The following is a 1,001,045-nucleotide window of genomic DNA, read 5'->3' on the forward strand; positions in this document are numbered from 1 at the left end:
TGACCTGTAAAATGAATAGAACTAAGCCTAGCCCCCAGATTGTCAGAGGGCTTATTATAATGTTGTGTAATTGACTGCTTTGTAAACTATGAAGCTCTGCATGAGCTAAGATAATAGAAACTCATTCATTCATCCAAGAAATATCAGCTGAGCATCTACTGTGTGCCAGGGACATAGTAATGTGACAAAGACAAATAAGCACATGAAGCTTATATTTGAGCTTGGGCAATGAATTAATATAATAGAATGTCAAGAACTAGGAAAAAAATAGCAGGGTAAAGCAGGCTAGAGGTTGGGATGGGATGTAGTATGGTTTTAGTTGGAATAGTGACTTGTGAGGAGAGATTTTAATAAAGCGAGGGAGTGAGCCATGAAGCTATCTGGAGGAGGAGCATTTCAGGCAAAGGAAAACAACCCATGAAAAAACCATGAAGTAAGAGCCTGATTGGCACGCTGAAGAGCCAGCAAGGCGGTGGTATAGCTGGAGTTGGAGGGAACGAGAGAAAGACTTGTGGAGGGGAGCACAGAGTGGTAGTCCAGGGCTAGATTGTCTAGCACCTCATAGACCATGAAAGCACAGAGGGAAGGAAACCCATTGGAGGGTTTGGAGCAGAGGAAGGCCATGGATTCTTACTGCTCTGGAAAGAAAAATCAGCTGGCTGCTGTGCCGAGAAGAGCTTTTAGGGGAGCAAGAGAAGGAGGGAGACCACTTAGGAAGCTCTTGCAGCGGTCTAGGTGGAAGCTGGTGGTGCTTTCAGAGAGGTGACTGGTTTAGGGATTTGCTGGTACTGGGTATGAGACATGAGAAAAAGAAAGTAGGCAAGCAAATGCAAGGCTTTAGACCTGGGCAGCTTGGGGAAAGATGTTGCCAATTCCAAGATGATGAAGGCTCTGGAAAAGCAGGTTTGGGGGGCTGAGAATAGAAATTTGCATGTAGGTGTTCTCAATATGAAATGTCACAGGCGATTGGAATTCAGGCATAATGTTGGGATTAGACACATGAGCAGGGCTTCATGATTCATGAAAGGGTGAAGTCACCTAGAAATAAGCCAGGACACAGACAAGAAGAGGTCACCAGCATGAGCTCTGGGAGCTCCAAATTTCAGATGCTGAGAATAGGAGGCATTATTACAGCAATGATAATACTGAAGAAAACAATAAATGACTCTCTGAACTTGATTTGATTTAGGTGGCTGATTATTTTCATTTTGAATGGATTTTCCGTTCCAAGAGAGTTAGTCATTTATGCCCTCAAAGCACTTTTCAAATTCTGTTATTGTACCAGACATATTCATTTATGTATTTATTGTTCATCCTTGCTTCTAGATCATAAATTTTCCAGAACGGGAATTGTGTCCTATTACTGTTTATACCCTGCAAGCCCAGCACATAAGTGAGGGTAAAAAATATTAATCATTAACATTTATTCAGCTCCTTACTATGTGCCAGCACTAATCAAAAAGTTTTATATATATTCACTCCATCTTTCCTCACAACAACTCCACGAGGTAGGTACTATTATTTTCCCCATTTCACAAATGAGTGGACTGAGACACTGAGAGTCGTTTGTGCAGAGTCAGTCAGACTTTGGTGACTTTGGTGAGTGGTGAGCATTAAGGCCGGTTAGATAGTATCACCGACTCCATTGACATGAACTTGAGTAAATTCTGGAAGATAGTGAAGGATAGGGAAGCCTGGTATGCTGCAGTCTATGGGGTAACAAAAAGTCGGACATGACTTAGCAACTGAACAACAGCAGCATTAGGTTAAATAAATATTTGTTAAAACAAATGAACATTAGTTTAAGAATGAATGGATAGAAGCTTTGTAAGAGTTCCCAGAACCAAGTTCCTCTACTAAACCCCAAACTAGTCTGATTTATAAAAATATAATTTACACCAAATATTTAGATAATATGACCCTGAACAGTTCCTTGTTTTGTGATATACTGTTTTGCTACTTTTGTTTTTTCAAGGTATATTTTACAGACAGTAAAATACGTAAAATGAGGTGTACAGTTTGATGAGTTCTGACAAAATTATGCCTTTGTTACCACCACTGCTATCAAGTTATAGTTCATTCCCATCATCCCAGAGAATCCCCTCATGCTTCCTTCCAGTTAGACTAACCCTCACCCAGTAAGCAAAGAGGCAAACATGGTCCTGATTTTCATCTGGATTAGCCTTGTAGAACATAATAGAGATGAAAACATGCAGCGTATGCCCTTTAGTCTGACTTCTTTCATTTAACGTGCTATTTTGAGGTTTCTCCATGTTATTGGGTATTTTAAGTTTATTCCTTTTTATTGTTGAATACTCATCTTATTTGAAAATGACACAATTGTTTTTATCCAATCTCCTGTTTGGTTCCAGTTTGGAGCTTTTGGGAATAAAGTTACTAAGTGCATTCTTGTCTTTCAGTAGATGCATGGCTTCATTTTTCTTGCATAAATACCTAGGAATGGAATGGTTGGGTCGTGTGATAAGTGTCTGGTTAACTTTAGAAGAAATTGTTAAACTGTTTTCCAAAGTGGTTGGACCATTTTTTATTCCTACCAGCAACAAACGAGAATTTCCATTGTTCCCCATCCTGTCAGCATATGGTATGGGCAGTCTTTTAAAGGTCTCTTTGCTTTTGTACAGTTTTCCAGATAAAGCTAGACATCCTTGCTCAGTATCCCGGGTCCTTCTTAACTATGCATCCACCATTCCCTTTGAATCTCATCTTCTGACTCTCTACCTAGGGATGCTTTGAATTAGCCATGAAAACTGTTCTTTGAATTTATAGTATTTATGGCCAGTCAGCTGGGTCTTTCAACAAGCCCCTTTCTGTCCTACTTCTTCACATCTCAGCCTGTACAGCATCCACCAGTATCCCCTCCTTTATAAACCTGCAGGAGGACAGTGAGGTCCCTCCTTAATTCTTCCCCAGCTCAGTTAAAAGCCCCTGGCTTGGCATCATACAGACCAGGTTTTGCCCAGCCTTTGACTCTAACTCTAATGTGACCGAGAACAAGCCACTGACTGCCCTTCTGTGTCCTCATTTGTGACAGGCAGATAGTAAAACCTTTCAAGCCCAGTAGCTGTATAGACAAAACATACTAACATATGGATAGGGTTCATCACCATACTGACTGTACAGAAGGATCAAACAAAGGATATGTTTTCTTAAGGGGTTGCCTGTTTGGTAAAAAGAGAGAAGCATTCATCCTCACATATTTACTGAGCTTATAATAAAAATAATAGTTAATAGGTGTTGTGTGCCTGCTGTCAGGCATTGTGCTAATTGCAGGCTTTTAAAATTGGGTATGATGTCATCTCTGCTTTATCAACAAGGAAACTGAAACGTTGAGATGTGAGGCCATTTGCTCAAGGTCACATGGCTAGAAAGGGACAGAACCAAGATCTGCCCAGGTCTGTCTGACTGCAGAGCCTTCCTTCTCAAGCTCCACACCCCACTGCTTTCTAAATTCTCTGACTCAAGGCCAAGTCTCCCACTAGATGCTGGAGATGCAAAGAGGAGAAAGACACAGTCCTCTAAAGACAAATCCATGATCAGGTAATATCACCCATTACCCCAAAGGGCTTCCCTGGGGGCTCAGATGGTAAAGAATCTGCCTGCATTGGGGGAGACCCAGGTTCAGTCACTGGGTTGGAAGCATCCCCTGGAGAGAGAAATGGCTACCCACTCCAGTATTCTTGCCTGAAGGATTTCATGGACAGAGGAGCCTGGTGGGCTATAATTCATGGTGTTAAAAAGAGTTGGATACAACTGAGCGACTAATTCTTTTTTTTTTTCAGGCTAAGTGTAAAAGTTGAGTTATAAATGAAGGATTAAAGAGGTCCCAGAAAAGGGACATATGGCTGCGTGAGAGTGCTTCAGATACAATTTCTGGCAAAAGAGGAATGTTTAGTTGGTTTTAAAGGATGACCAGAAACAGATCAAGAGAAGGCCTGTGTCCCTTGGCAGAAAGGACAGCATAACAAAGCAAAACTCATGGTAGGCGTTGAAAACAGAGAAAGCTTGTGGGTAAGAAGCAGGTTCTGTACATTTGTGCAGGTTGTACAGTGTGTAAGGATACACATCTAAATGGTTGTTGCAATCATAGATGCTGCAGATTTGTATATTTTCTTTTCATCAGTTTTCTTGAAAATGACCAGAAAGCACCTTACTTTACACATATCAGAATAATATAACAATTTTCAGCTAGATAAAAGTAAAGTGCTGTAAATATGAGAAGCTTTTTAGAAAAAATATTTATTTATTTGGCTGCCCTGCGTCTTTGTTGCAGGCTGAAGGACCTTTAGTTAGGGTTGTGCAAACTCTTAGTTGTGGCATATGGGATCTAGGGATCGAACTTCAGTCTCCTGCATTGGGAGCATGGAGACTTAGCCCCAGGGCCACCAGGGAAGTCCTCTGAAGCTTTAAAAATTTGCACAGTAGTACCATTTGGGCTGGGAATGGTGGGGTCAGAATTACTTTCTGCTGCTGCTGCTACTGCTAAGTCGCTTCAGTCGTGTCCGACTCTGTGCGACCCTATGGACAGCAGCCCACCAGGCTCCTCTGTCCACGGGATTCTCTAGGCAAGAATACTGGAGTGGGTTGCCATTTCCTTCTCCGGAATTACTTTCTAGGTGGAGTCTTTGGCGACAGTGAGAGGGATAGCTTTGTAGAGGGAAAGACGGGAGCTAGAGAGAACACCCAGGAAGGACACTGTTATGGAAATCCAAGTGAGAGATAAAGTCTTCAGCCAGGGCAATGGTGGTTGGGATAGGACTCAAGAAATTCTTAGGCAGCTATTATGTTATAATGGTTACAGTGAATCAAGTCCTAACTATGCAGAAGAGGATTTATAAATACGAAGCAGTGTTTTTTTCTGTGCAAAATAGTGTGTATAATTCTGGCCACATTTCAAAATGATAAATAATAATAACAGAAAAAATGGTTTACATGATGTCTTGGTTTGGGTTCTCACAAGTATACTCTGGGATAAAGAGCTATGTGCAAACATCTCTTTGGCAGATGAGGAAACTGAGGGGAGTAGGGAAGTGAAATAGGGAGAGAAGGCAGCCAATAAATAATGCATTATCAAGCAAGTTACTACTGTAGACCGCTGGGGCTCAGTCCTGCTGGAGAGATTCTGGCAGCCAGTGCAGATGCCAGGCATGGTTATTCCACTGGGGCTGAGGGAGGGGTGGTATTTTTTGGGCTGCTCTGAGCCTGGGGCAATGTGTGCTGGCTCTTTGGCTGGTGCTGCTTGCCTCACAGGTGGCAAAGCAGGTGGGCTCCAGGGGCTAGAAAAGTCCCTCTGGCAGAGGCTGGCAGGTAGGGGAAGTTTAAGTCCCTGATTGCATTGAAGTGGCAGAAGCAGGGGGCACGGGCAGAGGACCCATAACACCTGCCACATGTGGAAATCGCTCTTGAGAGTTTTCAAAAGATTCAACTCTTTAAGTTGCTTGAACCTCCCAACAACTTTGTGAGTTAGAAAGATGTGTGGTTTCCAGCTGAGGCTGGGAGGCTCCTAGTCACAGCCAGTTCCTCCTGCCTCCATAGCTGTGATTCCAAACAAAGACGTCTCTTGTCAAGGTCTTTCCCTTTTTCCTTCCTACTGACCTGTTCAGGTATCTGTCTCCTGATGTAGACTGTGAACTGTTGAATCTAGAAATTTTGTATACCTCACCTTTGTTTTACCAGAGCCTGGTGAACAGGAGGTGCTTAGCAAATGTAACCGAGTGGCTGGATGAATGATTATAAACATAGCCTTTTTCACTTTGTTAAAATTGGATTGGCAGAGCTAAAGCAACTTAAAGTCACAAAGCTAGTGGGAAGACACAGGGCTTGAACTCAACTCCTTCACCTTCCTCTTGAGAAATCTTACTGCTGCCACACAGATCCGTGAGGGTGGGCATGGCGACTCTGTTGAGAAATCGTAAACCCCAGAGCCCTGTAGCATTTGGAGTATTAATATTGGAAGACAGGCCAACAGCTAGGAAGAGAGGCCAGGAAACTTTGGAGTGGGGGAGTTTTTCACATTAGGAATTGACTTTTGTTTTGTTGTTTATAACATCTCAAAGTAGGATGGGAAAGGACAAACAGGGGAAAACACTGTGACCCTCCATATGTAAAAAAACTTTCTCCCTCCATATGTGAAAGACAGAGGACCCTCCTTGTAGGACCCAGTGCAAAACCTGAAAGCTGAGTGAGCACGTGCTATAAAGCTCGCTGTGCTCCTCTGCCACCTGGGAAGTCAAGAGTGATGCTGCGCCTACATCCAGGAAGCCGGCCTTTTTGTTCTTTTTCTGCAACATTCAACATAAGGGGTAGCAGCTGCAAGAGGGGAAGCCAGCTAAAGAGTTTTCAGAATGAATTTAAAAGTACACTCTTGAGTGTCCTTGCAATAAATTTCTGCTAATGTAAAAAAAGCATGATTGATCTATAAGCATCTTTCTGCTTCTCTTCCCATTCTAATTTATATCATTCTTGGGTCTTCCTCCTTTTGTTAGGAAATATTGCATGTGCCATTTTAAACAGCTGATTCTATTTAAGTAGCATTGAAATATTATACTTTTTTTTTAAAAAAGTATTTATTTTTAACTGAAAGATAATTGCTTTACAATATTATGTTGGTTTCTGCCATACAGAAATGTTACACTTTTAACATGTCAACCTTTTTTTTTTTTTTTTTAAAGTCAGCTTGGACCTTGCCTTCTCATGAAAAGACCTAGATTTGTGACTTTTGAATTTCCTTTTATCTGTGAAAACTGTACTTCACTTCTGTGTTAAGGGCACAGTCTCTACTGTCAACTGCATCTATGTTGGAATTTCAGTTCTACTCTTTATAGACTGTGACCTTGAGCAAGATACCAAATCTCTCTATGCTCCAGTTGTCCCATCCATGCAAGGATGATGGTAATAATGCCCTCCTCAGTGGGGCTATTTAAAGGCTTAAAGGAGATAATGATGAGAATTTCCAATAGGTCTATAGAATTTTTTATGTATTTAATCCTCACAACAACCCTCTCAGTTAGTTACTGTCATAGTGTCCTTTTACAGATAAGGAAATCGAGGCTTAAATAGGCAAAATGTCTTGATCAAGATCATAGAGTTACTAAGTGGTAGTATCAATAAATATTTGGACCCTCACACATAATGAAGTTTATAAAAAAGCACTGTCAATTATTATTGTTGCCTAAATAAAATCTTTCCTGGAGGTTTGTTATGTGAGTTAAAATTAGAGCTTCTCCGGTAGCTCAGCTGGTAAAGAATCCACCTGCAACGTGGGAAAACTGGGTTGGGAAGATCCCCTGAAGAAGGAATGGCTACCAATTATTCTACCCAGTATTCTGGCCTGGAGAATTCCATGGACTGTATAGTCCACGGGGTCGCAAAGAGTTGGACATGACTGAGCGACTATCACTTTCACTTTGGTTGAAGTCGGAGTGAGAAGCCCAGATTTATTCCTCCTGCCCAAAGAGGCTGTAACTTGGTTGGAAACCACTGGCCATCCTATTGCTGATAGAAAAAAATAAACATGAATTAAAAACGAAAACAACTGATGGATCCTTACACATGTTCTGTTTGGAATGACTTCTGTGTCCCATTGGATACTTGAGAGGTAACTACCTATCCTATTGCTTCTCAAATAAACAGCTGCATTTCCTAAGCTGACAGACAAGGCCAGAGCCATGACAATAGGTTTTGGGGGCCTGTTTTGTGAGATCCAAATGAGGGTAGGTGAGTGGTGCAACCAGATAATTTTGCATTAAAATTTGTAGTTAACAGCTTAAATTGTTTGAAAAGTATTCATTCATTAATTCATTCAGCAAACAAAGTCATAGAGTACAAAGTATGTATCTGACACAGTTCTAGTATTTGGAGTTTGTTGGGTTCAAGATACAGAAGTAGAAACCCAACTATATACGCTTACACCTCCTCCCCCTGAGTCATGTCACTTGGCACCTACCAGCACCCCTACCTACACATTCCCCACTGGGTGTGGCCTGGATGACCACTTATTTGTTGTACCGTCTCAAACCAGACACTAATTTTTTTCCCATGTGTTCTTATATATTCTGTAATATTTCTATCATCATTTCTCATAGAGACTTGCATTGTTTTGTTTTCTATGTTCAGAAGCTTCCGTCCATGCTCTTCCAACCAAGGAAAACTTCTCATGTGAATTTATTTCCCTTTTCAAGTCAAAAGGCTGCGGTTTTCTTCAGCATGATATCTCTGAAGGGACAGGACTGCACAGCACCTAACTTGCAAGATGCTCATGAGGCTTTATCTTTGTCATATGGTAGGCCCTCAGCTACATATGGTTTCCTCTCTTCTTTAATAACATGGTAGCCTAAGTTACATACTGTGAGATCATTTACAATATATGCATTGTTATACATCAAGGACTTAAAATATGGAGGTCATTTCTTCCTTTTATAAGTTATCATCAAATAGAATTTGGACTTCCCTGTAGCTTAGCTGGTAAAGATTCTGGGTGCAATGCAGGAGACCCCAGTTCAACTCCTGGTTCAGGAAGATCCACTGGAGAAGGGATAGGCTACCCACTTCAGTATTCTTGGGCTTCCCTAGTGCCTCAGCTGGTAAAGAATCTGCATTGTTATACATGAAGGGCTTAAAATATGGAGGTCATTTCTTTCTTTTCTAAGTTATCATCAAATAGAATTTATGAACCCTCAGATTCATGGGCTTACAATGAATGTTATAAAATTGAGGCAATAAAGCTCCATTCCATACTTTGGCTCAGAACTTCTTTCACACACATTTTTGGACCTAATAATAGTATTTTGCAGTTGTAAAACTTCTTTTCAACTTGGACATTTGTATGATTGTTGGCATTGTTTCATGCTTATGTCAAGTAATCTTATGTACCAATGAGTTGAGTTTTAACTTTCCATGTATAAATTTGGTGCTTGCATTTGTATGTGTCAGAAGTGGGAAGGCTAATTGAAAAGTGATGAGATTTGAATTTAAGTGACATGACATGCAGGAGCTTCTAGGACTAATTATTAATTAATTGCTTCACCTATCTAACATTTATTGAGAACTTACATGGTGATGTGCAGCATACTAGGTGCTGTTAATATGAGGATGAAAGAGATTCTCAGGAAGCTCATAGGCAATCAGTAGAGATGGTTCTGTAAAGGCTTGCAGCATGATGTATGGAATGTGCAGGAATAGTTGTGTGGTATGGTGGTAACAAAAAAGCAAGAACAATGAATTCACCAATTTTTTCAGTATGCTACAATGAGGCCAACAGATGGTGAGATGATTTCCATTGAAAAATAGTTTATACTCTCTTATATTCAGAGATTCCAAGAGAAGGGGCATGCTGTACCACTTGAGAAAGATCCAGGGTTGGTCAGGATGTAGGGGGAGGAAGGGATGTGGACAGGAGGCTTTCCTGTGGTGAAGCAAGACAGGGTAAGCAAGTTTAGGACTGGCTTATTGAATGACTTCAGTGGACTCTGGGGCATAGAGGCTGGCCTTAGTTGCCTGGTATATGGTCCTAGGCGACTAAGTCAGGTGGATGAGGCCTGTAAAGGAGGCAGTTGAGGGTGTGGGGTCTGGATTGCTTGGTTTGTATGTGAAGGGCATTCTCCTAGGCTAGTTGTTCACTGTCTTTCTCTAGGAATTAGCTAACCCCTGAAGAAGCAGTCCCTCCAGAAACAGCAAGTCCCCAAATATCAAGGCATCAAAATATACAAAATGGAGAATATGGTTAATCCTCCCATCTGGGCCAGGGCAACCCAGGACTAAATCAAGAGCAAAAGAGCTTTCTAGGCAGAGGGTTCTGTTTATGCAAATGCCAAGGGCCCTGGAAGAATCTGTTTGTATTTTAATGTGTTTGGAGTCCAGAGTCAGGACAACATGTGAGTAGTAGGGCTGGGGATGGGAGTGTGGTGCAGTGGGCAGCAGCCAGTTCTGCCTGGTGAAGGAATTTGGACTTCATTTGAAAGGTAGTGAGGGATAACTGAAGGGTTTTACAGACGAGCATGACAGTGATTTCAGTTTCCTTCTGTTTGGTGAAAATCTATGCTGTTAAATGTGTGCTACTTAAAAATTAATGAGGTTTCACATTTCATCTTTGCAAGATAAACAACATGATATGTTTAGTACTTTGAATGGTTATGTAAAGCATATTTACTCTTTGTCTCCTACAGATTGTAAATCCTTGATGTTCTCTTTCCAGCATTCCCCAAGCAGGCAGGTAGTACAGCAAAGAGTACAGGGTGATAAGGCAGTGGTTAGAGAACCAAGCCTGGTTATTCCTTTGGTTGAGTCACCTAACTTCTCCAAGAGAGGCTCAATGGATAAGACCATTCACTGAAGCTGAAGCAGGTCAGTTGGTGTGGATCCTGTCTCTGCCATTTTTGTCTGTTTCTTCATATATAAAATGGAAATAAAAAGAACACCTATATCATGGAACTGATAAAAGGATTTGGATTTGGTCTCCCCATCCATCATGCTTCTACCAGCACCATCTCTTTGCAAACCAATGCCTTATAATGCAGAATTATGAGAGTCTATGTAACGTTGGACCAAAGAATGTACATCATGGCAGAATAAAAGGCAATGAGATGATACTTATGGAAGTCACTGGTACTATTATATTCCTCAGTCCCCAGGAGCAGCTGGTCTTCTAAAGTGTAAGAATAGAATATTGAAGACTGCTGTTCTTGGCTGAAGCCAGCATCCTGTAAAGTTAGTGTGCTATCTTATAGGTTGCTATAAATCAAGAGATCAGTGTCTGGCATGGTTCTTTTCCTCCTGTTATCTATGACCAAAATACAGACACTGGGGACCTAAAAGCTGAGTGGAGTAGAGCCTTTTGGGATTACATCTAATGTCTCCTAGCAACTTTGTGCTTCCCGTCCTTATGCCTCTGGGTTCTATTTCTACTTGGAGATACAATAGTTGTTCCTGTGAATTGGAATCTACCAGTGCTGCCTTGTCCTTTCAAATTCTTCATGTCCCTAGGATGCTGCCACAAAAGAGATCGTATTTTATCTGGGCTTGACGATTGTGAGTAGCAAAATAGTGCTGAGGCTACATGAACGGTGAGAATAGGGAGAAGTAAGGGTGGAAACAGTAAATGCTTCACGGAATTTTAATGAAAGACTGTCACAACTCCACATAGGCAGGTCCAGCAAGGACTCAGATCCCTCAAGAATGAAAGTCTGGTCAAAGAGCTGGGCAAAGAACTCCAGCAAATGAGTTGATAAAGCAGAGACACAGAATGTATTGCCTTGAGTTGTATTTCCTTCCTTGCTATTCTATAGAGGTGGTAGATAGGTGATAGGTAGATAGATGATATGTAGATACTAGGTAGCTAGATAGATAGGTAGCTAGCTAGCTAGATAAAAGTTTGGCTTGGAGGCTGGTTGGCTGGATGGGTGGATGGATGGATACATACACACATACATATATATGTGGGTGTTTCCATAGTGTAGTGGTTATCACATTTGCCTCACTCATATACATACATACATACATACATAGTAAAACCTCACTATAATATGAAAATTGGACCTCAAACTTTCAAAATTCTTGTTTTAATAAGGTTCCTGAAGAGTGGTATTTAGAGTTGATCTTTTAGTCACCTTGTAAAAGAAAAGGGAATTTTTCAATTATTTAGTTATGAAGAAGATAGATTAACTTACACACAGAATATATCCCATAAACAAAACTAAGTAAGTAAGTAAGTAAAGTTGCTCAGTTGTGTCGGACTCTTTGCGACGCCACGGACTGTAGCCTACCAGGCTCCTCTGTCCATGGGATTTTCCAGGCAAGAGTACTGGAGTGGGGTGCCATTTCCATAAACAAAACTAGGAAAGTCCCAAATGATTATAAGGCAGTCACTTTCTACTTACCCCTTCTCCTAACCCCTTTCAAGAAGATAAGAACTTAAACTCAGCTCAACTTTATTTTAAAATTAATTTATTTTAATTGGAGGATAATTGCAATATGATGGTTTTTGCCATACATTAACATGAATAGGCAGCATGAATAGGTTTAAATGTATCCCTGCCATCCCGAGCCCCCCTTCTACCCCGTCCCTCTGGATCTCAAAGCACTGGCTTTGCGTGTCCTGCCTCATGCATTGGACTTACACTGATCATCTGTTTTACATATGGTAATGCACATGTTTCAGTGCTATTTTCTCAAGTTATCCCACCCTCACCTTCTCCCACTGGGTCCAAAAGTCTGTTCTTTACATCTGTGTCTCCTTTGCTGCCATGCATGTAGGATCATCAGTACCATCTTTCTAAATTCCATATGCATGTGTTAATATACAGTATTTGTCTTTCTCTTTCTGATTTACTTCACTCTGTATAATAGACTCCAGGCCTATCCACCTCATTAGAACGGACACAAACATGTTCTTTTCTATAGCTGAGTAATATTCCATAGTTCAAGCTGGATTTAGAAAAGGCAGAGGAACCAGAGATCAAATTGCCAACATCCATTGGATCATAGAAAAAACAAGAGAATTCCAGAAAAACATCTACTTCTGCTTCATTGACTATGCTAAAGCCTTTGATTGTGTGGATCACAACAAACTGTGGAAAATTCTTAAAGGGATGGGAATACCAAACCACCTTACCTGTCTCTTGAGAAATCAGTATGCAGGTCAAGAAGCAATGGTCAGAACCGACATGGAACAGTGGACTGGTTCCAAACTGGAAAAGGAGTACATCAAGGCTGTATATTGTCACCCTGCTTATTTAACTTATATTCAGAGTACATCATGTGAAATGCCAGACTGGATGAAGCTCAAGATGGAATCAAGATTGCCGGGAGAAATATCAATAATCTCAAATATTCAGATGACACCACCCGGATGTCAGAAAGCAAAGAGGAACTAAAGAACCTTTTGATGAAAGTGAAAGAAGAGAGTGAGAAGGCTGGCTTAAAACTCAACATTCAAAAAACTAAGATCACGGCATCTGGTCCCATCACTTCATGGCAAATAGATCGGGAAATGATGGAAACAGTGACAGACTTTATTTTATTGGGTTCTAAAATCACTGCAGATGGTGACTGCAGGCGTGAAATTGAAAGATGCGTGCTCCTTGGAAGAAAAGCTATGAAAAACCTAGACAGCATATTAAAAAGCAGAGACATTACTTTACCAACAAATGTCTGTGTAGTCAAAACTATAGTTTTCCCAGTAGTCATGTAAAGTTGGACCATAAAGAAAGCTGAGTAGTGAAGTGCTTTTGAACTGTGGTGTTGGAGAGACTCTTGAGAGTCTCTTGGGCAGCAAGGAGACAAACCAGTCAATCCTAAAGGAAATCAGTCTTGAATATTCATTGGAAGGACTGATGTTGAAGTTGAAGCTCCATTACTTTGGTCACCTGTTGTGAAGAACTGACTCATTGGAAAAGACCCTGATGCTGGGAAAGATTGAAGGCAGGAGGAGAAGGGGATGCCAGAGGATGAGATGGTTGGATGGCATCACTGACTCAATGGACATGAGTTTGAGCAAGCTCCAGGAATTGGTGAAGGACAGGGAGGCCTGGCATGCTGCAGTCCATGGGATTGTAGAGTCAGATACAACTGAGTAACTGAACTGAACTAATATTCCTTTGTGTATATGTACCACAACTTCCTTATCCATTCATCTGCCCATGGACATTTAGTGTGCTTCCATGTCCTGGCCCTTGTAAATAGTCCAGCTCAACTTTGAATAAGAGCTGGGTGAAGGGCAAGAACCAGTCTAATCACACTACATTGCATTGGCATGGTCTTCCTTTTGTGGGAAAGAGTGTGGGTATGTTTTTGCTTTGGTATGGTTTCCTTCTTTTATTTGATAAATGTGTTGCTTGAATTAACTCTTAAAGATTATGGGGGTCAGTTTATTAATTTTCCTGTCTCCCAGAATCCATTCTCCCATTTTCTTTTGAGAAATCTCCTTTCCCCAATTTGTGTCATTTAGATGGAACTCTCCATAAAGGGGCCCTGCCTTTGTCTAACCAATGAGTGAGCTCATGACTCAGTACACATGTCCTTGGCTAATTGGAATTTATCTCCCAGAAGATGAGAGCTTGAGCAGAGTGACACAAAAAAGGAAATGAAATCAGGTTGAAGTGGACGAATCCCCCTGGTGGTAGCACCATGTCTGGCTCCTTCCACCAGAATCTCTGGAGCTACCTTGATTCTTGTTCCCTCTGAGCCCTTTTCTCTAATATCCTTTCCCTCTTGTGAACCATCCTACATCCATCAAACAAATTCATTTTGTCTAATATTAATTGGAGACTAGATTGGATTCCAACTTTCGATTGGAATCCAATAACCCTAACTAGGTCAGAATGGAAAGCTCTAAAGCAGGCAGAAAGGGGAAAGATAAATACTTCTGGCAAAAGGAAGTTATGAGCCAGATGATGATGGTCTTAAACAGCATGGTGAGTCTGGATAACCTCAAGTATCTCAGAAAAAAGGGTCAGTACATAATTAATCTTTAAGCATTTCTTATCCTTGCCTGGTGATTCCCAATATGTTGAGACTAAGTCTTTAAGAACTTCATCTATAAACTGAAGAAAAGTCTATGGAATTATTGTCATGTGGTATGTGGAAAATGTTTAAAACATAAGAAGCTTTACCACTGAAATGGCAGGGAACAACTGGTCTAAGTCAGCAGTGGTTCTCAGTTGTAGAGTAGTTAACACATTTTGCCTATTATGGTGCAATTTGCTACTAAAATTAGTTGAAATGGCAAGGGTTATAGGTGATTGTTTCTTTTATAAATTAGATCAGATTTAAGGCTGTTTTTTTCTGTAAATTCATCTTGTCTACTTGCATTCTGATTTGTTTTCTTGAGTGGGAGAGAACAGAGTGGAATTTTAACTGCTACTCCAAGAATTGTACACAAATCATTTTCTATTCTATCTCCATCACAGAGCACAGTGAGCCTCTGGTACTGGGCTCTGATGATTATAGAGGTAATGCATTGTCTTGGTGTTTGTGAATTGTAGCTCCATTGTTACTTTCTTTTTATATTTCACTTGACCTATGGGTACACTTATTATTTATTTAGAAAATATCCAAACTTATGCAAAAGTTAACAAAGTATTATTAAAAAATTCCTATTTTCCCTTTGCTCAGATTTCCTAATTGTCAACATATTATTGCATTTATTGTATGTCTTCTAATCTTTCACACGTATATATCAGAACAATAAGTTCAGTTCAGTTCAGTCACTCAGTCGTGTCTGACTCTTTGCAACCCCATGAATCACAGCATGCCAGGCGTCCCTGTCCATCACCAATTCCCAGAGTCCACCCAAACCCATGTCCATTGAGTCGATGATGCCATCCAACCATCTCATCCTCTGTCGTCCCCTTCTCCTCCTGCCCTCAATCTTTCCCAGAATCAGGGTCTTTTCCAGTGAGTCAGCTCTCTGCATCAGGTGGCCAAAGTATTGGAGTTTCAGCTTCAGCATAAGTCCCTCCAATGAACACCCAGGTCTGATCTCCTTTAGGATGGACTGGTTGGATCTCCTTGCAGTCCAAGGGACTCTCAAGAATCTTCTCCAACACCACAGTTCAAAAACATCAATTCTTCAGTGCTCAGCTTTCATCATAATCCAACTTTCACATCCATCCATGACTACTGGAAAAACCATAGCCTTGACTAGACAGATCTTTGTTGGCAAAGTAATGTCTCTGCTTTTTAATATGTTGTCTAGGTTGGTCATAACATTCCTTCCAAGGAGCAAGCATCTTTTAATTTCATGGCTGCAGTCACCATCTGCAGTGAGTTTGGAGCCCAGAAAAATAAAGTCAGCCACTGTTTCTACTGTTTCCCCATCTATTTGCCATGAAGTGAGGGACCAGATGCCACGATCTGAATGTTGAGCTTTAAGCCAACTTTTTCACTCTCCTCTTTCACTTTTATCAAGAGGCTCTTTAGTTCTTCACTTTCTGCCATAAGGGTGGAAAGATAAGAGTAGACTTCTTCTCTATCTATCTATCTATCTATCTATCTATCTATCTATCTGTATCAAGCAAAGACTGAATGCCTGAGTCTAGTCATGAGGAAACTGGGTGGACCCCAACTGTGCATTTAGTTGTCCTGTCTCTGTAGCCTCCTTCAGTCTGGAATCGTTCTTCAATCTTTCTGTGTTTTTACATCCGTGATAGTTTTAAACAGTGCAGGCCTTTTATGACATTGTTCGATACATGCAAGTACATATTTTAAAATTTTCTAGTGGAAAAAGGAAATGGAATTTTTTTCTAGCATTAGGAAAAGAAAGGATGAATTTGTTAATTAAGATGACCCATTAATAGGAATTAATAAGAATAATATACTTATTTTTGGAGGAGGAAATGGCCACCCACTCCAGTGTTCTTGCCCGGAGAACCCCATGGACAGTGGAGCCTGACGGACTACTGTCCATGGGGTCACAGAGAGATGGGCATGGCTTAGCGACTGAACAGCAACAACATATACTTATTTAACCCATTGTTTTCAAAATGTTATCATTTTAAAAATGTGATCAGTACAAAAATTGTCTATTTATGTTCTTTTTTCATAAAAGTTTTTGAAACCCAGTGTAAACATAGCGCATTTCAGTTAAGACTGGTCACATCCCGAGCACGTGAGAGCCACATGCAGCCATCGCCAGCTTACTGGGCAGTCCTGTCACTGTGACTCACGGTCTGGGCCCTCCTATTGCTTCCTCAAGACCAGACTCAGGCAGGCATTCTTTGCAGAAGCGAAGTTGGGCCCTTGGTGGTTTGTCGTATCAGGAGGCACAGGGTGCTGACCTGACATCACTGCCGATGTTATCCTTGGTCATGGCACATGATAGTGCTGTTCAGGTTTTTGTACTACAAAGTCACCATTTTTTTCTTTTGTAGTTGATAAATATTAATCCTATTCCTCTTCGAACCATCATCCACCAACCTTTACTTCCAAGGCAATTTCTTACTATATCAATTACCAGTATATTGATTACCAGATGGTGTTTTCTATTTCTATCATTTCTTCTGTATTTATTAGTTGGTTTCCTATTGTAAGGGACAGCTTTTTCTTCTTTCCCCTTTATTCATTCATTTTAATCTGTTACTAGCAGTATTTATTTTGAGGCTTATATTGTCTCAGATTTGACCAGTAGAAGTCTCTTCAAGCTGACTCCTCTGTCCCTTTGATTAATCTTTTATTCTTTGAGCATTCCTTCAATTATGGTCCAATAAGATATTCTAGGTTTGTCTCATATTTTTCCTGTATCACCTTTGGAATTAGTTATCTCCCCAAGGAGTCCTGTTTCCTTATAATGTAGGATAGAATTTAGAAACCAAGATTTTGCTGTGATGCACTGGGTCAGTGGACAGAGCTAAGATGCATACATATACATATATCTTTATACATATACATTAATATTTATTATATGTTTATTAAAAAACCATGAGTTCACACTGATATCTGCAATTCCAATTGAACACCTTGGAGTTCTTTTTACTCTTCCCCTTTTTCCTACTTTTAATCCTTCTTCCTATAGTGAGAAACTTGATTTCCATTATTTTGAATATATTTACTTATTTGTTCAATCCCACTGTATGTCACCAATGGCTAGAGCATCCTAGCTATCTTTTTGATCCTCAGCCTCATTGCTGTCTCCATGGACTTGTTTCTGCCTTCTTGGTCCCACAAATACCTCCTTCACACCACTGCCTCCTTGGTCCCCTGACCTTGCAGCTACATCCTTGGCCCTGCTGCCTTTCAGCCCCTCCCTTCCTTAGACCATCCATGCTGCTTCTCCAAGGGAGCGGGGAGGAAAGGGAGGGAAAGCAAGTGGACATGAAGAGGGAGTGCTTTCTTTTTAAATTAAGAAGTCAATCACAGACTTAGGCTTTTGGGAACATGGTATATTAGATATTTTGAAAAGTTCTCTCACTGACAAACACCTAAGTGATAAAGTTAAAAACAAGAGATAAGTTAAAAATAAAACAACAAATGTTTTAAGTACATTACTAAATGTGGAAAAAGTAAGACAAATTTTCAAAGGTAAGTAACCCTAAACAACACAATAAAATAAAATTTAAAATCATGATGATTCAGAGCTGAAACCAGACTGATAAGTGGATACAGGAAACTGAGCTGTCCTGAGTGGGAAAGGGGAGGGAAACATAGTTCCCAGTAAAATAGAACTTCAAGGATTGATGCCTCATCCAGGGATAAGAAATATTATGCCTGATGTCTATGCAGTGTGGGCAGCTGATAGCCCAAGCCCATAGATGTCTGGGCAGTATATGGAGCCACACCTTCACCAAAAGTTGGGCTAGACATTGACAGGGAAACTGGTGTACTTCTTTCAACAAGAAACACAAAAGTGTCTCCTGAGAATTTTTTACTGTAGACCTACTCTCGAGGGATGTCTGGAGTTTAAGTTTAGACCACCTCTGTGGCCAGGCAAACATCAAGTTGAGATTAAGTTAAATTGGTTCTGGAGTCTGGAGCCTTTGCAGATCTTCTTTTGAGAATGCCATTTTAAGCCTAAGCTACTTAAATTTCTGAAAATTAAGTTCACTCAAATATGAGCTCACGGCTAAAGAAAAAACCCCCAAACAACAGACACATGAGAAAACAAGCCACTAGGCTTAAAAAGCAGCAGAAACAACTGATCAAAGATTTGGGCTCAATAAACTTCAGGTATTTGTATTATCTGATATAGAATGTAACATACCTATGTGTGAACTAGAAATGAAATTTAAAAACCAAAAGAATGGGACGTAATCAGAATCAATCAGAAATGCTTAGGAAAAAATATATGATCATTGAAACTATGACCAACTCAAAGGCATCCAGAACTCTCACACACCACTGGTAGGAAGGTAAGTGGTACAAATACTTGGGGAAAAGGTTGTGTCTGTGAAAAGTGAACCTATAGCAAATCCTAAGACCTGGCAATCCCACTTCTTAGTACACGTCCAGCAGTAGTACATGTATACGTGCACCAGAAACGTGTCCTGGAATGTTCATAGCAGCACTATTTGTAATAACCCTTAGCTAGAAACTTTGCACATGGCCACCAATACATTGTAATGATAAATTAATATTCCTACAGTGGAAAAACTATACAGTAATGAGAGTGAATAAACTATAAAAATATTCCTGGGCATGCATCTGGAGAAAATCATAATTGAAAAAGATGCATGTTCCCTAATGTTCATAGCAGTACTATTTAGAATAGGCAAAACATGGAAGTAAGCTGAATGTCTTTAAGCAGATGAATGGATGAAGAAGATGTGGTATATATGTATATATATACATATATATATGCATACATACATATATATATGTAATATATATATACATATATATATACATACATACATATATATATATATACACATACGATGGAATATTGCACGGCCACAAAAAGAATGAAATAGTGCCATTTGCAGCAAAATGGATGGACCTAGAGTTTATCATACTAACTGTTGTAAGTCAGAGAAAGGCAAATTCATCTGGAATTGTCCACATGTGGAATCTAAAAAATGATACATATGAACCTATTTACAATCAGAAATAGACTCACAGACATAGAAACAAACTTAGTTACCAAAGGTGAAAGGGGGAGGAAGAATAAATTAGGAGTTTGGGATTAAAATATACACAGTACTATATATAAAATAGATAATCAGCAAAAATCTACTGTATAGCACAGGGATCTATACTCAATTTCTTGTGTTAACTTATAAGGGAAGAGAATCTAAAAAAGAATATACATGTATATAGATATATGAATTACTTTTCTGTACCCCGGAACTAACACAACAATATAAATCAACTATTTCAATAAAAGTCCTTTTAAAAACAGCAAAAAAACAAAACTGAAATTACATATAAAAATATGTATGAATCTCACAAGTGTCATGTATAAAAGAGATCGGACACAAAAGATAATATGCTCATTATTCCATTTCAATGAAGTCCAAAAGTAGATAAAACTAATCTATGCTGTAAAAGTCATGATAACGATTATCTATGGTGGGAGTGAATGACAGAAGGAGGATGAGGGAATTTTGGAATAGTTGGTCTTCTTATGTTTTTAGATCTGATTTTTTTTTCATTTATTTTTATTAGTTGGAGGCTAATTACTTTACAATATTGTAGTGGGTTTTATCATACATTGACATGAATCAGCCATGGATTTACATGTATTCCCCATCCCGATCCCCCCTCCCACCTCCCTCTCTACCCAGTCCCTCTGGCTCTTCCCAGTGCACCAGGCCCGAGCACTTGTCTCATGCATCCAACCTGGGCTGGTGATCTGTTTCACCCTAGATAATATACATGTTTCGATGCTGTTCTCTTGAAACATCCCACCCTCACTTCCTCCCACAGAGTCCAAGAGTCTGTTCTATACATCTGTGTCTCTTTTTCTGTTTTGCATATAGGGTTATCGTTACCATCTTTCTAAATTCCATATATATGTGTTAGTATACTGTAATGGTCTTTATCTTTCTGGCTTACTTCACTCTGTATGATGGGCTCCAGTTTGAGTACTGTTGGTGCTAGTGGTAAAGAACCCACCTGCCAAAGCAGGAGATATAAGAGACGTGCGTTTGATCCCTGTTCCAGGAAGATCCCCTGGAAGAAAAATGGCAACTCGATCCAGTATCCTTGCTTGGAAAGTGCCATAGACAGCGGAGGCTGGTGGGCTGAAGTCCATAGGGTTGCAAAGAGTTGGACATGACTGAAGCAACTTAGCATGCACTGTTTACACAAATGTGTTCCATCTATGGAACTTAATATGTTATATACTTAGGATATGTAAGTATAGTCTTTTGAATGTATATTATGCTTTAATAACAAGTTTGAATATAAAAGTAATTCTAGCTTACGAAACAATGAGCAGTGCCTCAACATTTATTCATTCATTCAACAGATATATTTATGCACTGTTCTTGTAGTTACCAGGAATATAGCAATAAGCAAGAAAGATCTTTCCCTTAGGGACCTTATAGTCTCCTAATAAAGAGGGAAAATAAATTAAGAAATGAATAAGTATGCTATAAAAATCTCAGGGAATGATAAATTTAGTGAAGAAGAGATTAAGACAATGCAATGCAGAGTGTAAAGAGATAGATAACATGGACTGGGGCCCACCGCAGAAGACCTTCCTAAGGAGGCAGCAATAGAGCAGAAGCTGAAAGGAGAGAGCAGCAGCCACATGAACAGTTGAGAGGATGCTAAGGCCTGAGGTAGGAACAACCTTAGAGTCCTGGGGGGAAAAGTTGAAATTCCTCTTACAGTAAAGATGCTATTTGGCTATTTATTTTTCTCATAAAATGAGATGCCTTGTTGGGAACATGTACATAAGGCTCCCTTGACAAATATTTGTGATAGTATCTGCTTGAGCCATTGAGAGCCAATATTCTTGGCCCTGAGAAAACCCTGAAGGAAATAAAGTCAGGGAGTGACATGGTGAGGCATGTGTTTTAGGAGGATTATTCCAGCGACGATAGAAGGATCCAGAGGAAAGAGAAAGGGAAAGAACATGTGACAGACAGAATACAGGATGAAGACCATTTTAGAACTGACTGCACAGAGTCAACAAACTAAAAGTCGTGAAAATACACTGTGAACATAGCTGATTTCGGATTCTAGTGGCACATGTGATGCCTGTGGAAGGGTTTCGTTGAGAGAGGTGTCTCCCTCAGGCTGAGTTGCCAATGAGAGACTGTGCTGATCGCACGAGGCTCCCAACTTAGTTTTCATTTAGTGGAGTGTGTTTTCACTTAACTCACATAAATACTGATGGAGGGCTTGTTGGTTTGTTGTTTTTTAAACTTATATTTGAATCACTCTTGGGACCAAACCAATTTAGCAATTCATTTCCAAATTCTTACAAATAGAGAATAAAATGCTGGTTGGCACCTTTTTAACTACATCCTCTACATCAAGCAAGAAAATACATTGCTGAATTATTTCAGATAATCCACTAAGAAGACAGATCCATCCTAACAGACATTGCATCTCTTCTTTATTCTAGAACAATCTGTGTCCAGGCAAGAAAGAGTTGCCCTCTCTTTTCTATTTTCATTGTGTCTTCCCCCAGCACACGCACACAGAGGGAAAGAGACGATTAACCCCACATCCCTATCACCTCCACCACCAGGGGCTTTTCCCCCCATTTTGTTGGCATATAGTTGATTTACAATGTTGTATTAATTTCAGGTGTACAACAAAGTGATTCAGTTATACATATACATACCTTAATTCTTTTTAGATTCTTTTCCCATATCAGTTATCAAAGAATATTGAATAGAGCTCCCTGTTCTATGCAGTATGTCCTTGTTGATTATCTTTCTTGTATATAGTAGTGTGTGTATGTTCATCCCAAGATGCTAATTTATCTCTCCCCCTCACATTTCCCCTTTGGTAATCAAAAGTTTGTTTTTAATATCTATAAGGCTGTTTCAATTTTGTAAATTAGTTTATTTGTATCATTTAAAAAATAGATTCCACATATGAGTGATATCATATGATAATTTGTCTTTCTCTGTTTGACCTACCCTCACTTAATATGATAATCTCTAGGTCCATTCGTATTACTGCAAATGGCATTATTTCATTCTTTTTTATGGCTGAGTAATATTCCATTGTATATATGTGCCACATTTTCTTTATCTATTCTTCTGTCAGTGGACATTTAGGTTGCTTCCATGTCCCGGCAATTGTAAATAATGCTGTAATGAACATTGGGGTGTATGTATCTTTTCACATTATGGTTTTCTCTAGATACATGCCCAGGAATGGGATCTCAAGGGCTTTTAATCTATAGTAGTGTGGTAACATAGACGTTTCTACTGCTCGCCGGCATAAGGGATGTTGATTTCTCTCCACTGAGTAACTGCAGTTGGTCAGGTACACAAGAGATTTTCATTTTTATGGGGGCATCAACTCTGGGCCTCACTCTGGACCTATTATAGACACTCAACAGGTGATGCTGTCGTCACTCTGCATAAATAAAGGGAAAGCACTGCTTTATCTCACCAGGTTAAATAAGAAACGTTGTTGAAGACCCACACATACACTAGTTGGACATATTAAGGAACTGACTCATCCAGATTACCTCTGATAAGTGGATTTATTGCAAGGATGCACGAAACAGTGATGATCGTATTTTCAGTCTGTGAAAAAGACAGCTGTCTTTTTTCCAGTGTTATATCTCTCCTTTCTATACTCATATAGCCGCTATGCAACCCCACCAGATTTTATCAGGGCACACCACTAGAGGCAACGCAGCCCAAGGCAACATCTCCCAGCTCCCCTTGCAGCTGAGTGTGGCCATATGAACAAGTTCTCCCAAAGGTGATGAGTAGAAGGGAAGTATGCAACTTCCATGCCATTTAGAGAAATTCGCTTAAATTCTATATGCTCACTTTCTGCTTCTCCATGGGCTGAAAATGGATCCTGTGCTACTGAGATAGCTTTGATTATATAATTAGGACCACTTACCAGGAGATGACAAAGCCCCTATGGTTCAGAAGGAAGGATTTTGACATGTGTGGTTTCACACACAGTTGATTTAGCTATGCTTCCACACTCTAGAACATGACACATTATACTCATAAATTATAAATCATTTCCAGGCTTCCAAAGAAATTTTTTTTTGCAGTGAAAAGTGAGCTTCCCAGGTGGCTCTGTAGGTAAAGAATCCACCTGTCAATGCAGGAGATACAGGAGACACAGGTTCGATCCCTGGGTTGGCAAGATCCCTTTTTGTAGAAAATGGCAACCCCCCTCCCACCCAGTATTCTTGCCTGGAAAATCCCATGGACAGAGGAGTCTGGTGGGCTATAGTTCATGAAATCACAAGAGTCAGACATGACTTAGTGAGTAAACCATCACTACTACTCCAGTATTCTTGCCTGGAAAGTGCTGTGGACAAAGGAGCCTTGGTGGGCTACAGTCCATGGGGTCCCAAAGAGTCAGACATGGCTGAGTACAGCACACACAAATGCACACTTTTCATATACATTGAAAAGCATCTCCTTTTGAAGGCTCCATTCACCTTGACTTTCCACTTCTTCATTTCAGAGGGCGAGCCAGTTCCAAACCACTCAAGGCTGTTCTAACACACAGTTGGGAATGGTGGTGACCACGGGAGAGTTCATTGCTGAAAAAATATTTCTTTATCTGTTGTTAAGTGTCTGGAAATTCTTCATTAGAAATTCATCCTCTTAGTTTAAAGAAATGTTTTCTGATCCAAAAAGAAAATATCCCTGTAATCTCAAGAACTATGAGGAGTCTGAGATTTTATTTACTCACAAGTTAACAAGCTAGCCTGCTACACTTTCACACGAGCTAGTAGGAGACAGGTGTCTTCCGTGTCAGAGACAAAGGACTCTGATACTGATGGCTTTGCAGGCTGCATGAACTTCATGCTCACATTGATTCCCCTTGCTCTCAGGTCTCACTGGGGACCTAGGTGAAGTTGTGCATCACAGTTGAGGAAATTCCTATTTTTGAAAGAGTGATTCTAGTAAACTTGATCAAACTTGGGATAATCTTTGGAAGCAGATATTACCTTCATTACCCTGGGTCACGAAGCTAAAGCACTTTCTGTTCTGGAGGGAGATATTATCTCTGTCTTCCAAGGCTGTCTGTTACACAGGCAACCTTGAAAAAACAGTGTGGAACAAAAGCTGATACAAGAAAAACAGAAACACTATAGAGAATTGTCAACCAACATATGAGAGAAAGACTATTAAGCCCCTAGCAACTTTATACACATGACCAAGTGTGTAGGGACACTCTCTAACCTGGCCATCTGAAATGGTTTCCCAATAAAAGAACGGCAAGCACAAGAGGTAACTTCCAGAGTCCCAGTAGCCATGTACTCAACAAAGAATGATAGAGCTGGATAAAATACTCAGTTGGAGATCCTGGAACAGGAATAAAGGTATTGCCTTCACATACTTGACTTGGCTCTTTCTGCCTATAATATTAATACTATTTTTTCCCTTTGCAAAGATATTTTTTCACTTTTTCCTTTAGGATTCTGATAAGGCATCTCCTTTTCTGCAAAACTTGCCTAAGTGCTTGCCTCTAGCTGAGATAGGTGTTGTGCATCTATGTCCCTATAGCACTCCATGCCTACTTTCCTTTGCAGTAGCATCCAATATACTATATTACAACTTTCTGCATATTGATAATTTCTCTTAATCAATAGGAACTTTCTTGAGGGCAAAAACTGTCTATCTCTCAGTCTCTCTGGCTGCAATAAATGTTTGAGCAACTGAACTGAATTGGGGAGAATGTCAGTACCTAGATTTGACCTTGCATCTTCACTGGTCTTTAAATTCAATGTTAAGTCTACTGTTGTTGTTCGGTTATGTCCTACTCTTTGCAATCCCATGGACTGCAGGGATCCAGGCTCCTCTGTCCTCCGCTATCTCTTGGAGTTTGCTCATATTCATGTCCATTGAGTTGATGATGCCATCCAACTATCTCATCCTCTATCACCCCCTTCTCCTGCCCCCGATCTTTCCTAGCATCAGGGTCTTTTCCAGTGAGTTGGCTCTTCACATCAAGTGGCCAAAATATTGGAATTTCAGCTTTAGCAATAGTCCTTCCAATGAACATTCAGAATTGATTTCCTTTAGGATTGACTGATTTGATCTCCTTGTAGTCCAAGAGACTCTCAAGAGTTTTCTCCAGTGTCAGATTATAATAACTAGAACAGATTATAATGGGCTTCCCTCATGGCTCAGTAGTAAAGAATCTGCCTGCAATGCAGAGGCTACTGGAGATGTGAGTTTCACCCCTGGGTTGGGAAGATCCCTTGGAGGAGAGCATGGCAACCCACTCCAGTATTCTTGCCTTGAGAATCTCATTACAGAGTTGGCTGTTGGCAAGCCACAGTCCATGGGATTGCAGAGTTGGACATGACTGAAGTGACTTAGCACTCATGTACACATGCACCAGAATATAATAGTTATACCAGGTTGTAATAATTATACCAAATTATAATTTCCTGCAGTGCTTTGAATTCTTTGATATTTCCCTAAGAGTGATACTTCATAGTAGGTGGGAAATGAATTAGATGAGATTCTTTCCTTTGGTAATTATAAAGGCTAAATGAACAGGAAGTTACTCCAGGTCATGTTAGATGTTACCAGTGCTGGATAATTGTTCTGATAGTTGAGACAGACTATACATTTGAATTTTGGAAGCAATGATAAAGAGACTTTACTGTTGTGGGTTAGGGTACAAGCTAAGCTTCTATAACAAAGATACCCCCAAAACATACTAGCTCAAACAAGATAGAAGTTTATCTTTCATGTATTAGTCCAGAATTAGATGGATAGATGGACCAGGGTAAGTTCTGTTGGAAAAATCAAATTTTATTTTTTATTTTGTCACTTAAAGTTGTTTTGACATCTCATATATCACCGTGGGGTCTGGAAGTTAGTCTTTCTGTAATACCCTACATTTCCAGATTCTCTATTTACTTTATTTTTGATCAAAATTGCCATTTGTTCCCCCATGTGGTATTATTTGTCTTGTAATATTGCCAAACACAGCCAGTAACAACATACATAAAAATACATTTCAGTTTTCCTATCTCTCCATCTAAATATGCCTGCTCAGTAGACACACAATCTGCTTTTCATGTTGTCTCAGAAGGTGGTTTTACCAAGTATGATACATGGATCTCCATCTCTAACTTCAGAAATCTCTTCTCAATATCTCACTGCTGGACCAATGCCACATATAATTCTGGGGGATTTGTTTTTGCTTTGTTATTTGGTGACAGCTCACTGCTTCTGTCCTCAATATGTGTATTAGCCAGGGTAAGGTATTATGGTAGGTTATATTAATATTATTGTTCCTAATTATTTGCTACTCCTCTCTGTGGAGGGATTATAGTTCTCTGCTCCTTTGTAGTAAGCAGGGCCATGTGACTTGGTGTGAGCAATGAAATGGAGACAGAACTATCCCATGCCACTTCTGAGCAGAAGCTTTAAAAGCTGTCTCACGGGTCCTCCCACTTTCTTGCCTCTGCTAGGAGAATAGCAGCATCCTAGCTAGGTCTGCTTCTTCACCTAAAATGCCTGAGGGAAGACACATAAAGCAGATATACAGTCAATCCACAACCACATCTAACGTGAGAGTATCCAGTAGTGTTCTAAGCTACTGATATTTTGTGGTTGTTTTCACAGCATACCTTAGTGAAAGCTAATAGTAAAGCTAGAATGTACCGCAGAAATACACTTCTGTTTCTTAGTGGCTTAACAAGAGTTTAAAGCTCTCCTTTAGGGTTGGGTGAGGGGAGCTCCATTTTCTTTAGGATACATCCTGCTATTTGGCATTACTAGGAAAATTGTCATGCACTATCATTGTTTTGAACTTATCTGACCAATGTCCCTTTGTACCATGTACAACCAAATCCACTGGGAGGAAGCCTCATGAAGGTCTGAATTTTTATTGTTATTTTCTTGTACTGCAAATCCTCTTAGTTTGTTTATATAGTTTGACTCTTGCCATTCTGAAATTTGTTTTGATCATGGAAGTACCATGTTTTTCGTCATTAAAGAAGGATTAATTTGGTTGCTCCAAAATGAATTCTATTTTCCAAATCCAATATTCTTTTGAACTTATTCCAGAAACTGTGAAGTAGTGTCAATCTCCTGATGTATTTGGGGCTCTGCAGTCTCGGTGTGGGGAGAAATTTCATGCTATGTCTTCCCCTTCCTCACTTCTCAGTCTGAAACCTCACATAGAATTTCTAAATGCGCCAAAGTGACCTGCTTATTTCTCTCTTATCTAAAGACGGTGATTAAAATTAGCTCAGTGCTGAAGCTCTCAAAGCCTTTGAACAGATTTCAGCTGCTTGGTCTATCTTTGATTAGGATATGTTCATTTAGGTGTTCCAACTCCTTTAAAAACTCTTCAGTAAATTTCCAAGCCTCTTGTCTAACACCACTGACCGATTGCCTTTCCAACTCCCAGCCCTAAAGGGCTCTAAAATCATTTCTCCGACATTCTCATCAACTAATTGGACTTTGATTGGTGTCAGCTGCTGCCAACTGTGATAAAACTGTTTTCAGTAAGCCTTGACATTCTGGAGGTGACATTAGGTCACTTTCTCATACTTATAAACAGGACAGCTTTAGAATTGAAAGGGGGAGCTGATGCCATGAATCACCTTTCATTCAACAGATCTAAATTAAGATCTGACTTTGTGGGGGGTGGTAGGGAGTTTCAGGAGGGAGGGGACATATATATATACGTATGGCTCATTCATGTTGATGTATGGCAGAAACTAACGGTGCTGTAAAGCAATTATCCAATTAAAAATAAATAAAATAAATAAATAAAAAATATCTGACTTTGTGCCAGATATTGTTGGAGTGGGGTAAGAACTTACTCCCTCCTTCAAATTCTCATTGAACATAACAAAATATTGCAATTGGAAAAGATGGTGAATTCAGACCGAGGGAAGTGCTTTCCTGCTTTGAGATTGCTGTGAGGTGAGGAAGAGGCTGGGGCAGGAGATGTGGCAGATGTGTGCATGTGTGTGTGAGGTCTCCATCCAATCCTCATATACCATCATGAGCAACTATTCAATTCTAGCAACCCCTCTTATGTGTGAGGAAACTAGTGCCCTCAGAGCGCTCACTGAGTTTATAGTTGGCTTGGATGATGAGTTAGTTAAGTTGTGTGGGCTCCCAGGGAAGGTGGTTGTATCCATTAGAGAAGGGACGCCTGGAGCCCTAGATAACATTCTGGCTGCCAAGTCACCTGTGGAAAATAGCCACTGCATAGAGATGAGGTTTCCTGAAGGGACTGACCTGGACTGCAGCTTTCTCCAAACTTTCCAGAGGGCTGTGCATGTGTGCTAAGTCACTTCACTCATGTCTGACTCCTTGTGACCCTGTGGACTTTAGCCCACAAGGCTCCTCTGTCAATGGGATTCTCCAGGCAAAAATACTGGAATGGGTTGCCATGCCCTCCTCCAGGGGATCTTCCCCAGGGTTTGAATTTGAACCTTCGTCTCCTGCACTGCTGGTGATTCCTTACTGCTGAGTCACCAGGAAGGCCCCTCCCAGAGAGCAGCCATCCTTCTAATCTCACAAAGTAAAACTGCAGTATATCCAAATATTCTTTTTTTAATATGTGTCTAATATTGTTGGAAATATTTGATCAAAGACCCACAGTCTTTGTGGCAGACTCTGCCTGAACAATGCTGGGTAAACATAGCTGTTCCTCTTCTGAGTGGGCATGTGATCTAAAACAGCAGCAGCTCCAAAGCCAGCAGGCATCCTCATGCCACAAGGCAGGTGTCACCCTGCGAGTCACAGGAAGAAGAAGGAAAACTCTCAGATAACCTCTTATTTGCATTCTCAATAAGAGTAAATTGCATTTATGATGAAAAAGCAGGCGATCTGGAAAAGGGAGGAGTCTGAAAGTTTTCATCTTTTTTTAAAACATTTTATTTTATTTTGGAGTAGAGTTGATGAACAATGTTGTGATAGGTTTAGGTGAACAGCAAAGGAACTCAGGCCTATGTGTGTGTGTGCTCAGTCGCCCAGTAGTGTCTGACTCTTTGCGACCCCATGGACTGTAGCCCGCCAGGCTCCTCTCTCCATGAAATTTTCCAGGCAAGAGTACTGGAGTAGGTTGCCATGCCCTCCTCCAGGGGATCTTCCAGACACATGGATTGAAGCTGGATCTCCAGAGTCTCCTGAATTTCAGGTAGATTCTTCACTGTTGAGCCACCAGAGAAGCCCAGTCCTACATACACATGTATCCAAACTTCTCTCCCATCCAGGCTGCCACATAGCATTGAGCAGAGTTCCCTGTGCTAGACAGTAGGACTTGGTCGGCTATCCATTTTACATCTAGCAGCGTGTACATGTACATCTGAAACTCCCTAACTATCCCTTCACCCCATCTTTTCCCCCAGCAACCATAAATTCCTTCTCTAAGTTTGTGAGTCTATTTCTGTTGAAAGTTTTCATCTTGGAGATGAAGAACATCAACTCTGAATTCATTCAGTGGAAGAAGCAGCCAGTGATTTGAACTCAGGAGAAAATGGAATTAATGCATGAAAAGTAAGGCTGATAAACTATTCCAAGACAGTAAGGGAAAGAAAGGAATGGAAACACTGAGAGCAAAGAAACATGTGACATGATCTATTAATAAGAGAGCTGATATCGCATAACTGAAATGCTTTCCAGAGAGGACATTATAGGTGCAGGAAATAGCGAAAGAAAAATATTTTTAAGTGGAGAAAAAATTTGACTCTTAGAGTTAATTAAAATGTCTAGCTATATCAGGGCACAGCTTCTTAATTCAGTGATTTTTGAGTGTTTTAAAGCATGGAGATTCAAGGGAAATATTCATTATAATGGAAAACAATCCAACCGGCATCAGAATTCTTCTTTAAAAAATAAACACTGGAAGAAAACAATGGAACACTGGCCACATAACAACAGTACAGATTTCCTTCCTTTTTCTTTTTTTGAAGCAATTTTGAGGCACAAACATTGTGTTCCCGGAGTTCTAGCCCCAGACACATTAGCCTTCACATGGGAGGATAGAAGGAAAACAATCTTCAATGTGCAAGGCTTCAAAACACATACTGTTAGTGTACCTTTCCTGAAAAATAGTATTGAATAAGTGCTCCAGTGAACCAAGAAATTAATCATAATAAAGAATTTAGAAATCAAGAGGACTTATAAAAGAAAATGTAGTGAAAGATGAAACCAGTGAAATAGCATTAAATTTAGATTATTATTGCTAATGTAGTTATGAAACTTACTGCAAATGTCAAAAATAAAGGGAAAGAGAAGATACATAATGTCAAAAAAGTATTGAAAAGATTGAAAGTCCTAGATCATTTCAACAAAAATGTCACATTTTATAGGAAGAAGTATACTGTTTCATGTTTGATGTTAATAGAAATATATGTTTTCATAAATTTTTTAAAAAGTAGCTAACTTAAAAAAATTATTTCTATTTTATTTTTTGGCTGCACTGTGTGTCATGTAGGATCTTAGTTCCCCCACCAGGGATCAAACCTGTGCTCCCCTGCATTCAAAGCATGGAGTCTTAACCCCTGGACTGCTAGGGAAGTCCCTCATATGTGCTTTTTGAGTTTCAAAGATGGACACCAAATAGTAGCTTAACACCTTTTTGCTTTTAGTAGTTGAAATCTTCCTCTTTCCCTCTACACACACCCAGGCACCTAAATATAAAAGAGGTCATAGAGATGCCTGCTCTGGTTGAGAGAGAGCAACATATTCAAAACTGTGACCCCTGGGCTTCCCTTTTATCTACCTGAGGAGCCAGAGGCCCTGGAACAAAATCTTGGAGCTCATGGAGCAAAATTTGAAAACCATTATCCTCATAGATAGAATGAATAAATCTTCCATGTCATCTTCCATGTCACAGCTTTTGCCAATGCATGTATTCCAGCTTCAGGATAATGATCTCCTCTGACTGTGGGGTGGCTGAGCAAGCCTGGGGCTGTTGGATTCCCACAGTCTTTGACCTGGAGCTACCTTGTCTAGGGCTTCCTGACGGGTGAAGTGATCTGATGGTGCCTCTCAGTCCCAGGCTGGCTATGCCTTTCTACATTTGCCCTCTGCTCTTTGGGGCTGTGCCAGAGCACAGGTGAGGAAGCACTTGGGCATCCTGGACCCCCCTTCTTTCAGCAGCCAGTGTTCCCCAGTTGTAGTTGGAGAACCACACTTAGCTCCACGTGATGCTGGTCTGGTGTAGGGGTGTCCGGGTGGGCACAGCTCCCTGTTTTCACATACATCTGGAAACATGCCCATTGGTGGCAGAATGCCTCTTTAGTGGCAACTTAGCCAGCTTCAGAATGGCTTTTCAAGAGCATGTGCTGTTTCTGAAAATTAGAGCACTGTCAGTGTAGGAGGGTTTCCTTTTCTCCACACCCTTTCCAGCATTTATTGTTTGTAAATTTTCTGATGACCATTCTGATTGGTGTGAGGTGATACCTAATTGTAATTTTGATTAGTTAGTGATGTTGAGAATCTTTTCATGTGCCTCTTGGCCATCTGTATGTCTTCTTTGGAGAATCTCCATTTAGGTCTTCTGCTCATTTTTTTTTGATTGGTTATTTTTTATATATATATATATGTATTATATATTTCATATATATAATATATATTTATATTGAACTGCGTGATCTGTTTGAATATGTTGCAGATAAACCCCTTGTTGGTTGCAAAATATTTTCTCCCATTCTGAGGGCTGTCTTCATTTTGTTTATGGTTTCCTTTGCTATGCAAGAGCTTTTAAGTTTAATTAAGCTCCATTTATTGTTGTTTTGTTTTTATTTTCATTAGGAAGTGGGTCAAAAAAGATTTTGCTGGGATTTATGTCAAAGAGTGTTCTGCCTATGTTTTCCTCTAAGAGTTTTGTAGTATCTGGTCTTACATTTAGGTCACTAATCCATTTCAGGTTTATTTTTGTGTTTGGTGTCAGAGAGTGCTCTAGTTTTATTCTTTTACATGTAGCTGTCCAGTTTTCCCAGCACCACTTATTGAAGAGACTGTCTTTTCTCTGTTGTATGTTCTTGCCCCCTTTGTCATAGATTAAGTGACCATAGGTGTGTGGGTTTGTCTCTGTGCTTTTTATCCTAAATTTTGTATTTTAAATGTTCCCCAATTTTACTTTTTATTTTTAATCATAATTTCATAATATAAAGAAAAATATTTTGTACCAAGCCTTCATATTTCTTCCAGTTTCCTGAGTGTGCAACAGAAGTATTATTTTCCATGCACGTATGTCATAATGTAAAAAAGGTTGGAAAGAACTATTTAAGGGAAACGAATATGCAGAGAAAGTCTCATCAATAACAAAAATAAAGGAAGAATAAAGGAAGCCTATTTGAACATTGGTCAACAATGTATTAAGTGAGAGGGCAAGTTATGGAACAATACATATGGTTTATTTTCACCTTTGAAAAATAACAGCTATTGCTAGTAGATTCTTCGCCTCACAGTGATGCCTCCCTTCTCGTTACTGTCCCTCAACCCAAACTTGCAGTTACAATAGAAGCAGCCACATTGTTGGGACATAAGCATGAATTGCAATGGAAGCAGCCACGTTGCTAGGACATAAGAGTGCCCCCTGGGTTGTGATGGGTTCTGTGAAGAGTCCTGATGCCCTTCCCAGTGAGCTTCGGGACTGTGACCAAGAATGCCCAGTCTCTGTCTGGCTGCTTGCTTGAATAGAGGAATTTGAAAATCACAAAATGTTAGTTTGCGTCATTTTCTGCCATAGGGCGAGAAAACAGAGTGAGGGATGTAGAGAAGAAAGTTTTCCAGTTCCCTGCCGTGTTTTAGTCTGTGTCTAAGACCTGGCTGCCTTCCTTCTTTTGAGTTCATGGAGGCATCCTACTATGCTTATTATAAATCCCCCCTTTTGCATTAATTCCTTAAATTAAGTTTCCTTAGTCCACATCCAATATACACATAATCTATATGTTAATTCACGGGAAAAGATGAAAGTTAGGGACATCTACATTAAAATATTAGCAGAGCTTAACTCTGGATGGTGGACTCTGGGTGAATTTTATGTTTTATTTTGCTTTTAGAAAAACTTAGAAGACATAAAAAAGGAGCATGCCTCACTCTTGTGATAAGAAAAATAATCAAATAATGTATCTATTTAAGGGATAAGAAGTTGGGTAATTATGTTTAAGTCTAATTTTTTATTTTTAAACTCCTAATTTTGAGCCTTATTACACATGAAATAAAACAGTGGTGGTGGTAATTTAGCCACTAAGTCTTGTCCAACTCTTGCAACCTAATGGACTGTAGCCCTCTAGACTCCTCTGTCCATGGGAAATAAAATGAAAGACTCAACAAATAATTCTGAAAAGACTGGTATTAATTATTATGACTAAAACTAAAATAAAAATTTAGCAATATGCTCTTTAAATGCTTATAAAAGTAATTTTATTTTTCATTTACTTGCTAGAAGAATTTACAAATTTTTTGTTAGTGTATAAATCATGCTCCATTTGAATAAATATTTTGTGAAGGGAACAACATTGCCCTGAATTGTTTTTTAGATTAAGGCAAAGTGAGCCATAAGAAAAGTTACAGCTTCCCAATCTTGACCCTTGGGTCAAGATATTGTGGGTCCCTGCAATATCTGTACCATCAACTAAATGAGGTTTCAAAGAAGCTTGACCTATGTTATTATCCCAGGAGGATGGGAGAACAATGAGAAAGCACATTTGATTTAGGAGCTGTCTTAATAGGAGATACATGTTTTTTAATGAAGGACAAGAGGGAAAAAGGATGAAAGTTCTCCACCCACCAACTGCTTTCAAAATGTTAGGAAAATCTGAATCGTTTGGAACCCAAGATGCCAAGAGGGCATAAGATAGAACTTCCTTCTGAACTGTCATTTTCTGAGAGAAAATAAAAATAGTCAACATGTTAATAATTTGATCAAGTTGGTCATGTGACTCTAAAAACTTAAATGTTGAAATAATTCATCCTGAGAACTGTGTGAGTTTATGCTTAGCACAGATGGGTTCACCTGTGTGAATTTCGGTTCTTGTTTAATGCCATCGTCCTTAAGATGAAAAATGGAAGGTTGACATTTGCTGATGCATTTTCTCTGGCAAGTGAACAGAAATAATAGCAGGCATGATTTGCCTGATGACATTACAATGGGGTAAAATGAATGATGTCAGCCCGTGGCACCTGCACATCGGGTTAGAAGAGGAAAGAGTTTGCCCTAGTGGAGAGAAGAAATATTTGATTGAAATGAAAAGCTGTTGGGTAAAAGAGTGTTCAAATGTGTGGCTAACTCCATTTTCCATTTCAGTGGTGAGTGTGTGTGTGTGTGTGTGCTCCGTTGTTTCTGACTGCAGCCCCATGGACTGTAGCCCATCAAGCTCCTCTGTCTTTGGTATTTCCCAGGCAAGAATACTGGAGTGGGTTGCCATTTTCTTCTCCAGGGAATCCTCCTGACCCGAGGATTGAACCCATGTCCCTGGTGTCTCCTGCCTTGCAGGTGGATTCTTTACCACTAGCATCACCTGGGAAGCCCATTTCCCACTTTTGTACCTAACCATAAAAGTTGCTTATATCTGATTCTTGAGTCCATCATAGACATTGACCAGTCTCCAGTGTAGGATCCAGTGGCTTTGAATTTTGGTGTCAGTGCTTTCTGAGCCCAATCAAACATCATTTAAAGCTGACACTGATTTTTTTCCTCAGGTTGCCTCATCAGGGTGGGTCCAGGCTTTGGATTCAGATAAGCTATTTGAATCCTGGCTCCTAGAGGTGAGACTTTGAAATGTAACTTCATCTCACTGAATACTGTTTTTCATAGAACTAATTAATAACACTCACCTCCCATACTTGTGGACAATCAACATGGTGAAAGTAACTGTCACATTCCCTAACACATACTCTTGTAGAATATACTTCATATTTTATATAGAGTCTTAATTTCAGTCCTAACCTTGTCCACCTTGAAAAATTTCCACTATACAGCCTCGTTATCTTTTATGAGAATACTTTGTTCATAACACTAGCATTCACATAATTTCAGGATCACTTAAATATTTGTCTTTTAAAGCTTTTCCAGAGCATTATTCTAGAAACTTCTCTTTTTTGTTCAAAGACTAAGATGTCATTAGTTATTAGGACCTGGGGGGCTAGCAAGTCAGTCACTTGGAAATATGATTCACCTTCTAGACTACAGAGGTGTCACGAAATAGGGATCCATTGTTCTTACCTCAGATGGTTATTGTGAGAATGAAGCAAGATAATCTATAAAACCCTTAGCATGATGGATTAAGATGGCTATATGAGTGACAATGTTGATATTGTTGAATGGTCCTGTGTGTGCCAACCAAAACAGTAAACTTATAAGGAGTAATTATGTTGCAGATTCTTTTCCAATCAAAGATTAAATTATAGCTATAAAACAGATTGCAAATAGGGACCGATTCCTCTGCCCACATGCTATCTGGAATGCTGAGTTAGGAAGGATTCTGAAGCTGCATCTTAGCTCAGTGAAAGAAAGTGTTATGACTGATTAGAAGTGTCAGATCTGAGAGCAGAGGGCAAGGATTATCCAATGACATTAATTTAGCATTGCTCTTCTAGGTCAGTTTTTCCAGGTGGTGCAGTGATAAAGAATCCACCTGCTAATGCAGGAGATGTGAGAGACCAGGGTTTGATCCCTGGGTCAGAAAGATCCCCTGGAGTGGGAAATGGCAACCCACTCCAGTATTCTTGTCTGGGAAATCTCATGGACAGAGGAGCCTGGATGGCTATAGTCCAGGGGGTTGTAGAGTCAGACACAACTGAACACACACAAACACACACACTTCTAGGTCACTTTTTTCCCTTTTGTTTTTTGACTGCCTCCTGCTTATATGGAGCAAAAGAGTCTTTGATTCATCTGTCTTACCCCTTCCCGCTTCCTAGTATTAAAAAACAACTCTATGGCAGCAAAAAATTGGAGGAAAACAAAATAATAAGCACTACACTCAAACTCTTTCATGTTAGTTTCAAAACATATATATATATATAGGCTCCTCCAAAGTCATTATCCATTTTAGAGCTATTAGCCCATAAACACTGAATTGGTAAAGACCCTGAACTCATTGGAAAAGACCCTGATGCTGGGAAAGATTGAAGGCAAGAGGAGAAGGAAAGGACAGAGGAAGAGATGGTTGGATGGCATCACCGACTTGATGGACATGAGTTTAAGCAAGCTCCGGGAGTTGGTGATGGACAGGGAGGCCTGGCATGCTGCAGTCCATGGGGTCAGAAAGAGTCGGACACAACTGAGTGACTGAACTGAACTGAACTGAAACATTGAATTAAAAATAAGGAAACTAAAGTAACAGTAATTACTAGCACCTGTTGAAAACCCTGATCGATCAAGAACACACTAATAATATTATTTTTTGAGGGATGTTCTCCAAACACTCAATTAAGGACATTTTCAAACTCACAGCAAAATTGACATAATTTCCACCACCTTGATCCTGCCACCAACATTATATTGAACTCTTCTATTTTATGGCCCTTTGATCAAATTTGATTACTAGAAATGGCATGTTTAGTTCTTCACTGAACCGCCTTTCTGAGACATGTCATGTGGATATCTCTGGCTTTTATTAAGGGTAAAACGACATGGTATCACAAAGAACACTCTCTTGCTTATTTATAAAACCACTGCTTTCAACATTGCTCCTCACATAAGGGTTAACACAATGTTAGTCCCAGGACAACTGACAAACTTTCTTTTTAGCCAATTTGTTCCCATTTATTGACAGGCCCCTATGTGCCGGCCACTGCTCTAGGTGCTAAGGACATAGCTGTGAACCAAGCAAGGGCTTTTCCTTTTCGTGGTGCTTGTATTATGTTGCAGAAGCCATGCAATAATGAAATTAACAGATGAGTATGTACTATAATAATGTCAGGAGTGGTTGGTGAGCACTGTATAATTAGTATTTTCTTTGCACTGCCTTTCAGGACACTAATAATATTCTAACAACAATCTTTCCTCCTCTAAACAGTGGGAGTTTTAACTATGTGTATTTTCATGTAGAATAAGATTTCCAGTGTTGCCAAATCTTGAAGAGTGGTCAGACTTAATAGAATTCTGATTTTGAGACTTCTGTAAATTTTGCTTACACATTTATTTTAGTTCAATGTGACAAAGATTATTAATAGCCCTCAGAATCCCTGGATGGACACCAGGAATAATAATTGTTTGTATTCATAGGGTTTGTGGAGGTAAAGTGAGATGATGAATGTAACAGCAAGGACACAGGCGGACACACAGTGAGAGCACAGAAAATATTAGTTATTATAAGTTCATGCAGTTTTAGGAATTCTAGTGAGATGCTGCTAACTCCTTAAATTCTTCTTTACTTTCTTAAGGAAGCCCCACTGCACCACTTGAGTGACTTCTGCTCACTTAAGGTTTTGATTCATGTTTTTAAAAAAAGCCTGTTGCCTTGGGGGCTTCCCAGGTGGCGCTAGTGGTACAGAACTTACTTGCCAATGCAAGAGATGTAAGAGACTCCGGTTCGATCCCTCAGTTGGGACCACCCACTCCAGTATTCTTGCCTGGAGAATCCCCATGAACAGAGCAGCCGGGCGGCCTACAGTCCATAATGAGTTGGACATGACTGAAACAACTTAGCATGCACGTTGCCTTGGAAAGACTGACACTTTATTTTCTCTATTTAGCATATTTGTAAATATCTTTAATGAGCTAGACTCCAGGCAATGTCCTGTGTGGGAGAGGAGGTCACTAACATGAGTTACTGTCCCTGACTCTAAGGAAACATCAGTCTTCCTGGGATGTGTGTGGCAGCCTGAATTAATCTTATAACTTCTATGATCTGGCCCAATATACATTTCCAAATGAATTTTCTATCACAGTGTCTTATGCTATGTCCCCATTGAACTACCATGTTTCTTAAGCAATCCTCCTTCTTTCCAAACTCTCTATCTTGCCACATTCTATTTCTTCTAACTTTGAATGATTCCCATTCTCACTTTTAGAATAGGTCAACTGTAACCTCTCCTGTGAAATTTTCCTTTATTGTCATAGTCTGCAAGTGAGATTCCTTTGTGTAACTGTAGCAGTGTGTATTTTTGGTGAATGAATCACTATGGAGATTATAAATGTTTGTATCTTACTATAGTCATGGGGCACAGGTAAAGCATGCCTTAGTCATGCTGGGTACATATGCAGAAGCTGGTTGCAAGATATTCTGAAAGCAAACATCAGAGATTTGCTCTTAATGCATACATAAAACCAGCCTTATTGAATTTTGGGTTATTCAAGGGCACCACCTCTGGCATCAAATCCCAGCTCTACCACTCCATGTTACTGCCTCAATCAAGTTACTCATATGTCACTCATTTTCTCATCTGTTAAATGGAGATAACGTTAGTACCAACATCACAGGGTCATGAAGATTAAATAAAATCTTGAGAAAGAAGAACGGAACTGGAGGAATCAACCTGCCTGACTTCAGATTATACTACAAAGCCACAGTCATCAAGACAGTATGGTACTGGAACAAAGACAGAAATATAGATCAATGGAACAGAATAGAAAGCCCAGAGATAAATCCACGAACCTATGGTCACCTTATATTCGACAAAGGAGGCAAGGATATACAATGGAAAAAAGACAACCTCTTTAACAAGTGGTGCTGGGAAAACTGGTCAACCACCTGTAAAAGAATGAAACTAGAACACTTTCTAACACCATACACAAAAATAAACTCAAAATGGATTAAAGATCTAAATGTAAGACCAGAAACTATAAAACTCCTAGAGGAGAACATAGGCAAAACACTCTCTGACATAAATCACAGTAGGATCCTCTATGACCCACATCCCAGGATATTAGGAACAGAAGCAAAAATAAACAAATGGGACCTAATGAAACTTAAAAGCTTTTGCACAACAAAGGAAACTATAAGCAAGGTGAAAAGACAGCCCTCAGATTGGGAGAAAATAATAGCAAACGAAGCAACAGACAAAGGAATAATCTCAAAAATATACAAGCAACTCCTCCAGCTCAACTCCAGAAAAATAAATGACCCAATCAAAAAATGGGCCAAAGAACTAAACAGACATTTCTCCAAAGAAGACATACAGATGGCTAACAAATACATGAAAAGATGCTCAACATCACTCATTATCAGAGAAATGCAAATCAAAACCACAATGAGGTACCATTACACGCCAGTCAGGATGGCTGCTATCCAAAAGTCTACAAGCAATAAATGCTGGAGAGGGTGTGGAGAAAAGGGAACCCTCTTACACTGTTGGTGGGAATGCAAACTAGTACAGCCGCTATGGAAAACACTTTTAAAAAGAAATCTTTTTTAAGATTTCTTAAAAAACTGGAAATAGAACTGCCATATGACCCAGCAATCCCACTTCTGGGCATACACACCGAGGAAACCAGATCTGAAAGAGACACACGCACCCCAATGTTCATCGCAGCACTGTTTATAATAGCCAGGACATGGAAGCAACCTAGATGCCCATCAGCAGACGAATGGATGAGGAAGCTGTGGTACATATACACCATGGAATATTACTCAGCCATTAAAAAGAATTCATTTGAATCAGTTCTAATGAGATGGATGAAACTGGAGCCCATTATACGGAGCGAAGTAAGCCAGAAAGATAAAGACCATTACAGTATACTAACACATATATATGGAATTTAGAAAGATGGTAACGATAACCCTATATGCAAAACAGAAAAAGAGACTCAGATGTATAGAACAGACATTTGGACTCTGTGGGAGAAGGCGAGGGTGGGATGTTTCAAGAGAATAGCATCGAAACATGTATATTATCTAGGGTAAAACAGATCACCAGCCCAGGTTGGATGCATGAGACAAGTGCTCAGGGCTGGTGCACTGGGAAGACCCAGAGGGATCGGGTGGAGAGGGAGGTGGGAGGGGGGATCGGGATGGGGAATACATGTATATCCATGGCTAATTCATGTCAATGTATGACAAAAACCACTACAATATTGTGAAGTAATTAGCCTCCAACTAATAAAAAAAAACTAAAAAAAAGAAAAGATTAGATGAGATAATAGCTATTAAGTTATTGATGTGATAAGATCCCAGCATACCATAGGAATTCAACAAATGTTAATTATTATTACCATTTGCCATCTTATGAGCTTCTTATTCTCCATGTACCCGTAAGACTTGACTCAGTGCTTATCTTGAATTCAGCTCTTTAGATCTATTTTCCTTGACAGATAAAACATTTTATTTTCTAATGCAAATATAAAATTGGGGACCGTTAGGAGACTATTTGGAGTATCAAGAAATGTGGTTTGTAGAACTTTTTATGTCTCAGATAAGCCAGTTCTTCAATTGGAGTTGTTCCTACTCTATTTTTTTCAGTTAATGTCTAACCACACTTGATGGTCATCTCCTCTGTTAGCTGGCAATAGTTGAAACCAATTAAAATGCAATTCATAAATGATAACTCTGGCATAGGATGATGTTGAATTGTGGCAGAAGCGTTCAGAAACGCAGCTGTCCAGGAGGTCTGTCAGGTTGGCAGAGTAAGCCAGAAACCCCTTTGAATATTCTTTGAAAACAGCTGAAATGCCTAACTCTGAGCATCACCAGTAAAGTACAAAAGCATCCCAAAGAGCATCTAGATTTATGCCGTTTACAGCAGATTTCCCTGGTCAAGGACAAACAGATCATTTATGTTATATTTTATGTGTATGTATCTGTGTTAAATAATGCATGCTGTCCATTGTAACAGGAAATTTGGGTAATATAATTTGGAAAGTAAAGTACAGGTGAGAAGATTAGAGCCTTATCTGCAACACTACCAAGGATGTGAAACACAGCATTTGAGGTCAATCAGAGTTTCTTTGAAATCATTTTTCATGAGGTACTTAAACTATACCTCATTTGCGGTTCACGGTTTACAAGTGGACTGTGTAGGCTGGCTGCTGGTTGGGTGAATCCCTTGCAAAATAGAGCTGAGAAACATTTGAATTAGGCATGAAACAAGACAGGAAGAAACATCACTGCGAGAGGAGCTAGAGAAAGAAAGGACACTTATAAAAGGGGCGTAGCTGAAGTGGTTAGATGCCCTGGGTTTTTCAGGAGAGTTGCAGTTTAGACCTCTGCCAAGACATCTAATTTATTTTGCACCCCTTTCCACTGTCAATGTCCCAGTTTATGCTGTAGATTAACTATCCAGCAGAGTTTAAACGGAATGCTCAATTTCACTTTCATAAACCAGAAAAGAGTAACATGGACCAAAATCTGCCACTGGCTGCTGAAAGTCCAATTTGTCTAATAGGAATTTAGAAGGAAAGGCAAGAAACTGCATGCTGAAAATCCTTAGCACATTCACTTTGTTACTTAGGTAATAAAGATGACACATCTGGGGCTGGCAAGATAATCAAGTGTATTAGTGCCTAATGCAAATTTGGTCCTCTGGAGGATTGATAATGTGTTTGCCTGGGATCTCCTACTGCTCACCTTGTGGCAGAAGTGATGCCTCACTTTTTCAAAGTAGTTGGAAACAGAAAAATGTCATGGCTTCTTATGAGATTTTATTCAAGGAGGTGGGCTAAATGGAGATGTGGTTAAAGGTATGATTCTGGTCCAAAGGCTCCAACTTGTTACCCTGGAAACAGCCTCTTACTCCTCAGAAAGCAGAGCTCACCTGTGGAGTCATCTCCTCGGGTCCTTGCATGTGTACCCAGGAGGGATTGACTGCTACCTGAGGCTACAGAGTTGAGCCGTGTCTCACTTTGGCAGTACATATACCAACCCTGGAATGAGTTCAGAAATATTAGCATGACTCCCGTGCAAGAAGTTATTGATTTATTTTCATTTTGGAAGTCATGTGTTATGACTTTTACTCAGTGTTTTATTGGAGGTTTTGGCCACTGGAGTAAGGCAAGAAAATGAAATAAAATTTGCCATGAGTGGAAAGAAATAAGCAAAACTGAGTATTCAGAGATGACATGAAAATTGTTCAAGTAGAAGACCTACTGCATTTACATGTACACACGCACACAACATATTAGGATAGTTTAGGAAGACTGCTAGATGTAAGATTTTTAAATGTCAATTGCATAGTAATACAATAGTAACCAATAGTTATAAAGTGTTAATTTGTATAAAATGTTTTAAAATAGCAACAACAATTTATACTGAGGAATAAATTTAACAAAAGATGTCTGTCTTTTATGTAGAAAGAAGACCTAAATAAATGGAGACATGACATGTTGCTAATATGATGATCAGGTCTCCCATACTCTGTTAACATAGCAATTGAGCTGTTGGTAAAACTCAGTAGATAGCATCTAAAGTGTAAAGAAAAGGGGAAAAGGCAAGCAAACAGCCAAGAACAGCTTGAAAATAAAAATGTGGGGGAATTGACCTAGAACCGTAAAGATTTATTTTAATGCTTTGTACTAGTTTGATGTGGGCTTTCCTGGTGGCTCAGCTGGTAAAGAATCTGCTTGCAATGCAGGAAACCTGGATTTGATCCCTGGTTTGGGAAGATCCCCTGGAGAAGGGAACGGCTACACACTCCAATATTCTGGCTTGGAGAATTCCATGGACTATCCATGGGGTTGCAAAGAGTTAGACACAGCTGAGCGACTTTCACTTTCACTTTCATTAGCTTGGTGGATGAATACATAAAGTGATCACTTAAACAGGAGAGTCAGAAACAGACCCACCCATACATAGAAGCCTGACTTACACAGAGCTCACAGGGCCGACAAGCAGGAAAATGGGCTGTGCTGTTGATTATGTTGGGACCACTGAATCTGTTCAAACAAGAACAATTGGGCCTAGGCCTTGTATTCTACAGAAAATCTAGTTCAGGTGACTTAAAACTTTAATAGTGAAAAGAAATCTTTAAACCTTCTGAAATAGAATATAGGATAAAACCTTTACCTCAAGTGGCGAAGAAGCATTTTTAAACAGTTCACACAAAATAGAAACCACAAAGGAAAAGGAAATGAAATTGATGACATTAGCATAAAATTTTATGTTTATCAGAAGGCAGATAAATAAAAATAAAACTCAAAAGAAAATGAGCCAAAGACATGAAAAAGTCATTTCACAGAACAAAAAACCACTGATATTAAACATATATGAAGAAAATATTAGACCTAATTAGCAACCAGAGAAATCCAAATTAAAACTACAATGAATTCATGTCTTATACCCATCAGACTAGCAAGGCTGGACAATGCTAGCTGTGATGAGAATGTGAGACACATAGACCTTGTTAGAGTATAAATCAGCACAAACACTTTGGAAAATTATTTGCCATGATTTTTTAAACTTGAAAAAAACATACCCCATTCCTTGGCAATTTCTTTTTTAGGTGTATACTGTAGAGAAATTCTTGCTCATGATGTAGTATGTAGAAATATTCATACTGAGTCCACACAAATGGTTATGCAATTGTCCATTGCCAGGAGAATGGATCAATAATTTGCATAGTATAGCAATGAAGATGATTGAATACAACTGCATGCTTCAACATGGATGAGAATCAAAGCACAATGCCAAAATAAGAAAGCAAATCACAGAAGGATACAGTGAGTTCACTTGATAAAGTTCAAATGTACAAAAATAAGTGGCATAATTTCTAGTTTATGTGCATATATAACAAAGTGTTTTAAAAAAGACATAATCCTTGGTGGGGAGGAAGGGAAATAAGAAAAGCTATTGGGAAAGGGGCTTTGCCAGAATTAGTCATTTTCTGTTTCTTAAGCTGGCTTGGGCAAATGGATGATCAGTCAAGCATTCTTTATACTTTAGCTATTACCTAGACGTAATTTTTTGAATCTATGAAATATTTCATAAAAAATAAAATTTTAAAAAGCTTCCAGCTGGCCACAGATTTTCATCAACCAAGGCAGACAGTCCAATTATTTCCTTATTTACAGCTGGATTTATACTTTTAACTTTGGCTCATCCCTGAACAAATTTACTGAACATGGTCTGGTGATCAGATTAGCGGCTCTCTATAACGTTTTAGCCAATCCCAACCTCAGCATATGCATAATACAGTTTTAATGACCCAGAACAACATATTTAGTCATCTAGTGTAGGCAGTTTCCCCATTATCAATTGCTTTGGAAATCCCCTAGTACGTAATTTCTATTAGTGACTTTATTATGAAATTCCATCGCTGCATGCTGGGGGCTGTATGAGAAATCAGATTTGATGATTCCAACAAATGTTACTTTCTCCATGAAGCCTTTCCCAATGCCTGAAGGCAGACTTTGTTGTTTCCTTCTGCTCTTCCCCATAGCATTTCTTTTTTGCAAAATGGGGAGTAGTGACTTAGATCTTATAGGTTGCCATGAGGAATAGACAAGATAATGCATTTAGAGCTGACAGTAGGCATCAGCAAATATTAGTCATTCTTTTATTTATATTTATATTCTTATTTTTGTTATTATTAATATTCCTCAGGCTTTATCAGGATAAATGGCACAGTGTAACAAACATCAGCTAATTATGTCTAGCTCTGTCTCTCTCCTTAGTTTGTAAACCTGTTGGGGGTGAAAAGTGTCTTCTCATTTCCATGTGTCCCTGGAACCTAGTATTGCTCCTGCTGTGTATTAAGCACTCAGTACCTATTTCTTGAATTTAGTTAAAATAGAATTGGTTTATGGCTTAAAATTCTTCTTCTACAACTTAAGATTTGCAGATCTAGTCCAGGTTCAAGTCCCCTGAAATCCCCTGATATTCTGGGCCTTCTGAGCCTCAGGGATGCCAGTCGTGTGGGTACTTGTCCCTTGCTGACTGTAATTCAAGGTTGGTGAGATGCTGGCAGGGCTCTCATAAACAGTTCTTGAGGAAAATGAGAAATGTTCATCCTTGGGTAGTTTGCTATTCTGGTAAAATAATTAAAAAAAATGCTATTCATTAACCACCTGGCTTGATCAGAAAATGTAGGACCCAAGAGTGGATAAAACCCTCTTTTCCTAAGTCATACTGGTTTCTTGAAAAGATTTGTTTTGGAAAGAAGACAAAGAACTCAGCATTATTGATTATAATATTATAATATTGCTTGTTCATAGGAGAATATAATTTGTTGCTGCAAATAATCCAATGGACATTTAGAGTTGAAGCCCGATTCACCTGTCTCTAGACTGGACTCTCCCATATGGATCAGTCTGAGAAATAAATGAGAGCCGATATGATGCACAGCAAGGTGAAGGCCAGAGAATTTAGACTTTTAAGATGTAAGTTAGTCCAAGTCTCCAAAGACCTTACATTCTAATATTGATCTCTGACTCATTCTAGTTGTATGCTTGGCCACTCAGTCAAGTCCGACTCTTAAGACCCCATGGACTGTAGCCCACCAGGCCCCTCTGTCCATGGGATTATCCTGGCAAGAATACTGGAGTGGGTTGCCATTTCCTTCTCCAATTCTAGTTGTATAGTCATATGATAAAGTGCTTTTACGCATTTCTATCAGAGAGTAAAATAATGTGATGTGATGTGTAATATGGATCAGTCTGGAATTTTATTGGGGATTTTGTTAGTGTAATTAATAAGCATATAAAATGTATTTTGTTAGAGGGTTTATAAAGATATAATTATGTGGTTACATATGCTTGGAAATAATTTGTGTTATATGAAGAATAGAATACACTAAATCAATGGATTGGGGGAATAGATTTTTAGATAGTGAAGTATTTGAAGGTACTATCAAGATGGAGAGGAGGCAGCTGTGAGAATGTCTGTTTTTGTGACCACGGCAATGGTGAGAGCCCAGAACAGCAATGCGAACCTTATGAAGTGGGGTTCTCTTGGCTGAGAAGGGACATTTTAAGCACTCTTGGTGGCTCAGGTAGTAGTCCCTCCTCATGAAAAGATACTAGGTTGAGCAAGACTGCATGCAAAGGAAGTAAGCAGTCATCAAGGCAAAGCAGCACATGGTCTTATAAGCTGGCTTTTGAAGTGGGAGTGGAGGTGAAGGGATGGAATCAAAGATATAGTGTGAAAGCAAATGGGGATGGGTTTTCATCATAAGTACAGTAAGTCCCATTTATACAAGTTCTGTTCTGAGACTGAGTTTTAAGTCTAATTTGTTCATAGGTCCAACAAAGTTAGCCTCGGTTCCCAACTAACACAATTGGCTATATAGCACTGTATTGTTATAGGTTTATAATACTTTTCACACAAATAATTTTTTAAAAAAAGAAAGAAAACATTTTAAATCTTACAGTACAGTACCTTGAAATGCACAGCAACGCAGCACAAGAGCTGGCACACAGGGGCTGGCATTGAGTGAACAGGCCAGAAGACCTACTGACTGAGGAATACAGAGGAGGTGGGAGATGGTAGAGCTGAAGGGTCATCAGCAATAGGAGACAGAGGGTAAGCTGCAGTTTCACTCAAGCCTGATATGGATGGAATGCATGTTTCCCATCTTTGAAAATTTGAACCTTGAATGTTCATATGTAGGGACTTATTGTTAGGAGTTGCACCACACATTCATCCTCAAGAGCCAGGATGCACTGTTCTTATTAGTAATTTTATCCCATGGTGTATCCATGGTATGGATTAATAAACCAAGGTTCATTAGTGGCACATTAGCGGTAGGTAAGGAAAGGCTAGAAGCAGCCAGTGGAAGAGCCCACATAATACAATGAGTGTGACTTTGGAGTCAGGCGGGGCTTTAGGTCCAATCTCTGCCATTCACACAGTTTGATCCCCGGGTTGGGAAGATCCCCTGCAGGAGGGAACAGCTATTCACTGCAGTATTTTGGCCTGGAGAACTCCACGGACTGAAAAGCCCATGGGGTGGCAAGGAGTCGGACATGACAGTGAACTTCATGTCACTTCACTGCCACTCACAGGACCCGAGATCTTGTGTGACTTAATATTTCTGAGCCTGTTTCCTATTTTTCATAAAATGGTTCTTAAATATACCTTTATTGGTTTTTGTTTGGTATTTTAATTAAGAACTAGAGTTCACAGCTTCCAAAAAAAGTGAAAGTGTTAGTCTCTCAGTTGTGTCTGATTCTTTGCGACCCCATGGACTGGGGCCTACCAGGCTCCTCTGTGCATGGAATTCTCCAAGCAGGAATACTGGAGTGAGTTGCCATTCCCTTTTCCAGGGGATTTCCCCAACCCAGGGATCGAACCCAGGTCTCCTGCATTGTGAGCAAATTCTTTGCCATCTGAACCACTGGGAAAGCCCCTTATATTATCAAGTGACTTCCATTGCAGGGGCTTCAAATTCTCCTTTACTAAAAAAGCATTCTCCAGTCTGCCCTTGTGCTGGAATTTGGGGAAGAAAGATGAATGAGACACTGTTTTGTTTTTTTCAAGGAATTTACCATGTCCTTAAGAGAACAGGTAAACAAATGTGGTAGCCATTTTATTTACAGCCAGGAGTGAAAGAAACTGCTAGCTGCCTTCTCGTACCCATCTGTTCTCCTTTCTTGCATATGAGAACCCCAAATTTTGTTGGGAACATTGCAGTTCAGTTACAATACTATTTTACAAACTCCATTTGACAATTAAGTAACAGCATTGCAATTAAGTAACAGCCAATGGGAGATAGGCAGGAGCTCCGTCTCCGTGTGCGCCATCTGGGATGTTCCCTGAAGGTTAAGGGACATTCCTTTACTGTCTGCTTTTCTTTTTCTGCTGCCTGGAATGTGGTAGCTAGAGTGTGAGCTACCATCTTGTACCCAAGGATAAGGTCCTGTAGGGAGGGAGTAGGGGCAATAGCTAAGCAGATTTCTTCTCCCCTCACCTCTCCCCCAACCTAGATCCTTGGTGCTCCTGAAGCCAGCTTCCAGCCTTGGGGTTCTTACTTTCAAAGTGCATGAGAGGAAAAGTAAACATATATATATTTTTAATACTTTTGAGCTTTCTGCCACTTCCAGCCTGTCTTAACTGAATTATTATTAATGTTACAGGATACAGTGAAGGGCACTAACAAGGGATGGAGGACTTTTTATGGGGGGGTCAGACAAGGCTTCTCAGAGAAGGTGATACTTAAGCAGATTGGAGAAGATGAACAGGGTGTCTGCTACCCAGTGAGGTGCCTAGACTTTAGGAGTTTGGTATTTCTAGATACTGTTGGCCTGCCTTAGGCAAACTTACTGGAAGGAGGGTTTGAGAGGCTGTTATATAAATTGATCGGCCATTTCCCAAAAAAGAGAGAGCTGGAGATTTTCATTGAGAGGCTTAAACAACTCAACAACTGGATTGGTTTTTTAAATTTACTCTGTGTGTGTGTGTGTGTGTGATGCTTTGGAAATGTTAATAACTGTTTTCTCATATTTCTTTTTATGTCTTGACCCTTATCCCACATTTTGATCAACTAAACCAGTCTATGTTCACTGGCACAGAAGAGAAAGTGGCTCCATAGGCAGAGAAAAGGAAATCTTTTCCTGGCTTTTGAGTTTCCAAAGCACAGATTCTGATGAGGTTTTCAGACTCTCCAACTAAGAATGGAAAAAAAGTAGGTCACTGGAGATAGAAGACAGTCAGACAAGAAGCATGGATGAGTCCCTAAGAAAGAAATTCTGAGTGCTCTGCTCTCTGGACCTGGCCTCTGGTCAAGGTATGTGAGGCCACTGGAAAACCCAGATTTGAAAACAGAGGGTCTCTTAGCTCTCTCCTAGGTAGAGTTCTGGGTAAGTGACAAGGCTCCAGAAAAGAAGTGATTGTGTTCTGTAAGTGGAATGGATATTAAATACTGAGAATACCCCTGAATTCCAGTAGGGCCTGGGAACTGCTTAATGATGGTCCAGAAGTGGCCAGGAGTGGCCCAGACATAGCAGAGAGACAGCAAAAGTGCCACTAAACCCAGAGAAGTGAGGGGGAGGGAGGGGGATAGCCCAGAGGTAACTACAGGGCATGGTTCTGTGGGTGTCACCATGGAAAGACGACTGAGAGGATGTGCTGCCAACTCTTCAACCCCTTAAAATTATGTAAAATTATGTAAGGTCCCCCAGATCTTAGATGTGATGGACGACCCCATCACAGAAACATGGAGCTGAATCTTACACTGCTAATCTGGTGAAGAACAGTTAAATTCAGTTATGGAAAAATAGAGAAAATAATTGTTCTTGCAGAATTGAGTATGAGAATAGAGATTAAGGTCTGTTGCATATTCACTCATTCAAAAATAATTTATTAAGTGCCTGTGAAGTGGCTAGCACAGTTTTTAGATGTTTGGGATGCTGCAGTGAACAAAATTAAAGAAATTCCTTCTCTGGTACAGTTTGAATACTAATTAGGGAGACACAATGCATAGAAAGCGCATAGATATTGTATTATCCAGTCAGGTAGTCATGAGGATCAGGTAGAGAAATAAAGCAGGGTCAGGGATAGCTCACCTATACTGGAGGGTGAATATTCGTACATTAATGATGAGGCTAAATAGAAACCCTTGCTTTTGTTGCCAGTCTTGCTGTGTATCATATTGATATTGTGTAGCTGATGACAGCACACAATTATTGATGACTCTCAATGGGGGGGGATGCCAGAAGTGATGATGAAGTAGGTAAACTATCTGTTAGTACCTTCCAAAGATCAAGGCTAATGCTATATTTTGAAGCTAAACCATATTTTGGCTAAACCATATATGGCTAATGCCATATTTTTTGGCTAAACCCCAAGGATGAAGCTGAAATTCAATGCAAGACACATGTAGAGTCTCTTTTAACCCTTTATCCACCCCAGTGGGTAAATATCTACACTCGGTTTTCTAGGGGTAACACTTGGAGAGGTTATTCAGTTGGGCTAAGATTATATCAAGATTCAGGTCCAGGACTGTGAATTCAAGGCCCTCCCTCTACACTAAATTGGGTAAAACACTACAGCAGACTCCATGGGCTCTATTTCTGGACTCTCATAGCTTTGCAGCCAATTAGGGGGAGTTTCAAACCGAAGGACAAGCCTGAGAAATCCTCTGCCATCCTAGAGGACACTGTCTTGGCCATGTCAGTCTCAGAAAATCATAGCACTCCCATTTGGGATGGAGGGTAGAGTAGGGGGCGAGGGGGAGAAATACTTTGGAATGAGACTCAGAAGCCTAGATTATTCTGCAGCAAACCACTATGGATTACATTCAGCTGAAATCAATCTGCAAACCGTAGCAGAGGCATTTGTTGTGGTCCTAAACCAGAGGATTAGAAAGTATGAAAGGATTTTGGGGATCATTCAGTCCTTGAATTTCCTCAATAGGATGTCTGACTTGGAGTCACTTCACCTTTTTCTCCCTCCCATCTCTTGTTTTATTAAAGAGAAGCTCTTACCTGACTCAGCAAAATGCCTGTGTTCAAAGAGATAATCCTGTTCTAAGGTGAGCAAAGGATGATGACAAGACCTTGTGGATGAGTAGCCTTGCAGTGTCTGAAAGGGACATCTAAGGACAAAATTCAAGTGTCTGTTCAGTTACAAAATGCCACTCTGTAATGGGAGAAGAACAAAATTGGAGCCGATTTTATCATGGTGGGGGCTTCCTCAATATAGATCTTAATAATTTGGCAAAGTTACTGGCCAATTGCCTCACAGAATAAGCCTTAATAAAAGAATTCAACCTGAACAATGTGCTGTTTTATGGCTAGCACATGTTGGCTCACCTGTATGAATTTACTGTGCTTGTTTAATATCCTCTTTAAGATGAAAAATGATGCCAGCTCAGAGTTAACAGCATCTTCTGACGCTGAGAAAGTGCTCCTGTGGATTGAATGGCAGTCGCTCCTTCCTCAGACAGAGACTGAAAACTTCATCCTGAATGTCTTGCACAGGTGACGGCGTCCTGGACAAACATCAGCGTCAGTGTGCAGGTTGATGGAACATTTCATCACCATAGGTACCCTGACTTAGCGGGCTCACTAATCAAGGGTGTCTTCTTTCAGAGAGTCTTTGTCAGCTTCCATCAAACTAGTATAAAGGAAACTGCTAACTAACTCGTCTTTCAATTTACAGGTTAGCTCTTAAGATATTCCCCATCAGATGGCATATTTCACTTTTTCTTTATTCTTTATCTTACCACCCCTTTGAGTCTTAAAATTCTCTCATAGGAAAAAAAATGACAGATTTATGAAGACACTCTACATGTGAAATTATTAAAAGTCCCCTTAGAGATACTGAAAGTGGTGGAGAAAATGTTATGGAAACACTTCAGGAAACAAGAGAAACAAGATATTTTGATTTTTTTTTTCTGGGGCTCAGATTCCCTGCCTATAGACTCAGGGAGAGGCTGAAAGTATCTTCGAGACCTAATATCTTGACAATCTGTATTTCCCCCAGCTTTTAGGAATAGAGTGTTAGAAACTTTCCTGTTCAAGTACACAACATTTTATTTCTCATTGTTTTCTCTATAATATAATGAAAGTTGGGTATGGTGTTGGGCAGAATATAACACTGAATTAGAACTCCATCAGGAGACTGATTGTAGTTTTAGCCAATGAAAACTATAGAGTGTCAGGTAAATTACTTAGCTTCTCTAAATCTGGGTTCATTCATTTATAAAATGAAAGTGCTAGATTAAACTAATTTTCTTTAGTCCTAAAATATTAGGTTTTGTACACCACTGGGATTTTGTAATATCTAATAAATTATAAAAACAAATGACGTCTTCCCTGGTGGTCTAGTGGTTAAGAATCCACCTGCCTTTGTAGGGGGCATGGGTTCAATCCCTGGCCCAGGAAGATTCCACGTGCCACAGGGCAACTAGGCTCATGAGCCACAACTACTGAGTCTGTGTCCTAGAGCCTGTGACCCACAAGCAAAGAAGCCACTGCAATGAGAAGCCCGGGCACTGGAACTAGAGTAGCCCCTGTGTGCGGCAATGAAGACCCAATGCAGCAAAAAGCAAATGATGATATATAATTGTTATTTTGACCTCTTTCCAACAAGAACAGATTCCTTTAAACAGAAAATGAGTTAACCTGTTGGGGTCTTTTACTGAGGGAGTGGGGGTCGAATGCTGAGCAAACCAGTGCTTTTCACACTCCTGTTTGTGGACTCCTGGAGTCCGTAAATGTATTTTCAGAGGTCTGCAAGTTCCTAAGTCTGAGAAACACTGGTATAGAGACATCAAACCAAGCAGTATCTAGAATTGGAAGTAGGTATGGGGTAGGTACAGGTGGGAGGGAGGTGGAGATAGGTGGGGGTATCCATCTTGTCAGCAAATAGAAGGACATTTAAACTGAGTCATTTGAGGAGAGTTTACGGGAGTATTTCCAAAGGTGCTCAGGGCCCAGGAAAGCCAGAAAGGAAGTACAGTGTCCAGATGCCATGGACACCTTAGATTAGCAAAGGTAGAGAAAGGAGTGATCGCCAGAATAGAAACAAAAATGAGGCTGTGATCTTCAGCGGGAGCACCCCGTAGGAGAAGCTGGGAAAAAGCACAGTATCACCCTCCTTCCCACATCCATTCCTCTGCATGTTCACTGAACTCCTCCAGGCAGTCCACCACGAAGCCAGACAGACCCACCTCCAGAGGGCCGAGAACATGATCCAAAGCAGAGAGATGGATCTGTGGAAGCAAAATGATGACTCCAAAGAAGATACGCAAATGGTCAATAAGCACATGAAAAAATGCTCAACATTGCTCATTATTAAAGAAATGCTAATCAAACTACAATGAGGTATCACCTCACAGCAATCAGAATGGCCATCATTCAAAAAACTACAAATAATAAATGCTAGAGAGGATATGGAGAAAAGGAAACCCTACTGCACTGTTGGTGGGAATGTAAATTGGTACAGCCGTTAAAAAGAACAATATGGAGATTCCTTAACAAATTAGAAATAAAAATACCATGTGACCCAGCAATACCACTACTGGGCATATACCTTGAGAAAACCACAATTCAAAAATACACATGCATCCCAATGTTAATTGCAGCACTATTTACAATAGCCAGGACATTGAAGCAACCTAGATGTCCACTGACAGATGTGAGAGATGAGTGGATTAAAAAGTTGTGTGTGTGTATATATATACAATGGAATATTACTCAGCCATAAGAAGAAATAAATTTGCAGTTGTAGTGAAGTAGATAAGTCTAGAGTGTATTATACAGAGGAAAGTAAGTTAGAAAGAGAAAAACAAATATTGTGTATTAATGCATGTTTATGGAATCTAGAAAAACAGTACTGGTGAACCCACTTACAGTTAAGAAATGAAGATGCAGACATAGAGAATGGTCTGGTGGACACAGCAGGGGAAGGAGAGGGTGGCACAAATTGAGAAAGTAGCATTGACATATATACACTATCAAGTAAAACAGATAACAAGTGGGAAACTGCTGTATCACACAGGGAGCCCAGCCTGGCAATCTGTGAGGATCTAGAGATGTGGGACCTTGAGCCTAGGGAGGTTCAAGAGGGAGTAGGTGTATAATTATCACTGATTCATGTTTATGTATGGCACAGACCACCACAACACTGTAAAGCAATTATCCTCCAACTAAAATAAATAAATAAATAAATAAATTTGACATGCCCACCCCCCAAAAAGAATCCAACAGATTGGGTAGAGAAAAAGAGAAGTATCAATCCTTTTAACAGGATGACTTAAGTATCTAGCATCATTTGTATTGAAGACAGGTTTTGCTTAATATGATTCTATTTCATAAAGTACCATAAATGAACATGCCTCTGTCTCCTCTGTCCTTGGAGTACCTAATGCAATGTACTGCACGCATGAGAAGCTCAACAAAGATGTGTTGATTTGATTAGGTGGTACTCATGCTGTGTGTGCTAAGTCACTTCGGTCATGTCTGAATCTCTACAATCCAATAGACCATTGTATCCCATCAGGCTCCTCTGTCTATGGGATTCTCCCGGCAAGAATACTGGAGTGGGTTGCCATTTCCTTCTCCAGGGGATCTTCCTGACCCAGGGATTGAACCTGCATGTCTTACATCTCCTACATTAACAAGAGGGTTCTTTACCACTAGTGCCGCTTGTGAAGCCCTTACTAAGGCTTTAAGTTTGGAAGTAAAATTTAAAGGAACATGATGGTTTCTTAAAACTCATACTTTCCCTTACACATTGGGAGAAAGAAGAGAAATAAAAATGTTTTAGAGTTAGGATTGGCTATGAAGAAGTGAAACAAAAAACAAAAATAAAGATGCCAGAATTTAATTTTGTCAGCCATTATTGGGAAGGTCATTTTGGTTTACAGTACCATTTCAGAGTTACTATCTTAATCAAGTCTTCAAAACAAACCTGTGAGTTGTTGCTGCTGTTGTTTTTACCCCTACTTTATAGATGAAGAGAATGAGGCCAGAGGAGGCTGAGCAATTTGCCCAAGATCAGGCTGCTAGTAAATAGTGCTGATTCCCATGCTGATTCCATCACACTGTTCATTACTTTAAAAAGATTAATACAAGATTCCCTGAGGGGGGATGTTAGACTACTAATTTATTCATCTTCTACCTTTTCTTTCTTGTAAGTGGAAAATATGACAATTTTATTTGCAACCTAATGGATCACTTTTTTTTTTGGGAGGGGGGGAGCATTGAATTTAAATGATATCATCAATCATCTAGCCAGATGATGTATGGCTTCAGGAAGCAAAATTAAAAGTGTTTAAGCAGTAAAACATATTATTTCTCTTTTTCAGTTTAAGAGAATCAGAATACAGTACATATACCAACACCTGTTTGTTATTTGCAAACGACTATATTTATCTTGTTATTTTCTTTAATTGAGCAAGATTTCATATCAGATTCAGAGTCTGCAGATGGATTGTTTGGAAATAAAATGTCAAATTTCTTGTTCACATACCTAACTTCTCTTTGACCTCAGAGAATTCCCCCAATCTAATGAAACTGCTAGGTAGAGGAATGAGGAGAATCTGGCTGCTCTCAGGCAATTTTGTTCCTCTTTATGTATTTTCATGATATCTGTTTTGCAGCTACTAAATGGTGGTCACAGGGATACCCATCTGTCATGCCTAATTAGGGACTAGAAATAGGTCTTCAGCAAATATTTCATTAAAAATGAGATTTCCAAGTAGTAGAAAGATATTACACCCAAGCTATAATGGCAAGCACCTTATAGAAATATCACAGCAAAATAAGGGAAAATGAATCATATATTATATTATCCGAATTTTAATTAGAGAATGTGAGCATGGGAAGGGAGCTCAGAGAGAAAGTGACTTGGGAGGTAGAGAGCTAAACACCCATTTAAATAAATTTGCTTCATTTAATAACCATGACATAACTAGAGAGTTGAACTAGTTATTGTCATCATATATCCAAGGAAACAGAGGCCCAGAGAGGCTTTATAATTTGCCAAATGTCACACAGCTAGAAAATGGCATAACTAGGATTCAAACCTGAGTTTATCTGCATTGATTGCTCAAACTCATACCAGTGGATCAGCTACATTAATAAGACCAGAACCTGGGTTTTCTGACTCATAGCTCAGTGCTCTTCTAACTCACTATGATGCCTCCAAGCAAGGATGAACCCAGAACCTGAGAATGAAGCCTGAGGCTTTGATTGTTCTTTTCCCCTCTTAGTAAATCTCCCACAGCTTCATAGTATCACATATATGAACATTTATTTATTATGTTTGATGTAACCGATTCAACATATATCAAGGAGGAAGAGTTAAAGAGATATTCACATCTATGCTCTCTTCTTTATTATAATCATCTTGTTTCTTATAATATATAAAGTTTATCAAGAATTGTAGTGGCATAATAGAATATATTATATAAAGCCATGCATCTGCATGGGTATCATTGAATTTGGAAGCTAAAAGATTTGCTGGGGATGATATAACATTTCCTTCTACATTATTGTATGGAAATTAAGTCCCAGAGAACTTCAGTGACTGATCCAGTCATCCATTTACCTCAAGTTCTAGAATCCAGGTTTTCTGATCTCCAGACGAGTAAGTTATTCTCTCACATACATTTGTTCTAGAAACAATAACAACAAGAAGGTATAAAAAATAAAATATCCCAAGGCATGGTATGCTGAAATAGCAAAACTCAAGAAAACTAAAAAAGATCCCTATTGTTATCTAGGTGGAAAAAGCAAAAGGCACACAGGAAGAAAAAAAATCAGACTGGCCTCAAAGTTTGGAGGTATTGGAGCAATATCTTTAGTGGTCTTAGAAGAGAGAGTAAATTAAGTCAAACTGTTCATTAATAAAGGTAGGATAAAATAGATTCTCAAACATTTGAGCTATAGATGATAAAGAAATCAAGCCAACCATGAACATCAAATGAAGAGCTTTGGCATTAGGAAACCATAGTAAGAAAGAATATATTCATAGACTATGACAATCTAGGTTGAGGACCACAATGTAAATGTTATACTTGACAAGGTGAAAGTAATAACACAACTGACAAAACCTGAGAAGTGAGATGGTGAGGGTTTGGAAAGAAGTGAGAGATGAATATGCACTACTATCTTCAACTTTTGTATTGGAGTCTCACTGATTCAGTGCAGCATTGTTAAACCAAGAAAAGGAGACATATGTACATTTTGTGTAGTTACTGAGCAATACCCAGAAGAACAAAAAGCAGAGAGGAAGTGAAAATTTGCAAGACAAAATGTACCCAAAATACAGACCATCTAGTCAAAGATTGAAAAAAGGCACAAAAATCCAGATGACTTTTATGACTCATTTATATAAAAATCAATGCATCTAAAAAGGTTTATATATCTTTTCCCACATACACTACATTACCTATTCATAAAGATGCCATATGGATTGAAATGGGGAGGGAAGGGGAGGACTATAACTTTAACATTTATTTTGCAGGACATTTATATATGTTTTATAACATGGTAAATATAATATCTTAACAATTAAACAAATAAATGAAACATGAACCAGTGATAGAGACTACCTTAAAATTTTAGCTATTTGGACCAAAAATTTTGGGATATCTATACTATGTATACTCCCTCCGGTGTACTTACAATTGACTGCTAAAATGCTGTCACCTCAATGTCCCAGATCACTGTCATACACTAGGATACCAAGTCAGGCTGCCGCTGCTGCCGCCACCACAGGCTTTGGACACACTAGCAGTTTCCGATACCCAGTCTGGGTCAACACAGTTCTATTAAACTGTGTAAGACTTTTAATATTCAATCTCTAAACTTCATATTCTTCCAGGTGTTTTGGTTCATCTACATAGGAAAGTATTTTGATAAAAATTAGAATTTGTATTATCCCACAAATGGTGCAAGCAGAACTTAACAGTTCTTTCTCTTTTCAGAAAGTAGAGTATGAGATCAAGTTAGAAAAAGAATTTAACAAAAAGTAGGTAAATTCCTCACATTTTAGAAAGGAGGCTATTATGCATGACATCTGATCTCACCAAGAGCATGCTTCAAACTCCTTTCCAATTTTCTCTTTGGAGCATGACCTTGCAACCAATACCACATGTATTTTAACAAAATTTATGTTTCTGTTTCTTTAAAATATGAAAAGATGTAGTTTTTACAGTATGGATCACATTTTCAACTTTACTTTTGAGCTGCATTTGAACATCCATGAGAATTTTAAGCAGGAATACTGAATAACAAGTGACTTATTGTGTAGGTGTGTGAAAAATTCTAATTCTCTATGAAATGCTATTTTTCTGTAAGATAATTTACTGAGAATAGAAGTTTAATAACTGCTGTGTAATAATGATTTGTGATATTATTGATGGTTTTGAAAATTACTAATATGCAATCTGGGTATCTATAATAAGGTGCAGACCAAAATGTGTGTTTTGGTGTGTCTGTTTGAGCTAAGGGATGTGTGTCTGCAGTCGTAACAACTGGGGGATGATGAAACAGCAGGAATGATCCTCTTGTTCCCATCATTTTGTGTCCTCCTCAGGCTACTCAAACCTGTGGTAAAGCCAAGAAGGCCAGAATTTATTATGCATGAGGGTTCAGACCCCAGAGTGGCTTCCATGGTGGCTGAGGGGTAAAGAATCTGCCTGCCAATGCAGGAGACACAGGTTTGATCCCTGGGTCAGGAAAATGCCATGCCGAAGGGATGAAACCCACTCCAGTATTCTTGCCTGGGAAATTCCACGGAGAGAGGAGCCTGGCAGGCTACAGTCCATGAGGCCGCAAAGAGTCGAACAGGACTTAGTGATTAAATAGCAAGAACAACACAACTCGGAGGTAGTTCTGTCGTGAACTTTGTCCGATTAGCATCCCAGGGATCTAGTCACTTATTCAACAAGTATTTATTAAGAATTGAATGTGTCAGGCAGAGCTAGCACTGGGGATAGAGCAGAAAACAGTTATGATTTCAGTGTTTTAGGTAATGTTTACAGGTGGTTTTTAACAGGGAGCAGACCCTAAACTGGAGGTTTATTAGGTTATATGCATGGGTTCAACACATGGGAAAGGGAAAGCAGGAAGAAGGATTGGACAGAGGGGACTACAAGATACACTATAATCTTAGCAAATTATAAACATTTGGGGCCCACTACCCCATCCCTCTTCTCTAGAACTCCTTGTTCCTGGGATTCCCATATTGCATCTTTCAGGGCCTGAGCTAACCAGCCAACCAAGTCAGCCCATGGCCACATCTTACCTTGGGCCACATCTCTTTGCACACAAATTGGATGACCCGGTAAACTGCCCAAAGCTCTGCCCGTGGATAGGATTTCCTCTCATTGTCCATCACCTCTGAGTGAGGTGGAGTTGCTGTGACTGTTGGTGTGTAGCTTTCATTCCTATACCAAACTAACCTCCCCATGAACCATGCTTGGGGGTTCTTTTCCATTAATGGATCATGAGGGATCTCCCAGGAGTATCATGTTGAAGTGCAGGTAAGGGAAAACTGCTGTTGCAAAACAGTGGTGGCTGACACGTGGGTCTGTCCTAATGCTTCTTGTAGCTTGTCTGTGTATTCTAGAATCGCTCATGCTCAATCCTGGCTGTGTCACTTCCAATTTAAGAGGAATTGCTGCTGGGCCATCCAATTTTATGACTTGATGGGCCTGATGAAACTCAGGTCATGGTGGACAGCTCTAGCTGTATGGCCATTTGATGTCCTATGATCTGTCTTTTCTTCAAAGCCCTGGGGCAAGACTGCAAACATACACGGCTGTTTGTTCAAGTGAGCGCAGCTATTTCTGATCCTCTTTTCTGATAGAGATGGAGAATAATTCATCTGCCAGATCAATAGCTTCATAGCATGTATCTGAGATTGTGTTAATCTGCTCTGGCATATAATACATCTAACATAGCAGCTGCAACTGGGGCTCCTACTTTTTGAGTTTTCAATAGAATAGCATTCTATCATCCTCCAGAATCCATCTGTTTCCTTATAGGGGCCAGACTTATTAATTAAATGCTGTTATGATGGGAATCATCAACCCTACATCTTTTAGGTGTAATAGTAGCACTAATTTCTGCTATTCTTTCTGAGATGTGACATTATTTTTTATCTCATCTTAGCTTGGAGTGTGGAGCAATCTCAGAGGTTTCTTCTTGGCTTCCCTCACTGTGATATCACTTGCCACACAGGCCAAACACTATCTGTCTCAGTTGTGTTGACTACTATATTTCGGGACTTGAGAAGTGAATACTGATGGGTCCATGGACTCAGCAGATCCACTGTGACCTGAACCTGGTCCAGGGCTCATTTATTTCCTAGCCTTTTTATATGCTCTTACTAATGTGGGACCATGCCACCTTTGGGTGTCAATGGCAGCTTATACTCTGTGTCCAGAAGTGCTCTCAATGAGTAAACATCTTTCTGTAATTTTTGGCTAAATAAATAAATGGCTATAGGTCTTTTGGGGAGAATCATTATTATGTATACTTGCATGGTGTCAGAAGACCCTCCTTCCTGGGGCCCACCCTCTCTATTAGTTAATGGATTCTGTCTCAAACCTGGCTCAGACCTACAAACTGGGTGAGAAATTGTGGTCTTAATTTTGGGTGACTGCCTTCTTCCTTGATTTTACTCTTTGTAAGGTATCACTTCATCTATCCCTAATATCTTTTGATTATGTATACTGACTAGTACCCTTACTGGCTTCTCATTTATTCTTCACCTCCCCATTCAGGGATGCCAAATATAGTTAACCATCTTCATAGTCCTCTGTGAACTTACCAGATGGCTCAGTGGTAAAGAATCTGCCTGCCAATACAGGAGTTGCAGGAGACACAGGTTTAATCCCTGAGTCGGGTGGAGGAAATGGCAAATGACTCCATTATTCTTGCCTGGATAATTCCATGAACAGAGAAGCCTGGTGGACTGCAGTCCATAGGGTGGCAGAGTTGGACACAACTGAGCAACTGAGCGTGCATGCACGTGTAATCCTCTGCAGGTCAGGGCCCTTGCTTGCATTTCTGACTTTGTCACTCACCATAACTGCATCCATTAGGCCTCTGGCATCTGGCCCTATGTTTCAGAGCCTTACCATCCACTTGCTATTTGTGAATCTAGTATTATAATGGAATCTCCAGATCATTCTGGCCTGTAGAAGAGAGGCACCACTGAACTTCTTAGTGATCTTGGCACCCATCTCTTTATCACTTTGGTGTTGGTGTATCATTTGGGCTCTCTGGTGGGACGTAGTCTTTTAGTTGGTTTTTCAGCCCTGCATAGAATATCCTATAGAACTATATAGTAAGGCAATGCTCAAAATTCTCCTGCCAGGCTTCAACAATACATGAATCGTGAATTTCCAGATGTTCAAGCTAGTTTTAGAAAAGGCAAAGAAACCAGAGATCAAATTGCCAACATCTGCTGGATCATCGCAAAAGCAAAAGAGTTCCAGAAAAACATCTATTTCTGCTTTATTGACTACACCAAAGTCTTTGACTGTGTGGATCACAATTAACTGTGGAAAATTCTGAAAGAGATGGGAATACCAGAATACCTGACTTGCCTCTTGACAAATCTGTATGCAGGTCAGGAAGCAACAGTTAGAACTGGACATGGAATGACAGACTGGCTCCAAATAGGAAAGGGAGTATGACAAGGCTGTATATTGTCATCCTGCTTATTTAACTTATATGCAGAGTACATCATGAGAAATGCTGGACTGGAGGAAGCACAAGCTAGAATCAAGATTGCTGGGAGAAATATAAATAACACCAGATATGCAGATGACACTAATGGCAGAAAGTGAAGAAGAACTAAAGAAGAACTAAAGAACCTCTTGATGAAAGTGAAAGAGGAGAGTGAAAAAGTTGACTTAAAGCTCAATGTTCAGAAAACTAAGATCATGGCATCTGGTCCCATCACTTCACTGCAAATAGAAGGGGAAACAGTGGGAACAGTGGCTGACTTTATTTTTCTGGGCTCCAAAATCACTGCAGATGGTGATTGCAGCCATGAAATTAAAAGATGCTTACTCCTTTGGAGGAAAGTTATGACCAACCGAGACAGCATATTAAAAAGCAGAGACATTACATTGCCAACAAAGTCAATATATACCCAGAGGGATGGGGTGGAGAGGGAGGTGGGAGGGGGGACCAGGATGGGGAATACATGTAAATCCATGGCTAATTTATTTCAATGTATGACAAAAACCACTTCAATGTTGTAAAGTAATTAGCCTCCAACTAATAAAAATAAATGGAAAAAATTAAAATAAAATAAAATCTGTTTTGTAAAAAAAAAAAAAAGAAGAAGAAGAACTATAGTCAAGGCTATAGTTTTTCCAGTAGTCATGTATGGATGTGAGAGTTGGACTATAAAGAAAGTTGATCACCGAAGAATTGATGCTGTGGTGTTGGAGAAGACTTTTTTTTTTTCCATTTATTTTTATTAGTTGGAGGCTAATTACTTTACAATATTGTCGTGGTTTTTGCCATACATTGACGTGAATCAGCCACAGACTTACATGTGTTCCCCATTCCAATCCCCCCTCCCACCTCCCTCTCCAACCCATCCCTCTGGGTCTTCCCAGTGAGAGAGACTCTTGAGAGTCCCTTGGACTGCAAGGAAATCCAACCAGTCTATCCTAAGAGAAATCAGTCCTGAGAGTTCATTGGAAGAACTGATGTTGAAGCTGAACCTCCAATACTTTGGCCACCTGATGCGAAGAGCTGACTCATTTGAAAACACCCTGATGCTGGTAAAGATTGAGGGCAGGAGGAGAAGGGGACGACAGAGGATGAGATGGTTGGATGGCATCACTGACTTGATGGACCTGAGTTTGGGTAAACTCTGGGAGTTGGTGATGGACAGGGAGGCCTGGCATGTTGCAGTCTGTGGGGTTGCAAAGAGTTGGACAGGACTGAGCGACTGAACTGAACTGATAGTATATCCACTATATTATGACTCCCTTCTCTGAGTCTTTTATTCCCCCTCCTTTTAAAAATATCTGTTGTGCATGGATCATCATTTTTACCATGCTTCTAGATATTATTCAGGTAGCATATTCACATTATCTTCCAAAGTCCTTGTCAGGTGTTAAATCTTGTATCCTTGTAGAGTGCTTCCAATTTGACAAGCTTTTCCTTATCAGATATGTTCAAGCCCCTTAATCAAGAACCATTCGAGTCCAGTCCCAAGTATATCCTCCTAGCCCCTGCGATCACATTAGTACCTCTTTTGGAAAACTCTATCTGGTTTCCTGTGCTGCTGGCAGACACAGTTGGCTCTTAAATCCCTATTTCTAGCCTGCATCAGTGCCTGAAGCCTCACATGCATCTTCAAAAACTTAAAACTGATACTTAAAGCTTCAAAACATACAAAGCAGAATTCCTCCTCTTCCTCTTCCATCCCCACAAAATTCTGTAATTTCTTCTTTATTTTCTAACTTTGTCATTGACACCACCATCTTTCAGTTGCCCAAATTAGAAAACATGAAGTCAGCTAACACTTCTTATACCCCTAGAATGTGTCTGGCCCCGTGCTGATGAAGAAGACATATAAGTTCTTTCTCCTCATTGAGTTTATGATGCAATGAGAGAGTTAGACAAAAACTAGTAAACCAATAGGTAAAATAATTTTTGCTTGAGATTGCTGTTATGAAGAACATTAGCAGAGTGATGGGACAGACAGAACCTGGGGAAGGACTTTATTTTTGTTAAGGCAGTCAGAGACTGCTTTGAAGAAATGACATTTTAACTGAGACTTGGGAAAGAGAAAAGACATAAGTGCAGATATTTCAATTTTAATGAGTCATTTGCAATGCTTCTCTCTCCTGTCTCCCATGCAAGCCAGGTCTATGGTTTTTATTTCCCAAATTGTAAGGCAGCCTGCTTCTTTCCCCTGCTTGCAGGACATTGTATTCAGGACATCATACTTTCTTGCCCCAATTACATCCTAGCCATTGCCATATCATTGTCCTGGTCTCATGCCATTCCAGTTTCTGTAAAAAGATACATGGGGGTAAGAGGATGGGAGGAATTGGGAGACTGGGATTTATAAATATACACTAGTGAGGACATATATAAAATAGATAACTAAAGAGAACTTACTATAGAGCTCCGGGAATTCTGCTTCATGCACCTTGGTCACCTGAATGGGAAGGAAATCCAAAATGGAGGGGATATATATGGATATGTATATACATATATATATATATATATGTATATATATATATGTGTGTGTGTCTGATCCACTTTGCTATACAGTAGAAACTAATACAACATTTTAAAGCAACTATACTCCAATAAAAATGAATTTTAAAAATTAACAAACCAAAAAAAAAAAGATACTAAATTTGATCTCTTCATTACCCTTAAAATCTGACCCAGGCTCCTGTTCTCCTTCAGTATAAACCTCCAATTTTCTTATGCAATACTAAATATTCCTGCCATGAATCTTGCTTCCCCCTTCCATAATTCCTTGCATACTTCCTGCCTTCCAGCTATACTGAATTGCTCATCATTCCCTTACTGTATCACAAGTTTGCCTGCATCCATTGCATGAGTGGTTGTTTTTCCTGGAACACCTCACCACCTCCCTGGGAACACAGCAGATGCTTTGAGGACTGTGACTGACTCACTTCCTCACCCTCTTTCTTTGAGAACTGTCAGTTGTATTCTCATGATGGCAACTTTTTATGTCACACTTACTGTCCTCCATAGAATGTGGCTTGGTGGTTTTGTCTCTTTTTTCTCTTGCCCACCTCTCAGTTTAAAGCACTCGGTCTGGTTACCGAATTTTCTTTCAGACATAGTCTTTCCCGAAGTTGCCTCTAACAACTAAATTCTGTTCACCTAACACCCTGTGGAATGCTATGTGGCTTGGTGTGCTCCTTTTTCTTACAGAGATAAATTTTTGTTGGGAAAAGCAATTAAAATGCAGTGTGGCACTGAGGAAACCAGAATTAAAAGAGACATATGTACCCCAATGTTCATCGCAGCACTGTTTACAATAGCCAGGACATGGAAGCAACCTAGATGCCCATCAGCAGATGAATGGATAAGAAAGCTGTGGTACATATACACAATGGACTATTACTCAGCCATTAAAAATAATGCATTTGAATCAGTTCTAATGAGGTGGATGAAACTGGTGCCTATTATACAGAGTGAAGTAAGTCAGAAAGAAAAACACCTATACAGTGTACTATGCATATACATGGAATTTAGAAAGATTGTAATGATGACCTCATATGCGAGACAGCAAAAGAGACACAGATGTAAAGAAAAACTTTTGGACTCTGGGAGAAGGCGAGGGTGCGATGATCTGAGAGAATAGCATCGAAACATGTATATTATCATATGAGAAACAGATCGCCAGTCCAGGTTCAATGCATGGGACAGGTGCTCAGGGCTGGAGCACTGGGATGACCCTGAGGGATGGGATGGGGAGGGAGGTGGGAGGGGGATTCAGGATGGGGAACACATGTACACCCATGGTTGATTCATGCCAATGTATGGCAAAAACCACTACAATAACTATAAAGCAAGTAGCCTCCAACTAAAATTAATTAATTAATTTAAAAAAATGAAGTGTGAATCCCCTAGTCTTCTTATCTCCTACCTAGAATTTAAAACCCTCCAGGAGAAAAAATCTAGGGGTTTTGATTGCATCATTGGCTTTGAGGATCTTCTCCCATTCAATGTTTATTCCTTCATTCAGATATCATGTATTGAACACCTTAGTGGTTCTGAGCATAGCTATGAAGTCAAAACATACATTGGTCCAGTCCTCTTATACCATTAACCTACTCTTGGGCAAGTTGTTTAAACTTATTGAATGTCAATGTCTTTATCTGGGAAATGGGAATAAAAAGTCTTTTTTCAGGTCACAGTGATAGTAATAAAAATGACATTATTCCATTTACTGATCTGTGTTGCTCCAAAAGGTGATGTCTTCACAGGTCCTTTTGCAACCGCAAGAGAATTTATCTCATCACTTAATACATGTACCCCTTCTTTGGTATCAGTGGGAATGCTGTTTCTAAATTTTCACTCCAGGGGCAATCTTATATACTTATTATAGCCCTAGTGGCAATATTCCCTAGTCTCACTCTTTTTGGAGAGAATGACCGTAGTTCAGTTCAGTTCAGTTCAGTCACTCTGTCTTATCCGACTCTTTGCAACCCCATGGACTGCAGCACACTAGGCCTCCCTGAGTTTAAACTCCCGGGGTTTACACAAACTCAGGGCCATCGAGTCGATGATGCCATCCAAACACCTCATCCTCTGTCATCCCCTTCTAATCCTGCCTTCACCAATCTTTCCCAGCATCAGAGTTTTTTCCAATGAGTCAGCTCTTCGCATCAGGTGGCCAAAGTATTGGAGTTTCAGCTTCAGCATCAGTCCTTTCAATGAACACCCAGGACTGACCTCCTTTAGGATGGACTGGTTGGATCTCCTTGCAGTCCAAGGGACTCTCAAGAGTCTTCTCCAACACCACAGTTGAACAGAATCAATTCTTCAGCACTCAGCTTTCTTTATAGTCCAACTCTCACATCCATACATAACCACTGGAAAAACCATAGCCTTGACTAGACAGATCTTTGTTGGCAAGGTAATGTCTCTGCTTTTTAATATGCTGTCTAGGTTGGTCATAACTTTCCTTCCAAGGAGTAAGCATCTTTTAATTTCATGCCTGCAGTCACCATCTGCATTGATTTTGAAGCTCCCAAAAATAAAGTCAGCCACTGTTTCCACTGTTTCCCCATCTATTTGCCGTGAAGTGATGGGACTGGATGCCATGATCTTAGTTTTCTGAAGGTTGAGATTTAAGTCAACTTTTTCACTCTCCTCTTTGACTTTCATCAAGAGGCTCTTTAGTTCTTCTTCACTTTCTGCCATAAGGATGGTGTCATCTGCATATCTGGCGTTATTTATATTTCTTCCATCAATCTTGATTCCAGCTTGTGATTCCTCCAGTCCAGCGTTTCTCATGATGTACTCTGCATATAAGTTAAATAAGCAGGGTGACAATATACAGCCTTGACATACTCCTTTTCCTATTTGGAACCAGTCTGTTGCTCCATGTCCAGTTCTAACTCTTGCCTCCTGACCTGCATACAGATTTGTCAAGAGGCAAGTCAGGTGTTCTGGTATTCCCATCTCTTTTAGAATTTTCCACAGTATTTATTTATCTATTTATTAATTTACTTCATTCAGGACTTCCCTGGTGGTTCATTGGTAAAGCATCTGCCTACAGTGCAGGAGACATAGGTTCGATCCCTGGGTCAGGAAGATCCCCTGGAGGAGGAAGTGGCAACCACTCCATTATTCTCACCTGGAAAATCCCACAGAGGAGTTTGGCAGGCTACAGTACACAGGGTCACAAACAGTTGAACATGACTGAGCATGTACATATACAATTTAATTCATTACTTATATAATTGGAGTAGGAATTAGCAACCCAGTCCAGTATTCTTGTTTGGAGAATCCCATATACAGAGGAGCCTGACAGGCTACACAGTCCATAGGGTTGCAAAGAGTCAGACACAACTGAAGTGACTTAGCATGCACACATGCATTTATGTAATTGAAGTGTAGTTAATTTATAACATTTCATTATTTTCAGGTGCAGCATAGTGATTCAAAATATTTACAGATTATATTCCATTTACATTTATTATAGAATATTGGATATATTCCTTGTGCTATTCAACATATCCTTGTAACTTATTTTTAATACATAATAGTTTATGCCTTTTACCCCCTACCCCTATCATGTCCTTGCTACTAAGCATGATACACTCAGGCCTATTTATGCTGTTGCAAATGGAAAAATAGCATTTTTTTTTTTTTAATGGCTGAGTAAAAAAGCCAAGCATGTGTGTGTGAGTGTGTGTGAGACATTGGCTTCATCCATTCATCTGTTGATGGATTTTCAGGTTGCTTCCGTATCTTATCTATTATAAATATTGCTATGAACATTGGGGTACAAGCATATTTTCAAATTTTCAACTTCTTTTGATATATTTCTAGAATGGATTTGCCCAATCATATGGCAGTTCTAGTTTTAGTTTTTTGAGACACCTCCATATCATTTTTTATAGTGGCTGCACCAATTTACATTCACACCAACAGTGTATGAAAGTTCCTTTTTCTCCACATCCTCAGCATTTGTTGTTTAGAGACTTTTGGATGATGGTCATTCTAAAAAGTGTGAGGTGGTATCTCAATGCTATTTTACTTTGCATTACTCTGTTGATTTGTGATGTTGAGCATCTTCTCGTGTACCTGTTGGCCATCTGTATGTTTTCTATGTAGACAATAGAAAAATGTCTATTCAGGTCTTCTGCCCATTTTTAAATAGGGCTGTCTCTTTTTTTATGTTGAGTTGGATGAGTTATTTATATATTTTGGATATTAACTGCTTACTGGTCATACTCTGTGTGTGTGTTTAGTTGCTTAAGTCATGTGTGACTCTTTCTGATTCTATGGACTATAGTCCACCAGACTCATTTCTCCAATGGATTCTCCAGGCAAGAGTTACTGGAGTGGGTTGCCATGCCCTCCCCTAGGGGATCTTCCTGACCCAGGGATTGAACACGTATCTCTTACGTCTCCTGCATTGGCAGTGGGTCCTTTATTAGTGTCATGTGGAAAGCCCTATTGGTCATACTACTTGCAAATATTTTCTCCCATTCAGTAGATTGTCTTTTCGTTTTCTCAATGATTTCCTTTGCTATGCAAAAGCTTTTATGTTTAATTAGGTCTTATTTGTTTATTTTTGCTTTCATTTCCATTATTTTCATAGACAGATCAAAAAAGTAATGCTGCAATTGATATCAAAGAATGTTCTGCTTACATTTTTCTTCTTGGAGTTTTATGGTTTCCAGTCTCACATTTAGGTCTGTAATCCATTTTGAGTTTATTTTCATATTTGATGTGGGAAAATGTTCTAATTTCATTCTTTTACATGTAGCTGTCCAGTTTTCCCAGCACTACTTATTGAAGAGATTTTTCTTTCTCCATTGTATAGTCTTGCCTCCTTTGTCATAGATTAATTGATTATAGGTACATGGGTTTATTCGTGGGCTTCTTATTCTATTTTATTGGTCCACATGTATGTTTTTGTGCCAGTACCATGTGATTTTGATTACTGTAGCTATATAATATTGTATGATGTTAGATAGTGTGATGCTTCTAGTTTTGCTCTTTTTTCTCAAGATTCCATTGGCTATTTGCAGTTTTTATGGTTTCATATAAATTTTAAGATTATTTGTTTTAATTCTGTGAAAAATGTCATGGGTATTTGGTAGGGGTTGCATTAAATCTGTACATTGCTTTCGGAACCATGAACATTTTAACAATATTATTTCTTCCAATCCATAAGCATGATATATATTTGTTATTTATTTGTATTGAATTAAATTTATTTCATCAGTGTCTTATAGTTCACAGAGTATAAATTCTTTCACCTCTTTGGTTAAGTTTATTTCTAAGTATTTCATTCTTTTTGATGCAGTTGTAAATGGAATTGTTCTCTTGAATTCTCTTTCTGATAGTTCATTATTAGTGTGTAGAAAAGTAACAGATTTCTGTATATTAATCTTGTATTTTGCAATTTTACCAAGTTTATTTATTAGTTCTAATAGTGTCTTAGTGGACACTTTAGCATTTTCTGCATATAGTATCATGTTGTCTTCAAACAGTGATAGTTTTACTTCTTCCCTTCCAATTTTGATGCCTTTTAATTCTTTATTTTACCCTTATTTTAAGTTTGTTGAACTTGCCAGTAGTCTGGGCCATTTTTTGGGATAGTTTAATCATTTCATCTGACTAGAAATAGTACATATATGTTGGAAAAATACAAAAAACCATAGGAATGGAAATAAAGGACACTTCACTTCCCATCTTCCAGGTCATTATTAATGTTTGACTTTTACTTTTTTCTCCACGTTTATAATATTTTTATTACTCAACTCCTGGATAATTTATATTATCTAGGAATCCATCATTCCAACAATATAAAGCTATATAGAAGGTGCTCTATAACTCTTATCATCTTAATTTGATTATCTGTAAATCAGTGGGTTTTAATACCTATAGTCAGTTACCACTTAGGTAAGAAGTCAAACAGTACTCTTCACTTGTAAGCAAATACTGTAATTCCCTTGAGGCTATTAGAATCTTTGAGATACATTTCTCCTCCTAAAAATGCCTGCCTTACTGGATCCCTTATCATATAAAGATCACTGATTATGCATAAAATTTCTATGCTTGCTTGTTAGTCTTCTCAATCTTTATGATTGCTTTGACCATCTTCTAAAATGTTAGTAGTAACTTATATAAAGTAGAGCCAGTTGAATTGCCAAGCTCTCTTGATTTCAGGAAAAACCTCTACTCATAGATCTTTATCTTATGAAGATATATTTATCCTCAAATAAGGGACACACATACATTTTTAAGAAAATGAGCACTGCCCAATTGAAAAATGGGTATGCAAACATATTTTATAAAAGAAGAAATATAAATAATAAGTAAAATATTCAAATTGACTAGCATTAGCAGTCAAATATGAATTAAAATAATATTATTATTCCTTACTGGATTAGTAAAGATTTTAAAAATTGTTAATACTTAAAACTGATGAAAATATGGTCAAATGAACTCATGCTGGCAGTGGAAAACAATTTGGAAATATTGTTTAAAATCTTTTTCTTCATATTTTTTAATGTAAAAACCACCACTCTAGAATCTGGTCTAAGGAAATAATTACATATACATAAAAAAATTTAGTGACACAAATATTTATTAAGGTGCCATATGATAAAAGAAGAAAGAAAATATCTTCAATTAAGCTAGGGTTAAGTATATCTTCATAATGAAATAAATATGTTGACTCTTAAAATTATGTTTTTGAAGAATTTTAATGACATGGTAAGATAATAGCATAATATCTTATAAAAAGAATATAAAATTATATATTTAGATATTAACAGCTACATGAAAATAGTCATGTAAAATACTGGAAGTAAATATGTCTGATCAAAAATTAACAGAAGTTATTTCTGGGTAACACTGTTACTGGCTAATTTTTAATTAAGTCTTTCTATTTCTTACATTAACCTTTCTTTCAAATCCTCAATAGCAAAATAATAAAGGTTATAAAGCTTATTTTTTTTAAAGCAATGTACCAGAGCATTATTCATACTATTTATCACCTCTTACAAGTTGTTTTGGTCATGTGGAATATATTGAAAAAAAACTGTCTTGATTTTGTTTCCTCCCTGTCCTCATTTGAAGTGAGGAACTGGAGTAGTTGGTCATCAATAAGCTGTGACATTTATAGTCTTCAGAGTTCCTGCTCCTCTTGCTCTTGAAATGTCCCCCCAGTCCCGGCCTGCTTTCATGATTGCCCTCAGGACTGGGGTCCCCTTGAGATTCTAAGGAACTATGCACCGTCCCTTCTGCTAAGTAGAAGGAGCAAACACGCAGGCTACCAGCTCTCAGCTACAAATCAACGCAATTGTCTGGAGTTGGTCAGAAATACAGGGAGGGCACATTCCTCAGAGATAAGAAAATGATGAGTAGGTTTCCTTTGTACTCATCTTCCTACCCCTTTGTTCTTTGCCTCTAACCTTACATCCTTGATGACTTATGGGTTTCTAAGATGGGGAGAGTTGAATAAAGTCTTAGTTTTATCTGGTTCAGATCAGAACACTATATTTATTATAGAAATATTCAAGACATTAATAATCCAGATGAATTGTGTTTTAGTGGTTGCTATCACAAGACACCTAAGCAAAATACTAAATTACTGAGACTGCCAAGCAAACCAAAATGCAAGGATGCTGACAGTGTGACTCTGTGCAAGCAGGGTGTGCTAGAGATTTCTCTTCATCATTTGGTATCTCATATTGATGGTGAACAGCAATACTGCCCTTTGTTTATTCTCTCAGCCTACATGATGATGACAAAAACACCCAGCCCTCACTAATATTTTTTGCAAAATGCTCTTACCTTCTCTCTCTTGGTTAAAAGAAGAAGTCAGAATGATGAAAGGGAAACTATTCAGGCTTTTTTGATTTAGACAGGCCTGGACTTAAGTCCTGCCTCTGCTGCTTACTGTTTGTGGAATCTGTTTTATAAATTGAGAGTCTTCTTACTTTGCAGTTATGATATAAAAATTATTAATTACATATGCAATGATCTTTTTTGTTCATTCTTTTATTCATGGTTCAAAAGGCACTGTGCTTCTGTTGGTGGGAATGTAAATTGATACTGCCACTAAGGAGAATAGTATGGAGATTCATTAACAAACTAGGACTAAAACTACTGTATGATCCAGCAATCACACCACTTGGCATATATTCTGAGAAAATCATAATTCAAAAAGATACATGTACCCCAATGTTCATTGCAGCATTATTTACAATAGCCAGGACATTAGAGCAACCTAGATGTCCACTGGCATGTGAATGGATGAAGATGTGGTACATATATATACAATGATATATTACTCAGCCTTAAAAGGAACAAATTTGAGTCAGTTGAATTGAGGTGGACACACCTAGAGCCAGTTATACAGAGTGAAGTAAATCAGAAAGAGAAAAAAGCATGTTATATATTAACGCATACATACAGAGTTTAGGAAAATGGTACTGATGAGCCTATTTGCAGGGCAGGAAGAGAGACACAGATGTAGAGAACACACTTGTGGACACAGAAGGCAAAGGAGAGGTGGGACAAACTGAGAGGGTAGCACTGAAATACGTGCAGAAAACTAAGATCATGGCATCCGGTCCCATCACTTCATGGCAAATAGATGGGGAAACAATGGAAACAGTAAGAGACTTTATTTTTGGGGGCTCCAAAATCACTGCAGATCGTGACTGCAGCCATGAAATTAAAAGACGCTTGCTCCTTGGAAGAAAAGGTATGACCAACCTAGACAGTGTATTAAAAAGCAGAGACATTGCCAACAAAGGTCCATTTAGTCAAAGCTATGATTTTTCCAGTAATCATGTATGGATGTGAGAGTTGGACTATAAAGAAAGCTGAGCGCCGAAGAATTGATGCTTTTGAACTGTGGTGCTGGAGAAGACTCTTGAGAGTCCTTGGACTATGAAGAGATCCAACCAGTTCATCCTAAAGGAAATCAGTCCTGAATATTCATTTGAAGGACTGATGCTGAAGCTGAAACTCCAATACTTTGGTCACCTGATATGAAGAAGTGACTCATTGGAAAAGACCCTGATGCTGGGAAAGATTGAAGGCAGGAGGAGAAGGGGACAACAGAGGATGAGATGGTTGGATGTCATCACCGATTCAATGGACATGAGTTTGAGCAAACTCCAGGAGTTGGTGATGGACAGGGAAGCCTGGCATGCTGCAGTCCTTGGGGTCACAAAAAGTCGGACATGACTGAACAACTGAACTGAACTGATGTACATTACCATGTGTAAAAAGATAGCTAGTGGGAAGTTGCTCTGTAATAGAGAGAGCTCAGCTCTGTGACAACCTAGAGGGGTGGGAGGGAGGCTCAAAAGGGAGAGGATATATGTATACTTATGACTACATAGTTGTTGTAAGGCAGAAACCAATGCATTGCAATGCAATTATCCTCTAATTAATAATAATGTTTTTAAAAGGGCACTGTACTTGTTCAACTTCAGCAAAGAGAAATATAAATTAAAACAATATGTAATATATATAGTATTAATAAGACATTGTTCCTTTTTACTTAGAACTGACAGTCTAGTGTGTTTAGATAAGCATTAATCACATAAAACAAATACACTGAAAATTGCCACTGTGATAAATGCTATCCATGATAACTATCTGTGATAAAAACTATAAAGTGTAGTTTCACGATCCTACTCAAGTAGAAAGTTGTGCTTAAGCCAAGATCTAAAGGATGTGTAAACTCTCCCTCTCCCAAGGGAGAGAAGGGAAAGAGGAGCATCTAGATGAGAAAGGAGCATGCGTAGCAGCTGGGAGTGTGGTCGGTGAGACAGAACAAGAGACAGGGGACAGGTGTCCCAGAAGAAGTGGGAAAGGGCCAGACTGTGCAAGGCTTTGGGATGATTTAATCAGTTTGTCTTAATCTACAATATTCCATATTGAAAACTGTGGCAAAATTGTAAAGATTGGGTTAGAGGGGAACCATAGAATATGCAACTAGATCATCTAAGAGGTTAATTTAGTAGTTGAGAAGAGAGATCGTGATAGGCTCAACTAGGATGGCGACAGTGGAAATACAGAAAAGTGGATAAAATTCAGAGACACTTAGGAGGCACAATAGAAATTGGTTATGGAATGAGTGTATGCATTGAGGGGAAAATCTAAATTTCTGAACTGCATAACCCAAAGCCATAAGACCAAGGTTGAAAGATGAATATTCAGATAAGGACATGTTGAATGTGGGGTATATTTGAGATCTCCAAAAGGAGAGTTAAGTGGGAACTTGGTATACAGTCAGGTTTTAATAAAATGGTGTGTATTATTCATCATATTATATAAATACTGTGTGTTCACAAAAGTGTAAGAAACTGTCTATACACTGTCTCATGTGTTAGTACTTGTGATACTGGTCGGTGTCCTTAGTTGTAGACAACTGAATCCACTCAAACTGCTTGTTGCAAGGGAGTATTTGTTAAAGAAAACCAGTTAACTAAAAAAATCTATTAGTTGGCCAGAGAATTAGCTTTGGATACTGCATAGCCAGGAACAACACAGCCAGGGCGACAGACTCAGACCAAATACACAACCACACCCCTGGCTGTTAGTACCTTTGACTGCACAAGCAGAACAGATATGCTTGCCAGAAAAGCTCATGCCTCTACAAGTGTTGAAGTACCACTACATATTGCTTGTATCTGCATCCCAAATTTGGGAGACTTTTTACGATGGGTGTAAGCTAGAAAATATGGAGCAGTCTAGCTGCAATGGAGCCTAGGAATCTAGTTTAGGAAAGCAAATTAAAAGAAAACTGAATGGATTTTGAGTGAGCTACCTTGCAGTACCTTCTAGGCCTCTTTTTGTGCCCTTTTATATTCAAATTGATCAAATTAATCAAACCAGTCAATCCTAAAGGAAATAATTTCTCAATATTCATTGGAAGGACTGGTGTTGAAACTGAAACTCCAATACTTTGGCCACCTGATACAAAGATTTGACTTACTGGAAAAGACCCTGATGCTGGGAAAGATTGAAGGCAGGAGGAGAAGGGGACAACAGAGGATGAGATGGTTGGATGGCATCACCGACTCAATGTACATGAGTTTGAGCAAGCTCTGGGAGTTGGTGATGGACAGGGAAGCCTGGCATGCTGCAGCCATGGGGTTGCAAAGAGTCAGGCCCAACTGAGCAACTGAACTGGATATTCAAGCACAGTTCTCATCCCATCATTAAACTTATAAACATGGCTTGACTTCTGCCTAATCTAGTATAGCCACCTCTCATACAAGTCGATCATGCTCATCCTCCCTTCAAGAGATAGAAAGGGGTGGACAGAGGCAGAGACAGTTTTTTTGCCTATCAAATGCCCATTTCTCTCTTCTCTTCTAAAGATGATTTTGTCTGGGCTGACAACAGACCCTGCTTTTTTAAAAAAAAAAAAATCAGCATTTCTCAGCTCTCTTGCCAATATATTGGCCATATGACACAGTTGTGAGAGTGAAATATGAGTAATACTATACTTTTTGGGTGGATTCTGGGAAAGTCTTTTAAAAGGGATGAGGACAGATGCTTGAGTGCCTGTACCATCTTTGCCTTAGAGCTTTTTTTTTCCCTTCCTCTCTGAAAGGTAGATGTTTGAGTGACCATCTTGTGACCATGCCATGACAGAAAAGCCCACATAATCATAGACACCTCTGTCCCAGCCCTAGTTTGCTCTCCCTTTTACAAAGAAGGAGATTCAGATCCTAGCCTATAAGCCATTGTTCTCTAGGGATTTCTATTATAAGCAACCAAATTCAAGTTTCTAACCAAAAGGTCTTTTAATTGGGCTCTCATATACCTTCTTGTCCCTTCAAATCTATTTTCTATACCAAAGACAAGGGACCTTTTAAAATGAAAATGGTTATATAATACCCTTATTCAAAACCATTCAAATGATTTCTCATTACTTGTAGAAGTAATTCTACAGTCTTTCCCATGATCTGACCTCTGCTTACTTCTCCAACCCTATCTCCAGGAACTTACAACCGCCTTTGCCAGGTTCTGAACATACCAATTTCACTGTTAAAACACATCCTCAAAGGCCTCCTCTTAGAAGGGAATGTCCACTGTCCTCACTTCCCATACACCCATTAGGTTTTGGCTTTAAATATTCCTTTTCCATGTAGATCTATTCTGATCCCATAATTCAAAGCAATCCTTTCCTTTTAGTCTACCTTGCTGCACCATGTTATTTTTCTTCCATAACTTTTACCTCAAATTGTATTTATATACAAGCTTAGTTTTTTTTTTCTTTTTTTTTTTTTTACCCTATTTACCTTATTGGATCATAAACTCCATGAAGGCAAGGCCTTTTTAACTGCATGGTTAATATTTACATTGAGAACAGATCTTTGTATGCAGTAAGTGTTTAACAAATACTGGTTGAATGTCAAATGAATTGCATAATCTATCAGACTCTGCTAATAACAGACATGTTTGAGCAATTATATTTTATGCATATTATACTCATAAACACAGAATCAAATAGAGTAACAAGATTTTATGGTGATAAAGGACCTTGGTGATCAATGGCCAAACACAAAGCTGGAAAAGTTCAGAGATATTGGAGTTTTTCAAAGGTCAGAGCACCCTCTTGCCCTAAATCTTAAAAAGTTCTAGAATTAGATAATTCACTTGTTAAGCACCTTTTATTCACTCAGTCATTTAACAAACATTCATTGAGCCTTTGCTATATGCCAGGCAATATACTAGAAGGATGCTAGACATAAAAGACATATCCTGCCTTGAAAGAGAGTACACATATTGGTAGATTGGAGACAAGTGTTTCTGCAGAAGTAAGTGCAATGTCCTCTGGAACTATAAAACCAGGGCACTTAACCCAATTGAGGAATGTAAAAGATGCATCAAGGAAAAGATGATATGTATGTGAAGTGCTGAAGATAAATAGGAATTCTGATGGAAGTGGAGATGGGTATTTCAGTTGGAAAGAACAGCATATACAAAGGCATGGACATTGAAACCAAAAGGCCAGAGCTAAGTGGAGCATTTATGAAAGGTGCAATGAGCTCTTGACATTCTCTTAGGACTCAGCTCAGTCATCACCAAGCTGGGGAACTAACTGAATCTGGTTTGCCAGGCCTCCCTATCTTACAAGGTACCATGCTATATTAGGATCACTCATTTACATGCCTGTGTCCCATACCAGACTTCTCACAAAGGTATGTAATGCATACATACTAAATGGATATTTGAATTTGGGCAGGGACCAGATCATGAAAAGCATGAGCAGGTCAGTGATGTGACATGCTGGTAGATTTTAATTTTGATAGATTACCATGGTCTTGGGAATTAGAGGGAAGACTTATTCAGAAGGGCTGGAAATGAAGGGAGGGTGAGAACTAGAAAGGTGTTGAAATAGATAAAGTATTTTGCAGATCACTTTATTTGTTGCCATTCAGTTGCTAAGTTGTGTCTGACTTTGTGATCCCATGGACTGCACCATGCCAGGCTTCCCTGCCCTTCGCTGTCTCCTGGAGTTTGCTAAAACTTATGTCCATTGAATTGATGCTGTCTAACCATCTTATCCTCTGCCTTCCACTGCTCCTCTTACCTTCAATCTTTCCCAGCATCAGGGTCTTTTCCAATGAGTCAGTTCTTCATATCAAGTGGCCAAGGTATTGGAGCTTCAGCTTCAGCATCAGTCTTTCCAGTGGATATTCAGGGTTGATTTCCTTTAGGATTGACTGGTTTGATCTGCTTGCAGTTGAAGGGATGGACTCTCAAGAGTCTTCTCCAGCACTGCAATTTGAAAGCGTCTGTTCTTCTGTGCTCAACCAGATCACTTTATACTTAAAATCTCTTCTGGCAAATACCTTAAAAATAATTATCATTTAAAAAAACTTCAAGTAGGCAAATATGATCCAGCTTTATCCCATGCATCTTTTATATTGTCAACCCCAAACCTTGTAGGTATTTCTTTAATATTATATTATAACATAACAAATAATATCACCCTCTCCTATGGTTTCTCTATGATTCCTAACCCATCTCTCCTCTTTCTCTCCTTTTCATCAGCAAGCTTCTTGAGAAAAAAGTCATCTGCTTCCTAAACTCACGCATTTCTTAAACAATGGCGAAATGTGCTTCTACCACTTTCCAAAAAATTCTCACATTTTCTGAATGGTTCATTATGTTGATAGCTCTTAGGCTTCTAAAATATGTTTTTTCTTTTCCCACCCTCAGCCTGATCCCCACTCAATAATTGATCTACTATTCTGAACTGCCTTTTAAATCTTAAAATTCCCTTCCACTTTCTTCCCAGTCTACATAGAAAGATGTCATTGTCATTCACTTCCCAAGTTTCAGGCATAACTAATGCATCTGGCTTTCAAATCTGTGTTCCCTAGCCTCCATTTCTTTCACATGAATGCATCAGAGATACCTCAAATTCAATACATCCACCTGTGAATGCATCCTTTCCCCTACCCATAAAGACTTTCCTTCTCTTGCATCCTTATCTCCGTCAGTGGAATCATCATATACTCTGTTAACCAAGGTGTAAACCACAGAGTAATTCTAAACTCCTTTTTCCTGGTCTTACACACTCTTCCAAATCAAATCAGTCACCAACTTTGATATATTCTCTCCATAAAATAACTTTTTTATTGTGTTTTATATATAATTTTATTTATTTCTTTTTCATTACTTCGAGGGCTTTTCTAGTTGCAACAAGCAGGGGTTACTCTCTAGCTGTGGTGAACGAGCTTCTCATTGCAGTGGGTTCCCTTGTTGCTGAGCATGGGCTCTCGTGTGCATGGGCGTCAGAAGTTACAGCTCTCAGGCTCTAGGGCACAGGCTCAATAGTTGTGGTGCATGGGCTTAGCTGCTCTGTGGCTTGTGGAATTTTCCTGGATCAGGGATTGAACCACTATCTTCTGCACTGGCCGGCAGATTCTTTACCACTGAGTCACCAGGGAAGCCTTATTGTGTTTTGATGAGCAGAATTGCCCATAAGTGATGCTGGAAGCTCATGCTCATTATTTGAACAGTGAACTAGCTGGAACTAAGGACTTTCTTCTCCCAGAGGGAGGAACTGCATCCAAGCTCCACTTTCCATGGGCCAAGAGGTGTGCTCATTTCAGTAGGGTCAGCCTCATCATTTCACGGGTCCAAACTTTCAGGTTTTGAAGAACCAGAACTCCTGGTCCATTCCCAGACTGCTAGCACCTCAAATTCAGATAGCCTTATACTAGGCAGCCTATGATACAAGCCTATGTGTTCCTGAAACGGTTAGGCAGATTTTTCAAGCTTGTCTTACGAAGAGACAGACCTATAGCTAATAGGGGACATCTTTCCCTTGGAACGTAGACCCAAGATGTATGTCCAGCAGGTTTAGACCCCAGCATGCCCTCTGTGAAATAATGCTAAGATCTAGAGAAACTCACCTTCTTCTGACTTCTTGATCCAGGTTGTTCAGTTCAGTTCAGTGGCTCAGTCATGTCTGACTCTTTGCGACCCCATGGACTGCAGCACGCCAGGCTTCCCTGTCCATCATTAACTCCTGGAGCTTTCTCAAACTCATGTCCATCGAGTTGGCATGCCATCCAACCATCTCATCCTATCGTCCCCTTCTCCTCCTGCCTTCAATCTTTCCCAGCATCAGGGTCTTTTCCAATGAGTCAGTTCTTTGCATCAGGTGGCCAAAGTATTGGAGTTTCCGTTTCAGCATCAGTCCTTCAAATGAATGTTCAGGACTGATTTCCTTTAGGTTGGACTGGTTTGATCTCCTTGCTATCCAAGGGACTTTCAAGAGTCTTCTCCAACATCACAGCTCAAAAGCATCTATTCCTCAGTGCTCAGCTTTCTTTATATTCCAACTCTCACATCCATACATGACTACTGGAAAAACCATAGCTTTGACTAGACAAACATTTGCCTGCAAATGTCTCTGCCTATTAATATGCTGTCTAGGTTGGCCATAGTTTTACTTCCAATTAGCAAGCGTCTTTTAATTTCATGGCTGCAGTCACCATTGGCAGTGAATTTGGAGCCCAAGAAAATAAAGTCTGTCACTGCTTCCATCGTTTCCCCATCTACTTTAAGTTATCCTTTTCCAGGATCCAGATTATAAGTTATCGTTTTCCCCCCAAAACGTATATTTTTAAGTCCTTGCCATATGACATTTTCAAATATGCCCCATACCATTGAACGTAACAGGAGATAAGCCACAAGGGACACACTTGGCATGGCACAGTTTATCTCTCTCGTAAAACAACATCTTTTGTTAACATCCTCATTATGTCTCAGGTAGACCACTGATTCCTGACTGAACTGCCTTGGGTCTTGCTCTTTCTCGTTCTAATCTTCACACATCTTCTGGGGGCAAATTCAAAATGAAAATATGATCACCTACTCACTCTTTTAAATCTTTCAGTAGCTACATAGAGCCTATAACAGTGCTTCTTTTTTTTCCTTAAAAAAATTATGTCTTTCAGATTCCTAGTGTTGACTTAAATTATTTAGTATGATATTAGCTAAATCTATGGACACATAAGACTAGATATGATAACTCCTTTTTCTCATAGATTATGTTTAAATTTAAATCCCCAAATAAATATACAATTAAACATAAACAAAACTATAAAACCAATACAATTCATACTAACAACAGTAATTAATATGAAAGATTAATAGTAAAAAGATAAAACAAAATCTTTCTCTATTTCCATGTTCTATCTTTAATCTGTTTCTGTATCTTAAAAATTCTGTGAGGGCAATATTTTTATTTAAGAATGTTGTTGATAATGGTATGAAGTAACATCACAGGTTTATTTACTACTTAAAGATATTCAGACCACCTACTTATCCTAATTCTTCCCAGATTATTCTATGGAATAATCATCAAATGCCAATTTTAATGAGCTGTCTCTTGATCCCTATGAGGCTATCTTGGTAACTTGAAGATAAGGTTGTTATTATGGCATACTTAAATTTGCATTAAAAGATTACCTAATCCAATTATTACTGGACTTGTGAATGGGAAAATAACATTTGAAGTCATTTTTTGGTTCCTATATTTTTTGAAGAAATATTCATGGCTGCAACATAGAGCTAGTGGAAAAAATGTCAGTAAATAATGGTCTGATTCATTCAGACCATTTTGAAATGATTTGACCATAAATCAAGTTTTCTATCATTGTTTCCATTTTGTCTGAAGTTTGGAAGAAAGTCTATTCACACTAAAACAAAATCTTCTTTGTATGGTGTCCCATGATATTATTGGGCCTTTATTTGGCATAAACAAAGCATTTACTTAATAAATCTGTCTCTGATCATTTGTCATAAGCCGGAAACACTTGAAGGGGCCATCATTCTACTTGCAATGCTGTTTTCACGGTCTCACATCAGAATCTCGATTTATTGTCTAACTTAACAAAAATCACATTCTAGTAAGATGTGTTTTAAAATTTCAATTGTCAATGAGAAATAAACATTTTTTTTCATAATAACTGATGAAATAATTCAACATAAATACAATGAATTCAGCACAAGACCATTGTCATTTTGCCATTAATACATGTTGATATAACCCCATGCAATCAAATACACTTACTAAGACATTAAAAGTTGAAAACTGCTACTTTAGGTCAGGTACCATGATTTGTTTGAATGCCACAGTTTTGTTTTGTTTTGTTTAACATCATATTTTAATACTTTTTAAAATAAGGCATGTAGTCTATAATATACCATGGGCCCTTCTACTCTTGATTGTTTATAGCCAGCATGATCATTTATTTGCAAAATGGAATCTATTAAGTATTCAGCTCCCACAGTGGATCTAGGTGACAGTGTAACCATGGACAACAAGCATGCTAGCAATCAAAATGATCCAGAATACATCTGTACTCATTTTAGAGCTTTTGTTTGTTTGCTTTTGTTTTGCTTAGATCCTTATCAAAATGGGGGGAAAGAAAGCTTTTGCATCTCAAGAGTGTCCACCCCAATTATCCATGTACTCCAGTTTGAGAAATACTGGCCTACAGTTCAGTTCAGTCGCTCAGTTGTGTCCGACTGTGATGTTATGGACTGCAGCACGCCAGGCTTCCCTGTCTATCACCAACTTCCACAGCTTGCCCAAACTCATGTCCATTGAGTCGGTGATGCCATCCAACCATCTCCTCCTCTGTCGTCCCCTTCTCCTCCTGCCTTCAATCTTCTCCAGCATCAGGGTCTTTTCCACTGAGTCAGTTCTTCATATCGGGGGCCAAAGTATTGGAGTTTCAGCTTCAGCATCAGTCCTTCCAATGAATATTCAGGACTTATTTCCTCTAGAATGGACTGGTTGGATCTCCTTGCAGTCTAAGGGACTCTCAAGAGTCTTTTCCAACACCACAGTTCAGAAGAATCAGTTCTTCAGCACTCAGTTTTATTTATGGTCCAAATCTCACATTCATACATGACTACTAGAAAAACCATAGATGACAGCTGGCCTATAGAATGAGACCAAATTCATTAAGTGGGTGTTCTTTCCATTTTAGTGGACTTCTCTGGTGGCTCAGTGGTAAAGAATCCACATGCCAATGCCAGAGACACAAGTTTGACCCCTGGATTGGGAAGATCCTCTGGAGAAAGGAATGGCTACCCACTCCAGTATTCTTGCTTGGGAAATCCATGGACAGAGGAGCCTGGTGGGCTGCAGTTCATGGAGTCACAAGAGTTGGACACAGCTTAGGTGCTAAACAACAAGCAAACAATTGTTCAGCAGACCTTTCCTCCTCTCCTATCATATACTGTATCTTTCAGCCACATCAATTGTTTCTCTTTTAAACTTTCCATGAATAATAATGTCTTGATGCAAGTACATATCTTCTTCCTTCTGCCTCTAGTGGCCATTCCACCTTGAAAGTGAAAGCGAAAGTCACTCAGTGGTGTCTGACTCTTTGCGACCCCATGGACTGTCCATGGAATTCTCTAGGCCAGAATACTGGAGTGGGTAACCTTCCCTTTCTCCAGCAGATGTTCCTAACCCAGGAATTGAACCGGGGTCTCCTACATTGCAGGTGGATTCTTTACCAACTGAGCTATCAGGGAAGCCCTTATTAGATGACGAACTCCCAGTCACCCCTCAAGGCTCTTTATAATCCAGCTGAAGTGTCATCTCCTTGATGAAGGCTTTTCAAACTCCCTATGACTGAGTTAGTTGTTTCTTGCGCTATGATCCCCACAGCACTGTTTAAAAATACACATTGTTCTAGCACTGATTCTTTGACATTGTGAATGAGCTCTTTTTGAGTCACTCACTCTTTTACTGCATAAGAGATGGGGGACTGTATCATCACCTCTTTTCTAAGGACCAGAGATACTACAGAAGTTTTCCAGAACAAATACAGATGATAAGAGTAAATGAAGGAAAAGGGTATATACCAAAAAATAAAGAAGGCTGGGATGAAGAGTTTCATGACTCTTCCAAACACAAAGAAAGAGCATACAATTTAAGGTTATGAGTCCCGACTTTAATTCCTCATTTTTGGAAAATTATCTGCCATTGACTTTTCAAATATTGCTCCCTTCCTACGCTCTCTCTCCTCTCTTTCCGGAAATCTGGTTTAAATATGTGTTAGACACTCTCACGGGATCTTCTATGTACTTTATTTTCTCTTTTACATTCTGTATTTTGTTTTTTAGTGTGTGCGCGCTACATTCTATATAATATCTTCTGATCTGTCTTCCAGCTCACCAGTTCTCTCTTTATCTGGATTTAATGTAATTTCAATACAACCACTCAGTTTCTAATTTGTTATTGTAATTTAAGTTTTAGAAGTTGTACTTGTTTTTTATTCAGGTCTGATATGTAACTTCTTATAGTTTCATATTACTGAAATCAAATTGATTACATTCTTTGCAGCCAAAAATGGATAAGCTCTATACAGCCAGCAAAAACAAGACCAGGAGCTGACTGTGGCTCAGATCGTGGACTCCTTATTGTAAAATCCAGACTTAAATTGAAGAAAGTAGGGAAACTCACTAGATCATTCAGGTTTGACCTAAATCAAATCCCTTATGATTATACAGTGGAAGTGACAGATAGATTCAAAGGATTAGATATGATACACAGAGTGCCTGAAAAACTATGGATGGAGGTTCATAACACTGTAAAGGAGGCCATGATCAAGATCATCTCCAAGAAAAAGAAATGCAAAAATGCAAGATGGTTGTCTAAGGAGGCCTTACAAACAGCTGAGGAAAGAAGAGAAGCAAAAGGCAAAGGAGAAAAGGAAAGATATACCCATTTGAGCACAGAGTTCCAAAGAATAGCAAGGAGAGATAAGAAAGCCTTCCTCAGTGATCAGTGCAAAGAAATAGAGGAAAACAATAGAATGGGAAAGACTAGAGATCTCTTCAAGAAAATTAGAGATACCAGGGGAACATTTCATGCAAAGTTGAGCACAATAAAAGGCAGACTGGTATGGATCCAATAGAAGCAGAAGATATTAAGAAGAGGTGACAGAATACACAGAAGAACTATACAAGAAAGATCTTCATGACCTAGGTAACCACGATGGTGTAATCTCAACTAGAGCCAGACATCCTGGAATGTGAAGTCAAATGGGCCTTAGGAAGCATCACTACGAACAAAGCTAGTGGAGGTGACGAAATTCCAGTTGAGCTATTTCAAATCCTAAAATGCTGTGAAAGTGCTGCACTCAATATGCCAGCACATTTGGAAAGCTCAGCAGTGGCCACACAACTGGAAAAGTCAGTTTTCATTCCAGTCCCAAAGAAAGGCACTGCCAAAGAATGTTCAAACTACTGCACAATTGCACTCATCTCACATGCTAGCAAAGTAATGTTCAAAATTCTCCAAGCCAGTCTTCAATAGTACATGAACCATGAACTTCCAGATGTTCAAGCTGGATTTAGAAAAGGAAGAGGAACCAGAGATCAAATTGCCAACATCCTCTGGATCATCAGAAAAGCTAGAGAATTCCAGAAAAACATCTACTTTTGCTTTATTGACTACACCAAAGTCTTTGACTGTGTGGATCACAGCAAACTATGGAAAATTCTTCAAGAGATGGGAATACCAGACTACCTGACCTGCCTCCTGAGAAATCTGTGTGCAGGTCAATAAGCAACAGTTAGAACTGGACATGGAACAACAGATGGGTTCCAAATTGGGAAAGGAGTACATCAAGGCTGTCTATTGTCATTGTGCTTATTTAACTTTTATGCAGAGTACATCATGTGAAATGCCAGGGTGGATGAAGCACACCCTGGAATCAAGATTTCCAGGAGAAATATCAATAACCTCAGATACACAGATGACATCCACCCTTATGTCAGAAAGTAAAGAACTAAAGAGCCTCTTGATGAAAGTGAAAGAGGAGAGTGAAAAAGTTGGCTTAAAATTCAACATTCAGAAAACTAAGATCATGGCATCTGGTCCCATCACTTCATGGCAAATAGATGGGGAAACAATGAAAACAGTAAGAGACTTTATTTTTGGGGGCTCCAAAATCACTGCAGATGGTGACCACAGCCATGAAGTTAAAAGACGCTTGCTCCTTGGAAGAAAAGCTATGACCAACCTAGACAGCATATTAAAAAGCAGAGACATTACTTTGCCAAAAAATGTCTTCCTAGTCAAAGCTATGGTTTTTCCAGTAGTCATGTATAGATTTGAGAGTTGGAATACAAAGAAAGCTGAGTGCTGAAGAATTGATGCTTTTGAACTGTGGTGTTGGAGAAGACTCTTGAAAGTCCCTTTGTCAGCAAGGAGATCCAACCAGTCCATCCTAGAGAAATCAGTCCTGAATATTCATTGGAAGGACTGATGCTGAAGCTGAAATTTCAACACTTTTGTCCCCTGATATGAAGAACCAACTCAGTGGAAAAGACCCTGATACTGGGAAAGATTAAAGGTGGGAGGAGAAGGGGACAACAGAAGATGAGATTGTTTGATGGCATCACTGATGCAATGGACATGAGTTTGAGTAGTCTCTGGGAGTTGGTGATGGACAGGGAAGCCTGGTGTGCTGAAGTTCCTGGGGTCGCAGAGTCAGACATGACTGAGCAACTGAACTGAACTGAACTGAGTTTATAGCATGCTTTTTATTCCTTTAAATATAGTGAATAAAATATTGCTTTATTATTTATATCTATTTCAAGCATATCAATTCTTTATGTATAGAGAAGATACTCTTGTTGACTTATGTCTCCTAGTTGTCTAATTATATTTCTGTACTTGACATTATAATTAAAAAAAATGGAGCCTAGGATAATGACACTTTTCTCCAAGAAGGATTTTTCCTGGCTTCTGCTAGGGGCTTGAGGAATACTAATCTCAGAAAATGTTAATGTAAGTTCAAGATTGTGGTTCCTTAGATCTACTAGTTGCCATATGCCTGAGATGTAAGAGTCTGTTTATTTCTGTTTTACTCTTGAGTCTGTCGCCCTTTGGGGTCCCACCTTAATGTAGGCGGATTGTCAGATTCTCCAGATGGGCAGGTCCTGGGGGTTGTTTTCCCATCTTTTTTCAAGGCCACCAGAAGTACAACATAGTTTGTCAGCTCTTCCTTCCCACTAGGAAAGTGTGCCCAGCACAAAACAACTTTGGATGCTGGACTTGCTTCTCTGGATCCTCAGCAACTCCTAGACTGTGGCCCCATTATTCTTGGGGTTTTGTTAGTTTTCATGTGTTTTTAAGAGATACTTTTTGTATTTCATCTCTCTTTTTTGTTGTGTTCAGTTTGAGGGTTAATTAAATTATCTAGTTGCCATCATTAGAAGATGGGAATGACAGCGGATGAGATGGTTGGATGGCATCACCAACTCCATGGACATGAGTTTAAGCAAACTCTGGGAGATGGTGAAGGACAGGGAAGTTTGGAGTGCTGCAGTCCATGGGGTTGCAGAGTCGGACATGACTGAATGACTGAACAACATCATTAGAAGAAATTTCTAGGCAGTGGCCTTACTATGAAAGGTCTAGGGGCCATATGTTTGATCATCTCCAGCACCTAGAACAGCACAGGGCACATAGTTTAGTGCTCAACAAGCGTTTGCTATTGAACCTGTAGAACAAGCATAGCAACATGTAACATACAAAGCTGAATTGAAGACAAACATGAGATAACATATATAAAAGCACAAATTCAAGGTGCAGCTGGGGAGGTCTAGAGAGGTTTAGTGATCTGTCTATGGTGCCAAAGCCAAGTGTGAGAAGAGGCAGAAGTGGAAACCAGAATTCCTCATTCCCACCCCAAGATTCTATGAAAAATGATGCTCTAATGAATGGCTGTCTTGTGGTTTTAGAAAAGTAAATCTTTCTGGGAGTGATGAGCTTGTTGTTAATAGCCTCCTGCCAGGACAAAACGGTTTCAGTGCAACATGAGTGCTTCCCCAGATCTCTCTGGTTGCATATAAATTGATCTTCTCAACTCACAGTCTGGTGTTACTGGATTGCATGCACAATTCAGTGAAGCAACAAACCAGATAAATGAAACATGCATAGCACTGTTACCAAAGGAGGGAAAAAAAACAAAAAACAAACAAGAACCTGGGAGAAAGGCAGTCTCTCTCTGGTCACAGGCTCTGTCTTTAAGTTGAGCCTAGATCTGTGTCGAATCTGGTTGGGATGACACTGTGGAATGTGATAACAGGTTTGTTGCTATAGGTTGAAAGTAGTTTCTTCATCTTGCACTTCACTCACTAAGCATGGCTTAGTTAAAATCCACTCAGTTCCATTTGCCTCAGAAAGTCTTTATAGGAGACATGCAATGGGTACTGTGCTAGAGGACCAAGGATTCAGAAAATAAGTAAGACAAACACAACCTTCCTTCAGAGAGACTGGAGTGGGTGTAGACAGGCATAGGACCTCAATTATTATAGTTCAAAGCATTTTGCTATTGGCATCCCTAAAAATGTACCTGTTTGGGGTCGGACTGTGTGGGCATTGCTGCAGGTGGGTTTCTCCAGCTGTTTTAGTCATAGATCTACTGAAAGTTACCACCAGAGTAAACAGTGATCTCTGTATTCAGAGTACATGGCACTCAAATGTACGTTGCTGACTGCAGACTCACTTAAGATTTCTAAGAGCATATGTGTTTCCTCCAGCTGTGTGTCTCTCAATTGTGAGTCCAGTCTTCTTCCCTGGACCTGAATTTCTTCAACTGTCAGAAGGAAAGAATGTTCTTAGGAAAATTCAGCCCTAAAGAGAAGTTGAAGGCTTTGAAAATCTTCTCAGGGATCTGTTTCTCACCAAATTATTCATTCACTTTTACACATTCAAAAGCCAATATGTTTCACAGAAAAAAAAGGAAGAAATCTGATAAGATAAGCTTCCATGCTTCCTAGCTTTTGGGCACTAGTTCACTCTGGACTGATCCAGCTTTCACCATCTCATATTTCCTCACATTTCTAAAGGGTATAAAGAGCAGACAGTTTCTTGATTTACTGGTCAGGTAATGATGGGGAACGTGTGTGTGAGAGTGTGTATGTCTGTGTTGTGAGGGTTGTGGGAAAGACAGAATAAAGCCTACCTTGAACAAAAATAATGCATATCCAAAGTGGATCTGGCATTTGACACTGAGCAGGATGAATTTTCTGCACAGTATTTGATATAAATGGGAAAAGGGAGGGAGGGGAATGGTGCTGTGTCAGCACATGGATTGCAAATGCAGTAAAAACAGTATCTGAAACGGAGAAGGGAAAATGGGAAACAGTTTAAAACACTCTGAATAGAAAAAGAGAAAGCAAGGACAGTTGTTTAAGTGGACAAAAATAACTGTGAATCAGAAAAAGAAGGAAGGAGAGGGGGATGGAAAGAAGGAGACAGAAGAGGGAGTGGGGGAGGAATTGAGAAAGCACAGAAGCTAGTTTTCAAAAGCCTTGGACCATCCCTTCAAGTGCTGTAAAAAATATGAGGATGGTGACTATTGAGGGTCCTCCCCTCTGCCTCATTAAAAGCTTTATCTTCTGTGTCCACATCCTTCATTTTCCTTGTCTCTCAATCTCTTCCAAGATATTTAGTTTTCTTATTAAGAAGGAAAGTTTTCATTTACTCCAGCTGAAGTGTAAATATGATTTTCTGTTTTACAAAGAACATGATGAAATAAATTGCTAATGGTAAAAAAGGTGGATCCCTAGTAGGGACATGTTTTGGAAAGTGTGTCTTCCTGGAAAACTTTAGACATATCTCCTAGGTAATCAGCAAGGATCTCCCCTCAAGAACAGTTCCAAAAACGACAGGAAAAACCAAGGTTTCAAAGAGCCGAAGAGAAATACTAACAGAGAAGCTATGAGAGGTATAAGTAACAGAATATTCATTCATGGAGGTATGTGTTCAGAAAGTTGAGAGAGTAATGTTCAGCTAGCATTATAATTAGCTGAACAGTCAAGAGAGGAAACTAGTACTGATTACACACTAGGGGGCGAGTGTGTTGCCATCTGTTTTTAAATGGTCTGTCTGGGTTCTAACAATAGCTGTATGAGGTACCTCCTACTACACCTATTTTACAGATGAGAAAATTAAGGCCTGGAAAAATTTAGAAAGGTGCTTAAAGTAAAACTGACAACTAATGGCTACCAAGATGAATAAAAACAGCTATCACTTATTGGGAGCTTACTGTGTGCCAGGCACTGGGCTAAACACTTCGCAAATATTAGCTATTTTAATCTTTATCATGAGGTTTTGAAACAAAAATTAATTTCCCCAATTACAGGAGAAGGAGAGAACACATACCAGTAAGTGGTGAGGATTGGCCTTAACCCAGGTCTGTCTGACTGGGAACCGTACATGTCACTTACCTGGAGGATCCCACGCTGAAGTCCTTGCTGAATGCTACCCTGGACAGGGTGCATTCCTCACGGTTGCTAATTCTCAGACCCAGCTCTGAATACTGTTCTCTGGCCTCCATTTGCTTGTTTGTTATTTATTTTATTTTTATTTGTTTGGCTGCCTCAGGACTTAATTGTGGCATGTGGGATCTTCGTGGCATCATACAGAACCTTTTATTGGGATGCACTGGCTCAGCAGTGGTGGCTCACGGGCAAGTGGGACCTTAATCCCTTGAACAGGGATCAAACTACAGTCCCCTGCATTCTTAAGCTCTGGACATCACAGAAGTCCCTCTTCTGTCATCCTTTAATTCTCTATATGATGCTTCTATACCCTGATCTTGATCCCCCTTCTCCCAGGAAAAGACTCGCTTTGCTGTAGGCACTGTTCTTTTCTTATAGAATCTTGAAACCAACTCTGCAAAGTAAATGTTATTATCTCTATTTTACAAATAAGGAAACTGAGGCTTGCATGGTTCAGCTAACTTGCCCAAGGTCAAACAAGTAGAAAGCGGTGGAGTTGGAATTCTAAATTAAATCTGGCTGACTCTGAAGTCTGTGTCCTTCTATTTCTCTGCAGGACCCTTCGAACGTGTTCTGGGGAGTAAGCCGGTGCTCACAGTGGGGCAGAGGGTTAGAATTCTGAACAAAGTGCTTTCTAATCATTTTACTGTCAGAGGGCCTCCACTTTACTTAGTAGCAAACTCCAATTTTTCTAGTGTGAAAGGAAGCCTTTGCCAAATAGAAAAAGTGCTTTCATTCCAGAGAGAACCGTAGGAATAAAAAAAAAGAAAAAAAAAAAAGGAATCGCAAAGAAAAGCAGTGGGGGACACAGCTAATACCACCATTTTCATTCTTGTAAAGGTAAAAGAGACATTCTAGAAAAGATCTATTATGTGAACTTGAAAACAAGAAGTAGGGTCCGAAGTGCCATGGTGGCAGGCCTGTGGAGGAAGTAGCCACTAGAATAATAGCCTTGATTGCGAGCCAGTGTTAATTAGGCTTCTGGGCCCTGAGGAGCAGAGAAGATTGAGCTTTCAGCATCAGTTCCCACATGAAGGTTTTGTAATATGAAAAAAATAGTTAATTTTCCTTTCACGTTGTCCTTTTGAATTCTCACATTAATAAAATTATTTTCAGTGGAAATATCAGCAGCTAGATATATAAAATACTAACAGCAAGCACTTTTAAAAAAAATGCTCACAGAAAGGAGCTGGGAAATTGACACTCGATTGCCAGCACGTTTTCAGCCTTGCTCTTTACCATGAACCGGAGATGATTTTTCTTCTGGAGAATTTACATGTTTCCATACTCATCATGCTGAAGATAGCCAGGATCCAGTGCAAGGCAAGTGGCTGCTCCGTGCTCAGTAAAGAAGACACAGAAGCACAGCAAGCGTGTTGGAGAGAGGAGGAGGAATAGAACACTCAGGGAGAGAAAATAGGAAAGGATCACTGCCCCCTGGGTTACCCTCACCAGACCCTGCATTTCCAGTTCTCAGTATTCTTTTAAGTCATTTGTTTAATGTCTGTTTCTCCTGATAATCTGAAAAGCTCCATGGGGCTTTATCAATCTCCGCGTAAGGCATAGTTCGTGTTGTTGTTTAATCTCTAAGTCATGTGACTCCATGGACTCTAACCCACCAGGCTCCTCTGCCCACGGGAATTCCCAGGCGAGAATACTGGCGTGGATTGCCATTTCCTTCTCCAGGGGATCTTCCCAACCCAGAAATCGAACCCTGTGTCTCCGGCGTTGACAAGCGAGTTCTTTACTGCTGAGCACCATGGAGTACAGATCACCAGCCCAGGTTGGGTGCATGAGACAAGTGCTCGGGCCTGGTGCACTGGGAAGACCCAGAAAGATCGGGTGGAGAGGGAGGTGGGAGGGGGGACCAGGATGGGGAATACATGTAAATCCATGGCTAATTCATTTCAATGTATGACAAAAACCACTGCAATGATGTAAAGTAATTAGCCTCCAACTAATAAAAATAAATGGAAAAAAATTAAAAAAAAAAAAAGTATTTGGCTTTGGACCTAGGGTTACTGTGTTCACATTCCAGCTTCACCAGTTAGTTTTGTAACCTTGGGAAAGTCCAGTTTTCTGAGCTATATAGCAAGGTGACAGTAATACCTACTTCACAGGGCTGTTAGAAAAACTGCATGATTTAATGATTGTTTTAATGGTGCCTGTTACCTTTATAAACTAGACAAAACTAGGCTGCTATAATTATTCCTCACAGCCGTATCCCCACTACCTAGCTAGTACAGCACTCACATAGAATACTATTATTTAGAAGAATAAATGGATAAGTACAGCATTTTTTTCTTTTTCCTTTTAGAAGGAAATGATTTTTTTTTTCCTTAAGAGAATGAGAAGTCCAGATTTGCCAAACTACATTTATTTTGTTTCAAATATTGGACTAAAGTCAAAATCAGGATAAATGCCCAAAATAGTGCACTGATATTTTTTATGTATTCTTACTCCTAAGGATTCTAATAATACACATGACTTCTGTTTCATGATTATTAACAAAGCAATCATGTCTATTAAAAAGGCAATTCACATCTACCCTTGAATATATTCTAGTTCTTAGTGATCATGTTTTAGCGTTACCTTGAAATGTAATCAACATGGACCCACTGGGAATTTTGTAGAACGAAGAGCTTTCCTGTTTAGAACTTCCTTTGAAGCTAATTTATTATTCCTATTGTGAATTTTAATGTCTTTATCCTTTTTCTCTTTCCTGCTTTCTTTAAAGTTATATTCCAAAACACCTGTTAGGAAGGATATTATCTGACCAATGAATGAATAATTCTTTTTTTTTTCCATTTATTTTTATTAGCTGGAGGCTAATTACTTTACATCATTGCAGTGGTTTTTGTCATACATTGAAATGAATTAGCCATGGATTTACATGTATTCCCCATCCCGGTCCCCCCTCCCACCTCCCTCTCCACCCGATCCCTCTGGGTCTTCCCAGTGCACCAAGTCCGAGCACTTGTCTCATGCATCCAACCTGGGCTGGTGATCTGTTTCACCCTAGACAATATACATGTTTCGATGCTATTCTCTTGAAACATCCCACCCTCGCCTCCTCCCAGAGTCCACAAGTCTGTTCTATACATCTGAGTCTCTTTTTCTGTTTTGCATATAGGGTTATCGTTACCATCTTTCTAAATTCCATATATATGTGTTAGTATACTGTAAAGGTCTTTATCTTTCTGGCTTACTTCGCTCTGTATAATGGGCTCCAGTTTCATCCATCTCATTAGAACTGATTCAAATGAATTCTTTTGAATGGCTGAGTAATATTCCATAGTGCATATGTACCACAGCTTCCTCATCCATTCATCTGCTGATGGGCATCTAGGTTGCTTCCATGTCCTGGCTATTATAAACAGTGCTGCGATGAACATTGGGGTGCACGTGTCTCTTACAGATATGGTTTCCTCAGTGTGTATGCCCAGAAGTGGGATTGCTGGGTCATATGGCAGTCCTATTTCCAGTTTTTTAAGAAATCTTAAAAAAGATTTATTTTTAAAAGTGTTTTCCATAGCGGCTGTACTAGTTTGCATTCCCACCAACAGTGTAAGAGGGTTCCCTTTTCTCCACACCCTCTCCAGCATTTATTGCTTGTAGACTTTTGGATAGCAGCCATCCTGACTGGTGTGTAATGGTACCTCATTGTGGTTTTGATTTGCATTTCTCTGATAATGAGTGATGTTGAGCATCTTTTCATGTGTTTTTGTGCCATCTGTATGTCTTCCTTGGAGAAACGTCTGTTTAGTTCTTTGGCCCATTTTTTGATTGGGTCATTTATTTTTCTGGAGTTGAGCTGGAGGAGTTGCTTGTATATTTTTGAGATTATTCCTTTGTCTGTTGCTTCGTTTGCTATTATTTTCTCCCAATCTGAGGGCTGTCCTTTCACCTTGCTTATAGTTTCCTTTGTTGTGCAAAAGCTTTTAAGTTTCATTAGGTCCCATTTGTTTATTTTTGCTTTTGTTTCTAAAATTCTGGGAGGTGGGTCATAAATCTGCTGTGATTTATGTCGGAGAGTGTTTTGCCTATTTTCTCCTCTAGGAGTTTTATAGTTTCTGGTCTTACATTTAGATCTTTAATCCATTTTGAGTTTATTTTTGTGTATGGTGTTAGAAAGTGTTCTAGTTTCATTCTTTTACAGGTGGTTGACCAGTTTTCCCAGCACCACTTGTTAAAGAGGTTGTCTTTTTTCCATTGTATATCCTTGCCTCCTTTGTCGAAGATAAGGTGACCATAGGTTCGTGGATTTATCTCTGGGCTTTCTATTCTGTTCCATTGATCTATATTTCTGTCTTTGTGCCAGTACCATACTGTCTTGATGACTGTGGCTTTGTAGTATAGTCTGAAGTCAGGCAGGTTGATTCCTCCAGTTCCATTCTTCTTTCTCAAGGTTACTTTGGCTACTCGAGGTTTTTTGTATTTCCATACAAATTGTGAAATTATTTGTTCTAGTTCTGTGAAAGATACTGTTGGTAGTTTGATAGGGATTGCATTGAATCTATAGATTGCTTTGGGTAGTATAGCCATTTTGACAATATTGTATAATTCTTCTCTAATGGTAGTTAGGACAGAAGGCTGAGTTGAGACCATCATTTAGCAATTTGTAGCATTTGAGATGAGGCTGATGAATTTGGAGCACTCTAGTATTTCTTAGTTCTTTTGGGATGGGCTCTAACAGCCTCCCATGGCCTCAATAATCTTTGCTAGGCAATTTTTTGTTCAATGGACATTATTTTAAAGATTTCTCTTCCCTTAATTGAGACATCCTGAAGAGATGAAGCAACAGCATCTAGAGGTACAACATGATGTTTGTAATCTCTCTGAGTTCTAAACAACATAAATATTTTTTAGCTACCAATGGTATCAATATCATGTCCATTGTGTGTATACTGGACCAGTGACTTCTGGTGTTTTTTGAAGAGTGGTGACCAAGAGCCTATGACAGAAAATCTTTGAAGAGCAAGGCTTGCTAAAATTAAGAAAATAATTATGAAAAGACAGGAATAGCATATTCCTGTGCTGGCTTGGGCATACCTTCATGTCACTTATGTTAGAGAATAAGGTTCATTTCAATGTTTCAATGATTATCAATTTAGTATTTGACTCCTTTATTATTCAGCTTAAATGATTGAAGTTAAACTTCAAATATCCTCTTTATTTTTTAATTTATTTTGGAAAATAATTTTTAGACTTGTTTTTGGCTGTGCTGGGTCTCTGCTGCTATGCGGGCTTTCCTGTAGTTGTGGAGAGTGGGGACTGCTCTCTAGCTGTGTTCCGTGGGCTTCTAATTGCGGTGGCCTCTCTTGTTGTGGGCTTGGGCTCTAGAGCATGTGGGTTTCAGCAGTTACCAGCAGTTGTGGCGTATGGGCTCAGTAATTGCGGCTCCTGGGCTCTAGAGCATGGGCTCAGTAGTTATGGCTCAGGGGCATGGGTGCCCCACATATGGGATCTTCCCAGATCAGAGATCAAACCTGCGTCTCTGGATTATTTTCCACTGAGCCACCAGGGAAGCTCTCTTTAGTTTTTAAATTAAACGTTTTGCTTTGAAATGATTGTAGGCTGATGTGCAGTTATAAAAGTAAAACAAAGAGACCCTGTGTAAATTTTTCCCGGTTTCCCCCAAAGAGCTCTTCTTATAACTATGGTACATCATTAGCAGACCATTGATATTGACATAGTCAAGACAGAGGTCTGACAAAAATCCCAAACTTTCTTGTCACAGCCATACCCTCTTCCTCCACTCTCCTTTCTGTAACCCCTGGCAATCACTAATCTACTCCCCATTTCTGTTCAGTTCAGTTCAGTTCAGTCACTCAGTTGTGTCCATCTCTTTGTTATCCCATGAACCGCAGCATGCCAGGCCTCCCTGTCCATCACCAACTCCTGGAGTTTACTCAAACTCATGTCCATCGAGTCGGTGATGCCATCCAGCCATCTCATCCCATCGTCCCCTTCTCCTCCTGCCCCCAATCCCTCCCAGCATCAGGGTCTTTTCCAATGAGTCAATTCTTCTCATGAGGTGGCCAAAGTACTGGAGTTTCAGCTTCAGCATCAGTCCTTCCAATGAACACCCAGGACTGAATTCCTTTAGGATGGACTGGTAGGATCTCCTTGCAGTCCAAGTGTCTCTCAAGAGTCTTCTCCAACACCACAGTTCAAAAGCATCAATTTTTCGGTGCTCAGCTTTCTTCACAGTCCAACTCTCACATCCATACATGACCACTGGAAAAACCATAGCCTTGACTAGACGGACTTTTGTTGGCAAAATAATGTCTCTGCTTTTCAATATGCTGTCTAGGTTAGCCATAACTTTCCTTTAAAGGAGTAAACGTCTTTTAATTTCATGGCTGCAATCACCATCTGCAGTGATTTTGGAGCCCGCCAGAAAAAGTCAGCCACTGCTTCCCCATCTATTTGCCATGAAGTGATGGGACCAGATGTCATGATCTTAGTTTTCTGAATGTTGAGTTTTAAGCCAAATTTTTCACTCTCCTCTTTCACTTTCATCAAGAGGCTTTTTAGTTCCTCTTCACCTTCTACATAAGGGTGGTGTCATCTGCATATCTGAGGTTATTGATATTTCTCCCAGCAATTTTGATTCCAGCTTGTGCTTCTTCCAGCCCAGTGTTTCTCATGATGTACTCTGCATATAAGTTAAACCCCCTCCCGACTTCTGCAAGTTTGTTATTTAAAAAACATCATGTAATTAGAATCATCAGCATATCCTTTGTTTTTGTATTTAGGGGAAAGAATGTTGTGGCTGAATATAGAGATACAAGTTAGAAATTAAGATCTGTGGCTGGTACTGCTACTTACTAGTGCTGTGACCTCAGGAAGTCATCTAATCTCATCTGTAAAGTGAATTGGGTCTGACGACTTCAAAGGTTGCTTCCAATTCAAAATTGTTGTAATTCCAGGGCTCCAGTGTCATCATATCAGAACTGAAACAACAGGAATGCAGAACTGGGGCTTTGGGAACAAGGAGGGTCACTGTCCAGGCTTCTCTCTGAGGATGTTTTCAGCAATATTTGCATCTTTTCTAGTAGGGGGTCACTACTGGATACTCTCCTGCTTTGTAAAAATCTCACTTCATTTGCAGTTGCAGGAAGTAGCAGAATATTCAGAGATTTTTCTTCTTGCCTTTTTATTAAGTATGGTTATAGAGGCTTCTTTGAAATGCACCTCTGTAGGAAAGTATAAAATTATTATTTGAAACTCTACCTCCTCTTATACTTCCAGAGTCCTATAGAAAGGACACTGAGGTGAGCATTATACAGAGATACCTCCTTGTAATGGAAAGTCTGCAGGCTAGGCAGACTTCAGGGCTGAAGCTTATGGGAGGGTAGGCTGTTTGACAGCTCTTGCTCCAAATGCAAGTTCTCATAGTGTCAGGGTCAGCTTCATGGCATCTGACCTGTGCAGTCACACAAGGGCCCCTGTCCACAAGGGGTGAGCCTTTTCACCTGGTACAATTCTTAAAATTCTTATCCTTTAACTTGTATTTTATAGTCCAATGGGATAATGGAGCAGATACAAGCAATGGGCTTTCTCAGTCGCTCAGTCACGTCTAACTCCCTGCGACCCCATGGACTGCACCCACCAGCTCCTCCGTCCACGGGATTTCCTATGCAAGAACACTAGAGTGGGTTGCCATTTCCTTCTCCAGCAATATGCATGCTCACTACTATTCTTTGTCACCTCATTTGCATATAGCCTTTCCAGTGCCCCAAGGGCACAGAATCTGGTGGATTCACAATGTGGGAATTCACTGACTCTCATGAAGGTAGTATCAGGTGGTACCTGTCTGACTCAGTGCTGACAGCCTCCAGGGGGCCATGCTTTCCATGCTAACCAGAACTTGCTTTGCATACAGGAAGAAGGCAGTGATTTCTAAGAAACATGAATGACCAAGGAAGATTATCAGATCCTTTCTCCCTTGTGTTGCTTCCTTGAAACATACGTTGAAAATTATTAATAAAAGGAAGGTTCCTGTAATTCTTACTCCTTTTGGTCCTTCCTCACTCATGAGTAAGTCAAAGGTGGAATGTGCATGTACCGAAAAGTGACATAAAACCAGTTGGGTTAGTTTTGTGCAGTGTTTTTATTCTCCTGGAACAACAAAACACATATGTATGAGCTACAAAATATGAACTGTGTAATTCTGGTGATTTTATCTATCAGTTAAATGCTTTGATATTTGCATTTGAAACAAACATTGCACAATGTAAATATAAACAGTAAAATTCATAATAATTTCAATTTTAATTTCTTTTTTACTTCATTTCAGTCGCTCAGTTGTGTCCGACTCTTTGCAACCCCATGGACTGACTAGATGGACCTTTGTTGGCAAAGTAATGTCTCTGCTTTTTAATATGCTGTCTAGGTTGATCGTAACTTTCCTTCCAAGGAGTAAGTGTCTTTTAATTTCATGGCTGCAATCACCATCTGCAGTGATTTTGGAGCCCAAAAACATAAAGTCTGACACTGTTTCCACTGTCTCCCCATCTATTTCCCATGAAGTGATGGGACTGGATGCCATGATCTTAGTTTTCTGAACGCTGAGCTTCAAGCCAACTTTTTCACTCTCCTCTTTGAATTTCATCAAGAAGCTCTTTAGTTCTTCTTCACTTTCTGCCACAAGGGTGGTATCATCTGCATATGTGAGGTTGTTGATATTTCTCCCGGCAATCTTGATTCCAGCTTATGTTTCATCTGGCCCAGAGTTTCTCATGATGTACTCTGCATATAAGTTAAATAAGCAGGGTGACAATATACAGCCTTAACATACTCCTGTTCCTATTTGGAACCACTCTGTTGCTCCATGTCCAGTTCTAACTGTTGCTTCCTGACCTGCATACAGGTTTCTCAAGAGGCAGGTCAGGTGGTCTGGTATTCCCATCTCTTTCAGAATTGTCCACAGTTTATTGTGATCCACACATCAAAGGCTTTGGCATAGTCAATAAAGCAGAAATAGATGTATTTCTGCAGCTCTCTTGCTTTTTCGATGATCCAGCTGATGTTAGCAATTTGGTCTCTGGTTCCTCTGCCTTTTCTAAAACCAGCTTGAACATTTGGAAGTTCACTTAGAACAACATTAAATTAAAAAAACAAACAAACTCCATGATTAGTTGATAGACCACAGAAGAAAGGAAAAGCTTATATTTAAATAACTTTAATGACACTTTTCCCTGTTTTGGATAAGGAGCCCCACAATTTCATTTTGCATGGGGCTCACAAGTGATGTAGCTAGCCCTGGCTGGTATGATGGTCATGAGATGCTAAGCAGAGGCAAATAGGGAAAAACCTTAGATGTACTGGTTGCCTACTTTGGTTTAAAGAAAGCAGAACTAACGTTGCTAACTTAATAAAAAACACTTTTGTTTTCCTTTGTTTTGTTTGGCAAGGATGCAGGATACTCACAAAACTGTAAGAATAGCTGAGAAATTATGTTCAGAACAGGAAGAAATCAGAGATTTCCAGGGATCTGGGTTCAGGAAACAAGGGACAGTCTTGAGGCTATTGCAGCTGGGGTAAATCTGTTGCAGCTGGCTGGCTGTTTCTGTGCTACTGTACTTGGATGTCTCAGTCTGGAGGGGAAGCTGGATTGGTCCACCTTGACTTGCCGCATGGCTAGAGAAGAGCAGGTCACCTTGACTGACAGTACTCCAAGACTGCACACAATAGGAAGGAGCCATTCCTCAGTTTGAAAATTGGGGTACTGTACCTCAGGATGAGAGAATTCAAGCTGAGTGCAAAACCAACAATTGCCCATTACATAGGAGAGACATTCTAAAAAGGGAGTATCTGTGCCATCAAAATATGTGAATGATTCTTTATCCTGACTTCAATGATTATGGAGCTCCCACCAGTCCACTTATCTATGTATAACAAACCTTGGAGAGATTATTTTTATTTATCTCTTCATTTTTCAGGCAAAAAATATATATTGGGATACTACTAAAATCTCTGTGTTAAATATTGGTGACACAGTCATAGGAAAGACAGACATGATCCCCTCCTCCATGGAGCCTATAACCTGAGAAGATTAGGATAACAGCTAAAGGATTATTTGAGATCATGGAATAATAATGAACATGTATTTTACACTCCACCAACATCTGCAAATATACACACAAATGATGCACAGTTAAGCTCTGATACTGATGCCCCATTTCTTCCCTCTGAGTAGCTGATGGAAAGCTATAGCCAGTGTCTGCAAAAGCACAGTCCTACTCATTTTTCAAACATTTCTTTATTAGGCTCCATCTGTCTGGAGTGAGGAACTCTTCTTTCAGGTTCTATGAAAGAAGAACCTTTTCTATATCCTACATTGTGGTTGAGAGAGTGGACTCTCTACCCATTCTCTGTCTGTATCCAAAGTTGTCTCCCTGCCTGACAGCTATGTAAGCTTGAGCACATTTTGTAATCTTCCTGTTCCTTTTGTGAAGTGAGAATAATTCCAATATCCACCTGAGTAGATACTTAATAAATGCTATTACCATGACCACCATACATTTCTGAATCCACTTTGTGATGTCACCTTTACTGGTCACACTTCCTAAACTCTAAGAACTCCAAGCCCTCCTCCTCTCTCTCCATTGTCTAGATTTACAGCTGCCTACTTCTGCAATAGTGGAAATGTTCTGTATTTGCACTGTCTAAAGAGTATCCTTTAGTTATACTAAAGTGGCTCTTGATCCTTCAAAATGTGTCTAGTGTGACTGAGAAACCGAATCTTTCATTTTATGTCATCCTAATTAGTTAAAATTTAAATATTCACCTGTGACTACCATATTGGACAGTACAAATCTTGAGAAAGGATAAATGACAATGTAGAATCTTTGAGTTACATGCAGTGGGATTTCTCTTATAGGAATGTAACTGAATTGGAGGAGAGGAGAGGAGAGGGTTAAAGAGTTGCCTTCTCCCATTTTTTTCTTGCTTCTCTTTTTCTCCTTTTCATTCTTCCTTCTATCTCATATAGCACTGACCTCAGGAGACCCCTGAGTTATGAAGTTCATCATCATGTGAAAAGTCAAAGGTGGGCCCCAAGGGGAAAGTGGGAGGGCAGTCTGTCTGTAGCCCTGATTTTAGCCCGAAAGGTTAAAGCATTCTTGCAAGTCTCACAAATGCTAGCTCAGTTCACCCGGGGAAGGCCTGAAAGAAAAGTGGAGCAAAAGCCTAGCTAGTGGCAAGTTTGCATTTCCTGGGGCCTCTACTGGGCCTCTATCTATTAGAAGCTTAGCTGGGGGTCAGAATTCAGGCACTTCAGTTCTTTGCTATAAAACTTGAGAAAGAACTATCAGCTTTTAACTTCCCTATTTAGAACCCTGCTTTTAGCTGCTGTTAGATACAATCTTTAGAAATAATATTATCAAGTTTTCTTCCTCCAAAAGACTGCAAAGTGCTGGCCAGCTGATTCTTGCTAAGATGATACATGAAAATAATGGCAAGAAATGTGCCCTTTTGTCCTCCACACTTCCTTGAAGATGATTGATGTGTTCCTTAGCCTTTTGGAGGCATCCACTCTGCCTTGAAAAGAATGAGAATTGTTGCCTCAGAAATGCAAAGAGGAAAAAGTCAAGTGGAGGCTTTCTGACTTTCATTATAGGCTATTGGAGCCCACAGTAGAAATAAGTTTTGAAAGGTGAAACTTTTAAGCTAGAAGATGTTCATTATGAAAGGAGAGCCTTTGAGAATCACAAAGGTAGCCCTCAAGCATGCAGGACCTAAAGACTGTGCCAGAATATCACACTGGAAAGGGAAACAAAAAGATTCAGATGAATTACTTCCAGGGCCTCAAAATGATGCAAATGCTAAGCTAATATATGTAAAGCTTTTAGAATTTGAGACCTGAAGGGAAGTAGGTGGTAGGATGGGGCATGCATTTGGAGAAGGAGCAGGGGTGGGGGACCGTCTAAGGGAAACACAGAGAAGGATACAAAGTCAGCAGCAGAAGGTTACTGAGCCATGGTAGGGTGCGGCTTGTGGAAGCCAGACCAAGCCCGCAGACCACCCACCAGCATGATGAGAGGCACTACCCACATCTGAGCTAAGAACCCACGTAAGTTCTTCATGGTGTCCCTGATGCCTGGTGGAGTGATTTAGTAATGGCTTCTGGCACACCTGTTAGTGAGTTGTGCCCCAGAAGTGAGGCTTTGTTTAGTTCCATCTACTGCCCAAGTGGACATTCCTCCATTTTTCAACCCCTCTGGGACACTCACGCTGTTGCTGTTTAGTTGCTTCAATTGTGTCTGTCTGGCTCTTTGCGACCCTTTGATCTATAGCCCGCCAGGCTTCTCTGTCCGTAGGATTTCCCAGGCAAGAATACTGGAGTGGGTTGCCATTTCCTTCTCCAAGGGATCTTTCTGACCTAGGGATCGAACCCGAGTCTCCTGCATTGGCAGGCAGATTTTTTACCACTGAGCCACCTGGGAAGCCTGGGGCATTCTTAAGCTCCCTTGATTAAATGATGAAAGTGTTTGATGCTGATAGAGTGTTGGCATTGGGTGAGGGAATGTGGGTGGGTTGCACTGCAGAGAAACCAGACTAGCTCAGTGAAGAGTGCTTCACTCTCTGCCTTAGCTTAGAGCCGAAACTCTGTCCTTATAGTCTGGATGCTTTAGTCCCTCTTTCTATGCTTTGTCTTCCTGATTATGCTACATTGTAGGAGATCTTGTCTTGAACTTATTTGGTAGAAAAGCACCTTTCTGATTTTCTCCCTTGGGGGCAGAATCACTGGTTATATGTGTTGGTATTAGGCCTTCTTCTGACTGCACTAACCAAGAGGATATTTCCAGCTTGATCAATCAGAACTGATACTAATAATCTTGAGCACACTCAATCCAATTGAATTAATTTCTCCAAGCCTGTTTCAAGAGCCAACTCTAAATTAGGCACCGGGCTGATTACCAGTGACACAAAGTTGAATAACACTTGGTTTCTGAGTTCTGCCTACCTCCTTAAAGGTGATGCTGTTCATCTAATATATGTCTGTTGCCCATGTGGGGCAACTGATAGACCTGGAAACATTTCAATAAATGAGTCTGAATTCTTTTCTTTTACTTTTTGGCTGCAGACTCATCTGATAGTGACTCACGTGGCCCTTAAAGAGCTTAAGGAAGATGTCTGGTGGCCCTGTCTACTCGCTCTTCTCTCCAGTTCTTGCATCAGTCACTAACTTCTCAGTCCTGGAGCCCCTTCCTACTCCCAAGCCCACCCCAGTGTCCCGCCCCTTGGAGCTGGGATAGGCTCCGCCCTGCTCCCCATGCTGAGTTCCTATTGGCTGGGCTGTTTCCATTTAGCCGTTAGAGACAGCTGCTCGAGGGTGGCTGAGTGGGTAGCTGGACGCTGGCCAGCTCCATTTGGCTTGTGATAATAATTTAGAAGGTTTTGTTTCTTTCATTTGTTTCCCATTATGGTTTCCAAAAAATGGAAATTTGTCTGCTGAGTGGGATGGAAAGGTAGCAGGTGGGCGAGGCTGGGAAAGCGGGACTGGGTGCCTCATGCCTGCCTCCTGTTAGGCTGAGAAATTTATCCCCTTCTCTTTTGCGCTTCGTCCCCGCCATCTGCCAAGCTCTGTTAGTCGGGTCTCTTTGGTTAGAAGTAGCAGGAACTAACAACCTCACTTGAATAAAATGGACGTTTATTTTAGGTCTGTATACAGGGATCTGGCACGGAAGCCAAGGACAAGTGACCTCGGGAAGGATCTGAAATAAGTCTTCTGCTGTCTTCCTTTTTTATCCCTTTCCTCTGTGTCTCAGGATTCACTGGCTTTCTCCCTCTCTCTCTCGCTGAGTCTGTCTCCCTAGCTCTGTCTTTCTCTGTAGACCCTCTTCTGATGGATTCTGGTCCATCAGATGGGATGTGGCCACCCCACAGCACCCAAATTAGCATGTTACTATTTTGTTCAGCTGCAGAGACTGACCACTGCCATCAATCCCAGTTTTATACCCCATCTAAATGGTGAACTTTGGTCCAGTGCTTACCCCTGGTCTAATAAACCATAACGAGATGGGTGGGGACATGTAATATCAACTTGATGGCAGGATGCATTTCTGCGGACCAAGAGACAATTCTCAAATGAAGGGGAAACAGTTTGGAATATGGGCAGACTTACTAGGTATTTGTATCCTCAGAGACATGCTGTGTCTTACACATTTTTCCTTCTTGATCCTTTCAGCTCATTATTTATATGCTTTTGCCATAAGGAAGAGATAATCACTGTAATTCTTCAAGGCTATCCACCTACATCCAGGCCAGACTCATATACTGGCAGGCCATGGATCTCACACGTTAACGACTTGGTCTCTAAACTCATTAAAGATGCTGAGACCTGTTAACATCTGAGTGTCTCTGCCTCATTAACTGTTGAGCATCCTAAGACAACAGTAAATGAAACTGTTGTTTGAATTTCTGGGGTGTTCAGTTCTCCTTCTACTTACCAAGAACGGGTATCCCTTTCTTTGAATTAAAGCCCTGACTTTGCTGAGCATCCACTGATACAGTTATAACCTCAGGTTCCTCCACTGCACTTCAATTTACTCATCTTCAAGTAGCATAATATATCCCTCATTAAATAATTCAGGGATTTACTGAATGCCTACTACGCACCAAGCATTGTGCTAGGCTTGTAATACAGGTGTTCTGCCCTCATAGATTTTCCAAGGTAATTTGAAGACCTACATTAAGAAGAAGAAAGGTATTTCAGTTGTCATGGTATGCATATTTTACAATTATCACAAAGTAGACATCAAAAGAATTACAAAGAATAATAGAACAGTTGTGCATTCATGGTCAATTTAAGGAATAAAATATTCCCACAGCAGTTGAATTCTCTGTTAACCCCTTCCTGAATACACATTCCCCCCTTTTCCCTGAGGTAACCACTTTTCTTTATTTAGCATTTGTCATTATCATACATTTTTTATATATTTATGTTATGGGTTAACATATGTCCTCCCACCACCAAATATGTTTAAGTCTGAATCCCCAGTTTCTTTGGATGTGCCTTTATCTGGAAGTAGGTTTTTTGTAAATTATCAAGTTAAGGAGATACATGTATACTTGTGGCTGATCCATGTTGATTTGTGGCAGAAACAAACACAATATTATAAAGCAGTTATCCTCCAATAAAAAAAATAAAATAAAAAAAGAAGAGAAGATTAGGGTGGGCCCTGATCCAATTTGATTAAGTCCTTGTTGTTATTGTTGTTTAGTTATTTAGTCACTAAGTCATGTCTGACTCTTTTGCAACCCCATGGCCTGTAGCCCATGAGGTTCCTCTGTTCATGGGATTTCCCAGGCAAGGACAATGGAGTGGGTTACCATTTCCTTCTCTGGGGGATCTTCTTGACTCAGGGAGCAAACTCACGTCTCCTGCGTTGTGGGCAGGTTCTTTACCACTGAACCACCAGGGTATCTCCTTGGGTCCTTGTAAAAAGGGAAAATTTAAACACAGAAACAAACACACATACAGCAAGAATGCCATGTGAAGATGAAGGCAGAGATGAGGGTGATTCATCTACAAGCCAAGAACACTGGCTTGGAGGAACAATTGGCCATCTGACAAATGCCAGTAAATCACCAGAAGCTGGGAGGAAAGTATAGATGGATCTTCTTTCAAAGCCCTCACAAGCAACTAGATTTTTCCCAGAGACTCAGGAAATTACAATTCAGTAGAATCCCCTATTCCACTAAATCCCACCTAGAAGCTTATATACATATAGTTTTTAAAAATTCCAGTGACATGCTGCATCCCAGATTAGGTGTGAATTAGAATTTCTGGGGAGGGAGGGTCCAGGAATTAACAGTTTTAAAAGTTTCTGAGGTCATACCAATATTCAGCCAAGATCAAGAACATTGGGTTAGAGGAAACCATTCTGAAAGGCATTGAAGGACACATCTTATATTAGTCTCAATGACAATAAAGTGCATTTGAATAGAAAGTCACCATCTCAGGGCTTCTCTATTGTTAGAATGATTTATTAGTGGAAACAACAAATGGGCATCTTTGAGGTGGGAAAGAGAGCAACACTGCTGCAAATTAAATGTTACGAGTTTTTTTCTTGGCTTGTGAAAACTGCAAAATATTACAAGCTTTGCCAAAACAGGGTTGTATTCCCACTCTGTAGCAATCTATCTCTTATACCAATTCTAATTCTAGCATCAAAATGCCCTCCCACAGCACCCTCTGGTTCAACAGATCCCAATGAGGTTGCATATTCCATCTCAGAAATTCATTCTTCCTTGAACTTATAACATATTTGCACTCTGAGGGCATTTAGAAGGAATTGCTTAGAAAAAGGCCTGCAGGGAGCCTGTTGTAATGATGCGGTTTTAAAGAACTTCCCAGACCACTTGTGGGGAATCACTAACCACCCACTGTGTTTCGTTTTCTTTCCTGATCTCAAAGCTTTCTGCAGTCCTTCCATTTGGTTTCCAAGGAAGAATTTACAATGTACTGCTGACTGAAGAACAACTGCATTTTATCCAAAAGTCTTGTTGGGTTTCCATTTCTCACTAGGAGAACCAAGTCATATTTTCCCACAGTTTTCTCCAATATGTTCACTTTTATTTTGTTCCATGTCCTCCCTTAAGATAGAATGGATGGGGTAGGCTGGTAAACATGTATGCCCTTGGCGAGCAGGTTGCAAATACAGGTCTGTTCCTAAATGGGGAAGCAGATATTCCAGCTGTTTGTGTGTGTGTGTGTGCCTGTGTGTATGTGTGTGTATCTGAATCTTTTGGGATGTGGGAATAGGGAAGACAATGGATCTTCTTCTACAGCTTCAAATAATGACCAAATAGGAGCTCAGGTTTCTCTCCCTGAACCCACTTGATTGGGTTTCATGATACTAGCATCGTGTGAATGTGTCAATCTCTGATCTTCCTTTTCAGCTAATCTTTCACCTGACAAGCAATTGTTTCATATGGATAAAGGCCCATGTTTGGGATTCAGAGGTCACAATTGAAAGTCCTGGAAGTTTGCTTTCGAAGCCACATTTTTAACCAGCGGATGCCAATTGCCTTTTTATTACCAGATCACATCGCCTTTTATGTGAATTCAGTTGAGTGGGTTTTCTTTAAAAAGTGGGCTCCATGTTCTTCCCCCATCTGTTTCCAAATGTTTTATTCAGTATTTGTTTCTCATCAAAATTCGAGTGTCACTTCCCACATGTTCACATATCAGAGGCTATTTTGCTTTCCAATGAAACGCCCCTGGTTGGCTGTCTTCCTCCTCTGTGCATTACAATTGTTCATGTCTCCCCTTTCCAAATCAGGGTGAAAAAGACACCACAGGTGTTGTCATCTTTAGCATATTTTTCTTTCAGCTCCGAATAAAGACAGTGGCTCTGCAGTGTCTGATATGAGTCTATGGGCTAAATCGATAATGAGCCTATTGAGACAAATAGGCCAGCAATTGTTCTAGCCAGGCCAAAGGAGGCAAGCAAAATGCCAATTGCAGACCCAGCGGTGAGCCAGTTGTGGACAGCAGAGGCAGTACTGGATTAATGAAATCGCAAGGGCTCAGCTTGCACCGGGAACTAAAGCGGCTTTGGGAAAGGCATATGGCAAAAATAAGCCAAAGTTAATCACAAAGTCAGGTGTCCAATAAAGCAGCATCTGCTTGAAAAGGAAGGCACATCAGTCCCTGCCTCGTGACTTTTCTCCTGCTCCTGTCTAGCAGGAGGATGCACAGGGTGGGATTAGCAGAACAACCAACCATAGCGCTGCAGCTGCCCTGCCAGGGAGGTCAGGGAGCTTGGCCCTCGTGTGCCTGGGGCCCCGGGCCCGCTGAGCACCTGCTCCAGGAAGCTGACTGTGGATCTGATTATGGCCAGAGGAGAGGGCAGTTCTGGTACTAGTCCCCACTGACTCCCTTTTCCTCCCTACTCAGAAAACAGTTGCTACCTTGCTCTCTAGTTTTTGAAAACGGCCAACATTGCTCTCTAGTTTCCTACCAGATCTTCCTGTACTGCCAATTATCAGCAATCACCTGTGCACTCAAGTGCATGGTCTCATTTACAGAATTTTGGCAGAATGTCAGCATTATGTTTTCCCCTCCACCTTTCATAGTGGCATCCCGTTTGGCCACCTGATACTGAGTCTACCATGAATGAATGAATGAATGAATGTGAAGTCACTCAGTCGTGTCCAACTCTTTGCGACCCCATGGATTGTAGCCTACCAGGCTCCTCCATCCATGGGATTTTCCAGGCAAGAGTACTGGAGTAGGTTGCCATTTCCAACTGCCACAGAAAGCTTCTAAGTCCAGGAGTTTGTGACATTCCCATGCTCCTCCCTAAGAGACAGAAAGAGGCCAGAGGGTTATTGACTGCCCAAGGCTTGCTGCCTTCCCTGGAATTTGTTTCTGTAGTTGTTATAGATGATGACGCTGGTTTTCGCCTTGGGCGGTTTTGCCTGTAATCCAATTGCATCTTCTGGGGGATATTAGTGGGACATATATGAAAGTCATTTAAGAAAATAGCTTCCCAAGTCATCTAAACTTGAGAAACACTGGGTATTACAAAGATTTCTTACAGTACAGTTCTTGTCTATTGTACAGAGACACACATATTTATTTATTTATTTTGGCTGTGCTGGGTCTTCGTTGCTGCGTGGGCTTTTCTCTGGTTGCTATGAGTGGGGTCTACTCTCTAGTTGTGGGGCTTGGGCTTCTCTTGTTGTGAAGCAGGGGCTATAACACGGGTTCAATAGTTGTGGTACATGGGCTTAGTTGCTCCATGGCATGTGGGATCTTCCAAGACCAGGGATTGAACTCGTGTCTCCTGCATTGGCCAGCAGATTCTTTATCCCTGAGCCACCAGGGAAGCCCATGGCTCAGTATTTTTAAGAGGTTGACATGCCTTGTGATTGTAAACAGTTGATAGAGTTGACAAAATTTCCCAGTTATTTTAGCCTCAGAACCCTACTTGGGGGGAATATTTAGGGGTTGAAATGTGTTTCCCTAAATTCATATACTGAGGCACTGTTTTAGTTTTGTCTGCGAGAACAGACCAAACTAACAGGACATGCCCCTTACACGTCCTGTTAACAGTTCTGAAAACCACTGGGCCTGACAGTAAACTGTGTTCATCAAACCACTTTTCGAGACGGAAAGTCAGAGCCAGTCCCCAACCCCTTTGCTCCTGAGACTGGAATCTGGCAGCATCATGATTTTGTAAGAATCATACCATAGATTTGGTGGCATAGTCAAGATTTGTGTTTCATAGTTCTGCAGTCTGGAGAGTTCAAGACCAAGGTACTGGCAGATTCCGTGTCTGGTGAGGATGAACTTCCTAGTTATAGATGGCTGTCTTCTCACTGTGCTTACATGGTGGAAGAGGCAAAGCAGATCTCTGGGGGCTCTTTTATAAGGTCACTAATACTAACCCACTTTTGAGTACTCTACCCTCATGATCTAGTCACCTCCTGAAGCCCCCACCTCCTAAGACCATCACTTTGGGGAAGAGGTTTTGACCTTTGAATTTTGGGAAGACACAAACATTCAGTCTGGAAGCCCTAATTCCCAGCACCTTGGAATGTGACCTTATTTGAAAATAGGGTCATTGAAGATGCAATTAATTTAAGATGAGGTTGTACTGGAGTAGGCTGGGCCCCTATTCCAATATGACTACAGTCATTATAAAAGGGAGCAATTTGGACATATAAACAGAGACACACACATATAGGGAGAATGCCATATGAATATTAGAGTTATACTGCTGCAAGCCAAAAAACTACCAGAAGCTAGGAGAAAGGCCTGGAAGAAATCTTCTTTGAAGCCTGAAACTACTTTTATACTTTGAGCATTTGGGGCTATCAGAGGGCAGTGTGCCCCTGAAACTAGTTTTCTTCTTCCAGGCCTGAAGAAATCCCAGCCTTCAGAGGGACTGTGGCCCGGTGACACCTCCATCTCAGATTTCTAGCCTCCAGAACTATGAGAGAATAAATATTTGTTGCTTAGACCACTCAGCTTGTGGTACTTTGTTATGGCAGCCCCAGGAAAATAATACGGTATTCAAGGGAATCCTGCTTTGAAGAACTTACCTTGAGAAATGCTGCTAAACAAGCTTAACAGAATAGCAATTATATCAGTCTAAGAGGTTGAGTGCCAAAGAATTGATACCTTCAAAGTGTGGTGCTGGAGAAGACCCTTGTCTCTTGGACTGCAAGATCAAACCAGTCAATCTCAAAGGAAATCAACCCCGAATATTCATTGGAAGGACTGATGCTGAAATTGAAACTCCAATTCTTTGGCCACCTGATGCAAAGAGCATCATTGGAAAAGACCCTGATGTTGAGAAAGACTGAAGGCAAGAGGAGGAGAGGGCAGCAGAGAATGAGATGGTTACATAGTACCACTGACTTAGTGGATATGAATTTGAGCAAACTCTGGGAGATGGTGGAGGACAGAGAAACCTGGAGTGCTGTAGTACATGGGGTGACAGAGTTAGACACGACTTCGCGACTGAACAACAGCAACAAAGAACATATTTTTGGAAGTTTAAGATTTTCAGAAGTTTAAGGCTCAACTTAAAAATTTCTGTATATTTGTGAGTAAAGTTAATTGTAGCTATATTGAAGTTATTTCACATTTAAAAGAAAAATCTTAGGTCAACCATACCAGATATTTTGTAAAGCAAATGGGCACACTGCCCTCTGATATCCCCAAATGCTCAAATTATAAAACTAGTTTCATTAACTTAAGCTGATGATAATCTTTTGCCTTGCTTCAGTAACTGCAGCAGACTTTAATTAGATGGGTTGGCAAAAGTGTCCCAAGAGTTGCGGTAGCTGTCTTTATTGTATTGCTATTTCCCACGGGCTTGAATTAAAATGGAGCATCCTACAATTTGTGGCTGCACAAGAACTGGTGATGTAGCAATTTTATTGAGGGAATTCCTGAGACTGAATAGTGATACCCAAATTTGGAGGTTTCACAGACTAGTAAATTTTTTAAAATTAAGGACTGACATAGATTTATAAATGCTTTCTTTTGTCAAATAAACATATTAAAACAGCAACAAATGACAAAATGAAAAAGAACAGTCATTGTGTGCTAGCAGCATTTAAACTTTTTATTTTTCCAAGTGAGAATATTAAAATGACAACTAATTACCAAACCAAAATACTCCAAACCAACATCTCTAACAATGGTGCACTAGTGATACTGTTTACAAAAGTATGCTTCCCAAACCAAAAAGGTAGAAAGGACAAAATATGATGATGATATTGGTGGGTTATGTGTTTTGAGTACTATGTGCCAGGCATATTCTAAATGCTTTATATATGTGCACTCAATTAATCCTCAGAAAAAAATTGTAAGGTTGAAACTACTACCTCCATTTTATAAGAAGGGAATCTGAGGAACCAGGTTTAAAAGTTGCCTAGGATCACCCTCTGGAAGGTAGTGAGGCTGGGAGTTGAATTTATAAGTCTAGCTCCAGAGTATATGATGTGATTGTGAATATGGTATGATATTGTCTCTAACAATACAGTTCTTCCTGAAAAAGAAACCCACAAATTGAGTGTGTGTGGATGTTTTTATTCTATTTCCCCCATTATCCTGCATACCTGTGATAACATTGTCACAGAACAGTCTGAACAGGCAGTTTGGAAGCCCCACGCAGTTGCATGACAGCAAGGAACCCAGAATTGAAATGCACTGTGCTGTTTACAGAGGGAATTCCTAACATAGACAGATGAAATGGCTCATTTTTCTTTAATCATGTATCTCTATTTTGTGTAGGGCTTGAGCCACCTTCAAAAAGGTGAGTACAAATCTATCATTTCAGCTGACATTTTGAAAATACTTCAGGGTGGCAGCAAGTTAACGTATCAAATATCATTAAAGGTTTAGAACAATAAACCAAGACCAATATACTTTAAGCTTAACCTCACACTCTAGGTTATGGTTCAGTGCTGAACTTGGCTGTACATGTGTATGCATGAATGTTTGTATGTGCATGTATGTGTGTGCATGCAGAATTCTATAGCCAAGGTGCATATGAAAACAAGCCACATAAGCCATTCAAATGGAACAACATCAAGTATATAGGTGGCCTTTTGTAGCCGGAAATTACCATACTGATGAAATCTTTTGTAAGTACAAACTTTCACAGCATACTGTGATTTAGTGAAAGGAGAACATGCTTTGGGAGCAGATAAACATGAGTCCAAATCCCAGATCTTTTTCTTCCTTGCTGTGTGATCTTGGAAAGTCATTTACCCTCCTAATTCTATTTCATCTGTAAAATGGGAACAATAAAACCTATCTTAAAGTCTTTAAAGGGTTGGCCTAATTCATCTCCAATGGTTAACATTATTAGTGACCCAAAGATAATTTTATTATTAAACAAATATTTATATAATGTTTATATTGCTAGACCCAATCTTAAATGATTTATAAGTATTCATAATAACCCTGTGAGGGTAGGTATTATGATTTCCATTTTATGGCTCAGACGAACGGGGCATAGTAAGGGTGAGAAACTTGCCCAAAGTCACAGAGCTGGTGTCAGAGGAGGGGTTCAAACCCAAGCAGTCTGGTGTCAGAGACAATGGTCTTGGCCAATATTATATAACATCCTGATAATTGACACTGAGATCCTTTCCATTTTAAGTATTTATCAGTCAACCATACTTGAAAGATGTGTTTTACCATAACTTTAGAAACAAAGGAAATAGTTTAACTAGCTGAAATCAAGCACTGCTAAGTGCACAGAGGTTGTACAGTGTGGATTTTTCCTTGTTAACTGCCCCTTTCTTTGCACTAGGGGTTGGCACTAGTGTATAGCCATCAGATTTCCAGATGTCTCCTAGTCCTCCTTCATCTCTTCCTTTTTACCCCCTGGGGTCCTTTCCGGCCAGACTGCCCGCCTCCAGCCCTCAAGGTTCTGCCCTGGCCCTCCTTGGCATGGGGATGCAAGGGTTGTCACATCCTCTTGTGGGCTTCCTGCCTTTGTCAGTGTCCTCAGCATGCCCAGGCACTCCCAGCACCTTCTCTGATTCCAGGCCACTCCCTTCACACGTCTCCTTGTCCCGCCCTGCCCAGGCTCCCACGTGTGCCGTTGTCTCGTGGCAGCACAGGACTCGACCTCCTCAGTCTCAGGAGAAAGAGGCCAGTGCACGCCGGCTCCCAAGCGCCCCTCGCCCCACTGTGTGTGCATAGCAGCACACGGGCAGAGGCTCTTCCTTCCTCTCCAAAGCTACCCTGCGCTTGTTCTGATCTCATCCCTTTTCTACATGGCCTTTCTTTCTTCATGATTCCCCCTCTTTCTCTCTTGCATCTTCCTTTTCGTCCAGTTTTCCCCACATAGCACTAACTCCTGTCTCAAACCTATAAAGCCATCAGGTTCCTGCCCTTTCTTCTTTGCTTCATCGACACATATCTTGAAAGAGAGCTGATACTGGCTGTCACTTCTTTCTCTTGTGCAACCGACATTTCAACTCCTGCCTCTATTTGGCTTCTTTCCACAACACTTGACTGAATTGCTCTCCCAGTGGTCATCAATGGCCTCTTAATTGTTGACTCCAATAGAATCTTCTCAGTCATCATGCTTGACCTCTCAGTGAGACTCCACACAGTCTGGCCCAAGGCCAGCTCTTTTGCCTCATTCCCACTGTGTACCCCTTACTCACCCCTCCGCAGCAATATCGGTCTACCTACTGGTCTGCAAACAAGCCAGCACTGCTGTTTCATGGCCTTTGCATGTGCCAATGCCTTTGCCTCTGGAACATGACTGTCCCAGATATTTGCATGGCTCTCCCCTTCTCTTCATTTGGATCTCTATGTAAATGTCATTTTTCAAAGACAGAGTATCATCGACATATATAGCCTACCATGTGTAAGATAGATAGCTAGTGGGAGGCTGCAGAATAGCACAAGGGCTCAGTCCAGCGCTCTGTGATGACCTAGAGGGATGGGATGGGGGCCAGGGGGTTAGGAGGGAGGTTCATGAGGGAGAGGATATATTTATACATACAGCTGATTCATGTTGATGTGTGGCAGAAGCTAACACGACACAGTAAAGCAATTACATTCCAATAAAAATTAAAATGAATAAAGAGGTCCTCCTGAACACTAGTATCTACAACAGCACCCTCTTCCCTCATCACTTCCAATTCCCTAACCTGCTTTATATTTTTTCATAGCATGTATCACTATCTACCTGTTCCTGATCTGTTTCTGAATCTGAATATAATTTTTTTGAGGGCAGGGACAATATGTTTTTTGAGGTGTATTTTTAGTACATACAGTAGTAGCTGCCACATAGTAGATGTTCTATAAATATTGGGTTAACTTAACAACATTGAATGTCCTTCATTGCTTAGCTTCTGTGATGCCAAACTCTCTGGCTTTCCTATGGCCTCCCTGACCCCACCTTCTTTCACTTGCACTTGACCTTCTTCATCCACCTTGGACGTTAGAGTTTTGTTCTTGGTCCTCTTTCTCCCCTGCTCTGTATCTTGCTTTCAGTAACCGCATCTATTTTAGTGACTTTAGCCCTCACTTACATGGTGATGACTCCTAGGTCTTTATCTCCTGGACCTTTCTACCAAGAGATGGATCCATATTTCCAACAGCCTACTATACACCTTCACCTGGAGATAACACCAATGTAGCATGTTGGGCTCATTGTCCTCCCTCAAGTTTCTCTATTTCTATCTCAACTTACGGTGCCACTATCCACTCAGTTGTCTAAGCCAAAAACTTCTTATTCCTCCCTTCCACATCAACGTTTCAGTATGTCTGTTTCAGAAGAAATCCATTTCTTCTGCCATGCTTGGGACCAGCCCCTCATCATCTCTTTCCTGACTGTAACAGTGTCCTATATGGTCTTTCTGCCTCCAAACTTTCCTACCTCCAACCCAACATAGCTACATAAACTGTTACTAGAAATCTCTTTCTAGAATGAAAACTTAATCTCTTGTTTTTCCTTCAAGAATCTCAGCAGATATCCATTGCCTTGGGATTAAAATCCTAACCCCCTGGTATGTCCCATATGATTGGTCAGTCATGTCTGACTCTTTTAAGACCCCATGGACTGTTGCCCACCAGGTTTCTCTGTCCAAGGGGTTTTCAGGCAAGTATACTGGAGTGGGTTGTCATTTCCTTCTCCAGAGGATTTTCCCAACCCAAGGATCGAACTCACATCTTCTGCATTACAGGAGGATTCTTTACCCCTGAGCCACCAGAAAAGACCATATGATTGGGCCTGGGGAAATTTTGAATCAGTTCTGAGAGAACACAGCACAATAGCCAAAGATCTGGTGTCATCCCTGCTGGACAGTAAGGAGCAGTAAATGTCTCATACCACAGCCAAACTCATGTGAGGCAGTAACAGCCAAGGGTTTCTCAGTGTAAGGTGGGGTAGTTAACCTACAGGGCTTCCCTGGTAGCTCAGCTAGTAAAGAATCTACCTGCAATGCAGGAGACCCCAGTTTGATTCCTGGGTTGGAAAGATCCAGTGGAGAAGAGATAGGCTATCCACTCCAGGGCTTCCCAGGTGGCGCTAGTGGTAAAGTACCCACCTGCTGATGCAGGAGACATCAGAGACAAGGCTATAAGCCAAGCCAACACTGTACCAACTAGCAAAATATCCTCTCCTCCAAACATATGGACTTTTTCATGAGGAGGATTAATGAATACCTCTTCAATTGTGCTTACTTCATTGGTATTAATGATAGTATTTACCACTTGCTATATACCAGCACTATTTTAATCCCAGGCTTCCCAGGCAGCTCTAATGGTAAAGAACCCACCTGCTAATGCAGGAGATGCAGACGACATGTGCTTGATCCCTGAGTTGGGAATATCCCCTGGAGGAGAGCATGGCAAACCATTCCAGTATTCTTGCCTGGAGAATCCCATGGACAGAAGAGACTGGCAGGGTACAGTCCATGGGGTCACAGAGTCAGACATGACTGAAGCGTCTTAGTACACATGCATATTCTAAATACCTCACATGTATTAATTCATTTAATCAGGAGACAGCATCAGGTAGATATTATGATTCTCACCATTTTACAGGGTGATTAAGTAAATCTTCAAAAGTCTTGCAGATGGAGTTGGAACTAGGATCCAAATTTGGGTAACATGACTTCAGCATCAGTAAGGAAGTCAGGGGAAACACAGGTCTTATTGGGAAGGAAATGAAATTGCTATTGATGAAATGATATTCCCCCTTTCTTTCTCTGGGGCCTTCAATGACTGGGCTGAAGAGAATGCCATGAGCAACTGAGGCAGGAACATGCAGAAAGAAATTTGATAGGAAGGATTTTAGTTTTCTTGAACAATACAGTTTGGGTGTTGTAACAGAGATTTGAAAGAGTGGCATGGAGAAGAAAGGACAGGCAAGAGATAGGGAGAGAGAGTGAGAGATGAGAGAGAGGGAGTATGAGAATCAGAGTCGAATGGGAGTCCTCTAGACTTCCTTCCCTGTAAAGCACTGAGTATGGAAAATCCTTGTTTGGCCAAGGACATGACTCAGGTGATTAAAATGTGGCCTCTGATTCCTCTCCTCCTGGCTTCTGTTATCTCTCCAGCAAGACTTAAGCCACTGCATCTTTCAGAGAACTTGATCAGGTGGAAGAAGACGGACAGAGTAGCCAAGAAAGGATTTCACTCCTCTGTGCCTCTTGATGGAGAAGGGGTTGAAGGAGTATTGGCCTTTGAATGAATTAAACTTGGATACAGGAGAGACCAGTGATCAAGGAGGCACCTTAAATGATCCCAGGCTTCAGAGGCAATAGTACTGAACCTACTATTGTCCCAGGTTGATGTCCCAGGACCAAGCATGAGCCTGCTACAACCAGATTCACATGTTTCCACCACATTCAAAGACCCATCACTGACTCATCCTTTGGGATCTCTCCCATGACGTGTCTGTCATTGTGCTGCTCTGGCCTTCTGTCCCCCTCTCTTGCCTCCTACCTTGTCACTCCCTTCAGTTCATCCCTCGTTTGATGGAAGTCTTAACAGGTCTCAAGGGACATGGGGTGTATTTCCATTATCATGTAAAACACATTAAGTATGTGTGTTAATCTGTGAGCTTCCTTAAGAGCACACATTGAATTCTTTCCTTGGTATTCCCACCAAGAAGTACAGGGCACATGATAGGTGCTTAATAAGTGTTTGGTGAATACATGAATGAATAAATACCTGGAAAATATTTAACGATGCTGCAGCTGTTGCTGCTGTCACTCCTCATGCATCTCAGCGGATTTCGTTTTTCTTTTTTTTTTGCGTTGGCATGCTCTTCCCACTGAGAAGTAAACAACCCTCTTTCCCCTTGGGAGATTCCAAGGGTGTCATTTATTACATGGCACTCCTAATGGCATGCAAATAATCATTTATCCATTGTTATTTCTGCTTCTTTATTTAAACAACAAGAAAAAAAATCTGATTTGTATTAAAGTCTCCTCTAATGGTGACTCTACACTGACAAGACTTTCTTTTTTAATGATTAATGAAAATTTCATCAAAAGATTTATTTTATGCTGGCTACTGGGGCAGGACACTTTCCACACATTTTCTTTTTATTAATAATCCTTAGTGTAAGGTCTTTTGAAAAAAGCATTATTTTCATTTTAAAATGAAGATATTGAGGCTTAGAGAGGTTGAGTGACTTGTCTAATCTACGTTACTAATAAGTAAAGAAGTCAGAATTCAAAAGTGTATTCATTGGAATCCAAAAATCCATGCAAGGAGGAGCCATGATGAGATCTGAGTTTCAGAAGGACTCTGACTGGTGGGTGGAGGACACGGCTCTGAGTGCGACAGGCCAAGGGTAGGAGAGCAAGCATTAGCACACAGCCATGTTCCTGTGCGAGCTGACGGGGCCTTCACCCGGGGTGATGGTGATGAGGACTGGCAGAGACAGGCAGACTGAAAGCATATTTTGGGTATAAAATTTGAGAAATATTATGATTGAATAGATATTGGAGGATAGGTTGGGGAAGATGTTTTGTGATGTTCTAGCTCCTGATTGGAGCTTCATTTAACATATAACAGCTTATATATAAGCTGTTCATATAACAGCTTCATATAACAGCTTCATTTGCTGAGTAAGAAATGAAAAACTGGTGAGATGTTAATATAATTCAGTTGTTGGTGGGGTGTTCAGGGTTATGTATTTGGGGACATTTGTATCTATGAAATTTAGAGGGAATTCCTTGAATCTTCTAAATAGTCATTTGTGCTGTGTAATCATTTGATTTGCATTTCTTTTTAGTTAGGAAAAGTTTTTCACTTAAAGGTCAGAGGAATTCAGGGAAGCATCTGTTAGTGAATTAGAGCTTGCAGGTGGTGCTAGTGGTAAAGAACCTGCCTGCCAACGCAGAAGACATAAGAGATCTGCGTTTGATCCCTGGATCAGGAAGATCCCCTGGAGGAGGGCATGACAACCCATTCCAGTAGTCTGCCTGAAGAATCCCATGGACAGAGGAGCCTGGTGGGCCACGGCCCATAGGGTCAAAAAAGTCGGACACGACTGAAGCGACTTAACATGCACACACTGGAAAATCTTTTCCATATTATCCTGTTAAATGCTTGAGTGAAATTTTACCTTTATTGTACCTGAAATCATTCTGCAAACATAAATGTGTTGTATTGAATATTGCTCATTGTTAGGAAACAAAGAACTGATGGTGTTACTTCTGCTTATACAGTCTCAAACTTTCCTTGGTTGTCAGATGAGCTATCTACTTCTATGAGTCATTTCCAACGTCTCTTTGAAAGTATGAGTTATAATAATAATATCTATTTTTCTTCCATACCATCACTTGATTTAAAATAATTATCGTATTCCCCTTTAATTAAGCATTTGGCCCTTCAGTATAACCTTGTTTATAATCCTGACTATAGATGAAAACACCACGATTGAATAAAACCTAAGAGTCCCAGCTCTGACTATTTCACCAGGGAGACTGCAAAATGCTCCAAGATAAAAGGGAAGGCAGAATGGTAGCAAGTTATAAAAAGCATTATCTCATTGTAAAAAGGAAGAAGGACATGAAAGCCAAAATGGCCTGCCTACAGATCTCCTCCCCTTAAACTGGGTGTCCAGTATAGCTTGCTTGATGTAGTGGATATTGCAGTGCACTTTCATATGTTTGTGAACCACCTCCTCCCACATCAGATTATAAAGAGCTGGATCCTACCTAAGAAGCTGAAAACATGATTGTTCTCCCAGACCTTTGAAATTACGGTGTAGACACATGACCCAGTCAGTGGCAGCAAGAGATAGGCTTGCAGCCGGAGGCGGGCAGGATGGAGAAGCCGGAACTGTGTGGACTCTGCTCTTGTGAGAGTGGCAGCAGTGTCATGCAGTTTTCCAAGAGGACAGAATGCAGCTGTGGTTCGGTGCCCAAGTCTTGGAATCTGTGCCCAGCTCTTGTGGCATAGGTGTCTTCATCAGACCTGCTTTATGATATGTGATTTTGTCATCACATATCTGCTATGTGATATGTGATATACTGCTTTTGCCAGCTAAGCCTCCATACCTGCCTCTCTTAGAGATTTTGCAAGCTACCCAATGCACTTTTATTCAATGCACTTTCTGTTCATATTAGTGGGAGTGTTGTCTGTTGGTTGCAGCTGATTGATGGCTTTGAAATTTCTAGCTCTATACTAAATTTTAAGAATTTGTAATACTCTGTCCTCCTATAGTTTCTTTCTTGGAATGCCTTTAGAATGAATTTCACTTTGCCTTGTATTATAGTAGCATGTTTTGTTTTTCAATTTATTTATTTTTGGCTACACAAACCCACATGTTGTATCTTAGTTCCCCAATCTGGGATCACATCAACATCCCCTGCTTTGGACTTTGGGGAGCCTTCACCACTGGTCCACCAGGGAAGTCCCTTGCATGATTTTTTAAAATCATGTTTTTGAGAGCAGAGACTATATCTTATTCATCTTTTTATCCTTCTGCTAATGCTGCATCCCAAATGCCTTGCACATGGTGAAGGTTATTTATAAAATTGACTTTAGAAGGTTGTAAATAGGCTGTACATTCATAGCTACAAGAAAATAACATGGGATAAGCCCACCTGTAAGAGTAGACTGGAGCCCTGAGAAACACTGGGAGGCATGAAGAGTTAAAGGATGACTTCCAGCGGTCAGGACTCAGGGAAATGCTCCCTGTGAGGCTTGGCCTGTTAACAAGTCCAGCCCACTGGTCAGTAATAGCTAGGATGATGATAGTAATTCCTCTTCTCAGTATCTCCCATCAGAGTCAATTCACTGAGCAATAATAGTCTGCATCTCACTGGGTCTTCTAGTGAGTTATGGACCTAATGCTATTCCCCCTTTTCAGCAGAGTGGAGAGAAGCTTCTTTTCCTGTTAAAGAAAGAAAAGTAGCCCCTAGAGTCAGCAGCATGTGCTCTAGATAATAGTCTTTATTTCTCAGTATCTTACATTCCTTCTGTGTGTGTGTGAAGGAAAATCATATATGAAGTTTGCATCCATTTCTTATACAAGTACAACTGTCAGCCTAATTTTATTATGCTTATCGGACTTATGTATAATATGATACCTAAGATCACATTTCACTGTTATTTGGCCCGAGTCTAGTGAGCAAATCTTAACGAAGTTGTGCCCATCAAACCTGAAATTGACCTAGTTAATCTTGGCATGAACATGAATTGAACTCCTTTCCCTTTTACCTCATATCTGTAAAGCTAATTATCAGAATTATCATGCATTTGCTTTGTGGGTTTCATTGTGGTCTTGATCCCTCCCCTACACTGTGGTCTTAAAGAGACATGTGAATTCCATGCCTATGCCTCTTCACACCTATAGGTTATTGTTTAGTCGCTAAGTTGTGTCTGATTCTTTTGAGACCCCATGGACTGTAGCCCACCAGGGTCCTCTGTTCATGGGATTTCTCAGGCAAGAATACTGGAGTAGGTTGCCATTTCCTTCCTCCAGGGGACCTTCCAGACCCAGGGATCGAACCTACATCTTCTGCATCGGCAAGCAGATTCTTTACCACTAAGTCACCAGGGGAGCCCATATGACTTGCCAAAGGGCATATTAATATACTCCCTTATACTCTAAAATGGATACCATTACTTTAAGTGGAGAGAGGTCCTTCAAAGGATTCTCAGAGTAGAGTAACTTCTAGACCACACTTTGTATTGTATTAACTTAAAGACTGTGAAAACCATTCTGATTCCCTTCCCCTACCCTCATAGCTGTATTGTTAAGTGCAAATTTGCCTTTATCTAGGGTCATCAATGCAAGGCATAAGAGTATAGTATAGTATAGTAATTATAAGTATAGCCTCTGATATATGACTGCTTGGGAGCGAATCCCAGCTTTTCCATTTAATGGTTTTGGACTATTAAAAGAGCCATACTTTGATTTCTCTTCTGTAAAGAGTATCACAACCTATATCAGTGTTGTTGAAAAGGACAAGTTAATATTTACATGTAAGACTTAAAGCAGGGTTCTTGATAAGACCTTAATAAGTATTTGCTATTATTATCCAATTTTCTTTTTATATATCTTAAAATTGCAAAGTTAAAGCCACTCCTTAGACAGTCTACTAAAATTACAAACATTGGAATTCAAAAAGAATTAAAACACTAACATTGGAGCATCTACAGGTCTTAGCATACATAATGGATTTAGAAGTTAAGCCATAAATTAATTTTTGAAACATGGTAAATCCATCAATTTTTATTAATTACCTTGTGGGCCATTAAAACATTATTTCATAGATTATTAGATTTTTGTCAGCCTAGGTACTAGGTTTTGATAGATCATAAACATATAACTCGAAATGGAATCATGGCATCTTAGACATTTTAGACTTGGAAGGAGTCTTAGATATTAGATGCTCTCATTTTCTATCTGATATGGAAGCCCCACTGCTCAAGGTCTCATAATACTCAGGGCTTTCAAGCCTAATAAGACTCATATTTTAAGCAGTAGCATGACCAACTGGAAGAGAGTTTGCACTTCCTCCAACTGTTAGATTCTTTTCATTTAAAAGGCACATACAAAAAAAAAAAAAAAAAACACACACACACACAAAAAAAAAAAGGCACATACAAGTACAAAAGTTTAGTTTACAAGAAGCAATATGTAGAAATAGACAAAGTTAGATTGTTATTCAAAGTAATTTTATAAAGTAAAATTCACATATAAGAGAATGACTAATACTTTGCCAACAAAGATCCGTCTGGTCAGGGCTATGGTTTTTCCAGTGGTCATGTATGGATGTAAGAGTTGGACTGTGAAGAAAGCTGAGTGCCGAAAAATTGATGCTTTTGAACTGTGGTGTTGGAGAAGACTCTTGAGAGTCCCTTGGACTGCAAGGAGATCCAACCAGTCCATCCTGAAGGAGATCAGTCCTGGGTGTTCATTGGAAGGACTGATGCTGAAGCTGAAATTCCAATACTTTGGCCACCTCATGCAAAGAGTTGACTCATTGGAAAAGACCCTGATGCTGGGAGGGACTGGAGGCAGGAGGAGAAGGGGATGACAGAGGATGAGATGGCTGGATGGCATCACTGACTCAATGGGCATGAGTTTGAGTAGACTCCGGGAGTTGGTGATGGACAAGGAGGCCTGGCATGCTGCGATTCATGGGGTCGCAAAGAGTCGGACATGACTGAGTGACTGAACTGAACTGAACTGAATTCTTATTACTGAATTCCATAGGCAACTAGTATTTTAATCTTGTCATTCAGGTTTCAGGTCTGTGTCAGCCCTCAGAGAGGGTTCCTAACCATCCTAGGTAAAGAGCCCTCCCTCTCTCACTTATCCTTCTTTATTTTCTTCCTAGTTTATATCAAAAATTATATTACCCATTTTTTTATTATCTCACTGTCTCACACTAGGATGTAAATTCCATGAGGGTCTATGATATCTTGTTAAATATTGTATCTATGTGTACTGGAACCATTGCCTAGCACATAGGTTAGTTAAAATCAGATTTGCTTGCTTGAATGAATAAATGAAGGCCTCGATAAGGAAGTGTGATTTTGTGTTAAGGGCACAGTAAGTGCAGTGAAAGAATTCGGTGCAGCAGGGTAAAATGACCAGTTATATGATAGTGAGACACTTCGGCAGTATTGTGCACTTACCACTAGGAACCAGGAAATTACATTTACTTTTGGACTTCAATTAAGAGTACTAGCAAGTATCATTTGCAGCAAAGGCAAGCAAATTAAAGAAATGAGAGATTATAAGAAGAAGAAGAAAAATGAAAAGGAAGAGGTGCAGGAGAAAAAAGAAAAGCAAACATAAAAAGAAAAGGTTTGTGAAAACAAATGCCTGGGGAAAATAACTGCAGACAACCAAACCTCTCAGTGAGAGGGAGAGCTTGGTGAGGTAGTGAAGTATAAACGGACAAAAGGAATCCCCTGGCAAAAGCTTTGGGTTATGAAATTTCTACTTCCAGAGATTAATTTGAGCCCTTACAATGTTATTTTCAGAACTACTCTACCATTTTTTCACCCAAAGTTTTCATGAAATTTTGTGCTGATACATGGACTCAATGATGCAGGAAGTTGCTAGTGTCTTGGGAACTCTATTTAGTCCTTGTGGGTGGTATATAAGCACCAAGCAAGCTGCTGATGGGATGGGGGTGGAGGGCTTCTGATGCTCGATGCTGTGTATTTTATTTTATTTTATTTTATTTTATGCTGTGTATTTTAATACAATAGTGGTGGATGCTAAGAGAAACAGGGCCTCTTAAAATGCTGGATTCAATTCGGAAATCTCAGCTGGTGAAAAGAAGAGGTCACGTAATTAACTGTGAGTTAATGGAAGGAGAACAGTGTCATGAATCATGCCAAACAGTAGATCATCTTAAAACTGCATATAAAACGGGGCTTTGAAATGCACTGCATGACTTCTTTGGCAGAGGATTTACATCTTATTTGCTTTGCTTAAGCTAATAGTAAAATTAGTTTGTATCCATCTGCATTGGAAAGATGTTTGGTACCAACTGAATTGGCTGGAAGGAGAGAAAGACAGGAGGAAAGGAAGTTCTTTGAGAAGAGACGTGACCTGGAAGCATGCTGGCTGGCTGGGAAGTTCAGGCTATGGTAAAAACTTGCCACATCGACCAGTCTAGTGCAAAATATTTAGGTGTACAGCAAAGAATGAACCATATAAACAGTTGATGTATTAAAAGCACAAGGCTTGATAAAATCAGCATGCAGTACATACTTGTTAAGTAAATGAAACCTTTTCTCTGATTTTGGGGTAAAGGCTCCTTACTTTGTAGGAAATCTGCAAAAGTTCTATTCAATGCTATTTAAATTTTATTAGGTCTTGAAGGTACAGAGATTCTCTTCTTTCTCATCAAATTGACCCCAGACTAGTTTTTTAAAAAGTTCCTAGGCCTTGGAGATAAAGGCGGCTGTTTCAATCAGAGTTTAATACACTAGCTTAAACTTTGGTGCCAAAGCTGTTTTTGAAAAGCAAAGTGCGATTGACTTTTAAGTATATGTTTTTAAAAGACTGGAGAATTAGTTACTTTAGACTGAAATCTTCATAACTTGAGTGGCCACTTTTGATGCCTGTCAGTGCAACATGTGTATGCCTGGTTACCACTGTCGAAACTAGGAGCCTGATGTCTGCATGCCCTGCTGCTTCCTCAGGTCAGAGCCTCTCCTACCTGGCTTAGAAGAGGTGAGTACTACAGCCAGTTCTCAGGACAGCCTGCATCAACAGGACACTTAGCCAGTCCATGCTGCTCCTCTTGTACAGTTGGGATCCACCGACTAAGAGATCCAGAGCTCAGAGGATCTGTGGCTCTCAGGAAAATGTCCACCAGCAGATTGCTCCACATCTTGCCTATAGTGCTAAGAAACTTGAAGCCTTTATCTGTCCACTGATAGGGATCCTCCTTTCTCTTTCCCACCACATCTCAACAGGACCAAGACATTGAAGTTTGCTTGATTGTTGGTGTCCAGATGGTGTGAATCTACACCTCTGAGTAAATAGATTGAGGGACTTCCCTAGTGCCTCAGCGGTAAAGAATCCCCCTGCAATGAAGGAGACTCTGGGTTCAATCTCTGGGTTGGGAATCCTCTGGAGAAGGAAACGGCAACCCATTCCAGTATTCTTGCCTGGGAAATCCCACAGACAGAGGATCCTGGCTAGCTGTAGTCCATAGGGTCGCAAAGAGTCAGACACGATTTAGTGACTAGACACATACAAATAGACCAATCTCAGAAAGAATCTGTTTTGCATCCCCATCATCAGACTATGTAGGCATCTGTTCTAAGATACTATGTCTCTACTAGCTCACGTACACCTATACTTAGGTGTGTCAGTATACAAACTCCATGCATCATGGCAGGAGAACATCATACAAACAAAGTCAAAGCACATAGGAAGCAATTCTGACCACACACCACCCAACCCCCTAGTGATGTCTATGTTATTTCTAAAGTTGTGATCTAGCAGCCCTATTGATAGACATTTTAAAGAACTCAGTTTAGAATCCTTACTTTCATAGATTATTCTCCTTCATTAATCCCAAATTGCAAATGTAGTAGAGAAAGCAAGCCGAAGTCCAGGCTGTTCTGTGATGTTTGTCAATGTCCTTTTATGGCAAGAAACAGAGTGAGGGCAGCATCATTGCAACCACTTTTGACAGATTGAGAAACTCAGGCCAGAATGACTTGTCATTGATCTAAACTCAAAAAAATTATAAGTGGTAAAACTTAGTGTTTAGGCTTAAAAAAATATGCAAGAAGTCTTGCTTGTTTATAACCTGTATTTTTTTCCAAAAAGGATTTAAGGAGATGAGGAATTTTTTTTTTTAAAAATCTGGTTACCCAGAGAAATACATTCAATAGCTTACAGATAGCTTAATAGATGAGGTATCGTTAAGTTGGAAGAAAAGATTGAAGACTTTCCTGAAGGGCTTTCAAGAATATGAGGAACCCAAGCACATATAGACAAAAGGAGCTGAAGCACAATAAAATTAGTCTGCTGCTGCTGCTGTTAAGTTGCGTCAGTCGTGTCCAACTCTGTGCGACCCCATAGACGGAAGCCCACCAGGCTCCCCCGTCCCTGGGATTCTCCAGGCAAGAACACTGGAGTGGGTTGCCATTTCCTTCTCCAAGGCATGAAAGTGAAATGTGAAAGTGAAGTCGCTCAGTCATGTCCAGGTAATGTTAAATAGCAAGAGCTTTAAAACTCTGAAATGGGTTAATAAAGTTACTTTCACTAGGATTTAAAAATAAGCTGGTGTCTCATCTGTGAGAGGTGGTTGAAGTGCAGCAAACCAAGGACAGACCATGTGGTCAACTTCCTCAAGTGTGCCTTTGAGCCTTATAATCTCTAAACACTTAGAATTCATTATCACTTCTACTTATTTACTTCAAAATAACAACTGATGCTTTGCAATTTACAAAGTGCTTTCACACATAGCCTCTCATTTAATTCTCACAACAACCTCCTACTATATTATGCATATTTTCAGGAGTAAATAACAAAACCGAAATTTAAACAAGTTCTTAATCTAAATGTGATGCTCTTTCCCAGACATCTCATCTACCTCCCACTTCCATGTTGTCAGCCGGAGAACTGATGAATTCACCATCTTCTGCTTCAAACCTGCTGCTTCTCCTCCATACCTTGGTTGATGGATTCACTTTCTACCCAGTTGCCTGAGTCAGAGATGTAGGAGTCACACTAGAGCCTTTCTTTCTCCTGCCTCTGATCAATCTCAAGTCTTGTTTATGTTTAGCTCCTAAATATATCTCAAAATATTGCCTTCTCTCCACCTCATCACTACCTTTATAGTTTTAAGTCTTCACCATCATTTACCTGAATTACAAAAATAATTTTCCACCTAGATTTTATCCTTTCAGTATTACCTCCTAAAGTCTAACCTGGGACCAGAGAGAAGAGTTTAAAAGTAGCAGCATAAAATAGGGAGATTCCCAAGGAAATGCTTGGTCTAGAACTCTTCACACTCCTTGTCGCCTACTGCAGTTTTTCCTGGCTTTCAGCATTTTGTTGCCAGAGTCCTACACCACTGAAAGTGATATTTGGTATACTGTTGAAAAGAATACATTGATACCCATGATGTTCTGTACTGGACAATCCATAAAACCAACCCATATCATGTGTTCTTTCCAACCTTCCAAAGAGCTGTGAAGGGAGTTTCAGTTATTCAAGGTCTGAAATGTTCTTGCCAGAACACCAGGCCTGGGACTTCCCTGGTGGTCCAGTAGTTAATAATCTGCCTTCCAAAGCAGGGGACTTGGGTTCAATCCCTGGTTGGGGAACTAAGATCCCACATGCCACAGGGCAAGTAGGTCTGCATGCTGCATCCTGCAATGAAGAGCCTGAGTGCCACAATGAAGACCCAGAGCAGCCAAAAAAAAAGCACTGGGACTGAAATTTATGAGCCCAGGTAGCATAAATGATCATCAGAGCAGTAACTATTTTAACCTATCCAAGGCAATAATATTCATGAAATCAGAAGTTTGATGGGCTAGTTATGCTTCTCCCCAATATACATCAAAAAACACATATAACTATTAATGATTTTCTTAATGTTTGTTTATTACCTAAAATTATCTCCATATATCAGTAATAAACCTATTACACTTTTGGAAATTTCTCAGTATGAAATAAATGACTCTCTATGCTTAGACCTCCATGTTCACTTTGTAGCTTCCTCTGTAGGGTGATTGTAGGATGGCCATATAATTTATCACACAAACCAGCATACTTTTGAGGGTAAAATAATGATCACAACTTAACTTTCTTGGAACATCGGGTATGAAACTGTACAACACAGGGGACTCTGTAATTCAACACTCTATATGGCCTATATGAGAATAAAATCTAAAGAAGAGTGGATAAATGTATTTATATACTACTTTGGTTTACACCTGAAACTAACACAACATTGTAAATCAATTATTGCCCCAATAAAAATTAAAAAGCAAACACAAACAAAACAAAAAACTTTACCATCTCAGGAAAATTTAGGCATATAGTCACCCCATTCTTCTGCTCACTCCCTAACTTCTCTTTTATGCTCTCTGATATTTTCAGGTTTTTCTATCTACTAAGTGGTTTAAACCCTCTGAATTTTTGTGAGTTCTGTCCCTTTAGCCTAGAAACCCTTTCTTCCTTTTCTTCTGATACCTAACTCAGGCATCAGCTTCTCCAGGAAGCCTTCCCAGATTTCAGACTGGACCACATGATTGTTCCTAGTATTTCTGAGAACATACCTTTATCTCATCTTCACATTAAGGCACCTCTCTAGAACAGGTGTCACATCTCACTGACTTTGATCCCTGCGGCACATACATACACCTTCAAGGCATACACAGTGACACATATATGACTCACTACTGACAACCCAGTGAAGGGGCCTCGCTGTCCTCCTGTGGGTGACCTGGTTAACCCCAGCCTGTCTGCTGATGCTGGTACTACATCAGAGTACTGCTCTGAAAATAGGTTCTTGTCTCCCCTCTCTTTTCTATGTTTACCTTTATCTTTCTTGCAGAGGCAGAATATCACAGTGCTTAGGACATCGTTTAGGGATTAGACAGAACTGGCTTAGAATTCTTGCTCTGTATTTACTAGCTTTGTGACCTTAGGCATTCAATTTTCCTAAAACTCAAGTTTTCTTGTCTGTAAATCTTGATGATAATAAAACTCACCTCATGGGAATATTACAGTGATTAAATGCTTTGGTGCATCTAAGAGGATGACATTACTTTGCCCACAAATGTCTGTCTAGTCAAGGCTATGGTTTTTCCAGTAGTCCTGTATGGATGTGAGAGTTGGACTGTAAAGAAAGCTGAACACTGAAGAATTGATGCTTTTGAACTGTGATGTTGGAAAAGACTCTTGAGAGTCCCCTGGACTGCAAGGAGATCCAACCAGTCAATCCTAAAGGAAATCAGTCCTGAATATTCATTGAAAGGATGATGCTGAAGCTGAAACTCCAGTGCTTTGGCCACTTGATGCGAAGAACTGACCCATTTGAAAAGACCCTAATGCTGGGAAAGATTGAAGGTGGGAGGAGAAGGGGACAACAGAGGATGAGACAGTTGGATGGCATCATGGAGTTGATGGGCATGAGTTTGGGTAAGTTCCAGGAGGTGGTGATGGACATGGAAGCCTGATGTGCTGCAGTCCATGGGGCCACAGAGTCAGACATGACTGAACTGAACTGAACTGCAAAGGATGACTACAATGCCTGGCATTCAGTATGTGCTCAATAAAATGTTACTAAAAAGAGCCATGGGTGGATGTGATGAGAATGTAGAGAAATTAATATCTTTCTTCTGTTGGCTCATTAAGGAACCTTGGATTTTCAAGTCCAATTGCTTGAATCAAAGTCCAGGTGCAAAGTACCATCCACAAGCTCTGAAGAAGTATAGAATGAACACAGAGAATTAAGACCTTACTTTAGGGAGCACGTGTTTCCTAACATACAAAAATGAAGAGTTTAAAAAGATTAACTTTTTCCTCTCACAGTATAGCACTGAGATCATCACTGCTTGAGGTCTATTTGCAGCTCTTGGTGCCACATCTTCTGTGTATTCAAAAGCAGATAACTAAGCCCCTAATACCTTCTCCTCCAGCCCATGGACAACCTGATTAATCAGTCAATCATGCAATAACTAATTAATTGGTTAACCAGAGATCTGTTGTTTAGTTGCTAAGTCATGTCCAACTCTTTTCAACTCTCCAGACTGCAGCCTGTCAGGTTCTTCTGTTCATGGGATTTCTTGGCAAGAATACTGGCATGGGTTGCTATTTCCTTCTCCAGGGGATCTTTCAGATCCAGGGATCAAACCTGCATCTCCTGCATTGGCAGGCCAATTCCTTACCACTGAGCCACCAGGGAAGCCCCAGCTAGAGAATTGTTTTTTTTTTTTAAGGACACTAAAAAAAATCCAACTCTCTGCGACCCCATGAACTACAGCATGCCAGGCTCCCCTGTCCTTCACTATCTCCTGGAGTTTGCTCAGATTTATGTCCATTGAGTCAGAGTTACTGCATGCCTTTTACATGACTCCTGTGAGGGTCCTATTTTGTGTTAGACATTCTAATATGTACTAGGGATAAAATGGTGATAATGTAAGTATGTGGTCTTAGGAGCTCAAGTAAGTCAGACAAAGTTTTAATTATATAAGCTCCATACATGTGGCCATCAGATTCCTGACCAAGCTGTGCCCAGGTGCTGAGGGGGTGTGGAGGAGCGGTGCCTAATCTCCACAGGAGTGGGGATGGTGTATCAATAACAGCTTCTGTTCTGTTTCAGAAAGTTTTTCTTCAGTAGGGATTACTTGCCATGGATGATTTAATCATCCAATGATGAATTGCACGGGGCAAGAACAAAGGCCTTTTTCTTTGGATCCTTTGACCTCCCCCTTGTAATGAGGCTAAGAGGGAGTTGACAATTCCTATGCCTGCCTTCAGGGATTCAGCAAGCCTCCCTGCACCCACTCCCCAGTCCTCAATGCTGGAAACCGAGAGAATTCGGTACAGCAGGCAGGGAGGTAGTTTAATGAGGCAATTTCTTCAATGCTAGATAAAAACACAGGTAGGAACCAACAGAGTGGAAGAAATCTGAGCTTAAGAGGCAACAGGAAGGAGAAATTAACAAGTTCTGATGACACCAAGGTTTCAGCCCAGGTGACCTGATGATGATGAATATTATTAGGAGTAAAGGATCATAGGATGAACAGGAGAAAGCTCTAGAGGCAGTTTTATCCTATTTTTATAGGATATGATTTTTAACAGGAACTAACCTTTCTGACTATAAGTGGCAACTGCCTTCTGTTCAGTATTATTTCATTTTCTTCAGGTTCCAAACAAAATGAAACCTGTCACATGTGTCCTGGTACTACCTGAACAAACTCAGGACAGAGTACATTTGAACAAAGAGAGACAGTGCTTCCCAGGTAATGCCAGTGGTAAAGAACCTGCATGGAGTCATAAGAGACGCAGGGCTTGATCCCTGGGTAGGGAAGATCTCTGGGAGGAGGGCATGGCAACCCACTCCCGTATTCTTGCCTGGAGAATCCCATGGACAGAGGAGCTTGGTGGGCTATCGTCCATAGGGTTGCAAAGAGTCGGACACAACTGAAGAGACTTAGCATACGCACAGAGACAGTACAATTTCAGTCTGTGTGCAGCTCTGGTCAAGCTCTGTCAACTGTTAGCTAAAGATTTCCAGTAATTAATCAGCCATTTTTTATGTCTCTATAGACATGTGTTTTTAAAAAATAACAGTGATGAAGACTGGTGGCTGCTCACAAATACTTGGCTGCCATCCTGGACCAGCTTGGTGGGATGTGCATCCTTACAATGTTCCTTTAACAATCCCGCTGCTGACTACTTAAAATCAACCTTGTCACATTGGCGTACAGTGCAAAGATCATATCTAATTAAACTGCTCTAGTTTGGCATAATTAGTAAAATGTCTGAACTGTGGGCTCTTCTAAAACAATTATGAACATCATGATGCTTGCTCTGTGTTGTGTTAGAAATTGTGCCAACCGACGTGTTGCTGGACAGCTGTCCTGCCCTAACACAGAAGTAAAAAAAAAATATTTATGGCTATTAAGTCAAAGCTGCAGCATGAGCATTTAGCTGATCACAAGGTTAGTACGAAAATGGCTGCCTCTTTAAGTGGTTAAGGGTTGTCCCTCGTGGCCCAGCAGGAAAGAATCCACCTGCCAATGCAGAATAGTTGGGTTCAATTTCTGGGTCTGGAAGATACCCTGGAGGAGGACATGGCAACCCACTCCAGGACTCAAGGAAAATCCCATGGATAGAGAAGCCTGGAGGGCCACAGTCCATTGGGTTGCAAAAGAGTCGAATCTGACTGAGCCACTAAGCAACAAAAAGTGGTTAAAGATTTTGTTCTATGATGTAGCCAAACATTCTCTTTGAAAACTCCCTTCATACATTTCATTGTTCTGAAGCACACTCCTTTCATCTCTATTAGTACAAAATTAAGTTGTAGGCCATCTCTCAATTTAATTTAGGTCTAATCTAGGTCTTGAGAGACATAACCTAAACTATATGTCCCAAGTTCCTGACCTCATACAACTTTCAGTTATTTTGGTGAATGGGTTGGTGAGATAGATTTATTCTAACAACACATGTTTATATCACAAAGTGCTATGCGTGCATGCTAAATCACTTTAGTCATGTCCAACTCTCTGTGACCCTATGGACTATAGCTCACCAGGCTCCTCTGTCCATGGGATTCTCCAGGCAAGAATACTGGAGTGGGTTGCCATGCTCTCCTCCAGGGGATCTTCCTGACCCAGGGATTGAACCTTGTCTTTTATGTCTCCTGCACTGGCAGGCAGGTTCTTTATCACTAGCGCCATCTGGGAAGCCCATCACAAAGTGCGATAAACACACTAAATAGGGAGTTAGAATAAAATATTCCTGGAGAGATGTGGGCTACTTTATAGTATTAGGGAAGCTCTTGAAGTTTACGTTACTTGGTTTAAAATTTCCATGATGAGAGAAAGACAGTCAAACTAATTTGTGGGAGGAAGAGGACAACACAGAGAGAACATGTGCAAAGACCTTGGACATGATGGAAAATGATGTGTTCAAGGAACAGAAAGAAGACTTGTGTAGCTAGAATATAGGAGAGAAGGGTGAGGAGATGAGGTCAGCAGTAGAGTAAGCCTTCCCTGATACCTTTGCCATGGAAAGACAGTGGGTGTTGTGTGCCATGGGTGTTTTGATTTAATGTAAGCCTAAGATCACACTGGCTGTAGTTCAGAGCATTGGGTTTGGGAGAAAAAAAAGGAAACAGGAAATCAAGAGCTAATGCATTAGTCTAAGCAAGAGCTAAGTGAAGCTTTAGAAGTTTGAGCTGGAGAGAAGTGATTAGGTTGGGATAAATGATGACAGACAGATCTTCCCAGGTAGAGCTAGTGGTAAAGAACCCGCTTGCCAGTGCAGAAGGTATGAGAGACAAGGGTTTGATCCCTGGGTCAGAAAGATTCCCTGGAGGAAGGCATGGCAGCCCACTCCAATATTCTTGCCTGGAGAATTCCATGGACAGAGGAGCCTGGTGGGCTACAGTCCATAGGATCTCAAAGAGTTGGACATGACTGAGATGATCTAGCAAGCAAATGTTGACAGACAGGCCTACAATATTTGCTGAAGGACTGAATGAAGGTTATATTGAAAAGAGGAAAAGCATAGATGGCAATTTTAGGGTTTTAGTTTGAACAGCTTCCTGGATGGTGTTGCCATTCACTGAAATGTGAACCACTGGGAAAAGAGCAAGTTTGAGAGACAAAATCAAGAGCTTAGTTTAAGACATTAAATTTAGAGCAGTTTTTTTTAGACATCCAAATAAATCTATCTCATAGGTAGTCATAAATCTATGTCCATTATTCATGGCAGGGTCAAGATTGGAGATGTAGACTTGGAAGTCATGAGGATAGTGAAGTGATGAGGGGTCAGTAGACTGACCACTGGATTGGGAGGACCAGAATAAGAAAGCTGGAATTGTAGAAGGAATATTCTGAGGGCAGGATGAATTGGGAGTTTGTGTGTGTTATTGGTGGGATTGGGGGCTTCCCCGGTGGTTCAAATGGTAAAGAATCTGCCTGTAATGCAGGAGACCTGGGTTCGATCCCTGGGTCAGGAAGATTCCCTGGAGAAGGGAATGGCTACCCACTCCAGCAGTCTTGCTTGGAAAATCCCATGGATAGAGGAGTCTGGCGGTCTGGTGGGATTGATGCCTAAGTTAGGATCTCAGGCAGGAGGTATGGAAGTAGAGGGTAGAGGATAATATGTCAAGGAATAATGGCTGGTCCTCACTCTGGATGGGAAGTCACTTAGAATGACTGCAAGAACAGAGGTGGAGATGAAGACAGAGGCTCAGATGCTATAGCTGCCATAATTGAGGAGAAGGGACTGTGGTGTTTGTGGATGGAAACAACCAGGAAAGAGGGCAAGAATCACATTTTGATGACTTGCAGTTTAAAGACTCTTGGAGGAAGGAGAATAATAGCTTTGGGAACAGCAAATTGGAGCATACCCTACCTTTGGGACATACCCTACTCCTATGCCTAAGATACAGGCCTAGGAGAAATGGGGGTAGGAAACCACCTTTGGGAAAGTTGCTAGGAAAGCAGCATCTTTGAGGGAAATCCTAGTTCCAAGTAGAACATCAGAATCCTCTTGGAGACTTGTTAAAACACAGGGTTCTGGTCCCATTTCCAGAGCCTCAGATTCTATAAGTCTAGTGTAGCACCTGAGAGTTTGCCTTTATATTAAGTTTGCAGACAATGCTGCTGGTTCACAGACTACACCTTGAGAACCCACTGACTTAGAGCCAGAAGGTTAGGTTCAGTTTCAGAGAAGAGACTGGGGAGATTGTCGGTGACAGACTGAACATCAGAGGGTAACCTGGAAGTTTTGGAAGAACAGACGGGGTGTGATAATAAATGAAAACCTGCAACTTGGCTATCTGCTGTGCCTGGGGAAGTCAGAGATGTGAGCTCTCCTGGGGTCAGCTCTCGTTGTCTATGGAAGGAAGATAGTCAGGGAAGGCTTTATGGTCCAGGTCACTTCTATTATTTAGAATGATGTGTGGACCTGGAGGATGGCCGGGGGCCTCCTTCAGAAGCAGCTCAACATCCATGAGTTGTTGGCAGCTCCATGAGTGTGGAGGCGGTGAAGGGGCATCTTACTAGAAATGGGAGAAAATGTGGTCTCCAGACCACTGCTCTCTCCCCTGCACAGAGGGGGTTGACTCAGCAGGAGGGCAAGGCTGGTGGAAGAGCACCAGGTGGCTGAGGTCATTGGGCTCCAGGTACTGGGTCAGTTGGAGCTAGCAGTGACTTAAAGACAAATTAGCTTAAAAGACATTGAGCACCTGTTTTGCACAGTGAACAGTGGTGGGCGCTGTTGTGGAAGGGCAAGACTTGCCCATTAGGATTTCAAAACCCTGGAGAAAGGAGAGAAACTTATCTAGGGCTCTGTCTCTTGCCAGTCCCTGGGTGTGACCCTTTCTAGGCACAGCTGGACCCAGGTGCTCAAGCCCTATCATCTCAGAATCAACCTCTCTCTCTCTCTTAAATATTTCACCCATATTGGCTTCATTTGCAGAATAGCTATCTCTTTCTGGTGGCCATCAGCAGCCCAAATTTGCACCTTCTCACCCAGAAAATGCAGTGGGGACGTCCCTGGTGGTCAAGCGGTTAAGAAACTGCCTTGCAATGAAGGTGACATGGGTTCGGTTCCTGGTTGGGGAACTAGGATCCCACATGTCCTGGAGTAACTGGACCTGTGCTCCACAACTATTATACTTCTGAGCCTGGATTCCTCATCTAGAGGCACTCCATGTGCCGCAAGGAAAGATCTGCATGAGGCAAATAAGACCCAATGCAACCAAATAAATAAAGCCATATCTTCAAATCTAGATTCTACAGCAGTGCTGTCCAGTAGGGATATAATTTTTAAAATGGTGATAATAGGGATTTCTCTGAAAACCCAGGGGTTAAGACTCTACAATTTCAATGCAGGGAGCGTGAGTTTGATCCCTGGTTGGGGAAGCAAGATCCCACATGCCATGTGGCACAGTCAAAAAAAGAGAGAGAGAGAGAGAGAAAACCCAGCAGAAAGACACCTTCTCTTCCCTAATAGTCCCTCGTAAATTGAGGTGACCTACCAATCCCTGTACTGATCACTGTGGCCAGTGAGACAGATGCTCTGATCTGACCTTATGTTATGTGCTCATGGCTGGAAAAGAAGGGGATAAATGGGCGCTCTCTGTCACCTCCACCTTAGCCACATGCATTGAAAGGGAAGAAATTGATTGCTTAAAAGAAATTAGGATATGTAAGGAAATACACTACCATATTTAAATAGATAAACAGCAAGCATTTACTGTATAGCACAGGGAACTGTGTTCAATATCTTATAATAAACAATAATGAAAATAACTTTAAAAAGCATATAGGTGTATAAATGTATGTGTGTAACTGAATCACTTGGCTGTATACCCGATATGGACACAATATTGTAAACAGACTATACTGAAATTAACAAAAAGATATGTTCATATAAACAGATAGTAACCATGTTTACTGAGTGTTTACTCTTTGTAAGATATGATGCTGAGAGGGCATCGCTTTATTTGATTTTCACACAGTCTGTTGAAACAATACTGTTATCTTCCCCACGTTACTGAAGAGCTGAGAGGTGAAGTCAGTCTATAGTCTATGGCTTGTGAGGGGTGGGGCGGAACCTGGAGTGAGGAGCAAGGACAAAGGGCAATGTGGATGTGTGTGGTGTGTGTCGGGGAGGGGCAGCTCTGATAGAGGAGCCCAGAGAGAGCCACGTGGAGGTGAATGAAGGCGTGGAGCCCACAGGTGAGGCAGGACAGTGACAGGTGGCCATGGGTTGGGGACACATCCTCAGTGAAGGGGCGGGCAGCACAAACAGTGATGTGGCCATGCCCGAAAGCAAGGCATTCCAGGATGGGAAGAGACTGTCAAAACCAAGTGCCTTGGAGCTCAGAAAACTTCAAATAAGTGACGATGGACTTAATGAGGCTTTACTGCACTAAGCTGTTGCTGTCACGATCACTTACTTCCTCTGCAAACACATTAGAGCTGAGGTGGCACAAATGTTGAAGGAGAGAGAATTGGAGTCACGCAGATTATTGGTACCTCATCGACATGTTTGTGCAAATATTCATACATTTCCCATCTGCTTTTCAATTTCACTCTGTGAATCTGGAGCATTTATTTGCAGATCCGCCCCTCTTTTCCCATAGGCAGAGTTGTGCTTAATTTTAATGAACCTGAGTAGAAAACATGTGATTATGATTCCAGCTTCAGCCATAAGAATTTTCATTTTGCTACCTCACACGAGAGTTTTAAGTAAGATTATGGGGATGAGAATTTACTAGGCATTTTCAGCAATTGTGAAGCTCACAAGACCACACACTGCTTCTTTTGCTGGTGTCCTGATGGAAAGCTCTTTGGTGAATCACCGGGATCACAGTGTGGCAGGTATGATTAGGTCGACGTGATGGATTTCTAGCTGCCCTTGAGAGACACCTCTTCCCTCTTTTGTGTAGATTTCCTTCTCTTTATTTGCCTTCAATTGATCATAACAGCTATAATAAAACCCACTTTGCCTTAATAAAAATGGATCAGAGAGGCTCATTCTATACATTCCAACCTCACTGGCCAAGTGCTGATTATTGATCTGAAAACATGTTATGCCTTAGCCTGGTAATGTTTAGCTTTATTTCCACATTCAAGTTTCAGTAACAGCCACCATTGAGGCAGTGGAACTGCCCTAGGAGAGAGATATGATAGCGGACAGGTCAGAAAATCTATCTTGGGTCGACAATTCTTCATAATGAAAATTGCAGACACCCAAGCTTGTTCACTGAGCAGTTAGCAGATAGAGCAATGCTTTCACCTCAATATATCATATGCATAGGACTTGCTGACAATCATCGATAAACTCAATTTCTTCAGAATAGCTGATAATTATGGCATTAAAAAATTGATTTTGCATAACCAATAGCTACATAACCAGACCCCATTTGGCTGTCATTGCTGCAAAAGGGAAAATGACAGTGGTTTGCCGCTGAATGCCACAGACGCCCGAAGAATTGCTCAGGAAGGTGAAACCCAAAAGCATCTAATTCTCTCCAGATGAGCCATTTTGCCAGCTCCTCCTTGTGAAGTGAGAAGTAGATTTCTTGGAAGTGACAGCAAAATGCCACCAAGGCCATGGCTACCTGTACTTTCATTTTGTGATTTTCATCCTCTTCAAATCACAAAGGATACAGGTTGATGAGGTCATTTTGCCAAGGGCAGGAACCGCAGAGCTGCTCCAAGATGGGAACATCAAGCCGTGTGTTCTGCCTCTTATTTTATTGTGAACAATAAACCCTGTAATATTCCATTCTATTCAGTAGAGGCTTATTGAGCATCCACATGTCTCAAGCTCTCTGCTAGGGGCACAGGTTCATGTGATTTGGATGCATCTTGTTTCTGTTTGTGTTTGAAAGTGCCATGGGGATGTTTCCTGGGATAGGCATTTCACTGTCAGCTAGATTTCTTGCTCCACGCCTTCGCTGTCATGGTGTGTTATTGTGTCATCTACACGCTCACCCAAAGCATACACTGAGGGGGACAACGTACCAGTTGAAATTCCAGGTTGCAGTAACCTGCAAGCTCCATGGAGTCGCTAGCTCAGACTCAGCAGAGGGCTGGAGAGACTCAGTACAAATGTTGGGAAGTAAGATATGACCTGGTAATCCTGTGCAAATGCGTAAGTGCAAACACAGAAGTTATAGACATTTTACAAAAACAGACATGAAAACTGTTCATAGTCACCTAGAAACCACCACTATTTCTAATTTTGTTACTTTTTTTTTTTTTGGCTGCACTGTGTCTTAGTTAGGGGCTTCCCTGGTGGCTCAGTGTGAAGAACCTGCCTGCTAACGCAGGAGCTACAGAAGATGCGGGTTCAATACTTGAGTTGGGAAGATTCCCCTGGAGAAGGAAATGGCAACACACACCAGTATTCTTGCCTGGGAAATTCCACTGACAGAGGAGCCTGGTGGGCTATACAGACCGTGGGTTCGCAGAGTTGGACACGACTGACGGACTGAGCACAGATGCATGGGCCTTAGATGCGGCAGGCAGGGTCTTTGTTGACTCATGCAGGATCTTTCCCTGAGGCACATGGACTCTCTAGTTATGCCTCTGGAGCTCCAGAGCTGGTAGGCTCGGAAGTTGTGGAGCATGAGCTTTGTTACTCCATGGCATGTGAAATCTTGGTTCCCTGGCCAGGAATCCCTGCATTGCAAAGTAGATTCTTTACCACTGGACCACCAGGAAGACCCTATTTTTGCTACTTTCTGTGCACACACCACAGAGGCACTTATGCACATACTCATATTTACAAAAATGCAGGTGTGCCTATTTTATAGCTTATTTTTCCCACTGAAAGCATACTGTGAATATATATTCATTTATTAAGCGTTTGTTATGTGCCAGGCTCTCTTCTGGGCATGGAGATTTGTGAAGAAAAGAGGAAATTCCAGACTTCATGGAGGACTTATTCTAGTGGAGGTATGAAGAGAAGAGAAAATAAAGACATAAGAAGATGCAATGACCACACAGCAGGCAGATGTGATAGATGGAGCTTGGGGGGTGTTTTTGTTTGGCTAGGCAGAGGGGCCCCACCTTCAGAAAATGATATTAAGCAGTGAATCAAATGACAAAAGCAACCAGGTATGAGAAGATCTGAGGAGCATAGAGAGATCAGCTAGTGCAAGGGCTGAGAGAGAGATGGAGATTGGCAAGCTATGGGAACAAAGAGATGGTCCTTGCTGCTGGTGTGGGTGAGGTAGGGAAGGTGAGTAGGAGATTGAAGTAGAGAGGGAGGCAGGGACCTGCGACTTTCTTTACAACTATTTGTCTGTGTGATCAGGCCATTGGAGGATTTTAAGCAGAAGAGTAACATGAATGGATTTGTATTAAAGTCTCACTCTCTCATGCACACACACACCCCACCCCAAACTTTCCTAGAAGCAGAGTGAGAATGGATAGCAGAGAGGAGTGATAGAGAGACTGTAACTAGGGATATCATGTAAAAGAGGTCATTAAAGTGGTTCTGCAGAATGGTGATAATGAATTGAACCAGGGAGTCCAAGCCATTATCCTACAGGAAGCTTGTTCATACCAACTAATGGTATTAAGTTATCCCAAAGGTAGGTAATGTGTGCACAGAATCCCCCAGGAGGCTCTTGGGAAGAGGGAAACACATGTGAATCTTTGGATATTTTAATCAGGAGCAAGAAAACTCTTTATCTTTGAGTGCCACCAGCAGGGTTGACATCAGAGAGAGAGAGAGAGAGATGAATAAGACAACGTGAGCAGAAAAAACAGGGAGAGAAAGAAAGGAAAGCACCAAGGGGAGAAATCAGAGAAATAGACATCAAACAGTTGTGAGTGGTGAGGCCATTAGAAATTTCTGCTCCTTGGCACCTGCGAGAAAAATCATCTACCTCCTTCAACACTGTGTCATTAGTAAAATTAGCTATTTGTTAGGAATTTGCAAAGAATGATGGAATCCAGGGGATTATTCACAGCTATAAGGGTTCTGTTGTCTGAACTGTGATGGAACCATATTAAAAGATGAAAATAAGCAGCGCAGGGTCTCAGGCAGGAGCAGACACACAGAGTAACAAGATTCATCTCAGGATCTCAAAATCATTTTCCTGATAATTATACATAAATGGCTTAATCTAGACTCTCATGCATTTATGGAGTAGGAAATGCTACCCACTTGAGTATTCTTGCCTGGAAAATACCGTGGACAGAGGAACCTGATCGGCTACAGCCCACGGGATTCCAAAGAATCAGACACGACTGAGCAATTGAGCATACATGCATGCACTCATGCACTTAAGTCCTAATTGAAGCCAATTATAAGTAGAGAGCCTCACTTTCACACTTTGTCCTACTTTGTTCACACATCCTTTCTTCTCATCAGTGCCTTTATCTCTTCTCATGTGTGGTTGGTTAGTAGGGTGGAGGCAGGAGAGGAGTGGGGAGAGAGAGAGATTTAGGATCTAAATGACTTCATCTTTACTTAAATGAACGTCTTCTAGATGGGCAGTGTGTGCGGAAGTCTTGTTTTGTCTGAACTATCTGAGCTGCAATTGGGAACATATTCACAGAATAACTGCTTAATGTGAAAAAAAAAATGACAGGAATTATAGAAAGAGCAAGCACTTGGGTGCCTGGTGATCATGCTTAAAATCCTGGGCCTGTTATCTCTTCTGCGACCTTGCCAGTTTATGAAACCTCTCTTGAGCTCTTGGTTTTGTCATCTGGAAAATGGAGATGGGATTACCTGTCTTGTAGAGCTGTTGCAAAGAATAGATATGATTATTCATATCTATTGGGTGGGTGAAAAGTGTCACCCACCCATCAAACAGTCCTTATCTCCTCTTCATTGCTTTCCACTGCCCAGGACACACCCAGTCCAAAACTCCTTCCTCTTAGTCTCTTTCTATGTGGACACATCTACACATACGAGGACAAAACCCTTCTTTGCCTCTCTCTCTGTTGCCGCCTGCCCTCTTGTCCATGAAATCCTACTGCTGTTCTTTGGCAGATGAAGCTGTGGGATTTCAAGTTGTCTGCTCATTGGACCACAGTATGGACCTGTCAGTTTGGTTATGGGCCACGTAGTATGTAAATAATGACACCTCTTAAAATATTTTTAATCCTTCATCTTGATGGATGCTTTGGAGTTTCACATTTGTCCTTTGAGTAAGAAGGAAACTAATAGTTCCTCTAGGTGACAGGATAATTACACATCAAGAGCTATGTTAGCCCCAAGACTGTGCTGAGCTGCACTGCTAAAGTACAGAATTTTTTAAAATCCCACCCCTTTTCCCAATGATGTTAAGAGAAGATAGGTACATTTTTAAAAATTTACTTTATTTTATGTTTTGGTGACACCTCGGGGCATGTGGGATCTTAGTTCCCTGACCAAGGATCGAACTCACGCCCTTCCCCACCCCCCCACTCCCTGCCACACACATTGGAAGCAAACAGTCTTAACCACTGGACTGCCAGGGAAGTTCTGGCAGTTGCACTTTTAATTGCACTTAAACACTGAATCATCAGGGAGGTGAAAAGCTGTTGATGACTGAGCCTGTTTCAAAATTGCCCAGAAGTGGAGGCCCAAGAAAATGCTTTGGCCTCAGCACAAGGCTATACAAGGCTGGTTTGATGGTGTCTAGAGATGAACACATGCCTTACGTGTCCAGAAAGTCTCACCACTAGAGGAAGAGAGCTGGTTTATAATCTTGGTTCCATTTCCTTGTTCTTAAATCAGCATTATCCGATTGTAGTGAAATGGTCCTGCGCCTCCCACATACTTACTGGGAAGTAGGATGGCTGTAAAACACCCCACAGAAAGAACCCATCCAGGTAAATCTGATGAAGCCATGTAGTGTAATAATGTGCAATAATAAAAGGTAGCCTTTCTTGAGTACTTACTACATGCCAAGCACTTTACATGCATGAATCCTCTCAACAACCTCTGTTTCCCCGTTTTACAGATGAATAAACTGATGCACCAAATAATTAAATGACTTCTTCAAAGTTATATAGGGGATGACTTGAAATTGACCCTACACAGCCTAACTCTAAATCTGTGCCAGTAGCCACAATGTTGGATTGTCTGGTATAAACCCATGTACACAGTAGAAGCCCGATGGAGTCAGGAGATCTGGGCTTAAGTGCTGCCACTTGCTTGCTGTGTGCTCACAGGCAAATCCCATGCCCTCTCTGATCTTTTGTTATAGGAATAGTAACACTGCTTTCCCAATCTCAGAGGACAAATAACTCTATGATTTATTAAGAATATACTATGTTCTCAGTATTTTATATACAGTTTAAATATTCCTTTAAAGCACATAAAAGAGAAGAACAATGATCTCCCATTTGTGGATTAAATTTTTCAGTAACATGCCCAAGATCTGCTGGATGAAAAGCTATCTGAATGCAAAGCCTACCCTCTTTCTAGGATGTGTAACTTTTAATAATTTAATTTATCTATTGTTGGCTGTGCTGGGTCTTCGTTGCAGGGAGGGCTTTTCTGTAGTTGTGGAGAGCGAGGGCTGCTCTCTAGCTGTGGTGTGCAGTCTTACTGTAGTGGTTTCTCTTGTCGCGGAGCACAGGCTCTAGGGCACACAGGCTTCAGTACTTGTGGCACATGGGCTCAGTTGTGGTTCCTGGGCCCTAGAGCTCAGCCTCAGGAGTTGTGGGGCATGGCCTTAGTTGCTCCAGCATGTGGGATACTCCTGGACCGGGGCTCGAACCCGTGTCTCCTACACTAGCAGGCAGATTCTTTACCACTGAGTCACCAGGGGAGCTCCTAGGATTTGTCTTGATTCACAAGACTCTGAAACCGAGAGGGGCGCACTAGTTTATACCCACTCAAAACAGCCCTCTTGACCAGCCCACATGCTGCTCTCTGTCCCCCGTCTCATGGCTCTGGCTCCTTCCCCTTGCCTCTTCTTCCGTATCATTTGGTGATTGCTCACTGTATGCCAAGAACTGTACAACGTGCTTTCTCTCTTTTAATATTGAAAATAATTCTATAAAGTAGGATTTCAGGGCTCTTTGTTAGGTTGTTCACTTGCAAACACACACAAGAAGAAGGGAAGGAAAAACAAGAGCAAGAAGTAACATTTTATTAAACACTTACTACCTGCCAGGCAGTGTCCTGAGAATTTTATGTAGGTACCACCATCCTTCCCTTTTTATGGATGAGATAACTGAGGTATGGGAGATTGATACCAAGCCCACGTCAGGCATTCTGGCTCCAGATGCTACAGTCTCAGCCAGGTTTTGTTCTCAAGGTGCCCCCTCAGGGTGCATAATTTAATTCTCATTTGCCGATAAGGAGACTGAAGCTTAGAGACATTGATGTGTGTCACGCATCTATGAGTCAGAACTGTGATTCAGACCAAGCTTCCTTGACTTTGAAAGACCATCATTTCTGTATCTCACCATGCTGCTTCCCTAACCTGTCCTTCCATCACCGAGGCTGCACTATTTCTAGAACTTCAGTTCAAAAGGCGTTCTGTGACACTTAAAGCCGCATTTAAATAAATCCTCTGAATGTGACCGTAAGACTTAAATGGTGTTTCTTTGTCTTTGGCACTACTGTCAGCTGGAGGCAAAGAAAGCTGTGGGATGAAACGACCCAGTGGGTAAGAGACTGAAATTGAACAGTATGACGAGGGACCCCTATACCTTCGGTACAAATGGTCCCTCCAGACCTGTGGTTATGCCTTAAATGAGGCATCATCACCAGTAGGTGTTTGAGACATACTTTCACAGAAGTTTTTTTCCTGCTGCTTAGGAAGAATGGTCTCATCCAATGACATCTCCAACAAAATACCTTTCTGGATCAGTTATCCACCCCAAAACCTAGGGGTGTAAAGCAATGGTTTATTAGCTCACAGTTCTGTTGGTAATGTGGACAGGACTCAGGACTGTGGTCTTCTGGTCTGGGTAGGGCTTGCCTATTTTCAGTTGGCCCCTTCAAATGTCTGGGGCCTCATCTGGGAGAGCTGGAACCACTGGAGTCCTCCTTCAAAACGCCTCTTATCCTCCAAGTGGCTAGCTCGGGCTTGTTTGCATGGAGACGGAAAAGGCCCTGTCCTGAGAGCAAATATGCAAGGCCAAGGCTGGACACTTGCACAGTGTCTTTTCTGATATTTTCTGCTCACGAAAACAACTTAAAAGTCAACTAATATTCATGGGATGAGGAAGTAGACTCCACATCTTCATAGGGGCTTCAAGGGCTGTATGGCCGTATTCGTAATCTATCACACTTTCCTTACTCGGTTCCTTCTGTATAGAAATTTCCCAATTCTTCTCTACTCATCAATCACCACAAATATGGTTCATTTCAGGGACTCAATCTTACTTGAAGCCTTTCCAGCTACACAGTCCATTTCTATTCCCTTCTGGCTATGGTAAATAATTTAAATCATAATTATATATTATCTTTTATAGTTCTTTATGTTGAATTATTTTGTTCGAAGTGAATATTCCTAGTTCTGCTTTGTTCTCGCTGGTGTGTGCCTGATAGAACTTTGTTCTTCTCTTTATTTTCAATGTTTCTATGTAATTTTATTTGAGGTATGTCTCTTGTAAATAGCACCTACCAGAGTTTTGTTATCCCACCTAATCTCAGGATCTTTTAATGGGGATATTTGATGCATTTGAATTCATTATAATTCTTTTTTATGTTTATCTGGATTGCTTTTCTTGGTTCTCTTTGCTTTTTTCCTCAGGAGTTTTGAAGTCATGCATCTTATCTCTTTCCTTATAGGGGTTAACTTTATATTTTCTTACATGCATTTAATCTCTATACCTCCTAAGTCTATCCAGGATATTTAGCATGCTTTACAACTCCCCTAGCTTCTCCCTTGCCTTTTGGAAAAAACTTGGGATTTAGTTCTAGAGAGCTATTTGTCCCGATTAATCTTGTATTATCTTTGGAAACCAATACTTTAAATTAATCTTAAGTTTCACTATACACTTATATGCAACATTAAGGAAAACTGACAAATGAAGAGAAAAAATTGTATGCATAGTTATACTACTCAAATTTCAAATTCCTATGTTAGGGAAATTAGCTGTTTTAATATATTTTTTCTTTCATGTTTATAATTAATTTTATCAAGGTATAGTTCACAATAAAAATCACCAATTTTGAGTACAATACATTCTTTAGAATATTGAAGTATAGTTGATTTACAACATTATATTATTTTCAGGTATACAGCATAGGGATTTAGTATTTTTTCAGGTTATATTCCATTATAAGTTATTACAAAATAATAGCTATAATTTCCTGTGCTATCCAATATATCCTTGTTGCTTATTATTTTGTATCTGTTAATTCCATACCCCTAATTTGCAATGCAGTAAGTTTTGACAAGTATAAATAGTTGTATAACCACAACCAAAATCAAGATATAGGCATATCTACCTCAGAGATATTATGGGTTGGTTCCAGACCACCACAATAAAGTGAATGTTACAATAAAGGAAATCACACAAATTTTTGGTTTCCCCACTAAAATTAAAAGTTATGTTTACACTATTGTTGTTTCTGTTTCTGTCCAACTCTTTGTGACCCCATGGACTTCAGTATGCCAGGCTCCCCTGTCCTCTACAATCTCCCAAAATTTGCTCAAATTCATGTCCATTGAGTCAGTGATGCCATCTAATCATCTTATCCTCTGCCACCCTCTTCTCCCCTTGGCTTCAATCTTTCCCAGCATCAGGGTCTTTCCCAATGAGTTGACTCTCCGTATCAGGTGGCCAAAGTATTGGAGCTTTAGCTTCAGCATCAGACTTTACAATAAATATTCAGGGTTAATTTTCTTTAGGATTGACTGGTTTTATCTCCTTGCAGTCCAAGGGACTCTCAAGAGTCTTCTTAAGCACTACAATTTGAAAACACTTATACTATAGTCTATTAAGTACATAATAGATTTATGTCTAAAAATACAATGAACAGAAAACCAAAAGGCAACAAAAACCAAAACAATAAGTATATCTTAATTTAAAGATCCTTTTTTTGCTAAAAAATGCTAACTGTTATCAGAGACTTCAGTGAAATGTAATCTTTTTGAGGGTGGAGGGTCTTCCTTCCATGCTGATGTTTGTTGACTGAACAGGATGGTGATTGCTGAAGGCTAGGTGGTGGTGGTGGCAATCTCCTAAAATAAGACAACAGTGAAGTTTGCTGCATTGATTGACAGTCCCTCTCATGAATGATATCCTTGTAGTATGAGATACTGTTTGGTAGTATTTTACCCATGGTATAACCTCTTTCAAAATTGGAGTCTAGTCTCTCAAATCCTGCTGCTGCTTTATCAACTAATTTTGTATTATTCTAAATCCTTTGTTACCATTTCAGCAATCTTAAATGTATCTTAACAGGGAGCAGATTTCATCTCAAGAAACCGCCTTTTTCTTCATCTGGAAACTCCACTTACTTTGGCCACCTGATGTGAAGAACTGACTCATTGGAAAAGTCCAATGATGCTTGATGCTGGGAAAGATTGAAGGCGGGAGGAGAAGGGGGACAACAAAGGATAAGATGGTTGGATGGCATCACCGACTCAATGGACATGAGTTTGAGTAAACTCCGGGAGTTGGTGATGGAGAGTGAGGCCTGGCGTGCTGCAGTCCATGGGGTCGCAAAGAGTTGGACACAACTGAGTGACTGAACTGAACTGAATTGAAGAAACATACCCTCATCTGTTAAGATTTTATCATGACATTGCAGAGATCCAGTTATGTCTTCAGGCTCCACTTCTAATTCCAGTTCTCTTGCTATTTCTACCTTATGTTCAATTAACTCCTCCACTTGAGTCTTGAACCCTTCAACTTCATCATGAGGGTTGGAATCAACTTCTTCCAAATCCCTGTGAATGTTGGCATTGTGATTTCTTCCCATGAATCCCAGTGTAATGATTAATTCTTTCCAGAAGATTTTCAATTTACTTTGCCTAGAGGCATCAGAGGACTCCCTGTCCATGACAGCTATAGCTTTACCAAATGCGTTTCTCAAATAGCATGACTTGAAATTAGAAATTACTCCTTGATCCAAGGGCTGTAGAATGGATGTGTTAGCAGACATGTAAGTGGCTCAGATGGTAAAGAATCTGCTTGCAATGCAGGAGACCCAGGTTCCTGGGTCAGGAAGATCCCCTGGAGAAAAGAACGGCTGGCCACTCCAGTATTTTTACCTGGACAAGAATTCCGTAGATAGAGGAGACTGGCAGGCTACAGTCCATGGGGTCACAAAGAGTCAGGCACAACTAGGTGACTAATACACACACTCAAACAACATTAATATGGTTGTACATCTCTACTGAAACTCTTGGATGCCCAGGTGCTTTGTCAATGAGCAGTATTTTGAAAGAATTCTTTTTTTCTGAGCAGTAATTTTCAGCAATGGATTTAAAATATTCAGTGAACCATGTTGTAAACTAATGTGCTATTATCCAGGCATTGTTTTTCTATTTATAGAGCACAGGCAGAGTAGAGTTAGCATGATTCTTAAGAGACCTAAAATTTGGGGAAATGGTAAATGAGTTTTGGATTTAACTTAAAGTCACCAGCTGCGTTAGCTCCTAACAAGAGAGTCACTTTGTCAAAGGCATTTGTCAAAGGCATCTGCTTTCAAAATAAGACTGTTTTGTTAAAAAACAGTTTAAAAAATTGTTGTTTAATGCAGTCAAGTTTATTAATTATTTTATCTAGATCTGGATAACTTACTTTAGCTTCTATATCAGCACTTGCTGCTTCATCTTGCACGTCTATATGACAATGATGGCTTCTTAAACTTCATGAACCAAGCTCTGCTAGCTTCAAAGCTTTCTTCTTTGGCTTCATCACCCCTCTCAGCCTTAATCGAATTGAAGAGGGTTGGGGCTATGTGCTGTACTAGGCTTTGACTTAAGAAAATTTTATGTCTGGTTTGTTCTTCATCCAGACCAATAAAACTTTCTCCATATCAGCAATAATGCTGTTCCACTTGCTTATCATTTGTTTGTTCATTGGAGAAACACTTTTAATTTCCTTCAAGAACTTTTTCTTTACATTCACATCTTAACTAGCTGTTTGGTGCAAGAGGCCTTGCTTTCAGCCTATCTCAGCTTTCAATATACCTTCCTCACTAACCTTAATCATTTACAGTTTTCGATTTAAAATAAGGGACATGTGATTATTCTTTTTACTGCAACACATTGAGGCTGTTGTAAGATTATTAACTGATCTAATTTCCATATTCTTGTGTCTCAGGGAACAGGGAGGCCCAAAGAGAGGGAGACAGATAAGGAAAGCGTCTGTCGGTGGAGCCATCAGAACACACACATGTATTGATAAAGCTCACTGTCTTATACAGGCAGGGTCCATGGAACCCCAAAACAATTAAAATAGTAACATCAATGATCACTGATCACAGATCACCATAACAAACACAGTAAAAATGAAACAGTATGAAATACTGTGAGAATTACCAAAGTGTGCTGCAGAGACACAAAGTGAGCAAATGCTATTAGGAAGATGGTACCAATAGATTTGCTTGGTACAAACAGGATTGCCACAAACCTTCACTTTTTTTTTTCTAATACATTTAATTTAATTTAATTTTTTTAATTTTTAAAATGAAGAAAATTTTTTTAAATTTTTAAAAATTTTGTTGAAATATAGTTGATTTACAATGTTGTGTTAGTTTTGAGTCAAAAACATAATATCTGCCAAGTGCCATAATGTGAAGTGCAATAAATATAGTAAGCCTGTATAGAATATTTCCATCACCCTAAAAGTTTCCTGTGGAATGCTTTGCAGTCAATTCTCTCCATTCATCCATCATCTCTCTATGATAGCTTTATCAGAAATGAAGTGACTGGGAATTCCCTTGCAGTCCAGTGGTTAGGACTCTGTTCTTCCACTACACGGGGCCCAGGTTCATTCCCCAGTTGGGGAACTAAGATCCTGCAAGCTGGGCAGCACAACCAGCCTCTTTCCCATTCAAAACAGACAAACAAACAAAGAAACCCACACAGAGACACACGCAAAGAAAACCACATATGCATGGGTCTAATTCAGGACATTCTATTCTGTTCCAATACACTACGTTGACTACTATAGCTTTATAGTAAGTCTTGCAATCAGATGATATAGATCCTCCAGCTTTGAATCTGTCTCCAGAAGTCTCTATTTCTTTAGTTTAATAGTCAACTGGTGATTGGATAGAGATTTCCTTGAACTCTTGGAACTTCACTTCTGGGCATACACACCAAGGAAACCAGATCTGAAAGAGACACGTGCACCCCAATGTTCATTGCAGCACTGTTTATAATAGCCAGGACATGGAAGCAACCCAGATGCCCATCAGCAAACAAATCGATAAGGAATCTGTGGTACATATACACCATGGAATATTACTCAGCCATTAAAAAGAATTCATTTGAATCAGTTCTAATGAGATGGATGAAACTGGAGCCCATTATACAGAGTGAAATAAGCCAGAAAGATAAAGAACATTATAGCATACTAACACATATATATGGAATTTAGAAAGATGGTAATGATAACCCTATATGCAAAACAGAAAAAGAGACACAGATGTATAGAACAGACTTTTGGACTCTGTGGGAGAAGGAGAGGGTGGGATGTTTCAAGAGAACAGCATCGAAACATGTATATTATCTATGGTGAAACAGATCACCAGCCCAGGTTGGGTACATGAGACAAGTGCCCGGGCCTGGTGCACTGGGAAGACCCAGAGGGATCGGGTGGAGAGGGAGGTGGGAGGGGGGACCGGGATGGGGAATACATGTAAATCCATGGCTAATTCATTTCAATGTATAACAAAAACTACTGTAATGATGTAAAGTAATTAGCCTCCAAGTAATAAAAAAAAAAAAAAAGACTGAAAACTGTGCTGAGGTTGTGTGCCTGTCTGGACCCTCCTTCAGTACTCAGCCAGTAGATTACAAATCTAATGCAGGCTTTATTTCTGCTCTCACAGAGCCTTAAGGTCAGAAGGAGATGAGACCCTGAGGTCCTCTGCTCTTCTGACACATAGCCTAGAGCATGCACCATGGCCTTTGAGATTCCCAGGAATGTTTCAGAGTTTTTCAAAGCCCAAACAGACATCTCATTTTCTAGGTTTTCCTTCCAAGTTTTTTGGTTAGTTTATTGTTTGTCCCAACTGTACCTTAGGCAGCAGCAACTAGAACATTAGCCTGAAAAGATTTTCAATAAATGCCTTATGAGAAGCAGCTTTAGCATTGGACCAGGTGATAAGGACAAAGCCTTTGAGCTTGCCTTCCAGGGAGCCACCAAAATCAGAGCAAATAATTGTAAGTCTCTCAAATGAGGGCCCTTTGCTCCCTCTGGTATGGGGAATAAGGGCTATTATCTTCATGGCTACTGGCTAAGCTGAGAAGCAGGGGATGGGACTAGGGTAAGCTAAAATGCCACAGAGTTCTCTGTTCCTACTGAGACTCACCTGCTTTTGTTGAGTAAGTGATATCCAGACTGTTGCAAGGCTTTTGCTAATTTTCAGAGTTCTGAAAAAGTTGATTCTGAAAGTTTTTAACAGTTTTTTCATTATCTTTATGGAAAAATGGAATTTAGATTTCCTGACTCCACCATGTTTGCTGATGTCTTTCCTCTAGTGGACTTTTTTCTTGCTGAAGAGTTGTATTTTCTTTATTATTTATATGCCTCATAATTTTTAAGTAGAGTTTAGGCACTGTGAGTTTTAGAATATTGGATGCTGGATTTCTTTAAATAATGTTAGGTTTTGTTCTGGGATGTCGTTAAATTACTTGAAATGAGTTTCACTCTTCCAAGATTTATTTTTAAGTTCTGTGAAGGTGGGTCCAGAGCAGTCTTTAATTAAGGGCTAATTAATTAATTACTAATTAACACTTTCCTCTACTCAATGCTTTACATATTTGGTTGGCCTTCTACCCTTCCTGGTTTGAACCCAGACCCTTCCCATCCCTGTGGGAGCTCCAGAGATTGTTCCATCTACAATAAGTCCCCTACATTCAAAATTTTAAGTTCTCAACTTTCAAAGATGTGAATGTACATCTGATTCCAGCAAGGAACCAGAAGCTATGCCATCAGTGTGAGGCATGAGTGAATTGCAGCTTGCCCTCCATCAGGGCCACCGTCTCCCACCCCCTCTCCCCACTCCAGTCAATAATCTTTCTTTCCTGTTCACTTGATGCCAGGGTTATGTCAGCTGTTTTATTGTACTACTGCACTTTTCCAAGGTACTGTAAAATTAAACCATTTTCTTTATTATTTGGGTTTGCTTTATGTATTATTTGTGTGAATAGTATTATAAACCTATTACAGTACAGTACTATACAGCTGATTGTGTTAGTTGGGTATCTAGGCTAACTTTGCTGTACTTAACGAACAAATTGGACTCATGAATATACTCTGGGAATGGAACTCATTCATATGCAGGTAACTTATGTATTCCCTTCCAGGGCTTCTCTAGATGTGGAGAATTTTTTCTCATGCATGTGCCAATTAAACTCAGATGTAAGGGGACCTCTCTGCAGATCTCCAGAGTTGTGTCTTCTGTGCTGCTCCTTCATCCCAGGTGTTCTGCCCTTTGACATCACTTGTCATTTGACATCTTGGTAATATGACATAGCTCAGCTCTGTAACTGCTGAGATATCTGGCTTCTCCCTCTCTGCACAGAGGCTTGGAAACATATCAAGCAGTAAATTAAGAAAGTGGCAGGACTCAACTTGTTGCCTGTTATTCAATGAATGAAAACCAAGGTGTCATCATCTCTTTTAACTGGTTTTCCAGTATTTTAAAATAAGACTTCTCATTCAGTCCCTGATGCTCTGTCATGACCAGAAAAAGAAGCAGTCGTTAACACCTAATTAACACAGGTGTAAATAGTTCTTTGTCTTATTGGTCCTTTTATCACCATTTCCCCCTTACATCCCAAGCCTTCCTCCTGCTTAGATTTTGTTTTGTGCTGCAGTAGTATATTCTGGCAGAAGGAATTATTGGGTAGTGTGCATTCTGAACCTTTGTGTGTCTAAAGCTATATTCTTTCATTTGTTGGCTTGGCGAATAAATCTATGTTCAAAATTGATATAGCTTAAAGACATTTCTCTACTATTTTCCACAATCTAGTGTTTTACATGAGGTTTCGAATACTAATTTGTTGATTGTTATTTTTTCTCTTTAGAAGCATTTCAAATTTTTTTTTTTCTTAGAATTCAGAATTGCCTGTGTTCCATGATCCCTGAGTGGAGAAGATCCCCTGGAGGAGGGCATGGCAACTCACTCCAGTATTCTTGCTTGGAGAATCCCATGGACAGAGGAACCTGGTGGGCTACAGTCCATAGGGTTGCAAAGAGTCAGACACAACTAAATTGACTTAGCACTATGAACCAAAAGGTCAATTGCTTTGATGGTAGGGGGATATAGCAGGATATTTTTAAAACTCTGGCAAATGGAGAAAACTGAATAAATGAGGCTTTCCCCTACTAGTTTTTATGAGCTCCTAGTCACCTATGCACTCTCTCTGATGCTTCAGGCCTGCCTTTTTTTCTGTCTTCCTTATTTCTTTGAACTTCCTCATCCAGCCTGCCAGTAACTCTTGCCTGCTTTTGTAGGATATTCTGGGTCCTATAAACAAGCATGTGCTTGTTTAGTTACCAGTCATCTGCTTTATCTAGAAACATAGTCTAAAAGTTTTATTCTCCATATAAAGAATAAAAGCTCAGAGAATTATCTGCTAAAACTTAGAGCTTTTTATAGTTCAGTATACAAATGTTCCGACAACTTTGCAGCTAGGTCCAAAAGAAAAATGTTTCAGGTAAAAACTCAAGTTCCAATATCAGAGCGACACATACTTGCTGGTAAATGTTATAGCCTGTGAAAATTAGTTTCAGGTTTATATGTGCACAAAAGAAAGATATTAGAGGTGATAATGTGTTAAAGGGAGCATTGCAATGCTCATTTTCATTTCATGAATTGTTATTAAATTATGTAATGTCATTAAATTGAAGCCAGCCTATGGAAGACCATGGCTGCTGATTAAAAGCAGGAGGAACAGTTTTGCTTTTGTGTGTGTGTTTTTAACCTAATGCATCTGCTTCACAGGATTGGAAAAAAAAAAAAAGGCTATTCCTTTCCTAGACATTCAGCAGAGAAGGGGAAAAAGAGATAGGATGTAATCTGGGATAGATGCTTTTGTAAGGATATGGTTTCTGATGCAAGTTTCAATATCATTGTACTATAGCATATTCTGACAGAGGTTTGATAGGCACTTGGAAGGCTAGAAGAGGTAAGTCACTTTCTCCTGGGCTTTTAACATTGTGTACAATGAAGTACCCGTTTAAATACTTTTGTCAACAACATTGGCCCATGTTTCTCTCTATGGCTACAAAACAAACTGTTTTCAGTGCCAAGTATATAACTTTATGGCTGAAATAGGTTTATGAGGGTTGTCTTTTTTTTCCCCCAGCAAGGCTTGATCGGGTCCCCTGCTGCAGCAGGGAGAAAGAGAACAAACCGCAGGTTCCCTTGCTTGCCTGCTCTGCAAGGAGGGGTGAGCTTGTACCTTATGGGGTGAGGGTAGGGGTATGTTCAAGGGTCAGGCTGGAGGTGTGGCCTGGGGGTTTTGCCCACCCCTTAGGTGGCAGTGTGTGCAGGTGGCATGTACAGTACCCTGCTTTTGCTCCTGGCATCTGTGCATTCAGCCAGTTGTTTTTAATCCCAAACTGTTTTTTTTGTGTGTGTGTTTTGTTGCTCTAGGAGAGGTGTGTCCAGATGCAAGCATCGCAGCAGAGTCCCAGATCCCAGCCTGTCTCATTTTCACCCAAGAGACACTACACCTTTATTCTTAAAGGGTAAGGGGGCGAAGGTCTCTTCTTCTGAAACTTCTTCCTGCTGAACAGGGGCCGCAGACCCTGACCTACCCTAGAGGTGTAGAAGTATCTCACTGACTGTTTCAAGGACCTGTAAAGACCTGGGCCACCCTCTACTGGAACGGGCTGAATTTCTTGAGCCATTGTGAGCTTAATTTCAAACTGTTGGAGCCTAAAAGATGCAAACTTAACCAAAAGGTTAATCAAACAAGGGCTAAAAAGGAGAACAACAATAGCCATTAAAGGGAAGGAACCAATCCCAGGGACAGGAAGATCCCCTGGAAAAGGAAATGACAACCCTCTCCAGTATGCTTGCCTGGAAAATTCAATGAACAGAGGAGCCTGGTGGGCTATAGTCCATGGGGTTGCAAAGAGTCAGACTTGACTGAGTTACTGAGCACATAAGGAAAGGAACCAGGATCGACTTTGGCCTCCTTAACTGTTGACCAGACAAGGGAGATAACATTGTCCCTGCCAAAATTATGAATGCAAACAAGAGCCAAACAATCGTCAAGAACCACATCCGTCAAGGAAACAAGAGAGGCCCCAAGTACCATAAAGGCTCCAAATAGGAGCCTGCCCACTTTATGACTTTCAGGTCAGTTCAGTTCAAGTGCTCAGTCGTATCCGACTCTTTGAGACCCCATGGATTGCAGCACGCCAGGCTTCCTTGTCCATCACCAACTCCCGGAGCCTACTCAAACTCATGTCCATCGCGTCAGTGATGCCATCCAATCATCTCATCCTCTGTTATCCCCTTCTCCTCCCACCTTCAAGACCCAGCATCAGGGTCTTTTCCAATTAGTCGGCTTTTTGCATCAGATGGTCTAAATATTGGCGCTTCAGCTTCAGCCATTAGCCCTTCCAGTGAATATTCAGGACTGATTTCCTTTAGGATTGATTGGTTTGATCTCCTTGCAGTCCAAGGGACTCTCAAGAGTCTTCTCCAGCACCACAGGTCAAAAGCATCAATTCTTCAGCACCCAGCTTTCTTTATAGTTCAACTCTCATATCCATACATGACTACTGGAAAAACCACAGCTTTGACTAGACGGAACTTTGTTGGCAAAGTGATGCCACGGCTTTTTAATATGCTGTTTAGCTTGGTCATAGCTTTTCTTCCAAGGAGCAAGCGTCCTTTAATTTCATGGCTGCTGTCACCATCTGCAGTGATTTTGGAGCCCCCTAAAATAAAGTCTCTCACTGTTTCCATTGTTTCCCCATCTATTTGCCATGAACCTTGTCTGTTAATGATTCCTGTCTTTTGAATAGATATCTCAGTTCTTCCACTGGCTCACAGATGTATTGTTTTTCTGTTGTGACCTGTGAAGTTTCTGGAGGTAAAATTTTAGTCTGGACAAATGTACCCAGCTGGATATCCATTGCCTGCTTCCCTGGTAGCTCAGATAGTAAAGAATCTACCTGCAGTGCAGGAGACTGTGATTTGATCCCTGGATTGGGAAGATCCCCTGGAGAAGGCAATGGCAACCCACTTGCCAAGAGAATTCTAAGGACAGACCATGAGGTCACAAAAAGTTGGACACGACTGCACGACTAACAGTTTCTTTCCAGATATCCATTTAAGTTTGACAGCAGTGGGGGTGGTTAAAAGTACTTTATAGGGGCCATTCCTTTTGGCAATGTTCGGTCTTTGGGAGACCTCTCTTTCCAGGTTTTAAGAAGAACTTGGTCCCCGGGATTTATTTATGAAGGAACTGCTCTTTCCTTTAGGGTCTCTGAATGAGTTACGAGTCCAGCTATATACTCTGGAAGCAGAGACTATGCAAAAAGAGCTTGGAAGAATAAAACAAGAGAATATGGGAGAATACACACTTATGAGTTAACCTTAGAGAAGAGGGTAAAATTGCCTGTGAATTTCTGGTGTCAATTTTAGTGTCTTCTGTCTATGCTCCCCTAGCAGGCATGTGGATTCACTGATGGGATGTTTTGGGTAAGCCTTGGAATGGCTTATTGAGTTCACCAGAATGACAGTAGATGGGGCTCCCACTGGAATGAAGGAGCCTAGGGCTGGGCTTACTTAATGCATCACTGTTCTAGCCTCTAATTCTTGTGTTTTGAAGTGCAGATGACAGAAAATAACAATGACAGGATTTTAATTTCAAACAGCTCCAGCCCATGTTGAAGGACTGGTAGGAAATAACTCTTTTGAAGAGAAATGCTTGATCAAAAAAAGAAAAAAATTAAACAGGACATGATAAAGGCAGCAGAGATAAGGTAAAGGTCCAAGATTTAGGGAGATAAATAAGCATGCTGGGCTTCCCTAGTGACTCAGAAGGTAATGAATCTGCTTGCAACGCAGGATACCCAGGTTCAATCCCTGGTGGGGACGATCCCCTGGTATAGGGAATAGTTACCCACTACAATGTTCTTGCCTGGAGAATTCCATGAACAGAGGAGCCTAGTGGGCTACAGTGCATGGGATCCAAAGAGACAGACGTGACTGAGCAACTACACACACACACATACACAAGCAAGCTCTCCAGTGTAATAGAAAGTTCATTTTGGAATGAAAATCTTAAAAATATCTTCAAGAAACTACTGAGATATACTTGGGTGAAGTGGGAACCTCGGGCAATACAGATTCCTTACATATTCCTTATATATTTCTGCCTGGCTTCAGCCAGTATGAGTTCCTGTTACAGAAGAAATGGCAATTGGTAGAGAGGGAAAGCCTGCATGACTATCCATTAAGTTGTGCCAAATTAAAACTTCTATGGCGATCAGTCTAGCTGGTGAAGAAACCTTGGACATGCCAGAGTTCGGAAGTTTTAATTTTTTAAAAAGAAAGAAAAGCAAAGAGTCAAACATTTCTTTCTTGGGGAAAGAATTTCTGATAGCAGCAATGATTAATCCCACAAATGGCAGCTGCTTACATTCAGATTGGCACTTTGGTACATTACCGATGACAATTGTAAACTAGTATGATTCTCTTGAAAGCAATATGGAAACACAAAGCGACAACTGTAGAAACTCATAGCCCTTAACCCAGAGTCTCACTCTGGGGAATGTGTCCTAAGGAGATAATTCCGCAGAAGCAAAACATCTACATGCAAGAAAATATTCATTGTAGCAGCTTTATAATAATAACTAAAAAAGTGTCTTCGAGAAACAGTATATGTATAAAACAGTTGTGAAATTGTTTAGTAAATTATAGAACATTAAGTCTATGGAATATTATTCAGCCATTAAAATTATAATTATGAAGACCTTGAAAAATAAGGAAAAATGTTTCCACTATGATGTTAAGAGAAAAAAGCTGAATTATAACACATGGTACATTATGATTGCATCTGTTTCAAAATATGTATGTGAGTAGAAAGAAAATGTGCACAATAGAGTTATGTTAGTTTGGTGGACTTATGGTTGATTTATTTTCTTTTTCAAAATTGGCCTTAAGAAATGATATATTTTAATGAAGTACAGTGGCAATAGACTGATAAAAATAGTAAATAATGGAGTAAACTGGCAAAGATGATATATAAGGCAATGCTGATGCTTGTGGAAATTTTGTTGCTTTAGTTCAGCAGAGGAAAATAACTGTGAGAATGTGTAATGTAATTTACCTTTCTTAATAAAAATGTTCAGGCAGATGAAGTGAGTCCAGTGGAGCTGTTCTAAGCCTTGGCATTAAGCATTTGGGTGTCTTTCCACACTCATTAGTTATAGAGACGGGGTGTAAGCAAAACCTACAAAACATTAACTTGTCAGAAACAGATTTGCTGACTCCTGATTCCCCATTCGCAGTGACGAGTGCCACTGACCACTCCCACCACAACTTACCTCCGTGTGTTTAATATATGCAAGTGAATATGTAACATGAATGTATCCCTGTGTGTGTTTGTGTGTCTGTGTGTGTGTTTGCCTTTACCTTTTAAAAATTATTGATTATTTTATACATACAGGAAAATATAAGAAATGTACAAATGCTATCTACTAAATAAGTATGAAGTGAATCCTTGTATAACCACCATCTAAATTGGAAACTAAAATATTGCCAGTACCTTGCTGCTAAGTCACTTCAGTCGTGTCCGACTCTGTGCGACCCCATCCCTGGGATTCTCCAGGAAAGAACATTGGAGAACATTCCTTCTCCAATGCATAAAAGTGAAAAGTGAAAGTGAAGTCGCTCAGTCGTGTCCGACTCTTCGCGACCCCACGGACTGCAGCCTACCAGGCTCCTCCGTCCACGGGATTTTCCAAGCAAGAGTTCTGGAGTGGTGTGCCATTGCGTTCTACGTGCCAGTACCCTAGAGGCTCCCAATCACGGCCCCTTCTCTCATGAACCATTGGTAGCGGAGGTCAGGAAATACTACCTTGATTTGCCCGCGATAACCATTCTCTGATTTTGTTGCTTCTTCTCATAGGTCCCAGGTATACAGAACTGTGTTAGTCACAATTCTTGGTTCATGGCACATTACTATGATCATTCTGTGCAGAGATGGCTATTTTTATCCCTTTTCGTAATCATATGGTAAACCATGAATTCATCACCTAATTCAACACTTACCTCCTAAGTGCTTCTCAACTATCCTGTTCCACTGCCTCTTTCCCAAAGGTACGCAGAGTTCAGGCTTGGGTGTTATTCTTTCCTTGCTCTTTTAGAAATAATGTATGTGTCTTCCTTCTCCCCTTCCTCATGATGTTTAATTATGTCTGGTTATTTACATGGATGGAGTTATACCACACATTCTTCAGGGACTTGATTCTTTCACTAAAATTATAAGAATCATCCCTGTTAATGTGCTATCTCTTGTTTGTTTGTTATCACCTCTAAGTAATATCTGATTGTATGAATAGAGCAAAATTTATTTATTCAATGTAATGGTGATAGGCGTTTGTGTTTCCAATTTTTAAATTATGAATAGAGCCGCAATAACCAATTTTGGGCACGTTTCTGGATACACACATTCAGGAGTTTCTCTAAGCTATATTCTGGAAATATACCAAATGTACATTTCACTCGGGTTTACAAATCAATATTCAACTCTCCCGGATGGCTCAGCAGGTAAAGAACCTGCCTGCAATGCAGGAGACACAGGAGACATAGGTTCGATCCCTGGGTCAGAAAGATCCCCTGGAGAAGAAAATGGCAACCTGCTCCAGTATTCCTGCCTGGACAACCCCATGGACGGAGCAGCCTGGGGAGCTACACAGGGTCACAAAGAGTCAGACCCAACTAAGCACACAGGCAGCCAAAGTTGAGGCCAAATGTTAACATCATCCTAGTAAAAGGAATTGTTTCATAAGAATAAAATGAAATTTTATGAAAATGTAATTGTTGCAATTTAAATGTTAAAAATTTTAGTAATTAAATTTTAGACATTTGAAACGACACACTATTTCTCAATGCTGTTGATTATTAGCAGTGCTGTCAGTAACTATGATCACCATACTGCACTTTTACAATAGATACTTACTTTGAATTAGAATCAGGGGAGAAACAAGGTATCATTTCACTCATTCTGTCAGGATAGGGTTCAATTTATGAGGAAGATATTGGCCTCAGTGATTATTATGCATTCCTCTCTTCCTAGTGTTAGCAGGCTAACTTCACTAAGATAACTAGGTACAAGACATAACTCCAGTTCAACTCATGAAATTGAAATTTTGGTCTATTGTGATAATGCAATTTTACTGAAGCAAACCAAAGCATTGAGTATTTCTTGGAAAGGATCATATCTATTTTCTGAAGTAGATTTAAGGCTAATATCTTCACTTTTTCTTAATTTCTAATACTTTTGCCTTTAATTTTTTTCCTCCACTGAGTCAAACTGAGAAAAAAAAGTTTTTAAATCTTGAATTTAGAAATGAGGCCATGCAACAATGTGGTTAACTTTCAAGATTTAAAAAAAAAAATGAAGATTTCCATCTACATCTCAGCTTTTGTTGCATACATAATAATTTCAGATTCTTCTTTAGAGTAGAATGATGGGAGAAACATTTTTCAGCAGGTGTCAGTTAAGAAGTACTTGCATTTCAAGGAACATGAGTGTGGCTGCTTTTCCAGCAGCTTATAGCAAATACGTTATTTCGTGTGTGCTAGCATATGCTGCTTTACTGATATTGTTCACTACAGTGCATAGTATTAATGTCTTTGTTGCTGTTTCCTTAAACAATACAGGGGGATTTTCTAGTTTTTTTTTTTTTTTTATTATGAATGGATGTTGAATTTTGTCAAATCTTTTTCCTGCATTTATTGAGATGATCATGTGGTTTTTGTTTTCCCTTTTGTTGATGTTTTTGTTGATTTATTTGTGTATATTGAACCATCCTTGTGAACTTGGGATGAATCCCATGTGGTCGTGGTGTATGAACTTTTTATGTATTGTTGGATTTAGTTTGCTAGTATTTTGTTGAGAATTTTTACGTTTACATTCATCAAAGATATTGGCCTGTAATTTTCTCTGTTTTTGGTAGTATCTTTGTCTGGTTTTCGTATCAGGATGATTGCAGCTTCATAGAATGTCTTTGGGAGTATTCTCTCCTCCTCAGTCTTTTGGAAGAATTTGAGAAGCATTGATGAAATTCCTTGGGTGTTTAGTAGAGTTCACCTGTGGAGTCATCTGGTCCTGGGTATTTGTTTGTGGGAAGTTTTATAAATTACATATTCTATTTTACTTCTAGTGACAGGTCTATTTAAACTACTTCTTCTCGCTTCAGTTTTGGTGGGCTGTACTTTTCTAGAAAGTTGTCCATTTCCTCTAGGTTGTTGAATTTGTTTGCATGCAGCTGTTCATAGAATTCTCTTATGGTTTTTTGTATTTATACACTATTGGTTGATATTTCTCCTTTTTCATTTATTATTTTGCTTATTTGCTTATTTAGGTTCTCTCTATTTTGTTCTTGGTGAACCTGACCAGAGGTTTGTCAGTTTTGTTTACCCTTTCAAATAAGCAGCTCTTGGTTTGATTGATTTTTTTCTATTTTTTAATCTCTATTTTATTTCCTCTCTGGTTGTTATTATTTCCTTCCTTCTGCTGAGTATAGGATTTGTTTGTTCTTTTTCTAGTAATTTTAGGTGGTAATTTAGGTCATTTATTTGGGATTTTTCTTGTTTTTTTGAGGAAGGCTTATAATGCTAAGAACTTTCTTATAATAACCACTTTTGTTATATCCCATAGATTTGCATGATTGTGTTTTCTTTTTCTTTTGTCTCAAGGTATATTAAAAAAATTTTAATAGAAGTATAGTTGATTTACAATGTTGTGTTTATCTCTGCTGTACAGCAAAATGACTCATACACACACACACAAATGCACATATATACATATATATATATATATTCTTTTTATATTCTTTTCCATTATGGCTTATCACAGGATATTCAGTATAGTTCCCTGTGCTATACATTAGGATCTTATCATTTATCCATTCTAAATGTAATATCTCAAGGTGTTTTTAAATTTCCTTTATAATTTCTTTGTTGACTCATTGATTTTTTAGTAGCAAGTTGTTTAGACTCCATGTAGTTGTATTTTTCTGAATTCTTTATCTGTGGTTGGTTTCTAGCTTCATGACACTGTGGGCAGAATAGATTCTTGAAATAATTTCTATATTCTTAAATTTATTTACATTTGTTTTGTACCTTAGTACATGGTCAATCCTAGAGAATGTTTCATGTGAACTTGAAAAGAATGTGTATTCTCATTTTTTTAGATGTAATGTCCTGAAAATATCCTTTAAGTCTACCTGTTCCATTCTGTCATTTAGGATCTTTGTTGCTTTATTGGTTTTCTGTTTAGAAGATCTGTCCATTAATGTAAATGGGGTATTAAAGTCTCCTACTGTTATTGTGTTGCCATTATTTTCTCCCTTTATGTCTCTTAGTATTTGTTTAGTGTATTTAGATGCTCCTATTTTAGGTGAACACACGTTGATGAGTGTAAGACCCTCTTCTTATGTTGATCCTTTTATCATTATATAGTGTCTTTCTTTATGAACTTTGTTTTAAAGTCTATTTTGTCTTATATGAGTATTACTATCCCTGCTTTCTTGTCATTTCCTTTTGCATGAAATATCTTTTTCCATCCCCTTACTTTCAATCTATGTATTAATATGTCCATTGCCTTAAAGTGGGTCTCTTGTAGACAGGATATTGTGAGCTCCTGTTTTTAATCCAGTCTGCCACTTTATGTCTTTTGATTGAAGCATTTAGTCCATTGACCTTAAGGTAATTATTGATAAATATGTTTTTATTGCCATTTAAAATTTTGTTTTCCAGTTGATTTCTCTGTTACTTCTATGTCCCTTTCTCTTTCTTTTTGTGGTTTCCATTGTGGACTTCCTTTTACTTTATGCTTGTGTTCTCCTCTTTTTGATTTTTGTGAATCTAATGTATGTTTTTGATTTGTGGTTACCCTGTTTTTCAAGTATGTTAAGCCTTTACTATATCTGTTTGCCTTCAGTTCAGTTCAGTTCAGTCACTCAGTTGTTGTCCTACTCTTTGCGACCCCATGAATTGCAATACACCAGGCCTCCCTGTCCATCATCAACTCCCAGAGTTTACTCAAACTCATGTCCATCTAGTCGGTGATGCCATCCAGCCATCTCATCCTCTGTCATCCCCTTCTCCTCCTGCCCCCAATCCCTCCCAGCACCAGGGTCTTTTCCAATGAATCAACTCTTCGCATGAGGTGGCCAAAGTATTGGAGTTTCAGTTTTAGCATCAGTCCTTCCAATGAACACCCAGGACTGATCTCCTTTAGGATGGACTGGTTGGATCTCCTTGCAGTCCAAGGGACTCTCAAGAGTCTTCTCCAACACCATAGTTCAAAAGCATCAATTTTTCGGCACTCAGCTTTCTTCACAGTCCAACTCTCACATCCATACATGACCACTGGGAAAAACCATAGCTTGGCTAGACGGACCTTTGTTTGCCTTAGACATAGTCATAGAAGTTCAAACACTTTCTAAAAAATCCCAAATCTATATTTTCTTGCTACTACCTCTATATTTTATGATTTAAATGTTCTATTTTACATCTTCATCCAGCATCATTTTTTTAACAATAATTCTGTAACATTTATGGTAAAGACTGAATACATCAGAGTGTGAACAATGTTATATGTGTATGGTTTCTAAACCACTTTTAGTCCTTGCCATATTGCTTAATTATTAAATGACAATTACATTGCACTTATGATTTGGTTTTGTGGGGAGATTAAGTAATATGATTACCAAAATTCATATAGAACATTATACTCAACAACTACATAAAATACATTTCATTCTATTCAATCACATGGAGAATTTGAACATTTTCTAGTTCACAAAACAAACCTGAACAAATCCCTAAATATTGGAATCCAATCAAAATATTGGAATCCAATCAAATATTGGAATCTAACCACAACACAATTAATTTAGGAATTAAATTTTTTAAAATTATATTTGGAATATGTATTTTTAAAGTAAACCCATGAATAAGATGGCTTGGATGGTAAAGGATCTGCCTGCAATGCAAGATACCTGGGTCAATCCCTGGGTTGGAAAGATCGCCTAGAGGAGGACATGGCAAACCATTCCAGTATTCTTGCCTGGAGGATCTCATGGGCAGAGGAGTCTTGCAGGCTACAGTCCATGGGGTCGTAAAGACTGGGACATGACTGAAGTGACTTGGTAGTAGTAGTAGCATGAATAAGAAGTCATATTGGAAATTAAAAAAAAAAACAACATTGGAACTGACAAGAATTAAAATGCCATATATAAAATATTATGGGATTCAGCAAAAACTAGAGGTAATTGTGTAGCAGGATAATGTAAAATGCTGACACTGAAAGGTAGGAAAAGTTAAAAAAAAGTTGATAAGCTAATTATCCAAACTAGACTTAGAAAATAACCATGAAATAAGCTCAAAGAACAAAAGAATTAAAAACTATAAGTAGAAATTAATTAATACAATTAAAACATAAAATATAGACAAATTTAGAGACAAACTGTGCTTTGAAAGAACAAATATAATTGACAAACTGATGAGTGAATTTGGAAAACTCAGTAGTGGCCACAGGACTGGAAAATGTCAGTTTCATTCCATTATGATTTAAATGTTCTATTTTACATCTTCATCCAGCATCATTCATAATGCCAAAGAATGTTCAAACTACTGCACAATTGCACTCATCTCACACACTAGCAAGGTATTGCTCAAAATTCACCAAGCCAGGTTTCAACAGGACGTGAACTATGAACTTGCAGATGTTCAAGCTGGATTTAGAAAAGGCAGAGGACTTCAGACTTTTAGACTCTGTGGGAGAAGGTGAGGGTGGGATGTTTAGAGACAACAGCATCAAAACACGTATATTATCTGTAGTGAAACAGATCACCAGCCCAGGTTGGATGCATGAGACAAGTGCTCGGGGCTGGTGCACTGGGAAGACCCAGAGGGATTGGGTGGAGAGGAAGGTGGGAGGGGGGATCGGGATGGGGAATACATGTAAATCCATGGCTGATTCATATCCATGTATGGCAAAAACCATTACAATATTGTAAAGTAATTAGCCCCTAACTAATAAAAATAAATGGAAAAAAAAAAAAAAAAATAAAACTACATAGAGGTATCACCTCATACCAGTCAAAAAAAAAGAAAAGGCAGAGGAACCAGAGATCAAATTGCCAACATCCATTGGATCATCAAAAAAGCAAGAGAGTTCTGGAAAAACAACTACTTTCGCTTTATTGACTACACCAAAGCCTTTGACTGTGTAATCACAACAGACTGTGGAAAGTTCTTAAGGAGATGGGAATACCAGATCACCTTACCTGCCTCCTGAGAAATCTGTATGCAGGTCAAGAAGCAACAGTTAGAACTGGACATGGAACAACAAACTGGCTCCAAATTGGGAAAGGAATATATCAAATATGTCAAGGCTATATGTCGTCACCCTGCTTATTTAACTTATATACAGAGTACATCAAAAGAAATGCCAAGCAGAATGAAGCACAAGCTGGAATCAAGATTGCCGGGAGAAGTATTAATAACCTCAGATATGGAGATGACACCACCCTTATGGCAGAAAGTAAAGAAGCACTAAAGAGCCTCTTGATTAAAGTGAAACAGGAGAGTGAAAAAGCTGGCTCAAAACTCAACTTTCAGAAAACTGAGATCATGGTGTCTGGACCCATCACTTCATGGCAAATAGATGGGGAAACAATGGAAACAGTGACAGACTTTATTTTGCGGGGGCTCCAAAATCATGCAGATGGTGTCTGCAGCCGTGAAATTAAAAGATGCTTGTTCCTTGGAAGAAAAGCTGTGACCAACCTAGACAGCATATTAAAAAGCAGAGACATTACTTTGCCAACAAAGGTCTGTCAATTCAAAGCTATGGTTTTTCCAGTAGTCATGTATGGATGTGAGAGTTGAACTCTAAAGAAAGCTGAGCACTTAAGAATTGATGCTTTTGAACTGTGGTGTTGGAGAAGACTCTTGAGAGTCCCTTAGACTGCAAGGAGATGAAACCAGTCAATCCTAAATGAAATCAGTCCTGAATACTCATTGGAAGGACTGAGGCTTAAACTCCAATACTTTGGCCACCTGATGTGAAGAACTGACTCATTGGAAAAGACCCTGATGCTGGGAAAAATTTAAGGCAGGAGGAGAAGTGGACAACAGATGATGAGATGGTTGGATGGCATCACCAACTCAATGGACATGAGTTTGAGCAAACTCTGGGAGTTGGTGATAGACAGGGAAGCCTGGCGTGCTGCAGTCCATTGGGTCTCAAAAAGTCGGACTCAACTGAACAGCTGAACTGAACTAATGAGTGAGAGTGAAAAAAAATAAAATAAAGTAACAAACTATTAAAAATGCAAAAATGTAGAAGCTTCAGACATTAGAGAAAATAAAATTTTATTAATGTATATGTAGTTTCACAGAAATAAGTTAGAAATACAGATGAGAGAGGTTATAATCTAATATAATATGAAATATGAATACAATAGTGTTCTGTAATAGGTTATATTCACCATTTTTGACTTTGTTTTTCAGTTGCTAAGCCCTGCCAACTCTTTGCAACCTCATAGACTGCAGCATGCCAAACTTCACTGTCCATCACCATTTCCCAAAGTTGCTCAAACTCTTGTCCATTGAGTCAGTGATGTCATCCAACCCTCTCATCCTCTGTTGCCACCCCCTCTCCTCGTGCCCTCAATCTTTCCCGGCATCAGTGTTTTCTCCAGTGAGTCGACTCTTCACGTTAGGTAAAGTATTGGAGCTTCAGCATTAGTCCTTCCAATAGTTATTCAAAGTTGATTTCCTTTATGATTAACTGGCTTGATCTGCTTGCTGTCCGTGGATGCTCAGGTGTCTTCTCCAGGCACCACAGTTCAATAGCATCAATTCTTCAGTGCTCAGTCTTCTTTACGGTCCAACTCTCACCTCCATATATGACTACTGGAAAAACCATAGCTTTGACAAGACAGACTTTTGTCAGCAGAGTGACATCTCTGCTTTTTAATACACTGTCTAGGTTTGTCATTGCTTTCCTTTCAAGGAGCAAGTATCTTTTAATTTCATGGCTGCAGTCACCATCCTCAGTGATTTGAGCCCGAGTAAATGAAATATTACGCTGTTTCTCCCATCTACTTATCATTAAGTGATGGGACTGGATTCCATGATCTTCATTTTTTGAATGAGTTTTAAGCCAGCTTTCTCACACTCCTCTTTCACTTTCGTCAAGAAACTGTTAGCTCCTCTTCACTTTCTGCCATTAAAGTGGTATCATCTGCATATCTGAGATTGTTGATATTTTCCTGGCAACCTTGATTCAATTGGTGCCTCATCCAGCCCAGTACTTTGCATGATATGCTGCTTCCCTATAGTTCAAACAGTAAAGAATCTGCCTGCAATGTAGGACACCTGGGTTCAATTCCTGGGTTAGGAAGCTCCCCTGGAAAGGGAATGGCAACCCACTCCAGTATTCTTGCCTGGAAAATCCCATGGACAGAGGAGTCTGGCAGGCTACAGTCCATGGGGTCACAAAGAATCTGACACGATTGATCGCCTAACACTACTACTATTCTGCATATAAGTTAAATAAGCAGGGTGGCAATATACAGCCTTGATGTATTACTTTCCCAATTTGGAACCAATCTGTTGTTTCATGTCATGTTCTAACTGTTGCTTCTTGACCTGCATACAGGTTTCTCAGGAGGCAATTAAGGTGATCTGGTATTCTCACCTCTTTAAGAATTTTCCAGTTTTTTGTGATCCACACAAAGGCTTTAGCATAGTCAATGAAGCAGATACTTTTTCCTGGAATTCCCTTGCTTTCTCTATGATCCAATGGATGTTGGAAATTTGATCTTGGTTCCTCTGACTTTTCTAAATCCAGCTTGTGCATTGGAAAGTTCTTGGTTCATGTACTGTTGAAGTCTAGCTTGAAGAATTTAAAGCATTACCTGACTAGCATGTGAAATGAAAGAAACAGGAAAACAACAGAGCCATAAATATTAAAGAAATTATATTAGCAGCCAAAATTCTTCTCATAATGCAAATTCCAGGACCAGATGGCTTCACTGGCACAATTCACTGAGCATTCAAGAAAAGGTTGTTCAGTGCGCACCTGCTAGGTCACTTCATGCTATGCTGTGCTGTGCTATCGCTTCAGTCATGTCCAACTTTTTGGATCCTGCAGACTGTTGCCCACCAGGCTTCTCTGTCCATAGGATTCTCCAGGCAGGAATGCCGGAGTGGGTTGTTGTGCCCTCCTCAGGGAATCTTACTGACCCAGAGATCAAACTTGAGTCACTTATGTCTCCTGCATTGCAAATGGATTCTTTACTGAGCCACTGAGGATGCCTGAAGCTACTTCTAACACTCAGCAAATGATTGAATAAAGAATATAAAGAAGAAGGAAAGCTCTCAAACTCACTTTTTGAGGCTAGTTTAATTTTGATACTAAGAATTGAAAAGATTATTAAAGAAAGGAAGAAAACATGTTGCTTATATATTTGGATGCAAAACCCCCAAGCAAAATGTTAAATCAAATCCAGCAAAATATGAGGGTTGATAATACATTATGGTCATTTTGTTTTTAATTGAAGAATTCAGGATAGATTTGACATTAGAAAAATTAATGAATGTAAGCTATCACATCAACAGGTGGGAAGAAAAAACTCACATAATTATCTCTATAGATTTAGAAAAATTGTTTGAAAAAAACTTAACATCTATTTATTATTGCTTGAAGAATGCCATGGACAGAGGAACATGGTGGGCTACAGTTCATGGAGTCACAGAGAGTTGGCACAACTGAGCACACACACATAACATCTATTTATGATTGAAACTCTAAGCAGACTAGGAAAGTTTCTTAAGCCATTAAAGTAATTGCAATGACTTTTTTAAAACCTCATGTTTGAAGTGAGATTTTGAAGGCTTTGTCTTTAGCATCAGTAAAAGATGAAAGGTTTCCATCTTCACTTCTTTTAGTGTTTATTGGAGATTCCAACCAGCACAACAAGACAAGAAAAAGAAATAAAAGAGTTATAAAGAAATGCAGCTGTAATTTTATATCATGATCATGAGTATTATTAGAATTCATACTATTTCACATTGAGCCTGTAATTTTTTCTCAGTTGTTAAGACTCATCATTATTTTCTACTAAGAAAGAAATAAAATATGCCAATTAAATTCTGACATTGCCTAAGCAATAGTCCTGCACACTGCATGAATTAGTCTTTATTTGTACAGAAGGATTTGTTGAACTTTTCAGTGTTTAGGGAGGTTCTACTCTCAGTTTTATTCCTTGATATATGGCAGATAATTATTTTTCACTAATTACAGTAAAACCTATCACACAACTCCATCTGCTTATTGATATTTTCCTTTATTTTCTTCTGTACAGCACTTTGTTTTGCAAGAAAATATAGTATTTTCCTCCCATTAGATATGATTATATCTCTCATAATGAATATTTACTACATTAATATCTAGTTTATGCCATATTTCTCTGTTTCTGTGCCTTTTTGTGTACTTAATAAGTTTTCTTTCAAAAACTTACTAATAGGGAGTTCCCTGGTGGTCTAGTGGTTATGATTTGACACTTTCAGTGCCGTTACCTGGTTCTTTCCTTGTCAGGATACTAAAATCCCACAAGCTACATGGCATATCTGAAAAAAAAAACCCCAACATCTTAATAATAGTGTAATAGTTTTAAAGACATTTCAGTTGACAATTACACACATAAAGTAATAACCGTATATACACAATTCAATTGAAAAGATGACAATAGCTATCACCAAGCTCACTATTCAGAAGCAATGATGACTACTATCTAGAAAATGGTAATTATAAATTTGAATATAAGATACATTTTCATGCCAGAGATGTTAGAATATGTAAAAGGATACTCTTTGCAATTACTTAAATATAAAACACTTTAGCAGGTTTGCAGGATACAAGGTCAACATACAAGGTTTCATTTCTTTACCAGTAGTAGACAAAACACCCAGTTAGTTGGGTTAAAGCGCTGAGCTTTTGCTCTGCAAAGGGCAATATGATGTCGAGCAAAATGCACTGTGAGAAAGCTTCCCCCACCTCCCCGCTCTGCTTCTCCTATAGGGGCTTTCCTGCCCCTTTCCAGCCCCAGTATACTCTGTTTCTCCAGGGGCTCCTTGCAATGCTCTTACAATGTTTTGGCACCATGAATCTTTCTATGACTGCCGGGTTGGATTAGATTTAGAGAGTGGAATCACATCTGGGTAAGTTTTCCATCTAATAGAGAGATTTCATTTACACTTTCCAAACCTCTTCAAATATCTCATATTTATGTATTTTTTTATTCTGTTAAGAAGCAGGACATGAGAGGTCTTTAAATCATTCAATGTTTCTATAAAACAGGGGGGAAATCACTGTTTGATCTCTTTCTCTGTTTCACAATTTATAATCTTCATACATATATACCTGAAAACAGTAATTTTTACCAAACCCTGCCACTTATTAGCACAGGGTTTGTTACTGGAGCAGACTCTCAAGATCTGACAAAAGCTTTTAAATATGTTATACTAGGTAGAGTGATGGATTTTGTATGTATTTTCTTTAGTTATGTCAATTCTTTGTGCATCTCAAATCTAAAGAGAATTTGAGCAGAAAACACACACTTTTTAAAAAACCACTTTATACTCAATCCTTTCAAAAAGTTTCCAGGAGTTGATCAGCCAATTTTATCTTGCACTAAATAAACTCTAATGATGGCCATTTTATGAGTGGCAAATCTTTTGTGACTTCTATTTTTTTGTAGCTGACCATTTTCTAAAGTATGGCACTGTGAAAAGATCACCTGCCTAATGAGTCTGGTAAGAAATCTGTTTTCAGACATGAGGATGCTTATCTTTTCACTCCCTCTCCAATTATTCTTGCAGCCGTTGTAGTCATTCTTCTCGGATGATGCCTTTTTCTTCATCAAGTAGTGTGTCTTTTTTTGCTAATCGCACTATATGGCTTTCTTATCGACTCCAAACTATGTGTGCTCTTTCTTTTTCCATCTTGGTCACTGTGTTGTGAATTAATGAGCAAAATAAGGTACATTTATTGTATTGCTTTGGAAGAAAGTGATTGTCCAAATAATACCATCCCACTCCATATATCTCTTCCCTAACTGTCAAAACTGACTGCTTTGTTGACAACAGCAAATGTTCTCTTTTGGGAATGTTGCAAAGCCAGTGTAGCCAGGGAAAAGAAAAAGAAGTCTTATTCAGTTTTATTCATCAGCAATAAAATTATATCTAAAGTCTTACTACAAACTTTGTATTAATGATATGTGAAAGACAGGAATGCCTAGATACTTGAATAGAGTTTTGAAGATGGATGTATCTATGCTAAAGAAGTTGTACCTACTTTTTTCTTTTTTTAGGAGCATTGGTGGGACTATAAACTATAAGCCACTCTAAGGTCAATTTTACAGTTATTTTCTTTAATCTATTTTATGAGCAGTCTTACTGTGTAGGAGAACCGAGGGCAGAAAAATTCTGTCTTGGATATCTCTTTTGCCCTGTAACTTTTAGTAAGTTCCCAAACTGTCTACCTAGGGTGGTAACAGAATTCTCAATAGTTGTTTTCCATTTGCTGCTTAATTAATACATTTAAGTTTTTTTCACTGGTATAGCAATATTCTCTTAATAATAATATTAAGTAGAAGTAAAACATGGGTGCTCTGGACTCAGTTACTGGCTATAACTTTATGCAAGTTGTTTAACCTCTCTAGACTCAATTTCCTCATGTGTAAAATGAGAACAATAAATGTATTTACCCCATAGGGATTAAATGAGAAAATATAAATAATCATATAATACAGAGACAGGATGAGAGTAAATGCTCACAAATGTAGCTATTATTTTTACTTATATTGAGGCAAATGAGTGAAGGAAGTAGATGTGTGGATAATGGTGCTTGTGGTGTGAAGGGTATAACCACATCTAATACATTGAACAATGTTATTAAAAAGGCTTGTGTTGTTTTACCAAAATCCAAAATGTACTCTAAATCATAGAAGATTCCTGAAAGAATATAGAGCTAAAATGAGTTCGACAAAATGACAATGCTAACCCACTGGCTGTAAAAATTATTTTCAACTTCTGAAGGAAATAAAAGCTAATGCAATGAATAGAAGTAAAATAAAATTACCTTGAAAAGGATGATTAACTGATGAATAGATGATTAGGAAAGTCTTTAAAAATGAAATATGACTTAGATCAAAGTTTGTGGCTAATATTTGAGTACTTAAGAAGCACAAGTTGTCTTATAAATAACTTTTAGCCTTATTCTGAAACCCCAAAGCAAATAAACAAAGCAAACAAACAAAGCCAAACAAGTCAGGAGACACTGGACTATACACAGTGATTAAGTTAAAATATCTTACCATTTCCCTATCCAGTTTTCACCAGCATAACTTCCCAAAGGAACGCAGACCATTGCATCAGATGGAATAGGTGAACCTTGACCCAAGGTTGTGGCACATCTGGAAATGTCAAGCAATAAAGGGAAGACATTTGCTTTATTACCATGAATGTTGCAGACCAGGGTTAACAATCCTATAACCTCCGACCGATGTGTCTTTCATTTGATGAAAAAGACCCACAAATTTAACATGATAAAAGATAAATCAGAGCTCTTGAGAAAAGCATTAAGTCATAAGTGTTCATTTCCTTAGTGAAATCTTTGCTTGTTCACCTTGTTATACATGAATCATGGCATTAGAGTGAAAAAATGGTGCTCACAGACATTGAGGGCTTAACTTTATGTCTCTCAGCCTAGGTCAGGTCCTTAAACTTCAAGTAAAATCTACCAATTTCTAAGAGCCTATTTAGGAGGTCTGCAAAGGCGAAAGAAGGTCACGGAGCAGGGTGAAGGGGGGATAGCTGAACAAATGGAAAATGAAGACATATTTCACAGAGATCTCATTGACTTTTAGAAATACTTTGAACAACAGCCTTGGTCACTGGGGCGCTGTAATGACATGCCCCATTATAAAATATAACACTAAGTAAATGTAGGAGTGGAAATTTAACAATTGAACACTTAATGGCTGCAATTATGGCAAAAGAATAATGAACCTATTAGATAGGAGAACTGGCAATTACTCTACAGCTTATTGGAATACAGCTGTGAAAAAGTAATACAGCAGCATACTTAAGAATGGTTATTAAAAGAGGATAATGCATTCTGTTTACACTGACAGAAGCAATTTTTCTTTTGAAATGAAATGGGGCTTTTTGGCTATCAGACATATGAACTCAGATATGATGAATCCTACTATCTTAAGGTAATGCATTTTCAAGATATGCCTCTCTAGCTGTAAATGATGCCTCCACTCAGATTGTAAGGCTGAGATTTTTTGAGTGTGTGTGGAAGAAATGGAAGAAGATGTCAAAATGGACTTATAAACACAACATACATCACCTGAAGAAAAGTGGAATAATTTTAAATGATCCAAATGGCTGTAATAAATGAAACAGCTATAAGTTCAAAAATGTGGGTTGAAAAGAGAGGGTGTTCAGAACAATTACGTGATCTATAAAATCACTTTGGTATCCAGGAATGACAGATGTGTCTCATGAAGTTTTTAAAATGTATATACTTCTAAGTACAATTTATATGGCCTTCTCCATTTTCAGATACACCCTTCCAAATGTAGTTACCAGAACCCTAGGAGTCAGCCAAAAGTTAGGCTGGCTGAAAACAATAATCTAGACAAAGGGTCAGGCACTGAAATGCAGCTAAAGTATAAGAAAAGTGTCCTACCTAAGTGCATTTGACAGAATGGAGGGAAGGCTCAGCCCTTCAAAACACAGACAACCTGCCTGGAGACAGATTTTGGATTCTTGTAACAAGGTGTCTTTTCTGGCTATTTTCAAGGTAGGTTGAAGGAATATAAAATAGAAATCTCTGCTTCACGGAATGCTGGAAATTAAGAGATCCTTGAGAGGGGTGTCCTTTGCTCTAGCCTTCTGCCTACTGGCAGGACCGTCATTAAGTCATTTAGGACAGATAGTGAACGTCTTCCATTATGTCTTTCACTGGAGAAGACTCAAAGACTTGGTGTTTATAATGAAAAAAAAAAAAAAAATGTGCACCTCCCTCTCTGTGGGGAAAGTCTGCATGAAACTCAAACTTAGATCCCTCTTCCTATTCCTGTCCTGTAGTTTTATAGAACAGAATTAAAGCATGGTAATCAGGACATGAGACTAAGCAAACTCCAGGAGACAGTGGACAGGGAAGCCTGGCATGCTGCAGCCCATGGGTTACAAAGCGTCAGACACAACTTAATGACTGAACAATAACCAGGACTTGAACTTCAACTTTCCTGGAAAACTGATGTGTACAGAAGCCCCACCCACTCCAGTCTGTGTTTTCCAACAATCTGGTCTGGTCCCAGCCTGGGGCTGCAAGCCAGCTGTGCTCATTATGCCTTATATAACAAGCTTATGTGGAAGAGACTGTTTTTAATGGTATAGTCTTTCTGATGTAGGACCATTTTGATGTCTGACACATGTAAAATGAACAAAGTAAATTATCTTTTGACCTGGAAGAAAGTTGCTTAGGGCAGGGAATGAATGTGAAGCTATAAAACAACAAAATATTTTTATACTTTTAAGGTCACAGACCTGTTTTGAGGATCTAATGGAATCTGTAGACAATCACCCCAGGAAAATGCACAGACATACTAGTTTTGGATGAAATTTCAGGGATAGAAGCCTAGTAGGCAGCTAGCAGTCCTAGACTGACACATACATAAGAAGCAGCCGTTATCAATTTGCACAACCCCTTATCCAGGTAGAGAGAAGTCGCTCAGTAGTGTCCAACTCTTTGCGACCCCATGGACTGTAGCCCACTAGGCTCCTCCGTCCATGGGATTTTCCAGGCAAGAATACTGGAGTGGGTTGCCATTTTCTTCTCCAGGGGATCTTCCTGACCCAGGGATCGAACCCTGGTCTCCCACATTGTAGGCAGACGCTTTACCGTCTGAACCACCAGGGAAGTCCTTTATCCAGGGAAAATGCATGCAATTGCCAGTTCTCAAACATTTGACTTAATGAAGCCAGTGATAATGGTGAAATGAAATCAAGGTAATTAAAAAAAAATGATTATAACTAAATGGTTTTCCTAGCCTTCTTACCAAGCCAAATTCTAACTGGTTTGGATTTTTCCCTCTCTTTCTTCCCATGTTTAAGCTGGTGGAAAAGCAATGAGAGCAAATGTCTAGTAGGTGGACACAGAGAGAATTTTCGATAATCAGCTCTTGAGTATTGAAATTAACTGTTAGTTTTGAGATAGAGAAGTGAAAGATTAGAGAATGGCTTTGTCCATATTTTTCTTCCAACTCTTGGTCTCACCAGTGAACCAAATTTCTCCACATTCTGGTTCAATATGATGGAAAGATTGTCATAATGACATTTTAAGTCTGATGCCAGTGGGGCTATAAAAATAGGCAAAGACTTCCCTGGCAGTCCAGTGGTTAAGAATCCACCTTCCAATGCAGGGGATATAGATCAATCTCAGGTTGGGGAACTGAAATCCTATATGCCGTGGAGCAACTAAGCCCGCGTGCTATGACTAGAGAAGCTGGAGTGCCGCAACTACTGAGCCGGTGGGCCCCAAGAAAGACCCAGCCCAGCCAAAACTTTAAAAAAAGAAAGAAAAGAAAATGGGCTGAAAAGACACGTCTCCCTTTGTAGAGTTTGCAGGGCAAACTCATGTCTGACGTGCCCTGCTCTAATTTCAATCACTGCCCTCCTCAGCCCACACCTTGACCTGTCATTCAAATTTCAACTTGGGGTTTGGGTCTGGGTTCAAAATAAAATCATGCTTATCCCATTTACTCTTTGACTTGATTTGCTGTTAGATTTTATTCCCTTGAAATAGTTGTTGGTGTTTCCTTGAGTAATCTTTTATTTTGGTATGCAGTCCCCACTTCCCTACTTCTGCAATCTAGAGAAAGGGCCTAAGAGTGGCCTTGACTTGTGCTTCCTGACAAGGCTCTGCCATGTGTGGGGACAGGCAACAGGAGAAAGGGAAACTGTTAAGTGATTATTAATTATACGGTGATTATTAAGACGGGAGAGGAGAGGGGGAGAGGGAGGAGGGTACTCAGTTGACATGTACACAAAAGTCTTCAAATTTAAACTTCTGGATTCTCAGATAAGACAGGTTAGAAAGAGGTTAGAAACTCAGGTTAGAAAGAGGGCAGCCTTTTAACAATTTGACGCTTGTGCATTATTTCAGATCATAGTGCACTGAAATAATTCTTGAAAAATATTATAATTACCTTATGAATAGTGCAATTATATTGCTGCATGTGTGTGAAAATTGTCAATTTTTTAAATGAAAACATTTATGTCTAGATTTGTCACTTTTTAATTTTTATGTACTTAGAGCCTCAAAAAAGAAAGACAAGAAATACCTGAAACCTGAGAAGCCCTGGAGAAAGAAAGAAGAGGGGAAGGAAGGGAAGAGGAAATTGGGAATAGAGAAAAAATAAAATAGAAATTGACTTATAGTTTAGATGCAGAAGAAACCTAGTCTACTTTTTACCTGCTGTCCTTTCCATTTTTTCTCAAAAAAATTGAAATGCTCCTCTCCCTCTCTATTGCCTAATGATGATTATATGCAAATTAAAATATGCAGAGGCCATGATGTGGCTTCAATGAAAATATCCTCAAGGATTTTATTAGATGCTAAAAGGGAAGTGCCAAAATTCCCTGTCTCTGTGACTTCACAAATTCTTCTTAAGCATTTGTTATATTGAATTCAAGTGAATAAGTTCCGAGATCAGTATTTTTTCAAGTTCCCCTGCAATGCTTGTTGCAAATCAATGAATAGTTTTGCCTACAGGTATCTCCATGAATCACTTGGCTAGTGAATGAGCCTCCATTCACTCATGACTTGTCTTGTCAACCCTCTGCATTGCATGTACAAAAGAAATGTTGGACTATTTGAAAGACCTAAATTTCTAGCTCCAGATCTGTCTTTGACTAGCTGTGTGATTTTAAGTAAATCAATTTACCTTTCTGAACTCTGCTTCCTTCTCTGAAAATAAAGGCATTGAATGATGACAGTATAAGAGATGTTTTCCAGATCTAAATGTTTGTGATTCTATGATTTTAATTATTTTTCAATATGATGCTATATGACCCACAAACTCCATCCTGTATTTTTTGCTGTCTGAGTACACTGTATCAACAGTGCTCAAGCAAACTAATATTTCTTTCCATGTGTACAATTGTGAAGCCTTTGTTTTACTGAATACATCAACAGCTTATTTTCATTCTGTGTGTCATTACAGAGGTAATAGAAACTTGGTTTGAGGGACAATTGGAGAAATAAGGCTAGTGATTATTAAGGAACTTATGCAAATTTCTTCCCAGAACCTGGTCCCTTACTAGATTGCCATGATGAGATTTTTAAGTCTGAAGCCAGCCTTAGCCTACCTCTGGAGATTATGATTACATGTTTAAACATGTCTTATCATATCACAGTGGGAGCTGGTTGAAAGCACCAAGCAACTGTGCTTTCTTGCTACGCAGAAACAGCAACAAGCTATTTTCTTCAGGAAGTGCATTTCACTGATTAGAAAATACAAAAATACAGCCAAAGTCTGGCAAACAAGGAGCTCAGAAAAGTGATTAATAAGAAAGAGGAAATTACACTGCAAGAACATATCTTTATGAATGTGTACTCCCTGTAGCTAATATCAGAAGCAAATATTTAGGATTTTGAATTGGCTCAGAAATGCAGCTATCAGCAGACTGATAGCAGCAGAATTCTTAGAGAATACATGTATTACTTAAAGAATAAACATAGTTCTTTCTTAATAAGCAGTGAAGCTTTGCTGATTATTGACAAAAGAATTGAAAAACAGTAAGGGAAAATTTTCAGAAGAAACCCTTCCAGCTTATGCCACTCTAGGTAAACTGTATTTTACAAAAAATGAGAAGCACAGAAACTTGTTTATTACTATGTAGTATCATCTTTTCAATATTTTCTTGGGCAGCATTCAATGTTCATGGTAAAGAAAGCAGTTGTTTCCATCCGGTGTACACTATTCTTGACTTCATTCTCTTTAGCAGACTTAGAGAAAGGAACATTTTTCTTTTACAAACACAATACCAAAATTCCTGCACTAGGGAATAGCTCTACCCTCTCAAATCTACAAATTGATGCAAAACCTTTATTGTTTTCTCTTATTTATTCTCCCAGTGGCATATCAGTGCATATATCACTACTGATAAATTAATAATATTTAATGATAAGTACATTAGCAACATTAATAAAGTATTTTAATTCTCTTTCCCAGTTAAATCAATTCCCTTGTGCTAGAAAGAAATCATTAGTAATTCCACATAGACTCACAAAATTTTCCAATTATGTTAACGTTGGAGTTTCAGACTTCCACTGAGATGTGGTAAATAAATAAGCCCTTTGTAACAGTTCATCTTCCATTTCAGCTTCTACATGTGGTGTTTTTTATTTTAACTAATTTATTTATTTTAATTGAGGATAATTACTTTACAATATTGTGACGGTTTTTGCCATACATCAGTGTGAATTGGCCATAGGTATACACGTGCTCCCCCATCCTGAAATCGCCCACACCTCCCTCCCCATCCTAGCCCTCCAGGCTGTCACAGAGCGCTGGCCTTGGGTACCCTGCGTCATACATCAGACTTACACTGGTTATCTCTGTTACAGGTGGTAATGTATATGTTTCAATGTTATTTTGATCAGTCATACGGAAAGGAAGAGCAAACCACTGAGGTGTTAAGAGGGGACTGGGAATCCTCACTTTTATTTGCCAATTTCAACAGAAGGCTCTTCAGGAATATACAAGTGAGATTGAGATTATACTTTTTTTTATGATTTCCTTTCTAATCCTGTAATAAATTGCCTTCACCTTTTACTGTTTTCCTTTTTCTGAATACATAGTACACAGTCTTTTTTATTTATAAGGAATCAGCTCTTTAAAAAAAGCCCTCAGTTAAGTTCAGTTCACTTAGTCGTGTCCACCTCTTTGTGACCCCATGGACTGCAGCACGCTAGGCTTCCCTGTCCATCACCAACTCCCGGAACTTATTCAGACTCGTGTCCATTGAGTCAGTGATGCCATCCAGCCATCTCATCCTCTGTCATCCCCTTCTCCCACCTTCAATCATTCCCAGCATCAGGGTCTTTCCAGTGAGTTAGTTCTTCACATCAGGTGGTCAAGGTATTGGAGTTTCAGCTTCAGCATCAGTCCTTCCAATGAATATTCAGTACTGGTTTCCTCTAGGATGGACAGGTTGGATCTCTTTGCAGTCCAAGGGACTCTCAAGAGTCTTCTCCAACACCACAGTTCAAAAGCATTCAGTACTTTGGCACTCAGCTTTCTTTATAGTCCAACTCTCACATCCATACATGACTATTGGAAAAAGTAATGTGTCTGCTTTTTAATATACTGTCTAGGTTAGTCATAACTTTTCTTCCAAGGAGCAAGAATCTTTTAATTTCATGGCTGCAGTCACCATCTGCAGTGATTTTGGAGCCCCCCAAAATAGTCTGACACTGTTTCCATTGTTTCCCCATCTATTTGCCCTGAGTGATGGGACTGGATGCCATGATCTTAGTTTTCTGAATATTGAGTTTTAAGCCAGGTTTTTCACTCTCCTCTTTCACTTTCATCAAGAGGCTCTTTAGTTCTTCTTCACTTTCTGCCATAAGGGTGGTGTCATCTGCAGATCTGAGGTTATGATATTTCTCCTGGAAATCTTGATTCCAGCCTGTGCTTCATCCAGTCCAGCATTTCACATGATGTACTCTGCATATAAGTTACATAAGGAGGTTAACAATATATAGCCTTGACATGCTCTTTTCCTGATTTGGAACCAGTTTGTTGTTGTTAAATTAATACAATCAATGTTTATTTCTTACTCATGGCACAGTTCAATGCAGGTCATGTGGCAATCCTGTGTGGCTCTCGTCTGAGCTATGACTCGGGGACCAGACTGTTTGCATCTTGCAACTGGGGAATCCCAGAATCCTTTGCTTTGGGCTTCTTTGTTGGAGAGAAAAACTATGTGGAGAGGGCACATTGGCCCTTCTCTGCCTCAGACTGGAAAGGAGGCTGACTTCTTTTCATTTTCCACTAGCAGGAACTAGTCACATGCACCCTCTGAAATACATGAGGACAGAAAACTACAGTGAAGCTCATTTTGTGAGTGAGGATATTTTTTGATAACAACACTCTCAGCCATTTAGTTAAAAAAAAATAGAATTATTTTTATTGAGAGCAGGGAAAAGGAAAGTTTAAGGTGAAGAAATTGTCCTTCCTCTCAAGAGTGTGGAGGGTTTAGGGGATTAATGAATTCTAGTGTAGTGTTTAGTCACTCAGACATGTTCAACTCTGCAACCCCATGGACTGGAGCCCTCCAGGCTCCTCTGTCCATGGGATACTCCAGGCAAGAATACTGGCATGCTTAGCCATTCCCTTCTCCAGGGGATCTTGCTGACCCAGAGATTGAACCAGGGTCTCCCACATTGCAGGCAGATTCTTTACTGTCTGAGCCTCCAGGGAAGTCTGTTATTAATTATTGAATTCTAGACATTCAATAATTCCAATGTTATAATACTGGACATTTCCACTTTGGAAAGTACTTTTACAACACTGTATCCTTAGAACTTTTACAGTTTCCAACACATAGTAATTGCTCAATAAATACTTTTGCTGAATCCATGAATTTATGTCAATTCAATTCAAACTCTTCATAAACTTGCATCTTATCCCTGGTCAGCTGTTTAGCCACTGTGACAATACAACTTTAGTAACAGACAGCTATGCCACAGTTTATAAAGATCATTGGGTAGCAAAGGATCAGAGTTGCCTCTTCCTTCATTAGACTTTTGCCCAGCCACTTGATGTACATGGAACTGCTCTAGATCTCTTCTCTAGAGAGAAGAAAAAGACCCAATTGCTGCCTTGTCCTTTGTGCTGTGCTATGTTTAGTCACTCAGTCATGTCCAACTCTTTGTGACACCATGGACTGTAGCCCACCAGGCTCCTCTGTCCAAAGGGTTCTCCAGGAAAGAACACTGGAGTGGATTGCCATGCCCTCCTCCAGGGGATCTTCCCAACCCAGGGAACAAACCCAGGTCTCCGGTATTACAGGCAGATTCTTTACTGGTTGAGCTACCAGGGAAGCCCATCCTTTTATTTTTCCCTTAAATAAATTTCCTAATATTGATTCAGTTCAGTTCAGTTCAGTTCAGTAGCTCAGTCGTGTCCGACTCTTTGTGACCCCATGAATTGCAGCACGCCAGGCCTCCCTGTCCATCACCAACTCCTGGAGTTTACTCAAACTCATATCCATTCAGTCGGTGATGCCATCCAGCCATCTCATCCTCTGTCGTCCCCTTTTCCCCCTGCCCCCAACCCCTCCCAGCATCAGGGTCTTTTCCTTTTTTTTTTTTTCATTTATTTTTATTAGTTGGAGGCTAATTACTTTACAATATTGTAGTGGTTTTTGCTATACATTGACATGAATCAGCCATGGATTTACATGTGTTCCCCATCCCGATCCCCCCTCCCACCTCCCTCCCCATCCCATCCCTCTGGGTCTTCCCAGTGAACCAGCCCTGAGCACTTGTCTCATGCATCCAACCTGGGCTGGTGATCTGTTTCACCCTTGATAGTATACTTGTTTCAATGCTGTTCTCTCTGAACATCCAACCCTCGCCTTCTCCCACAGAGTCCCAAAGTCTGTTCTGTACATCTGTGTCTCTTTTTCTGTTTTGCATATAGGGTTATAGTTACCATCTTTCTAAATTCCATATATATGTGTTAGTATACTGTATTAGTCTTTATCTTTCTGGCTTACTTCACTCTGTATAATGGGCTCCATTTTTTTTCATCCATCTTGTTAGAACTGATTCAAATGAATCCTTTTTAATGGTTGAGTAATATTCCATTGTGTATATGTACCATAGCTTCCTTATCCATTTGTCTGCTGATGGGCATCTAGGTTGCTTCCATGTTCAGGGTCTTTTCCAATGAGTCAGCTCTTCGCATGAAGTGGCCAAAGTATTGGAGTTTCAGCTTTAGCATCAGTCCTTTCAATGAACACCCAGGACTGATCTCCTTAGGATAAATTCTAACATTACAGATAAACCCCAACATCTTTGAAGTATTTTATCACTGAACTCATTCCTTACTCATGGCATCCAGTGCAGATGCTCCTGGTCAGGTAGGCTTGTTTGCAAACTATGTCACAGTGACTAAGGCTCTTTCCATCTTAAAGCCCCACTGCCTCCCACTTATGTGTCCAGGTTATACTGTGGGGTCACCTTCATTCAAGTCAGCTGTAAGGGGAGGTTCTTATAGCAATATTATACCCGGGATACCTAGGAGTATATAAGTAATATACCTGGGAGGTTCTTATAGTAAAATTTCCATAGACCTAGAAGTTGTGTACATCACTCCCACCTATATTCTACTAACCACCATTCAGTTTTACAACCATATCCAGTTTTAAGGGAGATCAGGAAATGTTTTTGAGCAATTATTTTAGAAGGAGAAAAACAGTCACTGTCTGTCTCAATAGTCAACATAGATTAAGTAGACATGGTATTTATAAATTATTAATTCCCAGAGCATGTAAGATACTTATGTTAAGAGGACTAAAATTTTTATTCACACTATACACAGATATATATGTTATCTATTAGCTATTCACTCTCTTTCCCAAGCTGCCACCCACTGGTAAAGGAAAAAGAAAAGAAACTAGGTTTTAGTTCAATTGAGTGATATAATACCACAGAAGCCTTCTTATCTGATGTTCTCATTATCCATATTTGGTTTGCTATTTGAAAAAGCTTAGCAAAGCAGGAAATCACAAAAGGAGAATCATAAATATGTTAAGGATTGCAACCTGAAACATATAAATAACTGTAGTTTTTCCTAGCTTTTAATATAAATTAAAAGACTTTCATTTGTATGTGTATTATTAATTCAAGAAAATCTTATCTTTTTTGCATAAAGTACACCTTCTGTGTTTTCGGTGTTTTTAAGTTTCGATTTTCTTAAAAAGGAGCGAATTTTCAACTCCCTTTTATAGTTGTCTCTCCCACATCTAATTTGATAGTCATTTTAAATGTCACTTATCTTTAACAAGATTTTCCAATACATTCATATTCATTTCTTTCTTGTATGGTGAAATGCATCAAAAAAAAAAAAATATTGGGTTGGCCAAAAATTTGTTCAGTTTTACCATACAATTTTACCGGAAAACCCAAATGAACTTTTTGGCCAACCCAAAATATATCTACAATTTTAAAATGCACCTACCTTTCAGCTTTGGAATATAAGATTTGTTGTATCCTAGAAGCCCTACTGATTACCATTTCCATCAGGCTACTCACTTTTCTCTTGCTTCTGAGATAAACTTTGTCTTGCACACATGCTTCGTCACTTCAGGGTCTGACTCTTTGTAACCCTGTGGACTGTAGCCCACCAGGCTCCTCTGTCCATGGGATTTCCAAGGCAAAATACTGGAGTGTGTTGCTATTTCCTTCTCCATATTGCTTGCACTTTACATATGTGTGATAATAAAGCCTATCAATGATTTACTTTTTTTCATTCAAATTGTTCTCTTAAAAACCATCCATGTTCATATGTATTTCTGCTGTTCACTCATTTTAACTACTGTATACTGTTTTCTATTTAAAACACAATTATCACAATTTATCCATTCTGCTGCTGATGGAGAGTGCATTGTTTCTAGGTTTTGCTACTATAAATATTCTTGTACCTGTCTCCTCATACGCATATACAATATTTCCTTGATTACATGTAGAAAATACTTGGTCACAGGTAATGGTCGTAGATGTTCAAATTCACAGTGTAGGGTCAAAGAGTTTTCCAAAGAGGCTGCACAAATTTATAATCCTACCCGCTATGTCTGAGAGTTCTCACTGTTGCACATTATCATCAACATTTGATATTTTCCTATTATTTACTTGGGATACTAATCCATTGTTGGATAAATGTAATAAACATCTTTTTGTCAGTCCTTGGAGTCTCATATCTCTATTCATTGTATCTTTTAGTGAATAGGCATTTAAAAATTCCATTTGATGAGTTATATTACTTTTAGTTTATAAAATGAGTTTTAAGTTTTGTTTAAGAAATCTTTATTGCCCCAAGGTCCTAGAGGAATTTTCCTATATTCTGTTTTAAAAGTTTTATAATTTTCCTTTTACATGTAGTTATTTAAATTATTTGAAGTTGATTTTTGTATCTGGAATGAAGTAAGAATCTAATTTCATGTTTTGTTCAGTGAAGAACCAATTGTTCCAGTGCCTTTTACTAAATAATCTGTCATTGTCCCCACTAATCTACAATGCCAGTTTTCTCACATATTGTGTTTCTATATTAAATGGGTTCATTTCTAGACTCTTGCTGTTCTGTTATTTATCTATCCCTAAGCCAAAACAAACCTGATAATTGTTATAGTTTTATAAAACATTTTTAAAATATATTTTAGGAATCTTGCCTTAACTTCCCTTTGTGGAAAAATAGGCAACTTTTTGATATTGAATTCTCTTATTCATAATCAAGGTAAAGTTCTCCATTTTATTTAATATTTTAATGTCTCTCAATAAAAGTTTATAATTTTATCTTTAGAAGTCTTAATTTGGTTTCTTGCTTTATTGAAATGCATCAAAGTAAATTTTTCCTGTAGTCATTGAGATGTCCATATCATTTTTTTCTGTTTGTTAATGTGGTGAATCATATTTATCAATTTTCCAGTGTTAAGTCAGTCTTGAATTTCTGAGATAAACACAACTTGGTCAATCATGTTTGGATTTGGTTGGCCAGTATATAGCACTTCTACATTTGTGCTCATAAGAAAATTGGACTGTAACTTTTCCCTCTTGTGCAATCATCCTTAAATTTTTATATCCAAGTTGTATGAATCTTAATAAATTAAAAAGAGAATATACTCTTTCTTCTCTTTGCTGGAGGTATTTTGTGTGAGATTAGAATAATAATTTGTCTCTAATATTTTACAGAAATATCAGTAAGGCCAGCAAAAAAATCTGGTCTTGTTTTACCGATGGTTATGTGACTATTCAATTTTTCTTATTTATTTGTGAGTCAATTTAGTAAGTTATAAGTGTTTAGGAATTTGCCTAAATCACCTTAGATTTCTGGGGTTTTTTTGGCATGAAGTTGATCTAAATATTTTGTTTTTATTTTCTAATCTCTCCACATGTTATTATACAACCTAATGCCTTCTTAAAGTTATTGCTATTAAGTCTTTCAGTTTATTCTTTCCATATTTTTGCCTCTTTTAAGAAACTTACCTTTCTGAAAGAACAGATATTTGGTTTGTTCCCACTGTTTAAAGTAGCCTTTTCTCTTCTCTATTTCATTGATGTCTACTCTTATCCCTATTATTTCTTTTCTTCTGATATTTTAATGTTTACCTTGGGTTCTGTTTCTAACCTAATTTATTGACTTTCAGTTGTTCTTATTTTCTAATAAGCCATTTAATGCTATAAATTCTCTAAGTATAAGCATTAGCTGCACACCATAAGTTTTGACAACTCTTGTTTCAAGAATATTTAATTATAAATATTTATTTCCACTGCAATTTTTTTACTAGGAATTCTTTTAATATTTATTTGTTTGTTTGCTTGCTTGGCTGCACTGGGCCTTAGTTGTGGCACTTGGGAATTTTAGTCATCACAGGTGAACTCTTAGTTGCAGCATGTGGAATCTTAGTTCCCTGACCAGAAATCACACCCAGGCCCCCTGCATTGGGAGCTCAAAGTCTAAACCACCAGGTAAGCCTTACTAAGAATTGTCTTGAAGTATAATTTCCAAGCATTTAGTCTTTCTTTTAATTTTTGTTTTTCTTGTTGTTAATTTCTAACTGTGTGTGTTATAACCAGGAAATGAACTATGCTTGGTACTAACTCTTCAAAATGTATTGAGACTCTCTCTATGGCCTAGCACATCACTAATTTTCATGATTATACCACGTGTACTAAAGAAAAATGTGTTCTGGAGCTGGAGGGTACAAAAACATTCAGTGTACTATTTAAATTTCATCCATGTGTGTATGCATTGTATGTATGTGTGTGTGCTTAGTCGTGTTCAACACTTTGCAACCTGTAGCCTGTCAGGCTCCTCTGTCCATGGGATTTCTCAGGCAAGAATACTGGGGAGGGTTGTCATTTCCTTCTCCAGGGGATCTTCCCAACACAGGGACCAAACTCAGGTCTCCTGCATTGCAGACAGATTCTTTACCATCTGAACCACCAGGGAAGACCACTTTACCTCCTAAATTGTCAATATCCAATTTTAACGTAATGATAGACTTTCAGATAAACTCTCGAGTAAGCAGATGCCTACACGAGCCTGGAGTTCAGAAGAGAGGTCCAGTGGGGAAATGCAAATCTCGGAATCCTTGCATATATGTGATCTTTTGGGCCAAAGAGCTGAATGAGATCACACAAAGATTGAAAACAAAAAAGATGAGTAGACTTCTGAGGATTGAATCAAGGGAAACTCTAAAGTTTATGGGATAGGGAGATGGGGAAGAACAAGAAAAATGACTGAAAAAAAGAAAGAAACTAGTGAGATAGGATATAAAATAAAAAATCACCTGCTGAAAGCTCAGTGAAAAAAGCTTTTCAAGGAGTAAGGACTAATTAACTGTGTCAAAGTTACTAAGTTAGATGAGGACTAAGAATTGAATAACAAACCCAAAGGATCTAGTGATTGTATATTTCAAATGATGGGAGCAGATGTAAATGAATGAGACCAAAACCTGCTACTGCTAGCTTCCAGTATTCAGGGCACTGGGGTCTTGTCCTGCTGTCAAGGAGCCAAGGAAAAAGGGAGTCTGATAAGAACATTCAGGCTGCCCTTTTCTGCTAACCTTTCTGCCCGTCTATGATGGGGCCATCCCCACTGTGGTTAGCACAAGCCTGTGAAGTGGCCTCCTCAACATTACTATAAAGAGAGTGGGATGGCAGTCTTTGTGTCTTCAGAGTTCTGGTCCACAATCCAAAGCCCTTCCCCTTCCTTCCGGGGTGGAGCTCACAGCACAACACTTTCACTGCCAACCCCCCTCCTTGCTCTGCTGGACTCCTGCACATCTTCCTTACCCACAGAAGAGACAAGGCTTTTTCTTTGTCTACTTGTATTCTTTTATTCCCTGTCCAGTCTCAGCGGTAAAAGACGGTATGGTTCTGTGCACTAGTGGAGAAACACAGAGTAAACTATGAGCTAAACGACTTTGGAAAGTGCTTAAAGTTTGATAATTAATAATCTATCATAATAATTTAGTTTGGCCTATGAGAAAGCTGAATCTTCCATTCTATTCTTCTTTCCCACACATACATGCACAAACTGGCTGTTAACTCTTACTTGGAGGAAGATGGTTGCAAAAATAGGCCTTTGTTGTCATTGTTGTTTAGTCGCTAATTTGTGTCAGACTCTTTTCCAAGCCCTGGACAGTAGCACTCCAGGCTCCTCTATCCGCGGGATTTCCCATGTAAGAATGCTGGAGTGGGTTGCCATTTCCTTCTCTGGGGGATCTTCCTGACTCAGGAATTGAACCCACATCTCCTGTGTCTCCTGCTTTGGCAGGTGGATTCTTTACCCCTGAGTCACCAGGGTAAAGCCTCAAAGAGACCTTTAGGGAGAGATTAAAATGTAACAGTTGAATGAAGGAGCCATCTTATTGGAAACTTTAGTAACATCAGCATAGAAAATCTTCAGTTCTCACCATCAGTGCTGTCCTTAGAAAGGTAAATGACTCAAGATAACTCAACCACTGCAAGGTGGGTTGGGGAAAATACCACCCTTAGAACTGAGAAAGAGATCTCCCTACCCTTCACCCCTGTATCTTGCACTTTAGAGAACTTAACCTTGGCCCTATGTGTCTTTACTCTTCCCTACCCTGGGAAGAAGTACCAGGGGCAAAAGAACAGGCCCACCAAGAACCGGCATATCCTCAAACATTGACTTGTAGGCTGTTTTCTGGGGACTCATCATCCAAGTCTCAAAGCCCATTACTAAGCCTTATGCAGAATTCTTCCTTGACATTATGCAGAATGTCCTCCCAAGAGTGGACCAAACCTCAGATGAAGATCCCTTTAGGCCTTGGGTGTGACCAGTGAGTGGTTGGTTTTGGTGGATGAGGGGGTGCAATGGAAGTTGGCAACGGACAGAAGTGTTCAGATATGTCTGACCATCCCGGAGCAGTGTAGGATGGAGTCAAGGATGGGAAGAGTGAGCAGTAGGCCATCGATGAGATTTTCCCAACCCCCAAATCCCAGCATGGGACTTGGAGAGTTCCAAGAACTCTTAAATTCAAAGTTGATCTTTCAGATTGTTATGAAGTTACATTTATCAAGGTAGAAAGATAAACAACTTTCATTTCACATTTTGTTACATCAATTTATGAACTATAAATATTTAAACATTCTGTATTACTTGCTCTGGGTGCTATAGATATTAGGGTTGGAGTACAAGGGTTGGAAGGATATTATTAGGGCTGGTGTATATATGAAATAATGTCACAAAACAATGCAAGAATATGTAAAATAGAAGTTATGAAAAATAAATGCTTTAGGTATCCTTTTAAATATTATTTTAAAAATTTATTCATTTACTTATTTATTTTTGGCTGTGCTGAGTCTTTGTTGCTACGTGTGGGTTTCTCCAGTTGCTGTGAGTGGGGTTGTGGTGCACAGGCATCTCACTGCGGTGGCTTCTCTTGTCACAGAGTACAGATCGAGGGCTGCAGAATCAGTAATTGTGAAGCACAGGCTTAGCTGCCCCAAATCATGTGGGATCTTCCAGGATCAGGAATGGAACCCGTGTTCCCTGCATTGGCAGCTGGATTCTTAACCCATGGACCAACAGGAAAGTCCCCACTTTGGGTCTCTTTTAGTGAGGCACAACTTCTTGCTGCAAGTTTTCCCAACACAAGGTCCTAGGAACACCATAACTGCTGAATCCCTGAGGTGGGCCTGTGAATCAGGCTGGCTTCTCACTCCTCTGCTATGCAACCCCCCTCCAAATAAAAAGCCACTTCCCTCCCCAGGTTGTGTGCCTTACCATCCTCCTGTATTTCTCTTTTCCTCCTGCTGAACTGAACTGTACCGTCTCACTGGCTCTTTCTCCTCCACGTCAAGTAAAACCCTACCCATCTTTCCAAGCTTCACAAAAAGCTTGGATTTCTGATCATGGCATGGTGATCTCTGATCATCTGTTTATGCTTCTGTCTCTCAGTAGCATTCACGCCCCTGAGGTCAGGGAGTGTATCTGAATCATATTTGTTTCTCCAGGCTTCCTCCAGAATCCTACACATGCAGGCATTCACTGGATTCATTTAGGATAAATGAATAAATTCTGTGATTCATATAGCATATGTATCTAGCATGGTGGGTTCTGTCCTGGAAGATATACTGACTATATCAGTAGGAGGGATGTTTCCTCTCTGTGTAGTCTGCTTTACCAACTGATTTAAAATTCTGAAAAGAATAGTGTGGCTATCTTTCAATGAATCTTTCAGTGTAACTTGGATAGTTGTAAGATTATAGTTGGTTTCTGATAATACCCTGTAAGGTTGATTAAAGAAGAAAAGATGTGAAAAACATGATTTGAGATGGAAATGGAGCTCAGTACTTCTTGGTAACAAATGTCTTGTGTCCATAGATATATTTTGGTAAGGGGAAACGGAGAGAAAAATTGGAGAAGATTAGAAATTATCTCAAGATCCTGCAGTGAGAATTCTATTTTTTCCCTTTTCACTGTCCTTATTTTTAGGATTGAAAGTGATCTTTGAGGTGATCTCCACTGTCACTACACCCTCCCCTCTTAGTACAGGCTGTCATACCACTTGACAGTTGCATATTTCTATCTGGTTTATACAACTTGCAAATACCTTGCTAAGCATCAGGCAGTCTTGAAAAAATAATGCTGGCAGTTTTGACTTTGTATCATCCCCTAGACCAATAACAGAGCTTTCTCACTCACATTCTACTTATTCACATTGGCCTTTGGAATAATTTTTTTGAACTTTATTAGTTTGACAGGGAATTAATTTCATTATGGCTTTGATTAAGCTTTTTTAAACCATCATCACAGATGATACAGTTGAGATGGCTAAAAAGAGTCACTATCAAGCCAAAAGCTACACTATTATTAGACAATATATCAGGGACAGCATCTTTCTTCACAATTCAAGTCAAATAAAAATGAGGAATAGGGAGTGAGGTGGCTGCTGAAACAAGGCAATCCTCTGCAGTCATGCCCCTTTCACATTAGTGTGGAGACCAGGGCTTGAGCAGGAGGCAAGTCAGAAACAAATGCAGTGAAAAGCAGATCTGGGAGCAAGAGTGAGCACCTGGATTTGCATGCATTTTTTAAATTTAGATTTTATTTTATGTTGGAGTATAGTTTATTCAGAATGTTGTGTTAGTTTCAGGTGTATAGCAAAGTGATTCAATTATGCATACACGTATATCCATACTTTTTCAGATTCTTTTCCCATTATAGCTTATTACAGAGTATTGAGTATAGTTCTCTGTGCTATACCATAGGCCCTGGTTGCTTATCCATTTTATATATAGTAATGTGTATATGTTAATCCTAAACTCCTAATTTATCCCCACTACTGCCACCTTTCTCTTTTGGTAACCATAAGATTGTTTGCTAAGTCTGTGAGTCTGTTTCTGTTTTGTAAATAAGTTAATTTACATATATATATGCATATATTTGTATATATATATTTAAGTTACAGAGAAATAAAAATGAAATGAAATGAAAGTTGCTCAGTTGAGTCCAACTGACCCCACGGACTATGGAATTCTCCAGGCCAGAATACTGGAATGGGTAGCCTTCCCCTTCTCCAGGGGATCTTCCAAACCCAGAGATTGAATCCAGGTCTCCCGCATTGCAGGCAGGTTCTTTACCAGCTGGGCCACCAGGGAAGACCAGAGAACTGGGTGCAAATTCCACTTTCTAAATCCTTGGGCATCTTAATCTCTCTAAGCTTTGATTTCTTCTTGTTTTATTATTTAATAACATGAACCCAGCAGTAGATCTCAATAGATTGTGGCAAATAGGCTCAATTTTAAAAGAAACTTAATAAGGAAATATAAAATTCTATTCCTATGATTTAAAAAAGTTATATCACCAAACACACAAATACAGTGGTAATTAAACACACACTTGGAGTGGGACCAATAGAATTCACAAACGAAAAAAAATACACCAGCTTTAACTACAAAACACAGAAAGTTAATAGAGAGCTGACTTAGAGATTAAGTCACAGAGGGGAAATTTGAATTCCCAGGAAAAGATATTTAATAACAGACAGATTAAACATTTTTATTACTCCAGAGGACTGAATGGGTAGAAATATTAGTCTTTGGAAGACAAGTCCAACCACCATAATGGACAAGAATGAAGGAGGCTGTTTCTGGGGCTAGTAAACTCCCCACTCCTGCAAGTGGTCTAGCAAAACCTGCATTGAAGGCTGGAGAGAGGAATGAGTAAAGACACCTCCTGGAGACATATCGCCCGGGTTCAAGTCCCAAACTCTGTCACTTGACAAGCTGTGCCTTTTTGTGCCTCAGTGCAAAATGGAGACAAAAGCAATGCCTGCTTCATATGGTTGTTGTGAGGATTAAATAATTAACAAATGTAAAGCACATTAGTGTGATGTAAGCTTTAGACATATTAGTCTAATATTTTAGACATAATTAGTCTATTAGTAGTAGCATTTCATGGAGAGACTGTTGTAGAAGAAACCCATGCTTTAAATGAGTTTCATTGGACAATCAATAAGGTATCTGCCTCTTCTGAGATTCCAGGATCCCGTGTTTCTATATTCCCTATCTTTAAGGGGTTAAAACTGCCTATCCGTTGAGCATAGGCTGAGACACTGTTGAAAAACAAAACAAAAACAACAACAATTCATGATTCTTTAAAACAGTTTGACCACCTTCGTTTGAATATTAATGAATAGTATGTTGGAACAATTGCTCATATTTATTTTATGACTCTCAAATAAAAAATGCTTTCCTCAAACCAGCATTTGGGCATCTAGGAGTATCAGGGGTAGAAATGGAAAGAAGAGGGAAACAGGTGTCAAAATCAAATTCATTTCAAAAGAGACCAATTTATGCAATGACTTTACAGTGTGATGGATACAAAATGAAGGATTGCCTTGGGTCATGGTGAATACATCCCTTTACTGTGAATACTGAGCTTTGTTGGGGATTAGGATGGCAGCCTTAATGGGTGTCCCTACTTTGAGATAATGCAAAAATTCCCTTTGGCATTGCAGCTTTCTCACTCTTCTCACTCTCTTTGACTACCCTGTTCCCATCCATTTGTGTATTACTGCTTGAATATTCCTTATAGAATGCCAATTCATATCTACCTAATACCTCTCACTGGCTTCCCTCACGTCTAAGGGATGACCTGTAAATTCTTTGTCTAGTGACTCACCAGCAACCCTGGTGAAGTCTCCGCATCTTAACTCCTGTTTTCCAGCTGACCCCCTGTAGTGTCTGTTAATGGTGGCTCTGTGGGCCCCACCCAGATGTACAAAACCAGAATCTCTGCAGAGGAACCCACAGGTTAAGCACCTCAAACCAATCATCCGTCCACATTTGGTCTGGCTGCCACTACAGGGGGCGTGTGTGTTGGGGGAGGGGGGTTTCTTTTCCTCGCAGTTTTAAAGGAAGGATTGTTGGCCTCAGCCCTCTTATCTACCTCTCTTATCAACAGCAGAAACAGCAAGCACTTAACAAACCTGAGATTAAGGCAAATAGCCAGACAGCTTAGCCCTTTGCTCCGGCACTGTCTTCCAGCTGCACCAGAGATATAATTCATGGCAGCAGACCTGAAACTGCAACTCTTGACAGATTAATTCCATAACAAAAATCAATCATGGCACTTGTTGCCGGCATGCATAATATCCTGAGCTTCCTGTCTAGCACCACTGAGAAGCAGGCCTCCTTGACCTTGACGACATTAAAGGAACGCACTGATACATTAATGCAATCAGCTGGTCAAGCGTGAGCTGTCATCCAGGTCTGCATAATGGTGATCAGCCTTGAGCTCTGTTTCCTATGGCGCCTCCTAAACCAACCAAATTGTCATCCTTCCTAGCAGAAAGGGTGTCTCTTCTGGCTGAAAATAGGAGTTTTAGCAACATCCTGAGAAGGTCTTATTTTTCGACTGGACACCTCAGGCAATATATGTCAGCTGATTTGCCTGCTAGCTTTTCCCTGAGCAAATATAAGCCAGCCAAGAGGAAAAAAAAACAACAACTCACACTGGAAATTCCAGTTTGACCACAGATAAAATACTCTCTTGTTCAGAAAACACCTTTGTTCCCTCCTAAAGTCAAAGAGGGCGTCCCCGTGGCTCAGCAGTGAAGAATCCGCCTGCCAATGCTGGAGACACAGCTTCAATCCCTGGATTGGGAAGATCCTCTGGAGAAGGAAATGGCAACCCACTCCAGTATTCTTGCCTGGGAAATCCCACGGACAGAGGAGCCTGGCAGGCTACAGCCCATGGAGTCTCAAAAGAGTCAGATGCGACTTGGTGACTAAACCACATGGTCAAAGAGGCTGAAGAGGAAAGGAAACGTGCAGATGGCTGGCTGAGCACATCAGTTGTGTAAGGAGGAAAATGCAGACTGGAGCAGAGGACGGGGGTGACAAGGTGGGCTGAGTGGAGGGAGAAGCAGTAAGTTCTCTTTAACGCTAGAGCAGTCAGTGGATTAAATTAGACCTGACAACGTGAACTGCGCTTGGGGGGGCAGAAGAACCCTCCAGAAAGAAAAGTTACTGACTCTCCAGCTGGATTGCTCACCATGGTGTGGTCAAGGTGGGTGGAGACTTTCACCGTAGATGTCATCTGAGAGACAGATCTAAGTAGCCGAGAATGAACTTCACTGAAAGTATTTTCCCAGAAACCAGAATGACTCCATGTGATTTGCCTCAGTTGGTCATTCACAGATAAAGTAAGTGATATTTGGGCTCCTCAGGAAGCAGAGGGGGTGTGGCCATTGTCCCCAGCAACCCATGCCTAAAGAGAAGCCGGGTCTCCCCATGTGGGACAAGGAGCAACCCTGCGTGATTATTTCAACTAGCCAAAGGTACCTAAAGGACCCACCTGAACTTTGATACCTTTGTGCCGCATAGAAATGTCTCATTTTCAAAGCTCTTAATTTACTGGTTTATAAAATGATCCTGTGGCAAAAGGAAAGAGCTAATTAAGCATTTCATTTTCTGACTGATGTAACAAAGCACATGGTGATGTTGGAAAAAAAAATTCAGCATGAGGACACATCTGTCCCACTTGAATCCTGAGAATTTCCCTGCCCAGGACAGCATCTGCAGATGGAGGTTTTTAAAAATTGGAAGAGAGGAATCTTCAAATAGCATATTATAGAAATACCTACAGGGAATAAACTCCAGGTAAAGTTTGCTCTTCAAGCCTATACATAGAATTTACTGTTTTTAGGAAGTGATAGCACACCCTCTGTGCTAAGGAAATCGTGTTTAAGTTGGCAGTGATTTAATGAATACAAGGAAATTATACTGAAATTTACAGTGTGTTGTCTCTCTCTTGCTCAAGACTTTCCAAAGTGTCTTATTAACAAGCAATTAAAATGCGAGAGACCAGGGCTGGTGGGCAATGGGAAAATGTCTGCTCTTATCCCAGGAGCTTACAGATTGCTCAGAATATCTCCTTGGTTGCAGAAGGAATGTTGATTGCTGATGTGATAGCTGTCCTTGCAGCTGTTTGAACAGGCAATGAGATCTGGGATTCTCTCTAGTTAGTGGAATTTAAGAAGAAACTCCATTTGTAGCCTTCCCATGGCTACTATAGTAAACCAGTATGCACACAGTGTGGGTACTCTGAAAATGTGCTTTCTAAAAACAGCCACTAAAGCACATCAACAAACAAAAGCCCTCAGCTTATTCTTAATATAAAATTAATAAATGGCTGGTGTAGAAATACAGAGAAGCAAAAAAAAAAGAAATAAAATCATGCATCATCTCACTCCAGGGAGAGTTAACAGGCACAATGCCTGGTGCATAGTAGGCATTTCAGAAATATTGGTTAAATAAGTATTTCCTCCCAATCTTCTCTAATGAAAACACACACATTGTTTAAATAAAAGTTAGATCGTATTGTACCTATTTTCCTGAAGCCTGACCATAAAACTTTTAGTACTAGACCATAAATAGCTTTCCAAGTCATTAAATATTCTAACAGTTTACATGATTCCTTGGTGCTACCTTTGGGAACACCTTTAGGGTAAAAATAAGTCAACATTTAGTAGCATCTTCTCTTTCTTTCACCAATTCAATAAATATTTTTTAAACACTAACTGTGTGCAAGACTCTATTCCAAACACTTTGACTTCACTAGGGAAGAGACAAAACTCTTGCCTTCAAGGAACTTACACTGTAGTTGGGGGAGACAGACCACTAAATCAAGCATAATAGCTAAATATTTGAGGATGATAAGCACTGTGGAAAAGAATAGAGCAAAATAAAGGGGACAGAGTATATCAGGGAAGCAGGGAAAGAGTATTAATTTAAAAAAATAAAGTTGAAATGAAGTCTTGAAGGAGGAGAGTGAGTTAGTCACAAAGATGTTTTAGAGAAAATGTTTCTAACAGAGGAAACGGCCAATGCGAAGGCCCTGAGGTCACAAAGTAATTGTCATGCTCAAGTCACAGCTGCCTAGGTCACAATGTAATTGTCATGTTCGAGGTCCAGCTGCCTAGCTGGACAGAAGAGAGTAGAACATGGTCTGAGAGGCAAAGAGAGAAGATCAAGAGTTTTGGCTTTTTCTCTGAGGGAAATTGGGATCTCCCAGAGTGTTTTGAGCAGAGGAGTCACAACCTGACCTCTGTTTTCACAGGGTCTGTTGAGTGTTAAATCGGAAACAGACTTGTGTTTGCCAAGGGGGAGAAGGGCCATGAGAGGGATGGAGCGGGAGTTTGGGATTAGTAAATGCAAACTATTATATTAATATATAGGATGTATAAACAATAAGATCCTATTGTATAGCATAGGGAACTATTTTCAATAGCCTGTAATAAGCCATAAAGGAAATTATATGGCAAATAATTTTTAAAAAGAGCAGAGACTGGTACTACATTGTAAATCTACTATACTTCAAAAAAACAAAATACTTTAAAAAAAAAAAAGAATGTATGGGGAAAATGTGGGAAAGGAAATGAGTTAGGAGGCTAGTGCTGTAAAGCAGCCACAGTGCTGGTAGCTCATCCAGGGTAGGATGGTGAAAGCTAAGAAAACCCATTCTAGAAGGATTTTGAAGGTGGCATCAGCAGTATGTGCTGATGGGTGAGATGGGGGTGAGATGGGTGAGAAAGAGGTATGTGAGAGTCACTCGAGGGGCTTGGGTCAGCACATGGAAGGGCAGAGCTGCCCTGTGCAAGGACAGGCAGAGTGGGGGGTGGGCAGACTTCAGGGGGCAGAGGCCAGGATCCAGGGTGGGTCCATGTTAAGTCTGAGTTGTTTATAGACATCTAAGTGGAAACTCTGAAGATGCAGTTGGATTTAAGAGCTTAAAATTCAGTGAGAGTGCACGAAATATGAGTTTGTATTAGAGTTATAATTTGGGGTATCAGGGACATAAAGATAGCATTAAAGTCAAGTGACTGGCTGAGCTCACTTCAGTGTCAGTGTGCAAAGAAAAGAGAAGAGAATCAAAATTGCTGAGAGGCATTCCCACAGTAGTACATCCACCAAGAGAAGGTGAAGAATTAGTAAAAAGAGATGGAGAAGAGCAACTGGTGAGTTGAGAGAAAAATCGAGTATGTGGGGTCCTGGAAGCCATGTGAAGAAAGTGTAAAAAGGAAGAAGGCACAATTAACTACGTCAACTACCCTTACAGGCTTACTGCTGTTAATCAAGATAGTGCCTTCTGTGAAGCTCATCCGGGGAGCCGGGCTCCTACCAACCTGCATCTAAACAGTTGCCATGTGGGTTCAATTTCACCCCTCCATCTGTTTTCCAAGCATCTGCATAGGCACCACCTGCACAACTGTACATGGCCACCCTTGCAGCTGACGGGTAAGATCAGGGCCAGAACTGAGCACTGAATGGAGCAATGTGTGCGCCATGAGCGACTTTGAGGAGGAGTTTCACAGGAGCGGTGGTCATAAAAACATGAATGTTAGGAGATTAAGAGACAGTGAGAATAGAGAACGTGAAGACAGTGCATCTTCTCTGCTTTGGAAGAGATTTGGTGCAAAGAGGAGCAGAGAACTCAGGCAATGGCTGCTGGGCCTGTGGAGGCTGAGAGGGATGGAAAGAACAGCAGTGTATTTGTAAGCTACTGGGAGCATCGTACGGCTCCATCCTCTCTTGCCTTGACCACTGCGGTGGTTTTCTTACATCTGCAGTCCTACAGTCTTTTCTCCAAATATCCCCTGAGTATGATCCTCTTATACCATAAACCAAGTAATGTCATGCTCTCTTTCCTATCACATTTAAAATAGAATCCAAAGACCCTGTCGTGACTCGTCCAATCCTGCCTGACTCACCCTTTGCCCTTTTTTCCTACTACTCATCCCTCAGATAAGCAGCTCCAGCCACGCCAGCCTCCTTGTTTTCCTTCAGAGGCACCGAGCATTCTTCCTATGCAGGGCTTTGCACTTGCTTCTCCCTTCTTGCTGGAACTCTTCCCCACACCTTTGCAGGACTTGTTTCTGCACCTCACTCAGGTCACTACCCAAAGATCTTTTCCTCAGTCCTTTTCTGACTCCCTTATGATCTCCCTGTCATTCACTGCTTTTTTACTATGCTTTTTTTTCTTTCATAACATATGTCTTTCTGTAATTCTTTTTTTTAATTTAATTTATTTATTTTAATTGGAAACTAATTACAGTATTATGGTGGTTTTTGCCATACCTTAACATGATTCAGCCTCAGGTATAATTCTTTATTACCATGTATCTCGCCTCCAAAATTCAAGTTCCATGAAGATAGGAACTTGATCTCATTTTATTCATGTTTCCTCCTAGTTGATACAGTAATGGCTGGCACTTAGCAGGCACTCAGTAAGTGCATTTTAAATATATGAATAATTGGAAGAATACAATGAACACTTTGATTCCATTGGCAGTTGATCGTCATTGGTTTTGAGTTCTGGTGGCCTTTGCAGATGAGTAGCAAAAATCCAGTGTGTATTTTCTTTGCTGCATACATATGTACCCTAAGGCTATTCTGTCCGAAGGCAAAGGACTTTTGATTCAACCTAATCATATGATTGACAGTATTAATTTAATGGAAAAACTCTGACTGAACAAAAATGTAAGAAAAAATTTAAAAATTAGAGATGCCCTAGCACTGGACATACATCAGAAGACCTGGATCCAAGTGTCTGCTCTGCTTTTTGCCAATGCTGTGTGACTTTCTGTAAGTCACTCTCTCTCTCTAATTTTATATTTGTGAGAGATAATAACTCTTGTACTTCCATCATCTCCTTGCTTGAGGACCAAATGAAATATCTTGGATAATGCCAAACAAATGTGCATAAATATTTTCTCTGAATAAAAAGAAGTGTTTGAAGCTAAGCTAAGGGGCTGAGAGAGAGAACACAGACAGTTCTGCTGCAGCATACGTACCATCTGGCTCTTTCAAATGTGTCCCTCAGGAAGAAAAATGAGACTGTTGTCAAGACTGCGGTAAAGAATCATTGCAAAAGGGATGTTTTCTAGCTTTAATAAGTCTGTGATCAAACAATCAGTTTCTGGGTAAAGGCTACCACTTTCCACCAGCTGACCTGGATGCAGGTACATTAAATAGATGTATTTAATGTCAACAATGTGCAAGCAAAAGGGTTTCTGCCTGTGAAAAAGGGGGGAAATCATGTCCTATGAGAGATTGGACACTCAATTTAGCTGAGAATGGAAAGAGAAATGTGCCTTTGTGGACCACCCTGACACACCCCCTGGCAAATGCCAGCCTGTCCCTGGAGTGGCCAGAGGGGTATTGTAAATTCAGCATTTGTGTGTGTTAGTGGCAAGAAGAGAGAAGTTTCCTGTGAGCACATGCAGGTTAGGAATGGCAGGGAGGAGAATAGCTCAGGGCTCCCTCTGTTTGATCTTTCCCTCCAGGTGGCATTCTGTTTCTGCTCTTACCTGCTCTGGGCCCCTCTTCCACCATTATCTTCCTTTGCTTACTCGTGTTTCAGTCCCTGTTACCTCAGACTATGCTTATCCCACTAGGCTTGCCCTGAACCTGGGTCATTTCATTCGTGGTGGTCCACATAACAAAATGAGTCTCTCAGCTTTCCAGTTCCAAATATTTATAGAGAAACCTCATTGGCCCACCTCATCTAAACACTTCGGTGCTGGTCACACAAGTCTTGGGTCACACGAAGTCCACTTTGCTTTGGACTGCCCTTGGGAGAGATGCTTACCCCTGGTACCTCCCTGAGGTGGTACAGAGCCTGGCTGGATCCATAGTGTGTGGAGTTGGGCAGATTCCCTGAGAAGGGGGTTGGGTGGCACAGGCATTTTAAATGGTACCTGCCATAGGCGAGAGCATGTTATGTGTGTGGGTTGCCTAGCAGTCTCTTTTAGAATCATTGTTTATTCAAAGAGCAGAAGGTTGTTACTGAGAGAGACAGGTTGAGTAGGTTACTGAATCTCCCACTTGGAATCTTTCTTTTCATCTTGTCTATCAATCTAAAATATTTTTTGTCAGCCTAATTTATTTTTAAGGCTAACAAACTGGTTTCTAATGTGTCAAAAAGAGGTCCAGACACTAAACCCCATTAAGTTGTAAGAGCTGTTTCATGGTACACGTTTTATCATGTAGGCTGCCCAGGGTATAAACACACAAATATAGAACAATGTAGGATCCTACTCCATAACATCCCTCCTTTGGTAACCAGCTACACAACTCTGATTCAGTTCTTTTAGAGGCCTTTCTTGGTTCCTAGTGGTGAGAACTTGACATCAAACCATGACCTAGTAGTCCCAGGAATATCCTTTTGGCTGTGCAAAGCCAAGCAAGCAATCACTATAACCTAGGAAATGCTATAACCTTTTTCACCAGCCATATTATATGTAGAGGATTCATTGGCCTGACAGGGGCTGCCAGGACTCCCTGCTCTGAACTTCAATGCCCCTAGTACTATCTTTTTGGAAAAATTAGTTTTTGTGTCATCACACAGAGATGGGAAAGGAAAATGTTCTCCCTCTGGGCACTGAGCTGCCAGCACCGCTTGAGTGTACAGCTGCTCCAGGACTGGGATAGTCACGTGGCCTCCTGCGAGAGGTTTTCAGGATGAGAGTGGAGTTTGGAACTCTGCTATCAGCTTCCTGCTAGAATCTGAAGCACAAGGAAGCACTCATCCTCACCTCCACCTCACCCCAACAAACTTCTCATCATTACAACCAGAGGACTGGGTCTTTCAGGACAGTCTTGAAGTGGGGGCTCCTGTTACTTTGTCAAGGCCAGTGACCAACCCAGTTGTGTTTATTAAAAGAAGAATGAGGATGAGGAGCTCTATGGATCTATGAGACTGATTGTGTAAGGTTGCTATGACTCCCTTTCATTCCTAAATGTCTGGATTTGTTGTGGAAGGCAGTCACACAGATAGACTTCTACTGGGCAGACAGCCTTTCCTTGTTTGAGAGAACACAGGTGAAAGATGGAGTTTCTCACCCTATCCAGGCAGTCTGCCTTACCCACAAAGGGTGTTGGACAGCCTGAAGGGAGAGTCTCCCGACCATGTTTTTTCTGATAAGGATGAAGCAGACAATGAAGATAATATCAATAAAATTCATAGATACTCGGGGATATTAGATGACTTGGTAGGGTAATGTGGTAAATGGCCCCAGTATTAAAGAAACAGATTTCCTGTTGAGAAAAAATGCAGCTGTTTAAGAGTTTCACATATGTAGAGATTGGTTCACTCCCAATTTTTCCTGCCCCATTGCTTTTCTGACTAACTTTTAAAAGAGAGAATATTACACAAATACTGTATCATATCACTTGTATGTGGAATATACAAAGTAATACAAACAGAAACAGACTCACAGATATAGAAAACAAACTTGTGATTCCCCAAGGGGAAGGGAATGGGGGGGAGAGGGACAAATGTGAGGTATGGGATTGAAAGATACAAACTACTATACATAAAACAGACAAGCAACAAGGATATATTGTATAGCATAGGGAATTAGATCTATTACCTTGTAATAACTTATAAGGGAATATGATCTACAAAAATACTCAATCACTACGCTGTATACTGTAAACTAATATAATATTGTAAATCAGCTATAGACAGCCTGTTAGTGTTAGTCACTCAGTTGTGTCCAACTCTTTGCTGCCCCACGGAGTGTAGCTCGCGAGACTCCTCTGTCCATGGAATTCTCCAGGCAAGAATACTTCTCCAGGGGATCTTCCTGACCCAGGGATTGAACCTGAATCTCCCACATTGCAGGTAGATTCTTTATTGCCTGAGCCTCCAGGGTACTTCAATTAAAAATAAATAAATGAAAGCGGGAACACTGACATGGATTCTAGATATTTAGGGGCTAAAAGATTCCACCTTCTTTCCATCTTGGACCACCCTCCATGTGTCTATAGTATGTATTGGGAAGTTTGAAAGAGAGATTTACTAGCAGGAAGTGCCCTTGAGGACTGTGCCTGTGTTTACTTTTCAGATGTGTGACAATGGCAAAAGAACGCACACATCTTTGCAGAAAAGATGGCATCATAGGTTCTGAGACTCGGTTGCCATGTACAGGTGGGCAGTTTGGCACTACAAAAACTAAATTAAGTATGAGCATATTAAATAATGTGCCCAGGTCATGGGACTGGTAAGTGTCAGAATTCCTAGCATAGTGCCTGAAAACCAGTAGACTATCAGTAAATAGTTAATGAATGAACGAAAAGCAGAGTCCAAACCCAACTTTCCATTCCAAGGACAATGTTGTTTCCATTTGGATAGTGTCTGGTTCCATCTTAAAAGTCTTTCGTTAATCAGCATTGAGAGAAAATGCATTCTTAATGTTCCATGTTATCTCTGAAACAGAAATGTCACATTCTGATAGTGAATAATTCCATCAGAGCCATGCTAGTATGAAGTTGGTAGGAACTTTGTCAATCTGAGCCCCCTCCCCATCATGGGTAAACAGCAGGCCACAGTTGGCCTGGAATTTCTTTTACTTTTGTCAATGGAGTAACAAGTGAGTATAAAAAGAGGTTCAGTGAATATTGGGGGAAAAAAAAAGAATCCCACTTGAAATGATTGTGTTGCTGTGAGTATGCTATATGGACCAAAGTGTCAGTTTTCCATGCTAAGAAGAACAGTGTGATCAGATAGGGAAACACAACTCATAATTGAGTGGGCTCATTCCTGAGATTCATTAGGTAACTTAATTCAGGATGCTCCGTGGTTTAAAGACCACTGACCACCGTGGAATATCACTCTAATGCAACCTGCCACAGCTTAGAGTTTAGCATAAAGTTAAATAACCTCTCCAAGAATGTTATCTTAATCAAGTAGCATAAAAGAATTTGTTTACTAGTAAGGCAGGCCCTGAGCAAGGGTGGAGAGCACTGGATAAGCACTCTACTTATTATTTAATAGGGGGAAAATGGCTCAATAAAGTCTCTTTTGCATTTTAAAATCTGAGAAATTCTCCCTCTCTCTTTCTTCCTATTTCTCTGTCTTACTCTCAGTCTTTCTGCCTCCCACCTTTTATTTCTCTTCCCCCCCTTGTTTTCTTTCTTGAGCTCACTGTGTCAGTGAAGTCTCTCATGTAATTCTTCACGCAAGAAACGGAGCCATTGTGCCCATTGAAAGTTTATAAACTTCTTCCCCTTGGTTTATTTCAGTAGCAGTCTCTCTTCTCCTCATCTTTTTGAACAACAGAATAAAATCTGTTTCTTATGAATGCAGGCAAATGCTTTACTACCTACTTGTCTTCTGGCTTGCCTATGGATTTTGAAAACTGAGGTGGGGAAAACTCTGACATAGAACATATGAATGGACAGAGGCAGAGGGTGCCAGAAACATGCCCAAAATCTATGTTTCTGCTTCCCAAGTCAGAACTGATTTTTTAAACCATGTAGGTAGGCAAGAGGCCATCACAGCTCTAATGTGATGTGTTAATTCTGACAGATGAGAGAAGGATTCCGTTTCATTCCACTTCTGTTTCCTTCCATCTTCCTTTCACTATGGTATCAAATAGCCAACAGCAAGCAACACATAGACGGGGGCCAGGACCAAGTGATGCAGCAATCTCAGGAGGCCTGTATCCATGAAGGGACTCATCACAGACAGCCAGTGGTCTGGTCCAGACTGGGATTAGATTTTTCAAATTCTCAAGCCTCAGCATCCCTCTTCTTTAAAATGGAGGAATTGGTCTAAAGTGTTAAAAGATCTCCAAGGTCTTTCTAGCTCTTTAAAAACATATTGAGCCTTAAGTATGATTTTAATTATTCTGTTCACCTAGCATCCATCACCAACACAGCGCCTCTGATTTTCCCTTGTATGTATTTATTGTCTTAAAGCTCCTATCCACCCATAAGTTTTAGCAACTTAAAATGGAATAAGTGTTGTCACATGTCACATTTGAATGGTGTCTCTGTCATCGAAAAGCATACATTTCTCTCAATGGGATAGGATGTAAAATAATTCCTTAATCAGTTTAGGTTGTAGTTGTATGTGAGGGTTTGTGTAGCGTGTAAAGGAAGATAGGAGTTGAGAAGTGTTATAGAAAATTTGACAGGGACACACTGCTGTATTTAAAATGGATAACCAATAAGGACCTACTGTATAGCATAGGGAATGCTGCTCAATGTTATGTGGCAGCCTAGATGGGAGGGGAGTTTGTGAGACAACGGGTACATGTGTATGTATGGCTGAGTCCCTTTGCTGTCCACCTGAAACTATCACAACTTTGTTAATTGGCTATACACCAATATAAAATTTAAATTTTTTTTTTTAAATTATCAATTTAAACAAAAAAAGAAGTTTCTGGCAAGGATCTTATTTCTTAAGATTGTCACTTCTTTGAGCAGTTTATTATCAGTTATAAACACAGACTTCAAAATGACAATTCAGTAGCCACATTCAGGTAATTTTATTCTGTAAATGAACTTGAGGGCTAGGTGAAAACTAGATATTCCCTGGAACCAGGCAGAAGTGCCCTCCTTAACCCCACAACTTGTGGGTGATGCATTTTCAACCATGTCCACATGAACAGGTCACGTGGATAAAACATCATCTTGGTTAGAGCCATCTTCATAATTTAAACAACAAACCCTACAGCCCAGAGGTTACTGGTGGGTCATAAGCCCAGTTAATGGAATACCAATTCTAGAGAGGCTTACAAATCTGGAGAAAATTACCTCCAACTCCACAAAAAGCATTATGAATTTCAAGAAACATCCTTCTTATTTTTAGAATTCTATGACTAACACACTACTTAACCTTGAGATGCAGATATTCCAGGAGCTATGGTGTGGTCCAGCATTGGCATATCTAATGATAAAGCTGTTTGTCAGAGACAGATTTATAAGAAAGCTATTATGTTATTCTGATATTAAGAAAGAAAAATAGATGTAGGCGAGAAAGCAAATCAAGCTTTGTATTTTGATCTGAGAGAGATTGAAAGACATTTTCTAAGGCAAAGAATTCTCCTAAGTTCCTTTTGTTTGAATGAATTGTCCTCCTCCTACACTTTTGTAGCCTATTTTGGGTGCCAATTATAAGTTTAGAAAAGCTTTTTAGTGGTATGGTTTTTACTTGATGAGACTGACTTCTGCAACCATCTTTTTCCCCTCTGGTTTTTGCTTCTAACACACATGTATGACCTTTCAGCTTAAGTTTTACAACCTTTTAAAATAAAGCCTTGTCTGAGATACACAAGAAGGTGCTTCTTCCAGCTGGGAATGAGTGGGTCTCTGGCCCTGCCCTGGGTGACTGAATCAGATTGTTGCTGTTCAGTCACTAAAGTGTGTCCAAGTCTTTGTGACCCCATGGACTGCAGCAGGCTAGCCTTCCTTATCCTTCACCATCTCCTGGAGTTTGCTCAAATTCATGTCAATTGAGTTAGTAATGCCATCCAACCATGTCATCCTCGATTGTCCCCTTCTCCTCCTGCCCTCAATCTTTCCTAGCATTGAGGTCTTTTCCAATGAGTGAGTTCTTTCCACCAGGTGACCAAAGTATTGGAGCTTCAGCTTCAGCAGCAGTCCTTTCAATGAATATTCAGGGTTGATTTCCTTTAGGATGGATTGGTTTGATCTCCTTGCAGTCCAAGGGACTCTCAAGAGTCTTCTCTCCAGCACCACAATTCTTTGGCACTCAGCCTTCTTTATGGCCCAGCTCTCACATCCATACCTGACTATGGGAAAAGTCATAGCTTTGACGATATGGACCTTTGTTAGCAAAGTGATCTCTGCTTTTTAAATATGCTCTCTAGGTTTGTCATAGCTTTTCTTCCAAGGAGCAAGCATCTTTTAATTTTCTCTCTCACGGTCCTCTGTGATTTTGGAGCCCAAGAAAATAAAAAATGTCACTGTTTCCACTTTTCCCCCATCTATATGCTATGAAGTGATGGGACTGGACTTTTGGCCTTTTCATACTTTTCATGGGATCCTCAAGGCAAGGATACTGGAGTGGTTTGCCCTTCCCTTCTCAACTGAATGAGGTTAGAACTCATATTTGGAGTCAGTGTCAGGAGAGCACTTGTGTGGTACGGAGAGCATGAAGGAAGGTGTTATAGCTGCAACTTCCTTATCTGAAGTGCAGCAACATGGAGTTGTAGGCTGTTAATATCTCTGCGAGCTTATTCCTCTTCCTTCACTTCCCTCCCTTTTAAAGGAGGGACATAAAAACCAGCAATGCATCCAGTACCCATGTGAGATCTCCCGATAATTTCCCCAGGTCCTTTAAGATACTTCCTTTGTTCCATTTTAGCTCTTTCTAGGCCCTCAGTATCAGACTAAGGAAATCAGAAAGAAGACTGAAGGTGCTCAGGGTCATTTCCAAGGACAGAAAATATGAATCTCCAACAAGATAAAGAAGATCATAAGAGAAAGAATGTTGACCCAAGGAGACAGTGGAGAACAGCAGAGTTAGACAGATTCTGGCTGGAGGCACAAAGAAGTAGAATATTTAGACAAGAAAACAAAGAAATCTCTAAGAGAATTCTTGTGTTAGGGATGACCTCCCAATATTCTGCTCCCCTGATTAGTAAAAACTGCATTTTATCAATACTCCCCAAAACTGTTACCATAAACCTTTAGGTATTAAATACTGCTTTTCCATAATTTCCATTTACTTAAACTTTTGTTGTATTGGTGGTGGTGAAATGTGTATAATATAAAATTTGAAATTTTGATCATTCTTGAGGTACAATTCAATTCAGTGGTATTAATTACATTCACAATGTTGTGTAACCATCAATTTCTAAAATGTTTCGTCACCCTAAATAGAATATCTAATGATTAAGCAATAGCTTACCATCCTTCCTCTCCCCAAACCCAGTCTCTAGTAACCTCTAATTTACTTTCTGTCTCTGAATTTGCCTGTTGAAGATATTTCATGTAAGTGAAACTATACACCTGTCCTTTCGCACCTGGCTTATTTCACTAACCAAAATGTTTTCAAGTTTCATCCATATGGTAGCATGTATCAGAACTTCATTCTTTTTTATGGATAAATAACATACCATACATGTGTATACCACACGGTACTCATCTATTCATCTGTGATGAACATTTGGGTTGTTTCTACATCTTGATGCTTTTGTGAATAAGGTCAAAATTAACCAAATTTTTAAAACTTATAATAGCCATTTGCTAACAAGTTGTTCTCCCTTGTAAATTTATTTCTTTAATGGACAGTTTTATAATTCCTTTTCTGGGGGAAAGAATTTCCAGATCATCATGAATGCTTAGTATGGTGGGAACTACATTCTTGTTTTGAAGTCAGCAAAATCACTTCTGACCCTGTCCTTGTTGCACCAAGATGTGGGGTATCACACTGCAAGATTACTATGCTAGAACCCCGAATGAAACTGGATGATAAACAGTGCTCAGTGTTGAGTCCAAAAACAGAAGAGAAGTGAGATTCCAAGAAAATAATGATTGGCTGACTTCTACTGAGAGATAACTGGGTGAACTATGTGGCTTTAGAGCTAATCATGAGTCAGAGATTCGTACAGGAGACAGAACTCTCCAAATAATTAAAGCAAGAAGGAATTTAAGATGGAGAATTGGTTCCTTTCAAAGTTCTCAGAAGGACTATGGAACAGGTACTAGAAGGTTCTAAAGGGTTCTCAAACCATTCTCCAGTGATTCCCAGGGTCACTGCCATCACTGGAGGAAAGAATTCATGCTCTTGTCTCCTGTGATCCAGGGTTCTAGATGTAGAATCATTGCAGTTGGTGCGCTCCTGCCTTGACCATCTCTGTGACACTTGTCTGCAACATCTACAAAGTTGGATAAATGCATTCTGGGTAGTATCTGCAGGAGTGCTACAACTTTTTCACATTCTATAACTTCGTTTGCCAGCAGAAGAAGCAAAATGGACTGTCTGTCTCACTTTCACCTAGCTTCCTTTACTTGGATCTTGGGAGCATTTGCTCAAACACAGTAGAACAAACTGGGTTAACATTGCACTTTTCTCTCCCCAGATAAATCTGATGAACACCAAAGACAATTTAGGCTGAATCAAAGGTTATTCACTGAGGGATAAATTGGGAGATGGAGATTGACATATATTCATATATTCATACTATTATATATAAAACAGATAACTAGTAAGGACCTACTGTACAGCACAGGGAACTCTTCTTTTCCGTACTCTGTAACAACCTACATGGAGAAGAATCTAAAAATGAGTGAGAAAAAAGAGTGGATGTACATAAATAACTGACTCACTTTGCTTTTAGCAGAAATATACTACATTTTAAATCAATTGTACTCCAATAAAAAATATTTTAAAGAAAGGTCATGCATCCCCTGATGTAGTTTTCTTTCTTTTTCAACAGAATAAAAATAGAAATAGGTTGGGAGTTCCCTGGTGGCCTTGTGGTTAGGATTCCCGATTTTCACTGCCATGGCCTGGCTCAGGGAACTGAGATCCCACATGCCACACTGTGTGGTAAAATAAAGTAGAGAGAGATTGGATTCTCTAGGGCTGTTCACTGCTTTTTGAAGTTTGGAAAGGAAATTGAAAGTTTAGAAAGAGATCTAATTGCTTTGTAAATAATTTTTTAAATTACAAACTTAGAGATGGTGATGATATGTAGTAGTATTTCCATGGTTCAGTTCAGTTCAGTTCAGTCATCCAGTCATGTGTGACTCTTTGTGACCCCATGAACCGCAGCACGCCAGGCCTCCCTGTCCATCACCAACTCCCAGAGTCCACCCAAACCCATGTCCATTGTGTCGGTGATGCCATCCAACCATCTCATCCTCTGTCGTCCCCTTCTCCTCCTGCCTTCAATCTTTCCCAACATCAGGGTCTTTTCAAATGAGTCAGCTCTTCACATTAAGTGGCCAAAATACTGGAGTTTCAGCTTCAACATCAGTCCTTCCAATGAATACCCAGGACCGATTTCCCTTAGGATGGACTGGTTGGATCTCCTCGCAGTTCAAGGGACTCTCAAAAGTCTTCTCCAACACCACAGTTCAGAAGCATCAATTCTCTCTGCTAAGCCCTCTTTATAGTCCAACTCTCACATCCATACATGACTACTGTAAAAACCATAGCCTTGACTAGACAGACCTTTTTTGACAAAGTAATGCCTGCTTTTTAATATGCTGTCTAGGTTGGTCATAACTTTCCTTCCAAGGAGTAAGCATGGCAGTGAATTTAAAATGAGTGTCGAGGTCTGCATAAGCGGATAGAGAACTCTGTGATTTTGGAGAGGAGTTTCTCCTGGGGAAACTTGGATGTAGTTTTTCCACAATAGAAGACTTAGCATTTCAATCAGAGCCCACCAAACTCTGGAATGAAGCTCACAGTTTCTGAGGAAGAGGTTATAAGTCAAGGGCTCTGAATACAGGTCTGCCTCTTTCTAAAAGGATGCAAATTTTCCTCATGTCAAAAGGGCTTGAAAGTACCCCTTCTACCTAACTTTCTCTCAAAAGATGTTGAAAACCCCAGATGCAGTAAGAGCTTTGATAGTATTTTATAAAAACAAGAAAAAGCTATCCATATAGATGCAAAATTCCACGTGAATCATAAACTTATCTTCATTGCCTATGTATAAAATAGCAGTCTTGCTGCAGCCCTCCTGGGGGTTGGTCTACTGTATGTGTTGTAAGTGTGTGTGGAGGGGAGGAGTACTTCTGCTTCCTTCCGTGGGGACGTCTGCTGGAGTTTCACTGGCTAGTGAGTTTGGAAAGAGCAGGGCAGGCATGACTGAGCACTTCCTCTCTCTCTCTCAGAGCTGGCTTCCCTCAGGAAGTACACAATCTGCTTTCTTCCTTGTCTTTATAGTTTGGCAGGGAAGAGGTAAGAGCCTTTAATGTTCAGTTGCAGTCCATCATTCTTTGGGACTTTATTCTTTGAGGTTCAGTTTCTCCTTGGGAAGTCACAAAGGAGATGGCTTAAGCCCGAATATGTGGCAGTGTTTTTTTTTTACTGGAGAGTCTTTAGGTTGCAGAATCAGTAAACAGCTAAATTAGCCATGGTGATGGAAATGATTTAGGCTGGGGAACCAAATGACAGAGCAAATCGCCTTGGGTATAGAATGACTTTGTACTGTCCTCTCCTATTTGGTTCTAGCCAACTTCAGAGTTTTCTGGAACAAAATTGAAACTGCCCACTAGTGGTTGGTAAAGGGTGATTTCTTCCTTCCATGGAATAACCACAGCCCTGATCGACCCTTAGGTTAGGGAATATCCAGGTAGAAACTAATTTTTCCAGCTTCAGATTTCTGTAGGGTGAAACCTCTATTAATCAATGCAGCTGGGGGCATTAAGTTCCCAATGTTAAGTTCCTTCCTCTCCCTGGGGTCTTTGGAGGCTGAAAGTGACTAAATGTATAAATTATGCTCTGGTTGGCTCCTCCCTTCTAGGACAAGCCTGTGGCTATTCATCAGTTCCAATGATTGTGTACGGATAAATAAGGGAGTGTTAGTCACTCAGTCCTACAGACTCTGTGACCTCATGAACTATAGCCTGCCAGGCTCCTCTGAACATGGGATTTTCCAGGCAAGAATCCTGGAGTGGGTTGCCAGTGTGGACTGATAAGTCTGTTTAAATCAGGACAAAGTATGACAAGACCCACTTGGCCAGTAGACCTAAATCACCAGTCTCTAATATCAGCTTCCATCAATAATCTGCCTGCTTTTTGGGTCTCTCTTTTTTTTTTTTTCCTCTACCTACTTATAGGATTCTTTAGAATAAGACCTGAGTGTCCATATGAAATTTTTAATATCCAATGGTGGCTTTTGAGCATAGAAAGAAATTGGTTTTATTTATATTTACCTGGGTTTTAAACTAATTATTAGTTGATTAAAACCAGTCATAAGTTTAAAATCTGGTTTTCTTTCAGCCTTAACTAGCAAGTCTTGTTATTCTAGTTATTAACTTAGTAATTTTGGCATAAAATAGAAACAATTTATCAGTGTCCATTAACTCAGGATAACAGACTAAATTTGCTGTGACTGTTGTCAATTGGACCACTCCATCCTTCATTACTTGCTCTACAAAAATCAATCTTAAATGAACTCTTGAAATCCTGTGTTTTTTGCCAGTGGCCTGACATCAGGGGTGGGCTCTGCAGAGATACTGCAGCAGGAAGGGGTTTTTCCTCTTGAAAGGCTCCTGCAGAAATGCAGTTTCTCCATGTGCCCATCTACTGTGCTGTGAGTGGCTTCTCCAAAGTCTACAACTTTCTGTGAAGATTGATTCTCCACGTCTAGCTCCTCCAGGGTGGGTGGTTCCTCCAGTGCCTGCTGCCTGCTGTGTACACCTGGAAGCCAACATCTCTCCTCAGAGGTCCCTCAGGTTTCCTAGCAGGATGCCTCTGGTAATGTATCCCTGTAAACAGCTTTCCCTGGTATCTTAGAGAGTTGATTTCTGGAAAGTTTTACCAGTAGAGCTCCAAAGAGATTTCCATCCAGTGAGACTTCTTCACCAAGGTCTGGATCTCAACCCAGGGTAAGCCTCTTCCAGTGTGATCTTATTCACCCTAGTGGCCTATAGTCCATGGGTTGAAAAGAGTCAGACTCGACTTAGCGACTAAACAGCAACAAGGATAAGACTGCTTCCTATATGTACTATTCCTTTATTCTTTATGGTGCTTTTTCCTTCTTACTAGACAATCTCGTCTTCAATCTTCCTTTGTAGATATAACTCTTTTAAACTTTGCCTGCAACAATTTCTGTACGAATTTTTTCTCTTGATTAGACCCTGACCGATACATACCCTTTTAAACAAGGAGTCCTCTTTACAGACAATTACTAAAATATGCTTAGACTTTTCAACTTCATTTGTATACTGAATACATTTAATTTTAAATTTTCTTTTATAACCTTTAAAGTGCCTGATAGAGAAAACTGAAAATCCTAACCAGCAAAATCTTCTCAAATACTTAAGCAATCCTTATAAATTTAATAAGTTAAACTTGTACAGGAAATTTTGAATTCACATAAGCATTCTGATTTGTTGATAGCCAACTTCTTGTACAGATTTCAATTTAAATCATAATTCTAAAATCAATTACTAATTTAATTTTGGCTATAGAAGGCTAATCTTCCAGATATGATATTCCAATTATCTTAAATACTATAATTTTTTTTTCTGGTACACTCTTTTTTTAACCTTTTAATCAAGGTATAATTGACATATAACATTATATTAGTTTCAAATGTACAATGTAATGATTCAATATATATATGTATATGATCACTTTAAATAAAAAATGTGGATTAACTTGAACTAGACAGCAGTATTTACACTGTAGTCTTGAGTTGTTTATTCATTCTTTACTTATTTCCAAACCTTCCCAGAGTGGTAAAGATATTTAGTTAGCTATGAGACAATTTAATCTCTAGTTAACTAAGGTTATTGTGTCGGTAATTCATATTCATGTTATACTCTTATACCAACTTAGACAGGAAATAGCCTTACCCTTTTTTAATACATAATTTCGGCTGTGCTAGGTCTTAGTTGCAGCTGGTGGGATCTTCCTCTGTGGCACGCAAACCCTTAGTTGCCGCGTGAGAACTCTTAAGATGCCACAGGCAGGTGAAATCTGGTTCCCTGACCAGGGATTAAATCCTGGCCCCCTGCATTGGGAGTGCTGAGTCTTGCCCACTGGACCACCGGGAAGTCCCCAGTCTTATTTATTGATCAAGATTTTGAAACCACAGGGGCGGTATGGGGGCTAAGTTCACCCAAATCCTTCTTTCTGAAGCATATGCAGGTACATTTAGTCCTTTTTTAAAAAAATTATCCCCTATGTCAATAAGGAACTTGAAGGCCATACCTCTACCAATTCTTTCATGTGATTTGGGTAACAGGAATTCTACATTTTCACTCAAATTTCAGCTGTGTATGTGTGCCAAGTTGTTTCAATTCGTGTCCAGTCTGCCACCGTATGGACTATAGGCCGCCAGGCTCCTCTGTCCAAGGGATTCTCCAGGCAAAAATACTGGAGTGGATCACCATGCCCTCCTCCAGGTGATCCTCCTGACCTCGGGATCAAACTCGCATCTCTTAAGTCTCCTTAAGATCTCTTTAAGAGACTTAAGAGACAAACCCACACTGGCAGGCAGGTTCTTTACCTTCTCTCAATTTTTGATTGAGTTCTGAATGTCTTTAGTAATGAGTCACAATTTTGAAGACATTTTCATGCTATTTGGTTAGATTATGCATTCCCTTTTATAGCTTTTGGGTTTTTTTTGTTTTTTACATTTTTCTGGTTTCTTAAGGCCTCAGTTCCAAAGTGCTGTTAATGCTACCTTAAAGCTGACACAGAAGGCTGGAATCCTGCCGCCTGAAAAAAAAAGTAGTAGGATTGTGAAGTGAGCTGAGGGAGAGTGTGTAAACATTTTCTTCCATTTCCATTATATTTGTATTTCTGAAATCAGGTTGTGGGACACAGCGAGCAACTCGACAGGCCCCATGAAGACTGAGAGTTCAAATCTGGTCATTATTACTCTTTATGCTATCTCATATGTTTGCATCTCACCCTCAGGTAAGATTTTTTTCTCATATCTGCTTTTTCTATATTCTTTAGAGTTCTCTTCTCTTGTTTCCTGGGTTACACTAGTCTTGGGGACCACTGAGAGCTTCTGTATTTGACTTGTAGCCCCTTGGTTTTGTCATCAGGATCCAAAACCTGGCCTCATCCTTTTCCCAGGGCCTCAGAGTAGCTTACATATCTTTACTTTTTTAAACTGCCATTTATTGAATACTTTATCTTCTAGGCTCTGTGATAGTCACATGACATAAATTATCTCATTTAACTTTCACCATGAGGTAGGTATTTTCACCACATTTTTATAGATGGAGAAACAGACACAGACACACACAGACACATACATGACTGCATTGTGCCAGGTACTCTGCAAGGTGCCAGGAATGGAGAGCTGAGCACACAGGAGTCCCTGTCCTTTTAGAGCTTATGGCATGGTGGGGAGGTGGATATGCATTATGTGTATATATATATATATATATATATTCTGTAATCAACAGAATTCAACCAAGAACTGCAGGGTAAGGAAGCCTTCCCTATTTTAACTCAACTCCAGTCTGTTTGCTAGTAAAGCAAACATAAAGTTCCAATTACTTGAGAACTGTTAAAAGTATATGAATCTGACAGAATTGGATTAAAATCCTAGCTCTGTTTTTCAATATCTGTGTTAACCTATCTAAGCTTCAATTTCTGCATTTGTAAAGTGGAAGTGATGATGATATGGTGATGATGATGACAGAGATCTCATAAAGGATTAAGTGAGATGATATGCATAGATATTTAGCACAATGTCTGGCATCTAGATTTATTTCCTTTTCTGTTTCACATGCTGTTGTCCAGTTTTGCCCTTCATCTTTGTTGGGAAGTCTTAACTCTTGATTTCCAGTCTTCTTCCTTTTGGAAAGACCTTGGAACCTGCATGCAAATAAGGTCCCTAAAGGTGCATTCTCAAGCCCAAACTCCCTAAAGTGGGTATGTAGATTAGATGCCCATGACTGTGTCACAAAGGACCCTTATGAGGAAAAGTTCCTCACAATGAGACAAAAATTCACAAACAAACAAACAGAAAAGCTTATCTCCCACTGCACCCTTGCCAGTTAGCTGGCTTTTTGCAGCCCGGACTGATTCCTTGGGATTCTACCTTTTTTAGGAAAGTGTAGAGGTTTCTGCTCATTGCCATTCATCACGCAGCGCCCTCTGCTCACTGTGCAGGTTGTAGCAACCTCACTGAGACTGCCAGCCCAGGACGCAATCACTGCCGATTGCACTGGGACATTTTGTGTGAAAGAATGCCCTGTTACAGAACACAGAGTGAAGCAAAACACTGATTATTTAATTTGCATTGTTTTTCCATGAATCTAAAGAAACTCCCTTCTGCAAGGAGCATGGAGACAAAATGATTAATATAGAACAGCCAAAATACAATGAAATAAACCTAGTTGCTTAAAAGAGTGAGGGAAACTCAGGGAAGCAGAAGCAGTCATAAAAAACCATGTTATTTAAATAATACTATATCTCTCCTGCCTTATCATTCTGATTACATTCAACTAATCTACAAAATTGAAAGGTAATGAGCAGTATTTCCTTAAAGCACATTAAATAATAGTGTCAAGATGCAAATTTATTCATTAAGTATAGATGAGTGTGTTAAATATTCATGAATTGTTGCTCACAGTATATAATTAATCCCATGGTCTTTGTGTCCAAAGCACTGAGAGAATAAAGGGGTTGTACCACCACTATTATAAAATGATGTTGTTCCTCAAAATAACCCTCAGGACAAAGGTCAGACACCTAGCAGATCACAGTCTGGAACTTCATTTTATCAATACATTACATTGTGTTTTAATAGAAACACAGCTATCTGATGACATATGATTTATTTTTCCAACTCCTACTGACTGGAAATCTAGGTGAAAAATAAATATTTCAGGCTTGAAGCGGCTTTTCTTTGGCAAAATCATTGGAAGGACTGATGTTGAAGCTGAAACTCCAATACTTTGGCCACCTCATGTGAAAAGTTGACTCATTGGAAAAGACCCTGATGCTGGGAGGGATTGGGGGCAGGAGGAGAAGGGGACGACAGAGGATGAGATGGCTGGATGGCATCACCGACTCGATGGACATGAGTTTGAGCAAACTCCGGGAGCTGGTGATGGACAGGGAGGCCTGGCGTGCTGCAGTTCATGGGATCGCAAAGAGCTGAACATGACTGAGCGACTGAACTGAACTGATACTAGATCTGAGATTCTCTTTGTTTTTGACCTTGGGCAAATGGAAATATTTTATGGAAGTCCCCTTCTTAAGGAGAGAATTTTATGCTTCTCTTTTTCTAATCCTTTCTTTCAAAAATAAAAGAAAAAAAAGACTAGTCCTTTCATTTGGGATGGAGCACTCTTGGTTTTAGGATCTCTTGAAATTACAGCTCAGTTCCTCTGCATGGTCCATCTCATCTAGGGCCCTATGGAGTCTGAAAATCATTTCTCTCCCTAAATGGCTAATATATCTTTGTAGGTTCTGGGAAGTTAATGACACCTGTTCCTTAGTGTTCCTTATTTACTTTCTAAGTTACTTGTATCACTATTTAGATTCATGAGTATTGTGGTTGAACTCTGGGGAAACTCACAGGTGCAAAGTAGCAAAAAAAAAAAAAGAAAAAAAAATTCAGATTTTTACCAAAAGTCAAAGAAGCGGTAAGTATTTCTCTTTTTATGTCTAAGTTTAATAGTAAACTTTGTGGACTTTGAAAGTTTTAAAACTAGGAACCAGATTCTTTCAATTATATGACTTAACAAGAATGAACTAGATATACAGGACGTATTTTATGTAAAGCTACACAAATATATCTTTATGTCTGAGTGTAGACTGGCTTCTTGTTCTTAAGTCTTTACTTTTACTTTTGGTTATATATCCAGGAGTGAAATTGTTGGATCATCCAGTAATTCTGTAACTAATATTTTTAATTAATTTATTTTAATTGGAGGCTAATTACTTTACAACACTGGTATTTTTTGCCATACATCGATACGAATCATTTTTAAGAATTTCCATACTGTTTTCTACAGTTGCTGGACCATTTTACACTCCCACTAGCAATACACAAAGGTTCCAGGTTTTCTACAACCTCACCAACATTTATTTTCTTTTTCTTTTCTCTTTTTTATAATAGCTTTCTCTCTGGTTGTGAAGTGTTATCTCACTATTTGTTTTGATTTACTTTTCCCTTTTGCATTTCCATAGTGACTAGTGATATTGAACATCTTTTCATGTGCTTATTGGTCACATATGTCTTCTTTGGAGGAACATCTATTCAAGCCTTTTCTTTAATGCAGCAGTAGTTGTTTAATACAAAGATCTATTAACAACAGAAAAATATGTATGAAAAGGGCATAGTAGTTTTTACTTGTAGAAATTCCTGTACATTTTGCTTTTTCTTTTATTCTTTTTCTACTTTTTTGAATATTTTTATAACACATATGCATCATTTGTTTTTGTTTTTTGGATTTTTTTTCTAGATTTATTATAGTTTTAGACCTTAGATTTAGGTCTATATCTTATAACAAATAAAGAGTGGGAAAACATTTACAAACCATATATCCAAAAATGGACCTACATCTAAAGCATATAAAGAAGTTTCTCAATGCAGTCTAAACACTTCATAAATGAACCAAATATTTGAATGGGCATGTCATCTAATAAAATATGTAATGGTTAATAAGAACGCAAAGAGACTGACATTGATCTTCATCAGCGAGATGCAAATCAAAACACACAATGAGATACCACCACACACTCACCAGAATGACTGCAATCAATAATACAGACAATATCAAGTGTCAGGAAGGATGAGGGAAATCCAGAACCTTCAAGCATTTCTAACTGAAGTGCAATATAAGGCAGCCACCTGAAAAACATTTGGTAGTTCCTCAAATAAACACAAATTCATCAGATTCCCCAACAATTCCACTCCTAGAAATTTACCTTCCCCCTCAAAGTGAAATCATACATCAACACAATAAGTTGTATATGAATGGTCAGACCACCACCACTTATCACAGTCCAATACTGGAAAAAGTCTAAATGTATATCAGCTGACCATGGACAACAAAATGTGGTAAATGCTTTCAAAGCAATGCTACTTCATAGTAGATAGAAACAGACTCTGGGTATGTATTATAGCATGAGTGAATGTCCCAAATGTACATTAAATAAAAGAAGACAGGCAGAAAAGATTACATATCATATCACATTATGTATGAACTATCCAGAAAAAGCAACTCTATAATGACAGAACATAAATCATTAGTTGTCTGGAACTGGTAGCAAGAGAAGATCCTGGAGAAGCTTGTCAAGCTGATGAAAATGTTCAAAAACTGTACCATGATGATGGAGGACTTGTTAATTTACTGAAAGTTTTTGACTCTACACTTAAAATGGGTGAGTTTTCTGCTTCAGTCATGTTTGACTCTTTGCAACCCCATGGTCTATAAGCCCACGAAGCTCCTCTGTCCGTGAAATTCTCCAAGCAATAATACTGGAGTGGGTTGCCATTTTCTTCTCTGGGGGATCTTCCTATCCTAGGGATTGAACCCAAGTCTCTTATGTCTCCTGCATTGGCAGGAGCGTTCTTTACCTCTAGCGCCACCTGGGAAGCCTTACAGTATAGAAAGTGAAAGTGAAAGTGGCTCAATAGTGTCTGACTACTTGTAACCCTATGGACTATAGAGTCCATGGAATTCTCCAGGTCAGAATAGTGGAGTGGGTAGCCTTTCTTCCCAACCCAGGGATCAAACCCAGGTCTCCCACATTGAAGGCAGATTTTTTACCAGCTGAGCCACAAGGGAAGCCCAAGAATACTGGAGTGGGTAGGGTGTCCCTTCTCCAGCTGATTGTCCTGACCCAGGAATCCAGCTGGGATCTCATGCATTGCAGCCAGGTTGTTTACCAACTGAGCTATGAGGGAAGCCCTACAGTATACAAATTGTATCTAAATAAAGCTGTATAAAATAATCGGCAAAAGGTTTGAGGTTTGAGGTACAGTAAAACAGATTAGGCCATACATTGGGAATTGATGAACTTGGGTGATAGATAATAAGCGTTCATTATACAATTCCTTATACTTTGTGTCTATTTTAAATTTCTCATAATAAAAACTTTCTTAGAAGATTTTCCTATGTGCTATTTTGGATAAAAGAAAAGCTACAGAAAACAAGGCTGGTTTATTCTTAGGTAAATGACAATTTTGTAAGAAGGATGAGACAAATGATTCTAGTAGAAGGTAGAGAAGCCTAGCAATGATTTTCAAAACAGAATGGGGGGTGAGGAAAGGCGTCACAGTGGAGGTGGCCTTTGAGTTGCATCTTGGGGAGCGAATTGCTTTGATATTAGCCCAGGGTCAGTGTGGAAGTAAGAGTGTGAGAAGTTTCAGGGCATATGTGAGGGCTGCAAGGTAAATTAACTGGATAGTGTGATGTTTACGGATACTATGAGAGCAATGATTTCATTTACTCACTATGTACTTCTTCCTTTTCATTTAAAATTTTTTCCTAGCTTTATTGACATATCATTGACAAATAAAAATTACATACATTTAAGAAATACAAGGTGATTATCTGAAATGCCTGTATGTTGTGAGATAACCACGATCAAGTAATTCACACATTATCACTTCATATAGTTTCCATTTGAGTGTGTGTGTGTGTGTGTGGTGAGAACACTTAGCAAATTTCTTTCATTCAGTTGTATTCTTTTTTCCCCCCTGGCTTTATTGAGGTATAATTGACAAATAAAAATTATATATATTTAAAATGATCAAAACATCAGAGCATTTGTATACATTGTGATTACTACAATCAAGCTAATTAACATATTCATCAACTCATATAGTTATTTTTGTGTGTGCAGTAAAAATATTTAAGATTTATTTTCTCAGCAAATTTCAAGTGCAGTTTGTAATACATTCTTACTAACTACAGTCATCATGCTGTGCATTAGGTCTCCAGAATGTTTTCATCTTATAAATGAAAATTTGTACCCTTTGTCCAGTATTCCCCAATTTCCCCTATCCTTGTCCCCTTATAATCACCCTTCTGTTCTGTGTTCTTATGAGTTTGACTGTTGTGTTCCATGTATAAGTGATATCATATAGTATTATCTTTTTGTGTCTGTCTTATTTCACTCAATGTAATACCCTCTACTTTTATTCAAAACCTAGTTGACCACATATATGCATCATTTTTATAATCAGAGAAAACAATATGCTTATAGTCATGTAGATTAATTAATTACCTAGACCAAAGCTGGCAAACAAATTTTTCCAAATCTTTATTTAGGATCATAAATCATCTTTTGAAAGGCCCACATTTAAAGTTTTAAAATAAAGGCATTTTATAAATAATTTAAAAATTAGAAAATATCATAGATATCTGACTTCTCTTACAAAGAAGCCCAAGCAGCACTTGTCTACCTTCTGTTTTATCTGTATTAACTCAGGACTGAATAGTGGCTGCTAACTTGCCTTTCCTCCCATACACATCACTGTCATGGTAGCTCTATTTGAATTTGTATCCCCTGGGCAAGACAAAAGTGTGTGAGAACGTGAAACACTTAACTTCCCCAAGCTTGCAAATTCCATGTAGAGGAATGGAAAGTGTCTAAGATTTGAAGTCAAAGAAGCCTGAGGTCAAATTATGTCCTGTCTTGGACTCTTTACCAACTGATCTATCAAGGAAGCCCCTTGTGGCTCAGCTGGTAAAGAATCCGCCTGCATTGCAGGAGATCTGGTTTAGATCACTGGGTTGGGAAGATCCCCTGGAGAAGAGAAAGGCTACCCACTCCAGTATTCTGGCCTGGAGAGTTCCATGAACTATAAAGTCATTGGGGTCACAAAGAGTTGGACACAACTGAGCGACTTTCACTTTCACTTAGACCCTTGGTGACTTTGCAAAAATATCTCAATTCCCCAAAGTAGCTGCCTTCTTCTCTATAAAATGGAGTTACCTGTGAAAAGTGGAACTGTTGATTGCTCAATTGTGTCCAATTCTTTGTGACACTGTGGACTGTAGCCCACCAAGCTCCTCTGTCCATGGGATTCTCCAGGCAAGAATACTGGTGTGGGTTGTCATGTCCTCCTCCAGGGGATCTTCCCAGCCCAGGGGTCAAACTCAAGTGTCTCATGTCTCTTGCACTGGCAGGAAGGTTCTTTACCACCTGTGAAGTAATATATATATCGAAACACCTAGATGAATTCCATCAAAAGGAAGCCCCTATATGCATGCATTCCCTTCTCAGACTCACAGTGTTTAACAAGGACAATAATAACATTCAGTTCAGTTCAGTTCAGTCACTCAGTCATGTCCAACTCTTTGCAACCCCATGGACCGCAGCACACCAGGCTTCCCTGTCCATCACCAACTCCTGGTGCTTACTCACTCATGTCCATTGAGTCGGTGATGCCATCCAACCATCTCATCCTCTGTTGTCCCCTTCTCCTCCTGCCTTCAATCTTTCCCGGCATCAGGGTCTTTTCCTTTGAGTCAGTTCTTTGCATCAGGTGGCCAAAGTATTGGAGTTTCAACTTCAACGTCAGTCTTTCCAATGCATATTCAGGACTGATAACATTAGCAATGATAAATTTAATCTCTTAAATGCTTGTTAAATGCTAAATATTATGTTAAATACTTGATGATCTCTGTCTCTGCATCTATCATTTCCAGTAATGCCTGGGGTAGTCTTCCTTTGGATATCATGTTCCTGCCTCCTTCAAATTTTTTGCTTAAAAGTCAGTGAGATCCTTTCTGAGCACCCCTTTATTTATTTTTTTCTCTCCATGTTTCATTTCAGAAGGCTTTTATTGCTATGTCTTCAAGTTGACTAATTTTTTATTTCCCTTCCGTAATTATCTACTGTTACTTTCATCCTGTAAAAAAGGAATGAAACAGTGCCATTATAGAGACGTGGGTAAGTCTAGAGACTTTCATAGAGAGTGCAGTAAATCAGAAAGATAAAAACACCATAAAATTTCCCTTATATGTGGGATCTAGAAAAATAATACAGATGGACTTATTTGCAAAGCAGAAATAAAGACAGAGATATAGAGAATGACTTTACAGTTGCCAAAGGGGAAAGGGGTGTGGGATGAATTGGGAGTTTGGGATTGACATATATACATTACTATATTTAAAATAAGTGACTAATGAGAACCTACTGTATAATTCAGGGAACTCTTTGTTCTGTGGTGACCTAAATGGGAAGGAAATCTAAAAAGAGGCGATATGTGTATACATATAACTGACTCACTTTTCTGTACGGTAGGAAATAACATTGTAAAGCAGTTATACTCCAATAAAATTTTTTAAAAATTTCATCCTGTTGTATTTTTAATCCCATACACTGAAGTTTTCATGTCTAGAAATGTCAGCATAGGGAAAACAGCTACAATAATTTAGGCAATATCTTTGCTAATTCTAACATCTGTGTCAATTCTGGATCAGTTTTAGTCGATTAATTTTTCTTCATATTTTCCTATTTCTTGGCATTCTTAGTAACTTTTTGTTGAATGCCAGATATTGCAGATTTTACTTTGTTGGGTAATGGACATCTTTGTATTTCTAGAAATATTCTCAAGCTTTGTTTTGGGACATAGCTAAGTTATTACTAATAAAGTGAAGTGAAGTGAAGTGAAAGCAGCTCAGTAGTGTCCAACTTTTTGCGACCCCATGGACTGTAGCCTGTCAGGCTCCTCTGTCCATGGAATTCTCCATGCAAGAATACTGGAGTGGGTTGCCATTCCCTTCTGCAGGGGATCTTCCCAACCCAGGGACTGAACTGGGGTCTCCTGCATTGCTAGCAGATTCTTTACCAGCTGAGCTACCAGGAAAGCCCTTTAGCTTAATTCATTCAGATCCTGTACTTAAGATTTTTTAGGTGGGACCTAATTATTCCCCAAGGGCTTCCCAGGTGACTCAGTGGTAAAGTCACCTGCCAATGCAGGAGACACAGATTCAATCCTTGGGTGGGGAAGATCCTCTGGAGAAGGAAATGACAACCCACTCCAGTATTCTTGCTATGGAAATCCATGGACGGAGGAGCCAAGAGGGCTATAATCTGTGGGGTCACAAAGAGTCAGACATGATTTAATGACTGAACAGCAACAGCAACATTTATTCCTCACTATTCAGTCAAGAACTGCAGTCAAATACCATACTCAGAGCTCTATTAATAATGGGATTTTCCAGTTTTGCTAATGAGAGTGGGCAGTATTCATGGCCCTGTGTGAACTCTCGCAATTGTTCCCTCTAGTACTTTTATAGTCGCTTAGTCACATCCGACTCTTCTGCGACACTATGGACTGTAGCCCACCAGATTCCTCTGTTCATGGGACTTTTTGGGCAAGAACACTGGAGTGGGTTGCCATTGCCTCCTCCAAGAAAATCTTCCCGACTCAGATATTGAACCCACATCTTCTGTGTCTCCAGCATTGCAGGCAGAATTTTTAATGTTGAGCCATCATTTCAAAGGTGTGTGTCCATAGCTATCTGAAGACTCTAGGGGGGCTTCTGCAAATCTCTGAAGTTCCCTCTCACATACATCCTTCTCCTCTCTGGTACTCCGTCCTTCCTCCTCTAGTCACCTTGGTCTCTCTAGAATCCCAGATTATTCTCCAGATTTTTCTTCAGTTCCCCCTCCCTGAGACACAGCCTGGAAACTCTCAAGTAGTAAGCTGGAGCAGTCATAAGACTCATCTCATTTATTTCCCATTTCTCAGAGAATTACTGTCCTTTGTTGCTTAGTATACAGTATTTTGAAAACTAAGGTTTTATATATTTGGTTTATCTTTTTGGTTGTTTTCAGGCAAAAAGCTATATTCAGCCTTTCCTTGTCATAGAAGAGGAAGTCTTTAAATTTTTTTTATCAAAGAAAAATATTTGTTAATGTATGTATCACAAGAAAGGTCAGCTGGCTTGAATTTATTTCTGTCATTTATTGATCATGGAAATCCACTTTTGGCATGTGTGCTGGCCAATACTCTGACTTTTTCAATGACAAGTTTAAGAATTCAAAACCAAAAATCACATGAAAACATGGACCTAATCATATTTTCTGAAACTACTACCCCATCAGTAATAAAAAGTAAAATAAAGGATGCTTTTATTTTCCTTTGTGTAGGTCTAGAAGTAGACAGAGCAAGAAAACATCTGGACAAAATTGGAATTATCAGACAGCAGGATCACAGACAGGCAAGCTGACTCTCAAGGCATCTTTTATCATCAGTCAAGTCATTAATGAGACAAAAGAATACATTTTGTAAAGCATTAGAGTAAGATGGTGTCATTGTGAAGGACATCCCTTTGAGGTGTCATGGTAGATGGAAATGAACAGTGACTGCATTGATTCTTCCCTCTGGAGTTGTGAGAACATAGATGCCAGAGTGATAAACGAAGGACCGCACTCAGCAAGCGCAGCTCAAAGGGGAAGCTGAGCTTGGGTTACTTGATATGACATAGTATAGGCGATGAAGTGGCTGGAGAACTGAGGCATCTGGAATTTTCTCAAATATGTGAATGTGGAGATGGTGAGGAAGCAGGTGGGAAGGGACATCTGTCTGCCTACTTATCACTAGATGATCCAGGGGCCTTTCTGGTATTTTTTAAAGTAGTCCCAGATTTTGTGCTTATCTTTAACCTGACACCTAACCTCGTATGTTTAAATCTTAAATGCTGCTTTCATAAAAGTGTATATTTTCAACTATCATGAAAATGAAGACTTTGGTTGGAATAGTTCAATTTGGTCGCATCTCTTGGGACTAGTTAATATAAGTTTTTGCTTTCTTCATGTCGTATATAAACAATTCTCATAGGGGAGAGTGTAGGGTAATGGTAGTATTAGCAGATAATACTTATTTGGCTCACTCTAGGCCAAGTTCTTTCTATGCATCCCTAATTTAATCATGTCAAAGACTACAAAAATTAGATATTTTAGCATTTGTGTATGAGGTGTAGAAAGATTAAGTAACTTGCTCAAAGTCATGCATTTTATGAGTAGTGAATCTGCAAAGCCTCAGATCCTCATCTGACAAAGTAGGTACTTATTGAGTTTTCTTGAGTTGTTAGTGCTAAGTGAGGTAATGTGTGAAAAGTGTTTAGCTACAGTGCTTAGCACAGAGTAAGCACCCAATGCATGATAGGTAAGCATCACCTTCATTATCTTCAGTGTTTTTCTCAAGACCACACACTTGAGTTGGAGGCTGGATTTGGAAACTAAGTCTTCTGATTCCAGAGGTTAAGCTTTATAATCCAATTCATATAGGCTTTGATGTGGTTAGAGGTATGGCTTCAACCCCTGGCAGGAAGATCTGACAACAGGAGAGCTTAAAGGTAGAAAGGCTTGATAGAATCATAGAAGAGGGATCCATGGTTTCCAGAGGAGCTGGTTTCTTCATGGAAGTCTCACTAGAAGCTTTTCTTGTCTACTCAAAACCTAAGGTAAGCTAGTGTGCTAAGAACAAACAAGTGGATGACTTGCCAACCAAGGTGGAATGCATGGAATGCCATCAGAAATTCCTGTGAATACCAGTCAAATTGAAAACATGAAAAGATCAGATGCACTACTAGTCTACTGAAGGGGAAGAGTTTGCCACCCCAAAATGTGCCTCTTTGGCATAAGCAAGCAGAAGAATCACCATTGCTAAAACAAAGAGTGTTGCTCACCACCCAGTTCTACAAGAGTTGTTATCTACTGCAGTTGCCAAATAACAAAGCATTCTGAGAGGAAGTTAGATGATATCAGGATATGACACTCTGTGCTTTGGACAAGTAGGTACCTTAAATGGTTAGATGCATATCTCAGGAAGAATTTTAGTGACCCCAGATTCTTACATCTTCCCATACATAGAAAAGGACTAAAATCATTACTTTGAGATATCTGTTTTTTTGTAATTAGCAGTAGCCTTTAACCAAGTTGTATGCTTGACTGCTTGTATTCCTTGCCAAAAATCACGTATGAACTGGTTTTTCCCTACCTCTTCAGAGCAGTCTCCTCAAAGCTGAGTGGCTGTCTCCCAGGGTACAGTCCTCAGCAAGACCCTGAATACAACTTAAACTCACAACTTGTGTTGTGCATCTTTCAAGTTCAACTTGATTCTTCTCTGTCCCTCCAGGTGCTTTCTTAACTCTCCCTCTAGACCTTATGCTCCCTGGTAACTTGAAAACAGCTCAAGATTTGCTGTCCATCAGATCTGTAATAAAATTCTGCTCAGTTGCTTATTATGCAACTTTCTTAACTTCCCTGAATTTCACTTTCTCCATCTGTAAGGGGGGAATTATGATAGCACTTAAACTTTGTCAAGGAGCTACCCAGAATGTGGATCTATCAGTTCCGGGATGAAAGAGCTGTAAGAGAGATGGACCTTGGGAACCTTTAAAGAACTCTGGTAGGAGAGTAAGCTGGTTCCTATCCCCCAAACCTACATTCTAGAGGCTACCTAGCCACATTATTTCTTTACTCCTCTTCCCTTCATATACCCAGGCTTATTTCTTTACTCCTCTTCCCTTCATATACCCAACCCCAAGACTCCAGTGGGGAGCCAAACAGCATAGCAAATGGGTGAGGAAACTAATAAGAATAGAAAGTAGAAGCCTCGAACCTAAAGCTCCAAGAGCTGGGGAGGGGACAAGACTTGATTCCTAAATCAATATTCAGAATATTCATTGTTACATGGGACAAAGTATTTTCATTTCTGATTTAAGCCTTGTTTTTAAAGACATAAGTGACCAGGTGGTGTTATAGTACCTGGAAATGACCAGAAAAGTTCAATTCTTCCTCCTATGGAAAAGAAAACTCACCTCCATTCAATAAAATTTAAAGGGACTGTATGTAGCACAAAGCTGTGTGTTACTCATAGTCTTAAATTGCTTATTCAATGTATGGTTTACTTCAACATCACAAATCATTATGACCATAGATAGGATAGAAGAAAATAGATGCATTAATGCTCTGTGAGTGATGAGGGGTTACTAACAGCCAAATATCCTAACAGCCAAAGGATGACAAAAATTAGAAGAAACAGTCAAAGAGAGAGCCAAATAGCATGGATTTTATAAAAAATGGAATTTTGCTTAATTATTTGTCTCCCTACTGGGGTCTTGGGGCTAGGTATGTTTCCAATCTTTTGCTTTCCTTTCATTTATTTTTGCTGTTTTTTTCTCACCTTCCTGAAATGGATGCTAAGTTCACATTTTTTTTAGCATCTCTCTCTCTCTCTCTTTCTTTTTTTTAAAATAATCTATACATTTGAAACAACACATTTATCTCTATGGATAGCTTTAGTTGAGTTACATATATTATTATGTCATATCTTCATTGTCATCCAGTTTAAAATATTTTTAAATTTCTACTGCAACTTTCATCTTTTACCCATGGGTTATCTGGAAATGTATATATATATTAATTAAGCTCCAAATGCTTGATAATTCTCTAGGTATCTATATTTTTTAAAAAAGTAGCATTATTCCACTCTGAGAAAGCAACCCTTGGTAGAGTTTTCTTTGAAATATTTAGAAACTTGTATTGTGGTTCATCATATGCTCAATTTTGGAAAAATTTTCCATGTGAACTTTAAAAGAATGGGTGCTCGGACTTCCCTGGCTGTCCAGTGATTAAGATTTTGCCTTCAAAGGCAGGTGCGAGTTCGATACCTGGTCAAAGAGGTAAGATCCCACATGCTTCATGGCCAAAAACCTCAAACATAAAATAGAAGCAATATTGTAACAAATTCAATAAAAACTTTAAAAATGGTTCATCTCAAAAAAATCTTTTAAAAATATATATTCTGTTATTTTGGAGCACCGTGTTCTATATATTTCAGTTATGATAACTTTGTTATTTACATTAATCAAGAGTTCTAAATTCCTACCTGTTTATAAATTGCTTTTTTTTTTCTATCAGTTACTGAGCGTAGTTTGTTAAAATTTCCCAATATAGTTATATTATTTTTCCACATTTCTCAGTTTATTTCAGTCAGATTTTGCTGTGTGTACTTTGAGGCTTTATTATTAGGTGAAGCTTTTATATCTGTCTAGTGAGTTGACCATTTTGTGATGAAATGTCCTACTTTATCTTTAGTGAAGCTTCTTGCCTTCAAATCTGCTTTGATGCTGGTCCAGATGTGTTAGCTTTCTTTGATTAGTTTTTGTACAGTTATCTGTTTTTATCATTTAATGTTCAGCTATTCTGTATATATTTAAGGTGTATCTCTTATAAACAGCTTGTTTTACTTGTGTCATTATTTATCAATTAGTACATTTAAATTACGGCTTCGCTGGTGGCTCAGCAGTGAGAGAAGCTGCCTGCAATGCAGGAGATAGGTCTGAAGGTTTGATCCCTTGGTCAGGAAGATCCCCTGGAGAAAGAAATGGCAACAATACAAGAATATTCCAGTATTCTTGCCTGGAAAATCCCATGGACAAAGGAACCTGGTGGGCTACGGTCCATGAGGTCGCAAAAAGTTGAACATGACTTAGTGACTAAACCACCACCACCTCATTTAATTAATTCACTTATATATTGGACAGTAAGAGAGTAGGTTTTACTATTTGGATTCCATTTGCTTCATATGTTTGATACTTCTTCACTATATTTTATTGCCTGCTTTTTCATTAAGTATTCTTATCATAATTTTTATTTCTAGTACTTGTTAGTTGTATCATCTTTTGTTATTTTTTAGTGGTTAGCTCAAGATTTCAATCCATCCTTCTTTTATGAAAATCTGAAATGAATCTGTACTTTTACCATTTCCTGATTAATATAAGGGATTTTAAAAACTTTATTTATCCTTTTCATGTTTATTAGTTTTTGTGTCATATATTTCTATTTAATATATTTTAAATTTCACAACTTGATCATATGCTATCAATATGTATTTACTTACACATCAATCTTTCTATTGTTTTGTGTTATTTACTTCTGATATTTCTTTGTTTCCATTTAGGATAGATTTCTATCTTCTGTCATAAGAAATCCTTTCATCTCTTTTTCATCCTAGGTTTACTGGTGAAAAATACATTTTTGTGAAAATGCCTTTGTTTTTATTTCATACTTATAGGATATTATCACTGGTTGAAAATTTGAAGTTGGCAGTATTGAAGATGGCATTACATTATCTTCTGGTTTTATTACTTCTATTGAGAAGCCATCTGTCAGTATTATTGTTGCTCCTTTGAAATGATTATTTTGGTTTTTTTCTCTTTTTAACCCTTTTAAAGAATTTCCCTTCCTTTTTTCCCAACTGTATTATGAGATGTTTAAGGGTTGCTTTCTTTGTGTTTATCCTTCTTGGAGTTTGAAGTGTTTCTTGAATCCATGGCTTGATATCTTTCTTGTTTTAGAAAACTTTTGACCACATTTCTTCAAATATGTGCACTCTTTTTCTCCTTCTAGGACTTCAATTACATGCAGGTTAAATTTTTCCTGTGCAGACTTGGGTCTCTCTTAACCTATCATTCAGTTCACTGGTCTCTCTTCTCTTCAGCTATGTCCAGTCTGCTATTGAACTCATCTATTGAATTCCATTTTCAGTTTTTGTAATTTTCTTATTGTAAAATTTCTATTTGATTTTTTCTGGTGGGGGGAAGAGTGAGTGGTGCTGATCTGTGATCGCATTATTCACTTTCACTCCTTGGACACAAATATTTCTTTCTGTACTTCAGCTGTTTTCCTTCTTAAAAAAAAAATTAATTATTTAATTTTCATTTGGCTGTGCTGGGTTTTAGTTGTAGCCTATAGGCATGAGGGATCTCATTCCCTGTCCAGGGATTGACCCAGGCCCCCTGTTTTGAGAGCATGGAGTCTTAACTACTAGATCACCAGGGGAGTACAAATTTTTTATTTATCTGTTGAACTGTTCATCCTGACATATTTTTCTTGAATATATTGGTCATAGATATTTTTGTTTTATATGTGATAACTACAATATTTGTGTTTTCCATAGGTTCATTTCTGTTATCTACTTTTTTCCCTCATTGGTCTCTTCTATTGATTTGCCTAATACATTTTTAATAAAAAATTTTTGGAGCTTACATATAAAAAACTTTGATATAATTTGATTTAGGGTCATATGAAATATTTTCTTTGAGAGGTTTTGTTTTTGTTTTTTCCTGCTAGAAGGCAGTTAACCTGGGGATAAATTAATTCACTTTGAGAATAGGGATGATTGGAATCTGGTTTCATGTGAGGCTGGTCTATTTCTTGTTAACCTTTTTTCTCCTGAGTGATCCTTTCAAAGGTATCAACTGGAAACTTTAGATGTTTACCATAGTCTCTTCTCTTTGAAGGCCTCAAACTTGAATTTTTTTACTCCAAGCCCTATTAGTCTATAATTTTGCTTGGCTTCTCAGCCTCTCAAAGGCTGCCTACAAATCAGCCAATGCTTTGAAGGGAAAGGCAGAGCCAAGTGTCAGGATTATCTCTTTGTACTTCCCTTCTCTAAGAATCCTGCTCCCTGATGGCTTCCCAACGTTTTCCAACAGACCCCCTTTTTTTTTGGTTCATATTTTATTCAGCTTTCCAAGTTTTTCTTGGTAGTATAAGTTAGTCCTGTACAAGTTAGCATGCCGTCCTAGAGTCAGAACCTATCGTGCTTTTCAAATTGTAATTTTTGATGTACATATTTTATCTTTACTATTATGTGATAAACTCCTAAAAGACTGGCTGATCTTTTACTTATAACATCTCTCCCTACATATAATACATACATATGTATATACTGTATTAATTCTGACTGGCTGAATTAATACATTTTTATTGAGAGTCTCCCAATTAAAAAAATATTAAACTCATTTTCTTCAAGTTAAAATTTCCCATAAAGATGCTATTGAAGAGTTATTATGATAGGTGGATATAGACTCAGAAAAGTGAGCCAGCTAAACTACATCAAAGTTTTAAAATAATGTCAGAAAAGTCAGACACAGAAATTCTGAACACCTCTAACTCCCCAGGATTTATTCATCCTACACGAAATAGGTGTTCTGCTACTGACACTTTGATCTGACATCCTCGTGTTGTCAGAGTTCAGAAGCGTTAAGGCCTCAAAGTGCTCCTCTGATTTTGATCCAAAACCATAATCACATTTTGATCCATTGCAGAAAAGAGGTCTAATCTCTAGAGTCCAACAGCACCAGAGGAACCATAAATACATAGACCAAAGGCCCAGAGAGGCGCAAACAACTGATAAATGTGTTGCTGAAAATGTCTATCCATTTCCTTCTTTCCCTTTGTTCAATGACTCGCTACAAGAATATTTATTTTTCCTTTTCTAGTCTTTTGAATTATGGTTTTTATTATTGCTACTTTTTAAAGAAATGTTTTAATGTTAGTGAAAGTGAAAGTGAAGTCACTCAGTCCTGTCCGACTCTGCGACTTTATGGACTGTAGCCCACTAGGCTTCTCCATCCATGGAGTTTTCCAGGCAAGAATACTGGAGTGGGTTGCCATTTCCTTCTCCAGGGGCTCTTCCCCACCCAGGGATTGAACCCAGGTCTCTCCTGCATTGCAGGCAGACGCTTTACCCTCTGAGCCACCAGGGAAGCTGCAAAACTAGAGCTAGGTAGATGCAGACAGGGATATGAAAAGTATTGAAAAGAATACTTATTTCCAAAATAGGAGAGACAGGCATGTGTGTGTGTGTGTGTGTGTGTGTGTGTGCGTGTGCATGTGGTGATATACATGATGAAGAAGGTTGACAGCCTAGGCAGGATGAAACCAGAGCATCTTCCAAATTCCAGATTTAATCCTTACTGTGGAAAATGCATAATTATTGAATGAGCAACTGGATTTCAAGAAAATTGTTGAAGTGTTGTTCTCATTGCTACAGGAAATTCTTAAATGTGAGGTGCTTGTTCACAGGATTTAGCAAAGGTTATTTCAAAGTAAAGGCACCTCTGAAGTATTGCTTTTTTTTACATATAAAAAGTCATTCTAATACTCCAACAGATTGCAGTATTAGAATCTGATACATATGATGGAGTGTTTGGAAATTCAGAATCTCCAAAACAAGAATTTTATTATAAATTGAATAGTCCAGGAAAATGAGGACAGGGATAAAACCAGTCAGAGTCCTGGAAACCTGGGCCAGGAGACAGTTTGACAATTGTATTTAGATTAAATAGCTTTAAATTAGCTAACTGGATTATTTCATATGGTGGTTCCGTAGATATAATGCCTGACTTATCCAGGACAGACTCAACTAAATTTGTCATCTTACCAGGGAAGAATATGATGATAAACACTTCTCTTTCAACTCATTAGTGAAATGGTTTTAACAATATTTTATTGCTTGCCTAACTGAGGAATGCAGTATTTTGCTAATTAATTGGTAACATTTCATTTAAAGTAATCTTTATTTGCCCAATAGTTATTTACTGAGTGCACACATTATTAGATTTTGGGGGATCATTAAATGAAAGATACTGACTATATTAATTAGAATAGTTTGACTGCTGCTAACAGAAAATCCCACAATAATATGCAGTAGAGATATAGTACATCGCTTGTTTCCAGGTAATTTCCACCATCCATGTGGTCATGGTCCAAACTGGCATTCATGTTCCTAGGACAAAGTAGAAGGGACAAAGTTTGGGTATCAGCTGTCCAGTTTTAAAAGCCTTTTAATTATTATTATTTTAGTTTACATATTGAAAAATCAACTTTTTGCATACACTTTTGAGTTTTCGCACATATGTAGATTTGGGTAACCACCACTGAAAACTCGGCCTCTGTGCACGGGTGCTGAATCAAATCTCAGAGACAGATTTTTGGCTGAAGTAGAAAAGAACAGCTTTACTGCTTTGCCAGGGAAAGTGGTTTCATGTCCCTCAAAACTGTATGTCTCAACTGGGAAGATTTGGTGAGGAGTTTTATAGCAATGGTTGAAGGGTGGAGTTGCTGATAAGAATCAGGGTGTGTGCAGGGCCTGCACTCCTTTAATCTGGCCTCAAGTGGTCTCTTGATTAGTTAGTTCTCTGCAATGAAGAATGCTACTATCTTCCACTCAGTGGGGGTTTTGGTTCTATAAAAATCTCAAAGATAATGTTCTGTGTATCCCTTGAGGTGGAAGTAGGACCCTGCCCCGAGGGTGCTCTATTGTTTCTTGGCTGCCACTCCCTTTCTAGATTAGCAACTGTTTGAAAGGCTTCAGGGAGCCCCAAAGGGTCCTGCTCAGACTCACCATCACAGATAAAATACTGAGTAATTCCATCAGCCCCAAAATTTCTTCATACTACCTCTTTGTAATCAACTTCCTCAACAAACCCAACCCCTGGCAACTGCTGGCCTGTTCTCTATTTCTGTAGTTTTGCCTTTTACAGAATGGCATGTAAACAGAATTATATGTCATAAAAGCATTCAACTTTTTAGTTTTGGTTTCTTACATGTTATATGTTCAGTCACTCAGTCATGTCTGACTCTTTGTGGCCCGATGGACTGTAGCCCACCAGGCTCCTCTGTCCATGAAATTTTCCAGGCAAGAATCCTGGAGTGGGTTACCATTTCCTACTCCAGGGAATCTTCCCAACTCAGGGATCGAACTCACGTCTCTTGCATCTCCTGCATTGGCAGGTGGATTCTTTACGACTTGCACAAACTAGGAAGCTCCTTCTTTGATACAATACAATGTAACTGAAATCCATCCTATTTTTGTGTGAATAATAGCTTATTCTTTTTATTACAGAGCAATATCCCACTGTGTAGATATACCGCAATTAATCCTTTCACCCACTGAAGAATATTTTGGCTCTTTCCAGTTGAGGTGATTTTAAATAATATTAATATAAATATTCACATACATGTTTTTCTTCTGAATAAGTTTTCTTTTTAAATGCCTAGGTCATAAAGTAGTTACATGCTTAACATTATTAGAAATAGCCCAGGTGTTTCTGGTGTAGCTGCATCATTTTAGCTTTAATCAGTGGGAGGTACAGTGGAGTGTGTTTACTCCTTAAATGATATTAGAAAACTGTCAGCTATTTTTAAAGAAAGTATCAACCTCATGCTTATAAAATACCCATGCTTACATGTCATTGACCAGAATTTAATATGCTTATTCCCATCTGCAAAGGTATGTGATTATATTCCCAGTCAAAAAGTAGAATCCCTGTCATTATGGGAGACTGGAAAAAGCATCCATTATGGGAAAGATAGCAATTTTTGAACCACTCTCTATTTCCAAAAATTTGAAGGTCTGATGGGGGATATAGGCATGGAAATCATGTGTTACACTGTTATATTATAAATGCTATGAGAGATTTATCTTTGAGAGCATAGTTTCCACAGTGGAGTGTCTGGAATCTCAAGCACTTTGAAGATAGTCATGTAGATCCCAAAACTTTTGTGATATTTTGAAAAATTTCACAGTAATGGTATATTTATCTTTAATTAAGCTTTCAAAGTTTAGTGAAGCATTACATTTATTTCCTTTGGTTGGAATTTTGTCAGCTCAATTAGTAATTTTTGTTTTCTTATTCTTATTAAAATTTTATAATAGATATAAAATTTCACAGTTATTAAAAATGTAAAACAAATTGCTTTTACTTAATAAGTGCAATGTAGTAGATAGTACCTTTCAAAACATGGGACCTTCATATTGTTGGTAGATTTTATTAGTCTAGATTGTTCGACAACAAATAACAAAATAGCAAAAGTAAAATTTTGTTTTTAGACAGTTTCTCAGAAGCAAAAGAGAAAAGGGGGACATTTATTGACTCATGTAATCCTGAGAAACATACTGAAATGACATCATTCATGATTTTTTGAGGGTTCAAAAGTATCACCAACCAGAAAACTTTTATCTCTTCTCTTATATGCAACACGGGCATTTTTCTCATCAAAGAAGCGATAGCTATTGGCCAGAGAGCTTGTTAGTATAACTTTGCAGTAATGCCATTGGAAAGAGTTAATTTTGTTCTCCCAGAATCTATGCATCAGTCATGGGAAAGAGATCTGATGGCTTCTTCTTGGGATAGATACCCATTCCAAACCAATTATCATGGCCAATGTGATACAGAACAAATTTTGGCCCATCGTGGACTACTGGCCCATCATGGACTACAGGCCCATCCTGGACTATCTGCATGATCATGATTTGTTACTGGATGGATATACAGGGACAAGAAAAGAATGTGTGTTGAGAAAAGAAAAAGAACAGCTATCTAACCTTACTACAGTGGGCAATAAGAGAACCTAATATTATACCTGATGTAATTTTCTTATCTTTTCTCTTGGTTGAGTATCTTATTTTTTCTTCAATTTCATACCTATATCATTCATCAAGTTTTTCCTTTGAGAAGGATAACAATCAGAGAAGTTCCTGAAATTATTACTTATACTAATATATTCTAAAGTTAACTTTCTTCTTCCTGCCAGGAGTTCTGAAATGTCACTTTGTGTCCCCAAGTCAGGAATATTTTCTATCATTAGAGCCAGATAAGAAATCTCAACTTTATTTTAGCCATAGGTGGTATAGATCTGAAAGATCTTTGCTATTTTTTTCTGTCCCTTTGCCACATTCCAGCTATGATCTAGATAACCTAGCACCAGGCTTGAGTACTAATTTGAAATACTGTAGTTTTCTACCTTAAAAATGCCCCAGACTACTTTTATTTAAACTTCCAACAATTACTTAGTAAAAATTTGTTAAGTAAATGCATTTTAAATGAATAATAAATGTTGTTCATTCAGAACATCAAATATCAAAGACTTTTTGTCTTTTTTGAGATCTTACAATTTTCCTTCTATATATTAACATTCATGATGCATGTTTCATCTTAACTTTAAAAAAAAATCTTATTAATTTATTTATTTTTGGCTGTGCTGGGTCATTGTTGCTGCACATGGGCTTTCTCTAATTGCAGTGAGAAGGAGCTACTCTCTAATTTCAGTGAACAGGCTTCTCATTGCAGTGGCTTCTCTTGTTACAAACCATGGACTTTAAGGTCCATAGGTATCAGTAGTTGTGGTGCAAGGACTTAGTTGACCCATGGCATGTGAAATCTTCCTGCATCAGGATTGAACCTGTGTCCCCTACATTGGCAGGTGGATTCTTAACCACTGGACCACAAGAGAAATTCCATATTACATTACTACTGACTATATTCCCCATGCTGTACACATTGATTCTGTAGATTGCCTTGGGCAGTATGGTCATTTAGTAATATTAATTCTTCCAGTTCATTCTTCAAGTTAATCCATCAATGTCTTATAGTTTTCTGAGTATAGGCCTTCTACCTCCTTAGTTAGATTTATTCCTGGATATTTTATTTGTTTTGGTGCAATCCTAAACTGGATGGTTTTCATAATGTCTCTTTCTGACAGCTTGTTGGTAGTATATAGAATTACAACAGATTTCTGTATATTAATTTCATATCCTGAAACTTTGCTGAATTCACTTATTAGTTCTAATTTTTTTGGTGGCAGCTTTAGGATTTTATGTGTATTGTATTATGTCATCTGCAAATAGTGACAGTTTTACTTCTTTCAAATTTGGATTTTTTTTTTTCTATGCATTCCATATGTTGTTTTCATAATAAAGCTAAAATACCTTAGGACCAAGATATGAAGACTTACGTGGTCTCATATCTGATTGAATTGCTTATTTATCTCTTACTGCCACCTTCTACCTCTCACCCCTGTGGTTTTTCTCCAACCATCTGTAGTAAACTTTTAGATTATTGAACTTGTGCTTCCTCTCTTCATCATGATTTTCTGCATTAGACTGCTTCTCGTCCATGCTTATGTTCTTCATACCCCTTTTACTCAGTTTGTTTCTGTTCATCTTATTGATCTCAACTTAAATGCACTTTTATCAGAAAGCCTGCTTTGATAATCCTTTTCTCCAATCTGTTGTCTGTGATAAGATCTCCTCTGTCATCATCTCCAAAGCACCTGTATTTTTTCTATCTCAGCACTTATCCAATTGTTTGTGAAAGCCCATTAACTTTTTTGTCTCTATCATTATACTATAAACTCCATAAAGGCAAGAACTATGTTGAATTTTTTTGCCAATATGTCCCTCATCCCTAGTAAAGTGTTCAGCTTTAATTGATACTTCCTGTTCACTGTAATGTTAAACACCTTTTAAAGTGTTTATTGACCATTTTTATATCATTTCTTGTGAGGCATATATTTAAATCATTTTAAAATCAAATGTTTGTTTTCTTATTATTTAGTTTTAAGAATTCATATCTATTCAGAGTGAGTCATTTGCAAGTATATTTTCCTCTTTATGGCTTGTATTTTCATTTTCTTAACAGGGTCTTTCCAAAAAAAGTTTAAATTTTATTGTGTCTTGTTTATTAATATTTTTCTTTTATGATTTCTATATACTAAAAAAAATCTTTATTAACCCAAAGTCATGATGATTTTATACTTTGTTTTCTTCTAAAGTTGTTTGTTTGCTTTATCTGCAAAGCTTAGATCAATCATCCTTTTCAGGTTAATTTTTTTGTATGGTGTGAGGGAATAATTGAGATTTTTTTTTTCCATGTAGATATCCAGTTATTTCAACACCACATGTTGAAAAGGCTATTATTTTTCCATTAAGTTACTTTGGCATCTCTATGAAAATCAATTGACCAAATATATGTGAATCTTTTTTTGTGTGTGGACTCAATGACCATAACTCATGAGAGCTGATATGTAATGGAGAAGGAGAACTGACCATTAAAAAAGAACGTAAGATAACCACAGAGATTAAGAAGAGATGTAAAATTACTAATATCTGATCTTGCAACTACCTCTCTCCTCTCCCTTTACCTTATTCCCCATTCAAGGTAACTACTGCACAGGACAGAAATGTTTCCCAGAGTAAGTAGGTTATTTAGGTCATGAAACTTATTTAATCAAAGGAAAAATTGTGATTCCTTCATTAGATTTTCTTTGGAAATTGTAGACAACTGACAATCAGGACAGGTGCATATTATGATTTCTGCTTTCCCAGTCTGTTTCTTAGCCCTGTTTAAGTCTTCAATTAGATGCATATCACTACATTAGAAAATTTTCATTCAAGCTCAGTAGATAAGTATAGATAAAACCATCATGAGAAAAAGCATAATCAGGGTAATTCACATTCATGATAACTCCTAAAGCTGAGAGTGAATGCATATAGAGAATAATAACACAAGACTAATTGATCTACATGGATAAATAGGATAAAATGGATCCATATTTACCTACATTGGTTCCACATCTGATGTTATTTGAATTTACAGCTTACTTTGAAATGTCCTTTAAAGGTGTTATTTGCGAAATGAATACATTTAAAAATAGTACCAAAGCATTGACTGGAGTCAAGGCTAGCAAATTTCAGATAATACAGGGGAAAAGATATTTTTATTGCACTGTATTGTGGACATATTTATTTCATTTTCCAAAAATAACCCCTACATTTTCAAATAAACATTGCTACTCTACAAGATACTGCTATCAAGAAGCCTCATCTTGTTTTAGATGAAAGCATCTTTATGTCTTGGTGGCTATCTCCTATATTAACGATTTCCAAAAGGCATTGCTAATAGTGGTTCAAAATGCACTTCCTGAGATCTAACATGATATAGTCATAACACATGGTATATTCACCCTATAGATGTATTTGAACATTACTTGCACATATAATGCAATGACAATTTTTATATCTGAATCATCATTTCCTTATACTTCTTATTTTTCCATATAACATATATTTTTGTTTACATCATTCTTTTGTTTATTTTCTTGTTCTGGGCCATCTGGTATTACTGGAAATTTTGATTTATGTTTCTAGCTCTTCAATAAACTCCATGAAGATAAATACTACAGTCTACCCATTTCCATATTTTCCAAAGCTCTAATGAAGTACCATGAATTTGGTTATATGCAATGTATATTTGTTGAAATAATTTTTTTATAGATAATAAAAATCAGGACTAATTCCTTAGTTATATACCGATTATATTATCAATGTTTCTCTCTAGTTGCATTGCCAGGAACACAATTAAGCTCATGGCCTATTCAAGTCTCAGTAACAAGGAGACAGGTTTGATGGTGTGGGATGATTAAAATGCTTAATGTTCAATTAGCCTTCTTGGATTAAGTCTAGTAAAGGAAAAGGCAGGTAATTTAAAGTTGCATTATGGAGAATATTATTTTACAAAAATCTTAAGAGGGCAATTTGAAAACGGCATTGATAGCTCAAAACTTAAAATATCCAGGGCATCATTTTGAAACTACAAAATCAGACAAAAGGACTATAAATATACTGAAGTGAGTGGTACAGATTAGAAAACTGAAAAATGTAACCAAATTCAATATGAAGAATTTATTTAATCTAGCAGTAATAGGAAAAGGTGGGCAATATAAATGACTCCTAAGTCTACAGTGATATCCATTATAATAAGTTACCAACATGAGGAATGCTATGATACTAAATGTAATTTTCTTGAGTCATTACATTTCAAAGATTTAGCACAATAGCCAAGTATATAAAAATGTGGACATATGAAATGTGAACAAATTTCCCTCACAGGGAAACAAAGGGAATTATGGTCCCTTGTGAAGTGTTACAAGAATGAAGTCAGTGTTAGGCAGCTGTAAAGCTGGGGGTGGTGGTGATGTAGGGTGTGTCTGTTAGGGTATGTGTGAGTGAAGAGAGGAAAAATCACTCAGTTGTGTCCCACTCTTTGTGACCCCACAGACTGTAGCCCATCTGGCTACCCTGTCCATGGAATTCTCCAGGTCAGAATACTGGCATGAGATGCCATTCCCTTCAGGGGATCTTCCTAAACCAGGTCTTCCAAACCCAGGTCTCCAAACCCAGGTCTCCTGCATTGCAGGCAGATTCTTTACTGTCTGAGCCATGAGAGGAGCCCAAAAAGCAGATTTTTTTTTTAACTTTTTTTTTTTTTCTGATGAAGAGGCTGTGCCTTGTGTCATGTGGGACCTTAGCTCCTAGACCAGGGATCAAACTTGTGTCCCCTGCAGTGGAAGCACCTCAAAGTCTTAACAACCGGACCATCAGGGAAGTTGTGTGTGTGTACCTAGCAGCAATGGAATGTATCTGCAGAATTCAAGAGTCAACTCTGAACATGAATTTGGCGATGTTTGCCATCATCAGAAATAACTTGTTTTAAAAGATGTCTTCTGAATACAGTCCTGGTAAAGCAAGGGCCTCCCAAAATACACCCACTTTAGGCTAACTTTTTCACAGCTTCAGTGTGAAAACTTCCCACTCGGAGTTGCATCCTATCTCACAGAATGTGGGCTTTGAAGGGAGTCTGGGGTAGGGTCAGTAAGTCCAAATTTCTAATTGTGTGAAACACTGAACAAGGAGATGGTCTGATTTATCTGAAAAGGTGTCACACAAATCCACTCATTCTGAAAATCTACACTTTGCTTCTGGACTCTTCTGAATGTTTTCCTGAGATATAGTCTGAAATTTCATTCATTGGCTCTAGTTCTGTCCAATGAAGTCACAGAGTTTAACACTAATCTTGCACCTCCATTAATACTTTTAAAATGTTTGAATTTAGTTTCTCCTTTAAAACATTCTATCAATCCAGATAAATGTTTTCAATTTCTGGTATGATATGACTTCCAATTCTCAAGTGATCCTGGTTTTCTTTTGAATGGATTCTTATTTGTCTATATCTTCAAAGTTTTGTGACTCTCACTGTGATAGAAAAATAGACAAAATATTGGAAGGGCTAACTCATGAAAGAAAAAAATATAAAGTGTCAAAAACACACAAAAATATTTACCTTCCATGATAATCAATTAAATGCTAATTAAAGTTAGTTACCCTTTTTTGCATAGGTAAAATTGGCAAAGATGAAAAAAATACCAATTTTTGACAAGGATGCAGGAAAGGACACCACTGTATGCTGGAATAATAAAAGAAAACAAATCAGAGGAGTGTTCAAAAATTCAAAAACAAACTTATTTATCATATAGAAAAAAATGACAATAGAGGAATGGTTAAATAGATTATGGCAAAATGTAGCAACTGAAAATGTAGGATAATTTAGTGACACTGGAAAAATGTTTGTGATTTCTTATTAAGGAGCAAAGCAGGATATAAAATAGCACATTTTATATTTATGTAATTTATCTAGTATCTATAGAAAAGTACCAGAGAAATACCAAGAAGTGTGATAATGAGTATCATACATTTCTGTCTTTTCAATGTTTTTGACAGTGGAAATTTACTACTTGTCCAATTAGAAATCAAGTAAAAATGAGTTTTAAAACTATTTCAGAAGTGGTCTGATTAATCCTGAACCTTGCTACTTGTTCTTAGACTCTCTTAGCATCTTAGGTCTTAATTACCTTTTAAAATTGCTACATCTTACATTGTTCTAAAACCTCTAGATATTTTTTATAAATACTATTGTTAAGTCATGCTCCTGTATCTTTTGACCCTAAGTGCCTGCTTTTACATTTGTTCCTGTCAGATGTCATTTGGTTTCATTGAACACATACTTTGGACTGTTAAATGTATATATATATATTTTTTTGTTGTTGTTTCTTCTATTGCTCCATATCGAATAGCCACCCACACCTCTGCATGATCTGCAGATGCATTTGCACGGTATTAATGTCCTCATCCAACGTTAACACCCTTTTATCCATCAAAGACTGTAGCATAGTATATACCCTTTTTAACTAGAGATGAGACCTATTATAATCATTATCACCAAAAGGTATGTTGGGCAAGTTATTTTAATTTGAAGCAAAACTGCCACCAAAGATGGAAGACCAATCTGAGTTTATTTCATTGTAGGTGTTATACTTTGGGGGAAATTCAGGAATTTGGAGGAAAATAATTTCGAGAGATTACAGTGATTTCATAAGCACAGAACACAGTATACTTGAAAAGTTTTACCAATGTTAGGTGCAAGAACTCTTAAGCGCACATGGTATAAGATGCTACTGGTGTACACTATACTTGTGTTATTCAAGAATTTTAGCCATGGGATTAGGGTTAGTGAGAATCTTGTTGTATTCTTGTCAGACAATTTAAGGTATTCTTATCACCAATTACAACTGTTAGAAATTCAAACTTTTATTGTTTACCAACTAGGTGCTATAGTTTCTTGTCCTGAAAAGGAATTTCACATTGACCCAGAAGAAGGTAATCACTGGCAGATTCTCTTCTCTAATTATTTTGTTTTCAGAGCCTCAGCTAATCTGACTTCATAGACAAACTGGGAAAATCTATATGCTAACTTGTGAAGCATTTTTTCTCAAGACAGTGAACAGTTTCCCATTAAATGAAAAAGAATTTTAGAATGTGAAATACAGTTGGTATTAGGAGAAAAAGGCTTCTATGTGGCTTATAGAAAGTAACATCAAAGGATAGAAAGTACTGGGAAAGGAATAGAAATACTGGGAGTTGAAGAGACTGTTCGAAGGGCTTCTCTCCATGAGAATATACCTGTGCCATTTTGGTGATGGACAACCCCTTTGTGGCATATTTGGACCTTTTTCCTTGAACAAGTTCACATGCCAATGTGAACAGAGAATAGGAGGAAGATATGAGAGAGATATTTGTCATTTTAAAATATTAGAACCAGCAGTTTCATTCTTTTTTTAAATTTTAATATATCATTGAAGCACTGAATAGATCTGAAGACCAAAGGAAAACTGAAAACAGAGGCTAATCTTTGCAAAGGAAATAGGTGCCCCAAAAGATGAGATGATCAAAGGCAAGGATCAATCCCTATTATTTTAACCACAGATCATTAAGACATTAAAAGTCATGTCTCTTCTACTGTTGGTAAAGTTACTTAGATGTGTTCCTTACTTACTAGTTTCTCTTTTCACTTCCTCTGGAAAAGGAAATCATATCCTCTTGTGTCATAATAAAACCTAAAACACCATTTTGCTCCCTAGTTTATTTTGTCCGAGGTGTGGGTACTGACATCCATGTAAAGAAATTTTTTTCCTAAGTGTTCCTGATAAGGATTGTCAACATAAATGAGTCATCCATATATCTTCACAAAACTGAGTGATTTTCTTAAAAGCTATATATCAACATGTCTATGAATATTATGGCAGTGCAGAGTGATTTTTTTAAAGGCTATATATCAACATGTGTATGAATATTATGGCAGACTGCTGAATGTCCTTTTTTTTCCTCTTGGGCACACAGTTAAACAACTTAACAGGTCATGTGATTGAGTCTGGCCAATAGAATGTGGATGGAATTATGTGCACCACTTCTAGACTTGCCTGTAAATCAAGTACCCCATACTTTCCCCATTGGCAGGCCCATATGGAGGTCTCTAAGTATGCAGTGGAGGGCGTAGCCACATGATCGAGGGAGCCTGTGTCTCTCTCTGAGTAATCCTTGGAGACAAGCTGGTTAGAGCAGATCATTTACAGGGGACTCATGTTTTAGAGAGAAAAAAACATTTTATTGTCTCTGAAATTTGAGGGGTTTTGATTGTATCTATTAGCCTGCCCAACTTGCCTCCCCAAGGCAGTTGGAGAAGGGGATGACAGAGGATGAGATGGTTGGATGGCATCACTGACTCTATGGACATGAGTTTGAGTAAGCTCTGGGAGTTGGTGATGGACAGGAAAGCCTTGTGTGCTGCAGTCCATGGGGTCACAAAGAGTTGGACATGATTAAGCAACTGAACTGAACTGATTAGCCTGCCCCAACAAGGTATTGATTCTGGGTTAAATTGCCCAGGTTCAAGATCTCATTCCATGTCTAGTGAGGCATCCATGGACATGTTACTTATCTGTTATTCAATTTTCTCATATGTGAAATTAAATTAAAGATTTACTGAGAGTGGTCCTGCCCATCAGAACAAGAACCTGTTTCCCCCACAGTCTCTCCCATCAGGAAGCTTACATAAGCTTCATGTCCTTATCCATCAGAGGGCAGACAGAATGAAAACCACAGTCACAAAAAACTAATCACGTGGACCACAGCCTTGTCTAACTCAATGTAACTATGAGCCATGCCATGTAGCACCACCCAAGATGGACAGGTCATGGTAGAGAGTTCTGATAAAATATGGTCCACTGGAGAAGGGAATGGCAAACCACTTCAGTATTTTTGCCTTGAGAACCCCATGAACAGTGTGAAAAAGGCAAAAAGATATGACACAGAAATATGAAATCCCCAGGTCAGTAGATGCCCAATATGCTACTGGAGAAGAGGGGAGCAAGAAGTCCAGAAAGAATGAAGAGACATATCTAAAGCAAAAACAACACCCAATTGTGGATGTGACTGGTGATGAAACTAAAGTCTGATGCTGTAAAGAACAATATTGCATATGAACCTGGACTGTTAGGTCCATGAATCAAGGTAAATTGGAAGTGATCAAACAGGGGATGGCAAGAGTGAACATTGACATTTTAGGAATCAGTGAAATAAAATGGACTAGAATGGCAGAATTTAACTCAGATAACCATTATATCTACTACAGTGGCAAAAATCCCTTAGAAGAAATGGAATAGCCATCATAGTCAACAAGAGAGTCTGAAATGCAATCTTGGATGCAATCTCAAAAATGACAGAATGATCTCTGTTTCCAAGGCAAACCATTCAATATCACAGTAATTCCAAGTCTATGCCCTAACAAGTAATGTTGAATAAGCTAAAGTTGAAAGGTCCTATGAATACCTACAAGACCTTGTAGAACTAACAACCAAAAAGGTTGTCTTTTTCATTATAGGGGACTGGAATGCAAAAGTAGGAAGTCAAGAAACACCTGGAGTAACAGGCAAATTTGGCCTTGGAGTACAGAAGGAAGCAGGGCAAAGGCTAAAAGAGTTTTGCCAAGAGAATGCACTGGTCATAGCAAACACCCTCTTCCAACAACACAAGAGAAGACTCTACACATGGACATCACCAGATGGTAGATACCAAAATCAGATTGATTATATTCTTTGCAGTCAAAGATGGAGAAGCTCTATACAGGAAGAAAAAACAAGATTGGAAGCTGACTGTGGCCCAGATCATGAAATCCTTATTGCCAAATTCAGACTAAAATAGAAGAAAGTAGGGAAAAACACTATACTTTTCAGGTAATGACCTAGATCAAATCCCTTATGATTATACAGTGGTAGTGACAAATAGATTTAAGGGACTAGATCTGATAGACAGAGTGCCTGAAGCACTATGGATGGAGGTTCGTGACATTGTACAGGAGACATTGATCAAGACCATCCCCAAGAAAAAAAAAAAGCAAAAAAGCAAAATGGTTGTCTGAGGAGGCCTTACAAATAGCTGAGAAAAGAAGAGAAAGAAGTGAAAGGCAAAGGAGAAAAGGAAAGACATATCCATTTGAATTCAGAGTTTCAAAGAATAGCAAGGAGAGATAAGAAAGCCTTTCTCAGTGATCAGTGCAAAAAAATAGAGGAAAACAATAGAATGGGAAAGACTAGAGAGCGCTTCACAAACATTAGAGATACCAAGGGAACATTTTGTGCAAAGATGGGCACAATAAAGGACAGAAATTGTATTGACCTAACAGTAGCAGGAGATAGTAAGAAGAGGTGACAAGAATACACAGAAGAACTATACAAAAAAAGATCTTCATGACCCAGGTAATCACAATGGTGTGATCACTCACCTAGAGCCAGACATCCTGGAATGCGAAGTCAAGTGGGCCTTAGGAAGCATCATGACAAACAAAGCTAGTGGGGGTGATGGAATTCCAGTTGAGCTATTTCAAATCCGAAAAGATGGTGCTGTGAAAGTGCTGCTGCATTCAATATGCCAGCAAATCTGAAAGACTCAAGAGTAGCCACAAGACTGGAAAAGGTCAGTTTTCATTCCAATCCCAGAGAAAGGCAATGCCAAAGAATGCTCAAACTACCGCACAATTGCACACATCTCACATGCTAGCAAAGTAATGCTCAAATTTCTCCAAGCCAGGCTTCAACACTACATGAACTGTGAACTTCCAGATGTTCAAGCTTTATATAGAAAAGGCAGAAGAACCAGAGATCAAATTGCCAACATCCACTGGATCATCAAAAAAGCAAGAGAGTTCCAGAAAAACATATACTTTGCTTTAGTGACTACACCAAAGCCTTTGACTGTGTGAATCACAACAAACTGTGGAAATTTCTTAAAGAGAGGGGACTAGCAGACCACCTGACCTGCCTCCTGAGAAATCTGTATGCAGGTGAAGAAGCAACTGGACATGGAACAACAGACTAGTTCCAAATCAGAAAAGGAGTGCGGCAAGGATGTATATTGTCACCCTGTTTATTTAACTTATATGCAGAGTACATCATGCAAAATGCCAGGCTGGATTGAAGCACAGGCTAGAATCAAGATTGCCGGGAAAAATATCAGTAACTTCAGATACACAGATGACACCACCCTTATGGCAGAAAGTGAAGAAGAACTAAAAAACCTCTTGATGAAAGTGAAAGAGGAAAGTGAAAAAGTTGGCTTAAAACTCAACATTCAGACAACTAAAATCATGGCATGTGGTCCCATCACTTCATGTCAAATAGATGGGGAAACAATGGAAACAGTAAGAGACTTCATTTTTGGGGGGCTCCAAAATCACTGAATATGGTGACTGCAGCCATGAAATTAAAAGACACTTGCTCCTTGGAAGAAAAGCTATGACCAAACTAGACAGCATATTAAAAAGCAGAGACATTACTTTTCCAACAAAGGTCCATCTAATCAAAGCTATGGTTTTTCCAGTAGTCATGTGTGGATATGAGAGTTGGATTATAAAGAAAGCTGAGTGCTGAATAATTGATGCTTTTGAACTGTGGTGTTGGAGAAGACTCTTGAGAGTCCCTTGGACTGCAAGGAGATCAAACCAGTCCATCCTAAAGGAGATCAGTCCTGGGTGTTCATTGGAAGGACTGATGTTGAAGCTGAAACTCCAATACTTTGGCCACCTGATACAAAGAACTAACTCATTGGAAAGACTCTGATGCTGGGAAAGATTGAAGGCAAGCGGAAAAGGGGACGACAGTGGTTGAGATGGTTGGATGCCATCACCAACACAATGGACATGAGTTGAGCAAGCTCCAAGAGTTGGTAATAGACAGGGTAGCCTGGTGTGCTGCAGTCCATGGGGTTGCAAAGAGTTGGAGATGACTGAGTGACTGAACTGAACTGGTATGTGAAATTATTATAGTAACATTATACACCTCGTAGTATTTCAGGTCACTGAACGCAATATGACGGCCCTTTAATAAACCTGACATATAAGCATGGGTTATTATTACTTTTTTCCATGAAAGATGCTCATTTTAAGATCATATTCAAATAAGGGTCTGTTATAGCAGGGATTCTCAACCTCTGGGATCTAATGACTGATGATCTATGGTGGAGCTGATGTGAAAATAAAAGAAATAAAGTGCATAATAAATGTAATGCACTTGAATAATCCTGAAACCATCCCCCCTCCCTAGTCTGCAGAAAAATGATCTTTCATAAATCTGGTCCCTGGTGCCAGAAAGGCTGGGGACCGCTATATAGGTTTATTAGAGTACTCTAAGCTAAATTGTAAAATGAGAAACTATCCATATATGATATTCAACTTCAAGACTGCTGAGTTTTCTAGAAAGGAAATAAGGGAGAATGGAAGAAATGAAAGGAAAGGAAGGAAGTAATGAAAGAGAGAGGGAAGAGAGAATGCAGCCTTCTCTATTTTAAGCAGCTTGTGTACTAACTCAACTTTGCTAACAGGTCTAACACAGCAAGATAAGCAACATACCTCAACATCAGATAGTTAATGTTGACAAAGCAGATTTTGGAGGCTGACCGACATCTTCTCTTGACATTGTCTACAGTAGTATCAGAGAAGTCTTTCTGCCTTGGGTATTGAATCTCTCTCCCTCACTGCCACTCAACTCCCCCCCCCCCACCCCACCCCGCACCTTCAGTGACATATATTCTCTGGCTTTGTTCACCTCTCCTCATCTGTCTTGTCATAAAAGTAAACCAAACTGAAATATACCAGTAGTCCTCTGCCACTTAGTAAGCTTTGTTCTAAGGCATGATGCTTATAAATAAAGCAATATGATGCCAAGGGAAAATAAAACCTCACCAAATGCACAACTGTGCATTTACAGTTTCTTCTATAAATAGATGAAGATTACAGGTTTTTAAAGTGAATGAAAGACTACAGCAAAAATTGTGTGAACTCAGAAAAATGAGTGAAGCATAAAATATACTGTATGTAATAGAAATGGGTATTTACTCAGTAGCAATACCAACAAAGTTAAACACAGGGAAGTGATTGCTTTGTAGGTTAGATAACAAGAAACCATGAAATGCCATGCTTTTGGTCCCTTTGGAGTTTCTTAGAAGAAACTGCTCACTAGGTAGGCAAATATTGGCTATTTATTTGTCAAGATGTTCTTCACTTTTATGAAAGTGAGCTTCTATTTTTCTGAAGTCTCCAAGGCAAGAACAAAAGGAAATGTATCCATGGAAAAAGAGGAGCTTTTTAACTCCATCAAAAAAAAAAAAAAAAGATTAAGAACAACCAAAATAAATGATGTATTCTGTAGTGTTACAACGCCCAAGGACAGTTCTGATTTGATGCCTTAACAATTTACATGGAATTTTACTCTAGCGGATTCTCTAAGATTCAGCAAAAATAAGCAATAGGACAATATGCTATCTCTGAGACATTTCAGAGCCTGGTGCATATATTTCAAAATTCTCCTCTTCTAACAATATAACATGAATGGGCTATAAGAAAACAAAAACAAAAACAACCTTTCAATCTTCATGGTAATTGAGTCTTGTGGGGCATTTGATTTACTGTCCAGAGGGTACACAGACTCAAAGATCATGTGCAGTGCAGAGCTGAGTGTGAAACCAAAGGGTAACATTTCACCTGCCATTGCAAATGTCTTATTTCATTAACCCAGGCAGCTGATTTGCTGCCAGGATGAGGCTCTAGGGACAATTCAACAATAGGACCTGCCAGTTATACCAGGTAACCTGGTACAATTCAGCAGCCCTTAAGAGTATCAATGACTTCATCATCCTCAATAACAAAAGATGACATTGACTTTTATCCATCCATTCTTAATCCTTGAATTTTATGACAATAGGACATGGCCTAGAGTTACCAACAAACATCGGTGATAGAAAGTGTTAGTTGCTCAGTTGTGTCCAACTTCTTGTGACCCCATGGACCAGGCTTCTCTGTCCATGGGATTTTCCAGGCAAAAATACTGGAATGGATGGCCATTCCCTTCTCCAGAGGATCTTCTGACCAAGGATAGAAACTGGTTCCTGTATTGCAGGCAGATTCTTTACCATCTGAGCCACCAGGGAAGCCCATATAGATAACAGAGAGTATCAACAATTACTGAGCTACTACTTCAATTTAAAAATATTCCTATAGTTCAGTGGAAGAATTATTTTGATCATAAGTAAAATCAACATTAATTGGAGCCCTTGGCTTCCAGGAATAGTCTTCCAATAAGTCAGTATGCATTTTCCAGCTACTATTCTGTGCTAAAACAAACAAACAACGTAATGGAGAAAGTACTAAAGAAAGAGACATGAGATTAAGTCTCAGTACTGCTATTAGTCTGGTTTATAGCCACTGGCAAGTCGCTTCACCTCCACCAGTCAATTTCCTCAAATCCAAGATGCAGGAGTTGGATGGTTTGGTCTCTAAAGCCCCTTGCAGTTTTACAAGTCCAGACAATGTACAAAGGCTGGCACTGGCTCCTTCAGTTACAGGATCTATGTATACTATGAAAATGATGAGGTCTTGCCTTTTAAAACTGCAGTCAAGGAAAAAGCATTTTCCCCTCTTGGCCCTGGGACTATAAATTATTTATTGTGCTAAGACATGCAAGCAACTGACACTGGACAACAGAATTTGTTCTTTGCATTTGACATGCCACATTAAACATTACTTTTTTTTTTAATGAGTCATCTGATTATATTTTCATGCTTATTGAAATTAAACTGAGCTTATAATTAATGTCCAGTTAACACCACCAGGTGAAGTACTTTAGTGTTTTGTTTTTTTTTCCTAAGGAAGTAATGAGTGATTCTCTTCTAGTGACTTTATACTTCTGGAAAGGTCAGTGAGGTCCCCAGTTCAGACTCTTGTTTCCACGTGAGCTGATTCATTCCAAATCCTCAAGGAGAAATCTCCTTATATAATTTTCTCTTTTTCACAATGGTCACAGTTCTCTAGCCATATAATAAAAATCATGCAAATCAGAGTTTGCTTATGGTAAAGACAGGCTTATTTGAATAAGAGGACCAGTGTTCATTCACGTCAGTGTGAATGGAGCTTGATGCGATGTTTTCCGATGTGACTTTAGCTGAGCTGCAATCGGCAGAGCCTGTGATACAGATTGCTGTACTTCCAGGTCTGATTTGTGACTGCCGTGGCATATAATTGTGTCCTCAGTTCTGGATTTAGCAGCTTCTCTAGCTTTATTCTTTTGGCCAGCTGCTGATAGTGTTTTACATACTCTTAGCAATCAGTACATTTAATCTGGTTCTTCTTTTTTCTTCAAGATTCAAAATGTAACCCAACAAATTTCACATCAAGTCTAAACTAGATTTTTCTGTAATTCATACACATCAGTGAGAATACAGGTTTACATGTATACCTTTGTATACACACAAACACACATGAATATACATATATACACAGAGATTCTATGTGCATATATACAAACATCCTTCCAAATTGTTTTTCTTTGATAGATTTGATTAACAATGTAAAATCATATATTTTAAAATGTCTCTAACTCACGTTACTACCATAAAAATACAAATAACTACTACTTATCATTAGACTAACTTAGAAAGGCTTCAAACATTAATTTTAAAAATTGCTTTAAAATTTTCTTGCTTTTCATCAAGGATTCTGCAGAATTAAAAATAATATTTACTTTATTATTTTTAGTTTGCACATTTTATGTTCATTTCAGAAAATCATGGCATTTGCCAGAGTCCATGTGCCTAGAGCCTTGGATGACATGGAAATATTTTTATTTTTTACAAATATTAATTAACTTCTGGGATACATACATATCATTGATAAATGAGTTTAGCCAAATTTTTCAATGTTTAGATGCTGTGCGAAATCCCTTTTTAGTTAACTAGAACCTGTGATGTGGACCAGAAATTTGCACAAAAAGTTCTCTCCTTGAATTTTGCTCCTTTACCATTTGCTTCTCTATCAGTAAACCTTAGGTGGAAAATTTCTCAACATAGGACAAATTAGACTTTGTATTTCCACTAGCAGTAGAAAGCTGAGGGTAAATGGGACTTTCCTGGTAGCCCAGCAGTTAAGACTATGCTTCCAATGCAAGGGATGCAATCCTGATCACTGGTCGGGGAACTAAGGTCCCACACATCATGGGGCACAGCCAAAAAGTAGAAATAAATAAAATAACAATAAGAATAATAAAATAATTTTAAAAAGAAGAAGAACAGGAAATGGAAGCAGAGAATGTTAAGACTGCAAAGAAAAATAAGTCATGTAGTTCGTAATTCTATCAAAATGATGATGGCACTGGAAGTCATTCAATTAGGCCTACACAATGAGAATAATCTGATTTTTGTTTCCCAATCTTAGTGGAAAAAGGAGATAAGAGGCAACAATGAAAAGTGTAAAACTGGAGTTTAAGGTGAAAAAAGGGAAGGGGAGGCCCCCCCTTACCCTTCCGAAGGAAACACTGCCTATTCTACACATATCTACCACCACACAGAGTGGTGTTGCAGAAGTCTCCATCACAGAGCACCACAGTCAGGCAGGAGAACATGGATGTTTTTGGAAGTTTCTCAGTAAAACAAATAGGGTTGGCTTTCCATTTACCAGAAAACTAAATCAACTGCATTATGTCATTCTTTGAAACACTCTGATAACCAAGGTTTCCTTTTTATTTAAAAGTGGAACTTCTGTATCACAACAGGGAGAAAAAACAGTCTGTATTACAACCGTGACATTTTCATCTGTTCATTTTCCTTTGAGTGGGCATTTCTATCCATCATTAGCTTGCAAAAACTAACATATATACAACTGAAAGTCACATGAGGAAACAGCAAAAGAAAAACAACAATAACAGTTTCAACAATGAAAGTGGCACTTGGTCATTTTTACGGATGTGAGGACTGAGGTATTGAAATGGCAGAAGAGAACAGGAAAGAGGACTTTTCACAAGAGGACCCATTTTAAGGATAGCTAATAGTGGGACTTAGTACTGGTAGAGACCTACAGAGAGCTCCTGAGGTGAAAATTATCATCACTTCCAGCCTCTGAAACAGGCTGTGAATTGAGCCCAGCTTTGTCCTCTGAATACTGGTAAGGATGTCTTTGGTCTCTGAGCTCCTCTCTCAGTAATTTAACCCTCTAATATTTGACAAGCAATGAGTGTCTGGAGAACAAAGTAATCTTAAGATGGAGACAAGAAACTATATTTCTCTGCTTCTATTCTTTCCTGTTGTTCCTTTACCTCATCTTTTCCCCACCTAAATGGAGTCATGGGAAAAAAATCAAAAGTACCCTTTGTTCACAGGGGTTTTAGTCTATGGCCAAGACCCATCCTTGGGATGCCTTCTGCATAATCTTGATATAATACATTTATTTGGCACTGAAATCAATTGGTTGCTAGTCTACACAAATGCTATTCTATACAAATATTAGCAAGGGGAGCAATCTGGAACATATTAGAGCAATTAACAAATTATAGATCATCTGCTAATATGTCAGAATGTGTAGGCAATAGCCCAGTGGGGTGGTCACAGGTGTCACATGAGACAGCATATGTGAAAAACTCTACATGACAAAGTACTTTGGACATCAAGGTCATTATTATTGTGTTATTGTGGTATAGCAATTGATACACTCTGGGGAAAATAAACCCCCAAGAAGGCAAAATCTCCAGTCAAATTAAATACAAGAAATCATTTCCTCTCCATGTCTAACAGTTGGCACTTGGCAATGATAATGTAATGTGTGGAGAGACACATCTTGGGCCTATAAAATAGAAATTTGAATATACAAATATATATTATGAAGTATGGTAGGATACAAATTGATGTAAAAATATGCTTTGCTTTCCCTGTTTCATGATTTTAAAAAGCATCAAATTTTGCGTTGTTGGATGTTGTAGTAGAGTTAGGAAACCCTTTTGGTTATGTTTTAAGAATGTTTTCACAGTATATGTTATTACAGTGTTGGTATATTATATGTTAAATAGCTTTCTGAAATATTTAGGACTTGACCAAAAATAACTAAACATTAATACAGATCATTCTAGTAATATGTTTAGTTATATTTGGGGGGGGCGGGTAGTAAGAATGGAGTGATGAGAGTAGAAATTCATCAAGATTTGCTAGTTGGCCCATTCTGAATGAAGTGTTTGAGATAGTCAAGTAATCCTGATGGGTAGGGTGTCCATGGTATCTTCCTCGTTAATAAGAAAATGGCCTGAGGCTTTATCTGTTGGAGGTACTGTAGGAAGATGGTAAGTCAGAAAGAGAATTCTTCCCTGCCCCAAGGCCAAGCTGTCACTGTGGCAAGTTTACCCAGTGAGCATTTCTTGGGTCAGTGTTTGACAATCAACCATTCTTCAAGATGGTGGAGCTGCTCAGGCTCAAGAGACCAGAGTCAGTAACCTTGCCTCATGAGGTCAAATCCCAGGGATTTTGGAAGTTATTCACTGTCCAAGAATCCTGGGCAACAATCTTGAAGGATAATCTTCCAATTTCTTAGGTCACTGTTGTCATATTACTGGCCTTCATTTCAATTCCAGTTAAATTATAAAGTGCAATATGTAATGTTGAACCTTCAGAAAGAACGTAATGAGCACAACCAGCCTCCACAAAATCCCAAGTTCAAATTACAGGTAGAATCACCATCCATATCTGAGAATGTACAGAAACTTGATTATCGTTGTTGTCTTTATCATCACCATCATCAGCATTAGCATCATTAGCATCACAATCTCAGCATCATGGTCATGTCAAGCGGTGTGCCAAGGTCAGAAAAGCCAACATCAAGACACTGTCCAGTTTGGGTGTGTAAATATTATCCTGTGTTTCTTGGCCCATTTAGCAAACACTTTCTTTTCAGTGATAAACCTATGCCCCCCATATGGGGCATGTTCATGAAGAAAATATTCATCACATTCATCTCTTCCTTGTTCATAGTAATGGTAAGGGACTTTTCTATACCCTTCTGTCCTAGAAAAGAAAAAAAGAAAAGGAGAGAAAGACTGAGATGAAAAATGAAGCACTCATTTATTAGAATCCATTATGTGCCCAGTAAATGCATTACTTGCAAACCCATGCCTGATTCTTGTCCATGAACTCAGTTAAAAGCTATTATACACAAAAGCTTTTAGAAAGACACACCAGGTCCTTAGTGCTTTAATAAATCAAATAAAATTTATGCATCACACCAATTATATGCAAACATAGAGCCATTCTTTGAGGGAGGAAATGGTGTATAATGGAAACAAACTTTGGATAACCTGATTGCTTTAGCAGAGCTTGAAGAGGCTTAATGATTTTCAGAGTAAGATATTTGGTTCATCTGTGCTCCATTATGCTTATAGTTAAAGTAGAAATATTTGATTATGAAGACTGTGGCTTAGGTACCATTTGACAATACGATTAAAACACTCTCTGAATGATACTATGCCAATTCTTGGTAGGGAAATCTATTTCATTACCTTGATGAAGCATGGAAGGTTTGTTTTATTATCTAATTAGAAACTATCCTACCAGCAGGGATATACTGTGGATAAACACTTGCATTTTAAATAAGGATCTGACAGATTACTCACTTAGCAGTGAAATATAATTTCCAGGAATTCTTGTTAAGGTATCAGCCTCTCTGAGGCTTCAGGACATTTTGTCCTTCAAGATCAAATATAACCATTGAGTAGATAGCCATTCATCAACCATTCGAGCAGCAGAAACAACAAACCTGTTCTGCAAATTAAATAACCATTGAACTTGTTCTGTATTTTCAAGCCACAAGTCCCTGATATGCCACAGACTAAAGGAAAAAGGTTCCTTCTGACATTTGACATTAGACTGTGGTAAATATTTTTCTTTTTATCATCCCTGAAAGTCACAACTTGATGCACTGACAATAAAATGTCATGTCAGCAAAGAATGCCAGGAAATAATTGTTGCTTTATCCGTGTCTCAGATTTATGGTATTAAAATGAATTGTGATATTTTGACAAGATATCAGGATTGGAGATGCATAAAAATAATTTCCTGTGATCTTACTTGCAGTAGGTGTCATTTATCATCCCGTAGACGTGAATGCCGTAACAGGCATCCATGGCCAGAATGAAGGTGAACCACCCCGTGCTGAGGTAAGAGCCAGACTGGACTCTGTAGGGGGAATGAAAACAAACAAACAACAAACAAAACAACACGGAAGACACACACAGAGCAACAGCAAAGGGTGATGAGAAATGAGCAACCTTTTATCAAAAACACAGCACTTGTTATCAGGAAAAAAGCATAAGGAAACTTGACAATCTGTCAAAGATACACACTTATTTTGAATTATCTCCGAATAGTTTATAGGCATGCTTTCACTCTTACTACCTTAAGCCTAGAAGCTATGTTGTATGGAAGGGAAGCCATATGGCAAATATCTGGAGTCAAATAATCGTGCTCCCTTCAGGTGAAAAATGATTTATCTGATTTTCCGTAAGACACAAATTAGTGCTGTATATCAGAGGACAGGTTTTCTCAAGTTGCTTGGAGCCCTGATAGGAGTTGAATGATAATGGTGTTATCTTACTTACCTGGACACGTCACTTTCTTGGGAGGCTTGTTGGTCTTCTAAGTGAAAGTTGGATGTGGTGTAAGTGAATGACTTGGTATGTGAAAGCATTTGAAAAGTTTTCCTTCACTGTTTTCCAGGCATCATGAGACAAGATTTTTCCTTTATAAGACCTGTGTTACCAACCTCCTGAACATGTTTTAACTGAGCACCTACTATGTGCTCATCACTGCTATAGATGACACAGATATATAAATATAGTAAGTATCAAAACAAGGCTTTTTGTCTTCACAGAGGCTATAGGATTGGATCTGAAGATGGCTATGTTATAAAGGTTGATCAGGGAAGGCCTTTTTGATAATAGACACAAAGATAAGGGGAAAAGAGAGGTCAGGAGAGGTAAATGGGAAGAAACGATATGGGCCTACTGGGAAGGCAGCATCATGGGGGCAGTCTTTCAACCCCCTCTTGGTCACGTAAGAATAGGCCTTGGGCCTGGAACACTTCCTCACCAAGGAGTTTTCACAGCCTGTGCTGGACTCACCACCTCGTGTGGGAGTAGCCTCTTCGGTTTCACACTCAACGTGCACTCCTTTGCTCTGCCTATGTGACATATGGCACCTGGCCGACCTCACTGCTATAACTCTTCCCTGCAAAAAGGGGCTGGGGTCCTTTGTTCTGTGGCACAAGAGGGTTGCCCGCAGGCCAACAGTCCTGTGTCAGCTGCTGGGAGGGACCTGCTGACTGTGGCCTCATGTCCACTCTTACGGCTGATCTTGTCTGTCTCTCTTCTCTATGCGAGGAGAGCTCTGTTCCAGCACTCCACTGTGCTCCAGAGCGCAGTGCTTGACTGTGTTGGGTTTTCTTTGGTGACTCCAATACCAAGCTACAGTGGGCAGAAATGTTTGAACTTCTACTCCCGGCGATGAGCAACAGATGCCGCTTGCTCAACAGACCATATGAGGGAAGAGTGTTCCAGGAAGTGTTCCATATCACAGATATGAGGATGTGTGCTCCATATGTTTAAGAAAGAGATGGCAAGTAGAATAACTGAAGGGGTAGAGTAATTAGGTAAGTGCTGATTTGAGGAGTCTGTCAAGTTGCAAATGGTTCAAGGGAATGTTGGATGAAAAGCTGGATCTCCATATTCGTCTTTGGCCAAGATAACCCAATCCATCCAAAGTAGATGACTGCCTATCTCCTTAAAACTTTCCCCATAGGGGCATCTGGGTCACCCCAGGTTGTTTGGCAACTGTGTAGCATCACTTTCTAAAAAAGACCAAATTTCCAATCTTCCACCTAGATGTCTTTGTAAACTGGTGCGCTGTCATCTCTTTTCCTCCTGCACTCCACCATCGGCACAGCACTCCCACCAGCAGTTTTTCCCACTGATGTCCAACATCCTTGCTGCAGTTTTGCTTGACCAAGCCATCAGTGTGTTACAGTTAGGACCCTGAATCCTTTCATTCTTTTATAAACAGGCACCACTTAGTATCAGATCTCAACAGGTAAGCATTTCAGGAGCAAGGAACTCACAGTGAGGGTTGATAACCGGATTTTTAGCCTTTATTTTCATCAACTTTGGTTGATTTGCAAAGAGAAACAAACCCAGAGCATCTATATCCACCCCCTCTGCCTATTTGTCACTGAGGCTGAAATACCAATATGTAAAATGACTTCCTTTGTATCTCCTGGTGTGTCTTCTAAATGGAAAACATTCCAGAAACAGTACCACATCCAGTTACATGCACTTTCCTCTGTGACAGGAACAGTTGCCGCAGCATGGGTTAGGAACAAGTGCCAAATGGGTGGGAAGACATACCACAGGCAGGGGAAGATATAAGAGAGCAACTTTGCCTATAATACAATGCAACCTGCAGGCAATCCTGCAATTCTGGTGTCTGAGGAGGAGCAGCAATGACGGGAAGTGCTTAAAGCACCATCTGCTGAAGAAGTCATTTGAAAATTGGGAGAGATCAGAAGAGACAAGAGTCTTGACCAAAAGCTCCCAAATCAAATCTAGAAATTTTATCTACATACTGATATTTTTTTCCAGTTTTTCTTCCTGTTGAATTGTATTTTTTCCCTCTTCTTGCCTTTTCTTTCTACTTTTATACCTTCCAATCCTATCCATTCTTCATTACTAGGCTGACCAAGCATTAGTAATGATCATAAAAAACTACAGCATTTATTTGCACACGATGAGAAAAGACGGGTCTCACATATTTTCCCACTTATTCACCTTTTTTAACAAACATTCATTGGAATCCTATTATGTGCTACTGACTATGCTAGAAGCTGGTGATGAATATTTTCTTAAAGAGACACTGTCTAGTGGGGGAAGGCCACACATGTTAAAGCAATTAATCACAATATTGGGTAACAAAGCAGAACCTGTGTGTTTCAGAGTTAGTACCAAGCACAGTAAAGAACTGAGTGAGGGTGTCTGGTTTCCCATTCCAGCTGTGACATGACTGGAATGTGAAGCTTTGGACAACTTAGCTTCTTTGGGGCATCTTAGTTTCCTTTTCCCTAGAATGAGATAATTTAAGGCATACCTAAGGTTTACTCTCATTTTAAAATCAAATGATTCTGCAATCATCACCCATGATAGTCAATCTGTTTTCATCTTTAGCCACGTGGCAGTTCCATGTTCCATGCACGTAGGGTGTGTAATTAACTTGCATATAACACAATTGGTCAGGTCGCAACAAATGTACATTTGTAATGTGGGAATGCCTTTGAGTGCCTGGGGTGTATATAGAAAGGGTGTACAGATTTATCTGGCAGTGGTGGTGGCTACATTCCCTCATCTTTTGGAGAGAGAAGCTCCATATTTTTCTCTTTCACACAATTGCTCCTGGAAGGTGCTGGAAGGGCTGTCTAAAACCAAAGGCACCACCATACCATTGAGGGTAAAGATTAATTTGAGTGAGAAAAAAAATCTGAATTAAGTCAAATCGGTTTTCTTTTTAGGTGTTTTGCTAGGAGCTAGTCCTTCTACATAGTTGCTGTCAAGGGCCAAGATAGCATCAGAGCCCCGAGACAAAGGGAGGATCGCTCGTGAGACATATGGACCCCTACTCAGCAAAATAAGCTCTCCTGGCTCTTTCTGGTCCAACTCACATAGTTGTTTCTGAGAGTCCAACAGCCAGGTTTTCCTAGCAGAACCCTCAAAGGATAAATAGGGTACAGTTATCAAAATGATTTCTCTGTGTGTTTGTCTTCTCTTTACCACAGGAAAAGAGGGTCAGGAATTTCGGGGTTTGGGCTCTGGTCAAAGATCTTTCCATCTGTCCACCTAATAAGGAAATTTTTACCCCATTTCTGATATCGATGGCTTTTAAGCTTCAACTGATTTATTTTGTCTCTGGAGAAACAGCATAACAATTAGCTCAAAAGCTCTTCAAGCAAGCTGTGTCGCATTTGATTCAGACTAGGAGGTTCATACTGCCCAAGTATCCTGTCCTACAACCATCACTTAATTAAAGAGTTGCATTTTCTGCCCCCCACCCCCACCCCGGTGCCTCTGACATATTTGGGATGTAAAATCATATGAAGTTTCCTACCCACAATACTTGCCTGGGCTAGCAAAGTGGTTTATTCTCAATACTCCCAGCTAATATCCATATAATGATACTTGCAGTGGAAGAATGGCAGCTGCTGGATTAATAGAGGAATTCTTTCAAATAAATAAAGGGGCTTCCCCTGTGACTCAGCTGGTAAAGAATCTGCCTGCAATAAGGGAAACCTGGGTTCAATCCCTGGGTTGGGAAGATCCCCTGGAGAAGGGAAAGGCTACCCACTAGAGTATTCTGGCCTAGAGAATCTCATGGACTGTATAGTCCATGGGGTCACAAAGAGTCGGGCACGACTGAGTGACTTTCACTTCACTCCAAATAAATGCCCTGATGATCTGGGTTCCTAAGGGAATTCGCTGGCCTGGATGGCACTGCATCTGGGAATTCTTGTAGCTGCACCATTTCTAAACTTTCCTGCTGTGTGGGTGTACTAGAAAGGAAGAAGTATAAATCTTACACCCCAGCTGACCTTTTGCAGGTTCAATAGAATCAGTGACAAAAAGACTTGAGCTGATATATATGAAGTTGTTTATGCTTCTTAGCTTGGAGAGACCTAGTTTAAGGCATAACTATCAAATGCCTTAAAAAATTCTGAAAGGGTCACCTCTTGGGCCAAATATTATCTTGCAATTTGTCAGTCATGCACATAGCACTATGTACCAGCTGGTCATCAGCCATGACACTTTTTATACCTTCCACAATTGGGGATCGATAAAAACAATTATTGTCACCTACAAATAAACAATCAAGATTCCCATAGGGATGATAAGAGAATGTTAGCCCCTAATTCAGTACAATAGGAAAGCTTAAATTAATGCAACAGAATAATGAGCCATGCGGGCGGGGGGCGGCGGGGAGGAAGAGTGTTAAAAGGAAGCTATCAATCATTTGTTTTCACCGGCCAACTTCACATCCCACTGCTCCTTGGTAATCAAGATACTTACCACTTGGAAACTGCTAAAATTTACTTGTTCATATCTTGGAAAAATGATGCTGTCAACACCTTGATGTAGCACATACTTGAAGGCATATCATTTAAAATATGATTTTTCATCTACTTTACTACCAATAAAATATAAGCTACCATGCCTCTTGATGTTTACCCCTGTTCCTCGATGCTAAAGGCCATCACGTGGTCACAGGTGTATGTTGTTTGTCGTGCTAGCCTTATTTTTTTTTACCAATCCCAATATCTGTGGCTGTCAATATTCTTCATTCACCTGCATCCTTGCTTCTAAGCATGTCTTCTTATTTGTGGAAACATATTACGAAGCATTTTTCTCTTAATGCCTGGCAAGCTGGAACTTTCTAGTGAGTGACATGTCCCTTTGGGATAATTTCGGAGGAGGAACTGAGGAAACAAAAATGGTTATTTTTCAAAAGAAAGCTGACTTACATTGAATTTATCTATTTACAGAATGCTCTCATGACTGAGTGACTAAACATACACACACACATAGGATGCTCTAATTATTGAGCACCATTAGCTCAATGACTTGGATTCTGAACTCAAGAAGCTTATACTTTGATGGGCAAAATAATAGCACTTTCTCTATACCAGGGTTTTTTAAATCTTGGCTGTTTTAGATGCGATATTCTCTGTTGTGGTGTATACACTGTGTAATAAGTTCTCTTTCATATTTCACCAGATTCCTCTGAGCTCTAAGAGGACAGTAGACTTCTTGACTTGCTGGTGCATGGTCTTTGGCTGAGAGAGATTTGCCATGGGGATGTCTCTGACCCCAAATCCAGGCTCTGCTTATGTACAGTTCCCATACTTTCTGCTCACTGTCCCACTGGCTTTCCTTACCTAGCCAAGCATCTTGACAAGTCTATCTAAAGCCATTCAGGTTTGGTGTATACTGAATTATTATCTTACCTTGCAACACAGTGCTAAGAATCAGCATACTCACTTGGCCTAAACCCAAGGGGAAGTCCCTAGCCTACAACGGGGACTGTGCAGTGGGGAAGGGAAACCAGTGTCAGGGAACAAGGATAGGAGTCCAGTTGCCTCCATCCCTGTGGCTGCCGCCTCTTCACAGAATGGTTCCTTTGGGGGCCTTTGTTTCTACTGCTTCTAATCCATTTCCTCTATGATCCAATGCAAACAAGGCCCAGGGCATTCCAAGTGAAAATTTCAAAAGCATAATAATCATTTATCAAAGCCCAAAGGGGATCCAAACCCTTCCAACAATGAAGGTTTATTGGAGAACACAATAGTGGCAGCAGTTTCTGCTAAAATCTGCTATACTCAGAAGCAAAAAGGGAATTTTAAAAAAGACAATCAATATTTCATGTCTTATTTTAACACTATTGGACCTCAGTTCTCTCATCAATACACTACACTGGCAGGATAAATAAAAATAGTAAAGTAAGTTTCTATATACCTTCCTAGGGAGAAGGAGTATCTGGCAGAATACAGATTATTCAATTAAAAACATTCTCCTATTTTTTTCAAAAGCACATGGATAATGAAAGAATATATTTAAACAAAGAGACTGGCCAGGAAAAATAGCTGGTGATTATCAGTAGCACCTTGGGATTCAATCTAATATTGTGAACCAGTCTAATGGAAGCAGAGCTCAAAGTGTGGAAACAATTTCAGCTGTCCCCAAGTCATATATTTTTGTATATCATTCGATAGTTGGGAGCTATGGTAATACTCTGGAGTTTGCCCATTATATTAGCACTATATATTTGTACTATCTATCAATGGGACAAGCCCAGCAAATCTTTAGGCAGCAACAACTTTCTGCAAATCAGGTAGCAGAATTCTCCATCTGGGCTTGAATCATTTACAGATGGGCATAAACTTTTCAAATGGATAAAAATGTCATACTGTGGAAGATTCCTAAAAGAATGCACTGGACAAAAGGAGTCTAGGTCTGGAAAATAATGAAATATGGACCATGGGTAAATGGAGAAAGCCATAAATCTTTTAAGGCTGTACTACCATCCCGATCAGCTAATGCAAAAATGCCTGAGCTAATCAGTAGACACTTGGACTATAAATATAACAAATAGTTTTCCTGCCACAGAATCAACAGGACTCTGACTAGTGATGAATGCAACAAAATTGTACAAAAGGAGCATAATAAGAAATGACTGTGTTCTTTTCAAAATGTACATTTAAAAGTAAAATGGTTCAGCTCCCAAAAGTATGATTTATGGCTGCTGTAGAAGTAGAAGATACCACTCACAAAAATTACTTTGTTCATTCATCTCAGAAATTAGAAGGTTATTTTGCTCCTGCCCTTGGGCTTTAAAGCCCCTTCAATTGGAAATGTTGATTTCTGGGATTTCATTCAATTTCTTAAATGAACAATGGAACCTCAGGAATGACAGGGGTGGATAGTGGAGGTCTCTTTGGACCACTTCATTAAAGCAGGACTAGATCCTTAACCATACAGTATTGGCTGAATCGTATCCCCACCAAACTTTGATGTTTAAGTCTTTACCCTCATTTTGATGGTGTTTGGAGATAGGGCCTTTGGAAGGTAATTAGCTTTGCACACGGTCATGAAGTCAGGGTCCTGCTGATGGCACCACTGTCCTTATATGAAGAGGAAGAGACCAGAGCTCCCTTCATGTTACACGAGGACATAGCAGGAAGCCCATAAGCCAGAAGGAGAGTCTCACCAGAAATCGACCATGTTGGCACCTTAATCTCAGGTTGCCAGCTTCCAGCACTATTAGATAATGAATTCCTATTCTTTAAACCACCCAGAGTATGGTATTCTATTACAGGAACCCAAGCAGACTAAGACAATGGGTATCTCTTGGGGCCCCCCCGCAACAAACATAACCCCTCAACTCTTTCTGAACTCCCAAGTCTAGTCACATGGGTCCATTTATGGCTCTTTAGTACATCTTATACCTATCAGATTCTGCCCTTTGTTTCTCTTGACTTGTGTACATTTTCCATCTTCCTGAAATGCTACCCCTATATCCTCTCTAGTTTCTAATCTTATCAAGCTTTGATTCTGCTTACCCTCATCCATTCAAGAAAGATTTGGTGACTACACTATAGGTGTGAGCCACTGTGCCAGGCACGGGAAAGACCAAGCTGCCCTTGATCTCAACTCAAGTTCAGGGCGGGGAAACAGACTCAGTGATTGTTTTCAAAAATAGGGCTATCGAGAGAGTAATCCTGTTACAGGTGCCATGAGAATACTGAGGGAAGAGCAACAGCTCCTGCTGGAGGGAACTGGGGAAGGTAGGAGGTGAGAGCTGAGCTGCAGACTAAGGGTAAGAAGACCAAACAGATAAAGGAACAGGAGGAGACCTCTCAGGCAGGGGGACCTGGCTGCAAGACTGTGCTGAGGAATGCGAGCAACCAGCATACAGAACAGTTTTGCTCTGCCCTCTAATCTGGAGCAAACCTCAAAGCGTCATCAGTACTTAATTTCCATAATAAACTATTGGTTAGAGACAGGATGCACAAGTAACGCTGATTTATTTATCTTCCTTACATTATGTTTTGAAATATTAGAGATACCTTGATGTTTTATATACCTACTTTTTTCAGCTGAAGGAAATTTATGGATCTGGTGAAAGTATCCAGGGGAAAAATGGCAGAATTATATTTTTTTCTTCCTCATTAAATTCCTCATTAATTCAGAACTGAGGAAAACGTAAACAATATATGACGAAGAATAAAAACAATTTAAAAATGTGTGAGGCTATTGGAGGTATCCAGTGGTGTTCATCTGTGTTATAAACTAAGTCACAACTCATGAGCAAATGCATATAATCTCCATGTAGTCTCCAAGCAGACGTCCTCAGTATACACCCAAAGGCTCTCAACTTGCTCCACTTAAAAAGAAAACAGTTTTTACATAATCATTTAACTTGTCAAAGGTTTTTAAATTATTATTATTGGACATATGAAAATGGATACCGTTGCTGCTTTAAAGACGTGAACCCTTTGCGGTTGCTCTCTGGTCAAGAAAGGCTTCACTATACGTTCTCTCCAGCAACATCTCCTCTGCTCCGTGAAGCTTCTCAGAGACGGGATTACATCATGTGCCCAATCTCTACTCTGAATAACTGTTGTCTTCCCTGGACCTCTGGTTTTTCTAAAGGGCCCATAATTTTGAGAATGTGAGGTATTATGGATAGTCCATGTGATTTCTAGTTTCAGACCATTCAAGCTACCATAGAGGCCCTTGTCTCAATGACCATAGTTTTTCTATCAACTTTCCTATGCTAGATTGTTTTGTTCCCTCCTTGAACATGGCTTGCTCATGCATCAGTAACTTTCCTGCCTCACTGCTTTAGGCTTGGCCAAATGACTTGCTTTGACTCATGAACTATTAGTAGAAGTGAACAAGGAGACAATTCTCAGTAGAGATTTTAAGTATTACACACTTCCTCTTTCTTACATTTCTTCCCTCCATCATGAAAACAACACATCCTACATAGTGAGTGTTCGTTCAATCTGGGTCCCATGCTGCAGATCTGAGCCCCAAATTAGAGCTAAGTTCATTGAAATCTAGAGGAGTTATAGCTGATCACAGATCTATGAGTGGTAAATAAACATTCTTGTATGCCACTGAGTTTAGGGTTATTTGATAAGCAGCAAAATGTTAAGTATACTTTTTGATAAATAATAATTGCTATTATTTATGGAGAATTTATATGTACTAGACATTGTGCTAAGGGTAATATATAGGTCATTTTGTTTAATTCTCACAACAATCCCATCCTTTGGGGAGAATTAATATCTCCAATATACAAATGAAAGTTCGGGAACGTATAAAGGACTTGCCCAAAGACTGTCATACCAGAGAATTCAGGTTCTTAACTAAGCTCTTTCTTGTTTACCATCATTCTAGCATTGCCCGAGGTATCGCATGTCTGACAGTTCATTTCAGCTCAGTTGCTCAATCATGTCTGAGTCTTTGCAACCCCATGGACTGCAGAATGCAAGGCCTCCCTGTCCATCACCAACTTCCGGAATTTACACAAACTCAAGTCCATTGAGTTGGTGATGCCATCCAACCATCTCATCCTCTGTCGTCCCCTTCTCCTCCTCCCTTCAATCTTTCCCAGCATCAGGGTCTTTTCAAATGAGTCAGCTCTTTGCATCAGGTGGCCAAAATATTGGAGTTTCAGCTTCAACATCAGTCCTTTCAATGAACACCCAGGACTGATCTCCTTTAGGATGGACTGTTTGGATCTCCTTGCAGTCCAAGGGATTCTCAAGAGTCTTCTCCAACACCACAGTTCAAAAACATCAATTCTTCAGTGTTCAGCTTTCTTTTTAGTCCAACTCTCACATCCACACATGACTACTGGAAAAACCATAGCCTTGACTAGACGGACCTTTGTTGGGAAAGTAATGTGTCTGCTTTTTAATATGCTGTCTAGGTTGGTCATGACTTTCCTTCCAAGGAGTAAGTGTCTTTTAATTCATGGCTGCAGTCACCATCTGCAGTGATTTTGGTCTGACAGACCAGCCATCAAAAGACCTCAGGTCTTCTGGTTCTACTGTTAACTATCTAGGAAATCTTGAACATGTTGCTTCTTCTTTTTGGGCCACATTATTTTTTTCTTGATGGCAGAATAAGAGGATTGGCCTAGGTAGGCTTTAGGTCTTTCATCACTAAAATTCTGTAATGTAGTTGTATGTAATAACCTAATCCATGTTAGAGAGATTATAACTGTCTAGCTGTATTTTTAGCACAAGAGTTATTATCACCACTTTATGGATATGTTAATAGCTTTACCATTCAAACCACCTTTTAGAATTTCAGCTGTGGTCCTGTTCAAACAATGGCTTTAGGCCATTGACATGGATATGTGCATCAACTTTAAAAAGAAATAAAGGGATAAGTCCTGAAAATAAAGATCAAGTTTCTGTACTTCCTTCCCCAGGCATGGCTTCCTTTCAGTCCTAGGTTCTGTAACATTTTAATAAATTGTCCTCTTCAGCTTGTGTCAGCTGAAGGAGGCATCTGTTCCTTGCAACCAAAGATTTAAAGTTGGATTGGTTGACCTCCAAGATCCTTTCAAACATAATGAGTCTACTTAATACTCTGGGTATAATTAGGGAGTCAGTTCTACCAAATCCTTAATTCTTATTAGCAATCACTATTTGATCCGATCCTAGTTCTATACTTAAGCTTAAATAAGTTGCTTCTTTCTAACTTACCCTTCAACTTATCTTGAAATCATGCCCTTCCTAAATTGATGTAGTCTTCAGTATTCTGAATGCTAATCACCTTTCTTTACCTAAGGCATAGGTGCCTGTTCCCTGCTAACCTGATAAAGGTAATTAAGGGAAGGTTTTGACTTTCTCTCCTAGTTTTCTTATCAGCAATTCCTTCTGCGTATACTTTCCTTAAGACTAAGGCAGGGGAAAAAAAAAATGAAAGATTATAATCAGGTAGGAGAATATCTAAGTAGATAAGAGATTTTTTTCCTGCCACTTTTAGTTTTTAGAAGAGAAAAGAACTGTCTCACTTTCCCTTAGTTTTTTAAGTTAGTTGGAACTTGAGTTAAACCAAGCTTTTCCTTTAGAAATAGTTCTAGTACAGAATCAGACTCAAACTTGCTTCTGATAAAAATGCTTTCTGAGTGTTTCACTTTCAAAGTGAAAATTTCTGTTTAAAAATAACTTTTTTGAAAAGTTGAGGTATAACTGACATAAAGCATTATATTAGTTACAGTTGTACAACATAATGCTGTGATATTTTTATATACTTTGAAATGGTCACCACAATGTCTAGTTATCATTCGTCACGACACATAGTTACAGATTTTAAAAAATAACTTTTAAACAACTAAAAGTTTTAACAAGGGTTAAGACAGAGGCTTGAGCTGGTTTCACGCCAGTGAAGAACTGGGAATCCTGTCACAAAGAGCAGGACACGACTGAGTGACTTTCACTTTAACTTCTTTCAGGTGGCGTAGTGGTAATGAATCTGCCTGCCAATGGAGGATTTGCAAGATGTCGGCTCTATCCCTGGGTCAGGAAGAGTAGGAAATAGCAACCTGCTCCAGTATTCTTGCCTGGAATATCCCAAGGACGGAGGAGCCTGGTGGGCTACTGTTCATGGGTCGCAAAGAGACATGACTGAGCACACATATTTATTGTTAATAGGAAAAGTTATGCTGCACCCCTTTGCTCCCATCTATTAAACTACTTTTATGTAGCTCACTAAAGAAGGACAATTCAATTAGAAAAGGTCAGAAGCAACAGCTGACACATAGGTCTTCAGGGACTGAGAATTTAAGTATATAACTTAGAGAAGGAGGTTTTATTTGTCATTTTTCCAATATGCTGACTTTCATTGACTACATTATGCACAGTATCTTTGCCAAATTATAGGCTATCATCAGCGTGTCAAAGGGCACACTGATCTAGTTCTTCTACTCCAGCACCCAGGGATTCCTAAGAGGGGCATCTGTCTGCTCTAGCAGAACCCCCGAAGTCAAATGACTTCGTGATGGACTCGTCCTTGAAACAGTCAGAGCTAATGGTGTCTCACTTACTAAACAAACTAAAGTAGAATGTTATTCCAATTTAATTCTGCCCAGGAATGTTAGTCCTTTTCTTCTGTATCCTTGAGATGGGATAGGGTTTGAAGTCTATGCAGATTTTCCAACTGAGCTAGACCCCTTGCTTCATGAAGAGAAGAATTTCTTTCATGGAGGTGTGTCTTCCGCATAGTGTTGATACACAGGTTGGCTGGCAATCTGTGCAGAAAGGAGCTGTGTGTTTGTTGTGTTTACTTACAGTAAGTTTGTACCTGGGAAGAAGTCCTTCTATTCACAACCTCCCCATACCACAACTTCTCCTGTACTGGGTCTTTTTATTTAAGGACCAACTTTCTGATCAGAGAAAAGATAATGGTAATAATTTCATTCTTTTCAGCAGAAGAGATGACATTTATGTGTCTCTGAAATTCTTCTAGGCCAGTAACATTTTTCTTATTGAAGTATAATTGATTTACAATATTGTGTTAGTTTCAGGAGTATAGCATAATGGTTTAGTATTTTTGCTAGTTATTGCAAGATATTGGGTATAATGCCCTGTGCTATGCATTTTATTCTTGTTACTGATTTATTTTACATACAGTAGTTCATATCTGTTAATCCCTTACCTATAATTTGTCCCTCCCCTCTTCCCTTTCCCCTTTGGTAACCACAAGTTTGTTTGTCTATTTCTCTTTTGTGTATACATTAAGCTCAGTGATTTTGTGAATCCAGAGTAGACAAAATTTCATAAAGTGGGAACTAGAACACAGAGCAAAAGCAATAGATCTTAGAAAATGCTAAAAGAAATATGAAATAGAACTTAGAAAATGCCTCTCATTTGAGAGCATCTGATTAAAATGTGAGTGTTGTTTTCTCCACAGACCTTCCTACATTGCAACAATCACAGAATGTCAGAAATCTCTATGCCTCGCTATAAAAATGAGAAGGACATAGGAAAGCAGTTGAGAAGCTCCTCCGCCTTGCATCTTTGCTTTCACCAGTTGGTGATAACACTTTGTGCCTATGTTTCTAACTAAAGGGGCTGCAAAGAAATGACTAGAAGAGCTACTGAACTTTGAAGGCTGTTGAACAGAAGCAGGAGATGAACAGAATTGCTCCTATTTTAGGAGCCCACGAACTGGCTTCCCTTCATTCCCCCTCTTTTCCCCTTCCCTCTGCTTAGTCTTAAGTGTCCATAATCATGCCAAGAGGATGAAAAGAACTACATCGTTGCTTTTTGTAGAGAAGATATATGAGGAATGAAATTTTGTGAAAACCTCACTCCAAAATAAGAAAGTAGATTGAAGGGAACTTAGCCTTCCTGCCTCATGAACCAGATTAAAGGAAGTGGTGAGTGATGCCAACTAACTGGCTTCTTACTAGCTCCCCCCTCATCAACACAGCCTCAATCCTTGGGCTGCTAGAGCCCAGTATTCCAGACCCCTCCATCATTTTCTCATTCTGAAAAACTCTTTACTGTTATCAGAGGCCAACATCCCTGATGTGATGATTTTGACTCCAAAATCCTATCCCTAGGGCTTCCCTCATAGCTCAGTCAGTAAAGAATCTGCCTCCAATGCAGAAGACCTGGGTTCAAATCCTGAGTCAGCAAGATTCCCTGGAGAAGGAAATGGCAACCCACTCCAGTATTCTTGCCTAGAGAGTCCCACGGACAAAAGAGCCTGGCAGGCTACAATCCATGTGGTCTCGAGAGTTGGACATGACTTAGTGATTAAACCACCACAATCCAATCCCTTCCTTCTCCCAGGGACATCCTTTCTTCCTCTTTAGTACTTAGATCCCACTCTCTACCCCCAGAGCCTTGGCTCCACTTCCCAGAGACAGCACTGATTTCACTCTCTGTACAGGCATTACTTTCATCATCTGTACCTTTTCCCAAGCTCCATTTACCACCACTGCTACTGATAATGGATTCTGATTTTATTGTCTTGGGGTAAAGTCTGGTATTTGTACTTAGGAAAAATCCTTTTGAAAAATAAAAGCTTTCCTGGGTGATTATAATGTGATGTGTGTAGCCACGGTTGAAAATCACTGCTATAAATGCTTGTTAGGTTTGGGGATTCTATTAGAAGTTGAGTTCCATTTTATTATGGATTAAATTAGCTTTTGAGGATTAGCCTGAGAATCTAACTACCATTTAAAAAATTTGTGTCTTTAGGAAAATGTTTCCCAATTTATTAATAGCTGACTTGCAAACTGACTGGATATTTGCCAGTGAGGAACGATGGTCACCAAAAATATCTTGGCCTTTTTAAAAGTTTATTCATTTAATTGAAGTAGAGCTGATTTACAATATTATTAGTTTCAGGTCTACAGCATAGTCATTCAATATTTTATAGTTTATACTCCACTTAAAGTTGTACAGCAGTGACATTTTATTTTCTTGGGCTACAAAATCACTGCAGATGGTGACTGCAGTCATGAAATTAAAAGACATTTGCTCCTTGGAAGGAAAGTTATGACACTTAAACAACATATTAAAAAGCAAAAACATCACTTTGCTGACAAGGATCTGTATAGTCAAAGATATGGTTTTTCCATAGTCATGTATGGATGTAAGACATGGACCATAAAGAAGGCTGAATGCTGAAGAACTGATGCCTTCAAATTGTGACGCTGGAGAAGACTCTTGAGAGTCCCTTGGACTGCAAGGAGATCAAACCAGTCAATCCTAAAGGAAATCAACCCTGAATATTCATTGAACTACAGCCATTATTTGTAATAACTTGGTTTTTCAGTCACTAAGTTGTGTCTGGCTTTTTGTAACCCGTGGACTGCAGCACACCAGACTTCTCTGTCCTTCACAATCTCCTGGACTTTGCTCAGATTCATGCCAGTTGAATCAGTGATGCTATCTAACCATCTCATCCTCTGCTTACTTCTTTTCCTTTTGCCTTCAATCTTTCCCAGCATCAGGGTCTTTTCCAAAGAGTCAGCTCTTCACATCAGGGGGCCAGAGTATTGGAGCTTCAGCCAGTACTTCCAATGAATATTCAGGATTGATTTCATTTAGGATTGATTGGTTCAATCTCCTTGCAGTCCAAGAAACTCTTAAGAGTCTTCAACACCACAATGTGAAGGCATAAATTCTTTGGCAGTCAGGCTTCTTTATGGTCCAACTCCCACATTGATACGTGACTACTGAAAAAATGGTAGCTTTGACTTTACAGACCTTTGTTGGCAAAGTGATGTCTCTGACCGTAGGCACTCAACTGGTTCAACTTAGCTGAATAATTGTGGAATGCAAGCTGTTCCTAAGTAAGAAATTGCTAACATTTTCCCCCATGGAACTTTAAATAGTTTACCAATAATTTTTTTTGATGATATAATAGAGACTTGCGTGTGCGCTCAGTCATGTCCAACCCTTTGTGACTCCATGGACTGCCAGGCTCCTCTGTTCCTAGGATTCTCCCAGCAAAAATACTGGAGTAGGTTGCCATTTCCAACTCCAGAGAATCTTCCCAACCCAGGGACTGAACCTGTATTTTTGGCATCTCCTGCATCATCAGGCAGATTCGTTACTACTGAGCCACCTGGGAAGTCCATAATAGAGATACTTACTGATATATCTGAGAATATATTACATGTCAGAGATACAACCCAGATTATCACACAGAATTTTATAAAACTCATATGTACCTCTTGTATCTATTTACCTCCAGAATCAGATTTCCTCCCAGCTTTATTGAGATACTAATGACAATTGGTTGATCAGTGGTGAAGAATACACCTGCCAATGTAGGAGACATAGATTTAATACCTGGGTCAGGAAGATCCCTTAGAGAAGGAAATGGCAACCCACTTCAGTATTGTTGCCTGGGAAACCCATGGACAGGGAAGGCTAGTGGGCCATGGTCCATAGGGTTACAGGAGAGTCGGACACAACTTAGGGACTAAACCACAACAATGACACATAACATATGAAAGTTTAAGGTGTACAATGTAATAATTAGATACATGAACACACTGCAAAATGATCACCACAATTTGGTTAGGTAACATTTCCATCTCTTTACATTATTACAGTTTGTGTGTGCTTGACATTTAAGATTTACTCTCTCAAAAAATTTTAGGTATGTAATACTGTATTGTTAATTACAGTTACTATACTGCACATTAGATCCCCAGCTCTTAGTTATCTTCAGTTAAGATAGAAAAAAAAATCCTTTTTTCAGTCAGTTGAACCATAGCTCAACAAAAAATTCCTATTTCATCTATCGGGATTAAAGTATGCTCTGTATTTTTTTTTTTAATAAATAACAAATCATACCACAAGGGTGGCCATATATGGTGTTCCAAAGGAAAGAGAATAAACAAATATGGGGCTCCAGAAGGTGGGAATATGTGTTTTTGTAATTGATGGGACCCACAGTAGATTTATCAACATCAAGGGGTGTATTCATTGTTAAATTCCGGCAATCATGACATAACATATCAAGTTACCTAAGTTAATTTCAGTCTCTTGAATTTTTCACTGCAAAGCAAACTCTCAGAAAATTAAGTGTCATCTGTACCTTCCTAAGGTTATAAAGCACATACTTAATGGAATCTCCTGGCAATTAATGTCTTAGGTCATTCTGCAGACAGGGAAGATTCTTCCTCCCTACTTGTGACCGCCGTCCTGAACCCCTCATGTCACTGCTGCCACCAGTTTTGCAATCAACAAAGTCCATGAAGTGACATTTGCATACTGCCTTCCCCTATGCAAGCTTCAGTCTTCCTATCAGCATAAAGCTCATTCAACTATATTCAGCCTCAGAAGTGCCGTTTTATTTATCAGGAGGCCACTTTCCAGTTTTTAAATGGCTTTGGACCTGCCACTTCTTTGAGCAACCCTGACTGTAAGAGTATTTGCCATTCACCTTGGGCTGTGCTTGTAGCTAGCAATCCTACATAACTAGCATGCTGTTAAGAGGACTAATAATGCATGCGGGATGGTGTCCAGCCTTATTGAGACACTGTTCTAAAACCCAAGCTTTCCATGGCTGATTTGCATATTGTAAGAGAAGAAAATCTAAATGCTCAAAGCTGTGGTGTTGTGAGCACTGTTTCCTTCCGTTCGTGGTTTGAGAATTAATGGTGATACTATCACAGCCAAGAGAGATGTCAGATGGTAGATGGCTCCAGCTTCCAAATTATCTCATTTAACTTGTTTGGATGATGGCTCTATGATTCTCCAGGATATGTGTATCACCCTTGACTCTGCCCTCTTCCTCATCTTTCACATCCTGTTAGTTACTGAGTTGTGTTAACTCTTCACGTTCTCTCTCACATCTGTTTCTTTGTATCCCTCTACTACTTTAAAGGACTTCCCTGGTGGCTCAGTGTAAAAAATCTGCCTGCCAATACAGTTGATGCTGGTTTGATACCTTGATTTTTTGAAGACCCCCTGGAGAAGGAAATGGCAACCCACTCCAGTATTCTTGCCAAGGAAATCCCATGGAGAGAAGCCTGGTGGGCTATGACTCACGGGGTCACAAAAGAGTTGGACACAACTTAGTGACCATGACAACACACTACCTTGAAACGCTGGGTAACAAAGCAGCTTAGATGTAGGCTTCAGATTAGTACAGTGAGCCGCCGTGGTACATCTCTGAAAGCTGTGTATACATTTAACAGAAGGGAATAAGGCAGTGGCTGGGCTGGTGGCAAAACAGTGGATACAAATGCAGCCTCAGGGAGCCACCACCAACAAGCAAGATGTCCCTTCACAATCTTGGCATTTTCTTTATAATCACAAAAAATAGGAAGCAGGGACAGTGGCAACATTTTTAAAAAGGGAAACATTTAAGCACTGCTGTGGAGAAAGATATGTTTTCCTATCTCCCTACCCAATAATTTTCTCTAGTCACTGGTGACTTTATTGTGGAAACAGCCTCTCTGTATTTCCTGGTGAGGTGTTGAAACTGAAAAAGCACAAGCTGGGCTAGACACAAAATCAATATTCTTTGATTCGGTTTCAGCTCTTCACTGTGGCACTTGCCCTCATCATCTCTTTCAAGAAGGCAATGCAAAGGAAAATCAGATTTTTCTCTAATTAAGGGTGAGGAATGATTTCTAGCTTTGTTTTAATCAAGGCGCTTCAAAGAACTCAGTGTTGGTTAAAACATTATGGCCATTCAAGTCTTGATTTCATATTACAACATACCACCAAAAACTTCTTTCAGTTATGATCAGTTTTTCCTTTGTACACTGATACAAAAGTAACAGCATTTAATAAGCATGTTAAAACATAATAGGATGAGCACTAAGTGGAAGGAAATTTGAGTGTATGAATGGATGAATTAGTTCCTCCCAACAAGTCACCTAGACAAATGTGCTTCTGTGAAGAGTGGGATGGAGCATGGAGAAGGAGCCATTTTTCTATTGCCAACCATTATTACCCTCTAACACACATACTTTCTTTCTTGGCATTCATAACATTATAGAGGGCAACTCAAGGATATGTGATCTTAGCAGTTTCTTTTTGTCTTAAAAGAAATACATCCAGGATTTGGTTAGAGAATTACATCTCATGCAATTGGTGCTTCACACAAAGGTACACTAGTTTTATTTTTAGCTACCCAGCATGTGAAAATACAAAGAGAAAAAAAAAAATTTGGTAACTTACTAGCTTATTTAGAAAGAATCACTTTTGAATATTAAGTTCATTTGAATATGCTGAAATATCTGAAATGATTATTGCACCTTGAAAGTACTGAGAGAAAGCAAACTGAAATTTGAAGATCCAGTGCTAAGAAATGCACCAGTTAATGAAAGATTGAAAAACAATATATGTTTAGCACTTAAGGAGTTATTTGATATATGAGTATATATATTTTAAAAGTCTGGAAAAAAAGATTCATTTTTCTCAATTTAATTTATGATCCACGTTGTTTCAGGAGCACATCTGTTGCATAAAAATGGGAAGACAGCACGCGTGCATTTATTTAAGAAGCTCTATGCAGCTGCTTCACAAACTCCAAGCACAGCAAGCTGCCTGCCGTGAGCATGGCCCTGAACAGCTAAGGTATTTTGCTTTTTGATGTTGAGCAATTCTTGTATCAGGAAGGAAAACATATAAACATCTTCGTGTGTTTTCATGCGCAAGCCCTTAGAAGATCGGTGAAGTATTTTTCTATAAAAGTTTGGCATTTCTCTGAATAAAGGGTTCTATGCTGGGTGAGGAACTGGTCTCAAAAGGGAACCTAACACCCCGTTTCTTACCCTACAGATCATGAGTGTCCAACACTGTCCCAACAGTGCTTCAAAGGAAGTGTTTTTAAATACCGGATCGATACTCTTCGATGCTCTTCTAGGGATCCCGGCCCCTCACAGTCCAGCCCTCTCTGTTTCGCCTCTCCCCTCGCCAGGCTCGTCCTTGTCACCTCACTTTGTTCTAGCATCAGGGACAAGGTGCTCATGGGGAAGTTTGATCCTCGCGGCTGGGATTCTATCATTTCCTGCTTCTCTGACCTGTCTTTGATGCCCTCCTGTTCTATGGTGAACCGGGGTGACAAGAGCAAGGAGTTATTGCTTCTAAGCAGAGGAGGCTGTCTGAACCGCTAACCCTCTGGAGCAAAGAGCAATCATGTTTACTCACAGTGAGGAAAAATGGAGACGCTAGAAGCATCATCAGTAGAGAAAGCACAGCTAACGGGGCGGGTGGGGGTGCATTCTACAAGCTTGCTGAGAACCCGTTAGCGCAGTGTTTGGCTTCATCTCTTTTTTGGCTATTTCATAGAAAATATTTCAAGTGAAGAAAATAAAATCCCATGATAATTCCTATGCTGCATAAATTGTTTTATAACTCCCCCAAAATATGGAACAAAATTTCCCAGTTCGTATAAACAATTTAGCATCACACTGATAATGAAAGCTAGGAAAGACCCAAAAGAGGGTCGGGGTGGAAAATGACAGTGATTTATAATTACAGATCCAAATATCCTCAATCAAAATCTAACCAATATAGGACTTCCCTAATGGTCCAGGGGCTAAGATTCATCGCTCCCAATACCAGGGGCCTGGTTCAATCCCTGATCAGGGAACTAGATCCCATGTGCCACAACTAAATGATCCCGTATGCCACAAAGAGATCCCATGTGCCACAACTAAGACCCAGCAGAGCCAAATAAATAGATAAATAATAAAACTAACAAAAAAACCCAGCCAACTGATCATAGCACTAAAATAAATAGACATACTCTACGACCAAACAGGTTCTGTTCCAGGAGGGCAAGGACAACTTAATACAAGTAAAACTATTAACGTGACACTTCTCAAATGTGTTATTTTGAACCCTAAATCAGTGGGATACTAACCAGTATTTTATGAGGGAAAGAGGGACAGGTAATATTTGGGAATGGTGGGTTTAACAGTTAACTGAATTTCTTTTTTCCATTATGTTGAGATATAACTGACACACAACACTGTGTATAAGACATTCAGCATAATCATTTGATTTATACCTATTTTGAAGAGATTGCCACAATAAGTTCAATAAACATCCATCATCTCAAATAGATAGAAAAAGCATGTGGTATTTTTGGTGATAAAAACTTTTAGGATCTACTTGCAAATACAGAATTACCCTACAGCATTATGGTTTATATATTTGCCGAATTTCTTGACTGCTGGACTTATCATCTTCCATATGATAAGAGTTAATATGTCTCTAAAAAGTGAATATGTGAGGCAATATTTCCCCAAGCTATTTGACCAGATGACAATTTCCTCCCCTCACTTATTTTTTTTTTTTGATAAACCAGCTTGAAGAAATGTGTTCTCTGGGAAACATCTTTGGTGGATCTTATATTAATTTAATGCACTGTATCAATCATTCAAGGAGATACCGTATCATTTCTTCAAGAGATGTTAGAAAGAATTCTATACAATCCAACATTCAATCCAATTAAAATTGTTTTAATCTACAACTAAAGGGATATCTCCTAAGGTAATAATAACAACAACAATAAAAACCCTCTCTCTTAGACTAAGGGCCAGAATTCATAAGTAATTGTAAAATACTAAAAGGAATGTGTTGCTGAGATCAGGAATAAGAAAAATGTGTATGCTGTTATTTTTTTTTCTTTAACAATGTTCTTGAAATTTTAGAGAATGGAATAAGATATGAAATTTTAGAGAATGGAATAAGATATGAAATGTTAATGATAAGAAGAAACAGAGCTCTTATACTTACATGAAATAACTGTTTAAAATTTATAGAAGGAAAGGACATCCTGTATAACACAGGGAACTATACTCAATATTTTTAATAACCTATAAGGGAAAAGAATCTGAAAAAGAATATATGTATATACATACACATAGACATCTGAATTAATCTTCTGTACATCTGAATCAATATATATTGTATTTGACCATTTTATCAAACTCTCTTATTCTAATAGCTTTTAGCTTCCTTCTACAATTTTTAAAATTTTTTATTTTCTGTTTTGAAGTATAGTTGATTTATAATGTGTTAGTGTACAGCAAATTGATTAAGGTATATAGCAAATTGATTTGGGTGTATAGCAAATTGATGTGTGTGTGTGTGTGTGTATTCTTTAAAATAAGGGAAAATAATTTGAAAAAGAATATACACACACACACATATCTATATCTGAATCAATTTATTGCACACCTGAATCAATTTGCTGTACACTAATACAACATTATAAGTCAACTACATGTTAATAAAGAAAATAAAATTTAAAGAAACAAAGAAGGAAGTTAAAAGCTAATAAAATAAGAGCATTTGATAAAATGATCAAATGCAATATATTTATTGTTTAAAAATGAGAAGTTTTATCTTATAGTTGTTTTACCTTATAACCAGAACTAATGGGTAGAAAATATAATGTACTAAAATATTCCTAAAATTCATAATAACAGCAAAAATATTTTTAAAATACTAAATTACAATCTTAATTCAAACCTGTGGGGAATTCAGGACTGGACTACCAGTTTCACTCACTGGGAAGACTGAAAGCTGTAAGTATGTCTATTCTGCCCAAATCAACACATTTGAATGTGATTCTGATCAAAACTCCACCGATGTACCCTATGTTCACAGCAGCACTATTCATAATGGCCAAGACATGGAAATAACCTAGGTGTCCTTCAACAGATGAATGGATAAAGAAGATGTCGTGTATTACTCAGCCATAAAAAATAATGAAACAATCTCATTTGCAGCAACATGGATGAAACTAAAGATTATTATACTAAGTGAAGTAAGGCAGAAAGACAAATACCATGTATCATTTACATGTGAAAACTAAAATGTGACACAAATGAACTTATCTACCAAAAAATGACTCTCAGCCATAGAGAACAGATTTGTGGTTGCCTAGGATGGTGTTGGGGGAGGGACAGATTGGAGTTTGAGGTTACAGGATACAACTACTATATATAGGATGATAAAAAACAAGGTCCTACTGTATGGCACAGGGAACTATATTCAATATCTTGTGATAAACCATGATGGGTAATAATATATAAAAAAAGAATGTATGTATATGTATCATTGAATCACTTTACCTTAGAGAAGAAATTAATACCACATTGTAAATCAACTATACTTCAAAAAAAAAATTCCTCTGGTGCAAAAATAATCACAAAAGTAAAACACATGACAAAGTGGAGGAGAAACATTGGTGACACCCATGGAACACAAAGGGCTAATGTTTTAAAAACTTCTTTTTAAAGTGATTGAAAAAGGAAAGCATGGAAGAAAATGGGCACAAGTGCCCATGTTCACTCATTTCTGGCTCACAAACTTTGGTCTTCTGTCTGACAAATGCTCCTTCTTGGCGAGCTTTCTCCTCACCACCCTGTATCAATAGCAAATTGACCACCCGTCACCCCGAGTCCCCTCACTCAGCTTCATTCTCCTCCACACCACTCATCACCACCTGGCAAATGCCCATAGAGACTTGTTTACTCTTCTCCTCCCATTTGACTGTAAATTCCATAAATGTTTTTTATTTGGTTAATTTCTGCTTTTCCCAGGGTCTAGAGTACTTGTCATATCGCAGAGGCTCAACAATAATTTGTTGATTGAATGAATAAATATCATTTAGTCTCTTCTATTTACTTAAGTATTTCCTAAATTCATAGGATGATTTGATTCATTTGTTTTATGTGTGACTGCCTTTTTCTTTCATATCAGTATGTTCATGCCTTAGGTTCATGTAGTTAGGGTTACCTCATTGGCTTAGGCTAGACTTGCTATTTTGCAATGAAACTGTACTTTATATGAAGCAGGGCATTAAAGCTTTGGGTACAAACCACATTTCAATTGAAATCCGTCACAGGCCTATGAAAATTCCCATTTGTGTTGGCTGATTGGCTTCTCTCAGTGTATCAGAAGATTCTTATAAACGAGGTAGTTTAAGAGGCCTGTTACCTAGCAGCAGGCTGGCTGTCAGGGTTAATTAGGCAAATGTTATGCTTGGTTAGGGCAGTCGTGGGACCATATAAGGTACAGTGTTGCTGAGTCAGAACCAGAGCTGTAGGTCATGGCTGGACAGCTTGTCCCCTATACAAGGGCACAGGGCCAGGAGGGAGGCTGGGGCATGTGGGGCCTGCAATCAGCCTTTATTCTGCTTGCTAAAACTCATGCTTTGGTTCTGGTTGCATCAGCCCAGAGAAAGAGATGCCCTTCAATATTCCCTCACCTAGAGGGCGCACCTTTCTATTCTGTAATGAGGGGATATGATAGCATTAGCTTCCCGTGTGGCTCAGCTGATAAAGAACCCGCCTGCAATGCAGGAGACCTGGGTTCTATCCCTGGGTTAGAAAGATCCCCTGGGGAAGGAAAAGTCTACCCACTCCAGTTTCTGGCCTGGAGAGTCCCATGGACTGTATAAGTCCATGGGGTCCAAAGAGTAGGACATGACTGAACAACTTTCAGTTACTCACTCATGATAGCATTGGGTCTACGCATACTGAAGACTTTCCTTAGTAAATTAAGGACCAGTTCAGAAGGCAGAGAAAAAAGGAACTCATCAGCGAATCCACAGATAGAATATTTGTCGTCAAAAAAAAAAAAAAAAAAAAAAAAGCCCTGGGAAGAGCTTCCACTAATGAGCAGTTAGGAGAGCAAAATGCTTCATTTTAATAAATCCCAATAAGCTTAACTTTAAAAAAAAAAGTTTTAAAAGCAAACAGATCGAAATGGATAGGTTCTAAGAGCCCGTTCCACTAAGAACCTGTTATTCCAAAGCCTGAAGCCAAATAAGAGGTCTAAAGCCCCTCCCTGTTTGTGGAATTCCCTTATAAAATCTGATTTAAAAACCTGTTTGGGACGTCCCTATAGCTTGAAAGGTAAAGAATCCGCCTGCAATGCAGGAGACCAGGGTTCGAGCCCTGGGTCAGGAATATCCTCTGGAGAAGGGAATGGCAATCCACTCCAGTATTCTTGCCTGGAGAATCCCATGGACAGAGAAGGCTGGTGGGTTACAGTCCGTGGACTCTCAGAGTCAGACACGACTGAGAGACTAATACAGACATAACTGCATTACAATGTTGTGTTTCTGCTGTACAGCAACAACAGAAAAAAACTGCTTAAATTTCTACATCATTAAATCATTGACCAAAAATTTTTTTTAATTAAAAATAAACATAAAAATAAAGAGACCAAAGTGAGAACAGTCCTGGAAACATGACCTAGAAAAAGACCCTGAATAATTTTACATCCAAAATTAAGTTTGGTAAGATTGATAATAAGAAAAATTTAACACACAAGTACCATCTACCCTTCTTTTCATGAATTCATAATGTTTAATGACATTCCTTCAAGTGCTACAGAAAATACAAGAAGGATGGAGTTAGTTGAGGAGATAGCACAACGTGTTAGGTGTTACAATGGAGGTCCAAATTGGGAATGTTGAAGAAGATATTCTATAGAAGGTGATATTTCTGGGTATTAAAGTGTGAATAGGAGTTTGTTTGTTGAATGAAAAAGGTGAGAGCATTCCTGACAGAGAGATAGTATATGACAAAAGACAAAGAAATTAAGCTCTGGCACTTTCAGGGGATAAGGAGTTACTATCATCACACAAGGGAGTATACACAAGAGAGTGGCAGGAAATGAGGTGAAAGAAGTAGATTTTTACATCTGAACTGTAAAAGAGCCTCTTTGCTATGTTTGTGTGTTTACATTGTACATTTTAACCTATAGAGAGCTAACATATGTTTGCTAGGAAATAACTTGATTAGATTTTTATGATAAATCTGTGCAAACTATGAACTGCATTTGGGAAATAATGGTGATAAAATGACAAGATAGGAAGTCCAGTTAAGACATAATGAAGATGGTGATTAAGGTGTGACAAAGGATTAAAGAGAAGAGAGACTAGAGCTAAAGAACATTCCAGAATAGCAAAATGGATATATGAGATGCAGCAAAGAGTCAATTGAAGGTATTTCTAACATAAAAACTAGGTGGGATGATGATACCCATCTAGTAGAGAGTGGAGAGTGGAAATGAAGAATCCAGAGGCCACAATATTTTAGGCTGTAATTGAACAGGGTTTGGTAAAGATGTGTTAAATTTGAGGTACCTCTGGGACCTGAGCCTGGGAAGTTCCAAAATGAATTTAGAATATTTGGACAAATCAGGTTTAGATAGAGAAGTCTTGACATAACCAGGTAATGGACTGTAGGGGAAGAAAAGAGATTAAGGAGAGAATAGGAACAATAACGGATCTTTAAGGAACTCTAACATTTGAAGTGGTGGCAGAGGGCAAGGTGTTGAAGACAGAGATGGAGAAGACACCATCAGAGGTCATCTGACGCATGATCCTTTTAGACTTGGCTAGAGATTACACTTATATTCTCTCTCCATCTCTCATACTTAAATTGTGCATATTGCTCTTTTCATTAATGTTTTTAACAGAAAAATGAATATAGCAGTCATATTAGGTGTTTACTTCTGAATTTCTAAGAATGAGTATCAGTTCAGTTCAGTTCAGTCGCTCAGTCATGTCTGACTCTTTGTGATCCCATGGACTGCAGCACACTGGGCCTCCCTGTCCATCACCAACTCCCAGAGCTTACTAAAACTCATGTCCATTGAGTTGGTGATGCCATCAACCATCTCATCCTCTGTTGTCCCCTTCTCTTCCTTCCACCAATCTTTCCCAGCATCAGGGTCTTTTCAAATGAGTCAGTTCTTCACATCAGGTGGCCAAAGTATTGGAGTTTCAGCTTCAGCATCAGTCCTTCCAACAAATATTCAGGACTGACTTCCTCTAGGATGGACTGGTTGGATCTCCTTGCAGTCCAAAGGATTCTCAAGAGTCTTCTCCAACACCACAGTTCAAAAATATAAATTCTTCGGTGCTCAGCTTTCTTTATAGTACAAGTCTCAAATCCATACATAACTACTGGAAAAATCATAGCTTGGACTAGATGGACCTTTGTTGGCAAAGTAAGGTCTCTGCTTTTTAATATGCTGTCCTGGTTGGTCATAGCTTTTCTTCCAAGGAGCAAGCATCTTTTAATTTCATGGCTGCAGTCATCATCTCTAGTGATTTTGCAGCCCCCCAAAAGAAAGTCTGTCACTGTTTCCATTGTTTCCCCATCTATTTGCCATGAAGTGATGGGACTGGATGCCATGATCTTAGTTTTCTGAATGTTGAGTTTTAAGCCAATTTTTTCACTCTACTCTTTCACTTTCATCAAGAGACTCTTTAGTTCTTCTTCACTTTTTGCCATAAGGGTGGTGTCATCTGCGTATCTGAGGTTGTTGATATTTCTTCCATCAATCTTGATTCCAGCTTGTGCTTCTCCCAGCCCAGTGTTTCTCATGATGTACTCTGCATATAAGTTAAATAAGCAGGGTGACAATATACAGCCTTGATGTACTCCTTTCCCAATTTGGAACCAATCTGTTGTTCCATGTCCAGTTCTAACCGTTGCTTCCTGATATGCACATGGATTTATGAAGAGGCAGGTCAGATGATCTGGTATTCCCATCTCTTTAAAAATTTTCCACAGTTTATTGTTATCTACACAGTCAAAGGATTTGGTGTAGTCAATAAAACAGAAGTAGATATTTTTCTGGAACTCTCTTGCTTTTTCCATGATTCATCAAATGTTGGCAATCTGATCGCTGGTTCCTCTGCCTTTTCTAAATCCAGCTTGAACATCTGAAAGTTCACAGTTCATGTAGCATTGAAGCCTGGCTTGGAGAATTTTGAGCATTACTTTGCCATTGTGTGAGATGAGTGCAATTGTGCGGTAGTTTTAGCATTCTTTGTTGTTACCTTTCTTTGGGATTGGAATGAAAACTGACCTTTTCCAAAGGCCCACTTGACTTCGCATTTCAGGATGTCTGGCTTTAGGTGAGTGATCACACCATCGTGATTATCTGGGTCATGAAAATGTTTTTTGTATAGTTCTTCTGTGTATTCTTGCAACCTCTTCTTAATATCTTCTGCTTCTGTTAGGTCCATACCATCTCTGTCCTTTATTCTGCTCGTATTTGCATGATATACTTCCTTGATATCTCTAATTTTCTTGACAAGATCTCTAGTCTTTCCCATTCTATTGTTTTCCTTTATTTCTTTGCACTGCTCACTGAGAAACACATCTGATTACAGAAACTTTAACCTCTGAGGTTTCATATAACATATTCTGGGAAAAGCATACTTTATATTTTTAATAATCTTGTGTATGTACAGAAGTTAAATTGATAATATTCATTATAATGAAGTACTTCTTACTGATTAAAAAATAAACACTGATCTGTCCTGATAATTCAAATAGTCAACCTCTCTTTCAAAGAACTGTGACTTTGCTAGGACCAGTCAATTCTTTATATTGTTTATGGTGAAAGTCACAAAAATTTACACATTAAACCAAACATGCATGCTCGTAGACTAATACCAAATTTTTCCTATAGATTTGATTTTTCATTTCCAACTTAATTTTGTCCCAAATCTACATTCACTACTATGAAATAATTCATATAGATGAAAGACTAAAGGTAATGTATTCATCCGTACACAGAATAATAAACTACCAAGCTTAAAAAAACTCAGCATTAAGAATTCAGACACTAGTATTCCAAACTTAGCAGGAGTAACCATTATTTTGGCTTTAGGATTTATTACTCCATTATTTTTAGTATAGTTCTAACCTACCTGTATGTGTCCACAAACAGAATATTATTTGTTTTTGTGAATTTTTCAACTTTGCATATTATATATATATAATGCATGGCATCATTTTGCATGTATTTCTCTGTGACTTGTCTTTGTTATTCAACATTTTGTTTGTGAGACTCATCTCTGCTATGCTTTTAGGTATAATTAATTCATTTTTATTATTATAATAAAAGTCATTTATGAGTACATAACAGTTTATTTACCCATTCTTTTGTCAGTGGATATCTGAAATGTTTCCAGTTTTCTTTTTCCTTTTGCAAACATTACTATGATGAACATTCACACACCTGTACTAGAGTTTCTCTAGGGAAATATGTAGGGAGTAGAATTGTTAGGTAGAAATGTAAGCAAATGTTCAACTACAAGGTAATTCCAAATTGTTTTCTAGAGTCTGGGACCAATTTCTATGCCTATCAATAGCATATAATAGTTCCTGCTGCTCTTTTACATCCTCAATAATACTGTATATTTTCAGGCTAAAATTTTTGCCAATTTGGTGGGTGTATAATTGTATTTATTTTGGACTTGAATTTGCATTGCCCTGATTACTAATGAGGTGGAGAATATTTTCACATGTTTATCAGCTATCCATGTTTCCAGTTCTGTGAAACTGTCCAGGTTATTGTTTATATTTTCCAGTGGCTTGTCTTTTTCTTAATGATTTTTTTTACTAATACTTTACGTCCTCCTGTCTGTATGTGTTACAAGTATCCCCCCCACCACGGTGGCTTATCTTTTTACTTTTTTTCTTTGGAAACATTTAAACTTAAAATTATTCAGCTAAATTGATGAAACTTTTAAAAATAAAATTAGCATATTAATTAATTAATTAATATAATGAATATGAGTAATCAAATGTATCAGTCTTTTCCTTTACAGCTTGTGCTTTAGGAGCTGTTTTTAGGAAATCCATTCTTAATCAGATATCAAATTTAAGATTTTTAAAAAGCACATTTCCTTTGTTTGCCTTACATTTAAAAGTCACAAACCTGTTATTAGACTTATACTAACAATTTACAAACAAAATGATTTGGGCAGCCTAAAGTGTAGCTTTGTGTCTCTTTTCCTGCTGATTCACTCCAGAACTGCCGTGCCACTGAAGTGGTCCCCAGTCATAATTTGGGTGCACTGCCAGCATCAAACTCTCATACTTAAGCTTGTTTCTATATGTGCTTGCTATGCACAATTCTTAATCAAGCTGTCAGTAGTCAGGGTTGCCATTCATTTTTTTGCAATCCTTTTCTCTCATTCTTTATTTTTTTAATTCAAGAGCTTTGACTTTTATTAATTCATCTTAAGTCACTTGAAATTATACTTGTTACATTTAAATGCTCATTAATGCAAATGGCTGAACAAATCCATTTTCATGGCCAGCCAATATAGTTGTCACTTCAACACAGCCTTATGACAATTCCCACATTAAAGTAGTACTTTATTGTCTAAATTTTGACCCATTTGAACTATGTTGTATTTTTCTTCAGCAGTCAAAGTACATTTGACAGCATTTTTCTCTTTCTACATGCCTTATTAATGTCCTCAGATGATGATTTCATCTCTTTTCAAAGCAATTAGAGATGGTTAAGTCTCTGAATATTTCTTTCTCCCTATCTTTCCCACTACTGAAGTTTCTTCATTTGGTATCTGTTTTCATTCATTTGGATTGAGAGAGCTATCTCGCACTGCATTCGTGACCTGGTGTTTGGATCCTGCCCCTGCCAACCTCTAGTTAGATTTCCTCCTATTCCTTCAAAATCTCTCCATTCCTAACGTTTTCTCCTCTGTATACAATTGCACTCTCCTGCCTCCCTCATTTGGTTATTTTCACTACTGCCTGCAGTAATCCCCTTATTCCCAACCCATTTCTTTTTTTAAATTTATCTATTTTAATTGGAGGCTAATTACTTTACAATATTTGTAGTGGTTTTTGCCATACACTGACATGAATCAGCCATGGGTGTACATGTGTTCCCCATGCTGAACCCCCCCTCTCACCTCCCTCCCCATTCCATCGCTCAGGATCATCCCAGTGCACCAGCCCTGCACACCCTATCTCATGCATAAAACCTGGACTGGTGACCTACTTCACATATGGTAATATACATGTTTTAGTGCTATTCTCTCAAATCATCCCACCCTCGCCTTCTGCCACAGAGTCCAAAAGTCTGTTCTTTACATCTGTGTCTCCTTTGCTATCTCAGATATATGGTCATTGTTACCATTTTTATAAATTCTATATATATGTGTTAACATAATATGTGTTAATAATATATTGGTGTTTTTCTTTCTCACTTACTTCACTCTGTATAATTGGCTCCAGTTGCATCCACTTCATTAGAACTGATTCAAATGCATTCTTTTTAATAGCTGAGTAATATTCCATTGTGTATATGTACCACAGCTTTCTTATCGATTTGTCTGCCAATGGACGTCTAAGTTGCTTCCATTTCCTGGCTATTATAAACAGTGCTGCGATAAGCATTGGGGTACACATTTTCTTTCAATTCTGGTTTCCTCAGTGTGTATGCCTAGCAGTGGGATTGCTGGGTCATATGGCTGTTCTATTTCCAGTTTTTTAAGGAATCTCCACACTGTTCTCCATAGTGGCTGTACGAGTTTGCATTCCCACCAACAGTGTAAGAGGGTTCCCTTTTCTCTGCACCCACTCCAGCATTTATTTTTTGTAGATTTTTGATAGCAGCCATTCTGACTGGCATGAGATGGTACCTCATTGTGGTTTTGATTTGCATTTCTCTGATAATGAGTGATGTTGAGCATCTTTTCATGTGTTTGTTAGCCATCTGTATGTCTTCTTTGGAGAAATGTCTGTTTAGTTCTTTGGCCCATATTTTGATTGGGTCATTTATTTTTCTGGACTTGAGCTGCAGGAGTTGTTTGTATATTTGTTGAGATTAATTCTTTGTCAGTTGCTTCATTTGCTATTATTTTCTCCCAATCTGAAGGCTGTCTTTTCACCTTGCTTATAGTTTCCTTCATTGTGCAAAAGCTTTTAAGTTTAGTTAGGTCCCATTTGTTTATTTTTGCTTTTATTTCCAATATTCTGGGAGGTGCGTCATAGAGGATCCTGCTGTGATTTGTGTCAGAGAATGTTTTGCCTATGTTCTCCTCTAGGAGATTTATAGTTTCTGGTCTTACATTTAGATCTTTAATCCATTTTGAGTTTATTTTTGTGTATGGTGTTAGAAACTATTCAAGTTTCATTCTTTTACAAGTGGTTGACCAGTTTTCCCAGCATCACTTGTTAAAGAGATTGTCTTTTCTCCATTGTATATTCTTGCCTCCTTTGTCAAAGATAAGGTGTTCATAGTTGCATGGTTTTGTCTCTGGACTTTCTATTTTGTTCCACTGATCTATTTTTCTGTCTTTGTGCCAGTACCATGTTGTCTTGATGACTGTAGCTTTGTAGTATAGTCTGAAGTCAGGCAGGCTGATTCCTCTAGTTCCATTCTTCTTTCTCAAGATTGCTTTGGCTATTCAAGGTTTTTTGCATTTCCATACAAATTGTGAAATTATTTGTTCTAGTTATCTGAAAAATACTGTTGATTACTTGATAGGGATTGCATTGAATCTATAGATTGCTTTGGGTAGTATACTCATTCTCATTATATTGATTCTTACAATCCATGAGCATGGTATATTTCTCCATATATTTGTGTCATCTTTTATTTCTTTCATCAGTGTTTTACAGTTTCCCATATATAGGTCTTTTGTTTCTTCAGGTAGATTTATTCCTAAGTATTTTATTCTTTTCATTGCAATGGTGAACAGAATTGTTTCCTTAATTTCTGTTTCTGTTCTCTCATTGTTAGTGTATAGGAATGCAAGGGATTTCTGTGTGTTAATTTTATATCCTGCAACTTTACTGTATTCATTGATTAGCTCTAGTAATTTTCTGGTGGAGTCTTTAGGGTTTTCTATGTAGAGGATCATGTCATCTGCAAATAGTGAGAGTTTTACTTCTTCTTTTCCAATCTAGATTCCTTTTATTTCTTTTTCTTCCCTGATTGCTGTGGCTAAAACTTCTAAAACTATGTTGAATAGTAGTGGTGAGAGTGGGCACCCTTATCTTGTTCCTGACTTTAGGGGAAATGCTTTCAAATTTTCACCACCGAGGATAATGTTTGCTGTGAGTTTATCATACATGGCTTTTACTATGTTGAGATATGTTCCTTCTATGCCTGCTTTCTGGAGGGTTTTTTTTTTTTTTCTTTTTTAAACCATAAATGGATGTTGAATTATGTCAAAGGCTTTCTCTGCATCTATTGAGATAATCATATGGTTTTTATCTTTCAATTTGTTATATGTGGTATATCACATCGATTTGGAAATGTTGAATTCTTGCATCCCTGGGATAAAGCCCACTTGGTCATGATGTATAATCTTTTTAATATGTTGTTGGATTCATTTTGCTAGAATTCTGTTAAGGACTTTTGCAAGTATATTCATCAGTGATGTTGACCTGTAGTTTTCTTTTCTTGTGGCATCTTTGTCTGGTTTTGGTATTAGGGTGATGGTGGCCTCATAGAATGAGTTTGGAAGTTTATCTTCCACTTCAATTTTCTGGAAGAGTTTGAGTAAGATAGGTGTTAGCTCTTCTCTAAAGTTTTGGTAGAATTCAGCTGTGAAGCTGTCTAGTCCTGGGCTTTTTTTGTTGGAAGATTTCTGATTACAGTTTTGATTTCCATGTTTGTGATGGGTCTGTTAAGGTTTTCTATTTCTTCCTGGTTCAGTTTTGGAAAGTTGTACTTTTCTAAGAATTTGTCCATTTCTTCCATGTTGTCCATTTTATTGACAAATAGTTGCTGATAGTAGTCTCTTATGATCCTTTGTATTTCTGTGTTGTCTGTTGTGATTTCTCCATTTTCATTTATAATTTTCTTGATTTGATTCTTCTCCCTTTTTTTCTTGATGAGTCCCAGGCCATTTCTTCCTATTCCATTGCAAACTGGCTTTTCCCATTCAATTTCTAGCCATGAACTCCAAATGATTTTTCTTAGGAGATCTAAGCTTTAATCCTGGCTTGGCCACTGACTTCTAAGTTTGGGAAGAAAGACAACGAATTTTCCTCAGCCAGTGTCCTTGTAAATGGAGTAATTAGCCCTACCTCACTGAGTTGTTGTGAGGATTAAATAAAACAATATTTGAGCTTCAAGCCAGCATGTAATAGAAGTTCTGTGTGTAAATTCTTAAAAAAAAAAAACAAAAAAAACTTTAGTTGCCTCTTCTTTAATCTCCTCTTTCAACGTTGAAAAATAAATTTCTGTTGCTTCTTGAGGTAATGATTGACATTCTTTTACCATAATTATCTCTTTTAACCAAGACCCAATGTCTTAATTCCTTTATTTATGAAAAATAATTATACATTTCCCTCAAACTCCACTACCCATTTTATTTTTATTAATTATTCAGTTATATCTCAGTGAATATTAGAAAATAAGTAAAAATAACTGAAACCAGTGAACTTTAATGTGTGTTTTTTTCCTGAGGGGGGGAAAAAAAAGAACAAACCTGAAGGTGGCTTCAATATTTGTCCATTTTGTAGATGACCATTGCCAGGCAATATTTTAGTGAAATGGAATTGGGAAAAATACATTAGATAAATAGCTTCTAAAGTAGTGCTCTAATTTGATTATTAAGGCTAATCCATATTCATAAATTGAAAGTTGGCAAAAAGAATGTTGTTTTGATGCATTTATTTGAGAATAACCCTGACATGATTTAAAACATACCGAGTAGACATCTTCAAGACACAGCACAGCACAGTCTCAGCACAGTGAAATACCACAGAAGTGGAAGAGATTTACATACTGGATGAGATTATATACTGGATAAAATAGATTTATATGCTGGATGAGATGTATACTGAGATCCAGGAATTTCTCGTGGAGAAGGGTACACAGAAAAATGAGCAGAGACCCTTATATCCCTATATATTCTGGATTCTTATATCCCTAGCTCCCCAAAGAATGTATGTAGTCAGAGTAGGTCCTCAGAGAATGTTGGGCCCAATAACAAGAGTAGGTTGAAATAAGACTCTTCATTTGAGAGTGGTGAAGTTGATCCCATTTTCAGATTCAGTTCAGTTCAGTTCAATCGCTCAGTCGTGTCCGACTCTTTGTGACCCCATGAACCGCAGCACGCCAGGCCTCCCTGTCCATCACCAACTCCCAGAGTTTACTCAAACTCATGCCATCAAATCGGTGATGACATCCAGCCATCTCATCCTCTGTCATCCCCTTCTCCTCCTGCCCCCAACCACTCCCAGCATCAGGGTCTTTTCCAATGAGTCAACCCTTCACATGAGGTGGCCAAAGTATTGGAGTTTCAGCTTCAGCATCAGTCCTTCCAATGAACACCCAGGACTGATCCCCTTCAGGATGGACTGGTTGGATCTCCTTGTAGTCCAAGGGACTCTCAAGAGTCTTCTGCAACACCACAGTTCAAAAGCATCAATTTTTTGGTGCTCGGCTTTCTTCACAGTCCAATTCTCACATCCATACATGACCACTGGAAAAACCACAGCCTTGGCCAGACAGACCTTTGTTGGCAAAGTAATGTCTCTGCTTTTCAATATGCTGTCTAGGTTGGTCATCACTTTCCTTCCAAGGAGTAAGCACCTTTTAATTTCATGGCTGCAGTCACCATCTGCAGTGATTTTGCAGTCCCAAAAAATAAAGTCTGACACTGTTTCCACTGTCTCCCCATCTATTTCCCATGAGGTGATGGGACCAGATGCCATGATCTTAGTTTTCTGAATGCTGAGCTTTAAGCCAACTTCTTCACTCTCCTCTTTCACTTTCATCAAGAGGTTTTCTAGTTCCTCTTCACTTTCTGCCATAAGGGTGGTGTCATCTGCATATTTGAGGTTATTGATATTTCTCCCGGCAATCTTGATTCCAGCTTCTGCTTCTTCCAGCTCAGCGTTTCTCATGATGTACTCTGCATATAAGTTAAATAAGCAGGGTGACAATATACAGCATTGATGAACTCCTTTCCTGATTTGAAACAAGTCTGTTGTTCCATGTCCAGTTCTAACTGTTGCTTCCTGACCTGCATACAGGTTTCTCAAGAGGCAGGTCAGGGGGTCTGGTATTCCCATCTCTTTCAGAATTTTCCACAGTTTATTGTGATCCACACAGTCGAAGGCTTTGGCGTAGTCAATAAAGCAGAAATAGATGTTTTTCTGGAACTCTCCTGCTTTTTCAATGAGCCAGTGGATATTGGCAATTTGATCACTAGTTCCTCTGCCTTTTCTAAAACTAGCTTGAACATCTGGAAGTTCTTGGTTCACGTATTGCTGAAGCCTGGCTTGGAGAGTTTTGAGCATTACTTTACTAGCGTATGAGATGAGTGCAATTGTGTGGTAGTCTGAGCATTCTTTGGGATTGCCTTTCTTAAGGACTGGAATGAAAACGGACCTTTTCCAGTCCTGTGGCCACTGCTGAGTTTTCCAAATTTGCTGGCATATTGAGTGCAGCACTTTCACAGCATCATCTTTTAGGATTTGAAATAGCTCAACTGGAATTCCATCACATCCACTAGATTTGTTCGTAGTGATGCTTTCTAAGGCCCACTTGACTTCACATTCCAGGATGTCTGGCTCTAGGTGAGTGATCGCACCATTGTGATTATCTGGGTCATGAAGATCTTTTTTGTACAGTTCTTCTGTGTATTCTTGCCACCTCTTCTTAATATCTTCTGCTTCTGTTAGGTCCATACCAGTTCTGTCCTTTATTGAGCCCATTTTTTGCATGAAATGTTCCCTTGGTATCTCTAATTTTCTTGAAGAGATCTCTAGTCTTTCCCATTCTGTTGTTTTCCTCTTTCTTTGCATTGATCACTGAGGAAGGCTTTCTTATCTCTCCTGGATATTCTTTGGATCTCTGCACTCAAATGGGAATATCTTTCCTTTTCTCCTCTGCTTTTCGCTTCTCTTCATTTCACAGCTATTTGTAAGGCCTCCTCAGACAACCATTTTGCCTTTTTGCATTTCTTTTCCATGGGGATGGTCTTGATTCCTGTCTCCTGTACAATGTCACGAACTTCCGTCCACAGATCATCAGGCTTTCTATCAGATCTAGTCCCTTAAATCTATTTCTCACTTCCACTGTATAGTCATAAGGGGTTTGATTTAGGTCATACCTGAATGGTCCAGTGGTTATCCCTACTTTCTTCAGTTTAAGTCTGAATTTGGCAATAAGGAGTTCATGATCTGAGCCACAGTCAGCTCTTGGTCTTGTTTTTCAGATTAGTATACCTTTAAATTAAACTTTGATCAAAAATAGATTTTTAATTCCTACCTATTTCTCTCTTCCCATGAAATCATTTTTCCAGATGTAGAGAATAGAACACAGCACATAGGTTATCAAATTCTGTGTCCTGAAAACTGCATAAATGATCATAATTTCATTGGTATGCACTACCAAAAATAATAAAATATTATAGAGAGATGGAAGTTTTTTTTTAAGCAACACTATTCCTATCACATACACACACACACACACACTGAGCTAAAAACTGGAAAAGGTAATACAATAAGGAGATAACCTATTTTAACATAATTTCTTGGATATTCATATGTAGACATAGCACTCAGCTCTTTTTCACCATGAAATGTCTACTCTACAATTGTTCTTTTACAATAAGCTCATACTCTAAAACTGAAAAAAGAAAAAAGAAATCTTAAACAAGTCAATTATTTTATGCATAAGGGAATGACAAAAGATGATTTATTTTAATGCAAATAGATAAAGAAAAATAAATGAGAAATATTAATGGTATTCTTTTATCAAATTTATGGCAATAAGCAATTGTAAAAATATATGTAAGAAAAAAGTGATGCAATGAACCTAAAACCATGGTGAAAAAACAAATATACTAATGAAGATGGATTATTTTTTGAAAATTAAATATTTTAATATTCAGTTCCATAAAGTATTTTTGCCTTCCATGAAGAATACAAAGATGCAATGAGAAACAGATATACTTAGATTTCACATATTTTTGTTAGAAATTTATTTTCTGTATAGATATAGAAAGAAGTATATAGTAGATATTAGTATTATTGAAAAAAATGTCCTAATTACTTCTCACTTAAACACTTAGTAGAAACAATCCTTCTTTTGGTCTGACAGAGGTTGCCCATTCATTTTTTATTTTATGAAGTATTTAAGGCAGGAATGAACAGTGAAGCTCAGTACTTGTTTATAAAAGCACTCCCGAATCAAGGGTATAGTAGAGATCAGAAGGATTAGTGGAGGTTTGAAAAGGTGTTTTACTTTTTTCCATCATTGAACACAGTGGAGTCAATACAAAAAGTTCTAGATCCAGAAAGATTGAAATAGGATTAGAATTTTTATTTCTTTCCCAAGGCCTCATCATCAGTTTAAATTCTGAATCTGTAAGCAACATTTTGCAAAACAGTTCTACTTGTAAGCTTGACCCCAGTCATTCCTTTGGTCCCCAGGGACACTCTATCCTTCTGAAAGCCCTGGATATATACCATGGGGTGGGCAGATGTGCAGGAATGCATGGGACTCTTGCCTTTGGTGAGTCTGATTGGCACCCTTAGGGCTTTCCTGGTGGTTCAGACGGTAAAGTGTCTGCTTGTAATGCTGGAGACCAGAGTTCAATCCCTGGGTTGGGAAGATCCCCTGGAGAAGGAAATGGCAACCCACTCCAGTATTCTTGCCTGGAAAATCCCATGTGCAGAGGAGCCTTTTTAGGCGACATTTCATGGGGCAGAGTCAGACACGACTGAGCAAGTTCATTTTCTTTCACTTTCATATGAAGAGTCTCCCATTCTTTTTGTGAAGGCCTCTGGTTATGTGCTCCTAATCTGAGCCTGGATGACTGAAATCTGGGCCGGGTGGACAAGAGGTATGCCAGACAGAGCCAAGACAGAGGGTGAGAGCATAGAGAGCAGAGTAGCATTATGTTAGAAAAAGCCAGATAGATCCCAGGGTTCCCAATCCCAACTCTGGTTAATGTGAATTTGCATGCATCACTCAGTCTCTTTAAGTCTAAGTTTCTTCATTAGTAAAGAGACAATAAAAATACAAAAGCCCTTTACTTACTAATAGTTTAGGTTGTCAACAGCTGTTCAGAGGTCCATTTGCTTGCTTGAAAGTGAAAGTGAAGTTGCTCAGTCATGTCAGACTCTTTGCGACCCCATGGATTGTAGCATATCAGGCTCCTCAGTCCATGGAGTTTTCCAGGCAAGAGTACTGGAGTGGGTTGCCATTCCCTTCTCCAGGGGATCTTCCCAACCCAGGGATTGAACCCGGGTCTCTTGCATTGCCGGCAGATGCTTTTACCATCTGAGCCACCAGGGAAGCACCAAAGTAATCAATTTTTAAATTTCTTTCAAAATGGCAGTCTAAGCTGATCCTTTAAAGCTGAAAACCAGGAATATTTTCTCTCCTTCTTGTATTATCCGGAGACCTTTTTATTTTTATTTTTTTCATTTATTTTTATCATTTGGAGGCTAATTACTTTACAATATTGTAGTAGTTTTTGCCATACATTGACATCAGGGTACCTTTTTAAAAAATAGAATCCTTTTGCCCATTGCAAATCTGGAGAGATACGCATACAATTTCCCCACTGCCCTCCCACCAGAAATGATCCCCACAATTGTTAGAGGGAAAACTGCCTTCTTCAGAATCTACACTCAGTGCCAAGTCCACTTCTTCATATGGGCTTCCCAGGTGGCCCTAATAGTAAAGAACCCTCCTGCCAATGCAGGAGACCTAAGAGACACAGGTTTGATCTCTGGGTCACAAAGATCCCTTGGAGCCTTTAGAGAAGGGCTTCGCAACCCACTCCAGTATTCTTGCCTGGAGAATCCCTTGGACAGAGGGGCCCGATGGGCTAGTGAATAGTCTACTGACCTTTGGGACCATTCTCAGAACAGGGGAGTAGTTTTATCAGCAACTTCCCCAGCTTTATATGGAAAATGTGAAGTCAAGTAGGGTGTGTGTGTGTGTGTGTATCTGGTTTGTGTATCTATAGGTTTCCATTAGAAAGGGAAGGAAACTCACCACTGCCCTGACCAGGACCCAGCAAATGGTAAGTAAACAACTTACATTTATTGCATAAATGAAGAGAAGATGACTCGAATGATTAGTCAAATTGGAATATCCAGACTTTCTGCTGCTGTATTAGAGCTTTTCCCCATGCCCTGAAAGTTCTGGGTAGGAGTGTCTTTGGCAGGCCTCCTACACACATCAAATGGGAAAACTAATCAGTAGAAAACTGCCTACTATCTCTTTGCTTTATGCCTCCAGACTCAGACTAAACTATGGATTTTCTTTCTTTATTCTTTCTTTTATTAATGTCCCCAGAAATCTTTTAGACTAGTAAATCTCTCTGAGAACACAGCAGTTGTTAGCAAGAAGGAAGAAACAGAAACCTTTTTAACCATCTCTTAAAATGAACTCAAGGATAATTATAAGCTTACAAGTATAAACATGTTCAATCAAAATTGAATTCAGTTCTAAAGAGACTGACTAATAGCATCCCAAACATCTCGGTGTGTGGAGATCCAGATTGTGGCTGGCCGAGTATACAATTCATTGAAAGCATCAGTTATAACAAATATTCTGACATGAAACAAGGGGGAAAGTCCTGGGCTGATGTTATTTCTGTTTTGTTGTGGCTTAATGGAATTAGTCATTCACTTGTTAGCAATCCCTATGTCACTATATGTTTCTTTGTTTTTTAAAATGAGATGCTAGGCTAAACTATTTAAATAAAAGACTTGATAACTGCCATGTATCTTATAATTATCAATGACAATACAAGTGCAGATCTGTCTACATTGAATTTCTTAGAATTTGAAATCAGTGTTGTCCAAGAAGAATTTTTGCAGTTAATAATAAAACAATACTTTATGTCTTTTTTCCCCCCAGATTTACACCCACCCTCACTTCCTAGGGGCTTCCCAGGTGGCATAGTGGTAAAGAATCCACCTGCTAGTACAAGAGACACAAGAGATGCAGGTTCAATCCCTGGATCAGGAAAATTCCTGGAGGAGGAAATAACAACCCTTTCCAGTATTCTTGCCTGGAAAATTCCATAGTCAGAGGAGCCTGGTGGGCTACAGTCCAGGGGATCACAAATAGTTGGACACAACTGAACACAGACACACATTTCAATTCCTAGAGCTCTTATTGAGCTCTAGAGCCAAGAGCTACGTTAAAACCTGAGTCTACATTACATAGACTGTAGATGGCCTCTACTTCAGAGACTGACTATTTAACTGGAGAGGTAGGCATTAAAATATAACTATAACTTCACATGGTAAATAAAATAAAAGAGGCATGCATAAGTTACTAAGGAGGTAGTAATTAATTCTTCTTGGGGAGGCAAAGGGGGAAAAAAAAGCTAAAGCAGGAAGTCATTGAAGAGTTTTCCAGAAGTCCTCCAGGCCTCATGTTAATAAACAAAGCTCACATTTCATACGTTTACATAAATTAAAAAGATAAACTTTGCATTTTTAAATGCAGTGGTTCTTAGCTTCAGTTGTGTATTAGAATTACCTGGGGAGTGCTTAAAAATGGGGATAAGGAGACTACACAAATCATTTAATTCAGTGTCCCTGGGGTAAGCTTCAGTCACCTATCCCATATAAAAATTTCTCCAAGTGATGCAAATTATCACTAGGACTGAGAACTATTTTTCCATAGTGAACAGCTACAAGACAGCTTCTTTGCCCTAAGCCAAGGGGACCATTATTTTTGGAGGAAGGTGGACTAGAAATATATATATTTCTATATAAGAAATAAATAGAAAATACAATAAAAGCCAAAGGTCTTAATTACACAATTTCACTTTTGTATACCTAACTGCACTCAATGTAAAAATCAGGTCTAAAGTGACTTAATACTCATACATGATGTTTATTGGGCTTCTCTTGTGGCTCAGCTAGTAAAGAATTCACCTGCAATGTGGGAGACCTGGGTTTGATCCCTGAAGAAGGGATCGAAGAAAGATCCCCTGGAGAAGGGAAAGGCTACCTACTCCAGTATTCTGACCTGGAGAATTCCATGGACTATATTGTCCATGGAGTCACAAAGAGTCGGACATTACTGAGCGACTTTCATTTCACTCACATGATGTTTATTGATGGTTACTGGGCCTTGAGAATTATGAATCAGTGTGTGGACCTGAAGATTCTTACACACTAAACACTTTGGGATTATAAGTACTTAGAATGATTTCTGTTTCATTTAACCTATCCTGAGTAGATTTTTAACATTTTAAGTATGCCGTGGTGATATATTTACCGCACGAGAATTTGAACTTCAGCTAACTTTCCAGTTCTTTTCCCATGTAGCCTAATGTAGAATATCAACTATGTTACTAGGCCAACATTGCTTCTGATAAAAATGTCATCTGGTTGATAAAATGCATCTCAGTTGGGAGAAATATAAACACCTTATGGGAAGCCATAGCTTTAGGTTTATTTGAGTGTGTGAGTGTGGGGACTCCTTCTAATTGGCATGACCCTTGTGGGGCTCTTGGAAGCTATACCTATGATGTTGTTATAGGAGATAGAGGCTCCTGTGAAGCATGAGGCTTTTAGACCAAGGTACCGCTCACATCTGCCTGGCATGAACCTTATTTTCTTATACTTCACTGTCACTTGGATGCCAAGAGGATAGCTTCTGGATAGTTGTATGGATTCTGCAAGATGTCCCCTGAGAGGAAAGTCTGATGCTGCCCTTCTGGCAGGCTGCATTTCTTGTCCTGTAGTTTTCTAAGCAACTAAATTGTCAACTGTAGCTTCTGGGAGAACTGTCAGTCTGTTAGAAGAACACTGCCTGGTGGATACTGACTGTCTGTATCATTACCTTCTCAGAGAAGCTGTAGATAGATGAGAAATGGTGTTATATTTTCTCTCAGACACCCAAACCCACTTTCACACTTTTATTAAATGGTTGCACACATCAATGCAAAGGTCAGTGGTAGTATAGGTAACTGTTCAGGCAAATTATGTGCAATCATAGCTAAGTCAAAGATAAAAAAAAAAAAAGTGAAGGGTACAAAGGGGCATATCCTCCATCTATCTATCTATCTTGCTGTCCATTCATCTATTCACCATTCATCCACCCATCCATCCATCTACCTATCCATTCATCCATTCATCTGCCCACCTATGCATCCATCCATCTATCCATTCCATCAATCTATTTACCTAATGTTATTGCGGTTTCCCTTCCTGAGAAGACAATACCAGGACATAGTTAAGAACAGTTTATTATGGGGTATAATTTAATAACTCAGGTCTTCTGAAAAACTAGATGCGACAAGAAGGTTTTACACATCTTTCATACTTTTGAAGGTCCCAAAAGTCAATGATACTAAGGGAGAAGTATGTTTTTTTTCCCTAAGAGGAGAGGGAAACTTTTTAAGCATTAGGTACACGTGTTATGTTTTTCTTCTTTTCTGTTTATCCATAAATCATCTTACAAATGGAAATCATGGGATATCATGTTTGTAATACTGACTGTTGGGACTGCTAGCTTTCTATTTAAAAACAAAATCAGTTCTAGATGTGTTTAAAAAATAGCTGTTTAAATAGCTTCATTTGTATGTCAGTACTTTTACATTCTCTATATTTCTTAGAAAAATATATTTATTTCCAAGAATCACAATTAAAATCACATGGCTATATAATGACTTCAGCAGCCACTGAAAGTTATCCCCTGCATTCCAGGTGGTGCTAGTGGTAAAGAATCTGCCTGTCAATGCAGGAGACAGATTTGGGTTTGGTCCCTGGGTTAGGAAGTTCCTCTGGAGGAGGGCATGGCAACCCACTCCAGTATTCTTGCCTGGAGAATCCCAAGGACAGAGGAGCCTGGCAGGCTACAATCCATGGAGTCACAAAGAGTCAGACATGACTGAAGTGACTTACCACACATACAGCAACCCATATTTAGAGTCATGTCCTAAGGGAATCCAGGAGGCCCTTCTGGACAAAATGCAGGGTGAAGGGACATCATGAGGGCACCTTCTATTCCACATTCTTTCTTATGCTGACTGTGATGGGCTTTGTGTGAATCAGGACAAATCTGAAGAGATTTCTGCAGGTAAGTGGTTAGTGTTCTATAAGAGTAAGTCCCCCCTCTTCGCCATCAAGGCACCGACCTATGACCTATGACATCAGCACACTTATTCCATTGTAATGAAATCATTTATTTAAGGGCTATATTTCCCTTAGACTCCAGACCACCTGACCTACCTCTTGAGAAATCTGTATGCAGGTCAACAAGCAACAGTTAGAACTGGACATGGAAAAACAAACTGGTTCCAAATCGGGAAAGGAGTATGTCAAGGCTGTATATTGTCACCCTGCTTATTTAACTTATAGGCAGAGTACATCATGAGAAAAGCTGGGCTGGATGGAGCACAAGCTGGAATCAAGATTGACGGTAGAAATGTCAATAACCTCAGATATGGAGATGATACCACCCTTATGGCAGAAAGTGAAGAAGAACTAAAGAGCCACTTAATGAAAGTGAAAGAGGAGAGTGAAAAGGTAGGTTTAAAACTCAACATTCAGAAAACTAAAATCATGGCGTGTGGTCCCATCATTTCATGGCAAATAGATGGGAAACAGTGGAAACAGTGACAGATTTTATTTTGGGGGGCTGCAAAATCATTGCAGATGGTGACTGCAGCCATGAAATTAAAAGATGCTTGCTCCTTGGAAGAAAAGCTATGACTAACCTAGACAGCATATTAAAAAGCAGAGACATTACTTTACCAACAAAGGTCCATTTAGTCAAAGCTTTGGTTTTTCCAGTAGTCATGTATGGATGTGATAATTGGACTATAAAGAAAGCTGAGCACTGAAGAATTGATGCTTTTGAACTGTGGTGTTGGAGAAGACTCTTGAGAGTCCCTTGGACTACAAGGAGATCCAACCAGTCCATCCTAAAGGAAACAAGTCCTGAATATTCATTGGAAGGACTGATGCTGAAGCAGAAACTCCAATACTTTGGCCACCTTATGTGAAGAACCGACTCATTGGAAAAGACCCTGATGCTGGGAAACATTGAAGGTGGGAGGAGAAGAAGGAGACGACAAAGGATGAGATGGTTGGATGTCATCACCGATTCAATGGACAAGAGTTTGAGCAAGCTCTGGGAATTGGTGATGGACAGGGAAGCCTGGCATGCTGCAGTCCATGAGGTCACAAAAAGTCGCATACAACTGAGCAAATGAACTTTCTTTCTTTTTTCCTTAGACTCCAGTATGAGTACCTTGAGAGCAGAGGTTGGGTCCCATTTACCTTTGATTCCCCAATAAGTATCATAACTGGTAGGAATTCAATAACTAATTATTGGAATGAAAATATACTTTGGGGAAGTAGAGCAAACAGTCTCAGAAAAAGTGTCTGGGAGGTGATCTTGAAACTCTGGATAGTGTGGTTACATTCTTTACCAAAGAAGGAAAATATAAAAGTAGTTTAGAAAGATAGTTTATAAAATATCTCTTTGTTCTGCCAAGTTTAATTTATTAACACCGTGCCCTGTTAAAGGCCAGCAGAGCTTTGGATCTCTTTTTATTTTCTTTTTTTATTCATCTAAATAAGATGAATAGTTATTTTAAAACACTCACCATACCATGATTTCATTATCTAGTTTGGGCAGTAAGAACTCAAGGTAGGAGCTAATAACCCTGTTGCTAGTAAGGAGATCAAATTAGAAATTAACAATGTGATCACATAAAATTCCAGCGATAGCATCACCATTAGCTCTGCAAAACAATACAGTTCTTTACAGAATCTTCTTTTGCTTCTATCCTGCATTTCGTCTGATAATCACTTGCCAACAAAGACATCATACTAATTACAATATGTTATGCAAGGGGCAGGAGAACTGATAAATGATTCATTGATTATTTTCTTTCAAAAATACTTCTTCCATTCTTGTCCTTAAGTTACACATGGATTATAAATGGAAGCTTTAAGTGCTTTCCCAGAGAGTTGTTTAGAAGAAATCATGTTGACAGTTTTAATCCTTAGCAACTTAACAACTGTGAGTGGATACACATGTAAAAAAAAAAAGAATGAGGACAACACACAAAATTTGAATCTTTTGCATGTGAGGAAATGAGTAGTTCTTTTAAAAGGAAATCTGCCGTCTAGAACATTCTTCGCTTCTCTCTATGATATTTCGAGTCTTCCCAGGTGGCTCAGGGGTAAAGCAGCACCTGCCAATGCAGGAGACACAGGAGGCGTGAGTTTGATCCCTGGGTCAGGAAGATCCCCTGGAGTAGAAAATTGCAACCCACTCCAGAATTCTTGCCTGGAGAATTCCATGGACAGGGGAGCCTGGCAGGGTACAGTCCACGGCGTCACAAAGAGCAGACATGACTAAGCAACTGAGCAGACATGATACTTCAGTCCCCGCCTTGCCAAATTACATGAGGCACATCTCCCTTTTCTCTACATCCCCAGGTGGATGGCCAGCAGGGGCAAGATGTCACATAGCACTTATTCTGGTTTTCTTGTCTGGAAAAAAGTCAACAGGTAGTAGCTAATTTGTCTGAAGACAATGGCTGTGCAATAGCAAGAATTTGGCTGAAGAAAGGGTGTGAGCCAGTTCACAAGGTCTTCAGTGACTCAGAAGGAGGGACCAGGAGGTCTGAGATGAAGAAAGTAGAGAGAGGATGGAGCGAGAGACAGAGGGCTCCAAGGTTCTGTTTGATGCCTTCTCTTCCCTAAGTGAGTGAAGGAGTTAATAAATATGTAAGTTTATAATCTCTCCTGTGTGTAGTGCTCCTCATCAATAACAGGCCCTGAACTGTTCTTTGTGTATTGTCTCAACTGTTTTTGCATTTCTGTACCCTCATCTCAGTTAAGGTTTGTCAGCAGTCATGTAGCCAGAAGCATTTCCTCATCATCTCCATCTCTTTGTTCTCCTTTAACTCCGCATGCTCTTGCTGGATTTTTCTTTGTTTCTCAAATTCATCCTTTTTGTCTTTCACTTAGAACGTCATCATCCCTGTTCTGGACAACTATCATCACTTCTTGACTAGTCTCTCTGCTTTCAACCTTTTCTCCCACGTATCTATCTTCTAAACTGCTGCCACAGTGATTTTTCTATAATGCAAAACTTTTATGTCATTATCTTTGCTTACAATATTTCCATTGCTTTCCACCACTAAGATCAGAGAACCAAGGCTAGTATTCTTTAGCTTGTATTAAGAAAATCTTCACCAATTTACTCTTGTTTACACTCCTGGCCTTATACATAGAAGTTGACTCTCACATGATATACATGAACCATTTAGAATAACTTATAGAGCTCTGTATTGTGCCATTTGTAAATTAAACTGACATTTATTGTTTAGACGCAAAGCACCAGACACTTTCTAGGTTCTGGGTATACAGATGTGGTATCTTTGTACAACCTGTTCTGGAATGCATGTCTTGGGGAGTCTTCACTGACTCTCAGGCAGAGGCAGCCAGGATCTTTCTGTGCTACCGAATATATTGCCAAACACACATAGCTCTGATATGGCATATTATAAATACATATTTTGGTATCTCTTTTCTTCACTAAACTCTAGGGTTGAAGTCCTTGAAGACAAAGCCTGTGCGTCCTTCATCTCCATATCCTCAGCGTATGGAGTAGGGCCTGACAGGAGTAGATGGCTGGAAAATGTTTTCTGAATGAATGACAAATACTGTCCATCATATGTGTCCAGGATACATGGACTTCATGCACACCAGCCTCACACTTTACAAAGCACAGACCCATGACCAGAGGACCCACATTAGCACTTGCTGTCAAAGTGATACCCTAAATTTCCAGATAAAAATAGAATTTGTTTTGGTGAAAAAAAAATAAACAAATCTAGAAAGAAAATAATAGTTTTCTCAGGGGGGTGGGTTCCCAGAGGGAACCTGAGCACAGGCTTGAAATACCACTCCCCTACACACACACACAGACACATAGACACTCAGACACACACTCACACTCCATCTAGTTAACTCAATAATCCCCATATCTTCACTCATTTGCATTTTTTCAGAAAATCTTCTCTAACTCCCACCTCTGCCCAGATTAAGCAAAGTCCCCCTGTCATGTATTCTTATAGCATCAGCTATCCTCTTAGCCTTTATCTACCTGTAATTATATTTATTCATGCAATCATTTGACTAATTTCTATTTCCTCTTCCAAACCATAAGCTCGACAAGGACAGGCTCCATGCCTATTATGTAGGAGATGTTGAATGACAAACAAACAAATGATCCAATTTAATCCTCATAATAATTATTCAAGGTAAACACCATTAGCACCTGCATTTTCCAGAAAAAAAATAGACACTGAGAACAATAACCTGACTAAGGTCACACAATCAGAGATGAAATCCTGGGACAGTTACTGGTTTCCTGTATCACAGAGAACTAATCCAGAGCTATTTAAAAACTTTAAGTGAATGAGCTCAGCTTTATTATTCAATGTTGAATGCCCAAGAAAATTATTAATTTTAAACATGAGTTTTTTAAAAATTGAGTGGATCCACAGAGAGTTCATCTTTTTTAATCTCTCAACTCTGATTGGAAATAATGCAGTATTAAAAGAGCTGCTAAAATCTCCACCATGAAGATCCATGTGGGTGCCTGAAGTCTGACAATAGAAAAGGTAAGCCTATTTTCTCCTCTAATGTATGCTTCTTGTATAATTCCCAGTGTGAGTTTGAAATAATTAAAAAAGTAATCTGGTATTTGCAATGTAGTGAAATAGATCTGACAACTGGGTATTGAAAAATTTATTGCTGCATTATTTTATAGCTTTCCTAAAATCTTAATCTTATTCCTTTATAGAATGGATAGGTCCTTTCCTAGTACAAGGCATTGAGACATAATGGCAGGTGAAAGATGGTCACATTAAAAAGTTGCTCAGAACCTCAGTAAAGTGTGGGTCTTGATTACACAGGGTTCCACAAACCCCGGGGAATGGGAGGTGGAAATAGAGGCACCTCTTGAGTATAGACATACCACATGACATGACTTGATGTGAGGGATGTGAGACATGTGTGCTCAGTCCTGTCTGACTCTTTGTGATTCCATGGACTGTAGCCCACCAGGCTCCTCTATCCATGGAATTCTCCAGGCAAGAATTGGGTTGCCACTTCCTCTTCTAGGGGGTCTTCCTAACCCAGGGATCAAACCCGTGTCTCTTGTATCTCCTGCATTGCAGGCCGGATCTTTACCACTGCCCCACCTTGGAAGCCCATAATATAACTTAGCCACACTGAATACATTTTTCAAGGTCCCTTTGCTGATCCTGCTCTTAGCTGCCACTGGATTCAGCCAGAGATGACTAAAATACATGCCCAGTTTTCAGGGTACTTAGCCCAGTGAAAAGGCAGGTGCCACAATACAAAATGGATTATAAGAATAAAACTGGAATCTACCTGCTACCCCTCCAAGAGAAAGTAAGGAGTATTGTTGCCCCCTGTTTGCCAAACTTGGTGTGGATAAAAAGCTCTATGCATGCAGGAGCGCTGGTCATCAAGCAAGAACTTGTTTCTAAGTCATTAAATACCTGAATGCTCAGTTTATCTGTTTCTGGTAGAATTTTGCTATCTTCAATAATCATTTAAGCTACCCTTAAGCCAGTCTTTAGTTCCCTTTGCTTCAGGTGGATTCTCTGAATATTATGCAGGCAACTGTGCAGTTAGGACCAGAGCTCTGAAAAGTCAGCCCTAGCCACCTGACATGTTGCTCCATATTAATGCTGAATTTCAGACATGAATTATTTTAATGGCCCATTTTATTAGCTACTGTCTGAATTCTTACAAAAATTACCCAGTTTTATTCTCTAATCACTTGATAAAAATCTCCAGTTTTTCTCACTTAGAAGGAGAGAGTGAAAACCAGGTCAGGGCACTTTGTCCTGCCCACCAGACAAATCCCTCTACACCAGGGCAATGGGCGGGCATTCCGGTGAGTAGGAATGAACGATATGTTAGAAAGCACAGGGTGAAAGGAAACCTCAGTTCAGGGCTGCTTTCCTCACCTGGAAAAATACAGACTTCTTACAGGCTCCTGTAGAAGTGTCTGACTGTCATGTGAAAGAGTTTAGCCCTAATGATAAGTCCTCAGAATAACAAATAGATATTTGCCAATGGCAGGAAATATTGGAGACCAAAGCAGTGCTTTGTTATGATGGAACGTTTTGGTGCATTATTCATGCATTTTTGCTTTTATTCAGAGCTGTGTAGACACACGTCTACTACATTAGCTTTCCCATTCTAATGGAATCACTGTGGGCAGAAGTAGGTTCCTATCACCATGTGTAATGTATCAGTAGGGTCTAGACACAAAAAGAAACCACTCTGTACTTCAAGTAGAGAAAATTCAACACTGGAATTAGTTACACAGAAAGACATGAAAAGCCAATCAAGGGAAGATGAGACGTCCCAAATATAGGCAGCAGCAGAAAGCCAATACCCCCAGGAAGTGATATTTCCAGAAATCAGTATACTCCGGCTGGAACAAATACCACTATGGAGGCTGCCGAGCAGAAGCTGGAGGCCACGGAGGGAAGGGATGTCCCCTGGGGAGTGGGAAGTGCTAAAGGAGAAACAGCTTCTACTGGAAATACCCCCAAAGGCACTGGGAGAAATACCTTGCTTTCTCAGTCCTCCCATCCTCCAGTCTTATGCTAGTACCTCTTGCTGATGAAAATTACCCAGAATTTGGTTGTCAAGGGAACCTGAAAAAAGGTGTTTCCTGTGATTAACAATAAAGCAGGGAAGGGAGAGAAATGGACCTAAGGACAAACAGGCAAATAGCCAACCAGAACACATGTGCTGCGCTCCAGCCTTCCACCCATGGCAAGTATCAAGCGCATTCCTTCCGTGCTATCAGCTTTGCAATTCAGTTAACTTTCTCTTCTCCTTAGATGTCTATTGACTATTACTGACCTATCTCTTTTGTCCTGTTTAACACACAGATGCTGAAGTTTGCTGCGATAGAAAAGCAGAGATCAAGAAGGAGGTACCAAAAGTGGAAGACAGTGGCATTGTACACTTTATTTGACTATAGTTTCATTTAAAAAAAATTATAGGGGAATGTTTTATTTTTATTATTTAAATGTGTTTCTTTTGACAGACTTTAAAAAAAAAAGGTACTAATGACCACTGAGCATTTACCAAGTCCATCCTTCATTTTTAGGATCGGTGTCTAGCAAGGAGCAGAATATCTATAGGTAAAAAAGGAGAGGAACAAAATGTGTTCGCCGCATCAATCAACCCTACCTCCATCCCTTTCTGGCATTCCTCAGGCTGGCTGGAGCCCAGTGCCCCTGGTACACTTTCCAGGTTCCTGAAGGCCCAGGTAAACCATCCTTGGTGGATGCTCTTGATGAGCTCATGCCGCCACAACCAGCAATGGGCTCTGTCTGCACCTTCTGGTGCTGTGAGCCTGCCTCTTGTTAATCCCAGCCTCCCTTTCCTGCCCACCTGCCATTTCTCTTCTGCCACTGAAACTCAATTAGATCTGAATCTCATTGCCAGAGGGTTGGGGTGTCTTCACGAATTCCATTTATCAGGAGTCCATTGTACGTCTGAAATTGGACCAGACACTTTTTCTGGATTATCTCATTTAATCCTCATGGGAACTCCCAGTTTAGAGATGAAGAGACTGATTCAGAGATTGTTTGCCCAGAGTCATCCAACTGGTAAGTCAGAGAAGTGTGATTTGAACTGGCTTTTGTGTCCAAGCACATGCTCCATTACACCTTCTGACAGCCCAGGGCCAGAACAGAGCAGCAGGGCAGCAGGCTGCTCCTCACTTACACCAGGTGTCAGCGCCTAAGGAATGTGGCCCTTTAACCAGCCTTCTCAAAGCCAGCCACAGCGCCGTACGCAGATAGAAGCTGAGGAGAACTGGATGGGCAGTAAGGCCTTCGTGGACACCTGGCCAGCCAGTGACAAGTACATGCCCACCATGTACTGACCAGGACTCACACAATGCTCTCCCAGTGCCTGGGCTTCTAATCAGCCTTCCGTCTCACAGCATGAATTGGTGTCAGACAATCAAATACATTTCTCTCCTTGTCTCTTCTCATTTAGGGGGCTGTATCTACTTCCTACAGCTTATTTTGTACCATGTATCAAGACTAATATAAAATCATTCTAATAATAATCCACCCAAACTGGCCTTCGTATCTGGTGCTTGCTGAAATATAATAGAAATCTCTCCATTTCGGTTTTAAAGAATTGCTTCATCTAACCAACTGGGAGCAAACTGACATACTTTCTAACATAAAGGCTACAGGCCATCAGGTAAATGAAAAAATTCTGTTAGTTTTCAGACGTAAGGTTTATGATATTCATTTTAAAATAAAAATCCTATACAGGGATAGGAAAAGTCCCAGGGATAGTTTCAGTTTTAAAAGCATTCACTTAGCTATTATATAAGGGCCAAGAAGGCAGTAGTTCCTGAGTTACCATGTAGATACTTTTTTTCCTGTTCACTGACTTTGACAAAGACAGTAAATAGCATAGAGAATAGATACATTTGAAAGAAATATTAAAACACTGATTCATATAACATTAAGATGTATAAAGTCTCTTGCATAGAGTGAGAGAAAAATTAAAATGCTTTTGGTTCCTAATGAAACTGCACCAGGCTCATATAAATCTAAATTCCTTACCTTAACCTGAGCTTAAAATAATGGGCTAACTGACAGAGCTTTACAAATCCTAGCAATGAACATTATCATTTATTACCAGAATGAGTGATAATAGGAGTGGCAAGGAGCTATCACATATTGGGAAGTGTCCAAAGAGTTTAGCAAGACAATATTTCTTTTTCACAATACAAAGATAAAAGAGTCGTGAAACTGAGAGCTCATTTCATTTACTTGGAAGAGAAGGGCAGGTGGGTGTTCTCGTTAAACAGATTGCAACCCTTTCCTCCAGAAGCATAAAGGAGAATGAATAAACACAGGAGGTAATATTCACTCCACAGTGCAAGAAGGTACACGGATTTAAAGTCCATCTCAGTAATTAAATTTCAGTGTTGACACAGTACATCTCAACATTCGGAGTTCTAAATATAGTTTATACAGTGCCTGTGAGCAAAATGCAACACACATGAATATTTATCTCTGCAGCGATGATTCTTCTGTCACATGCTCAGAAAAGAAGGGTTGAGATTAGGACAGACCAGAACAGAGTCCGCAGAATCTGATGATAATCAGTTCACATAGCTGAAATGATCTCATGGCCTTCTCTGAGGCCGTGGTTTTCTACACAGTTTTGGTTGCAGAACCTTTTGTACAATGAAATTTAATTAGAAGCCAAATATTTGAAGTGGATTGAAGTGGAATAGGCCTATAGATTTATGAGGGGTCATGGGGTGCTCCAGACCTTTGACTTCTTAATGCTGCAGCCAACTCTCAGATGCAAAACCTAAATCTACTATTTTAACCACAAATAAGTAAAATAAAAATCTGTTTTATTATCTGATTGATTTTAAGGTACTGTGGTGATTTTGAGGTGCTCACAGGTGGTAGAGAGCTATTGTATTTCAAAGGAAGGTCTATGGAATCAGTTGATTAATAGCAAAGAAGCAATACGATTAGGAGAAATAAATGTTATTTACTTTCTGCCACTCCTCAGGAAGATACTAACTTCATTAACAGTATTCCCAGGCCCTCAGCTTTGGGCCTGTTCCCATCTTGGCATTTCATCTACTCTGCGTATGCCTCAATCCCCAGTCTGTCCAGCTCTGCCCTCAGAGATGGTGTCTGTGCTGGGTTCTTCCTTTGCTGAATGTGGCTGGGACAGCAAGGGGCTGCTCTTCTTTTATGCCTAACATGTTTCTCCAGCATCAGTTCAGATCTCCTTAAGCACAGGCACTAAAGTATCTGCCATCTTGGGTAAGGCATGAGGTGGTAACGAACAGCCTCAAGTGCTCGGTTACTTGTAACAACTTAACAACTCTTGCTGGTATTACATGACCATAATGGGCTTGCTAGATGTGTTCTTTACTCCAGGACTCAGCTACTGGAATCCTCATATTTAGGACATTGCTGACCTTGTCACAGAAAACAAGGCCATGTGGCAGTATGCTCCATAAGGATTCTGAAAACTTTCTGTTGGAAGTGGCACGCATCACTTCTGCTCACATGCCACTGGCTCAAAAAAGTCAACTGTCCAAACTGGATATCAGAGAAGTGGGATGGGGGTGGGGGGATGTATCATCTTTCCACAGAGAGGTGTCCCATAGGAAGGAGTGGCAATATTTTCAACAATCTACTACAACTAATTATTAAGATTCCCTTCCTCACTCCACCCTTGAGAAAGCTCAGTTGCATAATTTGGTTTTGTTTCTTCTGACATAATTTCAGTGATGAGTGCCTTATTTCTCTAAAGTTGGCAGGACCCATGGCGCTTTCCACTGAGAGTCGGAAGTAGGATTTCTTTTATGCTCTTTTCTTCAAGCTTGATTTTTCTTTTAGGGCTGCCCATTAAATAATTTCATGCCTGAGGTTGCTGCTAGCTTTTAAAATATTTGGGAAGCAGAGACATCTAACATGCCCTGAAAAAGAGGACTGCTCTGCCTCAGTGCTGCTGACTCTCCCAGAAGGATGTTTTTATGGAATTTTATAATTATGGAAGGGCTTCCCTGGTGGCTCAGCTGGTAAAGAATCCTCCTGCAATGTGGGAGACCTGGTTTCGACCCCTGGGTTGGGAAGATCCCCTGGAGAAGGGAAAGGCTACCCACTCCAGTATTTTGGCCTAGAGAATTCCATGGACTGTATAGTCCATGGGGGTCACAAAGAATTGGACACAACTGAGCCACTTTCACTTTCCCGAGTGGCTCAGTGGTAAAGAATCCACCTGCCAATGTAGGAGATGTGGGTTCAGTCCCTAGGTTGGGAAGATCCCCTGGAGTAGGAAATGGCAACCCACTCCAGTACTCTTGCCTGGAAAATCCCATGGACAGAGGAGCCTGGCAAGTTATACTCCATAGGATCACAAAAGAGTCTGACGTGACTTGGTGACTAAACTGCAACATAATTATAGAATCATAGATTAAAATAAATAATTTTCATTACACATTAAGAGTGACACACTTGGTTTGCATCAAGAGGAACTGGACTATCATACGCTTTTTAGTGGATTCGTGGTTGACTGACTCAGAACATATTCATTCATTCATTTGTTGAACATTTCTGTCAACCAAGCAAGAAGTGTCCCACATAAAGTCGTGTCCTCCTGGAGTTTACAAATACAGCTCAACCTGGGAGGGATAGTCGATGTCATAAATGGCATGTTCAATATCTGGTATCACCACAAGTGCTATACTGATCCCAACTCTGCCATTTGCTGGCTGTAAGACCTACCTGCCTGGCTTCTATAACTTTCTCCATACTAAGGTGGGGAGAATATAAGTAACTGCCTCATAGGTTTGTTGTGAAAATTTCCTGAGATAGTGGAAAGCACTTAAATGTGCCTAGAGCATGATGAATGCCCAATAAACATTAGTCCTGGGTTTCATCATCACCACAATCACATAAAATGTTAGAACAGGGGTGAGGAAGAGAATCTGGTTTTGCAGAATTTCATCTGAAAAGGATCGGGAGGTCTTCATTGAAAAAATTCACGATAGGTCAACGGTATAAAGTAGCTATTTAAAAAACCTAAATCCAACTGAAATAATAGATGGAAAATATTAATATTTTAGCAAAGTCAATTCTCCTTCAGCCTTCTCTGTTCAAAACTCACCTAGAATATTGAATTATGCTTTCTGGTGTGAGGCCTGTATTTCTGAAAATAAATTACCAACTGAATCACACAGGTTCCTAAGAACATAGCCCCTATGAAGATGAGTTCTTGGCATTATATGCAGGCAAGCAGTCTTCCATTTTTGTTAAATCACTAGGAGTTATGACATGCTCTAGCTTTGGTTTCTTCTAGAGATATTTCAGACAATTGTTGGTCAATCCTATAGGGAGGCTTTACAATGCCCTTCAGAATGTCAAAAGGACTTACACCAATCCCTAATTTCCTGCTGATCTTTACCATCTGCTACCTTGACCTTTTCATCAAAAGCTCCTCAAGCTGCTAGAAGCCCTGCATGTTAACACCCAGTATGATACTCCTCCTGTCCCTTTGCCTCATCCTCAGCAGACCTGCATACATTTTGTCTGCCATTATGGTTTGAAGCCATTCACCAGAACACAAAAATATATGGCAAAAAGAGAGGCTTCTGAGGGGTATATAACGCACATTGCTGAACACTTTCAACTCAATATGATGCTGTGGTATGTTCGCTGGCTGAGATTATTTGCCATATGGGGCACGAATATTTGCTCCTAGAAGCATATAGAACAGTCTACCACACCAGCTCTCACTGGCTTGGAGTATGCTGGCATTCCAAGGATCTTAAAAATTATGTATTAGCAATATGCTTTAATTAATTCTTCAATAAATACATATGTTTTCTTTGGGAAAACCAGTTCATATGCAAATAACTTTGTAGCAAGGGGCAAATATTAAATGGAACATGTGTTCAAATTTAGCAGCATTTTAAAAAGGGTTAAGAATAAACTATTGTTGATTAAAGGTCATGAGAAATATAGGAAACTTAACTAGAGCAACTAAGAATGTGAGCATCCAAAGAAAAAGGTTTACTTGAAATCTACTTTCAAACAAAAAAAGGAAACTGACAAGCTCTGCCCAGTTCCAGGGGGCAGAAGGAGGACTAAAAACTGATAATTATGAAACAGTATATTTTCACTTAACTTGAGAAAAGTTTTTCTAAATTTCATACTATCCAAAAAAGGAATAGTTTGTCTTCTGTAATAATGAGCTTCTTATCACGAGAGGTAGTAAACTTGGATGACTGTTTATTACAGACAAAATATACGGGGCTCATTAACTGGGTAGCATGGTGGTTTATAAACAGTGGCCACAAATTGGCGATTGAACAAATTGGCATTCCTTCCGTAGAAAGGTGGGGTCCATATTTCTCTCCTTGAATCTGGGTAGACTTGTCATTGCTTTAATTAACAAAGGATGGTCGCAGTGATACTATATCACATCCAAAGCTAGATCACAGTCACACAGCGTCTGCCTTGTGGTCTTGGAATGCTTGATTTTCAGAGTCTCTCTCAGAAACCAACCACCACACTGTGAGAAATCCAAGCCATGTGGAAAGATCGCATGTGGGTGGAAAAAATTCAGATTACATTTAACCTTTCATTCATATCTATTTTCTATTTGAAAAATTAGAAATGAAGTTCTACTAAAATGTAACATTCTACATCATGGTGGCAGCATCACGCATCCATATGTCAGAGAGTTAGCATATTAACATTCAGCATACTGCGACACACTCTGATTTAAGTGGTCTAGTCAAATTGGGTTATATGTTTATTTTTATATTTAATTTTTTATTAATTAGCCCTATTAAAGTGCACAATGGGCTTAAAGATATACCTGCAAAGAAACCACAGATTGACACAAATACTACCAATGCAAACACAAGCATGCAGCAGAAACTGGACAGAACTGACACATCCCCATCCAAGGTCAAGCTTCTTGGTAGTCACAATGCCAGGTTTAAAGCTGTGATGATCTGAACAGAACTAACTAAACAATTTAGAAACTAGGAGCAAATACAAAATACAGATTTATACCCATTATATTATTGACCCTCGCCTTAAGAGTTGTGCCTTGGTATATTAGCAATCATAGCATATATGTGCATATTTGTAAATAATAGATACAAATGTATGCTTAGTTGCTCAGCCGTGAATCTGCCAGGCTCTTCTGGCCATGGGATTCTCCAAGCAAGAATACTGGAGTGGGTTGACATTTCCTTCTCCAGGGGCTCTTCCAGATCCAAGGATTGAACCTGGGTCTCTTGCATTGCAGACAGATTCTTCACCTTATGAGCCATCAACCATCCTCTTCTTTAGGTCCTACTTATCTCCAGGGTGACTGAGGGCTCGTGAAAGTCCACTCAGGTTGAAAAAAATAGAAAATTGCCAATGTTCAAATAGCTTGGACCCATAAAATGTCCATTTCATATAGATGGTTTAACTTAACTTGTTGAGATTAAATGCTCAAAAATCACTTACCTTCGGAGTGAAGGCAATAAAAAACTGTCTGTAAAGTACAGATTTAAGGAATAAGGTGTATGATAAGCATGGATTTAGTAAGTACACAGGAAACCATTCAAGATTGTTCTCCAACTTTATATGTAAGCACTGACACATGGCATGTTCCAAAATTATTGCTATCTTTGTCTAGGGGACAAATGATTTTATTATGACGCATGGACTCTTCCCAATCAGAGCGGCTCTTAGCACCCGGATTTATTGTGAAGCCCTGACTTGAATGACAATGATTGCTCTTTGCCCGACTCCATTCTGCAGTGATCTATGTAGAGAATCAACATTCCTCAGGAAGAAACAAGGCTCTAAAAAGAATGATCTTTATGGGAGATAGTGGTTACAGAGAATTTTAGTGCCAATAAAAAGAAGATGAGGATTACTTGTTCCTTTGAGGCCGTGAGGTAATTAAAAAACAATATTTAGTGGCTTTTAGAACACCTATTTCCATGAAATCTCGGCACTGAACAATTCAGGGAAATCAGAATAGATAAATCACCTAAACAGAGCAGAAGAAATGGATAAAGCAACCATAATTCTATTATATCCCCACCCCCTTCAGATTCACTAAATTATTTCAACCTCTTGGCACAGAGTCCCATAACACTCCAAAGCATGTGTCTTGCTTTGGTGCTCGTCAAAATTAGCATCTGAAAGACTGCACGGGGAATGCTTCTCCTACGAGGGATCGTTTCCTGTTGAAGCCCTCCTGCCAAATGGCTCAGGAAATCCATCCTCATCCTGCCCGTGTAGTGTAGTATCAACTCTCACCAGCTAATACAGTGCTCAGTTTCACAGCACAGTATCTAAAGCTGAACTTATTCCTGAAAGTAAAAGGAGACTGTGGATCTTTTTCATCTGTTTTTTCATCATTGACTCATTCAACAAGTATTGCGGTGGCTACCAGGTGCCAGGCAGTGATGAAGGAGACGCTGAAGACCATAGCAATTTGCAGTCTGGAACTGAGAGATCAACAAAAGAAAAAAAAATCAGAATTCTAAACACCAGGTGAATTTGCTTCCCTAAGATAACATGAAAATGTGAGAAGAATAAGACATGTTGTTGAAAACTAATGTGTTCTGGCACTTTCGTGTATCTCAGTCATTTACATTTAAAAACTAGCTCCTTGAGAAGCTATCCCAGAGTTGAAATCATGTGGCAGAACACCTGGAATAAACTGAAAATGGGATAGGGGAGGCTGAATAAAATGGGGAGGGAGTGACCCATTTCCAGAATCTCTGAGACACAAAATTGCGAGAGAGTGAATGGTGGACATAAATGTGTCAAAAGAGCATAGCCAATTCTAAGGAGCTCCTACTGGGCAAAGATGGGACAGTTTGAGCATCAATAAGGATAATAATTATAACGGATAGAAATACTTCAATAAATTTTAAATGTTTGTGTTCTTCATGATATAAAAAATAATGGGCCCTGATAAAGAATGCCAGGGAGCTAAGTCATTATTTTGAAAACTATAAAGAAATGAAAATTTTATCGTCTCTTTTCAACACTAACTGTACCACTGTTATCCAAAGAGTAATTAAGGGGAATTTTTTTGATTGTAGAAATATTACATCTAATAAATGAAGAATGAATGAGAAAATAAGAAAATCACTAAATTAGTGGATCTGGGCTAACATCTTTCAAAGAAACAACTAGACATTGTTTAAGTATGTGAAAGTGAAATTTGCTCAGTCGTGCCAGACTCTTTGTGACCCCATGGACTATACAGTCCATGGAATTCTCCAGGCCAGAATACTGGAGTGGGTACACTTTCCCTTCTCCAGGGGATCTTCCCAACCCAGAGATCAAACCCAGGTCTCCCACATTTCAGGCAGATTCTTTATCAGCTGAACCACACAAGGGAAGTCCAAGAATACTAGAGAGTGTAGCCTATACCTTCCACAGCAGATCTTCCTGACCCAGGAATCGAACTGGGATCTCTTGCATTGCAGGCGGATTGTTTACCAACTGAGCTATCAGGGAAGCCCTTTTAGTGTCTTAAACAATGTAGTAAGTTACTTTCATTGTAGTAAGTCCCCTACATATGAATGAGTTCCATTCTAAAAGCATGTTCATAAGCCCAACAAAGTTAGCCTAGGTACCCAACTAATGCAGTCAGCTATATAGTACTGTACTGTAATAAGTTTATAATACTTTTCATAGAAATAATGCATAAAAACAAACACAAAAAAGTAAAACATTTTTAACCTTAATATAGTACCTTGAAAAGTACAGTAGTACCGTTCAACAGCTAGCACACAGAGGCTGGCATGTGAACCGGTAAGAAGAGTTACTGACTGGAGGAGAAAGAGGAGATGGGCGATGGTAGAGCTGAAGGATCATCAGGAATAGGAGACTGAGGGCAAGCTGCAATTTCACTCACATCCGACATTGATGGCACAGGTTCTGGTTACTTGCTGAACTCAGTTCTATCAACCTCTTGAAAAAACAATCCAGTGATGTCTGGGTAGTAACCCTTCCCTCATCATAGATGACACAGTAGTCCTGGATTGCATTCTGAACAGCTGCTGCAACCTTCACGTACCATTCTACTTTGGATCCTGTGCCTCAAAAACTAACAGTGGGCCTCCCTGGGGGTCTGGTGATTAAGAATATGCCTGCCATTGCAGGGGACACAGGTTCAATCCCTGGTCCAGGAAGATCCCATATCCCACATCCCACAGAGCAACAAAGTCCATGCCAGACAAGAGAAGCCACCACAATGAGAAGACCGTGGACAGCAAGACCCAGTGCAGCCAAAAATAGATAAATAAATCTTTTTTAAAAAGCACACACAGAAAAACTAACAATGCCTCCTCAAACAAATAAAATCCCCTTGCCATTTCCTGCATCATGAATCTCTTTGGCGCTTCAGTTACTTCTTTTTGTCTCTCTTTTTCCTTTCTCTGGGCCTCTAATTCTATCAGGTCTTCATTAGTAAGCTCCCTGTGTTGCACAGCAAGAAGCTCAATGTTATAAGAATGACAGATGTCTACCATTTTCCCTCCTTACTCCACTCTTTCAATTATTTTCACTTTATCTCCATTGCTATTTCTTGGTGCTTCTTAGCAATACCATCTACATCATCAGTGCTTTTACATTTGCTTCTGGGCATCCAGGGCTTGAAAAGAAGATACTGTTCTACTGTACTCTATATAGTACTGTAAGGAACACAGAAGCACGATCACTGGTCAAGCATGAACACACATGACAATGTATGCCAGACACGTGAACTAACTTAAGTGATTGGACATGAGTGCTCATGTTCACATCTTTGAAAGTTCACAACTTGAGGGGACTTCCCTGGTGGTCCAGTGGTTAAGACTCTGTGCTCGAAATGCAGAGGACATGGGTTCAGTGCCTGGTTGGGGAACTAAGATCCCATATGCCTCAAGGTGTGGCCTAAAAAGATAAGTTACAACTTGAAAGTTCATATGTAGGGGACCTATTGTATCTGTTTTCTATTACGTAGACAATATCAGATATGTAGCTATATTATCCAAAAAATCAAATCTGAACATGGTCAAATCTCTAGATCCAACTACCAATTGTAGAAGTAAGAGGATCAAAGGACAGTTTAAACTATACTGTGAAGATGCAATCAGCAAAAGCTAGACTGAGAGAAGGTGTAGGACACCAAGTATCTTTAACACATGAACTGAAATGAAAAAAAAAGGAGAGGAGTATATATCTATTTCGAAGACCCTTAAAGACATATCAATCAATGTAATATACGAACTTTACTTGGATGCAGCTCTTTTTTTTTTTTTGTAGCATTTTTTTTTTTTTTTTTTTTAGATTTTTATTAGTTGGAGGCTAATTACTTTACATCATTACAGTAGTTTTTGTTATACATTGATATGAATTAGCCATGGATTTACATGTATTCCCCATCCCAGTCCCCCCTCCCATCTCCCTCTCCACCCGATCCCTCTGGGTCTTCCCAGTGCACCAGGCCCGAGCACTTGTCTCATGTACCCAACCTGAGCTGGTTATCCGTTTCACCCTAGATAATACACATGTTTCAATGCTGTTCTCCTGAAACATCCCACCCTTGCCTTCTCCCAGAGTCCACAAGTCTGTTCCATACATCTGAGTCTCTTTTTCTGTTTTGCATATAGGGTTATCGTTACCATCTTTCTAAAGTCCATATATATGTGTTAATATACTGTAATGGTCTTTATCTTTCTGGCTTACTTCGCTCTGTATAATGGGCTCCAGTTTCATCCATCTCATTAGAAGTGATTCAAATGAATTCTTTTTAATGGCTGAGTAATATTCCATGGTGTATATGTACCACAGCTTCCTCATCCATTCGTCTGCTGATGGGCATCTGGGTTGCTTCCATGTCCTGGCTATTATAAACAGTGCGGATGCAGCTCTTTTAAAGGTATAAATACTTATGACACATGAAATAATTGAAGATATAAACATTGGCTGGATATTTTATGATAGAAACATGTATCTTTAATTAATTAATTTATTTATTTATTTAATTTAATGTATTTAATTTTTTAGTGTGGTATTAGTATTCTGGCCATATATAAAAACTGAGCTTTTATCTTCTAGAAGTAATACCGAACCATTTGGGGCTTCCCTGGTGGCTCAGTGATGAAGAAGCCACCTGTGATGCGGGAGAAGTGTGTTCCATCCTTGAGTCGGAAGATCCCCTGAGAAGGAAATGGCAACCCACTCCATTTCATGCCTGGGAAATCTTGCCTGGGTATTCTTTCTGGGAAATCCCACAGACAGAAGAGTATTCTTGCCTGGGAAATCCCATGGACAGAGGAGACTTGCAGGCCACAGTCTACAGGATTGCAAAAGAGTTGGACTTGATTTAGCCACTAAGCAACAACAACTGAACTATTTAGAAATAAAAATAACGAAAGTAACTACCCTGGATTTGCCTCAAAATAAAACAAACTGGGTTTGGGAAATGTGACTAATGGTGAAGATGAGTTAGGATAAACTGATTAGCTGATGTTTTGGGGGGCTAGTGATAGATATGCAGAGGTTCATTATAGTATTCTGTTCATGTTTGCGTATGTTTGGAATTCTCCACAATAAAGAGAAAAAAATAAGTAGACATAAAAATGCACGTACCCAAAAGACCACCAGGAACTTGCTAATTTAAGCTATTAATAGTTCAAGTTTTTCAGTCAAGGTAACATACACCTAATGGTCTGGTTTTCTCAGGGCCAAAGTATACCACATGAAGTACATGAACATATGTAAACATGACAGAAAGAAAAGAGGAAATTTCTCTCAAAGTGTATTGTTTAGAATATATAAAATGTTTATGTCCCTGTACACACAAATATGTGTATGCTTAGATATATCCTGAGATGCATCATTTTGATATATTCTGCTTGACAATGTATTTCATCTTGTTGAAGAAGGCTGAGATCAGGCTGAAAACAAATATACCAATATTCCAATTAGCACAAAATCACATATCAGATTATGTACTAGACAAATGAGGCATGAGTGGGTAACATATATAAAGTGTGTCCATGTGAATGTGGACAACAGGTATCAATGATGAAGGGAATTCTACACTACCAAATATTTGTGTCTAGGTCAATTCCAGCCTGGAGAAAAGGCACTAGATTTAGGAATTCACACCGCAGAGCAGCTCCAAGTTTCCTGGGGCTAATCTTTAAAACTGAATACATATAGAATCTTCCAACAAATCAAGCAATAAAAAGATGGTTCACCTACTTTTCATATGACAGGTCAAAGCATCCATCTTAATACTGCCCTATGAAATGCTAACACAATAAAATTTTTAAAAGGAAACACAAGCAAGCAAACACCACCACTCCCTAAACTCCTGAAAAGCAACAAAGCCCAGATTATTATATAATGGCCTCTTGCATCTGATTGCTTACCACAACTAGTTGTTTATACAACATAGAAACTTTTAGGGGTGTTTGCATTATTAGAGCAAATTAGCATGTTTCAAGAATGGTGGATTATTGCAGATGAAAGTGTTTTACCAACTGAGGTTTTATGGTTGGCAAATATGATTATATATCCATTAGCATCTGCAAGTCAACCAAACATGTACCATATACCTCCTGGAAACAGCTCAATGTGGCTTTCCTAATTTCCACCATTTTATAAGAACAAAGGGATTTTTATCCAGGCATAACCAAAGATAATTTTCAAAAAACTGAGTAGTAAACTAGGGCAGATTATTTCTGTAACTTAAATGATTATCAACTTCCCATCTGCTACAACAAAAAGAAGCGTCTGTCATTTTTTGAAATGTTGCAAATGTTGACCATCTACTTAATTAGTCTACTGTGCTTACCACTAAACATATTGAAATTTTATTGGAGAGAAACTTGAGGAAAGTAATAAATAGTCTCTTTCTCCATCTGAACAAAATATGGTCATAAAAAATGAGAAAGCTGCCCTCTTGGAATTGCTTGGCCTATGAATACAACTCTGTGGTGCTCCATCATTGCATGGAGGCAGGCTTGCAGGTTAAATCACCACTGATGTGAGCAGTGTGTTTACAGGGAAAAGACAGTACCTTGATGATCTTAGGGTGTTGATACATAATATCCCCTTCCTTTACCATAGCTTTATTTTTCACAATTACTGGCATGTATGTAATGAACTCTTAAGCAACAGCTGGAGGAAGGTATGCCTAGTTTTCAAGGTCTACAGGAAATGAGTGCTTTTATGACATGATTTATAAATGATATTATATCTATGAAATTTTAATGCTTCAATTTTGGCCCACATGGCATGAATTAGTGAGCCAAGATTCTATCAGGCCCCCTTTTCACAAGAGAAATTACCACTAAAAGATTAAGAAGCCATAGCTCTCATGAAAGGTTACCTTCCTAGCTGAAGGATGCAGTGGCTATGGAAACCTAGCATGGCCTTTCTATAAAACAATTCCCTTGGCGGGATCAAAATGCATTCCATTCTACAGTTTTGTCATCAAAATCAGAGTAATGGGAAGATGAACAAATTTTGCTTAGATAAGATTCAAATGAGGACAAATTAAATAAAGCAAAACAGATCAGAAAAGAAGGAAAACTTAAAAATATTTACCTAGGACAATCTTCCCTCCTTTAAAAAAACATTGGCCAGAGAACAAGATGGTGGAAGAGTAGGTGGACATGGAGTACATCTCTCTCCATGGGTAATCAGGAATACACCTTAAGACACAGAAGTGCATGCAGAACACCAGCTGAGAGCGGCAGGAGTACCTGACCAGTGGAAAAAATATATAGAACTATACAAAACTCGGCAGGATGAAGGAACTCAGGGGGAAAACAGGAGTGTTAGTAGGACTGGACCTGCCCTGATGGGTGGGGGACCTGAAGCAGGGGTCTGATCCCCACATCAGGGCAATTGTCTAAGTCAGAGGAGAAACATTTAAGGCTGAGAGTGAAACAGCTGATCTGTGAGAGCCTAAGTGGAATGAGAATCAGATGGTCCTTGTGGCAGTCATACATACCCTGGACAGGGACGTAGGTGCCCTGGAAGGTGCAGTGGCTGGGAGCTGGAGTTTAAGGATTGTGGCACAATCCCAGGGCAAGGGCTGATGTTGACTGTGGAGAGACAGATCGAGAGGATGTGAGGGAGAAGATCGTGGTGGGAAATGCCAGTGGAGGAAAGCCAGGCAGCCACGGAAGCAAGGCGATACTGCTGAGTCACACGTAGGGGGTGGAGCCATCACCATAGCCTCTCTCTCCCCACACCCCAGCATCGGCTGCTGAATAATAGACAGGCAGGCCCATCAAACACCCAACACACTGAACTATGGAGTAGGACCCCACCCAGGGCTCTCCTTTAAGTGACTGATGCTCCAATCTACAGAGTAGGGCCTTAGTGAGGGGGGCGCCTCTATGTGCCTGATGCGCTGAACAACAGAGGACGACCCCAGGCAAGAGGGCCCTCTAAGGGCCTGAAGAGGCAGAGCTACGGAGAAAGACCGGCCATAGAGGCCTTCTGACTGCCAGCTACATAGACTCAAAAAAAGACTCTCATAGAGCCATAACTCCTGCGGTGGAGGCAGTCCGTGTCCCTGCACACTTGGTACTGCCAGGGTCCCCACAAGTCAAGCAGATGTGCTACTTTCATGCTCAACTCTCCCTGGGGCAGAGCTGCCAGAGGCAAAAAAGTCTTGAGTTTATGCATGCAGGGTGGCCTCGGTTGTGTCCGACTCCTTGTGATCCTGTAGACTGTGGCCTGCCAGCCTTCTCCGTCAGATAGGGGGTTATCCAGGCAAGAATACTGGAGTGTGTTGGCCAATACTTGTTGCCATATGCTTCTAGAGCACTTTATTTCCTGCTTCCCTAGCTGTCAACTCCCCTGAGTACCTGGTGCTGCCCCGAACCCCTGCAACCCAAGCAGCAACACCACCTCCATACCTGGCCCAAACCCAGGTCCTCCAGGGCAGCCTCAGGAGCAAGCCCCAGTGGACGACCCACATGCAGAGGTGGAAATAAAACCACGGTTGAAACCCAGGGGCAGTGTGGCTAAGGAAGAAGACCCAAAACCTTCCCACCAGCTGGACAAGCTGCAGGTTAAGTCCACATGATCATCTAGGCAGACTCTGTGTCTATGGAAGATATAAAAGGACATTGAGAGTTCCCACAAAAGAAAACGCACTAGTTCTGATACCTGTGGACACTGGACACAAGAACACATGGGAGTAGGATCAGAGTAGAATCTGGACTACCCCACAGCAGGTCTAGAGATCAGCACAGTGTTGGAGGACATCCTAGGGAGGTGAGGGGGACTGTGACTCCCAGCGATCAAAAGAACCAATAGCAGTGACTCAAGAAAACATTTATTATTCTTATTTTTTGACTTGTTCTGTAGATTCATTTGGATTTTTTTCTTTTCTTTTTTCTTTTTTTTCTCTCCCCCCCACCACCCCGTTGTAGTTGTTGATTTAATTGGCACTAAGAAATCCAATTAAGTTTTGAGCATTTTTTCCTCTGTCACAATTTTTAATGTTGTTATAAACCTCTGCCTCAATGTCAGGCTTTTGCAGTTCTGTGTTTTCCTTTTTTTTTTCTCGCTCTTTTTTAAAAATTTTAATTTAAAAATTTTCTTTTTTTTCCCTTTATTTTTATTAGTTGGAGGCTAATTACTTTACAATATTGTAGTGATTTTTGCCATACATTGACATGAATCAGCCATGGATTTACATGTGTTTCCCATCCCGATCCCCCCTTCCACCTCCCTCTCCATCCCATCCCTCTGGGTCTTCCCAGTGCACCAGCCCTGAGCACTTGTCTCATGCATCCAACCTGGGCTGGTGATCTGTTTCATCCTTGGTAGTATACTTGTTTCAATGCTATTCTCTCAGAACATCCCACCCTCACCTTCTCCCACAGAGTCCCAAAGTCTGTTCTGTACATCTGTGTCTTTTTTTCTGTTTTGCATATAGGGTTATTGTTACCATCTTTTAAAATTCCATATATATGCATTAGTATACTGTATTGGTCTTCATCTTTCTGGCTTACTTCACTATGTATAATGGGCTCCAGTTTCATTCATCTCATTAGAACTGAGTAACACACAAGGTAAAACCACATAGGTTTAACAGCTGATCTTTCAGTAGAAACTGCAGGCCAGAAGGGAATGGCAGGATATATTTAAAGTACTGAAAGAGAAAACTCTACAGCCAAGATTACTGTCCCCAGCAAGGATCCCATTCAAAATTGATGGAGAAATAAAAAGCTTTTCAGTCAAGCAAAATTAAGAGAATTCAGTACCATCAAACCAGCTTTACAACAATGTTAAAGAGACTTATATAGCCCAAGAAATAAGACAAGAAAAGAAAAATATCTGCAAAATTAACCCCAAACAATTAAGAAAATGGCAATAGGAACATATATATCAATAATTAATTTAAATGTAAATAGATTAAATACTCCAACCGAAACACACAGATTGGTTGAAAACACAATACCCATACACATGTTGTCTACAAGAAACCCACTTCAGATCTATAGATAAATATAGACTGAAAGTGAGAGGATAGAAAAATATATTCCATGCAAATGGTAAGCAAAAGAAAGCTGGAGTAGCAATCCTCCTATCAGACAAAATAGACCTTAAAATAAAGAAGATTGCAAGAGATAAGGAAGGACACTACATAATGATCAAGGGATCAATCAAAGAGGAAGACATACAATTGTAAATATCTATGCTCCCAACATAGGAGCACCTCAATACCTACAACAAACACTAAGACATAAAAGGAGAAATTGACAGTAACACAGTCATAGTAGGAGTCTTTAATACCCCACTCACAACAATGGGCAGATCATCAAAACAGAAAACTAATAAGGAAACATAAGTCTTAAATGATAACATTAGATGAGGTGGATCTCACTGATATCCTCAGGACATTCCATCCAAATACAGAATACACCTTCTTCTCAAGTGCATGTGGAACATTCTCCAGGATAGACTACATCTTGGGTCACAAATCAAACCTCAGTAAATTTAAGAAAATTGAAATCGGATCAAGCATCCTCTCTGACCACAATACTATGAGACTAGATATCAATTACAAGAAAAAACTGTAAGAAACACAAACACATGGAGATTAAACAACACATTTCTAAATAAGCAACAGGTTACTGAAGAAATCAAAAGGGAAATCAAAAAATTTCTAGAAACTAATGACAATGAAGACACAACAACTCAAAATGTATGGGATGCAGCAAAAGCAGTTCTAAGAGGGAAGATAATAGCAATGTAATCCTACCTCAAGAAACAAGAAAAACATTGAATAGACAACCTAACTTTACACCTAAAACAACTGAATAAAACCAACCCCCCACCCAAAATTAGTAGAAAGAAATAAATCATAAAGATCTGAGCAGAAATAAATGAAAAAGAAATACAAAAACAATAGTAAAGATTAATAAAACTAAAAGCAAGTTCTTTGAGAAGATAAAATTAACAAGCCATTAGCCAACTCATCAAGGAAAAAAGGTAGAAAAATCACATCAACAAAATTAGAAATGAAAAAGGAGAGGTTACAACAGACAAAGCAGAAATACAAAGGATTAGAAGAGACTATTAAGAACAACTATAAGACAATAAAATGGATAACCTGGAAGAAATGGACAGATTCTTAGAAAAGTTCAATCTTCCAAGACTGAACAAGGAAGAAACAGAAATTATGAACAACCCAATTACAAGCACTGAAATTGAAGCTGTGATCAAACATCTCCCAAAAAACAAAAGCCCAGGACCAGATGTCTTCACAAGAGAATTCTATCAAACATTTAGAGAAGAGTTAATGCTTATCCTTCCAAAATTCTGTCAAAAAATTGCAGAGGAAGGAACACTTTCAAACTCAGTCTATGAGGCCACCATCACCCTGATACCAAAACCAGACAAAGACAACACACAAAAAAAGAAAACTGTAGGCCAATGTCACTGATGAACATGGATGCAAAATCCTCAACAAAATTTTAGCAAAGAGAATTCAGAAACACATCAAAAAGCTCATACACCATGATCAAGTTGGGTTTATTCCAGGGATTCAAGGATTCTTCAAGATATGAAAATCAATCAATGTGATACACCATAATAACAAACTGAATGATAAAAACCATATGGTCATCTCAGTAGATGCAGAAAAAGCCTTTGACAAAATACAGCACCCATTTATGATTAAAACTCTTCAAAAAAAAAAAATGGCCATAGAAGGAACCTACCTCAACATAGGAAAGGCCATGTATGATAAGCCTACAGCACACATTATTCTCAATGGTAAAAAACTGAAAGCATTCCCCCTAAGATCAGGGTGTCCACTTTCACTACTGTTATTCAACATAGTTCTGGATGTCCTAGCTATAGCGATCAGAGAAGAAAAAGAAGTAAAAGGAATCCAGATCGGAAAAGAAGAAGTAAAGCTCTCACTATTTGCAGATGACATCATACTGTATGTAGAAAACCCTAAAGATAGTATCACAAAATTACTAGAGTTAATCAGTGAATTTAGCAGTTTCAGGATACAAAATCAATACACAGAAATCACTTGCAATTCTATATACTAACAATGAAAAATCAGAAAGAGAAATTAAGGAATCAATCCCATTCACCACTGCAACAAAAAGAATTAAATATCTAGGAATAAACTTACTTAAGGAGACAAAAGAACTGTACACAGAAAATTATAAGATGTTAAAAGAAATCTAAGAAGATATAAACAGATGGAGAGATATTCCATGTTCCTGGGTAGGAAGAATCAACATTGTGAAAATGACTATGTTACCAAATGCAATCTACAGATTCAATGCAACCCCTATCAAATTACCAATGGCATTTTTCACAGAACTAGAACAAAAATTTTCACAGTTCATATGGAAACACAAAAGACCCCAAATGGCCAAAGCAGTCTTGAGAAAGAAGAATGGAGCTGGAGGAATCAGCCTTCCTGACTTCAGATTATACTACAAGCTACAGTCATCAAGACAGTGTGGTACTGTCACAAAAACAGAAATACAGACCAATGGACCAAGATAGAAAGCCCAGAAATAAACCCATGCACCTATGTGTACCTTATTTTTTTACAAAGGAGGCAAGGATATACAATGGGGAAAAGAGAGCTTCTTCAATAAATGGTGCTTGGAAACTGGACAGCTACATGTAAAAAAAATGAAATTAGAACACTTCCTAACACCATACACAAAGATAAACTCAAAATGGATTAAAGACTTAAATGTGAGTCCAGAAACTATAAACCTGTTAGAGGAAATCATAGGCAGAACACTTGATGACATAAATCAAAGTAAGATCCTCTATGACTCATCTCCTAGAGTAATGGAAATAAAGACAAACATAAACAAGTGGGACCTGATAAACTTAAAAGCTTTTGCATAGCAAAGGAAACTATTAGCAAGGTGAAAAGAAAACCCTCAGAATGGGAGAAAATAATAGCAAATGAAACAACTGACAAAGTATTAATTTTCAAAATATGCAAGCAGCTCATACAACTCAATACCAGAAAAACAAACGACCCAATCAAAAAAGTGGGAAAAAGACCTAAACAGACATTTCTCCAAAGAAGACATACAGATGGCTAGCAAACACATGAAAAGATGCTCAACATCACTCAATATTAGAAAAATGCAAATAAAAACTACAATGACATATCACCTCACACCAGTCAGAATGACCATCATCAAAAAGTCTACAAACAATAAATGCTGGAAAGGGTGTGGAGAATAGGAAATGCTCTTGCACTTTTGGTGGGAATGTAAATTGATACAGCTACTATGGAAGATGGTATGGAGATTCCTTAAAAAACTAAGAATAAAACCACCATATGACCCAGCAATCCCACTCCTAGGCATATACCCGGAGGAAACCAAAACTGAAAGAGACACATGTATCCCATTTTTCGTTGCATCACTATTTACAATAGCTAGAAGATGGAAGTAACCTAGAAGTCCACTGATAGATGAATAGATAAAGAACTTGTGGTACATACATACAATGGAAAATTACTCAGCCATAAACAGGAACATATTTGAGTCAGTTCTAATGAGGCGAATAAACCTAGAACCTATTATACAGAGCAAAGTGAGTCAGAAAGAGAAAGATATGTATCGTATTCTAATGTATATATACAGAAACTAGAAAAGTGGTACTTGAGAATTTATTTACAGGGCCACAGTGGAGAAAAAGACATAGAGAATAGACTTATAGACATGGGGAAAGGGGTGGAGGGGGTGAGATGTATGGAAAGAGTAACATGGAAACTTACATTACTATAGGTAAAATAGATAGCCAATGGGAATTTGCTGTATGGCTCAGAAAGCTCAAGCAGGGGCTCTGTATCAACCTAGAGGGGTGGGATGGGGAGGGAGATGGGAGGGAGGTTCAAAAGGGAGGGGATATATGTATACCTATGGCTGATTCATGTTGAAGTTTGACAGAAAACAGGAAAATTCTGTAGAGCAATTATCCTTCAATAAAAAAATAAATCAATTAAAAAAACAGTGGCCATCATATTTGAATAATATTGCATCAAATAACAAAGGAAAATAAGAACTTTATATAGATGCAGTTTTAACCTTTGAACCATATAGATAGAAATATGTTTTCTTTTTCTCTTTTCCTTCTCTCCTTCTTCCTTTCTACTGCCGCTGTCGGCAGCTACTGTTCCGTCAAGCAAAACTGCATGGGCTCCTCTGTGCTAGACATTGTGGGAATGAAGAAGTAACCTCGGAACCTGTTTAGGTCTAGTCTAGGAGGGGGAGAGAGTAACCCTTCAAGTGCAATTTGTCAGAGTGGATGATGACATTATAATATGTTACAGACTCTAAATCATTGGGGGAGAAGGGAACCAAGGACATTCATAGTGATCAGGAAAGGGCTCCGTGAAGGAGAGATGAGGAGTAGGGGCTTGAATGGGACACGGAAGAGAGTAGGATTTTTGTGGTTACAGTGGGAAGGGACACTCCTCCCAGGCTAGAGATCCTCCTAGATCAGTAACGGAGTAATGGAGCACTATTTGAGTAATGGAGTTTCTGGCCTTCAGAAAATGATTGTGTATGGTAGATTCAGAAAAATACACATTTTATATATAGATATAGGTATATACATATGGAGAGGGAGAGAAATACATCTATCTATGTATAGATTTATCTCTATATTTGTGTATCACCAATCTATTTACATCTATCTATCTATCAATCATCTTTTTATCTCTCTATCAAGAGACTGAAGGGAATTCGTGACACATGCAAACCTACTGTTCAGCTATGAGAATACTCTCATTTCCATGTGGAAATGGTTAACCAGGTTAAACTGTGGAAAGGGTTAATCAGGCTCCTCAGAGCTCATCCTTCTGGCCTTTCTTTAACATGTTATCTGTACATTCCAGAGTTATTAGACAACTTTTATGAAACTAAGTTCTATAAGACAGGCTCTAAGGTGTGACTTATGTCTCTTTCTTAAGTCAGAGAAATTTGCACAGCCTGTGTCTCGGGAGACTAATATTTCAGCTCTTCTTGGGGGCATTATTACCTGTTTGTGTCTGGCTTCCACAGCACGAGGCTGCCAAGAGTCCTTGGTCTAACTGCAGCAAGGGAAAAGGCTATCATCAATTATGGATTGGGAGCAAACAATTAACTTTGCAGGAAGCAATTTAAATGAGGGCCAAATTTCTTTTTGGACATTCTGTGACATAAAATTTTGTTTATCCGGAGATACAAAAACATTTCATTTTCTATAGTGTCTGTGGGTTCCATTAAGTTCTATCCCTTGGCCTTTCCCTGTGTTGCTGTAAGAATAAAAACACCATCATGAAGAGAAATATCCCTTGCCAAATAGCTAATAATCCTGTTCTCCACCTCATCTGACAGTCTCTAGGGGAGAAGCAGAGAAACTCTTTGAGCAGAGTTGCCTAAGGTTTCCCAAGCTGGGCCTGACTACACTGGCCACCTGTTCCCTGTTTAAAGAAACTGTCCTCCCCCCTCCAACCTTCTGTTCCTTGTCTCAGACTAACGATGATATATGGGGTTCTGTGTTCCTCCTAATTATGAAAATTGCTTTCCATAGGTTCCAAGATTTTTATTTGGTATCTTCTCAGAATCTTGGCTAGCCCCTGTGCCTTGGAGTCCTTATGTAAAATTAGATCTTAGAGTCCCCATATGGGATCTGACATACAACTTTTAACCAGGAGCTCTTATTTAAAAAAAGAAAACCAATGCTTCAAAGAAAAGATACCAGCTATTCATCACATAGTCCACCATGCCACTGAGCCTGGGCTTCCATACCTAAAGAAAAGTTCCCGAATCCTGGTGCATGAATACTATGACTGGTGAACACGCCTTGGCTCACAGCCTTTTCCCTGCAGGTCTACATCAGAGTGCTGTTGCTTCACGACTCCTCACCTATGCAGTGGGGGCACCACCATCCCCTTAACACTCTGAGTCGGAAACCTGAGTTACTTTTGTAACCTTCCTCACTCCGATATTTTGTTATCATCAAAACTCCCTCCTTGATATCTTCTAACCTAGTCTACCCCAATCCACCCACATTCTACTACTTCATTTTAGGCTCTCACTGGAATTAAACGGATGGCAATCCACTCTTGGTCCCATGTGCCCGCTTTGTTTTAACCTTATTCCTCTTTAATTGTTTCTACCCCCTGTAGTTGGAATGATTGCTCCCAAATGCAAATGTTCTATTATTATTCCCTTCCTCCAAGCCCTTCAGTGGCTCTCCACTACCATCAGATAACGCATAAGCCAATGATGCCCGGAATGTCCTACCCTTTCTTTTTCTATTAATAAGTGATTCTGATTTGTCCTTTGGAACATGCCTTGTAGATGTTTTTCATATCCTTGTTCATTTCTCTAAAACAACTTGTTTATTTGTCTCTCTCCTTGAGCTCCTTTGGGGGATGGGAGAATGCTCTGTTTGATTGGCCTGTGAATCCTCAGCACAAAGATAGTGTCTGACACAGTCTAGGTTCTCAATATGTTTGGTGAATGAATCAATGATGCAATTAATGAATAGTCTCCCCTCCTCCTAATTGGCCACAAAGTACATAAGTGGATATGACAGTAGTTATAAGGTGTTAGTAAAATCACAAGATGGAGAAAAAACTCAATTGTTTTATTTTTACACTGAAACTGTTAGTCTGTTTGTGATGGATGCTGAAAAGAAACCTAAGAATGATTATCTTTCCAATGATAATTATAATGGATTTTAATTTCCCCTGCACATCAAGATTAACAGTTGTTATGGCTTAAACCAAGATATTTCATCACTGGCTTCTCCATGACATACATTGCATGTTGGAGTCTCTTCTCAGATATAAAAATAGATATTTGGGCTGCTTCAAACTGCAATTCCATATTCAGAGTTTCCACTAAAATAACTCAGCTATTCAGATACCTTTGACCAAAGAGGAGTCCAGATAGAGCTTAAAAAGATCAACTCTTTTGCCCTGGGACACAGTGTGAGGCAGGCCACACACGGACCAGTGAGGGAGGAGGATGCCACCTTTCCAACTAATTAAACAGATAAATCAGCTCTGCAGACAAAGGAGTGACAGATGCCAAAGCCAGATGACCTCAGTTCTAGAGCTTCCATACCCCACTGGGGTTTCCTTACTCCATCCATGATCTTCCTCACTTGTTTTATGGAGAGAATCTAGCACCTGGACACTTTCAGGGTTCTTTCTGGTTGTTTGACCTTTGATGCCTGAGAAAGAAATCTGCTCCTGCCTCAACTTCACTGCTGCAGACAGTTCCTGAGACTTGCACATGACTTTCAACAGAAGAAACTCTCAGTTGCGGATTTCAGCTTCATAGAAGGAAGATCATTTTTAAAACTAGAGCTAGTGGCTGGAAAAATGGGTTACCCCAGGAAGCAGAGAACTTACTGTACCTAAAGGTTTCAATGAGAAGTGAATAATCACTGTTTAATATGCTGGGGAGAGGATTCAGCCACTTGGAGTATAGAGCAGGTAAAAACAAAGAGGGTGAACCATATAACATTCACGTCTTTTCCATCTTTGAGATTCTATGAACCTCATAGATATGGCTCAAGTTATGATATATTCTATGTGCAGGCTTAAATGACTGTCAAAAGGCTATAAAATACCACCTAGAAATAAAACTGATATGACTAGCTCATTTTTATGTAATGCACTATTTTCAGTTCAGTTCAGTTCAGTCGCTCAGCCATGTCCGACTCTTTGCAACCCCATGAATTGCAGCATGCCAGGCCTCCCTATCCATCACCAACTCCTGGGGTTTACTCAAACTCATGTCCATCGAGTCGGTGATGCCATCCAGCCATCTCATCCTCTGTCGTCCCCTCCTCCTCCTGCCCCCAATCCCTCCCAGCATCAGGGTCTTTTCCAATGAGTCAACTCTTCCCATCAGGTGGCCAAAGTATTGGAGTTTCAGCTTCAGCATCAGTCCTCCCAATGAACACCCAGGACCGATCTCTTTCAGGATGGACTGGTTGGATCTCCTTGCAGTCCAAGTGACTCTCAAGAGTCTTCTGCGACACCACAGTTCGAAAGCATCAATTCTTCGGTGCTCAGCTTTCTTTACCGTACAACTCTCACATCCATACATGACTACTGGAAAAACCATAGCCTTGACTAGATGGACCTTTGTTAGTAAAGTAATGTCTCTGCTTTTTAACATGCTATCTAGGTTGGTCATAACTTTCCTTCCAAGGAATCCACTATTTTAGACACACAAATAATATACAAATTCCTGATCATCAATTTAACATGTCATCACTCAAAATTTTCCCTATACCAGGTCTTGCAAGCACTTATTTAGAACAGTTTGGCTGAAAATTATTTACAAAAGTTTCAAGTTTTGCATTGAATGCTTTTATACTTTCCTGTTTACTTTCTGAGGATTATAACATCTACAAGGGCATTTTTACATTATTCACTGCATTGTTTTCAGTATCCAAAACAGTCCTTGGTACATAGTAGGCATTCAATTATCATTTATTAAATGATGAACATTTTATTACCCACGAGATTGGACAAAAAAGATAAAGGTATCTGTCTACAGCAAATATTTTCCTTGTATCCTTCTCCACTGCTTATACCAGCCACTCAGTCCTCTAAATAGTTAGAGAACATAATTGCTCTAACTATTAAATATTCAAAGAACATGACCAGATTACTCATTATTTCCTAAAAGTATAAGACCAGAGGATAAATACAAAATGGTAACTGTATGTTATGAATATGTTTATTTTTCTTTATGCTTTTTCATTTTAATGGGTTTTCTTAAATTAAAATAAAAAGAGGTAGAACAGGAAAAAGATCCCACCCTGGCCATGCCTGAGAACAAATCTGGGCAGCATCTCCGTGAATGTGGAGTCAGGAGGATGTTTTCCCCTCTTCTCTGTCGCTGAAGCACAGGCAATGTGACCTAATTGACAGTCACACAAAGGTGTGAGCAGAGACAAGCTGTACAGTTGGGTTCCCCGGATCAGGACAGGATCCAGTCTAGAGTTGCCTCCTACCGTGCAACTTGCATGCAGAGCCCTGCTTCCTTGAAAATAAGAACACTGCCTCTGGGTGTTTGAAATATATGTGATGGATGCTGCTGCCTGCCAATCAACAACAGGATTTGTAATGTGAAAGGAGGAGGCAGGAATGTCAGAGGGTTCGTATTGCTTTGACGCCTCAACAAGTAACTGGATGCTTGTGAGAGGACCTGAAAGGCAGTTTCACTGACAAAGACTGGTAATTACTTTTAAAAAGTGCCTGTAGAAATCATCAGATGCCTTGCATGCTCCATGGATGAGACCTGGCCAAGTGACTTCTAAGGTTTGTTCAGCATTGCCTTCAGCCAGAAGTACAAGTAAAACAATGAAACCTATTTCCCCATAGCTCCCCTGGCAACACAGTTCTACTCTTGGCACATCGATCACTGAGAAAAGATTATCCACTTCTACAAAACTTAGTTAACTTTCTGGGCTACGGTCTGAGATCAGCCAAGCTTCTCTTAACTGATAAGACAAGCAATTTCATTTTCTTCTCTGGTGAGCTGAAGGTACTAAGTCACTACCTAGAGTTGTTTAAAATGGTATCTTCTTGTCTCTTTGCCAAGCTATGAGACTAACAATACTTTTGACAAGATGAAAAATTCTTTAGCTGCCTGCTGTCTCTGCAACAAATTTCCTTCATCAACTAATTCACTAATTTGGGCCTTCTTGAGAACTCGGCTAATTTGTAAGAACAGGTGGCTCATTCCATAAGTGTTCAATAAAGATTTGCACATGATTACACACACAGCATTGCCTCAAAAACAAATGAAGAAATGTGTGTATTTATGGAGAAGCTAAAGAGACAGACAAGAGATTCTTCAGTAGCTAAGAGTGCATCTGGTGGTCTGGTGAAATTATTTCAAAAACTGGTGGGGGTAGGGAGTAGAGGCAGGTGACATAAGATATAAAGTTCTTGTCACATGGGCAATTAACCATTCTTGGGAAACTACCAAGAAGTGATGGATACGAAAACAAACAAAGAAACTAATTACAGCCTCATTCTGATTTTTTCTTTATTCCTTATCCTGGATTTGGGTTCATCCATTCATACAACATTTTTGAGCGTATGTCAGGCACTGTTTCAGCCACCTCAAAGCCACCTATTTTCTTTCATTATACAAAGAGGAGAAGGTATGTTATAAGGCTAAAAAAAAATCTTAATTTTGTTTAAACCGTAAATTAGATGTTGGGCTATTACTGGAACAGGTTAAAAAAAATAAGTTCATGTCAAAAAACTGTAGAGCCAATCAATCCACTGGTTATTTGGGCATAACATTTTTAAAAAGAGGGAGTCTGGATCAGCATGGTGGAGTAAGAAGGTCTTGTGCTCACCTTCTTCCATGGACACAACAAAAGTACAAATACACAGAACAACTATCTCTGAGAATGACCTGAAGACTAGTAGGACAGATATCATTTTTTACAACTAAGAATATTAAAAAAGTCCACATAGAGACAAGCAATCAGGGCAGAGGTGCAGTCTAGTCAGAACCCACAGCCTTAGGGCAGCAATGCACACGTGGGAGAGATATCAGAATTACAGGCAGAGGTCCTCCCTGAGGGGCAGGGATCCGAGTCCCTCACTGGGCTTCCCATCCTGCAGGACCTGCACTGGGACGATGCGCCCCCAAACATCTGGCTTTGAAAACCAGCAGGCTTATGCTGGGGAGTCAGAGGACTGTGGGAACCCGAGACTCTGCAATTGAAGGGCTTGCCCACAAGCTCACTATCTCCAGTCCTGGTGCATATGCAGTGACTTGCAAAGCACCTAGGTCATGTGAGATGGAGGTTCATTGGCTACCGTTAGGGCACATGCTGGATCTGGTAGATACAGGGATATGGTGGAACTTTCTCTGGGGACAGAAGCACTGGTGGGTGACTTTTTCCCCCTTTCCTTCCACCTAGCTGGCCTGGAGCTGGTAGGTGCCATTTATGTTACTCTCCATTAACCTACCTACCACCATGCACCCTTCCCTGGAATTCTCCTGAGAACCTACCACAGCCAGCCCTTTCAAAGAAGCTTCCTTCCACCAACCCACCAAACCTGGGACAGAGCCCTGGCTGGCACTGGTGCCCCTACAAAGTGACTCCTCTTCTGGAGGGTGAGTCCCAGCCTGCTCAGCAGTCAGCTTTACCAGCACTGGTACCTCTCTAGAGCAGCTCCTGCTCTGGGGGGAGGCGGGGAACAGCCTGCTCACAGCAGTTGCAGCTGGACCTTGAAGACAGCCAGCCTGGGGAACAACCCTATGCCCCAGCAGGCTCACAGCAATTACAGCCTAATCCCAACAGAATAACTCACACTGGAGATACCCCCGGATCTCCAAGCTCTGGAGACCAGGGGAATTGTGCCATTGGGCCCCTCAGGACTCTTTCTACATAAGGTTTCTCTTTCAGGACTGGGGGACATAGTTAATAAACTTTATATATGGAAACAGAGAGAGTTAGGCAAAATGAGCAATGGAAGTCCTTGCTGTAGTAGTCAGACAAGACAGAGATGAAAGGCATCAAAATTGGAAAAAAGGAATAAAGTTATCACTATCTTCCAAAAACATGATATATCAGAAACCCTATAGACTCCATCAAACATGTTGTTAAAATAAATTATTTAAATTAATAAATGAGTCCAGTAAAGTTGGAGGATAAAAAAATCAATATACAGAAATCTGTTATTTTTCCATACTCTAACAATGCACTATCAGAGAGGGATAATTACAATTGCATCAAAAAGAATAAAATAGCTAGAATATATTTAGTCAAGGAGGTGAATAATCTGTACTTTGAAAACAATGAGATTGCTGAAAGAAATAAAGATAGCACACAAAAAAATGAAAAGATGGACACTGTGATCATGAATTGAAAGAATTATTGTTATTAAAATACTCATACGAGCCAAAGACTCTGCAACCCCATGGACTGTGGCTTACAGACTCCTCTGCCCGTGGGATTCTCCAGGCAAGAATACTGGAGTGGGTAGCCACTCCTTTCTCTAGAGGATCTTCCCAACCCAGAGATCAAACCCAGGTCTCCCACATTGCAGGCAGGTTCTTTACTGTCTGAGCTACCAGGGAAGCCCAAAGCAACCTACAGATCAATGCAAGCCCTATCAGGATGCTAATGCTAACAGTCAAAGAAATCTTAAGGCAGAATAAAGTTGGAGATATCATACTCCCTGAATCTTAAACTATACAACAGAACTATAGCAATCACTAGTACAAAAACATACAGAACAATAGAAAAGAATAGAGACCCCCAAAATGAATCTATATTTATATGGTCAATTAATCCGTAACAAAGGAGACAAGAATATACAATAGGGAAAAGACAGACTCTTTAACAAATGGTATTGGGAAAACTGGACAGCTATATGCAAAGAATTAAACAGGACTAGTTTCTCATACTACATATAAAAATAAACTCAAAATGGATTAAAGAGCTAAATATAAGACCTGAAACCAAAAAGTTGCTAGAAGAAAGCATAGGTAGTACACTTTTCGATATCATTCTTAACAATATTTCTTTGGATACCTCTCCTCAGGCAAAGGAAATAAAAACAAAAACAAACAATAGGACTTTATCAAATAAAAAGTGTTTGCACAGCAAAGGAAACTATCAATAAACCAAAAAGGCTGCCTACTCAATGGGAGAAGATATTTGCAAATTACATATCTGATAAGGTGTTAATATACAAAATATACAAAACTCATACAACTCAATACCAAAAAATAAATAACCTGATTTAAAAAATTGGCAGAGTACCCAAATAGACATTTTCCAAAGAAAATACACGAATGGCCAACAGACATATGAATAGATACTCAACACCACTAATTATCAGGGAATGCAAATCAAAACCACAATAGGTGAAATAGGTGTAGAGGATTAAGAAGTACAAATTTCATGTTATAAAATAATAAGTCATGGGACTTCCCTAACAGTCCAGTGATTAAGACTCTGAGCTTCTGATGCAGGGGACGTGGGTTCAACCTGTGGTTGGGGAACTAAGATCCCACATGCTGCATGGTGTGGGAAAAAAATAAAATTAAATTGAAATTAATAAAGTCATGAGACATTATGTAGAGGATGAAGAATTAGTCAATAATATGGTAACAACTGCATGGTGATAGACAGTTACTAAACTTATTGTAGTGATCAATTCACACTATATATAAATGTAAAATCACTATGTTATATTCTTGAAACTAATATAATGTATGTTACTATACTTCAATTTAAAAATGAAAATGAAAAAAAGAAGAGTAAAGAATTACAGTAAAACTTCTGTATGATTTTTTTGTTGAAAAGAATAATTTTTCAATGAGAAATATATAACTTTCTTAGCAAATAATGCCTAGCATGATGAGAAAAAATGCCTAACAGGATGAGATGGTTGGATGGCATCACCAACTCAATGGATGTGAGTTTGGGTAAACTCCGGGAGTTGATGATGGACAGGGAGGCCTGGCATGCTGCAGTCCACGGATTGCAAAGAATTGGACATGACTGAGTGACTGAACTGAACTGAACATGATAACAGTAGAAGATACAAAGTGATGTTATCATTATGTATTTTTATTAAAAAGGGAAGAATTTCTTCTAAGAGAGTTACTACAAGAGAACATAGAAATGTTCCCTCTTTCCCCTTAATAGGAGAATTAAGAAAACCCATGTGAAATTTGCATAGATCATTACCTTACAAACTACCAGAACCAAATAGTTAAACTACATAGTGAGAGCCACAGTGGTTTTGAATTAAAATGTACATAATAGGATGATAATTCAGTCACCCTTTATATACAGTAAATAAAGAGCACCAACTCACTCATGCACAGTGGACCTTTCTTTCCTATATAAAATTCTAGTTATTCTTTTCTATTGTTCTAGCCAAGGAGAAGAAACTTTTGCATTTCTAAGGCAGTAACACTTCTACTCCTCTGAAGGTTTAAAACAGAGGTTAATGAAGTGGAGAATTAAGTACAGTCCTCTAACAAAACACATTTTTTTAAGAAAGAGGATTCAGTTCTACAACCTTGAAAAAATTATGGCTATGAATATCCTTCATCTGTACAAGGATTCAGTTCAGTTCAGTCACTCAGTTATGTCAGACTCTTTGTGACTCCATGGACTGCAGCACACCAGGCCTCCCTGTCCATCACCAACTCCCAGAGCTTACTCAAACTCATGTCCATCGAGTCGGTGATGCCATCCAACCATCTCATCCTCTGTCATCCCCGTCTCCTCCAGCCTTCAATCTTTCCCAGCATCAAGGTCTTTTCAAAAGAATCAGTTCCTTGCATCAGGTGGCCAAAGTATTGAAGCTTCAGCCTCATCTTCAGTCCTTCCGATGAATATTTAGGACTGATTTCCTTTAGGATGGACTGGTTGGATCTCCTCACAGTCCAAGGGACTCTCAAGAGTCTTCTCCAACTCCACAGTTCAAAAGCATCAATTCTTTGGCGCTCAACTTTCTTTATAGTCCACCTCTCACATCCATACATGACTAGTGGAAAAACCATATTTTTGACTAGATGGACTTTTATTGGCAAAGCAATGTCACTGCTTTTAAATATGCTGTTTAGGTTGGTCATAACTTTTCTTACAAGGAGCAAGAGTCTTTTAATTTTATGGCTGCAGTCACCATCTGCAGTGATTTTGGAGCCTCCCCCAAATAAAGTCTGTCACTATTTCCATTGTTTCACCATCTATTTGCCATGAAGTGATGGGTCTGGATGCCAATATCTTAGTTTTCTGAATGTTGAGTTTTAAGTCAACTTTTTCACTCTCCTCTTTCACTTTGACCAACAAGCTCTTTGGTTCTTCTTTGGTTTTGGCCGTAAGGGTGGTCGCCAAAGAATTGATGCTTTTGAACTGTGGTTTTGGAGAAGACTCTTGAGAGTCCCTTGGACTCCAAGGAGGTTCAACCAGTCCATCATAAAGGAGATCAGTCCTGAGTGTTCATTGGAAGGACTGATGTTGAAGCTGAAACTCCAGTACTTTGGCCACCTGATGTGAAGAGCTAACTCATTTAAAAAGACCCTGATATTGGGAAAGATTGAGGGCAGGAGGTGAAGGGGATGACAGAGGATAAGATGGTTGGATGGCATCACCAACTCGATGGACGTGAGTTTGGGTAAACTCCGGGAGTTGGTGATGGACAGGGAGGCCTGGTGTGCTGTGGTCCATGGGGTCGCAAAGAGTCGGACACAACTGAGCAACTGAACTGAACTGAACTGAACTGAATAAGGGTGGTGTCATCTGCACATCTAAGGTTATTGATATTTCTCCTGGCAATCTTGATTCCAGCTTCATCCAGCCTGGTATTTTGCATGATGTATTCTGCACATAGGTTAAATAAGCAGGGTGACACTATGCAGCTTTGACATACTCCTTTCCCTATTTGGAACCCGTCTATTGTTGCATGTCCAGTTCTAACTGTTGCTTCTTGACCTCATACAGATTGCTTAGGAAGCAGGTCAGGTGGTCTGGTATTCTCTCTCTTTAAGAATTTTCCACTGTTTGTTGTGATCCACACAGTCAAAGGCTTTGGCATAGTCAATAAACCAGAAATAGATTTTTTTCTGGAACTCTCTTGCTTTTTCAATGATCCAACGGATATCAGCAATTTGATCTCTGGTTCCTCTGACTTTTCTAAATCCAGCTTGCACATCTGGAAGTTCATGGTTCATATAGTGTTAAAGCCTAGCTTGGAGAATTTTGAGCATTACTTTTCTAGCTTGTGAAGAAAGTGCAGTTGTGTGGTAGTTTGAACATCCTTTGGCATTGCCTTTCTTTGGAATTGGAATGAAAACTGACCTTTTCCAGTCCTGTGGCCACTGCTGAGTTTTCCAAATTTGTTGGCATATTGAGTGCAGCACTTTCACAGCATCATCTTTTAGAATTTGAAATAGCTCAATTGGAATTCCATCACCTCCACTAGCTTAGTAGTGATGCTTCCTAAGGCCCACTTGATTTTGCATTCCAGGATGTCTGGCTCTGGGTGAGTGATCGTACCCTCGTGGTTATCTGGGTCATGAAGATCTTTTTGGTATAGTTCTTTTTGTGTTGTTGCAGTAAAAGGATTACCAGCTTTTATAAATGTGGATGCTACTTCTTTTAAAAGCAGATGGCTACAGAAGGAGCCCACATTTTCTAATCTAAGGAATGAAGAAGGGCTCAGTTATTTATTAACCTTTCACTTTCTCTTGTTCATTTTTTTATAAAATATTTTATTGAACGTCTCACAAGAGATGGGTAGTATAAGAAGTTCAAGGCTTATGAAGGCAAATAGAACATTATCATTAATGACTGCAGCAAAATATGGTAAGTGCTAAGAGAAGGATACATGAAGTGGAGAGGGGAGTAGATCAGATTCTCAGTGGAGGTGATAATGGGTCCAAGGTTTGAAGAATAAGTAGGACATAGCTATAAGAGAAAGGGGGTGGGATACAGGAAGTTTCTCCAGTGCAAAAAGAAGACAAAGACAGGGAAAAATAAAATAAAAGCATAATGTACGTGTGAAAGTAAATGTCATTTGTTGTAGCAGCAGAGACAGGAGAGAGCCAGGTAGGTTGGAGATAAGTTCAGGATAAGTTCAAGAAAAGTCTCATCTGCTAAATCAGGGTCTAGAAACAGTGGGTACACAAGGAAAAAGAAAGAAAAAGAGTAAAAATGGCTTAAGGGACTTATGGGATACCATAAGCAAATCAGTGTACATATTATGGGTGTATAATGTGTTTATTATTTAGGAGAAAGCAAGAGAGAAAGAAATCTTATTCTAAAGAATATTGGTTGGAAACTTCCCAAATTTGGGGAGGAAAATAGACACTTAGATCTAGGATTCTCAAAAGATCTACCCCCCCAAAAAGATGACATCCCCCTCCCCACCAAATCCACACAAAGGCACAGTATAATAAAATTGTCAAAGATCAAAAACAAAGAGACAAAACAACAAGACAAGATTGACTTGTCATATAAAAGGGAACACCCATGGGATTATGAGAAGATTTAAGCAGAAACCTTACATACTAGAAGGGTGCAAGATGATATATTCAAAGTGCTGAAAACAAACAACAAAAAAGCACCTACTTACCAAGAATTACCAAGAAAAATTATTCAAAAATAAAGGAAAGAAAAAGGTTTTCTCAGACAAATACTAGACTTGCCTAACAAGAAATGCTAAAGGGAGCTCTGCCTGTTGAAACAAAAGAACACTAAACAGAAATAAGATAGCACAAGAAACTATGAAACTCATTGGTAAAGGTCAATATGTTAAAAAAATACAGATTACTGTACTACTGAAAGAATGGTGGATAAATCCCCTTTAATTCTAGTGTAAGAGGAAAAAGCCAAAGTATCAAAAATAAGTGTAAACAAAAATATGTTACTGAATATACAATAAAAATGGATGCAAAATGTGATATCAGTAACACATAACGTGGGGGGAGAGGTAAGTGTGTAGTTTTTGTATTCAAGTGAAGTTATTATCAGCTTAAAGTAGATTTTTATATTTTATGTAGCCCCATGGTAACTGCAAAGAAAATGCCCATAGAAGTTATACAATAGATATAGTAAGTGTGATGGTTAATTATATGTGTCAATTTGACTGGACTAGGGGTGCCCAGTTAACTGGATATAGATCATTTCCAGGTGTCTCTGTGAGCATATTTCTGGACACAAAGAAGAAGCAGTCTAGAAAAAATGGATAAAGTCCTAGAAATATATAACCTTCTTATACTGAGTCAGGAAGAAATAAAAAAATTTGAACAGAACAATTACCAGTAATGAGGTAGGACAGATAAGATGTGATGTAACATTGAATGTGGTAAACAAAGAAGAAGGATCTTAAATAACTAAGATTCTGGCTTTAAGCCTGAAAAAAATGGAGCCTGTTCATCAGCAAGGATGTGCCTTATCTTTGCTCTTTCGGAAAAATAAGCCAAGGACATTTTGGGGAGGAAAGAGAATATGTTCAGTTTCAGGAAGTTTGAATTTTCTTCCAGAGTATTGAAATAGAGAAATATAGCAGATAACTGATATTTGGGTCTCAGCAAGCATAGGCTAAAAATACAAATATTTAAGTGGTACCCAAAGCCATGAGCATATCCTTAGTCACCTAAGGATTACACATAAAATGAGAAGAGAACCAAGGAAAAATAAAGTCCTAGGGAGACTATTTCTGGACTAAGAAGAAGAAAATCTGTAGAAGGAGATGACAAAAGAACAAAGGAGAGGAAAAGACAGTGATGTCCTCTAAGGCAAAAGAAGAGAGCCTTTTGATAAAGGGAAATGTGTCAAATGCCCCAGAAAGAGAAATAAAGAAAAGAAAATGTCTATGCACTTTGGCAACATACAACATTATTGGTAAGCGTATTGGTGTGACGGTAAGAAAAACCATCTGAATGGTTTACAGAGTAAATGAAAACTTAGGGAGAGAACATTGAAAGTACACACCTCTTTGAAGTACTTTAATATGAAGTATTTTAGAGGTTTATCACAGTAAACCCAGGAGAATATGAGATTGAGAAAATAAAAAATAAGGAAAATGAAAGGAATTAAGCAACTTCATGGGCTGTATGGAGAAAAATCAGTAGTACAGAGAAATAATTGAAAGCATAAGAGGAAGAAAGAGGGGTGGGGAAGGAGGAAGGAAGGAATGGAAGGAAGGAAGGGAAGGACGGAGGGAGGCAAAATAAGGATCCTTGGTCTGAGTGCACCGGATCCAAAGCACAGAACTGTCCATTTCTACACATACATTTTAATGATATTCCATAAAGGTTTTATATTTTATAAAGATAGTCCATAAAGGTTTAAATTTCACATTGATTTAAGATAGACATTATTAACTCAACCAATATAAGTGCACGCTATTCAGAAATGACTGAATTAACTATTAGATCCATTATTTCCACAGTTCAGAGCATAGCTCAGCCCTTCTTTAAGGGCTGCTTCATTACCGAAAGTGGATTCGGTTTACATTAACCTCAGACTGAAAATAATCAATGATTTGAACCACCTAGACATGGCTGAGACAGTAAGTCACTTGATTTCTTGAGATGTTAGGAACTGATTTCCCTAACTTTAAGGACATCAAATCCAAGAACACAGAAGTTTCATGACTTAAAAAAAAAATCTCTGATGCTAATAGCACAAGTGATAAAATATGGGTCTAATCAAAATGAGTCAGTACTGAACATTAAGCCCTGCAGCATCCAATTACTCAGCGCTGTTTCTGGTGAGAAATATGATATTTAGGGATATAACCTAACCTGCAGGCATAAATAATATACAGGGTGAAAATAAGCAGGAAGAAGCTCCCTAAATGCTGTCCTACATGATCTTAATTGTAGTCTTATTAGGATAGTAATTATTTGTTTTTTTTCCCCAAGCAATCAGGTTTTCACATTCAGACTGCACTTCCAAAGTTGCTTTGGTAATAAAGTTGCATTTGCAGCCCATATTAACATGATTTTATTTTGAAAGTGTCATTTTGATTTGCCTGGGAGTCTTGTTTTGATTTGCCTGGGCAACTTCTGCAGCAGAACAAACAGAATTTTCTTTAGTTGTCTCAGCTCACACAGGGTTAACTTGGCAGCCCCTGGACTGGGATAAATAACTGACTTATCATGTTTCTATTAATTCATTTTTTTGCCAGAATGAAACCCCTTTTCAGGCTGGAATCCGTCCTCATCCTTGCAAACACGGAACCTGTTTAGTACTGATACAATAGGTCTTGGAAGGAAAAGGTAGCTTGAAAATAGAGAAACCCATATTTTATTTTTTATTGTCTTGTTTTTGCTGCCTTCACCTCAAACGAGTGTGTATTTGGGCAGCAGAGAGAGTAGTATATGCTCTTCATTCAATTCCCTAGAGAATGGTTTCTCAACTGAAAAGAAGGAGTGATTTTATTCTGTATGATGCATATCAGATTACTCTACCAGCACCACTCATTAAGGGTCATTCAGTACACTTGGGATGCTCCGTGGGCAAACTCCCCTGGGGCAATTTAACCTATTTATTCTTCTCAATTTACCTCTAAGTTTCCAGCTACAACAGGAACACAATAAATTAAATTAACAAAATCCATTTGGAAAATGAACCTTTTGTAATGGGTTCCAGGAAATATTTAGGCAGGAATGAACATTACTAACATTTCCACTCACACCCAAGATGACTGCTTTGATACATGAGCAAGAGACTCTTGGCAAACCTGGGATATGAGGCAGGGCTCATTGACACACCTGCACACTAAGTAATGTACATTGTGTCAGTGTTTTCACCGTGCCTTTCCATCATCTCCTCTCCACATGCAGAAGCTCAATCTGCTATTGTTTGGTTGGGTAAAAACTGCCAGTGTAGGTGGGGAATGGTGTGTGTGTGTTGAAGTAGGTGTTAATCCATGCATCAGTTCAATGTAGTCAGGCTCCTGCAGAGATTCCAAATTACAGAGCGACTGCACAGGGTTTATAGACAACTCTCATGCTGGGAATGAGATGGTCTGAGTGAGTGCCAGGAAGAAGGTACACACACAATACAGAAGCAGGCTTGGGCACAAACCCTCCATAACATTTTTGTACATGAGTTTTGGTGTGTTAAAACAAGGTGAAACTCTTAACATATAAACCAGTTCAATTGCTGGAGAAAGTGCACTGGCGCCTTGGAATGTGTACTAGATGACAGTTGGAAGTACAGGGTTCGAATTGTGCCTCTACTTTTTAGGTGCCATATGAGATCTGGATCAGTGCCAAGCCTCTCTGAGCTCCTTAGGAGGTGGTGGTAACACCCACTTCACAGGAGGGCTTACAGGACGGAATGACATTACAGATAAGCAGTTTCCTGAAACCCACTGTGCATTATCCAGGCATTCTGTGAGGTACCCGGGATACAAAATGATAAGATCTGATTCCTGTCTTGAGTTTCAAGTGTTTTCTTTTTTTCTTTAATTTCTAAAGCATCTTCTCTCATTGTCATAAGACCTCAAGGGACAATAATCTTATTTTTACCAAACTGATGCAACCACTGAGAGATATACGACTATTTAATTCAAGTCAAATAAAACAGATACTCCATAGAGATCACGTGGTCCTGATACTCCACTGACAGTCCCAAGCCGAGGAAGGCAGGTACTCCCTTATCACATGCTACAAACTGATTACAGATTTACACACCCACCCAAGAGTGACTGGAAAGTTGTCAAGGTAAATAACTGAAATGTACCCAGAGGAGACAGACACACAGTAGGTTCTTAGAGCCACAGCATAAGGATTCATGAGAAATATATACTTCCATAAGTACCCATTTAACTTGATTTGGGGGGGTTCAAAGGATATCTTTGAAATATCAAAGGAGTTAAAACTGTAATATTATTAACTACCTCACATCTGGATATTATTGCATCTTATGGAGCAACTGCCTACTGGTGTAGCTTTAAAATGTTTTATTGTGCAAAAGAAAAAAAATGGCATTTTATAATGTTGTTTTGTTAGTTTTAATACATCATCAGAAATGATCTTTCATTTTGCTTGAGTTTTTCTAGTAAAATGTCAGAGGTAAATAACAATTGGTACTTCCCCTGTTTCTTTGATTATTGTTCTTTTGTTGGTACCTTACTTTGCCAGTCATATCAAAAGTAAGGTCATGATTGTGCTCATGAATATGCATAATTATAGAGCCTACACCAGCTTGCATAGTATATTAAACCTGGAATTGAAATTCCAATCAGATGTGTTATGGTACTGTGAAGCATCAAAACCAAGAAAAAAGGGTCTCAAGTCTTTAAAAACATATTTAATTTGATCCAGGCATCTCCTAAAAACTGTGCAAAAACACCTCTTTTACCTTTCCACAAAAATAAGTATTAATATCCTTTTTCTCTCTCTTTTTCTCTCTCTCCCTCCCTTCATTTCTTCCTATTTCCCTCCCTCCTTTCCTGTCTTCATTTTCCCCTATTTTCCCTTTCTTTCATTCAACATTTCCTTTCATTTCCTTTCTTTCAGCTCAACATATTGAGAGTGGGGTGACCAACTGTCTGAGATTTCCTGAGACAGAATGGATTCCAAGGATGTGAAGTTTTCACTGATAACCCTCAGAAATTTCCAAGCAAACTGGGATGAGGTGGTTTCTTAATTGACCTAGAGTAGTGCCTAGCCTGATCTGTTCAGCTTCTACTCCTGGTGCTGGGCATTCATTAATAAATAAAGCAGATTCCGTCTCACTCTATGTATTATCCAATGAAGAGAGACCAAAAATTAATTCTGACAAAGCAAGTAAGTATTAGGAAAAAGAATGAAATAGGATAAGAGAGGAAGTGATGGGTAAGGCAAGGAGAAGACTCATTTTATTTCTGGAAGTTTAATAAAAACTTTTGGGTTAGGTGACATTTCAACAAGGTGGAAGGAAATAAGGGAGGACTGCAGAGGCAATGAGGACTCCAGTAATAGGAGAGGCCCTGGCGCAGGAGTTGGAAGGATGGGAGGAACAGAAGGAAACCAGTGTGGCTGGAATGGAGTGAGAGGACGCAGGGAGTAAGAGATGGGGGACCAGCTGGGACATCTACAAGAAGGTGAGCTTTGGCTCTAGTCTGGTGAGAAGCTACTGGAGGAGTATAAGAAAGGTTCTGGCTTCTGTGTAGAAAGTAAACCATAGGGGAAAAGGGTAGAAGGAAGACTAGTTAGGAAGTTCTTGCCATAGTCCCTCTATTATTGGGATGTTTTGAGTATGAACTGTTCTTTACCTTCTAATTATTGAGCCACACCCCTTTGAAAGCTACTTTATATATCAAGCCAGACTGAGATAGTTAGATGGATGGATGGATGGATGGATAGATAGGTAGATGGATGGATGGATGAATAGATAAATACATAGATATAGCACATCACTATTTTGGTTCAGAATCAGAGAGATACTGCTGTTTGGAATTTATCCTTTAGGGATCTTAATGGTACCTGTCATTTACTATTACCTCATTCCTACTCTGCCCATGAGATAGACAGACTATCCAAAGAGGTCATCTTTTCTTTAAAAACAAAATTATTTATTAGCCAAATATAAACATGAACTCACTTGACTAGTTTCTAAGTATGTCACAATACCAAACTCTCACTTAGAACAATAACTGAAATAAAATAAAACTACAACACTGATCAAAATAGAAATACTTTCACAAGAAAGTCTTTAAAAAGGACTTTTCATAGTCCAATGGGAGACATAGCAATTATGATTTAATGGGCTCTTTTCCTCTTCATTCCTTTGTGCATATCCCCTATATTGTTCCAGAGATATCCATTTGCTCCAGAGAGGATTAAGATTATTTTTAGGACAGGATTGCAAAAATTAGGGGAAAGCTGAGATGGATATTCAGATCTTTGGAACAGGTGGCAAAGCAATAATTTTAAACAACTAGCTCTGTTGACAATGGGCTTCCCAGGTGGCACAGTAGTAAAGAATCCACCGGCCAATGAAATGTGATATGATCCCTGGGTCAGGAAGATCCCTTGGAAAAGGAAATGGCAACCCACTCCAGTATTCTTGCCTTGAGAATCCCATGGACAGGGGAGCCTGGTAGGCTATAGTCCATAGGATCACAAAGAGTTGGGCATGACTAAGCACACACTCTGTTGACAATGAAAAGGATTTTCTAAAATCTGTTAGCTTCAACGAATGCATCAAGAACGGGGCCTGAGGTACAAATCAGAAACGCTTGTGGTTTTTTTCTGTAGCGTAGAGAGGACGCCCTTTCTGACACTTCAGCTGAGTTGTGAGGCTATCTGTTCCAGGAAGAAAGACATGACTTAGAGGAAGCTAATTCAAGGGAGGAAGAGAAAATGGAAGGGCCTTCCTTTTCTCTGAGGAACTGGGAAGAAAGAGGAGGAGAGTGGTAGGGGAAACTGATGGGAATGAGTGTGCCTTGCTGTCTCCTGGGAGACCGCTGTGCTCTGGGAGGAGACTGCCATGGCGGCCTTGCCAAAGCGAAAGGGCCCATTTCAGCTCTCCAGAGTCTTCCTCAACTCATGTTGATGTAGACACTGTCCAGAAACTTCCTCCTATACTCTGGAAGATGGCAGAAGGAGGCTGTGTGATAAGCTCTGAAGCAGGAATGCTTTCAGTTGGATTTACTTTTTTCCCAGTGTGGCAAGTCCTGGTGAAGTTTACCCAATGAGAGTCCAGAATAAAGTGCTGGCATCATCAATGAGATCAGAGGAGTCCTCCCCCCATCCCAAACCAGGAACGGGGGACCCTCCACCTCACCCCCATATTCCCAGACCACATCTTTGGGAACAGAAAGAGGGAAAGTAAAAATTCTGAGAAGGTCAAGCATTTTCCTGGGGAGAAGTCTTGCTGTTGGTGGTGGTGTTTTGTTTTTGTTTTTTTGCCTTAATGGGATCTTACTTCTCCAACCAGAGATTGAACCTGGGGCTGGGAAGTGAAAGTGTCAAGTCTTAACAACCAGGGAATTCCTAGAAAGGAGTATTTTAAATAGAAAGAAAAAGAAGAAACAGAACTGTCAAGGTGAAGTTTCTCTCCTACCCAGAAGGAAGGTAAAAACTCATGAAGATTAGATCAACTTCAGAAAAATAAACATGCCATCTTTACTTTGCATATTTGAATCTGCATGTTACTTCTAGATCTCACCAGTTTGGTATCACCAATGGATCTACCACTAGTTTGGCATTTAATCCACATCTGGCCTGTGAAATTTTCAGTCATTTGTTGCAGTTTCTGAATAATTATTTTGAATTAAATTCTCTGCAAGAATGGATCCAGGTGATATGAAGCCTAAAGCTGATATGATTGGGGCCATGAAGGTCTTTACAAATAAAATTACAAACACAAATTAGGTATGAAAGGAAACAGAAGGGACAAATAAATCACAGCAAATTATTGAAGGCACGGAAGTTTAGTTCCTCTTCTCTACTCCATGCAAGAAGGGGACCCTGATGCCCAAGCTTCTTTAGCTTCATGCTAAATCTCTGGCTCTCAGTTTATACCAGTATGTTACCCTGTTTTCTGTAAGAACTTATGCTGCAAGTTTAAGTCTATGACCTCTGTGTATGCGTGCTAAGCCACTTCGGTCATGTCTGGCTCTTTGCGACCCACTGGACTGCACCAGGCTCCTCTGTTCATGTGATCCTCCAGGCAAGAATGTTGGAATGGACTGCTTTGCCCTCCTCCAGGGGATCTTCCCAAACTGGGGGTTGAACCCAAGCCTCTTTGTCTCCTGCACTGGCAGGAGAATTCTATACCGCTCACACCACTTGGGATGCCCACGTCTATGGTCTACTTACAGGCAAACCAGCAGACCAGAAGAGGTAGTTACTTCTTTTCTATGAATGGCCAATAAGGGAAGAGAAAGGGGAACGTTGTCTATAGTTCATTGTATTCTCCCTCCCATACCACTTATCTACTTCTCCCTGGACATAGGATACTTAGTGGATCTTTCCTTCACAAAATGGGAGAAATTACTACTTCCTTCTTCTGCTAAAGGTTATTAAGAACATTGGCTCTTAACAAAAGACTCTTTCAGTTCAGCTCAGTCACTCAGTTGTGTCTGACTCTTTGTGACCCCATGGACTGCAGCACGCCAGGCTTCCCTGTCTATCACCAACTCCCAGAGCTTACTCAAACTCAAGTCTATCTAGTCGGTGACACCATCCAACCATCTCATCCTCTGTCGTCCCCTTCTCCTTCTGCCTTCAGTCTTTCCCAGCATCAGGGTCTTTTCCAGTGATTCAGTTCTTTGCATCAGGTGGCCAAAGTATTAGAGTTTCAGCTTCAGCATCAGTCCTTCCAATGAATATTCAGGACTTATTTCTTTTAAGTTTGACTGGTTTGATCTCCTTGCAGTCCAAGGGACTCTGAAGGGTTATCTCCAATACCACTGTTCAAAAGCATCAATCCTTCAGCACTCAGCTTTCTTTATGGTCCAGCTCTCACATCCATACATGACTACTGGAAAAACCATAACTTTGACTATATGGCCATTTGTTGACAAAGTAATGTCTCTGCTTTTTAATATGCTGTCTAGGTTAGTCATAGCTTTTCTTCTAAGGAGCAAGCATCTTTTAATTTCATGGCTGCAGTTTGCCGGGGCAGAAAGAAGAATGAACATGGCTGAACACTCTCATGGAAGCTGTGCTAAGATCCTGTCTATGGCTTGTATTTTTCTATGGAGGAAAAATTACTGCTTCACATTTTTTCATAATAATATCAAACAAAGCATATATTTCATAGTCAAAACAGTAGTTTTCTCCACTGGGTAAATTAAATAAGACAATATACACAAAGTACTTTTATAACTGCACACTGCTAAATAAATGTAAAATATGCTTATTATTGTTATTATTTCTACTGCTTTGGGGTATGAAAGTTAAATTGGTTACTAAATATGCCTAACTTTGTCTTCAGGGTGTTGCTGGGACTCTGAAATCCTAAGAACTATCTTCCTTTGAGGAATGCTGGAGCAAATTGAAAGGGTAAAAAGAGAAACATTTTAAAGAGAGTACTGTAAACAATAGGCCTGACTTCTAGGATCCCTCCTGATTCTCCAGACAAAAGAGATATCAGACATCTGCCTCTCTCAGTCTGTCCCTTTATCAGCACATGGGAGTTGATTTGTGGCTGTTCAGTTGCTCAGTCGTGTCTGACTTGGCGACTCCATGGACTACAGCATGCCAGGCTTCCCTGTCCTTCACTAACTCCTGGAGTTTGCTTAAACTCTTGTCCATTGAATTGATGGAAGTGATGCAGATTTTAAAATAGATGGGCCATGGATTTACATGTATTCCCCATCCCGATCCCCCCTCCCACCTCCCTCTCTACCCGATCCCTCTGCGTCTTCCCAGTGCACCAGGCCCGAGCACTTGTCTCATGCATCCAACCTAGGATGGTGATCTGTTTCACCCTAGATAATATACATGTTTCGATGCTGTTCTCTCGAAACATCCCACCCCTCGCCTTCTCCCACAGAGTCCAAAAGTCAATGTATGACAAAAACCACTACAATATTGTAAAGTAATTAGCCTCCAATTAGTAAAAATAAATGAAAAAAAATAAATAAATAAAATTAAATTTTAAAAAATCTAAACTGTGAAACTAAACTAAACTAAAATAAAATAGATGGGCCAACAAGATCTAATTTCATCTCTGGCCCAAGGCCTAAGATCCCTTCTTCCCTTTCCTGGAGGTTTCCCTCCCACCTGCCTGGTTTAGTGAGCAGATTACCAAACAAGATTGAAAATTGATTGATTTCCCATTTTGATACAGCTAGGTTGCTGGCTATATTTTTCCTTAGTGGGGTTAGTTAAATATTTAATGGAATCTTAAGAGAAAAAATCTGTCTGTGTAATGTAAACATATTGTTAGGTTGCCTGAAAGGGTCATCTCTTGATTAAGCTGAATGTCAGGAGTATCGATAGTATCTTCTTAGTATTCCAGGGAGATGCCGTCAGCAAAGTCCCACGTGGGATGGGGGCTGCTGTGCCTATTATGCACAGCCCAGACGTATTCATGGTGAGAGAGCTGGGCGAGCACCACATGGGGGTTTGATCCTGTCATCTGCACATCCAATGAGCAGCTTAGTTTTTTAAAAATAGAATTCTAATTAGAGAATTAATCTCTCTGACCTTTATTGTACAAACATGTATACATTCTATAATCCACAACAGATCCTGATAGTTGGGAAATAAAGTTTTTCAAAGTTATAACAGCAAAATATCTGTTTTTAGGCAGAATTAAAGGCAATGGGTAGTTGAGGCAGACAAGTAAATTTTGCTTCAGGACAGTAAAATGGGTTAAAATGATTCTCCAACTAGGCCAGCAGGAGGATAAGTGACAGACAGAGGCATTAGCTCTGGGTATTTCAAAATAGAGGGATATTTAACCAAACATCAGGGATGATGATGGGGAGCCTGCCTGGTTACCCCTTTATAATCTCGCATTTGTTCCCACTGTACCATCCCCATTACCACTATATTAGTTCAAGCCCTACTTATCATGTCTTAGAATTCTATCTACATTTTTGAGCTTGTTTGCTTATCTACAATACGGTCTCTGACAACCTGTCTTCCATATTGACACTTAACAACCTTTCTTTTTTTTAAACAACTTTGTTGTGATATAACTCACATATCATACTATTCATTCATTTAAAGTATACAGTTCAGTGAGTTTTAGTACATCCACTGAGTTGTGTGCCAATTGTGTGTCTACAACCTAATTTTAGAGCATTTTTATCGGCCCCATAAGAAATCCTGTACCCATTAGCAGTCTCTCCTCATACCTGCCCCAGCCCTAGGAGACAACTAATCAATCTGCTTTCTGCCTCTGTAAATCAGCCTATTCTAGCTATTTCACATAAGTGGAATTATATAATGCAGCCTTTTGTGATTGACTTTAGCTTAACGTTGACAGTGTTCACCCATGTTGTAGCACTGGTCTATACTTTTTATTGAGGAATAATATCCTATTGTATGTATAGACCACATTTTAAAAATCCATTAGTTAATTGATGAGCATTTAAGTTGTTTCCACTTTGGGGCAATTATGAACACTGCTACTGTGAACATTCATGACAAGTTTTTGTGCCAAAGTACACCTTCATTGGGCTTCCCTGGTAGCTTCCCTGGTAAAGAATCTGCCTGCAATGCAGGAGACCCAAGTTTATTTCCTGGGTCAGGAAGATCTCCAGGAGAAGGGGTAGGCTGCCCACTCCAGTATTCATGGGTTTCCCTGGTGGCTCAGACAGTAAAGAATCCGCCTGCAATGAGGGAGACCTGGGTTCGATTCCTGGGCTGTGAAGATCCCCTGGAGGAGGGCATGGCAACCCACTCCAATATTCTTGCCTGGAGAATTCCCATGGACAGGAGACTGGCAGGCTACAGTCCATAGGGTCGCAAAGAGTTGGGCACAACTTAGCGACTAAGCACAGAACATAAGCTTTCATTATATTAGAGTGAGACGAGATATCGTATACAGATGTATGTATAGCATTTTGAGAAACTGTCAGATTGTTTTTCAGAGCAGCTGTACCATTTCACATCCCAACATGTACCATTTCACATCCTCAGGAGCAATGTATGAGGATACCAGTTTCTCCATCTTTGCCAACTCTCATCTATCTTTTGATAATAGTTATCCAAATGGTTATGAAGTGGTATCTCACTGTGGGTTTTATTTGCATTTCTCTGTTGTCTAAAGATGTTTAACATCTTTTCATATGCTATTGATCATTCATATAAATTTTGGAGAAATGTTTATTTAAATCTTTTGTCTATTTTTAATTAGGGAAATTTGTCTTTCTGTTATTGAGTTGTAATCATTCTTTTTTTGTAAATTAATTAATTTTAATTGGAAGCTAATTACATTACAATATTGTAGTGGTTTTTGCCATACATTGACATGAATCAGCCATGGGTGTACATGTGTCCCTCATCCTGAACCCCCCTCCCACCTCCCTCCCCATCCCATCCCTCAGGGTCATCCCAGTGCACCAGCCCTGAGCACCTGTCCCATGCATCAAACCTGGACTGGCGATCTGTTTCACATATGGTAATATACATGTTTCAATGCTATTCTCTCAAATCATCCCACCCTCGCCTTCTTCCACAGAGTCCAAAAGTCTGTTCTCTACATCTGTGTCTCTTTTGCTGTCTCACATATACGGTCAACATTACCATCTTTCTAAATTCCATATATATGCATTATTATGGCAAAAAGTGAAGAGGAACTAAAAAGCCTCCTGATGAAAGTGAAGGAGGAGAGTGAAAAAGTTGGCTTAAAGCTCAACATTCAGAAAACTAAGATCATGGCATCTGGTCCCATCACTTCATGGGAAATAGATGGGGAAACAGTGGAAACAGTGTCAGACTTTATTTTGGGGGGCTCCAAAATCACTGCAGATGGTGATTGCAGCCATGAAATTAAAAGATGCTTAGCCCTGGGAAGGAAAGTTATGACCAACCTGAATAGCATATTTAAAAGCAGAGACATTACTTTGCCAACAAAGGTTCGTCTAGTCAAGGCTATGGTTTTTCCAGTAGTCATGGATGGATGTGAGAGTTGGACGGTGAAGAAAGCTGAGCACCGAAGAATTGATGCTTTTGAACTGTGGTGTTGCAGAAGACTCTTGAGAGTCACTTGGACTGCAAGGAGATCCAACCAGTCCATCCTAAAAGAGATCAGTCCTGGGTGTTCATTGGAAGGACTGATGCTGAAGCTGAAGCTCCAATACTTTGGCCACCTCATGATAAGAGCTGACTCATTGGAAAAGACCTTGATGCTGGGAGGGATAGGGGGCAGGAGGAGAAGGGGATGACAGAGGATGAGATGGCTTGATGGCATCACTGACTCAAAGGACATGGGTTTGGGTAGACTCCAGGAGTTGGTGATGGATAGGGAGGCCTGGCGTGCTGCAATTCATGGAGTCATAAAGGGTCGGACATGACTGAGCGACTGAACTGAACTGAAATACTATATTGGTGTTTTTCATTCTGACTTACTTCACTCTGTATAATGGGCTCCAGTTTAATCCACCTCATTAGAACTGATTCAAATGCATTCTTTTTAATAGCTGAGTAATATTCCACTGTGCATATGTAGCATGGCTGCTTATCCATTCGTCTGCCCATGGACATCTAGGTTGCTTCCATGTCCTGGCTAGTATAAACAGTACTGTGATGAATATTGGGGTACAAATGTCTCTTTCAATTCTTGCTTCCTTGGTGTGTATGCCCAGGAGTGGGATTGCTGGGTCATATGGCAGTTCTAGTTTCAGTTTTTTAAAAGAATCTCCACACTCTTTTCCATAGTGGCTGTACTAGTTTGCATTCCCACCAACAGTGTAAGAGGGTTCCCTTTTCTCCACACCCTCTCCTGCATTTATTGTTTGTAGACTCTTTGATAGCAGCCATTCTGACTAGCATGAGATGGTACCTCATTGTGGTTTTGATTTGCATTTATCTGATGAGTGATGTTGAGCATATTTTCATGTGTTTGTTAGCCATCTGTATGCCTTCTTTGGAGAAATGTCTGTTTATTTCTTTGGCCCATATTTTGATTGGGTCATTTATTTTCTGGAATTGAGCTGCAGGAGTTGCTTGTATATTTTTGAGATTAATTCTTTGTCTGTTGCTTCATTTGCTATTATTTCCTCCCATTCTGAAGGCCATCTTTTCACCTTGCTTATAGTTTCCTTTGTTGTGCAAAAGCTTTTAAGTTTAATTAGGTCCCATTTGTTTACTTTTGCTTTTATTTCCATTACTCTGGGAGGTGGGTCATAGAGGATCCTGCTGTGATTCGTGTCAGAGAGTGTTTTGCATATGCTTTCCTCTAGGAGTTTTATAGTTTCTGGTCTTACATTTAGATCTTTAATCCATTTTGAGTTTATCTTTGTGTGTGGTGTTAGAAATTATTCAAGTTTCATTCTTTTATAAGTGGTTGACCAATTTTCCTAGCACCGTTTGTTAAAGAGATTGTCTTTTCTCCATTGTATATTCTTGCCTCCTTTGTCGAAGATAAGGTGTCCGTCAGTACGTGGATTTATCTCTGGGCTTTCTATTTTGTTCCATTGATCTATATTTCTGTCTTTGTGCCACTACCATAAGTACATATGTACTACAATGTACTACTAAAAAGTCCTTTAATAGATAAATAATTTGCAAATATTTTATCCCATTCTGTGGGTTGTTGTTTCACTTTCTTAACAGTGTCCTTTCAAGCACAAAAGTTTTAATTTTGATGAAATCCAGTTTATCTGTTTTGCTATTGTTGGTGCTAATGCTTCTGGTGTCAAGATTATGAAAATTTATTCCTGTGTATTTCTCTAGGAATTTTATAGTTTTATTTCCTGTGTTTAAGTCTGTTATCCACTTTGTTAATTTTTGTTTATTGTATGAGGTAGCACCCAACTTCATTCTTTTATACATGGATATACAGTTGTTCTAGAACCATTTGTTGAAAGGGTGATCTTTATTAAACATAAGTATAATAGTTTCATTTCATTTCACACTCAAAATTCTTTAGTAGTTCACTGTTGAATATAGTAGTGATTTCTAGACTTGGACCCCATGAACCAGCAAAGTAAAATAATTTTGGAAGACTTAGATAGGGTTGCAAACTTTTTATTATTATTCAAGAGAGCAATAGGTAAATAGTATTTATACTTTCTGTACATAATTTAACAAGAATATGTTTTATATAGATGTACACATCAGGAAAGAAAATAATCTCAGAAGTCAAATATTTTAAGTAAATTTAGCTTTATTGAAAGCTCAGCAGATTGCCTTTTTTTTCTTATATTCCTATATACTGGTGGAAATATTTACCACAATCTGTCATTTGTGAAACATCATGAATTTTCCTGCCTGACAAACTTCATTTCTTGTCATGCTCCTCCTACACACCTCATGATGCAGCCATACCGAACAAACATGACTTATTTTCTTATCTTCTTTGCTTCTGGCTAGAAATGCCCCCACCCAATCTCATTCTCCAAATGGCAGAAGCATACATATAAACTCTAATACATGTTTAATGGTGTAATAGTGATAAAAAGGCTACAGGAGTGCAAGAGTCAGTTTCTAGCTTATCTGATCTACATTTCTTGGGAAAGGAGTTAGGATAACCAATGCAAAAACCTAATGGAATCTCAACATCACTATTAACTATGGACAAGATTTCACCTTTCTTAGATTCAGATTTATTACCTATAATTAAAGATAATATTATCTCCCCTACAGAGTTACTGTGAGGATCAAACGATTTAAAAAATGTAAGCTACCCAGTGCAAAAGCTAGATGCATGGTAGTTGATTAGTAAATGTCATTTGCCTGCCTCTCAGCCCTAAATCAGGGCTTCCCAGTTGGTAAAGAATCTGTCTGCCCATGCAGGAGATGCAAAAGATGCAGCTTCAATCCCTGGGTTGGGAGGATAATCTGGAGTAGAAAATGGCAACCACCGTAACATTCTTGTCTGAAAATTCCATGGACAGAGGAGCCTGGTGGGCTACAGTGTATGAAGCTGCAAAGTCAGACATGATTGAGCACCACACACACACACACACACACACACATAGTTCTGTACCGGTAATTTGGAACCCTGACTACACATAGAATCACTTGGGTAGTTTGAAAAACTCCATGTCCCACTGACATGCTAATCCTAAAATTCACATGAAAATTCAAGGGAAATACTCTTGAAAAAGAGGACAGAAGGTTGGAGAACTCATACTTTTGGGTTTCAAAATTTGTTCCATGTGGCTATATCAATTGATTTTTCACAAGAGAGCTAGCACAATTCAATGGAGGGAAAACAGTTTTTTTCTACAAACAGTGCTGGGACAGTTGGGTGCCTGCATAAAAAAAGAATGAAGTTCTTCACATGATACACAAAAATTAACTAAAAATTCATCAGAGACCTAAGGGTAAGAGCTGAAACTGTAAAACTCTTAAAAAGACAATGCCAAAGTAAATATTTCTGACCTTGGCTTATGGCAAGGTTTCTTAGATACAACACCAAAAGCACAAATGACAAAAGAAATAATCAGTAAATTGGACTTCAGTAAAATTAAAATATTTTGTGCTTGAAAGGGCACTGTTAAGAAAGTAGAAAGACTCCCAACAGGATGCTAGAATATATTTCTAGATTATATATTTGAAAAGGAACTTGTATGCAGAATATATAAAGAATAATTAAGCTCAATAATAAAAAGCTGAATTAAAATGAGCAAAAGATTTGAATAGGCAGTTCTTTAAAGATGATACACAAATGGCCAATAAACATATGAAAAGTTGCTCAACATTATTAGGCATCAAGGAAGTACAAATCAAACCCACAATGAGATATTGTTTTATAACCATTTGTGTGACTATTACCAAAGGTTAGATAATAATGAAAGTTGACAAAAATGTAGAAACTGGAATGCTCATACATTGCTGCTGGGGATATAAAATGGTAGAGCTGCTCCAAAAAACAATCTGAGAGTTTCTCAAAATATTAAGCATAGAGTTAGCAAATGACCCAGCAATTCTAGTTCTAGGTATATATCCAAGAGAAACAAAAACATATGTCACACAAAAACTTGTACATGAATGCACATATTCACAAAAGTCAAAAAAGTATCAACAATCCAAATGTCTACTGATTGATAAATGAATAAATAAAATGTATTGGTATATATCCATACAATGTAATATTTCTCTGTCACAAAAAATAAAGTACCAATGCAGATTATGTTTTGATAAACCTTAAAAACATTAGGCTAAGTAAAAAGAAGTAAAAGAAGACAGTCAAAAAGGCCACATATTATATAATTCTACTGATATGAAAGATTCAGAATAATCAAATATATACAGACAGAAAATAGATTAGTGGTTGCCTAGAACTGAGAGGGATTGAGGGTATTGGGAGTGACTGCTAATTGGTACAGTTTCTTTTGGAGGATGATAAAAAATGTTCTAAAATTGATTGCGGTGATTGCCACACAACTCTAATTAGAGGGAAAAGCACTCAATTGCGTACTTTAAATGGGAAAATTATGGTATGTGAATTACACATGTGTGCATGCTAAGTCACTTTAATTGTGTTTGACTCTTGGTGACCCTATGGACTGTAGCCCACCAAGTTGCTTTGTCATGGGATTTTCCAGGCAAGAATACTGGAGCGGGTTGCCATGCCCTCCTCCAGGGGATCTTCCCGACCCAGGGATGGAACCCGTGACCCCTGCATTGGCAGGCAGGTTCTTTACCAGTAGTGCCACCGAGGAAGCCCAATGTGAGCTATATACCTCAATAAATCCTAACAATAACCTGTTCCCAGAGTTTCTGATTCAGTTGTTCTGGTACATTGGCCTTAAAAATAATAGAGCTCTAGTAAATCTAATGTGTACTTTATCAACTTCTTCCTTTAATTTTCCTGATCCATCTACTTTAGAAAAATTTATGCAGTCTACCACTTGTGCTCCTTCTTTGTACCTGTTTTCTTCTCACTGTTTATCCAGTTGTTCAGCTGTTTATCAGTTTATCCAGCTGTTCCCTCACCCAAATCAGATCAACATGTTTTACCTTCTTTGGATCTGATTCAAATGACGTCTATAGGAGAACTTAAATGAGTAGCCCCTCTTTGCTTTGCTCAGTGGGTCCTTGCTGTGTTCTCCACATTCATGGAGAATAGAAATCTCCACATGTGATTTGTTCCTATGTGCTCATTAGAATCACCAACTTAAGTTTGCAAGCAGGAAGAACATTTTAAGAGAAGGGAAGAAGTCGTCTACACCAACTCCATCATTTTCGTTTTACAGCTGATGCAAATGAGGTCCTGAGGAAACAATTCAATTCCAAGTATTTGTCTACTTTACACTGCTGTATTTACTGATATTAAAAAAATTATCTCACATAATACATTGTTGTATTTATTGATGTTAAAAATTATCTCATGTAATTTTTCATGTATTTATCTGCCTGATTAGATTATAGTCTTCTTGAAGATATACAGTAACTTCATTTTGCATGAATTGTCTGTGCCTGTTAACAATCAAATATATGTTTAACCTAATAAGTTGACATTTCCAATGTCTTCCTGAAGTCCCTTCTTATATTATTCAAGGAAGCTTTTACTTTATGGTCATTAAGACTATTTTATAAGAGGGAATAATCAAGTAGTCTGTTTCCATTATACAGAAGAGAAAGAATTTGACCTGTCAAAGGGGACATTTAGGCAACCTTGGACAAATCACTCAACTTTACTGAACCTCAGTTTCTAACTATAAAATGACAGAATATTAATCATGTATGTTTTTCATGAGTATAAGTTAATGCTTATTGATATTTATGGAGTACTTAAAAACTCCCTAATACTGTGGTATCTGCTCAGGAAATATTAGTTATTTTTATCATCATAGTCCTTATGATTACTGGAAGTATTTCTAGACTGGAATGAGTTCTTAGCAACCCAAAGATTATTACACTGTTGGAATTTATTTTTGCTTCAGAGCATTGAAACTGCTGCCCACTGGTCTATTTGAATTAATACAGTTTCTCAGATAACTTTCATTAAATAAGTATGAACAACTATAAACTACATGCAACAAATGTTCAAGATGCTAATTTCCACCTGTCCTTGCATCATTTCATACGTCTAAAGGAACTGGCTTTGTTAACCAATTAACATCCTGACCTCAGCATCAGAGAAGGAAAAGCCTCTGTCCCCAAGTAGCATTACCCATCAGGCAGTAGCATGTTCTATGGGGGAGAGGTGTCCTCATCTTCCACCAGTTTTCACATTGAATTTCTGTTTTGAAGCTAAGTAAAGCTGGATTAATTGGGTTTTCCCCCTTGTAGCAGAAGTTTTGGGGAAGAAGTATATCTTGAAATCAAATTACATATCTTAACTGTAATCTGAGAAACTTAACATTCACAGATGCACTTTATCTGTCAAATATAAAGACAATTGCAAATGCTGGCCATAAAGGTGGAGATATAGTATCTACTTGCATAAATTGTTGCTGTTTCTCTGTGTTTATTACTCCATAGTTAAGTAAGGAGATATTATAACTCCCAGGAGTTTGGCATTTTTCTCCCTATGTTCTATATGATGAGGAAGGAGACAGGGTGATAAGAATATTCTCTTACTAACACATTGCCAATTAGTATACTGTACTTGATTCACAAAACTATGAAACCATCATTAACTATTTTAATCATTTTCTGAAATCTTTTTTAAAGCTAACAGCTTTTTTAAAGCTAAGACATCATATTATTATTACTGTTTGTATACAGTTCTCTTTGTACAGTAACTGTTCCATAATTGTATGAATATGTGCATATAATTAGGATTGATATCCAGAAGCAGGACTGCTCAGCAACCATTGCAACCATATTTCTACCCTGACTTGACATTTACCACCAAGAGCAATTACATTGAAATTATTTTGTAATATAGAAGCTCTAATTATTGAACAGAATAAGTTTCTTTTCTGAGCATCATAACTACAAAAGGTTTTACATGTATATAAGTCTCAAAAATTATGCAATTACCTAAGATGAATAAAAACAGAGGAAAAATCAAAAATGGTGCTAAGGGAATAAGAGAAGTTACATTCTCCATGGCTGATTCATGCCAATGTATGGCAAAAACCACTACAATATTGTAAAGTAATTACCCTCCAACTAATAAAAATAAATGAAAAAAAACAAATAAAATTTCAATTCAGCTGTTAAAAAAAAGAGAGAGAGAGAGAAGTTACATTCTTCTCCACCATCAGCTCTACCCAAGACAACTTTTAGGAAGACAAGCCCTCCTGGTCACAGCAGTACCCAGTTACCCGGAGCAATTAAGGGCCTATTTCCTAAATGACTCTGGATACAAGTCTCACCAAGCTTGTAGGCAAATGGCCAGTATGAGTCACCTACTTAGGAAAAAAGGTCATGATGGCACTGGATCCAGTCACCTCAGAAACCCCTGACTGACTGGAAGTTCTCCTATCCCTTTACTTCATGGTCCAAAATAAGCAGAACTAATACTTCTACCCTCTTCATCTCCCACTGTTCATATCTTTTGCTATTATTACACATTTTACATATTTCATTTTAAAAATGTAGAAATATGGGAAAATGAAAGAAATAAAGAAATTGTGGACTAAACACACAAAGATCTAAAAAGAAATGTAAGTGAAGTAAAATAAAAATAATAATTCCTGGAGCCCATTATACAGAGTGAAGTAAGCCAGAAAGATAAAGACCAATACAGTATACTAACACATATATATGGAATTTAGAAAGATGGTAACGATAACCCTATATGCAAAACAGAAAAAGAGACACAGATTTATAGAACAGACTTTTGGACTCTGTGGGAGAAGGCGAGGGTGGGATGTTTCAAGAGAACAGCATCAAAACATGTATATTATCTAGGGTGAAACAGATCACCAGCCCAGGTTGGATGCATGAGACAAGTGCTCAGGCCTGGTGCACTGGGAAGACCCAGAGGGATCAGGTGGAGAGGAAGGTGGGAGGGGGGACCGGGATGGGGAATACATGTAAATCCATGGCTAATTCATTTCAATGTATGACAAAAACCACTGCAGTGTTGTAAAATAATTAGCCTCCAACTAATAAAAATAAATGAAAAAAAAAATAATAATAATTCCTTAAAATCCTTAAGGTTTCTTGCAATTTAGGAAAAGACCCAGGTGTTTCTTTGAAATACTCTCAATAACCAATATATATTATTTTAAGAAGTGAAAGATGTCTCAACATTAGAAAATCTATTAATATATTATATAACATTAATAAAGAATAAACAATCCACGAGAATCTTGACAGATGCTAAAAAAGCATTTAAATTTAATATTCATTTGTGTTTAACTCAGTAAATTGGAATAAAAGGGAACTTTCTAAACTTGATCATTATTATCTATTAAAAATCTATAGCCAGGATCAGACTTAATAATAAAACTTAACAAAGTTACCATTAGAGGTAGAGTAACACAGTGGCTCAGAAGGTAAAGAATCTGCCTGCAATGCAAGAAACCCATATTTGATCCCTGGGCTGGGAAGATACCCTGGAGAAGGGAATGCAACCCACTCTAGTATTCTTGTCTGGAGAATCTCATACACAGAGGAGCCTGGTGGGCTGGAGTCCATGGGATCCAAAAGAGTCAGACAGGTCTGAGAAATTTTCACTTTCAAAACAAGGATGTCTGCTATCACTACCTGTCTTTAATACTTTTAGGAGGTCTCTGTCAACATAGTTAGAAAATAAAAACAAAATGAGGTATATAATGGAAAGAAACAAAATTATATTTTTGTTTTATAAATGATCAGTTTGTTTGCATAAATAATCCATGAGAATCTATAGACCATTAAAATTAGTCAATGTTCAGCAAGGTAGCTAGATACATGATTAACCTAAAAGTAATGATGGGATGTCTACACAGCAATAATAATTCATTCGAGAATAATAATATTTAGAAGTACCTCATTTATAATAACAGCAAACTAAAATGTAGCTAAGAAAAAATATAGCAAATATGTATTGATCTTTATGGAATAAATTATGAAAGTACTTTCTGATTGACTGAAAGAACTGAATAGACAGAGAGGTATACCAAGTTTATGGATAAGAAGACTCAAATTAATTCATGTATAAGTACAATGACATTCAAATTTTTGACAGTATTTTTCATGAGATATTATAAGCCAGACTTCAAATCCATTTGAAAGAGCACAAAAAGTCAGTAATAGTGAAGATCATTTTCAAGAAGAAAAGGTTCAATGTGCCCCAAACTATGAGATATCACAATTAGTAATAATAATAGTGATGCTACAACTAAAAATAATAGCAACTGACTTTCATTGAGCATTTATTAAATGCCAGGCAAAATCTTTTCCTGTATTATGAGTTTGGTACAATTATTGTCACTATTTTACAGTTAAGAAATAAGTAAGGCCATAAAGAATTAAGGATTTCTCTCAAGGTACCAAGGTGAGGAGGCAATGACAGAGTTAGGATCCAAATCCAAGCAGCTCCTGAGCCCTGCTGCTAACCATAAGCAATAAAGTCCATAAAGCTATGGTGGTACACAGGAACACAGGGACCTAAAAACAGCCACTGAAACATAATACTAAAACCAGAAAGTGACCCATGCATAAATGGAAACTTGGTATCAATCAGTGACCAGAAAGGAAGTATTCAGCTGAGACAGTTAGTTATCCATGTGAAAAATGCAAAATAAGATTCATTTAAGCTCCATTATTATCCTGGACTAATAGGGAAGCAGAAATTTGAACTTTTTAACAAAAGAGAATATCATGCAATATCTAAGATTTTAGAGGTAAAAAGAAGGATCTTTTTGCAAGAGACATAAAAAGCCCAAACCACAAAAGTCACAGTTGGTATATTTTACTATATTACAGTGTAATATTTCTATTCATGAAGCAACATTGTAAACAACATTAGGAAAAACTCAGCTCCCTGTTCCCTTCAAAAGGGCAATGGGTGTGAAAAGGCAATTGTAATAAAAAGAAAGCTGATTGCCCAACAAACCTTTTAAAAGATCCTCAGCCTTCCCCATTGTCAGGGAAATACACCATAAAACAATGAGATACCATTTCACACCAACAGACTGACAAAAATCAGTGTCTTGATACCAAGTGTTGAATACAGACACAATTTCTCTCATCCACTACAAAATTTTTTAGAACTTTGTCAAAACAAAGAAAATAGAAAAAATATACCTCTTTCACCCTGTAACTTTATTTCTGGATATATACCTTAGAACAAGAAATTCTCACATTTGTGACAAAGAAATATGTAGAAGAATGTTAGTCAAGAATAACATTATTTGGAATAAAAATAAGAAAAGACCGAGACAATCAAAATATTTACTGAGAGAAAAAATAAAACTAAATTGTGGTATACTTATACAGTGAAACAGTACTGAGCTACATACAACTACTCCTGCTGCTGCTGCTGCTGAGTCACTTCCGTCGTGTCCGACTCTGTGAACCCCATAGACTGCAGCCCACCAGGCTCCTCTGTCCCTGGGATTCTCCAGGCAAGAATACTGGAGTGGGTTGCCATTTCCTTCTCCAATGCATGCATTCATGTTAAGTCGCTTCAGTCATGTCCGATTCTGTGCGACCCTATGGACAGCAGCCCACCAGGCTCCTCTGTCCACAGGATTCTCCAGGCAAGAATACTGGAGTGGGTTGCCATTTCCCTCTCCAGAGCTACATACAAAAATATGGTTAAATATCAATAACATGATAGTTTAGAAATACTGAGTAATAACACTTTTAATATTCACATAATTCATTAATATAATAATATTAAAATGTAATATAATATGGTCCTCTGGGCAAAGGATTCTCCAGGCAAGAATACTGGAGTGAATGGCCATGCCCTTCTCCAGGATATTTTTTTTCCATGACACAGGGATCGAAGCTGCATCTCTTATCTCTCCTGAATTGGCAGACAGGTTCCTTACCACTAGCGCCACCTGGGAAGCCCATAATAAGATATTTATATACAGTTAGAAATCATATAAAATAGTAGTGCTTATGGATATGTAAATAGTCATAGTATCAGGTTGACCAAAAGGAGATCTTACGGAAAAACTTAAATTTTTTGGCCAAACAAATATATTAAACAGTACTTATATATAATTGGAAAACATGTAAAATAATACCCTATAGTTTTATACTGTTCATGGATATAGATATGTGCACGCTCAGTCACTCAGTTGGGTCAGACTGTGACCCCATGGACTGTAGCCCACCAACTCCTCTGTCCACGGGCTTCTCCAGGCAAGAATACTGGACTGAGTTCCCATTCCCTTCTCTGGGTTCTTCCTAACTCAGGGATCAAACCTGCATTTCCTGCATTGTGGGTGGATTCTTTACCTCTGAGCCATTGTGGAAGCCTTGGATATATGTTTAGTCATAGCATAAAAACATATTAGATGGGTAAATCCAAATTCAGGATACTAGTTTACTCCAGTAAGAGAAGGGAAGGAGCACATACTAGGGAAAGGGACACAGGGACTTCAATCGTGAGATGTTTCGTTTGTCAAAATGCAATAACCTTCACAGACCACAAGGGTCGATGGCAAAATCTGTGAATCTGATAGAGTTGGGTAGTGAGTATTTGGATAATCAGTATTTTATTTCAATTATACTTCTCTTTATATTTGAAATATTTTAATAAATAAAAAGGAGTTATTGTAAATATACAATTTTAATAACCAGAGTCCCATTTTCCCAGGAGGTTGTGATTATATGGTTTCAGAGTTAGCTTCTCTCTTCTTTGAGAAGCCAACCAGATCATGAGTGAAGCAATATTTATTTTATGCCTGCCATTTATCTGCAACAACTGTGATGCTGGAGAAAACTCTTGAGAGTCACTTGGATTGCAAGCTTCAATACTTTGGCCACCTGATACAAAGAACTGACTCATTAGACAAGACCCTTATGCTGGGAAAGATTGAAAGCAGAAGGAGATGACAGAGGATGAGATGGTTGGATGGCAGCATCGACTCAGCAGACATGAGTTTGAGCAAGCTCTGGGAGTTGGTGATGGACAGGGAAGCCTGGCGTGCTGCAGTCCATGGGGTCACAGAGTCGGACATGACTGAGTGACTGAACTGAACTGAACTGCCATTTATCAGGCACAGAGCGAGGTCCTGGCAATACAGTGGTGAGAGACCCAACCAAGGAGAGTATATATATATATATCCCAGCGGGATTAAAAATGTACATCTGCAAATCATGATAAATGCCAGGAAGGGAAGAGCAGGGAACTCTGACTGAATAACCATGGGGCGGGCACGTGCTATGGCAGGTTTGGCTGCCAGAAATTATTCACATGCCCTCTTCTTCCTTTCTTTCCTCCACGACAGAGGTTGGGAAGCTAATCATGATTTTCCAGACTCCCTTGCATGCAGCACAGTTCTAAGCAATTAAATATATTTAGGGGACTCTGGGGACAGGGGCCTTTCCCGAAGAAGAGAGCCCTTCTGCTCTCTTAGCTCCTTGCATGCCACTCTGCCTGCAGCACAGATGTGATGTTGGGCATGGAACAGACATCTCGACATGATGAAGATGGAAGCCATATGTTCTGGGGGTGGAGCAGAGGGGCAGGTTCCTGGGCTCTTGATGCTGTGGCTCAGTCATGGTACCGGCCATGAGCTGTTTACTCTGAACTTCATTTTAGCAGGTTATAAAGATTTACTGACTTGAGCCATTTTTAATAAGAGTTCTTTCTGCAGCCCAAATCATTCCAAATACTTACCTTCTAGAAGAATGTGCCTCTTACGTTGAGAGGAGGGGCATGAGAGGTACAAACCCTGCAGGAAGGAGTGTGGGACAGGGGAGGGGGAGGGTGACAAGGCCAGCACAGGAGGGGACAAGTTTGAGGGACAAGTTTAAAGTTCCTGTATGAGGAACTCAGGAAAGCCCCGGACACTGGAGCGTGATAAACGGATCAATTTGCAACTGACTGGGAATCTGAATATTTGACTCAGGTTCCTGGCTGAAACAGTTGATCTGTTTTTAGGCTAAAATAGTTGATCTATAAACGAAGATGAAGGTTGTTGCTGTTTTCAGAGACTCCTCTCTATAAAACAAAGAATTAGCGTCTAATCATTTTGCCTGAATTTTTATGCTTGAATTTTTTAAAGTGAACTCTACCTAGTCCACCTTAAATCCAGAGGTACAGCTTCCTCTACCCTTTCCTCCACCGCCTAGGAGAGGGAAAAAAAAATTAGCATCTCCCAGTCCCCTTGACATAAAGTAAATTGCAATGATAGGATTTAACCAGAGCCTAGCCAACCGTGTCTCAGGCATTCCCTGCGCTACAAAGGTTTCCATTTTGTTCTGTATTTGTCTGAATGGAAAGAGGCAACTTCATTGTCGACAAGAGTCTGACTTGAACTACACAACAAAATTGTAGTTGCTTTAATCCTGTCCTCCCTGGGCATTAAGGAAAGGGTTGGCTTACTTTCTAATGTGCTTCCTACTGGTCTATTTCCAGAATCTTATACTTTTATAGCAAACGAAGGTTATTTTATAAGACAGCATTTACTGCGCACCTGGGTAGGCAGAGTGCCGGTTCAGGCAAGAAGCCCATTGCTTGGAAGAAAATGTGCATTTTCATCTGAAAAGTCTTAATTTGATAGGTGTTCTGCAAGTTTCCACTTGGCTATTTTCAAATAGACCTGTATATTTATTATTAGTTTCTGGGTCTCTCCCTCCTCTTTCAGCTTTCTGCAACTAAGCTCTAGCTATCTAATCTTTTTACTCTTTCATCTGAGTCCTCTCCTCTGGCTCCTGGATTCATTCACTCTTGTTATTCTCCGCACTTCTTCCAAATTGCCTGTGCCTGCCTAGGAACCAAGGTGGCGGGAACACAGCGTGAGGGGCCAGGTGCTGCTCAGATAGAACTGGCCACGGAGGAAATGTTACTCCGTGCCCTTCTGCACAGGCAGCCTCATCCTGGACTTCCCTTTCATCCTGCCAGACTGTCTGGCTGCCCTGAATTTAATTTGCGACCACTGTGCCCCCTGGGCCTACTTTGGCATCGCTGCGTTCTGGTGTCGCCTTCCCCGAAAACAGCTCTATGTTTGGATTCTCTTCCCTCAGGTGTATTCACTGCCTTGCCTTTTTCAAATGCTTGCAAAGTTATTATTCCCAGCCTACATCCCTCAAGTCTCAAAGGTCGTTTGCATTTTATTTCTGTTGCTTGAGCTGCTCACAATACTTTCCAAATTGGAACCATTAGTGAGTTCCAAAAACATGCAGCCTCTTCCCTTTTTCCATCCAGGTCATGAATAAGAATGTGTAAGTAAGAGTCAGACCCACAGTTGTGCCAACAGTGGATCAGGCAGCACTTATTAATCCTTCAGTGGTTACCCTGTCCGCTTCCAGCAGCACTCAGAACATTCTCAGTTTAAAGGAGTTTTTCAGCTAATTTTAAACCCATGTACAACCTTCCAAACATTTATTGGGAATTATGCTAAGTTGCTGTGAGAGATTCCAAATCATGTAAAAAACAATCATCGCCCTTCAAAAGGCTTATAGAATCATAGAGTACATGTATACCATGGAGATATTGCAGGTTTAATTTCAGACCACTACAACAAAGTGAATATCACAATGCAGCAAGTCACAGATCATCTTAGTTTCCCAATTCTATAAAAGTTATGCTTATACTATGTTATAATTAAGTGTGCAACAGCATTATGTCTAAAAAAATGTGCATAATACATGGTTAAAACATACTTTATTGCTGAAAAATGCTAACTATCTTTAGTGAGCTGTAATCTTTTTATGCTGGTAGAGGATCTTGCCTCCATGATGATGACTGTTGGCTGATCAAAGTGGTGGCTGCTGAAAGCTGGGGTTTTTGGTGTTCAGTTGCTTAGTTATGTCCGACTCTTTGCAACCCCATGGATTGCAGCACGCCCGGCTTCCCTGTCCTTCACCATCTCCCAGAGCTTGCTCAAACTCATGTCCATTGAGTTGGTGATGCCATCCAACCATCTTGTCCTCTGTTGTCCCCTTCTCCTCCCGCCTTCAATATTTCCTAGCATCAGGATCTTTTCTAATGAGTCAGCTCTTCGAATCAGGTGGTCAAAGTACTGGAGTTTCAGCTTCAGCATAAGTCCTTCCAATGAATGTTCAGGGTTGATTTCCTTTAGGATTGGCTGGTTTGATCTCCTTGCAGTCCAAGGGACTTTCAAGAGTCTTCTCCAGCACCACAGTTCAAAAGCATCGATTCTTAGGTGTTCAGCTTTCTTTATGGTCTAACTCTCACATCTGTACACGACTACTGGAAAAACCATAGCATTGACTAGATGGACCTTTCTTGGCAAAGTAAGTCTCTACTCTTTTAATACACTGTCTAGGTTGGCATAGATTTTCTTCCAAGGAGCAAGCATCTTTTAATTTCACAGCCTCAGTCACCATACTCAGTGATTTTGGAGCCAAAGAAAATAAAGTCTCTCACTGTTTCCCCATCTATTTGCCATTAAGTGATGGGACCAGATGCCATGAACTTTCATAATTGGAGTCAACCCTCTCAAACTCTACTTTATCAACTAAGTTTATGTAATATTCTAAATCCTATATCATCATTTCAATATCAAGTTCACCTCCTTATATGGGTGTGGTTCATGGTGTCCCCAAATAATTATAATAGCAACATCAAAGATTACTGATCACAGACCACCGTGACAAATAAAATAATGAAAAAGTTTGAAATATTGTGAGAATTACCAAAAGGTGACAGAAAGACAAAGTGAGAAAATGACTTTTGGAAAAATGGCACTGATAGATTTTCTTGATGCAAGGTTGCCACAAAACTTCAATTTGTAAATATATATATATATGTATATGTATATGTAATAAAATGAAGCACAATAAAATGAATGTGTGCATGCTAAGTCACCTCAGTTGTGTCTGACTGTGTGCAATGGTATGGACTGTAGCCCACCAGGCTCTTCTGTCCATGGGATTCTCCAGGCAAGAATACTGGAGTGGGTTGCTGTGCTCTCCTCCCAGGGATCTTCCCAAACAAGGGATTGAACCTGTGTCTCTTAAGTCTCCTGCAATGGCAGGTGGGTTCTTTACCACTAGCGCCACCTGGGAAGCCCAGTCATCTATCAATATATTTCAGCAATTGTAGTTTCAAAATATTCTTCAAACCCAACTATTCACCATCATCACAGGTGTCACCCTCATCATATCTATTGTCACTAAAATTTCACCTCAACTGATCTTACTCTTTCCACTCCCGTATCCCTCCAGTCCACTCTCAAATAGTATCCAGAGGAATCTTTTAAAAACATAAATCCTGCTTTAAAATCTTTAATTGCTTTATATCACTCTCAGCATAAAGTTCAAATTCCTTATCATGGCCCACAAGACCATGTACAGTCTGAGACCTATGAAGTCCATACATCAATTTTAAAGAAGAAGAGTGCCCTGACCCTTGCTGTCCTTATAAAATTATGTGTAAGATGCTGCCAGCAGGCCACAGTTATTTCCTTAATAGCACCTTCCTCACTGTGAATTTCATATATTTTAATGTAATTGATTAATAACTAACTACCTCCCACACCAGACTATATGACACTTGAGGGCATAGATTATGTCTATCACTGAATTCCCAGGGCATACTCTAATACCTGTAGGTAACATGTGCTCAATAAATGTTCACAAATGAGTGAAAAGGAAGAAAAAATGTGAATATCTATGGTAAAGTTAAAAAGCTACCACCCTTTGTAGGATTCCAATTAAGCAGATCCTCCCTGCACACTCCTCCTTCTCCCAGTCTCTGAAATTCAAAGATCTGAGAATTACTGCTCTGTGGTTAAAAAGATAGCTCAACTTGGGCCTCTGGATATAATGGCCTACATGAACAGCCTTTAAAAGCTTGTGGGAGGTGCTAGTAGGGAGAAGCCAAAGTGGGGTTGGTCCTCTGCTCTTTGAGATGGCAATTTCTTTGATCTAATTCTAGTTCTGGAGTTCTGAAAGTCTGGGCTTAGGCTCTCGAAGTCTTAAGTAAATGTCAAAAGAGAAAAGGAGTAAAGAAACGTGGTACCCATCTCAAGGTTAAGCTCTGTATTTTAGAAAAGTTTATTTGTAAATCTTACCCAATGTGCTGATAAAGTCTAAAGATAGAAAAATTTATTTATGGTATAATCTTATCCATACACCAATTAGCTATACAGTATCTCAAATCATAACCCATGGACTATAAATTAGAAAGGCAAGATTCTGAGTCAACCGATCAGATTTACATTCCCTGTGGCAGGCTGTGTTACAGCACTTGGATTGTTCTATCAGATAATTTATTGAGATCCAGATGCTCCAGTTTCTGATCTTCCCTGAGTAATTGTCAGGTACTCTTGTCCCAAAATAAGGCAGTTTGTACTTAACTGTAGGCTCCCACACTTGTCAAATGATCTCCAAAGAATATGAAATTGCTTGTCATCTCTGTTAAAATTTCACATGAGTAAGATATTGGCTATCTGTGTTGTAATTAAAAGCTCAATTAAAAGAAATTCTGAAATCATTATCAACTTTTTCAGGCATGAATCATCCTACCGAATAGCAAGCTGTTTACAGCTTACTTTTCCTAGCATTCAAAAGGTGGTTGAATAGGCTGAAGAAAAGGATAAGGTCAGACTAATGTGGAAGCATCCTAAAGGAAGGCAAAAGCAAGAGGCAGACAGTGATATTGCCTTCCAGGTAGCAATTCCTCTGGCTGACACTAGTGTGTATAACTGCAAACTCTCTAATTAGACCGTGTCATTTCATTAACATTGAGGACCACTGTCCCTAATGAGTCTCTTCAAAATGAGCAAACAGGAGGTAGCTTATCATTATGCTTCTCATTTATACTATGCCTATCTGCTAGAAGAATATTATTGCAAAAATTAATAGTATTACAGTCTGTGCCACTCAATGTAAGCACATTTTGTTCTTAGGAAATGATTAGCCTAAGTGACTGATCTTATTCATTGACTACAGAGAGTAGGCGTCAGTGATGAGAGTGAAGTAAGTATGTGTGCACATCTGAAGAGGAAACTCACCATTTTATAGCCATAACTGAGCGGGATGGGAAAGCAGCCTCTGCCTGGAGGTAGTTAAACCAGGAAGTTTCTTAAGTCAAAACATGAATTATTAAGAGTAATAATTCAATAGAAATCTCCATTTATTGAGAACTTACTATGTACTAGCAATGAGGCTAAACCCTTTAAATTCATGATCACACTTAATCCCCACAGCTCCATCAGAAATGTGTCATAGCTTGTAAGTGGTAATCAGGAAGCAAACCAGTTTGACTCTAAAACCAGTACTAATAACCATAAAGCTGTACATGTTAGATACAGATTCCACAGAGATTAGAGCCTTTGGGCTGTTTTATGATTATCCCAGCCATGCTATCAGCCTGGACTTAGCCAGTACATCTGGGATTAAAGTATCTAGGCATGATACTGAGCTGAAGGAGCACCTGTGGGTATTTTTTCCTTGCATTCATTTGGAAATTGTTTGGACATAATGGAAAACACTATTTTCAAGAAGAAAATGGCTTAACCTTTTCTTTTGTGATTGCAACACTAACTAGCAGATAGCAGCAAAGCCTGATTCTTAAAAGTAGCACCAATTCAAATTTTCCTAACTTTCTACTAAACAGAAGGGGTAAATAGTACTCCGAGTCTGTAGTTTAAAACTTCTAATGAATGGGAGTAACACATATCGGAAGATGCCAAGTAAGAAGCAGCAGCAATCTTGTTTTATAGAAGTGCCCATGGCATACCTGATAATAGGGACACCTCAGAAAATCTTCACTGTCCTAATTATGATTCCAACCATGTGACCTTCCTACCATGTGCTTCACTATCTGAAAAAGGGAAGAGTTATGTGTGACTAAAGCAGAGGGTGCATATTGATGGAGCATGGGAAGAAATGTTGAAAATTGGATTGTGTTTAATGTGGCAAGGCTCCTGAAAGTCCGAATGTCTGTCTTCAGGGTGAATGCCTCCGGGAAGTCGGGCATAGTTGATGGCATGTCAGATATTTATATCTTTGAATGAAGTAGTTTCTAATATACTCGAAGGCAGATAACCAAGGGATATTTTAAGGGGAAGACAATGTGCATGTGTGCGCGGGTGTGGCTAACACAGCACTGCTGGGGAAAGGTTTATGCACAGAGGTGGGAGAGGAGCGGCAAGATCCAAGGGCGCAGGAGGGGAAAGCTTTAATGGCTGGTGTGAGAGCAACCCTGAGCTGATAATGAAGGGCTCCACCTGCTAAATCAGTGGGTTTGGTCCTCAGGAGAATGAGTAAATACTAATGACCTTGTCCTGAAGCCATGAAGCAGATCCTCCTCCACTTCGTCATCACCCACTGTCTTCCTTCCCCCCTCGGAGGTGTAAGAGTCCTTCCCGCACAGAGCCAACCTTTCCTGTGGATCCCATCCCCTCCACCCCTCCCACTTCATTTGGGGACATGCTACCTCCTTTTTTTCTGTTTTCTTACATATTTCTACTTTTCCTGTTATTGGTTCCTTCCCTTCATCCTCCTGTGCATGCATGCTAAGCTGCTTCAGTCATGTTCAGCTCCGTGTGACATTACAGATCACGGTCCACCAGGCTATTCTGTCCACAGGATTCTCCAGGCAAGAATACTAGAGTGTGTTGCCATGCCCTTCTCCAGTGGATCCTCCCAACCCAGGGATCAAATCTGCATCTCTGTCTCCTATATCAACCACATTTGCTGGTGGTTCACCAGAGCCACCTGGGGAGCCCCTTCATCCTCCTACCTTAATTTCTCTCCTCCTGAAATAACCTGCTCCTGCCCCTGCATTCCCTTTCCTCCCTCTCATCCAAAATTCTCTGCAAAGAAAGACCTGCACTCACTCTCCCCACATTTATTCTTCATTTGATTGTAGTTGATTGCCACCTCTGCAGTGAAATCACTTTGATACAGTCACCTGGAGTCACAGTTTTCTAAAGTTAAAAGAGTCTTCTTAAGTCCTTATACTGAATGTTATTGCTTTGGTTCTCCTTTGCGTCCCACCACTTTCCCGATCCTCTGTCCCTCTGGCCTCTGCATTATGACGCTTTATCGAGTCCCTTCACATCATCTCATTGTTCCCTCTAGGGCTTCAGCTTTCTCTTTGGCCTACTCTCTAAACTCTGCCCTTCCCAGGTTTCTGTCCTCGCTTCTCTTCTCTGAGGGTTTTAATCACCACTAAAATGCTCATGACTTACAAATCTGAATTTCCTTCTCAGATCTGCTGTTCACAATTCAGGACCATATATCCAGTCGCCTTCTGGACACCTTCACTCCAATGTCTTACAAAAACCTTGAGAAAAACACGATAAAAAAATGAACATGTATCCTAGGCCATATATCTGAGTCTCCCTCAGTATTCTGTACATAAACTACTAGAAATCATCCAGTCAGTCAGCTATAAGCTTGAGGATCATCCTCTCCAGCTCATAAAATTAATCACTCTATGTTACCTTTCTTCACTATTTTTCACACTACCCTCTTTGTTCTATCTGACTCTCCCTGCCTAAGTTCCCACTCTCACTGTCTTTCACCCGGAGTACAGTAATTCCCTCCTCTCTGCTCTCCCTGACCCTCAAATCCACATTTCATCCCCCAGAGTGACCACCTTATATCCTGGCTTTATTGGGTTTCCATCAACAATGGGGTAAAATCTGAACCTTTAACATAGTATACAGCCCTGTCATAAATCTGACCTCTCAAACACATCTTTAGTACCATTTTTCAACTCAAACAGGGGCTCTGTATCAATCCAGAGGGGTGAGATGGGGAGGGAGGTGGGAGTGAGTTTCCAGAGGGAGGGGATATATGTACACCTATGGCTAATTCATGTTGATGTTTGGCAGAAAACAGCAAAATTTTATAAAGCAATTATCCCTCAATAAAAAATAAATAAATTTTAAAAAGACACATCTTTTGCTATTCTCTGCTTGATATTTTAAGCTCTAGTCATATTGATCCCTTTACTGATTCAGAATATACCACACTCTTTCTTCTTACCTCGAGGCTATATTCATGCCATCTTCGTCTCCTGGGACTCCCTTCCTCTCCTCTCCCTAACTTTCTCTGACCTCCCTAACTCTGAAAACTTAGTCAGGGATCCCTTCCTATGCTCCCAAGTACCTGGTATGCATCCGTCATTACCATAACTCATTGACATTCTCTGTTTATAATGCCTGTTTCTCCAACCTAATTACAAATCCTTGAGGGCAAAATCAGTACTATTATTTTTCTGAATCCTCAGTGCCTAAAGTATTCCTGGTACAAGCAGGCATTCTTCTGATTTTTACTGAATGCCACAATAAAGAGAAAGAACTATGTGTATAGGACTTTAGTATTTCAGAGCACCTTCCAACATTATACCTCCTTTAATTTTCATGGCAATCCTCTTGGCTATTCAAAATGTATATTTTTAAAATTTCCACTTATACCATATGGGAATAAATGGCAGCTGTATCTGAGAACTACCTGAGAAAGATGTTAAAAGAACACAGCCTATCTTTATTTCAATAGGAAACTACAGTACTCCTTCAAATAAAGCTCATGAGTAAAAGAAAAAACAAACATACAAACAAAAGAAAGATCCAGAAACAAAAGCACAAGGTTTAAAAAAAAATCCCCATTTGCCACTCCCATGTAACTCTTACAGTCTACTCCAGTGTTTCTGTTCTCTAAAATAAATGATTCAAAGCCCTTTTCCTGTGCTGTTGTTGGTAACTGAACATTTTACCTACTTACTTCTCCAACCTTTTAATTAGAGGTTGTACTCTATTTTTGGTTCAAAAATTTCTAGCTCATAGAGAGTCCTCAGTTCTTATTTTGTATTTTTACCTAATTAAAAAAAAAAAAAGTTTTAGGCAAATTCACAAATTCGATTTTGTATGTAAAAGCATTAAACTGAGGCATTGTTTAAGATTTCATTTGCTCAGTAGAATAAAATAGTTATCAAATGCTACTTTTGCTCATGAAGCTAATATACCTGTGACCCATTACTAATACCATTTAGTGCTTTTTTTTTTTTAAGACAAATAGCTTTACCTCTTGACCAAGAGAAAAAGAAGCCATCTAAAAGCTCATGATTTGAATGATGTTCAGAATTTTAATAATGGTTTGTTCAATATTTGAAGTCGGTTTTTTAAAGATACAGGAAAGCAAATTACATTATTTAGTTACTTCTTCCCCACTAAAGGGAAAAATATCATCTGCATAAAATATTAACACATTCATATTCAGTTTCATTTCTAACTGACTGCTCTATAAAGGAAACTGTTGTTTTTGATAGATACCAAATACAGAACTCAAGACTCTTGTCCCAGCATCTTCATTAGCTGCTGCATGATCCTAAAGGACAATATTCCTTTGCTTTACTTTTAAAAAGCTATGAAAACTAGAACTTGCCCATTAACAGAAAGATAACAGAATAGGCCTAAAAGAAATCAGACTGTAGTCTGATGATTATTGTCCTATAAAAGAAAGCTACTAATTTCAGCAATGATATTGGAATTCCTGGAGCCATTTTCTGGGCACATGGTAACATAAGCTTGAAGACTAGATTTCCATATGTCAGAAAAGAAATTGTTGCAAATGCTAGTAGATTTTCCTAAATTTACAAAAAATAACAGTGAATACTTAAACTTCACTTATTATATGTCAGACACTCTTCTAAGAACTTTACAGGTAGTCCTCATTTTGTCTTTCCTATCATTCTGGGAGTCTAGAGTCAGAAGCCATAGGACATGCTCTCACCTCTAGCCAACACCTCAACCCAGGAGAGCCTTGCATGTGATTACTGTACTCCATGAGATGATTTCCTATTAAAGATTCTCAATATTGTAAAGTAATTAGCCTCCAACTAACAAAAATAAATGAAAAATATATATATATACATGGAGCAGGAAATGGCAAAAAAATAAAAAGTAAAGATAAAAAAAAATAAAGACTCTCTTCATGTTGAAAAAAAATTTTTGAAGTTACAGAAAGTTAGCAAGTTAGGGTGAACAAAGACTCAAGAAATCATTCCGTTTAACCAAGACCTAAATGATGTGCTGGAGAAGGCAACGACAACCCACTCCAGACTTTTGCCTAGAAAATCCCATGGTCGGAGGAGCCTGGTAGCCTACAAGTCCATGGGGTCGCGAAGAGTTGGACACGACTGAGTGACTTCACTTTCATTTTTCACTTTCATGAATTGGAGAAGGAAATGGCAACCCACTCCAATATTCTTGCCTGGAGAATCCCAGGGACGGGGGAGCCTGGTGGGCTGCCGTCTATGGTTTCGCACAGCATCGGACATGACTGAAACGACTTAGCAGCAGCAGCAAATGATGTGCTAAGTGTCGAACACCTACTTGGTGGCAGATTAGAAACTAGAACACTGCATCCTGACCCCTATATATCCTACTATTTCATACTCCTTTTCTTAGGTGAAAAGTGAGACACTCATTTGTGTCAAACATATTTCCTGATCACCTACAACATATCAGGCACCAATTTAGACCCTGGAGATATGGTTAGGGACAGAGAAATGTCTACTCTCATGGAGTCATGCTCTTCAATTCACTAGATAAACAAGGATTTACTGAGCACCAATTATGCACCAAGCTCCGAAGATCTGCAGAGGTAGATGGGGAGTAGAGTGAGGAGGGAAGAGTACAAGAAATATTCCCTGATGTCTAGGGAGTTACACAAAAGACAAAGAAAAATAATGAAATACTAGTAGGAAAATACAATACAGAGCCCAGTTGTAGGGTAAATGTAGCCCAAGGAATTTCAGAGAAAGGGATATCCAGAGAGTAGGAGGGATGTGGGTGTGTACATCGTGGAGAAAGCAGAGAGCTGAAGATGATGGTTGCCCACCATGAAGTAAGCAACAGCCAGATTTAGTGACGTGGAGGGGCTTTAAAGGTATAAGCCTGAGTGAAAAACTAGGAGGCACATGAAATTTAATATTTGTGTTATGTAAAATAAATGTACATGTAACAGAAAAAAATTTTTTGGTAAAGCTGTATGCAATAAAGAATGATGCATGTAAAATGTAATAGAATGCCTGTCTATACAGAGAAAGGTAAGGGAATAGGAATAAACAAAACCATTAATTCACTGATTACATAATAAATAAGATCAGGTCCCTCACGAACCCATAATAAAATTGTATCATGATCTGGTTAAGTCAACTCTCTGCCATCAAGCCCAAGGAAAAAACTCAAGGTGGACTGGGACAGATACAGTGGAATTTTGTAGGCTGAATAGACCATGTTTAGGCTGAGAGAGGACAGGAAAATGTGATCTAGGTGAGGAGACACTATGAAAGACCTTTATGCCTGAAGGGGAAGGTACATGTGGAGGGAGTGGGGGAAATATGCGCAGGTAAATGGTTTGGATTTCTTAGGAAACCCTCAGAAGTCAGGCAGAAGCCTCAGAGCTGATGGTAGAAAACATGAGTAGTTGAGGGATGCAGAGAAAGAGGAGATGAAGGAAGCAGAACCTACCAGTGTCTTCAGAAAGGACCCCAATGGTGAAGCACCTAGGAATTCAAATTGTGGAACATTCAGGTGTGAGTGGTTGAGGGCTGAAGTACTGGTGTTCATACAGAAGAAAAAGGGGCCTCACAGGTGGTGCTAGTGGTAAAGAACCTGCCTGCCAAAGCAGGAGACACAAGAGATGTGTGTTTGATTCCTGAGTTGCAAAGACCCCCTGAAGAAAGGCATGGAAACCCAGTCCATGCACGGTACAGACTGTGTATCCCTTCTTCATCTCCCTTTCTTCTCTATACACACCCTGTGAGCATCTGACCACAGAAATGCTACAGGGATGTACTAGTTTGGTTCCTTGTGCAGGACAGTTTTTGAAAGCTTGCTTCAGTGTAGCCACAGCTCCTGAAAACAGTTAAGTGGGTCACTTGCTTGGCTTTCCTTAGTGGTAGATTAATTAGCCAGCTGTAACTCCCGGATCTCTATTTTTAAATAACGACTTGCATAAATCTCTGAAGACAAGAACTCACCACTAGTATACAGCATATTCCGGCAGCTGCAAGTTATTATGCCCAGTGGAAATTAAATATCTTTTAGGGAAATCATGCAAGATCTCGTGACAAATATGAAATTAACCCCTGCCACCTCTGTACCCAACTCATTTCTTCGCTTGCCTGCCATCCTATTAAGCAGAGTCTCTGGGGTTCTGAAATGACAGTAGAATTGGCAATATTTTACAAAGGTATTATTCATCTATGAGCATTAGTGAAAGATACAGCCTTTGTCTCACACTGAATTAAAAGCTTTGGAAATCAAACACTGATAAAACACACAATAGACTCTTCCTAAAAAACTATTAACCAATGGTCAGACAGAGAAACTTATAACTCCAGGAATATAAACAAACAATTCATTTTATTTATCATTGTAAGCATCTTGTTTCTTCTGTTTAACACTTTCAAGCTCCCATTCTTTTTCCTTCTGACCAAATGCATTCTCATCTGGTTATTGCTTCTTTCTTTGTTTACAAGCTTCAGGTTGCAGATAACATGTTCTTTTTCACTTTCTCTTTTCATTGCCCATTTTTTACGTAAGAGTTCTTATAATTTGCAGGAGATATGAAACACTGCATTCTCCATCAGAGTGAAAATAGAAGAAAGAGAAAGAACAGCAGGGGCCCTGATGTCTGGAGCCTTATTGAGCATTCTGGTGCCATTTGTAAATGTGTCTAATTAACTGGCTATCAATACTGCCATAATCACCAACGAAAGACTTAATTTGTTTGGCCATTTTCAATAAAAGACGGAAGTCAGGAAGGTTTTGGCAGGATAAACACATTCCTGGGTGAGTGAAAGTGGAATCCTCAGATTTCCCAAGTTATTGCAAAGACTCCACAAGAAATCCCTGATTTCCCATGTAAACACCAACAGCCTAGAATCTAAGAGAATAAAAGGATGGAAGCAATCTAAATGTCCATTGGATAGAGGAATGGATAAAGAAGATGTGGAGTATACATCCAGTGGAATGTTACTCAGCCATAAAAAGAATGAAATAATGCTATGTGCAGCAACATGGATGGACCTAGAAATTATCACACTAAGTGAAGCGAGTCAGACAAAGACAAACATCAAGTGATATCACTGATATGTGGACTCTAAAATAGGACACAAATGAACTTATTTACAAAACAGACTCACAGATATAGAGAACTAACCTGTGGTTTGCAAGGATGGGGTGGGAGAGTGATGGGGGAGGAGTCTGTGGTTAGGAGAGGCAAATTATTATACATAAAATGGGTAAACAATATCCTACTATATAGCCTAGAGAACTATATTCAATATTCTGCAATAAGCCATAATGGAAAAGAATATGAAAAAACAATATGTATATATACATGTATAACTGAGTCACTTTGCTGTATACCAGAAACTAACACAATATTTTGAATCAACTATACGTCAACTTGGAGAAGGAAATGGCATCCCATGGATGGAGGAGCCTGGTAGGCTACAGTCCATGGGGTCACAAAGAGTCGGACACGATTGAGCGACTTTACTCACTCATACGTCAACTAAAAAATCTTTATATAAATGGCATACTTTAGGGTCAGAGGTGAGGCAGAGGTTATCAGTAAAGACCTGAAAAGAGAGCGGACATGATAGTTACCACAGCACTCCTGCTTGGAGAAGCCCATCACTCAAGGCCGTCACTGTGGAGTGGGATCTGCTGCCCTTTTATCAATTCCCACCTTGGTCCCCAGGCCTCCTCTTAATTCATCACATGCCAAGGGGAGTGGCCTCCCCTTAGCTTACTATACACTAAGTGTCTCAGAAGGAAGATTTCAAACCCCAGTGATGCCAGGCAGCTCTGTTTTCCTTTCATCTGTGTCCAGATGTGGGCTTTCACCTTGACCCTTTGGCCTCCTATGCCAAGAAGTTAACATGGTTCCTGCCCCAGCTAATGGTTTCTAGCACTGCTGAATGAGTCTATCTAATCAATTATGTGAACTTCAGACTTTGGCATAAAGGTCATTATTGTGTTATGCACCTGGAATCACATTGTAATGAGGCAAATCACATTCTCTTACAGTCAATGAGGGGGAAAAAAAGCACACAAAATGGAAATCACTCCTGGAATGACCTTGCTCGATTTCTACATCTGGCTAGGAGAGCCTGTTTCTATACATCAAGAAATTGACGTGGCAGCTTTGTCATACAACCAGGCAGCCCAATCCCATGTTAGCAAACATGCTATTATGGAACATATGGCATAAGCCCATTAATTTTGTGCACAGTTGATGAATTCCCAGCGTAGAACCCATGATGTTTACTGATTTTCTGCCACCTTGCCCCAGGCTGCTTCTAAATATGTCAGAAAAATAAAATGTCATCCATATTTGCATTCAGAAATTATTCCATATTTACACATGCTAATAAAAACAAAAGCTTGCTTTTTAAGGAAGGGGCAAGCTTCATAATCAATTTTATGAGAGGTTCCAGTGTTTGACATGTTCTGCATACATTGCATTCACTGGAATAGCAGCTTGAAAAACTCAGGTGGGTTGTCTCTGCGGCGTCTCACCGCTTCTTGTGCTGACAGCAGCTGAGAACTGACAACCAGCCAGGAGAGCTGAAGGTACCTGTGGACCACTCACTTCCTCTACCTAAACAACTTGCCTTAGATTGTTTCTTAGTGACTGAACAAATATTCAATGAACCAGTGAATGAATTAACTAGATAAACTGCTGTGACCTGAGAGTGCCCTAAAACTTCTCTGCTCCTCTCCTTAATAATCAGCTCCCTCTCCAATTCTTCAGCTTTGCTCTGTTCCCTGGAATATAGTATTTGGGTTTATTAAATAGGGCATGAAATTCTGAAAATCACAGGCAATGTTATTTTCATGAACAAATCACTTAACTTCTTGGAGCCTTGATTTATTTATGCATAAAATGGGTGAATTACAGCATTTGTCTTGTAAGGATTAAGTTGCAAGTGACAGAAACCTAATTCAAATCACTTTTAATCACTTTTATGGCGGAAAGTGAAGAAGAACCAAAGAGCCTTTTGATGAAAGTGAAAGAGGAGAGTGAAAAATTTGGCTTAAGGCTCGATATTCAGAAAACTAAGATCATGGCATCTGGTCCCATCACTTCATGGCAGATAGATGGGGAAACAGTGGAAACAGTAGCTGACTTTACTTTTTTGGGCTCCAAAATCACTGCTGATGGTGATTGCAGCCATGAAATTAAAAGACACTTATGCCTTGAAAAGAAAGCTCTGCCCAACCTAGACAGCATATTAAAAAGCAGACACATTACTTTCCCAACAAAGGTCCATCTAGTCAAGGCTATAGTTTTTCCAGTAGTCATGTATGGATGTGAGCGTTGGACTATAAAGAAAGCTGAGCACTGAAGAATTGATGCTTTTGAACTGTGGTGTTGGAGGAGACTCGTGAGAATTCCTTGGACTGCAAGGAGATCCAACCAGTCCATCCTGAAGGAGATCAGTCCTGGGTGTTCATTGGAAGGACTGATGTTAAAGCTGAAACTCCAATACTTTGGCCACCTGATGTGAAGAGTTGACTCATTTGAAAAGACCCTGATGCTGGGAAAGATTGAAGGTGGGAGGAGAAGGGGACGACAGAGGATGAGATGGTTGGATGGCATCACTGACTCAATGGACATGAGTTTGACTAAGCTCTAGAAGTTGGTGATGGACATGGAGGCCTGGCATGCTGTGGTTCATGGCGTCACAAAGAGTTGGACATGACTGAGCAACTGAACTGAACTGAAGAGAAACAGAAAGAATAAGTCTGCTGGCTCATAAGGCTGGGAGGGATGCTGGGCTATCTGACCCAGTCAAGGGATGGGAACTTGGTCCTCAAATGCTATGATTAGAACTCAAAACCATCAAACTTACTTCCCCCACCATCTCTTGACTCAGCTCTGCTTGACTTCATTCTTTCCCATTTTAGCCATGCCTCCTCAACTTGAAATGAACTTGGTCACTTTTAATCCTAATTTCACATTCTTTCAGCATCATGAATCCAGAGGCATAACTTTATTGTTCACTTTCAAACTGAATCCTTCTCTGGTATGTCAGAGGAGGCCTGAAATAGGCCCCCCTGGTTCATATATTAACCTTAGGACAAGAAGCTTGATTAACTGGCATGGTGTTGTGCCCGCTCCTACACCTAGAGTCAAAGAATGTAGCGAGATTGAATTACCAGAAGAAGGAGGATCAAAACCTTGCTGAGTAAATAAAGGAATAGAGTTGACCCTATCCTAAACCCATCTCACCAGGTTGTTGTGAGCACTCACAAAAGTGCTGAACAATCATGGGTTAATATTATGTGGATATAGTAAATTGCCAAATGTCAAATGTTAGTCTTAGCAAATTAACTACCAATTTGATTTGTTACTTCCCTCTCTGAATGTGGAACTGGTTTAAGTGAGTATTAACAACACTTATAATAGTGACACTGCACAAATAAACTACTGCAAAGAGAGGTAAAGCAAGTGGTCCAAAGTTAGTTAACCAGAAGTGGAGTGAAGGTTTGGCCACAGGAAATTTGGGGCTAGAGTTTACACTCCTAACCACCAGACCTCAATATTTCTTGCACTAGGAGTATGGAATATAGGTTGAAAAGCAACTAATATTTTGTGTTGTGCTTTTTCCTGATGTGCTGAAAAAACTCCATGAGATTGGTAATTATGTCTATCCTACTCACAGTTGCATAAATATGTCACTTAAGGTCTACATGACTGGTATGAGATGAGTAGAGATAATTAAGATTGGGCTAGACTTTTGAGTGTCTGAATATCATTCAAATAATCGTGGTTTTGAAAATGAATATGTACATCCACTTTCCTGAAATTAAGAAAAGATGCATAATATTCAGGTGCCTAATAACTTGGCTGCTAGTTAATCATGCATGACACTCATATAACACTTCACCTTTTAAAATCATTCTAGAATATGTTAGTTCATTAATCCTTACAACATCCACGTGAGACAGGGAAGGCCCCTGACCTGCCTCTAATCTTCCTACTAGCTGGTATCTAAATACTCTGTGGATAAATGAAGGAAGAAAAAAATTCAGATCAACCAAGTAAGGAAAGAAACACATACAACCAAGAATGACAGAGACATGTGGGCAGTGAATGCAAAAAAATATCCTCTGACTTAGAGGATTGCCCTTGACACGTACACTTTAAACATACTCTATCCATATAATAATTATTAATCACCTCTGATTGGTTAAAATGTAAGAAAAGGGCAATCGACCCACCTCAAATATCTGTACATCAATCACTTAATCTTATTGTTGAATCATTTCCATTGATTAAACTTGCTTCTCTCTGTGAATTTTCATAATATTTTTATGTGTACATTCCATATTCTGTTTCTCACCCCAATTCAATTTTTCTCAAAAAGGATCTGCCTGATGTTAAAATCTGGTATGGTTTTTGCTATGTTCAGTATAGATTCTTTCATTTCTCTTGTCACGTGGTTAAGAGTTACTTTTAGACAGCATGAGTTGCCGAGGTAATACTGCCAGTCCCTTGAACGACGATGTCCTTGGCTATTGCTTCTTCACTCGTATACTGTGACTACTGTACTTCTCAGTTTTGGAGGCTGATCACCACTGACAACCCAAAAAAGTAGAGAGAGAAAGGTCCCTGAACAAGGTAATAGGGTTAAACACCATCCTAAGAGGATTTGGAGCCGTAAACAATACTTGAAAAATTATTGAGAAGGCAATCCCCTTAATAGAATGGCATGAAAATCAGACTGAATGCAGGTAAGCATACAGTCTTGGTCAGTAAACAATCATTTTCTAGCATGAGCTCATCCTGACCTGACTTCAAATTGATTAAACTAATTACTTAACTGTGTGATCTCAGGCAGGTTGCTCAATCTCTTGGAGTCAGTTTCCACAGGGTAAAATTTCCACAGTAAAATTTCCACAGGGTAAAATTTCCACACCTGGTAAAATTACTATGGGATTAAATAAGATAGTTCGCTCACAGGCTCAGCCCAGTGCCAGGGATTTACTGAATGCTCAGAAATAAAGATTATTAACTGTCTCCAGAGTTTTTTGATGTTTTCACATTCAATTCCGAGATATGATATAGAGACTTCTTTAAAATGATAAATCCAGGAATTCTAGATAATGACTGAATGTGTAGAAGGAATATGCTGTGGTTTGTGTTAACACATAGTCATTTTTATCTACCCAGACTAGAAACAAAAATGCTCTAAATCACCCCAAAGGTCAGATCCTTGCCAGCAGTTAGCAAACTAATATGCAATGTTGACCCTGGGCAAAGTCAGGGAATAGATGATGTGTCTATGGTGAGCCTGTGTTTTTCTGCTTGTTCCCTCTTCTGGAGATGTTATCCTCACCCTATTTTATTTGGAGCAATTGAAGCCCTCCCAGATGCCTTGGAAGTTCCAACAACTAAATGACCACTTTACCTACTCATGAGTGTTATGCCATCAGTGCAGCTTAGGACGCTCAAGGTTACTGATGGTAGCTTTTGTTCATTTTCTATTACCACATTATTAACCTGGAAGATTTTTCAACTCCTTTCCCTCCCTTCAAACAGTTACAAAGATAATGCATGATAAAGGCACTTGCTGGTGCCTCTGATTATCCATTAGCATAGGACAAGGCAAGGGAGATGTTATCAAGTTCATGGGTTAATTTGCATTGGTACAGGGAAATCTGGGCAGATCTTTTAAGAATCAACCCACTGGGGGAACATAACAAGGAAGAATTCAAACCACGTTGCTCAAGCGGAATGAACACTTCTTTCACAGACACAATTACAACCACCAGGGGAGAAAATTTTTCTGAAACTATTTAATCTCTGAAATGGGCAATAAGCTTGTCAGCCTCTTGGGCATTTCAACCTTGGTGTAAATGGTTCATAGCAAATCTTTCTATGACCAAAACCATTGGATTCATCAAGTGTCTCCATTATCTCACGATAAAAGTCTTTAAAGGCTCTGAGGGTGAGGTAAGCTCTGCGTGGGCAATATATGCTCCTCTCTGTTACCAGTGCAAAACCTGGAGATAGGATGGAGAAAGGAGCCTCGAAAAATGAGGATATTCATCCTGCAAGTGTTTGAGATGCTATTTCTAAAGTAATTTCCCCTACAAATCAAAAAGTCCGATTCAATTTAAGTCCAATTCAAGCTTGTTTTCCAGAATATCTAGTTAACCCTCAAAAACATGAAGTGTGTACTTGCTTTCGTCTCACTTTCTACCCATCCTCCTTTGTGCCCTGTGAATTCCTTATGTCTAAGAAAAGTATTAAGACTAGAATTTGCAGAGAATTTGCTAGAACTAGCTGTTTTCTTTTTCCTTATCATGTCTATTAATGACTGCAACATTATAAACAATAAAGCTTAATTAGGAACTAAAAGTATCCTCAGCAATTAAATATGAAGGAAGTATTAAAAAACACAGCAGGAAAGATCATATTTTTAAATCATTTAAATTGTAAATGATGCTACTGATAGAACTTTTACAAGAAATTTTGTGTTGGGGAAAAAAAGAAAAATCTAAAGTGAAGTGTTGACTCCATGACATTTACAGACAAATAAATATTTAGGATGGATCAATTTTCAACCATGAGCAAATACTTCCAGACATACAGAGAGCTAATAAGAGCCGGCCTTAATTTCTACTTCACTGAGTCAGTGAAGGGAAAAAAAAAATCAACTTAAAAGATTCCAGAGTAATGACATGACTCATTAGTGTTATGGCCACTTCAAATTAAAGGATTCATCTTCAGTTACTGAAAGAAGAAAATTATTAATGAACTTCATGCATGAACATTTGGAAAGGGCTACAGCTCACTCTAGGCATGAAACTATCTGAAGTTGTAATCACAGGATTTGTAATCACAGGTTTCTGAGACCAGATTCTAAAAACAAATTTTCCTCATTTTGGTTCTATAGCTCACTGCTTGATAAACAGTGCTGGAAATGGAAGTTGTGTGCCCAGGAAGCCACCGAGAAGAGCTGGAGGGTTGTAAACTACAGGGCAGGGTGCATGCTGGAGAGAAAGGAAAGTTCTAGCTTCATGGAAAGATATGCAAAAGAAGGGTGCAGATGAGCCTTCATTCCTCTAATTTTATGCTATTCCAAATACAGTGGCACAATTTGAGGACAAAATGGAAAGATGATGAAAGGTCAGGCATCTCTTTCTGAATGCTTTACCATACTGCACAGCTTCTGCATCTGTCATTGTTTTTGGCATTTGTTCCTGAGATTGAATCTGGACAGTCCGCTTTCCGTTTTTTAATTCACACATTTGGCCCACTCCAGAGAGATGTCCACTTGAAGCTTCTAGTAATGAAAGGTTGCTATTTGAAGGAACTCTGTTGAATGAGTTGTCTTATTCCTTGCAAACAAGCTGTATAAACAGTAGTCTCATGGAAAATGAAATATTCAGGTGTAAAGTCAAAGAAGTCCAGAATGTGATGATTACAAGGGATTGGGAAGTGTGTAGCTAGCGGTGCTGCCTCCTGTACCATTTACGAAAAAGGTGTTAGATGAATGTACTCTCTACATTAGTATTTGAATATTAATATTCAATCTTAATAGTCAATTAAGTTTGAATATTGCCAAAACAACTGGGTGTTTGTTCACTGGCTCACAGGATGACCTATACCATATCTATTTCTAATTTAGAGATTAAAGGGACAGAGGCTTATCTTTATGGAATTCCTTTCTAATGGCCAGGAATCATGGCAATTTTATCTACTCACATAATGGTATTTCTTCCTTCTCTGTGTTTGAATTGCAAAGGGACAGAGCACGGCGTTTCCAGCTGAAGTCTTCAGGTTGACAGCTTGATACTCTGATCTATTTTCATTTACTTTAAATTTAAATTCAAAGCCAGTGTTCATGGGTGTCTTCACAATAAGCTGAGGCCTCTGGGAAATACTCCCTGGCTCCTCTGTTTATCTAAAGTTTGGCCTCCTCATTATGATCAATTAATATTTCAGAAATTTAATCATTTTCTGAGATTGGAATAGATGTCACTTTCTGGAAAGCCATTTACATTGTTATTCATTTTCTTTTCAGTGCTTGTTTATGACTAAAAAAATGCACTGATGATTTCATGATGAGAGCATATTATGTAGAAATGGAAATATAATCTTTGAAAAGTATGACTTTTTATGTGTTAGGTAACATTTCTTTTCAATTTTCATTTTCATGAGTTTTTTTTTCTTTTCTAAAGGGAAATGTGTGTTAGAAGAGAAATTAAATATATACCAGGATTTCTTTTTCCTATATTTTTTGAACTACTATAAAATCTATAGGGACAAGATGATAAAAGTCCTTCATTGTTAAGGAATTCTCATTGAGAAATCTTAGAAGCTAGAGACAAATTGCTTTTAATTATTGTTTAAGCTTTGTTTAAGGGCACCGACTATACCACATTAGTTAAAGAAAGAAAATATTTGCCTCTGTTTCTCTAATATTCATACAATATGTTGGATTTTTAAAAGCAATACTATTCAAAATGTGAAAGATATCAATAAAGTCACTGACCATGAGTATCTCAGGGCTATTTATTCATGATTTAGTTAACAAATAAATGATGAGCACCTACTATGCGTGATTACATATGCCAAGTGTTATAGCAAACACAGGGGCTTCCCTGGCGGCTCAGCTGGTAAAGAATCTGCCTGCAATGCAGGAGATCTGGGTTCAATCCCAGGTCGGGAAGATCCCCTGGAGAGGGGAATGGCTACCCATTCCAGTGTTCACACCTGGAAAATGCCATGGACAGAGGATCCTGGGAGGCTAAAGTCCATTGGGTCACAAACAGTTAGACACGACCCAGTGACTAACACTTTCACTTTCAAAGCAAGTATGAACATGAATGAATTATAGTTCTTACCTTTAAGAAATGCATAATATAGTCATAGGGAGAGACATAATGAAGTAATGATAATATAGAGCAGAAGGTTCAAAATGTTATGGGATTTCTAGCTCAAATGACTTACTGTAGGTACTGCCTTTCTTCTCAAATTACTTCTGATGTGACCTTATAGCTAACCATTATAAAAACCTGGCATGGGACTTCCCTGGTGGTCCAGTGGTTAAGACACCATGCTTTCACTGCAGAGGGCATGGGTTCGATCTTTGGTTGAGAGTTAAGATCTTGCATGCTGTGTGGCAAGGACAGAAAATAGAAAAAGAAAAAAAAAAGCATGGTAAGACTGGAAAACTGGCCATCCTAACAGCAGACCAGTACACTGACAGGAATTTGGGAAGAAATAAATAAAAAATAGATTGACAGATCTTTCTGTCCCATGTGTTATTGATTAACATAGTTTTTGGTAGACCAATTCACTCACTGAGAATTTTTTTCAAAAAGCAGAATAAACACAAAAACCCTCTCTTTAAATATTTATATATATAGCTTCAGAAATAATAAGGACTAGAGAGGCTGAAATTGTGGAAAGAGGAGACTCTTGGAAGGATGTAATAATCATCTTAAGTGACATTTTCCCTGGAAACATGCTGATTCTTGCAAGGGGAGGCTGGGAATCAGGGGTCTCACTGGACAGAGGATCACTACTAAAGACAAAGAAACCAGCAAATATTTGGCATTTAGATGAAATGGACTCACAATTGGATACCTGGGGAACTTCAAGTCAGAAGTGATTCCCCCCTCAAGATATATACTCTTGAAAGTATATAAGATAGAAGACTAGAGAGATAAACTACAAACTCTGAGATGTAAAGTGGAAAAACCTGTCATCTCCTATGCTGAGAAGACAGACTTGCTGGGGCTAATGGGCCTAGTAAATAGAGCAGACTCTTAATTGAAAGCATAGAGGTCTCTGGATGAGAGGCAGGAGATAACAGCAATAAACTGAGTTTTATTTCCATTTAATAAAAATTTCAATAAAGCCCTCACACTGTTTGATTCCTAAATGATTTAAAAGAGTCCCTCACTTGGCACTTCCCTGGGGACTCAGATGGTAAAGAAATTCCCTGCAATGCAGGAGAGATGGTTTGATCCCTGGTTGGGGAAGATCCCCTAGAGAAGGGAATGGGAACCCACCCCAATTCTCTTGCCTGGAGAATCCCATGGACAGAGGAGTCTGGTGGGCTACAGCTCCTGGGGTCATGAAGAGTCGGACACGACTGAGCGACTAACAATTTCTCTCTATCTTGCAGGAGAAAAAATAGTCCTTTTCTGATGCAAGATCACAATATCTGAGACCTCTTCAATATTTATACTCAGTATTTATACTTCAGTGGCAACTGTCATGCAGAAGCTCTGACCCTTCATCACACAGTTGAACACACATTTGGCTAAGGATTTAGAGAACTGAAAGCGGAGTAGTGGCCAAACACCTGACTGCCACCCAACCCCAATGAGGTGAGCAGACCAGTGATGACGTGTGAGATGCAGTGGCTTTTGATGTCACTGCATGACCTTCTCAGTGTAAATCTACATGGCCACTGCTTCAATTCAACCTCAAATCCCATACACAATGTCCATTGTGGTGCATATGAACTAAAAACATGTAACCGAGAGAATTCTCGGAAATGTTGTTCAGCCTAGCATCAGCAACACAATAAAAATCCACCCAAGAATCTATAGAAAGAATTAGATGGAGATTGCAGAAGTAAATAGTGTCTTATATTACAATAAGAACTAGATTAATGCATAGAATGCCAAACTGGACAGAGTTGAGGAAAAAAAATAGTGAACTTGGAGACAATCAAGGGAAAAGATCCAAATGAAAGTACAGAGAGAGAAATCAAAGAATCTGTGTGGAGAAGAACATAGTAAAAGAGAAATATTATAACATGTATGTAATTGGTAAATCACAAGGATGAGGGATAACTGAAAAGAAACAATATTTAAAGAGATGAGAGCACAAAATTTTTCCAATTGAAGAAAAACATAAATTTACAAATTCAAAATGCTCAGCAAACTACAAGCAGAATAAATAATTTAAAAAATCATTAAGGTACATCATTAAGAAACTGAGTTTAAAAAGATAAATAAAAATAATAAATCTTAAATGCACTGGGGAAGAAAAAGACACTGTCTTCAAAGGAATATCAGGAAGAAAACAGCTGACTTCTCAATAGAAATGAAGTAGGCCAGAAGATAATGGAATAATACCTTAGAAGTGTTCCAACTAATTGTTAATATGGCATTCTACTATGTGAAAATGTACCTCAAAAACAAAACAAAACAAAACAAAAATATCACTAGAGAAAGTAATTAAGATAATTCATTGTCAGTAGGATTGTACTAAAGGGAATATTAAAGAAAGTTTTTGGGCCAAAGGGGTATGATCATAGATGAAAATACAGAAATGGAAGAAGAAATTAGGAGCAACATAGAGATATGTGGGTAGATATAGCTGAATATAAATGGCACAGAATTCATGTTGAGGTTTAACAGAAAACAGCAAAATTCTGTAAAGCAATTATCCTTCAATTAAAATTAAATTAATTTTAAAAATGTTATGTTTAAGGAATTTAAAATATATGTAGAATTAAAATGTGTGACAACAGTAATACAAAATGGATAAATTCTATTATTATAGAAGAGGTAAAAATAATCACTTGTATTAGGCTGTAATAAGTCATGGATGAATATTTTGATCTCTTAACCATTGAAAGAATTATTTTAAATGTAAAGCTGAGAATATATTCAACAGAAAAAAAATGAACGACAAAAATAACTTGATTAATCCCAAAGAAGACAAAAAAGTAAAAGGCATTTAAAAAAGCATTCAGATGAGCCAAATGTTAAATAATAAGAAAGTGATTGTAAACCCAAATACATAAGCACATTAACTATAAATGGACAAAACAGTTTAAGTTAAATACTAATATTTTCAAAGGCTGGGTCTTAAAATTTTACATGTGCTTACAACAATAAGGAGGTACTATGTACCAGGTAAATACTAACCAAAGAAAACCGGAATAGCTATACCAATATCAGCCCCAAAATTTATAAGGCCAAAAGGGTTACTAGGACTAAACAAGGTCATATAATAAATCACCAGCCCACCAGGAAGATAAAATAATTCTAAATCTAACTGTATCTGATATTAAAAAAAAAAAGAATTTATAAGCCATACAGATAAAAGTGAGGGCCTCCCAAATAAGTGAAAATTTCCAGAAGAACCTCAACTAACCAAAAGATTAGTAGTGATAGAAGTAATAGACTGGGTGACTGGTCAGGTACTTTTGTTCTGTGTGTGTGTGTGTGAATGTACTCTACTGTGTCAACCCCTGGGTCTTAGAGCAGCCAACTCCAATGATTGCCTCTAGGATTAAGCTCTAAGCATAGCTATATAAGGGGCTTCTCAGGTGGCTCAGCGGGTAAAGACTCCACCTGCATTGCAGGACACGTGGGTTCAATTCCTGGGTCAAGAAGATCCCCTGGAGGAGGGCATGGCAACCCACTCCAGTATTGTTGCTGGAGAATCCCATGGACAGAGGGCCTGGTGGGCTACAGTCCATAGGGTCACAAAGAGTCAGACATGACTGAAGATACTGATACACACACAAAGCTATATAAAGTGTGAGTTCTGAGAAGTGCCTCTGGCAATTAATGGTCTTCTGTGCCAAGATAGGGATGCCCTGGTAGCTCAGATGGTAAAGAGTCTGCCTGCACAGTGAGAGACCTGAGTTGGATCCCTGGGTCAGGAAGATCCCCTGCCAAGATAAGAGGCTATGATAAGATAGAGTGCCAAGATAAGAGGCCGTGAACTGTCTCTAAAGAGGGGCCTGTCTAGTTATATGTCTCTCTTCCCTTGCATAGTCCAGGGGACAAAGGCTCCTATTATCAGAGCCTGTATTTGCTGCTAGGTCAATAGAGAGATTCTCATTTGTGCTGACTAAATAAACGTCACTATCAATACTTTTCAATCAAGATCCTCAGATACTGAACATAAGCAAACATGCACAAGTTCCTAAACATTTGATGGAAACAACAGCATGAAGAGTCACTGACTCAACAAACAGAGAAAGTAACCACCAAGGAAACAAGTTAGCAAAGGAAACAAGGAAAAAACTATGTATATTAGAGATACACACATTTTAAAATCTCATAAATATTTTAAAAATATGTTATCTGTGATAAAAGCAACTGGCTGCTATGAAAAATAAATGAACAGAGTTCTTGGAAATTAAAAACAGGATTATGATAAACTTATCAGCAGAATAGATCAAAATCTGGTGGCTCAGATGATAAAGCGTCTGCCTGCAATGCGGGAGACCCAGGTTCGATCACCGGGTCTGGAAGATCCCCTGGAGAAGGAAATGGCAACCCATTCCAGTACTCTTGCCTGGAAAATCCCATGGATGGAGGAGCCTGGTAGGCTACAGTCTATGGGGTCTTCAAAGAGTTTTACACGACTGAGCAACTTCACTTCATTTCACTATCAGAAGAATAGTTGAAAATTGAATAATGAACTAGAAGATCAAAATGAGAGATTCTCCTACAAAACAGTACAAATGACAGAGTTGAATATGAAAGAAAAAACGACTCTTGGAGAATGGAAAGCCATACTGAGTATTAATCAAGATTAACGAAACAACTAGCTATATCTACATGATTGTAAACCTGCATTAGTACAATAGTCACTAGCTATACCTGGCTATTTAAATTTACATTTAACTTAGTTAAAATGTAATAAAATTAAAAATTCATTTTATTTACCTACTACCCACATTTCAAAGGGTCAGTATCATAAGCAATATAGGCAGCTACTATTGTGGACAGTACAGTGAATAAAGATTACTTACAGAAAAACAAGGAACTGACTGATGTCAGTCTCTTCAGAACATTTGGATGCACAAAGCTTGTAGAACCAACTATGTCTTCAAACTTTTAAGGAAACATGAGTTTCAATAGAATTTTACATTTAAATTATTTTGCAAATGTGAAAATGAAATTGACATTTTAAGACCCATTCTCAGTGTATATTATCCCATATGTTCTTTTTGAAGGGAGCACTTGAGGGTATGCTCCAGAAAACAGTTGGTAATAAGGCTGTGACCCTCAAGGCAGTTTCCACGGATAATTACTATGAAAGCTCTTTAAAAAAATGATAAACTGAATACATAATTGCTGATCATTTCAATAAAATATAGGAAGGAGCAGGAAGGTGGAGAGAAATTGAAAAAATACTAAGAATCTAATTTAGGAGGTTAATTTGAAAAGTACTTAATGTAAACACTGAATTTGAAATTGTAGGTTTTCATAGTGTATTTAAACATATAATATATGAAAAAAATGGAATGTATAATTAATAAAGAAGGAATGAAGAAAAATTCAATAAAATCAACTAAATATAAAAAGGAGAAATAAGAAAACATCAATGCAGAATACATATTTCAGTTATTATAATAAATGTGAATTAATTAAGATATTTTATTTAAAATAGATGCTGTATAGGACATGTAAATAGGTTCAGCTATATAATCTTTACAGTAGTCAAACCTATATTACAATGGCACAGAAAAGTTGAACAAAAAGTTTCACCAGTAAAGCAAGACTAACCCTACGAATAATAAATGTGCTTGAGTTTAAATAAAAAGAATTAAAATGATTATGTACTTAAAATATAAAATAAATGACATAAGCTAAACTTATTAGAATTATATAAGGTTAAATAAATTTACAAATATATTCAGAACTGCAATTATATCTCTTTGAAAAATCAGCAAACTGAAGTAGTCCTAAGTAAACAAGAATTCAGATTTTTTATATTAAAAATTATCATGTATTTAAATATATATACAACTAAAACTTCATATCAACTAATGACTCAGTTTTAATACACATAGAATATTTTTAAAAACTGGCTACAAAAAATGTCATGCATTTTGGAAAGGAGAAATTACAGTCTCCATTTTCTGACTAGATAGAGTGAAAAACAAGCCATCCCTTCCTACAAAACAAAGAAAACTGATAACAAGATAACTCTCCAATTATAAATGCAAAAAATCTTTCACCTTTAATAAATCTTGACTTTAAGAAGAAATCAAAGTTCAAATCAAAATCTGCTTAGAAGTGAATAGCAGTGATTACATATCAAAATTGCTAACCTAAAAGTAAAATAAATTTTAAAAGTGTGGCCTTTAAATGCACCAATTAAAAATAAAAAGAATATAAGAAATAATTAAATTATCAACTTAATAATGTTAAAAACAACAAAGCAAACAAAAAAATGTTAAAGGAAGGCATTAATAAAAGTAGAAACTAAACACCATAGCAATAATTGAAGGTAAACTTTAAAAAGATAAGATTGATTAATCATAGTTAAACCAGATTCTTTCCAAGAGTAAAGAAGATCTACAAAAAATTGACAAGTCTAATAAAAAACAATGTGAGATAAGTTAGGTAAAAATAAGAAGTAATCAACTTTTTTATATGCCCAAAATAAAACATTAAAGAGCATACTTAAAAATTATATTCACTAGAATAATAAAACTATAAAGCACAAGGACATAAATCTACACAAAATATGCAAGATCTATATGAAGACAATGATGAAATTTTAATATAAGATAAAAGGAGACCTGTATAAATGAAGCAATATATCATATTTTGGGGTCAGAAAAGTTCATATTTTAATTGTTGATTTTCTCAATATAAAGCTACAAAGTTAATAAAATTTCAATCACAATCCCATGGTTATTTATAAATTTAAACAGAAAACTACTTAGTTCACGCAGAACAATATTATGTTCAAGAATATCAAAGAAAACTTTGAAATTAGACCATAATTAATTTGGATTTATCTCATTGGATACCAAATTTATAAGTAAAATGATAAATGGGTTTAGCAAAAATAAAGGAAAAGACTAAATGATTTATTAAAAATATGTTTTTAAACTTCTATATTAAAATAGTTACAATAAGCAAAGTTAAAAGATAACTAGGAGGGAATACCTATAACATGTATAATATACAATGGTTTATTATTAATTTTATGCAAAACTCTTTGAAAAAATTATGAAGACAAAATATTAGAAATCTCAACAAAGGACAACTAACAGGAAAAGAAGTGCATTCGGCTAAGAAATTTAGGCAAAATTAATCAATCTCACTAATATAGGAGAATAAAAATCAAAATAAGATACTATATATTAGATTTCAAATGTAGAAAAAATTGATAGTATTTTTGACAACGTAGTGAAAAGAGCAAGTTCAAATACTGTCCAGGCATATACGCTTTTTGAAGAAATCTGTCAGTGTGTAGCTATAAAATATAAAATGCATATAGACCCTGGCCTTGCAAACTCACTTCTAGGAATCTCTATCAAAAATCTTGCATTTATCCAAAAACCATATATACTCGGTTATAGCAGAAGAAAAAAATTAGAGAGGAGTTTTTTCAATTGCCATTTATAGAAGCCCAACTCAATTAGTTTGAGCAAAAAGTAACCAAAACAAAAAGGAAAAATCATATATCCATTATAAGCAAACAACAGGAGAAAGAAAATTGATATATACATGTATATGATTATTTATAGATGTAAATATATATGCATAAATCTGTATATATATTTACATATATATTTATATGTGAATATATGTGTATGTATATCTATATAGAAATATTTTCAAGACATATTGTGAAAGAACATTTAAGAAAGAACTCAAAATAAATAAATAAATAAATAAGAACTCAAGTGGCTGGATAATGTAAAATTCCATCTAATAATAAAAAGCAACAGAACGAACAAATACCACATAAATGCAAGGTATGTGTGAGTATATGTATACACACAGAAAAAGAGCTAGTCTCTTACTAGAGGTTACTTTAAAGGACAAATGGAGGCAATCTTTCACATTTTTGAATTCTATTTTACATATTATTAAACTCTTCCCCCTACAAAAATCATAATATTCCAATATGAAGTTTTCTCATGTAAGAAGAATCATTAAGGAAGAAATGATGTTATGGCTGCACCGAAAAAGAAGAAACTAATGCCAGAAAATAACTCTGAATCTGGAGCCTAAGATACAGTCCCTGCCCTCTGAGGGGTTAAGGGAGATAAATATTTCTCAGGTGTCCGTGACAGGAGTACAGAGGTCTGTAAGAAAAGTGAAAACAAATTGTAGGAGAAGTCAGGAAAGAGCTATTACTTCAAATATGTTTCCTAATAATTCATGTTGTTCCACCACTTAATGTTGAGAGGAAGATTCAATTCATTTGAAATCAGTTATTCATATCCCTAAACTGAATGGCATTTTGATTTCGATATTCATTTTCATTACAGTCAATAGGCCTTCGATTGAAGCCCTTTCCATTTGTAAGTGTCCTTGAGTCACCCACGATTGTACTGCTACTCTCTGAATGCAATAAGGCACAGTTATAGTAGAGGGGGAGGGTTTTTGCTCAGTTTAGTTGAAGACAACAAATGTTTGTGTACCAAGTATTGTGCAAGGGCTAGAGAGGGGAGGTCTGGGTCTAAAGACACCTCAGATCTACAGGAGAGAAGAGAGGTGTAAGCCGGGGCTGTGCTCAAGGTATTGTAGGGGGAAGGGGAGTAAGGAGCACCACATTCAGGTAGAGGAGGAGACTGGCAAATAATTCTGAGGAGGAGCCAGCATTTCAGGGGAGACCAAGAGCAGGGTTTACTGTGGTGCTGGAGAGGACTCTTGACAGTTCCTTGGACTGCAAGCAGATCGAATCAGTCAATCCTAAAGGAAATCAGTCCCAATGTTGAAGCTGAAACTCCAATACTTCGGTCACCTGATGCAAAGAACTGACTCATTTGAAAAGACCCTGATGCTGGGAAAGATTGAAGGTGGGAGGAGAAGGGGATGACAGAGGATGAGATGGTTGGATGGCATCACCGACTCAATGGACATGAGTTTGAGTAAACTCTGGGAGTTAGTGATGGACAGGGAAGCCTGGCATGCTGCAGTCCACCGGGGTTGCAGAGTTGGACATGACTGAGTGACTGAACTGAACTGACCTGGGGGAAGGAGGTGTAAATGTAAAAAGGCAGGCTCAAGGGTGTGAAACACACAATTGCCTATGGGGAGATAGAATCCACTGTATCTGGATTGTAAATAGTAAGAGTGAATGGGGAAAGAGAGGGGTGAAGGTGAGGTCAAAGAGGTGGACCCAAGTCAGACTCTCCAGGGCTTTGAATGGAGAGTTAAAGAATTTATGCCTTGTACTGAACAGGATATGAAAGGTTTTAAATCACAGTTAGACTTACCTTACAAATGGATCTCTATGGTGTAGGATAAGAGAAGGAAGCTTGGCTAAGTCACTTCAGTCGTGTCAGACTCTGTGACCCCATAGACTGTAGCCCACCAGGCTCCTCTGTCCATGGAATTTCCCAGGCAAGAATACTGGAGTGAGTTGCCACTTCCTACTCCAGGGGTTCTTTCTGACCCAGAGATTGAACCTGTGTCTCTTCTGTCTCCTGAATTGGCAGGTGTGATCTTTACCACCAGTGCAACTTGGGGAGCCCATTAGGAAACATGGGCAAAATATCCTGATGTCCTGAACTAAAGTGGTAACAGCAGTTAGGAGAAATGGACATGTGTCTGAGAAACTCTGTCTAGAGGTTGATTTACTAGACTTGACTTGTGAGGATTAAATGAATTTATACATACAAGGTCTGAGACCAGTGAACGGCATATAGTAAACTATTTGGTATTATTGATGTTATTCTTCAATCTTCTATGTTCTCTGCTCTGCAGCACCTTCTGCTCCGAATTGTTGGGCCATCCTCCTCTAGCAGCCCTCCCGTCTGGTCTCATAGCTTACTCTATTGCTCCTATCATGACACATTCATGTGCTGTCTCTGAATGAGGGCTGCTAGACTGACATCTGTATATCCTATTTGTATTGCCTTCCCCAGCACCCAGCATAACTGCCTTACTCAAGGTCCTCAAGATATTTTTGGTGAAGGATAGGAACCAAAGCCCAAAACATCTTATGATACTATTTTTAGCTCAAAATCATGCCTCCAAATGTAAATAAATTCAGTATGGACACCATACTGAATACTAAAGTTCCTGTCCACAGCTCCTAGTATGTTGCAGGTTAAATCATCCCATGTATTTGTGTCATGATCTATCATTCTAATGTGGAAAATCTATGTCATTCAAGCCTTTGATTTCATCATTAGCAAATGACACAATGCAGGACAATTCACCATGTTTTAATGGTGCTCTAGAGAGCTGGGTTCAGCCCTCACAAAAAAACCGAAACAAAACCATTTTCTCTACCACTGTAAGGCTGATATTCAAATAATTGAGACAATCCCTTCTTCCCAGTTAGCATGGCCCCTTAAAGATGTCTACATTCTAATCCCTGAAACTGTGAATTCTTATCTTATATAGCAAAAGGGACTTGGCAATTGTAATTAAAGATCTGGAGATGGAGAAATTATCATGACAATCATTCTCACTGTAATTATTAATATAAGACTTTTTACAAGGGAAAAAAAAGGGTGGGGAAGACAGGAAAGAAAGAAAAGGAGATATGACAATAGAAGCAGAGGTCAAAATGATACGGGTCCATAAGCCAAGGAATGAGGAGGACCTTGCATTTCTTGCTGGAAAAGTCAAGAAAACAAAATTCTCTCTTCAAGCTTCTAGAAGGACCAGTCACAAAGGAGCTTGCCAATCCATTTTCAAGTTCTAACTCCTGAACTGTAAGAAAATAAATTTGTGTTGTTTTAAACCAGCAATTCTGTGGTAGTTTGTCACAGCTGCAATGGGAAACTAATATATTCCCTTAACTAGAATCTTACTGGTACAATCAATATCCAGTTTATGTCTTTCCTTTGATGTAGTTCCAACATCTCAAGAACTACTGTTACATTTAAGTGTCAGAGTAAGCATGGCTCTTCATTCTTTTTATGATTCTAACCAAGATATTGCTGTAGAATCAGTTCAAACAGTCCCAATATTATAAATTTCCATCTAGTCTTAATATGTAAGTCAATTTTACCCAAGCCAGCATTCTTGAATTTTTGCTAATATTTTTGGAATCATTCTTTGAATGAAAATTCTATAGCAGCTATAGTCAGCACACACCTTTTCTTTAGCTTCCAGCTTCCATTTTATGTTAGCTTATTTGTTTACCTATTTTTTTTCTTAGATTGAACTGAGAAATAAAAGATACTTCCCTAGACCACCAGCTTTTAAATCATTTCATACTATACCAATAATCAAAGACTAACTCTATTGGTCTTTCCAGAATAAATAATGCCATTTCCATTTTTTGATGCATTTAAAAGTAACAAGCTGTTCAAGTCATGGGCTTTTATATTAGAAGCTGTTGGGACCTAGAAAATTCTGTCCTACTTGGTAATGTATTTATTCTAAATGTAATTTGTTCTTACTAAGTTGTCACTGTATGCTTATGAACTCTTTTATTCTGGCAATTTTGGTATATCTTCGTGTGACAATAAAAACCTTTCTTAGTGACTCTTAAATGAGAAATATGCTCAGTGTCTCAGACTCAACATCAATTGTCAACTTTTCATTAATGTAAAAGTGACTCTGTTTTCCAAAATCTTTACAATTTTAGAGCATAAAGTGAAGAGAATGAGAGGAGGCCATGGGGTATGCTCACCTAGAAGCCTGGGGTTCAGCTCAGCCCTCGACTGGTTCCTTCTGTGAAAGCCTTCTCCCTCCGTTTTCTAGGGCCTCCTCGACATGCCTTGCACAGCAACACTTGCTTTAGTGGCAGATTTCTGGATATCATGCTTCGGCATATTGGGACTCAAGTGACAAACTTCAAATGGGTTGCAGCTTTTCTGAGTCTTTCTACAGACAGTCAAGGGGCTCTTTGGTCCACAGACATCAGAGGTGAAACTCTTCTACATTACAAATCTGTCTAAGGCATGTTTACCCATCAATCAAAGTGAAAGGAGTCAACAGGACATAAAAAGATGCTCAACATTATTAGCAGCCAGGAAAATCCAAGTCAAAACCATAATGGCATACTACTTCCCAACCATTGGATAGATATATTTTTAGTTTTCTTTTTTTTTCCATTTATTTTTATTAGTTGTAGGCTAATTACTTTGCAGTATTATAGTGATTTTTGCTATACATTGACATGAATCATCAACCAGGTTGGATGCATGGATAGATATATTTTTAAAAATACCATAGATGATAGCAGGTAATTGGTAAGGATGCTAAGAAATTGGACCTTCATACACTACTGGCTTGGAGAAGGCACTGGCACCCCACTCCATACCCTTGCCTGGAAAATCCCATGGACGGAGGAGCCTGGTGGGCTGCAGTCCATGGGGTCGCGAAGAGTCAGACACGACTGAGCGACTTCACTTTCACTTTTCACTTTCATGCATTAGAAAAGGAAATGGCAACCCACTCCAGTGTTCTTGCCTGCAGAATCCCAGGGACAGTGGAGCCTGGTGGGCTGCTGTCTGTGGGGTCGCACAGAGTCGGATAGGACTGACGTGACTTAGCAGGAGCAGCAGCACACTACTGGCTAGAAAGTAAAATGATGCAACTACTTGGACAACAGTCCAGCACTGCCTCAGGGCTTCCTGGGTGGCTCAGTGGTAAAGAATCTGCCAGCCAATGCAGGAGATGTGGGTTCTATCCCTGAGATGGGAAGATCCCTTGGAGAGGGAAATGGCAGCCCGCTCTAGTATTGTTGCCTGGAAAATCCCATGGACAGAGCAACCTGGTGGCTACCGTCCATGGGGTCACAGTGAAGTACTGATACATGTAACAGCATGGATGAACTTTGAAAACATTATGCTAAAAGAAATCAGTCACAAAGGACCACACATTGTATGATTCCATTCATATGGAACACTCAAAGAAAGCAAATTCATAGAGACTGAAAATGGATTAGTGGTTTCCTAGGGCTAGAGGGGGTTGAGGACCTGAGAGATGACGGCTAAGGGGGGTAGGTTTTATTTTAGGGTGATTAAAATGTGCTAAAATTGATTATGGTGATGCTTGTATAACTCCCAATGTACTAAAAATGTAAAAAAAAAAAATCTGCGTTATACAGTTTAAATGAGTCAATTATATGGCATGTCAATTATATCTTAATAAACCTGTTTTATAAAAAAAAGAAGTGGAACAAATGAATATTTCCCACCCAATTATATCCTGAGCTGCATCAGTTGCATAACCTGTATTACCTCCTCCAGCCATCTCTCCCTCCAGCCCCACCTCCTCTTTACTTATGATCAATGGAACCAAAATCAACAGCAGCTCCTGAGAGATACAGTGCTGAACTGGCCAGAATTTTATACTTGTTTTGTTTGTGAAATAATGAATGACAGGGGGTCATTTGCTTAATCCTGCTGATTTCTTCCTGAAAACTCCTGCCACAGACCAACTGCATGGGATTCTTTATTATTTCCAAAGGGATGTTCACCTTAAGTATTTATTTCGGTTACCTTTCATGTATGCTCCAAGGCTCCACTCCATGATGTCAACATTCATGTGTATTTACTTCTGCTTATTTCTAATTATTTCTTCAGGGCCTGACCTCCAAAGAGAGGTGATGGCTGATTGCCTTTATGACATGATCTGAGTGTTGTCATCTGTTCCAAGCCTCCTCAACCAAATTGTCTCCAGTTATCCCCTTTTCACTAGCTAGCTAATCCTCTTGCCTTGAATGTGAAACCCCCATTATTATTTCTCCTTTGGAATAAGGCACAGAAGTCCTCCTTGAGCTATAAATGTGCCTTGGAAAGGAAAGCATAATGATATACCCCCACATATTTACCCCAGTACAGAGTCAGTTGTTCAATAATGTTTCTAAAGAATGGGTTGGGAAGGTATGGAGCAAGCAGCACAGTCTAAGGAGGGTTTTGCTATGTTGATAACTTCAGCCCTGGGAGGATGCACAGAGCCAGGGAAAGCCTCAGGGCAATGAACATCTGTTCATGCGGGTCACTGAAAGAGAAAAAAGGACCTTTAAAGGAAAGATGAGTTTTTTGTTTAAGAGATTTTTTTACTTAATTCACACTTTTGCCTGGGATGGGCCCAGACTCCTTTTTGTCTTGAGACAAGAATCTTCTTTCTTTATTTCACTTCAGTACAGTATTCTACTACTATTGCGCTTCTGTAATACTTCAGTGATAGTAGAAGTATCTTCTCTCTCCCCTTGGATATACATCAGCTAATAAAGATTTGCAAGAGCCCCAAGATTCAATAGGGTGCAGAGGATTACCTAATGAAAGCAGTAGACTATTTGCATCTCACAGGCCCCATTTCCATGGGACTCAGCAACATTCTGAAGTTTATTGGCATATGATGTGTCAAATAAAACTCACGTTTCATATATAGCACGTTATTAAATAATGATTACGTCTCAAGGTAGGAGCTGAACATATTTCATTTTCCCTCTGCTATTAACTAAGAAGGTTGCTTTCAGTGGCTTTTTTGACAAGTGCAGTCAAATCAACACTGAGTCTGGCACGGAAATTAAGTGACACTTCCTCCCATGCACAAGCCCCTCCATGTGTCCATTTCAAAATTATTTCTGATTGTTATGATCAGCAAAGGTGAAAGATTCATGATAGTGCAGCTGCAGGCCCTCCATTCTGAGCTTTATTTCCAATGTTTTTAATACACAATTCTGCATTTCAAGCCACGTACAGTCAGAGGGACTAGCTCTGCCTCTTGGGGGATGTAGAAATGATTCCCCATCCAAACCTACTTAAGTCTTCCCTCTTTGGAACTGAAATGAAATTCTCAAATTAGACCAATTGAGCCTTGCCAGTTTTTCTTTCTACCCCCAATTTCTTGAATTCTTTTGCTGGTTTCATTTATTTTAGTGTATGGAGCTTAAACATACTAAATGTTTAGGTTTTGTTTCATATTTTCTGGCCAGTAAGTATTCTTGCCTGGAGAATCCCCATGGACAGAGGAGCCTGGCAGGCTACAGTCCACGTGGTCACAAAGAGTTCAACATGACTGAGTGACTAAGCACAGCACACATGATCAGATACAGATTCAAATGTCTTAACTGAAAATGTTTATTTTACTAACATAACATATTCCTACATTCTGTCATATACATTACATTAGAAATATCACAATACTACTCATTCACTCTTTTCATTCATTAACTTTTGCTTTCTTATGACAGTTTTATTGTTAAAAAAAAAGACCTAGGTTTGGAGCTGTTGTGGTCTTGGGCAAGTTATCTAATCTTTACTGGCCTAAGTTTCTTCTGTTCAATGGTGTTATAGATTGAATTGTCCCTTCCTAAAATTTATATGCTGAAGTCCCATCTCAAGTACCTCAGAATGTTAACTGATTTGGATATAAAGTCTTTCTTTACAGGGGTAATCAAACTAAAACAGGTTCATTAAGGTGGGCCCTGGGTTGTGTCACTTCAGTACAGTATAACTGATATCCTTATAAAAAGGAAAAATGTGGACACATAGGCTTGCACAGAAGGTGGGTGATGTGAAGAGACCTAGGGAAAAAAACAGTCAAGGAGAAAGACCTGGCAGAGATCCTTCCCTCAGACTCCTCCATCACTAATTTTGGGCTTGTAGCCTCCATAACCACAAAACAAAAAATTTCTGTTAAGCCACCTACATTGTGGTACTTTGGTATGACGGCCCTAGAAAACTAATAGTGATGACAATAATAATACTTAAGGTCGTTTGAGAACATTAATGTGTCAGACATTGCTGGTCCCTTGCCTAAAGACCAGCACCTCTTGTTACTTACTAACAGAGCTCCCACTTTTTTTTAGGTATTGGGAAAAGATCCCTTGATCTCAGAAATGTGGGTGCGACCCTTGGGATAGGGTGACACAGCAGTGGTTAAGAAGATGTGAGGGGAAACTGCTGGGGTGAGGGGTTCTGAGAAGGATATTGCTCCTGGACATGAGAGTCACAGGTGGAGAAGCCCTGCCATTTGCCACCCTTTGTCTCAGGCTTGGAGGTGGATTGTGGGAGGATGTGATGCTTGACACTGACGTCTCAGAATGTGGGAACACTGTGGAGGCCAAAAGTATCACAGAGACGCTGAGCTGATCAGGAACTCCGATTTCATTGATTGGCTGAATCAACTCCAGCAACTGCCTGGATCCAGACTGCTTGTTATGTAAGAAAAAGAAATTTCTATTCTTTGGGCATCTCAGCCAGGCATTCTCAAACTGAAGAAACAAGGCTACTATTTCATAATGTGCCCTCATCATACATGGGTTCCCTTTCCCCTTGTTCTCCTGTCTAAGGTTCTGTAGCTTTCCTCCCCACTCTGCCTTTTCAGCCTTACTCCTTTAGGCTGCTTGCATATCCTTTTTCTCAATCTTTGGTATCATTAACTTGGAAAAACTGTATTTGGCTTGTTCATAAACATATTTTATTTTTTTCTCTTCCTTTACTCACCTCAGTCAATTTTTTCCCCTAAACTGACCTCCTCTCCTGCTGAACAAAATGGCTTAGTCTCCCTGATGTTTGTGTGACTTAGACTAAAATCTCCTGGGATAAGGACCTTGCCTTTTGAAAGGTTTACCTTATAAAGCATCATGTATACATCTGGGGATTTACAAATTATAGATAGACCATGCCCCGGGTTTTGAGGAGTGTCTGCAGTAGAGAATGGATGGGAAAGAGACTGGAATCATCGAGCAGGCTCTGGCCTTTTCCAGGAGGAGGTCAATGGTTTAATTTGGCCCAAGGTAATAGCAAGCAGAAATCCAGATGAGAAATGGCCTGGATGAGGAGGCAGAGAGGATAAGGAAAGGAGCACATTTTAAACTAATTTCCATTTAATACCTTACTGCCGATTCTGCAACAAGGGAAAAAGAGAAAAATATGTCTTCCTCCTCCTCCAGGAATCCTCCCCCCACTACCCTAGGAGTAATCACTATGCATTAATCCAGAAAAGGTTTATGAATACATAGTCACATATAATTAGAGATAATGTTTACTACTATTGCCTTTCTATTTTATATAAATGGGTTCACAGTAAACACTATTCTGTAACCTGTTCTTTTACTTCAAAATACATCTTGGATATTTTCCCATATCTGCATACATTCCATAAATGCCTGAGTAAATGGTGAAATTGCTTTCCCAAAATTATCCTTCAAGAAAGAAGGATAATTATTTTGAGGTCCTTGCAATGTCTCTCAGATTATGGAGAGCTTTCCTCATTGCTTGTTTTTTAATTTAATTTTTATTTTACATTGGAGTATAGTTGATTTACAATGCTATGTTAGTTTCAGGTATACAGCAAAATGATTCAGTTATAAATATACCCATTCTTTTTCAGATTCTTTGCCCATGTGGGTTATTACAGAGTATTGAGCAGAGTTCCCTGTGCTATAGAGTAGATCCTTGTTGATTATCTATTTTACATATAGTAGTGTATATATGTTAATCCCAAACTCCTAATTTATCCATCCCCCCACCTTTCCCCTTTGGTAAACCTAAGTTTTTTTTTTTTCCTCATTAATTCTGAACAAAAGATTGCTATTTGAGAAAGCTGCATCAGCCTACAACAACCTCATTCAACAGTAATTTTGAATGCTTATTGAGATTTCCTGGTGGAATTGATTAAAAGGAGGGCAAAGAAATCGATCAATTGATCAGATTAGTTTTTACTCTTGGGGGCAAGAACTCAAAATTTCAAGCTTGACATTGTGTAAATAAGCCTTTCAAAGGTCATTTAATAAGTAACAGAATAAGTAGCTGTGATGTGAAATCCCACATACACCTCTACAGAATGAATGATAAAACTATTTTCCTGATGTTATGTGAACAGTCATCTGTGGTCTCAGATAAAATTTCTAGTGACTGTGTCCTATGTTGGTCAACAAATGCTGTCTCTCAAGTAATAGATAGAAATAAGTGAAACCTACTCTGGAAATTAGGGGCTTCCCTGGTGGTTCAGCAGTAGAGAATCTGCCTGTAATCCAGGAGCTGCAGAAGATGGTTCAACCCCTGGGTCGGGAAGATCCCCTGGAGAAGGGCATGGCAATCCATTCCAGTTTTGTTGCCTGGAGAAGCTGGACGGAGGAGCCTGGTGGGCTACAGTCCATAGGGTCACAGAGTCGGACAAGACTGAAGCGACTTAGCATGCATGTACTTTGGAAATTATAGGTTAGATGGCACAGAAAGGAAATCCAGCTCATTTAATATTTAAATAATATAAATAATAATGATTTAAGAAATGCAAAGAAGTAGAAACATTTCCAAATTAACTAATATGTTACATGATATGTGATCTTAAATGCAACTGTATAACTAGATTAATAAATTAAACATAAGTAGACATTTGACTATTCCATTTATAATGCTGAAAGCATATACACTTAAGAAAGCCAAAGCTTTAAAAAAAGAATTTTCATGTTGAAGAGTATGAGATTGTTTTACATTCTAGGCAACTTTCTATGAGAGTTGTAATGGAAGATCTGTCCCATTTTTCTTTTTTTTTTTTCAATTGAAGGATAATTGCTTGACAGAATTTTGTTTTCTATGAAACCTCAACATGAATCAGCCACAGGTATACATATATCCCCTCCCTTTTGAACCTCCCTCCCATCTCCCATTCTTGAGGGCTGCCTGAGGGCATTGGTGTGTGCTCAGTCACGTGGGACTCTCTTCAAGCCCATGGACTATGGCCAACAAGGATCCTCTGTCCGTGGGACTTCCCAGGCAGGGATACTGAAGTGAGTTGTCACTTCCTCCTCCCAGGGGATCTTCCCAACCCAGGTAAGAACCCACGTCTTCTGTGGCCCCTTCACTGGCAGGCGAATTCTTTACCCCTGAGCCACCTGGCAAGTCCAAGGGCTTGCTAGTACTCTCTAATAGAGAAGCACCATGTTTTATTTTGCCACTTGTCTATGATAGCCATTTCTATTTTATGTTCTTCAATTACAAACAAGGTTGCAATCAAATTCCTCAAATCTTCATGTTTTCTTGCACATATGTCTATGGAATAAACTCCTCCAAGTGTAATTTCTGGGTCAATTTATATTATAGTTGAATAGAATGTTCTAGTTCTTCTCTATTTTCTCTCTTCCTTACAAGAAGGAGTTCTATAGTACAGTGCACTTGAGTTACACTGTTTGTGACAATCAAAATCAGCAAGGGAAATGCTTTCTCACCTTATCCATTTTCACTTTGAAGTCCATAGGGCCTCTTCCCCTCCACTAAGCCCAGGACACAGCAGGATCCCAGCAGGGGAGGACCTAATAGAACTGAGAATCTGGTAACTGAAAATCTGAAGGATGACTCAAAGATAAAAAGACCCTCTGAGGAGGAAAGAATTATTGAAAAGAGGAGGTGAGAAAGGACATAGAAAAAAAGATTAGATCAGAGCCTCCCTGATTTTCATCTGAGTTGGACTCTGTGTGGTCTGATAAGGGAGTTAAGAAGACTAGCAAACATAACCTCTGGGTTTTTTTAATACTCCAATTCCAAAGGGGACTCTACCTTCACACTCTGACAAATATGATGAACATGACTAAGATGTGATAATAAATGTTGCCAAATTGCCCTTCAGAAAAGCTGCTTCAAATTCTGCTCCCACCTAGAGATTTTCCCCATACCCTCACCAATATTTTGTATTATTAAACTTTTAAATTATTTCCAATTAGTAAAAAATAATATCCCAGTAATATTTATTTATATAGTGGGTTGGCCAAAAATTTTATGAGTTTGTCCTTAACATCTTATAGAAAAACCCAAGCAAATTTTTTTGGCAACCAATATAAGTTTAAGCATCTTTTCTTGGTCATGAACCAATTCTTTGTCTTCTTCTGTGTCTATTTTTTTTTCTTTGTTTCCCATTGTTTATATTTTTTTCCTTAATATGTAAAGAGTTTATTACATATTTAGGAGATTAATCCTTTGTCCATCAAGTGGGGCAAGTTGCTCTATTATGTGTCTTTTTATGTTGTTAATTCACTAATGTTTCTATGCAGAAGATTTATTTTATTAAGTAATCAAATTTACCAGTTGTTTTCCTTACAGTTTCCATTGTAAAGTGCTGTTATATTTTAATGCTAACTGGTTAATGCATTAGAACACAGGAAAGCAGTCAGAATTTCACTCTAGCCACTTACCAGGCAAATAATTTTGGAAAAGTCACATAAACGTCAGTAATTTTCTACCTCTACAGAGGGAAACTTTATCATCTGTCTCCCTTTGTTTCTCTCTGCTGTTCTGAGAATTGAATGAGGTCAAGTTTATCAGAGGTTTTTTACCCTTCACAGTCTACATGAGTGGTAAAGTAGTTTAGGCCTGCAAATTAAGGATGACAAAATGTGACCTAGTTTTAGAAATTGAATTTTTTCAAAAATAAGCCCTTGAATTAGGAAAAAGTAATTCAGATTTGTGGGATCAACTATATAAAATTCAACCAAGACAAAGAGAGGATTTTATGAGGGCTTCTTTCTCTTATTGATCAAAGCACCCCCAACCATCCCAGATGAGCGCCCAGGGCAAGAGAGAGCTCAGCCAACGGGTATCTGTTGTCCTGCCTGTGACCCAGCCTGGTCAGAGACTCTCAGGCATTCTGCATTCTCCCACTGTTCTGCATTCGCCCCTTTCGGACAAGGTCCTCCCTTGGGGAGACTGAGGACATTGAGAGAGAGGAGAAGTGTCATTTTTAAAAAAAATATTGCCCATGTTGAGAAGGTGCTGAATGGAACCTTGTCTTCTACCATAAGCATGAAGAAGGAGAGAGAGAAAAATCAGTATTTATCCCTTAAGATTATGGGCTTTGAGGTGGACTGTCTTGGCTTTGATCTACCAATGCTAGCTGTGTACCGTTTAGCGAGTTGCTTAAACTCCCTGAGCCCTAGCTGCCTTCTGTCTAAAATGGGACATGAATGCCTACCTGCCAGGGTAGGGGATAGAATTCAATACAGAATACACGTAAGGTACTTAGCAGAGTAACTGGAGCAGAATGTAGACCCAGTAAATGTTAGTTTTCCTTCTGTATCCTCTAGATCTTTTATAAGGATCAGGCTTAGTTTTGTTCATTCACCTTAGTGATTCACAGATTACTCTCCCATCCATGGTTTAGCTTCATGCTTTTGAAGCTAAACAATATCATTTCTTTTATCCTGTTTTACCTGGGCTCAAATTTTCCAGACTTTGACATTATCATGGCCCCCTTCAGAACTCTCCTCTAATCCTCTCCATTTCCCTTAATTTGTGGATCAACAGTTTGGGAAATGGATTTGCTCCCGAAGACCAAGAAGATCCAACAGACACAGATATAACAGACTTTCTTCCCCTGGCCCCTCCAAAGCCACCCGCAGTTACACCTCGCTCCCAGACAGAAAATGGAGAGTCCCTTTCTTTGAATTCATGTGACGTCAATGACTCTTCATTTCCCGCCATTCTGATATTATAGCTTCCCCTCCCTTCCTCAGAGAATTCCGAATTAGGGTTATTAATACTCCTGACTACTCCTGACTAGGTCCCCCGAGGGCTTCCCCAGGGCTCAGTGGGTAAAGAGTCTCCCTGTAATGCAAGAGATGTAGGCAGACGCTGGTTTGATCCCCAGATCAGGAAGATTCCCTGGAGGAGGACGTGGCAACCCACTCCAGTATTATTGCCTGGAGAATCCCATGGACAGAGGACCCTGACGAGATATGGTCCATGGTGTCACAGAGTCGGACACAACTAAAGCAACTGAGCAAGCATGCACAGGTACCCTGAAGAAAGCAGACCATCTGGTACCTTCGGTAAGTTTCCAAATTGTAAAAACGAATCCCCCAAATAAGTTAAAAATAAAGAACTAATAACCAAACTTTTCAGTTTCTTCACCCATGTGAAGGGGGCAGATGGCAGAATGGCCTGCATCGGAGAAAGCTCCCATCTGAGGCCACAGAGCAGTCAGCCTTCAAGGGCAGTCACTTCAGGATGCAGACATATGGAGAGGTCATTTGTTTCTCATTTACCCAACAGATAAGAATATGGAAATAGTCTCAGTCCATTTGTTTGATGGGCCTCCTAAGCCGGTAATAAACAAATCAATACAATTAGTTTTGGCCCATCGTCATTAAGGAATCTTCACTGCTGGGACACAATCTAATTACACCTCTTGCTTCACAGGAAAGGAAATCTCTGGAGGTGGGTGGTTTCTCTAGAGGCTGAAGCAGTGTGGTTGTGGGTGGGGTGGCTCAGAGGCAGTGTCTGCGTGACTCTTTGAGAATGGAGTGTATGCGTCAGGCACAGCTGGGGCCTGCCCAGGATGGTTCTACGTGCTCCTGCTACAAGTTCTTGGGAATTCATCTGAGCAAATCGGCATTCTGGGTGAAGCTCAGATATAAATATGCTAACAAATTGAAATAATGAACAAAGATTAAAATGAGGATGTCTAATCCAGAAATGATATCAAACCAAAAGCCAGAATGCCTGGTATGATGGGTCCTCTGCATCCCCCTGTAGTCATGACAGATCTACAGAGCTGCTTCTGCCTCAGCTTTTCCATCTAAGTCTTTGGTACATTGTGGCTAACAAGCAGCTAATATTCTGTAAATAAGATCTGTGAACTCAGTCTTGCTTGCACAAAGCACGCTTTGGACCACAGCTGATGCTCCATGGACTTAAGGCTTTGAATACCACCTATCTGCATCTCAGAAGGATTATTTCATATGAACAGAGGAACCATTTCACATCTTTTCACTCCCTCCCCTCACTTCCAAGTAGAACTCATCCTTAAACCTAAACGGATGGTTGTCCAATTAACATAGTTGAAATTTTGATTTGGAAGTGATTTTAGAAACATACATGGGGCCAACATCCAAAGTTTTAAAATAGGAAACTAAAGCACAGAGTAGTTAACTTATTTGCCTAGGTTACCCAGCTTGATGTGGATAGTTTGGTACTTGTATCTACAACTCAATTGGTGGGCTGCCTCAGCTACATCTTAACAACTCCTTATCTCTAAAATTCCCTGCAATGGAAGATTCTCAAATAATAAAACTTTTGGAAAGCTTAATTTACTATCTCAATCTGTAGTCTTTTCCTACTGGGTTCCACAGAGATCATCAATGGAGAAAAGTTACCTACCTAAGATTATGCAACTTCTAAGCCAGTAAGCAATTAAATATATCTTTGGAGTTGATTTTATATCTCTTTCCTTTTCAAAGTACAGTGAGATACATATTGATTTAAAAATCTATATTTAAACATATGGATATGCTTCATATGCCTCTGGTGATATGAAAGTGAAAATCACTCAGTCATCTCTGACTCTTTGTGACCCCATGGACTATATAGTTCATGGAATTCACCAGGCCAGATCAGTGGAGTGGGTAACCTTTCCCTTCTCCAGGGGATCTTCCCAACCCAGGGATTGAATGCAGGTCTCCCGCATTACAGGTGGATTCTTTACCAGCTGAGCCAGCAGGGAAGCCTAAACCACCACAAACATATGGAAGGATTCTACAACTGGAAATTACAACCTGGAGGTGAATGACCTAGGAAAGCCTCCTGACCTTTATCAGACTATGATGTAAGTGAGAAGTAACTGTTTTTATTAAGCTAGCATAATACCAGGCCTGACTGTTACAGGACAGTAAGGTAGCATTACTTACCTTGACAAATACTTTATCAAACAAATAAGACTATACACACCATTATTTGGGATTACAAAGTCAACCATAGGATAGCAAGTCAAGCAGAGCAAGAAACTCCCCCCCTTCAGCATCTGACAAGTTATCTGCAACAAGATACAACAAGGATACTGTAATTTTTAGCACTTTTTCCTAACAATAGTAAAATTTACTCTTTCTATCATTCTCTCCATTTTCTAATGCCAGTAAAAATGTCTATTAAGTGAGTACCTAGCATACACACAGTGAGCATTCTGTGAGGGTTAATCTTCAGTATCAACTTGACTAGGTCACAGGGTGCCCCAGTGTGACTGACTATGAATCAATCAGCAGGCTGAGTAAAGCAGATTGCCCATTCTAATGTGGGTGGGCCCCATATTATCAGTAGAAGACCTGGAGAGAAATAAAGATTGATCTTCTGGTAAGAAGAAACTCCCCCTGCCTGACTGCTTTGGCTGGGACATTGGGTTTTTTCCTGCCTTTGAACTCAATATTGGTTCTTCTTAGGCCTTTAGCCTGTAAGCCCTTGGACTGGAACTAGATCACTGGCTCCCCTGGGTCCATTTTCCAACTGCAGATCTTGGGACTTGTCAGCCTCCATACCACAAGAGCTAACTCCTTAAAGTAAGTCATATACGTGTGTGTATATACACACACATATGTATGTATATATTCCATCTTTTTTGTTCTATTTCTCTGAAGAACTCTAATATACACCCAATGATTGTTTGTAAATGAACAAATGGATTAGAAAACTTAATTCAAGAGACCTGATAAGGCCAAAATTTCTTCAAAAAAAAAAAAAAAATACTTTACTTAAAAACAGGATTCTCCAGTAGAACATCAGAAATAAGATTGCTAATATTTAAGGTGGTATGGATCCTAAGAAGCATAGGATGTGGTTAAGATATCGTTTAGGCCTCAAAATGGACAGGGAATGTATTAGGAAAGTGGAACCAGAAATATGTTCAGATATGCTACTACCAAGATTGAGTCAACATTGTAATAAATCCGAAGACATTTTGACACATATTCTACTATTTGAAAAACATCAGAGTTGTAGAACCTTATAGAGATATGAACATAGATCCTACTAGGAGCCTGAGCAGAGATGAGAAGGGCACTCAGATGAGAAAGGGGAACACATTTGGAGAGATGAGATATCTCCATGAACTTGCTTGTGTCCAGGAGGAAATGGCCCTGTACAGTGGAATATTTTCAGATTATGGAGATTCCTGATAAGCTTGTTGATATCAATTTGAAACAGCTCTGAATGACCAAATTCAATCCCTCTTCTTATTTAATGAACATGCTGAAAGGATAGTGTGGACCAAACAAATAAAGCAACACACTTTGAACATGTTTTGAAATCAGAATAAACTGTAATACAAAGATAGATAGCATACTAAAGTCCTGCACTGTCTTTTATTCTAAAGAGCTGAAAACACGCCTATAATATGCTATCTTATTCAATGCTGGGAGATAGGCATTCCTTTTAGATAGTTCAAGAAGGCTCACATTTTAGGAAACTAGATGATTTTAAGATAACAGGGAGCATTTGAGAGATAATCAAAGTCAGGAGTCAATCTCAACTACGTAGAGATCTTAATGCAAGATCAGGAGCAAAGGGTAAGGTTCAGCAGAGACACCAGAGCTGAAGAGATGACAGTGGTAGTTTCTGTGTCTTTCTTTTCAAACTAAGTTCACCTTTCTACTTCTGGCGTCCCCTAAATTCCCTTGTTGTCCAAGTCCTACTCCAAAGGCTCTTTTCTTGTGTTGTCTCCTTGTCGGTTTCTCTCTGCTTCTCTACGTGTGCACCAAGGCCATGGCTTCTGGACTCTGCCGACTCTACCCAGCAGTATCTACCTCTTCAGCCACTTGAAAAACATCTGGCACAAATTGTTTTATAATAGATATTCTTTACTTCCAAAGACAGCATTCAGTTTTGAAAAATTACTGAATGATATAAGCAATTGAGGAAAAAAGAATATAAAATTAAACTCAACAGGGAGTAAAATGATATATAAAAGTAGGTCTCGTTGTTTTTCAGTATCTAAGTCATGTCTGACTTTTTTGTAACCCTATGGACTGCAGTCCACCAATCTCCTCTGTCCATGGGATTTCCCAGGCAAGAATACTGGAATGGGCTGCCATTTCCTTCTCTGGGGGATCTTCCTGACCGAGGGATTGATCCCATGCCTCTTGCATTGGCAGGTAGATTCTTTGCCTACTGTGCCACCTGGGAAGCCCAAAGGTAGCTCTAGTGGCACTTCAAAAATAAGTCAACACATGTAAGAAGATATCAACTATATTAACCACTCATTCTTTCATAGGCCCAGCCCTTAGGGTGAAGTAAGGGTGTAAGGTTAGAGGCAATTCAATCACAGGGCCCCAGGAGAGGACAGAAATTCAGCTAGTTAGTAGAACAGGTGATGAAATATGGCTTATGAATGACATTACTGTGCAACAGATCTACAGTACCCCAAACTTCCAAATCCATGTGCTTATTGTTGTTGTTCAGTTGCTAAGTCATGTCCTACTCTTTGTGACTCCATGGACTACGTGACCCCATGGACTGCAACACACCAGGTTTCCCTGTCCTTCACTATCTCCTGGAGTTTGCTCAAACTCATGTCCATTGAGTCGGTGATGCCATCCAACCATCTCATCCTCTGTCATCGCCTTCTCCTACCCTCAATCATTCCCAGAATCAGGGTCTTTTCCAATGAGTTGGCTCTTTGTGTCAGGTGGCCAAAGTATTGGAGCTTTAGCTTCAGCATCAGTCCTCCCTGTGAACTGGGTAGGTTTCCTTTAGGATTAACTGGTTTGATCTCTTTGTGTCCAAGAGTCTTTCTCCATCACCACAACTCAAAAGCACCAATTCTTGGCACTCAGCCTTCTTTATGGTTCAACTCTCATGTCCATACTTTTTTCCAAAGCTGGAAAAAAAACATAGCTTTGACTAATATGGACCTTTGTTGGCAAAGTGATGTCTCTGCTTTTTAATGCATTGTCTAAATTTGTCAGTGTTTGTTTCAAGGAGCAAGTGTCTTTTAATTTCATGGCTGTAGTCACCATCTGCAGTAATTTTGGAGCCCAAGAAAATAAAATCTGCTTATTAATCTTACATATTTATTTAATCCCAACTTCTCCATTTATCCATTGTCTTATTTTGAGTCTACCTAGATTCCTGCCCCAGAGCAGGCAATGGCACCCTACTCCAGTACCCTTGCCTGGAAAATCCTATGGACGGAGGAGCCTGGTAGGCTGCAGTCCATGGGGTTGCGAAGAGTCGGACACGACTGAGTGACTTCACTTTCACTTTCCTGCACTGGAGAAGGAAATGGCAACCCACTCCAGTGTTCTTGCCTGGAGAATCCCAGGGACAGTGGAGCCTGGTGGGCTGCCGTCTATAGGGTCGCACAGAGTCGGACACGACTGAAGCGACTTAGCAGCAGCAGCAGCAGCAGCAGCAGATTCCTGCCCAGTCTTCCCTTAGAGTGGCTTATACTGTACTCTAGGTAGTCCTATACCACAGTTTACTTCCATTTCCAAGTTAGGTTTGCATTTATACTTTATGTTACCATGGTGTTACCCAAGGGTAGCTTGGTTTCCTAAGACACCTTGTATGGGATGGGTGGGGTTCAATGTTAGTGATAAACCACTGCTAATCAGTTTTCTTTCAAACTACATTAAACTTTATCATCAAATAATCAGATAGCTAGTTTGCAATAACAGATTGTTTTTTCTTTTTAATTTTTAATAAGCTCATACATTTTGGATTTTTTTTTGTTTCTCTTTGATGTAAGTCATTTTTCTCATATAAGCTTACTTACACTAAAGCATCATTAAATCTACTATTTTATTTTACTTCTCATTAATTATGTTTTATTTATCCAGTATAAGGCTCTCTTGATAATTTTGTAGGCTTAAAGAACACTAATAATATTATTCCTATTCATTAACTCACTGGGCCTCCAGTCTGTTCTTAGGGCAATGAGTTAATTCTTTGGCAGGGAAAGAGCAAGGATAATGGAGTGAGAAAATCTAACTAGCCACAGTGTGGGCTGCTAACTTGTCTGAAACTTAGTTTACTCGTCTGTGAAACAGGAATAATAATATATGCTGCAAATGCCTTGGGGCAGTGTACATTAAACTGTATATTCATACATATCAGGATGTTAACTTACAAGTTTTGGCTGAAAATTCAGCTTTCATAGATAATAGATACCAAAATGATTTATCAGACAGACCAACCTGCAGGATTTGAAAAGGAGACAACTAAAACCAACTTCATAAGCTTAAGCAAGTCAGCCACAGAGAATACAAGAAGCTTGAGACAGGAAAGAATATGTGTGGGAGCTTCAGTGTGAGCTACGCTATGAGGTCCCTTCCCCAAAGGGGTGTTCACCCCTTTACATCCAATCAAGTGAAAGAGACTTTGACACGGCCACGTGGAAATGTGGTATCTATCCTACAACCGAGGAGACGTAGTGAACATGGCATCGAACATTCAGAGGCAACAACGAGTTGAGAAGTGTCTCCCAGAATTTCTTGGGAAAAAATTGTATGAGCATGTGTCTTAGATTAAACACAGCCCATATAAACAAGGGGATCGGAATGAGGTTGTGTTAAGTTCTATTCTGTTCAATAGGGCCTTTGAGATGGGAAAACTCATCAAATAGAAGCTGAGCCTCATCCTCCCACCCCTAATTCCTTGGAACTATGGAAGGAGTAAGGAACTAGAAGAAAATGAATCATAGCCTACATCAAGAGAATTGTCTTGCTGGGAGATTCCCAATACTGAGGGTGGGAGGGGAATTCCAAATGTTCAATGGGAAAAAGTGCTTTAATATAGGTCAGGCCCAGAGGGCCTGAGGCCAACATCCAGCAGAACTGGCCATGCAAAAGCTTGCTTCTCCTCCTCACCTCTTGCTCCAATTCCAAGTAGTCTATAAATAGCAGCTAGCTAGTGCAGGGGGAAGCCATAGCGTAAAAGAAACCAAATGCATTACATTTTCAGGCTGTGGGCCCACTGGGAAGAGAGAGAAGAGCTGTAACTTTGAATGAAGTTAGAAGGTTTGACTGTTACATGGGACTGGATATTTCAAGTACCAAATTGTGACAGTATTTTGTTACTTAAAGTGATCAGAATATTTTTATTTCCTAAGAGGTATCAGAAAAAGGCATGGGTATATTCAAGCTGAGGTTTCATCCACAGCAGAGGAAAAACTGAAAATACTTTAAAGAGAGAGGTGACAAAATAATTTTGTCATTACATTTCACAAACTGCTTCCAATGTACTTGAGGTATACATACATACGATATATATGCATATGTAAACATATGTACCATAAAATTTATAACATATATGCTGTAGTGCTTCCCTCCTGGTGGCTCAGACAGTAAAGAATCTTCCTGCAATGGAGGAGACCCGGGTTCAATGCCTAGATAGGGAAGATCCCTGGAGGAGGAAATGGCAATCCACTCCAGTATTCTTGCCTGGAGAATTCCATGGACAGAGGGGTCTACAAAGTCCACGGGGTCACAAAGAGTCAGACAGAGTTGAGCAAAGAGTTAGTTGCTCATGGACTGTAGCCTGTCAGGCCCCTCTGTCCATGGAATTCTCCAGGCAAGATTGCATACTATATATATATACATATATGTTTAGCATAATATTATGCTAAAAATTGAAGTGTGTGCAGAGACTGCAACATAAAATATATAGGAATTTTTAAGGTCAACCCATCATGTGAAGATTTTCAAAAAACTGTTCCTGGATCCTAGAATTTAATCCCCACTTTGAAAATCTAAGAGAGTCCAGAGTGTGGTGCAAGAAGAGAAAAGATGAAGGAATTTCATGGGAAAGCTCTTGCTCTGTTGAATCTCCACCTCCCCACTTCTACCCCAAGTCTGGTGAGGGGATCAGGAGGAAAATCACTGGGAGATCTGTGGGCTGTGTTTCCTGGTCAGGAGCTAGAGAAGACTGATGCCTAACCAACCCTTGACTAACCAGCCTACCCTCCCAGAGTCATTCATGGGAGGGATATGCATGTTTCCATGGAGCAGATGTGGGTCATATAGCAGACAGAGCAAGTGTGGGATTTTCTTGCATCATCCCTAAGAAGTCTGCCTAGAAGGCTCACACCCAGGATATGTACCATCTAGCTTCTAAGTGCTGAGAAAAAAGCCATAGGGGAGAATCTAGGCTAGAATATGCTCAGAAACATGCTTAGGATGAGAATCGTCAGAAGGGGCCCAAGTGGGGAAACTCTGAAGGGCCCGTGAAAGCTTCGTTAACCAGGCAGATCACTTTGAACCATTTGCAGACTCAGAGAACTAACAGTCAAATAAGAACTAGTAAGGCTGAGGTACTATCCCCTTTAACCTTCCTCCCACCTCTTGTTCAACCCTAGGTTGAGGTGATCTGAAATAGCAGCTGAAAAAAACGAAGAGACAAGCAAAGGAGAGCAGACCAAGGACCTAAGCCCATGGTTCCCTGTTTGATTGCAGAGCTCCACTTGGGGGAAGGAAGAAGATCAAATGCAAACTCAGGTCCAGAGTTTTGGTTATTCCTTAGAACCGGATATTACAGTTCTTGAATTGAGACTGTATTTGTGACTTCAAGACATTTTAGGGCCATTTTACCTATGAGTAGGCAGAGGAATTATGAAGTGTATTATGAATTTTCATCCAGGATCAAGGAAAGAGAATCCTTCTCAAAAAAAAATAAATAAATAAGTAAAGAGATGGTAGAAACCAAAGTTGTATTTTGATTGTATACACTTAGTCACTCAGTTATGTCTGACTCTTTGTGACCCCATGGACTACAGCCTGCCGGGTTCCTCTGTCCATGGGGTTTCTCCAGGCTAGAATACTGGAGTGGTTTGACATGCCCTCCTCCAGGTTTGATTGTATACTAATCAACAATATACCCCAATGCTAGAAAAACCTTGGCACATAGGAGCTACTCAATATTTATTGGTTGAATAAATGAATAGCAAGCTTGTTTCACATATATATGTGTGTGTATACATATGTGTATGTATACACACACACACACTGAAACTCTGAAAACTAAAGCTTCCTATAGTAATACTTCTACGTAAGTACAATGTTACAATAATTATTAATGGTGGTAGTACCCAGTTCCCTGCAATCTTGATAAACAGGGTTTGCAGTGGAAAGCATTCATCCATTCATTCACTAATCGAGACAACAAATGTTGACTAAATAACTTCTTTATTTCAGGTACCATGATGGGCAGTGGAGATACTTTGATGACGCAGTTCCTGCCTTTATAAGTCTCACTGTTCCAAGAGAGAAGACAGATAAGCGAACAAACAACTGTTTGCAGAAATCTTGAAATTTTGACTGAGGAGGAAGAGAAAGGAGAAGAAAAATGATCACGGAAAGTCCATGAGTGGGATTTTCCCTGGGCTTGCTGAGTTCTGGGCAGCAAGCAGCGAGCATAGAGGACAGCATGGGCCAGGGCAATAACAGTACCAGAAAAGAATAAGAAAGAGCAGAGGCTGCCAAACAGGCATCTCTTCACACATTTGTGCAGCACTGATTCTAGGAGCAGAAGCCGGGTTGATAGGCAATCATGGACAAATGACAGATGTCAGAATGAGCTAGAATGGATGACTGGGGAAGTTTAGTGGGGGTCAAAGGCCAGAATGCTTGCAAATTGTCTTACATTGCTTTTCATTCATTCATTTAGTCATTGATTCCATAAATATTTATTAAGTGTTGGTTCTGAGCCAGCCTGTATGCTCTGGGATGTGGGCTCTTGAAAATGGTCCATTGGAAACTCACCCTGGTCTTCTTATTCCTTAGTTCCATTTTCTTGCTGGGGCTTCTTATTACACTCCTTTCTTGGAGAAGACAGTTCATAGTTGAGCAATTAAGAACACAGACTTGGAAAGACCCTGAATTTTGTCTAGGTGACTGCAGTCAAGTTATTTAATTTCTCTGAATCTCAGTTTCCTCATGGGTGAAAATGCTATAGTAAAAGTACCTCCTTGGAGAGCTATTGAGTAGATTCAATGGAACAATGCGTGTGAAGGAATTGGCACAGTTCCTTGCACACTGGAAGCCCTGGATAAAGGTTAGTCATTTATCATGATTGTTCTCTTTGTTTCTTTTCTGCTCTGCTCCCTGGGAAATTGGACACTTTATTCTACTCACTGCAGATGCTGTGGTGTTTGAAATATTCCTACTTTGTGAAGCTATTAATATTGGTGTCTGGGCTATTTTCTCTTTTTTCCCTCTTAATCAGTGTTATTGTTAACAACTCAGAAGCAACACAGTGATTATGACTCCAAGAGGATTGAAATCTCAGTGGCTCATAACCTTTCAGAAAATGAAAGCTCTTTTAGGTTAAAATTCCAAAGGCTGGCTCCTACTGCAAAGGTGAGGGGTGTGTGTATGTCTGTGTGCGAAGAAAATTTGATAAAATTCTCTCTGACAAATTTCTGAGTCATTGGAGCATGAAAAAAAGTGTTTCTCATCCCTTGAAAGAAATTCTGGGTGCCTTTTTCAGTGCATGAATATCTCAATAAGCAGCTTGATTTTTAAATGTCAAACTTGCCACAGAACTTGGTTCTTGGGTAGGACAAATGCCTTTGATTTGTTTGAAGAAATTTGATTTGGAAATGGCCAAGTGATTAGTTGTCGAGACTAAGGCTTTGAAGTCAGAGTATGGATTTCTATTATAGGCCCTTGCAAAGCCCCAGACATTTGCATGTAAAATATTTCTAAAACTTTTGCATATTCTTAGATATTAAAATAAGCATGCTTAATGCATTTATAAGATCCCATCTGTCACATACACAATGCACTTTAAAATGCTACCCAGTGAGGAAATATCATCTTGTTGTTTAACCTTAATCAAATAGGAGAACGAATAGACAGTGCTGATGAACTCTGATTGCTGAAGTCCTAAATGCATAGTTGTATATAATTCTGTACATTGTGCATTTGGGATCCTGTTAAATAATTGCTTTTATGAGATCTCCATTTGAAAGAGACTGAAGAAAGGGAACTGAACCAAAGAGAGGCAAGAATCATTCAAGTATAAAAATAGAAGTCTAAAAAGGACCTTGCAAGGTTGAAACATCCAAATCCTTATCTGAAGTTACAGACTTGCAGGATGTTAGGACTGGGGACCCAAGGGAGATCACCTATTCTGAATGGTTCATTGCCAAAATCAGGAAATTGGGGACCAAATCAGAGTTTCTAAAATCCTTATCTATGCTTTTCTTTCAGATTTTCAGAAGAAAAATTGTACAACTTCCTCTAGCAACAAATTCTTAATCATCAGGAAGCTATAACTACCTTCCTAATGTGTGTGGATTTAAAATAATAGTATATTCTTTAGAGAAGTAGCAACCGATAGCATTGGAATGATGCTTTTAAAGGACTCAGAAGAGTGTCTAGTCTGTTGAAACACCTACTACACCTTTATGTGGTATTTTGATTGTGGTTGATATTACAGCTATATGCCATATTTGCAGGGTAATAAAAAAGGGCAGTGATTACTGCTCATCATTACCTTTATCATCTCTAACAAATACGCCATTTTAAACTTACACACACATAAGAATTTACTGTTATAAAAAGGATTTCAAGGACTAGTATTTGGGTCAAGAGTAAAGGGACTCTTAAATAGATTGCTGAAGGATCTTTTTCCTCTTTCTTCCTGGAGATCAATTAAGTATAAGAGTTGCTAGAGATATCCCAGGCAGGGGAATGGAGTAGGTGACATTTTGGTATCATTCTACCTATGACTTCCTGACTTTTTCTTATCCAACATTATCTTTGAATTCCATCTTACTTTCTTAGTTTTATGAAGCATTAATTCATGTTTGGAGTTAAAAGAAACCTAAGAACAGATAGAGAAAGGCACATATACAAGACTTGTGTCCAACCTCAAGACCCAGTTATAAGGAAAAGCTATTATTTTAATCTTCTTTCAGCAGTACAGAGGAGAAGCCTTGCTTGTTATCATTGGAGAGTCTAATTTATCTGTGTAAAATGAATTCTAAATGATTATTGATAGTGGTAACTCTTATGCAAATCTATTTCAGATCAGTAGTTGAATGTTAATTTTGCATCATAATGAAAAGCAAACCCTCTAAGTTCTCACTCTCATTATTTAATACAAATTGATGTCACAGCATGACTAGTAAAGAAAAAAAAAAATCTTTCTCTATGACTTCCATTTGTTAGTTTCACTCATTTAATTATAGACATGGGAGTTGTCAGTTTTGCTGCTTTTATTAACCAACAACAATAGACAATTTCACTACTTTCTGGTCAGTATGCTATATTAAAAAATGTGATTTTTTTGTACAGGTGGATGGACCAGTAAAAGGATAAAAAATGTGAATAATAAGGGTTTGACACTCACATACTCAAGGAAGTCCTTACAGGCTATATATCAGGTTCTTGTTCAACTATAAGATGTTAAGTGAGGTTTGGGGAAAAAAGAAGATTGTTGACTTTGTCTGTACATTCCAACGACTGTTCTCCCCAACCCACTTCCTGGAGTAGCCTCTTCTAAGATGTGAAGATGTATGTAGACTGGCAAGTATTTCAGTTGTGCTATATGTCTCCAGAATAGCATTTTAAGCATGTTGATACTGTGCTGCAGCAAGTATTAAGAATTAGCGAATAGAGGAAGGGCTACAGCCAAAAATGGGAAGAAGAAAAAGGTCAACCAGATTATGAAAAATCTAGAGCCACATGACTATAAAATATATATATATATGGTACTGGGAGTATCTTTATTTTAGAACAGAAAAAAATCACTTTGTCCTCTGGGAATTAAAAGCCCATTCTCTATCTGAATAGAGATACTGGGCCTGATGTCAAGGAACCCAAGTCCACTGAGGAATTGAAGTCTCTCTAAAATTACCAACAATAGATCAGTCAGAACAGAAAAGCCTGGATACAGAAAAGAAAGAACAAACATTGGTTCAGCCTGGGCTTCAACAAAATTTTCTCAGAAAGTAAACCAAAAGGGCCACCAGAACAGAAAAGGATGTGTTTGCAAAACTTGGGACAGGGGGCCTACATCCAGTGAAGAAATACCCCTACTCCAAACCAAACAACCTTTGACTGCCGGGTATGTCAGAGATGACACCTGCAAGGTGAGTGTAACAGCCATGGACCTACATAGACTGAGACTTATTAAAGACCATAAAGTCATGTAAAGGGAAATTAGCCCAGACCAAACAAACACAACAGGATCAGATGAAATTAAGAGATGAAACTCACATGACTGCACCTATTCTTGAGACCTGGTGGGCAGGGGTGAGAATGAAAGATCATCATGCACAGTGAAAAAAAAACAAAACAAACAACAACAACAAAAAAACATGATCTGCAGGCAGGAGAGACTCACAACTCCCTTTTCATCACTTCTCCCTACCAACCCTTCCAAAAAGGACCATGCCATGGATTAGTCCAGTTCAAGGACATTTTCTTTGGCCTACAAGTGTCACAGTGCTGAGCACAAGTGATCAAAGACAGACCTAAGGAAAAATGGTATCTTCAGAACAAGGTATGGAGTAAAATGATGAGATATCTTGTTTCATGCTCACTGCTTCATTGCCAGGACTTAGAAGAGTGTCTAGCGCATGAAGCTGCTCAATAAATCTGTTTTGGGTGGATTAATGATTGAATGAAGCAGTGACTGGAGGTTGGAGGCTCTCTTTCTCTTGGTGCAACTCTTGTTCTGAGAACATCTGGAGCAGAGGGCCCCAAGAAGTCTGGGAGAGGCAGCCCAGGCCAGCTCTGATGTGGACACTGGACAAACATGCTCGGGCTCTTTCTTGAGCTGCTTCTCTTCCCTGACAAATGTGTTCTTCCTGATTCAGCCTTCATTCCCTGTTGGATGGATGAGATGCCAAAGGCCAGGCTCTGTAGTAGGCTTAGGGTAAAAGGAAGAAAGGAAGCTTTTTGCCCTAATTTGCTCCAGGCTCTTTGTTATACCAAGACCAAGCCACCCAAAAGGAACTCTGCTGGTCTGGCTCGGCTCATAGTGGACCATACCTCAGCTGAGGAGCTACTTATAGTAGTGGGCCATGATTCCATCTGCCTCTTTAACATATAATATCAGTCAGTTCATATAATATAGGATTCATCAAAACATGCTTGACTAAAACACAACAGTGGGGTCGGCTCTCAGCATGGCCAGTGATAAACATTTGGGAGTACTTTTTGTGTTTTAAAAATATTTCTCCTTTTTCTCCTTGTAGTCAATGGAAGTGGAAAGATAGGCACAATAACAGGGTGACGAGAGGGGGAAAGACATTACTGGTGTCTCCAAGGAAGCATCTTGGAATGTAAGCCAAAAAGAAAAGATCAAGACAATCCTAGAGTATGACTTCCAGGAGAATATTTCTCTCCTGGGTCATAGAGAGGCAGGAGCCAAGGCAGGTGCAGGGACTGAAAGAGATACTATCCACCAATGAGGATTTCCCTCCCACTGGCTGATTGAAACATGTCCTAAAAACCCCTCATCATGAAGGGATATTCAAGCTACTTGTACACAACACAAATAGATGTGCTGGCAGCCAATGGTCTGGGCCAGCTGTTCATTTTCATAAAGGGCAACACGATTTTCAGTTTAGGGTTTTAATGGCAGCTTGTGCCTGATGCCATAAAACCCTGTATCTAAACTTCTCCTCTGAGGAGGAAAAATAAATCTGTGTAAAGCACAAGGATATTGTTCAGAACTAATGTGCTGAATGGTTTCCAGTCCTGAAAATCATACCTAAGCTCATTGCTTCTCAATAAAAATGGCCCTGTTCCATCAAGGAACATAATCATTGGTCTTATTTAAGCCAATATGTGTGTGAATCAGAATCAGAATTGCTTACATGTTATTTACTTAATGTATTTTCTCACTCTTTTCTCCAAATATTCATTGGCATAAATACCGTAGCAATAAATAACACAAATTAACACTAGAGTTGTGGTCTGCAAACCACAGCCTATGGGTTAAATTCAACCAGTAACCTGTTTCCATATAAGCAAAGAATGGTTTGTATACTTTTAAAAGGTTGTAAAAAATAACAAAGAAGAATATGAGATAGAGATTATAAGACACCCGCAAGATGAAAATATTTCCTGTCCAGTCTTTCACAGAAAAAGTTTGCTGAATCCTGCATTAGAACATCGTTTGCTTTCTTACATCCAAAATTATGAAAAATGAAATAATGAGGAACCAGCATGGCAGTTTTTGTTTGCCTAAAGATTTACAAGGATTCTGTGAAACAATAGAAACTGTCTCCCAAGAGGGAAATCATAAAGACACATAAATTATAACTGATCTGTTATTAAATAATATTATATTAAACAAGTTTTACATTTAAATAATTGACTAAATGCACTCAGACTTCATTTCCTTATGCTGTAAACATTTCTGAAAAATTGTCTCAATAGGCCTAAAATGAAAAAGCCCCAGATTTGCACTAAGTCTAATGACCATAGGCACCACTTACTGTGTCCTTACTAGATTATGTGCTTCACTTACAATGTTGCATTGACTCTTCAAAACAACCCCATGAGGTAAGACAGCATTCTCCTCATTTTACAGCTGCGGTGACTGAGGCTCAGAGGGGTTAGTCGTGTGTCCAAGCCTCAAGGTTAGTAAGCGATGAGACACGGACTTGAACTCCATTCTAGCTGACTGTGGAGCACAGGCACATAATCTTTATACTATAGAATCTTAACATAATACTGACTCCCTTAGAAGAGATGCAGTATGCTTTAGTGTTTTGCTTTTTTTTCTCCCCCCCACAAATACTGCACAGCCTGGCAAATGGGAAGTCATGACATTGCCTGCTAGGTGAAACCTCAGGCCTCAGGGTCTCGGCCTCCTCCCTGTGCGCGGGCACACACACACACCACAGACATCCTGCATAAGACAGAAAGGCACCCTTCCTGAAGTTTAAGAATTCATAAGAGGAAAACATCTCTTGTTATTTCATTGTGATTCAAAAAGCTAAGGTTAGAGTTTCTTATTTTCATTTGAGGTTACTTAAAGGGAGAATCTGTGAATATGATAATTTTGCTGGAGTGTGTATGCTGTGTTTCTTACTTTTATTTAAGCAGTGTAGCCTTCCAAGAGGTGTAGCTAAAATAAGGTACAATCCCACAGGATACGACGCTGTTGTTTTCTCTTGTGTGTGTCCTCTCCCTCTCCTTTCTTCCTGCCTTCTGCTTGATGTTTCTGCTTTTGCAACTAAACACAGGAAAAAGGAGTTAGAAAACACCCTTTAGGCTGGAACAAAAGGGAAGGAGAGCTAGGTGCATCTTTTGGTTGAAACCGCTAACAATTCTAGTCCTGACTTGGCCCTCAGCTCCAGCCTGCGAGTCTAGCTGCTATGGGAACAGTTTTAAAGGGAAGATGTGTTGTCATATCAAAATTAACTATAAACTTGACTTACATTCCGCAAGAATCCAGTTCTTTGCCTAGACAGATTGCTGTCCACAACCCAGACATAGGGTTTCATCATAATTTTATTTTCCTCTCTCCTTTGCTCCCCAACCAATCATCGTGTCATACTGAACCTGGTCGCCTACTGTTCTCCCACATTTTCCCCTACTTCTCTTTCCATCCTTGGCAGCTCATCACCTGACACCTGGATTATGTCCGAGGGCTTTTAATTTGACTTCCTGTCTTGAGATCTTTTCCTTCATGTTCCTTTGCAGCATAATAAAGCTCTCAGAATCTGCAGGCTTAAAGTGGAAGCCACCATTTAGCTGCTCACGTTTCTGTAATGCGGGCAGAGCTCAGTGGCAACGGCTTGACTTTGTTCCACATGTGTCGGTTGGAGCAACCTGACTTGAGGCTGCAGGAATCAAGCTGGCAATACTGGCACTTCCGGTGACACTATTGGGATGGATGAGCTATCTGGGGCTGCCTGGGCCTATCTCTTCCCATGCTTTTTCATCCCCCAGGGTCTCTATCTACCTGCCTCTCTCTCCAGCAGGCCAGGGAAGTTGGACATTTTTATATGGTAGCTGAGGAATTCTGGAGGGCAGAAAAGGAAACAACAATGTCTCCCAGGGCATAGGCACAGAAGTCACACTAGTCACTTTTACTTCATTCAGTTCACAAGTCTAGCCCAGAGTCAAGGGGATAGCCGGATTCCAGGGATGAACTCCACTTCTTGTTGGGAAAAGTGACAAAATAGCATTGTGAAAGGGCATGTAGGGTAGGAAGGCTTTTTGTGTGACCATCACAAGAAGACAAAATCTATATTCTAGCACATATGTTTCTACATTAATGGATTCCAGTCTACTCAAAAATACAATGGCCAGTCCTATAAAAAAATCTCCCGTGTATAAGTATATTCAAGAACATGTTGGGAAGCACAGGAGCAAGATCTAATCCAACTCTAAAATCTACCTTTCTAGTAGTGTTGCAAATTTGTAAGGAAAAAGATGACTCAATGAAGCAAGAAAAGTATGGATATAATCGATCATTTATTTGTGGTGAAGAGTCATTTTTTTCTGGTGGAGAATCATTATAAATTCTAACTTCACACTATGGGCCACAGTCATGTAGACTTGTCATCAACTGGAAATATTCCACCGGTGGAAGCAAACACCACTGTCACTGTGAGCACAGTTTCTATCAGACCAGAATCCTCACTCCTTTGACAGACTATACATTCTGGCTAGTGTCATCTTGTCTCTGGAAGTTGCTGCTGTGTAACTACTTCATTTATCAGTCTTACTCCATTCCTCACTCTTGCCACTTCTTTTCTCCCTCCAGATGAGCTTATTCCTGTTTCACAGAGACAACCAGCTATTAGTCTTAAATGCTTTCAGCTTTCTGCTCCCCACCCACAAAGATATCATTCTTAGTTTTGCCCCTTTTTACCACCCCCAACCTAGACCTAGCTTAGGAAACAAGAAACCCCTCTATCCAAGGTTCATCCATCCATCCACCTCTTCTCTAAGTTCTGTCTTCATTCATCTTCTCAGCAGTACTATTCCATCAACTAATCCCTAATTTTTCTACATCTTCAATCCTCACTTTTAGAAAACTGCTTCTTTCCCTCCAGCATAAAAAATATCCATCTTTCACTTATCTGGGATAAAATTCCTAACCTCTGCCCCCTACCAAACTATAACCTCATTTTCTGTCCAGTTTTCATGGTCAGCCTTCAAAAGCAATCTTAAACTGTCTTTGCAGACACTTTGAAAACCACAGTTAATATTTACTGAGGATGTGTAAGGAAATAAGAACTGTTCTAAGCATTTTGTCCACTTTATTACTCATTACAACTTTGAGATAGTTCTATTTTTATTATGGTTTTGTAGAAGAGGAGATAGAGGCAGAGAGATATTTGGTAATCTGTCCATAGTCAACAGTTAGTGAATGGAAGAATCTGGGTTTGAACTTGGACAGTCCAGTTTCAGAGTCTGTAGACTCACTCACTAGACTTTATTGGCTCAACCATTCATTGCTTTAGTCCACTGTGATCTGCTTGTGCCTTCTCTGCGTCCCTGAAACTGTTCTTATGAAATCACCCAGGCCAAGCTAATTTTCAGTTTCAGTGGACACTTGTTGGTACTCATCTAAAGTGAAAGTGAAAGCTGCTTAGTTGTGTCCAAATCTTAGATACTCCATGGACTATAAGTTCATGGAATTCTCCAGGCCAGAATACAGGAGTGGGTAGCCGTTCCCTTCTCCTGGGAGCTGACAAATTACTCATGAAGAGAAATGAGGAAGAATGCAATGAAAAGAACAGAAAAGGAAGAAAGCAGAGACTTTCCATCTCCTCTCCAGGTGGGAGGGCAGAGTATGGGAAACCAGGTCTTTGTCCAGCATGGCTGAGACCAAGAACATGAATCTTTTCTCCCACCCATCTATGGCTTATGTATTTTAGAACACGTTTCTACATGGAAACACCTGAAATGTGAGTCAGTTCAAATCACAAACTCACAAATGAAGGCAAGTGCTCATTATACTTTTAAGTGACCCTGCAAATTGAGTGTTTGCCTCCTTAAACACTAATTTTGCTAGGGTTGTTGAATACCCTTACTCACAAACACCTGCATGGGGCATGGGCCTGAAAAGTCCTACAGCTCTTAGAAATTCATAAAACTCCACCTTTTAACAATTGGTCAATAGTGTCAGTATGTGCCATACTGAAAAAAGTCCCCATTGTTTGAAAAATAACCTTCATTCTGGTTCAAGTTCAAAAAAAGAACTTAAGACATTCTTTCTTTCTCTTTTGGCCGCACTGCATGGTTTGAGGGATACTAGTTACCCAACCAAGGATTGAACCTAGACCCTCAGCAATAAAAGTGTGACATCCCAACCATTGGACTGCAGGGAAGTCCTTAGACACTCTTATAAACACTATTTGGAAAAATACAATAACAACAAAAACTTTCAAGAATGATGTCAAAAGACTGAAGAATGTAAAACAAAGTGGAAATAGTTCATTCTCAGATATTTGAATATTTTTCATTTCTAGCTCATTTAGTCAACATATGTTTATTGAATCCTAAGTACGTGCATTTTGCCATACTCTATTCAGAGAGGAGGAAAAAAAAAACAGGCCCTACTCTTCTTTGGCTTTAAATGCTAGTATGTGCATTTACTGTATGTGCAAACTGGTGAACATTTATTCATTCATGAGGCATATGCCGAGTGCCCATGATGGGTAATCTTTGATGAGCTTATAAATCACTAGGGGAAGAAAACAAGAATATCATGAACAATAAAACAAAGTAGGAGAAATACTTTTAAACACTTGGAATGGCTATAAGCATATAGTAAGCATGTAACAAATATTTGTTAAATAAACAGTAATTGTTATAACATAAGTTCATGTTACATGCTATAAACACTAAAATAAGGAACTCAGTAGGTATTTCACGAAGATAGTATTTGAACTGGGACCTGAAAGAGATTCAGACTACCATAGATAGGCAGGGAGAAAAATGTTCCAGGGCAAAGCCACAGAGACCAGAAAACCCAAAAGATATGCAACCAGTCACTTTTGCCAGAATTGGGAGGTTAACCAAGGAATTAGTATTTTAATAAATAGGACCTCATGGACTGTAGCCCACCAGGCTCCTTTGTCCATGGAATTCTCCAGGCAAGAATACGGGAGTGGGTAGCCATTCTGTTCTCCAGGGGCTCTCCCTGACCTAGAGGTCAAACCTAGGTCTACCTGCATTGCAGGTAGATTCTTTATTATATGAGCTACCAGGGAAGCCCAATAAAGAATCAGCAACATTATTGAGGAGTGGTAGAAAGGGATTAGAACTTTGAGTTAAGGAGCTCATTTGGCAATGTGGTATTAACATGGATAGGAGGGATGAGATTCTCCCTTGGAAAGAAAGAAACAAAGTCATGCTTGTATTTCTATCAACAACCAACACAAGGCCTGGCTATCAGTCAGTGGAGTAGACATCTGCCATCTGTTACAGCATCCAGTTCCTGTTTCTGGTAAAAGCACTTGAGTAAATCATTCCTGTCCCATATTCAGCCTAGTTAGAGTTGATCCTAGCTCCAGGGGAGAACAGTCCACCCAGGCAAAACCTTGGCCTCAGTGATGAGTTCTTGAGATGGACATGTGATCTAATTTGGACTAAAGAAATCACAGCTTGATTTTTTGTCCAAACTCTTGGGGAAGAAGCACTTGGTTCCCCCCCCCACCCCCCCGCCCCCAACCCCACCATTAGATTTGGGTATGTATGAGGGAAAAACCTGTTTGAAAACAGAGACAATTTAGGAAAGAGTATATTTTATGTTTGTGATATAATAATTCCTAAGCTGACTAAGCCATTTTAAACTGGAATTTTCATCTAACTTGCAAATAAAAAGGATCCTGCCTGGTACAATAAAACCTTCATTTAATAAATAAACTTAAGATAGGATGATCGGCTTTATATGCAGAAATAGAAAAGATCTAGTGGAAGAGGAGACCAGTCTTTGGTTAGACTATCTAAAATATCATGTTGGAATCTCTTTCACCCATAAGCCATAATTTGTTTCTAACAATATTGCTCCCAACAATATTATGATGTTTTTAAGTCAGTCACAGAGAATCACAGTACTAGGCACATAGTAGCAATGCAATAAACCCTTTGATTGATTTGTTGCAGAACCTAAGCTTTAGGGAGAAAACAAGTCATGAAAGATACTGTTTCCAAACAAAGTATAGTGTCATAGTAAGTAAAAAGAAATTAATATTGGAAATGCCACTCAGCTGGCCTGAAAAATGACCACTGGGCAAATGCTAGAGAAAACAAGTGGGGCGATTTTCTTCATTATTATTTTTATTAAATTTTTAATTGACAATGTTGTGTTGGTTTCTGCCATACAACAACATGAGTCAGTCATAATTATATATATATATATATCTTCTCCCAGTTTCCCTTGTGGCTCAGGTGGTAAGGAATCTGCCTGCAATGTGGGAGACCTGTGTTTGGTCCCTGGGTTGGGAAGATCCCCTGGAGAAGGGAAAGGCTACCCACTCCAGTATTATGGCCTGGAGAATTCCATGGACCGTATAGTCCATGGGGTCACAAAGAGTCGAACACGGCAGAGGAACTTTGACATCTTCTCCCTCTTGAGTCTCCCTCCCCTCCCCTTCATCCTACCCCTCTAGGAACACTGAGCACCAAGCTGGACTCCCTTTTATATAGCAACTTCAACACGGGCCATGTTCATTTCTGATCACCTGAAGCAATGGCTCCTTTAATACAGAAAAATAAGTCAAATACCCATCAGAACATTTCAAACTTTTTTCATTCTAGGTGGTTACTACAAACTGGTCACAGCTACTCAGTATTCCCACGATAGCAATACATTGCCAAGGCTGGCTTTGGCTTTTCTGAAATAAAGTAACTGCTCTCCTCTGCCTCACCTGTCATTAAATTGGTGGGCTTTATACATCATTCATAAGCCTCCTCATGTTATTTATTGTGAATCTCTCTGGCTCAAGTCACATTTGATCAACATACTGAGAAACAAGTGTTCCAGCCACTAAACAAAACTTCTATGAGAAGAGAAATTATTTGAAACATGTTCTGGATTCAGCTTCCCTTAATACAGTTAACTGGATTAGCTGCCAGGTATATGTCTCTTTGTGAATTATTTGATAAATTTGTGACTCTTTCCCCTAAGGTTCTGAATTGAATTTATTCAATATTTACTGAGCGCCTACACTATGCAAGACACTGTGCTGGATCCTGGGGCAATCTGATGTTTTGTACTATTAGATATCATCCCTCAAATTCATAAGAAAGCGACAAAAATGTAAATAATGAGGACATGAAGGAAGAAACAGGAGGAGGTGTGTGGTGTTACAGTAGCAATAAACAGTCAGGAAAAAAGTCTTTTGCTAGGGAGAAAAAAAAAAAGCCAACATTTTAGGTAACCCCCAGGCTAAATCATTGCAACACATAACCAGAGGAATTTAAAAGAAATGGACACAGTAATTGTCTCCTGCATAGATAATGCTTTACTACCTAGTTAATAACACTGCCTTTTGTTTTGGGGGGTGTTGGGGAGGTTTCCTTGGTTGTACCATGCAGCATATGGGATCTCAGTTCCCCAACCAGGGATAGAAGCTGGGCCCCCTACATTGGGAGCGTGGAGTCTTAACCACTGGACCGCCAGGGAAGTCCCAATAATATTGTGATAATCAATAACTCATCCCTTGTGAGACTTTCTCTTTTATATACTGAGGCATAAAAAGCGATTTCCCATCTGCAAGGCTTCTCAGGTGACACTATTGGTAAAAAACCTACCTGCCAATGCAGGAGACATGAGATGTGGGCTTGATCCCTGGGTCGAGAGATCTCCTGGAGAAGGAAATGGCAGCCCACTCCAGTATTCTGGCCTGGAGAATCCCATGGACAGAGGAGCCTGGTGGGCTACAGTCCAGTGGGTCACAGCGTCAGACACGACCGAAGCAGAAAACACCCAGTCTGCAAATACAGCGATCAAGTAAAGACAATTTTTTCATAGGTGATGCCAGAGCATCTCTCTACCTTCCTCCTTCCTCTGTTGCTTCCTTCATTCTGTTCTTGCCGCCTCTTTTTTTCTACTTCAGAAATATTTACACAAAATCAACAAAAAGTTAAGCAGAAATTTCCATAGTTTTTGCTATTGATTAGAAGTGCAGGGGAGAACAAGATATCGGAAGAGTAGGTGGACGTGTAGTACATCTCTCTCCACGGATATATCAGGAATACACCTTAAGACACAGAAGTGCATGCAGAACACCAGCTGAGAGCGGACAGGAGTATCTGACCAGAGGAAAAAAATATATAGAACCAAGCAAAACTCGGTAGGATGAAGGAACTAGGGGTAAAAACAGGAGCGTTAGTAGGACTGGACCTTCCCTTGGCAGGTGGGGAAACTGAAGCAGGGGTCCAATCCCCACATCGGGGTAACTGTCTGAATCAGAGGAGAAACGTTTAGGCTGAGAGTGAAACAGCTGATCTGTGGCAGCCTAAATGGGATGGGAATCAGACCGTCCTTGCCACGGCCATACATACCTTGGACAGGGATGCTGGTCCCCTGGAAGGCTCAGCAGCTGAGAGCTGGAGTTTAGGGCTTGTGGAGCAAACCCAGGGCAAGGGCTGCTGTTGACTGTGGAGAGATGGAGTGAGGGGATGTGAGGAAGGAGATTGTGGTGGGAAATGCCTGTGGAGGAAAACTGAGCAGCCACAGAAGCAAGACAATGCTGCTGAGTCAAGCACAGGGGATGGTGCCATCACCGTAGCCTCTCCTCACACACCAGCATTAGCAGCTGAACAATAGAGAGGCTGGCTCATCTAATGCCTGACCACTGAACTACAGAGCAGGACCCCCCCAGGGTGCCCCCTCCAGCCAGGGGGGTCCCTTTATGTGCCTGACGGGCTGAACAACAGAGAAGGACCCCAGGCAAGGGAGCCCTCTAAGTGCCTGAATGGGCAGAGCTATGGAGAAAGACTGGCCAAAGAAGCCTTCTGATTGCCAGCTACAAGAGGCTCGAAAAAAGACTCTGATAGGGCCATAACTCCTGCGGTGGAGACAGTCCATGTCCCTGGATACTTGGCGCCACCAGGGTTCCCACAAGCCAAGCAGCTGCGCCACCTTCATGCTCACCTCTCACTGGGGTAGAGCTGCCACAGGCAAAAAAGAGGTCTTGCATCTACGCTCACAGGGTCGCTTTGGTAGTGCCTGACTCTTTGTGACCCTGTAGACTGTGGCCTGGAAGGCTTCTCTGTCAGGGAAGGGGGTTTTCCAGGCAAGAATACTGGAGTGTGTTGGCCAATACTGGTTGCCATACCCTTCTAGAGCACTATATTTCCTGCTGCCCTAGCCACCAATTCCCCTGAGCATCTGGTGCTGCAAGAACCCCTGTGAACCAGGCAGCTGCACCACCTCCACACCTGGCCCTCACAGGGGCAAACCCGAGTCCTCCAGGGCAGCCTCAGGAGCAAACCCCAGTGGACGACCCACATGCAGAGGTGGAAATAAAGCCACGGTTGAAACCCAGGGGCAGTGTGGCTAAGGAAGAAGACCCAAAACCTTCCCACCAGCTGTACAAGCTGCAGATTAAGTCCACACGATCATCTAGGCAGACTCTGTGTCTATGGAAGATATAAAAGGACATTGAGAGCTCCCACAAAAGAAAACGCACTAGTTCTGATACCTGTGGACATTGGACACAAGAACACATGGGAGTAGGACCAGATTAGAATCTGAGCTACCCCACAGCAGGTCCAGAGATCAGCACAGTGTTGGAGGGCATCCTAGGGAGGTGAGGGGGACTGTGACTCCCAGCGATCAAAAGGACTGTGACAGCAGTGACTCAAGGAAAACATTTATTATTCTTATTTTTTGACTTGTTCTGTAGATTCTCTTGGATTTTCTTTTTCTTTTTCTTCCCCCCTTTCCCCTCTCTGTTGTAGTTGTCAATTTTATTGGCACTATGAAATTTAATTAAGCTTTTGAGCTTTTTTTGTTTCCTCCGTCACATTTTTTAATTGTTGTTATACACCTCTTCCTCTGTGTTGTACTTTTGCATTTCTCTGGAGTTTTCCTTTTCTTTTCTCTTTTTTAAATTATTTTAAACCTATTATTATTTTTTCTACATTTATTTCTTTGCTTTTGCTACTGTTCTTTCCCTTTGCAGTTAATCTTTAATATAGATAAATCTTCTTTATCTACTTCTCTCTAAAGTTGCATATCTATTCTTTCTTTCTTTACTTTCTTTCCTTTCCTCTCAACATATTTGTTAGTTTTATTTTCATTGTTTTATTCCCCAATTGGCACTTTAGATTTGTTTCCAGTTTGTGTTTTAGTTAGTTTTGGTCTGGCAGACACAATTTTTGGTTTCCTTTTTTCACCGGGTCAAGCATTTATACTTTATATTTTTGTTGGACTGTTTTGACTTTGGTAATGGGTGTATATGTATATGAGTATATTCAGTCACATTTGTTGTTGTTCTTATAAAACTCTGCCTCTGCATTGGGCTTTTGCAGTTCTGTGGAGTTTCCCTCTTTTCTTTTTTCTTTCATTTTTTTTTTCTTTTCTCTTCCTTATAATTTTAATTTTTAATTTTTTAAACCTATTATATTTTTCTACATTTATTCCTTTATTTGCCTTTCCTACTGTTCTTTTCCCCTTGCAGTTAATCTTTAATGTATATAAATCTTCTTCATCTACCTCTATTTAACTTTGCATATCTATCCTTTCTTTCCTTTCCTCTCAACATGATTTCCTTTGTTCACCGGGTCAATCTGCTGTACTTTATTTTTGATGGACAGTTTTGACTTAGCTCACAGGTATATATGTATATGTGTATATTCCATTATTTTAATTAGTATTTGCCTGATGTTTCAACTGCCATTTTTCTGGGGTTGATCTTTGGCTTCTCAATTTTGGATATTTGTTTGAATCTCACTTAAAGCCATAACAAACCACTTGTGGAATCTTTGTTCCTGACCAGAGATCAAGCTGTGAGCCATTGGAGAAGGAGCACTGACTCCAAGACCCTAGACTACCAGAGAACTAACCCCAGGAAGTATTAAATAGTGAAAACTCACACAAAGAAAACAACTTGAATATAAGACCTGGCATCACCCAACCACTAGTAACACCCTGTGCAGGACACCTCATCTAAACAACAAACAAAACAAAAATACAAATCCAATCATCAGCAGACAGGATTACCACCTCACTCAGCCTTGCCCATCAGAAGAAAAACAAGCAAAACCTCAGCACAAATCTCACCCTATAGGAGGCTTACACAAACCACTGGATCAACCTTAGGAGGGCAGAAACCAAAAGGAAGAAAAAATTCAACCTTGAAGCCAGGGAAAAGGAGACCTCAAACACAATAAGTTAAAAAAAAAAAAAAAAAACCAATAATGAAAATGCATAGACATACTACACAAATAAAGGAGAAAACTAGAAACACAGAAGTCCAAGTAAATGAAGAGGAAATAGGCAAATTACCTGAAAAAGAATTCAAAATAATGATAGTAAAGATGATCAAAAACCTTGAAAGCAAAATAGAGAAAATGCAAGAATCAATTAGCAAAGACCTAGAAGAATTAAAGAATAAACATACAGTGACAAACAACACAATTACTGAAATTAAAAATACTCTGGAAGTAATCAATAGCAGAATATCTGAAGCAGAATAACGAATCAGTGAGCTGGAAGATAAAATGGTAGAAATAACTTCTGAAGAGCAGAATAAAGTAAAAAGAATGAACAGAGCTGAGGATAGTCTCAGAGACCTCTGGGACAATATCAAATGTACCAACATTCAAATTATTGGGGTCCCAGAAGAAGAAGAGAAAAAGAAAGGTTATGAGAAAATTTTTGAAGAGATTGTGCTGCAAGATGAAAATTTCCCCAACATGGAAAAGGAAATAGTCAATCAAGTCCAAGAGGCACAAAGAGTTCCATACAGGATAAACCCGAGGAGAAACATGCCAAGACACATATTAATGAAACTAACAAAGACTAAACCCAAAGGAAGAATATTAAAAGTAGCAAGGGAGAAGTAACACGTAGAATACAAGGGAAACCCCATATGCTTAAGAGCTTATCTTTCGGCAGAAACTCTGCAGGTCAGAAGGAATGGAAGGATATATTTAAAGTACTGAAAGGTTAAAATCTACAACCAAGATTACTGTATCTGGCAAGGATCTCATTCAACATTAATGGAGAAATCAAAAGCTTTCCAGCCAAGCAAAAGTTTAAGAGAATTCAGTACCACCAAACCAGCTTTACAACAAATGTTAAATGGACTTATATGGTTCAAGACATACAAGAGAAGGAAAAAAAAAATCTACAAAATCAACCCCAATTAAGAAAATGGCAATAGGAACATATATATGAATAATTACTTTAAATGTAAATGGATTAAATGTTCCAATCAAAAGACATAGACTTGCTGAATGGATACAAAAACAAGACCCATATATACTCTGTCTACAAGAAACCCACTTCAGACCTAAAGACACATATAGACTGAAAGTGAGAGGATGGAAAAACATATTCATGCAATGTGAAGCAAAAGAAAGCTGGACTAGCAATCCTCATATCAGACAAAATAGAGCTTAAAATAAAGAAGATTGCAAGAGATAAGGAAGGACACTACACAATGATCAAGGGATCAATCCAAGAGGAAGACATACAATTGTGAATATCTATGTACCCAACATAGGAGCACCTCAATACATACAACAAATACTAACAGACATAAAAGGAAAAATTGAGAGTAACACAATAATAGTAGGAGATTTTACTCACACCAATGGACAGACCATCAAAAAAGAAAATTAATAAGGAAACACAAGTCTTAAATGGTACATTAGATGAGATGGATCTCATTGATATCTTTGGAACATTCCATCCAAATGCATAAGAATATACCTTCTTCTCAAATGCACATGGAACATTCTCCAGGATAGACCACATCTTGGGTCACAAATCAAATCTCAGTAAATTAAAGAAAATTGAAATCATATCAGGCATCTTCTCTGACCACAACTCTATGAGACTAGATATCAATTACAATTTAAAAAAACTGTAAGAAACGAAACACATGGAGATTAAACAACACGTTTCTAGATAACCAACAGGTTACTGAGGAAATCAAAAGGGAAATCACATATCTCTAGAACAAATGGCAATGAAGACACAACAATTCAAAATGTATGGGATGCAGCAAAAGCAATTCTAAGAGGGAAGTTTATAGCAATATAATCCTACCTCAAGAAACAAGAAAAAAATCAAATAGACAACCTAACTTTATACCAAAACCAACTGGGAAAAGAAGAACAAAAAACACCAAAATTAGTAAAAGGCAAGAAATCACAAAAATCTGAGCAGAAATAAATAAAAAAGAAATGAAAGAAACAATAGTAAAGATTAATAAAACTAAAAGCTGGTTCTTTGAGAGGATTAAACAAGATTGACAAGTATTTAGCCAGACTCATCAAGAAAAAAAGAGAGAAGAATCAAATCAACAAAATAAGAAATGAAAAAGGAGAGGTTACAACAGACAAAGCAGAAATACAAACGATTAGAAGAGACTATTATGAACAGTTATAAGGCAATAAAATGGATAACCTGGAAGGAATGGACAGGTTCTGAGAAAAGTTCAATCTTTGAAGACTGAACAAGGAAGAAATAGAAATTATGAACAACCCAATTACAAGCACTGAAATTGAAGCTGTGATCAAAAATCTCCCCTCAAAAACAAAAGCCCAGAACAAGATGTTTTCATAGGAAAATCCTATCAAACATGTAGACAAGAGCTAATGTCTGTCCTTCTAAAACTCTTTCAAAAAACTGCAGCGGAAGGAACACTTCCATACTCATTCTATGAGGCCACCATCACCCTGATACCAAAACCAGACAAAGAAAACAGAAAAAAAGAAAACTACAGGCCAATATCACTGATGAACATAGATGCAAAAATCCTCAACAAAATTTTAGCAAACAGAATTCAGAAACACATCAAAAAGCTCATACATCATGATCAAGTTAGGTTTATTCCAGGGGTGCAAGGATTCTTCAAAATATGCAAATCAATCAATGTGATACACCATATTAACAAATTGAATTATAAAAAGCATATGATCATCTCAAAAGATGTAGAAAAAGCATTTGACAAAATTCAACACCCATTTATGATTAAAACTCTTCAAAAAATGGGCATAGAAGAAACCTACCTCAACATAGTAAAGGCCATGTATGATAGGCCTACACAGCAAACATTATTCTCGACGGTGAAAAACTGAAAGCATTGCCTCTAAGATCAGGAACAAGACAAGGGTGTCCACTTTCATCACTGTTATTCAACATAGTTCTGGACATCCTAGCTACAACAATCAGAGGGAATCCAGATTGGAAAAGAAGAAGTAAAGCTCTCCCTGTTTGCAGATGACATGATACTGTACATAGAAAACCCTAAAGATAGTATCAGAAAATTACTAGACCTAATCAGTAATCTAGCAAAGTTTCAGGATACAAAATCAATACTCAGAAATTACTTGTATTTCTATATACTAACAATGAAAATTCAGAAAGAGAAATTAAGGAATCAATCCCATTCACCACTGCAACAAAAAGAATTAAATATCTAGGAATAAACTTACTTAAGGAGACAAAAGAACTGTACACAGAAAATTATAAGACACTAATGAAAGAAAATCAGAGGTGACATAAACAGATGGAGAGATAGTCCAAGTTCCTGGGTAGGAAGAATCAACATTGTGAAAATGACTATATGCAATCTACATATTCAATGCAATCCCTATCAAATTACCAATGGCATTTTTCACAGGACTAGAACAAAAAATTTCACAATTCATATGGAAATACAAAAGACCCCGAATAGCCAAAGCAGTCTTGAGAAAGAATGGCACTGAAGGAATCAACCTTCCTGACTTCAGATTATACTACAAAGCCACAGTCATCAGGATAGTATGGTACTGGCACAAAAACAGATATATAGACCAATGGAACAAGATTGAAAGCCCAGAAATAAACCCATGCACCTATGGGTATCTTATTTTTGCCAAAGGAGGCAGGAATATATAATGGAACAAAGACAGCCTCTTCAATAAATGGTGCTTGGAAAACTGGACAGCTACATGTAAAAGAATGAAATTAGAACACTTCCTAACACCATACACAAAGATAAACTCAAAATGGATTAAAGACCTAAATGTGAGTCCAGAAACTATAAAACTCTTAGAGGAAAACATAGGCAGAACACTCGATGACATAAATCATAGCAAGATCCTCTGTGACCCACCTCCTAGATTAATGGAAATAAAAACAAAAGTAAGCAAGTGGGACCTGATTAAACTTAAAAGCTTTTGCACAGCAAAGGAAACTATAAGCAAGGTGAAAAGACAAACCTCAGAATGGGAGAAAATAATAGCAAGTGAAATAACAGACAAAGGATTAATTTTCAAAATATACAAGCAGCTCAAACAATTTAATACCAGAAAAACAAATGGCCCAATCAAAAAGTGGGAAAAAGACCTAAACAGACATTTCTCCAAAGAAGACATACAGATGGCTAACAAACACATAAAAAGATGCCCAACATTGCTCATTATTAAAGAAATGCAAATCAAAACCACAATGAGATATCACCTCACACCAGTCAGAATGGCCATCATCAAAAAGTCTACAAACAATAAATGCTGGAAAGGATGTGGAGAAAAGGGAATGCTCTTGCATTGTCGGTGGTAATGTAAATTGATACAGCCACTATGGAAGGCAGTATGGAGATTCCTTAAAAAAACTAGGAATAAAACCACCATATGACCCAGCAATCCCACTCCTAGGGATCAACTCTGAGGAAATCAAAATTGAAAAAGACAAATGTATCCCATTGCTCACTGCAGCATTATTTCCAATGGAAGATGGAATCAACCTAGATGTCCATTGGCAGATGAATGGATAAAGAAGTTTTGCTACATACACACAATGGAATATCACTCATCCTTAGAAAGGAACACATTTGAGTCAGTTCTGAAGGTGGATGAACTTAGAACCTATTATACAGAATGAAGTGTGTCAGAAAAAGAAAGATACATATCAAATTCTAATGTATATAAAGAATCTAGAAAAATGGTACTGAAGAATTTATTTACAGGACAGCAATGGAGAAACAGACATAGAAAATAGACTTATGGACATTGGGGGAGGGGAGGAGTGGGCGAGATGTATGGAAAGAGTGACATGGAAACTTACATAATCATATGTAAAATAGATAGTCAATGGGAATTTGCTGTATGCCTCAGGAAATTCAAACAGGGGCTCTGTATCAATCTAGAGGTGTGGGTTGGGGTGAGAGATTGGAGGGAGTTTCACAAGGGAGAGGATATATGCATATCTATGGCTGATTCTCTTGAGAGTCCCTTGGACTGCAAGGAGATCCAACCAGTCCATCCTAAAGCAGATTCGTCCTGGGTGTTCATTGAAAGGAATGATGCTGAAGCTGAAACTCCAACACTTTGGCCACCTCATGTGAAGAGTTGACTCATTGGAAAAGACCCTGATGCTGGGAGGGATTGGGGGCAGGAGGAGAAGGGGACGACAGAGGATGGCATCACTGACTCAATGGACATGAGCTTGAGTAGACTCCAGGAGTTGGTGATGGACAGGAAGGCCTAATGTGCTGTGATTCATGGGGTTGCAAAGAGTCGGACATGACTGAGCAACTGAACTGAACTGGCTGATGGCTGATTCATGCTGAGGTTTGACAAAAAACAATAAAATTGTGCAAAGCAATTATCCTTCAATAAAAAAATAAAAATAAAAATGAATTGAATTCTTAGTCCCTCAGTCCTATCAGACTCTTTGCCACCCCATGGACTGTCACCCCCCTACCCTGGCACATTGTACATGACTTGAATTCTACAGTCCCTCAATCTCAAATGATAGGGGTCTAGATCTCAAGTATTACAAGCAACGACAAAATATTTTGGTATTTCTATGGGTTGCTCTCTCCTGAACCCCCAGGGAACTACATGTAGATTTCTTACTTGGTGAAGTGGTAGTTGGAATAAGCAGATATATAAATAAAAGGGGTCACTCCAAAGCAATTTCAGCTCATTGTGACATCCTTTCTAAATAAAAGATGGTCTCTGGAGTTGATACAAGTGTGTATCTCCTTATATCTGAGTCAGTGTCATCATCACAATGATTTAACCCAACTATATGAAACTGAAGGTCAGTTTTTCTGGAGACTAACAATATTCAACTTAGATTTATTTGATATTAGGACTATTACAAACCATGATAGGGAGAAATGTTTGTTACAACACAATTTATTTTATATGAGCATCCTTTATGCCAAGAGTCATAATACATTTTACAGTGATACATAAGCTAATGGTCCTTGCACAATGGTGATTTTTCGATGTTTATTGCACATGGGATAAAAAATTGGTTGTTTTATTTTATGGCAGGTAACAGCTGACTTTTCAACAACTGTGTTAAAGAAAATAATCCCAGAGGTTAAGAAAAGACCAGCAAGACCACAGACCTGGAACATCATGATTTACCCTCTTCCAGTGCCTCATATGGAACTAGGAAATACAGCATTGTGGTGAAAACAAAGGAGGAGAGAAAAGAATAGGAAACAATAGTATTCCTCACTAACAGGGAAAATCTGTCAACCAAGGAATATTTGTTCCTAAAAGAAGAGAAAAACACTCCCTTGTATTTTCCCAGTAAGTGTGCAGCTCCTCAGCTGCTTTCAGGGTATGGCTGTTCTAACATTTAAATGATAAAGTAAGACAATTTGAAGTTCACCATATCAAATATAGCAACAGCTCCCCAAGGAACAAGAAAGAAGAATCAATGGCTGTACTGTTGAATGCTTTAGGCCTGTGGTAGTTTTTTCATAAATTAAATTTATAACCAACTGGTTTGCTTTCTTTTGCTCTTTCATTGAAATCAAAACACCGTAACTCCCCATCAAGAGAGATTATACTGACAGTTTTCAGACAGATTTTTTGGCTTTCTCTTTTCTTTTAGCCCCAATCCCTCATCTTAGCATAGAAACTCTGGGAAATTCTTACTTCCAAGGGAATAGAGGGTACATAGGGTTCTTCTACAACCACATAGAAGTGACTCAGCTGGTCAATGGTAAAGCCTTTTATTCCCTAGGGACACAAGTTCAGGAGAAAGTCTCATTGGGTTTTGGGGCAAATGACTCAACATCTAAAGTGCAGAAAATCCAATGCTTAATTGCTATTCACTTGAGGATTTCCAAAATCTCTTGCTAGTATACAGTTCATTAATTCCTCCTCCTTCTCCTTCAAATTCCATGCTCTTTAGTCTTTTATCACTTGAAGGGAAGACATAGATCCAATCAGATTTATTATTTTTTCAATTTTTAAAATGCCTGCTTGTTAAAACATGTTTGAATATTAAGAAGATCAGATATGATGGCAAATGAGATTTTTGGCAAAGTTAATGGCAAAAACAAAGAGGCTTTAGGGGAGATAGGGTAGTGAAAAGAATGCTTCTGAATTAGATGAGACTGGAGTTTGACCCTTAGTCCTGAAACTAGCTGTGTAATCCTGGACAAGTCACTTATCCTCTTTAACTCCCAGATTCTCCATCTATAAAATGGAATTAAGAGAAACCTTGTAGAGTGATTGCAATGACTAAATTCAATGATAATATAAAGATTCTGGTATGATGCCTGTCACATAGAAAGCCTGGCATACAGCAGGCAATGAGTAGACAGCCACAGGCTTTGTCATTGCTTCTGCCAGAGGTTTAAGTTATCATCCCATATTGTTGCGTTCTTTCCTGAGAACAGATGACAGACAATACCCAACTTGGACTCAAAAAGTGGGGGCTAGTTGATAGCAAGGATGGTCAGTTCACTCATTCTTCCACAAGACTCTTCCTCCCAAGATACTTACTACAAAGCCGAGTGAAGGGTAATTAACAAGGAAGGCTATGACCACTTCATGGCTCATGATCAACTTCACCCACAATGACAAATATTTATTGAGATTTTCAAGTATTTGTTAGATAGAGATAAAGTACTATGTAGGAACCAGAGGTTGTGGTTTTAAATAATTTTCCATATTGATTAATAAGATAGCTTCCTGGAAACATATATAAAAATAAATAACTCTTTTGAAATTGTTTCAAATGTGTCTGTCATAAAATTAGCTGAAGCATGAGTCAGGAGAGCTGGAAGGTCTTACAGGGAAATATGAGCGTAAAAGCGGAGCTCTATCAAGGCATACAATGCCAAAGGGGTGATCTAGAAAGATGTGATCAGGGTAGAAAAACCATAGTGATACGCTGTACCCCAGGTCTAGCAAAAGAGGGACATTAGAGGAACAAGACGGGGAGTGGTTACTGGAATGCAGAGACAGAAACAACTGTGTGGAGAGAAAGCCTGAAAGGAGCTCTGATTTTCAATATAGCAGTAGAGCCTGCCTGGCATGACCTTGCAAGGAGGGAGCATAAATACTCCTTCTTCACTGTCCTTTCCTCTGATCTTCTGCTAGGGCATCCATTGGCTAAACCCAACCAGATGGCAGAGAGCAAGAGAGTTCTTGCAATCTTGGGCCAGTCTCCCGGGGCAGAGAGCAAGGTGAAGGTCATAGTGAGGGCCTGGAGGGCAGATGAAGGACCTGCAGTCTACCCATAGACCCAGGCAAGATGAAACCAAGTCTTAAAGTGGGAAAACTCATAGATCAGATGGTCCTTCATAGAAAGAATCACATCTGGTTCACTTTGTAATCTTATTGTCCAACAATTACCTAGCTCAGAGCAAGCACTGAACAAATATTTGTTATAGGTACAGTGGTATCACTTGGGTATTCTTCACTTCAGTATTGGATTTTTTTTTAAAGAAGAAAATTTTCAATTTGCCACTAAAGTGATCAAAAGCTTATCTCTATGGAGTCATGGAGAAATAGGAAAATAGACAAAGTGACAAAAGTTTGGCATGTGAAGTCAAAACTGTCTTATCTCCAATGAGCTGTGCAAGGCAGCTCTGCACATGAATGCATTCCACAGCAGTCTGGCTCCCTCCCAGCAAGTTGAAGTTTAAATCCTATATTAATGCTATTGACTGATGTAAATGGATCCCCATAATTTAACTAAAGCAGCAGTACATTTAGGTTAACATTTGGAGAAGCAAATTTAAAGAAGAGTAAAAAAATGAAATAATTCTATGAATTTCAAAGTTAAGCTTCCACCATTACATTTTTTAAAACTTTCTATGTTTTTCCTATTAAAATTCTCTGTGGTATTTTTATTTTTGATCATGCAGCATGCTAAGTCATTTCAGCTGTGTCCAACTTTTTGCGACTCTACAGACCATAGCCCACCAGGCTTCTTTGTCTATGGGATTCTCCAGGTAAGAAAATTGGAGTGGGTTGCCATGCCCTCCTCCGGGGGATCTTCCTGACCTAGGGATTGAACCCATATCTCTTATGTCTTCTGTATTGGTGGGTTCTTTACCTCTAGTGCCATCTGGGAAATCAGTGTTAAAATAATTATACTAGGGTGAAACTTCCTAAGCCTTGACCATAAGTTTTACAAAAGCTGACTAAATATAAAATTTTAGGAACTGTTTAAGCAGGACAGGTGATTCTGGGTCACAGGTCACACAGTGGGATGTCATTTAGGACAATGTATTTCAAACAGTAAGCAATAGACTTCACACAGCAATCTAGTACACACTCAGATATATACTGAATCACAATACAAAATGTTTTTCTTAGTGTAGACAGTGGTCAAACATTTTGAAATGCATTTTCCTAAATGCTAGTGTGGCATTTGCTCTGCTTAAAACATGCCTTAATGTATGATGTTTAAAAAGTACTACTGATACACATGAAATCTATCCACCCATCTGAAACAAATACTGTGTTTTTCTATTTGCCATGCATGCTAATAAGCTGTATTCTTTTCTGGTCTATTTATTTCTTTAAAAAATGCTGACTACTACCCACTAAATTAATTTCAAGACCCACTAATAGATAGAGACCCTGATGTTAAAAGGCTTGACTTGGCTTAGCTTATATATAAATGCCAATTGTGAAAAATAAGAAAGTACAAGGCAGTCTTAAAAAAGAAAATGATGGGGACTGGGGAAACTAAAGAGAAAAACAACAGGATCACTTATCCAGGGACCTATGGAGATGGCGGGGACCATTTTACATTAAGAGTTGGGACAGAACCCAGGAAATAATCTATTAGTTCATTCACACACACATTTTTCTTCCATTAATTCAACCACTCATTCCACAGACTTTGAGTTGCTGCTGTGTGTTATTCTCTCTATATATAGAGATAAAAGATTTAGTACCAGTACTCTCCAGAAATTCACAATCTGGGAAGATGGAGACAGGTATGGAGATACTTATTGTACAGATGACATCAGCTGCTATAGACACACAGGATGTCAGGTAAACAGGAGGTCGTGTGGTCAGCAAGACTGGAAAGTTAGGTACACTGTCCACAGGAGGCCATGCTAAAGACATGATAGGTAACCTCAAGAACCTGCCCAGGTTGCTTTTTCAGGGCTTCAGTTAAGATAACCAAGGTCTCAATCCTTATTCTGTCTTTTACTACCTGAGTGACCTTGAACAATATTTTGAGCCTCAGTCTTTCCATTTATAAAATGAAAAGTTAATGATACCCACCTAGAGGAGTTGTGATAAAGATTAAGGAGAACAATGTATAATAAGGACCTTGGCTTTGTACCAGAAATCCAACATATGCTCACTGCCTATCACTACCACTGTCAACATCAAACTCATCCTTCTGCTTTCTCCCTCAAAGCTAAAAGCTCCCTTGCAAAATGGTATCCCAAATGATTGGACTTTCTGAGGCTGCATCCTCCTGAACTTGTACAAGTCTGGCAGTTGTCCATGCCGAGACAGAGACCATGGCCTGAAGTCTTTAGAGAAGCATGTGGAATAAAGGCTCCGACATTAAGCATCATTGGTCCAGAGTGTCTTTTCCTGAAGTTTTAATACTGTTGTTTGAATAGGTTAATTGTGTGATTTTGAATATCCTGATGTTTTGGGGGCTTAACAGCACATGGTATAATTACTTAGAGATGAAATGTAAAATAAGGAGTGAATAGCTATCAAACTTCAAAGTCTGCCATGAGCAACCACCAGGGAAGAGACAACTTAAATAAAAAGCCCAACTCATTAAATTGAACTAAGATGCAAATGATAACTGATCGTTGATCATTATGTGCTTTGCATAGTTAGAGGAGTCATGGCGAATATGAATTACCGGTAGATATGGGATGTTACGAAGAACAATTTTGTAGGTGAGAAGAAAGAAGAAGAGCCAGATTAAAGAAGAAAATGACCAATCTTGACTGCTAAGATTCATTTTCCACTTCCATGTTTCCTAAGTTATATATTTTATGCTCTGATCTTACTTCAACAAATAAGACATTCAAATAAAACGATCACAAACATTACTAGTATACATCTCACTACAGAACTCTGACCCAACCATGGTAAAAATCTGCTACCATTCCTTCTGCTACACACTTACCCAAAATACTTAAACAGAATCATAAATTCTGAGTCACCAACTTAGTCACTGGATCTAAAAAGGAATGTATCCCCATTATCAGGCTAAATGTGTCCACTGAGAATGATTTTGATGATGTGAAGAAGTAAATGCTCTTTAAAAGACTCCATCTCTATGTGTTAAATCAAATAAATGAACGATAACAGGATGCTGGTTTGGGTTATAATCTTGTTCCAGTTTACAGCAGTTGCTAATGCAAACGAAGAAGAATGAAGCCAGGCCCACTTAACAATTGTCTTTGAAGGCAATGCCAGCTCCTGGAAACCCACAGTGATGAAACCAGGTGCAAAAGTGAGACTTTCTTCTGCAGTGCATCATTTATTTGCTGGAATCAAAGGTTGCCTTGTTTCTTGACAGATGGAGCTGGGGGACCAGTGATCAAAGGGAAAGAAATAAGAAAGGCACTTCTTAGTGAACGGTGAACAAAGAACTTAGCAATATTTATCCTTGAGACTTTTCCAAATTGTATAATTCTTAATAAAATAACCAAGAAGTTTTAATTTTTGTCTTGAATTTTATGCTTAAAATAGTATAGCACAAAGGCAAGTGAATTTTAAAATGGGCGAAAGACTTGATATGTCTCCAAAGATATGTAAATGGCCAAGAAGCACGTAAAAATATGTTCAATCTCATTAGTCATTATGGAAATGCAAACCAAAGCCACAACGAATGCCAATTCACAAGGATTAGGATAGCTATTAAAAAAAAGGAAGAAAAAATAATGTGTTGGCAAGAATATAAAGAAGTTGGAACCCTCATATATTGCTAGAAGAAATGAAACTAGTGCAGTTATGATGTGTGTGTGTGTGTGTGTGTGTGTGTGTGTGTTAGTCACTCATCGTGTCCAACTCTTTGCAATGCCGTGAACTAGTTTGGCAGTTCCTCAATAAGTTAAACATAAAATCATCATAAGATGAAGCAATTCAACTCCTAAGTTTATACCTAAAAGAACCGAAAAATAATGTTCCAACAAGGACTTTTCCAAAAATATTCATAGCACCACCATTCACAATAGCCAAAAGGTAGAAACAACTCAAATATTTATCAGCTGATGAATGGATAAACAAACAAACAAACAAAAAATGTGGTATATCCAGACATAAAAATGAATAAAGTACTTACACACACTAAAACATGGACAAATCTTGAACATATGCTAAGTGAAAGAAGCCAAATACAAAGACCACATGTTGCATGATCCCTTTTATACAAAATATTCATAATTAGCAAATTCATAGAAACAGAAAGCATATTAATGAGCAAATGTCAGGGTCTAGAGAAGGGATAACAGGGAGTAACTGCTTTATTAAAATATAAAAAAAATTAATTAAAAAAAAAGGGCAGAAGACCTAAATAGACATTTTTCCAAAGAAGGCATACAGATAGATAACAGGCACATAAAAATATGCTCAACATCACTAATTATTAGAGAAATACAAATTAAATCTACAATAAGGTATGACCTCATACTGATCAGAATGGCCATCATCAGAAAGTCTACAAATAATACATACTAGAAAGGGTATAAAGAAAACAGAACCCTCTGACACTGTTGGTGAGAATGTAAATTGGTAAATCATTATGGAGAACACGGAGATTCCTTTAAAAAAACTATAAATAGAGCTACTGTATGATCTAGCAATCCCTCTCCTGGGCATATATCCAAAAGAGATGAAAACTCTAATTTGAAAAGATACATGTGACCCAATGTTCATAGAAGTACTATTTATAATATTCAAGGCGTGGAAACAACTCAAATGCCCATCAACAGATGATTGGTTAAAGAAGTATATATATATATATATATACACACATACATACATATATACTATATATCTAATAGAATATTATAGCCACATACATAATGGAATATTATATATATACATATATATATATATAAAAATATTAGTCATAAACAAGAATGGAACTGCCATTTGTAGCCTCATGGATGACCTAGAGAATATCATACTAAGTGAAGTAAGGCTTCCCAGGTGGAGCAGTGGTAGAGAATCTACCTGTCAATACAGGAGAAACAGGAGACACAGGTTCAATCCCTGGGTTGGAAGATCCCCTGAAGGAGAAAATGGCAACCTATTCCAGAATTCTTGCTGGAGAATTTTACGGACAGAGGAGCCTGGAGGGTTACAGTCCATATGGTCACATAGAGTTGATATCACCGAGCACCAGGCACGTGCACACACATGGTGTAAGTCAAACAGAAAGACAAATATGCTATCACTTATATGTAGAAGCTATAAAATAATACAATGAATTTACATACAAAACAGAAAGAGACAGAGACATAGAGAAAAACTTATGGTTACCAAGGGGGAAAAGGAAGATAGTAGGAGGGATAAATAAGGAGTATCGGATTAACAAATACAAACTACTGTACATATAAAGGGACTTACCTGGTGGTTCAGACAGTAAAGAATCTGTGTGCAATGTAGGAGACTTGGGTTCAATCTCCAGGTTGGGAAGATACCCTGGAGAAGGAAATGGCAACCCACTCCAGTATTCTTGCCTGGGAAATCCCATGGCCAGTGGATTCTGGCAGGTTACATTCCACGGGCCACATGAGTCAGACACAACTTGTTAAACCAAACCATACATAAAATAGATTACAAGGATTTATGTGTAACACAGGAATTATATTCAATATCAAATTTTAATAACCCATAATTAAAATAATTTGAAAAAAATACATATAACTGAATAACCTTACTATACACCTGAAACTAACACATTATTGTAAATCAACTATATTTCAATAAAAGAATCAAAAACTGTGTTTACTAAGCATGAACATAGTTTTCTCTTAAAATGGATATCTATTTAGGCTTAAAGTAAATCCTAATTACTGGCTGGAAGTAAGAGAATGATGGAGATTTAGGAAGGAAGATACAAGTATTCCAGAGCACAACCCATGTTAAAACATCTTATAGAAGTAGCCAGTTTTTCCATTTTTAAATAGTCAAATATGAGATGCTATTTTTTGCAGTGGGTGCACAGAAAGTAAAATAGATGTGCATTCAACCAAGTTCATATTTTGTTACCTGTATTTATTTAAATGAGCATAGCCTATAATTTCTGCTCACAGCATCACCACTTTTCTCCCCAGTAATACGGAAATGCTGATAATTTTCTTCTCGACTCCCCTTGCAATTTGTATAGTGACAGGGAGCAAGCATGTTTACATACTTGTAATAAGTTACTCCCCCCAGCAGCCCACAATCAATTGCATTCTATCCTCATATTTCTCTCTATTAGACAGTGATACCTTATTGTCTAAGGACACTATTTTGATTCTTCAGGCCATCTTGAATCTGAGTTTAAGAACAAGGAAAGGAAGGAACCCAAGTTCTTAGAACTGATAGCTTAGCAGTTGTTTCTGTACAACTTAAGCAGAAGTATATTCACTCCTTGGAATATTTATTGACATGCTGGGACTGTATAAATACCAGAAATAATACAGTACATCTTCCTGAATTGTCATTTTCTTTCCATGATAAGTGATCTAGGAACATTATTTTTATATTAAAACAGATATTTTATGGAGCAATATGCAAGAAGTATAATCTTAAAAATGTGTATTTTTAACATTATACAAGACTGAAATTTCTCACTAGTTTTCCGTCGCTGAAGGAGCAAGTTCATTCTCCTCTGCCTCCAGAAATAAATAAAAGCACTGTGTAAACTGCAGCAAACCAAACAAAATTTTGGCAACATAACATGGGGCATGCTGGTGCAGAAGTATGAGGATCTCAGCTAATGCCACACAGAAAAGTGACAACCTTATTTCAAAACTATACTGGGCTGGCCAAAAAGTTCATTCGGGTTTATATCTGAATGAACATGTTGGCCAAATCAAAATTATTACAGTTAGTTCACAAAGTGTTTTTACATACGCAATTCACTCAGTCCTTACAATGCTCTTGTGAGGTTGGCATTTTATACAGAAAAGTAAGGAAGTTCTGAAAATTTAAGCAACTTTCGTCAATAGGGGTAGTAATAGTTAGACTAACAATTCAAGGTACACTGAAAGGCAAAGCAAAACATCGGGATGAAGATGGATGGAGAATTGAATCAAAGTCAGTAGTTGGACGACAGTGATGCAACTGCATTTATCCTTCAGAGGGGAGGCAAAGTTCTCATCTAGAGTAACTGAAATAGAGTGAGCAGTGGTACAATGGAAAGTGGGGGTAAAACCTTGTAACTAAAACCCCCAAATAAGCACACTAAGTGAAAAGATCTTAAGCATCCCCAAAACCAAAGTTATATTCCAATTCCCTGAAGAAATCATGTCTCCTTAGAGTAAAACCAACATATAGGGCTTTCCTTGGGGGCTCAGTGGTAAAGAATCCACCTGCCAACGCAAGAGATATGGGTTTGATCCCTGATCCAGGAAGATCTCACATGCTGTGGAGCAACATGTGGCTCAACCATTGAGCCTGTGTTCTAGAACCTGAGGCTGCAACTACTGAGCCCAAATGCCCCAACTACTGAAGCCTGAGCGCCCTAGAGTCCATACTCTGCAACAAAAGAAGCCACCTCAATGAGAAGCCCATGCACTGCAGTGGGAGAGTAGCCCCCACCTGCCACAACTAGAGACAAGCCTGTGCAGCAACAAAGACCCAGCACAGTCAAAAATAAATAAATAAATAAAACTATTTTTAAAAATCCTACACAGAAAAAATTAAGAGTCCTCAAAAAGCTGGATCAGCAAGACCAAGTTCCAGTGAATGCAAACCTTCCACCCAACATGCAACTTTCAATCAGCTTTTATTCTTCGCTTTATTCTTAAATATAAATCAGCAGCAGAAGATGCCATAAATTGAGGAAAGCTTCCAAACTGAAAGCCAAAAATCAAAACAAACAGAAAAAAGGAAATGGTAAGAAATAATATGCATACATAATATGTGCAGGAAACATAAAAATGGAATGACATGATATAAATAAAAAAGATACTGCATCCATAAAATAGAACAGATTGTTATGGGACAGAAATAACCTATGAATGCAAAAGAACTCTTGAAGAGGAAAATTTTAAAGCAGAATATTAAAAACCTAATCACTGGTTTATATACATTTAAGTAAATCTTCTCTAAAGCAGAATAAAAAAGTGAAAAGAAAAGAAACCCAGAGAATAAAGGCATATCTCTAATCTAAGATTAACAGAAAGAGATCTGAAAAAAATAATAGGATGAATTTGTCAAAGAAATAATTCAAGAAAATTTCCCAGAGTATAAGAACAAACTGGAATCTCCATGCTCAATCTGTTTACTGAAGTCGAGCACAATTCATTTAAGAGGATATAGATTTTAGCCTACCATATTTAAATATCATAACTCCAGAGGTAAAGAAAATTTCTTAAGGTTCCTAATGAGAAAAAGTCAGGCACAAAGGAGCGAAAAATCAAGATAGAATCAGATCCCCCAACTATAAAATGATAGAACAATTCCTCCAAAATTCTTAGGGAAAAGATTTCCTAGCTAAATGCTACTCTTAACAAATATCAATCTAGTAGGAGGTTAGAATAAAGACTCATTCAGGGGAAAACAAAATGCAAAAACAACCCCTATCTTTTTTATCACTTTTTCTTAGGAAGTTCCTAGAAGAGGTCATAGAGCAAAATAAGAGATTTACCAACAAAGAGAAAGAGTAGGAACCACGTTTGTTGTGCAACAACAACAAATGTGATGTGGTGATCCTACAAAATCTACTGTGCGATTGACCTGGAGGACATATGTTTGAATGTTCAGGTAAAAACACTGATGTGCATATGGCAATGTTGATAGGCTGTTTAGAAAACTATGAAAGCAAACATACAAGGCAATTAATAGCACTGGAAAAAAAATTTCAAAAACATAATCAGCATATTTCTTAGTTTTGCAATAAACATAAGTTATACCTGTTTTAAACATTAAACTTTTGCTTTAACTAAAAATTATCTTAAAGCTCTACTGGGAAAATAGGTGCAGAATGTGTGTGGAGATATGAGAGAGAAAAATTCTCAACTGCCATCACAGGAATTTAATAGGACATGTCTAAAGTTGAGACACCAGAGAAATATATGTATGTTATTTAGAAACATGGATATAAATAGCATCATCCACAGAGGAGACGTAAATGCTACTAGAGGTAAGAATAAGAAGTGGGGAGAAGTGGATGGGCTGCTGCTTTTAAACAGAGTTTTAAATATGCATATATTATTTTCATTAAATTTTTTTAAAACTCCATGTTGCCCTATAATAGAGAATTAAAGAATTTTTATATAACCAATATAGTAAGGTGTTATACAGCCATCAAATACCATATCACAAAACATTTGCATCCAAAAAAAAGAATGTTCATGATATATTGTTGAGAAGAAAATAAGAGTAAGATACAGCAGTCTATTTTGTATAATTCCAACTTTGTAAAACATGGATATGCACAGACACACACAGTGAATAGCTGCTGTAGATACAAAAGCAAATAGTCTTATCCTCAAACAACTTCTAGTCCAATATGGAGGCACACATTAAAGAGGACAGCTTTGATATGATGCGTTTTCCCGTAAGATGCAAGGGTTCTCAGACTTGAGCATGCATCAGAATAACCGGGAGGGCTTGGTTCAACAGACTTCAGCATTCCACTAAGTGTTTCTGATGAACAGATCTGTGGTGGGAGCCCAGAATTTGCTTTTCTAACACACTTCCAGGAGATGCTGATGCTACTGGCCTTGGAGCACATTGTGAACGCCACTGATGCTATGTGTAGGGTTCTCTGATACACTGAGACCAGCACGTGCCTCACAGGCTTCCTGGAGGAGATGCTCCCAAGTCACATTGTAAGTGGTTCCAACTGCAAAGAGATTCTGAAGTTCTCACCAGGTTGGAAAATCATTTTCAACTACTCACAAAACTTCCCATAAATTCTGGATTTACCAATGACAGGACTGTACATACTAACTACTAGCATCATGTCTCCCTGCTTGGGACTAGAATTCTTTAGCCAATAGTGGTCATTTCAGACAAATCAACATCTGTGCTTAGCATTTGCTATGTCTTTGATACAAAAACAGTATTGCTTAAGAATTATAGTTTGAACTAGGGATGACTGGAAGGGGCCTGAGTAAGTTCGGGGTCCTTAAAAATAAGAGGAAGGAAGTCCTAATTCAGTCTAATAAGCTAAGAACTCAAGACACACCAATTGGTTGAGTCAGAACTACTCCCTGCTGCTGCTCACTGTTGGACGCTGTTCCTCTGATCATTTTTTCAGTGCAGAGGGAACAGTGGAGAATTGGAGAAGGACCAACACTAGGACCTCCTACTAGAGCTCAGACATGATTCTATGCCCTTGATAGTCCCTGCAACAGAAAGGGCATCCCCAGGTGTTTAGACTGATAAGAATGCATGAAAAAAGAAACCAGTCTCTGCTCACATGTTGGCCAGCTAGTTTCTCCTCATTGATTTTTTCACATTTATATTATTTCCTAAGGACAAAAATAAAGGAGACTTATGATGTGAAACTCAGACTGTGTATAATACATCACGCAGAAAGTCATTAACTGAGCATCGACTAGGTTGAAGGCATTGTGGTGAGCACTACCAAGGAGACAGAGATGACCCAGTTATCTTCCAGATAACATCAGCACTTGCCCATGAACAAACAGGTAATTAGTGGGAATACCACTCCCTCCCCTCCAAGTGCTTAAGCAGAGATTGACTGATGAAATGTCTCTGATTTGGGAATCCACAGCCTGGTTCCTCATGGCTGCCCTCTCTCTCACTAGCTGAGTGATCTTGGATAAGTCTCTGTTTTCCTATCAGTTATCAGGAGATAGAAAGACCCCCTCTCTTTACTTCACAGGGTGGACATAGATTTCTAGTGACATCAAAAACAAGAAACTAATTTAGAAAATAAAGGTCCTCTGTAAATGTATTATGACTTTATGGTCATGTTCATCTGCCAGGAATTTTCAACGTTATTTTCAAGATTAGAATATGAGTCTCTTCATGAGCTGATTTCTGAAAACTTCTCCACACTTCACTAGACTTCACTACAGTGTTTCATGAATTTGCCTGCTTCTCATTGGACTGTGTGCCTAGCACAGAGTATAGCCTTGAACTGGTACTGAGTAAAAATTGTCAAATAAATGGCAAGCAAATATTGTAGAAGCTGTGTGAGAGAATTGGGCAGTACATTTAGAGCATCCAGCCCCAGAAAAATGGATAGATTGAAAAAAATACCTTCTAATATCCCTTTAACTAACTCAAAGGATCTATAATCAGACAGAGTTTTAGAGAAATAAATTCTAAAGATTGGATGTCATGCTAGTAGCTATCAGTTGACTCACTGGAAAAGGAAGAACTCTGGATATGATAACACCTTTAGTTGGCCATGTCTAGCATAAATTAAGAGCAAACCTCCTTCTCTAGAAAGAAGCCAACTTCTTTGCTTCTGATTCTGTGAAAAGTAGAAAGTCAATTCCAGTTACCTGAAACACTGGTCTGAACTACTCCAGTAAAACTACCCTAATGAAAATTTCTGTTAAGAAACAACTGGAATAACTATTTCCTACAGTTGTCAAGATGTCAAATTGTACCCATTACAAAGTCTCCTAGAGAGTGAGAGTAAACAGCATTTGTGTGAAATATAAATTCTCTTGCCATCTCTCATGACATCTTTGTTATGCATAAGTCAAGATCAGAAGGCTGCAAATGGCAATCTTCATTCATTTTATGTCTGAATAATATTCCAATGTATATATGTACCACATCTTCTTTATCCACTCCTCTGTCAACAGACATTTAGGTTGCTTCCATGTTTTGGCTATTGCAAATAGTGCTGAAATGAACATGAGAGTGCACTCATCTTTTTGAATTATGGTTTTCTCAGGGTATATGCCCAGGGTCATATGGCAGCACTATTTTTAGTTTTTTTAAGGAACGTCTGTACTGTTCTCTGTAGTGACTATACTTAGAGATTGTCATACTGAGTAAAATAAACCAGAGAGAGAAGGACAAATATCACATGATATCACTAATCTATGGAATCAAAAAATGGTACTGATGAACTTATTTACAAAGCACAAATAGAGTTACAGATGTAGAAAGCAATCTTATGGTTACTGGGGGGAGTGTTGTTGTTAAATCACTCAGTTGTGTCTGACTCTGCAACCCCAGGGACTGCAGCATGCCAGACTTCCCTGTCCTTCACCATCTCCCAGAGCTTGATCAAACTCATGTCCATCGAGTCGGTGATACCATCCAACCATCTCGTCCTTTGTTGTCCCCTTCTCCTCCTGCCTTCAATCTTTCCCAGCATCAGGGTCTTCTTTTCTAATGAGTCAGCTCTTCACATCAGGTGGCCAAAGTGTTGGAGCTTCAGATTTAGCATCAGTCCTTCCAGTGAATATTCAGGACTGATTTCCTTTAGGATTGATGGTTTGAGCTCCTTGCAGTCCAAGTAACTCTCAAGAGTCTTCTCTAACACCACAGTTCAAAAGCATCAATTCCTTGGTGTTCAGCCTTTATGGTTCAGCTCTCACATCCATACATGACTACTGGAAAAACCATAGCTTTGACTAAATGGCAAAGAATTGTTTCTGTTTTTTAATATGCTGTCTAGGTAGAACTGGACATGGAACAACAGACTGGTTCCAAATAGGGAAAGGAGTACATCAAGGTTGTATGTTGTCACCCGGTTTATTTAACTTATATGCAGAGTACATCGTGTGAAATGCCGGGTTGAATGAAGCTCACACTGGAATCAAGATTGCCAGGAGAAACATCAATAACCTCAGATATGCAGATGACACCACCCTTATGGCAGAAAATGAAGAAGAATTAAAGAGCCTCTTGATGGAAGTGAAAGAGGAGAGTGAAAAAGTTGGCTTAAAACTCAACATTCAGAAAACTAAGCTTATGGCATCCAGTCCCATCACTTCATGGCAAATAGATGGGGAAACAATGGAAACAGTGACAGACTTTATTTTCTTGGGCTCCAAAATCACTGCAGATGGTGACTGTACCCATGAAATTAAAAGATGCTTGCTCCTCGGGAAAAAAAGCTATGACCAACCTAGAGACAGCATATTAAACAGCAGAGACATTACTTTGCCAACAAAGATCCGTCTAATCAAAGCTATGGTTTTTCCAGTAGTCATGTGTGGATGTGAGACTTGGACTATAAAGAAAGCTGAGCACAGAAGAATTGATGCTTTTGAACTGTGGTGTTGGAGAAGACTCTTGAGAGTTACTTGGACTGCAAGGAGATCCAACCAGTCAGTCCTAAAGGAAATCAATACTGAATATTCATTGGAAGGACTGATGCTGAAGCAGAAACTCCAATACTTTGGCCACCTGATGTGAAGCACTGACTCACTAGAAAAGACCCTGATACTGGGAAACATTGAAGGCAGGATAAGGGGATGACAGAGGCTGAGATGGTTGGATGGCATCACTGACTCAATGGACATGAATTTGAGCAAGCTTCAAGAGTTGGTGGTGGACAGGGAGGCCTGGAGTCCAGGGGATTGCAAAGAGTCGAACATGAATGAGCGACTGAACTGAACTGAGGTTTGTTATAGCTTTTCTTCCAAGGAGCAAGTGTCTTTTGATTTCATGGCTATAGTCACCATCTGCAGTGATTTTGGAGCCCAAGAAAATAGTCTGTCACTGTTTCCATGGGAGATGGATAAATTGGGAGATTGGTATTGACATATACACACTACTGTATATAAAATAGATAACTAATAAGAACCTTCTGTATAGCTGTAGAAACTCTACTCAATTCTCTGCAATGGCCCATATGGAAAAAGACTCTAAAAAAGAATGGATATATGTATATGTATAACTGAGTCACTTTGCCATAGAGCAGCAATTAATACAACATTATAAATCAACTATATCCAAATAAAATTTTTTTAAAAAGATCAGGAGGATATTTTCTATCATAGTATCTTCATTTTCAAATCATTTTGTTCAAACTTCATAATATAATTTTTATAGAGCATCAGACTGTGCTTTAAAACCTTGACAAAGTCAAGAAAGCTAAACAATAGTCTCCTTCACACTTTAGCCAAAGCTACTGAAAACAGGAAGTAAGATACTTTTTGGTGTAGAAATTCTTGATGTGCATATGTTAGGGAAGGGGGGAAATGCTTAGGAATTACAAAAGGCCATGAGTTCCCTTCCATGATCAAGACTTCTAAGACGTCCTGCCTTGTACTCTGCAACATATTCTAGCAGACAGGAGGCAGGGCTCCCAATTCCAGGCTAAATGAACTGATACAGCCATCACTTTTTAAGGCCAAGTTGAATAGCACTGTTTTAACTTGTCCCAGAAACTATTTGAATTAACAATAATAGCTCTGCTTTTGGCTTTGGTCTGGCCAAGACACTTAGATCTTATAATTCAAAAGTATATCAGTAAATGTGCTGGAATAAAACCAAGTTGGTGCTCTCAAGACTTCAGAAATTGAGACTTCAAGGAAGAGAAATCTTGAGCAATCATAATTGTAATACTATAGATGTCAGAGATCACAGAAGGAAGCTATAGAAAGTCAGTAATTTAAAGAGAAAAAAAGAAAAAGAAAGATCTAAAACACAGTAGGAGACCATTTTGACTTTCCTTATCTGTCCTATGTGTGAAGAAATGAGGGCTGCATTCCCCAGGAGTCTGATGAAAGAGGAAGAATCAAGTTGTTTCCACTCAGATTTCAGAGTCTTTAATTCCATGAAGGTACATTTTTGGTTTGGCAGTCACATTCTGCTGGTGAAAGTCAAAAGAGGGATCCTAAAAAGAGTAGTGTCAAAATGCCCACTGAGTTGTGCCCCTTGCTGGGGTGTTAGACTAATGCCAGGCTGAGTACAAATTGGAAGTTCCTGTCACATAACAGATCTAGTCTGCGAACGGATGGGGAAAAAGTAGGCAAGTGTTCTTGGTAGACTGAGCAAAATGAAAAAGAAAAAAGAAAGCACTTAATACATTTTCCCCTAGTCCATCCACATCATTGCTCAATAAATCCTGAGATGAATTATTTCACAACACAGATAGATTAGCTCTTGGATGCATATGGAGTAAAACCAATCTAGTCAACTCTGTACTCTGTCATGCTAACGAAAGAAAACAGTGGCATGGATAACCCAACAGAGTATAAAATCAGAAAATCCCTTACTTGGGTTTATAGAAAATATTGTATTATTTGAGAAGCATCATGTTTGTCTTTGTGTTTGTGTTTTGCTTGTGGAAATGTGGAAATTAGTGGCTAGCCTCTAAATATACATCAACTGGCAGAGGAGACAACTGATGTAGGAGGAATAAATCAGCATGGAATGGAGGATTTCTGTAGCTAAATTCCAGGTGGCAAATTTAGAGATAATGGATCATTCTATTATAAATGGGAATGGACATCAACTCATTTTCTGAAAGGGGAAACTACAGCTGAGCTTACTTCACCTAACCCAGACCACAAAATTAGAAGTCCCTTACCTCTGACTCTGACATCCTTCCCACTCAGTCCTACTACGTACTCCATGCATCTGCACATTAATACTTAGAGTGGACTGGAAGAATATAAATGCACTGACAAAAAGCTCTTCTAAACTGATGAATGAGAGATCATCAAAGGGCTGTTTAGAGAAATTAAAATGCTTTATGACTGAGACAGGCATCGGGGGAAGCTTATTCTGCCAAAATACATCTTCAGAGACCTTGGCCAGAGAAAGAGCCTATTTGATGAAGGATAACGACATTTGTCTCAATTTAAAATTGCTTAGCTCTTCACATTGTGTTTCCTGCAATGCTTTTTTGGGCCCTCTTGGTATAGGACAGGTACATGTGTGGGTTCTAGGATTAAATCTGTGTTGGAATCTTGCCTTAAGCACGTTTCTCCACTATGGTTTCTCCCCCTGCTGACTTAGGCAAGTAACATAATCTTCTGAGGCTTATTTTCATTACCTGTAAAATGAAGTTAACACTATCTGTCTCATAGGGTTATTGAGACTATCAAATGAAATGATGTATGTATACACAGCCCAGGGTCTGGCATATATATGTGAGTGTTCAGTGGTGCTGGTGGTAAAGAACCTTCCTGCTAATGCAAGAGACCTAAAAGATGCAGGTTCGATCCCTGGATTAGGAAGATCCCCTGGAGGAAGGCGTGGCAACCCACTCCAGTATTCTTGCCTGGAGAATCCCAAGGACAGAGGAGCCCAGCAGGCTACAGTCTATAGAGTCGCAAAGAGTCAGTCATGACTAAAGTGACTTAGCATGCATGCATGCAAGTGTTCAACAAATGATATTTATTATCATTAAAATAAAAATCATAGGTCCACACACCTTTATTCAACCTCCTGATTTGAGCAAGCTCACATGCTCTCATATTTCTTCAAGATTTGGTGTCCACATTGCTTTTTGCTCCCTTTCTATTCAGTAGCTCTTGAAAAAAAGTACATCTTTTATCTTACTTCCTCTGTGTGGTTACTGCCAGACAAAGACTCTCACGATAAAGAAAACAAGTTTAAAATTTCCATTTACTTTAAATAGAGAGTAATAAAATTAATCAATTATAGTATATGAGGCTATAATGTTCCTGGGTGGTTTGAAGGCAAAAATTTGAAACAGAATTTGATAAGGAACAATAAGATTTTATCAAACACAATTCTATTTTCTGGAAAAGTGAAGGGATATACCTATAGTGGCTATTTTTCCCTTGGTATAATCTCTGTTTTCAAATCCAGGCATTTATTGCCTTACCATGGACAGCCTAGCCCCACCACCTCCAATTTGGGCTATTGTAATAATCAGTTATGGACCTCACTGGGATCCTTGGTTGTATCTTTTTATAAAACGTCATTCTCTGCCACAACACTCATTTTTTGAAAATATAAACATAAAGCTCAGAAATTCTTTTTTTTTTTTTTTTTTCCAGAAATTCTTGATCTAACATACGATGCTCTTTTTCATCTGGCACCTAACTTCACTCCCTGGACGTCTTCTCAATATTTTTCATGAAAAGATAGATCTACCAACACTGAACTCCTCTCCAGCATACTTCCTAACTTCATGCCTTTGTGATTTTACTCAAGCTATTATCTCTGCCTGGGAAGTCCTTTCTCATCTTCCTTCCTAAAAAGTCCAAAATATCCTTTGTGAAACCAATCATATTTATCTTCTACTGAGCACATACTGGGTGTCAGGGACTGTGCTAAGCACTTACAACATAAACGTTAATTTAGCCTCTACTAAATTGGATGAGTCGGTACTAATACCATCTCTATTTACAGAAAAGTGAGGTACACAGAGTTTAGGTAATATGTTCAAAGTCACACGACTGGTAAGAAGGAGCTAATTCTGATCAGTTAGACTTAATTCTGTCTTCTTTTCTAGTTTAGGATATTGTTTATACTGCCACTTCAGTGCTTGTTTCAGTCTGATGTGTTACAAGCCCCTTTTCTTGTTTGCCTTCGGATTCTCAGTGTCCAGCGCTGACTTTTACATGTAGTCAGTTCTTGTCTAATGACTATCAACTGCATGAATCCAAATAAGAAAAATATAGTTATGCTCTCTGCAGATCTCCTTAACATCATGTATGCTATTGCATCTTTAGTGGGTTGCAAAAATGGGTTTAGTGGCAACTGAATAGAAGTGAGAGTGTGTAGATGAGAGGAAATAAAGAGTTTCAGAGATGGTATACTTTTGTAAAAGTACATGCTTCAGCCTAAAGCAATAACCCAATGCCTTACACACTCCTAAATCCTGAAGAGTTTCTGAAGCATATAAGGAGAAATTGAAAACATAAAGCATAGCTTTTCAAAGCCCAAACCTTTTAAAATAAATGTCCTTTTTTCATTTCTGTCCATTAGATTTTATATTAAGCTATACATATTAGGGAGAGTTAAGAGCCTCTTGAAAAAGCTTAGTTTAGTTTTGACAGTAACTCTTTGGCAAAGACTTTTTACTACATCATTTCTCCAGGACTCACTTCTCCCACTAAATGTCACAAGAAAACAGATAATATATGATGTTTCATGCCCTCCATGGACATCACTTACCTTGACCAAAGTTTAGCTGAAGAATTACTATGGGAGAGTTACTATGGAAGAGTTACTGTGTTGTTATAGAAAACTTTCAGATATTTCCAAAGATATCTCAGTATCCACTCAGCCTTTAAGAAAGGTGGGTGGCAAAGAGCAACTGTGTCTTTATTTCAAAGAAGAAAAATAAACCATGGGACACTTAGCTTATGGAATCACTGCTTTTCTCATTTCCAAGTTAATGTTTATTGAGTACAATGTTACAGGTACGAGAAGAAAAAAAAAGCATAAATCTGCCCTTCCCTTTCAAGAAAGCTCACTTCTAACAGATCAGGAAAACATCTACTCAAATAGCTACTCCATTCTATAATCTGGCCTGTACTTAAGAAGTATCAGAGACCACATGAAAGAAGGAATCACCCTGCCTAGGTGTGGGCTAGAGCAGGGAGTGTTCCTTGAAGAGGTGCCACTTCTGAGCCTCAGGGAAGTACCCTACTTGACCTGGTAGGAAGGTATGGAGGATGCAAAGTTGGAACCACAATTACAGGTAGGATGAAAAGCATTTACAAACTTAAAGGCAAAAAGAGAATCTTAAAATATTGTTTTGTTGGAGCATAGGGTGTCTAAAACTATAAAAGGAGGAGAGAGGCGGGAGAGGATCATAAAAAAGATTTTTTCCTACTACATAAAAGGAAGGCAGAGGCTACAGCTATGAATCTTAAGTGTGAAGGAAGAAGTCGGAGGAGGTCTGTAGGAATCAAATATAATTAAATGATTTATTACAAAATCAGAATATGTCGTTTGATAGCATATCATGTAATGATGATTAGAACTGTTAATTTAAGGAAAATCATAAGATTATTTAAATGGTCCAAAAGTCATCAGTATTTGAAAAATCAGTATTCAGGTCTAGTTCAAAACTTTGGAAAATGAATTATCTTAGGCAAAAATAAGCTTATATCAGCTTTGACCACACTTAGAATACTCAGTTCTTTATATTTTGGTATTAATTTTTAAAATAAATGCTGATTGAGAGCCTATTACTAGCCAAGAAAATTCTTTTTTTTTTCATTTATTTTTATTAGTTGGAGGCTAATTACTTTACAATATTGTAGTGCTTTTTGCCATACATAAAGTGATTTTAAGAAATTAAGAAAATACAAAACTGGAAAAAGTTCCAAATGAAACTAAACTAAATGAAACTAAATTACTAACACAATATTACATGCAACCTTCCTGTAATAAGAAATTCAGCAAGTTAAAAAAAATAGACGTCATTGGAATTTAAGAGTAAACCAGGATATGTTTATCAGAGAAAAAATTCACTTTGGAAATCAAAAGAGTAATCTGTGAAAATAATCAGGCAATAGAAAATCCTATTGAACAGGGTTGCCAAAAGGCAATGATGTACACCTAATACAAGGTTAGGAAGCGTCTTCCTTGTTTTGTGTATTACACTTTCTGTTGTGTGTGGGGACAGAGACCTGGGTTCGATTCCTGGGTTGGGAAGATCCCCTGGAGAAGGGAAAGGCTACCCACTCCAGTATTCTGGCCTGGAGAATTCCATGGACTGTATAGTCCCTGGGGTTGCAAAGAGTTGGACACGACTGAGCCACTTTCACTTTACTTCATTGGTGAAAAAGAGTTTTCAGAACACAGTGTTGACAATAGTAAGATTAGGTCAGCCAAATGCATAGCAAAGCTCATCCATGCTAAACCTCTGGTCAGAGCAAGAGTTCACTTTCCATCATGCCACCTGGATTGGGAATTGGAGATAAAATTCTTAGAATATATAATGGTTCATTTCCTAAAATTGGCAATGCTGTAATCAATAGTTGGGTCAATTTTCAAAATAGGGACAATTTTTTAAATTAAAAAATCTTCAAATATGTTATAAATCATTTTAGACAAAAATAAATTTGGATTATTATGTAAGGTCCTAATGTTTCCATTCCCTTATCTGTGTGTGTGTGTGCGCAGGTATATGGGTGTGTGTGTGGAAGGAGAGGAATATTTTTCCTCATGAAATTACTGTAAGAATTAAATGAGATAATATGAGAAGAATAATTGGCACAGTGTTCAGCACAAGCTAAGGATTTTTTATATAAATTTTAAAAATGAAGCCCTAACATTAAAATATCAACTGTGCATTTGGTTAAGAGCTTAGTTCCAATATTTAATTTATTAAGTAATGGCTGAAATACCACAAACAGGTAAAACAGAAATGTTGACCCTGATTCCTAAGATTCCTCATTAAATGAAAAAATTGTGATTCAGCATCACTCAATGGTCAGTCAGTTCAGTTGCTCAGTCGTGTCTGACTCTTTGTGAACCCATGAACTGCAGCATGCCAGGCCTTCCTGTCCATCACCAACTCCAGAGTCCACCCAAACCCATGTCCATTGAGTCGGTGATGCCATCCAACCATCTCATCCTCTGTCATCCCCTTTTCCTCCTGCCCTCAATCTTTCCCAGCATTAGGGTCTTTTCAAATGAGTCAGCTCTTCGCATCAGGTGGCCACAGTATTGGAGATTCAGCTTCAACATCAGTCCTTCCAATCAACACCTGGGACTGATCTCCTCTAGGATGGACTGGCTGGATCTCCTTGCAGTCCAAGGGACTCACAAGAGTCTTCTCCAACACCACAGTTCAAAAACATCAGTTCTTCGGTGCTCAGCTTTCTTTATAGTCCAACTCTCACATCCATACATGACCACTGGAAAAACTATAGCATTGACTAGACGGACCTTTGTTGGCAAAGTAATGTCTCTGCTTTTCAATATGCTGTCTAGGTTGGTCATAACTTCCCTTCCAAGGAGTAAGCGTCTTTTAATTTCATGGCTGCAGTCACCATCTGCAGTGATTTTGGAGCCCAGAAAAATAAAGTCACCCACTGTTTCCACTGTTTCCCCATCTATTTGCCATGAAGTGATGGGACCAGATCCCAGTATCACTCAGTAGTAACACTGATCAATTCAATTCAAAAATAAAGCAACATCCCTTTAAGCTTAAATTTACAACTCCATAGCCTTAATGGCCAACAGTTCTCAAATGTGATATTCTGATGGACTCCCACGTCCTTGGGGAATTATTACCATCCTCAGTCATCTATCCTTCAATCTAGCTTAGAACGCTGTCTTGTTTGATTATTAAAAGTCTGAACTTAAGTGAATTTAGAAAATTATATATTGACACACAGAAAATTTATAGTTTTTTTTTCAGTCAAATATGTTAATGCAAAAGAGATTAGATTACAGATTTCATTCAAAGGAGTTTTAAAAACAAAGAAAATGATTTTGGTTTTCACTCCAGTTTGAGGAATTTTAGAAAAGGGTAAAGCATAAGACAATAGGTATGTTGTCATTTGATATCCTCTAAATCATTGATGTTTAATCATCAATGGAAAATAGTTTGCCAAAACAACCACAAACACAACAAAACTAATATTATTTTAAAGTTATACTGAAATGTTAACCAGAATCCTATAGAAGCTACTTTTTCAGCAAGGAAAAGAATTTAGTTTAAGAGATTTATAGTTAAGTCTTTTTAGGTGGTGGTAGTGGTTTAGTCACTAAGTCGTGTCTGACTCTTGCAACCCCATGGACAGAGGAGCCTGGCGGTCCATGGGATTCTCCAGGAAAGAATACTGGAGTGAGTTGCCATTTCCTTCTCCAGGGGATCTTCCCAACCCAGGAATCGAACTCAGGTCTCCTGTATTGTAGGCTGATTGTTTACCAACTGAGCTACAAGGGGAGCCCTGAGTCTTTTTAGCTTTGGTCAAATAACTGAATAAATCTAAAAATGTGAAGTGCATTGCACCAAGGCCTTGGTAATTCTTTCCCTGAGTAATGTTATTTGACCAAACATTTTAGATTTATTCAATTATTTACCCAGCATTCAGGACAATCATTATCTATGATGTCTCATTCAAACACGGGAATGTCAGGCCTCTAAGACTTCCTTTAACCTTTGCTATAGCAACTAAATAAGAATGTCCCTTATTTCTGAAAAAGGAGATACTAGATTTTTCTCACTGTTTGCTACAGTCATACTTTTCATAAATTAGTCTTCCACAAATAAGTATGTATTTATTTAATTACTTATTTTCCCATATATAGCCTAATAATAACAGCTACACTGTCTTTTATCTTATGTGTGTATGTATATACATATATATATATATATATATGTATTTTTTAAATTGCTTTTAGATTCAGAGTCTTGATATTTCCAATCAATTCTTTGATATATATTTTTAATATCCTTAACCTATATACTTATTGTACATTGCATACATGAATTATTAACTCTACTTTATAAGTAAAGACAACTAGATATTGAGAAAATAAGAGTACTAAATATGAATTACCAAAATATGTATGCCTGGGTGCTTAGTTGCCACGCAGTCTTATCTGACTCTGTGCAACCCCAAGAACGGTAGCTCATCAGGTTCCTCTGTCAATGGGATTCTTCGAGCAAGAATACTGGAGTGGGTAGCCATTCCCTTCTCCAGGGGATCTTCCCAATCCAGTGATGGAATCCAGGTCTCCTGCATTACAGGCAGATTCTTTGCCTACTGAGCCACCAGGGAAGCGCAAGCAAAATACAAAACAGCAACAAAAAGTATCTTCCAGCAACGGCTCATTGTGTGAAGTTGTACACACATATCAGTCAATTGCAGTTAATTCAATAGGAAGACATATTTATACACATAATGATAAAAAATGGTTTACTATATTTTAATCTTTTTCTCTCCTGTGTCCTATAAATAGCTAACTCTTCTAAAATACTTTTTATAATCTTGCTTTGCATTCATTTGTTAAAATGTCTGCATCCCTCACTAGAAGAAATGCTTTAAAAAATTTCTACGTTATTCATTATTGCAGGGTTTTTAGCCCATAGTAAATGTTCAATAAACCTTGTGGCATAAATAGATAAAATGCTTACTTGTCATACTACGTGAGCTGGTTCCTAAGGACAAGCTTCCATTTAGTTGACAGCCTGATAGACCAAAGTGCTTAGACCATGCCAGTTTACAGTCATGAAATACCATGTCTATGTTCACATGTACACAGTGAAAGGTGGCAATTTTACAGGCGTGTAAATGGGCTTGCTCTCTGACCAAAAATTATCTCTGCCTATGATTCTTCCCACCAAAGACAAGTTCTAACCCATGTTAATGATCCCATCAGTTGGAAGGAAATCTGGGAGCCCAGATTTTATCCAGAACCTTACCACCTTGGTTCTTGGGAGGCCTGCCCTGGTTTGCTTTCTGAGGTTGTTATCTGTGAGGAGTGAGCAAGTAGTAGCACTAGTCATGCAGCTTAAATGAGCACCCAGCAATCAATAAGAATGCTAACATAAATAAGTGAATCAATGAATAAATAGATAAAAGATTTTTTTAAAACCTCTGCAATCACAGTGTGATAATATTATAATGAATGTCTCACTACATGTCATCTCTATGTGTTATTATCAGCAGCTTTCAAAAATAACTGTCATATTTAACAAAGGGTGCTGGATTTCTTAAGGTAGTCAGTGCTATTTCTTTCCATTTCCTCCATTCAAGAACAGTTGGCAGCAAGAATCTAGCTTTGGGGAATTCAATGGAAGTGACCCATGACTTGCAGTTTTGTAGGCCATTGGATCACTTCCACATTTCCTGTGGACTGCTGTCCATCTCCAGCTCAGCCAGCCATTGTAGCCATGCTTGGTGATGATGACAGACACAAAAAAGGAGCTTTGATGGAACGCTAGAAGCAAGACCCAAAGCCAGGCACTCGTTACAATGTTTTTCCTTGCCCAAATCAAAATCGCTTCATTACCATTTCTTTCTAACGATAAATATTTGTACACATGTACCACAAAGCAATTTCAGAAAATATATAAACTATAATGAAGTAAGTAGAAATCATGCATAACCCCACCACCCACTCTGCTAACTATTTCTCAGACTTTAAGGCATAATGCATCTCCAAATTACAAAATGTAGCAGAAAAGAAAACCTGGAATAGAGGAGGAATAAAATCTTTCTTTTATAGAGTAAAAGAAAAACTTCACTGAACATCAAATCAAAACAAGAACAAAATCCTACAAGAATGATAAGCATTACTAGAAATCTGGATGATACATAGGACAGAAAAAATTTTTAAAGGGAGGGGAAAAAAGACAGTGATCAGATCAGCTTGTCTCATAAAACCATGGCACGGAAAAGCACTAAGGAGAAGAGTCAAGAGCTCTGAGGAGGAACATAGAGAGAGCCAGAGAGAACAGTGAGCAGGTACCCAGACGAGAGGGTGAGCACGAGAGGCAGAAAGAAGCAGGGAAGGCAAAGGTGTCACCACAAGAAGAAAAGCATCCTTAGAATAAAGATGCCCAATACCCCCCGCCCCCGACCACACACACACATTTCACCTTCGGAAACCACCTGTGCAAGTTTGTGAGCTACCCAATTATTTTGGCTTTTTGTTGAACCATAAAAATGTTTTTAGACAGTACAAATGAAAGAAAATGACTTCTACTTGCAGTCAATATTTCTAACAAAACAAAATCACTCAGCGCTATAAAAGAGGAAGAAGAAAAACTAACGAGGGCAACTTAGCTACCTTTAGCTGGGATTTTTCAGTGTATGATATAAAACATGCTAAATGGAAATCACTTTCTGATCCCATTTCCATATCTTATTTCATTGGCAGCTTTTTCCACATGGAAGAGAACTTAGGGTGCAAGAGATATCTGTGAAAAAACTGACTTGGTAGAGAATTTTGTGTGTGTGTGTGTGTGTGTGTGTGTGTGTGTGTCTGTGAGAGACAGAGAGAGAGAGACAGAGACAGAGACAGACAGAGAAAGACAGAGACTGAGACAGAGAGGCAGAAAATGACAGAGAAAAGAGAATTTGAGATAGATTCGCCTCTATGAAATGAAGAGCTACAAAAAATCAGGTGATTTTGTCTTGAATTTTACTGTTTTTTTTTAACCAAAATGTGGTTTCATTTGGATCTATCTAGCTTCTGATTAAAAATTTTTAAAAGTCATCAAATTTTAATGTTTAAGCTCTTTACCCATTTTGTAATGAAGGAAATAAAGGCTAGAGACTATGGGAAGTGACTTGTCCAGGTTTACCCAGTTAGTTTGTGACAAAGTTGAGGCAAGCATACTCGGCATTCACCTGCTTTTGTTTCTGGGGTTTGCTAAGTGGCCTCAGCTACAGATGATCCAGCCCCTGCTCTTTCAGAAATGAAGTAAGTTAAGGGTCGCACTAAGACGGGAGATTGAGAAAGCTGCCCTCAGGCAGAGGGGGGCTACCAGGACTGTGATGCTGATCTGTGTGTTTCTGTCCATTCTCACAAACTCTCAGCTAAATGGATACTTCCCCAAGGAGAAGGTTTTTGAATTCAGGGCAGAGGGGATTGTGCTTAATTCTGCCAAGAGGTTTCACAAGACTCCTATAAGAAGGAGGCTCAGAAAACATTCCTTCTAAGTAATGAAATTGGCTCCAGGCAGATTCCAGTAGTCGCAAAAAGGCTTTTGAATGCTGTCCCCAAGTGCTTACAAAATTGACATTCTCATCAACAAATGTTTGTTGAGGATCTAATATACCTAGTACTCTGCACAGAGAGATGGAAGACAGCCTCGGGGTGGGGGTGGGGCCAATCACATTGGCCAGCCAGAATCATACACAGAGGATAAGAAAAAGTCAAAGCAACCTGAATAAAGTGTAAGATATAGGACAGGAAAAACAAATGCCTGAAAATTCATAGGCGAGAGAGACAAACAGGGCTGTTAAAAACAGCTGCATGAAAGAGTTGTCTCTTGAGCTGTGACTGAACAAATTTATATGACAAGGATACAGAAGGAAGGGCATTTCAGTTGGGGAAACAGTATCAGCAAAGATACAAAGCTCAGAGCATGCTGGTAATGAGCAGACTCATTTGGTTGGGCTAGAGAATATTGGTAAAGGTGTTGGTGACAAACTTGGACAGAAGACAGGGCAAAACTCTTAGGAAAATGATCCAGATGAAAGATACTATTGGCATGAGGAACCATCAGAAATTTGTGAGTAGGTGGGAACCATCAGAAATTTGTGAGTAGGTGAATGAAATGTAGACATGATCTAAGATGACTAATGTGGTAGATGTATAAAATGTGGATTCAAGGACAAAAGATGGGAAGGAGAGAATAGATGGAGAAAATCCTAGTAGTCTCAACATAAGATGATGGGAACCTTGAAATAGAAGTAAAGCATATAATCAGTGGGCTTCCCTGGTGCTCGGATGGTAAAAAAACTGCCTGCAATGTGGAAGACCTGGGCTCGATCCCTGGGTTAGGAAGATCCCCTGGAGGAGGGCATGGCAACTCACTCCAGTATTCTTGCCTGGAGAATCCCCATGGACAGGGGAGCCTAGCAGGCTACAGTCCATGGGTTTGCAGAGTCAGACACAACTGAGTGACTAAGCACAGCATAGCACGTATAATCAGTATTATGAAATAATATATGGTGTGTTAGTGTTAGCCGCTCAGTTGTGCCTGACTCTTTGCGACCCCATGGGCTGTAGCCCACCAGGCTCCTCTGTCCATGAGATTTTCCAGGCAAGGATACTGGAGTGGGGTGCCAGGTAGACTTGGTAATGAAATCAGAGCTTGGTTTGGAAAGATAAGCCAAGTTTTAGACATAGTAAGTTTCACCTAGGAATTGCATAATAACTGATATAATTTAAGAGACCAGTGTTTAGAAGTGATGTCAGAGTAGAGATAACATATAACACTGATGGTCGACACTATGAAATTGAATGAGTTCTCTCAGGGAGAGAAGGTTTCATTTGTGCTTAACATATCAAGGGATCAGAAGAAAAATAAAGACCAGTGTTACAGCTTCTTGGATGTATAGTAACAACTGACCAAGTGTACCAACTTCTACCTGGACTGCCTTGAATAGCCTCTGCTTCCTAATGACCAAAGACTGATGACAGTGGCCAAAGGTCCATCACTCTGAAAGTGAAACCCGAATAGCTGGAAACACTGGTGACCTGACCAACGTCTTCCAGAGCTCAAGTGTCTTAAAACTCCATTCTGGAAAACATGATTGCATATCATGGGTCATTATGCTCTTTTCATTATGATACATGTAAGGACTTTCCTATACTTTATATATTAAAAAATGTTGGAGGAAAAGTGGTATTAGCTTGGAATTATTCTCTTGATATTATAACATGGATGTAAAATAACTCATAATAATAACAAATCTTTATTAATGTTTACCATGTGCTGGGCTCTAACTATGACATTTATAAATATTAATTAGTTTGATTCTAACAAAAGTACAGAGAGCAGATATTATTATTCCAACTTTACATGTAGGAAACGGAGTGTTACTCCTGGCCTTAGTCACACGGGTTAGATGTTGGGGACAATCATGTGCTATAATCTAAAGCAAAGAATCAACACTCCCCCCATTTCAGCAAACCTCTTCTAGCTTGAAAATTTAGTAAAGCTAGTCTATAGTTAGAAATAAAACACAGATCTGAGTCAAACACATACAAACACAGACACACACACACACATGCACACATTTGCAGGTGGGGAAGGGCTAGTGGGTATTTTAACTATATCAATGACATAAGCCAAGAAATTTTTTTTATAAAGCTACCCTTAGTAAGAACTCACATTTGCAGTTCATTTAACAAACTGGCATTAAGTTACGGTCTCTGCTTGAACTGATGGTTGCATTTCAAAACTCATAATAGAGATGGACCTTGGTTTCACTAATGTCTCCATATACACTGTTTCAAGCAAACTGTAGTCCGTTTACAAGAAGTGCAGAAATGTTGTTAAACTTAATTAGATGTAATTGTCACACTTTCATTAGCTATTAACATTATGTAAAGATAAACTAATGCATAATGAGTTCTTTCATTGTCACATAATTATAATTTTAATGATTACATTATGACCACTATAGTACAGTGCATATTTTCAATTTTCCCATTAGTGGGCAATTATTTATAAGATTTTCTATTACAATCTGTCCATGGAGACCAAGTTATTAATGCCTTCATTTTCCTATAATGATGACCACAGTGTTGAAATCAATATGATGGCCACAGGGAGAATTGCAAAGCAACATAGAAAGAACAACAAACTACAAGTATGAAGTCAGCTCATTCAATATATGCCTGAGGAAATTTCAAGATGGAGAAAAATAATATATTAATATTCTTATAAGAAGTTCTAGTTTATAAGATTTCCTCAAGTATGTTTCCTTCAATTTTTGTGGCCTTAATTCTCCAACTCTCTCCCAGACAGTCTCCATGGTATGAAATATTCAATAGCCTAACCTCTAAAAAATGTCTTACACAGTTTTCACCCTTCAGAGAATTAAATTAACATTTCACAAAGCCATTTTGAGAAATTTTTTGAATTGTTCAGTCTCAGAGTTGTATGTCAAGAATAAAATGCTGATGAACTGTATGATACATCCCCAAAGATGATGAAGAATGGAAGACATTTATGAGAACAAAGGCCAAGGACAATGTGACTGGGCAGCTGATTATGGCAGCAGTAATCATGGGTCCTGAAGCTAACAATAACAACAACAATATTAATAATCTAATAGAGATTTTGCTTCTAACCCTTACTTCTGAGAACTCATTATTCTTTCTGTGAAGACAGACACTATCTGGGGGACCTGGAGGGATACCCAGTGGTTTACAAAGAGATTTAGAAATGTAGTCTGCTAACCCCTCAGCCTTAGCTGGTGTAGGACTTGAGGCCTCTTATGGAGACATCACACTCTTCAGGGCTTCCCTATAGCCCCTAAAACCATGTATGTCTCCCTTAACTACAGTGGGCCTGTCTCAATTATCTGTGACTCCCTTGGACTCTACAAATGTTGTGGAGGAAATTATTGAACTGCTGCTGCTAAGTCACTTCAGTCGTGTCCGACTCTGTGTGACCCCATAGACGGCAGCCCACCAGGCTCCCTGGGATTCTCCAGGCAAGACTACTGGAGTGAGTTGCCATTTCCTTCTCCAATGCAAGAAAGTGAAAAGTGAAAGTGAAGTCGCTAAGAGTCGGGCACGACTCTTAGGGACCCCATGGACTGCAGTCTATCAGGCTCCTCCATCCAGGAGATTTTCCAGGCAAGAGTACTGGAGTGGGGTTCCATTGCCTTCTCTGTTATTGAACTAGTTAGATTTAAACCCCAAATTTCAAAGTAACTCATAGCTCATATTATCTAACTTGATGGTAAAAAGAAACAGATTTTAACATGCCCCAGCATCCGGAAAAGCTGTTGGTTAAAGTGTTCAATGAATATGTATCCATATAGTTTGGCAATAAGACTTGAATGGTTTATTTTTTCTGTTCAAATGAAGGAGAATCAAGAATCCTGGCATATAATAGATTACTGGTTCTTAAACATTGCTATATATAAGACACACCTGGTTAAAATGCAGGGCCCCCAGTTCTATTCGTGGAGATTATGAATCTACAGGGCTAACAGGCTATGGTTTTGTAAACACCCTCCAGAAGATTCTGAAACAGGTAGTCCATAGGATATATATGTGAACTGGTAAACATGACACTTGTTTAGGATTCAGAAGACTCTGTGATCAAAGCTTCATACAATAAGTGGTGCGACCTTGAGAAAGTCACTAAACCTATCCTGGTCTCAGATTTCCTCACCTGTGAGATGTATGTGTTGGGCTCATTTTGGAGTTTCCTTACTGAAATCTCTGGATAAGGATACATGAAATTGGCAAGAGAAATTCTTGGACTATGTATAAAGTTTCAAAAGGTCAATTAAGAGACATTTATTTATCCAACACAAAGTCTTATTGACACATCCACTTTTTTGGTTTTCAGCTGGAACTATATCACCACTGGCCATCAGAATTTTTAATGGCAGTTTTATTAGTCTCAGATTTATAAAAATGGAGAAGTGAATACCATTGAAATGTGTGTTTTTTGCAGATCACATATTTCAAAGCATAAAACCCACAAGGGTAAAACTGCATAAATGTTGGGACACAGTGGGATAGACATTTCTAAGTTCCAATCCAACTCTAAGAGTTCTTATCTAATGTTGCTTCTTAAATGAAGAAACTAACAATTCCAAACAGACTCACTTTATCCACTCAATAACTGCATAATGAGCATCACCTGTGTGCCAAGTGCTATGTGAGGGGGCAGAGATAGAGCACTGGATAAAACACAGGCCTACTCTCATGTTACTTATAGTCTAGATGCAGGGATGGGGAAAACAAGAACAAACCATAAGAGTGACATGAAGGACAATAGAGTTTGGTAAGCACATCATTGTGGGGGATCAGAGGGAGGGTGTTGTCTAAGAAGGGCTCTCTGATAAGGCAACATTTGAATCAAGACCTAAAGTAACTGAAGGTGAAAAATGATACAGGTCCTTGGAGATCTCCGCACTTATTGAGTTATAGAATATATGCTTTTCAAAATAGGAAGATGATTCATCTTTTATATTATCATAAGCCTTACTTTAACATATTTATAAGCTCATGTTTTGGGCAGACTCCAGGCTTCTAGAAAAGCACATGATCAAGACTTCTTAACAGGGCTTGTATATAGCATAGGTAAAATCTCTAGGCCACCAATTTTCCAACAGTAAGGTAAAGCCTGGACTTGGGCACAGTGCTTATTTTTGCTGCTTCAAGAACACATGTTGGTTTACTGCACATTCTTGTGGTCAACATATTTTTAGTTCACTCTGGTATTTTTCTATCTTGGCAAGGTTTCTCAGTTGCTTTCATTTCCTGTCTACTGACAACCTGATGAGCATGATTTATAAATATTAAAAATAAGGAGGTGAGATGGGATGCAAAGAACCTGCCAACACATGCCAGAATCTCTGATGAGTTCCCAGTAAAACTAGAGAACACATTTCAAATGCCAGAGGATTCCCCACATGGAGGACAATGTCTGGCACCTAGTTAACACCCAGGGAATATGTGCTCTAAGAATGAATGAAACATTTGTAGGAGACTTGAATAATGTTCTACTCTAACTGCCTATCTCAAACCAAAATAAAAGTTCTGCTTAAATAGCAGAGCTTGGTGTGAGTGTATGTGGGTGGGTATGTTAGTAAACAGGATGTTTTCTATCCTTTATGAGAAAGCATGGCAGCTGCTCACTGAGCTCCTAATAGAGGAAGCTGTGAGTTTTACATCCTTGAAAGTCCCCATTTGCATAGACACCATATAGAAGGCAGAAGTTAGAAACGGAAACAGTATGTGATTACCAAATCTCACTTTTGCTAGAAAGTTCTGCCTGTGGTTTGTGATTTTTGGAAATATGACTGTGCTGACAACAAAATTAACTCCTTCAAAGAACTGAGAATTGCCTCCTCTCATCATTTCTCTCACTGTAATTTATATGACTTGACGAAATTAGACTGTCATTTTCATTGGGGTGATCTGCAAAATCATAAAATGATGTAAATTTTGGGAATGCTTAATTAACTCTCATTAGTTCCACTGAGGTCTTAGCTACTAATACAAGCATTGCAAATCTCACAGAGGTGTTCACATCCAGTGTTAGTAACCCAGAGATACTGAAAGGACTTAAGAAAAATTTCTTTAGAAATCAGGCAATAATGAGGGTTCTAATCATTTGGCCAACCTACAGGATAAATTCAGATTGACCCTGATTTGCCAAGACTTGCCTTGCAGCAAACAGCAAGAAACATTTTATAGTTAAAGCCAATAGTAATAATAAAAGCAGCCAAATTACAGACCCATACACACAAATTCCATCCCTATTCACAGTTCTTATCACAAACATTAACTAATATTGATCAAGCTGCTTGTCACAAAAGTTTGCTTTAACATCTAATCAGCATATGAGGTGAGAGCCACCTTTCCTAGACAATTGCCAGCATCTTGTGTCATACTTGTAAATAATGGGCTACTCCTATTGAGCACCATCTGCTTAATAGAGGAAAATGTTCATCTTAATTAGGAAGCTCTACTTATTATTTAATATTTATTGAACACCCACAATGTGGTTGGCAAGTAAAAGCACCAGAAACACACACTCTACCCACTAAGAACCCACCTGCTGAAGAGAATATGATGAGCCAGTTAGGCAGTCATTTCTGTTTTTAACATATTTTATGTAATTTTTTCCAGGTGACAGAGTTGCCAATGCTTCACTCTGTGGAAGGGTCTTGTCTCCTAATTAAGGTGGGATGGTAAACTATGAATTATGGGCAAAGTTGACGATAAAGAACAAATTGATTATGGTCGCCATGAAAAATAAGTGAAATTTGCTCCATTGATGGAAGAAAATTTAATGAACTACTAAGTAAACCCAACTGTGTTTGCTATGGACTGACAGATTAGGACTGCATAACATTAGTAGAAATACCGGAGGCATCATGGAAAAGTCACCTTGAAAAAGCAAGCATACTTTGTTTTGCATTTACCTTCAGTGCTTCAGCACCTCCACAATGATACGGCTATGCTGTGTAATATGAACATCTTAGTTAATAAAGATCTATAGTCGAAGATCTGTTCTCAACTAGAAGAATTAAGACAGACTGACAACTTCTCCCAGAAGCCTTCAACTATATCCCCTTCTCTTCTTCCTACATCTGAATCAACAAAAGTTCAAGAAAACTTGACACGTTCAATATTGTAACTCTGTGGAGAAGCATTCTTGGAGAGAATAAATGACCTATTCACATCTAGAGACTGTTACACGGTAATAGTGCCTGGGCTTCCCTGATAGCTCAGTTGGTAAAGAATCCACCTGCAATGCAGCAGACCCCAGTTCAATTCCTGGGTAAGGAAGATCCCCTAGAGAAGGGATAGGCTACCCACTCCAGTATTCTTGGGGTTCCCTTATGGCTCAGCTGGTAAAGAATCTGCCTGCAATTTGGGAGACCTGGGTTTGATCCCTAGGTTGGAAAGATCCCCTGGAGAAGGGAACAGCTACCCACTCCAGTATTCTTGCTTGGAGAATTCCATGGACTAGATAGTCCATGGGGTCACAAAGATTAGGACACAACTGAGCGACTTTCACTTTTCATGCATTATTTAGCACTAACTTTAATTATCCTTTTAGAGAAAATTACCGATTTTTTAAAATGTGGTTTTGCTCCAGTAATCGAATAGCACAAGTATGTTATTTTTTTCCATATCTGGAGTTTTAACTAGTTCTTCGCACCACATGAGACAAGCTTCTCCATCCACATTGCCAGTCTCACTAAATGTTTCTAGTTTCGTTTCTTTACTGTTGTTCAGTCACTAAGTCATGTCCAACTCTTTGCGATCCCATGGACTGCAGCACGCCAGGCTCCTCTGTTTCCTGTCTCCTGAAGTTTGCTCAAATTCATGCCCATTTAAGTCAGTGATGCTATCTAACCATTTCATCCTTTATGCATGGGTGTGTGCTAAGTTACTGCAGTCGTGTCTGACTCTGCAACCCTATGGACTACAGCCTGCCAGGCTCCTCTGTCCATAGGATTCTAAAGGCAAGAATACTGGAGTGGGTTGTCCTGCCCTCCTTCAAGGGATCTTCTTGACCCAGGGATGGAACCCACGTATCCTACGTCTGCATTGGCAGGTGGATTCTTTATTACTAGCACCACCTGGGAAGCTCCTCATCCTTTACAGTGAAAGTGAAGTGAAATGAAGTCGCTCAGTCATGTCCGACTCTTTGCGACCCCATGAACTATAGCCTACCAGGATCCTCAGTCCATGGGATTTTTCCAGGCAAGAATACTTCAGTGGGTTGCCATTTCCCTCTCCAATATATACTTCTCATTAAATCATATAGTCTTCTCCTGCTGATTTCTTCATAAGAAAAACATACAATGAATGAAAAAGGTAATGACAATCATCATAACTTATTGTCCTTAGGTTTTATGGTTTTCCACAAATCAGCAACAGCAATCATCTCACTTATCCCTTTGGAATGTTGAGTCCAAGAATGGAATATTATCCACTATCTTAATTTTACGGATATACTCCCCAGATAACCACCTGACCCAGATAATTCAGGCAAAAGAGAAATTACATGTTAGTGGAGATAATGCTATGATGATGGCTCTTGTCAAACAGTGCTGATATGAACTCAAAATGAATATAATTTGAGAGAAATAGATGACAGAGGGATAACGACTAGCTCATATACTGTCAGGGTAATAAATATCTAATGAACAAAATTGTAAAGCAAATAGTAGGTTGAACATACACCCAAATGTTGATTCTTGACTCAGAGTCAGAGAACAGAATGATTTGTGCCTCTGTCTAGAATGATAAAGCATCACTTCTTCATAAGCTAATGAGTAGCACCATCTGGCATGATTACAGAGGAGCAAGTTTGTAGGAAAGGGAAGAGTAAAATGACAGAGCTGCAGTAGGATTTTCACAGGAGGTTAAAATATTCCTCACCATTAAAAATAATCATAATAAAAATAACTTCAGATGCCGACAGAACACTATGCCAACAGTATAAAGATTATAGGACCAAATGTATTGAAAACAATTGAATATGATTCCTGCTATTTCAGAATCTTTCTCTATCCAGTGGCTCTCAAAGTGTGGTCCCAGGACCACCAATGACAGCATTATCTGGGAAGTTGTCAGAATTGCAAACTCCAGAATCTTGTCCAAGAACCATCAACTCAGAAACTCTCGAGTTAGGACTAGCAATCTGTGTTTTAACTAGCCCTCCAAATGATTCAGGTGTAGGCTCATGCTTGAGAGCTATTGCTTTACAAGCCCAAAGAAGAGTAAGAGATTTTTGCTGGATACCAAAAAAATTAGCTAATTTGGTCTATTCTGTTTAAACAGCTGGTCTATATGCTAAACAATAAAAATCAGTCAAACTGGTTCCTTGAGTAACATGATGATCTCTTCAAACAAGAGGGCCGCCATCCTAGTATCCTTTTGTAGAACAAACGCAGACCAGTTTGCCTTAAACCTGTACCTTGATATAGCAAACAACTCATGGTTACTAAGGGGGAAAGGACGGAGGAATACATTAGAAGATTGGGATTGACTTATACACACTCTCTACTGTATAGCACAGGGGATTCTATTTCATGCTCTGTTATGACCTATATGGGAATAAAATCTGAAAAAGTGTGGAGATATATATATATATCTGATTCATTTTGCTATATAGCAGAAACTAACACAACATCGTAAATCAACTATGTGTATGTTAGTCACTCAGTCATGTCCGACTCTTTGCAACCCCATGGATTGTAGCTCACCAGGCTCCTCTGTCCATGGGATTCTCCAGGCAAGAGTACTGGAGTGGGTTGCCATTTCCTTCTCCAAAATCAACTATACTGCAATTTAAAAAATTAATTTAAAAATCTGTACCTTAACTGTATGGTTTCTGAACACATGTATTTTCTTCCTTTTAAGCTAAGTTTTTAACCTACTTTGGCAGACCCCATGAGACAAGTTTTGCAAGTTTGCCAGAATCCTTTATTTACTTAATTGGTTTTCCATCCCTTGCTCATTCATTCAGCAAATATTAAGTATCTACTAAATGCTGTGCACTATTCTAGGTGCTGGGAAATATAAGTCACAAAAGCAGACAATGATTCCTGCTCTGAAGGAGCTTACATCCTGGTAGAGGAGAATGACAAAAATAATAAATGATAAAATTCATAAGTATATAAAATGTTAGAAGGTAAACAATGCTATTGGGGAAAGAAAGGAAACGTTTAAACAAAGTAAGGTGAACTGGGAATGCTGCTTATGAGGTGTGGGGATTTCAATTTTAAGTAGCATCATGGTAGACTCACTGAGTGGGTGACAGGAGCAAAAGCTTGAAGGAGTTGATGCAGTTGATTATGCAATATAGGAAGAGAAAGGTGATTCAGCAAAGAGCTGAGATGAAGGCCTGTAGGAGGGAGCTTGCCCAGTGTGTTTGGTTCATAGAGGTCAGAGAGGAAACAAGAGGTCAGATCACCCTGGAAAGCATTATAAGTCACTGTAAAAACTTGTGCTTTTACTCTAAGAGAAACAGGGGACTAAGCAGAAGAGTGACATGATCTGAATTCTGCCAAAGCACTTATCGGTTTTCCTCTATGTATAATTTCATCAACCATTTATGAAACAGATTAAAAGACACTGCTACTATTTTTTTTCTTTTATGTTCTTCCTGAAGTTATTTAAAAGTATTTTCACTAAGGCAATTCACTTTCTTTGTTGTCAGTGAAGAAAATGTTATCTAGAAAATAATTAGAAGATAAATTGGGCAATGATCAGTTTTTTTTCCTTGGGTTTTCTCTTTTCTGCCTTCTGTGGTGGTTGTTGTGTTTGCTGCCTAAGGTCCAAGAGTACAACCTTGGGTCCTAGGAATTGTTTTTTTCCACTGGGCAACTGACAGCTAACAACTGTGAGTGAAGTCTTGCAAACTGCTTTGTCACTGAAGTGAAACTAAAATGGAAACCTGTATTTGAAGAATGGCTCTGTCACTGACTTATTAAAAAACCAGTGCCCAGCTACAAAATCTCCAGAAAAGGTAATAGTCTTGCCAACCTTTGGGTAAGACAGAGCAAGGGGTGGTCTGTCTGAGTAGAACTGTGGAAACTTTTCTATCAAAATCCAATTCTATAACTTGCCTCACTTGGTAATACTGTGACCCCTATATACTGAAGAAAAGTATTTGGAAATTCACAAGTATTTCAACAAGTAGCAAAGGGACTTGTAAACTTAAAGACTATTGGTATTATTTCTTTCACTCTTTTACTCACTCGTTTATTCATTCACCTATTAAACATTTACCAAATACCTATTAGAGTCAAACATAGTGTCAGGTGGTGGGGAAACAAATATATAAGAGCTGATATTACCTTAAAGAGTTTATGGACTACCTGGAAGATTAGACATAAATGACAATAATGCATGATAGATAATGATAGCTTTTATTTTTAAAAAGTCCAAAGTCTGCGGACTCTAAGAGTAGGAAATGAGTTCTAATTAGAGGTATTTCAAAAGGTTTCATGGAAGAGGTAATATTTAATTTAGTCATAAAGAATGCATTTGTGTGCATGGTGATGGGAGTATGTAAAATTTAGACAGAGGAGCAATTATTTCTACAAAAGCATAAAGGCAAGATGGTACTCGTGGTCACCCATGTGAGAAGCAAAGACTTCAACTGGAGCAGCACTGGCGGTAATGACAGAAGAAAGAAAATGAGTAGTTGGTTGAGGCCATTTCAAGGAAACCTGAAATATCTGTGGGCCATTTACTTGAAAGAAGTAGAGTGAAAACACATTCGTATGCTGCTACTAACTGCTAAGTCACTTCAGTCGTGTCCGACTCTGTGCGACCCCATCCTTGGAATTCTCCAGGCAAGAACACTGGAGTGGGTTGCCGTTTCCTTCTCCAATGCATAAAAGTGAAAAGTGAAAGTAAAGTCGCTCAGTCATGTCTAACTCTTCACGACCCCATGGACTGCAGCCTACCAGGCTCCCCCATCCATGGGATTTTCCAGGCAAGAGTACTGGAGTTGGGTGCCATTGCCTTCTCCGCCTTTGTATGCTATTTGATGGTAAACCAACACTGTACTAGGTCTGAAAATAAAATGCTAGGTCTGGAAATAAAATGGACGTAAGCAACATCCCTATTCTTAAGAATTGTGTTGTCTAATGAGAGAAATGGACAAATAAACACAGTAAGTTCAGATAAATATCCTCATTGAATTCTTAAGGACTTCAGGGCACAATGTTTAAATGGCCGGGAACAGGTCATAGTCACAAAATTGGAATTCAATTACAAGCAGATTACCAAGGTTATTTGAGAAATAGCTAGTCTTCCCTTATATATTTCTCTGATTCAAGGGACAGTGAAATATCCCGTCTCTTCATTCAAAGCAGTCTCAAATAGTGCAATTCAAAGTATCATCTGGAGATTAACAGCACTGGCCTGGCCTGGGAGCTTATTCAACGTGCAAACTCTCAGGATTCACTTCAAATCACCTCAATCAGCAGGTGACTGAAAGCACACTCAAGTCTGAAAAGTACTGTAATAAACAGAAAGAAGGGAAGGGAGGCAAGGAGGGTGAGAGAAAGCAAGGAAGGGAGGGAGGAAGGAAGGAAGAAGGAAAGAAAGAAAAGTACTGTACAAAGAGGACTCGTTTCTCAGAACAAAAAGCTAAGAAGGTAAGTCCATCAATAATACCACATCTAATAAAATCTCTCATGTTTGTTTCCAGAGAAGTAAAAATTCAACTCAGTAAACATGTGTAGAGCTCCTACAACATCTCAGATACTATGCAAGTTGCTTTGAAATGGCTGCCCAAATAATTAAAATACTAGTAGTACAGATGGACATGGTATAGATTGAAAAGTCTCAAGAAAACAACTCTGTCTTGAGTCCAGGCACACAAGAATTGAAGAAAAAAGAAATTGCCCCTGGTTCATATGTTTTACGGACAAATACATAATCTTTCTTAATTTTTTTGGTTTTTATCTAAACTTGAAGACAGATGAAAAAAAATTTTTTTTAAAAAGGAGGACAAATCCAAATTATAGTAGGAATTAAAACAACTGAAGAGATAAATCTTATGACTTAAAGAAAAATCCCATGGCTATAATTAATAAATAAACAGGAAAAAAAAATGAAAACAAAAACCTTAAAGCCTTTATAAAGTTAAAAGTGTAGGTATGTTCTAATGAATCTTCTGATTGAAGGCCTATTTGTCTTTGAGTTTCACACCCTTTGTAGTGTTCAAAAGCCTTTATACTGAGGGAGTGTTCAGCATAATTGTCTATTGGGATGTCTTTCTACACAGCATAATCTCACTGTGTATGGAGCTATTCAGTCAAGTCATATCCTAAAGCCCAGGAGAAGATCAGTCTCCAAAGTAGACTAGTTGCAAGTTTTGATTTCTACAACTACCAGTAGTCTGATACACTTCCTTTTAAAAATATGGTCACTGAATTAAAGATGTTTCTCTTGTTTTAATCCTAAACTGTCATGTCAAATATAGTTTCACCTAGTATGTACCTGCCTGCACCTTTGCCCAAATGTGTGTATTTTTAAACATGAAACAGTTCAGTACTGATATCTTGGTAAATTACAAACATCCCTTCCATCTTCCCATTAATAAAATAGATTCTTCCCTCTTTTTATTGAAATTTTAATTTCCAGTCCATGTGTATTATAGAGGAGGCTTAATGTAGGTCACTAGATGCCATCATGAATAATGGGAAAAAGGAAGTCTCCTGTTTCCTAATGCCTGTTAGCATGAAAACACAGCCCTGGATGCCTTATTATGCTTTTTGACTCAGGAGTCCTATGGGTCTGCCATAACTGCTGTGTGAACTCATTGTTTCTGCCAAATACATCAGCTGGGGTGGGAACATTAATTCATGTTAACAGAGATGTGTCAACGTTGCTACTGAAAAAAGTGCTGAGATGTTATATTTGCAAAGATCATCTTTAAAGGAAAAATACTGTTTTTAATATTATATTCTGTCTCTCAGTCCAAGAATTTTTCTACTGTGCCTATTTTCTTTTGGGCCAGGTTTTCCTGAGATTAGTACCCATTTATCCTGAGTTAGAAACAAGTAGGCATCTTTGTTTTTGAAGTCCAGGTAGAATAACAGTACCTTTTTGGGCAACTAGGCATGGGTCTGTGCCTTGTGGCTGGCTCTCTGGCTCACACAGTTTCTGATTTTTGTTTCTGCCCCTACCCCCAGCCTTGCTGTACTGCATTTGTTGAGGCAGTTTGCCTGTTTTGTGTCTCAACAAAGGAGGCATTCAGGGAGTTCCCAAATTCTCGAGGGAAAGGCTTGAAAACTCTTTCCACTCTAGGAACTACTAAGGTTTGCAAACCTAAGGAATGTGAGCTAATCTAATCCCTAAAATTGATCACACAGTAGCCCAAGAAACTTTCAAAATGATCAAAGCTATGTCAACTGTAAATTGGCTCTTGACAAGAGCATTTGCCAGTGAACAACCACAACAAGGACATTTGCCTCTGTGGAGACTGAGCCCCGTGCTCCTCCAGCTGTTGACCTTCAACACCCCCTGAGGTAATTCAGGGTGAAGTGAGACACTCTGCTCCAGGGATTCTGTTGGAAATGGTCTTTAGGTAGTTAAATATTTTCAGAAACTCATTTCATGATCCAAATCCTTGCATCTCTTCATATCTAGAAAAGCACCAAATCCCTTCTTGCTAACATTAGCTTCTCGTGGCTAGCAGAAAACCTTTTGTAAGTAAGCACTTGACTGCACTGAACTCCTCCTTCACCAAAACCTTATATATTGACCTTCCCCAACTGCCTCTTTGGAGCATCTCTCAGAGCTATCTGCGGTACTGTCTCCCTGCCTGCAGTCCTCATTTTGCCCCAAATAAAACTTAACTCACAACTCTCAAGTTGTACATCTTTTTAGTTGATGGCTAAAACAGCGAAGCTGCACTTAAAACCCACTGCGCTGCACTTAAAACCCACACCGGATGACAAAACCATCTCCAACATCAGATGGGGAAAAACAACACATTGCTGATTTCTTTTTCTCTCTGCAAGATTGAATGGGAATAGATGGAGCACACAGACAAAGGCTAGCCATGCATGGTTGATACTTACCAATCTGTTTCTCACTTTGACAGTGTCTTCTGAAAGTGACTTTTGTATATCCTGTTTTCTAAATGCTTTAAAAGTAACTCCTTCCCTTCACATCCTTTGAACCTGAAGCAGTAACATCTTGAAACATTGATCTATTTGCTGCTAACTTTCATTAATTTCATCCATTCCTGAAGGCAGAGCCACATTTGTGTCCACTTAATGAAGACCTATTTAGGGCAGCTCAGGGCCCTTAATCAGGCCTGAATTAGCTTTGCAGTTTTAATAGGAAATATAGCTTTCTCAATTATTACTTAATTCAATAATATGCCCACATTTGCTAATGTATTACTAAAGTGGGAGGCAAGCTGCAACTGCCTATCTGTCCATAAGTAAGCAGAATGTCTCACACGGGCTCTGCTACCTCTCCGGGACAGTTAATATTCATTCTGCGTCTGTACATGGCCAGGCACACAATCCCATTCTTCAAATGTTGAAAGTAGCAGCATGTGCCAGTGTCAGCCCCACAGCACCTCTAGGGTATTTCAGTCTCAAGATGTATTAATGCAAATGTGTAAATGTCAGCAAACTAGTATTATGTATGCACACCCATCATTCAAAGGGGGAAAAGAGATCCATTTTGGTTCAGATTATTTTCACTCAGTTCAGTTCAGTTGCTCAGTTGTGTCCGACTCTTTGTGACCCCATGAACTGCAGCACTCCAGGCCTCCCTGTCCATCACCAACTCCCGGAGTTCACCCAAACCCATGTCCATTGAGTTGGTGATGCCATCCAACCATCTCATCCTCTGTCATTCCGTTCACCTCCTGCCCTCAATCTTTCCCAACATCAGGGTCTTTTCCAATGAGTCAACCCTTCACATCAGGTGGCCAAAGTAGTGGAGTTTCAGCTTCAGCATCAGTCCTTCTAATGAACATCCAGGACTGATCTCCTTTAGGATGGACTGGTTGGATCTCCTTGCAGTCCAAGGGACTCTCAAGAGTCCTCTCCAATACCACAGTTCAAAAGCATCAATTCTTCGGTGCTCAGCTTTCTTTATAGTGCAACACCCACATCCATACATGACTACTGGAAAAACCATAGCCTTGACTAGATGGACCTTTTTTGGCAAAGTAATGTCTCTGCTTTTCAATATGCTGTCTAGGTTGGTCATAACTTTCCTTCCAAGGAGTAAGCCTCTTTTAATTTCATGGCTGCAATCACCATCTGCAGTGATTTTGGAGCCCAGAAAAATAAAATCACCCACTGTTTCCACTGTTTCCCCATTTATTTGCCATGAAGTGATGGGACCAGATCCCATGATCTTAGTTTTCTGAATGTTGAGCTTTAAGCCAACTTTTTCACTCTCCTCTTTCATCAAGAGGCTCTTTAGTTCTTCTTCACTTTCTGCCATAAGGGTGGTGTCATCTGCATATCTGAGGTGATTGATATTTTTCCCAGCAGTCTTGACTCCAGATTGTGCTTATTCCAGCCCAGCATTTCTCATGATGTACTCTGCATATAAGTTAAGTAAACAGGGTGACAACATGCAGCCTTGACGTACTCCTTTTCCTATTTGGAACCAGTCTGTTGGTCCATGTCCAGTTCTAACTCTTGCTTCCTGACCTGCATACAGGTTTCTCAAGAGGCAGGTCAGGTGGTCTGGTATTCCTATCTCTTTCAGGATTTTCCACAGTTTATTGTGATCCACACAGTCAAAGGTTTTGGCATAGTCAATAAAGCAGAAATAGATGTTTTTCTGGAACTCTCTTGCTTTTTTGATGATCCACCAGATGTTGGCAATTTGATCTCTGGTTCCTCTGCCTTTTCTAAAACCAGCTTGAACATTTAGAAGTTCACGGTTGACATATGGCTGAAGCCTGGCTTGGAGAATTTTAAACATTACTTTACTAGCGTGTGAGATGAGTGCAATTGTGCATTAGTTTGAGCATTCTTTGGCATTGCCTTTCTTTGGGATTGGAATGAAAACTGACCTTTTCTAGTCCTGTGGCCACTGCTGAGTTTTCCACTGCTGTATTTTTACTACAAGGCCTTTAATTCCAAAGTTTCCTGGTTTGTTGAAGGTGGTTGTTTCCCAGAAAAAAAATATTTGGTAAGTGAAGATATAACGGTGACCACTACCCAAAGGGCCTAGAATTCCAAAGAAAGCTGAGCCCCAGAAATGAACAGAGAAAGGGCAAGCAGCCTCTTTTTTTGTTCTCTCAGTCCTTCCCACAAGGTCACCCTAATTGACAGGCCAAATAATTTTATTCTGATAAGACAGCAAATTAAATTTCATTTGGTTTGAAAAAGTATTCCAATATGTGTATGAGTTGGTCTAAATTCATTCTAAGAAATTAACAGGGTACAGATTTCTTTTATTACTTCATGTTTTCTCAATAACAAATTCCTTGAGATAAAAATTAAAACCACTGGAAAAATGAAAAGATGCCCATGGTAAATGGAGGAGGGGGCTTATATTTTTTAAAAGGATTTTGATAATTTGAAGAAACAAGCTGAGAGGCAAATATTTCTTTGAAGAACTCCATTTAATCATTTTCCTATCATGAATCACTTTAATGACTAGGGACACATTTTTATTTAACTCTATGAATTATACACCATAGTGGTGACATAATGTTGCCACTAAAAACCTGATGATGAAAATTAGCACTTACCTCCAGAAAGTGCAGGCAAATCAACCAAATAGTTTACACAAAAGTCAAATTATACAGATATTCCTTTTTCCTCACCCCTTCATACCTGCAATGATGTATTCCACTTAATTTTATTTACTTACGAGAAAAAATTTTAAACTTTTGTTAGGATATAACTAATACACACTTTGTGAGCATGGACTCACACAAATGCTTGTATTAAAACAACTTCTTTGATGCAGAATAATCTTAAAATGTTTACAGTAATCATATTTCTGGTTGCAGTGTCACTCTTAATTCTAAGAGTGTTGTATGTATACTGTGGGATAAAGCACATGAGTATTTACATTGGTGTTTCTAGAACCTGTGATTGCCAGCAAAGCAGAGAGAAGACAAATGTAAGATAGATGAGGTAAAATAAAAACCTGATAGTCCTGAATTTTAATTGGAAGTTTCAATTTGAACTCATAATGATTTTATTTTTAAACAGTATACACAGCATATGTTGTTAATATACTAGTTCAGTCTAATGGAAATACCAAGAAACAAAGACCAATCCAGTAGTTATGAGTATCTGTAGAGCCAAGATTATGCTCTCTTCAATACTATCAATAAAAGGACCAAAGTTCTTTGGGAAAAATGTCTGGATTTGGCATGCATCAGGATATGTACAAGAAAAGCCTTAAACATCATATAATAATAGGAAACAAAAAAGAATTTGCAAGACTGGTTTACAAAACTACTAAAGACATATCTAAAGGATGCGAAAGCCAATTTGAAGACATTCCCATAGCTCAAAATAGGACGATTTAAGCATAAGAACATAATTTTAATGAATTAAGGTATTTCAAATAGGTTTAAGTACCTAAGTCGATATGTAAATACTGAAAACAATAAATTTACTGGTCATTTTTTGGAGGATGATGGTGTCAATGTCTTAAAACTAGAAAATTAAGAGAAAGAACTTGTACTATCTTCTATCTCACAGTAACCAAATGGTTGATGACAGCAAGTTTATAATGTATATCAGCTAATAAGTGAAAAAGAAATCATGAAATATCACCATTTTGCACCATAATTCTAATGAATTACTGGATCTAGACAATGATCATTAATGACTATTAACATAAAAAGAGAGAAAACAGTCTTCATTCTGATAGAAGTATCACCTAAGAATCTTGATTTAAAAAAACTTTTTTAAAAAATTAGACCCAAATCCAGTAAATCCTTAATATCAGTAAGTCCCCTACATAGAAACCTTCAAGTTGCAAACTTTTCAAAGATGTGAACATGTGTTTGAATGTCCAATTAAATAAGTTATTCATGTGTCTGGCATACACTGCCGTGTGTGTATCCTCTGTAAGTGGTTACACAATACTGTATAGAGTACTGGTAGAGTATCTTTATTTCAAGCCCAGGATGTCCAGAAGCAAGGGTGAAAGCAATGGTGATGTGGCTGGTACTGCTAAGAAATGCCAACTATTGTACGGTGCTACTGTACTTTTCAAGGTACTCTAAGATGAAAACCATTTTCTTTATTTCTTGTTTGTTTTTTATGTATTATTTCTGTAAAAAGTATTATAAACCTATTAGAGTACAGTACTATATAACCAAAGGTGTTAGTTGGCTACCTAGGTTAACTTTGTTGGACTTAAACGAACAAAAATTAGACTTACAGATTCACTCTTGGGATGGAACTCATTCATATGTAGGGGACTTACTGTACAGAGGTATCAAAGCAGAAGGAACATAGAGGGGCACTCAGCAAAATATAGATCGTGGATGAATGACTAGATTTTTTTCAATAATAAAGTGAGAGTGAGAGAAAAGAAGCCTTAGATTAAGAGAAATATAGGAAACATATCAATTATTTATAATGTATAGACTAATGCTAATCCTTATTTGAACATGTACAGACCTTAATAATAATCCTGAGTCAAATAACTGTTAAAAATATTAATGAGATCATTGGAGAAATTTGAAAGCAGACTAAATATATATTGTTATTAAGAAAGTATACTGATTTTTATGTGGGGCAATGTCACAGTGTTTATTTTTAAGAGTCTATCTTTTAGAGATAAATGCTGAAATATTTATGAATGAAAATAATATGATGCCTGGCATTTGCTTCAAAACAAACCTTGGGAAAGGAGAAAGCAAATAGAGGTATGGATGGAACAAGACTGGCTATAAGTTAATAATATTCAATCTGAACTGTGGGTACACAGGAGTTCATTACAGGATTAGTCTAAGTGTGACATTTCCCTTCATAAAAAGTTAAAAAATGTCTCTGTTTGAAATGTGGAAATGAACATCAGGTCACTAAGGGAAATCTTTAACAATCAAATCAACACAGCTATATTTAGGACACAGATTAAAATCACAATGGAGATAGCAGCCCTTGAGATCATTTTGGTCAGCCTTTTGTTATTCAAATAGGTTTTACCGAACCTATCCATTCTGCTCATTTCTGTTATTCGATTGTCTTCTTTGGTCTGGTTGCAGTATTCAGTGAAACACTAGACAGGATTAGATTTGGGGGAGAAAACAGCTACAAAGTATCATAAAATCATTTTGGCTTGATTTTTATACTTCTGTTTTGGTAACTCTACGAAATGAATGATACCTGCAAAATTAACAACTGAGTTTTTCCCTACTATATAAACAGCTTTCCTCCTTACAGCCAGTAGGAAAATGAACCTCCCAAAGCTATTCTTTCCCAGCACTTGTTGCCCAGCCCACAGATCTGCAACAGTGCTGTCTCTGAAAGCTCAAAGCAAAACCAACATGATACAAGCAAAACACATGGGGACAGACAGCATGCTGAGTTCTTCTCTGATAGCCCTAAATTATTCAAGGGCCTATAGTTATGACTAGGTGATACCCCAAGGGCAAACTATTACTAATGAAAAACCAACTATACATAATTAACTGCATTGCTCTGGGCTAGTGAAAAAACAGAAATTTCCAAAGCCACTTGAGAATGATCGTATTTATATAAAATGATGATACAGGTGACCATATTTCTTTGAAGCACATACCTCCTCCTTTTATCCCTACTGCCTGGCTCTTTGGACCACTTATGCTACACTGATTCAAACCTAAACACTGGGAATCTTCTCACTAACTCTAAAGTGTAAGGGGCCATATCAACGGCTATTTATCTTGCATTTCATTAGAAGCTATGTATTTTTGGTGCTCAGAAGTAGAAAACACTAAATTTGACCTACATTAGCAACAGAAGAGTTAGTCCACATAAGATTTTTTAAATAATTACCAGCATTAAAACTCTATCCAGAGATGTTAGAAACTCCTTCTCAAACACATACCCCAATACAGTTAAAGACTTAAATTTGATAATAATAAAGGATAAAAGATATACGTCTTGAGGAGATGTATACCCTTCCTTGTATATCAGAATGTTAATATTGGAATTATAGTCAACGCTCAATTTATCCATGACATTGCACAGTAAGCAATATTCAGTGGTAATTCAACTTTAGCAATCAGTTTCAATATTTTTCCCTCAGCAGGTCTTTACCAGCACTAGATATATGAACTAAAATAAAAGATAGACTGATTTACAACTCTGCTTCTCTCTCATATACTGGTTACCTTTCTAAAGAAGAAGAAAAAAAGTAAGTTATATGGGAGAAGAGGAGGAGGAAGAGGGAGTGGGGAGGAAGCAGAAAAAGTAAGGAGCAGAAGAGAAAGACAAGCAGATCTCAGGAAAGGTGGTTTACAGAATGCTGCAGAAAACCAGATGTAATAAAAACATGCAAATTGGTTTTTAGCTAATTGAGTGAATGGTATATATATATCTCATTTCTCGTCAAGAACCCACTGTTAATGATTTTAAGTAACGCTTAATTTCAACATGATATTCTGCTTAACATGTTAAATGCTAAGTTATGGTGATCACAAGTTCACAAGCGCAGGGCCTATTTGCAGGCAAGAAGCTCTGCAAACCTTATTACAGAATCAATAGCCTGTTCTGTTTTGCGGTCTCAGTAAATTTTTGCCACAATTTCCAAAGGAGTTTAGGTCCTAAAGTTCCTTAACACTTCTATTTTGAGACAAAAATGTTTAGACTTCTTTCAGCTAATATCCAATTTACTCAACGGCAAATTGAACTAAATAAGAACAAACCTAAAGATACCTTGGGGAAGCAGTCAGTGTTTTTTTTTGGGGGGGGGGAGGGAAGAGGAGGGCCTTCGATCCAGTCAAAATGAAGAGAGAGGCTGGTGCAGGTAGACCAAAGGAGGCCTCACTGCTGGCTCATCAAGTAATCATAATAGTCAAAAACATGTAACAACCGGTTTGAAAAATAACCATTCATTTAATAGCTGGCAAAAGAACTCGGCAAAGACTTAGCATGAACGACAACAAGGCCACTTCTCAGAGGACTCACCTGTCTTTCCCAGTTTCCTTCTTAAACACTCCATCACAGTAACTCATGCGCTTCTCTGTGGTCACATAAATTTGGGCATTGGGATAGATGTCAACAGTCTTTTTCAACATGTTGTACACAATGCCATTGCCATCTTTCCTCATATTGCGGAAAGGGCCCCAAATAACATAAATAGTAGTGTTTGCTTCCTTGAAAAAATAATCAGGGTTTTTCAGCAAAAGAGGAACGCTGGTATGGGATACGACGCGAATCATTGTCATGCGGCCAACATCCTCTTCATAGCCCTTGGTGGGTGCATTGTTCATTCTCCAAATGCAGGATGACTGATCTATCTCGTTCCCCACCTTCTGGCCGACCATCTGACCTGAGTTTGACACAATGGCACAAAGATTACAGTCCAGTTGCAAAGGCTGAAAAACAGAAAGAGAAACAGGGCAGGGGTGGGGGAGAAATGTGTAAATTAGAAAGTTCCACATATCCCAACAAGTTCTTCTGGGAAAACAGAAATTCCAGATATTGTATATCATTGCTGAGTGTGGGAATATCTCTGAAATATATTTACACTAATCCAACACTAGCTCCACAGGATATCAAGCTTGGGGCATGCCTCCATTTAAAAACTGAATATGGATTGCTAAGAAATAATTTTCATTTCTCTTTCTTGTGTTGGTTTAAAATTCAATGAAAAAGCAGTCATTTGTTTCCCATTTTATATGATGCCTTTTCATTCAAAACTGTAATTTCAAATGAAATAAGGAAATACAGAAAGATTTGCTCTCTTTAATAAGGATGGTGGCTAAAAAAAGAAATGCAAAAGGAGTATATATGGGCATCAATTCTGCAGTTTACTTATATGTATGTAGTGATTGATAAAAATATAAAAAATTCAGCAAATGATGAGATTCTGAATTTTCAAAACCCAGAACTACTGAAGATAAATTTCAGGCTAACAAAAATATTATAGAGACTCTTAAAAAATTCCCTTGCATCACCATGGTTAAATAACCATCGTGCTCTTGTTTATTCCAGTTGGATAGGAAAGGCTTCTTTTTAAGAACTCAGGGAAGGCAGGTACACAGACTGTCTCCACCATCCTTTTATTTTTTTTTTATTGGAGTTTAATTGCTTTACAATGCTGTGATAATTTCTGCTGTACAATGAAGTGAATCAGCTATACCTATACATATATCCCCTTTCTATTGGACTTCCTTCCCCCTATTCTCCCCACTGTCCCACCCATATAAGCCATCACAGAACATTGAGCTGGGTTTCCTGTGCTATGCCAGAGGTTCCCACTATTTATCTATTTTACACATGATAGCGTATATATGTCAATCCTAATCTCCCAATTTGTCTCACCCTCCCCTCCCCCTGACTCCACCTGGTATCCACATGTCCATTCTCTGTGTCTGCATCTCTATTCCTGCCCTGCAAATAGTTTCATTTATACCATTTTTCTAGATTCCACATACTTTAACCAATGAGGTGACAGAGACTCATAGAGATGAAGTATCAACTTTCAGGGCTGGCAGGTGATAAAGTTGCATTGGTAGATTCAAATCTAGATCCAACCCTAAACCCACTGCTCTCTCCCTTTTTCTCTGCTTGTTTTTCCTTCCCAGGTGGCGATAGTGGTGAAGAATGACCCTGCCAATGCAGGAGAAAGAAGAGACGGTTTCGATCCCTGGGTCAGGAAACTCCCCTGGAGGGGGAGATGGCAACACACTCCATCCTTGCCTGGAGAATCCCATGGATTCTCAGAGGAGCCTGGCCAGCTATACAGTCCATGGGGTTGCCAAGAGTTTGACACGACTGAAGCGACTTAGCATACTGGCAAGCAAGCCAAACACAGTCGACTCTCTGTGGATGGAAAATACCACACCATCCGGCTTGCTTGGATCTGTGGATGCAGAACTGGAGCACATGGAAAGGCCATGGCATGGGATTTGAGCATCTGCAGGTTTTGGCATCCACTGGGGTCCTGGAATCAACCCCCCTCGGGTATGGAGGAATGACTGTAAATTCCTTTTACGATTCCCCAACACATAAAGAAGAGTGAACTGTCAAACAGTGAGTGATAAGGGGACAATGCACTTTGCTGATACATGCCTTTCTTCTTTTCTTTCTGTGAGATTCTACGTTTATATCTGATATGTGATCCCAGATTTCTTGGTGCCTATTGGTCAGTGGCCCCTTCCACACTGTGTATTAGTTGTGTTACAATTTTATTATTTAATTATGTCTGTCCACTAGAAAGTAAACTCCATAAGAGTAGGCTCAATGTCTGTCTTCATTTAACCCCACTCCTCAGAAATCCCTGGAATACCATAGTATTTCAAATATACAGTGGTCAAATTAGGAAATGAAAGCAATTTAAAGAAAAGAATTTATTAGGACCCTGAACATAAGAAAGAAGAGGACTTTTTCAATTCATCTAGAATTGCTGATTTAGTTTAAAAGAGAAAAGCAATCTGGAAGAAACACATCAGCATACCCACAGGTTCAATATAGGCGAGTGAATCTATTTATCTGACATGTCAAAATTAAGAATTTTTAAAAACCTTACTTATACAGCCCACAAAGGTCCATTGTGAAGTGCCTTAAAATTCTGCTATGAAAGGGACTGACTGTCCTTCGCTCCTGCTTCAGTAAGATTTCTAAACTAAGGTGGTCCAGGCACCAGGTCAGAATAGCTCCTCTCAAGGAGGGTGAGTGTATTAGGGCACTTGGCAATGGGATTTTCTAGGTTGGTGCCATAGTGAAGACTTCACCAAAGGGCAAATGGAGGCACATGGGGATGCCTCGTAGAACCAGGCATTGATTTAAGCCCCTTCCTCGTGCATTTAAGCCCGTTCCCTACAATCTTTGGGAAGATTGTAAGGAAGAATACAATGTTCTTCCTGACATCTATTAGACTTAGCTAAGTCCTCCAAACTCAGTCACACAAATCAACGCCTTATTTAATTTGTCACATGACACATTCCAACTTATCACCAAAATGCATATCATATGGTGCCAGGAGGTTAGGTTCCATTTAGTGTTCCAAGAAGTTGCTTCCCTGTATACTAAAAACATTTTGGGGGTACCACCCCCACACATTAAAAAAAATAAAAAAGAAAGATATAAAGGAAAAGCTTTGGAGGTGTTCTAATACCCAACAAGCTGCAATTTGCATTGGATTTCCAAGTCATTAAAGTGAATTAGCTGGCTCTGCTACAACAAGGCTCATCTAACTAATAAGAATCAGCACGCTGGTTTCACTTGACAATTGTAACCTCTGAGAGTGATCAATTAAGATATCACAGTCTGTTTCATGACAACATATCAGCTGTGCAGATATGAGGTCAGCAGCTGACTAATAACTTGAGGGCAAACATTGGGAACAATGGCCTCTTGTTTATATGCTGCTGCTAAGTCGCTTCAGTCCTGTCCAACTCTATGCGACCCCGTGGACAGCCATCCACCAGGCTCTGCTGTCCCTGGGATTCTCCAGGCAAGAACACTGGAGTGGGTTGCCATTTCCTTCTCCAATGCATGAAAGTGAAAAGTGAAAGTGAAGTCTGCTCAGTCGTGTCCGATTCTTAGTGACCCCATGGACTGCAGCCCACCAGACTCCTCCGTCCATGGGGTTTTCCAGGCAAGAGTACTGGAGTGGGGTGCCATTGCCTTCTCCGATTGTTTATATGACACATACGTAATTGGGCAGGCTGCTATGAATATAATGCCTTTGGGGGTAGATGGTGATTTTTAAATTGCCCCTTTCTTTTATGCTATTCACTTGGCCATATTGTCACCAAGGCCAGAGTTGTAAGAGACTTCCTTATGTCATTCTGCTTGGTCTCAGACCTGCCTAGCTGTCTGGCTTCCTGAATGAGGTACCAGGAGTCATGGCTGCAGGGGGTGACTGTTCTATTTACCACGTGGTTGCAGGAACCATCTTTACACTATAATAGGAGTGCAGGACTAGATGAATGAAACATTCCTAATCATAATCAGAGGCTTCAGGTAACATGAAGAGCTTGTTAAAGCACAAGGGACTCATTTTTATGTTTGAAGGCACTTTCAAACTACAGTAAGCCGTGATAAAAAGAAAGACACACCTGGGTACCAATGGATGGTTTGACCCAAGGGCTGCTCTTATCTGGTTATCTCAGTTCCTTTTATTAGCTTTATCACTGCATCTTGTGATCTCAACTTTCTTTGTTAAAATGTCCTGCTGTTTCTTGAGCTCATTTATGTTATTTGATTTGGGGCTTTTGCTTGAAAATTTATTCCATGTGTGTCCACTCACTCAGTTCTGCCTCAGTAAGCAGTTTCTTTCTAGATACAGGCCCTGGATTTTCTGAGACCTCTGGAAAGATTTAGCTGACTCCACTTTATCAAGCCCTATCATAATTTTGAACTCTCCTTTTCAGTTGACTTGTCCCTATTTTTTGTTTCTTTTCATTAAAAACAAATTTGACCTCTTTGTCTTTCCCTCTCGTACACTCAAAACATCATCAAGCCAAATGCTTTGCTTGAGCTTTGGCTGTGTCTATAAACTGAGATTACCACAAATATTCAGCAGACCATCTGGGCAGCTGTGTTCCTAAGAGAAATCTCACACATGTCAAATGCTTCCTTTCATCTGAAGTCTAAGATACTGATTTTTTTTTTTTTGGGGGGGTGGGAACATTATACAGGCATATCTTACTGTACTGCATTTCATTTTATTGAGCTTTATAGATACTGTGTTTATTTTTTTCTTTCTTTCTCTTTTTTTTTTTTTTTTACAAATTGAAGGTTTGTAGCAACCCTGTTTTGTCAAATGATGGATAAGTATATTTTAGCCATAGAGTATTTTTTAAGTTAATGTATGTACTTTTTTAAGACATAGGCTATTGCACACCTAACAGACTACAGTATAGTGTAAGCATAACTTTTATATACCCTGGGAAACCAGAAAATTCATGTGACTTTATTGCAATATTCACTTTATTGCAGTGGTCTGGAACTGAATGTGCAATGTTTCCAAGGTTTGCCTTATTTGATTTGGGTATTTTCTCCCTTTTCAAAATATACTACCTCTATACCTGCATATCTGGTAATAAATACTCAACTTGGGGAAGTTAATTCAGTGGTATCTAGTAAACAATTGCCAACTACAGATTGGCACTTACCAAGAGCATTGCCAACGACTGAACAACAAAGGCATTTGTCATCTGCCCTTACAGAGATTGAATCCCGTGCTGCTATCGCTGTTGACCTTCAACAATCCCCGAGGGAGTTCAGGGCCCAGTGAGGAGCTCTGTGCTCCAGGGGATCTGGTGGGACAGGTCTTTAGAGTTGGATGCTTTTCGGAACAGATTTTATGATCCCAATCCTTGTATCTCCTCATATCTAGAGAAGCACTAAATCCCTTCACAGTGACATCAGATCCTCATGAGTAACAAAAACCTTTTGTAAAATGAGTGCTTTATGGCACTGAACCCTCCCTTCACCAAAACCTTGTCTGTTGACTTTCCCCCACTGCTGCTTGGAGCATCTCTCGGGGCTATCTGAGCTGCTGCCTCCTGGCTGCAGTCTTCATTTTGCCCCAGACAAAACTAACTCACAACTCTCAAGCTGTACATCTTTATTTTTTTTTTTAGTCGATACAACCAAGTAATTTTTACCATGCACTTGTTCCATGCAAGGCTCTGTTAATTAATCCTAAAATAATTTTAGGATTTTAATCAGTGTGAATTTTAACCTCAGCATACAGCTCTGAGGTAGACAGGGATGTTTTATGATCAACTAGGGTCAATTCATATACTATTGGTTGGCTGAAAAGTTCATTTGGGTTTTTCCATAACATCTGATGAAAACCTGAATGAACCTTTTAGCCAACCCAATGTTTTAAAGGTCTAATGTACTGCCTTGAAAAACAAGTCCTTTCTCTGCTAAAACAAATCTTGACATTTGTCTCCTTTTTGAAAAAGAATTTGATTCCTATCTGACATGCAGGAAGAGGATGAGAGAGGCAAGAAACAGTGTGATGGAGACATATAAATATGGAGTATTATATTTATTGACATTAACATGATTAAATACCTAGTATGGGCCAGTCATCCTGCCCAGCACTTCATTACATTATTCCATTCAGTTCTCATAGTAAATTCTTCAAAAGTTAGTTTTTACTTAAAATTATTGAACTGAAATTGAAATGAACATGAAGTCCAGTGAGTACTAGACATCTTTCAGGTTAAAAAGACAGAACATATTATCTTTTGTGAAATGCACTCATAGCACTAATAAGAAGTGCAAGGTATTAAAGAAATATTTATTATGAATTTGCACTATCCCTAATAAGCATGTAGGCAAACACGTCAACTCTTACCCAGTATTATATTAAAACTATCTACATTAAATCATAAATCAATGCTTTAAAATATGCTGGTGGCCAAAAATTTCACCCGAAGAGGACAAAGTTTCTTAACTGATGAAAGTCTCCTCAGGAGTGTTAGGGTTTTATGTGGGGATAGAAATAATCTCTCCTTTCTGGCAATGACATTATGAAAGCATAAGAAATTATGTGGATTTTTTTCTTAATCTTTAAGTTTAAAATATGGCTGAAATTTCAGTCTAAGATAAACTAATCATGACTGATTTTATTAGTTTTAAAATTGTCCTCCCCATTTTTTACTCAATTTGCTCTTCAAACTTTTTTGTAACAGGAGTGAATTGTGTTTCTTTCTGAGACATTAAATTATTACAGCCCACGTCTGAGAAAGCACAAAGCCGTGATAGATGCCTTTATAAGCTGGTCTCCGTGGTTAAGGGACTACCTCTCCCCCATGCAAAGTCTCCTGGAGGTAAATTCACTTTAGAAGCTTACAGTGGCTACTTTCAACTCCCTCGGTAGCAAAGATAGCTGAGATGCCAGGCCCTCCTCTAACTCTTTGAATCGCTCCCCTCTCCATCTGTATGAAGATTCTAGGACACTGACTGCCTAGGTACTATGCTCATCCTTAGGTCATTTTACAGTCATGTGGATTTTTATTTTTAACTTTTCATAAGCATGGGCATTCAGCACAGAAATGAATTCTTGTTTGCACAAATGCCAAAGAATATAAGTGCAAGAGAATCCTTGATACTATGGAGGTAAGAGAGGACAATGTGGCTATTCTAATAGAGTCTGTGGTATTTTAATAATTAGCTTTATTTTCCTGTGACTAAATATTATTCAGGCAGACTCTAGAAACCATTTAACCATGACATGCCCAATTGATCCTTGTCTGGTTAAAAAAAAAATGACCAAAACTAACAGGTCATTCACTCTGATCAGGAAGTCTCACCTTTTATTGAGTCCAGTCACTTTTCTGTTCAAATTAGGACACATATAGTTAAAGACTTCTTTCTGTTTCTCTTCTCTAAATTTACACACACACACACACACACACACACACACACACACACACAGAGTCACCCTCATCCTGCAAATGAGACCGCTCATTCTCCTAACCACTTTTTCCATCCTGCTCCTTACCAACCAAACCACTCTGGAAAATTTCCCTTCTCTGTTCTTTGGGTAAGAAACTGAAAAATTGCCCTATCCTTTTTGAATGATATATTGGGACAACTGCCAAGCACTTTACATTTTAATCAGTAAGAAGAATGAAATATTTAACCTTTACTTTTTCCTCCATGAATAGGCTTATAGACAATAGAATAGATAATTAAAATCTGTGAATTAAAACTTGCAAAACAGTGTGGTTTCCCCAGCAAAGAGAAATGGCCATGTACGAAAGGTCACCTGTCAACTAGTTCTAGTTATTAAATCTCTGCATTTATCACTGTGGTGGCTCCATGGAAAACGAAGGTCAAGACATTAAATTATGAAATAGTCAGGATTAGAAAAGGTCACTAAAAACTCAACTAAAATTTAACCAAACCTGCTAATTCCACATCCTTTGAAGCAAGCAGACACAGCCAGGGATGAAACATACACTGGATGGAACTAATCCATCTCCCTATTTTATCCCCATATTCAAAATGAATTTCCATTTGATGTCTTGAAGTCTAAAATGAAACTTGCTCATCTCAAATAAAAACAGGAGCTTCAATAAATATTTCAGAACAAAATCATGTTTGAATCGAACCAGCTTAAATTATTAAAAACATAGTTTTACACCACTCTAAGGGTTGCTTTCACTTCAATCATGAGAATGCAATTTAAAATATTAGCAATGGGGCACTCCTGGCATCTTAAATGCTTTACAGGACAATTAGCAAATCCACCACTCACTAATTTCCTACTTTAATGTTGAAACAAATGAGATCTTTGCTTTTCATCATGCAATTTGAATGAATTTGAACAAAGCAGGTTGAACAAAGCTCCAGAGACACACTCTTCAGTTTGCTGTCATTTATTTCTCTACTCTTCCTGAATGTCTTTAGAGTTTTAGTTTTAGAGGCTTCAACATGTATAATGATGCCATTGGGGAATAGATTTTGCCTTTATTCTCCTTGATGTTCTTTTGAGGTCTTTCAAGTGAAAGGTACAAAAAAGGCATTAACAATCTGGCATTGTTTTTATTGCTTGACAAAGAAAAAAATGTATTTTAATTTTTCCCATGTTTCAGGAATGATTAAGCAAGCTGTTTTCATCCACACTGAGTCACTTTCAGCAGACCTCTAACTGTGAGCAAAGACTTGTAAAGATTGTTCTAAAGAGAATTCAACACAGTTCAACCAAGCCAGCCTATATATGTACTTCTTTGCCCCTCCACAATCCCGCTTCTTTCAGTTAATGCAGCTTTCAAAAGCAGTGTGTATAAATCATACAGTATGAGTAACTGCACATAAAAAGACAGATTTGCTAACCCACGGTTTGGCTCTGGCTCTCTGTGGATTTGGGATATGGCATTTACCTTGATTCCTACATGGTGGCATTATATCCAAGCATAAAACTTAACAGGGGGGTGCATAAAAATGTTAATGTCAAGAGATAATTCTAAAACCAGCAACATAAAACTCTGTTTCTCAGTCACCATTGATGATGTGTTCTCTTCATTTGGAAGTTCCTTTAAAAAATGGATCTGTATAATCACGCAGGCATGCCAAATGAAAGCAGTTTGCTTTCTCTGGTGCATGTGCGTTAAGTCACGTCTGTCGTGTCCGACTCTTTGCGACCCTATGGACTGTAGCCTGCCACGCTCCTCTGTCCATGGGATTCTCCAGGCAAGAATACTGGACTGGGTTGCCATGCCCTCCTCCGAGAGACCTGCCCAGACCCAGAGATCAAACCTGTGCCTCCTGCAGCTCCCGCATTGCAGGTGGATTCTTTACTGCTGAGCCACTGGGGAAGCCCCTTGCATTCTCTGGACTGGGACAAATGAGTCTTTTCAAACCAAAAATGAATTTTTATCAATAGACTGAGAAAATGGGAGTAATTCTCACTGTCAGGTCATAAAAAAATTTGACTAATTTTGAGGCCAGTTTCAGATCAGTTCAGTTCAGTTCAATTCAGTCGCTCAGTTGTGTCTGACTCTTTGCAACCCCATGAACCTGCAGCATGCCAGGCCTCCCTGTCCATCACCAATTCCCACAGTTTACCCAAACTCATGTCCATTGAGTCAGTGATGCCATCCAACCATCTCATCCTCTGTCATTCTCTTCTTCTCCCGCCCTCAATCTTTCCCAGCATCATGGTCTTTCCAAATGAGTCAGCTCTTCGCATCAGGTGGCCAAAGTATTGGAGGCCAGTTTACCTCTGGATTATATTTCCATATAGCTATTGCTGATTAGATAGCATTAAACACCCTTATATTCTGGCTAGAATTTGCTTTGGAACCTAGAAAGCTCATGTTACCTCATAAATGTTCTTAATTGTCATGTAGAATTTTTGCCAGATATATAAAGCTAGCGATAAACTGAACATGTGTTGACGAATATTCAACACAAGGTATTTTGTTTTTTGTTTTTAATCTTGTTCTTTTCTAAGCTGAAGAATGCTTTAGTGGGTTTATAGTTTGAGAGAAAGGGCTGGTGGAGATGAGAAATTACAAATACATGACAAAGGCCCACTAATGGAGTGAGAACCTAGAAAAGACAGGAGTCAATAACTTAAGGAATATTACTGATGTTGTTTAGTTGCTAAGTCATGTCCAACTCTTTTGTGACCCCATGGACTGTAGCCCGCTAGGCTCTTCTGTCCATGGGATTTCCTGGGCAAGAATACTGGAGTGGGTTAGCATTTCCTTGTCCAGGGGCTCTTCCAGACCCAGGGATAGAACCCAAATCACCTGCATTTGGCAGGTGGATTCTTTACCACTGAGCCATCAGGGAAGCCCTTGAGGAATATTACTTGGTCATAAAAAGAATGAAATATTACCATTTGCCACAACATGGATGGACCTAGGGATTATCACACTAAATCAAATTAAGGCAGACGGTGGAAGACAAATATTATGACATCACTTATATGTGGAATCTAAACAATAATATAAATAAACTTATTTATAAAACAGAAACAGACTCACAGTCATAGAAAACAAACTTATGGTTATCAAAGGGGGAATGGGTAGGGTGGGGATAAATTAGGAATATGGGATTAACAAATACATATTACTTTATATAAAATGGGTTTCTCAGGTGCAGGAGATGCAGGAGAGGTGGGTTTGATCCCTGGGTTGGGAAGATCCCCTGGAGTAGGAAAAGGCAACCCACTCCACTATTCTTGCCTAGAAAAGTCCATGGACAGAGAAGCCTGTCAGAAAAGCCTGTCAGGAAAAAATAATTAAGAATGACAAGAAACTGTGACCTTATAAGAGTGGAATACAACCAGAGTTTACCTCAGATTCCCTTACATTTCTACAAAGCAAGTAAGGGTTAATTGAGAGACTTAGAGGTAAGGTTAACAGGATTAAGGAGAGATATGAATTTTTGAGAAAGAATTTTTGAAAAGATTCTTTTGGGCAAGAATCAAAAAGATTGCCAATTGTGCCACAGTTAGAATTTAGAAATTACATATTTTTGATGTTGATACTGTAAGATTCTGTATTCTTTCTAAGTACTGTTTAGGGATACAGAAGCAAGGATGAAGAGAGTTTATCCAGCTTGATCCAAGGCTGAAGCTTGGGGCAAGTGGTATACTTAAAGCTTGACACTGAGAAATAATTATGAGCACTAATAATATAAATTTCAAGCTGATAGTGGAAGGAAACAAATGGTAGGAAAATGAGCAAATGGAAGAGATAAGGAAACAAGAATGTCTTAGTGGGGTTATGTTCATTCAGTGGATATAGGAAGAGAGATGCTTGTATCATATACCCTAAGATTATGCTTATTTGGGAAATAAGGAGAAAAATGTGGCTAATTTAGGCTTTAAATTAAAGGCCCATGATTTCACTTGAGAAAGATTTCAGGAAAGAAGCTGTAGTGTAAGTCATTCCTTCCAGTTTGGAAATGCAAAAACCAAACAATAGAGAATATTCAAATTCATTATAGTTAAAAAGTACCATGTTCTTGCATTGAAAGAATTAATATTGTTAGATGACCATACAACCTAAGGCAGTCTACAGATGCAATGCAATCCCTATCAAAATATTAGCATCATTTTCTTCACAGAACAAAATCAAGTAATTTAAAAATCTGTATGGAAACACAAAGACCCCAAATAGCCACAGCAATCTTGAGAAAGAAGAAATGAGTTGAAGGAATCATGTTCCTGACTTGAAAATATAGTACAAAGCTACAGGAATCCAAACAATATGGTACTGGCACAAAAACAGACACATGAGTCAATGGAACAGAATAGAGAGCCCAGAAATTAACCCACACACTTATGGTCAATTTATGATAAGGAGATAAAAATATCCAAGGAAGGAAAGACAGCCTCTTCAATAAGCAGCATTGGGAAAACTGGACAGCTATATGCAAAAGTATGAAATTAGAACATTCTCTAAAACCATATACAAAGATAAATTCAAAATGAATTAAAGACCTAAATTTAAGACAAGAAACCATACAATTTCTAGGGCAAATCATAGGCAGAACACTCTTCGACATAAATCGTAGCAGTATTTTTTGGACTTCTATCCTAAAGCAAAGGAAATAAAAGCAAAAATAAACAAATAGGGCCTAATAACTTGAAAGCTTTTGGACAGTGAAGGAAACTATTGACAAAACAAAAAGACAACCTGCTGAATGGGAAAAAAATATCTGTGAATAATATGGCAGATAAGGGGTTAACATCCAACATATATAAACAGCTCACACAATTAAATATAAAAAAAAAAGTCTGATTAAAAAATGGGAAGAAGACCTGAATAGATACTTTTCCAAAGAGGAATGCAGATAACTGACAGGCATGTGAAAAGATACTCAATATTGCTTATCATCAGGGAAAAGCCAATCAAAACCACAATGAGATATCACCTCACATCTGTCAGAATGGCTATCATCAAATTACAAATAACAAATGTTGATGATAATGTGGAGAAAAGGGAACTCTTGTACATTATTGGTGTGAATGTAAATTGGTGCAGCCACTATGGAAAACAGTATGGAGGTTTCTCAAAAAACTAAAAATAGAACTACCATGAAAAGGTGAAAGTGTTAGTCACTCAGTTGTGTCCACGTGGAGTATAGACTGCAAGGCTCCTCTGTCCATGGAATTCTCCAGGCAAGAATATTGGACTGAGCAGTCATTTCCTTCTCTAGGGGATCTTCCCAACCCAGGGATTGAACCCAGGTCTTGTGCATTGCAGGTGGATTTGTTACCATTTGAGCCACCAGGAAAGCCCATTGGTGGGAATGCAAATTGGTACAGCCACTGTGGAAAACAGTATGGATGTTTCTCAAAAAAAACTAAAATAGAACTATCATATGATCCAGGAATTCCACTTCTGGGTACATATCTGAAAAAACCAAAACACTTATTTGAAAAGATACATGCATCCCAACGTTCATAGCAGCACTATTTCCAATTGTCAAGATATGGAAGTAACCTAAATGTCCATCAACAGATGAGTGGATAAAGAAAACATAGTATATGTATCCAATAGAATATCATTCAGCCATAAAATAGAATGAAATTTTGCTATTTGTAGCAATGTGGATGGACTTGGAGGACATTATGTTAAGTGAAATAAGTCAGGCAGAGAAAGACAAATACTGCATGATATCATTTATGTGTAGAATCTAAAAAATACAACAAACTAGTGGAATAAATTTTTTAAAAAAGGAGACTTACAGAGAACAAGCTAGTGGTTACCAGTAGGGAGTGGGAGAGGGAGGGGCATTATACGGATGGGGAATAAAGAATTATTATGAAATTATATGAAATCATGTGTGTGAAACTTTTGAAAACTGCAAAGCACTATGGAATTTAAATAATCTTTTATTCAATAGAAATGAAGAAAGAACCAGAATAAGGACCAATTCTGCTTCAGTATGTTAACCTGCAAAATTCAGACCACCCTTTCCATGGCAGATAGCTAAAATAACTAGGAAAAAAATAAAAACCATCTCTTGAAGACTATCCAAGAACTAACAAGATAGTGGAGAATTGCCAGCCTGGAGAAGTCTTGAATTCTAGGAGGTACATCAACACTAAGGAGTATTTTTGCCCTGGAGGTATTTGTGGCTCTGGAATAATTAGCAAGATTCTGCTTCTGTCAGTCTCTTGGGTCCAGGAAGACACAGAGCACAATCCAGAGCCCCAAAAGAGTAAATCAACATCCACTTTGAACAAGGACTCCTAAGACGTATTCTAAGAATAAATTTTGAAATAAACCAGTCTTGTAAAAATCTGTCATCTTTAATGTCAGTTGGTTGGTTCTGAAAACCTGTTTTGGAAATTGCATCATATAATCCTAAACTTCTAAATGACCTTAGATATCTGGAAAAACTAAAGGAATTCTTCCCTGGGGGAAGATAAAGCACCCCTAGATCTCAAATTATTGCTACAAATAACATTTCAAATACAATGCCCAACACACAATCTAAAAACCCCAGACATATGAAAAGACAAAGCATTATTAGAGGAAACCAACAGAAATAGTCCTATAGGAGCTCCACATTTGAAATCACATGGCAGAGACTAAAACAATTATGTTCTCTGTGTTCAAGGAGATAAAAGCCTAGTGAAAATGTTGGCAGGGAAATGAAAACTGTACAAAGTGATGGACCATATGTGAAAAAGAACCACTTAGAAGTTCTAGAACTGATAAATATGGTGCATGAAATAAAGGATTCAATGAATGTATTTAACACCAAATTATCTAGACAAACTTGGCAGCAAAGTTCAAGAGAATTAGTGAACTAGAAGACAGAAGCAACTATTCAGAAAGAAACTTGAGATTAAAAAAAGAGAGAGAGACAGAAACGCAGAGAATACAATATAAAGGCCTAACACAACTTTATTGAAATACTGAAGAAGGAAAGAGAGAGAATGGACAGAGGTCAGTAGTTGAGAATTCACTAAAACTTATGAGAATCTCCTAAATCTTATGAGAATCTCCAAATTCAAAAGGCTCAGCTGATACCTCCCAGGAGAAATAAATAAAAATAAATTCACATCTAAACATATTATAGTGATGCTTCATAAAATAAAAAACAAAGAGAAAATTTCAGAATTAAAATGACCATAAAGTAGCTTATAATTTGAGATGGGGGTAAATGGAGTAAAAATATCTAAGTTCTTAGATTGTCATGGGAAGAGGATAACATTATAATTTTCTAGACTTAAGATGTCTGGTGGTATTCCTAGGCAGTAGTTTTCACACTTTCTGGTCTCAGGTACCATAGATAGTTTTGATAATTATTGAGTGTTCTAAGGATCTACTGTTTATGTGAGCTGAATATACATCAATACTTACCATGTTAGAAATTGAAAATGAAAAAACTTTGAATATCCATTTATTAAAAATCCAATAATATGACCATTTCATATTAACTTAAATAACACATTTTTATGAAAAAAGTCATATTTTCCACAAAAATAGTGAAAATAATACTATTATTTATATCATAGTTTTATAAATTTCTTTAATGTCTAGCTTAATTGAAAATAGCTAGATTCTCACAACTCTCTCTGCTTTCAATCCATTAAAATATGCTGTTTTGATTGAAGTAGATGAAGAAAATCCAGTTTCACAATGATATATACATCTATAGTAGGAAGAGGGAGATAATTGTGGATATTTGTATTTGAATTTATACCTAAATTTGATAAGAGGCAATTTCTTAAAGTTTATTCGCAATACAAAATCTAAAACCATATCAATAAAATTGTCTACTGTTATATTAGAATTCATTTGATTAGCATCTTGCATACACCTTTAACCCTCATGTATGATTTTATAGCATCATACACTGCTAATTTGAAGAAATATGAGTCCAATAAGTTATGCAGATATTTGAAACACTGATATTTCCCAATGTATATTTTAAACACATTAATTGATATTACCAGTGAATTCATCAGAAAAGCCTTTAGGTTTTGGAAAACCAGAAAGCTGATGGTGACAAATAGAAATTTTCCAAAATGCTAATTTTGACTTGAAAGTTCAATTCTTGTCATTAGCTAAATATGCTGCCTGTTATTTTCTTGAAGTGACAAGCTCATTTCATTCATGTGAGAAAATGTCTGCCAAATACCTAAATCTGAATATTCATAATCTGGCTGTTATGAATCTTGGCTGTTATTTTAAGTAAAAATGATGTTCAGTGAAACTTGAAACTCTTATAAAATTTTTCATAATAAAAGTATTAGGAGGAAAAATCAATATAACTTACAACATTAATAATAAAATCATATGATCACCTCAAAAGAAAACTGATATGATCATGTGGTCATCTCAGTAGATGCAGATAAAGAATTTGATAAAATCCAACACCGACTAATGATTAAAAACTCTCAGTTAAGGGAAAGTTACAGGGAGATTCCTTAACCTAATGAAATGTTTCTACAAAACAAAAATTCTATACTAATTTTTGGTAAAATGCTGGAAGCTGACTCTTTGAAATTGGGATTTCCACTATCAACATTGCTATGCAATATTATACTGATATCCTAGCCATTGAAGCAAAACAGAAAACTATATAAGGATTGAGAAAGAAGAAACAAAAATATAATTATTCACAGATGGCAATGTGATGTCTTTAGGGCAAATCACCCCAACATATGCCACTTGGCATTCTGATTATTTTGAATTAAAGCTACTTAAGAAATTCATTGTTTCTTTTTCTAAAAGGTATAAAAGCTGACTGCTTTGGTCACTTCTTTGAGTCCCATATTTTTATGAACTGCTATATGTACAAAATTAAGTTTGCTTTTCTCCTGTTAATCTGTCTTATATCAGTTTAATTATTAGTCTGGCCAAAGAACCTAGAAAGAAGGGAAAATTTTTTCCTCCCCTAAAATGGTATTGAATAATCCACCTATAGTTTGTTATCATTTTTATTAGAGTTAGAATTGTTAGATACAAATTAGAATTCAAATCAATTGTATTTCAATATAGCAGCAACAATAAAAAAAACTTTTAAGTAAAACATTTACAATGACATCAAAATATAAAATACCTAGGAATAACTGTCATAAAATATGGGCAAGACCTCTGTGGAGAAAATAACCAAAATTTATCAATAAACGTTTTAAAAACTATATATAAATGGAGGGTTATAACATGGGCATGGAACAGAAAACTTAGTAAGTAAAAATGTACATTCTCCTCAAATTGGTCTAGAGATTCAAGGTTGTTGTTACTGGCACAAGGATGAACAACAATGCCCAAGGAACACAGTATAGGGCCCACAAATTTGTGATGAAAGCACCAAGTAGAGTAGTGGAGAAAAAAGTCAGGCTTTAAAAAAAGTGGAGCTGAAAGGACTGGATAATTTTATAGGAAAAAAAAAAGTACATCTAGACTCTTGATTATATGAAAATATTTGTTTCTGGTGAACCAGAAACCTGTATCTGAAAGACAAAACAGTAAGCTTTAAACAAAAAAAAAACAAAACGGAGGAAAACTTTTATAATATCAGAATAGGAAATTTTTTCTTAAGACATAAAGGACTAACAAGAAAGAGACTTGATAAGCTATATCAAACAAGAACAGCTGTTCATCAAAAGAAAGATGGCAGTAAAGAGTGAGAAGGCAGGCCACAGAGAAATTTATCCAGTTGACCCTTGAACAACACAGGTTTGAACTGCGAGGGTCTACTTACACAGGGATTATTTTTTCCACAGTAAATACTACAATACTATATGGTCTGTTTTGGTCAAATCCGCAGATGTGAACCCAGGAATATGGAGGAACCATGTCTTTGGAGAACAGATTATAAATTAAGCCTGGATTTTCAACTGCATGGAGGGTTGGTGCATCTATGCCTCTTGTTGTACATGCTTTCCACTGTATATACTTCCTCCCTCTCCTTGAGGTGCACGCATGCATCTGTGAGTGCGTGTTGTGTGTGTGTGTGTGTGTGTGTATCCTAGAGAGAGTTAACATACAAAATACATAATGAATTCATACAAATTAATAATAAAAGACAGTAGACAGCCAAAGCAATTGAAAGACTGGCAAACATTCAGTCATTACATAAAAGAGGAAATTCAAACAACAAATATAAGAAAAGGTACCTATCATAAGTAATCAGAAAAATGCAAATTAAAACAATGAAAGGCATTTGTACATCTACCAGGTTGCCTGTAATTAAAATGTCTGACAATACCAAGTGTTAAAAAGGATGTACAGGAAGTCTCAAGCAATAACTGATAAGAGTGTGAAACTGTAGCTTGATCCTATATACTTGAATATATATATATAACCTAAATCCAGAAATCCTACTTCCTACTAGGTGTATTCTAAGAAAGTGCATTCTTTTTATTATCCTAAGAAATGCAATCCTGTGTACCAGGATTCATTTACAAGAATATTCAGAGAAGCATTTTTTATAACACCTTTAAATGCAAATAACACAAATTTTCATCAACAAACTTGTATAAGGGAACATTATCTAGCATCAAAAACAAATGAACATGAATGAATCTTAAAAAACATTATGTAGAGCAAAAGCCAGCTACAAAGGAACACATAGTAAAAGATTCTATGTATATAACACTCTAGAAATAGGATTTTATTTTTTAAGGGCTTCCCTGGTAGCTCAGATGGTGAAGAATCTGCCTGCAATTTAGGAGACCAGGGTTCCATCCCTGGGTCAGGAAGATCCCCCTGGAGAAGGGAATGGCAGCACACTCCAGTATTCTTGCCTGGAGAATCTCATGGAGAGAAGAGCCTGGCAGGCTACAGTCCATGAGTTTGCAGAGTCAGACACAACTGAGAAACTTCATTTTCTTTATTTCTTTTCTTTCCATGTGCTATATAGTCAGTCAGTCAGTTCAGTCACTCAGTCATGTCTAACTCTTTGCAACCCTATGAACTGCAGCATGCCAGACCTCCCTGTCCATCACCAACTCCTGGAGTTTACCCAAACTCATGTCCATTGAGTTGGTGATGCCATCCAACCATCTCATCCTCTGTCATCTCCTTCTCCTCCTGCCTTCAATCTTTACCAGCATCAGGGTCTTTTCAAATGAGTCAGCTTTTCCCATCAGGTTGCCAAAGTACTGGAGTTTCAGCTTCAACATCAGTCCTTCCAATGAATATTCAGCGTTGATTTTCTTTAGGACTGACTGGTTGGATCTCCTTGCAGTCCAAGGGACTCTCCAGAGCCTTCTCCAACACCACAGTTTCAAAAGCATCAATTCTTTGGCACTCAGCTTTCTTCATAGTCCAACTCTCACATCCATACATGACTACTGGAAAAACCATAGCCTTGACTAGACGGGCCTGTGTTGGAAAAGTAATGTCTCTGCTTTTTATATGCTGTCTAGGTTGGTCATAACTTTCCTTCCAAGGAGTAAACGTCTTTTAATTTCATGGCTGCAGTCACCATCTGCAGTGATTTTGGAGCCCCCCGAAATAAAGTCAGCCACTGTTTTCACTATTTCTCCATCTATTTGCCATGAAGTGATGGGGCCAGATGCCATGATCTTTGTTTTCTGAATGTTGAGCTTTAAGCCAATTTTTTCACTCTCCTCTTTCACTTTCATCAAGAGACTCTTTAGTTCTTCATTTTCTGTCATAAGGGTGGTGTCATCTGCATATCTGAGGTTATTTCTCCCAGCAATCTTGATTCCAGCTTGTGCTTCATCCAGCCCAGCGTTTCTCTTGATGTATTCTGCATATAAGTTAAATAAGCTGGGTGACAGTATACAGCCTTGACGTACTCCTTTTCCTATTTGGAACCAGTCTGCTGTTTCATGTCCAGTTTTAACTGTTGCTTCCTGACCTGTATACAGATTTCTCAAGAAGCAGATCAGGTGGTCTGGTATTCTCATCTCTTTCAGAATTTTCCACAGTTTATTGTGATCCACATAGTCAAAGGCTTTGGCGTAGTCAGTAAAGCAGAAGTAGATGTTTTTCTGGGACTCTCTTGCTTTTTTGATGGTCCAACAGATGTTGGCAATTTGATCTCTAGCTCCTCTGCTGTTTCTAAAACCAGTTGAACATCTGGAAGTTTACTGTTCATGTATTGCTGAAGCCTGGCTTGGAGAATTTTGAGCATTACTTTACTAGCGTGTGAGATGAGTGCAATTGTGCATTAGTTTGAGCATTCTTTGGCTTTGCCTTTCTTGGGGATTGGAATGAAAACTGACCTTTTCCAGTCCTGTGGCCACTGCTGAGTTTTCCAAATTTGCTGACATATTGAGTGCAGCACTTTCACAGCATCATCTTTTAGGATTTGAAATAGCTCAACTGGAATTCCATCACCTCCACTAGCTTGTTCATAATGATGCTTCCTAAGTCCCACTTGACTTCACATTCCAGGATATCTGGCTCTAGGTGAGTGATCACACCATCGTGATTGAAGGGTGGTGAAGATCTTTTTTATACAGTTCTACTGTGTATTCTTGCACCTCTTCTTAATAGCTTCTGCTTTTGTTAGGTCCATACTGTTTCTGTCCTTTATTGTGCCCAACTTTGCATGAAATGTTCCTTTGGTATCTCTTAATTTTCTTGAAGAGATCTCTAGTCTTTCCCATTCTGTTGTTTTCCTCCATTGGCACTGACCCCTGAAGAAGGCTTTCTTATCTTTCCTTGCTATTCTTTGGAACTCTGCATTCAAATGGGTATATCTTTCCTTTTCTCTTTTGCTTTTCACTTCTCTTCTTTTCACTGCTATATTTCAGGCCGCCTCAGACAGCCATTTTCCTTTTTTGCATTTCTTTTCCTTGGGGATGGTCTTGGTCCCTTTCTCCTGTACAATGTCATGAACCTCTCTCCTTATTTTGATAGATATCAGGCACTCTGTCTATCAGATCTAGTCCTTTACATCTATTTCTCACTTCCAATGCATAACCATAAGGGATTTGATTTAGGTCATACCTGAATGGTCTAGTGGTTTTCCCTACTTTATTCAACTTAAGTCTGAATTTGTCAATAAGGAGTTCATGATCTGAGCCAATGGTCTTCAAAAGCAGTGCTTTGGTAGCTCAGCTGGTAAAGAATCCACCTGCAATGAAGGAGACCCCGAGGGGATTCCTGGGTTGGGAAGATCCTCTGGAGGAGGGCATGGCAACCCACTCCAGTATTCTTGCTTGGAGAAGAATCCCCACAGACAGAGCAGCATGGCCAGGCTATAGTCCATGAGGTTGCAAAGAGTCAGACATGACTGAAAGATTAAACACAGCACAGGACATGCTCAGAAATGTCACATACGTTCTCCACCTCTTGAAGATTGCCAATGCATATTAAATACTAAAGTTTATATAAAGTCATTCACTAGGAAAATCTTTCATTTTATTTAATTCAGTTTCAAAAATTTATTTGGAAATCTCATCTCTTTTTTTTTGGTAGGAAATTGATTTATACTTTATGGGGTAAGAATTTGGAAAATAGTATGGAAACTCTGCACAAGATATGTTTTTTTTTAAGGCTGGGAACAAGATGTGAATGCCCATTGATACCATAATTATTTCACATTGTTCTGGAGTTCAGTAAAGTAATTGGAGTTCACTGAAATAACTAAAGCCCAGAGGCAGGGTTGTGGAGGTATAGTACTGGAACAGAAGAGAAAAATCATCATTATTTGTAGGTGATGTGATAATCTTTCTTTCAAGCACAATAAATCAGAGAAAAATGGTTAGAACTAATAGCAGATTTTAAAAAACTTGTAGCCAGTTACAACGCAAATGTACAAAATGATCAAAAACACCATCAGGAAAAAAAAAAACTAGAATTTAAAAAAAGCTCTAATACACAATAGCAACCAACATGAAAAAATACCTAGGGAAAAAACTGAATATGAAATTTATGAATGCACTAAGAAAAATAAGCACCTTATATAAGAATGAATAAGCTGTCTGTATACAGAATTATAAGTAGTTTTTAAGAAAAATAAGCATTTGAATTTCTATATCCATGTTAGATGCTGGCAGAAGTTTATTTCAGATCTAAGGTCTTGTAATCTACTATTGGACAAGCTAAACCCTTTGAGTTAAGGAATCTGATATTAAGATTAAATATAACAGTTATGCTTGCTTTGGAGTCTCTTTTTCCTTTATTGCTTTGGTAATTATAATTTGAAATCCCTTTCTTGTTTGAATAATTATTTTTAAACTATTTTAAGTCTTCTTCTAGATATCATGGGTTATTGACCCAGTAAATGAAATTACTGAGCCCACAGTATTTTAATGCATTAATGAAGTGGATTTCTAAAATGCACAACCATGTAAAGCATAGCAATTAGCTAAAAGTGAAAATCACCACTCTTCCAGGACCCAAGATTGTAGAAACCAGACAAATTAAAAACTCTACTCAGGCCTCAAAATATCAAATGACAACAATAAACAACAATTACTAGAAGGATGAGTAAACCAGAATACTTGTTGAAAACTATGGTACATCTTGGCCTCAGACTTTCTTCATGTCTCCCCAAAATCTACACAACCAGATTTTAGAACTCTCCATGAGATCATTTTGATAAAAAGCAATTTGGGCATCTCCTGCTTGTGCGGACACATTAAGTCACTTCAGCCATGTTCTACTCTTTGCGACCCCATGGATTGTAGCTTGCCAGGCTTCTCTATTCATGGGATTCTCCAGGCAAGAATACTGGAGTGGGTTGTTATTTCCTCCTCCAGGGGATCTTCCCAACCCAGGGATCGAACTGGTTTCTCTCACTTCTCCTGTACTGGCAGGTGGATTCTTTACCACTAGCGCCATCTAAAAATCCTCATCTGAGCATCTCATAGGCATCGAATATTGTAGCAACCTTACATATTTTAAAGTTGAAAAAAAAAAAACTCTCAAGTGAAACCAGATCAATTACTATAAAATGTTTAAGCATAGCCAATGCAAAATGGAAACAAATTTTAACTTTTGTTTCACTTACAATATAAGTTTATTGAGAGGCCATGAAGAGAATGGGTTTCCTTTTTACCTTAAAAGAAATCTGAATCTTGCAAGAGTCTTGACTGCAAGCTATAAGTAACATTTAAATCCTTGTTCCAGCATCCCTGCCTTGGACCTGGGCTCAAGTCTGTAGCTGCATGTCTGAGACACAGTGCCTAATTAGCAATCTAATGAATTAGGTAGACATGTATTATCATAGAGCTTCCTAGGTGGCTGTAATGGTAAAGAAGCAACCTGCCAATAAGAGGCCTGGGTTTGATCCCTGGGTTGGGAAATCCCCCAGAGGAGGGCATGGCAACCCACTCCAGTATTCTTGCCTGGAGAATCCACAGAGGAGCCTGGTGAGCTACAGTCCATGAATCCCAAAGAGTTGGACTTAGCTGATGCAACTTAGCACACTGGCATGCAGATTATCATAAAAACAGATAACCTTTCAGTACCATATAATTCATTTGGTGGGGAGTAGAAGGTTGGGGAAATGAGGTGGGTGAAGCAGACAGGGAGGGTGTGAAGAGTCAAATGATTTTTCTAGTTCTAATTTTTATGAAAACGTTTTGTGTATGTGTAAACAAACAAGATGGTGATTGCAACCACGAAATTAAAAGATGCTTACTCCTTGGAAGGAAAGTTATGACCAACCTAGACAGCATATTAAAAAGGCAGAGACATTACTTTGCTAACAAACATCCATCTAGTCAATGCTATGGTTTTTCCAGTGGTCATGTATGGATGTGAGAGTTGGACTATAAAGAAAGCTGAGTACCGAAGAATTGATGCTTTTGAACTGTGTTGTTGGAGAAGACTCTTGCGAGTCCCTTGGACTGCAAGGAGATCCATCCAGTCAGTCCTAAAGAAAATCAACCCTGAATATTCATCGGAAGGACTGATTTTGAAGCTGAAACTCCAATACTTTGGCCACCTGATGGGAAAAGCTGACTCATTTGAAAAGACCCTGATGCTGGGAAAGATTGAGGGCAGGAGGAGAAGGGGACGACAGAGGGTGAGATGGTTGGATGGCATCACCGACTCAATGGACATGGGTTTGGGTGGACTCTGGAGTTGGTGATGGACAGGAAGGCCTGGCATGCTGCGGTTCATGGGGTCACAAAGAGTCGGACACAACTAAGCGACTGAACTGAACTGAACTGTAACAAACAAGTGCTAATTTTATAATAGGCAAAGTGTAGGTGACACTTCAAAATATGGGATTTGCTCCAACTAAATGTTTATTTCTTGTTAGAGGAGACAAAAAGTTTATGATACCATGGCCATACCATTTCTGTACCTTTTTGTTTCCAAAAGCATACATTTGCCTATAAACCATTTTTCCAAAATGGGTTAAACAATGAAGACATAATTTAAAATAAAAGCCATTAATATCAAGGCTTTGAAAGTTTAATATACAAACATTTATATATATAAATGCATATAATTTTATAAAGTTACTTCAATACCATCAACCTTTAATCATATTCTGCTTCTAGCTCATCTTAAAGAATTTAAGCTGTTCTAGGAAAATTATAATGGAACCAGTTCCTAGCAGCATAGTAGAATAAAATTAAGCATTGGCTTTTCATCAGACTTGCATTCAACTCCCTTTCTGATCCTTTCTGTGTACTTTAGCAAAGATTTTTCAACTCTTGACTGTTTCTTAACTTGTGCAAGTCATTTATTAGTTATCCATGAGCAACCTCTGTTTTTGCCCTATGGCAAACCTGAGTAAAAGTCAATACAACTAGTCATCAAAAGTAAAAAAAAATAAAAAATAAAAAACCCACAGAGTTTAACTGGACAATGGAAATTTAGTTGAAAATGGTCTGGGAAAATGGAAAAGTTTCCCCCCTTCCAGATCTCCATTTCTTCCAAACAATATACCCTAGACTCTGTATCTCTCCATTTTTTACAAAATTATTTATTTATTTATTGGCTGCCCTGAGTCTTCACTGCTGCAAGTGGGCTTTCTCTCATTGCAGTAAGTGGGGGGTGGGGGGCTACTCTCTATTTGCAGGGTGGGCTTCTCACTGTGGCAGATTCTCTTCTGGAGCACGAGCTCTAGGCACGTGGGCTTCAGGAGCTGTGGCACACGGGCTGCGTTGTCCTGTGGCATGTGGAAGTTTCCCTGACCAGGGACTGAACCCCTATCTCCTGCATTGGCAGGCAGACTCTTCACCACTGGACCACAAGGAAGTCCAATATATCTCCATTATTATTATTATTAACAAAGCAGTGTATTCCTCTGAGTTTCTTCAAGCTTGAATGCTCACACCTACCACTCCCCAGTCCCCTAAGTACAGTCAGGACCCACCCTTCTTAGAGGGCTTTCATGGTTCAGATGGTAAAGAATCTGCCTGCAATGTAGGAGACCTGAGTTCAACCCCTGCATCAGGAAGATCTCCTGGAGAGGGGAATGACAACCCACTGCAGTATTCTTGCCTGGAGAATTCCATGGACAGGGGAAACTGGTAGGCTAAAGTCCATGGGGTCACAAAGAGTCAGACACAACTGAGCAACTAACAATTTCACTTTCACTTTTTCACCTTTCTTAGGTGAAAGAAGTTTTGCACCTAAGAGATACATCAATAACAAATCTTGTGATTAATAAATAAAAGTACACATGCACACATTTTCAAGGGGAAATAAGGGCTTTTTATTTCTTGCATTATATCACATGAGGATTCCCCTCAGAACTTATAAATTACTTCTGTTTGGGCTTTGTGCTTTGCTATTTTTCTGAGATGTTAGGAATAAAGATAAATGTGATTCAGAAGCAGCATACACTTGTTACCTTCATTTTTTTTTTCCACACAAGTCTGCTTGGTAGAAAAATGCTACTTAGAAAACATCAGGAGGTAAAATGTCAGGTGCGACTTAAGGACACACAGAGCGAAGGCTTCTCTGTGAGTTGGGTCATGTATGTAGAGCATGAATGGTCAGTAAAATCATTCTTCCATCTCATGATGAGAATAATTTCTCAGACCCGAGTTCTCCCATTGTCCCACAGAGGAAATCTAAGTAACAATGTCACCCATTCTTAAGACTGCACTGCAAGCTTCAAAAGACGACCAAGGCCAGGAAAATTCCATTAATGGATGGCTCTCCTCTGAGTGACAATCAGATAGTCCCAAATCAAACAGCTTGGGCTTTGTTTCTTAAATAAAAGGATAAGTTAAACTATTTTTAAATTAATTTCAAAATAGATTCCTGGCTGGATGTTAGGAAGACTGTTCTCAAAAAAATGTTATTTGTAGTCTTTTTGGAAAAGTACTTAGGTTTTATGTATAGTATGGATAACCACAGATGGCAGTAAAGTGTATAATGTATGCAAAGGGGAATGGTTCCAGGCTGATATTTTTTTTTCCCTGAAAAACTTTCTAATATTCCCACATCAATAATGGACCATTATTTAGAAATTGAAGGTGCTAAGTCCAAACACCACAGGACTTGTAGTTATGCTTTGAATGTGTTCTTGCAATTATCCAGCTGCAAGTTAAATGCAGTGTAGCCTATGGCTTCCCAAGCTGAATTCTGACTGTTATTTCTAGCCAACTGACCTGTGCTCTCATTTTTGACTACAACATAAGGTCGATCCACAGAAATATCCTGGATGAATGAGATGACATTGCCACCAAACTCTGAGTTCCAACTCTCAAGCTGGAAGTCTAACCTCTAATTTACTCTAGTCCCAGGATGATTAGACCTATTATTTAATGAAGCCTCTCTTGGTTGTCTGTCTATCAAATTAATTGTATTCATGGAGACAAAGTGATAAGCCAAAATGCTAATTATCCGTTTTTCTAAAATAAAATATCCATGCCAAGAATAACAATCAGTTATTAAAATAGCACTTTCATCTGACATAATATATCTTAACAAGTTCTTTATATCCAGGGATTTTCATTGCTGGACATCTTATCTAATAAAAAGGAAGATGCTTACTTTCTATCTCTTCAGGATTTGTTAGCATTGGGCATAAGCTTTTGAATTTGAAATGCTCTTGGAAATAATGAGATAAGTTGGGGAAATCCAGTCTTTAAAAACAGATTTTTTTTCTTTTTATTTTTTTGTTGAAGGATAATTGCTTTGCATAATTTTGTTTTCTGTCAAACTTCAACATGAATCAGCCATAGGTATACATATGTCCCTGCCCTTTTGAACCTCCCTCCCACCTCCCTCCCCATCCCACCCTTCTCGCTTGATACAGAGCCCTTGTTTGAGTTTCCTGAGCCATACGGCAATTTCCCGTTGGCTATCTATTTTACATATGGTAATGTAAGTTTCAAGTTACTCTTTCCATACATTTCACCCTCTCCTCCCCTCTCCCCACGTCCATAAGTCTATTCTCTATGTCTGTTTCTCCATTGCTGCCCTGTAAATAAATTCTTCAGTACCATTTTTCTAGATTCCATATATATGCATTAGAATACGATATTTCTCTTTCTGACCCACTTTACTCTGTATAAAAAGTTTTATGTTCATCCACCTCATCAGGACTGACTCAAATTTGTTCCTTTTTATGGCTGAGTATTATTCCATTGTATATATGTACCACAACTTCTTTATCCATTCATCTGTCAATGGATATCTATGTTGTTTCCATGTTCTAGCTATTATAAATAGTGCCACAATGCAAAATGGGATACATGTGTCTTTTTCAGTTTTGGTTTCCTCAGGGTATATGCCTAGGAGTGGGATTGCTGGGTCATATGGTGGTTTTATTCCTAGTTTTTAAAGGAATTTCCATACCGTCTTCCATATTGGCTGTATCAATTTACATTCCCGCCAATAGTGCAAGAGCATTCCCTTTTCTCCACACCCTCTTCAGCATTTATTGTTTGTAGACTTTTTGATGATGATCGTTCTGACCAGTGTGAGGTGATATATCTCACTGTAGTTTTGATTTGCATTTCTCTAATATTGAGTGATGTTGAGCATCTTTTCATGTGTTTGTTAGCCATCTGTATGTCTTCTTTGGAGAAATATCTGTTTAGGTCTTTTTCCCACTTTTTGATTGGGTTGTTTGTTTTTTTGGAATTGAGTTGTATGAGCTGCTTGTATAGTTTGGAAGCTAATCCTTTTTCATTGCTGGACATCTTATCTAATAAAAAGGAAGATGCTTACTTTCTATCTATTCAGGCTTTGTTAGCATTGGGCATAAGCTTTTGAATTTGAAATGCTGTTAGAAATAATGAGATAAGTGGGGGAAATCCAGTCTTTAAAAACAGATTTTTAAGAAACTACACTTAATGTGCTTCGCAGGGGACTCAGTGGTAAAGAATCTGCCTGCCAATGCAGGAGGCATGGATTTGACCCCTGGGTTGGGAAGATCCTCTGGAGAAGAAAATGGCAACCCACTCCAGTATTCTTGCCAGGGATCAAACCCAGGTCTCCCACATTGCAGATGGACTCTTTACCAGCTGAGGTACAAGGGAAGCCATATAGCAAGCCCAATAACAAACCCAACATTAAGGCTTCCCTGATAGCTCAGTTGGTAAAGAATCCACCTCCAATGCAGGAGAGACTGGTTCGATTCCTGGGTTGGGAAGACCCCCTGGAGAAGGGATAGGATACCCACTCCAGTATTCTTGGCCTTCCCTTGTGTCGCAGGTGGTAGAGAATCTGCCTGCAATGTGGAAGAACTGAGTTCGATCCCTGTGTTGGGAAGATCCCCAGAGAAGGGAAAGGCTACCCACTCCAGTATTCTGGACTGGAGAATTCCAGGGATTGTATAGTCCATGGGGTTGCAAAGGGTTGGACACGACTGAGCAACTTGCACTTTCAACTTTCTTTTGAAATGTCAATAGTGCTGAGGTTGAAAATCTCAGGTCTAAAAGAAATCAAGGAATCCTAATAACTGCTTATCAATAGGTCTAATAAAATTAAGCCATACAAATGCTGTGAATTTAATCTTTTCTGTGCTCCAAGTTTTGCCAATTTTTCACAAGAGTCTACCCTCTTAGAATAATACTAGTTGTACTGAATATAGCTCAAGCCCTAACGTCATAGTATCCCACATTTACATCTCAGTCATGTGCTAGATTAAGTAGAAAACTTTCCTTCTGATGAAAATCAGATGGAGGAGAGTATGTATTGAAGGAGAAATAGGAAATAATAGAAAGAGAGGAAATAAGAAGAGACAGGGACAGTTGAGTAAAAGCGAGTAAAGTCAATTCCAATGTTATAGGTCAAACATGTATATTCCAAATAGCCTTGTAATTTATTTCTAAAGAATACGCAATCCTGCAAAAAGTTTTGTTAGCTAGTGAATTTACATGCTACCAATATCATAAGCATTACCTGCCCATATAACCCATATTCATGTATATACAATCATCCCGCTGGAATAATTTCCACCCAGTCACAGGCTCACATCACCATTTACACTTCAGACCTTTCATACACAGGGACTGCCTTAGTACAAGAGCTGAAATAACTGTTACCACCACCACCATTTTATTAATCACTTAAAAAGTTAACAGACATTTTGATAATTGGGAATAAAGTAATTTGGGGGAGCATAAATAATGCACCATTTTTTTCCTGTATGAAATTGTAGTATTAAACTTCCAAGGTAAAGTCCTAAGTTCTTTTTTAATCATAAAGCAACTCATAGGTTCAGCCTCTCCTAGTCTTCCTAGAGGAAAAGTCAAGAGAAAACAGTTTATTTTCTAGACAGGTTTCTATTTCCTTGGCACACAGATTGCTGGCACTAGAGAGCTGTGAAGAACACAGTGGTTTGGGGCTGGCAAGCTCTGAGCATTTCAGTTCCCAGCAGCCGGGCTCCTCTGATGACTGCCAAAGCCACAAAGCAACACTTCGTCATTGGAGCCAAAACCCCTTGGGAGGGAACCATCCTTCTCTTTGCAAAAACCCAGTGTATGCTCCATTAGCTAAAAGGTTGATTACCAGTAGCAGAATCTTTAATAAATCATAGCTAAGTTTTGAAATTTGATGAATGCTAGTGTTACAGAAGTTCAGTAGTCAATAAATTATCGATAATGTAGATGCCAGAGAGGAGCAGCCATCTCTATTAGTTAACACTAAAGTCCTTCTCATCTAATTCAATAAATTCCTTTAAATATTTTTTTTAATGTGGAGATTAAAGATAATAAGAGCTGCAGATACAGGTAGAAAGAATTATCAATATTTATTTATATGGAACAACTTTTCTAAAATTCATGTATACCCCACAGAGAATTGTTAGAATACAAGGTGGTTCCTCCAAAACAAAATGAAACACAGAAATAAAAGTACCATGAAAACAATATAAATAATAAATCATTTCTATAAATAAATGAGTACAGGGAAATCTATCAAAAGCCATTAAAATAAGAAGCATACATAAAACTGATTTTGTATGTAAATGCTGGATTAAAGGTCAGTATGATATAATGATAGGAAGTGGTAGCAGACCATTGATGGGAGAGAAAGCAAATATCCAGCTGTATTAAATCACTGGCTATTACAAAAAATTGAATTATGTGCATTCTTAATAAATGGTGCCAAAAAGTTAGGCTGAACGAACAAACAGTATTATGTAAAAACAGAATGCTTCCCTAGTGGCTCAGATGGTAAAGAATCTACCTGTAATGTGGGAGGCCTGGGTTCAATCCCTAGGTTAGGAAGATTCCCCTGGAGGAGGGCATGGCAACCCACTCCAGTATTCTTGCCTGGACAATCCCCACGGACAGAGGAACCTGGCAAGTTACAGTCCATAGGATTGCAAAGAGTTGGACATAATTAAGACTAAGCAAACACATAACACATGTAAAAACAGAATACTAAATCATCTAGTAAATAAATGCAGTGGGATGTTTGGCATTTGATCTTATTTTCATTATTTTCTCAAAGTGTGATATTTTTTTTCATTTCCTCCTTGACAGATAAATTCTGTCCAACACAAATGTCTTCCAGAAAAAAGGTAATTAAAATGTGGTTGATGTGTGTCATACTTTCTTAATAGAAAACTTTTTAACAGGATGAATTAGAAGTGATCTAAAAGGTTAAGTGTAATGAAGTGTGCTAAGATATAGTTACCAATTAAAAACATATTTGTGGTAATTAGCATTCAAAATAAACATAGAGATCCTGAGCTTGGGAATCCATATTTCACACTCTCAAAAGGCACATGGGTCCATGAAGGTAACTGATTCCAAAACTGAATCCAAACACAAACTACGTAAAGCAAGACACTGTTGGCTGGCATTATTTGAAATGTCTCCGTAAGGAGACTGCTTTCTTACTTCTTTTAACCCCCAGATCAACAAAGTTCCTACTGCATGTAGAATAAACTCCAAACTATTCACATGGCTTTAGGCCTCCAGTCATAATCAGCCAGCAAACTTAACTTCTGTAAGATTCTTGACCAGGTCATATTCTCATCTCAATCTCAAAATTTGGACTATTCTGTTTCTTTTTGTCCTGGAATACTTTGCCCTCCATGTCCCCTGCTATTTTTGCAGGTACCTTCTCATCAAGCAGGACTTAACTTAAATGTCAGCTTCTCAAAGAAGTCTTGTCCTGACCAGCCATCCAGCTCAAAGTAAATCCTCTCCATTAGAGCTTTTCATAGCATACAATATTGTACCCTCAGAGACACCACCATAATTTTACTTATGTGCTTATGAATCCATTTACTCATTTATTGTCAGTCTCTCTTGTTTGACCCTAAATTTCTTGGAGGAACAGAACAATCCATTTACCACTGCATCAACAACACAAACAAGCTACCTCCCCAGAGCAGGTGTTAATAAATATTTGAATGTATGAAAACAGACTCAGATGAACTGTAAATATCACACTGGTTATCTGTGATGTTTACTGATAGAGAGGTTTTAAAACCATTACCCAATATCAATGCTAAATAGGGTTCTGCTTTATTTAGATTTGTTAGAACGTAAGTCTTCAATTTTTTTTTTAAGTGCAGTGAATTCTGAGGATTCTCCAACAATGTGGAGATCTCTGGTACTACTGGGATATACAGTTCACCAACTACATATTGAACTGGGAAACAATATAAAATGTACTAAGTGTCTAAATCACACAAATAAATTTCCTTATATACATGAGCATGTGTGCACATATGTCAAAATATACCTATAAACAGATGCCCACTCAACTCTGCGTGACGCTGTCTTGATAAAGATATGTGACGATTTAGCTCCTGAATTCTTTCCTCTCCTTCACTTTTCAAAACTTGCTTTTTTAACCTACATTTTACTGTAACATCCAAGAGGTCTAATATGAAATTTCAGATAAAGTACCATATTGAGTTAGAGGGATTGAATCTAAAACAGACTTGAATCTATAATAAAAAGGTAATGATAGCTAGAGAAGCCAGAATCACAAAATTTTTTTTTCTTGGTTGAACAGATCAGTTCAGATGGACACAACATGAAAATAGAAGAGGGGTTTGAAAGCAAGATAAATAAAAAACTAACAATACAGTAGGATTACTCATCTATACTTAAGACTATAAAACAATTTTAACCTTCACATTTAAGAAAAGAAAAAGGCAGATTTTAAGTGCTATTTGAAAAGAATATAAAGTGTAATATTCAATTGCAGTTTTAATGACTATTAATTAGATAGTGAGTTTTATAAAAGCAAGGAAATTGTTTCATTTTTTGTATAACTCCAGCATCTGAAATAGTGTCTGACATCTAGTAGCAATCAGTAAATATTTGCTAAATGAATAATAACAATAATAGCAACCTCTATTAACACTCTGTCAAATATTGTGCTAAATAACTCATAAATAATATACCAATTAACTATCCCGTCAACCTTAGGAGGAAGGTGTATCATTACCATTTTATAAATGAGTTAAAACAATTCAAATATTTTTTTTCCAAGATCTGAGAGAAAAGCTAGCATTCATATCCAGGTCTAGTTGGCTACAGAGTCTGCTCTCCTATCCACCATACTAAATAGGTTTTTGTGACCGGCAGAACTGTATGGAGGAGAAATGCAACCACATTTAAAAGGATTTGCAGAAAAAAATATCAGAATGTAAGATGAACTACAGAGCTAGAGAGCAGGGCCCATTTCTGTGCAATCAGTTCACTGAAGCTGCAAGTACAATGCCATAGGATATCACAGAGGGGGCTAAAGGCAGGATGGGGGTAGGAAACGGAGCCCAGAAAAAATAGATAGCAAATAAATAAAAAGCTTATTCCTTTCCATGGTAACACTATACCTCTAGCCGCAACACTGCCAGTGCTGTCAGAAGAACCTTATAGAAATGAGACAGACCCTGTTTGTCAAAAGAGTAATAATGAAAAAATAAAGTCCTGTGGTGCTTTTTCTCTATCGGCCCTGCTTATAAATTCATAGCACAGCATGGAGGTTATTAAAATCCCATATGTGAGAACCACACACAGCACAAAGAGATATGAATTGGCGTTCCATGGAGATAATGCTATCTAATGGGCAAAACAAGTAGTAGGGTTTCATTTTTATTCTGAGTACATTTGAAAAGGGCTCAGCATCCAACTACTGCACATGGATAGCTGACCGTCCAAAGACCGTCTCTCCCCTTCCTTCCTATGGATTAATAAGTGGGATATAAAGAGCGGGGTTGTTATCTGCCCAAATCTGGATATTCCCATGACATTTTTTTCTTTGCTTGCAACTGTTTGAAATACAGTGGATTAAAAGTGTCTCCAGTTGCCTTGGCACAAAAGGGAAGCCGAACAAACCTTCCACTGCTCCCTGCATAGCATTAGGCAGGCCCAGGAGTCTGAAGGAACTCATCATTTCTGGTTCAGAGAGCACCAGAGACTCCTCTGGAGACCCAGCACAGGCTAGCTTACCTGAGGTTACTTGGTGCTCGTTTGTTCACAGGTTTATTTGTTCGTTAGGTCAGAAAAGGCTATTAAAAGTCTTATTAGAGAAAATCAAATATGGCTCGTAGCAGCAAAATGCTATTCTATGTACTCTGGCAATGAAAGTGGAAAGCAACATCTTACAAAAAGCCAATTTTGAGAATATCCTATGGTCTTAATCATCAGAAAACTTATATCTGAAATTTTTCAAGTATTAATAACAATAATTTAGTGCTAGAATTTAATTAAGACAAACTAATAGCTTCATTTTTAATTCATTTACTAAGAAATCTAATATTCAAAAGCAGGTAATTTCATGGCCATAAACACTTGGACCAGGGTATGGGTAGAAGGCACTACTTTAAGGAGCCAGGAAGTTTGAAATTCAATTAGAATATAAAGCAATTCTACATACTTTCCAAATAACTGGAAGCAGCTCTTTTGACCCGTTCCTGTTTACCCATTTCTGTTTCACTCTAACCTTAAAAACCTAACTATAGGGATGAGATCACTAATCAGTTGAAACTAACTCCTGACATGCTTTCCTGAATGAACACCATGCCTTGCCTAACCTGTCAGTTCTTTTCCTAGATGAAAAGAATGAAGAATTAAGTAGTGAAACAATGATTGGCTCTCTGCTCTGAACTGGCTTCCCTGGTGACTCAGATGGTAAAGAATCTGCCTGCAATGCAGGAGACCCGGGTTCGATCCCAGGGTTGGGAAGATCCCCTGGAGAATGGAATGGCTACCCACTCCAGTATTTTTGCCTGGAGAATTCCACGGACTGGTGGACTACAGTCCATGGGGTTGCAAAGAGTCGGACACCACTGAGTGACTCATACTTTACTTTCATTACTCCTACCAGTCCCCTAAAGAATCCTGCAGGTAGAACACCTGGGCAAGAGAAACACCTGAAAAGAGAGTCAGCCTGTCCGTATACAATGGAGAATGATGCAGAACCCAACCTCCTGCCTCAAAGATTCACTGAGATTCTTCCCCTCATTTTCCTCTTTGAAAACTGTCATGGCTAAGCAGAATCTTTGGAGTTGGTCTCTGGACACAAGTTCATTTTTTCCTCAGACTGCCAGCTTTTCTGATTAGAACACCTGTCCTTTCTGCTGATATTTGCCTCTCAAGTTATTGGCTTTTGAGCACCGAGCAGCTAGCCCTGAGTTTGGCAACATAATCAAAATTCCAAAAGCATTCAATCAGAATGTAAACCAAAAATTTGAAAGGTATGGATAAAGGGATACAAAAGATAGGAAATCAACTAAAATGCCAAGGGTTTCTGAGTCAGAACATCATTCATTCACTGAGGAACTACTTAATGAGTCTTTGTAAGGTTCCATGCCCTGGGGGATTCTGCAGGGAAAAAAAGAGACAAAGACTCTGTTCTCAGGAAGCTCACAGCTACTGCTGAGAGGGAAGGTAGAATTCTAGAATGCTTCCTGCAGCCTTAGAAATATGTTAGTTTTTTAAAATAGTTAAATGGCTTGCCTGTTGACCTAAATTTTCTTCAAGGAAACCCTGAGCTCCAATATAAAAACTCATTGCTGAGTTGATGGTTTTAAATGAGGAGCAACAAATGTAGGAGCCATGGTGTGATAATCATCTCTAGCCTGGGAAGTAGAGGAATAGAAAGATCTCACCTGAGAACAAGAATTCAGAAAGATGAAAGGCCATTCCAGAGAGAGGTTGAGGCTAAAATGAACCATAGTGTGGAAGAGTGAAAATGTTGGGTCCTAAAAGTGGGAGCATCCTTAAATGAAGCTTCTGTATCAAACCTCTTAAAATTTCCTAAAAACCTCTACTGACTTATGTCAACCATCTAACTACTACATCTGAAAAGATGGGATATTCTTGGACTAATAATTTAGGATAATATCCCTCTCTTTCAAGAAGCCTTTACATAGGTGCTATTCTCTCCCTGGGTATCTGGAGATAAGAATGTAGAAAAATAGGAAGGAATAAAAATGTCATTGCTAGCATTGAGGAGGCCTGGGTTCTAGGTTCATCTCTAACAGCAACAGTTATGAAATTGTTAGGGAAATCACTTTCTCTCTGTTATTGTCTATGCCAATTGCAGATAATAGCCACTCCCTATCCATACTAAGGGTTACCAGGAGAATAAAACAGACTTTAAGAAGGAGGGAAATGACACATTTGGAAAGATCAAAACTGATTTTCATAAATCAGGTCAGCCTGGTTTTAGACTCTTGGCTAAGAATAATTAAGAAAATAACATCTACAATAATGATAACTGCTGTTTACTGAGTATTTAATATATGTACCAGAAACATATCTCATTTAATCCCTAAAACAACCCTGTGGGGTTCCTATAATTACTGCCCACATATTACAAATGAGGAAGCTGAGGCCCTGAGAAATTAAATGCTTTATGAAAATTCACATATCTGATAAATTCAAATCTATCTGACTCCAAAGTCTATGAGTTAAACCACTCAACTAGTTCTTACTACCTCTGAAGATTCAATTCAGTTCAAATTAATATAATTTAATTCAATTAAAATCACAATTTTTTTTCCAAATACATAGGTTTCAGAGTTCAGGAATCTGACACATTTGCAGAAACTGATATATGCATGCCATTGCTGTAAGTTTCCAACTTACTTAGCCATGAGTTCTTAGCAGTGGACGCAAGGTAAGTGCTTTAGGATCACTTGTCTTTGCACTTACCGTTTGGGTCCCTAACACAGTGCCAAGCTGCTCGTGACACTCTCCTGGGTTGTAGAGTCCTGCCAGGATTAAGAAAACAAATTCTTCTCATCTTATTCTTAACACTTAGACTAATTTATGCTGCTCTATTTAAGCTTCTGGTTCATGAGCCAACCTTGTCATCAGTATAAGTTCATCTTCATCCATAGACAGAAAACAGAGTCAGTTCCCAAAATAACTATGCCTCTAGCTTTCCGGAAATCCTAGCTTCCTGACTGCTAAGTACAGTTCTAGGTATTAGATGAATTTAAAACAAATATAAAGAACAGTCAAATCCCTCAAGGTAATTATAGTGACAATCACAAACTTTTATAGAGTGCTTACTCTTGTGCCAGACACTGTTTGAATTGACTCATTTAATTCTCAAAACAGCACTATGACATAGGTATTACTGCTACCATGATTTTACAGGGAAGAAACTAAGACACAGAGAGTTCAAGTGATTTGTCCAAATATTAAACTGAGATTTAAACCAAATAGTCTGTCTCCAGGGCTTTCTCTTTAACCACTACATCATGCTGCCCCAAGGATCTGAGACAAATAATACCATTAGCTGGTATGTTTATTTCCCTAATAAATAATAAATGAAAATGCTAATGGGATTTAAAAAGAAGTAAGACATTTTATTAGGTGGAGGACTATTCATGAAAAATACAGAACTGGAACCCAAGAAATTTCCTGTTTGTAATGTTTGCCCACTGTTTTCAGGGAGCAGGCACTTCACTTCCTTATCTTGAGGTTTTTTTTTTGTTTGGGGGGAGTTTTATTAAAAGACACATTTAAGGACACTATATATACATAGTAAGAAAAGAAAACATTATTCTGACATATCATTATAGCTTAGTTTTACCTGTTTTGGAATTTATAGACTTCCCTGATAGCTCAATTGGTAAAGAATCCACCTGCAATGAGGGAGACCTGGATTCGATCTCTGGGTTGGGAAGATCCCCTGCAAATGGGAAAGGCTACCCATTCCAGTATGCTGGCCTAGAGAATTCCAGGACTGTATCGTCCATGGAGTCGCAGAGTCAGACATGACTGAGTGACTTTCACTTGGAATTTATAAGTAGAATCACATGTGATACGTTTTTTTGTGTCTGACTTGACTGGCTCATCATTGCATCTGCAAGACTCATTTTGTGTACATATAGCAGTGTTTCATTCATTATTCCATTGTATAAATATATGGCATAATTTTTTCATTTTACTGTTGATAGACAAAGGGTTATTTAAGACTTCATGAACATAATTGCACATTTCCCTTCCTGCCAAAAGTACACATTTGTGTTACATATCCAGGAATGGAATTACTGGGTCATAGGATATATGTGGGCTTCACTGGTAGCTCAGCTGGTAAAGAATCCACCTGAAACGCAGGAGACCCTGGTTCAATTCCTGGATTGAGAATATCCGTGCGAGAAGGGATAGGCTGCCCACTCCAGTATCTGATGGCTCAGATGGTAAAGAATCCTCCTGCAATGCAGGAGACCTGAGTTCGATCCCTGGGTTGGGAAGATCCCCTGGAGGAGAGCATGACAGACCACTCCAATATTCTTACCTGGAGAATTCCCATGAACAGATGTGCCTGGTGAGCTACAGTCCATGGGGTGGAAAAGAGTTGGACTCAACTGAGCGACTAAGCACAACACAAGATGTACGTATGTTCTTGGTATCTTTTTGCTATTGATTTGTAGCCTAATTCTACTGTATTCAGAGGAAATACTACATGTAACTTCACTGAACTTTTTGAAGATTTACTTTATTAATTGGTGTGTAATCAATTTTATTGCCCATGTCATATTTATCTGCAAATGTGTATTTTGCAGCTTTGGGAGGTACATGTTTATATATGCCATTTAAGTTAAATCTGTTAACTATGTTTTCAAATATAATATGTTCTTAGTCATATTTTTGTCTGCTAATGCCAACAATTAAAGAGAGCGTAAGATTTACTGAAATCTTCAACTATGATTGTCAGATTGTCCACTTCTAAGTTCTTTCAGTTTTTGCTTCAAACATTTTGTGTTATTAAATACATATCTTTTAAGATTATTGCAATTCCTTCCAAATTCCATTTCATTTCAAATTCCTGGAATTCCATTTCATCACCGTAAAATGGCTTCTTTCATTTTCAGTATGATTTAATTTCCTTAAAATCTACAGCATCTAATATCAGTATAGTTATACCAGCTTCCTTTTGATAAGTATTTGCATGGTTTATCTTTTGCTCCTCTTTTATTTCCAATCTTTCCATGGCCTGATATTTAATGTGTCTATTCAGGTAGAATAAAATCCATTTTTTATGTGGTTGAGCAATATGCCTTTTAGTGGGAATATTTAAACCATTTATACTTAACAAACCACTGATATATCTGGATTCAAATTTACCATCTTCTTGTTTCCTATTTTCATTTATTTCATATCTTTTCTCATCTCTTAAAAAATTAATCAAGTAATTTATTTTTTTCCATTTCTTCTTTATTGACCTGTTACTCTCCATTCTTATATTATTTTTTTAAGTTATTGCCCTAGAAGTTACATTATTTGCCCTTGAATTATTGGAGTATAGTTTAGCATTTTCATCAGTTCCCAAACACTGCAAGGATCTTAGAACACTTCAATACCTTACCCTGCTCCTACATTTTTTACTATTATTGTCATGTATTTTAATTTCATTAGACATAACTATTTTTGTTTTGCATAATATTTACCTATATTTACCTTCATATTAAGCCTTCCTCTGGCTCTTCATTCATTTTTTTGCTCCTGTGCTTCCATATCGGTTCATTCTCTGCCTAAATAATTCTCTTTAATATTTCATTGTGTCTGCTGACACCAAATTACGTTTTTGTTCATCTGCAAATATCTTTGTTTCATCTTTACTTTGAAGGGTATTTTCACTCACTGTAGAATTAGGTCAGCAGCCTAATAATTAATATTTTCTTTCTGCACCCATGTAGATGCCATTCCATTGTCACCTGGGTTCCACCATTTCAACTGAAAAAGCAGCTTCAGTCTTGCTATTGTTCCTTTGAAGGTTTTTCTTTTTCCTTTTCTCAGGCACCCTTCATTTTTTTCCCCTTAGTTTTAGGGTTTAAATAGCTTCATTCTGATGCTCCTAGGTATGACTTTATTTGTATTTATTCTCTTTATGGTTCATGGACCTTCATGAAATTGTACCTTAAGGTCTTTAACATTTTGAAAAATCCTTAGCCCATACAATTTTAAATGTTATTTTTGCCACATTCTTTATCTCCTTGATTTCTGGGATTCCAGGTACACATATATTATAACAATGTTTCTCCAACTATTTGTAAGGAATTTTTTTCCTTTTATTTCTAATCTCTTATAGACTGATTCTGTCATAAAATACATTAATGATTCTGTGGGAAAGTTAATTGTTATAAATATTTATAAATACTCTATCCTTATCTACTTGTCTTGTCAGGGACTGATACTAAAAGTAGTCTCAGGATTATACTTTGAGAAGCACTATGTTAGTTTTTTTCCCACTGGATTTCATGACTATTGTGTTCTTTTCTTTATCTTTCACACTTTTCCTCTCGCTGCTTCAATCTATTATGTTTTACTAACATCTTCTGCTTTACTAACCTTCTCTTCTACTATGTGTAATGTATTATTATACCCATCTCTTGCATTCTTACTTGTTTTACAATTCTAGGATTAACATTTGATCCTTGTTTATAGATTCCAGTTGTGAAATAATCAAATTGTACAACTACGTTTCTTAAACATATCATAGTTATTTTTAAATTTGTCTAATAGTTCAATATGTCAATAACCTATTGTTTTTTATTGTTGCTCAGTGTCCGACTCTTTGTGACCCATGGAATGCACCATGCCAGGCTTCCCTGTCCTTCATCATCTCCCAGAGCTTGCTCAAACTCATGTCCATTGAGTAGATGATGCCATCCAACCATCTCATCCTCTGTCACCTCCTTCTCCTCCTGCCCTCAGTCTTTCCCAGCATCAGGGTCTTTTCCAGTGAGTCCGCTCTTCACATCAGGTGGCCAAAGTATTGGAGCTTCAGCTTTAACATCAGTCCTTCCAATGAATATTCAGGACTGATTTCCTTCAGGATTAACTGGTTTGATCTCCTTGCAGTCCAAGGGATTCTCAAGCGTCTTCTCCAACACCACAGTTCAAAGGCATCAGTTCTTCAGTGCTCAGCCTTCTTTATGGGTCCAGCTCTCACATCCATACATGAACACTGGGAAAAACATGGCTTTGACCATACAGACCTTTGTTGGCAAAGTAATGTCTCTGCTTTTTAATATGCTGTCTCTAGATTGGTCAGAGCTTTCTTTCCAAAGAGCAGGTGTCTATTAATTTTGTGGCTATAGTCACCGTCTGTGATGATTTTGGAGCCCATGAAAATAAAGTCGGTCACTGTTTCCATTGTTTCCCCATCTATTTGCCATTAAGTGATGGGACTGAATGCCTTGATCTTGATTTTTTGAATGTTGAGTTTTAAGTGAGTTTTTTCTCCTCTTTCACTTTCATCAAGAGGCTCTTTAGTTCCTCTTCATTTTCTGCCAGGAGGGTGGTGTCATCTGCATATCTGAGGTTATTGATATTTCTCCTGGCAATCTTGATTCCAGCTCATGTTTCATCCAGCCCAGCATTCCTCATGATGTACTCTGCACAGAAGTTAAATAAGCAGGTGACAATGTACAGCCCTGACACACTCCGTTCCCAGTTTTGAACCAGTCTGTTGTTCTGTGTCCACTTCTAACTGTTGCTTCTTGCTGCAGTTCCTCCTTTGTCCTTAGACATGGGGTATCTTTTTTTGGTTGGTTCCAACATTCTCCTGTCATTGGTTGTTCAGCAGCTAGTTGAATTTTGGTGTTCTCATAAGAGAAGATGAGTACACGTCCTTCTATTGTACCATCAGCCTAGTTAATCATCAGTAATCTGTAGTATATCACTGTCATTGAAATTCAGTTATTCGATCTTATTTCCTGATATCCCTGGACATGTCCATTGACTATTATACATTTAAGGATGTTAAAGCTTTGGATGATATCTTCCTACACAGAGGACTTCACTTTCTTCTATAAGACAGTATGCAAATATTATCTTGATCCTGTAGAAAGTGGTCTATTTCCAGTTTTTCTTTTCTTTTAGAATCTAGTTCTTCTGAGTCTCAACTGAGAGTTTTCCATTTTTACCAGGACCCTTCTTCTTTGGGGGTTCCACTCTGAACTCTAATTTCTGCCCTTAAATTCTATGGAATGCTTAAATCCCTGTTTGGACTTTTGGTCTCTTAACTGCTGCATTCTTCTTGGCTTCTCAATTTTTCACTCTGATTGTGCATAGTTCAGAAGTCCACAAATTCCTAGGGAAAGTTGCATGTAGAATGCTAGTTCAGATATCTCTGAGTTCCTTTTTCTGTGGCATCTTGATCCTGCATATTACGGTTATCTTTGTACTCCTGAATATGAGTTTTTCTCTCCTAGTTCCACTGAAATTCCTGTGAGATCTAGGGCACTACTTTTTCTTCAGCTCTATGCCCCTTTTATGTGTTGCAAATGGATCAAAAGGGGGGGGGAGCCACAAAAAGGATCCTGCTCACATTCCCTTTTTTCATTTGTCTTGACCCCTCAAATTCTGGCCTCTTTAGGCGTGCTCTGAAGCCTTCAAACAGTAATTGATCCAGATTCTTAGTGGAAGGATAAGTCTGATAAGAGCTACTCCTGTAAGCAGTCTGCTTACAGGATTAAATATTGTAGAAAATAGTTAACATCACTAAGTAATAGTAAATATTTAATCAATATTACTGTTATTATTACCCCTTTGCTGTTGTTCCTGGAGAATCCCAGGGACGGTGGAGCCTGGTGGGCTGCCGTCTATGGGGTCACACAGAGTCGGACACGAGGGAAGCGACTTGGCAGCAGCAGCAGTTGTTCAGTTGGTAAATCCTGCCGGACTCTTTGCAACCCCATGGATTATTACAGCATGCCGTGCTCCTTTTCCCTCCACTGTCTCATGGAGTTTGTTCAAATTCATGTCCATTGAATCAGTGATGCTATCTAACCACCTCCTCCTCTGCCACCCCCTTCTCCTTTTCCCTTTGATCTTTCCCAGCATCAGGATCTTTTCCAATGAGTCAGCTCTTCACCTCAGCTGCCAAAGTATTGGAGCTTCAGCTTCAACAAGAGAGCTTCCAATGAATATTCAGGACTGATTTCCCTTAGGATTGACTGGTTTGAGCTCGTTGCTGTCCAAGAGACTCTCAAGAGTCTTCTCCAGTACCATAATTCAAAAGCATCAATTCTTCAGTGCTCAGACTTCTTTATGGCCCAACTCCCACATCTGTACATGACTACTAGAAAAACCATATCTCTGACTATATGGGTATTGTCTCTGCTTTTTAACACACTGTCTAGGTTTGTCATAGCTTTCCTTCCAAGGAGCTAGCATTTTCTAATTTCATGGCTGCAGTCACTATCTGCAGTGATTTTGGAGCCCCAGAAAATAAAATCTGTCACTGTTTCCACTTTTTCCCTTTCTATTTGTCATGAAGTGGTGGGACCAGATGCCAAGATCTTAGTTTTTTGAATGTTGTTTCAAGCCAGTTCTCTTCTTCTGCTCTCATCAAAAGGCTTTTTAGCTCCTCTTCACTTTCTGCCATTAGAGTGGTATCATCTGCATATATGAAGTTGTTGATATTTCTCCCAGGAATCTTGATTCCAGCTTGGGATTCATCCAGATCAGCATTTCGCATGATGTACTCTGCATAGAAGTTAAATAAGCAGGGTGACAATATACAGCCTTGTCATACTCCTTTCCCAGTTTTGAACTGGTCTGTTGTTCCATGTCTGGTTCTAACTGTTGCTTCTTGACCCAGATACAGGTTTCTCAGAAGACAGGTAAGATGGTCTATTACTCCCATCTCTTTAAGAATTTTCCACAGTTTGTTGTGATCCACACTGTTAAGAGCTCTACATATTAGTTATTGTTTAGTTCAGGGGCATCTTTAATTAATGTTCCTGGGAACACTTACTCCAAACTTCCAGTTCCATGTGCTTTTATTCCAACACTTGCCCCTGGCATTGCAAGTGCATATATATTGCCTTTAGGTTACATAATATCAGATTTTCTTGATGCCTGGTAATCTTGTATCACCATAAAATGTCCTATGAAGTCCTATAAAATTTGATAAAGGGGTGTATGTTTGTGTGTTGTTTGGTTTTATTTTTGGTTTTAGTAGCCCAAACTATTTTCAAACAAATTTTACATAGATTCCCAATAAATGCATCCACACCTGCCTATTCTGATTACATTTATCTCAACCTTCCTTTTGACAGATGGAGAGATAAACAATCCTAAGTTGTATAGTCTTAGAGCCCCAAAACTCTGAGGAACCCAGTTTAAAAACTGCTACCATAGTGACAATTTCTGGACACTGTAGTTCTTCCAACAAAATAATCCTTAAATATGAATGCCAAATTTTGAAAACATTGCCAAGTGTTTTATCTTCCTTAAGTCCCACTATAGAAAGGCTCTGCATGGCTCAACCAAAATTTCTAGTGAATTTTATTCATCACTCTGCTTTGCTTGCCTTTTCAGTCGATTTTAGGCTTCCCAGGTAGCTTTATTGGTAAAGAAACTGCCTGCAGTACAGGAGACCTGGGTTCGATCCCTGGGTTGGGAAGATCCCCTGGAGAAGGAAATGGCAAGCCACTCCAATATTTTTGCCCAGAAAATCCCATGGACAGAGGATCCCGGCAGACTACAGTCCATGGGATCGCAAGTCAGACATGACTTAGCGACTACCCACCACCACCTCCTTAGTACTCGTCAGCACTCAAGTTCTTCTGTATTTCTTTCATCGTATGCTAAATATACATCATGGCCTAAGTATTCTGTCTGTGTACATCTGAATAAACAAGTATTAGATGAGGCAGCGGAGTTATCACATACAATCAAAAACAACTCTGACTCAGGAAGGCTTAAATGTCAATACCAGATTCTCCATTGCTAGAAGAGACCCACACAGAAGGAAAGTGTAGTGTGAAAGCGCTAGGAAGGAGAAAGCAAAAAGAGGAACAACTGAACGCATTATATAGAAGGGTAGATATTCTAGGTCCCATGTGATATTGTTTGGACACAATGTCACAGTTAAAAGAATAGAGTTGAAAATATAATCACTTAAAAACAAAAATAAATTTAAAAATAAATAATAGCTAAATAAACAAATGAGATGTGAGACATAATCCAATACTCCTCCTCCTCCTTTCTAATAAAACTTTTTAAAGTACAGAATAAGAATAAGGCAGAAATAATAAATGTATAACCTACTGAATTATTTCAAATTGCTCATGGTTATGTAACTACCACCAAAAGCCATGAAATGGAAGGTTACAAGGGCCTCAGAAACCCCTCTGTCCTTTCTCAATTACTGTCCTGTCTGCTCCCAAAATACAACCACAAAACCAAACACAGGTTAGTTTTATCTACATTTACATTTTATATAAATGAAACACACAGTATGTAGCTTTTAACATCTGATTTCTTTTTTATTATCTATGTGACCCCATGGACTGTAGCCTGCCAGGTTTCTCTGTTCATGGGATTCTCCAGGCAAGAATACTGGAGTGGGTTGGCATGCCATCCTCCAGGGGATCTTTCCAACCCAGGGATCGATCTGCAATTCCTGAATTGCAAGCAGATTCTTTACCATCTGAGCCACCTGGGAAGCCCATCTATGTAAGACTCACCCATATTTCACTCTTTTTCAGTACCATATATTGCTTCACGATATAAAAATACAATTTGCTTATTCACTCTACTGTTGACGGACATTTTTATCATTCTCAAATGTAGCTATTATGAATAAAGTGGCTATAAACATTTATATGCATGATGTTCAATGCTCACATATACTCATTTTGTTTGAGTAGAGATCTAGAAGTAGAATTGTTAGCTTATATGATATAGGCATACCTTAGAGATATTGGGAGTTTAGTTCCAGACCACTGCAATAAAGCAAATACTGCAGTAAATAAAGTCACACAAATCTCTTGGTTTCTCAGTACATATAAAAGTTATGTTTACACTCTACTGTGGTCTATTGTGTGCACAGCATTGTCTAAGAAAGCAATGCACATGTCTTAACTTAAAAACACTTTATTGTTAAAAAATTGCCAGCCATTATCTGAGACTTCAGTGAGTCATAATAGTAACATCAAAGATCACTGATCACAGCTCACCATAACAAATAGAATGGTAATAAAGAAAAGGTTTGAAATACTGTGAGAATTACCAAAGTGTGACACAGAGACAAGAAGAGAACAAACGCTGTTGGGAAAATGGTGCCGATAGACTTACTTGACATAAAGTTGCCACAAACTTTCAATTTGTAAAATAAGCAATACCTGCAATGTGTAATAAAGAGAAGCATAGTAAAACAAGGATTGCCTGTATGCATATGTTCAATTTTAATAGAGAGTGGTAAACAGTTTACCATGGGGGCTGTGTTAATTATTTCATACCAGTTGCATAAAAAAGTTCAAATTCCTGCATATCCTTGCTAACACTTGGATTTGTCAGTCATTTTGGTTTGGTCATTCTGATAATATTTTTATCTCATTGTGGTTTGAATAGGGTCTTCCCTGGTGGCTTAGCAGTAAAGAATCTGCCTGCAATGCAGGAGACACAGATTCGATTCCCGGGTTGAGAAGATCTCCTTGAGGAGGGCATGGCAACCCACTCTGGTATTCTTGCCTGGAGAATCCCATGGACAGAGCAGCCTGAGGCTACAATCCATAGAGTCACAGAGTCAGACTTGACTGAAGCAACTGAGCACGCACACACGTGGTTTTCATTTGCATTATCCTGATGAGTAATGAGGTTGAGTATCCTTCCACTCATTTATTATCCATTTCACTATCCTTCACTCTTTCATGAAGTGCCCATTCTGTTTCTTACCTAGTTTAAGAACACTTCTCAAAAGTCTTCTTTCCTTCCCAGGAGCCCAAGTGGTTAATTCGACACCCTCCTTGCCCCATCACCTTCTTGCATTTATTTTCTTCACCAAGATGATGTGATCATACTTTGTGGCTGCCATACTCTGCTCCTTACTTCTTCACTCCATCCAAGACTCAGATTCTCCCCCACAGAGGACAGCCTGGGATGCAGCCAGCAGGAATCCTCCTGCTTCCTCCCCTGTTGCCACTCTATACCATCCTCCTGCTCCTGCATCACCAGAAGCCTGGAAAATGTTTGTTTAAAAGTTTTTTGTAAGTTCTATGAGATTTGTTTTTTTTTTTTTTTTCAAATTCCTCTCATGACTCTACTACTTTCCTATGCCATGTTGGGCACCTGGCACTAACTGAATTCTGCAGATGGACTACAAAAGAAGGAATACACACAGGAGACCACTCTACAGTCTCGGAAGTCAAATTTGACCATTTGCCAGGAGAGGCCTGTTTTTCTGGGAGATGAGCCACACATTGCAAAGAGAACGAGCAGTCTACCAGCTCTCCTAATCTTTCTCCAGGGTAGTATTCCTCATTTCTCAATAACCTCAAACCAAAAGTCACTATCAGATTCTCCGTCTTTCTCCACCATGGAAAACTATTTGGCCACAGTTTGACAAGCACAGATGGTACCACCAGCTGCAATTTTTTTTCAGTTCTTGTTGACTCTAAACTGCCCTTAGTCTTAATCTCTTTTTCAGTTTTGCTCGGTCGAAGGGGAGATGGGGCCAAACTTCTAATCTGGGAATAAAATTGACAATGGGAGATTTAGTAGGATCTAGTGAAGGGTGAAATGGGATTAGGGACATTGGCAAGATATATGAGATAAAAGCCCTAGGGAAAAAATGTACAGATAATCAAAATGAATCAGAAACTGTTTAAATAAAGGATAAGAATCCATAAAGGAAAGAGCCACAAGAGGAGGAAAATATTTTTATGTTTCATTTTTACATTTCTGCTGGTCTGAAAATGTATGTATCAAGTTAGGAATAAGGAAAATAAAAATCATTTCAGGGAAGTGTGCTCTGTATGGTTAGAATAACCACATTCTAATTGTGTGATGTGTCATCTAACAGACCTGGATGATCTTCTATACCACAGAAAACACACAGAAAAAGCAGCTCTAAGAGTCATTTACATATACTCTGGGTCCTGAATAAAATAACTAGGCTTCACTGATGCCCTGCAAGAGATTCTAGCCAAAGATCTGTCAATAAAGATGCATGCTGCTGATGCCAAGTCACTTCAGTCATGTCCGACTCTGTGCAACCCCATAGACAGCAGCCCACCAGGCCCCCCTGTCCCTGAGATTCTCCAGGCAAGAACACTGAAGTGGGTTGCCATTTCCTTCTCCAATGCATGAAAGTGAAAAGTGTAAGTGAAGTCTCTCAGCCGTGTCCTCTTTGCGACCCCATGGACTGCAGCCTACCAGGCTCCGCTGTCCATGGGATTTTCTAGGCAAGAGTACTGAAGTGGGTTGCCATTGCCTTCTCCAACAAAGATGCATGGAAAGTTGGAAAAGACTGATCATGTATCCTATTGCTAGGGACAATGCTGCCAGTTCTGGCATCATTTCATCCTCCCAAGCATGAGCCTACAAATCTGTGTCTATCTTTTTGTTACCCTTTGCTCTTTTCAATACCAAGATCATCAGTCTAAGCGTAAGAAATGAGCCGTGAGGACTGGAGGATGCTCTTATCACCCCCACACAGGCAAACATACAGTAAAATCTGGCCTTGTAGGTAAAGTCGAAAGATGGTGCCATCTATGCCATCAGAGGAATTAAAAACACAAAAAGGCATGTCTGGGGGCACTATCTTCTTGTCCTGAGGAATGGCACCATGTCATTCTACAACTGCAAACTGAGCCAAAGTAAGCACTCAGGAGACAATTACACGGTAGCAATGCTTTCTTTGAGTTTTTGTCATGTGCTAGATACGAAGAATTTTACATACATTTTCCCAGCAAATCCTCACAACCATTCTATGAGTTTGGCTCCATTACTAACTCCCAAAAGTTAATAAAGGAATATAATACTAACAGATTTTGCAAATTTATACATGTATGTGGTAATACCCAGGACAACCACTAAGAATACTGTATGAAGTGATACAATCAAAAACACTATAAATTAATATATATAGAATCCTAAAAATGTTCAAATAACCCTCAGGAATATAACAGACACAGGATGAGAAATGGAGGAAATAAACAGAAAACAAATAATAAATGGCAAACTTAAGCCCTAACATATCAATAAATACCTCCCATGTAACTGGTCTAAAAACACCAATTAGAGTCAGAGTTTTTTGCAAAGTGGATAAAAATAACAATCCAACAATATGCTGTATATAAGAATAGACACATGCAATGACTTGGATAGGTCTCAAGGGAATTATGCTGTTTTGAAAGCCAATCTCAAAAGTGATTTACATACCATGTGATTCCACTTATATAACAGTCTTAAAATGGTAAAATCATAGATATGGAAAATAGAGTAGTTGCTGCCAACAGTAAGGAAGAGGAGAAAAGGAGGGAGGTGGCTATGGCTAAGAAAGGGCTGTGGAAGCACAAGAGATCCTTGTGATGTAACCGTTCTCTATCATGACTGTGTATTGGTTAAGCAAACTTACACCTCGGATAAAATTGCATAGACATAAACACATACACATACACCTGTGCATGTAAAGTCAATAAAATCTGAATAAGCTTGATGGATCTGCACCAATTGTCAAATTTCTGGTTGTGATATTATACATTTCAAAATGTTACCACTGAATGTAGCTGGGTGAGGGTATACAGAGTCTCACTGTATTATTTCTTACAACTGCTGTGAATCAACAATTATCTCAAAATAAAAACACTGTTTTTCTCTTTTAATATATACACTGAAAAGGAAGGCTCTCATTTGCTTCTTTCTCTCAATCCCGCCATTCTCTTCCCCAACAGTAATTACTGTGGCTAATTTTTTACCTATCCTTCCAGAGATAGTGTGCAGTCTCTCCATATAGAAATCTGTGTGAATGAGCACACAGATTTTTATACAGTTTTAACACAGGCTTTCATATCATATATACTTTCCCCCACCACCCACATTGCTTTATCAATTTATCTTTGAGCTTTTAGTAAATAGAACACCTTGTTTTAACAGGTGAACAGTATTCCTCCTACAGATAAATCTTGATTTACTTCATCAATCATTTCTCCATTGAAAAACATGATCCAACAAAAAAGAGTATTTAGTTTATTTCTAATTAGTTCCTATTATAAATAACACTTCAGGGTGAGCCAGGGAGCACTGAATTTTTTTCTAACCACATCAGTCCTACCCTATACATGCACATACAACCCTTCGTTCTGCGGTCTCGGGAGTCAGCTCTAGATCTTTCCATCTCTTCACAGTGTGTTATGCACTGAACTTAATAGACACTAAGCAGATGCTTATTTATCTTTGTTGCCATGTCCCTGGCTTTGCACCACTCATCTTCTCATTTTTACTTTATTTTTAGACTTACAACTTTTTTCCTGATAAAAGTGAACCTATTTATAATTTCCTGTAGAAATTTTTCTCCACTTTAAGAACATTTTTTCTCCACTTTCCTCTAGACTGCCTCCCCCAACTAGAGCACTCTCTCTTCTTTATTCACCTACCTGCCATCTCTGCCATGACTTGTCCCCCTTAAATGAGCAACTACTTTCCCCCACAATCCCTATCTGACAAGCAGCTCAATCAAAAGTATAACTGCCCTTTCTCCTTGAGTACAAGGGAAGTAAGGTGTTCTAATGTGCTTTACAAGCGTGTGAAAAGTGAGTGGTAGTCACAAAGTCATGTCCAACTCTTTGTGACCCCATGGACTATAGCCTGCCAGGCTCCTCTGTCCTTGGAATTCTCCAGGCAAGATTACTGGAGTGGGTTGTCATTTCCTTCTCCAGGGGATCTTCTGACCCAGGGATCAAACCCGTGTCTCCAGCATTGCAGGGAGATGCTTACGTCTGAGCCACCAGAGAAGCCAGGTATAAATAGCACACTGTGCATGCTAATGCAGAACAAAAACTCATAGTTTGACATCATATGAACCCTCTCCCTTTCCTCTTCATGTATCACTACACCTCGCTTTTGCAGAATTTCAAATCTTTCAAATAGACATGTTAAAAAGGTAGCAGTTATAAATTCCTATGTATAATATTAATTATATAATAGTATAACATATATGTAATATATAAAAACAACAAAAATAATATTCTAGTAAAAATAAATCTTTTGCTGTAAAAAAACTTGGAAGACAAAAAGAAAATGTGGCCATTTCCCAAAGCCAACTGTGGAAAACCACAACAAAAAGCAATTCTTAGTAGTTTGTTTCTTTTGTTTTCATAACCAAAGTCAGAGCTCAGCTCATGCACTGGTATGTTAGCTCATTTCTGCCAATGAATCAGCAAAGGAAAATGTGGATAGAACTGAATATGTTTGTGTGCATGCAAGTGTGTGTTGACATTAATGTAAAATTAAGGCAGAATAGATAAATGACATACCAAGATGGAATCATAGTTGTTTTAAAACTGTTCCCATGTAATTTTTAAATGTACATCTCCAATGTCTGGTAGGTGCTCAGTGCATATTTGTTGAGTGAGTTTGAATGAATAAATGAGAATACCTGTTTATATCAATGATTTTTCTTAGTGCATCTTACCTATTTGTCAGATGTTGTTTCATTAGTGTTGCATATGCCTGAGATTATGAAAGCTTAATGAGTGGTGATGAGGCTTTTCTTTGACTTTCCCTCTCCAGGTAAATATTCTGTAACCTTTGCAGTATTCCAATATGAGCAAGCTCTGCCTTATCCCTAACCATTATTGCTTTGGGGCAGGAGTATTTCAACATCTGATCTATTCCATCAGATGAAGCAAGCAAGTAAGACAGAGCACCACAGCTGCTTGATATAGGATGTCCTCATCTTTTTGCTTCCTTTTTTAATATACCCAACATCACATTTATTTTTTCAACAGCTGCTGCACATTGAGCAGACTTCTTAATTAGCTAAAGTTTAGAAAGCCCTTTGAAGATAAAAAGCCCTATATACTTGCTAAGTGTTATTATTACCTTGACAAAAGAGTTCTCTTTTACCCTGGCTCACTGCAAAATGTGTGAACTTTCCTTTTCTCTAACTAGTAGTAGTCAAACCACAGGCTACATAAATCTGAGAAATGCAACTGTGGCCCTTGAATATGGGCAGCTGGGTACCTTGAAATGTTCCTTCATGTCTCAATGTAATCTTGATCAGGTACCAGAAGAAAAGAATGCTGGGGATAGGAAGGGTGAGGCTATGGAATGCTTTGGCGAAATGCAAACCTTTGAACACAGGTTTGCCTGGCCACACACCTGAGGTCTTTCCACAAGTGATAACACTTCAATGTCGTAATCATTAGAGCCTCAAGAGGATGCAAAGTAAGTATGGTGTTATTACAAATACAATCTTTTATCATTAAAGAAAGGGAGAGGAGGCCAGGAGTATGTCTGGCTGGTCTGATCAGGGAAGTCACTGGGAAAATGACCTTGATTGCTTTCTTGAGGAGACAGCTATGCTACATCCCACAGAGTAAGAAAACTGGCACACTCAGATGGATTAGCACTTGACATTATTTTCATTTCAGAATGCATTCAAGAGATAGGTGGTGAAAATAGTGGGAGAAGATGAATTGACAGAACAAATACCCATGCCATGGAAATCAGCTCAGGTCTTCACTGTTCCTTTAAATAAGTTGTTCTCATCTATTTTTTAAAATAAATAAAGTATTTAAATTTATTTCAGTAAATTATGTTATTACCAGTTTTTCCTAACACTAAAGTTTCAAATCTGAGTACCTAGAAAGATAGGACAGTCATGGCATTCATTGAGAGGGAAGAAATTTAGAAGTAAAGAAACTGGGAAGGAGAAAATAATAAGTTCTACTCAAAAGATTCAAAATTGGAAAAATTTCCATTAAAACCACCAACTGTTAGGCAAGGACTCTGCAAGCAGCTTTAGTACCGTCTGGCCATGCAGAGCTCTTAATCAGCCTGCTTCTCCTATCACTTGAAAGCTGCTGCCTCTGCTTCCTGGTGCCAAAGTACACTTATGGAGCAAGGACACACTCAAGAAGCTCATATGCCAAGAGAAAAACACTTTTTGGTGTCCTCCCTAAATGCTACTGGAAGTAGGAAATGCTTTCCATAATTCACAGCTCTAGGGCTGAAAGACTGGTGAACATAGAAATCCATACTCCAGATCAACTTTGGAGTAATCTCTTGTAATGGGGTGGGGGTGGACAATACATAGCTCCCTCCTGCAAGACAAGAACAAGGGCAGTGAGCCACTTAGTGGTGAAAGCTTGCTTGTGGCTAATATATTAGATAAATTATTCAGGAACAACATCCCTGTGAGCCCTGTAATCAGTGCCAAGTGAGTGAGCTTGTTGACCTACAAAACGTAGATCATAGACCAAAGTTGCATTTCACGCAAGATTCCTCCCAGGCTCTAGGACCTGGGTTGGCCAAGCTGTTGATCTGAAACCCAAAACCTGGAACACAGAATACAGTCACTCAGAAGCTATAATGTAGATAAAATAGAGAGGTTCAGAAAACAGAGAAAGAGAAGCTCGGACTCACCACTGCCAACAAGTGATGTCAAAATTCTCCATAATTTGATCCAATCACTCTTTCCAAAGAGGTCTTCCATTGCTGCTATTCAGGTCTCCAAGCTTCCTCTAATTGGAATCACTTGCTTTTCCATCTCTTATATATCCTGTATTTCCCACCTCTACTTGTTAATCCTTACTATCTGAGTTTTTTTTAGAATGTGCTTCCACTACAACTCCCCATTTCCAAATCCCTGTCCCCCCTTCCAATTCAATGGTTAGCTCACATGTCACTTCCTCAGGGAAGTCTTTCTTTCAGGAAGAAGCATATATAGCACTTCTGCGTCATTTCTCATATGGTAACAACTACTTTCCCCTTTAAAGTGATGCTATTAAAAGAATACACTGTGATGATGACTTATTCATCTAGAATCTCCTTAAGAGTGAGATCCATATCTCTTTCACCTTGGATATTTTTACACTGTCAGTCTGGTACTTGGAGCAGTAGAAGATGGTAAATAAATATTTATTTAATAAAAAGTCACTCAACAGACCTCATATTTATCATCACTTACTGCGAGGTACTATTCTAAGTGCTGGGAATATGCTATGAACAAAGGGGACTAGCATTCTGACCTAATAGAATTTACATTCTAAAGTGTGAAGCAGAGAATAAACAAACTAAATCAGTTGTGGATGGATGGGTAGATGGATGGATTACAAAGTGAAAAACTGTCTTTATCAGTGGGAAAATAAACTTTCACAGAATATTTTCTATTCTCTATATAAATCAGTTTCTCAGGCCAAAAAAAAAGTGATGGTTCATCTCATCCACAATAGCTTTAGAAAAACAGAGGACAGAGAATCTGATTTTTCAATTTATTGCTAAACTGACTTCAAAAGCCCCTGCACAAGTTACTTCTGGTGACCTTGTAAAAAATATTTTAATGGCCATGAGTTTATGAAGAAACAGTTTCTTTGGGTCAGAAATAGCATCTTTTAGTTTGTGGATGTTCCTATAAAAGGAATTTTTTTTTTTTTCCTAAATGAGAACTAACCATTGAAGATGAAAATATGAGATGGCAAAAGTTTGGAAGAAAAAGGGAAGATTTTTACATCAAAAAATGGATATCTGTTTATGCTAATTTAACCAAGTATGTCACGAAGGCAGTTTTCACAAAGCAATTGAGATCTGAGATCTTCAGATCCTTAGTGATCAGTTTCTGTATCACATGTGAGTTTGTTCAGCTTATTGTTATTAAGCTTACTAATTTTTCTTTGCAACATGGAATGATGAGAACCATTTCATGCATCACCATTCTATAGATGGAGTTAGTACCTGGTCCAATAAGGCGGCTACATTTCTCATGCTTGGTCTCTGCTGTGTTGTCACTAGAAAAAATAGCATTATATTCTCTACATTATTTCATAAGTTGATTTCAATTTTAGAGAAAACATCTATTTGTGGTTAAAACTCTACTTCAAACTTCGTGAAAAACACTTAGTGAATAAGAACATCTTTTCAGTGTTCCAAGCAAGCTCTTTGAAAGGAGAAAGCAGCCTAGCCATTCAAGGGCATTTTCATTGCCTTCCTGATTTTCAAGGCTCATAACATTCTGATTTGGAATTTTCCTTCTATTGTAGAGCCATTGTTGCCTGATTTCTAATGTGGTCTCTGAAATTTCCACTTGTCTCAGCCTCTAGCTTAAGTCATGGACGCTTATTTGTTTCCTGCCTCTTCTTCATCCTTATTTTCTGAAATTCTAAAAGAACAGTAGAATGGAGGCTATATATGCCATGGGAAGGAGTAAGGCTAAAAGGTGAATGATCAGTGAAATGACTGAATGCACCAACTCAGAACCAGTTTATCCAAGTTCAACTTTTAGTTCCACAATTGCCAGCTGGGTGACTTTGGACGATGCAGCTAATTTTTCTGTGCTATAATTTTTTTAGCAAAATAAAGATACTGCAATCGAATTTTCATGAGGGTTACATAAGTTACTATCTGTAGATAGTGAATGCCTGGTGCCTAGTGAGCTCCATGAAGTATCTGTTAGTTGTTCTTCCTGCAAGTGGAAGAAGAAAAAAAAAGAGAGATTCTCTGTGGCCAAGGTCTCAGCTTGCTCTGGCTAGGTTTCAAAGTGATGTCTGGGCATGTTGACAAATTGGGGGTAGACATTTTGAAGTGTGTGCCTGTAAGGGCTAGAGGAGTTTCCTGGCAAAGAATTCTTCCCAAGGGCTAAGCTTCACGATTTAGATTCAGTAAAAAAGTCTCGATCTTTGTGGAGGACAGAATTATTCTGATTACATCTGATCTGACTCCAGGCTTGTCTCATAAGTCAAAGAGACTTATTCAGTTCTATAGAGATAATGAGCTATATTAAAAAGGGAAGAGACATTTTACTAAAATCCTTTTAAACACTGGAGCACAGACAGCACATTTCTGGGACCCCGTCTAAGGAGTAAAACAATACTGGGCAGAGAGAGGTACTCTTCTCCACTTTGGGAGAGCAGTAGTCTAGATGGGGGAAGGGGAGAAGGACAAATCTTCAGTGGTCACAGACTCCAAGTGCACTCAGCTAAAAATATTGATGTCCACAGCCCTCTGAATGCCATAGGAACCAAGATAAAGGTAAACGGTTGCTTTGTTACAATACAGAGACTAAAAATGTGACATGGCTCATAAACTATAAAACCAGAAAGAAATTTCACCTGCTAGATGTACAGTCCTAACAAAGTCAGGGAAGGCATAAATAATTTCATTCCTCAAGCATTGAACAAACATTAATACTGATTCAGCCCCTCGTATGTCCCAGGCACTGTGTGTTAGGTGCCAGGGATATAAGGAGCACAAGGCAGACAGGTTTCTGCCCTCATGGAGCGCACAGTCTGGAGTGGATGGAGTGGAGAGACCAGTCCCCAGGTGACTAGAATCAATCACTTCTCTGGAGGGAAAGGTACACAGTGCTGGGGGAGCTCATGAAGGCACACAGCCTGGATTTGGGGCAGTGGTGAGGGCTTCTTCATTGAAGGAATGACTTCTATGCCAAAGAGTTGAAGGATAACTACAATCCAGCTTGGCAAAGAGAGGGGGGAGCAGCATTCTAAGCCATGGCAATAGCATGGACCAGGGTCCAGATGCCATGCATTACAGAACCGTTGTAAGTGTGGCCCACCGGCCACGGACTGTTCTTGTAAATCAACTTCTATTGGAACAGTCCTTTACATACTGTCTATACCTGGTTTCATGCTACAAATGGTAGAGTTGAGTAGTTGTGACAGAGACTGTATGGTCTACAAAGACTAATATTTACTATGTAGACCTTTACAGAAAAAAAAAAATCCTAGAGCATAACAGGGCAAGTGGCAAAGTGGTGAGCTCTCTCTCCCAGTGAATTTCCTCCAGCATTTTTCTGATGTTGGATTGGACAGTAGCATAAAGCAAAATGGAATATGTCGACAGGTTCACTTTTCTGTGCAGGTTACAAGTCAAACTTGAAGCAATGCTCTCGTGGCACTCTGAAAGAAAGAGGTGCTTTTGTGGTATGTTTTACATTTGCGCTTTGTGTAGATGTTTCATAGGACATACTTTTATCCAAGTTACTGGGAGGCACTAACTCATTACATGCTGCTGAGACCAAAAACTGCATTTCTAGACTATAGTCTCAAATTGCCAGCAACATGCAGAACAAACACACTACCTGACAAACTATCTGACATGTCCTCTTAAGATGAAATGCTGGAGGCAGGTGGCATACTCAGTGTGGTCACATCATCAGTCCTTTTCTAAAATCACAGTTGACAGTCATCCAGTTCAGAGAGCTATCAATAATATATGAGCAGAAAACCTTTACTTTGGAATTTTAGGAAGACAACAAAAGCTTCAGTGAACTTTAGCACATTCAATATTTAGTGTCTGCTTCTGCCTGGAACCACCTCCCTTACTCCTGTAACCCTACCATCTTTGGCTCTTTGTTACATTTATTTTCATTGCCTAGAAGGATTCAGACAAACATCCCCACTTCCTGTTCCCATCATGCACTGTGCTCACACACAGTAACAGTTCTCTCCTGCTGCCACCCCCATTCCCGTAAGATCCCTGAGGGCAATGCTGAATCTTTCTCAACACTGTGTCAGTGCCTAAAACATTGGTGGGTGCTCAATATATATTTATTTAATGTATAAAGGAAAAAGGAAAGACCAATATTGATTGAATTAATGCTCTGAAATGAGTTTTACATATAGTTCACTCTTTAGGTAACAAGTATAATTGCATGAATAATGAGCCATATGGTTCTGATATCAACCACCATTTCCCTCACACTGAGGAATTACCCAGGTGTTGCTCAGAGAATATTCTGCTTTCTGGTGTTGTTTATAACTTGTTCTATTTTATTTTGTCTAGATTTTGCAGTCCCACTGATTCTCTGCCCCAGAGTCCTACACTGCCATTTTCTAATACTGATCTGCTAGAACAGATATCTCTTTATGTCAGAATTTTTAATATCTACTCTGAAGTCTTCTCAATCTCTTTTGTATAACAAAGAGTTAATGAGCTGCTTTTCTATGGAGTTTTGTTTATTCCCATTGTTCCTGCAAAGTGCTATCTTCCAAATCTCATGCCTAGCAATGGTATTATTTATCTCCTATAGTTCTCTGTTTACAGCACTTGTGCCTTCTGCCAGACCAGGGAGATGAGAGGTAGTTATTACCCAGAAGAAAAAGTGATTTTCTGATTGATTTCAAGTGATGATATCAGGGGCACCTTGATATTTTCTGGATGAGAAGTTCCTGTTTAATCATTTTATATCCAGGATCACACAGAAGAACTCAAACCAAGAGGGAAAGCCCTAGAGCTTCTCAATGAAGTAAGATATTCAAAGTGGGAGAAAGATCATGGTACAAGGCAGTCATTTTGCAACCTGTGTATGTATATTTATTATTATTTACTTCTTTTGGGAAGTAGATAATGCATGGAGGGGGAAAAAAATCTCACAGGTGATGTTTCAACAAACTGAGGAATCAAGTAAAATTGACTGTGCACATTGTTTGCACTTAATATCTACATTCAAATGTCTTAAAAATATAAGCAGTAGATACTTCATTTTAGAAGCTAAATTAAAAGTCAGGGAAAAGAATTTGGAGGGGCTAATCAGATCAGATTTTTAAAAGAAGATCCATGGACCTGAATTCACAGATTTCTTTCTGGCTTTGAAAGCAAAAAAGAAAAAAAGAAAAAGTGCATTGGACAAAATTAAGCTGGGTTAAAAATTGAATATTTCAGGCACAGATTGATTTCTAAAGAAAACAATGCATTTTGAATGCATTGAAAGGAATTCTGAACGTATTAAGAATCAGCTTAGAGAAAAAGAAATTCAAGATGTTAAATGTGAAAATAAAGAAACCATCGAATATGAACAAAGAGACAGAAGGGCCTGTCTGAAGTAGTAAGGCAATAACTTTTTCTGATGCTGGCAATTCTGCAATTTCACACCTAATGCATGTTTTACTGGGAGCTGTGGCTAATATAAGGACTTGAAGGAAAGAGTATAGAAGAGAGAAAAAGCAAACAAAAGTGGAAAATTATATTTATAGATGCATATATTCTTGCAGTTGACACAAGAACAATGAATAAAAATAATGAACATAATCTTCAGAAAATAGAGACAGTGCATATGATGTTACTTTATCAATTTTAAGAACATAAAAAATGGAAAGGTTATGCTTGTCATTATTTTGAAAGAATTCTATGACTTACTTTTACATACATACTCAAAGCTCTTGTGAATTCTTCTTTGAAAACATCTTAATCATGTGGATGACACATTGGTTTTCACTGGAACAAACCTCAGAGTTACAGACACTACACTCAAATTATTTAAAATATCACATAAAATTCTACTCATTACCCTTTTAAAACAAAAACAATAGCTTTGCCTTCAGTAACAGTGGAAAAGAATTCAATATTTAAAGAGTTTTTAAAGGGGACAGGTTTTTCTTAATAACTCTGTCCAGTCCCCTTGATCCTTCAAAAGGTCAAGAGTCATTCATTTCCAGAGTCTATTCACTCATCTGTCAAAACATCCAATATCTCTTTTTAGAATTTTAAATGTTCCTTGCACTGAGTTTCACAATATTTTTCTGATTAAAGAAATATTTGGTACCACTATTGTCAAAGAATAACAATCTAGAATAAGCAGACTTAAATGACAAAGACTTCTGAGAATTTTTCAAGTGTATTAAATAAAATATTCTTCCTTCAATTTTACAAAGGGAATATTGAAAACAAGTCTTATCTAAGTACTTTATATTTTCAAATACACTTAGTTTTAAAATATCACATAGCCAAGAGGTGGAAATAATGTCCATCAACAGATAAATGGATAAACAAAATGTGGTATATGCATTAACTGGAATATTATTCAGCTTTAAAAAAGGAGGAAATCCTGTCATAAACTACACATTGGATGGACATGGAAAACATTATATTAAGTTAAATAAGCCAGTCATAAAAACTAAATATGGCATGATTCTACTTATAGAGCTATCTAAAGTAGTTCAATTCATAGAATAAGAAAGCAGGGTGGCAGCTAGCATGAGATGGCGGCAGGAACAGGAGAAAGGGAGTTGTTTAATTGGTATATAGTTCCAGTTTTACAAGATGAAAAAGTTCTGGAGAACTATTCAAAAATTAATGTGAAGGTACTTAACACTATTGAAACTGTACACTTAAAAATGATTTAAGTGGTAAATTTTATGTTACATATTTTTTACCACAATTAAAAAAGAACAACAACCAAACACCCCTAAGGTATGTTTCTGACTTATTTACAATTAATTCATCACTCATTTGCAGAGAAATCAGAAGGCTCTGAAACCCTTGCCATCAGTCCTTTAATTAGCCTCTAGCTCTTTTTTCTAAGACAAAAATCTCTTATTTTGACAGGATTAAATGAACAAGCATACATGAACGGAAAAGTTTAAATTTTCGTTGAAATTGAGACTCTGACACCAGCAGGCCAATGAGGTTCTAAACTTGAAATGTACACTTAATGATCACTATTAACAATTAAGATATACCATCAGGCAAATTCCCCAACCTACTTATTATGTATGAACACAAGCAATTATGCCTTTGCACAATACACATACCACAGACTGCAGAGCACAGAATCAGATTAATGCATAATATACTCTCGCATGGATAATTGATAACAGAAATATTGATTAGCCCAAGAAATATTTCAGCTCAACACTTTGCATTTTCATGATTAAGTAAGGAAATAGACAAGTATATTTATTATTAAGCTATTGAAAGAAATAGCTGGGATAGAGAATAGCTGGGCTCAAACTAGTTTCTTCTCCACAGAGCAGCAGTTTTTAAGCTATATTGCTTAGTGCTTGGTACAGGTACTGGCAACATAAACCATAGTCCTTGCTTCTAGAGCTTTTATAACAAAATGAGGAATTTAGCTAGGCCTCTATGTAATTAAAATGTAAAGAGAACAATGTAAGAACAATAAACAAAGGACTACAGGAGTTCAGAAGAGAGAAAAATAGACTGAAGTCATAGACTTATTGTCAGACTTTGCTCAAAGATATTAGAGATAAAAATCTACCTCCCAAGAGCATTCATTCCATTTTGGGAAGTTCTGGTTGATTAAAAACTTTTTCTTAGGTAAAATGATGTATATATTCCTTCAGCATACAATTATTTGGAAGGATGGATTATTTATCTATATGGTAACCCTTATTAATTATTAGTAATTAATTTATCTAATCAAATATCATCAAAGTGGATGTGGAAAATCCAGGTGGAGCTCACCTGGCATTGGGTATTAAAATGTGGAAGACTGGAAAGAGGTCTTAACTAAAGGTATACATTTGGGAGTCATCAACTAATAAATAGGACTTGAAATCCTTCATCATTTTTCAAGCTTTTCTTCTCTCTCAACAAACCAAGACCAATCACTCATGTGTCCTAGTTGATTCTACTTTAAAATGAACTCTCTAATCTTTCCCCAAATCAGTATTACCTTTTATTTTACTTGTCTCTCTGTAATCTAGTTTTGCAAACTTCCAAACCATTCTCCATACTGCATCCAGGTTTATCCTGACTCCATCAGATTGTTAGGCATGCTGTCACAAAGTTCCACAAACTGAGTGGCAAGACAACAGAAATTTATTGTCTTTTGTAGTTGTGCAGTTAGAAGTCTGAGATCAAGGTGCTGACATCAAGATACAGTCAAGTATCTTGATTTTGACTTCAAGTATTTTGAAGTCACTGGGCAAGAGTCTTTTCCAGGCTTCTCTCCTAGCTTCTGGTACTTCCTTAGTTTGTGGCAGTATAACTCCAGTCTTGACACGGCATTCTCCTTGTGTACATATCTAGTAATTCACATGACATTTTTAAAAATAAAGACATTAGTCATATTGGAATAGGGGCCCATCCTACTCCAATCTGACTTTAACTAATTACATCTGCAGTGACCTTATTTTCAAATAAGGTCTCATTCTAAAGTACCAGGGCTAGGACTTCCATATATGAATGGCAGGGGTGGGATGGAGGGGACATAATTCAACTCATTACACTTACAAAATATAAATATGATACTGTCACTTTTTCTTCAAATAATCAAATGGCTCCTCACTATCTCTAGGATAAAATCCCTGTTTTACTAAATTTTTCATAATCCAGCCCCCACATTCTCTCGTTTTACTTCTTGGGACTCTCTTTCTCCCTATAAACTCTTTCTCCCAGACATCATCAATGATAAATGTAAAATTACAATAGTAATATGTGCTTTCTAATAGTAGATTTGAACTAATCAGGGAGATGAGAAAATGCTTCCTCAAGGATGTGATGATTGATCTGAGAAGTGAAATATCTGAAGGGTAGGTAGTTGAAGGAGGGAGACAAGAGCATCCTGGATAGAAGGAGGAGCTTGTCCTCCATGCTTAAAGGAGGGACTCAAGCAGGTGAGGGGAACAAGGCATGAAATGAGGCTGGAGCGTAGGGAGGGCTGAATAAAACAAGAGTCCCGCAGGCCATATCCACAGGATTGTGGGGAAAGCATAGGCAAACACTGGCAGTATCACTCAGGGAAATGAATTAATAAAATCTACATTTAAAAAAATCACCCTGGTCAGGAAAACAAATATTGTATAATATTGCATATATGTGGAATCTAGAAAAATGATACAGATGAACTTATTTGCAAAGCAGAAATATAGACACAAACATAGAGAACAAATGTATGGATACCAGGGAGGAAGGGAAGCTGGGATGAATTGAGAAATTGGGATTGACATATATACACTTGTTCTTTAGTCACTAAGTCTGACTCTTTTGAGACCCCATGGACTGCAGCCCATCAGGCTCCTCGGTCCGTGGGATTTCCCAGGCAAGAGTACTGGAGTGGATTGCCATTTCCTTCTCCAGGGGATCTTCCCAATGCAGGGATCGAACCCGGCTTTCCTGCTTGGCAGGTGGATTCTTTACCACTGAGCTATCACTACTATGTATAAAACAGACACCTGTTAAAAACCTACGGTACTGCACAGGGGACTCAGAGCTCCTCAGTAACCTAAATGGGAAAGAAATACAAAAAAGAGGGGATATATGTACACATATAGCTAATCCACTTGCTGTAGAGCAAAAATTGAACATTGTAAAGCAACTATACTCCAATAGAAATTAATTAAAAACTTACAAATCACCCTCATTACTGTAAATAGCTGTGAAGAACAAAGGGCGAGAGGCAAATGTGGATCAGAGGAGCCCAGTTTGAGGCTATGCGCATGGTCCAGGCAAGAGAGGATGGTGTTCTTTCGCTTAGAAATGATCAGTCTCTAAGTGCGTTCTAGATACGTCAGGAGGCAAAAACTGAGCTTGGCAGTGGATTGTTTACAAGGAGTCAGGAGAAGGGAATGTCAGAGATGACATTTAGAATTCTGGCTTGGGTACATGGAAGGCCAATAGTGCCATTCATTAAAATTGGAAAGAGCAGAAAAGGCTCATGAATTCTGCTTGCACATGTTGGGTCTAAGAAGCCCTTGAAGGAAATTTTCAGTTGGCAGACGGAGGTTCAGAGCCTTGTCCACAATGGATAAATAAGAGATCTCCACCATATATATTGCAATTGCATAAGCAAGTCAAAAATGAGGAGAATAAAGTACCTAAGATACTAAGCTTGAAAATGAAATTTAGTCACACAGTTGTGTCTGACTCTTTGCAGTCCCCTGGACTATAGCTTGCCAGGCTCCTCTGTCTTCTCCAGGCAAGAGTACTGGAGTGGGTTGCCATTTCCTTCTGCAGGGGCTCTTCCTGACCCAGGGATCGAATTCAGGTCTCCTGCATTGCAGGCAGATTCTTAATGAACTGAGCTACTAGTTTAAGCTTAAACTGCAACATTTAAACACCAGCTAAGAGAAGAAAAGCCAGTTAATATCTTGGATATAGAGGGAAGAAAATGTTTCAAAAACTAGGAGTGGTAAACACCAAAAAATATTGCCAGAATCTCAGCTAAGAAAAAGAAGGAAGAAAAGAAAGAAAAAGAAAAGGGAAGGAGGAGGAGAAGAAGGAAGGAAATATTTTAAAAACTTATCTGTCATCACTTTTCTCCTCTCAAACCTAAACATCTCCTGTCTTTCATCTATCAAGCATATCACAACATTCTACCATTTCCAGTGCCTTCATCCAAAGGCACTCTGTTATGACAATATTTTCCTTGAATATGCCCGAGAGCAGTCTTGTTAATCATTCCCTCATCCCTGCTGCACACTTGCTGCGGGTGAAGGATGATACAAGATCAGTCAGGGCAGACACTTACTCTCAAAGAGCTTTCAGTCCAATAGAAATGTAAAGGCACACTGATGTATAAGTAAACTCAATGCAAAGGGCCCCCAAAGAATTTGTTATTAACATTCGGAAGAGGTGGTCATTGTTTACATTTTTATAGGAAAAAAAAATTCAGCAGAGTCCATTAGGGTGAATAAACTGAAGAGATGGTAGAAAAAGGTCTTCCAGCTAGGGAAAAAAAGAGACAGCAAGGAAGGAAATCAGAAGATTGGCATTAAGGAGTGTGAACAGAAGCACTAGGGGAAAAGGTTGGAAAACTAGTTGATGGAGGACTATGCATATTAGGCTAAACATTTTAGACTATTTCCCATTGGCAGTCTGAGTTCACCAAATGTTATTCTTAAGTTCCATCTGTGTCTATAACCTTTTGCTATGTTCTTTTTTCCATGACATCCTTTAAGTTTTAATTAAATTTCATTATGATCCCCATTACCTGCTTTACATCTAATACCTTCTTTGTCCACCCCAGCTCTCCTTATGTCCCTTCATTGGTTTACAATTCTTCATAGCACTTAACAACCTCCAATATATTACATTTTACATACTTATGTTATATTTTTGGTCTCTCTCCCTGGTCCTCACTAGAATGTAAGCTCCATGAGGTAAAAAAGTTTTTTGCTCTATTGTCCATTGCTATTTCTCTAGAGCTTAGAAGAGAGTTTGGCATACACAGGCATGCTGTGTTACTGAACGGGTGGACTCAAAAAATATCCAGGAGGTAGAAAATCCAAAGGATTTGATAATTCGATAAACATTGGGAAAAGGTGAGAGAAAGAAATCAAAGGTAATTCAAGTTTCCAGAGTGAGTAAGTAGAAAAAGTAGGGTCTCCTGGCAAAAATGGAACCAGTAACACTAGCAAAGAAGCCGGGTTGGAGACTGATGTTCTAGAAACTGATTAACAGTATTATTGTTTCCTATAAAATATCACTTTGCATCATAATATATTATTTTGAAAACGCAGAGAAACATGGTAAACGCTTACATTCCAAACAACTTTCTTTAAGCCAACAGTATGCATTTACAATACCATATGGGAAACCAAAAGAGAAGAACAGAAAAGAGAAATTCTGACTTTGATAGATTAAACCCTTGTCTTGATAAATGGTTCATGCAGATCAGGAATGGGAGTCCTGAATGCCAACACAAAGAGCCAAAAATAATCTCGTAGTTTAAAAGAGTGAATGAACGATACAACTCTGAGCTTGGAAGAGCCTCAGCTGTGATCATGAAATATGTATCAAAAGCATTGGCTCTCTGGCTGATACGTAAAATTTCCTCTCAGCCTGTGATGGAAGCTATTTTTTCTGATACAGAATGGGCCAAATTCAGATTACAGATTCTACATTTTATAATTCTTCTAGCATAAATTGCTGCAAACCAAGCAGAATCCAGAATACACTTTTTCTTGGTTGGTGGAGAAAGTGGCAGTCTATAAAAGGAAACGAGCCAGCAGATTTATCCTCTTTATCACAAAGTGATATCACAATGCATAGCTCACAGTGAAAGAGAAAAAGATCATATATCAGAAAAAGGACTGAAAGGAAATACACTCAAATGGGAAATTTCTTTGCTGGGAATAAGCATATTTTCTATTTTATTTCTTTATAATAAATATATATTACTCTGCAATTTGAAAAAAAATTAAAAACAGGTTGATTTAAAAGACAGATCACTGGCTTGAAACTATTTGACAATAAGCTCATGGGTCATTTTAAAGTTCTGTCAGCTTGCCATCTCCACCAAAAGAAGAAATTAATTGGGGAGGGAAGAGGATTTTTTTATATCAACTCAAGTCATTTTGAATTTAAACAAAAAAGAATCCACTTGATTGTTTTGAAATGACTAAACCATAGGCAATTCTAATCACCCTGCTGAGATGCTAAATATATTAAATTATATTAAATTCATAGATACCTCTTAAATGCTGTTTTAGTCCATGAAGTCAGTCTCTGCATCCAAAGGTTATTTCAAATAATTTATATTGTTTAACTTCATAATTTCCCTTCTTAGTTCAATAAAAATTCTACAAAAATGTTTTGTTTTGCTTTGCTTTGTTTTAAAGGACCATAATGAAAAAAGAAACACAAAACATAAATAACTAACCAGATGGCTAAATATAGATAAACATAGAACTCAGTACTGGCCACATTCCCCAAACCAACATTCATAGAACTTCTGGAGCAATACTGGTAAAGCATAACTCATCATTTGGAAGGAAATAAAAAAGAAACCTCTCCTCTATACATCCAGCCACATAGGTACACATTTCACATAAATAAAAACTGATTTGATTTTCAAACTGACAGATCAATCATCCTCTTAATACAGCACAGCCTTGGCATTTAATAATTTAAAATTCATTATTTGGATCTATGAGAATTAAGCCAGAAGTTCATTATATAAAATACGAGACAAATACTGATACCTACTGAGGGGCTGGTGCTGTTCTAGCTATTGAGGGTGCATTTTTACCAGAAGCAACAAGATCCCCTCTTCTATGGAGGTGATAAGATGGAAGTGAAAGGCCAACAGGAAAAAAGGAGCCATGCCCCAAGCTAAGATAAACTCCAGGACTACTGTAGAGGTGCCTTGTGGCCCAGCGGGTAGGCAGGGCTGCCAAGACCAGGCAGCCTAGGACAGGATGTCAAACTGATTTGTTCTCACTGGGGCAGCCACTGTGAGTCTGTAGTCATGACAACAGTAGGAACAGGACAGCTACCAGAAGGAGGCAGAAGGTGACCACATGGCAGGACTCACAGTTTCAGCAGCATCTCTATACCATCAAGGTGGGAGATGTCACCCTGGCATTGGTGTGGCCTGAAGAGAGCCTGGGAACCAGGTGAACCTGGCGGAGCTGTACACGGGCAAGAAGGGCGTCTTGAGCCTGGGATTTCCCAAGATCTACTTGCTGGGGTTTGTGGGGCTGGAAAGGCCAAGGGGGTCCATGTCTGAGGGTCAATATCTCTGTGACTGGAAAGTAGGGATGAGCCCACAATATGCAAGGCAATGTTCAGCTCCCAGCTAACCCTATATGGCCTATGGAAAAAGGACAGATCTATTACTAGATGATTCTCTGTTGCCACTCTTTGAGATAAACGACACAAGAGGTTCTCCATGGCAATAGATGACAGCATTGTGAAGGCCATGAGCCTGGAGCCCGAGTAAAGTCCTCACCTACAACCTGGCTCCCTACACCTTCCTGCAGCTCTAAGGCTCGCATCCAGCTGCCCTCTTCCTAACCTTTTCTGTCCCACCTGCCCAGCCCTGGCAGGGGCCCCAATCCAAATCATATGGAGCCACCCAACTGAAACTATGGTCAAATTTCTGCAATAATCACTCTTGTTCAAAACAACACACACACACACACACACAACAAACTGGACAAGGCTACCCACTCCAGTATTCTGGCCTGGAAAATTCCATAAAGAGTCGGACACGACTGAGTGGCTTTCACTTTTCTGACACATTTTTTGAAAGGAAAGTGTGTTACTGCTAAATGTATTGGGACAGTAGGCAAACACCAAAATGTCCCAGGCAAACTGGTATGTGTGATGCAAAGATCATCATGAACTCTGAAACAGACTGTAAAGATAAAATTGGCAATACATGAATTCTAAAATGGACAAATCAGTAAGTCTAAGAGCTGGCTTGTCAGAAAAACAAAAAAATAAGCAAATATGGAAAATCTAAGACAAGACAAAAAAGGGAAAACAAAGCAAATTATAAGTTATAAAATAACATAAAACATAGAAATAATTGTGTCATAGAAAACTATATACATTCTATACTAAGAAATTTGAAAGTCTAGATAAAAAAGGGGGGATGTATAAATTTTTTAAATGAACTCAAGAATGACTTAAAAACAGCACGGGTAATCGTGAAAGACATTAAAATGTCATCAATGAAATATTTTCAAAAATAAATTTAGACCATACATTTCTTTGGAAAAATATTCTTTGAAAACTTCAAAACACACATAATGATATGCTACATAATATGTTTCCAAGCTGAACAAAAAGATAGAAAGTTATCCAATTCATTTTATAAAGCTAGCATAAGCCTAATGCCAAAACTTGACAGTTAATACAAAGAAGAAAACTGTAGTCCAGCCTCTCATACGAACATAGACATGCACATCCAAAGAAATTCTAGCAAATTAATCCACCATCACAAGCTGATTAATATGCATAATTCAGGACAAAAATCTGTCTTACTTCTCAGCACTAAGTTACACTCTGAACTTTTGTACTTAGTTTAACACTTTTCCTAGTCACAGGAGCAAGAAGTTAGAGAAGAATGTGATGCTGCAAATCCTTGGAACTATAAAAGTGAAAAATGTGTCAGAAAATTGAGATGTGGTGTTTAAAATAGTATGATCATATATCAGAATAATAATGCTTAGGAAAGCTCCAGTAACTCTAGTGTTTGCTTCACAACTGTCAGCCCCCATATTAGTGTAAGTACTAAAAGATTTTATGGCACTAATATTTCATGCTTTAGATGAGATAAAACAATACTTTTAATCCATTATCATAATTTTAATCCATGTCACAGAGTTAGTATAATAGAAAGCTTATCTAAGAAGCTGGAAAATGTGTTTATTTTCAACCTGTCTTGGTTTAAAAATCTAAGACATGGTTCACACATTTACCTATTTTATTGACGATCCTTTTAGTAGACTATTAATTGCACTTGAGCTGAAGAATCTGACTCTAATGAATGCTTTTAAAATGTGTCACTCAAAGGACATTTTCATAGTCTTTCTCTTAGACTTATTAATTCTCAGTAGTTACATCTTTAAAAACTTAAGCTTAAAATCTCTCTTTTTTTAATTTAGTACTTGGTAAATCTTGTGAGGGAGATATAAACATTTAATACATTCATCTTTTTAAACTTGTTCAAATTTCTGGAATTTGAAATAGACTGGTTTGTTTCCTTCAAGTTTTTATTTTGAAAAATTTAAGTCAACATCAAAATTACATAAAAGAATGAACATGTATATCCTCTGTACTTAGAATCACCAGTTGTTAACATCTTGCCACATTTACTTTATCTCTTTATCCATCTAGGAATCTTTCTATATTTCCCTATATACATATTCTTATTAAAGTATTTGAAAACACAGTGCATACCTCTGGACCCTTCATCATATATATTGTAAGTATAATGATGGTTCCTTTTCTAAACACAATATATTTAGCAAGTGAGGAAATTTAGTAGTTAAACAGTAATTTTTCTAATATACAGTCCATTTTCCACTTTTGCTAATCATAATGTATTATAAATCCTGTGATTAGTTTACAACTTTTATAATCAAATTATATATAAAACCTGGAAACTTCAAGTATTATTACAGAACAGAACGCTAGCAACCTTGCCAATGTAAAAAGGGGGAAAAGAGCAGAGGAGGCAACATGCTCATCTTGGTGGGGAGACAAGACAGGCTGCCTAGTGGTGATGGAACAAAGATCAAAATCTAAGTTTATTATTTAAAATTAAAAAGAAAACAGGGTTTCCCAGATGGCCTAGTGGCAAAGAATCTGCCTTCAAACCCTGAGTCAGGAAGATCCCTTGGAGAAGGAAATGGCAACTCACTCCAGTATTCTTGTCTGGAAAATCTCATGAACAGAGGAGCCTGGCAGGCTCAGTTCATAGGGTCATAAACAGTCAGACATGATTTTGCAACTAAACAACAGGAGTCAAAAGAAAACTAGCAGAAGAAATGAAATATGAACACAGCCATCAAACTTTGGAAAGGGAAGGAGAAGAAAGGTAGGGAGAAAGGATGAGTGAAATCCCCCCTGTTCATAGAGGGAAATCAGTAAATTATGTCTAAAGTTGATAAGTCAAGCAATGGCAAAATAAAGAAATAAGGCAGGATGGTCCTATCTCAAAATACTAAATTAGCTGTTCCCTGTGCATTTCTCTCCAGATCTTCTCGTATTTGTTCCCCAAGTGTTATTTCCCTCCTTCCATACTTACCACCAGACTATACCAAAGGGGAAAACAAAGATTCAAAGAGCCAGACTCAGATTTGCAGGGCTTTTCCTCTAGGAGAGGCTGAGTAAGACTGGATGCAGAGAAAAGTATGAGAGAAGGTGAGGGGTAACACAGAGAAAGGAAGCGGAAGATATCCTGGAGGGACAGAAAAGGACCAGCTCCCACGAGGTTTGGAAAGCAGTGCAGAAAGGATTCAGATGAGCTGTCCTCAACTGTGGACTACTTTACACCAATCCATCTACTTGGACAGCAGGTCTGCTGCTGCTGCTGCTAAGTCGCTTCAGTCGTGTCCGACTCTGTGCGACCCCGTAGACGGCAGCCCACCAGGCTCCTCCATCCCTGGGATTCTCCAGGCAAGAACACTGGAGTGGGTTGCCATTTCCTTCATCGATGCATGAAAGTGAAAAAGTGAAAGGAAAGTCGCTCAGTCATGTACGACTCTTAGCGACCCCATGGACTGCAGCCTACCAGTCTCACCTATCCATGGGATTTTCCAGGCAAGAGTACTGGAGTGGGGTGCCATTGCCTTCTCCGGGACAACAGGTCTAGATTTCCACAATCGTGAACCCTTGTAAGGCCCCCACCTGAAAAAGAGTAAGCAGGAAATTTGCACCTGACCCAGGTGAATCTAGATTGACCCAGCAGGGTATTTCTCCATGGGAGCTCAGTGGAAAATGTATAACCACTGGTACCTGTATCATTTAATGCTATATAGGCAACTATTGGAAGAACTGATTTTTTGTTTTTAAACTAAGACTCAAAAAAAAAAAAAAAAAAAGACTGGGAAAGAACTGAAGCAACACAGGGTATTTTTGCTTTTTATTTCTGTTCTTGTGTACTATTAGATTCTTTACATGTACATTTATTACCTTTGTACAATTTTAAGAAGATTAAAACTCTTGGCTTTTACCACTGAATACCTACTATAAACCAGGCACTGTGGTAGGTGCTTTAAATACATTCTATTCCTTATTATTAAAAAATTAAGTATTGCATATATAAGGGTAAGGGCCCAATATTAATTTAATGCTCAGTACATGCACACAGATATTCAACATAAATAGCAAATGTGAGAAAAACTTCAAAAATTTCAAAACTATAATCTTGTCTCACCAACCACTTCATCTATGATCAGCTTGCTTGAATTGCATAAAATTGGCATCATTTTTGTCAAAGTTCTTGTTATTTGGGAAAGAAAAAAAGGAAAAATCTTTGATAATTTCAATTTATGCCTTACTCTGTCTTGGAACTTCATGGTCTCCAATGGTTTAGAGGAGAGGAGGTTCTTTCTGGCACAGAAAACCATAAATTAGAGTGAATAAATGAAAACTTGGCATTGGATTTCTGAAAGGTTGCCAACCTCTGCTCAGCTGCCTTTTCCACATCAACTCTCATGTGCAAAGGAAATCAGAATGCACAGGTTGCTGGGAAGGATACTTCCACATTCTGAAACATACAAAAATCACAGGTGGTCTCTCACACTAAATTAGACTTTCAGGGTAAATCAATAGGGTCAAAAAGTGCACAAGACAATAAAACTACAGACTAGACAGTCAGTGCTAAATAATAAGTTGACTTTGTAACACAGTGTATATAGAAAGTTAGAAAATAAATAACAGAAGCTACTTTTCAAGTGCATTCAGCATAGGTGGTTTTGTTTTGTGGGGTTCTCTAAGAATAGAACACCCTTTACAATAAAAACTTGTTCTCAGAGCTACTGGTTCATAGGCTTCTGGAAAACCAGGAGAAAGTTGTCTCATTATACAATTAGTGCCACGTGAGAGATTAAAATTAAATGCTGTCAATAGATTTGTAAAGTTTCATTTTCTTTAATTTTCTAAGATGAGCATCAAGCACATTTCATAATAACTATTATAGGTTAAACCATGTACCAGACACCATGCTAAACAGTTTATATATACTACTTAAAATGTACTTCTAAAAATGCCTTCTGAGATAAAACATACAAATAAAGTCCTACAGATAAGCAACTTGAACTTGTTCAAACTGTATTAGTGTGGGTTTTCCAGAGAAACACAGCCAATAAGATGGATGAATGGATAGATGGATAAATAGATAAATAGACATATAGATAGATGATAGATTAAATAGAATGATAGATTGATTGATAGATACATTTAGAGATGTAGAGATAAATATACAAAAAGATTCTTTAAAATCAGGAATTGACTAACATGATTATGGAGACTGAGAAGTCCAAGATCTACAGTTAGCAAGCTGGAGACCCAAGAGAGCTGATGGTATTGTTCCAGTTCCAGTCCAAGTCCAAGGGCAGGAGAAGATTAAAAATCCAACTTGAAGACAAGCAGAGAGAAAGAATTTGGGGGTGAGGTTCACCACTATTAAGAGGGTAATCTCCTTTACTCAGGCTACTGATTTAAATGTTAATCTCACCCAAAAATGACCTACGGGCACACCCAGAAACAACAGTTAACCAATCAGGTTGGCCTAATCAAGTTGACACACAAAATTACCCATCACAATCACAAAAGCTAATAAATGCTAAAGCAAGAACTTGAATGCCAGAAGTCTGGCACCAAAACCCTGGTTCCTAACCACTATGATCTACCTTTCTCATACCTAGTAAGCAAAGGTATAGCAAACCCTGCTATAAGTAGTTAACTTTATCAGGGGGTAGCACCATGAGAACTAGATAGTTGTTAGGGTTCACCAGGATTTAAATAGCTCAAATACCACCAATTTCTTGCTAGGAGGCCATATTATATTATATTATCATTCCATCTCAATTCTATTCTATTCTATTTAATATATCACAAAGTTAAAAACATGATTAATCTCATACAAATACAGATTAGGCCTGTGTCAAAGATATGCTAAAATCATTAATGAAAGAATCAGAAAGCAATAAAGCTAATTCAAAAGAGAATATAAGAAACTGACAGGAAGGTAGGTAGGTAGGGTGACAGGCAGGTAGATGGATGGAGAGATAGATGGGGAAAAGATTGCTGAAATGACATTTCTAAGATATATATCCAAAATTGTTTATGGTCTAGAGAGCAAGAAAACCCAAACATTTGGGGTTAGTTCAGTTCAGTTCAGTCGCTCAGTCATGTCTGACTCTTTGCGACCCCATGAACTGCAGCACACCAGGTCTCCCTGTCCATCACCAACTCCCGAAGTCCACCCAAACCCATGTCCATCGAGTCGGTGAGGCCATCCAGCCATGTCATCCTTTGTCGTCCCCTTCTCTTCCTGCCCCCAATCCTTCTCAGCATTAGGGGCTTTTCCAAAGAGTCAACTCTTCACATGAGGTGGCCAAAGTTTTGGAGTTTCAACTTCAACATCAGTTTTTCCAATGAACACCCAGGACTGATCTCCTTTAGATGGACTGGTTGGATCTCCTTGCAGTCCAAGGGACTCTCAAGAGTCTTCTCCAACTCCACAGTTCAAAAGCATCAATTCTTTGGCACTCAGCTTTTGCCACCATCCAACTCTCACATCCATACATGACTACTGGAAAAACCATAGCCTTGACTAGATGGAGCTTTGTTGGCAAAGTAATGTCTCTGCTTTTAAATATGCTATCTAGGTTGGTCATAACTTTCCTTCCAAGAAGTAAGCATCTTTTAATTTCATGACTGCAATGACCATTTGCAGTGATTTTAGGGCCCAAAAAAATAAAGTCTGATACTGTTTCCACTGTTTCCCCATCTATTTCCCACGAAGTGATGGAACCAGATGCCATGATCTTAGTTTTCTGAATGTTGAGCTTTAAGCCAACTTTTTCACTCTCCTCCTTCATTTTCATCAAGAGGCTTTTGGGGTTAACTTCTCTACAATTAGAAATAATTTGCTTTTCTATTGGATGGTAGTGATTTGCATCCCATACTTTTCTATTCATTATTGTCCAAGAAAGTCTACTATGAATCAAGAAGAAAGCTGACATAGTCCTGGTATTCACAGTCTAGAGTCAAAAGGCAAACAACTGATACAAAACAATATTATATGCCAGGTGATAATAAGTAGTACAGGGAAAAACTAAAACAAGGTGAGGAAAATGGGTTGCAAGAGGATGTGATGGCAATGGGAACTAACATTTTACAAGGAAGAAGGAAGCAAAGGAAGAACAGCCCCAAAGGTATCAAGGGAGAAAGTTACAAGGGCATCTGGGAAAATATTGTTTTGGGAAAAATAAGAACCTGTGCAAAGACCTTGAGGCAGGACAAGATCAAGAATCAAAAAGAGGCCAATGTGGATGGAACGAGGTGAGCAAGGGAGAGAATGAGAAGAAATACTGACATGGCGGTGAGAAGCTGATGCTACTGAGAGGTGAGGATGAGGAGTGGATACCATAAATATACTGGGGTTTACTTTAAGATGGAACATGATTGAAGAATATTGAGCACAGGAATGACAAGAATCTACCTTCAACTGAAAGGAACATGTAGAGGAGACAATGTATATAAAACTCTTAGCACTGAATTTAATGAATATTACTGTGTTATTGCTTTTAGCTATAGAAATAATATTCCAAGTTGGAGATACTACGCTGATAGGGTTATCATGGACCTCGCTGTCAAATCTTCTCCGTGGGTATGAGACATGCTTATATACGGACAGCAGGCTTGCTTGCCCCCTGCCTCTATTCCCCTTCACTCTTTCATTCATTCTCTGATCTCCCCTCTTCCCCTCTCCTCCCTCACCTCTCTGCTCTCTGCCTTCTCTCTATGCCTCTGCTCTCTAGCCTTGTTTTCTCATCCTTCCATCCTGCTTCATTCCCCTGCTTTGACTCTAAGGAAAAGGGGTGCAAAAAGGGATTTAAAAAGTTAGCAACAAGAAAGTGGGATAGGCAGAAGCTCACAGGTGCAGTGTCTATTCCTCACTGCCAGGGGAGAGGGAAGCAGCGCCCACAAGCAGGTTGATGGTGTCTGCTTGCTTTGCCCATGCTTACGCAGAATAGGTAAAGAGGGCTGGCATGCTCCCGGGACAGCAGTCATCAGCTTGGGGTTCAACAGGGATCGGTTGCAGATTAACCAGCTGTTCCCTTGAAAACCAGAGCCAATGGCCCTGAGGGCCCATGAGTACAGACACGTGTGGTGTGTGACAGAGAAGAAGGCTGGAGGAAGGCACTCAAAAATACTAGGGTAGCCAAACCAGAGAACGGAGAGATGTTTAATACTTCCATTCCTTCTTCTACCTCACAATGTTAACACTTCTCACCCCCAGAAGAGAGATGGAGAACCACTGGAGAATGATGACTACTCAGGTCTTATGATATACCAGCATGGGACTCATTTTTATATACATTTTCTTCATTCAAATCTCACAGTAACCCTTAAGTATAGCATGTTATTCCAGATCTGGCAGTTCTCAAGATTCCTGATCTTTCTTTCAAACCATACATCTCTCTAGGGGCAAAAGAACTAGCTTAGTATAGTAGAAATGGTTTTCATCTGGCTATTCTTCTAGCAACCAGAGACAGTCATTGTGAATAAAGTGGACAAAATGCAGGTCCTTGTAGACTCACATTCTAGTGGGGTATACAGGCAATAAATTAGATAAATGAGCAAATTAGAATGTATGTCAGATATTAGTGATAGCTAGGGAGAAAAAATGCTGAGAAAGGGAATAGTACTTGCAAAAGACAAGGGATAGGTAGGGAGGGGACCAGATAATGTCTCCTTAGAGGCATAAGAAGACAAGTTTTTCTTAGATCATGTGACTCTGTCAATAAAAATGTCTTTTTGACAGGCTCTCCTGTCTTTCAAAGTAGTTAGATAAAAATTGTTTCCATCCCTGGTCTATTACTATATACCTTGCTCTTCCTCATCATTCGGGTCTCAGATCAAGTCTCAGGCAGGCCAGTCCCGGCTACATAAATTTGGTTGCCTCATCATTTACCAGCCAGTCATCACTCTCTAGCATATATCACATCTATTTCTTTCATAACACTTTCTACAACTTGTAATTTAATTGCATGTTTATTTATTTGCATGTTTGTCTCCCCCATCATTTATATTTATGAGCAGGAGGCCCAGGATAAGGTCTTTCCACACCTGCCCACATCCAACGCCCATCTCAGTGCCTGAAGACTCTGTGAAGATGAATGAATATACCCTTCTAGCAATTCTCATGGATAGCCTTAATTCCTTTGTAAAAAACCTGTTGTTTTACAATTACTTTTCACCAGCACATTTATCATATAATGTAAGGAAATCCTGCTATTCCATGGCAGTAACACACAATCAAGGCTTTAAGAAAATAAAGGGCAAAGAATATCAAAGCACTTCAAAGTTAGAAGGAGGTGTTTGGTCCTCTCTTCTCCTCTGTAGTCTGTAGGGTTTGCTTTAGATGTCGAAGAGAAGAAAGAAGTAAGGTAGGTATCTGTTCTGACCTTGAGGACAGGGGAAGCCACCTTCATACCAGTAGTTGACAGGCCCTGGTGACTCAGAGTTTTTCTAGCTGCTCATCCTGGCTGTGTGCCTGGTTTCTGCCTGGTCTGGACTACTTTCCCAAGCCTTCTAGAATGTAGATTCAGTTCCCATAGAACTCAGAGAACATACTGATCTCACATTTTTTATATTCATTTATCCTGGTTTGGAGTTGTCTTTATGCTTAGCCTCCCATTCCCCTACTTTTTTTCTTAACAATCCCTCCAGACTGCAGAACAAACTTATATTAAAGCCTAAGTTTTATAAAACAGGCCCTGTCCCTGAAAAGTGGTAAAGCTGAAGATGTCTATTTCACTTTTGTTACTGTGTGTCTGAAAGGAGAAAGCTTTGGAGCTCAGATGATAAAGCACAAGAATTAATCTTTCAGTTCTGAAGATATGTCATTTATCTATCAAAAAGTGGCAAAAGGCAGCTTAGTGAAACTCATTGAGGGAAAAAATCTAACAGGATAATCAAATTAATGACTGAAATGCCTTTCAGCTACAAGTGGCTTATTCAGCTAAAGGAGGATGGAAGACACACACATCATCTATGACCTTGCCATCGTCATTATGAGATTAGAGATGCAAAGTGGATTGAAAAAGCCCCCTTAAACCTAAGATGTTAATGAGTAGGCAGACAGGCCAGGTTTAGACTCCCAGGGCCTTTGGGGTGCCTTCTCCAACTGCCCCCAGCTCCCAAGTCTTACTCCCAAACACAAAGCCTTTCAGCATTTTAATTTTCTCAGCCTTTTATAAAAAATAGACCATTTCTTCACCTACCTTGGAAAAAAAAGTGTGCATATTATATTTCAAATATTTCAATTTCATCCTTTGGCAGAGCTTGATTCCTCCTGGCTATTTAGTTGTTGGCAAGCCTGGGCTGTCAGAGGCTGCCCTAGCTGCTTCTCCCTGGCCCCTGACCATGCACGGACCAGGTCTTTAAGTTCCTCAATGATTTCTGTCCCAGTATAGCTGGGTACCTTTGTGAGAGACTAGTTGCTCGCTTGAAGCCTCAGTTGGCCTGTGGTGAGCACCCTCCTGAACCAGAGAGGTGTACGAGGCGACAGCAACAATGATCTTCCATCCATCGATTCTGTCCTCACCAACCTAAAAGATTTGTCAATCTGAAGGGCACACATAGAATCGCCATCAGTTCCATGTTGGGAAAATACTCCTATTTCTGGGCCTCTGCGCACAATTACCAGAATCTGGGGCCAACAGCTGTTCCCTCTTTGCTTTTGTAGAGATAAAAAATGAAGGTTAACCTCCAAGTCACTTGGCAACCCCACTATTACACTCTGAGGGGCCACAGTTATGAAAATAATGAGTATTTGCAAAGTGCTTTTAAATTCACCCAGGGTTTCCCTGTTTGCTGCCCAGGATTCTTGCGGCAGCTCTGTGAAGTAATATTATCATTTTCCACCCTGACCCCTCCGTGTACTTTAAATCCCTGAGACAAGCTCCCAGCTCAGGACGTGTGTTCTCGCCTTTTCTTCTGCTGAGAACAGTCTTCCTCCAGGTATCCACATGACTTTCTCCTTCACTTTCTTGAGGATTCTGCTACATGTCACGTTTTCACAAAATCCCTCCCCAAACACTTCCTATGAATAGACCAGACTCCAACCCCCTTTCCTGCTTCAGTTTTCCTTCATACCACTTATCACGTACGTATCATTTAAACATTTATATATATTTTGGTAGTTTATTGGCTCCTGTCACTGCATTAGAACTAGAGACAGTCTGTGTTGTTCACTGCTCTCTCCCAGGAGCTTAGAATAGAGCCTGATACGTAATAAGTAATCGGGGTAATTGTTAAATAACTGAAGGAATGAATGAATGATCAGGGTCCATTTTAAAGTGGGTTATATCCTGTGAATGGAGTAGGACATCAAGAGGGGTGGGATGGGGTGGGAGGGAAGTTCAAGAGGGATGGGACATATGTATACCTATGGCTGATTAATGTTGATATATGGCATAAACCAACACATTATTGTAAAGCAATTATTCTTCGATTAAAAATAAATAATTTTTTTAAAAAGAAGGAAAATAAATAAATAAGAACCACTGCTACAGAGGAAACACATCTAAATGCCACAGTCCAGGTGCAAGGGAGCAGGGACATCAAACCTCTGGCTGCATCAAGTGTCCAGGAATCTGAAATTGTAAGTGTCATTTTCTTTATCTACATTTAGTCCCATCACTTACAATACAGAATTCTGGCTGAAATACTTTCGGCTGCACCAAGCATAAAGTCCTTCCCCAATACTGCTGGCAAAACATAATTAACCAAATGACAATGGCTTTCACATACACATTGATTCCTGTAATTTCAAGTCTCCATTACTAGATAAATCAGCAGCAGAATTATATTTATCAGCAAAAGCTTCCTCTCCTGCAGACTTTTTGTTAAAAATATTAATCCTAGAAGAGTAATACTTTCTCTCTGCTTTGCAAAGCAGTCCACCCATAAAAATGTTAATAGCCACATCATTTTCAGTATGCTTTTCCTCCATTAACTGTGTAGCTGCCCTCACCAGTGCTACTGTGGGTTTTTCTGACTCTAAGGTGTGATGCTATGAATGGCTGATCCACGGAGGGCCATGGCCTCATGGACTGCCAGGAGAATGCCATGCAGTCCTTATGCAACTACTAATTCCTTGTCTGGACATCACAACTTCACACAGTCCTCTGGAAATGTCACACTGAGCCAGAAAGCACAGAAGGGTTAATATCACCCCACGCCCCAGTAATGGAGGTTAAACCCCATTCGATGTGACCAAATTATGCTAGGAAAGTACACAGAAAATGTCACAGTCAAGTGGCGAGTAAGTCCCTAGGATTCTCCCCAGGGCCCTGAGTGTTATTTAAGTTAGGGCTTCTCAAACATGCTAGCAAACCCTCTGTAGATCTTATTAAAATGTAGGTTTTGATTCATTAGGTAGGTGTGGAATGGGCCCTGGAATTTCATGTATCTAACCAGCACCTACAAGGAATGGTAACCCACAGGTCACACTTTCGGTATCAAATACTAAACAACCTGCTTTTAAATCCCTTACCCTGAAAAGGACCTCATTCCGAGAGGAAGACATCCTTGAACAGATACAGTCACTGGTACACTAGTTTCACCTCAGTTACTCTGCATTCCAAGCCTGATGGGGAAAGAATTTCCCAGCTCATTTCTGTATCACTGTAATTGCACAGTAGCTTCTGCCATTTGGTTGCAAGCACATCTGGCAGCCCTCTTGCCTCCGGGCCAACAGGCTCCAGACTCCAGAGTCCTGCAGAGCCCAGGCAAGCATTCAACTGCTGACAGAGCAGCCAGAGGGGGCTTGGGGACTGCGGGAATGACTGTGCTCCTCGTCCAAGGGGGTGCAGTCTGGCCCCTGCTTAAGCGGCGGGAGGGGACAAAGCTGGTAAAGGAGAGTTCGGAGAACAGAGGCTGGCCTCTGCTTGAACCAACCGGCATCTTGGCATCTCAGAGGTGTGGGCAGATTTGAATAATTGGGGCTGCAAAGCAAATGCAGATGTCTCTCTTGGTCTGCGAGGGGAGCCCTGCTAGCCTGCACTCTGGCGGCACATTAGCTCATCTGGAGGGAGCCCTGGCTACTGGCTAATGAAGCTGCTGTTCACAAACCTGCAGCAGCCAAGACTAAGAGGGCAGGAAAGGGATAGAGACTAAGGAATCCCTTTGACATGGCAGGGTGGAATGCGTTTTCACTTAGATTCAGGAGATGTACTTCCCCAATGAATCAGCTTTCACCCGTGTTCACACCACCCCATCAGCCTTGCCCTTTGACCCTGATCTTGCCCCTGCCTCATATTTTTCTTCATCAGAGAAATGGGAATAAAAGAAGCTACGTGTTACAGAGGTGTAGGGCAGTACAGTGTCTAGAATCTGGCATTGAGCCAGGGGCAAATAAATCTGAGATGTCACAGCTCTCACCACTGATAGTTGTTTATTTTGGACAAATCACTTAAACTTGTAGTGACTTAGTTTCCATACGTATATAATGCGGCTAAAATCCCAAGGATTATCTCATTAATTTCTAATGGAGATCAATCTGTGTATGATTGCTGTAAGCTGCCCCAAATGCTAAGATTCCATCATTGATGCCAAGCAAGACACAACAGCCTTGTTTATGCAACAGAGATATACTACTGTTAGAATTGGAGATCTCTGTACTTAAGTGTCTTGGGATTCACTTATGTGGTCAATGTAAGGGCATACATGACAATCATTAGAGGAAAACAGAAAATATTCTGTGCTTTGCCATGCTAAGAAATACGATACTAGAAAACTAGAAAACATGTTTTAGATCAAATTCCTATTATTCTAACAAATAATTGAAATGATGCCAAAAGAATATTAAGGTAACTCAGCTCCACACTGCTTCTTTTATGTAAATGTAATCTAGCTCCAGTTCTTGGTAAACTAATGGCACTCGGAGGAAATCCACAGTGAGAAATTGCATCTTCCTCTCAGCCTGCCCTAGCATTTTAATCTTTGCCTCATGTCAGGCAGGCTTTGAAAGTGTGACCCTGCCCTCCAGACTCACTTATTATCCTTCCTCGAAATAGGAGTCCTTATTAAAATCCATGCAGCCCATTCAGCTGTGGCACTGCTGGCTGAGCCCAAATTGAAAACATTGAAACAAGTAAGAAGAGAAAAATAATTTTACATGGCTTTTTTGGATCAATAAAATTAATGATTTTTTTTTAATCAGAAATAAGTTATCCCTACTCCGGCATGGTTAGAGATACGTGGTAAGTCAGTCTAGCCTCGTGGAATAAGGTTTCCCCATAAGAGCTACTCATTCACTTAACAAACATTCTTTGAGCATCTGCTATATGTTGTATGAAAACTGCAAAATATAAATTGGAAAAGGAGGTATTAACAGTCTCAATTATTTGCTTGGTCTTTTCCTAGGTAGGCATCAGGCAGATTTCTACTCCCAAATGACTTTTTGGACCATGTAGATGCACACATGTTATCAAATAGTGAAGAATGTAGTGTTCTGGACCAAACCAACAGTCAGTAGAGGATCGAATGGCAGCAACTCAAAAATTTTGAGAGTTGGAATAATACTGTGAATGTGTGTAACTCCTGTGTGTGCTTTAGAAGTGTTCTAAAAACATGCATGATATCTGTGACATATCTAATCTCTAAAAAGCCTAGCCTCTCAAAGTATGGTGCCAGGACCAGAAGCATCAGCATTATCTGGGAATATGCTACACATGCAAATTCTTGAAACTGGCCTCAGATCAACTGACTTTGAAACCCTGTATTAGGGCCCAGAAATGAGTAGTTTACCAATCCTTCAGGTGAATCTGATATTTGTTAAAGCTTGAAAATTGCTTCTCTAAATCTTTCCAGGGACTTGGGTGGGCTTATAGAAAAAGTCACTTTGTCATTGGATTATTTGATACCATTTTGGTTTCCACAGAAACAAAAATATAAATGGAGAAGTCTCAGCAGAGGATAATTAACATAATCATGAAAATAGAATCACATCCTGTGAGTTCAAACTAAAGATTTGAAAAGATACGTGCACACCAATGCTGACTGCAGCACTATTTGTAATAATCAGGACATGGAAGCAACCTAAATGTCTATCAGAGGAATGAATAAAGAAGATGTGGTACATATATACAATGGAATATCACTCAGCCTTAAAAAGAATGATATAATGCCATTTGCAGCAAAATGGATGGATCTAGAGATTGTCATACTGAGTGAAGTAAATCAGACAGAGAAAGGCAGAATCATATGATCCCACTTTATATGTGGAATCTTAAAAATGAGTAAAAATGAACTTATCTACAAAACAGAAATAGAGCTACAGATGTAGAAAACAAACATGGTTATCAGGGGTTAAGTGGGGGGATGGGATAATTGAGGTGATTGGAATGGACATATACACACTACTATATATAAAAGAGATAACTGATAAGGACCTAGTGAACTAGGGAACTCTACTCAGTACTGTGTAGTGGCATATATGGGAAAAGAATCCAGTGGGTAGATTTATATGTATAACTGATTCACTTTGCTGCACACCAAAAACTAACATAATATTTAAAATCAACTATACTCCAATAAAATTTTTTAAATAAAAAAAGTTTTAAAATAAAGACATAGAGTCAGATAGCAAATTTAGAAAATCATAAATGTTATAGTTAGCCAATGTCAGTATAATAACAATATAAAGAGACAACAAAAGCTACAACAATAAAGAGAAGGTTCAAAGAAGAAATCTTTAGCAAAGACTGCCTTATCCAGTGTATAATAAACAAATGTAGTAGAATTTACTAGATGAAATCATCTTTGAAGTAAGAGATATTATCTTATTAAATTTATTGACCAAAGGTCAACAATGCTTACTGGTGATAGGTTAGATTTCAGATCAGATTGCTTGGGTTCTTCTACCTAGCAACCCTATGATCTTGGGCAAATTAGTAACTCTCTCTGTGCCTCAGTATTCTAATTCACAAAATGGGAAGAAATATAGTACCAACAATATAGGAATGGTGTGACAAATGTGTTCTATGTGTAAAATACCAGTAAACACTTGATAAATGTTAGCTACCATAATCATTATCATATGTTCTTTTTATCTCCTGCTGCACCTGGCCCATTCAGGTATTTGCTTTCTTAAATTGAAAGATATCAGAAAAGTTTTGGGAATTTTATAATACATATAGACAAGGAGTAAAAACACACATAAATAAGGACAGCTGGATTCATTGGAAAATGAGGTAGAAGATAATTTTTTCATAGACTTTGATTAATTAAAAGTTTTAAATGAAGACTGAGATAAATTGATGGATGTCAAATCCATAATTAGCAATTATGAGAACTTAATGGTATTTGAACTAAATTACAGATAAAAATAGAATCTTAAAATTAGAAAGGAACTTGGCAAAGCATGTATTCCACATCAATAGGAAAATATGTATTTGGTAGCATATCTGTGAGTCTTGGTACAAATACTTTCAATCATTGAGACCTCATTATTTGACAACATAGCACATTTCAAATTAACCAAGAAAGTTATTACATATGTTGAGTTCAAATGTGCCTTCACAACTCCCAATCACTGTCTTCCTTCCTGTGATTCTTATGAAATACAAATCTTCCTGAGAATACACACCCACTGAACATATTACAACTGAGGAGAGCCACATCTTCTGATAAAACTACTTTGTTTCCCTGTTAGGGTTGAAATAAATATTGCCTCTACACTCAGAATTTAAAAATGTTTTTTGGATGTGCTTTTCTCTGGAGGCATCACTACAGACAGGAAGGGAACAGAGGGGATTTGAGACATAAAGAGGATCCTACCTTTAAGGAGATTACGGGTATATAGAGGAAGTCAGCTCTGAACACAAGAAAGGGTAATACATATTTACAGGTGCTCTAACAGAAATAGGTAGAAGCTACATTAGGAACCCAAGCACTCCAAGGAGAAGAAGGCAATCAGAAAAGGCCTACAGGGTGAGTAGTGCACCAGGTAATTGAGGGGAGGTGTAGACATTTAAAGTCAGAAAGATATGAATATATAGGGTATTTTGGAATTCAAAGTGATTCATCATAGTCAAAGCATTTGAGCACCATTGGGAAGAGGTGTATGCACTGAATGAATAGCTGAGAGGCAGGAAAATGTCAGAGTCTATAGACCAAATGGTTTTTTTGTGTGTGTGTGTGTGTGTGTGTGTGTGTGTGTGTGTGTATAATAGTTCCCTGAACAGGGATCAAACCCATGTTCTTCTGCAGTGGAAGCATGGATTCTTAACCAATGGGTTGCCTCAAATGGTCTTAAGGACTAATAGATTGATTCACAACACAGGCTCTACCTTGTCGCCACCCTGCCCATTACCTCAAGTGATGCCATTAGCCCTGAGACACTTAGCACAGACTTCTCTGGTAAACATCTGACTCATCACAGCCTTATTACTTTCCAAGGAAGTGGTATTGACTCTCTTCTATAGAAGGTAACTTAAAGGTCAGTGAAGTGAAGTACTTCATCTCACTCTGAACACTATGGGAACAACACAGGAAAATCAATCTCACAATTTGTTGAGTCCCAAGTTTTCCAAATGTTTCCAGATCTCTTTCATGAGTTAGAAAATGAGAAAAAGGAAATGGCTGGATAAAGAAACTGTACCACATTCCATAGTTTCAGTGAAGAGGAACTGATGAGGTGCAGGCTCCTGTGGTTGGCCAATTAGTGATAAGACCCCTAGAAGAGCATTCTAGTAGGTTTAGATCCCACAAGACATCTGAACCAAATGCCTTGTTTTCCTTCTGGGGATCCCCATTGTCATTAGCCTGGGAACATCTATTAAAAACACTCATTTAGTGAAAGGTACACTGTCCACATTAATACACTGCTACAGAATTAACTCCAGGTTAGAAAATCATGAAAGTGAGCACAAGAGAAGTTATAGCACTAATGACTAACAAAGCTGAGCTGAGTAACAGGATGCCATGAACTGAAATTCTTGTGTTCCAATCAATCCTCCAGGAAACTTCATTGAGAGTACACTTGAGGGAGAAAATCCATGAGATATTGTAGGCAGATTTCTTTATAAAAAGAGAGAAATAATCAGACAAGACCTAAGACAATGACAAGTGGGGTGATTATTAGCTACTAATTCCGAAGTCCAGACTCTTTGGTAAATAAATGTCTATGTTTACATTAATTCCCCATAAAAGTAGTGACACTTTTTCAAACAAAGACCCACTTGAGACACTTACTCATCAGAGCCAACTTTTCCCTAATCAGTTGGAAGTCACTGGGAAAAGACAGTCATGAGACATTTTCATGATAAGACCATTACTAGAATAGGAGTTCACAAGTAATTGATGAAATGAGTCGCTGGTCAGATGAGGAACTGATAGCGATCTATCCAGTATTTAAATCAATAAGTTGCAGAATATTTAGAAAATAATTGATTATGGGCAAAAAGTAATGCTAATGACATAGCATTTGAGCAGGAAAAGGGAGCAGAGTTTCTACTCAATCATTACTTAGAAAGTTGAAGGATTAAAGAAGCGTTTAGTTGGTCACATATTCACTGAGTGATTGCAAAAGTATATACTTAGATACAGCCTTCCGAGCATTTGCTTCTGTTATTAATTTTCCAATAAAGATAGAATAAGTTTCTCGTCATGAGCTATAGGAAACATCCACTCCTTTCTCGGTCCTATATTACACTACTTGTTAAAAAACAACCGTTCTTTACATCAAACTATGCAGTGGTTCATCTCCTTCTTTTGGTTGGGTGAAACCATTGCAAATTTGACTTACTAAATATCCAATGAACATTTTAACAGCATCTTATTCAAAAGGAATGGCCAAAAGCTGTATATAATTATCACAGCTACGCTAGCTACTGACTTTTGGTCTTTTACCTCCTGCTATGCTCTCCCCCCATCCTACATAGCAAGAGCTGGAAAACTCACAACTACATTTCCCAGATTTCCTGGCCCCTAGGGTCCTGGATGCCATGCAGATTCTGGTAATGGAATGCACTCCTACCAAGTTTTGAATTGGGACTCAATCTTCCTGTAGCATGGGTGACTGAAGGGTAGCCTCTGCCAGTTGTGACCTGTAGCATTTTCATTAATTAGATACCACATTGTGATGTGGAATACTGACACTCCCAGTAGCTTCTCAAAGTTACCTGACCTTGAATAAGTTGTGTATCACTGTCCTTTGGATTGGTGGTGGAGGTGGTTTAGTCATTAAGTTGTATCCGACTCTTGCAACCCCATGGACTGTAGCCCTCCAGGCTCCTCTGTCCATGAGATTTTCCAGACAAGAAAACTGGAGTGGGTTGCCAGTTCCTTTTCCACCGGATCTTCCCAATCCAGGGATCGATTTTGGGTCTTCTGCGTTGCAGGTAGAGTCTTTGCCAACTGAGCCACCAGGAAAACCCCTGCCCTTTGGATTCAGTTCAGTTCAGTTGCTGAGTCCTATTCACCTCTGTGAGACCCCATGGACTGCAGCACACCAGGCCTCCCTGTCCATCACCAACTCCCAGAACTTGCTCAAACTCATGTCCATTGAGTTGGTGATGCCATCCAATCATCTTCACCTCTGTCGTCCCCTTCTCCTCTGGCCTTCAATCTTTCCCAGCATTAGGTGTTTTTAAATGAGTCAGTTCTTCACATCAGGTGGCCAAAGTATTGGAGTTTCAGCTTCAACAACAGTCCTTCCAATGAATATTCAGGACTGATTTCCTTTAGGATTGACTGGTTTGATTTCCTTGCAGTCCAAGACTCTCACGAGTTTTCTCCAACACCACAGTTCAAAAGCATCAATTCTTCTGTGCTCAGCTTTATTTATGGTCCAAGTCTCACAACCACACATTGACTACTGGCAAAACCATAGCATTAACTATATAGAACTTTGTCGGTAAAGTAATATCTCTGCTTTTAATATGCTGTCTAGGTTTGTCATAGCGTTTCTCCCAAGAAGCAAGTATCTTTTAATTTCGTGGCTGCAGTCACCATCTGCAGTGATTTTGGAGCCCAGGAAAATAAAATCTGTCACTGTTTCCATTGTTTCCCCATCTATTTCTCATGAAGTGATGGGACCAGATGCCATGATCTTCGTTTTCTGAACGTTGAGCTTTAAGCCAACTTTTTCACTCTTCTCTTTCAGTTTAACCAAGAGGTCTTTAGTTCTTCTTCACTTTCTGCCATAAGGGTGGTGTCATCTGCATATCTGAGGTTATTGATATTTCTTCCTGCAATCGTGATTCTAGCTTGTGCTTCAGCCAGTCCAGTATTTCACATGATGTATTCTGAATAGAAGTTAAATAAGCAAGGTGACAATATACAGCCTTGATGTACTCCTTTCCCAATTTGGAACCAGTCCATTTTTTCATGTCCAGTTCTAACTGTTGCTTCTTGACCTGCATACATATTTCTCAGGAGGCAGGTAAGGTGGTCTGGTATTCCCATTTCTTTAAGAATTTTCCACAGTTTGTCGTGATCCACACAGTCAAAAGCTTTAGTGTAGTCAATGAAACAGAAGATGTTTTTCTGGAATTCTCTTGCTTTTTCTATGATCCAAAAGATGTTGGCAATTTGACCTCTGATTCCTCTGCCTTTTCTAAATCCAGCTTTAACATCTGTGAGGTTCTCAGCTCACGTGTTGTTGAAGACTAGCTTGGGGAATTTTGAGCATTGCTTTGCTATCGTGTGAGATGAACCCAACTGTGTGGTAGTTTGAACATTCTTTGGATTACTATTTATAAAGAGCAGGGTAATAATATTGCATAGAGTTCCTTTGAAGACTGTGTGAGAATCTGAAAAGGAGGCGTTAGGTATTACTTTTGCTGCATATACCCACCTAGAAGAATGCCTGGTGAAAAGAAGTGCTCAGTAAGGACTAGCTAAGATGATGGTGATTTGAGAGCAATTGAATATAGCTGACAAAGGAAGAGATTTGATGTCAGAATACAGAGGACAGTTGTGCAGCACTTAACAAATTACTTAACCTCTTTGTGCTTCTTTGGTTTAGTGCTCTCAATTCAAAGTGGAGAATATCTCAAGTTCACAAAATTATTAAATGGGATAATATGTCTGTAAGCTTTGTAAAGCATAAAGAACTATACAAGTGTTTAGCACTATTAATTACAACAAAAAGTGCTGAAGAGGGTCACAGGAAGGAGTCATGGCTTCTATGGAGAATCAGGCAAACCACCATGGAGGATATAGCTTTTGGACTGAGCTCTGAGGAAAGGGTAGATTTTCTATATGTGAAGATAGCACAGAGATCCTTGCCAATTTGAACTAAGGCATGAAGGTGAGAAATGGAAGGGCCAATATAGAATACATTATTTTCCTTTTAACATCATTTTTTTTTCTAGTAGTTAGGCCATATAGGCTTTAAGAAATGAGTAAGAGAAGAAATCCTAAGTGCAATCTTTTAAATGACTTTCTGCATACTTAACATCACTTATGGAAAAACAAGTCATGGGGGCAGGATGCATTGAAAAGAGAAAGCTCATGGGCATGATTATGTAGCCTATAGAGTTTGAGGCATTCTTCTATCATAAAAGTAAAAAAGAAAAAAGAAAGCTTCCTGCTAGCAGGAAAATGTCAAGGTAGCTTAGATGGTGAATATTATTCTGTTGCCATGATTCCCATGGTTTTGTCAGCGTAAGTGTTTTTAACATAGGCACACCACTCACTGAAGAGATGAATGACCTCATGTTAGTAACTCCATTCCCAGCTTCTAAGTGGATCCCCACTTAGAACAGGCCGAGAGTGGGTTATTTAATGAAAAGGAGAGTTATAATGATCATGCTGGTTTTGAGAAGCAAATAAGCAAATTGACCACAGACCCATGCACTAAAAATAAATAAATAAATTCTGGAGATGATGAGGGCAATTGGAGTTAGTTCATATTCGTGTGGTTCCCAGGGATATCAGACAAATCTGCCTCTTTGAAGTAGATATTCAAGGAAGAAACACAAGGGCTATTTGCCAAATAGCCCAGCACCTAAAACTTTGCCTCATTTTCATCCTCAGTGGATTTCTAACAAACAATATCACTTTCCATCTAATTTAAAATCAAGAGACTATATTACCATATTCCCCCAGTTCTTTAATTTGAGAAAGTCAGCATATTCACTCTGAAAGGCTGTTCTGAACATCCTGTCTGAAAGCTTATACTGTTTCAAAACTACAGGGTTAAGAGGTTCAGGGCATCTAGAGATGAAATACTGTTATCAGTCATACTGTTTTTGAAATAGAGCTTAAGTAACTCACAAAACAGCAGTTTCTTTTGAAAAATGCAAGGAGACAAACAGGAGGTCAATTCATCACAAGATAGCAAGAATGGTAGTCTTGTGGTTGTTATGCCTACCAGACAATGCAGTAAAAAGTCAGGAGGTGGGCTTCACTTTTGCACTCAGTCCAGATGTGGACCTCACCAAGATAATCTACTTATGTCAGCTTATACCAGTAAGTAAAAATCACAACTCTTACACTCATCATCTGGCTCAACAAAAACAGTCAAGATTAAGTCACATATGAAAGACCTAGGCCATTGACCCCTGAGCAAATGAAGTCAGGTCAGTATAAAGAATAAGGTTCCAAAGCATTAGATGCTCTAGAGTTTGGATTTTAAGACTCAGTCCTGCCATTTTGAGCAGGTGTAACCTGGAGCAAGCTGTATAATCTGTTCTTGTTTCAATATTCTTATCAACAATATAGGAGACTAATTTTACATAACTCATAACTATTCATGGGAAAATTTCAAATTCAATGATTCATTAAGAGAGTTACACACTGTTATGGTTAATTTCAAATGTCAACTTGCCTAGACCATGATATTCAAGTATTTGGTAAAACATCATCCTGGATGTTTCTATGAGGTTGATTTTTGGATGCAAGTATCATTTAAATTGAGTAAAGCAGATTACTCTCCATAATATGATGGGCTTTATCCAAACAGTTGAAATCCTAATTAAACAAAGACTGACCAACTGCCTCTGGACTCAAACTGCAACTCTTCCTTGAGTCTCAAGCACAGTGAACTATTCCATCTCACCAGGCCTCCACAACTGCAGGAGCCAATTCCTTAAAAGAAACTGCTTTCTATATATACACACATCCTGTTGGCTCTCTTTCTCTAGAGAACCTTGACTAATATACATCATGAAAAACACAAAATTAATTGGCAAAGATGGTTCAAAGCAAGAAAGTACTATCTTGATACATCTCAAAAGAAAAATCATAGTCATAATGATATAAGCCCTAAAGTCATTTGATAAAATTCAACAGGTATAGATACAATTTTAGAAAAAATAATTCTAAAAGCAATTGAGTTCTTCCTTAATATGGTAAAGAGTCAGGTCAACATTATGTTGAGTGATCAAACACTAGAAGCATTCTTTTAAAAAATTCTCTTCAGAAACATTATTTGTAATTTTTGATAAGCTCTGATCAATGCAATAAACACTGGGAAAAAAAGTGAGAAAAAGATAATTTAAAAACATTGAGATTGCAGACTGGAACAGGCCAAAGGAAACTTCTATACCTTAACTAGAGTTCTTCAGTATAGCAAACAAATGCAAGACAAATACGTAAAATTAATATCATTTCTGTATACAAAAATTAAATGGCTATAACTATGATTTTAAACTTGTACTAAAGATAAGAAAAGTAAAATGGTTCAGCAAACATTTATTGGACTTCTATTAGATGCCATAAGAACTTTGATTAAAAGATACATGCATGCTCTTTTTCAGAAAATTACTTAAAAATTACTTATATAGATAATATATTCTTAATAGAGCAACTGTTATTAAAATGTCTGTTTTTATTAAGTTAACATATAATGCAATTCTAATCAACATTTCATTAGCATGGGTTGATGAAGCTATTTGGAGCAAATATTCATTCTCTCTACTTTCACCTCCATAGGAGTACAATTTCCATTCCACTGATGTTGGCCTTGGCCATGTAACTTGCCTTGACTTCATGGCGGGTGAAGTGTACTTTCTTGCCTCTTCATTTCGGGCTTGGCTCTGTGACTTACTTTTGATCAATGAGATGTCAGCATATATGAAGTCAGCAGAAATTGGCGATGTGCCTCCAAAGTTGGGCTTAATCTCTTGCGCTTTTGCCTTTCTCATGAGAGTATACTCCAGTTGGCTCAGAGTTCCTCAGTGAAGAGTGACGCAGAAAGCAGACCTGAACCCAACCTGCAGACTTGAGAATAAGCCCAGTTGATCCCCCACTGACCCATAGAAGAGTGAGCAAGAATAAATGATTATTGTTTAAGCCACTGAGTTTGGGGGTGATTTGTTACAAGCACTGTTATGCATATAGTTGTGTGATACAACCAAGAGTTTCTATTGTATTCAATGAAATGATGTAGAGGTGAATTTATATAGATGCGTGCTCAGTTCTTTCAGTCATGTCCAACTCTTTGCAACCCTATGGATTGTAACCCCCAGGCTTCTCTGTCCATAGGATTTTCCCAGCAAGAATACTGGAGTGAGCTGCCATGCCCTCCTCCAGGGGATCTTCCCAACCCAGGGACTGAACCTACATATCCTGCATCTCTGGCAAGGCAGATGGGTTCTTTACCTGCTGAGCCATTTGAGAAGCCCATATATACATATATGTGTGGACTATTAACTAGCCATTAAACAATAGACTATTACTTAGCCATACACACAATGGAGTATTATGTGTATGGCTATGGACACACAATGGGCTATTAGCCATAAAAAATAATGAAACGCTGCTATTTGCAGCAACATGGATGGACCTAGAGGATACTAAGTGAAGTAAGTCAGATAAGGAAAGACAAATATTATATGATATCACTTATATGAGGAATCTAAAAATAGTACAAATGAATCTATATACAAAACAGAAAGAGACATACAGACATGGAAAACAAACATGGTAGCCAAAGTGGAGGAGAGGGTATAACAAGGATTATGAGACTAACAGATTCAAACTACTATACATAAAACACAGAAATAACAAGGAATAACACAGCAAACAATATTCAATATCTTGTAATAATCTGTAATGGAAAATAGATATAACTGAATCACTTTGCTGTATGCCTGAAACTAACACAATATTGTAAATTGACTATTCTTCAATTAAAAAATGGGGAAAAATTATGGGTAAAACAGATACTTTTCAGAAAAGTGTTTAAAATTAGTATGATCCTTTTCCTCTTCTTTCTTTTCTTTTTTTATTGTATCCATATGAGAAGATGGATATTAACTGAACCTACTGTGGTGATCATTTCACAGTTCATGAAGATCAAATGATAAAAATAAATATATATGAAATAGGCTTCCCAAAACAAAGGGATAGAGAAGACTGTAGAATAGGATAATGATAGTTTAGTATTGTAAAAAGAAATATGCAAACTTTCACATACAACACAATTACAATTTCATAAATATGTGTACATAAAGAGAAAGAATATATAGAAAATTATTGCATAACAGCATATTTAAATGAAAATACGTTTGTCTCAACTGTTTTGGGGAGAAACAATAAGACCCAGAAAAATATAATATTTGTGCACAGTATTTCCATGTACTAAAACTATGGTCAAGATAACCTATATAGGATATTTTGAAATAATCAAAATGCCTCTGTGAGCATTTGTCTAACTATGGCATATATAAGAAATCGGGAAGAGGCAATTTTTGAGGCAAAAAATAATCCCTCTCTTCATCCTCAAGTTTTACAAGCCCTTCCACAGCTGAAATGTGATTACTCTATATAAAGGTTAGCTATTATTACAAGAAGTGGTATGTGTGGTGGTCAAGAGCAGGAACTCTGGAGCCGGGGTATAACTTTCAGCAATGCCACTTAAAGACAATGTAACCTCTGGCAAGTCTTTTTTAACCTTTCTTTGACCATTTCTTCATTGAAAAATGGGATGATAATAATACCTTCTTATAAGTGTTGTTATGAGGCTTAAATAAATTAGTACATGTAAAGCATTTAGAACAATGTCTGATACCTAATAAGCACCATGTGTGCTGGTTTATTATCACCTGAAACATCTCTATTATTACTGTTGTTATGTTACTGTTACCATCTTTTGGGGACATGCTGAAAATATCATCCCGTGAGCTTTGGGAAAGGTAAGTGAATGATAGCTAAGTGTTCTCAATCTAGCAAATATTATTAAACTTTATTAGAAAGAATTATTGGCAAAATATACCATATGGATCCACCAAAAAGTTGTTTACTTCATACCTTTTCTTCCCAAGAATTCCACAGATAATTTACATTGCCAAAAAGTGGTTTGCAGTATAATAAAAGAAACTGCTCAAGCATATGAGTATAGCTAGAAGGAATTTAAAAGCTCACACTGACCTCCACATGCATTCTTAGGGGAATTCTTGAAGAACTTGTATTTCATAAACTTTTTGAGGAGAAGGCAGGAAGTATTTCTATTAATATAATACTAATTTTTCTCTGAAAGTATGTTGTGTTCAGCATGCAAAATTAAAACAATGACGTATTTGCAATGCATTTGTCTTATGCATCCCTTCTCTATCGAGCTGGACTAGTATATATTTTAAACTATTTTCAACCACTCTTTCTGTGGACTTCTTCCATCTCAGTTAATGACAATTCTGACCTTCCAGACACACTTGTCAAAAACCTAAATCCACTTTAAAAAATAATTCTTCTATCTTAGAATGGTTTTAGTTTTATAGAAAATGAGAGGGCAATGCAGAATTCCCATATGCCCCACATTCAGATTCCCCTATTATCAAAATGATATTTTGGCATGATACATTTGTTATAGTGAAAGAAACAATATTGGTAAATTACTATTAACTAAAGTCTATACTTGATTGATATTTCCTTAGCTTTGACTTAATGCACTTTTTCTGTTCCAACATCCCATCCAGGATACATTACAGTTAGTAGACGTATCTTCTTAGAATCCTCTTGGCTTTGGCAGTTTCTCAGATTTTCCTTCTGTTTTTTGCTTGTTTGTTTGTTTTCCCTAGTTTTTTTCTCATTAGACAGGGGTTACAGGTCTGGAGATAGAAGACCACTGAGGCAAAGTGCCATTTTCATCATATCCTCCTAAGGGAACATGCTACCAACGTGATTTATCGCTATTGATATTGGCCTTGATCACCTGGCTGAGGCAGTGTTTGTCAGGTTTCTCCACTATAAAATTACTTTTTTCTCTCTTTCCATGTTGGACTCTTTGGAAGGGAGTCACTATAAGCTACCCACAAAGGAGTAAAAGAATATTCACTTCTAAAAGTGCTCTAAGTAATATATTTATCTAGACATTTAAATTCTATTTTTTGATAGACACAGAGTGTTTCATGGAAAGATACTGCTTCAAAAATAAACTGCTTAATTCTAGTAATTTGTTCTAGTAAGTATAACACATGCTTATTGTATACAAACTAGAAAATGCGTTTAAGCAAAAGGTCACCTAAAATGTGCCACTTCAGACAGTGCTGCAGTCCTCAGTTGCTCAGTCGTGTCTGACTCTTTGTGACCCCATGAACTAAAGCCCGCCAGGTTTCTCTGTCCCTGGAATTTCCCAGGAAAGAATACTGGAGTGGACTGCCATTTCCTTCTCCAGGGGATCTTCCCCACCCAGGGATCGAACCATGTCTCTTGGGTCTCCTGCATTAGCAGGCAGATTCCATCGACCACTAAAGTTAATATTTTGAGGCACTATCTTCAAATCATCTTTCTATGTCTACATTTAGAGTTAAAATAATCCTCTACATATACTACTCTATCTGGCTTACTACCATTTCACATTAACAAAAATCAGTCTGTATTTTTTTTAGACTGAGTGTTTTCTTCTCTACAACTCCAGAGCCTAGCATAGTGCCCAGCATGTAGTGGCTTCAGCAAATGTGATCCAATGAGCTTTCTGACTTGAACGGATGAAGTCTCCATGAAACAATTTAATGGAATTTGCTGACAAAAGCAATCTTCCTCTCTTCCTTTGCCCTCACAGAATAACCAAAGTTACAGGCATAGCATCACCAATTTGTGGCCTTGGACAATGAGTTAAATTAATGAAATAGTGTGTAGTTTGTAAGGACTAAAAGATAATGGTATGTGAAGTGTTTAAGCACACAGGCCCATGATTCCTTACCCCAAACCCAAAAGACTAGGTATATTTTGAAATTCAGAATTATTCAGTTGAGGAGGATGATAGAGCAAATGTGTAATATATTATGAAACACCATGATTGGGCACAAGGAAACACATTGTAGTCAAACAGTCATATTTCCTATGTAAGTAAATAATCACAATAAATAAACCAATTCCTTGTTTTATAATTTTTTAAAGTAGATTCTAAAAATCCCTTGTGGCTGGACTCTAGAGGAGTCCCAGTTCCTTCAGCCTCAGTTTCTTACCACCTAGGGACCAACTTGTAAAATTAAAAGACCCACTAGCATTCAGGACTGGCATTTTGCATTTCCAGGAATAACTTTTTGTTATCTAAAGGCCAAAGATATAAATAAGCTTCCTTATCTGTTATCTGTGCCAGTTTTTATGATTTCCTTCCTCGCCCACCCTTTCACTTCGGGAAAGCTTGTTAAGGGCCCAGCTTTAGGTTGGAAGGGAGGAAGAGATTCTCACTCTCTGCCTTTGCTGGACCCAGGCCCTGCTCTCCAACCTATAGGGTGGATATTACCCATCCCCCCAGTCACTGATGCTGATAAACTCCCAGGAAACAACACCATCAGTTTTCCTGCTTGTATCTCTCTTTCAATTAATTCTCAGTTTCTGCTGCCAGACGATTTCCCTTCTTTCTAGCAAAGCCAGCTGAGCATTAAATAACAGTTTCTATTTTATCCAACATGTCCTTGGGTTATAGCAGAGTCGTTAGGTTTTCTTAGTCTACCATATTGCCAGACCAGAACTCTTAATTTCATTTTTCTTTTAAATAAACAACCTATTTATTAAATACTTAAAATATCCTATTAGCCAGATTTTTCATTAACCAGGTATACCACTTCCCAAGCCTTGTGGAATAATATTTGATATAGGCATTATAGAGTTACTTTTGAAATAAAAATTCCTTAATGAATATTTTTCTTTTGTAAGTAAGTCTTTGTAAGCCTACTCTGGAAAATGAGAAATCACAATTTGATGCCATCTACTTAGTGACAAATTATCTTCCAGACATTGAACACAATTGTTTAGTTGAAATGACTCAAATGCTACCTATTCTTAACAGCAACAGAATAAATTTGTTATGCTGAAATGTCAGTGCTGTCTAGGTAGTGTTGTTCCAAGATATTTATGATCGTATCAAACCTATTTGGTTCTCTTCCTCGTGTGTGCATGCATGCTAAGTCATTCAGTTGTGTCTGACTCTTTGCAACCCTATGGATCATAGGCCACCAGGCTCCTCTGTCCATGGGATTCTCCAGGCAAGAAGACTGGAGTGGGTTGCCATGCCCTCCTCCAGTTTCTTCCTTAGTAAACCCCAATCTTAATTTCTTCTTTAAATAGAGTTCATTGTTGATCCTTAGCGCATTGTCTGGAACTGAACAAGGACGTACTCAATATTTGGTGACTAAACTTCCAGTTGATGAATAGCTTTGTGCTGGTCACTCTGTCAGGCTATTAGCTGGAACTTGAGAAAAGATGAACAAAAACTCGTAGCATTGGAGCCCCAGTTCTATGATCTTTTTCAACTTTAAATTCAGGGTGGCCTTTGTGGCTACCCTGCTTTGTTTTTCTTTGCTTGTCACGAATGAGGCAGTTTGATATTTGAATTCCTGATAAGCCTTTTTCAAGACTGTTAACATCACAATTGGCAGATGGCATCTTTCTATCTAAGGTAGGATAATGAATAAAATTCCCTTTTATCTTCCTGGGGAATCAATGACTACATTGAAAACTATGATAACACTGGATCTTTCCTCAATAAAAGATGTGATTTGCAAAGTGAAAATCAATGTTTAGACTGATGATGTCTCTTAGCAATACGGAAGATTTCATCTGAATAATTGTAATAAAAATATATGATTAATCAGTTGAGTAAGACTAGAAATTCAGTAAATAATGAGCCTTATTGGGCCAGTTTTTGGCTTCACAATCTGGGGAAATTGTGAGCTTCACACTTCTCCCTCAAAAGCACAAGCTAATTTCCTAAACACATGTCACTGATCAGGGTGACATACAGTATGCATCTCTGTGGACACCTGAACCAACTGATGGACTGACAGATATTTCTTCTTATGCTCAGCCTCCCAGCAGGTTTGGAGTATGGGCTTGCAAGGATAGATCCTTACATCCTCCAGGCAACCCCTTGTTGAAAGATGAGTTTCACAATGTTTGGTTTCTTTTGCTGTAAAACAGCTATCACATATAATGTATGTACCAGCTAGACTCTTTCGGTTGTGGATGACCCAAACACAACCCAAACCTGCAGATAAAAGGCAGGAATTTACTGGCTTCACACTCAAACCACAGAGGAGGGCAGGCTGGCTTCAAGAACGGCTGGTCTCAGTACAAGAGTACTGTCCAGGCCCTCGCTTGAGCTCTGCTTCTCTCAATGTCTTGGTCTCATTCTCTCTAGGAAACACAGCCACTGACAGCCAGAGAATCTTATCTCAACATCTCTTTCCCTAAAAGAAAAGAGCATCTTTCTCACAGCATTACACAGAAGAACAGTAAACTCTTGGAAGGGTTAAGAATGGTTCATCTGGGACCATGTGTCCACCCCTTGAACCATCACGTCATTGGTCAAACACTGGCCTGAATTTTCTGCTCACCACTCTAGTCAGAAGCGAAGGGATTGTTTTTGTAATGAAACAGTGGCAAGCATAAAAGGCACTATATACACTTAATCAGATAATTATATATATTAATCATTTTATTATGTAATACAGTTATATAACTGAGCAACTTCACTTTCACTTTTCACTTTCAAGCATTGGATAAGGAAATGGCAACCCACTCCAGTGTTCCTGCCTGGAGAATCCCAGGGACAGGGAGCCTGGTGGGCTGCCGTCTATGGGGTCGCACAGAGTCGGACACGACTGAAGTGACTTAGCAGCAGCAGCATATAGTCTATGTATATTTGTCTTTAAGAAAGTCTTGTGCCTTCTTAGAGACAAATATAAGACTTTCTTAAAGACAAACATTGTCCTTATATATGTGAATATGTATGTCTTTTCTGTATATCTGTATATACTAGTTCATGAATATAGACGAATGCATAAATTGTACTGTTTTGCAAGTAAGAGTGTAGGTTTTCCTTTTCCAGGGATCCCATTTACATCCCCAGATCATAATTACCCAGTGAATGTATCCTCTATCTTCTATCCCCAACAGTAAAATGCATTCCAGGCCGATTGGCCTACTTATTGCCCCGCTAAGTCACGGCAGTCGTGTCTGACCCTGTGTGACCCCCTAGACAGCGGCCCACCAGGCTCCCATCCCTGGGATTCTCCAGGCAACAACACTAGAGTGGGTTGCCATTTCCTTCTCCAATGCATGAAAGTGAAAAGTGAAAGTGAAGTCGCTCAGTCGAGCCTGACTCTTCGTGACCCCATGGACTGTAGCCCACTAGGCTCCTCCGTCCATGGGATTTCCCAGGCAAGAGTACTGGAGTGGGGTGCCATTGCTTTCTCTGCTAATTACCCCTACATGTGTCTGATTTCCTTCTTTTGGAAAGTCAGAGAATCATGCAGGCCTATAGCAGTATCTCAGGAGCCCCATGGGCATGGGGTGCCATGGCCAAGTCAGGGGTACACAGAATGAAGCATTACTAAAAGTGACCTTATATGTAGTTTTTGTGGCATCAGGACCAAGATATGAATACTCCAAGACTGCATAACCAACCAAACAATATGGGGAGCTGGAAGGTAAGAACTAAGGGTAAGGGAACCAGAGGGAAGTAAGAAAGGAATGCACAGTGTGAGGTGGTGGGGATTCCTAGCGCAAACATGAGTTCACTGCGGCTTCTGTGTAGAGCCCTTGGCCTATTGGGAGTGGTAGGAGCTGAAGGAACATGGACAGTTCACCTTCAGACCTTCTGCTTTAGCTCTTTTCCCCAACTCTGCTTTCTCTTCTTTCTCTATCCCACCCGAATCCTTACACTATGCATGTGTCTCACCCCCCAACAAAGCCTCCTGGAATTATAACCCACAGCAAGGTCTGTCCCTCTCCTTTGGCAGTGGTGCCCTTGAGATTGCCTTGAGATCAGCCACTGTTTGGGAGCTGCTATTTCACAACCAGACTAGGAAACATAATCTTTTCTCCACTTAATAAATATATGTCCTCATACTTAGGAAAAAGATAAATTATCTTCCAAATGACAAATTCAATATGCACACACCAAAGAAGTCATCTTTGCTGTATATTAATTTAGTTGTTTCCTTTTCTATAACAATCTAATAGTTGAAAGTTATTTTACTTTACGGTTATACAAATGGAATGTTCAGATTTTAATTAACAATTATATTGATGAGTTTTAAACTTCTGGAACATATATTTGCATATAATTGCTCTCAGTATACTTATGTAAAATCCAAAGCTCATATTCCCAAAAACAGAAAGCCTATTCATGTCAACTTTAGTTACATGTGTACATTTATTTGAATGTGTAGAGTGTGTGCTTTTATTGCCAAGAAAGTCAGCTCTGTTTCTTAATTGTTGCTATAACCACAATTTGGGAAATTCTATTACAACATCAATATGGTATGCACATCTTTAATTAGGCTAGTATGGCCTGTCACAGCAACTGATCCTATGTATTCTTATTTAGTCTACTTGAGGTTTTAAAATGTCCTCATTTTTTAAGGAGACATATTTCGGCCTCATTAAATTGTTAAATCAATATACAGCCCTACAACTTGATTGCTATGTTCTAGAAATCCTGCTCCTCCTCACTTAGTGCATCTTTAGCACCACCTGAATAAGCATTCTTCCCCAAACACCTGAAATCCTCTGCAGTTCTAGTGTGTTAGGATTCTCTTATCAGATCTGAAGGAGATACCTGTCACCCTCCTCCCCATTACCAGGAAGATCTGGCTGTGGCATCCTATTGATCCCCAGAGCTTGAGTCTCTTATCTGGCAGTTAATGCAAATACCTTTCAGGTTGCTTTCTCTGAGCAATGTCTTCACATCAGGTCACCAACCAAAAAGATAACAGAGTCCATGGTCTGGAGATCACAAATAGAATCTAGCCTAGAGTTCATTTCCCTCTCTTTCCTCCAGATCTGCCATGATCTCAACAGGGAGAAACAATGATTACCTGTAACCAAGCCCTGCAGTCCCTTAGTCTTTTATACCTTTTATTTTGCCACAAAATGAATCAGTAAAATCTGTATTAAGGAGAAAGGAGAATTCCCACGATATTGACAAGCATAGATATGTCTTTTTGAAACACATATGGGTGTTTTATGCTTTTTGCTATGTCCAAGGTCAAATAATAATTCAGGAACTGCCATAAAGCTATAGGTGGAGTTTCTCAAATTCGGTCCTATTAAAATAGAAGGTTGCCTTCTTCATCAATAGTGACATGAGAGGGCACGCATGAGCAGCTCGGGGGTCCGGGATTAAAGCAGGGGTGGGACACAGGGGAGCTATAGGACCTATTATGAAATCTAAGTCTTTCCTGGTCTCAGCTTCAGTATGGCACTGCCTCTTGGTGGTTGTCAGCTCAAACAAGTATTGATGAGGAATTCTGGGTTCTCTGCTCAGCGGGGGCTTCCTGAATTTCATCACTCACCAGGTTAGTTGACACTCATTTTGTTACCCTGCTTCTCAAGATTTCTCATCCCCCAAATATAAGAACTTTAGTCTATATTAAGAAAGGGAAGGGGGACAGGGCAAAAGATGGGAGCCAATATTTAGACTGTCATTATTATGGTGGGATGAGTATTTTAATTCTTTCAATTTATCTCTCTAGACTGGACCTCATAATTTTCACTACATGTTCCTTTTTTATGGATCTGGACCAGGAAAAGAAAATACTCCAACCATATGAAATGTGATGGTTGGATAACATCACTGACTCAGTGGAGTTTGAGCAAAATCTGGGAGATAGTGAAGGACAGGGAAGGCTGGCATGCTACAGTCCACGGGGTCACAAAGAGTCAGACACAACTTAGCAACTGAACAACAACATATGAAATATAAGCAAGTTCATCTATTTCTCTCTCTTGTGTTCTTCATACTTTGACTTCTTGTACTTCCTTGGGGAATAGATTGTTCAAAAACTAGGTGAATTGATCAAATGAAGCCAAGCTTCAACTGGGTATAATTTACTATATGAGAGTTCTTCATGACAGATTGTCATAGATTCATGAGACAGCTTATACTTCCACTTGTGCCAAGCCTAAAGGACCAGAACTCAGCTCACTTTTAAAGATAGCAAAATAATCACAGCTTGCCCCCAAGCAACTCAGCTCTCTGGTGTCCACAAAATCTTCAACCTAATTCTGCCACTCCCATCCCGCATCTTTATTTAGACAGTAGTGGAGAGACATCCTTTCTTGTAAACATTTCTGCTCATAATATCTTAGGCTAGTGGCAGTAATGTCTGATTCAACTGAAACACTGGGCAATAAAACCATCATTGACAATGTCATGCTTGCAGCTGCTTTGAGCCTGGAAATCATTGCTGGCAAGTCAACATGTTCAAAAAATTCTTGGACATCTGGTGATGTCTAGAAAGCATGTGCTTTCTTCTGAGAAACTTCTGAGAAAACCTCAAGGACCAAGATCTTGAAATAAATAGATCATCTTGGTGACCACTTGACTCTTTTTCCAGATTAGAATAGAGTGTGTGGTTACCTTTGAAACAAAATTCAAGGGCCACTACTATAGCTATTTGCCCTAGAACATAAAATCCACCACTTATCATTTTTGCTGTATTACTTAGATTCCTGAAGAATTTTCTTTCTGAGTCTAATAGTCTAATGCAACTATCTCTGGGAAGGCCTGCACTTAAAGCCATTATTTGGTGAGGACCCATGCACAGAGCATTTGGGAGTAAGAGAATGAAGACTTGTGGTAGGAAGAGAAGAATTTTGAGAAAGATGAAATAACAAGGATGGAGGTAAAGAGCCACCAAATTTTGTCTTCCTCCCAATTTAGCCTTACAACTATCAGAGTTCGGAGGAAAATCTGTCATTCTTTTGGGCTGTTATACATTGTTTTTAAGCTTCTGTGAAAATTCTTCTGCTTATTACTTGCACTAATGTTTCAGCATGGGACCTCCCTTTCTATCTTGCATAGGCTAGAGGAATAAGTAACCTGTATATCTGCTAGTTTTTGCTTAAAATGAAATGTGCCTATTTCAAATATTTCTAGTTTATTTTATATAGGTTAATACACCATTGCTTTTCTTTCTTTCTTTTATTTCTTGCTGTTAAAGTAGATAAAATATTTTGTGTGATTCTTCATGAATTAATACCCTACTTTGGCTCAGAATGTACTTTTAACTTTTTTTTATAAAATAGATATACAGTGCATACAATACGAAGACATATTTTACAAATATTCAGAATGTGAACCACATATAACTTCCAGCTGATTCAAGACATAGGATGTTGCTGATATCTTAGAAACTCACATGAATCACAAACCACAAGTTTCTCTCAGAGGTAACTGCTCTTCTCACTTATCAATAATTCCCTTGCTTTTTTTTCCCTTTTCAGTTTTTACCTCCTATGCTAAGTCACTTCACTTCAGTCGTGTCTGACTCTGTGCGACCCCATCCCTGGGATTCTCCAGGCAAGAACACCTCCTATACCTTTCCCTAAACAATACCACTTAGCTTTAAGTTTTCCTCTGATCTATAAATTGAATCACACTGTTTGTGTTCTTTTATTTTTGCATCTTTTGCTCAAAATTATGCTTTTCTAAGATCCATACATGTTGTCATGTGTGCCCATGCTAAGTCACTTCAGTTGTGTCCAACTCTTTGCGACTTTATGAACTGTAGCCTGCCAGGCTCCTCTGTCCACGGGATTCTCCAGGCAAGGATACTGGAGTGGATTCTCGTGCCCTCCTCCAGGGAATCTTCCCTGACCCAGGGATCGAACTTTCATCTCTTAGGTCTCCAGCGGTGGCAGGCGGGTTCTTAACCACTAGCGCCAGCTGGGAAGCCCACATGTTGTCACATATAGTTGCAATTTCCTCATTTCCATTGATTTAACCATTTAACCATTTTCCTACTAAGAGACATGTCCAGGTTCTATAATAATACTGTTATACATGTCATCTATGCCTCCCACTACATGTGTTCATGCATGTCTCAACTGAATGCATGGATGATTAGAAATGCTGGGATGTAGAATATGCAGATCTTCACCTTTACTAGAAAATGGGAAGCTGTTTTTCCCAAAGTAATTATTCCCTCTTCTAGTCTATGAGTTCCTATTGGTCCACATCATCATCACCAACACTTGGTATTGTCAGATTCTTGATTTTTTTGGTCAATCTGGTTTTTAGTGAGCATTCACCTCCTTGTGCTTTTTTCTTCCTTCTCATTGTGGTTTTAAATTTGCAAAACTTTGATTTCTAATGATACTAGGAAGTCACTCCTTCATTTATTTACTGCCTTGAATCCAGATTCCTTAAAATTTTAAATTTCATACTCTCAAATTTTGTATTTTGGTGTTGTGCATACTAGGCATTTTATGACATAACTGATAAGTACAAAGCAAGCAAAAGAAACTCATTCATTGAACATCAGTTTAGAGCTGGGCATTTCATGTACTTTGTCCTATTTAATCCTCATAATAACTTGCTGTGGTAGTTTAGTCACTAAGTTGTGTCCGACTCTTGCAACCCCATGGACTGTAGTCCGCCAGGCTCTTCTGTCCATGAGACTTTCCAGGCAAGAATACTGGATTGGGTTGCCATTTCCGTAACTTGCTAGTTGATCTTGTTTTTCTAAGTGTGAGAACTAGTACTCAAATCATGCCTGTGTGCATCTGTTAAAAACTCTTTCCAGTAATCATGTTCCCTCTCAAGAAATTACCTTCACAGGATCAAAATAATGATTAATATCTTGTAGCAAAGTCATTGTATTACAAATCACACCAAAAGAATTTCAAAAGTGGCTAGTTAATATGAGTAATTAAATAATCGCAGCCCTAGGTCAATTTTGTTCTTAACACTCCAAAATCCAATCCATTATTATATAAACAAATGAAAGGTTCTTTGATATTTGGTGAGATTTCTCTCATGAGAGTAATTTGTGAGACAGTTCAGTCACATGTTTCATTTTCTACCCATGAGAGGCACTTGGGAAATGATTAACACAATCCAGTAGAGTTATAGAATATTAAATGACAGTCTGAAATAAAGTAACAAAAGACAAAAATGAAACAAACTATTCTCTAAGAGATACATTTTTATATAAGTAATCAATTTATTAGGACATTCAACAAATTCAAGCAATAGACACTTTAAAAGAATTAATTCAAAGCCAATTAAAGGATAAACATCAAGCAAGGCTCCTAAGAATTTATATGTTATTAATGGTGCCTTTTTCTTTTTAACTATAAAGTCTAATAAAAGCCTATAAATCATGCATATATAGAAACAATTTTCAAAGAATCAAATTAACCAGAAGCAATGACTCAGGCATGATATTGCCTATAAAAGGGGATGGACAAAGCCAGTTTTCAACATCCCTCACTGACGCTATGAATAATTCTTGGGATGGGAGTTGCATTCTGTGGGTAATTCTCTTCTCTAGTATTTTTGCAAAAATGACCTTTCAGTGGGATCTGATCCAAAATTCTTTCCAGTGATGTAGACACACTCGTGATTTGTACCTTTGTCACCAACAAATTCCAAAGGCTTGGACTTGGCAGCGATGACTATTAATCTCATACATCCCACTCCATGGAAACAAATAGTGAAAACAATTATATTAATCAGTTCTATACACTGCATACATTTTGTGAGGCTTATTATTTTTACTTCACTCCATGACACAAATCCTTGCTTGCAAAAATGCTAGCACAGTGTGCACTTTCTACTTGTCAATATACCCCCATCCTCTTCTGTACCACCAATGGGCTACAAAGATTTAGAGGTTCAGTGATTATAGGATTTGAATGATTTTAACCCCTTTAAATTTGGAAACTCTTTAAATCCCATTATCTCTGCAGCCACTGAGAATTTTTAAATCAGCTTGGCCTTTTCTAGCTCCAGGTCTAAGGATTACAGAGTTTTAAAGAGTATAAATGCCTCTTTGCAGTTCTACAAAGAGCTGTCCCCAACCAGCTGACCTCCAGGAAATAAAGCCAGCCATTTCTCCAGCTGGTGACTGCTGATCAGAGTTTCTAAATGGAAAGATATGTATGTTATGCCACAAACCACCAGGAAGACAAGTAATTGCTTCCTCAACTCCACATGAAGCCAGTGAATCAGAAGATCTGATGCAGGAGGGGGCAGCAGACTGTAGACATGTGTCAGAAAGTGTCTAAGAATGAAAAAACAGGAAATGTCAGGGACCCAAAGAAGCTCACTGGGCCACAGAGCAAGTTCAGTGATGGGAAGCCACCTCGCGCCCGAAGAAAAGTTGTTACCACGGACACCCTCAAACCCTACGTGACCCTCTGAGGTCTTACCTCTTGCGTCCTCACATTTATGTATCCATAGTGAGTTCGAAGGGGCCGCCTGTATGTATAGGAGAATGGTATCCATTTCGCACCAGGTTGTCCAAAGCAGTTTAGTAGCAATGGGAAATTCACTTCATTTACAAGGCGCACCACCAGCAGGAACAGGAATGCTGCTATGAAGCTCACTGCAATCACAGACTTTCTCTACAAAACATTAAAAAAAAGAATGAATGACTTTCAATCAAAAACAGTCTCAGAAAAAGAATGTTTCACTTGGAGACAGAAAATAATTATTTGGTGCCCAGATTGCCCTAATGCCCTGAGCCTCTGAAAACAAACTGAGTATGGATTATATTTCCATCCCATTCCTATCTCGCCTTACCTTCCTATCATCCTCAGTGACTCCTATGCAGCTTTCAAAACCCGAGTCAGACTTTCCCATCTATAGGAAGCCTTTCCTATCTGTTCATTTTCCTCCCCAGTATCGTCACCTCACCCCCAACCTATCTACTCTGACAGAGGTAAGAAGTCCCACCACTCCAATACTTTGAAGGCCCTTCACCTATTGTGCATTTTTCATGGCTTAATTCCTTACATGACTTTTCTTTCATGTAATTTTGAGTTTCTGGAGAACTGAGCTGCACTATGCCATATTGTCCTGTATCCTAGGTCTTTAACACAGTACATACTGTAAGCACCCACAAACATCTGTGTGAATGAATAAATGGATTTTGCACATTCTGGTAGACCCAGTCTCATTATAAAGCATTATTCTGTATCTTTATCTAGCACCATTTATAGGCAAGAAACTTTGTGCTATAGGATATGCAAAAGTAAGATTCAAAAAAGCTAACAGTAGGGAAAAAAACCACTTCAAGCAGCATAAGAACATCACCTAAATGGGTTTGTCATCAAACCAGAGTAGGAGCAACTGCATCAGACTGCCATGGGGAAAGGAGAGCTGTATTTGTCTTGAACTTGATAAAATGCATGCATTTTTCACTAGACATGTGTGAGCAGAGCTTTCTAGGAAGAGGGAACAGAGAAAGGAGGCAAGAAAACATGAGGTTATTCATAGCCACATAGCATTTTGTTTTACTGTGACACAGAGAAAAAGAAAAAGCTGAAAATAAAGATGATAACTTTATAGACTGTCTCAGATACCAAGCTGAGAAGTCTCTACTGAGTTTGTTGGATGACGGAAAACTGAAGGAGATTTTTTGTTTAATTATTTAATTTTTGAAATGTGACTGTTATGTTATGATCAGTCGCCAGTGTTTGAGGCACTTTGGAGCAGAGTGAAACCAAACATAGGCAGGAACTAGTTAGGAGATATTCCAATTGTCTAGGACAGAAGTAATGAGGGATGGAAGTGAGAATAGTGGCAGGGGGGAGTAAAAAGGTGAGAAAAGACATGAGCAACTCAATTTAGGTGGAAGACAGAAACCTTGGCTTCTGACTGAACGGAAGCGCCAGACAGAAAATCCAGAGATACCTGAGATGTTGAGTTCAGGTAGCTGCAATAACACTAATTGTATCAGGAGAAGCCAGGGTGGTCAGGGCAGGAAATGATTTAAGAGAGTAAGTGGACAAAGAGCTTGACTTTCTAAGGCCTAGTTCTCAAGGACAAATGGGTCATCAAGGGGTCGGACAGAAAATCAAGTCTAGAGTAAGAAGAAAGAAGACAGCTGAGGACAGATGTTAGGAACAACACTGCCTTCTCTCCAGGGTGAAAACACAATGAAATATTCCTTCCTGAAGAAAGGGCTTTGCCCTTGACTCTTCTTCAAACTTAAGGGAAACCAAATAACTTTCTGGGAAAGACTGAATGCTTGTTGGTGGTGCTGTTGTGTTTTTTGCTTGCCACTTTCTGGTAGAGTCAGCTTCCTTTTACTCCTCACAGAATGTCCCAAAGAAGAAAAGAAGCCCAAGCCTGGCCCCTGAATCCTCCCTGGGCCCATGGTCACAGTCTCTGAAAGGGCAGCAGAATAAGGCCTCAAAGTCAGACACCCAAAGGAAGACTTCTCTCTTGCCCAGCTCCCAGAATTTGTAAAAGCCCCATCCATCCCTCTGTCTAGCCAGCCTAATTTTCCAATCACCTGAAAGTCCCTTGAGTTCTGCTTCCTCAAAACCCCTTATCTCACCACTTACTACCACAGCCCTACCTCATTTAACCTTCTAATCATGAAAAACTGTTTTAATTTGTTCCTCTGTGGGATCATTATGTCCACAACATTGCAATGTGTCAAGGTAACAGCTTAAATGAGGTGATGGATCTTACAAGTTTAAAGGGACATAGACCAGAACAGATGGCTAAATAAAAGCAAAGCGGCCAGCCACCCATTAAGTAAACAGGTAAGAACCTTTTTTATCACCATCCAGTAGTTTGTTGCAAACCAGTAGCTTGTTTTGAAGGAAACCAGGTGGGATTTGTGCCTTTGTCTCTTCCAGAGCCCAGCGTGGCTCTCTGCGTCTCTGAGCTGCCGCATTGCACCGCATGGCTGGGGTTGGAGAACAAAAGCGTGGAGGGCCTGTCTGAATTCACTGATCTCACAAAACAACACATACATAATGCACCCATGAGAGGAAAATAAATCAGCCATTTTGAGAGAAACTTCAAAATGGAATGAAATCATAGTTGTAAAAGCCTGCTACCTAGCAATCCATGTCTGCCTCCCATGTTCTATCAAAGGGAACCAAGTAATGAGCAGAGAGAGGATGAAGGGGACAAATGAGGAATGAAAGCAGACACTCACTCCTCTGCGCTGGGCCTACATCACAGTCTACAGGGGGCAGACAGGCTTCCTTCACGGCTCCGGCTTCCAGCCTCGATTCTGTTGCATTGTCTGACCCTCATTCTTTGCCTTCCTTCATATTTCCATATTCTTGTTTAACATAAGCTCATTCCCATAGTGCTAATATGAAACACCCTGATGGTTCACTAGAAAAGGTCTACAAGCATATTCTGAACTCAAGGACAACAGGCCTTAATGTGGAGTGCAGGCTTCTAGTAGTCCCTTCCGCCAGATCATGACCTTGAGTTTAACAGCTAAAACAAAACCACAATGAGGCTACTCAAAGTTTCCACACAGCAGAATGCAGTGAGGATATGTATGTGTGTCCATATAGGGACATAGGAGTTGGGGAAGTTACAAAATACCAACAGGATATGTTGTTCTCATTTAGTTGCTAAGTCGTGTCCAACTCTTTGCGACCCCATGGACTGTAGCCTCCTCTCTCCTCTGTCCATGGGATTTCCCAGGCAAAATACTAGAGTGGGTTGCCATTTCCTTCTCCAGGGGATCTTGCTGGGCCAGGGATTGAATCTATGTCTCCTGCATTGACAGGCACTGGCAGAAGGATTCTTTACTGCCGAGCCACCAGAGATGTGCATCCATGATATACGTGAATATATTTACTCCAAGTCACAACTGCACATTGAGTCCACACTCTGTTTAGACTTGGCGAGGTGCTGAAAAACAGAAATAAAACTACAAAAGAGGGACAGGCCATGCTTGCAAAGAGTCACAACTTAGTGCACCTGGCAAGTGGACAGAAAATTCGAATATCATATATTAAATGGGGTATGCACAGGGTGGTGTGCTACCCCAGAGGAAGAGGGGGGAGCCATGCATGAAACAATTTAAAGAATGCTTGTCTGAAGAGGTGATGTTCAAATGGAGTCCTGAAGAATGAGGAGAAGTTAGACAAGTGGAGATGAGAAGGGCATTCCAGGCAGAGGGAACGGTTTAGACAAAGGCACAGAAGTTTTTTAAAGGCCTGAATTTGGTCAGAAACATACAAATTATTCAATAAGAAGAATACATTTGATATGTAGTAGGAGATATGCTGGGAAGTGGACAAGGTTCAAATCATAACAAAAAATAATAAATCAAATGCATTAAGTCAGATGCATTTACTTGTCCCACTTCCTGTACATTAGGATAATGAAAAGATAAATGCATAAAGTGCTGTTTTATAACTGTAAAGTATTCTTCACTTACCAATCAAGTGAAAATGTATCCATCACTTTATCTTATTACAAATTGCCAGTTAACATAACACAACTTGTTTCCAGTTGTTTGATTTTAGTTTATCCTATCAGTTGCTTCTTCTTTTAACTGTTTTGAGTCCATCAACAGTCAGCAAATGACTCTACTTGTTTACACGTGTGTTTTACATCTAATGATTTGTTTATGAAGTTGATCACTGCTGCCTTTATTGAAGTAATCAGAGTATTCCCCAGATTCAACAACCAACAATGAGGCAAGAGAAGGCAACAGTAAGTACTTGTCAAGTTAATAATGCATAAGATTCAGTTCAACAGACTTCTCACACTGTAGAAAACAGATATACATTTAATAAGTCGTTCCCCTAAGCTCACACAGTGAACACTAAATGATATAATAGGTGGAAAAAGCAAAGCACAGGTCAGGGAACCTAGTGAACACCCAAAAATGGAAGATGTCACTATAATATGAGCACTAACTGTGAAGTCCTTGGAGGACATGAGCCAGTGATGAGCACAGGCTAGCCCATGGGAACACATGATAAGAACCGAAAGATAACTTTTTCTCAAATATCCCAAGCAGCTGCAGACACATGAACATTCAGCACAACTCATCCACACGAGTTCTGAGAGAATGTCACCATGCCCAAATAGATCTGATGAATTGCTTTATGGAAAATTTTCTCCTTCTTTTGGGCAAGTCTGAAGGGGCCTTTAACAGCGGAGACATTTAGAATTTAATCCCCTCTGTGCTGCAAAAATATGCATCAAAAATGTGGCATTCCAGTTGCTTGCTCTTTAGAGTAGGAATATCATTTATCAGACTTTATAGCAGAAATACCTATTTCAAAGTAAAACCCATAGAGAATTCATGATTTAGGAAGAAAACAATTGCAGAGATCTGGACCTAGCAATTTTGCAACTCATATTAGCATTTTTATGTTTTTATTCTTTTTATCAGAGACTTTATCCACAGAATATGTTCTTTAACTTTTAGGTTAGTTGGTTGCTAGATTTTTTTGGTTTATTTTCTGTAAATGATAGACAACAGTATAAAGTTATATTTTTCTATTTAAATTGTATTATTTAATGACTGAATTAGTTACTTATGTGGTAAAATGGCACATTTTTGTCCATATGCTATCACTTACTCGATAATAAATATGAAACAGTGTCAATTGTATTATTTATACCATTACTCAGTGATGGGAACCTACTCATTGCTTATTTGTGACTTATCAAATACAATTTCTTTTCCTGTATAAAAAGCTATATATTCAGTGTAATTCTACCGTATGCCATTGGCTAAGCTCCAAATCTGGTCTCCCTGAATGCAACAAAGCTTCATCCCTTTTGTATAAAGATGAATTAGCAAAGCTTAGGGTATATAAATAAAACCTTCATTTGTTTCATTTTATTTATTGAATCAACAAACTGGATCCTGACTGCTAAACTATGGTGAACTCTGGGGGAAATCTCACTCATATATTGGGAGGAGACAAGAAAAAGAGGGTAAAAAGAAAAAGTGGACAATCCTAGACTGGTGGAGTCCACACAGGAGCTTATCAAGGGCAGCCTTAGGCAGCTAGCTGGTAATAGAATTACTGAGGCCATCAAGAAGAGAGTTGTGAATGTCAAACAAGGTCACCAGGGGAGAATAAGCAGCACATCAGAAACCAGGAGGCTAATGAAGAAAATGTGATAGGAAAAAGCAATACATTTTGAGAGCAAGCTTTGAAGAAGGCAGAAGAGTGAAAAAAAAGTAGGAAGGGATTTGGCTAGAGGAAGTTATACATCATGCAGAGTCTGCACTTGCACTATAGACTCTGGAGAAGGGGTCTAAGTGTGGGACAGAGGTCAGACTTGATCATGGAAAGCTCACTCTGGAGGCGGTGTAGTAAGTGAATGGACAGGCTGGGGAGATCCTTCAGGAAAGACAACAATGAATGAAAAAAGGCAACAATGGACTACTTCTTCTATCTAGATAGACAATATTAGTGTCTATCACTAATAGACACTAAAAATCTCAATATGAAAACTGCAATTATTACTTTCAGTGACTGGCTTTTCTTTTCCTAGAAGAGTCAATGGGAATAAAGTCCAGATATAGCAAACGTGGGTGAATGGCCATCATAAACTTAACAGAAGATAACATTTAATGAGTGTTATTAGTTGGAGAAATAGTTCTGTAATCCCTACCTTCTAGATTAAGAAATAGAGATATAGAGAAGCTGAGTAATGTGTCCAAGGTCACAGAGCAAGAAAGTAGTAAAGACAACTATGGAACTCAGATATTCTGACTCTAGCGTCTGTCTTTTAGTGTATGAATTAACTAAGTTGTTAATTGTTATTCATACCAAGAGGAACACTCTTATACGATTGATTCAGAAATTTTAAAAAACTGGTACTAGCCATAAACAGATTTTGTAATACATTTTGTCAATAAGCAAAATACCTAATTCATATGGAAAATTAAGAGGCTGATCTGAAGCATGGCAATTATATTTATTTCAAAATCAGTAATTTGTGGACAAATTTAATTCTGGCTCTATTCCCAGTATTAAAAATACAACTACAGGGTACCATTCATTAGCTCTAAGGGAAAATAAAGCAATTATTCTTCCACTTGTGCTAGAGAATATTAGGTACCCTTAGTCAATCAATAGTGTGGAGTCTTAATTCAAGAAGTCTACAGGAACCAACATGACTGAATGGGTATGTCCACCCTTCTCAGCTCCACAATTCCATAATCTTTTTATTCAATGAAGATGAAGCCAAACAGCAAAATATTGATGGTTTCTTTAAATAAATGTACACATAAATATATAAATTAATAAAGTCAAATCATTAAAGTGAGTTTTTTTAAGTTGTAGAATATCTTCAATATGGTGAGCTACTTTAATAATGTGGAGCTACATCAACATGTCACTATCAGACATGGGTACAGTCCAATAAGAAATACAAATCCAATCAACAAAAACCAAAGCAGTAGAGTTCTCATGGGCATCCCCACTGTCATAAACTTTTCTATGCAAAATGCTAGGAAAATTACAGGTGGCCAAAATTCTATTTCTGCTTTATTGACTATGCCAAAAACCTTTGACTGTGTGGATCACAATAAACTGTGGAAAATTCTGAAAGAGATGGGAATACCAGACCACCTGACCTACCTCCTGAGAAACCTGTATGTAGGTCAGGAAGCAACAATTAGAACTGGGCATGGAACAACAGACTGGTTCCAAATAGGAAAAGGAGTACGTCAAGGCTGTATATTGTCACCCTGCTTATTTAACTTATATACAGAGTACATCATGAGAAACACTGGGCTGGATGAAGCACAAACTGGAATCAAGATTGTTGGGAGAAATATCAATAACCTCAGATATGCAGATGACACCACCCTTGTAGCAGAGAGTGAAGAGGAACTAAAGAGCCTCTTGATGAAAGTGAAAGAGGAGAGTGAAAAAGTTGGCTGAAAGCTCAACATTCAGAAAACTAAGATCATGGCATCTGGTCCCATCACTTCATGGCAAATAGATGGGGAAACAGTGGAAACAGTGGCTGACTTTATTTCTGGGGGCTCCAAAATCACTGCAGATGGTGATTGCAGCCATGAAATTAAAAGATGCTTACTCCTCGAAAGGAAAGTTATGACCAACCTAGACAGCATATTAAAAAACAGAGACATTACTTTTCCAGCAAAGGCCTGTCTAGTCAAGGCTATGGTTTTTCCAGTAGTCATGTATGGATGTGAGAGGTGGACTAGAAAGAAAGCTGAGCGTGGAAGAATTGATGCTTTTGAACTGTGGTGTTGGAGAAGACTCTTGAGAGTCCCTTGGACTACAAGGATTTCAAACCAGTCCATCCTAAAGGAAATCAGTCCTGGGTGTTCATTGGAAGGACTGATGTTGAAGCTAAAACTCCAATATTTTGGCCACCTGATGCGAAAAGCTGACTCATTTGAAAAGACCCTGATGTTGGGAAAGATTGAAGGCAGGAAGAGAAGGGGATGACAGACGATGAGATGGCTGGATGGCATCACTGACTCAATGGACATGAGTTTGGGTAAACTCCGGGAGTTGGTGATGGACAGGGAGGCCTGGCATGCTGCGGTTCTTGGGGTTGCAAAGAGTCAGACACGACTGAGTGACTGAACTGAACTGACTGAAAATCTCTTCAGGGATTTGGTTTTTTTTTTCTCCAAAGGAAACTTCCTGCAGCGGCAAACACTATGTGCTGTGCTTAGTCGCTCAGCTGTGTCTGACTCTTTGTGACCCCATGACTGTAGACGGCTAGACTCCTCTGTCCATGGGATTCTGCACGTAAAAATACTGGAGTGGGCTGCCATTCTTTTCTCCATGGGATCTTCCCAACCCAGGGATGAAACCCAGGTCTTCTTCATTGCAGGCAGATTCTTTACTGTCTGAGCCAGCAGGGAATCCCAAGAATACTGGAGTGGGCAGCCTATCCCTTCTCCAGTATATCTTCTCAACCCAGGAATCGAACCAGGGTCTTCTGCATTGCAGGTGGATTCTTTATCAGCTGAGCTACCAGTGGCCTATAGAGAAGTTCAAGTTAACATGAATATTATGAGTATCAGATGGCATGTTAGGACATCACACTGAACTTTCTAACACTTATTTTAAAATCTAATGAAAATGTCAATGAGTTTTCAATATGCCTGCACATTTTTCTTATTTTATTTGAGGAGAGTATTTAGGTTTTCTGGCCTAATTTGATTTTCAAATGCTACAATATCAAATAAAAACAATCATGGCTACATTCACTGAGTTTATTTTGTAAAAGTATATAAAACCAGTTTTATAGCATTTTGCTTCTTCATATTAAACATATTGCTTCAGCATATATCCTTTCATATAGAGAAAGAAATCAAAGTTCTTCAGAAGCACAACAGAAGTTAAGATGGATATTGAATATGTAAAATGAAGGACCCAGCAACCAAAATCTCTCAGTGTGGCTGTGCAGATAGACATAGAGAGATTTAATCCAAAAGGCTGGTTCTCATGGTGAGAGTATCAGAGATTGGGGCAAATGAACCTAAAGTTATGTTTTTTTCCTTAAATCTTTGTACTTATAGAAGAAATATGTTCCAGTCTACCTGCTATTCTCTCCCTATCCCCTGGCATTCTGTTGAGGGAAGAGAGGTGCTAACTAACCAGGGGTGATGAAGATAATTAGGTCAGCAGACCAAATGTTTTTGTTTTATTCTCAGCCAACACATAGTCTTCATTCACCTTAATAGGTTTCTACAAACATCAGCTTGGCATCGTTCACTGTTAAACCACTTAGTTTGTCTTTTAGAATCCAATTCTTACTTTGTGTTTAGGACACAGAAGTGGAGCATAAGGATAAATTCTGGTGATCCTAATGTCATTAGGGCAGGGGTCCTGCCCAGAAGCATCATGATAATGATGAGAATAACAAGGATGAATCTATATGGCATCACAGCATACAGCACTTACCTTCAAGCACTTTCAGACTTACTACCTCACATGATTCTCCACATAGCCAGTGAAATAAGACGGGATGGCCAGATGCTTGAAAGTTTCATCTCCCATCTGTCTTTTCATTCCCTTCCTGTTTCCAGCTGGACTTCTCACTATGCTCCAACGCCCCTTGGCTAGCCAGTTCCTGTGACTTTGTCTGGGCTGCTCCCCACTGTTGCCCTGCTGTGTTCTACCACCCCCATCTCTACAAGTTCAAGTATAACTCAGCCTAAATCATATAATCTTCCTAAAGCTCTCTACTTCTCCCTGACTCCCAGTTCATAACTAATGGTGGGGTGGGTAATGAAAGAAGATAGAAGAAACAGATTAGCAGAAATGCAGAGTGAGGAAGGGAGGGGGAATGATTTTTCTATAATTCTGTCTATAAAAATTCCTCGAGGGTGTGAACAGTCTGAGAAACATCTTTCATTCAGGCAGCATAAAACACAGTGTCTTGAATTTAAAAGAAGGAATATCAAACATTTGTTGAAGAAAAAAAAGAATAAAAGAGAGAAAGAAAGGATGGATGGATTCAAAGTGATTCTCTTCTAAATATAGGCAGTAAATCACCCAAAAAGTTGTAGTTTAGGATCATTAGGGGAAAAAAATGAGGGGAAAACCCACAAATTTTTCCTTTCTTTCTTCTTCATAATTCACTTTACTTAAAACTATCTGTGTAGATTTGATGTGGGCATGGAGAGGAGACAAGGGAGGAACACTAGGATGGGGGAATATTAAGTGGGAAGAATTCTTGTCCTTGTTAAACTGGACTTTTCGATGGGCATGCTTCAAAGTTCTGATAGAACTCACAGATCTGCTTAGAGCAACATCCTTTTTACAACACATTAAGAAAAGACTTCCAATAATTCACAGTTTTAAGAAAACCGGCTCTTGTCCAAGGAATCCCACATCATGGAATGAGAAGTGAATAACAAAAGAGTAGCCTGTCCTTCTAATAAGGACAATGGCCCGTTTTCTGAGAGCAGGAACTTTCAACTGTTAGCTGTGTGCTCAGCAAGTATCAGGTACTGTGCCAGGAATCTTATAGGGATGAAATTAGATTCTCACCAGCAGCCTATCTGTAGACTCAGGGTGGTCAAGTTACACTAAATGAGCCAATATAGATAACCTTGGGCACACTGGATAACCTGTTTGTGCTTCTGTTTTCTTACATGAAATTGGCGGGGGCGGGGGTGGATAGCACCTGCCTAATGGGATTGTTAAAGGTTTAAATGAGTTACTACATATGAAGGGCATTACAGCACTGCCTGGCAAGAGGAAAGTGCTTAACACAGGCTAGCTTTTATTGTTAGAGTATCTCATCAGATCTGAGACACCATCCATTGTTCATCACAATATTACTCTAAATATGTTAAGAAAGGATAACAAGGTGGGAGCAGACACCAAAGTGCTATTCCTTTCAAGTTAGAATATTCTAGAAATAAACATGCCATCCAAAAAGGCACAGCAAGAAGACAGAAAGGAAAAATAATCTCCCCCCAAAACCTGAACCACAGTCAGGTACTCAAGCAGCCTTCTGATACAAGTTCACACTGCCACTGTGATTCAAGGAAAAAGTCAGTAAATAATTCAGTTTAAAGTGGTCTCTGGATGGTAGTGTCCCCAGATGACCATCTGAAACAACACACAAATCCCAACAGGATGAATTAAACTTTATTGTAGGCAAATAGCAAATGCAAGGTACTGTGTATAAGACTCTGTTCACTTTCAGAGATGCAAACAAAAATAGAAAGATATTTTTAAATAAATGAAATATGGTGGTATTCCCTGGATAAGGAAAGGGCAACCCACTCCAGTATTCTTGACAGGAGAGTCCCATGGACAGAGGAGCCCAGCAGGCTACAGTCCATGGGGTCACAAAGAGTCGGACACGACTGAGCAATGGTGGTATTGCTGTCACCGGTGTCATTGTTATCATCATCGCCATCCTAGGGAACAAAGAGAACCAGGAATGGAGCTTGGACTATTTTAAACACCTGTCCCTCACCCTAAACTCTAAAGGAAGCATAACCACAAATCCAGAGTCTGACAGAATCCTGGAACTTCCCAGGACACTGGAATTCACAAATGTAAAAATGCCCAAGGGGTTTTTTTTTTCCTCTTGTCCAGATTGCACAAGTTAAAAGAATAAAAAATCACCTTCTTTTTTGGGAAATGTTTAGACTACCCTGCACACATCTGCATATGGGCCCCATCTCCATGCACCGATATCAACTGTTGCACCTCCTAGTATCTCTTTAAAGAATGCTCTTGGAGGTCAAAGTTGAACCTTGGCAGAAGAATGCATACATATTAAACAGTCTTTTTATGAAAAGAAATAGAGTTTTGCCAGAGCATACGTTTCATGATGATAATAAATAGCACTGTGCCATGAACATTCGAATTTCTAAGTAAGACAGGGTTCCTATCAATTCTGGATTTAACATTAACATTGCATTGACAGTCATTTGAATTGCTCATGAAACATAAAGTCTATTAGTTTATTACTTATAGTTTCCTGTGCTAAAATAGCAAAGGCAGAAAGACCTCCATTGTTATGCACAAGGTCTGTCATTAGTGAGTTCCTGATATATTTTTTATCATAACCAGATCAGTCAGTGCTGTATTTCCTATAGCCTACTAGCTATCTCTATTTGGACATCTGAGGTAACTCAAATTCAATAGCAGTAGTACAAATCCAAACTAATGATACCTTCTCTTCCTCATCTACAGTGCGCTTTTGAGTAGCTGCCATTAAAGTCACTTTGGAGTCCCAGTACTTAAAATCTCACCTCTGCTTAGTAGCTATATAACATGGGGTATCTTAATTTTCTTTGGCCTTGTTCCTCATCTATAAAATCATAGGATCATTATGAAAATCAAATAATGAGAAAACACATAAAGGACCAAGCTTAAGACTGAGCACATAGCAGGCAATAAATGATCATTAATTTCCTTCTGTTCTTCACATACCAGTCCCCTACACAAGCTGTCATTTTTCCATGGAATGTCTTCTTCTTTGCTCTCTCTGTCAGAAAAGTGAAAGTGAAAGAAAGCAAAAGTCACTCAGTCATGTCTGAGTAGCCTGCCAGGCTCCTCTCTCCATGGAATTCTTCAGGCCAGAACACTGGAGTGGGTAGCCATTCCCTTCTCCAGGGGATCTGCCCCACCCAGGGCTTGAACCCAGGACTCCCCAATCGCAGGTGGATTCTTTACTGTCTGAGCCACCAGGCAAGCCTCTGTCAGAAAACTGCTACTTATCCTTTGAGACCAAACCCAAAAGATCATCTCTTCCAAAATGATTCTGACCACCCTTGAAGATTTCAGAGCACTTTTTTCTGAGGCATAATTCATGAAGATAATTAATCTGGTAATTATTTAATTACCAGGCAACCTTCATCATTCAACCAAATTCTGCAAACACATAGCATACTATGCCTCCACATTCTTTTTCCCCAGACAGACATTACTAATCAACCATAGTATCATTTCTCCCTGAGTAAGGATGCAAATTCAAAACCCTTTCAACACAATGATCCAGGCAGTAGCAATGCTAATAAATCAGCCTGGTATATTTACCTCTGTGGTACAAAACAGGTAGCAACTTAAGATCAGAGGCTATGTCTTGATAAGTCTATAACACACGTGGCCACAGATATGATTGTTATCCTCTCTAGGTCTTGATTTCCTCACCTGTATGACAGACTATTTTTAGGAAATTAGCTGGTGGTCAAGTCTAATGACACTGTAATGATGACCAGGGACCCTGACTGATCAAAACTGATGTCAGTTCAAGGAAAGTCTGCAGCACAGCTCTGCACAAGGGCCCCACTCTGTGTCCAGGCCCATTTCTTATCAGAGTTAGGCATGCCTTCAGACACTTGAAAATTGAACCTGGTGTCTACGTAATTGAAATAGAAATGCGGTGAGAATTTGTGAACTTTCAACTTGGTAGATAGCAGCTGTCACTTACCAAAGCCTACCTGATTGCAGCTATTTTGTACCTGCTGAGAAAAAGTTTGCAGCAAAAGAGATTATTTCCTTTTTAACCCTTGTCTGAAAAGAAGTTTCCATGTAATTTGACCCAGTTGTATAGAATAGGATCAGGTTCAGTCTTTCACATGTATATGGACACTATCGGGTCAACACCCCTGGCCAAACCACTTCCACTGAGCCCTGGCCCTCTCAATAGGAATTTTAAATGTCCGCTGAGTTATTTTGTTGAAAACTTGATATCAAAGCAAAGAGAGTCGGAACATTTTCAATTCTATGTATATTTATTAAAATTAAAAAAAAATTTGTTTTTGTATCTTATGTATGTGTATGTGTTAGTTGCTGAGTCATGTCTGACTCTTTGCAACCCCATAGACTGCAGCCCACCAGGCCCCTCCGTCCTTGGGATTCTCCAGGCAAGAACACTGGAATGGGTTGCCAGTTCCCTCTCCAAATGTAACTATAGAAAGAAAGAAAGTGAAAAAAAAAGAAAGAAAGTGAAGTTGCTCAGTCGTGTCTAACTCTTTGCAACCCCATGACCGGTAGCCTACCAGGCTCCTCCATCCATGGAATTTTCCAGGCAAGAGTACTGGAGTGGGTTGCCACTTCCTTCTCCACTGTATCTTATAAGTGACTGCATTAAAGATGAGGTTTCTCTGGAGATTAGTTCTATGAGCCAAATATTCAGATTTATTCAGTAAACATTATCATAAAAATATACACCATGGTAGTTCCAGGAAAAGAATTACCAATAAATAGTTGTGAAGAAACAAAGGCCATTTCCCCAGATTTAGAAGCAGATTCAGTGGATGAGAGGTAAGCCTGTGCTAGATCTTAATAGTTAAACTAAAATTTCAGCTCTGGTGAAGACCCTGCCTAGGTGGGTATTCTTTTACAGAATTAGGTCCCAATAATTAAATTTCACAACCCCTAAAGGGTTTACCACCATCCCTAACACTGAACTTCCTATTTACTAAGTGTCTCTGTTCACTGTTGGAATGACTAGCTTAATATCTCTCTTCCTGCAGGACAATGGACTCTTGAAAAACCAAAGCTCTACCTCTCATGTTCACCAGTGCTTCACCACTAGCAAAAGCAACCTTGTGTAAACAGACCTCCAAAACACATGAGGAATCTGGAAACAGTTCTGGAGGCCTGCCTGAGTGTGGCACAGATCATCTTCTCTAACCACATGTCTACTAGTCTCAGTCAGCTACAGGACTTCCCTGGTGGCTGAGATAGTAAAGAATCCACCTTCCAATGCAGGAGACTTTGGTTCAATCCTTGGGTCAGGAAGATCCCCTGGAGAAAATGACAACTCACTCCAATATTCTTGCCTGGGAAATTCCATGGACCGAGGAGCTTGGTGGGCTACAGTTCACGAGTCACAAAGAGTTGGACATGACTCAGCGAGAAAACAACAAAAAGTCAGTTACAAGGGCAAGGCCACCTCCATGCCCTTGTCTGCTCTCTAACCACCTAACCACCAATGACTAGGATGGTGCTTAGAAAACACATCATTCCTGTTCACTTTAAAAAAACAATATTTGCTGATTTTGTTCGATAATTTCCCAAAGCATGAAGTTGAACCATAGTCAGCATATTTTGACATTTTTCTGTGATTTGTTATTTTTAGGCGATATTTTGCAAATCGGGCTTTGCTCCTGATTTTAACAAAGCCTTTTCTTCCTGAGCAAAACAGATGAACAGTTCAGCAAGACAGGGCGGCTTTTATCTGCAAAAAAATCTGCCTTTCAGCAGAGGAGACAATACAAGCAAAACGGAGGCAAACACATGCAATATTTCCTGTATGTGAATTGTGAGTCTTTTCTCCTGTGGGATGAGCAAGTGGCAAGATAGTTTATTCCCATGTGGCACTGATAGCAGGTCCTGAATACTTCTGAATATATCACTTTTATTGCCTTTTATATTGAATTACTGTGAAGGAAAAAATACTTCTGTGAGAATTCAAAATCAAAATACTTTAGGAGCTTTTAGAATCCACCTCTGGGACATAAAGAAAAGCTTAAGAAAACAAATAAATCTGCTCTGCTGAGGGATACCACATACCACTCCCACTGAGAGAGGGCCCCTTCACAGAAGGGGAAATGTTATCAAATATTTATGTTGACTTTCAGGGAAAAAGGTAAGTGTTCTATTTGGGGTCCAGAAACTCTGAACCTGTCTCTGCTGCTTTAGAACTTGCTATGTAAGGGATAAAATTTGCCCCAGGGTGCTTCGGCCTGCAGCATTTCAACACCACATGCTTCTTCTGGGACTTCATTTAACATGCTTTCTAATGGTATATTTCACTAGAACTCTCACCTCTCCATTATCCACTAATTATAAAAATTCTTATTCAATATACATCATTTTTTGGGTTTTCAAATGCATTTTTTTTGCATTTGAATAGATTTCCTCTCTTTTCTATGCAACCAAGAACTCCACAAACCAAGGTAAGTTGTTTCAACCATTTTAGTTCTAGGCTTGTCCTTTTCTGTTTAGGTGAGAAGTTGCTTGTATGGTAAGTAAAGCCCAGTGGCTTAGCATGACATACAAGCCCCTCTATGATCTGACCTGTGACTATGTGTCCAGGCGAGCTCTCAGGATTCCAAAGCCCATTCTTCATACTTTGGCTACAGTAAGCATCCTGTGCTTCTTGAAAGGCTCTGTGCTTTTTGATAGCTCCATACATTGGCATAATTCCTTCTATCCAAAAGTTCAGTTCAGGGGTAAAAAAAAAAAAAAAAAAAACCCACAACAAAACAAAACTAAAAAAAAAAAAAAAAATCTGTCTTCACACTCTAAAAAATTTTACCTCCTTTCAGACAGTTCCTCTAGCCTTTCTACTGCCTTGTCAGGAAATCCATCCCTAGATCTTGCAGAGTTCATAGCCAGATGAGAGGAAAAGAAAGAGAGAGAAATTACAAATAGAGACATAAAAACAAACAAACAAACAAAAAATATATATATATGTATAATTTGCAGTGGTTCAGGCATGTTATAATTGTAGTAGCACTAATTGAGCACCTATTACTTGTGTGGAATTGTGCTAGACCCTTTACACACATTTCCTCTAATATTTACAACTGAAATACACAAAAATACTTTTATCCCCCACTTTAGGGTTGAGGAAACTGCTGGTCAAAGGGGAGACATGATTGTCCCAGGATAAGAACTAATAGTAGTGATGTCAAGATCTAAACCAGACTATCCAAGAATCTAGTGATCTTTCCATTATACCTCAGTTCAGTTCAGTTCAGTTGCTCAGTAGTGTCCGACTCTTTGCGACCCCATGAATCGCAGCACGCCAGGCCTCCCTGTCCATCACAAACTCCCAGAGTTTACTCAGACTCATGTCCATCGAGTCGGTGATGCCATCCAGCCATCTCATCCTCTGTCATCCCCTTCTCCTCCTGCCCCCAATCCTTCCCAGCATTAGGATCTTTTCCATTGAGTCAACTCTGCGCATGAGGTGGCCAAATTATTGGAGTTTCAGCTTCAACATCAGTCCTTCCAATGAACACCTAGGACTGATCTCCTTTAGGATGGACTGGTTGGATCTTCTTGCAGTCCAAGGGAATCTCAAGAGTCTTCTCCAATACCACAGTTTAGAAGCATCAATTCTTCGGTGCTCAGCTTTCTTTATGGTCCAAGTCTCACATCCATACATGACTACTGGAAAAACCACAGCCTTGACTAGATGGACCTTTGTTGGCAAAGTAAGGACATCTTATCTCGTAGCTCTGTATTTATTAAGTTATATCTTTGTCTACTTCAATTAACTATAATACTTTGAAGGAAAAGACTGCATTCTGGATACCCAGTTTTGGAAACTCATTATTTGGCATATACAAGGTGCTCAAGAAATGTTGGTGAAGAAAAAGAAAGAAATGTTGATGAATCAGTAAATTAAATGAATGCAATAATTTGCCTCTGTGCTTTTCAAATGAAAAAAAAAAGGTTATTATAAGTGGAAACTGAGATGCTTGTACACATCCTGATGCTTTGTTTTAATCACTTTCAAGAGGCAGTGTAGTCAAAAGATGATTTGGAGACAAGAGACTATAATCTTAGCTCCACAGTGGACAAATTAGTTCCTATCTACAGATTCCTAAAGTGTAAAATGGAGATTGTAAGAGCCTCTTCCTCAAAAATTTATGAGGTTTAACTCTGATGAAAGTGAAAAATGAAAGTGTTAGTTGCTCAGTGTGTGTCTGATTCTTTGTGACTCCATGGACCATAGCCCGCCAGGCTCCTTTGTCCATGGAATTTTCCAGGCGAGAATACTAGAGTGAGCAGCCATGCCTTTCTCCAGGGGACCAAAGGCTATCAAAAGCCCTTTCTTCATAAACACCTAATTTCCATACAAATGCTGACTGATTTCGACAGTCAACTACAGAGGATGATTTTCTTTAAGGACTATTTATTTTTAAAATAATACTTTTGTAAGCAGAATGATGAGGGCTAAAGAATTTAATATTTTCTATAAATCAATGCATACTTATTGAGCACCTACACCATGTCTAACTTTTTTGAAGCTTCCCTGGTGGCCCAGCAGTAAGGAATCTGCCTGCAATGCAAGAAATGCGGGAGACACTGGTTTGATCCCTGAATCAGGAAGATCCCCTGGAGGAGGAAATGGCAGCCAATCCAGTATTCTTGCTGGGAAAATTCCATGGGCAGAGGAGCCTGGCAGGCTACAGTCCATAGGGTTGCAAAGAGTCACATATATGGGTAACTAAACACATATATACATACACCATGTCTATACAGGGTCTGAGTTTGGTCTGTTCTAAAATAAGAAAGTTGGTGATAGCAGAAAAAATATGAAGAAGAAAAAGTAATGTATTTCTTAGAAAATAATTTAATGTCATTCTTTCTTATTAGGTTGAAATTCTACAAGGGGTAGGAACTATTTCTCTTTTTGTTGGTACTACATCATCCTCATATAATATCTGGTTTAAAGATGGTACTCAAGATACATTTATTGAATACACATTCATAGCTCATTGTTTAGTAAAATACTATCATGGATACTTGGGGTTTCTAAGATAAGACATGGTCTGGAAATTGAGGGTAACAGTTAATAGAGAAGTGAATTTTCCATTTAGGAAAAGCAACAGGAGTTTGCCAGTTGAAAACAAGTCCAGGAAAGTAGGAGAAAGCCAGGATCTAATTGGAGTGACCAAAAGACATTTCCTTAGGAAATAATGAATTTTTGCCAACTACTGATATTACAGTTCTCAAAGCATTTTACTCCATGAAAATGTATTTCCTCCTTTCACCTAACATATAAACCACACACACATACACACACACACACACACTTTGGTTTTGATCTCCAGGCTTTATTCTTCCCTATGTATAATTCTTCCTCTCTGAAGCCTACCCAAGTGGAGACTCCAAAGACTCTAACTATGGTCATTAAAGAAACCTAAACTTGCTTCCAGATAAGTGCACTCTACCACTCTGCATTTGTACTCTGGAAAAGTATGCATTTGTGCATCTGTAATCTGGTAGGATAGTAACCTACCACTTCTTATAGTAACATTGAGGATTGAAAAAGTAATGAGCAATATATATTATATGACTGGCACACAGTGAGTATTCAGTAAATGTCTCTTCTGTTTCCAACTCCCTAACCTCTCTATTCATCCTACATCATGAGAGAAACAATTTGTAACTACTAAGTCTCAGTTCCTCAGAGGTAGGAACACATACAACACACACACACAGATTCAAATACCTTACCTTTACCAAACACAATAGGACTAAAGTCCAATGCCTCCAAAGAATAATACACTTGGTAGAACATTCTGAGATTTAAACTACAAAGGCCTATGCTAGTAATACCTTGAAATACAACCTTTGGGTCTCCTTAGTTGGAAAAATCTTCAAGAAGCTTTTTGATATCAAAGAATATACCTATTTTTGGTAGCTTTAAACTATAATTGCTCAGGCTCCCTGGTGGGAAAAAAAAATAAAGTCTCATACAGAGAAAGAAAACATCTCAATAAAGTCATCTGGAGGAAAAAAATCTCTCACTGGTTTGCAAAAATTCTTGACAGAGCTTTTTTCATAGCATGGAGTGGAAAAGCTGCCACGAAGAAGAATCAGATTGTAGTGGGAGGAACAAGTAAAGAATCACAGTGCTCCAAATCCTGACCACTTTTTACAAATTGAACATCTTCCCTTCCTCATCCCAAATTATGGAAATTTGGTTTATCCTACCTTCTAAGGGGAAATGAAATGTATACAACAAATAGAATCTTCCCAGGATATTTCCCTTTCTCAAATAATAGACATATGCATTAATTTCACATAAATTATATACCTAAATACACCAGCTAACAACATGCTACACACACCCATCACTCTGCTTCCCTTAAGTGGGTTGAACTTGACCTTCAAAGCCCTTGAAATGCAAAAAAATTTACTCTTTTCTGACATTTATGAGTGTCTTTTCTGCTTGACTGCCTTTTACCGCTTGGAAATAATAGTGAAAGCATTGTAGACAAAACCTGCTATAAACACTAACAAATAACAGGAAAGGCAGACAGTTTTATTCCAGGCAGGTTAAAGCTAATCTAATCAAATCTAATTCTCTCTCTTTCTGTAAGCCCACCACTATGTTCAATTTATTTTTTGATTAGAAATGCAATAGGATAGTCCTCTGTTGGACCGCAGTTAAACAATACTGAGTTTACATTTTCCTTACAAACAATTCTGATGAAACAACACATTTTAAAGGTGCTTTTTTAAAAAAACATTGTCTAATACTAAAGCTAAGTTCCAAGAAGATTTTAAGGGGAATTTTTTCTAACTGTTTTTTGACTTTGAAAATTTATGGATGGTTCTATTGTAACCCATAATAAAATACACCTAAGAGAAAAGTGTTCTTTGGTCCTGGATTTCAGAGATTTCAGAAAAAGAGCTCTTTGGAAATACTGACTAATGGTAGTAAAGACATTATGTGTATTTAAATACTGAATAATGGGAACAATGAGACCTGAAGAATAGTTAGGAATTCAGTCAGCAAGGTACAAAGAGCTATTTTCTTTCCATTGAACAAATGCACAGTCTCTCATCAAAGAGAAAGCTCCCTTAGTGAGCATGAAGCAAGGCTACATTCACCCCAAATGACTGTGCATAAATGACCAGTTTGCCTTTATGTGAAAAGTATTCACTGACCAGTAAATCATCCTGTTTCTCCCAGTCTTTAATTGCGGTGTTGAGCTATGCACACCTACCTACACACACACACACACACACACACACACATACACACACACTTCTACTGATAATGTACCAGTTGTTAGAAATAAAGGAATTTTACTGATGGTCTCAGAAAAAGAAAGGGGGAAAGACTACCACCTTATCTCCAAATTAACATTAGTATATGACTTTCACCTAATAGACTAGGAAATTTCAAGAAGACATTTAAACATTAAATGTCTATCTAGTGTTAAACTTGAGAATGATATGAACAGCAGCTGCAAAAGATAGTCTAGTGGTTTCTTACAAAACTAAACATCCTATTACCATATGATCCAGCAATCATACTCCAAAGGAGATAAGAACCATATCCACATAAAACCTGCACATCGATGTTTATGGCAGGTTTATTCATAATTGCCAAAACTTGAAAGCAACCAAGATGTCCTTCAGTATGTGAATAGGTAAATAAACTGAGGTACATTCAGAAAATGGAATGCATGTATATATGTCTACTTGGTCACTTCAATTGTGTCTAACTCTGGAACTCAATGGACTGTAACCCACCAGGCTACTCTGTCCATAGGATTCTCCAGGTAAGAATACTGGCATCTGTTGCCATGCCTTCTTCCAGGGGATCTTTCCAACCCAGAGATTGAACCCACATCTGTATTGCAGGCAAATTCTTCATCACTGAGCTACCAGGAAGCCAGACAAAGGAATATTCAGCACTAAGAAGAAATACATTCCAAACCATGAAAAGACATGCAGGAACTTTAAATGCATATTACTAAACAAAAGAAGCTAATTTGAAAAGGCTACTTACTATGATTCCAACCATATAACACTTTGAAAAGGTAAAAGTATAACGATAGTTTTAAAAAAAAAAGTTCAGTGACTGCCAGGAGTTAGGGGACAGGGAGAGAAGAACAGGTGAAGAACAGAGGATATTTACGGGAGTAAACTACTCTGTATGCTGCTACAGCGACAGATATATATCATTATAAATTTTTCCAAACCCATAGAATGTATAATACCAGTAATGAAGCCTAAACTATGGACTGTATTGATAATGATGAGTTGATAATAATAGGTTCATCAGTTGTAATCATTCTGGTGAGGATTGTAGATAGTGGGGGAGGTTATTCATGAATGGGGACAGAGAGTATATGGAAAATTTTTATATGTTCAGCTTGATTTTGCTGTGAACTTAAAACTGCACTTAAAAAGTCTATTTTAAAAAGTGGTAGTTGTAATAAAAAGGAAACAGCACCTGCTTTGGGTGTCACTTGGCCCTGTTTCTAATCTGGGTGTTTCTACTAACCAGCTATGTTACTTTGGACTTGTTGGGATTCAGTATTCTGATACGCAAAACTGGAGAAGAAAATCAATACATTTGATATTTTCAAAAGTCACTTCTAGCACAGTGTGGAAATTTTGTAGGCCTAATGATCAAATGAGGAAGGTAAATGATGAATTAGTGCCACCCAAAAGGGAAAAAAGATCCTAATGGCATATACCAAAGTATGAATACCCACAGTTATCTGTTACCAACTATATTGATCAAATCTTCAAAAATTTAACACAACAGCAACAATGCTGTTGACAAAATAAGCATTTAAAAATTCTCAAAAAGGTAGAAAGATGGGGGAAAGCCAATATGATTAAATAATACAGTGATAAATGGGATAGATAACAAACTGGGGGTGGGGAGAGGAAGTATTGCTCCAATAAAAGATGGGGGGGGTGGGAATGTTCCCTTGATAGAAGGGGGAAAAAAAGGCCTAAGGTTTCAGTTGACCAGAAAGTTCAAAATGATTGCCACAGCTGCTCAAGAAAATAATTAATTGGGGGAAATAAGGATTAATTTAGAGCAGGGAAAATTTGACGAGTGATTAAACATCAAAACATTCTCACTCAAAAGAAGTTGGCACATTCTTTTCTGAATAGAGTATAGCCCTAGGGGGAGCTTCTCTCTTGGCTCAGTGGTGAAGAATCCCCCTGCAATGCAGGAGACACAGAAAACGCAGGTTCAACCCCTGGGCTGGGAAGATCCCCTGGAGAAGGGCATGGCAACCCACTCCAGTGTTCTTGCCTGGAGAATCCCATGGACAGAGAGCCTGGCAGGCTACAGCATCGGGCTGCAAGTTGCTGGACACGACTGAAGCACCTGAGCACTCTGAGAACTAGGTCTACCAAGGGGAATTTCAGGGAGGTCGGTTTTGACTTCATACAAATAATAAATTTTGATTCATATATTAGAAACTGTTTCTAGGATATTTACTATTTCCCAGGCATAATCAAGATATGGGGCTATAGAGATAGGCTGAGACTCAAGTCCGCAACAGGCTTCCTCTCAAAGCATTGAGGTGAAGTGAACACTCCAAAGGAAGAAGCCTTCATGCAAAGGGTTACTGGTGAGTTGTTTTTGTTTGTTTGTTTGTTTCCTAACTTTTTATTTTGTATTGGGGTATAGCCATTTAACAGTGTTGTGATAGTTTCAAGTGAACAGTGAAGGGACTCAACCATCCATGTACATGTATCCATTCTCCCCCAATTCCCCTCCCATCCAGGCTGCCACATAATATTGCACAGAGTTCCATGTGCTATAAGGGGATTCCCTGGTGGCTCAGATGGTAAAGAGTCTCCCTGAAATATGGGAGACACGGGTTCAATCCGTAGGTTAGGAAGACCACCTGGAGAAGGAAATGGCAACCCACTCCAGTATTCTTGCCTGGAAAATTTCATGAACAGAGGAGCCTGACAGCCTACAGTCCATGAGGTTGCAGAGTCAGACACAACTGAGAAACTTCATTTTCTTTATTTCTTTTCTTTCCACGTGCTATACAGTCAGTCAGTTCAGTCACTCAGTTGTGTCTAACTTTTTGCGACCCCATGAACCACAGCACACCAGGCCTCCCTGTCCATCACCAACTCCCAGAGTTCACCCAAACTCATGTCCATTGAGTTGGTGATGCCATCCAACCATCTCATCCTCTGTCGTCCCCTTCTCCTCCTGCCTTCAATCCTTCCCAGCATCAGGGTCTTTTCAAATATAGTCAGCTCTTCGCATCAGGTGGCCAAAGTATTGGAGTTTCAGCTTCAACATCAGTCCTTCCAATGAACACCCAGGACTGATCTCCTTTAGGATGGACTGGTTGGATCTCTTTGCAGTCCAAGGGACTCTCAAGAGTCTTCTCCAACACCACAGTTCAAAAGCATCAATTCTTCCACGCTCAGCTTTCTTTCTAGTCCACCTCTCACATCCATACATGACTACTGGAAAAACCATAGCCTTGACTAGACAGGCCTTTGTTGGAAAAGTAATGTCTCTGCTTTTTAATATGCTCTCTAGGTTGGTCATAACTTTCCTTTCAAGGAGGAAGCGCCTTTTAATTTCAAGGCTGCAGTCACCATCTGCAGTGATTTTGGAGCCCAAAAAAATAAAGTCCCCACTGCCCCATCTATTTACCATGAAGTGATGGGACCAGATGCCATGATCTTAGTCTTCTGAATGTTGAGTTTTAAGTCAACATTTTCACTCTCCTCTTTCACTTTCATCAAGAGGCTATTTAGTTCTTCTTCACTTTCTGTCATAAAGGTCATCTGCATATCTGAGGTTATTGCTAATTCTCCCGGCAATCTTGATTCCAGCTTGTACTTCTTCTAGCCCAGCGTTTCACATGATGTACTCTGCACATAAGTTAAATAAGCAGGGTGACAGTATACAGCCTTGACGTACTCCTTTTCCTATTTGGAACCAGTCTGTTGTTCCATGTCCAGTTCTAACTCTTGCTTCCTGACCTGCATACAGGTTTCTCAAGAGGAAGGTCAGGGGGTCTGGTATTCCTATCTCTTTCAGAATTTTCCACAGTTTATTGTGATCCACACAGTCAAAGGCTTTGGCATAGTCAATAAAGCAGAAATAGATGTTTTTCTGGAACTCTCTTGCTTTTTCGATGATCCAGCAGATGTTGGCAATTTGATCTCTGGTTCCTCTGCCTTTTCTAAAACCAGCTTGACCATCTGGAAGTTCACGGTTCACATATTGCTGAAGCCTGGCTTGGAGAATTTTGAGCACTGTTTTACTAGTGTGTGAGATGCGTGCAATTGTGCAGTAGTTTGAGCATTCCTTGACATTGCCTTTCTTAGGGATTGGAATGAAAACTGAACTTTGCCAGTCCTGTGGCCACTGCTGAGTTTTCCAAATTTGCTGGCATACTGAGTGCAGCAATTTCACAGCATCATCTTTAGGATTTGAAATAGCTCAACTAGAATTCCATCACCTCCACTAGCTTTGTTCATAATGATGCTTACTATGGCCCACTTGACTTCACATTCCAGGATGTCTGACTCTAGGTGAGTGATCACACCATCGTGATTACTTGGCTTGTGAAGATGAGGCCCTTACTGGTTGTGCATTTTAAATATAGTTGTGTGTAGGGAAATCTTGTTTTGGGTGATTTGTTAAGTTAAACTGCTTTTTCAAGTGTCCACCAATGGATGTACAGATAAAAATGTAATGTGTGTGTGTGTGTGTGTGTGTGTGTGTTATACTGCTATGAGAAAGAAAAAAGTTCAAGTTCAAATCCTGCTATGTGCAACAACATTGATGAATCTAGAGGGTATTATGTTAGTGAAATAAGCCAGACAAAGAAATAATTATTCTGTGATCTCATGTAAATGTAGTATCTTAAAAAAAAAAAATTGAACTCAGAAACAAAGTAGAATAGTGGTTACCAGAAGCTGAGGAAGGGGCAGAATGAGGAGTTACTGATCAAAGAGTACAAACCTTCAGTTATAAGATTAAAAAGTTCTGGAAATCTAATGTACAGCATGATGACTATAGTAGATAATATTGTAATATATATCTGAAATTTGCTTTGAGAATAGATCTTAATCATTATTACACATACACACACACACACACACACACACACACACACACAAACAGTAACTGTGTGAGGTCATTGATGTGTTGTTTAACTGGATTACACTAATCATTTCACAATGTATATGTATATCAAATCATTACTCTGTACACTTTAAATATATACAATTTTATTTGTCAATTATACCTCAATAAAACTGAGTGGAAAAAAATGAAACTTCTTTTCAATTTTAATTCTATATTACTGGTCCAAGATGTGACAGGGTGATTCCTTTAAAACTTGCATTTAGTAAGCTGATTTTACTTAATCCAATTAATATTCCAAATGTCAGAACTTTAGTCACATCAAGTACTTAAATGAAAAGAGGAGGACTCATGGTAACCAGTTGATTCATTCTTACAACAAACATTTCATAAGGTCTCCTCAAACCTGCTTTGTGGGAATCTGCCCTTACGATGTTGAAAACTCACTGGTTTTTCATGAGCATTTCTCAGCACCCAGGAATATCACTGATAGTCTCCCACTAGGCTGAAGTCACCTTTTCTAACAAAATAAATTGGGATCAAGAATGTTTTAACTTCCCATGACATGGGGTGCCAACTGTCCATTTCCAGTGTTGCTGTCAGAATATCAGAATATTAAGTTCCCAAGAAGTTTCACTCATTACTGGTTCAGCTGATATTTTATGACAGGCTACAATGAATATAACTCCCCACAATTGTCTTGGAGAGCTCTCAAAATAGGACTGTAAGATTTCCTTGGTGAGACTGCTAAGCCTTCTGACTATAAATCTCCCCCCAATAACACTGCTTATTCAATTTAATGCTGCAAGCCCACAGAGATTAATGAGACGAGTTGTCCACTAGTGAAGGGAAGAACACAAGATCTAGTCTATCTTATTTCATCTTCTGGTTTAATCATTATAAGTGTTACGTAATGTGACATTCACACATTATTGAAAATATTCAAGGAACAAATTGCTATCACTAATCAGCAGATCATTTTTTATTTTCATTTCCTGCAGACTCTAAAATTAATGATGCCCTCCGTTTTCTATTAAATATTTTTTTCAAGAAAAATTATATTAAATAAGAAATTGAACATGGGAACATTAAGTATTCCTTTTTCTCTTTTGCACCTTTGGTGCTTTTCCCCAAGCTAATGAACCCCAGCAGTGTTAGAAAAAAGGCTTAAGGAGCAGCAACTTATTTTGTCTCGGTTCGTTAAATCTCTGACAAGCAACATGCTTCTTCAGGATCCAAAATGTTCTTTTCCCACTTGATTCTTTCATGTCTGCTATTCCTCTTTAACTTAGTGGATGCAACACACTTGGCTGCTATTTCTAATCTGCTAATTGGGTCCAGGGGAGTGTCCGGATGGACTGGGGCAGCAAGGCCACGATGAACTCGCAGGGCTCCGTGCTCTCTGCCGGAATCTGCTCCACCTGGAATCCTCTCTGACAGGGCTGCAGGCATGCCCAGGGCTGGGGGAGCTGATGGAAGGGGACACCCTGGCCTGGGGTACCGCAGGCTAGAGAAGAGAGGGCTGATATCAACCATCCTGACCTGCACCCTCTCCAATGACATCCTGGGGGACTTCAGTTAAGCAAGAAACTCTTTCAACAATATTATAAAATATTGAAGAAGGCTCATCAAAAAGAATCTCTGAAATTTCAGAATTCTCTGAAATTTAAACTTTTTTAGTAGGTTCTAGGAACCCTCTTTATTTTAAAGTAAAACAGTCAATTAGAACATCCACCTCTTCCTTTCCAGTTCAAAATAAGCCAGTCTCCACAGGTTATTATCCTTCACCCTCTTTGGTATCCTCTTTCTTAATAATTTAGGAATTACTTCACTCTGACATTTCTCGGTTGGAGCTTTCAAATTCAGCCATGGATGGATAACTCCGTGCCTGCTTTGGCACCACAGCTTGGTAAATAGGTCGGGTCAGACAGTCTGCACAATCTCCTCCACCCCCTTTTTACTCACCCAGAGCTGTCTATCTCCTGAAAGCCGCCTTCCTTCAGGAAACTTGCAGTAGCTGGTCTATCATTGAGTGAGAAAATGAAGCAGCAATGTCTGGGGATACCCCTACAATGTCACTACTATGAGGAAATAGATTTCCAAGGGCCCAGTCTTGGGAGAATGTCAGATGGCTTTGGAAGTGGAGGGGAAGAACAGCCACCAAACTTGAATTTGGAACAAAAAGCCATGGATTCCCATCCTGTGTCACCCCTTGGGACTCGGTTTCCTCTGCTGTAAGACAACATGTGCTTCAAAGACCAGCTATAGAAATACATCAATCAAAGAGGCTGTAGTCTTAGCTGCAGTTAAAGGAAAAACCAGAAATAATAGACATATCTCCCAGAAGGAGAAGTGGGCAAGTAAATAATGAAATATTCATTCCATGGGCAAGCAGCAGTTTAAAAGAATGAGACAAATCAGTGTGTTTTATAATGGAATCATCTCCAAGACATATCATAAGCTAAAAAAAAAAGTGCTAGTAGTAGAAATCATGTACGGTATGCTATCATTAACATAAAAAGAATACAAAGTTAACACTGTACATTTTTTTATATTTACTCTGCACGTATAGAAAACTGTACTGGGTAATACACTATTAACGGTGACCAACCCTGTGGAGGGAGCAAGAAACTGAGACCAGAAGTGCTGCCCCAGGAGAATATTTACTCTTATCTATAATATGCTAATTTTCCTATTAGAGATTGTGTTTCTTTTTTGAGAATGTAATTAATTAAAAGATAGTTTGAAAGGAAAAGAGTGCTTGTGAGATATGTGTATGAAACTACTCTGGAAAACACAAAACAATAAAATGCTTGGTAGATGTGAACTTTTCCTATTTAACCTGCCCAGGCCAAACCCCACGTCCTGGCCACCTTCCTCTTGGACAAGATAGGCAAAGCAACTCACTCTCTCCTCAGTTCAGGGCTTCCACCATTTCTGACTCCAAGGAAGGACCCAACTGAAGGAGGGTTACTCCCCTTGGTTACTTCACTCTGTATATGACCAAAAAGTGAATAAGTGGACCCCAGACTGGGCTTCCAACAGGCCCTCATTAGATGCCTATTAATTAAAGACTCTGTTGTATTAGGTCTCAAAGTACATCTAGACTACTTTTTTAATTTTTTTGTCAGTGCTTCATTGGGTCTAATTTAATGGAATTGATTTAAATCAGAGTTTCCTAACTACTTTTTTTTTGGGCACACACATATCCCAGGCCCTGCCAAAGGGCACTTTATCCCCCCTAATCACACCATTCATGAATTTTTGCCCTTGTGGGAATGCTTTCATGCCTGTTGAGGATGCATGACTTCAGCTATTTATTCTTTACTAGGTACCAGATACTGTTTAAAGCATTGCACCTGATTGGACATACTCATCCACATGAGCTGAGAATTCTGAGGTACTGATAAGTTAACTGATCATCGTGGGTTCCACAGTTGTTTGTCAGACCTAGGGTCTGAACTCAGTCTGACCAAGGAAGACAGTCTAACTTACTTCTGTGTTCATGCTGCTTCTCAGAAAAAAATGTGCCCCCAAATGCCTCACAGACAGAGATCAATGGAGTTTATTCCAAATAAAATGGTCACTTTTCCATCAAGTTTACAGCACACAGAGGTTGAGATTAAAGGTAACACACCCGGAGTGTAAGTAACATAAGGTCCTGTAAGCACAGGTTTCAAGAACACAAGTGGAAAGACAACCAAACCTGTTTTTTACTAGAGTTTGTGGCACCTAAAAATAAAGCTTCTTGAACAAGGAGAGAACACACACTAGCAGGAGAGATCACTTTGGAGGGTGAAGACTGGTTCCACTTGCCAGACACAAAAATCAGATTTTTGAGCTTCACACCTTCATACACCAGTGAGCAAAGTATATGTGTTCCTCCTCCCTGTGGGAGAGCCTGGGTCACTAGGTATCTTTTCAACCTCATCTCCTAGGACTCCTAAAACAATTCTCCCTCCCTGGCCCTGGCCACGCCTGTTTCTCACATTTCCAGAGGCTCTGCACAAGCAATGTCATTCTCTCCAGTCATCCAAGTCCAAAGTGCTTTTGAGGGTCTACCTCAAACCCAATCTCCTTCCCATCGAAAACAAGCCCATATCCTATTGCCTCCTTGGAGAATCCTGCCTACCCAGCAAGATCTGATTTGTCACTTGTTTGAGCTTCCTGGCATTTAATGAGTACACTGCTCATCTGAAGCTCGTTGCTATAAGGGTTGGCTTGGTTCTGCATGTCATTCTCTCTGTGACCATCATTAACTGGCAGAAAGGCCTGGCTAGGATTGACACTTCTAGGTACTTGCCACAGAGCCCAGCAAATAGAGACTGATGGGTTGGCATGTTTGGGGAACTGGGGTCTGATGTGGTTTGTTGATTACAATTTGCATACCAAAACATCTATTTAGAGGGGTAAGGAAAGACATTGTCTTGGTCACTCTGAAAGCAGACACTGGACCATGGGACTTAAAAAAAGCATTAACACTGGATGGGGATTCCCTGATGATCCAGTGATCAGGGCTCTGCACTTCTACTGCAGGGGACATAGGTTTAATACCTGGTCGGGGAACTAGGAGCCTTCATGACGTGCAGTGTAGCCAAAAACAAACAAAAATCATTAACATTGGATATAAAGTTGAGGAGGATAAAATAATCACCATTTCACTTCAAGCTTCCACAGTGATTTTATCTCCTTTAACCCAAAACTTCTAGACAATAGTCACAGAGTTGGCCCACAAGCTAAAAAGGTAGCAGATAAAAATGCTAGTGAGCAAAAGGGCCTGCCCTCTCAGTCAAATAATGCTACCTCTGAGAAGGGCCGTGGAGTGTAGCCAATAAGAGCACTAGTTCCTAAGGCAGTCTGATTGTTGTTCCCAGCTCTTCTGCCCACAAGCTGTGAAGCCTTAGAAAACTCACTGAACAACTCTGTGCCTCAGCTTCTTCACCTGAAAATAGAGCCAATAAAGTCTTCTCACCTCAAAGACTGTGGTAACAAATATGGTACACTTAATAGAGTATTGTTAGCTACACTACTGTTTGCACAAGTGCAAACAATACTGTTTGTACTTTTATACAACAAAAAGTGCATATAATCAGGAAAGAAGAAACTAGCAGATGCTCTTTATGTCTGTATAATATGGAAGAAGAACAAACTCACCCAAGGGACTAACTCTTAACAATGCTTAAACTCTTTGGGCATTGTTGTGTACATTTCTTGCAGGAGAGTATAAAGCAAGCTGGCTTTTATAGCACCCACATCTGGGCTAGAGATGACAAAGTCACTCTTTAATTAACCTGCTGCTACCAGATGATCCTAGATAAACTATTCATCTTCTAAACAGATGAGCTTTTCACACCTACCAAAATGAATCCAAAATAATAGCTATTGGCTTGAGAAGGGGGAGGGAGGCTTCAGTGTGATTCTATAACTCCATTTCTGATGGGATTTATGCCCCATCCCATACTTCACTGGTGTCAGCAATGGCAGAAAAATAACCTTAAATGTATAGAAGGCAAACTTATAACTTCAACTGTCCTTATTCTCTTAACTAAGCAAATTATCTTCATAATGATGCTGGACAGTGACTATGAATGAATTTACAAATAGACACATACTGTGATCATTTGTGCAAAATAAGCAATTATTTCACTCCAAAACACTTTTCACAACCAAGCACATGTGAGCAGTTTTGCCTCAAGACTGGCACTGTATCACTGCCTATCACTTCCTCTCTGGCCCTGTAAGGTATAAAGGCCAAGCTTGTCCTGGTTTAATAACTTCTCTCTTTTTAATTCTTTATTGATTTCTTCCTACAACCATCTCCTGGCAAGATTAGAAGACCAGATTTCAGAGAAGATTGAAGTATATACACTTTTTAGTGTAAATTATTTCATTTCACTGGAGTTTCTTATAGGACACTTCAAATAGTGTCTATCTCACTGGATCTTTTATAAACAACCTCAAACCCTATTTTCCAGAGACAATATAAGTGAAAAAGAACTGTGTGACTTTCAATTAGTGACAAGGTCTTCATGTTCCAATCGTCCCACTCTCCTGGTACATTCACAACCAAGGCAGCCGTCCCAGGGCTCAGGCTGCAGAAAGACAGTCCCCAGACCAACCTGAATTTTGCAATTCCCATCTGCTTTGGCGGAAGCACAGCCATGATCTTGGTGGCTTTGTAGCATCAACCATGGCATTTTTTGGAGGAAGGGCCAGGCCACTGAATCTCATTCCACCCACAAAGAGGTCAAAGCCAAGGACTGACATAAACCTTCCTCTCAGCACTGCTGGAGGAACAGGAACAAAGAGGGTCTGGCCCTCCCTTTTCTCTCACTCGATTCTCTGTGACTAGAGACAAGGGAGTGGTCAGAGAGACCTGTGACTCTTCAGACACATCTGCTCCCAGGATGTTGAAAACATCACACTAAGGTGATGGCTGCCCCTTTTCAGCAGAATGTTTCCTGTGATACCTTTGTCTGTGTCTGTCTGTCTAGTTCAATATGTCTGTCCTGGGTCTTCCATCTATTTCACTCTCCCTGCCTCTCTGTATCTGTCAGATTATTTCTGAGCATGTGTGTGTGTGCATGCGTGCATGTGTACATGTATCCGCCTGTCTACCCCCTCTAAGTGTGTGTCCTTTATCTCCTTCTATCTGTCTCCCTCTTTTTCGGTCTGTGTGTCCTTCTTGTCTCTTTCTCTCTCTGTTCTGTCTCTGTCTCCCTCTTCGACAGTCTGTCTATGCAAGTCCATCTATGACTCTCACGGTTGTCCAGTCAACCAGGGCTGCATTATGACTTTCATGGGCCCAGCATTTTTGCCTTCATGGGCTCCTTCCTGTATGAAAAAAAAAAAAATTACAACATATTTTATGATTGCATTGGCATAGAGGCAAATATAATCCAGGATGGACTCACAACTGTACTCTCATTACATTTAACTTTTCTCCTGATTAAGAAAATTAAATATTTTATAGATTCCCTAAAACTATTGTGAGCCTGCGTCAGAGTCTTTCTCTATTTATACACACACCTCTGTACACATATACCACACCCTTCCAATAGGTGGTTGAGGGGGAACCTGCATTTCCAGCCTAGAAAGTTCTAAGCAAGACCATTTAGTTTACTTCTTCTCTAAGCTTTGAGGCTAAAGTTATTTTGTTTCTGTACATTCTTTTACTTCTCACACTTAGGGTGGTAACACTTGTCTTGTCCTTATCCAGAAAGGTTAAGACTGAAGCTTCTGGTGAGAGTTTCAAAATAGAAACAAAGTGGGTATTCCTGCACGCTTAGTTCTAGGTTAGGTGCAAGGAGTTCTCCATGCAAGCCAGGTCCACTCCACTAGACATCTGCCTTGGGGATGCAGCCGAAGCTCCAGCAGGATCACATGCTCCTTTCCTCACCTCATTTCCTGCCTCTCCTACTGGGAGACCTGGATGGATGAAGGCAGAAGGGTGTGCAGCCATGCATCTTCCTATCCACAACCATGTACTGGTGCCCCATGATGACACAACTCACACCGCCATCATCTGAGATGCCTCTGCACCTCACACATAATAAAACTTGATATGTCTTCTCAGAGAACTAGCAGGGCAGCAACATAGGGTGTGCATGCTGCTAAGTTGCTGCTAAGTCTCTTCAGTCATGTCCAACTCTGTGCGACACCATAGATGGCAGCCCACCAGGCTCTGCCGTCCCTGGGATTCTCCAGGCAAGAACACTGGAGTGGGTTGCGTTTCCTTCTCCAATGCAGGAAAGTGAAAACTGAAAGTGAAGTCGCTCAGTCGTATCTGACTCTTCGTGATGCCATGGATTGCAGCTTACCTGGCTCCTCTGTCCATGGCATTTTCCAGGCAAGAGTACTGGAGTGGGTTGTCATTGCCTTCTCTGATGGTGTATGTAGGGGCAAGCAAATTTGATCACCTTGGCTCATGAAGACTGAGAATAATCATTTGCCTCCAAACCTAACCATCATCCACACGCTATCCCCAGAGATAGTTTTCAGGTGTGCTATTTGGTTCTTCAACTCATTTCTATAATAGTCCTAATTAAAAAGTCCTCCCCAAATCCCTAAGCTTTTTGCTATTTTCTTGGGAAATAGAATAAAATGAAATTGATTTTCTTCTTTATCAGTAAAGCTTATAAATTGAAGGCACAAATCCCAGGAAGCCAGCACATTAAATTTATCTTAATGCTACTAATTGGACCAAAAAGATGTCCTCTTTTGCTTGTTAAAGTTTTGAGAAAACAACTAAATCCCACCTGTTTCAATTGTACTTTCCTATCTATTTCCACTGGCCCCAGTAAAATAAAAACAGGTCCAATGTGGTCTTTTAAAAAGATTTCTTGCTTTTCAAAGGATCTCTTGGCCCTGAACCTTTTTTACCTGTTTTGTTTACAATAATGCCCTCTTCCTATTTGCTTGTATTTGCTAATGGGTTTCTCTCTCTGATCCTTGAGTGTTACCTACACACATTTACCTTCTAATTTCCTTCTGGTCTCAGAGACCTGTCAACAATTCACCTTATCAAAGATGAGAGGAAAAATTAAAATTATAAATCTAATAATGGTAATACCTTAAGGCATAAATTTCTGTCCTTTCAATATCCTATGCATATCTAACTCAGTTCTCTGACATTTCCATTGGTTTAAACCAATCACAAAATTCCCATCTTCCAACAAGCAAGGACACAAAAAGGATGAATGACAAAGAGATCACATTCCTAATAACATATTCATAAAGGTTCCCTTTTGCATGGTCACATGAAGTCTGTAAGTTAGGCTCAACACGTGATTTTCTAAGAAATTTAAATCTCAGTATCTGAAGAAAGAATGACAACTTTTTATTTATTAGCTAACTGTGACCACACTCAGGTTCACCTTGGAAGACACATACAAAAGAAATGCAATGAAAACACAAAAGTGGATGCCTGTATCATATTTCCCAACTCCTCCCCATCTCAGGGGCATTAAAGAAACATAGAAATCATAGAGAAAATGGACCTTGTTGCAAGGAAAATAATCTATTTAAAGTCATGGCAAGATGTGTAGGGTTAACATTTCAAACCCAAACTTCAGAAGATCAAAAAGGGCAAGCCATGGAGAAGTGGGCTTCCCTGGTAGCTCAGTGGTAAAAAAACCTGCCTGCCAATGTAGGAGACATGGGTTCAATCCCTGATGGAGGATAATCCCACACGCCTTGGCGCAACTAATTCCATGGGCCACAACTATTGAAACTATGCTCTAAAGCCTAGGAGATGTAACTACTGAAGCCTGAAAGACCAAGATGTGCTCCGCAACAAGAGGAGCCACTGCAATGAGAAGCTTGCTCACCACAACTAGAGTACAGTCCCCACTCACAGCAACTAGAAAAAAGCATGAGACAAGTGCTCGGGCCTGGTGCACTGGGAAGACCCAGAGGGGTCGGGTGGAGAGGGAGGTGGGAGGGGGGACCGGGATGGGGAATACATGTAAATCCATGGCTAATTCATTTCAATGTATGACAAAAACTACTGTAATGATGTAAAGTAATTAGCCTCCAACTAATAAAAATAAATGGAAAAAAAAAAAAAAAAGAAAAAAGCCCGCACAACAATGAAGACCCAGAACAGCCAAAAATAAATAAATAAATAAATAAAATTATTTTAAAAAAAAGAAAAGACTTGGAGAAGGCTAGTTGTACCAGCCAAGCCATTTTCTTTACATTGCTGATTTCAGGAGACACATAGGTCCTGATCCCTTGTGCCCTCTCCTAAATTGATGTGACAAAGGAAAGTGAATGGACTTCTTGCTCCGCTCGTACACATCAATCCTTCAGGGAGCTCTACCCTAGACTGCCTGAACATGTCTGGATTTGTTTAAATATAAAGGCTCTATTATAATATATAAAAATGAACATTATTATTAATGCGTTTGGTTAAGTAGTACATCAACACTCAACCTGTTCCAAGTGAGAATTTCTGTGTGACACAGCAGGAGACGGGAAGGGGGTTCTGGGCGGAGGGGACATACATTTATTGTGGCTGATTCATAGTGATATATGGCAGAAACCAATACAGTACTGTAAGGCAATTATCCTCCAATAAAAATTTTTTTAATTTATTTATTTTAATTGGAGGCTAGTTACTTTACAGTATTGTAGTGGTTTTTGCCATACATTGACATGAATCAGCCACGGGTATACATGTGTTCCCCATCCTGACCCCCCCCCCCCACCTCTTTCCCCATCCCATCCCTCAGGGTCATCCCAATGTGAAGGGACTTCCCTGGTGGTCCAGTGGCTAAGACTCCACGCATCCAATGGAAGGGGCTCGGGTTCAATCCCTGATCAGAGAACTAGATCCCACATGCCACAGCTAAGAGTTCCTAAGAGTCTGCATACCACAAATAAAGATCCCACATGCTGCAACTTAGACCTGGTGAAGTCAGATAAATAAATAAATAAAAATAAACATTAAAAAAAAAAACAATGTGAGTTAGAAAATAGACTTTCTTCTTTGCAAGGAAAAAACAAATTTTCAGTCCTGTGTAACATAAGCAAATACTAAGATCACAGAAAACAAAGTTACTACCTAGCTCAGTGTCCTGGAGCACTGTGAGGTGCTGGGGAGGGTCAGGGCAGAGGAAAATCCAGGGAAGCAAGTGCCTTTCCTATGGTTTCAACACAGGGGATCTTCCATAAAACATTGTTGCAAGAATGGTTCTAGTACTTAAAAAAAAATTAGCTTGAAAATACAGATAACGCTGCTGACGTAAAATAAAAAATAAATAAATAAATAAAACTTTTCCCTGAAATATAGGAATTTGTGCCATTTAAAACAATTTTTTCTCCAAATTTTTCTTGCAACACTGTTGATAAAGCTAAAAACTGGAAATGACCTAAATATCCAATAATCAAGTTTTAGCATATGGTTAGTAGAGAGTTTTAGGCAATATTAATAATGATAGTGTAGTTTTAAACATTTTGACATGGAAAGATGTTCATAATAAACTTGAAAATCCAAAAAGATTTAAAGAAAGATTAAATATGGTATAATCTCATTTTATATTGTCTATGTATATATCATGTATGAAATTATATACTTATATAAAATAGAAATACAATATGAATATGTATTTGTGCCCATTAACCTCTTGCTGTCTCCCTCTACCCTGAAATCCATACAAAAGCTTAATAACACTAGTATCTCAAGGCAGGACAAAAAGAAGGAAAGGAATTGAATAAATAAAGCCGGAACTCCTTCAGCAAGCAGAAAAAGAAAAAAATGAGAAATACACATAATATGATTCTTGTCTTCTCACACAAGGTGGTTATATATTGTTTCTAATCACTTCAGATGACTTGAGCACATGAATTTTGGAATCAAAAAGGTTTAGAGGCATCTTACCTTTTCCATTTCCACTTCCCATGCATCCTACCCTCTCCATTAACCTTTTCCTTCGTTTTCCATTACTGCTGAAGATATTTCTGCTTCTCTCGTGTCATCAATTCAGCGAACACAAGTAGAAATGCTGTCGAGGCAGCTGGCACCTGGTGTGTGCTCAATATACAGCCTCTTCCTCCCTCTTCTTACTGTCTGTTGTGCCTAAAAACATGTTAATGATCTTCAAGAATAATGAATGTGGGCCATTTTCTGTGAAAGCTCCTAAATAGGCAGTATAATTGTGTGGCAAAGTGAGGTTTGGGGCCTTCCCAAGGACCAAACATTTGAAAATGAGAACGAGATGCTGAATAAAGCCAAACCACAGCCAGTCTGTAGTCATTACCCGTTGGGCCTGGCTCCCGCGTTCTGGTTAAACAGAAGGGCGCTGTCTGTTAGCTTGGCTTCACTCTCCAGTGCTTCTCCCGGTGATCCTGGCCCCACTTGAATTCCCATCTGTGTGCCTTTGAACACGGCGCGCGCTCCGTGCAGATGAGTAGCGCAGGCACGTGGCTGCCGCAGCTGGCGCCGGCCCTGCCCCGCAGGCTGCAGGCGTCCCTGTCTGGCCAGCCTCACCACCGACACGCGGCCGGGGCTGCAATCCGCTGCCTCTCTCAGACTGGGATGAAACAAAGTCCACTCGCCCTTTTACTCCATTAATGCAGAGAATAAACTCATACTTAAGTGTGCTTTTGTTTCATGTTGTTTTATTCCTAGGAAAATTTGCAGACTCAAGAGAAAACTCCCAACTGATTCTAGGCAATGTCTCAGGGTAATAACATCTTCAATTAAAAGGATGAAAGCTCACAATCCGGTACCTTCACACAAGTAACAGTGGCTCTGCCAGTTACTATCCTTGTGGCTCTGGGCAAGTTATTAAACTTCTCTGTGCTTTAGCCTCCCTATCTGTAAAATAAGGCTGTTGTTGTTTAGTCGCTGAGTCGTGTCTGACTCTTCCGCAACCCAATGGACTATAGCCTTCCAGGCTCCTGTGTCAATGGGATTCTCCAGCCAAGTATACTAGAGTGGGTTTCCACTTCCTCCTCCAGGAGATCTTCCTGACCCAGGGATCAAACTTGTGTCTCCTGCCTTGGCAGGTGGGTCCTTTACTACTGAGCCACCTGGGAAGCCCAGAAAATGGGGTAATAACATAATAACAGCAAAGGGTTATTATGATATTAAAGAGTCAAACCTACAAAACACATCATCTTAGGTGGGGAGAAAAAAGGCAGTTCCAGTGAGAATTTTCTTTGTATTAGATGATTTCATATATGATCTCGCTCATCTCTATGAGCAAGCTTTAAACGTGTTCTCGATCTCAACTCACAAGAAAGAAAACAGAGTCTCAAATAGAATAAAGTGACTTGTTAGCACGTGACTGAGTTGGAATTTGAACAAGAGGTTGATCTGAATCCAAATCTTTGTACCACACCATGCATATAACATTAATAATGGTGATAACAGCTACCATTTACTTCATTCTCAATTCTGTGCCCATTATTTCACTTCATTCCTACAAGAATCCTTAGTAATAGTACAAAGGACCAGCCCCTGCCACTGCCCATGATGCTGCCAAATTCTGTCACTGGTGGCAGCAATGAAGGACATGCCAACCAAAGATCACAGTCCTCACCCTTGTTCAAAATGATTATGAATTTAGCTCCCAAAATAGCACACTAGGTATTCATTTGCTAAAAATAGTAAGTGCTGAAAGAATCATACAAACAAGCATAATTCATGTACCCAAACTGGACTCAGTAGCTCTAAAATGAAAACAGAGACATTTGTGAACAGCAGTCTTCAGTATTTCTTTATTAGCAACATATTTTTAAGAACATATCCTTGCTTTACTCACACCAAAGACTTAAACACCTGATGAAATAAATATAAAAAGGACTTCTGGTATTGTTCCCAAATTTCTACTTTGGCATTGCTGACTTAGAACATAACAAACGATAGAGAGGAGAAAAGAGGAGACAGAGGCAAGAAAAGGAAAGAGAAAGAGAAATGGTGGGAAGGAATTGCAAAAATGACAGATGACAGGAGAATGGGCAGAAGAGCAGGGGTGAAGGGAGGCAAGAGAGGAAAGGAAACAGAAAAAAAAAAATGATTTCTGACCATCTGTTTTCTCAAAAGCTTTTATGGTGGAAAACATTTAGAACTCTTCTGGCCAAATAACATGCATCTACCCTGTTTCTGAAATCACATCTATGTAGAGGATTTCTATTCAGTTCTGGAAACTTTCAACCTAATTCTTCCTATTTCATGTTTGGATTCTGAGGTGACACAGGTGGGGAGACCCAGGTGAGGCACCTGAGGTCAGCATGGCTGGTAGGGGAATCACAGCTGTGCCCTGGCTCTAAAAAGCAGGGAGCCCGACTGAGGCCATGGCCCCCCTGGACTCCACCTCTGCCTCGGGCAGCTGGCAGACATTACCCCAGGCACCGAGCTGAACCCAGCACTTTCATATGCTGCGCTCACTTGATAATAGCCACTGCCTGTCTCTAACAAGCCATCAAGATCACTAGTCATCTCTTCCCCACAAAGGCTCCTCCTGTATCTTCTGTAACAACATCCCACCAAAGCTCCCGAGGCTTGCTGAATAGTGCAGGTTGATTGATAACAACTGTGTCTTCCAGCGGACGATTTCACCCATGAGGATCACAGATGGCCAGATGACTCGAGGTAATTTTCTCACCAAAGAAAATTGGGCTCAGGCATGCAGGCCATATTCAGCAGAGAATCCTTCCCAGTCGAATCCACAGAGGAGATTTTTTCACAGCCGTAAGCTTTTGCTTGAGTTGTTATCGGAGTCTTCCATCACTGACTGTTTAAGAAAATATTAAAAGACTCCACACAGACTTCCACATTACTATTGCAGTTCCCCAGACTGGCTGTGCACATTGACAAGCAGTCTAAGGGAAGCATGCCAGTGATGTCTGCTATCTGCTTCCTCAGGTGTGTAAAAACTCTTCCCTAGGGGCCAGTTGGTCTCCTCAGCCAGCAACGGTGACAAGAGGAATGGAATAGAGTGCTATCAAACCTCTGCTGACTTTGGGGAGGGGGTGGAATGTCACATAATTGGGCTATAGAATGAATTATTCATTCCAGTCATTGTATTCAGCGCTTAGAAAATTCTGAACATGCTTTTTGCCTGAGGGAAAGCACAATATGATGAGTAAAACCATTTTGGAGTGAAATTCACTTACTTTTAAATCCTGGCTTTGCCATAAACACATTAACTTCAAGCGAGTTACTTGGCTTCTCTAAACCCTGGATTCCTTGTCACTGAAACAGGAATAACATCTACCTTGAGAGTCGAGGGTGGGTTTCCGTGGTGGCTCAGACAGTAAAGAATCCACCTGCAATGCAGGAGATTGGGGTTTGATCCCTTAGTCCAGAAGATACCCTGGAGAAGGGAATGGCTATCCACTCCAGTGTTCTTGCCTGCAGAATTCTATGAACAGAGGAGCCTGTTAGACTATAGTCCATGAGGTCGCAAAGAGTCAGTCACTAACTAACTTTCACTAACACTTTCACTGAGAGGTGAGGGTAAAATCATATAGGTGCGGCAGACAAATTAATTTAAATTACTTTTAAATTGTATTTAAAATTTTTGTTCCTTCTCCTTTCTGACAAGTAAACTCTATCATTCTTTGACACATGGATTTGTGCTCATTAAAAAGTAGAGGTAAGCAGATATCAAAGGCTGCTCTTGTCTTATGTAAACACTAAAGTTCAGTGAGAAAAATGCCTAGCAATAATTAGAAAGTGTGATGTTGAAATATATCATTTATAATAGCAACTAAGGACACAAAGACCTAAACTGGTTAAAGATATGAGTAGATAAAGCTACAGATAGAAACATTTGATACTATAAAATTATAAAGATGCCAGTTCTCCCTCAAATCTATAATTTCAATGTAATTCAATAAAAATATTGGAAACTTCCACGCCAATAATAAAACTTATGCAGAAGAGCAAAAAGCCAAGAATGGCCAAGGCACTCCTGAAGAAAAAGGTATAGAAGGTGGGAAAGTGGTGCCTAATCAGATTTAAAGCTTACTATAATGGCATAAAAGCCAATGACATTATGATATTGACACAGACACACAGATAATGGCACACAACAGTCCAGAAATGAATCCACACACATATGGAAACTTGGTAGATAACAGTGAAGTCATTGCAGATCATTGGGGAAAATAAGTGGTGCTGAGACCATATAACAATCATATTCAAAGAATAAATGGAATAGTGCTCCTTTTTCATGCAAGATCAACTAAAGCTACAATATTTATGAGTATGTGTGTGTATGTGTATAATGAAGCTGGATTAGGAAGTAATTTGGGGGAGAATAATTTTAATAATAACACACTAACCTGTAAACCATAAGGAACAGTTTGATATATTTAATCATCTTAATTTTTAAAACTTATTAACAGACATTACTTTAAAAAATACAAAAAGTGAAACTATAAATCACAAAATGAGGGCAGAAACTGCAACACAAATAACTGACACTTGATTTATAAGCAGAATATATAAGAACTTCTACAAATCAATTTAGAAGAATAAAACAACACAATAGCAAAATAGGTAAGATGTGAAAATATATTTCATAAAAGAGGAAATAAAACTACCAATAAACAAATGAAAATCTTCTCAACATAATTAATTTGTCAAAAAAGCACACCAAACCACAAAATGTAATCTTCACAAGCCAATTTGGTAACTATTCAAAATTCTGACAAAACCAAGTATGGAAAAAAAAATATGTGAAACAACAGGATTTCTGCTATTATATGCATATTGAAAATCATTTTAATCCTTATTGAAAAATAATTTTGCATTATCTAATAACATTAAACATTGCGCCTGATCTCATTCAGCAATGTCATTCTTAACTATCCATATGTATATTTTGGGAAGTCCTTCCATGTAGGCACCAGAATGTACAAGAGAGGTGCATGGAAGCATTATTCATGATAGCCTTCAACTGAAACCAAAAATAAAAAAAAAAAGGTTCCTCAAGGGTAGACAGATGAATAAACTGTGGTTTAATTACACAGTGAAATGCTACATCACAGCAACAATGTCCATCAACAGAGACAAACCTCACAAACCATGCAGAATGAAAAAAGCAAGTTGCAGAAGAATATACATAAATTATATCATTAATAAAAAATTCAAAATCACACATTAAACAATGTATTATTTAGGAATATATATCTATGGGCTAGAATTATGTTAAAAAGCAAGATATTAATAAACACAAAGAAACCTTAGCCCAGGCAGTGAATGTTGGAGGCACAACTAGGGAGGTCTAGAAGGAGCCTTCAATAGAACTGGTAATACTATATTTCTTAAACTAGATGGTAGCTCCAAGAGTTTGCATTATTCTCCATGGAGAAGGAAAGGTCAAGCTACTCCAGTATTCCTGCTTGCAGAATCCCATAGAACAGAAGAGCCTGATGGGTTACAGTCCACAGGATGGCAAAGAGTCGGACACGATCTAGCAACTAAACCACCATTCTCCATGTATCTTATATGGTATATATATTTTAAAGTTATAAAATGATGCTAATGGACTTATGGGATCCAGTGAAGACCAGTATGATGTTCTGAGGTTTGATGGGTATTATTACAGGAGAATTTTGTCTTGTGCTCTGTTGTGTCCAACTCTTAGCAACTCCATAACTGTAGCCTGCCAGGCTCCTCTGTCCATGAGATTTTTCAGGCAAGAATACTGGAGTGGGTTGCCATTTCCTCCTCCAGAGGATCTTCCTGACCCAAGGATGGAACCTGTGTCTTTTGGGTCCCCCTGCATTGGCAGGCAGATTCTTTACCACTGCAACCAGGGAAACCGCTTATTGTGAGAGAAGGAGTTTTTATATTCTCAGAAGCTACCCAAAGTCAACAGTCTCTACTTCTGGAAGATACGGTATGCAAACATGAAGCCTGGAATCACCTTAGCCATTTTCCTCCCAACAAAGAAATACATCTTAGGCTCAAAAGGAAGAATGAACTTGGTGCCATGATGATACTATTAAACTGCTGAATCAAACCAGTCCTGGTCTATTATCAGTGAACCATCCAGACATATAAGTCAATATACCCCCCTGTTTGTTTTAAATATGTAAGTGTTGGAGGGGTAATTTTATTAAGAAACCATCAATTATGGAAAAAATAAAACAGGAGAACTTAATGGAAAATACACAAAAACAGACTTACAAACATAGAAAACAAATTTGTGGTTACCAAAGGGGAAAGGCAAGGAGGGGAAAGGCAAGGAGGGGAAAGATAGATCAGAAGTATGGGATTAACATATGCAAACTACTATACACAAAATAAGTAAGCAACAAGGATTTACTGTATAACACAGGAAACTATATCCAATATCTTGTACTAACCTATAATGGAAAAGAATATGGAGAAATATATATATGTATAACTGATTCACTTTGCTATACACCTGAAACTAACACAATATTGTAAGTCAATCATGTTTAAATTAAAAAAAAAAAAGAATAAGGAGGAAAACACATTTGGAGTAAAGAGAGAGCAGAAGAGGAGAAAAATTTACATCCCTCTTTATAACTAAAGTATTGTCCAGGAAAGACCTTGAGATGGTTACTAGGCACTGCCTAGGACAAGAGAAAACTGCTCAAGGGTAGACAAAGGAGCAAGAACTTTGGCACAGCACTAATAGGCAGGGGAACAGATTTTTAAAATTAAAATTCTGATTTTAAAGGCAGTGGGTTTTAAAATTAAAAATTAATATTTCTAAAAATAAAAATGCTAATCCTTACACATCTCAGTTTGTAGACCAAGATTCAAATCTGCTGCACCTGCAAGGCCCCAAGATAGAATTTGCCAAAGTAAGCTTTAGAAAACACTCTCTCGTGAACAAAGGGCTCATGTTCATATAGGTTTAGGAAATGCTGTATATTGCAACCTATTCATATTGATTCACAGTGCACCCTCGAATTTTAAAGTCCTGCAGTGAATCTTTCTCTAAACCCATTTGAGCAATGAACTTTTCCAGAGGGACATCTACCACAAGCCGAGAAACTATAACTGCACTAAACACATTTTGGAAAACACTGTCTCCATATGGACAGGAGGTCAATCTGTCTACCAGGATGCCATGTCATTATTCTCTCACTCAGGACATAAAGCAGAACACTAGACCGCACTTAATGCAGTCTTAAAGAGCGACATTTTTCCATCTCCTAGTGAAGTGATGGCTTTTAGTCAGGTTTGATTTCACCACAAGGTGAAGCTCAACATTCTCTGAATTTGAGTGCTGCTTCTGTCATGGTAACAAATTGTTGATGAGAGTCTCTACCAGTAACTATTGAATCACACAACTTTGTCAAGAAAGCAGTAAGAGAGCATCCTGCAATAGCATCCTGATTCCATGCCTGTCCCCTTAAACTAAGGGGCTTCCCAGGTAGCCCTAGTGGTAAAGAAGCTACCTGCCAATGCAGTACACATAAAAGACGCAGGCTCGACTCCTGGGTCGGGAAGATCCCCTGGAGGAGGGCATGGCAAACTGCTCCAGTATTCTTGCCTGGAGAATCCCATGGACAGAGGAGCCTGGTGGGCTACAGTCCCTAGGGTTGCAAGGAGTTAGACATGACTGAAGCGACTTACCATGCAAGCACTCCTTAAATTGCTTATGTTTGCATTTACTATTTGCTTCATAGATTAGAAATCAGACAAGGAGGACTGAGACTAGCATTTTAAAAATAATATCAGAATAAAATTAGAATTTATTAAGTTCTGACTATAGAACTGCTGGCAATCTTTTATTGATTGAAGAAATATGGGCCATGGAAATAGCTTTAACTCATGTTTCACTCAAGGTCCTTGAATTGCTTGCTTGGGGACTCCTGACGTGAAATAATGAGTAATGGGAGAAGAGGATGATCAGAGATAAGGCTGTATTACTGGAGGCTGGGAGAGCTGAGGGCAAACTCATGAAAGCCCGCCCCATGTGTCCTCCAGGCCACCGAGTGGTTAAAAGACTTACAGAGACAGATTTCATAGCTGGGTCCTCCAACTTCACTTTGCACAGCAGGTTGTGTTTTTAAAAGACTGCGGGTAAATTATAATCTTTATAAAAGCTTTAAAAAATTAATACAAATTGGAATAGGTTCAGAGTCTATATTAAGTTAGAGAATTAGAATGAAACTTGCTCACATATATACATAATATATATGTAATCCAGAAGTACACACATATATAATCTATGCATAGTTTAAAGGAGTTGTTCATTATTGATAGATGACAGTTAAGTAAAATTTGCTCTAACTATGAATACATTTTACAAGGATTAAAAAAAGAAAAATACCAAAATATGTCTGACTTTGGAAGTTATGATTATGACTGGTCTTTTTCTTTCCGTTAGTTTTATGTTCCAAAGTTTCTGTGATAAATGAGACTCTCATCTCTAAGCCATATAACATGTTCCCACTGAATAAAGCAGTGAGGTGCCATTGGCTTTGGAAACAGCCAGAGACACTTAACAATAGACCTCCATAGTATATAAAGCACAAGAGTGGCATAAGGACTGTATGTGGTGAGGTAAACTTCTAGAAATAGCATTCCACCATCCCAGGCAAAGTGGTAAAGAATCCACCTGCCGATGCAGGATATGCAGGAAATGCAGGTTCGACTCTTGGGTCAGGAAGATCCCCTGGAGGAGGGAATGGCTACCCATTCCTGTATTCTTGCCTGGAGAATTCCATGGACAGAGGAGCCTGGCAGGTTACAGTCCACAGGGTCTCAAAGCATCAGGCATGACTTAGTGACAGAGCATGTGTGGTATAGCAAAAACACATCTTGAGCAGATGTTTAGCTTGTTTCCAACTGTATATATGGTTGTGATGTAAATATTTTGCTCAAATTTTAGCTTTTTCTTTTTAAGAATAAAAGTAATATTAATGAGTCAATGAATATTAATATCTTAACGCTCTCAGTGCATGTTGCCTATTGATTTCCAGACTGATATAGCAGTAAATATTTCTATCAGGAAGACACAAATGGGTCTATCTTAATTTCCTAGCTTTAAGCATTAAAACTTGTATTTTACCTTTACCAACTTGACAAACAGAAAATGACATCAGAGGAGTTTTCATCTTCTTTGAATACTAGGAAGGTGAAAGCTTTTCCTGTAAATTTATTTGCCATTTAGATTTCCTCTTTAGTGAATTTTGAGTTCTTCCTCTCAATTATCTATTAATGTTTGGTTTTTTTCCTTCAAGATACACATAAATTTTGGCTTAGTCATTGAAGAATTCTCCTGCGATGCAGGAGACACAGGAGACGTGGGTTTGATCCCTAGGTCGGGAAGATCCCCTTGAGGAGATGGCAACCCACTCCAGTATTCTTGCCTGGAAAATCCCATAGACAGAGGAGCCTCGCAGGCTACACTACATAGGATCACAAAGAGCTGGACATGACTAAAGCAACTTAGCACATAAACTTTTTACATTAAGGTTATTAACCTTTATTTAAATATGTATTATGAATATTTTTCTGGTTGTGTTTTAATTTTTATGTAACAAATGCTATGTTTTTTCTATTTTTCCTCGCAGTCAAAATTCTTCTGCATTCTGAGATCAAATAAAAACCCATTAAATTTCCTTAGAGTTTTTTATGATTTTTTTTAATTTATATCTAATCTTTGGAGGTTTTTATTTCTGTCTACAATATGAGATGAAAATATAACTTGATGTTTCCCCAGATATCTAATTTTCTCGACATTCTTTTCCTAACAATGCCTACTTTACGAAATACATTATTCCATACACCAGGATGTATTTCTTTTATAAAAGAAGACTACAATTTTTTAAGTTTATAAATGCAACAAACCTCACATCACTGAAAGGACGATAAGTGAACCTTTGAACACTTTTATAAATGGCCTCTCTTCTCCCCACAACAGTCTCTTTTATCTGCTATGTAAACATTGATACATCCACCAAGCGTTCAAAACAAAGTGCAGCCCTCTGTCCCCATTCTGTATAGATTCTCTCTGCCATTCTTTACCTCACTTCAGTGTCCACCAAACTAGTGAGCATCTTAGATACCCCTGTACACAGTCGGTCCCAAGGGAGTTCTGTAGGGGGCTGGGACAGGAGAGGGCTTGCAGGTTTAAGAAGATGACACTTGACGATAGAGATGAAAGGAACAGTAAAATGAACACATCATGCTGGCTCAGTGGGGGAAAAAAAAGCATTCTACTCCACTGGTGCTTACTCAGAGAGTGACATGAAGGTGGAAAAGCTATTCACGGTTCAAGCACAGGTGCAATGAAAGAACATTAGACTAGAAACAAAGAAGCCTGAGGTTCCAATCCTGATTCTGCCTCTAATGACCTTGGACAAGTCAATGGAGTTCCTGGGAGGTTGGATCACTAATCTGTTAAATGAAGGGTTTGACTATTGCAGGATGCAGTTTGGAAGTTCACAGCCCAATTGTGCAAATATATTTAGTTTGATTCACATGATTTTTTTGTGTGTGTGTGTGATTCAGTGAGTTTTATTTTTTCTTTTTTTTTCCATTTATTTTTATTAGTTGGAGGCTAATTATTTTACATCATTACAGTAGTTTTTGTCATACATTGAAATGAATTAGCCATGGATTTACATGTATTTCCCATCCCAGTCCCCCCTCCCACCTCCCTCTCCACCCGATCCCTCTGGGTCTTCCCAGAAAGATGGTAACGATAACCCTATATGCAAAACAGAAAAAGAGACTCAGATGTATAGAACAGACTTGTGGACTCTGGGAGAAGGCGAGGGTGGGATGTTTCAAGAGAACAGCATTGAAACATGTATGTTATCTAGGGTGAAACAGATCACCAGCCCAGGTTGGGTACACATGATGTTTTATATTTTAATGTAATAGGGCATAGCACTCTGTTTCTAAAAAGCTCCTTTGTCATGCAGCTAGTTTCAGTCACTTCTGTTCCCTATTTGACTTCAGAAGTGGTCTAAACAGTCCTTAAAGTCCCTCCATACGTCATAAATGTAGCCAATCATATAAATATATGAATCTGACTGCTTCTTACCCCTCCATTGCTGCCACCTGCTCCAAGTCACTAGCCTCTCTCACCAGGATTATTGCATTGACCTCCTAATGGGTCCCCCACTCTTCCATCCTAGCTTTTAAGCAGCCTGTTCTCAGTAGAAGCAGTCTTATTAAAGCAAAAATAAAGTTGCCACTCCATGTCTCCCAGTCAGGTGCATCTGCTTTGACCACTCTGTTTTAAGTAGCATTCTCTTTTCCCATGCTTCTAATCACCCTGAACTGGCTCTATTTTCCACATAGAGTTGTCTCTTCCTTACATACTATGTAATAGTGTTCCTGTGTTGTAGATTTTGTTTTGTTTTGTCTGTTTTGTCCCACTGGAACATAAGATCACTGAGGACAGGCCTTTGGGTTTGTTTTATCTAGTGATTGCTTATAGCTCCAGTGCCTGGAATAGATCCTGGGATAAAAGGAGTCCTCAATAAAATACTGTGAATAATTTTGAATTTATGAATAGTTTTTCTCAGTCCAAGAATAAGTTCTTCTGGTTCTAAGAAGTGACATAAATATCACTTCAAAATGGAGATAGGGAAGTCCAGTGGCTAAGACTCCACGCTCTCAATGCAGCGGTCCCAGCTTCAATCCGCAGTCAGGGAACTAGATCCCACAAGCTGCAGCTAAGTGTTCACATCGTGCAACTAAAGATCCCGCATGCCTCAACTAAGACCTGGTGCAGACAAATGAGTAATGTTTTTAAAAATGGACATAGGATCCTCTTTTCTAACCTTTCCCATTATAGCAAACCACCTTACACCCACTCTACAGCTTGCAAAACTCTCAGCAAGAAAGTAACTTGCCAAGTCAACAAGGACTAGGGATACTCATATTTGATAAGCAGGCTGATCCTTATGTCCCCACGGAGACATGAGTATAAACAAGAGGGAGACTTCTCTTCCACAGCCATCAATTAAGGAATGGATATGAGGATCAATTTATAAAGCAAACATGGCAGCCAATTCCAAAAAGCAGGCTCGGCAATTCTCACATGAAACAGGTCAATGTTTCATGGCATCATCCACGTTCTTTGAGCCCATCATCCCTCGATGGGGCCATTCCAGGTGTGTTTGCTGAATTCAAACACGTGACAATAAGATCTTTTGTTTCTCAAGAGTCATACATTCTCCTTCCAAAACTAGAAAAGGTCAGTACCACCAGCGGCCCCCCTCCCCGCCCCTGCCAACAAGAAAACAAAACCCTGACCTGCTTGCAACAGCTTTCAGGTAAATTTCTTCCAAGCATAGACTGAATGAGGACAGGGCCCCCTCACAAATGCAATCACTTTCATTAAGAATGGATGTGGTCCTCCTGCACTGGAGTTCCCTGCCTCTCTCCCCTCCTCTCTGCACCTTCCATCAGCTAAAGGCTTTGCTCAAGTCTGGTCAAAGACTTTTCCATTTCAGAGACGAACATAATCTAGAAAGAAAGAGGGAAGGGAGGAACCATTCTAAGGTTGTCAATTTTTCATTATGTTGAGCAAAGGCACTCTTTCTAAAAAGACCTTCTCAGCAGGGTGTTTTGGCACATTCTGGGGAAATAACAACTATATAATGTCAAAATAAGTTTAATAATTTTAACTTCATGCAATACTTGGTTTTTCTCAGTGTCAGCTATAGGTCAGAGAAATTTTCTCAGGAGCCAGCATTTGGAGGGCACTGCTGTAAACGCCCCCTTATCTAGATAAATCCCTTATCTAGAATGATAAAGTCTCAGAGGGATTCCGACACTGGCCAGATGGCTAAGACTCTAACTGAATGTCTCACAGGGCTTCAGACACACATACATTCTAGAGCAGTTAGAGAGAGTCTGGGAGAGAAGACAGCACTCATTAGCAAGGTCCAGGATTTTGTGTCAGGTATATTCATAGCGAATGTGACAGTCCATGGTCTTTATGGAACTAAGCAATTAGCTTTCCTTTTTTCTATTCTTTCAGAATCCTTCAACAGCTTTTGCTGATCAGCAAACAGCACTTGGCAAGTGACCAGATATGCATGGCTTTATACGCAGAGAGCCACGGTAGGACAGTCAATCCTATTACAACTGGGTAGCTACCAAATAAAATTCTAAAGCAGATAATGCAAACCAGTGGTGCACTATGACAGCTAAATACTGGGTGGGGGGTGGGGGGCGGGATACACCTAGGAATATATATATAAAACATACATATACACACATGAATTGCTATGTTTAAAAATTGTGGAGTTTACATAAGATTCTATCTGACTTGTTTTGAAAAATCTAAAAACTTGGCAATAACAAGCCCTCCTTCCAGTGTGGCCACTGCTGCCTGGTGCTATGAGGAGACAGGCCATGCCCTTTGCCCTGGGCTGAGTCATTTCATTACCTACCTGGAGGCTGCAAGCACCTGTATTGACCTCTGGCTTAGCGCAGGGAAGGTTATTTACACTCGGCCTAATCCCTAAAAGGATTGAAAGAGGCTTAGAAGAGATAGACAACAAGGAGAAAGGAGAGGAAGAAAAAGAAAGCACACTATAAAGCCAGGACTAGGGCCATGACCCAGTGTCTACCACACGATTCTATCCATTTAGCTGGAGGTAGGCTGCAAATTTGGTTCCCAACTTCTTCACAGCTGACTGCAGCTTATAGTCTAAAACTAAACAAAGTCAAACAATCTCCCTTTAGTAGAATACAGTCTCTCTATAGTAAAAACATTAAATCCTGTGAAGCTATTAAACATGAAACAGCAATACAAGGCCACACAAAGTGCCAAAATGTGTAGTATTGGTGACAAAGTGATCTTACAAAGGAGCTCTTGGTTGGGCCAGGGAAAGACAGGAACATCACAGTTAGGCAGAGCATACCACCAGCCGCATAAAGCGAAACGCAATCCTGTCAAAACAATAGGAAAAAAGCTGTGTCAAGTTCATGCAGTCGACAGGTACTGCCCATAATTTCCAGCGGCTCTGCTTTCTTCCTGAAGTATTTTCTTTGAGCTGTTGTGAAACCAAGGGAGACGTGAAGCTAGTTAAAAATGAAATGCCTCTTAGAATTTACCGCATAAGTACCTCAGCTCTGAGACTTCAAGAGCCAATTTCTTTCTCTCTTCAAATCAAGATCACCCGTGTATGGTTTTGCTGACTAGTTGGGTGTGGGAACTGAAGGGAAAGTTGAGGGTCAGCTGGCTGGGCTCAGGGAAGAAAGGGTCAGCTCAGAGCGCCCTTCCCCGCCGACGGCTCCGGTGCCCCAGCACAATGTATTGCTTTTGCTTTCTCTCTTAAATCTGCATCAAGTAGCATCAAGACAAATTCTGGCAACCACTCGACAATCTTACCTCTATTTCTGCATGTTGCTGATGGAGAGTTTTGCATGGCCTGAGTGAAATTAATAGCAAATCCATTTGGCAAAGCAAAACAAATCTTGAATTAACAAACAGCACCACTACCACTTCTCGGTTATTAGTGGAGAAAGATATATTTCGTGCATTTTCCTCAGTCAATATCTTCTCTGTATCAAAATGGGGAACAAAGAGCTCATCACATCAATAATGGAATGTCAAGCAGCCGTGGGGATATGACTACAATTTTCTCTCCTGTGTAAATGTAGATCTATGAGTTCTACAGGGAGCGGACTCTATCCAGACGAAACAATTAAAAAATTATAAAGCATTTTGGTGGCCGAGTCAGACGGACATGAGAACATCGAGTACTTCCTCCCCTCCTCTCTATACTGCAGAAGGTAGAAAGTTGAAGTCTTTTTTCTGAGATATTGACTATATCCTCATATCAAAGCAGCCACAGTCATTAGAGTCTGCCAGTATTTCTGTAAGAAACCCTATCTGGGGAGGATTTACAGAATATTGGCTGCTTTTGATTCACAAAGAGCTGATTTTAAAGCCGGGGTCTCAGTAGCCATGAATTCACTACATTTGCATATCACACATAGTCAGAGCAAAGTCATTTCCTGGGCCTCTGACCGCTAGCAATTTTACAGAGGTGATAATTAAGATAATGGTCTACTTTCTTCAGAAAATACATATTATTTTCAGATCTGAGAATTATGAAGATCAGATTTATATTCAGCCTCAGTACTGACATATTTTCCTTCAGAATCTTTATCTGATTTTCAGTGGGGCCCTACAGAAAAGGTGGTAAAGCACATTGGTGGGGGGCGGGGGGTGGATGCAGGTGCTCTTTTCTGGAACAAAGGAGGAAAGAGAGAGGCAGAGGGGAAGACAGTGAGAGGAATGCAGTTCTGCCTTGTCTGACTTTCGACCCCAGTGGGACAGAACTTGGGTGGGATGGGAAGGCAGGCAACAGAGCAAATGATCTATCGAGACACTAAACAGACCAGTGACCAAGTCCAGGAAAAGAGAGATCAGCGCAAGCTGGAAGAAGGAGGCGGATAGTTCCACAGGTTCATTGAGCGAAGGGTCATGATCAAGAGGACAGACCTTGAGGATCCATAACTGGGGACAAGGGCTCAGGAACCTGAGTCAAAGTGTGTAGGAAAAGATCTCAATGCAGACACTGTCTGCTCCTGCCCGACAGCAGTCCTGGACTGGAAGAAGAGTTGGAATTCTCTAGAAGGATGGGGGACTTGGCCAAGGTGGGGCAGCTGCCTGGAGCAGAGGTGCTTTCACTAGCACTACTGACCCCTAGCCCAGTTCTCTCACCATTTACCGTGCTATCTCTCAAGGATGCCTGAGCACAACTCTCCATGGGATACAACCCAATGATAACATAACCCTGGGCCACTTGTGACTGTTCCCCCCAAACAGTCCTACAGCTGAGCCTCAGACTGTATGTGGTCACTGAACTTAAAACATGGCTGGAGAGCCAAATAAAGGCCAAGATTGATAGTTTCCAACTTGCCGACATACCAGACTATCCCTGCCTCAAGTGGAAGAAAAGAGTGTGGTTAGTGACTGGTGCACTCACAGGGAAGGTGGCAACAGGAAACTCAGATGGGTGGTTGGAATCAAGATAGAATAGGGAGATGAGACCTGGAGATAACACCCACTGAGCCAGTTGTGAGATATGCCCTCAAACAGCTATTCTTTAGTTTCTAGAGACCTGACCTTGTCCTCTGGGCATTAAAAGGCTTCACCTCTAAAGGTGCAACCTCAGAAGTGAGAGGTTACACCTGTTGCCCCATATTGGATGATAAGAACAAGTTAATTCCTGGTCCTAGCCAAAAAAGCGGGGTCTGGTCCCAGCAAAGTGGAGACTTCCAGCTCTTCTTCCTCTGATACAGCTTCTCTCAAGATACAGCATATTTGTGAAGCAAGAGCAGAAGTCCTAGAAAGTGGGGACTTGAAAGAATCTATAGACCTACTTGACAGAGTCATCATGATGCTGAAAAAGAGCTGTCCTAGGAAGTGGAGCCCTGGGTGCCCAGGAAAGGCAGGTGGTCACTGAGTGCTCCACCTTCATGCCTGCTTTGTCTGTCCCTGACTTGCCTGCAGCTAGGGGAGGGTTTGCCAGTGAGAAGGTGACCAGTAACATGTGGTTAGTGAATACATCCCACAACACCCAATTTTCTACTACCAGCTATTGCAGGCAGTGAAGTGACCCCTGAAAGTTACAATTTCTGCCTCTGAAAAACTGAGGGAATTTGACCATAACCCAGAAAAGTTTGAAGAACTCATTATACAGCCCATTTGCTTAGAACCTGAAGCATGATTTTCCTAACTATGATCCTCAGATCATCTATCTGTGAAACTGGAGGTTTCTGAGCTTTAATCAGATTTACTGCTCCCAAAGCCTTGGAGGGGGATGGCTGTGAGTATAAGAATCTGTAGCTTTCATACACACTGCAGGTGATATTCAGGCATACAATGATTTGAAACACACAGAAAGATGTATTTATTGAAAAACCCTCTATCCTAGGTCCTAAGCTTGAGACTTCATACACACTTTTCTTTAATCCTTATAATTACACTCTGAGGCAAGTATTATCCTCCTCATTTTATAGATAAGGAAACTGACCTGAACAAGGTCATGCAACCAGTAAGTAGCTGAGCTGGGATTCATCCCAGGTCTGCCCAAATCCCAAACCCTTGCTCTTATGCATAGGAATGAGTTTAATGAACACTGGCCACAGAACCAATAGTAAGTAGAATGTCCTATCGCTCATTTTCAGTCTACCTTCACTTTAATTTTGATGAAAGTATATGCTTATAGTAAAGACCCAAGAGGAAAAGTAGTTGCATTTGTGGGCACTGATGTTTTCACAACCTAGGAACATGAGGAGCAGTAGAAGCAGGAAAAACACAGGGAGGAAAGAAAATAGCAACACAGATGAGCAATGTGATGTTTGTGCATTGAAGTGAAATGTTACAATTGAATTTCATGGCCTTGATTTAAGATGGTTAGCAATGCTGGGTTATTAGCCTATAACATACATAAATCATGACATTGTACTAGTATTGCCACCCCACATAACTATAGTGACCTGCCTATAGGTAACCTTGATGTTCAGGGTAACCATAATTGGTTTCAAAAGATTGAAAACATTACACCCTTAAAGATGATGTGTCGATTTTTAATTGTCCTTCCTCTAGCCAAAATGGCTTTTCTTCTTTCTTCAAAGCAGTTGCCAGAGTCAAATATTACCTATATAAACATTCCTGGAGCAAAATGGCATTGAGTGCTATGTTTTACAGGCTGTGTAAATGGTCTCTTGACATTCCTGAAAGAGCTAACTTGCTTCATATAATGAGGTATAGGTAATTTATTTTTTGTAATCTAGAGGTGTAAAGGCCACTTCTTAAAAGTGGAAAACATGCCTCTAAGTAATATAATCCAGCAGACAAAGCCTTAGATTTATATTCAAGAGTCATGGGGTATGGCTTTATCAATAATCAGTTTAGGGCCAAATAAGTCTTCCCTATCTTGGACTGCCCCAGTGGCTCAGAGGTAAAGAATCTGCCTGCAATGCAGGAGACTCAGGAGACACAGGTTTGATCCCTGGGTTGGGAAGATCTCCTGGAGGAGGGCATGGCAACTCACTCCAGTATTCTTACTGAAAAGATCCCATGGACAGAGGAGTCCTGTGGGCTACAGTCCATTGGGTCTCAAAGAGTCTGAAGCAACTGAGCACAATCTTGCTTTAATCACCTGACACAATATCTACTGCTATTATTTCAGAGGAGTTTAATGAGAATCTATTAATTCAACAAATGTGAAATAGTCTTGGACACCTAAATTCTTATTCTAATGTGATTAAGAAGGATGTCATCTGAACAAGAACGGGTTTTGATCCAGATTATAGCAGCTCCTGAGACTTCTCCCCACCTCCTTCTGAGCTACTCCACAGTAAGCTATTCCACCCTCCATCTCAAAGGACGGATTTAAGTAAGGGATTCCTGCAAAGTACTTGGAGCAACTCACAGAAAGAGACATTTGAAGCACAAATTATTATTTTTATAGAAGATATTACAAGAGTAGGGCAGCAGTTACTACAATTACCATTCAGTGAAGAATCTCCTTAAGTGCATATGGCAGACGTGCTCAGTGAACCAACGTGTTTTCACGGGTCTTAAACGTTTAAACTAATAACACCTATCTAGTTACTGAAGATAATTTGATGGCTATAATATATATAGATAGATAGGTTCATTATAACTAATGAATCCACTGCAGGATGAAGAAAAATTGAAGTTACTACTATTATGCTGATGTGGCTGCCTTGAGCTAACCCCAACTCCCTTCAGACACATTCTCTGCTGGTTCTAATAGAATTTCAGGCTATTACTTAAGGAAGGTTCCTCATCTGTAAAATGAGGGGGACGGAGGTAATCTGTGTGGTTCCTTCCAGCTCCATGAGTATGCAATGGTTTCTGCATGTTGTACAAAGTCACAATGGTATTATAATGGTATGTCATTGCAAGATACCATTCAGGCACGAAAGATAATCAACAGACAAAGAAAAGAAACAGAGCGCTTGCCAGGTCCACAAGAAGGATGACCCTGACTTTGGTTTAATGAATAATGCTAACACATCAACAGAAAGAATATGTCAACTGCCAGGGATTAGCATTAGAGGAACATGATGTTCAGAGGGGCAAATGTCTTTACGTAGCAGTGTCCAAAAGAATGAGACATTGGAGCTGAGAAAACCAAGACAATTCCATTACCAGATAGATAACCACCATTCAGAGGTTTGGCTCTTTTGTCACTTTTCCAGAGGTTTAGTATTGTATGCCTAAATGATCTCTTTGCTGTGTTGACTCCACGTTCCTTAAACTACCATCTGGCTAATGATATAGTTCCCCAGTAACCTTAAGAAGAGAATGGGAGTGGAGGACAGAAGAAGTGGCAAGGAGTGGGGCACAGAGAGTCCTTGACATATGAATTTATATATAAAGCATTTATATATATATATGAATTTATATATAAAGCATTTATATATATATATAAATTTATATATAAAGCATAATAGGGGAAGGTCCCCTGGAGGAGGTCATGGCAACCCACTTCAGTATTCTTGCCTGGAGAATCCCATGGACAGCCTGGCAGGCTACAGTCCATAGGGACACACAGAGTCAGATACGACTGAAGCAACTTAGCACACAAGAAAGCATGCACACATGATAAGTTAATTCTGACATACAGATCAGTCATGATAATACCAGTATGTAGCATTTATCAAGAACTTGCTATGCTCCTAGCAATACTATAAGTGCTTTATACACATGACTCCATTTAATCAACATAGCATCTTAACAAGATACCATGTTAGTGTGAGGAAACCAAAGCTAAGAGACATTAAGTAACTTACCCAAGTTCACACAGTTAAATGATATGGACCTAAAAGAAGCAGAACACATTAAAAATAGGTGGCAAGAATACACAGAAGAAGTACACAAAAAGATCTTCATGACCCATATAATCATGATGGTATGATCACTCATCTAGAGCCAGACATCCTGGAATGCAAAGTCACTACAAATAAAGCTAGTGGAGGTAATGGTATTCAAGTTGAGCAATTTCAAATCCTATAAGATGATGCTGTGAAAGTGCTGCACTCAATATGCCAGCAAACTTGGAAAACTCAGCAGTGGCCACAGGACTGGAAAAGATCAGTTTTCATTCCAATCCCTAAGAAAGGCAATTCCAAAGAATGCTCAAGCTACCGCATAATTTCATTCATCTCACACACTCAAAACTACTGCTCAAAATTCTTCAAGCCAGGCTTCAATAGTACGTGAACCATGAACTTCCAGATGTTCAAACTGGTTTTAGAAAAGGCAGAGGAACCAGAGATCAAATTGCCAACATCCATTGGATTATCAAAAAGGCAAGAGAGTTCCAGGAAAACACCTATTTCTGCTTTATTGACTATGCCAAAGCCTTTGACTGTGTGGATCACTACAAACTGGAAAATTCTGAAAGAGATGGGAATACCAGACCACCTGACCTGTCTCTTGGGAAATCTGTGTGCAGGTCAGGAAGCAACAGTCAGAACTGGACCTGGAACAACAGACTGGTTCCAAATAGGAAAAGGAGTACATCAAGGCTGTGTATTGTCATCCTTCTTATTTAACTTATATTCAGAGTACATCATGAGAAAAGCTGGGCTAGATGAAGCATAAGCTGGAATCAAGATTGCTGGGAGAAATATCAATAACCTCAGATACGTAGATGACACCACCATTATGGCAGAAAGCAAAGAAGAACTAAAGAGCCTCTTGGTGAAAGTGAAAGAGGAGAGTGAAAAAGTTGACTTAAAGTTCAACATTCAGAAAACTAAGATCATGCATCTGGTACCATCATTTCATGGCAAATAGATGGGGAAACAGTGGAAATGGTGACAGACTTGATTTTGGGGGGCTCCAAAATCACTGCAGATGGTGACTGCATCCATGAAATTAAAAGATCCTTGCTCCTTGGAAGAAAAGTTATGATCAACCTAGACAGCATATTAAAAAGAAGAGACATTACTTTGCCAACAAAGGTCCGTCTAGTCAAGGCTGTGGTTTTTCCAGTGGTCATGTATGGATGTGAGAGTTGGACTGTAAAGAAAGGTGAGCGCCGAAGAATTGATGCTTTTGAACTGTGGTGCTGGAGAAGACTCTTGAGAGTCCCTTGGACTGCAAGGAGATCCAACCAGTCCATCCTAAAGGAAATTGGTCCTGAATATTTACTGGAAGGACTGATATTGAAGCTGAAACTCCAATACTTTGGCCACCTGATGCGAAGAACTGACTTATTTGAAAAGAGCCTGATGCTGGGAAAAATTGAAGGTGGGAGGAGAAGGAGACAATAGAGGATCAGATGGTTGGATGGCATCACCGACTCAATGGACATGGGTTTGAGTAAACTCTGCGAGTTGGTGATGGACAGGAAGGCCTGGCATGCTGCAGTCCATGGGGTCACAAAGAATTGGACATGACTGATAACCGAACTGAACTGAACACAGTTAAAAGTGGCAAAGACTTGATCCATAACCTTTATATTGCTTTTCTAATTTAGCTTTCATGAGGCAGAGACTGAACTGGGTGACCTAAAGATAACCATTTTTTCTATACTCATTAGACAGAAGATCAGGTCTGAACCATGGTGGCTCAGCTAAGATACTGTTGCTGAGAACATTTGGCTGAGGTATCCTTAGACAAGATCCTCACACATATGGCCTTCAGATCACCACATAACCCTGGGCCCGATGAACCCCAAGATGAAAGGAACTATTGAAACTTCCTCATCAAAGACATGACGGTCATCACTCTCTGAGCCTGGGAGATACCACCTGTGAATACTCCCTAAAGTTTTGAGATGGGAAGTAGGAAATACTAAGGCACACCTTTCCAAATTCCGGGAATAGACGACATCCTGAAGGGTAATGAACCATGTCCCCCTACCCAATCCACTCCAGGATGAAGATCTACTTACCAGTGTTAAATCCTACTACATACATTTTTCACATTTGCTGATTTGCTTCTATTTCCACTAACATTTCTCACCCCAGATTTCCTTGCTTCATGCCTAATGATGCAACAGTCTCTTAGCTGCTTTCGTCATTTCCAGCGTTTATCACCTCTACCTCAATCTACACAAAGCAGCCAGACCAGGCTCTTGAATATTGTATTCATCTTACCCCAACTTAGCTGACAAAGGGATTATAAGTTGATTGCTTAGACAACCCATCTGTTAACATCAAAGAAGAGGCACCAAATTTGACAAAGCAATACTCTCCTGTATTAGCCCTTGTATATCCCTCTTTTAATACCATACGTATTTTAATAAATATTTCCATATCTTTACCAATACAGATTTCCATAAAAATGGAGACAGTAATTCACAGTTACAGCTACATGGCATGGGATTAGCCTGGTGGGCTCTGGTGTTGGGCAGAGCTGAGTTAGAGTTCTGGCCCCACCAACCTGGACAAATTCGATATATCTCAATGAGTCTCCGTTTCCCTAATTATAAAATGGGAATGAATGCATGCTTTAATCATCTCCAATTCTGTGGGACCCTATGTAGCTCCAATTCTGTAGCCCACCAGGTTCCTCAGTCTATGGGATTTTCAGGCAAAAGCACTGGAGTGAGTTTTCATGCCCTCCCTCAGGGGATCTTCCCAATCCAGGGATTGAAACTGTGTCTCCTGCATTGTAGGCATAGTCTCTACTGCTGAGTCGCCAGAGAAGCCCATAAGATATGCATAATGAGGGTATATTCCTCACAGCATTGTTGTGCTGATAGGAGATAGTTTGGAGACAGTGCTGGGCAGTTTTTGGCACATGACTAGTGTTCAGTAAGTGTTGGTTATCAGCATATCATGGTTATTACAGCACTGTGGTTTAGTGGTTAAGAGCTCAGGCATAGGAATCATAAACACATGGTTTGGGCACATGAGAACTGTGAGCAAAGGTCTCTAAAAATTTCATCCTGTCTTCTTTCTACGTGAAAAATATTTTCTTGGTAAAACTATTGAAACCGCTAACTTCTCCATCCTGGACACTCTTGAACTGTGGTCCAGCAATGGTTAGAATAAAGATATAAGAAAGAAAAGGCCCAGAACAGTAATGTTTTCAAACCTCTCTGATCAACAAATATCTATTGAGTCTCTATTATGCTGCCAGCCTAAAGATGAATGGCATGGTGCTGCCCTCAGAGAACTCATGCTCTAGTTCAAATCAGAGAACATTTTGTTGGGTCCTAGTGATGTGATTGCCCCCATTGTTTGGCAGCTACTCCATGCCTGGCTCTGTGCTAAGCCCTCTGCACACAGTATTCATTGGTCCTCTGGGTTATCCTTTGAGAGCAACAATATTTCTCTAATTTTTCATGAAGAAATTGAGACTTAGAGAGACTGGATGTTTTGTCCAAGGTCACACAGCAGGTGTCCAGGATCTAGCTGACTCGACCATCTAGGTGCTCCCCGCGGGACTTGTGTCTCCTGCTTGCCCAAGCATCGCCAATACTCCCTTTTTATCATAGAGCAGCTGAGAGACAGACAGCAGCAGCTTTCAAGTGGAAAATTTACCTAATTGGCAAAATCTGGAATACTGTGAATGCCCATCAACAAAAGAATGATTAAATAAATTATGGTGCATACAATCCAATAAAAGAATAATTGAATAAATTATGGTATGTCCAAACCATATCATGCAGCCATTAAAACTCAGACAGATATGTATTAACCTAGATGGATGTTCATGGTATTTTTTCAAGTTTTTTTTTTTTTTAAAGAATCCCTTAAAAAAAAATGTTAAGTGAAAAAAAATGAGCCCAAGGGGGATCAGACAGAGCTGGACACACTGAATTTAACCTGAGTCTGTACCTAATTTTCTTTGATTTACCTGCAAACCAAAACACTCTTTTAGCAGAAACTACCCCATGAAACAGACATGAAGAAACATAGAAAAGCAGTTAAGAGCACAGGTTTTGCAATCAGACAAATGCAGGTCCATATTTCATCTCTGCAACTTACTACCTGTGACCTTGGGCACATTACTCATCTCTAAACTTCAGCTGCCTCAACCATAAATGATGCTAATAATATCCCACTTTCTAGGATTATTGTCCTGATTGAATGAGATAAGGCAAAGAGAGTGCTGAACACAGTAGCTGGCACATAGCAAGTGCTCAATAAGTGGTGGCTCTTACTTTATCATCTAATTGCCTTCAAAATCAGCCTTTGCTAAAAACAGAAATCCTTCTGCAGATTGACATTTAAAAGGCCACCACCACAAAGAATATGCTAAGGTTTCCAGGAAGGTACTTGTGAGAGCGTGGGCCGATGAATAAATGACATTTGATTTTCTATTCCAACATCTTTCCATTTCAACTTCTTCTGATTAAGCAGCTACATGCCACTCTCTAGCTGCTCAGCTTTCCTCCCACATTTTCAAACCAGAATGATTTCAAATGTGCAGCATGGCCCCCAAAGCTTCCTGTTTGCCATGATCACAGATCACCCACGGGTCTTTGGGCTATAAGGCCCTGAAGCAGGTGAGGTTAATTAGCTCAATGAACATAGCCCAATTATTTCGTGCTTTAGATGCAAAAAGAAAGAAAAAAGAAAAATGAGGGCAAGAGAATGAGAAAGGACAGATGAACCCGTCTCCTGGTTCACCATCTGGAGTGCTGCTGTGGGTTCTAGAGCAACTGTAGGAAGGAGGGAGAAAGATTTTAAATTTGGAAAGAGATTCTTAAATTTCTGGACACCCCCAGCTGCCTTGTAAACCAGAGCAAATAAAGACAAGCTTACCAATAGTAAAAATGTCACTGCCCAAGTTTAATTAAATTCAGCTTCAGAGTGTGTATACTCATGTATACTCAGCTCTGTAGTATTTATATATTGATAGAGAAAGAGACGTCGTTGCCAATACCATGTAGGTCATAGCACCCACTTCACTTCCAATTTCCCCACAGCAATCTATGGAGTACTAGATGCTTTAAAACTATTTAAAGGGAGGCGCTAGTACTACATTATGGACTTATTCAAGAGAGAAGGGAAGAATGATAGTAGTGAAGGTGGTGGTGGTGATGTGGTATTAACAGCTCACATTTACTGAGCACTGACCAGGTGCCAGGCACTATGCTGAACAATTCGTGTAATAAATACTATCACGTGAAATAGACTAGAAGAGGTTAGGTAACCACTCCCACACAGTGATGACCCACAGTTTAGACCTAGGCAGTCACTTTTCTGAGCTCAAGCTCTTATGCTACATCATCTTCCATTTAGGTGTCTACAGTCCTTAGTCCCTCCAGTGTCTGGTATTTGATTTTTTCTGCCATTTGAAGTTTCCATTGCTGCTTCTAATTTTTTGTAAACAAACTAACCTAGAGCATTTCATTCTAATGCTTCTCACCTACATATTTAATTTTTTTCACCTCTTAAAAGAAATCATGGCCATTTGAGTTGAGTGTCATAATACTATATTTTTCAGAGTATGAATTCATCTTCTATTTTCTTGAACAAGATTTTGTTTCTAGCATATAAGACAGAAAAACAGCATTGAAAAGGCAGGAAGACTATACATCTTCTCATAGAAACAAGACACCCCAATCACTGGAGAGTTTAGAGTTCTTTGATGTCCTGGCTTCACTAGAAAATTTTTGAGGAAGTAAATTTTGAGGATCACAAGTATGTCTAAAACAACTTATCAGCTTTTCTAGGTCTTATGTGTAACCTTGTGATTTCTATTTCTTCTACCATGTTACGCATCATGCAGTATGCAGAGTGCAAACCCTTTATTTGGGTTCACTGTGTTTTTTTTCTGCCAGATCTTTATTTCAAGCTAGGCTGCAAGCCCCTTGTGAGCTGAGCCACATCTTACAAGGACATGTACACCCAGCCCTCCCAAAGAATCTTATATATATAGCCAACACTCAAAAGAAGTTTAAGTCCAAGATCATTTATTTTTTAAGCAAACCCCAAACCTCTGAAAAGTTGACACTCTAAACTGCATCGCTTCCTCCAATATTTCTCCATCCCAGGGGAGCCTTCATGTGAACAATAAATTGATTTCCTTCCACAGCAACCCAAAGCCCTGATGGCTCTGGAATTACCATCTAGATATAAACCCATCTGTGCTAAAGGTGCTGACTTCTTTAAAAAGCTAAGAAAGTTAAGACCTCAAGAAGCAATTTTAAATGATAATATCTGGCCTGCCAATTTAAAGATCATGCAATTTTATAAGGAAGTACAATAGCTCTTTTTAAACTGAATTGTGTCATACATTCAAAGTGCTTAAAAATATTTATTGAATGAATGTCTTCTTCCAAAATAATTAAACTTTACACCTCATCCTACTTTACAATCGAATCTCAGGCTAAAAGCTGGAGATAGGCTTATGATAAAAAGGCATTTTAAATTCTATACAAATCATTTTAATCAAGGACAAATTCCACTTTGAGAACATACTAGTTATACTAGACAACTTAAACATGACAAAGCCATGGCAGTATGCTCATTGCCTTTAGATGGGACACAGAAGGTTAAAGGTCACAACAATTTTGAGGTCCCTGAGAGGCAGATGAACACCAGTGTCTGAGTCAGAGGGAGGCCTGGAGCAGGATTGCCAGCCAAAGAGCTCCACATGCATCTGCTCTCTAGAGCAAGATGCTGCGTGAGATTCAGTCTAATGAACGTAAACCTAAAAGTGCAAAGATACTGAACAAAAAATAACCGTCCTTAGGCTTCTTTCACACTCCTTTTCCCCAATATCATTCAGCAGAATTATCTGTCATTCTTTCTAGGCTGATTATCAATTGTGAGCTAGCCCATTTCAGAAGCTACTGGTTTTCATTAGCGAACAGTGGATTTAGGGACAGCGCATAAGCAGAGACACAAGTAAGGTAATTAACAAGCAAATGGGGAAGATTTACTGGAACCTACACTCAGTAGGTGGAGAAGGAAATGGCAATCCACTCCAGTACTCTTGCCTGGAAAATCCCATGGATGGAGGAGCCTGGTAGGCTGCAGTCCATGGGATCGCTAAGAATCGGACACGATAGAACGACTTCACTTTCATTTTTCTGCATTGGAGAAGGAAAGGGCAACCCATCCCAGTGTTCTTGCCTGGAGAATCCCAGGGACAGGGGAGCCTGGTGGGCTGTCGTCTATGGGGTCGCAGAGTCGGAGACAACTGAAGTGACTTAGCAACAGCAAGCAACACTCATTAGGACGGGCTACTACTGCTGATTTGTTGTTGTTTAGTGGCTAAGTCTTTTGCAACCCCATGGACTGTAGCCCACCAGGCTCCTCTGTCCATAGGATTGCCCAGCATAGCTAAAGACACTTGAAAATTCTTTGAGCTAAATCAGGTGCTACCCAAACCAGTGCTGTTCAAAACTGACTATGGTTCAGAATTGCCCATAGGGCTTGCTGAAAACATGGATGCAAAGAAAGGCAATCCCAAAGAATGCTCAAACTACTGCACAATTGCACTCATCTCACACGCTAGTAAAGTAATGCTTAAAATTCTCCAAGCCAGGCTTCAGCAATTTGTGAACCGTGAACTTCCATATGTTCAAGCTGGTTTTAGAAAAGGCAGAGGAACCAGAGATCAAATTGCCAACATCTGCTGGATCATCGAAAAAGCAAGAGAGTTCCAGAAAAACATCTATTTCTGCTTTATTGACTATGCCAAAGCCTTTGACTGTGTGGATCACAATAAACTGTGGAAAATTCTAAAAGGGATGGAAATATCAGACCACCTGACCTGCCTCTTGAGAAACCTGTATGCAGGTCAGGAAACAACAGTCAGAACTGGACATGGAACAACAGGCTGGTTCCAAATAGGAAAAGGAGTACATCAAGGCTGTATATTATCACCCTGCTAATTTAACTTATATGCAGAGTACATCATGAGAAACGCTGGGCTGGAGGAAGCACAAGCTGGAATCAAGATTGCTGGGAGAAATATCAATAACCTCAGATATGCAGATGACACCACCATTATGGCAGAAAGCGAAGAAGAACTAAAGAGTCTCTTGATGAAAGTGAAAGAGAAGAGTGAAAAAGTTGGCTGAAAGCTCAACATTCAGAAAACTAAGATCATGGCATCTGGTCCCATCACTCTATGGCAAATAGATGAGGAAACAGTGGCTGACTTTATTTTTCTGGGCTCCAAAATCACTGCAGATGGTGACTGCATCCATGAAATTAAAAGACGCTTGCTCCTTGGAAGGAAAGTTATGACCAACCTAGACAGCATATTAAAAAGCAGAGACATTACTTTGCCAACAAAGGTCCGTCTAGTCAAGGCTGTGGTTTTTCCAGTGGTCATGTATGGATGTGAGAGTTGGACTATAAAGAAAGCTGAGTGCCAAAGAATTGATGCTTTTGAACTGTATTATTGGAGAAGACTCTTGAGAGTCCCTTGGACTGCAAGGAGATCCAACCAGTCAGTCCTAAAGGAAATCAATCCTGAATGTTCATTGGAAGGACTGATGTTGAAGCTGAAACTCAAATATTTTGGCCACCTGATGTGAAGAGCTGACTATATCTGAAAAGACCCTGACGCTGGGAAGGATTGAGGGCAGGAGGAGAAGGGGACGACAGAGGATGAGATGGTTGGATGGCACCACCGACTCGATGGATATGGGTTTGGGTAGATTCTGGGAGTTGGTGATGGACAGGTAGGCCTGGCATGGTGCAGTTCATGGGGTCTCAAGGAGTTGGACACAACTGAGTGACTGAACTGAACTGAAATTCCATCTAGATTTACTAAATCAGAATCCCCAAGAGTGGGAAGGGACCCAAGCAACTGTATATTTCACAAATCCCTTCAAATTATTCTCAGGCATACACAACCTTCAGAACCACTATTAAAAGCCACATCATTGTCACAATATAAATTTTTGGCAACATAAAATGAATTTCTTTAAATTAAGAAATATGAAGTCACCTTGACTGGTGATAATAAAACCACATTCATGTGTGTGTGTGTGCGTTAGTCACTTAGTCGTGTCCAACTCTTTGTGACCCCATGAACTGTAGCCTGCCAGGCCTCTCTGTCCATGGGATTCTCCAGGCAAGAATACTGGAGTGGATCGCCATTTCCTTCTCTACATTCTTGTAGCATAGGTTTAAAATACTTCCCAACATCGCAGACAATTAATTGTCACTTCTTAAAATTAGAGGTTAAACTATATGCTTCAAAATCTTCTCTATAAACTCAACATTATAATGCAAAGTCTCCCATAATAGTTCTAAACTTGCAGATAAGAAAATTTCCTCTCTCACTCATAATAACTAGCTGCTTTTGACAACTGTCAAATTTTCTCACTGCTAAGACTTGGAGATTCATCAAAACCAATTGCCAGACAGACATCTGGTTTTGTAAGTTTCTTTAGAAATATAATCAGTAGCCCTGGATATGGACAGGATATTCAAAGCATTGTGAATGCCTCAGATTACTCTAATTTTAACTTTTGTGGCTGAGGTATTTTTTCTCATTCTTGTGAAATCACTATTCAGGGTGTCCTGTTTATAACTTACACAGCACTTGTTCAAGTTTCCTAAAGACTGAAAAAAAATAATTCCAAGCAATTTTGTTTTCAGAACTTTATGAAACACTCCAAAGCATTCTACTGGAGATATCTACAGCCATCCTATGAACCCATAATAAATACCAGAAGGAAATATTTTTAAATCTTACTTACAAGAACACAGACCCAGTTCTAATGTATACACATGTATCCTCCAAATTCTAATTTTTTTAAATGTCTTTTATTTTTAGTTGATTAAATTTAAACTCATGGAAGCAATAGAATGTCACTTATGATACCACTTTAATATATAACAATCCAGCTGGAAAACAGCTTGTTCAGGAACCTTCTTTTCTTTCTATCACTACTCTTTGCACCCATTATGGTCATCTCTTGCTGCCTCTGAGTTTCAGTGTCTTTTTGTTAAGATTAGGGAATATTCCAAATAGTTGCCCTTCTCTAACATGAAAATTGTCTTTAAAAATTACTACAATTTCAAACAGTGAATGGATTTGCAATGTATTCAACAATGGCTGTTTCAAAGAAATAGATTTGAAGAGAGAGAGGGAAGACTATTGCCTTTTTTCTTTCCCTGTTTAAATTACAAAGGTAATTTAACACTTGTTATAACAAGTGAAATGTACATGAAGTAGAAATATATTTTTAAACTATTTTAAAGTACCTTAATTTTTACCTTTAAAATTAGATAGTTTCAATTTTGCCAAGTTTTTACATTATAAGTACCTGTATTTTTCCACACTAGTTAAACAAGTTAGATCTGGGGCCCCTTTATAGCTTTTCTTAATTATATCTTACCATGTATGTGTGTTTTACCATTAAAATTCTTTTTACTTCTTTAATTCTATTTTTACCCTATATCATCATACTTTGTTTTTTCCATTTCCTTTACAGGAGTTCTCATGGAAATAAAGGCAACTGACTTTTATTTTATTTTCCCTATATTATTATTTTACTGACATTTATATATTGCCTTTTGCTTTTTTTTCTATTATTGTGGTAAGAACACTTAACATGAGATCTACCCTCTTAACAATGTTCTAAGTAAACAATACAGTATTGTCAACTACAGACACAATGCAATGTTGTACAGAAAATCTCTCGAACTTAATTACTTTGCATAACTGAAACATCATACCTATTGAATAGCAACACCCTATTTCTCTCTCCCCTCTATTGCCTTTTTTTGTCTTTGCTTCCTTTCTACCCTTTCAGTTTCCAACTAGTGCTCTGGCATACATAGATATGAACTTCCCTGGTGGCTCAGTGATAAAGAATCCACCTGCCAATGCAAGAAATGCAGATTCAATCCCTGGGGTGGGAAGATCCCCTGGAGAAGGAAATGGCAACCCACTCCATTCTTGGCTGGGAAATCCCATGGACAGAGAAGCCTGGCAGTCTATAGCCCATGGGGTCACAAAGAGTCAGACATGACTTAATGACTAAACAATAACAATACATAGATATCCTTTCCTGCTATACCGATCAAGCCCTTAGCACAGACACAGCTTCCTAGTAGGAATGAGTCTTTCAACAGGGACTGCAAACTCATTCAGGGAGCAGGAGGTAATAAAGCTGGTGAGACATTCGGGAACAATGGGGACTATAACAAACTAGGCCAGAAAGTCAGTTAAATGCAGTTGTACTTAAGTTTAAAACAACTAAACAGAATGCCTACAGGGGCTGGATTCAGCTTTACAGGGCCAGTTTGCAACCTTGGCAAGATTGCATTTCCCACCTTGTTTTATCTCCCTCCAAACAGGAAGTTCAACTGGTCCTTTCTTATTGGCACCAATACAAAAGCACTACAGAATAGATAAAATAGAAGAGCAGATAATCCAAAATCTGCATACACGTGTCCTCAATATGAACTTCTCTTCCTGCAAATTTTATTATTTGTTTTCTTATACTTTGTTCAAGTTAACCCTGCGTTAAGAATAGTTTGTTTTCCTCCCAAGCCCAGACAACTCAGTGGTATAAGGGAGGAGGTCGACGAAACTGACACAGGTAATGAAATCAACACTGGAATGTAGTCAGCATCACAGGACAAAAACAGTGCAATGCAAAATTCAGTACATCTTTAAAGCTAGACATTCACAGGCAGGCTGTGGCAATAATTATGGGACAGTCATTGAATTTAGCCTTTGGAGATGATTGAACCTGGTGAAATAAAAGCCAACTCTAGTCTCTCCCCTACCATTTTGTCAGTGTCAAGAGGGAATGATTTTTCACAAAAATAGCCTTTGAAATTCTATCCAATGAAAATTCAGCCCACTGCTTACCAAAAATGGAAACAACACAAGAGGAAGATAATTGTCATTTTCTCCTATCACAAAAGAGAAACTTCTAACAAATTGAATAGGGGAGAAAAATCAAAAATCCAGCATGAGACAGCTTTGCCATTCTGATGAAGGGTGAGTCAGTCCCTAATCCACAGCAGCTTATTTAATTGTAGTTAAGCACACCAGTACCCAGCTTAACACTTGTTTCCTTCCTAGAGCATCAGCATACTATTCTTTGATCCACTTGAGCCTAGAAATAGTAACAGCCCTAAGAGCAGAGGAAAATCACATCTTAGATGGTGTATATCTAGCATCTCTATAGCATTTTGTGGTTTCCATGTTGTGGATGACCATATGCATGATTCCTTCCTATAAAAGCAGGGAAGTTTTCTCTGCAAAGGCAGAGAAAAAGTCATTGGCAAGGTCACAGAGAAAATTAACAGAATGAGAATCCAAACTTATAGCCCCTTCCAGACCATTATCTCATCCACAGAGGGCTTCTACCTCATTTACCACCATTTTCCCCTTAACTACTGACTAGCTACTGAGGGCTTTGAGAATCCTTTGAAGAATCCCAAGATCTGTGCAGCACACACCATCTTTCCACAGAAACCCACTGAAAGATGTGCGTCGGTGCACAGAGAACTGATTGTACTCCAAGAACCTAGGCCATCTGCTAGGATATTGGAAGCTAAAAAAAGTCAGGATATTCTGCAAAGAGAGGTTCCCCTGGGCTAAGAGTAAATGATGCCCAGTATGCCTGCCTTACGGGATTTTCAACCAGACTTATCAGTATATGTCACCATGGTGACCAGGGTTAATGTAATTGCATCCATAATTTTCCATGGACGTATGCTCCAATTAAGTCCATCTTAAAAAAGAAACAGAAAACAATTCAGTAATTTGACCAAATTTGAGATGAATCCTAGCAGGGTCATGATATAAACCAGGGAAGTCTGATGCTTTACAAACATTTCCAAGACATGGGGTGCTGACATAATCAATCTCTTTCTGTCATGCTCTCAAAAAAGCTTTGATTCTGCATCAGTTCAGCTTCATGTGAAATTTTAATACTGAAAGGCTTCACTTTTTAAATGAGCTCCTCCATCTTCATCCAAGCCCAAAGATATCAATGACAGTATTTTTTAATCCAGGATTTCAGGGAACTCAGCGAAAACTTATCTCTCCTTCTTTTAAAGGAAGGGAATCTGTAGTCAATTTACTAATAGATGGACAATGCAGAAGAAAATTCAAAACTGAAAATAATTCTAAACACAGAAACCCAAGGCTCATTGTAGAACAAAATTATACTTTTCTCTATATTCTATTTTCTTCAGATTTCCAGCCTTGGGATGTATGCCTGTGTCTGTGCATCTATAAGTGTGTTTCTGAGTATGTTTTGCTTCATATGAAAACACTGACTGATAATACCCCAGTACAGTAAGACAGAACCTATCCAATCTATAAAGTAAGCAGCACAATACAGAAGTCGTAAAATTCTATTTTATATCCTCACTTTGACTACTCCTCCTGCCCCCACTAGCATTCTACCATCAAAAAGAGAATCTGATCGATCGGTTCATGACAGTAGACAGTGATTTAATTTCTTACACATGGCAATAAGGTAGACTTCATCAGCAGTCTTTGATCCATGAAAGATTGCCTTATGATCTCCCACTCCACAAACCTCATTTAAATTGAATGCTATCACAGAGCAGCTTACCAATTAAATCAAGATGTCTTAATATTACAGAAAAGAGATTCTTAAATGCAATAACAGCATTTCTCAGCTGTGTTTACAGCCTTGGACACTGCTATTTAAATATCCCCAAGGATATAAATTCTAGGAAGAATTCCACTTTGCACAATTTCAGTTCACTGGCTTTAACTGCACATCTCTCTCAGGACCAGTAGTAGCATTCAGGAATCTGAGCCGAATCCCCAGCTCAAAAAATTATGAAAAGAGATAGTGCATAAGGAAACTGGGTCAGGTGTATTAGAAATTATCATTTATACATTTTCCAGACTAGTTAAATAATACATACATACCTTTTCAAACATACATATGAAATAGCTCCCATTTGACAACCACATGCAACGACTTGGCACACATATTATCCTAGTTATTCCTACAAAAACTTTGAGAGGGTTGCTTGTTTCTTATCATTGTTAGATACCAAGGTGCAGAGAAGTTGGGCAGATGACTTCAAATGAGACCTATAAGCCTGGATTCCAATCCCAGTGTCCACATAACTGCTACACTACAATGCCACCCATCCACTAAACCATTATGGGACTGTGTGCCACAGTTAGAGAAACTGCTGAATCAATACAGGACCAGATGAGCCACTCCAGGCTTGGCCCCTGGCCCTCCATGACCAATTTGCATCACTAAATTCCTCCCACTGGTTTTCCTGGGTTTTGTCATGCACGTGCACTAAGTCCCTCCCATATGTCGCTTCAGTCCTGTCTGACTCTTTGTGACCCTACGGACTGTAGCTAGTCAGCATCTCTGTTCATGGAATTCTTCAGGCAAGAATACTAGAGTGGGCTGCCATGTCCTCCTCCAGGGGATGTTCCTGACCCAGGGATCAAACCCATGTGTTTCAAGCCCTCCTGCATTGACAGGCAGTTTCTTTACCACTAGTACCACCTGGGAAGCTGGGTTTTCTTACACTTATATTATAACTCTTCCCACCATCCAAAAGACCCAAACAAAGCTGATTAATACATGAAAAATATACTGTGGACTAATTTAAAAATTGGACATGTTTGCCTTTAGGTGGGTGAGGAGTAATCATATTTGAGTTGGCAAACTCATTCATGAGGACCTTTACCTAACATCTTTTCTGAATGAGGCACTTTGCTAGGTGCTCTAGCAAGGTAGTCTCTGCTTTTCCAGGAGCTGATAGGTTTGTAAGTGGAGTTTGGGGATTCAGAAAGATTGAGAGAGAAAGGAAAGCAAAGTATTAAAGAATGCACTAGTCAAAGTCAGAGAGAGGGACTGGGACAAGAGAGAAATTTGTGACCAATGACAGAAGTATGACAAGAACTGTAACAGAAGCCAATGGGAGATGACATGAGTCTCAAGGAAGGCTTTCCAGGGTTTATTTTGGGTCTCGGAACTCAAAGGTGAGTAAGAGTTCATAGAAGTTCTCTGGAATAAAGAATCCGCCCGCCAATGCAAGATTCAGTCCCCGGGTGGGGAAGATCCCCTGGAGAAGGAAATGGCAGCACACTCCAGTCCTCTTGCCTGGGAAATTCAACGGACAGAGGAGCATGGCAGGCTACATACCTTAACAGCTAAACAAAAACAAACAGTTCATGGAGCAGAAAAGCAAGAGAAAGATTACTCCAGGCAGAGGAAAGAAAGTGGACAGAGGCATGGATGTACAGCAGCCCACAGTGTGATTGGAGAACAGAGAGGAATTTAGAGCTATGTGAGAACTATGTGATTTAGAAAGGGAGGCAGAGGTAAGAATTAATAGGTCTATATAAGCTATTTAACAAAGAGTTGATACGTTAGGCTGTGGGAGTCACTGGAGATGCAAACAAAGCATTGGCAGAATAGAGTTCAGTGTTTTGAAAAATAATTTTGGTAGAAATGTAGACAAATGATTAGAGAATGTATTAGTGAAAAGTAGCTTTATACTGTAAATTCAGGAAAGAGATAATCAAAACCTGAACTAAGACAGTAGGGTTGGAAAGGAAGAAACAATAATAGACTATAACTAGGGACATTGAGGGGCTTCACAGGTGGCGCAGTGATAAAGAATCTGCCTGCCAATACAGGAGACACAAGAGACTCGGGTTTGATCTCTGGGTCGGGAAGATCCCCTGGAGTAGGAAATGGCAACGTGCTTAGGATTCTTGCCTGGGAAACCCCTTGGACAGAGAAGCCTGGCAGACTATAGTTCAGGGGGTTGCAAAGAGTCATCAGACACAACTGAAGTGACTTAGCATGCACTGGGACACTGGGATAAAAATAGTAGAATTTGGTAATTTACAAGGTAGGTGATTTTGCTATAATCAAAAGAGTAGAGTAGATGAGTGAAGGTAGAAGGAGTGAGAAAAAAGGGAGAAGAGAAGTTCAATTTTAGATGTTTGAAACTTGTACTGCCAAGACTTCCAGGTAAAAATCTGTGATGGACAAGTGGAAATTCAGGGTGGAGCCCAGAAGAATGGTCAAGGCTGTAAACACCAACTTGGAATTTATCAAGTTCAGCAACCAGTAGGTTACATGCAGAGTTCATCATGCGAAATGCTGGCTGGATGAATCACAAGCTGAAATCAAGAATGCTGGGAGAAATGTCAACAACCTTGGATATGCAGATGATACCACCCTAATGGCAGAAAGTAAATAGGAAATAAAGAGCCTAATGACGACGGTGAAAGAGGAGAGTGAAAAGGCTGGCTTGAAATTCAACATTCAATAAACTAAGATCATGGCATCCTGTCCCATCACTTCATGGCAGATAGATGAGGAAAAAGTAGAAGCAGTGACAGATTTTATTTTCTTGGGTTCCAAAATCATTGCAGGTGGTGACTGCAGCCATGAAATTAAAAGATGCTTGCTCCTTTAATTGCTCACCAGACGACAAACCTAGATAACGTATTAAAAAGCAGAGACATCACTTTGCCAACAAAGGTCACTATAGTCAAAGCTATGGTTTTTCCATTGGACACATACAGATGTGAGAGTTGGACCATAAAGAAGGCTGACAACCAACGCATTGATGCTTTTGAGTTGTGGTGCTGAAGAAGACTCTTGAGAATCCCTTAGACTGCAGGGAGATCAAACCAGTCAATCCTAAAGGAAATCAACCCTGAATACTCACTGGAAGGGCTGATGCTGAAGCTAAAGCTCTAATACTTTGGCACCTGATGCAAAGAGCCCACTCACTGGAAAAGACTGAATGCAAAAGGAAGGGGCGGCAGAAGACAAGATGGTTAGATAGCATCATCAATTCAGAGGATGTGAATTTGAGCAAACTCTGGGAGACAGCAGAGTACAGAGGAACTTGGCATGCTGCAGTCCACAGGGTTGCAAAGAGTTCAGCTTGACTGAGCAACTCAATAACAACAGGTTATTGGTGACTTTCCTTGTTCTCTGAGAAAAGAAATTTGTGTATAGTGTTGGCTGAAGCCAGAATACACAAAGTTGAGAGAATGGAAAGTATCTTACATTATTAGTGAATTCCTTCTCACCATTGCATGTGTGTATTTTCTATTCCTTCCAATGAGTAGAAGCCCTTTAGGGCAGACGTCATGACACACCTTCCTTGCATGCCTCACGGCCATATTACGGGTACTAATAAGCATTTGCTGAATCAAGGAAGAGTGGTGGAGAGAGAGTAGTTAGAGAAGACGGTCTTTCTCCAGACAGCCCTTGGAAGTGTACTTGCAAGCTCCCGAGATTGCACACAACAGCTCTTTCTCTTTCACCTCTGCAGTGTGATTCAGGTTTCCTCCTGGCTGAAGGCCTCTGCTTATTTTCCATGGATTAACGCTTCCAAGTGAGCAAGAATTGACTTGCCAAATAGTCTAATTCATTTGGCTGGTGCGTCTCACTTAAAAAGCCATTAACAAGCCAGACTGGAGAAGTGAGGAATGCCCAATTAAGGCAATTGCTTCAGTGTCCAAATGCCTAGCAGCTGTGCCCTCCTCGCACCGCTGACCTGCTATGACAATAAGATTTTAACAATTCTTTGATAGCACAGCCAAAACTTTGTCTGGAAGCCAGTGAGGCCTGACAAGGGCAGGTTAGAAATTATAGACTAGACTGTCTTCTTCATTATGTCTCTGTTTTTAAACCCTGAAAGAAAGTTTTATGAATTAAGTCATGATTCCTTAGACATGACATTCAAAGCACAAGCAACAACAAGTAAATAGATTAAGTGGACTCCATCAAAATTAAAATTTTGTGTTTCAAGGAATACCATCAACAAAGTGAAAAGATGATCCACAGAATGGGAGACAATACTTGCGAATCATACATCTGATAAGGGACTTGTATGCGTAATATATAAAGCACTCTTACAATTCAACAATAAGATAACTCAATTTTTTAAGTGGGCAAAGCATTAGAAAATTGCTTTCTCCAAAAAACACATATAAATGGCTACTAAACACTCAAAAAGTAATCAACATTACTAATCGCCAGAGAAATGCAATTCAAAAATCACAAGATTTCTTCACCTTCACTAGGATGGCTAAGATCAGAAAGGCAAACAATAACAAGAGATAGCAAGGATGTAAAGAAATTCTACCCCTGTTACATTTCTGGTAGGATTGCAGAATGATACAGCCACTTTTTAAACCAGTTTGGTGGTTAAACACATGGTTACCTCATGATCAGCATTCCCATTCATAAGTATATACCTAAGAGAATTAAAAACATGTTCATACAAAGGCATATACACAAATGTTTATAGCAACACTATTCATAATAGCCCGAAAGTGAATACACTTGATGAATGGATAAACAATAGGTGGTAAATTCAGAGAAGGCAATATATTTGGCAATAAAAACAATGAAGTATTGACGCAAGTTTAAATACAAATGAATCCCAAAAAGATTATGCTAGGAAGCCAGTCACAGGAAGCCACATACTGTATGATTCCATTTACAGAAAATGTCCAGAGCAGAAAAATCAAGACAAAAACAGAGATTTTAGGGAGTATTTATTAGCACTGCTAACGCATACTTGTTTGGGAGGATCAAAGAAATGAAGAAATTAGGAAATGATTGTACAATTCTTTGAGAATACTAAAAGCAATTGAATTGTATACTTTAAAAGGATAAATTTTATAGTAAGTGAATTATGTCTCAATAAAGTGGAAAAAGTGAAAGTCGCACAGTCGTGTCCGACTCTTTGTGACTTCACGAACTGTACAGCTTGTCAGGCTCATCTTTCCATGGAATTTTCCAGGCAAGAATACTGGACTGGGTAGTCCATCCCTTCCTCGGGGACTCTTCCTGACCCGGGAATCAAACCGGTGTCTCCTGCACTGCCGGTGGATTCTTTACCGGCAGAGCTACGAGGAAAGCTCTATATCACAGAAAGTAAATATATCACTATTATTTTTAAAAGGAAGAAAGAAAACTTACGAATACGTACATCATATAGATGGTCCAAATTATGGATCATCAACCAAAATCAAGGAAAAATAAAACATTTCTGGGCTTAGAATAATAACCATTTAGTTCTACCCCCTTCTTTTAAAAATTGAGGTGGTGATTTGATTAAAGAAAAGCATTAGCTAGGCATGGGGCTTTAAATAGGGATTGCTAGACTTGAAACCCATTTCCTTAATTCCAAGGAAGCTAATTGCTCTCAGTTTCCTTCGATTAGATCCAGAGAGAGGTTAGCTGTTATAACTGCATACTTAGGGAGATGGTGACATTTAAAAAAAGCTGTAAAGGAGAACAAAAACAGCCTCAGCTTTGATAATGCGAATACATTTTAGAAGCATTTTTAAAAGAGGAAACAAAAGAATGTTTTCCTTAATGAGAAAATTCAAAGCCAGTCACTGATGAGCGTGTAAGCTGCTTTTGGGTAAAACAAAAAGGTAGGAGGACAACAGCTGCCATTTGCTGAACAACTTTTACACACCAGGCACTCTACATATACAATCTTCAATCCCAGTAACAGCCCAGCAAGATAAGAACCATCCTCTTCGTTTAATGAAAACTTGTTTTCCCTTTCCCACTACTCAGGTCCCATCTTCAGAGGTACTAGAGGATATCTGAGTATGCTAAATATATATCTGATAACTTTAATGTTCAGAGCAGCACTGTCCAATAATGTGAGTTGTATCTATAATCTTAAATTTTCTAGTGAAAGTGGGCTTCCACATTCAAAAAAGAGAATTCATTTCAATAATGCATTTTATTTAACCTAATGTATCTAAAATATCATCACTTCAATGAGCAATCAACAGATAAAATCTTTGAGCCACTGACCTTCATTTTTCAAAATTTCTGTACCAAGCCTATAAAATCCAGCATATGTTTTACACTTACAAATTATCTCAATTCAGACTAGCTGCATTTCAAGTATTCAGTATCAACTACCTTTTTGAATGATAATGTTCAATTTGTGTTGCTATTCAGTCACTAAGTAATGTCCAAATCATTGCAAACACCTGAACTCTTGCCTGCCAGGCTCCTCTGCCCACGGGATTTCTAAGGCGAGAATGCTGGAATGGGTTGCCATTTTCTTCTCCAGGGGATCTTCTCAACCCAGGGATTGAACCTGTGTCTGGTACACTGGCAGGTGGCTTCCTTATCTGAGTCATCGGGAAATCTCAATAGGGATCTATAAATTTAAAATTTATGACATGCATATTCTTAATTAATATTCACAGTAACCCTGTAACATTTTCTGAGACCCAAAAAGTTAAATGGTCTACAAAAGTCATATAAACTATCATCACTTTTTTTTTTTTTTTACAAAAAGAAGGGTTGAATAAGCAAATAAAAAGATCACATAGCTGTTAGGTGCAAATCAAGTCCCAAACTCAGTTCTACTTTTCTGTCAGTGATCTTTCAAAAGTGCTTTACAATGTGACATTTTCCAGCTTTCTCACTTAAACTTGGAGATCGAATTTTAAAAATATTATCAAGTTAAGCTAAATTGCCAGAACAAAAATGTTCCAATTCTTTCTTTCTGTGTGTGTGTGTGTGTGTGTGTGTGTGTGAGTGGTGGTGGTGGAGAGTTTACTCTGATCAGTAGTTATTCCAGGATTCAAGTTGAGCGCAACTTAGCTAACTGGCTTCCAAGGTCACTCTGGCCTTGGAAGGTCACTCTGGCCTTTCAAGGTCATGCACCTCAGTGGTCTGGAAGGGAAGGAACAGCACAGAGGATACTTGTAGGAAGCTGATGGTCAAGCCTGGAAGTGGCACATATCACCTGCACTCACATTCTGCTGGTAAACACTTTGTCAGATGGCCACATTTAACTGCAAAGAGAGCTGGGAGATGGAGAGAAGATGGTCAAACTAAAAAAGAATAAGAGAATGGATTGGGGTGATCAGTCAGAAGTTACTGCTCAGCGTGGCTAACTAGATATAATTCTGCAAGGAACCAAGGAAGAATACTAGCAAAGATTAAACTGAGTTAATCTATAAATTAAATATAGACTTAAAAGAGGAGGAAAGGCTTGCATTTTAAGCTCCTTTTATGTAAAATACCATAGAAATAAAGAGTAGATAGAAATAAAGAGTAGGAAGGTTTTTTTCCTAAGATTCTCCTCCTAAAGAGTAGGAGAATCCAGAAGAAAAAGGTTAAGGTGCTGATAGCAGAACATTCTACTAGCACAGGGCTTTCTTCACATCTCATCTCAGCCTTGCATCAGATTTCATAACAAAGTTGTTTCTTTCTATGAGAAATCAAGCCTCCTATTTCCACATCCTCTTCTTCTCCCCCATGGAAGAAGATTAGGGTTACTGACAGATCAAGTTCAAGATGACGATTCGGACCATGTATTAGGAAACTGGAAAGTTAGAAAGAAGAGCATCACTGAGGCAAAATACCCCTTCTTCCATAGTTCTTTCCATGTGCCCAGGGTGGTAATAAGTCTGAACCATTTCCTTCAGATTCTGCCCTCTCTTGGGCCAAGCTGAGAACCACAGGAAACAGCTGGTGGCCCACAACAGCTCTGACAACATGCTAGAGGCTGAGCATCCTTGCTCTTGTGCTTCCTGCTTGCTTACTGGGCCTTATATTTTCTTAAACAGTAGAAATCCAAAATACTGGAGCAAGCTGAGTAAAAAGATAGGCTGGTTATCTGCACTGTCCCAGACTAAGAAAGACTCTAAATGTTTTGATAAAAAGTCTGGACCAAAAAAAAATCCCTGGATGTGTCAGTATATGTTCAACCCAGCATTTGTGCACATGCTATTTCCTGCTCATAGCAAATATTCTCACTCATTTATTTCAACTCTTCTATCAGAAAAAAATTCCTATCCATCCTTTACTGTTGAAATCCAGAGTCACCACTTTTATGAAAGCCTGTCCTCTGCATAGTTGGTTTCTTCCTCCTCTGAGCTCTCCAGGTAACTTTGTTTATTGTCTACAGAGGCAATGGCATTGCATTACAATTAGCCATGGCTGCATCACCCATCTCTTTGGCTAAATTGTTGAGCTCCTGGATACAGAATGCTTCTGCACATCTAATTTCCAGCACCCAGTCTGGCAGGACACAGATCTTCAACAAATTTCTTTGGATGAACTAAGAAAGAAGAGACACTTCAAAATGCCTCCAACATACCTATGTCTTTGCTGTTTCAAGAGGATCAGCTTCTCCTGGCTGAAAGATGATTCATGCTGTGGGCATCCTCTAGTGCATTTTTCATTTGCCATAATGGCCTCTTCTTATCATGCATTTTATTGATCTGCCTGAGCACTGAAATTTATTATTTATTAGATTTCTATAATAGTTTTGCTCCAAAGAGCACAGTGTGATATGTAGAAAACTCCAAGGCAACAGCAAGGAAGACAGAACAGTGACAGCACAGTATGAGAAATGAAAAGGAAGGGCAGAAGCCAAAGCTAAGAAAGAATGGCAAGGAAGGGAAGGCCATTCCCCTCACAAGAGTGGCAGCCAGGCTCCTGAGAGTCCCAAAATACCAGTCCTGGTCTTAGCCCCGACCCTATTCATCTGCACTTTTGTATGAGAGCCTGGCAGGAAAAAGAGTATGGGAAAGCACTTTGAAAAGTTAAAAGCATCCTACAAATGCAAAGTAGTATTATTCCATTATCATTAATCAACATAATTCATCCAAGAGCAGGAAGTGTTTCATATTCAAACCAAGGAGGAGGAAAGTTTGGAGTAACTCTGTTCTCCAACTAGACCATACACTCTTCTAAAGCAAGGACCATGCCATATGCATTTTTGCATAAGGCACCAAACAGCACTGCCATATACAGAAACATATTCATTTTGTCAGGAGTCCTGGTGGGTAATTAAGTGTTAAATGCCCTCTAAATAACTTTCTTTCATTCTCATCTGAATTTCTATGGGAGATGGCCCTAAGAGGAAAAAAAGAAAAAAAAACTAGTTTCCTGTTTTCACTTACACTGATTACCTGATAAATTCTGAGCTAAAAACCGTTGAACTTCTACTACATTTCTGGGAAATCAGGCAAGGGTTGATGTAAGTAAGCGTATAGAAGACCTTTTAGCTTTGCTGACTGGCTCCTTCAATGAGGCTAAATGTGCAACTGAAGTGGGTCCCCATCTCTCTACTTATTGAATTTAAGTATCAGAGTGCCTGAAGAGATGCATGGGTTCCATGTGACCTTCTCCATCCCTCCCCCAGACACCATCACTCTGACTCTTCCTTACCATGACCCTCACCATGTACTCAGCTTGGCCAATCCCAAATCTGGCCAATGACTCACCCCCTTCAGTAAACTCAGGAACCCAACGCAAGTCCTCTGAAGGCAAGAGAAATGTTTTATTGCTCTACTGATTCCTAATATGGTATCAGGGACCCTGTTCACCAGATGTTAACTAAATCAGGAAACCATCACTATTTTAAAGAAATTGTTGACAAAGTCAAAATGACTATTTTATGTTTGTCTAAATAACAGTTTTTATGTGGCAGCTGATCTTTCTATATAGAAAATTGTGGCAGAACCTTGATCATGAAAATTCAATATATTACATGGAAAATTGTATTTACATATAAAGGAACTAAGAAGTTAAAAATTTTTAAGAATTTTGTTACTTCCATTATTCAAAGTATTGCATAATCAGGTTGAGATGACAGTCTTATTTACAATGATAAACAAGTTGGGAGGCTTCAACCACATCAAAATCATTTCACCTCTATAAGCTTCAGTTTTGTTGTCACTGTTCACTTGCTCAGTCATGTCTGACTCTTTGTGACCCAAGGACTACACCATGCCAGGTTTCCCTGTCCTTCATCATCTCCCAGAGTTTGCACCAACTCAAGCCCATTGAGTTGGTGATGCCATCCAACCATCTCATGCTCTGTTGCCCCCTTCTCCTCCTGCCTTCAATCTTTCCTAGCATCAGGGTCTTTTCCAATGAGTTGGCTCTTCGCATTTGGTGGCCAAAGTATTGGAGCTTCAGCTGCAGTATCAGTCCTTTCAATGAATATTCATTCAAGTTTGATTTCCTTTAGGATGGACTAGTTTGATCTCCTTTAGTCCCAGGTCTTCTCCAATACCACAGTTCGAGAGCATCAATTCTTCATGCTCAGCCTTCTTTAATGGTCCAAATCCCACAACTGTATGTGACTAGTGGAAAAATCATAGCTTTGACTATACTTCAGTTTATTCACTTACAGAGCTTCAATTTATTCATTTATAAACTGGGGATCCTGAAGATAAAGAACGTACTTCGAAGATTACTATGAGGATTAGAAGGAAGTATAACAATATAGTCCCTGACACACAGTAGGGCCTCAAATAGTAATAGTAATAATTTATATTGTAATTCTATCCTATATCTGCTTATCAGTAATAATCAGAGTAAATTCTCACACAGTACTTTGGTTGTGTCCAACTTGGTGCAACCCTATGAACTGTAGCCTGCCAGGCTCCTCTGTCCATGGATTCTCCAGGCAAGAATACTGGAGTGGTTTGCCAGGCCATCCTCCAGGGTATTTCCCTGACTCAGGGATCAAACCTGCCTCTCCTAGGGTTCTGGCATTAGCAGGCAGAATCTTCACTGCTGAGTCACCAGGGAAGGCCAGCACTTCATCTACTACTCCTTTAATCCAACAATAACCCTATGAGATGGTGTTACTGGTTAAATTGTGTCCCTTTCCAAATTTATATGGTAAAATTCTAAACCCTGAGTAACTAAGAATGTGACTTTGTTTGGAAATAGGGTCATTGCTGATATATTGGGCTTCCTCAGTGACTCAGTGGTAAAGAATCCGCCTGCAATGCAGGAGACCCAGGTTCAATCCCTGGGTTGGGAAGATCCCCTGGAGAAGGAAATGGCAACCCACTCCAGTATCTTTAGTATTCTTAGCAGATATATTAGTTAAGAGAAGGCTATTCTGGAGTAGGATGGGCCCCTATTTCAATATGATCAGTGTCCTTATAAAAAGCAGAAATTTGGATACAGACTTGCACATAGGGCTAAAACCATGTGAGGATAAAGGCAGAGATCAGGAATGCCAAAGATTGCCACCAAGACATCAAAATACCTCAGAAGGAACCACCTTACCACCATCAAGGAACGACCTTGATCTAAGATTTCTAGTCTCCAGAGCTGTGACGAAATAAATTCCTGTTGTTTAAGCCCCTGTTTGTGGTATTTGTTATAGCAGCCCTTGGAAACTAATATAGGTGGGTGTTCTTCTGATCCCCATTTTAAAGATGGGGAACTGAGGCACAAGAGACTATTATTCTATCACGTAAGGGACACTTATTTACTTATTGTTCTAAGAAAATAATCCTGGCTTTGATGGACCTCCCAGGTAGGTAAGGTATTTACTCACATGTGTGAGTTTGGGTACTAAATACATGGGAAGTAGCCATTTTCTCTTTCGAACAATGGCTCTGAACAGTTCCCTCGAGAGCCAGAGACCATCAGTTGAGGGACTTCCTCTTGGCGCCCCCTACAGAGGGTGCCCACACTGGGGCTCCAATCCTCAGGTTTAAACATGGGGATCTCTGGAGAAGCTGAAGCCCATCCTTCCTGGTTCTGACCAGAGGGGCTGTATTGGACGGAGGAAAGGGTAAGCGATTGGTATCTGATTATCTGAGGAGGGCCCTCTGGGGTGCTCTTGTGAAGGAAGCGTTTGAAGGTAAATTTGATAGATTTGCTATTATTGCTTAAATTCCTCATCATCCATGGGCCCTCTGGGAAGAAGAAAAAGAAATCTTATTCCTGATAAACTGATCCTAGAAACCCTGGTTATAAAGCTGAGACTGTCTGCTCAATTTTTCCAAAGCAACAACCTTTCACAGCGACTACAAAGTGTTTCTCCTGGCTGCCTCTGTTAACGATGAAATGTGTTTGAAGATTGAATGTTCTTGGAATTGCTACACAGAGAAACTCAGGTGTAGAGCCTAGTTTATAAAACAGCAGCAGATTCTAGTCAAGAGGGTCAGAGGAAGGTATGTGGCTGACAAGGCGTCGGTCAGAGACAAGCATCTGCTTTCTGTTATGATTTGCGTGGGTCCACAGAGCATGGTGGCTCAGACAGTAAAGAATCTGCCTGCAGTGCAAGAGACCAGGGTTTGTTCCCTGGGCCGGAAACATCCCCTGGAGAAAGAAATGGCAACTCACTGCAGTAGTCTTGCCTGGAGAATCCCATGGACAGAGGAGACTGGCAGGCTACAGTCCAGTCCATGAGGTTGCAAAAAGTCAGACGTGATGGAGAGACTAACACTTTCAGTTTCAACACAAAGCACACAGTTTCAAATGGCTAACTTTGGGCAAGTCTTCAGCATAATATTAAAATGCAAATATCCATTCCTCTAACCCAGCAGCCAAAATTTCTCCTGGATCACTTCCTGGCTAACAATGATGCCAAGGAGGTGGGATCTCAGATCCTACCAGGGGAAAGCAGTAACAGGTCCCAGGTCAGCATACAGGGATTTGGGAGGAAGGGAAGCAAGAAAAGACCTGGAGAAAGTTAGGTCAGAAAGTTCTTTCCCCACCCTCAGAGCAAGCCACCAGGAGGCAGTGTGGGGTAGTGAATAAAAGCACAGGCTCTGGCACCACAGACGTGGGTCTGGGTCAGAACTCCCAAAACCTAATCATTTTGTGTTCATGGGCAAAGTATTTAACCTCCCTCTCTACCTACATTTTCACATCTATTTAATAAAAAAGAAATAATAGCAGGTAGCTGTACTTCTTATCCATGGGCTCACAAAGAGTTGGACACGAATTAGCGACTAAACCACCACCAAAGCAGAGGATGTGGAAGGAGGCTTGTCCAGGGAAGGCTCTGAAAGGTCCTGGTCAGTTAAAATGTTTCAGAATTTTGATTACAAGGTTTTACCAATGCGCTGAGGAGCCTCTTTGGACTTCCCTGATGCCTGAGTGGTAAAGAATCTGCCTGCCATGCAAGAGATATGGGTTTGATCCCTGGGTCAGGAAGATCCCCTGGGGAAGGAAATGGTAACCCATTCCAGTAATTCTTGCCTGGGAAATCCCAAGGATAGAGGAGCCTGGTGGGCTACAGTCCAGAGGGCCGCTAAAGAGTCAGACATAACTTAGCAACTAAACAACAACATAGGACCCTCTTTAGACATATCATTTAATCGCCCATCTGTTAAATTTTAAATAAAGATATACTCCATATCTGTTCATCTGTGTTTGAGCTGGAACATCAGTTTTCTCCCACCTTTGAAATCAGACTCAGACTAGACCTATACCATCAGCTCCCCTGGGCCTCCGGTTTTTGGATTTGCCAACTGCAAATCCTAGGACTTCTTAGCCTCCATAACTGCCTAAGACAAATCCTTATAATAAATATCTTTATAAGTCTAGATCTAGATATATCCTACTGGTTCTATTTTTCTGGAGAACCCAGTCTATTATAGCCTCACTGTAATATCAAGAGGCCAGTGCTAGTTCTTGGCTGGACCTTCCAAACTATGTGGTATTTCATCCTAGTCCTGTGTTCCCAGGGTGAGAGAGGAAGAGGTGGGGCCTCTCAAGACCCTGACTTGCAACTGCAAACGTCACTTCCACCATAGCCAGTCAGTCAAAGAAAGTCACAAAGTTATCCTAGATGCCAAGAGTGGAAAAATAGATTCCCTTCAGAGTGGGGAAGGGTACACATCAAATCTAGATTGCAAATGTACATACATAAGTAGTGAAGAAATTATAAAGATCTTCTCAAAGAAATTACCACTTAAGGTGATGGGAGGAAAATCTAAGGACAGTGACCAGCAATATAGTTACTGGGCTCTTATGTTTTGTTTTTATGCTTGTTAGAGTTACAATTCTTCAAATTCCAAAAATGTTTGCCAACTGACAAATCAGAGTTGATGCTGGTATCTTTCCAATGTATTTCTTCTGATCACAGAGATGAGGAAGTCATCAACCGCTAATAGGCATGTATATCTCAATCTTCATATATATATCTAAATATATAAGATATATATCATTTATAGAGATATATGACTTTCTATATAGAAAGTCTTTTTTAAAAAGGCAAACCAAAGCTAAAATATGAAATTTAACAATGCTAATGTTGCAGTTTTTCTATAAACTGATACAATCACTACATTTACCTGATAATAATTGAAGAAAATTATTTTGAAAGAACACTTAGACTCTAGTATATATTCATAGGTGCCTACAAGCTCAACTAACAAAAGATAATGTGAAAATAATGTATATCTTTCATCATGAACAATGTTTAAGTACCTTTGTACCTTTCTTTTGTTTTTTTTAAAGCTCCATAATTGCAATTTTTAAATATAGTAATAAGGGAATGAACACAGATAATGAACTCAGTGCTGAAAGAACCAAATACAATAACAAAATAAGGTGTGATATGGTTTCAAACGGCTCTTAGGCCATTGTTTCAACTCTTATCTTAACACTCATATGTACTCCAGGTTTGAGGAGAGGTCACTGTTGAAATGTCATTGAATTTTCATTAGGAAAAGAAAAAGTAATAACTTGGCTTTTGTTTCTCAGTCCTGTCACACTGGGTCCTATTATGGGTCAAAACAAGAATATGGGGAAGTTGGAGCTTCTAAGCCAACTCATCTATAAGCAAGTATTAGCCTTTTGGTGACCTGCTAAACTCAGATCTCCTATTTCCAAATCTTTTGAGGATAATATTTGAAAAGGTTTTCCTTTATATTTTAACATTTAAAAAAAAGCCATTGGCCATTGATCTCTGTCACAAAGAAACCCTCTGTACCTCCCCACTCAGTGCCATGAGAATGTAGTCCTCCGCTGAATAGTAATACCTAATGCTTGCCGTGACATTTAGTAATGTGCTTTACTGCTCTGCCCTTTCCACACGTAGAAAGGCAACCGGTGGGGTGGGGAGGGGGAGGCATGGTGTATCTCTCTCAGGCCAGCCACCGCCTCCTCCAGAGCCAGGAAATGCTAATGTATCCTAAAAGCAACATCCACATGGAATCACCCACCTACAGAGATTTTAAAAAGTCCTCCTGGATAATAGCATTCCCTGTCCAGCTAGACCTTATGGAAATAAGCAAAGACCAACCAAATGAGAATAAGCACAGGCTATTCATTCAGCGCTTACTACATACAGAGAGGGCGACGTCCAGCCACTGTTGCTGGTGTTTTGGCGGAGACTCAAAGGCAGGCAGAGGAGTGGGAAGCATCATGGGGGAAAAAGGGAAGGCTTCACGTGTGCTCTGATTGTTGAAGGAGGTCAGCACCGGCACCAGGAAGCTGGAGGCGGGCCAACTAGAAATGGGACATCCTATGTGACTGGTTAGATAAGCTTATTTAGCTTTCTCTGGCTGCTCTTTAACTAGAAGTGGGAAGAAGAAGCAGAGAAATTGTCAATCATCAATAAAGTTCTGGCCTGGCCTGATTGTTATAGAAATTATCATTTAGCTTCTTGGGTTGTTACTAGAGATAGTAGAATGATTTCCAAAAGTCTAATTTACAGCAGTAAGATAGCCTGGGCTATTTATTGTAGACAAGCGGTTGGTTTCCTGGGCAGGTCGCTGCAGGTCAAAGGTCAAAGTTCTATTTTTATATGTGGTCTGGCACACTGTTTGAATATTCAGTCTCTCAGTGCAAAATGAAACCTAAGCAGGTGCAGTGAGCACTGGCCTGGTGCTGGCCAACTTGAACTGGATAAAGCCAGTCTGAAGGGCAGTTTCCTTCCCCAAGCTGTTTTATTCTCTGTTCAGACACCTATCAACATTTATCATCTGAGAATGACCATCCACACACAGGGCTCTGTCTCTAACTAGAATGAACTTCTCCAGGTAGAAACAATTGTTTATGTTGCTTCATTTCAACCTTATAAACTGATACACAGTAAACAATTTGGATCTAAATTTACTCACAGCTAAAGGTCTGTCTAGTCAAGACTGTGGTTTTTCCAGTGGTCATGTATGGATGCGAGAGTTGGACTGTGAAGAAAGCTGAGCACCGAAGAATTGATGCTTTTGAACTGTGGTGTTGGAGAAGACTCTTGAGAGTCCCTTGGACTTCAAGGAGATCCAACCAGTCCATCCTAAAGGAGATCAGTCCTGGGTGTTCATTGGAAGGACTGATGCTGAAGCTGAAACTCCAATACTTTGGCCACCTCATGCGAAGAGTTGACTCATTGGAAAAGACCCTGATGCTGGGAGGGATTGGGGGCAGGAGGAGAAGGGGACGACAGAGGATGAGATGGCTGGATGGCATCACCGACTAGATGGACATGAGTTTGAGTAAACTCCGGGAGTTGGTGATGGACAGGGAAGCCTGGTGTGCTGTGATTCATGGGGTCACAAAGAGTCAGACACAACTGAGCGACTGAACTGAACTGAACTGAAAACTAAAAGGGTGACACATTTTATGTTTTCTTACAATAGGAAGCATGTGTCATTTACAGAGATAATGTTTTTCCAGAAGTAAACCAAGTGGGACACTGAGGAATGGATAATTAAAAAATAATTTGCAAGACTAACATAATAGTTCGTCAGAGTTCTGAGACCCACTTCCTACAGGGTTTTTAAATGTGTAGCAAGACTGACCCAAAGCACAGCGTAGACACAGAAATGGTGGATTAAGTCAAATATAAAATAGAGCCAAAATGAATCAGAAAAAACTTCGTATGCACTGGTTTCAAACTGACCTGTCTTTTTGGGGTTACCAGATCACCTATGAATTAACCTGGTTAGCACATGTTTAAGGAAAAGAATTAAATTTGTGCCATAAATTTCTCAGGTTAATGCAAGATAGAGAAGAAAGCTCAACCTTGGTCAGAGAGCTTATTTTCACAGCAGTCATGATTTGATTCACAGTATTACTGAAATCTCAAGGCTTTGCTTAAAATTTGGCACTCTTGAACTATTATGTTCTTGAAAATTCCTAAGTGGTAGACAAACCTCTATGACATGGTTTATTTCCAACATTTCAATAGGAAAATCCATCCTCATCTAGAGCAAATGTATTTTGCTACAATATGTATCTTTCTGCCTTGACATCCTAACCTCAATTCTCTTGAGCCTGATGCATAATTGTAGCTGATTGGTGTTTACCTCCAGAAACACACTTTGTTAACAAACTAATGAAATTAAATGTTCCACAAATGAGTACTTGCAGGTTTTAGATATTTTTCCCCAAACACAAATTCTAGAAACCAGTCCCTTACAAAAATAGTTTAGCACAGTATTTTCCAAGGTTTTAGCGCAGTCCAGCTGCAAATCTCTTGCAGCACTCTAATTATATACTATATGGTCACATGAGAGCAAATAATACTAGACATACCCTCATATTCAGTAGATACTGATTATTAATATAATAGAACTTTTAAAAAGAGTATCAAGGAAGTTTGGGCATCTTCTTCCCTAAATATTTTTAAAATATAGGTCAGAAATTCACCCAGTTAATATCAGGCTGACAACCTAAATTGCTGCTAAAATGCACTCTAATAAATGGGATCTAAATCCTGAAATGTACGTAAGACAAAGACACATTTGCATTTATTTAAAGTTTCTATTTTTAAAATATTTTTTGGAGTATAGTTGATTTACAGTGTTGTGTTAGTTTCAGGTATATAGCAAAGTGAATTAGTTATACATACACATATATCCACTCTTTTTTCTTTAGATTCTTTTCCTATATAGGTCATTACAAAGTACTGAGTTGAGTTCCCAGCAGGTTCTTATTAGTTATCTCTTTTATAAATATTGGGGTGTATATGTTGGGCTTCCTTGATGACTCAGATAGTAAAGAATCCACCTACCAGTGTAGGAGACTGGGGTTAGAACCCTGGGTTGGGAAACCCCCCTGGAGAAGGGAATGGCTACCTATTCCAGTATTCTTACCTAAAGAAGAATTCCATGAACAGAGGAGCCTGGCAGGCTATAGTCCGTGAGGTCACAAAGAACCAGACAGGACCGAGTGATTAACACATGTGCTATTCAGGTGGCACTAGTGGTAAAGAACCTGCCTGTCAATGTAGAAGACATAAGACAAAGGTTTGATTCCTGGGTCAGGAAAACCCCCTGAAAGAGGGCATGGCAACTCATTCCAGTAATTCTTGCCTTGAGAAACCCATGGATGGAGGAGCCTGGCAGGCTACAGTCCATAGGGTCCCAAAGAGTTGGACACGACTAAAGCAACTTAGCACACATATGTCAACCCCAGTCTCCCAAGGTATCTCTCCTCTCCTAGTCCCCTGGTAACTATAAGTTTATTTTCTACCTCTGTGACTCTGCTTCTGTTAAACTCTTAAACATCCTCTATAATTTTAATGCATTTTTCAGATATTCACTAAATGCTGTCTCTGTGCTATGCATCAAATTGGTGATGAAGATACAAAGATAGATAAATACAGCCCTCGCCCTCAGGACTTCACTGTCTAGTGATAAACTCAGATGGAAAAACAAACAGTTTTAATACTATGTGATAAATGCCACAAGAGAGATTGATCTTGAAGTTCCCAGGCATATAAAATGAGAAGGCAACAACTTCTTCCAGTAAGGACCTGGGAAGGCTGCCACTCAGCCTGGACACCAACACCACACTGGATATTTATGGCCAGAGTCTACTTCGATTGATCAGAGCCATGGTACTACTGAATATAGTGGAGGGAGGAATTCCAAGGTTCAGAACAAAAAGAAAATAGGGATAACACTTCTTGAATTTACCTGTCGGTTTGCACATCAGCTGACATTTCCAGTTGCATCTGGTTTTAACCCCATTGTAAACTCAAATTACTTTTGAGAAAGCAAAAACAAGCAAAAAACAAACTTGTATTTCTGCATGATAAATGAGTATTTCTCTTTTTTATCACAAAAGTCAGTTAAACCAAACCCAGAAACTGGAATAACTCCCTGGTATGTTTGAGCAAGGTCTGGGAGATAGTGGAAGACAAGGAAGCCTAGCATGCTGCAGTCCACGGGGTTGCAAAGAGTCGGACATGACTAGGTGACTGAAAACCAACAACAATTTCCATTTGTGGGGATTCTAGTAAAACTCTATTTGCTATCTCTAACAATATTCTTAATAATTATATTTGTAACTATTTTTCATTGAATGCAACCCTTTGGTAACAAAAAGAAGTCATTCCAGCTAGGCTCCCTTGAGAGCAAAGAGGCCTCAGCATTAGAGACACTCGTCCCTATTTTGGCACTAAATGCCAGGCCAAATACTAATCCCAGATGTGCTTTAGGGTACAAAACAAAGTGAATTCTCTCTTTCAGAAAAAACACACAGTATTAAGTCAAATTTCAATATTTCTTGCCCTCCACTATCTGCCAGACAAGAAGAAATTCCACAGTGCGGTATTTTATACCGATAGTCTGGGCACAATTGATTTACTTTCATTGGAATCATTCATCTATCAGGGCTGAAAACATAAATGTCAAAGCAGCCATAATATATTTGTACCAATAAAGTCATCGGTTATGCTTTCATACCACATAGAGAGAGAAGACTTTATTAACCTTCATGAGGATTAAACACAAAAATAACATTAAAAGAAAACACTTGGGGATATTTTGGGTTACTGATGTGTGGGTGTGTGGTGGAGTGGGGTAGGATGAAACAAATAAGTAATAATTGGTGTCCTAAGATAAGTAGAGAAAGAGAAAATGGCTGTTAAAATAGCTCCTTTCAAAGCTTAAATCTTTGATTTCCATTCACTGCCCTCTCATCCCAATTTGTCATTATTTTCTCTCCACTGGGTAATTGTATGCAACTTCTTAATAAACACTTTCCCCACTTTTCTGTGAGCAGTTATCTAAGTAATACTATTTCCTTACAAAACAAGAGTGCATTTAACTAGGCTGTCTAAATCCAGTGAAGCTAATGGTAGGTTAGAAACTGCCTCCAGGATAAATAGTGACTAGGCAACTTTACCTTTGGTGGCCTTAAATGCAGCTGTTGGCTGGTGGGGGGGTTCTTTTCTTTCTTTAATGGGTCTGGTTTTCCCCTCATGTTTATAATATTTTCTCACCTCCATCAGTGTCTAATTTCAGGAAAAGGAGACTCTGATAAACTCCTCAAACAGATACACATTACATAAAAAGCATAATGCATACTTCACAGGGGACCAAACTTTAAGCTAAAATAACAAGTTTATAATTATGAAATTTGTAGCATCCACACACAGGAATGGGAGCTGAGGAAGGGTTATTCTTTGGACAGAAGGCACAAAATTCAATATCAGATTAAATCTCATTTCAGGGAAGTTAGAGGCTCTTTTAAGTCTTTTCAAATAGTGGGTTTTGATTATATTGAACATACTTTGAAATAAGGAAGGTTTTGTCTCATAGATATACAGGTAGGTGCTCGGTTTCTCAGTAGACGAAAAATAAAAGATGGCTTCAAGAAGAGTATTGCAAGAATCACTGCACTGACCGCTCCTCAGCCCCTGTTCCTGATCCACAAGTCAGGAAGTGGCCACATGTTTAGGTAGCTGCCCACACTGTAATGCCAGGTTGGCATCCATGCATTCAGAAATAAATCAAACTGACACTTCTGGGTTCTCTGTTGTTATCAGATGCCCACAATATAAATCTCCAGGGGACCACAACTCCAGACCAGATCTCTCTTTTCATAAGAGATTCACATACCTTCCAAAGTCACTTGGTGAGAAAACAGTGCATTTCAATACAAAACAAAGGCTATCCTGTGATGCAGAACTTTTAATCCAGCTGATTTAGGGGAAATCTTTCTATCTGCCTAGGCCTTCTGCCCCCCTTCAAGATTTACTGAGAAGCTTATAAGTATTGAAATCAACCTCCAACACCAGAAATCTTTTGTTTTATGAAACTTAGATGAATCAATTATAACCTGTTTGTGCTGAACAGAGAATCAATGTACAATTATTTAACATGGGAGACCATGATACCTCATCCAGAGGACAGGCAACTTGATTCTAGATTATATAAACCATTTACCAGCAAGATGGCAATGTTGATTCCAGCACTGTAGCTCGTAAGGCAGTCTCAACTCCATCTAAGCAAAGAAGGTGCTTTCCAATCAACCATTTGCCTATTTGTTAAACAAATATTTAATGAGCAGTTACTTCGGGCTGGACTTCCCTAGTGCTCAGACAGCAAAGAATCTGACTGTGATGCAGGAGACTTGGATTTGATTCCTGGGTCAGGAAGATCCCCTGGAGAAGAAAATGGCAACCAACTGTAGTATTCTTGCTTGGAAAATCCCATGGACAGAGGAGCCTAATAGGCTACAGTCCATGGAATTGTAGAGTCGGTCATGACTAAGAGACTAACACTTTCACTTCACTTTGTGCCAACACCATCTTCTAGGCTGGATGTGCATAGATGAACAGAATACATTTCTTATCCTCAAACTTAGGGGAGAAAGGTGATGAGTACTATGAGAGGTGAACAAATGAAAGAATAACATTTTGTTCCTGACAAAGGATTTAAAATCTCTCCAGAGAAGGTGGCACTTGAATAAAATCTTGAAGATAAAATAGAAGTTCACCAAAGCCAAGGATGAAGAAAAGGCATTACAACAGAATGATCATCAATGCCAAAAGCAGGAATGTATGGAGGAAAAAAGGGCCCAGAACTATTGAACAGGTCAATACAAGGGGACCATCACATGATGTCCGGAGGTTGCACGTAAAGTTGGACAGGTGTGTTTCTTATTAAAGAGTTACAAGATCAAGAAGGCCTTTCTGTAAAGCAATTATTCTTCAATTAAATACAAATAAAGTAGTAAAAAAAAAAAAAGAATGCCTTTGAGACTTATACTAAATCTCTGGATCCTTTACACATAAAATTTTGCATACATATTCAGAGAGTTCACCAATTTCCTGACTGCAATTTGTAGAACCAGGCTTAAGAATCCCTAAAGCTAGAGAGGGCTGCCGTCTATGGGGTCGCACACAATCGGACACGACTGAAGCGACTTAGCAGCAGCAATGCTAGAGAGGTTTTAGCTGGAAAGTTTACTTAATTGCATTTTTTACTATTATTACTATTTTGGTTAGGGAGCTGGAGGGGGAATCATCCTGGCATCAATAAGCAGAACAGAAAAGTGAATTACTAGAGTCTGGACAATGGAAAAAAGTGTTGAAATAGTGCAGAAAACACCACTGCACAGGTTCTTAATTGTACTGGCCAACATCAAGAAAGTAACGTGGATTTTTATAAGCTCTGGCCTGTTATACTTCCAAAAGTACATTTCAAATATTTAAGTTTTAACACTTAGGAGAGAGAGCTTTCAATGAGGCCAAAAATAGGGGAAATAAAAGAGATGAAAAGAGAATTTCATAATTCTCTTCTTCATGAGGGTGGCCACCCAACAATAGAGCAATCATTCTATTCATCACTCACATTACAGTCAGAAACACAAGTTGATTCTTTCAACACAGAGCTCATGCCAAGAGCTGGATAACAAAATTGCATGGAGTGTGAAATGGCAGAGATATTCCTTGAGTCAAAGTGTTTTTATCTCAATAATTCTTATACCAATAGTCTGCTCACTTAAGTTAAATTAAGTGAAGAATCTACCATTTGTTACAAGGAACAAGCAGCCTATTCCAAAGATTGCATTCAAATCCAATGAGAAATGTATATCATACTGTTTTCCTCTCTTGTTTTGAATTGCGAGCACATGAAATGAAAGAGGGAAGGCAGGAAAAAACAGGGTAGCACGTTCTCATTGCTGATCACTTAATCAAGAATCTAGGACTTGGAATGATGGATGGAAGAAGATCTGAACAACATACAACAAAATATATTCCAGGAAGCACTCGGAGACAGATGCTATGAAGACCAGAAAAAGCTACAGCTAGGTGACAGCCACAGTTGATCCTATAGCATTTTTGGGCCCCTTACAGCCAAATCCATGTTGTGGCGGTAAAAAGTGAAAGTGTTAGCCGCTCAGTCGTGTATGACTCTTCATGACTCCATGGACTGTAGCCCGCCAGGCTCCTCTGTCCATGGAATTCTCCAGGCAAGAATACTGGAATGGGTAGCCATTCCCTTCTCCAGGGATGTTCCCAATTGTGGCAGTAGCACATAACAATAACAACTGTGCTGCTGGTTATTAAATAATTGGCCCCAGGTCACATGGTTGGAACTAGAACCCAGACCTTTTGGACTCTTCCCAAATTCAGAACTCTATGCATCATAAAACATGATCTGGTTTCTTCGGAGATTAATCAAATCATACTTCAGAACTAATGATGCATGAGCCTCTAAAATTTATTTTCATTAGGGGATCCAGAACACGAAAAGTTTCTTGATTTTCACTCTTACATCTCACACCAATCAATTCCATCTTCCCAACAGAAGCAGTCCTGGAATCTTGGATTTACAAGGGTTTCCCACCTCATCCCCAGGAGGACCCGTACACCAGCTGCATCAATCTGTACTAATCAGTTCAAAGCCAACATGACCATTGCGTGAGAATAAACTGCAGAAAGCTAAAGCTTGTGCCCCAACCAGGGGCAGGGCATCACCCGGGTGAGGTGTTATCTCTGGACACATCAGACTATGCACCTGTCAAGAATGAGATGGTATTCACCAAGTTTTTGCAATACTTTTGAAGCTGTAAATGTCACAATTAGGAACAATTTGAAGTTCTTGCTCTCATAAATATCTCTGAGAAGAAGACTCCAATAACACCATGTTATACTCCCAGTTCCAGGCATATGAATAAGCTATTTCCTCAGTCCAAACTCCATTTCCCATCCCAACAGCTTAACCAGGTTAATTTTCACTGCTCCTTCAATTTTTTTTTTTTAACTCTAATTTTTTCAGGAGGAAGCCCTTGCCAACTTCCCCATGTCAGAGTTAGGTCACCTCTACTATGTGCTTCCCTGGTGCTTTCCCCTAAATTGTAATGATCTGATTACTTATTTATATCTGTCTGTCAGTAGATTACAGGATCTGTGAAAGCTTAAGTTGTCCCATTACCTGGCATATAGTAGACACTCAAGTATTAACAAAATGGAATGAATAAGACAATTAATCATGCATACAGGTATGAGATATCTTAAAAAGTGAACCAAACTACTAAAATACTTTTAGTTTGTGTAAAACACATGCATTTAAAGAATAACTATAAAAATTGAGAATTTACTTGTGTAATATGCATACTTTCAACACTTAATTTTTTCTGTCTTTAATGTCTGCTCCAAAATACAAAACTACTGATAGTATAGATAGGCTTTTAAGAAATTATTTATAATCATACTCCAAAGTTTCAGGGCAAAAAGTTAAGAAGTTTTACCCTCTGTGCATATTTTGACAAAATTTACTAGATCATTAAGTGAGTTCTTTGAAATGTGAACTAAAGAACCTTCAAAAAAATTGAGAAAATTACAGTAAAAAGAAATTAATTGGGGGAAAAAGCTTCTACTTCAGTAGAGTTTGCCATTATAGATTTGCAAGCAAAATGGTGTTCACAAATAATAACAAGCTTCTTCATTCATTGATAAGTACTTTCTCTGTAAGAACCATAATGAGTCACAGGAATGATGCAGGGCTATGGCAGGCTTTACAGATCAGGAGCCCAGAGCAAGATCTAGAACCATTCCATAGGTCTCTAGAGATCCAATTCTCCAACCCCAACTGGCTTAACATAGAACTAAGACAGAGTTAGAGGATGCAAAATCTATACATCAAATGGGTCATTTCTATCACAGAATTCTGTTCAGTTACAGTGAGAAAAATTCAGACTATCAAATAATGCCATTTCATACATCATATGACATGTTCACCATATCCCATCCCACCGCTGCCTCATGCCACTCACAACATGCACTTAATAACATATGGCCAAAGCCCAACCTCCCGTTCACTCTTCAGGGCCCTTGTCACCAGGAAAACCCCCATATGGTGCCTCTAGGGAGGGCTCGCTTCTGTGCACAGGGGAAGAAGAAGACCCACTGGCTTGGCTGTAGAGACAGGTTAGGAGAAAGCACCAGGCAGAGGTGTCCCGTCTACGAGCCCAGAGGTTTACATTTGTGCCCATTCTGCAGTAATCATAGGATTACATGGGACCTCAAAAACATTTCGTGAGTTCTCAATACTTCAGGCATTACGGGTTTTCTAAGATGATGACAAGAACAAAGTCCAAACTTAAGTAAGGGCTAGGAAGTAACTAAGAAGACAGAAGAAAGGAAGCAGATTATTCAGTCTTAAAACAGACCACTGAAGGCAGACCATATCAGCCATATGCCTTGTGAGCACTTCTGTTATCATGTGCCAAGAACCAAACTGCAAATGTGAAACCATTCATCTCACTGAATTATCCAAGCAGTTTCCACGGCGGGAATTAGCACCTTTGCTTTACAAAGAGGAAACCAAATCTCAGAAGGTTCAAATCACAAAGCTAGGCTCAGTTTCTTTACTTAACAATCATGTGACTTTGAGCAACATATTATAGAAAATCTCAAGGCATAATTTCCTTAGCTATAAAATAGGGACCATAGCATTACCTACATCATAGGACTGTTGAAAGAATTAAATACAAAAATGCATGCAAATCCCTTGGGGGTCTGATACAGTAAGTGACAGGTACAAGCAGCAGGAGTAATTGTTAACTGTGAAAGTGAAAGTCACTCAGTCCTGTCCAACTCTTTGTGACCCCATGGGCTATAGAGTCCATGGAATTCTTCAGGCCAGAATACTGGAGTGGGTAGCCTTTCCCTTCTTCAGGGGATCTTCCCACCCCAGGGATTGAACCCAGGTCTCCCATATTGCAGGCGGATATCTTTACCAGCTGAGCCACAAGGGAAACCCAATGGTTAACTATACTGAAAATAATAACAACAACAATAACAGCAGTAGTGATAACAAATACAACAATATTACTATGAAATGCCAGAGCTAGAATTCAAATATAGGTCATTCTGATTCTGAAGGCTTTACTCTTAATTCTTGTATCTGCAGTATAGTACTTAGGTAGTAAGAATCAAGATGCTTGAATGGATGAAGGGAGGATAGAGTGAGAGAGGAGGAGAGAGGAAAGAGGAGAAAAGAAGGAAGGGAGAAAGAAGGAAGAGGAAGGAGTGGGGAAAGAAAAAGTAAGTAAATTAATATTTGCTAAATACTGATATATATGAATACATTGTGTATATGTGTGTGTGTGTGTATGTATACATATATATAACATTTTCTGCAGAAAATAAACATTTTTTTCAGCTTTTCTTTATCTCCAACAGGCAATATGCACATGCTGCATTCATTCTTTAGTTTGAGGAAAACAGATTGTTTTCTTCACCACTGTACCTCTAGCCCCAAGCACAGACTCTGACAGGCACAAGTTCTCAATAACAATAAATACTTGTTGACAGAGTTTCCTCTCAAAGGAGATTCTGATGAGAATGGAGGTACTCATCAGAATGAGTTCAAGCCTCCAAGGTCTCTAAGCTGGACAGGAGGCCGCAACCTTCTGGAAAGGCTATGGTGCTGCTCTGTCCAAAGACAGCCTCCTGGGCCAGGTCAGGCAGTGAGAACCTGCCCTGACCTTTGGTCTTCTCAAATTTATGTTTGGAAAGCACCTTTAAGTTACAAAAGAGCTAAGAAGCAGTCACCATGAGCAGCAGTGAGGAGGCACTCTTTATGCTAACAATGAGAAATTCATAAGTTCCACTGGATGTAGGAATAAAGATTTTGCTGGATCTAAGACAACAATTCAGACCATCTCATCATGAGAGAGATAAAATACTTGATTCACAGAGCTTTTTTAACCTCCTTCTGGACTATGATTAAAAGAAAAATCTGCTTCAAAAAATGAAAGGGATTTAGGATCACAATTTAATTTCCTCTTCTCCTTGAGAAAAACACACAAAAACACAAAACAAAGTAACTGAGGATTTCTGAGAATTCTCTGTCAATAAAGGAAAGTTATTAAAGAAGCCGAGAGAGGTTTAAGCTTTTCCACGGGGAGTTAAAGAGTACTATTATGATTTCAAAACTTATATGTTAAAAGACTTCTGAATTGATAGATTTAATCGTGTATGAAATTAAAATGAGGTGTTATCTTAAAAGGCTGAATTTATTTTAGGAGAATTCAAGCATTTTAATATATGCCCAAGGCTGACTGTTTATCAGAGTTGGCATTTTTAAAATAACAAGGGATGATTCTAATACTTTCTTCCTAACAAGATTTGTAATTTATGTAGCAGGAGCAACTTAATGTGCCAGTGATTTGTCCTCCTGCATCTGCAATTGATGACAAAGCACTAATTTTTACACATCAAAGACATTAAACCTAGATTTTCTGGGCATTATTGACCTTTACTGTACCCAAAGTGGTGCAGAAGAAACAAATTATACTGCAGTAAAGTTTCACATTTCCTTTTCACATTGAATTTTATTCACTGGTTGTCTCAAAACTACTAATCAGTAATAAAGTTTTGTCTTTAGAAGATGCTATTCCCATGTGACATGGGGGAAGAAAGGGGGAAAAAAGGAAAACAGTTTGAAAGTGGTTATTCTACCTGTATATTACTAAATTTATCCCTCAAAGATATAAATTAGGTGACCTCCTTCCAGGAAATCTATCCAGGCCAGAACAGAAAATGGGAAACATAATTGGTGCAACAGCAGAAGTTTCTTGAGCACTATGAAAGCCCAGCACTTTTCTGGCCCTGGGGACATATCAGTGCACATTGCAGACAAAAGTCCTGGACCATGTGAGGCTTACAGTCTGTTAAAGGAATGGTTTCTGTTTAGTCCCTCGGTTGTGTCCAACTCTTTTCGACTCCATGGACTGTAGCCCATCAGGTTCCTCTGTCCATGGAATACTCCAGGCAAGAATGCTGGAGTGGGTTGCTATTTCCTTCTCAAGGGGATCTTTCCAACCTAAGATTGAACTCGCATCTCCTGCATTGTGGGTGGATTCTTTACCACTGAGTCAACAGGGAAGCCCTATAGATATAGACAGATACATCTGTGTGTGTGTGTGTGTGTGTGTGTGTGTGTGATTTCAGATGGTGACAGAAAAATAAAGAGTAGAAGGAGAGACTGTAATTTGAGCAAAATCCTAAAGAAAGTGAGAGTAATTGTGCACATATCTGGAGAATAAGGATTATAAGAGGAAGAAAGAGCAACTTCAGAGACCATGAGATGGAAAAGGTGCTTGGAAAGCATGGGGCAGGGCTCAAAGAACAGCAGTGAGACCAGTATGCCTGAGGCAGGGGCTGAAAGAAAACTTGGAGGTAGCTGAACCTATCACCCAGCCTGTTTAAATGCCTTTAAATTCACCATAAAATCTGTGAGGTCTCTGTAAATTTCCAGAGCCTGGCAATCCTGGCCACTTCCAGGATGCACTACTGTCAGCAAAGCAGTTTCCTATTCCTTTCCTGGGGCTTCCATTCAGAGGATCTCTTTCTACCCTCTGAAATGCCAGAGAGAGGAACTAAGCTTAGCTTCCTATGACAGGACAAGCAAGCAATGTCCAAGACTCTTACTTCTTCCAACTCTTCTCCACACAAAGGGCTTTGTTTCCTTCGACTTCCCCTCAGAATGTTAGAACTGCCAGTCCACCCATTGTCCTGACATCTTCCCCAAAGACACTGCAAGCCTAAGTAGGACATTCTGAACTTCCTGCAGGAGGCATTTTTCCATGCAAGTAATATTGAAAGACTGTAAATATGGAGTGAACATATGGAGAGACTCCCTCAGCTTAGACCTGTAATTCCCAAACTTAGCTGCACTTTAGAAGCACTGGGGGGAAGGGAAGGGAAGTTAAAAATCCCAGTGCTAACACTGAGTCCCACACCAATTAAAAGAGAAACTGTGCAATGACTCAGTCATCAGCATGTTTAACTTCCCAGGAGTTCCAATGTGCCACCCTGAGTGTCTCATCCTATTGGTAAAACTAACTTCTGGCAGCAGCACATGGGCCGTAACACTGTAAGCCACAAATTCTATCCACGACCACTGCAACATTTCTTTAAATCAAGTGTAAATCATCATATTTCTCCTGATTTCACCTTAAAGGATTAGATTTAAACTATCTTTTCAATCTATTAAGTTCTCTCTGAATTCTGATTTTTAAGTCAGCTTAGGTCATCCACAAATCCAATCAATATATCCCTATGTTTATCAGAGCTATGAACATTAGCTAGATTGAAGTGAAGACTCACCCTTTAAAATTCTACTAGAGACCTCCTTTCATGCTGTGTTCACACTAGCCTTTTATATCACCACATCTGACACCCACAACAACCTCATAATGTCAAAATTATTATGCACAATCTGAAGATGAGAAACCAGTGATTCAGAGAAGTGAAATGACTACCAAGGATCACATAGATTAAGTGAAAGAGCCAAGAATTGAAGCTAACTCTAAATCCAACTGCAAGTTGAAAGCTCTTTTCATTAGCTGCTTCTCTCAGTTATTTAACTAGTTAGCAACTCACCCAACTATCTTATTACCCAGCAATGACTGAGTCATAAATAGCATAAGAACTGTTCCCTTTGTCTTGATAAACTAACTGCATCCACCTTATTCGTCTAATTGTGGTTCAACAGATATTTACTGAATACCTTCTACGCTATAAGCAATGAAAATATGAGAACTCAGCAATGAAAAATAGATTTAAAAATTTCTTCTTTCATGAAGTTTATATTGTTATGCCAATCACAGAGGAAAATGAAAGGAATCTGTCATAATTTCACTTGTGAACTCTTGATGGCTTCTACTTGTCAAAATTTCTTTTATGGGTACTCGGAAATCATCCTTTTGTGACTTGTTCTAGAACCTTTTCCAGAATTTATATTGCAACAATCTTAAAAACATCTCATGTGCTTTAAAGAAAATAGCATAGTGCTGTTAAAAAAGCAAAATTCAACTGAGTAAATTTTAAGATCTTATTGGCTTTATTCAGTGATTCATGAATCAGGCAGCATTCCAACTAGCAGACAGAAAGGAGCTTCAAAGAGCTATAAAAGGCAAGAGATTTTATAGAAAGAAGGGAGCGGGAATGGGTAAGTTGCACTGAGCAAAAAAAAGCAGATTGGTTCTTGCAAGGTTACTTCCTTTAGGGATAGCAAGGGTTTATCAAACAGATTGGGCTTCCCAGGTGTCTCAGTGGAAAACAACCCATCTGCCAATTCAGGAGATGCAGGTTCGATCCCTGGGTCAGGAAGATCCCCTGGAGGAGGAAATGGCAACCCCACACCAGTATTCTTGCCTGGGAGATCCCATGAACAGAGCAGCCTGGTCTGTTGTCCACGGGGTGGCAAAGAGTGGGACATGACTTGGCATCTGAACAAAAACAACAGCAATCAACCCGATTATCTAACTAATGCTGATCAAATGATTCCTGATTGACTGGTTTAGTATTCCATTTCTGAAAGCGGCAAAGTGTAATTAAGTCTCAGTTTGGTGACACTGGGCTTACCATAAATGACTCCATTTGGGGCCTGTTGTTTTTAATAGTGCTTTTAAATAAAGGAGAAGTGAGACAATCTGAAAATTTAGTTGCACCATGAAAGAATGAAAATACAAAAGCTAGCTCTCTGTACCAGTCGTGGCTAATAGAACTCTAAGGACTGATGGAAGCATTCTACATCTGAGCTGTCCAAATAAGACAAATAGGGTAGCCACTAGCCTCACGTGGCTGCTGCTGCTGCTGCGTCGCTTCAGTTGTGCTACCGCATGCTTAAAATGTGGCTAATGTGACTAAGGGAATAAACTGTTAATTTCATTTAATTTTAATTAATTTTTACTTAAATTTAAATAGTCATATATGACTAACAGCTGCCATATTGGATCACACAGCTATAAAAAGGAAGCTAGGATATGAAGTGACTACTTCTCAAAGTGGAGAGGGGGACAAAAAAATTTCTAAACTCAATCTTTATGACCCTTGGTTATTGCTTTTTCCTGGGTTTCTTTCAATGACATTTAATTGTTTGCTCCCAAAACAATTCTGAGGGGCAAGAAGTCCATTATTGCATTCATAAAAAAGTAAGCATTCACTTCTGACCTAAAATAAATTAGGTAATAATCATACCTAATGGGGGCTTCCCTGGTGGCTCAGCAGTAAAGAATCCCCCTGCCAGTTTAGGAGATGCAGGTTCTATCCCTGGGTTGGGAAGATCCCCTAGAGAAGGAAATGGCAATCCACTCCAGTATTCTTGCCTGGGAAATCCCATGGACAGAGAAGCCTGGTGAGTTATAGCCCATTGTGTCACAAAAGAGTTGGACACAACTGATGGCTAAACGACAACAACAAATCATGCGCGGAACTCATGTGCTGTGTCTCTGCAAAGCATCTCTTTTGTGGAATTTTCACAATTGAGAACATGTGCCTGAATTGGTGCCTGCCTTCCCTTAATCAGATAGTGGTGGCCACCAGAGGTAGATACCCTCACTTGCTGGCTTATGTCTAGAAAAGGCAGACTCCTCAACAGATTTTAGAGGAAGAATAACACCTGATACTATTCCCCTCTCTAAAAGTTTGTTTTAATGTAGATGTAACTTCACAGGACCTCTGATAAGTATTCAATAGGCCTCTAAATTAGCACATCCCTGCGGTTCTACTTGGAATAAGTACAGCGAAAAAACATGGTCTTAATAGGGCAGAAACTGACATAGGTACATTTTGTTGTGGTGTTCATTGCTTTCAGGTCAAATATTTTTTGGCATAAATAATGAAACAGAGCAGGATCATATGGTCCTTGACCCCACGTCCTCAGTCAGTCTTTTGTCTGTGGAAAAATTTTAGCTAAATAATAAGTTTAATCAGACAAGTGAGAAACTGTGGAATCAAAGGAGAACAGTCAAAGGAGACCAAATAATGATAGTTTAGTCTTTAAGCAAGGGCTTCCCTGGTGACTCAGGCGGTAAGGAATCTGCCTACAACACAGGAGATCCAGGTTCAATCTCTGGGCCGGGAAGATCACCTGAAGAAGGAATTGACAACCCACTCCAGTATTCTGGCTTGGAGAATGCCATGGACAGAAGATCCTGGCAGGCTACAGTCCATGGGGTCACAAAGAGTCGGACACGACTGAGAGACTCTCTCTTTCTATCTCTCTAAGCAAAGTCGAGGACCTTTAGTTCCCCCTCAAGGGCTATAGATAACATTCTGAGCCATATCCTGTGAACTGTCTTTATAGAGACTGAAACCCTTACCAGGTGGAAGAAGTTAACTACGTGATGACCAGACTATAGCCATGATTTAAGCTGCCACAATTCCAAGAATTAGCCTCAAGGAAATGGAAACAAACTGACCCTGGAACTGAAGATTAATTGTACTTAATCAAGATGATGCTGGTCAGATCACCAATGACCAATTCCAAGATGACTGTCAGAGGTGACTATACTGTTCCTGCATGTAGCCGCCCCCTCCCTCCACCTGTAAAAGCACTTGCCCTCTGAATGTTAGTGGGGAGGAGTCGACCTTCGGAGAGGCACCCCTCCACCCCTACAGTTGCCAGCATTCAAGATAAAGCAAACTTCCTTTCCACCAAACTTGTCTCTTTATTGGTTTGAGTAGCAAGCTGATGGACCCCAATTTGATTACAATAATACTGAGAAACAAAACCAAGATGAAACTTTACTATAATTATTACAATACAAGCGACTGTAACATAACCCTAAAATCAAATTAAAGTGGCTTACAACACAATAAAGATTTATTTCTTGTTCAAATAACATCACAGCTTCATGTGAGTTGATGGAGGACTATTTCCACGCAGTGTTTCAGGGACCAGCCTGCTTCCATCTCTGGCTCCACTATCCCTAAGCTTTTCCACCGTACCCTCTGAATCCAATCATTGGACAAGCTAAGAGACAATATGTTGAGGATCACAAAAGAGGACTAAACAGATTTTGAGGTCCCAGATGTCTTTCCCACCAAACTTCATTGGCTAGACTTCAATCCCGTGGCCCTACCCAACAGGAAAGAGTGAGAAATGCAATTTTAGCCATGTGCCCAGGAGGAACAGGCTTGATGAACACATAGCATTGTCTTTGCTTATTACTAATTTGGATTATTTAAGAAACAGTCCATCCTGAATTAATGAAGTCATCCATTTATTCATCGAGTTATTCATTTTAAGCATATGAAACAGATGTAGCTATTTACTAAGTGTTTCCAGCACAGAACAGATCAGGCTTTACTATATAAACCTCAGATGTTCTCTTTTTCCCCTCCTGTGTCTTAGATCCATCAGCGGTACCCACAGATACTATCTAGCCCAGAAAGTAACTGATCATATACTGCAAATGAAAATTCAGAACCAAGAAAGTGGTCCTAATTTCACTAGACTGATGAGCTTCCTTGTAACAACCCTGAAACATTTCATGATTAATCCCCAAAGAATTTGTACTTCTTAATCATGCACCTGCACCTGCATTTCAAAATGGTCTCAAAAGAAAAAAAAAAAAAACCTCTTCTCACGGAAATCACTCTTGTGCCCAGAAAAAAATAGAAAAAAAATCAAATTGTGGAATTCTTCAATATTGCATGAGAGACATGAAATAAATTGTAATGTTCCATAAATTTTTTAAAATCCTTGGTGGATGATCAAATCCTCCCCATTACTATCATTAACAAAATTGACCATTAATACTATATACACTAGGGGCTTCCCAGGTGGCACAGTGGTAAAGAATCCACCTGCCAATACCGGAGAAGCAAGAGACGCAGGTTTGACCCCTGGGTAGGGAAAAGTCCCTGGAGAAGGAGAATGGCAACCTGCTCCAGTATTCTTGCCTGGAAAACTTCAGGGACAGAGGACCCTGGTGGGCTACAGTCCATGGGGTCACAAAGAATCAGACACGACTGAGCACGCACGCATGCACTATACACTAGGCAGGTGTTTTTTCCCAGGAAAAATTTCTCTCTGTGATCCAGCACCTCTTTAAGTTCAGTGAATTTAAAGTGTAAACCCTCAAGAAGCAGTTTTCAAATGATCAAAAAAGAGAATCTGCCAAAATAAGGGTCTTGATTAAAAACCAATATGATTACTACAAGCACAGGCTGGAGGCCCCAGCCTGCTGAGCCCTTTGAAAATGCTGCTTATGGGACAAATATGGTCCAGAGAACACCAATTTAATTTTAACAAAATGAGATTGTCTGGAAACATTTCACTATATTCAACATAAGGGAGCAGTTTCCAAAAATGAGGCTTAGATTTTTGGAAACAACTATTAGGACGCCATCTAAGGGGCAAGGTCCGAAGTGTGATTACTGTGATATGGAGTGTTTTTCTGAGGGTGGAAATGAAGTCTTTAATATGGCTACATGAGGCCAAATGGACAAAAAACGGTATCAATGAAATGTTAATGTCTACTGGATATGTTTAAATGAGAAAGGCTTGCAAGTGCGGGCTGTTATGGAGTGAATTGTGTCCACTCGAAATTCATGTTGAAATCCTAGCCCCAATGTGACTGTATTTGGAGATGAGGCATTTAATTAAAGTTAAAAGAGGTCATAGAGGTGAGACCCTAATCCAATTGGACTGATGTCCTTATAAGAAAAGAAAGAGACACCACAAATACACACACAAGGAAAAGGCGACCATTTGCAAGCCAAAGGGAATTCTCACCAGAAACCAAGCCTTCTGGGTTCTTGATCTTAGATTTCCAGCCTCCAGAACTGCGAGAAATAAACTTCTGTTTACTCCACACAGTCTGTGGCATTTTGTTATGGAGCCCTAGTGGACTAAATAGGAGGATGAATACAGAAAGCCTCAGGCCATGTTAGAACAGGTGTCCAGAAAAGATAACAAATTCAGTTCACTATAGATAAGGTCTGAGTCACAGATCTCAGAACAAAGGGCAACATCAAGAAATATTTGCTAAGGAAGTGTACTATCCCTTCAGCATACAAGTCAGAGAATGGGTAGTTATGGTTCATATGAGGGAAAAAAAATGAAATACCTAAGGTATGTGCAGCTCTCAGATGCAATTACAGTTTGGCAAAGGCTGCCAAGTTACTGAGTTGTTGACTTGTAGAAAATGCAGTCCTGAATCCAAGTGGGGCTGCTCCAGGAATTGACCAAAGTAGGTGGGAAATGGAAGACCCTGGGGACAAGTTTATCTTAAAAGAGCTAGGATGCTTGAATACAATTTGGGGGCAGCAATTCTCTAGGGAGAGTAGGACATAGCAGGTAAGGGTGACCAATGGGCTACACTGGCTGAAATCAGATGGTGGCTCTCACTGCAAGACCCCCACTGAGTATTAAATAACTGATGGAACATAAAAATCATCCTGGGCATGAAAAACACAAGCACGTGCTATGTGATTTTTTAACAACTTTTATATAGTTTGCTTTGGCCTTTAACAAATTCCCTTATTTGGGGGTACTTCAAGATTCTGGGTGAGTAAGCAGATCTTTGTTCCCCACAAGAAACACCACTACCTCTTCTTCCAGCTTCTCCCCTGAAGGTAAGTTAAAGCAGATAGGATGCCAGCCCACATGACATGTTCTCAAGTATTAGAAAAAGGGTCCCCCCTTGAGGGTGCAGCCCTGAACCAGGTGCAAAGCTTGGTAAGGAAAATAGAGGCTGGCAGTCAGCCCCCATTTGTGCCCTTGGACCAGCATGCTTGAGCAGGAAGCAATTTGCATGACTATGAGATGCTCTGATGTAAAAGATAGTCTTTAAAGCCTCATGAGCCGCTGCACTCACAAAAGTACAAAGTCCATGCTTTTATCTCAGCACAAGGTCAATGGCTACAAAAAGCACTCCGAGTGCAACGGACACAGGGTAGAAGCAACCATCATGACGGGCACATCACACACCTACTCTCAAGAGAGTGCAATTTAGAATTCACCAAGTCAATTGTATCAGCCCAGCATATTCTAAGACACCTTTGAAAAGAGGAGAATCAAGTAATAGAAGACCTGAGAAATCACCAATATATATGCAGAATAAGCCACTAAACACAAAAGCTTTTAGAAGTACAAAAGACAAATTCATCTCTAAAGGTGAAGCATGGAAGGTTTCTGGAGACCAAAGAAACTTGAAACTGGGCCAAGAAGAATGAAAGAAAACACCAAAGAGAGAGATAAAAAGAGGCAAATAAAATCCTTACCAACACTAATCAGCCAGAGAAATGTGGGGGGGAAAAGCCTACAGAATACAGGCAACCCAGTGGAAGAGAACATTTAATGTGAAAAAGATTTATGATGCATACTACTCTGGGTACAATGTGATTGGAAAATGGTAGAGGCAGATGTTTAAAAAAAAAAAAAAGGTGGGAGCGGGGGGAATCAACAATAAGTCAGAAACACCATCATCAAAACGGAAAGAGAATCCTGCTACTCAGGGCACTCAGATCCTAGTCGAAGATGAGTCAGCAACAGCTACAGCAACCCACCCTACCTTTTCCAAGCCCATCATCAGCTTTTGAGGTTTGACTCAATGGCTGGCACTAAAAAGTTCCCTGACTGCTTCCCTCAGAAAGTTTTAGACTCAAGAGTCCTTAGATTTCATCCACAGAAGCAATTCCAAGGTTCTGGAAGACAGAGGCACATGGTTTGAGTCTCTGTTCTCCTTCCAGTAGATTTTGTTGCTAATCCTTTCATAGACTAAGTCTTCAGTCAAATGTTGGGTTGTAATCCTGAGCTTTTTCTGCTCAAGCAGGTATAAGATTATGATGGCTAACCTTGTATAACACCTGCTATGATCTGACAGTGTGTGTCCCCAGCAAAATTCATATATTGAAATTCTACCCCCCAAAAGGTGATGGTATTAGGAAATGAGACCTTTGGGAGGTGCTTAAATCATGAGGGTGGAGCCTTCACAAGGAGGATTAGTGCCCTTATAAAAGAGGGTCCAGAAAGATCCTTTCCCCTCCCACCATGTAAAAAGACAGTGAGAAGTCTGCCACCCAGAAGAGGGCCCTTATCTAACCATACCAGCACCCTGATCTTGGACTTCTAGCCTCGCAAACTATGAGAAAGATAATTTTGTTTTTTGATAGGTCACCAAGTCTGTATGATATTACATTATAGGAGACCAAACAGATTAAGATAATACTTAATCATTTGCAGAACACTTTGATACAGAAAACTTAGTGTCTTAGTGATTGTCAGGACATCCTGTAAGATGCAGCACAATCACAAGAGATGCCCCAGAGAAAAGGACCCAGCAGATCCTGAGATGGGGTGGAGAGTTCTGGGGTCCTGGGTCCCTGCGTTGCAGAAGGGGTGGTATAGTTCCCAGGCAATTCATCACTTTGCCTGTGAGGACTTCTCACTCCATGGGTGGGAGCAGCCAGAACAGACCACTAAAGTATGTTTCTTTCTGAAGCACAGGGAAAGTGCAGAAGAATCCAGTTCCTCTTGCCCAGGTCTAAGGACAGTACAGCTTCCTCATGAAGGGGGTTCCAAGGTCAACTTATATGATAGGCACATTGGAGCAACCAAGGTGAAAATTGAACAGCTAGCAAAGAATATGGACTGTGGAGAATCAACACTAGAGAGGAGATTAATTTAACATCCATCCTTTAGCATCAATTTGAAATGGGGGCTGGGGGGCAGATAACTACCCTTACTGTGTAGTTTCCCAAATGGTGCTAAACCCCATAAGCACAAAGAGCAGAGTGAGCAGATAGCCAGGCACCAAGGAGAAGCATGGGTTCTAGAACAAGACTATCAGAATTCAAATCCCACCTTATCACTCTCTGGCCAGCTATGGATTTGGTTTCATAATTTATAAAACAGGGCTAACAACTACCTCACAGAACTGTTAGGAAAATTAAATGAGATTAATCATGTAAAATATTCAACACAGTGACACAAATATAAAAAGGAAAAAACTTATTGTTACTAGTTACCACTAAAAAGACAGAAAGATAGAAGAACCAGAAGTCAAAAATACTAGATTTACAACCCTCTCTTAATATGGGGTAGAAACTACCTGAGGCTTACTTCTTTGGGAATTCTTAAGAAATGTCAATGAAATAAAAAATGAAAAAAGAAACATATTGCTTCCTCAAGGAAAGCAAGCACCACTCCATGATATGTTGTCTAATGCTGCTAATTTAGGGGAATGAAAAGTACTAAATCTGCCATATAAAGAAAGACAGGTTAACCTGAGCAAGGTGAATGGAATTGTTTTGCAGGAAGGAACCACTTATGTGTGAGTTTAGTGGCCCAGTAGAAAGACTTTTACTGCTACAATTGTTGTTAATAACCATCACTACCTACTGAATGCCTTCTAAGTGCCAGTACTTTGCTGTGAGCATTAGTGCTACTCTTTGTACATCTCTGAAAGTTATAGATGTATTTAGTTTTGCTCAGAAATATTAAATAACTTGTCTGTGTGCATGCATGCTAAGTCACTTCAGTCATGTCCAACCCTTTGCAACCTATGGACTGTAGCTCACCAGGCTACTCCATCCATGGGATTTTCTAGGCAAGAATATTAGAGTGGGTTGTCATGCCCTCCTTGAAGGCATCTTCCTGACCCAGGGATTGAACCCACATTTCTTGGGTTTCCTGCATTGGCAGGCAGTCTATTTACCACTAGTGCCACCTGGGAAGCCCAGGCAACCAGTCGAAAGCCCTACAATGGAAGACTGGCAGGGCCAGGATTCAAGTCCAAAAATAAGTCAAATGACCATACTCCTAATTCTACCATCCCACCATCTTCCACAGCCTAGAGGAAAATTAAAAGCCAGCAGCTCTCAGTTAACTCAGGCTGACAACAGATGAGGAAAGATTATATTAATGCCGGAAGGTGGTATTATTTTCTGTGCTGTTCTCGCTTCACTTGAAAGCATTCCTTCAACATGGCTTCATAAAACTTCATCATGTAAGATTTCATGGGATTATGTTATGGTCTTGTTTTTCTTTACGACCTCCTTTTTCTGTCTTCTGACTTATAAGCTTCTAGAATCTAAAGACCAGTCCTCATGTTTTGTTATATCTTCTCAGTAGCTAGAACCAAGCCACTACATGAGAGGAGTTCAAGAAACCACTATTTGAATAAATGAGTGATGTTCTAAAGAGAGAAATAATGTAAGAACCAAACTGGGAAGATGTAATGGCACTGGCTATAGTGAGAAACATAAAGGCAACTTCGTTCAATTCCAAGATGGAAAGTAACACTGACATTTGTTGTTTGGGGAATCCATGGTCTAATCTCCTTTAACGTCCTTAGTGCTTAATCTGTCAGTCACCACACACAGATTTAGTACTTGCTGCCAGGTATCCATTCTCAATTCTTTGAAGCATAAAATCGGCAGCATCAGATAATATAGCTGTGGAAATGCTTTTGGTTTCTTTGGGAGGAAAAAATATATATATTCACTTTCATTTTTTCTCAATCCTACTGTAGATTTCCCTCCTCCTTGACAACATAAAAATCATAGCAGCAAGGGTCCCATTCACAAACACACACTTATTTCCCTCAGAGAATGCCAGTTGGGACCAAACAAGATGTTCTTTTGATCTGGGACTCAGATGTCCAGCAGGCACATCACCAGGATCTCTCCCCCTCCACATCTTCTCCACCACACTTCTGGCCCTGAGGTCAGTCTTCCCTAGGGCATGATGACTTGGGGACTGACCTGTGATCAGGGGAACCTTGAGCAGGCAGAGAGTTAGGCAGGGAGGTGTGGTGGAATCTCCACATTAAGAAGGCAAAGGGAGACGGTAAAGCAGTGAGTATACAACAAAAGACTGCCCTTTCTTCTAAAGCAGGCATTCCCCACAGTACTAACATGACATGGCATGAGCTCTTCACTCAGGTAGAACTGAAATGCTGATATGCTACACTTACAAAAACTGCACAAGTCTTTTTGGCCACTCAGATCTAAACTGGCCCATCTTTTACTCACCACACATTGAGTGAGTCATGATTCTGGAGCCAAGAATTGTGCTATGGGGCTGGGAATGTAAAGACGAGGGAGAGAGCTAGCCTGCCCTCAAGGTCCCCACAGCCCAGGGAACAAATGATGGGAGTAACTCTAGTACTGAGGAAGTTATAGAATTGCTAACATTTACTGCAAATAGATGGGGAAACAATGACAGATTTTACTTTGGGGGGCTCCAAAATCACTGCAGATGGTGATTGCAGCCATGAAATTAAAAGACACTTTCTCCTTGGAAGAAAAGTTATGACCAACCTAGACAGCATGTTAAAAAGCAGAGATATTACTTCCCAAAAAAGGTACGTCTAGTCAAAGCTATGGTTTTTCCAGTAGTCATGTATGCATATGAGAGTTGGACAATAAAAGAAGCTGAGCGCCGAAGAATTGATGCTTTTGAACTGTGGTGTTGGAGAAGACTCTTGAGAGGCCCTTGGCCTGCAAGGAGAGCCAACCAGGCCATCCTAAAGGAATCAGTCCTGAATATTCATTGGAAGGACTGATGCTGAAGCTGAAACTCCAATACTTTGGCCACCTGATGCAAAGAACTGGGCTCATTTGAAAAGACCCTGATGCTGTGAAAGATTGAAGGCACGAAGAGAAGGGGATGACAGAGGATGAGATGGTTAGATGGCATCACTGACTCAATGGACATGAGTTTGAGTAAAATCCAGGAGTTGGTGATGGACAGGGAGGGCTGGCGTGCTGTTGTCCATGGGGTCATAAAGACTCAGACACGACTGAGCAACTGAGCTGAACATTTACTTAGTGCTTGGCAGGAGCCCAGCATTGCCGTAAGTGCATTTACATATACCAATTCATATAAGTCTATATATGACCCCTATAAAGTAAGGTACAATTCTACACAAGATTCCAAGGCTACTGGCAGTCTGATGGAGTGCTATGGAAATCCAAAGAAATCTCCTGTGTCATCCCTCACTTCCGTTCAGCTTCTCAGTTGAGTTTTCTTAAGAAACTCTAAGAAGCAGTTACCAAAGGGCTAAAAAATTATGGCAGTGAAATTTATTTATTTGCTTTAAGATAATTGCTTTATGGTGTTGTATTAGTTTCTGTTGTACAGCAAAACCAGTCAGCCACACGTGTCCATGAATCCCCCCTTCCTTGGAGCTCCTTCCATGTAGGTCACCACACAGCACTGAGTGCTCTGTGCTAATCAATAGGTTCACATTAGTTATCTGTGTTTACACCACTATGTATAAAATCTGTTCTTATTCAGTCACTAAGGCTTGTCCAACTATTTGCAACCCAATGGACTACAGCATGCCAGGCTCCTCTTTCCTCCCTTGACTTCCAGAGCTTATTCAAACTCATGTCCGTTGACTTAGTAATGCTGGGCAACCATCTCATCCTCTGCCACCCCCTACGGCAATAAAATTAAACATGAGAAAATTCTATCAAATCTCCCTACACCTCACAGAAAAACACTGCTATTACATGATATTAGTATTAAAACAGACATCCTGCAATATGGAATATTCTGAACAGTGCACATTTGTTCACTGGATACCTAGGAGAAACAAGCTCCTAGGTATCCAGGCCAACAACTACTCCCCCCCACACCCCATCTCCTACCTCCACAGTGGGATAAAAAGAACTCCTTCTACCTTCACGGCTCTCCCAGGGTACCCAGCTCCACCCTACTATTCTCCACAGACACTAGCCTTTGTTTAGAGACCAGATTAAAAGGGCAGTGTCAATTCCAGCTCTTTCACTCTAAAATTTAGAGTAATTCTGGCAGGTGAGAGGATCAAGATTTTATCCATAATATAGAATAAATGGTGAAAATGTATGATGGAAAAAAGGATTTCCAAGAATTCCTACACTTTGAAAACACAATTTCCATCCAAACAACATGCTGAGTATAAATCATTTAATTATCAAATATTTACTGCCTATGTTTTCTTGTGACTCCTTGGCTTTTATTCAAATTTTTCAGTATTTGAACGTAGACTTTCTTGTACTTTTGTACAGGAAACTGTTAAGGAACAGGTTCACACGTAAATTTCTTTTTTCTCTCACTTTACTTTATCCTCTGGAGGGCAAGGGTCCATTCCACTGATTCGAAACCCTCAATGTGTATCAGAATCACCTGGGGAGCCTGTAAAACTTACCAATGACCACCCTAATCCCCAGAGGTTTTACTTAATTGATACTGGGTCGTTTTAACTCTCCAGAGCTTTGACTGAGGTTTCACACATGGCTGCACAGTGAAATCACCTGGGGAGTTTTATTAAACTAGTGATACCTAGGTACATACCACAGACTCTGATTTAATTGATGTGAGTTCTACCTTCATTGACCTGAGTGCAGCTTCCATTGATCTGAGTGTGTCCTTCATTGATCTAGGTGCCCCTTTATTGATCTGAGCACTACCTTCACTGATCTCTGTCCTTCATTGACCTGAGTGTTTCATTCATTTATCTGAGTGTGTCCTTCATTGACCTGAGTGTTTCATTCATTTATCTGAGTGCTGCTTCCATTGACCAGAGTGAAGCTTTCCTTGATCTGAGTTTCACCTGGGTCTCCCAAATTTTCTTAGTAGACTTTAAGCTCCAAGTGACTCTACTTTGAAGCTGAGACTGAGAACAAACAATTTCTTTGACACATATCCTAACATCAAGCATGGTACTTGCATATGGCTGACAGCCATTTAGTTTTCTTCGAAATATAATGAAATTTCATTTAAAATTTTCTAAACCCTGATTCAACAAACTTCCCACAAATTAATGAGAAATAATAAAGTCTAATTATATATTAAAAGTGACCATACTTGGATCCTATAAAACTACAGACCTGATTATCTGAGGAAGTATTTCCTTTCTTGACAGAAAATTTCTTCACAATTAAGATGAACTGAAGAACTTTCAGATCTCCCTTTTTAACATCAACAGCCCAGAGGCCACATCAATATACACCTAATAAAACCAGGACTTTGAAAATGCAATGCACTAAGGCCACATATAGATGACAGACTTAAATTTTTAAAGACTCTAGGCAGATTTTCCACTGGGAAAAAAATGTATCTCAACATCTAAGACTAACTGGTCTCATCAGCATAAAATAGGCAGTCTCTGATTACAGACTCTTCACTCCCCTAATTTGATGTTGTCAAGTATCACCTCTACATCCCTTTCCAACAACTCACTGTGCACATTCATCAGGTCCCATGCAGAGTTTCAACAGAGCCAGGACTGGAAGAAGATGAGGCAGGAGGACTTGGTAGAGGTGGGGGCACTCTTCACCTTCCTCTAATGCTCAGCTTTCTGAAAGCAGAGTTTAGGGTTCCATCCATGTATGTATTACCTCCACAACCTTTCAGAGGCCTTACACAAAGATTCATAATAAATACTTCTGTTGAGTTTCTTTAAAGCCTTGGAGCTAATTGTATACACACACACACACACACACAAACACACACACACACACAATCTACCCATACATCCTTAAAGGACCCCCTTCAGTTCAGTTCAGTCACTCAGTTGTGTTTGACTTTCTGTGATCCCATAGACTGCAGCATGCCAGGCCTCCCTGTCCATCACAACTCCCAGAGTTTACTCAAACTCATGTCCATTGAGTCGGTGATGCCATCCAACCATCTCATGCTCTGTCATCCCCTTCTCCTGCCTTCAATCTTTCCCAGCATCAGGGTCTTTTCCAATGAGTCAGCTCTTCCCATCAGGTGGCCAAAGTATTGGAGTTTCAGCTTCAGTGTCAGTCCTTCCAATGAATATTCAGGACCGATTTCCTTTAGGATGGACTGGTTGGATTTCCTCGCAGTCCAAGGGACTCTCAAGAGTCTTCTCTAACAACACAGTTCAAAAACATCAATTTTTCGGTGCTCAGCTTTCTCCACAGTCCAACTCTCACATCCATACATGACCACTGGAAAAACCAGAGCCTTGACTAGATGGACCTTTGCTGGTAAAATAATGTCTCTGCTTTTTAATATGCTGCCTAGGTTGTTCATAATTTTTCTTTCAAGGAGCAAGTGTCTTTTAATTTGATGGCTGCAGTCATCATCTACAGTGATTTTGGAGCCCAAAAAACAATGTCTGCCACTGTTTCCACTGTTTGCCCATCTATTTGCCATGAAGTGATGGGACCAGATGCCATGACATCAATTAACAGTTTCCCCTGCTTTCTGGATAAGGGACAGCGCTTCTGAGCTAAAGGCAAAGGCGTGTGCAGTGGCTCTGTCTCTTTATGTGTCATCCTTCTATTGTAGTCAGGAAATTCCCGATTTGCCCTCTGTGTCCTTCACAGTCATCCCTGACTTCTTGCCACTTTACCCGGAAGGAGTGCTGAGTCAGTTAATTACTTTTGCTTTAATGGATTCTGTTATTTTACCAAGTCAATGCTCCCAGAGCTTTGGATAGTTAAATTTTACTAATGCATTTGCCAATATATTTTGCACATGCCAAACACTATGTACATTGGGTTATGAGTCATTATAAACTAGAAATTGACATTCTGCATCCAAGAGCAGATTCATGCCCTGTTGCAAGTCTTCCTGTTAGAATGCCAAATGATTCTATCCAAGGCCCTTCTTTGTCTCCTTCATGCTGAGGCCTCTGATTCTCCCCTGCTTTTTTGCTAAAATACATATATATACATATGTACATATATATATATATACACAGATATATATGTATATATATATGTATATATCTTTATACATATATATGTATAAAGAAGCTTTCCTACTATGCTTGATAAAGGTCTGAGAAAGAACAACGACAAAACAAAATGAGATGATGAAGTTGGAAAAAATGAACTAAATGAAATGAGAGCACTGAATATGAAATAGAAGTGAAACAGTCCAATTGTTTTTAAACATGGTTGTTCATTAGAAACACCTGGAGCTTTGGAGAAAAAAGCAATACCTGGGCATTTGTACTTCTCAAAAAATTCCAAGATAATTCTGTTATGCATCTGAATTTTTAAAAGTGATTACAAGTTTTTTCTATTAAATGGTAGTTTTTGTGATATAGAATTCTATTATTTTCTGTTGACCAATCATGACACAATGGTGTTAAACTAATAATAAGTTACATAGTCACAACAGTAATAGATGTTTATCAGTTTTCACAATCAATAGCCAGACAAAAAATAAAAGATAATTACAATAGCAAGCCATTACAGAAACATGATTAACCTAACAATATAAAATAACTGCATAAAATTTGAGGGGTTAAGTAGAGTAATGTGGTAAGTGGAAGTGTATACATGCATATGTTCTCATCTACCTAGCCAGTCTGTGTCTTTTGGTTGGTGTATTTAATCCATTTACAGTTAAGGTAATTATCAATATGTATAATCCTATTACCATATTCTTAATTGTTTGGGGTTTATTTTATGTAAGTCTTTTCCTTCTCTTATGTTTCCTGCCTAAAATAGTTTCCATAGTGTTTGTAGTAAAACTGGTTTGGTGGTGATGAATTGTCTTAAATTTTGCTTCTCTGGAAAGCTTTTGATTTCTTTATCAAACCTGAATGAGAGTCTTGCTGGGTAGAATATTGCTGGTTGTAGTTTCTTTCCTTTCATCACTTTAAGTATATCATCCATTCCCTTCTGACTTGTAGAGTTTCAGTTGAGAAATCAGCTGATAACCATATGGGAGTTATCCTTACATGTTATTTTGTCATTTTTGCTTTTAATCTCCCCAGCTTTTTATCTTTTTTCCCCTCTTATTTTTTTAATTTGGCAGCTCCACTGAAATATACTTTATTCATTGTAGTCTTCCTTTTTTGAACAGGTATTTTCTCCCTGCCACCTACTTCCTGAGAAGCCATTATTTTTTCCTATACACAAGAGAACTACAAACAATTACCATCAGTGCCAACTAGCCATACAGCCACTTATCAGTTCTGTTTCCTCCCAATGATAAATTCTCTTTCCCTTTCAGATTCTCAGTCTCAACATAAGGATTCAATAATCTGGGTTTTTTTTTCCTTTTTTTTCTTTTTTGCTCACTATCATATTTTCAAAGGTAACTCTTCCTGGGGTAGAGTAGGAGAAGCCTGAAAGTTCAAATATGGATGACATTTTAATGGCAATTTCCATGGCCCGGAGAGCATCTGAGCCTCAAGATATTTGTTTTTATTAATTATAATAGTAAATAGTATTGTCTAAGTACTTACTCTATGCCAGCACTGAGCATCTTATGTGTATCATTACTTCTTCATCTTAACGACCTTATGTATTATTAACCCTATTTTAAAAGGTGCCATCAGTTTTCACCAGGAGGTTGACATTATCTCCTTTCTTGTTTTCCCACATTCATGTTCTCACCTCTGCAGTCAATGGTAAAGAAACTTGTCTTGAAACATTTAATAGGTCATATCATTGCCTCCCATTCCATTCTACCATCTTCTCTCTGTTTCTCTCCTTAGGAAAAGTAATGCTCTCCCACTACCCTTTGAGTAAAGGACAAAATCCTTAGCATGGCTCTGTACTAGCCCTACCTGTCCATCCAGTTTCATTTCATAACCCCCAACTCCCTGGTTCTCAGCATAACAGCTAAACCATTCCCAGCATGTTCCAGGCTCCCTTCTCAGAACCTCTGCTCAGCCTCACTGCTCATTCACCCACCCATTCATTCTCTTCCTTCAGCTCAAGAGTCACATAGTCAGGGAAACCTTACCTGAACTCCCAAAGTTCATATGCCCATTTGTATCACCAGGTCCTTCTTCTTCATACTACTTAGAAGTTATACAGAAAGTTGGAATCTGACAAGTTTGATTAATGCTGGCAAGCTCTAGAGTGGTGGTCCTCAGAATGTGGTTCTGGAACCAGTAGCATCAGTTTCACCTGGGAACTGGTTAGAAATGGAAATTCTGGGCTCACACCCGTGATGGACTAAATCAGAAATCTGGAAGCACATGGAGTTATCTGTATTGAACTCCACAGGTGATTCTGATGCTTGCTAAAATTTTAGGAGCAATGTAGATGGTAAGTTCTGAGAGGAATTTTTGAATTATCATGATATTACACCATATTTAATGAATGAATAAATGAAGATGAGAAGCCTAAGACTCTGAAAGGTTAAATAACTTGTCCAAAATCAAAGATCCAGCAAGTAATAGAATCAAGAAGTATGATTCTTTATCATCATGTTTGCAACAATTTTTTTTTCATTCCAAGAAAAACCAAGAAATATTGCTCATTCACATTTATACTGAATAATACTTGCACAAGTTTCTCAAATTCCCCTTTCCCTTAAACATTTTTCCATACACTCTCACTTACATAAACACTGATGACAGGATGTTAACTTATAAATACTCAGTAAAAGTACCTAGAAGTTTCTAAGAAACTTACTTTGGGATTCTGAAGTCTACAACCAGGATGAGATGAAGTGAAATTATAAAAGTGACTGTGAAAAGTTTTCTTTAAATGAACATAACTGGCATTTCTAAAATAGCAGCATGCTACATAAAGTCCAATTGATGTTAATAAATAATTTGAAAATTAAATAATAATGAAAGTGGATATTCAAAACTCACTTATCTAAAAAATTTATATGTGAAATCAGAATTTTCCAATCTATTATAGTTAGAAGTCAATTATCAATTTTCCTTATAACTTTACACACACATACACATGCACACACACCCCCCACACACAGATCTAACAACCTAATTAGTAGGTAATCATATTTAGGTAAGCACAACTGTTGGCTTTTCACCTCTCATTATAATGATTGCAAATCACAAAATAACTTTAAAATTGTGTTTTTATAGTAATAAAAATGCATATAAAGTTAAACAATCTTAATGTCACTGCTTTAAAAAATTTAAGGAAAAATAAGTGGAAGTTTCTTTTTCTGCTCCGTTAACCCCACTTTCCCAGAAGTAATCATTTGTAACTCTTTGGGGCCTATCTATCACAATATCTTTCTAAACATACCGAGACATATCTAACTTTACATTCAAGTACATATGTCTGCATAAAAATATATTTTTATATTCATATATACATTAATATAAACCCACATTTAGTCACAGTTTTCAGATAGTAAAAAAGGAACACAGACATAGAGAACAAATGTATGGATATGGAGGGGGGAGGGAGGGTGGGAGGAACGGGGAGGTTGGGATTGACACATATGCACTATTGATACTATGTATAAAATAGACAATTAATGAGAACATACTGTATAGCACAGGGAACTCAACTTAGTGCTCTGAGGTCACCTAAATGGGAAGCAAATCCAAAAGGGAGGAAAAAATATATTTATATGTAGAGCTGATTGATTTTTCTGTGCAGTAGAAATACAACATTGTAAAGCAACTATACTCCAATAAAAATTAACTTTTTTTAAAAAAGGAACACACTAGATACACTGGGACGCAATTCATTTTTGCATTACTATCCTATGGACAGAGGAACTCTGTGAGGCTACTTATTATTATTAACCTTCAAAAGTCAAAGATGCAACAGCGGTTTGCTTCCCAATCATTAAAAACACTGGGCAATCAGAGGGTCCCAGTTAGGCTGCGATCTCAAAGTATGTATTTCAGGCAACAAAGAGGAATAAGACCAAAAAATGAGGAACAAAGTCTCCTGGGAACAACTCTTCACCCCAAGGTCACCTCTGGCCACCGCAGTACCACTCCTAACCTCAACTGAGACACTGTACTCTGTTCCTTGTCTGAACACCAAACTTCAAAAGGCTGTGACTTCTAGACCTGGAACCAGCCATTGCTTATACACACACCTTCCTTTGTTTTAAGAATCTGGTTTCAAATACGTGTGTGTTATTACATTTCCTATACTCACTCTTACATTTTTCAGAAAATATCAATAACGTTTAAACCAAAGACTAGCTCAACTTAAAGCCATAAAACGATGTTCAGTTCACAAGAAAGCTAGTTTTAGGATACAAACAAAGCATAATAACAAGCATCCAGTTGGAACATAGAAATCTCGGCAATGTAGCCCCTTTCACTGCTCTTGTGCACAGGAAGCCGTGAGCTGGTTTAGGATTATTTATTCAAAGGATTCGGGGATCTATGAGAGACCCCCAAAGGCACGAATGAGCTGGATCTTGAGAATTTACTGGAACTGGGGACTGAGATTCTCCAGAGAGGCCTAGGAATTCTTTCTCTCTGTTGCTTGTCTCTGCTCCTCATCCTTCATCCTTCTGTGTCTGTAGATCTGATTTCTCAATTTCATTTATTTACACAACAGAAAATGGCCACATCCAAAGATAGGCTGGGAATCTGGTAGAACCAACTGCAAAGTCCCCTGCCTGGGGCTAGTTAGCACAGCTTAGTATTGAAACTCAATTTTGATCCAATCAGTCACTACTAAAAAGTTGGATATACAAAAATGGTTTCTCCTATAGTCACCACAGAGTTGGGTAGGTGGAACTACCAAGAGATGGGACACTCCACCAAGTTTGGGAGATAATTCACTAGAAATTTACCGCAAATTTTATTTTGCCCAACCACAGTTTTCCATTTGAATACACAAACAAGATCTCATTTAATCAAGAGTCTTAACTCTCCCAGTTGGGATGGCTGTAAATTTCAACTTCCCAACTCCTTCTGGACAAATGGGACACATAAATTAGAAAAACAAAGACTGCCAGACCAGAAAATGTAAAGCGCCTAAAGGTTTTAATTCAAATATGAGCTACCCAGTGTATTCCGTATTATGTGGGAAAAAGTTTTGAAGCATCTTATTTTGATTAATAGAGTTTTGAAACTATTGATGAAAATTTTAAGCATGAAATCCAAGTACACAGCACAGAATTTCCTTCAAGTCAAATTAGCATATGACCACAGGATCCAACTCTGAAACAGTCATGATAAACCATAGTTATTTAGAATGCACCGATTCTTAGTTTCATGTAAATAATACATTGTACCTTCAAAGGTCAGGTATCTGGAGGACCTACCACTCAGGAATAAAAATCATATAATATCATACACCAATGATTCTGGAGACTTGGTTATATGTCATCATAACTCTTCAGTGATAGCTACACAATCTCTAAAGTTATTACTTTTTCATCAAAAGTGGCTTTTATGAAACAGAAACACAGTTCTGATACTCATCAACCCCAAAGAGATTTCTCTTTTTGAAAGTGGCAAGCAACCTCAGGATGGGGAGATTTGTCTACATTACAAAAGCCCACTATATAATTCAGCAGTCGAGGTCAGCATCAGTCCTGGAGAGGCGCAGCATCTGTCTCCAACTCTGGATTTACTGATTCACAGTATCTATTTGGGGCACACCAGGAGTAAAAGTGGCAGTCTCCACAACCAGTCACACCCTTCTATATCTAGGAGTTTCCGGTCACTGTAGAATGACCCTAATGAGCATCTGGAACCACATGAAACTTAAACCCCCTGAAGGAAAGACACACGTGGACACACAGTCAGCTCACTTTCATGGAACCAGTCTCCTCTAAACCTCACTGGCACTGCCACATCCTGCTTTTCCTTTTCCATATCAGCCCCTCCTACTCTTGCCAGGATCTGCCCCGAGTATCCTGCTCTTCACATTCAGTGCATTCTCCCTCAGTCTTACCTAGAATTTCAACTTCCACGTAATTATTGGCTCTGATCTTTCTCCTAAGTTCCAAACCAGAACTCCACTTACAGATGAAAATTTCCTCTTGGCTCTCATAAGTTATCTCCATTTTGACGTATCCAAAATCCCCAACATCTTCTCCTGATCCTCCCCAATAAATCTGTTCTTCTTCCTAGCATTGTTAGTTTGTGAGGCATAAGACCCAAATGAAGAATGATACAGGAAGGTTGCAGCAGCCATTCAGAATGCAATTCAGGGCTACTGTGTCATCTATGATAAGAAAAAAAGAGCTACTACCCAGACATCTAGGTAGCTCAGTTGGTGCAGAATCCACCTGCAATGCAGGAGACCTGGGTTTGATCACTCGGTTGGGAAGATCCCCTGGAGGAGGGCATGGCAACCCACTCCAGTATTTTTACCCAGAGGACTCCTATGGACAGAGGAGACTGGCAGGCTACAGTCCATGGGGTCGCAAAGTCAGACATGACTGAGTGACTAAGCACAGCATACACCTAGACATCTTCCCGAGTGACTCAGTGGTAAAGAATCCACCTGCCAAGCAGGAGACACAGGTTTGATCCCCGGGTCAGGAAGAGCCATTGGAGAAAAAAAGAAAAAAATGGTGACCCATTCCAGTATTCTTGCTTGGGAAATCCCATGGACAGAGAAGCCTCGTGGGTTACTGTCAATCAAGTTGCAAGAGAGTCAGACACGACTTAGTGACTAAATAACAACCCAGACATCACTGGATTGTTTTCTCAAGAGGGTAAATAGAATTTAATCCAGCATCAGAACCAGAACCTGTGCCATCAACGTCAGGCATTGCAGCTTGCCTGCTGACTCCATTGCTGATGACCCTTCAGCTCTACCATCTCCCACCTCTTCTCCCTCCTTCAGTCAGTAAGTCTTGCTGCCTTTTCACTCAATACCAGCCCCTGTGTGCCTGTACTACTATCCTTTTCAAGGTACTGTACTGTAACATTAAAAAAGTTTTGTTTAAAAATGAAATCTGTTCCTTCTCCTGTGCTCCCCTCATCAGGGAGGAGCACCACCATCTTTTTCAGGGCCCAAGAAGAATCCTTAAAAACACCCTTGACTCCTCCCTTTCCCTCACTATTCATGTATAATTAGTCACCTGTCAATGCGATCACCTAAATATATCTCGTCTACATACTTCTCTCCATCCTTACAGCCTCCACCTTAGATCGAATGGTTGGTATTTTCCACCCAAACTCCTACAACACTGTATTCCGATGTCTCCAGTCCTGCCAGCTCCCAGCCATTCTCCACAATGCTATCACAGCGTCTGGCCAGAGGTGTACACTGACTCACATCACTCACCGGAATAAAACATGACAACTGCCTTCCAATACTCTTAAAGGCAATACTTGGTGACAGCGGTGCTCAGTGACAATTTTACTGCCCACTCTCAGAGGACATTGGGAATGTCTGGAGGGGAGGGTGTTGGCAGAGACCTGAAATATGGATAAATATCTTATAATGTGTAGGACAGTCCGCAGCCCCACCCCAACAAAGAAATATCTGGCACAAAATTCAAGAGGGCCGAGATTGGGAAACCCAAAAGGCATAGAGGGCTCTGTCTAGCCTTCCTATCTTCTTGTGATTTTCTACCTTCTGCACCATCCCCCTGACCTAATCTCAATGAACCAGCCAAATTAAACTTACTCCCAAAGACACTGTAATCGCATGCTCCTCGAGGTCTTCCTGTAAACTATTTATGCAGCCAGGAACACTGTCCATGTGGTGTGCCTTCTTTCTTTACCTAATTCATAGTCTCCCTAAAGGTTTCAGCTCTGATATCACTTATACTGGGAACACATCTAACCCCATGAAGTAGGTGTCCCTTCAGCCCAATCAGTTCCAGTCTTTCCCTGTTTCATAACTGTTGGCTGGCTTATCAGTGACCTAGACTTGCCCATGCCTAGCTTGCCTTTTGTTTAGTTCTTGGCATCTAGCACAAACCCTTTCACACAACTGGCACTTGCCTACTGTTAAATGAATATACAATTTGAAATAAATGGATATACAGTTTGAAATTAACATCACTGGTAATCATCAAACTATCAGCGCTCCTCATGGAGGACATCTTCATCAGCAGTCTTAAATCAGAAGCCTTGCCTTTACTTCTAAGTCCTGAAAAAAAGTAAGCTTTGGTAAGCTTAGAAAAGTGACAAAGATACCCGTGACATTATACAAGGTATTTAGAAGCTGTTGAAAACCACGGAGATGAGTAAAAGTGTTATCATCAGTTAGGTGAATTTATGGAGCCTAACCATCTGATCTGGCTTTAATAAAAATGAGGCATGACTTTACAGGTGGCATTAGTGGTAAAGAACCCACCTGCCAATGCAGGAGACATGAGATGTGGGTTCAGTGCCTAGGTTGGGAGGATCCCCTGGAGGAGGGCACAGTAGCTGTCTTCCCTGGAGAATCCCACGGACAGAGAAGCCAGCCAGGCTACAGTCCATAGTGTCGCAAAGAGTTGGACATGACTAAAGTGACTTTACATATGGCAAAACAGCACAGTTTTTTAAAAGTAAATACTAAATTAGTACTGTCCCCAAGGAAAAACCACACACACACACATGGAAATATCAGTTCCTGGGCAAAATTAAATGAAAAAAGAAACCAACAAACGAAACAGGAAGAATAAGAAGATATTACCTTTCATCCAAGGATATCAACTAAAAGGCAACGGCTTGCTGAGTAACCAGGAAAGAAAAGGACACCGAGTGGACTCCTCTGACTCGGGGTTTCAGGGAATGTGTTGCACAAAAGAGCAGGCCTCCGCCTCGGAAATCCCTAATCAGTAACTTCAGAGGTGGGGACTAGCAATGGGTGTTTTAACAAGTGCTCCAGGGCATTCTGCTGCCAAGTGAAGTTCGAGAACAGCTCCCTGATTCATCCTATAACTAGTTCCAAACTCCATTTTCACCATAACTATGGTGAAAATGTTACACAGGCCTTACTATGTACCAGATTCTGTTCTTAGCTGTTTATACATTGATTCACACAATTCTACTACTACATTCCCATTTTGCAGATGAGGAAAGAAATGCACAGTAGCATTCTGTTCCTATGAATTATAGAAACTTCTGATATTCTTTGAAGAGCAAATACCACAGAATCTGAGCTTCTGAGCTTTAGGACTCTGCTAAAATCTTCCTCCCTCTCATCAGCCTCATTTCAGGGTTGCCCTGTCACCCACACCACACTCCTTTCAGAGTTGCTAATCCTTGATCCTTATGAGGTAATTTAATGGGTAGGGCAGAATCCCATCTAGCAACTACAAGGATACACCCGCTAATCCTTGAACTTTATACTCAAACCAAGTGCATGCCTGTTCCTGGCTTCCCTTGGGGAACCCATTCTCACAAGACCATTCCTCTAGCCCAGCTGATCTCAAAGTGCCAGCCACAGATCCTGAGGGTGGGAAGGTCCCTGAGGCCCCATTAGGGGACTACGTGCTTTTATAACAATACAATTAAAGGCGTACTTGCCTTCGTTGCTTTGTCAGCATTGGCACCACAGATACAAAAGCAACACAGGACGTTAAAGTGTTAAACGTAGATTAAAGGTAGTAGGTTAAAGTGTTAAGACCTTAGTGTGATTAAGGCAGTGGCACCAAACTGCACTGGTAGCCACTGTGTTCCTCAAGGCCATGCACTTGCAATAACATAAACAATGGTTTCAATCAAGAGGGTTCTTAAAGGACCAGTAAGAGTTATCAATCTTGCTAAACCTCGAGTACACTTCCTTTTAATATTCTATATGATGAAATGGGAGAAATGCCAAAAGTACTTCCGTATAGGTAAATATAATTGTTACAGGAAAAGCACGTGTCCAACTATTTGGGTCAAGAGCGCAGCTAGTTCCTTTTTCCCTTAAATACAAATTTTATTTGAAACAAAAACTAACAAAGCGTGATTATTTAGTTTTGGGCATTTGGCAGATCTTTTTCTGAAAAATGAACGAAGTGATCCTACCACTTCAAGAAAAGCAACTAACAGTACTTGATGCCTGTGATAAAAATTTAGTTTTCAAATGAAAATTGAGATTTTATAAAACTTATATCTGCCAACATGAGCTTGACAGCTTTCCAGTACTTAAAAGATTTTTCTGATGAGATATTTGAAGTGATATTAAGGAGTGTAATATTTGGCTATTGTGTAATAAAATGTGTCATTATTTTAAAGATCTTCATTAACTCAGTGAACCAATATTTTCAAATGACCAATGCAAGATGTGACAAAATCATGGATGGGTAAAAGTTTCACTCAGAGTACAAGCTAGACAGTGAATTTTAATGTAACAAAATACGAAAAGTTAGTTGATTCACTTTCAGATTTCACACTGCAACTAATCTTTAAGAAATTACCACTTGGAGTTTTCCTATAGTACCAAAGCTCCCTTTTCCAATATCCATGTAAAATTGCATTTTCTTCATATACTTCAACCAGCACAACATGTTGCAACAAACTGAATGCAGAAGATATGAGAATCCAGCTATCTTCTATTAAGGCAGGCATTAGAGAGATTTGCAAAAAGAAAAGTTTTAATGTTAACATTCTCACTAATTTTTTTGGAAAATATATTTACTTCTTATCTGTGTGCATGCTCAGTCACTCAATCATGCCCAACTCTTTGGGACCCTATGGACTGTAGCCTGCGAGGTTCCTCTATCCATGGGATTTTCCCACCAAGAATACTGGAGTAGTTTGCCATCTACTTCTCATAAATATATATTATCAGTGTTAACATGTCATGAGTTTATCATTATTACTTTAAATAAATTAACAAATATTTTTAATCTTCCCAGTTTTTATTTCTAATACTATAAGTATTAGGGCTTCCCTGGTGGCTCTGTGGTAAAGAATCCTCCTGCCAATGCAAGAGACTTAGGGTTCGATCCCTGGGTCAGGAAGATCCTCTGGAGGAGGAAATGGCAACCCACTCCAGTATTCTTGCCTGGGAAATCCCATAGACGGAGGAGCCTGCCGGACTACAGGGGGTCGCCACTGGGTCGCAAAAGAGCCAAACATAACCTAATGACTAAATAACAACGATAACAGCAAGTATAAATATAAATTGATGAAACATACAAACAAGAGGTTTTTAAGATTCTCAATGCTTTTTAACAGTATAGGAGGCCCTAAGACACAAAATTTGAGAACATGGCTTTAGTCTATAACCCTTTTCCTTGTATATAGCTCCTTAAAATCCTACTTGGTATCTCAGATTATTTCTCTTCCAAAAGTCTTCCCTGTTTATACCTAACTAACTATAATCACACCTCTACTTAAACCTAAATTGTATATGTAACATAGTTCAGATCTTTATACCTGTATAAGCCTAGTCTGAGTACACCATAACTTTGACTTAAACCTAGCTAGTTCACTTACTAGTGTAACCTTGAAAAAGCTCCTTGCTCTAAGCCTCAGTATCTTCATTTATAAAACAGAAGTAATCATAGTGCCTGCTTCATTAAAGATTGTACTTTGAGTAAGGAAGTCATTAAAGTTAAGTGAAATCATAAATGTGAGTCCCTGATCTGATGGGATTAGGGTTCATAGAGGAAGAGACAGCAGAGAGCTAGTTTTTTCTCTACTGTGTGAGAATACAGCAAGAAGGTGGCTATCTGCAAGCCAGGAAGAGGGTTCCAACTAGAAACCAAATCAGCCAGACCTTATTGTGAACATTGAACCTCCAAAATGATGAGAAAACAAATTTCTGTTGTTTAAGACATCTAACCTATGGTATATTGTTATGGCAGCCGAGCTGGTCAAATTGTAGCTCAGTTGGTAAAGATATTGCCTGCAATGCAGGAGACCTGGCTTTGATCCTTGAATCAGGAAGATACCCTGGAGAAGGAAATCGCAACCCATTCCAGTATTCTTGCCTGGAGAATCCCATGAACAGAGGAGCCCGGCAGGCTACAATCCTTGGGGTCGAAAAAGTCAGACAGGACTGTGCAACAAAACCACCACCCTGGGAGCCGAGCAGACAAAGGATTAATAAGCTAAGAAAAGTAAAGCATTTAGCACAGTTCCTGGTGAACAGTAAGCTCAATAAATATTCTTTGTTATTTCTATTATTATTCATTCAATGAATATTTATTTAGTATTTACTACAATTTCACAGTTTCCTGCCATCATGGAACTTACAGTCTTGGGAAGAGGGTAAAATGTGAGGGGAGACCACGTTTAAACAAACAGTTATTTGGAAAAGGAGTACGTCAAAGCTTTATATTGTTACCTTGTTTAATTAACTTATATGCAGAGTATATCATGAGAAACGCTGGGCTGGATGAAGCAAAAGCTGGAATCAAGATTGCTGGAAGAAATATCAATAACCTCAGATATGCAGATGACACCACCCTTATGGCAGAAAGTGAAGAAGAACTAAAGAGCCTCTTGATGAAAGTGAAAGAGGAGAGTGAAAAAGTTGGCTTAAAGCTCAACATTCAGAAAACTAATATCATGGCATCCAGTCCCATCACTTCATGGCAAATGGATGGGGAAACCATTGAAACAGTGGCTAACTTTATTTTGGGGGCTCCAAAATCACTGAAGATGGTGACTGCAGCCATGAAATTAAAAGACATTTACTCTTTGGAAGGAAAGTTATGACCAACCTAGACAGCATATTAAAAAGCAGAGCCATTACTTTGCCAACAAAGGTCCATCTAGTCAAAGGCTATGGTTTTTCCAGTAGTCATGTATGGCTGTGAGAGTTGAACTATAAAGAAGCCTGGGTGCCGAAGAACTGATGCTTTTGAACTGTGGTGTTGCAGAAGACTCTTGAGAGTCCCTTGGACTGCAAGAAGATCCAACCAGTCCATCCTAAAGGAGATCAGTCCTGAGTGTTCATTGGAAGAACTGATGTTGAAGCTGAAACTCCAATACTTTGGCCACCTGATGCAAAGAGCCGACTTATTTGAAAAGACCCTGATGCTGGGAAAGATTGAAGGCAGAAGGAGAAGGGGATGACAGAGGATGAGATGGTTGTATGGCATCACCGACTCAATGGACATGAGTTTGGGTAAACTCCGGGAGTTGGTGGTAGACAGGGAGGCCTGGTGTGCTGCAGTCCATGGGGTCTCAAAGAGTCGGACGCAACTAGTGACTGAACTGAACTGAACTGATAGTTGTGTTAAAAGCTATGGAGTAAGCCAAGGATGTTAAGAGAAGATATAAAAGGGACAACTGATGTAGACTGGAAAGAAAGTAGACATTTAGGAAGGCATCTTTTCAGTTCAGTTCAGGTCAGTCACTCAGTCATTTCTGACTCTTTGACAAAAAATAGTCTGTCACAGTTTCCATTGTTCCCCATCTATTTGCCATGAAGTGATGGGACTGGATGCCATGATCTTCATCTTTTTAATGCTGAGATTTAGGCCAGCTTTTTCAGTCTCCTCTTTCATTAAGACGTTTTTCAGTTCCTCTTTGCTATCTGCCGTTAGGGTGGTATCATCTGCATGTCTGAAGTTATTGATATTTCCCCTGGAAGTCTTGATTCCAGCTTGTGCTTCATCCAACCCGGCATGTCACATGATGTACTCTGCATATAAGTTAAATAAGCACGGTGACAATTACAGCCTTGACGTACTGCTTTCCCAATTTTGTTGTTCTCAGTCTGCTGTTCCATGTTCAGTTCTAACTGTTGCTTCTTGACCTGCATACAGATTTATGGGGGCAGGTAAGTTAGCCTGGCCTTCCCATCTCTTTAAGAATTTTCCACAGTTTGTTGTAATCCACACAGTCAAAGACTTTAGCATAGTCAATGAAGCAGAAGTTTTTCTGGAATTCTCTTCCTTTTTCTATGATCCAATGGATGTTGACAATTTGATCTTTGGTTCCTCCGCCTTTTCTAAACCCAGATTGAACATCTAGATGTTCTTGTTTCACGTACTGTTGAAGCCTCACTTGGAGAATTTTCAGCATTACTTAGCTAGTGTATGAGATGAGTGCAACTGTGCCATAGTTTGAACCTTCTTTAGCATTGCCTTTCTTTGGGATTGGAGTGAAAACTGACCTTTTCCAGTCCTGTGGCCACTGCTGAGTTTTCCAAATTTGCTGACATATTGAGTGTAGCACTTTCACAGCATCATCTTTCAGGATTTGAAATAGCTCAGCTGGAATTCCATCACATCCACTAGTTTTGTTTGTAGCAATGCTTTCTAAGACCCACTTGACTTTGCGCTCCAGGATGTCTGACTCTAGGTGAGTGACCACACCTTGTGGCTATCTGGGTCATGAAGATCTTTTTTGTACAGTTCTTCTGTGTATTCTTGCCACCTTTTCTTAGTATCTTCTGCTTCTGTTAGGTACATACAATTTCTATCCTTTTTTTAGCACATCTTTGCATGAAATGTTTCCTTGGTATCTCTGATTTTCTTGAAAAGATCTCTAGTCTTTCTTATTCTATTGTTTCCTCTATTTGCATTAACCCCTTAAGAAGGCTTTCATATCTTTCCTTGCTATTCTTTGGAACTCTGCATTCAGATAGGCTTCCTTGTGACTTAAAATCCGCCTGCAACACGGGAGACCTGGGTTCTATCCTTGGGTTGGGAAGATCCCCTGGAGAAAGGAAATGCTACCCACTCCAGTATTCTGGCCTGGAGAATTCCATGGACTGTATAGTCCATGGGGTCCCAAAAGTCAGACACAACTGAGTGACTTTCACATCTGCATTCAGATGGGTATATCTTTTCTTTTCCCCTCTGCCTTTTGCTTCTCTTCTTTTCTCAACTCTTTTAAGGCCTCCTCAGACAAGCATTTTGTCTTTTTGCATTTCTTTTTCTTGGGGATGGTTTGGATCACAGTCTCCTGTACAATGTCACAAACTGCCACCCATAGTTCTTCAGGCACTCTGCCTATCAGATCCAATCCCTTGAATCTATTTGTCACTTCCACTGTATTATCGTTAAGATATTTGATTTAGGTCCTACCTGAATGGTCTAGTGGTTTTCCCTACTTTCTTCAATTTAAGTCCGAATTTGGCAATAATGAGTTCATGATCTGAGTCACAGTCAGCTCCTGGTCTTGTTTTTGCTGACTATGTAGAGCTTTTCCTCCTCTGGCTGAAAAGAATATAATTAATCTGACTTCTGCATTAACTATCTGGTGATTTCCATATGTAGAGTCATCTCGTGCTGTTGGAAAAGGGTGTTTGCTATGACCAGTGCATTCTCTCAGCAAAACTCTGTTAGCCTTTGCCATGTTTCATTTTGTACTCTAAGACCAAACTTGCCTGTTACTCCAGGTATCTCTTGACTTCCTGCTTTTGCAGTCCCTTATGATGAAAAGAACATCTTGTTTTGGTGCTGGTTATAGAAGGTCTTGCAGGTCTTCATAGAACCGTTCAGCTTCTTCAGCATTAGTGGTTGGGGCACAGACTTGGATTACTGTGCTATTGAATGGTTTGCCTTGGAAATGAACAGAGATCATTCTGTCATTTTTGAGATTGCACTCAAGTACTGCATTTCAGACTCTTTTGTTAACTATGATGGCTACTCCATTTATTCTCAGGGATTCTTGCCTACCGTAGGAGATAAAATGGTCATCTGAATTAAATTTGCCCATTCCGGTCCATTTTAGTTCACTGATTCCTAAAATGTTGATGTTCACTCTTGCCATCTCCTATTTGATCACTTCCAATTTGCCTTGATTCATAGACCTAACATTCCCCCTCCTATGCAATATTGTTCTTTACAGTATCACACTTTACTTCCATCATCAGTCACATCCACAACTGGGTGTTATTTTTGCCTTGGCTCAGCCTCTTCATTCTTTCTGGAGCTATTTCTCCACTCTTCTCAAGTAGCATATTCGGCACCTACCAACCTGGGGAGTTCATCTTTCAGTCTCATATCTTTTTTTGCCTTCTCATACTGTTCATGGGGTTCTCAAGGCAAGAATACTGAAGTGGTTTGCCATTCCCTTTTCCAGTGGACCACATTTTGTCAGAACTCCCCACCATGACCCATCCATCCTGTGTGGCCCTACATGGCATGGCTCATAGTTTCATTGAGTTAGACAAGTCTGTGATCCATGTGATCAGTTTGGTTAGTTTTCTGTAATCTTTTAGAAAATTACATTTATGATTTCACCAAAGGATGAAGAGAAGTCTTCAAGTCTAGATTCCTAAAGAGAAGGGGCCTCTGTGGACCTTGCACAGCATGGAAGAATTTACCTTGATCATTAGAGTTTTTTCTATCTAATTTAAGCTACATTTAGAAGCACAAATGCTTGTTTCTAGGATTTTTTTATGACACTTCTAAGCTTAATGTTTATTCTGGCTTTTATTTTAATATCCTAAGCTTACTTTTCATTGAGAACTACTAGTAGAAGTAGAATTACCTTCTGGGGAAATTGAAAAATGACCTTTACGGCAAAAAAAGAGGAGATGAAAGGATCAATAAACAAAAGTCCCCAGTTACTCAATTCACCTGACTAATGTTACAATCAGAAAGAATTTAATTCACAAGGTCAAACTCTTCAGAGAAGCAAAGACCAGCAGGTGAAAACAAGGACACATGGGAGTCTATGAAAGGAGATTCCAGTCTCACTGTTAAGTGATTTTTCCTGATCAAAGAGCAAAAGCAGTGAAAAGACTTGAAAAATGATCCACCGTGCTAAGAAGTACATAGCCATGAATATTGCTGTTAAGCCAGTCTATTTTAACTATCTGGCCTCAGAAACAAAACATCTTCTGACCAAAACACAGGCCCCAGCAACAAGCAGGCAACAGAAGAATGAAAAACCGCTATGACTTCCTGTTGGCAAAAGGGACCTCTGAGGCTGTGTCAAGATAATAAAATATTAATATTAAAGTATGTCTCAATTTAACTTTTCCTTCAGCATTCCCACAGATGTTCTGTGAGAGCAGAACTCTTCAAAAACTCTTTTTCCAGCTCAAATAGAGTGCAGGCTTTTGATAAATCATGAATTGTAAATAGCCTTGTGGAAGGAGCTTCAAGCTAGGAGCCAGCAGTTCCTGGTACCAATCTCACTTTGTGACTATGGAAAAAATGTGTCCCCTATCTTTGCCCAAGAATCTTCATCTTTCATATGAGGATAATGGCCTTTGAGGAAAATCAGATCATGTGTAAAGATGCTCTGACTTTTTAGAAGTAAGTATTAATACAGTCAACACAGGTACATTTTAGACCAGCACTACATTAAGTATACACACAGTTCCTGACTTAGGATGGTTGGATTTAATGATTTCTCCACTTTACAATAGTTTGAAAGGGATACACATTCAATATAAACTCTACTTCAAGTTGTAGATTTTGACTTTTTTCCCAGCTAGTATAGGCAGTACAATGTTCTTTTATGATGCTAGGCAGAAGCAGCAGCTTTCACTCAGCCATGCAATCATAAGGGTAAGCAACAGATATTCAGCACTTTGCTGAAAAAAGACTTTGTGAGATATCATTTTGCCCAACTCTAGGCTAATGTGAGTGTTCTGAGCATGTGTAAGGTAGGCTAGGCTAATATTCAGTAGATTATGTATATTAAATGCATTTTTAACATGCATTTTCTCTTACAGTGGATTTATGGGGACTGTAGCCATCCTAGGGCTTCCCACGTGGCACTACTGGTAAAGAACCCACCTGTCAATATAGAAGACAGATGCAGGTTTGATCCCTGGGTTGAAAGATCCCCTGGAGTAGGAAATGGCAACCCTATAGAAGATCCCCTGTAAGAGGACATGGCAACCCACTCCAGTATTCTTGGCTGGAAAGTCCCACAGATACAGGAGCCTAGCAGGCTACAGTCCATGGGGTCACACAGAGTCAGACATGACTGAAGTGACTTCGCACTTAACCATCCTAAGTTGAGGAAGATCTGTATGATGTTTGCTGTTGTTTAGTCATTAAGTAGTCTCCAACTCTTTTGCGAACGCATGGACTGTAGCCTGCTAGGCTCCTCTCATGGGATTTCCCAGGCAAGAGTACAGGATTGGGTTGTTATTTCCTTCTCCACAGGATCTTCCTGACCCAGGGATCAAACCCGTGTCTCCTGCTTGGCAAGCAGATTCTTTACCACTGAGCCACCAGAGAAGCCCGTATGATATTTAGTGCTGGAATTTAATATCTTTATATCTAGAATAACTGTTCTATTACAGACATCTGGAAGGTGTTTTAAATTGTCAGAGCAATGGCCAAAGTAAGCTATTTCCTCCTTAATCTCGGTTATGGTTTTTCCCCCCTACAGTGGGGGAAACCCTACAGGGTTTCCCAAGGGTCCCCAGGACTTCCTTAAGTCCCATGACCATGCCTGCCCTCTCAGAAAATGACCTCATCTCCACTGTCAATGAAAGCAAGTTGTCATTTTTTGTTATTTTCAACTTTCCAGCTTCCTTCCTTAATTCTTCCTCAACAGAGAAGCTAATTTATACACACCTCCACCCTTTCCTCTCTCCCTCCCACCTCAAAAGAACAAGTGTCAATCATCCAGGTCAACCTAACTCCCAACCTGGACACCAGAGTCTCTGTTCCTCCAACTCCTCAAGAACCTCAGCCACTTCTCTTTTCACTTAAAACTCTCATTCTCAGACATCTCCTTTTGTACAAGGACATACGTACTCAAGGTTTGTCCAAATTTTCAAAAATGCCATGAGACTACGCTCTACCTCTAGCTAGAACCTTCTCCCTCCACATCCATTCTACTTTCTGCATAATTAGCTTTCCTGAAAGAGTAGTCCACACCAGGTGTTCTCAAACTTCAATATTCAATCAACTGAGGAGTAAGACTGCAGAAGCACCAAAGATTCTAAATTCCTCACAAGTTCCCAGGTGATGCTGATGCTTCTGGTCAGTAGGACACACTCAAGAAGTTTCTACACTCCAGTTTCACTGCTGTTAGGTCTGCTACTCGAACCAACATCCATTTTTTTTCACAGGATTCTGGGGATGGAAAACTGCCTGATTCTACTCACATGTCTTTTGAATAGAGCATCTTTCTCCTGAGGGCCTCAAATGAATACAGTGCAACCTTATTTATCATATATACGTGTGTGTGTGTGCTTAGCCACTCAGTCACGTCCAACTCTTTGTGACCCTGTGGACTGCAGTCTGCCAGGCTCCTCTGTCCATGGGTATTCCCCAGGGAAGAATACTGGAGTGGGTTGCCATGTCCTCCTACAGGAGATCTTCCCGACCCAGGGATCAAACCCAGGTCTCATGCATTGCAGACTGACTCTTTACCTGAATCTTTGCCCAGAATCCCCATGGACAGAGGAGCCTGGCAGACTGCAGTACATGGGGTCATAAAAGATTCAGATGCAACTAACTGACTAATACTAACTAACACTAATACACAAACACACACATACACAATGAGTATATATGTATAAGGACAATGGCAAATAGCATGTCAATGCCAGGGTTTAGACTGGATTACCAGCAACCTTTATCTCAAAAAGAGGTGAACGCTGTGTATTACAAATATTCTGAATAGCAAACAAAGTTTTTCAGCAAGTGATGGAACCATTATTTTACATATCTGATCAGCCAGAGTCGGTTAAATTCCAGACCCCTTGTGAACCAGAAGCAAGAACCACTTCTGTACATCAAGCTGATTTTTATTTAATTACCTCACCAAATAACTTAATTTGTATTTACCAGTGGGAGTGGAGGGGATGCTGTTTTGTTTGCTTGGCTTGCTTTATTTTTCAATATAAGGTAAGCTAAACCCTTCCAACAGTTGGTCATATGTCCCAAAGCTTACAAAGAAGGAAATAGGAACCATTTCTGAGCAGCAAGAAGTGACCAGGCTGAAAGTTTCTTTTACTGTGTTCTTTTCTTTATGGCGATAAATTCTTCCTCAACTGGCCATGCCTCAATAGGGATTGGCTTTCCCTGGAGATTAAATTTAAGGAATTAGTTCTGATAGACAGAGAGCCTGAAGAACTATGGATGGAAGTTCATAACACTGTACAGGAGGCTGTGATCAAAACCATCCCCAAGAAAAAGAAATGCAAAAAGGCAAAATGGTTGTCTGAGGAGGCCTTACAAATAGCTAAGAAAAGAAGAGAAGAGAAGCGAAAGGCAAAGGAGAAAAGGAAAGATATATCCATCTGAATGCAGAGTTCCAATGAATAGCAAAGAGAGCCTTTCTAAGTGATCAGTGCAAAGAAATAAAGGAAAACAATAGAATGGAGATAGAGAATCTCTTCAAGAAAATTTGAGATACCAAGGGAACATTTCATGCAAAGATGGGTTCAATAAAGGACAGAAATTGTATGGACCTAACAGAAGCAGAAGATATTAAGAAGAGGTGGCAAGAATACACAGAAGAACTATACAAAAAAGATCTTAATGGCCCAGATAATCACAAGGTATGATCACTCACCTAGCATTACACATCCTGGAGTGCAAAGTCAAGCAGGCCTTAGGAAGCATCACAGCAAACAAAGCTAGTGGAGGTGATAGAATTCCAGCTGAGCTTTTTCAAATCCTAAAGGATGATGCTGTGAAAGTGCTGCACTCAATATGTCATCAAATTTGGAAAACTCAGCAGTGGCCACAGGACTGGAAAAGGTCAGTTTTCATTCCAATCCCAAAGAAAGGCAATGCCAAAGAATACTCAAAGTACCGCACAATTGCACTCATCTCACATGCTAGCAAAGTAATGCTCAAAATTCTCCAAGCCAGGCTTCAGCAATACATGAACCGTGAACTGGTTCACAAACTGGTTTTAGAAAAGGCAGAGGAACCAGAGATCAAATTGCCAACATTCATTGGATCATAGAAAAGGCAAGAGAACTCCAGAAAAACATCTACTTCTGCTTCATTGACTATGCTAATGCTTTGACTGTATGGATTACAACAAACTATGGAAAATTCTTAAAGAGATGGGACTACCAGACCACCTTACCTGCCTCCTGAGAAATATGTATGCAGGTCGAGAAGCAACAGTTAGAACCAGACATGTAACAAAGGACTGGTTCAAAATTGGGGAAGGAGTACATCAAGGCTGTATATTGTTACCCTGCTTATTTAATTTATGTGCAGAGTATATCATGAGAAACGCCAGGCTGGATGAAGCACAAGCTGGAATCAAGATTTCTAGGAAAAATATCAATAACCTCAGATCTGCAGGTGATGCCACCCTTACGGCAGAAAGCGAAGAGGAACTAAAGATAAAAGTGAAAGGGGAGAGTGAAAGAGCTGGCTTAAAACTCAACATTCAGAAAACAAAGATCATGGCATCTGGTCCCATCACTTCATGGCAAATAGATGGGGAAACAATGGAAACAGAGACAGACTTTACTTTCTTGGGCTCCAAAATCACTGCAGATGGTGACTGCAGCCATGAAATTAAGACACTTGCTCCTTGGAAGAAACACTATGACCAACCTAGACAGCATATTAAAAAGCAGAGATATTACTTTGCCAACAAAGGTCTGTATAGTCAAAGCTATGGTTTTTCTGGTAATCATGTATGGATGTGAGAGTTGGACCATAAGGAAAGCTGAGCACCAAAGAATTAATGCTTTTGAACTGTGGTGTTGGAGAAGACTCTTGAGAGTCCGTTGGACTGCAAGGAGATCCAACCAGTCCATCCTAAAGGAAATCAGTCCTGAATATTCAATTCAGGACTGATGCTGAAGCTGAAGCTCCAATACTTTGCCACTTGATGTGAAGAACTGACTCCTTGGAAAAGATCCTGACGCTGGGAAAGATTGAAGGCTGGAGGAGAAGGGGACGACAGAGGATGAGATGGTTAGATGGCATAGCCAACTCAATGTACATGAGTTTGAGCAAGCTCTGGGAGTTGGTGATGGACAGGAAAGACTGCCGTGCTATAGTCCATGGGGTCTCAAAGAGTCAGACATGACTGAGCAACTGAACTGAAGTAAACTTCCCTGTAGAAAGGTGCTACTGTGTACTTTTCTAACAATTTTATACTGCTTCCCAAAAATTTTTCTTTCCTATCTTTTATCCTGATTCTCATGCTATAATCTATTAGTACAGACACAGACAATATAATCCTTGGGTCTTATCACTACCACAGAACACTCCTGGACAAATAAGCAGAAAAGACTCTACTGGAGAATATCATGAGCAACTACAATACTATCGTTGCATTAATTACCAATTAGATACAAGTTGTCTTAAAGCAAGGACTATTAAGCTTTATCCCAAAGTCAGAATGTTCTCATAAGGAAAAGAGCATCTATCAGATAAATTTTCCTTTATATGCTACAACAGAACTCTCAGAATTCACATTCTATAATCCAATGACTTAGAAACTCATGCCTCCAGCCAGGCATGGCAGGTTCTTGCAATGTCAGCCCCCACCTGACAGCCCTCAAGGATCCCTTCAAGCCTCCAAGGTGATGCTCCACCTCCTCAGCCTGGACCAGGAGACCCTTTACCAGCTATAGCTAGCCCTGTCCTCTACCTGCTTCTGTCCTTTAACTCTCCATTTATGCTACTTACTTCGCCTAAGAGCCTTTCTCTCTCCATTTCCACATGGGGTGAGAGGACAAATCTAACTGCAAATTAGGCCAGCATTTCCATTTAAAATTAGGGAATTTCCAATGCTAGACTATTTTTTGTTAGTAGTGGTTTTACTTTTTGCAGACTTCTGATTTCTGATTAGTTATTCTGGTCACTGTTCATCATAAAGTGTATTCATCTCAGCTTTGAAAATTCTAAACTCACTAATCACAATGACCAAAGTGAATTGAGTCTGTCCATGTTTCACTCCATTGTGCACTGACCTGTAGGCTTCAGCTCAGAACAAAAAGGGGACACCAAGAAGTCCAGGGTGATTCCATACAGAAATGGACACAAAAGAGCCAGAGAGGGCCTATGCACCCATGGTTGATTTCTGGGTTTCTGGACATTATAGACTCAACACAGGGGTTTTTGTGACAGACAGAGGCAAAAAAACAAGCTGCTTTACTGTAAGAAAATAATTTAAGAACTTACCTGTATGAAGGTGGGCACACAAAGTGCATTCTTCCAGTAGAACAAATTCTTCTGTCAGATCACACAGTCTGGCAAAGCCAGAATCCCTTTCCCATTATCCTTTGAGGCTTACATCCTCTTGGTCCCACCCAACTCTTCAGAAGAGACTGCTCTGGACCTACTGCCTACCAGAAGCTAGTACCTGGTAAGAACCCAGGCTTAAACCCCAAGTGCTTAAAAGACTAGGTAAATGGAAGATCCATTTTCCATGTACAACAATCCCTTAGCTGGCTTCACAATTTAACTCTATATAAACTAATTCCTTCCAAATCCCCAAAGCACCCTAACAGTCACATTTGCCCTTACCTACAAAATACATACAATTACCAATTCCACTATTATCCACTTATAGGCTGCTAATTACCACTCATTTATTTGAAGATAGATCAGATCCCAAGTTCCGAATTCTCCAAGAGCAAAGTCTCAGAACAATTTTAAGAAAAAAACAAACAAAAACTCCAAAGGTGTAGGTCTCTATATGAAAAACTCAGAGAATTCAGGAAAGCATGAAGGCTCAATGCAATCCTCAGGATGGACCCAGTGAATGGATGTTAGCTGCTATACACATGTACACACAGCCACAAGTGGGTCTCTGTAAACACAGGGCTGTTCTCTGCTGTTTTCTACAAGGAGACGAGTGTGTGTGTGTGTGTGTGTGTGTGTGTGTGTAGCATAGGATGGGGTAGAGAAACTGAAGAGACAGGAGAGAAATATTTCAATCAACAAAGCTCAAATGCCTAAGCAGTGGATCTGCATGCCTGCATCCTATGGCACTGTGTGGCTACCCTCTGCATTCCCATAGTATTACAAAGTAAGTACATACTTCTTTGCCTTTCATAGTAACATATCCAGTGGTTTATGGAATGTCCAAGGATTTTTTTTAGTCACTACTAGCATAATCGATGAAAAAGTGATGCTTAGATGCAGTAATTAATTCATCTGGAGGTTGCAAATTTATTGAATCTATACAGTCAGTTAACCAGAATATATTATAGATATGCACTGAGAGTAAAATATATATATCACAGCCTAACCTTTCTTTTATTTCCAAGCCTCACAATGGAATACCAAGTAAGCAATTATAGAGCTACAGTATGTTAAATAACCAAGGTATTTTGGCTAAAGAAGCTGTGACTCTGAAGTGTGATGCATTCATCTATTGTAAGTTATAATGAAGGCAGTAATTTGTTTCAGTGCCATTTAGAATGCATGGCTATTCTGCAGAGATGCATCCAAAACATTAAGAAGATCAGAAATAAAACTGTAATTTCTTAGGAACTGGTGCCAGAACCAAAACTTTAACAATAGCAGGAGGCTACAATGGCACATTTTGAGTTTAAAATAAAAAAAAAAATTCAGGCTTAAGAAAGTGGGAGGGAAGGGATGGAGAGAAGGAATGGATATGCAGTTTCCTTGGAAACTAAATGTGATATTATTGCAGCAATAAGCCTTAGGAATCATTGTTTAGAGGGTGAAAATACTGCTCATCTGCTTAAAACTGGACAAGGGTAATTTAGAACCTAAATAATTGTGATCTCTACGTGAATCTTCGGGGAATTCTTAAAGACTGCCGTAGAGTAGTAGTACCATATACAAGCTCATAAATCTACAGAGGAACATGAGAAATGCCCCCGCCATGAGGCTACGAAAACACGATGGCAGCAATGAGTTACAGGTACAATTTTCAGGGCACTGATATCAATAGGCACCAGAGGGCCACTCACTCTCCAGCCCTCCTGGATCCTTTCTCATGGTCTTAGGAATATACCATGGATCCAGACAAACAGGTTGGCAGGGAGATTGAGCTTCATTCCTCATCCCCACTTGATCACTCCTTTGCTCCTCTGAGCCTGGATACCCTACTAACCTCACTGGGCCTTATCTGGATAAACAGAGAAAATATCACTTTATTCTCAGGGTGACTTTGTAAACTAAATGAAAGAGGAAATGCCCAGAATATTACCTGACACATAGTAGGGGACTCATACCTGTTAACAATCTTCTCAGTGGTCAATGAGTTTATTTTGATCTACTTCTTTCCTCTGTAGATAATGAGATAGGAATAAAGAAGTAGACTGCATGTGAAAATCTGTGGCAGGAAGTCTTTATAGAGAAAGTTATTGGGTACAGCATCTGATCAAGTCAGAGTTGGGGTATGTAGGTCTTCTCTGCCATGAGAATCAATCCTGCTGATGACACTGTGATGGGGGGGGGGGGGTGGCAGAGGATCATGTGTGAGGGAGGAGCTGAGTTGAATTCGGATTGTCTGAGTATAAGAGAATTCCTCCATGAGGAGAGAACCTGTGCCTGGTCTGTCCATCTTTATGTTCCTAATGCCAAAGCCATACCTGGAACACTGCGTGTGTTCCATAAAGCATTCGTGCAATGGAAGGGCAATAGAGTGTGCCAGAAGCTGGTGGACAAGGCTATCCAGGGATCCGGAGTCAGGAGTAGGGTTCAGAGAGAGAGCATAAATGAAAACCACAGACAAGGCAAAAAGCGCCTCCCTCCATGATAGGTCCATATATACATTTGAGTGCCTACTATGTTCCAAGTGCTATTTTAAGTGCTTTGGAATGAAACAGACAAAGAAATGCCATCTTCTCCTAGAGCTTACATCCTAGTGCTACACAGTTATGTTACAGTAAAATGATTTACATGTCTATTTCCTCTATTTATCTGTAAGTTTCTCCATGCAAAGCCCATTTCTTGGTCATCTCTGAATCTGCAGTGCTGGCTACAGTCCCTGTGGACCCACAGGAAGGGCATGGTGAGTAGCTTTTGAACTGAACTCAAAGTCAGGCATCAAGAGAAGCAGAAGCACAGAACGACATTGGTTTGGGTTAGGAAGAACTGAAGCCCTAGATTCAAGCCTCGGCTCCACCCCTCACTAGCCTGGTGACCACCTGCAAGTGACTTTACCTCTCTGATCCTATTTCCCCACTTGCAAAGTGGAGAGAATGGTTATCCATAGCTCATGGGGTTGTGGGTTGTGACGAGGGTTAAGAGATAGGCTGCTTAAAGTGATTAGTGCAAAGGAGAGCACCTAGTGGTCAGGAAGTGGTCCCTGTTGTTCTCAGATCACACTCAGGATCATTATCATTGTCATTCCTCATCAGGGACAAGAGCATGGCTGTGCTCAGCTGGCAAGTGTGGGGAGAAAATGAGCAAATCCTCACCGGCAAAGCTTTAAACTCAAAATAAGACATGGACACATACGAACTCTCCTTCACGGATAACCAGGTCTAAAGGAGACCCCACCCCAGCCAACACAATGCGCTGTGTGTGACAGAGCATCCCCTGATCAATCACAATGATCTCCCTAGAGTGAGCATGATTTCCAGCCCAAGCCCAGACAGCATCACCTCCCACTGATGGGTCTCATTAGTTGGTTTGCTCCACATGACCTTGCTCAAACAGTCAATGGTCAATTTTGTATTCCTAGTTTTAGTCCTGGGCAAACCTGGGGAAGCTAGAACTCTCTGAACTTTGTGACCCGGATAAGCTAGCTTATCTATAATGAAGCAGAAACAGTTTTCTCAGAGAAATGCTCCCGTGGAGATGCATTTTGCTCACATAAGGATGATCATATAACACAGTTAATGATTGGAAACAAGCTAAAGGAATAAAATGATGAAGGATTATAAAAATAGTTATTAAAATGGGTTACTTGGATAGACTCAGAGTAAAGAGGGAGAAGAGAAGAGGCACAGAGAAACAAGAGCAACTAAACACTAAATGACATCCACAGTTACAATCTTAAGTGGATGCATACGTTGGACTGTGTCTCAATGTACATGTAGTATATGACAATGAACTGAGGTTTCAGTAACATATATAGCACAGTCAATAACATGTATATGCACATATAAACATTACTTGTCTCCACCCATCCAAAACATATATATGATACATATTCAATTAGATATATGAGGTATATATGTACATATAGTTATTACTCATCTCTACCCACTCCCCTAAAAAGGCCATTATTGAAATTTATTATAGACAACAGCAACAACAAAAATGACACTAAGACTTGAAGTCTTGTGCTGACCTTTTTATAGGTAAATAATAATGTAATAACATATCAATGAATAAATGAACTGAAGAAATAACCTTATAGTAAATCATACAAAATGTCCTCCAGACAAGTCTAAAATAGTAGAGCTAAACCGGTGATAGAAAAGCCTCCTAAATTCTCATTACATTACCATGAGACTGACAGTAACTACTACTTCATTGTCATTCTTTTCCATTCTTCTCCATAATCCTGTATTGAGCAGAGCCCCAGCAGACAGCATTAGAACACACGCCAGCATCAGCAAGCTCTGTGACATTCCTCACGTGTAGCCTTAGACACCAGTGCCATAAATATGGGCTCTATTTCTCAAATGACAATTTCGCTCACAGGAAAATAAGTGGCAAGTCAAACTTCAAATGACTGAAGTTGTTTTAGGTAATTCATAGGTTGTAAAAACTAATGAGAAGTAAAAAAAAATTACGAGGGTATTACAACTCTCCCATTAAAATGAAAATCTCTGTTATAACTTTATGCTCTTCAACTACCATACCAGACAGAAGCATCAAGCAATATATAAAGTGTTCTGTTTCTAAAAAATTACTTTGTTTATGTGGAGAAATAAGCTTACTTATTGATTTTAAGAAATACTTGTCCAGCTATCTTTTTAAAGCAGAATCATCTTCAATGTTTAAAAATAAAGATGATCATCAAAGTTTATTTTAATCAGCAATTCATTAGAATAATTAAAATGAGAATCATTGCTAAAAAGGCTAGAGGACGTTACACACACACACACACACACACATTTCTAGTGCAACAGAGAAAACTAAAAGCAGATAGATAATCACATCTCAAAAAAGAAAAGAATCTCCTATGAAGTCATCATTATGAGGTTTTATGAATATCAGTAAAGGATTTAATGCATTTATGAGAAATGATCTGCAACAAGACCCAATCAGCCATGCTACAGAAAAGACAATGTCCAGACTCATTGGCAAAACATGGCATTGTTGTTACTCTTTCTTCTGTCTTAAGTGTGGCTGTACAGTACACGGAGGGCACTCTGCATTAGGGTGCTGAGTGGACAAGTGATCGCCAATAATCAAATGGCAAGATTTATCTCTTGAAAAACCCTGGAGTCATTCTAAGGAATACCAGTGTGAGTGCTAAGCACTGCTTACTCTGGTGAAAATGCTTATTCCATTTCAATCTTCAAACCCAGCCTACAGAGAAAACATATAAGCAGAGTGAGCTTGACACCGGACTCTCACAAATTTTTATCTGTAGGATCTGCTAATAACACAGGGTGGTACTTGGCCACATCATAAGAGACATTCAACAACACTTGCAGGTATAAGAAATAGCATTCTGATTCGAATTTCTGAGTGTTCGTGTCCTGTCATAACATTAAAATAATCATGCAAATCTCCCTCCAGCTGGTATCTGATTTGCATTCATTTTTTTTTTCATTTGAAATGATTTATACATACTTGTACTAAATTCCAATCCTAACATTCAGTCTTGAAAGAACAGACATTTACAGTATTTGAACTAAATTTACAATATTAATAGCTAGCAATTATTAACAGTGTAAGTGTGTGAATGACACCAAACCTGATTAATGAGCAAACTATCTGCATGCATGCTTTTCACAGATTTGAGCACTAACCATATTTTTTTGGCTAACGTGAAGAAGAGTTGGTTACCATGGAAATTATCTCCTTAAGATATGAATGATACAGGCACTTAAAATATTGCATATTGATTAAGTATAAAAAGATACAGGATGAACTCTATACAATTGAAAAACCTTCATAAACCTGATGTAATTGAAAAAATTGAACAGTCTCCATTCTATAGTTGTATTTAATTTTAAAGATTTGCTTAAGAACAATAGGAAAATTTACACCACGGAAGTTCTCACTTATGCAAAGATCCTTCAAGCAAAAACCCTAGAACTATTAGCAGGTAGCCTACACTCTTTTAGGAGAAGTGGAATAGAAGCAACCAAAACTGTCCTATGGGATTGCAGTCACTTACTGGATCCCACTTTCATTGAAAACCAATCCATGCCTGAATAAATTCAGTTCTTTAAATTAGGCTTCAATAAATACTAACAACAGCAACAATAATGAGAGCTATTATATTTTTAGTGCAAACTTGAACTAACACTTCTGTTGGAAACTTACACATTAGTTCTATTCTGCAAAAGTACCCCCATGAAATAAAATTACAGTTGATCGAAACATGTATATTATCTAGGGTGAAACAGATCACCAGCCCAGGCTGGATGCATGAGACAAGTGCTCGGGCCTGGTGCACTGGGAAGACCCAGAGGAATCCAGTGGAGAGGGAGGTGGGAGGGGGGATCGGGATGGGGAACACATGTAAATCCATGGCTGATTCATGTCAGTGTATGACAAAAACCACTACAATATTGCAAAGTAATTAGCCTCCAACTAATAAAAATAAATGGGGAAAAAAAAAGTTACAGTTGATCTTTGAACAACATAGGTTTGAACTGCAAGGGTCCACTTATAAGTGTATTTTTTCAATAGTAAATGCACAGGACTACTCCAGCCACAGCTGGTTGAGTCCACAGCTGTGGGGCTCAGGACCCCAAGATACAATTGATATGGAAAGAAACAAAGAAAGTTGTTCAGTCATGTCTGACTCTTTGCAAACCCCTGGACTATACAGTGCATGGAATTCTCCAGGCCAGCATACTGGAGTGGGTAGCCTTTCTCTTCTCCAAGGGATCTTCCCAACCCAAGGTTTGAACCCAGGTCTCCCACATTGAAGGTGGATTCTTTACCAGCTGAGCCACAAGGGAAGCCCAATTGATATGGAGGCCAACTATAAATTATATGAAGATTTTAACCACTTGAAAGATTGGTGCCCCTAACCTCCATGTTGTTCAACGGTCAACTGTATTTTCCTCTTTTAATGAGAAAACCTGGACTCTGAAGAATAACACACTGAATGTCACACAGATAAAAAGTGATAAAGCTAGTAATAAGTGATAAAACTGAAAATCCAGATCTACTAATAATACATTTGGTCAACAAATTCTTTCTCAACACCTACTATGTGTTGGGTACTTTTCTAGACCTGGGGATCAGCAGTAAAAAAATACAAAGGCCCTACCCTCATAGAACTTGTATGACAAATACAACAAAATAAACAATGTCAGGTGATGAAATGTACTATGAAGAAAAACAAAGCAGAAATGTGAAATGAATTGCATGAGTGCTCAGCTGCTCAGTTGTGTCCGACTCTTTGCAACCCCATGGATTGCAGCACGCCAGGCTTCTCCATCCATGAGATTTCCCAGCCAAGAACACTGGAGAGGGTTCCTTCTCCAGGGGATCTTTCAAACCTAGTGATCGAACTCATGGCTTTTGTGTCTCCTACATTGAAGGAGACATCCATTTTTATATGAGCTGTCCAAAATTGACATTATATAAAGCAAAAAATAGGTAGACTTGAAGGAAAATGAGAGAATCATATAAATATTTCATTTAAAAATGCTTCAGGCAGAGGAAACAAGGGCAGTGACCCAGAGAGAGGAATTTGCTTGGCCAAATGAGAAATAGCAAGTAGGAACTATGGCTAGAGCAGTGAGATCAAGGGACAGGTAAGTCAGAGATGAGGGGAGAGAAACTGAAATGAGGAACATCATGGAGTGTCTCGTAGGACATGGTAAAGTCTCTGTTCTGAAGCTGAAAGGGAAGACTGGGCAAAGAAGGGAGAGCCTAAGTGACATTTGAAAGGATCACTATGATTGCTGTGTTGAGAAAAGACTGTAGGAACAAGGGCAGAAGCAGTGAGACCAGTTAGAAGACTGTGGCAATAATCCAGACAAGCAATGACAGTTTGGACCAGATGTTAAGAATAGATATAGTGGGTTTACAATAGCCAAGACATGAAAGCAACCTAAATGTCCATTGACAGAGGGATGGATAAAGAAGACATAGTACTTATATACAATGGAATATTACTCAGCTATAAAAAGAATGAAATAATACCATTTGCAGCAACATGAATGGACATGGAAATTATCATACTAAGTGAGGGTAAGTCAGACAGAGAAAGACAAATATCATAGATGTTGCTTATATGTGCAATCTTTAAAAATTATACAAATAAACTTACCTATAAAACAGAATAGACTCACAGACTTAGAAAAAAAACTTATGACTTCCGAAAGGGAAGATGTTGGGGAGGGATAAATTAGGAGGTTGAGATTGACATATACTATATATTCTATATTCTACATAGAATTCTATATGTTCATATATTCTGTATATATAAAATAGATAATCAACAAGGATGTACCATGGCGAACAGGGAACTCTACTCAATACTCGGTAATAACCTCAATGGCGGAAAAATCTGAAAAAGAATAGATATATGTATATGTATAACTGAATCAGTTTGCTCTATACCGGAAACTAACACAACCCTGTAAATCAACTATTCGCCAACATAAAATAAAATTAAAAAAACAATAAAGACAGTGAAAATCAATGGATTCTGGATATATCACTATTGAAGTGTGGGGTATAAAAGACAGAAGGTCATTAGGGTGGCTTGTCCTTAGCAAATAGAAAGACACTGGGCCATTTACTGAGAAGAAGCCTACAGAAAGTCTACCAGCCTTTAAAGTCCATGCTCTCTTGAAATCACCGTGCTGTTTCACACAGTGCACTTTCTATCAGGATTAGCCTGAAACTTCATTCAGACCCATCTTGAGTGTCCAGTCATGTCCACCAGGCTGGGCTCCCCCACCGCATGGAAAGTGGAGGTTCTAGTACTTTGGGGAAGCAGACCTGTGTCATGCTGAATTCCAGCCTCACTTGTGAACCCACTGAGCCAAAGCAGAAAACAGACAGGAAGCAGGAGAGATCGCTGCAAGTGCAGATCAAGGGCATGAAGTGTTGATACACAGGGAAGAGGCAGGGAGAGAGGCTGAAGGTGGGGCAGCAGAAGGGAAGAAGGAAATGACATCACACCGTCTGGTGCATGAGGAGTAAATCTGCCTTGCTCAGACCTTGGAAACTAAGAAAGGTCTCCTGCCTCCAGTTCAGCCAGGAGAGCTCTGCTGTGGATGGATTTACACATTCCTCTTCCTCAGATATTTGAACAAAGGCTTCCAAAACTCCTTCTCCCTCTTCCTCTTTGTCAATTTCCCTCTGTACTACTACCCTCTCTCTCATTTTCATGAAATCTATTGAACTTGACCAGTAGTTTTGAAACCATGCTGCACACCGGGAATCTTTTGGAAATACAGACTCCTAGGTCTGCATCCAAAATACTGGACTGGAATCTCCAGGAAGGAAAGGCATCCAGTCAGGCTTGGGAACCCCGTCTCCCATACCCTCTGTGGTTTCTCAATAAATATCAAATACAGTTACAACTTGAACATGGTCGTTTCCTTTCTCTCCATACCATTAGGGCCCCTGAGATGACCCAAAATCTGCTGAGCTTTTCCAATTTTTTTTAAAGAATCAGAGGCAGAATACTCTCCTGAGAAATTACTCATGCCTTTGGGTTTAGTGAAGTCCTATTACATTCATCTCTAAAGTACAATACCAGACCTTCCTTTTAAAAATGACTTTCCCCAGTGGGGAGGCCAGTTATTTTTCTGCTTCTTACACTTTTTGTTCTCCTATGTAGTTGCTTTAGATACTTTAATTAATGTTTAATCTTCCTGAGTTTCTGCCTTGAGGCAGAGCCCATGAAGAGCCCAGAGTTCAAAATCATGGCCCTGTAACATGCTATTAAATAATCATGACAATTTAAACCAAAGACCAAAACCTCACTCAAACTGCCAGGAACACGGGGTCAGAATGCAGGCCTTCTCTGCCAAATCTGTGATTTTGTTTCTATTCTCCCCCTGTTACACTGGTAGATGACTATCTCTCCTTTCCAGGGAGGGGCTTTCTTCTGTGAGAAAATTGCTCCGTCACTCAGGACTGATGACATCAATGGAGCAAGATTGGGATAGAAATGATTACTGAAGGCCCGTTATGAGACACCAACAGAGACTCTATATTACCCATCATTCCCCCTGTACATAGTGATCGGAAAGAAAAAGGAAAGAAGGTTTTCAGCTGCTATGGTATCATAGGGAATCATCTGACAGCTTATTTATTAAATGCATTTTAATATTAATTCTCCTCTGCACCACAGCTGACCTTCAAAAAATTCACTGGGTCTCAAGAACACAAAGCACAATGGCTGAGGGAAAGCATGAATGTGAAGAAAGCTACACCTAAACTTTTTCTTCCTGTGCAGTTACATACAAGATCAGTTATGATTAAATACCTTAGGTGGCTGATCTTTTAATATTCAGCCTAAAACAAAGATCAATTAGAGCCCAATTAATTGGGATCCAAATTGTTTTTCTCTCTGTACATTTTAGGAGAAGAATGCAAATTACAGGAATGCACAGCAATATAAGAAAATTGTTAAACTCCTTCTCAAAGATGTCCTGGATCCAAACACATCCTGCCTCTCCAGTCCTATAAAATGAGGCCTGCATGCAGAACTCTCAAACAGCCAGGATACACACACAGCTATATTTAACCTCCCATATTTACTAAGTCAAAACATGGATCAAAAAGCTCTCCAAGAGGAATCTCACATTATTCTTTTTCAATTGTGGTGAAAAACAAATAACATAAAATTTACCCCATTAACCATTGTTCAGTGATATTAAATACATTCACACTGTTGTGCAAACACCACCACCATCCATCCCTTTTCACCTTGCGAAACTGAACCTCTGTATACATTAAGCAATAACTCTCCACTTCCCTCTATTTAACTCAATCAAAAATTCTACTGAACAGAATTCTCCCTTCTTTAAATATTTTGAATGACATGTCATATAGGATAAAATTAGAAGCAACTTTTTTTATGATTTAACTCATCTTTTAAACCCAGTTTATACATTATGCTCAGGAAGAACTGTTATTTTGTTCTAGAAAGTCATAGTTAATCTTCAGTTATCTACACACCAGGGCTTTACCGAGGCTCAAGCAGTAACGAGTCAGCGTGCAATACAGGAGACTAGGGTTCAGTCCCTGGGCCAGGAAAATCCCCTGGAGGAGGAAATGGCAACCCGCTCCAGTATGCTTGCCTGGAGAATCTCATGAACAGAGGAGCCCAGTGGACTGTAGTCCATAGGGTCAAAAAAAGGGTCAAACACAACTGAGCATGATTCTTCTTATCTACATACCAATGCTGGTGAGTGTTGTGAATGCTTATGTCCTTCAAAAATACATGTGTTGAAACCTAACCTAATCCCTACTTAATGGCTCATCAATTGGATTAGTATCCTTGTAAAAAGAGGCTTAAAAAAAAACTTGTTCTCATTCTGCCATGTGAGGATGCAACGAGAAGTCAGCAGTCTGTAAACTGGAACAGGGCTCTTACCAGAACCTGACATCAGAACCCTGACCTCAGACTTCCAGCCTCCAGAGCTGCGAAAATAGATTTCTGTTGTCTGTAAGTCATACAGTCTATGGCATTCTGCTATAGCAGCCTGAACAGACTAAGACAATGACCAATCAATACAGATAGACTAATTTAAATCAGAAGCCACAGACATCTTTCTTTACTCTTTTGGAATCTGTTGATACCACTAATTAGGATCAGAGACATTTTCACAAAAATCTGGGAGATGATTATCCATAAAACCACATTTTAATCTTTTTAAAGCACTAGGGAAAATGACTACCTAGGACTCCAGTGAAGAAATAGTGCTTGTGACTCCCCCAGAAATGAGCATCATGTGAGTCAAGCCAAGCCTTCTGGGTGCATTGCACAGCAGGAACCATACTGAGACCAGCTTGGTTGGGGGCATTACCTACCATGGAGCAGCAAGGCTGCAAAAGGGTGTGGGCACTCTCTGGAGCAATAGCAGATCTGTGTCAGTCTTGGTTCTGAGTCATTAGTTTCAGGGTGGGGAGGCATTAGAAAGCCTTTCAAGCCACAAACCACATATGGTAGGGAAAAGGCTAATTAGAATTCACCCTAAACTGCCATAGAATTAACAGACATTAAATAATCGTTATTCATAATTGGGGAATCAAGTTACCCAAGAGAAAAAAAAGGCAAAGCTCAGATTGCCTTGGTTAATGTTTAAATTTGAAAAATAAAAGGGTAAGTAGTTCCCCAAATGACCAAAAACTTCTGTTCCCAAAGTTAGTAATGTAGAAAGCATTTTTTTCTGCAGATGCAATATTAAAGATGTGATTGGGATCTCCAGTCTTAAAAGATCACACAAAAATCATTTCACCCACATTAGTCAAAGTATAGGACAAACAGTCTGTCTCAAGCTCTGGAATAGTGACTAAGGGGTAAGGTAACTAACAGGGAGAAAGAAGTTTTCTTTCCATAGAATAGACTCAAGGAGAATCTTGTTTGTTTTGTTGTTGTTGTTGTTTAAGTCTTTAATTTCCCTGTAATTTCTCTGTAATTCTTTTTCAGCTTTTGGTACTTCTCTTAGAGGGAAGTGATAAGTGATATTCTCAAACTACCTTTATTTCACTCCTTTCCCATCAAGTTCCCCATCCTGGCCAGGCCTACCCCAAAAACCTATGCCTGGGAGCAGCTGACTCCAAGGGATTCAAAGCAAAGGAATCAAACCAAGACTTCATGATTTCAGTATTGCTCTAAAGTACTAGCTTAGTAGAATTTAGCATCAAAAAAATTAAAAAAAATGCAAATAAAAAATGAAAACACAGTTGACACTTGAATAACATGGGTTTAAACTGCATGGGTGCAATTATATGTGAATTGTTTCTCAACAGTAAATACTGCAGTACTAATGATCTATGGTTGGCTAAATCTCTTGACATGGAACTGAAGATACGAAGGACCGACTATAGATTATACATGGAGGGTCAATGCCCCAACCCCTATGCTGTTCAAGAGTCAACTGTATAGTCTCCACTGACATTAAAAATAATAAGATTATCTGGTGTGAGAAGGTATGGAAAAATAAGCACACTCAAGAAACTCCAAGGTAGCATAAGCTTAAATTTCAGCGTTTCTGGAAGATGCTTTGGTTATACATGTCCAAAGTCTTTCATTTTAAGAATTATGTTGACCCAGCAAAAAAAAAAAAAAACCACTAAAAAATATTCAAAGGAAGCAATCAATGATGTGCACAAAAAAGAATGTGGAAAGATGTTTACGATGTCACTTATACAACAGAGAAAAATCAGAAACCTAAATGTCCATCAAAGGCAGATTGGTAAGTAAATAATCAGATTTCATACAAAGGAACACACAGATACCATTAAGGAGCACATTATAGAAATGTTTATTGATAAAAGAAAAAGTCTTCATGATTTATTACTAAATAAAAGAGAAATGTATGTGTGTTAGTTGCTCAGTTGTGTCCGACTCTTTGCAATCCCGCGGGCTGCAGCCCGCCAGGCTTCTATGTCCATGGGATTCTCCAGGCAAGAATACTGGAGTGGGCTGCCATTCCCTTCTCCAAAAGAGAAATGGGCAGACTACAAACATATAAATGTGTTTTATAAGATATATAATTATATATATTAAAATATATGTAAGTATGATCTAAGTTTATATATTAACATTGTCAATTAAACTATCTTATATAAATATATACATACACAATAAAATATATAACTATATATGATTTTACTTACATAAAATTTTTCATATACTTTATACACATAAAATGTATATATGCTCAGTTCTGAGTCATGTCCAACTCTTTGCCACCCCATGAACTGTAGCCCGCCAGGCTCCTCTGTCCACGGGATTTCCCAGGCAAGAATACTGGAGTGGGCTGCCATTTCCTCCTCCTTGAGATATTTATGGCATAGGGATTGAACCCGCATCTCCTGCTTTGGCAAGCAGATTCTTTACCACTGAGCCACCTGAGGATCCCAAAATTTATATATATGATACCTAAAATTACATAATTACAAAAATTTTAATGTAGTTGTGTGTATATTAGGAAGTCACTCATAAAAATGAAAACAGTGGTTAGACAACAGTAACATCCATAGCTCTACTAGAGAAACGCCAAGATAGGCTAAGAGGTAGAATCTATCAGAAAGTTTCTTAAGTAGGAGATTATAGAGTATCTCTATATATTTTTATTTAGGATAACACTCTCCCCAAAACCCACACACAATAGCCTCAGTGAATTAAGAACAAACAGAAGAAAGATTTAGTCCTTAAAAATACACAGTTCTACCTTCATACTTTTCTCAAAATATTTGGCTATTTCTTCCACTGTAAGAAATACTGTACATCCTTATGCTTTAGAATACCTGAGATCATGTTAATTATTCCTGGGGAGTGTTTAAAAATTCGTATTACTTACTTCTGAGAGACCATGACAACATCCTTCCAGACTGTACCAGACTATTCTTATGTGAATCAAGGATTTTAGTATCTAAGGTGCAACAGCAATGCTTTGGGCTAGGATCAATGAAAGGAAATGAGCTACTGTGGTTTGTCTGCCTTTCACCAAACTAACCCCTACCCACCCAACACTTATTTGGAGTCCTGAGTGTATCAAAACTCCATTTGTAAATTAAACTAGCTTGTCTGATACAAAAACAAAGCTAAACCATATGCAGTGCAAAACACACTCATGGCTTTTTCTCAGCACCATGGATCTCTTCCACGCCAACTCCCTGGTGGGTGAAGTGATGAACAGTTTACTAATGAACCAGGCTTGACAGAATCCAATATAAACCTTTGAAATAATTTTATTTTTAAACATTTTTATCCCCTCTCTTCAGCAATGCAATTTACTACTACTTTCTGCATTTTTTAAAGTCTTGGACATTTTTTAAATGCCCACTTTTTTCAATCAAATATACTTTTTCATTCTGATTCCACAACATCAGCCTTGTCATTGACTAACATCATCCTTTCTTTTCTATTTCCTAATTATTTGACTTCTGCCTACTCAATACAGTGTGTTACCTGACTCCAAAAGTCTCCTTTCCTTGGTTGGGGCCCTGTTGGAGTTCCTCTTTGGCCTGGAGAGTGACTGATCTTACCTGTGAGCCTCCTGCGCTACCTGCTCCTTCTTCCTCCCTTCTCTGCTGGGAGAGGTCCCAGATCTCCTTGGTCCCTCCACACCTTCCCTGCTGGTGCACCCGTGACTGCATAGGTTAGTCCCAGGTGCAGTACCAGGGAGCCTAGTTACCCACAGATGGAAGCTACATACTCTAACCTAGAACTAGTGACATTCTGGTTCTCCCTCTGCTGGTTCTTTCATCTTATTTCTCAGTTAGTTCAAACCTGGGCAGGAGAGAGAGCCTCTCAAAGACCCCAATATCTGGAGTATTTTGCCATGAACCTTAATGATATTAAAACTGGCAAAATACATCTGGAGGCATGAAGGCTAAGGGTAGGTGGCTCTGAACTTTGGGATGCTTCACTAAGCATGAGCCGTCACAGTTTTTAACTTTGACAGTTTGCAAAGCTCGTACTTTGTCTTGGGTCTGATTTTACAGTCTTCAATCTGTTGTGGAAGCATCAGGTAAATATCAGATGAATTGTGTACTTCATCTTGAATTTTCACAGCAATCTTAGAAAAAGTAAAAGTTACTGTACTTCATCAAATCTTAAAATGCCACTGAATGTTAAGACACACCATTATTTTATGCATCAACAAGGAAGAAAAGAATACTGTCAATTATAATGTCATTCATGTAAGACACATGTAAGTTCCAGATACATTAAAATGTGAAGAAAAAAAATGAGTCTTAAAAATCAATGAACTGTATAATATTATCCTCATTTTTTTCAAGGAAACTGAGGCTCAAAAAGAGTGATTCATCTAAGATTACACATATGCAAAATGGCAAAGTCAGGGTTCAAATTCACTTATTCAGATCCAAAATGCATGCACTTCCAAGTTTAGCATGTGGCACTGTACCCTACATTACAGGGTATACTATAAATTTTTCGGTGGACTATTTCCAATATCAAGCATTAAATATTTGTTGATCACTGCAGACTCAGCATTATGCTCATCCCTCAGGAGATCCAGATAATATGAAATCAAGGCTCTCTCCTCAGGGACTTTCCATCAATCTGGTTAAAGAAAGAGACATAAACTTTAAGAACATGTTTTAAAGAACATAAGTATTGAAATATATAGCACAGACTATGCTATGAGTTTTTAGAATAGAAAAGAATCAGTTCTGAGGTGGTCAAAGATAACTTCATGAAAGAAAAGGGTAAAATGAGACTTAAGACAAACCCTCAACTTATGAGCTAGGATTCAGTAGCCTTAGAGAGAATTTAGGATAATAGCAATGGCAATTTACTGAGCATCTTACACCAGGTTCATACTTTTCTCACTCCTACAAAACATACCACATGCTCTCCTGCCTGAGTTTAAACACAGGCTATTCCCTTTCCTGGAACCATCTTTCTCTGCCTCTGGATCCAGTTACCTGCCCTTTATCCTTCACACCAACCTTCAATACCACATTATCAGTGAAATCTTATGTGATCCCCAGACTCGGCTGGGTCCCCCTCTAAGTGCTCCCACAGCACTTTTTCTCTTTTAAATACTTTGAACCCCTCTAATTACTTGCAACTGTTTACTCCTACATTTATAACTGCATATAGTTATACATTCATTAGACCTGGCCATTCCATGATGGCAGGTACTGTCCAGTTTGCCTACCACTCTATCTCCAGGACTAACACAAAACAGGCGCTCAATAAGCGGACTCATGGTTATCTTGACAAAGCATTCACAAGCCTCACCCCAGTTAATCCTGACTATGTTACAGGAAGGTGGGGGCCATTACTTCTCCCACTTTATCAACATGGGAAACTAAGGCTTGAAGAGGTCAGTTAATTCACCATGTCTCACAACAAGAGTATTGAAATGCCAGCCAGATTGCCTGACATCAAAACCAGGTCATTAAACCTTAGGTCATACCCAACTCTGGCTCACAGGCAAAACCATGGAGGCAGAAATAAAACGGCATCACATGGTCCACAGAGACAGGTACAATGGATAGTGCATGTGCCACAGGCTCAAGTTAAACTCTTACGGGCAACCTGCCAACTGCCTGAACATGGACTGAGCATCTCTGACATGAGGTGTTTATTCTCACAATCATACCATGGATTTGGACTTATCTCTACTTTATAATAAAGAAACAGACTCGGAGAAGCTAAGTAACATGCCCACCCACAGCTGTTGAGCAGCAAAGCTAAGGTGATGAGCTGTAAGTCTGGACAATGGTGAACCCACAGTGGATTTCAGAGAATTTTGGCGCACTCTTTTTGAAATTCTTTTTTTACCCCAGTCCTATACCCCAAAGTAAGTGCTAAGCCTTTGATGAACTGACACTGACAAATATCTGTTTCCAAAAACTTTCTGACCAACTCTGATCTTCAGTTAAGGGTTTATGATGAAAGTCCAATAACGTTTAACTGAAACAACAATGGGCACCACTATAATTAAACAGGATTTAGAAAAGGCAAACCAATAAAAATGCAGATAATCAACATTAAGCACTATGTTAAACTGCCATCTGTACAGACTGTGTTCAAATCAAGGGGTGGCCTTTCAAGGCAAATTATGTGGCTCATTGCTGGGGCAAACCAGAGTTGGAAGAGCCAAATTATAGATAAGCTCCTCAGTAAAATTGATTTTGACACCTCTTTCCTCAGGAGACTGGGAATTATCTTCCCAATGTGTACTTTAGAACATCAATGTCAGCCCATCTGCTACCTAAATTTAGATCTCAATATAGTATGTAAACCCTGGAAGAGGGCATGACAACCCACTCCAGTATTCTTGCCTGGAGAATCCCATGGACAGAGAAGCCTAGTGAACCACAGTCCATAGGGTCACAAAGAGTCAGACACGACCGAGGTGACTTAGCACACACACAAAGTATGTAAATCATTTTGCTGTGCTAATTAGTAGAAAGAAAGCCTCTAAAGCTCCCATGGTTAAATGAAGACCCTTGGCAACTGCTTCATCCTCTGAGGAGCCTGTCATTTCTTCTCTTGCTCTTGGTAAAGGAATGAGGGGAGGAGAATCGGAATCAAGCAGGGAAGCGGTGTGACAGAGGGTCAGGAGATCCAGATGCCAGCCCCATTCTGCTATGAGTTCTGTGACCTTAGTCACGTCAAAAATCTCAGGGTCACAAAGAATCTACAAGGTCTGTTAGTTCAGACACTTTACCGATGTTTGAATCCCTTTAATTACATCACTGCTAAGTATTGATTCAGTTTACCTTTCACACTCAAGTGATAGAGAGATCATTACTCCCAGCCCCTCTCTAGGGCTCTATCACTTCTGAAAATCCTGGAGAGGAATCATAACCCAAGTCTTGAAGGTTGGAGAGAACTGTGGTCTAAACAGCAACTAGCTCTTAACAGTACTGGAGAGCAGGAAGAGGTCACGAGCCCATCTCTGCGGAGAGAGTTATTAATTACCAACTGAGGTTAAGTGATCATGTAAGGTTCCAAAAAAAGAGGAGTCCTTGACATAAGTGGCTTGCCTGTAGAATAAAAAGAATGCTGAAACCATGTTTTCTACATGCAAGTTTTGACCATAGAGAAAGCGAGACCTAAAGGATAATACCTACATATAAGAAATATAATAAATTGATTATATAACAAATTACTCTAATTACAGTTGTGGTCTAGTGAAGGTCTACAAATTGTTATCAGGCTACTAGGAGATAGAAGCTTGCTCTAGAATGTAAATCAACTTTGTCATAAGTTGATTATGTCATAGTTGATTACACACATAAGAAGCTTACTGTGTGCGTGAGTGCATGCACACACATGTGTACACCAAGACTTTCTCAGCAAAGGAATCAATGAATTGATTTACATCCTGGTGCAAGTCCCTTCTCTTGGTCTTAACAGTAATAAACAGTTCCCTGATGGGCTACTTCAAGAACATAAAGTGGCATTTCCCAGAGGGACTCAATGAACCTGCAACATCTCTTCCTTCACTCGGTGAAATACAACTTCCCCAAACCACCAGATGCAGGTACATCCACTGTCTTGTTCGGGAGCTGGTGCACTGTCTTATCTAGACCATCGTAGAGCCTTCCAGCAGGTGCCCCTGTCTTCAAACTGTTTTGACACACATCCAAGCCAGCCTCCACACTGCTGCTACAGGAATCTTTTTGAAACATACCTAGGTAACTACTCCTCTGCTTAAATTCCTCTGAGAGCGCCCCAATGCTTGCTGCGTTAGCTTTAACCCTTTGAGTTTAATTGCCAACCATTCCCTGCCACCCCTTGACCCCTGAGATTACTAAGCATTCCCTGAACACATATTTTCATCCTTCTATGCTTTAACTCCCATGTCTCCTCTACTTGAAACACTCTTTCCCTAATTCATCTATAAACTCCAATTCATCCTTTAATAGCCCATTCACATAATGCTTCCTCTGAAGGTCTCAACAACTATCCCAGAAAGAACTATATATTCAGACCTTCTGTGGGAGCAGTTCAGTGCCATAAATAACAGAGCAGGCTCTGGAACTTGACTTCATAAATCCTATCTGTATAAACCTGGGCGAGTTGTTTAACATCTCCTGCCTCAGCTTCCCCATCCGTAAAACAGGAAAAATGACTACTTCCTTCACAGGGCTGATGTGAAGACTAAGTTAACTAACTCATGTAACGCATTTAGCACAATGCCTCCCATATAGTAATAGTAAGTATTCCATAAACTGGTCTTCCCAGGTGGCGCTAGTGGTGAAGAACCAACCTGTCGATGCAGGAGATTAAGATACATGGGTTCGATCCCTGGGTTGGGGAGAAACCCTGGAGGAGGGCATGGCAACCCACTCCAGTATTCTTGCCCAGAGAATCCCATGGACAGAGGAGTCTGTGGGCTACAGTCCATAGGGTCACAAAGAGTCAGACACAACTGAAGCAACTTAGCATGCATGCACAGTCCATAAACTACTGTGTTGCCAGACAATTGTTTTCATCTCTCTGATTCTATATTGTATTATGCTTAACTATTTTCACGTCTGATTTCTTTAAAATATTGTAAGCTTTTAAAAGATAGAAGTTTTAATGAGTATCATTTATCTTTTCGTCTCTATCCCTACTACATGTGTCTGGCGCATGAAAGGCACTAAATAAAATGATTGTTCAATAAGTACAGCAGGATATAGATGGATGAAGCTAGAAACAGGATGACTCCAGGCACTGACCATGGCTCAGAAGGCAGTTCAGAAAAGGACTCCAGGCCTAAATTCCCCAACCCAGCTCATCATAACCACAGAAGGAGACACCATCTTCAATGAAACTGTTCTACCCTGTCTGCTAGAAAGTGTCTGGGCTTTCCCATATTCATGCTTACTCCCTGGAAGTGGGAAAGGAAACTGCCTCCCCACTCCATCATCACTCATCCCTGCTTAAATCACAAAGGAGCCTGAAACAATGCTGAGATCCCTGCACTTGCCAGCAAAGGACCTTGGTAGGGTTCCCAGCTCAGCCACTTGCCAGCCTCAAGATCCTGAGAATGCTCCTCAACATCACCATTTTCTCATCCATCAAATGTGAGTGTCATTTCCACCCAGTTGTTAAAGAGAATAATAAACCAACAAAAGAGTATGCAATCTACATTATAAAGCACTAGGTAAGTATCAAGAGCTATTATTAAATAATAGAAAAGCTGCTAGTTACCAGGTACTAACTGACAGGCCCTGTTCTAAGTACTTTGTAAGTTATCTTATTTAATCCTTTGAAGCAATATGATAGCTACCACTATTCCTGTACTAACTACAGTACGTGTAAGCAAAAGGAGCTGATTCTGCCTGACTTAAGTTTTAAAAAACTAAAAGAAAGAAGAGTAAGAAGGAGAAGAGGAGAAAATTAAAAAGAAAAAATTTTAAGGTACTAGAGTTGCTCAAATAATGACTCAAACACAAAGCAATCAGCCCAGGCCAGGTAGAGACCAGGGGCAACCTCGGAAACTGCAACAGTGAATGTTGACAGACCTGCTCTCTAGACTGCATAAAGGTGCCTGAACACCAAAAATCCCCATTACTGGGTTTCCGACTCCTAAGCTAGAGAAGTTAATTGGCCTGACTCAACCAGCTGCTGTGACCAGGGATCAGAACCACATTGCACAGACACCCCGTGGCTGCTGAGAAAGAGAACTGTTTAGTAAGCCAGTGGGATACCATTAAATGTGTCCACTATGTTCTCATTTTATACGAAAAGACTCCAACCTTGGAGCCTTGTTTGCTCAAGGTCCAGCTGGGGCTTATAACTGGTGGAGTCAGGTGTCAACCTAAGTTTCTGATATTAAAGCAAGAACTCTGAAACTCCCCACTATGTTGGCTATTTTCCAACAAAATGGGTCTAGGAAACTGCCTCATATGTATTATCACTAAGTTGTCCAAAATAAACAAGGATTCCTTCTTCATTACCTTCAGAGGCCATCTGCTGGGTGGTTATGAGTCAGCCTTTGCAGCCATACCACCCAGACTTGCATCCTCCACTTATTAGCTCTGTGATTCTTAACAGGACTCTCAACTCCTTTGGGCCACTTAGTGAGTTACTATGAGGATTGTGAGTTAATATATGTAAAGGACTTAAAACCATGCCTAGAACAAAAGACCTAGACTAGCAAACGCAATACTGAAGAATAAAAAAAATTAAAAGAATCATACTAAATGATTTCAAGACTTACAGTAAAGCTACACTAATCAAAATAGCATAGTATTAATGAAAGAATATACACATATATCAATGGAAAAGAATACAGAGAGCCCAGAAGCAGATCCACACAAATAGTCAAGTGACCATTGACAAATGAGTAAAAGCAATTCAATGGAGAAAGGATAGTCTTTCCAACTAACAGTGCTGAACAACTAGGTATCCAGATGCAAAACAAAAAAAAGAAGCAAGCTAAACACAGACCTTATATCTCTCATAGAAATTGACTCAAAATGATCACAAACCTAAATGTAAAAGCAAAACTGTAAAACTTTTAGAACAAAGGAGAAAATCCAGTTTACCATAAGTTTAGAGATGAGTTTTTAGAAGCATGATCTAAATTGAACATTATTAAAATTAAAAATATCTGCTCTGCAAAAGACACTGTTAAAAGAATAAAATGACAAGCCACAGAAATTTGTAGACATTTGTAAACACATATCTAACAAAGGACTTTGTATCCAAAGAATTCATAAAACTCAACAATAAGAAAGCCTAATAAAAATGGACAAAAGATCTGAGCAAAGATTTCACCAAAGAAGGCATATAGATGGCAAATAAGCATATGAAAAAAAGTTTTAAATCATTACTACATGCATGTTCAGTCACTCAGTCATGTCCAACTCTGCGACCCATGGACTGTAGCCCGCCAGGCTTCTCTGTCCATGGGATTTTTCCAGGCAAGAATACTGGAACAGGTTGTCATTTCCTTCTACAGGCAATCTTCCTGACTCAGGGATCATACCCACATCTCCTGCATATCTTCTGCATTAGCAAGTGGATTCTTTACCACTGAGCCACCTGAGAAGCCTTAAATCATTATTAGGAAATTACAAAACAAAAACAAAACAACGAGATATCACAGCATACCTAATAGCCATACCTATTAGAATGGTTAATTTAAAAAAAAAAAATTGACAATACCAACTGCTGACAAGGAAAAAGACCAATGGGAATTTGAATCCTTTGCTGGTAGGAATAAAATATGGCACAATCAATTTGGAAAACAGTTTGACAATTTCTTACACAGCTAAATATAGTCCTAGCATGTAATCCAGCAATCACCCGCCTAGGTATTTACCCAACTGACTTCAGAACTATGTCCACATAAAAGCCTGCAGGCAAATGAATAGCAGCTTTATTCATAGCCACCAAAAATTGGAAGCAAGGAAGATGTCCTTATATAAGTGAATGAATAAACAAATTGGAATATATCCATAGAATGAAACATTGTAAAAAGAAATGAGCTATCAAGTCACAAAGAGACATGAAACCTTAAATGCATTTTGCTAAATGAGAGAAGCTAATCTGAAAAGGCTATGTTCTGTATTGTTATAATTATATGATATGACATTCTGGAAAAAGCAAAACTATAGAGATAATTAAAAATCAGTGGATTAGGGGAGGGTCAAATAGGTTGAATTGGTGAGGAACAGAAAGTTCATAGGGTGATAAAGATATTCTCTATAACACTGTAATGGTGGATACCCGGATTTGTCAAAACCCACTGAAATATACAGCATAAAGAGTTAACTTTCAGATATGCAATTTTTTAAATCATGTAAAGGATTAGGGGAATCTCAAGATGAAATGCAGAATGTGACAAAACAATCTGTGTTATAAATATATGAAACAACCTCACTGAAAGCAATGGGGAAAAAAAAGGTGCTCACCGAGTAACTTTGAAAATGAGGAGTCTGTAAAACTAAAGGCAAAAGAAATTGTACATAAGAAACTGTACTCTAGTGGACAAAGTTATTTTCCATGGGGGTCTGGTTGAAAATTTTGACACTGCTGTACATGTGTACTGGAACTGAATGATTAGGTAAATACATGGCAGGTGGTGGGAGCCAAGTTTACCCCATTGTTGGAGTAGGCAATCACAGATCCCCAAGGGGAGGAGGTGAAAATGACCCGTGTGGATATCAATTTGATTGGGAGACATCTGTATGCTTATGTGTAGCTTAATACAGATACAGATGGTTAAATACACATAAATTTACAAATTAATACATACACATATATTTCCCTGCTCTGTCCTCTGAGAGGGCCTATATGCAACAGCAACCCTGTACCAACAAGGATGCTTAGTGTCCAGATCTTGATTCTAATACTATCTTTGGAGAAATGACTGATTCTAGGACTAGAGCATATTAAAAAGCAGAGACATTACTTTGCCAACAAAGGTCCATCTAGTCAAAGCTATGGTTTTTCCAGTAGTCAGGTATGGATGTGAGAGTTGGACTATAAAGAAAGCTGAGTGCTGAAGAACTGATGCTTTTGAACTGTGGTGTTGGAGAAGACTCTTGAGAGGCCCTTGGACTGCAAAGAGATCCAACCAGTCCATCCTAAAGGAAATCAGTCCTGAATATTCATTGGAAGGACTGATGCTGAAGCTGAAGCTCCAATACTTTGGCCACCTGATGCAAAGTACTGACTCATTGGAAAAGACCCTGATGCTGGGAAAGACTGAAGGCAGAAGAAGAAGGGGACAACAGAGGATGAGATGGTTGGATGTCATCACTGACTCGATGGATATGAGATTTGAGCAAGCTCCAAGAGTTGGTGAAGGACAGGGAAGCCTGGAGTGCTGCAGTTCATGGGGTTGCAAATAGTCGGACATGACTGAGCATCTGAACTGAACTGAGGACTAGGGCAGGAAATGTACAAGATTAGCCTGGAGTATCTTGTGCCAGAAAATAAGACAGTACTCAAAACCACCATCACCACCATCTCACAATGAGAGAAGTAGGTCAAAGGGATACAGAGCAATGGATAGAGCTCCCCATGGCCAAAGCTGGAACAGTCAGAGAAACAAAGTAGTCTTTTATTATAACCCAAAGTATACAATGAATCATGAATCCATATGATGTAAATAAATAATTGAATAAATAAATAAAAAGGTGAGAAGAGACAAAAGGCAGGAAACTTTGAAGAATTTGTGTAGCTACTCTGCCTTCAAGAGAGTGAAGTATAACTCCCCACTCCTCCAGATAGACGCCACACAGTGACTGTCTTCTAAGAGTATAGTATGGATGGGGTTAGTAACTTCACAGGGAAGAAAACTGCCAAACACTACTTCAGCTAGGTGACAAAGGTCAGCATCAACCATGACAAATCATGTGAGCGATATGTGTCCTTGATAGGATGTGATGAGAATGGCACTCCATCTCTGTGGTCTTCCTCTCAAAAGTCCATAACCCCACTTTCATCATAGGAAAACTTCAGACAAATTCTAATAGAGGGACATTCTACAAAATACCTGGCTAGCATTCTTAAAATGCCAAGGTCATCAAAAGTAAGTCAAGTCTGAGAAACTGTCACAACCAAGAGGATCTTAAGGAGACATGACAATTAATATGATATGGTCCTGGAACAGAAAAGGGACACTGGGTCAAAACCACAGAAATCTGAATGAAGTATGGCATTTAGTTAATAACAATGTATCAACACTGGATGAAGCACAAGCTGGAATCAAGATTGCCAGGAGAAATATCAACCTCAGATCTGCAAATGACACCACCCTTATGACAGAAAGTGAAGAGGAACTAAAGAGTCTCTTGATGAAAGTGAAAGAGGAGAGTGAAAAAGCTGGCTTAAAATTCAACATTCAAAAAACTAAGATCATGGCATCTGGTCCCATCACTTCATGGCAAATAAATGAGAAAACAATGGAAACAATGACAGATTTTATTTTCTTGGGCTTCAAAATCACTGCAGATGGTGACTGCAGCCATGAAATAAAAAGATGCTTACTCCTTGGAAGGAAAGTTATGACCAACCTAGATAGTATATTAAAAAGCAGAGACATTACTTTGCCAAAAAAGGTCTGTCTAGTCAAAGCTGTGCTTTTTCCAGTAGTCATGTATGGATGTGAGAGATGGACCATAGAGAAAGCTGAGTGCCAAAGAATTGATGCTTTGAACTGTGGTGTTGGAGAAGACTCTTGAGAGTCCCTTGGCCTGAAAGGAGATCAGTACTAAATATTCATTGGAAGGATTGATGTTGAAGCTGAAGCTCCAATACTTAAGCCACCTGATGCGAAGAACTGACATGTTGGAAAAGACCCTGATGCTGGGAAAGATTGAGGGCAGGAGGAGAAGGGGATGACTTAGGATGAGATGGTTGGATGGCATCACCCACTCAATGCACATAAGTCTGAGGAAGCTCGGGGAGTTGGTGATGGACAGGGAAGCCTGGCGTGCTGCAGTCCATGGGGTCACAAAGAGTGAGACACAACTGATCAACTGAACTGAACTGAACACCAGTTTATTAACTATGACAAATGTGCCATGCTAATTTAGGTTGTTAATTTAAAAACAGGGGTGGAGACTGAGTATAGGACGCCAGGGAACTCTCTGTACTGTCTTCACAGTTTTCCTGTAAATCTAAACCTGTTCTAAAACATAAAGTTTATTAAAATAAACAAAAATAAATCATGCCTGGGGCAAAGTAATGTTATGTAATTATTAGCTACTAACAGTGCTGATGAGGCTTCCCTGACGGCTCAGTCAGTCAAGAATCCGCCTACAGCACAGGAGACCCGAGTTCGATCCCTCAGTTGGGAAGATACCCTGCAGAAGGAAATGACAATCCACTCCAGTATTCTTGCCTGGAGAATCCCATAAACAGAGGAGCCTGGTGGGCTACAGTTCATGGGGTCACAAAAGAGGTGGACATGATTTAGCAACTAAGCCACCAGAAAGATGCCGGTAGCAGTAGTTATGGATTGGGGTAGAGTGCAGGAATACTTGCTATATGAGTCCTTTATGTTCTTCCTATGGAAATTCAGGTTTAAGGATCCAGAAAATAGGCTGTCACTAAGCTAGTCACCAAGTAACAACCCCTCCCAAACCTACACCCCCATCAGGAATAGCACTGCCAGCAGCTCTATGGATTAACGCTGGTGGCTTTCTGGGGAGGAGTCACCACCACCCCCCCAACTCCTGCAAATAAAGGGCAGATCACCTCACACATCCTCCAAGGCTGACAAATTAAAAAAAAAAAAAGACTGGTGGAAATGCAAAGATGTCAATAAAGAAATGCCTTGTAAACCAGAAGAACTTCAGACCAAAGATCAAGGAACCAATTCCACACAGCAGCTGCCAGATGACCTAGAAACCCCAGCAGTCACAACGGTGGTTTTGTTAAATGGTAGCGCTCCCTGATGCATTGAGTGAGTGAAATATGACTTGGATTTCTCTTGCTTGAAATTCTAAGTCCTCTCTAAATGGAAAATCTCCTGTCAGGCTGACACACACCAACCATGGGCACTCTCCAACTCTCCCAAAAATAAACAGGATCGACACAGAGGACCAAGTCCTCATCCGCCGACCTCCACACAAACCTGCTGCAGTCACATTTATACCAAGTAGGTGGGCAAGGAGGAGAGCAGACTGCATGTACAGCGCTTCAAACGTGGATGCTGCTTCTGCAAGCGTCAAAAAGCCCCGGGGTTGCAATCACATTTCATTAATGAAACACAAATAGGCAGGGACTGTGCTTAATTTATCACAGAAGTTCCCAGGCACTCATCTTGCCACTCCTCTCTGGGCTGGAGAGTGTTATATTCATAACACACCTTGAGAATGGAAGCTGCGACAAAGAGTAGCATCTTAAATGCAATGTGTTTCTGGGGACTTCTTAACTGAAAAACTAGTTTTTCCCAGGTACTATCGCTTTAAGAGCGACAAGAGTGCCCTCTAGTGGGATAGAAAGAGTCCTGCATGCAGGGTATAAGCCTGTGCCAGACATCTCGATAAACTGGTCACTACAGGTTGCCGTTCATGCTGTTGGTTCCTGCTCTTTGCTTTCTCCTTTTCATTATCGTGGTGGTGTTCCAAGAGAATAGGTCATCCCCATACACAAGAAAATTCCTGGGGGAAATAAATATACCTGTTTTCAGGTGGATGGGGCCAGGTTCAGCTTCAATTCTCTCCTGAAGAAAGCCAGCATCTACCTGGCTTACAGCGCATCTTTAACACCGACGGCTGACATCTCATCACCCCTAATAATGACGGAGCCAACTCGTTAAACCAGTAGGAAAGGTCTTAAAAAAAACATTCAAATGGGAAAAGTTTATGATTTCCAAGGGGCCCAATTCTGGGCAAACACAAGGGTGAAAATCAAGGGTGATCTTCACTTTAACAGACTCAAAAACAGCATCCCAGAGCACTATCCCAGATAGAGGAAAATGATAATTAAAAGTCCTTACAGTGAATATGGTTGTTCCGTCCAATCACTTCATTAGAAGGCGAAAACAAGTCGCTCAAAGAAAGCCATGTTTATTGTTTTAAACAAAACACAGTTTGTGTTCAAACGTTGGCAACATGGGACAAGCTACACCAACAACAAAATACAGGAAGGCCTGACTTTAGAGACTAAAATGTGGACTTCCTTACCTGGACTCATTCCACGCATTAGCGACGAGAATGAGGATTACCCTGCGATTGAAAGCCCTTCTGCCAAACAGGTTTGTCAGCCAGATGCTGCCATTTGGTCTCATTTCACACACACGTGGGTGATGCCCTGCGCTGGGAGCAGCGCAGCGCCCGTGGGTGGTCCGTCTCCCCAGGGGCTGCCAGTTGCCCTCTAGCCTATAGCTTATATGGACCCAGGGGAAGCAGCAATGGAATGTCTGGCTTAGCTGAAGTTATCCTTGCATCAGAAAAGGGTAGAGCAGGGGAGGAGAGCGTTATCAGTGTCCTTCAAGTTCTAGGCAACTTCCTATGAAATGTAAATAGGCAATAGTCACAAGAAAAAAATGTCACAATAACAGTCAAAGGAATGCAAATTAAAGCAATGATGGTCTATCATTTTCTTCTTATCAGGCTGGCAAAATTAAAAAGAATGACACATCCGTTACTGAAGAAGATCTAAGGGAAGAGATACCAAAAACAAAAAAACAAAAAAACACTAGAAACGGGAGTATAAAAATGGTCTCCCCATTTCTGGAGACCAGATGCGCCCAAATGCCTTAAAAAATGTGCTGACCTTAAGACCTAGCAATTTCCTTCGGGGAATTCTAAAGGAAGTCTTGGACAAGCTTTTTGAATTTGAAAGATCCCTTTTCTAAAAGTTTATAAATGACCACATAATGGGCATTAAACTTTTGGCTTCAGATAAATAAGAAAACGGAGACATAACTCAACAACCAAAATGCATCCAAGAATTAGACATAAGTATAGATGGAAGCTCCAAGCCTTTTCTCCACTTTACCACCATCATTTGCTAACCCCATGAGTAGCCCAAACCTCAGCCCAAAGCTCATCTATCATGTTTCTAGCTAGTCCCATGGGCTCAGAGTTACACCCAGGCATTTTGTTTACAATTTAAACACTTCCAGTCTGCTGGGAGTGTTGTTTCTGTCCGAGTTCATGGTCAGCATCCTCAGCATGTGTCCCCCTTGGTGGAGCTGGTTACGGTGCAGGCTAGTTAAAGCCTCTGGTTTAGCCTTGGGAATCAATAGATGCTTCACTCTGTCAGCACTACCAAAGGCTTGTGGGCATTTCAGACTCAAAAAGTGAGCCAATTCTCACCTAGCACGATGCTTTATAAACAATCCGGACCCTTTCTCCAGAGGAGATCCACAGTGCATGATACGCACAAGTCACTTTTGTCATCGCACCTGGTGGGACATATTTAGAAGCTGCTCTTCTGTGATAAATATTTCTTCTGTTTCTTAAATAAGCTGGATATTAATAAGCCATTGTTAAGGTGATGGCTTTCAGGCTTTTCTAGAATGGATCATCCGTGTCCTTGGAAAAGCAAAAAGCTCGAAGCCCAAGTAAACACTTAAGACATGACAGTGACAGAGAGACATGAATAATAAATGCCTTCAAAAATATAATCTTCCTGGGAGACTTTATTTACACATTCAGCCTTTTTTTCTTTTTTGCTCTTTTCTGGCTCTCAGGATTGAATCCCGACAATTTTTCACTTAGAAAAAGACTAACAAATCCACAACGGAAAGAGAATATTGTTCCATTAATCAGATACCATACACCTCATAAATCATTACAAATTTAGATTTCTGCCTTGAGTAGCCAAGTGGAGAGAGCCTAGAGCCAGAGTCAGGAAACCTGGATCCTTGTGACCTTGAATCTCAAGAACTGGCTCTGTGACCTTGGGGTTCAGTCACTTCTGAGTTTTGGATTCATTCTCTGTGAAGATAATGAATGAGGGACTTCACAGGCAGTCCAATGGTTAAGACTCTGTGCTCCCAACGCAGGAGCCACAGGTTTGATCCCTGGTTGGGGATCAAAGATCCCACATGCTGCACAGTGAGGCCGAAAAAAAAGGAAAGAAAATGACTAAGCTCCTGTTTACGATCCTTTGGAAGGTGAATGTGGGATGACAACTGGAACAGAGCTGCCATGGCCTCTATTACTGCGCCCCTTTCATCTCTTTCCCCGAAGCTCTCTGGCCAGCAGATCCTTCACACCTGAGGTACAGCACCCCAAAGTTGTCTGTGCTGCTTCCCACTTCCCCTGTGGGATCCACTGCCAGCTGTCCACAAGGATGGCTTGCCTGCTGACACATCCTTTCTCCTATCTCATTCCTCATGTCCCCAGCACTGCTTTCTGGCATGACCCCCCGATACTAATGTACTTGGAATTCTTGTCTCAAGTCCTGCTTCTGTGGAAACTCAAACTAGAGCAAGGGGTTATGTATCTTTCTATCAGGGTCTCAGTCCCTGCAAATGGCCAGTTCTTAAATAGTTACTCTTTCCTTGTGATGTAAGAGGTAGGCAATTTTCTCCAGAGCAGACAGGAATACAAAAGTTGAAAGTGACACAGCTTAGCTCTGTATCTCCCCTTTAACAACTCAGGGCAGTTCTGATGGCTCCTCCCAAGACTGAGGGGTCCTAACCCAGGAATCCCCAACAAAGACAGAGATCAATGATCTAAAGGAATAAAAACACAGGGCCTCTACCCCACTTCCCACCCTCACTGCTCCCTCTCTGATAGGGACCGCCGATATGTTATTATACATTTAGAAAGGGGCCCCAATGCCAGAAATGTCAGGTCGCAGAGCAAGCTGAATGAGAGTTGTGGCTGAAGACTCAAGGCACAACCACCCTTCAGTGTCCAAGAGGTTGAAATGTCAGGATCACAGCCCCAGCTATAACAATGCTACGAAAGTCCCAGGTCCACTGAAACCAAGACAGCCCCTGGCTTGGCAGAAACAGGCTCAGCTGAAGCCATGATCTGCTGAAATAGTCCCTCTGGGTCCCAACCTGCTGGATATTCAGGCCACCATTTGACTATCACTGGAGAAATCTTTGCACCCAGTCTGAGGCGCTGTCATTGTCCAGATACAACAGATGGAAACCGTGCAGTGAGTGATCACTGTTTACCCATCTCCATCCTCATGCCTCTGTCGATGCTTCGCAGCATCCCACCATCACCTCCCACCATCACCATCATCACCGTACAAGCCACACTCCCAAGGGATCTGCTCAAACCTGTGAATTCAAGCAGAGTTACTTTCCATGGCAGGTTGCAGGAAAATGGCACTATCTACAGAAAATCTTAGACCACAAAGAGAAAGACATGATGAAGACAGAATATGCTAAAACTCCAAGGAAATTACAGTAAGGGAGACATGGACCATCTAAAGGAAACATGGCCACGAGAACGGAACGGAGTTTACTTACACTGAGACCAGACAAAACCTCTCCACTCACCGATTCTACATCCCCAAAAGAAGAGGAAATCTGATTCATCGCTGTTAGCTTTACTTGACACCTTGAAAGAAGAGTGGAAGCAGGAACAGAAAAGGTGAAAGAGGAAAACTTGAGGTCAGCTTGAAAGTTGTATGCCTTTCACCCCAGGGTGGGAAGCCAGCCCCCCAGGAGGTGACTGGTGAAGATGCCCTCAGAAAATATAAAGAAGCTCTTTAACGGGGCCTGAAAAATGTCATCTTCAGTGCTAGAAGTTCCTAGAGATAATCTAGCCAAGTCTCCTCATCCTTTGGAGGAGGAAGTGCAATCCAGAAGCCTGCAGGATTGTGTGCAGGAATGGGAAGAACATCCCCTTCTCCCAAGCAGAGCTCTTCCCAGCACCTCTGCCAGGTCACCTCCACGCTCCAGGGAAGGACATCAAGCTTTCATCTCAAAGGCACAAGTGAGACAGTTGGGGAGCACTGATGCTGTCGACATTGCGCAGCCAGTGACACAAATGGGGCTTGCTTTACTGGACCCCGGTGTTTGTTCCATTCATTTATCTGTGAACCAAACAAGATTCCTACTTAAGAATCTCACCATATCATCCAGGAAATGTCACCAAAAATACTAAACAGCTCATAAAGGCCCTCCTTTGCTTACAGGTCTGCTTATAGACTAACAGGGAAGCCAGACTCCCAGGAAATATACACCTTTCCACTGTGCTTCATGTACGAGCCTCCTCTTTCAATGCCTGGACACCACAGGCTGAGCCACCCATAACCTGTTCCTCACTTTACTTAGTTGAATGGCTTGTGAAGGTAAAATCTTGGGTGTTTTTCTTTGAAACAAAAAGGCTTTGACTAGTATGTGTCAGGCATAGAGGTTGAAAAGGGTTCCAGCCCTAAGACCCTAGATGCCAGAAAGGTTGAGAGCGTTATATGCACTATCTTGGCCATTTAATTTGGTTTTGCTTATTTATTTATTTTGACTGCACTGTACAGCATGTGGGATCTTAGTTCCCCAACAAGGGATAAAACTCACGCCCCCTGCAACGTAAGCACAAAGTGTTAACCACTGGACCGCAAGGGAAGTCCCCTATGCTGGCCATTTAGAGAGTGATTACCAGGTGCCACACACCATGCTCCAAATTTCATATGAATTATCTGATCTGATTCTTGCCACAACACTTACGAAGCAGGCATGCTAGCCCCATTTCACTGATGAAGAAACTGAGGCTTAGCAAGGGAAAATAACTAGGGTTATACAACTAGTCCATGAGAATCTGAGGATGAAAGTCTGCCTGGTTTCAAGCCTTTGCTATCCTGTGTCCCAAATAAACACATATATTCATTCATTTGGTTAGCCCCCACCTTGAAACAGAACAAATTAAAGCCAGTGATCATGAATAAATAGAAAAGCCATATGAGAAAAGGCCTGCGGGATTAGAGAGGATTGATGAGCCAGAGGACAAGTTATGGGTTGGCTGCCGCTGAGTGCCCTGGGGATAGGAGACACTCTGTGGAAGAGAAAGAATGACACGCTTTCTTGTGGCTCAGTGGAAATCCCGTGTCAGCAGCCTTAGAACACACTCGGGGCCGAGCACTGCCTAGGAAAATGTACTTTGTGAAAAAGAGCAGTGCAGTTTCCCAGCATTTGTTTATACATTGTGGGAGCGCCTGAATTCTCTCTGAGGAAGAGAGGGGAAGGAAATAACAGAGAGAGAGAAACAAAGACACAGAGAAATAAAGATAAAAATAAAAACATTTAAACAGTTTTGCCCTGAAGTGGGAAACCTGTTTGCCTCAAAGAGGGAAAAATGAATGAAATGGGCAAATGAAACCTAAAAGGAAAATAAACTCCAGCCCCTCGCCACCCCCCCATCTCTCAGTTCTTAAACCGTTCTCTTCTAATGTGATGAGCAATTGAAATTTTTGCAACGCAAGCTCTGTAATGTACCAAAGAAATGTCTTTTAGGGAAAAAAAACATTGGGGAAGCAAAATTTCCCATTAACCGACTGTTGAGGATATCAAGCATTGACGTGGAAGGCTCAAGTGAGGACGCAGGCGTTCGAGCAATGTTGCACCCACCCTGGGCAGCCCAGACATGAACAGGGCTCACCTTACAAAGAAGCACAAGCTGAGGTCTGTTCCCTTCATTTATAAATCTACTGAGCATATTCCACAGTGCTGTAAAAGGAAAACAGGAATACCCCAAGATCGTGTTTCAGCTTAAAAGTAACTTTACCGAAAAGTTGACTACATTTACTGACAAGACAGGTATAAGCAACAGCATTCCATAGAGAAGGATCCTTACAATGAGAGAAGGGCCATGATTAGAGAAGACTTTTTGGAAGAAACAGTACTGAGAGAGGTAGATTCTGAAGGGGATAGAGAGATGATGTCAGATGAAGGTGACGGGCTAAAAGAAGTGAACAAGAATGAGGAAAGAGCAGAGAATCAACACTGAACATAGGCAGGAGATGAATGCTTCATCATTCATTCAATTTGAAACATTTACCAACACCTACCACTTACTAGACACTGTTGTGGGTGCCTGGGGTAGATATGAACCAAACAAATATCCTTGTCTCATGGAGCACATGTTCTAGTTGAGGCAGATAGGCAATAAACCAAATAAATGAAAGGTACAGTCTATTAGGGGGCTTCCCCAATGACTCAGAAGTTAAAGAGGAGACACGCAGAAGATTTGGGTTTGATCCCCGGGTGGGGAAGATCCCCTGGAGAAGGAAATGGCAACCCAGTCTTATATTCTCACCTGGGAAATCCTATGGACAGAAGAGTCTGGTGGGCTCAGTCCATGGGGTCGCAAAGGAGTCAGACACGACGTAGCGACTAAACAACAATGACAACAAAGGACTAAAAAGAAAAACTAAGCATGGAGCATACTGAACGCTAGGGGAAGGAGAAGTGTGGTTGCCAGTTGGTTGGTTCAAGAGCACAGAGGGTCTTGAATTTCAGGCTAAGTTATTCGAATTTGATTTCACAGACTCTGAAGAGGCAAAGGAGCTTTTCTGAGAAAATGCTTGTAAATGTCTTGGCAGTGAAATCAATGATCAGTAGAGGTTAGCTACTGAGATAAATTCGAGAATACTAAATTTGCAGCAGCACATGCAGTCATTAGACATAGCATAGGCTAAAGAGAGGTACGTGGGAGAAATACCAAAGAAGAGGTCCCAAAGTACATTTCACTGAGTACTGGTCTTGCTAAACATTTCCTGAGAGGGTGCTACCAGGAAAGAAATTTCAGACTAAGACACCCAACTACTTAACCCCCACCTGGAAGCATATTAAAGGTTCTGAGTTGTCCTGTGGTTCAATCAACAAACAGAACTGTGTTTAAAAGGATGGATTTGCGAAGGGAGAGAAGGAGTGGAATGATAGGCCAAGGCAAACATCTGATTGGAAGTAGCCTGGAGAGCAGGGAGGAGGGGGAGGGAGGAGCCGTCAAAGTCAAAGAGGACAGGAGGATGCCAAGATGCCACTAATACAGAATCCTCAAGAACATCTCAATCAAAAGCTGAGCCACCTTCTGGGAAGGTGCCATGAATGCTAACTGACTTCTTCTGAAAGCTCTTCATCTGACAGCAATGAAAACAAGGAATTAAGAAAGGGATAATCCTCCTTTTAAAAAAAGTCAAAGTTACGGCTTCAGACAGGCAACATCCTAGATCACCCCAGCAATCAATCCTGAAGGGATGGAGAAGGACAGTGCATTTTGAAAAAGCAAGAAAAGAAGAAAGTGTTGTTTAGAATTAAACCTTGTTTAATCAGGCTATGGATGTAAAGAACATCTTAAATCATCAGTCTTGAAAAGCACATCTTGTCCACTCACACAGACATGTATAATTTAAGCGTCTCTTTTTCCTCGGCAGCTTAGCAGGTTGTCTGTATTTATTAAATTGCCTTTACACCTTTAGGATGGCAATAAGTCTTAAACAGCAAAGACCTAGGAAGCAATCTCTGTTTATGTACCAGGTTGTCTTAGGAAACCAGTACAGATCCAGATTATCAGTGTCACCACCTAATAAGAGAACAAATTTGTAAATTAATCATTTAATCACTTACAAGTCTACATTGAAGAAGAAAAAAAAAAACCCTCAGAATAACATAAATTTCTTTTCTGATACCACTATTCAGGAAAGTCATTGAGAAAGCAGAAGCTGATTTATACATGTTAAAATTTTAAAGCCCCTATTATATTGTCATGTGAAATTCAAATTTATCTAATTTTTCAACACATATAGAATTTACTCTCTAGCTCATAAAATTCCAGCAATTCTGTGATGTCATTCAACAGCATTTATAAAAGATATATCTATTTAAAGAGCCATGCAGGACTTCCCTGGTGATCCAGTGGTTAAGAATCCGCCTGCCAACAGAAGGGACACGGGTTCAATCCCTGGTCCAGGAAGATCCCACATGCCACAGAGCAACTAAGCCTGTGTACCACAACTAGTGAGCCTGTGCTGTGGAGCCCCCCAGATGCAACTACTGAAGTCCACGTGCTCTAGAGTCTGAGCTCTGCAACAAGAGAAGCCGTCATCATGAGAAACCCTCACAACTGGAGAAAGCCCATGTGCAGTAACAGAGACCCAGTACGGTCATATATAAATAAATAATTTTTTAAACAAATATTCCAAATAGAAATAAAGAGCCATGCAATCCTACATCAGTAGTGAATTTCAAGTCACTAACTATTACCATAATTTAAAAAGAACAGTATACCTGAAGAGTATTTTGACCCAGAGGTATTCAACAGACTGGTGCCTCTCAAACTGTAATGTGAAAAGCCTATTACAGGGCAGATTCTGATGCAGTAGGCCTGAGCCGGGGTCTGGGATTCCACATGTCTAACTAACCCAGAGATGTCTGTAATGCTGTACATCCAGGACTCTTTGAGAGACAAGTGAACGGACCACCTTCCAGGGCTGAGACTGAAGGGAAGGCAGTGTAGTTAGATGAATTAAGCTGGGTAAAAGCAACTGAATTGTTTTCCTGGTTTGCCTGGGGATTTCTGTTGAACCTTCTGTAAAAGTATTGCCTCCCCTTCTGTTTGGTTAGACTCGGAAAGCTCTGGTTAGAAAATCATATGTGAAAAATTTGGAAGAACAAACGCAAAGGAGAAACATGAAATAATAATGTAGTGTAATGGTGATTGCAGCCATGAAATTAAAAGACGCTTACTCCTTGGAAGGAAAGTTATGACCAACCTAGACAGCATATTAAAAAGCAGAGACATTACTTTGCCACCAAAGGTCCGCCTGGTCAAGGCTATGGTTTTTTCAGTGGTCATGTATGGATGTGAGAGTTGGACTGTGAAAGCTGAGCACCGAAAAATTGTTGCTTTTGAACTCTGGTGTTGGAGAAGACTCTTGAGAGTCCCTTGGACTGCAAGGAGATCCAACCAGTCCATCCTAAAGGAAATCAGTCCTGAATATTCATTGGAAGGATTGATGCTGAAGCTGAAACCCAGTACTTTGGCCACCTCATGCGAAGAGTTGACTCATTGGAAAAGACCCTGATGCTGGGAGGGATTGGGGGCAGGAGGAGAAGGGGATGACAGAGGATGAGATGACTGGATGGCATCACTGACTTGATGGACATGAGTTTGAGTAAACTCTGGGAGTTGGTGATGGACAGGGAGGCCTGGCATGCTGAGATTCATGGGGTCGCAAAGAGTCGGACACAACTGAGCGACTGAACTGAACTGAACTGAACTGAATAATTATAGTGTGGTGTTGGTGCAAGGCTCTACACTCTGAGCTGCTGAGAATAATAAAGAGGGGTATTCTTAAGTTAGTCTGGGTTAATGTATAGGATTCAGATTTTTATAAATTCTCAGCTGATTCTTAGGACCAAACAAGTTCTAGATAAGTTACTGGGAGACAAGCATTCTTCTGGTGGCTAAGATGGTAAAGAATCTGCCTTCAATGCAGGAGACCTGGGCTCGATTCCTGCGTTGGGCAGATCCCCTGGAGAAGGGATAGGCTAACCACTCCAGTATTCTTGGGCTTCCCTTGTGGCTCAGCTGGTAAAGAATCCATCTGCAATGCAGGAGACACAGGTTCAATCCCTGGGTCAGGAAGATTCCCCTGGAGGAGGAAGGGCTACCCACTCCAGTATTCTTGCCTGAAGAACTCCATGGACAGAGGAGCCTGGCAGGCTACAGTCCATGGGGTCTCAGAGTCAGACACAGCTGAGCAACACACACACACAGCACTCTTTTCTTTTTGCAATAAAGAAACTGGACACACAGAAGATATGCAAGTCCACCCAACTCATTACAGAGCTAGAATTCAACTCCAGGAGGTCTCCTGACACCAAAGAAAAAGAAGCTCTTTCCTCTAAATTATACAACATGCCAAGGGGAGCCCCAAACCATCATTGGTAACCAACATTTGAGATAAACACTGATGTCAAACGTTCAAGAAATAAAAATATCAGGAACTGCAGACTAGTTTGCTTAACAAAATTGGGTGGGGGAAGGAAAGTGGATTATTGTACTTACTAAAAGAAGTGATGAACATACGAGCCAACACAGGCTCACTGTCCGGCTGGAATGAAGGCTCTACTGGGGCAGGGGGATGGGTCCCTGTCTATTTTCCTTACTGCTGATCACCAAGATCCTTAAGCAGTGCCTAGTCCATAATAAATACTTAAATGTTTATCTATTGACTGAATAAATGAATGATCCAGGAAGAGGCCAACGCATTTCATCATTTATTGAGCTCCTAGTAGGGGCCAAGCACTGTGGATGTAAAAATATCAATAAATAAGATACAGTCCCCGACTACAAGCGGTTAAGATCTGTTTTCTTAATAATACTTTGGAAAGAAAGCTATAGTTTCCTGCTTAATGTCATTTGATGTTCTGATTGCTCCTTTCCCCTCCCCTTTTCTTGGTCTCTGAGTAAACATTAGTGACCCTCCTCCATCCATTGGGCTGAGCAGGATGCTTCCTCACCCCCTCATTCTGTGCCCAAGAGCCTACTATATCCCCAAGCCCTCGTTTCTTGGGAGGTATAGTGGTAAAGTGAGAAAAGCATGGGCTCTGGAGTTGTAAAAACCTGGTTCATTTATTGAGTGCTTCCATGTGCTAGACACTTCTCTGAGCACATTACTGGTGCTAATCATTTAGTCCTTATAGCAGCTGTGCAAGGGGACATTACACCATTTCACAGACCAGGAGACTGAGGTCCAGAGAGGCTAGGGACTTGCCCAAGGTCAGCCTGACTAGGAGGTGGCCAAGTGAGCTTGAAACCTGGGCAATCTGGCTGTGGAAGCCATTCTCCTAACCATACTCCAAAACCAAACCATCCTGCACCTATCAGCATGCAGGCCCTGGACATCAAACTTTCAGATTCACAGTCTTCTCAAGTACGTGTCTGGTACCTGACATGAGGGGCAGTGATCCCATCTGCCTCAGGAGGAAAAGCAGTTTGTTTCTTTTCAAAGGAAGCCTCGATATTGCTATTGGATACCAGCTTCTCTCCCCAGAAGTTCTTATCTCAACTTGGGAGCGAGCTGAAGAGTAATTTATTGAATTGTTTGAAAACTGCTATGCATTCTCCAACATGAAAAGGCAAGGGGAAAAAAGCCATAGTGTTTGGTATTATACTCTAACAAAACCATTCAATCTACTTTTTTCTTTCACATCTTTTAAGTCCTCTTCTGGATACAGCCTTTTATCAGAGGGACTACTTGGCAAAAACTGGATACTGTACATCTATCTCATCACCATGTCCTAAATAAACACCCCATTTCAAATAAGCACAGGGACAGATGGACAGACACACACACACATATACTTAGACACGGACATACATGTGCCTACATATAAACAGACACACACACATGTACAAAGATACACAGCTTGGTTAAAAGTCCACATTGATTGGGTCCTGGGCTAGTATTTTCATTATCACTTAACAAGGCTTTGACAGATGAGTTTGCTAATGAGACTGTCATACAACTGGAGAGGAGCTGCATCTTCTGTAAGCACTGAAAACATGCTCCTCTCTTTAAGAACAGAAGACAAGTTAGTGGTAAGGAGATTACTTTTTAAATAAATCCAAAGTTAGTTTTAAGCCTTTTACTGTCAAGATGCATTTCATGAAATAAAAATAGGTTCCTCCCCACCACCCAGAAAACCTACCATAAGGGTGAACAGAGTAGTTCAATTTTCCTGAGAACTGGTTTTTAAAAAATTACTATATCACAAGTTTAGGCATCTGATTTCCTTGTGATAGGAAAGTAATCTCTCCCACATCCTCTCCCCTCTCTGGCTACAGGCCAACATATTCAAACAGAACAAAGCCGAAGAAATAAAAGACATGGTGTACTCAGGTCTAATCCTCCATGTGAATTGACTCGATGTGGCTTGCAGTAATGTAGTCCAGAAGTAGATGCAAAATTCAGGGGAAAAAAATCAGGTTTTTGAGACAGTGAAGTATGGCCACTACCAGCAAGTTCTGCCCTTTGCCCTCACCAGATGGCTTAAAGCCGAAGCTGGCCGCTCCTTCACTGGCTAAAAAGGTTCAAAACATGATTCTTCGATATCTTTAGAATGACTACAAGTTCTGTGATAAGGCATTTAAAGTCTTTCACAGTTTTTATTCCCATTTTACTTATTGCACGGTGGCTGAGATGACTGTCTCCCTTCCTGTCTTAGCAACAGACCTTGTCTCCCTACCGTATTAGAGGCTACATTATCATCACTCTTGCAGGTAGGCACGGCCAGACAGCTTAATTCTGTGCTTCAGAATGCCATATAACTTCATGTCTCATCATGAAAAGGATGAAAAGCCTTTCTTCCTCTTCCCAATGGCTACGCGAATGCACTCAGTCGTGTCAAGCTCTCTGCAACCCCACGGACTGTAGCCCACCAGGCTCCTCTGTCCATGGGATTCTCCAGGCAAGAACACTGGAGTGGGTTGCTATGCCCTCCTCCAGGAGATCTTCTCAACCCAGGGATCGAACCCGTGTCTCTTATGTCTCCTGCATTGGCACACAGGTTCTTTACCACTAGTGCCACCTGGGAAGCCTTGGCAAACCAGACGTGACCACATGCACTTAGATAACACTCTAAGAGATGGTGGAGCATCAAAATAAATGCAGCCTGTGTCTGGAAGACATATTACACAAAGCTAATTAACCTTTCTAGACACCCAGCTACACTTACACTGTCTCATGAAAGAGAAACAAACTTCGATTTAAGTCCCTGGCTTTTTAAATCTCTGTTCCAATAGCTTAGCCTCCTCCTTAATGAATTCATTCATCTGGAACTTCTTTCCCAACCAAGATAGAATTTTTGCAGCCTTCCCGACATTCCCTCCCATCTCCATGTCTTTGCTCTTGGGGACACCTGCCCCTGATTGGGGCATCCTCTTTCTGACCAAATGTATTCATCCTGCAAGGCCTATGTACTCTCCTCTCTCCCCTCTACAGATTCCTCCACTAACAGATCCCTCTTTCTTAGAGATTCTGTTGCCCTTTGAATCTGAAGTTTCGGCACTTGATCATGTACTAACTGGAATGGAACCTAATTGTTTCATGGATATATCCCTTCATCTCTCCCTGGGAGGGGCAATGCAGTGTATTTTTATTGCTGTTCCGTCACTAAAGTGAAAGTGAAAGCATTAGTCACTTAGTTGTGTCTGATTCTCTGCAACCCCATGGACTGTAACCTGCCAGGCTTCTCTGTCCATGGGATTCTCCAGGCAAAACTACTGGCGTGGGTTGTCATTTCCTTCTCCAGGGCATCTTTCCAACCCAGGGGTCGAACCTGGGTCTCCTGCATTGCAGGGAGACTCTTTTCCATTTGAGTCAGTTCAGTCACTCAGTTGTATCCAGTTCTTTGCAATCCCGTGGACAGAAGTTTGTCAGGCTTCTCTGTCCTTCACTGTATCCCGGAGTTTGCTCAAATTCATGTCCATTTAGTCAGTGATGCTATTTAACCATCTCATCCTGTGCTGCCCTCTTCTGCTTCTGCCTTCGATCTTTCCCAGCATCAGGGTCTTTTCCAATGAGTTGGCTCTTTGCATCAGGTGGCCAAAGTATTGGAGCTTCAGCTTCAGCATCAGTCTTTCCAATTAATAGGCAAGGTTAATTGCCTTTAGGATTGACTGGTTTGATCTCCCTGTAGTCCAAGGAACTCTCAAGAGTCTTCTCCTACACCACAATTCGAAAGCATAAATCCTCCAGCACTCATTAGAAAAGCCTAAAATACCACATTTCCCCTCCCATGAAGACATGAAGGAATAGAGCCTTCTGACAAGACTGAAGCACCCTAAAATATCTATTATGATGAAGATGCCCAAAGAATTTTACTTCGTTTCATTTCCAGACAAGAGGAGCTGTACATGTTATTTTTCCCAAAACGTGGTTTTAGAACTGGCATACAATAGCATTTTAATAAATGTTTTAAACTGAAAATATCCCCAAATATTTTCTAGACTTTTTCTGCCACAAGCAAACATGATGCTGACCATCTGCATAAAAGATAAGCTTCAGTCTTTCACGTTTAAAAAAAAATAAAAATGAATGCTGTCTTTTGTTGAATCTTGACTCCCCAGATTTGACCTGGATTCTCTAGCTCTTCAAGCGGCTTGAACAGGGGCCATGGGGGACACAGGAGGAGCTATTTGCTTCAGAGTCTGGCTGGAGTATTAGACTCTTTCAGTCTGGCATTCAAGTAGTTGTGGTCACCTCTCAGGCTATCCAGAGGTAGACAGACATGCAAGCTCATTTCTTCCCTGTGCTACAGACAAGAGGACTCTCTCAGTCAGGAATGGGACAGCTCTCAGAACTCGTCTCCACTGGCTATGCAGGGTGTTTCAATGCAGCATTATAAAATAGGCCAGGTTGGCCAATAAAAACATGCTTTAGGCCTGCCACAAAGGAGACTGGCTGGTGCCAGCTCAGTAGATGGAGCTGCCAGGGACATCCCAGCATGGGGCACTAAAACCAAGTCTCCAGGCTACCCCCCAAACACCAAGATTCCTGGCTACCCCCTCCTCCATTCCCTTCCGCTTGCATCCAGATTAACTCGTCATTAACGATTTCAAGAAATATTTATTGAGTTGAGTCCCTACTATAGGCAAGTCATTTGAGTATACAATAAGAAATAAGACAGAGCCTCAAGGTTGTTAACAGTCCTGAAAGAGGCAGAAATAAACAGATCTCAATATAATCTGAGAAGCACTATGCTAAAGGAAGTGCAAGAACCTGTGGGAGCAGCTAGAGATGAGGACAGGCAGGTAAGCTGGGAGCCATCTGACCACCAGGGGCCCTGAGATGGACCTAATGCCCATCAGGCTCCAGGTAGGTGTTAGAGCCACCCCTCTTTGGTTCCCTACCTGGCAAGAAGGCCTTCCCAACCTCACCAGTACTGCAAGGGCAGCCAAAAGTAAAAGGGGCATGAATTTCCTGCAGCATGAATGAAACACCTTGTAGATGCCAAACAGGCAGAAGGCAAAACTCTCTGCTCAAAGGGTTTTTTTTTTTTCTAACTTTAAACTGTTTATTTTGTAATAGGGTATAGCTAATTAACAATGTCACGGTAGTTTCAAGTGAACAGCCAAGGGACTCAGCCATACATATACATGTATCCATTCTCCCCCCAAACTCCTCTCCCATCCTGGCTGGCATACACTGTGTAGAGTTCCATGTGTTATCCGTAGGTCCTTGTTGGTTATCCATTTGAATATATCTGCTCAAAGAATCTTGATATCTACTTCACAGAGCATCAGATGAATCCCTTTCACCATCAAAATCAATAAAAGCTGAGACAAGGGACAGGCAGGGGAAGCATCTACTTCTGCATCAGAACACCAAAATTAGATCAATTACATCGTTCAAGAGCCTAGTTTTCACAGTGAGAGGCAGCACCTGTATAAACCAGTGATTGACAGATACATCTAACATGCACATTGAGCACAGCAGTGAGGAAGTACAGAGGATCTCTCATTCTGGAATGAGGACTGATCTTATTCCTCCTCAAGACTTGTGGGGATTCAGATCTTCAGATCTTAGTCACATACTATTTCCATCCTATTCTGCTTTTTACTTCCTCTATCATTGGGAAAGAGACAAGCATGGGATTTCAGAGATAAAATCTTAGAGATCACTTGGCCAGTCCCTCATCTACAGGTGAAGAATCTGGGGTCAGAGAAGGTAAGTGCCTTGCCCTGCTGGTTAGTGACAAAACCGGAATTAGAACTCAGGCCCTGAACACTCACTCAAGAGCTTGTCCCACTAATCCACTCTGAGCCCAGAAGCCTGGCACTAGACAAGTACTTATTTGGGAAAGATTATGTTTTGCTTAGAGACCTTTTTCCTGTAATACCTCTCTCTCTGAGTATCTATGTCACAAAGACATAGCTATGGGGACAAAAGCTGTCCCTGTTTAAAAGCTTTGAGCCTGGCTTCCTACAGGGATGAAGGCCAAGGAGTGGATCTGCAAATGCTAAAAAAAAAAAAGCACACTGCCACCAAATACATATTTCCTCCCAGGAAACAGAAAATGTTCGTGAGAGTGCACGTGTGTGTGTTTAGATGTGTATATATATGCATATGTTTTTACATGTATTTGCACCTGTGTGTGAATGCAACAGTGCTATATATGTGCATATGTGTGTCTAAGAGTTGTGAACGTGTGTGTGTGTGTGTGTGTGTGAGAAAGTCTCGTTGGTGAATTTGCATGTATTTGTCCATTTAGGTCACTGTAGCAGACTACCATAGACTGGGTGGCTTATAAACAACAAAAATTTATTTTTCACAATTCTGGAGGCTAGAAGTACAAGATCAAGGTGCCGGTAGATTCACTGTCTGCTGTCAGCCTGTTTTCTGGTTCATAAATGACTGTCTTCTGGCTGTGTCCTCACATGGTAGAAGGGACAGGGACCTTTGGGTCTTTTTTACAAGGGTACTGATCCCATTCACAACAGCTCCACCACTCACCCATGGCCTAATCACCTCTCAAAGGCTCCATTTCCAAACAATATCACTGTGAGTAATAGGACTTAACATAAGAATTTGAGAGGCACCAAAAGCATTTAGTCTATAGCAGTGTGCATATATATGTGATTACAAGTTTGATTGTGTGTATATGTAATTGCGGGAAAGCAGGGTTCAATCCCTGGCTCAGGAAGATTCCCTGGAGGAGGAAATGGCAATCCATTCCAGTATTATTGCCTGGAAAATTCCATGGACAGAGAAGCCTGGCAGGCTATACAGTCCATGGGCTCACAAAGAGTCAGACACAGCTGAGTAACTAAGCATGCACGCATATGTAAATATGCATATATTTATGTATATATTCTTAACTCTATCATATAATCATGGAGGGGAGGAGAAGGAAATGGAAATAGGAATCTTTATTCTGCTGGTTTGGGCTGTGTTCACAAAACTACAAATCTGTCTCACTGGATACTTACTGGGGGATAACCTTCCTAGTAGCCCTTTTCAGTATTTGGTGGATGGAAAAAGTTACTAAAGAGCAAATAAAAGCCTGAAGAAATGTACACACACACACACACACACACACACATATAGATATAGATATAGATATATGAGAAGCTATGATTAGGATAGCTTTTATTGAAAGAAATAACAAATGTTGATGAGGGTGTGGAGAAAGAGAACCCATGTACACTGTTGGTGGGAATGTTAATTGTTACAGTCATTACGAGAAACAGCATGACAATTCCTCAAAAAAAACTTGAGGTACTTATGATCCAGCAATCACACTCCTAGGTTATATATGGGAAGGAACTGAAATCAATATCTTGAAGAGACAGCTACACCCCATGTTCACTGAAGTATTATTCATAATAGCTAAGATATGCAAACAGCCTAAGCATCCAGTGATGGGTGAATGGATAAAGAAGATGTGAAATAGTAGAAGGGAGTATCCTTCAGCCAAGAGAAAGAAGGAATTGCTGTCATCCATGAAAACATGAATCGACTTTGAGGACAATGTGCTAAGTAAGATAAGTCAGACAAAAGAAGACAAATACTAGTGTATGGTATTATTTACATGTGGAATCTAAAAAAACTGAACTTGTGAAACTAGAGAGTAGAATGTTGGTTACCAGAGGGGGATGGGGAAGTTGGAAAGATTTGTTTTAGGGTACAAACTTGAAATCAACAGTTTAAAAAGCTTTGGAGATCTAATGCACAACATAGTGACTATAATCAACAATACTGTAATATATGAAACTTCAAAAAGTTGCTAAGAGACTAGATTTTAGTAGGTCTCAACACAAAAAAGAAACAATAATTATGTGACTTCATAAAAGTGTCAGCTAATGCTATTGTAGTAATTGTATTGCAATATATAATGTTCCAAACCAATACACTGTATTCCTCAAACTTATACAATTAAATGCCAATTATAACTCAATGTGTTAAAACATTGAATTATAAAAAAAAAAAGAAGCAGCAGCAGCAATGGTACACCAAGTCAAGAAACACCAGGTTTCACTTCTCTCCATTTTAGAAAGAAATCACACAGAAACTCATTGAGCTGAACAGTGGTATTTTACTTGTAAGGCTGTTTGCATCTATGCATGATGACCAATTTAGGCAGGTGCCCACAAAGAGCATGAGAGCTCATGTGACGTGGGCTACAGAGAGTCAAGCAATAAACTCCAGCCCCATGGCTAATGCATTTGTTGAAACTTCCTAACTGGTCTCCACATGACCAGGCTGGCAATACCAATATTGCCCTCAGGAGGCACCCTACACTATCCCCTCAAGAGGAAGCTTGAAAGAGGACACATCACCCCAGGACCTTTTCCTTTGTTCCCCCTCTAAAGCAGCAGTCCCTGGCCTTTTTGGCACTAGGGATCATTTCTGTGGAAGACAAATTTTCCATGGACTGGTACGGGGAGGATGGTTTTAGGATGATTCAAGTGCATTACATTTATTGTGCCCTTTATTTCTATTATCATTATGTCAGCTCTACCTTAAATCATCAGGCATAAGATCCCATTGACAACCATTAACAGGTTGTCTTCCTAAAGCACCAGAAAATTCCCCTTCACAAGCCCTTCTGAAAACGATTTTACCTTTTCTTATGTTTAATAAAAAGTGACGTCTTTTCAATTGACACTTTTGTACATTCTGACACGCAGTCTTCTTCGCTAGACTGCACAATCTTTTAGAGCAAAGACCATGTATTTCTTCCTCCATATCCCTAAAACCTGTCATGGTGCACAGCATATGTTTAACTGAGTCGAGATACTACCTAATATATGTCTGAATACCACAGAAACAAGTTTTACCACAAAAGCAAGAAGATTTGTTCTTAGGGTGAAGCAACAGTATTTAGAGCATGACTCTCAAGTCATTTAAGCCATGCCAGTGGCTTATCAAGGAGCACTGGGTCAGAGATTTGGGGAAGACTTCCCCAGGGCACCAGTGAATTCAGAGTTACAAGCAGGTAAAGCAAGAAAAGCATATTCAAGTAGACATTTCCTGCTGAACCAGACAAGCAGTTTGGCCCTGGTTAAGGGACTGAATCCTTGAGAAGGATCTCTAGCCTAGACAATCACCATCATGAAGCCCACAGTAACCCTTGTGGGGACATGAACTTAACTGGATGAGAAAGAAAGCCAGTGATGTCTTTTGCTCAAATACACTGATAGGAAAGATTCCATCAGCCAACACAGAAGATGCAAGAGATGTGGATTTGATCCCTGGGCTGGGAAGATCCCCTGGAGAAGGAAATGACAACCCACTTGTCTATTGCATACTTCTTGACCATTATCACTTGGATCACCTGCCTCCCAGAAACACGTTTCTACCAAACCACTTCAACTGTGGAGTATGTTTATTTGGAGGAGGTTTTAAAAAGTCATCTTATTCTCACACAACTGATCATTAGTTTCCCAAAACTCTGGCAAGCATTAGATCTACACAACAGCTAGGAGCTAAGGGTGCCTAAAAAAATGTCGAGAATACAGTAAATCCTCAGGCTTCCCCAGACAGATATAATATAATAGAAAGAACCAGCTTCACAGAGTTTTCTTCCAGGTAGTCAGTTAGCCTTACACTAACCTCTTCCCTGCTTAAACAGACAGGGTGGCAGAGGAGATGGCAATAGAGTGAACTGGAAACAGATCCCGAGGCAGGCAAACCTCCCTTTCAATTCCCCCTCTGTCATTTTCCTGCTGTGTAATTCTAACCAAGTTACTGAATAAATCTGAGTTTCGGCTTTCCAATCAAAAAAGTAAGTTAAAAATATCAACTTCATAAGCTATTATAAAACCAGGTAGGATGTTACTTTTCAGGCACTTAGAGCTGACACTGGATAAACAATGGTTAGCATCAGTACCAGGATGTGTATGAGAATAGCCATTTCTAAGACCTATAGAGTTCAGCAGACTTTGGGGGAAATATCTCATCAAAGGGTTAGTGACCAAGATTACGATTCCAAGTCATCCTAACCATGGGATTGAAAAGAAAGACATAACTTCCCAAATATTTCAACCTTTCCTAAACAACAACAAGGTTCCTGAAATAGGCATGCACAAAAGATGTCATATAATTCAGCGGTCATAGGCCTTCCCACCTCTGCTGCTTACCCAACTGTGAAAGCTATTTAGTACCAAGCATCTTCTGGGACTTGCTCATCTAAAAAGAGTATTTTACACAAACACACACACACATACACACACTTTAGTAGACAGTCCTCTTGGGGATTTTTTTTTTTTCCTGTGAAAACCAAGTAGAATAGAATTAGCTTAGTGATCTCTACAGAGAATCAGAGAAGACACAACTCAAAATTGATTCTACACCCTATTGTATAGCACATGGAAACAAACAAAAATGTAGAACCTATGAAAGAAAATAAAATAAAACTGAGCCTATCAAAGATGACTAGATGATACATTATAGATTGCAACTTTACCACTAATTTCAAAACGCTCACACATTAGCAAGTCCTATAAATGAATGAATGTATTTGTTAGGCACACATCAAAGAACAGAGAGTCTACTGACAACAAAGCTATTTTGGAGAAAGTTTGCCTCCCAACAGAAGTAAATGCATTGAAAACAGCTGTTGACCAGGTTCCTGCCTTTTAGTAAACCCTCTGAATTTTATTTTTAGAAGCACACCTATAAATGGCCTATAGTTGTCTCTTTTTATTAGCTCTTTACAATGCAAGATATAAACTTCTCCAATAAAGCACCTGTAATGAAATTCCACTGTAAGCCTGTTTGTGGTAGGCAGCGCTGCTTCCCACCCATGTACAGTGGATTCCAGAAGACTGCAGACAAGCCACCACCAAAGGCCTGACCCCACAAGAGCCCACTCCACACACAGGGCTTCAGTGGAACCAGAAAATGGAAGCAGGAAAGTCTGGGGTGTGCAACCAAGTCACAGATTCAGAGGTACAACTCCAGGATGGGGTGCAGCCTTTCAAGAACACTACTGTGGGGGCCCCTTTGCCACAATACACCTAGGGACATGTGTGACACCTGGAACCCATCAGATGTGCCCAAGAACACAGCAGAGCCCCATGGACAGACATCTACACCAGGAAGGAAAGCAGTCACCTTTATACCACATGCCCGTGTGCGGGGTTGGGCCTGGAAAACAAGACTTTCCCCGAAAAGAGGAGGGATGTCTCAGGTGGCAGGTAGCCTTACCATGATTCTCACTGGTTCACTTTCACAACACAGTACAACTAGATAGCATACTTAATAACCATTAAAGCACACAGGCTCTTTTTTATAATATTTTTATTTAGTTGTCTGCACCAGGGCTTAGTTGAGGCCCAAGTGATCTTTAGTTGCAGCAGGTGAACTCTTAGTCACAGCATGTGGGATCTAGTTCCCCAACCAGGGATCGAACCTGGGCCCCCTGTATTGGAAGCACTGAGTCTTAGCCACTGGACCACCAGGGAAGTCTCAAAAGAACACAGGTTCCTGGAGTCAATCCCACGTCAGATGAATTTTGATGCTGGCCCTTGTTAGCTCTACAATTGGGGCAGGTGATGGAAACATTCTGAGCCTTCATTTCCTCAACTGCAAAATAAGGATAGTGATATCCACCTCACTAGATGCTGTAGTAAAGTATATAGAAACTCACATTTTTTCTCTGTCTTATCAGTAGATACTTCATATTCGGTTCATTTTTAAAGCAAGTCATGTGACAACATGGAAAATATATTAAGTTCATAAAGCAAAGCATTAATATAAACACAGCTTTGTGCCATGCAGCAAACAAATATACAAAACAGAGTGGGAGGAAATGTACTAGAACTGTAACCATTCTATATTTGCACTGGAGGGATTATGAGTTAAGTTTTCTCTCTTTTCCCAAATTTTCTTTGAAGAAGAAAATGTTACTTTTATAATGGCAAAATTTTACTGTTTTAGTAAAAGTGTTAGTTATTCAGTGGTGTCTGACTCTTAGCAACCCCATGGATTGTAGCCCACCAGGGTCCTCCATTCATGGGATTCTCCAGGCAAGAATACTGGAGTAGGTTGCCACTCCCTTCTCTAGGGGATCTTCCCGACCCAGGAACTGAACTCAGGTCTCCTGCATTACAGGCAGATTCTTTACTATTTGAGCCACCAGGTCAGTCAGTCAGTCAGTTCAGTCACTCAGTCATGTCCGACTCTTTGCAACCCCATGAACCGCAGCACGCCAGGCCTCCCTGTCCATCACCAACTCCCAGAGTTTACTCAAACTCATGCCTGTCAAGTCGGTGATGCCATCCAGCCATCTCATCCTCTGTCATCCCCTTCTCCTCCTGCCCTCAATCCCTCCCAGCATCAGGGTCTTTTCCAATGAGTCACCTCTTCGCATGAGGTGGCCAAAGTACTGGAGTTTCAGCTTCAGCATCAGTCCTTCCAATGAATAGCCAGGACTGATCTGCTTTAGGATGGACTCGTTGGATCTCCTTGCAGTCCAAGGGACTCTGAAGAGTCTTCTCCAACACCACATTTCAAAGTTACTTATTAAGACTCAGAGTTTCTTTAGAGACAGTGTTTCTGAAGCAGGGTGGTTTTTATGACATGAACATAGACTAGTACTTTCTCGAGGCAGCCAGTAGAATACTAATCACAGCCAGAGTTCAGTGGCCACACCCCATCATCAGGAGCTCACAAACAAGAGTCAGGGGAGTATTCCTGAGGAGGTTGAAGAGGTCATGGCCGCTGGCTGCACCCACTAACAAAGAGGAAGCCCAGGGCCTCTCCAGATCCTGGGGACAGCACGAACCCCCTCTGGGTGTCCTTCTGGAAGCCGCCTTAGAACAGGACTCCTCTCAACAAGCACTGGAAGCTGCTCAACAAGCTGAGGCCAGGGGCTGGCCTTGTGACCACAGTGCTTGCGAGGTTTGTGGAATGAGGTGGCCTCAATGCCCACACACCCACACTCGCTGCTGACTGCAGCCTGTGGCAGCCAGAGACCACACGGGGTGCCAGTCTCTTGGACTCTTGACCTGCAAGCTGCCTGAAGCCACTGCCCAATACAAATACTTTGGACTGAAGCTTCTCACTGCTGTTGGATTCTGGTGAAAATGAAATCTCTCACCATCACCATCAAAGGACCTTATGTGACCCTGACTTGGATTTCTGCTCCTGACTTGGATTTCTACCAATTTATCATCCCAAAACAATCCAAGCCAGGACCTGAGCAGGTAGCCACCATGAGGGCGTGAACAGAGTGGTCTGCAGGGATGCCCTGGCCCCTTCCCTAGCACCCAGGGACCACCTCTGAAGGCATGGACTGATTGAGCAATGGTTCTGCCAAACTGAAAGCTGATGGAGTGCCCTGGGCTCTTAAAGGTGGTTGGCGGGGGGGAGGTGGTCACAGAATACCATAGTACTGCGATTCCCTAGCAGCATCAGGAACTCCCAACCCCTCTGTACAGGTGATGCTATAGAACATGCCAAGTTTGTACAAAAAATAACTTCATTGCCTGGACTGAATGATGGGTTGAAAGGACTGAAGGCAACAGCAAAAGCAATAGGTTCCTGAGGAAGTAATGGCCCCTGGGTTAGGACAGACAGCCTGGGTGGCCATCCCCAGACACTCCATGCTTCAAGTGACAAAAGGAGTGTCTCTTGCCTTAGGAGGTATGGGGTTTGGGGGGTTGGGACACTGACCTCTCTCTTCCTTCCCAAGACCCATGGTGATGCCTAGATTGACAACACCCTCATCAGAGTCATCACTGCTATGGCCAAGGAAGATGCCTTGAAACAAAGCTGTATCTGCCACCCAAGACTGAGGGTTCTATTGCCTCAGACTCCCACCTTGGTGGCCTGGCTGAAACTTAAGGACATGGGCCATCAATGGATCTGTCCACTGAGTGACTCTACTGATCCGAGTTCAGATGCAGGATCACTCCACTGTCCTCTGTTAATGGCACCTGTAACACAATTGGAAAGGACTCTGCAGGGAGCCAGGTGTTGCTGACTCACACAGGTATCTGGGCAAAGGGTAAGCTGTCTCTTCAAGCCACAAACTGCAACACCAGGCAGAGACAAGGTTATGACTGCATTAGTCCATGATACATAACAACCACTCCCTAGTGTGAGTCACTGGCTCTCACTTGAGATATGCTTCTTTGTGGTCCTTGATGGGCTGTGGCCTTTCCCCTGGAGAAGTCTTGTTGCCTCAGGGTCTTAGACCTAACATCTGGGTGCGTAACTACATATCAGGTTAGAGGGTCCCCACTCTGCTGGCCCATCGAAGAGTGGCAGGTGACATCCACTCAACTGTCTGAAATTAAATACCAGGATAGCACACAGGCCCTAGAAATGATGATACCCACCCTCTCCTTGACCATGGCAGAAATGGCTAACTCCACCATCCAGGCCATTCAGGACCAACAGGGCTCACTGAACTCACCAGCCAAGTTGCTGATGAGTAACCAGATCCCTGTGGGATCACCTACGGGCAGAACAGGGTGTTCTAGCCAACACCTCTTGCTGTGTGTACATCAACAATTTGGGGAAAGTAAAGAACGAGGTGGAGAAAAATCATGCCAAAGCAGGATGGTTATCATCAGTAAATCCAGAGTTTCCTTTACAGTCACTTTGACCTCTCCAGCTGGCTAAACTCTGACATCTGGGGCTCTTGGCTGAGTGTCATACTCCCAAGAAAGTCTGACCTCTTCAGAAGGTCCTGTTAGTGGCCCTGATCACCTGCTGTTTCCACTGTGCAGGCTCTGTGGGGCTCTGTGGGGCATGAACCACACAGAACATCTCTCTGCCTCATGCGCAGGGTGGCAATGATCCTGCTGAGTGTGACAAGCGTTGCTTTTCTTAGCATCATGCTGAGGGCAGGGGGTGGACTGTTGGGGTAGCAGCCACTGCATGACCTGCATCCTCTCCCCAGGATTGCCAGTGGGTGCTTTGGGCCTGGGACAGTCCCTTATATGGAGGCCAGGTGCCAAGCTGCTACTTGGCCTGACAGTCTTCCTCATTAGGAGAAATCACCCCCTGTTCCGGGAGGCAGTGAACTTCCTTGTATTGCCTAAGCATGTGTTTTATTTGGCACCTGGCGAGCCCCACCAGTATATTTGCCCTCTGCCCTCTCCACAGGAAGAGAATGGGGTCTTCAACTTCAGCGGGGTATATGCAGTCCATCCCGTGTGTCACTTATCAGGAGTGACTCGCTGGCCATGAGAGACAAGGACACACCACAGATGCTGATCCTGCTGCATCATTTCTCCTTTCTAAGTAAAGCACTGTTCCAACCAGAACTTTGTGTATTAAGTCCTCCTTGGAAACTTGGAACGCAAAGGTGCTGCAGTGAGCTAAGGTCTGTGGGTTGGCATTGTCATGCTCTTTGCCATCATCCATGTGGTAAGACTCCTCACCTGGCATTTGTAGCTGGATCTTCCTGTTCTAAACATAGCAACACCTGCTATGTGGAAACAAAGCAGATTAAGGAAAAAGATAGATATGGGGTGAATTACAAAAGATGAAGTTGAATCATACAGGGTCTTATAGATGTGATAAAGACTGTGGATGTTCTAAGGTAATGGGAACAATTGGAAGGTGTGCACGTGGTCACCTACCTTGTGCGGAGAATCCCAGGCACACAATCCGTGGCTCATAACACTAACAGGAGGCTGTCTCCCTGAACGAGCAGACAGCCCTTTCATCACTGAAAAACTGAAATCTCAGAAGACAGAGACCACTGACACATTACCAAGTGCCCTTGTGGAATCTTTATTCTAACCTCTTGATGCTACTGAAAATAATAATACCTTCCCCAGCACCATGGTGAAGAATAAATAGGACAATCCACATAAAATGGTGAAAACACTACAAGCCATAATAATATCATAAATGTTTATTATTTCAACACACAGTAAAACATGAGAATAGAAAAGCCCACTTAACACACAAAGTTTATTATAAATAAATGCAGACTCTTGACTTTATTTCCATTTCAGATTTGCAATAAAGTCTACATACTTTATTTGAATAACATACTACTTGCCACAGCCCCCTTTGTTGCTGTCTTAGTCAGTTTGGGCTGCTAAAAAAAAAATAACATAGACCGGTGGTTTAAATAAACATTTATTTCTCACAGTTCTGGAGGTTGGAAAATCCAAGATCAAGGTGCTGCAGATCCGTTGTCTGGTGTATAGAGAGCCACTTTCTTGATGGATCCTCACAGGGCCAAGAGAAAAAGGAGAGAGACAGACAGAAACAGAGATGAGGACAGAGACAAAGGACAGAGAGAGACAGAGAGATAAAGCCAGAAAGAGAGACAGACAGAGAGGAAGCACACCCTCCCCATCTCTTCTTATAAGGGTACTAACCTAATCATGCAGGGTCTACCCTCAGATCTCATTACTTCCCAAAGGCTCCATCCCCTAATACCATCAGACGGAAGACTAGGGTTTCAACCTATGAATTTTGGAGGGCATACAAACATGCAGCCCATAACAGATACTATGTACCCCTTCACCACCATCTGTTACCATGAGAGTAGAAAATCCATATTTTTCAGCCAAAGCAGCTACAGTATCACTCTGCCGCCAGTAGAAATATTACTACTGGCCTGGGGTCCCCATGATGGCTTCTCATGTTGATTAAAGCCCACGTCCCAGGGACATTCTTCCTCAGAGGGAGTCGTTTGGGCCTTCCATGATGCGTGGGTTCCTGTAACACCAGCTTCCTTGTTTACACATCCACCCACATCTTTGAGGACATGCATTTTATGAAGCTAATTACCATGAGCACACAAAAATCTTAAAGATGATTCCAGAGATCTATTTCCTGCCTCAAAACCTCCCTTTTAAAAACATCACTGAAGACCTGGGAAACTCTGGATTTTGTTTTAACTACTGTCTTACGTGTCTTTGAGTTTTTGAAACACAAGATATAGTTTACTGAAGGCATAAAGGTTTACAAAGGCTCCTGGACTCAAGAAGGCTGGAAATAGATATTTATCAAAGATCCTGGCTGTAGTTGTTTAGAACTATCATTTGAATGTCCACTATATGCTAGGTACTTATTATAGTATATATACTGTTCTTAACTGTTAACATGGCATGGTAGATATTATTATCCCCGTATTACAGACAAATTAATAGAAATACAGGGCAGTGATATAATGTGCTCAAAATAAAGGTGGAGCAGGGTTTCTAAATGGTTCTGACTCCAAAGCCAACACTCTTTCTTCTGTTAGATGCTGCTTCTCAGAGCAACAGAACTGTACCCTTTATATCAGCAAGGAGATGCTCACTTGATTAGGAAAAAACATACTTCATCATGAAACATATTCACTTACGTCTGTAAGAGACATGCACTGCTCGCCAAAGGGGGGAGAAATGAAAGAAGAAAGACTCTTCCCTTAAGGGCATCACTACCAAGTTTCAGGGTTACTAATTAAGTCCATTTGCAACAGAGGCCTAAGGTTAATGAGTGAGTAAGAGAAAAAGGGAAAGAAATGAAGAGTAAAAGCATTAAAATGACACTAAAGAGATGAAGGGCACGGAGAGGCAAAGTATTAAGAAAATAGAAGGCTTTGTGTGTTCTGTTTTTCTTGAAATATTAGAAGTAACTTCCTTATCAACAAGAGTCTTGAGACAGACTCTGAAAACATCTTTCAAGGCAAAGAAATGAGGCCCTTTAGTATTTGGGGAGGGTTTCTATATTAACTTAAGTCTTGCAAATCCAATAAGATTTCCCAACAAAATCCCAGGAGACCTCGCTGTCTCCAACTCCAGAAGGAAGATTTACACTAACTGAATATGGCTCTTCAGCAGGGCCCACTCAATTGGCTCCATCTATCTAAATAAGATTCTAACACATAAACTGGGAATTAGAGTAGGAGACTGGGGTGGTGGGCATCAGGGAACACCTTCGCAAGGGAACAAGCCACACCCTGACTGGTGTTAAAAAATGTATCAGGATGAAGTAGATCTTGCTGTTAAAGAGAAGGCAGAGAAATGAAAAGGAGTCACCCCCAGACCTGCAAAAGCTGAGATAATGCCAGGAGCAATCCACAACAAAGATTCTGAATCCAGCTACAAAGGAGTCTGCTGTCTGCTGATGGGAAACACATGTTTTTTTGTACAGAGAAACCCACTTCTGATCTTCTGAATGTATTCTAGGTACTGAAACAAGATGACAAAAGAAGCTTTATGGCTCCTTCCAGATGGACCACAGAGTCTCGCACTGCAAGTTGAAAGGGGTTCAGTGTGAAGCTGAGTCCCAAACCACCACGCATATTCTGATCACCAGCACTCCCTGTTTCATCATTCTGCTGTACCAGACCTAAACGTTGTCAAATCCTCAGAACTTGTCAAAGCTGTGAGCAACTTGGTGGGATGCAGTGCAGACGCAGTGCAAACACAGCCCAGAAGCACAGTGAGAGGCCACTTGTGTCTTCCTGCAGAGGAAGGAAGTGAGAACGAATTGGACACTAAATGTTTATTTAATTTAGAGAACACCTCTAAATCACATCTTCAAGGAGACGTGAAATACACTGTTAGGTGAGAAACAAAGCCCATTTATATGTATCATGTTGTGTAACTATCTCCATCTCACACTTGGCCATTGTTGCTTGCAACTGTCTGGAAATTAAATATACCTTCCTGGGAGTGCCAGGTAAATGCTGCACAGACAGAAGAGAAGGGTTCCCACGAGGATCTTATCTCATGTACATTTCAATCATAAAGTGTTCCAAGTTTGCCAATGGGTCTTAGGAAGCTCAGGTAATCCCAGATACACACAGACACAAATAAAAATTATTCTGAGTCATTAAATGTGAACTCTTTCCCCCACCAGATCTTTCAGCAGTATGTGCCAGTTCCCTGGTGACTCAGAAGGTAAAGAATCTGCCTGCAATGCAGGAGACCTGGGTTCAATCCTTGGGTCAGGAAGATGCCCTGGAGAAGGGAGTGGCAACTACTCTGACTGAGCAACTGAACTTTCACTTTATTTCACAAATGATTGCTAGGATTCTCTACCTCCCCACAATCCAGTCACTAACAGTGAACAGCTAGCGGGTGGAGCAGAAGCCAGTCCAGCGCGGTGGCCAGCCAGCAGTGTTCTGAGTGGCTGTGCTCATACCCCACCCACAGGCAAGGAGCCAAAGGATATGAGTTCAACTTCCACTTCCTGTCCAATGTTATGCCTGCGTCCATGCTCAGTCACTTCAGTCGTGTCTGACACCTTGCAACCCTATGGACTATAGCTCACCAGGCTCTTCTGTCTATGCAATTCTCTAGGCAAGAATACTGGAGTGAGTTACCATGCCTTCCTCCAGGGGATCTTCCCAACCCAGGGATCAAACCTGCATCTCCTGCACTGCAGGCAGACTCTTTACCCACTGATCCACCTGGGAAGTTCATCCAATGTTATAACCACCTCCAATAGTTGAATTAGCTATTCATTTACTCCACAAAGGTTTACTAAAGTTCTTGGCATGAGTTAGACATTGCACAGGCCCTTGTGATACAGATAAACAAGAAAGACAGACTCCCTGATTTCCTGGATTCACAGACTAAAGGGCAGGGAAAGACAATTAAACCAAGAGTCACGGTCCGGCAACAGCATCAGAACAGTGGGAGAGGAAGCCTGGAGCACATTGGGAATGCTTAACCTAAACTGAGAAAGCCAGCAAAGAAAGGGAGGGAGTCCTGTGAGGCATAAAGTCTAGTTTGGCTAGTGATAGGCAACTGGGGCTGGTGGGGAGAAAAGCAAGAGAGGAGGCTAGAAAGGCTAGCAGAATCCAGAAAACACAGGTCCTTGTAGGCCATATAAAGGAATATGGACTTGATCCTAAAAGCAAGGACTTTTATGTCCTACAAAGATCATCTTGGTTGTATTGGAGGGAAGTAAGACTAGAGGCCAAGAGGAAGGAAGTGGGGAAACTAAGGCACACAGAGATAGACAGAAAACAGTGTCTTGAGCCACGGCAGTAGCAGAGAATGTGGTGAGAAGATCATGGATCCAACAAGATTTAGCAGAACTGATGAAGCCTGGGTATTGACTAGACGTAGAGATGTAAGAGAGAGGCACCAAGGTGGTTATTGCCTGGGTACCTGCCTTGGAGAAATGGATGGATGTTACCACGACTCCTAAGACTTGAACACGAAATGGGACAGAAACAAACACGGGACAAAGAGTCAGAGTCCCACTGAGGACATTCTGAGCTTTGAGGGACCTGCAGGGCAACTCACTGCAGTCATCCATCCAGCAGCTGAATTAATGATGTCAGGAGAGGGATTGGCGCAGAAGACACAAATTTGTATATTATCAGTGTGAAGATGGTAAATGAGGCCATGAACATGGACAGAATCAACCAAGAGAAGTGTAAAGTGAGAAGGGGAGGGAAGCAAAAGACGGCTGAGGTCAGACCTGTGAGATGGCTCACAGTTAGGGCTGGCAGATTGAAAACAGTCTGCTGAGGAGCCCGGAGAAAGGCCTGAGGATGGTAAAAATGAGGCCAAGTGTCAACTAGCAGCCACCTGGTGATCAATAGTCCCAGTGCCTAATACCCGAACAGGATTTAATTAGTGGGTCCAGGACCACAAAGTCAAAGGGTGAGGAGAGGATGGGAAATTTTTAATTCACTTGATCTTCTGCTCCAAGAATGGATTACAGCAGACAGATATCTCGTTACGCTGAGAGGGGCTGTCCCACAAAATTATACTGCAAACCACAAATGTAGGCCACACTTATAATTTTAAATTTTCTCATAGCTACATTCAAAAAGTAAAAAACAAATGGGGAAATAAACTTTAGTTTCATCTGTAGGCTAAGTCACTTCAGTCACGTCCGACTCTTTTCGACCCCATGGACTGTAGCCCGCCAGGCTCCTCTGTCCATGGGATCCTCTGGGCAAGAATATTGGAATGGGTTGCCATGCCCTCCTTCAGGGGATCTTTCCAACCCAGGGATCAATTCTTTACCACTAGCACAACCTGGGAAACCCTTTAGTATCAGACTTTAATATAATAAAGCAAAATACTGTCATTCACTAAGTAATCAAAATAAACATTCTTAATGAGGTATTTTACATTCTTTTTCCTGTGGCATGGAGCCTTTGTAATCTACTGTGTATCTTACCCTTAGAGGAGATCTTACTTGGACTAGCCACTTGAGCCACATGTAGCTAGCAGCTGCCATAATGGACAACGCAGGTTTGCAATTTACACACAAACACTTTACCTTTCTCCATATTTTATTTAAACAAATAAAAACTGAGGAAGGGTATGATCAACAGGAGCTCTCTTAAAGGCCTAGGTGGCAAGCAGGATATCAAACCCAGATGAGGGCGAATGGGAACAATTAAGGAACGTTTTCTTTTATAACACTGTCACAAAAGGAAAAGACGCTGGGACGGGCTGACCTCGCGCTTGAAACTGAACAGTGCAGCAGACAGCTGCTGTAAAATGCAGGTCAGAGCTGGTTCCCTGTGAGGAATAAGTCAATACAGCCTTTTAATACACAGTACATGGAGTACTGCATGTCACCATCCGGGGACATGCTACATTATGCAAGGTCAGGTGTGGGGGACTGCAACCAACCCCTCCCTGGCCCAGTCAATGTCATCTAATCAGATTTCCAGCTGGAGTTTCTCAAAATTGTTTAGTCGCCTCATCACCTTGAAAGGGTGCACGTGATTTCTTCATCACAGGAACACCAACAGGACTCAGCTTGGGCTCTCCTCCCACCCCGAGCTCATCATCAGTGAGATGGTCCCCCCAAAAGGAAGGGTGGATGGAGGTGAATTGAATTGCCCAGCTCAGGATCTCCTAGCACTCCAGCAATCACAGTCAGGAGCCCAGCTCAACTTGCTGGCTTCACTTCAGCTTCTGAGGCCTCACAGCTGCACCTGAAACTAAGAGCATTCTTTTTCTCTTTGGATAACTCCAAAAGTTGTTACTTAGAAACTCTCACCCCTGGGGGGTGAGGAAAGAGGAAAAAGGAAAAGCCTGATACTTAAATCTAGGAAATGGAAGCAGAACCATGCCTACCCTGCCAGCCTTGTGTCTCATATGTCCTTATTTTCCCCACCTCCTATTGTATACTTTAATAATAACACACAGTTGGTGGGCCCCCTCCCTCTCATGCACATACATGCGCCCCCCCCCCACCACACACACACCACCCCCTTAAGAGGAGAGGCAGAATAGTGTTTGTATAGTTAATAGATTAGTCTTTGAAGAAAAATCCAAATTTCACAGCTGACATTTGCTAGCTGTGTCACCTTTGGCAAATGACCTCTACAACTGAGTTTTCTTATCTGAAAAATGGGGAGAATAACCATACCAACCTCACAGAGATGTGTGAGGATTAGCATGAGGTAATGTACTGAATAAGTGAAATAGAAATTAAAATGAGTAGTACTGGCCCTGAAACATGCTAAGAAGAATAAGTGATCACTCTTACTTATTAACCACTAAGTAAGTAAGTGGTAGTTGCTCAGTCATGCCCGACTCTTTGTGATTAACCACTACAGGTGTGTAATACTACCATACTACCATAAGTGGTAGCTAAGATTATTTTTCTTAAAATCTCTGCTCCTTTCCTCAAAGCTTACCTGAGCTATTACCTCTTTCTGCTGGCTTTTTCTGTCAATGCCACTCTACCAAACCCTTTAGTGTTGCACGTAAACACACACTCACAGGACTTCCCTGGTCGCATACTGGATAAGAATCCGTCTGACAATGCAAGGGACACGGGTTCTATCCTTAGTCCAGGAAGACTGCACATGCCACGGAGCAACTAAGCCCAAGAGCCACAACTACCGAGCCTGTGTGCTGAAACTACTGAATTCCATGCACCCAGGGCCTGTGCTCCACAGAGAAGCCACTGCAATGAGAAACCCAAGCAACAAAGGGCTAGGCCGCACTCACTGCAACTGGAGAAAACCCACAGGAAACAGCGAAGACCCAGCACGGCCAAAAATAAATAAATACATATGCAACCTAGACAGCATATTAAAAAGCAGAGCCATTACTTTGCCAACAAAGGTCCGTCTAGTCAAGGCTATGGTTTTTCCAGTAGTCATGTATGGATGTGAGAGTTGGACTAGAAAGAAAGCTGAGCACCAAGGAATTGATGCTTTTGAACTGTGGTGTTGGAGAAGACTCTTGAGAGTTCCTTGGTCTGCAAGGAGATTCACCCAGTCCATCCTAAAGGAGATCAGTCCTGGGTGTTCATTGGAAGGACTGATGTTGAAGCTGAAACTCCAATACTTTGGCCACCTGATGTGAAGAGCTGACTCATTTGACAAGACCCTGATGCTGGGAAAGATTGAAGACAGGAGGAGAAGGGGACGACAGAGGATGAGATGTATCACCGACTTGATGGACATGAGTTTGAGTAAACTCCGGGAGTTGGTGATGGACAGGAAGGCCTGGCGTGCTGTGGTTCATGGGGCTACAAAGAGTTGGACATGACTGAGCGACTGAACTGAACTGAAGCACACTCACACACTCACTCAGATTTGATGCCCCTCCCTGGGCAGCTGGTACTTCCCACTCTGCCCATTCTTAACAGTGTTATATACAGTAACTATCTGCTTACGGTCTTTGTTACTTTCCTACAGCAATGCTTCTTAGTGCTCTGAGGAGGTAAAATGTGAGCAGAGACATGAAAGAAGGGAGAAAAGGAGCCACGCAGATATCTGAGGGAAGAATGTCCCAGGCAAGTTCAAAAAGCAGCAGGAGAAGTGGTGTGGCTGGAGCAGAGACAGCGAGGCAGAGAGAGGACAGGAGGTCAGAAATGCAAGGCTGAGTGGGCCAAAGGGTAAGGCCCATAACCCATGGAAAGGGATGTGGATGTTTTTCTCTGAGTAAAATATAAACTTCCTGGAGGGCTTGTGCAGAGGAGTGGTGTGACCTGACCCACATTTTTAAAAGCCATTCTGGCTTCTGTGAGTAGAACAAACAGGAGGGAGGCAAGGGCAGACACAGGGAACCAATGAAAAGGCCCGGGCATCAATGGTGCAGGTGAGAAAATGTGCTGGGTCGGCGGGTAATGGTAGGGATCCCAACAGGACTTGTTGATGGACTGGATGGAAGAAAAACAGAGGGAAGCACCTTACTTATGGCCCTAGAACTTGGTGTGAAAATGTCAGTCGCTCAGTCATGTCTGATTCTTTGTGACCCATGGACCACAGCCCACCAGGTTCCTCTGTCCATGGGATTCTCCAGGCAGGAATACTAGAGTGGGTTGCCATTCCCTTCTCCAGGGGATTTTCCTGACCCAGGGATTGAATCTGGTTTCCCGCACTGTGGGCAGATTCTTTACCATCTGACCCACCAGGGAAGATGTAGTAAGCCAAATAATGGCTCCCAAAGTTATCTGTATTCTAGTCTCCAAACCTGTGAACATGTTATTTTCCATGTTAAAAGAAACTTGCCGATGTGTTTAAGGATGTTGAGATGGGGAGATTATCCTGGATTATCTGGGTGGGCCCAATGTATCCGAAGGGTCCTCAGAAAGGAAATATGGGGACAGGAGGGTCAGAGTCAGACAAGGAGATGTGACAATAAAAGCAGAGGATCAGAGTGATGCAGGACCAGCAGCCAAGAAATACAAGCAGCCTCCAGAAGCTGAAAAAGGCAATGAGATGAAGACTCCAGGAGGAACGTGGCCCTGTGACCCCGTTTCAGAACTCTGACCTCCAGAACTGTGACATAAATTTAGTGTTGTTTTAAGTTAGTAGTAATTTGTTACACCAGCAATAGGAAACTCATATACCTGAGTTGACTATGATGCCATTTATTGAGACAGAAAACACTCGGGAAGGAACAGGAATCAGGAGCTCTGTTAGGTCAAAAAACGTGAACAGACGTTTCTCCAAAGAGGACATGCAGATGGCCAACAAACACATGACACAATGTTCAACACCACTAATTATTAGAGAAATATAAATCAAACTATAATGAGGTATCCCTTCACACTGTCAGAAATGGCCGTCATTAAACAATCTACAAACAGTAAATGCTGGAGAGGGTGGGGAGAAAAGGGAACCCTTTTGCACTGTTGGTGGGACTATAAATTGATACAGCCACTATGGAGAACAGTATTGGGTTCCTTTAAAAAAAACAACTAAAAATAAAACTACCATATGACCCAGCAATCCCACTCCTTGGCATATATGCAGAGAAAACAAAAATTCAAAAGGACACAAGTAGCCCCAGTGTTCACTGCAGTGTTCATTTACAGTAGCCAGGACATAGAAGCAATGTAAATGTCCATCAACAGAGGAATGGATAAAGAAGATGTGGTACACATATACAATGGAATATTACTTCGCCATTAAAAAGAATGAAGTAATGCCATTCTAGCAACACAGCTGGACCTAGGGATTGCTATACTATAAGTAAGTCAGAGAGAGAAGGAGAAATACCATATGGCATCCCTTATATGTGGACTCTAGAAAGAGTGATGCAGATGAGCTTACTTGAAGGCAGATTTTTTACCCCTCTTCACCTCTCTTCCAGGTCAAATAAACCCAATTCATTTACCCTCCCTCACAGAACCCAACTCCTAGAACTCTTCCCATCCTCTTTGCTTGCTCCTATGTGTACTATGTTTGGCTGCAGTCCTCTTAAAATATGGCCTTCCATGCAACGCAGTAGTCTGACCAATGTGAAGTATAACAGAATCATCATAGAGCAAATGTCTGGAACTAAAGGACTTAACAATCATAGCTTCAATTATTCATGAGCAATCCCAAAGATCCATGACATGTTCTAGTGTAAGATTTCACTGAAGTACAAACAGCTCATGGGCTGATGCAAGCAGTGTTTGGGACAATCATCTAGAATCCAGGTGCCCAGCATCTTTCTAGCAATAAAACCTGGAGATTCCCTCCCTGTTCTTGGGTGCAATAATACCTGCCAAAAGATTACAAACTCAGATTTCTTATGAAAATTGGCCACCAAGCCAAGGAAGAGACTTTAGTAAATAAGGCTCTGCACAGGAAACGCGATTTGGGACAAACAAGGATCTGTATTAACATTTCCATATTCACAAGTCTGAAGGTTTGGGATGGCCTCAGACAGTGTCTTTCACAAACATCATGTGCCCTCCATATACATATCAAGGAAGCCAAAGAATGTGCTATCTTCTGTACGTGAAATAGGCGGTGTTGTGTGTACAAAACTGAATTAAGGAAGAGGTCCCCGAGTTCCACAACCCGCTCTGCCAGGCACTGCCTGACCTTAAGAAACTGCCACACTTCTGGGTTTCAGCCTCTCTGCCTATAAAATGAGACGTTGGAATGAGCCAGGGATTCTTCACCTGCTGTGCCCGGACAGAAAGGCCAGGTGAGATGTTTACCCACTGAGCTTTTAGAGACATGAATATGTACATTTTAAGGATAAAAGAGCCACAACATTTGTCAAATTCTAGGCTTGTGGTAACTGCTTTACATAATAGCAGTCATAATATAATGAGCAATACGAGTAATTAAATGGAGAAGGAAATGGCAACCCACTCCAGTATTCTTGCCTAGAGAATCCCACGGACAGAGGAGTCTGGTGGGCTGCTGTCCATAGGGTCACACAGAGTCAGACATGACTGAAGAGACTTAGTATGCATGCATGCACTGGAGAAGGAAATGGCAACCCACTCCAGTATTCTTGCCTGGAGAACCCCAGGGAGAGAGGAGCCTGGTGGGCTGCAGTCAAAGTGGGTTGCACAGAGTCAGACACGACTGAAGCGACTTAGCAGCAGCAGCAGTACCTAAAAGCTTATTATGGCTTCATAAGTATTATTTTACTGAAGCATACAATTCTGATGCAGTAAGTACTATTAGTAACCCATTTTATTGATAAGCAAGTTGAGATTTAGAAAGATCAGGTAACTTGCTGGAAATGACTCAGTGTGAGAAAAGCAGAGGCGAGGTTTCCACACAGACCTGAATCCACAGATCCCGTTCTTCTCCACTGTTCTGTACAGTTTCACAGTGAGCTCGGTAACTAGGTAAGAGGAGCAGCTGGTAATCACACCATGGCAGAATTGTCTTTAATTTGCCTATTTTCAGAGTAGCATTTTCTCACATCTTAGCAGTGGTTGGCAGAGGCTCTTCATTCAAACCAGCAGACCCAGAAGCCAGACCGGTGCGAGTGACCCTCCATTAGCAAAGCTGCTCACTCCAAGAGCTGAGAGTGCAGCAAAGACAGAAATCAAAAAACGCAGTTGGCCATGCTTATAAATAAACCACATTTTTAATTTATGCTAATAGTACTGCTGTTTATATCACCTTCAAAAAGAAATAAGACCTGAGTGAGCTGTAAAGACACAGATGAGAGAATACTACAGGTAAAATATCATTTCTTATTAAGGTTTTACACTCAGATCCATAAATTATCCTGTTAAAGTGTTTCTGCTTAAGCAGCAGAGTTTCCTTGGAACACATTTTCCTTTTTGGGAAATGTTAGATGAACTGAACTTCTCTTGTTCCCTTGTATCCTCAAACTAAACTAGAGGATAATTGACTTTCCATGACTTAACAAGCTTTGAGGCCCACTTACAATCGGAAGATGGGCCTAAAGCAAAATTGTAATATGTCTATAAATATCTTCATACACAGAAAAAAAATAATTTTACATTAGTCACTGAAGCTAACTCTGGCTAGTTTTAACACAAAGTGGGGTGAGAAGACTTTTTAGAGGAATACTATTATGTTATAGAATCCAAGGCTAAAGGACATGACGAATGAAATTTTTATCTTCAAATAGTATGCACTATCTAATCCCAAATGGATAAAATATATGTATATTTACCAGTTTCCCTGAAAAAGTATAGGAAGACTTGGCACCAAGATTTTAACTAGAGTAAGGAGTTCCATTCTAGTTTTCATAGCATCCTGTCCTATATTTTTCCTTGTAGCATTAATCAGAATTCTAATTCATCACTTGTGTAATGGTTGGTTATCAATTCCTTTCCTCAAACAAGAACTCTGTCCTACACCAGGCTCAGAGTAGTGTTAATTAAACTTCTGAGTGATGGAATGAGAGATGCTTATTTTCTTGTTTCTGCTTTTCTCTAGAAAGGTCTAGAATCAGGGCCTGGAGAATGTGGGGGAGTCATGAATGGATTCTGCCTCTCTGATTTCACCTTCAGTTCTCCATTCCTACATTCTGGTCTCAGGCTACCCAACAGAACACAGCCTCCTAACAGTGCTTCACTGCGGTCCACTGTTTCAGCCATCAGGAAAGAAACTAACTTCTCGTTCTGAGAGTCAATTCCAATATCCCAGGGGATCAAATAAGAAAAACCCCTGGATAAATCCACTGTGGCTAAGACACACAGTGGCCTAATGCAACACCACTGTCTCCATGATAATCATGGAGATAGAACGCTAGGCAAGCAATTTCCAAAACAGCGAGGGAGCTAATGGAGGGGTGGCCAAACTACATGCAAAGAAAATGTGTTCCCTATATATTCTTCCTAAAGGAGACATTTGAATCAGCTGAAAGCGCAGAGCTCAGAGTCCAGAGTTCTCAGTGTGGGTAGGAGCCTTATGATCTGACCCCTGACCTCTGCTCTATCTTCTCTGCGGGCCCACTCACCCTCCCACACTGAGCGGCAGCCAGCGCATCTCTGTGATGACAGAAGTGCCTTCTTACTGCAAGGCCTTCACATAAAGTCATGGCCTTCTGCATAACTCCCATCTAGCTACTTCCCCCTAGCGTATCTTCCACTTAGACTTCCTCATAATACCTACAGCAGACCAGATCACAGCTGCAATTAAAAGGCTGTGTAGCCACTGCTCTAGTCAAAACAGTTACCCAACAAGGACCTACTATAGGATGCAGGGAACTCTGCTCAACACTCTGTAATAGCCTAAGTGGGAAAAGAATTGGAAAAAGCATAGATAACATGGGTTTGTATAACTGAATCACTCTGTTGTACACCTGACACTACCACAACATTGTTAATTAACATTACTCCAATTTAAAATTTAAAAAAAAATTAAAAGGCTGAGTAGCTCTTCATTTGATGTTTTTATGTCTCTAATTCTGTAAACTTAATGAGAACACAGCCTCTCTCTCCTCTCTGAATCTAATTCCACAGTGCCTAGCACAGTACCCTGATAGCAAATTTAAAAATTAGTTAGCAAATTAGCAAAAATGAGTTAATGCACATTTTCAAGTGAAAAAATGAGCAAGTGCACCAGGCCAAATCTTGAACTTTCAAATGTAATGGTATCCAAAAGGTAGGAGTAGCCTAGAATTAAATAAAGTATTTCTCACCTCATTTTCCAACTCAGAACACTTCCATAGACAAGAACCAATTGGCAGGTGATGGCTGGCAAGGACAACTGCGGAGGCATAAAGGGTGCTTTGTTCTACCAAAGCAACTCTGAACACAAAATCAGACTGTGGTCCACCAAGAAGCAGAGTCTCTGCACTCAGCGAAGCCAAGTACATGTTCCTGTCCCCAATGCTTTTCTGAAAATAGGCTATTAGCCACACATCTGAAAATCAGAAACCCCAAAATATCAAGGTTCTTTTCAACCTAAAATCAAAAGATACATTACCAAATGACCATTGCTGGAAGACCTATTGCCTTTGTTCTGTGTAAATAACTTCTCCTGTGGTTTTAATATACTAAATGCGACTGTGGAATATGACTGTCATGTAGTAAATTTAAATTCTTCTGACAGTAAAAAAAAGTTGTAGCTATTCCGATCAGTCATAAATTATTGGGGGTGAGAGTTTGCTACCCAGTTTACTTAAAGACAAACTAAAATATACTGACATAGGAAATAGATGAATACCAAGCCTAAGCTCCAAGGCCCAAATTTCCACCATGAAGTGCCTAGAAATGTATCCTGAAACAGAATACATCTAACAAGTGATTCTGTAGTAACAGTCTCATGTATTTTTTTTTCCTTGAAAAAGCAAGCCCAATGCTAAAGGGGTAAAGAACAAAATATGAACTGTGTCGTTATTTTAAGTGAAGACAAAGCCACCAGGTCAATTATCTGCTATTGTGGGGATGGACTTCTCTTGATCTTGGCATACTCTGTGCTTTCTTTAGGATAGCTCCTCTACTTAACAAGCTCTCAGATCCAAGAGAGGAAACCTACCATTTCCACACACTCCTCAATGTGTCCGTTTCTTTGCTAGTCCTTTCCATGTAGGTTTCTTCTTCAGCTGCAGAAATATCTTCTCTTAAAAGTAATACAGAATACTTAATTATGTACCCTTCATTTCAGTAAGACTTGCATTTTGTAATGAGGAATACAGTATGCTCACAGTAGAAGCTGTAAAACTAGAGAAAAGCAGAAACTAGAAAATAAGCACCTCTTATTCCATCACTCAGTTTAGTTAACACTACTCTGAGCCTGGTATAAGACAGAGTCCTTGTCTGAAGAAAGGAATTTATAACCAACCATTACACAAGTAATGAACTGCAATTTTGATAAATGCTACAAGGCAAAAATACAGAATAGGATGCTATGAAAACTGTAGTAGGACTCCTTACTCTCGTTAACATCTTGATGCTAAGACTTCCTATACTTTTTCAGGGAAACTGGTAAATATACATACATTTCTATCCAGTTGGGATTAGTGTGTACTATTTGAAGATAAAAATTTCATTTGTCATTTCCAGAGCTAATTTCTACAGACAAAGGAGTTATCCGTCTCAGAATTTCCCTAAGAATTCCCAGGAAACAACAGTAGCCATCAATGAGTCACAAATGGTCACAGAAGAAACCAAAGAATTATTTTCTAGGTCTTTCTGAAACAGTCAAATAACCTCTGACCAAAAGGAAGCCATTGTTGACTATTGGATGAGGTCATCACATAATACAAAAGGTATAATCAGAAGCAAAAAGGAACACATTTCAGATTCTTCTTCTTCCTTCTACGGTCTTAATAAGCTGTACACTCACCATGACTTTATCAGAGTTTTAGGTTTACAGATAAGATCTTATAACAATGTCATTTGGGAACTGCTTCACCTGATCTGTCCTTTAAGATCTAGACAGATCTTCAAGACTGGCTAGAAACCCCCTCAACTCCATACCCAATAGAAATACAAGTCTCTCACTTAGATTTCTGCAAATTTCTATATGTGACTATGTTCTGTTGGTCAAACTCCGCCTACAGGATTTTATTTCCACATCTGGTATCTCTGTTACACTCAGCATTAATTTAGACAAAGTATGCAATTGAGTTTTCCACAATTGGGAGAAACTGTACAGCTCAGCACATCCAAATGTAATGGATGAGCCTCACCATGTGAAAACTACCTTTGTGACCATGGTACCTCCCCTGCATGGTAAATATTAAAGTTTACTTTTGAAATGTATTTAGGTACTGGTCACTATCTCCTTCATGAAAGAAGCAAGTCTTCTATTTCACAATAAGTGACATCATTCTAATTCCCCCAGGAGTATCAGTATCCATGTTTGCATTCACATTAAGGTTTATAAGGTATAGATAACAGATCAGATTCTTTCCTGAGAGTGAGATTCCAGGGGAGAAAAGGATGTGGAGAATAGAACATGAAGGAACTAAGAGGATAAAAAGGAATTATAATGAGGCCCTTTGGGAAGAAGGTAGAGAAAGAGGAAATGAGCATGGCCAGCCCCACTGATTTCCATCCAGATACCCATAAGCAAACAGACAAGTTAAACTTCAATGATAATCCTGAGTGCACTGCCTGATCTCATACACAGTGTGCCTTTACCGTTTTAAAAATGAATGTTTAATTTAGCACATTCTCAAATACTTTCAAATGGCCATTTTTTTTACAGTGGAAATTCATCTTAATAATTTCTTAGTAGAGGAAACCATAGACGTAAGAGTAATGTGATCCCTTTCTAAACTTGAAAGAACACCCTCCTCAGCCTGATTCTCAGCTAGGCTCTTCTTAACCTTCTCAGTCAATTCGGATACGTCAGAAGAAATTTTCCGGCTCGGTTTTCAGGGAAGAATGACTTCACCCAGGCTCTGTGTGGTGCCCTGGCAAGCGATGCAGATATGGCCGCAGCCTCTCTGCGCTCAGCCTAAGATGGGATCTGCCAGGCCAGAGAGGACTCTGGGTTCTCCAAAAATGCTACAGCAAGTTACTCTGGTACTGAGCAGAACACACTACCCATTGACCAGACATTGAAGATGGGACTTGTGCTTCTTCTCCTTTGAGTAGAACATTCCAGAATGATGTATGGGAAGTTCTAGATAATGAGCCCCTTTGATCAATTATACCATAGTATATGATATATGGTATAATGTGGAAATGTGGAAAACCTAGTAATGGAAGACAAATGTCCAGCCCTTGAATCTCATGCTGTTTCCACCTCATCTCAATTTATAGGAGGTTTTGGTTTTCTGTATGGGAAACACAATATCATTCCAGCTTGAGAATTCTCCTGTTACGCTTACTGGCGAGGGAGCAGTAAGTGTGCAACCAGAAAGCCAGCAAAAAAATTCTATTTGCTTTTTTGTAATCAGTCAACTTCTGTTTATGATGGAAGTCAATGTAAACCAAGGCAGCAATGAAGCCCAGGCACTGTTGTTCTCTTCCTGTATTCTAGGACTCTGAGTGATATATGATTTCTCCTAGGAATGCAAAGGCTGCAGCAGACCTGTCAGAGAAACTATAAATCATCCAACAAAATAATATGAAAATAGAGTCAATGAAACCCCTCACAGAGTGGCAGCTTTCTGATTAGCTGTCATACTAGTGTGGACTAAGGAACCCCAAAGGAAGATGCTCTTTTCTTTTTGGTATAAAAATTATCATTTTCTTCAGACGTTATACACACACACACACACACACACACACACACACACACACCCCTACAGATTTGAGAACTCATTGTATTGGTATTACTTTTTTCAAAGTGACTGAGACTTACCTAACCCACTATGTCTAACCATAACTGAGATTTCCTTTTTCCTCTCTCCTACGGTCTTTAGTTCAATCAAAGTGTTTAAACTCTCCATAAAACATTTTAGAGACCCTACATACCAAGGTTTAGAAGGCTGACTAGATGAAGATGATGCCTTTGCTAAAGACATCTCTTTGATTATGAGCAATTCTGCAGTTACTTCCTTTCTTTTTTAACAGCCTTGTAAAGTTTCAGTGATGAACAAACAGGACTTGGTTAAGTATAGTACCATCTAAGAATCTGGGTTGAATATCTCTATATATTCACACATGAAGAAGAACTCGATGTGGAGATTAGAATGTGATTAAACCAGAAAGGTGGTACGTCACAAAGCTGGAGTTCCTAGCTGGGAGTCTTCAGATGGACTTCAAAGGTTCATGAATCACTTCAAGTCCTACATGCAAAGCTGTGGATTTTTAGGGGAAAAGAATCCATAGCTTTTGATAAAAGGGCTAGTGAGCCAATGAAATTTAGGAAACTTAAAGAGAACAGGCAATAACTCATTGTTGAATAAATGAACTCAGGGAGAACCAGCTTACTACTGGTTATAACCCTCCCATGATCAAATCTTCTTTGGAAGCACTTGAAAATTGGCAATGTTGAGCTATTATCACATATGTAAGAGCCAGGCTCTTATCGAGTTGCTGCTCTGTCCCTCAGTTCTTTTACCAAACACTGCTTTACTCTTTATAACTGTCAACTACAGACAGTCCAAATATACAGCTAAAAATAACAGCTCTTTTCCCCACTTTCGAAAATTGCTTCAAGTATTAGGGATTTGTAACCTAGATGCCAGGAAATCTAAAAGTCTCCTGAGAGAATGTCAGAATGTGGGAGCTCCAAGGATAACGGAAAGGAATATGGGAGCAAAAGGACAAAGACAGTTAAATACACTGGGGTGCAGAAGGAAGGAGTAGGTAGAAAAAAGAACCTAGTCCTGCCATTGGAGCTTCCATTATTCTCCACAGTGCATCACCCTAAGAGCCTGTGTCCATGGGCTACCCACTCTTGCCCACCCATAGGACTGTCTGTAAACATGAGGTGGGCTAGAGAGTAGGGTGAGAGGAAAAAGGCTCAGTCACAAAGATGTGCCTATTGATTAAACAGGAAGGAACTGGGAGCAGGAGCAAGCATAAAGGCACCTCTACATCAAGAATAATAAAAATACAAGCATAACACTACATGCAAGAATACTTATAGTGCAAGGAAATCATCATGGTATCACAGGAGAGCAGAATAGTTGTTAAGAACACATTCTCGAGTGTCAGACCAGTCTGGAGTTGAGCAGAGAGCTGCACTTCCTAAGATTGTGTCCTAGGCAAGTTATTGAACCCTCCAAGCCTCTGTTTAAACCCTCCTCAGTGAAAGGAGGATAAAAACAGGACAGATATTTATCCTGTCCTGTTATTAACCCAATATAATTGGGTTAGTAATATTAGTAACCCAATAACAACACTGGGTTATTGATTATTATGGGACAAAATGAGAATGCTTTTAAAGATAATGTATTCGGTGAATACTTAATTAGCAATCGTTGTTTTTATTCTCATTAGCCATTGTATTCAGGAGATTAGTCAGAGAAGAAAGTTGGTCAGCAGAGGGGCCAACTCCACTCAGATGTGAAATGTGTGTGCATGACGGCAGAGAAAATTCCCTCCATGACCAATGAAACGCATGCCAATTGGTGAGGACTCTGAATGAGGCCTGTGTTTCTTTCCATTAAGTCATGAGTCAGTAGCATGAGATGACTATTCTTCTCACTCACAGAAAGGGAAAGAGAGAAGTTAATTTCTCAGAAAGATAGCAAAAAATCATCTTTAAGCTCTTTAGAATGTACAAATCTCAAACAAAGGGAAATATACATATATCTGTGTTCCCAATTCAGAGTGAATGTTGCCACACACGTCTTTCCCATGACAGCAGCAGTGAGCCTGTGGGAAGAAAGATGCTCAGGAAGTGCCACTATCTGATTTATTTATGTACTCCGGCCCTCTGATTTCAGTCATCATTCTCTGTCCCAGATTGCTGTTGTTATTATAAGTCCACTCTCGACCATCTAAAAATTAACATTCCTCATATCTGAATAATGGATTTTTCTGTTTGCTTAATTCAAAAAGGAAAAAAAAAAGTATTTCGTTGCTACTGCTCCTCCCCATCTCACCAAGTAACAGGGCTGGTCAGCTTACGAAGAACTTGGCGGTCCCCTGATCCCTGCCCAGAGCCCTGCAGGCCATCAGCAGAATCACATGGGGGACACAGCATCCCAAGCGCAAGGCATACCCCTGAGGTCAAAGCACAGGCCAGGACTCACTCACAGAGCTCCAAGTCTCAGAAGCATAACATAGGAAGACAGCTGACAGTTTCCAAGGTCATTTTATAGACTTTGCAAAATGCTTCTGTCTGCCCCTCTGCTCTAATCAACACTGTTCAGTCCAGTTTTTTAGGGATTAGGCCTACAGAAGAAACAAAGACTGCTCCGGAAGAGAGTGTTAAGAAAACACATAAAAACAACAATAATACCAATAACAAAAATAACTAACACTGATTAAGTATTCACTATGTGACAGACCCTATGCTAGACAAATCAGCTCATTTAGGCCTTACAGCCCCCGAATAAGCTAGGTACTATTACTATCCTAAATTTGCAAATGTGGAAAATGAGGGTTAGAGATATCACATAACTGGGTAAAGGAGAAATTGACCCATAGTAGACAGGTTTACAGAGAAGATCTATAATATGATACATCTAAAATCCTGCCAAGGCATCTCAAGAGGTTACACGGCCCTCAAGAACATGGACAACATTGTTTTCTGCCAGGGAGTTTTGCCTGAATAGTTAAATTTTGTTTATCCCAATCAGTGATAGAGAGATTTAATCTCTATTACCATAAAAACCCAAATCATAGGAAATGTACATATATAATGCAGGGGAAGGACTGAGGCTGAAGCTGAAGCTCCAACACTTTGGCCACCTGATGCGAAAAGCCAACTCATTGGAAAAGGCTCTGATGCTGGGAAAGATTGAAGGCAGGAGGAGAAGGTGATGACAGAGGATGAGATGGTTGGATAGCATCACCAACTCAGTGGACATGAATTGGAGCAAACTCCAGGAGATAATGAAGGACAGAGGAGCCTGGTGTGCTGCAGTTAATGGGGTTGCAAGGAGTTGGACAAGACTTAGCAACTGAACAACAACAACATATACAATGCAATAAAATGTCAAGTGCATAAAACAGGAAACTCAAACTAGCTTAGACAACAAAGGAAACTTATTAATTCATGTAACAAAAAAGTCCTGCAGCAGGAAAAACCTTAGAGATCATTTGATCATTGCTCTAGCTAAGCTTTTCTGCATTTCTTTCACCTTTTCCCTACTCCTTGTGTCTGTGTCATCCTTAGGCTGCTTTCCCTCATGGAAGCAAAATAGCTGCAGCAGCACCAGACCTCACATGGGCAACCCAAACCATCCTGAGAAACAACAATTTTCTCTTTCTCAAACAAAAGTTCAGTGCATCACACCAACTTATCCAATTCAGATCACATGCCTAGTGCTGAACTCATCAACATAGATAGGGAAAATGTTATGCACTGAGTGAGTAATGATTGACCAGTACTCCTCAAAAGGATGGTATCTGACAGATGGGTCTTGCCAGTCAGGATCCATTCTTCCCAAATTAAGTGACTACTACTGAATGAGGTATAATATGGTTCCCAAAAGAATTATCTAGGTGCTGTGAGAAAAAGAAGGTGGATATTAAAAAAAGGTAATCAACAAATGTCCAAAAGTGTACCAAGCAGAGAACAAATGAAGGATTTACAATCATAAGCATATTAAGACAAATTGCATTTAATTTTGTATGTATAGAGGTGGTAAAATGCTTGGGAAAAATCTATTTACTTAAATAGGAACATTTCTTTTGTTCACGTGATTCATTTATTTAACCATGACTACCTTCAAAATTAGCACCAGTGTAGACTTTGATCCAAGCCCTACAATTACAAGCCTCCAAATTAGCAAGTTGTTGTTCAGTCACCAAGCTGTGTTCGACTCTTTGAGACCCCATGGATTGCAGCATGTCACATTTCTCTGTCCTTCACTCTCTCTTGCAGTTTGCTCAAATTCATGTCCATTGAATTAGCAAGAGCTGTTCGCATTAGCAACATTTTCCTGATCCAGTTCTCCCCACTCAATTTGCACTTTTTTCAAACATGTTTTCTTTTCACTGAACTCCCCAGAATCACTGTGAGCTCAGGATGGCCTGGAGAGAGGCAGTGCAGCCAAATAGTTAAGATCACAAGCAAGGAGAATGCCAGGCTTAGCATGAGCTCTGTCTCTTACCAGCTTGAAAATCCCAGACAAATCATTTAACTTCTAAATTTCTCCACCTGTAAGTGAAGATAATAACAGCATCTATCTCATAAAGCCAGGATCAAATTAAACAGCGTACACAGGCACTTTGTGCACATTCTGGAACAGAGCAAATATTCAACTCATATTAGCTCTTTTATTGATAGGAAATTAAAATAAAGCTAATGTTTCTGCTCTGAGACATTTTTTAATCTTACAAATAGACTAATCAAAGGAAAAAACTCTCTTTTGCATTCATCATCACATCATATGACTAAACACCATAATAATGACAATATATGACTTATTGACTGCTTACTATGTTCAAAGAACTGTGTTAGGTGTTTTGCACATATGAATTCTAAAAGATAGGTATTTTGTTGTTATTTGACAGGAGAGAAAACTAAGGCTCAAAGAGGTTAGCAAAGTTGCCTAAATGTTTCAGAGCCAGTAAATAAGAAGACAGTATATGAACACAGATGAGTCTGACTCTAAAGCTCATACTCGGAAATTTCCAAGTTAGCTGACAATTCTAGTTCCTTTAACCAATAAAGAATTGTCCCTCATAAAAAAAGGCTAACCTTCCCAGTTAAAAAGAAAAAAAAAGGAAAATTCTTTAAAGTGGTATTTGTACAATAACTTTAGAAAGTATAATAGCCAGATGATAATAGCACTAGCAATCCAGGATGTATTTTATGGAGCTATTAATATATGCCTTGAGTGGTCAAAGGCTTCACCACTCACTTGAGGCATGTAGTAATGGCCAATAAAACTTGCCTTGTCGCGTCTTAATGCCATATTATATCATCATACTTATAATGAAATGCCCTTAAACTTCAGTGTTATCAGAAGAGAAGAAAAAGTGGTGGTTAAATAAGCTAGCAAAGTAAGGAAGAAGTACAGAATTTGTAAAGAGTCCTGAGATATAGGACCTTGGCCTAACTCTACTATGCATCTGCATGACCTTCAACATATCTTCAGACCTCAGGATCTCGACATCTCCTTCTATAAACAGAGGTTCATTATGGTAAGTGAAGGCTTCTTGCAGCTTCAACAGCCTGTGGTATTACAGAATATTTCATTCATTCAACAGGAGCTCACAAATTGCAACATATACACCAGGTTTACCCTGCCCTAGAAGCTGACTGAGAGAACAGCAGTAACCAGGGCAGAAGTCCTGTCTCTGATGCTGGACTTAAATGGCTTCCCTGGTAGCTCAGACAGTAAACAGTCGTATGCAATCCAGGAGACTCAGGGTCACAAAGAGTCAGACACATGAGCGACCAATGCAACAAAGAGGTAAAGGGATGAGTCAGGGTTTAAATACTGCCTTGCTTTCTAATTTTCTCTCCTGATACATCATGAACACACCCAAGCAAACATACAAAACCTTGATAAATAGTTGAATTGGGGTGGTGGTACAGACCCTAGTTCTTGGTACTATTCTATCTTTGTGATGTCAGAAATTTTTCATCACAAAAATTCAAGATAGATGAGAAAAGCTTCAGGGAGACTTTTGCTTCTGAGAATAACCCACTAGATATGCCAGATCTCCCAGATAAACCTTTCCACCAGAGACAAGAAGGAAAGATAGACAAAATATTTATGAAACACTTAAAAATATCCCAAAGTCAACAAGATGGTGGGGGCAGGGGCACATTAAATAAGAATCAAGGGAAGAGAGGAAGTCCAGAGAAGAGGGATGGCATTTTGCACCTGTTTTCCCTCTACAGATGCTTGAAGAGCCAGGAGAATAGAGATTTATGTTCACAGTCTGCTGGAAACAGGGTAAAAAGATCTGAGCACATCATTTGCTTTGGGTTAGGATCTCCAAAGAGATATGCTCTAGCAGGAAGGAAGAACAGAAAGCTAACAGGTCCCTACAGGACTGCAGCGTATCTTCAAACCACCTCAGCCTCTGAAACTGAAATAAGCTGTTTCTAGAGCACTAAGCTCCAAGTACTCACAGAAGCAAATGTAATCGCGTCTAGAGCTGGATAACATAGACCTCAAACTATATCTGTAAACAACTGTGCAAATATAGTATCTCACACACAATTAAAAATAACCAGCAATTGAGAAGATAAGAGGATATAAATACAAACTAGCAGAAACAACAGAAATAGAAATAGACCTATAGGGCTTCATATTTGGAATGACTTGAAACTTTCTGTTAAAAGTTTACTTGAAAATTTCAGCATGGAATGGTACAGTAGGGTAAATGGTGGCTCCCTCTAAAAGATTCATGCTCTAATTCTTGAGACTTGTGGATATTATTTCATATGGCAAAGGAGTGAACATTACCTTATATGGTAAAAGATATGATTAAATACAGGTGCTGCAAGGAGAAGTTTATCCTAGATGTTCCAGGTGCACCCAAGTGATGAAAGAACCTAATTGCTAGCCTAGAATTCTATGCCCAGAGGAAATACCCCTAAGAATGGTGGTGAAATAAAGACATTTCAGATAAACAAAAAACTGAAAGAATTTGTTACCAGCAGACCTACAATAAAGTAAATACTAAAGGACATTTCTTCTTCAGGCGAAAAGTAAGTGATCCCAGATGGAAGATCAATGATACAAGAATAAATGGAGAGCAAAGAGAAAAACAAATACATGAGTAAATCGGAATAAATGATTGTGTTGAACAATAGTAGTATCTTGGGCATTTGAAATATATAGAAGGAAAATACAGCATAATAATAAGAGACAAGAGAAATATGAATTATATTAAAAAGTTCTAAGGCCTAAATCAAGAATACATACTAAAATGTCTAATGTAATCATTAAATTAATAATAAAAGAATGTAAAACTTCCAAGCTAACAGAAAAAGTGGAATGGTAAACAAACTCAATCCAAAAGAAGAAAAGAAAAACAGGAACATGAAACAAGCAGGACTAAAAGAAATCCACTTAATATAATAGCAATTTCAACCCAACTTTGTGTGTAATTATATTAAAAGTGAGTGAACTAAATGCTCCAATTTAAAGACAAAAGTAGTCAAATCCAATAATATACTGTATGTATTAATATAAGAAACACATTTAAAAAAAATAAAATAAAAAAAAGAAACACATTTAAACATATGAATACAGAAATGTGGGAACTAGAAGGATTTTTTTAAAAGATATGCTAGGCAAATATTTGCCAAAAGAAAGCTTGTGTGGCTTTACTAATATCAAACAAAGTAGAATGTATGGCAAAAACCCATTTTTGGTGTATGAGGAGTCAATTTGTAATGTCAAAAAGTTCATCAGGATGATATAGCAACTCCAAATTTCAAATTTATTTAACACAGTTCCAAAATATACAAAGGCAAAATTAATAAAAGTACAAGAAGAAAAAAGATAAATCTATAATCAAAGTATGAGATTTGAACACATTTCTCTCAGAAACCTATGGGACAAATAAGAAAAATAAAAACAGGTAGATGATAGAGAAAATTTGAAGAACATAAATGGTAAAGTTGGCCAAATAAACGTACAGAACATTGTATCTATCAACTAAAGAATACACATTTGAAAGATCACAGCAAACAGGTACAAAAATGGGCCATATGCTATGAAACCAAACAAGTCTCAGCACATTTTAAAGTACTAAAATCAGAGCATGTTCTTTGCTCACAATGCAATGAAGCTAAAAATCAATAAGAAAATAATAGCTAGAAGACCATAGAAATTAGAAATTATGTTAGAAATTAGAAATTATCTCATGATAATAAAATGATTTCATATAAAACTTTGCAATAAAAATGTTTAAAGTGAAATTTATTATTTAAATATATATAATAGGATTAAAGCTGAGAATCAATGAATAAAGCACCTCATTTCAAGAAATCATTTTTAAAAATCAGCAAGCTTAAACTAAATAAAAACAACAACACAATACAGAGGATCAACCAAGGGAAATGTTAAAAAGATCATAAAATTGATAAACCCTTGGAATGACTAATTAGGAAAAACCAATGTCAGAAATTTTTAAAGGGACATCTCTAGAGTCAGCACCCATATGTCTTATGCAGCTCATTCCCCTCACCAGTCTCCTCCATTCTCCACTCCAGTCAAGCACTGATTTCATATCTATCACTACAGAGTAGATGTGGTTGTTATAAGTTAAAGTCCCTCAGTTGTGATTCTCTGGGACCCCATGGACTACAGACCACCAGGCTCCTCTGTCCATGGAATTCTCCAGGCCAGAATACTGGAGTGGGTTGCCATTCCCTTCTCCAGGGGATCTTCCCAACCCAGGGACCAAACCCAGGTCTTCTGTATTGCAGGCAGATTCTTCACCAGCTCAGCCACCAGGGAAGCTCTTCTTATAAATGTAGTTGCACAATATGTACTCTTGGGTCTGGTTTCTACTGCTCAAAACACTGTTTTTGAGACTTACCCACATTGCTGGGTGTATCAGAAGCTCCCTCCGTTTCATTGTTGGTAGTTTTATACAAACACACTGGTCCTTCCTAGTCTTGAGAAGTTCTGAATAAAATGCTATAAATATTCATGCACAACTCTTTCATAGACATATGTTTTCATTTCGCTAGTATAAACACCTAGGAATAAAATTTCTGGGGATTCAATGCAGTCTGAAAAACCACAAATAAAATTCCACAGTTTTTGTGGAATTTGATGAACTACTTCTAAAATTCAAAAGGATATATAAGGGTTAGAATTAGCCTTAAAGAAGAACAACATGTAGAAAGGCTGGCTCTATTAGAGAAAAAAACACATTATAAAACTTACTATGAAAACACTACAATGTAGTGTCAGTGTAAAAACAGTCAAACAAATATATGGGATTTTTAAAAAGGCCCAGAAACAGGCCCAAACTTATATGAATATTTGGTATATGACCAAGATGCCTCTGCTAGGTGGGAATGGAAGAACACTCTTTTTTTTCTTTTTTTTTCCATTTTCAAAGTCTTTATTGAATTTGTTACAATATTGCTGTGTGTGTGTGTGTGTGTTTTTCATTTATTTTTATTAGTTGGAGGCTAATTACTTCACAACATTGCAGTGGGTTTTGTCATACACTGACATGAATCAGCCATGGAGTTACATGTATTCCCCATCCCGATCCCCCCTCCCACCTCCCTCTCCACCCGATCCCTCTGGGTCTTCCCAGTGCACCAGGCGCGAGCAGTTGTCTCATGCATCCCACCTGGGCTGGTGATCTGTTTTCACTATAGATAATATACATGCTGTTCTCTCAAAACATCCCACCCTCGCCTTCTCCCACAGAGTCCAAAAGTCTGTTCTTTACATCTGTGTCTCTTTTTCTGTTTTGCATATAGGGTTATCATTACCATCTTTCTAAATTCCATATATATGTAAGAACACTCTTTTTAAGGAGTGGTGCCAGGAAAACTGGGTACCAAATTGGGGGAGGGGCAATTGATACTTTATTTCAAATTGATTTGATATTGATTTCAAATTGATTCAAATTGATAAATTTGAAATGGTTTTTTAATCTAAATTTGAAGAGCAAAATAATATAGTTTCTAAAAGTTAATACACTGAAATATTTTCAAGAAATCTAGGTAATCAAAAACGTCCTAAGAAGAGATTTTTTAAAAATCATTAACCATAAATAGAAGTAATAAACTGGGTTGTATTAGAATTGCTTTGCTCATCAAAAAATACCAGTAAAAGAAGGAAAAGGCAAGCCAAAAAGTGGGAGAAGATCTCTGCAACACATATAATTGGAAAATATATAATATATTAATGTACTGCTGCTGCTACTGCTGCTAAGTCACTTCAGTCGTGTCCGGCTCTGTGCGACCCCATAGACGGCAGCCCACCAGGCTCCCCCATCCCTGGGATTCTCCAGGCAAGAACACTGGAGTGGGTTGCCATTTCCTTCTCCAGTGCATGAAAATGAAAAGTGAAAGTGAAGTCACTCAGTCGTGTCTGACTCTTAGCGACCCCGTGGACCGCAGCCCACCAGGCTCCTTGTCCATGGGATTTTCCAGGCAAGAGTACTGGAGTGGGGTGTCATTGCCTTCTCCCATATTAATGTACAGACTATATATAAAGAATTCCTACCAAATAAAAAAGGAAAAAGACAGGTAACTCATTTTTTTAAATGGGCAAAAAAAGATTGGAATAGTCCCACTAATATGGGATAGTCAAATAGCTAATAAAGAGGTGAAAAATACTTAGAGGTGAAAAATACTCAATCTTATTCTTATCAGGGAAATACAAAGTAAGATTACAAAGAGACACCATTAAACACCTACCAAACAGCAAAAGTTAAAAATCTGACAATACCAACTTCTGTCAAGAATATGGAGCAATAGGAACTCTGGTACACTTCTAGTGAGAGAGTAATTTGAAATAATCACTTTGGAAAACAATTTGGTATTATCTATTGCCAGGAAAAATCGTGAAAGACTTTGAATAGGGGAAAAAAATATACTGAGGGTCCAAACTAGTGCCCTTTCACGTTATCCTGCCTTTCATGGACTTTGAGCTATTCCACATCTACTTAAGTTATAGAAAACTACTAATAACACAAATGCTTCTTATCTATATAAATGCAAATGAATTGTGTCTGGTAGACTTCAATGGATGATAATACTGTGTAGAGACTCATTTTTCATCTATTCAAATTCATTTCAGCATCCTTTGCTACCTATATATGCATGGGTCTTTCACTTCTCCTTTGAACCAGTTGTAACATCTTATTGGTTCTATCATTAATTGATGTGCAAAAAGAAATCTTTGACACATGTTCATTTTATATTTGTATCAGAGTAATGATTTTACTTTAAAGAAAAAGTATCCTTTAACGCCACTAAGGCCAAATATACACATATTCTATGCTCCAACAATCCCAACCAACAGAAACATGTGCATCTGTGCTCCAAGAGACATGTGCAAGAATGCTCATAACATCATTACTTACAATAGCTAAAAACCAGAAGCATCCCAAACATCCATCAATGGTCAAATGGATAAAGAAATTGTATATTCAGATAATAAAATCCAGCAAGTGAATAACAGCTACATAGCACAAGAGGGAAGAAGCTCAGATACATAACGCTGGGGAAAAAAAGAAGCCAGACATAAAACAATATTTTACTGTATGACTCCATGTGTATGAAATTCAAAACAAACACAAAACTAAACCGCAGTGTTTAGAAATATACGTTTAGGTGACAAAACTTCTAGTAATAATTTCTTTGCTTTTCTTTACAAAGTTAAGGCAGTCATCTCCTTGGGAGTGAGAGAAGGTAATAGGAGTGCTTCTAAAACACCTCGGTATCAGTGACAATCATAAGCATGTCAATTGAAAAAAAAAAAATGTACAGCCTCAAAGTTGAAAGTTTTGTTTTATTTGGTGGACTTTCTGAGGAATTCAAGCCCAGGAGACAGCTCTCAGATAGTTCTAAGGGACTGCTCTGAAGAGGGAATGCAAGGAGCCAGGATAATAGGAGTTTTGTAGCCAAACAACAACAACGAAAAAAAACAGGCAGGCAGAATACCAAAAGATTACTGTTAATTAAAGAACCAGATATTTTAAGTTAGTGAATTTAGCACTTTTCTATGTATTTGTTGTTGTCGTTTAGTCACTAAGTCATATCCAACTCTTTTGTAACCCCATGGATTGTGGCCCACCAGGCCCTTCTGTCCATGGGGATTTTCTAGGCAAAAGGACTGGACTGGGTTGCTATTTCCTTCTCCAGGGGATCTTGTCCACCCAAGAATCAAACCACATATCTTACCTTGGCAGGCAGATTCTTTATCACTGAGACACCAGGGAAGTACTTTCTATGTATAGAAAGATGCAAAAGGCTGGGCTCATGGAAATCATTCCTTTCATGTGCAGCCTCAGTCATCTGGGGCCAGTCTGCTGTGTTTTCCTGCCCTGAGTTTCCTCAGGGTGCTGCTGGGGAATGGCTGCAGTTGTTGATGGCTGGATGGTGGGCATCCCGTTTCCATCCTCAAGTTCCTTCTGGGCTCAGCTTCAGGGGTGGCTGTAGTGTGATGGCTTGATGACTATGACATTCTTTGTTTACTGATATGGCAGGTAACATTTTTAATTAACAAAGATATTTGCGTGTACATGCTAAGTTGCTCAGTCATGTCCAACTCTTTGTGACCCTTTGGACTGTAGCCAACCAGGCTCCTCTGTCCATGGGATTCTCCAGGCAAGGATACTGGAGTGGGTTGCCATGCCCTCCTCCAGGGGATCTTCCCAGCCCAGGGATCGAAACCACATCTCTTATTTCTCCTGCATTGGCAGGTGGGTTCTCTACCACTAATGCCACATGGGAAGCCCCACAAAGATATCCACTTTATGATAAATCATTAGGTTATCTTATTGTTTCATGTACTTTTCGTAGTGTACGCTATCTTTCACAGTAAAGAAAACATTAAACAAGAAGAAAAAACTTTGGGGAGTGAAAGACCCAATAGCCAATTAGAGGCAAAAACTATAGCATTCACTGTATTATCCAACAAGCGGATTTTCCACATTAATATTCCAAGTCATTAAAGAAATGGCCTTTGGAGACTATTTTCTAATCCCCCAAAGCAGTAAAATAAATGCAATAAGCTGCTGAAAGACAGGAAGCCTAACAATCCAGTGCCAGGACTGCTTTTTCTTTTCCCTTAAGAGGCCTTGCCAGGTTCACAAGCTGAGTATTTTTAGCCAGAAGTTAAAGTTTAAGCTTTATCCTGCTTCTCTGAAAACAAAAAAATTAGCTGCCATTCAAAAGAAATTAATGCCTGCATCCACCTCATTTCAAGAGAAAATTGTTTCTTTCCATCTCAGCATAACTTGATACATGTCTGCACGAGTCGGGTGGCAAGGAGCGCCCCTCTGTTATCAGCACAGGTAAATGTTTCCTAGGTAACCAAGCCCTCTCCCAGAAGTGCCAGCTCCTTCAATCTGTCTGGGCTGAGTTCGCCAGGCAGTGTTGGCACTAACCCAGCTCGCTCGTGAGGGGATGAAGAGTTAGAAAATTCAACCAACCTCCCTTGGCTGTTCACGTTTTGATTCATTTATCCAAATGTTAGAAGGGCATGTCTGAGGGCACTATAACAAAGGCTGCACCATATTTATGAGACATCTAATTTCATTCCACCTTGAGGGGAGCAAAAGATTGGAGATGAGGGGAGGAGGGGACAACCAGGAGAAAAAGAAGGAAAGTATATCAACACCTCTTACACTCTGTGCCCTGCTCTTCTAACACTCAACACTGAATCACTAACTCCTTTCTTTTCAGGAATAAAAAATAATAATATTTACTATTTAACACCTGCTATGTGTCAAGCACTTTACATCCAATATCTCACTTATTCTTCTTCACAATAGTCCTTATAAGTAGGCAGCTTTGTCTTCATTTTCCAAAAGGAAACTGCAGCTCAGAGAGGTTAAGTGACATGCCCAAGGTCACACCTAGTGAGAAGTCGGACCCACTGCCTGAAGGAAACTGTTATCAATGACTCACCCAATCTTAGTGAAAAGCAACTAGTTAACCACAGTCCACCTCTAGAACAGGGAACTCACCAGCTTTGAAATGATACATAAAGTTGCCATGAATGATACTTCTCCTACAAGTAGTAAATAAAATTTTTTACCCTAGAGACAATTTACACAATAAACTGTGTCTATCCAAAGTATGCGATCTTACTTCATGTTGTTCCTGCCAGCAATTATTACTAAACCAGATATGATTTAGAGATTGAAACAAAGGTTCAAGAACATTTGCTGCCTGCTCCCAGATCCAATGGCTGTAAATAATAAAGTGAGGACCTAACTGACCTGAGTGCACAATCATCTCATGTACTAAAAGTGACCAAGGAGCATGCACACACATCACTCAAACAGGCACACGTTACCAGCAACCACACGGAGAGTTATAATTACTGAAGAAGCCCTCAGTCAATGTTGGCTATTATCATTATCATCCCTAATACCCTGGGCTATAAATCCACACTCCTTAACTTACCATACAAACTTCATCAATATTTGGTCTTCACCTAGCTGTCCAAAATCACCTCTAACACTCCAGCCAAGGCCAAATACTTGCAGTTCACGCTATTTTCTCCTTCACCTCCATGATTTTGTTCTTACTGGTCCCTCTGTCTAGAACACTCTCTCACTTCTCCACCTGGACAGTTCTCCTGAGCTTCCTATACTTTTAACTTTGTCAGTTGCTTTCCTGGGACTTCTGTGGCTGATGCCTGCCTCTGTTGTAGCCCCAGGTACCCTAAGGTGACTACGCAAAGTCATTTTGTTTTTCCATCTTCCAATGGTGTCTCATTGGCCTCTACTTCTTCAAAGAAAGTTTTCAAGAAATGTTGAGAGGGGAATTCAGGTAGTCTCAGGGTCTAGGCATAGATCATGGAGGTACAATTTTTACCAAATTGATAGAAGTCTTCTTCTGTCTTTCTCTATTTCCCTTTAAAGCAGTCCATGAAAGGCTAAAAAGTAGCTTCTAATAAAACAGTCCATAAAACTGTATGGGGTAATTAAGTGTTGCCAGTCCATAGAGCATCGCATGTAGATCAGCTATGCTGAGGGACAGCTTGCCTTTTATATACACCAGGGCTTGCTTTTTATTTCTTTATTTTTATTAGTTGGAGGCTAATTACTTTACAATATTGTAGTGGTTTTTGCCATACATTGACATGAATCAGCCATGGATTTACATGTGTTCCCCATCCCGATCCCCCCTCCCACCTCCCTCCCCATCCCATCCCTCTGGGTCATCCCAGTGCACCAGCCCTGAGCACTTGTCTCATGCATCCAGCCTGGACTGGTGATCTGTTTCACACTTGATGATATACATGTTTCAATGCTATTCTCTTAGATCATCCCACCCTAGCCTTCTCCTATAGAGTCCAAAAGTCTGTTCTATACCAGGGCTTTCGTTATCTTTTCTTTTCTCCTGCCCAAGGAAAACTATTAATACAAAACAAATATGTTACAGTAATTCCACATTACTCCTATTTATTTTTAGGCTATGATTTTTTTCACTATGGCAAGGATGCACAATTCTTGCCATATCTTCAGATCTTCCCTACTGCTCTTCTACAAACCTAACTGGGAAATTGTATGTACCAGACACTCAGCCCAACAAAGTTTAAATCCAAAGAATTCAACAAAGATGAATCAAACCACCTGCTTCTGAAGACAGCCCCAAAGAAAAAGGTGGTGGAGGAGGGACCTTGCTTTACAAACATGAGATATGGGAAACTAGAGAATGTAAATGGAATCGTGTCAGCTTAAGGCCAGGCAGTCTGGGTTTGAATGCCAACTCTGCCACTGACCACTGAGTGACCTTGGACAGCTCACCTAGGCAGAAGCAACTGTATAATTTGCAGGACCCTGTGCAAAATTAAAATGTGAGGCCCTTTGTTCAAAATTATGAAGAATTTTTAGACAGCAATTGCAGAGCGTTAAATCAAGTGTGGGCCCTTCTAGCATGAGGCTTTGTGATCATACATGTCACATGCCACGAAGCTGTCCCTTCATCTAGCCTCTATGTGTCTTAGTTTCCTCTTCTGGAAAATTGTCACAATAATAGCACCCACCTCACAGAGTTGTGAGGATCAAATTAGAAAATCCCATATAAGAAAAAAGGGCTTATAAGACAACCTGGTACATATCAAAAAATATCAGCTTTTGCCATTGTTACTTTTCTGAGTCAAGTTATAAAACAGAATAACTAAGGCATTAATATTCAGTATTAATGAATATTATTTGAATTTAATAATGAATAGTAAATTCAATATTAATATTCTTTACCAAGGGATTAACTAATCCTTGAAATAGCAGATTTCTTTATTTAACTCTGATTGAGTTTACAAGACTGATGCCTGCAATATTTATCAGGCAAAACAAAGCATCTCTAATCAGAGACATGAACCCAAGGCAGAAAGATCGGCTTCAGACAAAATGGCTTGAAAGACATTTTTATTTACAGTCTATAGGAAAGGAAATCTCTCTCTGTTCCTCCCTACATGCTGATCTGTCTAAATGACAACCTTACATCTTGGACAGGGCTGGGGTTAAGAGCATGGGTTTTGGAGATAGAACTGTGTTGGAGTCCCTGGTCTGAGATCCACTAACTCTTTGACCTCAAGCAATTTCTCTAAATCCACATTTCCTCATCGACAATACAAATTCATATGGAGACTAAAAAACAGAATCCCATACTGAAGCTTTCACTGACACATACACATACGTGGAGCTTACTTTGATGTCTGGGCTCAGCGTGTGTGTGTGATTCACTCAGTTCAGTTCAGTCACTCAGTTGTATCCAAATCTTGGACTGTCAGGTTCCTCTGTCCATGGAATTCCCCAGGCAAGAAGACTGGAGTGGGTTGCCATTTCCTTCTCCAGGGGGTCCTACCAACACAGGGATGGAACCTCGGTCTCCTGCATTGTAGGCAAATTCTTTACCATCTGAGCCACCAGGGAAGACCCGGGAGCTCAGTGTTACTATATAAACAGGGGCCTCAAAGGCAAAAATATGAAACCACAGCCTAAGTCAGGTCCTGGAAACAGCAGACATTTAATGGGCAATGGACCGGAAGTACCTCACTCATCCAAAATTACAGTGTAAGATTATAAGCACTCATTGTTCACCAGTATCAGAAAGAAGCTGAACTGTACATCAGTGGCCTAAGGGCTCAAAAGAGTCAATACTCTAGGGGCTCTAAGTTCAGTTCAGTTCAGTTCAGTCACTCAGTCGTCTCCAACTCTCTGCAACCCCATGGACTGCAGCACACCAGGCTTCCCTGTCCATTACCAACTCCTGGAGTTTACCCAAAATCATATCCACTGAGTCGGTGATGCCATCCAACCATCTCATCCTCTGTCATCCCCTTATCCTCACGCCTTCAATCTTTACCAACATCAGGGTCTTTTCAAATGAGTCAGTTCTTCGCCTCGGGTGGCCAAAGTATTGGAGCTTCAGCTTCAACATCAGTCCTTCCATGAATATTCAGGACTGATTTCCTTTAGGATTGACTGGTTGGATCTCCTTGCAGTCCAAGGGACTCTCAAGAGTCTTCTCCAACACCTCAGTTCAAAGGTATCAATTCTTTGGAGCTCAGCTTTCTTTATAGTCCAACTCTCACATCCATACATGACTACTGGAAAAAACATAGCTTTGACTAGACAGACCTTTATTGGCAAAGTGATGTCTCTGCTTTTTAATATGCTGTCTAGGTTGGTCATAAGTTTTCTTCCAAGGAGTAAGCATCTTTTAATTTCATGGCTGCAGTCACCATCTGCAGTGATTTTGGAGCCCAGAAAAATAAAGTCTACCACTGTTTCCACTGTTTCCCCACGTATTTCCCATGAAGTGATGGGAACAGATGCTATGATCTTAGTTTTCTGAATGTTGAGCTTTAATCCAACTTTTTCACTCTCCTCTTTCACTTTTATCAAGAGGCTCTTTAGTTCTTCTTCACTTTCTGCCATTAGGGTGGTGTCATCTGCATATCTGAGGCGATTGATATTTCTCCCAGCAATCTTGATTCCAGCTTGTGCTTCATCCAGCCCAGGGTTTCTCATGATGAATTCTGCATATAAGTTAAATAAGCAGGGCGAAAATATACAGCCTTGATATACTCCTTTTCCTATTTGGAACCAGTCTGTTGTTCCAGGTCCAGTTCTAACTGTTGCTTCCTGACCTGCATACAGATTTCTAAAGAGGCAGGTCAGGTGGTCTGGTATTCTCATCTCTTTCAGAATTTTCCAAAGTTTGTGGTGAACCACACAGTCAAAGGCTTTGGTATAGTCAATAAAGCAGAAATAGATGTTTTTCTGGAACTCTCTTGCTTCTTTGATGATCCAACAGATGTTAGCAATTTGATCTCTGGTTCCTCTGCCTTTTCTAAAACCAGCTTGAACATCTGGAAGTTCATGGTTCACGTATTGGTTAAGCCCGGCTTGGAGAATTCTGAGCATTACTTTACTAGCATGAGATGAGTGCAATTGTGCAGTAGTTTGAGCATTCTTTGGCATTGTCTTTCTTTGGGATTAAAACAAAAACTGACCTTTTCCAGTCCTGTGGCCACTGCTGAGTTTTCCAAATTTGCTGGCATATAGAGTGCAGCATTTTCACAACATCATCTTTTAGGATTTGAAATAGCTCAACTGGTATTCCATCACCTCCATGAGTTTTGTTCATAGTGATGCTTCCTAAGGCCCACTTGACTTCACATTCCAGGATGTCTGGCTCTAGGTGAGTGATCACACCATTGTAATTATCTGGGTCATGAAGATCTTTTTTGTATAGTTCTTCTGTTTATTCTTGCTACCTCTTCTTAATATCTTCTGTTTCTAAAGTCTCTAAAGGCTCTGCTTATTTAACTTATATGCAGAGTACATCATGAGAAATGCCAGGCTGGATGAAGCATAGCTGGAATCAAGATTGCCAGGAGAAATATCAATAACCTCAGATATGCAGATGATACCACTCTCATGGGAGAAAGTGAAGAAAAACTAAAGAGCATCTTGATGAAAGTAAAAGAAGAAAGTAAAAAGGCTGGCTTAAAACTCAACATTGAAAAAACTATTATCACGGCATCTGGTCCCATCACTTCATGGCAAACAGATGGGGAAACAGTGGAAACAGTGACAGACTTTATTTTGGGGGCTCCAAAATCACTGTAGATGGTGAGTGCAGCCATGAAATTGAAAGATGCTTTCTCCTTGAAATAAAAGCTACGACCAACCTAGACAGCACATTAAAAAGGCAGAGACATTACTTTGCCAACAAAGGTCCGACTAGTCAAAGCTATGGTTTTTCCAGTAGTCATGTATGGATATGAGAGTTGGACTATAAAGAAAGCTGAGCGCCAAAGAATTGATACCTTTGAACTGAGGTGTTGGAGAAGACTCTTGAGAGTTCCTTGGACTGCAAGGAGATCCAACCAGTCAATCCTGAAGGAAATCAGTCCTGAATATTCATTGGAAGGACGGATGCTAAAGCTGAAGCTCCAATACTTTGGCCATCTGATGCGAAAAACTGAGTCATTGGAAAAAACCCTGATGCTGGGAAATATTGAAGGCAGGAGGATAAGCAAATGGCAGAGGATGAGATGGTTGGATGGCATCACTGACTCGATGAACATGAATCTGAGCAAGCTCTAGAAGGTGGTTATGGACAGGGAAGCCTGGAGTGCTGCAGTCCATGGGGTCACAAAGAGCCAGACACAACTGAGCAACTGAACTGAACTGAAAACTTATGACTGCCCAGGCTAAATGAAGATTTCAGCAGCTTCATTTGCCAATAATATTTTAGTTTTATTAGCACTTTCAAATGGACTGGTGTATTTGCTTATCCAAAGTTTAAAGATTTTCCAGATGTCACACTCTCATTAAAGCATGAACACATAAAATAGATCCAGTACCAGATCCCAGTCTAGCTCCTTGACTTCAGGGAACATGTATATTAAATGTAACTGATTGTACTACACCCAGGGACAGAAATGACGCTGCCAAATTTTATCTTACACCCTTCTAGTAGAAATTCTGGCTGTGTAATCATTAAGACTACCATATTTGGAACAAGTAATGTCAAATGTCAATAATGCTTCAGTGAACACGGAGGTGCAGATATCTTTTCAAATAAGTATTTTCATTTCCTATGGATAAATACCCAGACACGGATCACGGGATCATACGGTACTTCTTTTTTTAATTCTTTGAGGAACAGCCATACTAAGTTTCACAGTGGCCACAGTGCATAAGGGTTCTTTTTTCCCCCTATCCTTGCCAACATTTGTGATTTCTTATCTTTTTGATAAGAGCCATTCTAACAGGTATGAGGTGAGACCGCGTGACTGTTTTGATTTGTATTTCCCTCATGATTAGTGAGGTTGAGCACCTTTCCATGTACCTGGTGGCCATTTATACATCTTTTTTGAAAAAATATTCAGATCCTCTGCCCACTTTTTAATTGGATTGTTTGTTTTTGTTTGCTGTGCTATTGAGTTGAATGAGTTCTTCACACATTTTGGGTACTAACCAATCAGACATATGATTTGTAAATATTTTCTCCCAGAATATGACCCGTCAGGCAAGGAAATAAAATCATCTTATATGTATTTTTTAAAGTTCCTTCTAGCTGCTATGCAAAGAACTGATTCCAGAGTGATAAGTGAAGAAGAGGAGACATCTGGTGGGATGCCCAGATGAATAAAATGTAGCCATCCCAGCTAGTTTGCCTGAAAATACTCATGTTTATTCATCAAGATTCTGTTCAAGTATCTGCTCAACTTAGGGCTCAATTAAGCTAAGCGTTTTAAATAAGTGTCTGCCAAAGTGTAAACTAGTTTAAAAGCTCTTCCAATCAAAAACTTATTTTGAAATTCCTTGACTTTTTTATATTCAGTTTAACTCAGATCAAAATTATTTTCAAAAGCTCCTTCAAAGTGTAGTTATGTTTTGTCAGTAGTCCTATATGATTCTCTCCTCTAGAGGTAGGAAAGCCAAGAGTTAAAAGCAGGGCATTCTGAGTCACACAAATCTGAATTTAATCCCTTCACTTCACTACTTGGGAGATTTACTCAACTTTCCTGTGCCTGTTTCTCCATCTGTAAAATGGGAATACAAACACCTCAAACAGATGCTGGAAAGTTTCCCCCACATAATGTAAGGTGATTAGCTCAGTGTTCAGTAAATAGCAATTGCTGCCAGGACAGTATTACTGTCCTTCCAAGGCAGGGCTGGAAGACTGTTGCTACAAAATGACGCACAGGGCAGAATGACCTAACATCTTCCTTAAGAGCAATAGTGTCGAGCACTTGTCTCATGCACTGGGAAGACCCAGAGGGATCAGGTAGAGAGGGAGGTAGGTGGGAGGGGGGATTGGGATGGGGAATACATGTAAATCCATGGCTGATTCATGTCAATGTATGACAAAAACCACTACAATATTGTAAAGTAATTAGCCTCCAACTAATAAAAATAAATGAAAAAAAAAAAAGAGCAATAGTGTCAACTGAACATGAGTCAGCTCTACCACACAGAGTTTAAACAACCCAAGATAATGTCCAAATCTAAGATTCCTTCATTAAACGGAAAGTTCAACAACCTGAACAACTGATAATTTATTTATATAAAATGTTTAGTTTAATTCTGTTATTGGCTTTTTCTTATTTCATAGATAAAACTCCAAGCTCTGCGATAAACAGGCACACTTACATCTTTGGCACATTTGCATTTCCAGCATTCTATTTGAAATTCTGCCTGTGCAATCACTGTAGCAAAATCATAACTGGGACAAGTAATTTCCAAATATGAAGGACAATGACCAGAGTCACTTCAAGGACTTGAAGTATTCTAAAATAAGACAATAAAATATTCTCTCTGACCAAATATCTCTACCACATTTAATGATCTATTTAAATCCCATTAGTTTCCCCGTTTCTAAAGGATAAAAGTCCACACTACTTAGAAGGACCGACATGACCACTCACAATCTAACTCCAACTATATCATCTCCTCCGGCTCCCAAAACCAAGTTAGTGACAGTCGTCCACAACTTTTCACTGTTCCCCAAAATGACCTGTTCCTTCATGCCACCGTATCTTTGCATCTACAACTCTTTTTCACCTGAAATTAATTCATTAAATCATTCATTCTTTTCTTGACTATACTATGCTAGATGCTAGGAATACAGTGATAAACAAAATAACCATGATTTCTGCCTTTTCAATCTTTTGACTGACAGGTAAACAAACAAATATGCATGTATTCATATATTAACAAAATGTTAAATACACAATAAATAGGGAAGCATAATGGGAATATCATGAAGTTATATTTCATTGATATAAACTGGACAGGCAAAGACCTGTCCAAAGCAGTAAACTTCAACTAAGGGCATGAAAGGTAGGAAGAAATAGCCTCAAGGAGAACCTGGGCCCAAAGTATGGCAGGCAGGGGGATAACAGCTCAAAGGTTCTGAAGCACAGAGGCACTTGGCATGGTTCAAGAACTGGATGGGATAAAAATAATCAGGGGACCAAGATGTAGGTGATTACGCAGGAGCAAGGTCATGTGCACTTGTGAGCCTTGGAAAGGAGTTGTTATCCAAAGTGAAATGGAAAGCCACCAAAAAGTTTAGATAAGGAAACTGACATGACCTGATTTACTTTTTAAAAACCACTTTGGTTTCCCTGTGGAGCTATTCCAGGAAACAGGTGAAGAAGGGAGGACAGGGAGACCAGTCAAGAGGAAAAATTGCCTGGCGTCCCTCATCTAGTCAGAATGACAGTCTCAAGCATCCCTTGTCTAGTCAGAATGACAGTCTCATGCTCAATTAGAAATTCCACCTCCATGAGGAAACTAACGCCACCAGGTCTGACTTGATCGAGTGGCTCTTCTAAATGTATCTGAATCAAAATTCTTCAAAGGCATAAAATAAAACACCTCAAAGAATTTTTTAGTTTAGTTTATCCAATCAATAATCAAGAAAGTTTTTAAAAATCTCCACAAGCTCCTTTGAAGTGGGATGATTTTATATCGGAGTGGATTTCAATAGTCCTAAGTGATTCTCTGCATTAGGAGGTAGGACACCAAAGTGTGGGGGAGGGCGGGGGAAGAGATCTGTAGTCTTGTGCACGCTTGGTACGTATATAGACACGAGAGCCAAACTGCCTGGGTTCAGTTCTCACTACTGCCAAAAGTAGTTTGGTGACCTTACCTAACCACTCTGTTCCTTGGTTTCCTTATCGGAAAAATAGGAATTAAATGACTCAATAAGTGTAAAGTGCTGAGAACAGTATCTGGCCCTTACTGCATATAGTAAATGCTAATTAATACAAATAATTATAAAATAATATGCTTACACAAATTTTACACTCACTAGCCAAAGACCCTGGGGCAAAGAACTAAAGTCTTCTGCAAGCATCAGTGTTTCCTCCCAGGTAAAACAGATATGATAATAATAGTATTTTTCTAATAGGACTTTTGGATATTAAAGGAAACCATATATATGCCTTAAACACGGTGTCTACCATAAAGTGCCCAGAAAATGCATACTGATGTTATTTTATTTGTTAGGTTATTCAATTATTGTGGGCAAGTTTTAAATAGGTTTGCCCATGTATGGCTATAGGAATATCTTCTTTGACCGAACTCCTGAATTCAAATTCTACCTTCTCCTTTAATAAGGGTACAATCTTGGGGAGGTCACTTAGCTTAAGTTAAATCTCTCCAACCTTCAATTTCCTCATCTATATGGGAAATGTACAATAGTACCTATCTTAGGAGCTTGAAAGGATTAAATGAGATAATACAAAGCTATAAAGCCCCAACACAGTAACTGTAAGTACTCAGTAAAGCTGACTCATTGGAAAAGACCCTGATGCAGAGAAAGACAAGGCAGGAGGAAAAGGGGATGACAGAAGATAAGATGGTTGGGTGGCATCACCAACACAATGGAGTTTGAGCGAACTCCAGGAGATGGTGAAGGACAGGGAAGCCTGGCATGCTGCAGTCCATGGGGTCACAAAGAGTCGGACACAACTTAGCAACTGAACAACAACCAAAGTAGATTATTGTTACAATTACTATTTTTCATACAGGCCATAATTTTGAAAAAAATTAAAATCTTCAGCTTCTGTTTTATCTTCATTCCCTTTGCCCCTCCTCTTACCCATAGTACTTGACTTCTCTCTAACTGCTTGTAATAAACTTCCTCTTCATGGAAGGAAAAAGGGGTGGGGAAAGGTCAAACACAGACCCCTTTAACCTATACAAATCTGGAAAAATATATAGTGAATTACACTTGCTCCAATACAGAACTCTGAGTGGTATTTGGTTCAGATGTCATTTCTTTAAGTAAAATTTGAATATCAAGGGTACAAACTGGGTGAGAAGAAAACAAACTCCAATTTACCAATAAGTTAGAAGTCACATGTAGAAATCTTGGCTCAGTTCAAGTCATCAACCAGGTCACTATGGTTAAACAGCAAGCAGAATTAAATAAATATTAAACCTGCTGAGGAGCAAATAATTAAGTGACATAAACCAGGGTATGAAAGAAAGAGATTTTCTAACTCCCAGCTGAAAGAATGTAAAGAATAAATAAGAAAACATCATAAGGTGTCGTTGGCTCAGGTACCTGTTACTGCTGGAGGATGAATTTTCTTCAAGAACTAGGGAGACAGAAAGGAGGACAAGGTGGAGAAAGTCAGTGATAAAAAAGCAAAGTAGTAGTAAAGTCAGCCTCTAGGCCATGGCAAAGGCGTGTGGGAAGACATCCATCAGCTGTCATCAATGCCACACCACTGATTCTATAACAGGAGCCCCAGTGACTCAGCGGTAAAGAATCTGACAGCAATACAGGAGATGCAGGAGATGAGGGTTTGATCCCTTGGAGGGGAAGATCCCCAGGAGGAGGAAATGGCAACCCACTTCCATGTTCTTGCCTGGAAAATACCATGGACAGAGGAGCCTGGTGGGCTATGGTCCATGAGATCACAAAGAGTTGGACACGACAGCAATTGCGCACACACAGAAAAGACTCAGGTTTCCCAGAGAAGAATTCCTATCGGAATGGTTTTCACCTTGGGAACTCACTCTGCAAGATATTTCATTTGCTAGGCAAAGAGAGATCCATAAGGCTTCCTTTCTACAGCGAAGATTTACAAGGCTGAGATGATGGTTCTTTAGACATAGCCAGCTGAACTCAGGTTCTGCCATCCACAAGATCCTGCATCCCCAAGTTTGGCCATTTCCAGTTTCTGCCATCTGCGGCTTCTGCTCATCCCAGTTCTGCTGTCCACCAAATTACAGAAAGTTTCCAAAAGCAAAAACTTGGATCTGCCTTGTGCTGATGACTATTTACATTGTATTTACAACTTTTTACATAAAATGTACATTGTATTAGTGTAAGTATTCAAAGATGGGGCTTCCCTGGTGCCTCAGAAGGTAAAGAATCTGCCTGCAATGCAGGAGACCTGGGTTCAATCCCTGGGTTAGGAAGATCCCCTGGAGAAGGGAACAGCTACCCACCCCAGTATGCTTGCCTGGAGAATTCCACTGACAGACAAGCCTGGCAGGCTTCAGTCCCAAAGAGTCAGACAGGACTGAGTGACTAACACACAATGAAAGATGACTTAAAGCATGTGGATGGATGTGCATAGGTCATATTCAAATATGATGCTATTTTATATAAGGGACTTGAGCATCCTCAGATTTTGGTAACACCATGGGCATTGGAACCAATCCCCAGGAGACAGACGGATACCTGGATACCAGTTGTACTTGATAATGATCTCTTTAACACCTGTACTGGGGACAGGCTAGGAGGCCAAAGATGAAAGTGGAAAAATCAGAAAAATGGGCTCCACAATAAATAAAGGCACATAAATGGAGATCCAGGAGAAAGCAAACATTTAGAGATTTATTTTATTTTTTATGCCAATATGAGCCTATAAGAGATTAAATCAGCAGTTTCCAAAGCTTTTCGTTACTTATTAAAGTCCCAAACAAGGCTATGAATCATCAACATGGAAAAAACAAAAGCTATCATCTTTCACCAGGCTTCATTTTTCCCATTCCTAATTCTAAAATAATGACTTTTTAAATATGAAACTAAGTCAATAATTAAGAAAGTGAACTCTAGCATTAACCCATTAACTTTCACTACCAAAGCCAGGACAATCTGACTACAGAAGCTGTTCCTACACCCCCAGGTCTTCTCGTTAGCCGCAGAGAAACTAGGGTCACAATGTGAGAAAGGGTTTGACATATAATCAGCAGGAACCAAATTCCTGGTTTATAAATCATCATAAACTGATTCTGAAACTGATTTGAAAGAAATAGAGTTTCTAGAAATGCAAGAGGCATGGCACCAGTGACAGATTCATTTCAGACCCAGTCCCTTGCTACCAGACACAGAGGCACAAGCATTTCCACATTCCTGGTGGCCTGAGTCCCACAGCACCAGAAAGCTTGGGGTTTAACAAGAACAGCGTAGCAGAAATCAAACGATCACAATGCCTGAAAAGGCCAATAGAATGCACTTGACTTAAATTTGCAGTTGAGGGCTTCCCTGGTGGCTCAGATGGTAAAGAGTCTGTCTGCCAACACAGGAGACCCAGGTCCAACCCTTGGGACAGGACGATCCCCTGAAAAAGGGAATGGCAACCCACTACAGTATTCTTGCCTGGAGAATTCCATGGACAGAGGGTCCTGGTGAGCTACAGCCCATAGGGTCACAGAGTCAGACACGACTAAATGACTAACACCCACACACAGCTTTGAAGCCATTCATACCTCAGCAGCAATTTGTTGAGCAGGATGTAGTATGATAGGGCTAACAGAAGCACAGCTGGCATCAAGCAGCATCACCTGGAGGCTTGTTAGAAATGTAGATTCTTAGATGCCAGTCCAGAACTATGGAATCATAAACTCTGGGGGTGGGGCTTACAAATCTCTGGTGTAAAAAGCCCTTCAGGAGGTCCTATAGTTCAAGTTGAGCAGCAGTGTGGTCAGCTTATCTGTGAGAAGCAATGGACTTAGAGGTCCAGCTTTGGAGTCTGAATCCCAGTCCCACTATGTGACTTTGGGGAGTTACTTATCCTCTCTGGGCTTCAGTTTCCTCTTCCACATGGAGTTCTTGGCTTCATATTCACTAAATATCCCTGATATTGATGATGTGAGGCCCAGGTGTGAGTACCCTGACTGCCCCTGACCCTGGCTCTTAGAGTAAGAACTCAACAGCTCAGCATAGGCTTGCACACTTTATCTGTAAAGAGAAAGACAGTGAATATTTAAGGCTTTGCAAGCCACAGAGTCTACATGTCAGCTTCTCAAGTCTGCCATTACAGCACCAAAGCACACTAAGACATGAACAAACATGGCCAGATTCCAGTAAAGCTTTATTCAGGGACATCGATACTGGAATTTCTCAACATTTTCACATCATTAAATCTTCTTCTTTTGATTGTTTTCAACCATTTTAGAACACAAAACCCATTCTGAACTTGCACACGCCATATAAACAGGCACCAGGCTGGATCTGACCCAAGGACTATTAGTTTGCAGACCTTGGTCTAGTGTTCTTGCATTAACAAAGTTGTTACGTGATATGAACTAGAGTTTCCTCATCTGTCAGATGAAAGTAATAATACCCATCCTGTAATCTTGCTGAGGGATAATAAAGATCTGTAAAATATCTGGCGGGCTGTCTGCCAGAGAGAAGGTACTCAACAAATGGCACCTGCTGTTGTTATGACAATGAAACATTCTCCGCATGAGAAAATGCTAACACTCTATGATGCAGGAAGTCTAGGCAGAACCGGGCAGGAATACAACTCAGAGCAGGCAAGCAAAACAGCGCCGCAGGTTTACAAAGTGATTTACTCTAAGTACCCCCAGACGTACACCTATTAGCAGATTGCTGAATTTATAGACACAAATAAACAGTCAAAAAATAAGCAAACTGTACAAAGGAACTCCAATCACCTTACTCTCCTGACTTAAAAGAAGACATGTGGTTTATTCTGTATGTCTAAATCGCTGCCATATGTGTACCGCCCTCCTGGAGCAAAGGAACTATTCAAATAAAAGTGCATAAAGTTTGTCTCTGACCTCAGAGCCTCCAGGAGTTCACCCTACCTCACTGAGACCAAAGCAGCACTCTCCTGGGAGAATTCACAGCTGCTCAACATCTGGGGGGCCAGTCGGGCTCAGGATATGAAAAAGCTTAGGACTCCATTTCGGATGAAACTTTAAGGGCTCATCAAAGGCTTAAATGCATCTTTGGAGCAACTCAGACATGCGAATCTACTTTTTCAACTGAACATTTTATAAGATCTAAATAGAGATCAAGTATTTGTGATGAAACTTTATCATCCAAATTAAAACATGCTGCAATAGCAAAATATACACAGACATGAAGACTTATGAAACAAGTATAAATAGCTTATTTATAAGTTGATACCGACTCCAAATTAACATTAACATGCTTTAAATATTTGGGGTTAAATAAAATATATTATTAAATAAATTCTGCCTACTTCATTTTGCTTTCTTTTTAATGTGGCTCTTACAAATAAAAAATTACCTAAGTGGCCTGCATTATATTTCTACTGGACAATACTGCTGCAGAATATTAAATAAAGGCATTATTGCCATTACTCAAACTCATCACAAAACTGGAATCAGACTTGGAGTCTGTGTAGCATGGTCTTTTTCCTATCCACACTCTAGAGAACAGCTCTTCTTTCTTGGTTACCCTTTTCCTTGACTGAGAAGGCAAACCTTTCACAGAGAGAGACTTTCTCATCTCTTTCTTCAAAGTCAGGCACACTGTTGGGGCCAAGAACACCAAACAACTATACCAGGAATCACAGCCCTGATCTCTGCAGCTGTGTACTCCTCTTGGTCCGAAGGAGGGGAATTGTCTAAGGATAGTGGTTTGCTCGTTCCAATCTTTAAAATCTAAAATGAGCTCCTCATGCACAGTTTAAGCCCACATTACAACCCATTCCCAATGCAGGACATATACATTTTACTTCCAGTTTCCTTGTGATTGTGATCTTTAAGAGCAAGATGCAAAAAGAGTTTTCAGAACTGACCAAACCTTTTATTTTGTGTCTGGTAAATACACAGCTAATAAATTCCCTAGGAAACAGATTTGGACGTCAGACAGAAGTCCCTTCCAGAAAAGGATCTTACATACAGGGGTTTTCAAACCTCAAGATACATTAAGACATGATTGAATAAATGTGGGTGCCCATTTCTATTTATATTTACTATGTGTATGTAGAGACACATACTTTTTTACACAAACACTAGAATGACTTAGGACAAGGACTCTCTTTTCCTGGCCGCTGAGCAATCTCTTTAGGAGTTAACTGTTTCCAGTCCCAAATACCAGAAGTTGTGAGCCCCTACCCCTCCACATCTCACAGGAAATGAGACAGAGGTCTGGAGATGTGGGGTGTGGACAAAAGGCTCTCTGACAATGTTACCTACCCTGAGGCCGCTGATTATTGAAGTCTCTGGATGCCCTAGGCCAAGATCTCTGATTTAGTGACTTTAAATCAAGTTAAAATCAGAACCAGAGCGTACTTATAATTCTCCAGCTGAGGAAGAAAGAAAATAATAGTGAAATCACAGATAATCTCCTCACCACATCTGAGTCCTTTTCTTCACCTTCTTGCTGACAAACCTTGACAAAGTTACTAACAGGGAAAGGAATGAACCAATTTGAAGCTTAGCTCCTCTGACTTTCCAGGCTCTGGTGGGAGTGCTAATTGGCACTGAAACGCATAAAGGTATAGATCAGAGTGGCCAGGGACCAACAGGATCTGGCTAATCCCCAAACTGAATAATGGGCCTTTTAATAACCAGGAGCTAACTGCAGCTTTCTATAATGGGATCCTGATAACACTTGTTTAAATCTACTCTGTTCAATTAGAAAAATGCCTTCCTCCACTTTTTGCTGAATCCAGAAAACAGAGGACTCATCCAATCTCCAACCCTGGGGATAAGTATGTGTTAAATTCTCACAAACTGATAAAAATTTTTCTCCTGGGGAGGAGATACCATAACTTTCCTCAGACCCCTGCCAGAAAGCTTAATGGGTTCCCTCTGCTTTCCTCAAATCTAAACTCTCCTTTCCCCTACTAGTCCCCAAGATAGGTTCCTTGATTCAAGCTGTTATCTAATTATTAATAATACTAATAATCATTTTGCCTATGTGTACAGCACAATCTACTTTTCAAAGTACATTCACGAGCTTTATCTCATTTGGATTCCAACACCACCCCAGGGGGGATCTTGGTTGGGAAGCCTGAAGCTTATATAATCTGTGGTCCTCTTTAAGAAAATGAATATAATATTATAAATATAAAAATGCCAGAACCTCTTCAGAGGCTTGGGGAGGGGGGGCGGGGGGGTACAGAAGCTTGGCTTAACAGTAAATCCAACTCTATTATTCCTCTGCTTCACTCCCACCTTCAAAGGGACATAGGAGTTTCTCAGGAAAGTGGGGGTATTTGGTCATGCGACTTGCTCAGGGTCAAAAGGCTATTAATGATAGAGGCAGAGTTAGAACCTTATTTCCACACTCTCTGTGGCCCCTCAATATCCTCTAGTTCCTCTGTCACAAAGGAAACTCTGAGGAAGGGATAACTAAAAATAACACAGCTAAAAATGAGCCCCATCAGGAGTATGTTAGGAAGCTGTGTAGATTCAGAGGATGGTGAAATAAACTTAAAGCCCCTGTGAACATTCACTGAATTGGCCCTGAAGGTAAAATACACATTATGTCACCAACCAGAGCCAGGTTCAACCCCACCTTCACTACTTACTAACCATAGGACCTGGAGCAAGTTAGTTAGCTTCTCTGAACCTCAGTATCCCAGATATCAAACCGCGTCTCCTGTGTCTCCCGCATTGGCAGGCGGATTCTCTACTACTGAGCCACCTGGAAAGCCCAGTAAAAGTTTACATGAGATGATATATGAAAAGCAGGCAGCCCAGGACGCAGGCTGAACACTCTAGGTGTTCAATAAAGAACAACTGTTATTGCTGCTGTTGTTCTCAATTCATCCAAAGAGCAAAGCTTTTACATAAGCAACTCATTCCCCAAAGTAAGCTGATGGAAGTTGCAAAAGCACCTGCTCAGACACCATAAGCCTAAACATGAGGCCGGGCAACTACTGAGACTTTAGCATCCCATGGGCAGCAGAAAGAAATGTCATAACGCAGATTTATTAAACAAAGTGCCTTGTCTATTCCATGTGCTGGGGTTATCTTAGAGTTCCAGGATTACAACCTGTGTATCTATGACGTTTCTGTGGCTGTCCAGCCTCAGTGAAGCCATATTACTTTCCTTTGATATCTCATAGTTTGAGAAACACAAAATTACGGTTGTGAATGTTAGGGTTTGTTTTTTGTTTTTTGCTTTTATTGTTTCTTTTAACCCAGAGAACCAAAATGATCATAACCTGAGATAAGTCACTCCTATACTTTCCTTCTTTCTCCTTCCAAGTCTAGGTCTCTGTTCTCCCTCCCGGAAGATTTCAAATTGGCTCCAGATTTTATATGAGAAGCAGTCACAGATCTAAAAGAAACAAAAAACTGAGAAGCAACTTAAGAAGAAAGCTAATTGATAAACTACAACCTACTTGCTTATGTTAGAGGGAAAAATCCACGCTATATCTAAAAAGAATTCAGCTATTCCTAGAAGAGGCCAAGTTAGACTGTTGTCCATAATTAGCATCTCAAAAAAATTATATCATTTACACAGTCAATATCTTGTTATTGTTGTTTTGTCACTAAGTCGTGCCAACTTTTTTACGACCCCATGGACTGTAGCCCACCAGGCTCTTCTGTCCACGGAACTTCCCAGGCAAAAATACCAGAGTGGGTTGTCATTTCCTTCTGCAGGAGACCTTCCCAACCCAGGGACAGAATCTGTGTCTCCTGCATGGGCAGATGGATTATTTACTACTGAGCACTTGGGAAGCCCATTCAACATTTAGGAATCTCTTTACTAAGAATCAGACTGGTTGTTATGGATATCAAGTTGAATAAGACAAGACCTTTCTTGTCCCCAAGATTCAATTACATAACTACCAACACCACCACTCATATATTCCTATACCCTAGGTATTCCTTTCTATTCACTGAGTCCATAGTCTTACTTACAGCAAGAACAGTATTCATTTACTATACAGTCCATGGAACTCTCCAGGCCAGAATACTGGAGTACATAGCCTTTCCCTTCTCCAGGGGATCTTCCCAACCCAGGGATCAAACCCAGGTCTCCCACATTGCAGGCAGATTCTTTACCAGCTGAGCCACAAGGGGAGCCTAAGAATACTGGGGTGGGTACCTATCCCTTCTCCAGCGGATCTTCCTGACCCAGGAACCGAACCAGGGCTTCCTGCATTGCAGACAGATTCTTTACCAACTGAGCAATCAGTGAAGTCCTCAATATGCTTAGGAAACACTAGCTGATCAACCTACTAAAGTCCCTGGGCTTTATGAATTCATGGTAAAACAAAAGAGTTGAGCATATAAACAGCTAATTTACACTACAGGGTAATACTTGTCCCCTACAGAGACAAAAACCTGAGCCATGGGGCTACAAAGGAAGTCTGCTGAAGCAGAGGAGGGCTTGACTGCAGATGTGACACTTAAACAGGAGTTGAAAGATAAGTTGAACTCTGTCAGAGGAGGAAAAGTGATAGCAGAGAGAGTTTCCTGCAGAGAAAACAGCATGTACGATAACAACTAATAGCAAACACTTATCAAGGGCTTAGTATGTGTCAGGTTCTATTCTACAGAAGTTAGCTCACTTATTCCTCATAACCTTAAGAAGTAAGCACTATTTCTGCTCCCATTTCACAGATGAGGAAACTGAGGCTTAGAGATTTCACTGCTGGAATAGGTTGGTCTGACATCAGAGACCAGGCTTTCAACTCCTATACTATACTACAAAGGCACAGAGCCATGAAAGGAGGTATATCTGAAGATCTGGAATTCATCTAGATAAGTATCTAGATCATGGGCAAGGGAGTAGTAGGTAGTGAGGCCAGATATGCGGGCAGGGGCCAGATTCGGAAGGATCCTGAATGCCAAGCTAAATAGCTGGGCTTATCCTGCAGGGGCTGGGGAGCCAAGACAAGCATTTAAGCCTACAAATGGCTTGATGAGCACTGTGCTTCAGCACAGTAATCTGAGAGTGATGTGGAAGATGGGCGAGTTTACGAGGAGCCCGAAGGCAAGGAGGCTATTTCATAACACAGACCAAATATGAGGTTCTGGACAAGACAGAGGTGACAGGGATGGAGAATAATGTGCAGAGTTGAGAGATTTCCCTGAGATAGAATTGATGCAGCTTGGTGAAGGATTAGGTCTGGAGCAGAGGGGGAAGAGTAAATGAGAAGACACCAAGCCCATATATAACTGGATATCAACACTCATCAAATTTCCCATCAATCAAGATCAAGGTAGGGACTTCCCTGGTGGTACAGTGGTTAAGACTCTGAGCTTCCATTCCACTGCAGGGGGTATGGGTTCGACCCCTGATCAGGGAATTAAGATCCTGCACGCCTCACAGCAGGGCCCTCCAAAAAAAGATCAGTGTCATACAAGGACAGGTGACAGGTAGAGAAGATAGCAGTAGCTTAGTCATGCACCTATTGTGCTATTGTCTAACTGCTTCAAGTTCCTAAGTCTCAGCAACCTGGCAAAACCATAATCTTTTCCAAGGCAGAAAGAAGTGTCCTGTGTCTACATGTCCACTCAGTGTACATTTCAGCACAGAATCCCAAAAAAGACCCTTAATACAACTCACTAAATATATGTTAAACATCAAAGGTATACATGATACTGTTCTCAAGACGTAACTGCTGGCCAAAGATAGAAATCATTAAAGAAAATATGATAATATTTTCTAATAACCAAATAAATACTAAGTAAATATCTTTCTTGTCTACCAAATTTCAAAGACTTTTAAAACACCCTATGGAAAGAGAGTGGCCCTTGATTTGCTTGTTCACAATGGTCTAACTCCCCAGGAGAGCTGCCTAACCAGGAGCATGGCAAGAAATGAACCTACTAAGAATTGAGACTGTTTTTTACTGCAGTAAACTAGCCTATTCTAACTAATGTGAAGATATTCCCATTTAACCTGTAGAATAATCCATGGAGGAATGCATGATCATCTCCATTTCAGAAACTGAGGCAATGAAATCAAGAAACTTATTAGTGGTTGCACAAATAGTAAGTGGTGGAGCCATAAACAAAACCCATATATTTCTTCAAAGTCCATGCAGTGTGGAGTAAGTATATATTCCACAATTAAATGATTATTGAGGTAATCATTATTCCATTATGAGAACCAGCTTTACACTTGGGCAGAATGGGCCCTTACTGAGCATAACAGCTTGAAGGAATAATCTGTATGGCCCCCAAAGACCACCATTTGCTGCGACGGTATAGGCTCCTCCTCTTAGCTAGTCAAGGATTCCTATTTAGGGTCACTATTTAGGCAACAGGTTAATCAACCTCTTTGTATCTCAGTTTTCTCATATGTAAAAATGGAAAATAAAATCTACCTCTAAACTCTGTCGAGAAAACTATATTTTGCCCACGGAATAAAGTTGACCCTGCCTCAAAAGTTATCCTTCTAAAACACAAGTTTCATCACACTACATCATATTCAATCTTCAAATTACAGTTCAAATCATATATGAGTGAGAAGTCCATTCTGATTGTCCAGTTAGAGGGTTCATTGCTTTCTCTCCCCATGCTTCCGTTATGCCTTCCACAGACCTATTACTCTTCACATTGTAACATAAACATTCATTTACTTTTCTATCCCCCTTATTGTACTGGAAGCCGGTTGAGAATGGCGCCAATAGCTTATATATTTTGCGATACCAACAGCAAGCCCAGGGCCAGGATATGGCAGAAAATATTTCATCAAAAGCAACAAAAACAGTATGTCATCTTACCCTCACAAAACTCTGTCAGGCATTCTACAACTTGGGCAAATTGAGGTTCCAAGTTGCAGTGACTGTCTAATATATGCAGGAGATCAAGCTTGCATGGAATCCAGGTGTATGGACTGTCCACTGCACCACACATGGTCCTTCAAAGACAAGGAGAGAAGGCCCACCACAGGCCATCAAGACCATCGTTGCACAAGGTACTTTGTTTCTCAAAGGTGGTAAGGACTCGGAATAGTTTTAGGACAACTTAGAAAGTCATCACATGGGAAAGTATAGGGAACACAGTTAAAATATAAAGAAGGCTGGAAGATCTGAATCTAAGCCCAGGCTCACCCTGCCCTTAACCCTGTTCCCTTGGATAAATCTCTGAAACTCAGGAGCTTCAGCTTCCTCATCTGTAAAATGAGGTTTTAAACAATGATACTCACCTTGTAGGGCTTGCCATAAGAATAACAGTTATATGAAATGAGCTGAGGATATAGTAAAGGTTAATTAAATTGTAGTTACTATTATTTATGAAGGAAACTAGCACATATTGAATGCCTGTTCCATGAAATATTTTTCATATATTATTTCATCCCCACAGCAACCCTGTGGAATATTACAACCTTGGGGTTGCTGTTACTTTAATCTTATATTGTGGAAATTGAGACTCAGAGATGTTTTAAGTGACTTGTCCAAGGTCACACAGGCAGCATCTGGCAGAGCCTGAGTTCAGACCAAGGTCTTCCTGAGTCCAAAGCCTTTGCTCTTTGCAGTTTACCTATCTGCACCCCAGCTTGGTTTCAGTGGAGAAAAAATAAGGAATAATCAGATATGTCCCAAATGTCTGAGGTCAGTGTGAGGGGCTGGAAAGGCAAAGTTGGATCAGATTCATCTGTAGCTTGAGATGTCTTAAAAATGTTTGGAACATGTGCAAGATGAGATAGGGGAAAAATCAAAAGGGAAGAAGACAGCCAACAATAAATGTCACATTCAACTTCCCTTTAGGCTAATAACCCAATAAGTAGTAGAGATGACGCATATTCATATTTCGGTCCTTGTGCTAGAAGTCTCCAAAGTAAAAATCCCACATTGTAGTACAAATGTAAATAATAAAAGTGTATTATTTGATCTTGCTACCATTACGTCCCAGATAATGTTCCAAAATCAAACAAAGGAAGTTCAGAGAAGTCACAGGAAATACCTCATCTCCTTAACTATAAGAAATAGAAACAAACTCTACTAGGTTAGTCTCTTATTTGAATCATTAACACAAGGCATGTTGGAAGAGGATTCAGGTAACTAATATAGCAGTAGATGGCTTCAAATCACCCACAGAAAAACAATTGCTCTTACACACTTACACACACACACAAATTGGTTTCTGGTGTTTTTCCTCTGTCACACACAGCTTCCCCAAACTTGGAACGAGTAGGCCTTTACACTCTCCAGTCAAGGCCCAGGAAACTTTCATGCGGTGAATGTTTTTGACTCATACAGTCAGGAGTCAGATTAGGCACCAGTAGAAACAATGGTGCAGAAAAATGAAAAAACAAACAGATTGAAAAAATTTGAAAAAATAAACAAAATTCCCTGTGGAATAAAAAGTTCTCAGGTGAGGCACTCACACCAAGTCCTCCTACTTGATGCTACAAGGCTGTGAACCTAGAAAGATGTTCACTCCAGGTTAAGAACACACGTGGAGAAAGAAAACTCAACAAAGAAGGGGCGCCTGAGCAGACTCTGAGAGGGAGTGAAAACACTTTGTCTGTTTGTGAGCAAAAGAAAGGTTCGACTGTTTAAATTTTTTAGCCAAAGTTAGGCTTGAAATTCTCTACTAATAAATACATCCTCTTGTGAACTTTTCCGAAGTGGAACTTCGGGCACACAGAGTTAGCTGATCTCACAGAAAACTCATTCCTAAGAGACTACCTATAAACTCAGAAGTTTCTGTCTTCCTATGATCAAATGTGAGGCAGAACTCCCTCTGCTCACTCTCATCCCATTCAAAAGCGCTCTATTCCTCAGCACCAATAAGCCGTGGCCAGCCTTTGCTCTACTGTGCGTGGCTTCAGAAAGGCCTCAGGCATCGGGGCCGCGGGATTCGCTGGAGCACCCCTCCCCTCCCTGCCATCCCCATTATTCGGCACACAGCCCTGCTCTCCCCTGGAGCCAACAGTCTGCAGTTCCTTCAATGCAGGCGCGAGCAGGCAGGAATGGTGGAAGGGAAGCCGTGCCAGCTACATGTTTCTGAATCTCCCTCCATATGCATTTGCCAAAGGAACAAAAAGAAAATCAACGACAGGGAAAGACAACTGAGATGAGGATGCGGTGGGACCGCGGTTGACTCCGCGCCTCTGAGCAGCAAGAGGCTGGCCAACCACGCGTCCGAGCCATAGATGCGATTCGTTACCTTCAGGATGCAGGCCATGGCGCTCCGCCGGCCCTCCTGCCACCGAGCAGCGGGCGCGCCTGGGTCAGGGGCAGTCCCGGCGACAGGCTGGAGGCTGGTACCGCTGCAGGACCGCTCCAGCCCACATTCCCGCAGATCCAAATAAGGGGACCGCGGTGAGAGCTGCGCGGGCACAGGCCCCGCCCCTCGGGTCGTGGGCCCGCCCCCGGCCCCGTCCACTGGCTCGCGGCCTGCGAGGCCCCGCCCCCAGGTCACGTGCCGTCCCTGGCGCCTGCGGCTGCCTCTCGTTGCTTGCTACTTTTTCTTTTCTGTTTTTTTTCTGTAAACTTCTGTCTGTTCATCGTATATAATGTCGCTCAGCAGCAGGCTGGGAGCTCAGATGGGTCCCGCTGGGGAGAGAAAGTGGCCTTTTCTTCTCCTCGATTCGGTCTTCGCTAACAGATCAGAGAACTCATAGCAGACACTTCACACTTTTGAAGAAGTTTAGTGGGTTTGGAATCATCTCTCTCCAGGCTTTGGGTACATCAAAGGATTCTTCAAAAGTAGCAAAATTCTCCCTAAGCTGGTTAAGGAAAGAGCCTTCATCCTACTTTAAAACCCTGTGATGGCCTTATCTAAAATTAATTTGCCATTAAAAGGGAGCACAAATGTCAATCAGGGAAAGATGCAACCAACTGGAGTCTATGTAGGATATATTTCGTTTCTAAGTACACAAGGTCTTCCTTCGTGGCTCAGGCGGTAAAGAATCCGCCTGCAATGCGGGAGACCTGGGTTCGATGATATTTCATTGCCTGGAGAATCTCATGGACAGAGGAGCCTGGCGGGCTGCAGTCCACGCGGGGTCGCAAAGACTCGGACAGGACTGAGCTACTGAACTGAACTGATAATGCATTGCTCTTTCCTGCTTTAAGCTTACGTGTTTAGGCAAGAATACTGCAATGGATTGTCTGCGGTTCTGCAGGGAATCTTCCCAACCCAGAGATTAAAACCATGTCTCTTACATCTCCTGCAATGGTAGGCAGGTTCTTTACCACCAGCATCACCTGGGAATCCCATGAAAAATGTGTGTATACATAAATACACTGTAAAGAATATATGTATATATTAAAATATAGTATATTCTCATATATATACATTAACTATATATATATAGATAGTGTGTGTGTGTGTGTGTGTGCGCGCGCGCGCATGCACAGGATTTTGCCCTTTCCTGCAACAAGTTTAGAATTTGACAATTTTGTTGCAATTTCAGTAACAAGGTTAGATCTAAACTTTCCTATTAGCATTGGAAATCCAGAGAGGCCATTTTTCACCATCCAACCTGAATACTCTGATGCTAAAACACAGTGAGGTATAGCAGCTCCACCTAAGAAGCAGGTGATCTGGGAGAAGACATGTCCTGGGCCCTCTCCACCTCTCTTCAGCAAGCCCCCTTTCCTTGTTGACTGAAAAGCAACAAGGAAGCCCACTTCCCCATCCAGAACTAACTAAGAGAAACAGTTATTTCTACAAGGAAAGTAACATCACACACAGAGCAGAAAAAGGGAGAGACCAACCTGTGCATATACACAGATCTCCATCACTTGGTCTACCAGAGAAATATTAAACCTAGGCTCAAAATATTTACCCAAAAGAAGTTTCACTTGCTGGAAGCCCAGTCTAGTTTCCCTACAAGGCATCAGGAAAAGCACTGTGGGCTGCCAGTGGTGACTGTGACATCTGAGATTGGCTCACAAACCAAAGAGCAGACACCCCGGCTTTCAAGGCGCTTGATGTTTTCTTGATGAGAACATGCAAAATCCTGGGAGAGCAGGAGAACCTCGGGAAAGGGGTGCAGAAGCTGAGACTGTGAAGGAACTGGCCTGCTCCCAAGGGAAACTCCTCTTTTTAGTCTCCCTGAGGGAGACTCTCCCACTCCTTCCTCCAACCCCTCCATCTGTTTCAGAGATCTGCTGTATTTTCAAGGAAGAACTCCTTGATCCTGACTGCATGTTTTAAACCACCACTTTCTCTCATGGTCTGCAGTGGGTCAGGAACACTCAGTAATTCATCTGTTTATGAATTCAACAAACTTTTATTGAGCTGCTACTAGAATAAAAATTTTTTTTTGAGCTAACATTAACTGGAGGAGAAAACTTTTATTGAAGTACTACAGGACCTGTCAGAGATGAGAGAATGATTTCTGTGGTCTCTAACATTATCTCACGTTCTGTCAAGTGGGAAAGATAAGACGTATATGATAATACAATGTGATAAGGTCCTTAACCAGGGTTCCCTAAAGGCTCAGATGGTAAAGAATCTGCCTGCAATGCAGGAGACCCAGGTTCTATCCCAGGATCTTCCCTGGGTTGGGAAGATCCCCTGGAGAAGGGAATGGCAACTCACTCCAGTATTCTTGCCTGGAGAATCCTATAGACAGAAGAGCCCAGTGGCTATAGTCCAAGGGTCACAAAGAGTTGGACATGGCTGAGTGACTAACACAAGGTCCTTATCCAAAGTGGAAGCAAAGCTATAAGGAAAGAGCGACTGAATCTGACAGGGTGGCAGGTGGGAAGGGCAAGAGCAGACAGAGCTCTCTTTCTCCATCCAGAAAGTTTGCCATTCTGGGAGACAACACAGTGGACTCCAGCGAGCAACCCCCTTGAGCCCTTCCTTGCTGGATGACCTTTATCAAGTTTCTTAACCTCTCTTGAGTCCTTCGTTTATTTAATAATATGTAATTCCTTGTGAAAAATAAGGTAATGCTTGTAAATCCACTCACCTCAGTCTCTGGCACTATGAACATTCTCAAAATGGTAGTTCTTTTTCTAAAGCAAAAAAAAAAAAAAAAAAAGTTGACTAAAGAGAGTATGAATAGGATGATTTCCATTCTTCTTGGGTGTCTCAGAAAAATAAACAAACACCGAGCAGGCAAACAACTAGCATCCTGTGGCTTGGATCCATCGCCAAGAGGGTTTCACTAGCTCCCACAGTCTTGTTTATGGATCTCTCAAACTCCCACCCACCCTTATGTCCACACTTCCCAAAATGTTATTCTTTTGTTAGCATTCCTAAATTAAAACTAAATAGGGGCAGGAATTGTCATATTTTATAAAAACCTAAAAACAAACTCAAACAATTCTAAAGTAAGTCTGGACCAAAAGTTTTACAAAACAATATTAACAGTCACTCTCTTTGAGCTGGACAGAAGTTGGGTGAGAAAAAAAGCAGTTGGATGGTAATAAAATCATATTCTAATCCTATTAGGGAATGAAGGCATAGCCAGATATGCAGGTGGGTACTGGTTGTCTGTTTTAAAACTGGCCAAACTATAGGAATAGCTTAGTTTAGTCCATAGATACAGCATAATTTTCCAAGTCTCAAGTTACATCACTTAAAGCCAAAAGCCTGTTTCCAAAAATAATAATGACCAACCACAGGCACCCTGCAATTATATACAATATCCCATTTGATCCTCATGACATTCATATGAATGTTGTCATTCTCAGCTGGTAAGCAGGGCAACAGATATTTGAACCAAGATAGTTGGACTTCTGTGTCTGCCCTCATAACTGCTACACTCGGCTCCCAGGTAGATTAGGAGCCCAATCTCTATCATTTGACACCATTCAAATTTAATCTAATTGTCTTAGATTTGATAGTCAGAAAACCAAGGGTAAGATTATATCCTCTCTAGAATACATACTGGGACCTATCCAGGTGGCACTAATGGTAAAGAACCTGCCTACCAATGCAGCTAGATGTAAGAGATAGGGGTCCGATCCCTGGGTTGGAAAGATTCCCTGGAGGAGGGCATGGCGACCCACTCTAGTATTCTTGCCTGGAGAATCCCATGGGCAGAGGGGCCTGGTGGGCGATGGTCCATGGAGTTGTAAAGAGTTATACATGACTGAAGCAACTTAGCACGCACGTGTGCCACGTGCAGGATACAGACTAGGATACAAAACCTAGAGCAAATATGTAAGTATGTGGGAAGCAGATACGTTCTATCTTTCTAAGTGTACAGGATAGGTATACTCACTTGTATCTATCAACCCCTAGCTCCTGGGTCCTACTTTAACAAAGACATTGCATATCCCATCCAGGTTTCCCATAAAACCAGCTATTGCCACCCTCTGTTCATGAGAATTTCATCTGACCAAAGACTCACTGCTGTATCTCTCATTGTTGTATGATGTGGGTGGGGCCTGCTGTATGGTAGCCTGCCAGCCCTTGCTTTCCTCCATGGTAAGATCCTAGGGAACTGGCCCTATTGTTACATCAGCCTCCTGTGGGATCTTCTGGGCTGTGATGGTCCATCTTCCTTTTCCTCACCAGCCTTTCACCTTAATTTTAATATGCCTTAAGGCTGAGATTTTATAAGTTATGACAAGTCATGGGCTAAAATGTCCTATTTAAATTCAGTTTTGCCTTCATTGTAAACAGTCCCATTACCATGTAATTCTCTGAGTTATAATGTTTCCTGATAGAAATAGAATTAAAACTCAGATTCCCATAACTTTTCCAATTTCATCTTGCACACATATTAATTTAATATATTTGTATTCAACACAGAGTCATTTATTAAGGTTTTAATTGGATCTCGGTTTTTCCCATCTAAAATTTTTAAATGAATTCCAGACATCATAAAACTCTTCTTGTCATCCACTACATAAATTATGCTTCTATAGGAGACTGCAGCTAGAAGATCCATTATACAATGTTGTGGGGAAGTCATTTTTTTACATTCGCGGCCAAGATAGGAAATAATTTTTTTTTCTAGAATGCATTGCACTGTTACAATTTTGACCTAGGAACTTTTTCATACCCTAAAGCACATCTATTTGTCCGTGTCCATGTGTGTGTCTGCATCTGTATCTATATCCAAGTATCCTGTGGTTGTGCTCTTCCAGGTGAGTATTTATGAGACTATATTGGCCTGTGAGTTAAGCTTTATTTCCCTCCATTTAGGGTAGAAGATCATTCCAAAATTTCATCCATTTTACATTCCCAACACTTGAACTTACTGCTTTTTCAAAGCTTTACACAGTTCTAATCCAGATTTCATCATTATCCCTGACTATAGTCATACTTATCTGGGATTAGCTCCAAAACAAGTTATGCATTTTTATTTTTAACTGCATTTTTAAAATATTATATATTTTCTCATTCTCAATGTTCTCCCTTAACTTCATCTCAGCTCTACTCTACTGAATGATCTACCGAGAAATGATCTTCCCATCATTTCTCAAAAAAATTTTTTGTCTCATTTACAAATATCTGTTTTTAAGTAAAAGAGAAAAATGTGAAATTAGTATTTTACCTAATTTTTATTACCTAGAAAAATGTAGGTTTTAACTAGGTTTGGTTTCCTTAAAGAATTCCCCCTAAGATTTTTTTTAAAACATAGTCAACTGAAAGCAAACTTGGCTAGAAGCACTGGCATGTCATTTGAATTTGGTTTGTATTGGATTTCTCTAAGGTTATTGAAGCCTCCACTATTAATTGAGTCTGATATTTCTTAACCACATTTCCCAGAGTTTGTTTTCTTTTTATGGTGAGGTTCTTCCCATGTGTTTCTCTACACTCTTCTTATATTTCACCCCTTAGCAAGGCTTGGTGACACGCTGCCTTAAAATATTAGAGGAAATTTGGTATTTGAAATGAATCCATGGTGGATCTGATACAAACACCCACAGGAGTAGTCTAACATTTGGCCTCCTTCTGCAGTGTGTCTTTGCCTGAACCACTTTTTCTCTAATGATCTGGCTCTCACAAATCCTCTAGAGAGAGTTTGCTTTTTTGGTCAATTCTTTGTGTCGGTGCAAACTCTCACTTTTTGTAGCTCTATCTGAGCTATGTAGGAAAAGTAGAAGACAAATAATGTCATACAATCCAGAAAAGAAAAGTCCAGGGAAGAGTCATCTACATACACTCTTAGAAAAGCCCCAAAACACAAGGTACTGTTTCACGTCCAACAATGTCAAAATCAGTGAGAGCTGCTCACAGCACACTTGTGGGAGGTTAGGATGGACAACCTCAGAGAATCAAAGTACATGGCCTTTGCTGAAATGGCATTCATTGTTTTGAAGAGCAACAATTCTAAAGCAACAGTGGGGTTAGGCATCTGAAACACTGTTGTTCATTTTTTCTGATGTAACAAACATTTGTAGGCACAGGTGATGTGTTTAGGAAGCAGAGGCAGTTTGGCTTCCTCCTATATTCAAAACCTATATTCAAAAAGGGTTCCTTTTCATCTCAAGCTGGGTGTACTATAAGCATGCCAACATTCCTTTCCATTATCATTGCCCATTATTCTCTTACATCAGGAGTCAGCAAGCTTTGTTAGTAATCATCTATATAGTAAATATTTTAGACTTTTTAAGCCATTTATTCTCTGTCACAACTGCTCAGTTCTGGCATTGTACCACATTGTACCTGTGGATCACATGTACATTGTACAGTCTGCATTGCTCCACAAAAGCAACCATAGACATAAACAAATGGATAGTGGCTGTGTGTCAATAAAACCTTACTGGTGGCCACTGAAGTTTAAATTGCATATAAATTTTCAGTGTTATGAATATTCTTCTTTTATTTTTTTCAAACATAAGGTGGCAAGAATATACAGAACTATACAAAAAAGATCTTCATGACCCAGATAACCATGATGGTGTGATCACTCAACTAAAGCCAGACATCCTGGAATGGAAAGTCAAGTGGGCCTTAGGAAACATCACTATGGACAAAGCTAGTGGAGGTGATAGAATTCCAGTTAAGCTATTTCAAATCCTAAAAGATGATGCTGTGAAAGTGCTGCACTCAATATGCCAGCAAATTTGGAAAACTCAGCAGTGGCCACAGAACCGGAAAAGGTCAGTTTTTATTTCAATCCCAAAGAAAGTCAATGTTCAAACTACCACACAATTGCACTCATCTCACACGCTAGCAAAGTAATGCTCAAAATTCTCCAAGCCAGGCTTCAACAATACGTAAATTGAGAACTTCCAGATGTTCAAGCTGGTTTTAGAAAAGTCAGAGGAACCAGAGATCAAATTGCCAATATCTACTGGATCATCAAAAAAGCAAGAGAGTTTCAGAAAAACATCTATTTCTGCTTTACTGACTACGCCAAAGCCTTTGACTGTGTGGATCACAACAAACTGTGGAAAATTCCTCAAGAGATGGGAATACCAGACCACCTGACCTGCCTCCTGAGAAACATGTATGCAGGTCAAAAAACAACAGTTAAAACTGGACATGGAACAACAGACTGGTTCCAAATTGGGAAAGGAGTACATCAAGGCTGCATATTGTCACCCTGCTTGTTTAACTTATATGCAGAGTACATCATGTGAAATGCTGAGTAGGATGAAGCAGAAGCTGGAATCAAGATTGCCGGGAAGAATATCAATAACTTCAGATATGCAGATGACACCACCCTTATGGCAAAGCAAAGAAAAACTAAAGAGCCTCTTGATGAAAGTGAAAGAGCAGAGTGAAAAAGTTGGCTTAAAACTCAACATTCAGAAAACTAAGATCATGGCATCTGGTCCCATCACTTCACGGCAAATAGATGGTGAAACAGTGGAAACAGTGGCAGACTTTATTTTGGGGGCTCCAAAATCACTGCAGATGGTGACTACAGCCATGAAATTAAAAGATACTTGCTCCTTGGAAGGAAAGCTATGATTAACCTAGACAGCATGTTAAAAAGCAGAGACATTACTTTGTCAACAAAGGTCTGTCTAGTCAAAGCTATGTTTTTTCCAGTAGTCACCTATGTATGTGAGAGTAGGACTATAAGGAAAGCTGAGCGCTGAAGAATTGATGCTTTTGAACTGTGGTGTTGGAGAAGACACTTGAGAGTCCCTTGGACTGCAAGGAGACCCAACTCGTCTATACTAAAGGAAATCAGTCCTGAATATTCATTGGAAGGACTGATGCTGAAGCTGAAACTCCAGTTCTTTGGCCACCTAGTGTGAAGAACTGACTCACTAGAAAAGACCCTGATGCTGGGAAAGATTGAAGGCAGAAGAAGTGGATGACAGAGGATGAGATGGTTGGAGGGTATCGCTGACTCGATGGACATGAGTTTGAGTAAGCTCTGGGAGTTCTTGATGGACAGGGAAGGCTGGCATGCTGCAGTCCATAGGGTCGCAAAGAGTCGGACACAACTGAGCAACTGAAATGAACTGAAAAATGTGTGATTCGTTCTTGGTTCTACAGGTTATATAAAGTAGTCTCCAGGCAGATTTAGCCCAAAACTGGTTTGTCATCCCCATCTTAATCTTTGTACTCTTCATGCAGCCAGTTTTTACCATCCTTCATGGCTGAATCAAATTGGTGAATTTTTGGACACCCTAGTTTACCAAAGATTCCCCTATTTGAATTCTAGCAATTAATTTGCAAAAATCTTTGTTGCTTAATCACATCCTATCTCATGGCATTTCTTCTAACATTTACTTGTCCTATTATCTGAATCTTTATTTTGACTTTTATTTTTGGCCTTACTTCCCAAATAGATCACAAGCTTCCTGACTTATTTCTTTCTTCTTTGCATCTTTCACTTCTCTGTGCTGCAAACAAGGAAACACAGCAACTATGAAGAGATAACGAAGAATGCCAAGTGAGAAAGTGTTAACAGCCCCAAATTTATAAGCCTGAAAAATCAGGCTGTCCTACCATTTTGGATACTACTCAAAGATTTTGAGAAAAGAATTTTGCATGTATTAGTAATCCTTCCACCATGTATGATATTCTCAGATCATTTTATATTTCTTTTTAAGGCATATATAATCTTAGTCTTTTTTATTTTTTAATCAACAGACTGATTACTTGATTTAGATGAATTTTGCAGTCCATGTTTAATGACAAGAGTGGCCTATAATTACCCCTGTGGGTGTTCTCAGTTGATTAAGAAATCAGTGATGCTTTTCCTCTAAATGAAAGCTGCCTTATTTCCATCATGATACTTTTTAAAAAATCACTATGTACAGTATTTTTTAATAGTCACAATGTATTCTGTTTATCCAGTATTTATTCTCATTAAAAATTACTTTCTGACTTATACTATTATTCTTTCCAGTTCATTTCACTTTATTTTATCTTTATTTTTATTAAAATGAAATGAATCAGATCTTATAAAGAAATTCATTTTGTCTAATAGATGAAGAGATCTGGATTTTCAAAGGTATCAAATATTTAAATAACTTAGTTTGCAGTTTTTACTGACACTTTTGTAATTAAGAAATAATAAGAAGCCATATTCTAAATTATGACATAGTCCTAATAAGATTAGTCTTCTCTTCCAAGTGGTGAATTCAGCAGTATTCAGGACAAGCATGGCATGATTAGAACACTAGAAAACTATCATTTCCTTTATCTCTTATCAGCTTACATTTTAAATAAGTTACCATTTTCTCCATTTTTAATTGTAATTAAAATTTGCCATTTAAAAATAGGTGAAAATTATTAAACCACCTCTCTTCTGATAAACTAGCCTCTCTGTATTTTCAACAAAAGTATGTCTGTTAGTACAGCCATTGGATGAATCTAAACTTTTTTTTAAAAACTACATTTGTCTAAACATGCAAAAATGTTTCATACCTACACCCTGTTCTTTTCTTTGACCTGTTTTTTCCACTATTTTTGATATTCCCATCACCCCATTTTACCTCTTTCTTTGTTTACAACCTCCTTTACCCTTTTTCACCTGAGAATATTTTTCAGTTTAAATTTAACAAGAAAATTAAAAACCAAGGAAGATATTTCACCTTGAGAAAGTACTAGTTTGGCTCAAATGTTTGAATAAAGTGCAAATACTTAATGCAATTGACAAGATTTGTGAAGGGCCTGAGGTTTTACCCTACATGCAAACTAAGGAAGTATCTGTACACAGCTGTGGCTCTTGACTAAAGCCCAAGATCCTGGGGCCAGAGATACAGGACTGTAATTTACAGGAAGAGGACTATTTAGCACTCACAATTACTCCAGGCAGAGTATCAGCATTTGCACCCAATCCCCAAGCCCCAAATCTTACAACATAATTTAAAAACCACATACCTTCACCCACTGTGGGCTACCTTCATTAACAGTAGAAGAACCTTGAGTTTAGGAAACTCAGATCTTTATAATAGGCAATAAGCATGCTGACCTTTTGCTCCTGAAGAAAATTCGTTCTCTTCTGAGACTGGTAGCTGTACAAACATTCTTGAAAAGATAATTCAGAACAAAGGCAAGGTATGCTGCTGTTGTTGCTTAGTCACTAAGTCGTGTCTGACTCTTGTGACCCCATGGACTGTAACCAGCCAGGCTCCTCTGTCTGTGAAATTTTCCAGGTTAAAATACTGGACTGGGTTGCCGTTTTCTTCTCCAGAAGATATTCTCAACCCAAGGATTGAACTCAAATCTTTTGCGTCTCCTGCATTGGTTCTTTATCACAACCACCAGGGAAACCCTAAGGCAAGATATACATAAATTTACAAGACCAAATTGAGAATTGTCTCCTATTAGTAATTACATTCACTGTACATGGCATTATGAATTTTGTCTGATTTGACACTCCTTACCTATTTTCAACAAATATAGACAACTATGTGGCATTCAGTGATGTTTGTTGAATGAATGTGAGCTACTTCAAATAACTTTTTAGGAAGCAAAGTTTGTAAAAATATAATGATATTAACTAATTCTAGAGTATACACAGATTCAAAATATTTATTCCTCCTCCAACCCCAAATATTTCTATCAACATTCTATTACTGTATGCTTTAAAATGAAATATTTACCCACTGACTTCAAAAATATCTTTTATTGTCTTTCTGTTTTTCCTGCTACACACACACACACACACACACACACACACATTCTATTTTTCTTGTAAACAGAGATTACATAAAATGTCATTAAAGTTTTAGCTATGCAGAGAATGGTGATTGAATTACTGATGAGTAATGGATGCTCTGTTAAACATTCAAGGTGTTCATATTACTAAACAGAGTCCCCCGCCAAACCACATTTCTTTTCTCTTTCTTTCTTATTATCAGCAAACCCAAATATTGCTAACCCCAGAAAGGAATTAGAGGAAGCAAGTATAGGAGGACGCTTTTATTTGCAGAGTCACTGTATTTTTGAATGACATGAAGCGGTCACACAGACCTGGGCTGATGCACAAATGTCTTAAGCGAGCACCTGAATTAACCCTTTGTTTTCAGGCAAGACTGTGCTAATTTAAACCATTTCAGAAATGAGAGAATCTGTCATATTTGAAAAGGAAATTTTACAACATTCTTTAGGGATACATAGCTCCAATACTTCTAATCTCTCCAACACGTTCCTTTATGTGAAAACTGACATTTTCCTTGCAACAAATTAAAGTCATTACACACCACTCTGACCTCCCCATGTCTTTTTGGTCTTGCATTCCATTTGTATTCTCCACACTCCAGCGTCCATGTGCATCTGAAGGTCCAGAATACTGGGCCCTGAAATGTGTGTCTGGCAGCGAGCCTCTGATGAGACATAAAATAAACATTTTCCACCTCCCTTCAATGGTAAACTTCCCCCTCTTCTCAGACGTCTCTTGTCTGCAGCCGGGGAATGGGAGTGACATCACTAAACATGTAATGTGTGATGCGCTGTGGGGTCAGCTGAAGGGTAATTTCTAGGAAGCACGCCTACTCAGAGGACAAACCAGAGCTGGCATTGAGCAGAGGCACTCAGCAAAATGATGCATTTGAGATGGCATTTCCGCAGGGTACACAGTGCCAAAGGCCTCATGCACCAACTCAGCTCTGCTAACAATCAACACACCAGTATCCTTCAGGATACTGAAGCCACTTCAGTGGTTTCTTTATGGACTCAGGAATAGCAAAATAATGAGATTTAGCCAAGAGTTCATCTTGGATGAAAGTGAAGACATGCTGTCAAATGAAATACTTCTGGAATCTCACAAAACTTTCTTTTATCTCTGCACCTCGGGGTGCAGACATGCCCAGTTAACAATTTTGTTCAGGGTGTTTCAAAGCTAAAATCCAAGCTGACCCTAGCAATAAGCAATGATCCTTCTTCTAATTCAAAATGTGTGTGGGAGGGAGGGGAGGAACAGATAAGAATGATGTATAGAAGAATAAAACTGCACACACATAAAATGGTACCTCTCTAATGCCACCACCAAGTCTAAGCATTAGATGAGACAGAATTAATATTTCTTTAAAGCTGATATTTAATCCTGAATAATCTCCTAAATGACTTTTTCTAACTCAATGAAGTTTTTAATCCCACTCCTCACTCCCCACTTTTCTTTCCACCTCTGCATTTTTTTCACCACTCATTCTTCCCCCTGGAAGGTCTTTCCTTCTCTTCTTCAGCAGCATCTCTGTATGACCAATTCAAAAGCTACAATCTATATGATGACCATTCTAATAGGAAATACTTAATTCAACAAATTCACTAGCATTAGACACGGAGCCCTGAAGAAGGCAAACACAGTTCCTGGCCCTATAGTACCTGCAGCATCCAACTACTCTCTTAAACTATGGACTTTTCTGTAACTCTGACTCATGTGGCAATTGGGATACTCTTCATTACATTGTGAGCTTAGTTGATGGATCTTTTTAATAGATCTAATTAGCGATGTTTGCCATCCTTAGAGACCCTCAGAAGTGTGTCAGGCCACAGAACACGTTTCCAGACACATAAAACTTAGTTACCTCAATGGTAGAATACAGCCAAGTAAATAAAACTGTGATTTCAGTAAAAATGAACTAAGGGCTGTATAGAGAACTCTTTTGCCTCAATTCTTACGGTTAAAAAAATGCTTCTGAATGTGCTTGTCCACTTTATAAGAGCAATACTGCAAACAGAATTATTATTCCTTTGAAAGCTGATGTTTTTCAAGGCCACTCTTAGCAATAATTGTTTTCACTAAGTAGAACTACACATGGAGATGGGCTAGGAAATTGGGCTTTACTTATAGTGATTCAAAACCATGCTCAGGAACTCAGTGAAAGAATTTCTCTCATTGGTCACTGTCCTAGCATTTCTTCTTTTTCATCAAGCCTAAGTGCAAGGGGGAAAATCCAGTTATTTGAAGGTTCCAGTTAGCTGGGTTCCCATGAAGCTTATTCCCATACTTTTTAGGCTGCTAGGCTACAGCTGGGCAAACTTTAACTATGGAGAGATGCTCTCTGATCATCTACCTGCAGTGTGATGGATTATCTCTCTTGGTATTTAATCAGTAACTGCAAATTACCCAGATTTCGGACATATGGTATTTAACAGTTTAATAAGGGACTCTATCAGTATGATAGTTAGCAACATAATCAAACTAAATAAATGTCAAACAAATATAATTGTAACTAGGACTCTAATTGTTTCCTGGGTATATTTCATGCTTGTATAAGTAACAAGCTCCTTGTGGAAAAGGGCTGCATCTTTAATTTCCTCTAAAAGGCCCAGTCTGATGCAAGACATGTAATCATGTTCTGATTGAAAATATTATGGTGTCCCTTCCCTCAACATATAATTCAGCACAGAAACCCTACTAAAACACAAATTAGCTGAAAGTCCAACAAAGCTCTTGTTTATTTTTATGGAAATTACTTTGATGCTGCATATATATATATGTGTGTGTGCTAAGTCACTTAAAATTGCTAAGTGTGACCCTGAATAATATCAGCTTTCAAAGAAATGTTAACTCTATTTGCAATATTGCTCTTATAAAGTGTACAAGCATATTCAGAAACATTTTTAACCATACGAATTGAGGCAAAAGAGCTCTCTATATAACTCTAAATATGAACTATATAGTTCATTTTAACTGCTGTTTTATATATACATATATATATGAAGAATAATATATATTCCAGTACTTTGAAAAAACTGACTCACTGGAAAAGACCTTGATGCTGGGAAACATTGAAGGCAGGAGGAGAAGGGGACAACAGAGGATGAGATGGTTGGATGGCATCACTGACTCAGTGGACATGAGTTTTAGCAAGCTCCGGGAGTTGGTGATGGATAGGGAAGCCCGGCATGCTGTAGTCCATGGGGTCACAAAGAGTTGGACATGACTGAGTGACTGAACTGAACTGATGAAGAATAAATATACATGCACACAGGCACATCCACACACAGTATCAATTTTTTGTCCACCTCAAATTGCTTCTTTTTTAATGTCCTTACTTTGTTGCTGCTTTTAATACTCTGGGTAATCTAGTATTGCATATAATAAAAGCACATTGGGAAAAAGAAACACTACAAACACATTTTATATGCACAGAGACCTGGGCAGAATCTCAATAACTGGTTCTGATTCCCAGGACACTTCTCTTAAAGGAAATGCCTCGTTAAGGTATAAATACACTATTAAGTAGCCAGCCATAACAGACCATTTGTCTCAGAGATAAAATTCCTTGGACAATCTGGTATCACTAACATACTTGGAAACAATAAACCCTCTTGATTTCCTTGTCTGAATCAAAGAGATTTCTAGATGTTTTAAAGTTTTCACTATCTATATCATTTTACTACTGCATGAATGTACATAAAATTGAAGTCCAAGAAAGAAAAAAAAAGGTAACTAAGAATCCACTGTCATAAAATTTACTCTTACTGCCAAAAGAGAATAGTTTTGATTCCATTTTCATATTCAAAGTATCCATGTGTATTATAGTCCCCCTCAAGCCGATATAACTCATTTACCAGAAAATTTCAAAGTTTGAGTAAACTTTTTATAGCACTCTTTCATTGCAACTCCTGGTTTTCAAGACCTGTATCATTATTTGTTAGACTTTTTAAAGCAAATATCTCTTATTCATATTCTTCTGCAGCATCTAAACTGTTTCTCATCATGGTTGTATGCAAATCCACTGAGTTCAAAAACAAATATGATTTTGAAAGACACTGTGTTGCTCTAACAAAGGGAATATTGTCCATCTTCTCTGACAGCCTCTCTCCTAATTAAAGAGACCCTGATGCTCTGCAGAATGCCAGGCTCCTTAAACACTCCTTCCCACTTGCTATTTTCACTGCACTAACAGTGAAGAAGAAAACAATTTATAGTTTACTGGGCTCTCCTTCCTAGAAAAAAATTTAATAGTTTTTTTTTCAGGAGGGATAAGGAAGCAAAATTTCCTTATGGAACATAATTCCTTCTTTTAAAATACCACTGGCTAGGACGTTTTTCTTTAAAAAAGGGCTCCCTTTACCATCATCATGGAGCTATCCATTTTTTGGTTATTTTTTTGACAGTGACCTTTCACTTATTTTATCCATTCTGATAAACCATCTTTGACATTCTATTTTCCAAAATCTGGCTCTGCAAGAACACAAAAGCTGAAGGATCCTTTCATGCCTAGAAATGGCAACATCAACTTCCTCACTCTCTAAATATCATCTTGAGATGGACATTTTACACAAACAACCAAAGATGTGCTGGTCTGTTTTGCAGTCATAACATACCTCACTAGAGCTTACAAAGGAAAAAGTTTCCTCTATTTTTCTAAGCTTAATCTAGTTATTTGCTTAGTGAAGCTCATATCTAGAGCACCCCACATGTGTGTGTGCATATGTGTGTGTGTGTGTGTGTATATATATATATATATATAGTATGAAAAGAATGTAATAATGTCATAACACCATGATCTTTCTACTTTCTTTTCATTTCTTCATGAGAAGGATTTATTTAGTTAGAGGTAAATTATAATATAGTCTAAGTTAAGGCAAAGGTAACAGCAATAGAAATACTCTATGTTCATGTTGTAAAGGTTCCAAAATAGTTCATTCCCATTTTATCATTTGACCTCCAGTGCAGGCCTGTGGATCAAATAGTTGATAAATGTTAAAAAATGATACGAAGTCTAGTTCTCATGCTTTAAACCAGAGATGGCAAAATCTTTCTGTAAAGGGCCAGATAGTAAATATTTTAGACTTTTTGGGTTAAACGGTCTCTGTTCCAACTAGTCAACTCTACCATTGCCGTGCCAAAGTAACGATACATGGTATATTAATGAATGAGTGTGACTGTGTTCCAATAAAACTTTATTTGCAAAAACCAGCAGTTTACTGGATGTGTGGTGAGCTGTACTTCACCAACTTCTGTTTTAAACCATTATGCTTTAAAGTCCTGAGAAGGTAGAAATCAGAAGACAATTACAGACCAATTGAAACTTTGGTCTTCAAGATAAGGAGAGATTACAGCTTGAACTATCAAAAAAAGTCTTTATGGAAGAGAAAGCACTTTAGCAGGGCCTGAAATATTGGTTAGATCTATTTATGGGCACCAGAGGGTTGGGTATTTCATGCAAAGAGAACAACATGAGCAACTCCACAAACAGGATGCATAACAGGGTATGAATAGGAAGAGGAGGTAGTTCAGTGTGACTGAGACATACCTAAGTGGAAAAGGCCAGTGAGACAGAAAAGATGGGATTTTCCTCAATAAAAATATCTTGAACTAAAATATAAAATCTCCTCCTATTTAAAAAAAAATTAGAAACTATTACATGTTGCAGGTAGAAGAGTAGCATGAGAGAGGAAATATTCATTTTTCCTTATGACGACCAGAGTTAAGTCATCCCAGAGGGATTGAGAATTGTCCTAATGAGCTAGGATGCATTTCCAGTCATTGCAGGGAACATAGAAAGACCTCAGTGAAAGATGGACTTGAAAGGCTACATCCACTAGACTAAGGCAGTGGTAAGATTGCTTGCCATTTACCTATACTATGCTTTCCTGGTGACATATGGTAAAAAATCCACCTGCAATGCAAGAGACCTGGGTTTGATCCCTGGGTCAGGAAGATCCCTTGGAGAGGGAATGGCTACCCACTCCTGTATTCTTGCCTGGAGAATTCCATGGACAGAGGAGCACAGTGGCTACAGTCCATGGGGTCACAAAGAGTCAGACAAGACTGAGCGAATAACACTTAATGAGTGGAAAAGCATCAGTTATGAATCAGAAACCTGCAGATATATAGTGTATTAAAATTATTTGCTTACGCAGAGTTCAAATTTGGAGGGGAAAAGACACAGCCAGGGACCTCCTATTTTGAAACTTGAAACAAGAAGAAAATTTTATTGTCATTAGGTTAGTTGATCCTACAAATCTTGATCAATGTTTAATGCAACTTAAAAACAAAATAAAAAGCAAATATGCTTTAAAATAGAATTATGAAATATAAAAGCCACAGAAAATTAGAGTTTTGGTCATTTCTATGTGACTATGTAAATGAAGCTTTTTGATAGTTTCAGATTATTTCAAATATCAAAATTCAATATAAAAGAAATTATTTGCTTATGATCTTGTAGTCAAGGATTCAGGTCGAACTTGGTTAGATGGTTCTGTTCTACTTGAGGCTGGGTCATTTACTTGCCTGCATCTATCTGTTGACTCAGCTAGAGTGAGGCAAAGGGTCAAGAAATCTTCACTCATATGTTTGATTGCTTTGGTGCTCTTTCTCTCAGCCTCTCCCTCTGTATGTGGACAGCACAGACTTCTTCACAGCATGGTAGTCTCAAGGTAGTTAGGCATCTAACATGATGACAGGCCTGCAAGAGGGAGCAAGTTAAGTGGTGATGATACAAATTGGAAATCTCTTAAAATCTAGTCTTGGAAGTTATAAAATGTCATTTCCACCACATTCTATTAGTTAAAGCCAGCCACAGGGCAGCCTGGAATCAGGGAAAGGGGAACTAAATAAAGTGGCAACAGCACTTTATAAAAGAGCCTGTGGGAGGGAAGATACTGTCATGATGCTCTATGGAAACACAATCTAGCAAAGAAGTTAAACATAAAAATTAGGCCAGGACCAGTGAAATCCCTAGGGACCTCACAGAGGCAAACTGGAAACCACTCCAGATGCTATGGGATGCACACATTAAACAAGCCCTTCTGAAAATCAACTTATGATCCAAAATCACAGACCATACAGGGAAACAGGATGTAGACACAACAGAGAGTAGAAATGGCACACTATGACCTGGGATAATAAAGGAAAATGAAGAGACTTAGAAATAAACACATTTAAAATGTGCAAGGAGATAAAGGTAGAAACAAAACACAGGGCAAGAACTGGACAGTAGAAAAACAAACAGACATGTTTGAAAAGTATTAAAAAAAATGACATTTTAAGAGTAAAATAAAAATCTTTCATTGAAATAAAAGTCCTTAACAGGTGAAAAGAGAATTACTGAAGTGGAAGACAGGCCTAAGGGAACCATTCTGGATAATGTAGCACAAAGAGAAATAAGTACCCAAAATACGAAAAGTGAAAAGGGTATTAAGAAATTAGAAAGTTAAAATAAGAAGTCTAACGTATGTCTGATAAGAATTATAGAAGGAAGTAATGGAGAAGATGAAAAAGAACCAATATGCAAAGAAGGAATGTCCAGGGACTTTCCAGAATTGAAGAAAGAAATTAGTTATTGTGGATCACACTAAATTTCAAATACAGTAATTAAAAAACAAATCCTCAACTGTATATATCTTAGTGAAAATGTACAATTTCTGGAGCAAAATATAAATCTTCAAAGCTATTGGAAGAAGGAAAAGAAGACATAAGCAACTGGACTGACTAAGTTCTCCTCAACAATGATGTGCAGGTAATAGAATAACACATCTGAAGTATGAGGGAAAATGACTATCTACCCAGAAACCTGTGTGGCACTAAACCATCATTCATAATGAGGGCAAAAAAGTTCCTATTGTAAAGAACAGAAACCATCAAATCAGATCTTTTTATATTATTCAACTTTATTAAAACGTATTTTATATACCATAAAAGCTATCCCAGTCAATCCTAAAGGAAATCAACCCTGAATATTCATTGGAAGAACTGATGCTGAAGCTGAAGCTGAAGCTCCAACACTTTGGCCACCTGATGTGAAGAGGGACTCATTGGAAAAGACCCTGATGCTGGAAAAGATTGAGGACAGAAGAGGGTGACAGAGGATGAGATGGTTGGATGGCATCATTGACTCAATGGACATGAGTTTTAGCAAATTCCGGGCGATAGTAAAGAAAAGGGAAGCCTGGCATGCAGAAGTCCATGGGATCACAAAGAGGCGGACATGACTGAGTGACTGAACAGCAAAAACACTTAAGAGTATAGTTTGATAAGCTTTGACAAATAAATATAAACTTGTCACTACTACTACCAATCAAGGTACAGAACGTTTCCCTCGCTGTGAAAGGTTTCTTTATGTCTCTTCCCAATCAATTTCTCCAACCAACTTGTCCCCTAGTAATCACTGACCTGGATTCTGTCACTATAATTTAGAATTTTTCTAATTTTCTATAAAGTATAACTTTCTACAAATTTTCTATAAATTCTACTACATTTCATCTTTCTATCTGGTTTCTTTCATTCAGCTTAATGTTTTTGAGATTCATCCCTATCAGGTGTAATTTTATCTTTTTTAGGGCTGGATAATGTTCCATTTACAGAAAGGAAAATTGATGCTTTAATATTAATTTCATGCAAAAGAAAATTTAAGTTAGAAAGTACTATTAGGGTAAAGAGAGACTTTACATGATGACAAGAAGCACATTATACCAAGAAAGTAATACAAGTATTAATTTTCATGCTTCTGGCAATATAAACACAAAGCATCTAATGTAAAAAATGGATGTAATTATCAAGAGAAACTTTAAAATGCACCATCACAGCATAATTTTAAATTTTTAAACAAATTTTTTTCCTTTATGTTTATTAGTTAGAGGCTAATTATTTTACAATATTGTAGTGGTTTTTGCCATACATTGACATGAATCAGCCATGGATTTACTATAATTTTTAAAAGGCACATCTCTCAGAAAATGGATAGATCATTAGTCAAAAGTAGGGAAGCATATGGAAGATGGAGAAAGAGGAAGGGTCGAAACTTATATTAAGATGCCAAAGGAGGATTCCCTGAAAAAGTCATTCATTATTTGAAGGGCCTTTTACAGTCTTAGACACTTATATGGCAAAGCACAGTCACTTAGCTCAATGGGAACAGGATTGGTGTGAAGGGGTTAACATTATTAGCTGTTTTGTACAGGTGACCATCGTGGAGTGCCAAAAAATTGATGCTTTTGAATTATGGTGTTGGAGAAGACTCTTGAGAGTCCCTTGGACTGCAAGGAGATCCAACAAGTCCATCCTAAAGATCAGTCTTGGGTGTTCATTGGAAGGACTGATGCTGAAGCTGAAACTCCAGTACTTTGGCCACCTCATGTGAAGAGTTGACTCATTGGAAAAGACCCTGATGCTGGGAGGGACTGGGAGCAGGAGGAGAAGGGGACGACAGAGGATGAGATGGTTGGATGGCATCACCGATTCGATGGACATGGGTTGAGTAAACTCTGGAAGTTGGTGATGGACAAGGAGGCCTGGTGTGCTGCCATTCATGGGGTCACAAAGAGACAGACATGACTGAGCAACTGCACTGACTGACTGACTGACTGACAGACAGGTGACCATACTTCTGGGGAAGATTTGAAAAGAGCAGTTGGATGTTTTTCCCTTCTCCATGAAATAAAAACCAAAACAACAACACTAATAAATGACATTAATTGAGCACTCAACACGTATCAGGCCATATGCTAAACACAGTGTATGCATCATCTCTTTTACTTCTTGGACTAACTTTTGAGTTCATGGAAGAAGAAACTGGGACTCAGAGGTGGTAAATAAACAGCAGGATAGGGTCTTAAATTCTTGAACTTACGTCTAAATCAATATTTGGAACTCAAAACCAAGAGTTCACAAACTCCTATCTTTAACAGACTTTTCTTCTGACAGCATAGCTCATTCCTGACCCAAATCCCTACTAAACCACAGGCCAGTTCATTCTTATTCAAACTGTGGAGAAAAGAATCAGCTGGATTATTTCTCAAGTAAAATATCCCATCTGCAGAGAAGCAAGACAGGCTATTTTTTTAAACGGTCTGCCTGGGGCTGGCCTTGGGATGGAAGTGAGAAGCAGCAGGGTGCATATTCATGGCTGACAATGAAATGCTGGAGATCAAAGCTGGGACTGGCACGCTAACACAGCACATCAAAGGATGAGGAATGGCCGAAAAAGAGGCAGCCCTAGGTAGACCTGGCTCCCTGCTGCCAGAGGTGGCTACAATGATGCTTGTGTGTGTGCGCGCTTGTGTGTTTGTGTTTGCTGCTCTATCAAGTCCAACTCGTTGCAACCCCACGGACCTAATGTCCATGGAATTCTCCAGACAAGGATACTGGAATGGGTAGCCATTCCCTTCTCAAGAAGATCTTCCTGAGCCAGGGATCGAAACCAGGTCTCCTGCATTGCAGGTGGATTCTTTACCATCTGAGCCATGTCCTTTCTTAACCACTATTTGATTGCCCACAACCAAACAGCCAATGTCTTGCATTGCCTTTGCATGGATCTTTGCTTCCTGTTTCTTGATTCTTAGTCAAATCTAGATCATCTCGCAAGACAAAATACCAAAAAAAAAAAAAAACAAAAAAAACTTAAAGCAAGACACACTTACTGATTTTAGATAGCTCTCTAAAAATGAGAACCTGAATGAATCCCACATGCTTGTGCTAACTGATCTAAACTTTGTCTAATGAAAACAGCCCTTTCCATAATCTAATTATGTCTTACACAAGAATAAAAAGAACTCATTAGTATTCTGTAGAAAGCTTGTCGTTTTCTGCAGAAAGAATATGAAGAGATACAACATTCAGTTCAGTTCAGTCAGTCATGTCCGACTCTTTGCGACCCCATGAATCGCAGCACGCCAGGCCTCCCTGTCCATCACCAACTCCCGGAGTTTACTCAAACTCATGCCCATTGAGTCGGCGATGGCATCCAGCCATCTCATCCTCTGTCGTCCCCTTCTCCTCCTGCCCTCAAACCCTCCTAGCATCAGGGTCTTTTCCAATGAGTCAACCCTTCACATGAGGTGGCCAAAGTATTTGAGTTTCAGCTTCAGCATCAGTCCTGCCAATGAACACCCAGGACTGATCTCCTTTAGGATGGACTGGTTGGATCTCCCTGCAGTCCAAGGGACTCTCAAGAATCTTCTCCAACACCATAGTTCAAAAGCATCAATTCTTCAACACTCAGCTTTCTTCACAGTCCAACTGTCACACCCATACATGACTACTGGAAAAACCATAGCCTTGACTAGATGGACCTTTGTTGGCAAAGTAATGTCTTTGTTTTTTAATATGCTATTTAGGTTGGTCACAACTTTCCTTCCAAGGAATACGCGTCTTTTAATTTCATGGCTGCAATCACCATCTGCAGTGATTTTGGAGCCCCAAAAAAATAAAGTCTGATACTGCTTCCACTGTTTCCCCATCTATTTGCCATGAAGTGATGGGACCAGATGCCATGATCTTAGTTTTCTGAATGTTAAGCTTTAAGCCAACTTTTTCACTCTCCTCTCTCACTTTCATCAAGAGGCTTTTTAGTTCCTCTTCGCTCTCTGCCATAAGCGTGAACCTTAGCTTTTACCAAACACTGTATATGTTGGCCACCAAGCATGAGGTTGTTGCTAAGTAAATGGTTACGACTGTGAATAATTATGACGCTGTAGAGGGCTTAGAGCAAAACTGCCAGTTGAATTAAATGAAATGAATGAGACTCTGTGCTTCCATGACCGAAATAAAAGGGTAGATGATCAGTTGTTAAGTGAATTTAACTAACCTGATCATCAACCGCCTAGATTGAAATTCCCCATCTTCTGTGTGACCGTGGCCATATTGAGACTTCTCTGTGCTTCAGTCTTCTCCTCTGTGAAAGGGGGGCTATCAGGTTATCACCTAGAGTTGCTGTGAGGATTACATTAAATTCTCTGTGTATGTACTTGACACTGTACCTAGCATGCATGCAGTGAATACACAGCAAATGTTGGCTTTTTATTACTATTTCTTTAGGTCACTTCCTTTACTCTTTTCTCTTTGTGAATAAAATGTAATCATAACAACTAGAAGAAAGTTTTTAACTAAACACTGAAAACTGAGAACTCCACACTGCTGGAGTTTCATGCTGACTTCCATCCTGCATTTTTGTGATGGTTAGTGTGGCCCAGTGTTCCATAAACACTGAACTTCTATTCTTTCCTGTCTTTACAAAAGACATTTGTCCTTCATATAAACAGAAAACTAATCTCCTAATTAACAGTTTCAGAAATGTGGCCCTATTTTACGCATCATTTTAGTCAAAATAGATAAGCACGTAAGAAATGTTGTCACAGACAGTGGGCTAAAGAGAACTTTGGCTTCAGTATGAGAAGGACTAGAGAGAAGGTTTTCATGAGGGAAGAATTTGTCCACAATCACTGCAGCGCTGGCGCAATGCGCACTTAATGAGAGAGCACGACTCAGCTGTGAAAGAGAATGAAATAATGCCATTTGCAGCTGCATGAATGGATCTGAAGATTCTCAAACTGAGTGAAGTAAGCCAAACAAGAAAAACAAATATCATGTCTTATCAGTTACATGTGGAACTGAAAAAAAGATATAGTTGAACTTACCTACAAAACAGAAATAGAGTTACAGATGTAGAAAATAAGCATGATTACCAGGAAGTAAGGGCAAGTGATAAATTAGGAGATTGGGGTTGACATATACACATTACTATATATATAATTGATAACTAAAAAGGGCCTGCTGTATATAGCACAGAAAACTTGATGCAATACCCTGTAGTGGTCTATATAGGAAGAGAATGTTAAAAAAGAGTGGATATATGTATATGTATAACTGATTAACTTAGCTATACACCTGAAAATAACACAACACTGTTAATCAACTATACTCCAATAAAATTTAAAAAAAGAGTACCAAATAAAAGAGAGAGAAAATGTCTGAGAGTACCTAGTTGATCCTTCCGACTTCATTCTCCAAACATCATGTAGTGTAGTGGAAAGAACATAAATCAAATAAACCTGGATTCAAATCCCCAACCTGTTACTAAACTGTGATTTTCAGCAAGATAATCTTTCTAAATTAGTTTTCCAACCGTAAAGGGGGCAACCTTTGTAGAACTCTATAAGAATTGGAGGTAAATGTGAAAGTTTCCTGAACCTAACAGACTCGTTGTTGTTGTTCTGATGCGCAGTCACATCCGACTCTTTGTAACCCCATAGAGTGCAGCACACCAGGCTTCCCTGTCCTTCCCATCTCCCAGAGCTTGCTCAAACTCATGCCCATTGAGTGGGTGGGTGATACCATACAACCATTTCATCCTCTGTTGTCCCCTTCTCCTCCTGCCTTCAGTCTTTCCTAGAATCAAGGTCCTTTCTAAGGAGTCAGCTCTTCGCATCAGGTGGCCAAAGTATGGAGCTCCAGTTTCAGCAACAGTCCTTCCAATGAATATTCAGGACTGATTTTCTTTAGGATGGACTGGTTTGATCTCCTTGCAGTCCAAGGGACTCAAGAGTCTTCTCCAATACCACAGCTCAAAAGCATTAGTTCTTTGGTGCTCAGCCTTCTTTATGGTCCAAATCTCACATCCATACATGACTACTGGAAAAACCATAGCTTTGACTAGACAGTTCTTTGTTGGCAAAGTAATGTCTCTACTTTTTAATATGCTGTCTAGGTTTGTCGTAGCTTTTCTTCCAAGGAGCAAGCGTCTTTTAATTTTATGGCTTCAGTCACCATCTGCAGTGATTTTGGAGCCCAAGAAAATAAAGGACAGAATAAATAAAGGACAAAAATGGCATGGACCAAACAGAAGAAGATATTAAGTAGAGGTGGCAAGAATACACAGAACTATACAAAAGAGATCTTAATGACCCAGATAACCACAATGGTATGATTATTCACCTAGAGCCAGACATCTTGGAGTGCAAAGTCATGTGGGCCTTAGGAAGCATCACTACAAACAAAGCCAGTAGAGGTGATGGAATTCCAACTGAGCTATTTCAAATCCTAAAAGATATGCTGTTCAAATGATGCATTCAACATGCCAGCAAATTTGGAAAATTCAGCAGTGGAAAAGGTCAGTTTCCACCCCAATCACAAAGAAAGACAATGACAAAGAATGTTCAAACTACCACACAATTGCACTCATCTCACATGTTAGCAAAGTAATGCTCAAAATTCTCCAAGTTAGTCTTCAATAATACATGAACCAAGAACTCCCAGATATTCAAGCTGGATTTAGAAAAGGCAGAGGAACCAAAGGTAAAATTGCCACATCTGCAGGATCATAGAAAAAGCAAGAGAGTTCCAGAAAAACATCTACTTCAGCTTCATTGACTGCACTAAAGTCTTTGTGTGGATCACAGCAAACTGTGGGAAATTCTTAAAGACATGGAAATATCAGACCACATTACCTGCCTCCTGCAAAACCTGTGTGCAGGTCAAGAAGCAACAGTTAGAACTGAACGTGGAAAAGACTGGTCCAAAATTAAGAAAGGAGGATGTCAAGGCTGTATATTATCACCTTGCTTATTTAACTTATATGCAGAGTACATTCTGTATAATGTCGGGCTGGATGAAGTGCAAGCTAGAATCAAGAGTGCTGGAAGAAATATCAATAATCTCAGATATGCAAATGACAGCACCCTTATGGCAGAAAGTGAAGAGGAACTGAAAAGCCTCTTGATGAAAGTGAAAGAGGAGAGTGAAAAACCTGGCTTAAAACTCAACATTCAGAAAACTAAGATTATGGCAGCCGGTCCCATCACTTCATGGCAAACAGATGGGGAAATAATAGAAACAGTAACAGCACTCAATAAATGGTAGTTATTCTTGTTTCCCAAAGTTTTTTGTCATCATGGATTCATCTGAAGTTTAGTTGATTCTGTTTAAAGCCGCCAATACTTTCTTTCACACATTTTTCTGTCTTTATGTCTGAATGCAGAATAGTGTAGCATAATGAGCTTTCATTCTGGAAAATGACAGATCTGGGTAGAATCATCTCTGATATATTGGGAGAAGGTTTGCTGCAATGTGGGAAATGACAGAAGAAAAAACCCTGACCTTTTGTTCATTAGCTCAATGACCTTAGGCAAAAAGGACTTAATATCTCCAAGCTTCAATTTCTTCAAAGTAGTCAAGAATAATAATAACCTTAAACATAGGGTTTTTAGAGGAATTAAATAAGGGCTCAGTTGAGGCTTTGTTTTATTTGATCACTTTCCATAGAGAATTAAACATAATGAATATCTAGAAGGTAATCAATAATGAAGGATGAATAAATGATTGAATACATAGATGAAGAAGAAGGAAGAAGAACAGAAGGAAAGAAGAGAGGGTCTACTGAAGAAAAAGACACAACCTAAAGTTTAAGTTTTATTTGAGGATCTTACTGAAAAGTATAGTCTGGGAGATAGTTTCTCAGATAGTTCTGAGGAACTGCTCCAAAGAGATAAGGGAGGAGCCGGGATAATATATAGGAGTTTTTGTTGAAAAACACAAAAAACATGTAGTTGAAAAAAACATGTAGTTGGACATTGAAAGATTACTGCTAATCATATAGAATAGACATCTCCATTGGGTGATTTTCATGCTTTTCTATGTATGGGAAGGGGCAAGAGTCTGGGTTTATTGAAATTATTCCTTAAATATGCATCTTAACTATCTAGGGCCAATATCCAGAGCACCAAATGTTTCCTGGTTTTCTTCATCCTGAATTCCCCTCGGGGCACACATTTGGTCACTGCACTGGTTCGTGGCCTGATGGCAGACAGCATTCCCTGTTTACTGAAATGGCAGGCAGCATTCCCTTTCCATGGAAGGAAGGAAGAACAGAAGGGAGGAAGGAGAGAAAAGAGGAAGGCAGACAGGCAAGGGGGGATGGATAAAAAAGTGTACCCCCCCAAATATTTCAGAGTTAGGTAACTTACATCAAGATTTTACTTTGAAAACATAGGGTAGTGAAATCTGGAGGGCAGATCCTGAAGGAAGCCATTTGTAAAAATTACCGCTTCCAATAAGCCTGTCATCTCATTCTTCCCAGACCTCATTAAGTATCTAGAATACCTTGGAAGAGCACCAAATACCAAATCATGAAAAATGGGAGAAAAAATTCCCAAGGCAAAGGGATTGCTTTACATCTTCCCCAGCATCTGTTCCTTCATGCTGAAATATTTCATGCAAAATATACTTCATGTAATTCTGATATTAAACAAATAACAGAGAATAGCAAATAGCAAACCTCTTCTGATTTCATTCTCATTATCCTAAGCTTTCAATAAGATATAAACATTCTTGGACTCAAATTGCCAACAAAAGTAAGAATGCATTGCCAATTTTATTATAAAGAATTATTTGGAAGAAAATATTACTTGAGATTTTCTTTAAGTCATAGAAAAAACATGGAGTTAACATTGTTCTTTAAGAGAAGAAAGCTATTAAATCAATTAAACGTTTTTCTTTTGTATGAAGGAAACATTCAAAATGTACTGAAAGCAGTCAATTTTGAGCAGCCATAGCTTTCATTTTTTCTTAAATGTATCAGACATAGATTTCACAGTTCATAATTAACTCCCATTGCTCACATCACCATTAATTTTTAATCAAGTCAGAGCTGCTGTGAGTGCTACTGCTATTTCACCAAGGTTAGTAGGGGGCTGTTTTCAGGCTCAGAAACCTTCTTTGTTCTGCACAACAGAGGCTGATTTCTAAAAGGATGGCCAGATGCACCCTGTAATCCCAACTAATTACCTACAGGTGATGGGGACAAAACTGTTTTGACTCAAAAAAAAAATTATCTAGTTTCACAGACAATTACACATTTACACAGGCTAGGGATTTAAAGTTTCATATTCTTGGCAGTGTTAGGCTTAGGAGTTATATATTGTTAAAAGAGATTCAATTTACCAGTCTCCCCAGGTAATACGGTAACATTGTGCCAGGGAGCAAATGTTATACAAGTTCAGAGAACTTTTCTGACATAAAATCGCCAGATGAAGAAATGGTTTCAATGTGGGTTAGGAAAGCTCCAGGCAAGCTATTCTCCAAGTCAACATCAAATGACCCAAGGCAAAACCAGAGAACAAACATTCAATTTCAAATCAGGTAAGTCTTCTTAAAAAACAAGTACTATCAACTTAACAGAAACCCTACTGCAAGGAATTTTGCCTTTTTTTAGGTTTAATACCTGTAGGTAAAATACATAACTTCGTCATTTAAACAAAGATGATATAATGTATAAAATGTATATACAGTTAATATTAATTTCTTTTTGGAAAACAATGTCATGTTTATAGAAATCTGATAAAATGTCCAATAAGGAAAAATTGTCTGACTAACCTAACCAAATGTAAATAAAAGTCAAACTGTTTTAGTACACTTTATGAAATTTATATATATATACAGATACATCTTAAAGATGAATGTATGTGTATAAAGATGTATATGTTACAGATATCTATACCTTATATATCATAAATGTTAAAATTAACAATCCAAATAGCTTAAAACAATTTTAAACATCTTAGCTTTTATATTCGTACACACAGGGAGATTTTCTAAGATAAAAATATTAGTGGTATTAGTGATAATTTCAACTTTTTTACTTATTGTTTTCTGTATTTTCTAGATTCTTAAGATGAATGTATTATTTGTATAAGAAAAATGTTTTAATATCTTTAGCCTTAAGAATTTAAAGCTAACTCTCTTATATGCCAAAGCTATAAAAGAAATATAGTTCTCAATAAGCTACATAAATAAAATTAGTTTCCTCACTTAATCACACCTCCCACTATCACACCCTCCATTACATAGCTGTAAATACTTAATGAATGACATAAGTACCCATACAGTGGACACACCTTCCCAAGGACCACAGGAACAGATCTAGTAGAGCAACTTACTTCAATAAAAACAACATGAATGAGATTTAATGTGGACTACTCCACAGAATTGTGCGGTTCTAAATTAATGTTATCATTCAGTGTATGATCAATACATCTGCAAATTCAAGTAACATTGATGGCAAATCCATGTAAATCCAGGGTTTATTAAATAAAATACCTAGTTCTAACCCATCCCTCTCAAGCCTCCCTCCAATGCTATTAGCTCCCCACCATTTCAGATAGCTGGGTCACTCTCTGCATGAACATGTAAGACTTTAGATATAAATGGCACTGAAATTTTCTCCAGCTTAAATTGTCATCTCCACTATCCTGTCAGAAGACCTGAACTTCCTACTATCCAAGACTTTGACCTCATGGACTGTAGCTCACCAGGCTCCTCTGTCTGTGGGATTCTCCAGGCAAGAGTACTGGAGTGGGTTGCCATTTCCTTCTCCAGGGGATCTTCCCAATCCAGGGATTGAACCTGGGTCTCCTGCATTGCCAGCAGATTCTTTACCATTTGAACCACTAGGGATAATGAAAAAGCAAAGAACCAAGATTTCTTTTTTTTTTTAACCAGTTGGGGAAAAAAGCAGATGAATCACCATGGGACTTCCCTGGTAGTCTAGTGGCTAAGACTCCATGCTCCCAGTGGAGGGGGCCTGGGTAAAATCCCTGGTCAGGGAGCTAGATCTCACAACCCAAGGCAGTGGAAGAGGCAAGAGTAAAACATCTGGCTACTGACTCTATAATCTAGATCTCAACCTCTATGCCACATTGTGTCCCAGAACCTATATGAGCTATGAGATAGTGGCTGACTGACTTGACTGGCTTAATATCCAGTATCTCTCCCAATTCTCCCATGCAGTTTATAGCAAGAAATGAGGACTAGTCAGTCAGTTGCAGGTATAAATTTCCAGGCTCCTTCTCCTCAGGTCCAGATATTGCTCCAATCTCCCTCCCTGGCTTTTCTTCTTCGCTGCCTCACTCTTCCCAAGTCTTTCCTATGTTTCCTGGTATCATCTGTACCCAAGTCAGGCTTTAGCTTGGGGAAACCTGAAATAAAATAGTCAAGTAATGATATGAATTATTAAAAAAAAATAAAGTGGAAGGATTTGGTGAAAAACAAGATAGTAAACCGTTTTCTCATATCACTTGGGAAAAATTTGAGAAGGTCTTAATGTTAGTAGGCTACAGTGAGAAAGAAAAAGTGATGCAGTTCTATTTTGTTCAATCCATTCAATCAGTTTATATTGGACACTTATTCTGTGCCAGACACTTTACTAAGCTCTGGGAATATAATAGTGAGCAAAACTGATAATCACTGGCTGTTTGGAGATTGCAATCCTATCTGGAAAACAGACCTTGACAAAATAATCACACAAATAAATATAACTGCTGTGGAAGAGAGGTGTGGAGTGTACAGTCTGAAGGAGAAGTTATTGCAAGATGCAGTGGATAGTAACAAAAGATAAAGATGATTTTAAATATCTTGCCAGGAGACGAGTATTCAAATAGTATCACCTTCCTGCTACAATAGTGTCTAGTGATCAGACATGTATTAAAAGAAAAATAATACATTATGACATACCAGTGAGATAATCTGATTAAACTTGCACGTTTGTCTACTTCTCTTATATAGATACTAAGAAGCTTCCATTCCTATATAGTTAGAAAACATTACAGTGAATGGGAAAGTTAGAATCTTCTAGACAGAGAAAGAGAATCCTATCCTCACAAAGCTGGAAATTTGTTAGCACTCCCATTGTGCAGAAAGCTGAGATTTTTATTTTTTTAATATATTATACATTTCAGACAAAAATTGTTTAAAAAATTATAGAGTGAAGACTCATAAATTCATTATTCAACTTAAGAAATAAAGTATTTTCAATATAATTTAAAGCTTGAAGTACCAAATGCCTCTCCCTCCAATCACATTCCATTTCCTAATACACAGAGGAAGCAATTATCCTAAATGATGTGATTATCATCAATATGAGAGTTTTTTAATACTTACTGTATAAATATTGTTGTTTAGTCACTAAGTCGTATCCAACTCTTTTGTGACCCCATGGACTGTAGCCCACCAGGCGAGAATACTGGAGTGTGTTGCCATTTCCTCCTCCAAGGGATCTTCTCAATTCATGGACTGAACCCATGTCTCCTGCCTTGTAGGTGGATTCTTTACCACTGAGCCAGCAGGGAAGCCCAATATATAAATGTATGTATTCCTGGAGAATAATTTCATTTTATATGGCTCTATACTTTGTATTAATACTATCATATTGTATATATTCTGCAACCTGCTTTTTCTGTTCATGGTTATATATGTATATACATATATATGTATGTAGTCTCTTTATGTGAATGTATGTAAATTCTGTTGATTTTCCCTGCTATATAATATTCCAACATATTCATTCATTCTTCTGCTCATAAAAATTCAGCATGTTTCAATTTGAATCCTTCTATCCATATGCATGGGCTTCCTTGGTGGCTCAGTGGTAAAGAATCCACCTGCCAAAACAGGAGATGGGGGTTTGATCCCTGGATTAGGAAGATCCCCTAGAGAAGGAAATGGCAGTCCACTCCAGTATTCTTGCCCGGGAAATGGCATGGACAGAGGAGCCTGCTGGGCTATAGTCCATGGGGTCAAAAAGAGTAGGACATGATTTAGTGACTAAACAACAATTCATAAGCATATCATGTTTCGCCTCTTAAAAATAACTGAATTTTAACTTCTTCAAACTTGCTTCAGAAATATTCTATTGATTTTTATATGATATCAAAGAATGAGTATTCAACTAGTGTGTCAGAATTCTAGCACTGAAATTCTGTAGGCTTAATGTGTTATGTGGGGCTTTCCTGGTGGCTCAGACAGTAGAGAATCTGCGTGCAATGTGGGAGACCCAGGTTCAATCCTTGGGTCAGGAAGATCCCCTGGAGAAAAGCATGGCAACACACTTTTCACTACTTATGTTACACATGTGTGGATATTTGGATTTGGGGAGTTCATCTCTAAAAACATTTTTTGTAGAACATCCTTCGTCTTTTTTTCACTGTTACCACTGAAATTACAATAGCATGCAAGTATGATTATTACCCTGTAGGCTCAGGAGAGGAAATGTCATAAGCCTTCATTCCTATGTAGATATAAAGACACGTGAAAAAGGGCTATCATATTTGAATTCATGATGTATCTTTCTTCTAAATGCACTTTTAAACTATATAATTTAATTTATCTTGAAAGCACTCCTGAGAAATAGAGGTGCTTTTAGCCCAATTTAATTGACAATGAAGTTTGTTGGATCACCTCGGATCACAGAGACTAGCTTTGATTCTTACTCAAAATGGCATATACTCCAACTAAGCTGTCTTATACAACTTTAATCTTTGATAGAATAGTTAGAGCCTACATTATTTTAAGCTCTGGCACTAGAAAAGCTGTTTCAGCAATTGAATCAGCCAAGACTCCAACCAAGGCTCCCCTTGGATGGTTTTATCAGTCATGGTCTGTTTGGCTTGTAGTAAAAGAAACCCAATGGCATAACAATAGGAAAATTTATCATCTCACAAAGGAAGAAGTCTAGAGGTACTTAGTTGATTCAGTGGCTTATCATTGTCATCAATGACCCAAGTTCTTTTCGATTCCTCTGTGTTTTTCTCAGTATTGCATTATCCTCAGGATGGTTGTAAAATGGCTGCAGCTGCTCCAGGCATCACATACAGAAACAATAACATTCAGAGAAATAGAGGAACATTTTTTTATAACTCTTTCTTAGGAATGCTCCTCAGAACTCCTCTCCTACCCTCACCAGCAGACTTTGCCTCTGGTTTCATTGTCCACGGCTGAGCCACATGTCTTATCACTGAACCAGATTATTAACAAAGGGACTGAGGCTGATATGTCAGCCAGTCAGGCCCCTCCCGAGAGCCAGGATTCGGTTCAGCTACTCTCAAAACACATGACTATATGAGAAAGGAAGAAATACCCAAACAAAATCAAAGTTCTGATCAAAAGGGAGAAAAAGAAAGTGTCCAGGTTAGGCAATCAACATTGTCCGTTACAGCCAGTTGTCCTAAACCTCATGCATACACTAAGGATAAATTTCAAGCACCAAGAATGTGAATTCCTGCTCTGCCTTAATCCCATGAAAGACTTTTACAAACTCCCCAAAACTACTTTCCCTCAAAACCCCTAAATCCTATTGACTTCTGATCCATAGCTGTTATGGTCTAATGTTTATGTCTCCCCAAAATTCATGTTGAAAACTGAATGATGCCCAATGTGGTGGGATTAGGAGATGGGGGTCTTTGGGAGGCGACTGGTGTCCTAATAAAAGAAATGCTAGAGAGCTCCTAGTCCCTTCCACCATGTGAGGGCGCAGAGACAAGCATCATGGACAGACCAGAGCAGGCCCTCACCAGACGTCTAACCTGCTGGCACCTCCATCTTAGACTCCCTCATCTCAAGAACTGTAAGAAATAAATTTCTGTTGTTTATAAGCCACCCAGTCTCTAATATTTTGTTGTAGCAACCCAAACAGAATAAGATAACCACTTCAATCAGCACAGGTGGTCATCAGCATTTGATTATTCATGACCAAAATAAAGATGAATTTGGGCCTGAGTTGATTGCACTAAGAATGACTGTTGTCCTTTTTAGCATCAATCTGATTAGGGGACATTAAATCTAATGTTAAATGGCAGGCTGATATTCAACATTTGCTTAAAGAACTCTCTAATGTTCACTGTAAATGCAATTAAATTAAATGACTAGAAACACTTCCTTCATTCCACTCCCTCCCATCACATCAATACAAACTATTTAGTTATGAGACCAACTTGGGAAAAAATGAATCAGACTTCAGGTAGGTATTTTAGATTAACCTGAATGTTAGCTATTTTTTTTGAGTGACAGCTAGGTATCTGCCAAATGCTATATATATAACATATCCAAACACTCTGATCCAAGAGTTTGCATATACTATGCTTTTTTTTTAATCAAATTCACATATTCTTTAAAATAAGTTGCTTTTAAAATGCTGCCAGGACATGGAGGCAACCTAGATGCCCATCAGCAGACGAATGGATAAGGAAGCTATGATACATATATACAATGGAATATTACTCAGCCATTAAAAAGAATTCATTTGAATCAGTCCTAATGAGATGGATGAAACTGGAGCTCATTATACAGAGTGAAGTAAGCCAGAAAGATAAAGACCAATACAGTATACCAACGCATATATACGGAATTTAAAAAGATGATAATGATAACCCTATATGCAAAACAGAAAAAGAGATACAAATGTACAGAACAGACTTTTAGACTCTGTGGGAGAAGGCGAGGGTGGGATGTTCTGAGAGAATAGCATTGAAACAAGTATACTATCAAGGGTGAAACAGACCACCAGCCCAGGTTGGATGCATGAGACAAGTGCTCAGGGCTGGTGCACTGGGAAGACCCAGAGGGATGGGATGGGGAGGGAGGCAGGAAGGGGGATCGGGATGGGGAACACATGTAAATCCATGGCTGATTCATGTCAATGTATGACAAAAACCACTACAATATTGTAAAGTAATTAGCCTCCAACTAATAAAAATAAATGAAAAAAATTAAAAATAAGTATGTAAATAAAAAAAGAAAGAAAATGCTGCCAATATATCTGAAGACGCCAGTCCAATTTAGTCAGAAATTTAAAAGACTGCACCCATTTGAGTGAGGCAACTGTCAAAAATATAAGAAGAAGGTAGCCAGAAATTCTAGTGATGAGGATCTAGCAGGGATACTGTAAAATCTCAACTACTTCTAGTGTCAGATTTAAATGTCTATTAACTAAACTACAACTCAGGTCTTTAAATGATAAGAGACTTCCCAAACTGCAAAAAGTTTCCCAATAAAAGAAAATTTCTGATGTTCATGTGAGTTTACATCAATTTCTTCTAACCCCGTGATAAGCTTTTGTGAAGCTCAGCTGTAAGCAGTGTACTATTACACCCCTTCCAGGTTTCATGAATTCTTTAAAGTTTATTTGAAAATATGCATGGTCTCCTCACAGTGCTTTAGCAGCAGCTCACAGGCAGTTCTGCTTTAAACAAGTTAAACATGTATTTCTTTCAAATACAAGCTTACTCCATTTAATAATTCAAAAGTACTTTTGATATATGTACTCTTGGACCTCAAGAACTGAAGCCTATAGATTTCATCAGTATACGTGAAAGTTGATCATTTGAAAGTTGTGAATTTCCTTTCTTCTGGTATATTTGGAGAAGAGATGCCTGGTTGGGAAAGCCAAACGATTAGGTTTGGCTAATCTAGCCAAACCAGATTAGGTTCCTACAGATTAGAGAAGAATATCAATGACCTCAAAGCATGGAATATTAAGACATTCTCCTGATTAGCTCCTATGATTCCTTTTGCATTCAGCCACTTTTCTGCATTTGTTCTCCCACTATACGTCTTTCCAAAACTAACTTCTGTGCTGTCAACAGCAGACAGGAGTAAGAGAAAAGGGGGGTGGGAGGAGTAGCTGACAGCAGCTGCCTGTGGAAGAGGAAGGCACACACAGGGCACTTGGGGAGCTGAAGGAGAGGGCAGGAGGCAGAGAGGCTACCTGGAATCTCTTTGCTCTCTCATTTCTGCAGTGGCTAACCATTCTTTTACTGTCTATGATCCTTTCCTCTTCCTTCCCCCAACTCATGTTTCCCTTTCTTCACTCTCCATAGAAAAATGCTTTTTGAAATGCCATGCAGTAAACAGGAAAGATAATGAAATCTATTACACTGTTTGCAGCCTGCTCCATGTACTTAGGAAAAGCCACGCTTTGTAGGTCAGTTCTTTCTCCCTGCCCATCCTCATCCCCACCAAGTCCCAGAGAGGATAAGAACTGCCTGTGAGTCACTAGATTTCACATGTAAAGATCAAGGTACTTGTTAGGAAAAAAAAAAAAAACTTTTTAAAAAGCACAGAATTAAAGCAGACCATTAAAGGGAAGAAGAGGTCATGGGAGTCAAGAGTCCCATCTGGCTGCACTAGACAGGCAGTTTAAGGCTGAGAGTTGAGTGCAAGGGGAGGCATGGAAGATATACAAGCTCTTATGAGCACTGGAACTTTGTCTACACTGGAAGTATGTGTGGCACATAGGGACATTCAGAAGTACAGTTCAATCATTAAGAACAACAGGAATGAAGAAAGTCTACATGGTTAGAATTACAAATTAGATCTGCTTATATATTTTCTAAGAATCTTCAGTAAAGATATGAATTGCTTTTAATTACTTTTGTTTGATGGATTAAAGTTCTTTCTATGAGACTCCTTGCTCTGGCTTTTATTCCTGTTACATACACATCTTGTCATCCACAGTGTCAGGAGGTTGAAGTCATTTAGTAAGCTGCAGAGCTGGGGGTAGAACTAGATTTACAACTGTTATTTTCTTGGGGAAAAACCACAGAATTCTTACCACTGTAACATATTATTTTAGAGAGGTGTGTGCTCAGTCGCTCAGTCATGTCTGATTTTTTATGATCCTGTCGACTGTAGCCCGGCAGGCTCCTCTGTCCACGCCATTTCCCAGGCAAGAATATTGGAGTGGTTGCCATTTCCTCCTCCAGGGGATCTTCCCAACCCAGGGATTGAACTGGCATCTCCTGCATTGCAGGCGGATTCTTTACCACTGCGCTACCTGGGAAGTGCCCTTTTAGAGGGGTAACAGTGTCAAATACATTATTTTGCAAGTGAAGCAGTGGTATGAAGGTAAAGTGGGTGAAATGCATTCATACGTTCAAGAGTAGTGGCTGAACATCCCCTGGGTGTAGGCATCGTGCTAGGTGAGATATAGCATAAGGAAGTGTGGTTAGGACATAAGAATTAGGGGCATGGTAAATGCATTCTATCCTTATGAAGATGCAAGTCAAAATTATATGAGGAGATCCCCTTATAACAAAGGGACAAGGTGGCTGAAGCTTCCTATTTAGTAATCTCACTGAAGACTCACAGCATGGGAGCCATGCCACCCTCCTTCTGGGAATGCTAACTTCCTTCTTTCTGGGAACTTCTCTCTCCATGACTTCACACATGTAGAGGTTCTAATGAGGGCTGCATGTGGTAGGACCCCATTCTTTTGGCCACAGTCGACCAAGTCCAAAGATGAGCATGACCCAAACCAGGCAAAGATACTGCTGGAGACTTTGCTTCCGACCAAGAGGCAGAAGTCATTTTGCATTTGCTTAACACATCCATTACCTCACATATTTATTTTTTTTTTTGGTGAGAACATTTAAGTTCTACTCTCAGCAAATTTCAGTTATACAATACAGTGTTGTCAATTAGAGTTGATATGTTATATATTAGACGCCTAGATCTTATTCAACTTAGAATGCTTTTAACTTTTCACCAACCTCTACCTGTTTCCCTCATCCTGCAGCTTCTCATATACTCTATGAGCTTGACTTTCTCTTTTGTTTTAGGTTCCACATGTAAGTGATACCATGCAGTATTTGTCTTTCCTTATTGGCTTATTTTACTTAAGCATAATACCCTCTGGGTTCATGCATGTTATTACAAACTACGGGATATATTTTTTTTAATGCTGAATATTACATATACATGTGCATGCATGCTCAGTCACTCAGTTGTGTCTGACTCTTTGTGACCCCATGGACTGTAGCCTACCAGGCTACTGTGTTCATGGGGTTTTCCAGGCAAGAATACTGGAGTGGGTTGCCATTTCCAACTCCAGGGGATCTTCCTGACTCAGGGATCAAACCTAAGTCTCCTGTGCCTCCTGCATTGGTGGTGGATTCTTTTCCACTGAGCCACCTGGGAAGGTCCTTATGTATACATGTAAATTTACATATATACACTATATTTTATTGATTCATTTATTCTTTGATGGACATTTAGGTTGTTTCCATACCTTGGTTACTGTAAATAATGCTGCAATAAACACAGGAGTGCAGATATCCCTTTAAGATAATGTTCTCATTCCCTATGGATATAAACCTGATAGTTGGATTGCTGGATCATATAGTGAAAAGTGAGAGTGAAGTCGCTCAGTCGTGTACAACTCTTTGCAACCCCATGGACTGTAGCCTACCAGGATCCTCCATCCTCGGAATTTTCCAGGCAAGAATGCTGGAGTGGGTTGCCATTTCCTTATCCAGGGGATCTTCCCAAACCCAGGGATCGAACTCCTGCATTGTGGGCAGACACTTTATCATCTGAGTCACCTGGGAAGCCTGAATCATATAGTACTATTTTTAATTTCTTGAGGAAACTTCTTACTACTTTCCATTATGACTGTACCAGTTTACATTCACACTAACAGTGTACAAGGGGTTCCTTGTCTCCATATTCTTCAGTTCAGTTCAGTTGCTCAGTCGTGTCCAACTCTTTGTGACCCCACTGACTGCAGCACGCCAGGCCTCCCTGTCCATCACCAACTCCTGGAGTTTGCTCAAACTCATGTCCATTGAGTCGGTGATGCCATCCAACTGTCTCATCCTCTGTCAGCCCCTTCTCCCACCTTCAATCTTTCCCAGCATCGGGGTCTTTTCAAATGATTCAGCTATTCGCATCAGGTGGCCAAAGTATTGGAGTTTCAGCTTCATCAGCCCTTCCAATAAATATTCAGGACTGATTTCCTTTAGGATTGACTGGCTGGATCTCCTTGCAGTCCAAGGGACTCTCAAGAGTCTTCTCTTGAGAAGTTCAAGAGAACTTCTTGAACTCTTCACAGTTCAAAAGCATCAATTCTTCAGCACTTAGCTTTCTTTATGGTCCAACTCTCACATCCATACATGACTACTGGAAAAACCATAGCCTTGACTAGACAGACCTTTGTTGGCAAAGTAATGTCTCTGCTTTTTAATATGCTGTCTAGATTGGTCATAACTTTCCTTCCAAGAAGTAAGCGTCTTTTAATTTCATGGCTGCAGTCACCATCTACAGTGATTTTGGAGCCCAGAAAAATGAAGTCAGTCACCATTTCCACTGTTTCCCCATCTATTTGCCATGAAGTGATGAGACTGAATGCCATGATCTTAGTTTTCTGAATGTTGAGTTTTAAGCCAACTCTTTCACTCTCCTCCTTCACTTTCATCAAGATGCTCTTTAGTTCTTCTTCACTTTCTGCCATAAGGGTGGTGTCATCTGCATATCTGAGGTTATTGATATTTCTCCTGGCAGTCTTGACTCCAGCTTGTGCTTCATCTAGTCCAGTGTTTCTCATGATGTACTCTGCATATACATTAAATAAACAGGGTGACAATATACAATTGGGTACTAAGATTGGAATTTTAACTAGCCATTGGTTTTCAAAACCTATTTTTATAAAACTCATAAAATAATTATTTGGTTTCACTAAGTCCCTTACCTATTTATGTTGACCATTTTAAATTAATTAAGTTTATTAGTTAAGCTTTTGTGATGGCTAGTGATAAAAACCCAACTCAAATTAGTGTAGTCAAAAATGGGAATCTCTTGGGGTTCAGTTGCCTGTGGGAGGAAGCAGGGTGACTCTTTTCGACCCCATGGACTATACAGTCCATGGAATCCTCCAGGCCAGAATACTGGAGTAGGTTGCTACTGCTGCTAAGTCACTTCAGTCATGTCCAACTCTGTGCGACCCCATAGATGGCTGCCCACCAGGCCCCTCTGTCCCTGGGATTCTCCAGGCCAGAATACTGGCCTGTAGGTTGCCATTTCCTCCTCCAATGCATGCATGCATGCTAAGTCGCTTCAGTCGTGTCTGACTCTGTGTGACCCTATGGACAGCAGCCCACCAGGCTCCTCTGTTCACAGAATTTTATTGGCAAGAATACCGGCATGGGTTGCCATTTCCTTCTCCAGGGGATCTTCCCAACCCAGGGATTTAATCCATGTCTCCTGCATTGCAAGCAGATTCTTTACCAGCTGGGCCATCAGGGAAACTCTCTCCATATTTTTACAAGCATTTTTTTATCTGATGTGCAGGAAAAAAGAGATGGAGAGAAAGGGAGGCGATGCAGAGCAGGAGTCCCTGACTCCAGCATGTCTGGGCTCAGATGCACCACTGCTTCCTCCCACAGGCAACTGAACCCCAAGAGGTTCCCATTTTCGACTACACTAGTTTGCATTGGGTTTTTATCACTAGCCATCACAAAAGTTTAACTAATAAACTTAATTAATTTAAAGTGGTCAATATAAATAGGTAAAGGACTTTGTGAAACCAAAGAATTATTTTATGAGTTTTATCAAAGTAGGTTTTGGGAACCAAAAGCTAGTTAAAATCCCAATCTTACTACCCACTTGGTTAGTAACCTTGGGCTACTGCCCTTGCATTGTGGTTTCAATGCCATCCGTGAAGAGCAAGATCAAATTAAACGGTATACATTAAACACGGTAATTGCAGTCCACTCCATGAAAGGTGGTTATTGCTGCATACCCACTGTGATAAACCAGAATTCATGAAGGCAACAGTTACACATACACTGGTGCTGTCCTGAAAGTAATAGCAGCCTGGAGTGATTAAGAAAGTTTTAGAGCATTTCTCAGTTCGAGGGGGAAAGAATTATGTCTGTGTTAAGTGAGCTCACAGAAAATGATTCAGAGCAGAACCAGTAGAATTATTTTGTCACAAGACAACAATAGATAAAAGACCTGATAGAGCACATAGATTACCCCCTTATAGAGTTCATAAGGAATTATCTGGTGACATGAGAAAGAAAGTGAAAGAAATAACCCTTCTCTGAAAATTCCAGGGCTTCTCTAGGGGTCTCAGCATATAAACTAGACAAATTGATTAGACTCTGTGTAGATTACCGATGTCTATGTATATTCAATAACAGGAAAAGGGGCATCATTAAATCACTGGGGAGCTTTAAAGATAATCTTAACTATTGATTTATGCAAAGGGTCTGGCAAATCGCTTAGATGAAGAAGCTGGTGATGAAATTGCATTTGCAATTCTTGGTTGTATATAAATTCAGTGTCACTCCCTTTGGATTGATGGTCTGCTATTCAAATTTGGCAAGTGGTTTAGCCATTTTATAGTAGCTGTTGAATTATCATGTAACCAAAGTGTAAAAGAGATCATTTGACGTCTCAAATCATTATCAAATGAAAACCATATGACTAATCTTAAATGTCACTTCAGAAATGCCAACTTTTAACTCCCAGAAGTCAAATACTCCTCCAAAGATGGAAATGAACAGGTATACCTCTCTCCCTACCACACCTTACCCCTCACCCCATAATATGAAACAAAAAAGATGCTTTCAATCATGGGAATGCATCTGCAACCAAAATACAGCTGTCATCTCCTGTGTGACATTTGCTCTGAGCCTCTACCACATATTCTCACCTCCCAGGCAGACTAACCATTTCCTGCGTGTGGCTCCCATGACTCCTGGTTCAACACCTACTAGGAGGACCCTTATTATGTTCTATTACAGCCACTAAAACAAGAGTTATCTCCCACTCATGACTTCAAGCAAAGTCCTAGGCCTTATTCATTCTTGTTCCCTGAGACCTAGGACTCTAACTCAGTGAACATTTGCCGAATATTGACTTTTCCACTTACAGGAAGGACACCTATCCTTGCTGAGAAGTTGAGTATTGAGCCCTAGGTGATTCAAAAAGAGATCTACCTTACTGAGGCTCTTCAGAGAAGTGTTTTTGTCCTAATGTATGTCATTGATGAAAATACTCAATAAGAAGCCAGTGAAGTTTTTAAGATAATTGAGCCCCTTCCAGTTACAGAGAAGCCAAATCATTTAACTTAAAAAATAAGTGAACCAACTGAGGTGATAGCCAAGGAGGATGGCTTCCTCCATCAGGTGGGAAAAGATGACTTTACTGAGGAAAAGTAGAATGTGCCTCTCCAAAGCTCTGGTTTTGAAAATGAGACAGGGCCATAAATTACTTATCTGGATTAGTGTATTAGGAGAGTTATCTGGTTTAAGTCAGCCTGGAGAAAAGGATATAAGCATATCTGGATAAACATTCAGATCCTAGAGTATTAAGAAACTTTTGCAAAACTGAAATTTCTAGATTGTTCTTGAAAGTTCCAAATGTTTCATTATTGTTCAGAGTGCTAAGTACTCCATCAGATAAAAGCTTGAGATGTGTCTTATGGTCGCAGTAGAATAAAACTTACTGTAATCTATTTTTGAAAATAGGAATTAACAAAAGAAAGATATTTGCCTTATAGTCAGAAGAACTAGTTAACAATCACAAAAACTTTGATCCAGTCAGAATTTCCAAAATAGTGGTTCCTAGAGAAACATCAGAATGATCTAAATCTTATTCCATATATTCAATCCCACTTTGAAATCTGAAGCAGGTGGGGCCTGGAGTTTGAATTCACTGTTCTAGCTTAACATTGTGCATGCTATGCAAAGTCACCTCAGTCATATCCAACTCTTTGTTACCCTATGGACTGTAGCCCACCAGGCTCCTCTGTACTGACTGCCAAGAAAAAGAAAGAAAATTCAAGAGGGAGGCTTGAAATGCCAACCTCTGTATGTTTTAGGGCAACAATTCTCTAACGTTGGCATTATTTGGAACCTTCATATTGCATATTCCCAGGACCAGCCCTGCCTCAAAAATCTGCATTTTAACAACCTTGTGTGATTCTGGTCTTAGACCACCATTTTAAAGACACTTCTTGTAGACTCATTTAATAAAAAGGATACAGATTTTGTTAAATAAAATACTTTGTGTTTTGAGAAGAGGATGAGAATTGAAACAACAATATTGTATATACACAGTATGGTTTCATGTCCTACTTATTGATTTATTGATGATGACAAAAAAAATGGGTTATTCAAGTTAGTCAAATCATATGTCAGCTATTAGCATTGTTCTAGAGTTCTAAGATCTAATGGACTGTTTTGGCCCATAAGCTAATTTGAGGATGAAAGGTTAGAGAGTGGTACCGTGATAACAGAATTTCTGTGGATAAGTAGTGCCGTTTTCTTATCATCACTCTTCTATTAAACAAAGTAGGTAATTTAATTTGTATGGATATAAATTCTTCCCAGAGTACTTAAAAATATTTTAAGTTTCCATTTTTAAAGTGGCTCATAAATATTCAATACGTCCTAAATTGGTCTGTGCGTCAAAAGATCACTCACCTCTGGTGAATCCATGCTGGTCACAGACACTGAGGGGTTCAGTTCAGTCACTCAGTCGTGTCCAACTCTTTGCGACGCCATGGACTGCAGCACGCCAGCCATCCCTGTTTATCACCAGCTCCTGGAGCTTGCTCAAACTCATGTCCATCGAGTCGGTGATGCCATCCAACCATTTCATCCTTTGTCATCCCCTTCTCCTCCTGCCTTCAATCTTTCCCAGTATCAGGGTCTTTTCCAATGAGTCAGCTCTTCGCATCAGGTGGCCAAAGTATTGGAGCTTCAGCATCAATATCAGTCCTTCCAATGAACATCCAGGACTGATCTCCTTTAGGACAGACTGGTTGGATCTCCTTGCAGTCCAAGAGACTCTCAAGAGTCTTCTCCAACACCACAGTTCAAAAGCATAAATTCTTTGGCACTCAGCTTTCTTTATGGTCCAACTCTCACATCCATACATGACTACTGGAAAACCATAGCCTTGACTAGACGGACCTTTGTTGGCAATATAATGTCTCTGCTTTTTAATATGCTGTCTAGGTTGATCATACTGAGGGGCTGATGAAACAGAACTATTGAGTATAGTATCCCCAGTAAAAACCTCTGCCCATCTGTCTCATTTAACCCTCATATAAATCCTATGAGGTAGCCATTAATAATATTTCTATGTTATATTAAAGGAAAATGAGACTTGGAGACATGAAGAAACTTGAACATTGTCATTTGGCCAGTGAGTGCTGGAATCAAGATTTGAACTCAGGTTCATCAGACTTCAGACTCATGTGTCTCAAGAACTAATGGTACATGCAGGCCTGGCTGTATCTCCTAAATGGACTAAGAATGAAGAACTCATCATATTTTACTGTATAGTTAAGTCTAACCTAAGAAGCAAGAAAGGATCTGCTCCCTTCCTATAGTAGGAGAGAGTATTAAAGAGCAATTTTTCTTTTTCTTGTTTTAATCTGTGATAGTGGTGATGCTTGGTGGGCGGCAGGTCAGAGGAGCTCTCAAAGCCTAGCCATCAACCTGAGCACCACCCACAGTGAGCCTTTCCAGAGAACATCATATGCATGTCTAAGTGGACATGCTTAAAAGTGGAAAAGCTTTTACCTAAGTAAAGGGGCTCCTTGTTTCATTTTTAATATACTGCTCTAACTAGTTTTCTGTAACACCTCTTACATTGACTGGGAATAATAAGGAATTTATAGGTTAAGAAGAGGTAGACTTTTTGAAACTCTCACAGGCAAGCACTGGGAGGCCCATAACTAAGCTCTCAAGCAAAGCAATGTTAGCTCCCGGCAAAGCCATTAACTTTAGACTGAAATCATAGAGGCAGATGGTCATTTATGAATACAAAATGCTAACTGGAAATTACTTCTATAGCAACCCCAACTACCAGAACATAGCCAGAAACTAGACAACAAATTCAAAGCACTTCTGAAAAGGTAAAAGAAAGATCAAAGCCTGTGTGCTTTCCTCATCCAAAAAGATTCAGCTCTTGTTCAGTTCTTACTAACTCCTATTTTATAAACAATGTTAACAGAACTGGTAGTCAGCCATCAGTGGAGCAGATACTAGTGATAAGCACATAAACTTTTCCAATCACTGCTGGGAACCAGTCAAAGAGATTGTTCCTCAATCTTTCTTAAAAAATAAAAAAAATATTGAAAGTTACCACAAGGTGAGGATAAAAGAAGTGTTCAAACTAAGTATTCAAAGCCCTGTATAACTTGTGATGTCATAAGGACATTACTACCCACAATCCATTAGGGTCTATTACTAATAGACCCATTAGTCATGAGTCAGTAAGAAAATTGTCCAGTAATATTCTTCCTACTGTTTTAAAGGCAGGGAAGGGTATTTGGGAAAGAGGCAAGAGTAGGAGGAAGACTTCTCATTTCATCTTTTAATCTTTTAACCATATTGTAGTAGTCTCTTTGAGCTTCCATACAGAATACTACATACTGGGTGGCTAAAACTATAGAAATTATTTCCTCACAGTTCTAGATGCTGGAAGTCCAGTATCAAAGTGCTTGTAGGATTGGTTTCTGCTGATATCCCTTTTCCTGCCTTATAGACAGCTGCCTTCTACCTGTGTCGTCCTGTGGCCTTTTCTCAGTGTGAACGCACTTCTCTACCTCCTTTGCTTCTTACAAGGACATCGGTCCTGATGGATTAGGGCCCCATCTTAATAACCTTAACTAGTTCCTTAAAGGCCCTATCTATAGTCACATTTGGGGGTATAATTCAATGTTGAAGAAAGTGGAAGACCTTTCTTCAACATATGGATTTGGCAGAGGGTAGGGGATACAATTCAGTCTCTAATAAAATGTTTATTCAAAAATAGAATAAAATAAATTTTAAAATAAAAAAGTAAATATTAACCTGCTACCCCTCCCCCTTTCACAATTAATTGAGCAGCCACTATGTGCTAGGTGTGTGATAATACTCTGAAAGAAAATGAATCACAATAGAGGAGTTTACACTAAAGTAGAAATGGAAAAACCAAATGTTTTGATATTTAATTTAACTTCCTGGAAAAGAAACAGTCATTTCCTAGTTGTGTTTCTAAGATGTTGCCATACCCAGCACATCAAATACTCTCCTCTCTATCCATTCTCTTTCTCTCTTTCCTCCTCTTTTTTCTCCTCTCCATTCTTCCTCTTATTTCTTGCTTATATTTTCAGGGGTTTTTTTGTAAAGTCATTCTTTTGACTGCTCCTCTTTAGTCTCTCCTTCAAGAAGTAGTCTAGGGAATTTCCTGGTAGTCCAATAGTTAGGACTTGCCACTTTCACTACAGTGGCCCCAGTTCAATCCCTGGGCAGGGAAGTAAGATCCTGCACAGCCCTCATCATGGCCAGAGAAACAAAGAAGTAGCCTAGACAACCTAAATGTCCATAAACAGATGAATGTATAAAGAAGATGTGGTATATATACCCAATGGAATATTACTCAGCCATAAAAAATAGTGTAATAATGCAATTTGCAGCAACAGACTGGACCTAGAGATTATCATATAAAGTGAAGTAAGTCAGAGAAAGACAAATATCATATGATGTAACTTATTTGTGAAATCTAAAAAAATGATACATAAAAGATTCTATAGAATCTTTTATATTTTTCTGATTAATTCATTTTTTCTATCTCCCTCACACTTTGTAGTTTTGAAATGAGATGCTCTTATATTCTCAAATTATTTTGTTTAATAATAAAGTTAAATATTTTAAAAAATTAAAAATAAAAAATGATACAAAAGAACTTATTTAAAAAAACAAGCAGACTCACATACAGAAAACACATTTATGCTTAACAAGGGGAATAGTAGGGGCAGAAGTGGTGAGATAAATTAGGAGTTTGGGACTGATATGTATACTGCTGCTGCTGCTAAGTCGCTTCAGTCGTGTCCGACTCTGTGTGACCCCACAGACGGCAGCCCACCAGGCTCCCTGTCCCTGGGATTCTCCAGGCAAGAACACTGGGGTGGGTACACACTACTAGATAACAGGTAAACAACAAGGACCTGCTGTATGGCAAAGAGAACTATACTCAATATCTTATAATAATTTACAATGGAAAAGAATCTGAAAAAGAATATACATATATATATATAATTGAATCACTTTGTTGTACACTTGAAACTAAGGCAACATTGTAAATTAACTATGAAGTGAAGTGAAGTCGCTCAGTCGTGTCCGACTCTTCGCGACCCCGTGGACTGCAGCCCACCAGGCTCCTCCGTCCATGGGATTCTCCAGGCAAGAGTACTGGAGTGGGTTGCCATTTCCTTCTCCAAACTATACTTCAATTAAAAAAATAAAATAAGGACTTCCTTGGTGGTGGTGTAGTGGTTAAGAATCCGCCTGCCAATGCAGGCAACACAGGTTCAGCCCCTGGCCCAGGAAGATGCAGAGGCTGCGGGGCAGCTAAGCCCATGCACTGCAATTACTGAAGCTCATGCACCCTGGAGCCCAAGCTCTGCAACAAGAGAAGGGGCCACAGTGAGGAGTCCCGGACTGCAACTAGAGAAAGCCCGTGTGCAGCAGTGAAGACCCAATGCAGCCAAAAATAAATAGCCAAATAAAAACTTTAAAAAATAAAATACATCAAAAAAATTTTAAAGTAGCCCAGACTATTAAAAGTTTTGATTCACTCTTGCTCATTTAAGAGAATCTGGGACTCAGTAAAAAATTTTGCATTTACCTCATGTTCTTGCTTAGGGTGGAGGATAGTACGGATTCCAGTCTCTACTGGGGGCCTGTTTTCACTCCTTTTTTCTTATTACCATTATTTGGAATTAGCTGGCTACATCTTTAGCCCTCTGACCTATAAGGTATGATTTTGTACCCACATTGTTCTAGAACAAGACTGAAGAAAGGCTGTTCTGGTTTGACTGTTGTAAAGACATGCGCAAGAAACCAGGGCAAGTAGTGATGACTCACAGCTGCAAAGTGTAGGCTCCTGACTGCCTAATGTGTCCCTTGCCATTCTAAAATGATTCTACTTCAATAGCCGTGGAGTGCAGTTGCTGAACAGGCTTAGTCATTTCAAGAAAATGAGGTTTTTTTTAAAAATGAATTCTTTTCCAGCTTTGATTTGTGAGTGAAGTTTCTTGCTTTAAATCTGTTTTGCCAAACAGCTGAAGTACGCAAGGGAGGGCACAATCTCTGTTCTGCTGCAATATGCCCGCTTGCACTTCAGACAACTCAGATGGGTTATAAATATACCATAATTTGCTAGGGTACTGAAGCACAACTTTGTTTCAGGTTTTTCTTATTCCTCTTCTTCAAGCCTCCTGGCATCTCTCTTATCAAGATTCGACAGCAATGGGCTCATAGCTCAGCTGCCTATTTATGCTTAATCCGAGACTGAGAAAAACATCTTACCATGAGAGATAACTTTCTAGAAAGGTAGATCCCTATTTGATATGTAAAGTTCAAGATTTGCCTGCTTAAAACTGTTAAGCAGTCACTATGGAATTATATTGGCGGAGGGGGAGAGACAAGCTCAAAATGGGGAGCAGATGCCATACATATGGCCTTTGAAGTAAATTTTATAATTGCAATATTGAGATTAGTGGCCATAAAATTGATTTGAGCAACTCCCAAGTGAATGACCAGCTGCACAGCTAACAAACCTCCATGCTTACCTGCTCCACCCTTCCTGTTCTAATAACACCTCTCACAAGTGAAAATGTTCATTTATGTCAAAATCTCCCAAGTCAATGGGGAATTCACTGGGATGACAATGGTCATAAATTGACGTCCGACTTTCAACTTGCTTTCTGATCTCATAATGATGCTAATCTGTTCAAACTCCTGACTGCCTGGCTGAAAGATAAGCTCACCTTCAAAATAACCTAATAAACACAATCTTCTTGAGAGCTGAACTTTAGTGGCATGAAAAATGTTGTGATTTGAAGGCTATTTCAACCAGAGATGCTTATCTTGCAAAATTCCCATGGTTCTAACATACACACTGTGTAGGACACCCAAAGTTCACTGCTGTGCTGGCAGATGTCCGTGTCCACATTGAAATGTTTATTTTGCTACTTCACTATTTCAAGGATAGCATTTGTCTTGTCTTAATAGATGGCAGAGAAGGTGGGGGTGAGGGCAGAATTACAGAGCTAAGAGTTATCTGTCTAGTGATTACAAACCAAAGCTTCTTATCTGGTTCCAGGCTGACTGCAATGAACTTGTTAAAAACACAACGTTACAGGTTCTGCCCCTGGGAGATCTTGAAGTGGGCCCTATGAATTTAGAATTTTTAAGGCTCGCTAGTTGATTAGGAAGACTTCCCAAGTGGCTCAGCAGTAGAGACTCCACCTGCCAATGCAGGAGACATGGGTTCAATACCTGGATAGCAAAGATCCCTGGAGAAGGATATGGCAACCCACTGCAGTATTCTTGCCTGGGAAATTTCATGGACAGAGGAGCCTGGTGGGGAGTCCATGGGGTCACAAAGAGTCAGACATGATTGAGCAATTGAACACAAGCACGAGCTGACATGCACAGACAGGATTGAGAACAATTGCTGTAAATCCAAACTCAACAGAAACAATTCTGTCCTATCGCCATTTATTCTTCCAAATAACACCCTAAAAATTACAGAGCTATGGGAAAAATAGATACAGAGGCAGATCACAGAAAACACCTGCAACTTGATAATCATGGCATTAACAAAAGTAGTAATAACAGAAAAGTAACAGAAAAACACTAGCATGGTTTTTAAAATGTTACATCTTCAGAAAAGATATGTGTATTATACAATCAGTTCAGTTCAGTCACTCAGTTGTGTCCGACTCTTTGCGACCCCATGAACCGCAGCACGCCAGGCCTCCCTGTCCATCACCAACTCCCGGAGTTCACCCAAACCCATGTCCATCAAGTCGGTGATGCCATCCAACCATCTCATCCTCTGTCGCCCCCTTCTCCTCCTGCCCTCAATCTTTCCCAGCATCAGGGTCTTTTCATATGAGTCAGCTCTTCACATCAGGTGGCCAAAGTATTGGAGCTTCAGCTTCAGCATCAGTCCTTCCAATAAACACCCAGGACTGATCTCCTTTAGGATGGACTGATTGGATCTCCTTGCAGTCTAAGGGACTCTCAAGAGTCTTCTCCAACACCACAGTTCAAAAGCATCAATTCTTCGGCGCTCAGCTTTCTTTATAGTCCAACTCTCACATCCATACATGACCACTGGAAAAACCACAGCCTTGACTAGACGGACCTTTGTTGGCAAAGTAATGTCTCTGCTTTTTATTATGCTGTAAAGGTTGGTCATAACTTTCCTTCCAAGGAGTAAGCAATACTTAACCTTAAAAAAGATGATGTTTGATGGAGAAAATCACAAAGACTGGGGAGAGTACACATGTACTCCTAAACTGGAATACACAGTGTGGAGTGTGGTCACATTGGACACTGTACTGCACCCATCCATGGCTGGAACACCACGGTCAGCAGTGGGAGGGCACTTTGGCACCATTGCTTGATGGTGCAAAACACCAAAGGGCTGATGAGAACCATTAACGATCCAACATAACATCCCACTTCATACTGATAGCATTATGCTAGTGGCCAACAGAATACAAACTAAGTCACACTTAGAAACACACAACTGTCATAGCAGAATAGACAATCTTCTAGCCAACATTTCTACCAAGTGTTTATTTTGCTTCTACTTAAATACTTCTGCTTGAGGTAGCTTACTCCCTTTTAAAGAGCACTAATAATTAAAAGCTCTTCTGTTTGTTGAGCTAAAATTTGTCCTTCTCTCGTGTGCAGCCATTTATCTAAGTCTAATTGTGCTTCTGCATGAGAGAGCTTTTAAAATATTGGGAAACAGTAATCTTCACTCTCCTACATCTTCTCTTCAGCAGGCTAAGCATCCCCCAGTTTCTTTCATGCTCCTTCTATGGCATTTGTTAGCATTCTCTGACCACTCAGGCTACTTTCCTTTAAAATGCTCAGAGTTCTGATATCCAGAACTGACCATAATACTCCTGATTTGGCTGAATAATGTAAACATGTGCAAGTCTATTAGCTCATTTGAGCTAGACACTGTATTTCTACAGATGCAGAGCAAGAGAATAAACTCTGGCAATCAAATCACAGCACTGGCTCACCACTTGCAGTCACCCATGCCCTTACCAAGAGACTAGAGACTACATTTTAAGCCTGAGGGCACACTCTTGCCCTTGGCCATGGGAACCTTACACCAGGCCTCTTTGGCTACATGATCATGAGCTGGGGTAGTTCTGCCTGACCTCACCTTTCCAGGTCTCTTTTCACACTGCCTTCACTGGGCAGAGGCTATTTGTGATTCTGGACACTCTCCCTTGAAAATTACATCACACTTATCATGACACATTTGAGGCAAATTATGTGATTTTGGATGGACATGTCCCTGGAAATATTCACATTTTCCTCACATTCAGGAGAGATCATGCCCCTGAAATGAAGCCAAGCCTCCAAGTCACTTCCTGCTGGGCCCTGGGGATCTCACTCTGTCCACAAAGCCCAAGCCCTAAGCACGTGTTTAGCATGAACTTCTGTTAAATCATGTCTCCCTAGGCACATTTACGGAAGTGGTTTTTGGTACATAAATGTTGGTTACATTTATGTTATAAAATACATTTATCTCTATAAAATTTTATGCTGTTAAATTTGTCTATTATGTTGTAATCTCTGTGGTTCTATACTATAATCCAACATACTTGTTACATTCCCACATCTGTATCACATGCCAATATGATTTGCACAGTGGACTCTCTACTGACTGAGCCACCAGGGAAGCCATTATTTGCAGCAACAGGCTTTTCCAGGGCTTTACTAAGACTGTCGAAGAGCAAAGACCAATGACAAATCCTTGTGGTTATGTCCCTAGAAACCTCTGTCCACATGACATCGATCCATTAAACCACACTCTTTTTTTTTTTTATTAGTTGGAGGCTAATTACTTTACAACATTGCAGTGGTTTTTGTCATACATTGAAATGAATTAGCCATGGATTTACATGTATTCCCCATCCCGGTCCCCTCTCCCACCTCCCTCTCCACCCGATCCCTCTGGGTCTTCCCAGTGCACCAGGCCAGAGCACTTGTCTCATGCATCCAACCTGGGCTGGTGATCTGTTTCACCCTAGATAATATACATGTTTCGATGCTGTTCCCTTGAAACATCCCACCCTCGCCTTCTCCCACAGAGTCCACAAGTCTGTTCTATACATCTGAGTCTCTTTTTCTGTTTTGCATATAGGGTTATCCTTACCATCTTTCTAAATTCCATATATATGTGTTAGTATACTGTAATGGTCTTTATCTTTCTGGCTTACTTCGCTCTGTATAATGGGCTCCAGTTTCATCCATCTCATTAGAACTGATTCAAATGAATTCTTTTTAATGGCTGAGTAATATTCCATGGTGTATATGTACCACAGCTTCCTCATCCATTCGTCTGCTGATGGGCATCTAGGTTGCTTCCATGTCCTGGCTATTATAAACAGTGCTGCGATGAACATTGGGGTGCACGTGTCTCTTTCAGATCTGGTTTCCTCGGTGTGTATGCCCAGAAGTGGGATTGCTGGGTCATATGACAGTTCTATTTCCAGCTTTTAAAGAAATCTCCACACGGTTTTCCATAGCGGCTATACTAATTTGCATTCCCACCAGCAGTGTAAGAGGGTTCCCTTTTCTCCACACCCTCTCCAGCATTTATTGCTTGTAGACTTTTGGATAGCAGCCATCCTGACTGGTGTGTAATGGTACCTCATTGTGGTTTTGATTTGCATTTCTCTGATAATGAGTGATGCTGAGCATCTTTTCATGTGTTTTTTTGCCATCTGTATGTCTTCCTTGGAGAAATGTCTGTTTAGTTCTTTGGCCCATTTTTTGATTGGGTCATTTATTTTTCTGGAGTTGAGCTGGAGGAGTTGCTTGTATATTTTTGAGATTAATCCTTTGTCTGTTGCTTCGTTTGCTATTATTTTCTCCCAATCTGAGGGCTGTCTTTTCACCTTGCTTATAGTTTCCTTTGTTGTGCAAAAGCTTTTAAGTTTCATTAGGTCCCATTTGTTTATTTTTGCTTTTGTTTCTAAAATTCTGGGATGTGGGTCATAGAGGATCCTGCTGTGATTTATGGCGGAGAGTGTTTTGCCTATGTTCTCCTCTAGGAGTTTTATAGTTTCTGGTCTTACATTTAGATCTTTAATCCATTTTGAGTTTATTTTTGTGTATGGTGTTAGAAAGTGTTCTAGTTTCATTCTTTTACAGGTGGTTGACCAGTTTTCCCAGCACCACTTGTTAAAGAGGTTATCTTTTTTCCATTGTATATCCTTGCCTCCTTTGTTGAAGATAAGGTGACCATAGGTTCGTGGATTTATCTCTGGGCTTTCTATTCTGTTCCATTGATCTATATTTCTGTCTTTGTGCCAGTACCATACTGTCTTGATGACTGTGGCTTTGTAGTATAGTCTGAAGTCAGGCAGGTTGATTCCTCCAGTTCCATTCTTCTTTCTCAAGGTTACTTTGGCTATTCGAGGTTTTTTGTATTTCCATACAAATTGTGAAATTATTTGTTCTAGTTCTGTGAAAAATACCGTTGGTAGTTTGATAGGGATTGCATTGAATCTATAGATTGCTTTGGGTAGTATAGCCATTTTGACAATATTGATTCTTCCAATCCATGAACACAGTATATTTCTCCATCTGTTTGTGTCCTCTTTGATTTCTTTCATCAGTGTTTTATAGTTTTCTATGTATAGGGCTTTTGTTTCTTTAGGTAGATATACTCCTAAGTATTTTATTCTTTTTGTTGCAATGGTGAATGGTATTGTTTCCTTAATTTCTCTTTCTGTTTTCTCATTGTTAGTGTATAGGAATGCAAGAGATTTCTGTGTGTTAATTTTATATCCTGCAACTTTACTGTATTCGTTGATTAGCTCTAGTAATTTTCTGGTAGAGTCTTTAGGGTTTTCTATGTAGAGGATCATGTCATCTGCAAACAGTGAGAGTTTCACTTCTTCTTTTCCTATCTGGATTCCTTTTACTTCTTTTTCTGCCCTGATTGCTGTGGCCAACACTTCCAAAACTATGTTGAATAGGAGTGGTGAGAGTGGGCACCCTTGTCTTGTTCCTGATTTCAGGGGAAATGCTTTCAATTTTTCACCATTGAGGGTGATGCTTGCTGTGGGTTTGTCATATATAGCTTTTATTATGTTGAGGTATGTTCCTTCTATTCCCGCTTTCTGGAGAGTTTTAATCATAAATGGATGTTGAATTTTGTCAAAGGCTTTTTCTGCATCTATTGAGATAATCATATGATTTTTATCTTTCAATTTGTTAATGTGGTGTATTACATTGATTGATTTGTGGATATTAAAGAATCCTTGCATTCCTGGGATAAAGCCCACTTGGTCATGGTGTATGATTTTTTTAATATGTTGTTGGATTCTGTTTGCTAGAATTTTGTTAAGGATTTTTGCATCTATGTTCATCAGTGATATTGGCCTGTAGTTTTCTTTTTTTGTGGCATCTTTGTCTGATTTTGGAATTAGGGTGATGGTGGCCTCATAGAATGAGTTTGGAAGTTTACCTTCTTCTGCAATTTTCTGGAAGAGTTTGAGTAAGATAGTTGTTAGCTCTTCTCTAAATTTTTTGTAGAATTCAGCTGTGAAGCCATCTGGTCCTGGGCTTTTGTTTGCTGGAAGATTTCTGATTACAGTTTCGATTTCCTTGCTTGTGATGGTAAACCACACTCTTTATTTTTTTTTTTTCATTTATTTTTATTAGTTGGGGGCTAATTACTTCACAGCACTTCAGTGGGTTTTGTCATACATTGACATGAATCAGCCATGGAGTTACATGTATTCCCCATCCTGATCCGCCCTCCCACCTCCCTCTCTACCCGATTCCTCTGGGTCTTCCCAGTGCACCAGGCCCAAGCAGTTGTCTCATGCATCCCACCTGGGCTGGTGATCTGTTTCACTATAGATAATATACATGCTGTTCCTTTGAAACATCCCACCCTCACCTTCTCCCACAGAGTCCACAAGTCTGTTCTGTACATCTGTGTCTCTTTTTCTGTTTTGCATGTAGGGTTATCATTACCATCTTTCTAAATTCCATATATATGTGTTAGTATGCTGTAATGTTCTTTATCTTTCTGGCGTACTTCACTCTGTATAATGGGCTCCAGTTTCATCCATCTCATTAGAACTGATTCAAATGAATTCTTTTTAATGGCTGAGTAATATTCCATTAAACCACACTCTTTAGTATTGTGCTTCAATAAATTATGAGCCTATGAGCAACTGACTCAAAAATTAACTGACAGTTAAGTAAATTATATTGAAATTGTCATAGAAAAATAAGGAAAGCCTAAGAAACCATGATAGACCAGAGGAAACTAAGGAAACATGACAAATAAATGCAGCACAGTACCTTGAATGGGATCCTGGACAGAAAAAGAACATTAGTGGAAAAACTGGTGAAAACCAAATAATGTCTGAGTTTTACCAACATTCATTTCTTAGTTTTGATAAATATACAATGGTTCTAAAACATGTTAACATTGGGAGATGAGTGAAGGGTATGGGGGGACTTTCTAAACTTTCTTACAACTCTTCTATAAATCTAAAATTATTTCAAAATTAAAAGTCTTAAAGTTTTTTAAAAAAAGTTTTTGAAAAGGCAATAAATGCTTAAGATGTCACTTCCCAGTTTTACTACATTTTACTATTAACTATAAAAGTGATTATTTATTAGTGACCACAATAGTGACCTTGTGGTTATTTACTTCTGTGGTATCTATATGCAAACATTGTTAAACACTCACCAGCACACCACTCTTAAAGACCTTCCTCACTAATTAGAAAAATGTTAATAGTCTGCTCACACTCTTGACCATGGTAATTTTTTTTTTTACCAACTGATTACTATGAGAGAATCTGATCCTCTGCTCTCTCTGGAAATAAAATGGTTCTATGACAACATAGCTTTGGAACTCTTTTTGTCTACACTGTATGTGTGCATTGTTTCTGAAACAACCAGTGTTTTCTGAAACCTGTTGTCATTTGAGGAGCATTTTAAATATTAATATCAGAAGAATCACTTTCTTCTTATAGTCCAAACTAAAAATGAATTCCCTTATTGTGCAACAATATTACATCATTAACCATCTCCCTCTAAACAATCACTCAAAGCATTACTGCCTAATCACTCCCTGTCCTGTATACACTGGGTTACAATCCTACATACCTAACCACCATGTGGTCAGGACCAAACATCCCATGTTGGCTACTGAGTTGTCACAATAAACCTTGCAAATGCTTTTTGGAAATCAGTTACATTGTGTCTAAGGCAGTCCCTTGACTAACTGGTCTAGTTTCTCCTTTAAAAGAATTAGGCTGATCTGATGCAAATTTTTTCTTGGTAAACTCCACACTTTCATATCACCCTCTTCCAAAAAGTATGTGAGGTGACTCTCCTGTTTGTTTGATTGCAAACTGTCTAAGACTCAGACAAATGTAAGAGAACTGCAGGAAATTGCTTCCTAATTGTCAGACTTCCACACTATGTTCAGGAAAACGTGATCACAAGGTTAACTTCAGAATTGCTTCTGTTTACCTTCATTTTAATCGAAAGCAAGTAATTAAGAAATTTTCTCTCTGGAAGACTTCTAATAAGCAAATTTCCATTATCCTTAACCACATAGTGTGAGCTGACTTTTCTTTTCTTAATGAATCTTGTAATGTGGACGTGGACATGCATTAATCCAGTTATGGCTGAGCAGAGCTGAGCCCATGAAGACAAGAATCAAGGGCTCTTGCACAAATTAATAAGCGCAGGGTGTACACTTTACGGATTGAGTTGAAAAGGACAAGAAAACCTTTATCTCTCTCTAGCCCAAGGGACTAGACATTATTTATGCTTTTAATGTAACCATGTTCCATTAACACATATAAAAATGTGACAAATAGGATGACAACTTGAATAAATGAGTTTACAAATGATAATAGGTAATATCTATTGTGCCAAGCAATCTACTATGCACTTTAAACAAATTACCTCATTTAAAATAATGGGGGCTATTATCCTTTTTTTTACAGATGAGGAAATTGATGTTCAGAGATGTAATCTTGTCCTAAATGACCAAGGTGGTAAGTGATCAGTTGAAATTTGAACTCAGGACCTCTTGGTACCAAAATCTTCATTCTGTCTCCTATACCTCTCTCTTTGGATCTGTATTCATTTGAACTATTGAAAAAAATAAAATGAAGAACTAACTCTTTTGCTGTGAAAGACATAGGAAGTAGTTCTCACATCCTATTAGCAAAATCTTTCCAGCACACACTTCAATACCTAAACATGTATAGATTCATAAATTATGTACTTGTGGGGTCATAATACCTTAATGTGTGCTTTATAAAAAATATAAAAGTAGGAAAACTATAAAATGCTATAAAATTTAAATATTTTCTAATATTTTCTTCTCACATTCAATGTGTTTTCTTGTACACCCCTGCAACTTATGCACGGCCTCTGACTGAGGCTACCCTTTGGCAAGTTTAATTAATTTTACACTGTCTTGGTAAATTCTTATGAGTACTTTGCACTAGTATTTTTACAAGTGGGTTTATTATTCCAAATATAATTAACATCAGGCAACACTGGCTACTTTTCAATTGTAGGTGACATGAAAGGAGCACAACTCTTAGACAGGATCAAAGGGTAAGAGCCAAGCCTAACTCCAAGCCTATCCCATGCCTGGGATGTGACCTGTCCCCTCACAGCATCCTGCATAGCTACACTGTACCATCTGCGCAGGAGTCGGAGTAGCATCACTAATGAACAGGGGTTCTGAATGTTAACGAAAGGTTAGATATCACAGAGCACCCAGTGACCATCAAAATGCCATGCTAATATTTCACAACTCAGATCCACCATCTATTTTGTGGACTGACTGTGAAATTTTATTAAATGATGGAAATGTGGAGAGTTCATGCAAAATCAAAGAATTTTGCAAGTTTCTTTTATCACAATAATCATTTATACTGTTGTAACAGTGCTCTGTGTTTAGTTATAACATAATGCAGACTGTACTTTATCAGCTTAAATTCCCAGCACATGCCTGAAAAATCCCATGGACAGAGGAGCCTGACAGGTTGCAATCCAAAGGGTCACAAAGAGCCTGTCTTGACTGAGCGAATAAGCACGAGTGAGGAAGGGTTTTCCAGAAGAATAAGAACACTTGGTGGCATAATTCTTCAGGGAATATGGGTAAATCGGGGCGACTATAATACAGAGGGGGCTCTTGATTAATGACTGATCTTACAGAGGTCCAGCTAAAATATTCTTACATATCACTTTGATTCAGTGGTTATCAAACTGTGTTCAGTGGAGATCACGAATGGTGCCTGCCATGGCCCCTGGAGAAGGAAATGGCAACCCACTTCAGTATTCTTGCCTGGAGAATCCCATGGACAGAGGAACCTGGTGGGCCACAGTCCATGGGGTCGCAAGCGTCGGACAAGACTTAAGAAGTTAAACCACCACCATGCAGGCGAGGGTGAAGAGGCAGAAAAGCATGTGACCAGGAGGGGGCGCTCTGGGTCCCTTTCCCTAATCAGAGCTGCTCTCTTTTATGCCTTAGAGATACTTTGAGGATTTGACAAAAGGCTCTGTTAAAGAAAAATTAACCAAAGACCTAATGCTGGGAATTTAGTTTTTTATCTCCATAAGTAAAATATAGATTTTTCCTGCCGTTCATTTTTAAAACTTGAGGAAGAATGTGAGGCAAAAATCAAATTTGATAAAACTCCGAGGGCCAAAAAAATGTAAAAAACTCAGGAAATTAATAATTTTTGGTTTCTAGATAACACTCCATATTGAAATACAGTTTACTTGGATTACCCAGAGTTAGAATTTCCAAACGTATCCCCACTGAGGATGACCTCAGTGACAAAGTCACTCAGCTTGGCACACTTCTGAGAGTCTTCACTCAGACGTATCTGGAGGATTGATAAGGGATGTGCTGGGGTTTTGAACTCTGAATCGCTGATTATCAATCTTTGTGGGTGCTTCGGAAGCAAAATCAAGATAGATGAATCTTCCAGCACGTGGGTGTGGGTAAGGGGGACTATAGGAATTAAAACATACTGGAAAAGCCAGTGTCCTTGCTCTGAAGGATTTTTCTGCAAAATATATTGGTAGAGAACTGTCATTTTCAGTGAAGTGTAACATTTGAGGCTGTCAGTGCTGACAGCCGGCTCAACACGGGCCTTGTTAGTGTTTGCTATAGGCAAGAAGACAATGCTCAGGGGGTCCCGTATAGTTGAAGCGAACGGGTAATTACAAGCACAGACAGACTGCCGCATACTTAGAAAAACAGAAATTGCTTTGACACGAGTGACTCAGCGTCTCAAATAGTTCTAGTGTCTATGCTCCAGAAGAAATTCTTTACGTATTGGTCAACGCAACCCCAACCCATTTTATGGCGGAATCATTCACAATAGGAAACATACCCTCCACCCAGGTAAATCTACTGCAAGTTTATTATCACTTCCAAACCTTTGCCCTCCTTAAATCTTGCTCCTGAAATGCCTCTCTTCTTCTATGCACATTTTCTTCATTCTTTAAGAATTATGTAAAATTTCATTCTTCAGTCAACTCTGCTTATAGCAATTTCTCTATTTTCCAAATTAATTCATTCAGCAAATATTTATGGAGTATCTACCATAGGTCAGGTACTGTTATAGGTGCTGTTGATACAATGGTGAGGGAGACACATAAGTTCCTACTCTTATTGAGCTTAAAATCCTAGTGAAGAAGACCAGGGTTAACAACAACAAATTATATATATATATAATTTTTGTCTCGCTCTGTGTGTGTGTGTATATATACATATATATACACTCCAATACTTTGGACACCTGATGCAAAGAGCTGACTCATTGGAAAAGACCCTGATGCTGGGGAAGACTGAGGGAAACAGGAGAAGGGGACGACAGAGGATGAAATGGTTGGATGGCATCATGAACTCAATGAAAGTGAGTTTGAGCAAACTCCAGGAGATAGTGAAGGACAGGGAAGCCTGGAGTGCTGCAGTTCATGGGGTAGCAAAGAGTTGAACATGACTTAGCTACTAAACAACAACTATATGTATATATACACACATTTATATATTCACAGATATACTTAATATCTTTTAATTCCAGGAAATAGTGCAATGAGGAAATATAAAGCAGGATGAGGGAGTCTCTAATATCCGCTGTCTGTGACACTCATTTTTAATACAATACCTTGTATTCTGATTTAACTTTTAATCTGAAATGATTTTGTAAGAGTTTTAAGGGAGAGATGTACTATCTTTGTATCCTACACAATGCCTGACTCAGATTATGCAACAGATGTTCAATAGATATTTGTCGAATTTTCTCGATTTATTGAAATCCATTTGCTGACATCATGGAGAAAGATTTTGACTTGATGCTGACTAATAGGCTGGCTTAGTCCCCACACAAAGACAAGAAGCTTCGGGAATCATTTGCAGCTGTCACAACAACAGATGCTAATCTAAGTCACAGATATTTGGTTTTCAAATATGCATAGATGCCATCTATGTTATACTTATTGTAACTACACTGGGATGGTTCATAAAATACAATGCTCATATTTTCTCTTTACTGTACAGTCTTCAATCCATGTATTTTTATTTTTTTCAAAAGTTTGTAATTAATTACATTGGTAACTTTATTTTATATACCTTTAAGATTTTTTTCATGCAAATGATGGAAAAAATAACACTGAGTCAAACAGCATCTGTGGGTACTGTATTTCTGTAAAGCCTTCAGTTTCTTTATATAACCAAAACCTGAAAGGCATATTCTTTATGTCAATCTTTGCTCTATGATAAGTTATTTTATTTTAGTAAATCACTCTGTAAAACATTTTTGAGTGTCTTCAGCCACACGATTGACCAGGGTAAAGAAAGTGGAAATGCAGGTATGAGGAAATTCTGTACTTGCCTGGGGTGAGGGGACCAGCCAGATACTTAATATACTAACCCCATCCCAGTCCCCCCTCCCACCTCCCTCTCCACCCGATCCCTCTGGGTCTTCCCAGTGCACCAGGCCCGAGCACTTGTCTCATGTACCCAACCTGAGCTGGTTGTCCGTTTCACCCTAGATAATATACATGTTTCAATGCTGTTCTCCTGAAACATCCCACCCTCTCCTTCTCCCAGAGTCCACAAGTCTGTTCCATACATCTGAGTCTCTTTTTCTGTTTTGCATATAGGGTTATCGTTACCATCTTTCTAAAGTCCATATATATGTGTTAGTATATTGTAATGGTCTTTATCTTTCTGGCTTACTTCGCTCTGTATAATGGGCTCCAGTTTCATCCATCTCATTAGAACTGATTCAAATGAATTCTTTTTAATGGCTGAGTAGTATTCCATGGTGTATATGTACCACAGCTTCCTCATCCATTCGTCTGCTGATGGGCATCTGGGTTGCTTCCATGTCCTGGCTATTATAAACAGTGCTGCGATGAACATTGGGGACTTTCTTATCAGTGGCTTTCATTTTTTTTTCATCTCATTATGATTCAGACAGTAGAGCACCCTTCTAGGATGACCTTCATCTTGTGGTTGTTGTAAACAGAATGTGTATTCTGGAGTCAGACAAACAGATTCACATTGTAATTCTGCTACTCACTTGCCAAGTCACCATCTTTCTGAATCTCAGCTTCCTCACTGTAAAATAGACTTCACAATAACCACCACTTAGAGTTGTGGTGAGGAGTAAATAAGATGTGTTAGCTGCTTACTTGTGTCTGATTCTTTGCAACCCCATGGACTGTAACTTGCCAGGCTCCTCAATGAGAAAATATGCATATTAAATGCCTTGAACATAAGGGACTGTCAGTGTATTACCACTATTTTCACCATTATTTCTCACTTTGTGCAAAGCATTGAAACAGAAATATGAATAAGCAGCTACTAGAACTTCAAGAAACTCAATATAGATGGGGAGAGAGAAACATAAGCAGACAATTCCAACAAGTGAATGAACAGAAGTAATAAGTGCAGTGATAGAGAAATGCCCAGGATGGTGTGAGAGCCTGGAGGAAGAGTATCTAACTCAGAAGGTGGGAGAAGGCTACCTAATGAGCATCACATGGGAGGTCTTAAAGGATAAATGGAAGGTTAGCAAGATGGAGAATGAAGAGTAGTCCAGGGGCCAGGAGCAGTATCAGTAAAAGCAGGGAAGCCAGTGCATGCAGGGAGCTACAAACTATTCAGTGTGCGGCCCACAGGCTTAGGGCAACGTGAAGAGAGGAAACTAGAGATAAGCAGGAAGCGGCCCAGGAAGGTATGTCACAATAAGGATTTTTAATTTCATCCTGTAGAATACTGATAGAAAATGCAACCGGAGCATTTAAATAGATCATTGATACAGTTATATTTCGGCTTCCCTGGTGGCTCAGATGGTATAGAATTTGCCTGCAGTGTGAGAGACCAGGGTTTGATCCCTGGGTTGGGAGGATCCCCTGGAGCAGGGAATGGCAACCCACTTTAGTATTCTTTCCCAGCAAATTCCATGGACAGAGGCGCCTGGAGGGCTGCAGTCCGTGGGGTCGCAAGGAGTCAGACACGTCTTAGAGACTAACATGTTTACTTACACTTTCATAGTTATATTTGAATAAAATATATCACACTGGTAACTTTGTAAAAAAGGGATTGGATGAAGATATTAGGAGGTGGAGAAACGCTTCAGACTCTAAACTAGGGCATGGTTGTCAGGATGGATATAAGAATCAAGAGGTAACTGGCAAAGTCTGATGTAGGGAGGAAAGAATCAAGGAGAGCGCACAGGTTTCCACCTAGGTGGCTGAAGTGGAATGAGTTTAGAAAGTTCAGGGAAATTGTGAGGGTCCAATGGAAGCTGATTCACCCATGGGCCCTTAAACACCCTGCGATTACGGCAGGGGTTGGCATGGAGAATGATAGCCAAAGCTAAAGACGTCTGTGAATTAGGCAGAATGACATTCTGGCTTCATCATTAGTGGTCACAAATACAGTGGTGTAAACCTGCCCAGAATATGAGTTTTATGCCAGAGTAGATGCATGCTTGTGTGAAGTGGTAGTGGGGTGCATGGGGAACATTAATGTACACCCCAACCCTCCACTTGCAGTGTGCATACTGAACAGGGCTCAAGGGACAGTCTTGTACTGGGGCGTGAACCAGGGTCCAGCCAAGACGTAAAACACAGAGGTTTCTGTGACGACAGCTTAAAGATTAAGGGGTTTGTTAGTAGTGGCACAAGATTTTCCCTTCCCCCGGGACGTGTCAATTCCCATACCGCCTCCAGCAGTGCCAATATTAAGTGCTCTTTAATTTATTATCCCTTCCCCCTTAACAGAGCAGACTGTTAGCTCTTCTGACCTCCACAACCACATGCTCCTCTTCACTAGTACCGTGATCAATGCCCATAATATTTCTTTTTCCGGAAAAGTTTCACGCACTCAGAACTCATCACAGTGGATGAGCAGCTTAAACTATTAGCTCCTAGAACTTCGATGTGATGAAATAGCAAATGTTAAGGGCCTGCAGTCTTGATTGATTCTCCTGGTGGCCTCACACGCAATAAAGGGACCCTCAGAGGTACATTTTACCACTGTTTAACAGTCGTCTGAAGAGGGGGTCACTCGGTGCATCTGACCTTCTCACCAGACAAGATCAAACTGACAGAGTGTTTCTAAGGATTTCCATTACCTTGCAACTAACTCATTAACGGTTGTGAACTTCTGACTTTAAAATCCATTTTTACTGAACGTGTATGTGAATGCTCTAATTCGGCTAATAAAATATTTACAGGGAGATACACTCATAGATAGGACTTCCCTGGTGGCTTAGTAGTAAAGAATTCACCTGCCAAATGCAGGAGGTTTGAGCCCAGGTGGGAAGATCCTCTGCAGGAGGAAATGGCAACCCTCTCCAGTATTCTTGCCTGGGAAATCCCATGGACAGAGGAGTTTGGCAGGCTACAGACCATGGGGTCAAAAAAGAGACGCAATTGAGCACACATAAGTTATTATGTATACCTCTAGATATCTTCAAGAGGTTATGTAAATTAAAGGAGGAGTTCTACCTTTTAGCTCAAAATCATTCATATATATCTGTAAAAACACTGAGTTCTCTTCATCTTCTTAGGGCTAGAAATTCTGCCCCTTTTTGGTCTTCTAACAATGCTAACATGTCTACTGAAACGTGTTACTCGAATATAGAGGTTACTGAATGCACCAGTGGTACAGGATTCAGGCTATTTATTAAACCCTACCTTCAACTGTACTGGGAAAGCAGATATGTTCACAAAGATGCTTTTGAGAGAACTCTCTCCAGATAGCACATAAAAAGACAGAGACAAATCCAAAGTTTTGACTGTGTCTCATTTTCACAAAATAACTCGGCATTCACTTCTCCTACTATACCTTGTGACTCCCTTCTTGGCTGTGTTAGTTAAATAAAGAATTAGCTCTAGGACTTCCTTGGTGGTACAGAGGATAAGAATCTGCTTGATAATGTAGGGGACACAAGTTCTATCTCTGGTCTGGGGAGATTCCACGTGCCACGGAGCAACTAAGCCTGTGCGCCACAACTATTGACCCTGTGCTGCAGAGCCCAGAGGCTGCAACGACTGACCCACGTGCTGCAGCTACTGAAGCTCATGGGCCTAGAGCCTGTGCTCCGCAATAGGAGAGGCCACCACAATGAGAAGGCCAAGGAGTAGCCTCTGCCACTGCAACTAGAGAAAGCCCAGGCATAGCATTGTGAATCCAGTGCAACCACAAATAAAAATAAAAATTAGCTCTAGATACAAAACTAAGAGACACCCTTGACATGTATTCAGGAAACTGTGACCTGCCCAGCCCCATCCCTCTAGTTTGTGAAATTATTTTGACAAAGAGCAGCTTCACCAACCTTGTAAAAGTATAAATGAAAAGCATACTTGCATCAGCAGCAGGTTATTTATGGTATGGCTATACACAATTGCAGGAGCACAGAGACTGCTTGCTTTTAGGAAGGCTGGATTGGCACAGAATACACTTTTCCTAGGTATGTTTTCTGGCTACTGTTTGGAATCAATTTTAGGGCAAAAGTGCATGAGGCTGGAGGTAGGAAACGGAAAAAATCTTGTATAACAGCAGTTTCAAGGATACAGCCACTTCTTGGTAGAAAATTAGGACACTGACAGCTTACTTAAACAGAATGACTCAAGTTGGGTTCTCTGAGCAAGGATTTGATGGAACTTGTGCTAAACACATTTGTAAACAGAGGAAGAAGTGGCTTGCATTTTTGCTTTTGCTTTTTAGAGTAAGGATTTTGCTTTTCAAATGTTCCAGACACCCCCAGTGCTTGAACACAAGTTTACGAATGCTCATACCCAATTGAGGATATGTTGACATTTACATTTCAATACATTGCAAGATTAATTTTGGTTGTTCCACCTCCACATGCATTTCAAAGAGCTTCACATCATCTCAAAATAATCACAGATCTTACAATCTGTAGTTATGTCTAGAGGCTACACATTTGGCATGAACTTGAGCAACTTACAAACCCTGTAGACTTGAAAAATCCTATTTAGAACCAAGCATCCAAGTCTTTTCAATCAGGGCACAGAAAAGTGACAGGTAACCAGTTTTCCCACCTTGACCAGCCACATATAGCCAGATTGGAGATGTGCTGTAAACTGTTGAAATCAAGTTCACCTAAAACCTGCTTACCAAGTTTATGCTTAACCTCTCTATCCACAATTTTATTCCATTTCTTGTCTCCTCTGACCTCAATCCCTCTCTTGTCTCCTCTGACCTCAATCCTATGCTGACTGAACAACCAGAGTCAGCAACTAAAATTGTTGCTGTAGATAACACCATTAACATACTAAAATCACTGCTTTTGGCATTATCGTTAATGTACCAAGATTGCTGCTGAAGATATCATTGTTAATGTACAAAGTCAGATTATTTCTACAGGGTAAGATGACCTAAGAGACCTCCCAGCCATGGACCACCTGGTCAGAGAATTATAAACCTGAGACATCCTGACTCCCAAAACTAAGGTAAAGAAATGTCATAGAAATGTCACAAGATGATGGTTAATCTTTTTTAAAATTAATTTATTTAGTTTACTTTACAATATTGTATTGGTTTTGCCATACATTGACATGAATCCGCCATGGGTGTTCCCCATCCTGAAGCCCCCTCCCACCTCTGTCCTCATCCTATCCCTCTAGGTCATCCCAGTGCACCAGCCCTGAGCACCCTGTATCATGCATCAAACCTGGACTGGCGATTCATTTCACAGATGATAATTTACATGTTTCAATGCCATCCTCCCATATCAACCCACCCTCGCCCTCTCCCACAGAGTCCAAAAGACTGTTCAATACATCTGTGTCTCTTTTGCTGTCTCACATATAGGGTTATCATTACCATCTTTCTAAATTCCATATATATGCATTAGTATACTGTATTGGTGTTTTTCTTTCTGACTTACTTTACTCTATATAATAGGCTCCAGTTTCGTCCACCTCATTAGAACTGATTCAAATGCATTCTTTTTAATGGCTGAGTAATATTCCACTGGGTATATGTCCCACAGCTTTCTTATCCATTCGTCTGTCGATGGACATTTGGGTTGCTTCCATGTCCTGGCTATTGTAAACAGTGCTGCAATGAACAGTGGGGTACATCTCTCTCTTTCAGATCTGGTTTCCTCAGTGTGTATGCCCAGCAGTGGGATTTCTGGGTTTTATGGCAGTTCTATTTCCAGTTTTTTTTAAGGAATCTCCACACTGTTCTCCATAGTGGCTGTACTAGATTTCAGTCCCACCAACAGTGTAAGAGGGTTCCCTTTTCTCCACACCCTCTCCAGCATTTATTGCTTGTAGACTTTTGGATAGCAGCCATCCTGACTGGCATGAAATGGTACCTCATTGTGGTTTTGATTTGCATTTCTCTGATAATGAGTGATGTTGAGCATCTTTTCATGTGTTTGTTAGCCATCTGTATGTCTTCTTTGGAGAAATACCTGTTTAGTTCTTTGGTCCATTTTTTGATTGGGTCATTTATTTTTCTGGAATTGAGCTGCACAAGTTGCTTGTATATTTTTTAGTTTAATCCTTTGTCTGTTGCTTCATTTGCTGTTATTTTCTCCCATTCTGAAAGCTGTCTTTTCACCTTACTTATAGTTCATCATTTCCTTTGTTGTTCCCCTTTAAAAACGACAAACTCAAAGACCAAGACAGAGTAGATCTGAGACTTGTCTCCTTCTCCCTTGCTCACCGCCCTGTAATAAACCCTTTGCTGTTGTTTAGTAGTTGCTAAGTCATGTCCAACTTTTTTGTGGCCCCCATGGACTGTAGCCTGCCAGGTTCCTCTGTCCTTGGGATTTCCCAGGCAAGAACACTGAGGTGGGTAGCCATTCCCTTCTCTGGGGGATCTTCTTGACCCAGGGATTGAACTCACATCTCCTGCATTGCAGCTAGATTCTTTACCACTGAGATGCCTGGGAAGTTTCTTTGTTGCAGATACCCACTGGTAGAATTTGATTTTCTATGCTGTGGGCACACTACTTCTTCCTTCATTATTACGGTGTGGTAGTTATGGAATGACACACCAGTTTTCTCTATGTCTTTGGAATTAAATTTATTTATTGATGTTAAAGGTTCACCTTTTTAAATAATAAAGCATTGATTGGCCTTTATTTTATTTAATTTTAATTAAACTCAACATTTATTGGCTATCTTCTGCATGCCAAGCAAAGAACAAAGAATACACCAGAGTTAGACTAAAATAGTACACCAAGATGATGATCCCTGCAACACTAGTAGTGCAACAGGAAAAAAATGTAGAATATTAAAAGTAGAATGCCAAATAATATTTCAGCTCTCAAAAAAAAGTACTGTATGTGCAAGAAAAATACTAAATGTAATTTTATAGCTGTTTTCATGATTATGCAGTGGTCCACCTTTGAAAAATGGTATCCTGTACCCTAAACCAGCAGGGAATCTTGTAAGAGATGTCCCCTGCAGCTAATTCAGTTCAGTTCAGGTCAGTCGCTCAGTCGTGTCCGATTCTTTGCAACCCCATGAATCGCAGCACGCCAGGCCTCCCTGTCCGTCACCAACTCCCGGAGTTCACCCAAACCCATGTCCATCGAGTCGGTGATGCCATCCAACCATCTCATTTGCTGTCGTCCCCTTCTCCTCCTGCCCTCAATCTTTCCCAACATGAGGGTCTTTCCCAATGAGTCAGCTCTTCACATCAGGTGGCCAAAGTGTTGGAGTTTCAGCTTCAGCATCAGTCCTGCCAATGAACACCCAGGACTGATCTCCTTTAGGATGGACTGGTTGGATCTCCTTGCAGTCCAAGGGACTCTCAAGAGTCTTCTCTAACACCACAGTTCAAAAGCATCAATTCTTCAGCACTCAGCTTTCTTTATGGTCCAACTCTCACATCCATACATGACTATTGGAAAAACCATAGCCTTGACTAGACAGACCTTTGTTGGCAAAGTAATGTCTCTGCTTTTTAATATGCTGTCTAGATTGGTCATAACTTTCCTTCCAAGGAGTAAGCATCTTTAAATTTCATGGCTGCAGTCACCATCTGCAGTGATTTTGGAGCCCAGAAAAATAGTCAGCCACTGTTTCCACTGTTTCCCCAGCTATTTGCCATGAAGTGATGGGACTGGATACCATGATCTTAGTTTTCTGAATGTTGAGCTTCTAGTCAACCTTTTCACTCTCTTCTTTCACTTTCATCAAGAGACTCTTTAGTTCTTCACTTTCTGCCATAAGGGTGGTGTCATCTGCATATCTGAGGTTATTGATATTTCTCCAGGCGATCTTGATTCCAACTTCTGCTTCCTCCAGCCTAGTGTTTCTCATGATGTACTCTGCATATAAGTTAAACAAGCAGGGTGACAATATACAGCCTTGACGTACTCCTTTTCCTATTAGGAACCAGTCTGTTGTTCCATGTCCAGTTGTAACTGTTGCTTCCTGACCTGCATACAGGTTTCTCGAGATGCAGGTCAGGGGGTCTGGTGTTCCCATCTCCTTCAGAATTTTCCACAGTTTATTGTGATCCATATAGTCAAAGGCTTTGGCATCGTCAGTAAAGCAGAAATAGATGTTTTTCTGGAACTCTCTTGCTTTTTCAATGATCCAGTAGATGTTGGCAATTTTATCTCTAGTTCCTCTGCCTTTTCTAAACTCACCTTGAACGTCTGGAAGTTCACGGTTCATGTATTGCTGAGCCTGGCTTGAAGAATTTTAAGCATTACTTTACTAGCGTGTGAGAGGAGTGCAATTGTGTGGTAGTTTGAGTATTCTTTGGCATTGCCTTTCTTTGGGATTGAAATGAAAACTCACCTTTTCCAGTCCTGTGGCCACTGCTGAGTTTTCCAAATTTGCTGGCACATTGAGTGCAGCACTTTCACAGTGTCATCTTTCAGGATTTGAAATAGCTCAACTGGCATTCCATCACCTCCACTAGTTTTGTTCATAGTGATGCTTCCTAAGGCCCACTTGACTTCACATTCCAGCATGTCTGGCTCTAGGTGAGTGATCACACCATCGTGATTATCTGGGTCATGAAGATCTTTTTTGTACAGTTCTTCTGTGTATTCTTGCCACATCTTCTTAATATCTTCTGTTTCTGTTTGGTCCTTACCATTTCTGTCCTTTATTGAGCTCATCTTTGCATGAAATGTTCCCTTGGTATCTCTAAGTTTCTTGAAGAGATCTCTAGTCTGTCCCATTCTATTGTTTTCCTCTATTTCTTTGCATTGATCTATGAGGAAGGCTTTGTTATCTCTCCTTCCTATTCTTTGGAACTCTGCATTCAAATGGGTATATCGTTCCTGCAGCTAGATGCGGTATCAAAAGCACTGAATGCTCCACTCTGAACTGGCTACTTTCTGGTCTTTTAATGCCAGTAGTCTTTCTTCACATTTTTTGGCTCATGTGTCCCCTAACCTAAAGTATGAAAAAAATAACTACCCCTTTACATATTCTTGACCATTATCCTAAAGGTTTAAATATTAGTTTAAATAGTTGCAAAGACATAATCTCTAGCATATTGTAAATATTTGCATTTATTAATATTGTTTCATACATTTTTTAATAAATAAAATGGAATCTAAATACTGAAGTGCTTGATACTCACTATCATCTATTTAAAAGATACGTGAACACACTCTGATAGTTGGACATTTTCACAACATTTTCTTTCCTTGTGAAGTTTTTTCATTCTACTTTCCTCACATAATTTTACCCTCATATAATATTATGCTATGCTGGAAAAAATTTTGTTGATTAACAAAGAACCTGTTTCTTTTGCAAATATGAAGCTCTAAGTGTTAAATTACTTTTTCATAGTGTTATTCTTAAAATTATTAGTTGTAGATGGTTGATTAAAGTGATATATCTATGTTTTCAATTCTGAAAAGTAATTATTGGACAACAACAAGTAAAATGTTACTGGGAATATACCTCAACACAGTAGATTTTTTTCTCAATTAATTTATGTAAGCTTGAATGAAAATTATTTAGTGTTGAAATGAAACATGATTCAACATCAGTTCAATCCTATTAATCCTTAAACTTCAGCATTTATGTGCTGAGGAAATGGAACATTCAGTGGAAATGAACAGAGCTCCTTCAGAGTAGTGTTACTCAATTTTTGATCTCCTAAGTTAAATCCCAAAAATCACACAGTGATCTATCATTAAAAATTATTTTTTCATGATCTTTCATCTGACAATTCAAAGGGGTCCTCTTCAGTTTTGTTGATAACAAGAAATTGAAAACAATCTGTCTTGTAAAAGAGTATGTTATTGAGGGATTAAAGCCATTCACTTTTCAGTTCCTGGGAACTCTAGCTAAACAGAGCTGCTTTACAGAGATGTATCAAGTGAGCATTTTTATTATTAACTCAACTCATTATAGTCTTTCACTTTCACAAGAGGCACCTTATTTGTAAATTTAAAATTAGGTGAAACTGGAACCTGTGCACTTTAGGCTTTTTGTTTTATCATGGCCTGTGAACAAATCTATAGTTTCTTGCCAAATGTTCATTTACAGAATATATCAAAGCAACTTTAAAAGGGTATGGCAAATACTGTGTTGACCAAAAAGTTCATTCGGATTTTTCTGTAGCATCTTACAGAAAAACCTAAATAAATTTTGGCCAGCCCAATAGACGACAAATACTTCATGTTAATTTCTAAAAATAGATTACATTATCTTCATTTCATAGTTGAAGATTCTTAAGTTGACAGAAATATGACAGAATTGGAACAAGCATATCAATATCTGAAAAGGAGACACCGATCCTATTTAAACGAAGAAGTTGGTTTTCTAAAGTCCAATACACCCTGAGGGATGGGATGAGGAGGGAGGTGGAAGGGGGTTCAGGATGGAGAATACATGTACACCCATGGCTGGTTCATGTCAATGTAAGGCAAACCCACAACAATATTGTAAAGTAATTAGCCTTCAATTAAAATAAATAATTAAAAAAAATAAAGTCTAATACATTACATACTAGATTGCACCTGAGGAACACTTCATTCTTTTTTTTTAGGAACATTTCATTCTATACTTAGCAATTAACATCAAGAAGTAGTAAGGGCTTAGCTTAAAAGTGAGTATTGTTGTTGTTCAGTTGCTGAGTCGTGTCTGACTTTTTGCAATCCCATGGACTGTAGCCCACCAGGCTCCTCCCTCCTTGGGATTCCCCAGGCAAGAATACTGAGGTAGGTTGCCATGCCCTACTCCAGGGGATCTTCCCAACCCAGGGATTGAACTCACATCTCTTGTGTCTCTTGCATTGACAGGCAAATTCTTTACTACTGTGCCACCTAGGAAGCCCTGCACACATATATATATTTATAATACCAATTATTTTTTGGTAAAAAGTAACAAAATTATTTCTCCTCTAGCCCTAAAAAAGATTCAATGTTGATCTGTTGAAAGTAAATGTTGACATTTATACTTCTTCCTCTTTGAAACCACACAAAATATTCAACCAAATAAAAGCACTCACTCTTTTTTCATTATTGATTATGGTGACTATGCCAGGATGATGTGTTTCATAATCAATAAATTAGTATTCCTCAGTACCCTTGTAACAAATCTTAAGATGAATTGGTATGATATATATGTCATGATCCAGAAATAAAACAAAAAGCACAGGAGGAATTTTTAACATGAAATTACTTCGGGGAATTGGTTTTCCAGATGGTAGAAGACTGAATGGGCCAACAGGGTCACCACGGTAACTCTGATCTACAACAGCAGGAGCAGCTGCTGTCCAGGGAAGAGGCTGGAATAACCAGAGCTCAGAAGCTCAGAGAGAGCCCCACAGAGATGGGGCTCACATCTCTGAGGAGGGGATGACCCCGCTGCTGCTAACATTCTGAGAACATGCCCAAGGGCTGGTTCCGAGAGTGCCAAGTGAGACTGCAGACCAGAACAACTGTGGCTGTCAGACAAAGGCCATTGCTGGAGTGATGCTGAGAGGAGCAACAGGAAAACAGGGAGGAGAAAGGCCCTTCCTCCATCCTTGCAGTCTCTCTGCCGTCCCTGTTTGCAGACCCTAACCCAGCTGGTGCTAGTAGTAAAGAATCTACCTGCCAACACAGGAGACATAAGAGACGGAGTTGGATCCCTGGGTTGGGAAGATCCCCTGGAGGAGGGCATGGCAACCTAACTCCAGTATTCTTGCCTGAAGAATCTCATAGACAAAGGAGCCTGGCAGACTACAGTCCATGGGGTCGCAAAGAGTCGGACACAACTGAAACAACTTAGCCTGCACACAACAGGAAGCCAGCTGGCAAAGGAAAAATGTACAGAAGCCCAGCCCGCCCCACAGAGTAATGTGTGAAAGAAGGCATTTGCAGCTGAGAGGTGACACCAGACCAACCATCTCAGCATATGGCTGAGTCAGCCTTGAGTTTGTCACCTAGATGATAGAGACTGCCTCTCCCACCAGAAGGTGGGCACTGTGTTTTGCTTTTTCCCCACTCCTGCATCCTAGTGCCTGAAACAGAGCCTAGCACTTAGTAGGTACTCAACAAATATCTGTTGAAAGAAGAAATTTAAACAGATCTCTCTAATTGCAAAGCCCATGGCATTAACTCTTCTTACTGTTACTACAGCATCATCCACTGTCTTTAAGGAAGAATAATTCAAAGAGAATCTCTTTTACACTTTATAAATTTGCCTACAAGGGGTTTTAGCAGCCTATTTTATTGTCTCTAATGCTACTAGAGTGAATCAGGAAAAAAAAAAAAAAAAAACAACTGATAAAACATCAGCAGTGACTAATGACTCTGAACCTGCCTCTTTTCACAACCTAGAACAAAATTTTACCTGACGACAAAGTTGACATAAAATCTTCACACAGACAGTCCAAGTTTTATTTTGTGCTAAACTGGAACTACAAAGAAAATGAAGTGATAACTGCTACAAGAATCACGGGAATGCTTCAGACGTGCTTTTTTCCAGAAGAAACCAATCTATGTACATCATTCTCTATTCAAACTTACAAAAACTTAAATGACCTCAGTGTCAAAAAAAAACAAGTTGTTAGAAATGAGTGGTGGTTATCTTATGCCTTTGGAGTCATGAATTCACAGATTTACACCCTGCTCTTGACAATACATCACTCTTGACACCACACCCCCCGTCTAACCCCCGGTTGCCCTAAGTCATGCCTTACAGCACAACAGACAGCCTCTGCTCCTCAAAGCCCAGAGACATCATTGCTATTCTCATTTGCATTTTTAAAAAGACAAGGAAGAGGAAGCTTTTCAGATTAAAAAAAAAATCTAATTAATTCCATATAACCCTATGATAATCCAGTGGGGTGCACCTGTTCTAACCACAAGCAGGTAAGAATTTAGACTTTTTTCTGGCATTCCTGATGGGCTTAAATAACCTTTCTCAATGGTGTCACACATATGGCAGAATACCAAGCCCCATGGCCTCAACAGGAGTAAGCAGGTCACTAAAACCTTGGGTTACCTTTCACCTAGCACAGAAGCTCAGAGCTACATTGCTTTTACCATTAGTTGGGTTCATGTTCTATGAGGCTGAGTGGGACTCGGGAGTTCTTCTTTGGAAACTTGTGCCTGGCCTTCAAGCTTGTTCTGTCTCTCACATCACCTTGAAGTTCAAGGCCTTGTAATGATGTGGATTCCTATGGTTCCTATGGATAAATGTTGAGCGTTAATGTAGTTTTTGTTATGAATGCTGCTACTGATTCATGGTATTTTCTGGAAGGAGAAGCTGAGTTTTTTGCCTGAAGCCCAGTTTGGAGGTAAGTTTTTCCTTTTCCTCTCACTCATGGTATTGCATGATTGTATCCTTTTCTAATTTAGGCAAATGAGCCGCTGGATAGTTTTACACTCAGTCACACTTACCTACAGTGGATTATGTGGCAGTAATGGTGTTTCAAGCCAGAGTCTCACTTGGAGAAATGGAGTGTTGGCATCTGAGTTGGAAAAGCTTAAGCAGAGGTTGTTTTTGTACACTATGGAGTAATGTTAGACCAACATATGGCTTGAGACATGTGGTGTCTCCGCCTTTGGGCCCATCTGTGAGGAAGGTCTCATCACACCATTTGGAACTGATGGCTGAAACAAAGTCGGTTTGTTAGACCAGAATGGTTAATGGGTATCTGGAGCCGCTGAGCAGGCAATTTTTATTACAAGTCTCCTGCTCCTGCAACATATACCATTTCTATGTAATCAGTTCTTTCTTTTCATTGGTCTACCACTATTCCTTCTTCTTTTCCCTTGCTTTTTTGTGCTCTCTCTAAATCTTTGTTGTTTCACATTTAACCCAATTAATGTTATCAGGATTTAAAAGGTTGTGGGCCCCCAATTCAAAGCAGTTTTTAAACTGTGGTCTGGTTTTCTACATACCTTTCTACATACCTTCAGGTATGTAGTTACAGGTGATAAAGGGATTCTTTAACGGCTTCATCATCTAACTCAATGAGATTAATGCTAATATCTCTTTTAGACAGAGGTGTAGTCCAAGATTGTTCACCTTTAGATTTGCAGTTCTCAAAGTGTAGTCTAAGGAACTCTGGGGATCATTGAAATACTTTCAGGGAGTCAGTGAGATCAGCATTTAAAAAATAATAATAGTAAGATATTACTGGCTTTGCATGGTATAACATTGATCCTTCTCAGTTAAAGTCTTGATATGATGACCATCAACTTCAACTGGTCTACTCAGCCATGAAGTATCATCCATTGAAAAATCCCAAGCATGAAACATCACACACCATTTTTGATACATTCAATACGTCACAGTACCTTCTTCACACACTTCACAAATCTTTGTTTGCATTTTAGTTGCATTTTTGCCCTTATGGAAATCCTAAAGCATAACATGCCCAAAATGTTGCTTTTTTCTTACATCTTCAGTGTTATTAATAAAATGGCTATACCAAAAAAAAAAAGATGTTACTGGTCATGTAATTCTATCCTTTTACAAGAGTACAGTGGAGTTCTCCAGAGGCTACATGTTGTGTGATATCACAACAGGTTGAATGCAGAAATGATATGAGAATCCAGTTATCTATCTTTTGTTGAAAGTGAAAAGAAAGTGAAAGTGAAAGTCACTCAGTCGTGCCCAACTCTTTGCGACCCCATGAACTATACAGTCCATGAAATTTTTCAGGCCAGAATACTGGAGTCAGTAGCCTTTCCCTTCTCTAAGAGATCTTCCCAACCCAGGGATCAAACCCAAGTCTCCCACATTGCAGGCAAATTCTTTACCAGCTGAGCCTCAAGGGAAGGCCTATCTTCTGTTAAGTGACTTTAAAGAAATTTTTTTGACTGCCCCACACAATATGTAGGATCTTATTTCCCTGACCAGGGATCCAACTTGTGACCCCTGCAGTGCAAGCACAGGGTCTTAACCACTGGACCACCAGGGAAGTCCCCCCGAATTTTTTTAATGTAGAGCAGTGGCATTATTCTCACTAAATATTTTTCATCTTGGAGAATATAGTTAGCTTTCACCCCAAAAATGGGTTATTTCTGTTAATGTGTAAAGGGTTTATTAGTTTTAGGTTGATTATTATTGTTTTAAAACATATTCTAAAACAATTATCAATAGATCTAATCCATATTAACAAACTCTTTGAAGTCCTCAATAATTTTTAAGAGTATAAAGAACTTTCAGATCAAAAAGTTCAAGAAACATTGTGTTAGATTATAGCCTGGGCAGTCAAATATCAGTCTTCATTTTAGAGTCACTTCCATAAAGTACAGACTTCATGGGAGAGTTTTTTAAAAATTAATTTATATTTTAATTGAAGGATAATTGCTTTACAGACTTTTATTGTTTTCTGTGAAACCTCAACATGAATCAGCCATAGGTATATATGTATCTCCTCCCTTTTGAAGCTCCCTCCCATCTCCCTCCCCATCCCACTCCTCTAGATTGATACAGAGCCCCTGTTAGAGTTTCCTGAGCCATACTCATGGGAGAGTTTTAATATGTCAAAATAAATCTTGATAGTCTGAACTGCAAACTGTATGAAGAATCTAACCACATCTCAGTACCCTCATCACCTATACTCTAATCTACACCTACTGGAGATATTTTCTCCAAGTCTATTTCATTGCATTCACTTGTACCACATGCCATCCATCCTGGATATCGTACCCAGGGCGATCTTTTAAAAATGCACATCTGATCATATCTCCCTTTTGCCCAACTTTTCACTGGCTTCTCATCACACAGAATAAAAGCTTTTGCAGGCCTACAAGACCCCATGTGATCTGATCTTGCCAATTCCAACGTTTGCTCCAACCGTTTCTTGCTTGTCACATTGGTCTTGCAGTTCCTGGGCTAAGCCTAATTTGTTCTTATCTCAGGGTCTTTGCCCATGTTGCTCACTCTGTTTTGAGTGTTATTAATTCAAATATCTGTCATATCCTCCAAGTTCTCTTAAAAATTGTGCCCCAACCCCCTCCCACTTCATCCTCTTTATCACATGTCATGTCATTCTGTATTTCTTTGCTAACACTTCACTGCTTGACATTATATTATAGTCTTTGTATACTGTCATCTTTCCCACTAGAGTGAAACCTCCAGGAAGGCAGAAACTTTGACTATCTTATCTTACTTATCACGATATATTCAATACCTAGAACAATACTTAGTACTGAGTAAATTCTCAATATTTGTTGGATAAGTGAGATCTAAATGTCCCATTTCCTTATAGCTATGTATTAACTCAACATGTGCTATGTATTTGGCTCTAAACCAGGTACTAGCATATAGAGATAAATAAAATATGGCCCAAAGCCTATATTACAAATCATAATTATGTAGATCTTTGACGAGAGATTCTGGTAAGGTGTATGAGAGAGAAGTACAAAGGAGAAAATGATTAAGTACCACTGGGAGATTCAAGGAAAGCTTCAAGATAGACAGAATAACTGAAAAAGTCCAACAATGTTAATTTCAACTTTATTTGAGCTTTGCAAAATAATCTCTTTGCTTTGTTGCAATCGTAGTAGCAAACATTCAAGGCTTTTGTCTTAAAACATCTAGAAGATCTGTTGGTTCATTCCTGCTACCAAGAGTCAGTTGTCTCAGTAGGCAACAGAAGCAAAGGAAAGGAGCTAGTTTTTACAAAAGAAAAAGAAGGAAAGAACCCAAGAGCACTGACTACTCTGGCCCCTTGCTATTGAGAAGATTTCTAGGAGTTTGGCCCTATGCACTTTGTCCAGGTGGTTTTCACCTTGGAAACAAAAACCATGACTAAATTTAACAAGGTTTGATCTGGAGTCAGGAAAATCCACAAGATTTAATCAACATTTTATAAGAGTCTTACATAAAGCATCAGATCAGCATGCTATGAAAATTCCCCTGAGCATAAAAAGAAAAGAAAATTAAATGTATCAATACATATTGCTCACTTCCACATTATTACTAGACTGAGAACTAAGAATCTGAAAGATTAACAAAGAGAGGCACCTGAAATCAGAAGGAGAGAGGGATGGAGGGAGACAAAAAGGGAGAGTGAGATTGGGGAAAAGGGAAGAGAGAGAGAGAGTGAGCCAGCAAAGGGTATAACCTTTTTTGACACTTTCTACTTTTGAAAAGAAGTTTTTGCAATAAATAGCCTCAAATATCACATATATCCATGTCACCCCTAAATATTAGATCATTGCTTGGTGTCATTTACCCCAGAACAGACGTGAAGCAAGCCTAGTGACTAAATAGTACTCATATGGAGAACTTTCAGTGACTCCCTCTTTCCCCAGTTTGTACAGATTTTCCAGACTGCATCCAAATCTCCCCAAGTCAGTCACAACCTTGATCTTTATTCCCAAGTCCTGTTGAATAGGATATTTTTAAATTAGTGACATCTCACCTGACTTCCTACACTACTCTCTCCATCATCAGTTGCATACAGTGGGGTCTGGTTCCTAGACTACAAGTCCTGCCACATCAGAAATTAATTGTAACCAAACACCTCTTCTGAGCAAAGACCAGATCATGTTTAAACACTAGGTGACTCATTCATGTTCTCTGTTAAATCTCACATATTGCAATTTAAAAATTTTGCCCACCCTCGATTGATGACCTATTCAGGAAGATCCCTACTTTCATTCCCTGTGCAAAGCACTGATTCATCCAGGGACCACAGTGACGTCATCAAGGACTCAGGTTGCTGCCCCCTGTCTCCACTCTCCTGTCCACAAAGTTGGCTTCTTCCTAAGGCTTCTTCATGGGACTGGTAGCAATGCTACCATGCTGTTTTTTTCACATCCAGCAGGAGAGATAGCCATTTCCAGAAGTGTTGTCTCAATATTCTTTGCCAGAAGCCTCTGGAAGATTCTTTATCCAGTCTCATTGCCCTGAATTGGCTTCAGACCTACCTGACCCTGAACCCATAACTGTGGAAAGGAGGAATGGGATCACTTTAGCTGAAGATCAACTTCCCAGCCCTCATGGTTGGAGCAGAAGGGGGAAAGTGAAATGGGGGTGACAACCAGGGTATCCACAACAGTTCAGGACTATATAGGAATTACTTTTTAGTCCTGGTTATCTAACTGCAATTCTCTCTCCCATCCAAGTACTAACCAGGCCCAAACCAGCTTAGCTTCCAAGATCAGGTGAGATTGGGTGCTTTCAGGATGGTAAGACCCTAGACATAATTCTCACAACTTTCAATTGATGAGCATCCACACTGTGGACTTGTAACCCCAAGGTCATCTAATTGTTTTATTTGTAGATATTTGTCTAGTTTCACCATTTGTTTCCAACAAAACCATATCTAAGAAGACATTCTTGGAGTCTGTCTCTGAAAAGAGAGGCCTTGTCTTCTTTCAGCCCTAAGGCAATGTGAAAGAAGGCATTAATTAATACACTGAAGTTGGCCAGCGCCTGAAGTAACTCTGACAGGTGGGAGTGCTGATTTCTCCCCCTGCTGGTTGAGGAATCTTCCTTAACCACAAAGCATCTGGTTGGGGTGGGGGGGGGGGGGGGGGGGGGGGGGGGGGGGGGTGGTGTCATGGCATGACTCCAAGTGTTTAATGTACTTTATTGCTTTGATGCTGAAAATTGCAGTCATTGCAATTGCTGGAAATTGCTTCTTCCATCAGAAGCATGGTTGAAAACATGGCAATTCACAATTCGTGTTATTCAGTTTGTACAGACCTGCACCTCAGTGGATAATTTGCCATGTGGATTTATTTGGTTCATCCAAACACTTTAAAGCCCCTGAGGATGCTAAGCGAGTACTGGATCCAAAAGCATCTCCTGTGAGGCCTGAGGTGACCTGAAGCATCCCAGGAGAAATCCTCTGATGAGCTGAGATTTTGTTTAGGAGTCTTCTACTCCAAGCACACTTGAACATTGGCTGGATGTACAGAGATGCTTCCAAAGAAATAAGCAAATCTGACCCGATTCTCTATGGGCTTCAAGTCACAGATAAGACTTCCTCCATGGCTACTTGAATATTCCACTTAGGCCTTCATCATTTTCTCCTTTGTAAAAGGATGATCAGTTCTTTCTGATCCAAATCAACAACCCGCACTGCCATATGGACAGGGAAGTTTACATAAGCTAGTTATTCTCCTGCTGCCCTTTTTCTAATGCGAGGGACAACTAGTTAAAAATTCAGTAAAAATTCTCTGTTAGCTTGCACTTTATCAGCATCCTATCTTACCCTGTATAAGGGGGAAAATTTTACTTATATTCTTGGCCGTGGCTTCATCATGGGGAAAAAAAAAAAAGGCTCTTCTTTATGGGCATTTTATCCTCACAGGTCTTCATAATACAGATTTGAGAGGACTGCTTTTTGGACATTTTTTGATCCAAATATTTGTTTGAGACAGTGTGAATGTCTCATATGACCACGTACCAGACTGCATTATTAAATATCAACTGAATTGGTGATGCGGACATCTCTGTGGATAGTGACTCGTGGATAGTGATTGGAAAGTACAGATCCTGGGTGAGCCATGATGCAACCCCAGGGAAGATCGTAAATGACATCTCTGCAGTACACACAGACACAAACCGAAAGAAGGCAAGAAACCATGTCATCCAGACCTCCTTTAAAATTTAACAGGCCAAATTCCGTTCAGTACAGCGGCTTGCCTGTTTCAATTTCAAAGCTCGTTAATAAAAACAGAAATTAAAAGGCCTTCTCAGGACTTACTCTGGGGCTGCTGAAAATTTTTTAAAGCCACTGCCACTATCCAAAATCATGGCAGTCACCCAGGATCGTTCTGTTTACTGGCAAATCAGCTAAGGATGAGATAACTGGAATTTCTGCATCATCAGCTGAAGCTACCACTTGCGAAACTGAGCCAAACGGAGGATTAAAAGACATATGCATAAGAGCGAGGGACATTTTCCAAGAAGAGACAGTAAATTCCAAAGTCAGAAGCATCACTCAGCATCATTGCACAGCATCAGTTTTATCTATTGGTGACAGATGTCTGAGCTGGCTTGAAATTGGACAAGTCGATAGTTTTCCAAGCTTAGAAAATAGACCCAATAATGGATATATCTTTTTACTAAGAACAACTTACCTTCTACCATTTTCTGTCAATCCAAAATATCCCTCAGTGGTAAAAATTTCAAGAGCTGAAGTTTGCCTCTAAGTTTGCCACTGGAGCCCACTCACCATTTTCTCATTCATTTAACATCAGAAGAGAGAATCTCTATCTGCACCTCTGGCCTCAACACAGACTGAAGCCATGGAAGGATCCGGGCCCTGATGGTTTGGAGTGTAGGGGAGCAAAACTTGCCACCCTCAGAATGTCTCTTTAGCATGCATATGATTTTGAGCTGAAAACAATCAAGGCCCAAAAGATTCAGGAAGAAACTGACCTTCCCCCACAACTGCCTAAATAAAATAGAGAACCTGTTCCAGGAAGGCAGCCATCAGCATGGATGACTATGGTATGAACTAGGTTTGTGAAGCTTGAATCACAAATCTACTTGTTAAAATTTCTCTCTGTCCCATCATCTCTTCACAGAGCAATAAATAGTTATTTACCAAACATCTGCTTTTCTGTTTCTGTGTGGACTGCCTTCCTGCCTTTGAGGCTCCAAATCACACCAACATCCTCTTTTGTCTTTAGCTGAAGATGGCATTTAAAGTGAGGGTTTCTCAAATCATCAGCCCAGGTTGGATGCATGAGACAAGTGCTCAGGCCTGGTGCACTGGGAAGACCCAGAGGGAGCGGGTAGAGAGGGAGGTGGGAGGGGGGATCGGGATGGGGAATACATGTAAAACCATGGCTGATTCATGTCAATGTATGACAAAACCCACTACAATATTGTAGAGTAATTAGCCTCCAACTAATAAAAAGAAATGAAAAAAAAAAATAATAAACTGAGGGTTTCAGCCATTTGGGGGAGAAACTGAGCTCTCCTGGGTCTTTCCCACATTTGGGTGTGGGTGCATGCTCAACTGCTCAGTCGTGTCCAACTTTTTTGCGACTCCATGGACTGTTGTCTGCCAGGCTTCTCTGCCCATGAGATTTCCCTGGCAAGAATACTGAAAGCAGGTTGCCATTTCCTTCTCCAGGGGATCTTCCTGACCCAGGGATCAAACTTGTGTCTCATGCATTGGCAGGTGGATTGTTTATCACTGCACCACCTCCCATGTTTACATGTTATTAAACTTTTGATTGATTTTCTCCTGTAACTCTGTTTCTTATCAATTTAATTCTCACACCAGCCTAGAAGGGTAGATGATGAAAAGGAAAATGACAATGATTTATTGCTGACATCTGCTTGATTTGATTAGAAAGGCCCTACCTGGAAGACTTTATTATTTTTCTTTTTGAATTTCATCATTTTTATTCAATATTTTCTTGGAGTAAAACCAATATAACAATAATTTATATATATATATATGTATATGTATGTTAAAATGGTCTTTATTGACATTCAACAAGTTCTCTTACATAGAAAAGCTAATGGAATTTACAAAAATCTACTGGAATTTATGAGTGAGTTTAGCAGGGCTTCAAAATGCTTTAGATCAATATAATAAAATCAACTGTATTTCAATATATTAAAAACCAGTAATTGGAAAGCAAAAATATTTTAATATCATCATTTATAATAGAATAAAAAATGTGAGGTACTTTTTAGGAATAAATCTGATAAATTATGTGAAGAACCTCTGTTCTGAAAATTATAAAATATTGCTGAGAGAAATTAAGGAATATCTAAATAAATGTCAACTTTTTCTGTATTCCTGGGTTATAAAACTGAAAGCTGTCCTGATATCAACTCTCCCCAAACTGACTTTTATTTTATTTACTTATTTAAGTTGGAGTTCAGTTGCTTTCCTATGCTGTGTTAGGTTCTGTTGTACTACAAGATTGATCAGCTGTAAGTACACATACATCCCCTCCTCCTGGGGCCTCCCTCCCCACCATCTCACCCCCTATGTCCTCACAGAACACCAAGCTGGGCTCCTGTGTTATATAGCAACTTCCCACTAGCTGTTTTACACATTGTAGTGAATGTATGTACGTTAATGTTACTCTCAGCTCCTGCCAGCCTCTCCTTTCCCCTCCCCCACTCCCCATGTCTCCAGGTCCGTTCTCTACGTCTGCGCCTCTATTCCTGCCCTGCAAATAGGTTCATCTGTACCACTTTTCTAGATTCCATATATATGTGTTAGTATATAATATTTGCTTTTCTCTTTCTAAGATTTTCTTTTTATTCCTTTCTTGAGCCTGTTTGGAACAGCTACCAGCAGTTTTGTGATGGATACAAAAGTAGAAGAAATCCACCTGGAATGAGGGCTATTGTTAACTTCCATTCTGAAGATCTGAGAGGAAAAAAAGGATACTTGCTTCCAAATAGAAATCTAAGACAAGTTCTGGGTATTCAGTCGCATCTTCCTCTGTAACCCAGGTAATTCTGTAACTTCGGGAGTGAAAATCCACAGGCAGTTTACATACTGGTTAGAGACACAGCCTAGAGCCAGCTATAAAGCCCAGGCAGGTCCTCCACTCAGCAGCTGTGGGAACTGGACAAATGAGTTAACCTCTCTGTATCTCAAATTCCTCATCTGTGAAATAGGAATACTACTACAACCAACCTGAGTGCCATTGTGAGGATTAAATTTATGTACATATGTAAAGTCTTCCCCATGGCTCAGAGGTAAAGAATCCACCTGAAAAGCAGGAGCCACAGGAGATAGGGATTCAGAAATGGCAGCCCACTCCAATATTTTTGCCTGAAAAACCCCATGGACAGAGGACCCTGGCTGGTTACAGTTCAAAGGGTCTCAAAGAGTCAGACACAACTGAGTGACTGAGCACATAAAGTGCCAAGGATAATACTTGGCATTTAAAATCAACATATACAATAATATTAACGAAAATAATATATTTACAACAATTCATATACATGAAGTATGTTTCAAGACTATAAAAGTTAAATAAAAATAAATTTATAGTAAACTACATATATACTATATATGATAAAAACACATATAAGAAGCTAAACAAAATTATCCTACTCTTAAAAATCACTTGAATAAACGAAGGTATGATTCAAGCCCTAGAAAATGAATAGAAAACTAACATACATGTGAAATTTTAAAAGGAATCCAAATGTAGAAAATGCATAAAACTTCATAAAAAGTATTATCTAGGCCTGATATGTTAGTAACAGTAAATTTACAAAGGATGTGTGAGAAAAAAATAGGTTATGTGAATAAGAGGTTTTTTTAATGGTACAAATTTATCCAAAGTAGGGTGAGATGATACTTTTTCTTTAATTCGTTTCGTATTGAGCAGAGTTATTCAAATAACTTTATTAATCTTATAGTTTAATATAATAGGTATTCAATGGACATGAATTTGAGCAAACTCCAGAAGATAGTGATGGACAGGGAAGCCTGGCATGCTGCAGTCCATGGAGTCACAAAGAATCAGACATGACTTAGTGACTGAACAATAAACAACAAACATTTATCATTGTTAATAATTACAATAGTGTTAGCTTTCTAGTGATCAAAATAATAAAATTTCATGACTAACCACTAACATTTGATCTGATATTTACAAACCACTTCCTATGGATTATTTTGATAAGTCCCACAGCTTCCCTATGAGATCAGTAGGTTTTCTTTTTCTTAGATGGAAAACCTAGCTCAGGTTGATTGAATGACTAGATGGAGGTTACATAGTTTGTAAGTAGTAGAGATGACCCTTAAATTTAAATTCACTTTTTCCTATACTCTTGAGAGGGAGAATTTTTTTCTACACTCTAAAGAATGCTCCCAGCCAACAAAAGTCAGATTGTTAGAATTGTTCACTATTGGTGATGTTGATGAGGATGGAGCTGGGGCTTCCCCTTCAAAGACAGTCACCAATACATGTTTTCTTTTCTTTTTATTCCTGCCTCTGTGTTTCTTCAAAGTAACCAGTGCAGCTGTCTCAATAGCAGATCAAAGCAATGCTCACAGGTAGTAAACCTGAATGAGCTAAGCCATTGTTTTTTACAGTTCTTTCTGGTAACAACTACCTTGTCTTGCCTGAGTCTGTGGTTATTTAAAGAAATAGCAACCAGCATGGTTACAATTTTATTTACCAAACTTAATTCAAAATTACTTTGAACTATTTTTTAAAAATAAATTAACTTTCAAAGAGTAGAAATTTGCTACAAAGCAGGGATATTTGACACAGAAGGGAATTCTCAAAAAAATTCCAACGCTTCCTTGATGGCTCAATGGTGAATAATCCACCTGCCAATGCAGGAGATTTGGGTTCAACCCCTGATCCAGGAAGAGTCCACGTGCCACAGAGTAACTAAACCCATGTGTCACAACTATTAAGCCTGTGCTCCAGAACCCAGAAGCCACAACTACTGAACCTTTTTCATCAATGTCCGGCGTGAGTGAAATTGCAGCTTGCCCTCCCTCTCCTATTATTGACAATTCTTCAGCTCTACCATCTCCCACCTCCACTCCCTCCTCCAGTCAGTAACTTCTCTTGCCTGTTCACTTGATGCCAGCCCCTGTATGCCAGTTGTTGTCTTGTACTGTTGTACTTTTCAAGATATTGAACTGTAAAATTAAAAATATTTTCTTTATTTTTTATGTTTGTTTTTTATGTATTATTTGTGTGAAAAGCATTATAAACCTATTACAATACAGTACTATGTAGTCGACTGTGTTAGTTGTGTATCTTGGCTGATTTTGTTGGATTTACAAATAAATTGGACTTACATATGTGTTCTCAGAATGGAAGTCATTCACATGTAGGGGACTTAATGTACTGGAAACAGGGAAACCAGTTAGGAAGTTATTGCAGTAATCCAGGGAAGAGGCAATGAAGGTGGCTTGAAGCAAGATTGTAGTAGAGGCAGATGTAAGAAATTGGTAGGTTTTGGACCAATTCTGAAGGTATAACTTGTATTTCTTGATGATTTAGATGTAAGGTAGAAGCAGGGTGTCACAAGTCTGCTTTGCCTTGGAAAATCCCACATCTAACCCTATTGTCTGGAGAAGGAAATGGCAGCTCACTTCAGTATTTCTGCCTGGAGAATTCCATGCACAGAAGAGCCTGGTGGGCTGCAATCCATGGGGTCACAAAGAGTCAGACACAACTGAGCCACTAACATACAACACACACAACCCTGTTGTCTGGGACAAATCAGTAATAGTGTTTCCTTCTATTCTGAAAGTACCCTGGTTTGCACAAAAAATTATATAGACCCTCTAAGTTTGAAAGACAGAGAGGAATCAAGGAAGTGACCAAGTGTTTGGAAAGAGCAGCTGAAAGCAGGAAGTTCCCTTGGTGTGAGGAATCTCACAGGCTTGGGAAGTATGGTCAGAATCTCAGTTTAGGAAGCATTAAATTTAAGATGTCCATGAAACATCCAAGTGGGGATAAGTAGGCAATTTGCTGTCCAAGTCTGTAGTTTGGGAGGAAGAACTGGGTTGGAGATATAAATTTCGTAGTCATCAGCATATAGATGGTACTTAAAGCAATTAGACTGAATGAGATCACCATGGGGGTGAATGCACATAGAGAGGAAAATAGGATCATAGGCTGAGCCTTGGACTACAGCAACTCAGCAAAGAATACTGAAAAGGCTCAACTACTAAGGTGGGGGGAAAAATTGAGAAAGTCATGCCCTGAAAACCAAATGAAGAAAGTCAAAGTTCATTTTTTAAAATGTCATACTTCTAATTTTATAGTAGGTCATATTAACCTTGGGGTGTCCCAGGTAGCTCAGTGGTAAAGAATCTGCCTGTCAATGCAGGAGGCATAGGAGACATGGCTTCAATTCTTGGATCAGTAAGACACCCTGGAATAGGAAATGGCAACCCACTCCAGTATTCTTGCTTGGATAATCCAGGACATAGGATAATGAAATTAGCCTGGTGGGCTCCAGTCTATGGGATTGCAAAGAACTGGACATAACTGAGCAACTGAGCACACACACACACACACACACACACACACACACACGCATATTGACCTTCCTCCAAATGAAGCTGTTAGTGAGCTTTAAAAAAACTTACAAGTATCTGGAAGAAGTGGCCACTTTATTTATGTAAGGTCAGAGATGCACTAAGAGACAGCATGATATGTTTATAGGTAGAAGACTTGGGGTTTAGCCCAAATTATAATGTTAATGTTAATGTTATAATTATAATGTTAACATTAAGTCAGCCATAGTCTAGTTATGTTTCAGTTCCCTCATCGGCTAAATTTTTTAGCTCTTCACTCATTCAGCAAGTATTCATTGCCTGCTATGTGCAATACCTAAGTGGGATCGATTCCACACTGCCTAATCATTAGAAGTGATAATGTAAATGCTTTGGAAAGTTCACTTCGTAAATATGGCACATGCTACATATGTTTCTGCAGACTGCTCTTTTCCAAAGACTCTTGAACTCTAAGATAGGCTGTAATCACGTCCCTTAGATGCTTTGGATGCAGTCCTATTCAGAATTAGAAGAATGATCCAGGACTTCTTTCAATATTCACTCATTATTTTTCCTGTGCTGAGTGTCCAGTAGATACTAAAAACTACACTAGCTCTGGGAATACAAATATGAATAAAACACAATTCTTGCCTTCAAGTGGCTATAATCTGGTAGAAAGATGCGCAAGTGAACAACTGTATACAATGCAATGGGCTTTCCTAAGACTTTTCTCAGTAATCTCTCTTATCTAAGCAATGGTCAGATCCAGTTAAAAAACCACAGATTGCAAATCTTCTTTTATTTTTATTGACAATTTTCAGTTCAGTTCAGTTACTCGGTTGTGTCCAACTCTTTGCAACCCCATGGACTGCAGCATACCAGGCCTTCCTGTCTATCACCAACTCCCAGAATTTACTCAAACTCATGTCCATTGAGTTAGTGATACCATCCAACCAACTCATCCTCTGTCATCTGCTTCTCCTCCCGCCTTCAATCTTTCCCAGCATCAGGGTCTTTTCAAACGAGTCAGTTCTTCGCATCAAGTGGCCGAAGTATTTTTTTAACCATTTTGATTTCTTTAACTATTTTCAACAGATGGAAAGTGAAATTGCACACTGTTCACTTCCCATCCATTGAAAATAGTTAAAGAAATAAAAATGATTAAAAAAAAAAACCCTCCTGGAAACAAGTTGCTTCCCTTACAAAAACTATTATCTTAAATGTTTCTTGACTGAAGGGTGAATCACCGTGTCTGGGCAAAATAATGCCCAGAAGAAAGTTAGCAATAAAGTGACAACAAAATTAAGGTATTAAAGTTCCAGAGATCAACATTCTAACCGCTATTTCCAGTAGCATTCATCCCTCTAAGATAGAGCCAAAAATACTTCCTTAGAATTATCTTAGGGCTTATGAGAAATTCTTCAGACCAGCACTTTCTATAGCTTGCCCCCCCCCGATAAATCAAATAGTTTGCTGATTTATAGTAAGATTTCATCAGAACTTTCAACCTTAAGGTTGGGAAAGGAAGTGACTGAAATTACCCTGAGCGGGGGAAATTGTATCTTTCCATTGTCTTACTCATAAGCAACTACTTTTTTTTTATTAAAAAAGCAAGATTCCATTAAAATTAGAAATAAACAAATGTTTGCCTTTCCACCAGCAGGGCAAGAGGGGATGAAGTAAAATTGAGGTAAGGGAGAATTAAAAACGAAAGTTCAAAATGTAAAGGGAAAATGACTTCAAAAAGTATTTAGTGGAATTAATAACCACAGCATGTTTATAAAAACTGAAGGGCTTACATAGAGAGTTTTCCTTTATAGATAACTGCACTCATTTTCTTAAAAAAGAACAAAATGGTTATTTCTTCAGAACACTACAGTCTCAGTTTCCAACAACCATAGAAGGGTTAGTTATGTTTATGACTGTGGCCTTTAAGGCAAACTACTTAATTGTCTTATTTAAATTGTCAGCTAAAAAATTAATGCAGGGAGTTACAAATAAGAAAAGCATATTTGGGGTCCTAAGAATTGCAACATGGAAGACATGGATTTGGGTAACCTTGAAAAAGAGTTCCCAGGAAGGAAAAGAGTCAGGGGCTTATAAAAACAAAAAAAAGCCACAAGGTTGGTAAAATTTGCCTGGTGAGCACTGTGATTGACTCTGACACAAGACAGCAAATATCTGTCTTTAAGCAACCATAGGTTGCTTTATGGTAGGAATCCACAAGTAGATGGGTTGTCATAAGTTACTCTAGGATGAGTTTCCTATAAGTATCTTGAATGTCTGGAAGGTGTCCTGGATGACATCATCTGACCTCCCAAGGTCACATTCCATGCAATCTGAGATTTGCATAAATCATACTTCCTTAATGGCCTCCCGCTCCATTGTAGTGAGCTCTCTTAGCAATACTCATTCCATTCTGATTTTCCTTTCACAAAATAAACAGCTTTAGAAAAAAATTCTTCTGTGTCTACATTTCTCACCTCCGTTCTTACCATTACAATTCGTTAAATTGCTTGTTTGTTTTAACCCAGTTTCTGTCATCTGTCAGATGGGGTCTTGACTTAATATGAGCTTAAGAAGAAAGATTGTATATTTCCTTTGAAAAATCCAACACATGACACACCCAATTGATTTATAAGGCTCACCTGTATAATTTTCAAAAACGCGAATAGACCTCGAGGAATGAGATGATTTTTGCTTGATAGACATGATTGCAGATGAGGTCTCCATTAAGACCACTTTTACCCTTTAGAAAATTTTAAATGACACCCTAATAATAGTTAGCTTCCAAACATAAAATATTAGTGCTGCGCTAGTCAAATAAAATGTATAGTTATTGAATCACAGGAAATGCTAACACTATGTGCCTCCAAAGCCCCCTTTATTCAAACAATAAAAAGTTACCGAAAAAAATTACAAAAGTAGGCAATGCTTATTTCCTATATCTAGCAGTATCTCTATAATAGGCAATGTGATGAAAGTGCATAAGAACCAAAGAAAATGCTGCATTTGACTCGATGGCACTTTTGCTAGGGTTTGGGACCCTCTGGAGTCATCCAGGAAATATGCACCCATGTCAGTGTGCATGGCCAAGATGACAGGGAGGAGGATGAGTTTCCAGAAAAGCCAGAGTGTCCCTCTGCTGTGTCTCCTCACTAACCTCTCAAAATACCCGAGTCCTCTCCACAGTAGCACAGTTTGAAAGTAAAATATGAGTCCAGACAGGAATAAAATCCAGAGGTTATTAGCACTAGCTAGTATGTGACTTAGCAGCAGCAGCAGCAGCATGTGACTAGTGGTAAAGGTGGCACCTTTACCAGTTGTACAGAATCCACCTGCTGATGTAGGAAACACAAAAGACACGGGTTCAATCCCTGGGTCAGGAATATCCCCTGGAGGACATGGCAACCCACTTCAATATTCTTGCCTAGAAAATCCCATGGACAGAGAAGCATGGCAGGCTACAGTCCATAGGGTCGCAAAGAGTCAGACACAACTGAACGACTGAGCACACACAATATGTGACTAGGTGTTAGTGTCTGTCTTTCTGGAAGGAAAAGGACATGTATACCTCATACAGTTATTGTGAGGGTTAAAAGAGTCAACAAACAAAAAAATATTTAGAACAGTGCTGGCAGATTCTACAAAATCAATAAATTATATACATAAATATCATGTAGTAATAGTTATGTGTTATGAATAGAAAGTCCCTTTGTGGTTTATGGAATATGAATAAAGAAGAAACTCATGGTACTATGAAGCTCTCTTTCCTCCACAGTGATATTAGGGAAAAGGTTTAAATGTGCTAGTAGGTCATGGATAGTTTGTAAAAGAATAAGCTATAATCTCATATTCTAAGTTGACAATCATGGCCACAATTATACGTCTATCCCTCTGTCTTCTACAGCTGTTAACATTTGCAGGTGTCACCAGTAGCATTTGCATGCCAATTTCAGTAAAAATGTCTTATTTTAAAAGTGTCAAATCCATTAGAATCGTACTTCTTTTCACCATTCATGAAGGATACTCCAAGGGGCAGCCCCAACTACATCTATACTCTCCAACACCCACTCCCAGGGGCTGCGGTCACAAGTAACATGCAGACAGAGGGCACAGTACAGAATCCATGTGCAATTAGAAAACCAAAGCCATCCAAGGTTTTCCCAGGTTAAAAATGACAGATTCGCATCTGGACCAAAAAAAAAGTATTTCAACTTTATTTTGCAAAAATTAAAATATTCCGAATGCATAAGTATGTGGAATCTTTTATCTAGTGAGCCAGGGCTAAATCTTCTGGATGAACACTAAAAACATGCAAAAGAAAATGCTTCACTGAATAATCAGTTCCAGACAGCTCTGTACAAAGAACATTTTTAATACAAGTCAAACACAAGACAAAATATCCAGCATTAATTTCTATCAGGAAACTCTTTTGGGTGGCTATAAGACATGAAATCTGCCTCTGGTAAAATTTGGTATCCAAATATGAATTCACTGAAGGCAAAAGAAAGAATGATGCATACAAGATTTCATGACTTCATTTATGACTAGTGTCAGTTCATTGTGGGTCTTCCCATGGAAGCTGGCTTAAAATGATATTTTGCCATCATTCCATTAGTTTCAGGTGTACAACACAATGATTCACTATTTGTATACACTGGAAAATAATCACCAACTGTAAGCCTAGTTAATATCCATCAGCATACATAGTTAAACTTCTTTTTCTTGTGATGAGAACTTCTAAGATCTACTCTCTTAGTAACTTTCAAATATGCAGTACATACGGTAGCCATAGTTGCCATGCTGTATATTGCATCTTCATGATTTATATATTTTATAAGTGGAAATTTCTATTTTTGTACCCTTTTCACCCACCCACCCACCACCTCCTGTCTCTGGTAACTACCAAACTATTCCTCTTATCTATGAGACTGCTTTATGAGGTTTTTCTTTTTTAGATTCTACATATAAGTATGATCATATGGTATCTGTGTTTTTCTGTCTGACTTATTTAGCATAATGCCCTCAGGTCCATCCATGCTGTTACAAATGGCAAGATTTCACTCTTTTCATCCAGGTTGCATCTTGATTATACTGCCATATTGAAAATCCAAGAAAGGCCAAAGATTTGACAGCCCTTGAAATAATTCATCTCACCGCATTCCCCAAAGCACTAGATGATACTCTGCCTCTTACCAAGGAATCCTCTTTGGTTTGAAGATTGCCATAGCCTGACTCTTCATGATTTTCCTAGCCCCTTTTCATCTAACATAAGATTTGCAGTAAATGACCTTGCTTAACACCAGTTCATTAAAAGAAGGACAAAAACAAGCTTAAGAAATGTGTCCTTATTGATATAAATGACAAAACATCATTTTGAAATTTGCCTGAGAAAATTCTTTGTTTTAATATAACTATACTGATATCTTCTATAGATATGTTCCACCCTCAAAACAAATTTCAGAGACCACTAAGAACATTACCATCTGAGCTAAAGCCACAAGAAACCAAGCTTATGGACAGTAAGATCCTAACCGAAAATTAACAAAAGTGAATTTACAGAGGTCCCTGAATGTACAACTAACCTTGCTCCAAACAGAGACATAGTTTTAAGAGAAACTAGAACAGAGAATTACTGAAAGAAATTAAATGAGTCTGGTCAGTATGTCAAGTCAAATTACATAAACAGTGATGTAAACCATTACATCCCTAGCTGTTTATCTAATTATGTAAAAAGGATAAATGGGGAGGGCTGGGAGGGTAGAGTGCCCTCCCCATTTTCCTTTATTCAACTTTAAATCCAATTCCTGACTCTTGAACATCTCTGAGAACAGTGGGTTCTGTTGTTGTTTAATCTACTCTCTCAACCCCTCTCTCTCTGTCTCTACCCGTATGTGTATCTCTCTCCTCTCCTCTCCCGCCATCAATCTCTCTCTCACTCCTTTTTCAAATACGATCTGAAAAGTCAAAATTAACTTGTCTAGTGATTCCTGGGCAGTCTATCAGCTATGGGTTCCACTAAGGAAATCAAAGCACTGGTCATAGCAAACACCCTCTTCCAACAACACAAGAGAAGACTCTACACATGGACATCACCAGATGGTCAACACCGAAATCAGATTGATTATATTCTTTGCAACCAAAGATGGAGAAGTTCTATACAGTCAGCAAAAACAAGACCAGGAGCTGACTCAGATCATGGCTCAGATCACGAACTCCTTATTGCCAAATTCAGACTGAAATTGAAGAAAAGTAGGGAAAACCACTAGACCATTCAAGCATGACCTAAATCAAATCCCTTATGAGTATACAGTGGAAGTGAGAAATAGATTTAAGGGACTAGACCTGATAGACAGAGTGCCTGAAGAACTATGGACAGATTCGTGACATTGTACAGGAGACAGGGAGCAAACCATCCCCAAGAAAAAGAAATGCAAAAAAGCAAAATGTCTGTCTGAGGAGGCCTTACAAATAGCTGTGAAAAGAAGAGAAGCAAAAAGCAAAGGAGAAAAGGAAAGATATTCCCACTTGAATGCAGAGTTCCAAAGAATAGCAAGGAGAGACAAGAAAGACTTCCTCAGTGACCAATGCAAAGAGATAGAGGAAAACAGTAGAATAGGAAAGACTAGAGATCTCTTCAAGAAAATCAGAGCTACCAAGGGAAACTTTCATGCAAAGATGGGCTCAATAAAGGACAGAAATGGTATAGATCTAACAGAAACAGAAGACAGTAAGAAGATGTGGCAAGAATACACAGAAGAACTGTACAAAAAAGATCTTCACAAGCCAGATAATTAAGACGGTGTGATAACTCACCTAGAGCCAGACATCCTGGAATGTGACGTCAAGTGGGCCTTAGAAGCATCATTACAAACAAAGCTAGTAGAGGTGATGGAAATCCACTTGAGCTATTTCAAATCCTAAAAGATGATGCTGTGAAAGTGCTGCACTCAATATGCCAGCAAATTTGGAAACTCACCAGTTGCCACAGGACAAGAAAAGGTCAGTTTTCATTCCAATCCCAAAGAAAGGCAATGCCAAAGAATGCTCAAACTACCACACAATTGCATTCATCTCACATGCTAGTAAAGTAATGCTCAAAATTCTCCAAGCCAGGCTTCAACAGTACGTGAACTGTGAACTTCCAGATATTCAAGCTGGTTTTAGTAAAGGCAGAGGAACCAGAGATAGAATTGCCAACATCCAATGGATCATCGAAACAGCAAGAGAGTTCTAGAAAAACATCTATTTCTGCTTTATTGACTATGCCAAAGACTTTGACTGTGTGGATCACAATAAACTGTGGAAAATTCTGAAAGAGATGGGAATACCAGACCACTTAACCTGCCTCTTGAGAAACCTGTATGCAAGTCAGAAAGCAACAGTTAGAACTGGACATGGGACAACAGACTGGTTCCAAATAGGAAAAGGAGTACATCAAGGTTGTATATTGTCACCCTGCTTATTTAACTTATATGCAGAGTACATCATGAGAAACGCTGGACTGGATGAAGCACAATCGGGAATCAAGACTGCCTGGAGAAATATCAGTAACCTCAGATATGCAGATGACAATGACACCACCCTAATGGCAGAAAGTGAAGAACTAAAGAGCCTCTTGATGAGAGTGAAGGAGAGTGAAAAAGTTGGCTTAAAGCTCAACATTCAGAAAACAAAGATCATGGCATCTGGTCCCATCACTTCATGGCAAATAGATGGAGAAACAGTGGAAACAGTGGCAGACTTTATTTTTTGGAGCTCCAAAATTACTGCAGATGGTGACTGCAGCCATGAAATTAAAAGACGCTTACACCTTGGGAGAAAAGTTATGACCAACCTAGACAGCATATAAAAAAGTAAAGATGTTACTTTGCCAACAAAGGTCCATCTAGTCAAGGCTATGGTGTTTCCAGTAGTCATGTATGGATGTGAGAGTTGGACTATAAAGAAAGCTGAGTACCAAAAAACTGATGCTTTTGAACTATGGTGTTAGAGAAGACTCTTGAGAGTCCCTTGGACTGCAAGGAGATCCAACCAGTCCATCCTAAAGGAAATCATTCCTGAATATTCATTGGAAAGACAGATTTTGAAGCTGAAACTTCAATACATTGGCCACCTGATGTGAAGCGCTGGCTCATTTGAAAAGACCCTGATGCTGGGAAAGATCGAAGGCAGGAGGAGAAGGGGATGACAGAGGATGAGATGGTTGGATAGCATTACTTACTCAATGGACATGAATTTGAGTAAATTCTGGGGGTTGGTGATGGACAGGGACATCTGGCATGCTGCAGTCCATAGGGTTGCAAAGAGTTGGACAGAACTTAGCAACTGAACTGAACTGAAGGAAATCAGCTGTAAATCATATTTGGAGAATGGGGGATTTAAAATGATCATGACTAGATTTCCCTGGTGGTCCAGTGGTTAAGCATCCACCTGTCAATGAAAGTTACACAGGTTTGATCCCTGGTTCAGGAAGATTCCACATGCCGAGGGGCAGCTAAGCTCATGCATCACAACTACTGAGTCCGTGGTCTAGGGCCCACACACTGTAACTACTGAAGGCCTTGAGCCTAGAGTCTGTGCTCTGCAACAAAGCCACCACAATGAGAAGCCTACACACCACAACGAAGAGGAGCCCCCATGTGCTGCAAATAGAGAAAGCCAAAGGCAGCAACCAAGGACCAGCACAGCTAAAAATAAAATTAAAATTAAAAGATAAAATTTATTTTTAAAAAATGATCAAGACCATTCATTCTGAAGCAGTATAATTTTTCACTATCTTTCAAATGTTAAGTGCAGTATATACTGTATATACAGTATATATACAGTATATACTGTAAATGAAGTGTGATCATAAAAATATCAGAATGAACTTTTTATCAAAAATATAAGTCTTGTGCATGCTCCAGAGTTTTTAGAGAGTGTCTCCTTCCAATCATATTGGGAGACTGCAGTTGTGCCACTGCTCCAGATATTTCTGAAATTCCTTCACAATTCTTTTTTGTGATCACAGCATATCAGTATCTTTAGTTTGTAGTGAATCTATAAACTTTGAGGGTATATATTATTTTTGAAATGTGTTCTAAGTCATTTAGAGTTAAATTTAGTGATTAAAATTGGGTAAATATTATTTGAGGTCAAACTGAAATATGACTATAAATTTCTAGCCAGAATATGTTTTACTCTCATCTTTTACTCCTTTCAGAGTCTAATACTAGCACACTCTCAAGAAATGCTAGTCAGAATGGATAATAGATTTCATTGCATGGGTCATAAAGTAGTTCTGAAGAGCATTCTGAGAATTTTAGAATAATCATGGTCTCTTTTAGGTGTCTACTTTGAGTGAAATAGTTCTGATATTATATGTGTAAATTCCAGTGGTTTTAAAATCTCTTTACTTTATTGCCACATTCTTAATATGTTTCAATTGACTGGGTTTGGCCATTTGCAGCAAGTTGACTTATACATTCATGTATGGATATGAGAGTTGGACTATAAAGAAAGCTGAGCACCAAAGAATTGGTGCTTTTGTACTGTGGTGTTGAAGGAGACTCTTGAGAGTCCCTTGGACTGCAAGGAGATTCAATCCCAAGCCTGTCAATCCCAAAGGAAATCAGTCCTGAATATTCTTTGGAAGGACTGATGTTGAAGCTGAAACTCCAATATTTTGGCCACCTGATGAGAAGAACTGACTCATTGGAAAAGACCCTGATGCTGGGAGAGATTGAAGGTGGGAGGAGAAGGGGACGACAGAGGATGAGATGATTGGATGGCATCACCAACTCGATGGACATGAGTTTGAGTAAGCTCCGCGAGTTGGTGATGAACAGGGAAGCCTGATGTACTGCAGTCCATGAGGGTCGCAAAGAGTCAGACATGACTGAGTGACTGAATTGACTGGCTTATACACTCTAAATTCTCTTCAGATATCCTGGCACTTCTGTTAATGATTAGCTATGATTTCCCATTGATCTAAAGAAGGGGTCCACCAGCTTCTTCTTTTTTTTTTTTGTAAAGGACAAGATAGCAAATATTTTAGACCTTGAGGACCAAGCAGCAAAATTCAGGATCTTACTTAGCATTGATGAAATTAAAAATGTAATGATAATAATAGAATATAATCTTTTATAATATCAATCTACCAGTAACAAAGATGAAATTATTTTTTGGAGGGTAAATTTTCACTTAATTAGTGTCATAATCAATGCTTCCTATCATCAAATTGATAGCAAATGTTCACACATAAAAATTTTTACAAAACAGGCAGTGGGCCAGATTTGTCCAACAGCCAGTTTGCCAACTCTTGGTCTAATGGCTGCAGTGAGTCACCACTAACTCTACAGGTTGATTTACTTCTCCAAGGAGAATTGGAAAGAACCTGCTATGATCTGAATATTTTTGTCTATCCAAATTCTTTGTTGAAATCCTAAGCCCCCCAAAAAGGTGATGATATTAGTAGGTGGGACCCTAAGGGGTGATTCGGTCATGCAGATGGAGCCCTTAAGAATGAGATCAGTGGAAACAACCTAAATGTCCATCAACAGAGAAATGTAAAGAAGATGTGGTACATATACACGATGGAATATTACTTAGCCATAAAAAAGAAGGAAGCTGCCATTTGCAGCAACATGGATGGACCTAGAGATTGTTATGCTGAGTGAAGTAAGGCAGACAGAGGAGAGATACCATATGACATCCCTTATACGGGAAATCTGAAAAGAAATGATATGGATGAACTTATTTATGGAAAAGAAATAGACTCACAGACTCAGAGAACATACTTATGGTTGCTGGGGGAAGAATGGTGGGAACAGATAGAAAGCTTGGAATCCACATGTACACACTGCCATATTTAAAATGGGTAACTAGGCAGGTCCTACTGTATACCACAGGGACCTCTGCTCAGTGTCATGTGGCAGCCTGGATGGGAGGGGAGTTTGGGGAAGAATGGATACATGGATGTATATGACTGAGTCCCTTTGCTGTCCACCTGAAATCATCACAATATTGTTAACTGGCTGCATTCCAATATAAAATTAAAAGTTTTAAAAATGAATTAGATTAGTGTCCTTATAAAACAGACCCTATAAAGCTCCCTAGTCACTTCAGCCATGTGAGGATTCAAGGAGAAGTCTGTGACCTGAAAAAGGAGCCTCACACAACCATGCTGGCATGTGATCTGACTTCCAGCCTCCAGAACTGCAAGAAATCAGTTTGTTGTTTATAAGCTACCCAGTCTTTGGTAGTCTGTTATAGCAGGCTAAATGAACTATGACAAATCAGCCCACATTTAATTTCATTAAAACCAAGAACCATTTTCCTGGCAGCCTGATATCATTCATTGTTTTCAATCCCATTTTCTTGGTGCTGTAGGGTAGAGAAGGCTAAGACGTCTATCAGGCAACTGGTTCTGAACACTGTTCTGATCTACTGTATTCCATTGATTCAAAGACATGAATTTTTTTGCATTTTAATATCTCTAAAATTATGTTGGGCCTTACTATCAATGATTTAATTGAATTGACAGGATTCATTTCTTTCTTAGTGCAAATAAAATGGCGAGGAGACTTACAACTGATGCTATCTTAGCTTCTATGAAATATGGTACTATTTCTCATTCAAAGCTGCAGTTCAGCTCCCTTTGGAGTCTCTTCACCTTTGAATAACTGCTTTTCTTATTAGAGCTTATGTTCTGCTTCCTCCTATTGCCACAAAAATGGGCCCTTTTGGAAATGTCATTCCCAGGGAAGGCTTTGGATGCACATCAAGAGGCTATCAATTTTGGATTACTTGGCAACTGGGTGTCATAGAACTCTATTTAGGAGTAAAGTTTCATATAAATTTAGACTTTATCTTCTGAAAAAATTAAAATTCCCTTCTTTTCCAAATGACAAGGAAGGGAGAATTCTTTTTTTTTTTTTTTTTTTGTTTTCAGGTTTCATCTTTTTAATCAACTCAGTGAAGGACATCCTAAACACTACATGAAACAACAGAATTTTTTTTCTTCCAGTTTAAAAAAAATGACATACACAAGTATTTCTTAGAAATTTCTATATAATCAAAGCAGAGATCTTGAGTAAAAAACACCTATAAGTTATCATGCTCTTTGTTTCTTACAGTTGGAAACTGCTTCCTAATCAGGATTCAACATGTGTACAGGTTTTTAAAATGTTTCTAGATGCGTATTAGTAAAAGAATCTCGCCAAACATTTCTTGTCAGTATAACCCTAAGAGCTGGAACTAAAACAAACAAACAAAAAACAAAAAAAAAAACTGGTAAAAAAGGAAGAAAGACTCTACAAATATCTTCAGACTTTGTCTTTAAATGGGAGAAAATTTTTAAAACAAAACAAAACAAACATGGAGCTTTCTGAAAGATCTTTAATAAGGTACCTTGGGAACTCAATTCTTTAAGAAAAAAAACCAGGTTGGTTTAACTATAACAGATGTTTCAGTGCAGCTCCAAAAGTCTTTATAAATACAGTCATTTGGAGAGGTGGTCCTGGTCCTGGATCAGATTATTCCTTGTGTTTCTCATCTCAGTTGTCGTAATTGTCCCTGTAATTTCCTCCTGAGTAGCGGTCATAACCACCCTGGCTTCTGCCACCATAGTCTCTGGTCCTTCCATATCCATATCCGTATCCGAATCCATATGCTCCAGGTCGATTGTCATACCTGCCACTTCCATAGCCCTGGTCCCCACCACCTCTAGGGTAGCCACGACCACGTTCATAGCCCCCAAAGGCACCCCCTCGTGTTCCCCGGGCTGACTTGCCAGCGTGGTCTACACGGATCTGACGACCATCCAGAGACTCTCCATTCATGGCTCTCATGGCATTTGAGGCATGCTCCGGATTGGTGAAGGTGATGAAGCCAAAACCCCGGGATCGCTGAGTCTCCCGGTCCTTGACGACCACCACCTCAGAAATAGGTCCGAAGCTGCTGAAGTGGTCTTCCAGAGCCCGCTCATCAGTGTTGAAGTTGAGCCCTCCCACGAAGAGCTTCCCTTCTTCGGAAGACATGGCAGTAAATTCAAGTCCTGGAAGCTAACAAGAACTCCGAAGAGAGAGCCACCACGGAGGAGCCGAGACTAGGCGGAAGGGAGAATTCTTGATAGTTAGTACATCCAGCATACAACCACCTCTCCCTTCTGGACTAGCTTTCCAAGAGGGGAAAAACCAGCCCACCTCCTGAGTTGGCACAGGGTGGGTTCCCTTGACAACCGCCTCTCCAAATCTGAGGTCAGGCACCACCTGGTGTCTGTACCAAGCAGGCACAACCAATTGTCTTATTGAAGGGAGTCTGAAGGATAAGCAAATAGTTGGAATGCAATGAATAGAACCAGAAGTCAGGCTCAGACAACACAAGGCATTACATCCCATGTATCTGCTTTACCACATGGAATATGAAAGCCCTATATGGGTAAACATAGTGTAACATAACTAATTGGTTAAAGAACCAAAACAGCTACTGCGGAAAGGGAATCAGATAGACGTCGATGTCCTTGGCATTAATTCTGGGTTTGCCATTAATCTGCAGATGGCCTGTTAAACCACTTCAGCTCAGTCGCTCAGCCATGCCCAACTCTTTGTGATCCCCATGGACTGCAGCATGCCAGTCTTCCCTGTCCATCACCAACTCTTGGAGCTTGTTCAAATTCATGTTCATTGAGTCAGTGATGCCATCCAACCATCTCATCCTGTCATCCTCTTCTCCTCCTGCCTTCCACCTTTCCCAGCATTAGGGTCTTTTCCAATAAGTCAGTCCTTAGCATCAGGTGGCCAAAGCTTCAGCTACAGCATCAGTCCTTCCAATGAATATTCAGGACTGATTTCCTTTAGAATTGACTGGCTGGATCTCCTTGCAGTCCAAGGGACTTTCAAGAGTCTTCTCCAACACCATAGTTCAAAAGCATTGATTCTTCAGTGCTCAGCTTTCTGTATAGTCCAACTCTCACATCCATACATGACTACTGGAAAAACCATAGCCTTGACTAGACTGACCTTTGTTGGCAAAGTAATGTCTCTGCTTTTTAATATGCTGTCTAAGTTGGTCAAAGCTTTTCTTACAAGGAGCAAGTGTCTTTTTATTTCATGCAGTCACCATCTGCAGTGATTTTGGAGCCCAGAAAAATAAAGTCTCTCAGTGTTTCCATTGTTTCCCCATCTATTTGCCATGAAGTGATGGGACCAGATGACATGATCTTGGTTTTCTGAATGTTGAGCTTTAAGCCAACTTTTTCACTCTCCTCTTTCACTTTCATCAAGAGGTTCTTTAATTCCTCTTCTCTTTCTGCCATAAGGGTGGTATCATCTGCATATCTGAGGTTATTGATATTTCTCCCAGAAATCTTGATTCCACCTTGTACTTCATCCAGCCTGGCATTTCACATGATATACTCTGCATGTAAGTTAAATAAACAGGGTGACAATATACAGCCTTGACATACTACTTTTCCTATTTGGAACCAGTCGGTTGTTCCCTGTCCAGTTCTAACTATTGCTTCCTGACCTGCATACAGGTTTCTCAAGAGGCAGGTCAGGTGGTCTGGTATTCCCATCTCTTTCAGAATTTTCCAGTTTGTTGTGATCCACACAGTCAAAGGCTTTGGCATGGTCAATAAAGCAGAAGTAGATGTTTTTTCTGGAACTCTCTTGCTTTTTTGATGATCCAGTGGATGCTGGCAATTTGATCTCTGGTTCCGCTGCCTTTTCTAAATCTAGCTTGAACATCTGGAAGTTCACAGTTCATGTACTGTTGAAGTCTAACTTGGAGAATTTTGAGCATTACTTCACTAGTGCATGAAATAAGTGCAATTGTGTGGTAGTTTGAACATCCTTTGGCATTGCCTTTCTTTGGGATTGGAATGAAAACTGACCTTTTCCAGTCCTGTGACCACTGCTGTATTTTCCAAATTTGCTGGCATATTGGTGGAGGCAAATCACCAGTTAATCACTGAACAACAGTTCAAGTAGTGGTCACACACTTGTATGTGAAAATCTTGTGTGCACCAGGACCAGGAGAAAGGAGCAATGACCCCACAAAAGACTGATCCAGACTTGTCTGTGAGTGTCCAGGAGTCTCTGACAGAAGCATGGGTTGATGGTGGCCTGCTCCAGGGTCAGGGACACAGTGCAGCAGTGAGTGCAGGGGAACTTTTGAAGGAAGTTGCCATTACCTTCATTACCTCCACCATAGTTTTGTCTCAGGTCAAACAACAGAGAAGGAACACAGCAACACCCATCAACAGAAAATTGGATTAAAGATTCACTGAGCTTGGCCCCACCCATCAGAACAAGACCCAGTGTCCCCCACAGTCAGTCTTTCCCCATCAGGAAGCTTCCATAAGCCTTTTATCCTTATTCATCAGAGCGCTGACTGAATGAAAACCACAATCACAGAAAACTAATCAAACTGATCACATGGACCACAGCCTTGTCTAACTCAGTGAAACTATGAGCCATGCCATGTAGGGCCACCCAAGTAAAACAACAATTAAGATGGTGGAGTAGAAGGATGTGCACTCATCTTACCCTGCAAGAACTCCAAAGTTACAACTTGCTGCTAAACAACCATCAACAGGAGAAAGTTGGATCCCACCAAAAAAAGATGCCTCATGTCCAAGGGCAAAGGAGAAGACCAATAAGATGGTAGGAGGGGCAAAATCACATTTAGAATCAGACCCCATACCCACCAGAGACACTCAGAGGACTCAAACAAAACCTTGTGCACACCAGGACCTAGAGACCCCACAGAGACTGAGCCAGACCTGTGTTTGAGTCTCCTATGGAGGTACGAGTCAGGAGTGGCCTTCCACAGGGGCAGGGACTCTGGGTGCAGCTACCTGGTCACACAGTCTGTGGCATAAGCCCTCTTGGAGGAGGTCACCATTAACCCCACCAGAGAGCCGCCGAGCAGACCACCCACAAACGGCATAACAATCATACCAAAGAACTTCTTGCACTGTGAAGAAAGTTCTAGGACCCACAACAGATTTCCCAACCTGGGGATCTGGCAAAGGGACTGAGAACTCCCAGAGAATTTTACTTTGGAGGCCAGTGTGATTTGATTACAGAACCTACACAGGACTGGGGAAACAGACTCTTGGAGGGCACAAACAAAACCTTGTGCCTGTTACATAGCAGGCACTTTATTAGGTACTTGAGCCTAGCATTGTGCAGAATGGTCTACACAGATTATTTCATTCAAACCTTATACAAACTTAGAGTGTCTGCCTCTCCTTTCTGTTATCTGTGGGAAGTAGCTTTTGAGAAAGAACTCAGGAGGTTTGATACCATGAAAGACCTAATCTTCTTAATCAAGAGCTGTGAAAGCAGAGGAGAAAGAAGCAGGAGAGAGCTTCATCATTGGCCTGACCAAGGGCTAAAATCCTCGCTGTTACTAGTGAAAGTGTTTCCTCACACACAAGGCTATCTCCAAGTCATTATAAAAGTTAGCTACCAGTCTTCTTTTTGTGATTCCTCAGTAACAGCAAAAATCAGATGACTTCTCGGTAAAAGTCAGGGTTCCCAGAGCTATTTCCACTACTCCATGGCTGTCTGAACTCTCCATCATTGTGAAAATGCCAAGTATTGCATCACATAACTGTAGCAACAGCCTCACCATTCCTGCAGCCCTCCTAGTCATCAATCTCCCCAGCACCACTCATAGATGGGGCTAGGGCCAGAGATGAATCACAAACATAAGGAAAGAAAATGTATAAACATATGGAGGAAATAAAACTCTCCTGGAAAGTGGCAGAATTTATTTTCACTCTCCAGGAGCTGTCCTCCAGACTTGCAAACCTCCACCTTCTTAAAAAAGCATATGGAAGTTCAGAATTACTTTCATCTGGCAAACTTGTGAACTGTGACTCCAGTATTTCATATCTGTTTTCTTGCTTAGGACTTTTGAGAGCAGTATAGGAAGATCACTTTCTCTCATCTCTTACCATTTTCACTCTTGCGAGGTTTAGGATTAGTTTAGGTAGGCTCATAAAAAAAATTAATAATAATTTGACTCTCAGGAAAGCTTGGAGGTAAATGAGATCATGCCTATGAAAATTATGTATAACCTGAAAAGTTTGTGAATGTGTCAGGGTTTGGTTCGAAAAGCAAAGTATTGTGAATATTATGTGATAAAGGATTTAGTTGAGCACTTAAACTTCCCACAAAATAGGGGAGGAGCTGCAGAAGTATAAATCTGTAAGAGGACATAAGACAATCAGAGAAAGAGTCAGTAACCAGACTTCCCTGGTAGTTCAGTGGTTAGGAATTTGCCTGCCAATGCAAGGGATATGGGTTTGATCCCTGGTTCAGGAAGATCCCACATGTGGGGGAAGGGGGAAACTAAGCTCATGCACCACAACTATTGAGATTGTGCTCTCTAGTCCAGGAACCACAACTACTGAAGCCTAAGCACTCTAGAGTCTGTGTTCCAAAATCAGAGAAACCATTACAATGAGAAGGTGGCACACGATAACTAGAGAGAAAGCCCATGCACAGCAACAAAGACCCAGCACTGACAAAAATAAATTAATTAATAAAAAAAATTTTTTAAGTGTCACTAACCAATGGGCTTCCCTGGTGGCTCAGACGGTAAAGCATCTGTCTCCAATGCTGGAGACCAGGGTTCTATCCCTGGGTTGGGAAGATCCCCTGGAGAAGGAAATGGCAACCCACTCAAGTACTCTTGCCTGGAAAATCCCATGGACAGAGGAACCTGGTAGGCTACAGTCCATGGGGTCGCAAAGAATCGGACACGACTAAGCGACTTTACTTACTTACTTACTTAACCAATGTATCTAAAGCTCTGGCACAGATGCACAAGTTATTCTGCCTCTCCTCACCTAGGTCTCCTCAGCTGTAATTGTAAGGAAGGGAGTCTCTAGAAGCTGGCCACCTGCACACCTTCTTTAGGTGTGCAGCCCTGGGCAAGTTAATTTATCTCTCAGGATCTCATATCCTCATTTGTAAAATAGAGACAATAACAGCATTTATCTGATAGGGTTGTTGTGAGGATTAAACAAGATGACAATTAGAACAGTGCCTAGAATATGCAAGCATTCAGTAAAGGTAGTCATCTTTATGATCAGAGAAGCACTGTGATTGGGTTATCACTTAGTCATGTCTGACTCTTTGTGATCCTGTGGACCCCTGCAGGCTCCTCTCTGTCGATGGGTTTCCCCAGGCAAGAATACTGGCGTGGGTAGCCATTCCTTTCTCCAGGGGATATTCCTGACTCAGAGATTCAACCTGGGTCTCCCGCATTGCAAGCAGATTCTTTACCGTCAGCCCCCAGGGAAGTGATGATTAAATGAGATGTACATCGAGCAACTAGATCATTACCTGGAACATAATAAGCGCAAAGGAAAACCTAGCTATGTGCTATGATGATTTAGGATTTTGTGTGAGAAACATTGTAGGACAACATAGGAAAAGTTTGGAGGTTGGAAATGCAGGACATGTTAGGGACAAGAAGTATGGTTAAAAGATAGGTTCTGAGGGGGGCTGATGGGAAGCATGACTAGAGACACTTGTTAGGGTTGAAGCAGGAAGCACTTAACTGTCATATAAACAAGAGCCACAGTATGCTCTGGAGACTGACACAATGAGACATGTGCTTTTTCTGTTTATAATAGCCAGGACATGGAAGCAACCTAGATGCCCGTCAGCAAACGAATGGATGAGGAAGCTGTGGTACATATACACCATGGAATATTACTCAGCCATTAAAAAGAATTCATTTGAATCAGTTCTAATGAGATGGATGAAATTGGAGCCCATTATACAGAGTGAAGTAAGCCAGAAAGATAAAGACCATTACAGTATACTAACACATATATATGGAATTTAGAAAGATGGTAACAATAACCCTATATGCAAAACAGAAAGAGACTCAGATGTATAGAACAGACTTGTGGACTCTGGGAGAAGGCGAGGGTGGGATGTTTCAAGAGAACAGCATCGAAACATGTATATTTTCTAGGGTGAAACAAATCACCAGCCCAGGTTGGGTGCATGAGACAAGTGCTCAGGCCTGGTGCACTGGGAAGACCCAGAGGGATCGGGTGGAGAGGGAGGTGGGAGGGGGGACCAGGATGGGGAATACATGTAAATCCATGGCTAATTCATTTCAATGTATGACAAAAACCACTGCAATGATGTAAAGTAATTAGCCTCCAACTAATAAAAATAAATGGAAAAATAAAATAAATTTAAAAAAATTAAAAAAAAGAGAGACATGTGCTTTTTAAACATCATCTGGCACAGCTTGTAGACTAAAATGAGAGAATAGGGGTAGAGAATCAAATCTACAGGGATAAAAACTAATTAGAGAGTTCTTACAATAAAATAAGGCAAGCAGTGAGGAGGACCTGGATTGTGACAGTCAGGCTGGAAATGAAGAAATGGACAAAAGGTATGTCACATGGCAGAATTTAACAGACCACTGAAACTACTGAATATTGGATACAATGAAGAGGAGGGATCAAAAGTAATTTTTAGGTTAAGGAAATTAGGAAAACAAAAGTAAGCATTGGTGGGAGATGGTTTTTGAGCAAATACAAATGAACTATTCAGGTTACTATGTGTGGCCTGGAACTCAGAAGAAATTATCTGAGATGCATCTGGAGAGTAACGTGAGAGTGGAGGAAAAAATGCCCTCCTGCCAGTCTCACTTTGGAATATAAAAAACTTAAGAAATCAAAAAGGAAAACATAAAACCCTAAATATAGTATTAGCAAATCTTAATTATAATGTGTGTGTGTAAAAAGGTAACGAGATATGAACAGATAGAACAAAATGATCAACTAAGATTTATTCAAGAAGTTGAAAGATGGCTTAACAATGGAAAGTCTACAATGTACTATATTATCAATTTAACTGAGAAGAAAACAAATGCAGAAAAAAAATTATAGAACACAACACCCATTCATTATGCTTTTTAAAAATCTTAGCAAACTAGGAAAAGACGTGTCTTAACATGATAAAGAATATCTAGTGCAAACATACTAGTATATCATTAGGAACTTTGGTACTTATAATGGTATTGATGAACTTTTTATATTATTTAGATTTTGGATTTTATTTGATAGTTTTATGATCATAAATGACAAAAATCAGCATAGTTTAGAAGTCGATGGGGGCATCAATTAAATAAAAGGAATACTCATAAGCAAGGAAGACTGGTCAAGAGGGTGACTGCGGGAAGAAAGAAGGAGAGGAGTCAGTGGCTGACAGAAGATAAGACAGTGAAGAGAACCACTCGGACAATCAAGACCTTTACCATATGTCTCTTCACAGTGTTACAGTGTGCTCTGAGCCTTGTGTGGAAGCAGTTCTCCCAAAGGATGAGATGAGTTGACTGCTATTTTCCTATTTCAAAAAAAAAAAAATCAGTATTGTGGCTCCCCCACCCCCCTCCTCCAAAAGCCTGAGAAAGGCTTTATCCTGGTAGAAGGATGGTGATGGAGTTAGGGGGAAGCAGTGGGAATTGAGGGGCAGCTCAGCTCTGCCTTAAGCAGTGGAGCCACGAACCCAATTGTGGCAATTTTCCCCATTTGCCTTTTCCTTTCCCCTTTTCTTTTTTTTAAAATTTATTTATTTTATTTGGAGGCTAATTACTTTACAATATTGTAGTGGTTTTTGCCATCCATTGACATGAATCAGTCATGGGTGTACATGTGTTCCCCATCCTGAACCCCTCTCCCACCTCCCTCCCTATCCCATCCCTCTGGGTCATCCCAGTGCACCAGCCCTGAGCCCCCTGTCTCATGCATCAAACCTGGACTGCAGATCTGTTTCACATATGATAATATACATGTTTCAATGCTATTCTCTCAAATCATCCCACCTTCGCCTTCTCCCACAGAGTCCAAAAGACAGTTCTATACATTTGCGTCTCTTACTGCCTAGTGTATAGGGTTATCATTACCATCTTTCTAAATTCCATATATTTGTGTTAGTATACTATATTGGTATTTTTCTTTCTGACTTATTTCAGTCTGTATAATAGGCTCCAGTTTCATCCACCTCATCAGAACTGACTCAAATGTATTCTTTTTAATGGCTGAGTAATATTTCATTGTGTGTATGTAAGGGGACAGCTTTCTTACCCATTCCTCTGCTGCTGGACATCTAGGTTGCTTTCATGTCCTGGCTATTATGAACAGAGCTGTAATGAACATTGGGGTACATGTTGTCTCTTTCAGATCTGGTTTCCTCAGTGTGTATGCCCAGCAGTGGGATTGCTAGGTATTATGGCAGTTCTATTTCCAGTTTTTTAAGGAATCTCTACACTGTTCTCCATAGTGGCTGTACTAGTTTGCATCCCCACCAACAGTATAAGAGGGTTCCCTTTTCTCCACACCCTCTCCAGCATTTATTATTTGTAGACTTTTGGATAGCAGCCATTCTGACTAGCGTGAGATGGTACCTCATTGTGGTTTTGATTTGCATTTCTCTGATAATGAGTGATGTTGAGCATCTTTTCATGTGTTTGTTAGCCATCTGTATGTCTTCTTTGGAGAAATGTCTGTTTAGTTCTTTGGTCCATTTTTTGATTGGGTCGTTTATTTTTCTGGAATTGAGCTGGAGGAGTTGCTTGTATATTTTTGAGATTAATCCTTTGTCAGTTCCTTCATTTGCTATTATTTTCTCCCATTCTGAAGGCTGTCTTATCACCTTGCTTATAGTTTCCTTCATTGCGAAAAAGTTTTTAAGTTTAATTAGGTCCCATTTGTTTAATTTGCTTTTATTTGCACTACTCTGGGAGGTGGGTCATAGAGGATCCTGCTGTGATTTATGTCGGAGAGTGTTTTGCCTATGTTCTCCTCTAGGAGTTTTATAGTTTCTGGTCTTACGTTTAGATCTTTAATCCATTTTGAGTTTATTTTTGTGTATGGTGTTAGAAAGTGTTCCAGTTTCATTCTTTTACAAATGGTTGACCAGTTTTCCCAGCACCACTTGTTAAAGAGATTGTCTTTTTTCCATTGTATATTCTTACCTCCTTTATCAAAGATAAAGTGTCCATAGGTGCATGGATTTATCTCTGGGCTTTCTATTTTGTTCCATTGATCTATATTTCTGTCTTTGTGCCAGTACCATACTGTCTTGATGACTGTAGCTTTGTAGTAGAGCCTGAAGTCAGGCAGCTTGACGCCTTCAGTTCCATTCTTCTTTCTCAAGATTGCTTTGGCTATTCGAGGTTTTTTGTATTTCCATAAAAATTGTGAAATTATTTGTTCTAGTTCTGTGAAAAATACTATTGGTAGCTTGATAGGGATTTCATTGAATCTATAGATCACTTTGGGTAGTATACTCATTTTCACTATATTGATTTGCCCAATCCATGAACATGGTATATTTCTCCAACTATTTGTGTCCTCTTTGATTTCTTTTATTGGTGTTTTATAGTTTTCTCTATATAGGTCTAGATAGATAGAGATAGTCGAAATCAGATTGATAATATTCTCTGCAGCCAAAGATGGAGAAGCTCTATACAGTCAGCAAGAACAAGACAGGGAGCTGACTGTGGCTCAGATCATGAACTCCCTATTGCCTAAAGGGAGCCTTGTCTCCAGGCTATTTATCTGTAACTCCATTTTGTTTTCAAGATTTTGGATCATTTTTACTATCATTATTCTGAATTCTTTTTCAGGTAGACTCCCTATCTCCTCCTCTTTTGTTTGGTTTGGTGGGCATTTATCATGTTCCTTTACCTGCTGAGTATTTCTCTGCCTTTTCATCTTGTTTAGATTGCTGTGTTTGGGGTGGCCTTTCTGTATTCTGGCAGTTTGTGGTTCCTCTTTATTGTGGAGGTTCCTCATTGTGGGTGGGGTTGGATGGGTGGCTTGCCAAGGTTTCCTGGTTAGGAAGCTTGCGTCCGTGTTCTGGTGGGTGGAGCTGGATTTCTTCTCTCTGAGGTGCAATGAAGTGTTCAGTAGTGAGTTTTGAGATGGGTCTATGGGTTTGTTGTGACTTTGGTCAGCCTGTATATTGAAGCTCACAGTATGTTCCTGCATCGCTGGAGAATTTGCATGGTATGTGTTGCTCTGGAGCTTGTCGGCTCTTGGGTGGTGCTTGGTTTCAGTGTAGATATGGAGGCTTTTGGATGAGCTCTTATTGATTGATGTTCCCTGGAGTCAGGAGTTCTCTGGTGTTCTCAGGTTTTGGACTTAAGCCTCCTGCCTCTGGTTTTCAGTCTTATTCTTACACTAGCCTCAAGATTTCTCCATCCATACAACACCAATGATAAAACATCTAGGTTAATGATGAAAAGATTCCCCACAGTGGGGGACACCCGGAGAGGTTCACAGAGTTACATGAAGAAGAGAAGAGGGAGGAGGGAGATAGAGGTGGCCAGGAGAAGAAGGAGGGGAATCAAAAGGGAGAGAGACAGATCTAGCCAGTAATCAGTTCCCTAAGTGTTCTCCATAGCCCAGGACACACAAAGAGATTCACAGAGTTGGGTAGAGAAGAGAAGGGGGAGGGAGGAGACAGAAATGACCTGGGGGAGAAAAAGGAGAGTCAAAAGGAGGACAGAGTAATCAAGCCAGTAACCACACTCCTAAGTAAAAATGGGTACTGAAGATAGGATTCTTAAAGGTACACAATTGATAACAAATACCAAAAAGCAAAGATTAAAAATCTAGAGTAGAGGTTAGACTCTCAAAAATATGATCTTAAAAAAACCAATGTCACAAAAATTATAATATATATATATATGACGTTTGCTTTAAAAATAGGGTCTTTTTTTTTTTGGCAAGGTAATATTAGGTTACAAAAATGAAAAGTAAAGGAGTAATGGAGGATTTAAAAATACAATTTTTATTTTAATTTAAAAAATGATAATAGTAAAAATATACCTAGGAATTTCTCTGGAGCTGTTGTGGGCAATGTGGGGTCAGTTCAGTTTCAGATAGTTCCTTGATCCGGCTTATACTTCTCAAGATCTATAGGCCCCTTCCAATGTAGTCGGTGCTAACTACAGGGTTTTAATCTGTTGCACCTGTCACTTCCAAAGCAGGTTCCCTCTGTTTTAGCTGCTTCTGTTTGCAGGTCTCTTCAGTGTCTAATTTCCACCCTGACACAAGGGGGCGGGGTGGTCACTTATTTAGGCTCACTTGTTCAGTCGTGTTCTGGGGAGGGAGGAACGCTGCAGACAAACATCACTGGCGTGCGTGGGGAGCGCTCGCAGTGTCTCAGCTGCACTGGGTTTGCCCCCGCTCACAGACTGTGTGCTTTCCCGGTCTACACTTCTCAGGCTCCAGGTTGCTCTGCCTGAGCAGAGCTGCTCAGGCAGGAACTGTCTGAGGAACTGTCAGGCAGGCCCTGGATTGTGTGCACTTCCCAGGTCTAAGCCGCTCAGGTTCTCCGTTACTCCACAAAGGCGCAGACTCGGTTGGGCCTGCGTTTTGTGCCCTTCCCAGGTCCGAGCAGCTCAGGTGAGCAGGTGCCTGGGAAGCGCAGTCTCTCCAAGTGTGGGGTGCATCTTATCACCTCCCCGGTCCCAGCTGCTTGGTTTCCTGGGTGGCAGTGGGCACGCCCATCTCAGGTGTGCTGTGTGTCTCTTCTGGGGAGCTGATCTCTGGCTGCGACCCTCCCGGTGGATGTCAACCGTCCAGAATCCCAAGAAGTCTTGGTTAGCAACTAGGAGCCTGCTTGCAGTTTGGTGGAGGATGCCGTCTCTGGGGTCAAGATTGCCCCTTTCCGACGCTGGCTGACCCCTGCCTGCCTCCCTGCCTCCAGCGGGGGATGGGCCAGTCCACAGCCAGCTAGCTCTCCTCTGGTATTTGCTCAGTCCTTTGTTCTGTGAGTGGGCCAGCAGTGTTAGTCCCCTCAGATTGCCCTCAGTGCATTCAGACCTGGTCCTTACCCTAAGCAATGCAGCCCACACCTCCCTGTTCAGCCCCCGCTTGCTGGTGGCGGATGCAAGCGTCTGGGCTACTTCTCTGCTGGGAGTTGCGATTAGGCACATAATCTGTGGCTTTTGTTTATTTATTTATTTATGTTTTCTCCTGGTTATGTTGCCCTCTGGGATTCCAAGACTCCCCACAGACCCACCGGTGAGAGGGTTTCCTGGTGTTTGGGAACTTCTCCTCTTTTAAGACTACCTTCCCAGGACAGGTCTCCATCCCTAACTCTTTTGTCTCTCTCTTTATCTTTTATACTTTGTCCTACCCTCCTTTTGAAGACAATAGGCTGCCTTTCTGGGTGCCTGATGTCCTCTGCCAGCATTCAGAAGTTGTTTTGTGGAATTTGTTCAGTGTTCAAATGTTCTTTCAGTGAATTTGTGGGGGAGAAAGTGGTCTCCCTGTCCGATTCCTCCGCCATTTAGGGCCACACCCCCACCCCCACCATACTGATGAACTTATTTGTAGGGCAGGAATAGAGACAAAGGGTATAACAAATAGACTTGTGGACACATTGCGGGAAGTAGGAGAGAGAATTGAGAGCAGCATGATGTATGTACACTACCATGTGTAACATAGATGGCTAGCGGGAGGCAACTGTATAGCACGGGGAGCTCAGGTCGGTGCGCTGTCACCCTGAGGGGCGGGATGAGGAAGGGGTGGGAGGGAGGCTCAAAAGGGAGGAGATGTATGTATACACACAGCTGGTTCACATTGTTGTACAACAGCAACTAACACCACATTGTAAAGCAATCAACCTCCAATTTAAAAATAATAATAAAAATCAGTGGCAGTGGGAAAAAAACATACCTTATAAAATTAGAAACTAGACAAAAATAGCCTCTATTGACATTTCTCTTCAACATTTCCCTAGAGGTCTAATCCTGTGTAGCAAGACAAGAAAGAGAAATAAAAGGGTTATAAAGTAAGAATAAAACATATTATTCTCAAACAATGTGAAATATAGCAAAATTGTTAAAAATTCACAGGTCACTAATGACTTACAATAAAATTTTCCACAAATTTGTAAATTAAAAGATAAATATATAAGTGAATTACATTTCTAAACACCTTCAACATAAAAATGTATTTTAAAAGGTACAATTTATAATAGCACAAATATACATATATCATGTAGACATGATACATATATATCTCATACCATGTATATGTATGTGATAATGAGGAATAAATCCAAACTAAAGGTACAGAGACCTTTAGAAAGAAAAAATCTTTAATATTAAAGATATTATAGATATCTCAAATAAATGGAGAGATACACAATGTTTGTGAATAAAAAGACTAATTATTAAGTTGTCAATTTTCCTGAAATTAATTAATCTAATGTTATGAAAACTAAGTCTTGATTTTAAAATGTATAGGGAAACAACCAAAAGTGAACATAAAAAGTTTGAAGAAGAAGAATAAGTTTAACAAATTTGTCCTCCCTAACATCAATATTCATTATCCATCTGTGGTAATTAAGACAATGTAATATTAGCCAGACATTTTTTTAAAAGTCCAATGGAACAAAATAAAAACCCTGAAACTGACTCATGAATATACAGAAGCCTAATCTAGAACATATGTAGCATCATAAGTCCTTAGATAAATTTTAAAGCAAATCATGCTAAAAGAACTTACTTTTCCCTGTGCAGAAAAATGAAAGTATACCTCTAAGTCACACTATAAACAAAACTAAATTCTAAATGATTAAAAAACAATAAAAAGAAAAACACAAACTTTCAAGAAAGTTACAATGTATTGACCACAGGCACTTGTGATTCTCACACAAACATAAAAATTACAAACCCAAAATGAAAAGACAGATTATACAAATGTATTTGCAATGACTAGAATCACACAAGTGTGGTGTCCATAATACTCTAATGGTAAAAGACTCACACAAATTGATAAAGGAGGGAGAGAAACAACTGAGATGAAAAATAAGGCAAGAATATGAACAGGTAATCCTTAGAAAAGGAAACCCAGTAGACAATCAATAACATATGAAGAGCAGCTCATGAATATATAGATATTGAGCAACTGGAGGGTAAATCCATGTCCAGGACCACTTGAAGAGCCATTACTTTTCCTAGTGGATTTGAAGGTGAGTTCATGTTTCACTTGGCAATTTCATTCCTAAATGTGGACTTCACTGGGTCCAGTATTGTTCCCTGGGGGACATTTGGAAATTTGTCAGCTTTCACCTGACTCCAAATTATAAATCCTACCTCCAGTCATAAAGATGTGGAAAAAATGAGCAATTAAATATTGAAAATAAGAATGTAATGGGTTGTATCCACTTAGCTATATAAAATGGTGAGATTTCCTCTTGTCTTTGCAATCTCTTAGCAGAGTGCCTGTGATGTACATCACATTCTGGTTTAATACTTCTTCAATAACAAAATTGTCTTCTTTCTCTTAAAAACTCACAGGTAATCAGAGAAATGCAAATCGAAACCAAAAGATACCATTACATACCCATCAAAAAAATCCAGCAATGGCAAATATAGTGATGTCATGAGCACCTGTAACTTTCATACACAGTTGGTGGAGGTATAAAGTGGTATCCACTTTGGAAAACAGTTTGGCATTGTCTAATAAATTTGAAGAAACCCATATCCTATGCTTCAGCAATCCCCTCCTTAGTTATGTATACATACCCAAAAGAAACTCTTGCATATGTGTATCAGGATACACATATACAAATATACAATATACACATATACAATATACACATATATAATATATAAATATACATATACAATATACAAATAAACAATAAATACACATAAACACAAATAATAACACAAATAAATACACAATAAACACAAATACAAATAAACAATATGCAAATAAATATACAGTGTACATATATACAAATATACCAATATTCATGAAAAGTGAAAGTCACTCCATTGTGTCTAACTCTTTGCAACCCCATGGACTATACAGTCTATGGAATTCTCCAGGTCAGAACACTGGAGTGGGTAGCCTTTCCCTTCTCCAGAGAATCTTCCCAACCCAGGGATCAAACCCACTTTTCCTGCATTGCAGGCAGATTCTTTACCAACTGAGCCACAAATATTTATAGGAGCACTGTTTTTAACAACTCAAACCTAGAAACTACCCAAATGTGTTTCAAGAGGAAAAGGGGCAAATTTCTGCTTCTTGAAACAATATCAATAAAATCTCCCAAGCATAAATGAGTAATGAAGAATTAACTTTACTCAAAGATACACCTGTCCTTTGCCCTTGGCTAGTGGAGTTGATCTCCAGGCTTTGGAATGTCATACCTGATTCAAGTGTCTTTCTTTGCCTAGAAGCCTTGGCTATCAGACAGTCTGACAGTATGATTTATGGACTTCCCTGGTGGTCCAGTAGTTAAGAATCTGCTTGCCAATGCAGGGGACATGGGTTCAGTCCCTGGTCTGGGAAGATCCCACATGCCTTGGGGCAACGCTAAGCCTGTGCACCCTGACCTCTGAGCCCACGCTCTGGTGCCTGAGAGCTGCAACTACTGAAGCCCACCTGCCCTAGAAACTGTGCTGTGCAACAACAGGAGCCCCCACAATGAGAAGACCATTGCGCTGGAACTAGAGAGCAGCCCCTGCTCGCCACAACTAAAGTCCATCACAAAAATGAAGATCCAGTACAGGCAAAAATTAATTAATTAGTTAAAAATAAAAAACCAAAAAGTCGATTTTAAAAAAAGGTGGTATTTGTGGTGGGGTTTGGGCCACTCAGTATCGACTTTACTATGGAAGGGCTGCAGACTAGAAGCTAGCCACACGGGCAGTCAACCGTGAAGCCCCAATAAAAACTCTGGGCATGAAGGCTTGAGTGATGTTTTCAGGCTGCCAACACCACATACATGTTATCACACATTTTTGCTGGTAAAGTAACTCCATCCATGATTCCATAGGGAGAAGAAGACTAGATCTGGGCCGTGCATTCTTCCCTTGGCTGATTGTAACCTGTATGCTTTCCCTATACTAAGCCATAACTGGGATTATAACAACTTTCAAAGTTCTCAGTCAACCTTTCTGTGAATTATGAAGTGTGAAGGTGGTTAGAGGATTCCTTGAATTTGCAGTTGGTATCAGAAATGAAGGTATACTTTCCTCCAATTTTGCAGTGATGTTCAGGGAAAGTAGCAGGTTACATATAACACATTCAATACAATACTATTTATAAAAATAAACTCTCAAATAGGCAAAACAATGAATACCCTGCATCTCCCTTTGTGCAGCCTGTACTGCACAGTTTTAGGAACTACTGTCCCTACTTTAACTTTTGTAAACAGTGCCTCACTAAACTCATGCAAGCACACACTGCTCAAGTGGACAAGGAAGCATCATAGCAAACATTCTTAGTAACAGTAAAAAGCATGCATGAGAAAGATAATCCCAGTCTAGGACACAGGTTATCTTTTGATGGGGAAATAGGGGGAAATAATCAAGAAGGCATATACAGGGGACTTCAGCTACAGCTGTAACATTTTATTTCTTTGGCTGGATGGCAGGTGCTGGGTATTCTTTATATTTATTATTCCCTATCCATATGTATGACATATTTCATTTTTTAAAAACCTGTATTTAAGGGTCGAAATAACCCAGGGAAAGAAAAAAGGTCAGAGATAAAAATAAAAGGGGAAAACCAGCAGAGCACAACAGCAGGGAAATCAAAAGAGGGAATTTAAATAGGACAAATTAGGAACACTGTGTCTTCAGTGCTTCAAGGAGCTGAGGATGATAAGAAGTGATTTGTGGATTTGGCAATTAAGTCATTTTGATCTTTCAAAGAGCAGTTTCAATAGACTGGTGAGAGCAAAATCAGACTGCAAGAAGTTGAGGAGAGAGTAAGAAGTGATGAAGTGGAAACAGTGCATGTTGATGCCACTGTCTGGAAGTTCAGCAGCAAAAGATAGGAGATGGAATAAGAACTTCTACTGCAAAGAATCACAAAGAGTCTGCTATAGACTCTAATGTCTGTGTCCCCTAAAATCCATGTGTTGAAACCTAACCACCAATGTGACAGTTTTGGGAGGAAGACCTTTTGGAGGAGATCAGGTCATGAGGGTGAGGCTTCATGAATGACATTAGTGCCCCTATTAAAGGAACCCCAGAGAGCCCCTCTGCCCCTTCTACCATATGGGGATACACAACTAGAAGACTCCATCTATGATCCAGGAAGCAGTCTCACCAGACACCAAACCTGCTATCTCTTTGATCTTGCACATCCCAATCTCCAGAACTGTAAGAAATAAATGTATGTCATTTATAAGCTATCTTGTCTATGGTATTTTGTTATAACAGCCAGAATCGGCTAAGACAGAGCCTTTTTTGTTTTGGTTTGTTCTTAAGGAAAGAGGAGACTGATAAACTGATGGAAGAGAGGGAGAAATTAAAGATTGGAAAGAAAAAAAATTTCTTTCGGAATACTTTCTCTCCTCACATACATTCTAGAAGACTAGGTGTCATTGTTGCATTTAATTTAAACAGTTTTCTTACTAAGGTCTTAAATTACCAAAAACTAAGTCATTTGTAAGTTTGGAAATTCGAGAGCATTTTTCTGACACATATTACAAAGGATAACTGGTTTCCATGCAAATTTTTTAAACCCAGAGTAAGCAATAGGCTAAAATCTGTGAATCTACCATATTCCCTGAAGATATTACTTTATTCTGCTCAGCTGATAAAATAAGACATAAATTAGGAAAAATCAGATTTTAAAATCTTTCTCTGGAACTATGGTGCTTGAGCGAAAACACGGACACAGTGGTGAGAACTAGATGGATACTTTTTGTCAAGAATCTTTTTAAGGGGCCTCAAGTTGCTCTTCAAGTCTGTTCAATACGATGGCCACTGGCCCTTTCTTTAAGGCCAGGACTTAGATATGAACTATATATGTCAGGAAATCCTCCAAGTTTATGTTTGTACCCACCGTATTTCACAGAGGCTGAGCATCTTCAGTGAAAAACACTTGAACCCTGTCTACCTACAGAGGGTACCAAGAACTAGGCATGCACATGGCTGGGGCTAGAGGCGAGGAGGAGAGCAAAAGAACTAAGACCCTCTAGGGCCTTCCTGGGGGCAGGAGTCTGGCTTGGCCTGCCATGAAGCAACTGGATGTATGAATGCAGTGTGGTCTCTGGCAGCCCCACCATCCAGGTGGGGAGATGGTTGGTTTATACGCTCTTTCATGAAACCTGGTAATTTTCCTAGATCCAAGTGACTCTGTTTTGTGAGGCTCCAACACACACACACACACACACACACACACACACACACACACAGAGTCATATCACAGAGGACAGGAGCTGCAGCCTGCTTTCCTAAATTAAGACTGAGCATTATTGGGTGGATCTGCCCTCCGTGTCAGCACTGGCGTTGCTCCCAGACACACAGTGGTTCACAAAGATATCACAGGAACCTGGAAGTGGCTCAGTCAGCGAGGCCAGTGAACAGCCAGCAGCTGCCAGGGCTGATAGCAGTCCTTGTCCCATGGAAGACTTGGAGGCTCCTGTATATCCTGCAGGGAGTGGGTGAGTGGGTGGGGCAGGACTATGCACACTGGACCCCAGGCATGAAACCAAAGAGATACAGGAATTCGTACTAAAACAAACTCATTGACACACATAGGCAGCTGAGCTTGGAATCATTTGAGATATACATCTGCACTTGGAGCAATCATAGCTTCTTTTTTCTTTATTCTTGTGAATCAGGAGTTGTTCTTATTTACTCTCATTAAAGTCATTTTTAGCTGACAAATAGAAGAAACATCAGGAACTACTTTTGCTCAAAAGGCCACAAAATTTCTTCAAAATAAGTTCTCATTCTGTATAGAGTCTTGCTTTCTCGCTTAACTTCACAGTTATGCACAGTTTTTCTCAAGTTGTTTTTACCTTGTTTTTTGTTGATTCTTATACAAACAAGAATGTTGGCTCAGTGGAATGGAGTCATCCTTCAAACGCCCACAGCCTCTCTCTAGCCTCATGGCTTCTCCCCTTGGCAGGGCATTGTGACTGGCTTCTGGGTCATGCCTTCCCTAAGAATGGTGAGTCTAAATGGCTCAAAACATAACTAATTTGGCAGATTTAGCCTAGTATTACAAAACTCCAGCAACAGGTTCCCAGTACTCAGGTGGGGTGAGGAGACCACAGAAAAGATGGAGTTCCTTATCCCCAAAGAGTGGTGAGGAGAGGACTCCAGTGTCTGCCCCTCCAACTCCTCAAAGACTTAAAGAGCTGCCTTTTCCATCCAAGGAATGCAACAGAGAGAGGGGGGTCACAGGATAGCAGGGAATCTTCAAGCCCAGAAAATAAACAAAAACTAGCCAGCCAGTCAGTCAAAGATATGGGTAGCAAAGAAAGGAAAAGTGAAAGGGGAGGATTCCCTTTGGCAGTGCTGAGAAAGATAGAGAAGGTGAATGCTAGCAGGAGAAGAAAGAAGGGAGGTGAGTTAGTGAGGGAAGAGCAAGATGGAAAAGAAGACCGAAAACAATGAGGGGAGAGAGCCCAGCAGTGTGACCATATTTATACAAAAGAGCATCCAGAAAACTGACATAAAGGGCAAAACTATCTGTAACAGCTTTGTCAAGGAACCAACATAGGGAACCCACTCCTCGTGTATTTGCAGCAATGGCAGACTTGTGTAAAAAGCAAAACTATCCAATTTTATGAATTTCACAGATTCCCACTTAATGCATGACTTAAAACTCTTATGTTCATGGAAGGCACAGAGCTGTACAGAAAGAAAAATAGGGCAGCAAACATCCTATATAGTCTGATGGGATTTGTGTTGAAAATGGGTTGATTTGATGCATTCTCCTACTCATAGCTGTTCTAGAATGGTTATCCAATCACATATATGACCTATTTTTTAAAAAATTAAAGTATCCCTGTGCTTATACTAGTTCCATGTATAACAGATTGCTTTGGTCATTAAAAGTCAGCAAATTAGTTTTCTGAACTGAGAAGGAATGAAATACTATCTGGAACAAATATGTTTGTTTTCAAATGGTTTTTGTTTGCCAGTTGTATAACTCCCTTATGGTATTGGAAGCTAAATCCATTTTCTCTTAAAAACCATGAGCAGGAACTTCCCTAGTGGTCCAGTGGACAAGACTCCAAGCTCCCAGTGCAGGGGACCTGGGCTTGATCCCTGGTCGGGGAACCAAGATCCCACATACCACAACCAAGCCTGCGTGCCACGTCTAGAGAAACCCATGCCACTGCAAAGATCCAGCCAAAATAAATAATAAATTAAAAAAAAAAAAACCATGGGCAGAGTCTGCCACAGAAGGGAAACAGGACTGGAACAGGACTGATGTTTGGGAGCCCCTGGTCCTCAGGGGCAAGCAGTATCTTTCGAGTTCTACTCCCTCTTGTTCTTGGTTCCTAGAACCCTGCTTTAACTCATCTCCTGATGAGTTTTCAGAAGCTGCCTGTCCCTCTCCTGCTTTTGACCATGGGTCTCCAAGGCTGACCATCACTAGAGGATGACTGTACCTCACCCTTTCCAAAGCCATCTTCCTTTAGCAGCTGCCACTTGGCTGTCTTCTTCCTTCATGTGCACAACACCTATAGGCCCCCATGACCAGAGCTGTGCTCTACACTAGCTGATCAATAAAAGTTGTACCCAAAATTATAATACCTATCTTGGCCCCCAAACTAATATTGACCATTCTCCTTCGTGCCCTTTATGAATTCCAAGAGGTGCCCTGAAATTATACAAATAAAGTATCAAACTCTTATGCCTAGAAGATCCAGTAGGAATCATAAATAATTGAAGAAAATGAATAGGAAGACATTAGGACATGGTGAGGACTGAGGCAAACTAGAAAGCACATGCCACTGTGCAAGGAGGAATAGTCAAAACTCAGCTGGACTTGGCAACCAATTGTTGCCATATGGGAACAAACAAGGACACATTCATTCCAAATTCTTTGACTTTTTCAAAAAAATCTCCCCCTTTTTTTTTTATGCTGGCAAGTAATTTATTCAGTTCAGTTCAGTTGTTCAGTTGTGTCCTACTCTTTGTGATCCCATGGACTGCAGCACAGCAGGCCTCCCTTTCCACCACCAACACCCAGAGCTTGCTCAAATTCATGTCCATCAAGTTGGTGATGCCAACCAACCACCTCACTCTCTGTTGTCTCCTTCTCCTCTTGCCTTCAATCTTTCCCAGAATCAGGGTCTTTCCTAAGGAGTCAGTTCTTTGTATCAGATGGCCAAACTATTGGAGTTTCAGTTTCAGCATCAGTCTTTCCAATTAATATTCAGGACTGATTTCCTTTAGGATGGACTAGTTGGATCTCCTTGCAGTCCAAGGGACTGGAAAACACCACAGTCTTCTCCACTCCACAGTTCAAAAGCATCAGTTCTTAGGCATTCAGCTTTTTTTATAGTTCAACTCTCACATCTATGGGCTTCCCTAGTGGCTCAGAGGTTAAAGCGTCTGCCTGCAATGAGGGAGACCTGGGTTCGATCCCTGGATCAGGAAGATCCCCTAGAGAAGGAAATGGCAACCCACTCCAGTATTCTTGCCTGGAGAATCCAACTGAGGGCGGAGCCTGGTAGGCTACAGTCCATGGGGTCACAAAGAATCGGACACGACTGAGCTACTTCACTTCACTCACATCCATACATGACTACTGGAAAAACCATAGCCTTAACTAAATGGACCTTTGATGGCAAAAGTAATGTCTCTGCCTCTTAATATGCTGTCTAGGTTGGTCATAACTTTTCTTCCAAGGAGTAAGCATCTTTTAATTTCATGGCTGCAGTCACCATCTGCAGTGATTTTGGAGCCCCCCCAAATAAAGTCTGTCACTGTTTCCATTGTTTCCCCATCTATTTGCCATGAAGTGATGGGACCAGATGCCATGATCTTAGTTTTCTGAATGTTGAGCTTTAAGCCAACTTTTTCACTCTCCTCTTTCACTTTCATCAAGAAGCTCTTCAGTTCCTTTTTTCTTTCTGCCATAAGGGTAGTGTCATCTGCATATCTGAGGTTATTGATATTTCTCCCAGCAATCTTGATTCCAGCTTGTGCTTTATCCAATGTGCTGGCATTTCACATGTTGTACTCTGCATATAAGTTAAATAAGCAGGGTGACAATATACAACCTTAAGTACTCCTTTCCCTATTTGGAACCAGTCGGTTGTTCCCTGTCCAGTTCTAACTGTTGCTTCCTGACCCGCATACAGGTTTCTTGAGAGGCAGGTCAGGTGGTCTGGTATTCCCACCTCTTGAAGAATTTTCCACAGTTTGTTGTGATCCACAGAGTCAAAAGCTTTGGCATAGTCAATAAAGCAGAAGTAGATGTTTTTCTGGAACTCTCTTGCTATTTTGATGATCCAGCGGATGTTGGCAATTTGATCTCTGGTTCCTCTGCCTATTCTAAATCCAGCTTGAACATCTGGAAGTACTCAGTTCACATACTGCTGAAGCCTCACTTGGATAATTTTGAGCATTACTTTGCTAGCATGTGAGATGAGTGCAATTGTGTAGTAGTTTGAACATCCTCTGGCATTGCCTTTCTTTGGGATTGGAATGAAAACTGACATTTTCCAGTCTTGTGGCCACTGCTGAGTTTTCCAAATTTGCTGGCATATTGAGTGCAGCATTTTAACAGCATCATCTTTTAGGACTTGAAATAGCTTGGCTGGAACTCCATCACCCCTGCTAGCTTGTTCACAGTGATGTTCCCTAAGGCCCACATAACCTTGCTCTCCAGGGTGTCTGGCTCTAGGTGAGTGAGCACACCATCGTGGTTATCTGGGTCATTAGGATCTTTTTTGTACAGTTCTTCTGTGTATCTTTGCCACCTTTTCTTAGTATCTTCTGCTTCTGTTAGGGCCATACACTTTCTGTCCTTTATTGTGCCCATCTTTGCATGAAATATTCCCTTGGTATCTCTACTTTCCTATTCTACTGTTTCCCTCTATTTCTTTGCATTGTTCACTGAGGAAGGCTTTCTTATCTCTCCTTGCTATTCTTTGGGACTTTGCATTCAGATGGGTGTATACATATACATATGTATATAATCACATATTTTATACATATATGATAAATATATACACACTATATGAACTAACACTACAAGGGACAAAAGAAACACATCTGAACCCCAGTTTGTGATGTGTGACATGTTGGTTAAGAACGTAAGTGTGAACAGGGCACTGATATGTGAATCTCTGATGTGCAGCAGCTGTCAGATAATGACCACGGTTCACATTACGACCCTCTGGCTTCCATCATATTATAATGAGCAGCACAGAAACATGAATCCTAAATGGAAGCTACACAATATTACTTGCTTCTCTCTTCCTGGTTAGGTAGAAAAGGAAAGAGAAGAAGAATCAATAACGTATATTAGGGGCACCTCAATCAAGCAAGGGCTTCCCTGGAGGCTCAGACCGTAAACAATCTGCCTGCAGTGCAGAGACCTGTGTTCCATCCCTGGGTCAGGAAGATTCCCTGGAAAAGGGAAGGGCTACCCAGTCCAGTATTTTTGCCTGCAGAATTCCATGGACCGAGGAGCTATATAACCATGAGGTGTTCTGGTCCCAAAGTAACAGGCAGCCCCAGAGAAACTAAATTCATATCTCTGGACCCGGGCAGGTTCCATGGGTTTCAAAACCCTTTGGGAAAGGGAGGGTTCAAAGTGAAGGCACTGTGAGCTCGAGCCTAGCTTTTGGTTTTCTAACAATTAAGGTACTCAAAGAGTGAGACATACAAATGTGACAGGAAGAATTATGCTTTACTTCTTTTTTTTTCATTTATTTTTATTAGTTGGAGGCTAATTACTTTACAATATTGTCATGGTTTTTGTCATACATTGACATGAATCAGCCATGGATTTACATGTATTCCCCATCCCGATCCCCCCTCCCACCTCCCTCTCTACCTGATCCCTCTGGGTCTTCCCAGTGCACCAGGCCCGAACACTTGTCTCATGCACCCAACCTGGGCTGGTGATCTGTTTCACCATAGATAATATACATGTTTCGATGCTGTTCTCTCGAAACATCCCACCCTCGCCTTCTCCCCCAGAGTCCAAAAGTCTGTTCTGTACATCTGTGTCTCTTTTTCTGTTTTGCATATAGGGTTATCATTACTGTCTTTCTAAATTCCATATATATGTGTTAGTATACTGTAATGGTCTTTATCTTCTTATATGGACCAGTGATCATGTGACTTTTCTACCTGCTTTGAACCCACCAAAACCTTCCCTTATGATTTTAATTCAGCACCTCCCAAGCAGTGTGCTTAGGCTCAGGTTTATTAATAAGCTTGGTAAAACCCTAATTCCCTGAGCCTCAGGCTGTCAGGTGAGCATATGGCAGTTGGAGTCCCTGAGCCTGTCACCTCTGGCCACAAGCAGCCAAATCTATTTATCCAAATGCAATATAAAAATAGTATTTTTGATTCTGCAATGAAGAAAAGATTAGAATGCAAATCTCATTTCAATGGCCATGTAGCTGTGCAACTCATTTGCAGTTTTCTTTATGGATAGGTCTGTCTTGGAGGTAGCCTGAGTTTGTCATGGACATCCTGCTCAGATCTTCCCTCCAGGACAGAAAAACTTGTCTCTAGAGCTGCTGGGGGTGTTGACAGCTGACAGCTCTTAGCTGAGTCCCTCAACGGGGCTCTCGCCTCTGCTAAACAGAACCACCTGACTCAAGGTCACTGCTCTCCCAAAGATAGCTTGCAAGCAGTGACTGTTCAATGATAGGGAATGGGAATGAAGTCCTGGCTCCCTCTTCCCAATTCTGGTCAAGTCTGAAGGGCCACCCCAGATCCAGAGCTTCTTTAAGTTCAACTGAAACCTCTGTTTCAAAGCACCACAGTTTAATTTTCCTCTCTGCCCAGTCCTGCTATCTTTTCTTCCTTCAGGTACCCATCCTGGGAGTACACACAGCAAGCCTCATGAATACAAATTTCCATCTCAGAGTCAGCCTCCCAGAACCAGAAATGACCTGTGACCACCTCTGGTTTCATTTCTTTCTCACGTAAAACTCATCCAGTCTGGAAACATATAGAAACATAATTAAGCATGACCTTGCCATCTCAGATGAATCTCATTTCAATGGCCATTTCCCACACAGGCTATTATAATCTTAATTCTTTCTAAGTTCTTTTTCTTACATAGCTCTTGAGGTCTGTCTGTTTTCATTATACTGGACTTATTCAGTGGGGTTAGGAAAACAAGTTTTATACAGTGGGGAAGAGAAGTAAATTCACAAGAAGTGAGACTTCTCATTCTGACACCCTCACTCCATCTCAGGCCAACCACAAGCTTCAGATGTTACTGTCCAGGGGTAGATGAAGGGTTGGATTGTCCCTGCTGTTATCCATACTTAGATAATAATTACAATAATAATAATAACCATCACTACCATCAGTCATACACTTGCTATGTCATAAGTTCCACACTAAAATTTTTTCTTGATATATTATCTTTAACTTTTCCAACAAATCCAATGAGGAAAATATTATTAACTGTTTCTGTAGACCACTAATGTGAGGCGAGTCAAGCTGCCCGAGGCCACACCATTGTTGTTGTTCAGTCATTAAGTCATGTCCAATCCTTTGTGACCCCATGGACTGCAGCATGCCATGCTCCTCTGTCCTCCACTATCTCCCAGAGTTTGCTCAAATTCATGCCCATTGAGTTGACAACGTTATCTAACCATCTCATTTTCTGCTGCCCCTTCTCCTTTTGCCTTCAATCTTTCCCAGCATCAGGGTCTTTTCCAGTGAGTCAGCTCTTTGCACCAGGTGACCAGCTTTAGCATCAGTCCTTTCAATGAATATTCAGGGTTGATTTTCTTTAGGATTGACTGGTTTGATCTCCTTGCGTCCAAGGACTCTTAAGAGTCTTCTCCAGCACCACAATTCAAAAGCATCATTTATTGAGTGCTCAGCTTTCTTCATGGTCCAACTCTCACGTTTGTACATGATTACTGAAAAACCATAGATTTGACTATATGCATCTTTGTCGGCAAAGTGATGTCTCTGCTTTTTAATATGTTGTCTAGGTTTGTCACAGCTTCACACCACTCTGGAGCTGGGACTAAATGCTGGATATTTTCCCCTGCAAAGCTTTCTCATGTTTCTCTGCACCAAATTTCCCTCACCTGTATTCTTCCCTAGTTCATAATTCACTTTGGAGGGAATGCTCTGTGAGGGCAGGGAAATTTTTCTCCATTGCGACTCACTGCCAACAGCAGCGGCTGCCATGTGACAGAGGTCCAATTAACTGTTTGCTTGTTTGAATGAATAAATGGATGAGATCCACTGGCACAATCCTTGAGTCAGAGTGGACTCAAGCATTTAAGAGTACTGAGGAATATGTCTGAACTCATTTGTTTCTAAGCAGGCAGCTGCTGCTGCAAATACAGTGTGTTCAAACTTGAAACCCCTTTGTAAACAGCTATATACACCTATCAGAAAATTGCCCTTCTACCTGTAAAATAAGATACTTTACTGCCATCTGCCCCAAAATAACAACTGCACCAGTCTACCATACCTTTTATGTGGACAATGTCCTCTGTGATGTGATGCTTTGTGCACTAGACAACCTGCACAGCCATGTGTGGCCCTGCTGCCTGGACTGGCCAGGTGTAGTTTATACTTCTGTCTAACTAGATACCAGGCTTATATTTGTCTTATTTTCTGACAGGTGGACTCTAATCCAGATTTGTTTTTAATTCTACACTCAAGCTACCTTTTGTCAACTTTGAGATAATGACCAAAGTCTCAGAAAGTTTGCTGGATGATAGTCTTGGTATTACTGAGGCTCTCCACTCCATAAAGTTCATGCTCTCAGAGCACTCTCTTATCACCCTTTGATGGAGAGCTATTTTCAAGAGCTATACAATTTCCTGACATTCTTTTTTGCTTGTTGAAGACAGATTCTCTTGAGAGAGTACAATATCTTAAGTACTTTAAAAACACTGTGAATGTCATCACCTCCCTTCTGAATCAGGCTTTCTTTCTCATCAGTAATCTTCCTCTCTGACCTCCTTTTACACCCTTTTTTACTTCCTTTGTCCCAGACAGATAAAACAACTGGTCTGGAAAAGGTCAAATTCAGCATGTCAAAATGATATATATTTCTATATTTCTAATGAAAAGAAAGGCAGACTGAAAGATAACATTAACCAATCCATCTCTGGGGTTCTTGAGAGAGACACTAAAAATGTGAAATCATGAACAGTCTTTGATCAGAGGTGCCCAGATGCCAATATAAAAACCAACTGAGTATTTTATATTATATACAGTTCTTTACACAGAGCCAGGAGAGAAAACAAAGCAAAAGGAATAACAGGCCACCTTACTGTTATAAAAGGTAACAAAACAAAGACAAATCTGACAGGAACCAAAAATCTGGTTGACTTAATTCCCAAGATACTGAAGCGAACATGATTTGGGTGTGTAAGTAGGTCACAGAAAACAAATAACAACTTTACTTTGATGATTAGTTCAGCCCACTTACCATGGCAACTAAACTAAACGCCCCAGGCAGATCTAAGTTCTTCCCACATTTGAGAACCCATTGCATTTTATTTGTTCTTCTATGGGAGTATGTAATATGTTGTATGGAATTTTCAGCTCACCCAACCCAGTAGGGATTACTTGGGGCAACAACTACATCTTACGCACTCAGTAATGAGTATAATGCCTGGCACCGCGTGGGTGTCCACAATGCTTTGTGGGAATCATTTGGATGTAGCTATGAACTGAATGCATGCCCCCAAATCCACATTGTGAAGCCTCAGTGTGTTTACAGGTGAGGTCTTTAGGAGGTAATTAGGTTTATTTGAAGTCATGAAAACAAAACCCCTATGATGAGACTGGCCCTTATAAGAGAATGCAGAGATTAGAACTCTCTTTCTCTAACTTGTGAGGATATGGCAGGAAGGTGGCCATCTGCAAACCAGGAAGAGGACCCTCACCCAATCATTCTGGCACCCTCACATTGGACTTCCAGCCTCCAGAACTGTGAGAAATAAATATTTGTTGCTTACATCACATGTCTGTGGTATTTTTCTATAACAATCTGAGTTAAAACAGATGTTTTTCCATCGGTGCAAAGGAATTAAACGCCATTCTTTATTATGAAATCTTCCTTCTGGATAATAAGGGAAGAGGTGTCATTAGCAGCATTCAGAAGGCTCAAAGAGCAATGTCTGCAAGACAGAGCTTTTCCCCTCACAGTGTTATTAACACATTGCTTTCATTTCTCTTGATTTACTGAAATTCACCCATTTTTCCAGAAATCTTTGTGTGTTGTCCTACTGTGTACAATGACTCAAGCAATGAAATGCAGGTTCCTAGAAGGAATCTGTGACCTTCCTGACACAGGGCATGAAGCAAATGGACAGAATTTCCCTAGCTACTACGCTAGGAAGATGTTCAATGATGACACACAGCAAGCGCCACGTGCTACACAGTCAGGGCTCTCAGAAAGACTCTGCTCACCAAAGGACTTCTATAATCTTTCTCTGTCATTCTGCCACATTCAAGGATATTCCAGGAGAGGGGTTATAGTCCCCACTGCAGAGAATCCATATTCTTCAAAAAAGAATGCAGTTTCCAGAACATTTCCAGTACAGAACATTGTGGCTCCAAAGATAGCAAACATCACAGCTAACACTGGAAAGCAGTTACTATATGCCAAGCATTTGACTAGGGACTTGACAAGCATTCACCCTTGGAGTCACCCAGGGAAGAAGGTTCTCTTATAATCTCCAATTTATAGATAAGAAAACTGAGGGTTATTAAACAGGTTAGTATTACCTAAGGTCTCACGAAAAGTAAAGCCAGCCTTGAACCCAGCTTGGAACTTGGTACTTTAAACAAGTACATAAACAGAAATGAAGTGTGATAAACACTACCAAAGGCTTCCCTGGTGGCTCAGATGGTAAAGAATCCACCTGCAGCATGGGAGACCTGGGTTCAATCCCTGGGTTGGGAAGATCCCCTGGAGGAGGGCATAGCAACCCACTCCAGTATTCTTGCCTGGAGAAGCCCCATGGACAGAGAAGCCTGGCAGGCTGCAGTCCATGGGGCCGCAGAGAGTCAGACATGACTGGGCAACTGAGCATGCACAACACAAACACCACCAAAGTTTACCAGTGTTTTGTGGTTCTTCTTTCCTTCCAAACACACAGTTGGATTACATGACCCTACCCATTTAAGTTAGTCTTGATCTACTTAAGCCAATGAAATGACATAATATACTTCATAGCAGAAGCATTTAAGATTCAAAGTGCAACTCTCCACTTCTGCCAAAGCAAAGCTTGACACCCTATGCTGAGATGGAAGTATCACCCAAATGCCCACTTCAGATATGAGACCAAAGATGATAATAGAGAAGGAAGCACCTCATGGAAGGCCAGGCAAAGGAGACTGACAGGCTTGGAGGCTTTCCTAGGGTTCAGAAAGGAGCCCCATTTAGGAATATTCTCCTCTCCCAAGGAAGGGAACTATCATATGCCAGTAAGTTTGTAGAACTGTTGCATTTCCCATTCTTCCTCTTACAGAACATGAATGTTTATTGAAGCTATCCTGCCCCCATTATAGGGAGAGCAAGAGGGAGGGACAGATGATTTGCTTTTATAGTTCACAGTGTTCCATGAGGCTTTGGGGCTCACTGTTTTGCAGGATGCTATGGTATGAATGTTTCTGTCCCCCCAGAGGGAATGGCAGCTCACTCCCATATTCTTGCCTGGAGAATCCCATGGATAGAGAAGCCTGGAGGGCTACAGTCACAGAGAGCTGGATATGACTGAAAGACTAACAAAACAACAATAAAGTTCATATGCTGAAATCCTAACCCCTGAGGTGATGATATGAGGGGGTGGGGCCTTTGGAAATGATTAGTTGAAGAGGGCAGAACCTTCATTAATGGGATTAGTGCCCTTATAAAAGAGACTCAAGAAAGCTCCCTTTTTTATCATGTGAGGACACAGTAAAACTATGTCATACATGAACCAGAAAATGGGCTCTCAGCAGACACCAAATCTGCCAGCATTTTGATCTTGGATTTTCCAAACTTCAGAACAATGAGTAATAAGTATCTGTTGTTTTACATACTACTCAGTCTCTCGTATTTTATTATAGCAGTCCAAATGGACTAAGACACAGGGGGTAGGGACCATATTCTGTGTTTAGGGGGGAAAAAATTAACCTAACATTTTGTTACCAGATTATGGTAGGCATTACAAGTTATTCCCAAATATTTCTCTGCCCCTCTTTTTCTTGGGATACTAGAATTTTGTACTTCCCTGTCTCTTGAAGTCAGGCATAGCCAATGGATTGCACTTGCCAATGGAATATGAACAAAACTGATGTGTCACTTCTGGGCAGATGCATTTAACAGCCAGTGCGTGATCATCTATGCTTATTTCCTAAGTCACAGCAAACCCTGAAAACTTATGTTGCTGTAAGATGATAAATTGATGCTTTTGAACTGTGGTGTTGCAAAAGACTCTTGAGAGTCCCTTGGACTGCAAGGAGATCCAACCAGTCCATCCTAAAGGAGATCAGTCCTGAGTGTTCATTGGAAGGACTGATGCTGAAGCTGAAGCTCCAATACTTTGGCCACCTGATGCAAAGAGCTGACTCATTTGAAAAGACCCTGATGCTGGGAAAGATTGAAGACAGGAGGAGAAGGGGATGACAGAGGATGAGATGGTTGGATGGCATCACTGACTCAATGGACATGAGTTTGGGTGAACTCCGGGCATTGGTGATGGACAGGGAGGCCTGGTGTGCTGCAGTCCATGGAGTCACAAAGAGTCAGACACGACTGAGCGACTGAACTGAGCTGAACTGAAGATGATAAAGCCTCTATCAGTCTGAGGCCCTGAATGACCATTGTTGAACACTGCCCCTACTAATACAAGTTAGATGTCTAGTATTAGAAAAAATAAACCTTTGTCATTTTAAACGGAGAGAGTTTGACAGTTTGTTACAATAGCATAACCTAGCCTATCCTGATCATATCCTAAAACTCTGCATTATGAGAGCCCTGACATGTGAAGCTCACCTAGACTTTAAGGGTTAGAAGGACAATGGGAAACACTTTAAAAAGCACTTGAACCTGAACTCATTAGCCAAACTGATCAGCACCTACTCCTTAATGAAGAAGAGATAAAATAGACACAATAGTTTATTATAAAAGCACATATATAGTAAAAGATATATAGCTTATGGAGTCACTCGTTTGTCAAAAAAATACTTTATTAATCTTCAAAAAACTGAGTTAACAATCCCCTTAGGGATCCTCAGAAAGGATAACCAGATGAGAACACCTAGAATAGCAGTACTTCTCATAATGTGGTTTGTGAACACATTACATCGGAATCACTAGTGTCCTTATTAAAAACCCAAATCCTGAGGCCATACCACTGAAACTCATGGCTTTAGCAAAATTCTGTCTAAAGGAGCCTTATTTCTGTCTGGGTGTGCTACATCATATGGTTTGACTTCTCCTAGAGTTACATAACTCCCAACACAGTAACCCCACAATCCCCTGAAGTCAATAAATGTTTAAGACCATTAACAATTCCTTAGGAGTTAATGTCTGGGCTAATACTAAAAAGTGAATTATAATCATCTGGCCTTTAAGCAGGCATCCTTGGTGGACTTGGAATAAGGAAGAATACATAATTATCAAGATATCGGTATTTGAAATATCCTTTGCTGTTCATGTCAAGAATATGAAACACACAATGTTCTAATTTTAACCATTATTCCAGGTATTAGGTTCCATGATGGTTCCATGTCCCAAGGAATTCCTTGAGAAAGGAACAATATAGTCATTTCTCACAATTCACCATTGTTATGTTCTATTAAATCACAAGTGCTGCATTAGCAAACACTGAACCACTGCTCTAGAAAATAATAGGGTTAGGTTCCTGCAAGCCTCCAGTCATAACATTTTTGTCATCCAATAGATAGATTTTATGTGTGTTTCTGTTCAAAACTATCTATTTACTATATGTTGCTGATTAATTAAGATCTAACTCAGAGCCCACAGTGCTATGACTCTTGCCTGAATAAAGCTTATGTAACACATGTATTTTCTCTGTAAGGCCCATCACAGCCTTCTTGCACTTAGGAACACTACATGACACTTCAGCACTATGCTTAGGGGTGGACATCTCACACAGCAAAATCACCAACAAAAAGAACAAAAATGTGAAAACCGTAGCCTGAAAGAGGCCACAAAAAGGACACCTGTTCACAGTGTGAGAGCTAAAACAAGAAGGCTGCCAGTTTGACCTCAACGAGGAACATGCATGACAGGTGGCCCAAATCTTCTTCTGTGTTGTATCCGCAAGTGACCATGAAATGCCACAAGTGTTGACTGGGGGATCACAGATACAGCTTAGCAAGTAGAAAAATGTACAAATATGGAATTGTGAATTACAAAGATCAACTGTGTATACATGGATAATGTGCAAATGCTGTAATGGAATCATAGACAGGGTCCGAGGAAAGCGTAGAGGAAGGAAATGACAATTTTATGGGCAGTATTGGTGGGAATGTAAACTGGTGCAGCCACCGTGGAGAAGAGTATAGAGGTTCTTTAAAAAAACTAAAAATAGAATTACCATATGATCTAGCAATCCCATTCCTGGACATATATTTGGAGAAAACCATAATTCAAAAATACACATGCACCTCAGTGTTCATTGCAGCACTATTTACAATAGCTAGGACATGGAAGCAACCTAAATGTCCATCCACAGATGAATGGATAAAGAAGATGTAGCACATAAAACAGTGGAATATTACTCAGCCATAGAAAGTAAAGAAATAATGCCATTTACAGCAACATGGATGGACCTAGAGAATATCACACGAAATGAAGTACATCAGACAGAGAGAGAGACATCATATGACTTCTTGTATATGGGGAAATAAAAAGAAGTGATACAAATAAATAGAAATAGACTCACAGACTCAGAGAGCTTACGTATGGTTGCTGGGAGGGAGAGATGGGGGTTCAGGATTGACATGTGCCCAGTGCTTTATTTAAATAAACAAGGCCCTACTGTCTAGCACAGGGAACTCTGCTCAGTGTTACGTGGCAGGCTGGATGGGAGAGGAGTTGGGGGAGAATGGATACATGCATATGTATGGCTGAGTCCCTTTGCTGTCCACCTGAAACCATCACAACTTTGTTCATTGGCTATACTCCAATATATCATATCATTTATTTATGGAATCTAAAAAATAATACAAATGAACTTATTTACAAAACAAATAGTCTCATAGTTATAGAAAACAAACAAGGTTACCAAAGTGGGGGGAGGGATAAATTACGAGTTTGAGATTAAAATACACAAACTATTATATCTATAATAGATAACCAACAAGGACCTACTGTATAGCACAGAAGAATATACTCAACATCTTGTAACAACCTATAATGGAAGTGAATGTAAAAAATATATATATATACATCTATATACATACAAATGTATAACTGAATCACTTTACACCTGATACTAACACAACATAGTAAATCAATTATATTTCAATAACAATTAAAAAAACAAATGATCACATACAAAAGTTTCTAGGCAAGAGTTTGGTGAAAAAGGATGGAGGGAAGCAGAAAAGCACTCAAAGAGGAAGTGATGCCTAAGCAGAGACATAAAGGGAATAGGAATTTGACCCACAGGTAAAGAAGGGAACATTCCAGGAAGAGGGAAATGTGTGTGGGAAGAAAAGGAGACTGAACAGACTGGCAGGAGATGATCCTGAAGGGCCATGCATGCCATGCTGAGGAGGTTAGACTTCATCCAGTATAAATATCAACAAATGATATCCTGGTTAAATGAACAGACTCTCAATTTTAACTTCCCTTCTATTTGCTACATTGCTATCTCACATCAAATACCAGGAGGGTACAAATGATTATTTTAGAATAACAATTGTTTGCCCTATCCCTTTTTTAATTTCTCCTACTGAAATTTCATTTCCTAAGTATAGCTTACCTGAAAGTTGCACATTATGATTTATTCACTGAGTAATTTCACTTTAGGAGACAATGTTTTGGCAATGTTTTTGTTAGATAAGAATCCAAGACATGTAACATGACATAAATCAACATCTGTCTAATCCCCAGATAACCACAAGTCAATCAAATAAAACCAGTCAGAGTAGCTCAATCAAGTAAAACCAGTCAATAGTACTGATATGTCCACCATATATCAGTAAAATGTTTTTAACCAAGCAGAGGAAAATACCATGAAGTGAGCCTGTATTTGGAGGAGGTAAAGCAATTCAAAGACTGGACAAATTAACCAGCCTGTCAACTGGTTACATGGGGCCCTATGATAGTTATTGTCATTGTGTATAAGTGTTGGAGTCCTTTTATTGCTTTACTAGCCTTAGACAGTGCTCAGGCCTTTCATTTAACAAATGAGATTGCCACAGTCACCCATGTGACCAGATGTGGTCACCAGGCAACAGTTCAGATCACTATCATCCATTACTTTTTATATTACTATCATCCCTTATCAGCCCTTCTTTATAATTCCTTAATTATTCTTCCTTATGTTAGTTTCACTTTTTCCTCTCATCAGTTCTCCACACTTCTTCAAGGGTAATCTTTTTAAAGTGGAAAGCCAACACATTGCTTTCCAGATTGGAAATCTTTGGTCTCCTTAACATGGGTTCAAGACCCAGCTTGCTTAGGTTTCCCCTAACTCTTTCATGATTCTCATGTTTACATTCAGTATTTAAGCTCGTAGGCCACTATTTAACACTCTTCTTCCAAACCATGATTTTTCCTGCCTCGTGACCTTTGCACATACTGCTCCTCCAGTCAAAAACATTGTTCCCTAGTCCCCACCCACAAATTTCTACTTATTTATTCAGTCTCATCTTAGACAGCTTCCCTGATAGCTCAGTTGGTAAAGAATCCACCTGCAATGTAGAAGACCCAGGTTCGATTCCTGGGTCAGGAAGATCCACAGCAATGAATCCACCTGCAATGTGGGAGACCTGGGTTTGATCCTTGGGTTGGGAAGATCCCCTGGAGAAGGGAACAGCTACCCCCTCAAGTATTCTGGCCTGGAGAATTCCATAAACCGTATAGTCCAGGGGGACACAAAGAGTCAGACACAACTGAGCAACTTTCACTTCATTTCCAGAAAACTTTCCCTAACCACCCCGTCATTCTCCCTGTCCTAATGGGATTCCCATCATTCCCTACATTTTCCCTAACAAAGCACAGGTCATCCTGTATCATTCCTTTCTATTTACTTAACTATCTTACCCCCATTAGACCGTAGGCTTCATCAGAGCAGAGACTGTGTTCTATTTTCCCGTGCATTCCAAGAGCCAACACACTGCCAACACTGTGTTCATAAATGTCTGTAGAATGTGTGAATAAATGAACAACGAGTGACTCAATACTGGACCCTTCATCCGAGGAGACAAGACAGCATTTAGAATCTGAAAAAAGGACAGGTGTGATTCCAGTTCTGCCAGTTACGGTATGTATTGTGGGTGAGTCACTCATTCTTCCTGAGACCCAAATCTTACCTTCAAAATAAAGAAGACAGTAACACCTATTTCACAGAACTGTAGTGATGGTTGTTTAAAATGTACACAAATAGGTCCTATAAACTGTAATTTATTAAATATATGTTAGCTGTTACATACATAGAAAATGTACATTTTTATTGTTCAGGGGGTTAATGTTTTCAATCACTAATTTCATCTGAAAAGAGTTTAATTTGGTGCTGTGGGTACAATTTTATCCTATAAATGAAAATCATTGTACTGTAAATAGATTCGGATATTAGGACTCCCATGAAATGCAGCAGGAAATTGGAAATGTTCTAAAAGAAGAGGCTAAGTAGAAGGAGGCTGCTGTAATTCTAAGCTTCCAGCATTTATTGAAAAAAGAAAATGAAGAAATACACCATGCAAAGAATTTTTAAAATTCTCTATCCAATATAAAAGAAATATGGCCCATGATAACTTTATTTGCTGACACTAAAACAATAATTTATAGCCAACCCATTTTCTGTGTGGTCAAGTGGAAAACTGGACATTGCAGATTATATTGGGACATGGAGACGATGGCAATTCTACTCTTCAGTTCATTCAGCCGTATAGAACTTTCAGCTTGCTTCTCTATAGACCCTGCAGGGAAAGCTTCATTGGCAATAGCTTAGCTTCACTAAATGACCAGGGGAGCTAATGGACAGTCATGCTGATCTCTTCATGCAGCAAAAAGAGTATTTTTCATTGTTGGCTTTCAGACCACTTCCAAATCTACCTCTGTCCAGATCAGCTATCATTGCTTCTATTTCTAGATCAGCGATCATTTTTAAAGTTTAGGAAACTGGCTGGTTTATATGCATATGTCCTACCAATGAACTCCAATATGGAATAGCCAACTTGTTCAAATGAAACAAGGGCCTCGTCAGATCAATTCCTGACCCCAAACCTCAGCTGTAAGTGAAAGTCATGTCAGCAGGTAGATTTTTCAGTTGCTGTTTTTTCTAAATTGCAAAGATGTAGTTTAACAGTCTAGAAAATATTTCCCCTGAGTTCAGATAATAAAGTAGGCAGGCCCTCATCTCCCCTGCCTTTTAGTTTATCTCTGCATATCCACACTTCTTCATCTCTATTTTCCACTGTCCTCTTAGCGGGGAAATATCCATCTTTTGGGGGAGTTTACTCTTTCCTATCTATGAACTCTGTACCCCTTATCTTCTCTCTCTATATCCTAGACAGGAAAAGGGAGTCAATAAACTTACTGATTAATTGACCTTGAATCCACACTAATACCGCCCTCTACATTACATCTTCAATAACTACACTGACCCTATTTGATACCTTGAAACATGCCCAAGCTTTCCCTTCCTCCCTTCAAGCAAACAAAAAGTGTCACTCAGCCAATTCATTCCAACAAACACTTACCTAGCATTTAAATATGTTCAGATAACTACAATGGCACAGTCAGGGATAAGAGAAATAAGATCATCTCTTCCCCAAAGGACCAAGAAATGAGACACACAGTGAGATGCTGGTTTGGATCAAGTCTGGCCCAAGAAATGAGACACACAGTGAGATGCTGGTTTGAAGGGCCTGTCTCTTCTGCAGGCCTGATGAGTTGCTCATCCTCTCTAAACCTCAGTAAAACAGAAGTTCATCTGTAAAACAGAAGTGATAATGGGGCAAACCTTAGTGAACTACTATGGGGCTGAATGCATTAATTTATGAATGTGAAGTACTCAACACAATATGGCCCAAAGTCAGTGAAAGATAAGTATTTTTTTTAATAAATTGAATATATATGATATGGTAGAACATTTATCTCCACAATTTCTGAATGACTTGCCAAGTTAAGTAAATGTTCTGTGATCCTTTCATAAAATATACTAAAGGAGGGGCCATGAAGCTTATCATGAGGAGCCACTGAAGAGTGTTTAGGCAGAAATCTAACATGATAAAATTTATATTAAAAATAAAAGCTTACAAGTTGAGTAGTGAAAACATAAATAAAATCTAATTATCCATCTATCTATCATTTCTTCTTGTATCATTTATGCTTTATGTTACTAGAAGCTGGGCAAGGAAAAAGACAAACCAGGCTGAAAACAGATTATTCAGTGGGTGTGGGTAAGAGGAAATGAACAGATTTGTCTTTATGCACATCTGCACAGTATTGTTTCATGTGATAAAATTAGTTTTAACCTGAAAAATAGCAAATGGAAAAAATTAATTTTAAAAAGATCACTTAGTCTATATTTGGAGAAGAGAATGCCATGTGCTGAGTGTGGGAACTAGAAGGCCAGGTAAGGAATTTTGGTAACAAAGCAAGAGTTGATGTGGCCTAGACATGGAAGTAGAACTAATGTATTGAATGGTAGGGGGTGAGGGAATCATGAAAGCAAGAGTGGAATCAAAAATGGCTCCTAGGTTTTTGGTTTGAGCACTTGGGCAGGTGATGGTATCATTTGTGAAAGGTAAGAGTGGGGAAGGGACAGGTTTGGAAAGGGGGTGCCAATAGATTTAAGTGTTCTGTTTTATAAATGTTAGGTTTGAAATGCCTTTTGACATCCATATGGAAGTGGATTTCCCTCTGGACTGTGTTATTCAAGATGTGAATCAGGAGCATTATATGAACATTAGCATTACAAAGGAACAGCGTGGGAGGGAAGGCATTCTTCCTGATACTTTAAGATACTGCTTTCTTACAGACCAAGAGTTGCTCTTGCCCAAAGAAACAGCACAGAGATGGCTAGTTCTCTATTCCAAGATCTGTTCTCTCCTTCTTCTTATGTAATTGAAGCTTTGATTTTTAATTGGGCACAGGGCCAATTGCAGCTGAACTCATACCAGTGAGCTACAAAAACCATTGTCTGCCAATTTCAGAAAAACCACATTAAAATATAGTTGGTGGGACTTCCCTGGTGATCCAATAGTTAAGAATCTGCCTTCCCATGTAGGCGACGTGGTTTCAATCTCTGGTTGGGAAGCAAAGACCCCACATGCCATGGGGCAACTAAGCCTGCACTCCACAACGAGTGAGCCCACACACTCTAGAGCCTGTGCTCTGCAACAAGGGAAGCCAGGACATTGCAGCTGCAGCAGTCTGAGCACCTAAACAAAAAACCAGGCGCACTGCAACAAAGACCTATGTCAGCCAAAAAAGTTATGAGATATACTTGACTTGTTCCGTATAAACCTTCTTTCTATATCTCTTTCTCTATCCTGCTATTAGAGATAGATGTGAGTGCTGGAGCTTCAGCAGCTAGACTATGAGGATGAGGTCCATACCAAAGGATAATGGAGAAGAAAACTGAAAGAAGCTCAAGTCCCTGATGACTCAAAGGAATCATTATACCAACCCCAGCCAACCTTCTTGTTGACTTCTTTTATAAAAGAAAAGTTAAAATTTTATCATGTTCAAGCCACTATTATTTTGCCTATTCTGTCATATACCGTCGTCAAATGTATCCTGTCTGACAGAGAACAAAAAGAAGGTACTGTTCGTTATAGTATCTTAAACAGTTGATTTTTGGTTATATTCCCAATGTATGCTATAGGCATTGGTCTATTCAGGTTTTATACTTCTTCCTATGCCAACTTAGATCATTTGTTCTTTACTAGGAAAACATCTCTTTCCTCTAGATTTTCAAATTTATCACCAAACTGTTACATTCTGTTTTACCTAGACTCTTTGTATTGCCAGTTAAACTTCCTTCCCTATTTCTAAACACTTATCCCTCTTCTTCACCTTTCCTTATATTGAAGTCTCTGTCCCAGTTCCTTTGCTTGTTTTGTGCCCTTCTTATGTATTTTCTTTAGGCAGGGCACAGCCTCAAATATGTCTCTTTAACACTGACCCATGAATTTATGTATATTGCCTCTGCTTGGACCCTTGGGTTTTAGTCTTTTCTCAAAGTAATTTACCGTTTCAGATACTGCTGAAATCCAAAGCCAGTCCGATCACTTTGCCCTTGTAACCACCTTTCTCTTTCCACCTGAAATTGTAGATTTCTGTCTATCCTGCAATTCAGGAATTTTACCAGGATATGCCCAGATAAGTCTTTTCAGTCTTTCCTGGGACACTTTCAAACTGTAGTCAGATCTTTCTTCAGCATTCTCATCCCTCTTTTTTTTTTTTTTTTTTACTTTAGCTGGAAAAGTTCCTGTAATTCTCAGGTTTTTCATAGATCTTTCCTCCAGGTCTGTTCTCTTTTCCATCATGAGTTCCATCTCTTTGAAAGTTTGCTCTGTGTCTTAATAAATTTTATCTTTCAGACCAGCACACAGCTCTTGACTAGGAAGGACAATCAACGCTCTTCTCCCTCTATCTACTGAATGTTTCCATTTATAAATCACATTTTAATTTCAGATAGTCAGTTTCATGCTCTCTTTATATCCTGAATTGCTCTTTTCGCTGTTTTATTCATATTACTTTTTATCTTCTCCAGCAACTATATTTCAATAGGAGTTCATTTCAAGAGTCATACTCAGCCTCTTGTCTCTACCTGGCCCATTGGTGGACCTTATCATTTTCCTTTGCCAAAACATTGAAGCTGAGATACAGCTGCTGGATACCTTAAATGGTCAAAGATTGAAAATTAAGACATACTGTTCTCTGTTCTTTGGGGCAGGTGCTACAAGCAACAGGCAGGCTATTATCCTATCAGCTCTGCACCCAATTTCCTCCCATTTGCTCATTCTCTGGAGTAGAGGATTCAGCTACTCCTCAGTTGCTCAGGGTCCAGGAAAGCTGTATTCTGAGAGAAGCTCTCTGCTGGAACTGCCTAGAGTGCAGCTCTCTCTTCACCAGTAATATCCAACAACCTCCAGCCCACCCTCAGAGCCTTCTGCGAAGTCCCAACTACTCTGTTCTGAAATGGACAGATGAGAGTTGGGAACAGAGAGGAATAAAATGATATTGAAGCCACCATCTTCCCAGAATGTCTTCTGGGTGTGGGAGTAAGGATGTATTTTATGTTTTGTGTTTGTGTGTATGGGTGGTAAAATGGGTGAGTGTATGTGTATATGTGTGTGTGTGTGTTAGACACTCAGTCATGTCTGAGTCTTTGCAACACCATGGACTGTCGCCTTCCAGGCGTCCCTGTCCATGGGATTCTCTAGGCAAGAATACTGGAGTGGGTATCCATTCCCTTCACCAGGAGAGCTTCCCGACCCAGGGATCAAACCTGAGTCTCCTGCACTGCAGGCAGATTCTGTACCATCTGAGCCATCAAGGAAGCCCCCACCGTGTTTTAACTAACGCTTACTGCATGCTTACTAAGTATTCTGGGCTGAAGAGTGTTCTTCCAAAATTAATGTTCACCTGGAACCTATGAACATGACCTTATAGGGGCTTTGCATATGGAATTAGTTAAAATAAGATGAGGTCATATTGGATGAAGATTGGCCTTAAATCCAGTTAATAGTATCTTTATAGAAGGCCACGTAAAGACAAAGAGAGACAGATAAGGAGAATAATGTGCAATGAGAGAGACAGAAATTGGAGTGATGTGTCTATAAGCCAAGGATCACCAGAGATTTCCGGCAACAACCAGATGCTGAGGCAAAATAGTGTTCTCTAGAGCCTTCAGAGGGAGCAGGGCCTTGATGACATCTTAATTTCTGATTTATAATCTCCAGAACTGTAAAAAAAAATTAATTTATATCATTCCAAGCCACCCAGTTTATAGTAATTAGTTACAATAAGCCTAGGAAACTAATATACAAGGTTTCAGGTGCAGTGTGAAAAACTTTATTATTTCATCAATTCTCACATCAGTTCTATGAGGTAAAGCTATTCCCATTGTATGGGCCAGGAAACTGAGGCATGAACAATTGAAGCCTCTTTCCCATTGTCAAACCATACCATTAGTAAGTGACGGAGCCTGGACTAAAACCTCAGCAGGCTGGTTCTTAACCACTGTTTTCCAATAATCTCTCAATGACTTAGGAATTTCAACACCCTTCATATGGTTGCTATTACAGACAAACACATACCAAATACAGAAGGAGTTGACTTGCTAGCATGAAAGAATCTTCTGTAAGCACCTTTCCAAACCAGGAAGAGGGAAGCCAGGATGCATGTAACCAGGAAAGTGATCCAGCAGCCCCTTCGTCACTGAGCCTGAGACACTGAGGATCTGGCAGTGCTCATGGTCTGCCTACTGCCCTTTGTAAGAACCATTGCTTCTGATGGGTGTTTTCATTGGTTCTATTAGACTGAAATGTTTTCTTCCAAAACTGCGATGCGGAGGTTACTAGGCAAAGTCAGAGAAAGTAAACTGTGTGGCCTGACTCCTAAAGGAACGCAGCTGCTAAGGGCTACGCGGGAACAACAGCGTACCCTCACACAGGGCCCCTTCCTTCCTCCGGCCCCTCACATCTGTGACTGTCGCTGCAGTTGCAGCCTCTTCATGATATTATACTTCTCTGCCCGTGTCCGTCACAGGAAGGTAAGTTCCTCATGGGTCAGGACCATGTTTGACTCATGAAGCTTTCAACAGCCCAAATACAAATGGCTAATGGTTGTATATTTTCTCGTATGCCTTCAGTTGCTTCTTTCGAGGATGATTTCTTCCTTTCAATTATTTACACCTTGAATGGAGGAGAATTTTGATTAAGCTGGGCTCATTTAAAGTAAGGAGCATGGATTGCCTGAGAGGGAGTGGAAGGCATTCTAAGCAGAGACAATAGCATTGATAACGCTGCACAGAAACAGGATAAAGGGCTTCACTGGTGGCTCAGCGGTAAAAACACAGATTCAATCCTTGATCCGGGAAGATCCCACATGCCATGGAGCAATTAAGCCTGTCACCACAACTATTGAGCCCGTGCTCTAGAGCCCAGGAACTACAACCTCTGAGCCCAAGTGCCACAACTACAGAAACACACATAAACCAAGAGCCTGTGCTCCACAGCAAGAGAAGCCACTGCAAGGAATACCCGCTCCCTGCAACTAGAGAAAAGCCCATGCAGCAAAGAAGGCCCCTGATGGCCAAAATAAACAAATAAAAAAGGGAGAAATAGGATGGAGAAAGCGCTAGTATGAATCAGGTGAAGGTGATTAGCACTGTGATTAGCGTGCCTGGAATTAGGCCCATATTACCCAGAAAATGAGAAAAAGGCAAGACTGCCCTTAATGTCTAAGAAAGCAGGGAGAGCCTGTTTTCCACATGTTGTGATTTTACCAACTCCAGCAAGGGCCCTCTGATTGTAGTAAAAGCCTCCTCAATCCCACTGATACCTAAAATTAAAGCTTGCTAAATTATGAAGATTAGTCAAAAGAACACAAAAATTTATATAAATCATGGTATCTTAATGGCTATGCATTTACCACATCTTTTGCTGAGCACACAAAATGTGGAATTAAAAGAACATGAGGCTTTTGGATGGAAGATAGGAAACGAAGACAGAAGAGGAAGAATAAAAAAATATATACAACTAAATTCACAACTCTGCCTGGAATCTTGCTGGGTATTCTGTGGGACAGTCTTTAAAGACTAATTATTCCCTAGAAGGATGTAGTGTATTTGCACATTGGAAAATCTGGTATATTAATTCATTAGAGCTCCCTTTACCAACACCCTCCCACCCTAGGAAAAGGAGACAAATATACCAGCGCCTGAGCCATTGAAAGTGAGTAAGTATTTTATTCCTATCACATAGAATAGAGTAAGAAATCATACTTAAGTGATTTCTTTTTCCCAATTGTTTTTGATCCTGCATTAGATTTGCAAGGAGGCCTTCTAAAAAAGTCACTTCAAAGACAAGTTCAAATCAGATCATTGGTTTTTTTTGGCAATACTTATTAAGAACTGGAAAGACAGTTCAGTTCAGTTCAGTCACTCAGTCATGTCTGACTCTTTGCGACCCCATGGACTGCAGCACACCAGGCCTCCCTGTCCATCACCAACTCCTGCAGTTTACTCAAATTCATTTTCATTGAGTTGGTGATGCCATCCAATCATCTCATCCTCTCTCTTCCCCTTCTCCTCCTGCCTTCAATCTTTCCCAGCATCAGAGTCTTTTCAAATTACACAGTTCTTCGCATCAGGTGGCCAAGTATTGTAGTTTCAGCTTCAACATCAGTCCTTCCAATGAATATTCAGGACTGGTTTCCTTTAGGATGGACTGGTTGGATCTCCTTGCAGTCCAAGGGATGCTCAAGAGTCTTTTGCAACACCACAGTTCAAAAGCATCAATTCTTTGGCACTCAGCTTTCTTTATAGTCCAACTCTCACATCCATACACGACTACTGGAAAAAACCACAGCCTTGACTAGACGGACCTTTGTTGACAAAAGTAATGTCTCTGCTTTTTAATATGCTGTCTAGGTTGGTCATAACTTTTCTTCCAAGGAGCAAGCGTCTTTTAATTTCATGGCTGCAGTCACCATCTGCAGTGATTTTGGAGCCCAAAAAATAAAGTCAGAGATGTTGACTTTCATCATCTTAGTCTTTCATAGGAAGACAGAGATACTGTCAATTTCTCACTTTGGTTGACCTTGCCATTTTCTAATGACATCAGCAGGACTAAGTTACATCTCCCAAATATCTCCCATCTCCCAATATCTCCCAAAGGAAATATGATTTTTGTAAGAGAATTTGTTGAGAAATTAACTATCCAGCAACTTAACACTGTTTTATCTTTATATCACAAAACCTAAGAGAAGAATGGAAAATAATATTAGTCAAATTTCCTTAATTTAAAGTCCATTCTGGTGGATTTCCCTGGTGGTCCAGTGGCTAAGAATCAGCCTGCCAATGCAAGGGACATGGGTTTGATCCCTGCTCCAGGAGGAGTCTACATGTGGCAGAGCAACTAAGCCCATGTGCCACAACTACTGAGCCAGCGTACCAAAGAGCCTGTGCTCTGCAACGAGAAGCCACCACAGTGAGAAGCCCATGTCCTGCAGCTAGAGCATAGCCCCTGCTCACCCAAACTAGAAAAAGCCCAGTGCAGCCAAAAATTAAGTAGAAAGTCACCTTATTAACATAACAAAAGACACCTTTGTCTCTTCTTTAAAAAAGAGTCCATTCTGGCATTCTCACTGCCAAGTATTCTAGGAGGACAAACACTCATGTTAAAAAGTTAATAATAATCCTCTTAATGCTAGTACCACTAGTAATACTAATAATGTTAGTACATGTAATAAGTCTATATGCCAGTGATATGTGCCTTTATATTCATTTTTTTTAAATGTAATTCTCACAAAAACCCCAGGTCTATCTATCTGCATTCCAACACTTGTTAAACACTGGGTCAGACCTGGGTTGAAGCAATTATTTACCATTTGCATGTGACAAGACAGTTACATCACTTCTCTCTTTTGTCTCACCTAAAAAATAGGACAGTCATAGAACCTACTATATACTTAGATGGTTAGCTTTAGGTGTCAACCTGAGTGGACCACAGGGTACTCAGATATTTGGTCAAACATGAGCCTGCCAAGGTGTTTCTGTGAGGGTGTTTTTGGATGATATTAACACTTAAATCAGTAGACTGAGTAAAGCAGATTGCCCTCCCTAAAGTAGGTGGACTTCATCCAATCAGTTGAAGGCCTGAATAGAAAAAAAGCTGACTCTCCCCAAAGTGAGAGGGAATTTCTCCTGCCTGACTGCCTTTGGACATAGGCTTCTTTCCTGCCCTCAGACTCAAACTAAAATATCAGCTCTCCTGTGTCTCGAGCCTCTGCCAAATATCTTTGCAGATCTCGTGACCTTCCAGCCTTCATAATCCTATGAGCTAATTCCTTACAACAAATCTCTCTGTGTGTATATATCTTATTGGTTCTGTTTCTCTGGAGAGCTATGATTAATACAGTAGAGTAGTAAGATCTAGCTAGTATAATGAAATAAAGTATTTAGTGAGCACAGTGCTCAGTATAGGGCAGCACAGACCACTGTGCGACTACCTCTCTAATTGTCATAACAATTTTTTTTAGCCAATTTGTGAAGTGAACACATCCCAGGGTTGTTCTCTTGGACTCAAAACCCAGAATAAACACAACTGTATTGATCATCCTTGCTTATCATTCATTTTATATACCTTTGTCGGTTGAATTATCTGTTTTAAAGGAATCACAGACTGGCTGATTTTAAGATCTATTTTGGGTTAGTTATTAAATCAATGCTATCAAAGTTGGCTTATTACAGCATCAGGAGTTTACTTCTTTTTCCTTGACTTTCCTCCTATATGGATATTTTAGGCCTTTCATCTTTTAAAGTGTATTTTTTCTGAAAGAAAGAGAATCTTTGAGAAAAATAGCAGTTCAATAAATACATGACTCAATCAATACAATAATATGGACCTATATTATAAGAGTGACAGGATAATTAGTCTATAAAATATTCTTGTGAAAGATAGGCAATCAGAGCATACAGAGAGAATACGATGGAAGGTGTTTTAAATGACCTGTTCCCAAAATGAGTCTTCCAAGTAAAAATAAAACAGTTGATATAGAGGTCTTCACAAGAGCAATGAACAATATGGTAAATTGCCTTCAGAACCTCAATTCAGTTTACTATGTATTCCACACTTATGTTGAGCCAGGTACTATAGACCTGCTCTCTGTCCTCAAAGAGATCACAGTCTAGGTTCCATTCAATGTAGAGGATAAAAGGAAAAAGTATTCAGCTCAAGGTAGAGGATAAGGACAGAGTGAACAACAACATGGTCATGGTGATGGACAGAAAGGAGAAAGGGAAAGGAGTCTTGGGGAGAGTGAGAACATATTGAAGAAGACACCAAAGCACAGAAACAGCACGATGTGTAGGGAGCAGATAGAAACTTCTTATGACTCAAATAGGGGATGAGTGGAGGGAGGAGCACAGAAGTGGTAGGTGGTGCTCTGGTTATGGAGGGTCTTCAGTGTAATGCACAGGAATTTAGACAGGTAACATAAAGCATTTATATTAATCCAACACGATGATGCAAAGTGCTTTGATACCATCTCATTGCTTAGAACAAAAGACACGCCTTCACCTTTCAAGTGCACTAGTCTACTACTAGTCTATTACACGTGATTTGCTGTACTGTGGTCTTCTAACAGAATCTATTTGATAAACAGTCCTTCCTTTATCATCTGAAGAGAGAGCTAGAAATGGGGAGAGGGAAAAAGAGAGTTGGGAAAGAAATCAATTTGTTACTTGGTCTTTCTCCATTTTGCCACTGTCCCAGTGGTAGAGGGGATTGTGGAAAAGTGAAGATGACCCACCTGCCTGCCTGCTCACTGTGGGAAAACTGGAAGGGTTTGAGGATCTGTTAGGGTTTGAGGATCACTGTTCCTTGTCTGGAGTTGCTGCTGAGCACTGACTCATTATAGAGCTGATGGAAAGCATACAGAGTATGATGTGGCTACAAGAAGGAAAAATAGAGGGGTTTCCATGCTACTGGATGCTGAGGGTTTGGAGATGAGTTAAGAGAGATATCAAGCTACCTTGAGACACCTGCCCACCTAACAAGAAATCACAACCTGAAAGGGTATATGGTACTCTCTCCTGAAGAGAGGTTGAAGTGAGGGCAGCATCCTCCTCTGCGGGCTTCCCTGGCCTGAAGCTGAATCAGGGGAGCCCAGCTGAGAGTACACATCACCTATACGAAGGTCAATCAGGCGATGGGGAGCCTACTTGTCACTGCATCCAGGTGGAGATATGATCTGCAGATATGAGTAAATCTATATGTCAGCAGCATCTGACAGAGAAGCAAAATTACCCAACAAAAAAAGTAATTCATCTCCTTATCCTTAAGGTGTGGGCAGCAACCCAAGTGGACTCCTCTCTCTCCCTATCCCATCCCTTGGAGGGACATAAGCACAAGAGGCAGGGAGGAGAAAGATGGAGGGGGAGGTGGCTGCATCCTATCGTGCCTTTTATTGACCCTACTCAGAGGGTAAGGATAGAAAATTTACCTGAGATGAAAGTAAGATCTTAAAGCAATATTAGACTCCCAGTCACTAGATTAGGACTAGATTCAGGTATAATTAACTAGCAACTCTGTTTTCTTTCCCTTTTCCTATTCCACCAATGACTTGGGTTCTGAATTGCAATCAAGAGTCATGATTAGTATAGAAATAGGTAACTGGCAGTGGGGTGTTAAAAATGACATATCCTAACGTGTGTGACTGGGGCTTCCCAGGTGGCATGGTGGTAAAGAACCTGCCTGCCAATGCAGGAGATGTAAGAGACACAGGTTCGATCCCTGGTTTGGGAAGATCCCCTGGAGGAGAGCATGGCAACCCACTCCAGTATTCTTGCCTGGAGAATCTCATGGACAGAGGACCCTGGTGGGCTATAGTCCATGGGGTCACAAAGAGTTGGACTCAAATGAAGTGACTAAGCATGCTCATTTACGTGTGATGTGTGGGACTGGCTCAGCCAAAGACAGGTGTGGACAATGAGTTTCCCCTTGACTGCAGCTGGGGAGCTGGCATTCTGTGTAATGCAGTAGGAAAACCTGATTAAACCTGCTGGTTAAACTGTTACTTATTATATCTTACGATCTCAAACTTGAGGCTGGTCTTGACCACTGCCACTGGCTAGTGAACATCTGGGGTTAGGCTTCTCCTGTGGGTCAGTACAAATGCTCCCTCAAAACTGGCCCTATGCAACAAAATAATTAATAATTGATTGTGAGAAGAGATTTTTAAAATTTAATATGAAGGCAACAAATATGGAGAATTTTTGTACCCTGTAACTGTGTTTGGGGCTATGTTTTTACATGGTACTCATTTTAACAACTCTTGTTTCATTAGGTAATGCAGTTGAGCATCTTTGAGACGGCAGGAGTGAATGAAGAATTTCACTGAGGAATGAAATTTCAGCCTAGTGCACATGTGGCAATGGGATAAACTGCATCTCCAGGCTTTATCCATCTTGGAAACTTCTAGGAGCAACTTTGAGAGACATTACAACATTCATAAAGAAACCTGGGGTTAACCACCCTTATATTAGATCTCAATTGTTGCAGCAGTAAAGATTGCTTTTAAAGTCCCACAAAAGGAATAAACAGCAGATGTAATGTGTCGTTAATCTTTCCCCCCAAGAGAGCCACCATCACACTCTAGACTGACTGTTAGTATGTTTGTTAAATCAATTAGATTAATAGAATAAAAAAGCTTGAGAAATACTAATCTTATGCCCCTAGGTTGCTACATTTTGAAAGGGGAAATGATCTGGTCAGTTTTGAAGGCAATCAACAGACTATTGTATTTTTGGGTAGAGTCACTTTGCTAATTAAACATCACAAGGTAAATATGTGTGGCCATTCCTTCTATTTCTTTCACAAGTCTGGAGTAATAAGGATACTATAGGTGGGAGAGAGGCTCAAAAGGGAGGGGATATATGTGTACTTATTGCTGATTCTCATGAAGGAGGGCATGGGAATATAAATAAATAAATAAATAGCTCACTCCTATATTCTTGACCGGAGAATCCCATGGACAGAGGAACCTGGCAGGCTACAGTCCATTGGGTCACAAAGAGTCAGACACAACTGAAGTGATTTAGCACACAGGCACACATAGCTGATTCACGTTGTTGTACATGCAGGCGTATGCAGTCAGTCATGTCCGACTCTCTGCAAACCCATAGACTATAGCCTGCCAGGCTCCTCTGTCCATGGGATTATCCCAGCAAGAATACTGGAGTGGGTTGCCCTTTCTTCTCCCAGGGGATCTTTCCAACCCAGGGACTGAACCCACGGCTTCTGCATTGGCAGGCGGGTTCCTTACCACTGAGCCTCCTGGAAAGTCTTCACATTGTTGTACGGGAGAAACTAACACAACATTGTAAAGCAGTTATCCGCCAATTGAAGTTTAAAAAAGAATATTACAGCTGCCCTAAGGAACTTCCATAATTTCTCCTTCCATTTTTCCAGATTTTTTCTCCAAAACATAAAAAACTCTGGAGCTACTACCATATTTAGAACAACTTGACGCAAGCAACTCTAAGCACTAAAGGAAATCTGCCTTGTCTGTCTGCTCTCTCTGCTTTCCTCTGTCCTCTCTCATAGGTGCTCCTTCCACTGTTCTCTCACTGGAGTGGGTTAATTAGTCTTGGAGTGGCAGCATACCTAAGAGGCTTCTGGCCTGCTTTTGTGTTATCTCATTCAGATCCATCCAACTTCGGCTAAAAATGTCTCCACAGACCTGGGGTTATATATTGAGGTTTGAGGTCAAAATCCAGCTTTGCCTTGTATCCTCATTTGCATGTGGGGGGTATGATGAGTGTGTGTGTGGGTGTATACTTTCCTTTGGAGATCCTTTGGGAGAAGTTATTGGTCAAGAGAAGGATTCTGATTGTGGTGGTTTCAAAGTATATCTACAAATTCTTTTGACACTCTCCCTTCAAAAGGTGGAGACTAATTCTCTTCCTTTTGAATTTTTATCAGACAGAGTCACTTGATTCTAACGAATTGAATGTGGCAGAAGTGATGGTTTGTGATTTCCAGTCCAGAGTCTTAAAAGGCATCTTCACTTCCACCTTATTTTCTTGAATTGCTCGTTCTGGAGGAGGTCAGCCATCATGTCAGGAGGACACTCAAGCAACCTATGGACAGGCTCACGTTGGAAGCACATGAAGCTTCACACCAACAACCAGTATCAACTCACAAATGGATTCCCCAGCCCTAGTCAAGCCTTCACATGTATATAACTTTGGCCAGCATCTTGACTGCAACTTCATAAGAGACCCTGAGACAGAATTACCTACTCCTGAATTCCTGACCCACAGAAAGTGTGAAAATAATAAATAAATGCTTACTCTTGTTTTAAGTTACTTCACATTGGGATATTGTTATACTGCAATAGATAACTGGAAATGATATGATGCTGTAATATCAACCTAAAATGTGGGAGAAGCTTTAGAACCAAGAAATGAGAGGAAGTTGAAAGGACTTCAAGGAAAGTGTTAGCAGGATCTTGATAGCCTGAGGAGGCTACTGGTGTGATCTCAAAGGAAAGTAAGAAAGATGGTACTGGAAACTGGAGGACAGAAAATCCCTGTTATGTAGTGGCAGAAAGCTTAGCGCCACTGTTACCTGCAGCTACATGGAAAGTTGAAAATGTACTAATGATTCTGTTCTGTACATCTGTGTCTCTTTTTCTGTTTTGCATATAGGGTTATCGTTACTATCTTTTTAAATTCCATATATATGCATTAGTATACTGTATTGGTCTTTATCTCTCTGGATTACTTCACTCTGAATTTTGGACTCTGTGGGAGAAGGCGAGGGTGGGATGTTTCGAGAGAACAGCATTGAAACATGTATATTATCTAGGGTGAAACAGATGACCAGCCCAGGTTGGATGCATGAGACAAGTGCTCGGGCCTGGTGCACTGGGAAGACCCAGAGGAATTGGGTGGAGAGGGAGGTGGGAGGGGCGATCAGGATGGGGAATACATGTAAATCCATGGCTGATTCATGTCAATGTATGACAAAAACCACTACAATATTGTAAAGTAATTAGCCTCCAACTAATAAAAAATAAATGAGGGGGAAAAAAAATAAAATGTACTAATGAATTGATTTATCTAGTTAAGGTAATTTCCAGGAATTCTGCTGATGGTGTCACCTGTGTTCTTCAGACTGATTATAATCAAACAAGAGAAGATAAATAAGCTAAAGAAAGGATTATTTTACATAAAAGAGCCAGAACTTGTTGGTTTGGAAAATTCCCATCCCCTCCAGATGTCAAACTGTGCTAAAATTAAGAAATGTCCCCAGGTAGAGACCCAAGTAAATCCAGAACACTATCAGAAAGAATGTGTAAAGATGAAGCTGATGTGCGCTCAGTTGCTCAGTCTTGTCTAACTCTTGTAGCCCCATGGACTGTATCCCACCAGGCTCCTCTGTCCAGGAGGTTCTCCAGGCAAGAAAACTGGAGTGGGTTGCCATTCCCTTCTCCAGGGGATCTTCCCAACCCAGGAATTGAACTCAAGTCTCTTTTGTCTCCTGCATTGGCAGAAGGATTCTTTACCACTGAAGGAGTAGCTATAAAGTCCTTTGATTAGATCTCAGAAAGATGAAGGAAGGTGTCTCAGAAAAGCTTTTAGTTAGAAAATAAGACTTCCAAAAAGTTTATGGTTTCTTTTCTCAGCAGTCTCAGCAGAAGCCTGAGTACGGGAGGGTAGACCTCAAAAATATTCATGGGTGTGGCTTAATGACATGAACTCTCAGTAAGAGTCAGGAGACCCACAAGTTTTAAAAAAGAACTGCATGGTAGGAATACAACCAAGTTAGACTGAAAGGAATAATATAGTACAAAATGAAGAGAGATCTTTGGGCTTCCAAACTTCTACAGGCAGTAAGCAGGCTTACAAGACTACTCAACTAGAAGCCTTGGCTACCTTTCATGAAAAATGAAGGATAACTCAGAGGTATAACCAAGAGACCAGGAGTTAAGAGGTACAGAGATTTATTCCCAAGGGTGGAGTCCCAGTCAAGGCACTGCCAACTAATGCTCTGCTATACTAATTTCCATAGACCTATGGCTCTTGTATGCCTCCTGTTTTTACCCTTTATGAATGTGAGTGCCTTTGGCACTTATGTTATGCCTATCCCACCATTGCATATTGTGGGAAGTATTTGTGGGTCAGATGACTTGCCTCTTTGGTTCATACATCTTCAGGTCAAGAGCAACTACATTTAAAGAACTGTATGTGAGGAACTACACCAGAGGAGCCTCACCTACACCTGATTCTAATGTAGATGATGTGATGCTAGAGTTTAAGCCAATGATGTAAAGGATGAGACTGTGGGGAGATTCTTGGGAGCAACTAAGTATATTTTGCATGTGAGAAGAAAGTAAATAATTTTTGGCTGGAAAGCAGATTATGGTGGTTTTAAAACACCTATAATTTATAGCATCTATAAATTCTTTCATACTCCTGTCTTCAAAACTTAGAGCTGGGTCACTTTGCTGTGTACTTGAAACAATCACAATATTGTTAACTAGCTAACAGTTCAGTTCAGTCACTCAGTCATGTCCAACTCTTTGTGACCCCATGGACTGAAACACACCAGGCTTCCCTGTGCATCACCAACTACCAGAGCTTACTTAAACTCATGTCCATCAAGTCGGTAATGCCGTCAAACCATCTCATCCTCTTTCATTCCATTCTCCTTCTACCATCAATCTTTCCCAGCATCAGGGTCTTTTCATATGAGTCAGTTCTTCACATCAGGTGGCCAATGTATTGGAGTTTCAGCTTCAGCATCAGTCCTTCCAATGAATATTCACGACTGATTTCCTTTAGGATTGACAGTTATATAATTGGCTATACTCCAATATAAAACAAAATTTAAATAAAAAAAAGAAACATAGAGCCCAATTCCCCTCCCTTTGTCTGTGGGTTGGACTTAGCTACTCCCTTCTAATCAATAGAACATAGCAGAAGAGATAAAGCGTGACATCTATTACATAGTGAGGTAATTTGTTACACAGAAATAGATGACAAATCTCTATCCCAAGTAGTGCCACAGAACTGTCTCTAATGCTCTCTGAATAAAAGTCAGGTTCTGCTGTAACTGAAAGTACCACACAGTACAATAAACAGTCTCCCTTCATTTGAGACAACATCATAAATAACCCCTTCTCTGTAAATTCCTCATCTCTCCTCTCCATACCCACAATTTTATTGCTGAGACTGTTTTTCTGTGTGTCTCCCAGAATAATATGAAGACATCTTGAGAATAGGAGTTAATATATGACCATAAAATACCTTGAATATAGTAGCTAATTATATAGTAGATTAAAGTGTTTACTATCCAAAAGAAAGAAAACCAGGAGAGGTATTATATATTTAAGTCTTTAAGTTACTAACAGAAGAATGTCTTTTCCATAGCAGGTATGCCATAAATACTGGTGCATGAATGACTGATCAGTTGAGCTTAATAGCAAAAATGTCAAAAAGAAAAAAGAATGTAAGGATAGAGAGGTTTGTTCAACCAGGTAAAGCTATCCTTGAAGCCAGGATCAATGTAAAAACTAATTAGCATACTGTAATGGTCTTTATCTTTCTGGCTTACTTCACTCTGTATAATGGGCTCCAGTTTCATCCATCTCATTAGAACTGATTCAAATGAATTCTTTTTAATGGCTGAGTAATATTCCATGGTGTATATGTATCACAGCTTCCTCATCCATTCGTCTGCTGATGGGCATCTAGGTTGCTTCCATGTCCTGGCTATTATAAACAGTGCTCGGACCTGGTGCACTGGGAAGACCCAGAGGGATCGGGTGGAGAGGGAGGTGGGAGGGGGGACCAGGATGGGGAATACATGTAAATCCATGGCTAATTCATTTCAATGTATGATAAAAACCACTGCAATGATGTAAAGTAATTAGCCTCCAACTAATAAAAATAAATGAAAAAAAAAAAAAAAAACAAATTAGCAAGACATTACTGAACATTTCCAAAATGACATGGTACCATATTGTAGTAGGAATGGACATAATAGAGAAAACAATTGAAATATATGGCTAGAAAGGAATCCAAAGAAAATACTTTTCCTCTTCCTTTCCAATCTCAATGCTTTTAAAAATACATCTTTCTTTTCTAGTAAAACAAAAAGGAAAATATTACACGGTTTTGAGACAGAAGACCTTTTTCCCTACAGGAGGGTATTCCTATCTTAATAAGTTGAAAAATATAAATAATAATCCATTACAATTGGATGCTACTTCAGAAGTCACCAGGAATTTTTCACATTACCTAATTTACCTTTTGCAACAACCCTATGAAGTAGGCATAATAGGATTTTTGTTCATTTGCAGATAAGATCATTAAAGTTCAAAGGAGTTAAAAGGTTTGTTCAAAATCACACAGGAAGTAGGAGAACCGATACTTAAGCTCAGGTCTTTTGACTCCAAATTCAGCAACATCTCACTACATTGCAGTGAAACACTGAGTCAAGTCCATGGGAAAGTCAATTCAGTTTATCAGTGAATGAATGTTCAGCAAGCAAGGCAGCATTTCCTAGCAAGCCATAAAACTCCATCTGGAACAAACTGCCCAATTTCAGAAATATAGGCCACATAAAAATCATACCTTACCTGAAATTAGACAGGAAAACTCCACAACACTGTTGAATGATAGCCCAGTTTCACAGGGTGGCTTCCTTGACTTTATAACGAGCAGTATTTTCAATCACCATTATTATGCTGATTCATTTTCTCATCTAATAGATGATGGCTGTAGGAATAAAAAGAAAAATGTTATTCTTTAAACAAGTTTATCACATGATATAAACTTTTTTCAACTTTTTCAATGACTATAACTTTAAATCAACATAATACCTGTCCTGGAAAACTATTACTTTCAGTTGAAAAAAATTGTACCAAAGATTTCAAAAGTATGTGCATAAATCTAATATGTGATCACTAAGAAAAGCTGAATAAGAGAATGATTATAGTGACATGAGGTAAACCATAAAGGGTGATAAACATAAGTTGGGGGCAAATCATAACCAGGATTCCAGAGTAAGGCAATAGGATACTGAAGGAAAGGATGAGAATGACAGGGCCATATACAGAAGAAAAACCAATTTGGTTGGAGCAGAAGGGGGCTTGCTGAGAGATGGCAAAATAAAAGGTGTTTGGGGACCATCAGGTTAAGGACTTTAGATACTATTATAAAACTGGGAGTACTTGACCCAAGGAGATATTGAAAGTGATTAGAACATCTATTTGACAAATATGGATAGGGTGCATGTACATTTAGGGAATCCAACAGTATATAAAAAGTCCTATAAAGACATTGATAGTCAAAGAAATATAAAATTTAAGAACTAGAGCAGAAAAAAATGGAGTGGTCTTATAATACCATCATAATTGAGGATCAAACTTTGCATCAATAATGGTGGGACAGTCTGATAATAAGGTTCCTTCTGTTATGATGCAAAACATACTTTAGTGTCACTTAAAAAATCTTGTCAAAAATGGTTATACTGAGTATAATGAAGTTAGATTATAGAAAATATTAAAAGATAAGGAAGTTAAATCTCAGTAGGAGCAAGCAATTACACAAACCCAGAATGCAGGATAGTCTATAATTATTATGGAAATAACATGAAAGAAGGGAGTTTGGGAACTGCTCCAAAGTTTAAAAAAAAAAAAAATTAAATGCAAGGTATAAATTTCTGATGGACTCATATTTTAGAAAAAGCTCTGAGAACATAGTTTACAACTTGGACTTGGGGAAATCTGTATGTGGACTAGGCATCAGGTGATTTGGAGACAAGCTTGAGAAGAACCTAGAAATTATGTGGATAACATTCATTTTACAGATATCTTGCTTATTATATGAGAAGACAAAAAATAACTAACCCTACAGGGAGTAAGGAAAGGCTGTTTCTTGGATATCTTTTACCAACGAAGTTTATTAATTTGCTGGATGTGTGAGGACTGACTAGTTCTTCCCTTAGTGGGAAGCGTCTCCAGCCCCAATCTTTTTGCATCCATGTATGGCTCATTGTCTTTTCAATCCTTTAGAATTAAATTAAAAGCCTTCTTTTTCCCTACCAATGTAACAATTAAAACCACAACTGAAAAACCACAGTAGAAAGCACAAAGGATTCTATTTTGTCCCTCCTAAATATAAAAGTGTCTGCTGCCTCCCAGAGAAATACAAATATGATGAAATGCTGGAACAAGAACAAAGATAGACAATAATCCACAGCCTAAAACTCCTGTGGCTTAGGTCCATTATTGTCTCTTTATCTCCCTTCACAGTTGATATTCTCTTCAATACTGAGAGAATGGTCACTTGTACATGAACACATACCCACAGCACACCAGACTTACCCAAACATAGATAGAGGGGGGGGAAAGGTCACTACAATCAATAAAATTCTAATTCTTCCCTCATTTTATTAGGGGACTGACTAGAACTGTAGATAAGCTTGTTTACTAAGTACTGACTTGTATTTTTATTTTCTCAGTTGCTTGTTCTGAAAGAGAAAGCTCTACTTGCTTATAATTCTTAGAAATATATATGATCAATTCTCATTTAAGTGCTGAAATGACAAGAATTGACAAAATGCAGTGATATTCCACAACAAAAACTTTTCATTTCATTATACTTTTTGACCAAATATTTTATTTTTAAAACAAAATTAGCTTTAAGAAAGAATCCAAAAATATTGATTTTAGTTTATGTTCTCTGCTAGATAGTCAATGAATTTCTAAAGGTGCCGTGGAGAAACAGAAAAAGAGAAAACAAGAAGTCTAAATAATATACAGGCTTTATAACCAATTCTCAGAGTATTAATCATAGATCTGCAAATATTTAAATTTCTCATTTATCTCATAAATCTGTCTTTTGATTTAGCCTCTCATATCGTGACTGAATCCCAGGTATCTGATATGCCATTGATATGTCATATCTAATTGATATGCCATATCAAATCATAGTTGTTCTCATTTTTGTTAGTAAGATGAAAATACCAATTATCAAATTCACTAAGAAAGAACACTGGGTAACAGAACTAAAATATGGGAAAGTCTCATTATTTTGGAGTAAGAGAGTGTTTAGGTTTAAAGTTTAAAGTTAGCTAGAAGTAACTGATTCACCCCAAACCAATTTTTCATGAAGTAACAATGAAGACAGTGATGCTTTATGGTCTGCTGAAACCCAGGAAGAATTTCCATAAGTCAAAATGTGGATGGGTTCTTGGCAGAACAAATGAATGAGCAGAAGACTGTAAAATAATCAGACCCAATTCTATTTTCATGTCTCCAAAAGACATGGCATCTTTAAGATGCAAAAGAAGAACTATCTCTGTGCATCTCTACATTTCCCCTCCTCAGAGTGAAGATCCAGGAAAGAGGCATCATATCTATTTTACTCATTCTATTTTAAAGCCTAGTACATTGAGGAATAGTTGGCACTCAATAAGTATTGATTTCAACCAAAAAATGAAGTGAAGGGCACACTTAAGATTCTTAAAATCTAGAACAAAAGGAAAATTGTAGGGGAACAAGTGAGATGTATAATAAAGACTTCATTAAGAGACCACAAACACATTCACAGAGAAGTAATAACAGAAGAATGTTTTTAATTGATGTGTTCCTTCAGATCTAAAGAGCTTACCAGATATCAGGCAAAATAGAAAAAAAAAAAGAACCATCTAGACATAATTTAATGGTATTTTAAAGTTTCAAGGATAAAGGAGAAATCCTACAAATGTTTAGAAAACTAAAATACAAAAATAAATAAAAACTTGATCTAAAATATTTCTGCAGGAGTAATGCCATAGGACAACTTGTTTAGCATTCACCAAACTTTGAAAGATTATGTAATATACAACCAAATTGTTATTTGTGTAATGAGAGAAAAATATTTTTAGTTATACAAAGATACAGAATATATAACCCTATAGTTACCTTCCTAAAAAAATATTTACTTGAAAGTTTATTTAAGGGGTTGGGGGGGGGAATTAAAATTGAGAAAATATAAAGAGACTTATGGAAAGCACCAAAACCAGCTAAATATGTATTGTCTAAATAGTTGTTGAAAATATGATAGTAAAGCATTAAAAACTTGAAAGAAATGAAGTAATACTTTAGAGAACCACTTTAAAATAAAACTGTTACATAACATTGATAATACTGCAAAGAAATAATAACAATGTAAATCTGAAACCATATATTATATCACCAAAGCAAGGAAGTGACTCAATAGAATATTGTTTAGCCAATAATATAGCTAATAAAAGATATAAAGACATTTCAGAAGGCAAAAACTGAATGAGTTGTATTCTCAGACAAATATACAATAAATCCAGAAATAATTTTTAATTCCAAAACTCATAACACTTAGAAATATTAAAATGCCATCGCAAAGCAAAGATAATCCAATCATTAGAAAATTACTCAAATATTTTCCATAATAAGAAGTCAAAAAAGAAAAACCATATATTTGAGGATGGTTCTCAGATACTTTCCTCCTGTAGCACACCTTCAACTCTCTGATCCAGAAGAGGTCAGCCACGAGGTCTTATGAAGTTACTTCACAAAGCAGGAGTCAACTTCCACACACCAGACCTGTTTCTTGCTTCTCTGTCCTTGAAATTATTAGTAAAGCCTGACATTGGGCAAGATCTCTGATTCATCTGAGTATGATTTGATGATCTGATCCTTTGTGATATATCAGCTTATAGATTAGGATTTGATGCAAGGATGGCTGCCCATCTGTGTTAAGTGGTGAAAGTGTTGAAGCAAATTATAGATAACATTTCTTATCAATAAAATTGGAGGAATTCAGAATTTGTAGAAAAGACTTAGTCCTAAGGGAAATGGCAAGTAAACTGTCACAGAGCGGCAGGCAGGAAGTGACAAGTAGCCACCAGAACTAGTTTAAACCTTTTCAGTGGATCACTGGTAATATGTATTGCGAACCCTTCTGAAAGTCACCTAGTCCAGAAGAGATTCCAAGAAGCCTTCTTCGAATGCCAAGCAATTATTATCAAAACAGGCTTGTTTGCCCAACACACAGTAAACCAAATGCTGAGCCATGGAGGTTTGTAGCTGAGAAAGAGTTCATTCAGAAGGCAGCCAAGTGAGGAGATGGGAGAACAGCCTCAGATCTGACTCCCCAAAGGCAAGGGGCTTGAGATATTTATGGGATAAAGAAGCAGGGTGGTCAGGCTTGGGGAAAGGGGTTTGGAGGAAGGGAAAAGGTAATGTAATCAGTGTTTTATTCAGGTGTATGGGGGTTACACATTTCTTCGTGGGATAAATGTTCAAAACTGGCACTTACGGTGATCTGAGGGTGGAGTTTTGGGCTCTCTCACATCAGAAGGTCTCTCGTAGGATATCACCACAGGCCCCAGTCAGTCTTGACCAGCTCGGGCTGAGAAGGAGCCAACTCCAGG

General features: G+C 39.4%; 2 protein-coding genes and 1 pseudogene across 4 annotated transcripts; all 3 read right to left on the reverse strand.

Moving 5' to 3' along the window:
* Nucleotides 1-146,115: 146,115 nt before the first annotated feature.
* Nucleotides 146,116-148,321, reverse strand: LOC139035087 (tigger transposable element-derived protein 1-like; annotated as a pseudogene).
* A 102,361-nt stretch (nucleotides 148,322-250,682) lies between these two features.
* ST6GALNAC3 (ST6 N-acetylgalactosaminide alpha-2,6-sialyltransferase 3) lies at nucleotides 250,683-842,480 on the reverse strand. Of its 3 annotated transcripts, none has more exons than XM_070467900.1 (5): nucleotides 842,297-842,480; nucleotides 595,903-596,097; nucleotides 490,884-491,293; nucleotides 253,986-254,093; nucleotides 250,683-252,926 (listed from the first exon to the last, which is right to left on the reverse strand). In XM_070467900.1, the coding sequence occupies exons 1-5, from the start codon at nucleotides 842,312-842,314 to the stop codon at nucleotides 252,740-252,742; spliced, it is 918 nt and encodes a 305-aa protein (XP_070324001.1). In that variant the 5' UTR covers nucleotides 842,315-842,480; the 3' UTR covers nucleotides 250,683-252,739. The 3 variants fall into 3 exon arrangements, with proteins under 3 accessions (XP_070324001.1, XP_070324002.1, XP_070324003.1); XM_070467901.1 differs by lacking the exon at nucleotides 842,297-842,480 and adding an exon at nucleotides 700,222-700,246; XM_070467902.1 differs by lacking the exons at nucleotides 250,683-252,926; nucleotides 253,986-254,093 and adding an exon at nucleotides 445,822-446,584.
* Nucleotides 842,481-941,073: 98,593 nt separating this feature from the next.
* On the reverse strand, nucleotides 941,074-941,795 carry LOC139035209 (RNA-binding protein 3). The gene has a single exon (XM_070467903.1). It carries the CDS (start codon nucleotides 941,726-941,728, stop codon nucleotides 941,246-941,248), a length of 483 nt encoding a protein of 160 aa, XP_070324004.1. The 5' UTR covers nucleotides 941,729-941,795; the 3' UTR covers nucleotides 941,074-941,245.
* Between the last annotated feature and the right edge of the window lie 59,250 nt (nucleotides 941,796-1,001,045).

This window comes from Odocoileus virginianus, chromosome 5 (genome assembly GCF_023699985.2).
Source record: "Odocoileus virginianus isolate 20LAN1187 ecotype Illinois chromosome 5, Ovbor_1.2, whole genome shotgun sequence".
NCBI lineage: Eukaryota > Metazoa > Chordata > Mammalia > Artiodactyla > Cervidae > Odocoileus > Odocoileus virginianus.

What these genes read in the sequence shown, in the direction of transcription:
- ST6GALNAC3 (XM_070467900.1), bottom strand. An exon ending in TAAATGTGAGGACGCAAGAG is followed by an intron (nt 491,294 to 595,902) that starts GTAAGACCTCAG and finishes TCTGTTTTTCAG; the next exon opens with CCTTTGCAACTGGACTGTAA. An exon ending in AAGGAAACTGGGAAAGACAG is followed by an intron (nt 254,094 to 490,883) that starts GTGAGTCCTCTG and finishes TTCCCCCTACAG; the next exon opens with AGTCCAGTCTGGCTCTTACC.
- LOC139035209 (XM_070467903.1), bottom strand. Translation starts at nt 941,728, where the DNA reads ATGTCTTCCGAAGAAGGGAAGCTCTTCGTGGGAGGGCTCAACTTCAAC.